General features: G+C 37.8%; 1 protein-coding gene and 1 non-coding gene across 2 annotated transcripts; both read left to right on the top strand.

Annotated features, from left to right (window-relative positions):
- Positions 1-168,581: 168,581 nt before the first annotated feature.
- Positions 168,582-168,688, top strand: LOC129552884 (U6 spliceosomal RNA). Its single transcript, XR_008685364.1, has one exon. It is a non-coding gene; the product is annotated as a U6 spliceosomal RNA (small nuclear RNA).
- A 44,883-nt stretch (positions 168,689-213,571) lies between these two features.
- On the top strand, positions 213,572-1,112,352 carry DGKB (diacylglycerol kinase beta). The gene is made up of 26 exons (XM_088833532.1): positions 213,572-213,704; positions 290,612-290,870; positions 402,729-402,805; positions 406,475-406,495; positions 424,689-424,842; positions 442,931-443,071; positions 468,391-468,440; positions 472,775-472,849; positions 477,685-477,804; positions 488,664-488,781; positions 491,505-491,593; positions 491,676-491,792; positions 504,056-504,154; positions 534,837-534,869; positions 543,646-543,762; positions 552,116-552,189; positions 556,420-556,494; positions 588,655-588,740; positions 590,344-590,433; positions 597,599-597,759; positions 722,877-722,941; positions 884,306-884,396; positions 894,328-894,523; positions 1,076,149-1,076,269; positions 1,080,138-1,080,198; positions 1,111,444-1,112,352. Exons 2-26 carry the CDS (start codon positions 290,801-290,803, stop codon positions 1,111,549-1,111,551), a joined length of 2,409 nt encoding a protein of 802 aa, XP_088689658.1. The 5' UTR covers positions 213,572-213,704; positions 290,612-290,800; the 3' UTR covers positions 1,111,552-1,112,352.
- Positions 1,112,353-1,153,433: the final 41,081 nt, after the last annotated feature.

Below are 1,153,433 nucleotides of genomic sequence, written 5' to 3'. Positions count from 1 at the left end.
AGTCCATGGTGTCACAACGAGTCAGTGTGAGCGACTGACACACACACTAGGGCACCACAGAGCACTGAGCAGAGTTCCCTGTGCTATACAATAGGTTCTCATTAGTTATCTATTTCGGTTTCACTCATTTCTGATTTGAACAATTGTATTAATATTTCGTTTTTCTCTTGTGATTTAGTTAAATTTTCCTTAACTCTTCTTACTGTTTATCTAAGACTTGTCAGTCTCCACCTCTAACATTTTATCTGAGAGGGATAAATTGTATGTTCTCTTTGGTCTTCCAGGAGCCTGAACATATGCCAGTATTTGTGTAGGGGAAGGTGGGAGTGGGTTAGGGTCAAAAGTGCTGAGTTAGAACTATATATTCAGTTTGGGAACTGGCAGTTAGTCAGGAGTTCTGTCACAGGGCTTACACCACCTGGTTGGAATATGTTCTATCCTTTTTAGAGATATTTTTGAGCTTTGAATTTTTCCCCAGTGCATTTGGATTCTTTTGCTTTTGGAAAACACACAACCCAGATATCCTCATCAATTACTTTTGTTAGTTTTTGAGTTAGGCAATTCCAGGATCAGCCAGTCTTTACTCTGCCACATTATTTAGGATGTTAAAAGCTATTACAAATGTTTCGTCAATTTTAGAAATGCCCCAGATCATTTTTGGAGGAAAGCAATGAATAAATAATAAATGATAGAAATGTTATCCCTACATAGCTGGTTCTCTGTACAAAAACCTTTTATCAACAGTTCGAGAGTATGGCTTCAGATTATGCCAACAAAATATTTTGAATGAAATTTAAACCAAGTCTCTTAAACAGGTTTCTAGCCTAATTATTTTCTTTATAATCCATTGCACTGCTTGATATGCAAGAGATAAGAATATTAGCTGTCAAGGTGACACATATTTGCTATTAAGAGTTCAAAATGGAATCAAATAGGCATAGGTTCAATCTTGGTTGTTTCTGACCAACTGAGTGACTTTGGGTGAACCACTTCACCTCTCTGAGCTCCAGTTTCCTCTTATATTATCCGTATCTTTGGTTTGTTGTGACTTCAACTGTGGGTGAAGTATCTGGTTTATTCTGTCATAGAATATGCTCAACGATTAATTGTTATTTATGTTAATTAATAATTGAGGGTTTTATTCAATTTAATTAAAGCATAAGGTGATAACTATCCTATGGTTTTGCCATAAATGTAAAAACACATAGATTGACATAAATGTTGTGGCTACGTATTGCCACAATATGAAAAATAATTGTTGAAAATTTTGAAGACCTGAAAACAAGTGTGTAAAAATTGTTCCACATACTGTCTTAGTATAATAGATCTGAAATTGTTCAAGTAAATCTCATTTACTCTAGGCAGTAAGCAATACTTTAATTCTTTAATTTTTAGTTATTTTTAAATAACTGTTGATTTTCATTTATTTTCTTTCCCATTTGGAATAGTAATTTCAGTTAAAATTTTGTAGCAAATTTATACCATCTAAATTATTTAGAAAACTGAAGATTTAACAATTGTCTTCATGAGTCACATACTTTCCAGCTTTTCTTCTTTGGTAATCAGTACTCTCGTATCTTATTAAATGAGATAGACTTCCAATTGCAACTTATTGATGCAGAACTGTAGTATATGAATTGATAAATGTAAATTAAATTAACTGAGTTTATTAACTGTTGAACTCTCCAAAACCCTCAATATCTACCAAATAAAATAATTTAAAAAAACCCCACATGTTTGGATAGAGCAGTCTTGTGCTAAAACAAAATGGTAATGAATAATGTTACATTAATGTTACAGTTTTCTGAGTGTATTTTTTTCAATTTCCTCCAAGATAATCAGAGTAAAGGCAGTTTTTTATACATTGGTTGTGGGTGGTTCATGTTTTCTTCCCTATATCTATTTATTATGTCTGCATTTTTTAAAAAATCAATAGAAAACAATAAAAAATCTAAAGCAAAATTAATTTAAAGCTTTCTATAGGAAAAGTACATGTAAAATCAGAAAATTTGATTTACAGGAACATTTGATTTGACAGAGAATAAGTGTTCAATAAAGCAAACTCCACCTAATTACATTATTTCAGTGTTTATAGAAATTATGTTTGTCCATTTATTCATTTGTTGCTTTATTTCAAAATAAAGGAACTTTTTTCTTTTTTAAAAGATCTTGACTTCATACTTATGTATATTAACAAATCCATTTGATTTTCTTACAGTATCTACCTAGTGACCTATTAAAGTCAGAAGAACAACCGCTATGAAATCTTTGTAGATTTTGTTGAACTTTAATTGCCTTTTAGTATGGCTGTGGACCTCTGAACCTGTGACCTTTAATCTCTTATGGAAAGTAGAAATATTATTTTACCTCCATGTTTACAATTTTCTACAAATATTTTTCCTGAAAATAATTTATTTCTGCCTAAGTATGCAATCATAAAGCTTTGTTCATTATAAAGTGTTATTCACCATTTTATTGAGGAATTTATTTTCAAGATTCTAATAAGTCCTTGTTTACATGCAGAAAAGTTTTACAGGCAGTTCTTCATCCATAAGTGCAGATTTTATAAGGTGCATAACTTAAATGCGTAAGCAGAGATTTCACAAAGCAAGACCACCTGACCTTAACATTCTGAGAAATGCTTCCAAGTGATCAGAGTCCACCCTTCAGGATTATTCCACCATTGTGGACCATTTGTCTTTAAGCGCTAGGTTCTCATTAGGATGCTGCTGTCTATGGCTAGTTGACCTTTCACAGGGCGGTTGAGCTACTCAAAAAGTGCGATCACCATATATTAAGCAGTATAAATAAAGAGATAGAGAATACCTTCTGACCTAGAGGGTCTTCAGACTTTTTCATTACCTCTGCCTTTGTCTTTTCCCTCATTTTCAGAAACGATGACATATTAAATGCATTCTGTGAAGGAGAGATTAGAAGCAGCATTCTCATGGCAATCACCCATTGACTTTAGACTTTGACACAAAGGATAGGGCTCAGCCCAGTGCTTTATGGGACTAAATACAACCTTTCATATTGCATATGTTCAACAAAAGAAGTCCAAAATACATCATCGAAGATTGATATATAATAATCTACTTTTTTAGATCCAAGAGTCATTGCTCTTTGAAGGATCAACTAATCACTATTTTCCCATTCTTTGTCTCCCTCGTAGGACAATTATGATGTCGTACTCGGGAAAACCAGAGCCCTGCTAAAATGGCATATGGCATTTAACAATATAAATCTCCATTTTCAGTGCTTGCATAAATCTAATGGTTTTTTTCTCTTGAGCAAAGTCTTTAATGCCTTCCTGGTGTGTTTTGCAGAGCACTGGATCAACATCACACATGGAATATATTTGTAAAGAGACAGGCAGGATTATGTCATACCCAGAAGGGATAATAATCAGGTAACAAGCCTACATTTGCTGAATTAATCATACTTTTGTGACTGAGAAAATTAAGAATCGAGTTTGTTAATATACTCAAGTTGACTTTGTTCTCAGTATCTAATTTTGGTGTTTGAAATTTGTTGACCTGTCTGTGCATTGTGTCATTGATAAAGTAAGGCTAATCATGCTTAATACCTCCTCATTGGCTTAGGGCTTTGGAAAGTAAAATTTCACATTTTGCATGTTAGCTTGAAAACCTTTATACTATTCAGGTGCTAATGGCTTTCTCTGGCAAAGAAAACTAAAGCATACCCTCTTATGATGATTTAAAGATTTCTTTTTTTTTCTTAAGATTTTGTTTTGATGTGTATACACTGCTTTATTTATTTGTTTTTATTTTTGGCTGCTCTGGGTCTTCATTGCTGTTTGTGGGCTTTCTCTAGTCATGGAGAGCAGGGGGTACTCTCTAGTTGCAATGCAGGGACTTGTCGTTTTGATGGCTTCTCTTGTGGTGGAGCACAGGTTCTAGGTGCACAAGCTTCCTTAGTTGCAGCACACAGCTTCAGTAGTTGTGGCTTGCCTGCTCTAGGACATGTAGGCTTCAGTAGTTGTGGCACTCGGGCTCATTTGTTGTGGCTGATGGGCCATAGAGCCTGGGCTCAATAGTTTTGGTAAACAAGCTCAGTTGCTCCGCGGCATGTGGAATCTTCCCAAACGAGAGATCGAACCTATGACCCCTGCATTGGCAGGCAGATTCTTATCCACTGTGCCACTAGGGAAGTCCTGATTTGAAGAAGATTTTAAGTGAATAATTACATTAATATTTTAAGTCAGTTGCACATCATATTTATATCATAATATTTAGGATTATTAACATTAAGTAAAATTTAAAATGTAGACATTAAGGGTGTTAAGATTGAGGGAAATGATAAAATGCAGTTTTAAGGAGATGATTTGGTTTTAGGTAAGATAATGTTACATTACACCTGGTAAAAGGTAATTTAGTAAAATTTTTTGGTACAGTTTAGCATCAAATTGGAAATAAGAATGACTAGAAATGGTCATGCTTTATTTGGGATAAATTTTATGGAATAATTGTATGAAACAAGGTAGTTGTAATACTCATCAAAAACCTATCAATTGAACTAGAGTTATAAGTGCTATACTAATAAGATATTACTATTTGTCAATCTAAAAATCATATAGTAGTGATGCTATAATTGAAAAAGTCAAGAGTTTGAAAAGTCATGGATGAAGAGTCTATTAAGAAATGGTCCATTTCCTAAATGATACCTCATTGCAGAGCAGTTGTACATGTCTGTCAATGTCAGTTTGCATAGAGAAGAATACAGGATAGGGTAGAATGTGTGTTTCTTTTTAAATTAAACAATGTAGACTTTATAGCCATTTCTCATTTTTTCTTTTTAACAGAATGCCACTTTTGTTCAGGCACTGGAGAGCCAAATACTAAAGGTCATATATTTCAGAGTGTATGTACCTGGGGCTAATTTTGTTCAACTAAGCCTATGATTATAATTCAGTTTTCATGCTGATGGCTGAAACATGTGGTTGACTTCTGGCTCAATAGAGATGAGGGAAAATCTGCAAGGAGGGTTCTGGAAAAGACTTATTCTCACCGATAGTAAGAAAAAGTAGAGGCAAAATAAGTTTTCTCTCTGATGGATTCTTTTGTGACACCTGAAACTTTGGCACTCATTTGAGAATATGACTTGAGCCAACATAAAAGACTTAGTCAACATAAATGTAGGCAGAGAAAAATCATAGAAAGAATGACTCATTATGATGTAATGTATCCACTAAATTAGCCAGTCATTCTGATCTTTTTAGCTGCAATGTGAAATTTCTATATTATAGAAATTTCTATATTATAACTGCCAAGTTAGCTTGTTTTGGTTCTTCTCTAACTTGCATATAGTTGATGCTTGAAGTGTTAGTCACTCAGTCATGTCTGACTCTTTGTGACCTCATGGACCTTAGCCCACCAGCTCCTCTGTCCATGGGATTTCCCAGGCAAGAATACTGGAGTGGGTTGCCATTCCCTTCTCCAGGGAATCTTCCTGACCCAGGGGTCGAACCCTGGTCTCTGCTTGGTATTCAATATATTGAAGCACTTATTTGTGATAGACATTCTTTCTGAGTGGATTTGAAAGCGTTGAAAGTTTATATCAATGGCATGGATATATCAATTAGGGTTGCATTCATCCAAATTTGTAGGACAACTTTCAGATAATATTGTTAAAATTTAGAACAGAGAGGACCTAAGATAACATTTTGTACATTTTCTTTCCACCTCACCATTTTATAACAAACACAGTGAACTCCTGAAACATTCATTGGCCTACCAAAGACAGTCTAGTTTTCTGTATTTAGAGCTATATTTAAATACTTGTCCTTACTCTTGATTCAGTTCTCTTTATGTTATGCTATGCTTTTTCATGAAGCTTAGGAACTAAATCATATATCTGATTTTATCTTTTACCTTAAAGCCTTGTTATGTAGTTAAATCTTCTTTAAAAAAATTTGGTGGTATTTATGAATTTTCAATATTAACCAACAGACTTGGTTTAACTCTTGGTATTGGCTAGTCACTGTCCATGGTGCTATCATAGTGGAAAGAGGAAAAAAGCTTTCTAATGTTGACTCAGTTCTTACTTTTTGATATTAGACAGTCATATACCTGTGATATCATTTAGATTTTATCTAAAATAGAAATTTATTTAAAAATAACTTTTAAAATTATTGCCCACTTAAAAAAAATAGCATATTCACTCTATTTGTCTTGAAATTAAGATTTTAAAATTGTCTTTATTTCTTTGGGACATCCTTGGTGGCTCAGATGATAAAGAATCTGTTCACAATGCTGGAGACCTGGGTTTGGTCCCTGGGTCAGGAAGATCCCCTGGAGGAGGGTAGCTCCAGTATTCTTGCCTGGAGAATCCCATGGACATAAGAGCCTTGCAGGCTATAGTCCAAGGGGTAGCAATGAGTCAGATAATGATTGAGCAATTAACACTTATTTGTTTATTATACTGGTAAGAGTTTAGATGAATATCTTCTTAGATTCTTTGTGGTCTATAATAGAACAGTTTAAAATTATAACAGAATAATAAAGTAATTGCATGATTTGAGTTTTAGAAGTTTTGAACACTGGTTTAGAAGTGGTAGTTTAATATGTTTAAAATTTTTTACATATATATCATCATCTCAGACTGCCATAAAGCAATTATTCATATTAAATATAAGGAAAGTTACATACTTTCCTCAAAGTACTATAATTTCCTTACCAAGGCCAATGAGACTATATATAATCTCGCCTCCCTAATCTCGTTCATGTCCTACCAAGCTCCTCCTCTTTTACTTGTGCAGCAACAATTGCCTTTGTGCTATTCCTGAAATATACCAGCATGCTCCAGTTTATAGTTTTAACTCTTTATTGTTCCCCCTTCTAGACTGCTATTTTTTTCAGGTTCATATGAACTCACTTATCTCCTTCCTTCTGGTGTTATTTAAAATGTCACTTTCTGTAAATAAATGACAAAAACAACATAAAATTGATATAAAATGTTGACAACATGGTAACAAGTCACATGATAAAAGGCCCAGTGAACCATTTTCATAAACCATCTAAATGGTTTTCGTGTCACTGATAATAGAGGTATCATCACGAGTGCTTCTTTGACCCTATTGGCACAGAACAGCTTTCTTTGTAGTATTTATTCAGCTCAACTATGAAGAATTTCACATTTAGCTTTATTTCAACTGATATAAGGACTTATCTTTTACACATTTAGAGATAAAGTCAGATAACTTTCCCAAGGCCATCTGACTTGTAAGTAATACAACTGGGAGGGTACATGTTTTTAAGTAGTAGAAGTTTTTTTGTTTGTTTTTTTTTAATAAGAGAGATCTTTAAATATTTAAAAAGCATAATATTTATTATAAACCTTATACAAGTGATAATTGAACTTCAGCAACTTTATGCTTTTTTGGAAAGAGCATTTTAGTGTTTTTCAAATACAGGTTATGTTATTTTGCTTTTAAATGTTTTTTGCTTTTTCTTAAACTATTTTCAGGATAGAAGAGTCTTTGTCCAGTCATATGCAAAATTCAATAAACTTAATTTTCCATAAAAATGTAGAATTGTATGTCATTCCAATCTATAAAACTCTGCAGAATTTAAGCCGGCATTATTAGGTTCCATAAACATTACAGTTCTCACCTTGACCCTAGACTCCAGCTCAGTTTCAGACTTGACTCTGTTTGTAAAGGATATGAGCAAGACAGTGACTAAAAAGAGAATAGGCTGCTAGCTCAGTTGGTAAAGAATCGGCCTGCAATGCAAAAGCCTTGGGTTTGATTCCTGGGTTGGGAAGATCCCATGGAGAAGGAAATGGCAACCCACTCCAGTAATCTTGCCTGGAGAATCCCATGGACAGCAAAGCCTGGGAGTCTACAGTCCCTGGGGTTGCAAGAATCAGACACAACTTAGCGACTAAACCACCACAGGCTGCTAGAATCTCTAATAATCTTGAAAGAAGCATGAAGTAAGCCATGAAGATCATACCTAAGTATGAACAATCTAAGTATGGAAAATCCAATGGATCCAAGAAAAGAGTCATGGTAACTTGGGAACTTTTGAGTATCACATGAAAAAAGTGATATTAGCCCAGATAATTTAGAAACAATGAATTGAATCATGGCAAGTTTATACTGTGATAATTCATCTTTTCCATTAAAAGGACTTATATCAGTCCATGACTGTGTATTCAGTACTTTGAAGCATTGTTATTTACTAATCCTAAAATAAACATTTTTAAAAATCAAAATTAAGGAGACAGCTTGAAAGGAAGTTTGAAACAAAAACTTGAGAATTTTCATACCGGGACAATCAGTGAAAAAAAAGTTCAGTTCAGTCGCTCAGTCATGTCCGACTCTTTGTGACCCCATGAACCGCAGCACACCAGGCCTCCCTGTCCATCACCAACTCCTGGAGTTTATTCAAACTCATGTCCATTGAGTTGGTGATGCCATCTAACCATCACCTCCTCTGTCGTCCATCCTCCTCCTGCCTTCAATCTTTCCCAACATCAGTGTCTTTTCAAATGAGTCAGCTCTTTGCATCAGGTGGCCAAAATATTGGAGTTTCAGCTTCAGCATCAGTCCTTCCAATGAACACCCAGGACTGATTTCCTTTAGGATTGACTGGTTGGATCTCCTTGCAGTTCAAGGGATTCTCAAGAGTCTTCTTCAACACCACAGTTCAAAATCATCAATTCTTCTGCACTCAGCTTTCTTTATAATCCAACTCTCACATCCACATGACTATTGGAAAAACCATAGCTGGGGATTTTATAGGAAAGAATTATTGACGAGCATATGCAGAGATGAAAACAAGTGTCATTTCCCTAAATTCCATCATTATTTGCTCTCAGACACATTTAACAGTAGTTCTTCCACAGATTTACCTGATTTGAAAAATTGCCTATTGAATAAGCAACTTTGTGCCAGATAAGTGGTTTTCTGACCCTGAATTTGTTGGCTTGGGTGTAATTGCACTTCTACCATTTGTTTATATATGTCATCCTACACTTTACTTTTCCTGCTGCCTCTTAACCTTTCTGCTTCAATTTGCAATAGTGGTTGATGTCTAAAATGTGTAGCCCTGAGGAGACAATCCCAAAATGATATTGGACAGTCAGAGCTTGATACCACTGGTAGATCAGACACATAATACTTTGGTTCAGTTCAGTTCAGTTCAGTAGCTTAGTCGTGACTGACTCTTTGCGACCCCATAAATCACAGTACTTCGGTTACGTCAGTCTAAATGTAATGGAGGCAGCAGTCTGTCCTAAAACAAAATTTTTATTTATTTATTTATTGAAGTAAAATTTAAAAAAACCCAAAAACCTGTTTTAAAATCTGCATTGAATTATATTAAGAAGGAAAATGGCTTGATTATTCTTTTATGGTACTGGACAGAAAATGTTGCCCAGGACATGGTCTCTCTGTCCCTTGTCACTGATGATGAAGTGACCTTCTCTTTGACTTAAAAGATTATGTATCTCAACTTGATGCTTCAATAATTTCTCATCTACCAGTACTTAATGGTGTTCCCAGAGTCTACCAATATTACTGCAGCAGTGCAGGTGAGCACTGTATATATGTAATAGGAACAGCCATTTAAGTAAAATCTTAAACATCACTCAGCCCTAGCTAGCTGTAAAAATACCTTTTGCTTACCCTTCATCTCTTTTCTTTCTCTTTTGCATTGTCATGAGAAAACCTGAGATCTCTAAATTCTATAATTTCAAATATCATTACTGAATTTTTTAAAAAGTTATAGAACTGAATGACAAGTTGGAATGATTTGAAACCCAAAATTCAGGAAACCAAGTTTGAGGCATGGGTTGATAATTCTTGTAGAAGGGTGCATTCTAAGTAGCTGTATTCAAATTCTCTTCTCTTTGTGATACAGGTTTTTATCACTTCCATCATCTTTTTTTCTGATGCCACATATAGTTTCCACAAAAATGCTGTGCATACTCTGGATTACTGGAATTAGAACTCTGCTTTTTGTAGGAACTATAAAGAAAAAAGAAAAATATGACTAGCTCACCAAATAAAGTTTTGTGTCAGCTTTTTCTGTGCAAGAAAGCTACAGAGGTAGTTTAAGTACCACTTCTAATTCAGGTCAAAAACCAAAGTTTCTAAGAAAATTTTTAAGATCACTTCCAAGATCACCCCTGCTTTCCATCACTATAACATGACTCATTATATAATGCACACTTTAAGTCTATAAACTGAAAGACACAATAACATTTTTGATATTTATATTTTAAATTCCCCCTTTCCTTCCTTCCTTCCTTCCTTTTTCTTCTTTTTCCCCTTTCTTCCTTTTTTTGTATTGTCTGCACCTTCTGCTGTCTCCATTTATCCCAGATTTCTGGATTCTAACATTTTAAATCCACATGTGACTGCTAACCATTTAGTACTACCATTCTTCACCATCCCCAGTTTACGTAGGCCAAGACGCTGGAGCTAATTGGATAATCTATTGGAGTCAGAGGAAGTTATCTTTGATAGATTTCTGTATGTTCCACTATATTTAGTGTTTCGGTCTCCTCCTCTCTTATGTCTTCTGCGTTATGTTTCCCAGAGTGGAGAAGTGAGTACCACCTCTTCCATGGTGGCTCCATGAAGGTTAATGACTTTTATTAATAGCAACAGACAATCCAGTTGACTGCACCCGATTGTTGGAATGCTGGCTTCTGCAATTTACAGGACATCACACTTTTCTGATTTTCTTTATACTCCTCTGACTTTCCCGTCTCAGATTTTTCCTGTTTTTTTGGCTGATTTCTGTTCCTCATTTTATTCTTGAACTGGAATATATTGGGCTACATTTGAATCTTTCTTTTTTCTGTGATATATATATATAATTATATGTACACGATAATATATTTTCTCCCCATATGCAATGTGTCATCTCTGTATAATGTATCTCTTAATACACAATATATCTTCTTACATACAGATGTATGAGTCATTAAAATGCTATTGAAAAAATGGAATATTAATAATTATAGCCAAACAGATTCATGACTTCTTAGTTTCTGAAAACTTGGAAAACAATTGTGATCACACAGCATGTTATATAATGGAGAATATGCTTTCTAATATTAAGATTGTTTATCTTTTGAGAGGTAAGTAATTTTCTTATCCTTATTGTTGTCTTATGCCATTTCTTTCATGTGCTTATATACTATATTTGCATGTATATAGTATATGTGTATCATAATTAACATATATTTGTAAATAGTAGAGTACCAAAAACATTATTTTTAAAAAGTAATAGATCAATGAATAAAATAATTCTTAAATTTTACATATTACTCCATTAATGTTTATTTAGCTTATTTTTAGATACAGATTTTATTAGGCTCAATGGATATTATGTGGCATTTATAATGGAATAATAAGGGATTAAAATATTTGCATATATCATGTGGTCATCATATTTGGTGGGTCATATGACCAAAATTACTAAGTTAAAATATTTCTCGTGAAATATGCTCATTATCTAATTCTGTTTTCCATAATTCTCCTGTTCTACCTTGGACTTTTCCAAATAATTGAAATTGGAAATATAAATTGGAATCTAGCTAAAATCATTTATTGCTTAAAATGGTATACTGACTTTGTTTGAGAGTCTAATACTGAATTATGGAATACATGAACACTCAATGGCTTAAAACAATAAGCATTTATTAGCCTGTGAACATGCAGTTCATTGACTTAACCTGTTCTTAGCTGGTCAGTTCTGTTCATTTTGGCTGGACTTATTCTCAGATCTAGTGATCAACCGGCTATAAACTGATGTAGGTTAGCTATGGGAAAACTGGTGCAACTGACTCTCGCCATTTGCCCTTAAATGTCTAGGTTGAGCACGTTTTCTCAGTGAGGACAGAGATGCAAGGGCACAATTGAAAGCTTCCAAGTACTTTTCAAGGCTCTGCTTTTAAAATACTTGCCAATATTCCATTGACCAAAGCAAGTCTTATGCCCAAATACATAGTAATAGTGGGAGAGTTCTGTTTGGTTTTAGGTCAAAAAACATAAACACTAGGTGGGGAGCAGAATAAGGTCAGTAATGGAAAGAGTCTACCACATGTGATATGAACAGATTGGAAACTACTGTAGGGGTTATAATCATCTGTGGAACATATTAACATAAATATACACCTCTCCATCAAAATTCTCACTCAAAGTGTTCAGTTCAGTTTAGTTCAGTCACTCAGTCGTGTCCGACTCTTTGCGACCCCATGAATCACAGCACGCCAGGCCTCCCTGTCCATCACCAACTCCCAGAGTTCACTCAAACTCATGTCTATCGAGTCAGTGATGCCATCCAGCCATCTCATTCTCTGTCGTCCCCATCTCCTCCCGCCCCAATCCCTCCCAGCATCAGAGTCTTTTCCAGTGAGTCAACTCGTCCCATGAGGTGGCCAAAGTATTGGAGTTTCAGCTTTAGCATCAGTCCTTCCAATGAACACCCAGGATTGATCTCCTTTAGAATGGACTGGTTGGATCTCCTTGCAGTCCAAGGGACTCTCAAGAGTCTTCTCCAGCACCACAGTTCAAAAGCATCAGTTCTTCAGTGATCAGCCTTCTTCACAGTCCAACTCTCACATCCATACATGACCACTGGAAAAACCATAACCTTGACTAGACGGACCTTGGATGGCAAAGTAATGTCTCTGCTTTTTAATATACTATCAAGGTTGGTCATAACTTTCCTTCCAAGGAGTAAGCGTCTTTTAATTTCATGGCTGCAATCAGCGTCTGCAGTGATTTTGGAGCCCCCAAAAATAAAGTCTGACACTGTTTGCACTATTTTTCCATCTATTTCCCATGAAGTGATGGGACCGGATGCCATGATCTTTGTTTTCTGAATGTTGAGGTTCAAGCCAACCTTTTCACTCTCCTCTTTCACTTTCATCAAGAAGCTTTTGAGTTCCTCTTCACTCTCTGCCATAAGGGTGGTGTCATCTGCATATCTGAGGTTATTGATATTTCTCCTGGCAATCTTGATTCCAGCTTGTGCTTCTTCCAGCCCAGCGTTCCTCATGATGTACTCTGCATATGTGTTCAAAAAGCCATACAGATGATTGGGAATATATACACCTGATTGAGAATCACTAGCTTAATAAAATTAATACCAAGAGATATGGTGTGGCAATTTGGTTTAAGAAGAATGTACTTATATTTTTGGAACAGTCAAGCAGTTTACCTGGTTCAGGGCATCCACAAAAACTTTAGAAGTAAGCCATTTATTCAAAGGAAAATTTCTTTCTAGGGCTTGTGATTTATCCCTTTTGCTTACTTTTTAAAATATAAAAATCAAGAATAATAAATATCTAACTTCAATAGAATGTTCCTCCTAGATTCCCTGTTTCATGTTTCCACTTGGTTTTTCTACTTACTTCATTTTATAATCCAATTTTTTCCTTTATCCAGACTTCCCAAAGGATCTGTCTTCATTCTCAGACTTGCTCTGATTCAGTGGACTTTTCTAATAATAGCTTAGTAGTAATCTCTGACTGAAGTCTATGCTACAAAATAACTCTGCCTTTAGTGCCATTTGAATTACTAATACAAGAATGTTATTTTCCAGTTCCATCATAAAATGTTATTTCAGTAAAAATATCAAAGGTCAGGTTAAAAATACTGAAATAAGAAAATACATATGAAAATTGACTCATGAATACACATAAATACATACAAGAACTCTACTAGATTTTAACATAGGAAAAAAACATAGACTATTTTCTCTTTTAATTTTTCCGTTTTTTAATCTGCTTCATTGACTGGCTTTAAAATGATCTCTCATCTAGAAACTTCAATTCTTATGAAAAAATAAGGTTATTTTTGATGTTCAGGAATTTTGTTGGTGTGCCCCTGTTTTTGTCTATTTTCATTTTGTTTCTCTTGCCTTGGTGTTTTATCTGTGAAATATTGCCAGACCAGTGTCATGAGCTTTTATGTCTGTGTACTCATCTAGAAGCTTTAGAGTCTGGGGAATTGTTTAAGTCTTTAATCAATTTTAATTTAATTTTTGTTTATGATGTAAGATTAAGGTGCAATTCCACTTTTAAGTATGTGGATATCCATTTTTCTAAATGCCATTTATTAAAGAGGCTCACCTTTCCTCATTGTGCGTTTTTAGTACCCTTGTCAAAGATCAATTGACCATATAATACATGGATTTATTTCTGGGTTTTCTATATGTTGTTCCATTGATATGAATGCCTTTCTTTATGTTAATACCATACTTCTTTAATTACTGTATCTTTGCAGTATATATTGTAATAAGTAAATGTGATGCCTTCACCTTTGTTCTTCCTTCTCCAATTTTTTTGGTTATTTGGATATTTAGTGTTTCCAAATGTAGTTTAGATTGTTTTTTCTACTATAAAAAATGCCATTGGGATTTTGATAGGGATTGCTTTGAATCTATAGATCACTTTGGATAGTATGGACATTTTAACAATATTATGTCTTTCAGTCAAACTAAAACTCTTCTCCAGAGAAAAAGAAACAATGAATAGATTGAAACAACTACCAATAGCATTAAAAATGAACTAAGGACATGCATAAACATTTCTCCAAAGAAGCCATACAGATGGTCAACAGGTTTTTGAAAAGATATTAAACATCATTAACCATTAGGGAAATACAAATTATAGCTACAATGAGGTATCACTTTATACCTGTTAGGATGGATATTAAAAGAAAAAGATGGGTATTGTCCAGGATCTGGACACATTGCAACCCTTGCAAACTGTTGGAAGAAATGCAAAAATGGTGATGCCACTATGGGAAATAGTATGGAGGATCCTCAATAGATGAAAAACAAAACTGCCTCATGATCCAGCAATCCCATTTCTGGGTCTTTATTTAAATAATTGAAATTAGGGCCTGGAAGAGATAGTAGCATTTCCATATTGCAATACTAGTCATAGTAGCCAGGTACGGAAACCAACCTGAATATCCCTCAGTGGATGTGTGGTATAAACATACAATGGACAATTACTTAGCCTTAAAAAAATAAGAAAGTTGTGCATTTTGTGAAAACATGGATGAATTGTAAAAACATTACACTAAGTGAAATAAGCCAGCCACAGGAGGATATATATGGCATGATTTCACTTATATGAGGTATCCAGAATAGTCAAAATAATACAAGTAGGGAGCAGAATAGTGGTTGCCAGGGATAGGAGAGAAGGGGAAATGGGGAGCTTCTAACCAATGGGTGTGAAGTTTCAGTAATGCACGCTGAATACATTCTAGAGATCTGCTGCATGTTATCATGCCTAGAATTAATAGTTCTGCATTATACACTTAAAGATCCATTAGGAGGGTAGAACTCTTAGTAATTTCTATAGTTACTACATGAGTAAAGGACTTCCCTGGTGGCTCAGATGGTAAAGAACCTGCCTGCAATGCAGAAGACCAGGTTCAATTCCTGAATGGGGAAGATCCCCTGGAGGAGGGTATGGCAACCCAGACCAATATTCTTGCCTGGAGAATCCCACGGACAGAGGAGCCTAGAGGGGTGCAGTCCATAGGGTTGCACAAAGTCAGACATGACAGAAGCAACTTAGCACTCCTGCCACAGTTCAGTTCAGTTCAGTTCAGTTGCTCAGTCGTGTCCGACTCTCTGCGACCCCATGAATCACAGCACGCCAGGCCTCCCTATCCATCACCAACTCCCAAAGTTCACTCAAACTCATGTCCACAGAGTCGGTGATGCCATCCAGCCATCTCATTCTCCGTCGTCCCCTTCTCCTCCTGCCCCCAACCTTTCCCAGCATCAGAGTCTTTTCCAGTGAGTCAACTCGTCGCATGAGGTGGCCAAAGTATTGCAGTTTCAGCTTTAGCATCAGTCCTTCCACTGAACACCCAGGATCGATCTCTCTTAGAATGGACTGGTTGGATCTCCTTGCAGTATAAGGGACTCTCAAGAGTCTTCTCCAACACCACAGTTCAAAAGCATCAATTCTTCAGCGATCAGCTTTCTTCACAGTCCAACTCTCACATCCATACATGACCACGGGAAAAACCATAGCCTTGACTAGACGGACCTTTTTTGGCAAAGTAATGTCTCTGCTTTTTAATATATTATCAAGGTTGGTCATAACTTTCCTTCCAAGGAGTAAGCGTCTTTTAATTTCCTGGCTGCAATCAGCATCTGCAGTGATTTTGGAGCCCCCAAAAATAAAGTCTGACACTGTTTCCACTGTTTCTCCATCTATTTCCCATGAAGTGATGGGACCAGATGCCATGATCTTTGTTTTCTGAATGTTGAGCTTCAAGCCAACCTTTTCACTCTCCTCTTTCACTTTCATCAAGAGGCTTTTTAATTCCTCTTCACTTTCTGCAGGGGAAAGGGTAGTGTCATCTGCAGTAAAACACAAATAAAAATAATATTATTGGATAAATTATAATTAAGTGTCATATTTGAAGAAGCTGCTTAAATGGATGATCTACCTATTGAAAAGCTGAGGCCTGGTTTCAGAAAACTGGACCAAAGAAAGTCTAAAGTGCTTGAGGCATGTGTCCTGGCACCATGTTGCATCACCTTTTCTGATTCTGAAGCCAAAACTCATAGCTTAAAGAGTAGGATGTTGATTGCCAATGTGTTACTAATCAAAAACTAAGCCCTAAGATTTCCAAACCAGACATATTTGCAAAACCATTGCAATTTCTTATTTTTTTCCAGTATCAGCTATTCATCTCACACTCCTGAAAAGCAATGCATGACTTCATTCATTATGATCTGTACTTTGGTTTGAACAATTCAGGAATATTCATCAAGATTTACCATTAATCAGTTAAAGATGTTCATAAACAATGCCAATGAATAATTCATATAAAATTGAGTACATGTGCTCTTATGATGAATAATCATGAACCGATCTGGAATTTGTTAATGACTTATGAATATTTATCTCTCGATGGTACTCCTGTGCAATTCACAATACCATGAAAATGGCTTGCTTTCATATTTCACTGTGTACTTCTGCTGAAGATACCATTGGGACCATTAAGTATCTTTCCTAAAGGATTATAAGACAATAAAAATTGTCAATGTGATGTCATCTGCAAGACTTACTAAACACAAAAAAAATACTAATTTTTTTCCATAGTCTCAATCCAGATTTTTCTCAGATAATATTGCCTTTCACCATATGATCTTCTTATATGACAAAAAGATTGCTATGTGAGGCTCCCTTAACTAGTCAGATGTGAAAAATGTGAAAAAACAAGTCAAATTGAAAACCAAATGCTGGAAATGACATTTCCCTGAAGCAGCCACTAATCTTAGGCCAGGTGCAGAATGCAGTGCTCTTCTGTGAATGTCTTCTTAGTGTGCCCTCTGGCCGCTTGCAAATTGGAAATTTCACAACAACTTTGGATTCAGTATTTATATGACATGAGATACTTCAGTCTAGGATTGTCATCAGCTGGCCCTTCTCAGAATGAGGAGAGTTAGCAAGCAACGTTTTTTTGAACACTTAAGGGGTTTCAAGTGCTTGGCAATCATTTACCAGTTAATCTATGTTTGAGGGAGGTCAATTTTCACATGAATATTCTGCCTTAATTTTCATATGAAGTGTTTCACACAGATGTGAAATAATCTCTAAAAAGGCCACAGGGCAGCAAATCTAGGGTAAAAGAAATAATCGTATACAGACCGGGAGCAAATTGAGGAACAAGAAAATTATACCTTTGGTTGACCATATGGATGTTCTTTCTACCAGCTACTCTTACTCTAAATACAGTCAGTGAGTCAGTTCAGTCGCTAGTTGTGTCCGACCCTTTGTGACCCCATGGACTGCAGCACGCCAGGCCTCCCTGTCCATCACCAACTCCCAGAGTTTACTCAAACTCATGTCCATTGAGTCGGTGAGGCCATCCAACCATCTCATCTTCTGCCATTCCCTTCTCCTCCCACCTTCAATCTTTCCCAGCATCAGTGTCTTTTCAAATGAGTCAGTTATTCACGTCAGGTTGCCAAAGTATGGAGTTTCAGCTTCAGCATCAGTCCTTCCAATGAATATTCAGGACTGATTTCCTTTAGGATGGGCTGGTTGGATCTCCTTGCAGTCCAAGGGGCTCTCAAGAGTCTTCTCCAACACCATAGTTCGAAAGCATCAATTCTTGGGCGCTCAGGGTTCTTCACAGTCCAGCTCTCACATCCACACATGACTACTGGAAAAACCATAGCCTTGACTAGACCAACCTTTGTTGGCATTACTTTAGAGTCTCTGCTTTTTAATATGCTGTTTAGGTTGGTCATAACTTTTCTTCCAAGGAATAAGCGTCTTCTAATTTTATGGCTGTAGTCACCATCTGCAGTGATTTTGGAGCCCCCCAAAATAAAGTCTGTCACTGTTTCCACTGTTTCCCCATCTATTTGCCATGAAGTGATGGTATCAGATACTAGGGTCTTAGTTTTCTGAATGTTGAGCTTTAAGTCAACTTTTTCACTCTCCTCTTTCACTTTCATCAAGAGGCTCTTTAGTTCTTCTTCACTTTCTGCCATAAGGGTGGTGTTGACTAAAAAAGATGTATAACTTTAGAGTTGTGAGTTAAGTTTTATTTGGGGCAAAATGAGGACTGTAGCCTGGGAGGCAGCATCTCAGATAGCTCTGAGAGACTGCTCCAAAGCGGCAGTGGAGGAAAGTCAATATATAAGGTTTTGGTGAAGGGGGAATTCAATACCATGAAGTACTCAATTTACAAAAGGTTTTTTGTTAGTCATGAGGGTCTGATGTCACCATGAAGGGATTTAGTGCTTCTCTAGATGTGAGGAGATGCAAGGATTGAGATCATAAAATCTGTTCCTAATAACACCCAACTATTTAAATCATGTCCCACCAGATTCCCTGGAGCACAGAGCACCTCACTCCACCTGAACTCCCTCAGGGATTGTTGAAGGTCAACAGCTACAGCAGCATGGGGTTCAGTCTCTGTGGGGGCAGATGGCAAATGTCTTTGTTGTTCAGGCATTGGCAGTGCTCTTGGTAAGTGCCAGTTGTAGTGGACATTGGTGTCATCTGCATATCTGAGGTGATTGATATTTCTCCCAGCAATCTTGATTCCAACTTGTGCTTCTTCCAGCCCAGCGTTCCTCATGATGTACTCTGCATATAAGTTAAATAAGCAGGGTGACAATATACAGCCTTGACGTACTCCTTTTCCTATTGGAACCAGTCTGTTGTTCCATGTCCAGTTCTAACTGTGGCTTCCTGACCTGCATACAAATTCCTCAAGAGGCAGGTCAGGTGGTCTGGTATTCCCATCTCTTTCAGAATTTTCCACAGTTTATTGTGATCCACACAGTCAAAGGCTTTGGCATAGTCAATAAAGCAGAAATAGATGTTTTTCTGGAACTCTCTTGTTTATGATGATCCAGCAGATGTTGGCAATTTGATCTCTGGTTCCTCTGCCTTTTCTAAAACCAGCTTGAACATCTGGAAGTTTACTGTTCACATATTGCTGAAGCCTGGCTTGGAGAATTTTGAGCATGACTTTGATGGCTGGATGGCATCACCGACTTTGTGGACATGAGTTTGAGTGTACTCCAGGAGTTTGTGATGGACAGGGAGGCCTGGCGTGCTGTGATTCATGGGGTCGCGGAGAGTCGGGCACGACTGAGTGACTGAACTGAACTGAACTGAACTGAGATGAGTGCAATTGTGCGGTAGTTGGAGCATTCTTTGGCATTGCATTTCTTTGGGATTGGAATGAAAACTGACCTTTTCCAGTCCTGTGGCCACTGCTGAGTTTTCCAAATTTGCTGGCATATTGAGTGCAGCACTTTCACAGCATCATCTTTCAAGATTTGAAATAGCTCCACTGGAATTCCATCACCTCCACTAGCTTTGTTCGTAGTCATGCTTCCTCAGGCCCACTCGACTTCACATTCCAGGATGTCTGGCTCTAGGTAAGTGATCACACCATTGTGATTATCTGGGTCATGAAGATCTTTTTTGTACAGTTCTTCTGTGTATTCTTGCCACCTCTTCTTAATATCTTCTGCTTCTGTTAGGTCCATACCATTTCTCTCCTGTATTGAACCCATCTTTGCATGAAATGTTTCCTTGGTATCTCTAATTTTCTTGAAGAGCTCTCTAGTCTTTCCCGTTATATTGTTTTCCTCTGTTTCTTTGAATTGATCACTGAGGAAGGCTTTCTTATCTCTCCTTGCTATTCTTGGGAACTGTGAATTCAAATGAGTATATCTTTCCTTTTCTCCTTTGCTTCTTGCTTCCCTTTGCCGGGAGCCAGCGAGGGAAATCCTACCCATGGCAAAGGTCAATTGGGGAAGAGGCCTGACGGGCAAAGGCTAATCAGGACTCGAGGGACCCCCTGGACTTACCTGAGCATCTACCCCAAAGAAAACTGGAGTCTGACTGCTTTACTATCTTACGCCTCTTACCAAGTCCTCTAATACTTACAGAGGCTTCCCCCCAACCACCTTTCTCTGAAAACATTAATTCAGAGCTGTAGTTTAAAAGTTCTCCTCGGCTTAATAGGAGTGTTCCAATCCAAGCCCCTCTGATAGCTTTCTAACTTGCATGACAAGTTTGTCCGGGCTCCTAAAATGCAGGAATCTGTTGAAGAAGTTAAAATCACTAGAATAGTACTAGAAAAGATTTCATTGTTGAATCAATGCTTGCTGCAGTTTCCTCTATTGTATCCTTGGAAATATATTAACCCTTTGATTTAACCACATCAGATCTTAAGTTAATAAATTCCTTTCTTGCAGCTCACTACACCGGTGCCTTATAGGAATGTAACTTTGTTATGTGTCTACCACCTAACTTTAGGAAAGTCACCTTAAAAGAAAAGTCTTTTACTTGCTAACTAACCTATTGTTAGGAGAGAGGGCCATAAACTGTTAGCAGGCCCCCTGGCCAGAAGATGATGTAAATCACCTAAAACTTTTATCACACAAAAATAAGCCCTGATCCTGATAAGGGTCAAGACTGCTGACCCCACGTGATTTTGGTGTGAATCTATACCTCCCTTTCTCTGTTTCTTATGCGCATAACTTAGGGTATAAAAGCAGCACTGGAAAATAAAGTTTTGGGCCTTGCTCACTGAAGCTTGGTCTCCCCGTGTCGTTCTTTCTCTTTTTCCGTCCTTTTCTCTATTCTCCTTTTTCTGGTTGAGATCCTTGGAGCGCTGGGCCCTCTGAGTTTACTTATCTGCCTGGGCTTCTAAGACCCACTCGAGGGGGTGCCCTGGTGGGGTGCCTCAAGTGATTCGAGAGGGCGCCTGCGGCCTACGTAAACAGAGCAAGCCCCGTGCTGGGGTTTTATTGGTTTCCAGCGTACACCAAGGAATCATCAGCCCCTGTCTCTCTCTCTCTCTCTCTCTCTAACGCCGACGCCGTTCATCCCGAGGATACCCTGGGTCATATCGGGGCTGGACCCCGATATCCCTTCTTTTCACAGCTGTTTGTAAGGCCTCCTCTTACAGCCGTTCTGCTTTTTTACATTTCTTTTTCTTGGGGATGGTCTTGTTCCCTGTCTCCTGTACAATGTCATGTACATCTGTCCATAGTTCCTCAGGCATTCTGTCTACCAGATCTAGTCCCTTAAATGTATTTCTCACTTCTACTGTATAATTGTAAGGGATTTGATTTAGGTCATATCTGAACGGTCTAGTGGTTTTCCCTACTTTCTTCAATTAAAGTCTGAATTTGGCAATAAGGAGTCATGATCTGAGCCACAGCCAGCTCCTGGTCTTGTTTTTGCTAACTGTATAGATCTTCTCCACCTTTGGCTGCAAAGAATCTGATTTCAGTGTTGACCTTCTGGTGATATCAATGTGTAGAGCCTTCTCTTGTGTTGTTGAAAGAGGATGTTTGCTATGATCTAAACATGAGCTCTACCTAGATAGTATGTTAAAAAGCAGAGACATTACTTTGCCAACAAAGGACCGTCTAGTCAAGGCTATGGTTTTTCCCGTGGTCATGTATGGATGTGAGAGTTGGACTGTGAAGAAAGCTGATCGCTGAAGAATTGATGCTTTTGAACTGTGGTGTTGGAGAAGACTCTTGAGAGTCCCTTGGACTGCAAGGAGATCCAACCAGTCCATTCTAAAGGAGATCAATCCTGGGTGTTCATTGGAAGGACTGATGCTAAAGCTGAAACTTTGGCCACCTCATGGGACGAGTTGACTCACTGGAAAAGACTCTGATGCTGGGAAGGCTTAGGGGCGGGAGGAAAATGGGACAACAGAGAATGAGATGGCTGGATGGCATCACCAACTCGATGGCCATGAGTTTGAGTGAACTCAGGGAGTTGGTGATGGACAGGGAGGCCTGGCGTGCTGTGTTTCATGGGGTCGCAAAGAGTTGGACACGATTGAGCGACTGAACTGAACTGAACTGCAAAGATTCAGACACGACTGAGTGACTGAACGGAACTGAACTGAACTGAAACACGAACAGGAGTCAATTTATTCTTTGCTGCAGTCCTAAGAAGTTGGTGTTAGTGTTGTGTCTATTATACAGATGATAAGGCACACAATGGGTAAATCAGTTGTTCAGTACATGGGTAATAAGTGGCAGAGCTGGAATTCAAGTCCATTTAGCGGGGCTCCAGGCTGGTCTGGCGTGTGCTTAATTTCTCAGTAATGTCTGACTCTTTGCGACCCTTTGGACTATAGCCTGGCTTCTCTGTCCATGGGATTCTCCAGGCAAGAACACTGGAATGAATTGCCATTTCCTTCCCCAGGGGATCTTCTGAACATAGGGATCAAACCCATGTCTCCTGTGTCTCTTACATTGCAGGCGAATATTTACCCACTGAGCCATCAGGGCTGGTAATCATTCTGATATGCTATCTCCACCACCTGTGAGATGTCTGCGGCCCCATTTTGTGCCTTGCCAGTCAAGATTGTCCCACCATATTTTGTCCACCCCAGCAATTAACTGTATATACATTTCTGCTAAGTTTTATCTAAGAAGCTTGTTTTATGTCCAGTTATTCTTTTGTCTCTGGTAGGGGGCTATTCAGTTATTCCTAGTATGCAACTCTTTTTGTTCTCTGAAAGTCTTTTGAGAGAAAAAGTTTTGGAAATGCTTTTAAAATGCCATATAATTGGGTCGATACTCTCCCTTTTAAAAGATTAGCTAGTCAGGAGAAAATGTGGTATTTTATATCATTTTCTCTAGAAAATCCTAAAATGTGTCTTGGAAAAAGGGGATGCTTTTGCAGTTAAGCCAGGGAGGGGATCATAATTAACTGGACGTACATATAATAGTAATGAGTGCAGCACTGACTGGCAGAGATCGCATGATCTTTGTCTTTTTTTCCATGATGCCAGGACATTTTCTTACGCGCAGGTGTGGTATTTCTGGGTATATTTAGGCAAACTACTTTGAGACTGGAAATCCTGTTGATGTCACACACTGGGTGGTTAAATTCTTCAGTTTTTCGTGAAAGTTGGGGTTGCAAAGAGTCGCACACAACTGAGCGACTGAACTGAAATGAACTGAATGGTTGCTAGGAGGTCAGTCTCTATTCAAAATAATTATTCTATTTGGAGAGAGGAAAAGTCATTGAACGATTTTACTGTCCTTTGAGTTCAGGATTATTTCACACAGTTTTAAGTGTTTATCTATGGACCAAGCTTTTAGATTATGTATATACATTTTTAAAACACTTCTCCCCATCTCATCAAAAGGGTAGTAATATTTGTTAATAACCAGGAGCTATAGTTATTGGTTAATTTACAAATATTATTGGTATAATGGGAATGATATCTGACAGCTTTAAAAGAGCTGTGAATATGCAATGGTAAATATAACAATATAATCAATTATGAAATCTATTTAAGAGACCAAATTGAAAAAAGCTAGTTTCTTAGAAACATTTCTAAAATTACCTAAATTGTTGATGTTCATAGAACCTCTTTCTTTTACATATAAGTTTAAGATTTTCTTCCTATTCCTAGGAAAAAATTTCTAAGGGCCAGTAGTCTTCTAAATGTCTATAAAATTTTATGAAAATAATTCTATTCACTTTTTACATAAATGTTGTATACAGTTGTCTTCAAATAAAATAGTCTGATTCAACAACAAGAAAATATAGCTTTATTATTAGAATTAACAGCTATAATAATATAGCTTTATTATTAGAATTAACAGGATTTTTCAAAATTTTTTTCTCAGTTTGCTAACACTTCGTATAGGTCTTAGATATTACTAATGCAGATTATTCTTTTTTGGATCTACTGTAAAGATACTGTTTTCTCATTTATACTTACTTTAAAATCATAATTGCTATTTTAGCAAAATAAAATCTGTTTTTAAAATAAAAGTCTTTCCTGTATTAGCTCATATACTGTCTATTATGTCTCTTGTGTAGTTACTTTTATTATACCTGTATTAAAAAGGAAAGAAATTGAGACAGATTTAGTCACTCAGAGTTGCAGTTAGTATTTGGCCAAGTTCAGTTTATACATAGGCCTTTTAAATATAGAACTTGCATTCTTAAGAAATAATTTGTTTGGGTTTTATTTATTTCATTTTATATTACTTTTCTCCAGCTTTGCTGCTGCTAAGTCACTTCAGTCGTGTCCGACTCTGTGCGACCCCGTAGACAGCAGCCCACCAGGCTCCTCTGTCCATGGGATTTTCCAGGCTAAAGTACTGGAGTGGGGTACCATTGCCTTCTCCAGTGCATGAAAGTGAAGCCACTCAGTCGTGTCTGACTCTGTGCGATCCCATGGACTGCAGCCCACCAGGCTCCTCCGTTTCTGGGCTTTTCCAGGCAAGAGTACTAGAGTGGTCTCCAGCTTTACTGAATCATAATTGACAAATTCTGCTCTGTTTCTAAGGAGAAGGCAATGGCAAGCCATTCCAGTACTCTTGCCTAGAAAATCCCATGGATGGAGCAGCCTGGTAGGCTGCAGTCCGTGGGGTGGCTAAGGGTGGGACACAACTGAGCTACTTCACTTTCACTTTCACACATTGGAGAAGGAACTGGCAACCCACTCCAGTGTCCTTGCCTGGAGAATCCCAGGGACGGGGGAGCCTGGTGGGCTTCCATCTATGGGGTCACACAGAGTCGGACACGACTGAAGTGACTTAGCAGTAGCAGCAGCTCTGTTTCTAAATCTCTAATAATAGTACCCAGCTAGTGATAACAACACCCCCTTTTTTTCCCATCACCCGTTATCACTTCCCTTATGCCCTTCATCTTCCTCTTTCAAAAATTGTCTCCACATTTCTAACTAATGTAGTTTACAGAACCATGTCTTTATTTTTCACTGTTAAACTTTACTTATGGACTTACATTATAGAAGAGGATTTACCTCGTAGAGTTCGTCCCTTTGGGACTCCACTTCTATAGCCATTCTCCTAAAATACTAATATCCAACTTCCTGGTTAAGTCAGATTTCAGTGTTTACGTTTTTATGGTTTTGCAAATACTGCTCTCAATTGAGTCATTGTCAGAACTTTCACACTTCATTTCTATACTAAAGACACTAACACTTCATTTCTTGTACGAGTTTTTCTTTATCTTGGAGTTACCTCATTCACTTCATTTGCTTTTTTCCATATACTTAACACTAACTAACTCAGTACCCAAATGCTTCAAAGAACTGTAAAATTATTTTCAATGTGGTCTAATACTTAATATACATCTTTAAGTTTTACTATTTTTCCCTTGCTATGTCCTTCCTGGATCTCTCTGTTTCCCTTGCTCCCATCTGACCTGTTTATTCACAAAACCCACTGCACATATGGCTTTGAATATTACCATTTTTTCATCATCCTGAGAATTTTCTTCCTCTGACTTCTTTATTGGATCTCATGTATTCCATTTTGGTATTTACTTCCTAATTTAGGTGGGGTATTTTCTAAGAGGTCAGGAGTAAAGCAGTTAAAGACCTCATATGTGTAATCATGACTTGACTTTAAATTGTAGGCTGGAATTATTTCATTGACTTTTAATTTTCTACATTGATCTTCTAGAAATACCTTGAATACCTGTAGGTTGAAATACCCTGCAAATTTTGTATGTAACCTTTTTCCTTCTCTGGAAAGAAGATCTGAATATAGGTCTGAAGTATCATTATGATCTTGCCTGGGTTACTGTGATGTTTTGTTTGGAGTAATCACACAGTCCTTATATATAATCTGAAAACCCATAGGATTCAGGTCCTAGAAATCTCCTTCCCTGTATCTTTCTTTGTTATCTCTTTCTGGAACTATTAATTGCTGGTTAAAATTTTTGATTATCAAATATTTATCTTCATCAGGGTTATCAAATGTTTCTATAATGGGCTAAATATTAATATCTTAGACTTTGGAAGGCCATAGAGTCTCTGGCACAAGTGCTCTAACTCTTCAGTCATAGATAACACCTAAAGGAATGGGTGTGGTTATGTTCTAAGAAAACTTCATTTACAAATACAGTCAGTAGGCTGATTTGGTCCTCAGAGAATTGTTTGCCAACCCTGATCTTGATCCACTTTACTGAAATCATCAATTTTAATTTTTATAATTTTCCAAACCATTGCTTTGGATTTTCTAGATGAAATCATTCAGATATAGATTTGCATAAACAAAACAGCACAAAAACATACATTCTTTCTTTTCATTGCTACAACATTCTTTGAAAAAAAATTTTTGACCAGATGTTTCAAATGAAGGACTTAATACTATTGACAGCAATATTATAATGTTAATGTGAAAGATTCTAGTATCATATTAGCTCTTAGTTTAAGAGGATTTCTTAATTTTCCAAAAAGTGATTTTTTTTTTAACTTTAAGTACAGTTTAATTGAATTCCATAGAAACAGACATCTATTAAGGTAGTCATGATTATTTTCCCCAAGCAACCTAGGATATAATGTAATGATAATATAATGGTATTATTTACTTGATAGGCTAAATCTCAGTTAATCATGGAGAAGGCAATGGCACCCCACTCCAGTACTCTTGCCTGGAAAATCCTATGGACAGAGGAGCCTAGTGGGCTGCAGTCCATGGGGTCGCTACGAGTTGGACACGACTGAGCAACTTCACTTTCACTTTTCACTTTCATGCATTGGAGAAGGAAATGGCAACCCACTCCAGTATTCTTGCCTGGAGAATCCCAGGGATGGGGGAGCCTGGTGGACTGCCATGTTTGGGGTTGCACAGAGTCGGACGCAACTGAAGCGACTTAGCAGCAGCAGCAGCAGCAGTTAATCATGGTGTTTGATTTCAGTTGCCAGGAATTTAAGTAGGATTTTAACATATATTTATTTTAATGTTCTTACATAATCTTTTTAAAACACATATGTAATTGATTCATTGAATCCACACTTCATGCATATGAAGCCTATATGAAAAAAAAAAAGCCCATATGAAAAAACTGTTATTCAACCTAGGCAAATTGATTGGGTAAAAGTGGAAATAGTGACAGATTTTATTTTCTTGAGCTTCAAAATCACTGTGGATGGGGACTGAAGCCCTGAAATTAAGATGCTTGCTCCCTGAAGGAAAAGCTATGACAAACCTAGACAGTATATTCAATAGCAAAGATATCACTTTGCTGAAAAAAGACTGTATAGTCAAAGCAATGGTTTTTCCAGTAGTCATGTACAGAGGTGAGAGTTGGACCAGAAATAGCTGAGCACTAAAGAATTGATGTCTTCAAACTGTGGTGCTGAAGACTGTTGAGAGTACCTTGGACAGCCAGGAGATCAAACCAGTCAATCTTGAAGGAAATCAACCCTGAGTTATTTGTTGGAAGGACTGATGCTGAAGCTCCAATACTTTAGCCATCTGATGCGAAGAGCGGACTCGTTGGAAAAGACCCTGATACTGGGAAAGATTGAGGACAGGAGAAGGGGCCAACAGAGGATGTGATGGTTGGATGGCATCTTTGACACAATGGACATGAGTCTGAGAAAATGTTGGGAGATAATGAAGGACAGGAAAGCCACAGTCCCTATCCTGAAGTGTGCTGCAGTCCATGGGGTCGCAAAGAGTCGGAAGTGACGCAGTGGCTGAACAAAACAAGGTGATCACTAATGGATGTTGACTTAACAAATAGCACAATTTTGTCCTCTCTATCCATGAGACATTTGAATTCAAAGCTTACAAAAAGAAAATAGGTCATTAAAACAAAAGTAGATTAAAAAAAGCAAAAGTGATTGGTGTAAATAAGAGATGCTAGATTGGGCTTCCCTGATGGCTCAGATGATAAGCTAAATTATATAGAAAAAATAAACATCTGCCAAGGATAGGATAAGATATACTTTTGAAGGTTACCTGCTCAGATTACCTCAAACTGGAAGTTGGTTTTTTAGTTGTTTCTTTGCAGATGTAAATATAGCACTTTTCAAACTCAGATAGATATCATTTAATTGGCATACGTACAAAAGGCAATTACAGCATAAATTTGCCTTGAAGAGTGTTAGAGAATTATGGTATTTCTTAGTTTAGGCCTATTTGGCAAAGAGAACCTTGATATTTTTTTCTTCCCACATATATTTATGAGTTTGAATTTTTAGCACATATGGCTATTAATAAAATAAGTAAAACTGGTTAAATAGAAACAATTACGTGTGCATTGTCATTTTTCAACCTCTTCTGTGTTTTCAAATATTTATTTAAACTTCATTTTAGCATATTAATTTTGAAAATCACTTTTGACTGTAATTAAATTTTGTATGTGTGTTAGTTGCTCAGTCATGTCTGACTCTTTGTGACCCCATGGACTGTAGCTCACCAGGCTCCTCTGTCCATAGAATTCTCCAGACAGAGTATTGACATTTTTCCCCAGGAAGGGAGACTGTTGCACAAAATTTTTAGAATCACTGACTTGCTTTGTGATACTTTAACAATTTCGCCATTGATTAAATATTTTAGCTTTTATTTTTCTCTAATCTATATTAGCTAAGGGCTTCCCTCATAGCTCAGTTGGTATAGATTCTGCCTGCAATTCGGGAGACCCCAGTTCGATTCCTGGGTCCGGAAGATCCACTGGAGAAGGGAAAGGCTATACACTCCAGTATTCTGGCCTGGAGAATTTCATGGACTATACAGCAAAGAGTCAGACATGACTGAATGACTTTCACTCACTTTTAATGAGTGAAATTAGGTAACATTTTCAGGTAAATAAAATCAGTCCTGAAAGCGAAAGTGTTAGTTGCTCAGTTGTGTCCACCTCTTTGCAATCCCATGGACTGTAGCCCACTAGGCTCCCATGTCCATGGGATTCTCCAGGCAAGAATAAGGAGTGGGTTGCCACTTCCTATTTCAGAGGATCTTCCCAACATGGGGAATGAACCTGCGTTTCCTGCATTGGCAGGCAGATTCTTTACCATCTGAGCCACCAGAATATTAGCTAACATTTTCAGGTAAGTAAAAAGTTATATTGCCTAACATTAGTTATTAATATTACAGTATTTTTCAGTTAATAGAAATATCTCTTCTATTGATATTTTACTAAGAATTTTATTTGTTTTATAATCACAAATGGATGGTGATTTATTCTATAAAATTTGAGATTTCTTTAATTCATTTTTTTTTCCTTCTTTGAACCATTAAGCAGTGAAGCATATTCATAGATTTCCTGATAGGTGTTCATGAATTTCTAGATTAAAGAAGCAAAAAATTATCATAAGGCAAATACAGTAAATTTTTCATTCATGATGAATATATGGTATTAAAACAAACCTACCATTAGCTGTTAAATTGATGAAGAAAAAGCAGAAGGCATAAATATTCAAAATAAATAATAAGGTGAGATGACCACTAAAACATAAGAAATTTAAATTTAAATAAATTTGTATATTTTCAATTCAAATAAATTTGAAGACCTCAATGAAATGGATAATTTCTTAGGGAAATACACATTAACAAAAGTGACCCCAGTCGAGTTAGACAGCTTCAACAGGGCAATTCCCTAATCAAGAAGATGATTAAGGAACTATCATGTACGTGCCAGGCTCAAATGGTTTCACAAAGAAATTCTACCAGTCCTTCAAACTAGATAATCTCATTGCTCTATGAATCATTTGAAAGCACTAGCAGTAAGGAAAAACTTTTAAACTATATTTTTTTATATAATTTTTTCTATAATTCCTTTTAGAAAGCAATTATAACACGCATAGCTTAGGCTCCTTCTTCTATCTTCGGTATGGCTTTTCATCATTTGCTTTCATTCCCATAAGCCTGTCCACGAGAAGGAAATTACATGATAGTGTGAAAGATCATATGGTGCTACGTGGTGAATTACTTTTCTTCTTCTGTATTAAAGCCTTAGCATTCTCTGTCATCAGACTATATGAGGGTGTAATTTGTATTGAATATAATTTTTCATTTTGATTTGTTGCTACTTGATTTTTATTGTTTAGACGTATATAGACTGAATTTAGGCTCATTTTCACTAGGTATATAATATTATTGCTCCATTGCTGGCATATGTTTTTAATCCTTATGCCTTTACAATATACATACTTGCTTATATTATAGTGTGACTTCTTTCCGCATTTATTGTTTTCTGCTGTGCATGCCTACTTTGCTTGAAAATTATAATTCACCTCTTTATTTTTCATGATTTTCTTATGTATGTTTTTTCTTTTAAGCTTCTGAGTCAATAGTGTCCATGACGTAAGGTTTGATGCAGAGTAAATTACTTAATATATGTAAATCACTTAGAAAAGTACTTAACGTAAGTATTTGACAGTAGTATTTTGTTTCAAGTAAGCAAAATTTAGCTATATATTTAAATTCTGTGTGAGACTATCTGTTCTGTTCTGTCGCTCAGTCGTGTCTGACTCTTTGCGACCCCGTGGACTATAGCCTACCAGGCTTCTCCATCCATGGGATTCTCCAGGCAAGAATACTGGAGTGGGTTACCATTTCCTTCTCCAGGGGATCTTCCCGACCCAGGGATCGAACCCGGGTCTCCCGCATTGGAGGCAGACGCATTAACCTCTGAGCCACCAGGGAAGCCCATCAGTTTTTGTAATGTATGTACACTGGGCATATCTCAGTCACGGTGGATGTCAGATTCCTTTATCCTTACCTGCCTCCTGGTCTGTTCCCTTGCTCCATCAGCTGCTACCATGACAACTAACCCATGTGCCCTTGGTCTTCCACCCATTTGAGACTGAAGCTCAAAGTCTCATTATCCTCCCACTACTTACAGATGTACTCCAAAATCAAACATTCCTGTTACTCCAGGTATCTCTTGACTTCCTACATTTGCATTCCAATCCCATATGATGAAATGATGGACATCTTTTTTGGTGTTAGTTCTAGAAGGTCTTGAAGGTCTTTGTAGAACAGGTCAGCTTCAGCTTCTTCAGCATCAGTGGTTGGGACATAGACTTGGATTACTGTGATGTTGAATGGTTTATCTTGGAAATGAACCAAGATCATTCTGTCATTTTTGAGATACTCAAGTACTGCATTTCAGACTCTTTTGTTCACTATGAGGGCTACTGCACTTCATCTAAGGGATTCTTGCCCACAGTAGTAGATATAATGGTCATCTGAATTAAATTCACCCATTTCCATTCATTTTAAATCACTGATTTTCTAAGATGTTGATGTTTAATCCTGCCATCTCCTGCTTGACCATGTCCAATTTACCTTGATTCAGGGACCTAACATTCCAAGTTTCTGTGTAATATTGTTGTTTACAGCATTGGACTTTAGTTTCACCACCAGACACATCCACAACAGGGCATTGTTTCCACGTTGGCTCAGCCAGCCTCTTCATTCTTTCTGAATCTATTTCTCCGCTCTTCCTCAGTAGTATATTGGACACCTTCTGACCTGGGAGACTCATCTTCCAATGTCATATCTTTTTGCCTTTCCATACTGTTCATGGGGTTCTCAAGGCAAGAATACTGGGGTGGTCTGCCATTCTCTCCTCCAGAAATTGACTTTTGCAATTGCTGGAGAACGACCAGGTAATACACCTGAAATCAGGGATATTAGCTCCTCTTGTGATGAAATTTGACTTTGACCAGCATTGGAGGTGGGGGCAGGTGTGGGGGAGTGATATGATAGATACAGTAATGTTAGTCTTTCAGTTGTATCTGATTCTTTGCGACCCCATGGACTGTAGCCCACCAAGCTCCTCTGTCCATGAGGATTCTCCAGGCAAGAATACTGGAGTGGGTTGCCATTCCCTTCTCCGGAATAATAGATATGCAAATAAGTTAAATCACCCTTTCCATACTTTCCATACTTTTCTGAAAGATAGTATTTGTATCCTGTTTGGCAGAATTAATGGACATGCCTGTTTGTGAAACTACCTGTTCATGTAGTTTTATTGTGTTTTTTAGAATGTCGTTAGTTCTGTCCTGTTTAGATGATCTCCAGCACATGATTTTCTGAAATAACCCATGTTTTCATGACTTAGTAACACAGTAACATGTAGATTATGGATGGCAGTTTTGAACTTGCTTCAGAACCCTTTAACACTGGGATCCACTCACAGCTACCAACTATTCACAACTTATAATAAATGAGTTGGGATATTATTCTCAAGTGTATTGTATGCTACTTCTGAAATCTCAGAAGACCTAAAGTTTTTGTCTTAGTTGTTAGTGTGAAGAAGTACAATACAATGTAAAAACTTTCTTTTTATCTTAAATATCCAAGAACATCACAGACAGTTGTCATCCAGACCCCTCAATATCTATAGAGTTTCTCCAATAGTGTGCTGGTAAATGTTTAACAGTTAGAACTGGACATGGGACAACAGACTAGTTCCAAATCAGGAAAGGAGTACGTCAAGGCTGTATATTGTCACCCTGCTTATTTAACTTGTAAGCAGAGTACATCATGAGAAATGCTGGGCTGGATAAAGCACAAACTTGAATCAAGATTGCCAGAAGAAATATCAATAACCTCAATGGCAAGCCACTCCAGTACTCTTGCCTAGAAAATCCCATGGATGGAGGAGCTTGGTAGGCTGCAGTCCATGGGGTCGCTAAGGGTCGGACACGACTGAGCTACTTTACTTTCACTTTTCACTTTCCACTTTCACACATTGGAGAAGGAAATGGCAACCCACTCCAGTGTTCTTGCCTGGAGAATCTCAGGGACAGGGGGGCCTGGTGGGCTTCTGTCTATGGGGTCACACAGAGTCGGACACGACTGAAGTGACTTAGCAGCTGCAGCAGCAGCAGATATGCAGATGACACCACCCTTATGGCAGAAAGCAAAGAAGAACTAAAGAGTCTCGTGATGAAAGTGAAAGAGGAGAGTGAAACAGTTGGCTTAAAACTTAACACTCAGAAAACTAAGATCATGGCATCTGGTCCCATCACTTCATGGCAAATAGATGGGGAAACAGTAGAAACAGTGACAGACTATTTTTTGGGCTCTAAAATCACTGCAGATGTTGACTTCAGCCATGAAATTAAAAGACACTTGCTTACTCCTTGGAAGAAAAGTTATGACCAACCTAGACAGCATATTAAAAAGCAGAGACATTACCTTTCCAACAAATGTCTGTCTAGTCAAAGCTATGGTTTTTCCAGTAGTCATTTATGGATGTGAGAGTTGGACTATAAAGAAAGCTGAGTGCCAAAGACTTGATGCTTTTGAACTGTGGTGTTGGAGAAGACTCTTGAGAGTCCCTTGGACTGCAAGGAGATCCAACCAGTCCATTCTAAAGGAAATCAATCCTGCATATTAATTGTAAGAACTGATAAGATGAATCTCCAATACTTTAGCCACCTGATGTGAAGAACTGACTCATTGGAAAAGACCCTAATGTTGGGAAAGATTGAGGGCAGGAGGAGAAGGGGACAATAGAGGATGAGGTGGTTGGATGACATCACCAACTCAACGAACATGAGTTTGAGTGAATTCAGGGAGTTGGTGATGGACAGGCAGTCCTTGGGGTCACAAAGAGTTGGACACAACTGAGTGATTGAACTGAACTGAAATGTTTAACAATCAGCTCTCTAGCAAAGAAATAAAAGTACTCTCTTTTAGATATGTAAATTCTTTCATAGAACTACTTCCACTATTGCCAAAATCTGGCTCTCTGTGTACCATTGCCAAACTGAAATACAGAAAGTTATGGAGGAGAAGGAAAGACTGGCTTCATTAATTTGCCAGGCAAAGGGTGCTAGCACCTCAAAAACTGTGCCCTCCTTCCTGGTGAATAGGGAGAGGATATATTGCAGCCATGAAATTAAAAGATGCTTGCTCCTTGGAAGGAAAGTTATGACCAACCTTGATAGTATATTAAAAAGCAGAGACATTACTTTGCCAACAAAGGTCCGTCTAGTCAAGGCAATGGTTTTTCCCGTGGTCATGTATGGATGTGAGAGTTGGACTGTGAAGAAAGCTGATTGCCAAAGAATAGATGCTTTTGAACTGTGGTGTTGGAGAAGACTCTTGAGAGTCCCTTATACTGCAAGGAGATCCAACCAGTCAATTCTAAAGGCGATCAATCCTGGATGTTCATTGGAGGGACTGATGCTAAAGCTGAAACTGCAATACTTTGGCCACCTCATGTGACGAGTTGACTCACTGGAAAAGACTCTGATGCTGGGAAAGTTTGGGGGCGGGAGGAGAAGGGGACGACAGAGAATGAGATGGCTGGATGGCATCACCGACTCTGTGGACATGAGTTTGAGTGTACTCTGGGAATTGGTGATGGACAGGGAGGCCTGGCGTGCTGTGATTCATGGGGTCGCGGAAAGTCGGACATGACTGAGCGACTGAACTGAACTGAACTGATATAGTCAGGCAGGAGTGTTGCAGGAAGAGGGACCCCTTAAGGGCCTGAGAATGGGCTCTTGTCTAACACTTGGAAATGAATTGTCTGAGGAGCCCTACATGTTGTCAAAGGAAGAGGTTTTATTGGAAAGGAGCACCCTGGAGCAGTAGCATAAGGGAACCTGGGAGAATTGCTCTGCCACTCGGACCTCCTGTCATAAAATAACTCATGCAAATGGTTACTATGGTGCCTGACCAGGGTGGGTGATTTTGGTCAGTGTGCTTCCCCTAACTGAGGTTTGTGATAAGGATCTAGGCAGTCATAATCTTGATTTCTTTTCTGCAAACTTTTGAAAGGGTGGGGTTGCTGACAAGATTATGGTGTGTGTAGGGTCTTAGGTTGTGTCCTAATCATGATGTGCTTCTCGGGTCACTTTACCTCCCTTAGATGGTTTTTTTGCTGCTTCTTCTTTGATTAGTGACTGCTCTGCCCTTTGGAACTCAGAGAAGGTCATGAAGGCTGGAGTGTTGCCTACAAGGATGGGGAACAAAAAGACCTCTATGCCTAGGAGTCCCACAGGGCCCTACTCAGCATCATCACCATGGCTTGTTTCAAATTATCAAAGTGGCATTTCAGAATCCATACTTGGGAAGAGATACACACATTTGGATCTCAAAAGCTGTTGCAGGTCAGCTGCATGAAATCTCTTTTATATTCTGATAATGAATTACTAGGTGATCTAGGATACATGTAGCATTCTGCTCATCAGGATCAATACGGTGTTACTTCTAGTAGTATTAAGCTATGTTTTTTTTCTAGTAGTCATGAAGAAGGCTGAGCGCCGAAGAAGTGATGCTTTCGAACTATGGTGTTGGAGAAAACTCTTGAGAGTCCCTTGGACTGCAAGAAGATCAAACCAGTCCATCCTAAAGGAAATCAACCCTGAATATTCATTAGAAAGACTGGTGCCAAAACTGAAGCTCCAGTACTTTGGCCACTTGATGTGAAGAGCTGACTCATTGGAAAAGACCCTGATGCTGGGAAAGATTGAAGGCAGGAGAAGAAGGGGACGACAGAGGATGAGATGGTTGGATGGCATCACTGATTCAATGGACATGAGTTTGAGCAAGTTCTGAGAGATGGTGATGAACAGGGAAGCCTGGCGTGCTGCAGTCCATAGCGTCACAAGGAGTCTGACAACAACAAAATGTTGAGCAGGGCTCAACTTTTGAAAGAATGGTATTGCCTGGTAACACAACATAAACTGATTAGAATCAAGTGAGTCCAAGTTGGAAGACAAGTCAACTTGTCTTGATCCTCAGTCAGCAAGGTATAGGACACACCCATAAGCACCATGACAGTTCCAGTGAGTGAAAGTCAGTCAGTCATGTCCGACTCTTTGTGATCTCATGGACTATACAATCCATGGAATTTTCCAGGCCAGAATACTGGAATGGGTAGCCTTTTCCTTCTCCAGAGGATCTTCCCAACCCAGGGATTGAACCCAGGACTCCTGCATTACAGGCAGATTCTTTACCAGCTGAGCCACAAGGGAAGCCCATGACAGTTCCAAGACACCATCAAAAGACCAAAAATTGGCTGTGGCCCAACTCCTGGAATTCTCCACCCCTTAGACAAAGTAATTGGAATAATCCTCCCACACATTAGCCCGAAATTACCCAGGCCATAAAAGCTAACCATGCTCTATTTCGAGATTGCTGAACTGGCCCTCTGTACGGTCCACACTCCATCTGTGGGGTGTGCTTCTCTTTGAGTAAATCCACTTTATCTCTCATTGAGTACCTTGATATCTTGATGAGATATCAAGAATCTGAGATCCATTAGGTCCTGAAACCAGGTACTGTGGGTCTTGGCTGGGTTCAAGTCCTGGTCACGTGGGTTTGAGTTCCAACCTGCGTATTGGCTGGGTTTGAGTCCCAGCACATGGGTTCAAGTCCCAGTCTGAGGTCAACGGTTTTGTTAACACAAGTCGTGTGCCCGACAACACAGTGAGGCCAACCAAACTGAAACATTGGAGTCTGGAGTGGAGAAAAGTTTATTGCAAGGCCATACAAGGAGCTGAGGTGTCTCCTGCACTAAAAGGCCTTGAATTCTCCCAAGGGTTTTGGTAAAGCATTTTTTAAAAGCCAGGTGAGGAGGTGCATGATCAGATTGTGCACACTTCTCTGGTTGACTGATGATGAGGGAACAGGGTGGTGTCACAGGGGTTAAGATTATCAGTCCTTAGGCTCTAGGAAGCCTGGGGCTATGTGCTCACCCATCAGGTAGTTAACTAGTCCTTTTGGTAGGGGATTTTCACATCTGCAAAACAGCTCAGGAAATTTGCATCAAATACTAAGTACTTCAGAGAGGAGCTAAAGCAGATTATGGGAGAAGGCCCATCCCAGAGGGTCCTGCTCCAATACAGTAGATTGTATATGATGTTCTGTAGACCACATATAAGAGCATCATGTGTAATTTGTATGGTGTATCAAAGAAAATCAAAGCCTATGTGTGTATATTATGATAGAAGAAAAGAGTTCATCTGAGTTCTACGTTGAAGTTGCACTGTTGGCTATAACATATAAAAGTAAGCTGCTTTTGGGCTCCCTATCATGGAACTCAAGAAGAAAGTTCAGTTCAGTCACTGAGTCATGTTTGACTCTTTGCGACCACATAGACTGCAGCATGTCAGGCTTCCCTGTCCATCACCAACTCCTGAAAATGGTTCAAATTCACACACATTGAGTCGGTGACACCATCCAACCGTCTCATCTCTGTCATCCCATTCTCCTCCTGCCTTCAGTCTTTCCCCAGCATCAGGGTCTTTTCCAGTGAGACAGTTCTTAGCATCAAGTAGCCAAAGTATTGGAGCTTCAGCTTCAGCATCAGTCCTTCCAATGAGTATTTAGGACTGGTTTCCTTTAGGATTGACTGGATCGATCTCCTTGCAATCCAATGGACTTTCAAGAGTCTCCTCCAACACCACAGTTTGAAAACATCAAGTCTTTGGTGCTCAGCTTTTTCTTTGGTGCAAGTCTGACACCCATACATGACTACTGGAAACAGTAGTGATCTACTGTAAATCACTGACTACTGGAAAAACCATAGCTTTGACTAGACAGAACTTTGTCGGCAAACTAATGTCTCTGCTTTTTAATATGCTGTCTAGATTTGTCACAGTTTTTCTTCCAAGGAGCAAACGTCTTTTAATTTCATGACTGTGGTTACCACCTGTAGTGATTTTGGAGCCCAAGAAAGTAAAGTCTGTCACTATTTCCATTGTTTCCCTGTCTATTTGCCATAAAGTGATGGGGACAGATGCCTGATCTTAGTTTTTTGAATGTTGAGTTTTAAGCCAAGTTTTTCATTCTCCTCTTTCACTTTCATCAAGAGGCTCTTTAGTTCCACTTCACTTTCTACCATAAGGGTGGTGTCATCTGTATATCAGAGGTTATTGATATTTCTCCTGGAAATCTTGATTCTGGCTTGTGCTTCATCCAGTTCAGGATTTTGCATGATATACTCTGCATATAAGTTAAATAAGCAAGGTGACAATATATAGCCTAGTATACGTTGGAGAAGACTCTTGAGAGTCCCTTATACTGCAAGGAGATCCAACCAGTCCATTCTAAAGGAGATCAATCCTGGATGTTCATTGGAGGGACTGATGCTAAAGCTGAAACTCCAATACTTTGGCCACCTCATGAGACGAGTTGACTCACTGGAAAAGACTCTGATGCTGGGAAAGGTTGGGGGCGGGAGGAGAAGGGGACGACGGAGAATGAGATGGCTGGATGGCATCACCGACTCTGTGGACATGAGTTTGAGTGTACTCCGGGAGTTGGTGATGGACAGGGAGGCCTGGCGTGCTGTGATTCATGGGGTCGCGGAGAGTCGGACACGACTGAGCGACTGAACTGAACTGAACTGATACTCTTCCCATTGTTCCATGTCCAGTTCTAACTGTTGCTTCTTGACCTGTGTACAGATTTCTCAGGAGGCAGGTAAGGTGGTCTGGTATTCCCATCTCTTGAAGAATTTTCCACAGTTTGTTGTGAACCACACAGTCAAAGGCTATACCATAGTCAATGAAGCAGAAGCAAATGTTTTTCTGGAGTTCTTTTACTTTTTATATGGTCCAATGGACCATGGGAATTTGATCTCGAGTTCCTCTGCATTTTCTAAATCCAGGTTGAACATCTGGAAGTTCTCTGTTCATGTACTGTTGAAGCCTAGTTTGGAGAATTTTGAATGTTACTTTGCTAGTGTGTGGGAAGAGTGCAATTGTGCTATAGTTTGAACATTCTTTGTCATTGCCTTTCTTTGGGATTAGACTGAAAACAGACCTTTTCCAGTTCTGTGTCCACTGCTGAATTTTCCAAATTTGCTGGCATATTGAGTACTGCACTTTCACAGCATCATTTAGGAAGAGAAATAGCTCACCTGGAATTCTATTACCTCCACTAACTTTGTTCATGGTGATGCTTCGTAAGGCCCACTTGACTTTGTACTCCATGATGTCTGGCTCTAGGTGAGTGATCACACCATTGTCGTTATCTGGGTCATTAAGATCTTTTTTGTATAGTTCTTCTGTGTATTTTTCCCACCTCTTCTTAATATCTTTTGCTTCTCTTAGGTCCATACCGTTTCTGTCCTTTGTTGTACCCATCTTTGCATGAAATGTTCCCTTGGTACCTCTAATTTTCTTGAAGAGCTCCCTAGTCTTTCCCATTGTATTGTTTTCCTCTATTTCTTTGCATTGATCACTGAGGAAGACTTTCTTATCTCTGCTTGCTATTCTTTAGAACTCTGCATTCAAATGGATATATCTTTTCTTTGCTCCTTTGCCTTTTGCTTGTCTTCTTTTTTCACCTGTTTGTAAGTCCTCCTCAGACAAACATTTTGCCTTTTTGCACTTCTTCTTGGCGATGGTTTTGATCATGGCCTCCTGTACAATGTTATGAAGTTCCGTCCATAGATCTTCAGGCACTCCATCTATCAGTTCTTATCCCTTGAATCTATTTGTCACTTCCACTGTATAATGTAAGGGATTTGATTTGGGTCATACCTGAAGGGCCTAGTGGTTTCCCTGCTGCTACTGCTGCTGCTAAGTCACTTCAGTCATGTCCGACTCTGTGTGACCCCATAGACGGAAGCCCACCAGGCTCCCCTGTCCCTGGGATTCTCCAGGCAAGAACACTGGAGTGGGTTGCCATTTCCTTCTCCAATGTGTGAAAGTGAAAAGTGAAGGTGAAGTCGTTTAGTCATGTCCAACCCTCAGCGACCCCACGGACTGCAGCCTACCAGGCTCCTCCATCCATGGGATTTTCTAGGCAATAGTACTGGAGTGGCCTTCTTCAATTTAAGTCTGAAGTTTGCAATGAGGAGTTCATGATCTGAACCACAGTCAGCTCCTGGTCTTTGTTTTTGTTGACTGTATAGAGCTTCTCCATCTTTGACTGCAATGAATATAGTCAATCTGCTTTTGTTATTGACCATCTGGTAATGTCCATCTCTTGTGTTGTTAGACAAGGCTGTTTGCTATGACCAAGGCTGTTTGTGTTCTCTTGGCAAAATTCTATTAACTTTTGCCCTGTTTCATTTTGTACTACAAGGTCAAACTTTCCTTTTACTTCAGGTTATCTCTTGACTTTCTACTTTTGCATTCCAGTCCCCTATGACAAAAAGGACATCTTTTAATGGTGTTAGGTCTAGAAGGTCTTGTAGGTCTTCATAGAACTGTTCAGCTTCACCTTTTTAGCATTAGTGGTTGGGTCATAGACTTGGATTACTATAATATTAAATGGTTTGCCTTGGAAATGAACAGAGATCATTCTGTCATTTTTGAGATTGCACCCATTGGAAGGACTGATGCTAAAGCTGAAACTGCAATACTTTGGCCACCTCATGTGATGAGTTGACTCACTGGAAAAGACTCTGATGCTGGGAAGGATTGGGGGCAGGAGGAGAAGGGGACGACAGAGAATGAGATGGCTGGATGGCATCACTGACTCAATGGACATGAGTTTGAGTGAACTCCGGGAGTTGGTGATGGACAGGGAGGCCTGGCATGCTGTGATTCATGGGGTCACAAAGAGTCGGACATGACTGAGTGACTGAACTGAACTGAACTGCATTTTGGACTCTTCTGTTGACTATGAGGGCTACTCCATTTCTTATAAGGGATTCTTGCCCATAATGATTATCTGAATTAAATTTGCCCATTCTGGTACACTTAAGTTCACTTATTCCTAAAATGCCACTGTTCACTCTTATCATCTCCTGTTTGACCACTTCCAACTTACCTTGATTCGTGGACCCAACATCCCAGGTTCCTATACAATATTGTTCTTTATGGCATTGGACTTTACTTCCATCACCAGTCACATGTACAACTGGGCTTCATTTTTGCTTTGGCTCAGCCTCTTCGTTCTTTCTGGAGCTATTTCTCCACTCTTCACCAGTAGCATATTGGGCACCTACTAACCTGGGTAGTTCATCTTTCAATGTCATGTCTTTTTAACTTTTCATACTGTTCATGGGGTTGTGAAAGCAAGAATACTGAAGTGGTTTGCCATTCCTTTCTCCAGTGGACCACATTTTGTCAGAACTCTCCACCATGTCTCATCTGTCTTGGATGGCCCTACACAGCATGGCTAATAGTTTCATTGAGTTAGACAAGGCTGTGATCCAAGTGATTCATTTGGTTAGTTTTCTGTAATTGTGGTTTTCATTCTGTCTGCCCTCTGATGGATAAGGCTAAGAGGCTTGTGGAAGCTTTGAAGAGGAAAATTTTTGTCAGATCAATTTCTACAGAATAAGTGCCAAAGAATGTGTGAAAATGAGTCATTCCATATGAGACATGGCAGTTTCAATTAAGATTACCAGATTGATAACACTATAGCCCTTTACATCATCATCTACTGTGATCTGTATGGTTCTAACCAGAGGCCATATAAGTGAACTGAAGGGATATGTCTGTGTCTCTCTGTGTTAGTTGCTCAGTCCTGTCCAACTCTTTGCAACCCCATGAGCTATAACCCACCAGGCTCCTCTGTTTATGGAATTTTCCAGGCAGGAATACTGGAGTGGGTTGCTATTTCCTCCTCCAGGGGATCTTCCTGACCCAGGGATTGGACACAGGTCTCCTGCATTGTAGGCAGATTCTTTAACATATAAGCCTCCAGGGAAACCCCGAAGGGGATATAATGGGGGCCAATCATAGTGAATCCTTCACTTTTTTTAATGTAGATACATTGCTATATTATATATTGATATATTTTTAAACTAAAATCAAATACAGGTATAATAAAACTTGGTTTTGTTTTAATTATGAATGGTAATTATTTGGAAAGAAATTTATGGTTCAGAGAAGCTTGTCATACATATATCTTTAAAACAGTAAGAGTTATAGATGAATAGTTTCATATATTATTATGTATATTGTTTTTCATAAATATAATTTCCTCCACAATATTATATCTTTCTTTCTTCTCATGGAAGTGTTCAGTAGATAAACTTTAATTTTTGAAATTTTGTCAAACAAAGACCATATCTCAAGGGTAAAACTCAATCAGTATTCACCAAGCTGAACACAGTAATGGAACTGCCCCCCGGATCGAGAGGTAGAGCATTATTAAGACACCAAAAATCTTTCTTGAGTACCCCATTTCATTTAATAACCCTAATGATAAAGGTAGCTGCTGTCCTGACTTCTAAGAGCTTAGATTAATTCTGCTTTTCTTGCTATTAATATAAATGGAATCATACATTATGTGCACTTCTGTTTCTGACTTCTTTGTCTCAACATTTTACTTGTGAAATTTATCTATGCTTTTGCCTTTAGTTGCAAATAATTCATTCCTGTTACTGTGTAGTATCTTTTTGTAAGGATATTCCATTTTTAGTCAACCTAAAAATTTATAGGTAACAGTAAGAAAAAGTGATAGTGAAAGTGAAGTCGCTCAGTCATATCTGACTCTTTGCGACCCCATGGACTGTAGCCAACCAGGCTCCGCCGTCCATGGGATATTTCAGGCAATAATACTGGAGTGGGCTGCCATTTCCTTCTCTGAGGAACAGTAAGGAATACCTTTTCAAATATTTATTGGCTTTTAAATATCTAGTATCTTTTGAAAATATCTGTTCAAGTCTTTTGTACATTCTTCTGTTAGGTTTTTGTCTTTCTCCTATAATAAATTTATTTTAAATATAATTTTTGTTAGATGTATATACTGCAAATGTTTTTTCCACTCTGTGTTTTGTGGTATCTTTGGCCAAATATTAAGATGGTAATAAAAGTTTAATTAAAAGAAGAGTTATAAGAAATTTATTTGAATGTATTCTATCCTTTGCTATTTACTTTCTTTAAAAAGCTGGTTTTATCTCTTGAAATATTTAAGAACAAACTTACTCTTTTTACCGATATCTGAATAAATAGCTTTTTCAACATTGACTCTCCATTATCTGAATGAATTATCAGACTCTTTGCCTAACGGGGGACCATTAGTATACTGAGTAGTTTTTTACCAAATAGTTTCAGGTTCAGATATATTCATTTTTAGTAAATCAGCATATTGTTGACAGTGGAATCAATAATGCTACCAACTAATGCCTAAGTGTCAACATTTCAAGCAAATCATTTCTTATGTAAAATTCAGTTTACTCAAGGAATAAGCAAATTATTATAGTTATCTCCTCTCACCTTATTTTTAGTAGATTAATTGACAATTTGTCTTTTTATGGATGAATGCATATATACATATGTGTGTGTGTGATGAAATGACACACACACATACATAGAGTTGAAAATAGTGACTTACAAGAGGATAAGATGCAAATAATAGTTCAGGCCTGAAGAACATTTAATTACAAGTTTGTAATAAATTACAGCATTTATTACTGTGATTTGCAACAAGTCTACAGGATTCAAATATAAAGATGTTAAATTTCTTCTAAGCAAAAGCATTGATCTGAAGACTTTTAACTTCTTCCCCTTGACAAAATATATCGGAAAATTAAGTTCAGTTCAGTTCAGTTCAGTCTCTCAGTTGTGTCCGACTCTCCACGACCCCATGAATCACAGCACACCAGGCCTCCCTGTCCATCACCAACTCCCGGAGTTCACTCAAACTCATGTCCACAGAGTCGGTGATGCCATCCAGCCATCTCATTCTCTGTCGTCCCCTTCTCCTCCCGCCCCCAACCTTTCCTAGCATCAGAGTCTTTTCCAGTGAGTCAACTCGTCGCATGAGGTGGCCAAAGTATTGCAGTTTCAGCTATACTTTCCCAATGATTGGGAAAGGCCAAATAGAGCTATTTGTTCTTAAATACTTTAAAGCACTGTATTTTTTTCAAAGTATGCCTTAAGATTTCCTAAAGGAAATCAGTCCTGAATATTCACTGGAAGTACTGATGCTGAAGCTGAAACTTCAATACTTTGGCCACCTGATGTGAAGAGCTGACTCATTTGAAAAGACCCTGATGCTCGAAAGATTGAGGGTGTGAGGAGAAGGGGATGACAGAGGATGAGATGGTTGGATGCCTCACTGACTCAATGGTCATGAGTTTGAGTAAACTCTGGGAGCTGGTGAGGAACAGGGAGGCCTGGCATGCTGCAATCCATGGAGTCACAAAAAGTCACACATGACTGAGCAACTGAACTGAACTGATGCCTTAATAATTATTAATAAAATAAATCATTAAATAGTATTGTTGTGGCCACACATTCTGGGAAACAAACTCACTCAGAAGGACAATGCAGATAGTGGAGAGCAATTTATTACACCGGTGGGCCCAAGGCAGAGTCTCCTCTTAGCCAAGGACCCTGACCAACTTTTGTGAAAACCTTGTATACCTTAAGTGTACTGCTCAAACCCACATCCCCAAATTCCTTAAACCTAGCCTGGAAAATGTCAAAGGGAGATACAATCATGTTACAGCCATGATTCATAATCAGAAGGGTCAGCTGGTTATACATTGTAGCCTATACCAATGGGTGCCATAAAGATTACAAAGGTGATTGACTACATAGGGGATTATTACATTCTTTTTGGCAACGTGAAATCTTGGTATGGAATCTGGTATTTATCAGTCTGGGAGGCCAGTTCGGCCATAGGTATGTTATCCCCATGGCTACCAGGCACATGGTCCAAAGCTCACTGAAAGTGCAAGATGGAGTTTCCTTCTTTTTCAAGATGGAGTTAGCTCGGCCTGTTCTCTTCCTCCCTCAATATAAGTAGGAGAAAGAAAAAAATAGAATAGGGAAGTAGTAATATCAGTATTATCTAGAGTTTGTAACTTTAACATTTCTAGTTTTTGGAAATAGCCTAATATTTCCTGCAGATTGCTTTAAAATAATTGTACAGCATTCTTTTCTTCTGCAGTGACTTCTTTTTTAGTGTAACTAAGTGATTTAAGAACAAAAACAAATGTTCCTTTGAATTATTTTTCATTTTCAATCCATTCCTTAGGGGCCATTGTTTTTTCTTTCTCTATTGAAATTTTAAAATCTAAACCCAAAATGTTCTCTGATGCATTAGAAACATATTTTCCCCCTATGCTCTTGACTTCGCCTAGATGGATAAGTCATAAAAGGATGGGGGCACAAGCTGTTTTTAGAATTGTCTAATGTACAACTACTTCTCTAAATTAAAGAAGTACTCCTTCCAAGTAAACTCCTCTTCATATACACACATATGCATATTCATGCATAAAAATAAGCTAAATAAGTCACAGGAGACATATTTTTCTTGGACTTTTATTTCAGGAAATGTAAAATCCAGCCGAAAGGAAATGGATTGAAGAGAATACACAGCTTATTTATTATCAAATTCATTCAAGTTAAATGACTCAGTGGAGCCAGCAGTCATCAAAAGGAAGGGGAAGTGGAGTAATAGAAATATCCACAGTGTATTATTTAACCAACAGAGAGCTGTAATGGAAGGAAAGTGAGAGTTTTGATTGGGGTGTGGGGCGCTCTCTGGAGTGGGTCAGGGCATTTGTTGTACCTCTGTTTCGTAGGCGAAAGCCACTGGACCTCCAGTCACTTCATTTGTGTTTGATCTTTTAGGGGGTGGAATGATTCCTGATCTCTGTGATGTAAAAATATCTGTGATGGTGTTCTGCTAAGAGCAAATATATAAAATATCCAAATGACTATAATAATCTTCATGTTTTCACATCTTACATATTTTTTGGACGTTTCATTCTGGTCATTTTTTGGGACTGAATATAGATTTTTTAAATTTATTTACTTAATGAATCAGCACATTGAAGTTAATATTATAGTTTAGTAGCATCCTTCACTAAAGTTCCAAACAAGAATTTCTTCATCTGAGAATTTATTTCAGAAACTTTTAGCCCTGTAGAAATAGCCCAAGCATCTAGATAACACCAATATTTTGAAACATCAGAATAAATTTACAATTCCAAAAACAGCATCAACATGTTACCATCTCACTATTCAATACAGCATGTTTTTCTTTTCTAGTCAAGCCTTTGAAGGTAGGGTAGATAATTCACCTTGAATTTTTCTTCAGACTTTTAAATGATCCATAAATATCCTTCCGTAAAAGACCTAAAACTACTTTTTTGGAAAGACTTTAAATTTTTCAAATGGTTGATACAATTTGTGCAAACTGAAAATGTCAGCAGGGAAAAATGGATCACTAGAAAGAATTACAGACTCTTCAAAAACAAGGAGCAACCTAAGATACAGTCTCTTCATCTAAAAATTGAACTCTAAGTGACAAATTTTGTTGCCACAGAGAATTCATTAAAATTTTTTTCTTCAGTCTTATACTCACAAACCCACTAGGAATGCAGCAAAAGATGAGGTTTCTTTTTCCATTTAGTGAAATTTTTACTTGAAATAAAATTCTGATAAATCTATTTTTATTCAGAGTTTTATTTTCTTTCCTGCTTCAACCAAAGTAACATAAAAATAAACTCCTAAAAATTTTTTTAGAAAAGTTTTTATTGCCTTTTTGCAACTGGGCTCCATTTGTAAGAGGATATTTTGTAGGACAATGGTATGTAGCCCTTTCCTTCAAGGGAGTATTTGTTCAGGGTGTGTGTAGGAAAAAGCAGAAAAGTGGTGCTGAGTTTCTATTTTCAGTGAGTTTGGGATATAACATTGACCTGTCTGTTCTTCTCCATCATTCACTTGCAGACTGCTACTCTCTGACAGACCCAGTACACATAACTAAGAAGGCATAACCAGTAGTGTCAGGGAAGGTAAGAATACTTCTAATCAATGCAGAACAGTAGTGCCCTTGAGCATATCTGAGAGATCACATACTGCCCCTGTATTTTGAATCTCTGTCTTATATATTTCAGATATATTGAAGGTGAAGTGGGTGCTCAACATCAAATAACTGTGGTAATTTTAGTTATGAAAGAACAAAAAGTTTGACTTTGCACGTATTAAAATATTACAAAAGATAATGTATCCCCCCTAGAATAGCTTTGCTATATAGGATACAAAATAACCTGTTTTATTTCTTTTTGACTTTTTTCTGATAACAAAGTAATATAAAATCAATGTAAGCATTAAAAAATACAGAAATTAGCATAGCAAATTTACCTTCTCAAAGCATATTTTTCATAACTTGACTCATAAATATATAGAATGAACATGTCAAAGAATTTTGAACTCATTAATGAAGGAACCAATGGGTGTTAAAATGTAGTTACCAGTGTTATAGATGCGAGATGCTGTAGGACTTGAGGGCTTGGGGGAAGGCTTGTGGAAGGGAAGGGGCTCGCTGGGCTTGAAGCCTGGGTTGGATTTGGGCAGAGGACAGGTAATTCAGAGTCACACCCTGGTGAAAAGGGAGAAGGAAGAAAGTGTTAGTCCCTCAGTTGTGTCCATGCTTTGTGATCTCATGGACTATAGTCCGCCAGGCTCCTCTGTCCATGGGATCTCCTAGGCCTGAATACTAGAGTGGGTTGCCATTTCCTTCTTCAGGGGAGTCTTCCTGACCCAGAGCACAAACCTAGGTCTCCTGCATTGCAGGCAGATTCTTTACTGTCTGAGCCACTAGGGAAGCATAGTTGTTACCAGTGCAACTGAGTATTTTTACACATTTTAAAAAAGGGACTGTTAGAAGATTTCTAGTTGATATAAAACTTGAGGCAATAAAATCCCGTTGAGCATGTCTTTTCTCCCAGGCAGAAATCTGCAAATAACCATGAATAGTTTTCCAACTCCAGATTTAAAAAACAACAACAAAAACCTCGATACCTGATTGAATTTCCTGGTACAGTCTGACCATTATGTAAATGATGATAGGTTTAAGCTCCAAAGCCTAACACTGTGAGTCTATTCCTATAGGTATCAGTAGTTTAAAAAAAACAAACAAAACAAAACCTTGTTTGTTGGTTTCCAGGAAAGTGAGCATACCTTTCTTTGTTGAAGATGAACATTTGCCTATATCCTATACAGAACCAAGCATGAGGTAAATGCAGAGAATATCTGTAGATGCTGGAGATTAATGCAGAGAATATATGTAGATGAGACTGAATAGCTGTGTTCAATTTATTACAGAACCAGTATCAGTGTGGAGAGGAGTAAAGTTCTTTATCAGGGTATCAGGAATAATTCTTTCATAAGAATTGTATCAGCGTTGCCTCTGAGGACATGTTAAGGACAGCGAGGGCATTGACAAATCTTTAGGGCTTTCAAATCCATTTTGAAAATTGTAGAATCTCTGAAATATTTATGTAATTCACAATTTACTTGCATAAAATCATCGTTTACTTTGAAATCTCTTTCCATGCATCTCTTATAATAGTGTTAAACTAGGCCAAGACATATGGAGCATTTCAAATAAATCTAATCTTTTCTATTTCCCTTTTGATTAAATGAGGAAAAACAAGCCTTTATTATTCTCTAAATGTTTCTAAGAACTCTAAACTTAGTTTTAGATAGAAAAGACATGCATTTTTTGGACTAAATTTAGGGTTTGATCTAAAGGAAAACAAAAAAGATTAGCACGGAAAATTTGGTCATCTGATTAAAATAGGCTCTTAGGTGCCTAAGAACAATTAATCAGTATGGCAATATAATACTTTAAGTAAATATGAGAGAAGAAATGTCAGCTCCTTCTGATATGAGCAATATATTTTTCATTGTTTAAATATCAAGGACATGATAAAGTCAAAACAAAATTATACATTTATTTGGATAATCTGATGAGGCATGAAAATGTAGCTGTTTGGGCATATCATTTCATACTCCATGCCTGCTGCAGTCCATGGGGTCGCAAAGAGTTAGACACAACTGAGCAACTGAACTGACTGATGTTAAGAAATGACAACATACTTCAATTATGATATTAATTGATACCTAAATTCAGTCTTGCACTAATATGTGGCAGTAAAAAATGCATCAGTTCATTTTTTTAAAACTTGCTTGAGGACAAGACTACGTTCTTTCTTTCTTTTAAAAACAAGAACTTATTACATACATACAGTCATTTTTCCATGCCATTATAATTCTTAGTCTAATCTCAAACATCAATATTGATTATAACTTTCAGTCAGGTAAGTTCTATTGCAACTGAAGGTAGTGATTGATAACTGTCAATGTCAACCATGTTGCTGGACAACAAAGGATCTGGAGCAAAATAATGGGCTACCTACTGATACCCACACTACTTTTACCCATTCTTAATTGACTAAATGCACGTGTTCATTAACTCGACCCCCAAGTATAGCCACTATGTAACATGCCAAGTAACAAAAGAGGTGTGCGGATGTATGTGTGTGCGTATGCTGCTGCTACTGCTAAGTCGCTTCAGTCGTGTGTGTGTGTGTAAGTATATCTTACTCCTTGGAAGGAAAGTTATGAGCAACCTAGATAGCACATTAAAAAGCAAAGACATCACTTTGTCAACAAAGGTCCATCTAGTCAAGGCTATGGTTTTTCCAGTAGTCATGCTTGGATGTGAGAGTTGGAATATAAAGAAAGCTGAGCGCCGAAGAATTGATACTTTTGAACTGTGGTGTTGGAGAAGACTCTTGAGAGTCCCTTGGACTTCAAGGAGATCCAACCAGTCTATTCTGAAGGAGATCAATCCTGGGTGTTCATTGGAAGGACTGATGTTGAAGCTAAAACTACAATACTTTGTGCACCTGATGCAAAGAGCTGACTCATTTGAAAAGACCCTGATGCTGGGAAAGATTGAGGGCAGGAGGAGAAGGGGATGACAGAGGATGAGATGGCTGGATGGCATCACCAACTCAATAGACATGGGTTTGGGTGGACTCCGGGAGTTAGTAATGGACAGGGAGGCCTGGTGTGCTGCAGTTCATGGGGTCGCAAATAGTCAGACACGACTGAGCGACTGAACTGATATATATATATAATTCAGACTTTGTAATATTTTACAAAGTATCTAAATACTATTTGGAGGCTTCCCTGCAGGCTCAGCAGTAAAGAATCTGCCTGCTAATGCAGGAGACACGGGTTCAATCTCTGGGTTGGGAAGATCTACTGAAGGAGGACAACCCACTCCAATATTCTTGTCTGGCGAATCCCATGGACAGAGGATCCTGGCAGACTGCAGTCCATGGGGTCTCAAAGAGTTGGACACAACTTAGTGACATCATGTCTGACTCTTTGACTCCATGGATTGTAGCCTTCCAGGCTCCTATGTCCATGGAATTCTCCAGGCAAGAATGCTGAAATGGGTAGCCGTTCCCTCCTCCAAAGGATCTTCCCAACCCAGGGATTGAACCCAGGTCTCCTGCATTGCAGGCAGATTCCATTTGAACCACCATGGCAAATAGAAGGGAAAAGGTGGAAGCAGTGACAGATTTCATCTTCCTGGGCTCTAAAATAACTGTGGATGGTGACTGCAGCCATGAAATTAGATGATTGCTTCTTGGCAGGAAAGCTATCACAAACTTACACAGTCTGTATCAGTTCAGTTCAGTTGCTCAGTCATGTCCAACTCTTTGCAACCCCATGGACTGCAGCACACCAAGTTTCCCTGTCTATCACCAACTCCTGCAGCTTGCTCAGGCTCATATCCACTGAGTCGGTGATGCCATCCAACCATCTCATCCTCTGTTGTCCCCTTCTCCTCCTGCCTTCAATCTTTTGCAGGATCAGGGTCTTTTGCAAGGATTCAGTTCTTCGCATCATTGGCCAAAATATTGGAGTTTGAGCTTTAGCATCAGTCCTTCCAGTGAATATTCAGTATGATCAATGCTATCGTCTTTCTAGTAGTTACATATGGTTGTGAGAGCTGGACCATTAGGAAGGCAGAGCACTGAATAATTGATGCCTTCAAACTGTGATGCTGGTGAAGACTCTTGAGAGTTCCATGGACAGCAGAGATCCAGCCAGTAAATCTTAAAGGAAATCAACCCTGAATAATCATTGGAAAGACTGATACAGTAGCTGAAGCTCCAATATTTTGGTCACCTGATGCAAACAGAAAACTCGTTGGAGAAGATCTTGATGCTGGGAAAGAGTAAAGGCAGAAGGAGAAGAGGTAATCAGAGGATGAGATAGTTGAATGGTGTCACCAATGCAGTGGACGTGAACTTCAGCAAACTCTGGGAGAAGGTGAGGGTCAAGGAAGCCTGGCGTGGTGAAGTCCATGGAGGTTGCAAAGAGTTGGACACTCTGGGCAACTGAACAACAACAATAATATTTGAAATAAATCCATACCTTTGGCTAGCCTTGTCCTTAAATAAGTAAGGATATTGAACATTTTGTTAAGCTTACAGATAAAAATGAAACAATATTTATTAATTCTTAACTAATACTTATATTAGTATAAAGTTTTAGAAGTTTTTTTTCCTCCCAGGTTTCCTGAAACTTCGTTTAGTTGCTCTTTCATGTCCAACTTGTAGTGACCCCCTGGACTGTAGCCCGCCAGGCTCCTCTATCCTGAGATTTCCCAGGCAAGAACACTGGAGTGGGTTACCATGGGTTCCCTAATATTTGGTTTATGTGACCTTTATTAGTCTCTATGAGATAATCGAACAGTGCCCCTTAAGAGATTTTATAGTTCAGTATATTGGTGTAACATGAAAGAAGGAACAATTTCAAAACTCACATCATGAGGTACCGGTGTTTCCTAATTATAAATACACAGATATGTAGAACTTACAGGTTTGTTTTTACAACATCAGTCACAAAAATAAGCACAAAACAATAACAACAAAAAATCAGTGCTGCAAGTCTCAAAGGGCTATTCTTTCTAGTGGGCAAGAAATATTTTCTTCATTAAGTTCACAAAGAATGCAAATGAACAAAATAAAAAACTAAATAGACAGATTTATATCATCTCTCACCTGACTGAAAAAGATCTCCATCACCTCAGAAAAGATTATCAAATGTTCAGATCATAGAACTAGAATCCTAATCATTGCTGCATCCCAGTAAGAAATAAGTTATTGGTCATACATAAAGTAGAATCAGAACCATAGTTGATCAATAGCCTGAAACAAAATGAGAACAAGGGGGTAGGGGGATAGATTAAAGCACCGTCAGCATATTGGCACTTGGAAATAACTCTAAAGATCCATTCTACACCTCAATAAAATGTCAAAGATTTAATACCCATTAATGAGGAAATCACTCAAATAGAAACCGTAAAGATTATTTTAAGAACATTCAGGAAGTTGAGAATTTATTGAAGTATACGAAGTTAGAGGAGGAGTAGGACGAAGAGAAGAAGAGTGCAGTAAGGATAAGATTGTTAATTACATGCAATCCTACTTATTGTCTTCAGTTCAGTTCAGTCGCTCAGTCCTGTCCGCCTCTCTGCGACCCCATGAATCACAGCATGCCAGGCCTCCCTGTCCATCACCAACTCCTGGAGTTCCCTCAAACTCATGTCCATAGAGTCGGTGATGCCATCCAGCCATCTCATTCTCTTTTGTCCCCTTCTCCTTCCGCCCCCAACCTTTCCCAGCATCAGAGTCTTTTCCAGTGAGTGAACTCGTTGCATGAGGTGGCCAAAGTATTGCAGTTTCAGCTTTAGCATCAGTCCTTCCAATGAACACACAGGATGGAACTCCTTTAGAATGGACTGGTTAGATCTCCTTGCAGTACAAGGGACTCTCAAGAGTCTTCTCCAACACCACAGTTCAAAAGCATCAATTCTTTGGCGATCAGCTTTCTTCACAGTCCAACTCTCACATTCATACATGACCACGGGAAAAACCATAGCCTTGACTAGACGGACCTTTGTTGGCAAAGTAATGTCTCTGCTTTTTAATATACTATCAATGTTGGTCATAACTTTCCTTCCAAAGAGTAAGCGTCTTTTAATTTCATGGCTGCAATCAGCATCTGCAGTGATTTTGGAGCCCAAAAAAATAAAATCTGACACTCTTCCCACTGTTTTTCCATCTATTTCCCATGAAGTGATGGGACCAGAAGCCATGATCTTTGTTTTCAGAATGTTGAGCTTCAAACCAACCTTTTCACTCTCCTCTTTCACTTTCATCAAGAGGCTTTTTAGTTCCATACCTTTGGGCTAGCTTTGTGCACCAAACAGAAAGTTACAAGTTAATAGCAACATCACATTTTGTGAACTACAATTAAATAATAAATCAGTTGAGTACAGTTCAGTTCAGTCACTCAGTCGTGTCCGACTCCTTGCGACCCCATGAATCACAGCACGCCAGGCTTCCCTGTCCATCACCAACCCCCGGAGTTCACTCGAACTCATGTCCATCGAGTCAGTGATGCCATCCAGCCATCTCATTCTCTGTCGTCCCCGTCTCCTCCCACCCCCAATCCCTCCCAGCATCAGACTCTTTTCCAGTGAGTCAACTCGTCGCATGAGGTGGCCAAAGTATTGGAGTTTCAGCTTTAGCATCAGTCCTTCCAATGAACACCCAGGACTGATCTCCTTTAGAATGGACTGGTTGGATCTCCTTGCAGTCCAAGGGACTCTCAAGAGTCTTCTCCAGCACCACAGTTCAAAAGCATCCATTCTTCAGCGATCAGCTTTCTTCACAGTCCAACTCTCACATCCATACATGACCACTGGAAAAATCATAGCCTTGACTAGACAGACCTTTGTTGGCAAAGTAATGTCTCTGCTTTTTAACATGCTATCTAGGTTGGTCATAACTTTCCTTCCAAGGAGTGAGCGTCTTATAATTTCCTGGCTGCAATCAGCATCTGCAGTGATTTTGGAACCCAAAAAAATAGTCTGACACTGTTTACACTGTTTCACCATCTATTTCCCATGAAGTGATGGGACCAGATGCCATGATCTCTGTTTTCTGAATGTTGAGCTTCAAGCCAAACTTTTCACTCTCCTCTTTCACTTTCATCAAGAGGCTTTTGAGTTCTTCTTCACTTTCTGCCATAAGGGTGATGTCATCTGCCTATCAGAGATTATTGATATTTCTCCCGGCCATCTTGATTCCAGCTTGTGCTTCTTCCAGCCCAGCGTTCCTCATGATGTACTCAGCATATAAGTTAAATAAACAGGGTGACAATATACAACCTTGACGTATTCTTTTTCCTATTTGGAACCAGTCTGTTGTTCCATGTCCAGTTCTAACTGTTGCTTCCTGACCTGCATACAGGTTTCTCAAGAGGTAGGTCAGGTGGTCTGGTATTCCCATCTCTTTCAGAATGTTCCACAGTTAATTGTGATCCACACAGTCAAAGGCTTTGGCATAGTCAATGAAGCAGAAATAGATGTTTTTCTGGAACTCTCTTGCTTTCTCCATGATCCAGCGGATGTTGGCAATTTGATCTCTGGTTCTTCTGCCTTTTCTAAAACCTGCTTGAACATCTGGAAGTTCACGGTTCACATATTGCTGAAGCCTGGCTTGGAGAATTGTGAGCATGACTTTACTAGCGTGTGAGATGAGTGCAATTGTGTGGTAGTTGGAGCATTCTTTGGCATTGCCTTTCTTTGGGATTGGAATGAAGACTGACCTTTTCCAGTCCTGTGGCCATTGCTGAGTTTTTCAAATTTGCTGGCATATTGAGTGCAGTACTTTCACAGCATCATCTTTCAGGATTTGAAATAGCTCAATTGGAATTCCATCACCTCCACTAGCTTTGTTCATCGTGATACTCTCTAAGGCCCACTTGACTTCACATTCCAAGATGTCTGGTTCCAGGTGAGTGATCCCGCCATCGTGATTATATTCGTCGTGAAGATCTTTTTTGTACAGTTCTTCTGTGTATTCTTGCCACCTCTTCTTAATATCTTTTGCTTCTGTTAGGTCCATACCATTTCTGTCCTTTATCAAGCCCATCTTTGCATGAAATGTTCCCTTGGTATCTCTGATTTTCTTGAAGAGATCTCTTGTCTTTCCTATTCTGTTGTTTTCCTCTATTTCTTTGCATTGATTGCTGAGGAAGGCTTTCTTATCTCTCCTAGCTATTCTTTGGAACTCTGCATTCAGATGCTTATATCTTTCCTTTTCTCCTTTGCTTTTCACTTCTCTTCTTTTCACAGCTATTTGTAAGGCCTCCTGAGACAGCCATTTTGCTTTTTTGCATTTCTTTTCCATGTGGATGGTCTTGATCCCTGTCTCCTGTACAATGTCATGAACCCATCCATAGTTCATCAGGCAATCTATCAGATCTAGTCCCTTAAATCTATTTCTTACTGCCACTGTATAATCATAAGGGATTTGATTTAGGTCATATCTGAAAGGTCTAGTGGCTTTCCCTACTTTCTTCAATTTAAGTCTGAATTTGGCAATAAGGAGTTCATGATCTGAGCCACAGTCAGCTCCTGGTCTTGTTTTTGCTGACTGTATAGAGCTTCTCCATCTTTGGCTGCAAAGAATATAATCAATCTGATTTCGGTGTTGACCATCTGGTGATGTCCATGTGTAGAGTCTTCTCTTGTGTTGTTGGAAGAAGGTGTTTGCTATGACCAGTGTGTTCTCTTTGCAAAACTCTATTAACCTTTGCCCTGCTTCATTCCGTGCTCCAAGGCCAAATTTGCCTGTTACTGCAGGTGTTTCTTGACTTCCTACTTTTGCATTCCAGTTCCCTATAATGGAAAGGACATCTTTTTTGGGTGTTAGTTCTAAAAGGTCTTGTACGTCTTCATAGAGCCGTTCAACTTTGGCTTCTTCAGCATTACTGGTTGGGCCATAGGTTTGGATTACTGTAGTACTGAATGGTTTGCCTTGGAAACGAACAGAAATCATCCTGTCATTTTTAAGATTGCATCCAAGTACTGCATTTCGGACTCTTTTGTTGACCATGATGGCTACTCCATTTCTTCTAAGGGATTCCTGCCCACAGTAGTAGATATAATGGTCATCTGATTTAAATTCACCCATTCCAGTCCATTTTAGTTCGCTGATTCATGGAATGTGGACGTTCACTCTTGCCATCTCCTGTTTGACCACTTCCAATTTGCCTTGATTCATGGACCTAACATTCCAGGTTCCTATGCAATATTGCTCTTTACAGCATCGGACCTTGCTTCTATCACCAGTCACATCCACAACTGTGTATTTGTTTCACTTTGGCTCCATCCCTTCATTCTTTCTGGAGTTTTTTCTCCACTGATCTCCAGTAGCATACTGGGCACCTACCGACCTGGGGAATTCCTCATTCAGTATCCTATCATTTTGCCTTTTCATACTGTTCATGGGGTTCTCAAGGCAAGTATACTGAAGTGGTTTGCCATTCCCTTCTCCAGTAAATAATAAATAGAAAAAAAAAAAAAAAACAGATACACTCTCTTGGGTCCAAAAAATGAAAATATTCTTTTTAGAAAAGGAACATGATGACATTAAAAGGGCATGCTATATTCCATTTTGTTGTGGTTTTGTTTTCCTGTTTGCAATTTTGTATATTATTTCTTGGTACTTTATAATTTCAAATGTCAGAGATTACTATTTGGTCAATAGATTTTTTTTTTCATATAACTGCCTATTTCATACTTAATTCATTAATATGGCCAACTGGGGACTTTTCTAGTGGTTCAGTTGCTAAGACTCTGCCCTCCTAGTGCAGGGAGGCTGGATTCAATCCGTGATTGGGGAACTAGATCTCACGTGCAGCAAGTGAAAGATCCTGCATGCTGCAAGGAAGATGGAAGAGCTTGTGTGATGCAGCTAAGACCAGGCACAGCCAAGCAAATTAACTAATTAAAAAAAATGGCCAAATGATTGTACATATTTCCCATTTTATCCTAATATGCCTCTCTTCATTATATTATTGCATCATATAAAGAGTAAAAATTTAGATCCTCAATACTTTTAATCTTAGATTAAAGAGAAATAATTTTAGACATGAGTATTTCTAAATTTTTATTTATTTATTTTTCTATTACATGATACGTATTTATTTTTATTTTTTTCCATAATCACAATGGGAAGCTTTATTTTTTTAACTTCCCTATATTTTATTTATTTATTTGTTAATATAAATTTATTTATTTTAAATGGAGGCTCATTACTTTACAATATTGTACTGGTTTTGCCATACATTGACATGAATCTGCCCCGGATGTACATGTGTTCCCCATCCTGAAACCCCTTCCCACCTCCCTCCCCATCCCATCCCTCTGGGTCATCCCAGTGCACCAGCCCCAAGCATCCTGTGTCATGCATCGAACCTGGACTGGCAATTAGTTTCACATATGATAATATACATGTTTCAATGCCATTCTCCCAAATCATCCCACCCTGTGTCTCTTTTGCTGTCTCGCATACAGGATTATCGTTACCATCTTTCAAAATTCTCTATATATGTGTTATTATACTGTATTGGTGTTTTCCTTTCTGGCTTTCTTTACTCTGTATAACAGGCTCCAGTTAATAGTATAGTGAGAGATATGTTTCTCCATTTTGTGTTATTTTTTAGTTGAGGTGTATGTCTCAGTGGTCAGTGAGTAAACGATTTGTGAATATGAGTCTTTGAACCATGTTCATTGTGTTTACCATTTTGTATGAAAATGACGAGTACTTTTGTTCAGCTGGTTTCTCAGTAATCATGTATATTCACTAGCTCTTTCTATAATTTGCTTTCTCAACAAAGAGAAGACCTGTCTAGAGAGACTGTGTTATTCTCTACAAAGGTTCTGTGCATTTTATTAGTTTTCCCCTTGGGGAAAGCCTGAAGGCTAGCAGTAATATTATGATTTAGCTAGAAATTCTTGAGATGAATAAGCAAGTTATGAGTGGCAGAAAAGGGTCTACAATAGAGGAGTAGGAAGAGGATAGAAAGGGAAAAGGAAAAAAAAAAATTACTTCATATTGTGAAACCTCAGCAGCAAGTAGAACTAAATATATATCATCATCTCTAAGAAATTCATTATAGGTTTATTGCAGTTTTCTTCTTTTGTAATCTGTAGAAATCATTTTACTCTGTAGAAAAACAATATATTGAAAATAATACATTTTTCTGCCCTTTTAATCTATAAAAGAAAAATATTTCTTAAATAGTTTTAAATTTCCACAATTACTTTATTTATATTTATAGAGTTTATCTCCTAATATTCTTAAAATTTGTAGGCTGCTAAGTGACTGAAATTTTGTAAACTCTCCTAAAATATGCACACATTTTTTCATGTTATAGAATTTATTAGGTTAATTCTTTCAATTCAAATGAATAATTTTTCTCAGACATCTTTATACTCACTAAATTGCTGAGTTAGTCTGATTCTGGTTCTTAGTACTGCCAATCCCAATCTAAAAGTTATATCCTGATGCTGAATTGTGTTTTCTAAACCTGACATTTTCCATTATGAGGAAATCTGTTATGCATCTCATTGGTTCCCTACAGTTTCATTTCTATTTGTTCTTCCAAATCTACCAAATATATCTGTATATATCCTAATGTCAGTCATGGACTTGATTAGAAGTCATTTCTCTCAAGGGGGTCTCCAAAGTTTTCCATATAAGCTAATATGGACTATTCAGTGTTTTTAAGTTTACCTGTTAGATGTATTCCTTCTCTGCTCTCACCCCAAATGGGTACATTGCTACATCTAACGGAGAAGGCAATGGCAAGCCACTCCAGTACTCTTGCCTATAAAATCCCATGGATGGAGGAGCCTGGTAGGCTACAGTCCATGGGGTCGCTATGAGTCAGACATGACCGAGTGACTTCACTTTCACTTTTCACTTTCACACATTGGAGAAGGAAATGGCAGCCCACTCCAGTGTTCTTGCCTGGAGAATCCCAGGGACGGGGGAGCCTGGTGGGCTGCTGTCTATGGGGTCACACAGAGTCGGACACGACTGAAGTGACTTAGCAGCAGCAGCAGCAGCTACATCTAAATATAATGCGTAACTCGAGCTTTTTTTATATTTAGTATTATTAACTTTACATGATATAGTTTAGGATATTATGGTTTAATATTTTATTAATAAAAATCAAACATGAAAGTTTCTATATTTTCCCTTGAAATTAAAAACCAACTGTCTCACAATGCATTGCATAGAGTAAAACAAATTTATAACTTGACACATTTCATAAAAAAGGACCCTAATCATTTGTATCTGGGAGCCTAGAACTTACTACTAAATATTTGATGGGTATCAGTATGCTCATTTACCCCTAAACAAATTAACTGAACAGTTTCTCACTGACAAATATGTCCAAATAAAATAAAATATTTTTTATTTGAGCAGTGTATTTTGTTGAACTGAAGCTTCATGTTTTCTTTCAATATTTTATTAATATTGTTTTCCATGTTGTCTGTTATGATCTAAATATATTTATTATTATTGTATTTTTATGTGTTTGAGGTTCACAAATACCTTATGTTTAAAAAACGAAGCACAACTCTTAAAGTATAGATATTTGGGGTTTTAGATGCTATTATGGTATGTACAGATGAATGTAAATATACTTTAACATCTTTATGGTGCCTATAGTTATTTCCTTTAGAAGTCTAAACTGTGCTCTGTATATTTTTATTTCCTTCTTCATGCATTATTTTTTCCATTTTTCTGTTCAAGAGTGGTTGTATAAAATAAAACTAAAAGAGTATTCAACTCTATTTGTGTATGAATATATAATTAATATTTTACATAATATAAACAAAATATTTTAGTGAGCCTGCTATGTGCAAGTCCCTGTAAGAGGCTTTAAGGAGAGAAAATAAAATCATCTTTAATATATATCATGTATGAATAAAATATCATTAATAAATTTTTAAATTTCTACATATTTTACATATTGGAAATTGAGATAAATTGCTAGGCCTGCTTCTTGGCTCCACACTTGCTAAATCAGCTACAACCAGCTTTAAGAATGCTTCATACAATTCTTTAATGCCTTTAATTTTTAGCACTCTACTGATTTCAAGGAGCTTTCAAATTCAATGACTCATTTAACTCATACACCGTTATGAAAGAAAGTAGGCGGAAACACAGATTCAGGGTTGTAAAGTGACTTGTTTGGGGCCAAAACAGTAACAAGTGTGTGTGAATTTCCTTTTGACTTTGACTCCAAGCTCAGATCTTTTTTCATGATAACTTAAATTCCTTTTTCAGAAATACATTGATTATACTGGAAATGAAACTGTTGGTGGTTGCCTGGGGCCACTTTTCTTCACTCTCTCTAGAATCTTTGTTCCCCAGTAGAGAGGACGTTGACATACTTGATGGGCTGTGTATAGACAGACAGGAGTTCAAATTTGAGATTTGATGTTTTCTCACACTGATATGGAGAATTTGGACAAGAATCTGTTTCTCTGATCCTGTTTCCCACACATTGAAATGAAGAATTGTGCCACTAAATGTTTGTTCAAATCCACTCCAGCCAGATTATTCTGTTCTAGGAACTGGTTGTTTCTATTCTCTATTACAGAGTTGAATTTAGCAACAAAATGATGGATCTTATTTGTCAGCAAAGAGCTTCCCAGTCATGGCTAACTCTTTATTTCTGTATGTTCCATTATGCAAATAAATATCTAGAGTGTACTTGATAAAGTGATAAACCTTCAGTTTAGAAAAGAGGCCTCAAAGGGAGAAAAACCATTTATATAATCACAGCACTTGTATATACTGGAGGACATCTTCATCTTAAAAATTATTATAAAAATCAATGCTGACCTCTACAAACACTACTTCCCAGCATTAAATAGGATAAATCATTTATTTAGGAAAAGCTAATATGGCAGTTACAGACTTTTGTAAATTTGAGATTAAAAATTCCATAGATCTTGCAAAGTATTTTCAGCATCTTGAATTGCTAGTGTTTTGAACAAAGATGTTTCTTTTCAAAATGTCCTCAGCCTGATATATTATTACTGTGACATGTCAAATTGAGTTATGTCATGTAATAAAACATACTGAGAAAGATACATTATTTTGAAGTACAGCAGACTCCCCTTATCTGAGGTTTCATCCATGATTTCAGTTAACCCACAGTCAGCTGAGTCCCAAAAATATGAAATGGAAAATTCCAGAAATAATAATTCATATATTTTAAATTGCACATCATTCTTAGTAGCATGGGGCTTCCCAGGTGGCACAAGTGGAAAAGAATCTGCCTGCCAATGCAGGCAGACTTGGGGAGATCCTCTGGGAGAGAAAATGGCACTTTACTCCAATGTTCTAGCCTGGAAAATTCAATGGGTAGGGGAACCTGGCAGGCTACAGTCCATGGGGCTGCAAAAAGTCAGCCATGACTGACAGACTGAGCAGTGAATATCATGATGAAATCTCATGCTGGCCCACCAGATGTGACTCATCCTTTTGTCTAACATATCCTCCTCACTAGTCACTTAGTAGTATCTTCATTATCAGATCTACTGCTTGGTGTCACAGTGCTTGTGTTCAAGTCACCCTTATTTTACTTAATGGCCACGGAGCACAAAAGTAGTGATGCTGGCAATTTATGCCAAAGAGAAGCCATCAAGTATTTCCTTTAAGTGAAAATTCTTGACTTACTGAGATTAAAAAAAAGTCACATGCTGAGATTGCTAATATGTTCAATAAGAATAGATCTTCCATCTGTGAAATTGTGATGAAGGAAAAAGAAATCCATGCACCTCAAACTGCAAAGTAATAGCCACAGTACATAAATGCTCAGTTAAGATGGAAAAGGCATTACACTTACGCAATAAGATATTTTGGGAGAGGGGGAGACCACGTTCACATAACTTTATTACAGTGTATTATTATAATTGTTCTATTTTATTGTTAATTTCTGTTGTCAACCTCTTACTGTGCCTAATTTATACACTAAACTTTACCATAGGTATGTACGTATAGGAGAAAACATAATATATATAGGATTTTGTGCTATTCTCAATTTCGGCATCCACTGTGGGTCCTGGAATGTATCTCTATCAGGTAGAGGGGATCTACTATAGTAGTCTTCCAAAACTTAGAAGAAAGCATGTCTTAAAAAAGATACAGATGTGCATATCTAAAATTTCCTCACTTGCATTTTTTTTTTTTTTGGTAGAAAATAATCACTGTGCCCTAAGTATATAAGTAAATCATATGTAAATTTAGGCATTATATTAGCATGACTTTATCAGGCTTTTAAAAACATTCCTTACTGAGAACTGCCTGCACAAAACAAGATTTTGGTAGGGAACATTTAGAAAACTGAGTGTTTAGAAGAAAGTGTCATCACTTCTTCACAACAGATATACCTTGTCAACAAGGATTAGTTTTCATTCCTTGCTTGACAGCAAGTTAATCCTGTCTGCCTTTTCATTGCAGAGCGGTTCCATCTGAAGCCAATGAGGAAATATATAAGCTTGCAATCAAAGGAGATTTAGACATGATGACAATTTATTTACCTTAATTTCTAATCTGTCTAACTAAGAAGCTTTGTCTCTGATTAGATTTTTGTTTTCAGTGAGGCCCGTATGTAGAAAAGATTATATTCCCCTTGTATCAGTTAAAAATTCCTATTGTTTGAACGTATATTTGCAGTGTACATTGCCAGCCTTTAGGTTTCTTAGAGACTGTTACCAACACTAACATTTAAGGACACAAACGTAGAAATTTTGAAAATTATTTCAAGAAATATAAAGAAATATTGAAATAGTTTTGAACTCTTGAGAATATGTTACAGAATAAAGCAAATATTTAAGTAGGGTTGTTATGTTGTTTAAAAATTCCAAAAATTATACCATCTGAGGGGAAAGTAGAAAGGTTCTTACCATTTAAATATTTCCTCAAGTCCTTACTAGTCTTGGTAACTCTCAGTTCAGTTCAGTTCAGTCACTCAGTTGTGTCCAACCATTTGCAACCCCGTGGGCTGCAGCACTCTAGGCTTCCCTGTCCATCACTAACTCCTGGAGCTTGCTGAAACTATATCCATTGAGTCTGTGATGCCATCCAACCATCTCATCCTCTTTCGTCCCCTTCTCCTCCAGCCTTCAATCTTTCCCAGCATCAGGGTCTTTTCAAATGAGTCAGCTCTTCACATCAGGTGGCCAAAGTATTGGAGTTTCAGCTTCAGCATCAGTCCTTCCAATGAATATTCAGGACTGACTTCCTTTAGGATGGACTGATTGGATTTTCTTGCAGTCCAAGGGACTCTCAAGAGTCTTCAACCCCATAGTTCAAAAGCATCAATTCTTCAGCACTCAACTTTCTTTATAGTCCAACTCTCACATCCATACCTGACTACTGGAAAAACCGTAGCTTTGACTAAACGGACCTTTGTTGGTAATGTCTCTGCTTTTTAATATGCTATCTAGGTTGTTCATAACTTTTCTTCCAAGACACAAGTGTCTTTTAATTTCATGGCTGCAGTCAACATCTGCGGTGATTTTGGAGCCCCCAAAAGTAAAGTCTGTCACTCTTTCCACTGTTTTCCCATCTATTTCCCATGAAGTGATGGGACTGGATGCGATGATAGTTTTCTGAATGTTGAGTTTTAAGCCAACTTTTTCACTCTCCTCTTTCACTTTCATCAAGAGGCTCTTTAGTTCTTCTTCACTTTCTGCCATAAGGGTGGTGTCAACTGCATATCTGAGGTGATTCATATTTCTTCCGGCAATCTTGATTCCAGCTTGTGCTTCTTCCAGCCCAGCGTTTCTCATGATGTACTCTGCATATAACTTAAATAAACAGGGTGACAATATACAGCCTTGACTTACTTCTTCTGATTTGAACCAATCTGTTGTTCCCTGTGAAGGAAAATTACATGGCAAAATAGCCTGGAGTTAAACTCCCCCCCGGGTCCTCCTCACCATTCTATGCAAAACAAAGAACTCTGTCACCCTAAGAAAAAAATGGACAAGAAGGTTGATTTGCCCAGCTCCCAGCCAGTCAAGCCTTTGGCTTATCTCCAGAATTCCTTGCCCTAGCCATTTAAGAGATAACTACTCTGAACAACCTTGGAGAAGAACAGGCCCCCTTAAGACAGTAGATTTCCACATATATGCCTATATATATTTACTCTTTTCTTGGGTTAGTTCAGCAGCTCACTAATCTGATAGCTGCCCTTTCTCGCCTCATTAAAGTTGATCTGTTCCTGTAAAGTGCCAGTCAGGTTCTTTTTCTGAACCTCACTTTCTCTAACTCCGTACCCTCAACATGACCAGTTCTAACTGTTGCTTCTTGACCTGCATACAGATTTCTCAAGAGGCAGGTCAGGTGGCCTGGTATTCCTATTTCCTTCAGAGTTTTCTGCAGTTTATTGTGATCCACACTGTCAAAGGTTTTGGCATAGTCAATAAAGCAGAAGTAGATATTTTTCTGGAACTCGCTTGCTTTTTTGATGATGCAGCGGATGTTGGCAATTTGATCTCTGGTGCCTCTGCCTTTTCTAAATCCAGCTTGAGCATCTGGAAGATCATGGTTCATGTACTGCTGAAGCCTGGCTTGGAGAATTTTGAGCATTACTTTGCTAGTGTGTGAGATGCGTGCAATTGTGAGGTACATTGAGCATTCTTTTGGAATTGCGTTTCTTTGGGATTGGAATGAAAACTGACCTTTTCCAGTCCTGTGGTCACTGCTGAGTTTTCCAAGTTTGCTGGCATTTTGAGTGCAGCACTTTCACAACATCATCATTTAGGATTTGAAATGGCTCAACCGGAATTCCATCACCTCCACTAGCTTTGTTCTTAGTGATGCTTCCTCAGGCCCACTTGACTTTGCATTCCAGGATGTCTGGCTCTAGCTGAGTGATCACACCATCGTGATCATCTGGGTCATGAAGATCTTTTTTGTATAGTTCGTCTGTGTATTTTTGCCACCTCTTCTTAATATCTTCTGCTTCTGTTAGGTCCATACCATTTCTGTCCTTTATTGTGCCCATCTTTGCATGGAAACATTTCCTTGGTATCTCTAATTTTCTTGAAGAGTTCTCTAGTCTTTCCCATTGTATTGTTTTCCTCTATTTCTTTGCATTGATCACTCAGAAATCTCTCCTTGCTATTCTTTGGAACTCTGCATTCAAATGGGTATATCTTTCCTTTTCTCCTTTGCCTTGCTCTTTTCTTCTTTTCATAGCTATTTGTAAGGCTTCCTCAGACATCCATTTTGCCTTTTTGCACTTCTTCTTGGCGATGGTTTTGATCACAGCCTCCTGTACAATGTTATGAAGTTCCGTCCATAGATCTTCAGCCACTCTATCTATCAGTTCTAATCCCTTGAATCTATTTGTCAGTTCCACTCTATAATGTAAAGGATTTGATTTAGGTCATACCTGAATGGCCTAGTGATTTCCCTACTTTCATCAGTTTAAGTCTGAATTTGGCAATAAGGAGTTCATGATCTGAGCCCCAGTCAGCTCCTGGTCTTATTTTGGCTGACCGTATAGAGCTTCTCCATCTTTGGCTGAAACAATATAATCAATATGATTTCGGTATTGACCATCTGGTGATGTCCATGTGTAGAGTCTTTTCTTGTGTTGTTGGTTGATGGTGTTTGCTATGACTGGTGCGTTCTCTTGGCAAAACTCTATTAGCCTTTGCCCTGCTTCATATTGTACTCCAAGGCCAAATTTTCCTGTTACTCCAGGTATCTCTTGACTTCCTACTTTTGCACTCCAGTCCCCTATAATGAAAAGGACATCTCTTTTGGGTATTAGTTCTAGAAGATCTTATAGGTCTTCATAGAACCATTCAACTTCAGCTTCTTCAGCATTACTGGTCGGGGCATAGACTTGGATTACTGTGATATTTAATGGTTTGCCTTGGAATCCTGGTAACTCTCTGATGCCTTTAAAAATTAGATTTTCTTTCTATTTTATCTGCTTTGTTAATTGTTTTTGACAAGAAAAGTGGTTTGATATTAGTAAACTCCCCCACTTAGAATGCACATTTGTCTTTTAAAATTGAAAGATAAACTGTTGGTGATGGACAGGGAGGCCTGGCATGCTGTGATTCATGGGGTCGCAAAGAGTCGGTCATTGAGTGACTAAACTGAACTGAACTGAAAATTTCAGCTATATCAATAAATATGCACAATCAAGACTTCTGGCATAATAACAGGCAAAAGTGAAGAATTCATTGCAGATGGCTTAACTGTATTTCAAGCTGCACATGTGGAAAAAAATTCTCCCTACTTAAAGCCACACCATATTTTCCACTCAAGCCATTTGTAGGTTGTAAGAGGAGCACTTTATAATGATAAAGTGAAATTCATGACAATTTTAGATGTGTATGCACATAGAAAAATAGCCTCAGAGTACATAAATATTTTCAAATGTTGAGTAAAACTTGAGTGCTTAGAATTAAATCCCTCTTGGTCATGCTGTATAATTCTTTGTTTATATTGTAGGTTTTGATTTGCTAATGTTTTGTGAAGAATTTTGGTATCTATAATTATAAGAAATATTGATTTGCAGTTTCCTTTCTTAAAATGTCTTTACCTGGCTTGGCTTCATAGAATGAATTAGGAAATATGTTCCTTTTGCTATTTTCTGAAACAGATGGTAGAAAAATGACATCATTTCTTCTTAAATGTTCTGTAGATTTACCAGTGAACCCATCTTTACATGGTACTTTATCTTTGTTGCTGCTGCTGCTGCTAAGTCACTTCATTCGTGTCCGACTCTGTGTGACCCTATAGATGGAAGCCCACCAGGCTCCCCCTTCCCTGCAATTCTCCAGGCAAGAACACTGGAGTGGGTTGCCATTTCCTTCTCCAATGTGTGAAAGTGAAAAGTGAAAGTGAAGTCACCCAGTCGTGTCCAACCCTTAGCGACCCCACGGACTGCAGCCTACCAGGCTCCTCCATCCATGGGATTATCTTTGGAGAGATTAATTCATCATTCAATTTCTCTAATGCATTTAGGCCTATTGAGATTATCTGTTTCTCCTTGTGTGACCTTTGGTGCATTGCATCTTTCAAGAAATAGGTCTGTTTTCTTCTAAGTTATCAAATTTGTGAACATAGTGTTTTTTAAATAATAATCCCTTATTGAAAATTCTGAAAGAGATGGTAATCCCAGACCACCTGACCTGACTCTTGAGAAACCTGTATGCAGTTCAGGAAGCAACAGCTAGAACTGGACATGGAACAACAGACTGGTTCCAAATAGGAAAAGGAGTACGTCAAGGCTGTATATTGTCACCCTGCTTATTTAATTTATATGCAGAGTACATCATGAGGAATGCTGGGCTGGAAGAAGCACAAGCTGGAATCAAGATTGCCAGGAGAAATATCAATAACCTCAGATATGCAGATGACACCACCCTTATGGCAGAAAGTGAAGAGGAACTCAAAAGCCTCTTGATAAAAGTGAAAGAAGAGAGTAAAAAGTTTGGCTTGAAGCTCAACATTTAGAAAACAGAGATCATGGCATCTGGTCCCATCACTTCATGGGAAATAGATGGGGAAACAGTGGACACAGTGTCAGATTTTATTTTTTTGGGCTCCAAAATCACTGCAGATGCTGATTGCAGCCAGGAAATTAAAAGACGCTTACTCCTTGGAAGGAAAGTTATGGCCAACCTAGATAGTATATTAAAAAGCAGAGACATTACTTTGCCAACAAAGGTCTGTCTAGTCAAGGCTATGGTTTTTCCCGTGGTCATGTATGGATGTGAGAGTTGGACTGTGAGAAAGCTGATCGCTGAAGAATTGATGCTTTTGAACTGTGGTGTTGGAGAAGACTCTTGAGAGTCCCTTGGACTGCAAGGAGATCCAACCAGTCCATTCTAAAGAAGATCAATCCTGGGTGTTCATTGGAAGGACTGATGCTAAAGCTGAAACTCCAATACTTTGGCCACCTCATGCGACGAGTTGACTCACTAGAAAAGACTCTGATGCTGGGAAGGATTGAGGGCGGGAGGAGAAGGGGACGACGAAGAATGAGATGGCTGGATGGCATCACCGACTCGATGGACATGAGTTTGAGTGAACTCCAGGAGTTGGTGATGGACAGGGAGGCCTGGTGTGCTGTGATTCATGGGATTGCAAAGAGTTGGACACGACTGAGCTACTGAACTGAACTGATTATCCACTTAAAGTACATGGTATTGGTAATGATGACTAATCTTTCATTTTTTATATGTGATTTGTATCTTCTTAACATTTGTTTTTAATTCTTAACATTTGAGATGCTTTTATTACGTATCTGGTCTTGCTTTTTGTCTACTTTTTAAATTATATCCCTTAGTATATTAGCCATAGGTGCTTTAAATTTCCAGTCTTACAGTTCCAACATCTCTGCCATAACTGAGTCTGGTTTTGATACCTGTTCTGTCTCTTTAGACTGTGTTTTTTGACCTTCAGCACATCTTGCTAATTTTTGTAAAAGTCAGACATACTGTATGAAGTTAAAGGAACTGGGGTAGATAGGCTGTTAGTATGTAGCTTTATGTTTAGCTAGCTAGGAGTCAGACTTCACTCCACAACTGTAGCTGTGCTATCAGAGGCTAAATTTTCTGAAATATTCTTGTTTTATCTCCAATGTTGTCTTTGGGTCTAGAGAGTCCTTCAATAGGATCTAAGCCTTGTATGTCTTTTAGTTGTAATCCCTTACTGTTATACAACAGCCTTAGTGGGGCGTGAAAAAAGAGAAGCATTCTATATGATTAGGTCTGTCTTCTAGTAAGCCTGAGTTGGGTATTTCTCTTTTCCCACATCAAAGACTGGAGAAGGCTATATTTTCATATTTCCCTTTCTCCTGGTGAGTTTGGGCTTTGGTAAAACCCCAGGCAGTTAGGCTCTGATGAAATAGATTCTCTTGAGGCAGTTGTCTTGTTAAATAGCACAGGGAGTGTTCAGTATATTTAAAATACACTTTTTCAGTTTTATCACCTTTTCTTTTGGTGTGTGGACTGGAGTGATGATTTACAAGCACCTTACGTACAGAATGGAAAATTTAATGTCCTCCCCAGAACTTTACGGTAACTTCCCTGAGATGGTGTGCTCAGATGATACCCTGTCACTACATGTCAGGTCTAGCCAGTGCTTCAACCATAAAGCCATCTGTGGTTTTGAAAATCACAGATTAATTTTATTTACTCTCTATTGTACTGTCCCCTTTACTTTGAAAATTCTATTCTCTGGTCTCAACACTAAAGTTAATTAATTTCCACTTTTCTTTCAAAATTCACTTTATTGTAATTCTTGTTGGTACTGAGCTTTCAGTGCGTCTCACTAGGCTTGTACTGCTGCTGCTGCCGCTAAGTTGCTTCAGTCGTGTCCGACTCTGTGCGACCCCATAGACGGCAGCCTACCAGGCTCCCCTGTCCCTGGGATTCTCCAGGCAAGAACACTGGAGTGGGTTGCCATTTCCTTCTCCAATGCATGAAAGTGAAAAGTGAAAGTGAAGTCATTCATTTGTGTCTGACTGTTAGTGACCCCATGGACCGCAGCCTACCAGGCTTTTCCATCCATGGGATTTTCCAGGCAAGAGTACTGGAGTGGGGTGCCGTTGCCTTCTCCTAGGCTTGCAATAGCTTCTCTAATTTTGCTTTGCATAGTATATTGCAGCCGTCTTTTAACTTGCTTGTCTCCTTGACCAGACTATTTTGTAACACTGGAACTTGCCACATAGGACTTGTTCCATTCGTAGTGGTAGTTTAGTCACTAAGTCTTGTCTAACTCTTGTGACCCCATGGACTGCAGCCTGCCAGGCTCCTTGTCCATGGGATTTCCCAGGCAAGAATACTGGAGTGGATTGCCATTTCCTTCTCTGGGATCTTCCTGACCCAGAGATCGAACCCAGGTTTCCTGCATCACAGGTGGATTTTTTTACCAACTGAGCCACCAGAGAGGGCCAATTGTTCCATTCAGTTCAGTTCAGTCGCTCAGTCATGTCCGACTCTTTGCGACCCCATGAATCACAGCACACCGGGACTCCCTGTCCATCACCAACTCCCGGAGTTCACTCAAACTCATGTCCACAGAGTTGGTGATGCCATCCAGCCATCTCATTCTCTGTCGTCCCCTTCTCCTCCCGCCCCCAACCTTTCCCAGCATCAGAGTCTTTTCCAGTAAGTCAACTCGTCACATGAGGTGGCCAAAGTATTGGAGTTTCAGCTTTAGCATCAGTCCTTCCAATGAACACCCAGGATTGATCTCCTTTAGAATGGACTGGTTGGATCTCCTTGCAGTCCAAGGGACTCTCAAGAGTCTTCTCTCCAGCACCACAGTTCAAAAGCATCAATTCTTCGGCGATCAGCTTTCTTCACAGTCCAACTCTCACATCCATACATGACCACGGGAAAAACCATAGCCTTGACTAGACAGACCTTTGTTGGCAAAGTAATGTCTCTTCGTTTTAATATGCTATCTAGGTTGGTCATAACTTTCCTTCCAAGGAGTGAGCGTCTTTTAATTTCCTGGCTGCAATCAGCATCTGCAGTGATTTTGGAGCCCAAAATCATGAAGTCTGACACTGTTTCCACTGTTTCCCCATCTATTTCCCATGAAGTGATGGGACCAGATGTCGTGATCTTCGTTTTCTAAATGTTGAGCTTCAAGCCAACATTTTCACTCTCCTCTTTCACTTTCATCTAGAGGCTTTTGAGTTCCTCTTCACTTTCTGCCATAAGGGTGGTGTCATCTGCCTATCTGAGGTTATTGATGTTTCTCCCGGCAATCTTGATTCCAGCTTGTGCTTCTTCCAGCCCAGTGTTCCTCATGATGTACTCTGCATATAAGTTAAATAAGCAGGGTGACAATATACAGCCTTGATGTACTCCTTTTCCTATTTGGAACCAGTCTGTTGTTCCATGTACAGTTCTGACTGTTGCTTCCTGACCTGCATACAGGTTTCTCAAGAGTCAGGTCAGGTGGTCTGGTATTCCCATGTCTTTCAGAATTTTCCACAGTTTATTGTGATGCACACAGTCAAAGGCTTTGGCATAGTCAATGAAGCAGAAATAGGTGGTTTTCTGGAACTCTCTTGCTTTCTCCATGATCCAGCGGATGTTGGCTATTTGATCTCTGGTTCTTGTGCCTTTTCTAAAACCTGCTTGAACATCTGGAAGTTCACGGTTCACATATTGCTGAAACCTGGCTTGGAGAATTTTGAGCATGACTTTACTAGCGTGTGAGATGAGTGCAATTGTACGGTAGTTTGAGCATTCTTTGGTATTGCCTTTCTTTGGGATTGGAATGAAGACTGACCTTTTCCAGTCCTGTGGCCACTGCTGAGTTTTCCAAATTTGTTGGCATATTGAGTGCAAAACTTTCAAATAAATGGGAGAATGGTACCTGTGATAGACACTACTGTTGAAAGATGAAAAGAGTGATGATGGGATTGGATAATTTTAGAGTTGCATGGCCTATCGACATTGTTTACCAATCTCTATAACAGTGTAATGAAATATTGACGCATGCTACAACATTTTTGCATAATGTTGAAAATATTATACTAAGTGTAAGACACGAGTCACAAAAGATCACATTTGTTATGATTTCATTTATATGAAAAGTCTATATTTGGCAAGTCTGTGTAGTTGGAAAGTAGCTTCGTGGTTGCTTAGGTTTGTAGGGGCTGAGAATAAATGGAAAGTGGCTGCTAAAGGATATAGGCTTTCTTTTTAGAATAAACTGTATGTTCCAAAATTGATTGTGGTGATTCTTGTACCATCCTTTGAATATAAGAAAACTGTTTAGAGATGCAGACATAGATAACAGACTTGTGGACAAAGCAAGGGATGTAAAATGTGGGACAAATTGAGAGAGTATCACTGAAACATAAGCACTACCATATGCAAAATAGATAGCTAATGGGAAGTTGCTGCATAGCTTCAACTTGGTGCTCTGTGACAACCTAGAGGGGTGGGATGGTTTGGGAATTGGGAAGGAGGTTCAAGCGTCAGGAGGACATGTATATACTTTGGCTGATTCACATGGTTGTATGGCAGAACAAACAATGTAAAGCAGTTAAAAATAAACAAAGAAAAATGTTGAGTTGTAAACTTTATATGGGTGAATAGTGGAATGAGTTATGCTTTGATGAAGCTACTTTATTTTTTTAAAGGCATGATACAAAGAAAACGGCAGACTAGAGAACTTCGTTGGTGACTTTAAGAACTAATTTCTACAAAATTTACACAAGGCAGAAAAGAAAGGAATACTTACCAGTTTATTTTATATGGCCAGCATAATTATATCAAAATCTGACAAAGACCTAAAGGAAATCTGCAGGCTAATCTTTCTAGTGAACATAGCTGTTAAAATATAAAAAAATCAACAGCAACAAACAAATATAAAATATAAAAGACGTGATCAAAACTGAGTTGATAGACGAGGCAGGTTTAAAGTAAAAAATTAATGTACTTTATATATTAGTAGGATAAAAAGAGATTTATAAAGGTTTATTAATTGATGCAGAACAAACAAACTCTTGATAAAAATTACTTATGGCAATAATATACTTCCTCAACCCCAGTGCTGCTTTTTAGAGTTTCCTACATCAAAACATCCACATTTCCAGTTGATAAACTTGACTCCAGTAGTGAAGCCATGTCTGATACCATAGGCAGCAGCATTTAGAGAAAGAAAATAATAGTTGTTTTGCCACCCTTTGGCAGACTACGTAAAGCAGTCCTCAGTCCCCTTCTCATGCTAATTCCAAGATTCTGTTATGAAAACTCACCTTTAAAGCTGGTTTCTGTCTTTGGTGGGAGCTTACCAACTCTTCAGTTATCCTGTTTCACAATCACAGTGACCCCTTTTAGATCTCAGGCAATTCTGTTAACCCTTCAGTTTTCTTTTTGCTAAGTCCTTGCAGTCTTTTGAGGTCACTGGCATAGGTATTATTTTATTAGTATTTATTTTTGGCACTTCAATATGTTTTCCAAAAGGAATAGAAAAATACCTGAGTATTCAGTCACCCATCTTGACCTAAATATATCATTATGCAGATATTTTCTTCCAGTCTTTAACTATGATTTAACTAGTTACTAAATTAGTTTTAAAATAATAAGCAAATTCCTGACTCCTAACTGTTGACTGAAAGTCAGTGGAAAAACAAAAGAAAGAACAAAGCAGCTTATATCCTTCAAAAACTTTACTGATGTTTTCTGATTATTGAGAATTTTTATAAGCTTCACTCTAATTTTTTTTTCTTTGTTTAATGAAATTAAGAATCTCATACTTTACCAGAAGACTATAAAGCAAAGTACTCAGTAAAATACCTCTAATTCATATACCTATTGATTTAAGCTCTGGAATTTATTATGAATACAGCTAAATATAAGTGAGCATACCCTGAACATTATGAAGTGCATTTATGCATTTTTATGAATTGGTTTCTTTCTTAGTTGGTTGCAGAGCCTCCATAAAATTGAATGCCTGAAGGATTTTAATAGCAGATCATTGACTTTCCATTCATTTATTACTGCTGCTCCTCATTTCTATTTTCTTGGCACTAAATAACCTTAGCCATAACAGCATATATTGAGTAGTCTTGACATAAGTGGAAAATTGACATATTATTTGCAAAGCGGAGAATTAGCCGGTTATAATGGAAGTATTGGACTGCTTTACCATAGGTCAAATACAGACTACTGTGTGTCCTCATTCAAGCACCTTTTAATATTCTTGGTTTCCTATCTCCATATCACCACCTCAGTTCAGTTTATCTCCTTTCTAGATTCTTCCCTCTGTTGACCTATATCCATCATGATTTTGTCCAATTATTTACCGCTTAGGAGTCAGAGAGACTCTAATAATGCGCAAAACAGAGCATGCCATTTGCTTGCTTAAAATTCTTCAATATTTGCTCATTTCTCTTAGGAAAAAAGACAAAATTCCCTCATGGGAAAAATGAGAACGTGCAGAATCATAGTCCTTCTAAGCTGTCTACCGCCTTCACCCTCTGTGCTTCACTCAATGTAGTTTTGTTTTTCATAGCTCCTTCACTGAGAGATAAGGGCTTCCATGGTGTCTCGGACGGTAAAGAATATGCCTGCAACGTGGGAGACCCCAGGTTTGATCCCTGAGTTGGAAAGATCCCCTGGAGAAGGGAATGGCAATCCACTCCAGTATTCTTGCCTGGAGAATTCCATTGACAGAGAAGCCTGGCAAGCTACAGTTCATGGGGTCACAAAGGGTCTAACATGATTGAATGACTAACACTTCCACTTTTCAATGAGAGATGATCCTAATTATTTCAGAGTCTTTGCATAAGCTGTTACCTCTGCTTGGAAAATACTTGGTCTTTTATTTTTTAACCAAATGACTCATATATTTATATTTTATCTTTTTGATCAAGAAACTGCTCTTATTAGTTACAACATACCAGGTGCTATGATAACATTGCAGATACACGGGTGAGCCCATAAGACACAGTCATTGGCCCCAAGGAAATAAAAGTCAAACTAGGAAAGCAGACCTAGAGCAAATTCTTGCACAAATAACCTGACAGTTATGAAAGTGCTGCAAAAGAAAAGCATGGAGCAGTATGAAAACATAAAATAAGAGTGTGATAAAGATATTTCACCTAATCATGGAGGTCAGAAAAAGTTCCCAAGAAGAAATGATGATTAGCTGAGCTGTGGATGAGTAACCATTAAAGGCCAAGTGGAGGAGACACAGCATAAATAGGCACTGCTATGGGAGAGATCAAGCAAAAGTGAAGAAATGGCTTCACTCCATGATTGCTATGGACTGACTTGTGTCCTTAGAGAATACAAATGTTGAAGCTGTACAGCCCAGTGCGATGATATTTGGAGATGGGTCTTTTAGGAGGTAATTATGGTTAAACGAGATCATAAGGGTGAGGTTCTAATCAGATCGACTGGGGTACTTAGAAGAAGAGAAAGAGAAAGGCCAGGAGAGGACATAGCAAGAAGGTGGCTGTCTACAAGCCAGGAAGAGAGTACTCACCAGAAACCGGATCTGCCAGCACTTGACCTTGGGCTTCCAAACTTCTGCAACTGTGATAAATAAATACCTATAAATATTACTAATGACATGTCATTATGATAGCCCAAGCAAACTAAGGACTGCCCTGGTGGATCAGATGGTGAAGAATCCGCCTGTGATCCAGGTGACCTGGGTTCAATCCCTGGGTTGGGAAGATCTCCTGGAAGAGGGCATGGCAGCCCATTCCAGTATTCTTGCCTGGAGGATCAATGGACAGAGGAGCCTGATGGGCTATAGTCTGTGGGGTCACAAAGAGTCAGACATGACTGAGCAACTAAACAACAACATCAAACCAGTTCCATTGCAACTGCCCTTCTCTTGATCTCAAATCAGCTTTCCTTGGTGTGTTTCTTCCTTCTGTTGACAAACTTTTGTTTCATGGTTTGGGAAAATGCTGCCCCAAATTCCAAGTTTATTTTATGTATATCAATTTCTACAGCAGGAATAACTCCCCACTGTTCCTATAGAAGAGGCTTCCCTATTGGCTCAGACGGTAAAGAATCTGCCTGCAATGTGAGAGACCCAGGTTCAGTCCCTGGGTAGGGAAAATCCTCTGGAGAAGGGAGTGGTTACCCACTCCAGTATTCTTGCCTGGAGAATTTCATGGACAGAAGAGGCCAGTGGGCTACAGTCCTTGGGACCACAAAAAATCAGACATGACTGAGCAACTGGCACACACACACATTCATATAAAATTCCAGAGAAGGGTACTGATTGGTCCTGCTGGGTCGTGTGCCTAGACATTACTGTGAAGTATGCCAGGCTCACCTGTCACCAAGGTCAGAGTCATGACTAGAAGAAAGATCAGGCGAGAACCATGCCAGGCAATCAAAAGCACCTACCGTGGCAGCCCAGCACTGTGCTCAGGTTTATGCCCTCCACCACTTTTTGACTCTGTACTTTAGTCATTCCTTTGAGAGTACCTCACTTTGAAAGATGATTCCATCATCTTTAAATATTTAGAAAAACAATATACTTAAAGAAACTCTAAGAATCCATTTACAATGTGGCGAATGTAAACATTCTTTTACTTGATTTCAAGTATATTACAGTGGAATACCTGAAATCATTAGAATTCAGAAGGACTTTGACACTACAAGAAAAACAGAAAATTGGAAGCCAACTTTTCCAGCTTTCATAAGCGCCAAACCCTTGTCTGCACTCACTCTTAGGATAAGAATTGGTTTGTACTAACTTTTCCATTTATATTGAAATTTACAATTTCACCCAGGAAGTCTCTCAATACCTGGTGAATTCCTCCTCTAGAGAAAGCAATCTATCAAATATGGAAATAATTCATCACCCTTAACAAATTCTAATATGGATAAAAATACAAATGAATAAAATAAATAGTTTAGAGTAAACTAGATAATTTTAGATAAGTTAATATGTTAACTGTTATTTTAAGAGCTGACAGTATATTGGGTTGGCCAAAAGGTTATAGAAAAACCTGAATGAATTTTTTGGCCAACCCAATATGTTGCTTATTGTAATAAATTCTAGAATAGGGAGTGGTGTTTTGCTCTATACTTCATGAAATATTAATAAATACATAATCCCAAATTACTTACAGAAATCTAAATCTATCTAAAACTTACACTAAATATACATAGAAACAATGTTACTTAACGAGAGTGAGTTGTTAACAACAGGTATTAATAGAGTGCTTACTCTATGCATGGCATTGTTCTAGGCACTTGGGATACATCAGTGAATAAAGCAAAGTTGCTTGCACTCATAGAGGTTAAGTTCTGAAAGATTCTAATAATTATTTATGCTCATAGTTAGTTGAAAACTTCAAAGTTGTCTCACAGTAAATGAGGGATCTGGGATCATGTGCCTATTGAAAAGTATTAGTCGCATGTCCGACTCTGTGACCCCATGGACTGTAGTCTGCCAGGCTCCTCTGTCCATGGGATTTCCCAGAGGAGAATACTGGAGTGGGTAGCCATTCCCTTATCCAGGGGATCTTCCTGACCCAGGGGTCGAACCTGGGTCTCTTGCACTGCAGGTGGACTCTTTACTGTCTAAGCTACCATGGAAACCTGTTAGACAGTTTCAGTAATTGTCTCTTACGTTAGTGAAATCAGTCCATTTCATAGGCCGGCCTCTAACCACATGGCTACAGAAACCCAATGTTCTGCATACAAAGTGGTGCTTCATAAATCTCTCACAGGTAGAATTCAGTTAAACTCACTGACACCAGTGTGTATGATAAAATCACTGCTTTACGTTAAAAATCGTAAAGGCTGCTATATAGGGACTAAGCTCCTCTATGTATTCTTTCTCTGTGGACAAAAGCTACAATCAGAAGATTGCTTGGAGTGCATAAAATTACAACATGGGAACTGAAGAGAGGTTTCAGATATTTGCAATATCAGATTTTTCAAAATCTGCTGATAGTAGCTTTCTGTGAAGTGTGTAGCTCCAAATTTTTGTGCAAATTATTTTGCCTTCCCTAAAGTATATGCGTAGATAAACATAAACTTGCTTACTTCTTGTGGCTGATTCTATAAAGAGCTTTCCATTTATCTAGTTAAGAACATGATTTCTCAGTCTTTCCATTGTCCTTCCCTCAGATCCATGCCCCTGGGAAAAGAAAGGAAAAAGGATTCAGAAAATGGGTTTGTCTCTCCTTTAAATAATTGCATGATCTTCATTACTTTGCAGTAGACCTGCCTTAGCAAACGCAATATAAGATTTCAGTCAGAAACTCCTTCTTGTTTCTCTAAATCTCCAATTAATACCTAATTAATATCCTCTAATTTATCCTAATATCCTAATTTATGTGTTTTTCTAAATTTTTTCCCCCAATCTGTGACACTCTCTTTCTGGATTCAGTATCTGAAAATGGATTTTGTACACTCTGAATGATAGCTATCACTTTTTCTCCACCAATCCCAGTTTTAATATCTTACCAAACTCTCACTAGTGTTCTCTGTCAGCTCTACTTTAAAACTGTTCTTCTTACATATTTCTGGTTCATCCTGTCTGGATGAATTTATTATGTTTATTTATATCCCCTGTTATGGTGTCCTATGATTTTGTGAAGAATTGAAGTGAATTTGGTTTATATACATATAACATAATAAATGCTCCCCACAGAAGACAACGGCATTTGTGCAAAGGCTGGTATTTTGAATAAAGTACAGCTGGAAAAAGCATTTGTGATATTGAATTACAAATGGGTTATTCATGTCCGACAAATTCAATGGTGTGTTTGTCCTTAATGGATCACTCTGAAACTGGTTTCTGATTCACAGTACAACCCATGTTCCACAAATTAACATTGGGAGATCTGCTACAGATCATTGTTCAAAGTCTTCATATCATGACCTGGAAGATAAACCTGAATTGACCTTTGATTATCATATGTCATGGACTTACCCAGGACATCCCGCTTTACTAGTGAAATCACTGCTGCGAGAATATTTATTTTATTTGTTCCTTCCTTCATTCAATTAGTTGGTTATTGAGCTACCTGGTGGCTCAGATGATAAAGAATCTGCCTGCAACGCAGGAGACCCAAGTTCAATCCCTGGGTTGGGATCCAGTATTCTTGCCTGGAGAATTCCATGGGCAGTTTGGTGGGCTATGTTCCATGGGGTAGCAAAGAGTTGGACACAATTTAGCAACTAACACCCTATGGTGGACATAGAAGTGCCTCAAGATCCCCCTTCAGGCAAGGACTGTGGAAAGCTTTACAGCTTAAACTCCATCAAGTCCACCCCAGCTTTGCATCTGAGGACATGCTTTGCACAGAAAGTCCCCAGCCAATGACTGAGCCAGGCTGTGGCATCAGGACATGGGCATCTCTGCTCAGAGTGGGACTTCTCAGATTCATTACAGCTTTTGCAGACTGACCTACACCGTGGTTTCCAATCCTGCTTTTTCCAATTTCCTTTCCCAGATATGTCTCCCAAATGTAACTTTTGTACTCCTAACTCCATATGGGTATCTGATTCTCAGAGGATTCAATGATGCCAGGACTGAAGTTTTAGAATGGGATCACTTCCTGCCTCGCTGCAAATGATAACCACATATCGAGAGGACTGTGGGGCCTGGACAGTGCCTAGCTCAAAATAGCAGTCCAGTTACTAAAATTTTACCTTGTCACTGATAGCAAATGCAGAGAAAACTATGCATACAAGGTCAATAGAATCTGATGACTGAAATTAAATTCCATTCATATCCTAACTGAAAGATGTTGAAAGCCTAAAAGCTTTTAATAATTGAAAACTAAGTGTGAAAGCCAGAGGGTTTTATCTCCTGCAAGGGGAGAGAAGAAAATAATAAACTAAAGGATTTAATAGAGTTTTAAAATTTCAATGACATTTTTAATATTCAGCTGAGCAGGTGGGAGAACCTGGGGCCATGATACATGGGATCTTGGTAAGCAAATCTGAACATTCCACTCCTCAGATTTCTCTGAAGCCTCAAAGTGCACATAGGTGGCCAATTCTCCTTGTTAAGAGCTTATGGTCTCCCTGCGATAGAAGACACTACAAAACCTCTCCCAACCAGGGGAACAGGGGGCCATCATAACGATCTACCCCTACTTTCTCTCCTGTCTTCAAGCCATTGGCGAGGGATAAGTAACAGCTTATCTTAGTTAGGTCACATATCTTAAGGGAGAAAGACTTTATGTCATAAGAGATATAGCAGTTATCTGCTGGACATTGGCAGGAATTGGGGTAGTACAGGTAGGACTCGATTTTAAGGGTGCTTGATCAAGAGGGTCATATAAGACTGAATTTGTTGTTGTTGTTTAGTCACTAAGTCGTGTTTGCCTCTGCGACCCCGTCGACTGTAGCCCACTAGGCTCCTCTGCCTGTGGGATTTCCCAGGCAAGAATACTGGAATGGGTTGATATTTCTGTCTCCAGGGGATCTTCCCAAGCCATAAGACTAGATAGAAAAGCCTTTATTGACTTGTAACTTCTTTTGATATACAGGATTTAATACCACACACTGGAAAAGACTCTGATGCTGGGAAGGATTGGGGGCGGGAGGAGAAGGGGACGACAGAGAATGAGATGGCTGGATGGCATTACCGACTCGATGGCCATGAGTTTGAGTGAACTCCGGGAGTTGGTGAGGCCTGGCGTGCTGTGATTCATGGGGTCGCAAATAGTTGGACATGACTGAGCGACTGAACTGAACTGAAAGAACCCTAAAATTTACTCTGAGGATGGTACTGGAAACCTGTAGAAAATGATAACTTTGCTGGACACAAATGTGAAATGCCAGAAATCCTTTGGCAGATAGTTGAGAAATAAATTAAAAGGCTCAGGGGAGTGGGCATGAAAGAGTGGATATTCTGGGTAAAGCCTGATGTTCTAGCAGAAGATTACATTTCTGGGAAGACCTGAGAGATACAGCTGTGGAAAGGACTATATTTTATCCACATTAACATCCTCCTTCTAAATGTCCCCTTGTTAAAGCAGGGGCACTCAAATTCTGAATGAGGGCTCCCTAAAGGTATATGAGTAAGTGAACTCATGTGACACGTAGGGAGGACGGTGGCAGATTTGAAGATATGCCAAGCAGATCTTCTTCAAGAAAGGAATCATTGACCAGTTGCAAAGACTGTGGTTAGTTGATAGTCTCATTGCTAAGTCTTTCAGGTCAGCCTTCACCTTTGAGCTGAGATCAAGCTGACAAATTTCTTTAAAATTTGTGATTATTTTCAGTAACTTAAAGGACTTCATACACAAACTCAAAAGTTCTTTTCACATATATAATTCATTTATATAGTCAAAAAATTGTGTTTTGAAGCCTGATGATTTATTCATACTGTTTTCTACTCTTGGAGAGATGTTAAAAAATCTCTAGAATATTATCCTGGAAAATAGGAATATCTAACATGTACAAATTTTTCAAGAGCATATATATTGGGAGTCATTTTCATGTTGTTAGATGACCTGCTTTACCATCCATTGGGTAGAAGGCACACACTTTTTCCTACTGGCTGACCCACCCTCTACTTGTCTCCTCACAATCCGATTACTTCGTGGTTTCCTCAACTACATGCTTTGTTGTCTGCTCCCTCTTGTGGACTGTTCTTTAGTTGGTTTGTTTTTGCAATCGATTTTAGACAGCACCTATTGCTGTACTTCTAAAACTGCTTGCAGTAACATGAGACTTATATTTTATCCTTTGAACAATGACTGGTTAGTACAAACTAATGTGTTTTACATTGAAAAAAACTTTTAAATTAATTTAAAAATAGTCAATGATTTTTTAAAAAGGCAGTCAGAATAATTTTATTGAGTTATTAACTATAGGTAGATTGTGAGTGAGTTTTTTAAATTTCCTCATTTCTCAAATATCCTGTAATGTTCTTGTTGTTTTGCACTTATCTTTTAACCAGTTTTTCTTAGGTAACTGAATTGTCTCTAATGTGCTAAGATTAGAATTTAATGCTTAAATTTAACATTCAATCAGACATAGAAAAATGAGCAATCTTTTATAGTATATCTCTATTTTTTATAAAATTTTGAAAGATTACTTTACATTTACAGTTATTAAAAAATATTGGCTATATTCCCCATGTTGCACAACCCACCCTTGACCCTATCTTACATCCAGTAGTTTGTGTTTTCCAGTCCCCAACTCCTATACTGCCCCCATACCACTGGTAACCACTAGTTTACTCTTTGTGTCTGTGACTCTGCTTCTTTTTTGTTACACTTGCTAGTTTGTTGTATCTTTTAGATTCCATATCAGTAATATTATAGAGTATCTTTCTATCCCTATCTGACTTATTTCACTTAGCATTAATGCCCTCCAAGTCTATCCATGTTGCTGCAGATAACGTTTCATCTCTTTAATGGCTGAGTAGTATTTCATTGTTTCTATGTTGTTGTTGAGTCATTAAGTCATGTCCAACTCTCTACAACCCCATGGACTGTAGTCTGCCAGGCTCCTCTGTGCATGGGATTTCCCAGACAAGAATACTGGAATGGGTTGTCATCTCCTCCTTCAGAGGAGCTTCCTGATCCAGGGATTGAACCCACCACTCCTGCTTGGCAGGTGGGTTCTTTACCACTGAGCCACCTTGGAAGCCCCTGTATATGTGTATGTGTATATATGTGTGTACACTTTCTTTATCTATTCAATTGTTGATGGGCACTTAGATGATTTTCATATCTTGATATCTTGGCAATTATAAATAATTCTACATACATTGTGGGATATGTATCTTTTTTAATTAGTAGCTTTTTTTTTTTCTGGAGACATACCCAGAAGTAGAATTGATGGATCATATGGTAGTTCTATTTTTAGACTTTTTTGTTTGTTTTTTAAGGAAACTCCATATTGTTTTCCACAGTGACTGTACCAATTTACATCCCCATCAACAGTGTACAAGGATTCCATTTTCTCTACAGCCTTGACAACTATTTTATATATATATATATATGTTAGCCAATTTCATAGGTATGAGGTGATATCTCGTTACTGTTTTGATTTGCATTCCCTTGATGATTAGCTATATTGAGCATCTTTTCACATGCTTCCATATGACAATTTCTCTTCGTAAAATGTCTGTTCATTTCTTGTGCCCATTTAAAAATTTTTTTTGGATGTTGAATTGTGCAAACTGTTTGTATACGTTAGATGTTAATCCCTTATGAGTCATATAATTTGCAAGTATTTTCTCCCCTCTGGTAAGTTATCTTTTCATTTTGTTAATGGTTTCCTTTGCAGTACAAAACTTTTTAAGGTAGCCTTTTAATTAAGTCACATTTGTTTATTTTTGCTTTATTTTCTTTACTTTAGAAGATGGATCCAAAAAATATTGCTGCAATTTATGTCAAAGAGTGTTTTGTTTATGTTTCCTTCAAGTGTTTTTACAGTATTTGGTCTTATATTTAAGACTTTAATCCATTTTGAGTTTATTTTTGTATATGGTATTAGAGACTGTTCTAATTTTATTGTTTTACACGTAGCTATCCAGTTTTCTCAGCACCATTAATTGAAGTGATTTTCTTTTCTCTATGATATATTCTTGCTTCTTTTGTCATGTATTAATTGATCATAGTGCATGGTTTTATTTCTGGGCTCTCTATTCTGTTCTGTTTATCTGTGTGTCTGTTTTTGTGCCAGCACCATGCTGTTTTAATTACTGTAGTTTTGTAGTAAAGTCTGAAGCCAGGAAGCATGATTCTACCAGTTCTGTTCTTCTTAAGATTATTTTGGCTATTTGGGGTCTTTTGTGTTTCCATAAAAATTTATAGATTTTTTGTACTAGTTCTGTGAAAAATGCCATTAATATTTGATAGGGATTGAATCCGTAGATTGCCATGGGTAGTGTGGTCATTCTAACAATATTGATTCTTCCGATCCAAGAGCAATGCTATATCCTTCCAAATGTTTGTGTCACCTTCAATTTCTTTCATCAATGTCTTACAGTTTTCAAAGTATGGGTCTTTTGCTTCCTTGGGTGTTTATTCCTAAGAATTTTATTCTTTTTGATATGATGGTAAATAGAATTGTTTCCTTTATTTATCTTTCTGATAGTTTGTTTTTAGTGTATCAGTTCAGTTCAGTTCAGTTCAGTCACTCAGTCGTGTCTGATTCATTGTGACCCCATGAATCACAGCACGCCAGGCCTCCCTGTCCATCACCAACTCCCGGAGTTCACTCAAACTCATGTCCATTGAGTCGGTGATGCCATCCAGCCATCTCATTCTCTGTCGTCCCCGTCTCCTCCCACCCCCAATCCCTCCCAGCATCAGAGTCTTTTCCAGTGAGTCAACTTGTCGCATGAAGTGGCCAGAGTATTGGAGTTTGAGCTTTAGCATCAGTTCTTAGTTTATAATTTAATACTTAAATTTTAACATTCAGTCATAAACAGAAAAAATGATCAAGCAGTCTTTTAAGTGCTAGCTGGGTAAATGGCAGTTTTCTCATTTGATGGTTACAACTACAGTGACTAAGTGGGGAGAATTTCAGAAAATGATGGTTAAATTCTGAACATATCATAAAACGTATGAGAAGATTGAAAAAGATGCTACAAAGGAAGGAAGGAAGGGATTAAAATATTATATTATTTGGTCTTGATTCTCTTAAAATAAAAATTGGGAAGAGAAAGGGAGGTCTATTATAATTTTCACATATATTTATCAGTTTTACCTGTCAGTTTTATTATAGAATATACCAATGTAAGCTCATTTTATGTCTCAAAACTGTTCCTGCATCCTTATATCAAACTCAATTCCTCTTTTAATTTCCTTTTGTTCTTCCTAATAATCCTTTAATGTTTTGTCTTTTGGCCACGAATTTTGCACCCTCATCTTCATTTATTCTAGTCACTGCGGATTTTCCTCCAAGATTTAATTTAGTTCCCTCATTAACACTTGCAAAGCAGTCTACTACATTACAAAGAATTACTGAAATACGTGGTTATGTAAATCTTTCTTAACTTTCAGCTGTGGATATCCTATATTTTCTTAGCTTGTATTGTTGAAATCATATAATACTCTGTAAGACCTAAATTCTTTTGTCATTATGCATTTGTTTATTTTTATGTATCCTTGGCTAAATCATTCATAAGTCAGAATAATCAGGGGATCAATTCTTTCCATGTTATATAGAAATAGCTCTCTAGTATTCACTAGGATTTTTAATTATGAGGATGGCACATACATATTCTAATTCAAGTCTGTTAGTGATACTTACATTCCAACATCATTTAGGACTGTATGATGACTGAAATATGAATGGACAGGACATTTCCAAACTCATCACTGAATAATTCATTTCAGAATTAATTGCTTTGGGAATATGCCGTTTATTAGAAAAACTTGTGATAGAAACAGAAAAAAAGAATACATTTTTAAAAACAGAGTTAAAGAGACCTTTGAAAGTATCTTGAAATTCCATCTCTGTTTTTCTTTATTTTCCTAGAACGGTCAGCAATGGGAGATTTAATATAGATTTCAAAACTTTTTATAAAACTTCTGAGGCCTACTCATGGGGAAAAAAAAAAAGAGAGTAATATTTATCTCCTAGTGAGCATTGAAAATGAAAGTGAGGAAATATTTTGTAATTTATCCATTGAATGTTAAGGAAATTGACATCATTTATATATAATTTATGAATAATTTCTTTTTTATAAATTTTTAGTTTTTAATTGGAGGATAATTGCTTTACAATATTGTGTTAGTTTCTGCCATACATCACCATGAATCAGCCATAGGTATACATTTGTCCCCTTCCTCTTCAACCTCCCCCCCACCTATTATTAATTTCTTATTTTAAGTAGATGGTTGTACAACGTACTTCACTAAGGTTTAAAGTACACCAAAAAAAATATTTGAGTTTAGTTGTCCCAAGAGACTTAATCAATTTCCTGAGCATATAGTTTTTAAAATTATTATAACACGGTTAATGCAAACATTTTTACAAACTTTTATGTATTTTAATGGACAATATGAACATTAGCCTACTTAGTGGTTATATCATGATTTGGTGCTTCCAGATATGTTGGTACTAAAAGCAAATTTAATAATAATATGATGAGTATATTTTCTCTCTTCTGTGCTTTTCTGTTTCATTTCACCCAGTCAGCCACCTTTGCTAATAATTACCAAGGCATTTGTCTCCTCCTTGATCTCCTCCTCTGTCCCTCTTTTCCCTCTCCCTTCTTTTTCACTATTTTTCCCAGCTTCTACTGATTCCCCACTCATTTAAAAATTATCCAGAATTTTTACATTGGCAATCACATTATGCTGGCTAATAATCCCAGTGGTTTTTGTCTGTTCATTTTTTACTTCAAATCTTCTATTATCCGTGAAAGGTAAAAGTTCTTCTGGAAGTTCAACTTTTGAACTCTTCAACATAGGACCTCAAGCACACTGAAAGTTTAGGAAGAAAAAAATAAAAAAACCCTCACAGTCCTAAGCATAAAAATACAGTAGCTCCACATCAGAAATGCCTACTACAACACTAGCTGTTCACATTTGCCATCCCAAAAGTGAGTGGGCTCACATTACCCTCCAGCTGTAGCTGTATCTCTTCCTATCATTGCCTCATATGTGCCTGCAATCCTTTGGTCCATCGTTGAGAACCTTGCTAAGTCTCTCATGAAGAAATAGTTCTATTAATTACAGGTCTCCCATCTTGCAGAAACAGAGTTTAAGAACATATACCATATCATCTCTGTTTGTCTACTCTCCTACCACACAAACAGTTCAAAACGGGACAGTAGTGGAAAAGGGACAACGAGGGTTTCTCCTTAATGTGGGCAGAAATTGAACTTCAATAAAACTAGATAAAGATTTTAGTTTAATCTGTTTCCCACTGGACTACAAACTCCTGTAACAAACCAAACTGGGAAACATGATATATCACAATGACCCGCAGAGCTGTGTGCCCCTTTTAGCCTTTCAAAATGGTTTTGGATATTGTTGAGACAAAAAATTAAATTGACAGGTACATATAAAGAAGTCATTTGAAAAGTAAATTCATGTTTTCCCTCTGGAGATTAAAGTTTTGTTATTATAAACACTTCCAAAGAATAATTCAGGAATATAGTTAATTTTTGGAAATGCTTTCACCTGTATATAAAGTATAACAATCAATAGATTGTTCTTATCCCTCAAAGGAGAAAGAGCAGAATGATTTATATCAAAGATGAGAGTGAGAAGAAAACAAATACAGATGATTTTGGTAAAAGTAATTTTTTCCTTTTAGATTGACCAGCAGCCAACAGAGAGGATGTTCAGAGTGTTCTGCCCTTGGGCAACTCAGTGGGTCATGAAAGAAAACAATTTTAATTGTTTACGGTTCTCTTGACAATCTTTGGGACACATCTAACACGCTGTTTCTATATAATATCTATCAGAGTGTCCTTTCTTAATACCTCCTTCTCAGAACTATATATGCTTCTCTTACCAGAATTTCACAAACTGGATCTGAGAATCACATGGCATAGCTATACTTGTTAATGAAAGCTGTACCATCTTTGAAGAAGGCAATGGCACCTCACTCCAGTACTCTTGCCTGAAAAATCCCATGGACGGAGGTGCCTGGTAGGCTGCAGTCCATGGGGTTGCTATGAGTTGGACTGAGCGACTTCACTTTCACTTTTCACTTTCATGTATTGGAGAAGGAAATGGCAACCCACTCCAGTGTTCTTGCCTGGAGAATCCCAGGGTCGGGGGAGCCTGGTGGGCTGCCGTCTATGGGGTTGCACAGAGTTGGACACAACTGAAACGACTTAGCAGCAGCAACAGCAGCAGCATGCCATCTTTAGAAATGACATAACTATAATTTACTTATTCTTGGAACCATATTTTATAAAATCAGGATGAAATTTCCACATCTATCATATACCAATATGGTGCTACTATGAATGAATAGGTATCCTAAACTTCTGATTGCAAAATCAGAGTTCTAAATGAAACCCCCATCACTAATGATAACGTTCTCCTCTCTCAGTCTTTTCCATGCTATTTATTTTTATTGTATTTTTCTAGTTGTCTGAGAAAAGAAACTTGAGAAGTGTTTAATTTCTGAGCCTAATGCGCATGTTTACTGCACAGCCAGAAGGTCAGCATGGCTGGGCCTAACCTTAGCAGAGAAGCAGCAGACATAGCAACAGAGGAAGGCCCATGGCCTTCAGAGGCCCTGCTCATGGAGGGGTTTTAGGGCATGATAAGAACTGTTGCTGTTACTTGAGTTGATTTTATGTGGTTTACATTTTAGCAGAATCCCTCTCGTGAGTGTTGAGAACAGAATGCAGATTTGAAAAGATGGAGTAGGTGGGATCTATTAATAGGATAATAATAACCCAGGGAAGAGTTGATTATGGGACTAAAGTTTAGCTTTGAAGGTGATGAGCAGGGTTCAGATGCTGGATTAAGGATCTATTGATGGAAAGAATTCAGGGTGTGAGAGAAAGAGGGAACTCAAGATTGACTTCATCTTGTCATTTTATGTGTCTTGAACACTCTGTTGAAGCAGCCTTAATAGGATTGTGTATCTGAACCTGTTGTGGAAATAGCCTAAATAATTAGATCAACTGCATTCATTAGGATTATTTCAGCCATCTAGATATGGGAAATCTAGCCATCTAGATAGTGTTCTGAACTATTGAAAAGATGCTCAATCCCAATCACAGTTAAATAAAGGCACTTACAACAATGACATATTTTTGTTCTATTACTTTGGCAAAATAACATTTTCTTTCCTTTTTTTATTTTTGCAAAATCACATTTTGATAGTAGACAGAGAGATAAGGGCTTGGGAAGGCAGAATTTTTCATACACTGTAGAAACGTTAGCTTGGTAGGACCACAAGAAAGGGGTAATATTTTCTATGCATAAAAATTTGAAATTCATATCTAACTTTTAACTAGAAATTTTACTGTTCAAAATTTAACCCAGAGATAGATTTTTCACGTATGTTTCATGCATATATATCGTTGCTTTTTTTTTTTTTTTTTAGCAATAACAAAACATTGAAACTGACAACTTCCTGTAGGTCACTGGTCAAATAAATCATTATTCTTTGTTATCCATTTAATACATTACTCTGCAATAGCTTTTAAAAAGTATACAATTTATCACTAAGATATATTCTTAAGTAACAAGTGAAAGGTGGAAACATTTTTATAATGTAGCCTTTTAGGATTAAAAAGGTTTATATATGTGTTGATATATAATATGTATGTATTTATATGCATAGAAAATTTCTTGAAGAGTGCACAGGTGGTTAATTGTGGGGAGAATTTATTACCTCAGAGAAGATCTTTATGATTGATCTCTTTTTCAGTGATGGATTTATTTTTTTCATGTTCATGTATTATACATTTATTTAGTCAAAAATACAAAGCAACTGTAATGTAGAGGTGGTAGGACCTTATATAGAATACAATAATATCTGTAAATATCCATCTGTTAACTTCTGAATTATTTTCATTTTAGTTTATTCTGAAATATCTGCAGTATCTAAGGTAGTGGTCAAAATTATCTGAGTTATTATTTTATTAAGTATCTCAAGTTCTATTTTGTGTTCAAAATAGGCACTGAGTTCTTCTTCAGTGTCAGCATAGCTAATAGAGGCTGGAACATTGGAATACCAATGACTTCTTATTTACTAATCTTGTTTGTTTTTCAGACTTGTTTTGATCTCCTTCAGGTATTATATTGCATTGACCACCACCTGTTGGTAGTTACTGTATTCTACCTTGACTTCAAGATGATCACTCTTGCTTGATTTTTTTCCCCTCTCTTAACTCCTTTTCCTTCTATTCTTTAGCTGGCAGTTGCTGCTCCTTTGTGTCCCCTTTAAGGACCAGTTCTCCCCAGGGTTCTGTCAGTGCAAGTCGGGTAGGTCTTCTTAACTTGAAGTTCACAGACCTCAAAGCTGCTGTTATAGTTCGCCGGGGTGGGGGGGGGGGATCTATGAACTTGGATAAGAAAAAGAATTACAATTATATTCATTAACCTTTAATTTAAAATTTGAATGTAGATGAAACCCACAGTAGTAGTAACAGTACCTGTATCTTTGTGACTTCAATAGACATTGAATCATTTCATATCACATGACAGTTATTATAGATACCCAATATATCACTTATACTCACCACTATTTTGAAACTGTAGTAGCTCTTAGTTTTCCACAGGATCTTGTTATTGATTTTTTAGTGAAGAGGTGGATGTATGATCACCCAGATGTGTTTTGTCAATATTTTAGGAGTTGTGGTTTAATAAATGGTTTTCTTTGTGACCCTGTGTATTTAATTCTACACACTTAAAAAGGTTGTTTAAGGCTTTCATAGATTTCGCAGTCTCTCAAAGAAGTGAATAACACAGAAAAGGTGAAGAAAGTTAAGTATTTCCATGGATGAGCACATCACTTCCAAGACTTCACTAGTCATCTAGAGTCTAGTAATCTTTGAATCTGTATCTGAAATAAAGACTTCTTTCATGAACTAGACCATCCAGAAGTCTCATGGACATGTTAAATTCAAGTCATCCCAGTCTGGACTCCCTATCTACCAATTCTCCCCCTCCCCACCTTCAAACCTGAATCCTCCTGTTTACTCTCGGTTTAGTTATATTGTCCACATTTATCTAGCTTTGCAAACCAGATCATTCAGCCAGTCATTCTTTGTTTCAATGGCTTAACAAAGAGAAAAAAAAAAATTATTCCATCTGGCAATTTTTGTGCCAAGAGCTATTTGGGATTTGCATCTCAATTTCATTTTATCTTCACACAATCCTACACAAAAAGAAGGTTACTGGCTGCTTGGTAGGCTGAGAAGCATGAGCTTAGAGAAACTCAGTAGTATTATTAAATGAGAAAATCAAGATTCAAGTCCAGATTTGTCTGATTCAGAAATCATGCTCTCTATCACACAGGAGGTCAGTGGAGTCCATTTTGCTGTTCTTATCCTAATAGAATGCAAGAAGGCAGGAGCCAGGCTTCTCCCATTCATTCTTCAGACATTCATTGATCTCCCCCCATGCTTTACAGGGTCTTAGCTGTCTGTTAGGAAAAAAGATAAAGTTGAATGAGACATGATACCCACTCGTAAGTACCTTGTAGTTTAATCTTTTTGCAACTTAAACCTCTTCACTTCAGTCGCTCAGTTGTGTCTGATTCTTAGCGACCCCATGGACTGCAACACGCCAGGCCTCCTGTCCATCAACAACTCCTGGAGCTTACTCAAACTCATGTCCATCGAGTTGGTGATGCCATCCAACCATCTCATCCTCTGCTGTCCCCTTCTCCTCCTGCCCTCAATCTTTCCCAACATCAGGGTCTTTTCAGATGAGTCAGTTCTTCACATCAGGTGGCCAAAGTATTGGAGTTTCAGCTTCAGCACCAGTCCTTCCAATGAATATTCAAGACTGATTTCCTTTAGGATGGACTGGTTGGATCTTCTTGCTGTTCAAGGACTCTCAAGTCTTTCTCCAACCTCTTTAGGCAGAGTGAATTGCAGAAATTGGAAAAAAACAAAACAAAACATTGTTTTAGAAATTGGATAGTGTGATAATGATAACAAAAATTTTTAAATACCAACTAAAGTAATGAAAAAATAGGTATAGCTTCAAAGCAGCAGTTACAGAATTTGTTCTACTATCTTGAATTTGTTACCCACTCATGTTCTTATTTGTGAGTATATTTCATTCAAAGTTTCCAGCACTGTCACAGATAATAAATTTGCATACAAATGTGGGGAGGATCATGACAGAGACCATGAATTATTGTCAGTGATAAAATCCGACTTTTTACATTTTTCTCACTGTGATTGAAACAAACAAAACTAACACACATTAGTAGATTCTTGAGAATTTCCCCTGTAACTGTTATGACTATATTTAAATATTTGAATAATGTTTTAAGAAATGAATTTCTTATTTTCTAAAAACAGTGCATGCTTGCTGTTTTTAAAAGTGTATTAAATCGAGAAGAAAAACGTAAAAGATCACCTGATATGTGCAAGCAAATATGTGCTATTAAAAGTTAGATTAACACAGTTCCACATAGCCCTCTCATATATTTTAAGAGAACACATGAATAGATAGAAATACATAGATGGAAAAATTTTAATAAATATTGGATTAAACATGCCACTTCATACAAAGTATAAATAGTTTTTAAGTAAACAATGTATTTTTCCTCTTAAAGAAGTTTAATTTCTTAGTTAAGAACCTAGTGCAGTCTAAAAATGTGGTTAGTTTCCCCACTGAGTGAGGACAATCTGTTACAATTGCTTATGTGACTGCATCAAATATTGTTTACAAGCCTTCCAGTAACACTAATTAAAGAAGAAAACATTAGCTCAATAACTGGGAGGAAGCAAAACCTTGTCCTTGGGGAAAACCCTAAGAGCTGACCCATTTCGATAGCTACCCTCCTGCTTTCTACAGAATCACTTCTGCAGTGAGCCTGACATTGTGGGTGGGTCTTTCTGATTCTGTCCACCTCCATGTTTACCCTTGGACAAAGGGGAGCTTCGTCATCATTCCTGCATCTGTTTTCTCTTTGTGAAACCAGACACTGCCACTTGACAAGCTTTTATATCCTCTCTGCCTCCCCCCTTCACAGCCATACATTTTGGTTAAGCATGTCTGTCTATTCAGAGGTGAATAATTCACATATGAAGGAATTAATACATCTTTGTACCCATATAAGTTGCTTTTACAAACTGTATATCTGCACTATACCAAAAGTTTGCTCAGCATAAGGTAATTTTACAAATATTTAAGATGCTTTGTGTTCTTTATCTTGTTCAAGTCTACTAGTCTCAGAGACAGTCTTCAGAAGAAATAAGGTATATTGCTCCCTTTTAAGAGATGGAGAAATTTAAAGAGCAGTTGTTTTGTAATTTACTGGAAGTCATAGGATATATTAGAGCACAAGCAGAACCAGGATCCAGATGTCCTGGTTTCTAAAGCAGGACATTCTCCAGTACATCAAGACACATCCTTGGCTCACTGTTCCAAGTGAGGATACAGTAGTAAGAAATTTGTAGCAAAGTACAGAGAGAAAACTGCTTATTGCATTTTAGTATGTGTGAACTATTCATGCCATCACAAATTTATTAAAACTCCAAAAGATTATGATTAATTTGATTAAAGAAAGACATTTTACTTGATTTCTTTTAATTCACTGCCATCATTTCCTTTGAGAAGGTTCATTTACTGAACCAAAAATAGAAGCATCAGTTGTTCCATGCCATTTAGAACATTTGTAACTATGGCAATTTTTTTTTCCACAGCTGATTCTTACTGGAACCAAATATTATTATGCCTGCTAGTAAAAGAATTTTGAAATAGACAAATTAATTGTTTTAAGTTTGATTGACAACATTTTTATATAAGGTTATATTTTTCTTTCTGAACTAAGACACTAATTTTAGACACATAGTCAGGTCAAAAGCTAAACATTTTAAGTATCCATAACCTGACAAATCAGAGATCCTTGGTCCTACTTCAGAATGATTAATGATTTTTCTTTCCAGAATATAAAAATAGACTTGGAAAAAACTGTTAATGTAGGGAAATCATTGTAATGGGATCCCAGTCTCTCTCTTCTGGGTTCCCTTGCCCAGCTCTTTACCTATTCCAGGACCTGTATATTTGCAGTCTGGCTGTCCTTCAAACTCCATTCAGGCCACATCATGATACTCAACTATGATGATGATTTATCTGAAAATACGATCTATTGATTGAGAGACTTCATTTTCCACTTGAGTTCTGTTCATTGGCCTTACTTTGTTGAACCTATATATGAGGTGAGAGCTGTTCCTCAGGGCTGCTTAACCTTTGACATCTTCATACCAGCTTGAAACAGACTGACAGCTGAAATCTAGACATGGGTTTCATTGCTTAAGAGTCTCAAAAGGATTATCTTTGCACCATGGTTTTGTTTCAAATTTATAATCCCTACCAGACTATAGAGCACTCACTATAGCAGCTGTGGGACAAATCACCAGGTTTTATATATTGAATCCAGAGGCCTAGAATGTCAAAGTGTGTGGCCTTGGCAATAATCATTTTTGCTTCCCCCCACCCCCTGCCACCCCCAACAATGGAATGAACATGCTACAGCAGATCTAGCCCTGGGAAGCTTTTTCACTATACTTAAGGTCAGATCTTGCCACCAGAGTTTCTGATTTAACTTATCTAGGGAGGGCTTCAGTCACCAGTAAATGTTAAAGGATCCTCAGGTGACTCATTTCCAGCCAAGGTTAAAGCCTTCTGCTACAGCCTCAGTGATCATAGGTCTTTATCAGCCGAGGAGGAGACAAGAGGCCAACTAATGGTCCAGGCTAGAACTCACTTGTTTTCTCTTTCAAACGAGATCCCAGAAAAGTACAAAAATGATAAAGTCAATCTCACAGCCATGCACATGTTAGAAAAACAACTGCCATTCATTATTTGACTTGAATTACTTCCTTTTTGTTATGTTTAACTTCAAAATACAATATACATTCACTTTATTTATATAACTGGGATTTGGCTTGCTCTTCTGTAGGTAAGTAGTAGGTTGGGTTTAATGGCTTTGGTCTCTAGTATTCCTTCCACTATGACAAAAACAGGAATAGGAATACAAAAATAATGATTTAAACTATCTTTGTCCTCTTTTGTTTTAAGGGTAGTATTGCTACCAGCTATTGTGAGCATGAGTACTTTGGGCATAAGAACCTTAGTGTGGGTCATATATATGTATAACCTACATATATATATATGTATATAGGATAAGAACCAAAAGGATGCCTTTTTTTCCCACAGAGGTTATTTTTTAAAGGGGCTACTAAAGAGCCTCTTGATTAAAGTGAAAGAGAAGAGTGAAAAAGTTGGCTTAAAACTCAACATTCAGAAAACTAAGATCATGGCACCTGGTCCCATCACTTCATGGCAAATAGATGGGGAAACAGTGGACACAGTGACAGACTTTATTTTGGGGGGCTCCAAAATCACTGCAGATGGTGGCTGCAGCCATGAAATTAAAAGATGCTTGCTCCTTGAAAGAAAAGTTATGACCAACCTAGACAGTATATTAAAAAGCAGATACATTACTTTTCCAACAAAGGTCCATCTAGTCAAGGCTATGGTTTTTCCAGTAGTCATGTATGGATGTGAGAGTTGGACTATAAAGAAAGCTGAGCACTGAAGAATTGATGCTTTTCAACTGTGGTGTTGGGGAAAAATCTCTTGAGAGTTCCTTGGACAGCAAGAAGATCCAACCAGTCCATCCTAAAGGAAATCATTCCTGAATATTCATTGGAAAGACTGATGCTGAAGCTGAAACTCCGATACTTTGGCCACCTGATGAGAAGAACTGATTCATTTGAAAAGACCCTGATGCTGGGAAAGATTGAAGGCAGGAGGAGAAGGGGAAGACAGAGGATGAGATGGTTGGATGGCCTTACCGACTCGATGGACATGAATTTGAGTGAACTCCGGGAGTTGGTGATGGACAGAGAGGCCTGGCATGCTGCAATCCATGGGGTCACAAAGAGCTGGACACGACTGAGCAACTGAACTGACCTGAGACCTGTGTAGGAATTATAGAGAATGAGCTCACAACTGAGCAAACAAATCTGAGGTTTTGAGATTTAAAGAATATTAGAAACTGGAAGAATGGGGAAAAAAACACCAAAGAAAGGATAGGGAAGCAATTGCAAAGGCAAGGGGTGGTAAAATATCTCAGTTCCCATTTGGGATATGCATGTGTGTGGGCTGGAAAGTAGGGAGGAGGGAGGTGGATTTAAAATAAAAAGCTCTCCCAGAAAAGGAAAATATTTTGTTAAAAAGGTAATATATTTTTTAAAAGTATTGGGTCAAATGTAATTATTAGAGGGTGGCATATGAGTTGTATTAGCCCTATTTAATACAGTTAGATTGTAAAATACATAATCTTGTTTGGTTAAATACAATTCAAATAACTATAACTCATGTTGCCTTAGAACAAAGTATTACAATCTTTCAAACTGAGATTATTTTTAGAGAGCTCACTAATGCTTAATCACTCCTTCCTCTGTCTCTTTTCCCTAATTGCACATACTTCATGCCAGGGAGATGTGAAGTTTCCTTTTGATACTTGAAAGGAGTAATACCTACTGCTTTAGTCACATAAAGATGCCTTTAAAAAAAACACTCATGATCATTTATAATACCTGTCCTATCTTGAAATATAATTCAGGGGGGAAAATTGGCTAGTAGGCATTCAGTTTCTGTGCATGAACTAGAAAGCTTCCTATATATCTCATAAAAGTATGTGTATATATATATGCTTCCCAGGTGGCTCAGTGGTGAGGAATCTGCCTGCCAATGCAGGAGACGTAAGAGAAGTGGGTTCGATCCCTGGGTCGGGAAGATCCCCTGGAGGAGGGCATGGCAACCCACTCCAGTATTCTTGCCTGGAGAATCCCTGTGGACAGAAGAACCTGCAGACTACAGTCAACAGGGTTGCAAAGACTTGAACACAACTGAAGCGACTTACTGCACACGCATGGTCTTTGAATCTCAAATGATGACTAAGCAAATTTTTCAAGAGGTTTTTGAATCAAGCTGAAATTAAATAAACACATAATGAGAAAAATCATAGTTTGTTCTTGAAAACTTTAAATGAATATAAATATGTATGTGAATATATATATTTATAAATCCATTTTATCTTACTATAATTTAGTCATGATTGGTCCTAATTAGAAACTTGACTTGGTTTAAATCATACCACAAAGTGCTTTACTGCACAGAAGAAATTGTCCTTGATTCACTTTCTATTTATTATGGAAATAAATGCTAGTTCAGGGCTTCATGGATTAATCATACAGCTGATTCTCAGAAATTCTTTCCCTACAGTGTAAAATCAGATACTGTGCAAAAGGGAAGAGAGATGATTAACTTCTTTCCTCCTAGTGTAGATGATCCCATAGTCTAAGCAATGCCTCAAAGAGAAAATATTTTTTTTTGTAGAAGACAGCTGTGGCTAGTTATCTGGCTTAGAATTAGATGACCAGGTGTTATTTCTGGCACAGTTCTGTGATATCTTGGGGCCATGATTTATTTCTCTGACTCTAAACTCTCATTGATAAAACCAAAGTGGCAGTTTTTCCTCAGAAATTTTAAGGATTAAATTTAAATCCTTTATAAACTGTAATGAACTATGCAAATAATTGTTTTCTTCTATGTTTATTACATTTATTAAGAGGATGCCTGCGTGCAGTCACTTCAATCATATCCAACTCTTTGCAACCCTATGGACTGTAGCCCCCTGGCTCCTCTGTCCTTGGAATTCTCCAGGCAGGAATACTGGAATAGGTTGACATTTCCTTCCCCAGGGAATCTTCCTGGCCCAGGGATCGAACCCCCATCTCTTGTATCTCCTGCACTGGCAGGTAAGATTGTTTATCACTAGTGCCACCTCTGGGCATGCTAAGTCGCTTCAGTCACGTCCACCTCTTTGTGACCCCATGGACTGTAGTCCTACAGGCTCCTCTGTCCATGGGATTTCCCAGGCTAGAATACTGGAGTGGGTTGCCATTTCATTCTCCAGGGGATCTTCCTGACCCAAGAATTTAACCTGGGTCTCCTGCATTGCAGGCAGATTCTTTACAATCTGAGCCACCAGGGAAGCCCTATTAAAGGCATATGAGGTATCATATTTATAGCACTTCACTTAATTGTGTGCATCAGGAATTTGGAAAGTCTCAGCTGAGAGGTGTGTCTCTGACCCTCTTGGTATCAGATGGAGCAGCTGGGACCAGAGGATCCACTTCCAGCATGACTTTTTCATTCACAGGTCTGCCCTCTGGGTGCCCTTTGGCTCCTGTCTCCATCTGGCATCACAGGGAGACTTTGACATCTTGCACCATGGTGATCTCAGGGTACTCACTTTTCTTATGTGGTGGCTGACTTCCATGAAAGAGGAGCTGTCAACCCCAGCTCAGGGTTGTGCCCAGATGGGACACAGAATCCTCCCCAGTGTGTGCTCCTGGTCAAAGCCATCTTAAGGACTACACAGGTGCAAGGGGGAGGAGAAGCAGATTCTATCTCTTCATAGGGTGGTGGCTAGGTCAGGTGGGCTTTGAATCGGATCTGACCCATTATCTTCTACTGCTTGAGTTTATTTTTTTCTGATAGGCATTTAATAAATGAACACTTCTAGCTTCTTACATAATACACAAAGCATGCATGCTCACAAAACAGTATATGCAAAGGCATCTATTGCCTGCTATCTTACCATCTGGAAATATCCAATCACTGAACATTTGCACATACTTTTGTTACTATGACAATTGATAGTTGTATTATATTGAAAGTGTGAAATGTCAGTGTAGAGTATTTACACTTTATTTTGGCTAGGCTACTTTAAGTCTAAGGAATAATAGACTTTTGATGCCTAAGACAGCCTGGTGATGAGAATATTTTAAGACATGGATACGATGGAGGCAGCCACCTCCTCTGCATAAGACTAGTCATCGTTTTCATAACTTTGCAGTGTGGAAATATATCTGTGGTATATACATGATGTATCAATGTGGGTGAAATGCCGTCTTTATTCCCTAGGATAAGTTGACTAACTAGAACACCATATTCCTTCATTATGTCAGAAAGGAGAAGACTTATTTTTCTAGAACTGTCATAAATTTTCTTATTAGTACTCTAAGCTATAATAGGAGCTCTACAATGATCTCAGTAACCATGACAAAATCGTATTGTGGCTCTCCTTCAGTAATCTCAAGTAGACACTGAAGAACCATTTACTGTGTGTAGGGTATGTGTGTGTGTGAGTGCGCGCGAGCGTGTGTGTGAGAAAGAGAGAGACCTCATCCTTTTTCATTCATTCTGGGGAAATTCCAATACTGCTCTTCCTCTGCTATTTTTTCCCCTTGCCTTCTTGATGTCTGCTTTCTCTGGCATTCTCTTCTCATCCTTCACTGGTTCCCTTCCTGATTGGATTGGAAGAAAGAGTCACATCGTTGGGAAGTGACAGGACCTTGAACTCTGTGATGGGGCCCTCCTCTTCCCTGTGTCTGCATTCCCATTCTCTTGCATGCCGTGGAATCTGATCTATGTGAGGCGATCACAGCCTTCAGTACTAGTAAGTGCCTCACAGGAAACGTAGATGAATAAAATGAATCATGCAGGCTGGGTACAAATAAAACAGGGTCTCCGGGATTATCTGTTTTCTCCCTGGTTGGTTCAGATATGAGTAAATGGAAATACTTTTGTATAATATAAATACTTTTCTACTATAAAATTTTATCGGTAAAAACTGACACTCAGACCCATTGTGTAAGAGACAATGGGGCGTGTTGGGGAGTATGGCAAATGGAAGGACAAAAGCCTTATAAGAGAGGCACAGGCATTACTTGGCTCCAGATTACTGGAGTCTTGTGAGAATGCAGAGCTGTTATCACCAGTTCCCATTTTATGTGACTTCCGTTGATTTTTAAATGTTGATGACCATTTTCAAACAAAATAATATATAGATCAATAAAACATATCTTGGACCAAATTTTTCCCATGGACCACTGGTCCATAAATTTATTGACTCTTGACTGTTATCTTCTTCCTGAGCTTTAGATTTATATCCAGCTACTCCTGAGACAGCTTCATCAAATTCACATGTCCATTCAGAGCTCTTTCTATGTCCTCCTAAATTTCCCTGTCTCTGGAAGTGGCATCATTTTCAGTTTAGCCATCTATCTTCATCATCTTCTTTCCATTCCTTCCTGTAACCCAATGCATAAATAAGTTATGCCATTTCGAATATCCAGAATTTAGCTAGGACACATGTGTTTCTCTCCATCTTCACCATCAGTCTTAATTTTTGCTTGATTTCCCTTTCCTAGACCAATCTGATAGCCTTTATGTTGTCTCTCTGCTTCTGTTCTTTTCCCTTTTCATCCTTATTCTATCAGCACTGGAGAAGTACTGGATGACCTCAACAAAAACAGCAGCACCATTATTCTTGCACTGGAACCTTTCAGTGACTACCCATTCCAATTGGAATAAAAGCCATAATCTTTTCCATGGCCTGCCTTTTTATAATCCCACTGCCTCACTCACTGTTTTTAAGCTACATTAATCTTCCCAGTGTCAACGAAGAGGACAAGCTCTTGTCCGTCTAAAGATTGTGGTGGTTGCTTTTCTCCTGGAGCTTTGAATAGTTGGCTTCTTCTCAGTTTCAGGTCTTAGCCCGGGTGTCTTCTCAGAGAGACATTTCAAGACCATCTTATCTAATGAAGCCCTTTCTACTCATTTTCTACCGCATCACCTGATTTATTGTCTCCATTATTAAACTATTAATTTGATTGCATATTTTTTTTACTAGTTATAACTTCCCTCCTCAAATGTAAACTCTGGTTAAAGGAGAAATCTCATCTTCTTGTTTGCTCGGAAAATTCCTGAAAATTCTCAAATCATAAATTATCCTATATTTGTCTTTTTTTTAATGAGATATAAATTGACATGTACCATTGTATGAGTTTTAATTATATTAGTTTATGTTATTTAGTTTTTAGAAGTTTTTTTTTAATTTTTAAAATTTTATTTTGAAGTATAATTAATTTACAGTGTGTCAGTTCATATATTTTTACAACACTTTATTCTAATATTTTAAAAATAATGTCACTGGTAAACAGTCATTTTTCCATGTAGGGTCTAGCCTGGATCTAGCCTGGCACATGGTATTTCCAAATAAATATTTGAGGGAATAAATGGTTTGAATACTTATACATATTTAGTATGAAGACATCACTATTTTACAAAAAGCCTCTAATTTTTAACATGCCTGATGTTCTCAGGACCTGCGTATGTTAATAACTGCAGTAGCACCAACTTTCCCATTCTCTGCTGCTGCTGCTGCTAAGTCACTTCAGTCGTGTCCGACTCTGTGCGACCCCATAGACGGCAGCCCACCAGGCTCCCCCGTCCCTGGGATTCTCCAGGCAAGAACACTGGAGTGGGTTGCCATTTCCTTCTCCAATGTGTGAATGAACTGCTTAATTACTTCCTGTGACATCATCACAGGTGTCATTTCTTCTGCCTGGAGTGATCCTTCAGCTCAGACTCCTTTCAGTTATCTGGACTTTTTTTCTGTTCCTTCAAATCACAACTGAATATTGTTTCCCAGTGAAGTTTCCCCTACCTACCTCACATCCCATCACCTGAGACCTGCGCTGTGTCAGTCTCTGTTTGACTCTTTGCGACCCCTTGAACTGTAGTCCGCCAGGCTTCTCCCTCCATGGAATTCTCCAGGCAAGAATACTGGAGTGGGTAGCCATTTCCTTCTCCAGGGGATCTTCCTGACTCAGGAACTGAGCCCAGGACTCCGGCATTGCAGGGAGATTCTTTACCATCTGAGACACGAGGGAGGCCCTTGAGACCTGCATTGTTTCCCCCCAAATATATTTTTTTATGTCCTATTTATTTATGTCCCTTATCCCAGTTATAATTAACCTATTTTCTGTTAAAATTGGTTTACCATCTGTAAGGACCAAGTCTGTCTTGTTTACTGCAACAACATTACAAGCTTTCTAGAACAGAGTTGAAACTAAATAAATGTTCATTAACAAACATTTGTTACTTTATATTTGAAAATAGGGAACTCACTTTTTTGCTATTCCAGTTCCCTGGGGAGTACAAATTAATTACCATTAATACAAATTAGTTAACATGTCATCCTAAATTACTAATATAGGACCTTCATTCCCTAAAACAGTCTTCCTCCATTATTTTTGGGAGATCTTAAGGGATTTGCACGTGTACTCATGAACCACTCCTGTCAGTTACCATAAGTCTGCTGTTCCCTCTCCTCGCCTCAGTGGATAATTTGCCACTAAAGGACCCACGTGAAGGGATTCTGCCACTGTGCTCCAAGCTCTCAGCAAGTCAAATTCCATTTTTTCCTTTCAGGGACCATTGCTTCCCAGGTGGTAAAATACCTGGGAAAGAATGTGCCTACCAGTGCAGGAGATGTAAGAGATACAGGTTCGATCCCTGCATCAGGAGGATCTCCTGGAGAAGGGACTGGACTCCAGTATTCGTGCCTAGGAAATCCCATGCACAGAGTAGCCTGGTGGGCTACAGTCCATGGGGTCACAAAGAGTCAAGACATGACTGAAGCAACTTACCAGGCAACATTGCTGGTCTCTGCCACCATATGTGCTGCTGCTGCTCTGAAAGTGCTGAGTGCCTTAAAACATTCTTTGTGGACTCACTCCACTGAATAATACACAGAGAAAGAGAAAAGACTCCTCACTCTTTCCTGAATTATACCTTGTAACAACAATAACGTCTTGTATTCCATTCCTCTGAAGATTGTTTTTAGAGAAGAAATTATTTATTTCCTGATACTTTTAAAATTTATACTCATCCCTCTTAGGAGTCAAGCACAAATTCATGACACCCTGAGTGAAATACAGATTTAGTGACTATTCCTCGCTTTTCTCAAAATCACGTTACTTTTCTTTTAACTGAGGCTTTGATGTGGTTGGGAGAACATGTCTCATCCATTTCCCAAGCTTGGAATACCACTGAGGTATTCCCCACCCACCAAATTTTGTGTCAGTAAGAAAACAAACATCACATCCAGGCAGATTCAGACTCTGTGTTAAAATCTAATGGAAAATGGCAATTGTAGGGTAGGAAGAATAATTTTCCATCTATGCTTCTAAGTTCATGGTTGGAACACCCCCTCCATAATAAAAGTTCAACAGGAGAAAAACAAAAATTTATAACATATATATCTCCTGTACACATGGGAAATAACTGGGAAAACTGAGTGTTCAGAATGGCCAAAATCAGCACATTAAATACTTTCTCCAGCTAAAGACAAAGGAAGGATACTGGGAGCAGGGAGGCCAGTTATGGGAGGTAACCGGGAAAAACACAGCAAACAAGGCTATGAAGGGAATGGTAGTTAAGTAGGTTAAGTCACTGCCTTCTTCATTAATAAGAATTGCTGCAGATTTAGAAATTTCCCTTATAAATATAAAGATCTCTTACGAAAGGGTGATTTTCACTCATTTTTCAGAGCTTTTCCTATGTCTGCTGTTTCTTAAAAATAATCCAGCTAGAATAACCTTTATTTCAAGAAGGCATAGTTTGGGGTGATAAATTCTGCTCCCCTTACCAATTTCAGCATGAGAAACCACCTGCCACTGTTATCTATTGTGACACTATACACAGCCTGCAGTGGGCCTAGGTTTCAGATATAGGCACCGCAAATCCATCAAAATGATCAGGGATCCCAGCCAAAGTCCCCTTCTTTCTCCTTTTCCCCATATCATTGCTGATGACTGCAAGAAATTTCATAGGCTTATAAAAGGGAAAAATGCTGATGTGAGACCAAGGACTCAGAATGGCACGGTGTCTGCTCTGTCTGCAGGCAGTGTTTTTTCATCGTGTACAGTGACTAAACTTTTCCATAAAAAAATTTTCCACTCAGATAAATCTGCCATACTTTATGACCAAATGCAAAACAGGATGATAGACACTGAACTGCCTAGAGAAGGTCTGACCTGCGTTTTACATCTTTGCAAAAGCCAATTGAGCTCTGAGCGGTGAAGAGCCTCAGTGCCCGAGAAATACAGAAATACCAGGTGAGAATTCAGAGGAGGTCTGCTGTTAAAATGCAGGAGTTGGAACAAAATAGCAAAATCGTACTCTTAGAAAATTAGTAGAGATGGAACGACCTGGAAGGGCAAATGTTTAAATCAAGGGAGATAATAATAATTAAGGGAAACAAAAATAGACTGAAGAGAGACCTTGCCAATTCTTAGGTTCTGCTTGTAAATAAAGATCAAAGGGAAAAGTGAATACATTTTGAAATGAAAAACAACTTACTTTAACCTAGATCTCATATGTGCGTGTGTGCTAAAATGCATAGGTCGTGTCCGACTCTGTGTAACCATGTCGACTGTAGCCCACCAGGTTCCTCTGTCCATGGGATCCTCCAGGCAAGAATACTGGAGTGGGTTGCCATGCCTTCCTCCAGGGGATCTTCCCAACCTAGGGAACTGAAACCGCATCTCATGTTTCTGCACTGGTAGGCGGTTGTTTATCACTAGCACAATGTGGGTAGCCCCGATCACATATGTATTACTTTTGAAATATTTAAATATATTGCATGACTTTGTGTTCACATACCCATTGAAACTTCATGCTTTGTCATGTCTTGGTGATTTTTACTACCTGCACGAAGTGATGGAAGCTGATACTTCCATTCAGTGATTAGGGGGCATAAGAAAGCATTATTCACAAATAAATAGCTACTGATGTATTCAGATGTGCTTAACTGCTCAGATTCTTGTTGTAATTAAATGGAACTCCCACAAGGGGGAGCAAGCGAACACGTCTCAAAGCCCTGTCCAGGCAACTTTCCAACTGAAGGTACACTCGATTCCAGAGGGAACTGCTCAGTATTCCCCGCAGCCCCCCACCCCGGAGAATCATTTGCAGCCTGCATTTTACTGTGGGAAGTTTCTTTCAGATTTGTTTTCTCTGTTTTTTTTTTTTTTTTCCCAGCTGCTTTTTTTAGTTGTAAATCCATGCTTCGGTTGAGCAGCAAAGCAACTGCTTTGCTGGAGTTCCCAGCACACTCCAGCAGGGAAGTATTTTACTGCAGGATTTCTAAAACCTTGCAGAGTCAACAGAACCTTCCCCAGCGCTTTGCCAAAGGTAGCACTCTGATTACCCAGCTTGGGGCCTTGGAAAGGGACGACATAGACGGGAAGGAGACACTTTGCTTAGGGAAGCACTGGGAAAGAGGCTTCATGACTCAGAAAGAAGCACTGGGGAAGCGGGCAGGTCAGCACAATAGATGCAATTAGCAAAAGCAATTAGCATCGGCAGATAAATTCCTCCCTCTTGACTTTCTTCTGTGTATTGCCAAGGCAACCCAGACAGCCGCCTCCTTTCCCACCCCCTCTCCATCCCAACAACCCCAGTTTCCACCCACTCCCTCTATCCCCCACTTCTCACTGCCTCTGCCCTTGGAATTGAGTTTAATCAGGTTGCACCTGGATTAGCACGTGTCTAGGGGTGCAGGAAGGGCAACATGGAGGCGGAGAGTGCGGGCCTAGGGTTTGCAGATGAGATTTTCAGTGGTGGGTTCCCAATCTGGGATTATTTTACCCATTTTTGTGATCCTTGGCTGGCATGAAAAACACCTTTCTTTCCATCGCGATATGGGAGTTTGCAGCTGCAGAGCAGTGCACTAGGCACTTCACTATCTGCTCCAAGTGCATCTTTACACATTTAAATCTGCCATTCGCTAGTTTGTGGTAAGAGGAGCAACGTTTGGAGCTAATTATCATGGCCACTGATAGCTGGAAATTGTGAAGAGCAAAGTCACAACTCAGAAAAAGAAATGGGAATGAAAGTGAAGTCGCTCAGTCGTGTCTGACTCTGCGACTGCGTGGACTGTAGCCTACCAGGCTTTTCCGTCCATGGGATTTTCCAGGTGAGAATACTGGAGTGGGATGCCATTTTCTTCTGCAGGGGATCTTCCCGACCCAGGGATCGAACCTGGGTCTCCCGCATTGCAGGCAGAGGCTTTCACCTCTGAGCCACCAGGGAAGCCATTATATATGCATATAAACAGTAATATCTGAGTGAGAAGCGGTATCGAGGAAGAACGTAGGCACTTTCATTTTCTGAGTTAAACAGTTTTGCCTTTTATTAAGCAAATATGTAATATTTTTAAAAATACAAAACGACTCCCAAACTCAAATCCTTTAAAACTAAAGACATTCTGATCAGTTGAAAAAAAAGTAACATGTAGATTCGAAATGAAGCCAATAACTCCAATAATAGCAAAACCTTCCCTGAATGTTTTCTGCGTGCCAGGCAGTATTCTAAGCCCTCATTTGATTCTCACAACCACGCTGGAATGTGAGTATTTTTATCTAATTTTTTGTCAGATGGGGGAACTGAGGAACAGAGAAAACTTGCCCGAGATTACTTAGAGCTGTAAGCTACCAGGCCATACTGCCTTTCACTTTCACAATTATCTGCTGTGATTTGTTTGTAACATTGTACTTGGACATTATTCCTATAGACGAGAAAGAGCAAAGGAAAGGTAGGCAGCTTGATAACATTAAACATAATTAACCCTCAGGTCAACTTTGGTCTAGCAAATCATCATGTAGTTCTGGAGTCAGGTGGCACAGTGATAAAGAATCTGCTTGCCAGTGCGGGAGACACGGGTTCTACCCCTGGGTCAGGAATTACCCTGGAGGGAGGGCATGGCAACCCACTCCAGTATTCTTGCCTGGGAAGACCCATGGACAGAGGAGCCTGGCAGATTACAGTCATGGGGTCACGACGTAGCAACTAAACAGCAACAAATAGATAAGTGCATGTCTAGACTTCACCACTTAGCCGACTGGCAGGATAGCTTATCAGCCTCAGTATACAGACGTGTACAGTAGGTCAAATAATAGCTACCTCTTTTCCAAATTACCCACTTTCCTTTCGGTTCTCATCCCACTCATCCAGTACCTCCCTATCCCTGTATTTTGGATACTTTCTTCTTTCTTGATGAAGAAGAAAGGTCTGGATAAAGATATTCATATAACATTTTAGTGTGCAGTGCCTTTCTGAGGGGGTATTGACACTAAAATAGAACTCAACTAGAAATAGAAACACTTAAACCGAAGATGCTCATAATTGTTAAATATTGTGGGAATGAGTTCCTCAGAGCAACTTTGCCCTGATTTGCCCCTCTATTTATCATTTGCGTTTCCTACTTTAAGACTTCACTATAGTTTTCTCCGTGTTAGTCACATATATAGCGCATACAGATATGTAGAAATGACAGGAAAGAAGTGAGAGACTTTATAGAATGCTTTGCATCCCTGCCCAGCCTCCCCATAAGTGTGCTAAGTCTTGGCTGACACGGGTGATATGACCCAAATCTGACCTTGCATTTTTCAACTGATTTTTCCCTCCAGAGGCTGTTTTATGGGAAAAAAAGAAAGACTGCCCATTTACCTTCTCCAGATTTATTGAGATATAAATAATACACTGATGTATTGCATAATGATCACCACCATCATGTTAGCTAATACCTGCATTATGTCATCTAATATTCTTGCCTGGAGAATCCTATGGACAGAGCCTGGAGGGCTACAGTCCATAGGGTCACAAAGAGTCTGACATGACTGAAGTGACTTAGCATGCACACATGCATGATGAAAATATTTAAGATCTACTCTCTTAGCAACTTTGAAGTACTTAATTCAGTATTATTAATCATAATCACCGTGTTGCACTTTAGATCCCTAGAGCCTCCTCATAACTGGATGTTTATACTCTTTGACCAACATCTCTTCTTTCCCATGCCCAGCCCCTGTGAGTTCAGCTGTTTCATATTTCATATATAAATGATATCATATAATATTTGTCTTTCTGTGTGACTTATTTCACTTAATGCCCTAAAGTTCTACCCATGTCATCACAAATGTAAGGATGTCCTTTTCATGGCTGAATAATATTCCATTGTGTGTGTGTGTGTGTGACATCATCTTAATTCATCCATTGACAGACACTTAGCACTTAGATTGTTCTCATATCTTGGCTATTGTAAATAATGCTGCAGTGAGCATAGGAATACAGGTAGCTCTTCAAGGTTCTGATTACATTGCCTTAGGCTATATACCCGGAAGTGGGATTGCTGGATCATATGATAATTTTATTTTTAATTTTTGAGATGCCTCCATAATGTTTCCCGTAGTGACTGCACTAACTTGCATTTGCACCTACAGTGCACAAGTGTTCTGTTTTTTCCACATCCTTACCAGCGCTCGTTGTTTCTTGTCTTTTAGATGACAGTTATCCTAACAGTTGTGAAGTGATATCTCACTGTAGTTTTAATTTGCATTTTCCTGATAATAAGTGATTTTGAATACCTTTTCATATACCTGTTGGCTATTTGTGTGTCTTCTTTAGAAAATGTCTATTCAGTTCCTCTGCCCAGTTTTGAATCATTTTTGTTTGTTTGCTATTTTTTTTTTTTTTGCTATTGAACTGTGTAAATTTTTATATATATTTTGGGTATTAACCCCTATCAGGTATTTGATTTGCAAATGTTTTCTACCATTTTGTAGGTTGCTTTCACCCTTAATTTTAGGTAACATTCTTGAATGGGATATTAAATGATTTAATCTCATGGAAAAACCTGCTGCCCTCGTTGGAGACATAGGATTGAGAGGTAAATAACAGTTAGTGCAGAACAGACCCGTATCAGTTCACTGGCTTGAATACCTATTCCTGGCCACTACGGATCTGAAACTTTCCTTGATTATATTCAGGCTGTGACTCTTAAACACCAGGAAAAAGTACTCCATTGTACTTCTTTCACAGGTAGTGATTTTGGTTATATGTCCCAGCTGATCTGTTGAGACTGTAGAGCTTGGCAACTCCCTGAGCATGTGGGTGTGCATTAAAGACACACACACACAAACACACACACACACACACACACGAGAAAGAGAGAGAGAAATGGATCTCTCTTTGACTTAAATTTTCAGGAAATATTAACATGGAGCCCCGAGGTTACAGTAGGGACTTCGGTTTAGATTCAGAGAAAGATGGAGAATCAGAGAGAGGTTTTCAGGCTTGTACAATGCTCCTGACTTCCCTTGTTTTAGATTCTAGACATAGGGAGGTAGGATTAGAAGTGGGGAGACTAGTGCAATAGACAGACTGGATGCCAACTGCTGTTTGGATCAAGGTGGGTGAATCTTGAAAGAAAATGAATTCAGGGTAGACAAAAAAAGTAGCCCCAAAGGAGGCGGTGACAAGATGAATGTGGTACTTGAAAGAAAGAGGAGCCAGAGAAAACTACAGAGTATACTTTGATTAGAGAAAATAGGGTGTCATGCTTTCTTGATTATGGTTAGATGACACTTAGTGGCACAGAGCTGCCTGTAAATTGTCAAAAATGGATTAAATCTAGAAAAAAAACATTCCTTGGTTTTTTAAGTACCATGTTTCTGTAGCAATGGAGTCCCCTGCGGCAAAATGGGCTGGGCTTCTGCCTGTCAATCGTGGAGGTGATAATATCTCACTTCCTTACCTCAGGCAGATCACATCATCTTTCTAGATCTTGGTCTGTTTCACTCGCAAAAGCAAAATGACTTTACCAGATTATCTGAGGTGCACCTCAGCTCAACATTCTGTAATTCGTGTCTATTACCTGATGAGGCACATAATTCACTCTTCAAATGTAATTGCAGCTAATGGTAAAAATGTCACACAGAAGATTATCAAATGGTTTTCAGTCAAAATGAGTTTGGGAAATATTTCAGAAAAAAAGTAAAATTATTTTAAAGCATTACTAGTCCATAAATTGTAGATATTTCTAAAGGTCAGAATTTTAAGCTTCAGAAATAACTATTTACAAATAAGGTAACATCAATAATTGTTTTTGTTTGAATAAATTGCAATGTTTGCTTCCCCCTCAGAAGGACTTTCCTGGTGGCCTCTTTAGCCTAATTATAAACCATACAGAAGAAATGTTAAGTTAAAATCAGAGGCATTAGTTTTGTACTGTTTCTGAGTAAGAGATGAAAAGAAATCATTCCATATTCATTGATAGATTCTCCAGTTTGCACAGTTTATTAACTTAGTTCTATAATATTTATTTATGAAAAAAATCAAAGAGTTAAACTTTCTGAACAAAAGAATGTATTTTATGATCAAATTCAGCCTTCAGTGAGTAATCTCAAAAGAGTAGAGTTGTTTTATCCTCCTGCTCAGGGATCTAGTCACATATTTGCTAAGGAACTGTTTTTTATAAATTATTCCATAGGCTGGCTGCTTATAAACTAATTCTTTCATTCATTCAGTATACTATGTGCAAGCACTATTTTATGTATGAGGAATAGATCCGCAAACAAAGTCCTTAGGCCTATGAAACATTGCAATAGTCTATTTCATGTTCACTTTCTCCGTGTCAAGTAAACTATCTTTGAAGAAACTAGAGTGTGAGATTGTGTGCGGGTGTTTAGAAATGTAATTCTTAAACAGATCTTGCTGCTTCATGTGTTTAGATCCAATTATTGACTACTACTTACCATTTTTCCTTCTTTAGCTCTCAGCATTGCTATGTAAGCTGAAATTTTTAATTAATTTTTCCTCAACAAGGGTCTTTCATGTAGGCCAATGGACTGTGTACATTTCAATAAATTGAGGTACTGTGGTTAAGAGTGAAGAAGCTGGATTGGGAATCAAAAGTTTAAGCCCTGGCCCTGTCATGTACTATGGACTCAAGCAGTTTACTCACCTTGTCTAAGCTGAGGCCTCCTAAGTAAATTGGATGCCTCCTGAGGCTCTCTTAAGATTCTAGTGAAATGATGTATCCTATTATTCTCACCTCTAAAAGAGCATGCTGAGATACTAACATTTAAAACACTAATTCTTAGTTTAATAATAGCAGCGAAATTTGTTGTACATTTGTATCATAGTACATACACATTATAGAGAGTGAGAAGATAAATAGCTTTTAATTAACGAAAATTTTAATCATCACATCTTTTCATTCATCAAACATATCGAATCAGAGAAGTTCCCAAGACATATCAATTTACTTCTATTTTACTTACTTTGACTTCTGACTGACAGATCCGAACAGCACACTCAAAACAGAGCGTGACAGAAAAGAAAATGTATTTACCTCTGTTTATGTGAAAGAGGATGAGCAAGGGTAATTCATTTTACGGTAAGAGTCTTATGTATTCCAAATAGTACAAACCATTTATGGGGACAGTCTCATTCTCATTTCTAGTGTGATTTTACCCTTCAGAGATTTATAAAAGGTAACAAAGGTGTTCCACAGGTACTACTGATTACTCACCAGGATGTATGAGGCTCAGTGAGATCATAAAATAAAGTGCTCATTGAGAGATTTTGAGAGTCTCAGTAGAGAACAGAAAATGAACAACACTATCCCTACCAATAAGTTAAAGTGGTCTTTGAAATTTCCACAGTAAATTTAAAGACTCTGAGGGACAGAATAAAATAATGGCAGCGCCCAGGGCAGAATGAAGCCTAGGTTACATACTAAGAGCATATCAGTCATCTCAAGCAGAACAAGCCATCATTCTTAGTTGAATGTTAGCCTCATATTTTATTCTCTCTGTCTTCAAGTATGTCCCTGTTCTACTGTCTTACTAGGAAAGTGTTTTATTTTAGAAAATCTACTTTAAATATGTGCAGGGAAGCATTTTATCTTTACCTGTTTAGCATTCCTCATAAATATTTGTTGTTGTTGTTCAGTCACCATGTCTAACTCTTTGTGATCTCATGAACTATAGCATACCAGGCTTCCCTGTCCTTCACTGTCTCCCAGAGTTTGCTCAAATTCATGTCCGATTGGAGTTGGTGATGCTATCTAATTATCTCATCCTCTGCTGTCCCTTTCTCCTTTTGCGCTCAATCTTTCCCAGCATCAGGGTCTTTTCCAGTGAGTCAACTCTTCTCATCAGGTCTTCAATATACAGACACTAGTGCCTGAAAGAAGGAAAAAAAAATGTAAACATGATGGACCACATTATTAACTTGTGTTTCTTATTTTAAAATAAATTGATTCTTGGTCATGTGATCCACACTTGAAAATAATGTATTAAATGTTCTTGTTTGCTCGATGAAGTACTAGACATATTATGGGTCTGGGAACTGCCATGGGAAATAGATTACATAGGTCAGCATTGAGTTGACATTCAGAGACTGAATGAAGGAAAAACAAAACCAGATACAAACATCACAAATGATTGTGTTACTTTACGTCACTGTGTAAATAAACGAACCAAATGGAAACAGTCTCATGTAGAAACTAAGTAAATGTGTTTGGGGAAAGTTTCAGCTCATTAATTGATATATGATGTATGTCTCACACCAACACTCTGAAGCCATTTCTTTCTCCCGTGCACTAATGATTAAATGCTCAGTGACCGCATTTGGCAAACCGTTTTGTCTCATGCAGTCCTCCATCAATTTTGTGTAAGAGAAAAAGCAAAATTAGAACTCAACTATTATGCCATTGACAAAATAATAAGTAGAGACCCATCAAAAATGTGATTAAAGAACAAAGGTGTGAGCAACCCAATTCTGAAGACAGTCATCTCCACCACACGTAAGCCTAGTTTAATATTTCAAAGAATAAATACAGACAAGAGAATGAAGTAGGGGGTTTCCCTGGTGGTCCAGTGGTTAAGATTTTCCCTTCCAATGTAGGGGATATGGGTTCAATCCCTTTTTGGGGAGTTAAGATTCCATATGCTTTGTGGCCAAAAAAGCAAAAAATAAAACAGAAGCAATATTGAAACTAATTCAATAAAGACTTTAAAAATGGTTTACATCAAAAAAATCTTAAAAAAAAGAGAATGAGGTGAAAATAATTGTCAAACAGCAGAACAACAGTTTATGTGATAAAAGGGTGAGGGGGTGGTTATTTTAAGAATGTCTCATTATTGGATTTGATAATATAGACTTAATCAAACTTGTTTCCTTAATGAATATTAAATCAATATTTATTTCTTCAAAGGACAAATAGAAGATAATCAGATAACATGTCCTAAAACACAAAAGTAAATAAATTTGCAGCTTCTTCCTGCCTCTAATGTAGTGGATGTTGAGGTATACCAGATAGACCACCCATGTAGAAGCAATGCACAAGTTTCTTCTGCAGTTGGGAGAGTTCCTGGCTCACAACCCTCCCCAAGAAATGTCTTCTGCCAAAAGGAACTTTCTCTCCAGAACAGGTGGAAGAGTAAAAGGGAACAAAACCTGAGCCCCTTTGCCTCAATTTGGGAAGTTTCTTAGGTAGAATGCCAACCCCAGAACTCCCCAGGGCATCAGATCAGTCCTCTGTGGTCACCCTTTCATAGTCTGACTTTTCCTTCTGCCCAATCCAGTCTCCTTACCTCTCTTTCTGGTGTTTTTCTGAAGCGTGCTATTCAATATGCCACATGCAAACAAATGTCAGTCTCAGAGTCTGCCCCCTAGGGCACTGACCTTGGCATTGGCTTCCTTTCTAATTAATTATAGTTTGAAAATGCATACACTCTAACAGGAAATTGGGAAATCTCTGCATTTTCTCATTACCTTACCATCATTTTATTAAATTACTTTGCTCATTGTCTCAAACAGTCTTATACCTCTTCCCTCTTTCTCCTCTTTAGCAATGTTGATCAAATTTTGATCACATCAAGAGTACAGGACACCAACTTTTTCTTTTCTAGATGCCTGATTTAATAAGGACAGAAAATTTTGAAAGGTCATTGAATCCAGTTGTAGTTCTAGTTTTCAAAAGCCAATAGACTGTGAACATTCTATTCAGTCTTCCAAATTAGCATTAGTCATCCCTGTTCAAAATGTCCCTGTCTGACAGTTCATGCAGATTTATATTCCCAGACATAGGCTACTATGAAAATTAAGTTTAAAAGAAATGAACCAGGAGTTCTATCAGAAGCACTGCCAATTCTATTACGTGCATTTTGTATTTTTAAAAACAACTTAAATATACCAATAATTACCCACTATCTACTAATGCTTGCTATCTAGTATATATAACACCAAATACTTTTCCCATATTGTCCCTAAACCTCACCATGTGTGCACATGGTCTAAGTAGCTTTAGTCATGTCCGACTCTTTTGAGACTCCATGGACTATAGCCCAGAGGCTCCTCTGTCCATGGGAATCTCCAGTGTGGAGACTCCATACTGAAGTGGGTTGACATGCCCTCCTCCCAGGGATCTTCCCAACCTAGGGATCAAACCCGTGTTTCTTACGTCTTCTGCATTGGCAGGTGAGTTCCTTACCACGAGCGCCACCTGGAAAGCCCAAACCTCACTGCAAACTACAAGTTAAGTATTATCAGTATTATACAAAGAAAAAGACGTGAGTTTCATGACTTTTATGTAACTAGGCCATAATTGCATGTTTTGTTAGTGGTAATTCTGAAGCCCATTGGCCAAAGGCTACCAAGGACACATCTATAGTCATACAATGTCAAGTTTATTTAGCTTGGTGTAGCAAGGGAAAACACTCCACAGGCCAGCCTTGGATTTTCTCAATCTGAGGAAATAGTGAGAAGCTTTTGCAGGGTACTGGAGATTGGTTTGAGTGGTTTTAAAATGAGTTATACAAAACAGATTATCAGTTAAGACTGGTAGAGTGAGAGAAGCAGGAGGTATTTACTGATTGGTTATGGGCTCTTAGTGTATGTGTTTAGTCGTGCAGTCATGTCCAACTCTTTTTGACCCCATGGACTGTAGCCTGCCAGGCTCCTCTGTCCATGGGGATACTCCAGGCAAGAATACTGGAGTGGGTTGCCATGCCCTCCTCCAGGAGATCTTCCCAACACAGAGATCAAACCAAGGTCTCCCACATTGCAGGCGGATTCCTTACCATTTGAGCCACCATTAACCACAGGGAAATGTTAACCTCTAGTTTTCTCTGATTTAAATCTATTATTGTGACATATGAGTTAATACGTTTTAAAGGGCCCATCAAGCAGTTTCTCAGTTGACCTAAACCCCATAGTCACCATCTGAAAGCTGCCAGTGTCCATGAGCCCATTTTATCTATTCAACTCCATCATGCTGCCTTCAATCTGGGCAAAAATTCTAGAACGTGGGTGAAGTAAAACATTTTCTTTAACATTTAAAACTGAATTTAAAATAATGCATGATGTCTATTAATGTGAGCTTCACCTCAGCTTTCTCTTTAGCGAGATAAGAGTGTAACTTTTTCCTTCTCAGAATTGGATATTATTTTCTACAGTTAGATATACTGGTCAACAGAGTTTTATTTTTTTAAGTAATTTTAGGATTAGACAGCAGAAAATACTCTAGAACTGTGGAAGGACAGGAAAACAAGAATTAGAAGTTGATTTTTAATATCACATATAGTTAGGAATTACTTTGCCAACAAAGGTCCATATAGTCAAAGCTATGGTTTTACCAGTACACATGTATGGATGTGAGAGTTGGACCATAAAGAATGGTGAGTGCTGAAAAATTGATGCTTTCAAACTCTAGTGTTGGAGAAGACTCTTGAGAGTCCCTTGAACTGCAAGGAGATCAAACCAGTCCACCCTAAAAGAAATAAATCCTGAATATTGCTTCCCTGATAGCTCAGTTGGTAAAGAATCTGCCTGCAGTGCAGAAGACTCTGGTTCGATTCCTGGGTTGGGAAGATCCCCTGGAGAAGGGAAAGGCTACCTACTCCAGTATTCTGGCCTAGAGAGTTCCATGGACTGTCTAGGCCATGGGGTCGCAAAGAGTCAGACATGACTGAGCGACTTTCACTTTCATTTCATCTTCATTCATTGGAAGGACTGATGCTGAAGCTGAAGCTCCAGTACTTTGGCCACCTGATGCCAAGAGCTGACTCATTAGAAAGAAACCCTGATGCTAGGAAAGACTGAAGACAGGAAGAGAAGGTGACGACAGAGGATGAGATGGTTGGATGTCATCACCGACTCAATGGACATGATTTTAAGCAAGCTACGGGAGGTGGTGAAGGATAGGGAAGCCTGGCATGCTGCAGTCTATAGGGTCGCAAAGAGTTGGACATGACTGAGCAACTGAAAAACAGCAAAATAGTTAGGAATTACTGACAGTTTTTAAGGTAGAAAATGAAATCATAAAAATACTAGTGGAATGAATTTGGGAAACTATGAAAAGAAGACCTCAAACCCATAAATGGGGCTAAAGCCTATATATTACAATACACTTTTTAAATGTTAGATGTTACAGAGTGCTGATATTAATTTTATTTGAGCAATACAGCAGTGGAAAATGGTTCTGATGTCTTGAATCTGACTGAACAATCAGTGTTTGCTCTTTTGCAAAGAGGAAAGATCTGCTTTAGAGCCACTGATCTTAAAGGATGACATTTCTGCCCTTCTCACTTTCTCCTAGACCTTGTCAAGCAGAACATGAGTGATTTTGCATGCTTGTTATAACATTGCCTAGTTTTGATTTACTGTGCAAGTAAGAGACAGTCCTCTCCTCTAGTCATCACTGTGGCCACTGCAGAAGGATAGCATGCTGATGTAAAGACAGTGTGTCCAGTTCTGGAGCTTAATCTGGTAACATAGCTTGACAAAGACTGTTTTCAGACCTATAAGTTAATTTTGCTAAAGTCAGGATGACTGACTTAGGAGCTGTTATGGTTACCTGTTGCCCTGATAAACTCCCCTACAGCTTAGTGAATTAAAATAGCAACCACTTTAATATATCTCCTGCTTTGGCGGTTAAAAATTCAGGTAGGGCTCATCTGGACAGTCCTGTTCCCCATGGAAGTGGTTTGGATCACTGGTAGGTATCCAGTAGGCTGAGCCCAACTGGAGGGTCTGAGACTGTTACACTTACATGCCTTATTTCTTGGTGGGGGTTGCTGGAGTGCTGGGTTTAGCTGGGTTTCTCTTCCTTTCTTTTGCTGTGTAGTTTTAGGGCCTCACCATACAATATCTCTGTATCTCTACCAGGTAGTTAATTACGTGGATATATGGGTCTCCCGGAGACCACAGTGGAAGCTGCCCACAGTCTTAAAAGCTGAGCCCAGAACCAGCATAGTTTCACTTGTGCCAAATTCTATTTGTCATTTGTCATCTGCCAGCCCAAATTAAGGGGCAGGGCCATGAGACCATGATTCTTAATAGGGAGGGTGCCAAAACATTTGTGGTCATATTTAATTTGTGGTGGGAGAGTGAGAAGTTGGGTGAAGCCTCCACTCACTGCTGTCTCAAACCTGGCAGGACCTCTTCCCGCATAAGTAGAATCTATTTGTTTACTACCTTCTGACACATCAACCCTGAGGGAACCAAGGATGCTGGAAAGACCATACACACTGAGTGGTACCCATCAAGAAGCTGCTAGTAATTTTTGCTGAAAATATGTTATTTGAGCTTATCAAGAAATGTAGTTTGTAAGCAATTTTAGAGTGCTCCTATTTGCCAACTCTCAAAACAACGAAACTGACTATAATGTAGATGGTTGAAACTAGTGGGAATGTCTAGGATAGCAGTATTTATTTAAATGGTATGTGAACTCTGCCTTTAATTTTGTAGATCAGATAACATATATATTTTAATTTTATGAAGATAAGCTTTACCAATTTCAATTCTGAAAAGAAATTGGATTCTCAAATGAGATTTTTTAGACAAGCAAATGTTTTCTTTTGAATATATATTTTTTTTACTTAAAGATGTGTCCAAACCTAGAGTCTTATTATTGACCAATGTACTTATTTACACAAAATTATATTTGTAATACGTATATAATGATTAGTTGAAATAAGCAGTAAATACCATGTGTTCTTATTTTAAATCAATAATTCATTAATGAGGACATCAGTGTAAATGATGAACATCTTTTTTCAAAACCTTTTTGATTGTGGAAAATTTCAGACATACGCAAAAGTGAAAGGAGTAGTGTAATAAATCCCCATGAATCCATTAATTAGCTCCAAGAATTATCAACATATGAACAATCTCATCTCATCTATGTGTCTCTTTTCCCTCTCCATTTTTTTTAATGCAGTAGGTTTTGTTGGTTATTTACTTTTAAATAAAGCAATATGTATATGTCCATCCCAGACCCTTAACTATCCCCTGCCTTGGGTGAGTTCTCTAAATCTATGAGTCTGTTTCTGTTTTGTAAATAAGTTCATTTGTATCAGTTTTTTTAGATTTCACATATAAGCAATATCATACTACATTTCTCTTTCTCTAACATTTCATTTAGTATGACAGTCTCTAGGTCCATCCATGTTAGTGTGAATGGCATTATTTTATTCTTTTTAATGACTGAATAACATTCCCTTGTGTATATGTACCACAATTTCTTTATCTATTCCTCTGTTGATAGACATTTAGGTTCCTTCCATGTCTTCGTTATTATAAACACTGTTGCAGTCATTTATCCTCTTGGACCATGTTTTTCTCCATATATATGCCTGAGTAAGATTGCATGATCATATAGTAACTCTATTTTTATTTTTATAAGGAACCTCCATACTGTTTTCCATAGTGGCTATACGAATTTGCATAACCAATAGTGTAGGAGAGTTCCCTTTCTCCAAATTCTCTCCAGCATTTATTGTTTGTGGATTTTTTGATGATGGCAATTCTTATTGGTATAAGGTGATATCTCATTGTAGTTTTACCTGCATTTTTTCTAATAATAATAGAGGAACAGAATGGGAAAGACTAGAGATCTCTTCAAGAAAATTAGAGATATCAAGGAAATATTTCATGCAAAGATAGGCACAATAAATGACAGAAATGATATGGACTTAACAAAAACATAAGATATAGAGAAGACGTGGCAAGAATAAGCAGAAGAAGTATACAAAAAAAGATCTTAATAACTTGGAAACAAATATGGTGTAATTACTCACTTGCAGTCAGACATCCTGGAGTGTGAAGTCAAATGGACCTTAGGAAGCATCACTGTGAACAATGATAGTGGAGGTGATGGAATTCCAGCTGAGCTATATCAAATCCTAAAAGATGATGCTATGAAAGTGCTGCACTCAATATGCGAGCAAACTTGGAAAACTCAGCAGTGGCCACAGGACTAGAAAAGGTCAGTTTCATTCCAATACAAAAGAAGGACAATGCCAAAGAATGATCAAACTGCCAGACAATTGCACTCATTTCAGATACTAACAAGGTCATGCTCAAAATCCTCCAAGCTAGGCTTCAACAGTACACGAAGCAAGAACTTCCAGATGTTCAAGCTAGATATAGAAAAGGCAGAGGAACAAGAAATCAAATTGCAACACCCGTTGGATCATAGAAGAAGCAAGAGAATTCCAGAAAAACATTTACTTCCGCTTCATTGACTATGTTAAAACCTTTGTGTGGAACACAACAAACTGTGGAAAATTTTTAAAGAGATGGAAATACGAGACCACCTTATTTGCCTCCTGAGAAACCTATGTGCAAGTCAAGAAGCAATAGTTAGAACCTAGAATGAAACAACAGACAGGTTCCAAATTGGGAAAGGAGTATATCAAGGCTGTATATTGTAACCCTGTTCATTTAACTTCTCTGCAGAGTACATCATATGAAATGCCGAGCTGGATGAATCACAAGCTGGAATCAAGATTGCTGGGAGAAATATCAATAACCTGAGATACACAGATGGCACCACCTTTTTGGCAGAAAGCAAAAAGGAACTAAAGATCCTTTTGATGAAGGTGAAAGAGGAGAGTGAAAAAGCTGGCTTAAAACTCAACATTCAAAAACCAATGATCATGGCATCCAGTCCCATCCCTTCATGGCAAATAGATGGGGAAACAGTGGAAACAGTGACAGACTTTATTTTCTTGGGCTCTAAAATCACTGAGGACAGTGACTACAAAAGCCATGAAATTAAAAGATGCTTGCTCCTTGAAAAAAAGCTATGAGAAACCTAGACAGCGTATTACAAAGCAGAGACATTACTTTGCCAACAAATGTCTGTATAGTCAAAGCTATCGTTTTTCCAGTAGTCTTGTATGGATGTGAGTGTTGGACCACAAAGAAGGTTGAGCACTGAAGAATTGATGCATTTGAATTGTGGTGCTGAAGAAGACTCTTGAGAGTTCCTTGGACAGGAAGGTCAAACTAGTCAATGTTAAAGGAAATCAAAGCTGAATATTCATTAGAAGGACTGATGCTGAAGCTGAAGCTCCAATACTTTGGCCACCTGATTAGAAAAGCAGACTCATTAGAAAAGTCCCTGATGATGGCAGGGGAGAAGCTGAATGACAGAGGATGAGATGGTTGGATGACATCACCGACTCAAGGGACAAGAGTTTGAGCAAACTCTGGGAGGTGGTGAAGTACAAGGAAGCCTGGCATGCTGCAGTTCATGGGGTCACAAAGAGTTGGACACGACTGAGCGACTGAACAACGGTAATTAGTGATGTTAAACACCTTTTCATGTGTTTCTTGACCACCTCTATGTCTTCTTTGGAGAAACGTCTGTTTAAATCTTCTGCCCATTTTTTGATTGGATTGTTTGTTTTGATGATATACAGCCACATGTGAATGTGTTAGTTGCTCAGTTGTGTCTGACTCTGCAACACCCTGGACTGTAGTATTTAATGAGATTTAAACAGCCTCTCAATTCACTTGACAAATATTAACTGAGTTCCTACTCTTGTCAGACTCTTCTATGAGTGTAGCAATGAACAAGATGAATGAATCCCCATTGTCCAGAAGCTCACATTGTACTAGAGGGAGAGACATTAAATTAGTAAATAAAATAAGAAGATATAATTTGGAATAGTAATTAGTGCCCTAAAATTTAATTCAAGGAAAAGAAGAAAGATAGGTAGAGGGGGCATGGGTACTCTTACAGATCACATGGTCAATCAGGTCCTTTCTAAGGAGGTGATGTTTAACTGGGCTAAATAAATACAGAGAGTAGACCCTGTGTGATCCTGCCCTTCCCCCATTATCTTTTCTCCCCTGACTAAAGTCTTGTATGGCACTAATTAATATCATATAACTATAGGTGGCAACCCACTCCAGTGTTCTTGCCTGGAGAATCCCAGGGACGGGGGAGCCTGGTGGGCTTCCGTCTATGGGGTCACACAGAGTCGGACACGACTGAAGTGACTTAGCAGCAGCAGCATATATGTTATAATATCATATATAAGATGATTTTACTGTCTGCTCCCTTGAATAGAATGTGAATCTCAAAACTTAAGGATAGCAGATGCTGTCATTCTTACCCATCATTACATTTCTAAAGGGAATATTATAAATATATCAATCTATAAGTATATCCATTTCTCCAGATGAGGTAGCAAGGGCTCTTAAGTTATCAGGTGTCTTAACCCAAATACTCGGAGAAGGCAATGGCAAGCCACTCCAGTACTCTTGCCTAGAGAGTCCCATGGATGAAGGAGCCTGGTAGGCTGCAGTCCGTGGGGTCGCTGAGGGTTGGACGTGACTGAGCGACTTCACTTTCACTTTTCGCTTTCACACATTGGAGAAGGAAATGGCAACCCACTCCAGTGTTCTTGCCTGGAGAATCCCAGGGACGGGGGAGCCTGGTGGGCTTCTGTCTATGGGGTCACACAGAGTCAGACACGACTGAAGTGACTTAGCAGCAGCAGCAGCAACCCAAATACTACAACCTAGTAAATAGAATGAGGAGGTAGAAGGAAGGAAATAAACACGTGCTGAGTGTTAATATGTGCCGGATATTACAATAGGTACTTATCTAAGTCTATGATCTAATATAATCTGTAAAGCAACTGTGATAGGCTGAATGTTAGCCTCCAAAGGATAGACATCCTAATCCGCAGGACTTGTAAAGGACGCCTGATAACAAAAAGAGACCCTATAGATGTGATTTAGCTAAGGACCTTGGGAAGAAGAGACCATGTTGGATCATCCAGATGGGCTGTAATCACAGGGGTCTGATAAGAAGAAGGCAGGAGATCTGAGAGAAAGCAGATGTTTAATTTGGAAACATCTGGAAGCAGATATTTAATTTGAGGTGATGTGAGGAAGAGCTCTGAGCCAATGAATTCAGGTAGTCTTTAGAAGCTAGAAAAGGTAAACAAATGGACAATTCCTTGGAGCCTCTAGAAAGAATAAACCATGTCAACACCAAGACTTTAGCCCAATAAAATTGATTGAAACTTCTAGTCTCCAAAACTTTTTAAGAGAATAAATTTGCATTGTTTTAAGCCATCAGGTTTGTGGTAGGTTGTTATAGCACTCATAGGACATTAATACAGCAGCCCAGCTGGGGAACTCAGGTAAAGGTTAGATACCTTGTTCAGTATTACAACACGTCGGTTAAAGATAGTTAAGGGTTCTGTGTCTGTGCTCTTAAACAGTGCTCCAAAGTTTATCATCATAGGCAGAAATCACTCCAATGTTTCAGACTGTCAAGAGTTACAAGTAATTCACAAAGCGCTTACAAAAATGGCATGGCAAGTGTCTGGATTTGTTTTGCTGGGTTTTTTTGATGGGAAAATATTTATTCATTTTAGGTTTTCACAAGCTCAGCATCAAATACAGGTCTTCCATATCAGAGGCCACCTGCTCCAACAGAACAGCAGCCCTTTATGAATTGGACATTCAGCCACATTCTTCAACGCTAAAGTGCTCTGCTTCCACCTCTGCAAAATGAACCTAGCGCTTTCAACAAGGTAATTCTACCATGATTGTGCAGCAGTAGCAATGTTTATTGGGGTGTAAGATCATTCCAAAGTCTAGTGCTTTCATCTTAGAATGATTATCAGTATCAGCAGGGTGAGATAGTTGAAAAGTCTGTGACAATAATTCTTAAGAAGAAGGCCATCAAACTGATGTACAGCAACTGCTCCTCTATTCTGCAGGTAAGTGAGGACCATGGTCCATGCGGCTTATATATGGTGTGTCATCCTCCAGTCAGATTCCTTGTCTTCGATGGACTCACCTTCTCTGAGCCATCCTTATTGCTTTGATAAAATATAACAGGAGAAGGTGTACCATCTGCTTCTTCCTATTCACTTAATGCGGTTCTCTTGACCCTCACACTCACACCTCGTTCAGTCTAAATAAGATCTAGAAACAAATAATTCATCTAGTTGTTGAGCCATGAGCTCAGAAGAGAATACTGGGTCATGTAGGCTCTTTCCCTCCAAGATAAGGGACCCATGCAAAGCATATAGAGACTGGCAGTGCCTTAAAGAAACGCAGACTGTGCTACACTGTGGCTGAATGCTTAGGAGTCACAGAACCTCATAGGCTTATCCTGTGGGCTTCCTTGGAGTAGAACACAAGACACTGCTTAGTTGAATCCCTGCAGGGTAGATGCATGAATATAATGAAAGCTTTGGGCTTCTCTGGTGGCTCAGTGTTAGAGAATCTGCCTGTGAAGCAGGAGACCCAGGTTTGATCCCTGGGTTGGAAAGATCTCCTGGAGAAGGAAATGGCAACCCACTCCAGTTTTCTTGCATGGAATAGCCTGTGGACAGAGGACCTGGTGGGCTGCAGTCCATGGGGTCGCAGAGTCGGACATGTCTGAGCGACTGAGCATAGCACAAGCAGATGAAAGAGGAAAGCTGCCAAGAAGAGATCCTCAGAGCCCAGCACCCACAATACAATCCTATGCATTGTGGAGATCCATACCCAGCTCCAAGCCCTCTGAAAAAATCCACACAATGTGCCTGAAGACAGCAAACGTGTAGGAATGCTGTCATGAAAGAAAACAAAGGCCAGAGTCCAGAAATAGGACAGAAAACTTTTGCCCTTCTTCATTCAATTCCTCTTTTCTCACCTCAGTCCAAGAGGAAGCAGGAAAGGAAGGAGGAAAAGGATGAGGCAAAGTGAAAGATAAGTAAAAAACGCCCTTTCTCATAGGAAGACTTTGAGCCGTGGGCCAGTCTTGAATTGTGGAGAAGAAAGAAGCTCTGAATGGAATTTGAGATTGGAACTGCGATTTAGACTAGATTGAACTTTTGAGGAGAGTTGACTGAGAGTGAGTCATAATAACTGAAGAGGAAATAGAAGTGACTTGGAAGTTATGAGATTTGCATAATGTGCTCTCAGGGAGCAGGGAAGGTTGATCAAAAAGGAATGATAAGTGGGAGAGCTGGTTAAAAATAGACTTCCAGAACACATTTCCATCAAATTTAGTTCACTCAATAAAGCAGTTAACCTCAGAGGATGTAGGGTGGGATAGTTAGGGCTTGAGAGCAGACCTCCCATCTTACTTCCAGGTTTTCTACGTCATAGCATACACAACCTGCTGGCTAGTATCCTTAGAAATCACCCTAATGTGAGAATTTAGTCTCTCATGTCTTTCCATTGAATGTGCCTCTCTAATATATTATCAAATGCAGTGATTTTGGGCTTCCCAGGTGGTATGTGTTAGTTGCTCAGTCATGTCAGACTCTTTCTGACCCCATGGACTGTAGCCTGCAAGGCTCCCCTGCCCATGGGGATTCTCCAGGCAAGAATACCGGAGTGGGTTACCATTCCCTTCTCCAGGGGATTTTCCCAACCCAGGGATGGAACCCAAATCTCCTGCATTGTAGGTGGATTCTTTACCAGATGAGCCACAGTTCAGTTCATGGACAGAGGGGCCAGGTGGACTACAGTCCCTAGGGCCACAGAGTCAGATATGACTGAAGAGGCTTAGCATACAGTGATATTGGTGATCATTGTTTAATTCTATTCCTGCCTTACAGAATCAAATTAACTTTAGATTTCCTTGGTAGGTGTTTTTTTCATCTTATTGTTTTAGTTTCTGGTTTGTGTAAGTTGCCACATTTTATTCTTGCTTGGAAACTTTTCCATTGTTTCATGTAATAGTAAAGTAGAAGAGAGACATGGGATGATGAGAAATTATAAAATGTATTTCCAGAAGCAAAATTTGGAGTATCTTTGAAAACACAAAGACAATATTTGTGTTTCTTTTGGGTTTATGCTTCTAATCAAAGGAGAGAAGGAGTAAAGGAAACATTATTTTCTAAATGGTTTCTTGAAAATTTAAGATGTCTTGAATGTCAACCAGTAGAGACTGTTAATTTAAATTAATCAGGTTTATATGAAATAGACAAAAAATTATATTGGGAAAGGTAAAGCCTATGTTTAGTAATTGAGTGGCCTAAGGACATTTAGAAGATAAATAAAAGCATCCTGTAAATCTGAGACAAATTTAAACACTAAATATTAGTAAAGCTATTATATAAACTGGCTTTTAAGAAGGAAAGCTGTCTTCCTTATGCTCTATTACTTGGAAAATTTAAGAGCCAGCATGTCTCAACTTTTCATTTCTTGCTTTAAATCTTATTCCCCCACCAAAATAGGAAAACAAACAAACAAACAAACAAAATCCAAGGCATTTAAATCAAAATATGTCAAGTTTAAGGATGGAATTCTCTCTCTATCCTCGTTAAATGTCGTGAAAAGCATATTTGTCCATCAAAATGTTTTGAGCCTACTATATATGTGTCATTACAGAATGATAAAGGTCTATTCTTTTCCCTGTTATAAAATAAGCTGTTCAGCAAGAGTCGAGTTGTCACATCTGGTTGGGATCTTAGGGCTCATCTAGATCATTCCTTTCATGGTCGAATTCTGTCATCCAAGATTTCTCATCTGATGAGTTAGAGAATTTGAATCAGTGACCATTTCTGCTGACTCTTATCCAGTACACCCATTCTTTCTGGAGAGCGTTTGTCCTTTTTAATTTCACTTCAAATAGCATACACATTTTTCTCCCTACTCCAGACCCTCACTCCAAAAATACAAAATATTTTGGTGTATGGTGTTAGGAAGTGTTCTAGTTTCATTCTTTTACAAGACCCACCTCCCAGAATATTGGAAATAAAAGCAAAAATAAACAAATGGGACCTAATTAAAATCAAAAGCTTCTGCACAGCAAAGGAAACCATAAGCAAGGTGAAAAGACAGCCTTCAGAATGGGAGAAAATAATAGCAAATGAAGCAACTGATAAAGGATTAATCTCCAAAATATACAAGCAGCTCCTGCAGCTCAATTTCAGAAAAATAAATGACCCAATCAAAAAATGGGCCAAAGAACTAAACAGACATTTCTCCAAAGAAGACATAAAGATGGCTAACAAACACATGAAAAAATGTTCAACATCCCTCATAATCAGAGAAATGCGAATCAAAACCACAATGAGATACCATTTCACACCAGTCAGAATGGCTGCTATCCAAGAGTCTACTTGCAATAAATGCTGGAGAGGCTGTGGAGAGAAGGGAACCCTCTTACACTGTTGGTGGGAATGCAAACTAGTACAGCCACTATGGAGAACAGTGTGGAGATTCCTCAAAAAACTGGAAATAGAACTGCCATATGATCCAGCAATCACACTCCTGGGCATACACACCTAAGAAACCAGAATTGAAAGAGATACATGTACTCCAATGTTCATTGCAGCACTGTTTATAATAGCCAGGACATGGAAGCAACCTAGATGTCCATCTGCAGACGAATGGATAAGAAAGCTTTGGTACATATACACAATGGAGTATTAGGTTCAGTTCAGTTCAGTTCAGTCGCTCAGTCGTGTCCGACTCTCCACGACCCCATGAATCACAAAACGCCAATCCTCCCTGTCCATCACCAACTCCTGGAGTTCACTCAAACTCATGTCCACAGAGTCGGTGATGCCATCCAGCCATCTCATTCTCTGTCGTCCCCTTCTCCTCCCGCCCCCAACCCTTCCCAGCATCAGAGTCTTTTCCAGTGAGTCAACTGGTCGCATGAGGTGGCCAAAGTATTGCAGTTTCAGCTTAGCATCTGTCCTTCCAATGACCACCCAGGATCGATCTCCCTTAGAATGGACTGGTTGGATCTCCTTGCGGTACAAGGGACTCTCAAGAGTCTTCTCCAACACCACAGTTCAAAAGCATCAATTCTTTGGCGATCAGTTTTCTTCACAGTCCAACTCTCACATCCATACATGACCACGGGAAAAACCATAGCCTTGACTAGACAGACTTTTGTTGGCAAAGAATGTCTGTGCTTTTTAATATATTATCAAGGTTGATCATAACTTTCCTTCCAAGGAGTAAGCGTCTTTTAATTTCATGGCTGCAATCAGCATCTGCAGTGATTTTGGAGCCCCCAAAAACAAAGTCTGATACTGTTTCCACTGTTTTTCCATCTATTTCCCATGAAGTGATGGGACCAGATGCCATGATCTTTGTTTTCTGAATGTTGAGCTTCAAGCCAACCTTTTCACTCTCCTCTTTTACTTTCATCAAGAGGCTTTTGAGTTCCTCTTCACTTTCTGCCATAAGGATAGTGTCATCTGCATATCTGAGATTATTGATATTTCTCCCAGCAATCTTGATTCCAGCTTGTGCTTCTTCCAGCCCAGTGTTCTTCATGATGTACTCTGCGTATAAGTTACTCAACCATTAAAAAGAATGCATTTGATCCAGTTCTAATGAGGTGGATGAAACTAGAGCCTATTATACAGAGTGAAGTAAGCCAGAAAGGAAAACACCAATATAATATACTAACGCATATATATGGAATTTAGAAAGATGCAAATGATAACCCTGTATACGAGACAGCAAAAGAGACACAGATGTATAGAACAGTCTTTGGGACTCTGTGGGAGAGGGTGAGGGTGGGATGGTTTGGGAGAATGGCATTGAAACATGTATATTATCATATGTGAAATGAATCGCCAGTTCAGGGTCGATGCATGTTACAGGATGCTCAGGGCTGGTATGCGGGGATGACCCAGAGGGAGGATAAGGGGAGGAGGGAGGTGGGGGGAGGGGTTCGGGAGGGGGAACTCATGTACACCCGGGACGGATTCATGTCAATGTATAGCAAAACCAACCAATATAATATTGTAAAATAATTAGCCTCCAATAAAAATAAATAAATAAATGTTTAAATGACAAAAAAATAAAACCCAAAAATACAAAATAAATTTTGGAATAAATTTATATTTCTATTTTTCAAAATCCACAGTTGTGTTGCTTTGTGAAGTACCTTTCCCGTTCCATTTTTTGTCTCTGCGTTTCTTCTAGTCTAAGCCTTACCTCCTCAATTATTCACACATTGAGCATCTATGGGGGATACTGTGGCCCAGAAGCTGGGGTCCGTTGTAGGAGAAATAGGATAATCTGTAGAAAGATGACAAACTAGAGAACTTAGACAGTTTGACCCATTTCCCAATCACACAGCATGCTTACAAGGTTGTATTGTAGTTTGTGTCAGATTAGCTATTTGTACCAGCATGAAAATAAGATGATTTTGACCGTGATACCATAATCACTTCTGAATTAGATAGGGGAGGCTACAGTGCTTTAACAATAGACCCTGAATGTAATGGCTGAAAAAAGAGAAAAGAATTGGTTTTTTTCTACACAATAGTATAGGACAGCATTTCTCAAAGTATGAGAACTGTAAGGGAAGTAGATTCTTGAGCCCCTCTCTGCATGCTGTTGCTTCAGTTGTGTCCGACTCTTTGGACCCCATGGACTATAGCCCGCCAGGCTTCTCATCCATGGAATTCTTCAGGCAAGAATACTGGAGTTGGGTTGCCATGTCCTCCTCCAGGGTATCTTCCCAATCCAGGGATCAAACCTGTGTCTCATGTATCCTGCAATAGCAGGTGGGTTCCTTACCACTGGGAAGCCCCACTCTAGATGTACTGAATCAGAAACTGTCGTCTAGAGGGCCAGCAATGTATATAAATTTTCCAGATATTTCTAATGTACATAAATCTGTGGACAATTTTCCAACCCAGGGAGATATATGTTTATGATCGTGAAAGGGGATATCTCTGCCTTATTAAGTCATTCAGAGACCCAAGTTCATCTTCAACTTGCCCTCATGAAACGGGTAAGAACGCAGAGCAGGGTATGAGGCAAGTTTCTTTATCTCTCTTTTTTTAGGTGTCATTTTTAAAAAATTTTTATTGGAGTATAGCTGTACATGGAACAACAGACTGGTTCCAAATAGGAAAAGGAGTACGTCAAGGCTGTATATTGTCACCCTGCTCATTTAACTTATATGCAGAGTACATCATGAGGAACGCTGGGCTGGAAGAAGCACAAGCTGGAATCAAGATTGCCGGGAGAAATATCAATAACCTCAGATATGCAGATGACACCACCCTTATGGCAGAAAGTGAAGAGGAACTAAAGAGCCTCTTGATGAAAGTGAAAGAGGAGAGTGAAAAGGTTGGCTTGAAGCTCAACATTCAGAAAACAAAGATCATGGCATCTGGTCGCATCACTTCATGGGAAATAGATGGGGAAACAGTGGAAACAGTGTCAGACTTTTTTTGGGCTCCAAAATCACTGCAGGTGCTGATTGCAGCCATGAAATTAAAAGACGCTTACTCCTTGGAAGGAAAGTTATGACCAACCTAGATATTATATTAAAAAACAGAGACATTACTTTGCCAACCAAGGTCTGTCTAGTCAAGGCTATGGTTTTTCCCGTGGTCATGTATGGATGTGAGAGTTGGACTGTAAGAAAACTGATCACCGAAGAATTGATGCTTTTGAACTGTGGTGCTGCAGAAGACTCTTGAGAGTCCCTTGGACAGCAAGGAGATCCAACCAATCCATTCTAAAGGAGATCAATCCTGGGTGTTCATTGGAAGGACTGATGCTAAAGCTGAAACTCCAATACTTTGGCCACCTCATGCAACGTTGACTCACTGGAAATGACTCTGATGCTGGGAAGGATTTGGGGTAGGAGAAGAAGGGGACAGCAGAGAATGAGATGGCTGGATGGCATCACCAACTCGATGGACATGAGTTTGAGTGTACTCCGGGAGTTGGTGATGGACAGGGAGGCCTGGCATGCTGTGATTCATGGGTTCGCAAAGAGTCGGTCACTACTGAGCGACTGAACTGAACTGATAGTTGCTTTGCCTTCCCAGGTGACTCAGTGGTAAATCTTCCTGCCAGTGCAGGAGACACAAGAGACGTGGGTGGAACCCTCTGATGGGTAGATCCCTTGGAGTAGGAAATGGCAACTTGCTCCTGTGTTCTTGCCTGGAAAATTCCATGGACAGAGGAGTCTGGCAGGCTGCAATCCATGGGGCTGCAAAAGAGCTGGACATGACTGAGCAGCTGCATGCACCCACACACATGGTTACTTTACAGTGTTATGCTAGTTTCTCCTGTAAAGAAAAGTGAATCAGCTACATGTATACCCGTATCCCCTCATTTTTCGGATTTCTTTCTCCTTTAGATCACCACAGAGCACTGAGTAGAGATTCCTGTGCTATGCAGTGTACTATTTTTAGTTATTTATTATATATATTGTATCAATAACATATATATGTCAATCCCAATCTCCCAGTTTATCCCACCTCCTCCTTCCCCACTTGGTATCCATATGCTTCTTCTCTACTTCTGCATCGTAAATAAGATAGTCTATACTAATTTTTTCAGATTCCTCATATATGTGCTGATATATGGTATTTGTTTCTGTCTTTCTGACTTTCTGCACTCTGTATGAGAGTCTCTAGATGCATCCACGTCTCTACAAATGACCCAGCTTCATCTCTTTTAGTGGCTGAGTAGCATTCCATTGTGTGTATGTGCCACGTCTTATTTATCCTCTCCTCTGCTGATGCACAATCAGGTTCTTTCCATATCCTGGCTATTGTAAACAGTGCTGAAATGACCACTGGAGCGCATGTGTCTTTTTGAATTATGGTTTTCTCTGGGTATATGCCCAGTAGTGAGATTGCTGGGTCTCATGGTAGTTCTATTTTTAGTTTTTTAAGGAACCTCTGCACTATTCTCTGGGCTTCCTTGGTGGCTCAGTGGAAAAGAATCTGCCTGCAATGCAGGAGATGCAGGAGACACAGGTTCGATCCCTGGGTCAGCAAGATCCCCAGGAGGAGGTCATGGAAACCCACTCTAGTATTCTTGCCTGGAGAATCCCATGGACAGAGGAGCCTGGCGGGCTACAGTCCATAGGGTCCCAAAGAGTTGGACACAACTGAAGCAACTTAGCACTCATGCATGCATGCTTCTCCATTGTGGCTTTATCAATTTACATTCCCACCATTGCTAGAGGGTTCCATTTTCTCCACACCCGCTCCAGCATTTATTGATTGTAAATTTTGTTATGATGCCCATTCTGACCAGAGTGAGGTGATGTGTCATTCATAGGACCATTTTAATGCTTCTAACTTACCTTTCGAGGAATTTTAGCAAGTGGTCACAGCCAATTTTAAGAGAGGCTGAAAAATGTAATGTCACTAGGCATCTTATATCCAGTTGCTATTAAAGAAAGGAGAGGAGATTTTGGTGGATGGTCTTGGCAACAATCACATAATTATTTTTGGACAATTGCGTTTACTGATGATATGTTTTATCTCTCTCTTTTTTTTAAATCTTACATTCCTATTGATGTTTCTTTCATTCAGGTACTTTAATTCTGGCATTGTACAGGATTATTGCATCATGGGAGCTAAAGTAAGAAGGTAATTAAAGAAAGACTAAGCAGTTAACAGTGCCAGATGCTGCTGAGAAATCAATGAAATGAGCACTAAAAATATCCCCTAGATTTGGCAAAATGGAAGTCCTTGATGACCTTAGGAAGGATTGTTCCATAAATAAATGGTACATAGCTATGTTGGCATAAAGTGTGCTAGAAGATGCATCAGTTCAATTCAGTTCAGTCTCTCAGTTGTGTCTGACTCTTTGCGACCCCATGAATAGGAGATGAGAAAATGAAGACAGCAAAACAAGTAATTTCTTTTATAGACCAACTGTGGAGAGGCAGAGAGATAGGAATGCAAGTAAGGATGATATACGATAGAAGCCTAGGATGACTCCATATTGATGGAAAAGGTCTAGTTGAGAAGATATGGTTAAATATTAGGGAAAGGGAAGTTAGATAATATTCCTGAGAAATTATAATGGGGTGAGAGTCCTTGGACTGCAAGGAGATCCAACCAGTCCATTCTAAAGGAGATCAATCCTGGGTGTTCATTGGAAGGACTGATGTTGAAGCTGAAACTCCAATACTTTGGCCACCTCATGCGATGAGTTGACTCACTGGAAAAGAGTCTGATGCTAGGAGGGATTGGGGGTGGGAGGAGACGGGTACGACAGAGAATGAGATGGCTGGATGGCATCACCGACTCAATGGACATGAGTTTGAGTGAACTCCAGGAGTTGGTGATGGACAGCGAGGCCTGGCGTGCTGTGATTCATGGGGTCGCAAAGAATCGGACACGACTGAGCAACTGAACTGAACTGAGACACACAGATGGGAGGAGTTGGCTTAGATAGGAAATTAAAAATTCCCTTTAATGTAATAGGAAAGATGGAGACATACTGGGAAAGAGAAGAAAATTTGAATCAGTCATTGGGGAAACTGAGAGAAAGTTTCTAGAGTAACGCAGATGGACTGCTGAGCCGTGTGAAAGACCTGATTGAAGCTACTTTGCACAAATCTACAAAAATCATTGAAATAGCCTGTTAATGTTATATTGCACTGCTATATTAATTTGGATGCTATCAGCCCTAAAACTTACATTTATTGGAGTGTCTGTTAATTTTTTAAAAACATTAAAAAACTGACCAAGAGTAGGAAAATTATGATTTTTTTTCTTTTTTGCCTAACGCTGCTTAATTAATCTTGGTAAGAATTCCTTAGTCAGCAGGTTTCTTACAAATATAGCATTTTGTGAAATTCAGTAACTCTCTCAAGACTTCAAAATGAGCACTCGGAATGTTTTTAAGAGCTGACATCATTTATCTGTATTTTATTGGAATTTTAGAAAATTCTGAAAAGAATCTCATCAAATGAACCAGTATTTCATATTTGTAAAAAAGTAACTAAGAAAATTGAGTGCCTCATTTAAACTTCCCATTTATGTGCCAAGAAGTGGGGAAAAAATAAAAGGCCTTTTTCAATCATTAGACATTTTTTTAAATGGAATCTGCCTATAAATTGTGAAGGGAGTTGGATATTTACCCAAGGTCAGGTTTTTTCAGCCTTGTAATCTGGCTGCTGTCAGTTTATGGGTGTAGCATTCATTTTGCTGGAGTCCACCATGTTGCCCTGGAAAGTTAACTTCCCTTTCCAGGCTCTCACAGTCTGGGCCACATTGCATCACCCTAATAATGGCAGGGACCAATTTGCTGCATGGAAGAATAGCTATGACAAACCTAAACAGTATATTAAAAAGCAGAGGCATTACTTTGCCAACAAAGGTCCATATAGTCAAAGCTATGGTTTTTCCATTAGTCATGTGTGGATGTGAGATTTGGACCATAAAGAAAGCTGAGTGCCAAAGAACTGATGCTTTTGAACTGTGGTGTTGGTGAAGACTCTTGAGAGTCCCTTGGACTGCAAGGAGATCCAACCAGTCCAACCTAAAGCACGTCAACCCTGAATATTCATTAGAAGAATTGATGTTAAAGCTGAAGCTCCAGTACTTTGGCCACCTGATGCAAAGAGCTGACTCATTTGAAAAGACCCTGATGCTGGGAAAGATTGAAGACAGGAGGAGAGGGTGATGACGGAGGATGAGATGGTTGGATGGCATCACCAACTCAATGGGCATGAGTTTGAGCAAGCTCTGGGAGAGGTGAAGGACAGGGAAGCCTGGTGTGCTTCAGTCCATGGGGTCACAAAGAGTTGGACGTTACTGAGTGACTGATCAGCAACAACAACCAGACATCTGGGCTTCCCTCATGGCTCAGGCGATAAAAAATCTGCCTGCCAATGCAGGAGATGTGAGTTCTATCCCTGGGTTGGGAAGATCCCCTGGAGAAGGAAATGGCAACCCACTCCAGTATTCTTGCCTGGGAAATCCCATGGACAGAGGAGCCTTGTTGGCTACAGTATATGGGGTTGCAAAAGAGTCAGGCACAATTTAGCAACTAAACAACAACAGCCAGACAACAAAGGATAACCCTCATGCTCATGATTCAAATCAGCCCATCCTCACGAGCCTTATAAACTTGACTCTACCTTGCCTGCCAAAGCTACCTGTACAGCTGCCACGCCCTCCCTGGTTGCAGCTCCCTGAGTGGTCCTGCCCAGCGGCCGTCTCTCCTCAGTTGCATTAAGTAGCAAAGTGTTCAGCCTTTCATCTGCATGAATCAGTGTGTTTTATGCCACCATCAAAAGAATTCTTCGTCTTATAAAACAATTGGCGTTGTGGTCAAAACCACTGACCTTTGGATAACTTCTTGGGAGACCACTCCTGGCCCACTAATTGGCTCCAGACCATGGAGAGAGCAGTTTGGGAATGGAATTTGAGCTTGAGCTGTAGTCTTGAAGCCTGAGGCCCCTTGAGCTATGCTTTCCAGGCCGGAAGATTCTGCAGGTCTGCTTTTAGTCACAGTCTGTGTTTGCCGGAGACCTGTTCCAGGGGATTTTTTGTGTCAGTGGTGGCAGTTTCTTTGTTATTGTTTGGGGCAGAATTCTGGTTGGTCTGTGTGTTTCATGGGGCCTCTGTGCAGGGAGATGTTGATTGGGCTCCCCCATAGGAGCGACCACCCCATAAGAGAGAAATGGCAGCTGGGTCTCATTTTGGTATTGCTCGAGTAGGGGTAGAAACTACTTGTCTTTGCTGCTGTGTGTCTCATTGAAACTTTATCCTCTGTAGATTCTCAGGAATATCATAGGCTGCACCTTCAGGGACCTGCTGTGTGTGTGTTAGTTGCTCAGTCGTGTCCGACTCTTTGCAACCTCATGGACAGTACCCTGCCAGGCTCCTCTGTTCATGGGATTCTCCAGGCAAGAATACTGGAGTGGTTTGCCATTTCCTTCTCCAGGAGATCTTCCTGACCCAGGAATCGAATCAGTGTCTCATGTCTCCTGCATTGCCGGGTGGGTTATTTACCACTGATGCCACCTGGGAAGCCCGTACATATATATGTATAATCTACTGTATATATTTTTAAACAAAGGTCCACAACTTAAAACAATTGAAAATCCAAAATTTACTGGAATAATTTCTTTAACAAAAGGATTCAAAGGCCGCTGATTGCCTTTTGTGCCTCTACAACATAGGTTCTAAATTTACTTTAACAAGTTCTAAAGTGCACCAATTGACAAAGCTTCGTGTACTTAATTGTACTGGATCTCATATTACAGTTCTGTCAGAAGATCCTACTGAATTTAAACATGGAACCCCCTCTAACCTTAGGAGAGTAACTAACTATAAAAGGGAAAAAATAGGTATTGTTCATTTTAAGTTATAGCCCTGCCTAGGTTTCCTATAGTCATAATATATGTTGCCCTAAAATATTCTATATTGGATATGGACACTCTGAAACAATGACTAATAAGTTGAAGTTAAGTAATGACTTGATATAAAAGGACTCTGTGTACCTCCCAGTGAAAATAGTTAAGATGGCCCGATGAGTTAAAACAGGGCCTTAAAAAAATTCAAGCTTTATATAAGAGCTAATTAATATAGGTGCTATATTAATTAGGTGATTATGTCCATCACCTCTCTGTTTAATAGTCAAATGTTACCTTTACTTAAACCTCTTATAATTGAAGGAAAAAAAGAACAATGCCTCACAGTGGATCACTACATTAAGGCTACTTATGCCAGAAGGGATGTCCACTGTGGCAAAAACATAGGAGAGAAACCACAAAAAATGAAACAACACGATGAAGTATGCCAGGAAACATTCAAACGCAGAGGTGACAGAAAGCAACATATGAAAACTCACATCCCAGTGTGTGACAGTGTCTGCGACAAAACTGTGGTAGAAGCCACACGACTGTGCTTGGTCTCGAGAGTCATGTTTTCTCCCTGCTTGAGGAAAATCACCCATTTATGTGCAAACATGCTAGCTGGTGCTAAAGGTTTGCAGTAAAACATAGTCTCACAGGGAACACCATTGTGCATGATACTGACAGATAGAAGATGAAATTTGAAGTAACAGCATCTCATGAAAAATTGAGTTTGGGCCTTTCATCTCAGCGGATATCCCTTCTAAAAGGAAGCACCAGTGAGGCTTATCTCTGCCTTGATACAGAGTCACTAAGTAGTATTGATCTCAACAGTTGTAGTAATTATTCTCAGCTAAATATCAGATTGTATTGTTGAAAGGACTGCAAACCAACAAGCTTAGTTATTTTCTCTCAGAAACATTATTGCTCTTTATTAAAAACACTGATTTAGGGAAAAAAAAAATTTGAAAGGCACTCCTGTTAGTGGCTCCTTCACTACAAAGGTTTTATCAACCTCTTCTCACATCTGCAGGAATTTCAGGATGCTTATGGGGCCCGTAGGTTGCCCTTGGGTTTTTGATGTGAGAAACTGAGCTTGGCTCAGTGCTGTACACCACTAGACCAAGAATCACTTTCCTACTGGCCTTTCCTGGAAATGATGGCTCTCACAGATCCCTAGGCATGTGACCTTCTATACCCAGTTGGCAATTATGCCCTGGTTTATAAATGCAGCACCCCTCAAACTTAGCACCTCTGCTTAGTCCTTCTTCTTAAGGGATGAAACCAAACCTGAGCCTTCTGGGGTATTCCATCTGAGGAGCTCTTGGTCTTTCCTATCCTCAGTCTCTTGCCAGATGACAGGCTGCTCAACAAGGCTGTCTTTCCCCCAGTTACCTTAGCTACCAACGGAGTCCCTTGGGATCAACTGATGGAATAGAAGTGCAATTTTGTAGACTATTGGGTGGTATTGCCACCATCATAAATGATGAAGCTCAGTGGTATAGCTATCAGGGAAGGTGCTCAGATGGTAAAGAATCTGCCTGCAGTGCATGAGACCCGGGTTCATTCCTCAGGTCAGGAAGATCCCCTGGAGAAGGGAATGGCTACCCACTCCAGTATTCTGGCCAAGAGAATTTCATGGACTGTATAGTCCATGGGGTCACAGAGTCAGACATGATTGAGTGACTTCCACTTCACTTCGCTTCTCTTCCGTGGTATAGCACTGCTTTCCATCTCCCAAGTGGTAAATCTGTTATAAAGGACAGGGCCCAAGGGTCAGAGAATTTGCCATACTTCAGACAAGCATTTTAGCACTGGACGCCCTCATCAGTGAATTACTCTGTATACATTTTTCTTTTCTTTTTACATATACATATTCTTGAGTCATTGCCTAAAGGTTGTTCCCTCTGTTCAGGATATAGAACTCTGTGAACGTTTTTGCTCACAGCCCAGAATAGAAATCAAGGTCACACATATCTCTGTATGTATTACGGTCACAATATAAGGCTCCAGCAGGTCACTCCTTATCCCTTTGGACATTCCAGACACTGCTGACAGTGATCAAGGCACATATTTCACTTCTCAGAATACACAGTGCTGGGCTGCTGGACTGGCAGCCAATAAAACTCAATTTTCCATAGGTCCCAGACAGCTGGTCTAATTGAGAGGCCTAATGGGCCCCTCAAAGAACTCTCTGTTCAGTCAAAAGATGACAAACCACTGGACAGTGTCTATCTTGCCCCTAGGCATTAATCCCTCTTAAGTCAAGGCTTCTTAGCTAACTCATCCCACACACCAGCCTTCAGAAAATCCTTCCTTTAGACATTTGCTTATTTAAAGGGAAAAAATGTCTGGCTACTTGTATATAAAGATGCGTTATATATGAGGCCTATATGAGGTCCTTTAATAATATCTTTTCCTGCTATTATAGACTTCAGTTCTGTTCCCCTCCCATAGACCCATTCACTATAGACTGTCTCATGGGCCGGGAACCTGTCCATCTGACATGGGACTCATTTGAGCCCAAACTTCCACCACTCTAAGAATCTTCATCAATATTCAGGATACTTAATCTTGGCTCTCCAGCTGATTTCTTCTAGAAAATTAAAATTACTTCCCTGGGAACATACCCTTAGACAGTGTGGGCTACCAAAAAGGAGAAAACTGGACTTGAAGACAACATGAGGAGATCATAATAAAACCAACATCATATCCCATAATGATGAGGTCAGACAACCCCTTGTTGGTAATTATATATGCCAGAGGAAAATCTACATCAAACAATAAGTCTTTCAAATGCAGTCACATACTATTCTGTTGACCTGGAACAGGGCATGGCAACCCAGTCCAGTATTCTCACCTGTAAAAAATTCCAAGGACAGAGAAGCCTGGCAAGCTACAGCCCAAGGGGTTGCAAAAGAGTTGGACATGACTGAAGAACTTGATCTTATTGCTATTGGTCTGGATGCTTTCATTGGTTTGCAATTCAGAGGCTCCAGTCCTCCAGCTAAGTTACTGTTTCAACCAAATTTGGCAGTTTCTGGAACCCACATCCCTACAATCTGATGTCTTCACTGGCTTGCCCATTATCCACCAAACCAACAACTAAGGTAAAGGGCCCATGGTAATTAGCTAAATTTGAGGGCTTGCCTATGGGGTAATGCTGGAGCGCCACACTCAGCCACAGATATTTTAATTTACAAACATGACATCCCATTAACAAGATGTACCCAAATAGGTCATGTGATTTAAAACCTGTCTGCAATAGAATCCCATTCATCATCCATCTAGACAATCTCTTGGACAGTGGGAACTTTTAGATTTGGCCACCTTCATTAGGAATTTAATTATGTCAGTTGGGTTCTGGTGCTTTGGTTCAATTATGGTAATTTCATTGAGGCAAACGTCAACTTTGTTAGCTGTGCATCCACAAAGCCTTGATTTAAAAAATGTTTTTAAGTCAAACTCCCAGGATCAAAATTGTCTTCATATTTCACAAGAGGCTCAATCTTGTTATAATACTATAGAGCTACAAAAACAAGACCCTTATTAACTTGAGTGGGTATCCATTTATAAAGATACTTCAGCCCCATATCTCAAATTGCTTTGCCCTGGACTAGGAATTTGTTCTTGGAAAAGATACCACGTTAGATAATACTACCTGGGCCTAAGACTTGGAAATGACTTTGCACCCTGTGACAGAGATGGCTACTCCTGAACACTGTACCAGTGAACAGTACCAGCAACACTCTCTGATTGACTCTCCTAAGATGCCAACCAATTTTACATGAACTCTTTATTTTATATTTATTTTTGAGATTTGGGATTCTTTGTGTTTCTAGACTTTGCTGTTTACTTAGCCTGTGGTATGCTCCTTGCTCTATATCTACACTTACAGACCTAAAGGGAAATCTTATAAAGGTTACTGCTGTCTGTGCCATTCTAAAAATTAATAGGAATTATTTCTTCCCCAAGTAGGTAACTGCCTCACATTGGTCCACCCTTTAGTTGGACCTCCCACTCTCCAGAGACTTCTCCCGCTTCCTCTCTCCCTTCAGCTTGCCACCACAACCACGCACCCTATAGGTGTGGCCACACAACCACCCCTTCCCCTTGGCTATGAACAAATACCACTAACCTTTACATATACCTTACTGAACTAGCAATATACGTGTGTGTGTATGTGTGTGCTCAGTCATATGTGGTTCTGTTGTGACCCCATGGACTGTAGCCCACCAGGTTCCACTGTCCATGGGATTTTTCAGGCAAGAATATTGGAGTGGGTTGCCATTTTTTTCATCGGGGGATCTTCCCAACCCAGGGATGGAGCCTGCATCTCTTGGGTCTCTTGCATTGGCACGTGATTCTTTCCCACTGCTCCACCTGGAAAGCCCTAAGCAGTTCATACTCTCCATCTACAAAACTGCTGCACCTACCACCCTGACTCAGGGAATACAACATAATATTATCCAAAATATATAATTTGGACTTTAACACACCTTACAAGTCAGCCATGATATTGTTCAGTTCAGTTCAGTCGCTCAGTCGTGTCCGACTCTCCACGACCCCATGAATCACAGCACGCCAGGCCTCCCTGTCCATCACCAACTCCCGGAGTTCACTCAAACTCATGTCCACAGAGTCGGTGATGCCATCCAGCCATCTCATTCTCTGCCGTCCCCTTCTCCTCCCACCCCCAACCTTTCCCAGCATGAGAGTCTTTTCCAGTGAGTCAACTCGTCGAATGAGGTGGCCAAAGTATTGCAGTTTCAGCTTTAGCATGATATTGTTAGAGACTCCCAAATTTCAGATCCGTTTTTGCCTTACGAATAGGAAACTTCGTTACAGGTTGACCTACTTGTACTCCTACTTGTTTTCCTCCTTCTGACTCTCATAATAAAATATTTTCCCAGGCAGTTTAGGGGAACATATATGCTACTCTCCAATATTTCCTCTACTACCTAGGCTACTAAAATTCTTTAGATAATTGAGCTGAGAACTGATGCCAAGGCAGCAAAAGGTCAACTATGATATAGTTTTGTTTTTGTGCTGTCTGGACTCAGTTTTGAGGACCTAATAGGTGGTCAGTCCCCTTCTTGAGCAACTGATTAAGTTCACACTCCAACCATGCCCCTTATCAGGCTCCCACCTTCAGAAATATTGTGCCTCCATGCTACCTGCCTCAAGGTCAGGAAGCAAGCAACTGAGAACTGCCCTTTTGACCTGAGCTGGAAAAATCATCCAAATTAGCCAGCCCACCGGAGAAGGCAATGGCAAACCACTCCAGTACTCTTGCCTAGAAAATCCCATGGATGGAGGAGCCTGGTAGGCTGCAGTCCGTGGGTCACTATGGGTCGGACACGACTGAGCGACTTCACTTTCCCTTTTCACTTTCACACATTGGAGAAGGAAATGGCAACCCACTCCAGTGTTCTTGCCTGGAGAATCCCAGGGACGGGGGAGCCTCGTGGGCTTTCGTCTATGGGGTCACACAGAGTCGGACACGACTGAAGTGACTTAGCAGCAGCAGCAGCAGCAGCCAGCCCACAGGGATCCCTCTGAACCTAGCTGATCCTCTCTCTTTTACCCTCTATAGCTATAGCTTGCTGGTACCTGATGGGGTGGTGGGGAGGGGAATTCTTACATGTCCCTGTCTGGTAGCCATCTCTTCTTTGGAGCTCTAAATGATAGGGAGTTCTCCTTTTCATCCATCTAAATGTCAGTGTGTTTTGTTCCTCTATCAAAAAATCTTTAAACCTCATGAAACATGTAGTTTATTTTCTTTGACTATAAAGCAATAACAAGAATGTTTCACCCAAGTCTGAAGTTTCTAAATTCTTAGAATTGCCCCAAAGCAAAAAGAAGTCACCTTTAGTTACCGAAAATTTAGATAATACATTTCCACCTCCAATAAAGCCTTGTGACCTAAATGTCAAAAGAACCTGAATGTCAGAAGAAGATCAAACTCTTACAGGCATTGATGCATCATAACCATTTTTGTTTTTGTCTTCGTATTTCTCCTGTCATTCTGATCAAATCAGTTTTATTTGTTTCCTCTGATCTCAGTTTTTTTGAGTCATTGGTATTCTAGAATGGCACTTTTTAGTACACTAGCTATTAGTCAAAGTTAAATAAAATAGTTTTTTTTTCCCCTAAGTTACACTAACCACATTTCCAGGTCTCATTAGGCACATGCTACTAGTTGCGACTATATTGGTGGGTGCAAAATATATGACTTTCTTGCTGTCATTCAACAGCTGTCTTCTGGAAAACCAGTGCTTATTAATTCCTTCAACTACTTCCAGTATTATTTGTAGACATAGCCTTACGGAATATATCAGGTATTTTAGGTGAATGCTTGCTAACTGAAGGATAAGATAAAACAACCTAGGAGAAAATGTGATGAAAAGTAAGAAAGAAAGCATGGACTTAGAGGAAAAAATCATTTTTAACCTAAAGAAGACAGATATACCAATTATGATAAAGATTCCGTGCAATCTTGGTATCTCTGATTCTTTCGGATTAGTCTTTTTTTTTTTTCTACCAGAGATAGTGTATTATCTTGGATTTGATCTCTACTCTTCTGAGTGGTAAATGTTTTCCTGGGCACACATGTAGTAATACAAAACCAAAACAGAGCAAGCATTTGCTCTTATGCAACGTCCAGAAGACTTTCCTGAGTGGATCTGAAAATATGCTCCTGATAATATGGTTAGCTATCCAGACAGAGTGTGGGCATGATGTGAACAGGTCATCATGAATCCTTTTGGGTTGTACTGTCTATTAAGTCTTGCTGAGTGGAAGCATGGTGACTTTCCCAATTAGATATGCATTGCAGCAACTTATATTCATCTCAGTTTAGCAAACCACGTGCTCACTTACAACATACACGAAACGTTGTCCAGCACTGCTACTGGTTTTGAAGTAGCCTGAGCGTGTGTCTGAAAACTGGGGTGGTTCCCCACATACCATGCTTAAGATTAAACCTTGATAAATTTACGTTTTATAGAATGCATATTATTTGATCTGCTTTTTTGAGCAGCAGTATGTGGCCATGATTATCAGCTCATTTTATATATCCGGTGTGTATGTGTGTGTGTGTGTGCATGGCAGTGTTTGTAAACCTTGGCACTGTTGACGTTTGAGTCATTTGCACTGTGTCAGTCTTTGCTGTGAAGGAGGGCCTGTTTTATGCATTGCAGAACGTTTAGCAGCATCCATGTCCTTGACCTAATAGATGCTGGTAGCGCCCCCTCATACCAAGTTGTAACAAACAAAAATGTTTCCAAATGTTGGCATATGTCTCCTGGGTGGCAAATAGCTTGTATTTGGGAAGCTCTGTTCTGTGATTATTTCTCAGAATTATGAATATGTTCTTATGTATGTTTCTATAAATGTAAATTTAACACATGAACGTGCTACTGACAGCAAATATTCAATATTGCTTTTAGCCTCCTATACCTCTGCACTGAACCAATCTGAGATGCTATGGTATAAAGTAAATACACAAATCTGCAAATATCAAATCTGTGACTTGTGCAAATTGTGTAAGTGGAAATAAAAGCCTTGATTGATAATACCAAATCAAAATCAGCTCTGTGTAATCTATCTTCATGAATAGAGCCCTGAGTAAACACATCGTTTTTTTTTTTACTCAACTAAAAGTCCTTTTAGTGCAGAGAAATTATTATTTGGGGTCATGTTTAAGTCACTGTTTTTGACGTGAAATTACAAGGCTGGTGAAGATGCAATGCTACTTTTCAGAGTCCAGCCAATGAGAATGATTATAGTTTATCCTCCACAAAATGATAGATCTTAACCTGGGGGCACAGTCAGTGCCAAGTCTGCCTACAGTACTCCTGGGCTCGATCCCTAGGTCAAGAAGATCCCCTGGAGAAGGGAGTGGGCAACCCACTCCAGCATTCTTGCCTGGAGAATTCTATGGACAAAGGTGCATTGCAAGAGTTGTACATGAGTTAGCGACTAAACCACCACACAAATCAGAAAATGTAACTTTAAAAAACAACAACAACAAAAGCCTTTGAGTTTGGAATCTGGGTATGGTGAGGTCTCCTTTGCCCTGAGAGCCTCTTATATCCCTTTATTTTAATTAGGATTGATTACTCATAGATAAGGAATTGTGACTGGCCATATTCACACATGCATGAAGGGCATTCAGATCTCAAAATGCGGCTGCACAGTCAGTCACAGATACATGTTGCCCGGATTGAAAAAGAAGGCAACATTCTTCCAAATTTCAGCCTGGGGTCCTTGAATGTTGCCTTCTTTTTCAATCCGGGCAACATGTATCTGTGACTGACTGTGCAGCTGCATTTTGATTTTGTGTGAAAAACTTAATTATTGTATCATAGTTTGATGTTAGTTTCTAAAAAGGCATTTTGAATATAGAGATTTTAATCCTTTTTGTGAGTATATATAAACAAATATATTTAAACATATGTGTATATTTAAATATATTTATATAAATGTATATGTATATGAAAACTATATATATATAGTTTTTATTTTTAATATATATGTGCTTTTTATTTTTAATATGCTGATGACCTAAAAATGGGATTTCTCTCCATCTCTGAGAGGTTCTCCCAGTGTTCTTCTCCTTGCTTATCGTGACATCCATCTGCAATGTGTTGGAGTAAGAGGTAATTAAACCACTAAGTGCAACATCTGAAGTTTCAATGACAACCCTTTGGCGTGAAAGGTGAGGACTGAAAGTGTTTTGCCAAGATTGTGAGGGACAGAATCCAGAATTCGGGACTATCATCACCATATCACTCTTGGAGTCCAAAAATATTAAAAAGGATTTAACAAAATAATTAAACCAGGCTCAGAACTAGAGGAGCTTTTGCATTTGGCAGAGGCACTTGAGAGCAGGCTCTTCCTTAGCAACCACTTAATCATGATCTCATGGCTTGTTCACCCATATCCCTATCATCCATTCAGATGCTTGTATTTTTTGTGTGTGTATATTTCATATATATATGGATATATTTATATATCCATCAGTTAGTCTAGAGTTTCCGTCTGCTTTGCTTAAGGAAAACACATTTACCTGTTAATATATTAGATAGCCTATTTTTCAACATTTTAAAATGTAAAATGCATCAGGAATCAGCACTGATATTTTCTCAGATAAATTGCTGCACTGATTACCATGAAGTACATTGATGTCACTATCACTATGACAACATTATGACAAGAACTAGTCACTCTCAGCTACCTAGTAAAAGAATTGTCATCTGTATTTGCGAATAAAATGTAACACACGTTGGAACCTCTATTTTCCTGCACAAATTAGTACCTTAATGGCTAGGGAATGCCGAATCACAATTGGATGAAGAACCCATTCACGTTTATGTTTCTCTAAAGGTAAGAGCTGACTATTTGAGGACTCTAACTCTTCAGAGGTTAGAAAGGAATCAGTTGTTTTACGGTTATAAGGAGCTACTGGAGGCAATAAGTACTCTTCTCTTTATCTGCTGTTTTGTTTGTTTTGCATTTAAGGAAGCACAGAGCTGTGATATCAACAAATGATCTGAATAAATAAGTGAGCTTTGGAATCTATTTGAAGTTTTCTATGTGAAGCAGGATTTGAATCGGTCTTTATGCTTTTAAGATTATGCATAATTTTTAACTTTCAGCTTCCTGTGATAGAAGTGAGTCATCCTCTTGTACTTTTCCATTTTTAATTAAGCAAGGATTCAAAACCATTCATTGTTGACTTTAAAAATAAGTTGACCCTCATGTGTTCTCTGTTCCCCTCCCAATAGGGATGTCCTATAGAAAATAAGCAAAGGTATGCTGTACCCTTAGGTGGAAACTATTAGTCCCCATAAACACCCTCTGCTGCCTATATTTTTAGATTATTCATGCTCAATTTTGTACTTGGTTTGTATGGAGTGTCAGCATTCTGACATTTGTTGCTTAGAGAACTTTATCACCACAAAACATGACATGAAACAGTTGACACATGTCAATCTTCCCAGGAATGTTTGCCTTTTTATTTGATCTGAGCCAAATAGAAACTCTTTAGAGGAATTCCTTCTTTATAAGACTTGGTTGACCTATAAAAAGGAAAGCAAAGGTGTAACCTATCTTGATTTAGAAATTTTATGTTTCATTTTGAGAGTTAAGATAATATGACAGATATCACATTGAAACAGGAGCTGCAGTCATAGAGACAGTCAATGTGTTCCCTTAATTACAAAATCCTTAATGAACATGATTGAAAGAATTTTCTTAATTGTAAATGTATGTTGCATCATTTGGTGCTAGACACACTGAAGGAAAAATAAACATTTTTGACAAAAGGCGTGCTTTTCCAAGTATATTATTTGATGCAAAAACTCAAGTATGTTTTTGTGTTACTCGAGTATCCATCTGAAACAGTTGGGGAAAATAATTGCAAAAAATTCAACATGGATAATATTTATCTGTAAACATCCTGAAGTTTCTCTGAGAAGTGATATGATTAACTCAACATTCAATATGTATATATCTTGGTATAAGTCTCTGTCTTAGAACACAAATGTACATATTCTGATTATACTATTTTTTTCCTCCCTCCCTGATTATGCTGTGTTTTAAACTAAACAACTTTTGTTTTCCAAATTCTAATTATGATAGCTGTATTAAACACCATCTAGTAGACAAAGAGGAAAATAAATATTTCAATAGAAGGTGTTTTGAAAATATTTCAATGGCATCTTAAACAAAAATTAAACACAGATAAGCATAGATATGAAGAGAAGAGAAATAATCAAAAGTCTGTTGGATATGCAGAAACAAGAGAAGAGAGAATTTCAAACTTGTATTTTTAGTGGGAAAAAAACAACAACTTCAAAGTGATTGCTTTAAGAAATTTGTTTCCATGAGGCATAATTCCCCTGCAAATTGTAGTTTCTATTTTAAAGTAAGCCTTTAGCAGAGCATATTGTATATAACTAAAAAAATCTGCTCAGTATCATTCATCTAACCTATTTTTATCATATAATAACACAAGCATTAGATTTCCTGTATCCTACATAAAGTTAACCTAATTTCTACAGCCTTTTCCCATACACACAGACACGAACATACACTTAACATGCTTCTATGTTTCTTATTCTCTGTAACCCATCTGATATGGTTTGCAATAATTTTATTTTTATGACTGTCCTTTAAAATTTTTACAAAAGTAAACAAACTTAAAACTCAGTTCCCGAAGAACAGTTTTTTCTTTGAAGATTTAAGCAGCCATAGATATTATGGTAATCTCTGAGAGAGCTAGGGCATCAGAATCATAAAGGAGTTCAAATCTTAAGGAATATAGTTTAGATCTACTAGGATATTGGTCCTACTAAATTAATCACTTTAACATGACTACTCCCTCACCTAGTGTTTTAAATTTAAGTTCTGTGATTTTTATAGCACGTCAGAAATAGAAGACAGTGAAGTATTCTTCTTTTTCTTTCTTTAGGATTTAAAAAGCAAGTGTTTTATTTAATTGCTCTGAAAATAAATAAAATTTACTCCTTATAAATTTAAAGTGAAAGGACAGCATAATCTCTGTGTTATACACAGACTGATTTATTGCAGATTGCCTATTTAAGTTACATCAAATAGCTTTTTTATAGCACACAGGGAATCCTAATGTTTAAAAAAGTATTCAATTTAAAAATGAAACTTTTTTATAGTGTGTATGTTAGAGTATATATCAAGCCTTAGTTTCTGTGCAATGTGTGGTAAAAATGACATTTGTGACTAGCACGACAAAGATCCCAGACACTGATTTTTACCTTATCCAATTCCTGAGGCAAAGTAGTCTGTCATTACTTTCCTAAAACAGTATTATCTTGATTTAGCTTAAAGTTACATTCAGTATTCTTTTATAAACCGGTTTAGGTATGATCAGATACTAAAAAAAATAAAAGGCTTTCATGAATCGAGGAATTTTTCCACATACAGTATTGTATTTCACAAGCTTAATGTTAATATACCTAATTATTTTTCCTTTCTTATTTTCTTGTATAAACCTAATTGGTTTCACAAAGTTTGTTTTAAATTCAGTTGATTTTGTCTTGTAGTTAGGAAATATAAAATTGGATAGATATTTTTACTCACCTACAAATTTTAAATCAAATAACTGTTTAAAAAATACTGTATTTAGTGTCCACAAATGAGATATCCTGGGACCAGACTTTTCTGCTATGAATATATTGTGAGTCTTTTGTAGTATTGGTCAAAAGAAGGTAGGAAGCTTTATTGCTTTATTTTCTGCAAAATAAATGAGATTTTTTTTTCCTCTACCAACTGAGAGCTCAGTGTGCATAGGGATACCATAGAATATATTTATTTATGATGTTTATTTTGTGAGCCCAGACATGTTTTTCAGGCTCTGAAATACATAGGCCCTATTTACTTGCTATATTACCATCTGTCAGAAAATATTTTGAGTTGAATAGAGGCAGCAAAAGAATGATCCGACGTGCAGATGTTCAACTGAGAAATTAGTTCCAACAATTGAAATTGTCATTTAGGGAGCAGAGGAATTTTTTTTCCCATTGTGATACAATAGTTTATTTGAACTGACTCCTTGGGATGGAAAGAAAATGCTAATTATTTTTCATTCAGATTTGCAATTGAAATTTCACTTTAGGACTTAGCACAAAAATGGTTCAAGAGCCCTGTGACACCTCCACCCTCTAGCCCTGTGTTCTGTGCCAGCCTAGTCTTTACAGCTGATCTGCACTCAACAGGGAGATCTATAAATGGTTTCCACAGCAGGAGTGCAGGGCCATCTTTTGGAAGAGAGTCTAAGGACTATTACACAGTATGTTCTTGTTAAGACTTGTTTCCCTGTTAAAACAAGGATAGCTTTCCCAGCAGAAAAATCACCAAAAGGCAATTTTGGGGAATGGGCAGGAAATTCTGAGGGGCAATATTATTTGCATTCTCCTTGAGATTGAGGAGGGAAGCATTTTGAGGTTGATTTCTATCCTCTTTATCTTTTTCTCCTCCAAGTCATTCATTCATTTCCTTTCTCCCTTGTCATTCACTTTTTAACTTATTCATTCAACTGGTATGTACTAAGCATTTTAGCACTGTAAGCTACTTTATTCAGCAATTTGTTCCTAATACGAGAGTTTGCATTTTCCTATTACCATATAGTATTTCTTCACTAGTTGATACCATCCAAACAAATGTTTGCTACACTGTCTGTTTCCCTCTCACAATTTGCACCTTGTGAGAAAAAGAGATTCTCCATGTTGTTCAAGGCTGACTCTCCCGGATCTAGTGGGTGGCCTGGCATCTAGTGAAAGTAGTATTGATACTAAATAACAATAATAATAATTAAGCAGCTACCTTTTGCTAAAATTTTTAAATGTTTGTTCAAAAATGAAAGCACGAATGAAGGAAATTGTACTAGAGGAGACACTGGCATTAATAAGGCCCAAATCATGTTAATGCACTTAATGACCAGTTGGTTCCTTACGTTTTCACTTTCAGATAACCCCAAGTTTCCTACAGAGTGTTTCTGCAGTCTCTCCTTTTCATCATCTTCCCAGCCCGTTGGTATTCGACAGGTATTAGAATTACTTTTCGTGTGTGAGAGATTAACAATGTATTAAAAGAACCATCACTTGAGGCCAAGCCCATAATTGTCTTTACATTGTTTATGATTCAAAAATCCTTAAAGGAGACCGATGGTAACAGCAGGAGTGTATCCTTGCTTTGATTCCAACATCCTCTGCCTCTGGCACAGTTGTCGTTATCAGAGTTTTTGTTAACTTTTATTATTATTTTAATATTTATTTATTTTGACTGTGCTATGTCTTCATTGCTGCATGCAGGCTTTCTCAGTTGCAGCAAGCAGGATCTACTTTGTTGAAGTGCGTGCGTTTCTCATTGCAGTGGCTTCTCTTGTGGAGCACAGACTCCAGAATGTGGTCTCAGAAGTTGCAGCACGTTGGCTCAGTAGGTGTGATGCTCAGGCTTAGTTGCTCCGAGGCATGTGGGAGCCTTCCAGACCAGGAATGGAATCTGCATCTTCTGCATTGGCAGACAGATTCTTAACCACTGGACCACAGGTCCCTTACAAATGGCATAATGCAGGACAGGACAATGAAAGTTTAGAGGTGCCGTGAACAATCAAAATAATTTTGACACATGGAAAACATGTCAAAATAAAGAGCTAGTGTTTTACAAAAATCAATGGAAATTCTTGTATTTAAGTTTAAAAAGATAGTCAACAACACATAATAAGAAAATGCCCAGAATATTAGTGTGAGAACAAAACATACCACATTCTTTGAATGATGCAAATGTATAGTGAATATGCTAAAAGCATGAAATTTCATGTTCTTTGATAAAAATATATGCTCAAATAAGGAATATCATGCATTGCATTTATTATATTTTTTAATTTTTAATTTATTTATTTTAATTGGAGGCTAATTACTTTACATTATTGTATTGACTTTCCCATACATTGACATGAATCTTCCCCGGGTGTACATGTGTTCCCCATCTTGAACCCCCTTCCCACTTCCCTCTCCATCCCATCCCTCTGGTTCATCCCAGTACACCGGCCCCGAGCATCCTGTATCATGCATCGAACCTGGACTGGCGATTCGTTTCACATAATAATATAAGGTGAATATTAAAATTTTACTCCTGTTTCAACAGGGATGATTTAATTTAGTCCATGCTCTTCTGGGGCAAGAAATCTGACCCTCATCCCAAGGAGATCTTTGGGGAAAGAATGACTAATTGTCTCTCAGTCAAGTTACAGGGAGAATTCAAGTAATGGATAGTAGAAAGGAGTGTATGATATTCAACCCTCTTACAAGACTGAAATTTAACTATTGGCTAAGTAATTCAAGACTAAAAAGCAAACAAACAAAAAACCCAAACAGTAACAACAACAAAACCCCCAGAAAGAAATGGGAAAAGACAGAATCTCTTGTTTCTAGTCATCAAAAGTAGTGGATATATTAATTTGTTTTTCACATGAGCTCTCTCTTGAGAATGTATGATTTTAGTTTACCTTCTGTATTAAAAAGAGCTACAATGGGTAGTTTATTATCACAAATATTTTAATTTTCACCATGAAAACAGCACTGTTGCATATATTTTGATTCAGTTAGCCATACATGCAGACACAACAAATCAAAGATCTTTTAAATAAAATTTTCTAAAGCCTCAAGTTAGGAGCTCATTTTTTTTTTTTTGCTTATTCATATTCTAGTTGTTTGTCAACTTAGTTGCTTATCAACTAGGAGCAGGCTTGTTCTGTTTAGCGTTTCTTGACTAATCTGAGAGAAAGTCAATGGAAGCTTTTTTTTGTTATTGTGATACGCATTTTAGTATTTGGACGGGGGGAGAAGGAAGCAAAAAGATCAAATTTGTCTGAGATTTAAAGGTATGAGGATAATAGAAATGTTCTTGAATTTTCTGCTACCATCACCATTAAGCAGAAGGTAGACACAGATATTTCTGTTCCTAATTTCTCTGATACGTAGAATATATCTTCATGGGCTACCGCATGTTTCTATTTCTTTGCCAGAAAGATCCCCAGAAACTATTAGAGTAGATTGTTTCTTTTAAACTTAAACCTGTCTGCCTGTCTATCTTTCTCCCTGTCTCTCAGTTTCTCAAACACTTTGAGCTCTAATTAGTTTTCTGGCTAACATTCTCCAGTAGAATTTATTAGTTTTACATACTTTGGTAATTTTTATATTTTAAACAATATTGTTCATCAGCAAAGATAATTCAAGTCTTTTCAACTCTATAATTACACGTTGCCCCAAAATCAAGTCTGAAAGTATGTCACATCAAAGTAGATTTTTATAGTTTTCTTTAATTATAAAAGCCATCACCTAAAGTGTCAATCACATTGTTTCAAGTTAGCAAGCTCTTCTTATTTAGGGTATGCTGTGTGTAAAATAGTTTGTTTCTATCTTTTGGGAGTTTAAAAATCTTCTTAAATTTTCCTTAGCACGTTTGGATTAAAGTTTTCATTTAAAATTGGTTTCATCTTTGATGTAAAAAACATTCTGTAGATAACCAGCGATGTTTCAGTCCGAAACTTAGTATTAATTCAGTAGTTTAACTGAACCAATAACTATTTTGAGGCATATCATTAAATTTGTTCATTTCAAATAACTGGCTCCTAGAGGACATCCTTGGTCAACCAAGACGCCAAGCTCCCATTGCAGGGTGTCCGTGTTTGATCCTTGGTCAGGTAACTAGATCCCAAATGCCACAAGTAAGGGTTCACATGCTTGAACTAAAGATCCTACATGTGCAATGAAGACCCAGTGAGGTCAAATAAATAAATAATAAATAAAATAAATATTAAAAAAGAGAAACGTCAAATAACTGGCTCTTGCAAAATCTCCATTACATGTAGAATGAATAAAACATGCCAGAATCTGTTGTAAAAATATACAGTTTATTCATATTATGTCCTTAAGATGGAATTTTTTTTTAAATTTTTATTTTTATTGGAGGCTAATTATTTTACAATATTATATTGGTTGGTTTTGCCATACATTGACATGAATCCGCCCCGGGTGTACATGAGTTCCCCCTCCCGAACCCCCCTCCCACCTCCCTCCTCTCCTTATCCTCCCTCTGGGTCATCCCCGCATACCAGCCCCGAGCATCCTATAACATGCATCAACCCTGAACTGGCGATTCATTTCACATATGATAATATACATGTTTCAATGCCATTCTCCCAAACCATCGCACCCTCACCCTCTCCCACAGAGTCCCAAAGACTATTCTATACATCTGTGTCTCTTTTGCTGTCTTGTATACAGGGTTATCATTTGCATCTTTCTAAATTCCATATATATGCATTAGTATACTGTACTGGTGTTTTTCTTTCTGGCTTACTTCACTCTGTATAATAGGCTCTAGTTTCATCCATCTCATTAGAACTGGATCAAATGCATTCTTTTTAATGGCTGAGTAATACTCCATTGTGTTTATGAACCAAAGCTTTCTTATCCATTCGTCTGCAGATGGACATCTAGGTTGCTTCCATGTCCTCGCTATTATAAACAGTGCTGCAATGAACATTGGAGTACATGTGTCTCTTTCAATTCTGGTTTCCTCGGTGTGTATGCCCAGGAGTGCGATCGCTGGATCATATGGCAGTTCTATTTCCAGTTTTTTGAGGAATCTCCACACTGTTCTCCATAGTGGCTGTACTAGTTTGCATTCCCACCAACAGTGTAAGAAGGTTCCCTTCTCTCCACACCCTCTCCAGCATTTATTGCATGTAGACTTTTGGATAGCAGCCATTCTGACTGGTGTGAAATGGTATCTCATTGTGGTTTTGATTTGCATCTCTCTGATTATGAGGGATGTTGAGCATTTTTTCATGTGTTTATTAGCCATAACTCCGGGAGTTGGTGATGGACAGGGAGGCCTGGCGTGCTGTGATTCATGGGGTCTCGGAGAGTCGGACACGACTGAGCGACTGAACTGAACTGAACTGAACTGAAGATGGAATTTTAAAGAGCTTTAGCTGTGAATAATTTTCCATCCTCTTATTTTTGTATAATGATCTATAATATAGATTTTATATGGTATATTTTAACAAAATTGTGTTAGTAATCCAATGGAAATATTTTCTTCTCAAATTCTCTGTTGTTTGTCTTTATAATATCCCTGTGCTTGAGTTAACCACAAAAGAAAATTAAAAATTAATTAGACCTCCTGAGGTTATCATGGACTGGGGCCAAGGGAAAAATCCAACTCGATCCCTCATCTGGCCAGTCGGTTTAATAGAGGCAGCACAGACTCTGGGAGTATGCAACACAGATTGAACATCCTTTTACAAACTTCTCCCATTGCTGTCTAATTAGGATTTTTTCCCTTGAACAAGGAAAATGGTGCCAATCCATTCTGATATCACCAGCATGATTCACTAAAAAGTTATTTAGCAAAATTTTACTACGCTTTTAATGCTGTACTATGTGAGATATAAAAAAGCCTTTTAAGCCTTAGTCCTTCCATCAGGACACTGTGTCTTAACTAGGGAGACACATTGAAAAGCTAACTTGTATCTTATTCCTTCACTCCTAGGAAATGAGAGAAGGAAATGATTAGCATGGGCCGTTATTATAAAATCACCACAGGAGAAAAAGACTTGAGTCAGGCCTTGACAATTTGGGAGGTTATAGTTTTGTTGACAGAAAGAATGAAAGATAGGTTATGATGGGAAAAAATATAATTAAATATCTAAGTCAGGAAGAAAATAGCGTATTTAAGAGGGAGAAGGGAGTGGCTGTGGCTGTTTTGGAGTGTGCTTGCCATGTATGAGTTGGGATTTTTTTTTATTGGTGTGTAATTGCTTTGCAACGTTGTGTTACTTTCTGCTGTACAACCAAGTGAATCAGCTATATGTATACATACATCCCCTCCCTCATGTACTTCCCCAACCCTGCCCCATTTCTGCCTCTCTAGATCATCACTGAGCTGGGCTGCCTGTATTATACAGCAGCTTCCCGCTAGCTGTCTATTTTAGTCAAAGTAATGTATATATGTCAATCTTACTCTCAAAATTCATCTCACCCTCCCCTTCCTGAAAATGATCTTAAATATGTGGGAGTGCTGCCAAATAATGGAGAGCATTGAAAAGTCAAATATATGATTGTAGAACTGATCAGAAATTGTTTTCATAATATTTTATGTTCTTTTGATGGTAGGCCTATCCAGATTTAATAGGGTATGGATGGTGGTGTTCATACGCTATTATTACTCTGTTCTGTTTTCTTTTTCTATGTTTTGAATTAAGTCTGTATTTCCTAATGATAACTAAGTGGTCTGTGTATGTAAAGAATACAAATCGTCACTAAACCACAGGTAAGAGACGAGTGTTTTTGCTCTGTTTTGTTTAATTTAATGTCTCTTCTAAAACTAGATTGAATTTTTTCCCCTACAAATCTTGCTATAAATGTGCTCCAGTTTCTATCATCGTTCTGCCATCTTGAGCGTCACTGATTTGGTTAAAGAAATTATACTTCTTGCCCCCTATCTCATTTAATGGCCAACAGTCAGTTATTCATCAGTCTTTTCTCCTCACTATTGTCAGATAGATCTTTTTAATATGAAAATTTAAAAATAATTTTTCACTGCCCCCAGATCCTCCAATTCCTGTTTAAATTTTTTAATTATGTTAGAATAAATTCCAGTGTTCTTTTGATAATCTATACGATCTTTTTTTTTTCTGGCTTTGACTATCCGTCTAATTCTTTGTCTACTAAACTGATTTACATTCTTTACTTGCCATTTATCTGAAATATTTACAATTCAGAGTACTGTGTTATTCTGTGACTCTAAGATGTAGCACTTTATATTCTTATTTATAAAATTCAACTATTAAACACATCAGTTCTTCCAAATTTTTATCAAGCATCACCTCCAATGTAAAGTCTTTCCTTACTCCTAAATTTCTACCCTTTTCCCTAAAGATAATCAAGTTTACTAATGTCAAGTTTTATATGTAAACTCCTTAGGGTAAATATCATATATTTATATTTTAAATTTTATTTATGCATTTTTCTTTTTATTGGATTGTATACTACCTCAGGGAAAGGTCTCTTCTATATTTATCTACATATTTCCATTGCTTAATGCAGTGTCTGCAGTATGGTAGATTGTTATTAATATTGGTTGAATTAGAATAAAGCTTCCACCTACTGAAAGGAAGAATAAAGAATTTTTGATACATGTTAGCTGTGGAGTGGGTATATAGCTCATGTTTAACACCAGGAGTTCTAGAACAAGCTTATTTTCCAATCAAACCTTGCTCCATCTCTCCCTAGCATATCAAACAATTGTCTTTGGATTTTAGTAAGGTAAATGATTCTCAAGGACAGATATCCCACCCACCCCTAATCCAATGTGAGTTTATTTAAAACAAACAAACAAGCAAACAAGTAGACCAAGAGAGACAAAGTTGAGCAGCGGAGAGAGACAGACAGACAGACAGAGGGGCAGAGAACACAAATGGTTTACAAGCTCTCACTTCTGGTGGCCTTCCTTAGGACCTGTGGTCCATACCTGGCCTAAGCTCATTTTACCTGCATTTCTGTCACTTGAAACCTATGGAATCCTAAATAATAAAATTGAGTATATATATATATATATACACACACACACATATATATATATGTGTATTTATATTAACAGCTGCAGGGTTTTGTATATTTGTTGAAAGTAAGATGGAAAATGAAAACTACCACTTGAATTAATCGTAGAAGCATTTATTAGCATTGCTACTAGTACTATCTTGTTTTGCATGTACACACACACACACACACACACACACACACACACTACACCTATATCTATTTACAAAGAATTCCATAAACATTAATGTGTACTAAAGAGGCAAAGGGAGACATTTCATTATACTTTGAATGAATTGCGTCAAAAATCTTGATTTGCCAGGATTGTGATGCAAAGCTCTTTTTTTCTAATGTGAACATGTACTTTCTACCCCAGAATAAATCATTTTATTCAAAACATAGAATGCTAAACTGATTCTGATCTTTGAAAAAGGCGATGCCATGCTTTTGCTATTGTTGCTGCTGCTGTTTTCAAGTAAAAATGTGATGTCCTCTATACTTCTGCAGCTGAAGTGAAGAATGTAATTTGAAACAACTCTTTTTAAATTGGAAGGTACCTTATTCATTTCTGAAATTGGAGAAATAGGGGAGCTTATAATATGGATATGTAATTTATTTCTCATGTTGGAGTGTCTGAAGTACTTCATAAAAAGACGTAAACCATTACATGATCAGTAATAAGTCAAACTGATGATTATTGATGATTATAAACTTTCTCATACAGTGTTCATACTGACAAGTATTTTTCCCACAATTCTAGACAAATGGTTGTGTGGTTGGTGAGACTGTGCTTATAAAGGTATCATCCCATGTGATATCAAGGCTAAGAGGAGAAGAGTGTCTACCCAGTGGATAGATATCATAACGAAGCAGCCTGCACTATGTATCTTCATGTTATTATATTTTTTTCTATTATATGCAATGTGGATCCTCTGAGAAGTAGTTGCTGAAGATCTATCTACTCAAAAGGGCTGTGAAGGTTTATTGTGAAGTAAAATAATAAATAAAAAAACTTGTTAAAAGAAAGAGAAAGAAAGAAAAGTAGGTGAGGAAGAATCAGCAGGATTCTGCAGGAGAAACTTTCAGTCCAAGGTTTGAACTTATTAAATTCTCTCAATCCAACAGAGAAGTCTGAAAGAAAGGTTACTTATTAGAAGAGTCCTTGTTAAGCAGAAATGACCCAACTTGTATACCACAGTTTACTCAACTATCTGCTGCATCCAAAGAGTGACCTTGTCTCTGAATTTGTGATGAATGAGAAAGACCTCATAAATGGAAGCCATCATCTGAACCACGCTCTACAGAGCTGGTCAAGGATGCTGTCCTTGCATCACCATGGCACATCCCTGTGATGTTCAGTCATGCCTGACTCTGAGCGACTCTACAAACTGTAGCCCATTAGGCTTCTCTGTCCATGGGGATTTTCCAGGCAAGAATACTGAAGGAAATGGAGTGCCATTTCCTTCTCCAGGGGATCTTCCCAACCCAGGGATCAAACCTGAGTCTCCTGTGTCTCGGGCATTGCAGGAGAATCCTTTACCATTGAGCCATCTAGGCACATTAAAGATACATAGACTAATAAGAAAGGTGTATGTTAATCAAGTTAGTAAGCACAGTTCTTTGAGAAAAAGGACCATTGACCAAAATTCTAAATAGTGTGTTTTTAAATTAGAAAGGTTTTGCTTACCGAAGTATCTAGTGGTTACCAGCAGAAAGTGCTCGAGTGGCAAATGGAAGGAGGGATATGGAAATAAAATCAATATTCTGTTCACTAAAACTTAAAAATAAGCAATTAACCTGCATGCACACAAATCTTTGAAACAAATGAAACACAAAACCATTTTCAAAATTGAATAAAAATTCAAGGATAGAAGGAAATAGACAACGAGCATAAGCAGAGTCATGCCAAAGAAAATGGAATAAAGGAAGGACCTAAAAAAGTCTGTTCTAAACTGGAACATATATTAAATAAACCATACAACCCCTAAAATAACTATCACCTCCAAGAATGAGTTTGCCAGATGTGCAAGTGAGTATGTGGAATTAAAACATGTAATAAATCTATAAGTTCACATGTCATCTTCTCTGGTGTCTGAGCCCTTCTGCCTGAGATCCTAAGTAATGAAAAATTTACCAATGGCTTTTATTTTATTTTATTTGACAGAAAAAGAAGTATTTGTTATTAAAACTTTCAAAATATGGATAGAGAAGATAAGTGGATTCTCAGTACTGAGCATGCAGTATTCACATCAACTTTAGAAGGAATAAAAAGAGGATCTGCTATGGGACATTGACAGCAGTATCACACTAGTCAGTATCAATATAGGTTTTGGAGGAAAATCACAATTGTCACTGTCATTTTCACTCCTTGGCTAGATTTGCTCTATTAAATAAAGTGATATTCATAAATTAAATTTTCTCAAATTGTAATATAAACAAGTTTGTATTTGCGTTTTTTCTTTTTTGCTTTCAGTAATAAAATCTAACGTTTAGAGCGTTTCATTTCTTGACAGCAAGGACTGGAAGAGTAGAACTAAAATGTTTAAATTACTGAGATTTCCAGTGACCTCTTTCCGGTTGGCACATTGGAGCAGTTACTTAGTGAGCTAGCACCATAATATGGAATTTAGTAACAAAAGTGGTTACTAGGTTACAAATGAGCTATGCCATCCGTAGTGGACTGTAGGACTGTGAATACCCGATTTAGTTTCCTCCCTCAAATTTAAAAGATTAAATTCAAGAAACTGGATCATGATGGCAGATTGAGTGAATAAAGGCATGTAACTCTTGTTTACCTGAGATAGCCTAAAAAGATGAAAAATACGTTTTTAAAAAAGATATCCCTCCTGTGCTGGCAAACAAAAGAGTCATGAGCCAGGTATAAAAATCAGTCTGTCAGAATCAGCAGTTCTCACATAACCTAACTGTAGGCAATTACACAGTATAACTGAAAAAACAATAAATACCTAGAAATAGACCTATCAATAAAGGTGCAGTTATTTTATCAAGAAATTTACAGCATTTTACTAAAAAAGTGTGAGAGATCTGAGCAAGTGGAAGCAAGTTCGCTATTCCAAAATGTGAATACATATTTGTGAAGATGTCAGGTTTCTTCTAACCTCCCTTCCTATTGATTTATAACTCAGTGCAATCCCAAACAAAATACCAAGTTAAATAATCAGCATCAGTGATTTCTCTACAAAAAGAAGTTAATTTCAAAAACAATGACCACCATGAAACTTTGGAATTACATAGCTAAGTTCTTTCTTGGCTTTTGATGTAGGAATAAAACTATTTATTTAGCTATGAACTGGGACGTTTCCTTATGCCTAGAATTTTAGAACACTTAAAAGTTCCTTCTCAAGATAAGTTCCCATGGACAACCACGAGACCATGGTGTGGTCTCTCATAGGAATCACTGTGAAAAGAGGAGATGTAAGGACATGAACTGTGGTGCTGGAGGAGACTCTTGAGAGTCCCTTGGACTGCAAGGAGATCCAACCAGTCCATTCTGAAGGAGATCAATCCTGGGTGTTCATTGGAAGGACTGATGCTAAAGCTGAAACTCCAATACTTTGGCCACCTCATGCGAAGAGTTGACTCACTGGAAAAGACTCTGATGTTGGGAAAGATTGCGGGCGGGAGGAGAAGGGGACGACAGAGAATGAGATGGCTGGATGGCATCACCGACTCTGTGGACATGAGTTTGGGTGAACTCCGGGAGTTGGTGATGGACAGGGAGGCCTGGCGTGCTGTGATTCATGGGGTCGCGGAGAGTCGGACACGACTGAGCGACTGAACTGAACTGAACTGACCTGAAGGACATGAAGAGAATGATTAAAAAATTGGCTAAGGATCTGCACAGTACCTGCGTGGAGATGATCAACAAAGAGGGTGGAGCTCAAAACCCTGAAGTAATGAAAACATCAGTTACTTTAAGAAAGAGAAATGGTATCTTTGGGAACTTTGGTCATAAAACCAATCTTTGAAGGGAGAAAATCAGGTAGTTTGGGCTTAAAAGTATTGAACACATTTCCTGAAACTTTGATTTTCTTGCTCCCTTCTCTCCTCCTCCTTCCTCTCTCTCTCTGCTATTTTAGTAATATCTTCTGGAAGGGGTGTGAATATGTAGAGGGGTTGGTGGAGAGTGGTGTTAATGTAATTAAACAAGAAGGCCACTAGACCGAGATGGCTCTCAGGCTTTGGTAGCCCATGGAAAGCAAACCAAAATCTAAGTCAGAGTCAATGCAGCCACTAAGTCTGAGGAGATAAAACCCAAGAACAACACATCGTATAGCCAACTAGGCTTTCCTGTTTAAGGCAATTATCTAAACTATAGCCAATCAGTGTCCTTGCTTTGCTCCTCATCTTCTCTATTAAAAGGTCTCCCCTAATTTCTGTCTGTACAGCCCTCCTCACTACATTGGGTTTCATGCTACCCAATTCAAACTGATGTATGCTCAAATCAACTCTTAAAAATTTAAATGTGCCTCAGCTTATCTTTTAACAGGGTTGCTTTACAAGTTAGGAAACTACCCAATTCCTTTTTGCATGTTTACCATCTGCCATTTACTAAAATATCTTGTCATGTAAGGGTTCCTCTGCTGAAGATCCCATCCTCACGAGGTCACCAGAACCGCCTGGAGGTCTTCTTAGCTACATCGCTGAAAACTTTGCAGATGGAAGGGAAACAAATGCCTATCACAGCAGTTGGGGATGCTGAAAGAGACAATGATATGGGTGTCAGGTTGACTGGATGTTGCTTTAATTCTTGTAAAAATTGCTTGAATAATATAATGATTTAGAAGTTGTACAAGGATTTCAAAACAGTGCATTTAAATTGTACATGTACAATATAATAGTCTGCAGTGTAACAGATTCTGTGCAACTATACAAGTGTGAACTTAATTTTGAAATTTCACTGTATGTTATATTCACTTATTCATGCAAAACTCTATAAATGAGTCTATTTGCCTTATTGGAGAAGGAAATGGCAACCCACTCCAGTGTTCTTGCCTGGAGAATCCCAGGGACGGGGAAGCCTTGTGAGTTGTCGTCTATGGGGTCACACAGAGTCGGACACGACTGAAGTGACTTAGCAGCAGCAACTTAGCAGTAGCAGCCTTATTGTCAAATTATATTATTTGGGGCTTTATGTACAATATTTTGGGACAGGTATAAAATCTGTAGTATATAGGAATAGGCATGGTAAAAATCATCACAGACTCATGTAAAAGAGAGGAGCTTACAAAACACATGTCAAGATGTAATGTGAGGAAAGGGTATCAGGGTTATTGTTAGGTGAATAATAGCTAGTAGCAGAAAATACATTCATAACCCTTCCCATCCTGGTAAACACATCTGTCATCTTTCTCAGTCTTCCTTGGTTGGAATTAATCTCTCTATTACCTTCTCATGTTCTTTTGCTTCCCAATCCCTACTTTTAACATATTCTATTTTATATTCCAGTTTGTGATATAGGAAAATATCTCCATTTCTAGGCAGTATTATTTATTTTATCCATCCCAAAGGTATGACAGGGTAAATAACTCTTTAAGTGGGTCAAAGCAGCTTTCACACAGTTCTTCTTGGAACATTTCCAGAAAGCTTCAGAAATAATATAGCAAGAAAAAAAAAAGAGGAGAATCAGCAATTTTCAAAGATTGTCTGAGAACTAATTTTTAGAGGCATTGAAACATGCTTACAGTTTTTTTTTAATGGTTTTTATGCCATCTTTGTTTTTTAAAATGAAGCAAAATGTTTAAGAAGATAATACATTTAAAAATATGAAATTTGAACCATGAAACGAGAAAACTAAGAGGCTCACAAATTCAGATTTGGTGTTAGCGTATGATTGCCCTGCTACAGGTTAGAGAGACCATTCCTTTTGCAATCGAATTGTGAAGGGTGATTTGGAGAAGCCATGGAGAGAGAAACAAGAAGGAAGGATCCATGAATATTTTAACATTGTTCTCTGTTCATTTGCCTTTTTTTTTTTAATGAAATGCCTTTTCTCTCTCTCTGTTTTTATTATTTTTAACAAAACAAAGTCTCGTGCTTCATATACAACCAAAACTTCATCTTAACATCTGCTGTGCTGCACACATGGGTATATCTATCTTTTTCTTCTCTAAGAGCCCATATTTTTTATGCAATTAAGTTGGTTGGTGATGTTATGGTAATATCTCTTGTACAGACACTGGAATGTTGTTAGAAGCCAAGAGGTTCTAATTAAAAGCTGAGAAGCTGTCATACTCATTCACGTAGCCTCTCTGGTACAGATAGAATGCATATTAATTTTTGGATAAATAGAATTAATTGGCAACACACTTTCACATCCCTTAAAAATGTGGGCTCCTGTAGTATGTTACTGGGTTTCCCTGATGGCTCAATGGTGAAGAATCTGCCTGCCAATGCAGGAGACCCGGGTTCAATCCATGGGTTGGGAAGATCCCCTGGAGAAGGAAATGGCTACCCATTCCAGTATTCTTGCCTGGGAAATACCTGGTGGGCTACAGTTCATGGGGTTGCAAAAGAGTCGGACATAACGGAGTGACTAACCAACAACAATGAATATGTTAATACTTGGCAACAGATTTTGAATTTCAAGAAAGGCTTCATAAAATCTTTACCAGATATTGAATGAAACTAATGAAATAACAGCACATATTTGATAATCAACTTTATAGTAACAGTACTCAGCCTTTTAAAAAACTTAGAGTCCTTTACCATGTGGGCATCAGAGTCATTGTGAGGAGGCAAAACTAGTTTTGATTTGGGGAAGATTTGTCTACATAAATCACTGTATTCAAAATTCTTTGAAAAGTGTCAAGTAGCCTCACTTGAGCTTTGCCAATGTTAGCTTTAATATCTCTCTTAAAGTGATCACTTTTCCATGTTACAGATATTACTGTCCCCCAGAAGATATATATCTCATACTGGCTTCATCAATGGAACTTCTGATCATTCTTTCTAAAGAATTACATTCTAAAGGCCTAAAGTCAAATGAAGAGATGCCCACCTTGAGATATGCCTTCTGCTTATAGTGCTTGTACAGCAAATACTTACATGGTTATTACCTGTATATTCATGATCCTGTATATCATCTGTGACTATCATCTTAGCACAGTTTCAGTCAGACATTTTATCCTGTTCTCTTTATCACTGCCTTCCCATTTTCACTGGGTGTTGAAGTTTTAAAGCATGTCTTTCTGTCCAAGCTCTTGAACTCTTTGTTTCCAGCTGGTGTCTTCTTGGACAAGCAGCTCTAGGTTTTCCTGAGGCTACGTGTTCACATGAATATCATTAAATGTCTCCCTCCTCCTTCTGATGCTTTACAGTCTTCGGAGATGACTTTCAGATGGTTTTTGAAGTCAGTCACTTTGAACTGGAGCAATTTTGCTGGTTCTTTGAGCAAACTTGACTGTCCTTCAAGATAAGTCATCGGTAGTCCATGAAGTAAAATTTTATAGGACTGGCTTTTTATAGGATTGGCTTCTGTTCTCAGCCAAGAACGTTGACTCTATCCCCCAGTGAAAAGTTGGACCTGTTCAATTTTAACATTAAGTTTTGCCAAATAGAGGGTTTGCGGCGTCAGAGGACTGGCCTCCACTGCAGATGGCTCAAGGGCATTGAAGGTGTATGTAATGAGTTTTTTCCTCCTATTGACTTTATTGCCCCTCAAAGTATGTCAGCTTTTTACTATGCAAGTAATCAAAGCAGCATAAAACAAAATTTTCAAGGGAAACTCAGAGATTTGACCCTTGTGTCTATAATTCAGACAGTATCATTGAATATCCATGCAGCTGATGCAGGAGTAGTTGGAAAGACATTTTCATAGCCAAAGGACATTGAACCTCTGCCTCTAGCCAGTAGAGTCAGGGTTACAGGTCCCTGTCCAAAATCCTGTTTGTGTTCTACTTTAAAACCGCTCAGAGCCTGACAACCAGGACAGACCATCAGAGGGTATGGGGAAGGTGGACTGGTTTTGTACCCTAGTGATAGCTAACTTTGATGCAGTCACTGCACAATTACAGAACACTACAATTTTTGTAGTACATTGGGGAAATGGAAAAGACCAGTTACAGTCAGAGGAGATGAATTGTGGCCACTCTAGGCCTACGTGGCCCCACTGGAAGGTTAGGAGATCCAAGCAGTGCTATGCTGAAACCAAACCTATTGAACTAAGAATAAACAAACCTAGATTTCTGGTCCTTGTTCTGCCTCTTCAACAGCTTCATGAACTGGGTCTTCAAAATTGTAGCCAACATTTGCTAAAAGCAACGCAGAACAGAAATCATTTTCTTATGCAGTATCTTATTTAAAACCTGGCTATCCTATGATGTTGGTCATTGTCTTAATTTATTCAGGCTTCTATATCAGAATCTCAGAACCTGGGTAGCTTAAACAATAAATATTTCTGACTATTCTAGAGGCTGAAATGTACATGATCTCAGTGCAAGCACCTAGGTTTCCTGGTGAGGACTCTCTTCCTGACTTGAAGTCAGCCACCTTCTTCTTATATCCTCTAATGGGGAGAGACAGACAGCAAGCTCTGGTCTCTTCCTCTTCTTATAAGTACACTGATCCCATCATGGGACAATACCCATATGACCTCTTCTTTGTCTAATTACCTCCCAAAGGTCCCACCTCCCAATATCACCACACTGGAGGTGGGGGCTTACAGCTTCATGATAGGAATTTGAGGAGGACACATTTAGTCTGTAACACCAGCCTATAGGGTCATTAAATCTCTTAAGTGACAAACTTAGGTTAAATGGTTCTCCTAGGACATTGACTATTACATTATATTTGGATTTTGAATCAAAACCATCTGTATTCAACTATCATTTTTTGTTTGAAACCATTGTATATGGCTTAATAATTTCACCCCACTTTGAAAATAAATAATTTTCCAACAACATTCTTGTTTACTTTTAATACAAGAGCAAAGCAACCATTTTTATCACACATAGTATTTACCCATTTCCTTTCCAAGCATTAACAGAATTATTCCTAAATGACAAGTACTCAGTTCAGTTCAGTTCAGTTCAGTCGTTCAGTCGTGTCCGACTCTCCGCGACCCCATGAACTACAGCACGCCAGGCCTCCCTGTCCATCACCAACTCCCGGAGTACACTCAAACTCATGTCCACAGAGTCGGTGATGCCATCCAGCCATCTCATTCTTCGTCGTCCCCTTCTCCTCCCGCCCCCAACCTTTCCCAGCATCAGAGTCTTTTCCAGTGAGTCAATTCGTCGCATGAGGTGGCCAAAGTATTGCAGTTTCAGCTTTAGCATCAGTCCCTCCAATGAACATCCAGGATTGATCTCCTTTAGAATGGACTGGTTGGATCTCCTTGCAGTATAAGGGACTCTCAAGAGTCTTCTCCAGCACCACAGTTCAAAAGCATCGATTCTTTGGCGATCAGCTTTCTTCACAGTCCAACTCTTACATCCATACATGACCACGGGAAAAACCATTGCCTTGTACTAGTACCACAGAAAAAAGGAGCTCACAGTCTGGTCAAGGGGACAAGTTAATACACAATTACAGTTTGCAAAAGGTGCTATAATAGAAACAATGCAAGCCTGGGAAAGAGACCCAACAACAGAGGTTGGGAAGGGGAATGGGCTAAAAACTCAGTTAATATGGGAAAATATACCTGCTTCCCTGGTGGCTCAGACCGTAAAGAATCTCCCTGCAATACAGGACACCCGGGTTCAATCACTTTGTCAGAAAGAGCCCCTGGAGAAGGAAATGGCAATCCACCCCAGGATTCTTGCCTGGAGAATTCCGAGGACATAGGAATATGGTGGACAACAAGCCATGGGGTTGCCAAGTGTCAGACATGACTGAGTGACAAAGAAGCAAGAGTCGGATATCTAAATTGAGTTTTGAAAGATGAGTAGGAAGTAATTTCTGATGGTGTGCCCAAAAGATAGAGTTTTAAAGATAAAAGAAAGGGTTCATGTGAGAGAAAACAGAAATAATACAGTGCTTTGGGAAACTAGATGCTTTAAGAATTGGGCATGACAGTGAAAGTGGTAGGATGTGATTTCACTAGATTGTCAAATAGTGATATTTTACAAATTGCACACTTTGCTAAGAAACTATAGACTTCTGGTTACAAGGAGGAACCCTAAAATATTTCAAGGAAGGGAAATAAGATAATCAAATTCGATTCATGGAATATAGTTAATTTGGAGAATAAATTGTGAGAGAAAGAGCACTGTAGATTGGAAAAACCAAATACAGGTAAGTTGAAAAAATATTTTTAAAAAGGATTGAAAAAAGGCTGACATATGAATAGAGTACTTGATAGAGTGGTAAGGGAGGCAGAAACCAACAGGATGTATGAATGACTGTACTTAGTCATGGTAAAGACTAGAAAGTCAAAGATAACTCCCAAGTTTCTGACTTGAGCAACTTTGTTGAAGTTCATGCCAATCACAGAAGAAATGAAAACAGGAGGATGATCAAGAATGCATGTGTTTATTTGGGGTGAAGAGTTGGGGTTGAAGCACCACTGAAAATTTCAAAATAGAAATCTATTTCTAGAAAGAACTTAGGCAAATATAAAGAAATAGCTCTGAGGTCAAATTTTGTTTAATGGAAAAAGCGTAGTTCTGATAACTTATGAAAAGTGTGTAGAATGAAAGTCAAAGAGTGGAATCCCAAGATTTAAGAAAGTAAAAGAGAATTGAGCTTGCAAAAGAGATTGTGAAGCACTATTTAAAATAATTTTTTTTTAATTTTGATCTAGGGTATAGCCAACTAGCAAACAGTATTGTGTGAAGCTCTAACTTTGACAAGAATTGTTCACAGGGATTCTCTCTACTTCTTATTCACTCTGCAGTTGAAAAATCTCTGGCTTCTGCCCTAAAGTTTCCCTTGGACTGACACCTGCAAATTATCTTCATTGTTGAATCAAATGTTTGCTTCCAAGTCCTAATTTTATTTGATGTCTCAACAGCTTATCACAGTTGATCTCACATTATTCCAGACACTTCATTTTCTTTATACCTGACAGTCTTCTGAGAAAGTGAAAGTTGCTCAGTCGTGTCCAGCTCTTTGCAACCCCATGGACTATACAGTCCATGGAATTCTCTAGGCCAGAATACTGGAGTGGGTAGCCTATCCCTTCTCCAGGGGATCTTCCTGACCCAGGTATCAAACCGGGGTCTCCTACATTACAGGCAGCTTCTTTACCAACTGAGCCATGTGGGAAGTCCTACTGAGAGTTCTTCCTAACTCTTTGGCTTAAGTGTCTTTTGTTGATCACTCTTTCTCTAGTGCGGAGAAGGCAATGGCAAACCACTCCAGTACTCTTGCCTAGAAAATCCCATGGATGGAGGAGCCTGGTAGGCTTCAGTCCGTGGGGTCGCTAAGGGTCATACACGACTGAGCGACTTCACTTTCACTTTTCACTTTTACACATTGGAGAAGGAAATGGCAACCCACTCCAGTGTTCTTGTCTGGAGAATCCCAGGGACGGGGGAGCCTGGTGGGCTTCCGTTTATGGGGTCACGGACACGAATGAAATGACTTAGCAGCAGCAGCTTTCTCTAGTGAATCTTTTAATTTTAAACTTTCAGGCTCAACTGTATACCAGCTCCTGTTTGTGTGTTCTCCCTGCAGCTTCTATGTATTTGGAAAAATATTTACATACCAGTGACATCTAAATTTGATCCTGAACCTAAACTTCTCTTCAGATCTCTGGACATATGTAGACAACAATTTGCTCATAATCCCCACTTAGATATCTAGTAGTCATCTCCTTTACATATTTTATATATCCTATATTTAATATATTTTATTATATATTCTTCTTATCTCCTTTGTCTTTACCTAATTGATGCTTTTGAACTGTGGTGTTGGAGAAGACTCTTGAGAGTCCCTTGGACTGCAAGGAGATCCATCCAGTCCCTCCTAAAGGAAATCAGTCCTGAATATTCATTGGAAGGACTCATGCTGAAGCTGAAACTCCAATACTTTGGCCACCTGATGCGAAGAACTGACTCATTTGAAAGACCCTGATGTTGGGAAAGATTGAAGGTGGGAAGAGAAGGGGACAACAGAAGATGAGATAGTTGGATGGCATCACCAAATTAATGGACATGAGTTTGAGTAAACTCCAGGAGTTAGTGATGGACAGGGAGGCCTGGCATGCTGCAGTCCCTGGGGTCGCAAAGAGTCGGACACAACTGAGTAAAATGAACTGAATATCTAATATATAAATAATTATTGATTTTGGTTCTTCCTCCAGAATGTCTCAACTAGGTCCACATTTACCTGACACCAGCTCTGTAATCCAAAAGAATCAGCACGCTTACCAGAGTGACTCCAAGAGCCTCCTGTTAACCTTCCAAGTTTCACTCTTCTCTGTTCTTGCAGTTTATTCTGAATTCTGTGGCTGGAGCGATTATTTTAAATGCAAATCTCATCTTTACACTGCTTAAATCAATTAGCGGCTTACTGTAATATGATAAAATTCAAAACCTTGGTGCTCCTTGCAAGGCTTTTTATTGATGCTAAAGCTGAAACTGCAATACTTTGGCCTCCTCATGCGACGAGTTGACTCACTGGAAAAGACTGATGCTGGGAAAGGTTGGGGGCGGGAGGAAAAGGGGACGATGGAGACTGAGATGGCTGGATGGCATCACCGACTCTGTGGACATGAGTTTGAGTGAATTCCGGGAATTGGTGATGGACAGGGAGGCCTGGCGAGCTGTGATTCATGGGGTCGCGGAGAGTCGGACACGACTGAGCGACTGAACTGAACTGAACTGAATATTTAATGTATTTCTCCAAACTCATTCTCAGTGCTCATCTCTCTAAAGTGCTCTCTACCCGTGACTAAACGACTGTTTGTCACGGCCATCACCATGGACGTCAGTTTGTCCCTTTATTAGAAGTGCAGCATCTTGGCACATAGAGAGCAATTTAATGTGGAGGTCGAAGAGTCAGAGGTGATGTCCAGGTTTTTGACTTTAACAAGCAGATCTACATCATTTTCTGTCTTCACGCATACTTAAACCTGAGATTCCCCGCATAGATGAAACTTCTTTAGAACAGCCTTCTTTGATCCCCTGGTAGAGTGCTTCTCACATTAGAGCAACATCAGAATCATCTGGAGGGCTTAGTAAATCACAAATGTCTGGGTCCCACCGCCGGAGTCTCTTACTCAGTAAGGCTGGTATGAAGGGCTGAATCCATGTTTCCAGCAAGTCCCCACGTGCTGCTGATGCTGCAGGTCCAGGGACCACACTTTAAGAAGCCTTGCAAGTCGGACACGACTGAAGTGACTTAGCAGCAGCAGCAGCAGCTCTGCTGAGAAGTTCACAGTCTTAGCTGCATCGTAGGAATATCTTGTGGAGTTTTTTTTAAAACACTGATTCCTGTACCGCATCCTAAGTCAGTTAGATAAACATTTCTGGGACCTTCCTATGGGTCCTGAACTTAAGGTGACAAGCGTTAGCGTCTTCAGATACTTGGGGGGCCCTATAATAACATCCTGATCTCTGATTACTAATATCTTAAGATAAAACACTTTAAGTTTTTCTTGTCTGTTATTTCTTATTTCTGCTGAAAGTTAAACTCCATGTTTGTTGTTGTAAATTTACAATTTGGAAATGTCCTCCACATTCCAATTAACTCAGTAAAGTGTTAAATTTTTGTATGTTGTAGTTAATACAGAGAGTTAGCATATTTCAGTGGGATGGAGGGTGGGTTTCTAGAGGATGGTCTGCCAAGTCACTGTTTTAAATGCCATGCTGAGAAGTTTGATTTAAAAGGTAAAATTTCAATAGAAACATAAGAGAGAAGAGTTGTTACGAATTTTCATAATGAGTCGATTTAAAATAAATAATCTTTTAGTCCAGATTAAGGAAAAAAACAGTGGAGATAGAAAAGGGTAACATTAGGATATTTGTAATCTCAGAATTTTTCTATATCGAATACTCTGATACAGTCTTCCACATTTTTCTAGACCTCAAGAATTATTTTTCTTCTGCTGACAAGTTTCTCTTCAGATAGGAAAATACAATTGTCAATACGTTATACTTAGATTTGTAAACTACCTGTTAATAGCATTGCTCCAGGGGTGTTGGTTGAACAAATGACTTTTTACCCTTTATTATTTTAACCTTGGGAGAAGTATATTTCGCTTTGGGTCTTCATAATATGCAGGTTTTATGTGGAAGCCAGTGATTGGGAAAGGTCAAGAATTAACGTGGAAGGTTGTGCAATGAAAGCAGTAGATGAATGTTAATGGACTGATTAGAGTTATTGAACCCACTAAAATAAAGAAAAAATGAGAGATGCATAGATAGTGCTTGCTTCAGCAGCACATATACTAAAATTGGAATGATGCGAAGAAGATCAGCATGGCCCCTGCTCAAGAATGACAAGTAAATTCGTGAAGTGTTCCATATTAAAAAAAAAAATGATTGGACAAAAATATTGGAACTGAGTACATTCAGCTATGTCTAATATATCTCTTTCAGCCTTTGCTTTTCATGAACTTCTGTTTGAAGATACATGATAAACTATTTGTGACACAAATTAAGATAATCACATATATTTTCAGATTTGTTTGATTTTAAAGTGCTTCATGTATATAAACCAAGAAGAGTGTTTTCTTATGTGGATATTATTCAGTACATACTATTATATGATCATATAATTGCATTAACCTGACTCCAGTGTGTTCAGAATAAATCTCATTAATACAAGAATAGCAGTTAAATATACATATACATATTTTCTGTGTTTCAAAAAGTTAAGGATGCAAAAATAAATTATTAGGTAGAAATTTACATTTGAACAGTAATTCACCTAGAAACAAGTGGAATGACAGAAACATAAATTAAAAGACTCATAAGAGAACAGTTTAGTTTTTGTAAAGGAATTTGTTTTACAAGCAAAGTGACAAATGGCTTAAAACAATATTCTCGTTGCTAGGCTCTTAGATCCCTAAACAGACCTTATACTTTTTAGGTTTAAGTATAACAAACTGAAACATTATAAAGAAGCCTAGTAAAAATAAGAAGATGACTCACCACAAAAATTAGAATTTTGCTTTTCTACTAGTCCTTAAAACTGTATACAACAGATAGTTCTTTCTTCATATTTTCTGCCTTTTTTGTTAATCACTTGTCTTAACAACAGCCTCACTATGTGAATTTTTTTATTTTTTTAAAAATACTATACTGTTTAAATATTCTCTTAGGTTGTAACTTATTATTTCTTGCATGTTAGAAACAAACTATTTTATTTGGAAACATTTTTCCACTATGTCTGATGAAAAATACAAAGTGGCTAGTTTTGATGAATCAATCAAGTATAACAACAATAGATTAAGAAATTTAAATGTTAGAAGAATCTTGCCAAGTGGTATAGGTACAGTATTGAGAAAGGAATTTCAAAAGACAGAGTAATTTTCTTTTTTTCTTTTTTTAATTACTCATTGGCTATGTGATTGTGGGCAGGTCATGTCTCCTTCTGAAATTTCTCAACTGCCCCACTTTCATGATGACATAGATTCCTTGGGTGTAAGACAGAAACTCTGAGGTCCTGATATTTGTGTTTATGTGTATGCATATAGTTTTGAAGTGGGAGTTGAGGATGCTGTCATTGAGCTTTATATCCCATTAAAAAGATACAGAATCGACTACAACATATGAAGTGCAGATTTAAATTTCTTTTAATTTATATATTTTTAAATTTTATTTATTTATTTTGGCTGTGCTGAGTATTTGCTGCTGCCAGGGCCTTTCTCTATTTGTGGTGAGCAAGGGGCTACTCTCTAGTTGCCATGCACAGGCTTCTCATTTCAGTGGCTTCTTTTGTACCAGAACATGGGGCGCTAGGGTGTGTGGGCTTCAGTAGTTGTGGTTTCTGGGCTCTAGAGCACAGGCTCAATAGTTGTGGCACACGGGGCTAGTTGTTTCATGGCATGTGGGATCTTCCTGGACCAGTGATGGAAGCATTGGCAGGTAGGTTCCTTACCACTAAGCCACCAGGGAAGCCCGAATTTTTATTTTTATGCAGCATGTGTGTGTGTTTTAAGGGGAGTGAAATCAGTTTAAACCAAAGATTAGCAGGATTAAAATAGAAATATATTAAGAAATGAGTGTAAAAGCAAGTAGAATCTGGCCTAAAGAAAAATGTGATAGTTAAGAAAACAGACGGTGTATTGATTTTTCTATGCAAGAATTGGTGTGTGATTTTTTTTTTTCTGAAAACTTTCTGTCAAAGGTCAAGCTTAAATTCTACTGGAGTTGATCAACAAATCATGAAAATCCAAAAGCACACACAAAAAGAACTTAATAAACAAATACTTTAAAAATATATATGTTTATTTTTTTGGCTGCATCAGGTCTAAGCTGTAGCGTGTGGGACCTTTTGTTGCAGCTCTCAAGCTCTTCCCTGTGTCTGTGTAGGCTTCTCTGGTTATGGTGTGCAGGCTCCAGAGCCCATGGTGTGCACCTCTCCAGAGCTAGAAAGCTGTACTCTCCAGCTATGGAGTGTGGGCTCAGTTGTTGCTGTTCAGTGGCTCAGTTCTGTCCTGCTCTTTGTGACCCCGTGAACTGCAACATGCCAGGCTTCCCTGTCCATCACCATCTCTTGGAGCTTGCTCAAACTCATGTCCTTTGAATCAGTGATACCATCCAATTATCTCATCCTCTGTCATCCCCTTTTCCTCCTGCCTTCAATCTTTCCCAGCATGGGGGTCTTTTCCAATGAGTCGGCTCTTCGCATCAGGTGGCCGAAGTATTGGAGCTTCAGCATCAGACCTTCCAGTGAATATTCAGGATTGATTTCCTTTAGGATTGACTGGTTTGATCTCCTTGCAGTCCAAGGGCCTCTCAAGAGCCTTCTCCAGAACCACAGTTCAAAAGTATCAATTCTTAGACACTCAGCCTTCTTTATGGTCCAACTCTTACATCTGTACATGACTACTGAAAAAACCACAACCTTGACTAAATGGACCTTTGTCGGCAATGTAATGTCTCTACTTTTTAATATGCTGTTTAGTTTTGTCATAGCTTTTCTTCCAAGCAGTGTCTTTTAATTTCATGGCTGAAGTCACCATCTGCAGTGATTTTGGAGCCCCCCAAAATAATGTCTGTCACTGTTTTCATTGTTTCCCCATCTATCTGTCATGGAGTGATGGGACCAGATGCCATGATCTTAGTTTTTTGAATGTTGAGTTTTAAGCCACCTTTTTCACTCTCCTCTTCCTCCTTCATCAAGAAGCTGTTTAGTTCCTCTTTGCTTTCTTCCATAAGGGTGATGTTATCTGCATATCTGAGATTATTGCTATTTCTCCCAGGAATCTTGATTCCAGCTTGTGCTTCATGCAGCCTGGCATTTCACATGATGTACTCTGCATATAAGTTAAATATGCAGTGTGACAGTATACAGCCTTGATTTACTCCTTTCCCAATTTGTAATTAGTCTGTTGCTCCATGTCTGGTTCTAACTGTTGCTTCCTGACCTGCATACAGATTTCTCAGGAGGCAGGTCAGGTGGTCTGGTATTCCCATTGCTTGAAGAATTTTCCAGTTTGTTGTGACCCACACAGCCAAAGGCCTTAGCATAGTCAATGAAGCAGAAGTAGTTTTCTTAGAATTCTCTTGTTTTTTATATGACCCAGTGGATATTGGCAATTTGACCTCTGATTCCTTTGCCTTTTCTAAGTCCAGCTTGAATATCTGGAAGTTCTGAGTTCATGTTCTGTTGAAGCCTTTGGAGAATTTTGAGCATTACTTTGCTAGCATGTGAAATGAGTATAGTTTTGCGGTAGTTTGAACATTCTTTGGCACTGGCTTTCTTTGAGATCGGAATGAAAACTGACGGTTTCCAGTCCTGTGGCCACTGCTGAATTTTCTAAATTTGCTGACATATTGAGTGCAGCACTTTAACAGCATCATCTTTTAGGATTTGAAATAGTTCAGCTGGAATTCCATCAACTCCACTAGCTCAGTAGTTGCCCCAAAGCATGTGGGATCCTAGTTCCCATACCAGGAATTAAACTGGTTTCCCCTGTATTAGAAGGCAGATTCTTAACCACTGGACCACCAGGGAAATCCCCCCATAACAAATAATTTTAAAATTTTATTCTACATCAAATTGTAGCATGAATATCCCATTTAAAACAAAATCTAGAAGAATAACTTTAAACTTCTTATTATAAATTCCCCCCAAATTTTATCATCAGAAGTTATTGCTTAGTGCAACTCTTCACAAATATCACAGATTTCTTCTTTAGTTAGCTAACTGCAGCATCCACAATGTTCTAATGCAAGCTGTTGTGGTTCAGTTCAGTTCAGTTGCTCAGTCGTGTCCCACTCTCCGTGACCCCATGAATCACAGCACTCTAGGCCTCCCTGTCCATCACCAACTCCCGGAGTTCACTCAAACTCATGTTCACAAAGTCGGTGATGCCATCCAGTCATCTCATTCTCTGTCGTCCCCTTCTCCTCCCGCCCCCAACCTTTCCCAGCATCAGAGTCTTTTCCAGTGAGTTAACTCGTCACATGAGGTGGCCAAAGTATTGCTGCTGCTGCTGCTAAGTCGCTTCAGTCGTGTCCGACTCTGTGCGACCCCATAGAGGGCAGCTGACCAGGTTCCGCCGTCCCTGGGATTCTCCAGGCAAGAACACTGGGGTGGGTTGCCATTTCCTTCTCCAATGTGTGAAAGAGAAAAGTGAAAGTGAAGTCGCTCAGTCATGTCTGACCCTTAGCGACCCCACAGACTGCAGCCTACCAGGCTCCTCCATCCATGGGATTTTCCAGGCAAGAGTAAAGTATTGCTAAGTGGGTCCAAATAATGCTGGGTTCCTGAATCTACCATTTATAAATCTTGTAATAGTAGATAAGCTAGTGAGTCTGTGTTTTTCCCAGTTCTCCCATGTATAGAATATTGGCGTTAGCATGTAGGGTTATTGTGAGGTTTGAATGCAATTCCCCATGTAAAGTATATGAAACATTGGGATAATAAAGCACAACACTAATGAATTTATTAGGTCATTCAATGAAATCTAATTGTCTAGATGCCATTGACAGTCAGCCTGAATTTATTTAACAATGGCCCCCAGAAAAACCCTGCTACAGTGATAAAGTGACCTTTGATGGGCACGTTTCTTGAGAGAAGGAGGGACAGTCTTTGTAGGGTAATAGCTTAAGAGTAATCCACAGCTAAGAGAAATCAAACAACACTGTGAGGGAAAGAATTGTGGGGACCAAGAAAGGAGTGAAATGCACTTGATAATAGTAAAATGTAGTAATTAGAAGACATTGATTTGCATATTTATTCACTTTATTTTAATGTACCTTGTTTAACTATAAGTTAATTTTAGCAATAACCATGTTTAACAATTAAATCAGCAGAGTTTTGAAAATTCAGTAGTACAGTTGACTCTCATGAGTTGGTACAGTTGCCTTTTGCAAACCACTGAGGGACACTGATTGTGAAAATGCATGGCTGATACTTGCACATGTGCTTTGTTATCTCAAAAAAGGCATTTCAATCAAAGTTCTATTCACCAAGTATCTGGCCAAAAATATCCGCATATTATCACACTATCTAGAAACCCGATTCTAAGACTCATCTTCATCATTCCCTAACAATAAAAATAATATGGATAATTTCTTCAGGATTATGCATTCACATATTCCCTGAACAGAAAACGTGGCTATAAAATAACCATCTAGTTGTAATCATTGTTACCTATTGTAGGCTAAACTTGATTTATTACGATAATCTGAATTTTTTGTGGGGTTTTATTTTCCTATGACATGTATAGCATTAGAATTCAGAAAAGAAATTCATTGATGTGTATAAACATGATTTTTTCCATTCTAAAACTAAGACTTCATTAACTTTAATAACATCTGTTTTCATCCTTCTAAAAGCAATGTTATAATACAACAGAAAATGAACTTTCATTATATCTCAAGTGAAGGAATCTGTACATTTTTTTAAAAAACTTCTCTATATTAAATACAAAAATAAAGAAAATAAACTTACACTATTTTCAATAAGTCAGTTGGTTATCCGGTAAGTATTTAATGAGCAATTACAGTGTGCTTGTTAAATTATTCCAGGTATGACTAAAATAGAGCACATCTTTGTACTCATTTCAGGGCTTGTCCTTCATTTCATGTTCATTTCATGTTGCTTCATTTACGTTTGTTCTTTGAAAATAAGAGGATTGCAAGTGAAATGGAGAAGGTATTTTAAAGTGATAAAGGAAGGCCCTTAGGAAAGATAACATTTGAGTTGATGCTGAAGTAAAATAAGAAACTGAGTCATGCACATATGTAGAGGCGAGACTATCTGGAAGAGAATTCCAGGTAGAGATAGTGGAAAGTGCCAAAACCCTGAGGCAGAAGCTTGTTTGGAGAATTCAGAGGACAGAGGGAAGTGAAGAAAGCTGCATGCGTGCCCATCGCTTCAGTCATGTCTGACTCTTTGCAACCCCATGGACTACAACTCAACAGCCTTCTCTGACCATGAGATTCTCTAGGCAAAAATACTGGATTGGGTTATCATGCCCTCCTCCAGGAGATCTTCATGATCCAGGGATTGAACCAGAGTCTCATGCTTCTCCTTCATTGGCAGGCAGGCTCTTTACCACTAGCACCACCTGGAAAGCAAGCTGGAGCAGAGTATATTGAGAGCAGTAAATGGAAGAGATAACAGAATCACAGTTCAGTTCAGTTCAGTTCAGTCGCTCAGTCGTGTCCGACTCTCCGCAACCCCATGAATCACAGCACGCCAGGCCTCCCTGTCCATCACCAACTCCCAGAGTTCACTCAAACTCATGTCCACGGAGTCAGTGATGCCATCCAGCCATCTCATTCTCTATCGTCCCCTTCTCCTCCCGCCCCCAACCTTTCCCAGCATCAGAGTCTTTTCCAGTGAGTCAACTCGTCGCATGAGGTGGCCAAAGTATTGGAGTTTCAGCTTTAGCATCAGTCCCTCCAATGAACACCCAGGATTGATCTCCTTTAGAATGGACTGGCTGGATCTCCTTACAGTCCAAGGGACTCTCAAGAGTCTTCACCAACACCACAGTTCAAAAACATCAATTCTTCGGCGATCAGCTTTCTTCACAGTCCAACTCTCACATACATACATGACCACGGGAAAAGCCATAGCCTTGACTAGATGGACCTTGGTTGGCAAAGTAATGTCTCTGCTTTTTAATATGCTATCTAGGTTGGTCATAACTTTCCTTCCTAGGAGTAAGCGTCTTTTAATTTCATGGCTGCAATCAGCATCCGCAGTGATTTTGGAGCCCAAAAAAACAAAGTCTGACACTGTTTCCACTGTTTTTCCATCTATTTCCCATGAAGTGATGGGACCAGATGCCATGATCTTTGTTTTCTGAATGTTGAGCTTCAAGCCAACCTTTTCACTCTCCTCTTTCACTTTCATCAAGAGGCTTTTGAGTTCGTCTTCACTTTCTGCCATAAGGGTAGTGTCATCTGCATATCTGAGGTTATTGATATTTCTCCCAGCAATCTTGGTTCCACAGACTAAATCAATAATTGCTAAGCCCTATTAGGATATCTCACAATATTGAAACAAAAACAGGGAAATTATGACCCCCAATTGTCCCTTTGTAAAAAATGTATATGAGAAAGAACTTTCAAATAAATGTTATTATTAATGATACAATAATACAAGTGAAGAGGAATAAACATAGTGTTATTCCTGTTAAGTTAACCTGCATTTCCATCTTCTGTGTACATATTTATTATAATAGCTTTTCTTTGGAGAAATTTGCTTTGTTAATTCGTTTATTTACTGAGTACTTATATGCATTATTTTAGTGTCAGGCTCTTTTTTAGGAGTAAGAAATAAGAAATATAATGAAAAATTTCCTTTTTTCAATGTTTTTTACACTCTATACTCAATTTTATACTTGAAAATATTATAAAGACATTTTTATATTCACGCACTATTCTAGCCCTCTAACACACTTTTGATTCATCATTTTATATGCAATTCTTTTAAAATACTATATCTAAAACTTTAGAACTTGCATGATTATAGTAGATGTTTCAACATATGTGGTTGAAATTATAATAGACTTATTTAAATATTGCTTATCTGTAGTTTAAAACATCATGAATAAAACTGGGAGTTCAGCTGTGGGAATATTTCCATGTAAAGCAACCTGAAGATGGTATGCCATGCACTCATTTGGGATGCTTTGAGCTGCAAGTAATAGAAACCTCTCCTCAAAGTGTCTTAAACAGTAAGAATATTCATTAATTTATTTTTATCCCGAACTAGAAGCTGCTGCTGCTAAGTCACTTCAGTCATGTCCGACTCTGTGTGACCCCATAGACGGCAGCCCACCAGGCTCCCCCATCCCTGGGATTCTCCAGGCAAGAACACTGGAGTGGGTTGCCATTTCCTTCTCCAATGTGTGAAAGTGAAAAGTGACAGTGAAGTCGCTCAGTCGTGTCTGACTAGTAGCGACCCCATGGACTGCAGCCTACCAGGCTCCTCCGTCCATGAGATTTTCTAGGCAAGAGTACTGGAGTGGCTTGCCATTGCCTTCTCCGGAACAAGAAGCTAGAGTTAGGCAATTCTAGACAATTCGAAGGCTCAACAGTCAGAATGCTACAGAATTTATATTATATAATTTTTTACTCTTTTTCTCTGATGGCCTAAGGATTGTTTTTGTTCCTCTATGTATCATGTCTTTGACCAGTCTAAGAGAGAAGCAATTCTCAACGCATGTTTCACTTCCTCATGCCTCTTTCTCTTTTGAATTGATATGAAAACCTCCATTAGGTCCCAGTAGAAATTAGTCACTGGAAAAGGAGGACAAAGTTCCTCATTTTGGACATCTTGATTCAGGATCTAATGTGGGGACAAAGACTCATTTTACCTAAACAAATTATTTGCCTAATGTAATTTTTTAAAAATGAATCTATGATTCTGTTAAGAAGGAAGGTAAAATTGGGGAAAATTGCTATTGAATAGGCAAATAATATCTGTCACTTTATATTCCTCAGTTTATTTGAACTGATAAATCTTTCATGCAATAGCAAAGATAAATCTGTGAACTAGATTAACATAAATGAGTACAGCTCCAATGAAACTATTGCTAATTGGATTCTAAAATTGACTATTACTTAAGTTGAGTTGGAAGTAATAATTTAGTAAATGGTGAAATTATATCTTGTTAAATCCATGCTGCTCCTAAACATCCACATTGTTAATTTTTATATAAATTGTTTAGTATAATTTTTGTATCTCTCCATTATAACCAATTTCTAAAATCTTATGTGATCATTATTTTAAGTGAATAGGAATTGACCTTTCTAGGTAGTTAGTCACTTCCAGAGGATTTTTCAGAATGAGTGACAAGAAACTTAAGTTAGTACTGGATATTAGTCACCAATATTTCAATCATTATTATTAATTACCTGAGAACCACCTCAAGAATTTTTGTAAACTATCAGCTAGATCTCCATGAACAACGTATATATGTATAAATTATGCACATGTTTTCTACAGTGAACACTCTATAAAATCCATTTAAGCAACCCTTAATTCTACAAGCCTCAAGGATTTCTCAGGTGGTGCAATGGTAAGGAATCTGCTTGCCAATGCAGGAGACGTGTGCTCGATCCCTGAGTCGAAAACATCCTCTGGAGGAAGAAATGGCAACCCACTCTAGTATTCTTACCTGGAAAATTGCACAGACAGAGGAGCCTGATGGTCTACAGCCCATGGGGTTGCAAAGAATTGGACGTGAGCGACTGAACACACACACACACACACAAGATAGGAATTCTGATTTAAATTACTATTTTAAAAACCATCTTTTATAAAAAACATCATCCATTAAAATCACACATTGAATTATTTTATGGATAAGACAGTCTCTTCATAAAACCTCCCCCATACAATCTCCAATTAAGATTCCTATTCATTATATAAGACACTACTGATTTAATAATTTTTTATATGTTCTTGAACAGATGCAGTTCTTATGATAATATCAGTTCTATTTGTAATCATTCCCACTGTCTATGCTCTATTGAAGTTAGTTGACCTTTGCTCTGAGCAAGAATAAGTAATTCATCTCATAAATTTACATGAAAAATTATAACTCTGCTTTCCTCACATCTAGTATTTAAATCATGATATCCTTATCATTACAAGAAGTATGATCTATAAATCAACTATACTTCAGTGGAAAAAATGCTGAAGATAAACGTATGATCTGTACACTTTGAGACTTCAAATAATAAATTTATATTCAATCAAAGTTTTATTTTGGACGTATGTTAAGTGAAAGGAACGGTCTAAGGAATTATTTAAAAACTTTTAAATTTTATGTTCCCGTGAAATAAAATACATAGAATCACATCTTACTATGATAAAATATATATATTTGAATTGAAATAGGATTTGTCAGTGTCCTTAGTTGTTAAAAAAAATGGTAACATAGGAAATGTTAAATTTTGAATAGTGATTTTTTTTATGCTTTTGGCAAAATATGGTCCCAGAAAAATGTGCCTTACAGAAAAATATTGTTGTAGTTCCAGAAGAAAATATTTAACTTTATACATTTTTTGATATGATCTGCTTTAGTGGACAAGAAAAGCAATGCAACTGAAAGGTTTATGTATTTCTTCTGAAAAGTGTGTTGCTCAGTTGTGTCCGACTCTTTGCGACCCCATGGACTGTAACCCATCAGGTACCTCTGTCCATGGAATACTGGAGTACTCCAGGCAAGAATACTGGAGTAGGTTGCCATTTCCTACCCTAGAGGATCTTTCCAACCCAGGGATCAAACCGGGGTCTCCTGCACTGCAGGCAGATTTTTAAAAAAAAATCATTTGAGCCACCAAGGAATCCCATCTATGAGGGAGACTCAAGCCTTACTATCTGCTCATCTATTTCAGTCAGCCCAACTCCAATGCCTAATAGTCTTTACTCTAGAGTTCTTCTTACTTGCTGTTTTCCTCTCTCGGATGTCATTTTTAAAACTGCGTTTAAAAATCCTTTCAGGGACTTTTGGAAATGGACAACATATTCATATTTTTAACCAATTTGAAATTGTGTGTGTGTTGAAGAGGTACAGATAACAATCAGAACTTCCATAGGTTTCTGTGTCGCTAATTGCATCTGTGAGCATAAATACATTTGCCTGCTCGGGTCCTTGTGTGTTGCGTGTAGGTTTACATACACTATAGCTGGGCACAGAGGCTGTAAAAACAGTAGAGGAAAGAAAAGACAAGGCACAGATGTTTCGTTCATGGCTTGTTTGTTTGGGTTCTGTCTAGGCGGGTCATATGTATTATTTCATTTAATTTTTGCAACAATGCTTTGAGTTCAGTTCAGTGGCTCAGTCGTGTCCGACTGTTTGCGACCCCATGAGTCACAGCATGCCAGGCCTCCCTATCCATCACCAACTCCCGGAGTTCACTCAGTCTGGTATTAATCATCATCCCAGTTGACAAATGAGATAACACATGTTACATGTATCAGATGTTTTATAGAACATACATGTTGTATTTTTTTTTAATGTCATGAAAGAAAGAACACTGCCACTCTTCCCAGTCTCTCTGCTCTGTTCAATTTTTCTCAGAATTTGAGTATTGCATAAAGATTTTAAGTGGAGAAAAACATTTTTACCACCAAGGTTAAGAATAAAACACTTAAGGGAGTTTTGGACATTTCACAAATCACTAACTTTATGTTTCCAAAACAAGTGCAAGTGATTATTTTTAACATTGCGGCTAACTCTTTGTAACATGCTGGAAAAAGATCTGATTTATTACTATTTCTTTCATACTGTGGAAAATATATATTCATCACCTACTTGATTGGCACAGATTAAAATGAATGGAATAGAAATATTAATGCAGAAGTAGTCTAGCTTTGAAGAGTTAAAATTTGATGAGTAAGATGACTTTATATCATTATGTATGACATAAAGTATGCACACAGAATGCTAGAAAAGCATGCAAGAAGAACATCTGAAGGTTTGAAGTCATCTGGGGCTTCCCTGGTGGCTCAGACGGTAAGGAATCTGCCTGCAGTGCAGGAGACCTGGGTTTGACCCATGGGTTAAAAAGATCCCCTGGAGCAGAGCATGACGACCCACTCTAGTATTCTTGCTTGAAGAATTCCATGGACAGTGGATCCTGGTGGGCTTCGGTCCATGGGGTCCCAAAGAGTTGGACCCAACTGAGCAACTGAGCATGCTTCTACAAAACCCACAAATAGAATGGTTTTACTTTATCATTCTCTATCCTGGTGTAATACTACTAGAATATTCCTGTAAAGGCAAGTTTTATTGGCATGGAAACTTGGACACCTGAGTAATGATTTGAACAGAATGATACAGAATGATAGAAGAAGAGTTTCCCAAAGGGAGGTCTCCATCCCCTCGCAAAAGAGGGTGGAAAGGATGCTGAGCAGGCAGATGAGCCTGCCCTTTGTTTACATGCAACCCTAAATTGTGATCTTTCCCTGCTCAGGTCCTCTTCTCCTTCCTTTCATGTTTTCTTTAGGGGGCAGAAGAATGTTCTATATAGACAAGTCAAAGTTAAGCAGGACATTCAAGGACTGAGAAAAGGAACAGAAAGTGCCCTCTGGAGATACTTGTCTGCCATTCCCACTGTCCCCACTGTTATGACACAGAGAAGCTTCCTAAGACTTTCTTTTTCTTCGTCCTCCTCTCCGTCCTGCTCCTAAAATATGTCCGTATTCATTCACGTGGAGTACTTTCACTTGTGATTTTGATCCAATTTAACCAATTTGTACAGGAACTGTTCTACATCGGTTTCCTTCATTCTCATTTGTACGGTTCCCAGCTGGTGTACTCAGGCTTGCCCTTTGCAGAGAAAGCAAAACAGATCTTTCCCTCAATCTTAATACCCTCTCAATCAGTCTCTCTTTATGTCCTCATTGCTTTCTCTCTCTCTTTCTTTACTCTATGCCTGCTAGGTTCATTTTCTTGTCCCTATTTTTCACCTACCCTTTGGTGTCTGATACTGAATACTCCACAGGTTCTTTTTGAACGATGACAAGCAAATAAAACCGTTTCGTGTATTTCCTTATTCTTTTTGCTCTCACCGTTCCATTCCGTTCAGTCGCTCAGTCGTGTCCGACTCTTTGCGACCCCGTGGACTGTAGCCTACCAGGCTTCTCCGTCCATGGGATTCTCCAGGCAGGAATACTGGAGTGGGTTACCGTTTCCTTCTCCAGGGGATCTTCCCGACCCAGGGATCGAACCTGGGTCTCCCGCATTGGAGGCAGACGCTTTAACCTCTGAGCCACCAGGGAAGCCCCCTGTATTTTCAGAAAGCTCCAGTTGAAACTTTCTTCCCTTTCGTTTTTCAGGCACTCCGTGTGTGGCTACCCTCCTACCTCTGATAGACTTCTCTGTCTCTTCTGTGATATTTCTTACCTTCCCCACCTCCAAAATATGTGTGTTTTCTAAGCTGGTTTTCAACCGTTTTTTTCTTTTTTTTCATTCCACTAAACATTTCATGGTTCAGTTCAGTTCAGTTCAGTTCAGTGGCTCAGTCGTGTCTGACTCTTTGCTACCCCATGAATCACAGCACGCCAGTCCTCCCTGTCCATCACCAACTCCCGGAGTTCATTCAAACTCATGTCCATCAAGTCGGTGATGCCATCCAGCCATCTCATTCTCTGTCATCCCCTTCTCCTCCTGCCCCCAATCCCTCCCAGCATCAGAGTCTTTTCCAGTGAGTCAACTCGTCGCATGAGGTGGCCAAAGTATTGGAGTTTCAGCTTCAGCATCAGTCCTTCCAATGAACACCCAGGACTGATCTCCTTTAGAATGGACTGGCTGGATCTCCTTGCAGTATAAGGGACTCTCAAGAGTCTTCTCCAACACCACAGTTCAAAAGCATCGATTCTTCAGCGATCAGCTTTCTTCACACATGTTTAGACCTCAGCTAAATTTATAGGTATAAGTGTGACTTCTCCACTAAAAACTGTATTTCTACCTTTTGGTTAGGTGTCTTCACCTACTATCCTGCTGTTGCCTCAACTACACCAAAATGGAACTTGCTTCCCAGCAAGTCAAATCCATGGAAAATAGTGACACCTCTATTCTTGCCAAGAATATCACCTTTCTTTTCTTATCAATACTCTTCTTAATAATTCATGGAGATACTCCTCATCACTCAACCTCTGGCTCTGAAAAATCCCTCTTCTCAGCTTTATAGTCAACAGTTGCTGACTGGCTGCCCATTTATCTTTTGCCTAGATTAGCATTTCTCAGGATGAATCCTATAGTCTTGCTACTCAAAGTATGGTTGAGAGACTAGCTATATAGGTCTCATTAGGTAATTGTTTGCTTGTTTGTTTTTTAAATTTATTTTTATTTGGAGGATAATTGCTTTACAGTGTTGGTTTCTGCCATACCGCAACGTGAATCAGCCATAAGTATACATGTGTCTCCTTCCTCTTTAGGATCCCTCTGCCCACCTCCATCCCACCCCTCTAGTTTGTCACTGAGCACCAGATAGAGTTCCCTGTCTTATGCAGTAACATCCCACAGCTATCTGCTTTACATATAAGAATGTATGTGTTCCAGTGCTACCCTAGAATTGAAGAATACTCAGACCCTACTGAATCAGAACCTACATTTTTAATAAGATCCTTTTTTGGTAGCTCAGATGGTAAAGAATCCTCCTGCAATGCAGGAGACCCAGGTTCAATCCCTGGCTCAGGAAGATAACCAGGAGAAAGGAATGGTAGCCCACTCCAATATTCTTACCTGGGAATCCCATGGAGAGAGAAACCTGGCAGACTACAATCCATGGGGTTGCAAAGAGTCAAACATGACTGAATGACTAACACTTCATTTTCTGTCAAATATGAGTTCCATGACATTTTTTGCGGACAGACAGGCAGTCAGGAATGGTGAAGGAGGGAGGGGAGGAGGAAAGTATAGAGGGAAGGAAGGAAGAGATGAGTAGGGAAGGGCAAGGGAAGGAAAGGAAGCAGAGGACAGGAGAGAGAGTACCGATTGTTTTTCCTCTTAAATATTCACAGTGTGATTAGCTGCTTAAAGCCTTACATAAAGAAAGAATATTTTGCATGTAATATACTTTAGAGGTCTTGTAAAGAACATATTGGACACTGGTCTAATTCACTGACTCCCTCATTTTCTGTTTCATATGGAATTATTGCTCTTATTCATGATTATCAATCTTAACTATAAACATTCATGTGACTGTTTTATGTGAACACTTCTAGTCAAAAATGCATGTAATAGCTTTACTATATTATTTTTACACAAATATTATTTTTGGTTTGGAATTATATGGTAGGATATTTTTAGAAAAAAATTTCTTGATAGACATTATCTTGTTTGAGATGTTACTGAGTCTTTGTGAGACTCTTTCATGGTTCATTGAAAACCTACAGAGTTCATCCTGCTGTTGATGTAAGAGAAATTTTATTTTTCTCCTTAGTTAAAAAAAAAAATACCCTCAGTGTGACACACTCACCTGTCTTACACATTTTCACAGTAAAAGCTGTCTTCCTTTCTGGAGATTTCCTATAAAAACATCATGAATTCACAGACAGATAAGGCCGCCAAAGCCACTTTAAATTGGTATCCTATTTGCAAGCTCATTAAAGCCCACAATGAGATAGGACCTAGTCACCACTGATCTGTCAGTTGATATGTCCAAAGTAAAGACGACATGTTAATGCTTTCTTGTCCAATAAGCTCAAAGCAGCTTAAGGCTTGTCTCAGCATTAGTAAAGTGCTTTTAGAACCACAAGACTCCAAATGTAACATTAGGCTGTAGAGAAAATGATGATGGAAAAGAAATACAGTTGTATGGGTTTTCTTTTGTTTGCTTTAGTCACTGATAAAAGTCATTGAATTAAAAAAATTGGGCAGATGTCTAGTACAGATCAATATACCACATGGCATTTTAAATCAAGTTAAGGGGGCTGATTGAAACAGACATTTCTTATTGTAATTGTTTGGCTTTATTTTTCATTTGCTTAAGCGAGAATTCATTCAGAAATATAGCCAATTCTGCATATTATTTTTACATGATAAAATTTATTATATTAGACAGATTACACTGTAGAGAAATAAATAGGAACAAATTGTGGTAGAATATATATAAAAGATTCATTCTTGACTATTCTTAAAATTAGCATTTAATGATTTCCTATTGTTTATAAATTCTCTACTTTGGGTCCTCTCAGCACATTCAAGAAGAAATAGCTTAATCTCTCAACAATGACTGAAAATAAATAAATGAAAATGAAATTTTAGTTCAGTGAGATCATATTGATAATTTATAGTATGCCAAGCACTCCTGCACTCAAGGAATTGCTAATTTTCAGATTATCAGATAATTGCATTTATAAATAGCATACTTTTTATTCTTATTACAAATGCTTACTTATCATATTAAAATATACGTGTAGTGTATTTGCATACAGATAAATAAGATTTGCCATTAAAACTTTTTGAAGTACTATTCCTCTCCTGTGAGTCATTTATTAAATTAGTAATTTTAAATGTTAGAGATCTCAAAAGGGAAAAATAATTGAAATTATTTTTCTGCTGATCAAATGGAAGTTGAAATTATTCATGAGGCTGAAACACTGAAAACATACTTATTGAATCTAGAGCTGACAGGTACTTTAAATGCTCACTTTTTCCTGAGGACATTGATCATCTGCAGAAACAGAACAGTTAAAGGGTAATCAGAAAGGATGTCGTTCTTTGTGATGCCACAAAGAAAAATTACTACTGACAGGGCATCTTTTTCTACAGAGTCGGGGGTAGATTCTGGAGAGAATATATTGAGATGTAATATTGTTAAGGAGACAGCCCTTCCCAGTTCTTCACTTCTGTGCCATAATTGATGAAAGAGAAAATAACAAAGCAGTGCCTTGTAATTTTCAAACATCAATTGAATAGAGAAGCTGCTGGAACCATTGAAAGTGAGGTATGTTTCTTCTTTTAAATATTAACTATAATTAATGAGCAGAAAAGCAGAAAGTAGAAAAACTGAAAAAAAAATTGAGTTCTGAAGCTAGTTGAAATTTTACCTTGCTAAAATTAATGTTTGTGTGTATGTGAACATTTTTCTTCTCTTTTTATGCATCACCTTTGGAAATTCCGTCAATTGATGGGCAGTTAACATATGGGGACTTCAGTTATGTGTAAGACATCATTTCTACCCTGAAGGAACTTGTGAAGTGATAAAATTAGCACAATAATTACTTAAATAAAAAGGCAGAATGTAGTAACCTTGAGAGAGGTACAAATATAGCTGGAACTGATTCATGCTGGACACAGTTCTCATAGATTATATGCCAACACTGTGCGAAGAATAAAAATTTAACTCTGGGGATAAGGAATATCTTTATAAACAAATCAATTTAAGATAGGAACTAAGGGATTGGTAGATACCATTTCCAGTGATAGAGAATAGGAAGACAACTCCAGGGATACAAAGTTGTCATGATGAAATGTGCATAATATCAAGTTTAAGTGTATTCAGGTGACAGAGAATAATCTATTAGAGAGTAAGTGGTGATGCTTTGTTGTTGTTGTTTAGTTGCTAAGTCAGACCCTTCACCAGGGGATCTGCCCAACCCAGGGATCTAGCCTGCATCTCCTGCATTGGCAGACAGATTATCACTGAGCCACCAGCAAAGCCTGGAGATGCATAAGTAGATGATTAATCTGGAAGTAAAAGGATATCCTAAGTAAAATATCCTGTGGAGCTTATTGTTTCTCAGTGCCAGTTTCACCCATTTTATAGTATTCTCCGTGATATTGGGAATGGGAGTCAACAAACTCCATTTCTGCAGTTTCTTTACTATCTGGGAAGCGATGGTGTGTTATTGGAAGGTTAGAGAAGAACAGGGATTGTCTTTCTCCCAACAGCTTCTGTCTGCATCTTTTAGCATCAGCAAACTGTAGCAGCTCCGTGCTATTTGATACTTGTAGAGTCAACCACTTAGCACTTTCCAAGGTGGCCAAAGAATTACCCATAAAGTTCACACCGTATTCCCTCACCTCTTCTTCTTACACTCTAGTCCCCAGCCAGGTTCCTACATGCCACCTGGAAGCCCTTCAGTCATCATTACAATTGTTGTTCAGTTATTCACCGCTGTACAGCTCTTTGAGACCCCATGAACTGCAGCACGCCAGGCTTCCCTGTCCTTCACCATCTCCTGGAGTTTGCTCAAACTCATGTCCATTGGGTCAGTGATGCCATCCAGCCCTCTCGTCTTCTGTCACTCCCTTCTCCTCCTGCCTTCAATCTTTCCCAGCATCAGGGTCTTTTTTTAATGAATCAGCTCTTCACATTAGGGGGCCAAAGTTTTGGAGCTTCAGCTGCAGCATCAGTCCTTCCAATGAATATTCAGAGTTTATTTATTTCCTTTTGGATTGACTGGTTTGATGTCCTTGCAGTCCAAGGGGCTCTCAAGAGTCTTCTCAGCACCACAGTTCAAAAGCATCAGTTCTTTCGTTCTCAGCCTTCTTTATGGCCCAACTCTCATACCTGTGCATGACTACTGGAAAACCCATAGATTTGACTATACTGACTTTTGTTGGCACAGTAATATCTCTGATTTTTAATATGCTGCCTATGTTTCTCATAGCTTTTCTTCCAAAGAGCAAGCACCTTTTAATTTCATGGCAGCAGTAACCATCTGCAGTGATTTTGGAGCCCAAGAAAATAAAGTCTATCACTGTTTCCATTATTTCCCCATCTATTTGCCATGAAGTGATGGGACCAGATGCCATGATCTTAGTTTTTTGAATGTTGAGTTTTAAGCCAACGTTTTCACTCTCCTCTTTCTCCTTCATCAAGAGGCTCTTTAGTTCCTCTTCACTTTCTGCCATAAGGGTGGTGTCATCTGCATATCTAAGGTTATTGCTATTTCTCCCAGGAATCTTGATTCCAGCTTGTGCTTCATGCAGCCTGGCATTTCACATGATGTACTCTGCATATAAGTTAAATACGCAGGGTGACAATAAACAACCATGGAGTACTCCTCTCCCATTTTGGAACCAGTCCATTGTTCGATGTCCTGTTCTAACCATTGATTCTTGACCTGCATACAGGCTTCCAGGAGCAGGTAAGGTGGTCTGGTATTCCCATCTCTTGAAAATTTTCCTCAGTTTGTAGTGATCCGTCAAAGGCTTTAGCAAAGTCAGTGAAGCAGAAATGGATGTTTTTTCCTGGAATTCTCTTGCTTGATCTCTGGCTCCTCTGCCTTTCCTAAATTTAGCTTGAACAACTGGAAGTTCTGGGTTCACATACTGTTGAAGCCTAGCTTGGAGAATTTTAAGCATTACTTTACTAGCTTGTGAAATGAGTCCAATTGTGTGGTTGTTTGAACATTCTTTGGCATTGCCTTTCTTTGAGATGGGAATGAAAAGTGACCTTTTTCAGTTCTGTGGCCACTGATGAGTTTTCGAAATTTGCTGACATATTGAGTGCAGCACAATAACAGCATACACCTTTTATGATTTGAAATAGCTCACCTGGAATTCCATCACCCCTACTAGCTTTGTTCGTAGTGATGCTTCCTAAGGCCCACTTGACTTCACATTCCAGGATCTGACTCTAGGTGAGTGATCACACCATCATGGTTATCTGGGTCATGAAGATCTTTTTTGTATAGTTCATCCATGTATTATTGCCACCACTTCTTAATATTTTCTGCTTCTGTTAGGTCCATACCTTTTCTGCCCTTTATTGTGCCTATCTTTGCATGAAATATTCCCTTGGTATCTCTAATTTTTGTGAAAATGTCTGCAGCCTTTCCCATTCCATTGTTTTCCTCTATTTCTTTGTATTGATCACTTAGGAAGATTTTCTTATCTCTCTTTGCTTTTCTTTGGAACTCTGCATGCAGATGGGTATATCTTTCCTTTTCTCCTTTGCCTTTGCTTCTCTTCTTTTCTCAGCTACTTGTAAGCCTCCTCAGACAACCATTTTGCATTTCTTTTTCTTGGGAATGGTTTTGACCACCACCACAATGTTATGAAACTCTGTCCATAGTTCTTCAGGCACCCTATCAGATCTAATCCCTTGACTCTATTTCTCATTTCCACTGTATAATAGTAAGGGATTTGATTTAAGTCATACCTGAATGGTCTAGTGCTTTTCCCTATTTTCATTAATTTAGGTTTGAATTTAGCAATAAGGAGTTCATGATCTGAGCCACAGTCAGCTCCCAGTCTTGTTTTTGCTGATTCTATAGAGCTTCTCCCCCTTTGGTTGCAAAGAATATAATCAATCTGATTTCAGTATTTCCCATCTGGTCGTGTCCATGTGTAGAGTTATCTCTTGTGTTGTTGGAAGAGGGTATTTGCTCTGACCAGTGTGTTCTCTTGGCAAAACTCTGTTAGCTTTTGCCTTACTTCGTTTTGTACTCCAAGGCCAAACTTGCCTGTTAGTCCAGGTGTTTCTTGACTTTCTACTTTTGCATTCCAGTCCCCTTTGATGAAAAGGATATCATTTTTTTGGTGTTAGTTCCAGAAGGTCTTGTAGGTTGTCATAGAACTGTTCAACTTCAGCTTTTTCAGCATTAGCGGTTGGGGCATAGACTTGGATTACTGTGATACTGAATGGTTTGTCTTGGAAACAAACAGAGATCATTCTGTTGTTTTTAAGATTGTACCCAAGTACTGCATTTTGGACTATTTCATTCGCTATGAGAGCTACTCCATTTCTTCTAAGGAATTCTTGTCCACAGTATAATGGTTACCTGAATTAAATTCGCCCATCATTAAGTAGTTTTGCTCAACTCCCAGTTCTGATGATACTTTTTAATCTTTTTATTTTTTTCTTGCCTTAGGGACTGCAACTACTTCTTTTATATCCCATTTTTTCTTTAGCCTTTTGATATCTGAGTAACCAATTATTTATAGTAAGCAATCATGTTTGAAAAGCCTAGCTTGTTTCCTAATTCTTGAATGTCCCTTAATGGATACGAACAGCATTTGTAAATTTGACAAATTAGTGAATGTAACAAAGAGAAACTGACTCAGAAATACAGAGAACAAGTCAGTTGTTGCCAGTGGGAAGAAGAAAGGTTAGGGGAAATATAGGGGTATGGGATTAAGAGGTACAATAAAATGTAAGGGTATGTTGTATAACACAGGGAAGATAGCCAATGTTTTATAATAACTGTAAATTGAGTAAAACCTTTAAAATTTGTTAATCACAATATTGTACACCTGTAATTTCCATTAGTATTGTGTAGCAACCATCAGTTCAATTCAGTCGTTCAGTCACGTCCAAATCTGCCACCCCATGGACTGCAGCACACCAGGCTTCCCTGTCCATCAGCAACTCCCGGAACCTGCTCAAACTCTTATCTATCACGTCGGTGATTCCAGGCAACTATACTTCAGTTAAGAAAGCATTGGGGGATTTTGCCATGGATGTGGTATAACAAGTCATGTGCATTACAAAATTTGTCTGTATGGTTAATAAAATGCATGATAACCTGGAAGTATGGTATGCATTTGGGAAACTGCTAGTAATTCAGATAAAGTAAAAAATGTGAGTTGGTTTTGATTAAAGAGAAGTCCTTGCTGACATCATTGTTGTTGAGTCACTAAGTTATGTCCTACTCTTTTGCAACCCCATGGACTATAGCCTGCCAGACTCTGCCTATGGGATTTCCCAGGTAAGAATTCTGGAGTAAGTTGTTATTTCCTTCTCCAGGGGATCTTCCCCACCCAGGGATAAAACCGACGTCTTCTACATTGGCAGGCAGATTCTTTACCAATCATGCACAGTCGGTGGAGCAGGGAGGCCCTGCTGACATTGTTAAGAGTAGTTTAAATGACATATAGAACACAGAATACAGAGAAGAGTGTGTTGAAACAATGAAGATATTAGTCCAGGCTGTGTATATTTCTACTAAAAAAAGGTTTGCTTTGAAAGAACAGATAAATTCAGTAACAGATAAAGAAATATGTGTGATCAAAGAGATTTTTATAATCTGGCAGAGAAAAGAACATATTATTTTGAGGTGCTAATGGTTTCAATAAAATTCTAAGGAAAGCTTGATTATAATTAGCATATTTCTAGGATAACTAGGTATTTATATAGTTAACATTTCTTATGTATATGATAAATCTTTATGTTGCCATAATTATGTTCATTTATGAATTACTTGTCCTTGACAAATAATATTTGCTCAGTGAGTATTTGAAAGACTTATTCTATATTTTCAGTTCAGTTCAGTTGCTCAGTCATGCCCGATTCTTTGAGACCCCATGAATCACAGCACGCCAGGCTTCCCTGTCCATCACCAACTCCCGGAGTTCATTCAAACTCATGTCCATCGAGCTGGTGATGCCATCCAGCCATCTCATTCTCTGTTTCCCCTTCTCCTCCCGCCCCCAGTGCCTCCCAGCATCAGAGTCTTTTCCAATGAGTCAACTCTTTGCATGAGGTGGCCAAAGTATTGGAGTTTCAGCTTTAGCATCAGTCCTTCCAATGAACGCCCAGGACTGATCTCCTTTAGAATGGACTGGATGGATCTCCTTGCAGTCCAAGGGACTATCAAAAGTCTTCTCCAACACCACAGTTCAAAAGCATCAATTCTTTGGTGATCAGCTTTCTTCACAGTCCAACTCTCACATCCATATATGACCACTGGAAAAACGATAGCCTTGACTAGAGGGACCTTGTTTGGCAAAGTAATGTCTCTGCTTTTTAATATGCTATCTAGGATGGTCATAACTTTCCTTCCAAGGAGCAAGCGTCTTTTAATTTCTTGACTGCAGTCACCATCTGCAGCAATTTTGGAGCCCAAAAAAATGAAGTCTGACACTGTTTCACTGTTTCCCCATCTATTTCCCATGAAGTGATGGGACTGGATGCCATGATCTTAGTTCTATATTTTAGCATATCTATTTTCATTAACTTTTATTTATAAATCTAATTTTAAATAGATTTGTGTTGCCAAGTTGAAAGGACTTCTGCAAAAATTTTTTATTTAATTAGATATCACAAAATTCCAAGCAACTCCGTTACTTGCTCTTGTCATCTCATCTAGATATAGTACTATGAGTGATGTGTTTGTAATAGCAATACAGAAGAGAGAAGAAAAGAGCCTAGATCCCATTCATTGTGGACAAGACCACCATCCTCCCCATCTGCATAAAATCAGGATGCACAAAATCTAAATCATCTTGCTACTGTTAAGTAGATATATCCATCTCCCAACAACTCCAACAATAGGAAGGAGTTGCCTGTATTGAAAACTTGATGCTTGATAAAGAGAAAAGAATCTCTCTCACACACACACACACTCTCACAAAAATTTAATGATATCATATTCACACATTCTAGAGAGACAGAGTCACCACATGCCACAGATGACCAGATGGGAAGAATCCTAAGAGAATGGGTTTAACCAAGCAGTGGCAAGCTGAGAAAGCAAGGACCCGTGGACAAATGCCTTTTGTGGGGTCAGGTGGAATACACAAATAGAAGCTGCAAGGGGATTACATTGGTTCCTTTGAATGTCACTAGGTCTCAGTCACAGAGAAGGCAATGGCACCCCACTCCAGTACTCTTGCCTGGAAAATCCCATGGACAGAGAAGCCTGGTGGGCTATAGTCCATGGGGTCACCAAGAGTTGGACAAGACTGAGCAACTTCACTTTCACTTTTCACTTTCATGCATTGGAGAAGGAAATGGCAATCCACTCCAGTGTTCTTATCTGGAGAATCCCAGAGACAGGGGAGCCTGGTGGATTTCTGTCTCTGAGGTCGCAGAGAGTCGGACACGACTGAAGTGACTTAGCAGCAACAGCAGCAGCAAGTCTCAGTCATAGGGAAGTGAACGGAGTAGTTTGTAGCAATATCACACTGGTTCTTATCACAGCCTCTTTGTGGGGATATTGAAGCAGCCAGAAAATAAAGTTTTAAAATTTGCAGTACAAGTTAACATTCCTCTCATCCAGTCTCAGAAACAGAGAAGGCAGAAGTGGGACTAGAAGAGTATTCAAAGAAATGATGGCAGAAAACTTCACAAATTTGGTTAAAGTCGGAGAAGGCAATGGCACCCCACTCCAGTACTCTTGCCTAGAAAATCCCATGGATGGAGGAGCCTGGTGGGCTGCAGTCCGTGGGGTCGCTAAGGGTTGGACATGACTGAACGACTTCACTTTCACTTTTCACTTTCGCACACTGCAGAAGGAAATGGCAACCCACTCCAGTGTTCTTGCCTGGAGAATCCCAGGGACAGGGGACCCTGGTGGGCTTCTGTCTATGGGGTCACACAGAGTTGGACACGACTGAAATGACGCAGCAGCAGCATAAACCCAAAAGGTAAAGCTGAATTAAGTTTTTTAAAGGATAAACTCAAAGGAATCCAAGACACATTATCACTAGACTTAAGAAAACTAAAAAACAAACAAAAAATTCTCAAAAGTGACCACAGAGAAGCAAGCCATTAATTGTAGAGGACCCACCAATTTGAATGATAGTAGATCTCTTATCTGAAATTTATGGAAGCCAGAAGGAAGGACATGAATGATCTTTTTCAAGTTTTGAAAGAAAAATGTCAACCGCAAATTCTTGATGAAAATAAACATCAAGAATGAGAAAAAATAAAGACATTCTCAGACAAAAGAATACTAAAAAAAGAATTGCTAGTGAACATTAACTTAAAATTCCGCTTTTAAAAGTAAGGTAAAGCATTCTGAAGGGAAGTGAGATTTTAAAGTTGCCTTGAAGCACTATATTGTAATACCTGGAACACCCACTAAAAAGCATACAATGCAACATATCAATATTCAAAAGCACTATGAATAAATCAAGATGAAGTCTTTAAAAAACAAACTTTTAAAGTCACCTAATAGGAATATTCGGAGAAGGCAATGGCACCCCACTCCAGTACTCTTGCCTGGAAAATCCCATAGATGGAGGAGCCTGGTGGGCTACAGTCCATGGGGTCGCTAAGAGTCAGACACGACTAAGCGGCTTCACTTTCACTTTTCACTTTCATGCATTGGAGAAGGAAATGGCAACCCACTCCTGTGTTCTTGCCTGAAGAATCCCAGGAACGGGGGAGCCTGGTGGGCTGCCGTCTATGGGGTCACACAGAGTCGGACATGACTGAAGCGGCTTAGCAGCAGCAGCAACAGCAATAGGAATGTTAGAAAAGATAAAAAAGAGGAAACCAACAAAATGCAAAACATAAATTATCATCACATACTTAAGATCTAAGATATGAATACTTCCTAAATATAAGTAGTCAAAATACAACAATTAAAAGACATTAAAATAAACCCAATCCAACTATAGCAATTTTATTTTAAACATAACATACACAGGTTGAAAGTAAACAAAAAAATGAAATAATATACTTTGTAGATATTAATAGACTATTACAGGAATACTTATATTAATATCAAACAAAGTAGACTTCAGAATATAATTACCAGATACTAAGAGAGCCATTACATAATGAGAAAAATTTCCATCTGCCAAGAATACACAGTGATCTTAACTATGCATGAATGTATACTCAACAAAGCCTCAGAATATATGGCTTCTGCCACTGCTAAGCTGGTTACCACTGTGATTCTCTATATTTGCTGGTCTCTCTAGTTTTGGACGATATTTTGTCTTATGACCTCAGATCTCTGATAGTTATAAGAAAAGTCATTGATTTCCATTTTTCAGATATGGCTTGATGTGAGGATGGGAATGACAAGTTCTAAGCTCTTTATATATCAAGGGTAACATTCTTAGTCCAGAGACTATCTTTTTTTCTTTCCATTTAGCACTTCATCCTTAAAAATTCTGCTCAAATATCAAGTATCTAATGAAAATTTTCATGTCACTTTCTTCCCATTTTTATTTGATTTGATTTGATCTGCCTCATACCCTTCTTTACTCTCCTTCTTCTACTTTTACTAATCCTATCACCTTCATCTGTAATCTTTGAATTGCTTGGTGGGTTCTCTATGTTAGGAAAGTGTTTATCATTCATCTCAGTGTTTATAATGCGTAACACCATATCTAGCATGTAGGGCTTAATTTTCATATGTGAAAATAATGAATATTATGATCAGTATGATGCCTAACCTTAAGTTATATGTTTTGGTTGCAGTAACAGGGAAACTAATAGGCATTCTATATACAGGGTAAAAATTGCAAAAATTGCTGAGGGCACAGGTGCTATGTATGACAGGATAAGTTTCATGTATTCTAGAGAAGTGGAAACCTGAACTCGGTATGATAGAGTTGCTTGAATCAAAGAAAACAAAAAAAGGGTCCCACGGACCAATCTTGAAAGAACAGAGATGACATCTTGAGTAAGACTGTGAATGTGACTGATCGAAAGGTGGGGTGAAGACTCACTGATCCGTATATTGGAACATTATGTGTAAGACTGGCTGAAGCTGAGCAGAATGCATGACAGCATCAACTTTCTTGGTGAAGTGGAAGACAAGCTCATTTGCTCTGAGTAAGAGGAGTGTGTCAGGTGGGAGTCTCAAGGAGAACCCTAATGTCTGAAATAGTGTATTATTAAGGAAATGAGAGTAGTGATCTTTGCAAGTGGTTCAAAACAAGAAGGGGCAACTTAAAGGGAACAGAGAAGAGATTCTGGAACAAGGCAACATGAGAGAGGGTTTGAAGGTAGGGAAGACATAGAAAAGTATGGGGCCATCATGTGTGCAGGACACTTAGCACTCTACAAAAGAAATAAGCCTGAAGCCATCGTTGGAATCATGAGAGTGATAATGGTGAGGAAGCGGACAAGGCAATGTTCACATTCAACTCTGTGCAACCCCATGAACTGTAACCCACCAGGCTTCTCCCTCCAGGGGATTCTCCAGGCAAGAATACTGGAGTGGGTTACCATTTCTTCTTCCAGAGGATCTTCTTGATCCAGGGATCGAACCCATGTCTCCTACTGTTCCTGGCGTTGTCAGGTGGATTCTTTACTGCCGAACCACTAGGGGAAGCCCCAGATAATAGGTTTCCACTGAAATTCTTAGCTTTGACATTGGCATCTATTTATTTCTACTTTTGTATCTAGGTAAAGCGTCTGCCTACAATGTGGGAGACCTGGGTTCGATCCCTGAATCAGGACGATCCTCTGGAGAAGGAAATGACAACCCACTCCAGTACTCTTGCCTGGAAAATCACATAGACGGAGGAGCGTGGTAGGCTACAGTCTACAGGGTCACAAAGAGTCAGACACGACTGAGCGACTTTACTTTCACTTTTGTATCTCGGGGGGAAAATGATGAATTTTATGGCTGAAACTTGTTGTTCAGTTGCTCAGTCATATCTGACTTTGCAACCCCGTGGACTGCAGCATACCAGGCTTCCCTGAATCTGTACAACACTAAATATTTTTCACTTTAGCTTCATTAAAACAGTTCTGGCTTCCCAAGTGACGTTTTCAACAGTTTTCTGCATTATTCTGGTGCTTGTCTCTTTTTATTCTGGTCCATTCTACTCATTATAACCGTTCTCCCAGTGAACTCATTCTTCTGAAGCACATTCTGAGTGTTTCAACATTGCTTGATCAACTGCTAATGTTCCTGTTGCAGACAATGATACAGATCCTGGCTACTTGACACAGGATAGTATCATTCCACCAATAGAAAATAGTTCATAAATTAAAAAACCACAATAGGACCAGGCTTAAGAAAGTTTAGAAAATAGGCTGACTTGATGATCTAGACAGAAACATGTGAGGATGTTTCTATGGAAGTTTATCAACTGCTGTATCTTCATATAGTTTGGGAAACTTAAATTTCTAGTGAGAGAGTCCTACTGGCTTAAGTTAGTTCCCTTGACGTTAGGAACAAGGTATCTTTATTTACCATCCAACAAAATTGTATCCAAAGGAAAATCAGAGTTTGTTACCAGAAAACAGGGAAGCAAAGCTAAGTAGGAGTAAACAGAAACTAAAAGAAGTCCAAAAATCAAAACTCAGATGTGTTTTGAATATAGTCCAAAGATCTTAGCCTGATAGCCAGCCTCTTCTTTTTTTGTGGCTTCCATATAATATTTTAGTGTTATACAACATTCCAACATATTGTTATATAAATAGCATCACCGACTCAATGGACATGAGTTTGAGCAAACTCTGGGTGATGGTGATGGACAGGGAAGCCTGGCGTGCTGCAGTCCATGGGGTCACAAAGAGTAGGACATGACTGAACAACTGAGCAACAAACATTCCAACATATTGTTATATAAACAAAGTCAGAAAATAAGTAATAGAAAAATGGTCCGCCTATTGAATCGCTTACTGAGTTGAACACGACTTAGCGATGAAACCACCACCACCACTCTCACTTTCACTTTGACACCCTTGGTCTCCCATCTTAGATTAAATGAAATACAATGTTGCTTCAGCTTACCTTTGCTGGCTTTTGGTGCACAGGTGCTTAGTAGTTTAAAGCACTCATGGAAGTCTCAGATAATCATACACATCTTTATCAGATGATTTAGACTTGGAAAAGTCAGTGTGGTTTTTGAAGGAAATCAAACAAAAAGACCACCTTTTCTTGAATTTATTAATTTTATTTAGTTGTGAGTAATTAATAAATCATTAAACTTTAGTGACTATCTGCCAGACATTGAGCTACATGCTGAAGTTATAAGAGTAAAAAAAGAAAAGAAAAATTAGAATCCTCCCTCTCATAGAGCTTACAAGTGACATTGGCAAATATTAAGCAAATAAACAACAAATGCACTATTTAATTAATAATTATCCTAAGCCTTCAAAAGGAACACATACTTATTTTTCAACACCTGGCTATAACATTTACATAGTGTAAAATCAACTGCTTAAAGTATTTTCAGCATTTGGACAGATCCTCACACAAACACATTTATTGATACTGTGATAATTTTGGCATGGAATGACATTGAAACATGTATGTTGTCATTTGTGAAACGAATCAGCAGTTCAGGGTTAATACATGTTACAGGATACTCGAGGCTGGTGTGCGGGGATGACCAAGAGGGAGGATAAAGGGAGGAGGGAGGTGAGAGGGGGGTTCAGGAGGGGGAACTCATGTACACCTGGGGTGAATTCATGTCAATGTATGGCAAAACCAGCCAATATAATATTGTAAAATAAAAAATAAATAAATAAAGATAAAAAAAAATAAAACTATAAAGGCAAATGAGCATCTTTTCCTCACTGAGTTTATTGTGTAATGAGGGTGAGCCCACAGAGTAACTGTACTATTGTAGCCTGTTCCACTGCATGCATGCATTCAAAGTTAACGAGATTATTAAAACACATAAATTAATGGTTCTGTTAATATTTAATTTGGTATGATGTATATCAGATACAGATTATCAGTTACAATAAATATGCATGTGCTTGAAATAAATTATAAGATGAGAAATGTAGCTTAATTAAGATTTTAAATTGTCAAGAAATCTACTTCCAAGTAATTTAAAGTTAATATAAATTATTAACGTTTCAAATATTAGTTGCATCCTGTACTGATTAAGCATAGATTAATCAGTTATCATCAAGATTGCTGGGAGAAATATCAATAACCTCAGATATGCAGATGACACCACCCTTATGGCAGAAAGTGAAGAGGAACTCAAAGGCCTCTTGATGAAAGTGAAAGAGGAGAGTGAAAAGGTTGGCTTGAAGCTCAACATTCAGAAAACAAAGATCATGGCATCTGGTCCCATCACTGGAAAATAGATGGGGAAACAGTGGAAACAGTGTCAGACTTTATTTTGGGGGCTCCAAAATCACTGCGGATGCTGATTGCAGCCATGAAATTAAAAGACGCTTACTCCTTGGAAGGAAAGTTATGACTAGCCTATATAGCATATTAAAAAGCAGAGACATTACTTTGCCAACCAAGGTCTGTCTAGTCAAGGCTATGGTTTTTCCCGTGGTCATGTATGTATGTGAGAGTTGGACTGTGAAGAAAGCTGATCGCCGAAGAATTGATGGTTTTGAACTGTGGTGCTGGAGAAGACTCTTGAGAGTCCCTTGGACTGCAAGGAGATCCAACCAGTCCATTCTAAAGGAGATCAACCCTGGGTGTTCATTGGAAGGACTGATGCTAAAGCTGAAACTCCAATACTTTGGCCACCTCATGCGACGAGCTGACTCACTGGAAAAGAGTCTGATGCTACGAGGGATTGAGGGTGGGAGGAGACGGGGACGACAGAGAATGAGATGGCTGGATGGCATTACCGACTCTGTGGACATGAGTTTGAGGAACTCAGGGAGTTGGTGATGGACAGGGAGGCCCTGTGTGCTGTGGTTCATGGGTCGCAAAGAGTCGGACACAACTGAGCGACTGAACTGAACTGAACTGAATCAGTTATCTGTTGTATTGCCTTAAGCATTCTAATTTCATATCTTAAATGATACTTCCCTGTTAGAAGCAGAGAAATGATAATGCAGAGCTGTGAAGAATATGACATCTGGAGCCACATTATAAAGTTCTAGGCCCTTCACCACTCATCACTGAATTTGGTCCTTGGATAAATTACTTAGATACTCAGTGCTTTGTTTCCTCATCTGAAAAATGGAAATCACAACAGTATCTGCCTTTTGAGATAGTTTTGATTGTTAAATGAGGTACCATTGTGTATTACATAACTTTTAGATTAGTGCCTAGAAGAAAATGATTTCTTATTGAACATGAATATATTTTGGTGGACGAAAAGGAAACAAAAAGTTAACATAAATAAAGCTTTTTTAAAAAGCTATCAAGCTTTTAAAAAATGTGTTTTTGAATAAATCTTTCCAATAAAAATTTTGCTTACTATAGGTGTTTGTTTCTGTACCTTTTAAAATAATGTCATTTTTTTTATAAAGTATCATGACATCACAGCTTCCCAGGATTATCATAATAGGTATAAACTTTCCCGTAAGGATTTGATGTCAATTTCTATTGATATAGAAGTGCTTATGAGCCAGTACTTCATGGAACTATTCAACCTCAGAAACCATTTTTAGATAAATCATTCAGGACAAATACAGTGCCTGGAATTCAGGTCATGCCAACTGAGGAAAAGTGACTGATTTTTAAAAATATATTTAGTCATTGTCTGTTTTAATTATGCAATTTATTTGTAGGCTGACATGTAGTGAAGCCCATTTGAAAATTTAATTTTTCATATTGGCCAAGAAATTTTAAACAGTGGATAGGGTATATTTATAACTATTTAGTAAATCTGCAATGAAAAATACTGTTGTGTTTCTCCTCATAATACTCTAAGAAGAACTACAAGGCTGAATCCCAATAATGCAGTGTATACCTGATATTGGCATACATAAGAAGAATGACAAGGTTATAAAAATTGTTAAGAATGATTAGAAAAAGATAACAGGACACCAAAACACCCCCTCTTTCAGGAGATCTTTCTATATGCTGAGTGTTTGAGAATCTGACATTTAAAAATAGTTACAATCTGAAGAGAAGAAATTACTCACTGTAGGTATAAATGAATTTGCCTTAATAGGCATAGCTGCTTGGGGGTACAGGTCACATATGTGATTTTTCCCTCCTTCAAACTGGATGCAAAAAAATCATAGAAAGCCATCACAAAGAAATGAGTTCAGTTTAAGAAAACAAAAACATTTACTTAAGGCTTAGAATGAGCTTCTCTATTTTGTGCATGTGCTTGATATTTTCATATTTATATTTATCTCTTGGTAAATATTTATCTCACCGAGACTGAGAAGTTTCATTGAAAAGATTCATCCTAAGTTTCTCAAACTAACTTCAAATATCACACAGATGGCTGATTTCATAGTAGTGAAGATAAAGATAATGAATTTTGTTAAAATTTTCATGGTTGTATAGCATTTGTCTTTTCAACAAAGTGTTTTGAAAATTTGTTAAATTCACCTGAAACAATCTGTATGTATACACATTGTCAATGCATAGTGCAGGTGGGCATAATTACTGTTACAGGTTTTAATACAGGCTCTTCCTTCCAGGTTACCTGCCACTCTAGAAGTTATAGAAATATAAGTTTCAGTTTAATAGAAGTTTAAGTTTAAATCACATAAAGGATAACAATAGAAAGCTTTTCAACCTCTACCCCTAGTCAGAAATCTCTGCATTTCATCTTAACAGCAGTCTTTCCTAAACTTAAGTAATGTAAACCATATTTAACCAGTTAAATAGCTTAAAGCTAAAGTATCTATAAATTATCAAGCTAATAAGCTTGAAATTATCCATGGGATTTCCCAGGCAAAAATACTGAAGTGGGTTGCTATTTTCTTCTCCAGGGGGGATCTTCCTGACCCAGGAATCAAAACTAGATCTCCTGCATTGCAGGCAGATTCTTTGCTAACAGAGCTATGAAAGAATCCCACATTTGCTTTTAAATATTCAGCTATTAAATGAAGACTTAGGTATTCTCTTTCAAAAATTGCATTTAAAATGATTATTTATTACAACTCCATATCAGTGCGATTGAAAAATCTTTGAGTGTTTTCTCTTTTTAAAAATTTTAACTGAAGGATAATTGCTTTACAGTATTGTGTTGTTTACTGCCATACATTAACATGAATCAGCCATAAGTATACATGAGTGTTTTATATTTATAAGCCATGTACAAATACAATGTACATACAATTTGACCTGTAAATCTAGGAAAAGACGAACAAATAGCTCTAGAGTGTTAGGGAGAATGACGAGGATGTTGTTCTAGGATTAGAGAATTGTTTCAATCCACCTATCTGGTTTCTTCGGAGAAGGCAATGGCGCCCCATTCCAGTATTCTTGCCTGGAAAATACCATGGACGGAGGAGCCTGGTGGGCTACATTCCACGGGGTCCCTAAGAGTCAGACAGGACTGAGCGACTTCACTTTCACTTTTCACTTTCATGCATTGGAGAAGGAAATGGCAACCCACTCCAGTGTTCTTGCCTGGAGAATCCCAGGGACAGGGGAGCTTGGTGGGCTGCCATCTATGGGGTCACACAGAGTCAGACACGACTGAAGTGACTTAGCAGCAGCAGCAGCAGCATCTGGTTTCTTAGTAACAAAAAACCAGTCATTGCAGAATAGGTATGCTTTGTCTTCTTTTAAGTCATTGGTTCAATTAATAAAGTGGGACCATACAATATAAAATATGACCATTTTCAGGAATTGTTTTGCAATTCACTCTGCGGATGACCACTGCTAAATCAATTACAGCGTAATCCACATCTATCACGGAGACAGTCAAATAAATGGCTAGACTGCTAATTTCCCATGTAAAACTTCAATTTCAAAACTCCAATTTCTCTGTCATAGGCTTTCTATTTTGTGCTTTAAATCATGTTTTGCTGCATTTTCTGTAATGCTTAACCATGTGTGTAGCTCAGGTCTTCACACAGTATGGATGCTTTAAAAAATTTCGTTAAGCTGTTTCTTCAGTAAATCATATTATCACTTGTTCTGTCAGACCTCTTTACAACACCATTTACCTTCCTTGAAGTAGAGGGGGAGTTTTGCGTGATTTTAAAAAGTGTCTTTTGTCAGACCAGTAGTGTGCTTGCTACCCATATGTGAATCATGCAGATTCTACATTGTTATTCATTTAAAATAAATTAAATAACAGGAAAGCCATTTACTTAAACCTTAACCTCCAGTGAGGAGAAGAGATAATAAGGCTGACAGTTCTTATGTGTGTGTGTGTGAATGTGTGTGCATGTGAGTGTGAGCATGTGTGTGTGTATGTGTGTGTGCACGTGTGTGTATATGTGTGTGAATGCATGTGTGGATGTGGGGGTATATACATACACAGGCATACATGTGTATAAGTGCATGTAGAACTCTACCAGGCAGTGAGCTGTGTGCTTTCCATGTACCGAATTCTTTGATTCTCTAAATCACTCTGTGGTGCTCTTATTATCCTCATTTTGAGAGAGACCAAGATGGCAACACAGGCCCCCGAACATCTTGCAGGAGCAGCTCATGGCGGCACCACTTGCACAGCTACATATACAGAGCTGAGAGAAACCCAGAAACTAGCTGAGAGACTCCTCCACCTCAGGTGAATGAAAAAATACCAACATCAAAGTGGATAGAAAAAGCTGAGACATCCTCTCCCCAGGAACCCCACTCCTGGCACAGAGCCAAATACTTAGGCGGGAACGCCTAACTCCTAGCTTCTCTCTGAGGAGTGAATGGTTTGAAGCACACCTCAATGGACCAACTTTTAAGGCTTGCATGTGAGGGATGGTTCTGAAAGTCAAAAGGGCTAATGTTCACAAGTCCATCTGGGCTATAGAAAACAAAGAAGCAGTTCTTAACAGGCACTCAAGAACTAACCAAACTATCACCCCAGGGCTCAACACAGGAGCAGGCAAAAATGCCTATGCTCTCAGTCTTTACTTGGAAGGGATTTTATTACATGTTTCACATGATGCTTCCTTTCTCAGGTCTAATTTACCTGTGTCTAGGAGCAAGCTGTGATTCTCCATGATGTCAGGAAGAGCCAGTGGGCACTTCCACTGATTCCTTCCTTCCTCCAGTTTACTCTAACAATAAAATCAGATCACCAACATCTTTCTCAGATAGCTCATTTAAAGACCCTGGGTCCCAGTTTTTATGACAACCACATGAGGGGTGTGACCATCAGATCGCCTGGCTCTGACAGCCAGTAGAGCTTGCATTCACAATTCCAATAGAACTACAGCAGAGTTGTTTTGTTTTGTTGTTTTTCTCTTTTTTTAAAGTTGAAGTATAGTTACAATATTGTGTCAGTTTCAGGTATCACAGCAAAGTGATTTGTGTGTGTGTGTATGTGTATTCTTTTTCAGATGCTTTTCCCTTTAAAGTTATTACAGAATTGAGTATACTTCTTTGTGTTACACATTAAGTCCTTGATTGTTTTTTTGTTTATATATCAGTTCAGTTCAGTCGCTCAGTCATGTCTGCCACTATTGTGGGCAGGAATTCCTTAGAAGAAATGGAGTAGCCATCATGGTCAACAAAAGAGTTTGAAATGTTTATATATGTAATTAGTGTGTATATGTTAATTTCAGACTCCTAACTTATCGCTCCTCCCTACTCTCCCCTTTGATAATCATAAGGTTGATTTTGTGTCTGGGAGTCTCTTTCTGTTTTGTATATAAGTCCATATTTTTTATTTAAATTTTTTAAAGTTTCAGCCTTATTGAGGTATAATCAACATGTAAAATTTTAAGATATTTAAGGTGTATATTGTGATGATTTGATGCATGTACACAAATGAAAGGATTTCTATGTTGTTGAACGTGGCAGTATTCTTTCTCATCACTGAATAAGATTCCTCTGTGTGTGTATGTATTATAGGTGCATACACATTTCACCTTTAGCCATGCATTCTTTAGTGGGCACTGAGGTTTCCATATTTTGCCTATTGTGAATAATGATACCATGAACATGGGGATGCAGATGTCTCTTTGAGATCCTCTTCTCAGTTTTTGGATATATATGAAGTAATGGAAGTTCTGGGTCACATGATAGTTCTATTTTTAATTTTTTAGAAACTTCCATACTGTTCTCTGCTCTGACTGCACCAATTGTATTCCTACCCACAATGCACAAGGGTACCCTTTTGTCTATATCCTCACCAATACTTGCACTCTCTTGTGTTTTTGATGAGAGACATCCTAACAGGTGAGAGACAGTACCTCATTGTAGTTTTAATTTGCATATTCTGCATGACTGGTGATGTGGAGCACTCTTTCACATATCTGTTACCATTTGTATGTCTTCCTTGGAAAAATATCCTTCACATCTTTGTCCCATTTTGTAATTGAGTTATTATCTTTTTGGTTAATGAGTAATGTAAATGTCATTTATATTTTGGATGTTAACCCTTTTGGATATGTGGTTTGCAAATGTACTCTCTCATTGCATAGGTTGCCTTTCTATTTTGTTGGTTTCCTTTGCTGTGCAGAAGCTTTTAGATTCTTGTAGTCCACTTTTTATTTTGGTTTCCTGTGTTTTGATATTATATCTAAAAAAATCTTTGCCAGAAACAAAGTCAAGGAACTTGGACTTCTCAGGTGACACAAGTAGTAAAGGACTAACAGGAGATATAAGAGACATAGTTTTGATCTCTGCATCGGAAAGGTCCCCTGAAAGAGGGCAGGGCAACCCACTCCAGTGTTCTTGCCGGGAGAATCCCATGGACAGACGAGCCTGGCGGGCTTCAGTCCATCGAGTTGCAAAGAGTTGGACACTACTGAAGCAACTTAGCACAGCATAGTATGAAATGAGGAAGTGTGTCACCAGCTTTGTTCTTTCTCAAGATTGCTTAGGCTGTTTGAAGTGTTTTGTTATTTTACACCAATTTTAGGACTTTTATATTACTGTAAAAAGTGTCAATGGATTTTTGATTGAGATTACATTTAATCAATAGATTGCTTTGGGTAGAATGGTCACTTTTAAACATTAATTCTTAGAATCCATGAGTACAGGATATGTTTTCATGTATCTGTGTCTTCTAAAGAACCAGTTGTTAGCATGTTGATGTTTGGCAGAAATGAACACAATACTGTAAAGCAATCATCCTTCAATTAAAAATAAATTTAATTTAAAAATAAGCAGTTTTTAAATGGGAGTAGGAGTACCTCACCCCCATACCATGATTATATACCCATACTCAACACAGAAGAAACAAGCAAAATTGCCCATCTTCCAGTTTTTCCCGGGTGAGGCTTAACTACATACTTTTCCAGCTGATACTTGAGGATCTGGGTTCTAATTACCCTGCTAGATACCCTGGTAGGTGCCGACTTCAAGCATTCCCTTTGGTGCACTGACAGGTCTTGGCACACCTTCAAATACTGGGAGCCACCGAGAACAAAGACTGCAGGTTGGAAAATCACAAAGGATTGAGAGAAAACCCAGAGCTTGAACTGGACTGACTGATAGACTTCATCTCCTACAAGAGAGCAGTCTCTCAAGATTAGGAGAGGTGGCTGTCTTACCTAATGTTCAGAAACCAACGTGGAAAGGCAAGGGAAAGGAAGAAATATGGGAATATGTTCCAAACAAAAGAACACAATAAATCTTTAGAAAATGATCTTAGTGAAAAGGGGATAGGTGATTTACTGAATAGAGGGTTCATGCAGACGAGCCAAAGAAAGAAGAGATAGCTATATTTATATCAAAGAAAATAGACTTTAAGCCAAGATGGCAACAAGAGACAAAGAAGGCCATTGTATAATAATAAAGAGTTCAATTCATCAAAATTATATAACAATTATAAATATTTCTACACCCAGTGTCAGAGTACATAATTGTATAAAGCAAATATTAACAGATCTGAAGAGAGATACAGACAGCAGTATAGTAATAGGGGACTTCAATACCCCACTGTCAATAATGGTTGGGTATTGATAATGGTTGATTATCCAGAGAGAAAATCAATAAGGAAAGAGTGGACTTAGGCTACATGATAGATATAACATGCACACACAGAGCGTTCATTCTAACAATAACAGAATACACATCTTTCACAATGCCTATGGAATATTTTCTGGGACAGATTAAATGTTAGGCCACAAAGCAAGTCTTAATAAATTTAAAAAGATTGAAATCACATCAGGCATCTTTTACAAGCCCAGCAGTATAAAACTGGAAGCCAATTGCAAGAGGAAAAAGTGAAAATTCACAAATAGTAGAGATTAAGTAGCATGTTCCTTAACAAATGGATAAAAAAAAAAAAATCTTGAGACAAATGAAGTTGGAGATACAACATACCAAACTTATGAGATGCAGCAGAATTAGTGGGAAGACAGAAGTTGGTAGTGATAAATGCCTACATTTAGAAAAAGGAAAGATCTCAAATAAATGACCTAGCTTTAGACCTCAAGGAACTAGAAAAAACAAAAACAAACTAAGCTCATTAGTAGAAGGAAGGAAATAACATAGATCAGAGCAGATCAAAACCACAGTGATATGTTACCTTATACCTGTCAGGATGTCTGTTATCAAAAAGACAAGAGATAAATGGTGGCAAGGATGTGAAAAATGGGGACTCGTGAATTGTAGGTGGGAAAATAAATCAGTGTGACTTCTATATGAAGCAGTATGCAGATTCCTCAGAAAATTAAGAATACTGTATGATCCAACATTCTCACTTCTGTGTGTGTATACATATATATCCAAAGGAAAGGAAATCATGATCCTGAGGAAGTATTTCTACTGCCATGTTCATGACAGCATGATTCACAATAGCCAAGGTATGGAAACAACCTAAGTGCCTGTGAACCAATAAATGAATAAATAAAATGCTTCTCCTCTGTCCTTGGACTTCTCCCAGGAAGAACACTGGAGTGGGTAGCCATTCCCTTCTCCAGGGGATCTTCCCAACCCAGGGATCAAACTTCGGGTCTCCTGAATTGTGGTTAGGTGCTCTACTGTCTGGGCCACCAGGGAAACCATTATACCCATACCCACACCCACACCCACATAACAGGATGCACCTCCACCTCAACATGTGAACATTTTCTGGCCACTGCAGAGCATCTGCTTCTCCTTGCCCTTCACCCTGAGTTGCATTTTTCATTCTAGACCTCCTATTCTGTGTCCTCTGGTGGGTACCCTCTGGGAACCAGGGAGTAGCTCTCACTCCAGGCAGCAGTATTAGCTGCAATAGTCAGCAGTAAGGTCACTGTGAGTCCCACCCATGACCTGCCAACAGTGTTGATCCAAAAGGAGCATTCTCCTTTTTGTGGCCTCCACCACTCTGCAATTACCTAGGACACACACATACATATATATATATATATATATATATATAAAACTCAGCCTTAAAAAGAAGGAAATTCTGTGGTTTTTAATAATATAGGTGATCCTGGAGGGCATTAAGCTACGTAAAATAAGTAACAGAAAAAAAATACTGCATGGTTTTATTTATATATGGAATTTAAAAAAATAGTTGAACTATCAACAATAGTGGGAGAATTAGGTAGAGGCTGGTAAAAGGATACACACTTTCAGTTTTAAGATGAGTATATTGTGAGGACCTAATACATAACATGGTGACACAGTCAGTAAAACTATATTTTATAATGGAAATTTGCTAAGAGAGTAGAAGCGTTAAGCGTTTTCACAAAAATAAGAAAAAAATCAAATACATGAAGTGATGGGTATGTTAATTAAGTTGGTAATGGGAATTCTTTCATAATGTATATGTACCTCAAATTATCACACTGTACACTTTAAATATATTCTAATTTTGTTGATTATACCTCAGTGAAGGGATATTTTCATGCATTATTGCATCAGTTGCATTTTCTGCCCATTTCTCTCTTCTCCTTCTGAGATCCTTATAATGTACATGTTGTTGTTGTTCAGTAGCTAAGTTGTTTCCGACTCTTTGTGACCCCATAAACTGCAGCATGTCAGGCCTCCCTGTGCTTCACTATCTCCCTGAGTTTACTTAAACTCATGTGCATTGAGACAGTGATGCCATACAACCATCTTATCCTCTATCGTCCCCTTCTCCTCTTGCCCTCAACCTTTCAGCACCTGGGTCTTTTCCAGTGAGTTGGCTCTTTGCATCAGGTGGCATAGTATTGGAGCTTCAGCTTCAGTATCAGCCTTTCTAATGAATATTCAGGACTTATTTCCTTTAGGATTGACAGGTTTCATCTCCTTGCCGTCCAAAGGACTCTCAAGAGTCTTCTCCAGCACCACAGTTCAAAAGCATCAGTTCTTCGGCACTCAGCCTTCTTTATGGTCCAAATCTCACATCTTTACATGACTACTGGAAAAACCATAGTTTTGACTATACGGACCTTTGTCAGCAAAGTGATGTCTCTGTTTTTTAATACGCTGCCTAGGTTTGTCATAGCTTTTCTTCCAAGGAGCAGGCTTCTTTTAATTTCATCATTGCAGTCACCATCCACAGTGATTTTGGTGCCCAAGCAAATAAAGTCTATCACTGTTTCCATTATTTCCCCATCTATTTGCTGTGAAGTGATGGGACCATATGCCATGATCTTCATTTCTTTAATGTTGTGTTTTAAGCCAGCTTTTGCACTCTCCTCTTTCACCTTCATCAAGAGGCTCTTTAGTTCCTCTTCACTTTCTTGCCATTAGGGTGGTGTCATCTGCATGTCTGTGGTTACTGATATTTCTCCCTGTAGTCTTGATTTCAGCTTGTGCTTCATCCAGCCTGGTACTTGGCATGATGCATTCTGCATAAAAGTTAAGTAAACAGGATGACAGTATACAGCCTTGATGTACTCCTTTCCCAATTTTGAACCAGTCTGTTGTTCCATATCCAGTTCTAACTACTGCTTCTTGTCCTGCATACAGGTTTCTCAGGAGGCAGGTTAGATGGTCTGGTACTCCAGTCTCTAACACTGTGCTGTTCCTTCACAGTGGAGAAACTGATAAATAACCTTCCCAGCAATAAACTATGATGAAATAAGATATTAGTTTCTAGCCTATAAAATATGAAAATTGAACTAGATGAGGTCAAAAGGCCTGTCCACAGCCAGCATATTGTGATTATTACTTTTTAAAGTCAGTTCCATGAGATCGTATCTTTTCTGGATCTTTCCCAACCTCCCAGCCTACATCTACTGATTCACAGATTGGAAACCAGTGGAATATTCCCCGTGTGACAGTCTGCTCAATTTAAGAGGTAGCTCCCCCTTTCATCATCTAAGTCAAATTTGGCTAGGTTTTAAATCATGTTTGATGTAAGTTTGAACTATTTTATTTTTATGAAACATAATATACTTACACCAAAAAATTTTAATTACAAAGTAGGACATCCTTTAAATGCAATTGGACTGTTTGTCTTTCCAATGCTTTGCAGTAAATGGATGTTCAGTAAATGTTTGTTGAATAAAATTAACATGACAAGGTGTTTTTAAATACCAGTTTACATAAAAGTCTGTGATTGAACATGGACTTATATTTACTGTAAGTAATCTATAGTATTACATTATTTTTTTTTTGACAGATTTAACAATGAATTTTTAAAAAAAGCATAGTATATACTTATCCCAGAAATGTAAGTTTGGCTCATCACAAATAAATAGAACCAAAAATAGCCAAGATAATTTACCACATAAATTATAGGAGAAACACCTATAGATTATAGGAGAAACATCTCAAAAGATACAGAGAAAGCATTTGATAAATTTCAATACTCATTTGTGGTAAAAAATCTCTAACAAACTAGGTATAGAAAATAAATTTAAGCTCTGCTTCTCATAATTTTTTTGTTTGTATAAGATTTACCTTATTTCTATTAGTAGAAGGTCAACAAAGGTCTTGCTTGTAATCACTGATTCAGGACTATTGTTTTAGAAACACAAAAGTGTGTAACATCCTATTTTCTTTAAGCATCGGGCCCAGTACTCACTAGACCGTTCCAGATTTAAGAGTCAAAAGTGGGAGAGAGCCATGTGTTTCTTAGGGATTATATGGGTCCTGTTCTTACTGGTTTGTACAGTGTTCAGGAAATGAGATTTTAGGGAATTTTATTGATTGAATTTGTATAGTAGAAAAACCATTTTGGAGAAGTACTGGGGACAGGCATTTATTACAGTTTTGTGGGGTCTGAGTGATACGCCTGAAAGGATGCTTGAAACCACAAGAAGTGAGTCACTTCCCTAAAGTGTCACAGTTATTTACCAGCAGAGTGAGGGCTGGGTGAATTTAAACATCTTTATTCCCTGTCCACTTATCTTTCCAATGCCCTGCATTCATAGCCTAGTTCATTGATTCATTTTCTCATTTATTAAAAAAAACAACTATTTACTATGCACACACATATTTTAAGCACTTTGATGGATTCCAGAGATACATGAGTGAACTAAACGAACAGGACTTCTGCCATTGTAGGTTTACTGACCTTTGGCTTTTCTTTGCAGTGAATGAGTATTATTAAATCACTGAATTTAGTTTGAGAACACATGTTTCTATGGTAAAAGAGATTTAGTTGAAAGTTAAGAAATTATTTCTTTCTCTATTCCCATAAATTGTAGATTTTTTTGACTAATGGGAATTTATAGGACAAGTTCATTTTTCTACCACTATCTTTTTAGATTAAGTAAGTATACAATGATCCTTATGAATTTTCTGAAAATTTAGAGCTGGGGGCCAAGAGGCATCTTAGAGAAATGGGCATGAGTTATAGAGCAGTTATTTTTAAGTTTTCCTCCAAAATGGAAAATACTGAGTTACAAGGGTCAGAGATAAGGATCAGCCATCAATCCCCAACCAAAACTTTTCTTCTTCCATTATCAAACCTTGGGGATTGTGTGGTAGTCTTGTTAAGAAAGTGGTCTCTTCTTTAAATCTCACTAGTGTTGTAAGCAATTTTTTAAAAAGCCAGCCAAACTAAGTGCTCATGATCAATTATTTCAATTCTTCCTGGTTCTTCCTTTTCTATCGAGGCTGAATCTTTAGTTTCCTGTTTGTCTGTAATAAAGATATCTAAGAAATTATCTCTCTCTCTCAAGAATGTTTACAATGTAACTACTCTTCCTAAATGTATTTGAATTTTAAAATGAGAGTAACAGTAAAGCTGAACCCCCACAGCCCCCCATATTGCTAAACTATGGGATTTGAAGGACAGGATAACTTTCACATCACATCACCTAGGTATAAAGTTAGCCTCTGTATCAAATGTGTCTTTAAGTGTTATACACTACTTTTGCCTAGTTCCTTAGGTTCCATTGTATATAAATATGAAATGTGGAGTTACTCTTCACATTTTTATTATGTTTTTAATTTGTTTATGTTTATTTTTTTCATTTTTTATGTTAGAATTTGTGTATTTATTAACACTTATTGAAGTATAATTTATTTACAATGTTGTATTAATTTCTGCTGTACAAAAAAGTGATTCAGTTATACATATAAATACATTCTTTTTTTTATATTCTTTTCCATTGTGGTTTATCATAGGATATTGACTAGTTCTCTGTGCTATAAGTAGGACTTTGTTGTTTACCCATTAATTTGTTTATTTTTAATTGAAGGATAATTGCTTTACAATATTGTGTTGGTTTCTGTCATTCATCAACATGAATCAGTCACGGCTATACATATGTCCCCTCCCTCTTGTACCTCCTCCCCACCTCTCACCCCATTGCACCCCTTAGGTTGTCACAGGGTCCTGATTTGAGTACCCTGCGTCATATAGCCAATTCCTATTGGCTGTCTATTTTACAAATGGAAGTGTATATGTTTTCATGATACTCTACTCTTCAGATTTTTAATATCAGTTGCATGTTGTATGATACTTATTTAATAGACAGAAATTGAGGCAAAATATGTGGCTGTTTGGTATCAGTTTTCATTAGAATTTAACATTTGAAAAGTTATAGATACTCTGACTTTACTGTATTGCATGACTTTTAAAAGAAAACTTTTTTTTTTTCTGTTACAATTGTAGTTGGGTTGGTTTAATAAAATTGATATTTATTGGAGAAATGCTTTGAACATTAACTGGCCTTTGTTTTGCTAAAGGCAGTGATTTTTCTAATGTAAACAGATCAGGAAAAGATGTACTATCTAATCCTTTTGGATTTCTTCCCTCCTTCTGGGTTCCCTGTTGTATTTCCAGGGGCTTTTTGGTTTTTTTTGCATTAACATCTGTTCAATTTAATCCTGACTCTACAATCCCTAACAACTGAGAAAATGTATGGCAAATATGAAAATTGCTCATAGCAAGGTAGAGATAATTAAAGGTGTTCATTACTAATAAAATAAAAAATAACTAAGTTCATTTTTAGTTCAGAAAATTGAATGCTGAAGGAGGATTAAAAGTAATATTCAGTTAAGGTGTGTGCGTGCATGCTTGTGCATGTGTGTGTTCATAGTCTCCCATCCTAGTACAGAACAAGAACATGAAGACAGACTATAGCAAATAAATTTAGTCATTAAGAAGTATTCTAGTCTTGGGGGGTTTGGAGACCCTCTTTAATTTATTAATTCTGCTGCATATCACCTTATGTGAGAATAATCTAGAGATATAACAGAGCAGGGAATGAGCAGCCAATAAGGAGAAAGGGAACATTCATAGACAGTGGTAACCAGTAGGTTTCATCAGAATTTGTAGCCGACAGCTATATTAACACATTGAAATCACAGTAGATGTATCACAGAGGAGCTGAGAGACATCCAGGGGCATGTATATCAACATTCTCTGCTTTTAAGCTGTTAAAGGCGCTCCTTAATAACTGTCTGACTTTGCACACATTTTGTAAAACAGGCATGTTTTTTTACTGACTTAAATTTTTATTACCCCCCATGCATTATTTTATACACATAGCTCAAAACTTTCATTTTTACCTGTGTCCTATTTGGTTAGACATATGTACCACTCTTTTAATATTTGCTTACTCTCCCCCATCCTTTCCTTCTTGATCCTCATCCATCCCCCAATCACCTGTTCCCAGGTTACCAAGTCCGAATATAGAAAGATTGTGCCACTGCTACAGTTTCTAAAAGTGGGTTAGGCAGGTCATTGATGAACAATGACCCATCAAGGACTTTAGTTGGCTGAAGGGAGAGACAGACAGGTATCAGGTTTCCTGTTGGAGGGGAATTGTGTTCTGAATGGTAGTAATTGCCGTGAATCAAGCTCAGTGCTTCAATGACAGCCACTCATACCTGTCCAGTCTCCTCCCTTGTGTTATAACTGGTCCAGCAGTTAAATAGCTGTAGAGCACTGTCTCCTGTCTCATTTTCCCTGAGTTCTAACAGCAGTAGTAGCAACGGCAGCTGTAGAAGCGGCAGCCAGAGATAGGCAAGGCTGTTGCTTGCAGCCGCTGCGTGGATCGCCTCCTCCTCGCTACACAACACACACACAGACACACACATACACACACACACACTTCAATATCAACGCATCTTGCTATAAATCAAGGACTCAAAGACAGAGAAGAGCATTAGTCATGGACAACAGGTATTTCATCTCTGACAAATTCCTTCTGATGCTTATTGGTATGGATAATAAAATAATCATTCGTGATCCCTAGTGGGAGCCTGGAGGCGGCCGCAGTAGGGGTGGGGGGGGGGAAGTGGGAGGAGTGAGGGGTGGGCAGGGGGGCTGCCAAAGATGACTTTGAGGCTCCGGAAACCTCCAGCTTGCAGCCTCCGCGGTTTTTGAGTTGCAAATTGTCAGGAACCGGGAGGCTGCCGGCAGCCCGTGCTGTTGACTGGAAGTGGATTTCCATCTCTCAGACACTAGTTGGACTGGGCTGGGTGTTCTGGAAGGGGGGTGGAGATGCTGTGAGCAGAGTTCTTGAAGCTCCACTCCTCTGGGGAAGCCGAGTGTGAGGGAGCCTTCTGACTGAGCGGAGCGTGTAAATTGGAAGGGGATCCTTTTAGCTGGCGAGTCCCGGTTCCTCTCCGGAAAAGCAGTCGCTCAGGCTTCAGAGCTGTGCCCAGCCTTCGCCTGCATCACACTGCAGTAAGTTCGGCTCGACACGGTTGGTAATTTGAGTGGCTTCTGGGTATGTGGTGCGGGGGGAAGGGAAGCTGACCAGAAATGGCGAGGAAAGTTAGACAAGCAGAGCTTTGGATTCTCCGCGAGATATTAAATCGGTTTGTCTCTTTGACTTCTGTCCCAGTTATGCTGTAATCGAGTTACTCTCAGTTAGGTACCTACGGACACTGCTTGTTGGGTAGGTCTGCAGGAAGCACCCTGTTTATGGTGATTTTCGGCAACAACACTGGTAAATGCGTTTTCTAGATTTACTTACAAGAGGGGGCTTCTGAAAGTTACTAATGGATAACAGCTTGCATTTTCAATAGAAAATTTGTGAGGAGGCTGCCTTAGATTTTCAAATGCCCAGTTAAGTTTCATTCCAGACTTATTCCTAACCTGTAAAGAAGCCATCAAACAAAACAAGAGTCTTTGATTTACTTTATTAAGACGTGAAGTAGGTCTTTAAATAATTGCTAGGCAACAACCTGAGGCGACACTGATGATATGAAAAACATTCAAGTACTCTTTAGTGGGTACAGGATTCCCCCACTTACTTACTACTGAAATAATTTCTTCCACTTGCTAACCAGTGCCTTCTTTAAAATTTCTAAGTGTTGGTTTATTACATACATGGATTTATACTTAGATCCAAGCAGCATTGTGTTCACTGGCAAAAAAAAAAAAAAAAGAGGCTTAAAAAACTTAAAAACAAAATGACTTATACTGGTTGCTCAAATTGCAGATAACCAACTTTTAAAAGGAGGTAGAAACAGGTCAGCCCATTGTAAAGCAAATGACCAAATGAATGTGAATACAGGCAGAACATGAAAGGTCTTTTTCAAAAAGGAAACCAGGAATAATCTAAGAACACTGGGGTATTTCTAAACAGGTCCTCTTTTACACTGACTAGATTTTTATAATGGAGAAAAAAAGGGGACTCTCTCAAGCAGAAAGAATATGTCACAAAAATACTAGATTTAGCTACAGGATCGTTGAAGACAATACTATGTTACTATAGTTTTCTCCAAGAAATATTAATGGAAAAGCAGAGTTTATCCAAGACAGAATCCAGAATTTTGAGCTGAACATTTTCATGTACCGCCGTAAATTCTATAGGTTTAAAGGAGTGTCAAAAACTTATGAAGCAACTATTGTGAAATGTAATCTGAATTCTCCATTATTAGAAAAGAAGAAACAAAAGATCAGTCTTTTCCAATTATTTTAGTTGAATAATCTCCAAATATTTTACTTTTCGGTTTTATCAATATTTCTCTAACCACCTAATTGTGTATTATTATAAACATATTCTGAATATAATTTAATTACTTTGCCTATGCATCTTACGGATCTCCAAGTATATTTGTGTTCTTATCGCAGTACCCAGCTTGTTGGAGGTAATCCATTCTATACATGCATAATTTCTCAGCGCAAAAAAACTTACATCACGAAGTCAAATATAATCCAGGGTATATTTGTTATGATAGTGCATGCATGATGGTGGCTAAAGTTTTTAGCAAAAAAGAAAAAAATGTCTATACAAAGACTAAAAGAATATGTTTGTGGTGAGTTTATAAGTAGTTCCCAGATAACTCTAGAATAAATCATTACCCGAACCTCAATAACTTAGCAAAAGAAGATAAAAATCAGCCTGAGAGCCTGGTTGAAATTGATAAGAATTTAGATTGAATAGGAGTCCTTCAGGATTTCTTTAAAGAAAAAACTTAAGCAGGTGGTATTGAGTTTGGAGAATGCCTTTGCTTGGTATTTTGGTTGTCCTAATGGTAAACAAACCTCGTGTTATATCTGAGGAGAAGATTTTCAAAGCCAGTTTTGGAATAAAATAATTATTTTAAAGTTTAAACCATTGGTAAGTTTTGCTGGAACAGAGTCTGAACTAGACTTGTATCCTGTGACTCATGCTTTTCCTTGCACACATGAAAGAAGGAAGAGTTGTGGCCAGACAAGCCAGAAGAAGATCATCTGGTCCCTCAATCTAATTCTGCCTACCGATCATGACTGTGATGTTGATATCTAGGCTTGAAATGATATTTTAAGAATATCCTTTCCTGGGTGCTTCTCTTCCTGACTGGCCTCAGGAATAGAACTGTACTTACGTATGCTTGGTCCTCTAGCATTATTCTCTTTATAAGAGTAACGCCTTTAGCTTAGAAGCACCTGCCTGGAGGAAGCTCTAGACAAGATATTGGAGAAGCTTCTTCCTATTGTTCCTCTTGCATCTATGGCATTTTTTCTTTCTCTTGCAAAACACCAACACAAATATGACCTCCAGTAAGAATCCCATGCACCTGTTCATCCTGAAGGTATTGACTGTGAAGTAGGTTCAACTCCTTGATAGCTCCTTAAGTTATTTGCATGTATAGTTTTCTCACTGTGTAACCCATAAGAATTTCCAGGTTATGGTGAGTGCAGTAATGGCAGGACTTAGGTTAAGCACTTTGTTTGCTTTATAGTTGTAGTCAATTTACAGTATGAGTTTCAAGTGTATAACATAGTGGTTCAGTATTGTTATGATTGCATTCCATTGAAACATTATAAAATGTTGGCTGTATAACCCGAGCTGTATATTACATCTTTGTATTTTATTTAATTTAAACCAAGAAGTTCGCACCTTCCCCTGTCTTGCCCTTCCCAAGGGCATTTTGAATATGTTTTCTCACTTATGGGATAAGAGCTACAGGAGAGAGATGGCATTCTCTCCCATTTATAAGAAATTCAGCCCCAGAGGGAATAAGCAAATTACCAAAGGAACATATTTAGTAAATGATGGGCTTAGATTAGCCCTCAAGTGTGACTAGCTCCAACTCTTCATCACTTTGTCACTTTGTTTTATTACAATGGTACTCTACCAGGGATCAGTGGAATGAGCTTATTGTTTTGCAGATGGTGTGGGCTCAGAGTGCTTGAAGAATTATATCAGTCAAGAGAGAACTCTCAGCTTTACTGATACCCAAGATTGAATCTGCTTAAATTGGAACCTAAATTGACCCCAAAACCAAATTTGGTGTACTTTACAATTCCAATTTCGGTTTTCTGCTCCGGCTTCATGAATCATGAAAATGAAACCGAGGACATCTTTGCTGGGAAGAAAGATGATGGAGTTAATGTGGGAGTAAAATAAGGAGATCGCATGGTTGGAGGCTGGACTGAGACCTTGTCTAGATTCTGTGCTCTGAGGAACTCTAAGAAACAACCTCTTTGGGCTGTGTGTGGGGTGGAGATGTTTAAAGACAGAGATAAAGCAGAGAATCAAAATATCTCCTTAAATAGGTCTGATTATAAAAATTAGATTAGCGTTGTGTTCAGATAATCTCCTTTGCGTGTGTGTGCGTGTATGTGTGTTTAAGAGTAAAAACGATGATTCAAAGAAAAGTAGGGAGAAAGACCAGATGATGACTGAAGAGGTAAAACAGTGCTTGGAAATATCACTGGCTGTTGCATAATCACCTTCTGAAAATTTGCCAGGAAATGAAAGGCCATCTTTAACTGGTGAGGATAAAAGCAAAATGGTTCATTTAGGTAAAATTTGAAATGTTAAGGAGAATAACATGATTACTGTCATTTGTCATCTCATCACAGAAGACAAATACTAACAAGGAATAAAATGAAAATGTTATGGGCATAATGCCAAACAATATTTTAAGATTGGTCTTTCTCAGCATGCTAAATTTAAACAGCTGAAATTCTTTTTTTTAAAGTATTATCTGAGTCAACAATTGGAAATGAAGAATTTGCCTTGTAACAGGGAGTCTGTATTGCATTTTAAGTTTGAAACACAATGTCCTTGACTCAGTTATTTCTTATTGGCAATATGCCAATCACTACAGATTAAGGAGCACAAAAGCTGTCATCTTCAAAATCAATGTATAAATGTACATGCTCCGTAAGGAAAGGTGATGCTACTGAGCTGTCGTCATAGATCTGTACGGTGATGGGGCTTTGCAAATACATTCATGATGTCAGCCCTGATTCTTTCTCTTCTTTGTCATTTGTGATACTGCAGGTGGAGGTTAGGAATAGAGTTAGTTTCAAGGGTTGATTTTTGAATGTGGTGCCTTGGCTTTCTTGCCCTCACGTTTTAAAAATAGTGACAATAACTTTTATTTTGTGCTTCCTACATGCTAGTTGCTTGTTTAAGTGTCTTGAGCATACAGTCTTGAAAACACTCATATGGGATAATCCTATTATCATCATCATTTCCATTTTATAAAGGAGACCACTGAGGCACAAGAGGGTTAAATGACTTACCACCCACAGTTAGAGATTAGGATCCAGCTGGGATGGGAACCCGACAGTCTGGCTCTGGAGCCCATGCTTTTAACCAAAAGCTCCAAGTCTACTCTTATCAATGGTTTGTTTTGACCCTGCATGTTACAAGCTATTTGTTCATCTCTTTTGTCTCTGCTTATGGCTATTTTTGGACTTCTCTGGTTGCTCAGATGGTAAGGAACCTGCGTGCAGTGTAGGAGACCCAGGTTTGATCCCTGGGTCGGAAAGATCCCTTGGAGAAGGCTATCTCTGTCTATAACTTCTTTCTGGATACAGTCAGTCTGTTAGGTTTTACCTGATGATGCATCTGTATCTCTTAAGCTTCTGCTCTAGTATCATGACCTTCTTGAATTCTGTTTGTATTCTACCACTGGCGCCGCTGTCCTCAATGGTTCCACTGAAATGTGTGCTTGACTTTAAAATTGAGTATGCCACAGAAGGTTGAAATAATCTTACCTACATTAAGGAAGGAAACCAAGCCTTTTTTATCTCTGGGCTTTCGTGCTGCAGATAGTGTCTAATACATTATTGGAGTTTAATAATAACTTCAATAATAAGTTACACTTTTGGTACACAGAATTCAAAGCTCTAATTCAATTCTATGAAAAAAAATAGATAGTCCCTTTCACAGGCTTTGTTGTTGTTGTTCAGTCGCCAAGTCATGTCTGCCTCTTTGCGACCCTCTGAACTATAATCTGCCAGGCTCCTCTGTATTCTCCAGGAATACTGGAGTGGGTTGCCATTTCCTTCTCTAGGGGATCTTATTGGCAGGCAGATTATCAGTGAGCCACAAGAGAGGCCCTTCACAGGCTTTACCCTCTGCAAAAATAGGCTAGAGAATAGTCTTCCAGTTGTAAGTTTCAAGGTCTGAGCCATATAGTATATCCTAATACATTGAACTCATAATTATTATAAAATTACTCACAAGATATTTCTCACCCTGTCTGGAATTGCATATCTAGAACATAGGAGATAATGTTTTACGATATGATAGATGTCATACTTTATTCCAAATCATAATATTGAAATTTTTAATGATATCTAGTTTATGGTACTAATGTATTTTTAAGGGGGAAAACAAATGTTAGAATAAATTATTCATTAAAAATGTTTTGCTCTGTGGGACAATAAAGTTGTGAAATGGTGCTTTTTATAAATTGTTTGTTGAATTTTTTTTTCTTTTGAGGGAAAGTCTTGAGGCTTTGATTCAGTCATTGCTCAAAAATATTGAGTCATATCTGTGACCAGATGATAGAAACTTGACTACCACTAGAGAAAAATGAAGAAATGGATGAAAGTGAAAGTGAAAGCTGCTCTGTCGTGTCTGACTCTTTGTGACCCCATGGACTATACAGCCAATGGAATTCTCCAGGCGAGAATACTGGAGTGGGTAGCCTTTCCCTTCTCCAGGGAATGTTCCCAACCCAGGGATAGAGCCCAGTTCTCCTGCATTGTGGGTGGATTCTTTACCAGCTGAGCCACAAGGGAAGCCTGGATAATGGTGGGGAAATCAATCCCCATTTCTCCTCCTCCAAAAGAAGCATTTTCTGTTTATGGGATAATTTGGGTTTTGCTTGTTAAATGATTTTTAAAATCTCTTTCAGTAAGTATGTAAATATTATAACAATGTGAACTAGATGGACATCACATAAGGCTTTCCAAAATACAATATTTTTATTAAAAATATCATCTTAGGTCAAATGATTCTATTTCAGTCTCTTTCTAATCCACATGAATTAGTTATGAAATATTAAATTATAACCAGGAAAAGGACAGACGGAATGAGAAGTGCGGTAGCTATTTTAAATCTCTTTGAAATTCTGTCAACAGACTTATCTCTGGATAAGCTTACCCCACTGAGGTGGCTAGGCCTTCTTTTGTAATATAATTACAATTAAGTTGAAAGAATCTCAGCTCATATCATAGTTTGATGATTCATCTTGAAGATGTGGAGAGGTGGACTCCATGTATAATTTCTGAACATGCAACAATGCTCATTTGAATTTCATTATCTCTCTTAGACACTATGATATAAGGGTTAAAACTTACATTTTATATTCCGATTGCCTAGCTGCAAATCTTTAGTACTTGGATGACCTTGAGCAAGTTACTTAAATTCTATGCCTTAGATTTCTCTTTGAAAAGCAGGGACAAATGAAAATGATACCTACTTCATAGAATTAAATGCTTTAATCATGTAAGGGTCCAAGAACAGAAGGCACATAATAAATATTAAAAGTATTAGTTATTTATTATTTCCTATTAATTTTGGGGATGTTGTCTCAGGTAAAGGATGAAGTATCAATAACAGAGAAAATATTTGAAATAAAATCCAAATCTAAAAGTAGTTTTTATCTTAGTTTTATATTATTAAAAATATGACTCATAAAATCTATTAAATGTTATAATCAACATTTTCTATAAAGAGTCTTATTATTTTTCCCAAAAGGGTTTCATTGAATTATAAAAAATGGTAACAGTTAAACCAGATCATTTAAATAACACATGTAAACACCACCCATAGAGTGGCTGGCAAAATTTTAATTCACCTCCTCTTTACAGCACGCCAGGCCTCCCTGTCCATCACCAACTCCCAGAGTTTACTCAAACTCATGTCCATCGAGTCAGTGATGCCATCCAGCCATCTCATTCTCTGTCGTCCCCTTCTCCTCCTGCCCCCAATCCCTCCTAGCATCAGACTCTTTTCCAGTGAGTCAACTCATCGCATGAGGTGGCCAAAGTATTGGAGTTTCAGCTTCAGCATCAGTCCTTCCAATGAACACCCAGGATTGAACTCCTTTAGAATGGACTGGTTGGACCTCCTTGGGCCTGGCATGCTGTGATTCATGGGGTCGCAAAGAGTCGGACATGACTGAGTGACTGAACTGAACTGAACTAACTAAAATCATAATAAGAGATCTTTCATTTTCATTATTCTTCTTAAAAATATAGTCACAGCTATCCCACTCCAGTATCATGTGTGGAGAATTCCATGGGCAGAGAGGCCTGACAGCCTATAGTCCATGGGGTTGCAAAGAGTTGGACACAACTGAGCGACTAACATGCATACATCATTCATTTAAGGTACAGAAAGATATTCTGTTTTCATTGATATTGACTACTCTGCTGTTTATACCTAAGCCTGCTAGGAAATGTGACCTCTTCTGTGAGGAGACTGATTACTGCCTCGATCAGCTCCTTTTGGATTAGATGAACTGGAAAGAGGAAGAAACAGAGGTGCTGTGCAGAAGCATTATAGGATCCTTGACCTGAAAACAGACTTCAGGCACAAAAGATGAGTTTGTAGTTTATTCAGCAAGTTGTTTTGCTGAGACAGAGAATGTATGGAAAAGTTCTTCCTGGGATTTTGACCAAGGAATCCCTTTGCTGCTTCCTTAATCAAAAGACATAAGAACTGGGGAATTCTCACTTGCCTGCCCTTATGTTGTAGAGATTGTCAGCAACACTCAGCTATTTCTGGGAAATTTAAGGTTCAGTAGACATAATTATTAAAACCATCTTCTTAAGAAACACAACTCCTAATACCATGACACTGGATTCTGTTTCATCTCTCAGTCATGGATGGGCTACTGTCCTTGTCAGGCACTGGGCCAGACTCAGGGAAGGCAGTGGAAAATAATAGACAAGTTCCTACAGTACTGAACTCATTTCACTGGGAGAGAAACAGGAAGCAGATACACTAAACAAAGACACCAGGGCATGATTTATTGTTGTGGTTTTTATTATTGTAATACATGCTATGAAAAAAACAAAAAGCTGAAATGGAGAACAAAGATCCCATTTACTGGAGGACAAACTGGTTTCAAGACCCATAAGAACTGCTCCCCCCCACACCCCTTGCTTTTATTTTTCTTTAGAACAAATTTCTGGTGTTCACAGTGAATAGAAGGGGATTATACACCTCAAATAATCCTTAAAACCAAGACAGATGAACTCATGGTGAATCAGAATTTCAGAATTATTGAGCAAAACATTTTCATTCAGGCAAAAACATGACTCCCACATTGCTTTTCCCTTTACCTTTATATTACAGGATTATTCAGCTCGTGGCAGCTTTTAAAGATGAGAAAAATACAAGTCCTTAATGTTGCTTAGTAACTTCTCTTGCCTGTCATTTTGGGCTGCACATAAACAACGCGTAACTTCCCCACACTTGTCCCAAATTACTAGAATCGGGAAAGAGCACACAGCTGATGAGTCACTTTGCGATCCTGTTGTTCCTAATAAGAGTTCTGATAACCAGGATCGCTGCTTTATTGTTATATAATGTTATTTGCCATGCCATATGTCAGAACTTTCTGTTTGGCAAGTAGAGGTTCCTTCCCTATAACACATGGAAGAAAGCAAAGCATAAAAGCCTTTCATGGAAGGGCTGTTGTTTTGTTTTGGGTCCTTGGTTTTAAATGTGCTCTATCCAAAGTGTACTAGACAGCATTTTGTGGGAGTACAGTGGTAAGGTTTTTGAGATTCAAATGGGGATTCTGTTTTGGAGCTACTAATGCTTCCATCGTTCAAACTACCTGCATAACTGCCTGGTGGCACAGCTGGTGTTGAGGTAACTATATTATCTTTGTGTGCTAAGTCACTTCAGTCGTGTCCTACTCGCTGCAACCCTATGGACTGTAGCCTGCCAGACTCTTCTGTCCATGGGATTCTCCAGGCAAGAATGAGTGGGTGTCCATGCCCTCCTCCAGGGGATTTTCCGACCCAGGAATTGAACCTGTATGTATCTCTTATGTCTCTTCCATTGGCAGCTGGGTTCCTTACCACTTAGCGCCACCTGGGAAGCCCATATTATCTTTATAAGCGCAATTTCAAAAAAACCCCAAAAGAATGGTTTCAATGTGGCTGTCATAATTTTCCTATTCTATTGGTTGAATTCTTTAATAACTTTGCAAAAAAGGAAACACTAACAATCTGTTAGACTTGATACATATGTCAGTGGAATGGTAGTACTTTTTGACCAAAAGAAGTGTCAGAGCTCTTTTGAAGGAGTTAGACGTTGATGAATATCGTGGATGAAGAGGATGTGCCATACCCTCTGGGTCTTCGACATCTGTTTTGCTGATCCTAATAAGTTAAAATCCTAACTATCTCAAGAAATAAGGAAAAATTGTTTGAGAAATACCAATGTGTTTTAAGAGAAGAAAAGGGAAAGGAAGCTTTCCTTATCTAAATGTTGTTTAGTTGCTCAGTTGTGCCTGACTCTTTGCAATCTCATGGACAGTAGCCCGCCAGGCTTCTCTGTCCATGGGATTTTCTAGGCAAAAGTACTGGAGTGTGTTGCCATTCCTTCTCCTGGGGATCCCTGGGGATGCAGGGATCGAACCTGCATCTCCTGCATTGGCAGGGAGATTCTTAACCACTTTGCCACCTGGGAAACCCATCTACACATTCAGTTCAGTTAAATAGTTTTCTATATTAAGGATGTCTTACAGTTCTTCAGATGCAAATGTGTGTTAGATTCTGAGTGAGATTTAGTACAAACTTCTCTGACCTTATTTAATCACAGAATCCCTCTTTATGGAAGTGTCTATTAATATATATATTTGAAAACCCAAGAACACAATGTGTTGTTCTAATTTTCAAACATCTACCATACATCAGATTAGTAAATTCTGGGAAGAAAATTATAAATAGAATCTGGCCCTAACATTAAGTGGCTTCTAAATTGGGTGTTTCAGGAAGACACATAGATGTTGGATTTATAATAAAATCATGGTCTATGTGCAGCAATAAAAGTCGATGCAGAGGATTACCTGATTGCTGTAGGAGATTAAGAAACAAGACACTAAGAAATTAATCCCAGATCATTTAGAGTTTGAGTTGGGTCTTGAGGGACATTTGGAATTTATAAAAAAAAAAAGGACAATAAAAGTATCCACAAGGATATATTCACAAGAGATCATTATTCTTTTACCCTCATGTGGAAACCAGTATTCCTTTCATTCATCCAGCACAACTCTTGAGTGAACAGTTGGCTGCATGAATACAGAGAAGAGAGTAGCAAACAGGGAAAGAGAAGTATAAATTTTGTGGTACAGATGGTAATTCATTCCTTTGGAATAGATAAAAATTCATGAGAAAATAATGTAGAATGAGCAAGAAGGTAATTTAGGGACCAAATCTTGATGAATTCTAATATTTGTGAGTGTATTGGAGTAGATGGGATTGTGAAGAGGAAAATGAATCGTCACGGAGGAGGAAAACAGTGAGAGATGTGTGGTATTCCAAAGACCAGGGAAAAACCTCCCACAAGAAAGATGAAGTATTCATAGCTGCCAGATGTTGCTGAGAGGTTAAGATGAGGAGTGAAAAAAAAAAAAAAATCCTTGGATTTGAACACAGGGGGCTCCTTGCTGATCTTCCTTAGCTAATGATGTGATTGGGATGAAGCCCACATGAAAAATGTGTTAAGGATTGAGTAGGAGCTCAGGAAATGGAGGTAGAGTGACTCATTCTACATGTCTGTCTACAAAGCTTTTGAGAAAAGGTAGGCTGGTTCTGAAGAATCATAGAAATTTGAGGAAGCTTTTTCTTTTCTAATGTGGGAGATTCTTGAGCATGTTTACATAACCATGAGATGTTGAAATAATTAAAATGTAGAAGCTAAAGGGATGTTTGATGGCTACCACAGAATGTGGAATTGGATTGGTGACTTGGACCATGAGTAACATTCTCTGTAAAGAAAGAGGAAAGGAAGGAGGAGAAGAGCAATCTGAGTAGGTGTGCATGTTTTGTGCTAAATTGAGGATATTTCTGGAATTTAAATTTATTTTGTAGAATTTGTACAAAGTGGAGAAAGTTTAAAGTTTTTTGACAGTGCTGGAGACTTTATGATAAGAGAAATCTAGAATCTGGATTATATTGGGGGGCATTTAAGTAATCAATTTACAATGATAGTAGTAAATTACTGTTTATCACGCAATGTGTGACTCCTTTCAGCAGTTCAGGGTAAGGCATAAAAAACAGTTCATCTGAGATACATTGTTTCATTTTGCTTTGCTTTTTATATTTTCATCCCCTACTGCCTTTGGTATCATCTGTCATCTTTATTACTCTTTCAAATTTAGAAATCTGGATGACAGTTTTTTATATCTCCTATTTCGATAATGATTAATGAAAGTATATAGGTAGATAAGTCAATCAATACCGTACAGAAATTCCTTAGCCAGCTTACCTTCATTAACATACCACTCTATTGCAGGTTAACCACTGGACAATGACTCCAGTCTGGATCTTGATATTACCTGAAATTTATCATGTTTGAGATAATGAATCATGAAACAGTCATCACCTAATTCTATCTACCTCCCACCAGTCTCTAGTACCTTGACATACCTTCTTTTCTTCCAATGATTTTTTTCTCATTCACCCTTTCTATACTGTTCAGGCAAGGCCTCGTATACAACTTAAATAAATAACTCTTTGCTCAACCAGATCTTTATTCCTTTGTGTTCTTTTCTTTCATTTTATATCTGACAAAATCTACCATTTCTCTATTGAGCACCCTGGCTTTGCTTTTTCACTTAGGGTACTGAATGCTAGTGAAAATTAAAAAAAAAAAACATGAAAACTAGTACCATAATAAATTTGTGATCTCCCATCTTAGTCTCATCTTGGTAATTCTTCAAGTGTCCATGTTTTATTTTCCGTACCATACTCCACAGCAGCCTTCTCATAAAACCCTGCCACACATGTACTGTATATTTCCTTAAGAAAAGAAACACTTGAGTATCTGTAACCTTTCCTCTGTGTCATTTACTTTTTTGTACTTGCATTTAAATATTTTAATTAACTTTGGTTTTAATTTTAAAAAATATGAATAGCCACAGTTACTTCAACCTTGTTCCCCATTGCCACCCACCTTCTCTGTACCCTTGCTCAGTGCAGAAGGGAATGGCAACCCACTCCAGTATTCTTGCCCGGAGAATCCCATGGACAGAGGAGCCTGGTGGGCTACGGTCCTAGGGGTCGCAGAGAGTCGGACACAACTGAGTGACTAAGCGTGCATGGAGATAAAACTCCATGACATTGCCCCTCTTTATCTCTTCAAGAATGTCTGTTGCCACTCTGTTCTCTTCCCACCCAGTATTCTTTTGACATGAAGCTTGAAGCTGCTTAAAATACGCTTTCTGTCAGTGTCCTTTCTCATCTTACTTGTTCTCCATTGTGTCTCCGGCTCTTTATTTCTCAGAGCTTAGAACAGTAGCTGGTATAAAACAGGTACCTAAAAAAATCACTGAATATGTAAGTGAACTTTGAAAATGTCTCTTTCTAGACTCGGGATGATGAGTTATCTTGTAGAGCATCTCCCTGGGTCAGCAATGGTAGTTTTATCCTCATTCTCTGAAATGCATTGTTTCTTACGTCCTCCCTGTGCATTTTTCAGTATGATTTTTTTTTTTACTGATTCTGAACAACTATCTATGTTTTAGCATATGTTTCCCCCTTGGAACATAATAGTAGTAATAAATAAATTTGCTCATTTTGGATATAAGTCATGTGATTCTGTTTTGAGAGAATGAGATTAATCTTTTTTTAATCTTTAAAAATTTGTAAATTTTTAATTGGAAGATAATTGCTTTACAATGTTGTGTTGGTTTCTGCCATACAAGAAGAGATTATTTTTTAATATGAGGGTAGGTATTAGAGCTTTATTTCTCCAAGATTGGCAGCTTACATTATATTTAGGCATTTGTTTTATTTGTGACATTTATCTGTGGATTGATGATTGGCATTCAGTTGTGAACCTGGATATAAGGAGGGAAAAGGATCAGGGTTGTTTTCAGTATTTGACAAGAACAAGGAGGGAGACTTTGAGGGCTTATAGGAAGTAAACAGAAAGCTAAGAGGTCACCCATGTGGAGAGAATAGAAAATAACCTAGTCTGTTTACCCCAGCACTAGGACACTTTCTCAGAGCCTCATTTAAATGATGATGTGCCAATGACAGAAAAAAAAATAGTTTTCTCAGACATATTAGAAAAAATGTGGAAAAATTCTTATAGAAAGCTTTCATGGTGATTTCCAGGCACAATTAGTGTGTGGGTGGTCACTTGTTCAGATTCTTGCTTTCCCATAACGCCATCCTCCCTCCAGTCTTCCCATAGAAGCAGATCTCAACTAAGGAGATAACTGAGGGCATTTTCTGGAGGAAATATTATTCCTGTCAACTTTGACTTCAAGTGAATTTATTCATAGCTGTACATTAGTCTGCTTTGCAATTTGGACTTTTCACTTACATGTAGTCTCAGAAATCATGGACTGAAGGTGTCCCTGAAAAAGCTTTTGAATTTCTAGTGTTTTTTTTTTTTTTCCCCTGTGTACTTTTACCTAAGCAATATAAATAAGTAAGGTTAACTGACACCTATAAAAAACTTGTTGTTTAGTTGCTAAGTCATGTCTGACTCTTGTGTGACCCCATGGACTGTAGCCCACCAGGCTCCACCGTCTATGGGATTCTCCAGGCAAGAATACCAGAGTGTCATTTTGCCTAGAACACAGTATAGTATGTGCCCTCATTAATTTTATTTCTGGGATTTGAAAAAAGTATAACTTCACAAGGAAATTAAAACTGTGGAAAAAGCAGCCTTTCTTTTTTCTTTTTTTTTGAGAAACCTTTCAAACTGGGAAGCTATTAGATTTTAGATTTGGTGAATTCTGGTAAGCTGATACATGTAACTGCATATGCTAGAATTTTTTCTTTTTATTGGTTTTCTACATCACTGAAAGAAGTTAATGTATTTTTGTATAATGTTTATTGTAGGCAAAACAGGAATAGCTCAGTTGGTAAAGAATCTTGCTGCAGTGCAGGAGTCCCTAGTTTGATTCCTGGGTTGGGAAGATCCCCTGGAGAAAGGAAAGGTTACCCTCTCAAGAGTCGGACACAACTGAGTGACTTTCACTTTTTTAAACAGGAAAAAAAGTGAAAAACTAGTGTTCGGTTTTGAAAAATGACTTCCTTGATTGGTCTGAATTGAAGGTGGTGGAAGTCAAGGTTCCCCCTGTCTTACTTGTCCAGAGTCTGCTTGTTTCACTTTTTTGTTTCTGTCAGTTAGGGGTGGCGTTTTATTTTCTTATTTGACATCTTTCCTTTTCACTTTATGTTGCCAAGGGATTAATTACAAACTACTCGTTGAGTCACCTGAAGACTTGTTCTTTCCTATACGATGAGCACCTGGGCTTCCCAGGTGGTTCTGTGGTAACGAATCTACCTACCAAGCAGGAAGTAAGGGTTCGATCCCTGGGTGGGGAAGATCCCCTGGAGAAGGATATGGCAACCCACTCTGGTATTCTTGCCTGAGAAATCCCATGGACAGAGGAGCCTGGCAGGCTACAGTCCATGGGGTGCAAGGAGAGGGACAAGACTTAGCCAGTAAACAGCAGCAATAGCATACAGTGAGCAACGTGTTGGTTCAACACGTGTTGGTTCATTCCCTGTTACAAACCAGGAAATGTTCATTGTCGTGTTAGGTAATATACAGTTCTGTTTCTTAAACTGAGCACTGATTTATGAGATGACCTTCCTCTCCCATCTGTTTTGGAGCAGGAGGAATTTCCAAGTGGGCTTTATGGTAGGCTAGAGCTAGTCCTCTGTAGTTTGTTTGGTTGGCCTGATAAAGGACAGGAAAGAGAAGAGAGAAGTAGCTCTTTGGTGCAGCAAGAATGCCAGTAACATGAAGAGGGCTGACCCTTTAGTACTGATATGGTCCTCCTACCCAGATGGTGATTAAAAGAACCAAATCCCAGGTCCTACACCATGTTGGCAGGGAGGAGTCAGCCCTCTGCATGGTATTCTGGTACTTTGAACTTTGACTCTGCCCTTGTGTGGAATAAAACAAAGCCTCAGGGAGCATCTACTCACTTACATTCTTAATCCTGTGTTTATTCTCTGCAAGGATTATTTGCTAGTGTAATTGTGAATCAAAGTGAAAGCCAAACAGAGCTGAGTCATGGTCCTAATTCTTGCCAATGCTAGAATCTGTACCAGATTTTTTTTCTTCTCACCATATTAGAGTCAGTGATAGAAAAGATCTTTACTGGGCTAGACATAGATTCCTTGCCACTTCCTCTATAACATCAACACTACCTGGTTCCATGGTGTTCTTTTTTAGCCATATCATACCCCCTGGAGTGCAAGATGTATAGTTTTAATAAATATTACAGAAATAATTAAGTTAAAAAAAATTCTGACAGGCCAGTAGATATTACGCTTACCAATGCTTGTTTACTTATACTTCCTAAATTCAGTATTTAAATAAGAGAGCTCAAACATTCCATACATGTTACCAACTTTGAAACTTCATAGCAATGCTCTACATTCTATGCTCTACAAACTCAGATCATGGCATTTGGTCCCATCACTTCATGGCAAATAGATGGGGAAACAATGGGAAGAGTGAGACTTTATTTTTTGGGGCTCCAAAATCGCTGCAGATGATAACTGCAGCCATGAAATTAAAAGACGCTTACTCCTTTGAAGAAAAGTTATGACCAACCTAGAGAGCATATTAAAAAGCAAAGACAGTACTTTGCCAACAAAGGTCCATTTAGTCAAAGCTATGGTTTTTCCAGTGGTCATGTATGGATGTGAGAGTTGGACTATAAAGAAAGCTGATCGCTGAAGAATTGATGCTTTTGAACTGTGGTGTTGGAGAAGACTCTTGAGAGTCCCTTGGACAGCAGGGAGATCCACCCAGTCCATCGTAAAGGAAATCAGTCCTGAATATGCTTTGGAAGGACTGATGTTGAAGCTGAAACTCCAATACTTTGCCCACCTGATGTGAAGAGCCGACTCATTTGAAAAGACCCTGATGCTGGGAAAGATTGAAGGCAGGAGGAGAAGGGGACGACAGAGGATGAGATGGTTGGATGGCCTCACTGACTCAATGGACATGAGTTTGAGTAAACTCCAGCAGTTGGTGATGGACAGGGAAGCCTGGCGTGCTGCAATCCGTGGGGTTTCAAAGAGTCAGACACGACTGAGCAACTGAACTGAACTGAACTGAACATTCTAAGCAATGACCTTGCCTTCTCACTTTCAGATGTATGGCTCTCTTTTCACACAGAATATGAAAATGAAGAGGGTCGGTCCTTTCAAGTTTAAGATAGCAGTTGGAAAGAGGACTCATTAAACACAGGGAAGAGAGACATTAGAGTCTTAGTTGATTAAATGATTCAAGAAACACCAACACTGGCATGTACAATGAAGGAGACCCAGGTGTTAAACATAATGTCTACTATAGAATTCTTACTCTGGTGGCCTCTATGTGTGTGTGTGTGTTCAGTCGCTCAGTTGTTATCTGCCACTTTGCGACTCCAGGGACTGTAGCCCACCAGCCTCCTCTGACCATGAAATTTTCCAAGCAAGAATACTGGAGTGGTTGCCATTTCCTATTCCAAAGGGATCTTCCCACCTCAGGGATTGAACTTGGCTCTCCCGCATTGGCTGGCAGATTCTCTACCATTTCTCCACCCTCTAATTCTTTAAACAATTACAGTTGCCATCAACATGCACCTAGATTATAATTGACCTTATAATTTATTAGCAATTTCTTTTTTTTTTTTTTTCTGAATTGTCAGGTGCATTTACCTTTTATCATTTCTTGTTATCTTCAACCTCTTCAGCATTAGCCGTTTTTGATAGCTTCACTCACTGTTATATCGCTATCCTCTGTCGTATGTTAAGAATGCACTACTATAGCATCATTCTATTTATTCAAGCAGTCAAAAGCATTTAATGACCATTATTTGCCAGGCACTCAGAAAACAATGGTATTCAAACACATAAATAGTTTCTGTCCCTACTGACCGTATAGTTTAGGGAGCCAGATTGATAGTAATCATTTATTATTTAATTTAATATACTTGGTCCCCATTGTGGGAGATGTGGGTTCGATCCCCGGGTTGGGAAGATCTCCTGGAGAAGGAAGTGGCAACCCACTCCAGAACTATTGACTGGAAAATTCCATGGACGGAGGAGGCTGGTAAGCTACAGTCCATGGGATCGCAGAGTCAGACATGACTGAGTAACTTCACTTCAGACCGCCTATGTGGTGCGAAGTTCTATTCTAGGCATCAAAAATGGAGTGTAACAAATAGGACACTGAAAAACTTAAATTTTCTTAGAGGAGTTGTCACTTAGTTATGTTGGACTCTTTGTGACCCCATGGGCTGTAGGCTGCCAGGCCCCTCTGTCCGTGGGATTTTCACTGTCTCACCGAGGAAGCTCTACAATTAAATATATAATTTTATATTTGAGTGTCATGAAGAAAACTAAGGACAAGAAGAAAGTGGTAGAAAACAGGTTTTAATTTAAATACTGTACTGTTTTATATTTATTTTAAAAACTTGCCTCATTCTCTGTATACATATTACATTTGAAATTTTTTATTGACGTATAGGTGATTTACAGTGCTGGGTGAGTTTTATGTGTATAGCAAAGTGATTCAGTTATACATATATATGTATATATAGGTCTGTGTATGTCTTTTTCATAGTCTTTTCCATTATGATGCATTACAGGATATTGAATAAAGTTCCCTGCACTCGACAGTAGAACCTTGTTGTTCATCTAATTTGTATATAATAGTTTAAAATGTTTTTAATGTAGTCAAGAGGTGGTATTAAGTAGGCAGTTGGATCAACAAAGTTGAAATTAAGGGAAGTTGTTGGAGACAAAAAATGTGAGCATCAACAAGTCAAATGAATAAACCAAGCCAAATGGAAACAGAGATACAGGGAATGGAGTAGTGGTTACCAGAGGAGGAGGGTTGGAAGGGAAGAAGTGGGTAAAGGGGATCATTTATGTGGTGGTGGGTGGAAACTACACTGTTGGTCATGGCCACTGTGCAGGGCATCCAGAAATAGAAATATAGTGTCGTATACATGAAGCTTATATAACGTTATAAATCAGTGTTACCTCAATTTAAAAAAGTGAACATTGTGTACAGACCTGGAACCAAAGGAGGTCACCTAGAGATTGAATGTAGGTACAGAAAGTCCAGTGCTGAGCCTTGGGGTCAACCAACATTTCATGGGATAGAGAAGAGGTGGAAGAATCTACCAAAACAAATGAGAAGGAGCAGCAGGAGCTAGCCAGGAGAATGTATCACTACTTCCTAGGATGCCAAATAAGAAAGTGTTTCAGTAAGGTCTGTTGAAATGTGCGATTGCCACTGAGAAGACCAGCAAGATAGCTGGAGGTCGGTCACAGGATTGGAAGAGAGAGATCTTGGTTGACCTTGCAAAGGGCAGTTTCAGGGGAGTGGTGGGGCAAAAGTCAGACTGAAGCAGACTGAAATGTGAGTGATTGGTATTAAAGTAGAAAGAAGACAAATTAAATACCAGTGCAAGTAAGTTGGGAAATCACACACAAAATGAATGGTCCAAATATAACAATATTACTTGATCTAGACAAGAGGGCTTGAAAGATTTTATGAAGTGATAATAAACTGAGGTCTGAAAGTATTAGCTAGATAATAAAGCAGAAATAGAAAATTATATAAGAAGACTTAATTGCATGGCATACTTGAGGGCTGAAAGAGAAGTCTTTTCAGTTTGGAGTGAGTATGTATGAGCTTAAAGAGGGGTCAGGTGGTATAAAGCTGCTTTAAGGTCTGAAGGTGGTATAAAGCTGCTTTAAGGGAGCTGCTATTTTGATTAGATTACTCTAGCCATAGTGTGTATAGAATGAATAGCAGGTTGATGGCAGTTGAGTAACCTATTAGCAAGGCATTGTGGTGATAAAGGTTAGTGATTATTTTAGTCTAGTTTATAGCAGTAATAGTGTAAGTTGTTGTTGTTCAGTTGCTAATTCGTGTCTGACTCTTTGCGACCCTGTGAACTGCAGCATGCCAGGCTTCCCTGTCCTTCACTCTGTCCCAGAGTTTGCTCATACTTATGTCCTTTGAGTCGGAGATACCATCCAACCATTGCATCTTCCATTACCCTCTTCTCCTCCCGCCCTCTGTATTTGCCCAGCATCAGGATCTTTCCCAATGAGTCAGTTCTTTGCATCAGGTGGCCAAAGGAGCTTCAGCGTCAGTCCTTCCAGTGCATATTCAGGGTTGATTTTCTTTAGGATTGACTGGATTGATCTCCTTTGCTGTCCAAGGGAGATAAAGATAAATCTGAGTGATATTTATGAACTGTGAATAGTGCTTATAGCCATCTGGTTATGAGATGATGAGGAAATGAAGCAGAGAAGCTGAAATGACCTCTAAACTTCTATCATTTGGTGTAGAGAAGCAGTACCTTGGTACCAAATGGAGAGAAAATTGGAGCAGGATTCTAGGGGTTCGCTGTCAATTTTGTGGGCCTTAATGAATTCAGTTGCATTTGAGGGGCTTTTGAGCCATCTTCATCTGCCTACTAGAATTTTCTATCATCCCATTGACTTCTCAAGAGTATTATTAAAACTGAGTTTATTTTTATCCTCCCAACTTTCTCCTTTCCATGGTCCCAGGCTCAGTGACCTGAAATGTCCCCTTTTCCTGGTACCCTCTCAGCTTCCATATTAGCTGATTCAAGATCAAGCCTCTTGATCTTTCCTGTCTGTTCTCTCTCACATTTTTTCCCTTCTTTTCCATTTTTCACCGAACGAGGCAATTTCAGACTCTTAAATTTTACTCATCTGTACTCTTAACCTGCTTTGTAGTGTCTTCATTTTCAATCCATTCCTTGCTTTGTACTCATTTTATAATCCTCTGTATCAAATTTTCAGTATAAGATTCTGATTTTCTCATGTTTGTGCTTAAAATAATTCAGTGTCTCCCCATTTCCTTTGAAATAAGCCATGAGTTCCCCTTGGGTTTGCATTCAGCTAAAATAAATAAATAAAACTGTTGATTTTGTTTAACTTGCTACACTCTCTAAGGCAATGCTGCTGCTGCTGCTAAGTCACTTCAGTCGTGTCCGACTCTGTGCAACCCCATAGATGGCAGCCCACCAGGCTCCCCCGTCCCTGGGATTCTCTAGGCAAGAACACTGGAGTGGGTTGCCATTTCCTTCTCCAATATCTAAGGCAATGCTTAGGTTTAAATCTTGACTTTAGCAATTACCAGTTGTGTGATTTGGGTTGCATTGGTTACTTACAATTTTCTGTTTTTCAAATGGGGTTAATAAAAGCAACTCATTTACATGGTTGTTTTAATGTCAAAATACATGAAATTCTCTTTGCATAGCCCGTGGCACAAAGCTGACACTCATTTAATACAAATTCTGGGATAATTCTGTGAGTCTTGCACCATGTGCCTGCTCTGTATGCAGACACAGATTTAACCACATCATGAGCACACCTTTCAGTTCTCTTTGGTGCCATATTAGACTCCTTCCCTAATGGCTCAGTGGGTAACAAATCCACCTGCTAATACAGGAGACAGAGGAGATGTAAATTGTAACTAAACAACGCAACCCAAATCACACAACTGGTAAGTGCTAAAGTCAAGATTTGAAACTAAGCATTGCCTTAGACAGGGTAGCAAGTTAAAGAAAATCAACAGTTTTGATCCCTGTATCAGGAAGATCCCCTGGAGGAGGAAATGGCAACCCACTCGCGTATTCTTGCCTGGAGAATCCCATGGACAGCCAAGCCTGGTGGACTACCATGGACTACCAAAGAGTCAGACGTGATTCAGCACATGGCATATCACACATACATACTTCTGCCTAGAATGCTTTCTCTTTCTCTTGGAAGATTCTCCCCCAACACAATTTCTTCCTGTTTGAATTATTTCACCTCTTGAAGGAACAGTTCCATCTCTCTCTCTCTCCTCTCCCTTCCCCTCCCTCCTTATTTCCGTCTCCCCCTTGTAAACGTTCCTTATTCAGTCCTTCCCCTCCCAGTCTCAGGTTCTGTTTCCCCACATTTTTACATACCTCATCTTACAGAAAAATGAGTGAACATTTTGCCCAACCCAGTATCTTATCAGCTCTTTGTCTGTAGCCTTATCTGTTGCTTTCTTACATTAACCACCCAGTGGTCCTTGAACATAGGAAATTTATTTGTGTAGCATCCTTAGTGTTTCCAGTATTTGTAAAGAAATGACTATGGTGTAAGTGGGCAATTCCTTCAATTACCTGTACATATTCTCTTTTCCTTCTCACACACTGATTTTGGCTCTACTCCACATCCAGAAATGTCAAATTACCTGTCCCAGATCTTTTTCCTTAAGGATAGGAGCTTTTAAGTCAGCAGGCTTCTAAACCAATCATTGCTAATGTGTTTTCCTGTGCTCGCAGGAACTCTGAGTACATTTAACTAAGCCCTCCTGGCAACAATGGGCCTGCTTTTGTGTTCCAAGTCATTAGTTGGGGGATTTTTTGGTGTCTTTTTCTCCCAGTTATACATAATTTGGAGGAAGCAGTCTTAGCAGAGGTAGCCAAATAGCCGGCTTAATGCTGTTCTACTCAGAGATCTCCAATAATTGGCTTTTTTTTTTTAAATGTGTCATAAAAGAAGAATATTTAATATTTTTCTGTTTCCTGCCTAATTTCCTGTGGTCGAAATTTTGCCGAGTCCTGGCCTTTGGAGCATGAGCAGCCGGTTTTTAGAATGTTACAAAGGCATGAATCAGGATTGATTCTTGTTTTATTCATGGCTATACTTGGTGGTAATTTACACAACCTGCAATGAGAGTTGATTTTTCCCCTCTGAAGGTTTCAGGGATGTTTTTGTCAGGTTTTGGAAAATGTGCTCCAGGAGCAGTGATAAATTGAGTGCTGCCTTAGAGAAAGTCAGGCTGTCAGGGAACATATTTATCTTCACGTTTGGGAGGCAGGGGCAGGATAAGTACAGACCTTTTTAAAACCTCTGTGAGAACTTTTTAAGGTAAGGGAGAAGGTCAGTCTGACATGGCTTTCCGTCCATTTTGTTTAGAATTTATGGGCTGCCCAGGCATAAAGAATAATCTGAAATCTATGACTATTCAAAGATGAGTATTTCTTTTTCTTGCAGTAATGCAGAACTGAGGAAGACTGGCTAGTTAAGTTCTGTTTCAGGAATAGATATCCTGATATGAGAAATTAATAACTATCTTAAAAAGTACTGTCCCAGGTTTGCTTGAAGCAGAGATTGGCCTGTTTTTGTAAACAGAAGATATGGGAACGTGGCTGAAGTCATTTGTTGATAGCTTGTGGCAGCTTTTGCACTACAACAGCAGAGTTGTGTGGTCACAACAGAGGCCTTTCGTCCTGCAAAGCCTAGAGTACTTGCTTGGTGATCCTTTAAGAAAAGATCGTTAACTTCTGGCCAAGAAGGACATTTTTTTCTGTTCTGTTTTCTAGAATGACATGAATGAGAAGCTTGCTCTAATTGTGATAAATGACAGAATTGTGATGGCAGCTCTGTTTATTGTGTGTGTGTGTCCAGTCACTCAGTTGCGTCTGACTCTTTTTTGACCCCATGAACTGTAGCTAGCCAAACTCCTCTGTCCATGGAATTTCCAAGGCAAGAATACTGGAGCGGATTGCCATTTCCTCCACCAGGGGATCTTCCTGACTCAGGATCGAACCCGCGTCTCTTGCGCCTCCTGCATTAGCAGGCAGATTCTTTACCCATTGGACCACCTGGGAAGCTCATCTATTAATTATTGGTATACTATTTTACTGATTGATTCATTTGTCAGATATAATTGGGTTTAAAATAGGGCTAACAGTGAAAAGACAATAAATTTATATCAGCCTCATCCAACTAAAACAGTGATGAGGGCTTAATTAGACATCACAGAGTTCGGTATTAGCTGTAGAGCTGGACAGTCTACTGGTGTGAGCAAATTGCCAATTAAACCTGTAGGTTCAAGAAGTTTCCAAAACGCGATTCTCCAGTTTGTTGAAAAGTACAGATGGTCACAGTGGTTAATGTAAAACCACAAAGCCTTAGGCATAGACCCCCAGCAAAAACGCTGTAGACTGTCTCACACTATGCCTCTGTCTCTGTCTCTTTCCATCTCTGGCATCTCCATCTGTGTGTGTGTATTCTTATTCTTCCACCTTACGTATTCACTCAAAGAAACTAGAAAATTTGGATGTATTAATACTTTATATATATATCTACGTATTTTGTCTTCTAGTTATGTATTAAATGTTTACAAGCACTCATTGATGATCATCTAATCAAATATTAGCTCTGTGATAGGTACTAAAAGGGAACAAAAAGGCACAATTCCCAAATCTGTCAAATCTTTGTAATTGGAGAGTATGAATATTTAATACATTGTTGGGGTCCTTTAATGGACCGGAACCTGGTGGTCCAGAGTCAATGATAAGAAAGTGAAGGAAAGAAAGAGGCTAACATTCCCTGGGTTATGCAGAAAACTAGTAAAGCCCTTGGATAGAGCTTGTACCACTCATGTAGGCACAGGGTGCCCTCTCAAGAAGTCTTGAGATGTCTTGAAAGCCCAGGCAGGAAAATGAGCTCGGCAGGCCTCCACTCGATGGAATCAGTCAAAAAGAGAGCTAGAGAGAAAGAGGAAGAAGGACACGGGGGCCCAAGTCTCTGGTGGACCAAGGGTGCTTTATTGAATTCTGTGTGCATGTATATACCATATTACAAGGTAGCTTCTTCAGATAAAGATCAAAAGACGAGACTTTACAAGTTACCAAGGAAACAAGGAGTAATAGAGGCCATAAAGCCAAAAGACAATCCATATCAAAAGAGGGTCATTGATAATCCCTTTCACCATAAGGAAAAGCTAATGAAAGAATCCCATCTCTTTGATCTCAGTCCTGGGAATGGCTTGCCACTCCATTGGCTCCTATCAGGAACTGATAAGGAACAGAGGGCTCAAGAGAGATAGGAAGCAGCACACAGGAATCCTACTGTTAAACATTCCCTGGCAATACATCACAAACAAATTCATACATTCACACGGATGTATATTTTTTTCTCCCATTTACCTTTTATCTGAGAGGAAAGGCACAAATCTTAAGTGTATGACTCCATGAAACAGAAGCTGCACACACCCATGTAGCCAAGTTAGATCAAAAAACAGAAAATTCCCAGTGTTCCCCCAGATGTCCCATCCTGGTCATCCCCATCCTTCAGGGAAAAGCACTGCCTGACTTCTAACCTCAGAGATTCAGACTTGGAATTCCTAAAACACGGAGTTTCTGATACACACAAATCAGGAAATGTGCATGTCTGCCATCCTTTGAGAAACAGATCTTGGCTGTCCTGGGTGCGTGTACTCCCTTTTCCAGGCAACAGGAGCAGATTGACTCACCTTGTTTGGCTACCTGCCTGGCCTGCTGATTGCAACTCTTGTCTTTTTTCATCTTTTGATGTCAGTTTCATAGTCTTGGTGCATTTGACCACCTTGAGCCTTTTGTCTTTTGTGTAACAAGATAGTGTTAGAGATAAATAAGTACATCAAAAAGGAAAAAAAAAAATTTATGTAAAATGACAGATTTATCATGTGCCATATACAGAAGGTAAAAACAGAGTTTGTTATAGGGCATCATCATTTGGACAGAGGAGTTACAGAACCTTTTTCTAATAAAGTAATTATTTAGCTAAGGCAAAAAGTGAGAAGTAAGGATAAAACAAGATGAGAGGAAAAAATATATCCCAGAGAAATCTCTTTGTACATTCATAATTATACTAAGTACTTCACTGTGGGACTTCCCTGACAGTGAAAAATCTGCCTCCATTGCAAGAGACCCTGGTTCAATCCCTGGGTTAGGAAGATCTCTTAGAGAAGGGAATGACAACCCACGCCAGTAGTCTTGCCTGGAGAATCCCATGGACAGAGGAGCCTGGTGGGCTACCGGCCATGGGGTCCCAAAGAGTCGGGCATGACTGAGCAACTAACACTTTTACTTCAATTTTTTTTTTTTTTCACTTCACTCTACTAATCCCATTAATTTTTTCTGTTCAACTCTTGGCGACCCCATGGACTGTACCTGCCAGGCTCCTCCATCTATGGGATTTTCCAGGCAAGATTACTGGAGTGGGTTGCCATTTCCTTCTCCAGGGGATAGTCCCAACCCAGGAATAGAACCTGGGTCTCCTGCATTACAGGCAGACTCTTTACCGTCTGAGCCACAAGGGGGCTTCTAAAAGCTTGTTTTTATATGCTTAAAATGACACTTAACTTTTCCATTCTCCTTAAATTTTCAGCCATTACTTTTCATGCAATTCTCAGATCACTGTGGCTCGTATTTCATGTAGAAACATGTAACAGAAATCAAACATTTGAAACAGGAAATACAGCACTACCTACCAAATTACAGAATGATTCCATCCCACCCCTCCTACTTTCTGCTAGTATGAGAGGAAGATTTGGTCCTCCCGTGGAGTCTAACGGTCTCAGTATTTGTGGTTGTTTGGTTCTGTCATGTCCAACTCTGGGACCCCACGGACTGTAGCATGCCAGGCTTCCCTGTCCTTCACTATCTCCCAGAGTTTGCTCAAACTCATGTCCATGGATTCAGTGATGGCATCCGACTGTCTCATCCTCTGTCACCCCCTTCTCCTCCTGCCGTCTGTCTTTCCCAGCATCAGCGTCTCAGTGTATACTCTGTCAGACTCTCTCCCCTTCTTGTGGACTGCCTTGTTTCCTTTAATGATTCTCTTTCTTTCTTTCTGTCTTCTCCTTTACTCCTCTTTCTTCCTCATTCTCTCAAATACATTTACAGTTTCTGTCTTACTTCCAAACTCCACTGCTCTTTAGTTTCATCATTCTGTTTGAGACCACCAGATTCTCTTTCATAGGAAACTTCTGTTAAAGCTGAAATATCCATTACTTCCGTATTCCCCAAAACTTCCTTGTGTTCTTTTGTGGTATGTGTGTGTATATGTATGGCTTCTTTGATTATATTTTTGGGAAGAACACTTGACATGAGATCTAACCTCTTAATATTTTAAAGTGCACAATAAAGTTTCTATCATTAAGATAAATAAGTTCTAGAGACCTACTGTACATTAGTACCTATAGTTAACTTCTTGAAATTTAAACCGTGTGTATGCACTAATTTAAATAATGTGTCTGTGTTTGTGTATATATCCATATGTGCCTATTAAATATATATAAACAAAGTGTGTATATGTGTATATAATAAATGCAGAATATTAATAGCAAAAAATATGACTTTCATAGAAGTGATTCAATATGAGCTCATTCCAAAGATTTTATTCACTTCATCAGTTATTGAAGGACCTAGTAAAATGCCCAGAATGATTCAAAAGAGAATTAGACAGTGTTGAGATTTACAGAACTGGTCACTTAGGAGGAATGAAAAATTAACTGAACGAAAGATATACACAAGTGGTTATTATAGTCATACAAGGCAATAAATAATAGCAGTTGAGTTTTGTTGTAGAAGTCATTAGTATTTCTCTTAGACAAAAATCATTTAAAATTTTCTCAAAGAAGGGTCATCAGCATTTCAATCAGTTCTACAAGTTAACCTTTACTTTTAGGTAGTTGCAGCATATCCTGATCAATAGTAAATAGGAAGTTGAACAAAAGTACCCAGCCCTGGAAAGTCAGAAAATCTCCCCTTTGGGTGTGTCTGGTATACAGCACCCAACCACTATACTGAAATAACACCAGGTAATCCTTTTGGCTGTTTCCAAATAGAGACTGAAGTGCATGAGTTGATTTTTCTATATATACTCTTAACTCCTGATATTTTCCCTAGGAAATTGTAAAATCTTATAAATATTTTGACAGTTTTATTATATAGAAATTTAAATCACCTTTATGAAAAAAGGCATCAATCAATATTTTTAAAATGATTTGTTGGGAGGAAATATATTTTATTCAAATAATAGTCAAAGTGCTAAATTCTCTCATGTTCAGTAATGTGTAAAAAAACAATTTTGGAAACGGTGATAGAGCTATAGAAAGAACAAATTATAAAAGTGATTCTGATAGCTAAGCCTATGAAATGATGCCGGTCTCAATTGTTGTCATAGAAACAAAATGATGACCATACCGCCAGCATCACCAACAGTAATATAACTCAGAATTCACCCATTAGATTGGAGAAATTTAAAAACATTTAAATGCATCCAGTATTGACAAGGATATAAAGAAATTGCTCTTAGGAACTGTCAGCAATTCTGTAAATGCTGTGGAAAATTTGAAAAGCATCTTGCCATAACTTATTAAAATTCAGATATCCCATCACTTTTTGGCCCAACAGCTCCACTAATTTTTATTCAGTAAAGATATCTGAACATAAAATATGGCAGTGATTTTTTTTATTGTGACATTATCTATTATAGCATAAAACTGGAAATAAGAGCAAATAAGCATCAATAGATATTATTGAGTAAATTATAATTCCATACATGTAATATTCTGTGGATATAGAGAATGTTAGAATCACCTGTATGTCTTTTCTGTTTTTAAAGTAATAATGGTAAACTATGGAATGTGTAGCTTATGATCAAATATTTTTTTCTTCCAGTTTTATTGAGATTATAACAGACATATGGCATTGTATAAGCTTGAGGTATACGGCATAGTGATTTGACTTACATGAAGATCGTATCTTTATAAAATAAACGCATCTAATAAAAAAGTGTTAAGTATTTCCTGGTTATGATGAGGTTGTATCAGCAGAGAAAAGTTACACACAAAGTTTTGCCTGTGGTCAGATTGCAGTTATGAGACTGATATGAGGCTCCTAAATACATTTTTAAATTTGATGATTTAGCATTTTGTTTAAAAGAACATTTTTTTGAGTTTACATGTAAGTTTATCTTTCGAGGAACTTCTTATGGCATTAAGAATGCAATCGAAACTTCTTTCCCCATCTGTAAGTCTTTTGTGATTCAGTTCTGCTCCAACTTGACCTCGAGCAACTCTAGTACTCTGTAAGAGCCTTGAGGAACAATACCTAATTTTTAATTTATTCTGAAAAAGAGTAATTCTTTCTTAGCTTAAACACTTTCTATTCACTGCCATACACTCTCTCTGGAACCATATTTCCTGAAATATTTTTGGCTGATTCACTTTGTCACTTGCCTGTAATTGTCACTTTGATCCTTTAGTAGAAATTAGGTCCCCCAGTCATGAACTCTCATAAGGATTCTGAAGAAAGTAGTTTTTTAATAGAAACCAAATCGACCTCATGTGAAGCTCAGAATTGCTAATATAAAGATTTTGAGCATGCTCTGCAAGATGAACTAGATAAATATTCATTAAATGTAATTTTAAAAAAGTAGAACCCTATTATGAGAGAAAACAAGGGTCAGGCGTACAATTCTGGATTGTTTCATTTAGAAAGAATTTCGACTTGTCATGCAAAAGTCTCGTGTGGCAAGGTTATTTCAACATAGTATTAATTTGCCTTGGATAAGAATGAATGTCCTTGCTTGATCTTTATTCCCAACTATAAGGTGGTTATTGGACACATTTTCATTGGATAAAAGAAGGGAGTTTTACAAGTTTGCTTACTAGCTTAAATATTTAAGATCATAGGCCTATTTTTTGGACTTTATAGACTTAGGTTGTTTCAGATTAAAAAAAAAGTTTTGACTATTTGGTTTAGAACCTACCTCATGCGACGAGTTGACTCACTGGAAAAGATTCTGATGCTGGGAAAGATTGGGGGCGGGAGGAGAAGGGGATGACAGAGAATGAGATGGCTGGATGGCATCACCGACTCGATGGACATGAGTTTGAGTGAACTCCGGGAGTTGGTGATGGACAGGGAGGCCTGGCGTGCTGTGATTCATGGGGTTGCAAAGAATCGGACACGACTGAGCGACTGAACTGAACTGAACTGAAAGACAAATATTTAGATAGAATGAAGCATTATTTTGGATGTTCTGACAAGATGAAGTATAAACTATCCGACTAACTTGGAAGAAGAGTTAAGTGTTTTATATTTAGGGGGCAAACTCCCACTGAAGTAATAGAAACAGTCTCTTTCAAATGATTTATCTGACCAGAGCCATGTACTGAATGCAAAGAGTGGAAGCTTATCATATTAAATTGTCTCACTAGATAGGCCCGGCTAGCTAACCATAGACAAATCATGTCTTCAGAGGATATTCTTTACCTCAGGTCATGAATATTTTTAAAATAAATTTATTTTTATTTACTTTTTGACTGTGTGGGGTCTCCGTTGCTGCACAGGGTTTTCTCTTATTTGTGGCAAGCAGGGGCTACCCCGTAGTAGTGGTGTGCAGGCTTCTCATTGTGGTGGCTTCTCTTGTTGCTGGCGCATGGCCTCTAGGGTGTGGGGCTTCAGTAGCTGCAGCACGCAGGCTCAGTAGTTCTGGCTCTCAGGCTCCAGAACACGGGCTCAGAAGCAGTTACTCTGCGACACGTGGGATCTTCCCGGATCAGGCATCAAACCCATGTTTCCTGCATTGGCAGGTGGGTTCCTCACCGCTGAGCCACCAGGGAAGCCCAGGTGATGAATATCTTGAAACATATCAGTATAGATCTTTTTATTTGTTTTGTTTGGAAAGAGTTACATTACCCTGAGCTGTGAGCCTTGATACACAATACATCCTTAATAAAACAGATGTATCAGAAATCTGTATGATAGATTATTCTGTCTGGTTACATGAGGCTGTGAGTATACAATTTATTACCAAAGAAAGGCATGAATTTTTGTGTCCTGAAATAGAATGATTTATAGAACTATAGGTTTTATTTTAGTGGTGGTGTTTAAATAGTTGTTGGGTTTTTGATACCAGTTGAATGGCCTGAGGAAATCATATGACCTATGCTCCTAAGCTAAAATATATGCAAGATATAAAATTAATTCAATAGTAGGGAAGCAAAATTAGTATGTAAGATATTTAAATAGATCACATAATATAAAAATATTTATGTCTGAATTTTTTATACCCAATAAAAATGTAGTTTATAAACTACAACTTTTCACCAGCTTACAAATTATGTAGTAAAATATGTAGTTGTATAACTACTGTAGTTGCTGTCATCGCTTAAAGCTTCAATGCAAGAACATTAGTCCAAGTTTTACTCTGCATTTTTTATTTATGGGTGCGGATGAAATAAAGGGAAAGGTGGAAGTGTTAAATTCTGGATTATTATTGGCATAAAGTTTTCTAGTTCACTTGATTTATAGATGCATATGTATAACAGTCAGACATAAAAAAATTGTTGACAGACTTTATCTGTATATGTACACAGTTCACTGATAAAATATTATCGGCTTCCCCACTAATTGGACCATTTCAAAGTCACTGTAAGTTAAAATGAGGAGTCTATTTCGGCCCTTCTGTAAAAGTTGGCACAAATATGAATTCTTTTTTTGAACACATATAAATTAGGCACTAGAGTTACAAAAAATCATAAATGACAATCAGTCCCTCAAAGCCAGAGGTTTGGTTTAATTCTCCTATATGTAGTTTTTCCTCATAACAAATCAGCATATTTTCAAACACTTCAAGGCACTATTATTTGGTAGAACTCTGCTCTGTGGAGAGTTACTTCATTATCCCCTAGGAAAAGTTTCTTTAGTAAATAAACAGTGACCATCAATCACAAGCTTGATATTCTGGAGAACATTCCAAAGCTAAAGAAGGTATTTACATAAATTATAAGCCACTGACACATGCAAACCAGCACCAGCTGTCCACAAGGGTGATGGAGTGCAGTGCCCAAGTGATTGCCCAAAACAGAGTTTTTCAGAAGAATATATAAGTAGGAATGAGACCAAAAAGGTTAGCTGAACTTCAGCAGTAATATTCAGTTCAGTTCAGTTCAGTTCAGTCGCTCAGTCGTGTCCGACTCTCCGCGACCCCATGAATCACAGCACGCCAGGCCTCCCTGTCCCATCACCAACTCCCGGAGTACACTCAAACTCATGTCCACAGAGTCGGTGATGTCATCCAGCCATCTCATTCTCCGTTGTCCCCTTCTCCTCCCGCCCCCAACCTTTCCCAGCATCAGAGTCTTTTCCAGTGAGTCAACTCGTCGCATGAGGTGGCCAAAGTATTGCAGTTTCAGCTTTAGCATCAGTCCCTCCAATGAACATCCAGGATTGATCTCCTTTAGAATGGACTGGTTGGATCTCCTTGCAGTATAAGGGACTCTCAAGAGTCTTCTCCAACACCACAGTTCAAAAGCATCGATTCTTCGGCGATCAGCCTTCTTCACAGTCCAACTCTCACATCCATACATGATCACGGGAAAAACCATTGCCTTGGGCTCCAAAATCACTGCAGATGCTGATTGCAGCTATGAAATTAAAAGACGCTTGCTCCTTGGAAGGAAAGTTATGACCAACCTTGATAGTATATTAAAAAAAAAAAGCAGTAATATTGTAGAGGTTACATTACATATGTGAATTCTCAGAGACAACAGTAATGGTATACAGTAGTTACAAACTTCCCTTAGCATCCCCAGCATTGTTTCACAAGGAGAAAACCTCTTTAACGAAAACAGTGGTCAAGACTTCACTGATGGTACAGTGGATAGGAATCCGCCTGCCAATGCAGGGGACATGGACTCAATTCCTGGTCCAGAAAGATTCCATGTGCTATGGAGCAGCTAACCCCGTGTGCCACAACTGCCGAGCCCATGTGCTGCAGCTACTAAAGCCTGTGTGTGCCTAGAGCCTGTGCCCTGCAATGAGAGAAGCCACCCCAATGAGAAGCCTTTGCGCCACAACAAAGAGTAGCCCCTGCTCGCCACAGCTAGAGAAAAGCCTGCACAGCACAAATACCAGAACAGACAAAAAGAAATGAGTGAATGAATTTAAAAAACTGTGGTCCTGTTAGTCCTCTTAATTTTTTCACATGCAAGTCTAAAACTATTAATGTCCTTTTATTATCTTCTCAGCACTAAGCACAGTTCTTAGCACTGAAAAAGCTTCGAGATCTTGAAACGGGCGAACATTGAGAAATTTTTATTTTCTAAGACAGAATTTGGTGGCTGTTACTAATCTTCATTAAAGGATGCACAGGATATGAGGAAAGAAGTTTGAAATAAAAGTTTAAAGTTTTTTATGATTTGATTCTATTGATTACAATTATTTACATTTAATACAGTATAGATAGTGCTAGGCACAGTGGATCTGAAGTACAGAACATGTATGTAGCCTGTTTGTTAAGGAGACATGCCCATGCCATCAAAGGACACTATAGAGCATCATGCAGTTCAATTTGAACACCAGCTGTACAGGAAAGACAAGTCCAGAAATGCAGGTGAGTTATGTTGAATGGAATTTGTTGCAACTTACAATTTTAAAAAGCAACAGTATAAAGCTGATACAGTAGCACTGATATAAATAAGCATGAAAACCTAACAAATGTAAGAAAAATAGCTGAGGAAAGTTATTTGGGTTCTAGCTTGACTCTTCTTAGTATTCAAGGCAAAAATGTGGCCATAGCAGTTACATTATTTACTTGAATGATGCTTAATAGTGTATTAGGAAAGATCACTTCTTTCTAAATATGAATGATTGTGAGTTAAGGATATAGTAAGTGTGTACTAAATCTAACATTTAGCATGTATGTACATATTAATTCACATTAATTTCTAAATGGTCTTCATAAGACATTATATCAGTAGTTACCGGAAGCATTTTTATTTTACAGAGGGGTGCAAATTGATATAGTTCAAATATAGAACGTTCACTTACCTCTGTGGCTTCATGAGAAAAAGCATGATGACTTCTAAAAAGTGACTGTTAAAGTATTCCTAGATTTTTAAGCTACAAGCAGATATAGGAAGCAAAATTTCCCTTCCAAAATAAAAGAAGTAGCTTTTGGCATTTAGTGAGGATGCCTGAAAAAGAATAGAAAGTCCTAGATGGCAAATAGCTTTAGAGGAACAGAACTTATTTTGTCTGTAGCTTGTAGAAACAGCTTCATTTCTTCATCGTCACTTCTGTTAATATGTTGTTGATTGAACAGTGGTTAAATTCTTATTCTTTGAATGCTGTCCTGGATTTCAGGGAAATTCATTTTAACTCAGGGAAATTCATCACACTGAAATTGTTAATGACACATCGAACTCCTCTGTAGATAATGAGCATTATTTTCTCACACAGAAGAAAAATCCCTTACCATGCAAAGATGCTTATGGAATTATGCAAAATATCTAGTCGTTTAATTTTCTTCCCATAAGCTAGCAAGATGAAAAAAGAGTTTGGAAAGGGAAGATATTGCAAAGCTATTTTTTCCTACTTCTTATTTTAGAGGAACAACTTGAAAATTTACATTCAGGGGACTGTGTGATCTAAGTTTTCTGTTGTATCTAATAATAAATCCATGTAGGGGGATTGATTTCAAATAATGCCTCAAAGCTCAGGATATGATGAATTTTGTTGAAATTGTTACTTTTTTCCAGTTGTTACTGAAAACAAGTCCTATTTCAGATGACTTAAATCTTTTGGAGTAATGCTCTCTTTTTTTATCATATATGTATATATAGTATTATAAATTGTATGTTAATGTTTAGTATTATCTGTTAGTAGTATCATATTGTTGACTATACTTTAAAGTAATATAATATTTTTCCTAATTATAATCTCATGGTGAGATTTTGTAGATAAGAAAATTGAAATTCTCATACATTAATCCATCTGATAGATTAGGACAAATGGATGTAAACAGTGTGTTTGTATTATTAACCTTAATGGATTGAATTTGAAATATGGAAAGTATATTCTATTTCCAGTGCTAAACCGTATCAACTAACTTTTCTCCACAAAAATTGCATTATAGTGAATGCATGTCTACAGAAATGATCCATGAGTTCAATTATGATCAAATAAATCCTGATTAAAGAGAAGTAAATGGGGCAACCAAAGAGAGAGAGCAGAGGAACTCAGGTCCTTATTTTATCATCATTTTCAAAACAGATTTCTTAAGGACAAGTGTGTATATGTGTGTGTATGTGTGTGTGTCTGTGGGCATGTGTGTATGTGAGTGAGTTTGCACGTGCACACATGCATGCACAGGCGCACTTACATAGGTAGTACTGCAGGATAACAGGAAACATCTCTTCAACTAGAGAAATTCATCCTCTGATACACTGACCAAACTAGTAGAATTTTATTCAGAGGACAGAAAACTATTACTAAAAATATTTTAAAATCACAACTGTATGTTTTTTATTCATTGTTAGTAACTCAGCATTCTAGTTTTTCACATTTTTACTAATTAATAAAAGTTATTTTTCCATATACGTGTATTCACCACCTATGTTATAATTAATTTACTAAAGGAATACATAAATACTGCCATTACTGAATCTGCCACTTTTATTTCTTTGAAGAAACTGAAACAATTTTTAATAATTTTCACTCAGTTCAGTGATCTTCAGTAACAATGAATTTGTAAGTTTGCACTTTGGTAACTTTGCCCAGGAATAGTGGAGCTCAAAAGTAACTACATCATTGTACACCTATGTGTCATAAAAAACCACGCACATGTGCAAATGTTTGTATATATAAATCTGTGTTTGCATGTATATATATAGAGGCATGTCCGTGTATATATATAAACATATAAAAAGTTAATTGACAGAAAACAACAGACTTCTGTAAAGCAATTATCCTTCAATTAAAAAGTAAATTAATTTTAAAAAGTTATTGGGATAGTTGATACTAGGTTGGTGATATTTTTATTTGTTTTGTTACATTTGGAATGCTTCACACCAAAATCATAGGTATAGTCTTCAAAAAAATGTAATGTGTTTGAACTTTTACTATTTGCTATTCTTGAGTAACTTTTACTTGTGTAACTTTCTAAATTTATATCAGTTTTATTATATTCTTTCCTTATGTTTTTATTTTGTCATTGTGATCAGAGTATAGGGTATTAATAAATGTTTTCAGATGTTAATCATGGTACTCCTAAGCAGGCTGTTGTTTAGTTGGTAAGTTGTGACCAGCTCTCTGCGACCCCATGTACTGTATCCCTCCAGGCGCCTTTGTCCATGGGATTTCCCAGGCGAGAATACTGGAGTGGGTTGCCATTTCCTTCTCTTTTGGGTCTTCGTGAACTCAGGGATCAAACCTGCATCTTTTGCTTTGACAGGAGGTTTTTCTACCACTGAACCACCTAGGAAACCCACTAAACAGGCTACTTTCATGATTAAGAACAAAATGTGAAAATGTTTATTTGTCCTTCATACCAACACAAGTAAAGATGAAATTGAGCAAGTTCATATCTGAATGGAAGACTGCAGAAGGGTAGTAGAAAGAAATGCTGGCTGTGTTGAACTTGTACTTTCTAAATAAGAAATTAACTGCAGCCATGAAATTAAAAGACGTTTGCTCCTTCGAAGAAAAGCTGTGACCAACCTAGACAGCATATTAAAAAGCAGAGACATTACTTTGCCAACCAAGGTCCGTCTAGTCAAGGCTATGGTTTTTCCAGTGGTCATGTATGGATGTGTGAGTTGGACTGTGAAGAAACCCGAGCACCGAAGAAGTGATGCTTTTGAACTGTGGTGCTGGAGAAGACTCTTGAGAGTCCCTTGGACTGCAAGGGGATCCAACCAGTCCATCGTAAAGAAATCAGTCCTGAATATTCATTGGAAGGACTGATGCTGAAGCTGAAACTTTGGCCACCTGATGTGAAAAACTGACTCATTTGAAAAGACCCTGATGCTGGGAAAGGTTGAAGGCAGGAGGAGAAGGGGACTATGGAGGATGAGATGGTTGGATAGCATCACTGACTCAATGGGCATGAGTTTGAGCAAGCTCCGGGAGTTGGTGATGGACAGGGAAGCCTGGTGTGCTGCAGTCCATGGGGTCACAAAGAGTTGGACACGACTGAGCGACTGAACTGAAAGATAATATATTATTCCTAAGAAGTTTAACAGAGCTTTTGGAAAGTTCTATTTTTGAACCGGGGTACTTTTCTTACTTTTGACAGTGATTAGAATTTTCCATTACTCTGGTCAATTCTTGTAGATGACGCCACTCTTTGATGGCTTTTTTGAAGTTACATTTTGGATTGCATTTAAGTATGTTTTCATCATCACTAATAATTGTATTCCTATTCTGTTGTTTATCAAATAAAATGTTAAATTCTTTATGCCTTTCACACTGGCTATTTCAGAGTTGAAGAAGCTTCTCAGAGAAATATGTATTATTTACAGCATGCAAATATTTTAATAAGCAAGTTTCTTTGCTGGGAGCTAAGCATGAGGCTGGAAGAGTGTCTTAAGAGAAAAGGCACTTATAAAGGGCACAATTCTGAAAATAACTAAAGGCAGCAAAACAAGCAGAGTTCATTTTCAGAAGTTTTGGAGCCACTTGGGTTCTTGAAACATTGCTGATGATGTCACTGCTATGGAAATATTCACTAATAATTATTCATTCAACAAGCGTTTATCTAGTACCTACCGTAAATCAGTAACCATGCTGGGCATTTGGAATATAATAAAATATATGACAGATACTTTGTCTAGATACTTCCTGTAAATTCTGTGATTTTAGAGCAGGCAAGAAATAGGTTTCATTACATATGCCAGCATTAATCAACTGGTAGTATTTGCCTCCAGTGTTTTGTACAGAGGAAATGTCTGAGCCTGCCTCTTGGCTCAGCAGTAAACTATTTAAATTGTTTATTTATTATCGTGGCTATTTGAGTGTCTAGTGGTAGCAGGTATGTGATGTATTTGCTATTCCTGTTCTACAGTTTTCTTTTTTGGAATTGGCATTTCTCTGAAAAAAAGTAGTTATGCTTTATAGGTAGCATATTTATATAAAGGATAATATGAGCAGATTAATAAATAATAGTTCTTATATTAAACTGCAGAAATGACTTATGATGCTCGAGTCTTCATTCTTTACAAACTCATTTATTTTTAGATCTAATGAATCACCATTTGCCCTTTGCTTCACAATGAACTTAGAGAGGTGAATGTTGTTGAGAATTTTAGTCTTGTCTCAATGATAGCTTGTTTTTGGCCAAGTGCCATAACCATGATAGAAGTTTTAGTAATAAACATTAGACAATGTTAACATTTCAAGCTTCTAAAGATCATTTAAGATGAAAGTTGGAAACTAAATGGGTAAACATTACAGTTCATCTTGATAATGATCGGCTATTGTCTGTACCGTGCCATCCATCTTTATATCTCCCCGTATGTAGCAATGAACAATAAACTTGTTTATGTTTTTACAAGACCTAAACAGTGCTGGGTACTTAGTAAAGGCTCACTGAATGCTTGTTATTTGATAGATGGCAGGTCTATGCGTCCTAAGACTTTTTTTCAGCTCTATACTATACATGTTTTATAAGAAATGAAAAGCCTAGTCTTTCTGAGTCTGAATTCTAGATAATATTAACATACCAAATGTTTAGGTTTATTAACATTATCAAAGGCAGAAAACAGTAAGCATGTTATAAATAAATAATAAACTGTATAGGACTGACCTTACGGATAGTAAATTAGGATAAAGTTAATCTTGGAACCCAGAGACAAATTTTCTCGAGAAGGTCAGGCTTAAGTTAGTCTTTGTCAGGATTTCCATAATTAGAGAAAATGAGAAAAGATTTTTTTCCAAGGCATTAGAGAAAATAACCTTAGTAGAAGGCCACAGTATTTTCTAAAGAATTAACTCATTATTTCATGTGTGTATTTATTTCATTTCACGCATTTATTCAGTGACCAAAAAATTATTTGTGTACCTATAGTGCAGATTATAGGAAGCTGCAAAATGGAATAAACAGGGGATTGAAGCAACCACTTAACTTAAGGTATTTGTGGAATACCTAGATGAAAAGCTTGATTTAATATATGACTCTGTGGGCTTGGATGTCACGTGAGAATTAGGGAGTCAAATAAGTTTAGAAGGCTTTTTATATAGGTGTCAGTGTATCCATAGATACAGTGAGGTCACTCAGGCAAAAAGTATGTAAAGTCAAGACCCACAAGATACAACTCTGGGCCAACGTGTTGCAGAAATTAAGAAAAATTGATAACAGAAAATAGAAAATAGAGAGGTAGAAGTATCGTCAAACCATAATATAAAAAGTAAGTGCCAGATTTTAAAACATAATTTAATATTGTCTCCCAGATTATAAACTAGATCTGACATAGCATGAACATTAATGAGTTATCTCTTATTTGTCTACTTGCTGTGTCATGATTCATTGATAGTGACTGCTGCTGCTGCTGCTAAGTCACTTCAGTCGTGTCTGACTCTGTGCGACCCCATAGATGGCAGCCCACGAGGCTTCTCCGTCCCTGGGATCCTCTAGGCAAGAATACTGGAGTGGGTTGCCATTTCCTTCTCCTTGATAGTGATTAGAGATCAGTAAATTATTATAAATGCACAGCATGATTAATTTAAAAATCTGAATATATTTTGTGTATATAACTGTTTCAAAGAAAAATTGGTATAGAACAGAGAAATGCCCATGTATAGTAAATGTATGTTTACTTTCCTATTAATGAACTACCTTTATAAAATTTAATGAGAATAAACTTTCAGTAACTTTTACTGAGATGATTAATTTTATATTTTTCAAAGTGAAGTACTTAACTGCTATGAATTGATTGATTTATTTAAGAATGGGTATTGATAACCATATGATACAACATAGCAGTGTAAACATTTTCCTACAAGGGGAATGAATATTTAATTTTTGGAGGAATGTATGCTCAATTACAATACTGTGATAAACCTCATTAGTAAAAAAGAAAATGTACAGGAAATTATGGACTGAGGTAAGCCCTACGTATTTAATTGTTAAAACATGATAAAGTCTCAAAGTCTCTAGAGTAGACCATGATGTAAAATAAAACCTAGACTGAATTCTTAATTGCATTTTCCAAGAATTATATAGGATATTTTTGGTTTTTTGTTACTCATTTTGATGAGCAACGTAATTCTTTTTCTTTGTATGTAATACTCCCTTTGGCAAGATGTCATTGCTCATCTCTGTAGGTTTAAATTTTAGTGATTGCCATCCCAAGGATTTATAATATTTAGTTATAAAGAATTCTTACAGTGTTTAGATTATAAAATCTAGAGGGCATGTCTTTGCAGTTTGATAAAAATGTTCTGTCTTGAAGATACGGTGGCAGGGATTTCTTTTTTCACTGTTTTCTTGGAACTACTTAATGTCTTTATCATCCTTTTGAGGTATCTGAAATTTGCCTTTGTGCCAGGAAGCAAGGAGTGCACAGCTTATTAACACTGACTGAGTGCTGAAGTATGCAGCAGAGATACGGTAGATTCTTAGGGTTACACTTTAATTCCATCAGAACCCCTTGAGGTAGGTACCGTCTTCTCACTTCATATATTAGGGAGGATTTACCCTCTTCTCCACTTCTAAAGAGGGAAACTGGAAAATGGAACATTAGAAAAGTTGAATGGAAGAGAAACTGTTCATGAAGCTAAGTGGAGAGTTAAAGCAAAGGTGGGAGGAAGGCATGAGATTGGGGGTAGAACCAGAGTCACTGTGCATAGAACGTCTGTAAGTGAGAAACCGCTGAAGAGGACGGGTGAGCCTGGAAGCTACAGAGAAGCAGTGACCAAGGGGAGGTTAAAGGAAAATGTGTGTAATTGCTCCTTCTTATGTATTGTTTTGTAAAACTTTCCATATAGTCAACATTGTTGTCAGTGAAAAACTGACCTCAGGAGAGTTCTTGGTCAGATTTGAGCCAGAACAAAGTTCACTTAGATGAAGATTACATGTTGATGATGAAATGGAGATGCAGAGATGTTAGACAAGGCAGTCCAGGTCTGTCTGATGCCAAATCTCATATGTTGCTACTCCATTAGCATGCCATTTGAGATCAGCTATAAATCCAAGAGGAAAGACCTCAGAAACACTGCTACATCCTTTGTTGATGGTGCCTTAGTTATTATTCTGTTAATGATGTCTGGATAGCTGGTTTGATTGTTTTGACAGATACTGAGATTAGACATCAGTCTGAGAATCAGTGGTAGTGGTTCTTGCATATAATAATATGTCCTAAGGAAGGGTACTTCTCAGCTCTGCTGGTATTATTAAGGATGATTCTCAAAGGAGTATATGGATGCCTAAGTTAGTTTCACATTCATTAAAAGTAGAGGAGAAAATATGATTCATATTAGATATTTATATAAGTTAGCTACATTTTCTTTTAATAATTTAAAAATATTCAGAGCTTTATCACCGTTTTTCATAAACACTGCTGAGCAAATGAATTTGAAAAGTTAGTGTTCCAGTTTCAAAAAACACAAAGTCAGGCTTTAAAGAGTATTTTAGCAGTACCATCTCATAAAATGAAACACAGTTCAAGAATGTATATATTTTTTTAATGTAAGCAGAAAAATATTGGCTTTAATATATTTTGCCTGCTGCTGGAAATTAGTTCTTGAAGTGCTTGAAACTCAAGAGAAATGACGTTTTAGAAGAACAGTGTAAGTAGAAAATGAATATTTTCTGAAAGTATTTCATAAATTTATGTGATTGGATTAGAATACAGTACCACTCTCTTCAAATAATTAAGTGGCCTCTAAACTAGTCACCAGCCTTATAAATATAGTAATTTACCTAAAACTATGCATATCAATATCTAAAAAATACCAGTTTACAGTGCAGTGCTTTATAAGAGAATTTCTTAACTTTGCCACTATTAACATTTGGGGCCAGAGAATTCTTTGGGGCTTGTCGTGGGCATCACTGGGTGTGTAGCCACATCCCTGACCTTTACCCTCTGGATACCGATAGTATCCTCAAACCCACCCCACAGTCCTAACAATCAAAAGTCTCTCCAGACATTGCCAACTGTCTTCTGGGGAAAAAGTGTTACAGCTTGAGAGCTTGTGCCCTATCAAAGTCATCTTTAACTCCATCTGAGCTACCTTCATAGATTATTCTAAGGCTTAATACTTGCTTATATTATTCTTGGTGGCTCAGGCGATTAAAAATCTGCCTGTAATACAGGAGATGTTGGTTCAATCCCTGGGTCAGGAAGGTCCCTTGGAGAAGGGAATGGCAGCTCACTCCCGTATTCTTGCCTGGAGAATCCTATGGACAGAGGAACTTGACGGGCTCCTCTGGGGTCACAAGAGTTGAACCTGACTTAGTGACTAAACACTTTCACACTTTCATATTATTCATAATTATTACAAAATAATTTAGATTTCCTATTTGTGCTGACTTTCACAAGCTTTGTAAAAAATTAGTATTATGACCCTTTCCATCTTGGCCAACCAAGATTATTTGTTACTAATGAATGAATTAATTAAAGTCATTTTATTTGAGGATGCTCTTCAGAAGAGTTAAAATGGTATTTGTGGAACATTCTGCCTGTGACTAGACTTACTTTGATGAATGTCGATTTCTTTGACAACTGCTCTCATTTTGCTTTTTAGAAATGGACTTCTTATACCTAAGGAAGAGCCCAATAAATTCAAATACAACTAAAAAAAATAGATGCCATCTGTAACTCTAAACTTAGCTGAAACTTTTAAAAACCAGATTAATTTTTCTGACTCTTCTGGTTTCTGTATGGGAGTTATATCACAGTTGGCTAACCTCAGATAGCAAAGAAGATGAGATTATAATAGGAATAACAGGACTGTAAATAAGCAGACTGGAACTCATATATCTCAAAATAAAAGATCATTTCATTAAAGTCCTTTTCCTTGATGAACAAATCCATTCCTCTTCTGAAAGTGAAAGTGAAGTTGCTCAGTCATGTCCAACTCTGTGCAACCCTATGGATTGTAACCCACCAGGCTCCTCCGTCCATGGGATTTCCCAAGCAACAGTACTGGAGTGGGTTGCCATTTCCTTCTCCAGGGGATCTTCTTGACCCAGGGATCGAAGCCGGGTTTCCTGCATTCCAGGCAGACTCTTTACCATCTGAGCCACCAGGGAATCCCATTCTAGAGTCCTATTAATGGAATTAATATTTACCTGGGTTGTTTGTGATCATCTTTTAGTTCATCAATAGGTCAGTTCTTTACAAAATTAGCTCTGGAATATCTCTAGAATTTGCCATTTCCTCTCCATCCCCACCCCTGTGACTTGTGTCTAACCGTGAAAGTGAAAGTGTTAGTCACTCAGTTATGTCTTACTCTTTGCAACCACATGGACTGTAGCCTGCCAGGCTCCTCTGTTCATTGGATTTCCTAGGCAAGAAGACTGGATTGGGTTGCCGTTTCCTTCTCCAGGGGATTTTCCTGACCTAGAGATCAAATGCAAGTCTCTTACATTTTGTGCGTTGCAGGCAGATTCTTTTACTGTCTGAGCCACCAGGGAAGCCGATTAGAGCTCTGTCTGCACCCTTACAGAGCTGCCTCCAAAATCACAGCAGACGGTGACTGCAGCCATGAAATTAAAAGACACTTGCTCCTTGGAAGAAAAGCTATGACAAACCTAGACAAACCTAAAAACATTACTTTGCCAATAAAGGTCCATCTAGTGAAAGCTACGGTTTTACCAGTGGTCATGTATGGATATGAGAGTTGGACCATAAAGAAGGCTGATCACTGAAGAATTGATGCTTTTGAACTGTGGTGCTGGAGAAGAATCTTGAGAGTCTCTTGGATAGCAAGGAGATCAAACCAGTCAATCCTAAAGGAAATCAACCCTGAATATTCACTGGAAGGACTGATGCTGAAGCTGAAGTTCCAATATTTTGGCCACCTGATGTGAAGAACTGACTCACTGAAAAGACCCTGATGCTGGGAAAGATTGAAGGCAGGAGAAGAAGGGGATGACAGAGGATGAGATGGTTGGGTGGCATCACTGATTCAATGGACATGAGTTTGAGCAGGCTCCAGGAGTTGTTGATGGACAGTTGGGAAGCCTGGTGTGGGGAGTCCCTAGGGTGGCAAAGAGTCAGACATGACTGAGTGGCCAAACTGAATTGAGAGCTACCTCAGAGGAGTCCTGCCTCTAGACTTCACTGCCAGCACAGTTCTTGCTGAAATACAATTACAACCATGAGGATTCTTCTGCTTATATTTTTGCCATAATTACCGATTGTCCAAGAATAGTCTGGAGGCCTCAGCCTGGTCTCCGATTCCATTTTTTTTCTCCAGTTTTCATCTATCATCCCTTTCTCCATAACCTCTCTTCAGTCCTTTTAAATGATTTATAATACACTTAGCTATTACCTGTTTATTTTTCTTTCTTTATATGTATTGTTCCTTCAGCCTAGCTAGTTCCTAGTGCTTCTATAGGATTCTTCTCAAATGCCTCATTTTTTGCAAAACCTTTTCTCTAATGCCCAGGCATACGTAAATCTATTTGTGTTTATCTCCTTCTCTCTTGCTGCACTATGCTCAGTTGTGTATGACTTTCTGCGGCCCCATGGACTGTAGCCCACCAGGCTCCTCTTTTCATTGGATTTCCCAAGCAAGAATACTGGAGTGGATTGCCATTTCCTCCTCCAGGGGATCTTCCTGACCCAGGGATCAAACCCACATCTCTTGCATCTCCTGCATTGGCAGGCAGATTCTTTACCACCGTGCAAGTCCATATTTATCTCCTTGTATTTAATAATTTAATACATACACTCTGTCATTTGACTTAAGAACAAGTAGGAATACCTACAGAAGCATATCTATTATGTAAAATAAAGATGATTATAAGGTAGCTTCTATAGGAAAATTGAATTAAGATGAAAGTTTATAATTTTAATTTTTCAAAGTCAGTATCCTACTTTTAATTTGGTATCTTTTAAATTTTAACACATGCTACCTAAAATTTTAAAATTATATTTTATCTTATGATATTCTTAAATCTTTACACAACTAGAGGTTGTAGTAAATAACCACTCCTTTTAGGTTTAAAGTGATTTTCCCATTTTTCTTATATTAAATGCTATATTGTGAAGTTTAGTTTTCTATTTCATTCTAAAATGTGTAACTTTAATCAAGATCTTTTTAGTTTTCATTTTGCCTTTTAGGTTTGGGCTCTGACTTTGAAGGGGTGGGTTTAGCAGATAACCTTAAAAATCTTCTCTGTGATTCATCTTTCACCTTGACTCCTTTAGCACCCCTTTTGGCCTGGAAGGTGGTCCACTCAGGGTGGGGGTTGGAAGGGAAGACTACACACAGAGGTGCTGTTCCAGTGCAGTGGGGCAGGTAGGAGCTGTCCTTTCAGTACCCATTGCTCAGCTATCTGCCCCCAAAACCAATAAAGCCCCCAAAAACCTGTCAGGTGTCTCCCTTAGGTCTTTATGTTCCCACACCTTGGAACCCTACCACAGAATGATCTGTTTTGCTTTGGTTTTTTTTTTTTTTCCTTTTGCTATAATTGCAAATTATATGCAATATTTTTTGAAATTTAAATGAGAGAAATATTAATGACATATGAGACCCAAATGATTAATACCTAATATAAAATATTAATTACATATACAAGAAAACAGAGTCCCAGTGGAAAATGGACAAAGTGAAAAAGAAGAGGCAATTCATATGCATACAGAAAATTACAAATGTCTAATAAATATCAAAAGTTGCTCGCAGCTTCACTACATCTTAAAGAAGTGCAATTTACAATGGTTTACGATTCCTGGAGCATCAAATAAAATAAATTAAGAACAATTCAAAAGCATTCAGCACGTCCTCAGTGCGATGGGCAAGTCTGCAATCCCTGACTCTGTACTAGTCCTCTTAGCATCACCTCTTGTCATGTCTAATAGAAAATGAGTTCTACTGAGAATTATTTTAAATAATAATTCCTGAGGGAAAGCACAGAAAACAAAGGAAATTTAAGGATTTTTGTGACCTTTATAATACATTTAATGCAATAGAAGTAGAGTGGTTGAAATAAAACAGAAATATACAAAATGTTTTGTAAATACACAAATTAAAAAATAAATTGTAAAGGTGAATAAGGAGAGCCATCCAAGCCACCTGGAAACCCAAGTTAATGATACAGCTACACTATATGTTAAAAAGAAAAAAGAAAAGAGAAGTAATGAGGGTCCTTTAAAATATTTAGTTTATAAATAAGGTAGCAGTAGAATTTAGTGGTTACAATCCACTGAGAGGAGGTTTCTCCACTAGATCCCACAAGTTTGAATTCTGACTCCATCATTTATTAACTGTGTAACTTGAGGCAAATAAATCTTCATCTCAGTTTTCTTATATGGAAATAATATTACCTCACTGGAAAGTTGTTATAACCATTAAAAATATAAAGGGTTAAACATGTATCTAGGTTATAGAGAACACTTAATAAATGTTACCTATTTTTAAATATTTTCTATTTATTGATCATTTACTATTTTCAACCATTTCACAGTTTACTTAGATTATGCTGAAAGTTAAACATTTAAACACATTTTCTTCTGTTGTAAAATCTATTTAATGTATTTATAACTGAGAAGAAATATTTTTGTATATTTTACTGGATGTTTTAGAGTCTGAGAAGAGGCTTCCCCAGTGGCTCAGCAGTAAAGAATCCATCTGTCATGCAGAGACGCAGAAGACTCAAGTTTGATCCCTGAGTTGGGAACATCCCCTCGAGGGGAAAATGGCAGCCTACTCCAGTATTCTTGCCTGGGAAATCTCACCAGAGGAGCCTGGTGGGCTACAGTCTATAGGATCACAAAAAGTCTGATGTGACTGAACCACTGAGCACACACTAGAATGAGAAAGATAACATATAAAAATACAAATGGTGAAAAAAAAATACGTTTATATGATTCATAAACTAAATATGCGGCCAAAGATTTTCAGGGGCCTAGTATTATATATATATATGCCAGCTATCTTGAAATAAAATGAGATTATGGGAAAATCATCCTGAGTTTGAATTCTGAGTTTGAATTTTTCCTACAGTGGTATCTTGTATCACTGATAAGAGTCATTTTCTTATGCCAATATAGTAATACAGGGATATAATGTATCATTCACTGTTTATGAAGGAAATATTTGGCATCATTCAGAATTCCCAGGGGAAGTAAATATTTAGGTTCTTAGAGCCTTTCTAGAATGTCACAAAATCTATGAATTTTCTTTCTTGTTTATACCCATAGTAACAATTTTGCACATATTAATAGGGTGTTCAAAGATTCCCTGACACTGTCCGTGAATGATTAAATATCCTGAGGGGAGAAACTCAAGGAAGAAGATTGTTATACATGATCCTCTAAATGTGAATATGTTCAACTATGCCATTTGAAACTATAAAATTAGTAAATAAATATAGATTGTTATTGCTGTTTAGTTGCTAAGTTGTGTCTGGCTCTTTTGCGACCCCATGGACTGCAGCCCATGAGGCTCATCTGTCCATGGGATTTTCTAAGCAAGAACAATGGAGTGGGTTACCATTTCTTTCTCCAGGGGATCTTCCCCACCTAGGAATCAAACCCATGTCTCTGGCGTTGCAGGTGAATTCTTTACCAATGAGCTACCGGGGAAACCCAGATTAACACTAGAGAAATGAAATACCTCTTAGTATTTACATATCATCCAATTTTACAGTGTAATAAAAAGAGAATAGAGAATCTGTCTTTAGAAAATGATGCCAAAATGCCATTTTAAAATCATTTTCTTTTGCTTCCTGTCTTATCTCAGTTTTTGTCTGCCCTTCACAAAATCATTTCCTGAGATCCAGTTTGTTAGGCATTATGTACACATATAAAAGAAATATAAAATGGGAGATAAATATAGATGTACATGATTGTTGTCAGAGCTCAAAGTTTGTTTAGGAAGCACTTATGTTATCAAAGAGGCCAAGAATTTTCAAGAGTGGATGACTTTTGTCATTCAAAAGTGAATTTGTGTTTTGTAAGAAAATACTTAGCCCCTTATAGATCTAAAATATAAAACATTTTAAAACAGGTGCCTGAAGTTATAAAGTTTTAGTTTCTAAAATGACAGAAATGATAGATTAAAGTATTTATTATGCTGTCTTTTATAGTCAAAGAAGTTATTTAACAAAGGAAATACCTGGCACATTGTTGTTAGATTGTATCATTGAAGTATGAAAATATAAAGCCACTTTTTTCCATATATGTATAGTTAATGAAATTTTTTCTTGTCATTTTGTTTGTTATAGTGAAAATAAGTAAATACATGTCATCAAATTGTTTCTTATTTCTTGCTACTATTTGCTGTTTATTGAAATCACCTTAATTTTTGCTACTAGGCCTTTTGTTACAAATTTGGCTATATGTTGCATCTCTTTGGGTGCCCTTAATGTGTACTCTTGCCTGGAAAATCCCATGGATGGAGGAGCCTGGAAGGCTGCAATCCATGCGGTTGCGAAGAGTTGGACACGACTGAGTGACTTCACTTTCACTTTTCACTTTCATGCATTGGAGAAGGAAATGGCAACCCACTCCAGTGTTCTTGCCTGGTGAATCCCAGGGACGGGGGAGCCTGGTGGGCTGCCATCTATGGGGTCACACAGAGTCAGACACGACTGAAGTGACTTAGCAGCAGCAGCAATGTGTATTAAGAGTGACATTATTACATAAAAGAATTCTTGGATCTAACATAACTATTGTGAGATATGCATTTAATCTGGTTTAGGTATTAATATTTGCATTTAGCCAAGAAAGGAGGTAAGAAAGGAAGGTATTTATTAAACAACATGGAGATTCCATAATTAAAGCAGCAGTAATCTTCAGTGGTTTGGTAAGAGGAGACTGGAGAAGGAAATATGTGATCTCTTGAAACAATAATGAGAAAAAAAAAGTTTTCAACTTTCCAACATCCTACACTACTAGTTACCTCCTTCTCTACTCTTGTTTGTCTGAAGATAAAACCCAGTGATCTTTGTACTTCAATTCTCTGGGTTCATCTTTTTGGCATTAAGCTTTCCTATCTTTTGTGGGGCTCACTTATATAGTCTGTTTCTGACTCTGAAAAAATACATATTTGATAATGACAATACACACTTGTCCCTGGGTATGCACTGGGGATTGGTTCCAGATTTATTTCCTCCTTACCCAGTATCGTCACATGTGACTGAAGAATCAAATGTCATTACCAAGACTAATAAGGAGACCCAACTCTGATACCACATCCCTTTACTACCTTCTTTTCTTGATACTCAGGCTTCCCTGGTGGCTCAGATGGTAAAGAATCTGCCAGCAATATAGGAGACGCAGGTTTGAATCCTGGGTTGGGAAGATCTCCTGGAGAAGGGAATGGCACCCCACTCCAGTACTCTTGCCTGGAGAATTCCATGGACAGGGGAGCCTGGCGGGCTACAGTCCTTGGGGTCACAAAGAGTCAGACACTACTGAGCGACTAACACTAACTTTTTGTTATATTCAGATCTCTTGTCCAGGGGCCTATCACCTTTTGCTCAGATTTTGGTTTTCATTCTTGACATACCCTACAATCCATACTCTCTGCCTGAGTTATCTCTTGATTGCGGACCACAATGTTTTTGCTGCCTGGAAAGCCCTCTGTCCTGTTTTCTGTCTCCTGGTGAACATGTTCTTCAAGGTCCGACCTGGATTGTACTTCCTCTTTGTAGCTCACCCTGATCTTTCCAGCCAGAATCACATTCTCACGTCCATGCTTCCAAAAGTGTGCTTGTTCATCAAGCTGCCTCATGTGAAGGTGAATGTGTTTATGTTTGTCTTTCCAGATAGACTATGAGTTCACTGAGATCCAAAAAGACTGCTTAATTATGTTTCTTTTCTCCAGAACCCATGACAGTGACATGCACTTGTCACTTGATGAGTGTGTGATTGGTGTATCAGTGCCTTATCTACCCTGGCTAGTTTTTATCAGCTCCCTTGATGATCTGTTTCTGGTGGCTTTGTTGGTTATTAATGCAGGCTCCTATTCATATCTTTTGGCTTCCTGCTATTCTAGTGGTTCTTTCTCTTTCCTTTCAATGTTTGATCTGTTGCCATGTGACACCGTGACAACTTAATATCCCTCATGTGCTCTGCCACCTAATTATAATATACATTTTGCAGACCAAGTAATTGTGCTCCCTTCAAAGAGAGTGCCACCTCACTAATCAAATTTTGTTTGTGCTCCATGGGGCAGGATCTTAATCTCATGTAGAGTTGATTGTGCCCTTTTACATATGCCTTCCATTGCTTTTGCATGCATTTCTATCTCTGCATACACATACTTTCTGTTTTTACTTTCCTCAGGATATATACATTCATACCCTACAAAAATATGAGAAGAATGTAATCATGCTAGTTCTTTGATGTGTATTACTGTCGGTCTTCAACATCCTTTTAATTGTTGTTATTTTTTAACCTAAAGATCGGCTGTGGACAATCTGTGAAGTATCATCTTATGGAGGCACTTGGAAATAAATAACCTAAAGTGTGGTTCTTGGGTTTTCTTCTTTTAATAGTGCTATAGGCCAGAATTGGCTCCCCAGATGGCTCAGTGTTAAAGAATCCACCTGCTAGTGTGGGAGACTCAGGTTCAGTCCTTGGGCTGGGAAGATCCCCTGGAAAAGGAAATGGCAACCCACTTCAGCATTCTTGCCTGGGGAATCCCATGGACAGAGTCTGATGGGCTGTAGTTCATGGGGTTGCAAAAGAGTCGGACAGAACTTAGTGTCTAAACAATAACAACAGGCCAATATTAGAAAACAGTTTCAACTCACATTCCAAATTCTTAACGCAATCTAGAACATTTATTTGGATTCTGTTGAAAGAATACTCTTAGAGGTCTTATAGGACTTTTACTATCTACAAACCCCTTGGCATATAATGAAACTTCATCAAAGGAGTGACCACTGCCATATTCTGTTGGTTAAAAGTAAATCACAGTTGTCATCCACAGTTAAGGGAAGGGATTGTTTAAGGGTTTAAGTCACTGGGATTCACCCTCAAATGTGTCTCTCACACTCATCTTATGGGCAAAAACTTAAGCTTGCTAAAATAAGGTCATTGTGAAGAGAACTTTGGCAGCATATTGTAAAGTGTGCTCTAAAAAGCCGGCAGTCTCATGTATACTTATGTGTCTGATAGATATATGAAGAATGTCCAATTGCATTATTGTTTTTAATAATGAAAAATAAGACATAAAATTTAAATTCTATAGAAAAGTAGATGGATAAATTTGACATATTCATAAAAGTTTTATTGAAATATAATTGATTTATGACGTGTTAGTTTCAGTGATTCACTGAACTACCACTGTACCACTGAACTACCACTGTACCACAGTGATTCAGTTATATGTAGAGAGATTGTTCTGCACATATATTCTTTTTTGGATTCTTTTCCACTTTTCCACTGTGCCATACAATGTGTCCTTGTTGGTTATCTATTGTATATGTTCAGTTCAGTTCAGTTCAGTTCAGTCGCTCAGTCGTGTCCGACTCTCCGCGACCCCATGAATCACAGCACGCCAGGCCTCCCTGTCCATCACCAACCCCCGGAGTACACTCAAACTCATGTCCACGGAGTCGGTGATGCCATCCAGCCATCTCATTCTCCGTCGTCCCCTTCTCCTCCCGCCCCCAACCTTTCCCAGCATCACAGTCTTTTCCAGTGAGTCAACTCGTCGCATGAGGTGGCCAAAGTATTGCAGTTTCAGCTTTAGCATCAGTCCCTCCAATGAACATCCAGGGTTGATCTCCTTTAGAATGGACTGGTTGGATCTCCTTGCAGTATAAGGGACTCTCAAGAGTCTTCTCCAACACCACAGTTCAAAAGCATCGATTCTTCGGCGATCAGCCTTCTTCACAGTCCAACTCTCACATCCATACATGACCACGGGAAAAACCTTTGCCTTGACTAGACGGACCTTGGTTGGCAAAGTAGTGTCTCTGCTTTTTAATATATTGTATATGTAGTCCTGGGTATATGCTCATCCCTCCGACTTTATCACCCCCTACCGCCCTTTCTCCTTTGGTAACCATACATTTGTTTTTTAATGTCTATGAGTCTATTTCTGGCTTGTAAATAAGTTCATTGTATCTTTTTTTTTTTTTAGATTCCACATAAAAGCAGTATTACATGGTATCTCTTTGTCTGATTTACTTCACTTAGTATCACAATCTGTAGGTTCATCCATGTAGGTGCAAATGGCATATTTCCTTCATTTTTATGCCAGAATAACATTCCATTGTATATATATACCACATCTTCTTTATCCTTTCATCTGTCATTGGACACTTAGGTTGCTTCCATGTCTTGGCTATTGTTAATATTGCTGTGGTGATGGACAGGGAGGCCTGGCGTGCTGTGATTCATGGGGTCGCGGAGAGTCGGACACGACTGAGTGACTGAACTGAACTGAACTGAACTGAACATTGGGGTACATATATGTTTTTGAATTATAATTTTCTCTGGATATATGCCCAGGAGTGGAATTGCAGATAACACTATTTTAGTTGTGCAAGGAACCTCCATACTGTTCTCCACAGTGACTGTACCAATTTATAGTCCCTCAACAGTAAAGGAGGGTTCCTTTTTCTGTACGCCCTGTCCAGCATTTATTATTTGTAGATTTTTTTGATGATTGGTACTGACCAGAGTGAGACAATACCTCATTGTAGTTTTGACTTATGTTTCTCTACTAATTAGAGATATTGAGCATCTTTTCATGTACCTGTTAGCCATCTGTATGTCTTCTTTGGAGAAAAGTCTTACTTAGATATTCTGCCTATTTTTTTTACTGGGTTGTTGTTTTGATATTGAGCTATGTGAGCTGTTTGTGTAATATATTTTGGAAATTAAACTCTTGTCAATTGCGCATTTTGCAATCTGTAGGTTGTCTTTTTATCATTTCCTTTGCTGTGCAAAAGTTTGTAAGTTTGATTAGGTCCCATTTGTTTGCTTTTGTTTTTATTTCCATTATTCTAAGATTCACATTCAAAAAGATATTGCTGCAATTTATGTCAAAGAGTGTTCTGCTATATTTTTCTCTGAGTACCCAGCCATATAGTTTGGTCTTTAATTTTGCCTTTATTTTTGTATATGGTATTAGAGAGTGTTCTCATTTCATTCTCTTGCATGTTGTGTTCAGTTCTTTTGTGACCCCATGGGCTGTAACCCATCAGGCTTCTCTGTACATGGGATTTCCCAGGCAAGAATACTGGAGGGGATGCCATTTTCTTCTCCAGGGGATCTTCTTGACCCAGGGGCTAAACTCACATCTCAGGCGTTGGCAATCAGATTCTTTACTGCTGAGCCACCAGTGAAGCCCTCTTTTTCGTGTAGCTGTCCAGTTTTCCCAGGACTGCTTGTTGAAGAAACTTTCTTTTCTCCCCTGTGTTTCCTTGCTTCCTTTGTCATAGGTTAATTTCCCATAAGTGCATGGGATTTTTTTCAGGGCTTTCTATCCGGTTATGTTGATCTGTGTGTCTGTTTATGTGCTGCTACCATACTGTTTTGGTGACTGTGGCTTTGTAGTATAGGCTGAAGTCAGAAACCCTAATACCTCTAGCTCTGTAATTCTTTCTCAAGAATGCTTTAGCCATTTAGTATCTTTTGTGTTTCCACATACATTTAAACATTGTTTTTCTAGTTCTATGAAAAATGCCATTGGTAATTTGGGATTGCATTGAATCCATAGAGTGTCTTGGGCAATACGGTCATTTTAAGTATTAATTCTTTAATCCAAGAACGTTGTATATCTTTCCATCTGTTTGAGTTTGCTTCAATTTCTTTCATAGTTTTCAGAGTACTGGTCTTTTCCCTCCTTCAGTTCAGTTCAGTTCAGTTCAGTTGCTCAGTCGTGTCCGACTCTTTGCGACCCCATGAATCACAGCACGCCAGGCCTCCTTGTCCATCACCAACTCCCAGAGTTCACTCAAACTCATGTCCACTGAGTCGGTGATGCCATCCAGCCATCTCATTCTCTGTCATCCCCGTCTCCTCCTGCCCCCAATCCCTCCCAGCATCAGAGTCTTTTCCAGTGAGTCAACTTGTCCCATGAGGTGGCCAAAGTATTGGAGTTTCAGTTTTAGCATCAGTCCTTCCAATGAAAACCCCAGACTGATCTCATCTAAAATGGACTGGTTGGATCTCCTTGCAGTCCAAGGGACTCTCAAGAGTCTTCTCCAGCACCACAGTTCAAAAGCATCAATTCTTCGGCAATCAGCTTTCTTCACAGTCCAACTCTCACATCCATACATGACCACGGGAAAAACCATAGCCTAGACTAGATGGACCTTGGTTTACAAAGTAATGTCTCTGCTTTTTAATATGCTATCTAGGTTGGTCATGACTTTCCTTCCAAGGAGTAAGCATCTTTTAATTTCCTGGCTGCAGTCACCATCTGCAGTGATTTTGGAGCCCAAAAAAATAAAGTCTGACACTGTTTGCACTGTTTCCCCATCTATTTCCCATGAAGTGATGGGACCAGATGCCATGATCTTCGTTTTCTGAATGTTGAGCTTCAAGCCAACCTTTTCACTCTCCTCTTTCACTTTCCTCAAGAGGCTTTTGAGTTCCTCTTCACTTTCTGCCATAAGGGTGGTGTCATCTGCATATCTGAGGTGATTGATATTTCTCCCGGCAGTCTTGATTCCAGCTTGTGCTTCTTCCAGACCAGCGTTCCTCATGATGTACTCTGCATATAAGTTGAATAAGCAGGGTGACAATATACAACCTTGACATACTCCTTTTCGTATTTGGAACCAATCTGTTGTTCCATGTCCAGTTCTAACTGTTGCTTCCTGACCTGCATACAGGTTTCTCAAGAGGCAGGTCAGGTGGTCTGGGATTCCCATCTCTTTCAGAATTTTCCACAGTTTATTGTGATCCACACAGTCAAAAGCTTTGGCATAGTCAATGAAGCAGAAATAGATGTTTTTCTGGAACTCTCTTGCTTTCTCCATGATCTGGCGGATGTTGGCAATTTGATCTCTGGTGCCTCTGCCTTTTCTAAAACCTGCTTGAACATCTGGAAGTTCACAGTTCACATATTGCTGAAGCCTGGCTTGGAGAATTTCCCTCCTTAGGTAGATTTATTCCAAGTTATTTTACTCTTTTTTGATACAATGTATTGATACAATGAATACTTTTGCTCCACAGAGCAGTAAAAATGAATGAATCAGAGCTATACATTCACATATATATATATATATATATATGTATGAATGTATATATGCAGATATTTGTTTATAGAAGAATTGAGTGAAAATTGCAAGTTATAGAAAGTGTTTTACAAAGTATATAAAGTGACAGAACATATAAAATGATACTATATAGTGTTTACTTTATACCTACACCCATATATATATATGTATATATATTTATATGTTACAGACACATTAAAAGAAAAAAAGAAGCTATAAATGATAAATACTGGTGTTAACATCTGAACTGTAGAAGATGTGAGTGAGTTTGTATGCATGAAAAAATGTATGCTTACCAGTTGGAAAAATATCAGTTGTAACTAAGAACTTTTATATTTGTATTTCAATGAGAAACTTTTTTCAAAGGACACCTGGGAATCTATGTGCTATATTCGAAGCAGACAATTTTTAAAATTTAATCTGGAATTTTTCTGTTCTTAGAAATAAGCCTCAGGAGGCTAATAAGACAAAGTTTATTTCTTGCAAGTTGTTCAGTCATGTTACCTTATAAAAAGTATCTTGAATATTATGAGATTTCATATTTGACTGTAGTATTATTTCTATCATTAAAATTGATGGAAATCTAGAAATTCAGTTGTACTATAGGTTTAGGAAAAATTTAGTTACTAGTATTTATTGCATCATCTAAATCGATACTAAATGCCATAATATAACTATAAAATGATATGCTTATATATTGTCTTCTGCGTGTTTTAAATTATATTTTCTGTTTTTATTACTTTTGCCCTATTCTCAGGGTAAACAAATATCTTTTAAAGTATACATGAGCTATTCTTCAAAAGAATAGAGTTTTATCAAAAGCCATTTGCAATCAAAATAGAATGTTAATATTTAGAAATTAAAATGAGAACAATGAATTGAGTATAGAAAGAATCTGGTCTTTCCAAAAACATGTATTCAAAAACGCTTTTGGTAACTATCTGAGACTAAAAGAGTTTAATCACTTATAACTCAGGAAAGCAACACTCAGTCTCTGACAAAACGGGTACATGTGTGTTGTGTGCGTGTGCTTCTGTGAGTGTATGAGAATCAGCTATGTCTGTTGGTTAATGGAAATACACATTTACAGAATCAAATGTTCAGTTCTTCATTCTTGTCCAGTATGTCATAGAAACAATTGTAAAAACATCTCAAGATTAAAACTATAGGCCTTAAGTGGAAGCGATATACATCTTGTCTCTGAAAGAACTTTGAAGATAGAATCTGTTAGTTGGAAAGAGTTCTCATGGGTGATTTAGGCTCTCCTTGAATTTACAAGTGCTGCTAAATTTAGGCCATTCTAACCAGGAGAGGCTGAGGTGTGCTATTTCTCTGCTGATCTCCAAACAGCTGCTGCTGTTCCTCAATCTTTTTTGAGATAGACCTGATTTAAAATATTACAACCTCGTTTCACACCTTGAATTCTTCTCAGAAAGAGTAATTTAATTTCAGTATCTTTTTAAGGAAACCTATTGTACATTACAACCTTTGTTATATGGTTCAGTTTGTCACTGTTTCTGGTTTCTGAAGGATGTTCTACAGGCTGTCTGGAATGCATTACCCTACAGCATGCTTCTCCTGAGGAATTACTCCAGAATTTTAGGATAATTCCAGAATTGGAACAATTTGTTTGTGTGTATTTCTTTGGTTATAGAAATGTTCACTTTCCCCCCCCCTTCAGGACAATTAACATATGCCTGATTTCATTAGTTGATTTGTTCTTTTGTAATTATGAGGGCAAACTTCTGCAGGCTAAGAGTAAAAAATTAACTTGTAAAAAAAAAGTCCTTCTTTCCATTCAGTTATTCAGTGTAGTAAATAAGGTGCCTTCCACAACAAATTTAATACCCCCTGAGATTAACTTTGGCCACCTCATGCGGCGAGTTGACTCACTGGAAAAGACTCTGATGCTGGGAAAGGTTGGGGGCGGGAGGAGAAGGGGACGACAGAGAATGAGATGGCTGGATGGCATCACCGACTCTGTGGACATGAGTTTGAGTGTACTCCGGGAGTTGGTGATAGACAGGGAGGTCTGGCGTGCTGTGATTCATGGGGTCGCGGAGAGTCGGACACGACTGAGCGACTGAACTGAACTGAGATTATTTATATTATCATTTTGCCCAAGATAGGATATAAAGAAGTTAAATATTGTTCCAAGTAACAGTTTTAGGTAATATATGGCTTTGAGGTATATGCTAAAATTGTGTTCTCTTAGTCAGTTTAGAATTTATGATTGACTTCTATATGCTTAATGATACAAATTGAACATTATTCTATAGGTAATAAAGAACCATTAAAGGATGTCAGAGGTCAGAGCCGCAAATGCTGATGGATTCTTAGAAAGGGTACCTTGATTTCAGTGCTGATAATGGAATAAAGAGAGCTGAGATCAAATGAATGAGGGAAGATGTCATATAGATATTTTGTAATGCAGTGACCTGAGGGATGGAGACAATGCATGTTTTGCTTATAGAATGTCATGTGAAATTTAAACTAACCACCATTTTTTTACATAAATTTTAGGAAAAATAGTTACATTCAAAAAAATGTCCAAGGTCACTTCTAAAAGTCTCTGTAGTTTATGGTTAAAAAAAAAAATCACTAATCTTGAACCCTTGGTAATTTTAAAAGATGTTTAATATTCTATTGCTGATATCTACCTGTGTGTCTGTAAATTGAATACAGCTCTGTGTGTTTATACTGCGGATTTACTGCAAGCATTACTTGTTCCTCAGAGCAAACATCAAATTTCATTTGCTAAAAAGGTCCCTGGTGTATTTCAATAATGATTTTCCTTAGGCAGTTGTGTACTGTAACTTGAAGTTGAATAACATCTTTAGAGTTGATTATTTTCAAGGGATTAAAGGTTTGAAAGATATTAGTTCTTCCAGCAATTATCAATTTACAGGAAGTCCCTGAGACTGAATTTATTATTTTTTTAATTAATAGATGAAGATTATAAGCACATGCATTCTTAATTCAATACAGAATCTGAATGTATTATATTGGAGGCTCTTCAGGAAAGGAGTTAATATTTGGAGAATTATTTTTAGTGAATTTCTGCTTTCTCAAGCTAGATGTGGAAAACAGTAAAGAAATGTTTATCAGTTTACCATAATCAGCATTCTAGGTATTGTTTCTGTTGAAGAAGTCCCAGGTCAAATAGATTGAAAAAGCCATTTAATGGCATTCTCCCTTAATTAGTGTTCCATCCTGGAGGTGGTCCATCCTGGAGGTGGAAGGAAAGGGTTATCCTTTTTCCTTTTCATTTTCTCCTCTTTATTTGGGATTAAATTTATAGTTGGAAAATCTTTATAGAAGACAAACAAACCTTGTTTCCTGTCAAAGTATAACACCAACAAAAAACTGGCATATGAAATGTATCTTTTTTTTTTTCTGGGTTCATGATCTTAGCCTTTGTGTAATATATCCTGCAAGGTTTTGATTTTTTATTCCAAGATTCTCAGTCTTTGAGCAATCCATCACTGTAAAGTCCAAAGTTAGAAGAAAACCCACATTAAATATTTATATTCCACTCGCAAAGGCTCTATTCCTCCCTTCAGAGGGAGATAGAAAATACTTCGCCATATGAACTTGACTGTATAATGTAAGAATAGTAAATTAACAGTTAAACACTTGTATGCTCACATACATTTTACATATTTGAATATCTATGAAAATTTTTCCACCATCACCATAGTATAATGATACTTTTTGTACTTTTTGTGTGTATCAAATATTGCTCCAAGTCACTTGTTCTTTTCACTGTCCCATAACAAACCACAAAATACTCTATGCTTTAAAACAACCATTTATTGCACTCATGGACTCAGTGGGTCAGGCTTTTAGAATGGGCTTAATGGGTTCACTTGTTGTTTTTTTTTCCACTCTCTTTGGTGCCTCTTCTGGGGAAACTGTCAGCTTGGAGAAGGGGACTGCTTGATAACCTGGGGTGGGATCATCCAAAGGCGTCTTCACTCACATACTTGAGAGTGATTCTGGATGTTGACCGAGACTTCCCTAGACTGTTGATTGGTACACCTACACATGGTATCTCCAAGTGGTCCCTTCACATGACTACTTCAGCTTTCTTCTAGAGCATCATAAAGCATCACTTCCACTGTAATCTACTGGCTAAAAAATAGTTGCAAATGTACTCACAATTACACAAGGAGGAAACAGTGCCTGTTGGAAAGGTACTATGTATACAGAGTTCAAGAAGGGCATTTATACTCAATATTTCACACTGAGAAAAGTTGTAGCCAGTGCATGATCATAATTTCCCCTTACCTTCTATTCTCTATCCTAAGAGGTATCCTCCTTGAAACTATGTGTGAAAAGAAAAAGAAAATTCACATAAAGTAATTTTCTTAAGAAGAATAAAATAGTCAGTTTAAAAACCAGGACTACAAATGCAGACTATTAATACAAAGCTTGATTTATTTCCCTGTTTTACATCATCAAAGATTTCCCTTGAAAGTGTTGGCAGAGTTCAAAAATAAAACAATTTTGAGTCTTATATTAAGCCACCCACACAATCTTCTAGAAAGTTTGTAGACTTCTAATCTGTTTCCCGCATATGCATACTGTATATATGTATAAATCAAATACTACAGATATATCTTAGATCCTTACTTACAAAAGCAAGGAAAAAGGAACCGCTATTGAGAATCTTTTATTTGTTATGCACCGAGCACATGTTATTCCATTAATAATACCTGTAGGATGTGCGTGGTATTATCTACTTTTCATGAAAAAGGAATTAAAGTTCAGATAGATTAATTGAATTGCTTTACCTCAGGAAGACAATTCCAAACTTGAATGAGGATACAGAGCTATCAGATTCAGAAGTGGTAGGTTAAGAATATATTAAGAATTAATCAATTGAAATCAGGCTGTTATAATTTTAAATTAATGAAAAGCAATATCGCATTAGCTTTTAACTCTGCCATGTTTATACTACATGCCTTTCATGACCTCAGTTTACCACATTGGTGTATAATTGTTTTCAATTATACACTGTTATTTTCCTCTTCCCTTATCATTGCCTAACTAATCTCTTAGCTAATAATAGATATATAGAGATATAAAAATTGAAAAAATCAAAATCATCAATCAGAAGTCTTCCATTTTATCAGCACTGAATCTATAAAACCACTTGTATCTATACACATTGGTAAGATTAATTTTGGTCCTCATGTAATGCATGGAACCTATCTTCTCCTGCTATTAAGGACTTTTAAGATCCTTTATAAAAGGACTTTGAAACCCCAGTCAGTTGCCCTCTTTCCTGAAGTTTGAACCACTCTTACTGTAAATTATTGTCTTCAATTTACAGGTTTTTTCCCAGGGAGTCCTACAAACAAATGAAATCCATTGACTGTACATTCTCCTCTCCATAGCTCCTTTTGGCTCTCCATTCACCCCCACAATCACACTTCTCAAGGAGTTGATGATATTCACAGTCTTCCCAAATTCAGTTCTACTATGCAACCCATTTCAGTTTGACATAGTCATCTTCAGAGAAATTGCTTTGTTTAAGTCACCAGGGACCAGCATATTGCCACTGGATATTTCAATTCTCTTCTTATTTAACTGCTTAGCAACTTTTGAAAAGTGCCTTTCTTCCTTGTCCTTAAAGATTCTTTTCTTTCCCTTCTGTAGTCGGTTTAACACCATAGTCTTTTTTCCCCCGCCATGTTTTTCTACTTGTAATCGCTAATTTGGAAATGCCCTAAAGCTTTGTCTGGGCCCACTTCCTCATACCACACACTTTGTGCTGATGTGCTTGATATTTCATATTTGTCTCTTCAGATTCCCTGCTTATCCTCCTCCCATTTGGGTTGGTGACTCATGGGGCAATTTCACATAGACTGCACCAATGGCTGTCTTCGCCCTGTGGCTTATGATTGGGTTTGGTCAATGTGAGGCAAGGAAGGATACTGGAGAGTTGGAAGATAACACGGTGCGGGAAGTTATTGCCCATCTCCTCCCCAGCTAAATCATTGAAAGGGAGTTATATTCTAGTATCCTACTATGCAAGTCTATGGCTCCTATCAGATGATCTTGTATACTCTGAGGTTTCTTAGCAGCAACATCTCTAGTCCCTTTGGGCTTAGGGTCAGTAAGTTCCCAGCTTTTGCTAGAGTAGTATACAGCACCAGCCTCTAATAGCTTTTCTAATCTCTGTCCACACTTCCTAAATAATCCTTTTATCAAACTCCTACTTATTCATTTTAATGGTATCTTCTGTTTCCTATTGGGATCCTGACACATGGGCTCCCTCACCAGGAAACAAAGACTGACATGGAGTTGCAGAAACAGAGGCTTATCAGGAAGTTATGCCTATGAAAGATAAAAAAGGAGAAAAGAAAGATAAGGCAGAAAGAGCCTTCAGACAACAATGCAGCTCAAATACCTGAGAAAAGAGGGAAGGTGGAAGATGCAGCATTGGTTATGAATAGCATCAGATTATAAGACAGGCCAGTCTCAGCCAGTCCACTGGGGAGTTTTGGAGCAAATATGGATCTTTAAAGGATTCCCCCATTGGACAAAAGTGGCATGACCTTCATACATCCATCATCTTTCACATCAACCTCTACCTCTGAAGAATGTGACCTTGCTTCAAAAGCTACATGTATTCGGAAGGAAAAAGAACTCAAAACTGTCAGCTAACTGAACCCTTTGCAGCTGAACGCAAGTTCTTTCTTGAAGGCAGAGCTTAGTAGCACAGCATTATGTTTGCCATATCAGGGGAACTGTATTTCTGTATCTTCACATATTGTCTGTATCAGACAATTCACAATATCATGCCTCTGTATTTCTTTTATTAGTTCTAGGCTTATCTCTAGAGAAGGAAATGGCAACCCACTCCACTGTTCTTGCCTGGAGAATCCCAGGGATGGCGGAGCCTGGTCGGCTGCCGTCTGTGGAGTCACACAGAGTTGGACACGACTGAAGTGACTTAGCAGCAGTAGCAGCAGCAGGCTTATCTCACTACCTACTAATCCTTTACATCTCGAGTTCTTTTCACAAATTTACCACGTCCCAAAGCATATATACTGATTTTTCTCTTCTGCTTACACTTGATACTGCTCTAGGATTTAGAAACTTTAAACTCCACCCTTATGTTGTTGTTATTTAGTTGCTAACTCATGTCTGACTCTTCGTGACCCCATGGACTGTAGCCTGCCAGGCTCCTCTGTCCAAGGGATTTCTCAGGAAGAATAGCTGGAATGGGTTCCTATTTCCTTCTCTGTGTCATCTTCCTGACCCAGGGGTTGAACCCTCGTCTCCTGCAGTGTTTGGTGGGTTCTTTACCACTGAGTCACCAGGGAAGTCATCTGTACGCTATGCTTAAGCCAAAACTATAGGAGTCATTCCTGACTCCCTCATCTTGCACACAGTGTATCCTATTCATTATCAGTTCTGACTCCAGAAATGTATCTTGAATTTGGCTTTTTTACTTTCATCTCTGCTGTGACTTTCCTACTTAAAGCCACGACCAGCTCTCATCCAGTTACAGGAATAGCCTTCTGTTTTGGCCTTCTCACTTCCATTTGTGTTATCTGCCAATCCATTGAAGGAAAAAAACCTTTGTAAGATATATGGGGAATATGTTTGTTTCCTTATCAAAAGATGTCAGTGGCTTCATAATTTACTTGAGGTAAATCTTCAACATGGCCTTTAAGAAAGTTCATTTTGTGGCTTTTACCTGTTTCTGTGGTCTAATCACGTGCCCCTTTCCCTCTTCCTCACCAGGCTCCAGTCACATTTGCCTTCTCTGGAGGTCTTCTAATATTTAAATTCTTTTTTTGTGTGTTTTTATTTCTTCACTTCCAGGTTCTGCTCAAAATGTTTTTCTTCTCACTCAAGTTTATAACTATCACTCAACTTTTATGATTTAAATAAAACTTCTCCATATATTCCACTTTGGAACTCTTAATCTAAATCAGGGCTCTTTCGTAGAGTTCCATTACCTGTATCTCATATAACTTACTCACAGTTTGGGGTAGTGGTAAAGAATTTTCCTGCCAGTGGAGGAGAAACAGGAGATGTGGGTTTGATCCCTGGGTTGGGAAGATCCACTAGAGGAGGAAATGGCAATCCACTCCAGTATTCTTGCCTGGGAAATCCCATGGACAGAGGAGCCTGGCAGACTACAGTCAATGGGGTGATGAAGTGTCAGGCATAACTGAGTGGCTGAGCACACACACTGCAGCTTATAATTATTTATTTGAGTAGTTGGTTTGTTGAATGTTGATCTTTCAACCAAACAAGATCCAGGAACTGCATCACCAGCTTTTGGCTCAGTGCCTATCATGTTACTGGGTCTCAATTTACACTTCTTTTCATAGATAAATGAACAAATAATTATAAACCAAGTGATAACTTTAGTGTTCCATTTAATTTAATCCTATTTTTATTTCAGAAATTCTATGGTATTTTGGCTCTCCTTTTTCACTCCTATGGTTTTTCCATGGGTTACCTTATTTTTGGGGATTTATGACCCTTGAATCCCAGTAAATATTTTCAGTCATCAGAATTCATGTACATGGAGTCTTCAGTGTGCCTTAGCATGTGTTAACATTATTCAGTGATTGGAGTCATTGTACACTGACTTTGAATTATTATTTAGAAATGTACATTTAATGTGAGTAACATACATCCAGCCAATCAGATCCATTTATCTAGACGTTGTTATTGTTGTTTAGTCACTAAGTTGTGTCTGATTCTATGTTCCAGCTATGTTCCTCTGTCCATAGGATTTTCCAGGCAAGAATACTGGGGTGGGTTGCCGTTTCCTTCTCCAGGGGATCTTCCTGACACAGGAATTGAATCCACATGGCTTAGTGGATTCTTTACCCCTGAGCCACCAGGGAAGCCCCTTATCTAGACATTGCTTGTACCTTATTTGTGAAGAGATTGATTTATTTTCGCAATTCTGGAGAAATGTTTTAATTCAGGTACAACAGGCCAAAGAGCCTTTTCCAGCTCCTCCACTATAAGTCTTTCCTACCACCAACTAAGCAAAGTGGCACATTCATTGACTAGTTAAGAATGCACTCCAATAGCCAGCAGAGTGGATTCTTCCTGACTTTCATTTTATGTGTCCAAAGAAAACCCCATGCAGGAAAACAGGAAGTCTGTTGAAAGCATCATAAGAAATCTCAGATGAATGCTGTTTTTCCTTTGTATACATTTATAAAGAGGCAGAGACTATAATGAAATGTTGCCATCACTCACATCTCCTTCTGAGGCATAGCTATGCCTCTTGATTTAATATTACACATGTAATATTTTTTTTACAGACTTATGATACATTATTTAAGCTGGTTTAAATGTTTGCTTAGGAAATATGATATGTTAGTTCATCTAGTTTAAAACATTTGATTAGGAAAACCGTCTTCATTTTTACCACCCTTACTTATTTTCTTATTTGGCTGCATGTCATATGGTGAGAGTTGGAAATAACCAGAATTGTGAAAATCAAAAGGCTTCCATTAGGAGAAGAATCAGAAGGAGAAATTCTATTCAGAGCATACTGGTGTTGGAATTAACCAGATTAAAGAACCAGAGAATTTACCTTGAGTCCTTCAGGGATGTCATTACCCTTTAAATACCTCTTGCTAAAATGCAAATGGATTAGATCAATTCAGAAATCCTGTCCTTGATACAAAAAGTGCAGACCTAAGGTGACAGTTCAGTTCAGTTCAGTTCAGTGGCTCAGTCGTGTCCGACTCTCCGCGACCCCATGAATCACAGCACGCCAGGCCTCCCTGTCCATCACCAACTCCCGAAGTTCACTCAAACTCATGTCCACAGAGTCGGTGATGCCATCCAGCCATCTCATTCTCCGTCGTCCCCTTCTCCTCCCGCCCCCAACCTTTCCCAGCATCAGAGTCTTTTCCAGTGAGTCAACTCGTCACATGAGGTGGCCAAAGTATTGCAGTTTCAGCTTTAGCATCAGTCCCTCCAATGAACATCCAGGATTGATCTCCTCTAGAATGGACTGGTTGGATCTCCTTGCAGTATAAGGGACTCTCAAGAGTCTTCTCCAACACCACAGTTCAAAAGCATCGATTCTTCGGCGGTCAGCCTTCTTCACAGTCCAACTCTCACATCCATACATGACCACGGGAAAAACCATTGCCTTGACTAGACGGACCTTGGTTGGCAAAGTAATGTCTCTGCTTTTTAATATACTATCAAGGTTGGTCATAACTTTCCTTCCAAGGAGCAAGCGTCTTTTAATTTCATGGCTGCAATCAGCATCTGCAGTGATTTTGGAGCCCAAAAAAACAAAGTCTGACACTGTTTCCACTGTTTTTCCATCTATTTCCCAGGAAGTGATGGGACCAGATGCCATGATCTTTGTTTTCTGAATGTTGAGCTTCAAGCCAACCTTTTCACTCTCCTCTTTCACTTTCATCAAGAGGCTTTTGAGTTCCTCTTCACTTTCTGCCATAAGGGTAGTGTCATCTGCATATCTGAGGTTATTGATATTTCTCCCAGCAATCTTGATTCCAGCTTGTGCTTCTTACAGCCCAGCGTTCCTCATGATGTACTCTGCATATAAGTTAAATAAGCAAGGTGACAATATACAACCTTGACGTACACCTTTTCCTATTTGGAACCAGTCTGTTGTTCCATGTCCAGTTCTAACTGTTGCTTCCTGACCTGCATACAGGTTTCTCAAGAGGCAGGTCAGGTGGTCTGGTATTCCCATCTCTTTCAGAATGTTCCACAGTTTATTGTGATCCACACAGTCAAAGGCTTTGGCATAGTCAATGAAGCAGAAATAGATGTTTTTCTGAAACTCTCTTGCTTTCTCCATGATCCAGCGGATGTTGGCAATTTGATCTCTGGTGCCTCTGCCTTTTCTAAAACCTGCTTGAACATCTGGGAGTTCACGGTTTACATACTGCTGAAGCCTGGCTTGGAGAATTTTGAGCATGACTTTATTAGCGTGTGAGATGAGTGCAATTGTGCAGTAGTTTGAGCATTCTTTGGCATTGCCTTTCTTTGGGATTGGAATGAAGACTGACCTCTTCCAGTCCTGTGGCCACTGCTGAGTTTTCCAAATCTGCTGGCATATAGAGTGCAGCACTTTCACAGCATCATCTTTCAAGACTTGAAATAGCTCAACTGGAATTCCATCACCTCCACTAGCTTTGTTCGTAGTGATGCTTTCTAAGGCCCACTTGACTTCACATTCCAAGATGTCTGGCTCTAGGTCAGTGATCACATTACTATCTTGTGACTATCTTGGTCGTGAAGATCTTTTTTGTACAGTTCTTCTGTGTATTCCTGCCACCTCTTCTTAATATCTTCTGCTTCTGTTAGGTCCATACCATTTCTGTCCTTTATCGAGCCCATCTTTGCATGAAATGTTCCCTTGGAATCTCTAATTTTCTTGAAGAGGTCTCTTGTTTTTCCTATTCTGTTGTTTTCCTCTATTTCTTTGCGTTGATCACGGAGGAAGTCTTTCTTATCTCTCCTAGCTATTCTTTGGAACTCTGCATTCAGATGCTTATATCTTTCCTTTTCTCCTTTGCTTTTCGCCTCTCTTCTTTTCACAGCTATTTGTAAGGCCTGCTCAGACAGCCATTTCGCTCTTTTGCATTTCTTTGCCATGGGGATGGTCTTGGTCCCTGTCTCCTGTACAATGTCACGAACCTCCGTCCAGAGTTCATCAGGCACTCTATCAATCAGATCTAGTCCCTTAAATCTATTTCTCACTTCCACTGTATAATCATAAGGGATTTGATTGAGGTCGTATCTGAATGGTCTAGTGGTTTTCCCTACTTTCTTCAATTTAAGTCTGAACTTCATAAGGAGTTCATGATCTGAGCCACAGTCAGCTCCTGGTCTTGTTTTCGCTAACTGTATACAGCTTCTCCATCTTTGGTTGCAAAGAATATAATCAATCTGATTTCGGTGTTGACCATCTGGTGATGTCCATGTGTAGAGTCTTCTCTTGTGCTGTTGGAAGAGGGTGTTTGCTATGACCAGTGCATTCTCTTGACAAAACTCTATTAGCCTTTGCCCTGCTTCATTCCGTGCTCCAAGGCCAAATTTGCCAGTTACTCCAGGTGTTTCTTGACTTCCTACTTTTGCATTCCAGTCCCCTATAATGAAAAGGACATCTTTTTTGGGTGTTAGTTCTAAAAGGTCTTGTAGGTCTTCATAGAACCGATTAACTTCGGCTTCTTCAGCATTACTCGTTGGGGCATAGGCCTGGATTACTGTAATATTGAATGGTTTTCCTTGGAAACGAACAGAAATCATCGTGTCATTTTTAAGATTGCATCCAAGTACTGCATTTCGGACTCTTTTGTTGACCATGATGGCTACTCCATTTCTTCTAAGGGATTCCTGCCCACAGTAGTAGATATAATGGTCATCTGAGTTAAATTCACCCATTCCAGTCCATTTTAATTCACTGATTCCTGGAATGTCTATGTTCACTCTTGCCATCTCCTGTTTGACCACTTCCAATTTGCCTTGATTCATGGACCTAACATTCCAGGTTCCTATGCAATACTGCTCTTTACAGCACCGGACCTTGCTTCTATCACTGGTCACATCCACAGCTGGGTATTGGTTTTGCTTTTGCTCCATCCCTTTATTCCTTCTAGAGTTATTTCTCCACTGAGCTCCAGTAGCATACTGGGCACCTACCGACCTGGGGAATTCCTCATTCAGTATCCTATCATTTTGCCCTTTGTTACTGCTCATGGGGTTCTCAAGGCAAGTATACTGAAGTGGTTTGCCATTCCCTTCTCCAGGGGACCACATTCGGCTGTGGTCCATGTGATCAGATCAGCTAGTTTCCTGTGATTATGATTTCAGTGTGTCTGCCCTCTGGTGCCCCCTAGCAATACCTACCGTCTTATTTGGGTTTCTCTTACCTTGGTCGTGGAAAATCTCTTCACAGCCGCTCCAGCAAAGTGCAGCCGCTGTACCTTACCTTGGGTGAGGAGTATCTCCTCGAGGCCGCCCCTCCTGACCTTGAACGCGGAGTAGCTCCTCTCGGCCCTCCTGCGCCCGCGCAGCCACCGCCTGTTGGACGTGGGATAGCTCCTCTCGGCCGCCGGCCCTGGCCTCAGGCGTAGGGTAGCTCCTCACGGCTGCACCTCTTTGCGTGGTTCGTTGTGCCGGGGCCGGCGTCTCTCGCGTAGCGTCTGCGCCGCCGGGGCCGGCGTCTCTCGCCCTAAGGTGACAAGATAATGCTAAATAAAGAGAAGCTATGTAGTGTTTTTGTTAAATATCTACATGTAATTTATATATTGTCCTGTTGCTCACGTGTAAGTGTTGTTATTATATATTGCTTAACTGACAGCTCAATTATGGCATCCCTTGGAAATGCTCATTTATACAAAGTCAGCTGTATTTAACAACCAAACATAGAAGCTATGTGAAGTAAATCTTTTTTTTTTTTAAACTGTAAAAGCTTTGTATATCTAAGCACAACTTATTTTATGTCCAGTCAGTTGAAGGAAGGGGAAGTGGTTTTAGGGAAAGCAAAACCTTTAGTGACTTCTGTTCCTGACTCCTTCTTTATGAGTCATTTTTTTTTTTATCAACTTCAGGGTCTCTTTTAACTGACCTATCATTGTTTTTCATTATGGAAAAAAAGCATTTAAGTGAATTCATTCTATAAATATTTACATATCCCAAACACGCTTCTAAGCCCTGTGAACCAGCAGTGAACAGATTAAAATCCATGCCTTCGTGGAACTTCTATCTTAGAGAGCATGAGAGGATGGTGACTCAGAATCTAATAAGTACGGTTCAGATGAGAGGCAAGTTCAGTAAGTATGTTTAGTTACTTTATTCATCACTCAGCTGGTAAAGAATCCACCTGCAATGCAGGAGACCCTGGTTTGATTCCTGGTTTGGGAAGATCCACTGGAGAAGGGATAGGCTACCCACTCAAGTATTCTTGGGCTTCCCTGCTGGCTCAGCTGGTAAAGAAAAACCTACAATGTGGGAGACCTGGGTTTGATCCCTGGGTTGGGAAGATCCCCCTCGAGAAGGGAACAGCTACCCACTCCAGTATTCTGGCCTGGAGAATTCCATGGACTGTGCAGTCCATGGGTTTTTCAAAGAGTTGGACATGTCTCTTTTTGATAATAAACAAATTTGATATGAACATTTGATAATAAGATGTTGTTTTCCAAACAAAAGTGTAATGGAGGGATGGTGTCTATGAATGTTCAAGTGTAAATTTAATGACCAGGTGAGACTTTACTGAGAAAACATAATTTGTGTAAAGATCTGAAGAATGTTAGTTAAACAGTCTTTTTTAAAAATAAATATTTATTGGAGTATAGTTACTCTACAATTTGTGTTAGTAGTTTCTGCTGTTATAGCAAAGTGAATCAGCTATGTGTATATATATATTCCCCATTTATGGAGTCTCTTCCTATTTAGGTCACCACAAGCATTAAATACAGTTCCCTGTGCTATAGAGTAGGTTCTCACTCAGTTAGGTTCAGTCGCTCAGTCGTGTCCGATTCTTTGCGACCCCATGAATCACAGCACGCCAGGCCTCCCTGTCCATCACCAACACCCAGAGTTCACTCAAACTCATGTCAATTGAGTCGGTGATGCCATCCAGCCATCTCATTCTCTGTCGTCCCCGTCTTCTCCCACCCCCAATCCCTCCCAGCATCAGAGTCTTTTCCAGTGAGTCAACACTTCGCATGAGGTGGCCAAAGTATTGGAGTTTCAGCTTTAGCATCAGTCCTTCCAATGAACACCCAGGACTGATCTCCTTTAGAATGGACTGGTTGGATCTCCTTGCTGTCCAAGGGACTCTCAAGAGTCTTCTCCAGCACCACAGTTCAAAAGCATCAATTCTTCGGCACTCAACTTTCTTCACAGTCCAACTCTCACATCCATACATGACCACGGGAAAAACCATAGCCTTGACTAGACGGACCTTGGTTGGCAAAGTAATGTCTCTGCTTTTTAATATGCTATCTAGGTTGGTCATAACTTTCCTTCCAAGGAGTAAGCATCTCTTAATTTCATGGCTGCAATCCCCATCTGCAATGATTTTGGAGCCCAAAAAATAAAGTCTGACACCGCTTCCACTGTTTCCTCATCTATTTCCCATGAAGTATGGGACCAGAGTCTTCTCTTGTGTTGTTGGAAGAGGGTGTTTGCTATGACCAGTGCATTCTCTTGACAAAACTCTATTAGCCTTTGCCCTGCTTCATTCCGTGCTCCAAGGCCAAATTTGCCAGTTACTCCAGGTGTTTCTTGACTTCCTACTTTTGCATTCCAGTCCCCTATAATGAAAAGGACATCTTTTTTGGGTGTTAGTTCTAAAAGGTCTTGTAGGTCTTCATAGAACCGATTAACTTCGGCTTCTTCAGCATTACTCGTTGGGGCATAGGCCTGGATTACTGTAATATTGAATGGTTTGCCTTGGAAACGAACAGAAATCATCCTGTCATTTTTAAGATTGCATCCAAGTACTGCATTTCGGACTCTTTTGTTGACCATGATGGCTACTCCATTTCTTCTAAGGGATTCCTGCCCACGGTAGTAGATATAATGGTCGTCTGAGTTAAATTCACCCATTCCAGTCCATTTTAATTCACTGATTCCTAGAATGTCAACGTTCACTCTTGCCATCTCCTGTTTGACCACTTCCAATTTGCCTTGATTCATGGACCTAACATTCCAGGTTCCTATGCAATACTGCTCTTTACAGCACCGGACCTTGCTTCTATCACTGGTCACATCCACAACTGGGTATTGGTTTTGCTTTTGCTCCATCCCTTTATTCCTTCTATAGTTATTTCTCCACTGAGCTCCAGTAGCATACTGGGCACCTACCGACCTGGGGAATTCCTCATTCAGTATCCTATCATTTTGCCCTTTGTTACTGTTCATGGGGTTCTCAAGGCAAGTATACTGAAGTGGTTTGCCATTCCCTTCTCCAGGGGACCACATTCGGCTGTGGTCCATGTGATCAGATCAGCTAGTTTCCTGTGATTATGATTTCAGTGTGTCTGCCCTCTGGTGCCCCCTAGCAATACCTACCATCTTATTTGCCAACCAAGGTCCGTCTAGTCAAGGCAATGGTTTTTCCCGTGGTCATGTATGGATGTGAGAGTTGGACTGTGAAGAAAGCTGATCGCCGAAGAATCGATGCTTTTGAACTGTGGTGTTGGAGAAGACTCTTGAGAGTCCCTTATACTGCAAGGAGATCCAACCAGTCCATTCTAAAGGAGATCAATCCTGGGTGTTCATTGGAGGGACTGATGCTAAAGCTGAAACTCCAATACTTTGGCCACCTCATGCGACGAGTTGACTCACTGGAAAAGACTCTGATGCTGGGAAAGGTTGGGGGCGGGAGGAGAAGGGGACGACGGAGAATGAGATGGCTGGATGGCATCACCGACTCTGTGGACATGAGTTTGAGTGTACTCCGGGAGTTGGTGATGGACAGGGAGGCCTGGCGTGCTGTGATTCATGGGGTCGCGGAGAGTCGGACACGACTGAGCCACTGAACTGAACTGAACTGATGGGACCAGATGCCATGATCTTAGTTTTCTGAATGTTGAGCTTCAAGCCAAATTTTTCACTCTCCTCTTTCACTTTCATCAAGAGGCTCTTTAGCTCCTCTTCACTTTCTGCCATAAGGGTGGTGTCATCTGCATATCTGAGGTTATTGATATTTCTCCTGGCAATCTTGATTCCAGCTTGTGCTTCCTCCAGCCCAGCGTTTCTCATGATGTTCCCATTAGTGATCTATTTTATATGTAGGTGATTTATTTTATACATAGTATCAATAGTGTGTATATATATGTGTCAATCCCAATCTCCCAATTTATCCCACTACCCCACTTTCCCCCTTGGTGTCCATACATTTATTTTCTACATCTGTGTCTCTATTTCTGCTTTGCACATAGATCATCTGTACGATTTTTCTAGATTCCACATGTATGTGTTAATATATGATATTTGTATTTCTCTTTCTGACTTATTTCACTCTTCATGACAGTTTTAACGAATCATTTTAAATTTGAGTTTCTTATACCAAAGTAACTGAGGAATTTTAGTAAATTTTACAGCAGGAATCCAGGTGGAAACTTGTAGTTAATTAATAAATTACTATTGTGATTTTAATTAGCTTGTTGGTAATTTATCAGACAGACTTCTGGAATCATTTAGTTCATGAATACACATGGACAGCCCATGTTAAGGAAAGTAGAGAGACCAGGGGAGCAGGTTAAGAAGCTGTAATAATCCTAGTGAATGAGAAGCTAAACGAAGACATTGACACTTTTCCAAAATGACATTTTCCCAATGTAATCAGGATTCTCGCCTTTCCTGTATTTCTTTTTGTTCCTGTTACCTTCAGAATAGTGCCCCAACCTCTCTATTTAGCACTGAAATTCTGTAAAAAAATTGGCCTCATATTGGTTTCTCTAATAGGTTTGTCTGCATTCCAGTAAAACTTTATTTACATAAATAGCTGGTGAGCCAATATTTTCTTTAATCAGTTGTTTGCCTAGCCTTGATCTACTTTATGAGACTTCCATTCTTAGCTTATGGCTTCCATTCTAAAAGTTATCTGACTAGTATAAGAAACTGCTGAATTTGTAGCCAGTGTGTCAACATTCCAGGAAGGAAGTTGGAGGCAGAGAGAAGAGATTAAAAGAGCACTTTCCAGCTCTTCCCTTAAAGAGAACCTTCCTATATATGTCACCCAATATCTGCCACATCTCACTGACCACTTCTTCATGCAAACAACCCAAGGAATCTGTTTAGGTGGATATATTTTCATTTAATAAAATTAGGTTTCTTGTTACGAACAAAGCAAGGAAGAATGGGTATTGTGTGGGTTTCTAGCAGTCTCTGTCCTGTCGTATTCCTAACAGGTGGGTCAGTTTCTTCATTTGTCAAAATGGGAGACTGTTAGTGCCTCACAGAGTTGTTTGGTAAAGATTGAATAATCCAACATTCTGCCATAAGGTTGGTGTCATCTGCATATCTGAGGTTATTGATATTTCTCCCGGCAATCTTGATTCCAACTTGTGCTTCTTCCAGTCCAGCGTTCCTCATGATGTAGTCTGCATATAAGTTAAATAAGCAGGGTGACAATATACAGCCTTGACGTACTCCTTTTCCTATTTGGAACCTGTCTGTTGTTCCATGTCCAGTTCTTTTTTTTTTTTTTTTAACCTTCAGTTCAGTTCAGTTCAGTCACTCAGTCGTGTCTGACTCTTTGCGACCCCATGAATCACAGCACGCCAGGTCTCCCTGTCCATCACCAACTCCCGGAGTTCACTCAAACTCATGTCCATCAAGTCGGTGATGCCATCCAGACATCTCATTCTCTGTTGTCCCTGTCTCCTCCCACCCCCAGTCCTTCCTAGCATCAGACTCTTTTCCAGTGAGTCAACTCTTTGCATGAGGTGGCCAAAGTATTGCAGTTTCAGCTTTAGCATCAGTCCTTCCAATGAACACCCAGGACTGATCTCCTTTAGAATGGACTGGTTGGAACTCCTTGCAGTCCAAGGGACTCTCAAAGTCTTCTCCAACACCACAGTTCAAAAGCATAGATTCTTCAGCAATCAGCTTTCTTCAGAGTCCAACTCTCGCATCCATACACGACCACTGGAAAAACCATAGCCTTGACTAGATGGACCTTTGTAGGCAAAGTAATGTCTCTGCTTTTTAATAAACTATCTAGGTTGGTCAGAACTTTCCTTCCAAGGAGTAAGCGTTTTTAATTTCATGACTGCAATCAGCATTCACAGTGATTTTGGAGCCCCCAAAAATAAACTCTGACACTGTTTCCACTGTTTCCCCATCTATTTCCCATGAAGTGATGGGACCAGATGCCATGATCTTCTTTTTCTGAATGTTGATCTTCAAGCCAAACTTTTCACTCTCCTCTTTCACTTTCATCAAGAGGCCCTTGAGTTCCTCTTCACTTTTTTAACCTTAGTCTTCTTTTTTTTATTTTTATTGATCTCTTTTAGTTATTGTTTTTTAACTTTACAATATTGTATTGGTTTTGCCATACATTGACATGAATCCACCCTGGGTGTACATGTGTTCCCCATCTTGAACCCCCCTTCCACCTCCCTCCCCATCCCATCTCTCTGGTTCATCCCAGTGCACCAGCCCCAAGCATCCTGTATCATGCGTTGAACCTGGACTGGTGATTCGTTTCACATATGATAATATACATGTTTCAATGCCATTCTCCCAAATCATCACACCCTTGCCCTCTACCACAGAGTCTAAAAGACTGTTCTATACATCTGTGTCTCTTTTGCTGTCTTGCATAAAGGGTTATCGTTACCATTATTCTAAATTCCATATATATGCGTTAGTATACTGTATTGGTATTTTTCTTTCTGGCTTGCTTCACTCTGTATAATAGGCTCCAGTTTCATCCACCCCATTAGAACTGATTCAAATGTATTCTCTATATACCACAGCTTTCTTATCCATTCGTCTGCAGATGGACATCTAGGTTGCTTCCATGTCCTGGCTATTATAAACAATGCTGCGATCCATGTGCAGTTCTAACTGTTGCTTCCTGACCTGCATACAGGTTTCTCAAGAGGCAGGTCAGGTGGTCTGGTATTCCCATCTCTTTCAGAATTTTCCACAGTTTATTTGATCCACACAATCAAAGGCTTTGGCATAGTCAATAAAACAGATATAGATGTTTTTCTGGAACTCTCGCATTTTCGAAGATCCAGTGGATGTTGGCATTTGATCTCTATTCCTCTGCCTTTTCTAAAACCTGCTTGAACATCTGGAAGTTCATGGTTCATATATTGTTGAAGCCTGGCTTGGAGAATTTTGAGCATTACTTTACCAGCGTATGAGATGAGTGCAATTATGCAGTAGTTTGAGCATGAAAGTGAAAGAGGAGAGTGAAAACGTTGGCTTAAAGATCAACATTCAGAAAACAAAGATCATAGCATCTGTTCCCATCACTTCATGGCAAATAGATGGGGAAACAGTGGAAACAGTGGTTGACTTTATTTTTCTGGGCTCCAAAATCACTGCAGATGGGGATTGCAGCCATGAAATTAAAAGACGCTTACTCCTTGGAAGGAAAGTTATGACCAACCTAGACAGCATATTAAAAAGCAGAGACATTACTTTGCCAACCAAGGTCTGTCTAGTCAAGGCTATGGTTTTTCCAATGGTCATGTATGGATGTGAGAGTTGGACTATAAAGAAAGCTGAGCACTCAAGAATTGATGCTTTTGAACTGTGGTGTTGGAGAAGACTCTTGAGAGTCCCTTGGACTTCAAGGAGATCCAACCAGTCCATCCTAAAGGGGATCAGTCCTGGGTGTTCATTGGTAGGACTGATTTTGAAGCTGAACCTCCAATTCTTTGGCCACCTGATGCGAAGAGCTGAGTCATTTGAAAAGACCCTGATGCTGAGAAAGATTGAGGGCAGGAGGAGAAGGGGATGACAGAGGATGAGATGGTTGGATGGCATCACCGTCTCAATGGACATGGGTTTGGGTGGACTCCAGGAGTTGGTGATGGACAGGGAGGACTGGCGTGCTGTGATTCATGGGGTTGCAATGAGTCGGACACAACTGAGCGACTGAACTGAAATAATCCAACACATTAATGCTGTCAGGAGAAGGTCCTACATACTGTAAGCTCTTAGTAAAACTGACACATTGCTGAAACTGCCTTATTGTAATCTTTTATTTGTTATATTTCTGGTGTCTGGAATGCTTCAAGCACACAAGAGATTGATAAACATTTTTTGAAATGAATTAATGAACTGCCATTATCATCAGTTTAGGTTTTTAAGTTGTAGGTAACAGAAGCTGATTCTGGCCTGCTTATTTTTTATTAAAATAATGATACCTTTAGATGTGACAGGATACCTAGAGTGTCAGCCTCAGAGACAGGTATCTCATTATTGCTCTAATCATTAAGACCAGAGCTATTTTCATGCTGTTCTTGCATAACTCCATTGAACAGTTAAAGCCCCATGAGATGGAGTCTGATGATCAAAATTGTTACTGAATCATCTGTCTCCCTCTGGATACAGCAGGGCACCTTGTTTTACAGTCCCACCAAAATGGCATTTAACTGGAGAGAAGCAAAGAGTCAGGATGAGATCAATGTGAAGGATGAAATCAGCAGAAAGAAACTGGGTGGAAAGCGCAAAATTATCCATCACATAGTCTCATTCCTTTAAGTTTGAGTTGTTTCCACAGTGTTATGGTTGTGATGGAAGAGTATACCCTGGAAGGAAAAAAAACGAAAAAAACGATCTAGCAATTTGGCCTCTGTTAATGCATTGGTACCTTCTCTTTTTTTCCCATTTAAAAGCAAACTATCACCTTGTAAAACTAATTGCCGGAACCCTAAATATTGAGACCAACACAAAGAGATTTTTTGTTGTTGTTTTTTCTTTAGGGTAAGATGACAGAATACGACAGTAAGGTTGTAGGGTTGATAGTGGAGAAGAGTAAAGAGATGTTGAAAAAGATTAGGCGCTAATGCCAAATACAGGTTCCGTGCCTTTAGGTAATGACATCTATGTACTTAAGCCTTCCAGCAATTTAATTGTATAAACTATCTAAGTAATTGTTTCTAAATATTTTAGTTTTAATAATGATTACAGTGCCAGTCTGGTGGGTCACTGAGCGATTGATTGCTGTCTCTGATAAAAAGTTAAAGCCAGATGGTTTTTCATTTTGTTTGCTTTTATAGATGTTGCCGTGAATGTAGGGCCATGACAACCTAGGGGTTTATTTTTAAGCATGATTCACAGTAGTTCTATCTACTATCATTATGAAAGTCTGTCAGACATTTGAAATTGCTTTAATTTGGTAAATTTTATTGGGAGTTTTACACATGGTAAAATTATTATTATTTTTTACTGTTAGGAAAACAGTCAGTTTTTATGACTCCCATACTGATAATGCATAATTGTAAATATATATGCTGTGGGCTTCCTCAGTGGCTCAGTGGTAAAGAATCTGCTTGTAGGGCAGGAGATGCAGGTTCTGTCCCTGAGTTGGGAAGATCCCCTGAAGAGGAAATGGCAACCCACCTTAGTACTCTTACCAGGAAAATCCCATTGACAGAGGAGCCTGGCAGGGTACAGTCTATGGGGTCACATATATCAGACATAATAGAGTGACTGAACACACACACACACACACACACACACAAGCACAAATATCTGTGCTACCACTGATGACCATTCCAAACCATTGTTAGAAAATTGACAGACCAGCAGATTGTTTGTTTAGGTAACTTAGATCTTACTTAGCTTCATTAAAAAATTTTGGTTTAAATGTAACATTCATTTAGATATTTTAAAAATTGATAAGTTCAGATTGATAAAAGTGGCACCTTTCTTTGCTCTTGGAATATGGCGTTTATAAAGCTGAACAACATAAAAAAACTACTTGTATGAAACTAGACCTTATAAAATTTTCTTCATACTTTGTATTTTTAATCATATTTCTTCTATGATTTGGCATTAGAAAATGTATATAAAATGACATTAAAGAGTGAGCAATGAAATGTTATTATGCAAAATAGAATAACTTTGAAATATATTATTTAGGAATTAAAAATTTTTAGCATTGTATAACTTGTCAGTTTTTTTCTTCATTTAATAATGCTAATCTTTCATTCTTTATGTTTTTCTTTCTACAGTGATTTAATACCTTATTGAAACTACAAACTCATATACACAGTGGTCTCATGTTGACAGATTGCATAGTTTGAAAGCATGACATATTTTATAATGAAACATGCCATGTGGAAACTTTGAAGCCTAAATTCTGCCAAAATCTGAATAAAGAATTCCTCTCCTGGTATGTAAGAGATCTCCTGACCACCACCATGACAAACCAGGAAAAGTGGGCCCATCTCAGCCCCTCAGAATTTTCCCAGCTTCAGAAATATGCTGAGTGTAAGTATTCATATTGATATGATTTTACTTGGTATTTATTTTAAATGACATATTATATACCTACAAAAACAGATTATAGGTCCTGTTCAGCATCGGAATGAATGTCTTTTGTGTTTGCAAGTAAGTAGACTTGAAGCTACTTGTTTGGTGTTAGGAAAAGGAAAATCACTAGATCTAGAAGGAAAAGAACTGGATGTTCGATGCAAAACTAAACTTGGAAACCCTCCAGCTGTAATAGGTATGACGCAAAGGATAAAGCAGTTTGGAAGAATAGAGATTGGTGAGTCTGTAACCAAGAAGAAAGATTAGCAGAAATAAGAGGAAAAGTGACATTTTTTTTGCCCTTGTTTGTAAGCATAACATTTCTATAAGACTGGGAATAGGGAGTCTTAGATACATTGTGGCCAATCCCACATGTATAATAAGAGGTTGTAAAATAAAAATAAAGAATAGAATAAGAGATTGTAAAAGAAAGAGATGGTATTAGGGTGTGTGTATTAATACAAAGATAAGCCATGGTGATTTGCTTTATAGTGTGCAGTTTTTAAATATGGTTATCTTTACACATAAACTGCAGGATTGTATTTATTGTTTCTTCCATGGATTTTCGAAAATATATATATTTCACAAATTGAGTTTCAACTGTAAATATGGGGGCAGCTGTGTCAAGGTATTAGAGAAAATGAAGCAACTGAGAAATAGAAAGCAGCAAAAGGTTGCTGGGAGCATGATGAGTGGAGAAAAAATAAGCAGAGAATGTCATAAGAATGGTGATTATGAGAGACTAAAATGCACGAAATGGACAGTGAGAAAGAACCAATAGCGCACAGCTGTGAAGGAGGCAGAAGGTGGAGCGGTTGGCTGGAGATGCTTATGCCAAGAGTTGGGGTGTGTAGGAGAGAAGTGACAAGAATGAACTGAATGATGTTTTGAAGGAGTGGTGAAAAGGATTAAACTCAAAGGAGGGATCTTGAATAAGTAGATAGGTGAGTGAATAATAACACTCGATTTATGGGGTACGTGTTATAAGACAGGAACTGTCTTAGAATGTCTGTTTATCTGAAAAGGCCAGTAAATAGGTATTCCAGTCTTTCTAACTGGAGGGCTGAAGTGCTCTGGGTAATGTTTTGAGAGTGCTGGTGGGTATTTTCAAGGAAGATGCAAATTCCTATAAGAACCTGTGAGTTTTCTCCATCAATAATGATTAAAAATAAAACAAAACAAACAGCAACTGCCAAACTGGGGGGAGGAGGGCAAATAATTGATATCAAAATGTGGTCCCAGCTTCAAAAATTGTTTGGAGCCCCTGAAAGCATGGTTCATCTACTTATCTCATGAGGACAGTTTAGTCCAGAATGGCTGAATTCTTGTCTGCATGTTTATACTCAGTAGTTTTGAAGTTGACTAAAAATTGATTTACCTATGTTTTCTAATTTTTATATGCTCTTTACTGTAAATATTTCTGAACATATTTACAGAGAGTATTCTGCTTGGCACAGTGGGAAATGCAGATATGCATTTTTGGAATTTACAGTTTAACGAAGGCTAGGAACTGATGGATAAATGACTCTAGATCTAGATAAAATATAATCTAAAGGCTACAAGCAAAGTTTAGGTATCTGTAGGGTTGCAGTGTGCCACTTGAGATAGGGAGAAAGTGAAATCATCATGAAAGAAGAATTTGAAATGAATTTTTAAAAACGACAAGGTACATGCAGAAAAATGATATAAATTAAAAGAAAAATTTAGCATATATTTGAGAAAGTGAGATGAGCCACTTTTAGCTACAACACAAATTATAGAAGTGAGTTAATTAGACTGTAAAAATTAGATGGAATTAAAATATACAATACCCAACTTGAATTAGACTGTGAAAAGTATTTGTAGGATGCTAAGGGTAGGTTCGGAGAAGGCGATGGCACCCCACTTCAGTACTCTTGCCTGGAAAATCACACGGATGGAGGAGCTTGATAGGCTGCAGTCCATGGGGTCGCTAAGAGTCAGACACGACTGAGCGACTTCACTTTCACTTTTCACTTTCCACTTTCACGCATTGGAGAAGGAAATGGCAACCCACTCCAGTGTTCTTGCCTGGAGAATCTCAGGGATGGCGGAGCCTGGTGGTCTGTCTTCTATGGGGTCACAGAGTCGGACATGACTGAAGCGACTTAGCAGCAGCAGCAGCAAGGGTAGGTTAATATAAACAGCACTAAAGCCCAAGAATCTGAATTTGCAAATATGAAACTAGTATTTGAAGCAGACTGAAATTATGGCAGTGAACTACTGCAATAAACTAAAACTTTGAATGGAGAAAGATGATAATAAAAACATAGATTTAATATTATATCATTAAAAGTAATAGAAGAGAATTTAGGCGATAATAAAATATGAGAATTGAGAGAGAGAGAAGCAGATTTCAGCTCTAAAAATTTGATTGGAAAGATAGGGGAGTTTGGTGACATAATTCCCCAGTAAAATAAACATAATGGTTTAGTTTAGGTTATGTTGAACTTAGCTGGACTTTTAAAATATATTTTCTAGTGCTCAGGTACCTACAGGAAACATACCTATGGAGGCACTAATATAAAATAGATAAATTATTGCCACAGCAGCTAAATTATTATTTAGAATAACTTTTGCTCAAATATTCAAATTGCATTTGAACTGATAAGTAGAATTTAATGCTAAAGTATTAAATATATTATTGACCACTACTTTTATTTTATTGGCTAAGGAATATGGGAGCACATTTAATTACATCATTCAAATACTTCATTTCATAATAAATTTGCAGAAATAACTATGACAGGTATAATAAAAATTGTCAAATGTAAAAGTTGTAACCTATTGAGACAAAGACTAATGGGCATTCAATAAAATAGTGAGCAGTGACACAGTGAGTATAAGAACATTATTAAAACGGATTTTTTAAGACAAGTTAACTGTAAAGGAAATAAATAGTGCTGATAACATGATCATTAAACTTCTACTTTTTTTTAAATAACCTCGACAGCAATGAAAAGTGGTAGATTTAATCCTTGAAGTTTCCTGTATAATTAAAAAGCAAAGACCATTGTAATTAGGATGTATCTTTGTGTAATAAATTGCCATTGTCAAAACATAACTGGAAACAAACTTATTAGCCTGGAGATTATAAAAGGGATATATTTTCCATGCTATTCAGTACATGTCATCAGTTTATTTGCAGCCTTTAAGGATCAGATTTTTCATGTTGCAATGCAGTGTTGGTAAAGTGACATTCTTCCATAGTCTATTAGAAAAATGCTATATTAGATTTTAATTGCTTTCTTGATTTTAATTGTTTTGTGACTTTCAATAAGAAATTGTTTATATATATTAAATGACTCAATTTTTAAAAGTTATTAACTTAAGTCTATATTTGTAACATGCCAAGGTTATATGTGATTTATTTCAAGTAAGTGTTTTATATGCTTTTGGGGAGTGAAGATGTGGTTGTCAATTTCTTGGTTGAGATGAATGAATTCATGGAACTCTTACCCCCACAAAACCAAATCACTCAGTGTGAGTCCTATAATACCATATAGATCTTTTCCTCAAGTTATTTGATCTTGAGTTCTCTCCACAACTGCCATAACATATCGTGTCTTACTTTGTTTAGGCTGCTAAAATGAAATATCACAGACTGGGTAACTTATAAAGAATAGAAATTTATTTCTCATAGTTCTGGAGGTTGGAAATCTGAGATCACGGTGCCTGCATGGATTATTATTTTTTTTTTTATCTTATAGTTCTTTTTTTTAAATTTACTTATTTTAATTGGAGGCTAATTACTTTACAATATTTTATTGGTTTTGCCATACATTGACATGAATCCTCCCTGGATGTACATGTGTTCCCTGCATTGATTCTGATAAAGGTCTTCTTATGAGCTGCAAACTGTCAGCTTCTTGTGTTCTCACATGGTCGAAAGAGCAAGAGGAGCAGCAAGTTCTCCTGGGATTCTTGTAAAGGCTGTAATCAGAGTTCTAGCTTCAGGACCTCAGGAGAAATTGTCATTTCCTCCTCCAGGGGAACTTCCTGACTAAGGGATTGAACCGGGGTTTCCTGCGTCTCCTGCAGAGCAGGCAGATTCTTTATGGCTAAGCCATCAGGGAAGCCCATTTACCTCCTAACCTGCTCCCCCCACCCATATTGCAGAATAGGATTCCAACATATGCATTCGGGGAGACACAAATTTTAGTCCATTATACCCTGCAACTATAATGTTGTTTCAACTTCTAGGCTTTCCTCATAATTAACTGGGGAAAAATTAAATGATATTATCATAGTATTCCTGGCTAGGCAGCTAGCACATCACACAGTTTGTGTTCAAGTCCTGGTCCCACCATAGTACAGCAAAGTACATAGTACTTTGTCTGACTTTCAAAAGTTATATAACATCTCTGTGTCCCAATTTTCGTACTTCTAAAATGGGAAAAATAATAAATATGTCAAATGTTGTATTAAATTGAATGAGTTAATATATGTCAAGTAATGAGAACAGTGCCTTGTGAGTTGCAAGTAATGTAGCTGTTTACAATCATTTTAATAGAGAAGTAGGGACTGTTTTGTTGGCTGTTTGAACATATTGATGAATGAGTTAAAAAGTGCCACATTTTGGAGCATGAAGAACTAATGTCTTTTTTTCTGCTACAGGACCAAATTTTTCCTACAAGGTAGAAGCTTCTGGTGCTGTTGGCAGCCTCAGATCTGTATTGTCCCCACAAATGCTCAAGGCAGCTAATGTGAAGCCTGCTGTGGCCGCCTACAGCATGCTGAGCGCATGCTCCTGTTTAGGTTTTCAGACTGAGTCACTCCATGGGAAGCATTTCCATTGATATGTGGGAGAGGAGTATAATTTTCTTTCCCACTCTTTATAAAAAGTCATCCAAACTGTTGTTGTAAGATGAAGAGCTCTCACTCCTGCCGTGTAGAGAATTGAGCTTATCAGATTATTAGTTTGTCAGTGCTTCCTGCTGTGGTTTCAAGACACAGCAAAGGGTTAAGAAATTCCAAATCTTTTCATGGATGAAAATATTTTCTATGTAAAATCTGCACAGTATTTCCAAGTGATTCATTATCTGCCCACATATTGTCACTTAGGTTTAACTTTTTATTTGCTATATATAAAGCATGTAAATTATTTTTGAGAAATACTGTGTTATTACAGTGGGAACACTTCCGAACTTTCATAAATTTCATACTGTTTATAGCAGCTGGCATTGAAGAGAGTTGCAAAATTACATGATGAACTTGTTCTTTTCAATAAGGACCAGTGTGCCTAATATTTGGAGCTAGTGTACAGTTTCTTCCATTGGAGAGAGGCATGCAGTATGACTTTGTGGAAAGAACACAGGCTTTGCAGGCAAACTAACATTTGGCTGTGTTGAACCCTTGCTCTATCTTTGACTTATTAGCCCTGGTGCCTTGAGGAGGTTATATATACTACCTGTGCCTCGACTTTCTCACCTGGAAAAGTGGAATTCCACCTCACAGTGTTGTAGGATTTAATGAGACAGTAGCCATCATCATCAGTAATAGATTTTTTATTACCCTGTTCTAAATGCAAGTATTGATTCATTTAATATAGTAAGCCTTAGAGGAGGCAGATGATCTCTTAGGAAGATTATTTGGCCATTGCTATGGCACAATAAGTGATGACAAAGATCAAAACAGTAATAATTCATTTAATATTTCTTACAAACATCACTTTGTTATTAAACAGGCTATTAATCAGGTTTCACAAGTAGGAGAAGGTGAAATCCAGGATTCATCAGTTCCTCTTATCTCCAACAGCCACAACCATCTCTCAAAGGTCTTTTATATACAGGACAGAGCTTCTAACTGTGGCTGGGACTTTTGCCCCCAAATATAACTTTCTGCTCTCTTATTCTGCTTCATTGCACTGGATCCTATGTGGACTTCCATGATATCCTATCTTAAGTGGAGTCATTTTTCATCACCCTGCCCACGCATCTTTCTCCTGTTTCTGGAACCTCCCTTACTCTTCCTTATGAAAAACATGGGAGGGAAAAGAGAGGAGAATAAAATCAGCACACAATTGTAGTAATAATAATACATAAAAAATTGGCGGAGTCCTTTTCCATCTTAAGTAGCTTTCCTCTCCCAAGAAACCCCACCCTCCAGCATGATGATCTGTATCTTTGAGATATCATTTGTGCTTGTTCCATACCTGATGGTTTAAGGAGGTGGAGGGAGAGACTAGACCTCCTCTGTGCATATTCAGCTTATTGGTAAACAAATTTAGATCACATATTAGCCCTCTAATTCATCTCAGTGGGATTAGCTCTCTTACTTTTGTCCTAGACTCTGTTACATTGGCTCTATTTTGGGAGGCCAAGCCACTTAATGTTAATTACTCTCTTTGCCCAGACGGAAGAATAAATGGCTCAGAGTCAATTAGCATAGTGGCTGAAAACACGTAACTCCTTGTTAGGTTAAACTGGGTTTGAGTTCAAGTGCTGTGATGCGCACCTTGTCTTCCTCACTATGCCCTCGGATTGCAATAATAATTCAGTGTGAAGAAGCCTGTAAAGTGCTCAGTACTCAAAATCTACTCTTTTGTTGAGAATCCTAATGGTGGTGATGGAAGTGATTTCCTGTGAAAATGAGGACTTTGTTCTTCGAATTATGCCTCCTCACTTCTACTACTCACGCTGACTGTCTTGATTTTGCCCTGACACTTGTCTGCAGTTGGAATCTGTGACTCTATTTTAGATAATCCATGTCTCTCATTTCTGACCCTGTTTCTTCTTACTCACATTGATTAACTCAGCAGTTCCTGGCTCTGACCCAGATTTTATTTCTGGAATGTATGTTGGCTGCATAATCTCTTTCGCCTCATCTCTGGCTTTGGTTCCTATTTGTTGTACTGCTTCAGGCTGAATTTCCTGTTGGTGGCTTCTCTGGGTCCATGTAGCTTACGTTTTCAATACCTATTCTTGTAGTAGTGAAAGAAAGTAATAACTATGAGTGTCTAAGTTTCCATTAGTTCAGTATACTGAAAAACCATCATTTTCAATGACTTTTAACATCTATTTTTTTTTAACTTTTCAAAATTGCCCCAAAGCCATAAATTAAGATTTATGGTCAAACAAACTTTAATATTGAAGTTAGGATTTCTGAGAAATATTTTCGTCAGAGTGGACCAAATTGGGCTATGATGGGAAAAATTAACAAAATCTCAGTGGTTTAACAAAACAGAAGCTTATTTCTTGCTCCTATTTACATTTCCAAATCTGAATCAGCAAATGGTTTAATTTCACATTGTCCTTAATCAAGTCCCAGTCAGATGGAGTAGTCATCAGCTTTAAAAATTGGCACATGCTGTGACAAAGAGAAATAGACTTTGTACACTGGAGCTGACTCCTAAGGCTTCTTCCTGATAATGTCATTGCTTACGTTTCTTTGGCCTAAGCAATCCACACGATCACATCTAACTTGAAGGGAGTACAGAAGTGCATTCCTTCTGTCTGTCTAGCATTGGGGAAGATAGAAATGTTTGGTGAAAACTACAAATGTGAACAGTAACTCACAAGTATTTACTGTGGGACATTAAGAAAGTCATGGCAATCTCTTTAAACTTCTGTTTCTTCACCTTATAAAACAAGACTAGTCCTCCCCACTTATAAATAGTCTTGTTGTTATTACTAATATTAGTATGATGAATTGTAACAAAAGTTATCACAAAAATTCATACAGGTTAAATTATGCACTTCATCCTTAATTGAGTTGTAAATTAAAGGTTGTTATTTTCTAGAAGTTTCCTTAGATGCTACCATCCACATTTTAGCAGGAAGTGCCCCCACACACACATATGCACACACACACACACACACACGCACTAATATGAGTATGTGTACTAGAGGAACTTAATTTTACTCACTGCTTATTATTTAGCCAGAAGCATTTAGTACCTTTTACTTTTAGCAGTATGCTTGGTTTCAGATAATACAGAAATGAATGTCATGGTTCTTTTAGTCAAAGAGCTTAGTCTATTTAGAGAGACCAAATACCATGGCAAATGATGATAAAGTAATAAAATACTTATTCCTGATATATATGCAAGGTTCTTTTTAAATGAGATACAGTTGACATATAACATTGTATTAAGTGTACAACACAATGATTTGATATGTTTTGCAAAATGATTGCCACAATAAATTTAGTTAACATCTATCACCACAATTACAATTTTTTCCTTATGATGAGAACTTTTAAGATGCACTCTCTTAGCAACTTACAAATGTATAATACAGCATTGTTAACTACTGTCACTATGCTGTTCTTAGAAGGGGAAGTTTGTACCTTTTAAACACACTTACCCGTTACACTCACCCCCTGCCCCTTGCCTTTGGAGAAGCACGATTTTGTTCCTGTAAGTTTCTGAGATTCCACGTGTAAGTGAGATTATACAATATTTGTCTTTCTCTCTTCTGACTTAATTCACTTAGTATAATGTCCTTAAGGACCACATATGTTGTTGTCACAAATGTCTTTCTTTCTAATGGATAGATAACATATGTATAACTGTACATATAAATTATATATATATATATATACACACATAATTTTATTTGCCATTTATTTGTCTATGGACAATTAGATTGTTTATATGTCTTGGCTATTGCAAATTATGCTGCGATGAAAATGAAGGTACAGAGATCTATTCAGATCTTCTTTCAGATAAATACTCAGATGTGGAATTGCTGGAAAATATGGTAGTTCTATTTTTAAATTTTGACGAATCTCCATACTGTTTTCCATAGTGGCTGCACCAATTTATATTTCCATCAGCAGTGTACAAGGCTCTTGCGCACATCCTTGCTGATACTTGTTACCTCTTTTTGATGATGGCCATTTTAAGAGGTGTGAAGTGTTATCTCATTGTGATTTCATTTGGCATTTTCCTAATGATAAGTGATGTAGAGCACCCCTGTTGGTACCTGAAATAAGCATCTTTCTCTGAGCAAATCGTTGTTTCAGTCCACAGCCTCTGCACTGTGCCTGTGGGTCAGACAGTTGAGAACTGATACTCTGTTATAGACTTGTGAGACTTTGGAACATAAACCCCACTGGCCAGGAGAGCCAGATAATCGGGGGGTACATCCTCTTGGCACAGCTGCAAAAACTGGGGTACCAAACCTGTGTGCAGACTCCTTTCTGGAATATCAGGCCACCTGGAGCAAGGCAGGTAGAGAGACAGAGAGCAAAGATGGTGCCTGCCAGCCTCCTGTCTGGAGAGTATTATAGTCAGCCCCTAGATGGGTTATTAAATTAGATGCTTGCTCCTCAGGCCACAGCTTTTAAGCTAAGAAAATAGTCCCTTTTAATGAAAAGACTGGACGTCTTTACTACACAAAACGTTGCATATTTTCTCCTGGAAAAATCATTTTACTCATTTTAAAATTCTGTACCACTCCATGATCTCCCTGTGGTATTGATTACATTAATATACCTTTATCTACATCTCTCTATGTACAGATATCTGATAAACAATTCATAATATAGTTTCATTTTGAAATCTGAACATTACAGATTTAATCTGCTGCCTCTGCACTGGACCTGGGGGCTTAGCCACAGTAAGTCTGCTTGGGCTGTTATGAACATTTTCTCAGTTCCCAAAAGCCTTGTGGGCCTCCTAGACACAAGCCCCATTGGCTTTCACAGATAGACGTTTTAGAGTCCCCTCTCTCAAGTGAAAGGATTCAAAGCTGGGGCACCGTATGTGGTGTTCAGACCCCTGGCTCATCAGGGAAAAGCTGGTAGTTACAAGTTACTTTCTGGTTGTGGATCCTGGTTGTGGGGCTCATGGCAGAATTGTGCCTCAGCCGTTACTACCTATTTTGATGTGGATTTTTTCTTGTTTGCCCTATATATAGGGGTCATTCACATCCTCCTCATTTGCGGAGTTCTTTCTTAGGGAATTATTCCACATAGCTGTAGAGGAAGTGAGTTCCAGAGCTTCCAGTGTCACCATCTTGAACCAAAATCTAGCAAGACTCTTTGAGAGCTTTTAACTCTTCTTCTCATGGATAGATGTTGAAAGGGGAGAGGAATTTTAATTGAAAGTATTGAATAGAGTTTTTAAAAAAGCAGAGAAACTCCAAATAGATATCAGATCATGTGTTGAGGCATGAAATAAAGTGACACATTAGGGAAGAGTTGGAAATGCGTGTTGGTGTATGTATATATTTGTGTCTCAGCAGGTATGCGTGTACACGGATGTGTAGGAAGACAATACTAAAGAATTCAGCACCAGTCATATAATACAAATCTGTAAGTGGCATTAATAAAACTTTGCCTATCAACATATAATCATTGGGAGAAATTAAAGATACTGAGTGGAAGAGAGGAAGAATATATACAAGCTTTTATAGAATCTTAGTCATAAGAAAAAAGAGGAAGGCTCAAAGTTAATTGAATAAAAAGAGGGATTTTGTTCTTTCACATAGGAAAGAAAGACTTGTTTCCTTTGTTATAGGAAACAAGTTGGGCAGCATATAAAAAGAAACACTTGGTGATGAAAGATTTTGAGCTTATGGCCAAATCTAGAATTATGTTTTGGTTTTATTCAGTTTTCTTAAGTCCTTCTCTACTGTTTATTTTCTTAATGTATAGGTTTTGGTCATTATCAAGTTACATAACCTTTCTAAAGTTTAATTTTCTCTGCTGTGTAATTAAGAAAATAAAAAGCCTACTCACAAGAATGTTGTAAGTCTCAAATAAAATAATATATGTGGAAATGCTTTGTAAATGGCAAACTACCATATGTAAGTTAATTATTATTTTTATTGTTACTATCATTAGAATGTTCTGAGTTATCGTTCTGCTGTTTCTTTTCTTTTTTGTAGTTCAGGATCTCTGTTTCTCCCAAATACATATTTATAATTTTATTATTTATTGAATTGTACAGTTTGTTTCTGTGAGATTATGTGAGAAATACCATTCTATATCTTGTGGCCTAATTTTCCACAATTTATTTTCAAATCCTGTTGCCTCTTTCAAAGCCTTGCCTAGGCAACATCAGGTACATGGATTATTTTTCATACTCCCAAAATGTATTTTATAAGGAAAAACATTGCCAAGACTATAGTGGGTCTGAGATCTTACCCTACTTATAGTCTTGGAAGTTAGCTTGCTGTGGCTTCGTGATGCTAGAAGAAGATGCAAGACTCCTGGGTCAGAGAAAGAGGGGTTTATTAATCGTGTCACAGAAAACATGATGTTTCTTGTGTTATTGTTGGCTCCCCTACTTTAGTTTTCACAGGGAAACAGGAAAAGGACCAGGTGACCTTTGCACAATCAGTGAGTTGAGTAAGGGGAACTCCCAAGTTTAGGGAACCTGAATTTTTTATAACAGATAGTAAACAAGTATGCCTTTTGCTCCAAATGGGGTCACAATCTGTGTCTCTCATGGATTTCCACTCCAAAAACATCCTTGAAATGATAGTTTGGGGGAAAAAGTACTCTGTGCCTATGCTTGCAAAAGTGGCAGCAACATGAAAGAAACATTGAAAATTGTTTCCCAATGAATATAAACTTATGATCGTCTTTACAACCATAATCAGTAGCCCACAAATTGTTGAAATCTTTCCCGTCAGATTGCCTTTCAGTTCATATAAAGACAACCTCAGATTTGTGCCCAGGTGTCTCCTTGTCTTGGTCTCTGATTCCTCTTCTTTCCCTGTGCCCTACCACTGGGTTTTCAGGTACATCCTATTTACACCCTACTTGTCAAGATAGGAGAGTAATCTACTTGTCTATATTCATCCAGAGAGCATGAAGGGAAGTGCAGTTAGTTAAAGCTATTTTACAGTCTACTGTGAAAAATAGGCATAATTCTTACATTTTATTTTGTAAAAAATCAGTCTTTTAAAATATAGTTACACACACAGACACACACACCTTTTTCTTGCAAGTAGCAATCATTAATTTATTTATCATTGCTTCATTATAGAATGAACACAGAAAGGCAGGATCTGGGAAAGGGAGACCAAAAGCTCCACTCCAGGGAAATTTTCCCCTTTTGTTGAGTACGTTGCCCCTTCCCTGGTGGCTCAGCTGGTAAAGAATCTGCCTGCAATGGGACAGACCTGGGTTCTATCCCTGGGCTGGGAAGATCCCCTGGAGAAGGCAACGGCTACCCACTCCAGTATTCTGGCCTTGAGTATTCCATGGACTGAATGGTCCATGGGGTCGCAAAGAGTCCGACTGAGCAACTTTCACTTTCAGAAGCTCAAATAGTAAAACATTCTGCTCCAAAGGTATTGATGACATGAGGCAGGACCCTCAACATTCATGCAATTGCAAGGAGTTCTCACAAGTGAAATTTGCTTAGTTATGTCCGATTCTTTGCAGCCCTATGGACTATACAGTCCACGGAATTCTCCAGGCCAGAATACTTCAGTGGGTACCCGTTCCTTTCTCCAGGGGATCTTCCCAACCCAGGGATAGAACCGAGGTCTCCCCCATTGCAGGCGGGTTCTTTACAAGCTAAGCCACCAAAGAATCTCATTTGAGCTTCTACAGCTGCCAAATGATAAATGACTTCTAGATCTTCTTAAGACTTAGGATAAATTAGGATATCCTAATTTACTGATAAATCTATCGATAAATTAGGATATCCTAATATCAATAACCACAGATATGCAGATGACACCACCCTATGGCAGAAAGTGGAGAGGAACTAAAAAGCCTCTTGATGAAAGTGAAAGAGGAGAGTGAAAAGCTGGCTTAAAGCTCAACATTCAGAAAACAAAGATCATGGCATCTGGTCCCATCACTTCATGGGAAATAGCTGGGGAAACAGTGTCGGACTTTATTTTTTTGGTGGGATTCCGTCTATGGGGTCACACAGAGTCGGACACGACTGAAGTGACTTAGCAGCAGCAGCAGCAGCAGCAGCAAAATCACTGCGGATGATGATTGCAGCCATGAAATTAAAAGACGCTTACTCCTTGGAAGGAAAGTTCTGACAAACCTAGATAGCATATTAAAAAGCAGAGACATTACTTTGCCAACCAAGGTCCGTCTAGTCAAGGCTATGGTTTTTCTCGTGGTCATGTATGGATGTGAGAGTTGGACTGTGAAGAAAGCTGATCGCCAATGAATTGATGCTTTTGAACTGTGGTGTTGGAGAAGACTCTTGGGAGTCCCTTGGACTGCAAGGAAATCCAACCAGTCCATTCTAGAGGAGATCAATCCTGGGTGTTCGTTGGAAGGACTGATGTTGAAGCTGAAACTCCAATACTTTGGCTACCTCATGTGAAGAGTTGACTCACTGGAAAAGACTCTGATGCTGGGAGGGATTGGGGGCAGGAGAAGGGGATGACAGAGAATGAGATGGCTGGATGGCATCACCGACTCTGTGGACATGAGTTTGAGTGAACTCCGAGAGTTGGTGATGGACAGGGAGGCCTGGCGTGCTGTGATTCATGGGGTCGCAAAGAGTCGGACATGACTGAATGACTGAACTGAACTGAATTTATTGATAAATTAGGATAATCCACTGTCCCTTGAAACATGCCCCCAAACTGAAAACAGTGGGAAATCAAAACTCTCACGTTTAAAAAAAAAACATCAGGAAAAGAGTAAAATGCTGGTAGCCATAACTTCGACTTGAACATGAGCATCCCCCAGATGTTTACAAAATTCTGCTAAATCTTTCTCATTTACAGTTTCCCTATGGATGTCAGAGGTTGGTAGTGGTAATTTTTTTAATTCTTTCAAATGAGGATCTTTATCTAGAAATTTACTCATAAAAGATATGCTTTAGTGAGGTATTCAAGGAGGTAGCCTGTAATGAAAGGAATCCCAAGGAAAGCATGGAACAGAGGTTATATTTTGATTATTGGTGGGATATAATTTGATGTGATTACATATATATCCTGTTACCAATATCAAATAAACTCTATGATGGGAAAATATTAAATACATTTTTAAGCTTATGAGCCAGAATTATTTTAGAAGAATAAGCCTTTCTGGGAGGGCATATTTTCCTTTCCACTCCCCTCATATATTCACTTCACGAATGGCAGAATTTTAAAGAAAATTAGACATCTTAAACATTTTAGAGTCTTTGGGACCAGGAAACTTGCACCCTCATGATATCCAGCCTCTTTTCTCTTCTTGGGGGTCAAAGACATCAGGCGTTGCTCTCAGTGTTTCTGGGACGTATTTCTGAAGCAGCAATAACTACTTTCATGGGCCTTTCATGATTCACTGTCATATGGTACACGTCCATTTAATGATGGTTTCTGCCATTTCCCAAGCTGCTTTCTGGCAAAGGAACCTTTCCGAACTCTTCCTCCTTCTTCCACTATTGGCTGCCATCAGCATTATATTGAATTCTCTGCTCATTTTCCTTATGTTACATTGTCTCCCAGTCTAATCTAAAAAGCATAGAGTTGAAAAGTGAAAAACAACACCGTTAACTTAAGAGTTCCTTCATGTAATCCTTCAAAGGCTCCATCTTGAAGAAACAGACATTTGTAAATGGATCACGGATAAAATTCCACATCTGCTATAATTATATGTTGCTTCAGTATTCCTGAGTCCATATTCCGTATAAAATGAAAGAACTCTTTCTCCTACTTTGTAGTTTCCCTTTCATCCACTTCTTGCAGGTCCTTGGGTATCTGAAAACTTTCGATATCAAAAAAGTCTCTACTTTCTTCGACTTCTTTCCTCTGCAGTCTATATAGGCTGAGACATTTGGATTTGTTCTGATTATATTTTGACCTCTAACTGACCATACAAGTTGGCACAAAGGCACATAAGGGAAGCATGTGAAGAGGCCACTCAGTCTTTTCTGTGAGAGGTAAAGAATAGGTCAGTCCCTGAAAGAAGTTGAAATTGACCTTAGGTAGCAGCATTAGTCTGCTTACAGGTGCTGGGTCCACATGTACCATTTTTCTGAAGCCCTTGCTCTCCTCTAGCAACTTCAGAGCCTTCTCAGTGTAGTCAACCCAGGTAAACAGATTTTTTAACATTTAGACTGGAGAGATATGCCCATATTCTTTCTAGGGAAATGTGAACAGTAATGCCCAGAGGTGATCTAGATAATATTAATCCCCTGAGACTTGTCCAGAATTCTTCCTCTGTTAGTGCAGACACCTTGGAATTGTTACACTTCTCTCAGGGTCTTGCAAGTTAGGAGCTCCAACTGGACACTATTACAGGAAGTGCAGTCAGATGCAATAGGATGGCATTTTTGTCCAGTTCTAGGAAATAATCCACTTGAAACATGGTTACCAGCCTGTACTATGCATTTCTCCAGAATGTCTTCCTCAGTATTAGGTGGGATGATTTCTTTGAAGTAAATCCTATAGCTTGCCCACTGTGTTACCTCACCTCATGAGGTGAAGATTGGAAGTTCTCATTTCAGCCACCTAAAGTGTCTACTAACATCTCAACTTTCAATTGTCTGTATCTTATAAGTTGATATGACCCTTGCTTCATCAACTATTTCTGTTTTTTTTTTCCTAGTTCTCCATAACTTCTGACTTTTCTTGATTCCTTTGAATTAATAACAACCACAGAGATATCCAGACATTTTTGAGAGATGGCTGGCTGGCAGAGCATGACCCTGGGCCATATAAATGCTCCTACCAGGTCTTGTTTGAATCGTAACTGGCTTTCTTTTTCTTAGCCCTCCTCTCCAGCATATTTTGTAAAAACTTTCTAGTGTATCACAGAATTGCGTTTATTTTATCTTCCATTGCCCAGGTGATTAAGAACTTAGTATAGGTATCTGGACATTTCCTTCTCTAATAAAAATTTGCTTTTGAAACCACTAATAGCATAGAACTCAGTATGCAGAGATACTGCCACTTTCTCCAATTTTTCCTCCACACATGCATGAGCGTGCGCGCGCGCGCACACACACACACACACAATATGGCTTGTTCCTAACTTTTGAGTGGATACATTATTCTCAAAGCTTATGTTTCTCCTTCAGGTTCACTTCAGAGCCCAAGATATCTCCATGTTACCAGTGCCTTTTCTCTTAAAATGCTCTATGACTCTCTACTGTCAAGTAAAATACCACAATGGAAGTTTCTGAAACTGTCTATTGTATGCTTGGATGTAAGTGTAACCATTCCGAAGGTCAAAAATCCTGGGCAATGCCTTCCTTCTCCAAATAGTCCCATGCTATTACTCCATATGAAGTTCAAAGGGTGTTCAGGAACTGTCCATGTTTCACAAAGAATGTAATACTATGAATATCTGATCAAAAACATAATCTAGAATACAAAAAATGAGATGAAACATTTGTTCATCTGTTCTGCCCTTTCTTCTCCTGTTTTCCTTTTTCTGTCTCTCTCTCTCTCTTTTTTTTTTTCCATAGCTCTTTGCAGTGTCTTGGCTCCCTCCTGCTTGAGTCCCACTGGATCAAAGCTGGCAAGACCACTCTTTTGGTGTCCTGGGTAGTTATGATCAGCTATTATTCATAGCTTCATCCCTTGAGGGCAAAAGATAGCTCACTGCAGACCTTGGGTCTATTTTAGAGTATTCTGAGTGGTGCGCTTTTAAAGCAAGCCAAATGTTTGCATGCTGATATTTATTATTACTCAGAACACATCTTGGATGGCAAATATAATATACTGTCTAATATTTACAAAGAGTTTATCATGAGTTCATTTTGGTCACATTCTTCTAAGTACCTGTGCTTTAACTATACTGACATATTTAATCACCATAGCAACTCTATGAGGCCAGCAATTATTGTGATTATCTCCATTTTACAGATGAGGAAATTAAAGTCTGGAGGAATTAAATAATTTGCCTATGGTCATAGAGGTATTAAAGTATAGAGACATGGTTCAAATCAGGTGGACTGTGTCTTGGATCCATGAATTTAATCACCATGCTCTACTATTATCCTTTGGTTGATCATTAGTTTAAAACACACTATAAACAAACAAGATTGCTCTCCAACAGAAATGAGAATAGGAAGAGGAAAAATGAATGAAGGTCCTAGGAAGTTCAAATTATTCATAAAGGACACGCATATTTGCTATGACCAAGAAGACAAAATATAAAGTATGGTATTTCTTGAAGGCTGCTGGGCTGTGAAATGAATCATTTTCCAAGTGTTGGAAAAGGTGTAAAAATACACCTTTTAAGGCAGCCTGGAGATAGTTCCAATGGGCAGGGAGTTGGAGTCACTTTGAAAACAGTAAGAGTCTCATGAAAAATATTAGAGATTATGGACAGAAGTTTCGATGAAGAAGCTGTATTTCCTCCAGGCAGAATCTATTTCCGGACTTTAGTAGGAAGAAGCATGATGGGGTCTGCCAAGTTATTTGAGGAGGCATTTAAAGGCTTGGCTCCTTTTTATTGCAAGTTGAACAGTACTGCTCTGTGCAAGCCCCTGAGCAGTGTGGGCAAAATCAAATAGGCTGCCTCAGGCAGCAGCAGTAACAAGAAATGCTGAAGGTATAATCTAGTAAGTGGGCAAAGGGAAGTTTGCAATTGGAGAGTTAATGTAATTGACAAATATGAAATGAATCGGCCAGGAAGCCCAAGATAGCTCTGTGTTTGTGTTCCTTCTGCACTCCTCCTCATAGCCTATCCTTTGCTGCTAGGATGTAGAGGTAAGAATTCAGTTATGTTTTTGTTTTAAATGGGTGGAAATTCATTTATCCTTTTCTTTTGAATAGAGAGTTGATTTTAGGGAAAGGAAAAATAGCCTGGATCACTTGTTTAAATTGTGAACGTTTTGAAAAGTATATTTGTAGAGTTGGGGCAGTGCCTTGTTAGGCGGTAGCCAGTGAACAGCCTAATACATCTAAAAGATATCTTGCTCTAGAAAGGAGATCTTCAGTTCAGGCCTATAGGGTGCCATGTATTTCCCACCACCTAGAAAACTTGCGAACAATAGCTGAATGCTCTGTAATAGTTCTGCTCACCTGGTACATAATTTTCTTGGTTTGGCTCCAATTTGTATGTCCATCAAGCAAGCTGTTTCTGTTGGGATTAATCCATATGAAATGGGTCCTTTATCATGAGAATTGGAATATCTAAATTTATTATTTTACAATCAATAAAAATAGACCCCTAAGAGTTGCATTCTATAACTTTGTAATGTGATCTCAAATAAAAAAGACTAATCAAACCATCAATTCAGTGATTTAAATAAATGGTAGGTGTAAATAAACTTAATGTGCCTCTGATCTCCGGAATAAGCCACCTTGGTTATGATACATCAAGCCATATACACAAACTTCTCCAAATCTAGGCTAATGAAGAAACTTTCAAGTATGTTAATTTATATTTTTTTAGCTATATAATGTACCATTCTGAATTCTAACCAGTAATGAAGATATTTTGCTACTAATTTTCCTCTCCTAAGTAATTGAATTTGATCCATCTCTCACCCTCTTTTCTTCTCAGGCTGTATTCTATCTTCATTCTATTTCATTCCTATTTTCTTCCCTCAAACACCATTTTTTAATCATAATTCTCAGAGAGAAAGTTATCATCCTAGGAAACATTTGTATCCTCATTGGAAAAAACAAAATTATTTTATTCTCTGACATGGAATTTTGCATTATTTATTACTTGCTGTATATTTAGGGAGAAAATAAATGAGGTGAAAAAGATAACACATCTAAAATAAAAGTTAATAGGGTTACAGGTTATGCTAATATAGACTGGGAAGTGAGAACAATGAAATGAAATGAAATTATTTTTAAAAGTCATGTATTTCTTTTCAGGTAATGTGTAAAATCTAGAGAAAGAGGGAAAAAATGTAATACCTTTAGTTTCACTTCTTTCTTGATTGTTAATATATTTTTCTAAGAGTTATTTGTTTGGAGGTAATTGATTTTAAACAGCTTATTTTTCTCTCAGTTAAGAAAATAATCATAAATTAAAAAATTTATCTCTGACATTGTAAAGACTATCAACTTTTTGCATTCTCTCAGTTGAAATTAACTAAACGATAAAGCTTTCTATGTCCTTGTGATATTTTTACCTTTAGTAAGATGCTATAATAGCTATGTATTTTCCTCTAAAGACTAATTTCTTTTTTAACGTAATTTCTATTGGAGTATCATTTGCATTACATCCAAAACTAATTCCTAATTTGACAAAAATATCCTATATTCAGTATATGCAGACATAATATTTTTAAGAAACCACTTTAAAAAGCTGCTGGTTTAGGAATCAAAAGGTGTTATTGAGGATATAAGAAATGATAATCAATTAAAAATTAAATGTTGCATCTTATCTACATATTTCAATATTCTATCTATTAATTTAGTCATTTCTTTGTCCTTCCTAATTTAACTTTAGTTTGCACTGAGATCACACTGCTTCCTCAATTATAGTTTTTGAAAAGTATTTTTCCTTCTTAGTTTTCTTTTAATGTACAAAGAAATTTTAGGCTCATAACTTGTCTAAAATGACATAAATAGCTATAAATTTAATTATCAAATGAATTGTTCACAATTGTCCATAAAAGAAAAAATCAGTTGATCTAAGAAAGAAATGGAAAATTTTGTCTGGGTTAAACTGAGGATACAACCTAGGAGCAGCATCTCAAAGCTCTGAGAACTGTTCTACCCTTGAGAAGTCAAAGCACAGTTATATCAGTTTCTAGAAATAGAGGGCTGTCCATTCAATGATGTATTATTGAGTTTATACAAGGTAGATATGCAAGTACAAAGTGTTGGGTCATCCTGACCCCTTATAAGATCAAGAAGGAATGTATCTTTTAAGGAGTTGTCTTGTTGATGTTAGGAGTACATTGTACTTTATGGTGGAGCAGGTATTTCTGCCAATGGGGAGGTTTGTTCAATGCATAATGTAGATATACAATGCACAATTGGAGGGAGAATGGAGGATAAAGGACAGAGAAAAGTTTTTTATGTTTAAAATTTTCATGTTTCACCATAAAATATGAATTTAATTTCACACAATAAAAATATATAAATTAGTTTAAATCTTCAGTGAATTTTGCTGAGAATAGATTTCATCATTCAAATATACTTAAAATATTGAGTTGAAAAATATTATAGTTTTAGATATACATGCTTTCTGAGATGAAAGAAAAATCTACAAATAAGTCATCATAATCAAAACTTCAAAGCCTTAAATTTGTTATTTTGTGCTTGCAAGAACAGTTGTAGAACGCTCTAGTAGTTCCATCTGTCATTTAGTAGTTTATGCTTATCCTTTCATAAGCTCCCTTGTCCCTTTATGTAGTCCCTCATTATCCTTTCACTATCAAGGGAAACAGAATTTGCCATCCCCCAATATGCTAAAGCTGAAACTGCAATACTTTGGCCACCTCATGCGATGAGTTGACTCACTGGAAAAGACTCTGATGCTGGGAAGGATTGGGGGCTGGAGGAGAAGGGGAATGAGAATGAGATGGCTGGATGGCATCACCGACTCTGTGGACATGAGTTTGAGTGAACTCCGGGAGTTGGTGATGGACAGGGAGGCCTGGCGTGCTGTGATTCATGGGGTCGCAGAGAGTCAGACACGACTGAGCGACTGAACTGAACTGAACTGAATGTAACTCTTTGGCATCAGTATTCCATGGACAGAGGAGCCTGATGGGCTGCAGTCCACGGGGTCACAAAGAGTTGGACATGACTAAGAGACTAACACTGTCACCCAGGTGGTGTGTACACCTGACAGGTGAGACTTCAAACTTGCAGTTTTGAGCGTGCCCACTCATAGTCCCAGACCAAAAACTGATATAGTCATCAGCTTGCGAGAAGACTGCATGTCTAATGTCACATTCATCTTTTTTATAATGTTTTTTGTTTTATCTTATGAGTTACAGGCTTTTGTTAAGCCCTACGCACGGCTGGCTAGACCTCCTCCAGGGGCTCAAGAATTCCAAGACTTGCTCCCTATTTTATCTATGTTGCTGCTCATCTTACTGGCAGATACCTAGTCAGCACAGTGTCCAGGAAGGTCAGAAGCAAGGTCAGAGGTCTGGTGTACTTTCTTGTCTCTAAAGCCTGAACAAGACTATTTCCACTTAATTTCCCTATCACCTCCCCTAAATGATCTTTCCTACGTCAACATCTTTCTTTTGTCTTTTGCTTGAAATGGTATTTAAGGTGTTGGCTATGGCCATTTTGGATGCTCAGAATGGGTATTTTGAGTTTTCCTGGGTGTCTCTCACATATACAGGATATATGCTGTGCTCAGTCACTAAGTTGTGTCCTACTCTTTGCAACACCATGGACTGTAACCCATCAGTCTCCTCTGTCCCTGGAATTTTCCAGGTAAGAATACTGAAGTGGGTTGCCATTTCCTCTTCCAGGAGATCTTCTGAACCCAGGTATCAAACCTGTGTCTCTTGCATCTTCTGAATTGGTGGGCAAATTTTTACATTTGTGCCACATGGGAAGCTTATATAGGATGTATAATATTATTAAAATTTTGATTTCTTTGTTGGGAATTCAGTAAATTCCCAACATTTAAGTTAGCAAGACTGAACTTTCAACTTATCAAAAAGATTATGAAGCTATTTTTAAGTGTATATACCTTAAAACATGGGGGCTTCCCTGGTGGCTTAGAAAAGAATCTGCCTACAATGCAAGAGACCTGGGTTCTGTCCCTCAGCTGAGAAGATTCCCTGGAGAAGGGAATGGCTACCCACTCCAGTATACTTGCCCAGAGAATTCCACGGACAGAGGGGCATTGCGGGCTACAGTCCAACAAAGAATTATACATGACTGAGAGACTAAAGCTTTCGCACCTTCATCCTAAAACATGGGGCTTCCCAGGTGGTTCAGTGATAAAAAAATATCTGCCTGCCAATGCAGGAGATGCAAGTGACATGGGTTTAGTTCCTGAGTCTGGAAGATCCACTGGAAGAGGAAATGGCAACCCATTCCAGTATTCTTGCCTGGAGTTTATGGAGAGAGGAGCCTGGCATGTTACAGTCCATGAGGTAGCAAAGAGTCAGTCATGATTGAGTGACTGAGCACATACACACAAACACACACACACACTAAAACATAATTATTGCAAAAGGTTTACCTAAAAACTCTACACTACTTATATCTATCTACAATAAGTCACTTGCTTCTAACAATTTTGTTTGGATTATTCATGAAAACCCATGAGACATTGGACGAACTTAGCCATTATCTCAAGCTAATTTTCTTTCTGACAAATTTTATAAAAGATGTAATATGAATTTATTCAACTAATAAACTCAGGCAGAATTAAAGTTGTATGTTTTCATTATATGAAATACTTTTAACTGAACTGTGCTGTGCTCAGTCATGTCTGACTCTTTGCAACCCTGTGGACTGTAGCCAACCAGGCTACTCTGTCTGTGGGATTATCCTGGCAAGAATACTGGAGTGGGTTGCCATTTCCTCCCCCAGGGGATCTTCTGAGTCAAGGATGGAACCCATGACTTCTGCACTGGCAGTCAGATTCGTTACCACTGAGCCACCTAGGAAGTCCTTGTAGCACTGAAGATATGCTATTTTAATTAAGCCAACAAACTTCAACTAGCTTTTATTTATGGAAGATTACCCCAGATCATATGAACTTGAAAAAAATTTGGGTTAGTTTCTATATTTCTAAGAATTTTAGAATACCCCAGCACCACCCTTATGGCATACAGTGAAGAAGAACTAAAGAGCCTCTTGATGAAAGTGAAAGAGGAGAGTGGAAAAGAAAACTAAGAGCAGGGCATCTGGTCCCACTACTTCATGCAAATAGATGGGGAAACAATGGAAACAGTAAGAGACTTTATTTTTTTGAGCTCCAGAATCACTGCAGATGGTGACTGTAGCCATGAAATTAAAAGACACTTGTTCCTTGGAAGGAAAGCTATGACCAACTTAGACAGCAGTAGAGACATTACTTTGCCAACAAAGGTCTGTCTAGTCAAAGCAATGGTTTTTCCAGTAGTCATGTATGGATGTGAGAGTTGGACTATAAAGAAAGTTGAGTACCGAAGAACTGATGCTTTTGAACTGTGGTGTTGGAGAAGACTCTTGAGAGTCCCTTGGACTGCAAGGAGATCCAACCAGTCCATACTAAATGAATCAGTCCTGAATATTCATTGGAAGGACTGATGCTGAAGCTGAAACTCCAGTACTTTGGCCACCTGATGCGAAGAGTTGACTCACTGGAAAAGACTCTGATGCTGGGAGGGATTGGGGGCAGGAGGAGAAGGGGACGACAGAGGATGAGATGGTTGGATGGCATCACTGACTCGAAGAACATGAATTTGAGCAATTCCAGGAGTTGGTGATGCACAGGGAAGCCTGGCGTGCTGCAGTCTATGGGGTTTCAAGGAGTTGGACATGACTGAGCGACTGAACTGAACTGAATTCTTATATGAGGATTGCTTGCCTTATATACTTGCAATTCTTATATGCTTGCCTTCCACCTGACTAATTAGCCCTTTTTTACTAATTAATGTTGGCCATATCATTCAGTGGTAGAAAAATATCATCTACAGTGTACGTGTTTAGACACAAATAAGCATAAAAACAGACACAGAGAATTTACATAGTTTTAATATTTGTGGAGAGGATTTTTCTCTTGCCCAGTTTCCAGATACCCTCCTTCTTCTTATTTTTTTCTCCTTGTTGATTAGAAACATCTCTCTAAAATTTTCATTTCAAAGAATGGCTCTTAGGTCCTAGAAAATAGGAGTGGTAGAGAATCCAAATCACAAAAGCACAGAGAAAGTATCCAAATTTTTGGTTTTTTGCTTTTGTTTTTTTCCATGATGGAGTTTCAGGGCACATTTGCTTATTATCACATGTCTAGAGTACTTAGTATTTAATGTTTTTCTCTTCTTAGGTGGAGAACAATTCTGTTTGTAATCTCCCAGTACCTACAGGCCTTTGGGGATGAATAGGGGTTTGGGTCTTGGTAGGGCTTAGACTTGGCTGTGGAACCACACCACTGGCCTTGTGGAGATTTTCTGATGGGATGTGGTTCAGTCACTAAATCATGTCCTACTCTTTGTGACCTCATGGACTGCAGCATGCCAGGCTTCCCTGACCTTCACTATCTCCTGAAGTTTATACAGGCTCATGTCCATTGAGTAGCTTATTCCATCCAACCATCTTATCTGCTGCCGCCCCCTTCTCCTCCTGCCTCTGTCTTTCCCAACATTAGGGTTTTTTCCAGTTTGTCAGGTCTTTTCATCAGGTGGCCAAAATATTGTAGCTTCTTCAGATTCAGCATCAGTCCTTCTAGTGAATATTCAGAGTTGATTTCCTTTAGTTTTGACTGTTTTGATCTCCTTGCTGTCCAAGTGACTCTTGAGAGTCTTCGAGGGAATGGTTACTTACAAATTCTCAAAGAATTTGATTGCATATTGAATATCAAGCACTGACTCACTCATCAACTAAATTATCTTCTATTTCCTTTATTATATCATGTAGAAGATTTTCAGTAAGATGGAAACCAAAAGATTTATACCTTTGTAAACTCTGGATAAAGCTTTCTAACAAAGGCATTTGGATATTCTTTTAGACCAATTCACTCTAAGGGGAAAAACCTCTAATGTGGCTTCTACAAGCCTTAAATATCAGTCTCTAGCTTCTGTGCCATATTGTGTGGTTTCTGGCAGTTTTGTTGGTCCCTTTAACATGTACAAATAATACTGCTTAGCCCTATATGCCTTCTATTTTTACAGTATTGGATAAAGTATACATTCACCATTGAGCTACAGTGTTCATCCTCAAATATAACTAGAAGAGACACAGTCACTCTACATAGAGCTTGTTAAAGTATACCATTTTTCCTACTGTCCATGAAGAATTAATCAGTTGGTATAAGAAAAAAGTGGGGAATTTTCTTAGAGCCAAATTGTGGATTATAACCCAGCATAGTTAGGAGTCAGCATAGTTAGAATCCACCAGTTAGAAGTCAAAGCATAGATGTTTTTGAAATAGAAAGGTCTGCATTAAATGATGTATAATGGACAGTTACCACAATGCAGATCTGCAGGTACAAAGTGGTAGGTCATCATAACCCCTTACAAGCTCAAGAGGAAATGTTATCTTTTAAGGAGTTCTCTGATTGGTGCTAGGAGAACATTGCTCTTCATGGTTGAGCCGGTTGTACACGGGAGGTTTGGTCCATATATAATGCAGTGATGGGGAGAGAGGAGGGGCAGAGAGCCTTTTTCTAAAGTTAAAATTTTTAATGTCTTGCCATAATACATGATTGTTACTTCACATTATAAACTTTGTACTTAATTCCATCAACTTTTACATCCTAGCTATAAGAATATAGTTAAAACTTTTGTTTTTACCTAGTGAATAGGAGAAGTGCTCCTGGCCAGACATAATATCTTTTCCCATAAAGTATTCAGGTAAAACTGTCACAAGGTCTTTACATAAAGCCTGTTTAAATGTTTTACTCTTTCAATTCAGTTCAGTCACTCAGTCGTGTCCGACTCTTTGCGACCCCATGAATCACAGCACGCCAGGCCTCCCTGTCCATCACCAACTCCCGGAGTTCACTCAAACTCACCTCCATCGAGTCGGTGATGCCATCCAGCCATCTCATTCTCTGTCATCCCTGTCTCCTCCCGCCCCCAATCCCTCCCAGCATCAGAGTCTTTTCCAGTGAGTCAACTCGTCGCATGAGGTGGCCAAAGTATTAGAGTTTCAGCTTCAGCATTAATCCCTCCAGTGAACACCCAGGATTGATCTCCTTTAGAATGGACTGGTTGGATCTCCTTGCAGTATAAGGGACTCTCAAGAGTCTTCTCCAGCACTATAGTTCAAAGCATCAATTCTTTGGCGATCAGCTTTCTTCACATTCCAACTCTCATATTCATACATGACCATGGGAAAAACCATAGCCTTGACTAGATGGACCTTGGTTGGCAAAGTAATGTCTCTGCTTTTTAATATGCTGTCTAGGTTTGTCATAACTTTCCTTCCAAGGAGTAAGTGTCTTTTAATTTCATGGCTGCAATCAGCATCCGCAGTGACTTTGGAGCCCAAAAAAATAAAGTCTGACACTGTTTCCATTGTTTCCCCATCTATTTCCCATGAAGTGATGGGACCAGATGCCATGATCTTCGTTTTTCTGAATGTTGAGCTTCAAGCCAACCTTTTCACTCTCCTCTTTCACTTTTATCAAGAGGCTTTTGAGTTCCTCTTCACTTTCTGCCATATGTCATCTGCATATCTGAGGTGATTGATATTTCTCCCGGCAATCTTGATTCCAGCTTGTGCTTCTTCCAGCCCAGCGTTCCTCATGATGTACTCTGCATATATGTTAAATAAGCAGGGTGACAATATACAGCCTTGACGTACTCCTTTTCCTTTTGGAACCAGTCTGTTGTTCCATGTCCAGTTCTGACTGTTGCTTCCTGACCTGCATACAGGTTTCTCAAGAGGCAGGTCAGGTGGTCTGGTATTCCCATGTCTTTCAGAATGTTCCACAGTTTATTGTGATCCACACAGTCAAAAGCTTTGGCATAGTCAATGAAGCAGAAATAGATGTTTTTCTGAAACTCTCTTGCTTTCTCCATGATCTGGCGGATGTTGGCAATTTGATCTCTGGTGCCTCTGCCTTTTCTAAAACCTGCTTGAACATCTGGGAGTTCACGGTTCACATATTGCTGAAGCCTCGCTTGGAGAATTTTGAGCGTGACTTTACTAGCGTGTGAGATGAGTGCAATTGTGCGGTAGTTTGAGCATTCTTTGGCATTGCCTTTCTTTGGGATTGGAATGAAGACTGACCTTTTCCATCTTTCAGTTCAGTTCAGTTCAGTCGCTCAGTCGTGTCCGACTCTCCGCGACCCCATGAATCACAGCACGCCAGGCCTCCCTGTCCATCACCAACTCCCGGAGTACACTCAAACTCATGTCCACAGAGTCGGTGATGCCATCCAGCCATCTCATTCTCCGTCGTCCCCTTCTCCTCCCGCCCCCAACCTTTCCCAGCATCAGAGTCTTTTCCAGTGAGTCAACTCGTCGCATGAGGTGGCCAAAGTATTGGAGTTTCAGCTTTAGCATCAGTCCCTCCAATGAACATCCAGGATTGATCTCCTTTAGAATGGACTGGTTGGATCTCCTTGCAGTATAAGGGACTCTCAAGAGTCTTCTCCAACACCACAGTTCAAAAGCATCGATTCTTTGGCGATCAGCTTTCTTCACAGTCCAACTCTCACATCCATACATGACCACGGGAAAAACCACTGCCTTGACTAGATGGACCTTGGTTGGCAAAGGAATGTCTCTGCTTTTTAATATACTATCAAGGTTGGTCATTACTTTCCTTCCAAGGAGCAAGCGTCCCTTACATTCCTGTAGTCTTTCAGACTAACCGTTGCCCACACCAGGGCTTCATCAGTGGCTTTTGGGCCACAGTGCATGAGTCTCCTGCATACTCCTGGAAACTTTCTTTCCTTTACCTCATGATGGTTTTGCTGACTCTTGTGTAAAACGCTGTGGGTACTCAGTGAGGAATTGAGCCAAGGGACATTGGCCGTTTTGTCAGTCTTTAACTTGACTAACCTGCCTAAGTACTAACCCAAATGGTTGCTGGTTAGATATTTCATTGTAATTTCTTCCTTCCAGTTTTTAAATTTCTTCAAGCTAGGGTAATTAGCGTGGACAAGTTTGGGACCTTTAATTTTGGGGGACCAACAGAAGGTTCCTTTTGTCACGTGAACCTTTGATTGTGTTGTATCAAAACCTTTGCTTTAACTCCATCTATTTTATTTTTGTTGTTGTTATTCAGTCACTAAGTCCTTTCCAGCTCTTTGCAACTCCATGAACTGCAGGACACCAGGCATCTCTGTCCTTCACTACCTCCCACAGTTTGCTCAAAGCCACATCCACTGAGTCAGTAATGCTATCTAACCATCTTATTCTTTGCTTCTCCCTCCTCTTTTTGCCTTCAGTCTTTCCCAGCATCAGGGTCTTTTCCAGTGAGTTGGCTCTTTGCCTCAGGTGACTCAAGTGTTGGAGCTTCAGCATCAGTCCTTCCACTGAATATTCAGGATTGATTTCCTTTAGGATTAACTGGTTTGATCTCCTTGTAGTCCAAAGGACTCTCAAGAGTCCTCTCCAACAGTTCAAAAGCATCAGTTCTTCAGCACTTAGCCTTCTTTATGGTCTAACTGTCATATCATTCATGACTACTAGAGTAACCATAACTTTGAACCTTTACTTTGACTCTATCAGTGGTTGATTTAACCAATTCTTAATAATCTAAAGATGTTTACAATGTTGGGATGAGTCCTCTTACTCTCCCCTTTCTGTTTCCTCTTTGTTTTGACCCAGTCAGTATTCAATTTATTCTTTAATTATCATTTTAAAATTTCTACCGTTTTAGGGAAGTTTCTCCTTACTGTCCCCTTGGGCTTGTCTCTTACTCTTATTAATTAACTTAATGTTTTTATTAGCATCTGTAAGACCCTTACAGGGAAGCTCAGACAGCAAATTTAATAAACTTTCCCAAACTGCTTTTAGGTTTTTCAACAATAAGATTATATGAGTTGCTCCTGTGCAAAGGACCCCATAGCATTTACCATGTGACCTGGGTAGTGAGCTCTTGGTTCTATATCAATTTAAACATGCTTTTCTACTCTGGGAGCCATGTCTTCAAAAGGGGTGAGGGTGGGATGATTTGGGAGGATGGCATTGAAACATGTATGTTGTCATATGTGAAACGAATCACCAGTTCAGGGTCGATGCCTGTTACAGGATGCTCGGGGCTGGTGTGCGGGGATGACCCAGAGGGAGGATAAAGGGAGGAGGGAGGTGGTAAGGAGGTTCAGGAGGGGGAACTCATGTACACCCAGGGCGGATTCATGTCAATGTATGGCAAAACCAACCAATATAATATTGTAAAATAATTAGCCTCCAATAAAAAATAAATTAAAAAAAGGAAAAAAAAATAATTATATCATGCCATTCCCTTCTGACCATTAAAAAAAAAAAAACCAAAAACCAAAGACATGACTTCCAAACTACTCACGCTTCTTCAGTAAGTTTGAACTTAATGGTTCCACTTACTGCAGGATTTTTTCAATAAATATATACTGTAGTACTACATGACTTGTAGTAGACTGAATCCATGTATGTGAAACGACAAATACTGAGGGATAACAGTAAAATTATACATGGATTTTCAACTGTGTGAGGGGTTGCTTCTGCTAGTAAGTCGCTTCAGTCTTGTTCGACTCTGTGTGACCCCATAGACAGCAGCCCACCAGGCTCCCCTGTCCCTGGGATTCTCCAGGCAACAACACTGGAGTGGGTTACCATTTCCTTCTCCAATGCATGAAAGTGAAGCCACTCAGTTGTGTCCTACTCTTAGCGACCCCATGGACTGCAGCCTACCAGGCTCCTCCGTCCATGGGATTTTCCAGGCAAGAGTACCGGAGTGGGGTGCCATTGCCTTCTCCATGTGAGGGATTGGCGTCTCTAAACCCTGCACTGTTCAAGGGTCAACAGTAATTCAGTAGTTTCCTTAGGAAGCTGATGACACTGATCTACAAAATGAAACAGCTCCTTATTCCCTCTGATTTCAGTAGTTTTTTGAAAATCTGCTGCTGTCCAGGGGAACTGAATTCTTTGCATTGGGGATCGAGGGTACATCTGCAGAGGACATTGTATATAAATGTCTAAATGTGGCAGCCTGATTACAGGGCCTGGAAAGTAGGAGTGTTACTGAACTCAGGTTTGGCTGCTTGTAGATTTTAAGCCAATACTTTAGAGGCAAGTGTTGGTTGAAAGGAAAGATGATTTTATTTAAGAGGTCAGCAGCCTGGAGAGAAGGCATCAGTTCAGTTCAGTCGCTCAGTCGTGTCTGACTCTCCGCAACCCCATGAATCACAGCACGCCAGGCCTCCCTGTCCATCACCAACTCCCAGAGTTCACTCAAACTCATGTCCACAGAGTCGGTGATGCCATCCAGCCATCTCATTCTCTGTCATCCCCTTCTCCTCCTGCCCCCAACCTTTCCCAGCATCAGAGTCTTTTCCAGTGAGTCAACTCGTTGCATGAGGTGGCCAAAGTATTGCAGTTTCAGCTTTAGCATCAGTCCTTCCAATGAACACCCAGGATTGATCTCCCTTAGAATCAACTGGTTGGATCTCCTTGCAGTCCAAGGGACTCTCAAGAGTCTTCTCCAACACCACAGTTCAAAAGCATTAATTCTTTGGCGATAGGCTTTCTTCACAGTCCAACTCTCACATCCATACATGACCACAGGAAAAACTATAGCCTTGACTATACGCACTTTTGTTGGCAAAGTAATGTCTCTGCTTTTTAATATACTATCAAGGTTGGTCATAACTTTCCTTCCAAGGAGTAAGGGAGAGAAGGCATATTCATGTCCAAAACCAATGAAAGCATTTAAAGGGAGAATCATTTGGGGAAGGGGTCAGAATGCATGTTATCTACCACTTTCATCAGAATGGTTGGTTTCGAGGTAACCGGGTGTTGCTTCAGGAATCTTGTGTTCAGCTTAAAGTTACCATCCTCCACCCGAATCAGGGCCTTAGTTCCTACTGAAGAAATCAAAGGTGTTGTTCTGTATATTATGTATATTCCTTGAGGAAGAACCAGGACCCTGCCCCAAGGCTGTACTGTTGTTTCCTGACTGATCCTCCTTTTCTCTCCATCCCCTTCCTTCCCTGATTCAGTCAGTTCACTCGCTAAGTTGTGTCCGACTCTTTGCGACCACATGGACTGCAGCACGCCAGGCCTCCCTGTCCATCACCAACTCCCGGAGCTTACTCAGACTCATGTCCATTGAGTCGGTGATGCCATCCAACCATCTCATCCGCTGTTGTCTGCTTCTCCTCCTGCCTTTGATCTTTCCCAGCATCAGGGTCTTTTCAAATGAGTGAGTTCTTCCCAGCAGGTGGCCAAAGTATTGGAGTTTCAGCGTCAGCATCAGTTCTTCCAATGAATATTCAGGACCGATTTCCTTTAGAATGGACTGGTTGGATCTCCTTGCAGTCCAAGGGACTCTCAAGAGTCTTCTCCAACACCACAGTTCAAAAGCATCAATTCTTTGGCTCTCAGCTTTCTTTATAGTCCAACTCTCACATCCATCCATGACTACTGGAAAAACCATAGCTTTGACTAGATGGACCTTTGTTGGTAAAGTAATGTCTTTGCTTTTTAATGTGCTGTCTAGGTTGGTCATAACTTTTCTTCAAAGGAGCAAGCATCTTTTAATTTCATGGCTGCAGTCACCATCTGCAGTGATTTTGGAGCCCCCAAAAATAAAGTTTGTCACTGTTTCCTCATCTATTTGTCATGAAGTGATGGGACCATATGCCATGATCTTAATTATCTGAATGTTGAGTTTTAAGCCAACTTTTTCCACTCTCCTCTTTCACTTTCATCAAGAGGCTTTTTAGTTTCTCTTCACTTTCTGCCATAAGGGTGGTGTCATCTGCATATCTGAGGTTATTGATATTTCTCCCGGCAATCTTGATTCAAGCCTGTGCTTTATCCAACCCAGCGTTCCTCATGATGTACTCTGCATATAAGTTAAATAATCAGGGTGACAATATACAGCCTTGACATACTCCTTTTCTTATTTGGAACCAGTCTGTTGTTCCATGTGCAGGAACTGTTGCTTCCTGACCTGCATATAGGTTTCTCACGAGGCAGGTCAGGTGGTCTGGTATTCCCAGCTCTTGAAGAATTTTCCACAGTTTGTTATGATCAATATAGTCAAAGGTTTGGCAGAGTCAATAAAGCAGAAGTAGATATTTTTCTGGAACTCTCTTGCTTTTTCAATGATCCAGTGAAAAGCCACTGGAGTGGTGGCTACGTGGTGTCGGAGCAGCTGTGGAAAGATACCACACTTTCAATGGCAGAGAAACCCCAGCAAGATGGTAGGCGCTGAAGCGGTGGCTGTGTGGCGCTGGAGCAACTTTAAGGAGATACCCAGTGTCCAAGGGCAAGATGGTAGGAGGGGCAAAATGGCATTTAAAATCAAACCCCCTACCCGCCAGAGACGCTCAGAGGCTCAAAAAAACCTTGTGCACCAGGACCCAGAGCCCCACAGAGACCGAGGCAGACTGTGTGTGAGCGTCTCCTGTGGAGGAGGGGCAGCGTGGACTGCCGCAGGGACAGGGGCTCTGCGGGCAGCAGACCTGGGTGTGGCAGAAGCCCTCTTGGAGGAGGTCACCATTAACCCCACCATAGAGACACCAGAACTTATACAGCACTGGGAATCAGACTCTTGGAGGGACAAACAGAACCTTGTGCACCAGGACACAGGAGAAAGGAGCAGTGACCCCACAAGAGAGTGACCCAGACTTGCCCGTGAATGTCCAGGAGTTTCCCACAGAGGTGTGGGTCAGCGGTGGCCTGCTGCAGGGTTGGGGGCACTGAGTGTAGCATTGTGGGCATGAGACCTTTTGAAGGAGGTCGCCATTATCTTCATTACCTCCCTCATGGCTCAGATGGTAAAAGCATCTGCCTACAATGTGGGAGACCTGGGTTCGATCCCTCTGTTGGGAAGATCTGCTGGAGAAGGAAATGGCAGCCCACTCCAGTATTCTTGCCTGGAAAATCCCATGGACGGAGAGCCTGGCAGGCTTACAGTCCATGGGGTTGCAAAGAGTTGGACACGACTGAGCGACTTCCCGTCACGTCACTTCACTTCACCTCCACTATAGTTTGGTCCCAGGTAAAAAAATTCTGAAAGAGATGGGAATACCAGACCACATGACCTGCCTCTTGAGAAACCTGTATGAAGGTTTCAGGAAGCAGCAGTTAGAACTGGACATAGAAAAACAGACTGGTTCCAAATAGGAAAAGGAGTACATCAAGGTTGTATATTGTCACCCTGCTTATTAAACTTAAATGCACAGTACATCATGAGGAACGCTGGGCTGGAAGAAGCACAAGCTGGAATCAAGATTGCCGGGAGAAATATCAATAACCTCAGATATGCAGATGACACCACCCTTATGGCAGAAAGTGAAGAGGAACTAAAAAACCTCTTGATGAAAGTGAAAGAGGAGAGTGAAAAAGTTGGCTTGAAGCTCAACATTCAGAAAACTAAGATCATGACATCTGGTCCCATCACTTCATGGGAAATAGAGGGGGAAACAGTGTCAGACTTTATTTTGGGGGGCTCCAAAATCACTGTGGATGCTGATTGCAGCCATGAAATTAAAAGACGCTTACTCCTTGGAAGGAAAGTTATGACCAACCTAGATAGCATATTAAAAAGCAGAGACATTACTTTGCCACCAAAGGTCCGTCTAGTCAAGGCTATGGTTTTTCCAGTAGTCATGTATGGATGTGAGAGTTGGACTGTGAAGAAAGCTGATCGGTGAAGAATTGATATTTTTGAACTGTGGTGTTGGAGAAGACTCTTGAGAGTCCCTTGGACTGCAAGGAGATCCAACCAGTCCATTCTAAAGGAGATCAGTCCTGGGTGTTCATTGGAAGGACTGATGCTGAAGCTGAAGCTCCAATACTTTGGCCACCTCATGCGACGAGTTGACTCACTGGAAAAGACTCTGATGCTGGGAGAGATTGGGGGCAGGAGTAGAAGGGGACAACAGAGAATGAGATGGCTGGATGGCAGCAACGACTTGATGGGTATGAGTTTGAGTGAACTCCGGGAGTTGGTGATAGACAGCGAGGCCTGATGTGCTGTGATTCATGAGGTCACAAAGAGTCGGACACGACTGAGCGACTGAACTGAACTGAACTGAACCTGTATACCAATGTCCTGGGAATCAGGCTATAGAGATCTTAAATCTTATAAATAAGGGAAGCTAAAACAGGCAGATGGGGAGAGATTTTGTGAGGAGAATTTACATTGGATGTGGACCTTAATTTTTATTCTAAGTCCAATTTCTTTTCTTTCTTTCTATTAAGGAACTCATACAGCCAGGTGGTATACTTCTTTGTGTCCTCTTCCCTTAGGTATCAACGATACAGTTGTTCAGGATGAGAGGAAAAGATCCATTATCTGTTTCTGTTGATGAGTAGGGTTTATTAATCTCAGTAGTAATTTAAACTAATATGCCATTTTGTGGTTTGACTAAGGTTGGAAGAGGCAAAACACAAGAAGATTCAGAAAGTTCACTCCCAAAGTTAGCTTAAGAAAGCAGGGACTTTCCTTGTCACAAAACTTTTCTGGTTCAAGGAATGTGAGATCTTTCCAGCAATAAACCCACTAATCTCTGACATTGTACAGGTACCTGAATGGGACTTTCCTAGATCTAACCAAACAATGAAGTTTGTGATGATAAAGACCCTGTATGAGTTGCAACCCATTTCGGACAAACTCCTCTGAGAGCTATCATGGTTGAACAAAGACAATGCTGCTTGTTGGATCAGTAGCCTGTTCTGCTGTCCACCAAATGCATCGCAGTACATACATCCTCTGATTAGTGGAGACCAGAGGGAATATTTTCCCTGGTAACAAAGTCAGTCTATCAGGACATAGAACAAGATGAAAGGAAAACCTCATCAGACTGTGATTTTCCTCCTTATACCAATGACACACAGAACAAAACAATAACTATCTCTGAATCATAAAACGAGAGTACTTACATTATTACCGAAGTCACTTTGAAACCCTTTACCTCGGATAAGGACTTGAATCCATGAGGGCAGAACTCAAACACAGCCAGAACCTAGTTTGGGACTTGAATCCACGTGGCCAAGACTCGAACCCAGTCAAAATCCACAGTCTTCCAACCAAGGTCATAGACCTGGTTTCAGGACCTAATGAAGCTCAGGTTCTTGATGTCTCATTGCAGAAAGAAATCAGTGAGGGACAAAGTGATACACAGAAGTAGATTTATTCAGAGGGAAACACAATCCATAGACAAGAGTGTGGGCCATTGCAGAGGGTGAGTGCGGTTGCTCCAAAATGTGGTGTCGTTGGTTTTTATGGGCTGGGTATTTCATAGGCTAATGAATGGGAGAATTATTCCAACTATTTTGGGGAAGGGTTGGAGGAATTGGGCCACTGCCTGCTTTTTGGTCAATTGACAGTGCTTTGGAACTGGAAAGGTGCCTCTGGGTGTGTCATTTGGCTTGCTGATTGAGGATCAAGGGCCAGTGGAAGTTGACTTGTCTGCCATCTTGGACCCATTTGATTCTAATCAGTTTATGCTGTGTTCTCTGTGTCATTCTTTCAAAAGTTGTGTCCTGCTGTTTTCCCTCTGGTTTTAGCTATACTCACATAATTAATTTCACAAGTATTTTCTCCTGATAAGCTAAATTTAGAGAAATGAAAGGATTCCCACTTCCTCAAACCCTATTGGCAGAGATTTGTGAAACTGACATCATAAGAATTCTTACCTTGGACTTCCCTTGTGGTTTGGTGGTTAAGAATCTGCCTGCCAGTCCAGGGGATATGGATTTGATTCCCTGTCTGGGAAGATCCCACTTGCCTTAGAGGTACTAAGCCCATGCAACTACTGAACCTGTGCTCTAGAATCTGGGACCCGCAATTACTGAATGTATTTTTGTTGTTGTTGTTACAAAAATGTACTTAGTTTTCAGAGGTTTACTTTGTGTTGACCGTTTCTTAAAAACAGCCAGCTTAAATAACCACTATGCTAAAGAAGTATGTATTTTATTCCTTTTCACTTAAACCTTCTAAAACTCAACTTTCATTTCCTTTAAATGAAGTGTATAGGACAATGACTTCCAGATGTATATTTCTAACCCAATCCTCTCCCTTCAACTTCAGCTCTAAGTATGTAGCTGTCTAGTTGACATCTTCAGTGGGATGTCTCCTTGACATTTCACATTTAACAGATCTAAAATTGAATTCTTAATTCCCTTCTGTTCCATCGAAATAAAACAAAAATTAAAATACAATTCTGTTACTCTATTAGGTTGCTGCATTTTGAATTTGTGCTATTATTATTCCATAACTTTGGAATTCACAAGTTTATATCCAACTTTAAACATAGCATTTAACACACAATGGGCATTGAATAAATATGAAACTACTCAATTAATGAAACTTAAGGTAGAGAAAATTGCTCTAGTCTGTATATATAGAACGGGATATGATAGGATACTCAAAAATAAACAAAAATAAACTTTTGATACAAAGATAAGCTTTTCAAATTTCAAGATTCCCCTTCTCCTAGTCATGGGTATGTTATTGACTTAGATGTGAAGAATATAAATTGACCTTTATTTTTCTTCTTCTTTTTTAATCACCAAGTAATAACATGTCTGTAGGACACCCCTTTGGAATCTGGTTGAAGATGTTCACAGAGCATACAGAGAACTTAGCGTATTTATTGCAGATATATGAAGTGTTTCTAAAAAGCTTAGTCTGAGATTATCACTGTGAAATTTGGGTCAAGAAGTATTCAGTGGACTCACTAAGGTTTTCTGGGTCTGATTTAATAATAAGAGCCACACTTTGTTCTATACTTTTCAGAGTTCTAGTTCTGAGATAAATCTCTTTGATAGTTTTAGATTAACTTTATTAGAGTTTCTGGGCTTAAACCCGATAAAAAAAAATACATATCAAGGTCTATCTCCCCCAAAGCATTTCATACACAGCCCACTCACCTTAAACATTTTCCAACTATCCACCCAATGATCAAGAAGGCAATGGCAACCCACTCCAGTACTCTTGCCTGGAAAATCCCATGGACGGAGGAGCCTGGTAGGCTGCAGTCCAGGGGGTCGCGAAGAGTCGGACATGAGTAAGCGACTTTACTTTCACTTTTCACTTTCATGCATTGGAGAAGGAAATGGCAACCCACTCCTGTGTTCTTGCCTGGAGAATCCCAGGGATAGAGGAGCCTGGTGGGCTGCCATCTATGGGGTCTCACAGAGTCAGACATGACTGAAGCGACTTAGCAGCCACAGCAGCAAGTTCATTGAGAGTATTTTGCTTCTTTTTTGGATTTATTTTTGAATTGAAATACTTTGAATTTTTCAACAAGATTTTTTTTTGAGCAAGATAATTTAATATATGACTTTAGCTAATGGGAAACCATAAATAATAAACACTATTTCCTGCTTATATGTGCAGTTAAAAATTTTAAAAACTGTTTTAAAATGCTCAACACAAGGGCATTTCTCCATGTGTTACATCATCAGGCACTGCAAAAGGCCAGTGTCAAGTTTTTTTGGTTTTGTTTGTTTTAATTTTAGCACTTAATGGAACTAGATTATAGAGATAGAGATAGTCAACTCGATCTGAAATAGAGTGTGGTCTAAGCAATTTGGAAAACAGTAAGACACTACTGTATACCAATGCTATATAATACAAGAGTGCCTGCATATTATTATACTAAAAGGGTAGGATTTTCTGGATGATGTTTTTAAAAAGAGGTTATTTAAACTGTTTAGAAGTTTTTTTTTTTTAATTGATCTAGAATCTCTGTTGTTTATACAGAAAGTGACCAATCATGGTTTAAGGCACCATTAGATGAATGATGATTGAAGGCTCCTAGGTCTTTGTTCAGTGAACTGGCATGAGGCAGTTGTTGAAAGGGTGAAAAAAATGGGTACCTTCTCCCTCTCTTCTTCTCACTTTCTCTTTCTTCTTTTTCTACCTTTTTCTCTTACCCACAGGATCCCCAAACTTATGGGGTGAGGGAGGAGGGTTTTCTTTCTGAATATTTCAACCTATCCTAATCTCTGTCTTTTCAGAAGTTATTACACTTATTGGATATACCATTCATTTAACTTTTCATTTAATGACTTAACCTAATGTTTATGTACTTTTCAAAAAAGTCTAAGTCATATGATATAGTGGTTAAGAATATAGTCTTAGAATTAGCTGCTTAGGTTTGAATTTTGCTTTACGAGCTAAGCAACTGTGGACAAATTGCTTCATTTCTGTTCTTCAGCTTCCTCATCTGTAAAATGTAGATGATTCCAGTATGTATGTCATGGGGACATACTACCAGTAAGTATAATTTTTACTTCTTATCATTTTTGGTCAATAAACCAATTAGTTTATCCAAATAAATAGAATACATATAACTGGACATCAATGTCTCCATGCCCATTTATTCCCCTTTTGTATCATATACACTCTGTATGTATTAGAAAAATGATAGATATTGGTCAAAAGAAAGCAAATTTGGAAAGTAAATGTGTCCTTTGCATCTGGAAATGATGGAGAATGGAATAATGGAAGCAAAAATGAAATGTGGGTAGCATAAAGGCAAGCGCAAATGCCCTAATGATAAGGGGCAGTCAGTTCTTTTAATGAATAATTAAGTATTTGCTGCTTTATATTTATTTTTAAACTGCATAAGAACGAAACCTGTTTTCGTAGCAGGCACTCACGCCTGACTTTGTTTCTCTGCACGTCCTTACAGTCCCATCATCTAGCTGTTCTTTCTGTCCCTCACTCAGGCAGTACCAACACTAATAGATGGAATCTGAGCATACAGTGATCCAAATATAGTTTCAACAACATAAACACACCATCGCCTTTATCGTTATTCCCTTCTTCTTGATTGCAAGGTGGAAACTTCGCTTAACAACTGGAAGTTGGATTTAGAATCCTGACTAATATAATAATTGAACTGGAGGCAATTGTGTTTTTTAGTTCTTTTTCTTTACAAAACAGCCATTGCCTCTGCTTCTGTTTCCCTTATGTTGCAGCTATTTTGTTGTTCCTTTGTTCAGATCCTCTGCTCACAGCCTTACCCAGTTTTCTGGTGCTGCGGCAGGAGGGAGAAGGGAAAGGGGCATCTGCAGGGGTTTAATGGACTGTTTCTCCTCACTGCTGGGGAGCAGAGGGGGCCACCCCACCTGGCTCTTTATTGCTCTCCTTTGATGTAGGCGGGTTGGCATTCTCATCTTAGCCTGCTGGTTCAAGATTCTAGAACTGCATGCGTTAGAGGGGGCAGAGTTAAATGACTGAATTAAGAAAGAATAGAATTTGGACCACCCCTGATTTCAGTCACTTTATTTTTATTTCTGCAAAGTACCTTTCAAGCACTTTCAATAGCCCCTTGTAGGAGGATTGTGACAATGTCTCAAATTCTCCTGATATTTTTGAAACAAATGTGCTTAGTTGTTCAGGGCTGCCCTTCAGTGAGCCTATAGCAGTTTCAGGCTCTTAAGAATTCATGTTCTAATCTTCTGGAACATTGATATTATCAAAGTTTCCTAGCAGAAGTCACGATTTGTATACCCAAGAGAAAACCTGGAGTTTTTCCCAGTTGGTATCTGGGTTGCTTTCTCTTATATTAGCACGTAGAAGGAAATGGCAACCCACTCCAGTGTTCTTGCCTGGAGAATCCCAGGGACGGGGGAGCCCGGTGGGCTGCCGTCTATGGGGTCGCACAGAGTCGGACACGACTGAAGTGACTTAGCAGCAGCAGCAGAGCAGCTCAGAATTGGGCTTGGCGGATACATGCGACGCCTACTGGTGCTTTATTGTTGTTGTTACAAGAATTGATTCTTGCCGTCAGCATCAGGCCATGATCTCTGTGCTTCTGCAGCACATGTATATGTATATTATTATATTTCACGGGTAAGTGATTAAAAATAGACTTTACTTTGTACTGTATCATTATTGTCAATATCTGTGACAGGGATATGGGAATAGACACTAAGTAGACAATTGGTTTTGACAATATATAATCTAGACATTCTGTCAGTTGTGCTTGTTTTAGATGAAAACGTGTATTTCCCTAGTAAGAAGCAAAAATATATGTTAATTTACATATCTGCTTCTGATTCAAATTCTAAAATCAGTATAGTACTAAAGAAGCATACGTATTAGACACCTTAAAAAAGAATATTTTTTAAAACTCTTCAAACTCTAATATTTACTCGGTTTTATTACTAATCTCTCCTTGATCATTTTTGTTGTAGTTAATCCCTAGAAGCTTTTATGTTTTTACATATATAGTTGGTTATTTGAGTTTTAAAAATTATAGTAATAATGTCTGACTACATTTCATCTTTTTTTCTTTAACTAAAGCTAAATATTATAGCTTTTTTTTCTTTTTTTAAAATTAAATTCTTATTCTAGTGTAACTAGACATTAATATTATGGTTAACAAATTAAAACTTGCAGCATTTACTAGACTGTGAGATGGATTCTTAGTGGGACAGATAACTTAAAGTATCTCAATCAGTTCAGTTCAGTTCAATTCAGTCGCTCAGTCGTGTCCGACTCTTTGCGACCCCATGAATCACAGAACTCCAGGCCTCCCTGTCAATCACCAACTCCCGGAGTTCACTCAAACTCACGTCCATTGAGTCGGTGATGCCATCCAGCCATCTCATTCTCTGTCGTCTCCGTCTCCTCCCGCCCCCAATCCTTCCTAGCGTCAGACTCTTGGAATTCCCTTTACTTTTCTTTTGAGTTTGTTTAACCACTTCATGGATTTTATGCCTTCTTCTTTCTTTGTTTTACTCTTGTTCAAAAGGCTGAATCATTCAGTAATTTAGTCAGGATGAAAATGACAAAAGACATGGTGACAACTGCCCCAGTCCTGTCTCCTGAATTTCTTTGCTTCAATCTGAATAAGTGCTTTGTGGGTCTTCTCTCTTTACTACACCTCCCTTTCCTTTTTGTCTAGTTTTGGATTTTTTCTCTCTCTGTTTTTTGATTTCTTGGTTTATTACCATATTTTGGTAACAGGCATTTTCCACTCTTATTAAGGTAGGCACACTGTTTTGTGTCCTGGTTTTGTTTTTTGTTTGTTTTTCATCTCGCATATCTAAAAATATCCTTGTTTTACCTTGGCAGTTGATGGAACACTTGGCTGAGTATAGAATTCTGTGTTAGAAATTATTCTATTCCAGACTTTTGAAGGCATTACTCCATTGCCTCCAATGTGTATTTAGATCACTGTTCCTTTTTATGTTCCCTGTATTTATATATATATATATAATCATCAAAGTATAGTTGACTTACATTGTTTCAGGTGCACAGCAAGGTGATTCAGTCATGCAGATACACATATTATTTTTGAAATTATTTTCCATCCTAAGTTATCACAAGATATTGACTCTAGTTCCCTATGCTATATAGTAAAGCTTTGTTGCTTGCTGCATATGTATTTTTTAATTAGAAATCTAGCATTCTATTCATACTAAGTCAAACAAATGGAATCAAAATGTCATACACTTTTTAGTAAAGCAAAAATTCATGTTTTCAAAAAAATATATATATACACAAAAGCCTTTCTACCACACTTGATAAAGACTTGAGAAAGTACATAAAAAGGGAGGTGGGAGGGGGGTTCAGGAGGGGGAACTTATGTAAACCCGGGGCAAATTCATATCAATGTATGGCAAAACCAACCAATATAATATTGTAAAATAAAAAAAATAAATAAAATCCAAAAAAAAAAAAAAAAACCCAACGAAGAGATGGAGAAATTGGAGAACATAAACTAAATGAAATGGGAGCACTGGATATGAGATATAAAAAGAAACAAATTTGATAAAAGTAAAGATCATCACATCTTCCATTTGTTTTTAAACATGACTGCTCATTAGACACATATCTGGAGCTCTGGAGAAAAAAAGGAATACCTGAGCATATATATTTTTAAAAAAATTTCAAGATAATTCTGATATGCGACTGGATTTTAAAAAGTGATTACAGGTTTTTCTATCAAATCTTAGTTTTGGTGATATAGAGTTCTATCATTTTTCTGTTGACCAATCATGATAACAATGGTATTAAATGAGTAATAGTTACATAATCACAATAGTAAAAAATTTTTTACCAGTTTTTACAATTAACAGTCAGACCAAAAAAATAAATAAATAAAGATAATTACAATTACAAGCCAAAATAATTGTATGCACTTTGGGTGGGGGTGATGTCATCAGGCAGAGTGATGTGCTAAATGGAAGCGCATACGTCCACCCAGTCAGTCTATGTCCTTTGGCTGGTGCATTTAGTCTATTTATATTTAAAGTCATTATTGATATGTATGATCCTATTTCCGTTTTCTTAATTCTTTGAATTATTTTCTGTAGGTCTTTTCTTTATCTTGTGTCTCATGTCTAGAGAATTCCCTAGGTCGTTTGGTGGTGCTTAATTCTCTTAACGTTTGCTTGTCTGGAAAGCTTTTGATTTCTCCATCAAATCTGAACGAGAGTTTTGCTAGGTAGAGTATTCTTAGTTGTAGGTTCTTCTCTTCTGGCTTATAGAGTTTCCGTTGCGAAATCAGCTGATAGCCTGATGGGATTCCCTTGTATGTTGTTTGTTGTTTATCCCTTGTTGCTTTTAATATTTTGTCTCTGTCTTTATTTTATGTCAGTTTGATTACTATGTGTCTCAGTGTATTCCTCCTTGGGTTTGTCCTGCCTGGGACTTCTGTGCTTCCTGTACTTGGTTGACTATTTCCTTTCCCATGTTAGGGAAGTTTTCAGCTATTATCTCTTCAAATATTTTCTCAGGTCCTTTCTCTCTCTCTTCTTCTGGGATCCCTATAATGCGAATGTTGGTGTGATTAATGTTGTCCCAGAGGTCTCTTAGACCGTCTTCATTTCTTTTCATTCTCTTCTTTTTCTATGTTCTGTTATATGGCAGTGATTTCCACCATTCTGTCTTCCAGGTCATTTATCCATTCTTCTACCTCTGTTTTTCTCCTTTGGATTCCTTCTAGTGTAGTATTCATCTCTGTTTGTTTGTTCTTTAGTTCTTCGGTAGGAAAAGGTGTACGTCAAGGTTGTATATTGTCACCTTGCTTATTTAACTTCTATGCAGAGTACATCATGAGGAACGCAGGGCTGGAAGAAGCACAAGCTGGAATCAAGATTGCTGGGAGAAATTTCAATAACCTCAGATATGCAGATGACACTACCCTTATGGCAGAAAGTGAAGAGGAACTCAAAAGCCTCTTGATGAAAGTGAAAGAGGAGAGTGAAAAGGTTGGCTTGAAGCTCAACATTCAGAAAACAAAGATCATGGCATCTGGTCCCATCACTTCATGGGAAATAGATGGAAAAACAGTGGAAACAGTGTCAGACTTTATTTTTTGGGGCTCCAAAATCACTGCAGATGCTGATTGCAGCCATGAAATTAAAAGACGCTTGCTCCTTGGAAGGAAAGTTATGACCAACCTTGATAGTATATTAAAAAGCAGAGACATTACTTTGCCAACCAAGGTCCGTCTAGTCAAGGCTATGGTTTTTCCCGTGGTCATGTATGGATGTGAGAGTTGGACTGTGAAGAAAGCTGATCGCCGAAGAATTGATGCTTTTGAACTGTGGTGTTGGAGAAGACTCTTGAGAGTCCCTTATACTGCAAGGAGATCCAACCAGTCCATTCTAAAGGAGATCAATCCTGGATGTTCATTGGAGGGACTGATGCTAAAGCTGAAACTGCAATACTTTGGCCACCTCATGTGGCGAGCTGACTCACTGGAAAAGACTCTGATGCTGGGAAAGGTTGGGGGCGGGAGGAGAAGGGGACGACGGAGAATGAGATGGCTGGATGGCATCACCGACTCTGTGGACATGAGTTTGAGTGTACTCCGGGAGTTGGTGATGGACAGGGAGGCCTGGCGTGCTGTGATTCATGGGGTCACGGAGAGTCGGACACGACTGAGCAACTGAACTGAACTGAACTGAACTGAAACATTTTTTGCATCTTCTCAAGCTTTGTCTTTGTTCTTTTTCCGAGATCCTGAATCATCTTCACTATCATTTTTCTGAATTCTTTTTCTGGAATGTTGCCTATCTCCACTTCATTTAGTGTCTTTCTGGGGTTTTATCTTGTCCTTTTATCTGGGACAAAACTTTCTGATTTTTCATTGTGATTAACTTTCTGTAATATGGTTTTTGTTTTAGCCACAAAACAAAATGTGAGATTTTGGTTCTTCTTGCATCTACTATCTGCCCTCTGATGAATGAGGCCAAGAGGCTTGTGTAAACTTCTTGATGGGAGGGACTGGCAATGGGATAAACTGGATCTTGCCTGGTGGGCAGTGCCTTGGTCAGTTCAGTTCAGTTCAGGCATTCAGTCATGTTCAACTTTTTGGGACACCATGGACTGCATCACACCAGGCTTCCCTGTCCACCACCAACTCCCAGAGCTCACTCAAACTCATGTCCATGGATTTGGAATGTCATCCAACCATCTCATCCTCTATTATACCTTTCTCCTCCTGCCTTCAGTGAGTTTTAAGCCAGCTTTTTCACTCTCCTCTTTCACTTTCATTATCAAGAGACACTTTAGTTCTTCACTTTCTGCCATAAGGGTTGGTGTCATCTGCATATCTGAGGTTATTGATATTTCTCCTGACAATATTGATTCTAGCCTATGCTGGCAGGTATGGGATATAATTTTATCATGATTGACCCCCTCCTGCCATCTTGCTGTGGCTTCTTTGTCTTTGGATGTGGGGTATCTTTTTTTGGTGGGTTCCAGCATCCTCCTTTTGATGGTTGTTCAACAACTAGTTGTAACTGTGGTGCTCTCACAGGAGGTGATGGGCGCATGTCCTTGTATTCAGTTCAGTTCAGTTCAGTTCAGTAGCTCAGTCGTGTCCGACTCTCCGCGACCCCATGAATCACAGCACGCCAGGCCTCCCTGTCCATCACCAACTCCCGGAGTACACTCAAACTCATGTCCACAGAGTCGGTGATGCCATCCAGCCATCTCATTCTCCGTCGTCCCCTTCTCCTCCCGCCCCCAACCTTTCCCAGCATCAGAGTCTTTTCCAGTGAGTCAACTCGTCGCATGAGGTGGCCAAAGTATTGCAGTTTCAGCTTTAGCATCAGTCCCTCCAATGAACATCCAGGATTGATCTCCTTTAGAATGGACTGGTTGGATCTCCTTGCAGTATAAGGGACTCTCAAGAGTCTTCTCTAACACCACAGTTCAAAAGCATCGATTCTTCGGCGATCAGCTTTCTTCACAGTCCAACTCTCACATCCATACATGACCACGGGAAAAACCATAGCCTTGACTAGACAGACCTTGGTTGGCAAAGTAATGTCTCTGCTTTTTAATATACTATCAAGGTTGGTCATAACTTTCCTTCCAAGGAGCAAGCGTCTTTTAATTTCATGGCTGCAATCAGCATCTGCAGTGATTTTGGAGCCCCAAAAAATAAAGTCTGACACTGTTTCCACTGTTTTTCCATCTATTTCCCATGAAGTGATGGGACCAGATGCCATGATCTTTGTTTTCTGAATGTTGAGCTTCAAGTCAACCTTTTCACTCTCCTCTTTCACTTTCATCAAGAGGCCTTTGAGTTCCTCTTCACTTTCTGCCATAAGGGTAGTATCATCTGCATATCTGAGGTTATTGAAATTTCTCCCAGCAATCTTGATTCCAGCTTGTGCTTCTTCCAGCCCTGCGTTCCTCATGATGTACTCTGCATAGAAGTTAAATAAGCAAGGTGACAATATACAACCTTGACGTACACCTTTTCCTATTTGGAACCAGTCTGTTGTTCCATGTCCAGTTCTAACTGTTGCTTCCTGACCTGAATACAGGTTTCTCAAGAGGCAGGTCAGGTGGTCTGGGATTCCCTTCCCTTTCAGAATGTTCCACAGTTTATTGTGATCGACACAGTCAAAGGCTTTGGCATAGTCAATGAAGCAGAAATAGATATTTTTCTGAAACTCTCTTGTTTTCTCCATGAGCCAGCGGTTGTTGGCAATTTGATCTCTGGTGCCTCTGCTTTTTCTAAAACCTGTTTGAACATCTGGGAGTTCACAGTTCACATATTGCTGAAGCCTGGCTTGGAGAATTTTGAGCATGACTTTACTAGCATGTGAGATGAGTGCAATTGTGCGGTAGTTTGAGCATTCTTTGGCATTGCCTTTCTTTGGGATTGGAATAAAGACTGACCTCTTCCAGTCCTGTGGCCACTGCTGAGTTTTCCAAATCTGCTGGCATATTGAGTGCAGCACTTTCACAGCATCATCTTTCAAGACTTGAAATAGCTCAACTGGAATTCCATCACCTCCACTAGCTTTGTTCGTAGTGATGCTTTCTAAGGCCCACTTGACTTCACATTCCAAGATGTCTGGCTCTAGGTCAGTGATCACGTTATCGTGACTATCTTGGTCGTGAAGATCTTTTTTGTACAGTTCTTCTGTGTATTTTTGCCACCTCTTCTTAATATCTTCTGCTTCTGTTAGGTCCATACCATTTCTGTCCTTTATCGAGCCCATCTTTGCATGAAATGTTCCCTTGGAATCTCTAATTTTCTTGAAGAGGTCTCTTGTCCTTCCCATTCTGTTGTTTTCCTCTATTTCTTTGCATTGATCGCTGAGGAAGGCTTTCTTATCTCTCCTTGCTATTCTTTGGAACTCTGCATTTAGATGCTTATATCTTTCCTTTTCTCCTTTGCTTTTCGCCTCTCTTCTTTTCTCAGCTATTTGTTAGGCCTCCTCAGACAGCCATTTCGCTCTTTTGCATTTCTTTGCCATGGGGATGGTCTTGGTCCCTGTCTCCTGTACAATGTCACGAACCTCCGTCCAGAGTTCATCAGGCACTCTATCAATCAGATCTAGTCCCTTAAATCTATTTCTCACTTCCACTGTATAATCATAAGGGATTTGATTGAGGTCATATCTGAATGGTCTAGAGGTTTTCCCTACTTTCTTCAATTTAAGTCTGAATTTCGCAATAAGGAGTTCATGATCCGAGCCACAGTCAGCTCCTGGTCTTGTTTTCGCTAACTGTATACAGCTTCTCCATCTTTGGTTGCAAAGAATATAATCAATCTGATTTTGGTGTTGACCATCTGGTGATGTCCATGTGTAGAGTCTTCTCTTGTGTTGTTGGAAGAGGGTGTTTGCTATGACCAGTGCATTCTCTTGACAAAACTCTGTTAGCCTTTGCCCTGCTTCATTCCGTGCTCCAAGGCCAAATTTGCCTGTTACTCCAGGTGTTTCTTGACTTCCTACTTTTGCATTCCAGTCCCCTATAATGAAAAGGACATCTTTTTTGGGTGTTAGTTCTAAAAGGTCTTGTAGGTCTTCATAGAACCGTTCACGTTCGGCTTCTTCTGCGTTATTGGTTGGGGCATAGGCGTGGATTACTGTAATATTGAATGGTTTGCCTTGGAAACGAACAGAAATCATCGTGTCATTTTTAAGATTGCATCCAAGTACTGCATTTCGGACTCTTTTGTTGACCATGATGGCTACTCCATTAAACCAGAAGCCTCAGGTTAAGGTTTTAAGAGGTGGCACAGCTTTACCATGTAGTCAGAAATGGAATATGTGTGTGTCTGATTACATAGTCTATGTTCTTTTTTTATTTGCTATTCTGTTGAGTGGTCACAATTCCTTCTGTCCTACAGCAAGTAGAGGCCAAAAACAATGATCAATGATAACTTCCAACCATCGACATGGATAAGAACTCAGAAAAACGGGATAAAATGGCAAGTTGGAAACAAGGGAGCACCAAAGAGACAAACAAACAAAACATAAAAGTAGCCCCTCCTTCCTAATCCCTTCATTTCCTGATTATAACCCTTTGTATTTATTCATAATTCATTGTATTTCATGTATAATTCATAATGTTTCTTTTAATATAATGTGGATCACTAGGAAAACAGAAAATATGAAGACTAGAGAAATTATAAAATACTGTAATTGAAATACCAGAACAAAAGAACAGAAAAAATTCATCATAAACAGTAGTTAATTATATATTAGAATTTGCATTTCTGAGCTGAAGGACACAAGTCTACTGACCAAAAGGGTGAACAGAGCTAATAAAAAGAAACACTTACCTAAAATACTCTCATAATACTTTAAAATTTGAAGGAAAAGGAAAACTTTTATATGTACTTAAGCAGGTGATTTCTAAATAAGAACATTTGATCAGATTTCATATTTCCCTAATCAGAGCCAGTTTGCAGAAGAAAATGAAGTCATTCTAGTTATAGTTGAGTCGAGAATAGGTTTAAAATTTGAAACCTAACCCATTCATAAATGAACACAATAGAGACGAATACCCAGATATTTATATGAGATTTTGTGATCTTGAAATCAGTTGGTTCTTTATTAATCAAAATAGTATTACTTGAGGAAATTCTTACTATCAACAGTATTTTGGGCCACAGTAGTAGAAATCCTGGCTCACAGTGGCTCCAACATTTTAATGTATACCTATATTTTTTCCATGTCATCTCTCTTTCTCTCTCACTGCTTTTCATTTCTGTAGTAGCTTGATGTTCCCAAGAGCAATGTTGGCTGGGAAGGCTGGGGAAATATGCCTGATAGGTATATACTAAATATGAGAGTAGTTTTTCTGTTGCAATTGAAGCAAAAATTGAATGCGTCATTATTTACATCTACTTATCTATATCTCTCTTTCTCTCCTACTAAGGCTTGCTAAAGGAAATAGCTGCAAGTTAGGAGCATTGAATGTGTTAGAAATTCAGACAGTCAAGGTCCTTGGAATAGTGCTGGCTGTTAATAAAATGATCTTATGCTTCTCACAAGTCTTTGAACACTTTAAATATGGCATTGCAAAAGTAAGAGAACAGGCCGCTTTTACTTTGTGCATCAGTTCTCAAGATTTCATGAGCTTTGTTTTCATATTTTTAGATCATACTTAGTACATCATTGTGTTTATTTTTCTCCTTGGTTTGGATCTTGCGCCCTCAAAGCCGTATTTACTAGAGGGGAAGAAATTACAATTGAATCCAAGTTGTGGATTGAGGATAAAAGGGAACTGGAGATAGGAGAAACACTTACTGATGCTGCAAAATTGCTAAGGTGCAGTTTCACAAGGCTAAATTTAACCTAACCAAGCACACATGGTATTTTAGTTGTTGAAATCGTATTGCTTTAAAATTGAGTTTTTAATACCAAGAATAGTTCACATGTGGGAGCTGAGAGAACTAATAGAGTGAAGAGGGTTGAAAGATTGAAGCCTGAAGTCTGTGACAAGATAATTCCAACCGAAATGTGAAACTGGGATAATTTATCTGGGACCCAGGGAGCTGTAGGTTAGAATATTCTACAGATATTTTTAATTTTCTGAATTCATTATGCAAATATTTATACATGGACAATGACAATATTAAAGAATGATAATCTTAGAAAAATATAGTGAAATAAGATCTAGGGAGCAAGGGGCAGAAAAAACTGAGAAGTTTCAAGAGAATAAATTTGTCTATTCTATTAGGAAAATATATTGTATTGCCAGCACTAAGAGGAAAGATTTTATTTTAGAGTGAAAGAAAAATCTGCCACCATTTTAATGAAAGAAAATTAGGAAAGATAAGTGCTCCACAAACTTGCTGCTGCTGCTGCTAAGTCACTTCAGTCATGTCCGACTCTGTGTGACCCCATAGACGGAAGCCTACCAGGCTCCCCCGTCCCTGAGATTCTCCAGGCAAGAACACTGGAGTGGGTTGCCATTTCCTTCTCCAATGTGTGAAAGTGAAAAGTGAAAGTGAAGTTGCTCAGTCGTGTCTGACCCATAGCGACCCCAGGGACTGCAGCCTACCAGGCTCCTCCATCCATGGGATTTTCTAGGCAAGAGTACTGGAGTGGCTTGCCATTGCCTTCTCCGGCTCCACAAACTTAGGTAGATAATAAAAGCAAAAGTCCAGAACTCAGTTATTTGTACGCTCCAAGTTCATAGTGGCATTTTTCACAAAGATAAAAGGTAGAAGCAACCCAAGTGTCCATCAAATGATGCATATTTGAGCAAAATGCAGTGGAAAGAAATATTACCCTTAAAAAGAAGGAAGTTCTGATATTCTGTTACTTAGATGACCTGGAGGACATTATGCTAAGTGAGATATTTCAGTCTCAAAAGAAATCTATTGTATGATTCCACTTGTATGAAGCACCTAGAGTAATCAAAGTCCTAGGAACAAAGAGCCTAATGTTGATTTCCAGGGACTAGGGGAAGAGGGAAAGGGAGAGTTAATGTTTGATATGGGTAGATCATGTCATGTCCTTAGGGGAGGAATAAAAAAGTTCTGGAAATGGTGCTGGTGATAGTTGTAGAACAACCTGAATGTACTTAATGCTACAGAACCATACACTTAAAAATGGTTACAACAGTAAATTTTATGTTATGTGTATTTTCAGTTCAGTTCAGTTCAGTTCAGTCGCTCAGTCGTGTCCGACTCTCCGCGACCCCATGAATCACAGCACGCAGGCCTCCCTGTCCATCACCAACTCCCGGAGTTCACTCAAACTCATGTCCACAGAATCGGTGACGCCATCCAGCCATCTCATTCTCTGTCGTCCCCTTACCACAGTAAAAAAAATAGTGAAACCTCCCCCTCCCCAATTTTAGAAACTTTAAGTGATGAGATGAAAATGATCAACTTAGGAAATTGTGATCTTAGACTGTTTTAACAAATTATGTACATAATTTGAATATTGTTTCATTCAAAGTAGATAATGTATTCATTTCCACTTTTATAAATATAGAATAAGAAAAAATATTGAAAGGACTTCATATCTGAATAATAAAAACTTAATGAAAACTATGAATTTTGTTTGAGAAGAGCCAATGTTTAAAAGTATGTACTCTTCTTATTGCATAACTCCTAGTTATAGTTTTTTTAATTTAATTTTTATCAGTACTGGGTTTTCATTGCTGTGCATGGGTTTTCACTAGTTGCAGCGAGCGGGGTGGTCTTCTCACTGCCGTGGCTTCCCTTGTTGTGGAGCACAGGCTCTAGGCATGTGGGCTTCAGTAGTTGTGGTACATGGGCAGCATGAGAAATATTCTCAGACTAGAGATTGAACCTGTGTCCCCTGCACTGACAAGTGAATTCTTACTTACTGCAGTACCCGTGGTGGTGGTTTAGTCGCTAAGTCGTTTCTGACTCTTGTGACCCTTTGGACTGTAGCCTGCCAGGCTCATCTGTCCATGGTATTCTCCAGGCAAGAATACTGCAGTGTGTTGCCATTTCCTTCTCCAATAATAATTGGAGACTGTTATTAATTTCCAATTAATTATTAATCTCCAGTTAATTATTAACACCAGGGAAGTCCATAATTCTTTATAAACACTGAGAACAATTTAACATTGCCCTTCCTATTTTTTTATTATTGAAGTATAGTTGATTTGCAATATTGTATTAGTTTCAGAAGTATAGCAAAGTGATTCAGTTATACATGCATATATATCTCTTTTTTTTTTCAGATTTTTTTCCCTTATAGGTTGAGACAAAATATTGAGTAGAGTTCTCTGTGCTATATAGTAGGTTCTTGTTGGTTATATATATATTTAGTAGTGTGTATATGTTATTCTCAAACACCCGATTTATCCCTTACTATTTAGTTTTAAAGCAGCACAACTTTATAAGTATTATATGAATAGAGATTGAGAAGTATGGGATTTTTCAAATAGGTCTCTTCCAGTCCTCTAAAGCCCCAGCTTTTAGTTATACCGTGATAATCAAAGAGCATTTTAATAATCTTCCAGCTCATGGGACTCTACTTGGCATTGTTTAAAGCTTTTGAAAACTGAACATTGCAGAACTGCATGGTCTAGTACGGTAGCTACTGCCATGAGTGGCTACTGAGTGTGTGACTTGGTATTACTCCAATTTTTGACAAACATGAAATGAACACTACATTTCAAAGACTTAGTAAGATAAAGGTATTAACTTGTAATTTAAAATATCAGTAATATATTCATTCATATTTTAAAATATCAATACATGTTGAAATGTTAATATTTTAGGTATTGTGAATTAAATTATTTAAATGAATTTTGCCTGTTTCTTTTTATCTTTGTTTAATGTGGCAACTACAAAATTTTAACCAACTTTTGTGGCACATCTACCTTTGTGGCTTGCATTCTATTTAAATGACAGCAAGTGCTGTCCTAGAATGTTATAACCTAAACATAGCTGAACCTCACAATGAGAAAACCACTTCAGGACTAGATACATTCACTTAGAATAGAGATTAATTGTCAGGAGTGACTAGGTTTCAGCTAGATTACCAGAAACAAGACGATAGCTTGAAAGTGAAAGTGTTAGTTGTTCAGTTGTGTCCAACTCTTTGTGACCCCATGGACTGAAGCCTGCCAGCCTCCTCTGTCCTTGAAATTCTCCAAGAATACTGGAGTGGGTTTCCATTCCCTTCTCCAGGGGATCTTCCCAACCCAGTCATCAAACCCTTGTCTCCTGCATTGCAGGAGTATTCTTTACCATCTGAGCCACGAAGGAAGCCCAAAACCATAGTTTCCTTGTTCCCAAATCTCTGTCATTTCTTGAGAGTTGCAACATGGATGCTTCTGCCACTGATCTCTAAGTAGAGCCTTTGAGAGTTGTTTTTCCTAGTTTCAGGACAATTTCTAAGTTAATAAGTCGTTCAAGTTTGCACTATGGTACATTCTTTCAAGTCTTTGGGAAAAACTTAATTAGGAGACTAAAAAATGTGGAATTCAGTGATCTGAAAGAGTGAACACAAGATCGTAACAGGCCTAACAGGAATTTGCTTGTGCACCAGAGTTAGTGGAAAGAGGCAGGTAAGCACAATCCTAGAAGTTTCATTTTGGAAATCTACATAGATGTATTTTTCCTGTTAATGCGGCACACTGATATCACTAAAATGTGCCTCCTGGGTAAAGGATCTGTTGTTCGCTTTCATATATGTAATCTAAAGCAACAAGGCTAATATTTTCTTGAGGAAAGAACTGCATTTACTGTTTTGAATGATGTTTTTTTCACTTTATATCTTTTTACTGCCTAAAACTCTACTGCATTGTTGGCTCTAAATTGTTATATGTTTTTATTTGATATCTGTTGATCAGACATGCATTCAAACTGATTTTATAAAACGTATTTCCTAAAATCTAAGAATCTTCATGGAAAAAAATTGCCCACTGTTACACATCGTTTACTAATGAAAATGAACATCTATTAGATAATACCAAACGTGTTAGAATATTTGTTGTTAAAAAAAAAATTCCTGCTTTACTTACTTGAGTGGAAGGTAAAATAAGACCTCCATGTTTCTGGGAATGATGGCACCTCTCATATAATTCACACACTCCTTGACCCTAGCTTCAGTTGAACTTCAAATCTTAAACTTCATGTTTCACTCACTCTTTTTGATATGACCTTGAAAATGTGACCTCTATTAGTAGGTAACCTGAAATATCAGATATTAATGCCTGGCCTACAGCAGGAAACCTGGTGCTTATGGGCGAATAATTAATACTGTTGTAAATTAAGTCACAAATTACACATACAAATAAATATTTAAATATAAACACTTATGTTACTTAGAAATAATTTAGTGAGAATCCTTAAATTTATAAATAGACTTCCTTATGAGATGAGCTTGACTTATGAGTTTGAGCAAACGCAGAGAAATAGTGAAAAACAGGGAAGCCTGGCATGCTGCAGTTCATGAGGTTGCAGACAGATATGACTGAGCGACTGAACACCAACAATGAGATACTCTGATTTATTTCTTCCTCTTAATTAGTTACACTTTCCCACAAGAGCTAGAAAGAGGATGCTAGGTGAAAACTTGGCCTACATTTAAGTTATCACTTTCTCAAGTTTTGTTTCTAGAGTTCTCCTGTTAAGAAATAAGAGCTTTTATATCCATATCATTTGAAAACTTTAAAGTTTAAGTGTGTATGAAGGGTGTCTGATATGGTCAAGCCACTCCACTCCTGAAGTAAGAGACGCTTGGAACTGTTACCTTAGTTGTCATCTGTTTTGCCCCTCAGATTTCAGGAGGACTAGGTATGTGAGTTACACAGGGTCACATAGCTGAGTAGTGACACATCTAGGGTAAAGACCTGGAATATCTGTATCTTGGTATGGTTGTTTCCACTATTTCTGAAGAAGCTCTTGGCCTTTCCTGGCAAAATGAATCCTGTGAATTAAAGACAACATTCTTTTCTTGTCTATTTTCACTTGGGTTGCCCAAGTCCATGCTTTATTTCCTTTTGTAATCTCTTGTGCTACATTCAGGCTGTGCTGTGCTTAGTTGCTCAGCCATGTCCGACTCTTTGTGACCCCATGGACTGTAGCCTGCCAGGCTTCTTTGTCTGTGGGGATTCTCTAGGCCAGAATACTGGAGAATTCTTCCCTACTGAGGGGTCGAACCCAGGTCTCCCACATTGCAGGCAGATTCTTTACTGTCTGAGCCACCAGAGAAGCGCAAGAATACTGGAGTGGGTAGCCTGTTCCTTCTCCATGGGATCTTGCAGACCCAGGAATCGAACCAGGGTCTCCTTCATTGCAGGTGGATTCTTTACCAGCTGAGCTACCAGGGAAGCCCATATATAAATATTTCCCCTCATTTTTAGATTTCCTTCCCAATTAGATCATCACAGAGCATTGAGCAGAAGCAACTCTAGGGTTGTATTTTTTATTACTGAATTGCTCTGGCTATCAAGAATTTCATTTTTGAAATTAAAAATGAAAAGTTTAAAGTTTTGCTACATTTATGTCTTCCCCAATTATTCTTCATCAAGTCTTTATGCTGCACAATACTCCTTCACTGACTACTGATTCCAGCTCAGTGTCCTTACACTGTCCTTGAAATCTTTTTGATTTGCAAAATCTCTCTCTCTCTCTTTTTTTTAATTCAGCCTTACTACATTTCCTTTGAACTCTTCAGAGTTTTAATGGAGGGTGATGAACTCTTAGTGTTCAAGCCTGACTTGAATAGTTCAAAATCTTTTGTACAGCTGCTCCACTTGTTAACAAATGTGTCCTCTTCATATTGCCAATTATTTATTACTTTTGTATAGGACTCTTGCTTCTGAAGAACTTATTTGCTTCATAATAATATTTTATGTATTATAAACATTAACATGTTTTGGCAGTAGTATTTTGGGGAATGTTCAGGTAAGAAAAATCTGATTTTATTTGTTCATAGAAACAGTACTCACAGAAATCCTGTTAGTTTAGAATAAAAAGACTGAATGACCACTTGCAATGCATAAATGTAATTTTAAAAAGGAGACTAATGTACTTTCTTGTGACCACTGGGGATATTTGAATATGGTTTAAAGACTAGATATGAATTTTTTTCAGTTATTATAGGTGTCATAATGGTGTTTTAACTTTGTCATGATCCTTATTCTTAGGAGTTACATGATGAAGAAAGTATATGTCTATAACTTATCATAAAGTAACACCAAAACATGTATTTATACAGATAAATGACAGATAAACAAATATGGCAAATACTACAATTACTGAAGCTGGTTTGAGGGCATGTTTTTCATACTGTGAAATTTTTTATAAACAAAACCAAAACCAAATAAAGGACTGTTATACTAAGAAGATGCTCTAAAGCAGTAATACCCAAATGTTTCTCTCCTATTTGTTGGATAATGTAATTTTGGAACATAGAAACTCTATGACAGAGATAAGAAGATGTGTGTTTGGAGGCATTTCTAGGACTTGCAACACTATCCCTTTCAATGCCACTTATATAATTTCTGATACACATCAATATTAATCTTACCTCATCAGTGTGATTTGATGCCGTGTTTTTCTAAACTAATGTTCCAGTTTTTCATAGTAATCCCCCATGGGGCAGTGTAGAAGGAAAATAATATTTATTTGGAGCCAGTTCAAAAGATTTAACTCAGACTTATAGACAAAAGTATCAATTATTTTAAATTATTAATATCTAGTCTTATAGCTATGAAAATTGATGCTTATTCATTTTTTTTATTAAGTATTTGAGTTGGATACTATGATAGAAACTTAACATAAAAGGATTAATAAGGCATCATCTCTGTTCTCAGGAGACATAATATAGTGGGTGATACAAGGGAGAGAATGGGAAATTGTATGATCTGGGAGGTAAAGCTCCTGCAATTACAGGGATGCTAAACCCTAATTGTCTGTGGAAAAATGAGAGAATGAGAGAGAGAGAGAATTTACCTAATTACCTGAAAAATCCCAGGACTGTTCTAGCGTTAGGCATAGCTTCCTGCTTTCAGGAGTTTGTCTCCATCTCTCAACTCTGATTTTTCTCTCCCCCAAGCTTCCTTGTCTTTCCTTCTGACAGCAGGGTGACTTGAGCAGTGATCCATGAATACCTTACTGGTATACAAACATGACAGAAAGAGCTGTCATTGTTTCTGGTTGTTCAGGGAATTCCTAGAGCTGATGATGCTAAATAGCGTCTCAACTCACTTGCTCATTGCCACAAGTACTGTGGCTTTGACTATCTGGGTCTCGATTATAGTGCCATCCAGGGAGGGCCTCTGGAATAACACTGAGTGTACGAGGGAAGTGGATTCTAAAGGAGATTGGTAAGTAGGCAAATATGACAGCTATTCATTACAGAATATGAGATGTGACAAATAAGATGTTACAAGGTACTTGGGGAAGCTTGGGAGGGATAATCAACCAAGGTGATTCCATGTGAATTAATGACAGGAGTATGATTTCATATTCAAAATTTTTCCTCATATTAGCTATACATGCATTCACATGGCTTTTATAAATCAGAGAATAAGTTGTCTATTTGTGTTTACTTTTTCCTTTATTTGGGATCATGTATTTACAGAGCTAGTTATGAAGAACTATATATTGTGTCATGATTTTCACTGTATTTTAATTTATACATGTGTAAGATCCAGATACTTTTTAGGAACTTTATATAAGATCTGTAAGACCTATAGCCATATGATCAGTAAATACAATGCTAGGCAGTAATCCCATATACATATGTGAAAGAATATTAGAATCATTCAAATATAAACTAGTTACAGAACATTTTTTTAATCTTTCTGAAATTCACCTTGAATTAAAGTTAGCTATTCAGGGAGTTTGTAAATTAAGATAGAGTTATAAGAAAAATGGAAGCTAAACACTATTGTGTAAAATTATGATGGAGAAATCAGAGAATAAGATGACATATACATTTGCACAAAATATTCAAATATTTTTGTAATAAAATATGAAAAACTATTAACATCTTAGTGTATATGTAAAATAATAGTGAAATTATTACCAGAAAATTTTAAAACTGCAAATTCAAGTAAGCAGAAATGATTGAATTGGTATAAAGATCTTTTTAAAACATGATTACAAATATAGGATATATTTTAATAAAAAATATACAAATACACTTGAGATTCAAATTCGATGACTTCTTAGTAAAATTACTTTGGAAGGAAAAGCTATAGGCTTAAAATTTTTGAGAACCAGAAAGAAGCATAGAGATCATTTCTGTGGAATACTTACAAGATGGAATTATAAGGTCACACCTTTTGTTTAAAAATCTTACTAGTGTTGATCAATTAGGTATTTCAGTAGTTGAAAACAAAATCATAGTTTATCTTTTAAAAAGCTGTATACTTCCATGGACTAGAAACTGGAGGGAAACGTGAAATAAGATGTATAACTAAATATATAGGCATGCTGGAATTTGCTTTTAGACTCATATATAAGAGGCTGAGATTTCAGTGCTTGTGTTTCATTGAGAGCTAAAAGAACCCCATGAAAGATGAGATGCCAGAAATATGGTCAAAGTTAGGAAACAGGTTCTTTGGTGAGTCTAATCAGTGAGAATAAGCTTGAAAATGATGTCCTTGTTGCTTAGAACATTATAAACAAGAAAGGGGAACAAAGCAGCTAGAATCTTAGAATGACTACCCACTGGCTTATAACTTATTTGAGCTAGTCCCATTTTCACTTGAGCAGTATTCCACAGGGCAGCAGCTTGCAGTGTTTAGATGATATACTGCACAATTCTCAGGGTTATGATTTGCATTGTAGCCCCAATAAATGGATCCACTAGAGTTCTGTGGGCTTAGGATAACAATTCACCAACCTAAATCTTAAGGTTAGGCAGTAGGCTTTAAACTGAATGAAGGCAACTATATAACTTCTATAAAGAAAGAGATAAGAATAAAACAAGGAATAAATCTACTCAAAATAGACCTAAAAAGGTAAATATGATAACCAATAAGGAAAAAGAAACAAGCAAACAAAACACCGCAAATAAAAATCAGTTCTAACAATTTTAATTATTTTATGATTGAAAATTTTCACAAACAACTAGAATTTATAAACAACTGCAGGTACAAGACATAATGAATTACAATAAATAGAAGTAAAATAATAATAGGTGAATCTGAAAAGAGGCGAAGAAATCTGAATAGGTAGAAAAATGCCTAAGTTGGAAACAAGTAGATGAGTAAATTGGAAGATCGTAAAGGATGATTCCCCAAATGTAGCACAGATGAAGTTAAAATAAGAAAGGAACATTACAGAGACACGAAAAATTAGATTGAGAATATGTGACATGTGACTGTTGGGAGTGCTAGAAAAAGAGAATGGAAGTTGTGAGTTGATGTTTGAAAAATGATTCCCATGAGTTATCCAGAATTGAAAGAAGACACAAATCTTCTATGTGAAAGTGAATGCCCAGTGCTGACCAGGAAAGACAGAAAGGTCGAGGGATGGATAGATGGATGGATGGTTGAGTAGCAATAAAGAGATACAGACATGCATATGTAGATAAGCACAGAAACACAAAAAGTGTATTGAGACTATAATGTTGAACCTGCAGAATATATAAGAAGTAAATATTAAAAGAAATTCGATACCTGACTTATTTTTAAAATGCTTAGGGGCTGATATGTTCTTCAATAAGTGAAATAACCACATAATGAAAAAATAATTCAAAATGCTCAAGGAAATTAACTGGAAAAAATATACTTTTTCAAATTGATGTCAACTGATTTAAGAGTTCAGTTCAGTTCAGTTGCTCAGTCATGTCCGACTCTCCGCGACCCCATGAATCACAGCTCGCCAGGCCTCCCTGTCCATCACCAACTCCCAGAGTTCACTCAAACTCATGTCCACAGAGTCGGTGATGCCATCCAGCCATCTCATTCTCTGTCGTCCCCTTCTCCTCCCGCCCCCAACCTTTCCCAGCATCAGAGTCTTTTCCAGTGAGTCAACTCGTTGCATGAGGTGGCCAAAGTATTGCAGTTTCAGCTTTAGCATCAGTCCTTCCAATGAACACCCAGGATTGATCTCCCTTAGAATGGACTGGTTGGATCTCCTTGTGGTACAAGGGACTCTCAAGAGTCTTCTCCAACACCACAGTTCAAAAGCATCAATTCTTCGGCGGTCAGCTTTCTTCACAGTCCAACTCTCATATCCATACATGACCACTGGAAAAACCATAGCCTTGACTAGACGGACCTTGGTTGGCAAAGTAATGTCTCTGCTTTTTAATATACTATCAAGCTTGGTCATAACTTTCCTTCCAAGGAGTAAGCCTCTTTTAATTTCAAGGCTGCAATCAGCATCTGCAGTGACTCACCCTCAAAGCTTAACCCCAAAAGTACCTGAATTAAAAAAGATTACTGACAAAAACACCAAAAACAGAAAGTGAACTCAGTGTAAAGAAACAATACAGGAACCAATGTGGTAAATGCAATGCACTGTTGAGTAGAATAATTAATAATAAGGAACTTTTTAAGTTTCACAAGAAAGTATTAAAATTCTAGACAGTAGTTACAAGGAAAATAAGGGCAGTGCTCACTTGTTATTGAAATATGCTAACACCCTTTGAAACAGTAATAGAGAAACTGAACTATTTTAGATATTAGAAATATCAGCTATTGGTGTAATACATATAAGCATAATCAACTTAAAACATTGTGTCTAGTTTTCTAAAGATAAAACAAAGAGAAAACGGTACAATAAGCACACCTACCCACCTACACAAACACATAGACACTCACATATACCATGTGATAGAAATAAATTAAAAAGCAATCATTATTAAGTCAAACACATTAACTCAGTCATGAAGGGATGGTGCCCAACAGATTTGAAGAAAAATAAAGCCATTTGATATTTTTAAATCAACCAAAAATGAAGAAATGAGAAACAAGACAGGGTGAAATTAAAATAACGGCAGGAGATATTTAGGTAAGTTTTAATCACCCCTTGCACACAAACACACTCAGACAATTAGCTGGTATAACAATACTAGATAAAAGAATTAAAAGCAAAAGCATTAATAAAAATAAGTAGGCTGTCTCCTGGTATTGAGAGATCCAAACCAATGTAATAATAGGGGAGGAAAATAAACCACTCTCTCTTAAAATGTTTGCTCAAATGACACCTTCTCCAAGAAACTTAAAATTCATTCCTCTATTTATATTGAAAACTACCCTCAGCTCAAACACTTCAAACCCTGCTTTCTTGCTTTATTTTTCAGCACTGTCATTTCTGAGATTTTTCATTATGTTTATAGTTTGTTTTTTAGTTTATGAATATGAATAAATATAAATTGCTAAAATTTTATGAAAACATTTTCTGTAAATATTAAATATATACACTCTCTCTGTTCATGAATTCATAAATATGCAGCAAATGTAAAAAGAAATCAGGATGGTGAAGATCCTCTTCAGTTTTCTGATGTGGTTATTTGCAGGTAGTATTGATAGGAATATGTATACAGGCTTAATGAATCTTTTTATTTTGAATGAATTTTATTTTGAATTGTTATAAGTGAATTGCAGAAAAATATAACACAGCATTTGTTAAATATGTGTGGTGGGTACACTGATGACTATAATTTTATTCTCTGAGCTTCTCTGCATTTTTGAAATATTACTAATAGAATAACAATTTCATCAATCAGAATTTGATAACACTTCAACCTTGTTTCATAAATTAGTTACATTAAAAACGTTAACAAATAAGGATTTTAAAAAATATTCAGAGACGATCATAGAAATTAAAAATACATTTTGTGTGATCTTCACAAAATAGCCTGAGAGAAGCCAAATACATACTACTGGCCTATATTAGACTGGCTAGATTTTAATGGATCTACCAACTTAGGTGCTATAACCCCCACATTCCTACTGCTTGTAATGAAAATTTGCAGAATAATAATTGCATTTGTAAAATTAATGACAGCAGAGCAATAAGAGAGGCAAAAAAGACTTGTATAAGGAGTACTGCTTTAAAATTAGATTGCAGTTACAGTAGTAGCAGTGATTTTGTAAACTGGAAATTAAATTTAGTACAAGAATGATTAAAAGCAATTTAGTAGACTTTAATCTGTAATATAATAGTGACTCTTGATTTAAAAGGACCGTAAATTAGGGACAAAATCTCTGACGTTGACAATAGTTGTAACTTTAGATATAAAAATTTCTCAGGGAGATTGCTAATCTTTTCAAAAATTTGAAAGTCAATTTGTACAAACATTTTTTTTGGTAAAACCTGAGATGTGTGTCCATCTCTGCTTCTGGAAAGCAATATTGTTGTTGTTCAGTCGTTCAGTCATGTCCAGTTCTTTGCAACCCATGGACTACAGCACACCAAGTTTCCCTGTCATTCAACATCTCCCAGAGGTTTCTCTAACTCATGTCCATTGAGTCAGTGATGCCATCTCATCCTCTGTCATCCCCTTCTCCCCCTGCCTTCGATCTTTCCCCGCATCAGGTTCTTTTCTAATGAATCAGCTCTTTGCATCAGGTGGCCAAAGTATAAAAGCATTATTAATCGTCTTCTTTAAAATTCTAAGTACAAACTATATAAAATATTTGAGTGATACTTTAAAATCATACAGTCTTCCCTGATTTCTAAAAACTGAGTATTGTGGTAAGATTCAGGTACCCAGACAGAGAAGGCAGATGCAGGCTCAATGCGTTCTGGAAGCGGCAAGAGGAAACACAGTATTTGAACATCACAAGTGAAGGATGGACGGAGAAGAGGCAGGAATGCTTTCTTGGGACATTAGTGGTGGACTGACACATCCTGATAAGTCAAGATGAATAGAGGAATCCCATTCAAATGGTTTTGTCTTTTCTGAATCTGAGAAGCTCCAGGGACTATTTCTTATAGTCCACGAGTCTTTTGCCAGAATGAATGCCATTATTTTTCTTAAAATTCACCCCAATATTAATGCAGAATAGCAAATGCATCTTTTTCCTTTAGGAGTTCTAAGAAGCTTCTCTAGCTGTTGTCTCTGATGTTTTCATTTCCTCTTCCTCTAAGATGTATATTGTAATGTATATTATACACAGGTATGGTTAATGCAGTGCAGTCCTTTTTAAGCATCTCAACTGGTAATTTTGCGTTATCCGATCTTTTTATATCGTGTGTATGTTTTCATAGACATGTGCTTTCCTTTTCTCCTTAATGAGGATGTTAGTGTTCTGCTGAAAGAACGTGTTTCTTTAAATTAAATTGTCAGATTCAAGAAATTTAGTTTAACATGGACATAATTTCCTATAGAATTTCTTTTTACTAAACTAATACTATGTTTCCATGTGGGGAAATTTTCTAGTGGATTGACTTAAAGGTATTTGAATGGAAAAAGTATGAAGGGCTTAATGATAATTCTGGAGATATGATGCATTTTCCTTAAAGACATTTTGCAAAAAGATGAGGTGTCATTATATTAAAGAAACCCAAAATGCTCTAATATTATATTTACAAAGTAAATTTCAAAGTAGACAGAACAATTTAGTTCTATCATTGCCCAGCTACTTGAGTTGAGACTGTCCTACTCCTTCTTTGAATGGCTTCTAAGAAGTATTGTCTATTTCCTTTCCACTTCTATGATGAGAATGATGATTATAATGATGGCAATTCTTTAAGGTGTGTAAGTACCTTGCAATCATTATTTCATTTAATTTTCATTACATCCTATTGATGTTGATACCATTATTACTATGAATACAGCTGAGACTCAGAGATATTAAGTAATCTGCAAGTATCACATAGCTAGGAAACAAGAAGGCTAGAATTTAAACTCGGGACTGTTCGACCCAATGTCCAATCTTGTCCCAACTGACATTACAACTAAACTTCTTGATCTTTTACTTGAATGGAACAGTAAATGATTGAGATCCTGTGCTAGACGTCCCTTAAGGTCGTCCTTGTCAACTAATGTCCTCACTCTTCTCGCTGTCTGAAATGGGTCCTTAGTTTTCTCCTTAAATTATTTTTGAATAGGTTGAATATGTATGTGGTTTAAAAGTTAGACAGTAAAAAATCGAATAATCTAAGAAGTCTCATTCCCATAACATTGAAGGGCTGTCCCTATTCATTCCTTTCCTCATCTCTGGTTTCCTGTTGGTAACTCATTTTATTGCTTCAAATTGGGATATCAGAGATGTGGTAGTATGAATAAAAGAGTGTAGTTATTGAGATGCCAGGAAGTTAATTGATAAATTAAAAAGTGGAATTATATAATGAGAGGTTTTGGAGATCAACCCCCCGCTAAAATATAGTCATTAGGATCAGAGAGACCTGGATTTGAAGTCTTCTGTGCTACTTACTGAATCCATGAACACAGATAAGTTGTTTAGCATCTCTGATCTTCATTTACCTCCTTTGTAAAATGAGAAAAATAATAGATACCTCAGAAGATCATGATGAGGATAAATGAGGTAATTAATATGAATATAGAGAGTATGCAGCATACAGTAGGCATATGGTAGGAAATTATATCTTCTTTTCTGTATATTATTGTTCAAGTTAATATTGTAAAAATTATGAGTCTGCTTTTCCATCTTCCTCATCTAATCTTGTCAATGAATGGTTTAAGATGAGAATGTCTTTCTTGGTGTACAGCAATGTGGTTTTCTTTTGAACTGTTATATAGTCTCCATCTTTCTATTTGGTCTCTTTCTGTGCTAGGATTCTGATGATTTTATAAGAAGCATCTTAAGTGATCAAGGCCACCCACTGTTTTTAATCAGAGCTGCAGACCTGCATGGAGCTAAAAAGGCATGAGAAGTGTAGCTACATGACAAGGTTGAATGCTAATTGGATTTGGGGATTAGAGTGGCATGAAGAAGCTCTGCACTTCTTCATTCTCATATTTGGTGATGTTAGAACATTTTGCTCTGGGAAGGCAAAGCAGATTATAGCTCTGAAACAAGGCGAATGACCGCACAACTCAGTCTGAATTCTGTCAAGGCTTCCTGCCACTTGTAAGCAAATCTATTCCTGGAACAGTAATAACCACCACACCCAGCTAGATGGCTATTTTAAGTAATACAGTACTGAAAATGTCAGAAAATTCTTCAGACAGTTTAAACTGGCAGGATGCCCTCTGATCTGTGATTCATCTCATTGTCCACATTTTATTGCTTTTGAACATTTGACAGAGGACTAGCCAATAAGAAGACACATGTGTTCATATTTAATTTCTGATGGGGATTGTAAGATGCTTTATGTTATAGCTGAAAATGACCTCTATGAACTCTTTCAGAAAAGCAGATTAAAGATAGTTTTTAAGATGCACCAAATAATTTTCCTTTTTATTTATAATATTTTTATGGATATTAGCAAAACAAAGCTGATTATTCCACCTTTCCTGTGCTTCTGTTAACTCTCTTCAAGGACTGGTTTGCATTTTCCTAGGTACTTCAGTGTTATTCTTTTACCTCTTGGTCTCATAACCATGAGAGGGATCATCACCTTACAAGACTGAACTTAATGAAAATGCAAATTTAACATATCAATATTTGTGGGACGAGGTTAATGAAGACTGAGAGGGAAATCGACAGCACTAAATGCATATATTAGAAAGAGGGACAATTCAAATCAATATTCTAATCTCTCACTTCAAGACCCTAGAAAATTAAGACCAAACTAAGTCTGACCAAGAATGGAGGATGAAAATTATAAAGACAGCAGAAGGCGGTAAAATTGAAAACAAACAACAACAAACCAACAGAGAAATTACATGAAACAAAGAGTTGGTTCTTTGAAAAAATCAATAAAACTTGACAAATCTCTGGAAACAATGATAGAGTAAGAGAGAGAAGATACAAATTGCCAATATCAGGAATGTAGCAGGGAACAGAGCCAATCTTAGCTCACATACTATGAAGTGGATAATCTGAATAGCCCTATAACTATCAAATAAATTGAATTTGTGGTTTAATGAAATTCCCTAAAAGAAATCTCAAGGCCTAGATGACTTCACTGAAGAATTCTACCAAGCATTTAAAGAAGGAACACCAGTTCTACACATACTGGTCTATTAAATAGAAAGGAAGGAAATACTGAGCAGTTCATTTATGAAGCTAGCATTACCCTGATACCACAACCAGATGAAGACAGGAGAATATCAAAAAATGATAGCCTGACATCCCTCATAAAAATGGCACAAAAATTCTTAACAAAATTTCAGCAAATACAATGTGTAAAGCAATGCAGTATAGTTAAGTATGATTATACTCCAGGGATATCAGAGTGATTCAATATTAGAAAATCAAACAATTCAATATACCTTGTTAAGAGGCCAAAGAATCAAAATCGCACAATTCTTTCAATCAATGAAGAAAAATCACTTGATAAAATTAAATATATGTCATAAAGAAAAACTGTCAAAAAAAGAGCATCTCAACTTGATAAAGAGCATCTATAAAAAAGACACAACCAACATTCTGCTTAATGGTGAAATACAAAATGTCTCTCCTGAAGACTGGAACAAGGGAAGGATGTTTATTTTCCCTTCTAATTCAAAGAGTGTTTGAATTTCTAGCCAACCCAATAAGGAAAGGACAGGAAATGTTGTTTAGTCAGTAAGTCATGTCTGACTCTTTGTGACATTGCAGCACACCAGGCTCCTCTGTCCTCTACTATCTCCTGGAGTTTGCTCAAGTTTATGTCCATTGAGTCAGAGATGCTAGTTAACCATCTCATTCTCTGCCACCCCCTTTCCCTTTAGCCTTCAATTTTTCCCAGCTTCAGGGTCTTTTCCATTGAGTGGGCTCTTTGCATCAGTTGGCCAAAGTATTGGAAAGGGAAATAAAAATTAAAAAAATAAGAAATAAATCTATCATTATCTGCCAATAAAATAGTTGTCTTTGTTGAAAATCCTCAGAAATCAATTTTTTAAAACTTAGAATTATTTAGAGAGTTTCTGTTTTCAAGATAAAAGATAAAGATTCCAGTATGTGTTGTTTTTCTGTGAATTAGAAAAGAACATATGGACACCGAAGTTCAAAACAATATTATTTATAATTAGTCAAAATATACTTAGATGTAATTCTAACAAAATATGCATAAGACTTGTGTGCTCAAAATTAAAAATTGAGATGAAGGAAATATAATAAAATTTTAGTAAATGGACAGATATGTTCATGGTTTGGAAACCTCAACATAGCAAAGATGGAAATTATCCCTAATATACAGGTTTAATGCAATTACTATCAAAACCTCAGCAAGATTTTTTTGGTAGATACAGACAGTATTTTTCTAAAATTTATATGAAAAAGCTGAAGGAACTAGAATAGCCAGAACAATTTAGAAAAAGAATAAAGTGAGAGGAATTAATTACTCACTTTCAAAATTTTATTGTATAACCATAGTCATCAAGACTGTGTGGTTTTTTTCAGGTTAGAGACATGATTAATGTAGACAGAGGACACTGAAATAAACCCACAAACAATATGCCTAGTTAATTTTTGACAAAAATGCAAAACTTAATGGAGAAAAGAACTTTTGAAACAAGAAGTGCTTAAGTGATTAGGCATGCTTTACCTAAGCAAAGCTACAAATAAATGAGCCTAAACCTTAAAATTTATTAAAAGATTAACTCAAAATGAATCACAGCCTTATTTTTAAAGCTATAATACCTTTAAGGAAAAACCAAATAGAAGAAAATCTTAAGGATTTAATGCTAGACTTGATACTATAAACACAATCCATAAAAGGAAAACTGATAAAATGGACCTCATCAAAATAAAACATTGTGCAGTTGACTCTGTTACGAGGAAAAAGAACAGGCTACTCATTGGGAGCAAGTATTTACAAAATGTGTGTGAAAAAGGACCACTATCTAAAATATTCCAAGAACTCTCAAAACTCAACAGAAAAAAATAGAACAAACATTCCGGTTAGAACATAGAAGACCTGAACAATTATATCCCTGAAAAGGATATGCAGATGGTAAATAAGCATGTGAAAAGCTGTCAATATCATGGATGAGACATCACTACTCACCTACCTATTAGAATAGCTAAATAAAGAAACAGTGGCAACACCACATGCTGCAGAGAATGTGGAGAAACTGCTCATTCTTTGCTGGCAGGAATTTAGACTGTTACAGCTACTCTAAAAAATAGTTTGGCAGTTTCTAAGTAAACTAAACATGCAACTACCATATAACCCAGCAATGCAACCTTGGGCATTTATCTGAAGGAATTGAAACTATGTTCACTTTAAAATGTGTATGTAAATCTTTTAAAAAGCATTATGATTACCAAAGACTAGAAACAACCTAGTTGCTCTTCACCTCGTGAATGGTCGGACAAACCTTGGGAGCTCCATACAGAAGGATGGTACCCAGAAATATAAATGAACTGACTATTGACACATGCAACAGCCTGGATAAATTAAGGGAGATTATGCTGATAGAAAGAAGTCATCCAAAAATATTATGTACTGTATGATTTCATATATATCATGGTTTCGAAATGCAAAGTTATAAAAACAAAGAATAGATGAGTGTTTGTCAGACTAAGAAGGAGGTGGCAGCTAGAGGAAACTGGGAAATGGCAAGATATTACTGTTGAGAAAAGCTAGGAAAAGAACACGTGAGATCTCTCTGTTTTACTTCTTAGAACTACTTATACATCTACAGTTATCTCAGATCTAAATGTTTGACTTACGCCCTGTGCCCACCCCCCAGTGGTAAACTGCAGCTGTATATGGCTGAAGTTCAGGGTGGGAGCACTGAGGGATTTTTCTCTGTGTCCTTGCTCCATCCATTGCCATCTTTCCGCAGACCCTCAGTGCGGATGGCACAGATGAAACGTTGTTGCTGCCTCCCACGCTACAGTAGTAGACTGCTGTCCCCTGTTGCTAGGTGTAGTGTGTCTTTAAAATACATTATATTAGAGAGTGTGGGATGGAAAGGTACACACTGCTATATTTAAAATGGATAACCAACAAGGACCTACTGTGTAGTATAGGTAACTCTGCTCAGTGTGATGTGGCAGCCTGGATGGGAGGGGAGTTTGGGGAAAATGGATACAGGTATACCTTTGGCAAGTCCCTTTGCTGTCTGCCTGAAACTATCACAACATGGTTAATCAGCTACACTCCAACAGAAAATAAGATTTAAAAAATAGATTGTATTTATCGGGGTCCAGCCCCGATATGACCCAGGGTATCCTCGGGATGAACGGCGTCGGCGTTAGAGAGATAGAGAGACAGGGGCTGATGATTCCTTGGTTTACGCTGGAAACCAATAAAACCCCAGCACGGGGCTTGCTCTGTTTACGTAGGCCGCAGGCGCCCTCTCGAATCACTTGAGGTACCCCACCAGGGCACCCCCTCGAGTGGGTCTTAGAAGCCCAGGCAGATAAGTAAACTCAGAGGGCCCAGCGCTCCAAGGATCTCAACCAGAAAAAGGAGAATAGAGAAAAGGACGGAAAAAGAGAAAGAACGACACGGGGAGACCAAGCTTCAGTGAGCAAGGCCCAAAACTTTATTTTCCAGTGCTGCTTTTATACCCTAAGTTATGAGCATAAGAAACAGAGAAAGGGAGGTAGAGTCATGCCAAAATCGCGTGGGGTCAGCAGTCTTGACCCTTATCAGGATCAGGGCTTATTTGTGTGTCTTGTGATAAAAGTTTTAGGTGGTTTACATCCTCTTCTGGCCAGGGGGCCTGCTAACAGTTTATGGCCCTCTCTCCTAACAATAGGTTAGCAAGTAAAAGACTTTTCTTTTAAGGTGACTTTCCTAAAGTTAGGTGGTAGACACATAACAAAGTTACATTCCTATAAGGCACCGGTGTAGTGAGCTGCAAGAAAGGAATTTATTAACTTAAGATCTGATGTGGTTAAATCAAAGGGTTAATATATTTCCAAGGATACAATAGAGGAAACTGCAGCAAGCATTGATTCAACAATGAAATCTTTTCTAGTACTATTCTAGTGATTTTAACTTCTTCAACAGATTCCTGCATTTTAGGAGCCCGGACAAACTTGTCATGCAAGTTAGAAAGCTATCAGAGGGGCTTGGATTGGAACACTCCTATTAAGCCGAGGAGAGCTTTTGAACTACAGCTCTGAATTAATGTTTTCAGAGAAAGGTGGTTGGGGGAAGCCCCTGTAAGTATTAGAGGACTTGGTAAGAGGCGTAAGATAGTAAAGCAGTCAGATTCCAGTTTTCTTTGGGGTAGATGCTCAGGTAAGTCCAGGGGGCTCCTCGAGCCCTGATTAGCCTTTGCCCGTCAGGCCTCTTCCCCAGTTGACCTTTGCCACGGGTAGGATTTCCCTTGCTGGCTCCCGGCAGTATTATCATTAGGTGTAGCAAGGCTAACAGATCAGGGAGTGCTTGCGATTGAGAAGGTAGCTTGTTGCATTCACAGATCTTAAGAGAAGGGGCACATCCTGTGATGAGGGGCTAAATGTGGAAGCACCAGGGTCAATCCGGAGGCAAAGGGAGCCAGGAGAAAACTTGAGTGAGAGCCTTTATTATGATTTCTATGAGAAAGAATAGTTGAGGCAGGGAAAGAATGAGTGAGGCAGGGTAACTCAGTTTAGGATTGGTTAATTTGAATAATTAATTTCAGCAGGCTGTGGGTTGTTGAACCTGGCTCTGGGTGTGTGGTGCTTGACGCTGGGGTAATCAGGGCAAGTAGATAGTGGTCGACAGTAAAAACCTGATAAAGGAGAGGTTGGACTGTAAGTTCTGGATTGAGATGAAAAGGTCTGCTCACAGGCAAGAAGTGAAAGTGTTAGTCCCTCGGTCATGTTTGACTCTGTGACTCCATGGACTATTGCCTGCTAGGCTCCTCTGTCCATGCAATTCTCCAGGCAAGAGTACTGGAGTGGGTTGCCATTCCCGTCTCCAAGGGGTTTTCCCAACCCAGGGATCAAACCTGGGTCTCCTGCATTGCAGGGAAATTCTTTACCACTGAGCCACCGGGGAAGCCCCACAGGCAAGATTGAAGTGAAAGTCACTCAGTCGTGTCCGACTCTTTGTGACCTCATGGACTACACAGTCCATGGAATTCTCCAGGCCAAAATACTGGAGTGGGTAACCATTCTCTTCTCCGGGGGATCTTCCTAACCTGGGGATCGAACCCAGGTCTCCTGCACTGCAGACAGATTCTTTTAACAGCTGAGCCACAAAGGAAGCCCGAGAATATTGGAGTGGGTAGCCTATCCCTTCTCCAGGGGGGGATCTTCCTGATCTAGGAATTGAACTGGGATCTCCTGCATTGCAGGTGGACTCTTTACCAACTGAGCTATCAGGGAAGCCCACAGGCAAGATTGAGAGTTAGCTCACCCTGCAAGGAACCATCCCTTCAGGTTCAGCAAGGTCCCAAGACATCAGAGCGTGATAGCACAAAAACCAAAAGGCGTGGTCAATATACATGCTTTTGGTGGAATAGGAATGACGGTGGAGAGTTTCATACCATCTGTTGTGTTCTCAGACTTGGAAAGATTCTGTAGACCCTCTCCTCAGGGCTCCTGAGTCTCCGCACTTTCCTGGCCTTCCCTCAGAGGCAGCATACCTCTGCTGTGTATCAGGGCCGTGTTCTAAAAGGCATTGGAGATTTTCTTGCTCCTCTCTCAGTAGCAGCAAGCTTTGCCTGGCATCAGTTCAGAGGGCTGGCTGTTCCTTCCCCAGCAGTGCCCGACAGTTGCTTGTTACTCAGTCCAGTCCCCTGGGGTCCTGTGGCATGTCTTTGTTCTCCTGCTCCAGCCTAGTCTTAGCCATGAATTTTTTCAGAATCTGTAACACTGTAAGTGTATGTGTATTCCTGAAAATTTTTTGGACCTTTGCTTCCTATGAAGTTTGTAACAGGACATATCTGTACTATTGCTTAGGAACATGAAAAACAAACAAACAGAAAAAAGAGATAGGTGATGCTTCCTAATGACTTTCTGCTAAAGAGTTAGAAAACTATTTGTAAATAATATTTGAACTTATGGGACGGAAAGTTATAATATAGCTTTCTTTTATCCACAGATCTTTCAGCTGTAGTGAAAAAAGAAAAATTCTCCCTTTCATATCTGAATATTGCACTTTTTAATACTATTGAGATAAATTTGAGTTACCCCAAATTTTGATATATGAAATAAATACTTATCTTAATCTGGTATTTCAGAGATGATCTTATTTATGATTGTTGTGAACATACAGTGTATGTACCATTTGCGATTATGATTCAATATTTGATTTTCTATTTTGGGTTTTCAGCTTGGAAAATCAGACTTACCTTCCTTTGTGTCACACTCATCCTGTTACATGCTCTTTCTCACAGGTTTTTTGATGCAGGAGGCCTTGGATTTCTAGTTCAGTTCTATTACATATATGTATGATTTTGTTCTCTATTACATATATGTATGGTGTATGATTGCTACTGCTGCTGCTAAGTCACTTCAGTCGTGTCCAACTCTGTGTGACCCCATAGACAGCAGCCCACAAGGCTCCCCTGTCCCTGGGATTCTCCAGGCAAGAACACTGGAGTGGGTTGCCATTTCCTTCTCCAATGCAGGAAAGTGAAAAGTGAAAGTGAAGTCACTGAGGCATGTCCGACTGTCAGCAACCCCATGGACTGCAGCCCACCAGGCTCCTCCATTAATGGGATTTTCCAGGCAAGAGTACTGGAGTGGGTTGCCATTGCCTTCTCCTATGGTGTATGATTACATATATGTATAATCATACATGCGTGTATGATTTTAATGACCTAACAATATTAGAGCCAAAATATTTTACTTAAAAATAAATGAAATGACAAGGCAAGGTTAGTAAAGCATGACCAAAGGCATTTCTTAGAGTTAGTAAATTTGCCAGTCATTTTCTATACTTTTCTTGAGATACTGAGAATAAGATACCTGAAAATGATTTTAAAAAGCTGATTCTAAATCTTTGAAGTATCATATTTTATAGCATATTGCTTTTTACCATGCGTTTTTCTGAGACTTTGATATGAGAAATAATCATATGAGAAAATAAATGTAAACTGTCAAGGGAAAATGGAAAATGGAGATGAAAGTCATTCAGAATATTTAGATGACTCTTATTTGCTCTTTCTCATAGAAAGCACATTGGTTCCTTCATCTCACGGTACATAGCGATGGAGGACATGTTACTGTGACAGAGCCAGCATCTTAGTTTATGACAGCTGTGCTCTGGTAAAGGAAGGAGAGAGTCTTTCAGCAGTGTGGCAGTCTAGCCATGTTGAGAAGTTTTGCAAAAGTAAGCATGCATTAAAATATATTGTTGAACTCACAAAAAAAACATGGAAAATTTCCAAAGGCAAAAACAAACAGACAGAATGGGTAAGAGAACAAAGAAACCTGGTTACCCTGGGGAAAAGAATACTACCAGATAATTCAACCACTCTTAAATATATAAATAATCATAATAATTTCTTATAAAGACTAAAAAATGCATAGTTAGAACTCTAATCAAATGTCATATAATTTGGAAGGGAGGTGAATATGTTTAAAGTGTTCAGTTCTTTTGTTCAGATTTTTATTAAAATTAGACTTTATTAATATCAGTATGTATAATCTTATCTCAAGTGTAACCATTCAAATAATATGTTACAGGATAGGACATATAAAGCTGAAGAGTACAAAAAAGAATATGGGCTGAGGGCAGAAGTCAGTAGATCGCGATAGTTGAAAAAATTATTAATACAGTATACCCTAATCTCACTATATTTACTCCAGGAATGAAAGAGTTTTTGACACTAAAAGTGCAATTAATTCAGTTTACAATATCACATTACTCTTGAAAAAGGAGCATTAAAAACATTTAATAAAAGTCAATAGATATTTTGGATGAAAAATTATTTATAAACTAGAAAAAAAAAAAAAGTCTTCAACTTGATTAAAAGTATTTAGCAGAAAATATGATAAGTATCATTTGTAATGGCAAGATAGTATAGGTGTTTCCTCTAAAATCTAGAACAAGGATGCCCATTGTCACTAATTCTGTTGAACGTTATAGTGGAGGTTCTGATCAGTAAAATAAGAAAAGAAACAAAAGATACAGGGTTGGAATAAGAGGAGCAAATTAATATAGTCTATGGGTAATGTCTCCTGTACAGTGTCACAAGCCTCCATCCATAGTTCTTCAGGCACTCTGTCTATTAGATCTGATCCCTTGAATCTGTTTGTCACTCTATGTATAATCATAAGGGATTTGATTTAGGTCATACCTGAATAGCCTAGTTGTTTTCCCTACTTTCTTCAATCTAAGTGAATTTGACAATAAGGAGTTCATGATCTGAACCATAGCCAGCTCCCGGTCTTGTTTTTGCTGACTGTATTGAGCTTCTCCGTCTTTGACTGCAAATAATATAATCAGTCTGATTTCAGTATTGACCATCTGGTGATGTCCATGTGTAGAGTCTTCTCTTGTGTTGTTGGAAAAGGGTGTTTGCTATGACTAGTGCGTTCTCTTGGCAAAATTCTATTACCCTTTGCCTTGCTTCATTCTGTACTCCAAGGCCAAATTTGCCTGTTACTCCAGGTGTTTCTTGACTTCCTCCTTTTGCATTCCAGTCCCCTATAATGAAAAGGACATCTTTTTTGGGTGTTCTAGAAGATATTGTAGGTCTTCATAGGACCGTTCAACTTCAGCTTCTTCAGCGTTATTGGTCGGGGCATAGAGTTGGATTACTGTGACATTAAATGGTTTGCTTTAGAAATGAACAGAGATCATTCTGTCGTTTTTGAGATTGCATCCAAGTACTGCATTTTGGACTCTTTTGTTGACCATGATGGCTACTCCATTTCTTCCAAGGGATTCCTGCCCACAGTCGTAGATATAATGGTCATCTGAATTAAACTCACCCATTCCAGTCCATTTTAGTTCACTGATTCCTACAATGTCAATGTTCACTCTTGTCATCTCCTGTTTGACCACTTCCAATTTGCCTTGATTCATGGACCTAAAATTCCAGGTTCCTATGCAATATTGCTCTTTACAGCATTGGATTTTACTTCCATCACCAGTCACATCCACAACTGGATGTTGTTTTTCCATCTCTTCATTCTATCCTGAGTTATTTCTCCACTGATCTCCTGGGGAGGACATCTTTCACTGTCCTTTTCATACTGTTCGTGGGATTCTCAAGGCAAGAATACTGAAGTAGTTTGCCATTCCCTTCTCCAGTGGACCATGTTTTGTCAGAACTCTCCACCATGACCCGTATGTTTTGGGTGGCCCTACAGGGCATGGCTCGTAGTTTCATTGAGTTAGACAAGGCTGTGGTCCGTGTGATCAGATTGGTTAGTTTTCTGTGATTGTGGTTTTCATTCTGTCTGCCCTCTGATGGAGAAGGATAAGAGATTTATGGACGCTTCCTGATGGGAGAGACTGACTGAAGGGGAAACTGTGTCTTGTTCTGATGGGTGGGGCCATGCTCAGTTCAGTTCAGTTCAGTTGCTCAGTCGTGTCCGACTTTGCGACCCCATGAATCACAGCATGCCAGGCGTCCCTGTCCATCACCAACTCCCGGAGTACACTCAAACTCATGTGCATCGAGTCGGTGATGCCATCCATCCATCTCATTCTCTGTCATCCCTGTCTCCTCACGGCCCCAATCCCTCCCAGCATCAGAGTCTTTTCCAGTGAGTCAACTCTTCACATGAGGTAGCCAAAGTATTGGAGTTTCAGCTTTAGCATCAGTCCTTCCACTGAATACCCAGGATTGATCTCCTCTAGAATGGACTGGTTGGATCTCCTTGCAGTCCAAGGGACTCTTAAGGGCCATGCTCAGTAAACCTTTAATCCAGTTTTCTGTTGATGGGTGGGGCTGTGTCCCCTCCCTGTTATTTGGCCTGAGGCCTAACTATGGTGGAGGTAATGAAGATAATGGAGACCTCCTTCAAAAGGTCCCATGCACTGCTGCACTCAGTGCCCCCAGCCCTGCAGTCGTCTACTGCTGCCCCGCACCTCCTCAAGAAACCCTCAGACACAGTTCTGGCTCAGTCTCTGTGGGGTCTCTGGGTCCTGGAGCACACAAGATATTTTTGAGCCCTCTGAGAGTCTCTGGTGGATATGGGGTTTGATTCTAAACACAATTTCGCCCCTCCTACCATCTTACTATGGCTTTTCCTTTGCCCTTGGACATGGGATATCTCCTTAAAGTTGGTCCAGCACCATGCAGCACTCAATATGCCAGCAAATTTGGAAAACTCAGCAGTGGCCTCAGGACTTAAAAAAGTCAGTTTTCATTCCAGTCCCAAAGAATAGCAATGCCAAAGAATGCTCAAACTACCATACAATTGCCCTCATCTCACATGCTAGCAAAGTAATGCTCAAAATTCTCCAAGCCAGGCTTCAACAGTACGTGAAGCATGAACTTCCAGATGTTCAAACTGGATTTAGAAAAGGCAGTGGAACCAGAGATCAAATTGCTAACATCCACTGGATCATAGAAAAAGCAACAGAGTTCTAGAAAAACATCTGCGTCTGCTTTATTGACGATGCCAAAGCCTTTGACTGTGTGGATCACAACAAACTGTGGAAAATTCCTAAAGAGATGGGAATACCAGACCACCTGACTTGCCTCCTGAGCAATCTGTATGCAGATCAAGAAGAAAGAGTTAGAACTGGACATGGAACAACAAACTGGTTCCACATCGGGAAAGGAATACGTCAAGGCTGTATATTGTCACCTTGCTTATTTAACTTATATGCAGAGTACATCATAAGAAATGCTGGGCTGGATGAAGCCTAAAGTGAAATCAAGATTGCTGGGAGAAATATCAATAGCCTCAGATACACAGATGACATCACCCTTACGGGACAAAGCAAAGAAAAACTAAAGAGCATCTTGATGAAAGTGAAAGAAGAGAGTGAAAATGTTGGTTTAAAACTCAACATCTAGAAAACTAACATCATGGTGTCCGATCCCATCACTTCATGCCAAATGGATGGGGAAATAATGGAAACAGTGGTTGACTTTTATTTTATTGGGCTCCATAATCAGTGCAGATTTTCACTGCAGACATGAAATTAAAAGATGTTTGCTCCTTGTAAGAAAAGCTGTGACAAACCTAGATGGCATATTAAAAAGCAGAGACATTACTTTGCCAACAAAGGTCCCTCCAGTCAAAGCTTTGGTTTTTCCAGTGCTCATGAATGGATGTGAGAGTTGGGCTATAAAGAAAGCTGAGCGCTGAAAAATTGATACTTTTAAACTGTGGTGTTGGAGAAGACTCTTGAGAGTCCCTTGGACTGCAAGGGGATCCAACCAGTCCATCCTAAAGGAAATCAATTCTGAATATTCATTGGAAGGACTGATGCTGAAGCTGAAACTCCAATACTTTGGCCACCTGATGCGAAGAACTGACTCATTTGTAAAGACCCTAATGCTAGGAACGATTGAAGGTGGGAGGAGAAGGGGATGACAGAGAATGAGATGGTTGGATGGCATCACTGATTCAATGGACATTAGTTTAAGTAAGCTCCGGGAGTTTGTGATGGAGATGGAAACATGGCGTTTTACAGTCCTTGGGGTAGCAAAGATTCAAAAACGTTGAGCGACTGAACTTAACTGAAAATTAGTGATTAAGCCAAAAAAAAATCACATGTTTTATAAACACATTTTCAGAATTAATAATGGAATAGGTGCAAGATGTAAAACAATTACAGAAAACATGTCTACATTCCAAAAACAACAGCAAGAAAATGTAATTAAATAGAAAAAAAAGATGTTATTCAAATAACAGTGAAAATATACTGTACTTAAAAATAATTCTGACAAAATATGTACAACAGCCTAATGAATAAAATTATAAAATTTTATGAAAATTTATTAAAGCTGATATAAGCATAAGGAGTAATATTTCATATTCATGGCTAGGAAGATGTAGAAATAATCACCTATTTTCCACTAATTAAGCCATAGATTTAATTAATATTTTAAAAAGACATTTGTAAATATTATTGTTACTGTTATTTAAGAAATTGTCACTAAATTGTTAGGGAGATTTAAGAAATTTTGCTATATAACAAAACAGAAATTTTATGATGAAGTAGGAACAAAGATTCGCAAGACATCTCCAATATTAAAATTATGATGCCAATATTTTAAAAATGTTGAGTCTACAATATAATATATAGGTGAAGAAGACCTTAATGCTGTGACTGTAAATAATGGATACATTTTGCACAAAGGACAAAATAACAGAGAGCTGTAAAGTCTAATATTCATTCAAACCTTAGAAATAATGAAGATGTTAGGGAATTTTGAAAAAAATCTGCATGAGAATATCATGTTCAAAATGTTATGCAGACTAAAATGTGTGGAATGGTTTAAGCTGGCATCTACTTGATGCATTTCTAATCATGTAAGATTAGCTTTACAACTCCTTTCCCAAGGGAGAAATCACACTATTTGATTAACAAGTAAATGTTACTATTAAGTGTTTATTTTTATAAATGCTAAGTGGTTTTTAAATTTTAGAATCAAAGAACTGGGAAAATATTGAAGTGTGTTTGTTACATTGGACTCAGAAGCTCAAACAGAGAGAATTAAAGTTTCTTCGATTTATAGAAGGAACAAATTTATACACTTCCTGCACAAAACGGTAGCGAATGTTCCAGATCTGTGGGTGGTTCTCCATCACAGTCATTTCCTTTTATCCTGTGGCCTTGCCAGAGCACTCTCTAGGTTGCGAGTAGGTCCTGTTCATTTTCCAGCTGGCAAAACCAGGAAAGGGAAAGCCTGAAGAAGGTGCATCAGTTTGTCAAAGTGCCCCAGTTTGGAATTAGCACGAATAACTTCCTGGTATTCCATCCCTGTTTTCACATCTAAGCTGGCCATATGCCCAGCTACAACATTAGACGAATCTCCATCACAGAATAAAAATGCAAACATAAAGACATGGTTAAGAAAAATTGGGAAAAGGAGTAGTGAAATAGTGTAGACCAAACAATTTCCCAGACTGCATAGAGAACAGAAAACAGATATTTTGAGATAGGAGGATCAAGAGATAGAGTTTTAGTGAATTGTTTGCAGTTATAAAGTGCCAAACAAGAGAACTAAAAGTAGTGATAGAACCAGTAAAATTTTGAATAGATCTGTGTGTTTTGGGAAAGGTTTATGTACACCATAGCTCTTTTCTTTTATAATAAAAGATATTGTGAAGAAACAGATTGCTGAGCAAAACAGCAGAACAGAGATAGCAAAAATGGTTAATTCTGGAGTTTGGGTGAACTTTTTACTTTTATACCCTTTGGTACTGGTTGAATATTTTAATCCAGCATAAAATAAATACTTTAACCATATTACTCTTAAATGATGGTAACAATAATAGTATTTCTGTAATTAAAAATAGAATAATGTTAAAACATGATAGCTATGTCTCTTAATTAAACCTTTCAAGTTCCCTTTGTTAATTCAGGCCATTGACATAAAGATAAGAACAGATGTTTTCTTCTTTCTACTAAGAAATTCATATTGTATTTCAAAGTTACAAAATTGAAGTAATACATATATTGAAACTGCAGAGCTATCTCTACAAGAATAAAAGGTAAAGGTCAATACCTTCAGTTCTTTTAGTTGAAGGCAAGAAATAAAAAAAAAATAACGCTTTCTTAGTTGACTGGATATTTTGTATCAGAAGTGTTACATGGGACCTCAACCTTTTTCTCTTTCAGTTCAGTTCAGTTCAGTCGCTCAGTCGTGTCCGACTCTCCGCGACCCCATGAATCACAGCACGCCAGGCCTCCCTGTCCATCACCAACTCCCGGAGTTCACTCAAACTCATGTCCACAGAGTCGGTGATGCCATCCAGCCATCTCATTCTCCGTCGTCCCCTTCTCCTCCCGCCCCCAACCTTTCCCAGCATCAGAGTCTTTTCCAGTGAGTCAACTCGTCTCATGAGGTGGCCAAAGTATTGCAGTTTCAGCTTTAGCATCAGTCCCTCCAATGAACATCCAGGATTGATCTCCTCCAGAATGGACTGGTTGGATCTCCTTGCAGTATAAGGGACTCTCAAGAGTCTTCTCCAACACCACAGTTCAAAAGCATCGATTCTTCGGCGGTCAGCCTTCTTCACAGTCCAACTCTCACATCCATACATGACCACGGGAAAAACCATTGCCTTGACTAGACGGACCTTGGTTGGCAAAGTAATGTCTCTGCTTTTTAATATACTATCAAGGTTGGTCATAACTTTCCTTCCAAGGAGCAAGCGTCTTTTAATTTCATGGCTGCAATCAGCATCTGCAGTGATTTTGGAGCCCAAAAAAATAAAGTCTGACACTGTTTCCACTGTTTTTCCATCTATTTCCCATGAAGTGATGGGACCAGATGCCATGATCTTTGTTTTCTGAATGTTGAGCTTCAAGCCAACCTTTTCACTCTCCTCTTTCACTTTCATCAAGAGGCTTTTGAGTTCCTCTTCACTTTCTGCCATAAGGGTAGTGTCATCTGCATATCTGAGGTTAGAAAAAATCAAACAATTAGAAAAAAATTGTTCCATCTCCACAGGGTTATAGAGTAACTAATACAAGAAAATCAACTCTTAGTTTATTTTGATAAAATCCTATGAAATGAGATTTGGTTAATAAGCAGCTAGTATACTCATTTACAAAGAGATTTTAACGTAATCTGTGTACTATAAAGAAAAGACTTTTATAGAAGAACTTTATATATCAGGTGCTGTGGAAAAAACTGGGAATAAATCATAGTCATTTACTTAATGGAGTTTGCAATATAGCATATCCAGAGTGTTTTACAACTAGAAAAGGCTTAGACATTGTTCAACCTATCATCTTTATATACAGATAACAAAAATTAAGTCCAAGGAGTATATTTGCCCTAGTGGTACTGCTCTCCTAACTGAATCCTGTGCTCAATCCATTTGAGAGCACTTTTATTCTTCAATCAGTGCATCTTGATATTCTTTAAGAGCATGATGTTCAGTAATCACATTGCTACAATGCAGGAAAAAATAATTTACTAGTAATACATATGTTTACTTAAGGCTTTCCAGGTGGTGCTAGTGGTAAAGAACCTGCCTGCCAATACAGGAGATGAAAGAGATGTGGGTTCCATTCCTGGGTTGGGAAGACCGCTTGGAGGAGAGCATGGCAACCCACTCCAATAATCTTGCCTGGGAAATCCCATGAATAGAGGAGTCTGGTGGACTACAGTCCATGGGGCTGTGAAGAGTCGAACATGACTAAAGCAACTTAATTATGAATATTTGTAGCAGTATAGAATCTGAAATTAATGTGGCATTTTTACTTGAGCATATGATCATTGCAGTTAGAGTGCAAGTAGATTTGTATCACATTTGAATCATGTCCAGACTCTATACACAGTACCACATATACACTGTGATGACAAATTAAATTGGTTCAAACTTGGTGGAGAACAAATCAACATGATGTAAAAAATAGTCTTAAAAATACGTTAAACCTTTGACCCGTCTGTGTTTCCTTCTGGAATTTATCCAAAGATAGAAGCAAATGCAGTGTAAAGATACGTGTATATATATGTCATGTTCATTATGGGCTTCCCAGGTGGAGTAGGGGTAAAGAAACTGCCTGCCAATGCAGGAGACACGAGAGACATGGGTTCAGTTCCTAGGTCAGAAATATCCCCTGGAGGAGAAAATAACAACCCATTCCAGTATTCTTGCCTGGAAAATCCCATGGACATAGGAGCCTGGTGGGCTACAGTCCATGGGGTTGCAAAAGAGTTGGCCATGACTGAATGACTGAGCATGCACACATGCATGTTTATGATGCTTTTAATATTAACATATTTTTAAAAAATAGTTCTTAAATATAAGAGATTCATAAATGAAACACAGCCACACAAGGACACAATTTTCAGCCAGTTCTAATGATACTAATGGCGTGGATATATGTCTATCAACTTAAAAAAAAGATTTACAATACATTAAATATAAAAGCAACTTGAAAATGCCATGTAATCTGTAATCACATTTTTCATAAGTTCTGATGACAGTTTTCTAAGTATATATTTATACATGCATATTGAAAGCATTCCAGAAGTGTATCACAATGATAATAGTAGTCTTTTGCAGGTAGAGAGATTATAAAAGGTTACATCTTTTTATATTTAAGTGCATGCTGTTTTTTTAATGAGCATTATTAGCTATATATTCATAAAAAATACAATGATCTTGCCTTTATATATGAAAATCTTAATGGCAAAGGAACACACACCACTTAACATGATGTCCTTCTGGGCATTGAGAGCTGAGACATGTAAAGTAATGTGTGACAGAAGGGAGGAAAGGAATTGGAGAATACTAAGACAATAACAAATTATTGTTTATAATGTCAGAAGTTTGGATAAATTGGCTGCCAGTTTCATGTAATTGGCCATCTGTCTTGGTTAATTCAGACTTTCTTAGAAAATCTAATAATTTGGAAAAGATTATGTTGCATATGATGTATAGTTTCTTAAACTTAAAAAAAGAATGATTGATATTCCACTGTCATCTGATTAAGCTTTAAATAACATTGGCAAAGGGACAGTTACTGATAACTTCCGAGCGACATTCATGCAAAACCAGTCAGTATGCCACAGCAAAATGACAATGATACTAACAAACGAAGAAGAGAAAACCTAAACCCTTCCACCCCCTCCCATTTCACGCTATTCTCAACTTTTCCATAATTTCAGATTTCAACTGAAACAACTTTCAAAACTATTTAGAATTTCTTTACAGTTGTGTATGTACTTGAATTATGTGCCTTAGTTACATAAAGCTCTTGCTAGATAATTAGAGTTTATTTTAATTTCTTGAAATTCTCTTAAACTTTGGAGGGGATACTTTCTCAGTTTTCTCAGATCTCTCCTATCACAAAAACAACATCAAGATGATTTCACCATAGCATGTAAATCTCTTATGCCCAATCATTCAGGCTTGTAACTTGTCTGTATGTGTGTATTTGTATTAGTCTCTCGGTCGAGTCTGATTCTGTGAGACCCCACGGACGGTAGCCCGCCAGGCTCCTCTATGTTATTCTCCAGGCGAGAATACTGGAGTGGGTTGCCATGCTCTCCTCCAGGGGATCTTCACAACTGAGGGATCAAACCCGGGTTTCCCACTTTGAGGACAGACTGTTTACAGTCTGATCCACCAGGGAAGCCCAACTTGTCCTTATACTCTTTCCAATTCTGTAAGTAAGAGCAAATGACTAATGCAAGTAAGGGCCAAAAATCCAACAAGGCAGCTGGCTATTACACATTCTAGTAACTCAAGCCAATTTGCAAAAGTCACACTATCGGGAAAATGAGCTTATTGTCAGTTTTTTCCCCTTTGCTGCAGACACTGAAAAAAATTTGTGAGGCGGTATGGGTTTAGCGAGGATCTTTGTGGTGTCTCAGTTGGTAAAGAATACGCTTGCAATGTGGGAAACCTGGGTTCAATCCCTTGGTTGGGAAGCTCCCCTGGAGAAGGGAACAGCTACCCACTCTAGTATTCTGGCCTGGAGAATTCCATGGACTATAGGTCCATGGGGTCACAAAGAGTCGGACATGACTGAGCGGCTTTCACTTTTCACGGGTTTATGAAGACATCACTGTCTGATACAAAGGTGGTTTTATCATGATGTTTGACAGGTTACAACACAAAAGAATTTCCCAAAGATATTGCCCAATATAGTCATTTTTACTTATGATTCATTTATGTCTCCTGATGATCTCGTATTTTGTCCTCTGATACTCATTTCCTGACATTTTCTACAATATAGATTAATTATGTATTCTCTGCTCCTTGCTATTGATGACTTCACGCTTTTTAAAAATATACCTGAGAATATTACTCCTTATTTAAAACAACTGATATTGGGGATCATACTATTCAGGTTTACCTGGGTCCTCTGATAGACCGCATTAAATTCCAGTGCCTTTCTTGGCTTTTCTCACTCTGGTAGTCACTTCCTTATTAGCTTGGTTATTCTTCAGTTCCTTTGAATTCACTGGGTGTATACATTCTGTTTCTATATAGTAATTGGAATGTATGCATGCACCCCTCATTATCTGTATCAAATCTATTATTGAAAATGTGTTGACTATTGATTTTTTAAATAGAAGTCTTATGCCATTATTTTTAATAGGAAAGTTAAAATGCATTCCCAGCCTATAAAAACACCCAAATTTTCCCAAGTTGTAATGAATACTGGAACACCTATATAATGATAAAATTCCACAGACTTTTGCATAATGTAAAGCACTAAAGCACCAGTTACTTAATCATTTGACACCTAATTATTTAGCACTTTTGAGTGTATTAGTGTATATGTGTGCAGTATATAATGACACTGACATGTAAAGTATTAGAAATACAAATTACCTTTCCTTCTAAGCACAAACTTGAAGAATGATTAATGTGTTAAAGATGCAGTAAATAAAAATAACCTTTAGAAAATAGAAACAATGAAGCGACAAGGTAGATTTTAAATTAAACTTGGACTTTTTTAGTGGTGAGGAAAGAGGTGGAAGATATAGTCAAAGCTGCTGCTGCTTGCTGAAGTGGAAAGAGGAGGAGGAGGGGGCTGGTGAAAGTGTGAGAGAGGCAGGAATAAATGCCTGAGGTTTGACCATGTCTCAATACAAGACCATTGGAGAAGGAAATGGCAACCCACTCCAGTGTTCTTGCCTGGAGAATCCCAGGGACGGGGGAGCCTAGTGGGCTGTCGTCTATGGGGTCGCACAGAGTCAGACACGGTTGAAGTGACTTAGCAGCAGCAGCAGCAGCAGTACAAGACCATGTCCAAGTACATGTAGCCACTAGACAGCTTTGTCCTTTTGGCTCTTTTGACTCTAGAAATGGATGATTGTAAAACTATCAACTGATGCTATATATAACAACAGGAGGCTAAAACTCTTAACTCCACATCCATTTCCATTCCCTTTGTTTGTGTCAATAAAACGTGATAATATGACAATCTGAGCTATTCCTATTCCTGTCATGATAACATGCATTTATTTTAAAATTTATTTAGTTAATTAAGAGTGTCTTTGAATAAGCATTACAAATAATCATTTTAATTCAATCTTTGCAGTTGAGTGTGTCTTTTCAATATTCTATGTAATAAAAGATTAATAAGAAATATGCATTAGTAAGGGGGTTCCCAGGGGGCTCAATGGCAAAGAATCTACCTGCCAACGCAAGAGAAGTAGGTTCAATCCCTGGGTGTGTCGGGAAGATCCCCTGGAGAAGGAAATGGCACCCAACTCCAATATTCTTGCCTGGAGAATTCCATGGATAGAGAAGCCTGGAGGGCAACAGTCCATGGAGTCTCAAGACTTAGCGCCCAAAACAACAATACCAACATGGCATTATTAATTCTGATGGACAGAGAAATATGTTTTCCCAAGGAAAAGCACTTGCATAATTATTGGAGGTGCTAGGGGAATTAATCTCTTTTCTCATAGGATACCAGTTTTAGTTGAAAGAATAATTGACAGACTATGTTTCATCACTGACTCAATGCACATGAGTTTGGGTGAACTCCGGGAGTTGTTGATGGACAGGGAGGCCTGGCGTGCTGCGATATATGGGGTTGCAAAGAGTCAGACACAACTGAGAGACTGAACTGAACTGAAGTTGTTATTGTGTGTACACTAAGTTGCTTCAGTCGTGTCCAACTCTGTGCAACCTAAGGACTTTAGTCTTCCAGCCTCCTCTGTCCATGGGATTCTCCAGGCAAGAATATGCAGTGGATTGCCATGCCCTTCTCCAGAGGAGGTTGTTTTTAGGTTTTTACTATTGTGAATAAAACTTCTATGAACATTTTCATACATGAGAGACAGATATTTTCATTTCTCTCAGGTAAATACCTGTGAGTAGGATTGCTGGATCATTTTTTAAGTGTTGTTAAACTTTATAAGAAACTGTCAAACTGTCTGCTAAAGTGGCTGTATCTTTTTGCAGACCACCAGCAAAGCAGGAGCATTCCAGTTGCTCCACATCCTCACTAACACTTGGTATTGTCGGTCTTTTTAACTTTAGGCATCCTAACCAGGCGGTGGGGAGGGGGTGCAGTGATATCTCACTGTGATTGAATTTGAATTTCTCTATGACTAATGATATACAGCATCTTTCCATGTGCCTGCTGGCTATTTAGATATCTTCTTTTGTGAGTTATCTATTCAAATCTCTTGCTCATTTCTTTTTTTGCATACTTATTAGTGAATTTGTTGCTCCCCATCTAGTTTGCTTTCTGGCCTCAAAAATCAGAAGTTTTTGATTTTTCATTGAGACCCTTCTTAAACATGACTTTGGCCTTGGTACGAAGGTGGGTTTCCCTCAGCCATGCTCTACTCCAAGGTGGAGAGACACACATGTCCAGGTCTTTCATTCCATCAGTTCTCATAGGACTGCCTGGCTGGAAAAACGGCTCCCTTTTCAGATGAGAGCAACCCAAGAGAGCACTCTGCTTCTTCCTTCAGCTTAAAACAGACCCAAAGGGCTACACTGGGGGCCCTCAGGTGCCGAGGCTGCAACACCCAGACCAAGTCCTCCTTGGGGACTAGGCTTTGGTCCACGACACCCTTCACAGGCATCTCCTTTCTAAACCCTCACGACCACCTGTGTGTGGAGTCATTGTCCCCAGTGGACAGGTGCAGACACTGAAGTATGAATGGGCATGTCCATCCAGCAATCCCACTACTAGGCACATACCCTAAGGAAACCAATATTGAAAAAGATACATGTATACCAGTGTTCATTGCAGCACTATTTACAACAGCTAGAAAATGGAAGCAACCTAGATGTCCATAGACAGATGAATGAATAAAGAAGCTGTGGTACATACATACAATGGGATACTACTCAGTCATAAAAAAGGAACACGTTTGAGTCAGTTCTAAGGAAGTGGATGAACCTAGAGCCGATTATACAGAGTGAAGTAAGTCAGAAAGAGAAAGATAAATATCGTGTACTGACTCATATTTATGGAACCTAGAAAGATGGTACTGATAAAGTAATTTTCAGGACAACAGTGGAGAAACAGACATAGAGAACAAACTTAAGGACACAGGGGAGGGGACGAGGGGGAGGGGGAGATGCATGGAGAGAGTAACATGGAAACTTACAGTACCATATGTAAAAGAGACAGCCAATGGGAATGTGCGTGTATGACTCAGGGAACTCAAACAGGGGCTCTGTGACAATCTAGAAGGGTGGGATGGGGAGGGAGATGGGAGGGAGGTTCGGGAGGGAGGGACATGACTCACTGGAAAAGACTCTAATGCTGGGAGGGAATGGGGGCGGGAGGAGACGGAGACAACAGAGAATGAGATGGCTGGATGGCATCACCGACTCGATGGACATGAGTTAGAGTGAATTCCGGGAGGTGGTGATGGACAGGGAGGCCTGGCGTGCTGTGATTCATGGGGTCGCAAAGAGTCAGACACGACTGAGCGACTAAACTGAACTGATGTTTCTTAAGACGTTTTGCCAATTTTTTTTTATCTGTATGGTCTAATATTTATTTAAAGATTTGCATCAAATATTTATATTTTCTCTCAATTTACAATGATACTTTATTTGAATGAATTTCTTGCTGCAATTCCTTGCTGTTGCATACAAACTTATTCTGCGATATTTTCACTATTCATAGCAGTAAATGTGACCTCTATACTAGACTCAAGGTGTGTGTTTGGTTATTTCTCATCATAAAAATTTTGAAAGTTTAGTGGCAAAGTATAGAACAAGGTCTTTTTTAATATTTTATTTATTGTTAGGCATGAGATCTGTTTTGTATCCCAGTTGATCGATTTGAGTATCTTTTTGATATCAGGACCTTTATAATTAATCTTCTGTCAGAGCAAAGCCATCTGCATCAGCACCCCACCACAGATCCTGCAACACACATCATATCATATGTCTCCAATATTGTCAGTACCCCTGGCTGTAATAATCACAGTGGTAATGGGAGATAGAAAGGTTGCTTGTATATTATCTCATAATCAACAATCCTAGAAGGATGTCCTTGAGCAGGACATGCCCTAGATATAGCAGAAGAGCTGTTTGCAGAGGTTTCTTTCCTCTTGAAACTTCTTTTAAATTAATTTTTATTGCAGCTTAGTTGCTTTGCAATGTTTTGTTAGTTTCTACTGTACAGCAAAGGGAATCAGCTCTATGTATACATACATCCCCTCTTTTTTGGGTTTCCTTTTCATTTAGGTCCCCACAGGGTAATGAGTAGAGTTACCTGAATTATACAGTAGGTTCTCATTAGTTATCTATTTTATGCATTGTATCAATAGTATATATGTATCAGTCCTAATCTCCCAATTCACCAAACTCCCCCCACCCCCATTTCCCCTTTGCTGTCCATATATTTGTCCTTTAAATCTTTGTCTCTATTTCTGTTGTACAAACAAGATCATCTGTACCATTTTTTTCTAGAGTCCACATATATGGGTTAATATACAATATTTGTTTTTCTGACTTACTTTCCCTATGTATGATGGTCTCTAGGCCCATCCTTGTCTCTACAAATGGTCCAACTTCATTCCTTTTTTATGACTGAGTAGTACCATGTTGGAGAAGGAAATGGCAACCCACTCCAGTGTTCTTGCCTGGAGAATCCCAGGGACGGGGGAGCCTGGTGGGCTTCCGTCTATGGGGTCACACAGAGTCGGACACGACTGAAGTGACTTAGCAGCAGCAGCAGAAGCAGTATTCCATGTGGGTCTTCCCAGGTGGCTCAATAGTAAAGAATCCACCTGCCAATGAAGGAGGTACAAGAGACGTGGATTCAATCCCTGTGTTGGGAAGATCCCCTGGAGGAGGGCATGGCAACCCACTCCAATATTCTTGCCTGGAGAATCTCATGGACAGAGGAACCTGGCAGGCTACAATCCATGGGGTCACAAACAGTCAGAGCTGAGCGCACACACACAGGATTCCATTGTATATATGTACCACATCTTCTTTATCTGCTGCTAAGTCACTTGAGTCATGTCCGACTCTGTGCGACCCCATAGCCGGTAGCCCACCAGGCTCCGCTGTCCCTGGGATTCTCAAGGCAAGAACAGTGGAGTGGGTCTTCTTTAGCGATTCCTTTGTTAATGACATCTAGGTTGCTTCCATGTCCTAACTATCGTAAATAGTGCTGCAGTGAACATTGAAACTTCTGGTGAATGGTGACAGAAAGCTTTTCACTGAGCTGTGACTGCCTCTTCATCATTTACATGTTACGCTTTGGACTCACCACAGTCTTCTTCCTGGATTGCTCCTAGGCAGTGACCAAGCATGATAATGTTGGCAATAGATACAGATTTCAACAGGACAGGCTTCCAGTGGGTGGTGTTTGCTCAGAAGCTGCCCGCTGCCCTGGTGGAGATTTTCTCAGAGCTGCAGCACTTCATAGGCCTGGCTTCTCTTTTCTCTTCTTTCTCATCTTCCCCAAGTGCTAGTTCAGCTTTAGAGTCTGAAGGGTCTCCCTGCCTGCTCCCTCTCCGTTTTATCTTTCGCACACATTCTCCATTTTTGTGTGTGAACGTCTCAGAGAAGCTGAGGTAACATACCGTTTAACGAAAAATTAACCTCACAAGATTCCATTAAGATCCCTGGGTTTTTCAAAGCAATGCTGCCATAAAAGTTTTGAACATTACCTTTAAAGTTTCTGCCTGAATCTAGTGTGCAGTACGTAGAATAGTGCCTCTCAAAAAGACACGGCCAAATTCTAACCCGGGGAAACTGTTTGAGGAAAATGGTCTTGGCCAGTGTCATTAAAAATCTCCGTATGATCTCATCCTGGATTTATAGAAAGCTCTAACTCTAGAGGCCAGTGTCCTTTATAAAAGGCAGGCGAGGAGAAGATCTGTGAAACAGAGAAGGCCGTGTTCCAATAAGCACAGAGATCATTGTGATGGGTCAACAAGGCCAGGATTGCCAAGATTTCTGGCACCAGAAGCTAAGGAGCAGGCATAAGACGGATTCTCCTTCAGAGTCTGCAGAAGGAACCATTCTTGATGATACCTTAATATCAAACTGCTGGCCTCCAGAACCATGAGAAAATAAATTTCTGTTGTTTTAAACCTCCTGGTCTGTGGTTGTTTTTTTTTTTTTTTACAGCAGCCTAAGAAACACCTAAACTGAGTTTGCTTACCTTTGGCAGCTTTTGTATTGGTGGCAGGTTTTTTTTTTTTTTCCTCCTCAGACATGACTGAGAATGTTCTCTGGAGTAGAACACGTTGATCAGTGGATTCCTGCAATTCACTGGGGAGGCTGCTACAGCCCCATTCATTCTCTCATTTCTGATTCTTAACTGGTGCAATGGTGCACAGTCCTTAAAGCATTTCTGGTTGCTTTGTAACTAAACTCCTTTACAAAATCATCACCCTTAATCATTCCCTTCTTTTCTATAGATCTTCAAAAATATTTAAATAGTGTGGGGCAAGCTTTTACCCTAATAGGTATATGACTGAAACACAGTTAAACTGCCTCAGAAATAAATCCTTTCACTCAGAAGAGCCACCACATTTATTAGCATTTTACCAGGATTTTTTTTTAAATTTGATTGCAGATTATGGTAAAGTCAGTTTTAAGTTGTTATAGCAAATATTCCAATGTAAGTTGTAGAATGTGAGAGAAACCATTAAAAAAAACACCACAAATTTCTCTTCTGAATACTGATAGTGATATTCAGAACACTAAGTGATGATATCCAAACCCAGTGTTTTATCTCCAGTCTATTTTCTGATCAATAACTTGTAAAAATATAAAGATTGATTTTCACGTGGTAGGTAAAATTTTCAGTTTAAAATTGTCAATTTAAGGGAATATAATCAAAGCCAATCACTTTTCAGAGTAGTCGGTATAATTCTAAATACATTTCTCAAATATTGATACCTGTGCTAATGTTGCTAGAGGATCTGATGTCCTGAGGAATTTGACATGCCAGAGAAACATATTCCTTTTTGAACTGGATTTCTTGCTCCTTTCTCCTTTCCCACTTTATCTGGTAGTGGGATCAGAAATCTCCAAGTGCCTCAATCTGAACTTTCTATTTAAAAGTTGGATAATATTTAAAAGAAGTTTGAGAAGTATTTAAGAGAGATGAGCGTATTAGGAAGGGAATGTTTATGGCATGTGGAGCTGAGTGTCCTTCTAGCATATCTGGTAATGTTTTCGATTATGAGTCATTGACTGTTGTGGCTGGAAGAGTCCTTAAATGTAGTTTCTTCTAATTTCCTCAGTGTTAGAGGGAGAAAATGAAGGTCTGTTTTATGAGAGGGCTATGCTATAGATCAGGGGTCCCCAGTCTCTGGGCTGCAGACCAGTCTCTGGGCTGTCAGATCAGCAGTATTAGATTAGAAATAAAATGCACAGTAATGCAATGCCCATGAATCATCCTGAAACCATCCCCTCCACCTCCACCCGTGGAAAAACTGTCTTCTATGAAATCAGTTCCTGGTGCCGAGAAGGTTGGGGACCACTGCTGTAGATCATCTGAGATCCGGGGTCAAGAATAATTCCATGTGTGCTGACAGCTCCCCTTTTCACATTAAAGCTTTCCCTTTCTCCAGAGGCATGGTAAGGGTGAGTGGGTGAGGAAAGCCGCAAGATAAATATGGCCCATTTCCCTGAGTTCTGTTTTGAATTTAAAACACGGGGACAGTATTTTAGAGTTTTATGTTCTTTAAAATATGTATGTGAGCAAATTATGTTCTTTGAAATCTGTATACCAGCAAAATAAATAAGTTTCCATTTTTCCAGATTGCATAATGCTGTGTTTGTTAGTAAATGTACAGAGTGCTGGAAATTTTTATGGTCAGAAACTATTTAGAAATTTTGGTGATTTTTGTATTGTCTTAAAACAGGGTATTGTTAGCCTTGCGACTACAAAATACAGTATTGTTTCCAGAATGTCTGGTTCCTCAGTACATTTTTGCGGCCCACAAAAGAACTGAAATAGAAAAATAAAGCTTACATATCTGAGCTAATATGGGTTTCAGAATTTTTAATAATGTACAGATTAAAAATTATAACTCATAGTTGCATTTCATTAAATATTTTGATTGAAGCACATATACATGGCCATTTAATTCTGTTGCCTATAAGAGTGAATTTCCCATAAGATTAAAATTAATAATTTAAATATAACTTTAAAACATTTTATATTATGTCCTGGTTATTGTTGTAAATAAGAAGTTTAAAATATCTAGTGAAAATGCAAAAGAGAATGAAAATTAATAATAATCTGAAATTAAGGTTATGACCAAAAATATAAATAACACTCCCAGAGCTCAGTGTAAATCTGACAGCACGGATGATGATAAGGGCTCACAGTTAATAATATAATAATAGTTAAAGTGCACCAGGTACTAATCTCAGCGGAAGCATAAGGAAGGTATTTTCATTATCCAATTTACAAATAGCAGTTTTGTCATCCCAAATAGTGAATGGTAGTTATTTAACACTGTGCTTAGTCGCTCAGCCATGTCCAACTCTTTGTGACCCCTTGGACTGTAGCCCGTCAGGCTCATCTGTCCATAGAGATTCTCGAGGGAAGAATACTGGAGTGGGTTGCCATATCCGCCTCCAGGGAATCTTCCCAACCCAGGGATCGAACCCAGGACTCCTGCCTTGCAGGTGAATTCTTTACTGTCTGAGTCACCAGGAAAGCCCAAGAATACTGGAGTAGGTGACCTGTCCCTTCTCCAGGGTTCTTCCCAACCCAGGAATTGAACTGGGGTCTCCCACATTGCAGACAGATTCTTTACCAGTTGAGCTACCAGGGAACCTCCTTAATTAGCACTGCTGCTAAGTCGCTTCAGTCATGTCCAACTCTGTGTGACCCCATAGAAGGCAGCCCACCAGGCTCCCCTCTCCAGGCAAGAACACTAATTAGCACTAGCCAATCTAAAAATCAATATATAGTTGAAAAGGAGCTCATTAATTTGAAGATGCCACATCATATGTGTGAAGGAGCTGCATGAACAATACTGCATGAAATGATTGTTTCTTACCACTATACATCTGTGTCTATCTACCTATCTATCTGTCTGTATAGTCTCTTTCTGGAAAAAAAAAATTAATGCAACGTATTCAGTATGTAAAACCTACCTTCACTGAAGCTGATAAAGTACTTAAGATGACTTTTCAAAGAAAGAAAAAATTATAGAGAATAAATGAGCTTGACTTTAAGTTCAAGGACTGGGGAAAGAATAAGTAACTTCAACCACACACAAGTTAGAAAGTGTCATCAAGGAATGGAGAGTACCAAGAATCATTTCACTGTTATTTTTCACCCTCTCCAAAGTGAATTGAGTGAGTCTGTACTGGCGTGGGTGGAGCATCATCCGACAGGCAGGGAAGAGCAAGAGTGTCTGTAGAAAAGCGGACAAGAGTCTTATCCTGCCTCTCTAGAGAAATAAACCTTTCATTATGAATAGCGATGACTCGACATAGAGCTGAACTGCATGGGCTTTCTATTCTGTCATCCTCTGGACAAGGAAGAAGGCTGAAAAGGACCCTTATTGAACAGAACATTATGTGTCTAAGTGTAATTGGATGCTTAACAGAATGGAGAGAAAATTGAAAGAATGGGAGCACAAAGAAAGTTGGGAACCACTGAGGTACTGTTGGCTCCGGGGAAGCACATCTAGAAAGCAACCCAAGATACCAATTTCTCTCTTCCACATCCCATTATAGCTGGTACAAAGGAGGTTGGTGTCTAAGTAGAGGGCATAAAGCTCTGAAAAGCATAGCAGGTGCTCAAAATTGTTCTTTCAAACTCAAGAGGATGCCCAGCAATATCACAGTGGAGTCTTCCCAAGTTGAAGTAATGATCTAAAACCCAAGAGCAGCCCCCATGAGAAGTCATTGAAATTGAACCCTTGTTTCCTCCTGCAGCTCTCTCGCCCTGTCTCACTCCATAGCACTTGGATGGACAAACCATAACCCTAGGTAACTTGAACTCTTCCCCTGAAAAATATCTCACTGGTCTAGCGAGATAGTCATGCCCATTTCTCTTTATCTGTTCACTTTTACTGTCTTCTGAATGACTTTTCAACACCCCAGCATGTGTGTGCTAAGTCTCTTCAGTCATGTCCAACTCTTTGCGACACTATGGACTGTAGCCTTCCAGGCTCCTCTGACCATGGGATTCTCCAACTAGAACACTGGAGTGGGTTGCCATGCCCTCCTCCAGGGGATCTTTACACCCAAGGATCAAACCCACATCTCTTACGTCTCCGGCATTGGTAGATGGGTTCTTTACCACTAGTGCCACCTGGGAAGCCCTCAAAACCCCAGACCTTTCTTCAAATCTCCCATCAATTCCTCTGTTCTCTTTTCTCAGCTGATGCCCTTTCTTTCTTCTTTATTGAGTAAAGTACAGTAAGTCATTTACATACAAACAAGTTCCATCCCAAGAGCTCATTTGTAAATCCAGTTTTTTCATAAGTCCAACAAAGTTCATGGGATTCTCAGGGCAAGAATGCTGAAGTGGTTTGCCATTCCCTTCTCCAGTGGACCACGTTTTGACAGACTTATTGGAAAAGACCCTGATGCTCTGAAAGATTGAAGGCAGGAGGAGAAGGGGCAACCGAGGATAAGATGGGTGGTTGGCATCAATGACTCATTGGACATGAATTTGAGCAAACCCCAAGGAGATAGTGAAGGACAGGGAAGCCTGGTTGCTGCAGTCCATGGAGTCACAAAGAGTTGGTCATGATTGAGCAAATGAACATCAACCAACAGAGTTAGCCTAGGTACCTAACTAACACAATTGGCTATATAGTACTGTACTGTAATAGGTTTATAATACCTTTCACACAAATGATATATAAAACACCAAAGAAAATATTTTTAATTTCACAGTTCAGTGGCTTGTACTGTACAGTGGTACAGTACAACAACTGGCATACAGGGGCACATTCACATTTTTGAAAGTTCACAAACTTGAAGGTTTGTATGTAGAGGACTTACTCTAATCGGAAGAGAGCTTTACATATACCCGCTGGACACCTATTTCCCCCAGCACGTGAACTCATATATTCTCCCATCTCCCTTAGGTAAACTGTCCAAACCCCTACCATAACCCAGGCCTTCTGACTTCCTGCTGTGAATGAGATTGAATCATTTCTTTTCCACTGTTTTAGTGATTTTTCTCTTTTTTTTTCCTCTTCATTTTCAACGATTCCCCAGCTACTGGATCTTATCTTTTAGCATGATGTTTTCTTTTTTCTCCTCTTAAAAAATCATCTTGAGTCCACTTCCTTCAGTCTAGCTCCTGCCCAAATTCTTTGCTTCCAGTTGGAGCAAACTTTTTTTTTTTAGTTTTTATTGGAGGCTAATTATTTTACAATATTATATTGGTTGGTTTTATTGACATGAATCTGCCCCGGGTGTACATGAGTTCCCCCTCCCGAACCTGCCTCCCACCTTCCTCCTCCCCTTATCCTCCCTCTGGGTCATCCCCACACAGCAGCCCCGAGCATCCTGTAATATGCATCGACCCTGAACTGGCGATTCGTTTCACATATGGTAATATACATGTTTCAATGCTATTCTCCCAAACCATCCCACCCTCACCCTCTCCCACAGAGAAACTTTTTGATGAGTTGCCTCTGTTTGCTGCACCCTTCCTCATCTTGCTTTCTCTTAATTCACTCTGATTGGGCTTTTTTCTCCACCTCTAAACTGAAACTGTTATTGACAAAACATGAACGACGTTCTTCTTGCTAAATCCAGTCTGCTCTTCATCTTACTTTACATTATGTAACACTTTGCTTCTCCTGGTGTTCTTGTTATTTCATTCAGTTCAGTTCAGTTCAGTTCAGTCCCTCAGTCGTGTCTGACTCTTTGCGACCCCATGAACCGCAGCACGCCAGGCTTCCCTGTCCATTACCAACTCCCGGAGCTTGCTCAAACTCAGAATCAGTGATGCCATCCAACCATCTCATCCTCTGCTGTCCCCTTCTCCTCCTGCCCTCAAACTTTCCCAGCATCAGGGTCTTTTCAAATAAGTCAGCTCTTTGCATCAGGTGGCCAAAGTATTGGAGTTTCAGCTTCAACATCAGTCCTTCCAAAGAATATTTAGGGCTGATTTCCTTTAGGATGGGCTGGCTGGATCTCCCTGCTGTCCAAGGGACTCTCAAGAGTCTTCTCCAACACCACAGTTCAAAAGCATCAATTCTTCAGTGCTCAGCTTTCTTTATAGTCCAACTCTCACATCCATACATGACTACTGGAAAAACCATTGCCTTGACTAGATGGATCTTTGTTGGCAAAGACACATCTCTGCTTTTCAATATGCTGTCTAGGTTGGTCAGAGCTTTTCTTCAAAGGAGCAAGCGTCTTTTAATTTCATGGCTGCAGTCACCATCTTCAGTGATTTTGGGGCCCCCCAAAATAAAGTCTGTCACTGTTTCCACTCTTTCTCCATCGATTTGCAATGAAGAGAGGGAACTGGATGCCATGATCTTAGTTTTTTGAATGCTGAGTTTAAGCAGCTTTTTCACTCTCCTCTTTCACTTTCATCAAGAGGCTCTTCAGTTCCTTCTCACTTTCTGTCATAAGGGTGGTGTCATCTGCGTATCTGAGGTATTTCACTCAGTACACTTTCTTAATCTCCTTGCATCTTCCCCCATTTTCCTGACATATGAACCTTGAACTGTTTCTGGTCTCAGTCCTTGGTATCTTTTCTTCATTCACTCTGCACGTGGCATCATCCAGGTCTGCATTCAAATATCATTTATACAAATCACACTCAAAGTTAGTTCTTCAGCTCAGACCTTCTGCTGAAGTCCACACTTCGCAGTGGTTGCTTCCATGATGGCTTCATTTGGTGTCTAGCAGATTGCTCAAATATGAACTGCCTTAAACTAAAGCTGAGGACTCTCCATGTCAACTGTGGTGTTCCCCATTCCCCTTTATGGCAACATCATCCTTCTAGTTCTTCAAACATATCAGCAAAATTTGGGAGTCCTTGTTGACTCTTCACTTTCACAGCCCCCATCAGAAAATCCTTTTGACTCTGCTTTCAAAATAACTACTCCAACACTAATACTTTCATGCTGTCATCATATCTCTTGACTGAATTGATACAATACTTCCATAATCATTTCCCTGCTTTTATCTTTCTTTTCTACAGTCTGTTTTTAATACAATATAGTGCTCTTTAAAAAATAGTTTGAAATAGTGATAGAGTCACAGAAACTTACCAAAATATATGTACAGGAGGCTCCATGTACCAGTTGCAGATGGTTACCTCTTATGTAACTACAGTTTATAAAATTCTCTCAAAACCAGAAAATAAATGTTGGTATTATCCACAAAACTTATTCATCAGTTTTACATGAACAGAGTGATTCTTTTAAAATATAAATTAGACAAGGTTTTGCCCAGATCTTGCTTTTTCACAATGGTCTGCTCTAATCTTGTTATTTTAAACCATAAATTTTCTGCAAGCTGATAATCCTTCTTACCTTATAATATTTCTCCATAGTAGTTGAAATCTTTTAACATACTGTTTGTGTATTATGTTTATCTTCTATCTGTTTGTACTGGACTGTAAACCCAATGATCTGGAATATTTTTGGTTTTGTGCAATGATATATTCCAGGGACTTAGAATAATACTTGTTCTAGACAAAAATATTTGGAGGAATAATTGCACACTTAAAACGTGGGCTTTTGTTTTTGTCTTTATCTCTGTTTGTTATGAAAGACTTGTTCTTTCTCCCTGAAGTATATTTTATATAAATATTTTGTGTTTATTAGTTCATTAAATACTGCTCACATGAGTCCAGTGTTATCATTTCTTCCCAACTCCACATTCATGATGTCTTGTCGAAGGGTTGAAGCGGCCATGATGGGAATATTTATAAGAGCTAAATCAGCAAACACATCGAGTCAGCACTCTGTATCCTCAGTAACTGTTAAACATTTGCAAGCACAACACTGAATCTGACCAGTCAATTCAGCCACCAATTAAAATTCTTAATTTAAATTATTTTCCTTATCAATTTTGTGATATTGTATAGATGAGTGGCTCAAATAAAAGTATATATTTTCCTAACGAATTTCCTATTCAATACAGTGTGTATACAATATACATTATTTCACAGGCTTTTAGGACAGTATCTAGATGCCTTCAGTTTGTCAACAATATTCTCAGATATTTTATTTATCCAAGATTCTCTCCTACGAATATCCTGTCCAAGACATTGCAGCAGAGGCACACAGCAAGAAGTTGAGTATACGTAGATGAAGAAGGGAAGAAATAAGAGCAAATGCATAAAAGTGTTTTCAGGATTAGTTGTTTAAGAGCATTATCAGCAAATAATGAATATTAAAAGGAGAAAGGAAATTTTCTTCATAGTCTCAAATAAACAGTTATTCTGGAATGAAATATTCGTCTTTCTGGGAAAATGGACATAGCTATTGCAGTGCCCATAGCCCTTTTCTCTATGATATTATGGCCATCACCTTATAAATTAATAGTAATCCCGAGAAATTTGCAAGAATATTTGGAGAGGAAACATACAGTGAGAACAGCTCAGGAGTTTCTTTTGTATCTCTTCTCTATGTAGTTGCATCATTAGAATATTCTTCTCAGGATGTTCTTTTCAAATACAAGTGTATAGGTTTCCGCTAGCGCTACACTGTGACTCTTTCCTTTTAACAAGTTACACTTTTTTTTTCAGTCTCTTGGTACTTTTACTGTAATTTTCATTCAAGGAGATGTGAACTTCTGTCTCCTGATGACTAGTTCTCCAAATATCTTATTTTATATTGCCGTAGGTGTTTCTTTTCTGCTACTGAATAGAGTGTAAGTAGAGCATCTTCTATATCACCTGAGGAATTGCTTTAAGAGCAGTATCAATTTCTGGATTTTCAAAATTCCATTTTTTGGCCATTGTAACTGGAGTGAGAGTTCATAAATTTTTAAATAAAATGTTCTAGCAGGGACTAGTTGCTGATTAACTCTCAATTTCTTTGTATATCTTTTAGAGAATCAGATCTATGGTTAATTCAACCTTACTTGAATATGAGAATCATGTGAGACTCTTTTTTAAAAATCCTGGTCTTTGAGATCCATCTCAGACCAACTGTTTGTACTATTTATCACAATGTTTTGGGCCCAGATATCAGTATATTTTAAAAGTTACACAGGTGATTATAAGATGGATCTGGGTTTGAGTACCACGGGTTTAGACACAATACTGTTTGGGTTGGACAAAGATAAAGCTTTTTGTTGGTGTTCAGTCGCTAAGTTGTGTCCTACTCTTTGAGACCCCATGGACTGCAGCACACCAGACTTCCTTGTCTTTCCCTGTCTCCTGAAGTTGGCTCAAACTCATATCCATTGAGTTGGTGGTGCCATCCAACCATCTCATCCTCTGTTGCCTCCTTTTCCTCCTGTCTTCAATCTTTCCCAGCATCAGAGTCTTTTCCAGTGATCTGGCTCTTTATATCGGGTGGCCAAAGGATTGGAGCTTCAACATCAGTCCTTTCAATGAATATTCAGGGTTGATTTCCTTCAGGATTGACTGGTTTCATCTTGCTTTTCCAGTACCACAGCTCAAGAGCATCAATTCTTCCTCACTGAACCTTCTTTATGGTCCAACTCTCAAATCTGTACATGAATACTGGAAAAACCATCGCTTTGACTATATGGACCTTTGTCAGCAAAGTGATGTCTCTGCTTTTTAATGATCTATCTAGGTTTGTCATAACTTTTCTTTCAAGGAGAAAGTGTCTTTTAATTTCATGGCTGTAGTCACTGTCTGCAGTGATTTCAGAGACCCCAAAAATAAAATCTGCCACTCTTCCCAATTTTTTCTCCATCTATTTGGCATGAAGTGATGGGACTGAATGCCATGATCTTAGTTTTTTGAATGTTGAATTTTAAGCCAGCTTTTTCACTCTCCTTTTTCACCTTCAACAAGAGGCTTTTTAGTTCCACTTCACTTTCTGCCATAAGAGTTGTATCATCTACATATCTGAGGTTATTGATATTTCTCCCGGCAATCTTGATTCCAGCTTGGGCTTCATCCAGCCTGGCATTTTGCATGATGTACTCTGCATATTAGTTAAATAAGCAGAGGGACAATATACAGCCTTGATGTACTCCTTTCCCAGTTTTGATCCAGCCTGTTGTTCTATGTTGGGTTGTAACTTTTACTTCTTGACCTGCATATATTTTTCTTAGGAGGCGGGTAAAGTAGTATGGTATTCTCATCTCTTTAAGAATTTTTCAGTTTGTTGTGATCCACACAATCAAAGCCTTAGCGTGGTTAATGAAGTTGAAGTAGATGTTTCTGAAATTTTTCTGCTTTTACTCTGATCCAACAGATATTGGCAATTTGATTTCTGGTTCCTCTGCCTTTTTTAAATCCAGCTTGTATATCTGGAAATTCTTGGTTCATGTACTGCTGAAGGCTAGTTTGAAGAATTTTGAGCATTACTTTGCTAGCATGTGAAAAGGGCACAATTGTATGGTAGTTTGAGCTTTCTTTGATATTGCATTTCTTTGTGGGTGGAATGAAAACTGACCTTTTCCAGTCCTGTGGCCATGGCTGAATTTTCTAAATTTGTTGGCATATTGAATGCAGCACTTTAGCAGCATCATCTTTGACAATTTGAAGTAGTTCAGCTGGAATTCCATCACCTCCACTAGGTTTGTTCGTAGTAATGCTTCATAAGGCCACTTGACTTCACACTCCAGGATGTCTGACTTTTTTGCTAACTTTAAATACCATATGTTGCTAAGGGAAATGTTAATTATCACATATAATTTTGTACCATTTACAGATAGTCCTCAATTTATGGTGGATTAACTTATTGCTTTTTTGATTTTTTGGTGGTTCAAAAGAAATATCTATTCAATAGAAATTCTACTTTGAATTTTGGATTATGATTTTTTCTCAGGCTGCTGCTGCTGCTAAGTCACTTCAGTCATGTCCAACTCTGTGCGACCCCATAGACGGCAGCCCACGACGCTCTGCTGTCCCTGGGATTCTCCAGGCAAGAACACTGGAGTGGGTTCCCAGGCTAGTCACATGCAATACATTACTCACTCATGATGCTGGGCAGTAATACTGAATTGCAACTCCCAGTCAATCGCAGGATTGCAAGGGTTAACAAACCACACACTTACCACTATTGTCAACCCATACAATTATTCGGTTTTTCACTTTCAGTACAGTATTCATTGGAAGGACTGATTTTGAAGGTAAAACTCCAATGCTTTGGCCACTTGATGTGAAGAGCCGATTCGTTGGAAAAGACCCTGTTATTGGGAAAGATGGAGGGCAGGAGGAGAAGGGGGCAACAGAGGATGAGATGGTTGGATGGCATCATTGACTCAATGTTTATGAGTTTGAGCAAACTCTGGGAGACAGTGAAGGACAGGGAAGCCTGGTGTGCTGTAGTCCATGGGGTTGCAGAGCCAGACACGACTGAGCAATTGAACCACAACAAAAGTATTCAAGAAATTGCTTAAGATATTCCACATGAGATCCACCTAGCTTCCCAGGTGGCACTCTTGGTATTGGTAAGGAATCCGCCTGCCAATGCAGGAGACACATGAGACGTGGGTTTCATCCTTGGGTCATGAAGATTCCCTGGAGAAGGAAATGGCAACCCACTCTAGTATTCTTGTCTGGGAAATCCTATGGACAGGAGCCTGGCGGGCTGCAGTTCTTGGGGCCTCAAAGAGTCAGACATGACTAGCATCTGAATGCACATTCCACACTTTATTGTAAAATTGGCTTTGTGTTGGATGATGTTGCTGAATCATAAAAACATTAATGTACATGTTCTGAGCACATTTCCACTAGGCTAGGCTATGCTGTGGTGTTTGCTGAGATATTCAGTTCAGTTCAGTTCAGTTCAGTCGCTCAGTCGTGTCCGACTCTCCGCGACCCCATGAATCACAGCACGCCAGGCCTCCCTGTCCAACACCAACCCCCGGAGTTCACTCAAACTCATGTCCACAGAGTCGGTGATGCCATCCAGCCATCTCATTCTCCGTCGTCCCCTTCTCCTCCCGCCCCCAACCTTTCCTAGCATCAGAGTCTTTTCCAGTGAGTCAACTCGTCGCATGAGGTGGCCAAAGTATTGCAGTTTCAGCTTTAGCATTAGTCCCTCCAATGAACATCCAGGATTGATCTCCTTTAGAATGGACTGGTTGGATCTCCTTGCAGTATAAGGGACTCTCAAGAGTCTTCTCCAACACCACAGTTCAAAAGCATCGATTCTTCGGCGATCAGCTTTCTTCACAGTCCAACTCTCACATCCATACATGACCACGGGAAAAACCATTGCCTTGACTAGACGGACCTTGGTTGGCAAAGTAATGTCTCTGCTTTTTAATATACTATCTAGGTTGGTCATAACTTTCCTTCCAAGGAGCAAGCGTCTTCTAATTTCCTGGCTGCAATCAGCATCGCAGTGATTTTGGAGCCCCCCAAAATAAAGTCTGACACTGTTTCCACTGTTTTTCCATCTATTTCCCATGAAGTGATGGGACCAGATGCCATGATCTTTGTTTTCTGAATGTTGAGCTTCAAACCAACCTTTTCACTCTCCTCTTTCACTTTCATCAAGAGGCTTTTGAGTTCCTCTTCACTTTCTGCCATAAGGGTAGTGTCATTTGCATATCTGAGATTATTGATATTTCTCCCAGCAATCTTGATTCCAGCTTGTGCTTCTTCCAGCCCAGCGTTCCTCATGATGTACTCTGCATATAAGTTAAATAAGCAAGGTGACAATATACAACCTTGACGTACACCTTTTCCTATTTGGAACCAGTCTGTTGTTCCATGTCCAGTTCTAACTGTTGCTTCCTGACCTGCATACAGGTTTCTCAAGAGGCAGGTCAGGTGGTCTGGGATTCCTATCTCTTTCAGAATGTTCCACAGTTTATTGTGATCGACACAGTCAAAAGCTTTGGCATAGTCAATGAAGCAGAAATAGATGTTTTTCTGAAACTCTCTTGCTTTCTCCATGATCCAGCGGATGTTGGCAATTTGATCTCTGGTGCCTCTGCCTTTTCTAAAACCTGCTCGAACATCTGGGAGTTCATGGTTTACATATTGCTGAAGCCTGGCTTGGAGAATTTTGAGCATGACTTTACTAGCGTGTGAGATGAGTGCAATTGTGCGGTAGTTTGAGCATTCTTTGGCATTGCCTTTCTTTGGGATTGGAATGAAGACTGACCTCTTCCAGTCCTGTGGCCACTGCTGAGTTTTCCAAATCTGCTGGCATATTGAGTGCAGCACTTTCACAGCATCATCTTTCAAGACTTGAAATAGCTCAACTGGAATTCCATCACCTCCAGTAGCTTTGTTCGTAGTGATGCTTTCTAAGGCCCACTTGACTTCATATTCCAAGATGTCTGGCTCTAGGTCAGTGATCACGTTATCGTGACTATCTTGGTCGTGAAGATCTTTTTTGTACAGTTCTTCTGTGTATTCCTGCCACCTCTTCTTAATATCTTCTGCTTCTGTTAGGTCCATACCATTTCTGTCCTTTATCGAGCCTATCTTTGCATGAAATGTTCCCTTGGAATCTCTAATTTTCTTGAAGAGGTCTCTTGTTTTTCCTATTCTGTTGTTTTCCTCTATTTCTTTGCATTGATCACTGAGGAAGTCTTTCTTATCTCTCCTTGCTATTCTTTGGAACTCTGCATTCAGATGCTTATATCTTGCCTTTTCTCCTTTGCTTTTCGCCTCTCTTCTTTTCACAGCTATTTGTAAGGCCTCCTCAGACAGCCATTTCGCTCTTTTGCATTTCTTTTCCATGGGGATGGTCTTGGTCCCTGTCTCCTGTACAATGTCATGAACCTCCGTCCAGAGTTCATCAGGCACTCTATCAATCAGATCTAGTCCCTTAAATCTATTTCTCACTTCCACTGTATAATCATAAGGGATTTGATTGAGGTCATATCTGAATGGTCTAGTGGTTTTCCCTACTTTCTTCAATTTAAGTCTGAATTTGGCAATAAGGAGTTCATGATCTGAGCCACAGTCAGGTGTTTTAAATGTGTTTTCAAGTTATGGTATTTGTAGCTTATGTTGGATTTATTAGAACATTACCCCATCAAAATTACGAATATCTGTGCTAGTATGTTATACACATGAAAGCTAACTCAGTGCCTATATTAGAAAAGTATGTCTAAAGTGTGTCTCTCTTTACACAGTTGCAGCTTTGCAAACCTATTACAGGTTAAAACAGCCATTGCAAAGATGCTTCTGACTGGGCACAGGGCAGATTTCTAAGCCACAAATCTTCTTTGTGATAAGGGGAAAAACCTCTGCTGATAAGTCTAGATTTTGAAGGAAACTTTTGAAAACACTGAATTGAGAGAACTAAAAGACGGTTTTTCTCTAGTCCCATGTAACGTGAAGATTAAAGGCATTGTAGCCTCTTTCAGGTTATCAAAGCTTTTATTTTTCCCTGAAGACCCCATGTCCTCACTGAAGTAGGGACCCACAACACTGTCTAGTTTGGCAAATAAAGGGCAAGATTATTAATTTATTATGAGTTTTTTAAAGCTTGTTATTTTTAAAAAATGGCAAATGAATTTGACAAGTTGAATAGTCACATTGTTAACACGTGGAATATGATTATCTTCTCTTATTATCTATGACTGTTATTTGGATGGTAAAACTATTGGCTGTCCTGTGTCCCCAGGTGAGACACTGGCGATTTGCCTTTCCAAAAGGCAAGTAGAGGTTGCCTTTGGGTCATAGATCCAAGATCTGTAGATGGGTCCAACCCAGGTTTCTTTCAAATTACTCCTTTGCTCTGGATCTCAGATCATGTGAAGACTGCATATACCCTTTAACGGGAGAGTTTCTGTTTTCCACTGTGCTTCCATTCTCTTGAATACCAGTCCCACTCTTCTTCAACACCAGATGTTCTGGGGACTTGTCTTTCTAGTGCAAGGCTTCCAGGTTGTGCCTTCCAGTTTGTGGGTCTTGACCATACCACATTTGCATTCCTTCTATAGTTTTGTGGCTTCTTTGTATCTATGGTTTTATAAGATCTTTTCTGCTAGTCTTTAGATTGTTCTCATTTCTATTTGCTCTATAAAGAGTTGTAATTTTGGAGTGCCATGGGAGGAGATAAACTGAAAATGTTTCTACTCCACTATCTTGGCCTCTCCTGTTATATTTGTTGTATACATAGATGATATATTCTTCATCTGTTAATTTAAGTCAGTAAAAAAGAAAATAGACTATATTCTTGTACTAGAAAGATAAGTAATATAATTTTCTGAACTAACAAAAGTCATGGACTCCAAAGGAGAAGATCTGGCTGTAATGGAAAATTCTATTACTTCTTTTTCTATCATAAAGAGACCAGATTTATGTTATATAAAAGAGTTTGTATCACTATGTTACTCTCTTTTATCTGTGAGACTTTGAATAATAATGGCTTCTTTAACCTTGATTTTGTATGTGTTAAGTGGGGAGAAAGTTTGATTAAGTAATAAGGTAATTTTTAGCTTTAAATAATTTAAGATAAAGCACTTTGCAATCTCCAAAACACTCTACACATATAAACTTTAATTCATAGTGTTCATAGTATTCAGAGCATAAAGCAGGTATAGATTTTAAGAGAGTTATGATGAGGAGCTCCACACAGGGCAAATTGTTGTCTGCTCTAGTTCAAGGTGACCCTGACAGTTCTGCAGACAAGGTGTCAGATAAATATGGGATGTACTATCCTTGAACTTCTTCTGATATTGAAGGGGATGCTGGGTAAAAAGAACATCATGAAGAAAGGATTGGCTCTGAAATCATGAGTTGCCTTGGTAATTAGGTGTCTGTATGTTGTTGACAGGGAAGGCACAGAAAATAATTATTTGTAGGCAGCTGTAGATCATCTTTTGACACATCTGTGATGCCAATAGGAGGAGTTTGTACTTCAGTTCAAAGGCAAAAGGAAGCATTGAAATATGGTGATATATTTGAAGCCTGTTTAGGATGGAACACGAAAGGAAGAAGAATTTATTGGATACTTGACACTTTGCTATACACAGCGTTTCCAGGTCTGTGTCATTATTACAATTTTAAGTATTAGAAAACTGAGCCACAGAGAGGTTAAATATATACCCAGGGACATTCAGACAAGAGTTCTGGAGCCAAGACTCAAATCCAAATTTATCTGCCTTTAAATCTTTCCAAGACTCCATGGGACCCTTGCAATTAATCTGACAAATGCACGTTGAGTTTTTTTGGAATAATAAAGCAAAGAGGCAGTGAAATCACAAAGGAAGCTCATTTGAGATGCAACAGACACCTAATGAGATATGAAATGTTCTGTTTTTCAGCTGTGTTTTATAGGACCTTTTAGTTTGATTCTTTTATTAACATTGCCAAATACACTGATCACTTTATTTTTATGTCAGAATTATGTAAAAGGATTTAAATTTTCCTTGAAAATCATGTACACATTCAGAATGTTATAAGCTGTACATTTTTAAAATGTAACTAGTTTAGCTCTCATAGCATTAGATATTCTGTGACTCAGCCAAACTTGAGAGGATTCAGAGACTGAGCCCTTTAAAAGGCTTCTGGAACAACTCATGCAGTAGAGCAGGTGCTAGAAAGACAAGCCAAAATCTCCTCTATCAATTCCCAGGTTGATTTCCTCCATTCAAGCATACATCAAAGGTATTTGCTGAACAAAATTACCCCTGCTTTTAGATTCGGTACCACCTTGCTTTTTAGATCATGAAAGTTATGACCAACCTAGATAGCATATTAAAAAGCAGAGACATTACTTTGCCAACAAAGGTGTGTCTAGTCAAGGCTATGTTTTATCCCGTGGTCGTGTATGGATGTGAGAGTTGGATTGTGAAGAAAGCTGATCGTTGAAGAATTGATGCTTTTGAACTGTGGTGCTGAAGAAGACTCCTGAGAGTCCCTTGGACTGCAAGGAGATCCAACCAGTCCATTCTAAAGGAGATCGATCCTGGGTGTTCATTGGAAGGATTGATGCTAAAGCTGAAACTGCAATACTTTGGCCACCTCCTGCGAAGTGTTGACTCACTGGAAAAGACTCTGATGCTGGGAAGGGTTGGGGGCGGGAGGAGAAGGGGATGACAGAGAATGAGATGGCTGGATGGCATCACCAGCTCGATGGACATGAGTTTGAGTGAACTCCGGGAGTTGGTGATGGACAGGGAGGCCTGGCGATGGGGTTGCAGAGAGTCGGACACGACTGAGCGACTGAACTGAACTGGAGAGTCATGGAAAAGACCACCTAAAATGAACCCATTCTCTTTGTTGTGGTTATTAACATTAAACTACTTCCTCGTAGGATGGATATGCTAGTCAAAAGGCAGCAATTGGTATCCAGGGTTCTTCTCCAAGTTTCCTTTCCTAGTAACCAGGGCAAGCTTTGATGACTCTGGAATTAGCCCTGTATTTCAGAATTGCCTCAAGTCATGATCCTCCTTGGCTTTGTGGGAGACTCAGTATTTTGTGCTGAGCATCTATGCTGATTCCTTATTCCAAGGGTTAAACCAGTTGTTTGAATCTGGCTGCCCAGTATTTCCGTTGTCAATCTTTTTGGAAGCTGGACCTTTGTCCTGTTACAAATACGTATTAACTGTGAATTGATCTCCCAGTTCACAGCTGCCTGCCTGTTTGGCTTCCTGCCTGGATTTCTCAGCCCAGAATCTGTCACTGTGCTCTCATACTTGAAGCTCTAATATTAGCTGAACTATGACTGAAATTATGTGTTTCACTCAGCCACTCTCTGTTCATCTAGGCGTCACTTCCTTGGTATGTCCTCTGCTAGAGGATAGGATGAATATGGTTATGCATCCTTTCTTCTCTTTGCTGCTCCATTCTTTTGTTTGTTTGTTTTCTGGAGGTGTCATGTGGTTTATGGGATCTTAGTTCCCTGGCCAGGTATGGAACTCATGCTTCCTGCAGTTTAAGCTAGTGTTCAAACCACTGGACCACCAGGGAATTCCTGCCCAGTATTGTTTTAGACAGACATGATGCAGAGTTGATATAAGCAAAAAGTTAGTAATGCTTATGATTATATGTAATAGGGTGAAATCTAGAAAAGCAACTGATATACAAAATAAGTTAGTATGTAATTCTTCTATAAAGGCACATAGCACACAGCAGTAGGTATTTCACAGTCTAGCACAATTTGGGAATCCAAGCAGATGTGTAGACAATTTGCATAAGGGGATTCTGTTTAAAAAACATGAGGCTAAGGTAAGACATCTGGAATGGTTTGATGTTCCATACCAAAATCTCCATCTATAGAAGTTTGGCTAGAAAAGTCAAGACCTCAGTCTTTGAAAGATTGGACCCAAGAGGAGTTCCTGGGACATAAATTGAAGAGTAAGTTAAGGCTTCCGTTATAAACTAGATTATGGAGTGGGTACTGGATTGTGGGTTAACTTCAGATGTCAAGACGTTAAAAATGGAACTTGAGAATTGGAAGAGGAGTACAAGTTGAGTTGATGGTGATTCATCTGAATATGAATCAGAGCTTCTTAAATTGTTTCAGACCCTGATCATCACTGAACCTCAGATCATGGAAAATGCAGTCATGGACATAGAGATTTTGGCTTTTAATTCATTAGTTTATTCTTAGTGGTCTCCCTCTAAAACTATTCCAAAGTGAACTATGACCAGAAAACTGTTAAAAAGTGACAGGAATAAATGTGAAGGCTGCTGTCTTCTTTTGGGGCATTTAAAAATGATTATTGAATGTGTTCCCATGCATGCTTAAAATGAAAAGCCCATCTTCACATGGTATCTCTAAACTTTTCTGTAAGGCCTGTGTATCAGAAACCAACTTTTTCTTTTTTCCCTTCAGTTTTATTATGGAGGCAAGCTGTGGTTAAAATAGTCCACTGGGATATACTCTATCAGGATTATTCTAGTTTTTACACATATGGATATGTGTATGTCTATATATGTGTGTCTCTGTAGGTACGTACAGAAGGTTATACACCTAAATCTACAAACAAGAGGAAGTAAAAGGTTTTGTCCTAACTTAGACTAGTGCCTGATTATCTACAGAGAAGGATTTGAGAATAAAGAATCAGTTTTTTATTCTCTTTAATATAGCACCTGGTCTTTGAAATAGTAGAAATTTCTGCCAAGGTGCATGTCAAAGCAATTACTGTAATTTGTTGTATTTTAGGAATAGCTCTGATCATTTCAATCCAAATATTTATTGCAATACTATTGTTCCAGCTTTGTAATAAATTGAATGTTGTGCAAAAATAAAAATGTTCATTTTCTTCTTTAGGGTCACCTACAATCTAGCAAGGGACACAATAAAGCAATTTAACCTGGAGCACAGTATGGAAATTGCTAGCAAAATATATAATGAAAAAATTATTTATAGAAACCTGTACAGGCTTTAAGCATATTATAGTGCACGCACACACAAACACTGAGACCAGAGAATCTCATCCAAAAGACAGAACAGTCGACTTAAAAATGGTCAAAAGTCTTGAAGAGACATTTAAGATGATATTCGGATGGCCAATAAGCACATGAAAAGATGTTGAAGATCATTAGTCTTTCAGTTCAGTTCAGTTCAGTTCAGTCGCTCAGTCGTGTCCAACTCTTTGAGACCCCATGAATCGCAGCACGCCAGGCCTCCCTGTCCATCACCAACTCCCGGAGTTAACTCAGACTCATGTCCATCGAGCTGGTGATGCCATCCAGCCATCTCATTCTCTGTCGTCCCCGTCTCCTCCCGCCCCCAATCCCTCTCAGCATCTGAGTCTTTTCCAGTGAGTCAACTCGTTGCATGAGGTGGCCAAAGTATTGCAGTTTCAGTTTTAGCATCAGTCCTTCAATGAACACCTAGGATTGATCTCCTCTAGAATGGACTGGTTGGATCTCCTTGCAGTCCATGGGACTCTCAAGAGTCTTCTCCAGCACCACAGTTCAAAAGCATCAATTCTTCGGCGATCAGCTTTCTTCACAGTCCAACTCTCACTTTAGTAGATGACTACTCCAGTAGAAATCGTAATCATTTTACCCATAGGATGACTATAATCAAAAAACTAAAAAATAACAAGTATTGACAAAGATACAGGAAAATTGGAACCCTCATACGTTGCTGGTAGGTGTGCAAAATAGTACAGCCCTGTGAAAATCTGTTTGGCAATTCCTCAACACGTTAAACATAGGATTACCATATGACCCAGCAATTCTTCTCTTAGGCATATACTGAAAGAACATAAGCATATATTTGAATAAAAACAGATATACGTGAATGTTTATAGCATTTTTATTCATGGAAAAAACTCAAACGTGTATGAGCTGATGAATAAAAAATAAAATGTGGTATTTTTATAAAATGTAATATTTTTAGCTGTAACGAGGAATGAAGTACTCTTGTGCTACAACATGCAATAACCTTGAAGACTTTATGCTAAATGGAAGAAGTCAAACACAAAGACAATGCCTTATATGATTGCTTTTGTATGAAATGTCTAGAATATGGGTTTCTTTATTGGGGTGAAGAAAATATTCTGGAAATAGTGGTGATGGCAGCACAATGTTGTGAATATACTAATAAACCAGTGACTTGTATACTTTAAAATGGTTAAAGTGGTAAGTTTATGTTCTGTGAATTTTATCACAGTAAAAAAGTGCCGTCACATACACTTAAAACTAAACACAATTTTCAATATAAAGAAAATTATAAGTTCCAAATAAAAGTATAATTTGTAAAATATAGGCATGATGCACGTCAGTTCAGTTCAGTTCAGTCTCTCAGTCGTGTCCGACTCTCCGCGACCCCATGAATCACAGCACGCCAGGCCTCCCTGTCCATCACCAACTCCCGGAGTTCACTCAAACTCATGTCCACAGAGTCGGTGATGCCATCCAACCATCTCATTCTCGGTCGTCCCCTTCTCCTCCCGCCCCCAACCTTTCCCAGCATCAGAGTCTTTTCCAGTGAGTCAACTCGTCGCATGAAGTGGCCAAAGTATTGCAGTTCCAGCTTTAGCATCAGTCCTTCCAGTGAACACCCAGGATCGATCTCACTTAGAATGGACTGGTTGGATCTCCTTGCGGTACAAGGGACTCTCAAGAGTCTTCTCCAACACCACAGTTCAAAAGCATCAATTCTTCGGCGATCAGCTTTCTTCACAGTCCAACTCTCACATCCATACATGACCATGGGAAAAACCATAGCCTTGACTAGATGGACCTTTGTTGGCACTTAATGGGCATCAAAGAATGAATTTTCTAAGAGTTTTTCAAAAGCTCATTTGTAAATTAGTTGTTTTGGGAACTGGACAATGTTTTATGGTGATTCAGATATAACTGAGTTTTGAGGGTAGGTAGGAAAGATTATATTTAAGTGCTGGGAAATGGTATCCACTCCCTATCCCCTAATAGGAAACTAAAAATCTGCTCATTTCCCACATTTTAGTTTCAAGCTCATTTTATCATTGTTATTTAAACTTGATTGAATATTTAAAAGACAATGATATTTGTTGTGTAAGTTTCTTCTTTAAATATATTGTAATTCTGAGATTTCTTGGACAAAATTGTATTTTGATATGATAACATTATGTTAGCAAATTGACGACATACATTTTTATTATATTTATATATAATTTTTAAGCTCATAATTGTGATCTTTCATGACATGATTTCCTGTGTTCTTTGTTTACCATCTTAATATGATGAAACTCCTGAAAAGTATAAAAAATTTGGAAAATCATAATTTAAAATAATTTTGGTAACATATCTAAACTTTTTTCTTAATTGACATAAAATAAATTGAGCCTTATGGATATTTAGAAAATTCTCTCCTGCAAAATACTAAGATGTATAGTTTGCCTCTGAATGGATCCTATTTTTCTTATTTATCCAGCAGGGCTATTTTTAGTTAATGGAGTGATATATGGAAAATGCACTGTGTATGCTAAAGTTCAACAAAGAATAGCTAGGTTTTCTCTTTTTTTAAAGCTAAGTTATTCACTTAAATGTTATAAATAAAAGAAAGGGGGGAAAACATGCTATTGATTCATTATTTGCATTCTAATTCATATAGTAACAGAGAGCCATGAAATTAAAAGAGGCTTACTCCTTGGAAGGAAAGTTATGACCAACCTTGATAGTATATTAAAAAGCAGAGACATTGCTTTGCCAACAAAGGTCCGTCTAGTCAGGGCTATGGTTTTTCCCGTGGTCATGTATGGATGTGAGAGTTGAACTGTGAAGAAAGCAGATGGCCGAAGAATTGATGCTTTTGAACTGTGGTGTTGGAGAAGACTCTTGAGAGTCCCTTGTACTGCAAGGAGATCCAACCAGTCCATTCTAAAGGAGATCAATCCTGGGTGTTCATTGGAAGGACTGATGCTAAAGCTGAAACTGCAATACTTTGGCCACCTCATGCGACGAGTTGACTCACTGGAAAAGACTCTGATGCTGGGAAAGGTTGGGGGCGGGAGGAGAAGGGGACGACCGAGAATGAGATGGCTGGATGGCATCACCGACTCTGTGGACATGAGTTTGAGTGAACTCCGGGAGTTGGTGATGGACAGGGAGGCCTGGCGTGCTGTGATTCATGGGGTCGTGGAGAGTCGGACACGACTGAGCAACTGAACTGAACTGAACTGAACAGACAGTGGCCCCATTCTTGGACAGAGCATGTTTTCTTCTGTTTCTTTTCTTTTTTCTTTCTTTCTTTTTTCTTTTTTTTGCCACACACACACAACTTACTGGATCTTAATTCCCTGACCGGGGATTGAACCTGGGTCCAACAGTGAAAGCACTGAGCCCAAACCCCTGGACCACCAGAAAATTTCCATTTCTTTCTTTTTGTTTGTGTGTGTGATTGTCTTTTCCAATTATATATCCCTTCAGAAATGATAAAGAATGTTTTGCATATTTATCTTAAAATTTAGTATCTGGTGCTATTTATTTATATTTTAAGAAGTCTTTGTTTCTGAACTGGGTCATGCAAGCGTACCAGCAGATATAAATAATGTGTTTTCTATTTCTTGTAGATTCTACGAAGAAATTAAAAGATGTTCTGGAAGAATTCCATGGTAATGGTGTGCTTGCAAAGTATAATCCTGAAGGGGTAAAGCCTTTTTTTTCTTTATTTAAGTTTCATATAGATGTTTGGAGGAGGGATTTCTTAATGAAGAATTCTTGGAAATATATATTCATATCCAAAATGAAATTCATAATGAGATGCTATTCTGGAAGATACATTAAATGGTATACTGCTTATTTTCATCCAAAAAAGTTTTGGTAAGGAAAATAACATTTCTGTATTGTATGCTTGGAAGTATATAGATTATCTATAATATAAGCTAGGTTCTTTTCCTAAAAGTCAGGAAACACTTTTAGATAGAAAAAGAGAGAAAGTGTGTCTGACTCTCTCTGCTGCTGCTGCTGCTGCTGCTAAATCGCTTCAGGCGTGTCCGACTCTGTGCGACCCCATAGATGGCAGCCCACCAGGCTCCCCCGTCCTTGGGATTCTCCAGGCAAGAACACTGGAGTGGGTTGCCATTTCCTTCTCCACTGACTCTTTCTAAGAACCACTTAATGTTAACTCAGCATTGGGGCAGAAAGTGGTACCTTGCCTGAAGAAAAATTCTGTGATGGATATAAGTGATCTATTACTTTAAAGAGCAAGCTTTGATACAAAGAGAGGAATTTATTCTTCTTATCTTGTTTTTGTCTGGTACCAGTAAGCTTTTGAGTCCCTGAAATTCTTTCCCTATAAAAACTTGATGTACTGTCCAATTGCTTTGAAACACCTTTCTTGAATGAATGCCTTTCCATTCCTAATTATTTGTTAATAACCTTGTCTTTTGTGTTAGCTGAGAAATGCTACATATTAAATGTTTGATCATCATTGCTGTAAGTGCTTTGGCAACTTTACCAAGTGATAGTTGGGTTTTATGGAATTTAAAAACTGCCCAGATAGTTGGGTTGTATGGGAGTTAAAACAAACTGGCCAGAACTCTATTTAGACAGATTTGTTTGCTGATTAAGATGTGATTTGGTTTTTGTTATCATTGTTATTGTGGTTTTGAATATTTATAAAATGACAGTTCTTGGCTATGCTTAATATTTTACTTCTCTGGGATTTATAGAACTAATGGTTTAGTCAAAACCCAGTCTTTAAATTCTGACCTCCTTTTACTATTTTCAATACTTACTATTTTTATTACAATAATTACTCTTTTTCTTTTTATACTTCTATTCTGTCTGCATTCCAATACATAACTATACCTTTTAAAACTTTTTAACCTGAGATTCATTAAAGTTAATGCTTAGTGCCTACAAATGATGCAGAAAATAGACAACTTAAAGCCACTTCCATTTGCCTATATCATGGGGGAAAAATCACATATTTGCCCTCATTCTGCTCAGATTTTATTTTCCTAGATTCTTTAGAGAGAGAAAATAAATGTTGGCAGATAAATTTGTGAACTGAAAATCTCACAGACCGAGAAAGTAGGGTTGAAAAGGTAAAAATTACAGCTGTACTGAATTGTTATAAGACCTTCAAAATTCAGTAATTATTTACATTCTCAAACATAGTTGAAAACCTGCATATACCTATTTATGTACAGAGATAAAAACCATTTTTTTCTCCCTAAAGATAGTTGTCATCTATAAATTCATTTGGAACGTGGTCTTTTTTGCAAATGGACTTTTTGCTTCAATTATTTCTTATTTAAGGGACTCTCAGGACTTAATCTGACTGATAACTGGATTTATTGAGGTAATTACTAGATTCGTTATTAGACGCATATGATGTCAGCCTTCTCAATAATGTAATACCTCTCCATAAAAGAACAGATTTGCTCTTGAAATGCATTATTAAAATAATGAACAATTGAATAACAAAAAGTTAGATTTTTTAAGACTCAAAATTATCTCTAATTTGAGTAAAATCTCTCTCAAATTTTAAAGTTGATGGGTATTTTCCCTTCAGGAGAAAACTTTAAAGTTTTTTTGAGTCTTTTAAACACTAGTACATATTTTATAAAAATCAATAGGTAATATCTAGAAATATTCAATGTTTAGAATTAAAACTTCAAGGTCTAAAGATTCTGTTTGGTGCATACCTTCATCAAATTTATAAAAGTTTACTCTAATAGTAGGAAATAATTCATACTGTCAACTCACATGTGTGAAAATATCACTCTCTATTGACTGGTCAAGTTGAGCTCAGAGTAGGCACAGTTGAGTACCTAATTAATGTTCTGCTATACAGGAAAAACTAGGAAAGTGATTAATCTAGTCATGCTTTATACAGTAAATGACTAATACTTTGTTTTCTAAAATAGACATAGTCTGTATCATCCATGGAAAATGTTTTTTCAAAGAGACTACAACCTACATATCTCTCAAATCATTTTCCCCTTTACATAGTAAAGCTCCTTAATGGGTAGATGCATTATTTTTGTTATCACTTACTTGGACTACTGAATTATGAAAGCTGTGTATACAAAATTAATCCAATGAAAATGTGACCTGTTTTAGTCTATGTGAATAGAGAATATTAAGTGTAATATATGGATGAATCATTTATTTTTAATTCCTGTGAGGAAATGACAGAATCATAAAATAAACATTTAAACAATGGCTTTCAAGATGTTTTAAGCATAAAAGCTTGAGGAAGATCTTGACATAACCAAATATGATTGTAAATAAAGAAACTCATTTTAAGAAAAGTAAAATGCCTTTCCCAAGATGTCCCATCTAGGTTTGAGACAATAACTATAATTAAAATCTAGATGTGTGTAATCCCAGTTTAAGATATTTCCTGTTTACTTAATTGATGAGGCCATTAGAATGAGAGGGAAACCAGACGATATGAGAAGGATGAGGGGAAGGAAAACGTATTTCATATGCATTGAACGGCATTATTTATGTATGAGCATGGCATGTCCATTGCACCCAATTATTACTGACTCATACCCAGCAAAGTAAGAGATGCCTATTAGTTTCACCTAATCTTATGTGAGCAATGTAAACCCTATCATTATAGGTAGATTGTAATGGCCATCCATTCTTAGTAAGAAGGTTCATAGTAAACCAGTCAGAACATCGCAGATATAATAGATTCATGAGAGTAGTAGAATTTGGTAATGTGAGCATCAGTTTGTCATTGAAAATATAAATATTTTCCCCTGGATTTCAAATTCCATATCAAACTGTTTTGTTGGCATCTAAAACAATGGGAAAAAATTAAGTAGTGGCATATATAGAGAGAAATCAAATATTTACCTTTAAAGAGATGGAGAGAAGCTAGGCATGTTATTCTAACAGGAGGAATCATTAGAAGTGGGGAATAAGAATAATCAAATATATCTTTATATATTCTATTATATTTTCATATTCTTTTCTGGAAGGTTTCCATTATACTGTATGTGTTATTCATTATATTTACCTATGTCAATTAGAACTGTTTGCTTATTACATTCTAAGATTGACCTATTCAATGAGTCTCAAGTTTTAGCTGGCATCAGAATCACCTGGGGTCTTAAAATAGTTTGCTGCCTCCCCACTTTAGTTTCTGGAATGGAGTTCAAAAATTTCTCTTTATCAGTTTCCCAGTTGATGCTGAAGCTATTTTGGAACCACATTTTGAGACCCATGCATCTAAAGTGTGTTTTCAAATCAATCTGTAAACTTGACTTTGTAGTTACATTATCAGCAATATGAGATGATGAGTATAAATTATCTTACATTAACACATGTATTCTTTCTTTCCTTTCATGCACAGAAACAAGACATTCTTAATCAAGTAAGACATTTTCTTTTCTATTAAAATCTGTTTTTTCTTTCTTTATTCTGATGTGAGCTATGAATTTCTCATCCATATCACTGAGCTATACTTCAGTACTAGTGAGATTCATATATAAGATTAACTGTAATACTTATAGATATAAAAGTGACTGATATTTGTTCAAGTTTCTCAGAGAAACTATACTTCAATAGAATCAAAAAGGGTCCAGAGTACAGGCTTCAGTTTTGTAGACTCTTGAGCTTAATTTTTCTGATTTCACCAGAATATCATCAGGCTTTGGTAAAAAGATTTATTTAATGAAAGTCTTAAATTATTAATTTATGATGAGAGATTTAACAATAGGATTTAAATGCAATTGATAAGAACTTTTGATTGTTCTACAGTGCTATTAGCCTATGTGAGGAAAATATGAGTGAAAAGCTCTTGATTTTCACCCTCCTGGGAAAAAGAGTAACCCCATCTGTGGTTTCAACCACTGTCTCCTAGTCATGTCCATTTCATAAAGGAGGTTTTAGGTCCATAGTTCAGTTGGATGCACAGAATTGCAATACATTGCTGAGTTCTCTGAATGGATGTTTATATCCCAGTAAGAATGTGTGCATGTGATCTTACTATTAATAAAATGCATGAGCTGTCTAAAACCATATTGTCTCCCTTGGACCATACTAGATATGTATTAGCTGCTTCTTTTTTTATTAATATATATATTTTATTGAAGTATAGTTGACTTATAATGTGTCAGGTACACAATTCAGTTATACATATGCACATATATTACATTTCAGATGATTTCCACTATAGGTGATTACAAGATATTGACTATAGTTCCCTGTGTTATACAGTAAACCTTTTTTGTTTGTTGTATTTCTATTGTTTTAAATTAGAAATCTAGCATTCTATTCATACCAAGTCAAACAAATGGAATCAAGATGTAATAAAAATTTTAGCTAGGAAAAAATTCATATTTTCTAAAATATATATATTATACATAATACACAAAAGCAAAGGCTTTTTTCTATGCTTGATAAAGGCTTAGAAAGAGCATCAAAAAAAGAAGAGATAGAGAAATTGGAAAACATAAACTAAATGAAATGGAAGCATTGAGTATGAAATAAAAAAAGTGAAACAAGCTAGATTAAAGGTCATCATGTAGTCCAGTTGCTTTTAAACATGGCTACTCATTAGAAACACTATCTGGAGTTTTGGAGAAAAATGTACTAGCTGCTTCTTATTCACTAGTTTCCATGTTGTTTCAGTGACAGCATGCACTGTAGTTTTTTCCCTGACATGTCCCAGTATGATTGATTACATCAGAATGAACTTGACTGACTTAGATGCTGATCCTGCGTATTACAATCTCCTAGGTTGCAACGCAGCTGAAATGGAAATTCATTGGTGGTGATAATTGTTACTAGTCCCTTTCAGACCTGACCTCTCAGGAAACCTACTAGCTCCCCCAAAGGCAGTTTCCATGAGGTTTGTGTCATTAGGCGGCAACTCCCATGGACAGAGGAGCCTGGCGGGCAACATTTCATGGGGTTGCAAAAGAGTCTGACATGATTTAGCGACTAACCAACAACAACCACTTCAGAATAAACAGTTGTTTTTATGAAGCAGGCTCTAGCTTCTGAAGGGCATTTGTTGTGTACTTTGGTTCACAAACACGCCATCCCATACAACCTGCCTTCCTGCCCCAGGCTGTCTGAAGACTGGTGGCAGGTGAGCCTGTCTCTGTATGGGGTCAGCCTAGTGAGCTGCCTCCTTCTATTCCTTGTTCAGTCTTTGTTCTGTATGCAGTTTAGCAGGGAAGCCATTTCAGTTGCAGAGTATAAACAACGTGGAAAGCTGAGGGTAGCCCAAGGGAAAAAGGAGTATGAGGCATGCATACTTATTGCTCTCCATGTGTTTTTTGTCTATCGTGTCCTGTGAGTGTAAGATTTTCTTTTTACATTTCCTGTCAGTAGATGATTCTTGGCCCAAGGCTGAGTTGACTTTTTATAGCTCCCTGGGTATACCTTATCTTTGTACTCAGTACTCTGTACTGGGTTTATGCTAATGTGCATACCCTTTATTTTCAGACAAGTGAGTTGCCTCAATCCCTTAATAAGAAACCTGGGAATTCAGAACCTACATTTTGTAGTGCTGCTGCCTAATGTATATTTTAAATGTCTTTAGAAAGGATATTGGTGCTATTATAATTAGTAGAAGAGATAAACACCCTTCTGTTTTAAGCTATAATTCTCCTTCCAGAATCAAATTCAATCTTTGCCATTAAAAAAAACCACCTTGAAAGTATAATAGAGAAAATACCATCTTAGAAATCCAACTGAACCGAGTTCAAATTCCACGTCTGCCACATACAGGAGGTCTTAGACTAGTTACTTCATCTCTGCTGGTCTCAGTTTGTTCACCTATTAAATGAAGAGAGTGTTGCCTCTGCTTAGTTGTTGAAAGGGTTAAATTCTAAAGTAGATGTAAAATACTTAGCCCTGTGTCTGACAGGTGTTCCACTGATGTTTTGAGGCAGTGGTTGTTGGTCACACTGTAGGGAGCAACAGTCTTTCAATGAAATTTCTGGAGAACATTTAAAAGATAAAACCAAGAATATCTGAGATATCCCAACCATTCCTAGAACCTCAGTTTTCCCAGAGCCTCAGTGTTTCTCATCCAAAAAGTTAGGAGGTATAACACGGGGACTCTAAAGTCTTTTTCCATTGCTCAATTGATTTCCTTCTAAGGTATGAGTGGAGGATAAGTCATGTGATTTGCTTCCCCCACCCCTTGTTGCGATCTAGAATGCTGTTCTGGTGGTAGAGTTAGGGTGTCTGTTGTCCCCCACCCCCCACAATTTCTTAAATGCCAGGACAGTTAGTAAGGAATGGATGTAACATGTTTACCAGTATTTCTGCTTCATTTCTACCCTATTGCTATCAAAACACTTTCAGTCATCTTCCTCCTCTTATCAAACTTGTAGCCAGAACATAGTTTTGAAAACATACCTTGAAATGGAAGAATAAAATGCCTACTATCATTCTGTCATTAACCTGATTTTGACTATGTATTACTTATTGTTGAAATACTTTGTAACTTTTATTTCAACACGTGGCCTCAGTTTTTATGCCCTTGATACTCCGAGAATTGTTCTCACATGGAATGGACCATGTCCAAAAATTTGAGAAAATATTTGCAGAGCTCCTTGTGAGATTAATTAGTTATGTCATAATTAAACAAATCAATTTGAATAACTCCTTGCAGGTTTCTAGTAATTGCACTGAGGAGCAAATCTCATTTCCAAAAAAACACACTGTTTTATATCTGTGAAAATATTTAGAATTTGAGAATGGACCATCTGCCACATCTTATCCTAAATTGCAAGCTTAATGATTTAACTGCTTAAAGTGACTAGGTGATATCTGTCACAGTCAACATGTCACAAATGATCCATTTCTCCCTTAATGTTCTGTAATAAATATACAGAAATTTGAAAATAGGTAAATATTTAGAATATATAAAATGTAATTATACTAATTGCTTCCAAGTGCTTTTTCTACAGATGAGCTGCTAAAACAAGCTTAAGTAATTTGAAAAATAGGCTGGTAACTCTCTTTAATTTGATGATAAGCGCTAACTTTGACATGTAGTAAACATTCTGTATAGGTTACTCTTTCATTTCTTTTTTTTTTTCTAACACCATACACAAAGATAAACTCAAAATGGATGAAAGACCTAAATGTAAGACCAGAAACTATAAAACTCGTAGAGGAAAATATAGGCAGAACCCTCTATGACATAAATCACAGTAAGATCCTCTATGACCCATCTCCTAAGGTAATAAAATAAGGGGAACCCAGGAACAGTGAGCCAGTGATTTCTAGTCCACCTTCACCACCTTCTTAGCCAACCATGTTATTGAAAATGGGCCATCAGTGATCTAGCCCTGCCTCAGGGAGTGGCAGACTGTGCCGGGCCATGCCCCCAATCTCAAATGAAAGAATTTGGGCTTAGTCTTGACTAATCAGGTCACTGTAACTTTTTCACAACTCTTACTCTGAGAAAAAAAACAGCAGTGTAGAGTTCGGAACCCTCCCTGCCACCAGTTCACCCCTCTGATCTGCTCCTTTCTTCAGCCTGTGTGAGACTAAGGGATGGAAGAAGAATTGACTTGGAGCTTGAAGAGGAAGACAGTTGTGGGAATCTTTTTGCTATGGGAGCCTCTTTGTTATACCCTCTCCGTACCAGAGCCTATTGATCTATGCCTTGCTCCTCACTACGTATTTATTTGCAATTTGTAGCACTTATGTGGTACAGTTTTTTTTAGTTTCTTAAACAGAAGTAGGCAAAGAAACTCCAGTGATACTGGCAATATGCCTTAGTCTCCTGTATGGAAATGGTGAGAGGTGAGATGAGTGGTGTTTATATACCTCTTCCCTCTGTGGTGATCATAAGATATAAGAAGCTGGAGAGATTAAACATTGAGCTCTGTGGGGGGGGGGAATAGACAAGTGAAACCTTATTAAACTGAAAAGCTTTTGCATAGCAAAGGAAACTACAAGCAGGTTGAAAAGAAAGAATGAGAGAAAATAATAGTAAATGGAACAACTGACAAAGGATTAATCTCCAAAATATATAAGCAGCTCCGTGTTCTTGCCTGGAGAATCCCAGGGACGGGGGAGCCTGGTGGGCTTCCGTCTATGGGGTCACACAGAGTCGGACACGACTGAAGTGACTTAGCAGCAGCAGCAGCATGCAATGCAATACCACAAAAACAGACAACCCAATCAAAACGCGAGCAGAAGGCCTAAACATCATTTCTCTAAAGAAGACATGCAGATGGTCTTTCATTTCTTTTATAACATTTATTAAATAATTCATGTAAGAGTTAAAAATCAGAGAAAAAGTGGTGTTGGGAACTTCAGGTGATCTTTTTTACTTGTTTAGGGAAAAATAGGGCTTCCCTGGTAGCTCAGCTGGTAAAGAATCCACCTGCAATGCAGGAGACCCCCGTTTGATTCCTGGGTTGGAAAGATCCACTGGAGAGGGATAGGCTACCCATTTCAGTATTCTTCAGCTTCCCTGGTGGCTCAGACAGTAAAGAATCTACCTGCAATGTGGGAGACCTGGGTTTGAACCTTGGGTTGGGAAGATCCCCTGGAGGAGGGCATGGTAACCCATTCCAGTATTCTTGCCTGGAGAATCCCTGTGGACAGAGGAGCCTGGTGGGCTACAGTCATGAGTTTGCAAAGAGTCAGTCATGACTGATGACAAAGCACAAAGACAAATAGAGAAAATTATTTAGGTGCTTGCTACACCTAAAACTTATCTGAAGGTTTGTCTGTTGTGTTTGTTTGTATGCTTGCATCAATGGGAATAGATTTTTTCAGCAGGAGTACATTTAAGGATATTAGTGGAAAATCTGGACATTTGTGTATAAGGACTTAAGAGTGTCTAAGGATTTTAAGTATTTTTTAAAAAAATAGCTAGAGGAAATGATAAATAATATTCTTAAGATCAATAACCAGTAATGCTGAAGAAGCTGACGTTGAACGGTTCTATGAAGACCTGCAAGACCTTCTAGAACTAACACCCAAAAAAGAAGCCCTTTTCATTATAGGGGACTGAAATACAAAAGCAGGAAGTCAGGAAACACCTGGAGCCACAGGCAAATTTGGCTTTGGAGTACAGAATGAAGCAGGGCACAGGCTAAAAGAGTTTTGCCAAGAGAATGCACTGGTCATAGCAAACACCCTCTTCCAACAACAGAAGAGAAGACTCTACACGTGGCCATCACTAGATGGTCAACACCAAAATCAGACTGATTATATTCTTTGCAGCCAAAGATGGAGAAGCTCTATACAGTCAGCAAAAACAAGACTGGGAGGTGGCAAGAATACACAAAAGAACTGTACAAAAAAGATCTTCTCAACACAGATATGATGGTGTGATCACTTACCTAGAGCCAGACATCCTGGAATGTGAAGTCCTGAGGGCCTTAGGAAGCATCACTATGAACAAAGCTAGTGGAGGTGATGGAATTCCAATTGAGCTATTTCAAATCCTAAAAGATGATGCTGTGAAAGTGCTACACTCAATATGCCAGCAAATTTGAAAAACTCAACAGTGGCCACAGGACTGGAAAAGGTCAGTTTTCATTCCAATCCCAAAGAAAGGCAATGCCAAAGAATGTTCAAAATACCTCACAATTGCACTCATCTTCAGTTCAGTCGCTCAGTTGTGTCCGACTCTTTGCGACCCCATGAATCACAGCACGCCAGGCCTCCCTGTCCATCACCAACTCCCGGAGTTCACACAAACTCATGTCCATCGAGTCGGTGATGCCATCCAGCCATCTCATTCTTTTTCATCCCTGTCTCCTCCCACGCCCAATCCCTCCCAGCTTCAGACTCTTTTCCATTGAGTCAACTCTTCTCATGAGGTGACCAAAGTATTGGAGTTTCAGCTTTAGCATGAGTCCTTCCAATGAACACCCAGGACTGATCTCCTTTAGAATGGACTGTTTGGATCTCCTTGCAGTCCAAGGGACTCTCAAGAGTCTTCTCCAACACCACAGTTCAAAAGCATCAATTCTTCGGCGATCTGCTTTCTTCACAGTCCAACTCTCACATCCATACGTGACCACTGGAAAAACTATAGCCTTGACTAGACGGACCTTTGTTGGCGAAGTAATGTCTCTGCTTTTTAATATGCTATCTAGGTTGGTCATAACTTTCCTTCCAAGGAGTAAGCGTCTTTTAATTTCCTGGCTGCAATCAGCATCTGCAGTGATTTTGGAGCCCAAAAAAATAAAGTCTGACACTGTTTCCACACTTTGCTGGAGCAGCTGTGAAGAGATATTCCACGACCAAGGTAAGAGAAACCCAAATAAGACGGTAGGTATTGGGAGGGGGCATTAGAGGGCAGACACACTGACATTATAATCACAAAAACCAGTTGATCTGATCATATGGACAACAACCCTGTCTAAATCAGTGAAACTAAACCATGCCATGTGGGGCCACCCAAGACAGACGGGTATGGTGGAGAGGTCTGACAGAATGTGGTCCACTGGAGAAGGGAATGGCAAACCACTTCAGTATACTTGCACTCATCTTACCCACTAGTAAAGTAATGCTCAAAATTCTCCAAGACAGGCTTCAGCAATATGTGAATTGTGAAATTCCAGATGTTCAAGCTGGTGTTAGAAAAGGCAGAGGCACCAGAGATCAAATTGCCAACATCTGCTGGATCATCAAAAAAGCAAGAGAGTTCCAGAAAAACATCTATTTCTGCTTTATTGATGATTCCAAAGCCTTTGACTGTGTGGATCACAATAAACTGTGGAAAATTCTGGAAAAGATGGGAATACCAGACCACCTGACCTGCCTCTTGAGAAACCTCTATGCAGGTCAAGAAGCAACAGTTAGAAGTGGACATGGAACAACAGATTGGTTTCAAATAGGAAAAGGAGTACGTCAAGGCTGTATATTGTCACCCTGCTTATTTAACTTATATGTAGAGTACATCATGAGAAACACTGGGCTGGAAGAAGCACAAGCTGGAATCAAGATTGCCAGGAGAAATATCAACAACCTCAAATTTGCAGATGACACCACTCTTATGGCAGAAAATGAAGAAGAACTAATGAGCCTCTTGATGAAAGTGAAATAGGAGAGTGAAAATGTTGGCTTGAAGCTCAACATTCAGAAAACTAAGATCATGGCATCTGGTCCCTTCACTTCATGGCAAATAGAGGAGGAAACAGTGGCTGACTTTATTTTTTTGGCTCCAAAATCACTGCAGATAGTGATTGCAGCTATGTAATTAAATTACATGAGCCATGTAATTTTCCTTGGAAGGAAAGTTATGACCAACCTAGACAGCATATTAAAAAGCAGAGACATTACTTTGTCAACAAAGGTCCATCTAGTCAAGGCTATCGTTTTTCCAGTAGTTATGTATGGATGTGAGAGTTGGACTATAAAGAAAGCTGAGTGCTGCACAATTGATGCTTTTGAACTGTGTGTTGGAGAAGATTCTTGAGAGTCCCTTGGACAGCAAGGAGATCCAACCAGTCCATCCTGAAGGAGATCAGTCCTGAGTGTTCATTGGAAGGACTGATGTTGAAGCTGAAACTCCAATACTTTGGCCACCTGATGCAAAGTGCTCGTTCATTTGAAAAGACGCTGATGCTGGGAAAGTTTGAGGGCAGGAGGAGAAGGGGACGACAGAGGATAAGATGGTTGGATGGAATCACTGACTCAATGGACATGAGTTTTAAGTAAACTCTGGGAATTGATGATATCCAGGGAAGCTGACCTGCTGCGGTTCATGGGGTCACAAAGAGTCGGACGCGACTGAGCGACTAAACTGAACTGAAGATCAGTAAGTTAAATTTTTTTTTAAGAAAAATATTTCTAAAGCTAATGGGCTCAATAGGCTTGATTTGAAGAGAAGACTAGGTGTAAATTATTGAAGTAGTCCAATCAAATGATGAAAACTGGGATGGCAAGTAGGATTATAATAGAGCCTGAAGGCAGATTTATAATACATTTCAGATATGTGGTCAAAAGTAATAGATTACATTTAGAATATCAAAAAGAATTATAGTCAACTCAAGCGTTTTCATGATTGTGGAACTGAGATAATTATACCATCACTGTTTATTTTTATACTTGTTTCCCTTTTTTGTCTAATGATTAGCTTATTGATAGACTAGTCAACGGAGCTGATGGTGACAAACTAGTTGTACTAGATATGGATATTGAAAATCAAAATCTGCCTATAATTATATATATATGTGTGTATATATATATATATATATATATGGAATATTTTGTATTTTGGCAATAAATAGGAACTTTTGGCTTTGGCAGTTTACTTGATTTTTCTGAGCCTCAGAAAAATCAGTTTACAGCCTTCCTGTCTATAAACTAGGAGTGATAGTGGCATTTGCTTATGGAGTTATTGTGATGATCGAAGTATAGCATACACATAACATAGTGCAGTTCCTAGAACACAATAACATTTAGATAGTTTCCATTATATACAACAAACACTTTAAGGAAATTCTAATTTTATTTTTCCATTTATGGATAATAGAGCATATTACTGACTATAAAGATTGAAAGGAGAGGTTGAAGGCTTTAAGAAGTAGTTTTGAAAAAAAACAAATACCAGTGAGGATAAACATATAGAAAATGAGAAAAGCACTTGGAACAAAAATTATTGGGTTACATGCCAAATCATGCATGTATATTATGTATCAGATATTGCTCCCTGGTGGCTCAGACAATAAAGAATTGGCCTGCAGTGCAGAAGACATGAGTTCAATCCCAGGGTTGGCAAAATCCCCTGGAGTAGGAAGTGGCAACGCTTTCCAGTATTCTTGCCTGGAGAATCCCATGGACAGAGGAGCTTGGTGGGCTGCAGTCTATAGGGCTGCACAGAACCGAATACTACTGAGCGACTAACACTTTCACTTTTACCTTCATTGTATCTGGACATGTGGAAGAAATAGAAATGGCCAAGATGATCTTTGCTACCAAGAAGTATCAAGCGATTAAATATATTTTACAAATTGCTGGCAAAATATACTTTAACTAGGGAATCTTCCCTGTAGCTCAGATGGTAAAGAATCTCCCTGCAATGCAGGAGACCTGGGTTCAGTCCCTGGATCAGGAAGATCCTCTGGAGAAGGGAACGACCATCTACTCCGGAAATCTCGCCTGGAGCATCCCATGAACAGAGGAGCTTGGCGGGTCACAGTCCATAGGGTTACAGAGTCGGACATGACTGAGAGACTAACACTAATCTACTAAGGAATTCTTAAGTCCTGAAAATAATCAGTGACTTCCCTGACCCCCTGTATACTCTCAATCCCTCACTCTCACATGCTAGCTGAGCGTTTCCTGATCTGTCTTCTTCACTTTCTCATCTTGATGTTTCTCCCTATAATAACCCCGACATATCTGGGCCTTGATGGATTAGAAAGAAGAGAATTTTTAGGATAATATGTATTTGAAATCATTCCAAATTTTTTGTTATATTGTTATCAATAGTCTTGTTGATTTTGTTTCATTTTAATTTGCTACAATATTACATATATATCCATATGCTATCATACCTAATCTAATTTGAGATTTATTAAGACAGTATATCCCTGGTCAAAAACTTTTTGCATTTGTTCTATTTCACAGATTCTTACCATCCTACCTGAATCAGTTTTCTTTCTTGCTAAATGTCATACAAAGAGGTATTGAGTGAAATTGTGCTTCTTTCTCTTTGTTTTTGCTATTCCAGCGTCCATACTTCACATACATCATGATAACCTGCAATGTAAAAGAATTATGTTAAGCACTATGTTGTGCAGAGTTGTGTTGGATCTTATAGTCTAGCAGGGAACAAGAGATACTTGTAATTCTGCCTGTACACATACCTGCATTAAGAGGCTCATTTGGGAATTTTTAAAAAATTAAGTAATTTTTTTCAATGAAGGATAATTGCTTTTCAGAATTTTGTTATTTTCTGTCAAACATCACCGTGAATCAGCTGTAGGTGCACATGTCTCTTCCCTTTTGACCCTCCTTCTCATCTCCCTCCATGAAGATGCAAGAATGCAATCCTTAAAAACTGACGTCATTAATGAAAATTGTAGATGCAAAGTCATTCACAAAGTCTTTATTCTGTTTTATTTTTCGAGGAGAAATGACTTTTAGAGCATTTGGTGTGTGGTTCAGTATGAACTCACACCAGTAGGCAAGACAGTGTCCTACGAGATGAAGGTGGAATCTGTTTTTAAAAAATGGTACAAATGAACTTGTCCACAGAACAGAAATCGAGTCACAGATGTAGAAAACAAATTCATGGTTAAGGGGGTTAGCAGAGGAGGGGTAAATTGGAAGGCTGGGGTTGACATGTGTTTTCATATATATATACTATGTATAAAAGAGATAACCAATGAGAACTGCTGTATAGCATAGAGAACTCTACTCAGTACTCTGCAATGGTCTATATGGGAAAAGAATCTACAAAGAGTGTTTATATGTATATGGATAACTGATTCACTTTGCTATACACCTGAAACTCACACAACTTTGTAAATCAGCTATACTCCAGTAAAAATTTTTAAAAGAGTAGATTTCAGCTGAAGTACAAAATTTAGTTGGATTCAGACTCTTGATCACAAGACATACTGAAAATCACAATAAAAGTAACCTGCTTAAAATTTTTCTAGTCTATTATGTGCATTTCATAATTACTAAAATAATTTGGAGTATCATTGTTTGTTATTCTTGACATTTGCCATCTCTTACTGAAAAACACATGTCTATTTTTCTCTGTGTGACTTAATAGATGTTAATTTCAGGTTAAGACTGGTACAATTAATAAATTATGCACTTCTGAGGTCGTGAAGATAATTCCATTTGCCAAAACTGAGTTTGAAATATCCAGTGTGAAATTCATACTTGCACTCTTTCTCTTTAGTGGAAGTTTCTCCATGGCGGTGTAGGAGACTATCAAGGAGTGCTCTGAAATCTGAAGTGATGTACAGTCTATTGCAGAATCAATTTCAGTACAAGATAAGCATAAGCAATGAGACATTTAAAACGTAGATTTTCTTTTCTGAAAATATTTTAATATCAAAATTATGTATTTGGAATCTCAGAAAGTTAGCCAAACTACATATTAATATATATGTTTTGGTTTAGTAACCTTTATATCAGTGTTTGATTTAACATAATTAGTTAATGATATGAATTAGTTATAAATTTACATATAATGATACAAACTAGGAAAATTGATATGGAAATGGTGAAAGAAAGCCTCTGACTAACTTAAATTACTGTCTACCTCATTTGAGTTCTTTTGCTCGGTAGCCAGCAGTATTGTACACATAGTAGGCACTCAGTCAACACTTATTGATAAATGAATTGAAGTCATTTCTTTCTTAAAGGTTTTAGCTACTTAATCTTTGATACTTCAGTGATTCATTTTTGTCTTTTAAAGATCACCTATTAATCATCTATGTATGCAAGCTCATTAGCAATTGTGAAAATTGGACTTTTTGTCTGATATAAATGTTATAAGATCCTGTTATATAAAATGATCCTATTATTATTATTCTTACTATCCTATTGTGATCATTAAAGTGTTAGTTGCTCAGTCATGTCCAACTCTTTGTGACCCCATGGAGTGTAACCCACCAAGCTCCTCTGTCCATGGAATTCTCCAGGCAAGAATACTGGAATGGGTAGCCATTACCTTCTCCAGAGGCTCTTCCAGACCCAGGGATGGAACCTGGATCTCCTGCATCGCAGGTGGATTCTTTACCATCTGAGCCACCAGGGAAGCCCTATTATGATGATATGATCCTGTTAAAATATGTTAGATCACATGATTTCCTGCTGCAACCCTCCAATAGCTGTTCCTCTCACTTGACTTTAAAGCCATAATGGTTTATTTTTAAAATTTATTTATTTTTATTTACTTATTTATTTGTCTATGCCAGGCTTAGTTGTGGCTTGTGTAATCTTAGTTCCGTGACCAGGGTTTGAACATGGGCCCTCTCATTGGGAATGTAGAGTCCTAACCACTGGACCACCAGGAAAGTCCCACCATAGCACTGTATTGATGGTCTAAAAGATTTTTTGCAGAGTCTGCCCCCATATATACACCACTAAAGATCCTGTCATTTACCTCCTCTCTATAATTCTAGTCCTTCCTCAATCCTGCTCTAGTCTCTTGCTTTTCTTCACTACCCCTTATAGAAAATCCTCTAAAACAAGAATATCTTAATGCCTCAGTACATTTGCACCACCTATTTTTATCTCTCTGGAATGTTTTTTCTCCAAATATGGGTGAAGCTTGCTCCCTCATTTCACTTCAGTCTTTATTCAAAGAACAGATTCTCATTTCCTAATCATCAGATTTAAAACTACAAGCACCACCCCCAACATACAAATATCTTCCTTCTTTATTTCTTATACAACATTTAATTGGGCTCCCTGTTGGTAGTGCTAGTGGTGAAGAATCCACCTGCAATGCAGGAAAAGCAGGAGACGTGGGTTTGATCCATGGATGGGGAAGATCCCCTGGAGAGCGGGCAGTGACAACTCCAATATTCTTACCTGGAGAATCCCACGGACAGAGAAGCACAGTGAGCTACAGTCCATAGGGTCACAAAGAGTTAGATATGACTTAGCACATATGTACACATGACTTAATACCTACAGACACTATCAGTTCAGTTGCTCAGTTGTGTCCGACTCTTTGCGACCCCATGAATCACAGCACGTCAGGCCTCCCTGTCCATCACCAACTCCCAGAGTTCACTCAAACTCATGTCCATCGAATCGGTGATGCCATCCAGCCATCTCATTCTCTGTCGTCCCCGTCTCCTCCCGCCCCCAATCCCTCCCAGCATCAGAGTATTTTCCAGTGAGTCAACTCTTTTCATGAGGTGGCCAAAGTATTGGAGTTTCAGCTTTAGCATGAGTCCTTCCAATGAACACCCAGGACTGATCTCCTTTAGGATGGACTGGTTGGATCTCCTTGCAGTCCAAGGGACTCTCAAGAATCTTCTCCAGCACCACAGTTCAAAAGCATCAATTCCTCGGCGATCAGCTTTCTTCACAGTCCAACTCTCACATCCATACATGACCACTGGAAAAACCATAGCCTTGACTAGATGGACCTATACATTTAAGCTATTTATTATTTTTTTTTTATTCCCTTTATTAGAAGATAAGCCCGCTGATGGAAGGATTTTGCGTGTATCAGTAACATCTTTATCCCATGACCTAGAACAGAGCCGAGTACAAAGTGGATATATGCATACTGTACATTTGCTGAATATGAGAAAATCTTTATCCTGAAACTGCCAAAATAAATTAATGATAGAGTGACGACATTTATTTTCATTCACTTTGAATCTACTTGGATGAATACTAGAGTTATTTCTTTAGTATTAGCAGGAATTTAAACATCAAGAATCCAGATGGTCAGATAGAATAATGAAAGGCACATAGAAATGTGTTTTGAATTTATGCCAACTTGGCAGCAAGCTCTGAGCAGCTTCCCGAGTTTGTATTCTTTAGAGATTCTATCTCCCTAAATAGTCTGTGGCCGCTCCTTCAAGTAAAAAAAAAAAAAAATGAAAAAAACAGTTTTCAAAATCTTAAATATAATTTGGATTGTGTGTCTCTGAGCTTCCAGCCAAAATGATTTTTGAGAACTCATTTAGTTGTTTGATCCTACTTTTTGCATTAGTGTTTCTATTGCTATGCATATAAATGATTTCATTCTATTTAAAGGTCACGATCTTCAGATCTTCAGAAACCAATACTAATGCTGCTACATGACAGCAGTAGAAAATAAGAGAAAAAATAAAAAAATAAGAAAAAATTTGGAAACATTCTGCTAAATCGTGAGCTAAGAAAAATGTACAGATTGAGGATAGTATCAATGTATGGAAGTGTTAATATTCTGGAAAACACAGAATTTTAGAGAAGATTGGAAAATCTTTTGCTAATGAGAAGTAAATGACTTAACCAGGAAAGGCATTGAAGATTAATTCCTCAATGAACATGAAACACTGAAGCAGCTGCCTTTTGGCTTTGAAGAAGATTGGGTTTTACCACACTGTAAGCTGTGTGTGAGAAAGGAAGTTGGCTCCTACCAACACTGTAAAGAAGCTAGAGGAAGAAGTTGACATCATCACTGAAACTTCAGTCATAAATAGGATGACATCATCTTGTGGAAATCATTTAAGAACTAAGGAAATTTTTATTCTATTCTTATGTCTATGAAAGGCTTTTAGTTATTTTAACGTAAGTTAATCTCTTTAAAGGCTTGCTTTCTGAAGGCAATCATTTGCCAATGTTGCCTGACCCAGAACAATTACAGCACAATATCTAAGACACAAAAACTCTGGGTTAAATTTGGAAAAATGCAATGAATTTTCTAATTTTCTGAATCAATAGACTAGGGCAAATTAAGGTTATAAAAGTCTAATTTCAAATCAGTACTTCTTTTTATTTATTCGCTTTCCTTTTTTAAACTATTTTATTTCTTTTACATCCTTTGTGCCCAAGGGTACATTAAGTGCTTTACATCAATTTATTATTATGTTTAGGCAGCACTGCTGAATGGGTCATCTTATATGGAGGAAATTAAGGTATTGAGGTGTCAGATAATAAAACTAAGCTATTTTTTTGCTTGCTGAGCAAGGGAGAGCTACAACACTGGAGCAAGTTCAAAAAGTTTTCCTGAGACCTGGAAAAAAAAAAAAGTATCAAGGAGAAATGTATTCCTTATTAAGAGGGATGTCATACATTAAGTTCATTTTTTTTTTTTTTTCCTTTGGACTGGCTATTTTCCTGGTTTTCATCATTAAATCACAGGCACCGATTTCAAGGATGTTCTATATGGGTGATGTAGGGCTCTATAAAGGGCATAAACACACTTGGGATGAGGCAGAGTTTTCCTTAAAAGAGGAAACTCTGGGGCACGCCTTGCCCCAGATCACTCAGGTGGTGAGTGGAGGTATTGGAATATGAAACAAAATTGTTTTATTCTGAAGTCCTGGTTGTTGTTTTTGTTGGTTGGCTGTTGTTTTCCTGTGTTAAACCCTTGACTTGAAAGACTTCTGTTTTAAAATATGATCTTACTGTAAAGGAAGACCCAGAGGAAAAAATTCAGTAATTATAGTCGTTTGTTCACATTTAATTATCAGATTTCTCAAAAGCAAAAACAAAGGAAAAGCAAATAAACAAACAAAAATGCCCAACAACAAAGAAAAGTGGACCATGTAATGATCTATTAAATGCAAATGGAAACATTTATGTTAATGTGGTTTAAGGTTGATTCTTCCAATATTGTTGGGAATTTTTCCTAACAAACTAAGAGATTGTTATTACAGATGAAGAACTTGAGTCACAGAGAGATTAATAAATTGCCCACTGTCACACAGCTGGATAGCGTTGGGCCAAGAGTTGATCCAAGGAGTCTGACTTTAAGACCATGCTTCTATCATCTGTTATGTTTCCAAACATAATGCTGACTACCAAAAGGTACAGAGAGAAGAGATACTATAAGTAACTTTGATTTTAATCATGATGCTTGTGAATGTTTATCACACAAATTTCCTATAACTTTTTGAGTTAACTCCTGATTCCCTTCTTCACTCATTGTAGCAAATGCTTTCTGAAAGTACCTCAGCTGATTGATGCTATTCTTTATATATTCATGTTATTCATAGGTTTAATTTTGTGGTTCAGTCTACTTGTCCATGAGTCACAAAGAGTCTGACACAACTGAGAGACTGAACTGAACTACTAGTAGAATTTGTAATATTCTGTGGTGGTGATGATTCATTGAACATGGAAAAAAATGAAGTCTTTTTACCACCACCAATATATAACCAACTATATATATATATATATATATATATATATATATATAGGAGAAGGAAATGGCAACCCACTCCAGTGTTGTTGCCTGGAGCATTGCATGAGCAGAGGAGGCTGGCAGGCTACAGTCCATGGGATTGCACAAGTCAGACATAACTTAGCAACTAAACCACCACCGCCACATATATATATATATATACACACACACATAGACACATATATATGTATAAATATTTGAAGTGCCCTACTGAGAATGAATAAGCAAAACAAGACTTAATTAAAAATGTCAGATTAGGTTGCTGACAGGATCTTAGAACCATTAATAAACAAAATAAGTTTTTTTATACTGGCTTTTACACTGGCTCAGTACAAAAGCATACATGGTATATATTGTTAAATGTTATGTGATCTAATCTGTAAAAATTTACTTTCTTATATTGATATGCTTATATGTCTTATTCCATTTTAGGTTTATTCAAAACAGTATAGTGATAAAATTGGTCATTCTCTACCACTGTATCCCAGTATTTTTACATAAGAAAAAATAAGCTTTTTGTATCCAAAATTTGGAGTTTATAGAATTAAGTTTATTCTCATCTGCCAGGAGTTTGAAAAAAATTGGGAGTATATTTTCTGCCAAGTTTTGTTTTTGCCTTATTTTTAGTTTCATCTCCATTATATTGACCTAATTGGTAAGGGAAAAAAAAAAAGTACCTTTCAAGGGCTTCCTGTGAGGCCTATAGCACTTGCAGTCCTTTGATCTGGACAGATGTGGCTTCATTTCAGTTTCTTCTCTGTAGGTCTCCTAGTCCCTTCAAATGGCCAACACAACTCCAGGGGTCTTCTCTTCCATGAATTCTACATCTATTTCCCAGGCAATGTTTATGCCCTAGTGTCCCTGCAGTTACAAGGAGAGTTGGCCAAGCCCAATGCAATACCATTGTCCTGTCTTGGCCCTAAAGTACCTGCACCCTTGTTCTCAGTTTCTCAGGCAGGAGTCAGACCTTGGGCCACTGTTCTCATCTGCTTGGAGAAAGCAAGCTGTCTCAGTAGGTCCTGTGAAATTCTCCCGTGAACTTGAGAATAGAAGGTAGCTCCCATCACCATTTCCCCAAGTGGACATGGAGATTCTCAGTGTAGCAATGGTTCTTTGCATGCAAATGTCAGCTCTTTTATAGCGCTGCACTGAGTAAGAGTGGGCAAAGATCTTGAAGTAGATTTCTTTGACAATTGCCTAGGAAGATTTAGAATTTCACTTTAGGATTTTATATCTATTGGTCTTGGTGTTACGGTAACACTTTCATGTTAACCACTTTCTCTAGTGGTTGAAAACAGTGTTTATTATTAGAGACAAAGAAAGGAGACAGGAGGGGTAACTTTCTGTATCATGCTGTGTTCTTGATTCTGCATCAGCACCTTCACATAGTTGTCTGACTTAAACATCATAACTCCATGGAATTGTGAATATTCTCCCCAATTTACAGAGGAGGAAATTAACTCTCAAAGAGTAAAGTTTTTAAGGCCACACAGACACTGTGGAAATAGGGATGCCTGGCTGGAAAGCTCCTGTCTTTCTTGCTCCATTGCTGCAGGTAAGACATCTAAATCTAATTACCAGTGTCAGTGTAGGACTGCCTGGTTTATTTCTCAAAGAGTTACCTTCCTTTTGTAGACTTGGATGTAAGAATGTCTGAGGTCGTTTCTCCTGCTAATGCTCTTGAACATTGCAAGCAATCTTAACATTGGCTGAGTCTTAAAATATATATTGAAATTTTTTTTTCCAGACAATAGACTTTGAAGGTTTCAAGCTATTTATGAAGACGTTCCTGGAAGCCGAGCTTCCTGATGATTTCACAACACACCTTTTCATGTCATTTAGCAACAAGTTTCCTCATTCTAGTCCAATGGTAAAAAGTAAGCCTGCTCTCCTCTCAAGTGGTAAGTCTAAGTATTTACTAAAAATGTATATATTGCAAAAACCTCAAAGGGAGATGTCAGTTTGAGTTCTCTGTAAGATGAGATGATTTGCTTAGAAATTACCTTTGTTGCAGGATTTATCTTTTCATACTAAGATTGTGCAACTAAACATTAGAGAAAATATACTTTATCATTATTCATCACTTGTCATTACAGTGTCTTAGAAGTCTATGTTTTAGGTAATAATTTTAAGAGATACTTCCATAAAATTTAAGAAAGTGCTCTTTTAAATGACTGGAATATATATAATATCATATATCATAATAGTCACAAGGCAGTTATGTCTAGAAAACATAGTATTTAACATCACTTGTTCAAATTACCAGTATTCTTTCACATTGTTAGATTTGTAACCTCAGAGCATTAATTTTTCCTCTTAGATACTTAATTCAATTTTGTCACCATAGAGACGGTTGGTTCTCTTATTAGGTGTAGGTTTTAATGCATTACTACCTGTCACTAAGTGTGTCAGTCTCCACAGTCAGGAAAACAGAAATCTCACTATGTTACTTTAGGGAATGTGAAATAGGAAATGGGTAAAACAGTGTTGGAGAGTTTGAAAAGCAACGATGAACACTGAGGCATGCGGACGTACAACCGCAGGAAGCACATGCCTCCCCCAGGTTGGAGTCATCAAAACCCAGAAGCTAGGAAGGAGGACCTGTTGGAGCCGGAAGGCAGAGTTTGAAGGTGGGGGATTTTGCCTGGCAGATGGTGACCATCAGACACCGGTGCAGAGGATCCTTCCCGACAGGCTCTGGTAGCTCAGGAACTCAGGGAGGAGCCCACAGCCCTGGAAGTCAGACCTCTTTCAAAATCACCATGGTCTCTGCAGGACTGAATGGCAGGCTGTAAGCTGGAGACTAGAGGCCAGTTGCTTTGGAAGCAGGTTCTGTGAGAGTGAGATGCTGGAGAGATCTAAGAGGAAGTGCGGGTAGAATGGCAGGAACCAAGCCCTTCTCTGTCCTCCCTTCTCAGGTCTCTCTAATGCCCTCTCTGAACCCAGCCAGTTTCCATCAGTCAATGGAGAAATGTAATCTTCAGCAATATGTCTCAAACTCTGATCTAGGACTCTTTAAGGCTCCTGAAAAATCCTTAAAGACCCCCAAATGATTTTGTTTGTATGTGTGATATTTATTTCTATTTATCATATTAAAGATGACACATTCTATAAATGATAATGATCAACCCCCTGTTGTTCAGTTACTGAGTCGTGTTTGACTCTTTGAGACCCCATGGATTGCAGCACGCCAGGCTTCCTTGACCTTCACCATCTTCTGGAGATTGCTCAAACTCATGTCCATTGCAATGGTGATGGGTCCATTGAAACCATTTCATTATCTATTGTACCCTTCTCTTCCTGCCTTCAATGTTTCCCAGCATCAGGGTTTTTTCCAGTGAGTCAGTTCCTCACATCAGGTGGCTAAAGTACTGGAGTTTCAGTTTCAGCATCAGTCCTTCCAATGAACACCCAGGACTGATCTCCTTAAGGATGGACTGGTTGGATCTCCTTGCAGTCCAAGGGACTCTCAAGAGTCTTCTCCAACACCACAGTTCAAAGGCATCAGTTCTTAGGTGCTCAGCTTTCTTTATAGTCCACCTCTCACATCCATACATGACTACTGGAAAAACTATAGCTTTGACTAGATGGACCTTTCTTGGCAAAGTAATGTCGCTGCTTTTAACATGCTGTCTAGTTTTGTCATAGCTTTTCTTCCAAGGAGCAAGCGTGTTTTAATTTCATGGCTACAGTCATATTCTAAGTGATTTTTTAGCCAAAAAATAGAGTCTTTCACTGTTTTCACTATTTCCCCATAGATTTGCCATGAAGGGACGGGACCAGATGCCATGATCTTAGTTTTTTGAATGTTGAGTTTTAAGCCAGCTTTTCCACTCTCCTCTTTGATCTTCATCAAGAGGCTCTTTATTCTTCTTTGCTTTCTGCCATAAGGGTGGTGTCATCTGCATATCTGAGGTTATTGCTATTTCTCTCGACATTCTTGATTCCAGCTTGTGCTTCATCCAACCAGGCATTTTTCATGATGTACTCTGCATATAAGTTAAATAAGCAGGGTGACAATATACAGCCTTGATGTCCCCAGTTTGGAACCTGTCTGTTGTTCCATGTTTGGTTCTAATTGTTGCTTCTTTACCTGCATACAGGTTTCTCAGAAGGCAGGTAAGATCATCTGGTATCTCCATCTTTTCAAGAATTTTCCACAGTTTGTTGTGATCCACATAGTCAAAGGCTTTAGCATAGTCAATGATGCAGAAGTAGATGTTTTTCTGGAATTCTCTTGCTTTTTCTATGGTCCAGTGGATGTTGGCAATTTGATCTCTGGATCTTCTGCCTTTTCTAAATCCAGCTTGAACATCTGAAAGTTCTCAGCTGATGTACTGTTGAAGCCTAGCTTGAAGAATTTTGAATACTCAAAATTCTTTGCTGACGCATGAGATGAGTGCAATTGTGTAGTAGTTTGACATTCTTTGGCATTGCCTTTCTTTGAAATTGGAATGAAAACCAACCTTTTCCAGTCCTGTGGTCACTGCTGAGTTTTCCAAATTGTTGGCATATTGAGTGCAGCACTTTCACAGCATCATCTTTTAGAATTTGAAATAGCTCAACTGGAATTCCATCACCTCTACTTGCTTTGTTTGTAGTGATGCTTCCTAAGGCATACTTCACTTTGCACCCCAGGATGTCTGGCTCTAGGTGAGTGATCACACCATCTTGGTTATCAGGATCATTAAGATCTCTTTTGTATAGCTTCTGCTTTTGTTAGGTCCATATTGTTTCTGTCCTTTATTGTGCCTGTTTTTGCATGAAATATTCCCTTGGATAAACTCCTTAGATGTTGACAAAAATATTATCTTTATGAAAAATGATTATTTTCAAACTAAATAATGAGAAGGTGTACATCATATTACTGTTACAAATGACTAATGTCCAGCTACACAGAAGAAAGCTGAGTAACTACATTTGCTTCTGTGTTGACATATATGTCATGTAACCCCTTGAAAACTCCACTATACCCTCATGAGAAAATGAGAGTGAAAAAAATAAATGATAGCTTATACCATTTTGACCTTACCAATCCCCTGAGAGAGACTCATCTATCCTTTGGGAGCCACAGTTCTAGAGACTTCCTGCCCTGGCATTACAATGTAGAATATCAAAGTGTGGGTTAAGGAGTGAGGGGAATTTTACTAGCTAGCACTCTAATAAGTAAAAAGTTTAAAACGTGTAATTAAGAAATAGGTGATTGAGTCATAAACCAAAATTGGGCAATGTGATGAAGAGTTCACACTGTTAAGTCTTATGCTGTACTCCTTCCCTTTCTGTTAAAGAAGTCGTATATTTTTCCTTGGGTAATTATGTTGTTCCCTGCTTTTTAAAACAGATATACACCTTTCATATGTGATATTTTGATCCCTTCAAATTATTAAACAATTAATATGCTTATGGCCTTTACCCATCGAATGTTTTAGTTCCTCAAATAATTCCCCATATCTCATGAATTGAGAGGACTCCCCACCCTTGCTGGCTGTCTGAGTGAAATTCATTTAGTTTAATCTGATGTATGGTTTCAGTTTACCAGTGTTCTGTGCTGAATATTTTTAAATGGTACAGATTCTTATTTGGATCTAGAGATGAAAAGTTCTGTATTCTCTGTTTCATTCTATAAATGGTTTGCACATTCAGACATAGCAAAGTTGTCCCTTATTTAAATTTACATGAGCAAGCAATACTGTCCTTGGGTTTTGAAAAAGAAGCGGGAACATTTTTTGATATGTTCTCTCTCTGAGTCAACAGATTCAGACTAATTGTGTCAGACTTGGAAGAAAGAGACAAGTTGAATTATTTTGGTCGTTTCATAAGACATTCAAGTCTGAAACCCTCTTTTCTTAAGATAGTATATAGTAAGTACTACATGTAAGATGCAAAATTTACAAGGAGTAGAGATCAAATGGGGTTTCAAAATGGGGAAAAAATAAGGACTAACAGCTTGTACTTCATTTGGGATAATCACACATTCTGCAAAGACCTACTTGAAAGGAATTATAAGGTAGGCTATGTAACTGTCATATCACAAGAATAAATTAAACCATGATGCCTTTTCAAAGCATGGCCTCCAATTTTAAAACTTAGGTGCATAATGGCCTTGGTAGCACTCTTTCTCATCCTATGTACTTTTCAGGATTACCTTCGATAGTCTTTTTTTTTGGGGGGGGTAAATAAAGAACACTGGATAATAAAATTTTCAAGATCTGTGGTAACCTTGACTCAGAAAACATATATGTATATATATATATATATATATATAAAATTCCTTGAGACTTACAATAATCTGTTATCTACATAAGATATATTTATGTTTGAAAAAAATCACAAATTATTATTGAATAATGAGGTGCTATAATCTGCTTTGTTGATCGCTCTGAGAGAGTTCATCTGTTTCATCACCACATTACCATCAGGAATATGATAGCTGTTCTTGATTATATATAGACTGGATAATAAGGGCTTTTTAATAAGAAGACATACATTTTAAAAGGAAAAACTATTATTCTTGTTAATGAACAATGATCATGTATTGGGTAAAAGTAAAATATTTAGTTTTTATAGAATAAAGTATTTTAAGACAAACATAAATAGGTAAAAATGTTGTGAGTGTGTAGGGAGTTGTGTTTGTTGAACTTGTAAAACCTAATGATCCACCTGGCATTTCATGTAGCAGATGATATATTATTTTGGAAAATTTTGTTACCGTTAAGTGCTTATCACCTATTTAAATATATGATGATTAATTCTATTGTTCCCATGTTGGACTCAGTTTTTGAATGTATCTCCTATGTACCATCTTTCAACCTTTCCCATAACCTCTTCTGTTTCATTGTAAATGCCAAATCCTTAATCCCAAATCTCTTTACTAGTCCAATGACCCATTTCTCATGTTACCCTCTCTAGAATGTATCACTTGAATTATTACCTTTACAAAATGGTTTTCTCATTTGGAATCCTTTTTTTTTTTTCCTTTCTAGAGGCTCACAAACCCTCAGTCATGGATCACTATTATGATCCCATATTTCAGTCCCTACGATTTGAACACAGCATAACCAGGGAGAAATCTCACAAATACACAGATTTTTGCCACTATAAATTCCTAACACCAGGTATCTTTTTTCTTTTGTTTTTTGATTGGCGTATTATTGCTTTATAAGGTTATGTTGATTTCTGCTATACAACATGAATCAGTCATTGATATACACGTGTCCCTTCTCTTCTGAGCCTCCCTCCCAGTCTCCATCCCTCCCTCCCTCCAGGTCATCACAGAGCACAAGGCTGAGCTCCCTGTGCTGTACCATAGCTTCCTGCTAGATATCTATTTTACTCATGGTGGCTGAACACCCGTGGGCTTCCCTGGTTGCTCAGTGGTAAAGAATCTGCCTGCCAGTGCAAGAGATGCTTGTTCTATCCCTGATTGGGGAAGATCCCTGGAGAAGGACATGGCAACTCACTCCAGTATTCTTTCCTGGGAAGTGCCGTGGACAGGGGCACCTGGTGGGCTGTAGTCCATTGGGTCTCAAAGACGACGGATACAGCTTAGCAACTAAAGAACAACAGGCTAACACCCGGTATTAACATGGTCTTAACACCTCTTCAGCTTTAAAAAAAAAATATTCTGAAAAGTATTTATTCTTGTTCCCATCTCCAAGATCAATTAGATTAAACTTTTGAAACCTCCTTTAGTTTATTCATATCTTTCCCCTCACTCTCAACAGATGACATTTTTTTTTCACATCTCACACATACACACACAGACACAAAAAGGCATTATCTAACATAAAATGCCTCAGTTATTTCTCACACAATCCAAAACTCTTTATTCCTTATCGGGGACCTGCCTTGATATGGACCTAGGGTATCCTCGGGATGAACGGCATCGGCGTCAGCAAGAGAGAGAGAGAGAAAGAGAGCCAGGAGCTGATGATTCCTTGGTTTACGCAGGAAACCCGTAAAACCCCAGCACGGGGTCTACTCTGTTTACATAGGCCGCAGGCGCCCTCTCGAATCTCTGGAGGCACCCCACCAGGGCACCCCCTCGAGTGGGTCTTAGAAGCCCAGGCAGATAAGTAAATGCGGAGGGCCCAGTGCTCCAAGGATCTCAACCAGAAAAAGGAGAATAGAGAAAAGGACGGAAAAAGAGAAAGAACGACACGGGGAGACCAAGCTTCCGTGAGCAAGGCCCAAAACTTTATTTTCCAGTGCTGCTTTTATACCCTAAGTTGTGCACATAAAAAATAGAGAAAGGGAGGTATAGAGTCACGCCAAAATCACGCGGGGTCAGCATTCTTGACCCTTATCAGGAGCAGGGCTTATTTTTGTATGTCTCGTGATATACAAAAGTTTTAGGTGTTTTACATCATCTTCTGGCCAGGAGGCCTGCTGACAGGTTATGGCCCTCTCTCCTAACAAAGGTTAGTTAGCTAGAAAAAGGCTTATATTCTTTTAAGGTGATTTTCCTAAAGTCAGGTGCTATTCTCCAAAGAGACATGACAAGGTTACATTCCTATAAGGCAAGGGTGTAGTGAGCTACAAGAAAAGAATTTATTTACTTAAGATCTGATGTGATTAAATCAAAGGATACTACTTATTTTCTCTATATGTGATTAATATATCTCCAAGGATACAATAGATAGAAAATATGGAAACTTTGCAGCAAGCATTGATTCAACAATGAAATCTTTTTTAGTACTATTCTAATGATTTTAACTTCTTCAACAAATTCCTGTGTTTTAGAATATTAGGCTTTCTGTCCTTGCATGGCTGGGAGGCTGTAAACAGTCACATTCGTAATTGTAAGAGCCCGGACAAACTTGTCAGGCAAGTTAGAAAGCTATCAGAGGGGCTTGGATTGGAACACTCCTATTAAGCCGAGGAGAACTTTTTAACTACAGCTCTGAATTAATGTTTTCAGAGAAAGGTGGTTGGGGGGAAGCCCCCGTAAGTATTAGAGGACTTGGTAAGAGACGTAAGATAGTAAGGCAGTCAGACTCCGGTTTTCTTTGGGGTAGATGCTCGGGTAAGTCCAGGGGGTTCCTCGAGTCCTGATTAGCCTTTGCCCATCAGGCCTCTTCCCCAATTGACCTTTGCCACGGGTAGGATTTCCCTTGCTGGCTCCCGGCAATTCCCCTTTCAGAGAATATATATTACTATATTCCAGATGGAGCCCTTCATCTGAGTGTTCCATAAGGAATCAAACTAATTGTATCTGAAAGTCAAATAATTATATTCTACCCAAATCTGCTTCTATGCCTATCTGCTTTCTTGGTGAATGGAACCTGAGTATTTATCAATTTCCCTACCTGAAAATCTTGGACACTCCCTACGCTTCACTGCTTTTCTCCTCACGTTTAATCGAACAGTGCTCTCTGTTACTCGTTGTAACTTCTCAAACATTCTGCCAGTGTCATTTGATTCATCATTGTGTCACAGACTTTAGGTTAGCATGACTCCCAGCCAGGCCCTACCGTTCTGTGTCCAAAATGGTTTTTCTAACATAGTACCATGATAATATTATGTTGGGGTTCTGGCTTTCACTGTCACCTGGTGGAATGTTTTTTAAACCTTTATTTTCCAATAAACGTAAATCCTAGTTATTTAAAGTCAATTAAAGCAGAGTTCCTTTGCTTTGGGGACAGTACAGGAGAGGTCTGAGTACAGGGAAGTCCTAATCTTTCTGCCTCCCTCCTACCCCCTCTTCCCCAGGCTGGATACACCGCCCCCCCGCCCCGAAGTGCCCTTGCTGAGCCTCCAGGGCCTGGGCAGGCCAGTTTAGAAGGTGACAGAGTCTGAGTTTCATAGCATTAAGCCCATGCCATGGGCTTCCCTTGTGGCTCAGCTGATAAAGAATCCGCCTGCAATGCAGGAGACCTGGGTTCAATCCCTGGGTTCGGAAGATCCCCTGGAGAAGGGAAAGGCTACCCACTCCAGTATTCTGGCCTAGAGAATTCCATGGATTGTATAGTCCATGAGGTCTCAAAGAGTCGGACACAACTGAGCGCTTTCACTTCACTTCATTTCAATCCCATGCCATGCAGCTTGCAGGAGGTTTCCCAGATGACATTAGTGGTAAAGAACCCATCTGCCAATGCAGGAGATCTAAGAGATACATGTTCTATCCCTGGGTTGGGGAAGATCCGCTGGAGGAGGGCATGGCAAGGCACTCTGGTATTCTTGCCTGGAGAATTGCATGGATAGAGGAGCCTGGTGGGCTGCAGTGCATGGAATCGCAAAGAGTTGGGCATGACTGAGCACACACGCATGCATGCACATGCAGCTTGCATAATCTGCCTCTAGCCCTCATTCTCTGTCTCCTTGCCCCACGCACCCAGGTCATTTTCATGTCCAACAGTTAGCTGTGACTTAACATGCACTTTGCTTACTCAGGACTCTGGCCTTTTCTGCATGATGTTTCCTCTGCCCTTATTTCACAGCAAACACAGTTCCATCATGTCTCAGAGAGTGCTTCATTCTAATTCAAGAGGGTATGCTGTGTTCCGTATTAGGGACGCAAGGATGGGAGAGCTGGGGTCCCTAGAGAATGCAGCTGGGAAGCACCCTGGGCACCCTTGTAAAAGTCCCACTGTCTGCCGCTCGCAGGATGGCTGCCACATCCCTGCTTATCTCCAGCTCCCACGTGCGACTGTTGTAGCACATGCATTCCTAGAAATAACCCACTTCAGCTAAATTTTATTTCTTTTTGTATAAGGTAGCAATTCACAGTAGATATTTGTGGCATTTGTAACGTTCCTTTCTATAAGAATAGGGCAATTAGAAGAGGAGGTAATATGGTTTATTAGATGCTTCAAACACTCATTCTGTATATTCCTGTTGGGCTCCCAGGGTCCAAAATATTAACTTTATAACAGTAAAGTGAAGTGAAGTGAAGTCGCTCAGTCGTATCTGACTCTTTGCAAACCCATGGACTGTAGCCCACCAGGCTTCTCCATCCATGGAATGTTCCTGGCATGAGTACTGGAGTGGGTTGCCATTCCCTTCTCCAGGGGATCTTCCTGACCCAGGGATTGAACCTGGGTCTCCCTCATTGCCGGCAGATGCTTTACCATCTGAGCCACCACGGAATCTCCCTTATAATAGTGAACGTTCTTTATTAGCCATCAGCTCAGTTCAGTCACTCAGTTGTGTCCGACTCTTTGTGACCCTATGGACTGCAGCACGCCAGACCTCCCTGTCCATCACCAATTCCTGGAGTTTACTCCAAGTCACGTCTATTAAGTCGGTGATACCATCCAACCATCTCATCTCTGTCATCCCCTTCTTCTCCTTCCTTCAATCTTTCCCAACATCAGGGTCTTTTCAAATGAGTCAGCTCTTCACATCAGGTGGCCAAAGTATTAGAGTTTCAGCTTCAGCATGAGTCCTTCCAATGAATATTCAGGACTGATTTCCCTTAGGATGGACTGGTTGGATCTCCTTGAAGTCCAAGGGACTCTCAAGAGTCTTCTCAAACACCACAGTTCAAAACCATCAGTTCTTCAGCATTCAGTTTTCTTTATAGTCCAACCCTCACATCCATACATGACTACTGGAAAAACCATAGCTTTGACTAGACGGACTTTTGTTGGCAAAGTAATGTCTCTGCTTTTTAATATGCTGTCTAGGTTGGTCATAACTTTTCTTCCAAGGAGTAAGTGTCTTTTAATTTCATGGCTGCAGTCACCATCTGCAGTGATTTTAGAGTCCCCCCCCAAAAAAAAATTCTGCCACTGTTTCCCCATCTATTTGCCATGATGTGATGGGACCTTCAGCTCAGTCAGTTCAGTTGCTCAGGTCAGTGTAAAATTTAGGTGGTTATTTTTTATTCGTTGTTTATAGGGTACAAAGAGACCATTTTCCTAGCATCCTTTAAATCAGATCATGTGGTGAATTGACCAGCTCTATTTAATTATTCATTTTACCATTCATTAATTTATGTATACGTTCATTTTCAAAAACATATTATGTGTTAGGAATTCCATAAGAAAACAGAGGATCCTTTAGAGTCAGGGAGAAAAACAGGCAGTTAGGTGATCAGTTATCTAACAGTAAAATAAATTAAAAATATCCAGGTTAGCTAGAGGTAGGGGTAAGTACGGGTGGGAGTGGATTGGGAGTTCCAGGAATAGAAAGCAACCTATACATTTCTCTTTAAATATTCAAATCATGTCCCATCACAAACTTTAAGATGGTCAATATTTATTTATTCAAAATATTTATTGATCATTTACAATGTGCCAGGTACTATTAAAAGCCCTGGGAGTACATCAGTGACCAAAATAGAACTAACCCTCCCATAGTCACTTACATTCTAGTGGGGAAAGAAAGACTAATAAAAAAGTTAAAAAAAATATACATATATGTATATATCAAGTTGGATGGTAATGAGTGCTTTTGGCAATAATGAATCAGAAACTGTGGGTAGAGGCTGAGGATGAATGAAAGTCCTATGTTTCTCATGGTTGATTGAAACTGGGATGAGGGTCAGAAGGAGGTAATTTTTGATGGTGCCAGAGTGGATAGTAGTCATGACTTTGGAAGTATTGGGCTCAGCCTGGAGATAGGGTTGGGGGAGGGGTTCCGGCAGGATGAGAGTCCTGATGGCCTTTGGAGTGGGCAGGAAGGCCCTGAGAGACCTAGGCTGGGCTTGACTCATTTAGAATAGGGCGTATGACATGACCAGAGCACAGATGAGTTGGGTAGCCAGGATCCCATGGTGGAGAGGGTTGTCCATCTGCTGTATTTTGAATTTTATCCAGAAGAAAGTGGAGAGCCATGCAAAGGATGTAAGGCAGAAAAGAACCACTGTCAGGTGTGTGGAAGCTATCGTGAAGGCAGATGAGGTTGATAGTATAAAAAAGATTGAGAATAATAAAAGCCATTTCTGACCAACGTTAAGGTCCTTTTAATCTTGGGTCTGCTCTCATTGCCCATTTGATGTGGCCACGGTTAGTGGATTTGTGCTGTGATGCTCCATTATCAATAATGGTATTTCGCTCTTTTTATATTGTCTGCAAAACCAAAGACTCATTCCACATGGACTTGTTTTAGACCGAAAAGGTGAAGCAAATCCTCTTTGTTCACAAGGAGGTTAATCAACTTAAGAACAGAAAATTGTATAGTTAATGAGGTACTTAAACTTTGGGAAAATGTTCCTTTGCCAAATGACCTTGCTGAATGTTCTTGCCAGAAGATGCACTTCATTAATTGTGCTGAGAAGAAAGTATTACTCTTATCAGGACTATCTTAAGGATATTCAGTGTATGTGTGTGTGTTTACTGTAAAGTAGTTTTATAGGTCTTTTGTGTCTAATAAGCTATTCAGTTTCCACCATGCAAACAGAGGCGGGGCAGTTGCCCCCAAACACAAACTGAACACAGTACACAACTGATGTAACGATGAGATGGGTAGATTCACGGCACACAGTGGCCATTTTAAATATATTTGTGCATTTATTAATGTAGATACACTTTATTGATGATAATGATTATAGTCTGTGCAGTTTATGTGCCTACATACAAATGCTTTAGAAATGAAGACAAAAGAATTTCTGTCCATTGGCCAACTTGCATTTATATATCAACCATTACATTTTTTATACCTCTATAGTACCAAATTCAGACTTCTAATTAGTTTTATTATTAGTAGTAATGCTTACGTTATTTTACTCCAATAAATCTTTTATCCTGAAACACTCTAAGGGCAATATAATATTTATTAGTTTACAGAGCTTCAAATCAATCATGGGTATTGTTTACTTTGTGATGTGTTCTAAAAATATTTAGTAGCAAGCTAGAAAATATGCCTTGATATTAGGTATTTGCTTTTATGCGCAGAAGCCCTATGAAAATGGGATTTTTATATGTTTTGTTCAATATTTGATCTCCAGTGCCTTGAACCTAGTTTTACATGAGTAACAGTAAAGGTCTTTAATATTTATTTAGGTTTGGGACTCCCTGGTGGCTCAGCAGTAAAGAATCCACCTACCCATGCAGGAGACGGTTTGTTTTTTTTTTTTGATCCCTGCATTGGGAAGATCCCCTGAAGAAGGAAATGGCAACCCACTCCAGTATTCTTGCCTGGGAAATCCAGAGAGCTTGCTGGGCTACAGTCCATGGGGTTGCAAAAGAGTCAAACATGACTTAGTGACTAGATAACAACAACATGCTTATAAAGGATATGCTAGTTGTATACCTATTAAAAAACACAGTTAAATGAAAAGAAAAATCATTCATAACCCATTTCCCTATAAGAAAATGCAGGTAAAGATTTGGTAAATTGTGTGCATGCTTCTGCATGCAAGCCAGTATATACACAGTCTTCTCACAAACATGTATTAAGTGGATGGCCAAGGACTGATCTGAATGGAAGGTGAACATTTAAGAGCTCTCAGCCATGGCTAGGATCTCTAATTTCCTTCCAGAAGTTTATGAGATAATCAATGTAGGTACTCTCGAGAGTCTTGAAAACCAGAGTCTTAACAGGTCATTTATTGAGAGGCAGGAGACAGATTTCACTGATTCGGTTTTTGCTCTCTAGCACCACAAAAGTATACTTAAACCTTGAAATAATCCTGCATCAGGTTGCCTTTTAAATTGTGGGTGCACAAGTGGTCTTTGTTTTCTTGAATACAAAATGGAAATAATGTCTGTCTTACTGGGTCATGTGAGACTCAAAAATATAATTTACATTAACAATGCCAGCTATTACTGTTATTCACAAACAGGTCATTTATCTGTGTTTCAGTTTGCAAATACAGAATAAAGATCAAATTCAGTGTAGTTTTTTCCCCCTTACAATATCATACATCCAGAAAGAGTATAGTAAAATTTAAAGAGTATTATTAGGGACTTACAGTACCCTTGCCTGGAAAATCCCATGGACAGGGGAGCCTGATAGGCTACAGTCCACGGGGTCGCAAAGAGTCAGACACGACTGAGTGACTTCACTTTCCCTTTCCCTGGTGGTACAGTGGATAAGAATCTGCCTGGCAATGCAGGGGACATGGGTTTCATTCCTGGTCCAGGAGGATCCCATATACCATGGAGTGACTAAACCCACGGGCCCCAAATACTGAGCCAGTGCTCTACAGCCCGAGAGCCACAACTGCTGAAGCCGTGTGGGCCCTAGAGCCCGTGCTTAGTCAAAAAAGAAGCTCCTCTTGAGAAGCCTGTACACTGCAACTAGAGAGTAGCCCCCACTCACCACAGCTAGAGAAAAGCCTTCAGGCAGCAATGAAGACCCAGCACAGCCAAATTAGTTAATTATTTAATTAAAAATAAAAATATTATGGAGATTTCATTTTAATGTGTCAAATATAGGAATTTGGGTAACGTGACTTTTCACATGTTGTGGTTTAATTCCCACACTTAGAGTATATTTAAGGAACTGAGATTAATTCAACCAACTCTCAATACGCTGCCCGTGGACAGACAGTGTGTCGCCTGCACTATGGTTGCCACTAGCTCAAGGTAGCATTGAAATCTAAATTTAACAATCAATTAAAACAGTTCAGTTCTTTATTCAAATACCAGCCACGTCTCATGCTCTAAACAACTGTGTGTGGTTAATAGCACTGTATTGAACAATGAAATATATAGAACATTTTTATCATTGCAGAATATTATACTGGTCAGGACTGATAGAAAAGTCTGGTTTTTACTGCTTTTTTGAAAAAAGCCCGAAGTTTGAAATATGTGCTTGTATGCTCAGTTTCTGAGTCGTGTCCAACTCTTTGTGACCCTTGGGATTGTAGCCCGCCAGGCTCCTCTGTCCATGGGATTTTGCAGGCAGAAATACTGGAGCGGATGGCCATTTCCTCCTCCAGGTGATCTTCCTGACTCAGGGACTGAACTCACATCTCCTGTGTCTTCTGCATTGGCAGGAAGATTCTTTACCACTGAGCCACCTGGGAAGCCTCGATATGTGATTATACTATGTGACATATTTCTTGAGAAGCCTGACAAATTTCTCCAATTGAACCAGTATAGAAACTGGAAAAACCAAATTGCCAGAGTGTTTCTTGCGTGATAACTTTAGAATTTTAATTTGTGTTATTAGTTTTGAATATTTCATTTTAATAGAGAAAGGGAAATAATGGAGATAACACTACCGTTTTCATTATCTGGAATGCTAGTGTTTGAAAATAAAATAAACTGGAGCAGAGATGATAATTGAACATGTACCAAAACAGATTTGCTAATAATTGAACCTTGAGACTGGAATTAAATGTATCTATTAGAACAGAACCTTTAAAGTTACTGTTTCAAGAAATGGAGTATCAGAATATAATGAAAATAAGGTGTTTAAAGAATTTGTTAGTTATAAACAATATTCAATTTGACTAATGTTAATTATTTTTGTACTTAAAATTTTGCAGAGAAGAATCTTTATATATATGTGTATATATACATATATATAAAATAATCATAAAAGCCAAAAAATGCCGTCAGAGTACAATTTAATTATTCCCAATAAAACTAATAGACTGTAATTACCATGCCTATTTTTCACTTTATTTTGTACTTTGTTGTACCTTATAATATATATTATATGTGTATAGCTATAAATGTGTCTGTGGACATAAATGGCATGTGTATAGGTGTATACACTTCACTTTTGTGGGGAAATATTTAAAGAAGCATAACCTTGGGCAAGTCAGAGAATGTGTGAATTTGGGTGTTGATCATGTGATCTTCAGAACTAAATATTGACCACTTGCTTTTATACCTAGCTTCACGTACAGTTCCAATTGTGAAGAGAGAGTTTCACCAGTGACTGGATGGGTTAAAATGGTCTTTGTTAAAGGGAAGTAGACTTTTGAGCCTCTTCTTCAGAGGCTATTACTGCTAAAGAGAAGAGTAGATTTCCATTTACCATCTCACTTCATTGAGATGCTGTAGGCAGGAAACCAGGCTTGCTATGTTCATTTGCCATTTGCATAGTCTCCTGTGTTTTCTGTATAACTCTTAGCACAAACTGCTTAAAAGGAAAAAGACTTTTCTTCATGGAAGTGAACTTTCTGAGAGATGAGTAAGTACTGGGTAAGACCTACAGCCAAATTTAGGGACAGGAAAAAATTTTTTACAGGGTAGAGTACAGATGTAAAAATAACCTCTGTGAAGACAAATTGAGGCCCTATGACCTGTTTTCAGAATATTAAATGAAAAAACAAACATTTTCATCACATAAGAAAAAGTGGGCTGATCTAAGGGAGAGGGTTGGGGCAGGAACCATCCCAAGCTTTTTTAATGAAATACCTCGAGATTTAGTAGTCTAGCTCTCTATATTTTTTGTTGTTGTTGTAAAGTAATTGTGAAAAAGGCCTTTGACATTTTATTTGTTTTCTCTGATGCACCCTATAAATCTTTGCAAAAATTTACATTTTACCTCTCAAATTTAGCTGAAATTGGGCTTAAGGAAAATTGGATTATTTCTTCATTGTGTGTTGTCATATATGCCCATAATTTCTTTTTAAATAACTTTTAAGTTCTTTTAAATGTGAAATTATGATGCAATTCAAGGCATCATAAAACTTTCAGTTTACAACATATCATGAATTGCAAATGGCAAATGGTCATTTTGTCAAGCAGAAACAATCTTAGTAGAGTAACATGTTTCTTGACCAAAAGTAGTATTAAATTTAAATTATACATTTATGTTCATGTTCAGTATGTACATGATATACAAGAAAGGCAAGCAGAAAACTGTGATACTCATGTTCTCCAAATTTTTGTGTTCAGTACTATGAAAACTGATATTGAGATACCATAACCTTCGTTTTATAAATACAGATGATCAAAAATGAAAATATGTAAGTGAAAATGGATACTTTTTGGCTTTCTTCCAGATGAATGTGACGACATGCTTTTTATTCTTTCTTGTTTTGTGCTGAGTTGTAGTGTAAAAGAGTTAAATGTAACTGATTAAAGCATTTCAGTGCCATCAAGGGGGAGCATGGAAGAGAGGATCAGCTCATCATGCAGGATGAGTTAGGTCATAGTTTATCCAACCATAATTCAAGTGCTGTGTTCTTCAAGTCTGGAAGTTATGGTCATGTGAAGGATCAGTGCCAAAATGTCTTTTATCATAGACTGAAACTGCTTATTCCTGCAGCTGGCGAGGCTTTAGATGGTTAGTTAGAAGTAGTCAGGTATTTTCTTTTTAAAGCTCAGACTGTCTTCTATTCTCTGCCCTTGGTTTATAAAAGTGACCATATTACTTTGTATTAGATATACAGTGACACTTTTGTCAAGGGGGGAAATCAATTTATAGTATATTTATTTGTGTATATGTGTGTGTCTTTTTCAATAATGGTAAACAGAAGTAGCATTAATGTGAAGCATAGAGGTATATTTGAAATAAGGCTTTGGTAAAAATGAAAGATGTAAACACTGTTTTTCAAACTGTGGGTTGTGGCCCATAATGAATTCAACTTAAGGGGTCTTTGACCAAAGAATTTTAAGAAAGAAATAGAAGAAAATAGGTTAACAGAGGAAAGAAAATATTGGCACATTTAGGAAACCTATTAGTGTGTGTGTGTATGTGTGTATTTGTGCTGGATTAAGATGTAAATTGTTTTTCTTACTTTTTCTTCCTATTGGCCTTGAACAAAAATAGTCTGTAAGCTATTAGTGTAGACTAAAGAGGACAAATTTGCTAGTTATGAAACTCTGGCAATTAATTTCACTAAGGTTGTTTCTCATCTGTAAAATGGTAATGATGCAGTCTCCTTCACAGGGTTAATGGGAGAGTTAAGTAAGATGATGTTTCATGTTCAAGTGCCCAGCATGGTTCCTGCCACATATTCTACACTCAGTAAATGACACATTTTCTTAGCAGTAATCTTGTGACTACTAAACTAACTTCTGACTTTTCATAATGCATGAAATTGTATTCCTGGATATCTTGAAATGGCTGAAGGAAATGACAGGTATTTTATCAAAGTTACACATGGAAGGAAATAAACTAGAGCAAGAGATGTCATTAGGTTGAGTTGTGCTGGTGAATGACAGATGAATGGCAGGCTTTTAGACTGTATTTGGTTAAGGTTATTCCTTCCATCCCAGTAACTCCTGGTTGATTAGGAACCATGTAGCCATTCACCCCATTAGCCATCTCACCCTCATACTTTTCATATGACCAAACAGACCTCAAAGGATAATCAAGGTTTACCTTATCAGACGCATATGGGCTTGTTTCAGAGGCTTCTCTCATAAGATGGAACTATTTATTGTGAAAAGGTTTCAGCTTAATTCTCATCATCGAGATAATCTGCAATCATCAGCTCTTATGAATAGGCACTCAAGTTCACTACCCTTGTCTTGGCCTAGGCACAATGAACAGGTGTCAGAAATAAAGTGTGGACTGTATTTAAGCTACAGTTGTGTAGTCCTACCTTGCTAATTAAATCTGTCATGTTTATCCGGGTTTTTTGTATGTTCTTTTTCTCTCTTACCCATGGGAAGTTTCCTTGATGGCAAAAAGGATGTCTTTTGCATGATTGGACATAAATACATGTTTTTATGTATGAATGATACCTGGTTGTCAGTATATAAATCATATTGTGACAGATTCACATTTCCTCAGCTTTTTTTTTTTTAATGAAAGACCATTTTTCAGTCTGCCCAAATGATTTACACCTGTCACTGCCTAAAGTGGAGAAAGGTGGAATAGGGAAATAGTTCTTCATGCTTTGGATTCTATCCACCAACCAACCCTGGGCAACAGAATTCTGACCCACATACCCTCCAGTGAGTCTGAAGAGCAGCCCCCATGTCCCTCAAAGCCAAAGAACCCTCCATTACTTAAAGGAGTCATGGAATGTCTGTCTCCGTTATACTAGTACCAGAGGTTTGGGTTATTTGATGCCTAAGAAATATAGTTCTTTATATGGTCTATGCCTTATCTCTCCATTTCCTTTGTTTTTTTGTTTCAGAGCACTGTGAATTTCTTTAAGTATGTAAAGACAAATATTTTTTTTTCCAGGTCTGAAAATGAATAAAGGTGCCATCACCCCTCCTCGTACTTCTCCAGCAAACACGTGTTCCCCAGAAGTAATCCATCTGAAGGATATAGTCTGTTACCTGTCTCTCCTTGAAAGAGGAAGACCTGAGGATAAACTGGAGTGTATGTGCTTCTTCATTTAATTTACTTACCGTGATTGGGGCGGGGGAAGGGGCTGGATATTGACAAACTTAAAATTGTTTCTATTATGGTTGCCTACATTCTTATTAAATGAAGTGACCTTGGTTATTAATAAAAAAAGTCCTCCAACTGAAAATCAAACAGATATTAAAGATATTAAGATATCTATCACTTTTAGGTTATTATTGATCAAAGTCCATTTATTACTGAGTATTTGAGTATGTTCATCAATTGACCTATTTTTTTAATTTGCTCAGTTTGTTAACCAGGTTATATTGAAAATTATCTTTTGTGTTCTTTTGAAAAAACGCATACTTCTAATATATAAAAGATCTTCTCATTAGTCAGAAAGAAGGTTCAGTTCATTGTACACAGTCAACCTGAAACTTTCTCATTGGAAATCTTCCTTGAAACCTTCTGCACTAAGTTTCTTTGCCAGGAACAAATAATTTCTTAAATGCCAAATATGAGAGTTTTATTTCTAGAAACTGACTCTGAATATTATAATTAAAGAATAGCTATTTTCCTTCTAGCATGTAGCAGGCATTTCTGATAATTTCAATCTAGTTGAAAGGAAATGTGATCTCTTTAATAAAATACAGTTATTGAGCTCTCTCTGGTGGTGGACTATACTCATTGCAAGGCAGGAAAATACTTTTTTTAAACCTTTACTGTAAGCCCAATCATTTAATAATTTATTGACTCTAAAGTCCTTGCTAAATAGAGAGCTGGTGGTTTGTTTGGTAATCTGATTAGCCTGGTTATATTAGATAGCATTAAAATAATTAAACATTCTTGCTACCGGGATGATAGTAAAGACAATGAATCCTAAATTTGATATTTCTAAATCAAATTTAGAATATTATGACAGCTCAGAATTATGGTTAGGTAGCATGCTTGGTTAAATTTAATGATAACTTTTTAAAATAATATTTATGTTACTAATAAAGAACTTAATATATGATTATTTAAGTCACACCTGCTTAGGTTATGAATAAACCATATTAATGTCATTCTTTAAATACATATTTATTAGTTCTAAATGTTGAATATTTGCATTTCAAGATTTATTTGTATTCCTAAGAACCTGTAGAAATCTCTCTCATTCCAAAATAAATATTAATGTTTAGTGAATTTCTATTGAAGTAAAGGCCAGCTAGAAAGTTTTCTCAGGTGTTATCAGGACCAGGTTTGGGATGATTTTAAAAATCCAAAGACAAATATTCTATCCCAGGTCTGAGAATGAATAAAGACAACATCACTTCTCCCAACAAGGTCTTTGTGTTCCAGTTTAATTATTTTTTGGTCAACTGGAAGTATTTTGTTTTTAAGGTAGAATTCCTAAGAGGTATGCTTTGGTATGTTTTAAGTTCTCTCTTTGAATCTTTGAATCCATAGTCTTTGTCCGCTATTGCAAGGCAGAATGTTAACCCAGGAGTGATTCAAAAACATTTGATGAATCAAGGCAAATCTGACCTGCCGCTTACCTTTCTTCAGTGTTATCAACCCCCTTCTCTCTGTTGAGTTTTCCAGCTCTTTTTTGACCTTATAACATTCAGTTGCATTTTCTTTTTGTCTTAACCATATCTTTAGATTTTCCTCATAGACAGACCTGTTAGCTCCTGACATCACTGCTGTGGTTTTCACCAGGTCTGCAAAGTAAATGCATTTCAATTTCAGAAGCACATGAAGGTACCAGCTATGTTGCGGTTTTCTTCTCTACTATCCTCAAGTTTGGAGGACCTTAACCTGGTTCTTCCTCGTCTGGAGCTTGTGTTTGTGTCTGTTCTTTAAATGCCAGTGCTTGGCTCCTTGCTCTACCAATTAAATCAGACATCATTTCTTTCATGTACTTCCCTAGCCATGTACTTATACATTTTCCCTTTTACAATTGCACATTTACAAATTCCTAACATTCATATGTTGTATTACAGATTCTGAAAAGGTTTTCAATAAGATTTTTTTAAAAATTTAATGGTTGTTAATTTGTGTGCCTGTGTACTTAGTCACTCAGTTGTGTCTGACTCTTTGCGACCCCACAGACTGTAGCCCCCTAGGCTCATCTGTCCATGGGGTTTCTCAGGAAATAACACTGCAGTGAATTGCCATTTCCTTCTCCAGGGAATCGTCACAACACAGGAATCGAAACATCTCCTGCAGCTCCTGCACTGCAGGTGGATTCTTTATCATTGAGCCATCAAGGAAACCCCTGGTGGTTAATTTAATACATACTTATTTCCAAAATGGTTATGACTTACTAAACACAATATATACTAGAGAGAAGAAACTAAGAAAATTAAAATTAGCACAAAAGTAATTATGATGAAATACCTGATATAATTAACTTTTGCAGCTGAGTGTTGTTTTGGAATCTCAGTTTTCAAGTACCTAAGTAATAAGGGATTAGAGACACATTGCCTTAGATCAGAGATTCTTGAACTTTATCACATGTAAGAATCACCTGCAGGACTTATGAACACACTTCAGTTCACTTCAGTCGCTCAGTCGTGTCCGACTCTTTACGACCCCATGAATCACAGCACGCCAGGCCTCCCTGTCCATCACCAACTCCTGGAGTTCACTCAAACTCATGTCCATCGAGTCGGTGATGCCATCCAACCATCTCATTCTCTGTCGTCCCCTTATCCTCTTGCCCCCAATGCCTCCCAGCATCAGAGTCTTTTCCAGTGAGTCAACTCTTCACATGAGGTGGCCAAAGTATTGTCGTTTCAGCTTCAACATCAGTCCTTCCAATGAACACCCAGTACTGATCTCCTTTGGAATGGACTGGTTGAATCTCCTTGTCAAGAGTCTTCTCCAGCACCACAGTTCAAAAGCATCAATTCTTTAGCACTCAGCTTTCTTTACCGTCCAACTCTCACATACATCCATACATGACCACGGGAAAAACCATGGCCTTGACTAGATGGACCTTGGTTGGCAAAGTAGTGTCTCTGCTTTTTAATATGCTGTCTAGGTTGGTCATAACTTTCCTTCCAAGGAGTAAGCGTCTTTTAATTTCATGGCTGCAATCAGGATCTGCAGTGATTTTGGAGCCCAAAAAAATAAAGTCTGACTCTGTTTCCCCAGCTATTTCCCATGAACTGATGGAACCAGATCCCATGATCTTAGTTTTCTGAATGTTGAGCTTCAAGCCAACCTTTTCACTCTCCTCTTTCACTTTTATCAAGAGGCTTTTTAGTTCCTTTTCACTTTCTGCTACAAGGGTGGTGTCATCTGCATATCTGATATTTCTCCCAGCAATCTTGATTCCAGCTTGTGCTTCATCCAACCCAGAGTTTCTCATTATGTACTCTGCATATAAGTTAAATAAGCAGGGTGACAATATACAGCCTTGACATATTCCTTTTCCTATTTGGAACCAGTCTGTTGTTCCATGTCCAGTTCTAACTGTTGCTTCCTGACCTGCATACAGGTTTCTCAAGAGGCAGGTCAGGTGGTCTAGTATGCCCATCTCTTTAAGAATTTTTCACAGCTTGTTGTGATCCACACAGTCAAAAGCTTTGGCATAGTCAATGAAGCAGAAATAGATATTTTTCTGGAACTCTCTTGCTTTTTCCATGATCCAGTGGATGTTGGCAATTTGATCTCTGGTGCCTCTGCCTTTTTATAAAACCAGCTTGAACATCTAGAAGTTTTTGGTTCACATATTACTGAAGCCTGGCTTGGAGAAGTTTGAGCATGACTTTACTAGCGTGTGAGATGAGTGCAAATGTGCGGTAGTTTGAGCATTCTTTGGCATTGCCTTTCTTTGGGATTGGAATGCAGACTGACCTCTTCCAGTCCTGTGGCCAGCGCTAAGTTTTCCAAATCTGCTGGCATATTGAGTGCAGCACTTTCACAGCATCATCTTTCAAGACTTGAAATAGCTCAACTGGAATTCCATCACCTCCACTAGCTTTGTTAGTAGTGATGCTTTCTAAGGCCCCCTTGACTTCAGTTTCCAAGATGTCTGGCTCTAGGTGAGTGATCACACTATCTTGGTCATCTGGGTCATGAAGATCTTTTTTGTACAGTTCTTCTGTGTATTCTTGCCACCTCTTCTTAATATCTTCTGCTTCTGTTAGGTCCACACCATTTCTGTCCTTTATCGAGCCCATCTTTGCATGAAAAGTTCCCTTGGTATCTCTAATTTTCTTGAAAAGATCTCTCGTCTTTCCTATTCTGTTGTTTTCCTCTATTTCTTGGCATTGATCGCTGAGAAAGGCTTTCTTATCTCTCCTTGCTATTCTTTGGAACTCTGCATTCAGATGCTTATATCTTTCCTTTTCTCCTTTGCTTTTCACAGCTATATGTAAGGCCTCCTCAGACAGCCATTTTGCTTTTTTGCATTTCTTTTCCATGGGGAAGGTCTTGATCCCTGTCTCCTGTACAATGTCACGAACCTATGTCCATTGTTCATCAGGCACTCTATCTATCAGATCTAGTCCCTTAAATCTATTTCTCACTTCCACAGTATAATCATAAGCGATTTGATTTAAGTCATATCTGAATGGTCTAGTGGTTTTCCCTACTTTCTTCAGTTTAAGTCTGAATTTTGCAATAAGGAGTTCATGATCTGAGCCAAAGTCAGCTCCTGGTCTTGTTTTTGCTGACTGTATACAGCTTCTCCATCTTTGGCTGCAAAGAATATAATCAATCTGATTTTGGTGTTGACTTTCTGGTGATGTCCATGTGTAGAGTCTTCTCTCGTGTTGTTGAAAGAGGGTATTTGCTATAACCAGTGTGTTCTCTTGGCAAAATTCTATTAGCCTTTGCCCTGCTTCATTCCGTGCTCCAAGGCCAAATTTGCCAGTTACTCCAGGTGTTTCTTGACTTCCTACTTTTGCATTCCAGTCTCCTATAATGAAAAGGACATCTTTTTTAAGTGCTAGTTCTAAAAGGTCTTGTAGGTCTTCATAGAACCGTTCAACTTTGGCTTCTTCAGCTTTACTCGTTGGAGCACAGGCTTGGCTTACTGTAATATTGAATGGTTTGCCTTGGAAACGAACAGAGATCATTCTGTTCTTTTTGAGATTGCATCCAAGTACTGCATTTCAGACTCTTTTGTTGACCATGATGGCTACTCCATTTCTTCTAAGGGATTCCTGCCCACAGTAGTAGATATAATGGTCATCTGAGTTAAATTCACCCATTCCAGTCCATTTTAGTTCACTGATTCCTAGAATGTCTATGTTCACTCTTGCCATCTCCTGTTTGACCACTTCCAATTTGCCTTGATTCATGGACCTAACATTCCAGGTTCCTGTGGAATAGGAAGCATTGGACCTTGCATCTATCACCAGTCACATCCACAACTGGGTATTATTTTTGCTTTGGCTCCATCCCTTCATTCTTTCTGGAGTTATTTCTCCAGTGATCTCCAGTAGCATACTGGGCATCTCCCGACCTGGGGAGTTCCTATTTCAGTATCCTATCATTTTGCCTTTTCATACTGTTCATGGGGTTCTTAAGGCAAGTATACTGAAGTGATTTGCCATTCCCTTCTCCAGTGGACCACATTCTGTCAGACCTCTCCACCATGACCCACCCATCTTGGGTGGCCCCACACGGCATGGCTTAGTTTCATTGAGTTAGACAAGGCTGTGGTCCGTGTGATCAGATAGACTAGTGTTCTGTGATTATGATTTCGTTGTGTTTGCCCTTTGATGCCCTCTCGCAATACCTACCATCTTATTTGGGTTTCTCTTACCTTGGCCGTGGGGTATCTCTTCATGGCTGCCCCAGCAAAGGGCAGCCGCTGCCCCTTACCTTCAACCAGTGGTATCTCCTCAGGCCGCCCCTCCTGATCTTGAAGGTGGAGCAGCTCCCCTCGGCCCTCCTGCGCCTGCGCAGCTGCCGCCACTTGGACGTGGGGTTGCTCCTCTCCGCTGCCGCCACTTACTGGGCCCCAACACCAGTATATGTAATTCAGCAGGCTTAGAATGGATTTTAGAATTTTCAGGTCATGCTTATGTGGCAGGGACCACATTTTGAGAAGCATTGGTTAATGCAATTCCCTTTGTCTAATGAAAATACATGACACACACACACATACACAGACACACAAGTCACCTGAAACTATAATTGTTCCTTGGAATTGTTGGTGACAGTATTTGATATACTTTTCCCTGGATTATTAGAGAAGGAAATGGCAACCCACTCTAGTATTCTTGCCTGGAGAATCCCATGGACAAAGGAGCTTGGCAAGCTACGGTCCATGGGGAGTCGGACACAACTAGGTGACTTTCACTTCACTTGCCTGGGTTCTTACGTAAATGAATGGCACTGTTTTAAATTTCTTCCCCCCAGAAAACAATGTTTTATAAATCTATTCAGTGATTGCTGCCACTTCTAATCTCGCCACCTCTCTTCTCTGCCAGGCATTTACAAAATGTTTAGAAGAAAGCTTTTATTTTTTTTTCCACTGAAAGGAAGCTAACAAACCAAAGCTCTTGAACGTTCCCCTGATTACATCATTTTCAACTTGCTTTCCATCACTGATCTTTAACTCAATCCTAATGCCCAAATGTGGGCTTTGCAGGCACTGAGATCCTCACCACCCCCACCACCCCCCGATCAGTACAAGGTATTTATTCACCTGCTCCCATGCACTCTAGGAAAGTATATGTGCAAGCATGTGTGCGCATGTCCTGAAGTTGAGGAGGAATTCTATTTTAATGTCTCCTCGTTGGCACAAGTTACCAACCGTCCACATAGATGAGAACATTGTACCAGGGCCAACTTGCCCTCTTCCGCTTAAGCCCACAACAGTGCTTTATGGAGAGTCATTCAGTACATCCCTCTTAGAGTCTCCTTCCGTTCCGTTCCGTTCCGTTCGGTCGCTCAGTCGTGTCCGACTCTTTGCGACCCCGTGGACTGTAGCCTACCAGGCTTGTCCGTCCATGGGATTCTCCAGGCAAGAATACTGGAGTGGGTTACCCTTTCCTTCTCCAGGGGATCTTCCCGACCCAGGGATCGAACCCGGGTCTCCCGCATTGGAGGCAGACGCTTTAACCTCTGAGCCACCAGGGAGCCCAGAGTCTCCTTACATTCCTCAAATTCTGTGACCTCACCGCCATTTTATTTCAGACACTCACTTTTGTTGCTATAGCCTAAAACCTGTAGGGCTTCCCAGGTGGTGCTACTGGTAAGGAACCCGCCTTCCAACACAGGAGGCAGAAAGACGCAGATTCGATCCTTGGGTCGGGAAGATTCCCCTGGAGGAGGGCATGGCAACCCATTCCAGTATTCTTGCCTGGAGAATCACATGGACAGAGGAAGCCCGGTGGTCTGCAGTTCATAGGGTCGAAAAGGGTCGGACACGACTGAGACAAATTAGCACACACGCGCAAGCCTTGTAATTTCCAAAGACTACTTTTATTCTAAAAATTTAAATTCTAGGATTTTACTGTACCACAGCCTGTGTCCACTTAACTTACTTTCCAACTTTTAGTTTAAATATTTATAGCACAGTTCTCGAGAACTTGGACCCTTCATTTTACTAATTGAATGAATCTTAGCTTTGACCCTTACTATCTAAGTGATCTGGGCACATGTGTAAAACCTCTCAGGCCTTAGTTTCCTCAGCTATAAAACTGATATAATAATAATGTCTATCTTGTATGTTTCCTACAAGAATTAAATGAACCATTATTTGCTTACATAAATTCCTTTACATTTATGTGAATGTTAAGTGAAATAAAAATTAGAATTCTCACCCCTTGACCACTTCCTCTTGAGCTTGCCTGCAGTTTTTTCATTTCCCACCCCATTGTGTAAAGACTGATTCATAAGTTGTGATGTCAACCATTCCTTCTCACTTAGGTTCAGACAATACAGTTTATTTGCTAATATACTAAGCTGCCAGAGATACTGTGAAATAAAAATACAATTCAGTGGATTATAATTCTACTCACAAACCTCAGCTGGCCTTCAGTGCCTTTATGCTTTTCTAATCATTGATTTTACTCTAGTTAGAAGTTCATTTAGGTATTTCGTTACTTCAAACACCTACTATGTAATCATCATTTCACTGAGCTGTGAATTCTGACAACTTCCTCTCATATTACCTAAAACTTGTCAGCCTCTATACCTGTACTTTCCTCTTCTCTTCTGACTCAGGATGAATGTGTGCCTTTGATCATTCCCTTCTGAGTAAAACACAAAAGCGAGCCCTTAACTTATCATCCATATACAAATCTAGCTCCACAATTTGACCCCAGCCTACTTAGCTGATCTTGCATTTGGCTTTGACTTGCATAAAAAGTCCCAGGCTCATCAATCTACTTTTTAACTACTGGACAAACCCGGAGCTTTTCCAGCATCATGGTTTTGATTAAATTGTGCCTTTGTTAGATGTGTATATGTTTCCCATGGTATACTAAATCCAGTCTGTACATACATTTTAAGTCGCTTCAGTTGTGTCTGACTCTTTGCAACTCAATGGACTGTAGCCCACCAGGCTCCTCTGTCCATGGGATTCTCTCACCAGGGAATCTTCCCAACCCAGGGATTGAACTTGTGTCTCTCATGTCGCCTGCATTGGCAGATGGGATCTTTACCACTATCGCCATCTGGCTGCACTTAAAGCCTTGCTCACATCATGAATCGTGTTGCCATCTCTAATTGAAGTATTTCCCTCTCCTTCCTTGTACACTTATGCTGGGTATAACTTCCCACTATAGTACCTACCACTTGTGTCTGTGTATTTTTCAAAAGACAGATGCTCGATTAAGGATAGTTATATGGAACTGTAGACTATGGGTGCTTGACAAAAGAAAATAATGGAAATTATTGAAGGTATCTTAGATAACCATTATATCTATTACTGTAGGCAAGAATCCCTTAGAAGAAATGGAGTAGCCATCATGGTCAACAAAAGAGTCCTAAATGTGGTACTTAGATGCAATCTCAAAAATGACAGAATGATCTCTGTTCGTTTCCAAAGCAAACCTTTCAATATCACAGTAATCCAAGTCTGTGCCCTGACTAGTAATGCTGAAGAAGTTGAAGTTGAATGGTTCTATGAAGAACTACCAGACCTTCTAGAACTAATATCCAAAAAAGATATCCTTTTCATTATAGGGAACAGGAATGCAAAAGTAGGAAATCAAGAAATACCTGGAGTAACAGGCAGATTTGGCCTTGGAGTACAAAACGAAGCAGGTCAAAGGCTAATAGTGTTTTGCCAAGAGAACCCACTGGTCATAGCAAACACCCTCTTCCAACAACACAAGAGAAGACTCTACACATGAATATCACCAGATGGTCAACACCGAAATCAGATTGATTATATTCTTTGCGGTCAAAGATGGAGAAGCACTATACAGTCAGCAAATTCAAGACCGGGATTTGGCTGTGGCTCAGATCATGAACTGCTTATTACAAATTTAGACTTAAATTGAAGAAAGTAGGGAAAATCACTAGACCTTTCAAGTATGACTAAATCAAATCCCTTACAATTATACAGTGGAAGTGACAGATAGATTCAATGGATTAGATCTGATTTAGTGCCTGAAGAACGATGGATGGAGGTTTGTGACGTTGTAGAAGAGGCAGTGATCAAGACCATCCCCAAGAAAAAGAAATGCAAAAAGGCAAAATGGTTGTCTGAAGAGGCCTTATAAATAGCTGAGAAAGGAAGAGAAGCTAAAGGCAAAAGAGAAAAGGAAAGATATACCCATTTGAATGCAGAGTTCCAAAGAATAGCAAGGAGAGATAAGAAAGCCTTCCTAAATGATCAAGGCAAAGAAATAGAGGAAAACAATAGAATGGGAAAGACTAGAGATCTCATCCGGAGCAGGCAATGGCAAGCCACTCCAGTACTCTTGCCTAGAAAATCTCATGGACAGAGGAGCCTGGTAGGCTGCAGTCCACGGGGTCACTACAAGTCAGACATGACTGAGGGACCTCATTTCCACTTTTCACTTTCACACATTGGAGAAGGAAATGGCAACCCACTCCAGTGTTCTTGCCTGGAGAACCCCAGGGATGGGGGAGCCTGGTGGGCTTCCGTCTGGGGTTGCAGAGTCGGACACGACTGAAGTGACTTAGCAGCAGCAGCAGAGATCTCGTCAAGAAAATTAGAGATACCAAGGGAACATTTCATGCAAAGATGGGCACAAGAAAGGACAGAAATGGTATGGACCTAACAGAAGCAGAAGATATTAAGAAGAAGTAGCAAGAATATACAGAAGAACTGTTCAAAAAAGATCTTCATGACCCAGATAACCAAGATGGTGTGATCACTCATCTTGAGCCAGACATCCTGGAGTCAGAAGTCTTGTGGGCCTTAGGAAGCATCACTATGAACAAAGCTAGTGGATGTGATGGAATTCCAGTTGAGCTATTTCAATTCCTAGAAGATGATGCTGTGAAAGTGCTGCACTCAATATGCCAGCCAATTTGGAAAACTCAGCAGTGGCCACAGCACTGGAAAAGGTGTTTTCATTGCAATCCCAAAGAAAGGCAATGCCAAAGAATGCTCAAACAACCACACAGTTGCACTCATCTCACACGCTAGTGAAGTAATGCTCAAAATTCTCAAAGCCAGGCTTCAACAGTATATGAACCATGAATTTCCAGATGTTCAAGCTGGGTTTAGAAATGGCAGAGGAACCAGAGATCAAATTGCCAACATCCGTTGGATCATTGAAAAAGCAAGAGAGTTCGAGGAAAACATCTGCTTCTGTTTTACTGACTACTCCAAAGCCTCTGACTTTGTGGATCACAACAAGCTGTGAAAAATTCTTAAAGAGATGGGAATACCAGACCACCTGATCTGCCTCCTGAGAAATCTGTATGCAGGTCAAGAAGAAATAGTTAGAACTGTACATGGAACAACAGCCTGGTTCCAAATCAGGAAAGGAGTATGTCAAGGCTGTAAATTGTCACCCTGCTTGTTTAACTTATATGCAAAGTACATCATGAGAAATGCCAGGCTGGAGGAAGCACAAGCTGGAATCAAGATTGCCGGGAGAAATATCAATAACCTAAGATATGCAGATGACACCACCCTTATGGCACAAAGTGAAGAAGAACTGAAAAGCCTCTTGAAGAAAGTGAAAGAGGAGAGTGGAAAAGTTGGCTTAAAGCTCAACATTCAGGAAACTAAGATCATGGCATCTGGTCCCATCACTTCATGTCAAATTAATGGGGAAGCAATGGAAACAGTGACACTTTATTTTTTTGGGCTCCAAAATCACTGTAGATGGTGACTGCAGCCATAAAATTAAAAGACACTTGCTTCTTCTCAGAAAAGCTATGACTGACCTAGACAGCATATTTAAAAGCAGACCTTGCTTTGCCAACAGAAGTCTGTCTAGTCAAAGCTATGGTTTTTCCAGTAGTCATGTATGGATGTGAGTGCTGGACCATAAAGAAAGCTGAGCACTGAAGAATTGATGCTTTTGAACTGTGGTGTTGGAGAAGACTGTTGAGAGTCCCTTCGACTACAAGGAGATCAAACCAGTCCATCCTAAAGTAAATCAGTCCTGGATATTCATTGGAAAGACTCATGCTGAAGTTGAAACCTCCATACTTTGACCACCTGATGCAAAGAACTGACTCATTGGAAAGACCCTGATGCTGGCAAAGATTGAAGGTGGGGAAAAAGGGGATGACAGAGGATGAGATGGTTGGATGGCATCACCAACTCAATGGACATGAGTTTTAGTAAGCTCTGGGGGTTGGTGATGGACAGGGAAGCCTTGTGTGCTGCAGTCCATGGGGTTGCAAAGAGTAGGACTTGACTGTGCAACTGAACTGAACTGTTTGAAGTTATCAAATAATATTAATTTTACTTTAAATTAAATAAATAAATTAATTTTAATATTAATTATTAAAAAACTTGACATTCACTTTTGAATTAGTTTTTTTCAAATTATTGATGACTTAGCTGGAATAAGTTCTAAGTGAGATTACTGTTTGTGAAAAAGAAACCAATATGAAAATATCCAGAAAATAGATAATTTACATACAGATAATGAGAACTACCCTGTACGTTAAAGTTACTGCTATGTCTAGTATCAATCTTAGAACTACTGAAAATTAACATTGAAAAGACCTTAGACATCATACCTGCTGTATGTCTGTTAGTCATTCAGTCATGTCCGACTATGAAACCCCATGGACTGTAGTCCATTAGCTCCTCAGTCCATGGGATTTCCCAGTCAAGAATACTGGATTTGGTTGCCATTTCCTTCTCCAGGGGTCCAACCCAAGTGTCCTGCCTTGCAGGAAATTTTTTTACTGTCTGAGCCATCAAGGAAGCCCCTCTGACTTAATACTCGTTTTATTTTGCAAAGCTGCCTTTCCTTTTTTAGATTATTGTTTCTGTTGTAGAAAATAGGAAAAAGTATGACACCATTACCTTAGATGCCAAAACTCAGTATTATTTTTGCCACTGCCCTTATGGTTTATTAAGTGGGTCTTGAAATACATAAAACAGTAAAAAATTATGAGTTAAAGAAATTCTGGCTTAAATGTCTTTTAAAATATAGACTGTAATCTTTAAAAACAATTTCCATAATAATATTTTCATATCAATAACATATTATGCAAAAAACAAAGACATATTCAATGCAAAGACAGATTAAAAACCTTCAAATCTTTTGGAAAACAAATTCTAGATAGAATTATCCTCATATTACATAATGTGCCTTTCCTTTGATCTTTTAACCAAATTCATGTGTGGGAACATAATTGTTTCTATATAAAGTGTAATTGCATGAGCATAAAAATAGAAAAATTGGTTTAAATGAGTTTGTGATTTCGTAACAGGTACCCATCTTTGGAAGCTATCTTGTTGACAGAATAATTTTAATATTGAGCTTAAATTATTTTTGCACCTGAATATCCATGTCCTTATATATTGGCTTTAAAAATAAAACCTATTGGTTCAATAATTCACTTGACCTTGCAGACTAATTGTATTTTTGAATTCTAACAAAAATAGGCTTATTATAATGTTTGAGGATAGGTATTAATTTTATCAATATTATTCAGACATGATTTTAGAACAGAAAGTATCTATAGGCTTACCAAGCTGAATAATTTTTATCTTCCATGATGTTAATTGCCTTATTTTCTTTACCTGGTTAGCTTCTCTATTCCTATATAACATTAATTTTCAAATCTTCCACCCTAAATTCTGGTTTAGAAACTTGTGCTCTTCATCCGTTCCCTCATCTTTTCATTGTTAGTTACCTTCCCCTTTATATTAATTGCTCAGTCTTTGAAATCACTATTTTTAGATGTTAGAGTTCCAAGACAGAACTTTGAATCATAATATTGTTAAATTTTTCAACTTGTTTTCTTTTGTCTTTTATTTGACATCTGAGACATCTGCCACAGGCTTCCAAGGTGGCACAGTGGTAAAGAATCAGCCTACCACAGCAGGAGATGACACAGGGGTTTGATCCCTGGGTTGGAAAGACCCCCTGAAGGAGGAAACAACAACCCACTCTATATTCTTACCTGGGAAATTCCATGAACAGAGGAGCCTGGCGATCTACAGTCCATTGGGTCCCAAAGAGTTGGACATGACTGAGCATCTATGATAAATTTTTTTTTTTTTACCCTTACTAGCCATAAGTTGGACTTCACAGAGAATCCATTTTGTTCTCAGCACCATCTTTATTTGCCTTTATTATTATTTCATAGCTTGAAACTTTCCTCTTAGTTATAAGATTCCCCTTCCTCCTTTTCTGCTTTCTGGTTTCTTCCAAAATACTTTGCTTTGATTTGAAACAACTGCTTGGTGCTTGTAGGTAGGTTGGTGGGTGGGTGAGGTTTAAGTCTGACTCATGAGGGGTGAGGAAGGGGGAGGTAACTTTTCTCAGTGTTCGGTATATTCACCTTCATGCGATTATAGTCTGTTTGGTATGATACACCTACCACCAGAATACCTGAATACCCTGAGCTCAAAGCCCCTGTGGTTTGACTGCTGTAAAGGTCAAAGATCCAGTATCCTGTAAGTTAGGGGGGTTGGCATACCCTCAGGTCCAAGGTGTGAGGGGTTGCACTTAAAGGACTCATTTCTCTTCATGAAAAATGTTAGTCAGTTTCCCTTTCTGTGTAAATCTGTGCCTCCTCTTCACCGCCAGCTTAAGTTTATATTCCTTAGGTTTCTCAGTCAGTCACCACGTGTTCTCCAGCTTCTGAAAATTTATGATTCTTATTTCCCATCACGTTTCCTTTGTACTTGTGGGTTTCATCCCTAATTGTTGCCAGTGGATTTTCAATAGAAAGATAACATAAATACACATGTTTAATATTTCATATTTTGCACAACCACACGACAATTTTTAAATTAGGAAAGTAGACTTTTGAAAATAGAAGTTTTAGAATTCCTCTCTCTCATCCAGGATCAAAGAAAATTTTTGTCTTTGATTTATACTTGATGAGATTTAGACTATTGGATATTTATTGCTCAATATATGTATATTTTTATTATTACTATAATAACTAAAACTTGAAGTTCTCCAGCTTTATTCCCTGATGAATTTGAATTTGTAGACAGCTGTTAACTCCTGTTAATGTGTTTAGAAATCAACCCTAAAAATATACTAGGGCTTCTATTTCATTCAGTAGTAAAATCACTTCTGAGTCCAAGCTTGCTCTGCTTGCCACATGACAGGCCAGTGGATCTGAGAGAGGAGGTGTAGGGGCAAGGAAAACAACTTTATTTGGAAAGTCAGGTGACTGAGAAGATGGCAGGCTACTGCCTCAAAATAACTATCTTATCAGGGTCTGGATGCCAGGTTCTTTTATAGATCAGAGATGGGGCGGAAGGTGAGGAAGCAATGTAAAATGGCTATTAATCTTGCAAGCATCTTCTAGAATAGCAAGCTTCTGGCAGGGGATGTGTAAATTTCTTCCTTCCTGGCAATTACAGGTGGACCTAGTTCTGAATAAAGGTGCTTTAACAGTCAGGTAGAGGGGCAGGATTCTCTGAGGCAGGCCATTCTGTATGATAATAATAATAAAAGCAACTAAAAGCAAGTCAAAGTAACAGTTCCAATGTGGAGTCAGAATTGGCTTCTTTTCTGCAGCAAAGTGTTTTCAGATCAACTTTCCTGCTCAAAACAACTAGAAATTTTAAACTCTATATCTTAAAAAATTGTGTGTAAATTTTACAAAACTTATCAAGACAACATTATCCAACTTGTGGGTCAATTTTGTGGCAGTGGGGAGCCAGGTTTTTGCCACTACTTTTAAACTGTAATTTCTTAGATGGCTGAGAGGTTGAAAAGGCTTTGCTGGACAGATCTTGGGGGAAAAACTTGAATTCTGGAGTCTTTCTAGCAAGTATATTATGCTTCTAAGTGTGGTTTAAATTTCCAGTTTCTTTATAATGGATAATTTTGAGTACTTTGTTATGATCATCTACTCATACATCTTCCTGTTTTGAAGCATCTGCTTGACTTTTTTGCCTCTTTCTTAAATGCATTGTTTTTTATTACTGAGCTATATGGTCTGTTCATAATATTCTAGAAACAAGTCCTTTGCTATATATATGTGTGTGTTCTGAAAATATTTTTTCAAATCTGTAGCTGACTTATTTTATTAATAGTCTTTTTTTTTGATGAATAGAAGTTCTAATTTTGATGAATTTTAATTTACCTACTTAAAAATATAATCTTTGATGGTTCATATTGACTTATGTTGATTTATGAGGATGTTGTCCTATATTTTCTTCTAGAATCTTTAAAGCTCTGCCTTAATGTAATTCAATTTGAGCTAATGTTCATACTTGGTGTGAAGTAAGGGTCATGGAAATTTTTTAGTATGAATATCCATCCAGCTGTTCCATCATCATTTTTTGCAAAGACTTTTCTTATCTCATTGAGTTGTTTTGACCCTTGTTGACCATACATGTATGGATCTCTTTCTGTCCTCTATAGCTCCCGTTTTATTTGCATAGTCAGTATGCCACTGTTCTGATTCCTTGGATTTTTATCAACTCTTGAAGTTAGGTCATGTAAATCCTTCAGATTTGTTTTTTTCTTTTCAAAGCTGTTTGGATATTCCAAGTTTCTTTTTATAATGTATGCATATGTATGCTTAGTCTCTCAGTCATGTCCAGCTTTTTGAAACCCTTTGGACTGTAGCTCACCAGGCTCCTCTGTCCATGGGCTTTTCGAGGCAAGAATACTTGAGTGTATTGCCCTTTCCTCCTTGATGGGATCTTCCAAACCCAGGGATTGAACCCGTCTCCTGTGTCTTCTGCATTGCCAGAAGATTCTTGCCTGCTGAGTCATCAGTCATGTGAATATTTAAAACAAAGCTGCTGTTATTTTTGTTGAGACTGTCTCCATTATATGGAACAATCTGTGAAGAATTTACACTTTAATGATATTAAATGTTTCAATTCATTAACATAATACATCTTTTCATTTATATAGGTTTTATGTAGTTTTTCTTGGTGAAGTTTTATACGTTTTGCACAAAGGTCTTGTCCAACTCGATAAATTTTTCTTATGTATTTAGGTTTTTGGATATTATTGTGAACGATATATTTTATGTTTCAATTTCTAATTGCTCTTCGCAAGTAATAAAACTGCAATTGCCTTTTTATCTTACCATGTCACTGAATATGTATACATATATATATTTATATGTAGATATATATTTATACATTATAATTTCTAATATAATATATGACATATGTTATAAAAGATGTACTACTTAACATAGTTATATAAGTTCTAATATATATATAATAAATATGATATATATGTTTTAATGTAAGACATATCTATCTATCTATCTCTCTATCTATATATATATGATGAGGCTTCCCTGGTAGCTCATATGGTAAGAACAGGAGACCCAGGTTAGATCCCTGGGAATATCTTCTGGAGAAGGGAATGGCAACCCAATCCAGTATTCTTGTGTGGAGAATTCCACGGGCAGAGGAGCCTGGTGGGCTACAGTCCATGGGTTTGCAAAGAGTCAGACATGACTGAGCAACTAACACTTTCACTTTCATATATATGTATATAACATATTTGTTATGTAAGTTCTAATACATATGTAAGTTCTTATATGTATGAAATATGTATTTTTATATATAGGTTCCAGTTCTTTTTGATGATTCAATAGAATTTTGTAAACATACAAATGCATCATTTGTAATTAACAGTAGGTTTAGTAATTGTTTTCTTATATGTGTGCCAGCTGCTCGCTGCTTCTCTGTGCACAGACAGCACCCTTCAGTGTTGGCACCCCTGTCACACACCCTTCTCTTCAGTTATTATTGCTGTTGCCTGTCATCACCATGGGTTATGTAAAGGTCCTTTTTTCTTGGGTCACTACCAGCTGATTAATCTTCTAGGCTTGTGCTTCTGATCAGTAGAGACTGTCTCTTGTGCAAACTCTATTTTCAAGTCAGACTAGTGAAGAAAAGATATCTGACTTTTCATCTGTTATGGTGCTTTATAAAGTCTGGCTGGATGGCATCACCGACTTGATGGACATGAGTTTGAGTGAACTCCGGGAGTTGGTGATGGACAGGGAGGCCTGGCGTGCTGTGATTCATGGGGTCGCAAAGAGTCGGACACGACTGAGCCACTGAACTGAACTGAACTGAACTGAAAGTCTGGCTTTTAGAATCTAGGAAGAAGTTTCAGATGCTGCCCAAAATGAATGCAGATACCCACACATTCACACCACTTGTGTGTGTGTCTTTGAGCTCATATTTCCACGAAAACTTGCCAGTAGACACAGGTTTTCCACCTAACTGAGCTGTATGAAATTGTTTGGCATTTGCTTAATCCTTATTCCAATAAGGATTAATAGAGTCACAACTGTTCCTCATTCTAAAATATACTTAGTAGAATTCAGCTGTGAAGCCATCTGGACCTGGGCTTTTGTTTGCTGGAAGATTTCTGATTACAGCCTCTAGTTCCATGCTTGTGATGGGTCTGTTCAGATTTTCTATTTCTTCCTGGTTCAGTTTTGGAAAGTTGCACTTCTCTAGGAATTTGTCCATTTCTTCCAGGTTATCCATTTTATTGCCATATAATTGCTGATAGTATTCTCTAATAATCCTTTGTATTTCTGTGTTGTCAATTGTGATCTCTCCATTTTCATTTATAATTTTATTGATTTGGTTTTTCTCCCTTTGTTTCCTGATGGGTCTGGCTAGTGGTTTGTCAATTTTATTTACCTTTTCAAAGAACCAGCTTTTGGCTTTGTTGATTTTTGCTATGGTCTCTTTTGTTTCTTTTGCATTTATCTCTGCCATAATTTTTATGATTTCTTTCCTTCTACTGACCCTGGGGTTCTTCATTTCTTCCTTTTCTAGTTGCTTTAGATGTAGAGTTAGGTTATTTAGTTGACTTTTTTCTTGTTTCTTGAGGTGTGCCTGTATTGCTATGAACTTCCCCCTTAGCACTGCTTTTACAGTGTCCCAGAGGTTTTGGGTTGCTGTGTTTTCATTTTCATTCATTTCTATGCATATTTTGATTTCTCTTTTGATTTCTTCTATGATTTGTTCATTATTCAGCAGGGTGTGTTCAGCCTCCATATGTTGGCATTTTTAATAGTTTTTCTCCCATAATTGAGATCTAATCTTACTGCATTGTGGTCAGAAAAGATGCTTGGAATGATTTCAGTTTTTTTGAATTTACCAAGGCTAGATTTATGGCCCAGGATATGATCTATCCTGGAAAAGTTTCCATGTGCGCTTGAGAAAAAGGTGAAATTCATTGTTTTGGGGTGAAATGTCCTATAGAGAGCTATTAGGTCTAACTGGTCTATTGTATCATTTAAAGTTTGTGTTTCCTTGTTAACTTTCTGTTTAGTTGATCTATCCGTAGATGTAAGTGGGGTATAAAATTTAGAGAAGAGCTAACACATATTCTACTCAAACTCTTCCAGAAAATTGCTGAGGAAGGGACACTTCCAAACTCATTCTATGAGGCCACCATCACCCTAATCCCAAAACCTGGTAAAGATCCCACAAAAAAAGAAAACTACAGGCCAATATCACTGATGAACATAGATGCAAAAATCCTTAACAAATTCTAGTAATCAGAATCCAACAACACATTAAGAAGATCATACATCATGACCAAGTGGGCTTTATCACAGGAATGCAAGGATTCTTCAATATCCGCAAATCAATCAACGTAATACACCACATTAACAAACTGAAAAATAAAAATCATATGATTATCTCAATAGATGCAGAGAAAGCCTTCGACAAAATTCAACATCCATTTATGATAAAAACCCTCCAGAAAGTGGGAATAGAAGGGATATACCTCAACATAATAAAAGCTATATATGACAAACCCACAGCAAACATTATCCTCAATGGTGAAAAACTGAAAGCATTTCCCCTAAAGTCAGGAATAAGACAAGGGTGCCCAGTCTCACCACTACTATTCAACGTAGTTCTGGAAGTTTTGGCTACAGCAATCAGAGCAGAAAAAGACATAAAGGGAATCCAAATTGGAAAAGAAGAAGTAAAACTTTCACTGTTCGCTGATGACATGATCCTCTACACAGAAAACCCGAAAGACTCTACCAGAAAACTACTAGAGTTAATCAACGAATACAGTAAAGTTGCAGGATATAAAATCAACACACAGAAATCCCTTGCATTCCTATACACTAACAATGAGAAAATAGAAAGAGAAATTAAGGAAACTATTCCATTCACTGTTGCAATGAAAACAATTAAATACTTAGGAATATATCTACCTAAGGAAACAAAAGACTTGTACATAGAAAACTATAAAACACTAGTGAAAGTAATCAAAGAGGACACTAATAGATGGAGAAATATACCGTGTTCGTGGATAGGAAGAATAAATATTGTAAAAATGAGTATACTACCCAAAGTAATTTATACATTCAATTCAATCCCTATCAAGCTACCAACGATATTTTTCACAGAACTAGAATATATAATCTCACAATTTGTATGGAAATACAAAAAACCTCGAATAGCCAAAGCAATCTTGAGGAAGAAGAATGGAACTGGGGGAATTAAGCTGCCGGACTTCAGGCTCTACTACAAAGCCACAGTCATCGAGACAGTATGGTATTGGCATAAAGACAGAAATATAGATCAATGGAACAAAATAGAAAGCCCAGAGATAAATCCATGCACCTATGGACACCTTATCTTTGACAAAGGAGGCAAGAATATAAAATGGAGAAAAGACAGTCTCTTTAACAAGTGGTGCTGGGAAAACTGGCCAGCCACTTGTAAAAGAATGAAACTAGAACACTTTCTAACACCATACACCAAAATAAACTCAAAATGGATTAGAGAGCTAAATGTAAGACCAGATTCTATAAAACTCCTAGAGGAGAACGAAGGCAAAACACTCTCCGACATAAATCACAGCAAGATCCTCCAAGACCTACCTCCCAGAGTAATGGAAATAAAAGCAAAAATAAACAAATGGGACCTAATTAAAATCAAAAGTTTCTGCACAGCAAAGGAAACTATAAGTAAGGTGAAAAGACAGCCTTCAGAATGGGAGAAAATAATAGCAAATGAAGCAACTGATAAAGGATTAATCTCCAAAATATACAAGCAGCTCCTGCAGCTCAATTCCAGAAAAACAAGCAACCCAATCAAAAAATGGGCCAAAGAACTTAACAGACATTTCTCCAAAGAAGACATACAGATGGCTAACAAAGACATGAAAAGATGCTCAACATCCCTCATAATCAGAGAAATGCAAATCAAAACCATAATGAGATACCATTTCACACCAGTCAGAATGGCTGCTATCCAAAAGTCTACATGCAATAAATGCTGGAGAGGGTGTGGAGAAAAGGGAACCCTGTTACACTGTTGATTGGAATGCAAACTAGTACAGCCACTATGGAGAACAGTGTGGAGATTCCTCAAAAAACTGGAAATAGAACTGCCATATGATCCAGCAATCGCACTCCTGGGCATACACACCGAGGAAACCAGAATTGAAAGAGACGCATGTACTCCAATGTTCATTGCAGCACTGTTTATAATAGCGAGGACATGGAAGCAACCTAGATGTCCATCTGCAGACAAATGGATAGGAAAGCTTTGGTACATATACACAATAGAGTATTACTCAGCCATTAAAAAGAATGCATTTGAACCAGTTCTAATGAGGTGGATGAAACTGGAGCCTATTATAGAGAGTGAAGTAAGCCAGAAAGAAAAACACCAGTACAGTATACTAACGCATATATATGGAATTTAGAAAGATGCAAATGATAACCCTGTATACGAGACAGCAAAAGAGACACAGATGTATAGAACAGTCTTTGGGACTCTGTGGGAGAGGGTGAGGGTGGAATGATTTGGGAGAATGTCAGTGAAACATGTATGTTGTCATATGTGAAACGAATCACCAGTTCAGGGTCGATGCATGTTATAGGATGCTTGGGGCTGGTGTGCGGGGATGACCCAGAGGGAGGATAAAGGGAGGAGGGAGGTGGGAGGGGGGTTCAGGAAGGGGAACTCCCGGGGCGGATTCATGTCAATGTATGGCAAAACCAACTAATATAATATTGTAAAATAATTAGCCTCCAATAAAAAATAATAAAATAAAATATAGTTAGGCTTCTGGAAGTCTTTGCCTTGTTCCTGGTATTTAACCGCTTCTTTGAGTGGTGCAAGAATTCTTGCCCCTTAAAAAGATAATTTTATCATTTTATGCTATACTCAGTTCAGTTCAGTCGCTCAGTCGTGTCCGACTCTTTGCGACCCCATGAATCACAGCACGCCAGGCCTCCCTGTCCATCACCAACTCCCGGAGTTCAATCAAACTCATGTCCATCGAGTCGGTGATGCCATCCAGCCATCTCATTCTCTGTCATCCCCTTCTCCTCCCGCCCCTAATCCTTCCCAGCATCAGACTCTTTTCCAGTGAGTCAACTCGTCGCATGAGGTGGCCAAAGTATTGGAGTTTCAGCTTTAGCATCAGTCCTTCCAGGACTGAACACCCAGGATTGATCTTCTTTACAATGGACTGGTTGGATATCCTTGCAGTCCACTAGAAAATCTTTTTTTTTGTTGTTTTTTAAAAATTTATTTTAATTGGAGGCTAATTACTTTACAATATTGTGGTGGTTTTTTCTATACATTCACATGAATCAGCCATGGGTGTATATGTGTTCCCCATCCTGATCCCCTCTCCCACCTGCCTCCCCATCCCATCCCTCAGGGTCATTCCAGTGCACCAGCCCCGAGCACCCTGTCTCATGCATCCAACCTGGACTGGTTCACATATAATATATATATTTCACATATAATATACATGTTTCAATGCTATTCTCTCAAATCATCGCTCACCTTCTCCCACAGAGTCTAAAAGTCTGTTCCTTACATCTGTGTCTCTGTTCCTTTCTTGCATATAGGGTCATTGTTACCATCTTTCTAGATTCCATATATATGCGTTAATATACTGTATTGGTGTTTTTCTTTCTGACTTACTTCGCTCTCTATAATAGGCTCCAGATTCAAATGCATTCTTTTTAATAGCTGAGTAATACTCCATTGTGTATATGTACCAAAGCTTTTTTATCCATTCATCTGCAGATGGACATCTAGGTCGCTTTCATGTCCTGGCTATTATAAACAGTGCTGCAATGAACATTGGGGTACACGTGTCTCTTTCATTTCTGGTTTCCTTGGTGTGTATGCCCAGCAGTGGGATTGCTGGGTCATGTGGCAGTTTTATTTCCAGTTTTTTAAGGACTCTCCACACCGTTCTCCATAGTGGCTGTACTAGTCTACATTGCCACCAACAGTGTAAGAGGGTTCTCTTTTCTCTACACCCTCTCCAGAATTTATTGTGTGTAGACTTTTTGATAGCAGCCATTCTGACCAGGGTGAGATGGTACCTGATTTTGGTTTTGATTTGCATTTCTCTGATTATGAGGGATGTTGAGCATCTTTTCATGTCTTTGTTAGCCATCTGTATGTCTTCTTTGGAGAAATGTCTGTTTAGTTCTTTGGCCCATTTTTTGATTAGGTTGCTTGTTTTTCTGGAATTGAGCTGCAGGAGCTGCTTGTATATTTTGGAGATTAATTCTTTGTGAGTTGCTTCATTTGTTATTATTTTCTCCCATTCTGAAGGCTGCCTTTTCACCTTGCTTATAGTTCCCTTCATTGTGTACAAGTTTTTAAGTTTAATTAGGTCCCATTTGTTTATTTTTGCTTTTATTTTCATTACTCTGGGAGGTGGGTCATAGAGGATCCTGCTGTGATTTACATCAGAGAGTGTTTTGCCTATGTTTTTCTCTAGGAGTTTTATAGTTTCTGGTCTTACATTTAGATCTTTAATCCATTTTGAGTTTATTTTTATGTATGGTGTTAGAAAGTGTTCTAGTTTCATTCTTTTACAAGTGATTGACCAGTTTTCCCAGTACCACTTGTTAAAGAGATTGTCTTTTCTCCATTGTATATTCTTGCCTCCTTTGTCAAAGATAAGATGTCCATAGGTGCATGGATTTATCTCTGGGTTTTCTATTTGTTCCATTGATCTATATTTCTGTCTTTGTGCCAGTAGCATACTGTCTTGACTACTGTAGCTTAGTAGTATACTAGAAAATCTTGAAATGCATAGTATCTATGTTGTGATAAGTTCTTTTTTTTTCTTCCTGAATTTTATTCTTATTTAATATATAATAACAATTATCATGGTTTGCAAGATATTTATGTCATTTAACAAGCCTAATTCAATAGGTATGCATTTTCCCCTTGCTTTTCAACAGCTTTAAAGTCTGTTTCCATTTTATAATAAATAGGACATCATAGCTGGGTTGGTAGCATTTTTTTTTTCCTTTTAGTGATATGCAGGCTAGTTTTCATCACTGACTTAATGGACATGAGTTTGAGTAAACTCCAGCAGATAGTGAAGGACAGGGAAGTCTGAAGTTCTGCAGTTCTTGGGGTCACAAAGAGTCAGACATGATTTAGCAACTGAACAACAGCAGGCTAGTTTTGCATCTTATAAATATCTTAGAATTTTTGAAATATAGTACTTATTTTTAGACATGAAAAATAATGAGTTACAGATTAAAGTCATTTCATAACTATGTCTCCTAGTTGTCGCTGTCTTTAGTTCATGTTATAAGCCTCAGACATCAAGCCTCTTCAGGAAATTTTACAAACCCAACACAAACCCTCATTTCCATTCCTCTGTTTTTACAGCTGTGGCATTCTCTGTTTGTCTCAGCCCAGCACCTGCAGCCTTTCCTGTAGTCTCCTGGTGCTCTGTGAGCTCTTCAAGGGGTCCTTAGGCCAGCCGTGGGCCTCTGCCGTCCTGCTTTCCTGAGCTTTCTGTGGTGGAGCCAACAGCATCTTTGTCATGTTTGATTAGTTCAAAAACTGGTTTCCTCATGAAACTACACCTCAGATTTAAACAATATATCATTATATCCATGACAATAACACAGTTTTGTTTCTGCATCTTCTATCAGAAAAATTCCCTTATTTTACACTAATTTTTCCTTTCACATACTGTCTAATGATCAGTCAGATCAACGGCTTATATGTTTATCATGACCTATAGCTTTTGATATATGTTTGGGTGTGTCACCTTGCTTAACTTTTACAACAAATATGTGTCTTAGGACTTGGTGAGGATTCTCATAGTATAGATAAGAAAGCAGTGTTTGACAAAGCTCACATAATGGTGGATGGCAGTTTTCAGATTATAATTGATCTCCAAACTTCTAAATCAGTTATTTCTTCTAATCCACACTGTTCTTTAATAACTCAGTCGTGTCCGACTCTCGGGACCCCAAGGACTGTAGCCCACCAGGCTCCTCTGTCCATGGAATTTTCCAGGCAAGAATACTGGAGTGGGTTGCCATTTCCTTCTCCAGGAGATCTTCCCAACACAGGGATTGAATCCGGGTCTCCTGCATTGCAGGCAGATGCTTTACCATCTGAGCCACCAGGGAAACTCAATATCCAGAGTCTAAAGTTCTTTAATATCCAGAGTCTGAATGTCTAAACTCCTTCTCTTCTGTTATTTTTGAATTTCCATTTAGTGATCTTGTAAAAAAAAATTTGAACAAACAATAGCAGTTTTTCATGATTTCTAGCTGAATAACAAAAATCAGTAGAACTTATATCTGATATCCAGTACTTTTATTAATGATTAATTCACCTTGAAAGCTTGAGAAATGATCCCATAAATCAACTACTTGAAGGGGGGAGGGATTTAGTAGTATTTATTTCTGACAGAAAATAAATTTTCAAGAGTATGCCTTATTCTAGCATTGATCTTACTCATCTCTAATCTTTTTTTCAACACCTCTTTTGTTTCTAGTTATGTTTCGCCTCTATGACACAGATGGAAATGGCTTCCTGGACAGCTCGGTAATATTTTTCTTCAAATTTTCTGTGAAAATTTCAGAGTAGTTTGTTCTGAAAAATGCAATGAATAAATTTATAGCTATTACCACAGAAGACACAACATAATTTCCATGTACTCATACAACATTTTTATCATCTGACTTTTTGAAAGCAAGTGATCTGTGGAAACTATTAGGATTATAGTTGTTCTATTAAATAAGTTTACTACAAAAAGGTGACTTTTTATACAAAGAACGATAAAAAAGACTCCAGCCCTGTCTGTATAAAGTATAAGGAAAAGATGAAGGCAATGCTCTAAAAAGACATCTATATCAATGAGATTTGACACTTAGGAAAATGCCAAGAATACAGGTAGAATTTAAAGGAATTATAAAGTCAATTCAGTCATTTTATTATTTTCCCACTTTTTAAAGAGGCTTCCCAGGTGGTGCAGTGGTAATGAATCCACCTGCCAGTGAAGGAGACACAGGTTTGATCCCTGGGTTGGGAAGATCCCCTGAGAAAAGCATGACAACCCACTCCAGTATTCTTGCCTGGAGAATGCCATGAACATAGGAGCCACAGTCCATGGGGTCGCAAAGAGTTAGACACAACAACAACAACACACAACAACACACAACACACAACAACACAGCACCCACACACGTTTTAAAAGTACTGTTAGTTTCATATGTTGATAAAATAGGCAGTTATCTTTAAAACTGCTTTGGTAAACTTCCCTTTGAAAAACACCTTATCCCATTTTGCACTCTATCTATAGTTTTAGTTATAAAAAGAAATTGAAGAAAATATAATCTCACAGAAAGCAATAAATAAATGTTTATTTTATTCCTAATATAGGTGTATCATTCACAGCTTTTAGAGGAGTAGTTAGTTCTTAGTTCTCAAATCAGAGCCTTATAAATATATCTGTTTAACAGATGAATGTATATATGTATTTCAGATATATTTTCTAACATTTTGCATATTGTATCATGTCCTATTGTATGAAGAAAATATAAGAATATTACTAAAAGAATAAGTGTCAAATTATGGAAATTTTGAAGAACATAGGTACCTATAAAAACAAATGTTTTGAATACTGATTAAAATAATCACTTCTGACAATGAGTTTTTCTCATCTTCTGATGTACTTCCCAATGGCAGAACTCAAACAGATTTTTACAAGCAGAGCAATGAAGTTGGACACACATTAGTGTAACACTGAATAGGATAATGGTACATTATTTTCTCCACAGAGAGATAAAAATATATAATTCCTCATTTAGAAAATGACCACTAATCTGAATTGATGCTGTGATTGTGGGATTTTTTATCTTAGGGTATTTCTAATTTTTCAAATGCTGTTATCTTTAGTGCTTAGTAATGTTCAGTTTTCCACTTAGGAATATTAAGCTGAATGATAAATTCGCTCATTTTCTGGTGGCATTTCACGGCTAGGCATTTAGATTTATTCTACATATGTCAATATGCTTATTGTAACACTTTTGACTATACTAATGTAAATTTACTTTCAAATCAGATTTTTTTTAATTTTTCTTTTTTTAATAGTTCTACTACTTTATTTGAAAAAAATTAATTTATTTAAATAATTTTCTTTTTAATTAAAGAATGTGTCTTTACTAAACTTTTAGCCATGGGCTGGCAACTGATTTGAAAATCCAGTCAAATGCTTCTTTTGGTCTCTGGACATTTTTTGGTTAACATATAGTAGATTATTAACAATATTTATAATTATATTCTTAATATTATACAATAAGCTGAGGATAAATGTTTGCTTATGATTGAACTAGTCTTTTTTGTAAATAAAGCTCTATGGTTTTTGGCTATATAATTTTCTGCCCCAGGAGATTTCCTTCACTACCAGGTTGGAGCTGCAATTCCAATGTCATTTTCTTAGAAATTTAAAGGCTTCAGTTCAGTTCAGTTCAGTCACTCAGTCGTGTCCGACTCTCCGCGACCCCATGAATCACACCACGCCAGGCCTCCAGCTGTTCATATATTGGAGATACAGTAGAAGAAAATGAATACTTTGAGAAATGACCAGTATGTCTAATAATACTAGTTAATGTTTATTGATTACTTGTGTCAGATAAGATCAATGTATTTTATATAATGTATTTAATCTCTGTAGCAACTCTGTGACCTAGGTACTATTAGTATATCCATTTTTACTGTTGAAGGAACTGAATCTTTGAGAGGTTAAATGACTTATCTGCTATCACATGCCCATACAATAGCACACCCAAAATAGTTTCAGTTTCTCAAAACATATCCAGAGATTTCAGTGGTCCCAAATCATTGTTGTTTAGTCACTAAATCATGTCCACTTTTTTTGCAACCTCAAGAACTGTAGCCCACCAGCCTCCTCTGAGCATGGGATTTCCCAGGCAAGAATACGGGAGTGGGTTGCCATTCCCTTTTCCAGGGGATCTTCCCGACCCAGGGATGGAACCTGCGTCTCCTGCATCTCTTTCATTGGCAGGCGGGTTCTTAAACACTGAGCCACCAGGGAAGCCCAATGAGGGTCTTGTCAGAAGTAGGAAGGTGTATATACGCAAAGATAAAGTACCTGGAAGATTAGTTACACACACACACACACACACACACACAAATTCTAGCCTCTGATTCCAAAGTAGTAGTGTGAATTGCTCAGTCGTGTCCGACTCTTTGCCACCCAATCGACTGTAGCCTGCCAGGTCCTCTGTCCATGGATTCTCCAGGCAAGAATACTGGAGTGGGTTGCCATTCCCTTCTCCAGAGGATCTTCCAAACCCAGAGATCAAACCTGGGTCTCCTGTGTTGCAGGCAGATTCTTTACCATCTGAGCTACAGAGAAGTCCTGATACTACAGTTGATCCTGGCCAAATGTGTTTAAAATTATTTCTTATCTGTAATAAATAAGTACATTTGTATTTGCATTGTTTCTGAGATAACCTATGTTATAAAAATAATACTTTTATGATTAGAGTTATATTTTTCAGTTTCTCAGAGGGATCCACAGATCCTTCTATGAAGAAAACCTCTTTAACCATATTTTCTTCTGCATTTTATATTAACCATATATATTAGATTAGAGATTTGAGTAGAATATATTTTATTAAGTATTCTTACCTGGAGAATCCCATGGACGGAGAAGCCTGATAGGCTACAGTCCACGGGGTCGCAAAGAGTCGGACACGACTGAGCGACGGAACGGAATATGCTTTCAAGCTTTCTTCTTTTATACTTCTTGTACTTTAAATTATCACACTATAAAACACTACTTCTAATTATATCATTTACTTACTATTAAAATTATTAACATTCAAAAAGTACATTTAATCTGTTCTAAAGATACAGAAGAATTAAAACATTAGATAAATTGTCATGAAAATATATTTTAAGTTATTTAGCCAAGACATCTATATTAACCAGCAGTTCTTCACAAGTTGACATTGAGCAGAAGAATGTGAAAATTCAAACTAAAATTCTGTCTCCTCATAAAATAAATTCTACATGCTTTCGTCTCCAAACCTTGACCTGAACACACCTCTAGCAGAGCAAATTATACCAATAAATGGCTAAAATAGTCAATATACATTCTCATTATATCAGAATAAAAATAAACCTCAGAGTTACCCTCAAACACTTCCTCCCACCCTTTCACATCTGTTTTCAAGCCATGGAGTAAGAGTACTTGGAGGGAAGTTTGGAATATAGGGAACAAGGGTGTACCTGTGGCTGATTCTTATTGAAGTTTGACAGAAAACAACAAAATTCTGTAAAGCAATTAACCTTCAATTAAAGAAGAACAACAAAAATAATGACAGCTTGTGAAATTATGCATGCTGCTACTTTCATCAGATACTGCTTTCCAAACAAAACTTTTCCTATAAATCTTCTGCTGGAAGGAAATCTTTCTTTGTATAATTGTGCCCTCTCCTGGTGAAGCTTTCTAGACAAAGTCCAGAAGGAGCAGATATTTAGTATAGTCGACTTCACAGTTGGCACAGTGGTGAAGAATCCTGCTGCCAACGCAGGAGACACAGGAGATGCTGGTTAGATTCCTGGGTCGGGAAGATACCCTTGAGGAGGAAATGGCAGCCCACTCTAGTATTCTTGCCTGGGAATCCCATGGACAGAGGAGCCTGGAGGACTGTAGTTCATGGGGTCTCAAAGAGTTGGACATGACTAAGCATGCAGACATATGTTTACTTTTTATACAAAATTAATCATTGCACTCTTTTAGTGTTTGAGCTACATGTTGAACAAATCAATTCCTGTAAGTCAAAGTTGAAGAACTTACTAAGACCTTGTATTCATTCTCTCTCTCTCCCTCCCCTCACCTCCTCCAGGAACTAGAAAATATCATCAGTCAGATGATGCACGTGGCCGAATACCTCGAATGGGATGTCACAGAACTGAATCCAGTAGGTATAGGGATGATTTCACTCTTGGCTACTTTCCAGAAGGCACTTGCCTCTTTCATCTTTTTTGCCGTCCTAGTATGTAACTGGCACTTGATTTTATCTTTTCATAACTCTTAAGTTACTATTTATAATCAGTAGTCAAAGTGGATTCTGAGTATAAAACGATGTATGTGGTTTTCTGAAGTTCTTAACAGTGATATCTTGCTTTTCTTTCTCATGGAAATTAATTCGAATGGTGGTCTTAAATAAGTGTAAGTAAACAAGCTGTTGATGACACTACCAAGGTCATACCATGCAATAAAAAAGTCAAAATAGATACGTATTTTATGATCTCCATGTTTTTCCTTATATGGAAATAACGAGTAGTCAGTCTGAAAGAGGATGAAGGTGATTATGAAGATGATAATGATGGTTGTCAGTGCAGTTCAGTTCAGTTCAGTCACTCAGTCGTGTCCGACTCTTTGTGACCCCATGAATCACAGCACGCCAGGCCTCCCTGTCCATCACCAACTCCCGGAGTTCACTCAAACTCATGTCCATCGAGTCGGTGATGCCATCGAGCCATCTCATTCTCTGACGTTCCCTTCTCCTCTTGCCCCCAATCCCTCCCAGCATCAGAGTCTTTTGAGCACTGTTATCTTTCCGTCTGTGTTATTTAAGGCTCACAGCCCTAAGAGGTAGATACTACTGTTTTACTCATTTTACACTTGAGGAAATCGCGACTCCAAAGGTTTTTGTTTTAATTTATTTTATTGAAGTATAGTTGATTTATTATGTTGTGTTATTTTCTACTATATGGCAAAATGATTCAGTTATACTTATATATACATTCTTTTCCATTATGGTTTATCACAGGATTGAGTACAGTTCCCTGTGCTATATAGTAAGACCTTGTAGTTTATCCATCTTATATATAATAGTTTGCATTTGGTAACCCCAAACTCACAATCTATCCTTCCCATCCATCTCCTTCTTGGCAACCACAAGTCTGTTCTCTATGGCTGTGAGTCTGTTTTTGTTTCATTGGTAAGTTCATTTGCATTATATTTTAGATGCCGCATAGAAGTAGCATCATATGGTATTTGTCTTTGTCTGGCTTACCTTGCTTTAAATTATAATATTTAGGTCCATCCTTGTTGTTGCAAATGGCATTATTCCATTATTTTTTTATGGCTGAGTAATAATGCATTGTGTCTATGTAACAGGTCTTATTTATCCACTTTTGCATCAACGGACATTTAGGTCGCTTCCATGTCTTGGCTGTTGTAAAAAGTGCTGCGATAAATATTGGGGTGTATGTATCTTTCTGAATCATAGTTTCCTCCAGATACATGCTCAGGATTGCAGGGAGACCCCAAAATGTTAGTGACTGGCCCCAAACTCTCTATCTAGTTAAAGATCAATCTAGGAAACATTAATCAAATTGTTTAAAGAAACAGTATCGAACAGTGCCTATAAGAGCATAAAAATCTCTTGTTTTCCATAGATTTATATCCAAGTTACCAATATTATTCAAATGTGTATTAAAACATACATGGTTTGAAATTTTTACTTCGGTCAAATATTTGGGGGAGAGTTAATGAATGTTATTGATTTTACTTTTTCTTTGAAAACAACTCAATTTAGCAAATTGTACATTAATTAAGTAAATACAAATCAATTTAATTTAAATGGTTTACATTTTATATGAATTCAAAGAGCCCGTTTAACTGCATAAATTCCCATTTATGCAGTCAGCACCATGGTAATGGCATGATACTGTGATAGGAGAGCTCAAATCACATTTTCCTTGCATTGCAAGCTAATGCAGTTAAAGTATGACCAGATCAGTGCAATGTTGTGTACGGGGCCAGCACCATTCTTACTGAGATTAGGGTTTTCCAAGTTTTAACTCAGCTGGTTTTTCTTTTTCCTTTTCTGTTCCATTTTGAATGTGGAAATGCATATGCTGGACACATAATGAGTGGCAGATATCATTAACAAAATTTCAGTTTGCATATGGAATAATAAAGTAGATGGTAACATGTATTTAATTCGAAGAATATCTCTTGATTCACTGTGATACTGTTTACACTGATATCAAAGGACTGCTTGTAAGTTCTGCTGCCTTTGTTGGTTGTGTTTATGTAAAACATCTTTCTCCATCGTACTTAATACCTGTGAATATAATTCTTTTATTAATCAGGCCTCTTGTGCTCATGGGAGTGATAAAGGGAAGAGGACCATTTTTTTAGTCAGCTTTCAAAGCAGACGGAAGCACCACTACATCACAACAAAAGTGTTTGGTGGCAGTGGGGTTTGAGAAAACGGGGATCTGGATGCTCTATGGAAGGGATAGTGGTGGCTGGGTGGTCTAATTAGAACAAATGCATACTGGAAAATGCGATTAATAAGCTAAATAGCAGTATCAGTCATTTGTGGCATATACTGATAAGTCTGTCCTTTCTGCGGGCAGTATAGAGTGTCAAGATAAAAGCTTTGCCTGTGTCTGTAGTTGCTGTCATAATAATGGCCTCATCCTGCCTGATGATTCATCAGCTCTTCCCACTTCAAGCGGGTGTGTACTTTTATACACATTGTTTAACTCTTAAGTTGACATGGTAGGTAAATAACAAGAAGGATACATTTGATGTTGATGGCAGTTAGTCTGGGAGATGAGATGTCCTTGAACAGAGTTCTTAAAAACTAACCCAGGCTCCCCCGTTAGATTTGCTAAGTACAAAATGAATGGATCAGTTCTCTGAAGCAAACGCTCTATGTTTTCATTCTCTTCCCATTTGTTCATTTCTGCTAGTTCCTGAGAGTGCCTTCAAGAGGTAAGGCCTTTTAATCAGACCTTATGTCCAATTTTAAATGAATTCCCTTGTCCTTCATTTTGAGAGTAATGAAGCTATTACAGCATCATTTTTTTCCCAATGAGACTGTCTCCAATACCTATAGATACATTTGTTTCTATGAAGGAAAATAATCTGATTTTAAAATACTTCTTGAGGAAAAAACACCAGTCAACCAAGTTCAGCGATGTTGAGGCAAATGATCCTTCTATCAACAAACATATCAGATATTCCATTTATTGCACCTTTTCAAATTTTTCTTCTAATGTGCTCTGTGTTTCTTTTTTTTTTTTGAATGGATTAAAACTTCCATGTTAGATAAAGGTGGTGAGTTACTTCCTTCACTGGATTCTTCCACATTTCCCTCTTTGGTGCTATTAGATAGGAGGTACTACACCTTTCCAGCAGCCGAGGGTAATATGTTTGGGACTCATATAATTTCTGCTAATGTAACATGGGGCTTCCCAGGTGGCACTAGGGTAAAGCATCTGCCTGCCAGTGCAGGAAGGAGATACAAGAGACGCAGGTTTGATCCCTGAGATGGGAAGATTCCCTGGAGAAAAACAGGGCAACCCACTCTAGTATTCTTACCTGGAGAATCCCGTGGGCAGAAGAGCCTGGCAGGCAACAGTCCATGGGGGCCACAAAGTCGGACATGACTGACCCACTGAACATACAATATAACACTAACAACACCTATATTAAACTTACTATGCATGCTCGATACTCTTCAAAGATACTTATACTGTATTAGCACATCTAACTCTCACACCAGCCCTTGGAGTTAACAACACATATTAGCACTATGCAGCTGAGCGACTTCACTTTCACCTTCACACATTGGAGAAGGAAATGGCAACCCACTCCAGTGTTCTTGCCTGGAGAATTCCAGGGACGGGGGAGCCTGGTGGGCTTCCGTCTATGGGGTCGTACAGAGTCGGACACGACTGAAGTGACTTAGCAGCAGCAGCAGCCACGAGGTAAATGTATTACACATACTGTGGAGAACACTTCGGGACACTGTATGCAAGTCATCTTTAGAAAAGAAATCTAATCCAAGTGGCCTGATTGTTTAACTTCTTGGCTCTATTAAGTTCTGATAGGCAATTAAAAGTGACTTAATTCCCCTGCCCCATACTACTTAGCAAAGAATTATTTCAGCTCTTTGCCATGAAGTTAATTTGTTCAGTCATTATCTGGCATATATTTGAGTTAAAAAAATAATCCAGAGACAGCAATTAAAGATCACTTTCATCCATAAATTAAAGACCTTTTTGTTTGAGCTCTGCCATTCAGTGACATAATATTAAAAAGTTAAGCAATTATGTCTAAAAGTTGATCAGTATAAGTAGTCATGTTCTAGAAATCATGGCAAAACTATTATTCTCAATGACAGGATTAACACTGTACCAAGTCATCTAGATATTTACCTCAGCTTTCCAGTTTGCTGCTGGTGTGTGTGTGCGTGTGCGTGTGCCCATGCAGGTGTGCATACTGAGTCACGTCTTACTCTTTGCAACCCCCTGGGCTTTTAACCTGCCAGGCTTCTCTGCATATGGAATTTTCCAGGCAGGAATACTGGAGTGGGTTGCCATTTCCTTCTTCAGGGGATCTTCCCAACCCAGGATTGAACCCATGTCTCCGGCATTGGCAGGTGGGTTCTTTACCACTAACACCACCTGGGAAGCAGTTCGCTGCCAGTCACAGTTCATTGGGCTTCCCTGGTGGCTCAGATGGTAAAGAATCTGCATGCAAGGCAGGAGACCCGGGTTTGACTGCTACCCACTCCACTATTGTTGCCTGGAGAATCCTGTGGACAGAGGAGCCTGGAAGGCTATATAGTCCATAGGGTCACAAAGGGTAGGACACTCCTGAAGCAACTTACACACGCACACACACACAGAGTTTATTATAATTAATTCATTGTAATACTTGGTTGTATCACATGAAACTTATTTTATTGATTCATTTTCAAAGTTTTCCTCATCTTCTCTATTCCAGATCCTCCATGAAATGATGGAAGAAATTGACTATGATCATGATGGAACAGTCTCTCTGGAGGAATGGATTCAAGGAGGCATGACAACAATTCCACTCCTTGTGCTCCTGGGCTTAGAAAATGTAAGTATTTACATAGATGGGGTAACCTGGTGATGTCAGGGGAGTTCTCTTTTATACATTTTGATTATAAATTCATCTATTTTCTACAATTAAGTATTTATTGAGTGCCTGATCCTTCTAATATGTATGACACTGTGCAATTTAACAGTAATTCCTTGTAAAGTAATACTTGCCATGAATATATTAGTTCATTTTAGGTATTACCTTATTATTTAATACATGGTTGCTCTCTTTTCCCCACTATTTAAAGTGCAATCTAGTTTAAAAATTATTGACCTCATTTTATCTAATGGAAGAAACACCCCAGTGTGATTGCATGCTGTGGTTCTTACCACACTCCATCCATTTCTATACTTCCTCTCCTCATGAAGATGATCTAGTTTGTTGATAAACAAATCCATAAGTGGAGGAGCCAATTATAATCGAGGTGGTTGATTATATATACACGTAAGTGTATGCATATTTTGGACTTGGGCTTCCCTGGTGGCTCAGACGTTAAAGAATCTGCCTGCAATTCAGTAGACCAGGGTTTGATCCCCAGATTGGGAAGATTCTCTGTTGAAGGAAATGGCAATCCACTCCATTATTCCTGTCTGTAGAATCCCATGGACAGAGGAGCCTGGTAGGCTACAGTCCATGGGGTCACAAAGAGTCGGACACGACTGAGTGACTAACACTCCATTATTCCTGTCTGGAGAATCCCATGGACAGAGGAGCCTGGTAGGCTACAGTCCATGGGGTCACAAAGAGTCGGACACCACTGAGTGACTAACGCTCCACAGCACTCCATATATATTGTTGTTCAGTCGCTCAGTGGTGTCCAACTCTTGGTGACTCCGTGGCCTGCAGCACACCAGGCTCACCTGTCCTTCACTATCTCCCAGAGTTTGCTCAAATTCAAGTGCATCGATGCAGTGATGCCATCTAGCTGTCTGATTCTCTGTCGCCTTCTTCTCCTCCTGCCCTCAATCTTTCCTAGCATCAGGGTGTTTTCCAATGAGGCTCTTTGCCTCAGGTGGCCAAAGTATTGGAGCTTCAACTTCAGCATCAGTCCTTCCAGTGAATATTCAGTGTTGGTTTCCTTTAGGATTGACTGGTTTGATCTCCTTGCTTTCCAAGGGACTCTTGGAGTCTTCTCCAGCACCACAATTGCTGCTGCTACTGCTGCTGCTGCTAAGTCACTTCAGTTGTGTCCGACTCTGTGCGACCCCATAGACGGAAGCCCACCAGGCTCCCCCGTCCCTGGGATTCTCCAGGCAAGAACACTGGAGTGGGTTGCCATTTCCTTCTCCAATGTGTGGAGGTAAAAAGTGAAAGTGAAGTCGCTCAGTCGTGTCCGACCCTTAGCGACCCCATGGACTACAGCCTACCAGGCTCCTCCATCCATGGGATTTTCTAGGCCATAGTACTGGAGTGGCTTTCCATTGCCTTCTCCGATTAGAAAGCATAAATTCTTTGATGCTCAGCCTTCTTTATGGTCCAATTCTCACATCTGTACATGACTACTGGAAACACTACAGCTTTAACTATACGGACCTTTGTTGGCAAAGTGATGTGTCTGCATTATAATATGCTGTCTAGGTTTGTCATAGCTTTTCTTCCAAGGAGCGAGCATCTTTATGTTTTCCTTACATAGTAGTAGTCTGTCAGAGTTTTTCCTTCTAATCCTGTCAATATTTTCTCATATCACTGCCTCCAGTGGTAATTAAAACTGGTGGTTTGGGAATAATATACCAACCTAAGATCAGAATGTGATATGATAGTGACTTTGAATCTACCCCAGTTTGGTTGAATTTCAGTAATAGTTAATTTAAAAATTCAATACTGGGTTTTTATACTTAGCTTTAATAAATAATAATTAACTGTCACATTCAGATAGTACAATGTATAATTAGATTCAAAGAGCATTACTTATAGAAAGCAACATGGCACATAGAATAGTTAGAGTTTTGAGATGCAGGAACATAGTGTTCATTGCTTCTCTGCTGACCCCCAATCTTTTCATGCTTTTTAAAATATTTATTCATTTGGCTGCCCTGAGTCCGTGTTGCTATGTGTGGAATTTCTCTAATTGCAGAGAGGGCTACTCTCTCGTTGTGGTGCGGGGGCTTCTCATGCAGTGGTTTCTCTTGTCGCAGCTTCCATGCTCTAGAGCACAGCTTCTGTAGTTGTGGCAGCTGAGCTTAGTTGCCCTGCAGCACTGGGGACTTACTGGACCAGGAATTGAACTGGTACCCCCTGCACTGCAAGACGGATTGTTATCCACTGAACCACCAGGGAAGCCCCTTTCATACTTCTTACCAGCAATAAGTTTTTCAAATATAAGACTATACTATAGTTAACTCAAGATACCCAATTTTTAAGTCAGTTCTCAAGAGCTCTTGCAGTCTGTGTAAAATATGTGATAGTGTGTAAAAATATGTTGTACATATTTACATATTATTTGGGGAATATGTAAATGGGCTTTGGGATGGTGGAATTTGTCTGTTTCATCTGGATCTTCAAATTATTTTACATTCAGGTTAATCTTATGGGGCCCATGGGATTTTAGAAATGGTTAGAGGAGGGAAAAGTAGAATTCCTAATAGATGATAAATAGGAAATTAATCTTAAGGTAAATAATTTATTAAAACAAGGATAATATAATCCTTATTAAGAGATACGTAGTTCCACGTTTTGAGAATTAATGAAGCAATACTTCTTCTGTCTCATGTTCTTATACTGTACATAACCTAGTATCTTCTTGTAATAACTTATTACGTATCTCTGCATCAAAAATATTTGTTTCATTGTTTAATATACCTTCTGACAAAGGCATATGTAAATCAGAATATTAGGTGACAGCAGACAATAAACTGACAAAATCGTAACTTTAGAAGGTGTTCCAATGATAGTGGTTCCCGAGAATGGAATTTTATATTTTTAAAACGAAAATGTTTTTATTTTAAACATTTATGGAAATTCTAGTATGAGAGAAGATTTAGGAATGAGCAAGTAAATTATTTGATAGTAGCAGGTTTTACAGGAAACTGGGGAATTGGAAACATCTATATTTCTAATATCCCAGAAAAATTTTGAAATAATATTTTCTTTGGAAGATAGTGCTTACAAATTTTTTACAGCTTTACTAATAAGTATAGATATTTGTGAAATTATAAACATTTCCTGGGTAAATATAGTCCACAAATCTGTATGAATGTTAACTAGAAATATTTTAAACAAATATGGTATACCACAGATTCTAGAGGGCTTCCCTGGTGGCTTAGAGGGTAAAGAGTCTGCCGCAATGCGTGAGACCCAGGTTCGATACCTGGGTCGGGAAGATTCCCCTGGAGCAGGAACTGGCACCCCACTCCAGTATGAAAATCCCATGGACGGAGGAGCCTGGTAGGCTACAGTCCACAGGGTGGCAAGGAGTTGGACATGACTGAGAGACTTCCCTTTCCTTTCCTTCCAGTTTCTGGCAGCAACTTCTTTAACTCAGCGGAATGAAAAGTCTTTGCCATCAATGTCCATCATGTTAATGTTACATAATTTACTTTATATTGATATTTTTAGATTTATAATGTATGTATTTCTTTAAAAGATTTTGGGGGGGGTGCTTAATGAGAGAAATTAATTCAGGTTTCAAAGAAACCTGAGCTGCGTTCCCAGTTATGGCCACTAGATGGCAGGGCTACATTGTTTAACATTTGTAGATGGCCTAAGTGGAGAAGGCAATGGCAACCCACTCCAGTGTTCTTGCCTGGAGAATCCCAGGGACGGGGGAGCCTGGTGGGCTTCCGTCTATGGGGTCACACGGAGTCGGACACGACTGAAGTGACTTAGCAGCAGCAGCAGCAGTAGCTTCAGATGGCCTAAGAGTAGATGTTTTCCCTGTGAAGAACAATTCTGAGAGTGTTTTCTTCACTTCTTAAAAAAAAAAAAAAGCTGATAATGTTTTTAATATTTTCTTTATGAAATAGATAAGCTATTAATTATATTCACAAATCAGGGCATCTATTTGTTAAAAAGAGCTTTTTAATTCCCAGACATGGTAAGTATTTTTACAAACCAGGAATCACACAATGACAACTGAGTGATGAGGGCCTTTTCTTTTTAGTAACTGAGATTTATTTCCTTTTCTGTGGGCAATTAATGTGCTATATTGTTACCTGTAGAGAATTTAATTCATGGAGCCATTTCCCCATACCCTACCCCGTACTTTTACTTATCAGATTAGAAATCTAGAAGTTTTAGGTTGAATTCAGCCACTTGATATGAGGCCTGTCTTATTATGTTGTCCTATATATTCTTGTCTATTGTCAATTATGAGCTCAGGGAGTAGATGCTAATTGATAGTGCATGCTAAACACCACAGCGTATTTGGAAATGACCGTGGTGTACTACCCCAATTACACAGATAGAATACTGTCCTGGGAGAGCAGTCCTCACTTGTAATGTTAGGCAGAGCAGTTGTGACTTTACTGTAGTTCAGTTTTCTCCACCAACAGGATCTTTAAAGCTATATTGTTTTACATTATATCTATTTTGGTGCCAAAATCAGAATCGTAGTTTATCAGAACCTTGTTCTTTATCAAATGTTAAAGGGTAAGAGTCATTTTCTTTCCCTTATAAGAAGTCCTTCAAACTTCATGAGACCTAGTATAAAATGGTCTCTCATTTTGGGGGGGGCATTTGATTACAATAAAAAATTTTTGTGTAAGATTGAGTCATTCTTTCTTCAGCATTCATCTCAATTAAGAATATTTTTTTTAAAAATTTTACTTTGAATGGATAAAATTTTTTAAATAACTGTGTCTAGCAATAAACTCTGAATGATGACAGACTTTGCCTGTTAAAGGACAGATAGCAAATAGTTTAAACTTTGTGGGTCATAAGGTCTCTGTTGCAACTGCCAGACTGTGCCACTGAAGTGCAAAAGCAACCACAGAAAGCACCTAATTGAGAGAGCAGGGCTGTGTTCTAATAAAACTTTATTTACATAAATATCTTGTTGGCTATGTTTGACTGAAGGACCATGGTTTGCTGACCCCTGATTTATTATATTGTTATTATGCCATATCACAAATTACATATTATATATTCTGTCATAAAATACAATTTTTAACTGGCTTTAAATCATTTAGGAAAGAAAATTCTGATTAAAAGAAAAAAAAGATCAATTAGATCATTCCAGTAAGGACCAATGAAGAGATGATAGAATGGCCGTTAACATTATCACATTGGCCTTCACTCTGACTTAGTTTGGAGAAGAAAATAGCAACCCACCTCCAGTATTCTTGCCTGGGAAATCCTGTGGACAGAGGAGCCTGCTGGGCTACAGTTCATGCGGTCACAAAGAGTTGGACATGACTTAGCGATTAAACAACAATAACTGGCTTGGTTATGAACTAACCAGGTGATTCTGTGCTAGACAGTCATCTTCTCTGGACATGTTAAAAGAAGTTAGGAAATCCCTTTCCTTTTCTAATATTCTTTCAGTTCAAACGTTTGTTGTACTAGATGAACAAGATAATTAATGACGCTGTGAGCGTGTCCCAAGTTGCTCAGTTGTGTCTGACTCTCTGCAAAACTTTGTACTGTAGCCTGCCAGGCTCCTCTATCCATGGGATTCTCCAGGCAAGAATACTGGAGTGGGTTGCCATTTCTTCCTCTACAGGATCTTCCCAACCCAGGGATTGAATCCACTTCTCTTATGTTTCCTGCATTGGCAGGCAGGTTTTTTACCACTCACGCCACCTGGGAAGCCTCGATTAATGATGCTCCAATTCCTGAAATTTTTAATCTGGGATCATTGTTAGATTTTTCAAAGAAAATATCTAAATTCACACTATCAGAAAAACTAGAATACAGATTAAAATAGAAGCCTGGCTTAAAATAAGGATACTTAAACTCTTAGTCTTGGATTGTTGGTGCCAAATCTGGCCTGTGTGATTTTTGAATGGTTATTTATTTTGACTTCTTTATTTTTGTTCAGAGTCCTGGTTTTTAAACTTCATAGGCAGTTTAAACTTTGCCATTGTTTGAAATGTTTTGGTATATATATTTTTGTGCCTGATTCAATAAAGTAAAAGTATTGTTTGGTTTGATTTCTGATGAAATTTGCCCCCTGCTGAATATGAATAGAGAGCAGAAGATGATGTATTCTTCTAAGCTGTATTTGGAAAAGTAATGTTTTACACTCTATTTTTTAAATTTGGTTGCAGTGTTGCTCTGCTGTTTATACATTGCTCAATCAGGAAAGGAGTTATGAAGCTGGATAAATGCAGCCATTCTTGAGATTCCACGTTGGGTCATTCAAGGAAAATAACCATGTGATGTTACAGTCTGTTGAATTGGCATTTAAACCATAAGATTATCAGGGTCTGAGCCTGACTTCAGAAAGTGCAATCTGGAGAAGGATAGTTGGTTGTAGCTCTGCTCAGAATTTTAAAACTTCTCTCTACATTTTCTTTTTGTCTTAAAGGGCAGTTTCTTTGGTATTTTATATTTTGTGGAGACCTTGGACAGAAAAGTAAGATAATTTAATGGTGCTTATTGTTGATTGAGCTGGAATCCTTTTGCAACCTTAGCTCTCTATGTGTTGTAATTGAAGGCAGTTGAAATGAGCCTGGCAGGGAAATGGGAGCATTCTGGCTTTGAAATCAGTGAAATTTCTCCCTGACATTTTTAGAAAATGTGTGTGTTAGTTGCTTAGTTGTGTCCGACTCTTTGCAACCCCATAGACTGTAGCCCACCAGGCCCTTCCGCCCATGGGATTCTCCAGGCAAGAACACTGGAGTGGGTTGCCACTTCCTTCTCCATCTTTAGAAAACAATGATATTTATAACGTCCTTAGTTCACTTGAGCACTGTGTGCAATCCTGGAGGTATTTAGGGGAAAAAGCTAACACTTTACAAATCACTAGATAAAGAAATAGTTTTCAATATTTTCCAAAGAGCATTCTTCTCTTTGAAACTTCCTTTTGACTTGAAAGGTCAAAAGGAATTAAAAGGTGAAGAAGACCCCGATGCTGCTCTGAATTTTCCTGGATTTCATTAAACATTTCTCTGATGTCAGCACAGAACTGAACTACTTCATTATAAAATACAGTGTTTGCTAAATATCAGGAATACATTTTTATTAAGAGTCATGTGGAAAAAAATAGGAGAACACAATTTTTATGAAATAAACCATTTTAAATCTGCAAACATCCTTCTCAAATCTTTTAGCGGAAATGCTGGGATGTTACACAACTCAACCCAATGATGGTAATAATATTTGCTGTTTATGTAACACCAATCTTCTGAGGAGCTAAATTGACTTCACAGGTATTGTATAATGAAACCTCATACCACGGTCTGGGCGAGGAAAGTGGTTACTGTCATTTTATTAGAGAGGAAAATAAAGGTGAAATGGCTTATCCACATTTTCATCAGAGGCCAGGAATCAAACCTTCCAGATTTGCTCTTCATTGCTTTTTTAGAAAAATGAATTCCTTTCTATGACAATAAATATTTATTTGCAGTAGAGGTACTAATAGGCATATGCTGGCCCCACTGATGGAATAAAGTAACGGACCCATCCTCCCCCACTCCCACCAAGTTTACCATCTAAATAAGACAAGACAAGACATGAAAATACAGAGCGTTGGAGTGTAATTTGCACTGCTGAGAAGTAGTTGGCTCCTGGTTTCAATCTCTTCTCTTGAAGTCACATACATATTTCATCCTTTGCATAGTTTGCCAATGTATCCGGCTAAGAGCTATAAAGCTATTTAATTTGTTTTTTGGTAAAGCGTTTTATGTCTGGATAATGGATTTGTACATCAGTGGCAGCCTGTAACATGGCTAAGTGTTCTGATTGACGGAACACCCACGTTCAGACTTGTTTATTTTTCGATAAGGAAAATGCCAGCTAACTTAGTCCATATGTGCTTGTCAACGGGAGGAGGCTCATTCACATGGAATGGACACTCATTTAAAAATAAAATGACAGGGATTATGAGAACAGTAATACATATGAGAATTAAATGTTCCTTTCTCTTTTTCACTTTAAAAATGTTTTTTAAGCATTGATCCTATTAAATAATGTATCAATATATTTTTTTAAAAATTAGCCTCTTAATCTTTTAGTATCAAGCACTCTTATTCTTATTTGAAGGAATAGAAAAATTTTAAATATAGACAGTTTATAAACTATAGCAGAATTAAGCAAATATATAAAGCTTTCCCACCTGGGCTTTCCAGGTAACTCGATAAAGAATCTGCCTGCCAATGCAGGAGATGCAAGAGTAACAGGTTTGATCCCTGGGTTGGGAAGATCCCCTGGAGAAGGAAATGGCAACCCACTGCAGTATTCTTGCCTGGGAAATGCCAAGGATAGAGGAACCTGGCAGGCTACATGGGGGTCACAAGGAATCAGACACAACTAAGCACACACTCGCGTGAAGCATTCCATTCATATAACGAAGATACTAGAAATCTTGACTCAAGCAAACCAGAATTGGATTCAGAAATTACTGTAAAATCTATTTCTTAAGTTTTTGGGAAAAAAATGAAACCCCATTGTCTTGAGATGCCCTCTCCATGACACCCTCTGCAGAAGTGCTTTTGTGGAGAGCTTGTGAGTCTTTTGTCAGGAAAACGAAGCCGAGTATTATCAAGAACTGTGAAGGTTCTGAGAGTTACCTACTTGTATGTGAACAAATGAACTTGCCACAGTTCTGTGGGTGCTGGCAGAGGACATGAGTGTCTGGGTCAGAAACCAAGATTGTTCTCTCACAGCAAAGAAGCATTAGGAGTCTCAGAGCTGATCTAGTTCTCCAGGCCTGTAAAGTCTCTTGGGTTGTTGCAGAGAGGCCAAGTAACAATATCAGAGCCGAGAACCCTCTGGCTTGGGGTAACTGAAATGAAAAGTGTTAGTCACTCAATCATGTTCGACTCTGCAACCCCATGGACTGTAACCCGCCAGATTCTTCTGACCGTGGAATTCTCCAGGCAAGAATACTGGAGTGAGTAGCCATTTCGTTCTCCAAGAGATCTTCCCCACCCAGGGATCAAACCCAGGTCTCCCGTGTTGCAGGCAGATCTTTACGGTCTGAGCCACGAGGGAAGCTATTATCATATGCAGTAAACAAGCTTGCTTAACCTTTGCCTATAAAAGAGAGATTATTTTCATTATATCGGACTGTAAGTAAACCTGCCCTCTGCTCTGGAGGGAGATAGGTCTCTACAATGCGAGGCTGTATGTTGTTAAAAGAGGGCAGTTCTTCTGCTTACAAAATGTGCAGATGATCAAGAGACCCATGGAGAACTATCTCCCAGGAAGCATTTTCATTAATGTTTCATATTATGATGCAAATTTGACATTTCTGGTTCTAATGTAAGAATTAGTTACTATGAATTTAATTGAGTGCTTAAAATCTGGTGGTTCATGTCTTGATTGGAATAGGAAAAAGTGGTTAGGAAGCATTACTTTTAATATTTTATTATTTAGAGAAACAAGATGATCGGAACATGTTTATATTATCTCACTCCCACAGAATTTGTATTAGTGACTCAGCACTTAATAGGTGCTCAAAAAATTATTAGGTCTGTGTGTTCTAAGAAGTATGGCAACTTGACTGACCTGAAGAACTGAGGCCTGCAATGGTTTCTATAGAATACCAATAAATGATGTCTAAAATTAATCCGAGTTGGATAAAATTTGGTGAATGATGTACAAGGAGTACATGTTAATACAGAAAATGATGGTGAAAGAAGTAATAAATATATAGTAACTTCATTTAATATCTTGACCTCCTTGTGAGGAATCCAAGAGATTTATAAGCATCCTATTATTTTGTTTTACTTCAGTGTTGGACAATGCAAATGTAATTAAGTATCTGATAGAGGATAGCTATTATGATATTATATAGAATTTTAGAAGAATAAATGATAATTACAGTTTTGCCAAGATTTTGGATTAATTAGACTCAAGATTTTACTGTGGCAAAGAATGATAGAGATTGTTACAAAGAGAATTACAGTGTTAATATTTTGCCATTTTTCCATGAAATTAAATTCATTCATTTTTTTCTTTTTTTATAATCATTCATGTTTTGCAAAAGAGAAGTAAATAAAAAAATTAATTAGAGCCTTACAAATACTTATTTTTTAAAATTTAACAATCGGAGACATACAAAAATATATGACTGTAAATTATAACATATAAAGAATCCCCCAACTGAAGCTTTAGAATACCATCATTAACTTATTTTAAGTATTATGTTTTCACCCAATGTTTTACCCCTCTGTTTCCTTATAAGAAAGACCTAATCACCATCCTGAAATTTGTATATTCCTACTATTAAGCAAGGGTTTGGAGCTACCCTGGTAGCTCAGTGAGTAAAAAATCTGCCTGCAGTGCAGGAGACCCATGTTTGATCTTTTGGTCTTTAAGATCAAGTGTTAATATATTCTGTCTAGGTTTTCACCTCTCAGAATCTTCCACTCAAGAATATTTTGTCTTTCTTTATTCATGTATTTGTTTATGGAAATGTCCTAAAAATAAAATATCCAGGTGAGGCAGACACGCCTCTGATCTCAGGAGTGCTCAGTTGGGCCGACCATGATGCTGGTTCGGGACCTCCTGTTGAACTGTGACATTAGAAGAGAATCTGTCGGTTGCTGTAGCATCTGAGATTTGTTAGCAGGATCTCATTCCGCTAGAGCACATGTGTTTTTCTAGACTTCTGTGGCGATCTTGGAGAAAGTCAGGGATGAAATAACAGATTGTCTTCAAACGCTGCCGTCCAGCTCTGAATTTTATTGGCATTTTCTTATTCCACTGTTTATTTCATTAAGTGAAATCTGTTTCTCTTACGTCCCGTGCAGAATGTGAAGGATGACGGACAGCATGTGTGGCGACTCAAACACTTTAACAAACCTGCCTACTGCAATCTTTGCCTGAACATGCTGATCGGCGTAGGGAAGCAGGGCCTCTGCTGCTCCTGTGAGTATGTTTCCTTTGCCTGGACATCATCACCTCCGGTGAGGAAAGGCTGATTTCATAGCACAGTTTTGTTTGTAGACAGGGTCAAGAAATTAACCTGACCCTTCCTGTATCTATGATTTATGTCTCCCTGTAGTATGTTTCTGAAGGCTTAGGTCATTCTAGTTTTGATTCCTTCAATTTTGGAAAACCCTCTTCTCGGGAAAGGAATAAGGACATTTTCCAACTCACAATCTATTTTCTTTCCCCTGTAATTTAGTTTATTCATGATTCTCATTGCTTCTGCAAGTATTAGGAAAATATCCACTGGCCTCTCATACTTATATCTTACATTTATGCATATTTATCCTTTTTTCCCCAAGTTAGTTGCTTTATTCACATTGTTTTCCTATAATGAGCTTATTCCTTTCAATCTTTTAAAAATAATTACTTGATCAGTTTGCACTCAGATTAAGAAATCACAAGGAATAAAAACTAATCTTGTACCTCAGACACATGAGTTTTAATTCTATCATGGAGAAGTTCTTCATATGTGGTTAATGGGTATTAGAATGCAAAGTTTTGCCCGTTCATGAATTCCAGCCATTATTTTTATTTCAGCACACTTATCTTTGTAATATTTGTTTTATTCTATGGGATACTGCCCACTAGAATTTTCAAATAATGCTTGCATCAACTTATAAAAGGCATTAAGAACTTTTAAACCAACAGCATGTGCTCCTGAGAAACGTTTTCATTCTGTGATACTTCTGCTAAAACAAGGGGAATACCGAGTCCACTCACTAAGGGTGACTTTTTCTGAGTCCAGCACGTTGTGAACCATACCCTTTTCTGCAGTGTATGTTTACTGAACCCGTCAGGTTTAGTGGATACATCCCATTTTTGTGCATTTATAATAAATCTAATTTCTTACCTGGCTTCCATATAATACATAATTTTCAGATATTAATTTTAGCTAATGGTTTCTTTGGTAGCATATTTGGAAGAAGACTTTCAGATGTTTTATTTGACATTAAAAACCATATTTTAGGACCACTTTTAAGTGTTTACGGATTTTAATAAAGTAACATAAAATTGCCTCATACCACTTCAGAGGGCTGTTTCTGGTGGCCACATTAGAGGCTGGTTACCCCAGAATATTCTCCATGTACAAAGGAAGTAATTTATTTTCAAGGATTTATTATTTTTAAGGAAAATAATTTTTCAGAGTATTTTCTATTATTGGGAGCTTATGAAACAAAATGGTAATTCTCAAATAATGTGGGCAGTGTCATGTAAAAGTGAGAATCTTACTCACAAGTTTTAACTGGTAAGTGTAGCAAACGTAATATACAGCATTACTGCCATTAGGGAAGAGAAGAGCGACTATGTTTCCTTCCTCATTGTTACCAAAGGAAGTCACAGATGTGGCTATTGGGGAAGACTTTTACTATACAAGTATTATGTGGACTTAGTATTTTTTTCATTCTAATTCCATGCAGTCGTTAATTTCTTTATGTTTTATTGAGAGAGCTACCTGGTTGCTTTTTTACTTAATTTTTATTCCCTATATTTATGCATTTGTTACTCTTAATTAGAAACCAGTATTTTATTAAAGAATATCTTTATAAGACCCTGAGTTATACTCAAAATCAAGCCATGTAGTGATTTACAGATGCCAATGAAGTGTATGTATTGACTTTATGTCACATTTTATACACACACACCCATATATATCTTTGTATTTGTGAATATATGCATATTTGTGCTTAGTTGCTCAGTTGTGTCTGATTCTTTGCAACTCCATGGACGATAGCCTGCCAGGCTCCTCTGTCTGTGGGGGTTCTTCAGTGAAGAATACTGGAGTGCGTTGCCATGCCCTCCTCCAGGGAATCTTCCCAACCCAGGGATTGAACCCAGGTCTCCCGCATTGCAGATGGATTCTTTATCATCTAAGCCACCAGGGAAACCCATACATATTTGCATATACATAGTAATTTTGTGTGTATATATATATATATATATACACCATAATATACATATATACATACACATGTATATCTTTGTATATGTGTGTATATACACATTTGTACATATATATTAATTTTTGCATCTATATATCATAAAATACATATACACACATGCACACACACACACACACACACACACACACACACACACCATATGCTGCCTATCTAAGGTTTTTCCTTTTGGAGACAGATTGCCATGATGGCTATGAAGGATGAAGTTTAAATCTATTCTCTGGAAATAGACTAACCAGCTATTTAAGATTTAGATAAATCAATAGACAAAACAGCATAAACTCATGGGCTTTTACTCCCATGCCTGCCAGCTGCTCTCATGCCTATACTCTGTAAAATATAGATCTTTTCCTTCTAACAAATGACACCAAGCCATTTGGCAGTCATCAATTTGTCTTTAATATTTTTGTCATCTGGGAATTATTGTGAAAAATTTGAGTGAGGCCTGATTTAATTAAGCATTTCCTGCTATGCCATGATAGAAGAGTCTTGGTTTTTCACATGCATAATATTTCCTGTACTAATTGGCCTTTTGTATTCCATGGTAAAAACAGTAGACTTGGACTTTTTCTTGATGTCGCTGATTGGATTGATTAGGGAGCAGTGGCTATGAAACAAGGTTCTGTTAATGTCATTCTTTCTCTGTAAAACTGCAATCTGGGCCAGGATGAGCTCTGAATTTGTGCACACGTTTTCTTTCAGTTTGCAAGTACACAGTCCACGAGCGCTGCGTGGCTAGAGCGCCTCCTTCATGTATCAAGACTTACGTGAAGTCCAAGAAGAACACTGATGTGAGTGCGTGGCCGTGCTGGCTTTTGGAGTGTGTTGTTTATGGATGCTTCTTCTCACTGCAGCGCTCTCGTTCTGTTCTAGGTGATGCATCATTACTGGGTTGAAGGCAACTGCCCAACCAAGTGTGATAAGTGCCACAAAACGGTCAAATGTTACCAGGGCCTGACGGGACTGCATTGTGTTTGGTGTCAGATCACAGTGAGTAACACTGGAGAATATATCTCTTCCATTCACTCTTGATGAACACGCTGTATCCCATGCTCTCTGATGAGTCTTAGAAGGCCATCTTGAATTTTAGACTAAGTCCAAGTTAGCATAGCATAATAGGAGCCTCTCATCTCATGTGTGGCTCCCAAAGGGATAAAGGTCAGAGTCAAATTTGACCTCAGAGGGTCCAGAATTTCAGAGCTAACCTTAGAGATAGTACTGTCATGAGGCTTTCAAACTGTGCTCTGTGGAGTTCTAGAAAGGTAACAAGGCACCGTGGCTGTGGGTGGGCAGTGAGCTTGGAATATTGATTGGGTAGAGCTCAGCTAGCTCTCTGCCCTGAAACTCTATTTTGGTAGAATTTTGTATTCTACATATTCTATATTTATTTTGAGTATAGGATATTAGGCTTGAAAAGGGTAGAACCATGAATAATGTGATCCAAAGACTTAATTTTATAGTGAAGATACTAAGACCAAGAAAATTTAAGCAAATCATTAATGACCACACCGCTAAGTAGAGATGCAAGCATGTCCATATTTTGCTTCTTGATGATTCTAAGCATTCACTCAACCCTTCTTTACAATGTGTTGTTGCCTTGCTCCTTTCGTTAAGTCATAAATTGAGGGATACAGGTATGGATGTAAATGTTAACCATTAATGGCATTGACAATGAAGAAGAGGTCACTTGGTCTTTCCTGGGAAATCTGCACTCTCCTTGGCTTGCATAATTGTAAAAGCTGCTTCAAATAACTTCTGGGATAAACACATTTGTTAGGTAGTACCTCTAGTATTTCATGTTGTATTTCTGGAAATTAATTAGAAGGCACATTTTTAAGAATAACCACTTTTTACCATTTAGTACAAAAACATTTATGGGGCTGAATTTCCCCCCCATTGACTTTGTTTTCTCTTTACACCTAGTGTGTGAGTCATCTTATTTATAAGACAAATTATTTTTGCATTGTGGGAATTAAACAGTAGGGAGCAGGGTAAAAGTTAAGCAAATAAGTTTCTGTGTAGTGGCCCTGAGCACTCCTCCCCAACACACACATTGTTTAAAAATTTTCTTAAGTACACACACACACATACACAGGATAATGAGAAAAACAAACTGTGTCTTGTATTTCGAACGTACAATTAAGTACATTTTTTAAAATGAACACATTTTCTTCAATCATTTTCAGCTATTACTCAGTTAAATTATATTTACATTTGAAATTTCCTCAACTATGACAGTTTTATTTTTTTGAAGTGATTGGGTATTATAATAAAATGTCTAACAATGATTTAAACTATACATGTGAATTACTTAAACATGTTGATTTCTCAGTTTTAAGAAGTCCATAACTGTTTTATTTCTTAAAAACCTTGTACTCATTAAAATATTAGTTTTCTTTTCTAAGCATCTATAAAAAATTTAGTTTTTGTTTCAGATCTTATATAACTCTATTCCTCTTATATTCCCCAGGGAGTACATCTTTTGTTAGTTATATCTTTATTTTGCCATAAACTGAAGTTGGAGAATCAGAATTTGTTTGTTCTTTTTATTTCAAGTTATTCCCCATCCTTCATACATTTCAAATGTGTTATTTTCTTTCCCATTTTTAATTTCTTTTTTTAATTGTAGTATAGTTGCTTTACAATGTTGTATTAGTAGTCTCTGCTGTACAGCGGAGTGAATCAGCTCTATGTATACATATGGTCCCTCTTTTTTGGATTTCTTTTTCACTTAGGTCACCACAGAGCACAGAGTGAGTTCCCTGTTCTGTACAGTTGGTTATCATTAGTTCTCTATTTTATACATAGTAGTGTATATATGTCAGTTCCTATCTCCCAATCCATTCCACCTACCCTTCCCTTCTTGGTATCCATACATTTGTTCTCTTTTCTATTTCTACTTTTCAGATACGTCCATTTATACTACTTTTCTAGATTCCATGTATTTGTGTTAATATACGACATTTGGTTTTCCCTTGCTGACTTATTTTAGTCTGTATGACAGTCTCTAGGTCCATCCACGTCTTGGCAAATGGCACAGTTTCATTGCTTTTTATGGCTGAGTTGTATCCCATTGTATTCATGGACCACATCTTTACACATTCCCCTGTTGATAGACATTTAGGTTGCTTCCATGTCCTGGCTATTGTAAACAGTGCTGCAGTGAACATGTCAGTATTATTTTTAAATATGTATTTAAAATTTAAATGCTATAAAATTACGCACTGCCTCCTCTCCTGACACAAAAGCCTTTAGAGATTTGAAGTTTCTTTGTTTGGCTCCTCTTCTCTTCCCCCTGCCTAGATTAAATAGAAGATATCTACCTCAGACCATTTCTATATTTAGTATGATCTATACTTTGTTCTTAAAATATTGTATGACGATTTCAGTCTAAAGTTGATCTGGTCTTGACTGACACACTCCTGATTGCCTTTATTTGTAAAAAACTATTTATGTATGTATTTGGCTGTGCTGGCTCTTAGTTGTGGCCCATGGGTTCTTTAGTTGCAGCACGTGTGATCTAGTTCTCTGACCAGGGGTTGAACCGGGGGCCTCCTCCCTTGAGAACATAGAGTCTTAGCCACTGGACCACCAGGGAAGTCCCCTGCTTGGCTTTAAACAAAGTGAATCTACTTTCTTAAGTCTTTATGCTTCCCAGAAAGTGCTATAAATATAGTAAAGAGCTAGCAGAAGCTGTGAAAGTGATGGGCTATGCACCATCAGAGCTGAGTGTTAGGAAGGCCTATCTGAATAGAGTCTGTATGGAATAGATTGTAGGGAGAAACAAAGAGAATGAAACCTGGTTTCATTTCAGCGATCTTACAAACGCTATCACTTCCTTTAAATATAGGACTTTTGGCAATTACTTGAGTCTTAATTTAGTCATAAGTTAGACTGACCATATTCCTATAAGTGTCTCTGCTCAACAACTAAGGCAATAGTTGTATAATCTTGGACAAAGTATATACAAGCTTTGGCCAGTTTCTTAATTGTCAAAATGGATATAGTGATACCTATCTTGTAAGATTTTTTTTTTATAAAAATTAAATGAATTAAGAAAAATCTGTATAAATATGTTTAGTGCAGAATCTCATACATAATAATGCTTGCATGTGTGCCAAGTTGATTCAGTTGTGTCTGACTCTTTGCGACCCCATGGATGGTAGCTCACAAGAATTCTATGCCCATGGGATTCTTCAGGCAACAATACCAGAGTGGGTTGCCATTTCCTTCCCCAGGGGATATTCCTGACCCAGGGATCAAACCCGAGTCTCTTAAGTCTCCTACACTGGCAGGCATGTTCTTTACTTCTAACTCCACCTGGGAGGCCCATAGTAGTGCTTAGTGATTGACAATTACTTTCACAGTGAAGGCTAGGTAAAATGTGTGTGCGTGTGTGTGCGCATGCGTGTGTGCGCATGTGCTCAGTTGTGTCTGACTCTTCGCGACCCCATGGACTGTAGCCCTCCACATTCCTCTGTCCATGGAATTCTTCAGGCAAGAATACTAGAGTGGGTTGCCATGACCTATTCCAGGGGAATCTTCTCAATCCAGGGATTGAACGCACATGCCTTGTGTCTCTTGCACTGGTAGGCAGATTATTTACCACTAGTACCACCTGGGATTTTCCACGACCAAGGTAAGAGAAACCCAAATAAGACGGTAGGTATTGCTAGGGGGCACCAGAGGGCAGACAAACTGAAATCATAATCACAGGAAACTAGCTGATCTAATCACATGGACCACAGCCGAATGTGGTCCCCTGGAGAAGGGAATGGCAAACCACTTCAGTATACTTGCCTTGAGAACCCCATGAACAGTAACAAAGGGCAAAATGATAGGATACTGAATGAGGAATTCCCCAGGTCGGTAGGTGCCCAGTATGCTACTGGAGCTCAGTGGAGAAATAACTCTAGAAGGAATAAAGGGATGGAGCAAAAGCAAAACCATTCTAAAGGAGATCAATCCTGGATGTTCATTGGAGGGACTGATGCTAAAGCTGAAACTCGAATACTTTGGCCACCTCATGCGACGAGTTGACTCACTGGAAAAGACTCTGATGCTGGGAAAGGTTGGGGGCGGGAGGAGAAGGGGACGACGGAGAATGAGATGGCTGGATGGCATCACCGACTCTGTGGACATGAGTTTGAGTGTACTCCGGGAGTTGGTGTTGGACAGGGAGGCCTGGCGTGCTGTGATTCATGGGGTCGCGGAGAGTCGGACACGACTGAGCGACTGAACTGAACTGAACTGAACTGAACCACCTGGGAAGCCCAGGTAAATTGTCATGTGGGGGCACAAAACCCAACCTCTGGCTCACAGAGGGTACCCCATGAATGTTACTCAAACCATCTCTCTCCCTTCTGGAAGGATCTCTAATTTCCCAGTCTAAGAATAACACCTGCATGTTCTAAAAGCATCCAGAAACATGTGATCTTGAATATCACTAAAGCCTAGACTAAGCTGATTTATTTATATTCACAAACTCTCTGCTACGAAACATAGTAACATCATGCTTGCAATGATTGGAAATAGAGCTGGAAGTCAATCTCTTTTCCTTGTCTTTCACCTCTGTCTCATATATTCAACCCATCACTGAGCCTCTAAGTTTCCTCCTTAAAATATCTCTCTCAGATTTGGTTTTTATCTTCACCATTCACAGCCCAAGTGCAAGCTCTTAGCACCTCTTAACTAGATTAGAGTCAGAAATCTTGGCTTACCTCCCTAACAGAAGGTACTTTTCCTATAACACAGGCTGCAAACCACCTCCAGAATCAACTTCTGAAAATACTGTTTTGTTATCATATGCCACCTTTGGCAACCCATAATAGTTCTGTGAAAATAAATGCAGCCCTCACCTCTTCCTACCTCAACCTGGTTTTCATTTCCCCAAGTATGAGGGCCAAGCCTAAACATATGATGTATGGAATATTCCCCTCCATGCCCAGGCCCTGTTATAAGTTGAGTATATCTGTGGACAGTTCCCAGGGAAAGCCAGGCTTCACCCATGTTATTTAGCTCGCTTTGCTTTATTTTTTAGTAGTATTAAAAATTGTATTTATTTTTCTTTGTTTTGGGTCTTGATTGCCACATGTGGGCTTTCTCTAGTTGCGGCAAGCGAAGGCTACTCTGTAGTTGCCATGTTCGAGCTTCTCACTGCTGTGGCTTTTCTTGTTGCAGAGCACAGGCTCTGGGATGAGTGGGCTTCAGTAGTTATGGCACATGGGCTTCATTGCCCCATGGCATGTGGGATCTTCCTGAACCAGGGATTGAACCCATGTCCCCGACATCGGTGTATTTTAACCCCTGGACCACCAGGGAAGTCCCTTGCTCACTCTGATTGTCCTGAATGCACCTTAAATTCTAACTACACTTCAAGAACCAAATTAAGTATTTCCCTTGAGATTTTCCTTGACACTTTATGTTTACTTTTTCTGAATACTTTCCAAACTTTTATTCCACACCAAAAGAAGACTGACATGATGTCTAGAACTGTCATGTCTGCATGCTAACATTGCACTGCTCTATCACTGTCTTATCCAGCTCCAGATCCAGTATACACCTTTGGATCACCCTAATCACCCTAAATCTTGATTCAGTGCTGAATATAGAGGATATCCTCAACAATTTCACTTTCATGACAGGTATCCTATTCTTACTGCTAAATAGTGAATTTTAAATGTATAACTTAAATTTGTTTTTTTAAACATCCTGTAATCCTCAAATATACATCATATATACAAGTATGTGTATACAAATACTTAAAAAAAGTGTTAGTCACTCAGTAGCATCTGACTCTTTGCAGCCCCAGGGACTGTAGACCGCAAGGCCCTTCTGTCCATGGAATTCTCCAGGGATGAATACTGGAGTAGGTAGCCATTTTCTTCTCCAGGGGATCTTCCCAACCCAAGGATCAAACCTGGGTCTTCCACACTGCAGCAGATTTTTACAGCCTGAACCAAAAGGGAAAACACCCCTTTTTATTCAGAACCTGTGTATTCTTGATGTTACAGAATTTTGCCATCATATAGATAAAAAGTTAGGCTCTTAGAACTGAGTTTTATCTCCTTTTGTAAGTCTCACCACTTAAAAATAAAAACAGGAAAATCCTAAGAAAGAACAATATAAACTGCCTTCTAACCTTTAAGCAGCCATTTCCCTGTGCTTTGTAATTCAATCAGCTGGGCTGAGTGTCCTCATTGCTTCTTTTTTCCTCCTCTTGCTGACATTCTCTGATTCTTAAGATATCACTGCTTAATCACTATTATTCAGTTCAGTTCAGTTCAGTTCAGTTGCTCAGTCATGTCCGACAGACTCTTTGCGACCCCATGAATCACAGCACACCAGGCCTCCCTGTCCATCACCAACTCCTGGAGTTCATTCAAACTCACCTCCATCAAGTTGGTGATGCCATCCAGCCATTTCATTCTCTGTCGTCCCCTTTTCCTCCCACCCCCAATCCCTCCCAGCATCAGAGTCTTTTCCAGTGAGTCAACTCGTCGCATGAGGTGGCCAAGGTATTGGAGTTTCAGCTTTAGCATCAGTCCTTCCAATGAACACCCAGGATTGATCTCCTTTAGAATGGACTTGTTGGATCTCCTTGCAGTCCAAGGGACTTTCAAGAGTCTTCTCCAGCACCACAGTTCAAAAGCATCAATTCTTCGGTGCTCAGCTTTCTTCACAGTCCAACTCTCACATCCATACATGACCACTGGAAAAACCATAGCCTTGACTAGACAGACCTTTGTAGGCAAAGTAATGTCTCTGCTTTTTAATGTGCTGTCTAGGTTGGTGATAACTTTCCTTCCAAGGAGTAAGCTATTATTAGAGAGATGCAAATCCAAACTACAGTGAGCTATCCCCTCACACAGGTCAGAATGGCCATCATCAAAAATCTACAAACAATAAATCCTGGAAAGGGTATGGAGGAAGGGGAGCCTTCTTGTACTGTTGATGGGTGTGCAAATTGATACAGCCACTATGGAGAACAGTATGGAAATTCCTTCAAAATCTATTAATAAAACTGCCATATGACTCAGCAATCCTACTACTAGGCATATACCCTTAGGAAACCAGAATAGCCAAGACATGAAAGCCATCTAGATGTGAATTGACAGATGAATGGATAAAGAAGTTATGGTACATATACACAATGGAATATTACTCAGCTATGAAAAGGAATGCATTTGAGTTGGTTGTAATGAGGTGGAAATACCTAGAGCTTATTAAACAGGGTGAAGTAAATCAGGAAGAAAAAGAGAAATATCATTTATTAATGCATATATATGGAATCTAGAAAGATGGTACTGATGAACCTATCTACAGGGCAACAGTGGAGAGGCAGACATAGAGAACAGACTTTTGGACACAGCAGGTGCGGGAGAAGGTGCGATGATTTGAGAGAGTAGCATTGAAATGTGTACATTACCGAATGTAAAATAGATAGCCAGTGGGAATTTTCTGTATGACACAGAGAGCCCAAAGCTGGTGCTCTGTGACAGCCTAGATGGGTGGGACGGGGAGGGAGACGGGGAGGTTCAGGGGGAGGGGGCGTGTGTATGACTATGACTGACTTATTGATACATGGCAGAAACCATCACAATGTTGTAATCATTCTTCAATTAAGAATGATTTTTTTTAAAGATCTCACTCTTTATACCTGTTGATTTCCACCGGAAAGCATTTTCTTGACATTCTATTAAAATAGGTGGTCCTTTGCTCCTGTCGTGGTAAAATGTCCATGGTCAGGCAACATTAATGGTATCTGTGGATGATGCTTTTCATTTGAGCTTGGCCAAAGCAAGCCTATGTTGCGGCTATAGATCATTGCCTTTTGGTATCATGTAGGACTACTACTTCTTTTGAAAGAGTCAACTCCTAACAATAATGTTTAAAGGTTTCCATTGACTTTACAATAGAGAGATTCATGCTTTAGCAAATGCCAGCGTTAACGCAGCACCTGAGATGGAAAAATGTTAGTGATAAAAATACACGTAAATCAACAAATTTTCCTCTAACCTGGTCACTTCATTTTTCTGCAGAAAAACTGTTTCTTTTTTCTTCCAAATTCTTAAATTTATTTTCTGTTTTTCTTCCGTTCAATTTTTTAGATTCTGCTTTCTGAACAACACCTTCACTCTTTTCTCAACTCCATCCCATAAACACATATACATATACACACATACACACAAACTTATTCACACATTTTATTTTTCTTCCTAAATTGAGACAGCTTTTTTCAATAAACATAGATCTGGCTCTAAATTAAGTGCTATTAGGAATGTGGTAAACTCTGAAATTATTTCCAAGTGTTTAATTCACTTCCAGAAATAGCTGGTTTATATTTTATGAATTTTCTAGCTATGATACTGATTCCCTTACACAGAAATGGAAGTTTCTGTACATAAAATATGACCTGATGATTTCCATTTCTTACTCTAAAAATGCAAAGATGACTGTGAACAAAAATAAAAACACTGTTTAAAAGGTAACAATTTCTTTACTCTGGGGCTCCATTGGCCATTGCATTGAAGAGGCAGCACTCATCAATGTTCCAGTTTATTGCTCTTCTTGATGAGGCTTTTTCTCTGTTTTGCTAGTGAAGTAAGCCAGAAGGACAATCTGGGTTATCTTTAAGATAATTTTCAGACTTCAGTATCTTACTGTCACTGAGGACTCAGCTTTGACTTTTTTTTTTTTCCTGTAAAATGGCATGGTGATGAGTTTAAGCAACTTGTTATTATTACTGATTATACTCACTTTATTCCTTTTTACATTTTTATTTAAAACTTATCATACACACAGAAAATTATACATTTCCCAGGGAGAGAGCTCAGTGAATTTTGCACAAATGAACACTATGTGTAGCTAACACCTGATTGAGAAACAAAACATTACCAGTAACCTAAGATACTTTTAGGGGCTAGTGGCTTTTAAATTCTATTATATGGTTTCTATTTTGTTGATATTTTCTATTTTTTTAATAGACTTCATTTTTTGCAAAGTTTTAATTTCACAGCATAAATGATATATACTTTTAATCTTAATAGTCTTGGGAACCATAAGCATTTTCTCATTGTTCTTCATATTTTATAGTTTGTTTTCAAGTGTGTTTATGAACAATATGGTCAGTGCAGTAGAACTGCTATACACATTGTGAAAAAATCAGTATTTTCCAATGTGGTGTCCTCAGCTTTGATACTTCCAGCTACAAATAATGTCATGATGCTGATGGACACCCACACATATTAGGCAGCTGCCAGATTCCAGTCTTAAGAGAAGTGTAAAGTACCTTACACATTATTAGTTAATAGAGACTTCTTGAGGAGGAGAATTTTCTTGCACTGTGTCTTCCTGTTTTACTGTTGGTGATATGGTTACTGACATCCTTGTAGATCCTGCTACATGCTTATGTTCCTGCAAGACTCTGTCTCATAGCCACCTGGACCACATGGGAATCAAACTTGACAGTGCCATGCTGATTTTATTTAGCTCTGCAGGGAAGCCAGGGCTTCCCAGGTGATGGTAGTGGTAAGAACCCACTTGCCAATGCAGGAGACATAACAGATGTGGGTTTGGGAAGATTCCATGGAGGAGAGTATGGCAACCCACTGCAGTATTCTTGCCTGGACAGAATCCCCATGGACAGAATAGCCTGGTGGCCTACAGTCCATGGGTTGCAAAGAGTCAGACATGACTGAAGTGACTTAGCATGCAGCACACATGCAGGGAGCAGTGTTTCATAGGACCCGTTCCAGTACCTATGCTCTGAAACCCTCAAACCTCAATATGAAGAGGTACTCCATATATTCTGTTTGGCTTATCAACTTTGTAATTCTTTCTGAGTGCTCAGTTCCTTTTTTGTTTTGCTGGAAAACTATCTTAAATACCAAAAAGCTGTCATTAAATTCATTTTAGTTTTGTTGTCTTTTATTACATCTGGTAACCCTCAAGTAACTATAGAGAGGTTAGTCGTCCCTTCCCATATCAGTTGCAGATTGTTAGAAATCCATGGGTTGGAGGCAGGGTGGAGGCTGAGCTGCTCAGCTTGTGTAGGTGGTCAGTGCTGGCAAGATCTCAGTATCCTGTCTCTCTGTCCTTCAGAGTTGCATGGAAAACTTAGTCACTGCAAGCAAGTGTGAAAATTCAGTTTTTCTCACTCTGTGCACATAGAACTTTTATCTTAGAGTCTTGCATTGTCAGTTTTAAAGAGGTAGTGCAGGATTGAAAAGCAGAAGCTTTTTCTCTGTGACACCACGGTACAAAAGCACCTTCAAGACCCACAGCCTGACTTTGATTTTTGGTTTAGTTTTTATAGCAGTTGGTACATTCCTTTCCAAGGGCTACCATAATGAAACACTACAAAATGAGAGCAGAAAGTTATCCTTTCATAGTTCTAGAGGTTAGAAACCCAAGATCAAGATGTTAACGGGCCATGCTCCCTCTGAAGGCTGTAGTGAAGAATCCACCCTCACCTTTTCCTGATTCTGAGAGTGGCCCCCAATCATTGGTGGTCGTTGGCCTTTGGCTCCATCACCAAACCCCTGCTTCTGTTGTCACATGATCTCTTCCCTCCATGTCTGTCTCTTTATATCCAGATGTCTCTCTTCTCATAAGAAAGCCAGTCATTGGATTAAACTCCAAGCTATTTCAGTATAATTCCAACTGAATTTGAATATGCCTATAAAGATTTTATTTCTCAATGTGTTCATATTGTACAGGTACTAGAATTCAGGAAATTAATTGGGGAAAGACCCAATTTAACCTGTAACCCTTGATAATCTGTTTGGTCTGAATCCCAAATTTCAGGGTCATGATTTATTCTGAGAAAATTGATGAACTCTAATATATTAATAATATATTTAAACCAGTCACTAATTTTATTTTGTGGAAACTATGCATTTCCATTTGCCAGATGATTGCCTGTTAATTTAGTTCTATTTTGCATATGACTTCAAGTGCTTCTTTATTGAATACCCCTTGCCTCTTGACAAAGCAATGCCTGGTAAGATGAAACCACTTTTTTAATAAGGAGTTTATGTGTCACTGAGAAGCAAAACTGCTAATTATTGATGAATGTGTAAAGGTATTTTTATTTCATGTAATGTGGCCTAGTGTGAGTTAATTACAGTACAACTAGCCTTAATTCCAAGGCAGGGCGTTACCATGATAGATGTTTTAGATCCAAGGACAACAGAAATACCCCTCAGTAGTGAACTACTCAGGTGAGCTATTATCGCCAGCGGCACATCTACTCTCATTAGACTCCTGTGCTTGGTTGTTAATGAACTGTTACAAAGGTAGGCTTGTGTTGGAAATTATAGCCAAGATTTAAACGGGGTGGCTTGGTTCAGAATTGAAAAATATGTCATCTCCTTTTTGGTTCTGAACAAAACATGTTATTTTATTAACATCTGTAATTTTTTTAAAAGCATGACTATTTCATATTACATTGATAGGGAGTAGGGGATAAAGGTGTCCATAGGTGCCTTTACACAACTATTATTTAACAATTGTATATGGCTCCAATAAGAATTATAACCTCAATTTTAAAAAATCACTTATTTAATATACCATATTATAATACCTTAATTTCAACTTGTGGCCAGGTTTGATAAAAATATCGGTTTAAATTCATACATGTTGATAAGTAAATTACACTTATGATTATATACTTAATGTAGAACTGATAAATACAATATAAAGATAAATTTTTATGATCGTAATCATCTTCTTATATTTATATCCTGCTCCTACTGAGATGAATCTCTGGTTACATTTACATATTGAATTAGAAAGTTAAAACTAATGATGGGATCAATTATGCCCCATACTGAGCTGTGCACTTTGGAATGACTTTGAGAAAACAGGAGGGTCAAAAAAAAAAAAAAAAGCAGCCACAGTGCACAGTGGTTTCAAGATTATGCTAACAGATAAGCATAGGAAGGATTGTAATGGATGATAATATGTGTTTGTCAAAGAAGTCAGGCTTTTCGGGGGAAAAAACTAAAGGGCATTTCTAATATAAACATTTCTGAGAATTAGAAAACATATAGGCTGGGTCGTGGAAGCTGCTGCACAGTTTATTTAAGGCAGACTGTATAAGAACAGATGTCATAGGAGCCCCTTTATGATCCTGTTTGTTTGTTCTTGTAATTCTTTAAATGTATTTGCTGCATCTCAGGTGAAGTAGAATCTGCTTCATGTTTGCTGTTGTTATGCAAAATGATAGTTTCCTCTTTCTCCTTCCATAGCTGCATAATAAATGTGCTTCTCATCTGAAACCTGAATGTGACTGTGGACCTTTGAAGGACCATATTTTACCACCCACCACAATCTGTCCAGTGGTACTGGTGAGTTTTTCCTTCTCATCATTCTGCTATAACTTGGGATTTCTATAACTAACTGGTGCACCCTACCACTTGATACTTTTGGAGGTCATTTCAAGGCAGAACTCAGTAGACCTAAAAAACCTCCTTACTTCAGAGAAGACCTCTTTGCCCACTATATTTCCTTTTGCCTTCATGGCACAATAAACTTATCAGTAAGGTATTCTCTAACTGAAGCTGACTCAGGTTTTATCACTCAGTCATGTTGTACTTACCAGAAATTGTATAGGCGGAACACTTCCACATTTTACATGTTTTATAGATCGAGCTTCCCAGAATAATGAAGTTATTCTTATGGGCAGTTTTGCTGGAGATGCACATTATGTATCTGCAATTGGGAAGTCTCTCACCTAAGTCAGAGGCTACTTAGAATGAGGACACACACCTGGAAGAGAGCTGTGCACTGCCACTAGGTGTATTTTATCTTTTATTAGTGAACAATAAATTTAACTACCTGCAAAACAGTTACTTGATTCAATAAATATACAAGCGAAAAAAATGCCTAAGCAAAGTAACCTTGATAAGAGCAAATCCTGATAGAAAGAAGCAGCTATTCAAAGATAATATTCACATTACCTTTCAAAATCCAAATTGTTTCTAAAGTGAAGTAGTTATTTTACAAAACAAACCATTTTATATACATAATGCAGTTCTTATTTTTTTTTAAACAACATGGAAATTAACTAGCTGGAACTTCAGTTTGATGTAAAAAAATACAGCAACTAAGAAATGTTAGACAAATACTTTTCTAAAGGTCAACTTAGAAATTAATCAAATTACTCAATTTGCACCCACTTATGATTCATTTTGTAATTATCTGCAAAATACTGGATGTATTTAAATGCCTTTATTTAAAAAAATTAAAAACTCTTTATTTTCTCAAACTGCAAAGAAAAAGCAGAAGAAAATACCTCCCTATTGCTGAGAATGGCAATAACCAATTCTAAATTTCCCTTTATCGTATAAGAATTATAAGACATCCTGTAGTAGATAAGATTAATTAAAATTAATGAGATCCATATTAAATATTTTTATTCTTTTGTAGTATTTTCTTAAAGAGAAAGAACTTGTAGAATTTTTATATATTTGCATTAAAAAATAGTAATTTGTACTGGTTTAGACGCATTCTTAATCTCAGATTTTAACTCTAAGAAAAAAAATCTAGTATGTCATTCTATTATCCAGCTATCTGTGTAAAACCCTACTAAATTCAGTGAGCCAGGGGACTATTTCTTTGACCTACTTATGTCAGCCTCTAGTTGTATAAGCTCAAAAATGAGATAGATTCTTTTATTATCCCATCCTTCATTTCTTTGAAAGAATCCAAGGTAAAGAACATGTGTTGAATAAATGGTTTTGTCTTGAACAATCTTGCAGACTCTTTCGTTGCTTTTGTAGACACTTTTGATTCTGAAGATTTATTTTCTCATTAAATCTTCCTAAGGTTTTTTTTATCATGATTGGTATTGCAGCATTTGCTGTATTATCATTTTCTTGGTACTAACTGAAGTATTAGGCACTGTTAACCACCTCATCCTTCATGAATGTCTACCTTCCTTGACTCCCATTATCCCACCCTCTCCTGATTCTTCTTGTGTTTCTCTGGATACTTGCTTTTTATATCTTTCCTGGTTTTCAAGAGTTCAGCCTGCCCCACGTTGGCTCCCATCCATATGCCCTACCCTCACTCGCATGCCATGGCTTTCTGCTCTTAACATTCTTCCCAGTGAGATCTTGCTTATTCATTTATTTCATTATTGTGTTAATTTATATTAAGTTCAACCTCCCCTTATGAGTCTCAGGTGCTTAACCTGGAGCTTCCATGTTGTTTACATGCATGATATATTATTATAAGTAATAACAGTAACTTCTACTTATTGAGCACATATATTATACCAGCTACTATGCTAAATATCTTAGTCCATTCAAAAAGTGTTTATTGTTTAGTATGTGCCCAATAGTATTAACAGTGGAAAGAAACCCAAATAAAATCTTTGCCTTCATAAAGTTTTCATTCCAATGGGGTGAAATAGGCAATAAGCAAAGCAAGAAGTAAGTTATTTAGTACCTGTTTGTACCTCAGACAGTAAAGAATCTACCTGCCATGTGGGAGACCCAAGTTCAATCCCTGGGTGGGAAAGATCCCCTGAAGAAGGGAATGGCAACCCACTCCAGTATTCTTGCCTGGAAAATTCCATGGACAGAGGAACCTGGAGAGCTACAATCCATAGGGTCACAAAGAGTTGTGCATGACTGAGCAACAAACACTTTCAATTTTATATTAACTTACTGGTGGTATTTAAAGTTTTAAGGACAAGATTAAATTGGGAAAAGAAAAGAAGGAATGTTGGAACTGCAATGATAAGAGAGCAAGTTAAGAGTTCCAGGAAAATAGTAGAGTTCTAGGAAACAGTAGAGCGAAGAGTTGAGGAATGTGAGAGAGTTGCTATTGTGGCTCTCTGGGGACAGAACTCTGTAGACAGAGGAGTCACCGAGGAGAAGCCCAGACTCAGGCAGGAGAAGCCTGACATATCTGAAGGGCATCAAAGACATTAGTGCCTGGGTCTGTTTTGCAGGGCAAATAATAGTAGAGAAGTTCAAATATGTCTTAAGATTTTCATATGCATAGGACAATTTAGGCTATTCTAAGGTCTTTAGCCTTTACTGTGAAAGAAATTGGAAGTCAGACCAGATGAGAGAATAATCTGATTTATACATTTAAAAGAACATCAGTCTAACTGGTGTGCTTAGGGGCTAACAATGGAAAAAGAAAATGACACTTAGGTTTTCTTTAGAAAAGTAGGAAACTGGCTCATTGCTGAGAGCAGGGGAGTTTGAGAGTTTTGTGGATCAGGAAGAAATTACACAACAGTCACTTGGAGAATGGGAGCTATGTGGAGGAAGGAAATACCAGATGATTGCCAGGGAATAAGGAACAGTCTCGGGTTAATACTAGTGAATTTAGAACAACATCAGTAAACTTGAATGGGTACATTTCTCTGGTGATATTCAGTCTTATTTCTCCAGTTATATTCTAACTCCAGGAGTAAAATAGCCATGGGTCAGCTTTAATGAGACTGTGTTTTACCTGATATGGTCAAAGGAGAGGGAAGCAAAGGAGATGAGAGTGTGTGCAAGGGAGTAATTGTAGGGATTGGCTATGGAATTTAAGCTGGGAAACAAGGGAAGTTAAGGACGTGGAGAGTAAAGTACAATAAGGGATGTTAGGAAAATACATTTGTGGATTACAGTGGGATCAAAGATAGTTGAAATCAACCTTATCAGTGTCAAGTTACAAGAATGAGTGAGATAACAATTGAGATTATGGTGGGGTTGCAGTTATTGATGATGATAGTTATGAATTAATTTAAATATCACAGTGATGCCAAAAAGTAAATATTGTAACGTTCTCGGTTTTACCTATGAGAAAAGTGAGAAACAGAGAGTTTAAGTAAATTTTCAGTGTCAGATGGGTATGAAGTAGCAATCCAAGATTGGAACCCAAGAACAGTCATTCCAGAGCTTGTACACTGAGCTCATCATTTCTAGCCTTTCTCCAAGTCCCAAGATAGATCTTCTCCTGTTGGCCTTTTCTAGAACCTTCATTCTCCAACCTTCCCAAGCCAGAAGCCTAAGAATTATCATTGGTGCTTCATCTTGAATATCAAATTTATCATTAGGCAGCCTATACTGATGTTCTTACTTCTCTCTCTTGCCTTCAACCCAACTGTAACTGTCTCGTATGTTACAAATTGTTTTCCAGAATTGTCCTAATATTAGTAGAATTATTACAGAATTGCCTCTTCTTTGCATTCTCCATTCTGCTTCCTGGATCCACTTTCAAAAGCACAATAAAATATGTTCCTACTCAAAAATATTTTTAATGATTCTTATTTGAATTACAAACTAGATAGCAAAGTAAACAAGGCTCTTTAATTGAATCACTCCACCTAATCCCTTACACACTATCTTACATGCTAGAAATCAAGGATTTGAACTACTTGAAATCCTGTAAGTATACCTGCTCTCCAAAGCCTTTGTGATTTTGTACAAGTCAATAAATTGGCCTGAATCACTTTGCCTTGCTGCCTTGCTAAGTAGAAATTAAAGTTTACTTTCTGATCATGGAATTAGTACTTGATTCTTAAACCCATTAGCTATTTAAATACTAAAACTTCAAACAAATTAATAAAGTTGTTCTGCACACAAAATTGCTTAATATGCTTCAACTGATAGACTCTGAGGCTTTTTAATTTGTGAACTTTCAATAACTTCCCAGGAATGATTTCACACTATATCTGCTACTGGAATTTTTAAACATTCATTGAAAGAAAATCCTTAGCCCTCACACATAATACAAGATTTTTTATTCTCTAATAACAACTTTCTTCTTAAAAAAATAATTTCTCAGTTTCTCATGATCATGTGAGTTTCAAACTCAGTAGCAATGTGGTCATTAACATTATTTATAGCTCATTCTAGAAAATATGGAATGAAGATAAAACCTAACATTTTATTGAAGTTTTTAATCCCTTGTCTTTGACTCTATTGTCAGGAATCAGTTATTGAATGAACAATGTAAACTTACTACAGATTAGACATCTTATCTCTGGTTGAAGCATTTTAATGGCATACTTCTAGGTCAAGGTCAGTAGCAACAGTCTTCTTATATTTTTGAGCATCCCTTCAGGTATTAATTTCATTTATTCTTTAAAATTTCTATACCTCTCTTCTCAGCCCCCAAACTCTCCCAGATACTTATTAGCTTTAATGATTCAGTAGATATGTGCTCACCTGTTATGAAGATTAGCCAAGTCAGCGTGTTCTTTGCACTGATGACATGCTTTTATAAGCATACACTAAAAATTACTTCCACAGTTAATTTGTCTTGGTAGTGTCTATTTCTATAAAATAAAGCCAACTATTCTGAAATTAAAATAGAAATGTAATCAATGATTCCATATATCAAATATAATCATGGATTTCTGGAATTGCAGTTGATTTCTAGCATATTTACTTAAAATATCAAAATACTAGCAAAAGAAGATTGATCGCGTAAAAGTTATCTAGGTTCTCTGTGACTGTGTTTATGTATCTATAATGCTTTCTCTGAGGATTTTCCAGCAAAAAAAATAAAAATGATTAGAACTGTAGTCTCTCTACTTCCATACTTAAGATAATTCAGAACTGTTTACAAAGGTAGATTTCTTGAAGGCCTCTCCTCATCTCACTTCCAAACAACTGGAATTTGAATCCAATCCAATCCGATTAGTCAGGACTCTTTATCAGCAGCTTAATTTCTAGAAAAAGCCATTAAGCCTTACCAGATGATAGTCAAAACAGATGTTCTTCCTTTAATGGACTCCATCAAAAATGCATTCCTGATTCTTGTTTTGGATCACACTCAGAAATCTCAGATTCCCAATCCCCATCAAATGTCAATGTAAAAATTGTAATAATTTCATATAAATCATGACCTGATGAGCATGAAAATTGCCCACTCTTTTATGAGTTTTACTCCTAGCCCAAGCAGATTTGGTCCATGTTGTTTTAGCCCCTCAGAGGTTTGCTTTAATTATTTTGGACCACTTGTGTCATCAACCTACACTGAAAGGCTTTAAAAAATTAATATGTAGTTGCCCCATTGTAAGGAAAAAGGTATGTTTTTAGAGATGCCTTCATTTCCTAACAGAAGTTCCTTTCTACTCTGTTTATCATCGTTTAAGAATCTCTGAATGTTATTATTATTATTATCAAGTTTCATCTTCTATCCATTAAGAAGAATAGAGTTAAATTTATACTGACGTTTGACTGTGATGCTCAGTTGTATGTTGTTTATTTCTGTGTGCTAATGTATAAGTCTATTGTTATCCATTTCATAAATTTTGTTCACTATAATGGTCTCATTCAGTACTTCTCAAATTATTTTTGATAGTACAAAATTTTTTTAGGTCCCAGAAATCAATGGAATAGGCTGGATAGAGTCCATCTGATTTTCAGAATAATTTTATAGTGGAAGCTTTAAATTTTATACTTCCCTAGAATTATGGTATAGTCTTACATTAATTATAAATTTTATGTATTTTGTTCTAATGATCAGGCTGAGTGTCTATGATTACATGTGTTTTTATAATAATTTTTCAGTTTGTGTTAGGGTTTTATTCAATTAATTCTGCTCCTGTCAATAAATGAATACTTGAGATGTCTCCTGAGGAAATAGCTTTTTAAACTTTATATTTGAACGGCAAAAGCAGATCATCATAAAAATCGTTTCTATTATATTTAGTTCTGTGATTTAATTTTCTCTTTATAAAATAATTACTTTACATTAGAATTTAAAAGCAAGCTTCTATTCTCTAACTAGCAAGGGGCTAATTATTTAGTAAGTTTCTATATCAACATATATTAGTAAAGTTGATAAAACGTGGGGACTATGTAATGTTGATTACTTTAAATCTGGATTTATATTACATATAAGTATCCATTCTTCATGTAACTGTTAAGACTATGCCTTTAAATTGTTTTTCAGATCATTGCTGATGAACAATGTATATTATTTTTATTTTAATAGCTGCAGTGCCTGATTCCTCCTGCTTTTCCTTCTCTTTTCTTCTTTCTTTCTTCCTTCCTTCCACTGACTTTTGTTGAAGTCACCAAAGCTAAAAATTCAGATAAGAACCGTTCTCTTACCTACTGTTATTTTGACTCTGTTGGGCAAGACAGGCAAGGAGATTACATATTCCAGTGTGGTAAATCTTGGCTTACTGGGGCTTTTCAGTGAAAAGAATCTTCATCTTTTCTGAGGGTAAATGAAAATTTATTCAAAGAGCAAATGAAAATTTTCTTGAAGGTAGGATGCTTGAGCTGAATCTTGAATAAAACAAGGATTTGGCCAGCAAATGCAAAATGAGCTTTATATGGATAGTCTCAGAAATAAGAGAGCACGGGTGAGATCTTGAAACAACAAAATGTTTATTAAGTTTTATGAATAAATGCGAGGTGTGGAGAGACAGACAAGACAAAATCTGAGATGCTGAAACGCCTGACCTTTCTTGTCAAGGAAGTGGGCTTTATCCAATATAAATAAGGCACTACATGATCAGATTTGTGTTTTAGAAAGATAATTCAATTACAGTAAATTTAAAGCAGACAGCAGAGGAGATACGAGAGTACAATTACTAGGTTTTGAGGGAAAAAAAAAATCACAAAACGCCAACAGAGGAAGAAAATGAGGGAAAGAGGATAGAAGATCATAGCAGGGAACAGAATATTAGGGCTTGATTTTATTTCAGGATAAATTAATTTCAGAAGATGGTAAAGTCCATTATATTGAACCAAAAAATGAGTGTTAACCCTTTATTATATGAGAACTATGTGTTTATTGTATATAACTTATTAAAAACAATATGAAATGACTAGAAAAACATTTAAAAGTCTCTAAAACAGTTATATAAGAACAATTATTAACGTATCAAGAGAACCACTACTTAAGTTTACCTGTTGATGTTTAAATATTTATTTTGGCGTTTTTGTAATTAGCCTTGACATATCATGTACCATCCTAACATATAAACTGACATCATTGTCTATATTTCTACATACTGTGTTACACCATTATTAATGGTTGTGTAATATCTCATTAATTGCAGATATAGTTCAGTTGAAACAGTGTTTATGTTTAGCATATTTGCAATTCTTACTTTGATCTTATAAATAACACTTTAGTGAACATCTTTATGAAGAGTGACTTCTCCAAGTTGCTCTCTAATCAGAACTACAAAGTGTTACTTTTCCCGCAAACATACTTATTTTCGTCTGCAAATGAATGAGATTTCACTGTTGTTTTGTTTTTTCTGTACTATGAACGCACCTTCAAATCAGGAATACAGAACAGAAATGCATCCTAAAGTCAAACACTAGTTTTACAGTCACAAAGAGTCGGACATGACTGAGTGACTGAACTGAACTGATTCCTTATTTAAACATTTAAAAGATTAATTTGGTGGGACTATTTTACTTACTTTTAAACAGATACAATATTATCAGAATATACTATAAAGACAGTATTCATTGACAGGAAGTGATATAAAACAAAGAATATTGTGGTGTGTTCTTCCTGGAACATTTTCTCTTATTGTAATGTCCTATATTACCTTAAGTTCACCTTTATGAATGGCAACAAAATAAATAATAAAACTTGTTAGCTCGGAGAAAGGAAAGCAAGACTACTGAGAGAATATAGGTTTTAAATATAGTCTTTAGATTTGATTCATATGATTCCAGTTCTACCTTTCTCTTCTTTATTGTGACTTTGCAATGTGGCCAACTCATGGTGTTGCTGAGGCGGCAATCTGTGTATCTCTAGGTATAACAGCCTCAGAGAACCATATGTCTCTATTAACTTTTCCCCTTATTCCGATCTTTCTTACTCTTCCACTATTATAAGAATTCTACTAAATTATGCATTGTAGATATGGTGAGTCTTAAATAGCAGAGAGTATGTTAAATCTTTCCTTCGAGCATGTGTTTACTCCTCAGTGATGTCAGAGGCCTGTTAGGGAGTGGAAGTATCACATACGCTTTCTTTGTCACAGTCCCAGGATTCTGAGTTCTTCCTGTCCCATCTTTCACTTAACCCTAACCAGTAACTGTTAATAGCAACAACCTCAACACCAAACATCAGCTCATTAAAAGAAGGAGGGAGATATTTGAATTCTCTGTGATTCTGAATGTTAGATATTGGATTCTCATTAACCTTATTTCCTGAACTAGTCAGAGAGTGCGCAGAAGTGTAGAGTCTGGGAGAGAGGTGTGAACAGTTGGCTAAGGATGTGACTTGCTGCACGTTTTATTTAACATCATTTCAGCTGCTTCATTTTCCATTTACCTCTTTAACCTTAACAGTTACTAAAGTCATCTATTTCCTTGAAAATTCTTTAGGTAAGGTACCATAGGTTTGTGCCTATGTAATTTTCATTTTTTGTCTAAAGAGTGGAACAAAGCACATTGTCAGTGCTCAATAAATGTTTCATCAATGTCATTACTTAATATTCATTTAATTAATATTCATTATAGATCAATTCATAATTGTCATCAGAGTAATGATAGGCAAGAAGGAATCTCATTTTTCCCCATATTTTGAAAATCTAACTCAGACCCAATTTCATGGTATTATTCATAAAGGAGAGCTGCTTTTTTAAATTTACTTTTTACATATATAAAATTAAATTCTGAATGTTCTTATATTTTTTGCCTGTGGTTTTTTGCTTCAAGATCCAATGAAGGATATATTTTTGGAGAGAGCTATAATGTTTATAAAATATCTGTAGATCCATTTTGTTTGGGCATAGTCTTCATGTACTTTAAAGGGCCATAGTACAAGAAGGCTGAAAAGGACCCAGCATCATTTAGTGATGAGTCCATTATCTGTACTTGTAAGGTTAACCATTTATATATTACTTTGTCTTAGTTAGTTTTATTGGTTTCTGAAGAACCCATCTTTATGCTAACCTAGGCTATATTATACAGAATATGTATACCCATAGGCAGGGTCTAATATAGAAGAAAAGTTAATATATTATAGTTAATTATATTCTTACCTAGTGATTATAGTAGATTTCTATTTCTGAGACTAAATTTTTTAGTTTATTTTTAATGGAACTACAGAAATATTCCTACAAGTTTCTATGATATTTTATGTCTAAAATATTGCTGTATCCAGAGCAAGTTATAACATTTTTTTAAAGAAACAAATATATACCTTCTTGGTTTTGTCAAAAGCAAAACACTGGTACTTCCCTGGTGGCACAGTGGATAAGACTCTGCCTGCCAGTTCAGGGGCCATGGATTCAATCCCTGCTCTGGGAAGATTGCACATGCCTCGGAGTGGCTAAGCTATGCATCACAGCCACTGAGCCCATGCCCTAGAGGTCACAAGCCACAACTACTGAGCCTACGTGCTGCAACTACTAAAACTCGTGCTCCTTAGAGCCCACATGCTGCAACTGCTGAGCCCATGTGCTGCAGCTACTGAGCCCATGTGCTGCAACTACTGAAGTTTGCATGCCTAGAGCCTATGCTCTGCAACGAGAAGCCACCACAATGAGAAACGCATGCACTGCAGCTAGAGAGTTGCCCCCACTTGCTGCAACTAGAGAAAGCTCAGGCAAAGCAACAAAAACCCAACACAGCCAAAATTAAAAACAAACAAGCAACCCCCCCCCCAAAAAAAATGACTAATATGGCATAATCTGGAAGTTCAGTTACTTGAAAATCTGATTGAAATCTAAAACATGTAGACAAAAATGAAGCATTAAAAATATTCAAAACCTAAAATATATGAAATAGACTCAAAATAACATCATGTGTATGCCTGACTCTAATGTGAGGATGTGAGATTATCTATTAGTGAATTGTTATTCTACAACTTATTACCAACAATATTCTAGGCAACTTATATGAATATACAGTGAGCAGTAATATAAAACATAATGTTTGTGCCAAATTGTTAGACTTAGAAATTTATGTCAAGGTATCCTAAAAAGTTGACAAAGATAATTCAAAAATTTGTACCTGAGTTACTTAGTAGCCTTCAGAAAAGGGGGAAAATATTGATTTGATAGCATTCACACCTTAAAAACAAATGATTCTCTTAGAGGAAAGTCTTCTTTTTATTAGTGTTATCACTACGACTCAAAATTAATTTCTTCCATGTGAGATCATATTGGTATGGGACTATACTTTAGTAATATTGCTGTAATTGGGCTGGTAGTGTTTGTTTCCTTTGGTTTCACTTTTTATAACAACTGTCAATGTAGACTGATGGCTTGTGGCCAAAGTGCATTTTAGTGTAAATGAGTCTACCTATTGCCAAAATAAAATAGTAATAATTCTACGATAAGTAAATAAACAAGCATAGCAGTTAAAAGTTAGATGAATGTAATAAAGATTGATTGGAGCAATCAGACAGATGAAAATGCTGATGAAGTTACATGACCAAGAATACTAAATAAAACATCTCTTTCACAACATACTGATTTAAAAGGGATATCTAGAAAGTCAAGAAAATAGTGGAGAAAAAAGTAATGCCTTAGCAGAAACTAAAATGTATCAGTATCTACATAGGGAAAATCAGCATTGAGAACAACTGAATCAGTAATTTGGAGGAAAAGGTTAAGAAACTCCTACAATGAAAAGGAGAATGAGAAGATAGAGAGAGACCTTACTGCCCACTAAACAAAAAATTAAATCTATTCTGTCTAAATATATTGAAGAAAATGAAGTTGAACTAAAAAGTGAGTGCTCAGTCTTGTCCAACTCTTTGAGAACCTATGTACTGTAGCCCACCAGGCTCTTCTGTCCATGGGATTTCCCAGGCAAGAATACTGGAGTGGATTGCCGTTTCTTTCTCCAGAGGATCTTCCCAACCCAAGGAATGAACCTGTGTTTCTTACATTTCCTGCATTGGCAGGTGGATTCTTTACCACTGTGCCATCTTGAAAAAGAACCTATATTTCTTCAAATTTACTCATCTACCTAATGCAATTTCCATGTAATAGTTTTTGCGTGACAAAATGATTCCAGAGTTTGCCTGAAAGAATAAATGTACACAAACATAAATTCTGAGGAAGGAAAGTAAGGAAAGACCTGTATTAACAAATCTTAAGAATACATTTACTAAAGCTACAGTGATCAAAATGATGGAATAGGAGCTCTGGGAGTTACAGAGAACTGGAAGAAGGTATAAAACATACTGAACTATATGTAATTGTGTGGTATATGATGAATGTTGCATATCCAGTCTGGTAGGGGTTAGTGGAATTTATGCATGTTGAGATTACTCTATAGCCATATAGTAAGCTAAATTAAGATAAATTCTACTTTCCACCTTTTCCAAAATCAAACGTGGGTTGAGGATTTAATTTTTGCCTTTTGAAAGCCTTTGTATTTTTTTTCCTAAGGAGAAAAATAAAAGTTGACAGCCTTGGCCAGTCAAAATTTTCTTTAGAAAATGGCAAAGGCTAAAACTTACAAATCAAGACAAACATAAGCATTGTAACAAAAAGCCCTGTTTTGTAAAAATAATGCAAATAACTAAAAAATAGTTTTAACACTTAAAGCTTATAAATAGTCAGGACTATCACACTGAAAAATGAAATAAACTTTTTTGAAATTATATTGCTCATTGTTGAAAAGGATTACAAAATTGGCTATTCTCTTTAAACATTGGTAAGATCAAATTGCCCCCAACTGTCCTAAAATCTCCCAAATACATCTTAGTGTTGATATTTCTGCTTGTTCCCCCAGTCCCAACCCCCCACCCCAAGAAAGACTGAGGTTCAGTTCAGTTCAGTTGCTCAGTCGTGTCCGACTCTTTGCGACCCCATGAATCACAGCACACCAGGCCTCCCTGTCCATCACCAACTCTTAGTACAGGACAAATATACAGATCTGATTTCATTACAGTCGAAATACATGCTTTGTATCATTCCTTTCTTCTACATTTTAAGTTTTGAGTTCAGTAAAAATGAGTCCCTTCACCACTAGACATTTAAGAATAAATCCACCTTGCAAAGGTAACCTTTGTTGGTTAAGTTTTTGTGGCCTTAATGATTCTAGGTGAAATGGTGGCACTCATGAAGTATTTATATACATGCTTTCTTCTGTTTTACTGTTAAGTATAACTTGCCTATTCTCAACTTTCACTTGAAACCTGAGCCAGAATTGATTTATGTATAACTTTTTATCCATACATCAAGTTAATGCATAGTGCAGTGATTTTTTTTTTAACTCAATCTTAGTTCAGCCTATGCTTTCTCTAAATATGTAAAAAGGATAGTTTAGTTCTGTGGGAAACATCCATGCCCACTCTTTGCTTTTCAGTCTAGATGATAAAATCTATCATTCTAAATTCTGTTCCTAACACTAATAGGAACTTTTACCAATTCCTTCTCATTTGCCCAAGGAAACCCAGGTTCTAGAGGAATACAGCTCATCACCTCTTGTTTTATTCCTATGACATTACTCTTATTTCATCCCCATCACTAATAGTCTCAAATTATGTCATGTGGTTATCAGTTCTCCAACATCCTTGAGTTATCCAAGGCCTGTATTCCTTCAATTTCTTTCATTCAAGCATTGTCTGCCCTCTCTTTCCTAGAATTCCCCAATTTTTTCCCTTTATGGTATTAGTCACAATCTAATAATATACTGATTTGCAAGCTTCCAATTGAAAGAATCTCAAACAAGGTATAGTTTAACATGCTTATGATAGGTAGCATTTGATAGCACTATAATTCGAGCCCAGCACTTGAACTTCTCTGTTTATACAGTTAGTTGTTTATTTGTCAAAGAGCCCATACCAGATGAAGGGGCTGTTTTTTCTCATGTGCAATGTGGTTTTCCATATTTATGTATGGATGTGGTCTTTTCCTGCCTCTTAATGTAGCCATAGGTATATGCAGATGTATATTCAGTGTATAGGTATCTGCAAGCATAAAGATATATTCAGTGTATCAAATTTCCTCCTTCCTCCTCAATACATTATTCTAATTTCTGACTGTAAAATGGGTCTAAAACTACTCTGGCCTTTCTAAATCCAATAGCACTCCTTTTAGTTGGATTCCCAGGGAGTAGAACATGAACTCGGTTTAGTTGTGTGTGATAGACATGAATATTTCTTTATTAAAAATAATATTTTGAAGAAGGAAATGGCAACCCACTCCAGTATCCTTGCCTGAAAAATCCTATGGACAGAGGAGCCAGGCAGGTGACAGTCCATGGGGTCGCAAAGAGTTGGACATGACTGAATGACTCAGCAAAATAATCTTTAAGGGAAGAGAAAACAGAAGAGGAAAGAGGCAGACTTTGAGCAAGGAAGTGGTCACAGAGAGAGTTTAAACCTTGGCCTAAATCTTGAAGGCTCTCGGACAAAATCTTATCATAGGATTTTTCTTAAAACAAGGGGGTGACATTCTATAACCCATGTGTGCATGCTAAGTCGCTTCAGTTGTGTCTGATTCTTCGCGAACCTATGGACTGTAGCCCACCAGGCTCCTCTGCCCATGGGATTTTCCAGGCAAGGATACTGGAGTGGATTGCCATTTCCTCCACTAGGGGATCTTCCCAACCCAGAAATTGTGTTCATATCTCTTATGTCTACCTTCATTGGCAGGCAGGTTCTTTACCACCAGTGCCACCTGAAAAGCCCCCTTGTAACCAGTATCAGTCATTTATTAGCTGTGGCCTCCTGCAGAATAGGAGAAGCTCCCTGGAGAGCCTGCTCCAATGAGCAAAGGATAATTCTGCAGCAAATGGGATAGCTCAGAGCGGTTGGGGATTGATGCCCTGTTCGGGTAACTGCGTATCTGCTTTGGACTGATGCAGCATCTACGGGACACCCTTTCCAAGGATGGTCTTTTTTGAATCTTCGACATTTGACAGTATTTGAAATGCTCTGTTGTCATATTCTGTCAAACTCAACTATGGCATTTCTACTAGCTTTTCTTCTGCTTCTCTAGCCACACATCCACATCGGTAAATTCCTAGTCCCCTTTCTATTCTTCAATATGTGTGAATGTCCATTTTAAGTTATATTCTTATGTCATTATGCTCTGTATAAATTACCTTATCCAATTTCATGAGCACAAATACCACATTTGAATATATCTATTCTCCCTTACACCCTTTAGATCTGAATACTCGATGTCACATTTTAAATTTCTTTTGAGAGGCCTCAAAGCCAATATACCAGGAATGGTGTATATGTCTAGCACCTAATTCAATTTGACATATAATAGGTGCTCAACAAATATTTACTGAGTTAATGAATAACAGTCAGCTCTTTTATTCCAGTCATCACTCTCTTTCCTGAGTCAGGAAGAAAATACATCACACAACAATAGAAACATTAAATACAAATCAAAGTGAATATTCAATAACGAAGCCTATATTCTTAAAAATCGTAGATAACCAATGATAATAGAATTTTATTGTTATAAGCTAATAAAATTGAGTTTGAAGTGTGTCTTAATAATATTAGTGAATGTCAAATTAGCATGGTATTTCTGGAGTGGCATTTGAAGTATTTTATAATTATTACTATACTTTGAAAAACTTTTGATTGTTATGTTGTTGTAGTTATATAAAGTATCCAATAGATGGTACTGTAAAATGCCTAATGTTTAAAGTGGTATTGCAGGTAGAGAGTTTAAGCAAACAGTTAAAAATTCTGGGAGAATTAAGATGTTTTCCCCTGGATATTAAATTATATTTAAAATTGGATTTTAAGAATATAGCTTAAGTAGCACAGTAGTTCATGTGAAATATTATAAATATTTTCTTAATTCTCACAAAATTCATGTATACTGCAAGATGCAATTTTTAAATTATTCATATTAGTTTTTTTTTGTTCTTTTTGTGGTGATTACTGTTGATACCTATGGTATTTTAGTTAATGCTACTACTCAAATCGCAGCATTTTCAGTAAGCAACCACAGTTGCATGTCTGTTAACTGAAGTTCAAAAAAACTTTTATGTTTAAAATAAAGCAAACAGGTATGTGATAATCTCCTTGCTTAGCAAGAATGAGTCCATTATTTCTTTCAGTTTTGGGTTTTCCTGAGACCGGTCTAATATCTGAATGAAGCATTATATCATTTTGTAAATATAACATGCATTCAGAACATTTACAAATATATAATTTATGAAGTTAAAATTTCTTATAAAAAGTAAACTATAATTATCAATATTGACAGATTGGTTGGAGTTTGCTTCTAAAGCATGTATGAAAAAGAGCAATTTGTTGATGGCTTAGTTTATCTTAGAGCTCTTTCAGAATTTCCATTACAAATTTCCTCTGTATATTTATTTGTAAGTATGAATACTGAATTTTGATTGCCAGAATAAAGGTTTTTTAAACCTACTTCTAAAGCTAAAAATGTCTCAGGAATTATGTAGTATAGAAGTTTTAAATTTTTCTGTTTATCTTAAATATACAGAGATGCTACATAGCTTTAAAAATTTTTGCTGTTTATGATATTGCTCTTGAATAATGCTGAGTATTCGTTTGTGTGATGGTTATTTATCTTTTAATTTATTCAGTAAAATTTTATTGTATATGACATTATGCCAGGTATTAAACTAAGATAAATAGCTTTTAAGAAGAATGACTATGTGAATCAGAAGCTTCTTATGGGATATGCATCTTCTATCCTGTGGCTTCTTTATGCATTTACTATTTTTCCATATTTTGTATAATCAGAATATGTGATGTGATATTATATGTACTCCTACAAGGAATATATCCTTAGGTACATAGAAATCTTCTGCTTAAAGGAAATATACAATTGAAGTAGCTTGATCTAGCATGAGTAATTGAGGATATCTTCTCTATTAAAAGAAAATAGTGCTTTTCCAACCATTATTTCCTAAGCCAGATTAGAATAAACAGATGAGACTTAAATAAAAAGGTATGAGATGAACACCTAATTGCCTGAATACTTCAAGTTAAAAATAACTTTTTCCGCCCAATATGTTCCATGTGATGATAACAAATTTATGGATTCACCAGGGAATAATGGGGCCTCTGGCATTTTATCCAGATTCTTTAAGATGTGTATATGCATTTTGTATTATGCTCTTTTCAGAAATAATGGTACACACTGACTCATTTACTCAGATTTCCTAACATGCTGGATGTATGTAACATCATGGCAAAGTTCCTACATGAACTAAATGGGATTAAATATAAACTGCGTGCAGAGCTCAAGTGATAGTCTCTTAATAGATATCAGATACTTTTTATCGCTGCCCTCTTTTATTTCAGTAACATTTTAATTAATTCACACTGATTGAATAAATGTACATTGAGACTTGTTTCCTAATGAGGGCGCATTTAGAGGAAAGGTTTTGCATCATTCTGATATCCTGTGGGTAATTATATTCTAATTATATGGTCGGGGGAAAGACTCTATAACTCAGTACTGATATTGTTCATTGGACCCAATTAATTACGTGCACATAATGAAAGTTCATGATAAGGTTGACTGGCAGTCAGTGTAAAATTCTAGCTCAACTGAATCTAAGCCAAATGTGAATACAGAATTGGACTTTAACCTGGTTAGAAAATGCTTTGGTGTGAGATCAGTGAATATTTAGAGGAGCAGAGGATGAAAGCAAATTTCATTATAACTTATTTGTTTCTTAATTCAAGGTCTTTTCCAAGATTGATGAAAAGGAAAACTTAGCAGCCTGATGCTTTAATTCTAAATATTATTATCAATATTATTTCATTACCTTGAGAGATTTTTTTGTATTTTAGAAAGTGAGTCACTAAAGATACAATGAATGGTACATTTCTAGAACAGGTTCATATATTTGTTGAGAGAAAAAAATAAGCAAAGCAGGAAGAATTACTCATTTTATGGATGTAAATTCAGTGGATATTAATCTACTGTGTTAGGGTGCTTTATTATTTCAAACCACCCATATTTCATTCAGACTCTGGCCCCCCATTTTCAAAGGAAAATTATATATACATGCCCATAAATAGGTAACTTTTAATTGTCTGTTTATAAAGTAAGAGTTGTGAAGAATAACCTGAAAAATAACCAATAAGTCATGTATGTTTCATTTTGGAATGCATTTCAGCGATGCTTAAATCTGATATTTAGAATTTTGTAATATTTCAAGCAGAAGTCTAAGGACATGGTCTAAATATTGGTTCTCATCCTTTCTTTACTCAATTTCATTGTTTCCTTTGCTCAGATTTTGGAAGAGTCAGTCTCCAAGATTGAGGAGGCTAGCTTCCAACCCTTTTGTCTGCTAAGACTCTTCGCTCACCCTCTCCTTGTTGTCCATTGCTTTCTGCTTTGATCACTTCTCCTCACCTGCACCCCCTTTTTTCTTTCTCTCTTCTAATAATCCTCACATAGATATTTTCATTAAAAGATAAATCTGCCCGGTCCCATCTCCTTATTTGCAACACAATTGTTTTCTGATGAGGAAAATACAGTCAGTCCTTTCTTGCTGAGCCCTGAGCAGGCAGTGGAAACATTTGGGTTCTACGGTTCATGAAACAGTTAACATTAATTGGGAACTTATTTGCTAGACATCCTTTTAATTCTGAAGGTGATATAATGATGATATTCCCTCTACATTTGAGAAAAGTGAAGCTTGGAGAGAAGAAGGAATATACTAAGTTCCCACAACATGCAAGTATTAGAAGCAATACCTGCCTTACCCTAATTCCCATGTTGTAAACTTATCTTTTATGTTTATGCTACCATCCTCCAAAATTGGTGAGGTATGAAATAAATTTGAGGCATCTAGACCTTCAAAAAAGGAATGAGAAGAAAAATGCTGAAGAAAAATACTGAAGTAAAGTAGAGGGGAATGGAAGTGAAAAGAGAATAATAGATCAGAGAGTAGGCAAGCAGTGTAAGTAGTCTTTGTGAAGTTGTATTTATTGTGAATCACAGCCAGAAAGAAACTGAAAAATACTCCCTCACTGTACTGGCTTCTGATAACTTTATGAGACCAAACCAAATAGGATAATATTTCTAGTGGCTTTATTTCATTAGGTAATCAGGGAGGCAAGGCGATAACATTATTCTTGTTGATTGTTTTTATATATAGATAGTGATGTTTGAAATGATTTTTATATCACCATTTTAACATATTTTTAACATTTATATTGAAAGCATTTGGCACCACGTTTGTTTCCAGTTGTCCATTTTACCGGTTGTATGTATTCCCAGATGGTTCAGTGTGCTTCCTTTCTGGACACAGACACGAATATTGAGTGAGCTGTTTAGGAGGGAGCCCTTATCTTCAGTATCTCCTGAACATACTCTGCAAATACACAGAAACAATCACATCAACAAAAGTAAGACTAGAACATCTTTGGGAGTGATTATAAGAGGAGTGAAATCATCTCAGTTAAAAATATGTTTATCTTTAAATTTATGTTGGTGCAAGCTTCTAAATTTTGCTCCAGTGAGAAGTGGTTAGGCTAAGAACTCTGGATAAGATTACAGTATGTCTATTTTCTAAAAAAAAAAATTTATTGAAGTACAGTCAATTTACAATCATATTTCAGTTTGTGGTATACAACAAGGTGATTCAGTTTTATACATATATATTCAATCATGTGTATACATATTCATTATTTGTAATGTATATATATATTCAGTAATATATATGTTCATTATATGTGATGAATATACATATTCTTTTTCATATACTTTTCCATTATCATTTATTATAGGATACAACAGGATCTTATTGTTTATCTGTTCTATATAAAATAGTTTGCACCTGCTAATCCCAAACTCTGAATCCATCCCTCCTTCTCACATATTAATCAGATATGTCAAGGGCCAGGGGAAAAGAGAAACAATTCATGTTTCTTCTAACTGATACACTTGCCATACATTGAAATAACCTTTGGTTAAAGATGTTAATAAACAACAGAAATATAAAAGTAATTTTTGATCCATTTCCTTTAAAAATTTGTATTGTGTTCAGATTTGTGAGTGTACATACTTAGTAATGTGCAAAATCATAAAAGGATAAATAAATTATGATACTTCAATGTAAAACATAAAATTCCTAGAAACATATTTGGTTTCTATACCTAGAGATGTCCTTGAGATATATGTATATATATTTTATCACGTGTGAGGAAGTAATAATTTACCCTCTTAGGGATAAGCAGTACATCATTTTACAAAGACCGTTTTTCTTTGCCCAAAACTGCTATCCTTTTTTAATGCCAGAAATATCCATTATATATAAGGGAAACGAGATTTTTAAATTAGTTTTATTTGGCCACTTTACGTTTATCATGGCACTGAAAGTTTTTGTATTAAACTAATCTATACTGATATCCAAGCCTGTTCTCTCAGTCAGAACAGGGAAACATTGTGGTTTCTAATTGTTTGGCTGTGTTTGTCAACATTTAAAATAATTTTGTTTCCAAATCACTTAAAAAATAGAGACGTGGCTATAAAACAGAGTTTTGAAAAAAAGTTCTTGTTAAGTCTGCTTTTGTTTTAATAAATGATGCCTGCGCAGGGAAGCAATAGGTTTGAATTATGTCACTAACTTTATTTCTTGGCCAGTCATCTAAACTTTTTGATTCTCTTTTCCAATCTGGAAAATGGGATATCTTGTTTTACTGGGAGTATTAAATGATACCATAAGCATTTTCAAAAATGTATGAATATTTTTATATTGGTATAAGGTGCTAATATAATTAATAATGATTTATAAATAATTAGGCATTTTTAATAAGTAAATACATTTAATGATATAATTCTGTTAATTTGGCATTCTCCTGAAATAACTATGACCCTTTTAATGTTAGTACTGTGCTATGATTATATTTTAAACATTGTCAAACTTCTAATCTCTCCACCAAAGATTTTTTTCTTTGTCTTATGACAATTTGAATTAAATTATCAATTTAAAATGATTACATGTTAGAAAATATGAAGACAAGAGATATCTCAATACTTAAGAATAATAGGATTTTTAAAAATTCTTAATATTAAGTTAAACTTAATAAGTGCCCTGAAGGCAAATGTATCTTTTAAACTAATTATCTGTTCTTTGTATTCTGTTTAATATTAAAATGGTACTGATTAAATAAAATCAATCACATTCCTCTGTAGTCACACCTCACATTTGCTTAAATAAAACAATACACAGCTCTTGTATTAATTCTGATTAAAAATACATTACATTTAGAGTTACACATTCATGATAATTTTTAAAAAACTGAAATATTTACTCTGCTCACCCTTGATATTTAAAAATTATATACAGAAATGAAAAAAAGAAGTATGCAATTTCTGAATTTGTTTTCTGTCAAGTTGCTTCTTTTTATTTTTCCCAGATGCCATGTTTCTTATTGTAACTCGGGCTTAGGCTACTGATAAGCAAGTTAATTTAATGTATACTCTTTGCCTACGTATCTTGATTGAAAATGAGCTCATGTATATGTTGTTTCCATCACTTTTATTCTTAGAGTGAATTTCTAGTGTTGCTGTCAGATGGCTGAGCATTGATGGTGAAATTCTCAGAGCTGGTTGCTTTCTCTCTTATTTATTTATTACTTCTAGTTCCCACTGAGCTCTTAATTTCTGTTGATCCTGTTATTCATCAGCCGCTTTCCCATTTTCTGGGAAATAGTGACTTCCTCTCTACTACCTCTCTTCCAACTTTACTCGCCCTCTGTAGATAACTCACATCTACGCTACTTTGAGAAAGATGAAGTTTACAAACATGAGTGTCTGTAAATAACAGATTCTCTATGAATGTGGTAGCAAAATGGCAGCTGGGCTTCAATTTCATCCCATAGTGTTTTCATGGGGGATACCTTAAAATGGGATTTTTATTATCCAGCTTGGCACAGTCTTTGCCTTTTGTGGCATTGGACCCATTTGTATTATCTTCTTGGTCCCTATAGACTTTTGCATTCCAAACCCTGTGAGTATAATCTCAGAGCTCTTTTTTTTCACCATTGACACTCCCTCAAAATGAATAGAGGCTTAGAGAATTCTCCAGGCCTGAATACTGCAGTGGGTAGCCGTTCCCTTCTCCAGGGGATTTCCCGAACCTAGGGATCCAACCCAGGTCTCTTGCGTGGCAGGCAGATTCTTTACCAGCTGAGCCACCAGTGAAGCCTGTGCCGTGCCCCCCTCCCCTTGCAACCCCCACCTCCAAAAGCAATCTGGTAAAGAATCTGCCTGCAATGCAGGAGACCCCAGGTAAGTTTCTGGGTCTAGAAGATCCTCTGGAGAAGGGATAGGGTACCCACTCCAGTATTCTTAGGCTTCCCTGGTAGCTCAGTTGGTAAAGAATCCACATGCAATGCGGGGGACCTGGGTTGGATCCATGGGTGGGGAAGATCCCCTGGAGAAGACAACAGCTACCCAATCCAGTATTCTGGCCTGGAGAATTCCATTGTCTGTATAGTCCTTGAGATCACAAAGAGTTGGACACAACTGAGAGACTTTCTCTTTCTTTCTTTTCACTTTCAAAATGAATAGATTTGGAAAATATTATTAGCTTTTATTGTTTTTGCTTTGTGTCCATCCCTTCATTCTTTCTGGAGTTATTTCTCCTCTGATCTCCAGTAGCATATTGGGCACCTACCGACCTGGGGAGTTCCTCTTTCAGTATCCTATCATTTTGCCTTTTCATACTATTCATGGGGTTCTCAAGGCAAGAATACTGAAGTGGTTTGCCATTCCCTTCTCCAGTGGACCACATTCTGTCAGACCTCTCCACCATGACCTGCCCGTCTTGGGTGGCCCCACACAGCATATCTTAGTTTCATTGAGTTAGACAAGGCTGTGGTCTGTGTAATCAGATTGGCTAGTTTTCTGTGATTATGGTTTCAGTGTGTCTGCCTCTGATGCCCTCTTGCAACACCCACCGTCTTACTTGGGTTTCTCTTGCATTGGATGTGGGGTATCTCTTCACGGCTGCTCCAGCAAAGCCCAGCCGCTGCTCCTTACCTTGGACGGGTTGCCCCTCCTGACCTTGAATGTGGAGTAGCTCCTCTTGGCACTCCTACGCCCCCTCAGGCGCCACTACTTGGACGTGGGGTAGCTCTTCTCGGGCGCGGCCCCTGACCTCAGCCAGGGGGTAGCTCTTCTCGGCTGCTCCTGTGCTGTCGCAACCTGGCACTCTTGGCCGCTGCATACCATTCAGGTATGACCTAAATCAAATCCCTTATGATTATACAGTGGAAATGAAAAATAGATTTAAGGGACTAGATCTGATAGACAGTGCCTGATGAACTATGGATGGAGGTTCATGACATTATGCAGGAGACAGGGATCAAGACCATCCCCATGGAAAAGAAATACAAAAAAGCAAAATGACTGTCTGAGGAGGCTGTCTTACTTGTCCAAGTTAAGGCCTCACAAAATAGCTGTAAAAAGAAGAGAAGCTAAAAGCAAAGGAGAAAAGGAAAGATATAAGCATCTGAATGCAGAGTTCCAAAGAATAGCAAGGAGAGATAAGAAAGCCTTCCTCAGCAATCAATGCAAAGAAATAGAGGAAAACAACAGAATGGGAAAGACTAGAGATCTCTTCAAGAAAATTAGAGATACCAAGGGAATATTTCCTGCAAAGATGGGCTCGATAAAGGACAGAAATGGTATGGACCTAACAGAAGCAGAAGATATTAAGAAGAGGTGGAAAGAACTGTACAAAAAAGAGCTTCACGACCCAGATAGTCATGATTGTGTGATCACTCACCTAGAGCCAGACATCCTGGAATGTAAAGTCAAGTGACTCTTAGAAAGCATCACTACAAAAAGAGTTAGTGGAGGTGATGGAATTCCAGTTGAGCTATTTCAAATCCTGAAAGATGATGCTGTGAAAGTGCTTCACTCAATATGCCAGCAAATTTGGCAAACTCAGCAGTGGCCACAGGGTTGGAAAAGGTCAGTTTTCATTCCAATCCCAAAGAAAGGCAATGCCAAAGAATGCTCAAACTACCACACAATTGCACTAATCTCACACGCTAGTAAACTCATGCTCAAAATTCTCCAAGTCAGGCTTTAGCAATATGTGAACCGTGAACTTCCAGATGTTCAAGCTGAGTTTAGAAAAGGCAGAGGAACTAGAGATCAAATTGCCAACATCCACTGGATCATGGAAAAGCAAGTGAGTTCCAGAAAAACATCTATTTCTGCTTCATTGACTATGCCAAAGCCTTTGACTGTGTGGATCACAATAAACTGTGGAACATTCTGAAAGATATGGGCATCCCAGACCACCTGATCTGCCTCCTGAAAAACCTATATGCAGGTCAGGAGGCAATTTAGAAGTGGACATGGAACAACATACTGGTTCCAAATGGGAAAAGGAGTATGTCAAGGCTGTATGTTGTCACCCTGCTTATTTAACTTCTATGCAGAGTACATCATGAGAAATGCTGGGCTGGAAGAAGCACAAGCTGGAATCAAGATTGCTGGGAGAAATATCAATAACCTCAGATATGCAAATGACTCCACCCTTTGGCAGAAAGTAAAGAGGAACTAAAAAGCCTCTTGATGAAAGTGAAAGAGGAGAGTGAAAAAGTTGGCTCTAAGTACAACATTCAGAAAACAAGGATCATGGCATCTGGTCCAATCACTTCATGGGAAATAGATGAGGAAACAGCAGAAACAGTGTCAGACTTTATTTTTGGGGGCTCCAAAATCACTGCTTATGGTGATTGCAGCCATGAAATTAAAACACGCTTACTCCTTGGAAGAAAAGTTATGAGCAAACTAGATAGCATATAAGAAGCAGAGACATTACTTTGCCATCCAAGGTCCATCTAGTCAAGGCTATGGTTTTTCCAGTGGTCCATGTATGGATGTGAGAGTTGGACTGTGAAGAAAGCTGATCACTGAAGAATTGATGCTTTTGAAATGTGGTGCTGGAGAAGACTCTTGAGAGTCGCTTGGATTGCAAGGAGATCCACCCAGTCCATTGTAAAGAAGATCAGTCCTGGGTGTTCATTGGAAGGACTAATGTTGAAGCTGAAACTCCAATACTTTGGCCACCTCATGTGAAGAGTTGACTCACTGGAAAAGACTCTGATGCTGGGAGGGATTGGGGGCGGGAGGAGAAGGGGACGACAGAGAATGAGGTGGCTGGATGGCATCACCGACTCAATGGACATGAGTTTGACTGAACTCCAGGAGCTGGTGATGGACAGGGAGGTCTGGCGTGCTGCGCTTTTGGGGTCGCAAAGAGTTGGACACGATTGAGCGATTTAACTAAACTGAATAGCTTTTATATAAGCTTCTGCCTCATCTGAAAAAGTTTTTGAAGTACCTCCTTTTACTTTTTATTCTCTGCTTCTTTCTCCCAGCAACCTGGATGCATACCTATGTTTTTTTAATTTTGAAACGTGAACTCTTGAGTCTCCATGAAAATAGTGCTCATTACTGACTCCCAGGCACATCATGCTGTCTTCACCCAAACTTTTAAAATTGCCATGTTTTTATTGAGAATGTATATATATATGTATGTATATGCATACACATCCATACATTTTATTTCACTATAGATTTTTGCACTCTTTAGGAATTAGAGGATGTGGTTAGAAGGTAAAAAGAGAGATCAATTTTCCACAAATTTCATTACAAGTATTCTCAAACACAATACATATGAATCCAGTATATCCCCAAACTTGTATGAATTATCAGTCCTTCTTAATGTATATATATATAATGATTGAATTTTAACCATTCTTATGGCTATATGTATGCATGTGTATATATTTTATAAAAATACACACACTAATATATAATTTATTAACTTGGACTTTTTTTGAAAGTAATTGCAACTTGTATGACACCATATTTCTAAATATTTCAGCAGGTAAGTTCTAAGATAAGAACAACATTTATAATATTATTATGAAAATATTAGCTATTCCATAAAATCAGTAATAATGCTTTGTATATTTCTATGCTGATAATTATCTAAAAATGAGTTTCATAGATTGTTTTATCTCTTTGTTGGTAGTGCTGGGGTGAAGTGAAGTCGCTCAGTCATGTCTGACTCTTTGCGATCCCATGGACTGTATTCTACCAGGCTCCTCCGTCCATGGGATTCCCCAGGCAAGAGTACTGGAGTGGGTTGCCATTTCCTTCTCCAGGGTATCTTCCTGATGCAGGGATCGAACCCAGGTCTCCTGCACTGCAGGCAGACACTTTCCTCTCTGAGCCACCAGGGTGGACGGGAGCTATTTCAAGTTCTTGTACTGCACTTGGCTATTATTCTGAACCATTTCACACTATAGTTTTTTCACTTGGCTCTCCATTGCACGTGCAGAGTGAGCAAAGATGCTTCACAAGATAGAAGGCATATGAGATTCATGCCCTTGTTGTTGTTCAGTTTCTCAGTCATGTCTGACTCTTTGTGACCGCATGGACTGCAGCATGCCAGGTTTACCTGTCCTTCACCATCTCCCAGAGTTTGCTCAAACTCATATCCTTTGAGTTGCTATCCAACCATCTCATCCTCTCTTGTCTCCTCCTCCTGTCTTCAGGCTTTTCTATCATCAGGGTCTTTTCCAGTGAGTCAGTTCTTCTCATCAGGTGGCCAAAGTATTGGAGCTTCAGCATCAGTCTTTCCAATGAATATTCTGGGTTGACTTCCATTGCGATTGATTGGTTTGATCTCCTTGCTTTGCAAGGGACTCTCAAGAGTCTTTTCCAGCACCACAGTTTGAAGGCATGGGTTCTTCGGTGCTCAGTTCTTTTTGCTGTCCAGCTCTCACATCAATAAATGATTACTGGAAAAACTGTAGCTTTGATTATATGGACCTTTGTAGGCAAAGTAATGTCTGAGCTTTTTAACACCCTGCCTAGATTGTCATTGCTTTTCTTCCAAGGAGCAAGAATTTTTTAATTTCATGGCTGCAGTCACCATCCACTGTGATTCTGGAACCCAAGAAGATAAAAGTCTGTTGCAGTTTCCATTGTCTCCCCATCTATTTGCCATGAAGTGATGGGACCAGATGCCATGATCTTTGTTTTTTGAATGTTGAATTTTAAGCAAGCTTTTTTCAGTCACTTATTTCACCTTCATTAAGAGACTCTTTAATTCTTCTTCGCTTTCTGCTATAAGAGTGGTATCGTGTGCATATCTGAATTTATTGATATTCTCCCTGCTCTTGTTTCCAGCTTGTGCTTCATCCTGCCCGGCATTTCACATGATGTATTCTGCATATACGTTAAATAAGCAGGATGACAATATACAGCATTGATGTACTCCTTTCCCAATTTGGAACCAGTCTGTTGTTCCATGTCTAGTTCTAACTCTTGATTTTGACCTGCATAGAGGTTTTTCAGGATGCAGGTATGATGGTCTGGTATTCCCATCTCTTGAAAAATTTTCCACAGTTTCTTGTAGTCTACGCAGTCAAATGCTTTAACATGGCCAATGAAGCAGAAGTAGGCATTTTTCTGGAGTTCTCTAGCCGTTTTTATGATCCAATGGATGTTGGCAATTTGATCTCTGGTTCCTCTGCCTTTTCTAAATCCACATTGTATATCTGGAAGTTCTCAGTTTACATACTGTTGAAGCCTAGCTTAAGGATTTTGAGCATTACTTTGCTAGCATGTGAAATGAGTGCAGTTGTGCAGTAGTTTGAATATTCTTTGGTATTGTCCTTCTTTTGGATTGGGAGGAAAACAACTTTTCTAATCCTGTGGCCACTGGTGAGTTTTCCATCAGTTCAGTTCATTTCAGTCTCTCAGTCGTGTCCGACTCATTGCGACCCCATGAATCGCAGCACGCCAGGCCTTCCTGTCTATCACCAACTCCCATATTTGCTGGCATATTGAGTGCTGCACTTTAACAGCATCATCTTTTAGGGTTTGAAATAGTTCAGCGGGAATTCCATCACCTCCACTAACTTTGTTCGTGTGATGCTTCCTAAGGCCCACTTGACTTCACACTGTAGGATTTCTGGCTGTAGGTGAGTGATCACACCATTGTTGTTATCTGGGTCATTAAGATCTTTTTTGTACAGTTCTTCTGTGTAACTTGCCACTCTTCTTAATCACTTCTATTAGGCCCATACTGTTTCTGTCCTTTATTGTCCCATCTTTGCATGAAATGTTCCCTTGGTAACTCTAATTTTCTTGAAGAGATCTCTAGTCTTTCCCATTCTATTGTTTTCCTCTATTTCTTTGCATTGTTTACTTGGGAACACTTTCTTACCTCTCCTTGCTATTCTTTTGAACTCTGCATTCAGATGGGTGTATCTTTCCTTTTCTCATTTTCCTTTCACTTCTCTTCTTTACTCAGCTATTTGCAAGTCCTCCTCAGATAACATTTTGCCATTTATATTTATTTTTCTTGGGGATAGTTTTGATTACTACCTCCTTTGCAGTGTTACAAACCTCCATCCATACTTCTTCAGGCACTCTGTCTATCACATATAATCCCTTGAATCTATTTGTCACTTCCACTGTTTAATAGTAAGGGATTTGATTTAAGTCATAACTGAATGGCCTAGTGGTTTTCCCTAACTTCTTCAATTTATGTCTGAATTTTGAAATAAGTTCATGACCTGAGCCACAGTCAGTTCCCAGTCTAGTTTTTGATGACTGTACAGAGCTTGTCCATCTTGGATGCAAAGAATATCATCAGTCTAATTTTGGTATTGACCATCTGATAATGTCCATGTGTAGTGACTGCTGGTTGAGCATCTTTATTTGATTTCTTTGAGAGTCCCTGGAGACTCTTTCAGGTCCATGCCATAAAATAGGATAACCCACTTAATCTGGATTTAAGGAGATCACACATTTGTATATTGTAATAAAAATAGAAGAGCTACATCTGTGTCTTTAAATGTTTATTTAGACCTAAACTTCAACCAAGAAATAAGAAAGGTAGAAGGCTGACAAAATGCTCTGAGCTGGCCTAAACAGAAGCTAACACACACAGATTCTCTACCTCCAGTTGCCCTTGGTGTTATATTGACTGACTTCGACTCAGAAGTCAAGCATATTACCAACGCCAGAAGCTTTCAATGAAAGTTCTATCAAACCTATTGTCAATCCATCTGAGAAACAGCATCAGTGGCAACCAGAGGCTTCTCCTGTTAATGGGATAGTTGTCCCAAGTTCATCTTCCCAAACTCCATAACTTGTTTTGATGAAAATCTATTGCTACAGTATTTTATACTAGTACTCTGGAAATACATTCTAGTGTTCTATTGTTGTTGTTATTGTTGTTCAGTCGCTAAGTCATGTCCAACTGTTTGCAACCCCATAGGCTGCAGCACACCAGGCCTCCCTGTCCCTCCTGGAATGTCCATTAAATTGATGATGCTATCCAAAAAAGCCTTCTTCTCCTTTTGCCTTCAATCTTTCTCAGAATCAGGGTCTTTTCCAGTGAGTCGGCTCGCCAGATCAGGTGGCCAAATTATTGGAGCTTCAGCTTCAGCATCAGTCTTTCCAATGAATATTCAGGGTTGATTTCCCTTAGGATTGACTGGTTTAATCCCCTTGTTGTCCACGGGACTCTTAAGGGTCTTCTCCAACACCACAGTTTGAAAGCATCCATTCTTCGGTGCTCAGCCTTCTTTATGGTCTGACTCTTACCTCCATACATGACTACTGGAAAGAACATAGCTTTGACTATATGGACATTTGTTGGCAAAGTGGTCTTTGCTTTTTAATACGCTGTGTAGGTTTGTCATAGCCTTCCTTCCAAAAAGCAAGCATCTTCTAATTTCATGGATGCAGTCAGTGTCCACAGTGATTTTGGACCCCAAGAAGAGAAAGTCCATCACTGCTTCTACCTTTTCCCCTTCTATTTGCCATGAAATGATGCCCCATGATCTTTTTTTTTTTTAATGTTGAATTTATGCTAGCTTTTTCACTCTCCTCCTTCACAGTATAAAAAGGCAAAAAGAGTTTCATTATTGAACACTAATTTCCTCTAGGGCTGTCCTACACTTGATTTGTTCTGCTCTTGGATGTATTGGATCCTTCTAGTCCATCTCTGTACAAGTAGCCACGAACCTCTCATGTAGGTATTTATTCTCCTGGGTTTTGCTTCCTTTCTGGTGTTCTACTGGGTAAGGGAGTAAAGTAGAACTCTCAGCTCTTTCATTCTCATTTTGGGAGTTCTCCTCACATGGCTTGGTACAGGAGAGGAAACTCAAATATTCTGAGTGTTCTCTTCTTTCTACAGACACACAGTGTCTAAGAACTAGTTTCCTATCAACCTTTCCTATTCCCGCCTGAACCAAAGGAAATATTTTTCTAGTATGATGAGTGTAATTTATCACCTGTTCATCCAGATTTATGTTTTATGGTATAAAGTCCCATAGGCCACAGCCTTTTGGAATTTGGTAAATGAATCTCTGTTTCTAGCCAGAAAAAAAAAAAAAAAAACAACCAACCAACCAAACAAACAAACAGGAAAACAACTTTCCCCATGTGACTCAGAAAAGGAAGGGTAGTGGGTAATTGGAGATATAATGTCACAAAGACTGGTTTCAGTATATTTAACTTAATCTTTTAATATTTATTCTCAAGTAAAAATTTTCTGCTTATTATATTTTGAATTCTTACTGTTGTTAATGGAATATATACTTTTTATTTCCAGAATATCACAAATTAATTCAACTCCATAAGCTATATCTACATCAAAAAGAATATGAGTGTTTTTGAGATAGGATTGAGAGTTGGACTGGAAAGTGAAATAGTGGGCTGGGTAAATGGGCAAGTTAAAAAGTTAGTAAGAATGGTTTATGAATGATAATGGGACTTGGAGATGAGGTCTCATCCCAAATATGAGTGTAATATATCACTGTTATTATAGAGAGGTCTGTGAAATTGACCAAATATTAGTCTACTTTAAGCATATGAAATTATATTTTAATAAGTAACTCTATATCATGAGCTCTTCTGCTTTAGAATGATCTTTATTTCATGAAGAGATCTTTGTTTATTAAAGAAAGTAAGAAGAAAAATTATGACAAAGAAATGCATTTGTAATGTACTCAATTATTTCACAGGTGTGTAGTGATATAATAATTTTCATTGGTATTTGCTTTCAGTATGACTTTTTTTCAGCTTTAATATGAACTTCTCTCTTTCAGCAGACTCTGCCCACTTCAGGAGTTTCAGTCCCTGAGGTGCGTAAGCAAAAAAGGTTTTCACACCTATAATTATAGGTCATTATCCATCCTGTATTGTTATAAAGACCATTTTGGGCTGTGAGAGTGACATACTAATGTTAATTTGTATGTTTTATTTTGTCTCATATTCTTATATTTGGAAATGGGATCTTTGCATTAATATTTTCATGTTGGGATAGACTTGAAGCCTGTACCATTGACCTTCGTGACAGGCATTAGGGAAACGAGAAGTTATGTGGCACAGAATAAGCAGGATAAAATCACAGTGATTTTGCAGAGTTTTGACTATTGTGTAAGAATAGCATTATTCCTATTTGTCACATTTTAACTTTTCAGAAAATCCAAACAGTTCACTAGTGTAAGCCCTTAAAGTGTAGCTTGCAGTGATAGTAAATCGAGAAACTCTTGTTCACATTGAAGTGCCTATTACTTTTAAAAGAGTAAAAGAGTACATCTACATTAATCACTTAGCATATAGCATTGCATAGGAAGTCATAGGAATACAATGTAGTCATTAAATAAATGACTTTGGTTTTGAAAATAAATGTAGACCTTGCCAAGCATTTATTTTCAGTAAAGTGTTAACTTTACCTTCAAATTATTGAAAAAGCTCCACATTTTTCTGTGACGTTACCCCATTCAGTTGCTATTATTTCTAAAGCGTATGCTCAGATGGTATTTTTTCACTTAAAATTAAAATTTGAATCTACTTGCTTAGAATATATTACTCATGATATCTAAATACTATATGATTTATTTTCAGTTCAGTTCAGTTCAGTCGCTTAGTCGTGTCTGACTCTTTGCCATCCCATGGACCGCAGCGCGCCAGGCCTCCCTGTCCATCACCAACTCCCAGAGTTTACCCAAGCTCATGTCCATTGTGTCGGTGATGCCATCCAACCATCTCATCCTCTGTCGTCCCCTTCTCCTCCTGCCCTCAGTCTTTCCCAGCATCAGGGTCTTTTCAAATGAGTCAGCTCTTTGCATGAGGTGGCCAAAGTATTGGAGTTTCAGCTTCAGCATCAGTCCTTCCAATGAACACTCAGGACTGATCTCCTTTAGGATGGACTGGTTGGATCTCCTTGCAGTCCAAAGGAGTCTCAATAGTCTTCTCCAAAACCACTTAGAAGATTACATAACTGCACAAAATGTAATAAACCTCTCTCTCTTCTCCTCTAAAATATTTTCTAATCAGTGTAGACTGCCTCATTGCATTTTCAAATTTCCTTTTATAACTACAGACATACTTAAAATATACTAGTAGCTATGATTGATATATAATGTTTCTACTCTGAGAGATATTAAACTATTTTGGTATTCTTTAAGTCATCTGATACCATTATTATTATAATTATTCTAAAGTAGACATGTTAAATTACACACTCAGGTAACATAGGTATTAGGAAAGTTTATTATTTAGGCTAACTTTTTTAGTGTCAGAGAATTAACTTTATGATTAAGATAATTGAGTTTATTTTTGCCCCATCATAGCTCATTAGATAATTAACTGAGAATTTTAAAGTTTTTTCTTTAGACTTGTTAATCTCAAAAGCTCTCCCATATTTAGTTATATAATTTGTACACTATAAATAAAATTAAAAGACCAAAATTGATGTTTTCAAAGCATGATTTTTTTTGTCACTGTTTTTTGCTATGAAGTTTTAAAAATTCTTCATATACTGGATATATATATATATAAAGCTATATTGGTTTTGTGCGTGCATATATGTAAATGTGTATTTATTGGCTAAACTTTCACATGGGAGCAAGAGCTTTTCTTTGCGGATACATCTATTATTTAGAAGTGGTATAGACCCTTTCTTGCTTACAACATAGCCTTATTGCCCACCATAAGTTTCAATTATCAATTGCTTCAAAGTATAACAAAAGCATACCTTATTTTGTGAAAAGATATTTTTTTATTAAGAAAGTACTTTCAGTTGTTTAAAAGTATAAGAAAAACTCACAGACATCTACAAATCAATTTCATTGTGAAAAACCTCTCACTTTTTATTACTAATTCTCAAATCTTTTATAAACATTGTATCCAGGCCAACTTGACTGTTCTTCCTATACACACACACACACACACACACATCTTGTTTTATGTGCCTTTCCAAAGGCACATGCAAGTAATTTTTCACAGTAACACCTTCTTTTATACTCAAAACTCATTGGTTTGAGTGATAATTAAATTACACAGTTCCAATTACAAGATAAATTCCACTTAGAACTTGCATAAACAGTTATGGGGGCTACATATAAATTACTAAGTTAAGCTTTTAACTCAGCTGATAGAGATAATGACTATGAAAATACAAGAGAGCTACTTACAGGTTTTTAATCTTCAGTTTCCCGTGGCCATCAATTATTATGGTTTATCAAGGGAATGGAGAGTGAGTGGTGTTGAGGTGCGTATATCCAGACCTAATTTTCTAGTGGCCCAGCCATAGCTAGTAAACAGCCCAAATGATTTTGGCCTGGGCTTTCCCATTCCTAAATTTCATTTCTTCGAATCAGAATTTCTTGAACAGAAATGTTCTAGTCTTTCATACTTAACATTCAGTATGAAATTCTGCTAGATGAGAATATGCATATCATGTGTGATATATGAAAACCAGGGCTGTGGATCAAGGTATAAATTTTACCTTCAGGCTGAGTTGGTGAGTAGCACCTGCAGGTATGTTAAGACTAGGATTGATTCTGTCTTGTTTGTTTTCCTCTGTCTTCCCACAAAAGACTCAGATTATCACACCGAGTTATGGTGACATCCTGGAAAAACAAATAAAATACTGTAAATTAAATAAAGTACTTCTTCACAATACCCATTTTTACTAAACAGCCTACATGAGTTAATGATAAAATGTAGCCTTTTTTTAAAAAACTATTTTTAAAATTACTGTCATTTACTGAGTGCCTAATTTATGCTAGTACTTTATCAGCTTTTTCTCAATTTATCATCACATGAAGCTTCCCATTTTTATAGATGAATTAAGGGATGGCTTAGAAAGGTAAACAACTTACTTGCCCAAGTCTTTACAGAGAAAAAGTTCGAATACAGCTGCCAAGCCCATATTTTTGCCTTTGTACAAAATATTTTTTGCTTTGGAATAAGTATTTGTTTAGCTAATTAAAAAGAAATGGAAATCTTTTTATCATTTGTCATAGCTATGCTTAAAACTATATAAAATATTTCTAAAAAATTAAAGACTACTTTGCTACTCAGCCATGTTTCACTGCAACTTCTAAGGATTTCTAGTAGATTTTGAGCCTTCACCATGATTGAAATGATATAATGTTTCTCAGCAGGAACATGTTTAAATCTTGTAATAAGGTTATGATAATTAAAGGTGCAGCTTTGCAACTGTCATTAAGTTGCTTTCTTGGAGTTACAACTTGTCTAAACCCTGATGAACATGGTAACACTCCTGCTTCAAGGAGATATTTTACATTGTGTTCCTCGGGTTAAAATCCTAGAGTTTCAGCAAAGTGCTTAGGAACTAGCTCCAGTGGCAGAATGGGGTAAGTCACCATTTGGGCAAGTGATGCACTAGCAGAGAAAGCAGGTTATGAGATTCCAGTAAAGGATACTGTGCAGGCAAGTTAAACTCACCCCCACCCTTTGTGGCTTTTGAACCAATCAAGGCGCTTTGCCACTGCCTGTCTCTCATGCTGAGATTGGACAAAGAGAAGAAAATCCTGTGCTTGAGGTAATCATCACTTGCTGCTTGTCGTTTGTGAGTGATCGATAATAGCAGGCTTAAGTATTGTGGTAAACATCTCTTTTGTGAAAGCACTTTTCAGCAACTTACAAATACTCTACTTCTGAGAACCAGCATGAGATAGAAAAAGACTTTTTTTAGAGCACATATTTAAAGTGACGTCTTATTGTTTCATTTATCGCATCTTTCTGTTTTCTGTGGATTGTCTTTTCTTCTCTGTTTATGATGATGGTGATTATTTTAGAATTCTAATAGAACATATTGCCCAGTTAAGATCTGTTGTACTACTAGTGGAGTCTAAGGATCACAAGACACTGAATTCTATGTTTTAAATGTCTGCATAGCAAACACAAATGGTTGATATTTGAAAATGCTGAAATATCAATAACTGTATTTTATATTTTGTAGTTATATGTTCTATGTTCTTTCATTTTTTGGGTTAAAGCAGTTCTTTTCAGTGTTTGAATAATTCCTATTGATTGAAGCAATAATTTTCCAACTCTTTATATCTAGGATAATTTATCTGGCAGATCAAAATTTACCTTAATTATAACAAAGTAATTTAGTTGGTGATTTAGAGCCCCAAAACTTAAAAAAAAGATCCGAAGGCGAAATAATAAGTACTGCCCTGTATTATCACAGAGCAATTTTATCCTGAATAAAGATGCAAAATAATGCTGGCGAGCTCTTCCTGAATTTTTTCTATAACTTCAGCATTGGAAGTAACATTCTTATATATCATAATAGAACTTAGCCAGTCAGGGAGAATCAAACCTGAATGTGGGCCAGTGACATTTTTGTGGACATCAGATTTTTCAAAGATGTAATTGCTTGACCCTTCCTGTGCCTCATATAGAATTGAAAAGAACTGAAGATTTTCTTAGTGGAAATAGGGAAAAGTATTCAACTACCCTCCTGTTATCCTATGCTGCTTAAGTAAAATATAGTGAATAGCTCAGAGAGACTCCATACAATTTGGAAATAAACATGAAACAAATGAGTATAATACAAAGAAAACCATGGAAAAATATTAAATGGTTTATGAGTCTTTCCTGTTTTTAAATTGTCAGTGTGATTAATTCTAGAAATTTCAACCACTAAGCATATTTCCATCAAACAAAGAAACCACTTTATTCTTGGTGGGGTGTGTGTGTGTGTATGTGTGTGTATTTGAATAAATATGTTTTATTATCTAGATCATATAGTAAAATTCACCTGCTGATGAGTCAACTGAAGCTTTTTCATTAATCTATGATATTCCTCTTATGATTCTAGTCTTTAAAAATAAAATTTTAACAATTGAAAAGTCAATTTAGGGTTTTAAAATTTGTTTTTTTATTTTACAATTGCTACTGGAATGCATTAGTTTTGTCTAGTCTGCAGTTTTCTCAGAGGGATGACCCTCCTAGAAAGACGTGAAATCACTTATACAAGTGCTTTCTGCCAGCTAGAGATTCTCAACCACACAGGATTTTCCCCAGCTATACACTTTATTGTTTTGTTGCTAAGTCATGCCCAACTCTTTTGGGACCCCATGGACTGTAGCCAACTAGGCTCCTCTCTCATGGAATTTCCCGGGCAAGAATACTGGAGTGAGTTGCTATTTCCTTTTCCAGGGGATCTTCCTAACCCATGGATCAAATGTGTCCAGCATTGCCAGGTTGATTCTTTACCGCTAAGCCACAAGGGAAGCCCAGCTCTATGGGCTAAGAATAAAATATTATTAATTGATAATTTGGTAATTCTTTACAGACACACACTCACATGTTTTAAATGCCCAGAATTACATTTATAAATAGTCTGGACACAAATACTGAGTTCCATTGTGACTAATCAACTTAAATTTTCTTTAGATCTTATAACTCAAGCATTTGGGAATTTAATGCTAAATAGCAATGTTGGATTACAAGGCAGAATATATGACGTATAAATGATAACTTTCACAATGTAGATTTTTATAAAACATTGGTACCACATTTTATTTACCTGAATGTTAGAACTCAGAAAAAAAAAAAAATCCCCACACCCACCAAGTATTACATGCTTGAACTTAGCGCAACACGCTATGGATTTTCAAATGTAGGTTGCTGAGCTTTACTCATTTAAAAATATGCCTATTATAATTAGTTAACTTTTTCATACTTATGTACTTGAAAATATAACAAACATTTTACATAATGGTGATATTAAAGAGCACCCTAATGGAAGAACCATACCTATTTTGCATCATTCACAATAACTTTCATTTATTTAGCACATGTACTAATATAGGCACAATATTAGAACTTTATATATTTTCTTTTAAGCCATATGCAACTTTGAGAAATAGGTATTGCTAACTACATTTTGAGTAAGAGTCAATTCTCTAAGGCTACGTAGTATTTAAGTAGCGGAGATGGATTCCACTTGGGATTTCTGGCTCCAAATCTCATCCTATAATTCACTCATTTATTCATTATATCCTTAACTATCTGTGGACAAAATGTAAGTTGCAAGCTTACAAAGAATGATCTGTTCCTTAAAATATCAATATCTTTGCCAGAAATTCTGCTTATATGAAAATATTTCAGTTTCCAAAGAATTTGAATTTCAGGAATCCTATTGCACAAGCCATTTTTATCTACACAAAAATATATTCAGTGCACCATGAAATTGCAAGGACTATAAAAGGGCTATGCTGATTAGCATTTATTTTGGTCCAAGAAGTTTTCTGTTCCATTTGGCCTTAATATATATAAAAAGAGCTTTACTTTTAATTCCACTTAAAATTATTTTCCTAAATGACAGTAATTGAGAAGTAATTGACAAAATACATGCAAATATAGAAACAGAAACATATATATGTATCTGAATATGTAATAGAGAATACATGGCACTCAGACCTTTAAGCACACATGGGAGACATCGCTAATTGATCAGGACAGTTTTTCACATCACGCTTAGATATGCGTTAGGAGTTCTTCTCAACACAGTATTTCAGGCACTGTAAATTGCTTGCTCTTTTGAATGTTAGCAGTGATTTATTTCTGCATTCATTTGTAGTGATTTTATCAGGCACTGATCTAGGATTTAATGTGAAACAGTTAAGCCAAGTCATTTCTCTATGGAGCTTTGATTAAAGTGTAGGAAGACCAGTATTAAATAGATAACATTTTAAATTATAAAAAAAAAATGCATACACACAAACATATAAAGGAACAGAGCCTAATGTTTGACCAGGAGCAAGAAGAGCTGTCCAGCAGAGTACAGAATGGATGTAAGAGCCCTGTATTAAAAGCACAATTATTGTGATCAAGAAACAAAGATGGGGTTGGTGTAGCTGGAGTGCAATAATAAGGGATGAACGTGGCTGTTACATAGAGAATCAACTGGAGGGAGACAAAATGGAAAGTGATTGACTCATTAAGGTGATGGCCACAATAATTAAGGCAGATAAGATAATGGGGGCTTAAAACATGTAATGATAGATGTGATGAATAATCATCCAGTTTGGGATTTATTTTTAAGGTGGGTAGGGAGAAACTTTTAATTAACTTTTATTGTTTCAGGATTCATATGCATTCTAGATACTTATGTGGACAGAGAGAAAGGGTATTTATTTATAGGAATTAAGCTCCTGGGGGAAATCTGAACAGTGTTGACTTAAAAAATAGTTACAACCTAAAAGCTCAGGGTTATATTTTATTTGGTGGGAATTTTTAGGACTTCAAGCCCGGGAGACACATTTCAAGTAACCCTGAGAGAACCGCTCTGAGGATGTGGGGGCAGGAGTCAGGATATATAGAAATTTGCAACAAAAGGCAGGTAGTATGAACAGCAGTATTTTTGTGAATTAAAACCAGATATCTTGGGTTAAGAAATTTGGAGCTTTTACTGTATGGGAAGATGTAAGAATGTGGACACTAAAACCATTCCTTTCATATGCATCTCAGCTATCTAGGACCAGTATCCTGCATTTTTTTCACACCCTGGGTTCCTCAGTACTCACCATAGGGAGTGGCTGCAGCACCGTGGTATTGTTCTCCCTGGTTGCCCTTAGGGGTCAGAAATCCGCATTTAGAGGGATGAAATTGCTGATCTCTGTGATATCCTTGTTTACTGATATGGCAAGAATATTCCTTTTCTCAACAGGGAATATAAATTTAGTCTTCATTATCAAATTGAAATCAAAAGCCTTGGGTATAAATGAAGTTACCTAGGGAGTGTGTTTAGACAGTGGAGATGAGAGGCCTAAGGGAAAGGTCAAGGGTTAAATGTTGAGATTATAAGGCTGGAGAAGGAATAACAGAAAAGACTTAGGGAGAAGTTAGTAAAGTAAGAGGAGAGCTAATAAAAGTATTCTGGAACCCAGTTGAAGCAAATTTTCTAGAGGGAAAAGGCCAATTCTGTTAAACGCTGCTTAAAAATTGAGAAGTTGAAGACTGATCCACAAGTGCAACAAATGAGCAGGTCATTGGTGATTTGAATAAAAGGTGATTTGGTGCATTAATGGTGATAAAAGTTTATTAGGTTGGGTTGGAAAGAGTGAGGGGGAAGAAATAGAAACAGGAAGAAGACAACTATGAAAATGTTTTCTGTTATGGTGAATGTAAGTGTTAGCTGGGAAGGAATGTGTGTTTTAAGTTTTATGCCACTCTTGATGATCAAGAGTAGTTTAAGGGTCTATCTTGTATTCATTTTCAATATTGCATTTATTTATAAGCATTAAATTCAGTGCTCAGTACAAATTTCTTTACAGTCCTGTAGTATTATCTGTACCATTGTTTATGAAAATGATTAGCTTTAGTAGTCCTTAAGAACTTTAACAGAGTCATAATTGGGCACCTATGATAATATGTTTTGGTTTTCTTTCGCAACCTTTCTTTAACTTATATTTTGGTCATGCATCTATCATATATTTTGAGCCAGTAGAAAGCATCTGATTTCATATTATTCACTAGAAACCCCAAATTAGGAAGCTGGGTACAAGTTAGTAGCCATGAAATTCTTCTCTATGTTGCCTTTGCTATTAAATATTTTCAATATTTTGATAAAAGATTTTTTCCTAACAGGAAAGACAAGCAACAGTGAAAAGGGAAAAGGGTGGTTCCCAGCAGTCAAACAAAGTGACCGACAAGAACAAAATGCAAAGAGCCAACTCTGTTACTGTGGATGGACAAGGCCTGCAGGTAGGATTATTTTAATCCAAATTTTAGTAGCTTCTATATTTGTTACTTTGGTACTCTTAGAAGGGCATGTGTCCAGCTATCAACACATTTATTTAATGTGCAAATTTGTAGATAATTTTAGAAACATTTTTATTAATTTATCAAGACGTCAGTTTTATAGTTGATTGACAGAGTGACATTCTGATTAGATTAATCATTTATGACGTCTTCATTTAAACTCAAATTGATAAGAAATCTTTTGTCAATCTGAAGCTTTTGCAAATTACTATTAAATATACACATTTGTTATATATATATGCATTATTTATTTCTGAGCATACTTTTTCCCTATATATATTATTGTATCTATTTGGAAGTCATTTTGACTGAAAAAGTGCTTTCAGAAAATAATAAAATGAACTCTTCTCTGTGGAATTTTTTTCAAATCAATAATAAAAATAAAGAATCCATTATAATTTATCCATATCTTCCAGTGTTTTTAAGTTGAACTTGAAACTGCATATATGTATCTAGTTTAACATAGGTAACTCAAAATCATGTTTTTAGTGCTTTAAAAACCTCTGAGTTACCCCTCGGGGGTCCCCGACATCAAGAGAAACATTTCTTCCCGTCTATATTTTAACTGTTTAATATTACTTACTTAATTAGTTAATTTTACCGGGCTGTGTCTTCGTGCACTAGCTTTCTCTGGTTATAGAGAGTAGGGGCCGCTCCTTCCTGTGGTGCTCAGGTTTCCCATTGTGTGGCTTCTCTTGTTGCAGAGCGCAGGCTCTAGGTACTCAGGCTTCAGTAGTTGTAGCATGCGGGCTCAGAAGTTGTGGACCCCTGAACTCAGTTGCTCCATGACACGTGGAATCTTCCTGGACCAGGAATTGAACCCGTGTCCCTTTCCAACATGAACACAATCAAAGAACTTGGCTTAATCTATGGATTAAGTTTTTGTTGTTTTGTTTTCTGAAGTCATTTTTGTTTTGTTTTCCTATCTGTGTGTTTCTCTCTTCCAATTTCTCATTCTTTTCCTGAAGAATATGCTGCAGTTTTCATATTCTCCAAGAAAATTCACCAATCTTTTACCACACAAAGATACAGTATGTTACATACTTCAATTCAATATATATTATTTTATATCTTTTTCACTTATTATTTTATCTGTGGTTCTATGGGTTATGTCTTTTATGTCCTTAGTTTCCAAGGACAGTTGAGATCACATGGTCGTTGCCTAAATGCTTGCTTCTTCATTGTTTTGAGTGTCTCACTGAAAACAATAATTATTGCTTTCATGTTGATAATCAGATTACTGATTTTTTGACATAATAAAACATATTGTAAATAGAAAATTGTTTACGAGTCATTAAATTCAAATGTAAAAAGAGGAAATTCTGAATTGTAAAATTATTTACATTGGTTGTAGAGTATAGAAGTTAATTATCAAAAGAGGAAATCAATGTCTACACATTTTGAAAGGCATACTTGTGTGTTAAGCAATCTCATTGAAAGTCCCAAATATAAAATTTATCCACAATTTTGATATCAAAAACTTTTAGTTTAGTGATCCTGTGAGATTTTTAGTGAAAAATAACATTTGTAGTTTTAATAGGTAAATTGATATTGGTTAGTTTAAATCTTTAGTTACTCTGGGTTCCTCCAATGAAAATAACAAAAGGAAACCTAATTTTGAAATTTAAATATTTTTCACACATTTTAAAATTCAAATATATTTCACAACATACTTCCTACATACCTGGATAGGAAACATGCATCATTTGTTAAACAGTATATGCTAGCCACTGTGATAATATTTTATGCATATTAAGTGATCCTTCTCAATGATGTCTCAGGTAATTATGAATTCTTAAGTCTCCAAAATATAATAAATATTATTATTACCACTTTAAATATGAATACATTGATGTTCTAAAGAAAAATTATTCCTGGGGCCTCTCAGTGAGGTGAGAATGAAGGCCATCAGACTGAGTTTGTGTTACACTCCTGAGATCCCTGTTCCCTTGATTAGAAAATTTTAACAGGTCTAGAAATGCTGAATTTCTGACCCCCTTGCTCTTCCATGTACTACTTTTGCAAATTTTGAAACACAAATTGGAAAGTGCTAGAATTATTACTGCTTTAGTCTCTTTCTTAATATTTCTATAGTTATACCTGTCTTTACTCAAACATCAAAACCAAAACTAAATGGTGCATGCAGAGTGTTCTAAAGACTTTAAACTGACATAGCAATATAAGATGTATTTTCTTTTTTATTCTAAAGGATGCAAAATTTTCAATCTTATTATAAATAAATCACATCATAAACAATAGATGATTAACTTTCTCTGTGTATGTGTTTCCTTTTTCTAACCAGATAATAACTTTTTATAGATTTCTTTGACATGTAAAATTGTCAGGTAAATTTGTTGGTTAGCAAAGGGAAGGCATCAGCCCTTATAACACATCACTTTAATTTTTATCTTAAAAATATTTGTACATAATCACTTCACTTTCACTTTCAGCAGAATAGACTAAAATATGATGCACATAAGTATTCACATAATTTGGGAAAAATATTTTAAAAGTAGGCAATAAATTATTGGATAGCTATTTCATACAAAATGGAAAAATAATTTTTGTTGTGGTAATCAATTTTAAAATAATAAAATGCTTATTCTTTGTCACAAAATTTAAAAATATCTTCCAGAAAATTAATTTTCTGCAAGTTAGAAAAATATACATCACCAAAAAGCATTGAGTTGCAGCCCAGTTTGCATATAACTCAGTGACAGAAGAGATCTACATGGCTTACAGACTATTAATCATAGTTAAGCACATTCATCTTACTTCTTTCCAGCTAACCAGCATAATGATCAGGATTATTATTTCTAATTAGAGGAAGTAATAGATCATGTGTAACCTTAGGATGAGTCTCATTAATTAACCCGAGTCCTAGGGGACTTCAGATAGAGGTGGTTAGGCACTCCGTCTTTGTCATGGCTCACACCATAGGTTTACACTTAATACATATGATCAAATGTAATTGAAACATGCAGGAGATGTGAAAATACAGATGATTAGCTACATGAGAGCAAACAATTAGAGAAACAGAACAGTTGTTTAAACTGTATTATGCCAATGTTACCTTGTCCCTAAATATTCTTTTGAGACAAATTTCTGAATGTGTCACTTGCAAACCAAAAAGTCTGTAGTGTGTAATACTCTTAGCAAAAAATAAAGTGGAACCTTTATAATGAAATATCTAAAACTGAACTACTGTCCCCACCACTGCTTTTCTCTTTCCGTACTGTTTTTATTATTTACAATTATCTCATTCTTATAATTCCAAAAACTGTAAACTACACATGCATATATGCACTATACAGAAATGTATAGCATGGGTATCAAATTTATTCTTTTTCTTTGATTATATGTATATGTATGTCCACTTTGGGATCCTCAGGCTTACTGATCCTTATAATCAGCTCTTCATTGTCATTTTAAGTCTCTTAAGTCCAGAATTACTATTCTATATTTTGGGTATTATCAGTTTAGTTCAGTTCAGTTCAGTTCAGTCGTTCAGTTGTGTCCGACTCTTTGCGACCCCATGAATCACAGCACGCCAGGCCTCCCTGTCCATCACCAACTCCCGGAGTTCACTCAAACTCATGTCCACAGAGTCGGTGATGCCATCCAGCCATCTCATTCTCTGTCGTCCCCCTTTCCTCCCACGCCCGATCCCTCCTAGCCTCAGAGTCTTTTCCAGTGAGTCAACTCGCCGCATGAGGTGGCCAAAATATTGGAGTTTCAGCTTTAGCATCAACCTCTAAAATGAGTTCTGGTCTCCATATATATATAATGTGTTAGGTTATAAATGAAAATATGGAACTGAATAAGATAAGATGTGTCAGGCTGAGAATCGGCATTGTCTATAATTTATGTAAGATTGGGAGATTAGATCTTACTAAGAAGTGAAGAGTAGGGGCATTGCCAAGAACTTTGGCTCATGGCACTGAAATGATGGAGTTGCCATTGACTGAGATGGAGAAGGTCTGGATAAATAAAATTTGGAGTAAAATGTCTGATGCTGTTCAATATCCAAATGGAAGTGTTGAGTGGGCAGACAGATATGTGAATCTAGAATTCAAGGGTGAGAGTAGATAGGAATTTGGGACAGAAAGGCATATTGATTGCACTTAATACCATCACATATGAATTCGCTAAGGAGAGAGAGTATATGTCAACAGAATGGTTGAACTGGGATCCCAAACCAGTCTGACCCTAAAGCCATATTCTAAAGTGTTTACAATGTATAAATGAAACTGCTCCTTTATATGAGTAAATGTGATCTTGCGTGATTTATTTTTAATAGAGGAGAATGAGTATGAACTGTTTCCTACTGCATGTAGTGCCTTCACACCTAATTTAGACCCATTCTGCAGGATTTCAAGTTTCACACATGCTATAAAATATTCCTGAACACTTTCCCCCACCTTCAGTGTTTTTTTTGCTATACTGTATTACCCATTCCCAGTGTTTTTGTTTTTTTAAAAGCTGCTTTGAGAAGGATTCCATAGACATACCTCAAGCACAAGAGTGGTGTGATGGGAAGCTGAGAACGGGTTCAGGGTTCTTTTACACATCAGACAGAGTAATTTGCTTTTCATCCGTTTTATATATCGTTCCACTTGAAATTACTTCAAATGCTGTATAAATATTTACTTCCAAGGTCAAAGAGTTGGGAAGATCCCCTGGAGTATGAAGTGGCTGACCACTCCAGTATTTTTTCCTGGAAAATTCCATGGACAGAGGAGCCTGGCAGGCTCCAGTCCATGGCATCGCAAAGAGTCAGACATGACTGAGCACACACACAGGCAGAATAGAATTTTAAAAATATTTGTATTTTTGTCTTACTCTTTCCCATCCCACTAAAATCTATAACAAAATGCATATGACATTTTAGGATGACAATCAATCAGTTTTCAAAGTAATTCTTTTATATTTTATTTCAGAGTTATTATATAAAAGTAAAAATCCAAAATTTTACCTGTTAAAGACTATATTAGGTACAATTCAAAAGAAAATTAGTGAACTTGAATGTAAAATTGATGCATTAGTGCTATCTAATCTTCAGATCTCATTCTAGTTTCATCAGTTGTCTCAATAATGCTTTTATAACAAATGAAACTAGTTCAGAATCATGCTAGCTTCTTGATTTTTATGGTTGTGTTTATATAAGAGAATGTTCTCATATGTAGGCAATCCTAAAAGCCCGGGGTTCCTGCACTAAGGATGAAGAGGAATATGAGAATTAATTTACGAATTACAGTCTCTCTCACTAAGATGCTGTTTCTTGTTGTTCAGTCGCTCAGTTATGTCTGACTGTTTACGACCCCACGGATTGCAGCACACCAGGCTTCCCTGTCCTTCACCGTCTTCCAGAGCTTGCTGCTTCTTACTTCAGGACAATAAGTGAACACCGTAGTTGTTTATTTTTAACCCATCAGCTTTGAAAAAAATAGTCTTTGGTCTCCTGGCACCCAAATTTAGTATGCTAGACTTTATAGTAACAAAGTTTAGCAGGATTCTGAAGCTTTTTGAATGAGCATTGAAAAAGATGCTGATTTGCCTGAAACCATCACATTTCTTTCATAAATACCACCATTGTTATATGATCCCATAATACCAGAATTTCTGTGGTTCTGATATGGAATCACATACTCCTTAAATGGAGGTTATGTTAGGTCAGGTGACTTATCTGTTAGAATAATTGTCAAATAGGCACTATTCTATAGTCTCTGATAACTTACAAATAAATATTGACGTTTTTAATGTTTTATTTTTATATAGTATTATTTTACAAGTCTAATTTATGGTAAGGGGATATGTGAGGAAAAGTTTGATGTCAAGCTTGGTTTTATTTCTGTTCTTCCATTTGTTGGGTACTTAAATTTTGTGACTTGTAGAGTATCATCGTTATCCTAAATTCTTTATTTAGATTCTCTCATATTTTTTAATCCATTTGACATAATTATGCATCTACTGACTCCTAAAAATGACATCCAGGTTTTTGTGTCTTGAGGTCCTCTGCAGAGTATACTGGGGCTTCCCTAGCGGCTCAGTAGTAAAGAACCCACCTGCCAGTGCGGGAGATGTTGCTTTGATTCCTGGGTTGGGAAGATGCCCTGGATAAGGAAATGACAACCCACTTACATGAGAAATCCCATAGACAGAAGAGCTGAGCAGGCTACAGTCCATGGGGTCCCAAAAGTGTTGGATACAACTTAGTGACTAAACAACAGACTATACTATATTCTGGTGGGATCTTCGTAATTATGTTTCCTCAGAACACAATTTTCTGTAGCATGATACTAACCTTTTTTGATAAATTGTAATTCTTTCAACATTTCAATTAATAAACCTTTCTGAAAGACATTCCAGGATATATTTCAAGTGAATTAGAAAATTTGCCCAAATAAATGTAATGTAATCTCATGTAATGGTAAGCTGAATGTTGAACTTTGGTATGATCACCCTAACTTAGTATTTTGGTTCAGATGCTATGTTTTCCTAAAAATTTGTGTTTACCTTGAGAATGCCACTTCCATTTAAAAATAAGGACTAGCAATTTATTTTTTTTACGTCTTATTTTTTAATTTTTTGGACTAGCAATTTAAATTAAGTTAAAAAAGCAACTAAGATCCACATCTGTTACTTTTTTGCATGTGAAAATGTTAGGAGTTCCATCTGATTTGTAATACAGTGAGAAGTCAAGGAGACTGAATATTAGTTGTCAGAGGTGTGTTTTGGTGTTCAGCTTTTAATGAGGGAGAGGGGAAGACACACTGCAAGTTTGTAACACAATGGCTTAATCTCCTAGGCACCTTCTGGACAGTAATAATTGAGCTCATGGAGTTCAGGGGAGAAGAGCTGGGAAGTTACTTCAGGTTCAGCTCATCCATCTCATCTCCCAACTGAATGAGAGACTAATCAGAAACAAAATCCATGTGCCCTCTTTACAAAGGGAAGAAAAACTGAGTCAGAAAAAAATAGCTTGTGAGGAGAACAAGTCAAATAATAGTAGAACTGCAAATGTTTTATTCAACCTCCTCATACAGTCAGAAGATATCACCAATTTCTTAGTGCCTATAATCATTAGAAAAATGGCATTTCACAAGAATTAGAAGAAAAGAGATTGATAGGATATTTTAACATATTGTTTAACAAGCAAAAGGAAAACACATGATATGGTGAAATGGTTGTTTTTAGTCTCCTCATTGAATATTTCAGGTACTTTCTAAGGGAAAAATACCAGAACTATAAAGGATATTTTGAATCTACTTTCAAAAAGTAGACTGATGTAAAACCTTTCAACTTAATATTTAGAGAATTACGTTAGTTGCATGTTTTATTATTAAAATATTGTTCTCATCAAACTATGTTTAAATGGGAGTTACATAGTCATACATTGAATAGAAATACTTTTATTTAAAAGAGCTTATCTCTTAACATTGAACTTGAGTAAAATACAAGTGTTCTTTGCCACTCTATCAAAAGATAATTTCTCCCCTCATCAATGAAATGCTATTACCCTACCTACTTTATTTCTGGTGATACTTTTCATTACTAAATATATATTTCTATGTTTGTTTCTCATGTTTCTCTACCAGATTATAAGCTCCACTAGGACAGGCACTTTTTTGGATTAAATCAAGTATATAATGATGAAAAGGGCATGACATATAGAGACTCAGTCAATTTAATGAATTCCTGTTTAGCAAGTAGCCTGGATTAACTGGCATTCTGCTTCTCAAGTAGGAAAAGAAGGCATTGAGGAAGTGTTGTGTAGATGGGGACTCAGGCTGAAAGTGGCCCCAAGTGATCTTATTTAGGGTCTCGTTCACAGGTCATTGGGAAGATGGATTCCAAATGTGCTACAAAGCTCTGGAGTAGGGATCATTTCTAAGATGGATCAATAATTTGAGCTCTTTCTTTCCTTTCTTCTCCACTATATTCTGCTTTATTCTGGGTGGTTTACTCAGTGTCCCACAATTGGACATATCGTTTTCATCTCATAGCTACTGAGAGGTTATTCTCTTTTCATATGATACCTGCCTTACCCTCTGCCCCTGTTCTTAGTGGAGTGGGTATTCCTGTTGATACATATGAAGACAAAGCACAGGATTTAACTATGCTATTAAGTAGATCTTATATCTATTATCTATCTGTTCTGTTTATCTCCTCATTACAGGACAAATGAACCATATTCTTGAATTTGCTAATTGGCATGTCATAAAGTAGAAATAACAAGGAGTTCTCTTTTTATCTAATGTAAATAACTTGTCCACATATTCAACTTTTCTTCTAGATCACTCCAGTTCCTGGTACTCATCCACTTTTAGTTTTTGTGAACCCCAAAAGTGGTGGGAAGCAAGGAGAACGGTATGTTTTTAAAAATCAACTTTATTTACTGATTTTTAAAAAAATCAGCTTTATTACTATGTCATATACATGTGAAAAGAGTAACTAAATTTATGGTATAAAAACATTTAAAACTATTATCCTTCATGGTTCAGTAATTTTAATGTGAAATAAGTGGTGCTGTCATCTCTGTGTAACGATGTATATTAGTATGATCTCTCCCTGTTTTACAGTGGAAATTTTAATATAGTAATGACATTTTGTAGAGATTTTATTATATCTCAGATATCTGAACTCTTTCCACCCTGCCTATTACCTCCCTAGCCATTAACAAAGAGCTTTGCATATAGCTGCTGCTGCTGCTGCCAAGTTGCTTCAGTCGTGTCCGACTCTGTGCGACCCCATAGACGGCAGCCCACCAGGCTCCGCCGTCCCTGGGATTCTCCAGGCAAGAACACGGGAGTGGGTTGTCATTTCCTTCTCCAATGTGTGAAAGTGAAAAGTGAAAGTGAAGTTGCTCAGTCGTGTCTGACTCTTCATGACCCCATGGACTACAGCCTACCAGGCTCCTCCATCCATGGGATTTTCCTTGCAAGAGTACTGGAGTGGGTTGCCATTGCCTTCTCCATATAGCACAGCTCCATAAATACTGTTGAATGAAAACTGGTTCTATAGATGGTCAACAGGTGACTTCAGGTAAATCATCACCCAGTAGTGAGGAATGGAATTCATCGCCGGCCCAGTAGTAAGAAACGGAATTTGCATTCAGCTTCTAGGCAAAATATGTTTTAATGATTATCTGCATGTGTGTTTGGAGAACATGATGTCATATACACTGGAGAAGAATAATATATTTATTCAGAATAATAATGAGCTGCATTACCTGGTGTCTCAGTATTCTTGTGGACACTATTTTTTTTCCTTTTTGTAAAATTAATGATTAAATTCTAATAATTACTAAAGATATGAAAGTTGCCCCACTGTAGAGTAAATCTTATGTCATCCTAAGGAGTGTCATAAACAGAAATTTAGTTGTTACCGGTTACCTTAATAATTTCTAGAAATTTTTACTAATCCCAGCCAAAAATTGAGCAATAAGATAAAAGCACTGCACAAACACTATGATAATAAAATAGAAATTTCTATTGTGGTTTTACCAAATACTGAAGTTGAAATGTTTCTATGAATAATGGAATTTTGAAAAGTAATTTCCTTTCCTATCATTTAACTTTCCAACTTTATTTCAGTTAAATGAAGAATGGTCATTTTCCATTCAATAAAATATTATTTCTGCTTAAAAAGTTTTCCCTTTTTATCACCATACGTATATATTTTAAACTCTGCTAAATATGATAGAAATTATTTTAAGTAACTAGTGGCTTAATGAGGAGAAGGAAATGGCAACCCATTCCAGTGTTCTTGCCTAGAGAATCCCAGGGAAGGGGGAGCCTGGTGGGCTTCTATGGGGTCACACAGAGTCGGACACGACTGAAGCGACTTAGCAGCAGCAGCAGCAGCAGCAGTGGCTTAATGATATAAAGTATTTATAATGCTTTACTAAAGAGATTAGTTGCCTTACTTTTAGACACATGAAATAGTAAATGATGATGATAAAATCATTTCCTCCTTCACTGCTCATAGCTTGTTTGATGTTTATGTTATAGATATCTTGAAAAGAAGCACACTCTTCACAAAGCAATAGATGAGACTAAAATTCATATTGGAAATTAGAAACAAATGGAGTAGAAAGTGAAAAAAACGTTCAAATGGAAAAATCCCCCTCAAATTAAGATAACATTAATCATGCCGAATGACCCTTAAATGAAATATCTGTCTCCCTCTTCTCCCAGTACATAAAAATAATTCTTTAAAACATATAGATGCTGCTGCTGCTGCTGCTAAGTCACTTCAGTCGTGTCTGACTCTGTGTGACCCCATAGACGGCAGCCCACCAGGCTCCCCCGTCCCTGGGATTCTCCAGGCAAGAACACTAGAGTGGGTTGCATTTCCTTCTCCAATCTGTGAAAGTGAAAAGTGAAAGTGAAGTCACTCCGTCTGTCTGACTCGTAGCGACCCCATGGACTGCAGCCTACCAGGCTCCTCCGTCCACGGGATTTTCTAGGCAAGAGTACCGGAGTGGCTTGCCATTGCCTTCTCCGATAGATACACTGAATTATCAATAAATTAAATGGGGCAAGGAGGATATTTGAGTGCTCTTGTATGCACACTCACGTTTTGTCCTTTATACACTAGCAAGGACCATTCAAAGTCAAAAGAACTGTAAATATGTTTAAAGGAGATCTATTATGTGTATGATCATAAATTGTCCTGAATGCATAGGAGCCATCTTTCACAAATAATGGGATTCTATTCAGGGTTTTCTTTTAAAAATATGTTTCTTCTCTGGTGGCTTAGATGGTAAAGAATCCATCTGCAATGCAGAAGACCTGGGTTCGATCTCTCGGTTTGAAAGATCTCTTGGAGAAGAGCATGGCAAGCCATTCCAGTATTCTTGCCTGGAGAATCCCCATGGACAGAGGAACCTGGGCAGGCTACAGTCCATGGGTTCACAAAGAGTCAGACATGACTGAGCGACTAAGCACACAGCGCAGCATTCAGGGTTCTCCTTCCAAAATATGTAGATTTTCTTCTTTGATGTATTAGGTAAGCAGAAAAAGTCACAGAAATAAATATTCACACATAGGTAGTTTCCCATACCCATCAACAGTTGTAGAAGTGCTTGCACATCATTTAGACATCTACGCTTGAGAGAATCTAGTCTCTGCTAGAAACTGGGGATGAGATAGAAGATACAGTCCTACAAGGAGGCAGACACATAAATAGATTTTCTACAGTAACCCCAAGGTAGGAGCTTAGTTAAGAGTGTTTAAAATAAAGGTGCCATAGAAGTTCAGAGGAAAACAGTGATTATCTCTGAAGACTCAGAAGTCTAGCTTTTGAGTTGATTCTAAGTATGTGTTAGACAGGTAAAGGAAGAAAAAAGACATAATTGTGGACAGGTGTGCTGTTTTGGTAGGGAGCCAGAAGATATTCATCGGGGTTGAAATTTAGGAGGAAGAAGGAGAAAGATGAGAAAATACAACAAAATATTGTGTAAGTTTCCTGACGCTGGCAGTGTTTTTTCTTCTTGGCAACAGCATGACCATACTTAAGTAGCAGTACAGAAGAAGGCTGGATAGGCAAGACTTTCACAGATCTTGTGAGAGAACTTGAAATCCTGAAGTAAGGCCTGAGATAGAATAACCAGGTATGGCAGACATTACTTAGAAGGTACAGAATTGTCCTCTGTTTCAGGTGCTGGGGAAAAAGAGGTCCTGAGAATGACTAAAATCATTCTTAAGACACTGGGTGGTATCATTATTCAAGAACTAGAATGCAAGGGTATTGCTCAAGGAAGTGGGAAGATATAAACAGATATTTGCAGATTTCTATCAGTAAATGTGTGTGTGTATGTGAAAGTCGTTCAGTCATGTCCAACTCTTTGTGACCCCATGGACTTATACAGATATATACAGTTCTTGGAATTCTCCAGGCCAGAATACTGAAGTGGGTAGCTTTTCCCTTCTACAGGGGATCTTCCCGACCCAGGAATCGAACTGGGGTCTTTTGCATTGCAGGTGGATTCTTTACCAACTGAGCTATCAAGGAAACCCTATCAGTAAACATGAGATGGATACATTAAGATATATAGTAATATTTCCACACATATGTAAAAACTAATTTTAAAAACTAAACATATTCCTTTACGTGTGATACTTTGTCAGAATTCTCATATGGGATGTATGTATACTTAGAAACATTTCTGTTGTATTGCTTACACAATGATTAATTTATTTCAGAAAAAAATGAATTGTTTGATATGTTCCTGGTGAAATAGTTTAGCAATTTTGTGAGCTAGCTCATCAAGCTGTTTATGTGAAGTAATTAACCAGATGGGATCACAGTCTTCACTAACATACGTACATACATACAAAGTGTCCAAAACCATTATATATACAGGATGAATAACTTTCCTCTCTGTTAGGATGGTCCAACTTGTAAATTACACAAGGATCTATTAAGAAAAGATATTTAAGTTTATCCTGGTATTTTAAAGTATTTATTTGAAATCTTATTAAATAATATGCAAAAGCAGGATAGAGAATGTTCCAAATCAATTTGCATTTTAGAATAAAAACTTGGAGGTACCACTAAATTTAATTTTTTTCTTCTATGTTTTCACCTTTATAGAATTTACAGAAAATTCCAGTACCTACTAAATCCTCGTCAGGTTTACAGTCTTGCTGGAAATGGACCAATGCCAGGGTAAGTCTAAATATATTGTTGCCATTAACTTATTTAATACTAATTAATTAAATAAGCAGCTTGACAAACCTAGAAATAATGTTATTCAAATACAGCAGCCAGATTAGTATAGATAACAACATTGAATATCAACTACATAAGAGTAACTAATGCAGATGCTGTTTTTCAAAATGACCTGTTTCAATCACATTTTCCTCCTTTTAAAAATATTGTGAAGTAATTCTCATACTATGCTGATGTTAATAATAATAATAATAATTGCACCACAAACATACATGTGTATTAGCTGGATGCTGAAATAACTAAACCATCTATTGGTTGGAAGTGCTACTCTCTTCCCTTACTTTATTAAATGTAAGATGTAGATCTACTACAGAAGAAAAAACGCTGGTAAACAAAGGCTGGAAATCATAATGTGATTTTTTCATTTACTACCTATAAAATCCAATAACTATCACTCTCTTATAACATACTTTGTAATAGGCAAGATGTAGTGAAATACAATTATTTTTCAGCAGATACCATATACTTTAGATGTCATCAGTATGCACTGAAATAAATCATTATTAGTTTGGCCTGTTTAACTAATTAATGTCATCTTTCACTGATCTGATTTCTGTCTATCAACATGATAGTAAACATTATACCAGATGAAGTAGAAGAAAGCTCTGTAAACAAAGTTCTTTTTGAAAAATATGTCAGTATGATCAAAGTAAGTCTAGGTTATTCTCAGAAATGAGAAAGCAAATGTTAAAGTTGTCTCTTAAATGCTCAGAATAAAATGTACGCCGTCGACTCTTCTGTCAGATAAATGAAACTATATGCAATTAATTAGCCCAGGCTCCCACACTTATACTCATCTTTTTCTTCACTCCCTGCTACCTGTTGTCCAGGGCCAGTTTCAAATGCTGAGCAGTGATGGGTGGAACCACCTTGCTATAGAATGCAGGCTCCCCATAGGAATTTAGTTCAGAACACTGCCTTTGTCAAACTCCAGTAGAGGATCATGATCAGATTATTGACTAACTCAGCCACATGCAGAAGTTCCAGCCTTATCAAAGACAAGCAAAAGTAAAGCCTTGATATTAACACAGATGCTCAACCAGGGTGCCTCTTTTTCTTGTTCTTTAATATTCTCTGCACTTCAAAAAAATAGCTCTTACTCTGCAGGGGCTTCCCAGGTGGCGCTAGAGGTAAAGAACCTGTATGCCAATGCAGGAGCCATAAGAGATGCGGGTTCCATCCCTGGGTTGGGAGGATACCCTGGAAGAGAGCATGGTAACCCACTCTAGTATTCTTACCTGGTGAATTTCACGAACAGAGAAGCCTGGCAGGCTCAGTCTGTAGGATCACAGAGACTTGGACATGACTGAAGCGACTTATTCAGCACTCACTGCAGGATTAAGGAACTGTGCTTTAAGAAGTTTAGCTACTCCAAGACCTCTGTAGATCCACTAGACCAAGTAAATCTAGGATTTGCTTGTATTTTATAGTTAAACTAAATGTCTGCTGACTCTGATAATTATAAACCTCATCATTTAACTGCCCTGTGTTGTCATCATCTTCTCCATGAAATGAAGAAATAGTACCAGCATCATAGGATAGCTATGAAGTAAATTTGGGATGATTCCCATGAAGCATATAAAAACGTACTTACTACATAATATGTCCCTGATGAATTTTATTTATCATCAGTATCATTTGTAGTAATGTTAATTAATAACATAATATCTGTGTAGCTCTATGTAAATATACTGTAATAACATTGATTTTAGCCTTATTTTCACATTTCATTTTTTTCCTACTGCACTTTAAATATATATTACATGATTCCTTTTACTCTTGAACTGTTAGGCATCCTATTACCTTATCTATTTTAATATTTTGAAAAATGAAAGTAAAATATGTACTTGTATAATTCCACACTACAATGAATATAATTTAAAAGATTAAGTTAAGGGCCCCATTTTAAGGTCTAGCACCTTTCAGGGTATTATTATTGTGAATTGTTTGTGTGTATCCTCTAAGACCTTCTATAAATATAGATATTAACATATGTATATTAGGGCTTCCCAGGTGGTGCAATGATAAAGAATCTACCTGCCCATGTAGGAGATGCAAGACACGTAGGTTTGATCCCTGGGTCAGGAAGATCCTCTGGAGTAGGAAATGGTACCACACTCCAGTATTCTTGCCTGGAAAATTCTATGGGCAGAGGAGCCTGGCAAGACTTCAGTCCGTGGAATCACAAAGAGTCAGACATGACTGAGTGAATGCATTCGTATACATACAATGTATTCATATATAGACCTACATGTATGTTTTGTATAGAGAAATAGATCTTTTGTATAATTTAGAGTATAGTTTTTTTGTTGCTCTGCAGCTTGCTTATTTTTGCTCAAAAGCATATGGTGAATATTGTTTGAATTCAGTAGATACTGATAAGTTTAAATGTTTTTAAGAGCTGTACAGTATTCCATAGGTTGTTTTTTTAGCTACTCTTCTGGGAAATATTTATATTGCTTGCACTTTAAAATTATTGAAATAATTTAACAATCAATCTGTTTTTAGAAGCATATTCAAATATCTTAAATTTTACTTGTCAGGTTCTGCTGAATTACTATACAGAACCTTTGTGTTGAATTATAATCCCAAAAGCAATATATAATGTTTTATTTCCTATAACATCTTTTAAATTGGCTATCTTCAGTAATTTTTATTTTAGTCAAAGGTAAAAATATATCCTTATTTTTATTTGCATGGCTAATCAGTTGTAAAGTTGGATATGGCATTGTTAGACTGACTTTTCTATAAACAACAGAAATAAAATCTAGTTTCTGATCCAAAATAGAGTTTACTGTAAAGTATGAAGTTGCTCATAGAATTAATGGGAAAATGAAGAAATATGTAGAAAAGATAGGAATCAGAGCAGTTTGAGGCAACTCCTCAAACTGGAATGGCTGATTCTTGTTAATGTATGACAGAAAACCACAAAATTCTGTAAAGCAATTATCCTTTAATTAAAGAAAAAAAAAAAAAGAAAGAAAGAAAAGAGCAGTTTGAGGAAACTCTGACTAAGAAGAGAGAGTCCATAGGTTACTGCTAAGAGAAGTTGATTACAAATGCTTCAGGTATCCTTATTCCTCTATTCAAGATTCAAACCCTCAGGAGAATCATATTTTTGGTTTCTCTTGTTTCCCATGTCACAGTCTTAGCACTTGGGAATAGGGCTTCTTGATTAACAAGATTACTATCAAATTATTTGTTTCCTCAAAGCCAAATGAGAATGCCATAACCTGAGGATTAAAGATAAATTCTTGGTGGGAGTAAACAGTATGTGTTCACCACCATCCAACCATTGAATTATCCAATATCTTTCTTTTCTGAAGATAAAAGTTAAAAAAAATACCAATCATTACTAATGCTACTAAATATGTCAGCAAAAATACACGTCTTTCTAAAATATAGATAACCCAGCATCTTCTATAGTTATTGTATCCAGCTTCAAGTCCTGGTTCTTGGAAACATTTCTGGGGATGACTATTTTCTCCTTTATCTTTATACATTTGATCTAAATGTACATGAATATAATGAGAAAAATGTATATTTAACTATAAGTGAATTTCATTAAATGACATTATTAATAATACAAAGAATGAAACATGTGTAAAGTCTACAGGCCTATAGTTCTAGTTTTACTACTGGTTGAAAGGTGTAGCTGAAACATAAAACATTTCTCAGCTTCTTGGAAATGTTTCCCCAGTGTAGGGACTCAAGTAGTTTTAGCTGATAGGTCTGAGATTTTGGTTGTACTGCTTGTGTAGAGCAGAATTCATTTTTTACTTACTTTGAGTGACAGGTGTGGTAGTACATGGCTCTATTAGTACTGTTTAGCAAATATTTCCAGATCTCCTTCCAGGCACTTGATTTTGATTTTACTCCTTTCACCTTGGTATTAAGAGTGGCCTCTGACTTTCTCTTATAATAAAGTGTGACCAGAAAATAGAGTTTCCACTTTTTCTCTTCTTTTACTACAGTTTACTACAGTGATCAGCAGTATTGGCCTGAAAATATGGAGAGAGAGGGCCCCGTCCTCAGCCTTACCCAACCAAGATCTCCATAGAATGAATGATAAATAAGCCTCTGTAAGATTATGCCACTATATTGGGGGTTGTTTGTTACTGTGTATAACCGTACCCTTACAACTAAACCAGTGATTGGAGCAGAAATCTTATTAGTACTCCCTACTTCCATTGTAGAGCAGCAAATCTTTTCTCCTTGGGAATTAGAGTCAGTTTTATACCAATCAACATCATATTTGTCACTTTTGCCTATTTGTCTAGTGGTATGACGAGTTGACTCACTGGAAAAGAGTCTGATGCTAGGAAGGATTGGGGGTGGGAGGAGACAGGGACGACAGAGAATGAGATAGCTGGATGGCATCACTGACTCGATGGACATGAGTTTGAGTGAACTCCGGGAGTTGGTGATGGACAGGGAGGCCTGGCGTGCTGTGATTCATGGGGTCGCAAAGAGTCAGACACGACTGACTGACTGAACTGAACTGAACTGATGAGGTACCTCAAAATGTCCAAGTGTCAGTTTTCAGCTTCAATTCAATGAAAATTTCATATCAAATGGTAGCATTCCTCTTTGGTGTTAAAATATTTAAAACATAAGAGTTAAACACCTAGAGAGTGTGAAGCAAAATGTTTGAAAGAGTGTATTAGCCAGTGTTCTTTACTGGAACAGAACCAATAGTATATATTATGAAGAAAGATTTATTATACAGAATTGGCTCACATGTTAATTGAGGCTGACAAATCCAAATCTATAGAGTGGATATTTATTTTTGCATTCACAGACTGGTAAACTGCTATGGAAGTAAGAAGTGTCAATATTCTAGTTCAAAGATGATCACACTGGAGAATTCTCTTTCCTGGGATAGGATCAGCGTTTTGTTCTTTCAGACCTTCAACTGATTGGAGGAGGCTCACCTATTTTAGAGAGGGCAGTTTGCTTTACACAGTCTACTGATTTAACTGTTAAATCTCATTGAAAAATGACCTCACAGAAACACCCAAAGTAATGTTTGATCAGCTCTCTGGACATCCAATGCCTAGCCAATTTGACACATAAAACTAAGATTCACAGTGAGTATTAACTATAGTAAGTTGTAAGTTTCAATCCCCAAACTCCAGAATCATTTTGGCTCTAGAACCATATTTTCTGAATTGGGTAAGACAGCATCATATAGTTCAGAACATATGACACAGCTGTTTGATAGTGTAAGTGCTCCTACCAATCCAGTGACTGAGTCTTTAGTAGGTTATCTCAATGTGCTATGGACAACTGTTTCTCCCTGATAAAACATATAAGATGACCTTTATGTCTCTAGGGCATCAACCCACTCTCTCTCTTCCTTCTCAGTGAAAGGCATTCCTTGAAAGGAGACAGCAGTATGTGAGACACTATGACAGTTTATTGGAGAAAGAAATGGCCACCCACTCCAGTATTCTTGCCTGAATAATCCCATGGACAGAGGAGCCTGGTGGGCTACAGTCCATAGTCTCTCAAAGAGTTGGACCTGACTGAGTGACTGAGCATATGATAAAGCATTCAGTAAGCCATTTGCTGTGACCATTGACAAAGGCATAATGGGAAGGAAAAGTTAGTACAGTTTCTAGAACAAATGTCTAATTAGTAAGGACAAATGACTGCAGTTGTATTATGGAAAGGGACCAGTGACTTTCGGTTACCCTTAAGTAAATGGGTTAAATTCCCTTGAGTTATAGTAACATATTGGAATTCACTAATTGGTTCATTCAATGACAACTGAGTACTCCAGAGTCAGTAACTATTCTTCTTGTTAAAGTTAAATTCATGTTGTTTATCCCTTTCAGAGCTTCTATCCCTACCAACACGAACATGAGTGCTTTGAACACTCAATGGAGTGACTATGAAAAATTGCTAACTGGCATTTCTTTGGAGTACTAATAGTCCCAATATTAGGTCCACTCTGAGAAATTCACTTTCATAAATTTTCCTCCCATCACTAATAGTCCATTCTTGTCTTTTCCAAGTCCTTAATAGTGTGACACATATTTGTTATTAGTCGGTTCTATTGAATTTGTTATGTTTCCTCAACTCTGAACATCTCTCTATCCAGAAGAGGTAAACAGGAAATTTTATTGTTTGAGATACTGCCCACTGGTCAAATGTCATTTTTTCCCTTATACTCAAATTATTCCTGGTTTAGTTGTACTGCCACTGGAGCCTGCTGCCGGCTACTTCTGATATATCATGGTGAGGCACTGGAAAATGAGTGCCTTTTATTTTATCCTTAAACAGTGAGAATGGAGAACTCCCTATGAGGGCATAGGTATGGGTTGGAAGAGGGTTTGGGAGTACAGCCTGATTTAGAATATCTGAGGTATGGGCCTAGACAAAGCTCACCAACTGGTCATATGGAGATGACATGGATAACCCCTGATTTAGGAGATTAGTTGCTATATAATAGGTATTACAGGCCATACTGATATGCTGAAATTAGAGTAGCTTCCCAATTAAATTAATAATAAATAATCACTTTAAATTATTAGACAACCATTAATCTTTTGTGTTACCATTTTTGCAGTTTGCCTCATGGCTGAATCATGAATCTATTTTGATCTTTATTCAAATTTAGAAAAACGATATCTCATAGACCTAGGTTTGGCTACATGCCTATCCCATTGTTTGGATCAATATAACTGGTTTCTTTGTTTGATAGATGTTCCAATATTGCATTCAGCAGTGTGTTTCCTCTATAATCAAATAAGGCCAAAACAACAGATGATCCAAACAAACACTGTTTCTTGCATATATTAACTTTTTGTTTCCTATGTAAAGCATATGCCCTTTTACTTGCCTATTTTCATTTTCATTTGTCTTTTCTCATGTTCATTTTGAAATCTTATGGCATAAGTATTTACATCATCATTTTATATATGTTGGAAGAGTCTTTGTTCTAGTTGCTTTCAGTTTATATAGTTTGTTCTTTTTTATCTATATAAATATATAAAAATTTCATCTGTTAACTCTATGCCAAATGCTTTCTCAATTTTGTGTTTTAGAAAACCTTTCCTCAAGCTAAAATTACTGAAATATTCTTTATATATTTTAGTTTTTATATTTTGTTTTAAATTCTAACCTTTAATGTTTGAAGAGTACAAGTTTCTTAGAGATACCTTGACAGAAAGGATGAGATCAGAATGTAATGCTTTTTTCCTTCAGATAAAAATCTAGCTGTCCCAACAAAAGTTGTTCATTAGTTCACCGTTTTACCACTGATTTGACATCCTTAATATAAGGTGAAAGCATATTTATGTTAGACTATCATTGCACTTTTCTTTGCTTCATTGACCTTTTTATTGATTCTCACTAGTGACTGTCTTTTTGTAAGTCCTTATTATGCCCTCAAAATTTAATGACATTTCCTCTCCTCAATGTGTTGTTATTGTCTTGAATCTTAAAATATGAGTTTGAATGGAATTGGATTGAATTTCTAGTTTCATCTTGATCATTTCTTTTTACATTGTTTAATTTGAAAGCTTTATTTCCCTGCATGATTAGCAAATGTGTTTCATATTAGTTCAACTGGAAATTTTCTTCCTATAGTTGCCTTTCTCATTGACCACACTCTTGGCAGGAAAATTACTTTCTCACTGGGGAAGGGTGTCCTGTTTTATCTCTGATGTCAGTGCCCAGGCTGCATGGCTAGTGGTAGACCAGCATTTCTAAGAGAGCTGATCCTCAGATGTATTACACGAGGCAAATGCCATAGGTAGCTGTTCAGAAACAGGATTCTGGTCAAGCAATGCTGTAAGCCTTCACTAATCCCATAGCTGACCTGCTCATTTATTATAACTCCTCCCATCCCTGCTTCTAGCTGTGCCATCCCTGATCCTGGGTCAGCTGCAGGAGGTGTCTTTACCGTGGTGCCCTTTCAATGTATTGCTTTTGAAACTGTTCTATTCTGTAAGGTTTCTTTACTAACCTAATAACCATTGTGATTTTATTTTTATTTTTGGTTTATTATTTTTCCAATGCTACTTTTAAAAAGCAGGTATACTTAAAAAAATAATAAATATGTTATCTGCCACCTTGAACCTGCAGAACCTTTATTCATTCTTTTAATTTCCTCTTTTTCCTCATTTTTACTGTTTCCCAGTTTTCAAAATCTTTTTGTATGCATCTCTTCTCTCATCTTTAGTTCTTTTCTCACATTTTGTTTAGAAGCTTATTTTTTAATTTTAAATGTATTGAAGCCTTGCTAATACCTGGTATGAATTAGCTAGAACTACCAAAACTCTCTGGTCACTTCCCTTTTTATCTTTGTTTTTAAGACATAAAACATAGGTGTTTGTTTGTTTTTATTATGTCTCTTTACATAAATTCTTTCACTCTGGTAATAACTATTTTAGTTAAAGATATCAGAAACTAGAATCTGTATCCTATAAGTTGTTTTATCCTAATGAATCATATTGTGATATAATTGAATAATCTGTTTGCTGCTACAGATTTGTTGCAAAAAAGAAATATATATCACTGGTCTTCATAGAATGAGTTTTCTTTCCCTCACAACATGATAATAAATATGCACATCTCTAGCTGTTATGCCAACTGCATATGCTAATGTGACTTATGAAAAGTTAATATCAAGTTTTCTGTATACATGTGATATTGGTTATTCCCTCTGACTTTAAGCTTCATGAAAGTACAGATGGCTTATTCTCATATCATCCCTAAAATATTTAAGTAAAAAATAACAAGTATTTATTGAATTGAAAAAAATATACAAGATCAATATTTTTAAATTATGTAAATTAATTTCCAGATCTTACAGCATAGTTAGGCATAAAGAATTGTTCTGGAATGAGTGCTTTATAAAAGTCTTTGGTTTCATCTACCTGAAATAAATGTAGAACATATATAATTTTTAAAAAATGATATGTAACAGTCAACATGCAGATTCGCATATTCCAAGTATTACACATATTTCCATATTAAAGCCTTGGAATATATTCTCCTGTTAAAATAAATTTGTAATTTAGAAAACACATAACACATTCCACAGATTTCATGAGTTTCTTAATTTAAAATGCTATTTTATGTAACAACATATTTTACTTAAATAAAAACCCTCTTGAATCAGAATTTATGACCTATTACTTATATCTCTTGTTATGAAATCTTGTTATGTCAGAGAGCTGAACAAATCCTTAATATACTAAGAAAATGTTAATCAAAAGAAGAAATGAAGAACCCCAGGGTTAGTAGAATGAAAGAAATCATAAAAAATAGAGCAGAAATTATTGAAAAAGAAACAAAGGAGACTGTAGCAAAAATCAGCAAAACTAAAAGCTGGTTCTTTGAGAAGATAAATAAAATAGACAAACCAGTAGGCAGACTCATCAAAAAAAAAAAAGGGGGGGGGAGAAGAATCAAATCAACAAAATTAGAAATGAAAATTCAGAAATCATAATAGACAACACAGAAATACAAAGGATCATAAGAGACTACTATCAGCAACTATATGCCCCAAACATGGATGACTTGGAAGATATGGACAAATTCTTAGAAAAGTATAACCTTTCAAAACTGAACCAGGAAAAATATATTAACAGACCCTCATAAGCACAGAAATATAAACTGTAATAAAAAATCTTCCAACAAACAAAAGCCTAGGACCAGATTGCTTCACAGGTGAATTCTACCAAAGAGCTAACACCTATCCTACTCAAACTCTTCCAGAAAACTGCAGAGGAAGGTAAACTCCCAAATTCATTCTCTGAAGCTGCTGCTGCTGCTGCTAAGTCACTTCAGTCATGTCCGACTCTGTGCAATCCCATAGACGGCAGCCCACCAGGCTCCCCCATCCCTGGGATTCTCTAGGCAAGAACACTGGAGTGGGTTGCCATTTCCTTCTGCAAAGCAGAAAAGTGAAAGTGAAGTTGCTCAGTCATGTCCGGCTCTTCATGACCCCATGGACTGCAGCCTACCAGGCTCCTCTGTCCATGGGATTTTCCAGGCAAGAGTACTGGAGTGGGTTGCCATTGCCTTCTCCATTCTTTGAAGCTACTGTCACCCTAATACAGACAAATATGCCACACAAAAAAGAAAACTATAGGCCATTATCACTCATGAACATATATACAAAAATCCTCAATAAAATTCTAGCAAACAGAATCCAACAACATATTAAAAAGATCATACATCATGACCAAGTGGGCTTTTCCAAGGTATGCAAGGATTCTTCAATATTCACAAATAAATCAGTGATACACAACATTAACAAATTGAAAGATAAAAACCATATGATTATCTCAATAAATGCAGGGAAACCCTCTGAAAAAATTAAACACCCATTTACGATAAAAACTCTCCAGAAAGCAAGCATAGAAGGAACATACCTCAACATAATAAAAGCCATATATGATAAACACAGAGCAGACATTATCCGCAATGGTGAAAAATTGAAAGTATTTCCCCTAAAGTCAGGAACAAGACAAAGGTGCCCACTCTCACCATTACTATTCAACATAGTTTTGGAAGTTTTAGCCACAGCAATCAGAGAAGAAAAAGGAATACAATGAATCCAGATAGGAAAAGAAGAAGAAAAGCTTTCACGCTTTGCAGATGACATGATTCTCTACATAGAAAACCCTAAAGACACCATCAGAAAATTACTAGAGCTACTAAAAGAATATAGTAAAGTTTCAGGATACAAAATTAATAAACCAAAATCCCTTGCATTTCTGTTCTCTAACAATGAAAAAATAGAAAGAGAAATTAAGGAAACAATCCCATTCACCACTGTGATGAAAAGAATAAAATACTTATAAATAAATCTACCTGAAGAAACAAAAGACCTGTATATAGAAAACTATAAAACACTGATGAAGGGAATCAAAGATGACACAAAATGATGGAGAAATACACCATGGATCAAAAGAATAAATATAGTGAAAATGAGTATACTACACAAAACAATCTATAGATTCAATGCAATCCCTATCAAGCTACCAATGGTATTTTTCACAGAAGTAGAACAAATAATTTCACAGTTTGTATGGAAATACAGAAACTTCGAATAGCCAAAGCAATCTTGAGAAAGAAGAATGGATCTGGAGAAATCAATCTGTCTGACTTCAGACTATACCACAAAGCTACAGTCATTAAGACAGTATGTTACGGGCAGAAAGACAATAATATAGATCAGTGGAACAAAATAGAAAGCCCAGAGATAAATCCACACACTGACCGACCGTGCGCAGAAGCGTGGCTGAGAAGAGCTACCCCATGTCTGAGGCCAGGAGTGGTGACCGAGAGGAGCTACCCCATCTCCGAGGCCAGGGACAGCAGCTGAGAGGAGCTACCGCACGACCAAGGTCAGGGGACGAGGCCAAGAGGAGTTACCCCTCGCCCGAGGTCTGGGCAGTGGTCGAAAGGAGCAACCCCACATCCAAGTGATGGCAGCTGTGCAGGTGCAGGAGGGCCCAGAGGAGCTACTCCACATTCAAGGTCAGGAGGGGCGGCCGTGAGGAGATACCCCTCGTCCAAGGTAAGGAGGAGTGGCTGCGCTTTGCTGGAGCAGCCGTGAAGAGATATCCCACGACCAAGGTAAGAGAAACCCAAATAAGATGGTAGGTATTGTGAGATGGCATCAGAGGGCAGACACAATGAAATCATAGTCACAGAAAACTAGTCGATCTGATCACATGGACCACAGCCTTGTCTAACTCATTGAAACTAAGTCATGCTGTGTGGGGCCACTAAAATGGGCGGGTCATGGTGGAGAGGTCTGACAGAATGTGGTTCACTGGAGAAGGGAATGGAAAACCACTTCAGTATTCCTGCCTTGAGAACCCCATGAACAGTATGAAAAGACAAAATGATAGGATACTGAAAGAGGAACTTCCCAGGTGGGGAGATGCCCAATATGCTACTGGAGATCACTGAAGAAATAACTCCAGAAAGAATGAAGGGATGGAGCCAAAGCAAAAACAATACCCATTTGTGGATGTGACTGGTGATAGAAGCAAGGTCTGATGCTGTAAAGAGCAATATTGCATAGGAACCTGGAATGTTAGGTCCATGAATCAAGGCAAATTGGAAGTGGTCAAACAGAACATGACAAGAGTGAACGTAGACATTCTAGGAATCAGTGAATTAAAATGGACTGAATGGGTGAATTTTAACTGAGATGACCATTATATCTACTACTGTGGGCAGGAATCCCTTAGAAGAAATGGAGTAGCCATCATGGTCAACAAAAGAGTCCGAAATGCAGTACTTGGATGCAATCTCAAAAACGACAGAATGATCTCTGTTCGTTTCCAAGCAAACCATTCAATATTACAGTAATCCAAGCCTATGCCCCAACCAGTAACACTGAAGAAGCTGAAGTTGAATGGTTCTATGAAGACCTACAAGACCTTTTAGAACTAACACCCATAAAAGATGTCCTTTTCATTATAGGGGACTGGAATGCAAAAGCAGGAAGTCAAGAAACACCTGGAGTAACAGGCAAATTTGGCCTTGGAGCACGGAATGAAGCAGGGCAAAGAGTTTTGTCAAGAGAACGCACTGGTCATAGCAAACACCCTCTTTCAACAACACAAGAGAAGACTCTACACATGGACATCACCATATGGTCAACACTGAAATCAGATTGATTATATTCTTTGCAACCAAAGATGGAGAAGCTCTATAGAGTTAGCAAAGACAAGACCGGGAGCTGACTGTGGCTCAGATCATGAACTCCTTATTGCCAAATTCAGACTAAATTGAAGAAAGTAGGGAAAACCACTAGACCACTCAGATATGACCTAACTCAAATCCCTTATGATTATACAGTGGAAGTAAGAAATAGATTTAAGAGACTAGATCTGATAGATAGAGTGCCTGATGAACTATGGACAGAGGTTCATGACAGTGTACAGGAGACAGTGACCAAGACCATCCCCATGGAAAAGAAATGCAAAAAAGCATTGTAATGCTCCTCCTCTCTGAGGAGGCCTTACAAATAGCTGTGAAAAGAAGAGAAGCGAAAAGCAAAGGAGAAAAGGAAAGATATAAGCATCTGAATGCAGAGTTCCAAAGAACAGCAAGGAGAGATAAGAAAGCCTTCCTCAGCGATCAGTGCAAAGAAAGAGGAAAAGAACAGAATAGGAAAGACAAGAGATCTCTTCAAGAAAATTAGAGATACCAAGGGAACATTTCATGCAAAGATGGGCTCGATAAAGGACAGAAATGGTATGGATCTAACAGAAGCAGAAGATATTAAGAAGAAGTGTCAAGAATACACAGAAGAACTGTACAAAAAAGATCTTTGCGACCCAGATAATCACGATGGTGTAATCACTCACCTAGAACCAGACATCTTGGAATGTGAAGTGGGCCTTAGAAAGCATCACTACGAACAAAGCTAGTGGAGGTGACGGAATTCCAGTTGAGCTATTTCAAATCCTGAAAGATGATGCTGTGAAAGTGCCTCACTCAATATGCCAGCAAATTTGAAAAACTCAGCAGTGGCCACAGGACTGGAAAAGGACAGTTTTCATTCCAGTCCCAAAGAAAGGCAATGCCAAACAATGCTCAAGCTACCACACAATTGCACTCATCTCACATGCTAGTAAAGTCATGCTCAAAATTCTCCAAGCCATGCTTCAGCAATATGTGAACTGTGAACTTCCAGATGTTCAAGCTGGTTTTAGAAAAGGCAGAGGAACCAGAGATCAAATTGCCAACATCCGCTGGATCATGTAAAAAGCAAGAGAGTTCCAGAAAAAACATCTATTTCTGCTTTGTTGACTATGGCAAAGCCTTTGACTGTGTGTATCAAAATAAGCTATGGAAAATTCTGAAAGAGATGGGCATACCAGACCACCTGACCTGCCTCTTGAGAAACCTGTATGCAGGTCAGGAAACAACAGTTAGAACTGGACATGGAACAACAGACTGGTTACAAATAGTAAAAGGAGTATGTCAAGGTTGTATATTGTTACCCTGCTTATTTAACTTATATGCAGAGTACATCATGAGGAACGCTGGGCTGGAAGAAGTACAAGCTGGAATCAAGATTGCCAGGAGAAATATCAATAACCTCAGATATGCAGATGACACCACCCTTATGGCAGAAAGTGAAGAGGAACTAAAAAGCCTCTTGATGAAAGTGAAAGAGGAGATTTAAAAAGTTGGCTTAAGGCACAACATTCAGAAAACTAAGATCATGGCATATGGTCCCATCACTTCATTGCAAATAGACAGGGAAACAGTGAAAACAGTGTCAGACTTTATTTTTGGGGGCTCCAAAATCACTGTGGATGCTGATCGCAGCCATGAAATTAAAAGACGCTTACTCCTTGGAAGGAAAGTTATGACCAACCTAGACAGCATATTAAAATGCAGACATTACTTTGCCAACAAATGTCCGTCTAGTCAAGGCTATGTTTTTTCCAGTGGTCATGTATGGATGTGAGAGTTGGACTGTGAAGAAAGCTGATCGCTGAAGAATTGATGCTTTTGAACTGTGGTGTTGGAGAAGACTCTTAAGAGTCCCTTGGACTTCAAGGAGATGCAACTAGTCCTTCCTAAGTGAGATCAGTCCTGGGTGTTCATTGGAAGGACTGATGCTAAAGCTGAAACACCAATACGTTGGCCACCTCATGCGACGAGTTGACTCACTGCAAAAGACTGTGATGCTGGGAGGGATTGGGGGCATGAGGACAAGGGGACGACAGAGAATGAAGATGACTGGATGGCATCACTGACCCGATGGACATGAGTGAACTCTGGGAGTTGGTGATGGAAATGGAGGACTGGCGTGCTGTGATTCATTGGGCTGCAAAGAGTCAGACAGAACTGAGTGACTGAACTGAACTGATGGATACCTTATCTTTGTTAAAGGAGGCAAGAATATACAATGGAGAAAAGACAATCTCTTTAACAAGTGGTTCTGGGAAAAGTGGTCAACCATGTGTAAAAGAGTGAAATGAGAACACTTTCTAACACCATACACAAAAATAAATTCAAAATGGATTAAAGATCTAAATGGAAGACCAGAATCTATAAAACTGCTGGAAGAAAACATAGACAAAACACCCTCTGACATAAATCACAGCAGGATCCTCTATGACGCACCTCACAGAATAATGGAAATAAAAGCAAAAATAAACAAATGAGACCTAATTAAACTTAAACACTTTGCACAACACGGGAACCTATAAGCAAGGTAAAAAGACATCCTTCAGAATAGGAGAAAAAAATAGGAAATGAAGCAACTGACAATGAATAAATATAAAAAATATGCAAGCAGTTCAGTACCAGAGAATTAAACAACCCAATTCAAAAAATGGGCCAAAGATTTAAACAGACATTTCTCCAAAGAAGTCATACAGATGGCTAACACACATGAAAAGATTGTCAACATATTCTTTATCAGAGAAATGCAAATCAAAACCACAATAAGGTACCATTTCTCTCTGGTCAGAATGGCTGCTATTAAACAGTCTATAAACAATAAATGCTGGAGAGGGTATGGAGAAAAGGGAACCCTGTTACATTGGTGGTGGGAATGCAAGCAAGTACTATGGAGAACAGGTTGGAGATTCCATAAAGAACTGCCATATGACCCAGCAATCCCACTGCTGGGCATACACACTGAGGAAACTGGAATTGAAAGAGACATGTTTTCCCCAATGTCATTGTAGCACTGTTTACAATAGCTTGGACATGGAAGCAACCTAAATGTCCATTGGCAGACAAATAGATAAGAAAGCTGTGGTACTTATACACAATGGAATATTACTCAGCTATTAAAAAGAACACATTTGAATCATTTCTAATGAGGTAGATTAAACTGGAGCCTATTATACAGTGTGAAGTAAGGCTCTACTGGAAATTTCCAGAAAAATAAGCATTGCTTTGCTAGAGTAAGAATAAAGTTCTCAACTTACCTTTTCAATCATAATTAATCATAAAATATGCTGTAGATGATTTTGCAACCCCTGAATTAAATGTGAGAGCATAATTCTGTCTCTGCCTTGATCATAATTCTGTTTTAGCAACTGAGTCTGAGAATCAATCTATGCGTCTGTACTAAAGATCTGCAGGTTAGACAAGTAACAAAAACACAACATGCTCCTAGAGTTAACAAAGTCATATAACTTCCAGTCTTGCAAAAGAATTTTGGGTATTACAGCTCTCTAGTCACTTTCCACAGACATCAACAAATTGATTATGACTTTAAGGATGTTGAAAATCTGAACTTTTATTATTCATTTCACAGAGAAAATAATAGCTGAACAACAGGTTATAGATCCTAAGCTATTGTTAGAAGTGATTACTTATCCAAATTTGTTGAACACTGTAAAAAAAATGACATTTTCTCCTAAATTGGCTGTTGGAAATGAATGATTCATTTGTCTATATCATTTTACCTGTTGCTTATTTTATTTTACAAAAGTCAACTTTCTAATAAGTATCATAAGCTATTTTAGTTGACTATCCTCAGTTTGCTGTTACTAAGTCTGTTAAGCAAGCTCGCTGGCACAACTTTATTGTCAGCCCCAGGGAGTCAAATAGCAATGTCTTACTAATGAGTGAAAATAAGAAAACTCATAGCAGATGATTATCTCAGAATCATTTATTAATGATAGTTCAGTAAACTACTCCTATAATTTAATTAGAAATAATTACTGAACTATTAACTGTAGTCCACTCTAAACAGAATAATGATGCAACAACTAAGTGTGAAATGGTAGTTTAATAATAACATGTATGTGTATATATATATATTTAATATTAGTAATGTAAATTGATTCAGCATATATTAATTCAGTGGCTACCAGTTGCCAGGAAAAAGTCTTAGCATTGCCAACCCACTATGAACAAAAGAGACAACACTTTCTGCTCTCATAGTCTTATATTTTAGTAGAAAAAGCACACATTAAAGTAATAAAATATATACATGTCAGCAGGGAAGGCAAAGAGTGTACATTGGTAGTCAGTGTTCTGTGATGGTTGTTTTAAATAGGCTGAGCAGGGAAGGACCCACTGAGTATAGACATGAAGGAGGTGAGCGAAGGAGGCACTAGTGGTAAAGAACCTGTCTGCCAGTACAGGAGATGTAATAACATTTAAAGCAGAGGAAAGAGCAAAAGCATCATGACTGGAGAATATTCGACATAATTGGGAAACATTAGCAGGGAGGTCAGGGTGGCTGGAGCAGAATGAATAGAGATATTAGGATAGTACTGATGGGTCAGATCACATAGGGTCTTACAGCTACTGTGACCATAATAATTCATTTTACCTGGGATTCTCCTGGTTTATTCCTGGTGTTCCAGCATCCAACCCAATTTAGTATTGACATAAGAATTTTGTATTTTTAATATAAGTATCATTATTAATGGGTACATTATAATAAACTTGAGGGGTTTGCAATTTGTCTAATTTGTTCATCATGCTTCTACTGTTATCCTCTAATAGGATGCAAGATGTCTAATGAACAGAGTTCATGAACACATCTAATGAACAGAGTTTTAACTTTGACTTATAATTATTTCATCTAAAAAAGCAGAAAAAAAACTTTTTTCCCAACTCTTCCCATGTAAAAGCAACAATTTCTTCTGAAATACAATATACATGGATTTCAAAGATAAAATTCAATGGTCACTGGAAAACGTTGTTGGCTGACTGGTATACTTATTATGCTAGTCCATTATGCTGTGGCCTGTGCCTCTCATCTCCTTGTAAGATGCAAAGGGGAACAGATATAATAATCAGCATTGTCAGTGTAGAATTGAGAAATCATAGAATAGATGGACATGAAATTTATGTGAGGAAGAGAAGTTGAACAGTCTGCTAAGTATGTTTAATGACGTTTGAATACTCTTCCTAGGTGTCTTATTAAACAAATATGTCATACATAAATATTGTGTTGAGCCTCTCCAATTAAAAAAATACTTTTATATAATCCATTTTTATTTTGCAATAAAACTTTTCAGCAAATATTTCTCAAAAAGGAAAATGCATATTAAATGAAAAATTAAGTTCTGAATTTGTGTTTTAAAAAGTATTGATGATGAATACATAATTTGTATGAAATATTTATCAATCTATTCCATTTGTGATGGGAACTCTAGTGATATCATGGACCACATGGAAATCATAAACACAAATATGCTAAAGAAGCATCAGTATCTGTTTCAAATTAATAGTGAGTTCTCTGCTTGAAGGCATCTTTTAAATTGTAGAAAATCTGTTTGCATGTCACTGTTTTAAATATGGGGCTTCCCACATGGTGCTCATGGTAAAGAACCCTCCTGCCAATTCAGGTAGACATAAGAGATGCAGGTTCGATCCCTGGGTAGGGAAGATGCTCGTGAAGAGGGCATGGCAACCCTCTCCAGTATTCATTCTTGCCTGGGAATCCCATGTACAGAGGAGCCTGGCAGGCTGTAGTCCATAGGATTGCACAGAATCAGACACAACTGAAGTGACTTAGCACGTGTGCACATTTTAAATATGATTTTTTCATTTAGATATAGTGTGACTTTTAAATTAATGTGTATTTTTTATTTCAAGCTTTCTTTATGTGTTATACATAAGAATGTTTATTAAAATTTTGGTTATATAAGTAAAAGAAAAACTTTTAAAACATAAAGTAACGCCATTTTTAAATCAGAGGGATCATAATGTTTTAAATAGAAAATTCATTTATTGCAATTATTATTTTAGTTTATTCAATTTGTGAACTCTCAATCAAGTTTTTGGAAGTTCGTTTCAATGATGGAAAACACTGGACATCATTGATAATGTTATCATAGACTCAGTTAAAATGTATAGCCCTGAAGATTAAATTATTTGCTTTTGTGGTGATAATTTAAATATACATCTTGGTAAACCACATCATTATGGCAAAAGTGTTTTTTACAAAAGTAAGAAACATAGATAAAAATATATGCTTTGAATTGGTTGTGGCATGCACAGAAATCATAATTGCTTTCACAGACACTTTAACCATCTTATGAATTACAATGAAAGCCTTAATTGTCAAGTTGTATGCATATGCACATGCTCACACACATTCACAAATTATTCAATCACTCTCTTACTGATTCTGCAGACACTAAGGGACCTTTGGGGGGAAAAAAGTAAGACTCAAATCTTAGGTCACTGAGGTAATGAAGTCTTTAAAATCTCTATGGATAACACTATACTGGCTCGACTTTTTCAGATTATGCCCTCCTTATCAATGTAAAACTGTAAAACTCAAGTTTAAGATAATCTGATATGGAGGCAATCAGCTTATAGAAATATACAATTTGATCTTTTCATTTTTTCGTAAAATTATTGTTCAAAATTGTTCATATGAAAAGCCAATCAAATGAAAAAATTTAAGTATATCAAGCTAATTAATATAATTAATTATATAAAATCTAGATTTTATAATATCTATGAGCTACCTTAAATTTTCAGTGTTGTGATTTATTTTAATAAATGTTATGTGTATATTATATATTGATTTATATATAATCTATATACACCTAAATTTGTATACATTTTTGCATACTTTTTTAAAGAGGATTTCCAAGTTTTCTAAACATCACATTCCAGAAAATCAGTATTCATCCTTAATCCTAATTTATCAATCAGAGGCCATGGGAAGTAAATTATCTCAATTTATTTTCATTACTCCTGCCCTGATGAACACGTTGATATTCATACCCATCCTGACTTCCTTCCCTGTTTTCTCACTGAAGAGGCATCTCTCCTCCTGCGTAAGGTATATTCAGCTTCAGTTCTGGGTGCCTGCTCCTCTTGCTTCTTTGTTACTCTATTTATATCCACCTCATCTCATTGCTACATATTGAGCTATTCCTATACTACTGGCTTTGTATCTCAAGTATGTAAGCTCTCTTAATATATGACTACTCTGCATAAAATAATATGGGTTAGTGTTTGGAAGCATGTGTGATGATTAAAGTGTTATAATCACAGATTAAACAGGAATGTTTAGAGGAGAGAGGTTCAAGACCAAAGGGGAAAACAGAATAACAATTCCTAGGTCATTGCAGAGTTGCAAAAATGTGAGCAACATGTAAACTTGAGGACACTCTGATTTTTCATTAGAAAATCTCTGTACAAATGTATAGCTACTTACCTTCCCAACTCTGTATACATATATATATAAATATATATATACACATGCATACATACATATGTATACACACACACACCTCTAACCCTAATAATAATCATATATATATAATATATTATATATAATATATATATATATATAAAACCACATCTTCTTTATCCATTCATCTGTCAATGGACATTTAGGTTGCTTCCATTTCTTGGCTATTGTAAACAGTGCTGCAATGAACATAAGGTTGCACGTATGTTTTCAAGTTATAGTTTTCTTTGTATATATGCCCCAAAGTGGGATTGCTGGATCATACAGTAGCTCTGGTTTTAGTTTTTAAGGGAACCTATTCTCATTTCATGATTTTGATCATCAAGTGTTCATGGATTCCTTATGAATATTTTCTTGCATCTCAGATTTATCTCCCTATGTAGACTTATTTTACTAATTAGTCTACAATTCCTAATGTCCCATTAGTTAAATTCAGTTCAGTTGCTCAGTCACGTCCGACTCTTTGCGACGCCATAGACTGCAGCATACCAGGCTTCCCTGTCTTTCACCAACTCCTGGAGCTTGCTTAAACTCATGTTCATCGGGTTGGTGATGTCATCGAATCATCTAATGCTCTGTCGTCCCCTTCTCCTCCTGACTTCATCTCAGATTTACATTTTATACATTTCATTCTCTCATTCTTTTCCAAACTTGCTCACTGACTATAACTGAATGGAAAAAAAATTCACTTTCCTATGCATGTATTCTCTTTTCGCTAATCTGCATTAAATGCATTAACTTTTTTTCAGAAAACATCCCATAGTGATGTGAACTGTATGTTTTCTTGTCTGCCTTCTCAATTAAGATACTTGATGGCAAGGACTCTACCTGCTTTTGAGTCTCTGGACTGTAACCCTTTTAGATATTGTTATCAGGCACAAATAAAAACTGTTTCTGGTAAACAGTTGTTGTTAATAAATGCATATTAAATAAGATAATTGATGCAGGTCCTATATCATTCATAAATTTTTTTTAGGTATATGGATTTTTGATTAAATGTATCCCTTTCTATAGATATAATTATCCTTTTGTATTTGATATTAGTCAAAGTAAAATTTTATCTTTATATATGTCTAGATTATTTCCTAATTTAGAATAACTTCTTACTTCACATTCTGAAGTTCACTTGGTAAAATGATCTGATGCATATGAAATAAAATTCATCCTAATTATTAAAAATTGGGATAACAGAATGGATTTGAGTGGCCTTGCCAAAAAGACCCAAACAAAGTAATCACTTTTACTGCTACATGTTAGGGGTTTAGACTGTTGTTTGTACCACAGATTATATCTCTGTGCTTTCCAATTGATAGTATTAAGAAGTAGCATGAGTTTTTCCAAGTTAACTTTGAAAGATCAGGAAATATGTGTAATTTCTGGCTAAATTAAACCCCTTATCATTCATTCTAAAATTGTTAGTTTTACCTGTGTTGTGTGTGACTTACAAACTGAAAAATATTTTAATTACATTTCATATATATATATGCCTTTCCAAATATATATTTTTAATATATAAAAATGCATAGGTTTTTTTCAAATTGGCTGCAACAACAGCAATAATATCAATGATATCAAAGTATGTATAGACATAGTGTGGGTATCCTAAATCAAGGTGGAAGGTATTAAGAATTGGTTTTTTTAGACCAAAAAGAAAATAGTTGCAAACCATAACATCACAGACCAAAAATTTTTGCCTGATTTTAGTGAGACAGTTGTGAAGTCATCTAATCTTATAAGTGTAAGAATAATATGAGCCACAAGAAAAATATGTATCTGTGTATATGAGGGCTTCCCTGATAGTTCAGTTGGAAAAGAATCTGCCTGCAATGCAGGAGACCCTGGTTCAATTCCTGGGTTGGGAAGATCTACTGGAGAAGAGACGTATGAATATGAATTGAGCTGAATAATAAGAGTTAAATATGCTTGTTTCTGGCTCAAAATGTTCAAATCAAAATGTTGAACTCCGGGGGTTGGTGAAGACAGGGAGGCCTGGCGTGCTGTGATTCATGGGGTCGCAAAGAGTCGGACACGACTGAGTGACTGAACTGAACTGAACTGAACTGAGACCTTTATAAAGGCAAATTCTTGAAGTAAACCATTTTAAACAAAGGGAAGGAAAAAATGAAATTCCAGTCCATGGAATTCTCCAGGCCAGAATACCGGAGTGGGTAGCATTTCCCTTCTCCAGGGGATCTTCCCAACCTAGGGATTGAACCAAGGACTCCCTCATTGCAGGTAGATTCTTTACCAGCTGAGCCACAAGGGAAGCCCAAGAATACTGGAGTGGCTGGCCTATCCCTTTTCCAGCAGATCTTCCCGACCCAGGAATCAAACCAGGGTATCCTGCATTGCAGGTGGATTCTTTACCAACTGAGCTATCAGGGAAGCCCTTATTTTGGATCCTTAATGCAAAGAAGTGAATATGTACAATGAAATAAGCATTCACCCTGGATCATTATGCTAACAATATTTATCAGTCTCACATTGATTTCCTACAAGTATCAAAGAATATAATTTAGCAATATATAATATACAATATGTACATTTTAATAATAATAAGTTTATATGCTCAATCTGATATATCAAAATTATATACAAATGGCAGTGTCACTTATTTTCTATGAATAATAAAATGTGAAACTGGAATTAAAAGAAATGCCTACATATTGTCCTTTAAAAAATCTAGTCATAAGACATTTTCCAAGATAATGGAATCAGTGCTGCAATTTTTCTTCTCTCTTAGCAAGTTTTTCTGGTGTACTTTTTTAGATATTGTTATCAGGCACAAATGAAAACTTCCTAATTTTTCTATACCTGTTTTATCCTAATACTTACTTAAAATGAAAAGTAGACTTCTGAACCTTAGATGAAATACTTTTACTTGCTTTTAGTGGCATTAACCATCTTGATCTTAATACTCACTTTTTTTTTAAGTGTGAAGGCATTCGACACAGAGTTACTTAACCGTAACATTACATAGGATCTTGCTCATAGGAGTTTAGCTATCAGGTATAAATAACAAATACTCTAAGAGAGTCAGTGCTATAATGATGAACACTGAAAACTCAAGAATCATTGATTTGCTTTAAAAAATGTTTGTCACACAAAGTCTTGCATTTTGACTCTGCCAAGTCTCTTGCCTTTGTTCTCAGGCAGAGCTGTTTTCCTATGCACTTTCTGTCCCCATTGCCATAAGTAGGTCTCCCAGTAGTTTCTGCTGGGAGATAGGACTTTCATCACTGTCCAGCTTTGCTCCTAGAAAAGGCTGTTTTGTCAGAACATGATGGGTGAAGAAGGTGGTAAAATAGAGGAGGGACAATTTGATTTATAAAATATATTTACTACTTTTCATAAAGAGAAAATTCTTAAATTAATAATATCTCTGGATTGTTGTCACTGTTCAGTGCTCAGTAGTGTCTGACTCTTCGCGACGTGATGGACTGCAGTGTACCAGGCTTCCTGGTCCTTCATGGTCTCCTGGAATTTGCTGAAACTTATGTCTATTGAATCGGTTATGCCATCCAACCATCTTATCCTCTATGTCCCCTGTTCCACCTGCCTTCTATATTTCCCATCATCAGGGTCTTTTCCAATGGGTTGGCTATTCGCATCAGATGACCAAAGTTTTGGAGTTGCATCTTTAGCATCAGTCCTACTAATGAATATTAAGGGTTGATTTCCTTTGGACTGATTGGTTTGATCTCATTACTGTGCAAGGGACTCTCAAGAGTCTTCTCCGATACCATAGTTTGAATGCATCAGTTCTCCAGTGCTCAGCCTTCTTTATGGTCCAACTCTCATATCCATACATGACTACTGGAAAAGCCAAATTTTGACTATATGGACCGTTGTTGCCAAAGTAACATATCTGCTTTTTAATATGCTATCTAGGTTTATCATAGTTCTTCCAAGGATCAAGTGTCTTTTAATTTTATGGCTGCAGTCACCATCTGCAGTGATTTGGGAGTCCAAGAAAATAAAGTCTGTTTTCACTGTATCCCCATCTATTTGCCATGAAGTGATGGGACCAGATGCCTTGATCTTAGTTTTTTGAATGTTGAGATTTAAGCCAGCTTTTTTACACTCCTCTTTTCCTTTCATCAGGGGCTCTTTAGTTCCTCTTTGTTTTCTGCCATTAAGAACGTGTCAGCTGCATATCTGAGGTTATTGATATTTCTCCCTGCAATCTTGATTCCACCTGGAGCTTCATCTAGCCTGGCATTTCACAAGATGCACTCTACATAGAAGTTAAATAAGCAGGTTGACAATATACAGCCTTGAGGTACTCCTTTCCCAATTTTGAACCAGTCCATTCTTCCATGTTCAGTTCTAACTGTTGCTTCTTGACCTGCGTATAGGTTTCTCTGGCGGTAGGTAAGGTGGTCTGGTATTCCCATCTCTTTAAGAATTTTCCACAGTTTGTTGTGATCTACGCAGTCAAAGGCTTTCGTGTAGTCCATGAAACAGAAATACATGTTTTTCGGGAATTCCTTTATGATCCAATAGATGTTGGCAATTTGATCTCTGTTTCCTCTGCCTATTCTAAATGCAGCTTGTACATTTGGAAGTTCTAGGTTCACATACTATTGAGGCCCAGATTGAAGGATTTTGAGCATTACCTTGTTAGAATGTGAAATAAGTGCACTTGTGCAGTAGTTTGATGTTCTTTGGTATTGACCTTTTTGGGAGTAGAATGAAAACTGACCTTTTCCAATTGCTACCACTGCTGAGTTTTCCAGAACTGCTGCATATTGAGTGAAGCAGCTTAACAGCATATTTTAGGATTTGAAATAGCTCAACTGGAATGGCACCTCCACTAGCTTTGCTCTTAGTAATACTTCCTCAGGATCACTTCACTTCACACTCTAGGATGTCTGATTCTACACCATCCTGGTTATCTGCATCATTAAGACCTTTTTTGTACAATTCTCCTGTATATCCTTGCCATCTCCTCTTAATCTCTTTTGCTTCTGTTAGTTCACACTCTTTTTATCCTTTATCATGCCCATCTTTGCATGAAATATTCTCTAGGTATCTGTAATTTTCTTGAAGAGATCTCTAGTCTTTCCCATTCTGTTGTTTTCCTCTATTTCTCCTCACTGTCCACTTGAGAAGGCTTTCTTATCTCTTCTTGCGATTCTTTGGAACTCTGCATTCAGATGGGCATATTGTTCCTTTTCTCCTTTGCCTTTCCCTTTTCTTTTCTCAGCAATTTGTAAGGTGTCAGACAACCATTTTGCCTTTTTGCATTTCTTTTTGGGGCATGATTTGATCACCACCACCTGTACCATGTTACAAACCTCCATCCATAGTTTTTCAGGCATACTTTAAGATCTCATCACTTGAATCTATTAGTCACTTCTACTGTATAATCATAAGGGATTTGATTTAGGTCATACCTGAATGGGCTAGTGGTTTTCCCTACTTTCTTCAAATTTATCTGAATTTTGAAATAAAGAGTTCATGATCTGAAACACAGTCAGCTCCCAGTCTTGTTTTTGCTGACTGTATAGAGCTTCTCCATCTTAGGCTGCAAAGAAGATAATCAATCTGATATTGGCATTGACCATCTGGTGATGTTCATGTGTAGAGTCGTACCTTGTGTTGGAAGAGAGTATTTGTTATGAGCAGTGCGTTCTCTTGGCAAAATTCTGTTATCCTTTGCCCTGTTTCATTTTGTACTCCAAGGCCAAATGGGCCTCTTACTCCAGGTATGTCTTGACATCCTACTTTGCATTCCAATCCCCTATGATGAAGGGACATCTTTTTGGGGTGTTAGTTCTAGAAGGTCTTGTAGGTCTTCATAGAACCATTCAACTTCAGCTTCTTCAGCATTAGTGTTTGGCACATAGACTTGAATTACTATGATATTGAATGGTTTGTCTTAGAAATGAACTGAGATCATTCTTTCATTTTTGAGATTGCACCCAGGTACTGCATTTTGTACTCTTTTGTTGACTATGAGGGCTACTTCATTTCTTCTATGGGATTCTTGTCCAAAGCAGTAGGTATAATGGTCATCTGAATTAAATTCACGCATTCCCGTCCATTTTAGTTCACTGATTTCTAAAATGCTGATGTTCACTCTTGCCATTTCCTGTCTGACCACTTTCAGTTTACCTTGATTCACGGACCTAACCTTCCAGGTTTCTATGCAATATTGTTCTTTACAGCATCAGACTTTACTTTCACCACCAGACGCATCCACAACTGGGTGTCATTTCCACTTTGGCTCAGCCTTTTCATTCCTTCTGGAATTATTTCTCTGCTCTTCTCCAGTAGCATATTGTACATCTGCCAAGCTGGAGGGTTCATCTTTCAGTGTCATATCTTTTTGCCTTTTCATCCTGTTCATGGGGTTCTCAAGGAAAAAATGCTAAGTGGTTTGCCACTCCATTCTCCAGGGCACCATGTTTTGTCAGAACTCTCCAACATGACCTGTCTGTCTTGGGTGTCTCTACAGAGCTTGGCTTATAATACAGTTAAATTTATAACATCCTTTGTTTATTCCACAAAACAGGCAAATAAAGCAGGGGGTATTAATTCCATTTTAAAGATACAAAACTGAAGCTCACCTAAGGCTACTATTTAAGGCCCTGGAGAAGGGAATTAAACCCATTCTAGTATTCTTTTCCTAAAGAATCCCATGGACAGAGGAGAGTGGCAGGCTACAGTCCTTGGGATCACAAAGAGTCAGATATGACTGAGAGACTAACACACACCTGGTGTTCAAGGAATGAATGAAGTAAGTAATGAATTCATCTCTAGGGAAAACTGCATGGATGGAGTAGAATAAGAAGTAAAGATAGAGAGGTCAGTTTTTCAGTCCATTTAGCAATCAATTTGCAGAGAGTAAGCGGATCTGACAGTCACACGCAGTTTATGTTTGGGGGTAGGATGTTGCAGAAGAACCAAAGATGACTATTTTAAAGGAAAACAAGAATGAATAACAGATGAAACATCATCATGGAATAGAAGAGCAATGGTGAGTCATATGGGTGATTAGGCTTTTACTTGAAACGGTTATGGTAAACATTTCAGATACTGGCATATTTGAAAAGCTTTTATAGACTTTAATGTGGTCTTTGAAAACACAGGAGACAGACAAATTAATACAGAAATATAGTTGGTATAAACTAATTTAGGAAGAATTAGAAAATATTATCTCTTTCAATAATTATTAAAGGAATTGTAATATTTAATACCTCTTAATTAAAAAATATCAAAGACTCACTAGAAATTGGATAGTTGATCTGCAAGTGCTGACAATTTTAATATACAGATACTCCAAAATAAGGGCATAGTCTGCAAGGGGTTTTATGAGGTGGAATAATTTGATAAAAATTAGAGGTGGTATGAAGAAAAATATATTAAATCTGTTGTGTCCATGAATATACATGAAAAGTTGTAAATAAAATGTTAGCAAACCAAACCCAATTCTCTATAAAAATGTTAATAAATAGTGTCAATTTGAGAACATGCAAGTATAGTAAGAATGGTTTCAGTTCAGTTCAGTTCAGTTGCTCAGTCGTGTCCGACTCTTTGCGACTCCATGAATCACAGCATGCCAGGCCTCCCTGTCCATCACCAACTCCCGGAGTTCACTCAAACTCATGTCCATAGAGTTGGTGATGCCATCCAGCCATCTCATTCTCTGTCGTCCCTGTCTCCTCCCACCCCCAATCCCTCCCAGCATCAGACTCTTTTCCAGAATGGTTTAGTGATGCATAAATATGTAAATTTATACTCCCACGTTACCAATTAATTGAATCATATCAGTATTTCACAAGGTACAGAGAATATTAACATTGAATTATAAGTTCCTTCTATATAAAAGAATTGAAGAAAATTTTATTAACCTTATCTAAGATGTCACTCAAAAAAGAAAAGAAGAAAATGCCTACAACAGACATCATCCTAAATGGGGAAATTCTGAAAGTATTCCATTTAATTTCAGGAAGAAGATATGTATGCTCTAATTCAGCAAATTTTTGAAGCCATCCATGGCCAGCACAACAAGACAGGGAGAGAAATAACAATTATAAGGATTGAAGATCAGTATCAGTACCATTGTCATTAGCACATGATACAGTTGTTTATACAGAAATCCAAATAAGTCTACAAATAAAATATAGGAAATAGAAAAATTGAAGAATAATGTGGCTGTTTATAAGATCAATAATGTCAAGTCAAATGTGTTTTACATGCCAGCAACAAAAACATTAATAAACAGTTTAAAAGTTTAAGATACTAACACAAACTACAAACCATCTAAGAATAAATGTAACAAAGACTTGCAAGCAAAAAATTTTAAAAATTTAAGGATTTTAAAGAGTAAACCAAAACATCCTATATCCATGGATGAGGAAATAAATAACATCATACATAGGCTTCATGTAACTCCAATTTTTAAAAATATAATGTTTTTTGTGTCTTTATTTTTACTTTTATGGAATATGAGAAATTAAATTCAGTATGTATATAGAAAAGCAAAAGAGAAATAATAGCTAAAATTTTTCATGCTCAATGGGATATAGACTAACTATAAAGCTGTACTATTATAATAGTGTGGTACTGTGCAGAGATGGACACAGTCATGAATAAAATAGAATAGAGTCTAAAAGAAAAATACCCACATACGGAAATTTGATTCATGATAGATCTGAGTGATATTGAGTTATCCAAAACATGGAGATGGATTTATGGATGGAAATTGTTGCACAATAGCTTAAAGGAAGGAAGAAATGAAGTGAGAAAGGGAGAAATGGAAAAAGAGAAAGAGGGAGGGTAGAAGAAGAAGAAAGGTAGTGAAGAAGGAAAAGCATGGGATCCGTTTCTGACACAACCAGTGTAGAATGCTGTGAATATTTCTTGTATAATATAAATTCTCTTCTATGTTAATACTTAATACCATCCTGTCTCACATCGCTACAGACAATTTCTTTGTCAAAAATAGAACTGAAATTTTAAGAGAGTAAATGTGTTCTCTTCTGACCACTGAGGAAACAACTATTTTGTTACACAAAACAAGCTAGAGTGCTAGCCACTTATCTTAAGATGGGTAAATTTCAGTACATTAAAATGAAAATCTTGTTTGTTAAAATACACATTTAAGAAAGTAAAAGAAGAAGCTTTCATCCTGTAGGAAGTATCTGCATAAAACCACAAGTTAAACAAATCCTCAAAAGGATTAAAATTAAGAAAAAGTAAAGAATTTTTGCAAATCAGCAAGAAATAAGGAGTAAAGATGGGGAAGACATTGCACATATGAGGAAACACATGAAATTTTTTAAAAAATGTGACATTACAAGTATTAGAGCAGATGGGCTCAGCACAATTTTTCTAATATTCCTGATAAGTACATAAATTGCTATAACTACTATAAGATGTCAATTGCTAATATCTTGTCAAACTGCAAGACTGATCACCGACCATGTGCATTAGAAAGTATTTCCAAAAATGGATTTTTATAAGAATATAAAATACTCCAAATATCCAATGCAGTAGATTTTAAAAAGCATAAGCACAGAAATGGTATTGAACACAGCAGTAGGTATAAAATAACTTCAACTACTCATGGATGGAAATTCAGCTACTACATGGAGGAATCTTAATAACAGTGCTGTGAATAAAAAGCAAAATACAAACAATGTGTTGTTTATGGCATGTACATGATAACCTGAAATTCAGAATAATGCCCACCTTTGTTAACAAGGGAGGAGGGTCCTATGGGGAAGGAACACAGAATGATATGTAAGTTATTAGAAATGTTCTAATCCCTGGGGTGGACAGCTGGTACATTGTATTGCATATATAATCTAAGCAAACTAACCCAGTGATAATTGGAAGAAAATTTTGGAACGTGTCTAACAAAAGGTAAATATCCACAATATAATACACAATGAAGTACAGGACAATTTTGTGTTCTAAATATCTGTGTTTCCTGTTACTAGGTGGTGATGGTTCAGTTGATTTGTTTACATTACTATTATATTTACACATTTTATATTACATTAACCAAAATTTTAATGATGCTAATTTGAATGAAAATATTACTAATTATTTCTAGTGTTTATAAGAATAAAATACAACTCAGGGGAAAGAGGTACAATGCTTTGATGATGCAATTCACAGAGAGGTCACAGGTCTGTGAGCCTACAAAAATATGTTCAATCAACTAGTAAACAGGTGAATGTGATTTTACAGTAATAGCACTGTGGTTTTTTTTTTTTTTTACTTATTGAAGAAATAGCATAAAGTTGTTTATAAGTAGTGTTTTGGAGTTTCAAGGAAATGGACACTTATATTTTCTATAGTGGGAACCATCCAGAGGGTAATGTGTTGTTGTAGTGGAATATTTCCCTTCTAGAAGGTTAGCTTTCAAAACTGATACACTTGTTCAAATAAATGTATTCAAACAATATTAACTACAATACCTGTTATTTTGTGGCAGTGAAACACTAAAAATACTTTAAATTACATGAAATGACAGTGTTTTTAATCATAGAATGTTATGTTGTGTTAGTTGCTCTGTCGTGTCCAACTCTTTGTGACCCCCATGGACTGTAACCCGCCAGGCTCCATGGAATTCTCTAGGCAAGAATACTGGAGTTGGGTACTTCTCCATGGGATCTTCCCTACACAGAGACTGAACCTGTGTCTCTTGCACTGCAGGCAGATTCTTTACTATCCAAGCCACCAAGGAAGCCCTAGTGTGATAAAATTGACGTATACATTTATATATGTAATCTTAAAGAAAATTTTCTTAGATGACTGCATACAGTCTTCCCTTGATATCCACAGGTGATTGGTTCCAGGACTCTCCAGATAGCAAAGTCCACAGGAGTCCCTTACATAAAGTGGCATTTGTTGACATATGCTTAAATGAACTTTAGGTTACTTATAATACCTAATAAAATGGGAATGCTATGTATATTGTTGTAAAATGCAATATACATGCTGTGTAATAAGTTGTGGTTACCAAATTCAAGTTTCACTTTTGGAAACTTTCTGGATTTTATTTTTAAAGATTTTCAATTCCTGGTTGGTTGAATCCACAGATGCAGAACCTGCAGATAGGAAGAGCCAGTTGTATTGTTACCACCAGGGCTAGAAAACTAAAGAGACACATTCCCAGATATTCTGTCCTGTTTCAAACTTGTTTTTTTTTTTTCAAGAAAATAGGCATGTTTGATTGTATGACTAGATGTATTATTTGTCTTTGTAGTTTTCCCCATGGTAGGTTGCATTAATAAGCATGCTGCATGCAGTAGCAGCAGAAGTGGTGAGCATTTATTGCAACCAACCCAGACATTTTTGTGTGTTCCTGGGTGGTAAAGACCGCCAAGGAGGTCAAAAGAGAGGAGGAAGCCTGGCTTCTATTCGCAGATTCAAAGTCAGAAGGAGACACTGAAAACAGTTGGCTGAAACCTCAGATAATACAGCCTGATCAATTTCTCCCAGTACGGGAGAAGGCAGAAAACTCTCAAAGACATTTTTTACTGAGCTATTAGTCACATTTATATAATTGTTCAAGAGAGAATTGTTGGTCAGTAAAAATTAGTAAATAAAACAAAGTTGTATACATATGTCTAGATAATCTGTATAGTCTAGGTAAACTGCATATCACATATGGGATTGTACCTTAATGAAAATTATTATAATTTGTTAATTTTGTTTTTTCACTTTAGAGTTGTTAAAAGAAAAATATATTATGGAGTATGGAATTTATAATGATAATATTTAAATTAGGACATGTTGATACTTCTATTTCAGAATTTCATTGTAGATAAGGGTTTACTGTTTTTCAACAAAACCTAAATCTTTCATTAGATGAAATGCTAAATATATAAAAATAAAAATGTCCTAATTTTTAAATATCAATCATGTGCTGTAACATGCTTATTTTTCAGGTTAAACTTTTTCCGTGATGTTCCTGATTTCAGAGTGTTAGCCTGCGGTGGAGATGGAACTGTAGGGTGGATTTTGGACTGCATAGGTAATGAAGACACATATTTAATGTGGCTTGGGTGAGAGTGGAAACCTTAAATTCTGCGTATTTCATTTGTTTATTTAACACATCCATGTCTTTGTTAAATAAAATACATAGTGATAACAATTAGACATCTTGAATGTTGCTGGCTTAATTTATTCTGTATTTCAGATTTTTAACAGTCAAAATAATTTACAAATAACTAGAAGTGCTTGTCTTCTCATTCATTTTTTTCATGGAATTTAATAAACCCGCTTCCTTGGTGGCTCAGCTGGTAAAGAATCCACTTGCAATGCAGGAGATCTGGGTTCGATCCCTGAGTTGGGAAGATCCCCTGGGGAAGGGAACAGCTACCCACTCCAGTATTCTGGCCTGGAGAATGCCATGGACTGTATAGTCCATGGGGTTGCAAAGAGTTGGAAACGACTGAGCGACTTTCACAGATACTTCCAGATATGTACTGACGAATTCTTTGTTAAAAATAGATCCTTTCATAAAAAGGAAAGACTTAATTCAAAAGAAGTTTTATTATCTATATGTGTAGAAGCAAAGTTTTATTCAGTCAATGCAGCTGAGAATATTCGACCTTTTCATACCCTCAAAAATATTCAGATTAAAAATGAATACATATTGTCAACACCCTTTTGGTAAGCACCTAACAATTTTAATCTACTAACCTTTTTTTTTAATTTTGAAAAGAAAAGGGAAAATTGTATTTTTTGGCCCTCCAATAAGTAATGTCAGTTATTTTAAGGACAAAACCAGAGTTCAAGAACTACCAAAATTAAGGAGTCCCTTAACAGTTTCTGAGGACTTGTAAGAACTTTAGTGAAAACAGTAGGAATTATTGGTTTTCATTAGCCCCTAAAATCTAAGCTTTCGGTAGTATTCTGTGGCACATCCCTACATAATCCATTCCTTACCCATATGTGGGTAACCACATATGCTTACTCTGAGGGGCTGAGAAGGGAGAAAAATAAAGTAATATATGTTTGCAAGATGTCTTCAGTGACTCAAACAAAAGCATGTGAAATTTCAGTGATATGATCTTTTCTGAACCCAAACACTATGTTATATAAACTTGAGTCTCAAACAAAACCTGGTAATGTCTTCTGTTGTTGACTCTGACACAGAGCAGCACGACCATTGTTAGCATTTCACTAACTTTTAGAATTCGACTCTTTTAAAAATATATTTTTCTTAAAGTATACCTAGACTTGATGTTGCCAAAGGACTTTTCTAAGGAACCTACTTTTCCACTTTAGTGATATCCTTGTGTTGCATATACCGGCACCCTTGAGAATTTCAACGGAGTTAAGTCAAACGTGCTACAATTTTTAACTAAATTAACATATTTAAAAGTCTTTCTTCACATACAAGTCTTAAAAATTCCTGTCACCCTATGAATTATGGTATTTACTTTTTTTATAAATTGCTACAAATGCATATAAGTTAATCAAAATTTATAATTGTATATATCTATAAAATGTGACTTTTTCTGAGTACCCTGTAGAATGCCTTCCATGCCAAGCTGTTTGTGTGTGTGTGTGTGTTTTTAATTGTTGTTCAGTCAGTGATCATTTTTTTTTTTAATTTTTCAATTAAACAGAAAAGGCTAATGTAGTCAAGCATCCTCCAGTGGCTATTCTGCCTCTCGGGACCGGCAATGATCTAGCAAGATGCCTGCGATGGGGAGGAGGTAAATAGATATGACAAACCAACAACAACAACAAAATCTTAAAAAACCGTAATATAGTGCAGGGCACCCTCTTTCAATAAACTAAATTTAGTGTTTCTTCACTGCATGACAGCTTTCATGTGCTTTTAGCAAATGTAATTGCTGTCAGATATGTAATATAATTTTGAGCAATAGTCTGGGGTAGGTAGAGAAACAAATGGTGGACCAAGGGTTAGACTGTGATTGCTAACTATACACTAGATGGCAGGGCAAGTGTCTAACTTTCTCTTTCTCTCGTTTTTGGGTTTCCAACTTAAGAAATGAGGTAAGCATGGGTTAAATTTAAAATAATGTTCGTATTTTTAAAACTCTGACTTGTGTGAATGAATCACAAAGGAAAAATGTTGAAAGGTGAAAGGACAACTTGTCCAGGAATGAGTACAAGATGTAACCAATTTTCTGAGACTCACTTTGCACTACGTGGTATGTTCTGCACTTGGGATAGACAGTTAAGAATAGAAAGAACACAAGATCTGCTTTATAAAGGGCCTTAAATTCTAGAGGAATATGAAGTCATATGTAAATTGTGAGACTTCTTACTGACAAGCAAGATAATAATCAGCATAAGGAATGACCTTACTTAGGAACTGACAAGGTAAAATAGGGAGAACTTGAGGGGTGGTGGTGGTTTAGTCACTAGTCGTGTCCCACTCTTGTGACCCTGTGGACTGTAGATCACCAGGTTTCCCTGTCCATGGGATTCCCAGGCAAGAATATTGGAGTGCCTTGCCATTTCTTTCTCCAGGGAATCTTCTCAACCCAGGAATCAAACCCAGGTCTCCTGCATTGCAGGCAGATTCTTTATGGTCTGAGCTAAGAGAGAAGCCCCAAATAAGTTCAGTTGCTCAGTTGTGACTGACTCTTTGCGACCTCGTGGACTGCAGCACAGCCAGGTTTCCCTGTCCATCACCAACTCCCAGTGCCTACTCAAACTCATGTCCATTGTGTCGGTGATGCCATCCAACCATCTCATCCTCTGCTGTCCCCTTCTCCTCCCACCTTCTTTCCCAGCATCAGGTTCTTTTCAAATGAGTCAGTTCTTAGCATCAGGTGGCCAAAGTATTGGAGCTTCAGCTTCAGCATCAGTCCTTCCAATGAATATTCAGGACTGATTTCCTTTAGGATGGGCTGGTTGGATCTCCTTGCAGTCCAAGGGACTCTCAAGAGTCTTCTCCAATACCACAGTTCAAAAGCACCAATTCTTCGGTACTCAGCTTTCTTTATAGTCCAACTCTCACATCCATACCTGACTAATGGAAAGACCGTAGCTTTGACTAGATGGACCTTTGCTGGCAAAGTAATGTCTCTGCTTTTTACTATGCTGTCGAGGTTGATCATGGCTTTTCTTCCAAGGAATAAGTGTCTTTTAATTTCATGACTGCTATAATCATCTGCAGTGATTTTGGAGCCCATAAAGCCAGTCACTGTTTCCATTGTTTCCCCATCTATTGCCATGAAGTGATGGGACTGGATGCCACGATCTTAGTTTTCTGAATGTTGAGTTTTAAGCCAACTTTTTCACTCTCATCTTTCACTTTCATCAAGAGACTGTTTAGTTCTTTGATTTCTGCCATAAGGATGGTGTCATCTGCATATGTGAAGTTATTGCTATTTCTCCCAGAAATCTTGATTCCAGTCTGTGCTTCATCCAGCCCTGCATTTTGCATGATTTACTCTGCATATAAGTTAAATAAGCAGGGTGACAATATACAGACTTGATGTACTCTTTTCCTGATTTGGAACCAGTCTGTTGTTCCAGGTCGAACCCATGTCTCCTGCATCCCAGGCAGATATTCTACTGTCTGAGCTAAGAGAAAAGCCCAAAATAGGGAGTACTCTAATAGGTGGATAATGACAGAGCCATATAGTATTGAAGGTGTACTTGACCGGCATAAGAAACATCAGGTTTAAAGCCCGAGAGATAGGAAGTCACTTGATAAGTACTGAAGGAACTAAAAAATGGAATACTGTAGATGGAACAGATGAGAAAATGGAGAATATTTCAAGATGAAATCTTAGAATAATTTGAAATGTCATTAATAGGCTAAACTTACCTGAAGATATTGAAGCAAAGAAAACCATATTTGCTAAGAAGCAAGAACTGAATCCTAAATATTTTTAGCATCTAAACCCAGTGAAGTTTGAAACGTGTCTACTAAGACAATGTGAATCAGAAACCCTTGGGGAGCTTGTTAAAGATACAGTGGACTGACCTCACCTCATATATGTTGAATTGGAATCTCTAGGGATGAAACTGCACAGGTGATTTCCTTTTTAAGCAAACTCCCTAAGTAACTTGATTCACAGAAAAATTTGAGAACAGTTGTTCCATTTGTACCTGGATAACATGGACTCTACAATGTGTATATGTATTTGTATATATGACAGAGTTTGAAACCAAGTTAAAAACATGGAATATATTTGTGATTTTCAATTAGGATATAACAATAAAAGAATATTCTAAAATGATGAGTTAAATTGTATAGAATCTAAAGATAGATAGATAGAATGAACCACTGCTTATGAGATGCTCATATATTCCAGTGTTACTATTTGTATATTGATTAAAAAGAAGAGACTTGTTCATGTGGCTTCTTATATATTCTCAAAAGTATTTTTGGTGTTTGAAAATTAATAACTTTATTTGGTTCCAAACTGGCAAATGACTTAAATCTCAAAATTGATTATAGAAGTTCCAGATTTTCCTCTAATTATTTCCTTATAAAACAGTTTTAAAGATATTATTATCAGTGGACAGAGACAGGTGGATTATAGTATTTGTTAGAGTGTATATTGATGATGAACTCTTTGTATCCAGTATATGTTGGTACTGTTCAGGTTGCTAAATAGTGAATGAGAAATAAAGGGCTTTTACTTTTTGAGAATTATATTTTTATTAAGTATCCAGGCAATAGATCAGTGAATAGTGAAATATATAATTACAAAATAAGGTCAAGATTATAAAAGAATCGGGATGTATTTTTAGAGAATAATAGAGGGAAACTCCCCTGGAGGAGGACATGGCAACTCACTTCAGTATTCTTGCTTGGAGAATCCCATGGACAGAAGAGCCTGTTGGGCTATCGTCCATAGGGTTGCAAAGAGTCGAACATGATTGAGGCAACTTAGCACAGCAAGGCACAGAGGGAAACTGTTCAGCTATACAGTCAAGAAGATGTCCTTTCAGAAGTAACCTTTAAGCTGGGTTTAAAATATGCAGAAAAAGAAAGAGCTCTCTGTATTGAAAGGAACAAAGGAAGAGTGATGATGTAACTCTAAGGGTTTGTTGGGTGATGGGTAGGTATGGCCTCAGGAGGGGGTTGGGAATAGTATGATGTTGGAGAGAGAAGTAGGAGCAGAGTATGTAGGTCTTAGTGGTCATGGTAAAAAATTTATGTTATTGAAGCACATAGCAAAACTTTGGAAGAGTTTCAAAAGCAGAGTGACACAATGACATTTACGTTTTCAAAATAACTTAATTTTGGGACATAAAAAATGCTAAAAAAAATGTGGAGCTGTGGGGAAGCATAGTTTTAGAGACCAGAACTTTTATTACCACTGAAATTAGAGGAAAACAGACCAGGCTAGGGCAGTGGTCATGCTAATGAAACAAGTGGGCACACTGACATTTTCAGGGATAGGCTGATACAGCTTGCCCATCGGCACTGCACAATGCTCAAGATGAGCTGTTAGGAAAATGAGGGTGCCATTTGATAGAGTTTACTAATAAAGACACACACTCTGAAGTGCTGTGAATTATTTCTTGTCAGGTGTTTAACTTTGAACAAGTTGCTTAAAAGTGTGCTTCAGATTCTTCATCAGAACTTCAGATTCTTCATCAGAACTTGAGGAAAATAGTTGGAGGTGGCACTAGTGGTAAAGAACCCGCTTACCAGTGCGGGAGACAGAAGAGACATGGGTTTGACCCCTGAATTTGGAAGATCTCCTGGAGAAGGGTATGACAACTCATTCCGTTATTCTTGCCTGGAGAATCCCATGGACAGAGGAGCCTGGCGGGCTATGGCCCATAGGATCTCAAAGAGTCAGACATAACTGAGCAACTAAGAACCCTACCTTGTGGGTTCTTACACCCCAGATATCAAGTTATTTGCCCAGTGTCTGAGCCCTTCTTATAATTATACTAATTATCATTATACTTAACATTTGGGAAAGAAATTACTTTATTCGACTAATAATCATTTGGTTCACTTAATGTCACTGGAATCTATTGAATGGAAGTTTAATTTTTATAAATGTATTGCAAATTTTGGAAAATATAACATGTACAAATGTAGGACTTCTTAGGGCATTTGAAAAAATACTTTATTTTCATTTCCTTTGCAGTTTTTTCTGGCAATAATTAATCCCTCAAACAAAATTCTGAAAATTATTGCAAAAAAAAAATACTGTGAAGAGTAAGGGAGTAAGAGGTTTAGATGGAACATACTTAATATTTTCTTCATGTGATCTTAAATTTGTAAAAATGACTTTTTAGATAGATTCAGTTATTATGATAACATCATATCATTAGGTGGAAGATAAATACTAATTATGTTTACATTTGATTTCTTAGCCTAGAGTGATTATAGGCTTTAAATCAAAATAATAGAAACAAAGTAGCATCATTCTCTTATAGAGCAAGCTTTTGTTTGCTTATTAGTAAGTTTATCTTTTTTAAAAAATATAATCTTACTGAGCTCAGCAATGCTATTTATAGTTATGAATCATTATTTAACACACAGATAAATACAAACATGTAGGGCATAGATACCTGTTAAGTGGAGAACAACAATTTGGAATTTTTCACCTTTGTGAATTAATACTGAACTTCACATATGATTCTCAAAATAGATTTATTGCCTCTCTCTTTCCATTTTAACTTGTCTAGAAGACTGATTGATACCAGCCTTTTTCACATGTATGTTAGTCGCTCGGTCATGTCCAACTCTTTGCAACCCAGTTTACTGTAGCCTTCCAGGCTTCTCTGTCCATGTAATTCTCCAGTCAGGAATACTAGAGTGTGTTGCTATTTCTTTATCCAGGGTATCTTCCAAACTCAGGGATCAAACCCAGGTCTCCTGCATTGCAGGCAGATTCTTTACCATCTGATCCACCAGGGAAGCCCAGCCTTTTTCATACTTACCCATAAAAACTGTGAGAACATGCCCAGTGCTAAAGAATTTAAGTTGATTGACCCTACTTAATCTCACTTTATTAATACTTTCATTAAATTAAATTCTGTTGTGTTCTTTTCTCATCAGTTCCATTCCTCCATTTTTCCAGTGTTATGTTGGACAATGCTTCTATTAACATAAACTGTAGCTGAAAAGAAACTCAATGTTTAAAGCATTATAATTTCTTATATTTCTGCTGAGTGTGTGTATATTTTCATACTATATTATACAATATTAGTTTAATATATGTATATTATTTATATCTAAAACCATCAAACTTATTTTCAAATAAGAGTAGAATTTGGAAAATATATGAATATAAACTCCTTTATTCCATTCAATGTGGGGTGTATATATATATATATAATTGGGAGTTTTAAAAGAAATTTAAAAAGGAAATAAATATTGAGAATGAGCATGGAACTATTAAGAAGATCTGAAAAAATAAATTCGCTTAATTTTTGTAGCCTTGCAGTTGAAACAATTCAGTATTTTATCACTGAGTACTATTCTATGCATTTTATATATGTTCATCAATTTTGAATTATGCTATAAATATGATACGGAATCTATTATTTCTTTTAATGTTTATGTCAGTGTAATCACTGTTCATTGTACTCTTTGCTGTGTATATTGAATAGTGCATAATTAGTTTTTTAGACCTGCATATGATAAGAGATGTAGGTTCCAGGATGAATATTCCTGATTTCAGGTTAATAGATAATCCTCTAATAGTTAATTCAACAAATATACCATAAATATAATTTATTGTCTTTAGAGAATGTTGGCATATTATGGTACCTATTCTTTTTTCTTTTAATCCAATTCAATTTTTTTTAAGTTTAAGTATATTAACACCTCTAATGAGGACTCATAGCCTCTGGCATATACTTATTCAACAGATAAATTATTAAAATATAAACCTGAGTTGGACACAGAAAAACACCTATGAAAATATAGTTCCAACTCAAAACATCATTTCAAGAATCTGTGTGTATAGAGTTAGAGAAAGATACATTATTTAATTTAGTATAACATTTCACATCCTAATGTCATCATCAGTACTGTTGTTGACAACTTTCTACTCTTTTGCCTCATAGACTAAGACCTTTTATACATTTTCTCTTTTTCCCTCACTTCATTCTCACACCAAAGCTAAGTTTTTATGGAGAAAGAAGCTATTTAGAATGTTAAAAGCTGCACTTCAGTAAATAACACATCCAGGAATAGGTCACAGCCCTAATTAACTATAATGTTAGATAACTAAAGGTACGTTTAAGAGAAAATATAATATTAAGCAATAACTTTCAGGCCATGGTTACTATCTATAGTAGATTTATTTAAAAATGGATTTGTTGAGCATTACTGGAGGGTACACCTGGGAAAAGGAACGTCTAAGGAGAAAGATGTAAATAATTATAGTGCAGTATACTAGTTCCATGGTATGGCTGGTTTTGAGAACTTAGTGCTATGGTCCTGTATAGAATCTATTTTTGGGAGGGTGGCGTCTGGGAAAAAGTATTATCAAATGTAAAGCCTGCAGAGAGAGTAGAAGCAAAGGACAAGTTCAACATGGCAGCAAGAAATTTATTTTAGCAAGTGGGTTGGAGGGTGTCATCTTTGGGAGGGAGAATTCACAGGAGGACGGTACCCAAACAGATCATCAATTCCATTTTGAATATATTGATAAAAAGTTTTGTGAGGGGTATGCAGTGGCTATACTGAGAATTTGTACCACAGGAGAGAAATATGAGTTGCAAATTAAAGCTACAGATAAAATATTGATATGAGTATAATAAGATTGGTCTTAACTCTTCAACTTGCATTAAATTTGCTTTGAAATGCATTATTTAGCTTTAGAATGATACAAACATTCACACACTTAAATACATATAAGTAATAGCTTTCATTGTTTCGTTATATTTTTCTCAAGATAATTTTTTTTTCATTAGGTTATGAAGGTGAGAATTTGATGAAAATATTAAAAGACATTGAAAACAGCACAGAAATCATGTTGGACAGGTGGAAGTTTGAAGTCATACCTAATGACAAAGATGAGAAGGGAGACCCAGTGCCTTACAGTATCATCAATAATTATTTTTCCATTGGCGTGGTAAGATTTTCCACTAAATGTTCTTTTTTTTTTTTAACCAGTTCTGCATAATCACTGACATAAACTCTTATTTATGAAGATTTACTTTTTATAAGTAATTTATTTTACCTTTGTGTCAGCAAAAACCTCTTCCAATGGGTAATCTGAATTTATTTAAAATAAGAGAATCAGTGATAGATTTTTCATGTGCTAAACAAAGGAAAGAAACTATATGTAATTGTTTGATCATTTTTTAGTAAAATTAAGCTTAGAATGGTTTATAAGGTTTATAAAATGGTTTATAAGTTTATAAGTTTCACATTACTAAAAGTGTGACAAGAATGCATCAAATGTTATCTTATTTTGAAATCTATATTACAATATCACAACATATTAGTTTTCTATTTACAGACATTATTTAAAAAATTATGATTTAAAGTCTAAGAAAAATGCTGTTAGTATTCTCAAGTGGTTAATTAGTCAAAAAACTAATTTTTATCTAATTTCTTGAAAAATTTGAGACTGAAAATATCATTTGGCAATTTAGAGTTATTGAAATTTCAATCCCTAAGGAATTAATAAATTTAACAGTGATTTTACATGTATTTATATAAATATATTACCCAGAATTATGAAGTCTTAAAATAAATGTCTACAGCATTACATTTTATTGAACATATTCACCCAATATTAATCTATGTCATGTCTCATTTCTCTCTTATGGATGTGCATGTACACACACACACTCACACACACACAAACACAAATAGCAAACTATAGAAAGTATTAGTTGAGTCCATGAACTTAGGAGTCAAGCTACCTTGGTAAGAATTCTTTAACAGTTTTTTTCTCAGTGTCCATCAATTTACCTGTGTCATGATGGTTATTATTTTCTCCCTCATAGTTTCAAATTATGCGATTATACATGTAAAGAGCCTCATATAATGACGCATAATGAAGGCTAAGTATACAATTGTTACTACAGTATGATGATAATTTATTTCAAGAAAAATGTAATGCATTTGATCTATAAAAATCTTGTTTATATTTGATATGAATGTGAATAGCAATATTTTAACAGCTTTAATGACCTAATTCACTCATTTTAAGTAAACCTTTAATGATTTTAATAAGTCTGTCTCATTTTAAAATGTTTTTATCACCATGGCAAGAATCGTCATGCCCACATGTAGTCAATTCTGATTCCTTACCCAAGCTCCAAAGAACAACTAATCTTTCTACCTGTAAGATTTGCCTTTTTTGGATAGTTCATATGAAAGAAATAATACAAAATATAGTCATTTGCATTTGGTTTATTTCACTTCACATAATGTTTTGAGGTTCACTTATATGAACTACATGATTGTTTGTCTCTTCACAAATTGATGTAGATTTAGATTGTTTCCAGTCTTTGGATATTATGAATAATGTTACTCTTTTAAGTCCCTGTAATTAATTTTTTTAAATTTTGGTTAGTATACTTTTTAACTCAAGGATTTCTATTTGGTTATTTTTTTTATTTCTAGGCATTTAATTGGCATTTTTATTATTTAAGCATAGTTTACATTAGTTCTTTGGTGTATTTATAATACATCATAATTTGATATAATACATCAAAATACATATAATACTGTTTTGAAGTCTGTCTGCTAAGTCCAACATCTAGAATCCGTCAGAGACATTGTTTGCTTTTTTCCAAAGTATGTGTTACACTTTCCCATTCCTCTGCGTTCTGTGAATATTTGGTTGGAAACTAGAGATTATAACATATTGTAGCAGCTGTGGATTTGTATTCTCCCACAGGGGTTTTGGTTGTTGCTGTGTTTGTTTAAGGAGTTCCCAGAACTAATTTTATGGAGCCGTTCTCCCTTCTAGTGTATGGCTGATGCCTCTGAACTTTTGTTTTTCCTTTTGCTTTTATATTAACACTGGCTTCTGGGCATTGTTCCTCTGTCAGTATGACTGACCAAAGTTTGTGTTTAAACCCCTTGAGACAGTGGGTTTTCATCCCTTTGCTGCTGTATCTATATGTTCATCGGGGAACACATACAAACTTAAGGCAGTTATTAATCGAATTCAGCTTTTAATATCTGTTGGCTCTTTTATGTCTTGTGCTCACATACAAGGCCTCTGACTTAGCCAAGGATGTGTACATGACTAGGGCCTGCGTTAGTCTGTCCTGCACATATATACAACCATGCATATAGTGTTTCAGACAGCAAGGAATATTTGGCAACTTATCGAGGCCCATGGGGCTTCCCTGGTGGCTTAGATGGTAAAGAATCCGCCTTCAATGCAGGAGACCTGGGTTCAATCCCTGGGTTGGGAAGATCCCCTGGAGAAGGGCATGGCAATCACTCCTGTGTTCTTGCCTGGAGAATTCCACAGACGGAGGAGCCTGGCAGGCTACAGTCATAGGTTCGCACAGAGTCGGACATGACTGAACCAACTAAGCAGCAGCAGCATTGAGGCCTGTTATGACTGTATCATTCCCAAAATCTCCTATTGAAAATATGGCTAGTTGCCTGGTTAGCTGCTTGCCTTTATCAGTTTTGCAAACTTAGGCAAGCGCTCGCTACATTTGCCACTGAAATGACTATTATTTTAGATAACTCTCTGGGTAATGGAATTCCTCTAGCTTCCACTCCATGCTAGCTCCCCCGACAGTAAAGTTGCTTGCTTTCTTAGTGTGCCCAACCCTGCTAGAACTATAGCACTGATGGAACTGAAGTGTGAGGTAGCAGCTCAAGATTGAAACATCACAGATTGCCAGCGTTCTTATCTTAGGTTCAGTAGTGGTTTTTTTTTTTTTTTGTAAACAGTTGTCAGTTTGTTATATGCCTCTGATGAGTTTTCAGTGGTCTTCAACAGAAATTATTTCTGTTCCATCACAGGAGACATTTGGCAATGTTTGGACATACATTTGCTTGTCATGGGTGAGAGAGTATTGCTCTTGCCAGCTAATGGGTAGAGGATAGGAATGCTGCTAAACATTATCATTTCATAGAATAGCCCCCCAAATGCACAAGAAAGAACCACATAGTTCAATATGCCAATGCAGCTGAGTCTGAGAAACTTTGATATTAAGAAACAAATATTAATTACAAAACTCAAGATGTTGGAAAACGGAAAATAGCTAAAACCTAAAGAAATGAGAAGGAAAAACTGTAATAGAAATCACAGGACATATAGCAAAGAATAACAAGAGAAAAAAAAGAGTATGTTAATGAAATAAAACTTGATTATTGGAAATAATCAAATCTACTGCAAAACTGATGTTTTAAAAATATTGTAAAGATGCAAATAATACAGAATGATAAAGACCAAAAATGCCTCTCCATAAAGACAAAAAGTAATATCCTAACTGAAAATATATTAGGACTAAATTAGGGAGTGTAGCAAAGTTACTAAATATAAAATAAATTTATTCAACAGTATTCCATTATATAAGCAATAACCAACACATGTACAAAAACAGCAAGCAAAAATGGGAAGTATCTAGAAATTTATAAAGAATATACAAAACCTACAAATAGAAATGTTAAAACTCTACAAGACATAAAAGTTGAGAATAGAGATAGTTTCTATTCTTAGATGAGATAGCTTAATATTGCACTTTAATGTATACCTTTAACCCTATAACTAATCAAAATTAAAGTTGGATTTATATGAAAAATTTTTTTCCAAAATATATGTAACAAAGTAGCTGATTACATCTTAATAAGAAGAAAGAACTATTTAACCAAATTAGACATGCTACAAATGAATTGGATAATTATAATAAAATAGTGTAATGAATGAGTAAATGAAGAGCTCAATGGAAAAGCAGAGAGACACATACAGAAACTTGACAGAATGCATGTAGCCTGAAATCTCATTGGAAAAATGGTGCTCAGTTGATATGTGTTCAAATACTAGCTTCCTAGGGAGAGGAAATTTTGCTAGAACTCTGTCTCACATTACATAGGCAATTGCTAGAAATCGTGAAGTACTAAAGTTGAAATGCAAGGTTTAGGGCCTAATAAAAGTATAAAATAATGTGCAATGGCACTCATTTATGATTTTAAGGTAGCACAGAACTAAGCAAGGCAGCTTTTGATTGTTTTCTTTCGAAGAGTGCTGTTCTATTTAACTTGCAGCCTCTTTCAGTGAGTATGGCATGGGAAAGAGAGGTGTGAAAAGAGGGAAAGCATTCTTGCCTGAAATACCTGCGTCTGTCCCAGCGAGACGGAGGATCAACACTCAGTGTCAAATCAGACCAGTAGATCTTATAGAGTTCAAGTTCTGGCTGTCACTCCGTGAGTTCTGTTTATCAGCTTATGATAACAGACAACCTCTGCCCCCGACAACAAAAAGAAATGAATCATGTACCTCAAGTTATCACTGAGTATGTAATAAACAGTTGAATTGGAACAGTGAAGGTATAAGGGAGACATTTCAATTTTTTTGCTATCACCAACACGAGAAAGCTTAAGATGGCACATAATTTGTACTTGAAATTATCTCTAGGAACCCTCCTACCTCCTAATTATAAGATATTCTCAAAACTTGACTGTCAATGTTGTTTTCTTTATTTTGATGGTTGCCTTTCATATGCTGACTGTAAGTACTTTACAGTTTACATAAAATTTTGCTTCATATTTTCAGAAAATCCGTGAGTTAGAAATATACAAATATAATCTTCATATACAGCATGATTTAACCTTTGTATTAGAGTGGGTTTTGGCACAACCTCAAAAATTAGTGGCCTGACGAGTGAAGATCAGTTCTTCCTCCACATGTAAGACAGAGGAGTTGGCTTTTTCGGAGAGGCTCTGTTCTAGTTGGTCATTGACCCAGGCTTTCTGTCTTATGGCTCTACCCTCCTCTAGATACGTAGAGTCCTCTCTATTCAACAATTGGGTGATAAAAGAGAGTGAAATATTGGCATTTGTGAATGTTTTTCTTTTTAAATGGACCAGGCCTGGAAGATGTTCAGCTTATAACCCATTGGCCATATCCTAATCAATTAGTTACACCTAATTTTAAGGACAGGCTTCCCAGGTGGCACTGCTGCTGCTAAGTTGCTTCAGTCGTGTCCAACTCTGTGCGACCCCATAGATGGCAGCCCACCAGGCTCCCCCGTCCCTGGGATTTTCCAGGCAAGAACACTGGAGTGGGTTTCCACTTCCTTCTCCAATGCATGAAAGTGAAACATGAAAGTGAAGTCACTCATTCGTGTCCGACTCTGTGACTCCATGGACTGCAGTCTATCAGGGTCCTCCGTCCAGGATTTTCCAGGCAAGACTACTGGAGTGGGGTGCCATTGCCTTCTCCGCCCAGGTGGCACTAGTGATAAAGAACTCACCTGCCTGTGCAGGTTAGATGTAAGAAACGCGTGTTCGATCCCTGGGTTGAAAAGATCCCCTGGAGGAGGGCACAGGAACCCACTCCAGAATTCTTGCCTGGAGAATCCCATGGAAAGAGGAGCCTGGTGGGTTATAGTCCATTGGTTTGCACAGAGTTGGACATAAGTGAAGCAACTTAGCATGCACACAATTGTTCGGAAAGGAATTCTGTATGCCCAAGACGCAAAGGGGAAATTGGTAAATAACTAGCCAGTTTCTAATTTTTTCTTTGTAATGCCTTTTACTTTTAGCCAGAAGAGTGGAAATAATTCTGAAATCACAGTTAACTCTAAAAATAGGTATTCATCTACAGTGGTGAGCCTTAAATAAAAGCTTATTTATTAATTATCTTCTTGTGCTAGATACAGTTTGACGATTGGCAGTGAACAGAATAGAAGTCTATGTAATCACTAAACTTACAATATTGTGAGTTGAGACAGAATTGTCATGAGAGACTTAGCATCTGGGTATCAGAAATATAGATGATGGAAATTAATAAGAAAAACTGATAGTTGCTACCTTTTAGTCTGACTTTGTACTTTAATGACTATAGATAATCTCAGAACTTACAATTAGAAAATTTTTCATCCACCGGATCAACATCAAATTCATATATGCCATTAGTTTCACCCTTTTTGATTCTTCATTTGCTTATAAACAAAAAAGTAATTTTTTTCTTTTTTTTTCAGTCAGACCCTGGAGTTGTAGAAATGAATAAAAGAGACAGATCAACTAATAATTAAAATCTGGAGCTTAATAGAATTATTAAAAAATGCACAAATATAACTTTTTGGGGAAAATTGTGATATATTCTGTGAAAGACAACAAAAGTTGCCGAGAGCTAGAATAAGGGACAAATTTAGTTCTCGTCGTCAAAGAAGGACAGTATAAACAAGATGCATTTAAGAGAGGATCTAAGGAATACATGTAAGTCAGGTGGACACCAAAGAGATGGAACGTGCATACCAAGCAGGTATAACTGTATGCGAAGAGCCCGAGGAGAGAAATGGCCTGGTGTGTTCTGAACTACAAGGTCAGTGTGCCTGGAACATAGAGAGAAGCTGGGAATGCATAACAAAAAAGAAAATAACAGAATTGGCTGCTCCTGTGTCTTAAAGATGCTTTGAAGCCAAGATGTGGTCATTGTTTTTTAAGACAGGCCATTGAATACAATCAGGAAATGAAGTAGTCCAATTTATGTATAGCAGAAGGTCTTCTACTAGATGTGAAGTTAGACGTTAATAGAAAGGTAAAACAAGTGTCATAAAAATGATCCATATAGCTTTGGATATTCTTTTTAACCTAAAATCTATAAATATAATTGAATTGACCAATTTTTTCTTAAAGGCCCAGCTACTGTCATTTCTTTGAATGTCAGTCATCAATGGGGGTTCTACAAAGTTTGCTTGTATAAATCACACTCCATATAAACCATCTGTTATTTCCATTTTTAGATTCTTTTAAGTGGAACAAAAACTCAAAAGATACTTGTGAAGCAATCTGAGTATAAAAACCTTCTAGATTTTTACAATAGTTTCAAAAATCTTTTATAATGCTCTCTCTTACATATAATTCTATGGCAAAGAACATATAATTCTATAGCAGTTTCACAACTGCATTTATATCCAATCTTCCCAAATCATCTTTGTTTTCATATATAAAGCAAAGACTCTTTTTGTAATCATATTTTCCATTGTTATAATAGGTAATTAAATTATATAATTATAATAAAGACTAAAATTCGCATAAACAGTGTTGGAAGCCACACAAATGACTCTTGGTAAGTATAAACCTCAGAATGTGGAAACACTGGCAGACAGAAATAGTTGAGAGGGACTGGAATTATACTGAGTTACAGGCAGCTTCAATAGGAAAGATGTAAGTGGGCCTTCTCTGGGGCAGGGATGAGCGTGTCTCCTTCTGGATCCCTGAACAAATAGGACCCTGGTACCATGGCTAAGAGGGACTGAAGCCAGGTTACAGGGCAGCCTCAAGAGCCATAGTCTTGGGACTTCCCCGGTGGTCCACTGACTAAAGACTCCAAGCTCCCAGTGCAGTTGTCATGGGTTCGATCCCTGATCAGGGAACTAGATCACACCTAATGCAGCTAAGAGTTCTCATGCCACAAGTTAAAGATTTCGCATGTCGCAACTAATACCCAGAAGAGCAAAATAAATAATAAATATATATATATATTTTAAATAGATCTGTAGTCTGCATTTTAAAAAGCAGTTTCTCCAGTCTCAATTAACCAGGCTGTAGAGAGAAACACCTTGTCAGCCCAACTAGGGATCCCGAGGCTCTCTAGGCCCTTTTCTATAAATGCATGAACTCTGCACCTCTCCTTCCCTCTTGGAGAAGGTGGGGGAGAGGCAGTTTTAGGATTGCTTTCTCTCCTTCCCCAAAGCCTGGCTGGGTGCTGAGTGCCACCTGTGTGTTTTCCTTAGGGCAGAGTCCCCAAATGTTCACATTTAGAACCTTCCTCCAGTTGCATGATGTTAGCCTGCCATCTGGAGGTGCTCACCTGCTCTCAGCTTGCTCTTCCACGTGGGACGCACGCACGCACGTGGCATGCACAGGGCAGGTGGATGGAGCGCCAGCCAGGAGGTGGGAAGGGAGGAGGCCCACAAACCTGTGCGGGCACCAGGGGGTTCAGTTGCCTACTGAAATCATCAGTGTAGGCTTCCAGAAGCAGCTCATGGGCCATGCTCCTGGAGGAATCTCTGCATTGATCTGTAGGCTCCATTGCTCCTCATTGAGGTCCAAATGCCCTAGTGACTGTGGGGCCATCTCTCTCCTACCTATTCCCAGCCTCCGCCACCCACTCCCTACCAAACTCGTGCTGAGACCCTCGGTGCTCTAAGTGAGCCGAGAAAGAAGTGGCCTCTGTGGCAGCATCCTGCGAGGCACAGGAAGCTGAACACTCCATCCCTATGCTGGGGGAAATCTGGGACTGAATGGAGCCTTTTTTGGCACTGAGCTGGGTCACGCTGGTGGAAGGGTCATGCCGGTAAAGGAAAGATGTTCTCACCTGCTTCAGTGGATCTGTTCATAGATGTTTTGCTGTGCTGGAACTTCTCGCCTGGACTCCCTGACTCAGCGAAGGTACTATCTATTCCTCAGTGATTGTCGAAAGCTGTATTCCTTGAGGAGGGGATAGGAGGAGGGTGACTGCTGAAAATGCCCCTTGCACTATCTTGCCCACTTCTTTCACCTATATATATGTATATGTATATATTTTAAAACAAAAGAAAATAAACAGAACATAATAAATCTGAAAATACAGCTACAGTTATGGAAAATATTGCAATGGTTATAAGAGTAAATCATGTGCATCTGTGCCAGTAAACTTTACAATGTGGAAGAAATTGAGTATTGCCCATCTAAATGGAAAAAGTAAAATATGCTGAATGGCAGCGGTGCCCAACAATTTTTTTGGCACCAGGGACTGGTTTTGTGGAAGACACTTTTTCGAGGGGTGGGTGGGGGTAGTAGTTTCAGAGTGAATGAAGCACATTACATTTATTGTGTACTTTATTTCTGTTATTATTATCTCAGCTCCACCTTAGATCCTTAGAGATTAGATTGAGGAAATTGGGAACCCCTGCAGAAGTGGTAGGAAATCTAAGGCAGTAGTTCTCAAACTTAAGTATGTATCAAAATCACCTCCTGGACTTTTTAAAATGCAGATTGTGACCCTCAAGCCCAGGCTTTCATTAAGTCTGAAATGGAGTCCAAGAATTGATGATTCTAACATCTCCCAGGTGATCCCAGTATCTCTTGTCCGTGGTCACACTTTGAGAACCATTTCTCTAAGTATACAACCAAAGAGGAAGAGGTAAAAACATAGTTCAGTTCAGTTCAGTCGCTCAGTCGTGTCCGACTCTTCGCGACCCCATGAATCACAGCACACCAGGCCTCCCTGTCCATCACCAACTCCCAGAGTTCACTCAGACTCATGTCCATCGAGTCGGTGATGCCATCCAGCCATCTCATTCTCTGTCTACCCCTTCTCCTCCTGCCCCCAATCCCTCCCAGTAATCAGTCTTTTCCAGTGAGTCAACTCGTTGCATGAGGTGGCCAAAGTATTGGAATTTCAGTTTTAGCATCAGTCCTTCCAATGAACATCCAGGATTGATCTCCTCTAGAATAGGAAAAGAGCTATTAAAACTGGTGTCATTTAAACAGTCTTTCATAGTACAGATAATTCTTTTCTTTTGAATTTTTTTATTGGAGGCTAATTTTACAATATTATATTGGTTGGTTTTGCCATGCATTGACATGAATCTGCCCTGGGTGTATATGAGTTCCCCTTTCTAAACCTTCCTCCCACCTCCCTCCTCTCCTTATCCTCCCTCTCGGTCATCCCCACACACCAGCACCGAGCATCCTGTATCATGCATTGACCCTGAACTGGCGATTCGTTTCACATATGATAATATACATGTTTCAATGCCATTCTCCCAAATCATCCCACCCTCACCCTCTCCCCCAGAGTCCCAAAGACTGTTCTATACATCTGTGTCTCTTTTGCTGTCTCATATACAGGGTTATAATCTTATGTTTTAAAAATTGTTCCAGAGTATATAGAATGTTTTCCCTTTCATTTTGTATAGCTGCTGCTGCTGCTGCTGCTAGGTCGCTTCAGTCGTGTCTGACTCTATGCGACCCCATAGACGGCAGCCTAGGAGTGTCTGCCATCCCTGGGATTCTCCAGGCAAGAACACTGGAGTGGGTTGCCATTTCCTTCTCCAATGGGTGAAAGCGAAAAGTGAAAGTGAAGTCGCTCAGTCGTGTCTGACTCTTCACGACCCCATGGACTGCAGCCCACCAGGCTCCTCCATCCATGGGATTTTCCAGGCAAGAGTACTGGAGTGGGGTGCCATTGCCTTCTCCCTTTGTATAGCTAGCAAACCTCAATATAAATACCTCAGTAACACAACCCCAAAAAAGAACATGTATATAAATACAACAGTTACAAACAACAAAATTAGCAAGTAAATTCAAATATTGAAATTAAGGACTACAACCAATGACAGAGTAGAGTTTATTTCAACAAAGGCAAATGTGTTATTAGGATAATTATTTAAATAAAAAGCAGTTTTGCAATTTCTATAATTGAAAACTACTGAAAATGTGTAGACCATTTTCTACAAATTAACATGTAATATCATATTAATAGTGGCATCCTAGAGGCATCTCAAATAAAATCAAAAAGAATGCAGGGATTATATTTATCACCACTGTAGTTAGCATTTTTAGAAAAATGAGCTAATTTAATAATAAAAATTTAAATGTGTAAACATTGACAAGAGACAAGCATAATGTTATTTGGAGATGATATGATGTCATATATAGTCAATATACATTAGCTAAAAATGAAACTAGTATATCAGCTTCAGTTGCCAAATACTGGTAAATATATAGGAAAATGGCACTAAATCCTCCCTTTATAAAATTACCTGTTAATATGAATATAAGTCTAGTTAATGTTATCAGAAGTCTATGATGTATCAAGGTTTATGGCAAAGAAGAAAGACATCAAACCTATTAGGGAAAAAACTAACAATGTATAATTATAAAGCCTGAATAAATCATCTTGTATTTCTCTATGTGAATATATATTAAGATGTAAAATCTCAATTTATAAATTTAGTCCAGTTACTGAGAATTCTAGTAGGATCATTGTACATGTTTTGATAAATGATACTTTACAATTACTCAAAAATGCCTTTATATTTTTTTGAGATGATTAATAGGTCAGTTTTCTTGCCATGTGCAGAATACTATCAAGTTAATGTAACTAAAATATGGTAGCACAAAAATAGATAAATAGAATGTAAGATTAGTCCAAAAATTATAAAGATATACAGAAAATTCAGTATTTGTAAAATTTTGTAATTTCAGATCATTGGGTAAGAATGAAGTGCATAAGTTAGTTGACAGAATTGGTTACTCTTTTGAATGAAAATAAACTTATATTTCTATTCATATCCATGTTAAATAGACATCCAGTAGATTAAAAATGCAAATTGTATCCTATATATTAATATATTGTATAGGATAATCTTAATATAATAATATCTTATAATTAATACTTATAGGATATTGGAAAAAAATATCAAAGTATGTTGCTTAGGGTAGGAGAAACATATGTGAGCAAACCAGAAACCTAGAACCCATAGAAGAAAAGGGAATCAAAATTATTCTCATAATCTTTCATTCAAAAAAATATGTTAAAACTCATTAACAATTCAAAGAAAATATTTCCAGCACAAGTAATAAGCATGGTGTTAATAAACTAAAATATGGAATTCTTAATAAAAAACATCTAATAGAAATACAGACTGACTGTGAAAATTAAAATGAACAGTCAGATAATAAGACTACTAATGTTGTAAATATATAAGGAAATGAAAATTATGCAGTAGGTTATCTTGTTTCAGATTATTGAAAATTATAGATATTGGTAGTATTTGCTTCTGTTAGGTCCCTACCATTTCTGCCCTTTATTGAGCCCATCTTTGCATGAAATATTCCCTTGATATCTCTAATTTTCTGGAAGAGCTCTCTAGTCTTTCCCATTCTATTGTTTCCCTCTATTTATTTGCATTGATTGCTGAGGAAGGCTTTCTTATCTCTCCTGACCTAAATCAAATCCCTTATGACTATATAGTGGAAGTGAGAAATAGATTTAAGGGACTAGATCTGATAGACAGAGTGCCTGAAGAACTATGGATGGAGGTTCGTGACATTGTACAGGAGACAGGGATCAAGACCATCCCCAAGAAAAAGAAATGCAAAAAGGCAAAATGGCTCTCTGAGGAGGCCTTACAAGTACCTGTGAAAAGAAGGGAAGTGAAAAGCAAAGGAGAAAAGGAAAGATATACCCATTTGAATTCACAGTTCCAAAGAATAGCAAGGAGAGATAAGAAAAGCCGACCTCAGCAATCAATGCAAAGAAATAGAGGAAAACAATACAATGGGAAAGATTAGAGATCTCTTCCAGAAAATTAGAGATACCAAGGGAACATTTCATGCAAAGATGGGCTCGATAAAGGACAGAAATGGTATGGACCTAACAGAAGCAGAAGATATTAAGAAGAGGTGGCAAGAATACACAGAAGAACTGTACAAAAAAGATCTTTGCGACCCAGATAATCACGATGGTGTAATCACTCACCTAGAGCCAGACATCCTGGAATGTGAAGTCAAGTGGGCCTTAGAAAGCATCACTACGAACAAAGCTAGTGGAAGTGATGGAATTCCAGTTGAGCTATTTCAAATCCTGAAAGATGATGTTGGGAAAGCGCTGTACTCATTATGTCAGCAAATTTGGAAAACTCAGCAGTGGCCACAGGACTGGAAAAGGTCAGTTTTCATTGCATTCCAAAGAAAGGCAATGCCAAAGAATGCTCAAACTACCGCACAATTGCACTCATCTCACACGCTAGTAAAGTCATACTCAAAATTCTCCAAGCCAGGCTTCAGCAATACGTGAACTGTGAACTTCCAGATGTTAAAACTGGGTTTAGAAAAGGCAGAGGCACCAGAGATCAAATTGCCAACATCCGCTGCATCATTAAAAAAGCAATAGAGTTCCAGAAAAAAACATATAATTCTGCTTTATTGACTATGCCAAAGCCTTTGACTGTGTGGATCACAATAAACTGTGGAAAATTCTGAAAGAGATGGGAATACCAGACCACCTGACCTGCCTCTTGAGAAACCTGTATGCAGGTCAGGAAGCAACAGTTAGAACTGGACATGGAACAACAGACTGGTTCCAAATAGGAAAAGGAGTACGTCAAGGCTGTATATTGTCACTCTGCTTATTTAACTTCTCTGCAGAGTACATCATGAGAAAGCACAAGATGGAATCAAGATTGCTGGGAGCAATTTCAATAACCTCAGATATGCAGATGACACCACCCTTATGGCAGAAAGTGAAGAAGAACTAAAGAGCCTCTTGATGAAAGTGAAAGACAGAGTGAAAAAGTTGGCTTAAAGCTCAACATTCAGAAAACTAAGATCGTGGTATCTGGTCCCATCACTTCATGGCAGATAGATGGAGAAACAGCGGAAATAGTGGCTGACTTTATTTTTCTGGGCTCCAAAATCACTGCAGATTGTGACTGCAGCCATGAAATTAAAAGACGCTTACTCCTTGGAAGGAAAGTTATGACCAACCTAGTCACAATATTAAAAAGCCGAGACATTACTTCGCCAACAAAGTTCCGTATAGTCAAAGCTGTGGTTTTCCAGTGGTCATGTATGGATGTGAGAGTTGAACTATAAAGAAAGCTGAGTGCTAAAAAATTGATGCTTTTGAACTGTGGTGTTGGAGAAGACTCTTGAGAGTTTCGTAGACTGCAAGGAGATCCAACCAGTCAAGCCTAAATGAAGTCAGTCCTGAATTGGAAGGACTGATGTTAAAGCTGAAACTCCAATACTCTGGCCACTTGATGCAAAGAACTGATTTATTTGAAAAGACCCTGATGCTGGGAGAGATTGAGGGCAGGAGAAGGGGACGACAGAGGATGAGATGGTTGGGTGGCATCTCCAACTCGATGGATGTGAGTTTGAGCAAGCTCTGTGAGTTGCTGATGGACAGGGAAGCCTGGCGTGGTGCAGTCCATGGTGTTGCAGAGTTAGACTTGACTGAGAAACTCAACTGAACAATGATATTAAGTATTAAAGAGAAAAATACATAATTATAAATAATACTTAGCCCTCCAATGTAGATAGAAAGGATTTTTAGGATGTATGTCAGCTATTACCTTACTGTTAATTGGAGCATCAGTGTATAATAAAACAGATACACAAACATCTGCATTAACTTTCAGTTTATTTTGCAGGAAAAAAAAAATTAAAACTCATTTTGAGGAGAACTTTGCAATGTGGGATACCTGGGTTCGATCCCTGGGTTGGGAAGATCCCCTGGAGAAGGGAAAGGCTACCCACTCCAGTATTCTGGCCTGGAGAATTCCATGGAGTGTATAGTCCATGGGGTCGCAGAGAGTTGAGCACTACTGAGCGACTTTCACTTTCACTGCGGTAGCAATAGTATGACTCAGTGCCTCAACCATAATAAATGTTAAAATAATGGAAGATTTAAGAAAACCCATTTCTCACTAAGTGTATCAGTGATAATCTTTGCAACTGAGAATATGCATAATTACGCATAATTAAAACCTATGAGTTATCTTCCACACCCTCTAGGTTTCTAAGGGCAATTCTGAAAAGACCATGGATTATATCCATGGAAACGTTTCCACTAACATAAATTGTATCTGGCTTGTTGACATTGGTAGATATTCAGTCACAGACTAGTGCTCATGTAAGATCATCTTAGTCCAATTCTGTTTTCCCTACATAGAGTATTGATTTTGTAGCAGCTGTTAATCATCCCAGTAAGTTCCAATTTGGACACTCTTCAACACAGAAGTCAGCACTGTGAGCAGAAACAAGCAAGGCAATAAGAATTTCAAAGCCTTCTGGAGAGGTCCTCCAGTTTTTGGAGAACATATCCAGAAACAAGTTAGTATCACACGCTGTGTAAAAAGTGAAAGCCAACATGAAATTTAAAACCTTATTCATATTTGTACTTCTGAAATTGGAAGTGGGTCTGTGATCCCTGTAGAATTACTCTCTGAGTCTGGAAGAAATCTGAGGAAAACTAGGAGACTTTTAGTGTATCATATATATTACCGCCCAGATGTCCTATCAAATAGATATTTACATGGCTATGATTTAATAGCCTTCAACCCTAGTCAGTCACTAAGAGCCTCTTACTTCTCCAGTATAGGAAAAATGTGACTACTTAATTCTCATAACCAGAAATGTCAAGTTAGTGGAATAGTTAGCAATCAGAATTCTTACAGTCATTAGCCTTGTCTTACATGTTTCCCTCTGCCTTTACTGCAAATACAAAGGAAATATCTTAACCTTATACATTAAGCTGGACTTCCGAGGTGGCAATAGTGGAAAAGAACCCACCTGCCAATGTAGGAGACCTAAGGGGCATGGGTTCAATCTCTGGGTCACCTGGAGGAAGGCATGGCAACCCTTGCTGGAGAATCCCATGGACAGAAGAGCCCGGCAGGCTACAGTTCATACAATGCAAAAAACATAACTGAAGCGAATTAGCACAGGTGCATACATTTAGTGATGATCACAGACTGGTTAACAACATAAAGTTTTTGGTCTGGTCCTGAAATCAGTTAAATTAGACTCAGCAGATTTGAGGCTATTTAAAACTGTTTTGTTTTAAAATCTCATTTCCTTGCTTTGTCCAGTTCATTTACCTTTTTATTATAAACATATAATTTTTAAGTTACAACCCATTTATTACTTAACTTTATATTTGTTTTGGCTGAATTCTGTTGGTCTAAAGATAATTCTGTTATTAAGAAATAATTTGTGTATTTTCTTAAATGAGGAATTTAGATTATACATTCTAGAAATTAGAAACATTAAGTAACGTCTACAATTCTCATTATAAAATGACATTGTTTTGAAATGTGTTTTTCCACATTTTATGACAAGAAGAAATTTATAATATTAGTGCTCTATTGAATAATATGTTTTTTTCTCATATTTTTATGGAATATTCCATTTCATTAGAAATTTGTTTCTGAAATAGGCTATTTAAAAAAGATTTATAGTATTTGAGTAAATTGTCAAGCAACAAAAATTAGTGATCTCAAATACTTGATAAATTTACCTCACAGCAGTTTAACTACAGAATTTCAGTGCAAATTCAGTTCTAACCATTTTCTTAAAAATGCATAGTGTTTCTCTTTTATTGGCTCAGTCACATTAAACTGTTTAGTAAATTGCAAAATAATCAACTTACTCTTTATTGAATGGTAAATAATTTATTCAGTAAGCATCATATAAAATATTGAAAATTTTTTTCAACAGTTCATTTCAATTGCTCGGTTGTGTCCAACTCTTTGTGACCCCATGGACTTCAATACACCAGGCTTATCTGTCCCTCACCAACTCCTGGAGCTTTCTCAAACTCATGTCCATTGAGTCAATGATGCCATCCAACCATCTCATCTTCTGTCGTCCCCTTCTCCTCTCGCCTTCAATCTTTCATAGCATCAGGGTCTTTTCCAGTGAGTCAGTTCTTCACATCAGGTGGCCAAAGTATTAGAGTTTCAGCTTCAGCATCAGTCCTTCCAAAAAATATTCAGGACTGATTTCATTTAGGATTGAATGATGGGATCTCCTTGCAGTCCAAGTAAGTCTCGAGAGTCTTCTGTAATACCACAGTTCAAAAGCATCAATTCTTCGGCGCTCAGCTTTCTTTATAGTCCAACTCTCGCATCCATACATGACTAATGGAAAAACCACAGCTTTGACTGTAGGGAACATTGTTGGCAGAGTTATGTCTCTGCTTTTTAATATGCTATGTTGCTCATAGCTTTTCTTCCAAGGAGCAAGCGTCTTTTAATTTCATGGCTGCAGTCACCATCTACAGTGATTTTGGAGCCCCAAAATATAAAAGTCTCTCACAGTTTCCATTGTTTCCCCATCTATTTGTCATGAAGTGATGGGACCAGATGCCATGATCTTAGTTTTCCGAATGTTGAGCTTCAAGCCTGCTTTTTCACTTTTCTCTTTCATTTTCATCAAGAAACTCTTTAGTTCTTTGCTTTCTGCCATGAGGGTGGTATTAGCTGCATATGTGAGGTTCTTGGAATTTCTCCCGGCAATCTGGGTTCCAGTTTGTACTTCATCCATCCTGACATTTTGCATGATGTACTCTGCATTTAAGTTAAATAAGCAGGGTGACAGTATACAGCCTTGTCGTACTCCTTTCCTGACTTGGAACCAGTCTGTTATTCCACATCCAGTTCTAACTGTAGCTTCTTGGCCTGCATACAGATTTCTCAGGAGGCAGGTCAACATGTCTGGTATTCCCATATTTTTAAGAATTTTTCACAGTCTGTTGTGATCCACACAATCAAAGATTTGGTATAATTAATAAAGCACGTGTAGATGTTTTCTGTAACTCTCTTGCTTTTTCAATGATCCAACGGATGTTGGCAATTTCATCTATAGTTCCTCTGCTTTTCCCTAATCCAGCCTGAACATATGGAATTTCATCGTTCACGTTCAGTTGAAGCCTGATTTGGATAATTTTGAGCATTACTTTGCTAGCATGTGAGATGAGTGCAATTGTGCAGTAGTTTGAACATTCTTTGGCATTGCCGTTCTTTGGGATGGAATGAAAACTGAACTTTTTCAGTCTTGTGGCCACTGTTGAGTTTTCCACATTTGCTGGCATATTGAGGGCAGCACTTTAACAACATCATATTTTAGGATTTTAAATAGCTCAACCAGAATTTCATCACCTCCACTAGCTTTGTTTGTAGTGTTGCTTCTTAAAGCCCAGTTGACTTTGCATTCCAGGATGTCTGGCTCTAGGTGAGTGATCACACCATCGTGGTTATCTGGGTCATGATTGCTTTTTTGTATAGTTCTGTGTATTCTTGCCACCTCTTAGTATCTTCTACTTCTGTTAGGTCCATACCATTTCTGCATGGAATGTTCCCTTGGTATCTCTAATTTTCTTGAAGAAATTTCTAGTCTTTCTTATTCTATTGATTTCCTCTATTTCTTTGCACTGATCATTGTGGAAGACTTTCTTATTTCTCCTTGCTATTCTTTGGAACTCTGCATTCAAATGGGTTTATCTTTTCTTTTCTTTGCCTTTGTGTCTCTTCTTTTCTCAGTTATTTATAAGGCCTCCTTAGGCAACCATTTTGCCTTTTTGCATTTCTTTTTCTTGGGGATAGTCTTGATCACGGCCTCCTGTACAATGTCACGAACCTCTATCCATAGTTCTTCAGGCACTCTGTCTGTCAGATGTAATATCTTGAATCTATTTGTCACTTCCACTGTAAACTCATAAGGGATTTGATTTAGGTCATACCTGAATGGTCTAGTGATTTTCCCTACTTCCCTCAATTTAAGTCTGAATTTTGCAAAAAGTATTTTATTTCATGATCCCAGCCACAGTCAACTCCCAGTCTTGTTTTTGCTGACTGTATTGAGCTTTTGAAAAACAGATCCATCAAATAAAAGCTGGTAATACTATAATTAGATTTTACCCCCCAAACCAAAAACTCCAAACTAAAGCATTGTATCTGAAGTTGGGACAAATTTGTTCATATATTAATAAATGTTCAGGTATTGCTTTCTCATTAAGCCTCTGATTGCTGTATTTTCTGATTGTCTTTTTTTTCTCTCCAGGTATTCAGTTTTTTTAATGTGCAGGTTTAAATACTTTGAGTTAGTTATCCTGCACTTCCTTTATCACTCAAGAACATTTATAGTGGTTTTGATTATTGATACAGATCTTTGATCTGTGAGGATGATACATGCAGTGTTTAAAATCCTTAATTAAAATATAAAATAATTAAATATTAAATAATTTCAAGTGAAATATAAAATTTTATTTTAAAATTTTAAATAAAATATAAAATTTGGGAAAAGAAGGAAAGTGTAAAACACACATTTAAAAAAAGAAATATTTATTCCTAGGTAATTTTCAGTCCAAAGAATTTTAGTCGCCCCCACTTCCTCTCACTTTTGCAGAATCAGTTCAAGATGGCTTTGTTACCTCTTCTTTCTCTCATGCCACTTTCCCAAAACTTCTTTCTTTTGTTATCCTTGACCTTCAGATTCACCAATCCAGTGACACTGGTTTCCCAGTATTTTGCTGCACTTAACTGTGAATCACTTTGTATTTCTTGGTGACTCACTGGTAAAGAATTCACCTGCTAATGCAGGAGGCATGTGTTTGATCCTTGGGTAGGAAGGAAATGGCAACTCACTCCAGTATCCTTTCCTGGGAAATCTCAAGGTCAGAGGAGGCTGGTGGGCTACAGTTCATGGGGCTGCAGAGTCGGATACAACTGAGCTGCTTAACAGCAACAAACTTTGAATCACTTTCTATTTATTGAATTTCTTTTCTCACTTCTTTGCGCTTCCTTGGCCCCATACCCTCTCAAACCTTAAAATTCTTTTCTGACCACCTTGCTGATTATGTGTCACCCTCATGTACTTTTCTAACTTCATCTCTCCTTTAATTGTAAATAATTACCAGCTCTGCTCTTTTTTCTCTGTATCTGGTAGGCTCTTTCACTCCTCCTTATGGTTTTAGTCATTATCTGAAAATAGGGTAGCAATCTCTGTATCACACATTTAGATGTCTTCTGGTGTTTCACAGATCTCCACACCTAATCAAGGAATTGTGATGGTTCTGTATGTGAATATTCTGTAAGTGTTTCCTTTTCAATTTTCTTTTATTCTGTTTTTATTTTTTTATTTTTTATTTTTTTATTTTTATTTATTTATTTTGCCTCTAAGGAGCTCAGACTCTTATCACCTGTAATTTTCACTGTTCCGGTTTCTCCATGTGGCTCTTCTCTGCCTCCATCTTAATTCTTCAAATCCAGGCTCTGCCTAAGCAGTGGCTCGATATGTCATACAGATGAACTCTAACCTCTTTATCATGTCTAGCCCTGACATATCTTCAGCTTTATCTCTATTTTGGAAACGACCTGTTCTTTCTGAAACGCTTTTCCCTTACCTATAGTTTTTCTCATGCCAGCAATTCTGTCAGGGTGAAACAGATCACCTTGATCAATCCCCCAGCCCCCATCACTAATTTTCCCCAGATATATCTTCCCTTTTCTTATTCGCAAATTATAAGGTTAGCAGCAGTACATTTGTGAATAATCAGCTCATGCTATTTTTCAGTTAAAAATTCTTTTCTGAGCTGTCAGACTAGGTTTGACATACTTTTTTTGTACCTTATGTTTCTCTTCACATACCTTTATTTAACATTAATCACATTTTATAGTCATCTATTTGTCTTTCCCTAGAATCTGAGCACTTTGAGATTGGCAATGGAAGTTATTCAAGTGTGCCTACTCTTTGCACACACATTAGCAAATAGCATTTGTTAATAGATATTAAATGCTCATTTACTGTGAATGAATAAATATTCCACTCTTTTCCAAGCTACAGTCAGATCTCTGTGGTTCTTTTTCTTGCTCACATTTAGTTAAGAACATTCTCATTTTTAGAGAAAAGCAAGCATTAAAAAATTTCCACCATAACTTAAATAAACTTTTCTATATATATATAAAGTTTAACATGGTATTCTTTTAACTATTTTTACTAATTTTGGAATATAGGAATATTGTAAATCTACTTAATGTGTATAAATGAATTCACAGTGTGCTGCATATTTTTCATAAATATATTTCAAAGCATGGGGTCTTCTCAAACAATCTGTAAATATAGGAGAGGTTTTCTAACTTGAACGGTTTAAACAGAATTTTATTTTCTTAAAGTCATTTAATTTCTTGGACATGGACTTTCCTAATGTTCCATAACTAATTTAATCTTACCTGGTTTTAGCTGTCATGTGCTTTTAATTACTAAACATGCAAAATGTATCACAGGCAAGGAATTTTTTTAATATTAAAAAAAGCCCTACACACTTGGTAAGAGCTATAATGCTGCAAGTGACATTGATAAATGAGACTGTATTCCTGAAGATGTAATTAATCTGCAACAGGGTGAGAACAGCTCCTTAGGTAAATGAAACTAAATCAGCTGTGTAGTCTATAATTAACTTACAGCCATATTAGTCCAAATGTAATGTTATTCATTATATATGTAAGGTATTATTTTCTCCATATGAAAGTTGTAATTTGCTAAGTAATGATTAACAGTTCATCTTAATACTTTAGTCATATTATCGTAATATAATTGTCATCCATTTTCATTTTATTCCATTTACCCCTCTGTTTGAAAGGCAGGATTAGATGTCAGTTCTTCACGTTGTATGTACAGAAATGAATAAATTGAAGATAAAGCCTGATTTATTGTGATTACCTCTCACTGGCACTTCATGCAGCAGGTCTATTTTGAATTATTTGAGAATGTGGAGATGTATACAATAAATATTAAAGCAGAGGTGTGGCATTCAGTCTGCATTGAGTACATGTGAAGGAGAAAAGATTCAAAGAAAGTAAGTAGATACTGACTTTTAAAACCAGGTTTTTATTCCATACACTCCGTACTGAATACTGAATCTTCACAAGTTCAGGCATCCCATGATTGTTATGGATATGAATTAGCCAGGAGAGAGCTTACTTTGTTCAAAGGATGGTGTGTTTCTGAACACATTCAAGAACACTTTAGTGAATTAGGAAAACAAATGAGACTCAGCGCAGATATGAAACATGATTTGGTTCTAAGAATTACTTGGGATTCACATGGTCAAAACCCAACTCATGGTAGTTTAAGCTAAAATGGGAATAATTTGACTCACATAACTGATCAAGTAGTGTTTCAGGCTTCAAGCTGTGTTTAGAGGCTCAACACAGTCTTCAGTACCATATTTCTTATTTTATCCCTCAATTCAGTTGATCTTTGATTTGTTTTCTAGCTTAGGTCCAGATAGCATTATCTGGATAATTCTGAAATTATCTCTGTTTTCGGGTCTACTTCAGACTCACCTCATCTAGAGGAAGAACTCATTTCCTGAAATTCTACATCCATAGTAGAAAGAGGCAGTTTTGCCCCGTAGTTGCATCTGCAAACCCTAGGGAAGCATCTGATTGAAAAACTTTTGGACCTACATTCAAGATGGGCTACATAATTTGTGAGGCCCACTGCAAAATGAGAAGGAAGAGCCTTCTGTTCAGCAGTTAAGAGTTTCAAGAATAAAACAGTAGAACCTACTGAAAGACCCTCTTGATGATGAGGCCCTTTTTGACTACACAATTCCTATGCCCCTGAAGCTCAGCTCAGCATGGACTCTTACCTGAAGCAATCCCCATGTCCTGAGGAACTGTTGCACCAAAGAAGGGTGGTGCTGATGGTGATGAGTTTTTTTCTTCTTGACTCACAAGGAATAAGTTGTCCTTTGTAAAGAGAGATTTTAATTATGAAAAAAAGAGGAAGGGATATTTAGTAGGCAAAGCCAAAACCGTACTTACCAAAAGTCATTAAAAACTTGGAAAGTTACTAAAGAAGGAAACTGAGAGATTCATTCCAGTAAAAATTTATTCAAATCCTTGGTTTCCACTTGTGTGTGTGCACTAAGATGCCTCAGTCGTGTCTGACTCTTTGCGACCCTTTGGACTGTAGCCCACCAGGCTCCTCTGTCCATGGGATTCTCCAGGGGAATTTATCTGACCTAGGGATTGAACCTGTGTCTCCTATGTCTCCTGCATTGCCAGATGGATTCTTTACCACTAGTGCCACCTGGGAAGCCCTGGTTTCCACATGCATGGACATAATTCCTTGTTGGTAAGAATATTACTTAAGTACCATAATAAGTGTTATTTCCTCTAAAAATGATTGCAAACTAGCTGAGAAGATTTGAAGAATCATGAAAAAATTGAGTTGTTATTTCTGACTTATTTTACAGATGCAATTACTAGATAAAAACAGAATAACAAGTTAAGTTAAAAAAAAGTGTATTTGCCAGAACAGACGAGGTTATGCTGAGGAAACAAATCCTCAAAATCTAGGAGCTTAAAAAAATCAGAGATTTATTTCTTGCTAATGTGTTACATATTCATCACAGTCCAGAAGGCACAGTGTTCTGGGTGTGCTAATTCAGGGGACTCAGGCTGATAGAGTCTTCCCCATCTGGAACATCTCCTTTCATTATGGCAGGGCAAAATGGTATTGGATTTGATGCTGGATTTAAACGCTTTTGCCCAAAGCTGACACAAAACAGTTTTACACTTTATTATCAAAAGAAATGTGCAGTCCCAGATAACTGCAAGGGGGCAGGGAAGTTTACTTTTGCCCCATGTACCCATTAGAAGAACAAGCTCAGTGGTAAAGAATCTGCCTGCCAGTGCAGGACACCTGGGTTTGATCTCTGGGTTGGGAAGATCCCTTGGAGAAAGAATTGACAAACCACTTCAGTATTCTTGCCTTGGAAATCTCATGGACAGAGGAGCCTGGCAGGCTACAGTCCATGATGTCACAAAAGTAGGCTGTGACTTAGCAACTAAAAAACAACTAAATAACACACAACTCATTAGAATAAGAGGAATATTGAGGAATATGTGCAGTGATTAGTAGAATTAGATCTTTTGGTTTGGAAATAGTGTAACCTGTACATTATACGCAGTACACTTGTGCTCTGATCAAGGTTGCCAACCCTACACGCCTAGCCAGTCACATTCAAAGTGGTCACAGTCCACAATCTCTGACCTAATCATACTTGTTTCTTCTTCGGAGCTGAGAAAGTAGTCTATCTCAGTTCTTTGTTTGACCTCCCTTGAATTAGAAACGTAGAATTAAGAATAGCAATTTCCTTCCCTCTTTCTCACGATATATATGATGATTCAGAACAAGATGACCCAAATACATGCTCCCACAAAGGGAAAGAATGGAAATCACCCAGCTGACCCTAATTTTTAGCATTTCTTAAAGGTTCTTGAGCTTATGTAACCGTGAGGGTTCCAACAGTGGGAAAGTGTTCAATTCAGTTCAGTTGTTCATTCGTGTCCTACACTTTGCGACTTCATGGACTGCAGCACTCCAAGCCTCCCTGTCCAGCCCCTGGAATTTACTCAAACTCAAGTCTGTCAAGTTGGTGATGCCATTCAATCATCTCATCCTCTGTATTCCCCTTCCCCTCTCACCTTCATCTTTCCCAGCATCAGGGTCTTTTCAAATGAGTCAGTTATTCACGTCAGGTGTTTCCACTTCAACATCAGTCCACCCAATGAATATTCAGGACTGATTTCCTTTAGGATGGACTGGTTGGAACTCCTTGCTGTCTAAGGGACTCTCAAGAGTCTTCTCCAATACCCAGTTCAAAAACATCAATTCTTCAGCACTCAGCTTTCTCTGTAGTCCAACTCTCACATCCATACATGACTACTAGAAAAACCATAGCTTTGACTAGACAGATGTGGTCCACTGGAGAAGGAAATTGCAAACCACTTCAGTATGCTAGCCTTCAGAACCCCATGAACAGTATGAAAAGACAGAAAGATAGGACATTGGAAGATGAATTCCCCAGTTTGTTAGGTGCCTAAGATGCTACTGGAGAAGAGTGGAGAAGTAACTCCAGAAAGAATAAAGAGATGAAGCCAAAGCAAAAACAACACCCAGTTGTGGATGAGACTGGTGATGGAAGTAAAGTCCAATGCTGTAAAGAGCAATATTGCATAGTAACCTGGAATGTTAGGTCCATGAATCAAGGCAAGTTGGAAGTGGTCAAACAGGAGATGGCAAGAGTGAACGTTGACATTTAGGAATCAGCAAACTAAAATGGACTAGAATGGGTGAATTTAACTCAGATGACCATTTTATCTACTACTATGGGCAAGAATACCTTAGAAGAAATGGAGTAGCCATCATAGTCAACAAAAGAGTCCAAAATGCAGTGCTTGGATGCAGTCTCAAAAATGACAGAATGATCTCTGTTCATTTCCAAGGCAAACCATTCAATATCACAGTAATCCAAGTCTATGCCTCGACCAGTAATGCTGAAGAAGCTGAAGTTGAATGGTTCTATGAAGACCTACAAGATCTTCTAGAACTAACACCCCAAAATGATGTCCTTTTCATTATAGGGGACTGGAATGCAAAAGTAGGAAGTCAAGAAATACCTGGAGTACCAGGCAAATTTGGCCTTGGAGTACAGAATGAAGCAGGGCAAAGGCTAATAGAGTTTTGCCAAGAGAACGCACTGCCAAAATCAGACTGATTATATTCTTTGAAGCCAAAGGTGGAGAAACTCTATATAGTCAGCATAAACAAGACCGGGAGCTGACTGTGGCTCAGATCATGAACTCCTTATTGCCAAATTCAGACCTAAATTGAAGTAAGGAAAACTGCTAGCCCATTCAGGTATGATCTAAATCAAATCCCTTACGATTATACAGTGGAAATGAGAAACAGAGTCAAGGGATCTGATCTGATAGGCAGAGTGCCTGAAGAACTATGGACAGAAGTTCACGACATTGTACAGGAGGCAGGAATCAAGACCATCTCCAAGAAAAAGAAATGCAAAAAGGTTAAATGGGAAAGTGTGATGGAACCTAATCAAACTTATTTTCTGCTTTCCAGAGACCCTGCTGTCCATTGTTCACAGTTCCTTTGCTTTTGTCTTTTTCATTGCCCTCTTTGGCTACATCTAGCGTAGGTGTTTGGAATTTAGTCTCTCTTAAGAAATGGTATGCGTTCTCAGCAAAGGTTCTACTCAAAGACTGTTAAGGCCTCATGGGTCATTACAATCTTGTAGATTTAGTCTCTCTTAGTTCTTGCTTTTTAAAATATTTTGACTACTGGAACTTCCCTGGTGTTCCAGTGGCTAAGGCTCCCAGCTGGCGATGCAGGGGCTCCAGGATCAATCCCTGGTCATGTAAGTAGATTCCATATACCACAACTAAGAGTTTGCATGCTGCAACTAAGGATCCCGCACATGACAACAAAGATCAAAGATCCAGTGTGCTGCCAGGAAGAGCCAGCACTGCCAAATACATAAATAAAAGTGTGTTAAGACCTATGGTGAGAATGATGTCATAAAAAGAGTAGGAAATAAATATACAGTATTTTGACACCTAAGTTGACTTGCTAACTGTTTGATTCCAATCAGCAACATGGTCCAACACATATACCCACAATCCCTTTTAACTGAGGATACTTAATTTATATAAACTTCAACTATAGATATTCAACCTTGTTTGATCTTGTTTTTTTCCTTGAGCCATCTTTTGCAACTATAAGAATTTACTGTGTGCCACACACATTAGCCTAGCTTTTTCTGTAGTGAATACTAATCTTTCAGAGGTTCTAACACTGTGGAAAGTGAAAGTGAATGCTCATTCATGTCTGACTGTTTGCAACCCTATGGACTTAGCCACCAGGCTCCTCTGTCCATGGAATTCTCCAGGCAAGAATACTAGAATGGGTTGCATTCCCTTCTCCAGGGGATCTTCTCAACCCAGGGAACAAACCCGTGTCTTCCACATTGCAGGCAGATTCTTTACCATCTGAGCCAGCAGGGAAGCCCATAACAATGGGAGAAAGACTGTAACTTGAATCACATCCTTATCTTGAGCCAGTTTAATAAATTGAAAATTTTTAATAATAGTTATAAACCTCGCACTTTTTCTTTATAAAAACAGAGTTTTAATCTGCTTTTTTGTTTCTCTAAAACTGTGTCAGTTTTATCTTGTACTGTATGAGATTGAGAAATTTCCTCTTCCAGCCCTAATGAATTATCTTTATCTTCTTTTTTCATTACAAATCTCCAATTCTTTCTTGTGCTCATTTCTTTCTTGAAATACCTTGCCAAATGCTAGCAGTGGCAACCAACACACAGTATTTACATTAAAAGTTTCTCCTGGAGCTCTAGATATTTAGTGTATGATCCCGTTCATTTTCACCAAGGTGTAATAACCTTCTTTCCTACTATCTTTGATAATAGTTTCCTTACTACACAGCATCCTAGGCCTAGCCTAACTGTTACGCCAGTGTCATAAGGGTTTCTTTTTTTTTCCCCTTTTTTCTTCAAATCATGATAACATCCTCTATAAGATAACAATTTCTGTTACAGTGTGGTAACAAAAATCACTCCAAGTCTCAGTGGATTAAAAACAGTTTATTTTTCATTCAAGCTCTGTGTCCAGCATATGTTGCCAGGATTCTCTGATCCATATCATCCTCATTCATGGACCATAATTGGATGTTGTCTCCACAACTTGGAAAGTTGATGGTTGTCTTGGCAGCAGAAAAGAGATACAGTGAATTACACACAGGCTCTTCAAAGCATCTGACTGACAGTGATATGTATCACTTTGGTTCACTTTTTTTTTTTCCTTTAACAAGTCACATGCCCACTTCCTAATTTCTGTCAGTGCCTGGGAAAAGGAAACTGAAATATGGATAAACAGCCCTAATGACTATCCTAGCTTGAATACATAAAGAGGAGTAGAAAAAGTAAATGCAATTTTAGGAAAACCTATAAAAGGGGGTAAAACATTTAGCAATAGAGGGAGGTTAGAGGGATGGTGATAGAATGGGTAGAATAGCAGGTATAAAGGAAATGGTAAACTTTCAAAACCTAAGTTTATTAAAAAAAAAAGCATATCTTGGCATCAACATGAAGAAGCATCTGACAGTAGGAATACAAGTGGGAGTGAATGAAAGAGAAAATTGACATTTGGGAGCAAGCCTAGAAAGCGAAGAAAGAACTGACTTACATAGAGAAAAAAAAAAGTGTGATAGGCCTGAAAAGCAAAAATGGATTTCTATAAAAAGAGAAAACAGCACTACTAAGAAATTTATTAACACTCTTGTCCTAGAAGAATTTTCCTGTCAAAAACGACATGTGAAATCTTATCATTACTATTATTCATACACCAACATATTTGACTACCCATGCAATCCTAATGATAAAGGTGCCAGATAATCTGAATATTCTTTGAAAAGCAACCCCGAATTGTTTTCCACTAAAAACAAAAATTTGACTTGTGTATCAGCAGTGTTAGGGATCCATGAGAATCAGATATAACTGGACATTTTTATACCAAAAAAGTGAGGGACTCTCCAAACATGTGTTAGTGAATTTTAAATTCCTTTAATGAAGATTTTCTATTTGAATGATTCTGTGTGTTAGGTGTATTTCCTTTGTTTTATAAGCCTATATTCCTTGACCAGTATCTTCAAAGCTCATGAAAGTCACTGCTCTTCTACTAAACATTTATAAATACAAAATTATGTAAGATTTTCTAACGTTATTGAGATGTAAATGACATATAACATTGTCAAAGGTCAAGATATATAGCATGTTGATTTGATACACTTATAAATTACAAAATGTTACCATTATTGTGTCAGCTAACACTTGCGGCATGTCACATAATTACTATTTCTTTTCAGTGGTGAGAACATTTGAGATCTATTCTCTTCAGTTCAGTTCAGTTCAGTCTCTCAGTCGTGTCTGACTCTTTGCGACCGCATGAATCACAGCACGCGAGGCCTCCCTGTCCATCACCAACTCCTGGAGTTCACTCAAACTCATGTCCTTCGAGTCGGTGATACCATCCAGCCATCTCACTCTCTGTCGTCCCCTTCTCCTCCCGCCCCCAATTCCTCCCAGCATCAGACTCTTTTCCAGTGAGTCAACTCGTCGCATGAGGTGGCCAAAGTGTTGGAGTTTCAGCTTTAGCATCAGTCCTTCCAATGAACACCCAGGATTGATCTCCTGTAGAATGGACTGGTTGGATCTCCTTGCAGTCCAAGGGACTCTATTCTCTTAGCAAGTTTCAAGTATATAAAAGTATTGACTATAATCACCATATTCTACTTTAGATCCCCAGGACTTAATTCATCTTATAGCTGGAAATTTGTACCCTTCGATAAGTGTCTTTCCACTCCTACTACCCCTCAGCCCCTGGTAACTACCCTTCTCATTTGTTTCTGAGTTCAGCTTTTTTAGATTCTACATCTAAGTGATATCATGCAGTATTTATCTTTCTCCAATTTATTTCACTTAGTTTAATGCTGTCCATGTCCAACCATGTTACAAGCAGCAGAATGCCTTTCTCATCGCTGAGTAATATTCCGTTATATTTATTTAGGTGTCCTTGGTGTCTCAGTCGGTAAAGAATATGCCTGCAATGCAGGAGACTGCCTGCAGGAGACCCAGGTTCTACCCCTGGGTCAGAAGATCCCCTGGAGAAGGAAATGGCAACCCACCCCAGAAATCTTGCTTGGGAAATTCCTTGGACAAAGGAACCTGGTGGGCTATAGTCTATGGGCTTGCAGGAGTCATACATAACTGTGTATATATATCATTTTTTCTTTAGGTAGATATTTTAATTGTTTCCATAACTTGACTATTGTGAATAATGCTGCAGTAAATATGGCAATGCAGATATCTCTCCGAGATCTTATTTTTATTTCCCTGGCATATATACTCAGAAATGGAATTTCTGGATCATATGATCAAGAATCTGTCTGCATTGCAGGAGACCCAGGTTCAATTTCTGGATTGGGACAGTCCCCTGGAGTAAGAAATGACTACCCACTCCAGTATTTTTCCCTGGAGAATCCCATGGACAGAGGAGCCTAGGAAGCTATAGTACATGGGGTTGCATGAGTCGGACATGACTTAGCGACTAAACCACTACCACCACTTTTAATTTTTTGAATAACCTCCATATTGTTTTCCATAATGACTGCACCAATTTATATTCCCACCAGCTAAATATTCATAAATACAAAATTATAAAAAATTATATTGTGTAATTTTTATTTGATGAATTGTCATTTAATATTCACAATGACTGCACCTAAAGAGTGGATTATTTTCTTTCATTATTATAACCTGAACCGACACAAAGACTGTCTTGTGATGTTCTGCTGAAATGTCCTAAATATATGTGATTTTTACATATTTGATGGTTATCTTGAAACTGTAACTTGAATATTTTTTAATTATCTCAAGGTGATTTGAAATTGCAGAATTAATGGCTAGATCATATAGAATTAAACTTTCTATCTTTAAAACAAAGTAATAGGTTTAATAATGTATTAAAAAGGAATTCTAGTTAATATTCTTTTTTATCAAAGTGAAATTTTTATAAGATGCATATGGTGTTCTACATATACAATGTTCTATCTTTTTTGAAATCCCTGAGGTATATGAAGATGTCCAGAAATAATTTGTGGAACTTTCTCCCTAGCATTTGTAACCAATCCGTAGCTTTTGAGGTAGCAGTGTCTTGATTTTAGATTTATTACCATAATAATGACGTATTGTTTATTGAGCTTCTTCTGTATGTGAAAGTTACTTGGTACTAGATGCTTTACAAATTTTAATTCATTTGATTTTCTTCACATCACTGTGAAGTAGTAACTACAACTCCTCTCTCATTCTTGCTGATGAGAAAGCTGAGATTCAGGGAGGTCATTTTTACCATATTGATGCAGCTGGTAAAGGAGAGGGTGTTATAAAAATTCTTACTTTCTTCCCCTTTTTTCAGGTAGGTTTTATAATTGTTATTTTTATCTCCTTCTTTATAAACATATCCTTTTAAAATACTGTAGCCTTGATAATATGGAAATTTGTTCATCACTTTATATATAGAAATTAATCTCTCACCTTTTTAAGAAAGAATAAAATATGATGTGGACCTGTAATATATTATGGTCCATAGGATAAAACTGTGCAAATAACTCTTTATTGCAGAATCCTTAAATGGTTCCAATGGAACCACTCTATTTTCAAAGCCATCACAGCAAAGTCAGATAATCCTTTATTTGGGAGTAGTTTAGTTGTAGAGATGGGACATTTTATTTGTGCATCAATATCTCCTGAAGTACTGTGGCCTCAATAGTAACCTGGCTGGCAACCTACTGGGAGAGAGGAGAGGAGGCACGACTGAAGTCTCAGGAAGGCATGCCCAAGAGGATCTTCCCCAACAGAACATCTGCAGATTATGTGCATGGGCCACTGACAGGCAGAAGTGTTATATTCTTATCTGAATGTCTGAATCTTTTGGCTCCACAACAGAGAGGCAGCTACAGGTTGGTTCAGGTGACCAAGCAAATTAATGAAATGCAAAATTGGTAAAACTATACAGAAAATCTTTTTCCAGGATTATTTAAGGAAGTGTAAGAGTTATCTAGGAAAATGAAGTAGGCACAAGTTTCCTGGACAAGAAGAATGATGTGAGCAGTTATGAAGTATGGAATTTACGTAGCACCAACCATGTTCAGGGCAGAGGGAGAGTAACCACTGTGACTTAACAGGTATTTGCTGGTAGCTGATCCTATGAGAGTTCAAAAACAGCAGTCTGGTTCACCATGAAAAAAATTGATAAGAAATTTGTAGGTTAAGATACAGTCTGTAAAGAACTATTGAAGATTTTTGGAAAAAGTTGATCATTTGAAAGGAATAATATTTTAGGAAGAATAATCTGACTGCAGCCAATAAATGTATTTAAAAGTGCTGGAAGTCAGACTAGTAATGAGCTCAGAGGCTAGCAGTTTCCATGGTATTAGATGATGATGTAATGAAACAGAATAGGATTATTAGAATGGCGATATCAGAAATCAAGCTGTGCTAAAGACCCGAGGAACAATTGAGAAATTTTGGTAATGGATTTGAATTGAGATCCACATGGCTATTAAAAATGTTATGACTTCAGAACCTTCTGATTGAGTTGAAAATTCAGGTCTGTAACACAAAAGAGGATGTGGTAGTAAATTTGAGAGTAGTTTAATATGGAATATCATTGAGAAAATCCTATAGAATGTAAAAAAAAGTGGTCTCTGAATGAGAGAATAAGTCATTTACATACCTTGGGGACTTTTAAAATCTTTAGTTTGCTTCTGTATAGTTCTCTAAGTAACCCACTCCAGTGTTCTTGCCTGGAGAATCCCGGGGACGGGGAAGTCTGGTGGGCTGCCGTCTCTGGAGTCGCACAGGGTCAGACACGACTGAAGTGACTTAGCAGCAGCAGCAGCAGCAACAGCCGTTCCCTAAGTATCAGAAACAAAATTGACTATTGTTTCTTAATATAGGAACTCTAAAGCACAAATAATTAGTTTAAAATATGTTATTCTATATGTGTATTTGTGAGGAAATCTCAATGATATTTTATCATTTATTATTTATACTTAGGCTCAGTTCATTCTTGCTTAATTTTTCATGTATAGCAAGTAACAAGATATATTTCCTACAGTCCCATTTGGGCTATCAAGCACTGCCGAATCTTTACTTCAGTTGGGAAGCACTTCACTATGCCTTGTAAGTGAAATGGTACTATAACTGACCCACATTTCTGAATGATTTTTATTTCAATGTTTATTAGCATAGAATCATTATTTTTGTAATGCTGCAGTTGTCATTTACTTTGAGTTATTCTTTGTTCCCATGAATGAAAGAATATCACAGATCTTTGAATAGGACATCACTTGTCATATGAATGTGTCTAGAAAAAACATTTTTAATGCAATATTTTTCCAAGGGTAAACCATGAACCATTAGTGAATATTGATAACCTATCAAATGTCAGCAAGATGTCTGGTGGCTTAGATGAAACCACAGTGAAGTTTTGTCCACATATATTTCACTAATTTGAAAATAAGGTTAATTACTATTTTCATAAATACCCTGTTATACTGTAATAATAGTTGCATTTGAAAGGGTATATCCATGATAAAAGGACAGTTGTCTTAGAACATGTTCAGATAACAGGGTGAATTTCCTTTCACCTGATATGTTCATATTACTTGCATTTATTGCTTGCATCTTATAAATATGCATTTGTCATTTTTACTGTTACATTGAGTTTTATCCACAATTCATTGAAAGTTAACTAGAGACTCAAAATGGGTCATTCAAATATAAATATAATGAAATCAGTCATGAAGTTGTATCTCAAACTGTGAACCAGACTGTATTGTAAGTGTAGAAGATAAAACTGAATATTCTCAGGGAAGCACATTAACAAGTGTAATGACTTTGCACAAGCAGCCAAAACAGAAAATGATATGATAGGAATTATGAAGATAAAAATCTTTTAAAATTAGATTTTATTGTATTAATGACTTTTTATACCTTACCCCAGAGCTTTTTAGGTTAGATATCTCTGACAATTGGGGGTATGAACTTATGCTTAATTTTCAAACAAAGCACAATAACGTCTGTGGCAAACCAATTGAGTTATTTCAGAACAGTCATAATACAGTGTTTACAAAATTGATTACTATTACTTTTGCCAAAGGCAAGGAGAAGAGCAGCATTTCAAAGGCATCATTAAAGTCACATTTTCATAGTAAATATGTCACGGTTTCTGAGAGTATTATAACAACACCTGCAAGGTTAATAAATCTCATACCCCCCAAAAAAAAATGATGTATGGGAAAATTCCTTTATCAAATGATACTATTGATTGTTATCATAACATTATTGACCTATACCTTAGAAGAACAAACAAAGGAGTTTAGCATTCTATCACATATTTTACTTAAGTGATAACAATGATGTGATGAGAGAAATGGGCGCAATGATGTTTTATCTACTTATCATGTGAAAATTTGTATTGTGGGAGATTAGTCAAAATTTTTCAAATCGCTACAGAGAATTAAAAGTATGTTGCAATCAGTAATTAAAAAGTCTAAGTATTACACTCTGAATGGGTTACTCCTGAAAGACAGTCCACATACTGTGACTATTTAATGGTCAATATCCACCTCTGGACCTTGGTTAAGTATAGACACAGATCAGTAGTGTGAAGGTGACCAAAAGGCATGTCCTAAATATAAACTATTTTAGTATGCTGCTTGAGTAATTGGATAGCAGCTGTAGGACTGTGCTATTTTCTGTATTGATTTTTTTATTGCAGTGTAGTTGCTTTTCAATGTTGTTAGTTTCTGCTGCACAGCAAAGTGAATCAGTTTTACATATACATATGTCCCCTCATTTTTAGTTTTCCTTCCCATTCAGATCATCACAGAACACTGAGCAGAAGCAACTCTAGGGTTATACTTTTTACTACAACCTGAATGCCTCTGGCTGTCAAGAAGAATTTTGCTTTTGAAATTTAAAATTTAAAAATTCTTGTGAAATGTAAATGTAAGTAATTTACTCAAGTTTCATATCTCAGCAGTATTTTAAAAACATTTAGGAAATAGAATTTACACACCATAGAATTAACTCATTTAAGAATAAAGTTCAATGATTTTGGGGGACTTCTCAGGTGGCTCAGTGGTAAAGAATCCAGTTGCCAATGCAGGAGACATGGGTTCTATCACTAGGTCGGGAAGATCCCCTGGAGAAAAGAAATGGTAACCCACTCCTGTGTTCTTGCCTGGAAAATCCCAGTCCATGCAGCTGCAAAAGAGTCAGACATGACAGGGTGACTGAAACAATAACAAATAACATCATAACATCTAGTTCAGTACCATGGGGCTGTTTCCTAGTTACCCACTATATAGCTGCAAATGTCACAAACTCTTATTTATATATAAATAAATCATATGTATGTGTGTATGTATGTATATATATGTGTATATATTTTTACATATATATATATAATGCTTTTCACAGTAAATAGGACTCAGATTGGTTTCCCAGGTGGTGCTAGTCATAAAGAATCCACCTGCCAATGCATGAGTTGTAGGAGATGCAGTTTGATCCCTGGGTGGGGAAGATGCCTTGGAGAGGAGTATATGGCAACCCACTCCAGTATTCTTGCCTGGAGAATCCCACGACAGAGGAGCCTGTTAGGCTACAGTCCACGGGGTCGCAAAGAGTTGGACACAACTGAGTGACTTCACTTCACTTCAATTGATCTGTAACACTATGGTAATTTCTGATAAACAGCATAATGATTGATATTTCTATACATTTCAAAATGATCACTATGATATGTCTATTTACTGTCACTGTACAGAAATATTTTTATTTATTTTAATTGGAGGCTAATTACTTTACAATACTGTAGTACTTTTTGCCATACATTCACATGAATCAGCCATGGTTGTACATGTGTCCCCCATCCTGAAGTCCCCTCCCACCTCCCTCCCCATCACATCCCTCAGGGTCATCCCAGTACACCAGCCCTGAGCGCCCTGTCTCATGCATCGAGCTTGGACTGGCAATCTGTTTCACATATAGTAATATACATGTTTCAATGCTATTCTCTCAAATCATCCCACCCTCGCCTTCTCCCACAGAGTCCAAAGTCTGTTCTTTACATCTGTGTCTCTTTTGCTGTCTCGCATATAGGGTCATCGTTACCATCTTTCTGGATTCCATATATATGCATTAATATACTGTATTGGTGTTTTTCTTTCTGACTTACTTCGCTCTGTATAATAGGCTCCAGTTTCATTCACCTCATTAGAACTGATTCAAATGCATTCTTGTTAATAGCTGAGTAATACTCCATTGTGCTGGGAAAGATTGGGGGCAGGAGGAGAAGGTGACGACAAAGGATGAGATGGTTGGATGGCATCACCGACTTGATGGACATGGGTTTGGGCGAACTCTGGGAGTTGGTGATGGACATGGAGGCCTGGTGTGCTGTGGTTCATGGGGTCACAAAGAGTTGGACACGACGAGCAACTGAACTGAACTGAATATTCCATTGTGTATATGGAATGAACAGCTTTCTTGTCCATTCATCTGCTGATGGACATCTTGGTTGCTTCCATGTCCTAGCTATTGTAGAGTGCTGCGATGAACATTGGGGTACAGGTGTCTCTTTCAATTCTGGTTTCCTCCGTGTGTATGCCCAACAGTGGGATTGCTGGGTCATATTGGAGTTCTATTTCCAGAAATATTATGTAATTGTTAACTATTTCCCCCCCTGTATATTTTATAGCATGACTCATTTATTTTCTTACTGGAAGTCTGTTTCTCTTAATCTCCATCACCCATTTTTCTCCTCTCCCTATCTCCTCCCCTCTGGTAACCACTTTCTTATTCTCTGTTTCTGACCCTGTTTCCATTTTGTTATATTTGGTCATTTGTTTTATTTTATAGTTCCATATATAAGTGAAATCCTACAGTATTTGTCTTTCTCTAACTTAGTTAGCATAATACCCTCTAGGTCCATTCTTGTTGTTGCAAAGGGCAAGATAGCATCCTTTATATGGCTGAGTAATATTCTATTCTATATATATATTCATATATTTCTGTGTATGTGTATATATATTAATATAAACATATATACACATATCACATCTTTTTGATCCATTTGTCTATGGATGGATACTTAGCTTGATTCTGTATCTTGGGCATTGTAAATAATGCTGCAGGGAATATAGGGCTGCACTTATCTTTTCTAATTAGTGTTTTCATTTTCTTTGGGTAAATACCCAGAAGTGGAAGTGCTAGATTAAATGGTGATTCTACATTTAATTTTTTGAGGAATCTCCGTACTGTTTCCATAGTGATTACACCAACTTACATTCCCATCAATAGAGGAAGAAGGCTCCCTTTTCTCCACATTCTTGCCAATACTTATTGTTTGTTATATTTCTGATAGTAGACGTTCTGACAGGTGTAAGATGGTATCTCATTGTGATTTTGATTTGCATTTCCTTGCTGATTAGTGAAGCTGAACATCTTTACATGTGCTTATTGGCCATGTATATGTCTACCTTTGAAAAATGTCTATAAATATTTATAAAACTAGAATTATAAATAGACTTTGGCATTTCTTTCACTTAGCAAAATGTTTTAAGTTTTGTAATATAGCATACATCAGTAGTCTATTTTTTTTAATTGAATGGTGTTCTGCTATATAGTTATATCAAGTAGTGTACATTCTTTCATTAATTATTATATATTTGGATTATTCCCAGTTTGAACTATTAGTAATATAAATAATGCTGCATTCATATGCATTTCTTCGTGTGGATACATGTGTTTATTTCTGTCAGATTTCTGCCTAGTTGTTTGGCAACTACCTGTTAAATATTTCAAGAAACTGTGAAACTGTTTTTCACAGGGGCTCTGTGTGCCATTTTATATTCCTACCTGCACTACATGAACAGTTCAGTTTCTCCACATCATCACTAACTCTTGATATGGTCATTTTTTGATTCATCAAGAAAGGGGTGTAGCGGTGTCTCATGATTTTAGTTTGCATCTGATGCTGGGAGGGATTGGGGCCAGGAGGAGAAGGGGTCGACAGAGAATGAGATGTCTGGATGGCATCACCAACTCGATGGACATGAGTTTGAGCAAACTCCGGGAGTTGGTGATGGACAGGGAGGCCTGGCGTGCTGTGATTCATGGGGTCGCAAAGAGTCAGACACGAATGAGAGACTGAACTGAACTGAACTGAACTGAATGACTAACTAATGAACTAATGACAATGATCATTTATTCATGTGTATATTAGCATATATAGGATTTATCTCTTTTTGGTTAAATATCTACTTAAAACTTAATCCCATAAAGAAAAAAAATGGTCTTTACTGTTGATTATAAGAGATGTTTGTGTATTCTGGGCATTGTCCCATTATCAAATATATATTTGAATGTTTTCTTCCAGTCTATGACTTGTCTTCCATTTCTGAATTGTGTCTTTTGATGCTTAACGTTTTTAATTTTAATAATGTCCAGTTTAAAAATTTTTATGGATCTTCGTATTTTGGTATCATGTCTACAAACTCTTTTGTCCAATCCAAAGACCATGAAGATTTTCTCCTATATTTTCTTCCAGAAGTTTGGTAGTTTTAACTCATCTATTCAGATGTAGGATCCATTTTTAGTTAATTTTTTGTATATAGTTTGAAGGAAAAGCCTAAGTTCTTTGTTTGTGTGTGTTTATTGATATCCAGTTATCCCACTGCCATTTGCAGATATTCTGTCCTCTTCATCATTAAATTAATTTGATATCCTTGTCAAAATTCAGTTGACTATAAATTTAAGTGTTTATTTTGGGACTCTTAACTATGTTCCATTAGTCTGCTGCTACTGCTAAGTCACTTCAGTCGTGTCCGACTCTGTGTGACCCCATAGACGGAAGCCCACCAGGCTCCCCCATCCCTGGGATTCTCCAGGCAAGAACACTGGAGTGGGTTGCCATTTCCTTCTCCAATGTGTGAAAGTGAAAAGTGAAAGTGAAGTCGCTCAGTTGTGTCCGACCCTTAGCTACCCCACGGACTGCAGCCTACCAGGCTGTTCCATCCATAGGATTTTCTAGGCAAGAGTACTGGAGTGGCTTGCCATTGCCTGTTCCATTAGTCTATATGAGTGTTATTATACCAATACCATACACCCCATTTCTACAGCTTTGTAGTAAGTTCTGAAATTGGATGTGTATGTCTTTCAATTTTGTTCCTTTTAAAAACTGTTCTTACTATTCTGGGTTCTGTTTATTTCCACATATGTCATATGATCATCTTCTCAGTATCTTCAAAATATCAAAATGGCATTTGATAAGTTAGTCAGTCCGTTCAGTCACTCAGTCATGTCCGACTCTTTGTGACACCATGGACTGCAACACACCAGGCTTCCGTGTCCATCACCAACTCCCGGAGCCTAGTCAAACTTATGTCCATTGAGTCGGTAATGCCATCCAACCATCTCATCCTCTGTCATCCCCTTCTCCTCTCACCCTCAATCTTTCCCAGCATCAGGGTCTTTTCAAATGAGTCGGTTCTTCGCATCCGCTGGCCAAAGTATTCGAGGTTCAGCTTCAGCATCAATCCTTCCAATGAATACTCAGGACTAATTTCCTTTAGGATGGATTGGTTGGATCTCCCCACCATAGAACCACCAGATGTTACATGGGACTGGGGAAACAGACGCTTGGAACACACAAACTCTTGGAGCACACAAAAAAAACCTTGTGTGCACCAGGACCCAGGAGAAAAGGGCAGTGACCCCACAAGAGACTGACCCAGACATGCCTGTGAGTGTCCAGGAGTCTCTGGTGGAGGCGTGGTCAGTGGTGGCCGGAATCAGGGTCAGAGGCACTGAGTACAGCAGTGGGGGCACAGGACCTTTTGAAGGAGGTCACCATTATCTTCATTGACTCCACCATAGTTTGACCTCAGGTCAAGCGACAGGGAGGGAACCCAGCCCTGCCCATCAACATAAAATTGGATTAAAGATTTACTAAGCATGGCCCCGCCCATCAGAACAAGACCCAGTTTCCCCCCTCAGTCAGTCTCTCCCATCAGGAAGCTTCCATAAACCTCTTATCCTTCTCCATCAGAGGGCAGACAGACTGAAAACCACAATCACAGAAAAATAACGAAACTGATCACATGGACAGCTCAATGAAACTACGAGCCATGCAGTGTAGGACCACCCAAGACAGATGGGTCATGGCAGAGAGTTCTGACAAAACGTGGCCCACTGGAGAAGGGAATGGTAAACCACTTCTGTATTCTTGTCTTGAGAACCACATGAACAGTAAGTATGAAAAGGCATTTGATAAGGATTTCATTAAATCTGTAGTGCATTTCTGTAAAGTTGTGATATTGACAACACTCAGTTTTCCAACCCATGAAAATAAAATGTCTTTCACTTATTTAGATTTCCTTCAGTTCTCTTAGTGATATGTTGTTCAGGTATTTTTTAAGACTTTTAGTCTTAGAAATTACTATAAATAGTATTTTCTCAGTTTGTTTTACAATTGTTCATTACTAGTATATAGAAATAGAATCAGTTTTCCTAGATTGACTTTTGTAACTTACTTGTTTTAGTAATTAAAAAAAAATTGTTTATTTTTGACTGTGCTGGGTATTCATTGCTGCTTGGGCTTTTCTCTAGTTGCAGTGAGTGGTGGCTAGTCTCTAGTGCAGGCATGTCATTGCAGTGGCTTCTCTTTTTGCAGAGCCCGGGCTATGGGATGTGGGAGCTTCAGTAGTTGTGACACATTGACTCCATAGTTGGTGCTGGGCTCTAGAGCACAGCCTCAGTAGTTTTGGTGCACAGGCTTGGTTGCTCCATGGCATGTGGTGTCCATCTGGATCAGGGATCAAACCCATGTCCCCCTGCATTGGCAGGTGAATCCTTTACTACTGAGCTACCAGCGAAGTCCTTGTTTTAGTAATTTTCTACTGGGCTTGTTCAGTTCAGTTCAGTTCAGTCGCTCAGTCGTGTCCGACTCTCCGTGACCCCATGAATCACAGCACGCCAGGCCTCCCTGTCCATCACCAACTCCCGGAGTTCACTCAAACTCATGTCCACAGAGTCGGTGATGCCATCCAGCCATCTCATTCTCCGTTGTCCCCTTCTCCTCCAACCCCCAACCTTTCCCAGCATCAGAGTCTTTTCCAGTGAGTCAACTCGTTGCATGAGGTGGCCAAAGTATTGCAGTTTCAGCTTTAGCATCAGTCCCTCCAATGAACATCCAGGATTGATCATCCTTAGAATGGACTGGTTGGATCTCCTTGCAGTATAAGGGACTCTCAAGAGTCTTCTCCAACACCACAGTTCAAAAGCATCCATTCTTCAGCGATCAGCCTTCTTCACAGTCCAACTCTCACATCCATACATGACCACGGGTAAAACCATTGCCTTGACTAGACGGACCTTGGTTGGCAAAGTAATGTCTCTGCTTTTTAATATACTATCAAGGTTGGTCATAACTTTCCTTCCAAGGAGCAAGCGTCTTTTAATTTCATGGCTGCAATCAGCATCTGCAGTGATTTTGGAGCCCCAAAAAATAAAGTCTGACACTGTTTCCACTGTTTCCCCATCTATTTCCCATGAAGTGATGGGACCAGATGCCATGATCTTTGTTTTCTGAATGTTGAGCTTCAAGCCAACCTTTTCACTCTCCTCTTTCACTTTCATCAAGAGGCTTTTGAGTTCCTCTTCACTTTCTGCCATAAGGGTAGTGTCATCTGCATATCTGAGGTTATTGATATTTCTCCCAGCAATCTTGATTCCAGCTTGTGCTTCTTCCAGCCCAGCGTTCCTCATGATGTACTCTGCATATAAGTTAAATAAGCAAGGTGACAATATACAACCTTGACGTACACCTTTTCCTATTTGGAACCAGTCTGTTGTTCCATGTCCAGTTCTAACTGTTGCTTCCTGACCTGCATACAGGTTTCTCAAGAGTCAGGTCAGGTGGTCTGGGATTCCCATCTCTTTCAGAATGTTCCACAGTTTATTGTGATCCACACAGTCAAAGGCTTTGGCATAGTCAATGAAGCAGAAATAGATGTTTTTCTGAAACTCTCTTGCTTTCTCCATGATCCAGTGGATGTTGGCAATTTGATCTCTGGTGCCTCTGCCTTTTCTAAAACCTGCTTGAACATCTGGGAGTTCACGGTTTACATACTGCTGAAGCCTGGCTTGGAGAATTTTGAGCATGACTTTACTAGCGTGTGAGATGAGTGCAATTGTGCGGTAGTTTGAGCATTCTTTGTCATTGCCTTTCTTTGGGATTGGAATGAAGACTGACCTCTTCCAGTCCTGTGGCCACTGCTGAGTTTTCCAAATCTGCTGGCATATTGAGTGCAGCACTTTCACAGCATCATCTTTCAAGACTTGAAATAGTCTTGAAAACTTGAAAATTGGGCTTGTAGGAGTGGAGGAATCCTTTTTTTTTGCACAAAGGATTATGTCATCTGCAAATAAAATGCAGTTTTCCTTTCTTTCTTTTTGGACATATGTAATTCCTTTTTTTCCCTTTGTTGCTCTAGCTGTAACCTTTAGTGGAAGCTTTGATTATAAGTGATGAAAGTAGATATTCCATTTAGTGTAGCAGTTTTTAAAGGCTATATTTGAGTGAACTTGAGGACACAAACTTTGCTTTTTATGTATTTGCCAATATAAAAATGTGACCTAATTGCAGAATATTTTTGAAAATATTAAACAGACTAAAATTACTTTTTATTCCATATTATATAGCAATTTTTACTGTTTTGTTTTAGATTTAGAGTCTTTAGCTCTACTAGATATTTTCTTTAATTATTTTATAGGGGGAAACAGCCTAGATAAAATGAACTGGGAAACTTGGTATCCATTCATGGCATTTTATTCTACCTTCTTTATTTTATGAGAAATGTTATCCTGTACTAGAGCAATTAATTAGTAAGGGAAAGGAAGACAAAGGAGATGTTTAGTATAATGGTAAATTACAGAAATGATTCATGGTGAAATTTTTAAGTTGGTTTGATCCACCTTTGTTGTCTTTTCTATGATGACATATTTCTTCTCAGGAACTTAAGTATGAGTAGCTTGATCTCATGGATGTGTTCATGAGATACCCAATATTTTATGGTAAATGCATTTAAAACATCTTTTCATATTTTATATATGCCATTCACATTTCAACTTTCCCTCTTTATAAAGGAGACAGGAATTTTAAATTGTAGGCTATTTCAGGGAGGAGGCAACTTGAGATGAGTTATTGTAGATACAGACTGGCTAACCATGTTAATTACTTACCAACTCCCTTCTTCAGGCTGACCAAAGGCATTACTCAATACATGATCTTTATTTATTACCTCCCAATTTTTTATGCTTCATGAAGCAGTGTATAGTAATTTATTTTAAAAATTAATAGTGTAACGATTCACTTTGGGAAAACATTTATAAATAATTTTTAGTTACAACATTAAAAAATATAGCCTCAGTAAAGTGGCATTCCTGTCTCTGAAGGATTATTGACATTTTTATGTAAGGCAGAAAACTTTAATGAGATCTCAATCAAAAAAATGCTTCATTAATGACATAAGAATTAACCGATGCTGATCAAATAAATCTACCATAGTCCATTCTGGATTTCACTTTATGAATAGCTGCTTAGGTCAAAAGACTAACAAATTCATAAGTGACTACTAATAGCATTTCACTTGACTATGCATTTGTATCTGGTTAATTGTACAAGACAATATTTGAAAGTACGTCAGATTACAATTTATTGTAGTATAGAATTCCTTGGAGAAGAAACATAGCAGGCAAAACAATATAAATTAAGGCTTAATCTAAAATAAACCATGCATAAATACTTGAAGGTTTATGTTGTATTTTATTGAACTGTGGGAAAAAAATAGACAATTACTAAAAAATAACAGCATTCGGATTATGTTGAAAAATTTTGCAAAGAATTTGAAAGTAAGCAAGCTCCAATATGATAGCATTATCATTTCTTTCTGTTCCGTTCTGTCGCTCAGTCGTGTCCAACTCTTTGCGACCCCGTGGACTGTAGCCTACCAGGCTCCTTCGTCCATGGGATTCTCCAGGCAAGAATACTGGAGTGGGTTACCGTTTCCTTCTCCAGGGGATCTTCCCGACCCAGGGATCGAACCCGGGTCTCCCACCTTGGAGGCAGACGCTTTAACCTCTGAGCCACCAGGGAAGCCCTGGATTCATCCATTCTTTGGATGCTGTCAAATCACCTTTATCCTTTAGGTAAGAAAATTTTATCTTTTGCTCAAAACGTTTTTACATGGACAGTGATGGTACTGACACATTCCAGAGCGCCATTCCAACATTACATACAAAATATCATCATAAATTCTTTGTAATGAAATTGACATTATCTCTATTTCAGGGCTCATGTCACTGATGTTTTTAATTATAATATTAAATAAGAAATAGTTGCTTAAGTTGATTTTACAGATTTTTAATTCCTTCTTGAGTTACAAGGAATAAGTTGTCCATTCTAAAGAGAGATTTTATTATGAAAAAGAGAAAAGGGTTATTTGATAGGCAAAGCCAAAAATATGCTCACCAAAAGTCATTAAAAAACTTGGGAAGTCACTGAAGAAGGAAACTGAAAGATTAATTCAAATCCTTGCTTTCCACCTACATGAATGTAATTGTCCTTGTTGGTAAGAATATTATTTAAGTACCATAATAAGCGGTATTTCCTCTAAAAATGATTGTAATCTAGCTGAGAAGATTGAAGAACTATGAAAAAATTGATTTGTTATTTTTGACTTAGTACTTTTACAGATACAATTACTTGATAAAAGAGTAACAAGTTAAATAAAAGTAATATGTGTATTTGCCAAGATAGATTTGTTTATGCTGAAGAAACAAATCCTCAAAATCTAGGAACTTAAGAAACATCGAAGGTTTATTTCTTGCTAATGTGTTATATATTTGTCACAGTCCAGAAGGCACAGTATTCTGGGTGTGCTAATTCAGGGGACTCAGGCTGACAGTCTTCCCCATCCAGAGCATCTTTCACTGTCACAGGGGGAAATGGTATTGGATTCAGTACTGGGTTTTAAAGACATTTACCCAGAGTTGACAGACAGTTTTACATTTTATTACCCAAGTAAGTATGCAACCCCAGATAAGTACAAGAGGGCAGGGGTATTCCTCAGCAAAATAGTTGATCTTCACCCTCAGTAAACACATAAATAACACGAAATCCTTCTCCTGGTATATATCCTTGCCACACTGCACTTTTAATACTTGTTTAGGTTTTTAAATTCAGACAATATCAGATAAAATTTTCGGAGAGACTCCATAATTATCCATTTCCAAACTTAAAGTCGAAGCTTTGAAAATAATTTAAGTAAATATCTGTTGTGCTTTGTTACTCAGTCATGTCTGACTCTTTGCGGCCCCATGGACTAGAGCCCACCAGGCTCCTCTGTCCATGGGACTCTCCAGGCAAGAATACTGGAGTGGGTTTCCATGCCTTCCTCCAGGGAATCTTCGAAACCCAGGGATCAAACCCAGGTCTCCTGTATTTCTGGTGGACTTTTTTTTTTTACTGTCTGAGCCTCCAGGGAAGCCCTGAGCCACCAGTGAAGATTCCAACTTGGGTCCTACCAATTAGTAATACATTTTAATAATGTATTAGTAAAATGGCTTGGATTTTGCCACTAAAAATCCTTGGTTTGGATTCTGCCACTAATCACCAGTGCAAATGATCAATCTCTGAACGTCTGCTTTGACCTTGTAATATCCATTCCACTTCTCTTTCCCTATCTTAGTTATTTGCCATTTGCCCTGTCATCTTTGTTGAAGCAGTGTGCAAAAATATTACACAACTGTTAAAAGATACAATCAGAGGTTTACTACCTATCTTGTAAAATGTATATCCCCATTCACATGTTTTTCTAATGAACTGTGTGATATGTTTGGTTACCCGTATGCATGCTCCATTAGTATAACATATTGATGAATTTTTCTGTTATTGCTTTAGAGAATGTATATTACAATATAGCTACTCTGCAATTACCTTTGAGGAGACCCACAATAAAAATACGATTTCTACAGATTACTTCATAATTATACTTCAAGTTAGCATGTAGTTCAATGACTAATCATCATGTTACTTGCAATTTTTATATCTTGTAAGCCTGCAGTTTAAAAGACAGAAATAATTAGATAATTAGTCTTTGATTACATAGTACTCACCCTGTTCTTAAATGTACTTAAATGGTCAATAATTACCATGTAATTACAGAGCAATCTTTGTAGTGCATTCACACCAGCATATGTAAGGCATGTCAGTGATTTCATCCCCTGTGTTTAGGTATTCATGACTCAGGCATGGAAAGGTCACTGCAGGCTGCATTGGGGAAGAACTGCCTGAGGGAGTGGGGCCATGTTGTAAAGGTGAGAGCAGTTGGCAGTAGAGTAGAAAGGCCTATTAAAGTGAAGTAGTGGTTTTTGAGATTTTTGACATTATTAAAAATAAATATAAAATATGTACAGAAAGAAAAAACCTAGAATTTATATTAACTGCTTAAAATTTGGTAGTCCATAACTTTGTTCTTTTCAGCCAGTCATTTTTGCTACAGTATCTCTTTTCACTTTATCCAAAGATGCTTTTTGGGGGGCTACTAATAGACCACTTTAAATTATACAGTACAAGGTTCACACACTAAAAATTCCCATCTCACTTTCTTATAGCTAGAAGTTTTAAGTGCCAGCACCTGGCACTCAGCAAAAGATCATAGTTAGCACATTTTCTTTTTATTGAGTTGCTGCATGGCAAGAACTGATAATTTTTCACTTTGAGAGTTAAATAAAAGTTGATGCTTTAAAAATAGCTTTACATGGCTGAATTTTATACTGAGCTATGTAATTCTTTTAATGCTTTATTTTCTACATGTTTATTTTAATTATAGTCAAGTTTCATTAAAATAAATTGGCATTATTGGTGTTAAGAAGAAAAAAGTAAATCTCAAACCCAACCAAATTTATAACATTTATGGTAATATTGTCCTACACTTTCTTTGAAACTCCCCAAAGTAGTTCAGACAGAAGCAGGCATGTCTAGAAATCCCAGGAAAACTTTGAGTTGAAATCCATCTAACCTTAATTCTCTTAGGTAATTTATCTATGCCAAAATTGGCGAAGTTGGTAGTTCACCAGTGGTTTGGTTATGTACTTTTATTATTTTTTAATTTTGACTTTTCTTTGATGGAGATGCTAAAAGTTAAGGTAACCACAAAACAGGGGAAAATGTTTCTCAATTTAAGTCTTAAATACTTACTCAGATTTTATTGTCGTCCTAATACTTTTCTCTGTGCAGTGGACAATGCTAACCAAATGAGCTTCCTGTTTAGTTGTAGATGTAAAATCAACCAGAGATCAATGCTAAGATATGCAAGCATATTCAAAGTAGTTCAAGGCTGTTTTTGAACTTAAGTGTTCATGCTATTTAGAATATATTTTCAAAAGCCAAATAAATGAATCACTTATACTTGCAGGCTTTGTAAATGTGTGTGCATGCTAAGTCACTTCATATGTGTCTGACCCTTTGTGAGAATATGGACTGTAGCCTGCCCAGCTCCTCTGTCTGGGGATTCTTCAGTCAAGAGTACTGGAGTGGTTGCCATGCCTTCCTCCAGGGGATCTTCCTGGTTGAATCCATGTCTCTTATGTCTCCTTTTTTGCAGACTGGGGTACTTTACCAATAATGCCACCTGGGAAGCCCAGGCTTTGTAAATTCGATCCTGGGTTTTCATTGGAAGGACTGATGCTAAAGCTGAAACTCCAATACTTTGGCCACCTCATGCAAAGAGTTGACTCATTGGAAAAGACTCTGATGCTGGGAAGGATTGGGGGCGGGAGGAGAAGGGGACGACAGAGAATGAGATGGCTGGATGGCATCACCGACTCGATGGGCATGAGTTTGAGTGAACTCCGGGAGTTGGTGATAAACAGGGAGGCCTGGTGTGCTGTGATTCATGGTGTCGCAAAGAGTCAGACACAACTGAGCGACTGAACTGAAGAGGAAATTCAGTCAGCTGTTCAACTATATTTAACATTATCACTTGATGTTTTAAAAAGGGAGGTGGGAGAATAGGTTAAATGTTAAGTAACTAAAAATTAAGTTTTCTCATATCAAAATGTGTGTGTGTGTATTTACCTTTGGCCAGTTTTGGTTTGGATGTGTTAAGGTTTAAAATTCATTCCTTTTCTATGATGAACTGTTCTAGATCAAAATGTATCAAAGCAAATTGGTGAAAAAATGCATTATTTGTCATCCTACTATTTCCTGGGCTTTATAAGCAACTTAGATTTTAAAGCAACAGCTCATTGTGGTACTCTCTTTTAGATCCTCACATTCAGTAAACATTACTTGAAATTATTTAGTTTAAAAATGTTTTTAATTGAAAACTTCTAATCACAATGCCTTTTTCAAAATTCTTCATGGCTTGTTCTTGTTTTACTCTTCCTGTTATTTGTCTTATAATCCTTTGGGAGTAATTAGAATTTAGGTAGATGCAAAGCAAAATATACCTTAAAGCACTGGTTCTCAACAGCAGGTAATTTGGTCTCCCTAGGCACATTTGACAATTTTTGGAGATGAGTTGGTTGTCACAACTTAGGAGGGATACTACTGACATCTATTAAATAGAAACCATGGATTTTCCTAAATAGTATATAGTACAGTCCTTGGTATAAATACTATACACAGCAGTATACAGTATAGCCCACCACAATGAAGAATTACTCAGTTCTAATTCTCTAGACCTGGGATTGGAAAACCCTGCTTTAAAGGAATGAGCGTACATTTGCCTTCAGTTCAGTTAAGTTCAGTCGCTCAGTCGTGTCCGACTCTTTGCGACCCCATGAATCACAGCACGCCAGGCCTCCCTGTCCATCACCAACTCCCGGAGTTCACTCAAACTCATGTCCATCGAGTCGGTGTAAGAGTCTATAATTAACCTTATAGAATTTTAGGAGAATGTTTTCTTTTTTGTTCAAAATCTTTTAAAACATACACAAATGAAGAAAAAAATTACATGAGATTGAGTTAGAAAAGTATTATATAAAGTGTAAAGTAAAAATTAGCCTGCCTAGATTTTTGGAGGCAGGCAGATAATTTTCAGCATATGTAAAAAGCTACACTAAATCATTATTCTTAATGACGTAAAAATCCTAAAATTTTCCCTTTTTAATGCTAATTTTCTTCAAATACTTTCTTTCACAACCAAACTGTGGACACAGTTATGATGCTATTAATAGAGATTAATAACTAATGGGGAATATGTTGAGATGGGTAGTTAGCTTAGTAAATAATAAAAAAGGCTAAAATATTTTTACTGTTGTGCATGTAAAACTGACTGTCTGCCTGTGATTATTTCTTTTGAATTACCGGTGTCTCTACATCCATTATAGCAATTGGATCATCAGGTCTTGTCTTTTATGAACAGTGTATGGCTCTAATTTAAAGGTCGTTAGACCAAGTCACTTAAGTGACCTGCCAAGGGCATGTACCCAATGATTAGCCAAATGAGAGAGAATTCCTTGTTGGGCAGAATGATTTTTCCTGTGCTGCTTCATGGAGACAACTTGATAACACTCTTTTCGAGACATTGTAGAAATGAAGCAAAAGAGTGTAATTTCCAGAAGTCATTCTTGTTTCCAGCAAAGTCTAACATTTAAACCTCTCAGAATGTCTCTCTCTCTTTTTTTTTTTTTCCTTCAATCTCGATCTAACATCAGAAATGAAACTTAGGGCTCCCCTGAAACAAATGAAGATGAAGTTTGGAATCATGCATAAAGAAAATTTTAGCTTAGGTTGGAGAAAGTTACCAAGATCAGAGTTACAGAGTGGATGAAGCAGAAAATACTAACCCACTTGTTTTAAAAATGGTTTTTCTATTTATATTCATGGCAGGGCCGCTAAATCAGAGCTAATGCTAACAATAACTTATCAAGGGGATTTAAAGTAGCGATAGTTTTCTAAAATAGGAAAAAAAAATAAGTAGGAATAGTAAAAAAAAACACATTAACTTTTTACCATGGAAATGTTTAAACCAGAAAATGTAGAGAATGGTTATATACTTTTAAAGCCACTTCAATAATAAATAAAATCTTGCCAATTTTTATTTCACCTGGGCTCCAAAATCACTGCGGATGCTGATTGCAGCCATGAAATTAAAAGACACTTACTCCTTGGAAGGAAAGTTATAACCAACCTAGATTGCATATTAAAAAGCAGAGACATTACTTTGCCAACAAAGGTCCATCTAGTCAAGGCTATGGTTTTTCCAGTGGTCATGTACGGATTGAGAGTTGGACTGTGAAGAAAGCTGAGTGCCGAAGAATTGATGCTTTTGAACTGTGGTGTTGGAGAAGACTCTTGAGTCCCTTGGACTGCAAGGAGATCCAACCAGTCCATTCTAAAGGAGATCAGTCCTGGATGTTCATTGGAAGGACTGATGTTGAAGCTGAAACTCCAATACTTTGGCCACCTCATGTGACGAGTTGACTCACTGGAAAAGACTCTGATGCTGGGAGGGATTGGGGGCAGGAGGAGAAGAGGATGACGGAGAATGAGATGGCTGGATGGCATCACCGACTCGGTGGACATGAGTTTGAGTGAACTCCGGGAGTTGGTGATGGACAGGGAGGCCTGGCGTGCTGTGATTCATGGGGTCACAAAGAGTCGGACACGACTGAGAGACTGAACTGAACTGAACTGACTGAAGGATTATAATATGAGTCTCTAACTGCTAAAGGCATTATTATACAGTTACTATTTATCACATTTAACAAAATTAGCAATAATTCCTTAATGTTTTCATAATCCTAATAGAAAAAAAGTGGCACATTCAAATTGGGCTAGTTGAATATAGTTTAATGGATGAACTATTTTGAAATATGTAGATAGGATCTGGGGATTTCGTGAGTAACAAGTGGCCTGGCTCCACTTTGGGAATAGAGTGTTGCTTTTACAATTCTCTTGTCTGGAATTCAGCAGGGAGTGAGAAAAGTTACCTACACTCAGAGAAAGGAACTATAACCAATTCACTGGGAATGCTGTTTTCCAAGACCATTGGATTTTGTTTTTTTTTCAAGTTTAAATTTAAACTACTGGTGCGTTTCCTAGGAAACTCTTTTGGAATATATCTTATAATATTTTGAATATAATACAATAAATATACAATACAAAGATTTAATAGACAGTCACTTTCAGGTCTTTGTAAATCAGTGTTAGACATTTCCAAAGTGACTCTTTGAGGAGATACAAAGCAATTAATTTATTCAGTATGCCTACACGCCTCCATTCAGAGCTGGGGGTGCAAAGGAAAGGACAGGTTTTACTTCTGGCATATATGTCAGATACTTTAATAATTGTCTTTATACAATACAGTGCATCATTTAGTTATTAGAGATATACAGTATAAATGCTATTGCAATCCTTGTTATAAAGATGAGGAATCTGAAGCAGAGAAAGATTTAATCACATTAATCACCCAGCTAATAGGTAGTAGAACTGGCATTCAAACATTGATGTGTCTTAATCTGAAACTCACGCTGTTTCTACTGCAGTATGCTGTGTTTCCTATGAAACATATTTAGCAGCAGTTTTATATCTTGTGACTCATAATTATTTGTAGAGAACATTTGTATGTAATAATTATATCCAGACAAGATGGCATATGACTGTTTTATTGACATCATCCATATTACACTGTGTTCTAATATATAAACATTTATATTTTGTATGTAGCCTTGATTTGGAGTATAGTTTTAACACAGATATTCTCAGGGATCTAGAGCTTACTGTAGGTGTGCGTGTCTTCTAGGTTGTTAAATGAACTGTGTGAGGGAAGCATTTCTTCGGTGTAGAAGAATAACCTATTTTTTGTTAATCAAAAAGGCTGTACCTGTGACAAACTTGCTTGGGGAATATCTTATACCAGTTGTTCAAAACACCATAATCTCTTTAGTTTAAACAACTTTCATGAACAAGAGAAATTGAAGTCTGTCTTCTCAGTTTCCATGATATCGTCTGTCAAAGAAAATGTTATCAAAATTAAATGACTTTTAGAGAACTTATGACTGATAATTCTTACCTTCAAATATGTTTTTAAAGAGAATTTTTTAAGAAACAGGAAAGGATATTATCCATTTGATCTGAATTTGCAGCTTCCTATTATTGACATTTATCTTTTAGCATCAACAAATTCTGCCCTTTTTGTCTCAGAAAGCACTAAATTATCGATAGTCTGTTCCTGTGTTTGCTCAGACACTAAGTTGTGTCTGACTCTTTTTGACCCCATGGACTGTAGTCCACCAGTCTTCTCTGTCCATGGGATTTTCCAGGAGTGAATACTGGGGTGGGTTGCCATTTCCTTTGTCAAGGGATCTTCCCGACCCAGGGATCGAACCCATGTCTCCTGTGTCTCCTGGTCAGGAAGCATAATGTGATAGATGATATGGGGCTGTTGATCAGAGCTGGGTATAGGTTCAACTTGGTCAAACACATTTAGTTCAGATCTGGTTAGTTTTATACTTTTTCTTGGCTCAATGTTTTCTTCACAAAAAGAGTTAGGTTTCTTGACCTCAATAGCTTGTTTTATTTTTTTTAGTAATCTTCTGTAAATCAAAAGTCAGTGGGTAGCATAACCAAGTGAAGAGTCAACAAATCCTTTCACCCCCTAAACAAGTCTAAAGCTGGACAGACATAAAGCAAACAGTTATTTGCTGTAGAATTAAAGCAAAAATATAAAGTGAAGGGTGTTGATTCATGAAAAATGTGAACTTCATGCGAGAACACTTCAAGTCTATATCATTCTGCCTGGGTATGCTCCTACACTCCCTTCCCCTGTGTCAGTATGGTAGTTAAATCAAGCGGGGGGGCTTTCTTGCTGCCCCTGCCAATTTTGGCTCAGTTAGTTTGGAGCATTGTCACTTAAAGTGGTCATCTCAGAAGCAAATTGACAAAGATGATGAATACTTTATTAAGACTTAGTGCACAGGCCCATATGGCATATGCAGGACCAGGAGACTGTCCACGAACTTAACAGAAGTTTGGCAGGTCAGGCAGACATAGAGGGTTTGGCAAACTTTCCATGTATCACAAGTTGACAAAAACTTAGATGCATTCTTTTTTATTTTGTTATTAATTTCTTTATTTTAATTAGTGGCTAATTATAATACTGTGGTGGTTTTTGCCATGCATCGTCATGAATCAGCCATGAGTGTACATGTGTCCCACCATCCTGAACCCCACTCCTACCTCCCTCCCTACCCCTCTGGGTTGTCCCAGAGCACCAGCTTTGGGTGCCCTGCTTCATGCATCAAATTTACACTGGTCATCTCTTTTACACATAGTAATATAAATTCAGTGCTATTCTCTCATTTCGTCCCACCCTCACCTTCTCCCACATTGTCCAAAAGTCTATTCTTTACATCTCTGTCTCTTTTGCTGTCTTGTTACAAAGTAGTCCTAAGAAGCCCACAGTCTTTGGCCTATAGAACCACTGGGTGGCACAGATGTCTGAGAGCCTTGTAAGAAGTAAAACCCAGGATGAACTTGAAAACACAGTCTAAAGTTTAAGAGTAATATATGGGTCACAAGTAGATCCATCAGAAAGTAAAAACCTTAATGGCTGAGGTGGGTGAACACAAACATTGACCAAATTTTTCTTTGGACAGTGTATCATAAAACAAATACAATAATGTAAAGTAATTAGCCTCCAATTAAAATTAAAAAAATATTAACACAAGCCGCTCTTACAATGCCAGGCTTAAAAAAACAAACTGAACATCGATATACATTGTAGATCATGCATTGGAAAAAGAGATTTCATAGATTTGGTCTAGGCAAACTAAACAAACAAACTAGCAGAACAATAGCAATAGCTTTAAGCAAAGAAAGCAATAATCTGATTGTTTTATTATCTGAAAAGCGCAATATTCAACAAAATTATGAGCTGTTCAAAGAAACAGTGTGACCCTACTTATGAAAATAAATTATAGAAATTTGTCTGAATTTTTCCAAATGTTGAAAATAGTAGGCCAAGTTTTTGGATTAGCTATTATAAATATGCTAAAAAATAAAATAAACTTTATTAAAAGAATTAAATTATATATGAAAATAATGACTCTGAATAGATTATATACGGGGACAAAAATACTTAAAAATCAGTGAGAATTGTGAAAGTGATAGTACAATGACTGAAAAATGAAAAATTCACTGGAAGGGCTCAATAGCAGATTGATGAAAAAAGAGAAGGAAAGGAGAACCAGTGGACATGAACACAGAGCAAAAAAAAATTTCTTATCTGAGCACACAAAAGTACTGAAGATAAATGAACAAAGTGTGGGGCTTTGGGGACAATATTACATATACCAAAATACAGATAATGAGAGTCCTAGAAGGAGAAAGGGTCTGAGATACAGTGGTTGAAACTCTCAAAACTTGGTGAAAAATACTAATCGAAACTCCTGGAAATCAAGAAGTAAGCAAATAAGATAAATATTAAGTGAATCACACTGAGACATGCCATATGTCACACTGTTCAAAGATGAAGTCACCATCTTGAAAGTAGCAAGAGAGAAACAACTCATACAGTGGAGTGACAGAACAGAAAATGGCCGACTTCTAGTCAGAAACAGTGATGGCAGTAAGAAAGTGGAGTAATTTATTCAAAGTACTGCGAGAAAAAAACCTGTCAACAAGAATAATTGGGCAATATTATCCTTAGTAATAAATATGTCAAGATCTTTTCAGATCTTGTATATGAAAGATTTCATATACAATTTCTTGCCATGCAAAAAGTACCATAAGAAGTCTTTCACGATAAGAAAAAGTGACACCAGTGAATAACTCGGCTTTACAAGAAGTAGTTAAGATTGACGGAAATGGTAAATATGTAAGGAAACATAAAAAGATTCTGGAGTCCCGCTTTCCTGTTTCATCTGTTATTTTAAAATACACAATATTGTGTGGACAGTAGTGGATATCTGACAAAGTATGTTTCAAAAGCGATGGACTTTTTCCCAACATTAATGAAATGCAACATAGTCACAGGGTCGGGGGTGTTACATTTTGGCCAATCAGGATTCTAGGTGATCAACACATGGACCACTCCTGAATGAGACTGGTTTTGTCTTTTGATTGTCTGAATCAGTGTATTAAATAATCTCTGAATTTTAAAGCTGCTGCTTATATGAGAATTAGGCCCTTGATGAACCATTGAGTGTTTAAAATATCTTTGCATCACAGTACAGAAATATATAAAAATATGTTGACTGCTAACAGGTATTTTCACAGGTTTGACTTATTCTTGATAAAGTTATTGAGACATTAAAGAAAGGTATACTTAATACAAATGAATGAAATAAACAACTAAATAAGACTTGAAAAAAAAAGCAATATGATATCAAATAGTCATTATAATACGGAAGTATAATATATAAATATTATATAATATATTGATTATAGCAAAAATGCAGCTATAATATAAAACGGAGAGAGTAAAAGGAGATATATTTATATATTTTAGCAGAAGTGAGTTAAATTAGATTTTGATAAATAAAGATATGTATTGATGTCACTAGCAAATCCACTAAGAAAATAACTGACATGTTTAAAATTAGAGAGAAATTAAATAGATACTCTGGAAACATTTATCACAAAATAAGGCAGTATATGAGAAACAAAAAAGTAAAATGCCATTAGACAATAGGAAACAATAACACAATAGCAAGCATAAATTCAGCCTTATTAATACTTACATTAAATGAGAATGGACTAAATACCCAAATCAAAAAATAGAGATTGTTAGACTGGATTTTAAAAATCCAGCTATATATATGTTATACATAAGAGAATAACATTAAATTCAAATGCAAACATAGGCTAAATGTAAAAGAATAGTAAAAGAAATACCATGCAAATAGCAACCATAAGAGAACTGGAGTGCTTAAAGATGACAAATGGCAGTACATCAGGATTATTTAAGACTTATAAATGTATATATACCCATGGAACACAGGATATCAATGTACGTAGACTTCTAAATGCATGAAGCCCCTAAATACGTAAGCAGGAGCTAAAAGATTAAAACAAAAATGAAAACTTCAACATTGCTTTGATTTTTTGATACTTCACTCTTTGTAATTTATAGGAAAACTGACAGAAAATAGCAATAATATAGGAGTTTTCAACAACACAGTCAACCAACTATATTAAATTGGCATATAGGGAACGCTCCACCAAATGACTGCAGAATACACATTCTGTTCACTCACTCAGACTCATGGCACATTTTACTGTAGAAATTATTTGCTTTTCCACAAAACAAGACTCAATGAATGTAAAAATGTTGACATACAATATATATTTATGTAGTATATAATTTGACCACAGCCTAATTACATGGAACAGCCACAAAAGAAAGAAACCTGGGAAAACCCCAAATAGTGGAAATTAAATAAGACACTTCTAATCATACATGAACATTGGAAAAATCACAAATAAAATTAAAAATATTTTAGCTAAATGAAACTAAAACCCCAGCATATTTACGAGATGTAGTTAAAGCAGTGTTTAGAGGGGAATTCGAAGATTAAAATGCCTATATCAGAGAAGAAGAAAGGTCTCATATCAGTTACCTAGTTTTCCATCGTAAGAAACCAAACTAAATCCAAAGCAAACAGAAGGGATGAAATAGTAAATATTAGAGCAGAAATCAGTGGAATAGAAAGTAGAAAGTAATAGAAAAAATCAGTGAAACAATTGAAGATTTAATTTTTGATAAAATGAACAAAATTGATGAAATATAGCTAACCAAGGAAATATGAGAAAAAATACAAGTTACCAAAATCCAGAATAATAACTAAAACTTATAGAGGAAAACTAGGCTTCCCTGGTGGCTCAGATGGCAAAGGATGTGCCTGCAATTCAGGAGACCTGTGTGCGATCCCTGGATTGGAAAGATGCCCTGGAAAAGGAAGTGGCAACCCACTCCAGTATTCTTGCCTGGAGAATCCCATGTACAGAGGAGCCTGGTGGGCTACAGTCCATGGGGTTACAAAGATTCAGACATGACTGAGTGACTAACAGTCTCATAGAGGAAAACTGGTGAACATCTTTGTGACTTTGGCTTCAGTTCAGTTCAGTCGCTCAGTCGTGTCCGACTCTGTACGACCCCAAGAATCACAGAACGCCAGGCCTTCATGTCCGTCACCAACTCCCGGAGTTCACTCAAACTCATGTCCACAGAGTCGGTGATGCCATCCAGCCATCTCATTCTCTGTCGTCCCCTTCTCTTCCCGCCCCCAACCTTTCCCAGCATCAGAGTCTTTTCCAGTGAGTCAACTCGTCGCATGAGGTGGCCAAAGTATTGCAGTTTCAGCTTTAGCATCAGTCCTTCCAATGAACACCCAGGATTGATCTCCTTTAGAATGGACTGGTTGGATCTCCTTGCAGTCCAAGGGACTCTCTAGAGTCTTCTCCAACACCACAGCTCAAAAGCATCAATTCTTTGGCAATCAGCTTTCTTCACAATCCAACTCTCACATCCATACATGACCACGGGAAAAACCATTGCCTTGACTAGACAGACCTTGGTTGGCAAAGTAATGTCTCTGCTTTTTAATATACTATAAAGGTTGATCATAACTTTCCTTCCAAGGAGCAAGCGTCTTTTAATTTCATGGCTGCAATCAGCATCTGCAGTGATTTTGGAGCCCAAAAAAATAAAGTCTGACACTGTTTCCACTGTTTCTCCATCTATTTCCCATGAAGTGATGGGACCAGATGCCATGATCTTTGTTTTCTGAATGTTGAGCTTCAAGCCAACCTTTTCACTCTCCTCTTTCATTTTCATCAAGAGGCTTTTGAGTTCCTCTTCACTTTCTGCCATAAGGGTGGTGTCATCTGCATATCTGAGGTTATTGATATTTCTCCCGGCAATCTTGATTCCAGCTTGTGCTTCCTCCAGCCCAGCGTTCCTCATGATGTACTCTGCATATAAGTTAAATAAGCAGGGTGACAATATACAACCTTGACGTACTCCTTTTCCTATTTGGAACCAGTCTGTTGTTCCATGTACAGTTCTGACTGTTGCTTCCTGACCTGCATACAAGTTTCTCAAGAGTCAGGTCAGGTGGTCTGGTATTCCCATCTCTTTCAGAATGTTCCACAGTTTACTGTGATCCACACAGTCAAAGGCTTTGGCATAGTCAATGAAGCAGAAATAGATGTTTTTCTGGAACTCTCTTGCTTTCTCCATGATCCAGCGGATGTTGGCAATTTGATCTCTGGTTCCTTTGCCTTTTCTAAAACCTGCTTGAACATCTGGGAGTTCACGGTTCACATATTGCTGAAGCCTGGCTTGGAGAATTTTGAGCATGACTTTACTAGTTTGTGAGATGAGTGCAATTATGCGGTACTTTGAGCATTCTTTGGCATTGCCTTTCTTTGGGATTGAAATGAAGGCTGACCTTTTCCAGTCCTGTGGCCACTGCTGAGTTTTCCAAATTTGCTGACACGTTGAGTGCAGCACTTTCACAGCATCATCTTTCAAGATTTGAAATAGCTCCACTGGAATTCCATCACCTCCACTAGCTTTGTTCGTAGTGATGCTTTCTAAGGCCCACTTGACTTCACATTCCAAGATGTCTGGCTCTAGGTCAGTGATCACGTTATCGTGACTATCTTGGTCGTGAAGATCTTTTTTGTACAGTTCTTCTGTGTATTCTTGCCACCTCTTAATATCTTCTGCTTCTATTAGGTCCATACCATTTCTGTCCTTTATCGAGCCCATCTTTGCATGAAATATTCCCTTGGAATCTCTAATTTTCTTGAGAGATCTCTTGTTTTTCTTATTCTGTTGTTTTCCTCTATTTCTTTGCATTGATCGCTGAGGAAGGCTTTCTTATCTCTCCTTGCTGTTCTTTGGAACTCTGCATTCAGATGCTTATATCTTTCCTTTTCTCCTTTGCTTTTTGCTTCTCTTCTTTTCACAGCTATTTGTAAGGCCTCTTCAGACAGCCATTTTGCTTTTTTGCATTTCTTTTCCATGGGGATGGTCTTGGTCCCTGTCTCCTGTACAATGTCACGAACCTCCATCCAGAGTTCATCAGGCACTCTAATTTAGGCATACCAGTGAAACCATGACCCACAAACTAAAAATGGAAAATTTGGACTCCAATAAAATTAAACATTCTTGCCCTTTAAAAGACAGAAGTAAGAAAATTTTCTAAAAGCTAAGGTGGGAAAAATATTTGCAAATTCTGTCTGATAAATGACTTGTATCCATATTATGTAATTAAGTATCATCCAAGAATAATAAAACAACTTGATTAATAAAATGGACAAGTGAATATACATTTCACCAACACTTTTATTTATTTTTTAAGGTGCAGAATAAATTATATTTGATTTACAGCTTTTAGTAAGAAACATTAATTTGTTCAAATGTATATGAGCCTATAAGTTGAAAAAACTCACTTTGATTCTCAACCTCCCCATTGTATGCTCTCAAATGACTGAGATGTCCAGGAAATTGTAAATTTGAGAAAATAATTCTGGGTTATTTCAGCATTACATATGATATTGACTTAAACATTTTTTCGGATACTTTTTAAAAAACAAGTAAATGAAGAGCATAGCATTCTTAATCAGTAAGAAAGTAAATTACAGTAATAAACTGGTACATCAGTTCAGTTCAGTTGCTTAGTCATGTCCGACTCTTTGCGACACCTTGTACTGCAGCAAACCAGGCCTCCCTGTCCATCACCATCTCCTGGAATTTACTCTAACTCATATACATTAAGTCGTTGATGCCACCCAATCATCTCATCCTCTGTCTTCCCCTTCTCCTCCTGCCTTCAATCTTTCCCAGCATCAGGGTATTTTCAAATGAGTCAGTTCTTCGCATCAGTGGCCAAAATACTGGAGTTTCAGCTTCAACATCAATCCTTCCAATGAAATTCAGGACTGATTTCCTTTAGGATGACTGGTTTGATCTCCTTGCCGTCCAAGGGACTCTCAACAGTCTTCTCCAACACCACAGTTGAAAAGCATCAATTCTTTGGTGCTCAGCTTATAGTCCAGCTCTCAGATCCATACATGACTACTGGAAAAACCGTAGATTTGACTAGATGGACCCTTGTTGGCAAAGTAATGTCTCTTATGCTATCTAGGTTAGTCATAACCTTCCTTCCAAGGAGTGTCTTTTAATTTCATGGCTGCAGTCACCATCTGCAGTGTTTTTGGAGCCCCCCAAAATTAAGTCTTCCACTGTTTCCAAAGTTTCTGCCATCTCTTTGCCATGAAGTGATGGGACCGGATGCCATGATCTTAGTTTTCTGAATGTTGAGCTTTAAGCCAATTTTTTCACTCTCCTCTTTCACTTTCATCAAGAGGCTCTTTAGTTCTTCTTGGCTTTCTGCCATAAGGGTGGTGTCATCTGCATATATGAGATTATTGATATTTCTCCTGGCAATCTTGATTCTAGTTTGTGCTTCATCCAGCCCAGCGTTTCTCATGATATACTCTGCATATAAGTTAAATAAGCAGGGTGACAATATACAGCCTTGATGTACTCCTTTTCCTATTTGGAACCAGTGTGATATTCCATGTCCAGTTCTAACTGTTGCTTCCTGACCTGCATACAGGTTTCTCAAGAGGCAGGTCAGGTGGTCTGGTATTCCCATCTCTTTCAGAATTTTCCACAATTTGATGTGATCCACACAGTCAAAGGCTTTGGCATCATCAATAAAGCAGAAATAGATGTTTTTCTGGAACTCTCTCGCTTTTTCCATGATCCAGCAGATGTTGACAATTTGATCTCTGGTTCCTCTGCCTTTTCTAAAAGCAACTTGAACATCTGGATGTTCACAGTTCACAAATTGTTGAAGCCTGGCTTGGAGAATTTTGAGCATTACTTTAGTAGCATGTGAGATGAGTGCAATTGTGCAGTAATTTGAACATTTTTTTGGCATTTTCTTTCTTAGGTATTGGAATGAAAACTGACCTTTTCCAATCCTGTGGCCACTGCTGAGTTTTCCAAATTTGCTGGCATATTGAGTGCAGCACTGTCTCAGAATCATCTTTTAGGAAATGAAATAGCTCAACTGGAATTCCATCACCTCCACTAGCTTTGTTTGTAGTGATGCTAACTGCTACATACGCAGTAGGAAATCCATGATCAAAAGCCAGATAATACTAAGTGATGTAGAAAATGTGCAAAACATGAAACCCTCATTAACTTCTGATGGGTTCTGATGGGTTATGAACCACTTTCAATAAGTTAGGCAGTTTCTTAAAAGTTTAATTCATTCAAGAGAAATGAATATTTATGTTGATGTAAATACATGTATCTCTATTCAGTAACATTTAAAAATTTCAATGGAGGCTTATGATTTGTTACTTCTTACTCTAAAGAGAATAATGTACATCAGTGTCCCAATGTAGCAGAAGTAGTATCACCTGGGAAATTGGAAATGCAAATTATCAAACATTACCCCAGACCTTCTGAATCAGAAATTTTGGCCAGGGGAGGCAGCAATCTGTTTTAATAAGCCTTCACCTTGATTCTGGTGTATGCTCAAATTTCGGAGCCATATACCTTCATATTCCTATAGTAAGTAGCATGGTTCTCTTTCTCTGATAAAAAATACATACCTCCTGAGTCTCCACAAACCAAATGCTGTTTTTATTTATTTTTTAAGGTTGAATAGGAAAATATTTTTTAAACATAAGTATTGCATACAAAAGCATAAATTCATCTTTCTCTTTAAAAAAACCAGAAGATGAGGCAATACTCCTCTGGTCTTCCCTCCATGGCAGTATTGAGCTGGAGCAGATCCTGTGTATCCCTTGAGACACAGAGGGCTCTCCCTGTGTCTTCATTCCATACAGCTTCCTTCACACATCTTCATTATCTGCATGACCCTTTTGGGTCTAATTTCCTTCCCTTTAATTTTCAATTAAATCCCAAACTACTTAAGTACAAATTACAGATTTTGGAAACTACATTGAATTACTCAAGTATGCAAGAAAATATTTTTAATATAGTATTGTAACAGTTCTGGGAGATAGTATGTAGAGTTTGATTTTGTAGCTATATTTTCAGTTAGTTCAATGACTTTGTTCACATTGTGTACTTACTTGGAGGGTTTACTTTTTTTTAAGTCCCAGGAATCTCAGTCACAGTTTATTTATTCCTAGAGTGGGTAGATTTGCTTGTGTTGTAAAACAGTTATTGTCTTTTAAAATAATGGAACTTCTGTGCTAGCAATTTTGAATGAGAAATCTTCTTACATTTCTGTAATAACCACACTATTATTTATAACCTACATAGGTTTAATAACAAAGATAAGGTGATTATTCAGATAATTTAATGATGAAGTTCTTATTTCTAGGTGAAAAGGTAGAAGGTTGAAGTGGTGGCCAGATTGTAGCAAGCTGTGTGAATATTTTGTTATTAAACCCTTGAAAAGTGAAATTTATTGATTTTTCCCTCTCCCTGATTCATACTTTTTTGACTAGATGCCTAAGTCTTTTTGAAAACAGTGATATTCAACTTAATAGATTAATGAAAAGATAGTTTAATAAATTTAAATTATTGAACATGTTAGGTTGTTTGAATCAGTTTCTGATTTATTCATAATAGTGGAAGGAGAAGTGTTTGATTTGCTTGTCAGGAACAACTATGAGATAATCCATCTCAGAGCAAACAACTCCTTTCCTTATTTTGAGACCTTGAATGCTGCCACTGCTGATTTCATTATTTTCCTGGAAAATAGTCACAGAATCTGCTATAATCAATTTTCTCAAAGATTTGGAATAATTTTCCTCAAATTAGTAATGAAATAAAAAATGAAACTATATTTATATCATAATGAGTGTTTCCATTTTTTATTTTTGCTGATTTTAATATTTATGAACTGACTTTCTGATTCTCTAAACATGAGAATTGTTAGTTAAAAATTTATATTGTTGAGGAATATCTCAGCTCTGAGTGGGGAATGTTGAAGTTGCTGACTCTTCGTCTACTAATATTTTAAATTGGGAATTTAATAGCACCTTTCTTGTAAAGTTGTAGTAAAAATTAATTCAGAATATTCATTTTATATATATATATATCATATATATTTGATACAGGGTAAAATTAAAAATAGATTAATTTGATAGAAAATAATAGTTCAATATCTGTTGATATCTGTGTGCTTCTGATTAGCATGTTTTGCTCATAAATATTTAATCACTTGCTTGCTTTATAATTAGATTACCAATCCATAGTATATTTCATATTCAGATATTTAAATAAAAGATTATTTGCAAGTATAAACAACTCTATGGAGTATAAGTAATAGTATTCAAGTAATAAATTGATACTTATACAGTTCTACTTGAGTATAACTTCTAAGAAAGTCAAGTTAATGTCCTATTTTTAAAGTTATTTTGAGGTAGGAATATGACCCTCATATATTTTCATTTGTCAGTTCTAAACTAAAATTTTTGAAAAAAACAACTTACTTTTATAGTGGGCGAGGTACCTGCATGGTTTAAAAAGAAGTTCAAAATTTGGTTTATTATTTACATCAAAATTTAGAAAGATGTTCCAAAAAGAGTTTCATTAGCTAGAACTATAAAAGCCTTGTGATTTAAATAGTATCCAAAATATAATCGGTTTTCAAGTTAATTAGTAGGGTTTTCATTGGTACTTTTATACATTTAACATTTATCATTTATCTCCTGGGTTTAAAGATTTTAATTTGCCTTGCAAAGAAATGGAGCTTTGAAATGAGAATCAGATTACTTTTTGGTAATTAACTGCCTAGAAATGTCCGTAACCCAAAAGCAGAACCAGCAAATTTAGGCACAAAATAGCAGGTAGAACATTTTAACCAGTAGTAATCAGTGGAACATAGTAACTGCATAGAGGATTTTTATATTTAGAAAATCATCCATATGTTCACAATTTTAATTTCATTCTAACACTCTTTCATTAAATGAAACATTATCCTAGGTCCTAGGGAACAAGCAAAGCTGAACAACATATAGTTCTACCCATAAGAACATTTATAGCCTAGTAAAAGAATGTATTTCACTATAAAATTTTGGCAACACTCATGATAAAAAATTCACCTTCAGCAATAGTGTTTAAAATCTAGTAGGTGTGTTGAAAAAATCTTGTTTTAGTAAAACCTTTTTGTTGGTATAATAGGAAAATGTAGGTAATAATAAGTCTTAATTGCTTGCAGAATTAGAGTGAGTCTGTCTCTTAAAATTTAAATGAATAAACTCTCAAAAAACTTCCTCTCATCATGGTCACAGAGCTAATTAATTTTATTTATTTTTTTAGTGAGAAAGTAAAAGTTACACAATTTTGCATGTAAGAAAAGCAGAATAAGCATTTGACATAGACACAATTGTTCTAAATGGACATAAGCATCTACTATGTTCCATAGACATTAATTTTCTTTTTTTACTTTTATTCTTAATTATATGTAATACCCCCAAATGTGGTCAAACCTGCTTAATACATAGAAGATAGAATAATAAAGTATGGATTCTGTCTTAATCACTCTGTTCTATTAAATATTAAAGGTCTGTTATTAATAGCGCTTTTATAATGGATGTCATTTTCTACCTTGGATGAAAATCTCATCTCCTTTCATGTATTCATTGCAGAAGTTATATAATCTTTTCAATTTGGAATCTTGTACCAGAGGAATTTTCTGTTGACCACATACCATATGTTCTTTGTAATTGCCTCAGTTCTTGACATGTAATAAATGCTCACCAGTTGTTTGGTAAATGCATAAATGACCTCATGATTAAGTGAAAGAAAGAATAAAAAAGAAAAGAAATGAATAGTCACAAAACAAAAATCTCTTTATTTAGTTCAGGTAAACTGTTTTCAGGTTTTGGTGTGTAAACTTCTACTGCCAGGTAGATTTTTTGATTTGTTATCTTTTGAAACCTCTGTAATCATGAACTGTTCAATAATTGAGTACTATGGTATATTAATGGACTGGGACTCTCAACTATATTTAGTAGGAAAAATAGATGTCACAGTAAGTTTTTACACATTGTATAACTTAATTATAATTTGAGAGATGTGTATGATACTCTTTGTTTTGGCAATGGCTATTAATCCATTTTCTAAAATCTGAGCTATCTATAGGAACGTTTTAAGACAGATTAAAGATACAGTTCTCTGGAAGACATTTTAGAAGATTCAAGCTATCTAAGGGCATAATACTATCACATATGCAAGAAAACTTCAAGATAAAATATATTTCTTAACATTTTACTATATTTCAAGAAAAACAAAGTTATGATTGAAAAAACTTTACTGTTTGGGTAGTCAGTAAATATATATCCCTTATATAGATCCTCTTTGGTAATCAAATGAAGCCAAATAATCCTGTGTTGTAGGAAAATAAGCAGTAGTAGACTTCTCATACACCAGTTTCTGTGACTGTATTTAATGTTGTACAAATGTGAATATGTTGTATTGGAAGTATGTATTCATCATTTGGTAAATAAGATACCTATAGACAATGGACGCAAATTGACTGGAATCAAGATTAAAATTTGATACCAGGTAAAAATCACTACCCTTATGGCAGAAAGTGAAGAACTAAAAAGCCCCTTGATGAAAGTGAAAGAGGAGAGTGAAAAAGTTGGCTTAAAGCTCAACATTCAGAAAACTAAGATCATGGCATCTGGTCCCATCACTTCATGGGAAATAGATGGGGAAACAGTGGAAACAGTGTCAGACTTTTTTGGGCTCCAAAATCACTGCAGATGCTGATTGCAGCCATGAAATTAAAAGACGCTTACTCCTTGGAAGGAAAGTTATGACCAACCTAAGTAGCATATTAAAAAGCGGAGACATTACTTTGCCAACCAAGGTCCATCTAGTCAAGGCTATGGTTTTTCCCGTGGTCATGTATGGATGTGAGAGTTGGACTGTGAAGAAGGCTGATCACCGAAGAATTGATGCTTTTGAACTGTAGTGCTGGAGAAGACTCTTGAGAGTCCCTTGGACTGCAAGGAAATCCACCCAGTCCATTCTAAAGGAGATCAATCCTGGGTGTTCATTGGAAGGACTGATGCTAAAGCAGAAACTGCAATACTTTTGCCACCTCATGCGGCGAGTTGACTCACTGGAAAAGAGTCTGATGCTAGGAGGGATTGGGGGTAGGAGGAGACGGGGATGACAGAGAATGAGATGGCTGGATGGCATCACCGACTCTGTGGACATGAGTTTGAGTGAACTCCGGGAATTGGTGATGGACAGGGAGGCCTGGCGTGCTGTGATTCATGGGGTCGCAAAGAGTCAGACTAAGTGACTGAACTGAACTGAACTGAACTGAATGCTTAGTATGGGTGTCCCTGGTAGCTCAGCTGGTTAAGAATCTGCATGAAATGCAGGAGATCTAGGTTCAATCCTTGGGTTGGGAATATTCCTATATAGATCATAAGTAAGGAGAAGGGGCTTCCCTTGTGGCTCAACTGGTAAAAAATCTGCCTGCAGTGCAGGAGACCTGGATTCAGTCCCTGGGTTGGGAAGATCCCCTGGAGAAGGGAAAGGCTACCCACTCCAGTTTCTGACCTGGAGAATTCCATGGACTGTATAGTCCATAGGGTCACAAAGAGTTGGACATGACTGAGCCACTTGTACTGTAGTTGTACTTAAGGAGAAGGGATTCTGGGAGTCTTTCCCAATAGGTCCATAGGGCCTTTGCTGCAATAATTGCACATTATCTGTCCCCTAAATTGAAATCTTCTGTTGTTTCTTCCCTAAGAAAATGTTTTCCTTCGAATAGGCATCTTCAGGAGGTAAAATAGGTTAACCTAAGTAGCCGTAATTTAAGAAATTTCAGGCAGCCTGTCAAGACAGTAGGGAAGGCATTCTTTAAGTTGATAATCTCTTTACAGATCCTCAAATCATGTACTGTCCATTTCATGTGCTCACAGATCCAATCCTGATAATATTTTACTAGTTTTTACAACAGTACATTTTTGAGCACTTCCCCAGTTGTCCAGTGGCTGAGACTCTGTGCTGTCAATGCAGGGGCCCCAGGATCCATACCTGATCAGGAATCTAAATCCCACATGCTGCAGCTTAGAATTCACATGCTGCAACGAGGCTGGGATATCCTGCATGCCACAACTAAGACCTGGCATAGACAAATGAATAAATAAATATTCTTTAAAAATAACAAAATGAAGCAATACATTTTTGATCACACAGATAGAAGGGTGAAAGATGAATATTAACAAAGCCACAGTTTGAAGCCTGCTGTGTAATCGTTGGTCCTAGCTTATAGTTTATTAACATTTGTCTCCTGATTTTATTGTACAGTATATATGAATAAAACCAAGATACAACTTTTCCATTGTTTATAACTAATTTAGTTAGAAACAGTTTTTTAGAGTCCTGCCCAGTTGTCTCTTGGAGAGTCACCTGGGTGATGGAAGACTGTCGTCAGCCTTTGTAGCAATGTTGCCTTGTAGCTATCATCCTCAGCAACCAAAGGTGGCTTTAAAAGTATTTTATAATGTGAATCCATCAGTGCTAGATTACTGTTGACAAATCTGTGTATCTGTGAGCATGCACTATAAGCTTAGGATGGACAAGTGTTTGGACTTTCATGTCTGGGAATTGTGCCATCAGTACACACAGTTAAGTCACATGTTTTGTGGTTTGTTTTTTTTTTGGCTTCCCCCCCATGCCATCTGTGTGTTTGGCATTATGCCCACTTGCAAGTTGGTCAGACCTGTGCCAACATAATGGAATGTAGATGGATGGTACATAGAATGCTGCAAAATGTAACATTTTAAAGGAGAAAACCTGCTTCAGGGGGCACCACATTGGTTCAACATATGGCCTTCCATGGATACCTGAGGAGAAAGGGTGAACAGAGACATGAAATCCACAGATACTCCCAAATGGCAACAAAAGTAAGAATGCTGTGAAGATGTCTATACAAGTACAAAATGAAAACGTTCTCATACACCTTATGGCTTGACATATTTTAAATTAAGTCATATGTGGATCCTCCATGAAAATGTTGATTAGTAATAGACCGTTAAGATTTTTATAGGCACATTTACTATTTCAGAACATATTTGATAATATGCTCAGAGAGTTAAGTATTTCGTTAAAATTGCAGTATTCCTTGGAGAAAATATCAGAGCTTAAATGATACTTTTGAGTTTTGCAGGTCAAAGAATAAGATGCTAGGTTTTAGAATTTTCATGAAAAGCACTGGTTGATCTTAATTTTTTATGTCAGTGAGTGAGACTTTTAATATTATATAGTTGTTTGAATTAAGCATATATGCTAGCTTATAGTTGGATGATCAGGTTAATGGATATGAGTTTGGGCAAACTCCAGGAGACAGTGAAGGACAGGGAAGCCTGATGTGCTTCAGTCCATGGAGTTGTAGAGTCGAACATGACTGAGAAACTGAGCAAGAACAAATGCTAGCTTATGCTGCAACAGCAAATAAGCCCTTAAATCTCTATGATTTAATCCAGTAGACATTATATCTTGTCCATGGGTTAAGCAGTCTTCTAAATACCCTAGGCTCTTGCAACTACTACCTCTGCCATGTTGTAAGTACATTGTCACCTTGGTATCATCCAGCCTACAGACAGAGTGGGGAATAGGGCAAAAAGAAGGAGCCCTGGACAGGTAACTACTCCTGGACACAAGTGTAGCTACTACTCCTACTTCCTCCACTTAAAATCTACTGGCCGGAACTAGTCAGTGGTTAACCTGCTAGGAAATACAGAGGAAAAGAGTATCAGGGAGTATCAGCAGCCACTGCTATTGCAGAAGATGTCAGCAGTAAATATTTTTTTGTGTGGAAGATCCAAGGGTGTCATGATGTTCCTACCCATTCACCTGCCAACAGAATCTTGAATTTTCATATACCCTGGGGATCCCAGGGGTCATCTCCTCACAGGTCTATTCATGGCTTTCTAATTCCGTGTTTCCAGTGCCTTGCTCAGTCTGTGGCATGTTTTTGTTTTATGAATGAATGAAAATGGAACTCCTATTGTACTACTCAGCTCAGAAGAGATTAAATGATTCTTATAAATTCCCAAAATAGCCAGATCTTCTGATTCCAGGTGAGGCTCTGTTCCAATTCAGAGACACTTTATTTGCAGATCTTCTACTTTCTTTTTTGCGTAAATATTTTGAAGCTGGACAACATCATTGTTCCATTTTAGAAGTTTAAAAAGTGATTAAAAAGTTGTTTTTGACTGTAGGAGTTTGCCATTTTGCCTTCCCATAAAGGTGCATTGTGTGACGGTCTGGACTTGCTGTAAGCATGCTCTGTGCAGTCAGGACAACATCCTTCCTATGGGTGCATTTACAGTTATTAGTTTGTGGGTCTTGGGACCTGGAATTTTGTTCTTCCCTATTAAGAGGATTCTGCCAAAATCTTTCTTCTGAGTTACCAGGAAGTGTGGTTAGTCATAGTGGTAATGAATTGTGAATTAGCGAATATATATTCCATAATGCCATAAGTTCTGCCTTGTGGTACTTACACTTGAAAATGCAATGCAGCCCTTACAGAAGAATCTGTGTGTAGCTAAAAGTGAAAGCATTTTAAGTCACGTTGCTGGCAGGGGAAGAAGGTTGCTCTGTCCTTAGAATCACCAGTGAAGAAACCTAGATAATAAACAAATGTGCTGCAGATCAGAGAGAGGATAGAGAATTTACATGTGGACTTTGTAAAGAAGCAAATAAAATAAACTGGGGTTTTAGATTCATTCACATGTGTACTGCCCCAGCACTTTGCTATCTCTATACTCTTTGTGACCGCATGGACTATGGCCCACCAGGCTCCTCTGTCCAAGGGCTTCTCCAGGCAAGAATACTGGAGTGGGTTGCCATTTTCTTCTCCAGAGGGTTATTCCAACCTGGGAATCTCTTTAAGTCTCCTTCATTGGCAGGCTGGTTCTTTACCACTAGTGCCACCTGGGAAACCCATCTTCTTGAGGAACGTCAGTTAAAGATTTGTTTTCTGTTTCAAAAAGAGGAAGGGTCTAAAGAATATTTAATCAAAGCCTAAGGAGAAGGCAATGGCAAGCCACTCCAGTACCATTGCCTAGAAAATCCCATGGATGGAGGAGCCTGGTAGGCTGCAGTCCATGGGGTCGCTAAGGGTCGGACACGACTGAGCAACTTCACTTTCACTTTTCACTTTCTACTTTGACACATTGGAGAAGGAAATGGCAACCCACTCCAGTGTTCTTGCCTGGAGAATCCCAGGGACGGGGGAGCCTGGTTGGGCTTCTGTCTATGGGGTCACACAGAGTCGGACACGACTGAAGTGACTTAGCAGCAGCAGCAAGGCAAATAATTATATACATATGTGTTCAGGAGGCAATTTTAAAGTGATTTTTGAAGGTATAATTTGAATAACATGGACCAAGCATTTTTAAAATCTTTGCAAAGGCAGTGAACTTGTGACAAGTAGAAGGTAGTCTACAAGATAATGGAGGATGCAGATGAGTGTGGGAAATAAGGTTAGGCAATCTTGAAGCAAGATGAAACAAAAATTAAGTACATGAAATAAATAGTTGACAAGTTCAGAAAAGGGGATATTTTTCTGAGCTCTATGCCTTGATTGCAGCAGGATCTAAAAGAACAACATTAGAGAGCTTTGTTGTAATGTAAAATCTTATTTTCTGCTTCTGATCTTTAGAGTGTAACAGGTATTGAATGCAAAGCCTTGTGAATTTGAAGATTTTAAAATGTTTTAACACATTCAAGGGATGATTACATATAGAAGTAGCTAAGTTACATGACATACTTTACCTGGTTTGTTAGATTGAAAGAAATTTCGTTTTCAGTGACACACAGACTAGTGCAGTTGGAGTCAAACTTTGGAGATTATCCACTAAAATGCCTGCAAAGAAGAGTCTCTAAATAAAAATCAATTTCAGTTCAACTATGAAGTTTTTCTGAGAATCATGTCTTTATCTGTTTGGTTTAAAGAAAAACAGTACTTATTGGTGATGATATTTTTTCATATATTGGCAACTTCTTAGTGATGCATGTGACTAGTCACTTTGGAGTATTCACTTTAAAAACAGTAATGGAAGAGTACTTAAAATTTTATAGTACATTAGTAATTACACATCTCAAATGGATGAATGGTACCCTGTGAATCACAAGGAGAAACCTATAGGGGAAAAAAGTCAACAAGTTCATTTCTAGATGCCTCTTAGCTACAACCTTCTAACCACTCTTCATTTGTCAATACTGAACTTTAATGATATCCATTTAGCTAGAGATAATCTGAACTCCAGCTGATTGTCCTAGCAGCTGTGTGACTTCATTACCATTAGAAAGGCATGCAGCCAAGCCAGCTGGTACCCAAACCAGCTACTCAGTACACAGAGCATATCTATTTGTTGGTTTACACATCAAAATTACACAGGCTCCATGAAAAGTTTGGAGTAGGAAATAGAATCTGCATAAAGCTTTAATTTAAAGGGTTTATCATTACTATGCCAAGTACAGCTAGTTTGTTTTGGTTTTGTTATAATATGGTATATTGTGGTGGTTTTCGGTTCTTCCATAAATGCAGCCTCCATGCAGAATTTGCATTGACATACCAAACATAACTGCACATCATAATTTCCCAGTTAAGAAAACATTTTTTGGTTGTGTTTGTTTTTGTACTTAACAACAGTACATTTTCATTTTTTGTTTCAAGGCAGCTTTTATAGAAAACAGTTGCACAAACTTAATAATAGCTAGTTTAGCTTCCATCTGTCCCCTCCTTTCTATCCATAATTCCACTGTTTAGGTCAGGCTTCCCGTGGCTCTTCATTACACTTTTACAAAGGGTTTCTAACTGAACCCGTTTGCTAGTCTGTCACTTCTTTATGTTGCTAGTAGACAATTGTCTTGACTTTTAACCTCATTGTATAGAGGACTGTTTACACTGTAGTCTCTGGACCAGAAACCTCTGGAATGCAGATTTTAAGCTCTTTTCCAGATCCTCTGTATAAGTCTAGGAATTGCTTTTATTTATACTAATCTTTGAAAAACGCTTCTGTAGTGAAAATTCTTTATTGCTTAGTTGCTAAGTCGTGTTCAACTCTTTTGCAACGCCATGGACAATGTAGTCCACCAGGTTCCTCTGTCCATGGGATTCTCCAGGCAAGAATACTGGAGTGGGTTGACATTTCCTTCTCCAGGGATTCTTCCCAACCCAGGGATCAAACCCACGTCTCCTTCATTGTCAGGCAGATTCTTTACCGCTGAGCCACCAGGGAGTCCCCATTTTGGGCAGAATACCAGTATGTAAAATATACTCCCAGTTTAATAAAATATTAAACTTTTACATAAATAAAAAGGAGTTGAATATAGATGATAAGTTCAAAGTATGTGAAAAATCAGTGTATGCAGGTAACCCTTGTAGTGTTATAGTGGAAAGAAAGAGGTTTGTCAGGCTCCTCCATAAGGATAACACTGTAGACGAGGGTTGGTCAGTTCCTGGAGAAGAGAGTCACAAGTGCAGAGTTTGTTCAAGAATGCAGACGTTTCTAAGGAAAGACTAGCAACAGCATATAGTCACTTACATTAAATCCTGGAGAAACACAAAATCACAAGGGGAAAAAGACAAAAACCTAATTGCTGGAGTGAAAGCAAATATTCAAAACAAGAACAAAGCAAGACCTTTGAAATCTTAAGCTCTCTAGTGATGCTTTCATTGATTCAAGTTTTTGTTGTTGTTTTTCTTTAATAACAAAAGTGATCCCTTGAATGGAAGATTAGAGGACAATGTAGCCCACCATTGGAGGCCAATGTAGCTGAGGGTAGTAGAAAGTTCTTAAGTGAAGGAGAAAGGAAGTCTGAGAGTCAGAACACTAGGTAAGGTTTTTGAAAGCTGGTAGGAAATGTAATGGGCTTTGGGTGATATGGACAAGCAGCAGGAGTAGTTTTGTAGTTGGGATGCACTGTGATGGGAGCAATGGTACAGATCTTATCATATTTTCAAGGACTATGTATTGACATTTTAACGGCAATTATAAAACTCAAGACAATCTAAATCCAATTTTGAATTAAATTGTCAATCTGCTGTCAAATTTTGTGATCTTTTTATTTCCATCAACTGCATTCAAGGCTCAACTTTTATAAATAACATTTTAGTACCAGAAAAAAACAATTTCCAAAGGATTTCCAAATTATAAATGAATAGTGAAATGACAGGATAGGTGTGTTTGGCATAGTTAAAAATTATTTTGTCATTGTTTAACTCACTAATTCAAACTGTGAGGACTTAAAACTACCATTTTATCTTTCTCACAGTTTTGAAGGACAAAGATTTGGAAAGTGATCAGTGGGTGATTTATCTCTAATTCATGGGCATTATCTTTGGCAGCTGGGGCTGTGGGATCTAAATCCAAAATAGGTTCTTCACCGACATATCTGGTCCAGTGGTTCTCTGCTTGACTTTCCTCTCTCCTTCGAGGATGGGAAGTCTCTTCTTTCTCTTACATCATGGAGGTCTCAGCTTATTTGAGCTTCTTACATGGTGTCCCAGTGGGTCCCCCACAAAGCAAATAGTTCAGAAACAGTTCTCCAAGAGACTAAAGAGGAAGCTGCAAGACCTGGAATGTCACTTCCACTCCGTTCTGTCAGTCAGGCCCAGGTACAAAAAGGGTAATACACTGCACATTTGACTGTACTACTTTTCACGTGGGTATGATACAGGAATAGAAAACAACTGCTATTGAGACAAGCTATAACATTCACCCCTCCTCAAATTTATGGCCATATTATGTGCAGAATATGCCATCGCCTTCAAAAGCCTCAGCCCAGTATGACATCAGCTCAAATTCCAGAAAGTCATTATTGAAATCAGGTGCAAGCATAGATGAGGTTCCTGAGTGCACTTCCTCTACTACAATTCCTTGAGTATGATTTATCCTGAAATAAAGATCTATTAAGAGCTCTCTACCCTCTATTCACACCCAACATACAATGACATGGGAAAAGAAGCCATAGACACTCCCATTCAAAAGTAAGGAAATGCAAAGTATCAAGACATCGTGGTGACTGGTTCATAACAGTTCTGAAATTCACCAGAGCACATATTGTCAGTTTTTTGTTTAGCGTCTAGTTCAGCTTCCTGGAGATGATTTTCTGAATGCCTAGTCCTGCTTACTGAAACACTGTTTCATTTCCAGAAAAATGTAGTCCATATTTTCTGTTAAACTTTTACTCAGCCTACTATCTTCCCATAGTACAATGGGGCTACAGCAACTTCTTTTCATTCTGTTCTGTCTCTGTCCCCATCGGCCCAACTGGAAGAGTTTCTTTAAAAAACTTTTCATGCTGCCTACATGTCAAATGATAAATCCACCCCACTAGACAACAGGCATACCCCTATGTATCTTCCTGATAGACTTTTCTCTAACTTGGGTTTCTTAAGAAATTCTCCTGTGGGAGAATTCTCTTAAGATTTTTAAAACCCGATTAACTGAAAGTCTATAAAGCATACTGGTGCAGGGATGACCCAGAGGGAGGATAAAGGGAGGAGGGAGGTGGGAGGGGGGTTCAGGAGGGGGAACTTATGTAAACCCGGGGTGAATTCATGTCAATATATGGCAAAACCAACCAATATAATATTGTAAAATAATTTTCCTCCAATAAAAAATAAATTAATTACTTAAAAAAAAAGAATAAAAAAAAAAAAGAGTCTTAGCAAGACCTTACAATTTTTTGAGATCTTAACGAAGAACCTTAGTAGCAACTTTGTGATCTTAAGCCTGATTCCATATGTTATTTGTAGTACCTGGGTTTTATCTTCCCTCTGAAGCCAGTTCTTGAGAATATTTGATGAGAGGGATTGAGAATGAGAAACAATTTTTTCAAACCCATCAAATCCTGGCTTATTAATTTTTTCCTTTACATTTTACTTTAAAACTTCTTTTGTTATTTGGTCCATCTTTCCCTCCCTCTCTGTCTTGCATTTTATTACAGGCAACTAGAAGATGTGAAAGGATTGTTTTTCACATTTTGCTTAGAAATTTTTACGACCATGTTCATGAATTTATTAGATACCTTTCCTTTCTTCCATGTAAGAAGGAGGAGAAATGTTACTCAGCATCTTACCACTATATAACAAAGGTCCTCTTTTCTTCAGTTCCCAGTACCATTTTTGCACTCTCTCAGTGGACATAAGTTTGAGCAAACTTTGGGAGATGGTGAAGGATAGAGAAGCCTGGCATGCTGCAGTCCATGGAGTCGCAAAGAGTTGGATACGACTGCAACTGAACAACGATTCAGATTTCACCAATAGACGCTCTGATACCCTTTGAGTTTCTGCACATCACACTCCCCAGACCAATACTTTCAGCAAAAATGCTTCCAGCACCAGTAGATTGCTTATGTTTAGGAGTAGTATATATCATTTACTTGTTATTTTTATTATTGTTAATAGTAATTGCAGAATCAGAAGGGTGGAGGTGAGATTTTACAGAGTACATGGGAATACTACTAGAGTTACTTATAGTACTTCTGATTATCCCACTTTAGGAGAGTTATGCTAGCAATAGAAAATCAAGGAACTTTTCAATCATGTCCTTTTGTTACTCCAATGCTAATTGTGGTACCAAACATATATTAAAATTCAAGTGAATAATAGTAAAAATATGAGCAGTTTTTAAAAATTGTATTTAGATTATTGGAATCTAACTGTATAAGGTTGTTTGGGTTCCTGTTTTACAACAATGTGAATCTGCTATAAGTATAAATAGCATCCCCTACTCCCTTAGGCTCCCTCACACCTTCTATCCCTCTCCTCTAGTTCATCACAGAGCACCAAGCTTAGCTCTCTGCCATATACAGCAGCTTCCCACAGCGATCTATTTTACACATAGTACTGTATGTATCGTAATGCTGCTTTCTCAGATGGTCCCACCCTCTAAGTCCTTTCTCTCCGTCTCATCTCTATTCCTGCCCTGCCATAAAATAGAGTACCGTTAAAGAGCATCATCAGTGCCATCAGTACCATCATCAGTATGAAAAAAAAAGAGCAATTTTTAAATGCAGAGAAAGGTAAGATAATTTTATTTGAAAGGTTGATCAATAAAACCATGAAACTCTTACCAAGTTTTTATCCAAAAAGATGAAGTTTTAGATGACTTAGAGTCTAGGTTGGTAAAGTTAAAAGGGCAAAGATGTTAATCAAATTAAAAATACAATAAAATTAGCCATTGTTTGATTCTTGAAAATTAACATTGATTTATACCAAAGAAAACTCAGTTAATATTATTTATAGGCCATATAAAATTTGGAAACAGAGAAATATATAAAATATTCAGAAAAGCTATAACAGATTCATGATAATAACATCACAGGATAATTGAGCTTCAGCTTAATGTATTTTCTAATTTGGGACTTGACCTGTGGGAGAAGAAATGTGTCCTCTTCTCATTGCCATGGCCAGAAAGAAAATACTAGAATAGCCGGGTGTCTGATCCATTGTGACAGTTCTTAGATTTTCTGCTTTCAGTATGTAGAAAAATATTAATTGTTCTATATTTTATATTATTTCACTCAGCCATACTTTGAGCAACCTCTACCACTCTTCAGAAAGTATTTGATTTATTTGCTACTTGGCATTAAAGTTAGATTATGTAGTATAAGGGCATATGCTAGAACTCAAGAGACAGATATTGCTGCCACAGCTCGTTAACTATTTGCAAATCATTCCATTCAGAGTGTTTCCCTCAGTTTTCTTGCTTGTACCAGAAATTTTCAAACAAGATGATCTGTAAGATTGCATATTTATGATTATGTTAATCTCTCCCTGATCTGAAATATCTTAATTTCATTTTCAGTATTTAAGAATTCTTGCACCAGAAGACAGAGGAGTCAAACCTGAAATGAATCTTTCGAAAGTGACATTGATAGCCCATAAACACCATGTCTTTGTAGATTGTTGTTGTTCAGTCACCAAGTTGTGTCCGTTTCTTTGCAATCTCATGGACTGCAGCACACCAGGCCTCCCTGTCCCTCACCATCTCTCAGAGGTTGTCAAGCTTTGTATGGTAACAAAAAACTCACTCATCGCTCTTGAACAGTTCCAGATAAACAAAACATGCTGAAAATGGAAGCATTTATTATTTTAATGAAACAAAACCTTGCTTCCCACTAGAGCTGGTAATGCTGTGCCTCAAATTACTTGCTTTCAGCTCAGAACAGAGTTATATTGCTGTGCAAAACCAGCGAAAGGGACAGAAAATAAGTTTGAGCATAAATATATTTGGGACATTATTTGCTTCATTTTACCACTTAAGAAACACATGTAAAAACCTTTTATTAATGTTGTAATGGCATCTGGTCCCATCACTTCATGGGAAATAGATGGGAAAACAGTGGAAACAGTGTCAGACTTTATTTTTGGGGGCTCCAAAATCACTTCGGATGCTAATTGCAGCCATGAAATTAAAAGACGCTTACTCCTTGGAAGGAAAGTTATGACCAGCCTAGATAGCATATTAAAAAGCAGAGACATTACTTTGCCAACAAAAGTCCATCTATCCAAGGCTATGGTTTTTCCAGTGGTCATGTATGGATGTGAGAGTTGAACTGTGAAGAAAGCTGAGCGCCGAAGAATTGATGCTTTTGAACTGTGGTGCTGGAGAAGACTCTTGAGAGTCCCTTGGACTGCAAGGAGATCCAACCAGTCCATTCTAAAGGAGATCAATCCTGGGTGTTCATTGGAAGGACTGATGCTAAAGCTGAAACTCCAATACTTTGGCCACCTCATGTGACGAGTTGACTCACTGGAAAAGACTCTGATGCTAGGAGGGATTGGGGGTAGGAGGGATTGGGGGTAGGAGGAGACGGGGATGGCAGAGAATGAGATGGCTGGATGGTATCACCGACTTGATGGACATGAGTTTGAGTGAACTCCAGGAGTTGGTGATGGACAGGGAGGCCTGGCGTGCTGTGGTTCATGGGGTTGCAAAGAGTCAGACACGACTAAGTGACTGAACTGAACTGAACTGAACTGAATGTTGTAATGAGGTAAGCCTTCCAAAACAGAATCATAGCTGTCTTTTTAGAGTGAGACTCTAAGATATACCCTTTATCCACTCTGTTCAAGAATATATGATGAGGACTCAATTGTCAATCAAATCAAATTAAAACTCTACCTTCACATTATCACAGCCCTTTCCTCTTCATACAAATGTCTTTTTTTTCTCTTAAAAAATCCAGTTTTCATCTAACTTCATCTCCATGTGATTCTTCTGCTTCCCTATCAATTATAATTTGTTCCCCATATGCGAGCAATTAATAAATGTAAGGCAAATAAATATATATCACTATTTAAAGTAATTAGTAGTTTTGACATTTTCAGTCTGTTGGGATGAATGTTTTCTCATTGTACAATCCAAATTAGTTTGGTCCTATATGCCCTTGCTAGCAAAAAGCTGACAAGTGCTTATAGGTAAATCCTGATACTCGTTGATAGAATTCTATACTTTTTGAAGGAAAAATATTGATAATTCCCTGAAATTACTTTGTGACCTTAATTAAAATAATTTAATGTACAATGGATTTTAATTTTGAAGAATTTGTTGTACAGATTATCCTCTCAATCTATGAGTTTGAATTTCAAACACCTCTTCAAGATTTTAGAATTCCATGGCTTATTACTTATGCTATTTTTCTTTTCAGTTTTTAGCTCTATAATTTTATAATACTGTGTGTTAATTAAGTTAGCTATATTAATGCATCCTTAGTAGAGCAATTTTTTTAATGTAACAGTTATGTTTGTGAATATATTTTAATGAGCTTAAAAGGCATTTAAGCAAAGTAAGCATGTTCAACAAATGCTATTAAGTAGAATGTATAAGGCAGCAAATTTGCTTTTTCAAGACAATTTTTGTTTGCTTCAAAAGGTACTTTTCACAAATTAAGGGATAGGTAAAAATTACATAACTTTTGAAATGGAAAATATTCCTGGACTGGGCTTAAACCCTTCAGATAGAGTAAAATATGATTATTTCCCCAAATATTTTAAAATTATAAGAATTTAATTCAATATAAGTGGGAAATAAAAGTCTAAAATCAAAGCACTTTTAAATATTTGTTTTTATTCCTAAAAGTTTGGTTGTACACTTAATTTTGTTAATAAAAACATATATTTAAAGTGCTTTGATAGTGGAAACAGTGTCAGACTTTATTTTTTTGGGCTCCAAAATCACTGCAGATGCTGATTGCAGCCATGAAATTAAAAGACGCTTACTCCTTGGAAGGAAAGTTATGACCAGCCTAGATAGCATATTAAAAAGCAGAGACATTACTTTGCCAACCAAGGTCCGTCTAGTCAAGGCTGTGGTTTTTCCCGTGGTCATGTATGGATGTGAGAGTTGGACTGTGAAGAAAGCTGATCACGGAAGAGTTGATGCTTTTGAACTGTGGTGCTGGAGAAGACTCTTGAGAGTCCCTTGGACTGCAAGGAGATCCAACCAGTTCATTCTAAAGGAGATCAATCCTGGGTGTTCATTGGAAGGACTGATGCTAAAGCTGAAACTGCAATACTTTGGCCACCTCATGCGACGAGTAGACTCACTGGAAAAGACTCTGATGCTGGGAAAGGTTGGGGGCGGGAGGAGAAGGGGACGACCGAGAATGAGATGGCTGGATGGCATCACCGACTCTGTGGACATCAGTTTGAGTGAACTCCGGGAGTTGGTGACGGACATGAAGGCCTGGCGTTCTGTGATTCTTGGGGTCGTGGAGAGTCGGACACGACTGAGCAACTGAACTGAACTGAACTGAACTGAATGCTAGGATGTCAAATGCTCTTCCTTGAGTAGCATTTGTTGATAGCAGTTTTATCAGCATCAGTGGCATGTAAATCAGATAACCGACTATCTCCTAGAAGAGAGCCAAGTTTGAATACCACTTGAAACCAGATACTGATTTTGAAACATTGCACGATTATTGAGCATTGTTGAACGTCAGTTTGTTCAACTCTGTGTACAGGAATATCCAACTCAGTGGGTTATTTTTATTTTCAATTATTTTTTTTGAGTGTAGCTGATTTACAATGTTGTATTCGTTTCAGGTATACAGCAAAGTGAATCAGTTATACATATACATATACCCACTATTTTTTAGGTGCAGGCTATTGAGTAGAGTTTACTGTGTTATACAGTAAACACTTATTAATGTATCTATTAAATATAGCAGGGTATATATGGTCAATCCTAATCTTCCAATTTATCTCTCCCTCCCTTACCCTGTTGGTAATCATAATTTTTTTTCCCTATGTCCATGACTCTATTTCAGTTTCATAAAACGTTCATCTGTAGCAGTTTTCAAGATTCTACTTATAAGTGATATCACATGGCATTTGTCTTTGTCTGACTCACTTCACTCTATATGACAGTTTCTGAATTCATCCATGTTATTTCAGATGGCATTGTTTCATTCTTCTTTATGGCTGAGTAATATTCATTATGCATATATGTATTTGTATACATACATACACCCCCGCCATGTCTTTATCCACTCCTCCGTCAGTGGGCATTTACGTTACTTCCATGTTCTAGCTGTTGGAAATAGTGCAACAATGAACATTGGGGTCCATATATCTTTGTGAATTATGGTTTTCTCTGGTTATTATTCTTGGTAATCCTGCCAAGTTTCAGTTCTTGCTTACTAACTCTGGGTCATTTGGTATTCTCTTAAGTTATGTAGTACAGGCTGTTTATGCTCACTTGTGTCTGTCTAGATGTGTGTTGGGAAACAGAGTGAACACACGTTCTATTAGATGCCTTGTTTGAAGAAGCTAGGAGCATGAAGTTAGCCACAGAAGACATTCTCTGTAACATGGGGGATGAAGTTCAGAGTTTGATGTACTTTTCCCAAATAAATAAAGTAATGTCAATGTGGAGGGCTAGTGTTTAAAGATTTTTCACTTTTTATACCACTCTCCTGCCTTGTACAACCTACATCTTGAAGCATTCTCACATATCTTTAGAAATACATTCCTATTAGATATGTTGACTTTTTTATACTCTACCTGAAATTGGAATTGCATAATAATCAGCATAATTATAGCAGTAATATAATTTCTGTAAATACCTGAAGCAACTCCACCTTCCTTTTTCAGTTTTATTGCAAAAAGCATTGCTTCTTCAGTTTATAAGAATGTCAGAGTATTGTTCCTGCCTTTTTGTCTTGTTGCATCAAGGAAAAGTAAGAGAAATAGAAATTTACAACTGTTGTGATTTTCCTAAGCACAGATCTAAATATGTTTAGTTTTGTCAGCTTGGAACCCAGCAAAATGTTTAGCCAATAGTAGGTTCTGAATACGGAGAAGGCAATGGCAAGCCACTCCAGTACTCTTGCCTAGAAAACCCCATGGATGGAGGAGCCTGGTGGGCTGCAGTCCGTGGGGTCGCTAAGGGTCGGACACGACTGAGTGACTTCACTTTCACTTTTCACTTTCACACATTGGAGAAGGAAATGGCAACCCACTCCAGTGTTCTTGCCTGGAGAATCCCAGGGAAGGGGGAGCCTGGTGGGCTTCCATCTATGGGGTCACACAGAGTCGGACACAACTGAAGTGACTTAGCAGCAGCAGGTTCTGAATAAATATTTATACAAGAAATGACTTTGAAAGTTAGTTTTATGAAAATGGTCGTTTTCAACAAAGTATAATTATTATATACCCCTGTACCATTCTTTTTTTTTTTTTTTTTCCGGAATTACTCTGATTTAAATAAAAGAACCTGAGGGTGCTCTGTTTGTTAAGAAATAACAGTCATTTGTAAATAAGAAAAAAAAATACTCATACATTGTACCATCTTATCACCTTTTATATTTTTAATATGTCACTAAAGGTTTATCTTTAAAAATCTAACAACAAAATTCTTCAGGCAGTTATTGTAAGTTTGACCATATGGGCATTACTTCTGCAATCTACATGTGAAATAGGAAAACAAATCTTACACACATGTTTGATAAAACATGGATTATCTATTTGTTAAAGGTAAAGCAAGAAATTGCTACTTCAATAAATTTTTAAAACTGCGTCAGTATGTTAAATATTAATTTCAATGTCTACAATAATGGGTACTTCTGCTATTTAAGGAAGTCATTTTTCTACTGTGTAGTCAACAAGCATATTGATTAGAATTAATTCACTGCAAAAAGTCTCCCATCATTTTTAACATAAGTTTTTCCTCTTTAACAGTAGCCTGAAGCCTATCTCTTTTTTTTGAGTGTGGTCAATTTAGCAACAAATTTACAATTAATCATTCTTTGATTGCAATGAATGATCTGTCAATAATATGCAACTCACATTGCTAAAAGGTTTATTCTGAGCTTTATTGTTTTCTTTTTGTCTCAGGAATGCTTTGACTAGCTATATTTCCTAGAATGGATTTGAATAGTTGTTTTGAGGTAATGCATGCCAGTTTTAAAGAGACACTTCAGACTGCTCTGAGGGTATTAATCAAGATATGCCCTAACTTTCTTTTGGCATTACAATATTTGGACATCTGTTCTGACTTCTTATATGTGAAACAAAACTCATACTAGATAGTAGAATAAATGAAGAGTTTCATTATCTTAAATGTCATAACATTTGTTTGAATTATCATGTGTAAATTTTAAATGCTGAAATTGTCATTTTGGTTTTGTTTCATCTATTTTGCTGTCCTTTCAAAAGACTATATGCCTGAAAAAAATTCTTTTTTCTATTGAATTAATAATTTAAAAGAAATAATTTACTATTTTATGCAATAACAATGAAATTGTTGTGGATGAGCTATATATTCTGGTAATTTATAAAGCATAAATATTTTACTGAGAGAAAGTTACCCTTTTAAAGCACAAAAGGCTTCTTGTTATAATGGGAGTGTGTTTAGTGACAAATAGTACATTTTTAAAAAGCCATTTGTTGACTATTATTATAGTTCTCTTTGTGTAATGGTATTATAGATTCTTAGGCATTCACTTATTAAAGTCTTTCCCATTGTGTGTATCAGAAAAGACTTGTTTCTAAATTCCATGGTGCCACTAATTAGTGGCAACTGCATCTTGATGTTCACAGGTCAACCTGAGATATAATAGGAAGGTATTTGGACTTTTCATTTAAACAATGAAAATAATTTGATTGTGATAGATATCAAGAATAATATTAAATTTGATTTTAACCACCTTAATACCTTTGCCTTTCTGAAGGATTGCTTTTAGTTTATTCGTTGAACCATTATTGTTAATCATGGAAAGATAACTGTTTATCCTGAAGCATATCACATATATTCACTAGGCTTACCAACAGTAGTCATACTAGATACTGGATTAGTGTATATATGTATTTTTTTTCATTTCACTTTAGGGTGAAAGATAGTATATAATTTAACTTATGTAAAATGATTTAACTAAATCATGGAAGCAAAGTAGTGTTTTATAGACATTTAATTTTGAATATCTTTAGAAAGCCATAGGTGCTTTCAACCTTCTATTTTCATATTTGATGTCAGAATCAGTGATGTTTTGCCTAGCAAACAATTTCTGTCCAAGGTGCCCCATAATATGTTGCTTGTGAGACTAATTTTAAGTGGTTATAATTCTTAATTGAAAGCTATTTTTATAAATGTTGGTAATTTGAAACAAGATAAAGTTTAAATTTATCTTTTTATAGTTGCAAAAACTGAGAGATTTTTTACTTCTTTTAAATAATGGGATCCTGAGTTAAGACCAGCACAAAACTGAAAAAAATATCCCATTGGAAACATTAAATATGTTTTGTCTTAAGCTGTGCATACATTTTGAGTTAGACATCTAAAATCTTGTCATTTTATGAAGCAGTAAATAAAATACCAGATTGCCATATAGGATAAAATTATAAATACTAAATGAGTTAAAATACTAAATGTACTAAAGATTTACTCGTTAAAGGACAATTTTTATAAGACAATACATTTTAGTCATACATCTTCTCTAAGCAGGGAGAATTTATAGTTTGAGTTGGAAAACATTTGTATTTGTTTAAACATTCAAAGCCCCTAAAAGATTGAAACTAATATGTAGGTACCAAAATATGGAACTTTTTGCCCATTCACATATTTATAGCATTTGATTAAGATCTCATTTCTGGCTTCCCTGGTGGCTCAGACGGTAAAGCATCTGCCTGCAATGTGGGAGACCTGGGTTCGATCCCTGGGTTGGGAATATCTTCCTGGAGAAGGAATGGCAACCCACTCCAGTACTCTTGCCTGGAAAATTCCATGGATGGAGGAGCCTTGTAGGCTACAGCCCATGGGGTCACAAAGAGTTGGACACACCTGAGCAACTTCACTGGTTCATTTCTGTTTAAGTGCTCTGATGAGTAAATAACTACAATATGTAATTTGGTGATGAATTTTTTGTGCTTAGAGTTAAAATGATAGTTTTATATGTGGAAGTTTTCATGGTGAATGAAAATTTTCAGAGTCTTAGAAATTTAATTTTCAAATAGCAGAATGTGGAATGTGAAACTCCATTTTTAATTTATTCAAATAAACAGAGTTGAACATCGTTGTCTTCCTAATCACAGAACCATTGTGCTAAACACATTGATATAAAATTATTTTATCAGAAAATAGTAACAGTAGGCAAACACGTCTCTAAAAGTGTTTGCACAGATTAAGCATTCAAAGTAGATATATTGAAAACGCTTATGTCTGAGTAAGTATATGTGATAGTTTGACTTATGCAAAGTTTGACTGTGGTTATTACTAGTCTTTAAACCTACAGACACTATAATTAACAGATTTTTCACCTTTTCAACTCCACTCAAGTTTAAATATTTTATTTGCATGTACTGTAAATAAATACTTTTATTGTTAGGATTTGTATTGCTATTGAATGTAGAATTTCAAAATGATTTAAATTTCTTGGCACCTGTTTCTTTTAGAGATGACCCATGTTTCTTCATTTTGAAGGTTCAGTAATTATATGAAGTACTCAAAGCAGTTTTGTGTTTGTGAAATTACTTTATAATGGCATAATAGATATAGGTAATAGTTAATTACAAAAAAGATCTTCACGACCAAGATAATCACGATAACGTGATCACTGACCTAGAGCCAGACATCTTGGAATGTGAAGTCAAGTGGGCCTTAGAAAGCATCACTACGAACAAAGCTAGTGGAGGTGATGGAATTCCAGTTGAGCTATTTCAAATCTTGAAAGATGATGCTGTGAAAGTGCTGCACTCAACATGCCAGCAAATTTGGAAAACTCAGCAGTGGCCACAGGACTGGAAAAGGTCAGTCTTCATTCCAATCCCAAAGAAAGGCAATACCAAAGAATGCTCAAACTACTGCACAATTGCACTCATCTCACATGCTAGTAAAGTCATGCTCAAAATTCTCCAAGCCAGGCTTCAGCAATATGTGAAATGTGAACTCCCAGATGTTCAAGCAGGTTTTAGAAAAGGCAGAGACACCAGAGATCAAATTGCCAACATGCGCTGGATCATGGAGAAAGCAAGAGAGTTCCAGAAAAACATCTATTTCTGCTTCATTGACTATGACAAACCTTTGACTGTGTGGCTCACAATAAACTGTGGAACATTCTGAAAGAGATGGGAATAACAGACCACCTGACCTGCCTCTTGAGAAACCTGTATGCAGGTCAGGAAGCAACAGTCAAAACTGTACATGGAACAACAGACTGGTTCCAAATAGGAAAAGGAGTGCGTCAAGGCTGTATATTGTCACCTTGCTTATTTAACTTCTATGCAGAGTACATCATGAGGAACGCTGGGCTGGAAGAAGCACAAGCTGGAATCAAGATTGCCAGGAGAAATATCAACAATCTCAGATATGCAGGTGACATTACCCTTATGGCAGAAAGTGAAGAGGAACTCAAAAGCCTCTTGATGAAAGTGAAAGAGGAGAGTGAAAAGGTTGGCTTGAAGCTCAACATTCAGAAAACAAAGATCGTGTCATCTGGTCCCATCACTTCATGGGAAATAGATGGAAAAAGTGTGGAAACAGTGTCCGACTTTGTTTTTTTGGGCTCTAAAATCACTGCAGATGCTGATTGCAGCCATGAAATTAAGGGACGCTTACTCCTTGGAAGGAAAGTTATGACCAACCTTGATAATATATTAAAAAGCAGAGACATTACTTTGCCAACCAAGGTCCGTCTAGTCCAGGCTATGGTTTTTCCCGTGGTCATGTATGGATGTGAGAGTTGGACTGTGAAGAAAGCTGATCGCCAAAGAATTGATGCTTTTGAACTGTGGTGCTGGAGAAGACTCTTGAGAGTCCCTTGTACCACAAGGAGATCAACCAGTCCATTCTAAAGGAGATCAATCCTGGGTGTTCATTGGAAGGACTGATGCTAAAGCTGAAACTGCAATACTTTGGCCACCTCATGCGACGAGTTGACTCACTGGAAAAGACTCTGATGCTGGGAAAGGTTGGGGGTGGGAGGAGAAGATGACGACCGAGAATGAGATGGCTGGATGGCATCACTGACTCTGTGGACATGAGTTTGAGTGAACTCCAGGAATTGGTGATGGACAGGGAGGCCTGGCGTGCTGTGATTCATGGGGTCGTGGAGAGTCGCACACTACTGAGCGACTGAACTGAACTGAACTGAATTGCAAACAGAGGAGTTGTGATAATAGAAGTATAAGGATTATATTTATTTATTTTAATATTTTATTGGAAGCTAATTATTTTACAATATTATGTTGGGTGGTTTTGCCATACATTGATATGAATCTGCCCCGGGGTGCACATGAGTTCCCCTTCCTGAACCCCTCTCCCACCTCCATCCTCTTCTTATCCTCCACCTGGGTCATCCCCGTGCACCAGCCCGGAGCATCCTGTACCATGTGTTGAACCTGGACTGGTGATTCGTTTCACATATGATAATATACATGTTTCAGTGCCATTCTCCTAGATCATCTCACCCTTGCCCTCTTCCACAGAGTCCCAAAGACTGAGGATTATATTTAAATATTTGTAAATATTGAATAGATTCCCAGAGGCTGCTGCTGCTAAGTCGCTTCAGTCATGTCCGACTCTGTGCGACCCTATAGACGGCAGCCCACCAGGCTCTGCCGTCCCTGGGATTCTCCAGGCAAGAACACGGGAGTGGGTTCCCATTTCCTTCTCCATCCCAGAGGCTGCTGCTGCTGCTGCTAAGTCACTTCAGTCGTGTCCGACTCTGTGTGACCCCATAGACGGAAGCCCACCAGGCTCCCCTGTCCCTGGGATTCTCCAGGCAAGAACACTGGAGTGGGTTGCCATTTCCTTCTCCAATGTGTGAAAGTGGAAAGTGAAAAGTGAAAGTGAAGTCGCTCAGTTGCGTCCGACCCCCAGCGACCCCACGGACTGCAGCGCACCAGGCCCCTCCATCCATGGGACTCTCCAGGCAAGAGTACTGGAGTGGCTTGCCATTGCCTTCTCCGATCCCAGAGGCTAGTAAGTTTTAAATGTTAGAGTGGCCAGGGAATAAAAGGGCTTGAAAGCTAAGCCTCAGATTTTGAACTTGCATAGCTTCAGTTGAACTTGAGAGCTTCAGTTAGATCTATAGCACTGATTATTGACTGGATGTGGAAGAAAAGGGAAAATAAGAAATAACTTTTACTCTGAATCCAAGTAGCTAGTATTTGGATGAAGGCATCAGTGATGGAAATAACTGTTTGAAGACTGCATTCATTTTAGGGGGAAAGATGATGTTGGATTTGAATTTTCAACATGAGACCTGAATGGCAGAATAAAGTGTGGATTTGGAAACCTGGGACTGGATAGCATGAGAGCAGCCAAGGCTGCAGATACTGAACTAGATTTTATCAAAATAGTTGAAAGCTGTAGATAAGAGTGTAAACAGAGATATGGAGATTTTAAGAGTGTTGGATTTTAAGACTTTCTTTTGGAAGAAATGGAGGGCAGTGTTGCAGGGAACAGGAGAACAATTCTGAAAAAGGTTTTGGAGTTCAGTGACTTGGGATTATTTTCTCACACTGTGGACTCTCTAATAATTTTGATTTCTCATCAGAACTGTCAGTGAAATATTTCTCAGTATCACTCAACAAAGATCTTGAAACAAATATATGGCACATTTTAAAATGTGACAAGTTTAAGAATAGCTGAAAAAATATGGAGAATCTAGTAATAAACCAATAATTATATCTATATTAATTGTATGTAGTTACTTTGCTGAAGGAAATGTTTTATTAAAAAAAGTAGACCCATATATTATATACAACGTGAAAGTGGGGAGTATTTTAATTGGTACCCTTAAAAGATAGTAATACATATAGTTATTTAAAAATCTTGTGGCATCATAAATGTTACACTTATAATTTTCCAGTAACAAGTTTTACTTTAATCATTGATCAGTGGTCAATGCAAAGAAATAGAGGAAAACAAAAAATGGGAAAGACTAGAGATCTCTTCAAGAAAATTAGAGATACCAAGGGAACATTTCATGCGAAGACAGAAACATTAAAAGACAGAAATGGTAGGGACCTAACAGAAGCAGAAAATATTAAGAAGAGGTGGCAGTAATACACAGAAGAACTGGACAAAAAAAGATCTTCATGACCCAGATAAGCACAATGGTGTGATCACTCACTTTGAGCCAGACATCCTGGAATGCAAAGTCAAGTGGGCCTTCAGAAGCATCACTACAAACAAAGCTAGCAGAGGCAATGGAATTCCAGTTGAGCTACTTCAAATCCTGAAAGATGATACTGTGAAAGTGCTGCACTCAATATGCCAGCAAATTTGGAAAACTCAGCAGTGGTCACAGACTGGAAAAGTTCAGTTTTCATTCCAATATCAAAGAAAGGCAATGCCAAGGAATGTTCAAACTACTGCACAACTGCATTCATCTCACATGCTAGCAAAGTAATGCTCAAAATTTACCAATTTAGGCTTCAACAGTACGTGAACCATGAACTTCCAGATGTTCAAGCTGGATTTAGGAAATACGGAGGAACCACAGATCAATTGCTAATATCTTTTGGATCATAGAAAAAGCGTGAGAGTTGAAGAAAAACATCTACTTCTGCTTTATTGACATGTCAAAGCCTTATGTGGATCACAACAAACTGTGGAAAATTCTTCAAGAGATGGGAATACCAGACCACCTGACCAGCCTCCTGAGAAATCTGTATGCAGTCAAGAAGCAACAGTTAGAACACGACATGGAAAACAGAGTGGTTCCAAATTGGGAAAGGAGTACATCAAGGCTGTATATTATCACCCTGCTTATTTAAATTCTGTGCAGAGTACATCATGCAAAATGCCAGGCTGGATGAAGCACAAGCTGGGATCAAGATTGACAGGAGTATATGGATGCAATCTTAAAAATGACAGAATGATTTCTGTTCGTTTCCAAGGCAAATCATTCAATATTACAGTAATCCAAGTTTATGCCCCAACAAGTAATGCTGAAGAAGCTGAAATTGAATGGTTCTATGAAGACCTACAAGACCTTTTAGAACTAACACCCAAAAAAGATGTCTTTTTCATTATAGGGGACTGGAATGCAAAAGTAGGAAGTCAAGAAACACCTGAAGTAACAGACAAATCTGGCCCTGGAGCACAAAATGAAGCAGGGCAAAGGCTAATAGAGTTTTCCCAAGAGAATGCACTGGTCATAGCAAACACTCTCTTCCAACAACACAAGAGAAGGCTCTACACATGGACATCACTAGATGGTCAACACCAAAATCAGATTGATTATATTCCTTGCAGCCAAAGATGGAGAAGCTGTATACAGTTAGTAAAAACAAGATGAGGAGCTGACTGTGGCTCAGATTGCTGCTGCTGCTGCTGCTAAGTCACTTCAGTCGTGTCCAACTCTGTGTGACCCCACAGACGGAAGCCCACCAGGCTCCCCCGTCCCTGGGATTCTCTAGGCAAGAACACTGGAGTGGGTTGCCATTTCCTTCTCCGTGGCTCAGATTATGAACTCCTTTTTGCCAAATTCAGACTTAAATAGAAGAAAGTAGGGAAAACCACTAGACCATTCAGATATGACCTAAATCAAATCCCTTATGATTATACAGTGGAAGTGAGAAATAGATTTAAGGGACAAGATCTGATAGATAGAGTGCCTGATGAACTATGGACGGAGGTTCATGACATTGTACAGGAGACAGGGACCAAGGGACCAAGACCATCCCCATGGAAAAGAAATGCAAAAAAGCAAAATGGCTGTGTGAGGAGGCCTTACAAATAGCTGTGAAAAGAAGAGAAGCGAAAAGCAAAGGATAAAAGGAAGGATATAAGCATCTGAATGCAGAGTTCCAAAGAATAGCAAGGAGAGATAAGAAAGACTTCCTCAGTGATCAATGCAAAGAAATAGAGGAAAACAACAGAATGGGAAAAACAAGAGATCTCTTCAAGAAAATTAGAGATATCAAGGGAACATTTCATGCAAAGATGGGCTTGATAAAGGACAGAAATGGTATGGACGTAACAGAAGCAGAAGATATTAAGAAGAGGTGGCAAGAATACACAGAAGAACTGTACAATAAACATCTTCACGACCAAGATAATCACGATGGCGTGATCACTCACCTGGAGCCAGACATCTTGGAATGTGAAGTCAAGTGGGCCTTAGAGAACATCACTATGAACAAAGCTAGTGGACGTGATGGAATTCCAATTGAGCTATTTCAAATCCTGAAAGATGATGCTGTGAGAGTGCTGCACTCAATATGCCAGCAAATTAGGAAAACTCAGCAGTGGCCACAGGACTGGAAAAGGTCAGTCTTCATTCCAATCCCAAAGAAAGGCAATGCCAAAGAATGCTCAAACTACCGCACAATTGCAATCATCTCACACGCTAGTAAAGTCATGCTCAAAATTCTCCAAGCCAGGCTTCAGCAATATGTGAACCGTGAACTCCCAGATGTTCAAGCAGGTTTTAGAAAAGGCAGAGGCACCAGAGATCAAATTGCCAACATCCGCTGGATCATGGAAAAAATGAGAGAGTTCCAGAAAAACATCTATTTCTGCTTTATTGACTATGCCAAAGCCTTTGACTGTGTGTATCACAACAAACTGGAAAATTCTGAAAGAGATGGGAATACCAGACCATGTGACCTGCCTCTTGAGAAACCTGTATGCAGGTCAAGAAGCAAGAGTTAGAACTGGACATGGAACAACAGACTGGTTCAAAATAGGAAAAGGAGTAAATCAAGGTTGTATATTGTCACCCTGCTTATTTAACATATATGCAGAGTACATCATGAGGAATGCTGGGCTGGAAGAAGCACAAGCTGGAATCAAGATTGCTGGGAGAAATATCAATCACCTCAGATATGCAGATGACACCACCCTTATGGCAGAAAGTGAAGAGGAACTCAAAAACCTCTTGATGGAAGTGAAAGAGGAGAGTGAAAAGGTTGGCTTGAAGCTCAACATTCAGTAAACAAAGATCATGGCATCTGGTCCCATCACTTCATGGCAAATAGATGGGGAAACAGTGTCAGACTTTATTTTTTTGGGCTCTAAAATCACTGCAGATGCTGATTGCAGCCATGAAATTAAAAGACGCTTATTCCTTGGAAGGAAAGTTATGACCAACCTAGATAGCATATTAAAAAGCAGAGACATTACTTTGCCAACAAAGGTCTGTCTAATCAAGGCTATGATTTTTTCCGTGGTCATGTTGGATGTGAGAGTTGGACTGTGAAGAAAGCAGGTCACCGAAGAATTGATGCTTTTGAATTGTGGTGCTGGAGAAGACTCTTGAGAGTCCCTTGGACTGCAAGGAGATCCAACCAGTGCATTCTAAAGGAGATCAATCCTGGGTGTTCATTGGAAGGACTGATGCTAAAGCTGAAACTCCAATACTTTGGCCACCTCATGCAACGAGTTGACTCACTGGAAAAGACTGTGATGCTGGGACTCGATGGACATGAGTTTGAGTGAACTCCGGGAGTTGGTGATGGACAGGGAGGCCTGGTGTGCTGTGATTCATGGCGTCGCAAAGATTCAGACACGACTGAGCGACTGAACTGAACTAAATTGAACGCAGATGACACCACATTTATGGTAGAAAGTGAAAAAGAACTAAAAGCCTCTTGATGAAAGTGAGAAAGGAGAGTGAAAAAGTTGGCTTAAAAACTTCAGCAAACTAAGATCACGGCATCCAGTCCCATCACTTCATGGAAAATAGATAAACAATGGAAATAGTGAGAAACTTTATTTTGGGGGACTCCAAAATCACTGAAGATGATGACCGCATTCATATAATTTAAACATGCTTGGTCCTTGAAAGAAATACTATGACCAACCTAGACAGCATATTAAAAAGCAGAGATATTACTTTGCCAACAAAGGTCCGTCTAGTGAAAGCTATGGTTTTTCCAGTAGTCACATATGGATATGAGAGTTGGACTATGGAAAATACTGAGCACCCAAGAATTGATGTTTTTGAACTGTGAAATTGGAGAAGACCCATTTGGAGAAGACCCTTGAGAGTCCCTTGGACTGCATGAAAACAAACCAGTCAAACCTAAAGGAAATCCGTCCTGAATATTCATTGGAAGGACTGAAGCTGAAGCTGAAGCTGAAACTCCAATACTTTGGCCACGTGATGTGAAGAACTGACTCATTGGAAAAGGCCCTGATGCTGGGAAAGATTGATGGCAGGAGGAAAAGGGGACAACAGAGGATGAGATGGTTGGATGGAATCACCTATTGATGGACATGAGTTTGAGCAAGCTGTGGGAGTTGGTGATGGACAGGGAAGCCTGGCATGCTGCAGTCCATGGGGTTGCAAAGAGTCAGACACGACTGAGTGACTGAACTGAACTGAACAATTTTACATTAGTAAATCCAGAAAAATGAAAACAGAAAATAATTATCATTTTCATTTTAAAGTATTTTCTGTATTGCTATTAGTTTGACTGCTTTACCACATTATTTTCTAACTTAAACCTTGCCATAACTTGAAAGAGTAGAAACAATTTCCACAGGATTCACTGCTAGTAAGTGATGAAGAATATATTTAAAATAAGAATTATTTAATAGTGAATCATGTTTGATTTTTTCCCAGTGAAAACTTGAATGGTTGTTCATTTAACGTATAACAAATAAGAATAGACATTACTGGAATAATGAAGTAGCAAAATCAGAATTATTCATATACATATAAGCATTCCATAAATTTATTCATATATATAATTTTAAGTTTTATCTAAGCATTGATGATTGCCAGTTTTCAATCAATTCAGTTGCTCAATCGTGTCTGACTCTTGGTGACCCCATGAACCGCAGAACACCAGGCCTCCCTGTCCATCACCAACTCCCAGAGTACACCTAAACCCATGTCCATTGAGTCGGTGATGCCATCCAACCATCTCATCCTCTGTCGTCCCCTTCACCTCCTGCCCTCAATCTTTCCCAGCGTCAGGGTCTTTTCAAATGAGTCAGCTCTTTGCATCGGGTGGCCAAAGTATTGGAGTTTCAGCTTCAGCATCAGTCCTTCCAATGCACACACAAGACCAATCTCCTTTAGGGTGGACTGGTTAGATCTTCTTGCAGTCCAAGGGACTCTCAAGAGTCTTCTCCAATACCACAGTTCAAAAGCATCAATTCTTCGGTGCTTAGCTTTCAATCCAACTCTAACATCCATATATGACCACTGGAAAAACCATAGCCTTGACTAGAGGGACCTTTGTTGACAAAGTAATGTCTCTGCTTTTTAATATGGTGTCTAGGTTGGTCATAACTTTCCTTCTAAGGAGTAAGGATCTTTTAATTTCATAGCTGCAGTCACCATCTGCAGTGTTTCTGGAGCCAAAAGATATAAAGTCAGCCACTGTTTCCAGTTTCCCCATCTATTTCCCATGAAGTGATGCGACTGGATTTCAATGATCTTAGTTTTTTGAATGTTGAGCTTTAAGCCAACTTTTTCACTCTGCTTTTTCACTTTCAGCAAGAGGCTCTTTAGTTTTCCTCACTTTCTGCCATAAGGGTGGTGTCATCTGCATATCTGAGGTTATTGTTATTTCTCCCGGCAGTCTTGATTCCAGCTTGTGCTTCCTCCAGCCCAGCGTTTCTTATGATGTACTCTGCATATAAGTTAAATAAGCAGAGTGACAATATACAGCCTTGATGAACTCCTTTTCCTATTTGGAACCAGTCTGTTGTTCCATGTCCAATTCTAATTGTTGCTTCCTGACTTGCATACAGGTTTCTCAAGAGGCAGGTCAGGTGGTCTGATATTCCCAACTCTTTCAGAATTTTCCACAGTTTATTGTGATCGACACAGTCAAAGGCTTTGGCATAGTCAATAAAGCAGAAATAGATGTTTTTGGAGATTTTTAAGCACTTTACTAGCATGTGAGATGAGTACAATTGTGCGCTAGTTTGAGCATTCTTTGGCATTGCTTTTCTTTGGGATTGGAATGAAAACTGACCTTTTCCAGTCCTGTGGCCACTGCTGAGTTTTCCAAATTTGCTGGCATATTGAGTGCAGCACTTTCACTGCATCATCTTTTAGGATTTGAAATAGCTCAACTGGAAGCCAGTTTTCAAAGAAAGCATAAATTCTAGAAAAAAATCCCTTTGTTAATACTATAGCAACATATCACGTAAGTTTAGATTTGATATTCCAATATTCTTAATATTTTCTAGTTAACACAGACTCTTATTATTAATAATCTCATTAGTCATCAGTCTACTCTACTGTTTTGTTATTTAAACATCATTCATGACACCATGACATAATTATAATTTCATATAACTTCATGAATTTCAGAAATAACTTTAAGTAGGCTTTTAGCCATTGAGCCTTTTAAAGACATAGGCAATGACTAGTCAGATTGCATAGTTTACTGTATTATTTAGGTGAAGCTTTGTGTGTGTAGGTATTTGTGTAATTTTTATATATGACCTACACTTGAGTCACGGAGAAGGCAATGGCAAGCCACTCCAGTACTATTGCCTAGAAAATCCCATGGACGGAGGAGCCTGGTAGGCTGCAGTCCATGAGGTCGCTAAGGGTCGGACACGACTGAGCGACTTCACTTTTACTTTTCACTTTCACACATTGGAGAAGGAAATGGCAACCCACTCCAGTGTTCTTGCCTGGAGAATCCCAGGGACAGGGTAGCCTGGTGGGCTTCCATCTATGGGGTCACACAGAGTCGGACACGACTGAAGTGACTTAGCAGCAGCAGCAGCAGCACACTTGAGTCAAGTCAGGAACTCACTAGAAAATGTTATAAGTCTAAAATTCTACTTTTCATGATGGGGCTGGACTTTTGGCGATCACACAAATGTTCAATTTTTGTTGTTGTTGTTCTGAATGTTGGTTATGCAGTTGTGTTTGTTTATTCATTGTATACACTTTTATAAACTAGATGTTAAATTTCAATGCAAAGTTTAGCAAAAAGTTTCAGTTTGATCAAAGAGGGTTTTGTTTTCTCTGATGAGCTTCCTAATCTTATTCTATCTCAGTTGGAGGGAGGTATCTTATCAATCTAACTACCCAAACCCAAAACCAATGAGTCATTTGTAATCCTTTGCTCCGGAAATGACAACCCACTCCAGTGTTCTTGCCTGGAGAATCCCAGGGACGGCGGAGCCTGGTGGGCTGCTGTCTATGGGGTCGCACAGAGTCGGACACGACTGAAGCGACTTAGCAGCAGCAACAGCAGCAGCACTCAGTCACTGCCTAATCAATCAATCAATCATCAGGTGTTGATTGAAGTATTGACCGTATCAGTATTTCATAAGCAGGTACCTTCCTTTCCACCCTTACTATTATACATATTGCAGTTCTAACTCAGCAGTTATTTTGTATCTCCCTAATTGACTCACTGGAAAAGACTCTGATGCTGGGAAAGGTTGGGGGCAGGAGGAGAAGGGGACGACAGAGAATGAGATGGCTGGATGGCATCACCGACTCTGTGGACATGGGTTTGAGTGTACTCCGGGAGTTGGTGATGGACAGGGAGGCCTGGCGTGTTGTGATTCATGGGTTCACGGAGAATCGGACACGACTGAGCGACTGAACTGAACTGAACTGAATATTGAGCCCACCAAATAAATCATTCATACAGTGTCCAAGTGATAGTTCTAAAATGCAAACAAGATGCCTGGTGTAAAACATTTCTGTAGTTTCACTGTTTTAGAATGAAGTCTCATCTTCCTGACATGAATAGTCTTTCCTTTTAAGACCCAGTTGCATAGAGTTAGTAAAAACGAGTATGAGGACTGAATTCCAAGAAAGGTCATTATTGGAGTGATATAGAAGAGTAAAAAGGAATCCAAGATGAAATGGCCTGGAAAACAGAAGGAAAACCAGGAGTTCAGTTGGTCTGATACAAATCAACGAAAGAGAGTATTAAAGGAATAAAACAAATTAGAATCCGATTTACCTTGAGATCACGGCTATCAGTGATAATGGACTGATTAATTACACTCTAGACGGCAATAATCAATCTGATTTCGGTGTTGACCATCTGGTGATGTCCATGTGTAGAGTCTTCTCTTGTATTGTTGGAAGAGGGTGTTTGCTATGACCAGTGTGTTCTCTTGACCAAACTCTATTAGCCTTTGCCCTGCTTCATTCCGTGCTCCAAGGCCAAATTTGCCTGTTACTCCAGGTGTTTCTTGACTTCCTACTTTTGCATTCCAGTCCCCTATAATGAAAAGGACATCTTTTTTGGGTGTTAGTTCTAAAAGGTCTTGTAGGTCTTCATAGAACTGTTCAACTTCGTCTTCTTCAGTGTTACTGGTTGGGGCATAGGCTTGGATTACTGTAATATTGAATGGTTTGCCTTGGAAATGAACAGAAATCATTCTGTCGTTTTTAAGATTGCATCCAAGTACTGCATTTCGGACTCTTGTTGACCATGATGACTACTCCATTTCTTCTAAGGGATTCCTGCCCACAGTAGTAGATATAATGGTCATCTGAGTTAAATTCACCCATTCCAGTCCATTTTAATTCACTGATTCCTAGAATGTCTATGTTCACTCTTGCCATCTCCTGTTTGACCACTTCCAATTTGCCTTGATTCATGGACCTAACATTCCAAGTTCCTATGCAATATTGCTCTTTACAGCACCGGACCTTGCTTCTATCATCGGTCACATCCACAACTGGGTATTGGTTTTGCTTTTGCTCCATCCCTTTATTCCTTCTAGAGTTACTTCTCCACTGATCTCCAGTAACATATTGGGCACCCACCGACTTGGGGAATTCCCCATTCAGTATCCTATCATTTTGTCCTTTGATTCTCTTCATGGGGTTCTCAAGGCAAGTATACTGAAGTGGTTTGCCATTCCCTTCTCCAGTGGACCACATTCGGCTGTGGTCCATGTGATCAGATCAACTAGTTTCCTGTGATTATGATTTCAGTATGTCTGCCCTCTGATGCCCCCTCCCAATACCTACCGTCTTATTTGGGTTTCTCTTACCTCGGTTGTGGAAAATCTCTTCACAGCCGCTCCAGCAAAGTGCAGCCGCTGATGGAGAAGCTGTATACAGTTAGCAAAAACAAGACCAGAAGCTGACTGTGGCTCAGATCATGAACTCATTATTGCCAAATTCAGACTTAAATTGAAGAAAGTAGGGAAAACCACTAGACCATTCAGGTATGACCTAAATCATATCCCTTATGATTATACAGTGGAAGTGAGGAATAGATTTAAGGGACTAGATCTGATAGATAGAATACCTGATGAACTCTGGACGGAGGTTCGTGACATTGTACAGGAGACAGGGACCAAGACCATCCCCATGGAAAAGAAATGCAAAAAAGCAAAATGGCTGTGTGAGGAGGCCTTACAAATAGCTGTGAAAAGAAGAGAAGCGAAAAGCAAAGGAGAAAAGGAAAGATATAAGCATCTGAATGCAGGGTTCCAAAGAATATCAAGGAGAGATAAGAAAGCCTTCCTCAGTGATCAGTGCAAAGAAATAGAGGAAAACAACGGAATAGGAAAAACAAGAGATCTCTTCAAGAAAATTAGAGATATCAAGGGAACATTTCATGCAAAGATGGGCTCAATAAAGGGCTCATAACAGAAATGTTATGGACCTAACAGAAGCAGAAGATATTAAGAAGAGGTGGCAAGAATACACAGAAGAACTGTACAAAAAAGATCTTCATGACCAAGATAGTCACGATAACGTGATCACTGACCTAGAGCCAGACATCTTGGAATGTGAAGTCAAGTGGGCCTTAGAGAGCATCACCACGAACAAAGCTAGTGGTGGTGATGGGATTCCAGTTGAGCTATTTCAAATCTTGAAAGATGATGCTGTGAAAGTGCTGCACTCAATATGCCAGCAAATTTGGAAAACTCAGCAGTGGCCACAGGACTGGAAAAGGTCAGTCTTCATTCCAGTCCCAAAGAAAGGGAATGCCAAAGAATGCTCAAACTACCGCACAATTGCACTCATCTCACATGCTAGTAAAGTCATGCTCAAAATTCTCCAAGCCAAGCTTCAGCAATATGTGAACCGTGAACTCCCAGATGTTCAAGCAGGTTTTAGAAAAGGCAGAGACACCAGAGATCAAATTGCCAACATGCACTGGATCATGGAGAAAGCAAGAGAGTTCCAGAAAAACATCCATTTCTGCTTCATTGACTACGCCAAATCCTTTGACTGTATGGATCACAATAAACTGTGGAACATTGTGAAAGAGATGGGAATACCAGACCATGTGACCTGCCTCTTGAGAAACCTGTATGCAGGTCAGGAAGCAACAGTCAGAACTGGACATGGAACAACAGACTGGTTCCAAATAGGAAAAGGAGTGCGTCAAGGCTGTATATTGTCACCTTGCTTATTTAACTTCTATGCAGAGTACATCATGAGGAACGCTGGGCTGGAAGAAGCACAAGCTGGAATCAAGATTGCTGGGAAAAATATCAATAATCTCAGATATGCAGATGACACTACCCTTATGGCAGAAAGTGAAGAGGAAGTCAAAAACCTCTTGATGAAAGAGAAAGAGGAGAGTGAAAAGGTTGGCTTGAAGCTCAACATTTAGAAAACAAAGATCATGGCATCCGGTCCCATCACTTCATGGGAAATAGATGGAAAAACAGTGGAAACAGTGTCAGACTTTGTTTTTTTGGGCTCTAAAATCACTGCAGATGCTGATTGCAGCCATGAAATTAAAAGACGCTTACTCCTTGGAAGGAAAGTTATGACCAACCTTGATAATATATTAAAAAGCAGAGACATTACTTTGCCAACCAAGGTCCGTCTAGTCAAGGCTATGGTTTTTCCCGTGGTCATGTATGGATGTGAGAGTTGGACTGTGAAGAAAGCTGATCGCCAAAGAATTGATGCTTTTGAACTGTGGTGCTGGAGAAGACTCTTGAGAGTCCCTTGTACCACAAGGAGATCCAACCAGTCCATTCTAAGGGAGATCGATCCTGGGTGTTCATTGGAAGGACTGATGCTAAAGCTGAAACTGCAATACTTTTGCCACCTCATGCGACGAGTTGACTCACTGGAAAAGACTCTGATGCTGAGAAGGGTTGGGGGCTGGAGGAGAAGGGGACGACGGAGAATGAGATGGCTGGATGGCATCACCGACTCTGTGGACATGAGTTTGAGTGAACTCCGGGAGTTGGTGATGGACAGGGAGGCCTGGCGTGCTGTGATTCATGGGGTCGCGGAGAGTCAGACACGACTGAGCGACTGAACTGAACTGAACTGAACTGAGACGGCAATAGGGTAGGGAGCAAAAGTAGAGAAAGCAAAGAGGAAAATCATAGTTTAAAATTTTAATTTGTGATATTGAAAGCCAGACTTCGGTATGGTCAGAGAGACTGAGGAAGTGAAGTCATAAAGTCTAGTCAGTAGTTTTAAGAAGTTTGAGTAAAAAGTGAGAAGGAAAGTGTCAATGTTTTGTAGTACAGGAGTTTAAGGTATTATTGTTTACATTATGGATACCTAAGCAATTTTGCTGTTATAGAAAAAGAGCCAATAAAGAGGAAGAGGATGAGATAGTGGAGAGAAAGAGTATAAACTCCTGAGGTATTGTGATTCTTAAGAGATCGATAAGAGATAGGATCTAAGCACGGGTTTGGGGGCTGATCTTGGCATGGATGAAGGGGACCTGTGTTAGAGGGGAAGAGAACTGGTACATTTGGAAAGTTCCTTTGGTAGCTCTGTGTGTGTGTGTGTGTTTCTGTGTGTGTATGTCTGTGTGAGTGTCTGTGTGCGTGTGTCTGTGTGTGTGTGTTTATAGGCAATAAGTCCACCTTCACAGGTATGAAAAGAATAAGAATGTCTAATATGTCCAAAGGTCAAAGTCAATCAGTGAAAAACTGTAGACCAACTAGCTTATTTTGGAGTAAAGTTCAGTTTAAAGGATGAGCCAAACAGAATCCTTTTCCTTGAACACAACACATGTGAACTTCCGATCCACTCTTTCTCTAGCACCTCTAAACTCCCCAATTCCAACAGCACTCAATGGTTTTGCTTGCATTATGTTGCCTTCTTCTTCCTTGTATTATTTTTGATGATACAGCCCCACAAGGTGTGCATCAGGTATATTATATTCCCATTCAGATATTGTATCCTCCCTCTGGATATTGTAATTATTTTTACATTGTTTTATTATGGTAAAAAAAAACATAAGAGATTCAGCCTCTTAACAAACATTTAAGTGTCCAATATATATTGACTCAGGTACAGTGTTGTTCAGTAAATCTCTAAAGTTTATTCATATTATTTGACTGACAGTTTATGCCCTTGAATTAGTAACTCTGTTTTTCCCTCTCTGCAGCCCCTGACAACCATCATTCCACGAGTTAATTCTATGAAGTTGACTCTTTTAGATATCTCTTAAGAAATGGAATTGTCTAATAGTGCTTTTCTCCAAAAATCAATTTAAGCGGTATCTGAACTTTCCATTTGCAATAGATAGAGATAGAGAAAAAGAAGTGGGCAAACATCAGAGGAGGAAGTTGTTAGTCCTTGGGTGTTAACAGTATGTCCTATCACAATTAGTGTTGTATGCATTATAACATGTAAGGGTTACCTGTCTTTATTTGCCACTATGATAAATCTTTTGTAGGATGAACAATTTTGTTTTGGAGTCGTGTGACAGATGGAAAGGACAACTTTCCCTTATAATTTTAACTTTTCCTAGATACTGAGTATACTTTTTTATTATTATTATGTTATAAGGAAAGTACTTTTATCTCTGAAATGTCTTGCAAATTTGCTTCCCAATATTACTAATTCATAAGGGTAATGTTATAGCCCTTTATCCTCATTAAAGTACTAGTTTACTTATGTGGGAGTTCTGCAGTCACTTTGTACAATGTTCTTTGTAGCACTAAGGCAAAAGGTATCTTGGGTGAGGGCTTTTGGAGTCAAGTTCTTCTACCTTAGATGAATCAGGAGTCTCTGATTATGGCCTCAAGCTACTGACTTACTGATTTTATACTCTTCAAGGAGAGAATATGATTACAGGAAAGGACAGCTCACATTACATTTCTTCTTGAGGACAAATAATAAGGGCAAATTTATTTATTTAATGATTACCAGTCAACTTCATTTTGTTTCCCAGCCTCACCTAGGAAATACATCATTAATTAAATGAAGCTTACTGTTACATTGAAAATAGAATTATGGATGCAAGCAGTGTCTCCTGATTCTCTAAATAATAATAGTTGTTTAGGAAATAAGCTGATAGCATTAAGAGCAGTTAATGGTGAAATACCTCTTGACAAGAATGTGATCAAGAGGAATATTAAATGACCTATCATATTGCTGGATTAAATAAGGGGGTCACATCCTGAACAATGGACTGGGGGATGAAAGACTGTAGTCATTTGTCCATCTGGTGAGGCGTGTCACCTCAGGAAGGGCCATTAAACCCAGACAGATCTTTGCATTCTGAAATAAAGATATTAATATCTGTCTTTTCTGTCAAATAAGGCAAATATCTAATTTTGTAAAATGGAGTCAAAATAGATAATTTTCCAGAATCCTTTGGAAATCACGTCTCTCTACAAATATAGCATTTTGAATTTTACACATAAGGAAAAATAGTTGAGGAAAATATTTCCTAGAAATCACCATGACAGAATTTGTAGACTCCCTGTCATTATGTTTTCAGAGGAACAAGTTGCTCCCTGATGGCTCAGACTGTGAAGAATCTGACTGCAGTGCAGGAGACTCAGGTTTGATCCTTGGGTTGGAAAGATCCCTTGGAGTAGGAAATGGCAACCCACTCCAGGATTCTTTCTGGAAAATTCCATGGACAAAGGAGCTTGGCGGGCTACAGTCCATGGAGTTTCAAAGAATTGGACACGACTGAATGGCTAACATTTTCACTTTCATTGTCATTATGTTTTAAGAGGAATGAATTGCTTGGGAAGTTATCACCTGGGTTTTCTTGTATTGTATTTGACTTCATGAAGCAATTCAGTTCAGTTCAGTTCAATTTAGTTCAGTCGCTCAGTCATGTCTGATTCTTTGCGACCCCATGAATCACAACATGCCAGCCCTCCCTGTCCATCACCAGCTCCTGGAGTTCACTCAAACTCATGTCCATCGAGTCAGTGATGCCATCCAGTCATCTCATCCTCTGTTGTCCCCTTCTCCTCCTGCCCCCAATCCCTCCCAGCATCAGAGTCTTTTCCAGTGAGTCAACTCTTCGCATGAGGTGGCCAAAGTATTGCAGTTTCAGCTTTAGCCTCAGTCCCTCCAATGAACACTCAGGACTGATCTCCTTTAGGATGGACTGGATGGACCTCCTTGCAGTCTAAGGGACTCAAGAGTCTTTTCCAACACCACAGTTCAAAAGCATCAATTCTTTGGCGCTCAGCTTTCTTCACAGTCCAACTCTCACATCAATTACAAAATGACAAATCAGGGAATCCTTTTTTTTTTGGCTGGACATCTGGTGTTCAGATGCTACTGCGGCCATCAAGATGTTTTTAATAGTCAGGCTTCTTATTTTTTTCCTTTGCAAATTTCAGCAGTGGCTTTTATCCTTATGTTTTCAAGTTATCTGCTTATACCTCTTAGGATCCACATTCCTGCGATTAAATTGGTGATGGTGGTGGTGGTGGTAAAGGGTGGAAAGGAACTATGTCTGGATCACAGTTCTTTGCTATAAAGAGGAACCTTGAGGATTTAGGGTTTGCTTGTTTCTTGCTTGATCATGTGTTTGTTAGCTGGGTGGGTACACAGCTGCCCAGATGAGATAAGAGTTCCACTGGTTACAAAAAGGAGGGAATTACATATTGGGAAGGCATCAGGCAGCATCTGTCCCAGACCAGTTTAACCCTGTTAGAACCAAAATGCCAGGGGTAGGTATACGATTCTAGGAAAGGGATATCTCGGAGAAAAAAGATGCAATCTACCTAAGGGGCTTTGCGTATGCATGTATTTAGAAAGACAGAGGATGATGACAGATAGATAGGAAAGAGAAGGTGGAGGAACGAGAATGGGAGAGAGGACAGGAAAATGAAATGCAGTGCAGTACTCCAGTGAGCTTGTCCTCTAAGATAGACTAAGTAAAAAGAACATACACTCACTTTCAGGTACCTTATTGAAATCAACCATTTCTTAATATCATTTTTCAGACATAAAGAATATAGTTATATTTGGAATTCATTTTCTAATAAGCTAGAATAATTTTGGAAACAATTGGCCTTTAGAGACAGTGGGTTACTATTTTCCTGTGTGTATCTGTCTCTGTGTGTGACTACTCCAACTTGATGACCTATGATAGATAATACAAACGGATGAACCTTCACTGTTTTCTTTACCATAGTATTTACCTTATAGATTTACTTGGCATTGTTGTTGTTTTTCAGTAACCAAATAACGTCTTACTCTCTGTGACACCATGAACTGCGGCATGCCATACTTCCCTGTCCTTCACTGTCTCTCTAAGTTTGCTCAACCTCATGTCCATTGAGTCAGTCATGCCATCTAGCCATCTTATCCTCTGTCACTCCCTTCTCCTCTTGCCCTCGGTCTTTCAAGCATCAGAGTCTTTTCCAGTGAATTGTCTCTTTGTATCAGGTGGTCAAAGTATTAGACTTTCAGCTTCAGCATCAGTCCTTCCAATGCATATTTAGGGTTCATATCCTTTAGGATTGACTGGTTTGAACTCCTTGCCATCCAAGGGACTCTCAAGTCTTCTGCAATGCCACAGCTCTAAAGCATCAATTCTTTGCTGCTCAGCCTTTTTTATGGTCCACCTCTCACATCCATACATGACTACTGGAAAAACCATAACTTTGACTATATGAACCTTTGTCGACAGAGTGATGTCTCTGCTTTTTAATACGCTGCCTAGGTTTGTCATAGCTTTCTTCCAAGGAGTAAATGTCTTTTAATTTCATGGCTGCAGTCACTGTCCACAATGATTTTGGAGCTCAAGAGAATAAAATCTGTCACTGTTTGCACTTTCCCCCCATTTGTTTGCCGAGAAGGGATGGGGGACCAGATGCCATGATCTTTGTTTTATGAATGTTGAATTTTCAGCCAGCTTTTCCACTCTCCTTTTCACCTTCATCAAGAGGCTCTTCAGTTCACTCTCTGCCATTAAAGTGGTATCATCTACTTATCTGAGGTTTCTGAGGTTGTTGATATTTCTCCCAGCCGTCTTGATTCCCACTTGTGATTCATCCAGCCTGGCATTTCACACGAAGTACTCTACATAAAAGTTAAATAAGCAGGGTGACAATATACAGCCTTGACCTACTCCTTTCATAATTTGGAACCAGTCCTTTGTTCCATGCCCAGGACTAACTGTTGCTTCTTGACCTGCATACAGGTTTCTCAGGAGGCAGATCAGGTGGTCTGGTATTCCCATCTCTTGAAGAATTTTCCACAGTTTGTTGTGATCCACACAGTCAAAGGCTTTATCTTAGTTAATAAAGCAGAAGTAGATGTTTTTTCTGAAACTTGATTTTTTGGTGATACAATGGATGTTGGCAATTTGATCTCTGTTTTGGCCTTTTCTAAATCCAGCTTGAACATCTGGAAGTTCTGGATTCATGTACTGTTGAAGCCTGACTTGGAGAATTTTGATCTTGGCTTGGAGAATCTTCAGACATACTTTATTATTTTATGACTGTTTTAATCACACCTCTAGTCAGAGTCTCATGTAAATGCCATCACCTCACAGTACCAAATGCCATCTTCTAAATCATCAGAATCAGTTATAGATGAGATTCAGAAAAAAATTATTTATTGTATAAAACTAGAAACCAAGTTAACTGCTTTCTATAGTGAGGAAACAAGCACAGTATAACAGTTAATCATTCCTCCTTGAAAGAAAGGGCAAGATGGCACAGGGTCAACGACCCCAAGCAATATCAGTACTTGAGTTGGAAACAGCTGCAAGAACTTTACAAGGTTCTAGGATTTAGGTGGCCACCTTTTAGCCTACTAGAGATGACGTCATGAAAAATATTGACTTACATGTAAAGAGAAAACCTGAGTAGATCACAGAAATTTAAAAAATTGTCATAATGTTGCTTTTTCCCAAAACTGCTTGGCCAGTAATTCAAACATAGTCCTTCAAAACCTTGAAAGAACAAATTCTTTGCTTTATTAACTATTGTGAACCATAGTTCACAATATTAGGTATTGTTATATAGTGATATAATATAGTTCACAGTATTAACTATTGTGAACCATTTCCATAAAATGGAAACCTTCTGACTCCCTTAATTAAGCCAACACAACGAATATCAATATCTGACAAAAACTGCCTGTGAAATAATCTTGTCTGTAGCTATTGATGTAATGTTCTCAAAATATTAACAGAAAATACATTGTGTATTTCTGATACTCAGTAAAAGAGTTTCAGGAGAACACAGATTGTTAACTGCAGATGGGAAATATATTATAGGACTGTAATCTCTTATTTAAAATTTCAAAATCGAACAAAACTCAGAAAACTAATATTTTCATTATTTACTTCGTGAGATGTATAATCTGAACTGGCATATTCTTTGCAGTGTTAATTTATCTTTCTTTAAGTCAATATCCATATGTCCTAGTACAGAAATATGTGAATTTTACAACATGTTGTTCCTGACCCTTTGGGTTTGTTATTTAACATATCTTTTATGCATAGTGTAACTTTTCTGAAATCCACAAAGTTTTAAATACCAAAGCCCAACTGTCTCTTGAGTACTTCATCTAATGCATATAGGAATTTATTTAATTTACTATACCAGTAAAACATAAGGGAAAATCATGTGACGCTCAAAGTGATAAATATATTTCTGTAATAATAAGAGCTAGCATTTATTTGCTTGCTTTATAATGCCAGGCACTATTTTATTATAACATCCACATCTTCATAGTAAAACAGATAGTACTAATATTATCCCTATTTTATTTTTTTTCTTTATCTTTTTGTAAATAATTTATTTTTTATTGGAGGCAAACTATTTTACAATATTATATTGGTTGGTTTTGCCATACATTGACATGAATTCGCCCCAAGTTTACATAAGTTCCCCCTCCTGAACCCCCCCCCACCTCCCTCCTCCCTTTATCCTCCCTCTGGGTCATCCCCGCATGCCAGCCCCGAGCATCCTATAACATGCATCGACCCTGAACTAGTGATTCGTTTAACATATGACAACATACGTGTTTCAATGCCATTCTCCCAAATCATCCCACCCTCACCCTCTCCCAGAGTCCCAAAGAGTGTTCTATACATCTGTGTCTCTTTTGCTGTCTCGTATACAGGGTTATCATTTGCATCTTTCTAAATTCCATATATATGTGTTAGTATACTGTACTGGTGTTTTTCTTTCTGGCTTACTTCACTCTGTATAATAGGCTCCAGTTTCATCCACCTCATTAGAACTGATTCAAATGTATTCTTTTTAATGGCTCCATTGTGTATATGTACCAAAGCTTTCTTATCCATTCGTCTGCAGATGTACATCGAGGTTGCTTCCATGTCCTGGCTATTATAAACAGTGCTGCAATGAACATTGGGGTACATGTGTCTCTTTCCATTCTGGTTTCCTCAGTGTGTATGCCCAGGAGTGCGATTACTGGATCATATGGCAGTTCTATTTCCAGTTTTTTGAGGAATCTCCACACTGTTCTCCATAGTGGCTGTACTAGTTTGCATTCCCACCAACAGTGTAAGAGGGTTCCTTTCTCTCCACATCCTCTCCAGCATTTATTGCATGTAGACTTTTGGATAGCAGCCATTCTGACTGGTGTGAAATGGTATCTCATTGTGGTTTTGATTTGCATCTCTCTGATTATGAGGGATGCTGAGCATTTTTTCATGTGTTTGTTAGCCATCTGTATGTCTTCTTTGGAGAAATGTCTGTTAAGTTCTTTGGCCCATTTTTTATTGGGTCATTTATTTTTCTGGAATTGAGCTGCAGGAGCTTCTTGTATATTTTGGAGATTAATCCTTTATCAGTTGCTTCATTTGCTATTATTTTCTCCCATTCTGAAGGCTGTCTTTTCACCTTACTTATAGTTTCCTTTGCTGTGCAGAAGCTTTTGATTTTAATTAGGTCCCATTTGTTTATTTTTGCTTTTATTTCCAATATTCTGGGAGGTGGGTCTTGGAGGATCCTGCTGTGATTTATGTCGGAGAGTGTTTTGCCTATGTTCTCCTCTAGGAGTTTTATAGTTTCTGGTCTTACATTTAGATCATTAATCCATTTTGAGTTTATTTTTGTGTATGGTGTTAGGAAGCAATCTAGTTTCATTCTTTTACAAGTGGCTGACCAGTTTTCCCAGCGCAACTTGTTAAAGAGACTGTCTTTTCTCCATTTTATATTCTTGCCTCTTTTGTCAAAGATAAGGTGTCCATAGGTGCGTGGATTTATCTCTGGGCTTTCTATTTTGTTCCATTGATCTATATTTCTGTCTTTATGCCAGGACCATACTGTCTTGATGACTGTGGCTTTGTAGTAGAGCCTGAAGTCTGGCAGGTTAATTCCCCCAGTTCCATTCTTCTTCCTCAAGATATCTTTGACTATTCGAGGTTTTTTGTATTTTCATACAAATTGTGAGATTATTTGTTCTAGTTCTGTGAAAAATATCGTTGGTAGCTTGATAGGGATTGCATTGAATGTATAAATTACTTTGGGTAGTATACTCATTTTTACAATATTTATTCTTCCAATCCATGAACATGGTATATTTCTCCATCTATTAGTGTCCTCTTTGATTACTTTCAGTAGTGTTTTATAGTTTTCTGGAGAAGACTCTTGAGAGTCCCTTATACTGCAAGGAGATCCAACCAGTCCATTCTAAAGGAGATCAATCCTGGATGTTCATTGGAAGGACTGATGCTAAAGCTGAAACTGCAATACTTTGGCCACCTCATGCAACGAGTTGACTCACTGGAAAAGACTCTGATGCTGGGAAAGGTTGAGGGCGGGAAGAGAAGGGGACGACGGAGAATGAGATGGCTGGATGGCATCACCGACTCTGTGGACATGAGTTTGAGTGAACTCCAGGAGTTGGTGATGGACAGGGAGGCCTGGCGTTCTGTGATTCATGGGGTCGCGGAGAGTCGGACACGACTGAGCGACTGAACTGACTGAACTGAACTGACGTACAAGTCTTTTGTTTCCTTAGGTAGATATATTCCTAAGTATTTAATTCTTTTCGTTGCAACAGTGAATGGAATAGTTTCCTTAATTTCTCTATTTTCTCATTATTAGTGTATAGGAATGCAAGGGATTTCTGTTTGTTGATTTTATATCCTGCAACGTTACTGTAATCATTGATTAGCTCTAGTAGTTTTCTGGTAGAGTCTCTAGGGTTTTCTGTGTAGAGGATCATGTCATCAGCGAACAGTGAAAGTTTTACTTCTTCTTTTCCAATTTGTATTCCTTTTATGTCTTTTTCTGCTCTGATTGCTGTGGCCAAAACTTCTAGAACTATGTTGAATAGTAGTGGTGAGAGTGGGCACCCTTGTTTTGTTCCTGACTTTAGGGGAAATGCTTTCAGTTTTTCACCATTGAGGATAATGTTTGCTGTGGGTTTGTCATATATAGCTTTTATTATGTTGAGGTATGTCCCTTCTATTCCCACTTTCTGGAGGGTTTTTATAATAAATGGATGTTGAATTTTGTCGAAGGCTTTCTCTGCATCTATTGAGATAATCTTATGATTTTTATTTTTCAGTTTGTTAATGTGGTGTATTACGTTGATTGATTTGCGGATATTGAAGAATCCTTGCATTCCTGGGATAAAGCCCACTTGGTCATGATGTATGATCTTTTTAATGTGTTGTTGGATTCTGATTGCTAGAATTTTGTTAAGGATTTTTGCATCTATGTTCATCAGTGATATTGGCCTGTAGTTTTCTTTTTTTGTGGGGTCTTTACCAGGTTTTGTGATTAGGGTGATGGTGGCCTCATAGAATGAGTTTAGAAGTTTCCCTTTCTCAGCAATTTTCTGGAAGAGTTTGAGTAGAATAGGTGTTAGCTCTTCTCTAAATTTTTGGTAGAATTCGGCTGTGAAGCCGTCTGGACCTGGGCTTTTGTTTGCTGGAAGATTCCTGATTACAACCTCTAGTTCCGTGCTTGTGAAGGGTCTGTTCAGATTTTCTATTTCTTCCTGGTTCAGTTTTGGAAAGTTGTACTTTTCTAGGAATTTGTCCATTTCTTCCAGGTTATTCATTTTATTGCCATATAATTGCTGATAGTATTCTCTAATAATCCTTTGTATTTCTGTGTTGTCAGTTGTGATCTCTCCATTTTCATATCTAATTTTATTGATTTGGTTCTTCTCCCTTTGTTTCTTGATAAGTCTGGCTAGTGGTTTGTCAATTTTATTTACCTTCTCAAAGAACCAGCTTTTGGCTTTGTTGATTTTTGCTATGGTCTCTTTTGTTTCTTTTGCATTTATCTCTGCCCTAATTTTTACAATTTCTTTCCTTCTACTGACCCTGGGGTTCTTCATTTCTTCCTTTTCTAGTTGCTTTGGATGTAGAATAAGGTTATTTAGTTGACTTTTTTCTTGTTTCTTGAGGTATGCCTGTATTGCTATGAACTTCCCCCTTAGCACTGCTTTTATAGTGTCCCAGAGGTTTTTGGGTTGTTGTGTTTTCATTTTCATTCATTTCTATGCATATTTTGATTTCTCTTTTGATTTCTTCTATGATTTATTCATTATTCAGCAGCATGTTGTTCAGCCTCCATATGTTGGCATTTTTAATAGTTTTTCCCCCGTAATTGAGGTCTAATCTTACTGCATTGTGGTCAGAAAAGATGCTTGGAATGATTTCAACTTTTTTGAATTTACCAAGGCTAGATTTATGGCCCGGGATGTGATCTATCCTGGAAAATGTTCTGTGTGCGCTTGAGAAAAAGGTGAAATTCATTGTTTTGGGGTGAAATGTCCTACAGAGATCTATTAGGTCTAACTGGTCTATTGTATCATTTAAAGTTTGTGTTTCCTTGTTAATTTTCTGTTTAGTTGATCTATCCATAGATGTAAGTGGGGTATTAAAATCTCCCACAATTATTGCATTATTGTTAATTTCCCCTTTCATACTTGTTAGTAATTGTCTTACATATTGCGGTGCTCCTAAGTTGGGTGCATAAATATTTATAATTGTTATATCTTCATCTTGGATTGATCCTTTGATCATTATGTAGTTTCCTTCTTTGTCTCTTTTCACAGCCTTTGTTTTAAAGTCTATTTTATCTGATATGAGTATTGTTACTCCTGCTTTCTTTTGGTCTCTATTTGCCTGGAATATCTTTTTCCAGCCCTTCACTTTCAGTCTGTATGTGTCCCTCGTTTTGAGGTGGGTCTCTTGCAGACAACATATATGGAGGTCTTGTTTTTGTATCCATTCAGCGAGCTTTTGTCTTTTGGTTGCGGCATTCGACCCATTTACGTTTAAGGTAATTATTGATAAGTATGATCCCGTAGCCATTTTCTTTATTGCTTTGGGTTTGAGTTTATACACCCTTTCTGTGTTTCCTGTCTAGAAAAGATCCTTTAGCATTTGTTGGAGAGCTGGTTTGGTAATGCTGAATTCTCTCAGCTTTCGCTTGTCTGTAAAGCTTTTGATTTCTCCTTCATATTTGAATGAGATCCTTGCTGGGTACAGTAATCTGGGCTGTAGGTTATTTTCTTTCATCACTTTAAGTATGTCTTGCCATTCCCTCCTGGCCTGAAGAGTTTCTGTTGAAAGATCGGCTGTTATCCTTATGGGAATCCCCTTGTGTATTATTTGCTGTTTTTCCCTTGCTGCTTTTAATATTTGTTCTTTGTGTTTGATCTTTGTTAATTTGATTAATATGTGTCTAGGAGTATTTCGCCTTGGGTTTATCCTGTTGGGGACTCTCTGGGTTTCTTGGACTTGGGTGATTATTTCTTTCCCTATTTTAGGGAAATTTTCAACTATTATCTCCTCAAGTATTTTTTCATGGTCTTTCTTTTTGTCTTCTTCTTCTGGGATTCCTATGATTCGAATGTTGGAGCGTTTAACATTGTCCCAGAGGTCTCTAATATTGTTCTCATTTCTTTTAATTTGTTTTTCTTTTTTCCTCTCTGTTTCATTTATTTCTACAATTCTATCTTCTAGCTCGCTTATCCTGTCTTCTGCCTCTGTTATTCTACTGTTTGTTCCCTCCAGAGTGTTTCTGATCTCATCTATTGCATTATTCATTGTATATTGACTCTTTTTTGTTTCCTCTAAGTCCTTATTAAACCTTTCTTCCATCTTCTTAATCCTTTTCTCCAGGTTATTTATCTGTATCTCCATTTTGCTTTCAAGATTTTGAATCATTTTCACCATCAAAATTCAAAATTCTTTATCAGGTAGATTCCCTCTATCTTCCTCTTTTGTTTGTGTTGGTGGGCATTTATCTTGTTCCTTTACTTGCCGGGTATTTCTCTGCCTCTTCATCTTGCTTATATTGCTTTGCTTGGGGTGGCCTTTCCCTCTTCTGGCCGTTTGTGGAGTTCTCTTTATTATGTAGTTTCCTCGCTGTGTGTGGGGTTGGACAGGTGACTTGTCAAGGTTCCCTGGTTATGGAAGCTTGTGTCGGTGTTCTGGTGGGTGGAGCTGGATTTGTTCTCTCTGGAGTGCAATGAAGTGTCCAGTAATGAGTTATGAGATGTCAGTGGGTTTGGAGTGACTTTGGGCAGCCTGTATATTGAAGCTCAGGGCTAGTTTCCTGTGTTACTGGAGAATTTGCGTGGTATGTCTTGCTCTGGAACTTGTTGACCGTTGGGTGGTGCTTGGTTTTAGTGTAGGTATGGAGACGTTTGATGAGCTCCTATCGATTAATGTTCCCTGGAGTCAGGAGTTCTCTGGTGTTCTCAGGATTTGGGCTTAAGCCTCTTGCCTCTGGTTTTTGGTCTTATTCTTGGAGTAGCCTCTAGAATACTCTATCTGTCATTTCCAAGGTGGTTCCCTCTGTTTTAGCTTCTGTTTGCTGGTCTCTTCAGTGTCTAATTTCCACCCTGATACTAGGGGGTGGGTGGACACTTTTTAAGGCTCAGTTGTTCAGTCCTGTTCTGGGAAGGGAGGAACGCTGCAAAAGAATATCTCTGGCGTCTGTGGGGAGTGCTCGCAGCGTCTCTGTCACACTGGGTTTGCCCCCACTCACAGCGCATGTGTTGTCCCAGTCTACACTGCACAGGCTCTAGGTTGCTCTGCCGGGAACTGTCTGAGGCCGGCGCCGGGTTGTATGCACTTCCCAGGTCTAAGCGGCTCAAGTTCAGGTTCTCAGGTACTCCACAAAGGCGCAGACTTGGTTGGGCTTGCGTTTTGTGCCTTCCCCGGTCTGAGCAGCTCAGGGGACCAGGTGTTTGGTGAGTGCAGTCTCTGTGACTTACTGCCTCCCTAGTCCCCACCACTCAGTTTTCTGGGTGTACAACCAGCGCACCTTCTCAGGGGGATATCAACCGGCCCAAGCCCAAGAAGTCCTGATTAGCAACAAGCCTGCCTGCAGTTTGTATCAGATGCCTTTCTGGGGCCGCGGTTGCCCCCTCTGGCTCTGGCTGCCCTCCCTGCCTGTCTCGGCGGGGGATGGGGGATGGGCCGACCGCAGCCGGCTCGCTCTGCTCAGTCCTTTATTCTGTGAGCAGGGCTGGCCGAGTCTTAGGTTAGAGCTTTCCGCCTTTACGTGGGGAAGCTATCCCACAGTCTGCTTTGCTCTCCCCAGTTCTCTCAAATTGTTCTTGCGGCATTCAAGCCCAGTCCTCTCTCTAAGCAGTTCAGCCGGCTCCTCCCTGCCCAGCCGTCACTTGCTAATGGCGAATGCAGGCGTCTGCGCTACTTCTCTGCTGGGAGTTACCGTTTGGCGGGTAATCTGTGGGTTTTAAAAAAATCTCCTTTCGAATACAATGGGCTGCTTTTCTGGGTGCCTGACGTCCTGTGCCAGCATTCAGAAGTTGTTTTGTGGACTTTACTCCATGTTCAAATGTTCTTTTGATGAATTTGTGGGGGAGAGAGTGGTCTCACCGTCCTATTCCTCCACCATCTTGTCCCTTCTCCCTATTCCTATTTTAGAAATAGGAAATTAGAAACACTGATAGCCTAAGCAAGTTTTTAAGGTCAAAGATCCAGTTAAATTTACAGCAGGTCTCAAACCCAGGCAGTTTAATTCCAGAGTCCAAGTTCTTAACCTCTCTGCTATCATCAGTTAGTGTCTGGTGATTATTTTAATAATCCGTTCATTCAGTTCAGTTCAGTCACTCAGTCATGTCTGACTCTTTGCGACCCCATGAATCACAGCACACCAGGCCTCCCTGTCCATCACCAATTCCCGGGGTTCACTCAAACTCATGTCCATCGAGTCTGTGATGCCATCCAGCCATCTCATTCTCTGTCGTTCCCTTCTCCTCTTGCCCCCAATCCTTCCCAGCATCAGAGTCTTTTCCAGTGAGTCAACTCTTCACATGAGGTGGCGAAAGTATTGGAATTTCAGATTTAGCATCAGTCCTTCCAATGAACACCCAGGACTGATCTCCTTTAGAATGGACTGGTTGGGTCTCCTTGCAGTCCAAGGGACTCTCAAGAGTTTTCTCCAACACCACAGTTCAAAAGCATCAATTCTTCAGCCCAACTCTCACATCCATACATGACCACTGGAAAAACCATAGCCTTGACTAGTCGGACCTTTGTTGGCAAAGTAATGTCTACTTTTTAATATGCTATCTAGGTTGGTCATAACTTTCCTTTCAAGGAGTAAGCATCTTTTAATTTCATGGCTGCAATCCGTCCATTCAGTCAATCACAATTTGAGTGCTTGGTCTTTTGTAGGCTAGTAAAATGATATGATATCCCATTCTGTGGTATGGAAGCAAATCAGACAGTTAGAAAATGTGTATACTCACTGAGCTTACATCACCTTGCACAGTGCTTAAGAGGAGAAGATGATAAAAAAAGTTTCCAAAGACAAATACATAGCCTGTCAGATTGTGTTAGCATGCTGTGTGTAAGATGATATTTGGTATTATAGAAAAATAAAGCAAGAAAGGGAGACAAACTCTTAATAAAATATAACTCAATAAAACATCTCTAAGTCTGATAAAAACATAATTTCTCAAAGGTGAAGCAAGCATTTTGAGTAATAACAACATATTACATATATTATTATTAAATTAAATATGTAAAATGTGTACCAGCATTTCCATTTGGTATTGTTCTGGGTGTATTATGTAAAGCAATTAGATAAGAAAAAAGACTTAGAGGTGGAAATGTCTGAAAGGAGCTGTAGCATGTTTATAGATGGTAGGACAGTGTTCCAAGAAATAATGAATCAATTTAAGGGAACCATATAAAGTAACAGAATTATAAGTTTTAAAAGATTAATAATAAATAATGAAAATGTTATCTATATAAAACATAGCCAGTTAAAAAGACAAAATAATGAAGAATCATATTATGGTAAATACAAAAGTAAGATAAGTATGTATGAAATTAATAAAAATAAATATATTGGACTTAATGTGAAGAAACTTTTGGACCCTACTAAAAATCATATGAGAAAATATAGTAAGCAGAGAGATATATCTTAACAAATAGAATGTAATATTATAAAACATTCTAGTTCTCCCAAAATTTATCTATCAAATCAGGTCTAATTGCAATACCTAAACATTTTAGCTGAATATTCATAGCAAGGTAATGTGAATAAAAATGATGTCAAATTTTATCAAATCTTCTAAATAATCATACATTTTTAAAAGAGTTAAATGAGGAATATGACCCTTGCCCAACAAATGTGAAAACTGATTACAGAATTGCAATAACTGAAATAATTTGGTATACTGGTTCAGAGTCACAGAGAAATGCAGAGATGAACATTTATTATACATAAGTTGTGTCTTTCAAACAAAGAGGGAAACATAAACTGTTGACAGACTTGTATTAACATAAATAATATGTGTTTTGGCAAGAATTCAGCAAGATTTCTACTTAACTCTTATGCCAAAATAATATGAAATGATTCAGATGTTACACTGTAAAATATGAAGTCATAATGGCCAAGACGTACAAAAAGTAGTATTATTCTTAAATTGGAGAAAAGAAAGAGATTTCTAAGCATGATTCAAAACTCAAAAAATTTTGATATAACTGAAATATAGTTTAAACTCTACAAGGTAAAAAAGTCAAAAAACAGACGTGAAATATTTACAATGCATGACTTTTTCTATACTAGAAAAAAAGTCATGAAATGCCTGCATTCTAAAGATGTTTCTTGTATTCAACTGTTAATTCCAGAGCCCTTTCTTATATGGTATGGGATGATTAAAAGTTCCGTAATCCTATTTCCTTATTTGTAATGCTAGATAACAATAGCTAGCTCATAAAATTTTTTATGGGGTTAAATGAAATACTACATATAAAGCTTTTAAAACAGTACTTCAGTAGTAGTAAATATTTAAGTACTATTTCCTCACTATGGTTATTAACATAAATAGTTTCTTAATGTACATAGACAAATGGATGATGTACTTAAGTAGGTAGTCCACAAACGAATAAATGTCAACAAAAGCATATGAAAAGGTCATCAACTTCAATCAACAATGACAGAACTTTATTTAAACAATTGTATCATACGTTTTAGCCTATCAAATTCAGAAGCTGATAAACTTAATGATGACTAGTCATGTTAGACACTGTTAGTGTGAATGTGTTAACATTTTGGAGAGTAATTTTTCACTACACAATAAAACATAAAACTTACCTACAGTTTCAGCCAGGAATTCTACTTCCGAGTATTTGTTACAAATATATATTCACAGAGATGCGTGAAGGTTGTATAGAATTTGGTAACAAAACATTAAATAATATTAATTTTGGTAGCAAAATAGTAAACCCAAACCACTACAAATAGGAGATAGCTGCGTAAATAATAGTACATATATTAAGGACAATAAGCTACTAACATTAAAAGCATTAGGAAAATTCCTGTTTCCTGGATATGTACATGCTTTATTGATAAGTGAAAAAAAAATCCCAGTTTTAGCACAGTTTGTATAAGTCTATTTTTGTAAATATACAGTTGTGTATATGTATTTTCATACATTTATGCTTTTTAGACAGGCTGTTTTCAAAATGATACATGAGAAAAGACCTTGGTTATTATCTCTCAGAATTAAAATTGGGGAAAGGTGGGTCTTTCAAGTATATGGGCTTCCCTGGTGGCTCAGAAAGTAAAGAATCTGCCTGCCATGCACGACCCAAGTTCAATGCCTGGGTTGGGAAGATCCCTTGGAGAAGAGAATGGCTACCCAGTCCAATATTCTTGCCTGGATAATTCCATGGACAGAAGAGTCTGGCAGGCTACAGTACATGGGATTGCAAAGAGTTGGACATGACTGAGCAACTAAATAACTAACTAATGCTACATATCAGTCCCTGGGTCTGAAAGATCCCCTAGAGGAGGGCTTGGCAACCCATTCCAGTATTCTTGCCTGGAGAATCCCGTGGACAGAGGAACCTCCAGGGCTACAGTCCATGGGGTCACAAAGAGTTGGACAGACTGAAGCAACTAACAATTTTACTTCACTTTAACCAAAGAAAAAGATCATAATCAATTTGAGAGCTCAAGTTCTTTAAAAAGAGATACCCTAAGATATTCTCTGAATTATCTTTTGAAAGAATTAAAACAAAAATCCTTTTGAAATCCTTGAGGCTGTGCATGGGATGAGTGTTGAGTAGAATGCACAAATGGAGTTTCAGAGTGCTCATTGCTATTTTGTAATTGCTGAATACAGCAAAGTTGAGAAATATCCTAAAAGCTGTGAGAATGAATGAATTGTGATAAAGCTGGAAGCATTTATTAAATCTGTACCAGAACTTTGAAACCCTATAATTTTGACAGAATTGACAGACCCTTGTACTGAAGCAGATAATGTGACTCAGTAAGGGTTAACACTCTAAGACAGAATACCATTTCATAGGAGGGTAAAATTTAAAAGGATTCTCAAGAGTGGCAGTATATGTGGAGTGTTGGTAAAGATGTGGAGTAACTGGAACTCACATACTTTACTAGTAGTAATGCAAAATGGTACAAGTACTTTGGAAAAATAAGTTTTTTTTTTTTTTAATATAAAGTACTCATACCATCTAACACAGCAGTCTCATTTCTAAGTTTTTACACAAAGGCATAATCACATAATCACACATGTCTACAAAAAGAATTGTGCTCCAAAGTTCATAGGAACTTTATGCATAAAAGGCAAATGTTAGCAATTAATGAATAAAGAACACATTGTGGTATACTTATTTAATAGAGTACTACTTATCAATTAAAAGGGACAAACCCCTGACACTGGAACAAATGAGTGAATCTTAAAGGCATTATAGCAAATGAAAGAAGCCAGGCATGAGAGTACTTTTAATTTCCATTTATAGGAAATATTATAAAAGACAAACTATAAAGACTGCAGATCAATGATTTGTTCTGTTTTTTTTACTTTACATTATTGTATTGGTTTTGCCATACATTGACATGAATCTGCCCCGGGGGTACATATGTTCCCCATCTTGAACCCCCCCTCACCTCCCTCCCCATCCTACCCCTCTGGTTAATCCCAGTACACCAGCCCCGACCATCATGTAGCATGCATCGAACTTGGACTGGCGATTTGTTTCACATATGATAATATACTTGTTTCAATGCCATTCTCTCAAATCATCCCACCCTCGTCCTCTCCCACAGAGTCCAAAAGACTGTTCTACACATCTGTGTCTCTTTTGCTGTCTCGTATACAGGGTTATCGTTATCATCTTTCTAAATTCCATATATATGCGTTAGTATACTGTATTGGTGTTTTTCTTTCTGGCTTACTTCACTTTGTATAATAGGCTCCAGTTTCATCCACCTCATTAGAACTGATTCAAATGTATTCTTTTTAATTGCTGAGTAGTACTCCATTGTGTAAATGTACCACAGCTTTCTTATCCATTCGTCTGCAGATGGACATCTAGGTTGCTTCCATGTCCTGGCTATAATAAACAGTGCTGCGATGAACATTGGAGTACATGTGTCTCTTTCAATTCTGGTTTCTTTGGTGTGTATGCCCAGGAGTGAGATTGCTGGGTCATATGGCAGTTCTATTTCCAGTTTTTTGAGGAATCTTCACACTGTTGTCCATAGTGCTTGTACTAGTTTGCATTCCCACCAACAGTATAAGAGGGTTCCCTTTTCTCCACACCCTTTCCAGCATTTATTACTTGTAGACGTTTGAATAGCAGCCATTCTGACTGGCGTGAAATGGTACCTCACTGTGGTTTTGATTTGCATTTCTCTGATTATGAGTGATGTTGAGCATATTTTCATGTGTTTGTTAGCCATCTGTATGTCTTTTTTGGAGATATGTCTGTTTAGTTCTTTGGCCCATTTTTTGATTGGGTTTATTTTTCTGGAATTGAGATGCAGGAGTTGCTTGCATATTTTTGAGATTAATCCTTTATCAGTTGCTTCATTTGCTATTATTTTCTCCCATTCTGAAGGCTGTCTTTTCACCTTGCTTATAGTTCCTTTGCTGTGCAGAAGCTTTTAATTTTAATTAGGTCCCATTTGTTTATTTTTGCTTTTATTTCCAATATTCTGGGAGGTGGTTCATGGAGGATCCTGCTGTGATTTATGTCAGAGAGTGTTTTGCCTACGTTCTCCTCTAGGAGTTTTATAGTTTCTGGTCTTACATTTAGATCATTAATCCATTTTGAGTTTATTTTTGTGTATGGTGTTAGAAAGCAATCTAGTTTCATTCTTTTACAAGTGGTTGACCAGTTTTCCCAGCACCACTTGTTAAAGAGATTGTCTTTTCTCCATTGAATATTCTTGCCTCCCTTGTCAAAGATAAGGTGTCCATAGGTGCATGGATTTATCTCTGGGCTTTCTATTTTGTTCCATTGATCTATATTTCTGTCTTTATGCCAGGACCATACTGTCTTGATGACTGTGGCTTTGTAGTAGAGCCTGAAGTCTGGCAGGTTGATTCCCCCAGTTCCATTCTTCTTTCTCAAGATTGCTTTGGCTATTCGAGGTTTTTTTGTATTTCCATACAAATTGTGAAATTATTTGTTCTAGCTCTGTGGAAAACACCATTGGTAGCTTGATAGAGGTTGCATTGAACTTATAAATTACTTTGGGTAATATATTCATTTTCACAATATTTATTCTTCCAATCCATGAACATGGTATATTTCTCCATCTATTAGTGTCCTCTCTGATTTTTTTCACCAGTGTTTTATAGTTTTCTATATATAGATCTTTTGTTTCTTTAGGTAGATGTATTCCTAAGTATTTTATTCTTTTTGTTGCAATGGTGAATGGAATTGTTTCCTTAATTTCTCTATTTTCTCATTATTAGTGTATAGGAATGCAAGGGATTTCTGTGTGTTGATTTTATATCCTGCAACTTTACTATATTCATTGATTAGCTCTAGTAGTTTTCTGGTAGAGTCTTTAGGGTTTTCTCTGTAGAGGATCATGTCATCTGCAAACAGTGAGAGTTTTACTTCTTCTTTTCCGATTTGGATTCCTTTTATGTCTTTTTCTGCTCTGATTGCTGTGGCCAAAACTTCCAAAACTATGTAGAATAGTAGTGATGAGAGTGGGCACCCTTGTCTTGTTCCTGACTTTAGGGGAAACGCTTTCAATTTTTCACCATTGAGGATAATGTTTGCTGTGTGTTTGTTATATATCACTTTTATTATGTTGAGGAATGTTCCTTCTATTCCCACCTTCTGAAGGGTTTTTATCATAAATGGATGTTGAATTTATGGATGTTTATGGAATAAATGGATGTTGAAAGGGTTTCTTGCATCTATTTAGATAATCATATAGTTTTTATTTTTCAATTTGCTAATGTGGTGTATTCATTGATTGATTTGCAGATATTAAAGAATCCTTGCATCCCTGGGATAAAGCCCACTTGGTCATGATGTATGATCTTTTTAATGTGTTGTTGGATTCTGATTGCTAGAATTTTGTTAAGGATTTTTGCATCTATGTTCTTCAGTGATATTGGCCTGTAGTTCTCTTTTTTTTGTGGCATCTTTGTCAGGTTTTGGTATTAGGGTGATGGTGGCCTCATAGAATGAGTTTGGATATGTTGGCTACAAGAGATCCGCCTCAAAACAAGGGACACATACAGACTGAAAGTGAAGGGCTCGAAAAAGATATTCTACACAAATAGAGACTAAAAGAAAGCAGAAGCAGCAATACTCATATCAGATAAAATAGACTTTAAGACAAAGGCTGTGAAAAGAGACAAAGAAGGACACTGCATAATGATCAAAGGATCAATCCAAGAAGAAGATATAACAATTATAAATATATATGCACCCAACATAGGAGCACCGCAATATGTAAGACAAATGCTAACAAGTATGAAAGGGGAAATTAACAATAACACAATAATAATGGGAGACTTTAATACCCCACTCACACCTATGGATAGATAACTAAACAGAAAATTAACAAGGAAACACAAACTTTAAATGATACAATAGACCAGTTAGACCTAATAGATATCTATAGGACATTTCACCCCAAAATAATGAATTTCACCTTCTTCTCTAGCTCACAGGGAACGTTCTCCAGGATAGATCACATCCTGGGCCATAAATCTAGCCTTGGTAAATTCAAAAAAATTGAAATCATTCCAAGCATCTTTTCTGACCACAATGCAGTAAGACTGGATCTCAATTACAGGAGAAAAACTATTAAAAATGCCAACATATGGAGGCTGAACAACACGCTGCTGAATAATGAACAAATCATAGAAGAAATCGAAATATGCATAGAAATGAATGAAAATGAAAACACAACAATCCAAAACCTGTGGGACACTGTAAAAGCAGTGCTAAGGGGAAGGTTCATAGCAATACAGGCATACCTCAAGAAACAAGAAAAAAGCCAACTAAATAACATAACTCTACACCTAAAGCAACTAGAAAAGGAAGAAATGAAGAACCCCAGCGTTAGTAGAAGGAAAGAAATCTTAAAAATTAGGGCAGAAATAAATGCGAAAGAAACAAAAGAGACCATAGTAAAAATCAACAAAGCCAAAAGCTGGTTCTTTGAGATGGTAAATAAAATTGACAAACCACTAGCCAGACTCATCAAGAAACAAAGGGAGAAAAACCAAATCAATAAAATTAGAAATGAAAAGGGAGAGATCACAACAGACAACACAGAAATACAAAGGATCATAAGAGACTACTATCAGCAATTATATGCCAATAAAATGGACGACTTGGAAGAAATGGACAAATTCTTAGAAAAGTACAACTTTCCAAAACTGAACCAGGAAGAAACAGAAAATCTTAACAGACCCATCACAAGCACAGAAATTGAAACTGTAATCAGAAATCTTCCAGCAAACAAACGCCCAGGTCCAGACGGCTTCACAGCTGAATTCTACCAAAAATTTAGAGAAGAGCTAACACCTATCCTACTCAAATGCTTCCAGAAAATTGATTTGTATATGTTTATATGTATGAAAGTACATAAATGCAAAGGGCTTTAGGGAACTTTTGGGGTGATGGAAATTTTGTGTATAATGTTTGTTGAAAGTAGTTTTTGAAACCTTCCTCAAGACATTTAATTGTACACTTAAAATTGGTAAACTTTATTATATGTAAATAATACATCAAAATTTCATTTGAAAATCTTTGAAAAATATTCAAAAATAACAAATGTTACAACACACATTTCAGTTTTTGAAGCTCTTGAAGAAATCACAGTTATTAAAGTAAAAAAAGCTCACACACAGGAAGTCATTTATTCATCCAAAACTAAGGAGGAACTGAACTATTTCAGGAAATAAATGAAAATTCATCTATTATACAAAGTTTAATTTTAAATTCTATGGTTGCATTTGGAATAACTCTTGATAACATCCATTTGTCATTGGTTAGATTTATATTCTATTCTAAAATGTAATGGAATTGAGAAAATGTTTAATTTGCTATAATATTCAGAAATAAATTGTCAAGTTTTGTAGAAATAATTGTCAGAGAAATATTCTTTAAATGGATTAAAAACATAGTACCTATGATAATATTTGGGTAAGTATATTTTACACCTTAAGTAAAAGATTAGTATTGATAATGTCCTCTTCTTAGTAGAGTTTGCTGTTTATAGATATCTCAGCAATTTTGTTTTCTCTATTTAAAATGTTATAACCTACAGAAAATAATCAAGTTTTTCATAACTTAAAATGCAACTTTGGAGATTTAGGGTAACTTTATTTTTTTATAAAATAATAAGCTCTCATAGGAAAAGAAAAAAATAAGTCTCTAGAAAAATACCAGTACAGAATATTAAAGGTAGATATGGCTAAGAAGCTAATTTGTTGATATATTTGTATGCATGTGTGTATATATATATATATATATACACACATATTTATCTATGTATGCATATATATGCACACACATATGTACATGTTTACATATATATAAATTATAAAGTGCTTCACAAAATACTCTGCTTTGAAAATCAACCTAATGAGATCTAATTTTTTTTTGCTTTAAAAAAGATGAATAAGCTTTATTTCCTCTGATTTTATTTTTTAAATTAAGATGAAATATTTTTAAATTAAGGAAATAATAAAACCAAATTGAGAGTCAGTAAATATAGCTTTCAAAATTATCCAATTCAACTATTTTTAGCATTCTCTTTAACTTTCAGTAACATTCTAATGAGGGTATAGAATATATGAATACCCCAGTTATATGGAAGACTATTGCAATTGCTATACAGAATAATCTAAAAATATCTTACCACAGTACTTTCATAAAGGGGTATTAATATCTTGTTTTAAAGATAAGAAAACTATGACTCATGGCAAATAAGTAATTTGCTCAAATCACAATTCTTGAAAATGAAAGTCTGTCTGAACTCAACATTTATCCATTCTAGGATATGAAAGTGATGTCAGTTTAAGTTTTGTTTCCTAAAAACTGCAAAATATAGAGACTGAAAGGGCAAAATTCATGTAAAATACCAACATTGTGTGTGTGTGTGCACGTTCAGTAGTGTTCAGCTTTTTGTGAACCCATGGACTATAGCCCATCTGGTTCTTCTGTCCATGGAATTTTCCAGACAAGAATACTAGAGTGAGTTGCTATTTCCTCCTCCAGGGAATCTTCCTGACCCAAGGATGAGACCCACATTTCTTACATCTCCTGCATTGGCAGGCAGGTTCTTTACCACTGTGCCACTTGGGAAGCCTGTGTTTTATTATTTGGTCTTCTTAGAGAACCTTTAGTGTTCCTGAAATATGGCTGCTGGTTAAGTTTGCAGGCTTTGGCAGTTCTCTTTCAAGCCTCTTGGGGTTATGCCAAAAGGAGAGGGTCCCATGGGTATTTAGTCTGAATTTTCATCCAAATGAACACCTGCTGTCATTGTTCCTTATCCATCCTTTAGTCAGCAATGCCAGCTCTCTCTTTGTGGTGGGAACCATTCAACACAAGTAAAAGGCATGCCAGTGTTCTTCACTAACTTTTATTTCCCCCCTCTCTTTCCTACATGATTCATTGCCTGAGTATCTTGGAAATAGAGGAGCTAAGGCTAAGTTTATCTTTGGCTATGTGTTGTTCTGTAGTTTTAGGAATTTAGTCAGTTATAGTCCAGTCTACATAAATGGTCTTTTGATCTGATCCTCTCCTTTCTCTTCTCTCCTCCTCCCCTCTCCCTCCATCTGTCCTATTTATGTTGTTTTGGAAAGGAGGAGATCTATTATTGCAAAAATATATGCTTATGAAGCAATCTACTTTTAAAAGTTTCACTTCTATAACTTAGAAACAAATAATTCAAGCAGAGGTAAATTCACTGATCCTCTCCCTGTGGATAACTAATATTGATCATTCATTCTTAGTACTTGATTCATGTTTCTTTACTTTTGTTTAAATAGTCTATTGGATGAAGGCATTTAACTACATAATAAGGTATTCCAAATTGATTTTGAACCAGATTAGGGATAAAATCAAAATAAATGATTTTTAAAAATTAATGATAATAATGTGTAATACACCATAAATAGCCCAACTCAGATTTTTCCTATAATTTCATACCATAGCAACAGAACTTTGCTTTATTTAAAATGTATTTTTATGAGTTATTAGTGAGATTTTTTTTTAAAGGAAGAAACTTTAAGTTTAGAGCTGCTGGACTAATAAGAGTGAACACCTTGATATTCATACTCAGTAAACCAGGAAATTGACCATGTATGTATAACCAAATTATATCAGAATATCAAACCATAGAATTTTTCAATAACTTTTATTTTACAAGTGTTGTTTCAGTACACATCTGTCTATACCTTTGTGTCCTTTACCCTTGTGGATTAATTCAATTACTCAATAATTTTTAGAGGGTAAAATGTACAAAAACATTTAGAGTTCTATTACAGCTCTATCTTAGGGGAAAACAGCGCTCTGTCTGCCATCTGCAGAGGGCAATGGTCCCTCTCTTGTGGCCAATGCTTTGTTATGCATGAGTAAGCACATTAGCCTTTTCATTTCATTCATTAGACTTTTAATCCTTGATTAGTGTTTTCAGGATTCTTTCAAATACACAGCTTCTTTATTTCCTTTGTGTTTGGTTTTTCTTTTTCTTTTATTCCTACTAGGAAACAAAATTAACAGTTATTCGCTAAAATTGCCCCATTTCTTCTGAGATGACTGGTAAATATATTAGTTTCTCATTGGAGTGATTAATCATGTGTCGATGAAAAATGGGAAAATATCTCCTTGCTTAGAATAACAGAGACAACTATTAAAAGTCAGAAAGAACAGCAAGTTGAGAAGCATGAATCACAGTATTCCACCAGTCTCACATATTGTGTGATTCCGTGTCATAGAAACTCTGAATGCATTTCCTAAATGGAAGAAACATCCATTAGGGTGTGAAACTGGTACATTTGGGATCTCAGAGTTTAGTTACACTTGTCACCAATTTTCCAAAAATAGATTTCCCCTTTGTTATTTTTCTCTGGTAAGCAAGATAAGTCAGAAAGTAGCTTGTGGAATGAACAGTTAATAACTACACATCCAATACACTCTTAGCAAACTTTGAAGTCGTGTGTTAAACTTACCTTTACTAGATAGAAACACTCACATTATATTTTTACCCATAATTAATCTCAAAAGATGAAGAGGCTAGGAGCTTCTCCACTCAATCATTTCTCCACTTACACCATCTTTCTAGCTTTTGTATAACAAGAATTTTAAATATTTTTTGGCATTTATGTCATATGAAATATTTTAAACATTCTTTAAGCATAGACCAAAGGCATGTAGAGGAGGTGTATACATTATATAGAAATTAATTCCTTGAAGTAAATATGGAAAGTAACCAACAGTGACTAATTCATACTTGTACAGAATTTATGTGTGTTACTCATTTCTGCCTAATTACACAATATCTTCTTGACAATGGTATTTTTAAGCAAAGATTAATTTAAAATATTATTCTTTAATTTTTTCTCTTTTACTTGTTTCCATAAGATATTAGGATCATAAACTGTCCTGTCTTTTGTTTCTCTTTCTCTCCTTAGGATGCTTCCATTGCACACAGATTCCATATCATGAGAGAGAAACACCCAGAAAAATTCAATAGTAGGTAAGATGACAAAATGATTCATTGTAATTATGGTTGCTGTTGATGGACTGTGTCATAAAAAGGGTCACTGTATGATATAAAGCATTTAATATATAAATGGCTGAATAGGGCTTGGCGTGTGTGTAAGTATTAAGACATAAATGTAAAAAAATTTAATTTTCCTTGCTAGATTTTAGGGAGGTTATAGTGGGGAGTACAGTGTGGTCATCTTTGGTCCATTTTCCTACTGAGAAGAAAGATAGCAAGTGTAAGGTGAAAGTAGTTATTAGGATACACTGGAAGTCTTTATGTGGCCCAGTATGTGAGAGGTGATCATCCTAAATCTAAAGGAGAAACATGAGGCTCTGATTTGGTCGTGCTGAGTAACTGTACATTCCATAGGTATCATATAAGACCTCTAATTTTTGAACTATCAGTCCTGTATTGGCTTCACCTAAATGGAAAATAAACCAGAGAAATATCAGTGCTGACAGAAACTACTGTTAAAGACTTTCCCTTCAGATCAAAAGCCCTTGAAAGCCAAAATTAGTTTTGCTGCTATACGCAGACATTATTTCCTCAGAAATGTAGGTACTGACTTCTGTTGATATTCAGGGAAATTGAGAAAGGTTGGCTTTGTTATCTTTCCCATTTCTAGAAGGAAATATGGCCATTTCCACCCCACCATCCAGGAAATTTTAGGCAGAAGGGTATTTTGTTTAATTATACCCATTTCTACTCTGTTCATTTCACAGTTACAAAATAATAGTGAACATTTATGTATACATATTTAAGTGATTTATATATTAATGTTCAAAGTCAAAGGCCCTGGGGTCTCTCTGTTTGGCTAGGTTGACATTATACCATGAGTGTTATAGAACACTTACAGCTACTGGAAATTCTTCTGTTTATTTCAGTTTTGTTATATACCAGGAGATTGACATAATTTTCTTCCATCTTATTCCATAATAAATGAATATATTTTAAATCTATTTTAGATGTTTTAACAATAGACCTTAGTGTACTGCTTTATATAAGAATTATCATATTAAATAATTTCATGCAAGATCCTAATTTTTCATTATATTGATCTATTTAAATGTTTTAGCAAGACATATGAAAATGTATTTCTAAAATGTACCCCAGGTATCACCTTGAGATCTTTCTGACCCTACAGATGATAAATCATGATGCTATGGTTTACTTTTCCTTTCATAGTTCAAGCATCTATGATTTTGTCTTAAGGAAAATGGAAAAAAGTTTGTAATAGATATGTACATGTGCATATAATATCTTTAGAAAGATTTGCAAAAATCTTTTAACTTTGGTGTCTTCTGAAAAAGGAAAAGAAGTGGATGGGATGGATACTGAATTTTTATTGAAGTATTTTAATTTTATGCCATGTATATTACAAAATTAAGTCAAAAGTAATTTCTTTAAAACTGTGCACCATTTTTCTTTATATCTAGAATATACATTTTCATTTTACAAGATTTAATTTTATTTCATGAAATTTATGTAAAAATGATGTAAGAATAAAATTATATTTACTTTATAAGTATTTTAGCACTTGATGATCCACCTTGAATGTACTGGAAATGAACATATTTATTAATGCACATAAAGTCATATTATAGAATCAACTACATGGGGTTGCGGAGAGTTGGACACGACTGAGCGACTGAACTGAACTGAACTGAATGCTTGCCCCAGTGCCATTCTATGAATCTTTCATGTGTTGATATTCATATATTAAAATAGGTTTCAAGCCAAAAAGATGCTATTTGAGAAATGCTGCATGCAGTGAGCCCCTTTAGGAGTTTTACAATTAAAACGGCATTAAAATATGCTTAGAGGGGGGAAATTTTGCTCCAGACTTATTCAACAGAGATAGGATGAGGGAGAGAGGGGAGAAAACCAGAGAAACAGAAAGCGAGACTTGTGCAACGGGGAGGGAGAAAGGAGACGAGTACAGAGCAGTGTATCGATATATTTATGAGATGCTCAAGTTTGATGGCCTTTATTAGAATGCCAGTATTTACAATGCTCCTTCGAAGCTAATCAATTCTGTTCTCCAGAATCAGTTCAGTTCAGTCGCTCAGTCGTGTGCGACTCTGTGACACCATGAATCACAGCACGCCAGGCCTCACTGTCCATCACCAACTCCCGGAGTTCACTCAAACTCATGTCCATCGAGTCGGTGATGCTATCCAGCCATCTCATTCTCTGTCGTCCCCTTCTCCTCCTGCCCGCAATCCCTCCCAGCATCAGAGTCTTTTCCAGTGAGTCAACTCGTCGCATGAGGTGGCCAAAGTTCTCCAGAATAATTTTAATTATTTTAATAATGAAGACTTCTATTATTCATATATGTCTATTTAAATTTTTTATTATTAACTGCAGTACTAATCTATGACATTGCTCACTGCCTAACATGTGGTTAGATGTCATTGTCTACAATGTGTTTATGTATCCCAAGTTTAGAAGATGTAAAATTGCATCTTACTGAAACAGAAGTGTAAATTTAAGTCAAAAGTGACTCTTGCTTATATAATTTAGACAGAGTATTTCATTTGGAACAGTAATAGCAAAATCGCTTCTATATTGAAACAGCTCACATGTTTCTAGTATGAGTTCAAAGAATGCCAGCTGTATCTGTAGTTGCTCGGTGAATGATCGGTATTTTTTTAAAGTAACAGTCAGCCCTAAAATTATATACATCACCAAGTTAACTATATTGAGTCTGTACTTTTGTGAATGTCTTCACGCAGTGTTATGAGCATTTAGGTCATTCCCTACACTACAATGCAGCATATTCAGAATATGAAAATTTTCTAATAAATTTATATGAGGAGGAATGCCAGATAGTGTGCACAAGCACTTTCATACTCACAAGGATGACTTTCTAGATTTCAACATTGATACAGGTTCAGCTATAGCACTTTCATATTTTCAGGAATTTGCAAATGGATTTTTTTAAGTACTTCTAATAATGGTGTTTCAGATCAGATTTCTTGTCACAATAAATCATACACCATTAATATTATCCTCTAGCATGCTCACCTTGAAATTCATTTATATTTTAAAGAACATGATGTTTCTAACATTATCTTAAGGAAATTAATTACCAAAATATATAGTTCTGTTCTCTATGCTTCTTATGACAGAAATTGAAAGAACTGGGAAAGATAATGATTTTTCTGGTGGTGCTTAAGCAAGTGCTAGTTGAGAGGTTTATATCATAGTTTTTTCCAAAATTTCTACATAAATCTATGTTAAATGTTAAAAGGAAATGTGCTTTTCAACTTTCTAAACTTTAAGATAGTCTTTAATCAAACTGAATTTAAATGAATATTTCTGTTCTTTTAGGCTGGAAAAAATAATTCTTGAAGTATCTGTGCTACTATGTCTTATGCTCATAATTCAAATTCATTATACCTTTTCCAATTTTATTTAGAAGAAGCATTTTAAGTTTTTGCTTTTCCTAAAAATATTAACTATACATAAACACAATAAAATATCTATTAACATAATTATGAAGGGTTATAATAATTTGGAGAAAATGGTTGAATTCTATGTGTAAATCTGTGTAACACTGACGATGACTTATAAGTAATATGCAAAATGCAGCTAACTATAGAAAAAGCCTTAGTGATTTACAGAAATTTCTTAATAATGTAGTCATAACCTGTTTTTAGAATACAAATTCCAATTCTTAACATACAACACTTCATGCACCTGCTATCAAACACCGAGGGCTAGCAGTACTCCACAAAGATGCTGTTGCATTATGTCACATTGATCACTTAAAAATATGTTGTCTCTAACTCCCTGAATGAAACAAAGATCATTTTCTTAGTCCCCTGTTCAAGAGGTATGTGCCTTATTTCTGTCCTACTTTCTGCTGTTCTATGAAGAAATCTGTAAGTAGAAAACTTAAATTGGTATGTAAATTTTAATAATGCAGTTTAACTAACAATCTAGGTAGTGATGTAAGATATGACAGAGAGCCTTGCCTTCTAAATGTGTGAGAAGAAACAAAGCTAAAAAATTAGTGTTCCAGGCTGATAATTTGATATTACCATATTAATAAGGGGCTTCCCTCACAGCTCAGTCGGTAAAGAATCTGCCTGCAATGCAGGAGACCCGGGTTTGATTTCTGGGTCAGGAAGATCCCCTGGAAAAGGAATTGGCAACCCACTCCAGTTTCTTTGCCCAGAGAATCCCTTGGACAGAAGAGCCTGGTGGGCTACAGTCCATGTGGTCGCAAGAGTCAGACACGACTTAGAGACTAAGCCACCACCACTATATTAATAAAACCTAATTTTGAAAAGAATGTGTGCTCTGCAGATTGCTCAAATTAATAGTCAACATGAATTTAGAAGATTTGCCTCTGCCTTTAAGCACACACTCACGCTGTGGATTCTTGACTTCTTTCCCTGACAATAGGCTTTGAGAGATCATGGAATGAGACTGTTTCTCTCTGGGACTTTAGTATCTATGTAGTGCACGGAATATAATGAGCACTCAATAGATATTTACTAAATTTATTCATTAAATTATACATTATTAAGTGGTATATTTGTTTTTGAAATATCTTAACTACTTATTGCTGAGAAAGATAATGGAAAGAGAGTTGAAATATGCCTACAATGAGTTCTTGATTCTAAATAACTATTCTTTTAGGTACTAAAAGATTTTTCTGTATTCGTGTATTTAATATCCCACAACCTCATCCAGCAGTGTTAACAAATTTTTACTATATAAATCCCTGAGCACTATGAATGCTTTGCTAATTAATAGCACATGCTTACTCATTGATTTAACACTTGTATTTTCAACTTTATAGGTTAACAATATGTAATTCTCAGTTATTAATATTACCTTGGGCTTCCAAGGTGGTGCTACTGGTAAAGAATCCTCCTGCCAGTGAAGGAGACATAAGAGACACGGGTTTGATCCCTGGGTGGGGAAGATCCCCTGGAGGAGGGCATGGCAACCCACTCCAATATTCTTGCCTGGAGAATCCCCATGGACAGAGGAGCCTGGTGAGCTGGAGTCCATAGTGTTGTAAAGAGTCAGATATGACTGAAGTGACTGAGCCAGCACGTACCCTGTGATGGTGTTTAACTAAAGAGTGAACAGAAAAGATGTCTCTGTCTTACCTTCTGTGTATACACATATATACAATAATTATTTTGCAGTTGTATATCATGTGATATTAAGTAAAAGACAATAAAATTAAATCTTGCCTACATTATAACAATCTGAAGAGATATTTTACTACAAAAATATTTTTATCAGTCAAAACCAGTCATAATATATTCTTGCGTGTGTGTGCTCAGTTGATTAGTCATGTCCAATTCTTTGCTACTTCATTGACTGTAACCCACTAGAGTCCACTGCCCATGGAATTTTCCAGGCAAGAATACTGGAATGGGTTGCTATTTCCTTCTCCAAGGGATCATCGTGACCCAGGGATTGAACCTATGTCTCTTTCATCTCCTGCATTGGCAGCTAGATTCATTAAACACTAGTGCCGCCTGGGAAGCCCGATATATTCTTAGAATTCAATGAAATAAATGTTCAAAGCTTCACAAGCAATGTTCAAATTCTACGTGGCATTTTATTTTAGGCCTTTGACCCCACTTTTGCATCCACCAGTCAAGACGACTTCATTATTATATAGTGAAACATTTTTGTTCTATTTAAAAATACAGATTATGTTTCATTGTAAACTTACACATTTGTAAATGATACCATATTTTAAAAACCAACTAGGGAAATGACACTATTGATATTAAAATTTTGAACATTTGTCATTTAATATTTTGAATAAAGCTGTATTCATTAGAATTTTTCGCACTGAACAGGGCCATTTTGGACAGAATTATATACTAATGAGATTCTCATGACCTAAAGCTTTTGTATGTCTTTATTTTCTGTGTACCTAGCCAACTTTGATCTATGTTTAAAAACAATACTTACTTATTTTTCATTGGCACTTAGAATGACTACTCAATTATATCATTTAAATAACATTTCTTTCATTTTTTGTATTAGTATTATTAGGTCAGCCTTTCCAGATGGCTAAATTATTATCCTCATATAAGACATATTGTATAGATAAATAGATGGGTATATAAACTAGATTTATACTTTTGTGTACATTATATACACACCTTCCCTGGTGGCTCAGTTGGTAAAGTATCTGCCTGCAATGTAGGAGACCCAGATTCTATCCCTGGGTCAGGAAGATTCCCTGGAAAAGGGAATGGCTACCCACTCTAATATTCTTGGACCCTGGCAGGCTATATAGTCCATGGGGATGCAAATGTACATTTGTGTTGCATAGATTTATTTATTTGTGTACACTTTGCTATACATATTTTCTGAGAGTTTCAGCTTTTCATATCATACTTATATTAAGTTGTTCATAATTATATGTCTATTGCTAATTTGTAATATAGAAGTTAAAATAATTTAGTTACTATGCTATCCTATTCATATAGTTTCATTTGTATGTTGAAACTCGTTAAATATGTGTCTGATCTGAGCAGATGGAAATATCAATGGTTAAGCGAGTTAAAGCCGTGTGCACACTGACACAAGAGATTTGATTCCCCTGAATCTTTGTGCATTATTTCCTGGTACCATTCAACTGAAATGCTAACTTTTTTTTTTTGTAATTAATTTATTTTTTATTGGAGGCAAATTATTTTACAATATTATATTGGTTGGTTTTGCCATACATTGACATGAATTCGCCCCGGGTTTACATAAGTTCCCCCTCCTGAACCCCCCTCCCACCTCCCTCCTCCCTTTATCCTCCCTCTGGGTCATCCCCACATGCCAGCCCCGACCATCCTATAACATGCATTGACCCTGAACTAGTGATTCATTTCACATATGACAACATACGTGTTTCAATGCCATTCTCCCAAATCATCCCACCCTCACCCTCTCCCACAGAGTCCCAAAGACTGATCTATACATCTGTGTCTCTTTTGCTGTCTCGTATACAGGGTTATCATTTGCATCTTTCTAAATTCCATATATATGCGTTAGTATGCTGTATTGGTATTTTTCTTTCTGGCTTACTTCACTCTGTATAATAGGCTCCAGTTTCATCCACCTCATTAGAACTGATTCAAATGTATTCTTTTTAATGGCTGAGTAATATTCCATTGTGTATATGTACCAAAGCTTTCTTATCCATTCGTCTGCAGATGGACATCTAGGTTGCTTCCATGTCCTGGCTATTATAAACAGTGCTGCAGTGAACATTGGAGTACATGTGTCTCTTTCAATTCTGGTTTCCTCGGTGTGTATGCCCAGGAGTGCGATTGCTGGATCATATGGCAGTTCTATTTCCAGTTTTTTGAGGAATCTCCACACTGTTCTCCATAGTGGCTGTACTAGTTTGCATTCCCACCAACAGTGTAAGAGGGTTCCTTTCTCTCCACATCCTCTCCAGCATTTATTGCATGTAGACTTTTGGATAGCAAACTTTTATATCAGAGTTGTTCAAAACCATGTTTGTAAGATGACTGTTTGGAATAGAGTGAGTGAGAACTGGAGCATAAATCAGGAAAAGATTCAGTAACTTTTCTTCCATCTTTGCCTCTCACTCTGCCTTCTCTTTGTTCTCTCCAGCTTTCTTATTCCAGCTCTCTTTTTTTTTTTCTTTTGTTTATTTTTGACACTGCAAGGGAGTAACAAAAGGAATAGTGGTGGTCTTGAAATTGGATAAAATATCGGTATCTGCTATTGATTTGGTTGACTGTTCTGTAGACATTTAATAAGTAGTTCTTTTCATGTGATGGGCAGCACAACGGATGTTGAATTTTTAAACTCTCTAAGGCAAATGAGGAAAATGAATTTGGGGTTATACAGAAGCCGTAAATGGTTCTAGGTCCTGCAGAAGAATGTAAACTGGGAGTAAAGTCTACATTGTAACAGTGCAGAGGGATATTTTATGGGGCTGCCAAGCTAAGGTGAACATTGAGCTCTAAAGAGTATTGTCAGTGTTGCTTATATATTATCTGATTCAGCTGAAGAAGAAACATTCCTAGTTTTTGTTTGCAGGATACTTTTAGATATTTTATTAGTATCAGTTCAGTTCAGTTCTGTTGCTCAGTTGTGTCCGACTCTTTGCTACCCCATGAATCACAGCACGCCAGGTCTCCCTGTCCATCACCAACTCCCGGAGTTCACTCAAACGCATGTCCACAGAGTCGGTGATGCCATCCAGCCATCTCATTCTCTGTCGTCCCCTTCTCCTACTGCCCCCAATCCCTCCCAGCATCAGAGTCTTTTCTAGTGAGTCAACTCGTTGCATGAGGTGGCCAAAGTATTGGAGTTTCAGCTTTAGCATCAGTCCTTCCAATGAACACCCAGGACTGATCTCCTTTAGAATGGACTGGTTGGATCTCCTTGCAGTCCAAGGGACTCTCAAGAGGCTTCTCCAACACTACAGTTCAAAAGCATCAATTCTTCGGCGCTCAGCTTTCTTCACAGTCCAACTCTCACATCCATACATCTCCATGCAAATATTCCAAATTTTTCCTCCTTGATTTTGCCTCTCTATTCTCAGGATTTGTATTTTTGCTTTACATGAATTTGCAAGTGTTTTATGTGAAACTTTTGACTCACACAGAAACACAATTCCTAGGATATCAAATTAAGAAACCAGATTTGTGAAGTAACAGTCGTTAATGCAGAGATGATGTCTGAAAAGTCACAACTGAATAATCCAAGACATAAATAATCAAAGATATAAAGTATTTTCTTACAGGGAAGAATTTAAACAGAAGGCAATTTAAAAAGAATTTCTGCTCATTATTATAGATTCTATGTGTACATGGAATCTTTCAGAAAATAATTATCACATTGAAACACTAAATTATTTCTTGTTTAAGCTGACAGCATATATATGTAATATATATTAATGTGTACATATATATATATAATTTCAAGAAATCCATGATAAATGATCAATGTTAAGAGAAAAACCAAAGATAAACCTAGCCATAATTTAAAGCTGCTGTTTTTCAGCTCTGAATTGAGGATAGTGCTCTAAGAACCCTATCCTCAATTTACCAAGTGTTTTAGTGTCGGAAACACTGAAGCTTCCGTTTCCTTTGTGTTCAGGCCTCTTCCCTGGTTTAGCATTAGTCTAACTGTAACAAGAACCAAGTGTGCTCTAGGGGCTGAGGGGATCCACTGCACTAATTAGACAGTGGACAAAAGGTTTTGGGGAAAGCGTTTGTAACACTGACCAGTGTGAAGGACAGAAATTTTTTTCCTTTGATGTTCATCGGTAATCTAGAGGCTAGCATTTGTAATTCGTTAAGAGTTCAATTCCTACATTCTTTAGTATAGATAAAGTTAGTCCCAGATAAGTTAGTTAATTTGATATGAAGTTTAAATGCCTCATTTATAGTATCCAGATACTTTAGGATTTATTCCATCAGTAGTAGAATAGAAATATTTGGGGGCCTTCCAAAATAAAATCTACTGATTCCTGTTAAAAATTATCCCTGGCGTGGATCCTTGAGGACCCTTGTTATACCAGTTCTTTATGGAACATATTAAGTATAAAGTAGGTCTATCTTGAACTCTTTCCAAAGAGGTTAATCGCCTCATTATAAGGTAATTTTACCTGGAGAGTAATCCTCCTGCATGGCTAATTGGAACTAATTAGATGCTCTCCATTGCTTCTTGCTCCACCTAAGCATTAGTTACTAATGCTTTTCCTTTTGGAATACATGTTCTTATATGGATATGTTCAGCATTATTTTCTGACTGAATATAATTAATTCTAAAAGATTAACCTTGAATGGCAGACTTACTTTTTTTTAAAGAAAGGTTTTCTCACGTAACATTTTTCTTTGGAGAGAAAGATGATATTCTCAAATATGCAGCATCTTGAAGTTTGTGTTTTCTGCTTTGTATTTCTGCATGACCAATATTTTCACAAAGTGGGGAATCTTATTTAAGTCACCCTCATTATTCTATGTACTAGCCCTAAAATATGAAGAACAATATTTCCTTAATGGATAAATTTCTGAGGAGACTTAGAAATTAGAAGTACAAAAAATCTTGATTTGTTATGAATTTTTAATTTTAACTTCTTAGAGGTTGTCTCCCTCTCTACCTCGGCTTCTATCAAGGAAAATAGCAAGCATGGTGTAACTTTATTGTATTTTTTAAGATTTTGTTTGGCAAACACTTACAAGGGGCCAAAATATGCTAAGAATTGCCAAGGTATTCTCTTTGCTATTGCTCCACAACAAGCTTTTTGCCACCATAAGAGTTCAGTTTCTTCCCTTTTCCAATAACATTGTTCCTGTGTTGTTGAAGCCCTCACTAGCAGGATCGTAAGGCTTGGCAGTGTCCTGTCTCTTCCAGGTTCTTTTCAACCTTCAGTTCCAAGGCAGTTGTCACATATTTTCTGTTTTGCTGCCTTTCACTTCCACATATCAAAATCTCTTTCCTTTACTATTGCTAAGCAATAAACTACTTGAAGGCTTGGCAATGTAAAACAACAGTTTTGTTATATGTGTAGCTTCCATGGGTCAGCAGTACAAGCGGGATGAAGCAAGGATGGCTTTTCTCTGCTTCACCATGTCTTGGTCTTCAGCTGGGAAGACTCGCCAGTTGGAAGTGATTTGATAGCTAGCAGATGGGATTGTGGCTTCCCTGGTGGCTCAGTGGTAAAGAATCCACCTGCCAGTGCAGGAAACACAGGTTTGGTCCCTCACTTGGAAAGATCTCCTGGCAGAAGAAATGGCATCCCACTCCAGTAGTCTTGCCTGGGAGATCCCATGGACAGAGGAGCCTGGTAGGCTGCAGTCCATGGGATCACAAAAAGTCAGACGCGACTTAGTGACTAAACAATGGAGCATGTCTGGTGGGTGATGGCAGGTGTTGGCTGAGACCTTATCTGAAGCATTTACTAGTCAGTGTTCTCCATAGAAACAGAACCAGTATATGGTATCAACCATATGACTATAGTGACCTGAAAAGTCCCAGAATTTACCTTCTGCAGTCTGGAGACCCAGGCAATCAGTGGTGTAATTCAGTCTGAGCCAAAGTCTCAGAGGAGCAGATGGTGACAATCTCAGTTTGAAGGCCAGAGAAGATGAGATAAGATGTCCTAGGTCAATCAGTGAGGCAGGGGAAAAAGGGCAAATTCCTCTTTCCTTTGCCTTTTATTCTATTCAGGTCCTTCACAGTATGGATAATGGCTACCCACGATGGGGAGAATACCTTACTTTACTGAGTCCACCCATTCAAATGCTAGTCTCATCCAGAAACACTATCACAAACACACCCAGACATGATGTTTAATTGGAGCACCCTGTGACCAAATTGTCACATGAAATTAACTATCACCAGTACCTACAAATGACTTCTCCCTGTGGCCTGGGCATTTTCAGAGTCTGGTGGTCTAGGACAACCTGCCATGGAGCTGCTACCATGGCAGCTCAGGCCTCCAAAAGTTAGTGTCCTGAGAAGACAGGGAAAAGCTGTATCACTTAATTTGGAAGTCACAGAGTTTCATGTTCACTGTACTTTTTATTGACTGAAGTAGTCAAAGGCTTAGTCAGATTCAAAGGGAGGGGACATTGATATCTTTCCAGAGGAATAATGAAATATGTTCTGTAACCTTCACAAAAGGGATTCAATGATGAAGAATACTAAGGTCTTGCTTCAAAGCGGCTTAGAGTTTAATGGGAAAAATATCACAACATACCATTTAATAAAAGCTACTATTTATTTAGGAATAACACTTTCACATTATTTCTTGTTGCTGTTGTTCGGTCTCTCAGTCATGTCTGACTCTGCAGCTCCATGGACCACACGCAGCCTGCTAGGTTTCCCTGTCCTTCACTATCTCCTGGAGTTTGCTCAAACTCCTGTCCATTGATTTGGTGATGCCATCCAACCACCTTGTTCTCTGTCACCCCTTTCTCCTCCTGCCCTCAATCTTTTCCAGAATCAGAGTCTTTTCCAGTGAGTCAGTTGGCTCTTCACATCAGGTGGCCAAAGTGTTGGAGCTTCAGTTTCACCATTAGTCCTTCCAATGAATATTTATGGTTGATTTCCTTTAAGATTCACATCATTAAATTGAGTTTAACATATGATATCTTCTTTAATCCTTAAAGAAAGGCTGCTGTGTAACTATTACTGTCTTTATTTTGTAGTAGTAGTGGACGTGTAGTAGACATGGTTACTGTCCATAAAACACTTCCTATTAGGAGAACCAAAGCTCATGCCCTTCAGACATAAGCATAGTCAGGAGTAAATGATGTCTCCACACTATCTTCATGCCCTGCCCTTGTTCCTATGGCACTTACTTTCTTTTGGTTCTTGGCTTAGATCTTCTGTTGGAATTCCCAATTGCCTTCTTCATTTTCTGGATCCCCTACATCTGGTAACATTTCAGTAGTCTTAATGCTGATTGTGTTTCACTAATACCAGTTACTGCTAACCATGGTTGCTGAGTTTGAAACCTGTCCCAGGTACTCAGATCTTCACTGTGCTTATTAGGTGCCTATAATTTGCTAAGGATTGGTGAGGGTGACAAAGGGAATGCTAGATTTTACATACAATCTTTTTTAGATAGGTTATATAAATAACATGGACACTGTTTCATGTCTATATACAGAACTGAGATGACCTGGTTTGGAAAACAGGCTATTGTAACTTAAAGGACAACTTAAATTTTAAGAGCAAATTGTTATTTTGGAGAAATTACTGGCACTTTATCCCAAACTCTATTGGGATAATGACTTGTATCTCAGAACTTCTGAAGAAGGAACAACTACTTTAATGATCCTCTTGTCATCATTAAATAATGAATAAATTCTGAGAGTCTTTCCAGAAACTTCTTTGAGAGTGATCTTTTTATTTTTTTCAGTTTTATTTATCTATTTATTTATTTGCTTTACAATATTGTATTGGTTTTGCCATACATTGACATGAATCTGCCCCGGGTGTACATGTGTTCCCCATTCTGAACCCCCCTCCCACCTCCCTCCCCATCCCATCCCTCTGGGTCATCCCAGTGCACCAATCCCCAGCACCCTCTATCATGCATAGAACCTGGATGATATGGGAGAATGGCATTGAGAGTGATCTTTTTAAAAAGTTAACCCACCTTCCTTTATCAAGCTCATTAATTTCTCAAATCCCGACTAGTTTATAAGGCCCTCCGAATTTGTTTCTTGGCCAGACTTTTGACATTTTCTCTGTCTTTTGCTGTTTTTGCATCTCTGTGCCTTTTAGATTGTCTGTTTCTCTTCATTAGAATGATACTGACTGAGTTACTGCTTCCTGTGGATGGTTCTCTCTTGTTTCACTTGACTGGGTTTTAGGCTCCTGAACTACCTTATACTTTCCTTTTTGTATATTTTTTAGAGGATGAATCTTTTGTGTGTTTTTTATTTCTTGAAGAATTTTGATTTAACTTCCAGGCCCTTCCTTTTTCCAAACTGTATTTTAGTGCATCTTCTACTTTGGGAGATAGTGAATGACAGGGTAGCCTGGCATGCTGCAGTCCATGGGGTCACAAAGAGTTAGACATGACTTAGCAACTGAACAACAGCAACTACTTCATGTTAAGATTAGGGAAGAAGGGGTCACAAATCTCAGTTATTAAATTTCAGAATACTTGAAGTTCATGTCAGAGATAAAAAAGTTTGACAATAGATTTTAAAATTTCATAATCCTGGCTTGTGAATATCAACAGTGGAAGCCTGAAGGACTCAGGGCATGATATTTATGTTGTAGTCATAATTCTGATATTGCAGAATCTCTGAAGTGATCTGAAACAACAGAAAAGCTTTATTTAAAAATATGTAGTTTTATGGCACTTCAAAGCAATTTAACAATAAAGAGCAATGTACTTAGGAAGCTAATGTTGGAGTTGGTTGTGCCTGGGAAAGAACGACAATTGCATTAAGCCATGAAAATATTAAGAAATAAAGGAAGCTCTTACTGATTGCTATTTCCAATGTGCTTTAGTTGTTAAAATTTTCTAGTTTTACTTCTTAAATATAGTTATGGTTGTTAAATAATTCCAAATTTTCAGTTTTCAGACTTCAGTTTTTTAATGTAAGCTTCATCATATACAACACCTAATAAATTTTTTATGCTGAATAAAGACTACTAATGTAGACACACGTGCATGACTTTTAACCAAGTCAGTCAGAGGTTTATTTTCTTTTGATGAATGTTTTTACAAAATTTGATTTGTATTTTGTGTTTCTAACTATTTTTTAAAGTTGTAAAATACATATAGCAAAATTATACTGCTTTAATCACTTTTATCTGTACAGTTTAGTGTCATTAGGTACAGTTACATTGCTGTGCAACCATTCCAATTACTTAGTCATGTCCAACTCTCTGCAACCCCATGGACTGTGACCCACCAGGCACCTCTGTCCGTGAACTCTCTAGGCAAGTACACTGCAGTAGGTAGCCATTCCCTTCTTAAGGGGAACTTCCTGACCCAGGGATTGAATCTGTGTCTCCCACATTGTAGGCAGATTCTTTACTCTCTGAGCCACCAGGGAAGCCCTTACCACCATCTATCTCCAGAACTTTCCTTCCTTCTCAAAGTAACGCTCTGTACCCATTGAAAAATAATCCCCTTTCTCCCCTTTCTCCAGTCCCTGGTAACCACCATTCTACTTTCTGTCTGTCTGATCTGACTATTGCATGTAAGGGGAACCATACAATATCTGTCCTTTTGTGACTGGTTTCTTTTGCTTAGCATAATATCTTCAAGGTTAATCCATATTTTTGGATTGTAGCATTTTTGTAGTGTATTGCAGTCAGAATTTCTTTCCTTTTTAAGGCTGAATAATCTTCCATTGTGTATATATACTACAGTTTGTTTATTCATTCCTTTGTTGATGGATATCTGGGTTCTTTTCACCTTTTAGCTATTGTGAATAGCGCTGCTCTGAATATTGGTATATGAATATCTGTGCAAAGCCTAAGCTCATTTATAAAATTACTTTTAAGCTGCCTGAAAACTTTAAAGGAGTTACAATCAGCATTAAAATAATTTTATTCTATAAAAGATGATAGGGCCTAGCATAGCTAGATCCTCAAATAATTAGGTAAATGTGGATCTTCAAATGATTAAGTAAATGTGAATTCTTTGGGTCTCATTTTTTCCAGCTCTCTCTCTGTCTCCTCTGTCTTTGGTGTGCAATGACTCATCTCTGAAAATTATTCTAAGTGCTGAGAGAAAACTTGAGTATAAGTTTCTAAGAAACTGCTGCTGCTGCTAAGTCACTTCAGTCGTGTCCGACTCTGTGTGACCCCATAGATGGAAGCCCACCAGGCTCCCCTGTCCCTGGGATTCTCCAGGCAAGAACACTGGAGTGGGTTGCCATTTCCTTCTCCAATGTGTGAAAGTGAATTTACCCTATAACTAAAATGTTAGAAGTGTTCCATGTGTATACATCAAATATATATAATTCTCTTAGGCAAATATTGACTCTCGAAAAATTAATCACTTCTTAGTTTATGGCTGAATGTTTTAATATTCCAAGAATCTTATATATCTTATTCAGTAGAGAATTAAAGATTTACACAGTTACAGTCTATTGATAAAAGCAAAACGATTACTACCAAATTTTAAAAAGTTCCACAATTTTAACACAAATGCCCTTAATACAGTTTCATATTTTTCCTTTTTTTTTAAATTTATCTTTAATTGAAGGATAATTGCTTTACGATATTGTATTGGTTTCTGCCACACATCAGCATGAATCAGTCATAAGTATGCATATGTCCCCTTCCTTTTTTACCTCCATCCGACTCCCACCACATTCTACCGCTCTCAGTTGTCACAGAGGGATTGAGTTCCCTGTGTCATACAGCAGATTCCCACTAGCCATCTATTTTGCATATGGTAATGTACCTGATTCCATGTTACCCTCTCCATTCAGTGTGTGTGTTAGTCACTTAGTCATGTAGCATGAGAGAAATGTTTATTCCAGGTCTGTAAAATAAAAGTGCTTGGAAAATAAATGAGGTTAATAATTAAATATCCTCCCTGCCCTTGAAAAGCCTCTAAGGCAGTGGGGAAGACAAACCAAACATGTAATCACAATAAAATGTGGTAAAAACTATCGCTAAAGTTAACTGCAAAATTGAGTGCAGTGTGCTACTAGGAGGAAGTGTCTGGTTCTGTCAGAGGTAAGAAGGAAAGAGGATATTACCCTTAAAACTTAGTCTTCTCCATAGCCGCGCCCACTGCTTACAGCATTGTCACTAAATTCCTTCTCTGAAAGTCACACATATCCCTTCTGCTCATGGTGTGATTCTGAAACCACCATCCTGAAAGGCAAGAGCTCAGGAAAATGTGGTCTCCCACTGTGGGGATAGGTGCCCACTTAAAGCCTGGGAAGCGCTACAGATAGAAAGAAAGGGAAATGGAAGTTGATCCCCAGACTCTGCCAAAATCTAAATGTATTGTAAAAGTGAGTTGGGCTGTTCATGGACTTTAGGATACTTAGTTCACTTTTTCAGGTTTCAGAAGTCAGATATGTCTAAATTTCTGTGATTCTCATCATCTTCTATTACATGTGCTTAATGATGTAACAAAATACTTAAAGATAGTGTGAAAAAACCTTACATAATAAAACCTGTTCATAATACAAGTGGTCAGTCCCACATTTATCAGCTTTGTAACTTTAAATTTTTACTTGTCCCTTTATCTCTAGGCAGGGCACATGCCACTTATGTCACCCTTCTACTTTGCTGAAAAGTTCGTTATTTACTGTGACAGCATAGTTTGTTTTGGATTATTTTTACACATAGACATATTCAGTTCTTTACATGTATTTTTTACATATTTTCATCTTGCTATTGTTACATTTTTCCCTTATCTAATTCATTTTGCTTTAGTTTTTAAGGCATATTCAAATTACAGAGGTCATTTGGAATTTTGATAATAACTTCTGAATGCAGAAACATTCATGTCCTTTAATTCATGTGTTCTGTGAATTTATGAATATAACTATAGTTATATTCATACTCAGTCACTTTACATTTATTGGCATTTTTACATTTCAAGCTAGATGTTTTAGCCAGTTTTGTATTATCAAAGCAGTATTCAGATTTATATAAACTAGCTGAAACAGTTACATGGCATGCATAAGAATACAAAGTCTAATAAATACTATATTGTTTCTCTTTATTATTTTTTCATTATTAATTAGAAAAATTATTTCATTAAGAAGAAATACCATGAATTGCTATGAACACAACATAATATCACATTTGTTAGTACCCATCTTATATTCTCATAGCCTCGTAGTTACAAACCTGATAAGTTATATTCTGTTCTAACCATGTACTATAATAAAACTAATCACAAATGGCTTAAAGGCTCCACTATGTTCTAGTTATGCTACCAAATGGTTTTTCTATATTATTTTATTTAATCTACACACAAACCTATGACATTGGGGCTATCATTATTCCCACCCTTTTTGGAAAATAGAGTTAGAATTATAAGGAACTTGCTTAATTTACATATTTAGCAAGTCACAAGCCTTCTGTTCTCATGAACAGTCATTTAATACATATCTACTAACCAGAAAATATTTTTATTGCTCAGGGTAAGAGATGAGTTTGATACCTTTCCAGCGACATGGAATCTATGGCTAAGTAGTGGCTTCCCAAGTGGCTCACTGGTAAAGAATCCCCCTGCCAATGCAGGAGATTGCAAATTTGATCCCTGAGTCAGGAAGATTCCCTGGAGGAGGACATGGCAACCCATTCTAGTGTTCTTGCCTAGAAAATCCCATGGACAGAGGAGCCTGGTGGTCTACAGTCCATGGGATCGCAAAGAGTCAGACATGGCTTAGCAACTATGTACACACATGGGGAAAATATTTACCATACTATGAAATGAATGCAGTAATCACATCATACCTAAGTATATGAAGGCGAAGATATTTTCATGTGGTAGCACAAGGGAAGGCTTTGTAGAAAATGTAATTCCTGAACATGGTTCTGAAAGATGATTCTGGAGTTAACAGAAAAAATATAATATGTTAAGGTAAAGAGGCATAAAATACACCCATATGTAGTGGGGCTTCCCTGGTGGCTCAGAGGATAAAGAGTCTGCCTGCAATGCAGGAGACCCGGGTTCGATCCCTCGGTTGGGAAGACCCCCTGGAGAAGGAAGTGGCAACCCACACCAATATTCTTGCCTGGAGAATCCCATGGACAGAGGAGCCTGGCGGGCTACAGTCCACGGGGTCACAAAGAGTCGGACATGACTGAGAGACTTCACTTTTACTTTATGTAGTGGGAACCATAAATAGTTTCAGATGGATGGATGGTTGGATGAATGGATGGATGGATGGATTGGTAGATAGATGAATTTGAAATATAAAAAATGGAAAATTGAAGGGTATTTGTTGATCATACTCTGATCACAAAGAACTTGGATAGTGCCACTGGAAACTGGGACTTTATACCCTTGAGGTAATATGAAACAATAATAGGGTTTACAACAAGGATATAGACTAAGGAAATGGATTTTTGAAAAAGGAGCTAATGTTATCAAACTTAGTAATTGATATGGCTGTGAATATGGACTTGAAGGAAATAGGGAATGAAAATATTTGAATATTTGAATGAAGGCAGAATGGTAGCAATACCAACCAAGAGGGAATATAGGAAGGAGAGGTGGCATGTGGGAGGAAGATTATGAATTTGATTCTATGCTTGCTGAATGTGAGATATCTGTCTATGAAAAAAACAGATCAGTTCCATAGACAGTAGATCATTTTACTGGCCTGGCATTATGTGGAGTGTCTGGGATTGAGATGAAGAGCTATTAAAAGAACCATTCTTGCTGCATCATCTATAAAGTGGAGCATTGGTGAAATCCAGATTAGTGATAACTCTGTCATTTGACTGGGTTTGAATACTTTGAACTATACTTGTTATAATAAGTGGCTTTTTGAAGGCACTGACTTAAAGTCATTAGTGAATTATTAATGTATTTTCACATATTATAAGATAAAATTATATTACATATAAGTCTAGTAATATATGTAATTATATACATTATTAATTATTAGTTTTAGAAGAGGCATTTATGTAGATTGTTTTATTTATTTGCTTATTTAGGCTATTTTTTCAGAAATATTATTTATTATTAGCTTATTAAAGTGTGTATTTAATTGATTTTGGATAAGAAATTTAAGAATCTATCTTTATTGTGACCCTCATAGAAAACTTCATTTTGTTAGAACTCCTGGAATTAAGTTTAAAGTTCACATTCTTACATAGTTTCCTTTCCATAGAGTCTTAATTCCAGAAAGGAAGATAGAACATCCTTATCATAACAAGTCTTGAACTGATTCTTTAAAGAAGTTGAAAAATCAAACCAGCAGAGGGCGGTGGCCCACACACGCTCAGCCATTGCAGCAATCCTTGTCATCGAGACAAGGCAGGGAGTCCTTTCTTAATAAGCTCACTGGCAAAGTAATTGTTTTGCAGAGAGTTTTGTTAGCACCAGAAGGTAGATATTTATACCAGTAGTCCTTCTCTTGTGTAAATATGCATCTTTTTTTAGCAAAGTTGTATTTGAACACTTGAGAGTTGGTTATAAAAAGTCAAAATCTGAGCAATCTGTGTTGAGAGGTCAAAGGACATTTGTGTACCCTAGTCCTGCTAACCAGCTAAGGAGGTTTTGATCACATTTGATAGACAGGACCAGATTTAATCTGATGTGGAAAGGATGTTACTTAAGGCAAACTGAATGTCAAAGTTTTGATACTTTCTTAATTGTAGCATTACAAATTTTAAAAAGTCCAAGTGTCTGTAGCAGTTGTCTAATTGAAACTGAGGGCATTCTAAGAAAAAATATTACTTAAAAAAATTCTTAGATAATTAAAGACAAATAGCATTACTATGCTATAATACATAAATTATTTCTAAGATTTTTTTCAACATCCCTCCCCTCCTGGGCTTAGGATATTTAATGATCTTGCAAAAATATTATCTTTTAAATATTAGAAAATGTAATATTATATTTCTTTAAAAAGCATTTTAGCTAATTTCATATTTTACATATATTTATTATTATTTTCTTAAATGTTCCATTTAGATAAGAAAATAAAGAAAACATTTTTTTTTTAAGCTCAAAGTAGCTTTTTAATGTGCATACTTTATTGGCAACTGTGTATTTTTGGTAATTGCTTAATAATATTAATTTGTTTTTAATGATGCTGGCCCTTTTAAGTCTCTTTACTAGCACACATTGATTTCTTGTTGTTGTTACATGCAGCATACTTTTAAACTGTGTACAATTAAATACATGCTCTATCTGTTGAGTTTCTGAAATCTGTTTACTTTTAAAAGCTGTTGTGAAATATGTTTGCTTCATATGTTATAAAGAAAGGTTAAAATTCTCTTTTCTACTTTATGATCCAACACAGTGAAAGTGTAGTAAACTGTTTAGAAACCTGCAGGAAGTTAATTTTAATGTTTAATAGTGTGAGGGGGTCCAGCCTCTTTTCTTCATTTGATGAAGCTTGTAACAATTTTGTTTGCCAAGATGATGATTATTTAATAAAGTGACAAACTGTCCCACTGATAGGATACATTAATTTGCCTCTAAAGCTGTTCCCTGTCCTTCATAAGAAGGTGATAATTAGGTTTTCAGATTAGAATAAAATAATCATGTCTGTTATATAGATGCATGTTAAAATATATTTAATCCTTTATACAATCTTGAAACAATTAGAAGCTGTAAAATATTTTTCTGTGTGAACTTTTAGGCGAATACAGCCAATATACCAAGTTAATTTTAAGCTAACATTACTCTTTGGAAGGTTAACAATTGGAAAAAAAATGTAAGAGGTGATTAACTTTTTAGGTAAAGCAATAGTATTAGGCTTTGCTGGAACATCACCTAATAAAACTACACTCATTCATATCCTGATTTAATTTCTTTCTCTGTCCACACAGATCTTGCAGTTTAATCTTTCAGAAGTCACACAGAATCAGTTTGTGCATACATATTAACATCCTCAATTTCTAATGTTGTTGAGGGCTTAAATTATTGTCAGATACTGTAAATGATTATATTTCATTTTTAACTTTATATTACACAAAATTAACTCAGTCCCACAGATATGCACCTGAAAAGTACTCTATGGTGTTTGAATTTCCAACAGTGAAAACAGAATTTATAAAAGCAAAACACTAAGTGATTCTTTTAAAAAGAAAAACTCTTTCATTGCCTTGCACTTCATGATAGCACATTGTCTTAAAGTTCTAAAGCCTCATTTTCTCTAGCTTTAAATAACCAAAGGTAATTTCCTCTTCTTAAAGTTTTCAGAGTATTAAAAACTTTCCTAAATCTATTTCCTGAACCAAGTTGGAGACTGTTCAGTGCACATTCATTTAAAATACCTTTAAATGTTCTGATTCGATTATTTTTAATTGAGTGAAGAATGTTTGGTGTAGCTTTGAGTGTACATCATGAAAGGTTGGGTTTTAGTTAGAAAACATACAGAATTAGCTCCTGTCCAAAGATAATTTGTAGAGAAATGTAAGTAACCAGAAAACCTTGTTACATGTGCTGCAAATGTCATGTACTTTCTTTACGCATGTTATATACAGAATTATGCCATAAATGACGTTATGGTGAGACACTGGCAAGATAAAAGGAGATTTTATTGATAATATGCAAAAATGCCACATCTGTTTTTATTCATTCCACAATTATTTCTTTGAGGGAGCTTTTATACAGCTGTGAAAACCTAGATAATTTTGTACAAAACAATTTGACAAATGTTCATGATTCCATACCAATGAAAGGCATTTTAATTTCATTCTGAATGTTTCAAGCTCTCTAGCACATAGCCAGTAATAAAACTCATATTGAAGTTATTTCTGTGATTTTTAACTTTATTGTTCAGATGATACAAGCAAGTTTTCCTGGTCCTCATTAAGAATTGTTGAGATTCAACAGGGCTTACATGAGAAAAAGTCACTGAGGGTGCAGAAATTTGAAACTGGCATGTGATGTTGTCATAGTGTGTGCACACTGTGTGTGAATTCTGTTTCTGCTTTCTACCAGCTCCGAAACTCTGGGCAAATTATGTAGAATCAGCACCATGTTATCACTTAAAACAACAGAAACAGTTACAGAATAATAATAGAATTCCTAGTTCTCAGGGTTGTTAAAAGATTAAATTGAATAATGCAGAGTATATAGCTAAAGTAATATCACTTTCTTTCCTTTTTATTCCCATCAGAATTTACTATCAATATTATCATTTGAAGTGCATAAGGAATACTGATGTCATAATACAGGGACCAGTAATTCTCTGGAATTTAGGAAGGCAGGTCAGAAATACTAAGTGATTTACAGAAAGTGGAAAATGAAGTAGGAGGTTTTTGAAAAATTTAGTATCTAACAGGTAAATAGCATGGGACTTCCCTGGTGGTCCAGGGGTTAAGACTGTGCTTCCAATGCAAGGAGCACAGGTTTGATTCCTAGTTGAGAAACTAAGGTTCCCACACGTTGCATGGCCAAACAAAAAAAAAGAAAAAGGTAGCATGTGTCTGATAATCACATATGATTTTTCTATGTAATGCAAAAATTACGTGATATAGTAAAAAGAGCCCAGAATTTAGATTACAAAGCTATGTTATTATTCCTGGTTGTGGAAGTTACCTCCTCTATAAACTGGAATGATTTTGATCAGACACGTCATCAGTTTATTGTACCTCTCTGGTGTGATAATGTTCATAAAAACACAGGTTAGCACAAGAATTGGCTCAAGATGATTTTCCAATAAAAATCACGGTCAAAAAGAGAAGATAAATTTGATAGATACATACAGGTGGCACTAGTGATAAATAACACACCTGCCAATGTGAGAGACATAAGGGATATGGTTCAATCCCTGGGTTGGGAAGAGTCCCTGGAGAAGGGCATGGCAACCCACTCCAATATTCTCCTATGGAGAATCCCAGGGACAGAGGAGCCTGGCGGGTTCTAGTCCACAGCGTCACAAAGAGTTGGACATAACTGAAGCAATTTAACCTGCATGTACATAGAGAATGCTGCAGAATTAAGTGGTATCTCTAGATGGAAGAGCATTTTCAGAATATCCTTCCCTCCTGAAAGGCAGCACAAGATATAATCACTTTCTAGTATAGCCAAACAAGATAGATCAAAGATTGGAAAACTATGGTGCCCATACAAATTCCATTTCTCAGCTTGCTTTGTGACAAAAAGTTTTTTTGGAACACAGCCAATTTTCTGGGTTTTCCTGCTGTCTATGCCTATGTTCAAACCACATGGGCAGAGTTGAATTGTGACAGAGACCATGTGATCCACATAGCCTAAAAAGTTACTATCAGGTCCTTTACAGAAGAATTTACCCCCTGGAATAGATAGAAAACTATAATTGTGGAGAAAATGTTTAGAAGAGTGAGGGTAGATATCAGAGGATATGAAAGGAGGGGAAAAAACTCCAGTTCTGTACCATAGGGACATAAACAATAGATACAATTGAGAAATACAGGTTTCCCTCACTACCTGAAAATGGGCCATTCTTATGATATCTTTTGTTAAGCCGAAATGGCGTAAAGCTAAGAAGCTTGCTTATGGATACACAAGATAATTCAAGATAAAGTAGAGATGCTCACACGTGCAGTTCAGAACTAAGTTGACTTGCTGCTGAAATTCTGGGTTTACTTCTCAGGGAAGGAGCTTGAATGTGTTACTCTGCTGTGGGGGTGCCTGCTGCTTACTACAAAATCATCCTGAACACTACTTTTGCTTTTCTCCTTTTTCCACGAAAGTGAGGACCCTGTCAGGATTTCTTTAAATTAGGGAAAATAAATAGTCTTTCACAAAAGTGAAACGACGTAAAGCAAACTTGCAAAAAGTGGGGGCTTACTTGTACTGTGGATGAAGAATTTAAGTAGGCTTCCAATCTTAAATTTTGTGGAGAAAGAAGTTCTCTGCAAAACGTAATACATTCTAGTTCTGATCCATATGTGTTACACAAAATTGTGAAATAGGACAAAATGTGAATAGATACTCTGTGTTTAGTCTGTGTGTGGCTCAGCTTTTGCTTCTTTGTTAGGAGAGACATTACTTTGCCAACAAAGGTCCGTCTAGTCAAGGCTATGGCTTTTCCAGTGGTCATGTATGGATGTGAGAGTTGGACTGTGAAGAAAGCTGATCGCCGAAAAATTGATGCTTTTGAACTGTGGTGCTGGAGAAGACTCTTGAGAGTCCCTTGGACTGCAAGGAGATCCAACCAGTCCATTATAAAGGAGATCAGTCCTGGGTGTTCTTTGGAAGGACTGATGCTAAATCAGAAACTGCAATACTTTGGCCACCTCATGCGATGAGTTGACTCACTGGAAAAGATTCTGATGCTGGGAGGGATTGGGGGCAGGAGGAGACGGGGACGACGGAGAATGAGATGGCTGGATGGCTTCACCTACTCGATGGAGGTGAGTTTGAGTGAACTTCGGGAGTTGGTGATGGACAGGGAGGCCTGGCATGCTGTGATTCATGGGATCGCAAAGAGTCCGACACGACTGAGCAACTGAACTGAACTGAACTAGGAAAGGCAGCGCATACCAGAAACGTTCAATTTGATCTTAGAAATGGCTGTAGTGATGATGATGGCTATAGTGTCCTCAATGACAAGGACGCACTCCGGAATCTGCCAGCCTAGATCTCAATCCAGGCTCCTTTGTTTACCAATTGGGTGAGCAAGCACCTTAGCCCTCTCTGTACCTTGGTTGCCTTCTCTGTAAAAAGGGATGACTGTAGTTCCTTCCTTGAGAGTAGGAAGCAGTGTATGAGTTAATGTAAAACTCAAAGAACTATGACTGGAATGTAGTAATCACAGTATGCATAAGCCATTGCTACTTGTGTTTACATGCACATGCATATATTAGTTTATATTAAATGGTACCATTTCTATTTACTATTTATGATTTACATTGTGCAGTGTGAACTCAGTCAGTCTCATAGGTCTCTGGTTTAATTCTACCTTCATATCGATATATCTGTTTGGACAAATGGAATCTTATCTGAAAATTTCAGTCAAGAAAGTGTATTACAAAGTGATTTGCAAGCAATAATTATGTAAATGTTCAGTTCAGTTCAGTTCAGTCGCTCAGTCGTGTCCGACTCTCCGCGACCACATGAATCACAGCACGCCAGGCCTCCCTGTCCATCACCAACTCCCGGAGTTCACTGAAACTCATGTCCACAGAGTCGGTGATGCCATCCAGCCATCTCATTCTCTGTCGCCCCCTTCTCCTTCCATCCCCAAACCTTCCCCGCATCAGAGTCTTTTCCAGTGAGTCAACTCATCGCATGAGGTGGCCAAAGTATTGCAGTTTCTGATTTAGCATCAGTCCTTCCAATGAACGCCCAGGATTGATCTCCTTTAGAATAGACTGGTTGGATCTCCTTGCAGTCCAAGGGACTCTCAAGAGTCTTCTCCAGCACCACAGTTCAAAAGCATCAATTTTTCGGCGATCAGCTTTCTTCACAGTCCAACTCTCACATCCATATATGACCATGGGAAAAACCATAGCCTTGACTAGACGGACCTTAGTTGGCAAAGTAATGTCTCTGCTTTTCAATATATTATCAAGGTTGGTCATAACTTCCCTTCCAAGGAGTAAGCGTCTTTTAATTTCATGGCTGCAATCAGCATCTGCAATGATTTTGGAGCCCAAAAAAATGAAGTCTGACACTGTTTCCACTGTTTTTCCATCTATTACCCATGAAGTGATGGGACCAGATGCCATGATCTTTGTTTTCTGAATGTTGAGCTTCAAGCCAACTTTTTAACTCTTCTCTTTCACTTTCATCAATAGGCTTTGGAGTTCCTCTTCACTTTCTGCCATAAGGGTGGTGTCATCTGCATATCTGAGGTTATTGATATTTCTCCCGGCAATCTTGATTCCAGCTTGTGCTTCTTCCCGCCCAGCGTTCCTCATGATGCACTCTGCATATAAGTTAAATAAGCAAGGTGACAATATACAGGCTTGATGTACTCCTTTTCCTATTTGGAACCAGTCTGTTGTTCCATGTCCAGTTCTAACTGTTGCTTCCTGACCTGTATACAGGTTTCTCCAGAGGCAGGTCAGGTGGTCTGGTATTCCCATCTCTTTCAGAATGTTCCACAGTTTATTGTGATCCACACAGTCAAAGGCCTTGGCATAGTCAATGAAGCAGAAATAGATGGTTTTCTGAAACTCTCTTGCTTTCTCCATGATCCAGCGGATGTTGGCAATTTGATCTCTGGTGCCTCTGCCTTTTCTAAAACCTGCTTGAACATCTGGGAGTTCACAGTTCACATATTGTTGAAGCTGGCTTGGAGAATTTTGAGCATATTTACTAGTGTGTGAGATGAGTGCAATTGTCTGATAGTTTGAGCATTCTTTGGCATTGCCTTTCTTTGAGTTTGGAATGAAGACTGAACTTTTCCAGTCCTGTGGCCACTGCTGAGTTTTCCAAATTTGCTGGCATATTGAGTGCAGCACTTTCACAACATCATCTTTCAAGATTTGAAATAGCTTAACTGGAATTTCATCACCTCCACTAGCTTTGTTTGTAGTGATGCTTTCTAAGGCCCACTTGACTTCACATTCCAAGATGTCTGGCTCTAGGTCAGTGATCATGTTATCGTGACTATCTTGGTCATGAAGATCTTTACTGTACAGTTCTTCTGTGTATTCTTGCCACCTCTTCTTAATATCTTCTGCTTCTGTTAGGTCCATACCATTTCTGTCCTTTATCGAGCCCATCTTTGCATGAAATGTTCCCTTGGAATTTCTAATTTTCTTGAAGAGATCTCTTGTCTTTCCCATTCTGTTTTTTTCCTCTATTTCTTTGCATTGATTGCTGAGGAAGGCTTTCTTATCTCTCTTTGCTATCTTTGGAACTCTGCATTCAGATGCTTATATCTTTCCTTTTCTCCTTTGCTTTTCGCTTCTCTTCTTTTCACAGCTATTTGTAAGGCCTTCTCAGACAGCCATTTTGCTTTTTTGCATTTCTTTTCCATGGGGATGGTCTTGGTCCCTGTCTACTGTACAATGTCATGAACCTCCGTCCAGAGTTCATCAGGCACTCTATCTATCAGATCTAGTCCCTTAAATCTATTTCTCACTTCCACTGTATAATCATAAGTGATTTGATTTAGGTCATATCTGAATGGCCTAGTGGTTTTCCCTACTTTCTTCAATTTAAGTCTGAATTTGGCAATAAGGAGTTCATGATCTGAGTCACAGTCAGCTCCTGCTCTTGTTTTTGCTAACTGTATAGAGCTTCTCCATCTTTGGCTGCAAAGAATATAATCAATCTAATTTCGGTGTTGACCATCTGGTGATGTCCATGTGTAGAGTCTTCTCTTGTGTTGTTGGAAGAGGGTGTTTACTATGACCAGTGCGTTCTGTTGACAAAACTCTATTAGCCTTTGCCCTGCTTCATTCCGTGCTCCTAGGCCAAATTTGCCTGTTATTGCAGGTGTTTCTTGACTTCCTACTTTTTCATTCCAGTCCCCTATAATGAAAAAGACATCTTTTTTGGGTGTTAGTTTAAAAGGTCTTGTAGGTCTTCATAGAACCGTTCAACTTCGGCTTTTTCAGTGTTACTGGTTGCAGCATAGGCCTGGATTACTGTAATATTGAATGGTTTGCCTTGGAAACGAATAGAAATCATTCTGTCGTTTCTAAGATTGCATCCAATGAACTCTTTTGTTGACCATGATGGCTACTCCATTTCTTTTAAAGGATTCCTGCCCACAGTAGTAGATATAATGGTCATCTGAGTTAAATTCACCCATTCCAGTCCATTTTAATTCACTGATTCCTAGAATGTCTATGTTCACTCTTGCCATCTCCTGTTTGACCACTTCCAATTTGCCTTGTTTCATGGACCTAACATTCCAGGTTCCTATGCAATATTGCTCTTTATAGCACCGGACCTTGCTTCTATCACCGGTCACATCCACAACTGGGTATTGGTTTTGCCTTTGCTCCATCCCTTCCTTCCTTCTAGAGTTATTTCTCCACTGATCTCCAGTAGCATACTGGGCACCTACCGACCTGGGGAATTCCTCATTCAGTATCCTATCATTTTGCCCTTTGATACTGTTCATGGGGTTCTCAAGGCAAGTATACTGGTTTGCCATTCCCTTCTCCAGTGGACTACTTTTGGCTGTGGTCCATGTGATCAGATCAACTAGTTTCCTGTGATTATGATTTTAGTGTGTCTGCCCTCTGATGAAATGTTAGTCGCTATATAAACATTTCTTTGGGGCCTCAATAGATGAAGTGAAGCATAAATACTTTTGTACCAAAGGACAAAATTTGCAATTCTAAGGTTCCGAGTTTATCCTTAATTTCAAAATAAGTATTATCTTAAAATCCATAGTTGAATAGTTTTAAATTCAAATGAGAGTAAAGGTGTTAACATATCCTAGGTAATTATCAGCTGTTTTTTTTTTTTTTTGTTCCAAAAAAATTTTTGACCCTTGTCATTACTGTTTAATAATAAAATACATGTACATACTGATTTACAGTTTTAAATTTCCTTTTTATGCATTATTTTATGTGATCTTGAGTTGTTAAAGCTCAGAGATGTATGTCACGTATGCTCTTTTCTATTTGGCAGGAAATATTGCAAGCATATTGATGGTGATAATTAATATTTTCTAAACAGTCAGAAAACAGGTGTACCTTTCCAAATAGATCTCAAAACAAACTTGTTGAATGACTTCAAAAAGAACTTTCAAAAAAAGTAGAAATAGTCTTGAAAGTCTTCAAATTTTGAATGTTGTTACAAATAATTATGTTAAATTTTTAAAGATAGAAATCATGCTTTATTCATCTTTGTATCTTCTTTATCAAGTGCCTAGTACACAGTAGATATTCAAAGTGTATTGAAGGGTATAAATTTTAAATGTCTCTTGTTACCTTTCAATGGAAGTTTTAATGATCTCTAAATATTTGTGGAATAGAGTTAATGGTAAGAGTAGCTAAGTTCATTTCATATTATTATATAAAAATTACTAGCCTTGGCAATAACCATATTAATACAAGCAGTAAAATATAAAGCAATCATAAATCTGTCCAAAAAGGGCTTTTCTTTAATTTCTTTAATTGGTTTCATCTTGTTTTTGAGTCCGTATTCTCACCGAAAGAGTAAACAATTGGTTTTGTCAATTAAAATGCTTGTCGTTTCTATTAAAAAATTTTTTCTCTTTATTGTATGACATCCCTTACACGCAAAACCTAAATAAAAGCAATACAAATGAGCTTATTTACAAAACAGAAACAGACTCACAGAGAAAGAATTTATGGTTATGGTTACCTGGGGGGAAGAACTGTTAGAAGAGAGAGGGAGTTTGGGATCGACATGTACACACTCCTCACTGCTGTATTTAAAATGGATAATCAACAAGATCCTACTGTATAGCACAGGGAACTCTGTTCAGTGTTACTTGGCAGCCTGGATATAAGAAGAGTTTGGGGGAGAATGGATACATGTATCTGTATGGCTGAGTCTCTTTTCTTTCCTTCTGAAACTATCACAACTTTGTTAATTGGCTATATGCCAATATAAAATAAAAAGTAAAAAAAAAAATTTTTTTTCTCTTTCATTTAGCGTCCCAATTTTTCTAGGTATCAGTCGCTACTCACTGCCTTTGTCCTGCCCATTATCCTTCCCAGAACAGTGTTTGGATACAAAAGGCATAAACCATTTCCTCTTAACACAGAAAAACTCTCTGGTCTCTATCAGGTGGCCTCTATCTCTAATGAAATGCAGCAGAAGTCACTAGGTATCCTAGTGTCTGGTATCCTGTCTGGTATTCTCTGTGGAGATGGCTGATACCTGCTCCTCAGGACCGTGGACTGTGGAATGGCTTTCTTTCTCAGGATTCTGCACTCACTACCAACTTGTCCTTAATCTATGCCTCCTCCTCTTTCATCCTCTTAACACTTTTGAGTCCATGCTTTGGAAGGGCCTTCGAATTCCAAGATGCTTTTTCTCTGCCGTAGTAAGGTCTCTGTCACCCTCGAGGTCTTTCTCCAGATGCATTTGACTGGACACCTCTTTCAGCATTACCGCTTCACTTAGCCTATGCCATGGAGGGCATAGAATTATACAGACATCGCTCCTTCCAGCCACAGATAGGATGTCCCTAGGTTACTCTTAGGTTCTTTGAGTGCCTCATCCTATGTAGGTATCCTCCTTTTCCAACCTGAGGGGTTGACCAGAAGAGTGAGGGAAGCAACGTGTAGACATAATAACTTGTCTTTCCATTGCCAGCATTTTGTCTCTCATCTTGTCACCCACCACTGCAACCCAGTAATAGGAGGGCTTTGCCCTTCTCGTTTAACAGAAATCCCTAATATGTCTCCTTATTCTGCAGTTTCTGCACATTAATTCATTTCAATCTCTGGTACCTATCTCTTGAACTGTAAATCTCTGCTCTGGAAGTACAAAGGCCCTTTGTCTTTCAAGTAGGCCTGGTTTTTTAAAAGGTCAGAAATATGTGTCTTTAGTTGATTACCTGGATAATGCCATCCCCACAATGATATGCATGTTTATGTAATTAGTAGGGGATTCATAGGCATTCATGATTTTGTTATTAACCAGCAAGACAAACATGAATGTAATATTTCAAAAATAAGAAAAACAACTTTGTTGTATCTATGTGGCATAATCATAAAATGTGTTCTTACGTTATTTTGTATTCTATGAAACAATTTATCAAAAATATCATAAAATTACAGTGAGTTATTTTTGCCTTAAAAGTAAACCATACTGAGCTTTGAAAATCAAAGTCCACTAATTTCATTACACAATTCACTCCTTTGTTTACTTTCTATGCTCTGTAGTATGTTTATAAAGTCTCCAATTAGATGGTTTCACTGAATGTTCTCCATGTGAGTCTGGCACAAAACTGGATCAGAATAACTAACTGGGTTGGTTAAACATTTTGATTCAAGAGCCACACACAAATTAAATGTGAATTCTCTTAATATTTTGAAGCTGATATTTCCTTAATTGGCCATGAAAGAAAAGGTTGCAAGAATATCTATTAAGGGAATGTAGATGTTTGAGGGGAGGTTAAATACCATGACAAGATATTTAAAAAATATCTTATGGAATTTGTAATGGTAAAATATGTCAGCTGTGCTCAAGAAAGTGGATGTGGATATTATTGGCAATTGAAAGTAGTAGGTGGTTATTTTAGCTGGAACGCCTCCCAGAGCAGATGGTTTTTTAGGAGTTTTTGAAGGAGAAGAGCAAGGTGGCCTGCCTGCCTGGCATATATTAATTGAGTGCCTGTTCCAAGTGTAGGGGGTGGTTGGAAGAATGTGTGATATCTTGAGTGGGCGAACGATACAAACAGGCATAACTTCAAAATAACCTGAAATTTACATCCCAGAAAGCTCACAGACAATTCACAAAGACAGAGTTACGGCTGTAAGGAATCAGAAAAATGCAAAGTTACACAAACAGAAAGTTAACACCACGTAAGATAGAACTTAGCAAACCATGGTCAATATTTTCACATTTAGCACTTGGCTATCGCTTATCAACAAAAAATAATTTCCCAATTAGGAAATCCTTACTAATATGCCTTCTGAGTTTGAGTTTTAAAAAATCAGATTTCATCAAGCATTTAAAAAATATGATTAACATCTATGATTTCTATTTATACACAGAGATTGTTTGAGAAATGACATGGATTGACTTGTGTAGTCATTATGTTCGTTTTGTGAGTTCACAATGATCCATGCCATCCAGCCATTACTTACAATCTCCATTCTGGTTTAAATAACATTACCCCATGCAAGTACCACTGAAAAATCTAATTCCGTTTCCAGCCTTTCCAGTTAAAGAAACCAATATGTTACATTCAGATTGATTTTCTTAAAAATTGGTTTTACTCATTCACTTGATAGATTCATGGATAAGAATATAGAACTTGGAAACAGACTACCCAGGCTTGAGTCCCAGTCCTGCTTCTTCCTAGTTATGATCTTGGGCAACTTACTTAACTTCTCAGTTTACTAGCTCTCAAAGTATGTATCAAATACATGGATGATAAAATTACTTAACCTTACAAAGTTGTTATGGATACTGAAAACTCAATCTCTGTGCACCAATGCCAAATCAAATATTGGAGACAGAGTTTTGGGTGAAGTCTAGCATTATTGCTTTGCCAGGCAAAGGGGGACAGAGGGACTTGTGCCCTTAAAAACTGTCCCAACCTGTGATGAGGTGGATTTGATGAGGAGTTTTATAGCAATGGTTGAAGGGCAGGGTTGCTGATAAGAATCAATGTGTCCTGGGCCTGCATCCCTTTAATCTGGCCTCTGGTGGTCTCCTGATGATCTGTTTTTTTCAATGTTATCACACTGTGACCTTCTCTATGGAGTGAAGAATGCTTCCACTGGATGGGGTGGTAATTCTATAGAAGAGCCCAAAGATACTGTTATGAGTATCCCCTGAGGTGGAACCAAGACCTTGCCCCAAGACTGCACTATTGTTTCCTGGCTGTTCCTCCCTTGTTTCTGCATCTCCTCCCTTTCCTGGTTAGCAACTGGTTGAACCTGCCCCTTGGAGCTCAGGGAAGGTTATGGAGGCTAAAACTTATTTCCTACAAACGAGAAACTGGGGACACAATAGAGAAAGGCTTTGGTATCCGGGAGTCCCACATGGTCCTGCGTGGCTTCATTAAGAATAAATGTGTAATTATTTGCAGAAGATTTAAAGTGATGTTGGACACCTCTCAAGTGCACTGTGTTTAGCTAAATAAAGGCCATGATCATGCTTAGAAAACTTTAGGACTCTCTGCTGCACAACAGAAAATTGAAAATTCTTAGGCATTCAAGGTCTTCTCAACCAGCCTTTGATTTTCCTGTCTTAACCAACCTTGTTTCCATAGGCAGGTATTCTACTGTCAGTATTCCATTCCTTTTGTATTTTCTTGCTTGCATCTTTTAACCTGTAACTTTACTCAAACTAGGATACTAATCAGCATTCCGATACCATACCCACTCCACTCACAAGCTATATATTAGATCAGGCACAACATTCAGATACCTCCTTTACCCTGTCTCCTGTATAATGGTTTTCTTTTTCACCCTCTCCTGATGTAATTTTCCCCTTCTCAATTCCTCAAACACACATATAACAATGTAGTGTTGGTAATAAATTGTTTTTGTAATTCGTAGTGTCTCTTTAGCTAAGTTGTTAAATTCTTAAAGAGTGTATGTAGCATCAGCACTTAGTGTGTATCCTGGCATGCAAAAGATGCTCCTAAGTATATGGTGAATGAGAAAATGAATATGAAGATAAGTAAATGCATGCATAAATTGGAGTATCCAACAAATGGATTTCTTGTGTTTTAAAGAGATTAGAAGGCCTGAGTTTCTCAGAATTTCAGTATCATTCTGTCAGGTTTAAGAAAATGTCTCTAGTCAAAGCCCACTAAAAATCATATACTTAGTTAAAATTTTCAATGAAAGCACAGAATTAGTGTTGCTTGAGATGACCAAAGTCAGAGAAATGTTCTGATACACACAGAGGCTTTGAAACAGCTAATCGGTTTTATCTTGGAATATGCCAGTGGTTGTGCTATGACATAAGCAACAGTTGCAGCTGTCAACTAAAAAAAGATGCACTTGAGAGTTGTAAGTTAAGTTTTATTTGGGGCAAAATGAGGACTGTAGCCTGGGAGATAGCATCTCAGATAGCTCTGAGAGACTGCTCCAAAGAGACACTGGGAGGAAGGTCAATATATAGATATGAGGAAATGCAAGAACTGAGAACATAAATCTGTTCCTAAAAATATCCACCTATCTAAAGACCTGTCCCACCAGATTCCCTGGAGCACAGAGTGCTTCACTCCACCCTGAACTCCCTCAGTGGGTTTTGAAGGTCAACAGCTGCAACAGCAGTGTTCAGTCTCTGCAGAGGCAGATAGCAAATGCCCTTGTTGTTCAGTCATTGGCAATGCACTTGGCAAGTGCCAATTTGTAGTTGATATGTAAACTACAAATTGGCACTTGATATGTCAACTTCGTCAAATTGACACTTGACCTCATGTCTGGAAAAGCACTAAATCCCTTCATGGTGACTTAAGATCCTCCTGCCTAGCAGAAAACCTCCTGTAAAGCACACACTTGATTACATTGAACTCCCCCTTCTCCAAAATCTTATATATTGAACTTCCTCCCAATGCCTGTTTGGAGCAGTCTTGCTGAGCTTTCTGAGATATTGCTCCCCAGGCTCAGTCCTCATTTTGCCCCAAATAAAATTTAACTCACAACCCTCAAGTTCTGTATCTTTTTTCAGTCAACATAGCCTCTGAATGATTATTAGCATAGGCCTGTTCATATTAAGAAGGGTTTTCATTATTTCAGGCCTGAGAACTGGATGTGTTGGTAGTTTTACTTTTAGTACCCAGTGACTGAGAAAATAATTATACAAAGTAGCATAAATATACCAATGCTTTAAAATGAGTGTATCTTATAATCTAATTAAGATAAGTATCTTTGATAATTATTTGTGTATATAGGTGCAAAATATTTCTAACTTGTTTTCTGGATATGTGAATTTTCAGACCCATTGTAATATACTGATGTATTCTACCCATGATCCATATTTTGAAAGCTACTAGGCTAGAACCTGGCATTAATGAGGTAAAAAAAACCCTGAACTCGCCTATCATTATGGGAGAGACGCTTTTAAAGGCAAAATTTGGTGTGATGCTTACAGGGTATGTGACTTTCTTCTTTGACTGGTGGTGAGGTAACAGGGCGGTATTCCAGGAATCTTTTGTTCATTGTGTTCAGCTTGAAGTTACTATCCTCCACCTGGGTGGGAGCCTTAGTTCCTACAGAAGAACTCAAAGATAATGTCATGTGTATATATATATATATATATATATATAGGTGTTTCTTCAAGAAGAACCAGGACCCTGCCCCAAGGCTATAATTGACCATTTCTCCTTTGTGTCTGTATTCCCTTGCCTTTCTGATCAGCAACTGTTTGAATCACCCCCTTTAGAATGCAGGGGAGGCCAAGGGGAATGGATGGAGCCTGTTTTCTGCAAACAATAAACAGGAGACATGGAAAGAATTTGTACCAGGGTGGGCCCTACAGACCTCTGCTCCATCACATTAGTTTCTGGTGTACAGCAAAGTGATTCAGTTTTATACACATAAATACACATATATTTCAGATTCTTTTCCATTATAGTTTATTAAAACATAGTGGATATAGTTCCTTATTCCATACAGGAGGTCCTTGTTGTTTATCTGTTTTATATATAGTAGTATGTATCTGCTAATTTAACACTTCTAATTTATCCCTCCCACCATTTATCCCCTTTAGTAATTGTTTTTTTGTGTCCATGAATCTGTTTGTCTTTTATAAATAAGTTCATTTGTATTTTATTTTTAGATTCCACATATAAGTGATATAATATCTTTGTCTGACTTCATTCAGTATGATAATCTCTAGGTCCATCCTTGTTGCTGCAAATAGCCTTATTTCATTCTTTTTATGACATTCTTATCTGTTGTATAAATATACCGTATCTTCTTTATCCATTTATCTGTCAATAAACACTTAGGTTGTATCCATGTCTTGGCTATTGTAATAGTGCTGTTGTTGGGGTGCATGTATCTTTTTTAATTAGAATTTTCTCCAAGTATTAGTGGAGGATTGGGATTGCTGGATCATATGTTAGCTCTATTTTTAGTTTTTTCAGGAAACTCTGTACTGTTTTCCATAGCGGCTATACCGATTTGCTTTTTCATCAGCAGTGTAAGAAGGGTTCCTTTATTCCATACCCTCTCCAGCATTTGTTGTTTATAAATGTTTGGTGATGACCATTCTAACCTGTATTAAATAATACCTATAAGCTTGTTTTTATTTGAGCCTCCATATGTCCCTGGACAAGTTCTTAGCCAGGACTCTGGAGGAGACACTTTAAATGTGTCCTTAGATACAAATTGAGCAAGTGGTAAGCTGAGTAAGAGAGAAATACAGAAAGCTCTTAAAATACATGGAGTACAAGTTGGTATTTTATCATAATTTTTTTTGAAATATTATTAATCAAAGATTTGATCATTGGTCAATGTTTAATTGAATTTTTAAATTGACATTCATGATAACATGCAGTTTCTGGCTGCATGTCATGTATTAAAGTCATACATGGAGTGTGAAAAAACTAACAAAGCAAGTTTCTATTAAAGAAAACTATACCTTTTTCCCCCCTTGTATCACTCTTAAGGAGTTAATAGAACAATTGATAAAAGAACTAAGTAAACCAATTTACATATGTTCTCTGAAAGGTTTGATGAGGATCTTAGAAGTGGTTCTAAGGATGTGCAGATAACTGTCCTAGAAAAGAACACATTTTGTTGGAGTGGAACATTATTTAAGCAGCTGCCTTTCAAAACACACAGAGTTTGTATGATTCTTGGGTCCACTGTTGACAGGGTTTTCTCCATTCCTTTTATTTATTTATTTATTTTTTAATTTTACAATATTATATTGGTTGGTTTTGCCATACATTGACATGAATTCGCCCCGGGTTTACATAAGTTCCCCCTCCTGAACCCCCCTCCCACCTCCCTCCTCCCTCCATCCTCCCTCTGGGTCATCCCCACATGCCAGCCCCGAGCATCCTATAACATGCATTGACCCTGACCTAGTGATTCGTTTCACATATGACAACATACATGTTTCAATGCCATTCTCCCAAATCATCCCACCCTCACCCTCTCCCATAGAGTCCCAAAGACTATACATCTGTGTCTCTTTTGCTGTCTCGTATACAGGGTTATCATTTGCATCTTTCTAAATTCCATATATATGTGTTAGTATACTGTATTGGTGTTTTTCTTTCTGGCTTACTTCACTCTGTATAATAGGCTCCAGTTTCATCCACCTCATTAGAACTGATTCAAATGTATTCTTTTTAATGGCTGAATAATACTCCATTGTGTATATGTACCAAAGCTTTCTTATCCATTCGTCTGCAGATGTACATCGAGGTTGCTTCCATGTCCTGGCTATTATAAACAGTGCTGCAATGAACATTGGAGTACATGTGTCTCTTTCAATTCTGGTTTCCTCAGTGTGTATGCCCAGGAGTGTGATTGCTGGATCATATGGCAGTTCTATTTCCAGTTTTTTGAGGAATCTCCACACTGTTCTCCATAGTGGCTGTACTAGTTTGCATTCCCACCAACAGTGTAAGAGGGTTCCTTTCTCTCCACATCCTCTCCAGCATTTATTGCATGTAGACTTTTGGATAGCAGCCATTCTGACAGGTGTGAAATGGTATCTCATTGTGGTTTTGATTTGCATCTCTCTGATTATGAGGGATGTTGAGCATTTTTTCATGTGTTTGTTAGCCATCTGTATGTCTTCTTTGGAGAAATGTCTGTTTAGTTCTTTGGCCCATTTTTTGATTGGGTCCTTTATTTTTCTTTTAGAACACAAGTTGACTTCAAAGGGAATTCATTTCATGATGTATGGGGAGGCCCTATACATTGACTGAGCAGGAGATTTCTAGAAGTGTTGGAGACAATTTTGATTGTGATGCATATAAAAGAGAGGATAAACAGCCAAAGAAGTCAATGAAAAATGGATTTTCCTCATGTTACAAATTATGCTGATTGAAACTTAACTTAAAATTTAAAAAAGAAAAAGCCTCTAAAAAATTCACTGTAGACTTCCTCTTCTGATAGAACTGTGAACTCAAGGGAATTTCTGGATCAAAAAGTAGTTGAGTTTCATAGAAGACATTATTTTAAGACTTGTATTTGTTTTGAAAATGATAATTCTAACAAAAAAATAGCATTTTTATAGATCTTGGTTTATAACAAACAAGAAACTTGTGACTGTGTTTAATGAATATATGGCATTATGGACACTTTATCTTTGAAGATGCAGGGTTTTCTTTATGATCCTTGAAAATAGTTTCCACCTTTTAAAATTAAAGAAAATGATTCATCTAGTCTTATTATCATGATTAATTAAAGCCAAAGTTCATACTTGGGGCTCCATTGTTTTTACTTTCTCTCCATTATTTCTTTTTGGCTGGTTCATCTTATTTAAATATATTTCTGAATTTTATGTATCCTCAGTTCAGTTCAGTTCAGTTCCATTCAGTTGCTCAGTCATGTCCACTCTTTGCGACCCTATGAATCACAGCACGCCAGGCCTCCCTGTCCATCACCAGCTCCCAGAGTTCACTCAAACTCATGTCCATCGAGTCAGTGATGCCATGGAGCCATCTCATTCTCTGTCATCCCCTTCTCCTTCTGCCCCCAATCCCTCCCAGCATCAGAGTCTTAACCAATGAGTCAACTCTTTGCATGAGGTGGCCAAAGTATTGGAGTTTCCCAAATCATTATTAAATAATTTGGGAAAATAAAAAGAAATATGATTAACAAATAAGAAAAAAGACAGTGCCAAATTAGGATATTTCTATTTGGATTTTTTCTTTTTATGTATAGATCAATTTTTGCTTTGATAATGAACACTAATTTCACCTTGCAGATAATAATGCAGTGGAATGTGGGCAGTCTTTGAGACAGTATATCCAAAATATATCACAAAAATACAGGAAACTAAGAGATAAGAGGCTTTACTTCTTCATTTTCTTCACAGTTTGTCATACTATAAGCCATGCACATTTTAAAATATACATCATGACAAGGTGCCACAAAGAAAAGAAACAGCAAGAATTAAGAAATAAGCTAGGGAAATGATTAGTTCAAATTTTTAAAACTATTTTTTTTCTGAAATGATTTTGCAGTATGTAATGAGTTGTTTTGATATTATACAGAGTTGTTTTTTTTTTTTTTTTTTTTTTTTACAACTGGAGCATTAAGACTTGGACATTTCCCCCCAATTTTCTTTCCTATTAAATGTCTCTACAGAATGGTCATCTGCTAAAAGATGTTGCTAAAATTTGCCTGCACAATTTTTTCCTGGGAATGTTTAATCATTTTTTTTCAAATTGTCCATAATAACCTTTAACTGCTCATTTATTTTTTAAACAATTCCTTGAAAATAGTCGTCTTGAAGAACCAGTGTAGTTTATATGGTTACATGAACTTATAAAAATCATTCAAGGATTAACATTAAGAGTGAGTGTTGATAGTTGGTTTGTTTTCTGTTTTAAGATTTATAATTATTTATATATGTGAGTCTATGTATTAGTAGGTCTTTCAAATTAAAATTGTATTTTCTTTTGTCTTCCATATTTTTTAAGTTAAATGCCTTCATTTTACAGCTAATACATGTGTATATTTTGATAGATTTTATAGTATTTGGAAAACTAAGATCATGGCATCTGGTCCCATCACTTCATGGGAAATAGATGGGACAGTGGAAAAAGTGGCTGACTATTTTTTGGGGGGCTCCAAAATCAATGCAGATAGTGATTGCAGCCATGAAATTAAAAGACGCTTACTCCTTGGAAGGAAAGTTATGAGCAACGTAGATAGCATATTAAAAAGCAGAGACATTACTTTGCCAACAAAGGTCCGTCTAGTCAAGGCTATGGTTTTTCCCGTGGTCATGTATGGATGTGAGAGTTGGACTGTGAAGAAAGCTGAGTGCCGTAGAATTGATGCTTTTGAACTATGGTGTTGGAGAAGACTCCTGAGAGTCCCTTGGACTGCAAGGAGATCCAACCAGTCCATCCTAAAGGAGATCAGTCCTGGGTGTTGATGGAAGGACTGATGCTGAAGCTGAAACTCCAATACTTTGGCCACCTCATGCGAATAGTTGACTCATTGGAAAAGACCCTGATGCTGAGAGGGATTGGGGGCAGGAGAAGAAGGGGACGACAGAGGATGAGATGTCTGGATGGCATCACCGACTCGATGGACATGAGTTTGGGTAAACCCGGGAGTTGGTGATAGACAGGGAGGTCTGGCGTGCTGCGATTCACTGAACTGAACTGTACTGATAGTATTTCTAAACTCATTCAGTGAAGGAAAAACAATAAGTGCAGTCTTTTTTTATTTGTAACATGGAAAATAAGAGACATAAAAATTTCGTAATTAATAGATTCTATGATTAAGATCACAGTAAACTGTGGAAAATTCTGAAAGAGATGGGAATACCAGGCCACCTGACCTGCCTATTGAGAAACCTGTATGAAGGTCAGGAAGCAACAGTTAGAACTGGACATGGAACAACAGACTGGTTCCAAATAGGAAAAGGAGTACGTCAAGGCAGTATATTGTCACCCTGCGTATTTAACTTATATGCAGAGTCCATCATGAGGAACGCTGGGCTGGAAGAAGCACAAGCTGGAATCAAGATTGCTGGGAGAAATATCAATAACCTCAGATATGCAGATGACACCACCCTTATGGCAGAAAGTGAAGAGGAACTCAAAAGCCTCTTGATGAAAGTGAAAGAGGAGAGTGAAAAGTTTGGCTTGAAGCTCAACATTCAGAAAACAAAGATCATGGCATCTGGTCCCATCACTTCATGGGAAATAGATGGAGAAACAGTGGAAACAGTGTCAGAATTTATTTTTTGGCCTCCAAAATCGCTGCAGATGCTGATTGCAGCCATGAAATTAAAAGATGCTTACTCCTTGGAAGAAAAGTTATGACCAACCTAGACAGTATATTAAAAACAGAGACATTACTTTGCCAACCAAGGTCCATCTAGTCAAGGCTATGGTTTTTCCCGTGGTCATATATGGATGTGAGAGTTGGACTGTGAAGAAAGCTCATCGCTGAAGAATTGATGCTTTTGAACTGTGGTGCTGGAGAAGACTCTTGAGAGTCCCTTGGACTGCAAGGAGATCCAACCAGTTCATTCTAAAGGAGATCAATCCTGGGTGTTCATTGGAGGGACTGATGCTAAAGCTGAAACTCCAATACTTTGGCCACCTCAAGCAAAGAGTTTACTTACTGGAAAAGACTGTGATGCTGGGAAAGATTGGGGGCGGGAGGAGAAGGGGACTACAGAGAGTGAGATGGCTGGATGGCATCACCGAAATCGATGAACATGAGTTTGAGTGAACTCCGGGAGTTGGTGATGGACAGGGAGGCCTGGCGTGCTGCGATTCATGGGGTCACAGAGTCGGACATGACTGAGTGACTGAACTCAACTGAACTGATGCTTAAGAAAAGATTAACATTTCTACTTGATTTTCTTTGTTTGACCTTCAAAATATACTCTGCTATTTGTTTTGTATTAGTGTAAGAAACCTGGGAATTGGTATCAGGTAACCATAATGATCTGGAGAAGGAAATGGCAACCCACTCCAGTGATCTTGCCTGGAGAATCCCAGGGACAGGGGAGCCTGGTGGGCTTCCGTCTATGGGGTCACACAGAGTCGGACACGACTGAAGTGACTTAGCAGCAGCAGCAACCATAATGATCAGAAAATAAATTAGTCCTGGATCTTATAGACAGATAAATGAACCATCAGGATGGCTATTAAAGGAAGATGTAAAAGTATACCAATGATAGAGATGTTGGGGACAATAGTAGACAATCTGAACTATATTAAAGGTTAATGCTATGTCTTTATTTCTCATTCCATTCAGTTCAGTTCAGTTGCTCAGTCGTGTCCGACTCTTTCATTGGAAACTTAATTTTTTTTAAAATTTAGCAAACAAATAGCTAATCATCGTATTTCTCAAGTGAATTTGCTGAAGGACATAAATATGTATATATTGTTTAAAGTATTTCAAATATATTATTTATTATTTTATGCAATTTTAAATAACATTCATAAGAACACAGAATTCATGAGTTTATCTTGAAATTGTAGGTTTTAAACTTAGTAATACTACCTAACAATACATAAGGATAACAAATATTAATTTAGGGGTATTTATAATTTAGTAGGTGTTAAGTTAAGGACTTTGTATACATCACATATATTTGTAAAGTGGGAATAAAAATAAGACCTCATTTATCATCTCCTGTGAAGATGAAAAGTCTGATTAATAACAAATGTTTAGTGCAAATTTCAGTAAATTTTCAGCATTATCTATTTTGTCATTGTGGTTATTTTTATTGTTACTTTAGCACTTAATGATACAGTATTCATTGTACAGTTTACCAGATTTGGAACTGAAGGTAAGTAAGAGAGGTCACATAAGTTGTAAAACTTGAAATTATTGGATATAATATTTGAATTCTTATCTATCCATCTTTCAAGTCTATCCATCCTTAAAATCTGTCCATCTTTGAAGTCTATGCATTTAGCAAACATGCTATGTTAATAAACAAGTACACTGTTGTCTTTTTTTCACACGCTATTGCTGTGATATTAAAGTTTTATAAAGAAAAATAGTATAAAATTATTAGTGAGAAAAACTGCTAATACATACCAACTGAATAATACTAAACATTATAACAACCATATATTAATACAATATCAAAATCTGACCCAGCAATTTAGAATTATTAGGGATGGATAATTTAAAATCCCCATGTGACTTTTACAGCTTACAGATATAATAAATCACTATGAATATTGTTGAGAATCATTATTATCAAATTACTACAGTTATAGATATAAAAAGGATTTATAAACTTTGACAGTATAATAGCCAAACCTTTTGACATTATTATCTAACATATATGTATAAGAAGAGTATTTGCAGTGAATATGATTTTTAATTATATTTATAGAGTATAATTATTTCCATGTAATAGCCAACATTTATGAATTTCTTTTCCAAAATAAAAAATGCAGGTAATTAAATACAGTCTTTTATTTCTTGGCATTATGGTGGCTCAATGGTAAAGAATCCACCTGCCAATGCAGAAGATGTGGGTTTGATCCCTAGTTCAGGAAGATCCCATTCAAATGGCAAATGGCAACCCTCTTCAGTTATTATTGACTGAAAAATCCTATGGACAGAGGAGCCTGGTGGGATATATTTCATGCAGTCACAAAGAGTCAAACACAACTTAGCTTTTAAACAACAATTATAGTGGATAGATATCATGACGACCCTCAAGCCAAACACTTACAATTGCTGAGTAAAATATAAATTCATGGCTGTGTTTCAATTTAGAGGGAGTTTCTCAGTGTTCAAAAACTGAGAGAGGAGCATTGATGATGTAAGTTTAACTGGAAGCAAAGCTGCTTTGGGCATGTCTACAGAATTTAGTATTTTCAAAAATTACATTTTACCTATTCCATTGGGGTCATTAACTAAAATGGTCAGTGTCTTTAATTTGGTATTAGAAGGTTACCTTCCCACAAAGCTAAACACTTTAAACTGAATGAAAAGAGAGTTGAAAGAAAAATCCATCCTCAGCCACGAAAACAATAAAACAAACCTGTTTCGGCGTAGACACAAAGTTGATATAGTAAAAATTTACTTAGAAATAAAAACCACAGACCAAACTTCAAAGTGCAGATTTTGAACTGACACTTCTACTATCTTGGAGTTAGCAAAAAATCCAGCGTGAAAATTTAAGGTAATTCTGGGTTGATATCACCACTGGCTACCTTGCTGAGCCAAAAGTAAATTCTTCCTAGAAATACTAACTCTCAACCTAGGACTTATACAGTTCCTACTCATAAAGCCAGAAAAAGCCTCAATAAATAAGTCTCAGTTTAAAATTTAAAGTGTTTGAGAATATAAATTGTCATGAAAAAAATTATCTGAAACAGAACAAAGCAGATTTACACCAAAACAGGAAAAAATAAATAACTCCCAGAACATATAATAAAATTAGCAGAAATTTAAAAGAAGTATTTAAAGAAATGAATATTTTTTCAGTTCAGTTCAGTCACTTAGTCGTTTCTGTCTCTTTGTGACCCCATGAACCGTAGCACGCCAGGCCTCCCTGTCCATCAAAAACTCTGGGAGTCCACCTAAACCCATGTTCATCGTGTCAATGATGTCATCCAACCATCTCATCCTCTGTCATCCCCTTCTCCTCCTGCCCTCAATCTTTCCCAGTATCAGGGTCTTTCCCAATGAGTCAACTCTTTGAATGAGGTGGCCAAAGTATTGGAGTTTCAGCTTCAACATTAGTCCTTCCAATGAACACCCAAGATTGATCTCCTTTAGGATGGACTGGTTGGATCTCCTTGCAGTCCAAGGGACTCTCAAGAGTCTTCTCCAACACCACAGTTCAAAAGTATCAATTCTTTGGAACTCAGCTTTCTTTATAGTCCAACTCTCATATCCATACATGAGCACGGGAAAAACCATAGCCTTGACAAGATGGACCTTTGTTGGCAAAGTAATGTCTCTGCTTTTAAATATGCTATCTAGGTTGGTCGTAACTTTCCTTCCAAGGAGTAAGTGTCTTTTAATTTCATGGCTGCAATCAGCATCTGCAATGATTTTGGAGCCCAAAAAAATAAAGTCAGCCACTGTTTCCCCATCTATTTCCCATAAAATGATGGGACCAGATGCCATGATCTTAGTTTTCTGAATGTTGAGCTTCAAGCCAACTTTTTCATTTTCCTCTTTCAATTTCATCAAGAGGCTTTTTAATTCCTCTTAACTCTCTGCCATAAGGGTGGTGTCATCTGCATTTCTGAGGTTATTGATATTTCTCCTGGCAATCTTGATTCCAGCTTGTGCTTCCTCCAGCCCAGCATTTCTCCTGATGTACTCTCCATATAAGTTAAATAAGCAGGGTGACAATACACAGTCTTGATGTACTCCTTTTCTTATTTGGAACCAGTCTGTTCCATGTCCAGTTCTAACTGTTGCTTCTTGACCTGCATATAGATTTCTCAAGAGGCAGGTCAGGTGGTCTGGGATGCCTATCTCTTTCAGAATTTTCCACAGTTTATTGTGATCCACACAGTCAAAGGCTTTGGCATAGTCAATAAAGTAGAAATAGATGTTTTTCTGGAACCCTCTTGCTTTTTCGATGATCCAGCAGATGTTGGCAATTTGATCTCTGGTTCCTCTGCCTTTTCTAGAACCAGCTTGAACATCTGGAAGTTCACGGTTCATGTATTGCTGAAGCCTGGCTTGGAGAATTTTAAGCATTACTTTACTAGGGTGTGAGATGATTTCAATTGTGCGGGAGTTTGAGCATTCTTTGGCATTGCCTTTAGTATTTTTTAAATGTTAATAATTTCAAAAATAAACATCTGAGAAAAGGACATGATTATTTTAAACAATATCAATTATTTTGGAAAACAAACTAAATGTAATTTCTATAAATGTAAAATATAATATTGAAATTTGAAAAAATCCTCAATGGAGGATTAATAAACACATTAGAACACAACTAACACAGCTGAAGATAGTATTAGAGAAACAGAAGATGTAGCAACACAGATATTGTTTTAAATAGAGAAGGATGTGACTGGACTCCAGAAGCATCTTATCAAGAGGTGAGGGAACTAATACTGGAAAGTGTTAGTCACTCAGTAGCCTCCAGCTCTTTGTAGCCCTGTGGTCTGTAGCCATCAAGGCTCCTCTGTCCATGGAATTCTCCAGGCAAAGATACTGAAATGGGTTGCCATTTCCTTCTCCACGGGTTTTTCCTGATCCAGGTATCAAACCCAAGTCTCCTGTATTGCAGCTTCTTTACTGTCTGAGTCACCAGTTCAGTTCAGTTCAGTTCAGTCGCTCAGTCGTGTCCGACTCTCCGCGACCCCATGAATCACAGCACGCCAGGCCTCCCTGTCCATCACCAACTCCCGGAGTACACTCAAACTCATGTCCACAGAGTCGGTGATGCCATCCAGCCATCTCATTCTCCGTCGTCCCCTTCTCCTCCCGCCCCCAACCTTTCCCAGCATCAGAGTCTTTTCCAGTGAGTCAACTCGTCTCATGAGGTGGCCAAAGTATTGGAGTTTCAGCTTTAGCATCAGTCCCTCCAATGAACATCCAGGATTGATCTCCTTTAGAATGGACTGGTTGGATCTCCTTGCAGTATAAGGGACTCTCAAGAGTCTTCTCCAACACCACAGTTCAAAAGCATCGATTCTTCGGCGATCAGCCTTCTTCACAGTCCAACTCTCACATCCATACATGACCACGGGAAAAACCATTGCCTTGACTAGACGGACCTTGGTCGGCAAAGTAATGTCTCTGCTTTTTAATATACTATCAAGGTTGGTCAAAACTTTCCTGCCAAGGAGCAAGCGTCTTTTAATTTCATGGCTGCAATCAGCATCTGCAGTGATTTTGGAGCCCAAAAAAACAAAGTCTGACACTGTTTCCATTGTTTTTCCATCTATTTCCCATGAAGTGATGGGACCAGATGCCATGATCTTTGTTTTCTGAATGTTGAGCTTCAAGCCAACCTTTTCACTCTCCTCTTTCACTGAGTCACCAGCGAAGCACAAATATTGGAAAAACTAGTGAAAAAAAAATTGTAGAATTATAAGAGCATAAATCCTGAATCTAAGAATCATAGTAAATTCTCTGCAGGATAATAATCCAAAAAGTAAGAAAAAAAAATAATACTTCCAGATTCATCTTAGTAAAATTATAGAGTACCAGAGAAGGAGAGAAACGGAATGAGAGAGGCTTAAAAAAGTGCCAGAGAGAAAGGACAGGTTCTTTTCAAAAGAACACAATACAAGGGACAATTAATTATTTAATGTTATCAATGAAAGTCAGAGTACTGCAGAGTATTTTCTCATTTCTGAGAAAGTAACCAATAGCCCATGATTTGAAAATCAGCTGCAAAACAATGAAACATGTTTCTACGAAAAATAAGAGGGTTTATCTCCAATAAACTTTTACTTCAGGAACTTCTCAATTTAACTTATGTTCAGAATAAAATTTAGCATGTGAGAAGCTATTTGTACAAACGAGGACAAGTCTAAGTATTAGCTGAATGAATCAATAACGTCTAACTGACAGGTAGATAACAGTATAATTCAAACACATAAGTTGAGAGAGAAATGAAGGAATATAAAGATTTTAGGTTGACTGTATGCTTCAGAAGTAGAACCCTACTTCCAAACCAGTAAAGAAAAAAATATGAAATAAAATGTCAATTAAAACAAAGAAAGATAAAAGAATTTGTAAAAGATCTACAAAAAATGGAATAAAATATTTTTTTTGTTTTTGTTTTTTTTATAGGTAATTAATTTATTTTTTATTGGAGGCAAATTATTTTACAATATTATATTGGTTGGTTTTGCCATACATTGATATGAATTTGCCCCGGGTTTACATAAGTTCCCCCTCCTGAACCACCCTCCCACCTCCCTCCTCCCTTTATCCTCCCTCTGGATCATCCCCGCATGCCAGCCCCAAGCATCCTATAACATGCATTGACCCTGAACTAGTGATTCGTTTCACATATGACAACATACGTGTTTCAATGCCATTCTTCCAAATCATCCCACCCTCACCCTCTCCCACAGAGTCCCAAAGAGTGTTCTATACATCTGTGTCTCTTTTGCTGTCTTGTATACAGGGTTATCATTTGCATCTTTCTAAATTCCATATATATGCGTTAGTGTACTGTATTGGTGTTTTTCTTAAAGGTATTTCCAACATATCATTTTGAATTAAACTTGACAGGTACAGAACAGTCATTGGCAATTTGTATTTATGAAATTGACTCATATGTAAGTGATATTATCTATGATTTCAAGAATCACGATAATGAAAATTATATTTTTATACAAGTTAATCAGCCATATCAATTATAATCTAGAACAGAAAGAAAATAAGTAAAACCCTTATTTAGAAATACCAAATTATAGGTCAAAGAAAATAGTCATATGGACAGCAGAAAATATTTAGAAATGAAGTATAGTGAAAATATATTAGAACTTTTATGATAGAGTTAATGAGCTTCCCTGGTGGCTCAGAGGTTAATACGTCTGCCTCCAATGCGGGAGACCCGGGTTCGATCCCTGGGTCGGGAAGCTCCCCTGGCGAAGGAAACGGTAACCCACTCCAGTATTCTTGCCTGGAGAATCCCATGGACAGAGAAGCCTGGTAGGCTACAGTCCACGGGGTCGCAAAGAGTCGGACACGACTGAGCGACGGAACGGAAAGGAAAGTTATAGCTGTAAACAGAGGAAAAAGGTAAATTAATGAGTCAATAATTTAACTTAAAAAGTTAGCATACTCGCAAATAATTTAAAGATACTCTAAACTATTTACTATCTTTAAAATATTTATAAGAGTGAAATGAAATGAAGTCGCTCAGTCGTGTCCGACTCTTTGAGACCCTCATGGACTGTAGCCTACCAGGCTCCACCGTCCATGGAATTTTCCAGGCAAGAGTACTGGAATGGGTTGCCATTTCCTTCTCCAAATATTTATAAGAGGTGATATTAAAGAAATATATATAGAACAAAAACCTACATTTGAAAAAAAGTTAAATATTTGCTTATGGAGAAGATAAAATTTTTTAGCAAGTTAGGTCACAACAAAAATAATAAAGAATTTCAGGAATTTTGTAAGAGAATTGAAATGCAGAAATCAAGATAATAAAACTAAATAGCTTGAATTCAGTGCATATGGAAAGAGGGCAATATGTAAGATTGATACAATTTATAAAACTTAACAAAAGTAAAACTTGTTAGGTATAAAACAAAAAAAATTAAATAGCAGTTAAAAATTAAACCATTCCTTCATTAACAAATGTTTTTTAAAACATGCTTGGACAAATACTCAAGGATGTGTGAATTTAAATAGTGTGCATACCAGCTAGAAAGTATAAAAGAGGATACTCTTAACCATTCATTTTATTTTTGAACATATTGATGAGCACAGTCCAAAACAGAATGATAAAGGAGAACTAAACCTGATTTCAAATATTAACATAGCTGCAAAATTCTAAGCAAATGCTTGGAAATAAAATCCTAAGCCAGATATTAAAATATTAACTACACTATATCAAGTTAGATTATCCCAAGATTACAAGAGTTATTCAAAATTGATATTTTTATAGTAGACATATATCAAAAGCAAACATTTTAAAATAACATTATATATTCATGGGTCGCAAAGAGTCGGACACGACTGAGCGACTGAACTGAACTGATTATATATTCCATTAAAATATTAAAAGAAAGACAGTAAATACAATTAAGAATCTGCTAATTAAAATCCTTAGCAACTGGGGATAAAAGCTGAAGAATATCTATTAGAAAATTTAACAAACGTGATCAGTTCAGTTCAGTCGCTCAGTCGTGTCCGACTCTCCGCGACCCCAAGAATCACAGCACGCCAGGCCTCCCTGTCCATCACCAACTCCCAGAACTCACTCAAACCCATGTCCACAGAGTCGGTGATGCCATCCAGCCATCTCATTCTCTGTCGTCCCCTTCTCCTCCTGCCCCCAACCTTTCCCAGCATCAGAGACTTTTCAAGTGAGTCAACTCGTCACATGAGGTGGCCAAAGTATTGCAGTTTCAGCTTTAGCATCAGTCCTAACAATGAACACCCAGGATCGATCTCCCTTAGAATGGACTGGTTGGATCTCCTTGCAGTCCAAGGGACTCTCAAGAGTCTACTCCAACACCACAGTTCAAAAGCATCAATTCTTCCGCGATGAGCTTTCTTCACAGTCCAACTCTCACATCCATACATGACCACGGGAAAAACCATAGCCTTGACTAGATGGACCTTTGTTGGCAAAGTAATGTCTCTGCTTTTTAATATGCTATCTAGGTTGGTCATAACCTTCCTTCCAAGGAGTAAGCGTCTTTTAATTTCATGGCTGCAACATCAGCTTATTTCAGGAATGAGTGTGATAAAGAGGAAGTTTAGATATAAGTACATGTAATAAAAACAAGCCTACCTTAGGAAAGCCACACCTCCTTTCATGTTTGTTTCCCTTAAACACACTTAAATTGCTGATGTCTCATCTGACTATGTTTTCAATTAAATATCAGGCACTCTTGACTTGGAGAAAGCCTGAATTAAAAAATAGTAAGGCTATCTCCCAGTAATATATAATTTTTTCATTATTAAAGGATTTGAAATGTTTAAAATGTTAGAAATTGTTAAAGGTTAGGGAATATATTCAGTTCACTATGTATTTTTTTTTTCTTATTACTTTGGTTTTAAGACATGGAAGTGTTAACCTTTCAAAAGGCATAGAGAAGATAATTAGGTGATACTTAATTGAATGTTTCTTGAAGGAATATGTTTCTAGATTGAAACCGATTCTTGCTGCCAACACTTACTTAGATTGCTAGAAGGACATCTTCCTTCACAATGTCAGGTCTAATTTGAGAAAAAATAATGCATCTAACAATGCTGTCATCTATAATTCATGGCCACTTCTAAGTGAAGTTCATTGAAATCTCATCCATGCTCCAACCTCTGTCACTCCGGGAAGCAAGATTCACTGCACTTTCTGTTTTTATCTAAATTACTATGTTGACTGTATAGTGGGTTTGGGTAGTAAATGGTTCTCAATAACACGTAAGTCTAGCTTGACAGTATTCCTTTAATAAGAGAGTCCATATTTACTTTTCTTTTTCCTTTTTAGAACATGAATACAAAAATAACACTGCTTTTGATGGTTTCTTTACTAAGTCCTCCTCCAAGATGTCACATGTTTCGTTAGATTGTAAAAAAAAAAGACTACCTTTGCTCTCTTGACCAACTAATGCAACTCCATCAGGCTCACTAAGCATCAGTGTCAGGGTAAACCCTGATAACACGGTGGAGAGATTGAGCCCCATTTTCTTAATCCTGGCTGTTCTAATGTTACACTGACAAGTTGGATCAGCAAACTCTCCAGTCTGAATTAATTTGTCCTAGTATCCTTGCATTTCTGTTTGATTTAGATAGATACACATAGAATACAATACTTAAAAACTTCAGAAACTGCAGACTTGATAAGGCTTTGCCATCTAGGTACTGTCACATATTAATGATTTTTGTTATTTGTTATCTATAATATTTAAATTTTGTAATTTCATCTTTCCTATGCTGAGCAGAAAATGTTAACCTGTAAGCTTCCTTTTCTTTGTCTTATTTTTCAGTTATTTAAAGGCTAATAAATTCTGCCTTGAAAATGCTTTCCCTAGAATTCTCTAAGGCACAATCTTAGTTATTTTCTAAGAAAGACTTAAAGGAGAATACTAGGGGAAATTTGAGGGTTATAGAGTGTAAGTGGGGAAATTGACTTTTGAAAATGTCATGATAAATTGTTGAAAATATTTTAAGTCCCCAGAGATTAAAGACAATTCTCTGTTTTGGAGATTGCCTTTAAAGATTCCAATTAACACAGTTATCTTAGTTTAAAATATATTTAGGAGATAATGCAATTAAAAATAATAAATCACTTAAAGAAAGCTGGCATGTACAGTCACATTTGGTAAGTTAAGTTCTAATGAAAATTTTAATGAATATGTTTAGCACACTTTAAAGAGTGGAACATACTTTCTGTATTGCTCCTCAGCTTAAATTAAATTTTACTCTTCTAAACCAGGAACCAATAAATGTGGAGGAAATTTGAAATCAGTATAAAAATATGAATAGTTTTAAAAGTATCAAAGTCATTTTATGTTAATTCTTCAGTACTAAGTAATGTAAAAATTGAAACTTTACTTTCGTGGACTTGGTTACTGAATCAATCAACTCTAGCTTAGTTTTTAGTTATTATCACTTTTTCTGAGCCTCAATATGAAGATTTTTTTCTGTTATTATCATTTCATCTCCTTCATATATTTAAAAATGAAATGCATCTCCATAAATCATAAAGTCTTGGTTCCCAGAAAAGTGTTTTGTGTATAAAAATGAAATTTATGGTTTGCTGACATTGCAGTTCTTTATTGCAGAAGCACACGAATAAGCAAAAAGAGAACAACAACAACAAAAAGGCTTTCATGCAAATTAAGTTCATTAAGCAACATGAAATTAGTTGTCTTAGTAAATTCTGTGAAAGCATTTTAACAATTATATAGCTTTTAATAGTTCACTTTTGTAATTTCAGTCTTGAGAGTCATTAAATATTTTGAAAGATTACGCTTGCTTTTTTGTGTTCTAGTACTTTTAATAATATTATACTGAAAATTCTAATTAAAATGAAGGTCAGCCTCCTAGAGTTTGAGCTAAGGCAAGACTATCTTGAATGAACTTTATGAGAGAAATAGATATACTACTTGCCGATGAATCACTAAGAAGTCACTAAGAGTGAAATGAAAAACTTAGTTAAAAAACAAACAGTGTTTTGTTTTGTTTTTAAGGGGAGTCTTCCCAAGTGGCGCAGTGGTAAAGAATCCCCCTGCCAATGCAAGGGATGCAGATGTGGCTTTGATTCCTGCTGCAGTTCGCAGGGTTGCAAAGAGTCAGACACAACTGAGCACACACAAACACTCTCTCTGAGCTAGAGAGTGGTCAGAGTTTTATAACACCCTTCCCCCAAGTGGACACCATCCCAATACAACTATCCAAGGAGGCAGAAATACCTGTGAAGACAGGGATCAAGAATTCTCAGTACTTAGCCAAACAAGAGGTGCGGTATGCATTCTGTTGTTAAATGAATCCAACTCTGGTAACAACTATTAGTTTGATGAATTTAATGTTTAACTTTTATTTATTTCATAATTCTCTTTGCTCAAAGTTAAACATTCAGTACTGTTGAAATTAAATAGGAATTAATATTGGTATTGGAAATTAGTTTTTAAAATTCTGCATTTTCTAAAGTGCTAATGCATGTAATGAGGATAGTTAGGTATTAAATTCCATTTAAAATACTCTTTGCCTGAAGAACACTGATGGAGAAGGCAATGGCACCCCACTCCAGTACTCTTGCCTAGAAAATCCCATGGATGGAGGAGCCAGGTAGGCTGCAGTCCATGGGGTCACTAAGAGTTAGACACGACTGAGCGACTTCACTTTCATTTTTCACTTTCATGCATTTGAGAAGGAACTGGCAACTCACTCCAGTTTTCTTGCCTGGAGAATCCCAGGGACAGTGGAGCCTGGTGGCTGCCGTCTATGGGGTCGCACAGAGTCGGACACGAATGAAGCGACTTAGCAGCATCAGCAGAAGAAGGACACTGATAATTTCTATTGATCTTTTCTTTGGTATTTTTCTAAATCATAATCAATTATAGTACCCATTTGCCCTGTATTTTCAGAAAAGAAATGTTGGTACAACATGTGTGACATTAACAACTATATTTTCTTGTTTGGAGCTTGGAACATATTTTTAGAGATTGCTTTCATAAATATATTCAGAAAACTTTCTTTCTGTCATGATTTACAGTAGAAAATTAAATAAATATTAATTTCAAGCAAACTTTCAAATTGATAAAAGCAATTAAGTTTGCTTTTTTCTTGCATAAGAGAAATAACAAAAATTAGAAAAGTATGTGAAATGAAGCAGATAAACCATTGAAGATAATATGACATTGATTATCATGTTGGGAGCATTGTCATGGCATTATTTATTACTTTTATTGATTCTTATAATAAAATAATAATAAATAATGTCTTTTGTTAATAAATTGTTTATTTTTTATTTAGTTGCCACAATACTTTAATTGTATTTACTGTATTCAAAATTACCCCATTGGGTCAGTACAGCCTGCTTTTCAGAAGACATAACTATGATTTAGACATTGAAATAAATTTCTCAACATCACATACTGACCCAATGAGGGAGCAAAAACTGAGTTTAAGTCTATCTGACCATTTAGTCCTATACTTGAGTCATGAAGATTATATTAGTTTTCTTTTGCTCCTGTGATATTACCTCAAACCTGGTGTGTTACAGCAACAGGGGGTGATGGGGCATAGATGTAGTTTGGGAAGGGATAATCAACATTGTCTTGGATTTGTTCAGTCAGTCAGTTCAGTTCAGTCGCTCAGTCGTGTCCGACTCTTTGCGACCCCATGAATCACAGCACACCAGGCCTCCCTATCCATCACCAACTCCCAGAGTTCACTCAAACTCATGTCCATCAAGTCGGTGATGCCATCCAGCCATCTTATTCTCTGTCTCTTCTCGCCCCCAATCCCTCCCAGCATCAGAGTCTTTTCCAGTGAGTCAACTTACTTAAGGTCTAAAAATTTCAAATAAGAAATGCTTAAGATTTTGGTTTATCAAAGACCATGTTACAAATATGTGATAAACACTGTACTGCAGACACATTTTCTCATCTTGTATCACTGGTTATCTCCTTTTGTGATTCTGACCAAAAATGAGTTCTCTTCAGACAAAAAATGAAATTCATGTCTATACATAAATAGTCGAAATGTATTCTACACTAAATATTGTCTCTAAGAAGTTGCAAACTACTTAGAAAGGAAATAAAGAACCCCCAGAACTTTATTATTTATTATTTTGCCATTCTCTAGGTCAGAAATTTTTGCCACACGTTTGTGTTAAGGATTAGGTATTGGCAGGGCTGCATTCCTCTAGAGGAGAATCCATTTTCATGACTTTTCCAGCACAATCACTGTTCTCTATCTTCAAATCCAGGTTGAGTTCTTTTCACATCATATCTTCTAATCTCTTTTGTACTATCACACATCCCTTTGATTTTCTTCTGCCTTCTACTTTTAAGAACATTTGTGATCATAGCTCAACTGCTGCTGCTGCTAAGTCACTTCAGTCGTGTCCGACTGTGTGTGACCCCATAGACGGAAGCCCACCAGGCTCCCCCGTCCCTGGGATTCTCCAGGCAAGAACACTGGAGTGGGTTGCCATTTCCTTCTCCAATGTGTCAAAGTGAAAAGTGAAAGTGAAGTCGCTCAGCCGTGTCCGACCCTTAGCGACCCCACGGACTGCAGCCTACCAGGCTCCTCTACCCATGGGATTTTCTAGGCAAGAGTACTGGAGTGGCTTGCCATTGCCTTCTCTAGTTATCAAGAATAATCTCCCCATGCAAAGTCCTAAATTTAATCCTATCTGCAAAGCTCTTTTGACTCTGTACTTTCATATTGTCTTTGCTTTGGGGGGTGAAACATAAAAGATTAGACAACTTTGAGGGAGGTGGGGATTATTCTGCCTAATACAAAGAGTAAACTTTCCTGGTCAAAAAACAACAACAACAACAAACAACAAACAGTAGTGTGAAACTGCTTGTCTAGCTTATATTTATTGGTACAATTAAAGTAGCTTAAAGTCTTTTTGATTCTGAGATGACTGTCTTATATTCCAAAAATGGAAATTATATATTTTTAATTAACTGTGCTTGATTGCCCTCTCATTTTCATCAATCTCCCTAAAGTTAGAAAAGAATATATATACACATATATAATTATTGAGTCTTTTCTACAAAATAATGTGTTTTAATTATACTATTTAATTTTTCACTTGTCATTTTTTCCAGATAATCAGGTTGCACGAATCCATGATATCATTCTCATAAAATACAATACTGTTGCCTTCATATTGTCATTTTGTGTTGACAGAAGCTGAGGATGCTGAAGAACCCAAGGTCACACAGCATGTTAAAGTGCTTGGTTTCAAACCCAGATTTCTCTGACCCCAGCGCCTATAGTTTCAGGTCAAGTTCCCTAGAAAATGATTCTGAAATGTAGATTTGTATACAGGAATTGCATTGGTATCAACAATGGTGAGGGAACAAAGAAATTATGATTATAAGTGTTGAATTTTAATTAAATCTAAAAAAAATTTCAGTTGATCCCATGGAGAGTTCTAGAGCTAGAATGGCCCTTGAGAATAAGTCTTAAAGCAAAAGGTGAAACCCCTCTGTCTTTGATTGACCTTCTTCCCTAGGAGAAGCTGTGATGTAAGGCTTGAGGTTCTTCCCTGCCCAGCTGTGATTAGCTGTCAGTATTTCCAGCAACTAGAAAAATGGTAACATTAGTCATCGAAGGGAGGAACTAGGAAGATAACTAGAATATCCACTATCCTCATGTGTTCTTTCCATCTATGCTTATTAGAGTTCCATCCATTTACTGCATTTGATTATCTTCCCTAGGACTGGTTTCTGGGTTTCATACTTCCTTATTCCTCCTAGGCACATCTGAAATGTGTCACTTGCGAAAGAAACATGGCTCTGGACCAGACTGAAGAAAAGAAAACAGGAGGAGAGACAGAAAGTGAAGCATGGAATGAGGGAAATGGAGGCAATAAAATTAGAACTGGGACAAGGCTAAAGAAGTCAGAATTTTGGCAGTGGGTAGACACATAAGGAAACCACTCCTCAAATATCCTTCTTTGGGGGATTATGGTGCCTAGAGCCATAGATTATGGTTCATAGATTATGTTTCATAGTATCTCCCTGAATTTGAGCAAACTCATTTCCATATGGATCTTACAGGTCAATTTCTGTGTATAACTTTAAAAAGTAGTAGCAAGCCATTAAACCCAAGGGATACAAATAAAGCCAAAGACCATGGAGGGGAATTGAAACTCTTTCTGAAAGATGAGGGCCACAGACCAAACCTAGGGAAGTAGAAGTAGAATCACAAATAAGAAACGGAGAAGAGGTAGAAAGACTTTGGGGTGGAATCAATTTAGAAATATATCCTGAAAGAGCGAAGAGATTTGGAAGAGACTGCAATACACATTGATAGTGTTTGCTGCCCAGTTTTCACTGAAAGAGGTGGTGAAGTTACCAAAAGTCTCTCAGTCGTGTCTGACTCTTTGCAAGCCCATGGACTGTAGCCTGCCAAGCTCCTCTCTCCATGGAATACTCCAGGCCAGAATACAGGAGTGGGTAGCCATTCCCTTCTTCAAAGCATCTTCCCAACCCAGGGATTGAACCAGGTCTCCCCCATTGCAGGGTCTCTGGCATTAGAGGCAGATTCTTTACCATTTGAGCCACCAGGGAAGTCCAAAAAGAGGCTGGTGGTGATATATGAATACATGATTCTTGTTGTTGCTGTTATTCAGTTGCTAAGTCATATCCAAAGAAAGGCAATGCCAAAGAATGTTCAAACTGCCACACAATTGTACTCATCTCACACGCTGCTAAAGTCATGCTAAAATTCTTCAAGCCAGGCTTCAGCAATACATGAACCGTGAACTTCCAGATGTTCAAGCTGGTTTTAGAAAAGGCAGAGGAACCTGAGATCAAATTGCCAACATCCGCTGGATCATGGAAAAAGCAAGAGGGTTCCAGAAATAACATCTATTTCTGCTTTCTTGACTATGCCAAAGCCTTTGACTGTGTGGACCACAATAAAGTGTGGAAAATTCTGAAAGAGATGGGAATACCAGACCATCTGACCTGCCTCTTGAGAAACCTGTATGCAGGTTTCAGGAAGCAGCAGTTAGAACTGGACATGGAACAACAGACTGGTTCCAAATAGGAAAAGGAGTATGTCAAGGCTGTATATTGTCACCCTGCTTATGTAACTTCTATGCAGAGTCCATCGTGAGAAACGCTGGGCTGGAAGAAGCACAAGCTGGAATCAAGATTGCCAGGAGAAATATCAATAACCTCAGATATGCAGATGACACCATCCATATGGCAGAAAGTGAAGAGGAACTAAAAAGCCTCTTGATGAAAGTGAAAAGGGAAGTGAAAAACTTGGCTTAAAGCTCAACATTCAGAAAACAAAGATCATGACATCTGGTCCCATCACTTCATGGGAAATAGATGGGGAAACAGTGGAAACAGTGTCAGACTTTATTTTTTGGGGTTCAAAATCACTGTGGATGCTGATTGCAGCCAGGAAATTAAAAGACTCCTTGGAAGGAAAGTTATGACCAACCTAGATAGCATATTAAAAAGCAGAGACATTACTTTGCCAACAAAGGTCCGCCTAGTCAAGGCTATGGTTTTTCCAGTGGTCATATATGGATGTGAGAGTTGGACTGTGAAGAAAGCTGATCACCAATAAATTGATGCTTTTGAACTGTGGTGTTGGAGAAGACTCTTGAGAGTCCCTTGGCCTGCAAGGAGATCCAACCAGTCCATTCTAAAGGAGATCAATCCTGGGTGTTCATTGGAAGGACTGATGCTAAAGCTGAAACTCCAATACTTTGGCCCCCTCATGAGAAGAGTTGACTCACTGGAAAAGAGTCTGATGCTGGGAGGGATTGAGGGAGGGAGGAGAAGGGGACGACAGAGAATGAGATGGCTGGATGGCATCACCAACTCTATGGACGAGAGTTTGAGTGACTCATCCAGCCAGGCATTTAGGATGATGTACTCTGCATGTAAGTAAAATAGCGTAATTCTTGGAAGGGTTATCATATGGACTTCTTACTATTTTCTCTTCTGAAAATTGCATCATTCATCGCCAAAGTGACAATGAGAACACTTTATAGATGTAACAATAAGGACAGAAAGTTAATAATGAAGCATTTCTGATTTGATGGTAGCAATTTCTTCACTAATCAGTGAGAAACCAATAATTGTAAGGGATTTTGTAAACTGGGGATTTTGCTTTTATATAACCTGCAGCAGCAGCAGCAAGAAAGCATATTGAAGTCTGTTTTAATCAACAGAAATAAAAACATGTAAATATTAGGAGACGAGTCATCATTGTTTTTACATTTCTGGGCAAGCACTTTCATTTTCCACTGAAGCATATCTGGCATACCCTTTCACAGCTAACAAATGTCAAGACATTGCAAAATGTACCTTATAAATAATCATGTTAATGTGCAAATGAAGATCATAATAAAAACATGATCTCTCTTACCATATATTCATGTGGCTTTTCTGTAATTCAGTTCAGTTCAGTTTAGTCGCTCAACTGTGTCCGACTCTTTGTGACCCCATGAACTACAGCATGCCAGGCATCCCTGTCCATCACCAGCTCCCGGAGTTCACCCAAACCCATGTCCATCGAGTCAGACCTCTCCAACATGACCCTTACATCTTGGGCGGCCCCACATGGCATGACTCATAGTTTCATTGAGTTAGACAAGGCTGTGGTCCATGTGATCAGATTGGCTAGTTGTCTGTGATTGTGGTTTCAGTCTGTCTGCCCTCTGATGCCCTCTCTTGGCATCTATTGTCTTACTTGGGTTCTCTTACCTTGGATGTGGGGTATCTCTTCACAGCTGCTCCAACAAAGCATAGCCGTCACTCTTGACCTTGGATGTGGGGTATCTCCTCTCAACCGCTCCTGCATTGTGCAGCTGCTGCTCCTGAGATTACATACATATAAATTGTTTTTGCTTTTGTATAATTTTTATGAGAAACCTCATATAAATCAATATATACCTCTTTCTCCTTAAAAATTTATCAATACTTTAGTAATATAAATAGAAGTTAATTATTGGATTAAGTATAAAACTATTGTCAGAAAATATTTGTTTAATACTTAATTACAGATGAAGCTTAAGGATGTCAGAGCATTGCCTTAAAGAAAGTAAGTACTTGAAGTTATTTGACGATAATTTAAAAATCTGCTATGTAAGAGCTGTCAGATTGTTCCTTTAGTTCATGAAATGATTTTAGAGTGTTGAAGTAGTTTTATTTTCCAAACATTTTCAGCAACACATTTGTGTCTACCCTTAAGATTCAGTTCAGTTGCTCAGTCATGTCCGACTCTTTGTGACCCCATGAACCACAGCACGCCAGGCCTCCCTGTCCATCACCAACTCCCGAAGTTCACTCAAACTCATATCCATCAAGTCGGTGATGCTATCCAGCCATCTCATTCTCTGTTGTCCCCTTCTCCTTCTGCCCCGAATCCCTCCCTAAGTTGATCCAATTAAATTCCTGTTATTCAACTAGTTTTTCAAGTAGAAAAGCAGAAGATTTGTGTTTCAAATAGGTACAGTTTAAAGTAGTATCTCACTGGAGCTAGATAAAAATATGAAGTTTAAGGAAATTCAACTGGTAGTAAAAATGAAGCTGTAGAACAGATAGTGGGTCAGATGCCAGGTAAGTGGCCAGGAAAGCAGACACCAAATCAGATGAGTCAGGGGAGCAATTCACCCAGTCAAGAAAGGAAAAGTCTAATAAGGATATGTAACAGTGAAGTAGAAAACTAGCAGTACAATAGAGAAGTAACTATTTACCCTGGGAGATGATCAGAGATTCAGAAAATCAGCCACAGCTAGGAAGGAAAGCCATGTCAACTGATAGAGCAGAACAAGGAAGGCAGGAGACTGACCGCAAGGAAACGATGCTTTAGAAGAAATCCCTCTCTGACATAGGCAATTTGAGGTACATACTTCTAGTTTAGATATTTCTATGTAGAATTGAAAACAAATCTAGAGCTAGTATTGTCTGGGATGAGGGGTGATGGTTAGAATTAGAAAATCAATGTGGTGTTGTATAAACATGCTGTACTTAGTTGCTCAGTCATATCCAACTCCTTGTGGGCCCATGGACTGTAGCCTGCCTGGCTCGTCTGTCCATAGGATTCTCCAGGCAAGAATATTGGAGTGGGTTGCCATTTCCTTCTCCAGGGGATCTTCCCAATGATCAAACCTGGGTCTCCTACATTGTAGACAGATTCTTTATTGGTTGAGCCACCAGGGAAATTAGATAAATGTTATTTTCATCTAAAATGTAGGCTTATTATGGAGAACAGTGTGGAGATTCCTTAAAAAACTGAAAATAGAACTGCCATATGGTCCAGCAATACCACTGCTGGGCATACATACTGAGGAAACCAGAATTGAAAGAGACATGTGTACCGCAATGTTCACTGCAGCACTGTTTACAACAGCCAGGACATGGAAGCAACCTAGATGTCCATCAGCAGACGAATGGATAAGAATGCCGTGGTACATATGCACAATGGAATATTACTCAGCCATTAAAAAAATACATTTGGAGAGAATGGAATTGTAGCATGTATATTATCATAAGTGACCAGTCCAGGTTCGACGCATAAATTTTCCTCTGTTCAAAAAAATTAAAAAATACATTTGAATCAGTTCTAATGAGGTGAATGAAACTGGAGCCTATTATACAGAGTGAAGTAAGCCAGAAAGAAAAATACCAATACAGTATACTAACACATATATATGGAATTTAGAAAGAAGGTAATGATAACCCTGTATGCGAGACAGCAAAAGAGACACAGATGTATAGAACAGTCTTTTGGGCTCTGTGGGAAAGGGTGAGGGTAGGATGATATGGGAGAATGGCATTGAAACATGTATATTATCATATGTGAAACGAATCTCCAGTCAAGGTTCGATGCATGATACAGGGTACTCAGGGCTGGTGCACTGGGATGACTCAGAGGGACGGGATGGGGAGGGAATTGGGAGGGGGGTTCAGGATGGGGAACACATGTATACCCATGGCAGATTCATATCAACGTATGGCAAAACCAGTACAATATTGTAAAGTAAAAAAATAAATAAAACTGAAAAAAATAAAATAAAATATAGGCTAATGATATCTAAGTGCTGGACATAACAAATATTTATTGACTCAGTGTATTAGAGAATTGGTTTGGAATGTTTTGTTGCTTATTAATCATAGAAATATGAGATTTTATATATTAAAACTATGGACATGGCTTCCAATTTATTTTGAATAAGACTAGTGGAACTATAGTACATGGTAAACCGTCATGGATTTTTGTTTCTGGATGTAATTTAAAATAATGATAAATTGACAGATTAAGATATCTTCCATGTCTAAATATGCAACCACTTATTTTACTCATTCAAAATTATAGATGAAAATCACATGAATCTCAAAAGATCAGCCAAAATGTAACCAATATTATTAGGCATTAAAGAAAAAACACCATAATTTGAAATATTTTATTTATTTATTCATTTTTATTGAAGTTTAGTTGATATGAAATATATTCACTTCAGATGTACACCATAATGATTCAGTACTTTTATAGATTATATTCCATTTAAAGTCATCATAAAATATTCTCTATATTCTCTCTAATGTACAGTGTATCATTGTATCTTATTTATACATGGTACTTTGTATATCTTAGTCTCCTATCTCCAGGTTACCCCTTCCCCTTCTCCTCTTACCACTGTTAACCACTAGTTCATTCTCTATTTCTGTGAGTCTGTTCCTGTTTTTCTATTTTCAGTTGTTTATTTTTTGTAATCCACATATACAAAATAATGTACAGCATTTGTCTTTCTCTGTGTGGCTTATTTCACTAAGCATAATGTCCCTAGGATCATCCATGTTACCAATGGCAAATTTTCATTCTTTTTTATGACCAAGTTGTAGTTCATTGTGTGTATTTACCACATTGTCATTACCAGTCATCTCCTAATGAACCCTTAGTTTGCATCCATATCTTAGCTATTGTAAATAATGCTTTATGAGCATTGAGGTACATACAGCTTTTAGAGTTAGTGTTTTCTTTTCTTTTGATGTATACCTAGGAGTAGAATTGCTGAATTATATGGTAGTTCTGTTTTTAATTTTTTGAAGAAGGACCATGCAGCTTTCCATTCTGCTTGCATCAGTTTACATCCTCATCAAAAGTGTAGTAAGGCTCCCCTTTTTCCGTGTCCTAACCAACACTTATTTGCATTTTGGTGATAGCCATTCTGACAGATGCCAAGTGATATCTCATTGTCATTTTGGCTTGCATTTCTCTGATGATTAAATGTATTTAGCGTCTTTCTGTTTGCTTGCTGGCCATCTTATATCTTCTTTGGAAAATTGTCTATTCAGATCCATTGCCCTTTTTTTTTCTTCAGGGAGTTAATTCTTATATTTTATTTTTATTGGAGGCTAATTATTTTACAATATTATATTGGTTGGTTTTGCCATACATTGACATGAATCCGCCTGGGTGTACATGAGTTTCCCCTGCAGAACCCCCCTCCCACATCCTTCCTCCCCTTATCCCCGCTCTGTGTCAACCCCGCATACCAGCCCCGAGCATCCTGTAACATGCATCGACGCTGAACTGGCAATTATTGAGTTGTATGATCCGTTTATGTATTTTGACATTGGTCCCTTATTGCATATTCTGTGCAAATATTTTCTTCCATTCATAGGTTGTCTTTTCATTTTGTCAGTGGTTTTGCTGTATAGAAAGCATTTTATATTTAATTAGGTCAGATTTATTTATTTTGCTTTTGTTTCCTTTGCCTTCAGTGAAAGAGACAAAAAAATATCATCGCAATTTATATCAGAGAGTGCTCTGCCTATGTTTTCTTCTGTAGTTTTATAGTTTCCAGTCTTAAATTTAGGTGTTTACCCATTTTGAGTTCATTTTTGTACATGGTATGAAAAAATGAACTAACTTCATTCTTTTACATACAGCTGTCCAGTTTTCCCACCACCACTTATTGAAGAGGCTGTCTTTTCCTCATTGCACATTTGTGCTTCCATTGTTATAGATTAATTGACAAGTCAGTGAGTAAGTTCAGTCGCTCAGTCGTGTCTGACTCTTTGCGACCCCATGAATCACGACACACCAGGCCTCCCTGTCCATCACCAAAACCCGGAGTTCACACAAAATCACGTCCATCGACTCAGTGATGCCATCCAGCCACCTCATCCTCTGTCGTCCCCTTCTCCTCCCGCCACCAATCGCTCCCAGCATCAGAGTCTTTTCCAGTGAGTCAACTCGTCACATGAGGTGGCCAAAGTATTGAAGTTTCAGTTTTAGCATCAATCCTTCCAATGAACACCCAGGATTGATCTCCTTTAGAATGGACTGGTTGGATCTCCTTGCAGTCCAAGGGACTCTCAAGAGTCTTCTCCAGCACCACCGTTCAAAAGCATCAGTTCTTCAGCGATCAGCTTTCTTCACAGTCCAACTCTCACATCCATTCGTGACCACAGGAAAAACCATAGCCTTGACTAGACGCACATTGATTGGCAAAGTAATGTCTCTGCTTTTTAATATGCTATCTAGGTTGGTCATAACTTTCCTTCCAAGGAATAAGCGTCTTTTAATTTCATGGCTGCAATCAGCATCCACAGTGATTTTGGAGCCCCAAAAAATAAATTCTGACACTGTTTCCACTGTTTCCCCATCTATTTCCCATGAAGTGATGGGATCAGATGTCATGATCTTTGTTTTCTGAATGTTGAGCTTCAAGCCAAACTTTTCACTCTCCTCTTTCACTTTCATCAAGAGGCTTTTGAGTTCCTCTTCACTTTCTGCCATAAGGGTGATGTCATCTGCCTATCTGAGGTTATTGATATTTCTCCCAGCAATCTTGATTCCAGCTTGTGCTTCTTCCGGCCCAGCGTTCCTCAGGATGTACTCTGCATAGAAGTTAAATAAGCAGGGTGACAATATACAACCTTGACGTACTCCTTTTCCTATTTGGAACCAGTCTGTTGTTCCATGTCCAGTTCTAACTGTTGCTTTCTGACCTGCATACAGGTTTCTCAAGAGGCAGGTCAGGTGGTCTGGTATTCCCATCTCTTTCAGAATTTTCCACAGTTTATTGTGATCCACACATTCAAAGGCTTTGGCATAGTCAATGAAGCAGAAATAGATGTTTTTCTGGAACTCTCTTGCTTTCTCCATGATCCAGTGGATGTTGGCAATTTGATCTCTGGTGCCTCTGCCTTTTCTAAAACCTGCTTGAACATCTGGATTTTCGCAGTTCATGTATTGCTGAAGCCTGGCTTGGAGAATTTTGAGCATGACTTTACGAGCGTGTGAGATGAGTGCAATTGTGCGGTAGTTTGAGCATTCTTTGGCCTTGCCTTTCTTTGGGATTGGAATGAAGCCTGACCTTTTCCAGTCCTGTGGCCACTGCTGAATTTTCCAAATTTGATGGCAGATTGAGTGCAGCACTTTCACAGCATCATCTTTCAAGATTTGAAATAGCTCAATTGTAATTCCATCACCTCCACTAGCTTTGTTCATAGTGATGTTTTCTAAGGTCCACTTGACTTCACATTTCAAGATGTCTGGCTCCAGGTTAGTGATCACGCCATCGTGATTTTCTTGGTCGTGAAGATCTTTTTTGTACAGTTCTTCGGTGTATTCTTGCCACCTCTTCTTAATATCTTCTGCTTCTGTTAGGTCCATACCATTTCTGTCCTTTATCGAGCCCATCTTTGCATGAAGTGTTCCCTTGATATCTCTAATTTTCTTGAAGAGATCTCCTGTCTTTCTTATTCTGTTGTTTTCCTCTATTTCTTTGCACTGATCGCTGAGGAAGTCTTTCTTATCTCTCCTAGCTATTCTTTGGAACTCTGCATTCAGATGTTTATACCTTTCCTTTTCTCCTTTTCTTTTCACCTCTCTTCTTTTCACAGCTATTTGTAAGGCCTCCTCAGACAGCCATTTTGCTTTTTTGCATTTCTTTTCCATGGGGATGGTCTTGGTCCCTTTCTCCTGTACAATGTCACGAACCTCCGTCCATAGTTCATCAGGCACTCTATCTATCAGATCTAGTGCCTTAAATCTATTTCTTACTTCCACTGTATAATCATAAGGGATTTGATTTAGGTCATATCTGAATGGTCTAGTGGTTTTACCCTGCTTTCTTCAATTTAAGTCTGAATTTGGCAAAAAGGTGTTCATGATTTGAGCCACGGTCAACTCCTGGTCTTGTTTTTGCTAACTGTATACAGCTTCTCCATCTTTGGCTGCAAGGAATATAATCAATCTGATTTTGGTGTTGACCGTCTGGTGATGTCCATGTGTAGAGTCTTCTTTTGTGTTGTTGGAAGGGGGTGTTTGCTATTACCAGTGCGTTCTCTTGGCAAAACTCTATTAGCCTTTGCCCTGCTTCATTTCGTGCTCCATGCCCAAATTTGCCTGTTACTCCAGGTGTTTCTTGACTTCCTACTTTTGCATTCCAGTCCCCTTAATGAAAGGGCATCTTTTTTGGGTGTTAGTTCTAAAAGGTCTTTTAGGTCTTCATAGAACCATTCAACTTCGGCTTCTTCAGCATTACTTGTTGAGGCATAGGCTTGGATTACTGTAATATTGAATGGTTTGCCTTGGAAACGAACAGAAATAAATTGACAAGTACATGTGTTTATTTCTGAGCTATCTGTTCTGTTCCACTGATTTATGTATCTGTTTTTGTTCTAGTACTATAGCTTTGTAGTATAGTCTGAAGCAAGGAAGTATGATATCTTCAGCTTTCTTTTTTCTCAAGATTGCTTTGGCTCTTCAGGGTCTTTTGTGGTTCCATATAAATATCAGGATTATTTGTTCTAGTTCTGTGGAAAATGTCATGGGCATTTTGTTAGGGATTGCATTAAATCTATATATTGCTTTGGTTAGTATGGACATTTAAAAAATACTAATTTTTCAGTTCTTAAAAATGGAGTCTCTTTTCATATCTTTATATCCTGAGTTTCTTTCATCAGTGTTTTGTAGTTTTTCATAGCATACCTTGGCTAAGTTATTCTTTATTGTTGTTGTTGTTTTCTGGTACAATTTTAAACCAGATTGTTTTTAGTTTTTTGCCTTTCTCTCTCTGGTAGCTCATTATTAGTAAATAGAAAAGCAACAGATTTCTGTATATTAATCCTATATCCTACAACTTTACTCAATTCATTTATCAGTTCTACTAGTTTTCTGGTGGAGACTTTAGGGTTTTCTACATATAGTATCATGTCAGTGGTAAATAGTGACAATTTACTTCTTCCCTTCTAATTTGAATTCCTTTTACATTTTTTGCCTGATCATCATCTAGGACTTTTGCTACTACATTAAATAGAAGTGGTGGGAATGTGAAATATTTTTAAAAGACAAATGTATGGTGGGGTATAAAAGCATAGATCTTATTCTGAGTCTTACTTCATTTGGCTCAGAAAGGTTCCATTGATATGTGGAAGTGTAAGCTAATCATTGCCCTGATGGGGGCCAAAATGGACCAAAGAGGACTTTGTATACCTTAACAACAAATACAGTCTAGTCCAACCCAACAGCATTTCTGTGAAAGAATGAAACTAAGAAGTCTAGAAAAAGGACAAAATCAGTAAAGCCAAAGATTTTACTAAGGGAAGCCAAAACAGTATGTGTTAAAACTAGTAGGCTTGCCATTATTTCCCCATAATAGGTTTTCTTATGTATTCTAGAACCCATCAGAACGTAGAAAAATACCAGGATGAAGTGTAGATTAGATTCTTTGAGATATACATTACATGTGACAAGGATTAAAGACATCCAAAGCATGGGACATGGCCGAGTGACTAATATTTTCATAGGCTTGCCTGATGGCTCATATGGTAAAGAATCTGCCTACAATGCAGGACAGCTGGGTTTAATCCTTGGGTGAGGAAGATCCTCTGGAGAAGGAAATGGCAACCCACTCCAGTATTCTTGCCTGGGAAATCCCATGGGCAGAGGAGCTTGGCAGGCTACAGTCCGTGGGGGCACAAGAGTTACACATGACTTAGTGACGAAACCACACAAAGCATTCATAAATTACTATCACGAATAACACAAAAATTCCTATTTTTCCTGAAAAAATAGAATTTTTCCTTCCTAAAACAAGTAGCCTGGTTATTAATTGCATGAAGGTTTCTAGCTACATATGATACAAAAGGCTCAATTTCCTTTGCTTTTAGGTTTTCCCTTAATCTGAATTAGTAACTATCAAGCTTAAAAGAGGAGAGAGTTTATAATGTAATACAGAAATGCATACATGCACCCATTTGCACAAATATGTTTTTCTCCTAACAAGCTTTCTCTAAATCAAAAATGTCTCTGCTATCCTGCCTTAGAGTTCCCAACTTATTCCCATGATCCAAATAAACTAAATACTTCATTTAAGAGCGGTAATCAAGAAAATATACCAGTGCAGACTCTATACAGTCATACAACAATAGAGAAATACAGGCTGAAAAAACACAACAGAAAAGTATTGCCATGAGCAGAAGGAAATCACATCCGTCTTATTATTGTGAAGTACACACTCCCTCAGTCCCATCAAAAGCCTCAGTGCAATAAGTCAAGAAGGCAAAACTTCAATACCTCAGGATTTACAAAGGTAAAACCTGAACTGGATGAGAGAGAATAAGGTGTAGAAGATACTTTGAAGAAAACAATTACAGAAAAGAAAATCCCAGGGAGAGTAACACAGAATGCCACTGATGGAAGGAGTCAGGGATGCAGAGAACAGAATTGATGAAGCAGAGCAAACGGAAAATAAATGAAAGTGGAAGTGACTGTAGAAAAAAAAATTTTTTCCTGACACACACATGCATATGTATATATCAGAAAAGATTATAAGACAGAGCCTAGAACAGTGTCTAGTGCATAACAAGCCTTATTATTGCCGATTGCCAGTTGAACAAATAATAAACCTATATAAAATAGGTGTTCTGAAAGAAAACTGCACACATAAAAAAGAATATAAATATATACTTAAATGAATATAGACTTGAATTTGCAGTTTTATAAGGCCAAATGTAAATAACCAACACTAAAACATATTATATTATTATACAGAAGAGCCAGTTCTGACTCTGTGATTATTCTGTTCTATTGATTTTTAACCTTTGTTTTTCATTGCTCTTGCTTTTATAATCATACATAATGCCCTGCCTCCAGGAACCCTGTCCCTCTGCTTGAAGCGATTACTTCCCTGCCCTGAGGTTGGCCATTCTGGAAGATATTTGCAAGATAACAGTCTATACTTCCTCAACCTCTCCCTTTCTCTGACCTATAAAAGAATCTGGCATCCAGACCCCCCATGATGGTTATTTTGAAACATTAGTATGCCATCTTCTTGGTCAGCTGGCTTTCTGAATAAAGTCCTACTCCTTGCCTCAGCACCTTGTCTCTCGATTAATTGGCTTGTCCTGTGGTTTGCAGACCAAACTTGGACTCAGCAACAATATTACATTAGGTTTGAAGTCTAGAAAAAGACTCTCTGGAGTATCTAGGCAAAAAATTTCCAGTTGGCCCTAAAGAAAAACATTTCTGGTTGGTCTGAGACTTATCACAAAAAAACATTCAGTGCTAGAAGATGGTTTTCACATAAATATTTTTAAACATGCAAAAAAATTCCTAAAGATACTTTAATGAAAGAACTACAAGTTGCATGTTGTATTTCAGTAGTTAAGTTGTATCCAAATCTTTGTGACCCCATGGACTGCAGCTAGCCAGTCTTCTCTTTCACCATTTATCAGTTTGCTCAGATTCATGTTCTTTGATTTGGTGATGTTTCGTAACCATCTCATCCTCTGCTGCCCTTTTCTCCTTTTGCCTCAGTCTTACAGGTTGTATATATGTGTAACTGAGAATGAGAATGCAATTCTGTAAATATTGTTAATAAAACAAATGAAAATATAAATAAAAATACATAGAAACTGAAAAGTTACATTTTAACTTTTTAAATTAAATAATTTTTAAAAATAATATTAAGTTATTTTTAAAAATTCAACTGAGTTTATTTGAAGATCTAGAAGGTTTATTCAACATTTCATGAATCAGGCAGCATCATATCTAGTAAGTTGAAAGACACTGGGATGTGCTGTACCAAATGGAAGGCTTTCATAGGCAGAAACACTGTGGGACAAAAAGTGTATTACTGAAATAAAAGAATACATTGTTTTTGGTAAGGTCACCTCCTCTTAGGGACCAGAAAGGAATAGGGTCTTATCAGGCAGATTATTTCACTAGCTTTGATCAGGAAATTCCAGACAGACTGGTTTATAATTCTACTGGGAGAGGCTAAAATTGCAATTAGGTTAGGTATTAAGTTTTGATAGGGCCTAAAAGTGACTCCATTTGGACCACTTATTTATTTTCAACAATTTTATTTAAATAATGAAGCAATACAGGCCTATATATTTAATAATACATGTAGTATATTTGTTATTATTTATTATAGTATATAAATTAATTTATTATAAGCTTAACTTTTAATTTATCTTAGGTAAAATGTTAGTTGAAGCCATCAGTTCAGTTCAGTTCAGTTGCTCAGTCATGTCTGACTCTTTGCCACCCCATGAATCACAACACGCCAGGCCTCCCTGTCCATCACCAACTCCTGAAGTTCACTCAAACTCACGTCCATCAAGTCGGTGATGCCATCCAGCCATCTCATTCTCTGTCGTCCCCGTCTCCTCCCACCCGCAATCCCTCCTAGCATCAGACTCTTTTCCATTGAGTCAACTTGTCGCATGAGGTGGCCAAAGTATTGGAGTTTCAGCTTTAGCATCAGTCCTTCCAATGAACACCCAGAATTGTTCTCCTTTAGAATGGACCGGTTGCATCTCCTAGCAGTCCAAGGGACTCTCAAGAGTCTTCTCCAGCAGCACGGTTCAAAAGCATCAAGTCTTCGGTGATCAGCTTTCTTCACAGTCCAACTCTTACATCCATACTTGACCATGGGAAAAACCATAGCCTTGACTAGACGGACATTGGTTGGCAAAGTAATGTCTCTGCTTTTTAATATGCTATCTAGGTTGGTCATAACTTTCCTTCCAAGGAATAAGCGTCTTTTAATTTCATGGCTGCAATCAGCATCCATAGTGATTTTGGAGCCCCCAAAAATAAAGTTTGACACTGTTTCCACTGTTTCTCCATCTATTTCCCATGAAGTGATGGGACCTGATGCCATGATCTTCGTTTTCTGAATGTTGAGCTTCAAGCCAACCTTTTCACTCTCCTCTTTCACTTTCATCAAGAGGCTTTTTAGTTCCTCTTCACTTTCTGCCATAAGGGTGGTGTCATCTGCCTATCTGAGGTTATTGATATTTCTCCTGGCAATCTTGATTCCAGGTTGTGCTTCTTCCAGCCCAGCGTTCCTCATGATGTACTCTGCATAGAAGTTACAAAAGCAGGGTGACAATATACAGCCTTGACGTACTCCTTTTCCTATTTGGAACCAGTCTGTTGTTCCATGTCCAGTTCTAACTGTTGCTTCCTGACCTGCATACAGGTTTCTCAAGAGGCAGGTCAGGTGGTCTGGTATTCCCATCTCTTTCAGAATTTTCCACAGTTTATTGTGATCCACACAGTCAAAGGCTTTGGCATAGTCAATGGAGCAGAAATAGATGTTTTTCTGGAACTCTCTTGCTTTTTCCATGATCCAGTGGATGTTGGCAATTTGATCTCTGGTGCCTCTACCTTTTCTAAAACCTGATTAAACATCTGGAAGTTCGCGGTTCACATATTGCTGAAGCCTGGCTTGGAGAATTTTGAGCATGACTTTACTATCGTGTGAGATGAGTGCAATTGTGTGGTAGTTTGAGCATTCTTTGGCCTTGCCTTTCTTTGGGATTGGAATGAAGACTGACCTTTTCCAGTCCTGTGGCCACTGCCATAAACAAAGTCAAAAATGTCTTCATGTAATGACGCCAAGAAAGTTGTTTAAATAAGTGCTTTTGATAGATGAAACTATTTACTTCCTTTGTCTTAGCTGCATTTAATCAATCCTGGTTTGAGATGAATTGGATCTAAGATGTCAAGTCATATAAATATGAATAATAAAATAATTCATGTACACAACTTTATCATTTGAAACAGTAAAGTGGTCAGCTATTTATATTAACCATTGTTTTAGCATTGTTATGAACATTATGGGGCTAATGTTGCACTCGTGGTTAAGAACTCACCTGCCAGTGCTGTGTTGTGCTTAGTCATTCAGTTGTGTCTGACTTGTTGCAACCCCATGGACCATAGCCCAGGAAACATAAAAGATTCTGTTTTAATCCCTGGGTTAGGAAGATCACCTGGAGGAGGGTATGGCAATCCACTCCAGTATTCTTGCCTGGATAATCCCATGGACATAGGAGCCATAGGGTCGCGAAGAGTCAGACATGACTAAAGTGACTTAGTACATTTACATGAACGTTATGGTCAGTTTAGTTTTCACGTTGGAGAAATGTGAGCTATTCATACTTAACAAATAGATATAAAATATTTTAAAACTGAATTAAAGAAGAAACAGATGCAAGTTAATGGAAACTTGAATAGATTGAATTGAAGTAAGGTAAACAAATAACAAGGAAATGGCTTAAGTACCTTAAGCTGGGAATACTCTGCTACCTTTCAGTGACATAAGAAATATTTAAATATTTTAGGTTTTGAATCATTTTTTCTGCAAACATTTATTTCAAATCAATTTTTTAATTAAAAAAGGTCATAATTTTCACTCATTAAACAATAAAACAGTGATATAATAAATAGAGTTAGAGGTATGACTGTCCTTAAGTAAAAATAAAGTTTCCATAGTAGTATTGTTTAATACAGATTTAGTAGAAGTAGTTGTATTGGATTCAACAAACTTTAAACACAAGGCTCAGTGATAGCTTTCATGACAATCGTAATCTTTTTAATAGTTTCTTTCTTCTACTTATAATTTGAGTAAGAAATGACTGGAATATTTCATTATCAAAAAATCGCTTAAATCTGAGGCCAGGCAGAGGGGTACAGTAAGGTTTAAAATCTTTTAGTCAAATTATTTTGTAAATGCCCTTTATTTCCCACTCTGCACTTTCTTACTGTGATGGATGGCTTTCTTATATAAGGAAGTTAGGCCATCTATCCATACTTCATTTAACAATCATTTATTGATCTCCTACTCTATTCAAGGGGTGGTTTATTTTTATAGTAAAGAATCAGGTTTAGATTTCATATATCTCACAAGCAGACTGCATACCTCAAATCACTTATCTTAGTGTACAGATTTCTAAGTCCAGCTTTACCCTTTAATGTACATGTAGCAGATCTCCATTGAAATAAGCTTTTTTTTGTTTTTAAACCAAAAGTAGACTGAACAGCTTCAATACCTGCAGGTATTTTGGGTTAGGTAATTCATGTAATGTGATTCATAAGGTGTGTGCTGTGCTAAATTGCTTCAGTTGCGTCTATCTTTTGTGACCTTAAGTCTGCAGCCCACCAGGCTTCTCTGTCCATCAGATTTCCCAGGCAAGAACACTGGAGTGGGTTGCCGTTTCCCACTCCAGAGGATCTTCTGGACCCAGAGACTGAACCCATGTCTCCTGCATTGCAGGTGGATTCTTTACCAGCAAACTATGAGGGAAGCCCCAAAGGCTGATTTATATATAAACAAGTGTATGGCACAATCGATCTTTTACTTAAATGAAAGTTGGATAAGTGAATGAGAAGCTGAGAAGACATGCAGGGTTAACACATATCTTAGACAGTGTGATGCAGGGGAGTAACCGCCAGGTTTGATCAACTTGGGTTTGAATCCCTTTTCTACCATCTACTTGCTGTGGGATCCTGAACAATTTTCTTAAACTCTTTGCTCTCATGTCCCTTTGTAAAAGTGGGAGAATTCTGAATATACAGGATTGGGTAGTTGACAAAGAGCAAGAACTAAAGAATCTGGAGACTCAGTTTGAATCTTAGTCATATGTCTAGAGAATTTGATAAATTTTAGTAAGTTACTTAAGTTCTCCAGCCTTCTGGATGAAAGAGAAAGAATAAAACCTACTTCTTAGAATTGTTTTGAAGATTGTGAGATAGTGTATCTAATACATTTAGCAGGGTGCCTGGAAGATTAATATAATGAAACTTCCAGAAAGAAAGTGATGGAGCTTAACTCTTGTATATAAGAGCGGTCAAAATAAGCTTTTGCTAAATGGCATTTGGGCAGAGACTTAGGTAAAGGAAGGGGATCTGGGGACTTCCCTGGTAGTCCAGTGGTTAAGACTGTGGGCTCCCAATGTAAGGGGCATTCCTGGTCAGGGAACTAAGATCCTGCTTGTGAATGTTACATATAGAAAATCTGGAATGAAGAGTATTTTGAGCAGCAAGAAGAACTGGTATGAAAAAACAGGAACAAATCCAGGCTTGGTATATTCAAGGCAATGGGGCAATGTCATAGGAAGAGAATGAACAAAAGGAAAAAGTTGGGGGACAGAATGAGGACAGAAGAGCAGAGGTCCAGGCCACATTGGGCCTCTTAGAGTGATAAGGACTAAGTTTTACTGATTGGTGGGGTTTGGCAAGTTGTATTGGGTCAACTCTGATTTCTGCCTGGAATAGTGACTGAATGGAAGTAAGGATTTAAGTGGCAAGACCAGTCTAGGCAGGGAGTGATACTAGTTGGAATGGGGTGAGATGAGGCTCAATTCTGGATATGCTTTGAAGGTGATTAATGGGATTCATTGGTTGATTATATGTAGGATGTGAAAGATAAATACACGGTAAATTTTAAAATTTATGCCTGAACAACTAGAAGAGTAGATGAACCATTTATTAAGGGGAGACAGTTGTAGGAGAGTCAGATTGATGAAGAATAGATCATGAATTTTATTTTCAGTTTATTTCCATATACCAAATTCAAAGATTGGAATAGTTATAAATGGTAAATGTATGTCAGTGGTTTAGATGTAATCACTGTGTGAAATGTCAATGATTTCAGTTAACTTTTTTCAGAAATTCTCCTTTCTGAATTTTATTTTAACTTTATATGAAATAACATTCTTGTGAGTTAAAAGATGCAAAGCTATTGCTAACTCTTTCAAAATATTTCCAAACCAGTTTAATGAACTGCTGAGGAGTAATGACAGTAAAATAAAAAATTTATGCATAACAAGATTCATTGGCTTTTATATACTAATTATGAACCAGATGATATTTGAGCACCTATTTGGTAAAGACTAAAAGTGTAAATTATGAAGCCATTTAAAACTTCTTAAATGTCAGATAATTTTATTAGTGTTCATGCAATTAATATTCCATTGCTGATTTCAAAAGACAAATAGCATTATTCTCTTTGACAGTTATTTTAGAGATAGGCAATTTTATTCATCTTACCTTTCAGACTGAAATACAAAGGTGTGTAATAAATTTAAAGAATAATTTCTAGGATGGCAAAAATACATTGTGCTATTGAGTCTCAATATCATATAGATACTGTATTATTTACTGTCTAGCCATCTGGCTATCTTGTCATATAGTTGTCCATCTATTAATTAGGTCAGCTGTAATGTTCCTATGGCTAGGACTTTTAATTTACCAAATCATAATGGTGTTCTCTAGAAGAGAGACAGAGCATGATCATGAAATACAGGCTATATTCTCAGAAAAAAAATTAAGTCCAAGCATTTCCAGTGTTTACCTATAAAATAGTACGTCAGTCACTTTTTACCTTAAAGCCTAGTTTTACCATCAAAATATGCATTGACTTCATAGAGGTAATTTAATGATGTAATGAATATGAAGAACTTAACACATTAGGAGAGATACAGATAGTACCAATAATTGCTTGCTGGTAATATTTCGTATATTGTTAACCTTTGTTATTATTTTTAGATTTTGATGATTCTGCTCTACTTATGGAATTTTTAATAACTCAGACTCGAGCATGAATAACGTAGCATTAAGCATTAAAAATATGTTAATGTGAAGAACTTGTTAGCAGTTAAGATTAAAAATATCCTGTGAGAGAAATAGAATCTTAAAACAATACTATCAAATAAAATACATCAAAGGCGTTTTCTTTTCAGGAGCATCCTTTGATATTTGAAATAAATAAAGCCTGGGAGTTCTTTTTGTTCCATGTTGCTATATGTGAATAACTGTGGAAAAATTGGATGGTGTTTTACCTGGATAAAATGTTCATGAATTTTAAGCTTTTCTGATTTTAAAGTGATCATTTAAAGCCAGTATTTGTTGTTGTTGTTCAGTTGCTAAGTCATGTCCTACTATTTGCGACCCCATGGACTGCAGCACATCAGGTTTTCCTGTCCTTCACCATCTCCCGGAGTTTTCTCAAACTAGTGTCCATTGAGTCAGTGATGCCATCCAACCATCTCCTCTTCTGTCATTCCCTTTTTCTCCTGACTTCAATCTTAAGCAGCATCAGGGTTTTCCAATGAGTTGGTTTTTCACATAAGGTGGCCAAAATATTGCAGTGTTAGCTTGAGCATCAGTCCTTCCAATGAATATTCAGGACTGATGTCCTTTAGGATTGATCTTCCTGCAGTCCAAGTGTCTCTCAAGAGTCTTCTCCAGCACTACAGTTCCTGAGCATCAGTTCTTCAGTGCTTTGCCTTCTTTATGGTCCAGCTCTCATATCTGTACATGACTACTGGGAAAACCATATGTCACATTGATCCTGTTTGTAAGCCAGTTGTCTTGTTCACCCTGTCCACACTGTTTGCTGAACCCACCTGGTCAAAGGCATTAACGTAATCATTGAAACAGAAGTAGATATTTTCTGGAATTTCTTGCTTTTTCTATGATCCAACAGATGTTGACAATTTCATCTCTGGCTTTGCTTCCTTTTATAAATCCAGTTTGTACATCTGGAAATTCTCAGTTCACATACTATTGAAGCCTTGCTTGAAGGATTTTGAAGGTAGTAATACCTTGCTGGCGTGCTACAGTCCATGGGGTCACAAAGAGTCGGATACAACTGAGCAAATGAAATAAACTTGCTAGCATGTGAAATTAGTACAATGTGCAGTAGTTTGAACATTGTTTGGCATTTCCTGTCTTTGTGATTGGGATGAAAACCGACCTTTTCCAGTCCTGTGGCTACTTCTGAGTTTTCCAAATTTGCTGGCATATTGGGTGCAGCACTTTCACAGCATCATCTTTTAGGATCTGAAATAGCTCAGCTGGAATTCCATCCCCCCACTAGGTTTGTTTGTAGTGATGCTTCCTAAGGCCCACTTGACTTCACACTCCAGGATGTCTACCTCTAGGTAAGTGATCACACCATCATGATTATCTGGGTCATGAAGATCTTTTTTGTACAGTTTTTCTGTGTGTTCTTGCCACCTCTTCTTAATATCTTCTGCTTCTGTTAGGTCCATACCATTTCTGTCCTTTATTGTGCCCATCTTTGCATGAAATTTTCCCTTGGTATCTCTGATTTTCTTGACGAGAGCTCTAGTCTTTCCCATTCTGTGGTTTTCCTCTGTTTCTTTGCATTGTTCATTTAAGAAGCCTTTCTTATCTCTCCTGTTATATTTCTTTCTTTATTTAATAGAACAACAGAGGTTTTGTTTGCATGCATTTATGCAATGGCAGTCATCAACAATAACAACACAAAAATAAACTTCAAAAAATAAATATGAATGTATTACCATTAAGGGAACTGATCCTTCTCTTGATTTTTCTAGAGGCCAGCAAGCAAATTCTGAAGTACAGTGATACCTGCTTGACACTAGATGAATCATATTTAGAAACAATTAAAGGGCAATAATTTAATTGTATTTTTCCATTTAGGTTACTGGAACTGAAGATGGTAACATGATTCAGCAATACGATAAAGGAGATTAGTTGTCACAAGTGCATTTTTAAAAATAGATAAACATAATATATCAATATTTATATATATACATTCTATAAATATTCTTATTATTTACCCAGGAGGCTGTAATAGCTTTTTTGGATGCTTAGTATTGTCTGAAGTGAATTTTTATTGCCTGTTATAAACTCCTAAAAGAAGGGTTTATAATGGGAACTTGGTGAGACATTTAATATCAGCACTGAAATAGGTTCTTTTGATTTCCATATTTGTTTGAGAACAGTAACAGCAGTCAGAGTTTCTCCCAGAGGTATAGTTTCTTTAGCTGTCTGTCTGAGTGTGTCTAATTATAGGAGTATGCTTTTTGTCTATTCAATGTTGATACTAAACATTGTTTTCCATTACAACAATATTCTTATTTTAGAGCTTTTAAAATATACTCTCAGTTCAGTTCAGTCACTCAGTCATGTCCAACTCTTTGTGACCCCATGAACCACAGCATGCCAGGCCTCCATGTCCATCACCAACTCCCGGAGTTCACCCAAACCCATATCCATCGAGTCGGTGATGCCATCCAACCATCTCATCCTCTGTTGTTCCCTTCTTCTCCTGCCCTCAATCTTTCCCAGCATCAGGGTCTTTTCAAATGAGTCAGATCTTCCCATCACGTGGCGAAAGTATTGGAGTTTCAGCTTTAGCATCAGTCCTTCCAATGAACACCCAGGACTGATCTCCTTTAGGATGGACTGGTTGGATCTCCTTGCAGTCCAAGGGAGTCTCAAGAATCTTCTCCAACACCACAGTTCAAAAGCATCAATTCTTCAGTGCTCAGCTTTCTTTATAGTCCAACTCTCACATCCATCCATGACCACTGGAAAAACCATAGCCTTGACTAGACAGACCTTTGTTGACAAAGTAATGTCTCTGCTTTTTAATATGCTGTCTAGGTTGTTCATAACTTTCCTTCCAAGGAGTATGCGTCTTTTAATTTCATGGCTGCAGTCACCATCTGCAGTGATTTTGGAGCCCAGAAAAATTAATTCAGTCACTGTTTCCACTGTTTCCCCATCTATTTCCCATGAAGTGATGGGACCGGAACCATGATCTTAGCTTTCTGAATATTGAGTTTTAAGCCAACTTTTTCACTCTCCTCTTTCACTTTTATCAAGAGGTTCTTTAGTTCTTCTTCACTTTCTGCCATAAGGGTGGTGTCATCTGCATATCTGAGGTTATTGATATTTCTCCTGGCAATCTTGATTCCAGCTTGTGCTTCTTTCAGCCCAGCTTTTCTTACGATGTACTCTGCATATAAGCTAAATAAGCAGAGTGACAATATACAGCCTTGATGTACTCCTTTTCCTATTTGGAACCAGTCTGTTGTTCCATGTCCAGTTCTAACTGTTGCTTCCTGACCTGCTTTTTGGAAAAAAATTTGATCTCAGTTTTCTCTGTCTTTTCTAAAACCTGCTTAAACATTTGTAAGTTCACAGTTCACGTATTGCTGAAGCCTGACTTGGAGAATTTTGAGCATGACTTTACTAGCATGTGAGATGAGTACAATTGCGCAGTATTTTGAACATTCTTTGGCCTTGCCTTTCTTTGGGGTTGGCATCTTTCTTTGGGATTGGAAAACTGACCTTTTCCAGTCCTGTGGCCACTTCTGAGTTTTCCAAATTTGCTGGCATATTGAGTGCAGCCCTTTCACAGCATCATCTTTCAGGATTTGAAATAGCTCAACTTGTGTTCCATCACCTGTACTAGCTTGTTCGTAGTGATACCCAATAAAATATCTATGGAAATTATATTTTAAGATTGAGTGAAATGTTTTCCATTGATAAAAATTGAAAGGCAAATTTCTTGTTTTTAAAATTTCTTCTTTTTTAACCAGTAATTCTAGATAATTTGAGCAACTTACTCTAGAACAAATATCCACTTTCTACTTTATTTGACTAGGGGGAGAAAACATGGGCAATAACTGATAAATTATGTAATAGTTTACAGTTTAAGAAGTACTTGAAAATAAATTATTTTATTAAGACTGAGCAAAACCCTATGAAATGTGTTATCTTTATCATTCTGTCTCTCTATCTATTTGCATGCATGTGTGTTAAGTTTCTTCAGTCACGTCCAACTCTCTGAGACCCTATGGACTGTAGCCTGCCAGGCTCCTCTGTCCATGGGGATTCTCCAGGTGAGAATACTGGAGTGGTTTGGAATGCCCTCTTCCTGGGGATGTTCCTGACCCAGGGATTTATCTGTCCATATAAGTCATTTGTTTATGGGCTAAAAGCAAGAAACTACCACATAAGGCTTTTCCAAAATACCATGAGCCTTTTCAATGAATGAATGAAATATATTCTGAGAAACAAATGAGCATATACATTTGTAATGTGTGAGTGACAGGTTCTTTCTTATCACTTAGGTAAGGATTTAATTAGCTCATATCTGAATTGAACTATCCATCAGAGGGCAAAAAGAATGAAAACCACAATCACAGAAAACTAACCAAACTGATCACATGGATCACAGCATTGTCTAGCTCAATGAAACTGAAGCATGTTGTGTAAGGGCCATGCAAGACAGACAGGTCATGGTGGAGAGTTATGATTAAATGTGGTCCACTGGAGAAGAGAATGGGAAACCACTTCAGTATTCCTGTCTTGAGAACTCCATGAACAGAATGAAAAGGCAAAAAGATATGACACTGAAAGATGAAATCTCCAGGTCGGTAGGTGCCCAATATGCTACTGGAGAAGAGTAGAGAAGTAACTCAAGAAAGAATGAAAAAATGGAGCCAAAGCAAAAACAATACCCAGTTGTGGATGTGACTGGTGATCAAAGTAAACTTCAGTACTATAAAGAACAGTATTGCACAGGAACCTGGAATGTTAGGTCCATGAATCAAGGTAAATTGGAGATGGCAAGAGTGAACAATGACATTTTAGGAATCAGTGAACTAAAATGGACTAGAATTGATGAATTTAATTCAGATGACCAGTATATCCGCTACTCTGGGCAAGAATCCCTTAGAAGAAATGGAGAGCCATCATAGTTAACAAAACAGTCCAAAATGCAGTACTTGGGTTTAATCTCAAAAATGACAGAATATTGTCTGTTCAACGCCAAGGCAAACCATTCAGTATGATAGTAATCCAAGTCTATGTCCCAACCACTAATGTGGAAAAAGCTGAAGCTGAACAGTTCTATGATGATGTACAAGACTTTTTAGAACTAACACCAAAAAAAAGATGTTCTTTTCATCATAGGGGACTAGAATGCAAAAGTAGGAAGTCAACAGATACCTGGGGTGATAGGCAAGTTTATCTTTGTAGTACAGAATGAAGCAGGGCAAAGGCTAACTGAGTTTTGCTAAGAGAACACACTGGTCATAGCAAGCATCCTCTTCCAAAACACAAGAGAAAACTCTACACATGGACCTCACCAGACGGTCAATATCAAAACCAGACTGATCATATTCTTTGCAGCTGAAGGTGGAGAAGCTCTATACAGTCAGCAAAACCAAGACCTGGAGCTGACTGTGGCTCAGATCATGAACTCCTTATTGCCAAATTCAGACTCAAATTGAAGACAGTAGGGAAAACCACTAGACCATTCAGGTATGACCTAAAGCAAACCTCTGATGATTATACGGTGGAAATGATAAACAGATTCAAGGTATTATATGTGATAGACAGAGTACCTGAAGAACTGTGGAAAGAGGTTTGTGACATTGTACAGGAGGCAGAGATCAAGACCATTCCCAAGAAAAGGAAATACAAAACATCAAAATGGTTGTTTGAGGTTGTTTGAGGAGGCCTTACAAATAGCTGAGAAAAAAAGAGGAGCTAAAGGCAAAAGAGAAAAAGAGAGATACACCGATCTGAATGCAGAGTTCCAAAGAATAGCAAGGAGAAATAAGAAAGTCTTTCTCCATAATCAATGCAAAGAAATAGAAGGAAACAATAGAATGGGAAAGACAGAGATTGCTTCAAGAGAGAATCTTCTCCAACACCACAGTTCAAAAGCATCAATTCTTTGGTGTTCAGCTTTCTTTATGGCCCAACTCTCACTGCCATACATGACTACTGGAAAAACCATAGCTTTGATTAGACGGACATTTGTTGGCAAAGTAATGTCTCTGCTTTTTAATACACTGTCTAGGTTGGTCATAACTTTTCTTCCAAGGAGCAAGCACCTTTTAGTTTCATGGCTGCAGTCACCATCTGCAGTGATTTTGGAGCCCAGAGGAATAGTCTCTCACTGTTTCCATTGTATCTCCATCTACTTGCCATGAAGTAATGGGACTGGATTCTGTGATCTTAGCTTTTTGAATGTTGAGTTTTAAGCCATCTTTTTCACTCTCCTCTTTCACTTTCATCAAGAGGCTCTTTAGTTCCTCTTCACTCTACCATAAGGGTGGTGTCACCTGAAATATCTCAACTGGAATTCCATTACATCTACTAACTTTGTTCACAGTCAAGTAAGGCCCCTTTGACTTCACACTCCAGGATGTCTGACTCTAGGTGAGTGATCACACTATCATGGTTACCTGGGTCATTAAGATCTTTTTGTATAATTCCTCTGTGTATTCTTGCCTCCTCTTATTATCTTCTGCAAGTTCTCATTAGTTATCTATTTTATATATAATAGTGTATATACTCTTTGGATGCATGCATGTTCAGTTGCCCAGTTGTGTCTGACTCTTTGTGACTCCATGGACTGTAGACTCCTGTGTCCATGGCAGACTCCTGTGTCCATGGCATATTCCAGGCAAGAATACTGAAGTGGGTTGCCATTTCCTTCTCCAGGAGATCTTGTTGACCAAAGGATTGAATCTGTATCTCCTGCATTGGCAGGCAAATTATTTACCACTGAGCCACCAGGGAAGCCTGTTAATGTTTGTATATGTCAACCCCAATCTCCCAATTTATCCCTTTCCTTTTTTCCCCTGGTAGCCATAAGTGTGCTTTCTATATCTGTGACTCTAGGTGTTTTGTAAATAAGTTAATTTGTATGGTGAATGATTTTTATTAATTTTAAATGTTAGTTATCAAATCTCTCTGTTGAAGTTCAAGAATAATTTTTTCTTGGGTGAAATAAACAGGAAAATATTCAGAAACTATATGAAAATTTTCATATCCTGAAATAATAGATGATTACTTATTCTAACAGCTTTTACCACTCAAAAAAGTTATAGCTTATCTCAGTGAACCATAGTAACTCTGTTTTGTTATGTTTCCTGAAGTGTTTTATGTGAACATTGAAGTTCCTAGTTATTTAACAGTTTTTGTTTTATTCTAGTGTAATGTCTACATATTACAGCAACAAAATAAGTGTAAACACTGAATTCTTTGATATTATGAAATTAATCATCATAAATATACTAAAAATGTAGAATCCTATAACTTAGAGGGAATGGAATTTCAGAAAACACTTTTGTTGTTGCTCTATTGCTGAACCATATCCAACTATTTGCTACCCTGTGAACAGCAGCATGCCAGGTTTTCCTGTCCCTCACTGTCTCCTGGAGTTTGCCAAAACGCATGTCCATTGATACGGTGATTCCAACCAACCATCTCATTCTCTATTGACCCCTTCTCCTCCTGCCTTCAATCTTTCCCAGCATTATGGTCTTTTCCAATGAGTCGGCCCTTTGCATCAGGTGGTCATAGTATTATAGCTTCAGCGTTAGTCCTTCCAATGAATATTCAGGATTGATTTCCTGCAGGATTGATTGGCTTGATCTCCTTGCTGTCCAAGGAGTTCTCAAGAGCCTTCTGTAGCACCAGAGCTCGACAGTATCAGTTCTTTGGCACTCAGCCTTCTTTATGGTACAACTCTCAAATCCATACATGAGTACTGGAAACACCATGCTGCTGCTGCTGCTGCCAAGTCACTTCAGTTGTGTCCGACTCTGTGTGACCCCATAGATGGAAGCCCACCAGGCTCCCCTGTCCCTGGGATTCTCCAGGCAAGAACACTGGAGTGGGTTGCCATTTCCTTCTCCAATGTGTGAAGCTGTGACTAAACAGACCTTTTTCAGCAAAGTGATGTCTCTACTTTTTAATATACTGTCTAGATTTATCATAGGTGTTCTTCCAAGGAACATGCATCTTTTAATTTCAGTCATCATCTGCAATGATTTTGGAGCCCAGGAAAATACTATTCTGTCAATGTTTCCATTGTTTCCCCATCTATTTGCCATGAAGTGATGGGACCGGATGCCATGATCTTAGCTTTTTGATTGTGAGTTTTAAGCCAGCTTTTTCACTCTCCTGTTTCACTTTCATCAAGAGGCTCTTTAGTTATTCTTCACTTTCTGCCATAGGGTGGTGTCATCTGCATTTCTGAGGTTATTGATATTTCTCCTGGCAATCTTGATTCCAGCTTACGCTTCATCCAGCCCAGCATTCTACCTAGAAGTTAAACAAGCAGGGTGACAGTATATAGCCTTGATATACTCTTTTTCCAATTTTGAACTAATCCATTGCTACATGATTGTTTCCATTACTTCTTGGCCTAAATACAGGTTTCTCAGGAGGCAGGCAAAGTGGTCTCATATTCCTGTCTCTTTAAGGATTTTTACAGTTTTTTGTGATCCACACAGTCAATGCTTTAGCATAGTGAATAAAGCAGAAGTACGTATTTTTCTGGAATTCCCTTGCCTTCTCTATGATCCAAACAGTGTTGGCAATTTGATCTCCTGTTCCTCTGCCTTTTCTAAATCCATCTTTAGTACTTCTGTAAGTTCTCAGTTCATGTCCTATTTAACCTGTTTAACTTGTACAAGTTAACTTTAACTTGAAGGATTTGGGGCATTACCTTTCTAGCATGTGAAATCAGCATAATTGTGCTATAGTTTGAACACCTAACAATCTTTACTGAAAATAGTAGAGAAGCAGAGAACTTAAATATCTTCCCCAATGTCATAGAGTGCTTTATTGGAAAAGCTAAAATATTATATCTGTTCCTATGATCCTTGCTCTTTCCGTTAGATATATATACCTTTAATAATATCAATGATATGCATAGTAAGTGTTAGAATGTGATTGTATCAGAAACTTAACACGAAGAAAAAAAAAGTCATCCGAGTGATGCCTGGTGAGCAGAGCACAGTCTTGACCATTGAAAGCATGAGCTGCAACTTAGAAAAGATTTCAGTAAGTTGCCCACCAAAGGAAATGTTGAGTAATTTTGATTGGCGTTTGATTGGCGTTATAGAAATGAACTTATTTAAATTATTTAAGAATAAATTTAAGGTTAAGTGCAAGATTTTGGTCATGATACATAATCTAAGAAAATTTTAAATTTTGGTTGTGATAATTTAAAAAATGAAAGTGAAATCTTCCAAAATATCAGAAGTTCTCCAGTTCCATAAGACAGCTGAGAAGAAGCACCACGGAATTTTATTCATTTAGATATAATGAAATCAAAGAAAAGCTGTATTTAAAAATATATGAATATAATGTGACTCAAAATTAATCATTGATTTTATGCATAAAGCCAAACCAATTTAAATACTTACTAAAAGCTAAAACTTCCAAAAAGAAATAGATGTATTTACTTGTAATTACTTTATATGTCATTCATTCACTATTTTGGCACACTTTTTTTTTTTAAATGTGTTTACTTTAGGAAATATGTGTTAACTTTTAAATCCATTCTTTATTAATGCTCTGTTGTAGTATTTTGTTGATTTAAACATAGATCACAATAAAAAGTCTTGAAATGATTTGCTGTCTTATTTGGAGCATTTAAATTATACATAGTTGTCAAATTATGTGCACAAGAAATAAGATTTTAATGGATAAGTTACTAAAGGGATAAAGTCAAATGACACAGCTTGTCCAAAATATGAAGTGCCCTTCACATATCCCTAAGGCTGGAGAATGTCATTTCACAACTCTGCCACCCTATTTAGTATTAAGCCAAGGAATGTGTGGAGCTTTTATTCCCAGTTACACAGGGATCTACAAATTTAAAAAAAGTTCTATCATGCTATTAAAAAAAAATTTCTGTATCATGCTATACCGATACTTATTATTTCAGGTTTTGTTTGTTTGATTTTTATTTTATTTTATTTTTCTTGCAGCATACCTATCCTCTTCTTTAGTTAGCAGAAGTAAAGAATTTTAGTGCTGTGAGGGACTGATACGGAGAAGGCAATGGCACCCCACTCTAGTACTCTTGCCTGGAAAATCCCATGGACAAACGAGCCTGGTGGGCTGCAGTCCATGGCGTCACTAAGAGTCGGATACAACTGAACAACTTCCCTTTCCCTTTTCACTTTCATGCATTGGAGAAGGAAATGGCAACCCACTCCAGTGTTCTTGCCTGGACAATCCCAGGGATAGGGAGCCTGGTGGGCTGCCGTCTCTCGGGTTGTACAGAGTCAGACACAACTGAAGCGACTTAGCAGCAGCAAGGGACAGATAACGTAGGCAAATTCTTGAATTACACTTGTAAAGAAACTAAAACTTGGATTAATTAAATGTCTTAAACAGATGCCCCTCTTTTTTATTGGCAGAGAGGAGAACAAGCCCTTGCACCTGACTTCTGGAAAGGGACTTTTCAGCTGTATCATACTGTTACCATCTCCAGAGCAATATGGAAATGGCCTTCTTGATATGTGATTCTTTTCATCTGTTCAGATATATTTAAAAGTCTTTCCAAAATTTGCTCTGTTCTACTCTCAGAGGGTAAACTTTGCTTAACCTCCTTCATATTCCTTATACACACTTATTCTCTGACCTGTCCAGTATCTTACAAACTTTCACTTTCCAAACTTTCTCACTGTGAAAAAGTTTGGAAAGTTTCGCTTTCTAAACTCTAGACATACGGAAGGGATATTCGTTAGTCCTTCATTTCATCTGCTTCATCTTTTTATCGTAATGTATTAAAACATCTTTTACCAGTATTCGTTCACTCTTTTTCTTGAACTGCCTGTGAAAGATTGTAAGCCTGTAAAGGTAAAATATGTACAATCTATTTAAAATAATGTAAATAATATGGACTCATTCTTCTGCTCATTTTTAATAGTTTTGTGTTTTTTGATGTTGAATTGTGTGAGCTGTTTATGTATGTTGACTATTAACCCCATATCAGTAATATCATTTGAAAATACCTTCTTTTAAGTAAATTGTCTTTTGGTTTTGTCATGATTTCCTATGCTGTGCAAAAACTTTTAAGCTTCATTAGGTCCCATTTGTTTATTTTTGCTTTTGTTTCCTTTGCTTTAAGAGGTGGTACAAAAATATATTGTGATTTATGTCAAAGATTGTTCTATCTACGTTTTCCTTTAGGAATTGTATAGGATCTGGTCTTACATTTAGGTCTTTAAGCCAATTTGAGTTTATTTTTATATATGATATTAGAGAATGCTCTGATTTCATTATTTTACAATTAGCTGCCCAATTTTCTCAGCACCACTTACGGTGGAGACTGTTTTCTACATCTTTTGTTCCTTTTTCGTAGATTAACTGTAAGGGAGAGGGTATATTTCTGGGCTGAATTATTGTAGATTTAGCCTCTAACTTCTAGGAGCAAACCTCTATTCTTAATATGCCCTAATCTCTCCCACCGGAAAACGGATTCTTTTACTTGCATAGTTTATGCCCTTCTCTGGTGGCTCAGATGGTAAAGAATCTGCCTACAATGGAGGAGACCTGAGTTCAATCCCTGGGTCAGGAAATCCCCTGTAGAAGGGGATGGCTACCCACTCCAGAATTCTTGCCTGGGAAATCCCATGGACAGAGGATGTCCATGGGATCACAAAGAATCGGACACACTGAGTGACTTACGCTTTCATGCCCTTCTAGCTAATATGCTTTATAGCCCCTTTTCTTTATAGCTAAAATGCTGAAGGAGTTTTCTGTATTTCCTGTTTCCACTACTCAAGTCTGATCCAATCTTACCTACGTGAATCACACATTTTTTTGTGGGTGCCAGTGACCTTCATGTCACTTTCTTCAGTGAGATTCCTTTTAACCAATTCTTACATGAGCTTTCTGCAGGGTTCATTACAGTTCAGTTCATTCATGTCTGACTCTTTGTGACCCCATGTACTGCAGCATGCCAGGCTTCCCTGTCCATCCCCAACTCCCTGATCTTGCTCAAACTCATGTCCATCAAGTTGGTGATGCCATCCAACCATGTCATTCTCTGTCCTCCCCTTCTGCTCCTGCCTTCAGTTTTTCCCAGCATCAGGGTCTTTTCCAGTGAGTCAGTTCTTTACATCAAGTGGCCAAAGTTCTAGAGCTTCATCTTCAGCCTCAGTCCTTCCAATGAATATTCAGGACTGATTGCCTTTATGATTGACATTACAATTGGATACTTCTAAAAGCATTTTTTTTTCACTTGAATACTATGATACCATATCTCTAGCAACTTCTGCTCTATCTCCCCTTCAGGATTATTCCCCTTTCATCTGGAATAGCTAAAGACTAATTATTAACATCTTTTGCCTTTACTTTGTTGACCCCATATGTAATTCTCAAATGTACATGCAATCCAGATATCTCCTCAGAACCAGGCTAATTTATCCGATTGCCTCATTGGCATCTGTTCTTGCATGTTTTGAAGGTAAATTCAAGGTAAGGATATATTAAATGGATTTAATAACTTTCCTCCTGAAATTTGATGCCATTCCAACATTGGCCGTCTCTTGCGGTGGCAACACTGTTCTCATTTTGCAAGTTAGAGTCCTATAAACCACCTTCATCAGCTCCTTCTCACTCAGTATTGGCCTTTCTGTTCCCTGTCCCTGTGCTGACTACTAAGTGACGTACTGTCTTTTGACTTTCATAACTCTAGAAGGAAGATACTATCATTTTCTTCACTCTGTACTCTCCATATCCTATCCACTGTTATATAATTTTAGTTTTGCCTTATAAGTAAATTTTAGATTTTTTACTTCATTTCATTTCTGTTGACACCTTCCTCATCCAAGGTCCTGTAATCTCTCACTTGCATTGCTCAGATAACTTTACAGTCCACTTCACTGACTTGCCAGCCTCCAAGCTGTATCCAGAGTGATGTTTTTCAAACAGATCTTTGATCATTTCCCTATATGAACACCTCCTTAAATCTTAATAACACCTATAACCCATGTTTAATCTGTTTTGCTTTGTCAAGAACCATCATATTTTTTCTTTACAACTTTATGTGTAAAATGTGTTCTACCTTCTTAGAGTATATATTATACAACCTTAGCTCCAAATGAATAACGGTTATCAATATGGACCCCCAAGAATTGAAAAGTGATGTCTTCCAGTGTTGTTGGATTTTGTATTTTGTACAAAACTGTTTTAGAGTTGACAATTCTCTCACCTCTAACATCTCCCTGTGTCAGTATGCATAGTTTCCAACAAGTGTATTTTACTGATCATATGCTGTTTATGTAGGAAAAAAATACAGAGAACATAGTTAACACAAAGTTACTCACACACCCCCTCCATGTGTTTCCCAGAGGGACATGGGAGCTTCTATTCTTAATGCTGCATTATTGTTCTATCCAAGCTGTTACTCTTTTGTTTTCTTTTAGAGGAGGGTGGCAGGGTTTAATCTTTGAAATTTAATTCCTAATTCTGTTTATTCTATCTGTCCTTATTGGTGGTGTCTGTTGACCTCCCATTCACTTGCCAGTAGTTTCAAGGGACCGTCAGGGTGCCTGATTTATAATATTTGTCTTCATTCTTACTGCATCATCATTTGAATTCTTCACTCTCTATCTTTAATCACAGATTTTGCCATAATACTTTGTAATACAACTCATTAGAAAAGGTGGATTATTTTTCCCAACCTCATTAATCTCAATTTGAGTCATGTAATTTATTTTAGGCAGTGCAATGTTAGCATATATTAATTGTGTTAAAGCTCTCATTTGTTTGTTGGTTAGACTTGCCTCTTGGCCTCTTGTCACCCAAAATGGGAAGGACATGCGAAGGCAGTTTCTTTCCCATCAGCTTGGCCACTCAAATGAGAACAAAATAGGGGAGATGTAAATACTGGAGCGAAGATCCCACACAAGACCTTAGCACAGAGTGGCCCGGGTGAGCCCAGCCTTGATCAACTAAACACAGTCAAACTGAACACTCATGGGCTTAAGACCATATGTTTGTTATTATATACTAGTGAGATTTTTGAATTGTTTATTAGTGACCAAAGCTAATTAGCAGGTATTATAATTACTTAATACATTTGATGAAGCCAAATCTATTTTAGCAACTTCTTAGCTTTTAAGATTATAGTTTCTGAAATTCATGAACTAAAAGAACTATCATTTCCATCATGTTCCTCTACTCCTTGTCGTATTCATACATAAAATATATCATTGCCCTCACTCTCTTTTTGCTCTGTCACGCCTGCACTCATTCTTAATTGCTTTTTGACCTCACAAAAACCTCATGTATTGATGCCCCCATGTTTTCCCATGACTGTAAGCATCTCCTTGAGTTAAACTTTCTATTCAATACAGAACCCATGGTCACTCACTTGAGTAAATCCTCACCCAGTCTTTCCCTTTCATTTGCTATATATCTTTCCTGCAAACCCCAAACATAGATCAAGCTACAATTTATATTCTTTCTTCAGTCAGACTAGTAGTTTAATCATGAGAAATTGTATAACTTGAATAACTCCACAAAATGAGATGCAAATATTGCCATAGCTCATGAACTATTCAAGATGCTACTTAGCTTAAGAGCAGAAAGTGTAAGATCTTCTAGAGGTTTCTCTCACTCTCTTTATTTCCCAGAGTGAAAAGGTTTAGACAGTCACAAAGTGGGCCAGTTCTCTGCACCCTTAAGCTTGTTTTCCTTCTAAAGAAATCAAGGTCACCATCAAAATTTATTTCTAGTTTTCCATACAGAGCCATCTTTCTGGGAGTCAGCCATATAGGGCCTGTAAGTGTGGTCTCAATCGGGAGTATATAACTTTTGTCTGTTTCCCATTTTCTTATATCAGGGATAGGCAGCATTTTTCTTTATATCCCTAAAAATATAGTATTTACAGATCATCATCTTTCACTTCACAGTAGGGTCCTTTCCCCCAAAGTATTGAATATGGTGAGCCTTAATAACCTGAAGAATCTTCTGCTACTTCTGGCCCACTGTGTTCTCAGATCAATTTCTTGTCCTTTGCTTTTTCTGCTAAGAAGGTTGAATTCTCAGGGTGGACTTGCCAGGTTACTGGGTCACCCAGCATTAGATTTGGCTTTCAGCCCCTGAAAGCAGTTGATAATGGAAACTTTGATTAATAATGGTACAATGGGGGAAAGGGAAAGAGCGGCAAAGAGCACTTTTGGTATATTAGAGAAGGCTGATGATTATCGTCCACTAACACATATACACGGAATCTAGAAAGATGGTACTGATGAACCTATTTGCAGAACAGAAATGGAGATACAAACATTGAGAACACACTTATGGACATGGTTGGTGGGGAGGAGGGAGAAGGTAAGATGTATGGAGAGAGTAACATGGAAACATACATTCCCATATGTAAAATAGATAGCAAATGAGAGTTTGCAGTATGACTCAGGAAATTGAAACTGGCTCTGTAACAACTTAGAGGAATGGGATGGGATGGGGAGGGAAGTGGGAGGGATGTTAGAGTAAGAGGGGACATGGGTTAAAAAAAGAAAAAAGAAAACAAGGACAACTGAAGGGTTGAAGTTGAGTGGAACATTTAGGATGAGGTAATCAAAAGTTACATACATATGTCTGTTCCCTATGTCTGTTTCTCCATTGTTGGCCTGTAAATAAATTCCTCAGTACCATTTTTCTAGGTTCTGTATATATGCATTAGAATATGGTTTTTATCTTTCTCTTTCTGACTCACTTCACTCTCTGTAATAGGTTCTGGGTTCATCCGCCTCATCAGAACTGATTCAAATGGTTCCTTTTTATGTTCCTTTGTATGGCTGAGTAATATTCCATTGTGTGTATGTACCGCAGCTTCTTTATCCATTCATCTGTCAGTGGACATCTAGATTGCTTCCATGTTCTAGCCATTGTAAATAGTGCTGCAGTGGGGAGGCGAGGGTGAGATGTATGGAAAGAGCAACAAGGAAACTTACATTACCATATATAAAGTAGATAGCCAATGGGAATTTACTGTATGACTCAGGAAACTCAAACAAGGGCTCTGTATCAACCTAGAGGGGTGGAATGGGGAGGGAGATGGGAGGAAGTTTCAAAAGGGAATGATTTATGTATACCTATGGCTGATTCATGTTGAGATTTGACAGAAAACAGCAAAATTCGGTAAAGCAATTATCCTTCAATAAAAAATAAATTAATTTTTAAAAAAAGTACATATAGACCACTGCATTGGGAAGTTCATTATGAAATGAGGTTGCATCTATCTTTTTATCACTGGGCTCAGTTTCTGGCATATAGTGACTACCCAGTAAACATTAATTTCATGCAACAGGATCACCTTGAATATTGAGTTATAATTTGATTTGAGGAATAATTTATAGCAGAGTAAATCAATTGAGTGTATATGCTAGTTTGCTCCTAGGGAGAATGAATAATGAAATAAAGTCCATTTGTAGATTTGCTCTTTTAAATGTTTAGTTCAGCAGCTTGGAAAGGTTTGGATGACATAGCATAGCATTCAATAAAGAGAAGCCAATGACAGCATTTTTTTTCTTTTATTATTTTTATTTTTTTTAATTTACTTATTTTAATTGGAGGCTAATTACTTTACATTATTGTATTGGTTTTGCCATACATTGACATGAATCTGCCCCTTGGTGTACATGTGTTCCCCATCTTGAACCCCCTCCCACCTCTCTCCCCATCCCATCCCTCTCATTCATCCAGTACACCAGCCCCGAGAATCCTGTATGAGGTGGAAAGCAGAGTGTGGCTTCTGAAGGAAACAGTAGGTTAAATGGAGAGATCTGAGAGTGTGTGTAGATGCATCTCACAATATCAGCATTCAACAGTTTCTAGCCTACTTTACTCTGACATTTTTCAGTTCAGTTCAGTTCAGTTCAGTCGCTCAGTCGTGTTCGACTCTTTGCAACCCCATGAATCACAGCACGCCAGGCCTCCCTGTTGATCACAAACTCCCGGAGTTCACTCAAACTCATGTCCATAGAGTTGGTGATGCCATCCAGCCACCTCACTCTCTGTCGTCCCCTTCTCCTCCTGCCCCCAGTGCTTCCCAGCATCAGAGTCTTTTCCAGTGAGTCAACTCGTCGCATGAGGTGGCCAAACTATTGCAGTTTCAGCTTTAGCATCAGTCCTTCCAATGAACACCCAGGATTGATCTCCTTTAGAATGGACTGGTTGGATCCCCTTGCAGTCCAAGGGACTCTCAAGAGTCTTCTCCAACAACACAGTTCAAAAGCATCAATTCTTCGGTGATCAGCTTTCTTCACAGTCCAACTCTCACATCCATACATGACCACTGGAAAAACCATAGCCTTGACTAGACAGACCTTGGTTGGCAAAGTAGTCTCTGCTTTATAATATGCAATCTAGGTTGGTCATAACTATCCTTCCAAGGAGTAAGTGACTTTTAATTTCATGGCTGCAATCAGCATCCGCAGTGATTTTGGAGCACCCCCCAAAAAATGTCTGACACTGTTTCCACAGTTTTTCCATCTATTTCCCATGAAATGATGGGACCAGATGCCATGATCTTTGAATGCTGAGCTTCAAGCCAACCTTTTCACTCTCCTCTTTCACTTTCATCAAGAGGCTTTTGAGTTCCTCTTCACTTTCTGCCATAAGGGTGGTGTCATCTGCATATCTGAGGTTATTGATATTTCTCCCAGCAATCTTGATTCCAGCTTGTGCTTCTTCCAGCCCAGTGTTCCTCATGATGCACTCTGCATATAAGTTAAATACGCAGGGTGACAATATACAACTTTGACGTACTCCTTTTCCTATTTGGAACCAGTCTGTTGTTCCATGTACAGTTCTGACTGTTGCTTCCTGACCTGCATACAGGTTTCTCAAGAGGCAGGTCAGGTGGTCTGGTATTCCTGTCTCTTTCAGAATTTTCCACAGTTTATTGTGATCCACACAGTCAAAGGCTTTGGCATAGTCAATGAAGCAGAAATAGATGTTTTTCTGGAACTCTCTTGCTTTCTCGATGATCCAGTGGATGTTGGCAATTTGATCTCTGGTGCCTCTGCCTTTTCTAAAATCTGCTTGAACATCTGGGAGTTCATGGTTCACATATTGCTGAAGCCTGGCTTGGAGAATTTTGAGCATGACTTTACGAGCGTGTGAGATGAGTGCAATTGTGTGGTAGTTTGAGCATTCTTTGGCATTGCCTTTCTTTGGGATTGGAATGCAGACTGACCTTTTCCAGTCCTGTGGCCACTGCTGAGTTTTGCAAATTTGATGGCAGATTGAGTGAAGCACTTTCACAGCGTCATCTTTCAAGGTTTGAAATAGCTCAACTGGAATTCCATCACCTCCACTAGCTTTGTTCATAGTGATGCTTTCTAAGTCCCACTTGACTTCACATTCCAAGATGTCTGGCTCTAGGTCAGTGATCACATTATCGTGATTATCTTGGTCGTGAAGATCTTTTTTGTACAGTTCTTCTGTGTATTCCTGCCACCTCTTCTTAATATGTTCTGCTTCTGTTAGGTCCATACCATTTCTTTCCTTTATCGAGCCCATCTTTGCATGAAATGTTCCATTGGTATCTCTAATTTTCTTGAAGAGATCTCTTGTCTTTCCCATTCTGTTGTTTTCCTCTATTTCTTTGCATTGATCACTGGGGAAGGCTTTCTTATCTCTCCTTGCTATTCTTTGGAACTCTGCATTCAGATGCTTATATCTTTCCTTTTCTCCTTTGCTTTTCGCTTCTCTTCTTTTCACAGCTATTTGTAAGGCCTCCTCAGACAGCCATTTTGCTTTTTTGCATTTCTTTTCCATGGGGATGTTCTTGGTCCCTGTCTCCTGTACAATGTCACGAACCTCCGTCCAGAGTTCATAGGCACTCTATCAGATTTAGTCCCTTAAATCTATTTCTCACTTCCACTGTATAATCATAAGGGATTTGATTTAGGTCATATCTGAATGGTCTAATGGTTTTCCCTACTTTCTTCAATTTCAGTCTGAATTTCTCAATAAGGAGTTCATGATCTCAGCCACAGTCAGCTCCTAGTCTTGTTTTTGCAAACTGTATAGAGCTTCTCCATCTTTGGCTGCAAAGAATATAATCAATCTGATTTCGGTGTTGACCATCTGGTGATGTCCATGTGTAGAGTCTTCTCTTGTGATGTTGGAAGAGGGTGTTTGCTATATGACCAGTGCATTCTCTTGGCAAAACTCTATTAGCTTTTGCGCTGCTTCTTTCCGTGCTCCAACGCCAAACTTGCCTGTTACTCCAGGTGTTTCTTAACTTCCTACTTTTGCATTACAGTCCTGTATAATGAAAAGGACATCTTTTTTGGGTGTTAGTTTAAAAGGTCTTGTATGTCTTCATAGAACCGTTCAACTTTGGCTTCTTCAGCATTACTGGTTGGGGCATAGACTTGGATTACTGTGATATTGAATGGTCTGCCTTGGAAACGAATGGAAATCATTCTGTTGTTTTTAAGATTGCATCCAAGTACTGCATTCCTGTCTCTTTTGTTGACTATGATGGCTACTCCATTTCCTCTAAGGGATTCCTGCCCACAGTAGTAAATATAATGGTGTTCTGAGTTAAATTCACCCATTCCAGTCCATTTTAGTTCATTTTTACCTAATACCTATGTTTGACTGTAGGAGGAAAGAGGATTTTCAACCTTTCTAAATTGACTTTGTATATTACAGTAAGCATGACTTTGGCCAGAAAGATATATGCTTCTTTCTGACATGATAAAATGGATGAACTCTCTGAAAACTATCTTCCTCAAAGGAATTCTTTTACTTCTTTCTTAAAGGAAGGTCTTGTTCTCATGGCTAAAGAATTATAACAAGTAGGTAATTGGGGGGTGTTGTTATAATGTAACCTTACTTTCACATTCAGTGAAGACGATAATCACTATGCAAATTAACAAAGTGCATGCACACACACACAGGTGAGTTTCATAGGTCTTGATTTTAGGTGTCTTTATCCTCCCAGTTTCCATGATTCATGCAGTTTACTGGTTTCAATAACAATCTTTGTCAAAGGCTGTTTGAAAAGAGCAAGTCACTCTGGTGGTTAGGTAGATGGCAAATTGGTCATATGTAAATAGTTTCTGAGGTCTTTATGTGAGAAGTTCACTTCCTTATTGAAAACTAATGGATACTTTGGGACACTAATTAGCGTTCCCTAAGAGTTCTCCAAGAGGAATTGCGCTGGAATTGATGTGAATTGGCAGAAAGCAGCATAAATTGATTTGATCACTAAAAGGCCTTGCATTTGAGGCTTTTTTTTAGAAGTGAAAAATGGTCCCCCATTGAAAACATATATCATAGAAGAATGAGGGAAGAGAAGATAAAGAAAATTGAATGTTTGTCGCTGATCAATTATTCAGAATCAATTATGGTTTGTGAAGGAAAGCATGCTGTGCCAAAGCCAAACCAAACTCAAGTAAGCATGAGAATTAATTACTTTCATGCTTGCATAGGCTAGAGGAAGGAGGATGCAGAATCTGTTGGCAGAAATGTAGTAGGAGCAGAAAATTATGATGACACAGTGAGATTCCTTACTCCAGAATGTCAGACATTTTGTTATCAAGGAGGAATTCTGAAGTCAGTTTAGAAGAGAAGTGTTGGAGTTCTCTAGAGAGATAGAACAATAGAATGGATATATACTGTAGTATATATATATAACATATGTAATAAAACATATAAAAGCTTATATGCACATGGTATATATGTGTGTATGTATATATATGTATATATGCACATATGTATATAAGAGAATGCATGCTAAGTCACTTCAGTCGTGTCTGACTCTGTGCAATCCGATGACAGCAGCCCCCCAGGCTCCTCTGTCCACGGAATTCTCCAGGCAAGAGTACTGGAGTGGGTTGCCATTTCCTTCTCCAGTATAAGAGAAAGAGACTTATTTTATGAAATTGACTCATGTGGTTGGATTGTGGGACTGACAAAATTTACAGGACAAGCTAACAGGCTGGAAATTTTGGCAAAAGCTAGTATTACAGTCATGAATCCAATGGCTGAAAACTCAGGCAGGTTTTCTGTGTTGCAATCTGGGGAGCAGAATCCTTTCTCCCAAAGGGACCATTGTCTTTTCTCTTAATGCATTCAACTGATTGGATAAGACCCACCCACATTTTGGAGGGTTACCTACTTTATTAAAAGTCAGCTAGTTTAAATGTAAATCTGAAAACTACCTTCACAACAGCACATAGACTGATGTTTAACCTAGTATCAGTGTTTGAGCATCATGAGCTGACTAAGTGGACGTCTAAAATTAACTAACACACTTAATTGTACCTACTTATAGCCAGGTCTGTGCTATGGATAATAAACTCTCACATTTTGATAACTAGTTTTACATACTATATGGTCATAAATTTCATATTCTCACATTATTGCAAGTTAAGCAGAGAAGCAAATTTGAGTCCATTGACACATAAATAAGGGAACAGACATTCAAAACATTAAAGTCTCAAGTTGTACATTGAAGTTCACATCCAGTGTCATAAAGAATATAATTAGCAGGCATAGAAAATTGTTAATAAGAAAATATATTCCTGGAATTCAAATTAGGTGTAATTTGGGTTATTTTGGTATGAACATCTTTATTATTAAAATTATTCTATGTATTTGAATTTATAAGCAGCTTCAATTTAGCTTGAAATATTTTTACTTAACAGAAATTGGTAAACTGTGATAAAATAATTTTGATGGTAAGAATGATTCTGTCTTCTTTTGAAAAACTTGAAAGTCATTCAAGAAATGAAATATACCTACTTCTCTCAGATAACCTATATCTATATCCAGAGAGAAGGAGAGAGAATTAAAGAGAAATCCTTCAGTCCCTGCAAAGGAATCTGAATTCCCACTGCCTCTGAAGGAGATTGAAAAGTCTTTTCACAGTTGAAAAGGGGCAGTGATTGGTATTTGTTGAACAGGATGTGTGTAAGCATGTGTGTGCATATATAAATGATAGGTGTTTTTCCCCCTTGAGATGGATTATCCCTCCTATGGAATTACTCTTATTCGCAGATGTCAAACATAAAGAGAGAATTTTTTCTACCAGTATTTAAAAAGTCTCCCCCAGTGAGGCAGTGTTTCCCTTTCACTGCCCTTGAGTTGGATTTCTTGAGCTGAGAAAGATTGAAGAGTCTCTCCAGTTTTAAAGAGTGAATTTGTTAACAATAAAGCTAGAAAGACACTATTATACTAATTATCTAAAACATTTTAAAACTAGCCTAATGCAAGCGATTATGTTTGGAATTAATGAAGCACCGATTCCCCTAATATAGTCGAGTAAAAGGAAGAAAGATCTTTTGCCAATAAAAATCTCATCAGGTGATGGCCTTGACAGAACATCCCACTATTCCTGTCAGCCAGAGCTGTCATAAACAAACCACTGATGAGACAATGACAATAATTAACACTGTGTTAATGGGATATGGAGCTTCACAGTTATTTTTTCAGCTACAGTGAACTGAATGAATGCCAAGCAGTGCACATGGCTTAACATCATAACATGTTTCTCCTTTATTTACTGGGGTTACGTTGGCTCTCTTGTGTTACTAACCAGAGATATGCTTCCTTAGGCTCATGGGATGGTAGATAAGGATACTAATATGCTGGAAATACAGCAGCTATGTTCACATCACCATTAAAGGTTAAGAGTAAAAAAATTGACTTCATCTGGACTTTGTTTTGATTATGGTTGGAGAAGGCAATGGCAAGCCATTCCAGTATTCTTGCCTAGAAAATCCCATGGATGGAGGAGCCTGGTAGGCTGCAGTCCATGGGGTCGCTAAGGGTCAGACACGACTTCACTTTCACTTTCACACATTGGAGAAGGAAATGGCAACCCACTCCAGTGTTCTTGCCTGGAGAATCCCAGGGACGGGGAAGCATGGTGGGCTTCCATCTATGGGGTCACACAGAGTCGGACACGACTGAAGTGACTTAGCAGCATGGCAGTTTGACCCTGCACAATGGAAGATACTTTGGATTATGATTGTAATTCTAAGGGAGGACATTAAAAAAAAAATCAGAAGTTTGAACCCACAATTAAAATAATAAGAGGCAATGGATTGTATGAGAGATATGGTCACTGACATAATTAGATTATTAAAGTCAGGAGAGGTGCTGGCTACTGCTGCTACAAGCAAGAAGTTTTGGTGGTATTTTTGTAGCAAGGTGTCACATTCTAATACAGGGTAGCAAATTAAGTTAAGAAGCAGTGACAGATAGCTTGGCCCATAGGTTCCATGGAACTTCCTTTACTGTGCATCTGTAGACCCATCACTTCAGTCTAACGTGTTTATACGCTACTGTAATTTTAAGTGTGTATCTAAAAGATCTCTCCCTCTTGGCATTGCTTCTTTTCAATAAGATATTTATGGAACACATGAATACTTCTTAAAGCCGCATTTTAGGCTTAATAAATTTCATCTTACATGAGGAACAAACATGGTAAGTCTAGACAGATTTTTTTTTCTTTCATTTTAGCTTCTCTGCTTGAACTCGAATCAAAGGAAGTAACTGTGTTACATAAAATGCATTCACTTGTAGAAATGGAACTGTTTTGATCTCTATTAAATACTGGAATTTTTTTTTTAAAGTTTGAATGTACTCTAAAAAGTGGGATTATTTTTACCCTCCTGAATGACAAATCTTTCTGAACAGGCTTTCCAGCAATTAGTCTTGCTCTAATGCTATTTCTACACTGGCAAGATGAAGCCTGTGACTTGCCAGATATCTGGAGAATATGGTGCTTTCTGTACAGGCACCAGCATTTGTCCAAAAGCCAGAGTATACGCTTGTACTTGGCCAGTGTAGAAACAGCAGAAGAGGCCTGAAGTACTCAGATTGTTATTGGATTAGTTGGGTGATTTCTCTCAGGAATCACTGCTTTACTTCTCTAAGAGTCACAAATTATTAAACATAATGCAAGGAAATCTGTGGGTCTGTTTACTGCATATGCATTACGTTTGGCATGACTGAGAATCGGAAGGAAGTAACATCATGATCCTTACTCTAAGGGAGACTGTAAAGGGTGTTTTCATCTTAGACTCACAACTTAATTGAAAACAATTATATTCGATCTCAAAATTAACTTTTAGAAAACTATTGTTACACACACTCTAGTGTACATAGTCTCGTAAAGACTATGTGTAAACCATTCCTTGAACTAATTTGAAATGAAATTCTATTCTTGTCAGAATTCATGGTCGTTTTCATAAATTTTTTGTTGTTGATATTGTCATCATGTATCTCTTCTATCAAAAGGGAAAAATCTTGGCAGTCTGAAGATTGTTAAATTTTGTTAGATTCAAAGATTTCAAAATAATCTGTTTCCTGTTCTGTTTCATTCTGAGAACTTCAGGAGAAATGGCTTTTTAAAATGACACCATGTTGAAGTAGATTTTCTTTGTCATTCTAAAACATACACTTTGAATTTCACTCCCCATTCTGTCTCAATTAAAGTGTGATCCCACCTAAGTTTTTTTTTTTTCTTAAGCCAAAGGCAAAGCTTACTTTTTCATAGGAGTAAATGTATAGAATAATCACTGTACATGGTAATCAACTTACTTGTCTCAAACCTTAGTGCTTGGCTATAGATTTAGTTAAAGGTTATAATGTGCGTCAATATAGAGTCTAAATGTTCATCTTTGTTGCTGTTAGAGAAATATCCTTGTTTTAGAATTGAGGTACTAAGTGATCTCAAGTATTAATGATTCATTATAATGATTCTTGATTTGACTAATATCAAATAAATTCTTCTGAATAATATTTCGGTTGATGGCATAAAATAGAGCTATAGATAATTACTGAAGAAGTGAACATTCAAGTGGTTAATTCCTTTTTTTCCCCACAATTATATCCATATTCAAAACATGGTTTTGTTGTTATTCAATTTCTCAGTCGTGTCCGACTCTTTGCGACCTAATGGACTAAAGCACACCAGGCTTCCCTGTCCTTCACCATCTCCCAGAGTTTACTCAAACTCATGTCCATTGACTCAGTGATGCCATCCAACCATCTCATCCTGTCATCCCCTTCTCTTCCTGCCTTCAATCTTTCCCAGCATCAGAGTCTTTTCTAATCTTTTCTAAGGCTCTTCACATCAGGTGGTCAAATTATGGGAGCTTCAGCATCAGTCCATCTAATGAATATTCAGGATTGACTTCCTTTAGGTTTGATCGGTTTGATCTCCTTACAGTCCAAGGGACTCTCAAGAGTCTTCTTCAACACCACAGTTCAAAAGCATCAATTCTTCCATATTCAGCCTTCTTTATGGTCCAACTATCACATCTATACATGACTAATGGAAAAACAACAATTTGACTAGACAGACCTTTGTCAGAAAAGTAATATCACTGCTTTTTAATATACTGTCTAGGTTGGTCATAGCTTTTCTTCCAAGGAACAAGCATCTTTTGATTTCATGGATGCAGTTACCATTTGCAGTGACTTTGGAGCCCAAGAAAATAAAATCTTCCACTGTTTCCCCAACCTTTTGCCATGAAGTGATGGAACCAGATGCCGTGATTTTAGTTTTTTGAATGTTGAGTTTTAAGCCAGCTTTTTCACTCTCTTCTTTTCACTTTCATCAAGAGACTCTTTAGTTCCTCTTCACTTTCTGCCATAAGGCTGGTGTCATCTTCATATCTGAGGTTATTGATATTTCTCCCGGCAATCTTGATTCCAGCTTGTGCTTCATCCAACCTGGCATTTCGGATGATGTACTCTGTATATAAGTTAAATAAGCAGGGTGACAGTATACAGCCTTGATATTTTCCTTTCCAGATTTGGAACCAGTCTGTTCTTCCATGTCTATTTCTAACTGTTGCTTCTTGACCTGCATACAGGTTTTGCAGGAAGCAGGTAAGGTAGTCTGGTATTCCCATCTTTTCAAGAATTTCCAACAGTTTGTTGTGATCTGCACAGTCAAAGACTTTAGCATAGTCAGTGAAGCAGATGTTTTTCTGGAATTCTCTTGCTTTTTCTATGATCCAACAGATGTTGGCAATTTGATCTCTGGTTCCTCTGCCTTTTCTAAATCTAGCTAGAACATCTGGAAGTTCTCAGTTCATGTACTTTTAAAACCTGACTTGGAGAATTTTGAGCATTACTTTGCTAGCATATGAAATTAATGCAATTGTGCAGTAGTTTGAACATTCTTTGACATTGCCCTTCTTTGGCATTGGAAGAAAACTGATCTTTTCCAGTCCTGTGGCTGCTACTGGGGTTTCCATATTTGCTGGCTCACTGAGTGTAGCACTTTAACAGCATCATCTTCTCACTGAGCATTGCCCTCCCAACCAGAGCAAGACCCAGTTTTACCCCCAGCCAATCCCACCCACCAGGAAGCTTCCACAAGCCTCTTATCCTCATCCATCAGACGACAGACAGAATGAAAACCACAGTCACAGAAAACTAACCAAACTAATCACGTGGATCAAAACCTTGTCTAACTCAATGAAACTACAAGTCATGCTGTGTAGGGCCACTCAAGATAGACAAGTCATGGTGCAGAGTTCTGACAGAATGTGGCCACTGGAGAAGGGAATGGCAAACTGCTTTAGTATTCTTACCTTGAGAACCTCATGAACAGTATGAAACGGCAAAAAGATAAGACACTGAAAGATGAACTTCCCAGGTCAGTAGGTTCCTAATATGCTACTGGAGAAGAGTGGAGAAATAACTCCAGAAAGAATGAAGAGGCTGAGCCAAAGCAGAAACAACACACAGTTGTGGATGTGTCTAGTGGTGGAAGTAAAGTGTGATGCTGTAAAGAACAATGTTGCATATTAACCTGGACTGTTAAGTCCATGAATCAAAGTAAATTGCAAGTGGTCAAACAGGAGATGGGAAAGAGTGGACATCGACATTTTAGGAATCAGTGAACTAAAATGGACATGAGTGGGTGAATTTAATTCAGATGACCATTAAATTTACTACTGTGGCAAGAATCCCTTAGAAGAAATGGAGTAGCCCTCATAGCCAACAAAAGAGTCTGAAAAGCAGTACTTGGATGCAATCTCAAAGACAACAGAATGATCTCGATTCATTTCCAAGGCAAGCCATTCAATATCACAGTAATCCAAGTCTGTGCCCCAACCACTAATGCCAATGAAGTTGAAGTCAAATGGTTCTATGAAGACCTACACGACCTTCTAGAACACCAAAAATTGATGTTCTTTTCATCATAGGGGACTGGAATGCAAAAGTAGGAAGTCAAGAGATACTTGGAGTAACAGGCAAGTTTGTCCTTGGAGTACAAAATGAGGTAGGGCAAAGCCTAACAGAATTTTGCCAAGAGAATGCTCTGGTCATAGCGAAAAACCTCTTCCAACAATACAAGAAATGACTCTACACATGTACGTCACCAGAGGGTCAATACCAAAGTCAGATTGATTATATTCTTTGCAGCCAAAGATGCTGTGGATGGTGACTGCAGCCATGAAATCAGAAGACGATTGCTTCTTGGCAGGAATGCCATGCCAACCCTAGACAGTGTATTGAAAGGCAGCAATATTCTTCTGCCAAAAAAAGGTCTGAATAGTCAAGCCTATGGTCACATGTGGTTGTGAGAGCTGGACCAAAAAGAAGGCAGATTGCCAAAGAATTGATGCCTTCAAACTGCGGTGCTGGAGAAGACTCTGAGAGTCCTTTGGACAGCAAGATCAAACCAGTCAATGTTAAGGGAAATCAAACCTGCATATTCATTGGAAGGACTGATGCTGAAGCTGAAGCTCCATTATTTTGGTCATCTGATGCAAACAGTCGACTCATTGGAAAAGTCCCTAATGCTGGGAAAGATTGAGGGCAGAAGGAGAAGAGGGCATCAGAGAATGAGATGCCTGGCTGGCATCACCAATGCAATGGACATGAACTTGGGCAAACTTGGGAGGTGGCGAGGGACAGGAAGTCCTGACATGCTTCAGTTCATCGTGTCGCAGAGTCAGACCCAACTGGGTGACTGAACAACAAAAAATATATTGTTTATGTACTAAAGTGCTTTCTTTAAGCATTTTTAATATATTTCTTTGAGAAATATATTCTCAAAAGCTAGAGACTGCTTTTGTTATAGGAGTAGTAATGGTGATGATGATAATAGTTATATTCCTGTTTTACCAGTAAGAAATTGAGGCTTACGGAATTTAAAACATTGGTTTATATTCATATGTTTTATAAATTACAGGGTTAATTCAGGAGATTCATTTTTTACTCAAAATTTCTTACTAATTTCATACATTTTTTTCCCACTTGCACCAGGTGTAAATGTGAGTAGGAATCCTTTATCTGCAGAGTTTGCAGATGTCAAGATTGCTTGCTAAAGTTGTATTTAAATAGTCCCTAATATTTGTAGCCTTAGACTGGTCCCGCCACTGATTTAGCCAGCTTAGAAACCCAAATGACTTTCAAAATAAGACCTCAGGCAGGCTGTTACCTTTTGTTTTTGCATCCTTTTAGTCATAGACTATGGGTTAGCATCTTTGCTCACATTACTTCACAGATGACTCCAGATAATAAATGCCAACCACTGTTCATTCTAATTCTATTTCCATGATGTGTTTGTAACCACTGTTCTGTCTGCACACTCATTCTAGCTCATCAGAGATAAATTACTACTGAGTCTTTTATTCCAGTAGATCATTTTCTCTTTTGAGAGGAAAAAATGATAGTAAAAACAGAGTTCAAGGTTTTGCCTTCACACATGACAGTTAGTTTTCCTCTTTATGGAAGTAGTTGTAGCTTTGCCTCACTGTTCATTTTTGAAGTGATAACATGAATTTGTCAGAATCATAAGTCAGAATTTGTGCTCAAAGCCCTAATTGTCAATTGTTGAAGCCTTTGAATGAATTATACCTTTAGAACAGTGTACCAACCACACTGATATCCATCGTAAGGTGTCTTTCTGTTTTTTTAAATACTTATTTTGTATTCACAAGAACGTTTTCAAAACCTCAGCTCATAGGAAACATAGGAGACTATTTATTGGTAAATGTGGTTTTGCATAATGTTTTACAATGGATACTATAAAACTTGGCATTTCTTGTTTTTTACCATCTTTAATCTTTCAGCTGGTCATTATCATTGATCAAAATCCTTCAAGAGGATGAGATCAAAGTAGATATTTAGATAGTTGCGTACAGTATGTGAGCATTTATGGTGCTTATGTCACATTTTCTGCAATGCATAAAGCATTCTTTGAAGTGAATCCAATTTTTCTATCAATGCTAAGTGTTCAGAGATTTCAGTAAAATTTGGGTTATCTGAAACCAGACTTCTTGTTCCCCCATTCATCTTGAAAGAACATGAGTAGAAGGAGGTTCCAATTCCTTGAAAACAGAGTCTAATTGTTAGGCAACCAGGAACAACTTAAGTTATCTAAAAGAAATAGAAGACTCAAAGATTATACTTTATATAATAAAGCAGCCAAATAGTACATACTTTCATCAGCTGATGAGAATCATCCACTTTTTTTTTTCACATGAAATCTAAGAAGAAAAGAGTAGCAATATTGAACAAACCCAAATGAAAGTGGAATTGTGTAGTGAAAAGGGAAGACACAGTAAAGAAGGGTTCATTGGACCATGGTAGTAATGATGCAGGTAATGGTAGTGATGCAAACGGTGAATGAGACTATAATGCTAAAGAAAATGAACCGAACCATGAAGAGGCATATTAGGAAAAGCCGCTTTGTTGGTAGAACCACAGTGGTTCTGGACTCCGGAACTCATGGAAAGTATAGACTAAAGGTTCAGTTCAGTTCAGTTCAGTTCAGTCGCTCAGTCGTGTCCAACTCTTTGTGACCCCATGAATCACAGCACGCCAGGCCTCCCTGTCCATCACCAACTTCCGGAGTTCACTCAAACTCATGTCCATAGAGTCGGTGATGCCATCCAGCCATCTCATTTTCTGTCGTCCCCTTCTCCTCCCGCCCCCAACCTTTCCCAGCATCAGAGTCTTTTCCAGTGAGTCAACTCATCGCATGAGGTGGCCAAAGTATTGGAGTTTTAGCTTTAGCATCAGTCCTTCCAATGAACACCCAGGATCGATCTCCTTTAGAATGGACTGGTTGGATCTCCTTGCAGTATAAGGGACTCTCAAGAGTCTTCTCCCAACACCACAGTTCAAAAGCATCGATTCTTCGGCACTCAGCTTTCTTCACAGTCCAACTCTCACATCCATACATGACCACGGGAAAAACCATTGCCTTGACTAGATGGACCTTTGTTGGCAAAGCAATGTCTCTGCTTTTTAATATACTACTAGGTTGGTCATATCTGAGGTTATTGATATTTCTCCCAGCAATCTTGATTCCAGCTTGTGCTTCTTCCAGCCCAGCGTTCCTCATGATGTACTCTGCATATAAGTTAAATATTGCCGACCAAGGTCCGTCTAGTCAAGGCAATGGTTTTTCCCGTGGTCATGTATGGATGTGAGAGTTGGACTGTGAAGAAAGCTGATCGCCGAAGAATCGATGCTTTTGAACTGTGGTGTTGGAGAAGACTCTTGAGAGTCCCTTATACTGCAAGGAGATCCAACCAGTCCATTCTAAAGGAGATCAATCCTGGATGTTCATTGGAGGGACTGATGCTGAAGCTGAAACTCCAATACTTTGGCCACCTCATGAGACGAATTGACTCACTGGAAAAGACTCTGATGCTGGGAAGGGTTGGGGGCGGGAGGAGAAGGGGACGACGGAGAATGAGATGGCTGGATGGCATCACCGACTCTGTGGACATGAGTTTGAGTGTACTCCGGGAGTTGGTGATGGACAGGGAGGCCTGGCGTGCTGTGATTCATGGGGTCGCGGAGAGTCGGACACGACTGAGCGACTGAACTGAACTGAACTGAACTGAGGTTGGTCATAACTTTCCTTCCAAGGAGTAAGCATCTTTTAATTTCATGGCTGCAGTCAGCATCTGCAGTGATATTGGAGCCCCAAAAAATAAAGTCTGACACTGTTTCCACTGTTTTTCCATCTATTTCCCATGAAGTGATGGGACCAGATGCCATGATCGTTGTTTTCTGAACGTTGAGCTTCAAGCCAACCTTTTCTAGAGGTGAGCTACCTTAAAAGGAGAAAAGAAGCTAAGATCTAACTCACCACATTAGAACCTGAAGATACGCCCATAGATTCTTTCTAGTGACTGGGTAATAATGGGAAGGGAGAAAGAGGCAAATGAGCAGAAACTTCTATAGTTCCCAAATAGTCTGCATGTTAAAAGTAGACCAGCCACTATGCTTAAATAGTCTGAGGATGGCAAATATCCACAGCTAATGCACTGACAAGTCTTATCCCCTCTTCAGTTCAGTTCTGTACTAGTAAAACTGACACCTCTAATTTCAGCCCTTCAGAGAGTATAACACAAGTCATTAATGTTAATAATCTCATCTACCATCATTAATAAAGCTTGTCATGCTCTGACTGCCTAAGCAATATTGAAAGAAAATAGTAATTCTTCTGGAGATTCCTGTGCCCCAGTTTATATAAATCAGTATAAAACTCTCTCAGAAAACTTGAAAACATCCTTGGACAGAATATTATATCCCTCCAATATCTTCATGTAGCATAATTTTTACAATAGAAAGCTTGGGAATTGATTAGTAGACAACTTCTCAACCCAATTCAGAGTTGGGAATTCTTCTTGCTCTGAATTAGTCAGATGTAGATAACAGGGCAGCATATTCTGCCTCTTTTATTCAGTAACACACCTGTTTGGTTTTATTCTTTATTTGGTCTTAGAGTTCTAGTACTTTATCAATTTAGTAGATATTTGCATAGCATGGCAGCTTCTGCTGTGGGAGAGCTGGGTGTGGATTGTAGCATATTATCACCCTGGTATGAAAGGCAGCAAGAAGTACTATAAAGCACAGTTCTTACAGCATTTTAAAAGTGAAATGTTGATTCTGTTTAAATGTGCAATCTGCTTTGTTCTTCTTGTTATTTCATCACTAAGTCATGTCCTACTCTTTTCAACCCTATGGACTGTAGCCCACCAGGCTCCTTTATCTGTGGTATCTCCCAGCAAGAATATTGGAATGGGTTGCCATTTCCCACTCCAGAGGATCTTCCTGACCCAGGGATCGAACCCACATCTCCAGCATTGGCAGAGTGATTCTTTTCCACTGAGCCACATGGGAAGCCAGTTTGACATACATATCATCAATGTTGTTAACTATGCTGTTTGAAAAATCCCAATCAACAAACTAAAGCTCCTAACAGCCTTTTGGCCCATAGCAACATAGATCTGGGCTTCTTCTTGCTTTGGGCTGAGCTTGATTATTCTCTTTGTGCTAGATCTTGGTTTGTAAGGTTTAATTAATAATGGCTCTGAGTTCATAATTATTGAGATTCCTAATGGTAAGCCAATATACTTTATTTAGAAAAGATAATCTTTTAGTAATTGAGACAAATGGCCTAAGATATTTGTTCCATATAAAGGTTTGATCACTTAATCACCATGCAGAGCTAAATTTCTCTGCTTCTTATTTTTATAAGATTGCTATTGGATGTTTACCTTGATACTATTTTTTTTTCAAATAAATAAATCCTCAGTAAAATTTAGAATAATATTTGGGATTTCTCTGATAACATTTTGCAATCAAACTAAACTCTGGGGATTTACATTTATTTACTTTCATTTAGTTATTATATTTAAAATATATTATTTCCTAACTTACTCCACATATAGAGAAGAAAATAGAAAGCATTTTTACAGAGGTGTAAGGTTGACCTGCTCTGTCATTCTTTGGTGATATAGTCATATAATTACAGTCTAGGAGAGCAAACTAATTCATATATTGATGACTCACAATGGGAAAACTTATATTGAAGGCAGTTCTTCAAATGCATATTTTATAACCAAGAAATTTTATGTTATGAAAGTGATATATGGAGTAGCTTGTACTGCTTCAGTGAAGTCATTTTTAGGGGGGAAATATTTACCATTTTCTTGGAGAAATTGAATAGGTAGGCCAAAATGTTCAAGGATTTTATTATCTTAAATGCACTGAGTTTATTATTTTATCAATTACATAATTTATACCTTGGGTTTTTTTTAATATAATGTGAATAATGCATTAATTAAACCTAAAATTGTTTGATAGATCCCAGTATCTAAGATATTGCATATTAAGAATTTGTACATATTTATATGTATGGTATGGTAATGCACAGATTTGTACATATGGTAAGATATCATTTAGACAAGATGGCTCTCTAAAATGTTTTTATATGAATTTCAGAGTGCGGGAATTCTCATTTATATCTTAAATGGTAAATTCAAACATCAACATTTTAGAATTAGCTTCTTTAAATTTTCTACCTAGATCTTTAACTAAAAATTTTTTTTCTTTTCTTACATTTATTCCAGAAATAGTATCAAACTGTTAACTAACAGATTTATCTATTATATATTTTAAAAGCATAGTAATAAAATTATGAAGAAATATTGTTAACCAAAATTTGCTTTGAATTACAAAGATTATTTTAAAGATTTTTCTAATGTATGAGCATGAAAAAGAGCAAATGGTGGGATGAAAGTAAGAGATAGTAGTGAAAATATTTTATCATTGTGTTCATTACCATAAATCAAAGGCACTGTAAGATTTGCCTTTATGTTTGGAAGAACAAGCTTTTTATTGACTGTCTTTCATAATTAATAGCGTTTAGTCTTTAAATCAAATTAGTCCACTTTTCCTGTTAAAGCCTCATTGTAGGATCATTTTTTAAAACACAAAATGACCTTGACAAAAATAAAGGATCAATAATATGTTGATTAGAAGTCTATTTGGTCTAATAGCAACTGTTTCCTTGTCATTAGTTCCTGCTTCAAAACTCTCAGAGGTCATAGTTCATTACTATCTCCTGGCAGTGTTATTTTCTCCACACAGAAAAAGTTGACCCTACTGAACAAAACACTGATGGATTGACTTAGTCATATATATGGATTTTCTTAATACTTCTTTAATCAGCTAATTTTGTGAGTCAAGGTTGTATTACAGGATATCCATCAACTGGGCAGGAAGAAGAGAACAATATGCCAGGGAACCGAGCATCCTCAGAATTTCTTGTTAGACATAATCAATGAAGGGTAGAGAGGCTGTACTTTATTGAAGAAAAAGAAATGCATAAAGTGATTGAGGTTTCAGAAAATCAAAATGCAAGCATTGATAGGGAAACACATAGCAGGAAGAAACTGCACATATAAGAGCAAGTTATATAGGTGTTCATGGTTTGACAGGTTGAAAAATAAAGCTAGAAAATGTTCCACATAAGCCCTTGGAATCCTTGCTGAATTTAAGAATTTCTCCTGTGAAATATGGTAAATTTTAATATAAACACCTCCCTTTCACAGTAATTTGAGCAGAGGAACACAGATATTTATGAAACAACACATCCAATAAACAGAAACCATTACTAATACATTCTTTATCCATAATATATGTGGACTTCACTGGTATAAAATATATGTAGTGAAAGAAAAAAACAGTTTGCTTTGGTTAGCCAAGGGCAATAAAGGACAAATGAGATGCAATTAAGCACAGAACAATTTAAGATAATTCTAATAGCAAAGTATTTAATGATGCTTTGATACAGATGAATTTGATTTAGAAATATCTCCTAAGTTAAGTTGTGGAAACCTATCTCTTCAGTCACTTAAATTTGGACAGGCAGAAGTTATTATGCTGAATGAGAAAATGGAAACCTTGGAAAGGAACTAAATGACCTAATTGATCTTCTTTTTCATCACTGATTTCTAGATACTACTGTAAATTAAATGGGAAAAGATTACCTTCTTACTATTTAAAATAAAAAGAAATGAACTGGACTTACAAGTGCTTATTATATATGTTTTTTAAAAGTTTAGCAAGGTGGCATTAGTGGTAAAGAACCCACCTGCCTATACAGGAGACATAATGAAATGCAGGCTTGATCCCTGGGTCAGGAAGATCCCCTGGAGGACTGCAGGGCAACCCATGCCAGTATTCATGCCTGGAGAATCCCACGGACAGAGGAGCCTGGTGGACTAGAGTCCATGGGGGTAGCGAAGAGTCAGATACAACTGAGCAGCTTAAACACACACACAACATAAAGACATGTCTCAGTTCAGTTCGGTTCAGTCACTCAGTCATGTCCCACTCTTTGCGACTCCATGAACTGCAGCACACCAGGCTTCCTTGTCCATTCCCAGAGCTTGCTCAAACTTATGTCCATCGACTTTGTGATGCCATCGAACCATCTCATCCTCTGTCATCCTCTTATCCAGCCTTCAGTCTTTCCCAGCATCAGGGTCTTTTCAAATGAGTCAGTTCTTTTCATCAGGTGGCCAAAATATTGGAGTTTCAGCTTCAGCATCAGTCCTTCCAATGAATATTCAGGACTGATCTCCTTTAGGATTGACTGGTTGGGTCTCCTTGCAGTCCAAGGGACTCTCAAGAGTCTTTTCCAACACCACAGTTCAAAATCATCAATTCTTCAGCGCTTAGCTTTCTTTATAGTCCAACTCTTACATCCATACATGACTACTGGAAAAACCATAGCTTTGACTAGACAGACTTTTGTTGGCAAAGTAATGTCTCTGCTTTTTAATGTGCTGTCTCGGTTGGTCATAACTTTTCTTCCAAGGAGCAAGTGTCTTTTAATTTCATGGCTGCAGTTACCATCTGCAGTGACTTTGGAGCTCCCCAAAATAAAGTCTCTCACTGTTTCCATTGTTTTCTGGTATATTTGCCATGACGTGATAGGACTTGGTGCCATTATCTTTGTTTTTTGAATGTTGAGTTTTAAGCCAGATTTTTCACTCTCCCCTTTCACGTTCATCAAAGACTCTTAGTTCTCTTGATGACTAAGACTAAGAACTAAGACTCTTAGTTCTTCTTTACTTTCTGCCATAAGGGTGATGTCATCTGCATATCTGAGGTTATTGATATTTTTCCCAGGAATCTTGATTCCAGCTTGTGTTTCATCATGCGGAATTCTGGGCTGGATGAAACACAAGCTGAAATCAAGCTGTGTCTATAGCCACCTTTTTGCCTGTGTCCTTGCCTGATATTGTTCTTAGTGGCTCTGAGATGATGTACGCAGTATTTGTGTTATATAAATCACTTCAGATAGCTGGATGATAGTTTTTCTAGAACAGAGTAGTAGTCACAGTTTCCTGTCCTGATTTAGAAACAAATAAATCCTTCAGTTCAATTCAGTTCAGTCGCTCAGTCCTGTCTGACTCTTCGCGACCCCATGAATCACAGCATGCCAGGCCTCCCTGTCCATCACCAACTCCCGGAGTTCACTCAAACTCATATCCATTGAGTTGGTGATGCCACCCAGCCATCTCATTCTCTGTCATCCCCTTCTCCTCCTGCCCCCAATCCCTCCCAGCATCAAAGTCTTCTCCAGTGAGTCAACTCTTCGCATGAGGTGGCCAAAATATTGGAGTTTCAGCTTTAGCATCAGTCCTCCCAATGAACACCCAGGACTGATCTCCTTTAGGATGGACTGGTTGGATCTCCTTGCAGTCCAATGGACTCTCAAGAGTCCGCCAACACCACAGTTCAAAAGCATCCCTTCTTCGGCGATAAATCATTAGAAACTATGAAACCGTATATCCTCCGATTGCTTCATCAGCAACTGGAAGACCAGTGAAAGTGAAGTCGCTCAGTCCTGTCTGACTCTTTGCGACCCCGTGGACTGTAGCCTACCAGGTTTCTCCGTCCATGGGATTCTCCAGGCAAGAGTACTGGAGTGGGTTGCCATTTCCTTCTCCAGTAAGACAGGTAAATAAATGGTAATGGAAACACAGAAAAGATGAAAGCCTAAAGATGTTGTATTAGGTAAATTAGCAGTGTAAACATTTTATGATCTTGAGGGAGTAGAGCAATAATACCCTATTCTTAAAGGGGTTTGCAAACTTTTTCTGTAAAAGCAAATAATAAATGCTTAGGACTTTCAGGGTAAGGTGCAAAATTAATGATATTGTATACCTCATTACATAACAAGAAATAAAATACATTTTCATACATTTGTATTGATAACATTAAAATATAATTTTTGTTGAGTGCTATATTGGTAATACATGTTTAGTAATGAGAATGGATTTTCTATTTTAAAGGAGTAATACTTTGCTTAATTGTTTCAAATTTTGTATTCCTTGTCATCAAATCAGTTGTAAACATACAAACTATATAGAAACAGATTTGTTTTGATCTTCAAGTCCTTGCCAGGTCCTTTCTTTACGTATTTTGGACCTATGGGTCCAAAAACTTTTCCTATGGGTGTTTTATCTCTTGTATGGTAAAATTAGGTGAAATCTTAGCCCAAAGTTACCCGAAATATCTGTATTTGGACCCCAAACTAGAGCTGTACCCAAAATGTAGAATAAAGGTTTTCTAGTCAATTAAATGTGATCAAATATCCTTGAATTCTTTTTCTTATTTATAAACTTTGTTTTATAATGAACATTGTGTGTCTTTTTAACTAAGATATAATCAACATAAAACATTATATCAGTTTTAGGTATACAAAGATGACAATTTGACCTGCATATATATTGCAAAATAATCACCACAATACAATTAACATGCATCATAACACACAGTTAACAATTTTTTTTTTTCTTGTAAGAAGAATTTTCAGGGGAAAATCTTCTCAAAAGATTTCAAATAGACAATAAAGTATCCTATTTTGTTAGTTGTAATTGTATATCAAAATTACTTTTTACCCATGGGTCTTGGAATTTCCAATAGATTTTGACCAAAATCATATATACTCAACCATTCTTTACTTCCTAAGTGTAGCCTGGAATACTAAATCTGCTTCACTTGCTGAATTCACTCTGACAGTGATTCTTGGTGCCCAGGTGATACCCAAAAGATCCATGGATAAATGGCCTAAGCTTCTATTACAGACACAAAAGAATTGTTTATTTTTATTCATATATGTAAATTTACTTATTAATTATGTATACTTTCTAAACAGTCCTATTGAAAACATAGACTATTCCACTCACTGATAATTATGAGACACAGAAATATTTTGTGATTATTTTAACGAATATGCTGTCCTAAATCGCTTCAGTCATATCCGAGTCTCTGCGACCCAATGGACTGTAGCCCGCCAGGCTCATCTGTCCATCGGATTCTCCAGGCAAGAATATTGGAGTAGGTTGCCATTCCCTTCTCCAGGGGAATCTTCCTAATCCAGGGATTGAACCCACATCTCCTGCAGCTCCTGCATTCCAGGTGGATTCTTTAACACTGAGCCACCAGGGAAGCCCCATTTTCATGATTACATCATGATATTAACTACATAAAGAAATAAGCTAGACCTTTGTTACCTATCTTCTTGTACTCAGAGTTCCCAGGAAAAGGTTACAGTCGTACAGTCTTAAAAAGTTTTGCCTGACAAATTCAACAGTGTATTTTCTATGTAAATTAGTGTTTTTCAGAGATCAGAAGAATGAAGAAAGTAAAAGTAGAAAATGCAATGCTTTAAAATTTCTAAAGCAGTTAACATCAAAAGAACATAAAACTTTCTTGACAAAATACAGTCAAGTACTTTTTGGTGTTATCATGCTATTCATATATTCTTTGAGGAAGCACATGAAGTTTATATAAAATATACCCTTGGAGGTATTGCTCTTATGTATATTTTCAAGCAATTTTAATATAGCTCTTTTAACAGGGATATTCAAGTAAGTGTGTGTGTGCATGCTAAGTTGCTTCAGTCGTGTCTGATTCTTTGTGACCCTATGAACCATAGCCCGCCAGGCCCCTCTGTCCGTGGGATGCTCCAGGCAAGAATACTGAAGTGGGTAGTGATTCCCTTCTCTAGACGATCTTCTCCACCCAGGGATCAAACTCTGGTCTCTTGTGTCTCCAGCACTGGAAGGCAGGTTCTTTACCACTAGAGCCACATGGAAAGTAAAATCAAAGATAAAAATCAACTCAATGTTCTAAATCAACTATTTGTCTAATTCTCATCTATAAGTTTAGTGTAGTCTCTCAGTATTATATCTTTCCAATACAGTGATACAAAGAAAACATATAATTTTTCATTTTATCTTTAGCATAATGTGTATTACCAAAGAATTAGAAGTATGAATTTTAAGTGTCCGTGTATCATGTCTGAAAAACACAAATGGCCGTTTCCCAATATCTTTCAAGTTATCTCCTTCCATTCTCCTCAGAATCGCATGGCTCAAATAGGATGATAGAATATGAAAGGTTGTGGGGAAAGAAAGTTGACTCAATTTGTAAGTGGCAAAATTTCAGTCAGACTTTTACCACAGACTTCAGTTCAGTTCAGTCGCTCAGACATGTCTGATTCTTTGCGACCCCATGAATCGCAGCATGCCAGGCCTCCCTGTCCATCACCAACTCCCAGAGTTCACTCAAACTCATGTCCATTGAGTCGGTGATGCCATCCAGCCACCTCATTCTCTGTCGTCCCCTTCTCCTCCCGCCCCCAATCCCTCCCAGCATCAGAGTCTTTTCCAGTGAGTCAACTCGTTGCATGAGGTGGCCAGAGTATTGGAGTTTCAGCTTTAGTATCAGTCCTTCCAATGAACACCCAGGATTGATCTCCTTTAGAATGGACTGGTTGGATCTCCTTGCAGTTCAAGGGACTCTCGAGAGTCTTCTCCAGCACCACAGTTCAAAAGCATCAATTCTTCCGCGATCAGCTTTCTTCACAGTCCAACTCTCACATCCATACATGACCACTGGAAAAACCATAGCCTTGACTACCACAGACCTAAAGACAGCAAAGAACAAAATAGATAAAATTATACATTTCCGTACACAGTTGGTTTTATGTGGATACTTATGAGTGAATTAATGTGATATTGTTATTAAATTTGTTCTCTAAATCACAAAAATACCTCTAACTAGCAAGTGGAGATAATAAATATGTCAAACTGAATACATACTGGTTTCATGTTGATTCTTCTTGAATTTTATTAATTTTTGCTAAAAACAAATTTCCAAAGAATTAAGTATTTTCTCTAATTTAAGTTATAACTTATTTGAAGCTAAAACAAACATTCCAGAAATTGAAGAGGTGAGTTCTTAAAGGATACAGCAAAAATGTCTCCTCAGAACAAGTCATTTTATCTCCTCTACATCAATACTGGTTAATTGTTACACCTTTCTCTCCTAAATGAGTATTTTATGCATACCTATTCCATCTTCTAAATTCTTTTGCAATATTTTATGTAAATAATTATATTTCCCCTTCTCAATTCTCTTGTGATAATTTAACTTAAGTAAAATTGTGGAAAAGATCTCTGAATGAAATATAAACCAAGATACAATGAAATACCTTTGACTCTTGGATATGTGAAAAATATATTTCTTCTGTTTTGTTGTTGCAGTTGTCTTTTTGTTGAAGAAATGTCTTATGCACTATAAATATCTACGTTCAAAATTTCAAATGATTATAATTCATCTTTTTCTTTGTGGTTCTTATCAAGAAATCGATGAAATAGCATAAGAATTAAGTGTATAAAATAGTTCAAAGATCAATTGTTCCTTCATTATAACTTTCTCATATTAAGCCATGGATGGCACTTAAAGGAGAATTTTAGTTTATCAAGCTGATAAGGGCAAGTAAAAATTTATTCCTTCAAGAAAATCTCTCTTCCATACCTTTATTATCAAGTTATTAAGACAAATAATTAAAGTGAAATTTTATGAGTATGAGAGATTTTCATTTGCTGACAGAAGACAAGGAAACATTTTGGCTTGCAGCATCAGAAGAGAAGTAAGTTCTGAATAGCTCTTACCACTTGTAATTACACTAGTATTCAAATAGAAATATTGAAGAGGAATTAGTAGGCATAATGAAAGATTCTGTTAGCAGATAGTTTTATGTGTGGCTCATAGTTTACTCAGAAAATGGGAAGTAGTATTTTCTCTCTGGAAACAGCTGTGATATACTTCTGTCTCCTTACATTCAAATGAGTGCCTGCACCCCCGCGTAGGGTTTGGAGGTCATTTGCCAACCAGTTATGATGCCCCCCACCCCATACATGTTGGGAGTGTTTCACTATTAAGGGACTTAAATGGCATGCCCTCGTCTTTTAACTTTAACAAGGGCCGTTGATGGATATGGTCCATTTAAATGTACAACAGAGAGCTGAACTAGATAACGAACTTATTATTCCTCTCGGAGGATTATAGGTTAGTCCCGACGGAGTGCAGTAAGCCAGAGCAAATCCATATCTACTGGCTAAACAATAGCCAGAAGGCTGACTAGAAATATTGATTTACTTTCTAGGCCATTTAGGCCTTAATGGCGGAGAAAAGCTGAAGTGCTGTTTACCTTTCTGCCAGAATCGACCGAACAACCAGTCCATTTTTTACAGGTTTTTGATTGATTTCGCTTAGAAGAATTAGAGGTGATTTATTTTTAAGCTGAAAGCAACTCGTAAATATCTTCAACTGCATGGGTTCCCTGAGAGGAAATGTTAAGTGGAAAGACTTATTGAGAAAGACTTTGTTGCAAATCAATGGGAACAAGGTATCATGCCTCACTATGAACCGTCAGATGTCATACACCTTTCCAGAGCCCTGTCAGGACTATAATCTCATCACTTCAGTGTCTGTCCTTTTGAAAGCTCTCAAGTTCACCAAGCTTGAATAAATTTAATCGCCTGACTGAATTTCAGCCAAATGCACCCCGCTGACTTTCAAAGGGTCCTGGATGGGACAACATAATGGTGTGCAAGGCTCGCATGGAGCATTTTCGATGTTTGATGGGTGAAAACAGTAATTTATCACACAAGTGGCAATTTTCCATGATTCCTCAATCCCACACACAGAAAATGTGTAACTCCAACAAAGGAATGAAGCCTACACACAAAGGAGGGCTCATCCCAGACGGTACCTTGTTAGTTCGACTTTTAAAAAAAGACGTCAACACTTAAATCAGTTATAATATTGAAAGATGTTTCAACAAGAACAGCGAAAAATTGTCTGTGACTTACCGTTCACTCGGGCAAGGGCATGACAAGACTGCAATGAAAGGGCAGTTAAGTGTTTTAAATGACCTTCCCAAGAGTGCCTGCCTCATGTTTAGAAGGAGTTAACAAAGGGGTAAAGGATGGCCCTTGAAATTCTATATGGAAGTTCTCTATTCTGCGTTGGCCGCAGAGGGAGAAAGGAGTACAACAAGCTTCACATTTCATCTCTGTGCTCTTCTTAGTTGTCATCACCATAACTCTCTTTTAAATTTTTGATATTTTGCTGTTTGGGAAAGTTATCAGGGATTCTTCTTTCTCACCTTACTGAAAGAATTTTAAACATTGTATTATCAGTAAAAATCAATTGAGAACTTTGCACTCATCAATCTATTATTATAATTTTTAATAATATACAATTATCTTTATAGTATTTTCTTTCTTGACAATAAAATCATATTTGTGTGTGGCATAAATTAGTTAATAAATAAAATATTAAGTATTAAAAAGATCACCCGTAAGTCCCGCAGTCTAAAATAAGCACTGTTATCTTTTAGGATTTTTCCTTTCGGTCTTCTTCTGGGGAGGGGGATTTAGGTTTGTATGTATATTTGCTTAATATTAAAACCAAAACTTTGGAAAAACTGCATATCATTTCATTTTAAATTATTTCAGGATCATTTTTACATAATCTGTAAAAGAGAATTTTCCTTCAAATCACAGCCCTACTATTTTCTAGCAGTGGGGTTTGAAAAGGACACTTCTCCATCTGACAGTAATAACCTGGGAAATGGGAATAATAATAGAGCACATAGCACAGGAGATATTTGAGAGGAGGAAAGTATTTTATAAAGTAATAGCAGTAGTGATCAATCATTTGAATTGATAGCTTAAAATTTGGTTTACCTGATTCTTTCATTTATTTTGCTTTCACAGTACAAAATTTAGCTACCTGAGTTTTCTGTTATATCCATTAATTGTCATTAAAATGGCAAGTGCCACTTAGTGAAACCATAACATGGAAGCCTCCTATTTGAAAGACCTTCTAAATAGACTAAATGCAAAAATCTAATTGATGTTAATAATCTTTTTGTTTCTCTCTCTTCCCCCTCCCTTTTGTCCTTCATTTCCCCTATCAAAATATTTGATCATTTAGAGGAGGCTAGACCTCCTGGGAGAGGAGCAGTACATGTCAAGCTGATAAGCTTGAAAAAACCATGTTTGCTGGAGTTCACCAGAGGGACAGTTAGCCACCGCTTTGCTGTAATTACTGTAGACCAGGGACAGCAGTAATTCATGGGCTGACAATCCACACTTTCTTTCTCACTTATCTCTTTCTTTTTACTAAAATCTGTGCCACTGTTTCAGCAACTGGCACATAGTTGTGTCATGATTCCTGTGGCATAAAAGTACCTTCTCATCACAGATCTTTCTTGATGAATGAGGTTGTTGAATTAGAAAAGAATCATCCTTGATACATAATCAAATGTTAGGGCAAAAGGTCACACTCAGCCCTGAATCCCTAAGTGCAGAGCAGTTTTATCCTTGGAATTTAAATGGAGATACTTGATAGGACCAAGTAGGAAGCTCAAAGAAAATTTTAAAAAATTTATTTCTGAAAGTGAAATGTATCATTAAAAAAAAACAACAGCTGTTATTAGGGAGCTGAACTGGATTTGAAAATGCTAGCTTAAAACAATGATTATAAATGCAATACTGCATTATGTCATTCCGAAAGCACTAATTCAGAGCAGAATTTCCCACATGCCATGTGGAACTGTAGTTTTGAAATAAATCAATAGTTCTCATATTTAAACAAGTTCAAATAAGTACTATAACCCTCACTCTTGGAAATTCACAATCCGCATAACATTTTAAAGGCTCTGTGATATTTTGTATTTTAGTTTTTTACTAGTTTCTCATTGAAATTCAGTATTTCCTTTGATTTGAATGAAGATATGAAGCTCTACTAGTACCTGAGACTTTGTTTCCAGTTACAAATTGCAGATGTTTTCATATCAAATTAAAGTTGTTGCAAATATTATGAAGAATTGTTTATACTCAACCCTATTTTAAAATTTTTCTAGTTATTTGACCTATTACTAGATCTTATTTAATATGTTAATAAATATTTGCATTGATACTTGCCACAAACTTATTTTTATCTTTTGATCATGGCACTTCAGTACAATTCATTTCCTTTGAAACTCTATAGATTTTGTTTTGTGTATTTAATAATATTATTCTGAAAAGGGATCGATGACTGTCAAAAGGATCTGTTACATGAAAAGTGGTTAAAAACCTTTGCTAGGAATAAACTTATTCAACTATGTCTAACCTAGTAATTTCAAAATTATTTATTTTGGAATCCTTATTTTTCCCACTGACAACCAAGTTGGAATGAGTCTTCCAGGAAAAACTTTTGAGAAAATTTTGGCATGACCTTTGCTCCATTGATCTACCACATTATTCTAGAGTTCTGTCTATACCTGGCTGCCTCATTGGGATCAACATGCCCAAGGTTCCTAGGTTTTTTTCACCACCAGCTTTCTCAGGGCCTATGTAAATATGAATCTCCAGGATGATGTTACTATGATATTCTAAGCATCCTTCCCCCAATTCTTTTTTGCCATGGAATCCTTTTCTCTTTCAGAACAGAACTTAAGAGCCAGCATTTAACATGATAACCTGTGTGGGAAACATTGTGTTAGTACATTTTAAGTGATGAATGGAAAACATTGAGTTGATAAGTGCAGGTAAAAATGGTGTTTTGGTTCAGAGAGAGAGGAAAAAAAAAATAGGTGAGGTAAGAATATAGCATAGTTACCACCACTGAGATAGAATACCACAAGACACTTTCTTTCAAGGGAAGTGATTGATTACTGGCAACCACTTGTTCACGTTCTCAGTTGCCACTGGGTTTCTCAAGACCCACACCATTGGCATGGGGGGCCAGATAGTTACAGTAGGCTGCTATGTCCTGAGCTTTGCAGGATGCTCATCATCACCCTTGGCCTCCACTTACTAGATGCCAGTGGCAGCTTCTTGCACCCTTCCCTGCCCCAGTTGTGACAACTAAAAATGTCTCCAGATACTGCCAGATGTCTCCTGATAGGCAAAATTGGCCCCACTTGAGAACCAGTGGAGTAAATATCTATAAGAGAAAAGAATTTGTCATTCTTTAGGAACAAGTCAGAGTCAAGGTAAAAACTGATTGATCTGTTATATAATTAATGATACAGTTACACGAGCAGTTTTTCAAGAGTGTTCTGTGGCCCTTACTTCTAAATGTGAGGAAAACTCAGTATGTCTGGCTATTTATTTTGTTAGGCCTTATATCAAGGATCAGCGTACTTTTTCTGTGTCATCAGAGAGTAAATATTTTAGGCTTTGTGGGTCAGACCGTCTGACACATCTGCTCAGTGCTGCCATCATACAGTGAAAGTAGACACCGACAATATGTAAATATTTGAGTCTCTGGGTTTCAATAAAACTTTATTTACACAAAAAGCATGGTAAGTTAAATTTGGCCAGCAGTCTAGGTTTCTCACCCTTGCTTTAAATGCTATTTATTAATTTTAGATCTAGAATAAGGAAAGATGATTTTTAAGAAACATATTTTACGTATTCAATATACATTCAGCTAATAATTTAATTATACTATTTTTCAAAATTGATGCTGTGTCATATCTAAAATTTTGTTTATATAAGTTAATGTATCAATTTGACATATTCCTCACAGATTTGTTACCATTTATGTATCTTGTGCCTGAAAGTAAGGTGGAAATGAGTAAGTGGATTGTTACAGAAATGTTAGACAAAACATACCTCATCTTTAAAAGCCTTTCAGTACATGATTGATTATAACCAAAGACAGCCACACAGTATAGTCAATCTTGGTTCCTATAAACAAACTACATACTTTATTAAAACCTCAGTATGAAAACCAATTAACATGTCCTCTATGAACAGGCTATGTTAAAAGATGCCACTGCGTAGCCATACTCCCCTTTCTCCTTAGAATTAGAACCCTGGGTTTACTGCAAGGTGATAATGCATTCAGCTAAAAGACTACATTTCTCAGGCTCTTCTCCAGTTCCATGTGACTGTATGACTCAAGCTGTGGCCTGAGAAATAGCTCATATATGTGTTATGCAGGTTATTCAGAAAGGATGATTTTAAATAGTTTACTAGCAAGGAGCCTCTTTTTGCTTGCCTTGGCCTCTTTTGTTTTCTTAGCCTGGCATGTTGATAACTTGATACAAGGGCTTTAGCAGTAGAGGTCATGTTGGACAATGGGCATAGAAACCACACACTGAGGATGGCTGAACAGAAAGATGGGAATTTGGGTCCCTTATGACACTGAGAAGACAACACAAAAGATTGTGTACCTACTGATGTCTGCTACATGAAAAATGAATACACTCCTAACTTTTTAAACTAATGTGGTTTTGGATTTTTATGTTATAGGCTATAAAATTTGATCACACTTGACTGAATTAGTCATAGGTTTGAAAATGGTTATTATGTTCATCGGGCAATCATATGAAACCCTGACCTCCTGAGTACTTAAGGAACTGGTATACTTCAGACCAACTACCTGGGTGTGCATGCTAAGTCGCTTCAGTCATGTCAGAATCTATGGACTATAGACTGCCAGTCTCCTCTGTCCATGAATTCTTCAGACAAGAATACTGAAGTGGGTTGCCATGCCCTCCTCCAAGAGCATTACCTAGACACCAGTCCCAAAAGAAAAGAGGTGAGGAGACCTGAAATGTTATCTGGAAACCCTGTGTTCTCCAGAGATGTTCTTCCCTGACAACCATTATATATAGGAATTATTTATTGCAAAAAAAAAAAAAACTCTGCTGTTGAACTTTATTTTTTATCATAAATCTTACTTTTCAGTCTACTCTAAAAGAAAAGGAGGAGAAAATTCTTCTTGTTCCAAACTATCAAAATGTTACCCCATGGGCAGTCAGAATCAGTTCAGTTCAGTTCAGTTCAGTGGCTCAGTCGTGTCCGACTCTCCGCGACCCCATGAATCACAGCACGCCAGGCCTCCCTGTCCATCACCAACTCCCGGAGTTCACTCAAACTCATGTCCACAGAGTCGGTGATGCCATCCAGCCATCTCATTCTCGGTCATCCCCTTCTCCTCCCACCCCCAACCTTTCCCATCATCAGAGTCTTCTCCAGTGAGTCAACTCGTCGCATGAGGTGGCCAAAGTATTGGAGTTTCAGCTTTAGAATCAGTCCTTCCAATGAACACCCAGGATCGATCTCCCTTAGAATGGACTGGTTGGCTCTCCTTGCGGTACAAGGGACTCTCAAGAGTCTTTCCAACACCACAGTTCAAAAGCATCAATTCTTCAGCGATCAGCTTTCTTCACAGTCCAACTCTCACATCCATAAATGACCACAGGAAAAACCATAGCATTGACTAGACAGACCTTTGTTGGCAAATTAATGTCTCTGCTTTTTAATATATTATCAAGGTTGGTCATAACCTTCCTTCCAAGGAGTAAGCGTCTTTTAATTTCATGGCTGCAGTCAGCATCTGCAGTGATTTTGGAGCCCAAAAAAATAAAGTCTGACACTGTTTCCACTGTTTTTCCATCTATTTCCCATGAAGTGATGGGACCAGATGCCATGATCTTTGTTTTCTGAATGTTGAGCTTCAAGCCAACCTTTTCACTCTCCTCTTTCACTTTCATCAAGAGGCTTTTGAGTTCCTCTTCACTTTGGTTTTAATACTACCTTCATAAGTGTTTGTAGGTAATTATACCTATCAGTAAGAAGTATAAAATTTCTTTTGTGAACAGAATCAAGGTCTTTTTCCTACATAATGTTTTACACATTTGGGGGCATGTGGATTTATGTGTGTGTCAATGCATGTGTGCATATGTATGCAAGTACTTAAAAAGGTCTTTGGGGATGGTTGATAAGAAAATAAAAGAAAAGGAATATGAATGAATACAAGGCATATTCTTCTCTATATGTTGTGTGCCTCTTTGAATAACACTTTCTGTTCAGTTCAGTTGCTCAGTTCTGTCAGACTCTTTGCGACCCCATGGAATGCAGCAGGCCAGGCCTGCCTGTCCATCACCAACTCCCAGAGTTAACCCAAACTCACGTCCGTTGAGTTGGTTATGCCATCCAACCATCTCATCCTCTGTCGTCCCCTTCTTCTACCACCTTCAATCTTTCCCAGCATCAGTGTCTTTCCAAACAAGTCATTTTTTCACAGAACGTGGCCAAAGTATTGGAGTTTCAGCTTCAACATCAGTCCTTCCAGTGAACACTTAGGACTGATCCCTTTAAGATGGACTGGTTGGATCTCCTTGCAGTCCAAGGGATTCTCAAGAATCTTCTTCAATACCATAGTTCAAAAGCATCAATTCTTTGGTGCTCAGCTTTCTTTACAGGTCAACTCTTACATCCATACATGAGTACTGGAAAAACCATAGCCTTGATTAGACGGATCTTTGTTGGCAAAGTAATGTCTCTGCTTTTCAAAATGCTATCTAGGTTGGTCATAACTGTCCTCCCAAGGAGTAAGCATCTTTTAATTTCATGGCTGCAGTCACCATCTTCAGTGATTTTGGAGTGCAAAAAAATAAAGTCTGCCACTGTTTCCCCATCTTGCCGTGCAGTGATGGGAAAGGATGCCATGATCTTAGTTTTCTGAATGTTGAGCTTTAAGCCAACTTTTTCACTCTCCTCCTTCACTTTCATCAAGAGGCTCTTTAGTTCTTCACTCTCTGCCATTAGGGTAGTGTCATCTGCATATCTGAGGTTATTGATATTTCTCCCAGCAATCTTGATTCCTGCTTGCGATTCATCCAGCCCAGCGTTTCTTATGATCAACTCTGCATAGAAGTTAAATAAGCAGGGTGATAATATACAGCCTTGACATACTCCTTTTCTTATTTGGAACCAGTCTGTTGTTCCATGTCCAGTTCTAACTGTTGCTTCCTGACCTGCATACAGGTTTCTCAAGAGGCAGGTCAGATGGTCTGGTATTCCCATCTCTTTCAGAATTTTCCATAGTTTGTTGTGATCTACATGGTCAAAGGCTTTGGCATAGTCAATAAGGCAAAAATAGATGTTATTTCTGGAACTCTCTTGCTTTTTTGATGATCCAGTGGATGTTGGCAATTTGATCTCTGGTGCCTCTTCCTTTTCTAAAACTTGCTTGAACATCTGGAAGTTCATGGTTCACATATTGCTGAAGCCTGGCTTGGAGAATTTTGAGCATGACTTTACTAGCGTGTGAGATGAGTGCAATTGTGCAGTAGTTTGAGCATTCTTTGGCATTGCCTTTCTTTGGGATTGGAATGCAGACTGACCTTTTCCAGTCCTGTGGCCACTGCTGAGTTTTCCTAATTTGCTGGCATATTGAGTGCAGCACTTTCACAGCATCATCTTTCAGGATTTGAAATAGCTCAACTGGAATTCCATCACCTCCACTAACTTTGTTCATAGTGATGCTTTCTAAGGCCCACTTGACTTCACATTCCAAGATATCTGGCTGTATCTAAATATTTATAAGTTTTAAGTCTATCTAACCAACTTATTTATTAATGCAGAATAAAATAAGTTGTATCTGATTAACTTGACACAACAACATAGAGCGCCATGTTCCAAGTTTGTGAAGTTTCTTACTTGGAGATGACAGCACAGAGAAAATGAGGCCCTGGTCACAGCCCTCAGCCAGGCCTTTCCTCTTCTTTTCCTTGCCCCAGCTCTATGGAGCTTAACTTTCATCTACAGGGCACCTCAGTCTGCACATACCTCCTGAACACAGCATCTCCTTGGACAACCCTTGAGCCTAAGAGTCCCCACCAGCATATTCTGTCATCAGGAGAGAGGACTGTCCAGTCTCTAGAGGTGGGCACAGGTCTATCTGGGAAGAGATTAAAGGAGAAATTATTTTATTAAAAGCAGTTGCTTAAAATCAACTGAAGTCATCAACTAGCCAAACACATGGCATCAGTCAGGATTCCCCCCACCCCACTCTATTCCTCTTTCCCTGAATCATCAAACTTCCACATATGGACTAGAAATGAAACTAGGGGAAAAATCAACTCCATAATTTCTTTGAGGCACCTAATGATGGATTTTATCTTAGAATTGGTGTGTGAAGTTGGTACAAGAAAAAATGATTTTGTACATGGAGTGTAAGGTATAGTTCAGACTGAGGCAGAAAAGAAGGTAGGTTACCTTTATTCAGGCAACGCGGAGGTAGGTTACCTTTATTCAGGCAACGCGGGGCGACAGCCAGCCTAAAGACCAGGCTGAGGGGAGAGGGAACAGGGAGCCTTCATATTTAAAGGGAGGTTTGTGGAAGTGATAAGGGAAACATTAGTCAGATGGGGCGATTTGGGTAATCTTTAGTTGAGATGGCATTTGTAGTTGAACAGGGGGTGGGAGGTTTCTGGGCAGGGGGTGATAAGTCCCAGGTAGATGCAACAGGCCCGGAGCATCAGGGAGGGACTTAAAATTTGGTTTTGTTTTCCCCGAAGTCAGATGATTCAGCAAGGGCCTTTGAGGCCGTTGTTTTCTTTTCTAGGCCCAAGGACTCCTTCATGGAGGACTTACAGATGAAAAACACAAATAACAAGTTTTATTTAAAGAGGGTTCGAAACACTCACTCACTGAATTTAGCTTAATAAGACAAATTGAAGTCAGTAAAATGAATTTGACTTAGAGATAACATTTTAGAAACTGAAGGTATCTATTGTACTGGGAAAAATTCTTAAAATGTGTGTGTGTAACGTAATTGTCTTCAGCACTCTCAAGAAATAATGTTGGCTAAAACTCAAAAATAAATTTAAAAATTCTTCCACAGATGACATTTTCCTCAATGTCATTATGCTTTCTTTTTAACCAACATTTCCTCCTGCTCTTTCAAGCCAACTTTTCAACAACTTCTTTTCTATTTCACCAAATTGTGTAAGTATAATAGACAAGAACAAAAACTTTAATTCTTAATGTTCTTAATCCCCTTCTTAATCCTTTGCATAAGCACCTAGTATAAAAGAGATCTGAAGAAGATAAGTAGGTAGATGCTTGCAGGTACACAGTTTAAAACAAGAGTTGGTTTTGGTCCTTTAGAGTTTTTCAGTGTTCAGTCTGTATGCCACTGCATGCATTCCCCTGAGTCTGTAAGTGTGTAATACAGAAATACTTCGTTGAAGCATTTGATGTTAGTCTGTAATAAAAAGACTTCCGTGTTGGCTCAGACAGTAAAGAATCTGCCTGCAATTCGGGAGACCTGGGTTCAATCCATGGGTTGGGAAGATGTGTTTCCCATCCTAACGCCCGCTCCCACCTCCCTCCCCATCCCTCTGGGTCATCCCAGTGCACCAGCCCTGAGTGCCCTGTCTTATGCATCGAACCTAGACTGGTGATCAATTTCACATATGATAATATACATGTTTCAGTGCTATTCTCTCAAATCATCCCACCCTCATCTTCTCCCACAGAGTCTAAAAGTCTGTTATTTACATCTGTGTCTCTTTTGCTGTCTTGCATATAGGGTCATCGTTGCCAAATTTCTAAATTCCATATATATGTGTTAATGTACTGTATTGGTGTTTTTCTTTCTGACTTATTTTGCTCTGTATAATAGACTCCAATTTCATCCACCTGATTAGAACTGCTTCATATGCATTCTTTTTAATAGCTGAGTAATAGCCATTCATCTGCCAATGGACATCTAGGTTGCTTCCATGTCCTGGCTATTGTAAACAGCACTGTGAAGAACATTGGGGTACATGTGTCTCTTTCAGTTCTGGTTTCCTCGGTGTGTATGCCCAAAGGTGGGATTGCTGGGTTGTATGGCAGTTCTATTTCCAGTTTTTTAAGGAATCTCCACATTGTTCTCCATAGTGGCTGTATTAGTTTGCATTCCCACCAATAGTGTAAGAGAGTTCCTTTTCCTCTGCACGCTCTCCAACATTTATGTTTGTAGATTTTTTGATAGCAGCCATTCTGACCAGGGTGAGATGGTACCTCATTGTGGTTTTGATTTGCATTTCTGATTATGAGTGATGTTGAGCATCTTTTCATGTGTTAGCCATCTGTATGTCTTCTTTGGAGAAATGTCAGTTTAGTTCTTTGGCCCATATTTTGAATGGGTCACTTATTCTTCTGGAACTGAGCTGCAGGAGTTGCTTGTAAATTTTTGAGATTAATTCTTTGTCAGTTGCTTCATTTGCTGTTATTTTCTCCCATTCCGAAGGCTGTTTTTTCACTTTGCTTATAGTTTCTTTCGTTGTGCAAAAGTTTTAAAGTTTAATTAGATCCCATTTGTTTATTTTTGCTTTTATTTCCATTACTCTGGGAGGTGGGTCATAGAAAATCCTGCTATGATTTATGTCAGAATGTTTTTCCTATGTTTTCCTCAAGGAGTTTTATATTTCTGGTCTTACTTTTAAATCTTTAATCCATTTTGAGTTTATTTTTGTGTATGGAGGTTAGAAAGTGTTCTAGTTTCATTTTTTTCAAGTGGTTGACCAGTTTTCCCAGCAGGACTTCTTAAAGAGATTGTCTTTTCTCCATTGTATATTCTTGCCTCGTTGGTCAAAGATAAGGATTCCAAAGGTGCATGGATTTATCTCTGGGCTTTCTATTTTGTTCCATTGATCTATATATCTGTCTTTGTGCCAGTACCATACTGTCTTGATGACTGTTGCTTTGTAGTATAGCCTGAAGTCAGGCAAGTTGATTCCTCCAGTTCCAAACTTCTTTCTCAAGATTGCTTTGGCTATTTAAGGCTTTTTGTATTTCCATACAAATTGTGAAATTATTTGTTCTACTTCTCTGAAAAATACTGTTGGTTGCTTGATAGGAATTGCATTGAATATATGGATTGCTTTGGGTAGTATACTCATTTTCATTATATTGATTCTTCCGATCCATGAACATGATATATTTCTCCATCTATTTGTGTCATCTTTGATTTCTTTCATCAGTGTTTTATAGTTTTCTGGATATAGGTCTTTTATTTCTTTAGGTAGATTTATTCCTAAGTATTTTATTCTTATTGTTGCAATGGTGAATAGAATTGTTTCCTTAATTTCTATTTCTGTTTTCTCATTGTTAGTGTATAGGAATGCAAGGGATTTCTGTGTCTAAATTTTATATCCTGCATCTTTACTATATTCATTGATTAGCTCTAGTAATTTTATGATGGAATCTTTAGGGTTTTCTATATAGAGGATCATTTCATCTGCAGAGTGAGAGTTTTACTTCTTTTCCAATCTGGGTTCCTTTTATTCCATTTTCTTCTCTGATTGCTGTGGCCAAAACTTCCAAAACTATGTTGAATAGTAGTGGTGAGAGTGGGCACCCTTGTCTTGTTGCTGACTTTAGGGGAAATGGTTTCAATTTTTCACCATTGAGGATAATGTTTGCTGTGGCTTTATCATATATGGCTTTTACTATGTCGAGGTATGTTCCTTCTATGCCAGCTTTCTGGAGGGTTTTTATCATAAATGGATGTTGAATTTTGTAAAAGGCTTTCTCTGTATCTATTGAGATAATCACCTTATTTTTATATTTCAGTTTTTTAATGTGTTGTATCACATTGATTGATTTGTGAATATTGAAGAAACCTTACATCTCTGGGATAAAGCCCACTTGGTCATGATGTATGATGTTTTTAATATGTTGTTGGATTCTGTTGCTAGAATTTTGTTAAGAATTTTTGAATCTATGTTCATCAGTGATATCGGCCTGTAGTTTTTTCTTTTTTGTGGCATCTTTGGTTTTGATATTAGGGTGGTGGTGGCCTCATAGAATGAGTTTGGCAGTTTACCTTCCTCTGCAATTTTCTGGAAAAGTTTGAGTAGGATAGGTGTTAGCTCTTCTCTAAATTTTTGGTAGAATTCACCTGTGAAGCCATCTGGCCCTGGGCTTTTGTTTTTTGGAAGATTTCTGATTACAGTTTCGATTTCTGTGCTTGTGATGGGTCTGTTAAAATTTTCTATTTCTTCCTGGTTCAGTTTTGAAATGTTATACTTTTCTAAGAATTCATTCATTTCTTCCATGTTGTCCATTTTATTGGCATATAATTGCTGATAGTAGTTTCTTATGATCCTTTGTATTTCTGTCTGCTGTGATTTCTCCATTTTCATTTTAAATTTTGTTGGTTTGATTCTTCTCTTCATTTTTTTTCTTGATAAGTCTGGCTAATGATTTGTCTATTTTATTTATCTTATCAAAGAACCAGCTTTTAGCATTGTTGATTTTGGCTCTGGTCTCCTTTGTTTCTTTCTCATTTATTTATGCCCTAATTTTTATGATTTCTTTCCTTCTACTATCCCTGGGGTCCTTCATTTCTTCTTTTTCTAGTTGCTTTATTTGTAGAGTTAGGTTATTTATTTGATTTCTCTTCTGTTTCATGAGGTAGGTTTGTACTGCTATGAACCTTCCCCTTAGCAGTATTTTTACTGAATCCCGTAGGTTTCAGGTTGTATGTTTTCATTTTTGTTCATTTCTATGCATATTTTGATTTCTTTTTTGCTTTCTTCTGTGATTTGTTGGTTATTCAAAAGTGTGTATTTTTAATAGTTTCTTCCCCTGTAGTTGACATCTAATCTTACTGCACTGTGATCAGAAAAGATGCTTGAGATGATTTCAATTTTTTTTTAATTTACCAAGGATAGATTTATGACCCAGGATGTGATCTATCCTGGAGAAGGTTCCATGTGCACTTGAGAAAAAGGTGAAATTCATTGTTTTGGGGTGAAATGTCCTATAGATATCAATTAGGTCTAACTGGTCCATTGTATCATTTAAAGTTTGTGTTTCCTTGTTAATTTTCTGTTTGGTTGATCTATCCATAGGTATGAGTGGGGTATTAAAGTCTCTCACTATTATTGTGTTACTGTTAATTTCGCCTTTCATATTTGTTAGCATTATTCACGGCCTTTATTTCAAAGTCTATTTTATCTGATATGAGTATTGCTACTCCTGCTTTCTTTTGGTCTCCATTTGCATGAAATATCTTTTTCCAACCCTTCACTTTCAGTCTGTATGTGTCTCTAGATTTGAGGTGGGTCTCTTGTAGAGAGCATATATAGGGGTCTTGATTTTTTATCCATTCAGCCAGTCTTTGTCTTTTGGTTGGGACATTCAACCCATTTACATTTAAGGTAATTATTGATAAGTATGATCCCATTGCCATTTACTTTGTTGTTTTGGCTTCAAGTTTATAAACCTTTTCTGTGTTTCCTGTCTAAAGAAGATCCTTTAGTATTTGTTGAAGAGCTGGTTTGGTGGTGCTGAATTCTCTGAGCTTTTGCTTATCTGTAAAGCTTTTGATTTCTCCTTCATATTTGAATGAGACCCTTGCTGGGTACAGTAATCTGGGTTGTAGGTTTTTCTCTTTCATCACCTTAAGTACGTCCTGCCTTTTCCTTCTGACTTAAAGAGTATCTCTTGAAAGATCAGCTGTTATCCTTAAGGGGATCCCCTCGTATGTTATTTGTTGTTTTTCCCTTGCTGCTTTTAATATTTGTTCTTTGTGTTTGATCTTTGTTAAGTTGATTAGTATGTGTCTTGGGATGTTTCGCCTTGGGTTTATCCTGTTTGTTAATCTCTGGGTTTCTTGGACTTGGGTGACTATTTCCTTGCCCATTTTAGGGAAGTTTTCGACTATTCCTCAAGTATTTTCTCATGACCTTTCTTTTTGTCTTCTTCTTCTGGGACTCCTATGATTCGAATGTTGGGGCATTTAACATTATCCCAGAGGTCTCTGAGGTTGTCCTCACTTTTTTTAATTCTTTTTTCCTCTCTGCTCTATTTATTTCCACCAATCTATCTTCTACCTCACTTATCCTATCTCTGTCTCAGTTGTTCTACTGTTGGTTCCCTCCAGAGTGATTTTTATTTCAGTTTTTTTTTTTTTTAATTATTCATTATTGATTGACTCACCTAAATCAGATTGATTATATTCTTTGCAATCAGAGATGGAGAAGCTGTATACAGTTAGCGAAAACAAGACCAGGAGCTGACTGTGGCTCAGATCATGAACTCCTTATTGCGAAATTCAGACTTAAATTGAAGAAAGTAGGGAAAACCACTAGACCATTCAGATATGACCTCAATCAAATCCCTTATGATTATACAGTGGAAGTGAGAAATAGATTTAAGGGACTAGATCTGATTGATAGAGTGCCTGATGAACTCTGGACGGAGGTTCATGACATTGTACAGGAGACAGGGACCAAGACCATCCCCATGGAAAAGAAATGCAGAAGAGCGAAATGGCTGTCTGAGGAGGCCTTACAAATAGCTGTGAAAAGAAGAGAGGCAAAAAGCAACGGAGAAAAGGAAAGATATAAGCATCTGAATGCAGAGTTCCAAAGAATAGCAAGGAGAGATAAGAAAGACTTCCTCAGTGATCAATGCAAAGAAATAGAGGAAAACAACAGAATAGGAAAAACAAGAGACCTCTTCAAGAAAATTAGAGATTCCAAGGGAACATTTCATGCAAAGATGGGCTCGATAAAGGACAGAAATGGTATGGACCTAACAGAAGCAGAAGATATTAAGAAGAGGTGGCAGAAATACACAGAAGAACTGTACAAAAAATATCTTCACGACCAGGATAGTCACGATAACGTGATCACTGACCTAGAGCCAGACATCTTGGAATGTGAAGTCAAGTGGGCCTTAGAAAGCATCACTACTAACAAAGCTAGTGGAGGTGATGGAACTCCAGTTGAGCTATTTCAAGTCTTGAAAGATGATGCTGTGAAAGTGCTGCACTCAATATGACAGCAGATTTGGAAAACTCAGCAGTGGCCACAGGACTGGAAGAGGTCAGTCTTCATTCCAATCCCAAAGAAAGGCAATGCCAAAGAATGCTCAAACTACCGCACAATTGCACTCATCTCACACGCTAGTAAAGTCATGCTCAAAATTCTCCAAGCCAGGCTTCAGCAGTATGTAAACCGTGAACTCCCAGATGTTCAAGCAGGTTTTAGAAAAGGCAGAGGCACCAGAGATCAAATTGCCAACATCCGCTGGATCATGGAGAAAGCAAGAGAGTTCCAGAAAAACATCTATTTCTGCTTCATTGACTATGCCAAAGCCTTTGACTGTGTGGATCACAATAAACTGTGGAACATTCTGAAAGAGATGGGAATCCCAGACCACCTGACCTGCCTCTTGAGAAACCTGTATGCAGGTCAGGAAGCAACAGTTAGAACTGGACATGGAACAACAGACTGGTTCCAAATAGGAAAAGGTGTACGTCAAGGTTGTATATTATCACCTTGCTTATTTAACTTATATGCAGAGTACATCATGAGGAACGCTGGGCTGGAAGAAGCACAAGCTGGAATCAAGATTGCTGGGAGAAATATCAATAACCTCAGATATGCAGATGACACTACCCTTATGGCAGAAACTGAAGAGGAACTCAAAAGCCTCTTGATGAAAGTGAAAGAGGAGAGTGAAAAGGTTGGCTTGAAGCTCAACATTCAGAAAACTAAGATCATGGCATCTGGTCCCATCACTTCATGGGAAATAGATGGAAAAACAGTGGAAACAGTGTCAGACTTTGTTTTTTTGGGCTCCAAAATCACTGCAGATGCTGATTGCAGCCATGAAATTAAAAGACGCTTGCTCCTTGGAAGGAAAGTTATGACCAACCTTGATAGTATATTAAAAAGCAGAGACATTACTTTGCCAACCAAGGTCCGTCTAGTCAAGGCTATGGTTTTTCCAGTGGTCATGTATGGATGTGAGAGTTGGACTGTGAAGAAAGCTGATCGCCGAAGAATCGATGCTTTTGAATCGTGGTGTTGGAGAAGACTCTTGAGAGTCCCTTATACTGCAAGGAGATCCAACCAGTCCATTCTAAAGGAGATCAATCCTGGATGTTCATTGGAGGGACTGATGCTAAAGCTGAAACTGCAATACTTTGGCCACCTCATGTGACGAGTTGACTCACTGGAAAAGACTCTGATGCTGGGAAAGGTTGGGGGCGGGAGGAGAAGGGGAAGACAGAGAATGAGATGGTTGGATGGCATCACCGACTCTGTGGACATGAGTTTGAGTGTACTCCGGGAGTTGGTGATGGACAGGAAGGCCTGGCGTGCTGTGATTCATGGGGTCACGGAGAGTCGGACAGAACTGAGCGACTGAACTGAACTGAACTGAACTGAGGTCCTTGTTAAACTTTTTTTGCATCTTCTCAATCCTTGCCTCCAGACTATTTATTTGTAACTCCATTTTGTTTCCAAAATTTTGGATCATTTTTACTATCATTATTCTGAATTCTTTTTCAGTTAGACTCTTCCCTATCTCCTCCTCTTTTGTTTGGTTTGGTGGGCTTTTTTCATGTTCCTTTATTGTTGAATATTTCTCTGCCCTTTCATCTTGTTTAGGTTACTGTGTTTGGGGTGGCCTTTCTGTATGCTGGAAGCTTGTAGTTCCTCTTTATTGTGGAGCTTGCTTTCTGTGGGTGCGGTTGGATGAGAGATTTGTCAAAGTTTCCTGTTTAGGGAAGCTTACATCATTGTTCTGGTGGGTGGAGCTGCATCTTTTCTTTCTGGAGTGCAATGAAGTGTCCAGTAGTGAGTTTTGAGGTGTCTGTGGGTTTGGTGTGACTTTTGGCCTCCTGTATTTTTGTGCTCATGGTTATGTTCCTGCGTTGTTGGAGAATTAGTTTGATATGTCTTGCTCTGAAACTTGTTGACTCTTGGGTGGAGCTTGGTTTCAGCGTAGGTATGGAGGCTTTGGGATGAGTTCTTGTCGAGTAATGTCCCTGGAGTCAGGAGTTTTCTGGTGTTCTCAAGTTTTGGATTTAGGCCTCCTGACTCTGGCTTTCAGTCTTATTCTTACAGTAGCCTCAAGACTTCTCCATCCATACAGCACAGATGATAAAACATCTCGGCTAATGGTGAAAGGATTCTCCACAGTGGGGGACACCCAGAGAGGTTCACAGAGTTACATGGAGAAGAGAAGAGGGAGATAGAGGTGACCAGGAGGAGAAGAGGGGGAATCAAAAGGGAAGAGAGCAGTCTAGTCAATTCCCTATTGATTAATCTAGTCAATTCCCTATTTGCTCTCCACAGTTTGGAACACTCAGAGAGTTTCATGGAGTTATATAGAGAAGAGAAGAGGGAGGAAGGACATAGAGATGACCAGGAGGAGAGGAGGGGGAGTCAAAAGGAGAGAGACAGATCTATACAGTGATCAGTTCCCTAAGTGTTCTCCACAGCCTGGAACACACAAAGAGATTCACAGAGTTAAGTAGAGAAGAGAAGGGGGAGGGAGGAGATAGAGGTGACCTGGGGGAGAAAAAGGAGAGTCAAAAGGGAGGAGAGCAATCGAGACAGTAATCACACTCCTGAGTAAAAATGGGTACTGAAGATTGGATTCTTAAAGGTACAGAAGTGATAACAAATACCAAAAAGCAAATATTAAAAATCTAGAGTAGAAGTTAGACTCTCAAAAATAAAATATTATAAAAAAAATTGCAAAAGTTATAAAAAAATATGAAATTTGCTTTAAAAATAGGATCTTTTTTTTCAAGGTAATAGTAGGTTTTAAAAATGAAAATTAAAGGAGTAATAAAGAACTTAAAAATTAAAAAAAAAAAACAATTAAAAAGTGATAGTAGTAAAATATATCTAGGAATTTCTCTGGAGCTATTGAGGGCCCTGTGGGGTCAGTTCAGTTTCAGATATTTCCTTGTTCCAGCTTATCTTCTTCTCAAGGTCTATAGATTCCTTCCAGTGTAGCCAGTGCTAACTACAGGGTTTTAATCTGTTGCCCCTGTCACTTCCAAAGCCGTTTCCTCTTCATTGTTTATTTTGGCTTCCTCTGTTTGCAAGTGTCTTCAGTATCTAACTTCTGCCCTGAGACAAGGGGGCGAAAGTGGTCATTTATTTAGGCTCACTTGTTCAACTGTGCTGTAGGGAGGGAGGAACACTGCAAACAAATATCACTGGTGTGTGTGAGGAGTGCTCACAGTGTCTGGGCCACACTGGGTTTGGCCCTGCTCACAGTATGTGTGCTTTCCCAGTCTACACTGCTCAGGCTCCAGGTTGCTCTACAGGGGAAATGTCTAAGGTGGGCCCTGGGTTGCATGCACTTCCCAAGTCTACACTTCTCAAGTTCAGGTTTTCGGGTGCTCCACAAAGGTGCAGACTCAGTTGAGCCTGTGTTTTGTGCCCTTTCCAGGTCCAAGCAGCTCAGGTGACCAGGTGCTTGGTGCGCGCACTCTCCCCAGCTGCAGTGAGTCTTATACCTACCCGGTCCCTGCCCAGTCCCGCTTTCCTGGGTTTGCAGCTGGAGCGCTGTCTCAGGTGTGCTCTGTGTCTCCTCTGTGCAGCTGATCTCCTGCTGTGACCCTCCCAGCAGATGTCAACCATCCAGGATCCCAGGAAGACTTGGTTAGCAATTGGGAGCGGGCTCGCAGTTTGGTAGGGGATGCCATCTCTGGGGCCGAGTTTGCCCCTTGCCTTCTGACTCTGGCTGTCGCCCGCCTGCCTCCCTGCCTCCAGCAGGGGATGGGTGGGTCTGAAGCCAGCTAACTCTATTCTGGTATTCCCTCAGTCCTTTGTTCTATGAATGGGCCTGGCAGTGACTTCAGTTCAGTTCAGTCGCTCAGTCGTGTCCGACTCTTTGCGACCCCATGAATCACAGCACGCCAGGCCACCCTGTCCATCACCAACTCCCGGAGTTCACTCAAACTCGTCCATCGAGCTGGTGATGCCATCCAGCCATCTCATTCACTGTCGTCCCCTTCTCCTCCTGCCCCCAATCCCCCCCAGCATCAGAGTCTTTTCCAGTGAGTCAACTTGTCCATGAGGTGGCCAAAGTATTGCAGTTTCAGTTTTAGCATCAGTCCTTCCAATGAACACCCAGGATTGATCTCCTCTAGAATGGACTGGTTGGATCTTCTTGCAGTCCAAGGGACTCTCAAGAGTTTTCTCCAGCACCACAGTTCAAAAGCATCAATTCTTCGGCGATCAGCTTTCTTCACAGTCCAACTCTCACATCCATACATGACCACTGGAAAAACCATAGCCTTGACTAGACGGACCTTGGTTGGCAAAGTAATGTCTCTGTTATAGCTTTTAGAGGGAAAGTTTTCTCTCTCTCTCTTTCCTCTTTTTTTCTCTCTGGTTATCCTATGGTTTGGGTTGCTATCTCACATTCGCTCCCTCAGAATGCCCTCAGGACATTCAGGCCTGGTCCTTACCCTAAGCAATGCTGCTGGTGCCTCCCTGTTCAGCCCTGGTTTTCTGGTGGTGGATACAAGCTCTGGGCTACTTCTCCACTGGGAGTTGCAGTTAGGCATGTAATCTCTGGGTTTTATTTATTTATTCCTTCCAGTTATGTTGCCCTCTGAGCTTCCAAAACTCCCAACAGACCTGCCAGTGAGAGGGTTTCCTGATGTTTGGAAACTTCTCCTCTTTCACGACTCCTTCCGCAGCATGGGTCTCCATCTCTAACTCTTTTGTCTCTCTTTTTATCTTTTATATTTTGTCCAACCTCCTTTCAAAGACAATGGGCTGCCTTTCTGGGTGCCTGGTGTCCTCTGCCAGCATTCAGAAGTTGTTTTGTGGTATTTACTCAGTGTTCAAATGATCTTTCAATGAATTTATGGGGGAGAAAGTGGTCTCCCTGTCCTATTCCTCTGTCATCTTAGGACTGCCCCCTGTACTTGACTTTTTTAATTCCTGGCGATGACTTTGATAGCTTATGGTGAAGGATGTAGGATTCATGTTCGATTCATGATATCTGAAGAAGATTTAGCTTCAGGATCAGGGACCAACCTTGATCAAGCAGAGCTTTTGTGTGGCAGAAGCTTTATTACAGTGAAGAAAGACAGAGAAAGCTTCTGACATAGACATCAGAAAAGGAAGGGAGAGGACCCTGTCACTTGTTTTAGCAAGGGAGCTATGTACTTTTTCAACTGGTTGCTGCTGCTAAGTCACTTCAGTCGTGTCCGACTCTGTGCAACCCCATATACGGAAGCCCACCAGGCTCCCCTATCCCTGGGATTCTCCAGGCAAGAACACTGGAGTGGGTTACCATTTCCTTCTCCAATGTGTGAAAGTGAAAAATGAAAGTGAAGTCGCTCAGTCGTGTCCGACCCTTAGCGACCCCACAGACTACAGCCAACCAGGCTCCTCCATCCATGGGATTTTCTAGGCAATAGTACTGGAGTGGCTTGCCATTGCCTTCTCCATATACTTTTTCAGCTGGTTATTAACAATAAATGAAAAGAATGTCTCAAGGTTGTAAAGATGTTATCAGACTCACTCCCATAATTTACATTTTAGGATAACAGGATTAAAACTGACAATAGAAAGATCTTCCCACTCCCAAAATATATGTTTTAGATAACAGGATTAGTCCGAAGGTTCTTAAGAAGGAGAAACATGTCCTCAAGCAGGATACATTGTTGTTATACAATATTTAGCATTTAAGGAAAAACATACCCTTGAGCAAGATGAGTTGTTTTGTTGTGTAATCATTAGATCTGAGCTTAAGGGAAAAAAAAAAGTGACTAAGAGGAAGGAATTCCATCACCTCCACTAGCTTTGTTCCTAGTGATGCTTTCTAAGGCCCACTTGACTTCACATTCCAAGATGTCTGGCTCTAGGTCAGTGATCACCTTATCGTGATTATCTTGGTCATGAATATCTTTTTTGTACAGTTCTTCTGTGTATTCTTGCCACCTCTTCTTAATATCTTCTGCTTCTGTTAGGTCCATACCATTTCTGTCCTTTATCGAGCCCATCATTGCATGAAATGTTCCCTTGGAATCTATAATTTATTGAAGAGTTCTCTTGTTTTTCCTATTCTATTGTTTTCCTCCATTTCTTTGCATTGATCCCTGAGGAAGGCTTTCTTATCTCTCCTTGCTATTCTTTGGAACTCTGCATTCAGATGCTTATATCTTTCCTTTTCTCCTTTGCTTTTCTCTTCTCTTCTTTTCACAGCTATTTGTAAGGCCTCCTCAGACAGCCATTTTGCTTTTTTGCATTTCTTTTCCATGGGGATGGTCTTGATCCCTGTCTCCTGTACAATGTCACGAACCTCCGTCAAGAGTTCATCAGGCACTCTATCAATCAGATCTAGTCCCTTAAATCTATTTCTCACTTCTACTGTATAATCATAAGGGATTTGATTTAGGTCATATCTGAATGGTCTAGTGGTTTTCCCTACTTTCTTCAATTTAAGTCTGAATTTCGCAATAAGGAGTTCATGATCTGAGCCACAGTCAGCTCCTGGTCTTGTTTTTGCTAACTGTATAGAGCTTCTCCATCTTTGGCTGCAAAGAATATAATCCATCTGATTTCGGTGTTGACCATCTGGTGATGTCCATGTGTAGAGTCTTCTCTTGTGTTGTTGGAAGAGGGTGTTTGCTATGACCAGTGCATTCTCTTGGCAAAACTCTATTATCCTTTGCCCTGCTTCATTCCATGCTCCAAGGCCAAATTTGCCTGTTACTCCAGGTGTTTCTTGACTTCCTACTTTTGCATTCCAGTCCCCTATAATGAAAAGGACATCTTTTTTGGATGTTAGTTCTAAAAGGTCTTGTAGGTCTTCATTGAACCGTTCAACTTCGGCTTCTTCAGCATTACTGGTTGGGGCATAGGCCTAGATTACTGTAATATTGAATGGTTTGCCTTGGAAATGAACAGAAATCATTCTGTCGTTTTTAAGATTGCATCCAAGTACTGCATTTCGGACTCTTTTGTTGACCATGTTGGCTACTCCATTTCTTCTAAGGGATTCCTGCCCACAGTAGTAGATATAATGGTCATCTGAGTTAAATTCACCCATTCCAGTCCATTTTAGTTCACTGATTCCTAGAATGTCGACGTTCACTCTTGCCATCTCCTGTTTGACCACTTCCAATTTGCCTTGATTCATGGACCTAACATTCCAAGTTCCTATGCAATATTGCTCTTTACAGCATCGGACCTTGCTTCCATCACCAGTCGCACCACATCTGGGTATTGGTTTTGCTTTGGCTCTATCCCTTCATTCCTTCTGGAGTTATTTCTCCACTGATCTCCGGTAGCATAAAGGGCACCTACCGACCTGGGGAATTCCTCATTCAGTATCCTATCATTCTGCCTTTTGATACTGTTCATGGGGTTCTCAAGGCAAGTATACTGAAGTGGTTTGCCATTCGCTTGTCCAGTAGACCACATTCGGCTGTAGTCCATGTGATCAGATCGACTAGTTTTCTGTGATTATGATTTCAGTGTGTCTGCCCTCTGATGCCCCCTCACAATACCTACCATCTTATTTGGGTATCTCTTAACTTGGTCATGGGTTATCTCTTCACAGCTGCTCCTGCAAAGCACAGCCGCTGCACCTTACCTTGGCCAAGAGGTATCTCCTCAAGGCCATCCCTCCAGACCTTGAATGTAGAGTAGCTCCTCTCGGGCCCTTGCACACGTGCAGCCACCGCCGCTTGGACGTGGGGTAGCTCCTTTCGGCCGCTGGCCCTGGCCTCGGGCGTGGGGTAGCTCCTCTCGGCCACACTTCTTTGTGTAGTTGGTTGTGCCGCCGGAGCCAGGGTCTCTTACGTCTGCACCGCCTGAGTCAGCGTCTTGGTCCCATCACTTCATGGGAAATAGATGGGGAAACAGTGTCAGACTTCATTTTTTGGGGCTCTAAAATCACTGCGGATGCTGATTGCAACAATGAAATTAAAAGACGCTTACTCCTTGGAAGGAAAGTTATGACCAACCTAGATAGTATATTAAAAAGCAGAGACATTACTTTGCCAACAAAGATCCGTCTAGTCAAGGATATGGTTTTTCCAGTGGTCATGAATGGATGTGAGAATTGGGCTGTGAAGAAAGCTGATCACTGGATAATTGATGCTTTTGAACTGTGGTGCTGGAGAAGACTCTTGAAAGTCCCTTGGACTGCAAGGAGATCCAACCAGTCCATTCTAGAGGATATCAGTCTGGGTGTTCATTGGAAGGACTGATGCTAAAGCTGAAACTCCAATACTTTGGCCACCTCATGTGACGAGTTGACTCACTAGAAAAGACTCTGATGCTGGGAGGGATTGGGGGCGGGAGGAGAAGGGGACCACAGAGAATGAGATGGCTGGATTGCATCACCGACTCAATGGACATGAGTTTGAGTGAACTCCGGGAGTTGGTGATGGACAGGGAGGCCTGGCGTGCTGTGGTTCATAGGGTTGCAAAGAATCGGACATGACTGAGCAACTGAACTGACTGACTGACTGACTGATGGCTCATAACCTCCTCCCTACACACACTTTAACCCCCGTACTACAGCATCATCACTGGAACCTCCAAAATGCAGCGACAGTCAGGCACTTATACTTCCTAAATACTGGCTTAAGTTACAGAAGCCTTGGGCTGCCTTGTGCCCTGACTCTCCTGGAAATTTTCCCCATGGTTTTGGGGTCAAGAAAGAGGTCCCAGAGTCTCACACCAACTGCAAACTTCTCTTCCAAGTTCTGTTATTTATAGAAAGACTACTGCTTTAAGAGATCAACTTCTCACCAGTCTGCCTGCATGGAAATATCTGGATGATCCTTTATCACCTGAGAAAATTATTTAGCACATAAGTCTTTATAAGTTGGCTTTATGTGAGTTTATATTTAAATCAGCAACAAACATGCTGCTTAAGGGGCAGAGGTGGGCAGTCATGGTTTTTCGGAGTCTTTTGTCATCGCTAGAATTTGGAGCACTGTAACAATGGTTTGTCTAATTTGTGAACGTTCAGTATTACCTCTGCTATAAAGTGCTGGACTTTTAATAGGTTTCTGGAGGCAGGAATTTAAAATGGAAAACTGCATAATTAGTAACTTTGTTTTGGAGAACACACTGGCAGAATCTTGAACTGATGTAAGGTTATTTTTATGATGATAATATACGTCTGTTTTCATTATCTTTGTGACAAGAATGATAGAAAATATATTTAAAATATTACTTGATGGATTAGGTAACTCATGAAGTTAAAGAGAGTGTTGAGAAATATAAACAGTTGCAGTCCTTTGGCCAGCAAGGAGCTCAAACCAGTCAATTCTAAAGGAAATCAACCCTGAATACTCATTGGAAGCACTGATACTGAAGCTAAAGCTCCAATACTTTGGCCACCTGATATGAAGAGCTGACTCATTTGGAAAGACCCTGATATTAGGAAAGATTGAAAGCATGAGGAGAAGAGGCTGATAGAGGATGAGATGGTTGGATGACATCATTCTTTCAATGGACATGAACTTGAGCAAACTCTGGGAGATAGTGAAGGACAGGGAAGCCAGGAATGCTTCAGTCCAAGGGGTTGCCCTATGGGATGCTTTCTGGTGAGAAGAGCGTATTTAATTTGGGTCAGCCAGGTCTAAGATAAGTAAGAATTTTCTAGGTGAAAAATGATAAAATGGAACTCCAGCAAAGGAAGTATCCTTGACGAAGTTTCCAAGACAGAAGGTAGACAGTTTATCCATTCCTCAAGGCTACATTTGGTAATGTCTTGGGACATTTTAGGTGGTCACAAGGCAGGAAATGCTATTGGCATAAGTAGAGGCCAGTGTCAGTCACTCAGTCGTGTCTGATTCTTTGCGACCCAATGGTCTGTCCATGGAATTCTCCAGGCAAGAATACTGGAGTGGGTTTCTATTCCCTTCTCCAGGGGATCTTCTCAGCGCAGGGATTGAGCTCAGGTCTCCTGCGCTGAGGGCATGGCAACCCACTCCAGTATTCTTGCCTGGAGAATCCCCTGGACAGAGAAGCCTGGTGGGCTACATTCCATGGGGTCACAGTCTGACATGACTGAGCAACTAAGTACATACACACTCTTACATTGCAGGCAGATTCTTTACCATCTGAGCTACAAGGGAGGCCCAGTAGAGGCCAGTGGTGCTGCTAAATATTCTACAACACACAGGATAATGCCTACAGCAAAGAATGATTTGGCCCTTATCCTGCTATAAAGCAGGAAAATGGTCTCATGTAAAGGAAAAGGAAGACCCCTATGACTAGATCTTATCATCGGAGGGTGATCAAGCAGTCACATAGGACTTTATAGTTTTAATTAAATTGTATCCTAAATCCAAATGAATTCACTGTAGGATTTTAATCAGAATGTCCGTGGGCGGGGGGGCAGTGGTGTGACGTTGTGGGGGGAAAATGGATTTGGCAAAACTTGACTTACATTTGGAGCAGATTATGATAATGTGAGTCTCCACTGAGGCACGTACATTCCAAAGAGGGGTGCTCATACAGAACCAACGTGTGAGTTGTTAAAATGTTCTACCACAGCAATCCTGGAGAAGGAGATGGCAACCCACTCCAGTATTCTTGCCTGGAAAATCCCATGGGCAAAGAAGCCTGACAGGCTACAGTCCATGGGGTCGCACGGAGTCGGACACGACTGAGTGACTGAGCACACACCATGCCGAAGTACCAAAGAGTCAATGGGTATAAACTGAAAGATTTTTGAAGTGGATTTCTCTGGAGGAAGATGTGCTGTCAGGTTCCCTTCACCCTCCTAGTGGAGTCAGTCCCTGCAAATTCCACCTCACCCGTGTTGGGAAAGGAGATTTAAGGAGTTGACTTGGAGCTCTTTCTCTGTCTGTGCCTCTTTGTGGAACATTGCGTGTGATTTGTTTCTGAGCGAGGTAAATGGTAGGTGGCTGACTGAGGCAGCTGTTGATCGCAGAGTGGAGGACTGCCGTTTGAGGAAGGATTGTGCTGTCTGGGTTTTCCAGGGCAAATCATTCAGCTTGAGGGCAAGATAATGTGCAGGGAGAGGAGGGGGGTAGGAGAGGGGAGAACATGAGCTGCTCTGGGATTGCTGTAGATCCTTCGAAAAGGACAAAGTGGCTGCAGCAGAAGGGGATGGAAGTTAGAATGACTGTCTTCCAGAGAATGTGGAGCAGGGCAGAATGAGCTGGAGTGACAACGATCTTGACTGTGTCGGAGGACTGTGGTTGAAATAGGCCAGTGTTGGGGGAAAGGGGTGGAGGACAGTGTTGGGAGAAATTTCTGAAAAATGAAAGCAAGGGCCCAAGGGAAAAGGGAATTTTTAAGATACTACAGAACTAAAAGTACAGAAGTTTACCCACTGTGATACAAAACAAATGAGAACTATCTTGCTCTCCTTGCCTCTTCTGCTCCGTGCTGTAAATCAAAAGGGCCAGAGAATATAGATAGTAAGATGCAGCAGGAAAAGAATACAGCCTAGGTGAGAAAGGAGTGAAGAATTTGACTCCCTTTTCCTTACCATAGGCATTCTTCTCACACCAACCATTAGCTATGGTGGGGAAGAAATTTCAACTTTAAATTAGATTAAGAGTTTTAATGAAACTAGCATTTTAATTAATGACGTAAAACTTTTATTTTGAGCAAAGAATTATGGAATAAATTTAAAGCAAATCTCAAAAGTTATTTTTTGTTATAACCTCACTTTAATCATTTTAATTCAATATAACTGTTACATAATTGAACAAATGAACAAAAAAAGGTCTAAATTTTGAGAATAGTTTGGGAGTGGAACAGCATATTTGGAAAGATATGTTAGAACAAGTTTTGAACATGTTAAGAAGTGTTACACTAAGATAATAAACAGTCCCAAACTAAAGGTGATCAAATTTGTCTCCATCATGCCCCTAATTTCTTTTCAGGGACAGAGGAGCTGGGTTTACTCTGCCCAATCGAGAATCCAAGTTGATAGCACAGCCATGTACTTGTACTTTGTCATTCAATGTTCAAGAAAAGAGAGAATTTCAGAGGAGCGCTCTTTGACAATTAAATATTCCAGTCCTGAAACGAACCACGTTGTGTTCATTAACATCCCATTAGTCAAAAGTAGCCACATGGCCCCATCCTACCACATAGGGACCAGGAAATATAATTCATCTTGTTCCCCAAAGGGAAAATATTTATCCAGTTGTGTGATTAAATGATCAAGGCAATTGATGATAATGACTGAGATTAAAGTAACAGAAATAAAACTTTAAATGGCTGGATTTGAAGGATATACTTGCATAAAGTCTTCTAGAGCTATCATTTTGAAAACATGATTTATATGAGTTCTAAGGAAGTGTATGAGTGAATAAAACAATGTGAGTATTTAAAGTAATAGATTAATAAATATAAATGTAACACCTTTTTTTACCATCTAATTGCTCTAGGAATTGCCTTAGGAAATCGTGACTATATTTAATTCTTTCTGTATGTACATTACTCTAATGGTAAAGATATCATGAAACAAAGAGAAGCTGAGTCACAAGGATGCAGATATTTCTATTGCAGTGCTTTGGCATATTTTTTAAAACTCTGCTACTTGTTGCCACAAGTTATGATGTATTCAGTACTTTCATTATAGGCTATATCACCAACTATATTTTCCTTCATATTGTGATTTGCAGAATTTCTAATATGTTTAATACAGTCATGGATATAATTATAAAAGTATATTCCTCCCTAGAGGAAATCCTTGCAGCAAACTTTAAGTTCAAAGCTAATATTTAGCTTTTAATATTCTCTGTCTTGAATACTAATGATTATTTCAAAAATATGCCTAAGTGCAATGTTAGATGACAAAATCACTGTGTACTTCATATTATTTGTGGAATTAAGAATATAGATTGGGATTTGGCTTCAGGAATACTAATTTGTAATATGAAGCAAAAATTAGTTCTTTGCTATGTGTTAAAATAAATGAGAGAAAAATACAAAGCAAAGTGAAAATACTATGATAATATAAAAATGCTTCTAACATGAAATTAAGGACTTTCCTGGTGGCTCAGATGGTATAGAATCTGCCTGCAATGCAGGAGACCTGGGTTTGATCCCTGGGTTGAGAAGATCCTCTAGAGAAGGGAACGGCAACCCACTCCAGTATTCCTGCCTGGAAAATCCCATGGACAGAGGAGCCTGGTAGGCTACAGTCCATGGGATTGCAAAGAGTTGGATACAACTGAGCAATTAACACAAGTCAAATGTCAATGTATTTAGGATACAGAAAGGTAAATTTCCAGGAGGTAGGATTATAGACTGAGGATTAAAACTCATGCATAAAATATAATCAACTAATTTTGTGAATTCTTGTTAGAGTATCAAAACAATAATATAACTGTATCTCCAATATCATATCCTTAAAATATCTACCAAATAGTAAAATATGGCCTCTCAGTTTAAAATGAGGTCCACGTGACTTCACATTCCAGGATCTCTGGTTCTAGGTGAGTGATCACACCATTGTGATTATCTGGGTGGTGAAGATCTTTTTTGTACAGTTCTTCTGTGTATTCTTCCCACCTCTTCTTAATATCTTCTGCCATACCATTTCTGTCCTCTATCGAGCCCATCTTTGCAGGAAATGTTCCCTTGGTATCTAGAATTTTCTTGAAGAGATCTCTAGGCTTTCCCATTGTATTGTTTTCCTCTATTTCTTTGCACTGATCTCTGAGGAAGTCTTTCTTATCTTTCCTTGCTATTCTTTGGAACTCTGAATTCAGATGGGTATATCTTTCCTTTTCTCCTTTGCTTTTCACTTCTCTTCTTTTCACAGCTATTTGTAAGGCCTCCTCAGACAACCATTTTACTGTTTGGCATTTATTTTTCTTGGGGATGGTCTTGATCCCTGTCTCCTATACAATGTCACAAACCTTCATCCATAGTTTATCAGGCACTCTGTCTATCAGAACTAATCCCTTAAATCTATTTTTCACTTCCACTGTGTAATTGTAAGGGATTTGAAATAGGTCATACCTGAGTGGTCTAGTGGTTTTCCCCACTTTCTTCAATTTAAGTCTGAATTTGGCAATAAGGAGTTCATGATCTGAGCCACAGTCAGCTCCCCGTCTTGTTTTTACTGACTGTATAGAGCTTCTCCATCTTTGGCTGCAAAGAATATAATCAATCTGATTTCGGTGTTGACCGTCTGTTGATGTCCATGTGTAGAGTCTTCTCTTGTGTTGTTGGAAGAGGCTATGACCAGTGTGTTCTCTTGGCAGAACTCTATTAGCCTTTGCCCTACTTCATTCTGTACTCCAAGGCCAAATTTGCCTGTTACTCCAGGTGTTTCTTGACGTCCTCCTTTTTCATTCCAGTCCCCTATCATGAAAAGTGAAGTGAAGTGAAGTCTCTCAGTCTTGTCCCACTCTGCGGCCCCATGGACTGTAGCCTACCAAGCTCCTCCATCCATGGGATTTTCCAGGCAAGAGTACTGGAGTGGGTTGCCATTTCCTTCTCCAGGGGATCTTCCCAAATCAGGGATCGAACCTGGGTTTCCCACATTGTAGGTAGATGCTTTACCATCTGAACCACCAGGGAAGTCCTATCATGAAAAGGACATCTTTTTTGGGTGTTAGTTCTAAAAGATCTTTTAGCTCTTCATAGAACCATTCAGAGCGACTGAACTGAACTGAATTGAATTTAAAATGAAATGTTATCTAATTACTTTATGTAGATAATGGGAAAATACAGTTTGAAAACTACATTTGTGCTCTAACATGATAAATGCTGTATCAAGTAACTTTGAGTAAGAAATTAAAGATACTTTATCTTTAAGATCTATCATTTACAACACATATGACCTAAGATTTTTGTTAATCCTCAAGGTTGCAAATATGACCATAGTCAGGAATTTGAGCTTGAATTTACGTAGTTCTGTACCGTATGAGTAGAATTCAGGAAGACTGTAAAACTCTAGAGGTTTTAGGCATAACCTTTACATATGTGTCCTGTGTATTTCAGCACAGAAGGCTCAAGACTCATTGAATTCTCAAGGTGTCCATGACCCATAGAAAACTAAGAACAATTACTCTTTATGTCTACTTCACATAATTCATAAAGCTAGTTACAGACTAATTGGCTGTTGTGTCTAGATTTCTTTTACGTGCTTTCTAATTTATTTTTACAAAAGTGAGAGAAAAGTCTTTTTAGCACTTCACTGGAATTCCTGCATACACGGTAACATGTGGAGAATGATGAAGCCACATTACACTAGGGATGGTAGGAAATTCAGGTTGACTCAAGTGTTAATATAAAACCCATGCCTCATCTTTACCTGTAATTCCAGGTCCTTGCTTTTGTAGTATTTGCAAAAGGTTAAGAATATAATCGTTAAAAATCATGGGGCTAGATAAAGTCCATATTGAAAAAGAGCAGTATTTTTTCAAGTGCTTAGTATTGAATCCTTTTTCTTGTGTGTGTGACAGAATTTGATTGATACTGTAGATCCTTGGCCGTTTGTTGCCCCTCTATTTTTGTGTTGATTCATATTGTGGATATTACTTCAGTGGTTGAATGAGGCAAAAAGTAGAGACTTATGATGATGGAGACAGAAAGTCTTTGAAGACATTATCATATTGATCGATTCTCAGAAGAATTGAGCCTAATCCCATGTCTGGCCCCAATTCTACCCACTTTAGATCCTCATTCACTGGGGGGGTTAAAAAAAAAAAGTTCTGCAGTACTTTTCTGCTCTAAAAGTGGGATTTCACAATTAATGTTTGTTTTCACCATTGATTTTCTAAGTATTGAGTTTTCCTAAGTCTGTGGCACTATGAAGAAGAAGATTAAAATGAAATTAGCATGGAGTATCAATCCTTAAAATGTTGACTCTCTAGGAGGAAACCATAAATGATCACAATACTTTAGAATGATGTTTCAGAAGAAAGGTATATATTTGACGTTCACAGCCAGTGTCATAAAGTGGAATTAGGACTACCAAATATATTCATTTATGTGACACATTTGCAGATGGTGACCTTCTATATGATAATCTTGGTGCATTTCCTTAGGAAATTCTGTTTTTCTGAAGTCTGTTGCTCCACGACTTTTGGTTCTTGAGATTTATGCTCCCGTGCAGTCTGGGCCTGAGCTTCATTAGCACCTGATTTACCATGAGTGCAGATGGTTATTGGAAATAAAAAGTCAGCCATTTCCTATGATTAAATCTCTCATGGGCTGCATCTCCCTCTTAGCTATTTCCTTACTATTGCATATGATTCATTCGCAAGCAGAACAGTGATTATTATATGATTGTTAAATCTAAAGTGGAAAGGAAAGTAGATTATTAGAAAAAGTCTAGTAGCTTATTAATATATATTATGTGCTACAATGAAATGATTTTACCGAAGTATTAGCAGGATGATAGATTTATGGATGATGAGAGAAAATTACTCTATTGTGACAATTGGGTGTAACAAAAAGAATTCAGATTTTTTTTTCCTTTCTTTCTTTTCTCCTTCTGCTTGCCTTGCTTTAAGGGGTTCTTGCTTAAACCAGTAATCTCCCCAAATGCCTCCTCATCCTTCTGAGCAATCATTTAACTGTGAGTCTAATACCAAAGGAAGGGAAATCCAGGAACATTAATTCGCTATGTCTATATTTTTTGAGCTGAGAGGAAAGCAAGATTTTGTTCCCAACAGAAGTATTTCAGTAGTTTTATCTGATTGGAAGTAATTGACTGTTACTTTTTCACTTGACACTTTCCTTTTATGCGAACAGTGAGAGTGTGAGAAATTGTATCTCCCTTTCAGAATGTTGCATCCTCTTTATGTGATGCTGAATTAATGAAATTGATGACCACATAATACAGAGCCAACTTGTACAACAGAGACTTGTTGATTTGCCTGGTTATTACTGTATTTAATTGCCCTATCATATTCCTCTTCATCTGTGTAAAAGTCTAAATCATTCAATTGAAAGACAAATACAACCACAGTTACCAGAGCTCTCTTCTCTCTAATTCATTTCCATTATTAAATTTATTCAGGTTACTTAGTTTCAGCTCTGAGGCTTTGGTTATGCACAGGGTTTTAACAATGAAATTCAAGCATTTATCTGCTGATCTTTTAGGAATGTATTTTGCTGCCACTTCCTGAATGCTCATGAAGCAAATAATTGTATCAAAAGAAATAATATACATAGACAAAGAAATAATATACATAGACAAAAAGAAATACAAATTCAGTATAAGTGCTGCCACTGACAGTATTCATCATAAGAAAAATATACTACACAGCATAGTATCTGGCCGCCTTTAACAGCACTTAGACACGCTGAGCTAACATTCTAGTCTGGGTTGTTTGGTCTCCTCCACTTGGCTTTGGGTATGTTTTCTGCCACGGGGCCTTTGTGCTGTCACCTGTGCTAGAAATGTGCTTCCCTCCTAGTAATTATAACCTCTCATGAAAGTATTCTCACTTTTCCTCCTTCCCATGGTACCATAGCAATTTCACATGTGTGTGCTTGAGGAATTACTATCTTTCCCACTATACTGTAGGGTAGAGTCTCTAAAAAAGAATTGATGGAAGCTTTTGCTGACTTCTTTATATGTTATGCTTAGCACATTATAAGGTATATAATAAGTCTCTGTCTGTTATCCATTTTTACACAGCTCACCACACCAAAACTTGGTGCCTGAAAATAACAGCAATTTATTATTTTTCATACTTTCAGGGTTAGGAAGGCAGATCTTCAGCTGCAATAGGCTGGTGGATTTGCTGGGCTTGGGCTCAACTAGGATATTAGATCTTTCTCATCACATCATTTTCCATTCTGGGCAAGAGGTTCTCAAGACAGTGCTCCATATGAGGGAGGGTGGCCTTTACAAAGCTGTTGAGGCCTAAGCTCTTGAACTTGCACAGCATCATTTCTGTTGTATTCTGTTGGTCAATCACTAAGGCTAGTCCAGATGCAAGGGAGTTGAAGAAAGATTTTCCTCTGGAAAGGAAATGTAGCATAGTCCTATTGCATAATGGCATTTATGCAGGATTGGGAAGAATTTGTGTCTGTTAAAAAACCTACTGTTGTATTCAGTAATATTTTAATTAATTATAAATGCACTATAATTTAATTTTGAAGCTAGTCCAGGAATTGGCTGATATATATGTTTTATCATTTGGTGTATTTGCTTTGGATTTTTATTTTATATACACTATGCTCTAACAATGAGAAGAGACAGAGAGAGTGGTTCATCAATTCTAAGAGATAATAGGTGATCTAATCTCACATTTAGATAAATAAAGGCTGTGTGCTGTATAAGAGCAGGGACTTCATCACTAATGAACTTCCAGCAATTAGAACAGTTTCTGGAGCATGAGAGGTATTTAATAAATATTTGTTGAATCAATGAATAAGAAAAATTAATAGACATCTCTTTCTTTGGTCTTCTTTCTTATGTTCTTAAGGAAGTCACTTTTTCTTTTCATCTGTCTCAAATGATTCAGTTCAGTTCAGTTTAGTTCAGTTCAGTCGCTCAGTCATGTCCGACTCTTTGCGACCCCATGAATCACAGCACGCCAGGCCTCCCTGTCCATCACCAACTCCTGGAGTTCACTCAAACTCATGTCCATTGAGTCGGTGATGCCATCCAGCCATCTCATTCTCTGTCGTCTCCGTCTCCTCCTGCCCCCAATCCCTCCCAGCATCAGAGTCTTTTCCAGTAAGTCAACTCGTCGCATGCTCAAATGATTAGGTTCTAAATTTTTAGGGAAAAGGCTGAGGGACAAGTAGTGTTTCTGCTCATCCATGTATTGAGTTGTCCAAAAAGTTTATTTGAGTTTTTATGTAAGATGTTATTTCCATGAATATATCCATGAATCCATAATAATGAATTCTGTCAAGATTTAGCAATAATAAAACATATTACATACATATGAATAATCATAATTATTTTACATTTGATGACTTACTAAAAAGAGCCTCCAATAGATTTTGTTTTCATATTGATTGATAAAAATAACAAGATAGCCTCTGCAATCTGTATAATCTCTTCATAATAGGAAACATCACTGAGTCACTAACCTAAATGAGTGACTATAAATATCCAATAATATTCAGTATGAAATGACTTCAGTACTGTATCTGGATTCAGCAAAATTTTTGTGAACAAAGGTATCATTTTGTTCTTCCTCAGCTGAAAAATACAGATGACTTTTTATTTAAATTCTGGGAAGTGATGCAACGTCTTGCTAAGTATATTACTATAGCAAAAAATGTTGCTTTATTGATTTGTTTATGGTAATGCAGATTGGAAAAAGTTTTATCTTATAAAATATCTTCAACTATAATTCATCTCCACTTATTATCTGCTTATTTGAGCATAATTTCAAGGAGTAGAACATAGAATATGGGCTTGGCATATTTTTTAAATTAAAAAAATAGATAATACTAGAGAGAAAAGACAAGGAAATCTTTCTTAGAATTATCTAACGTGTACTTGAATGTACCAGCACAATGATTAATCCCCAAATAATAATGCCTACATCTGTCAATTAGTTCATATACAAGTCAGCCTGAATATTTTATATAAATTTTAGTATCTTGACTGGAAACAAAAACAGATCGTGATATTTCAGGGAGTCATCTGGGTCCCTCAGGATATAAATCAGTGACAAAAAATGCAATCTAAATAGTAATAGATTTACTTATTCATGTGTTAGACTATATAATTCTTCAATTTGATTGAAATTATCAGTATTTTCAATATAACTCAAGTAGTCTGATTGCTATCCTTATCATTTTTATACAAATAATTAATGTGTTGGTAAAACCATCCCTCTCTAGCATTGGGAAAAGGAGGATTGCCTCATTTTTAATTCCAGTGTGAGAGAAGTTTTAAGGTGAATAGTGTTTTCAAAATGCACAGCTGTGGTTCTTGCTACAGAATTGGAAAAGGACTGCAGATGTGTGAGGAAAAACAAAAGTAAAACATTAACTAATTTTCAGAGAGTAGAAACAAGTTTTATTAGAAGTAATTTTTTCTTTTAAGTTATGAAGCTGTGTTAGTCCTCAACAGAATATAGGTAAAGGAAATAATGTGTGAAGGAGCTGCTGCTGCCAAGTCACTTCAGTCGTGTCGGACTTTGTGCAGCCCCATAGACGGCAGCCTACCAGGCTCCCCTGTCCCTGGGATTCTCCAAGCAAGAACACTGGAGTGGGTAGCCATTTCCTTCTCCAATGCATGAAAGTGAAAGTGAAGTCCTTCAGTTGTGTCCGACTCTTAGCGACCCCATGGACTGCAGCCTATCAGGATCCTCTGTCCATGGGATTTTCCAGGCAAGAGTACTGGAGTGGGTTGCTATTGCCTTTTCTGGTGAAGGAGCTAGAGAGGTGTAACTTTTTTTCTTTATTTTTTGTAAGTTTTACAAAATACAGCATCTAAAAATTCTTTAAGAGAAACAGATTAAAAATATAGCAAGGTGTAATATGTTCTAATGATTCACCATTATTGATTCCAAGCTATTCTATGACACTGAGGATGTGTGTGTGTTAGTCGCTCAGTCGTGTCCAACTCTTTGTGACCCCATGGACTGCAGCCCATCAGGCTCCTCTGTCCATGAGATTTTCCAGGCAAGGATACTGGAGTGGGTTGCCATTTCCTTCTCCAACACTGAGGATAGTAATAGAAAAGAATTAATTGGCCTTTCAATAATGAAAATTAGATGTATTTTGCAAAAATATTCATGTGATCTTTTTCACATGTTGAATTCCCTATGTTTTAAACCAGTTTAGTGATTTCAGATGTCATTAATATTTTAACATGAAAAACAGATGCCATTAAAGTTACTTAGTTTAATAATGTTGACTCCTTCTCATAATTGTCAAATGCACAAAGTTATAAATTAATTCATATTCTAGCTTTAAAGACTTGTCCGTGAGTCAGGTCAGAAAACTGGAGCTGTTTTTACTGTAAGTCTACTGAAACTATTACATTTAGTTAAATTCCCTGAAACTAGGTATGTATGTACCTATGTGCTCAGTTGCTGTTTTGTCTGACTCTTTGTGACCCCTTGGACTGCAGACTACCAGGATATTCTGTCCATGGGATTCTCCAGGAAGGAGTACTGGAGTGTGTTGCCATTTCCTTCTTCAGGGGATTTTCTATGACCCACGGTTTGGACCCGCATCTCTTGTGTCTCCTGTATTGGCAAGCAGGTTCTTTAACACTAGTGCCACCTTGGAAGGCCTTATATTCTTATATTTAGTGCTTAAATAATTGATTGGCTTAGTACATTCAGTAAAAGCAAATAAAACAGAGAAAAGAGACAGACAGAGACGGAGACAAATATAACCAAGAAAGTCAACTGGCAAATAGTAGAGAGAGGGGATATAGTGAGTAATTGTTTTACTATTTAGATCAACATACTTGATTTGTTATCCAGCTAGTTGTCTTCAGTCAGTCAGTCAGTCAGTTCAGTCAGTCAGTCATATCTGACTCTTTGCGATCCCATGAATCACAGCACACCAGGCCTCCCTGTCCATCATCACTCCTGGAGTTCACTCAAACTCATGTCCATCGAGTCGGCGATGCCATCCAGCCATCTCATTCTCTGTCGTCCCCTTCTCCTCCTGCCCCCTCCCTGCCAGCATCAGAGTCTTTTCCAGTGAGTCAACTCGTCGCATGAGGTGGCCCAAATATTGGAGTTTCAGCTTTAGCATCAGTCCTTCTAATGAACACCCAGGATTGATCTCCCTTAGAATGGACTGGTTGGATCTCCTTGCAGTCCAAGGGACTCTTAGCTGCCTTTAAAGCTGTCTTACAGACGTCTTCCCAGGGAGCAGTATGTTGATTGTGTAATCCTAGTCCATTCTCATCCTCATTTTTAGAAAATGGAAAAACATCATTGTATCATAGCACCCGGAAGTGATCAGGCTCGTAATCACTTGCTGAAGTTGCCATATAATAAAATGTATATAAACCACTTAAAATAGGGGGAAAATAGTGGTGATTCCTCTCCAGAGTAGAATGAACAGTTCTATAATTCAAGACATCATATTCATGATATCAAAATCCATGGAATTTCAGAATAGCTCCAGATTGCGTATTAACTATGGAATTAGAGCAAAGGAAAGGGATGGGTCTTAGACTCTGAAAAACCCGGCAAATTTCCTTCCTTAAAGAAATTTGCTATTCCCTTTTAATGTGTTCACTCATTGCATCCTATGAACCTCCTTTTTAGAACTTACCACATTTGATATTAAATCATTTCATATACTTTTTTCTCCTAACTATAAGTTAAGTGTAACGCGAGCAGAGTCTTCTGTCCTGTGTACAGATGCAATCCCATTGTCTCTCACAGTTCCATGTCTAGAGTAGGATATGGATAAATGAATTTTTCCCTATAAAGAGCAGACCAGTTTCTCTGCTTTCCTCTGATGTTCAGAGTTAGGCATGGAAAGTCTATAGGGTCACAAAGAGTTGGACATGACTGAAGAGCCTGACCACACACACACACCTTTTTGTTTTTGTACATACTGAAGGAAATTTTTGTATTAGGGACATTTTCTGTTTATGAATTCAACAATCCACTGGAAAGAAGTAGACCTTTACTTTATATTGAGGCATACAAACCTTCATTACAGTTTCACTGTCAACTTCAGCTAGGCTGTGTAAAGGTGTTCCTATTTATATTAGTGAGAGATACTCTACTTTAAATATTTTTGTACATAATCTCAGACACCATGGTCTATTTTATTAATTCAAATATCACTGACTCAGTTTCTAAGTTTTTGGATATGGAACAGAGGAAAGTGGAAAGTGTGAACTTACCAGACGGTTTCTAGTCTATAACTATGATAAAAGTATTAGTTGCAAATTAGGAACACTTCAAAAAGGGATGTCTTGTGACTTTTCCCCTGAGGTTATTTCAAATATATAAACATAGAAATCATTCTTTAAGGTGATAGCTTTTCAGTGATGTTTGCATATCTAGTCACAAGATAAGCACAGGGAATTATGCTAAACAGAAATTCACTACCTTAACTCCCTTAATTCAGTTAACACAAAATTTCACATCTAGAAAAATTATATTGCATAACAAATATATATCTCTTTTGGATTTTCCAAATATCTCGCTGGTAATAATACTCTTTTCAACTATAATGGACAGTGCTGTCAGTGTGCTTTTGGCTACAATTAACAGAATATATGAAGTAAATAATGAGTTTATTTACTAATCTCACATGAGTGGAGAACCAGTAATGAACTGCAACCCCATGGACTGTAGCCCACCAGGCTCCTGTCCATGGGATTCTCCAGGGAAGAATACTGGAGTGGGTTGCCGTGCCCTCCTCCAAGGGATCTTCCTGATTCAGGGATCAAACCCAGGTCTCGCATATTGCGGGCAGATTTTTCACCATTTGAGAAAGAATGAGCCTTGCTTTCACATTCTACATGTCTCTTTTTTAGAATGGAACATCTCTCAGGTCCCATTGGTCTGCTCTAGATTATACTGTCATCCTTAATTGACTTATTTCAAGAAAGGGGAGTTAAAAATACTTTTAAAATAGAAATATGAACAAAAGAGTCATTTAGTGATGATCACCCATCTGACCTCTAATATTCACTAACGGCTTGGAAAAAGGTTTCATGTGTTGCTGTATTCATTATTATATTTAATAAGAGGTAGTATGGGAAAAAGTAGAATTTCTGAGTTATTTTCCTGCTTCCCATCTTAGGTTGGGTGAGTGATTTTAAACCTCTTTAGGTTCACCTGTGACAGTGCCATGCTGAATGACAGTACAAATATTACTATCACAAATTTCATTTAATCTCCCTAACAATTTTCTTTAAGAATGTTTTATGATTATGAAATACTTATGTTAATAAAAGAGATCTAGTTGCTATTGAAAGATACTAAGTTCTAAACATCTGGAACACCCGTCTAAACATCTGGAACACCCGTTTAAGCACAATTTCATTTAATTATTCATTCATCCTTGTTCTTTGAGGTCTTACTATGTATATGTATAGATTTTAGATTTTTAGATTTTAGAATTTTAGATTTTAGAACTTTAGATTCTGTAATGTGACATTAGTACTGCTTTTATACTTTTCCATTCTAACACTCCTAATTCTTTCTAGTGCAGGTGGCTCAGTCATGCCTGACTCTTTGCGTCCCCATTGACTGTAGCCTGCCAGGCTCCTCTGTCCATGGAATTCTCCAGGCCAGAATACTGGAGTGGGTAGCTGTTCCTCACCCACAAATTGAACTGGGCTCTCTGGTGTTGCAGGTGGATTCTTTACCAACTGAGCTACCAGGGAATCAAAAAGCAGGAGAAAGAACATTTAGGAAAGAAATAATTGTTTTCTGTTAAGGAAGAAAGTCCTCTTACATAAAAATAGCCTTATATAACCACATATTCTTTTCCTTTCTTCAAGGGAATTAAAACATACTAAAATATTCAATCTTTGAGAGCAGCTTTCATCTTACTTATGAGCAACTTTAATCTTATGAAAGTAATTCAGGTTAAAAATTACAGTTTTAGACTACCCATCTTTTTTTTTTTTTTTTTACATACTAGGGTAGAATGTTTTATGATTCTGTCTGAAGTTTCTGTAGAATGTTTCATTGTCTCCTGAGGGCTTAACAAGTGTGCCTTAAGGATGCACATTAAATACAAGCATTTTTATATGTCCTTTAAAAAAATGTATCTTTACCTGTTGTTTGCAAATATGAGGAATGTTTGCTCTCTTCCATATCAATATAAAGTATCTCCACTGTAGTCATTACAGCTGTGTTTCTTCCTTACAAACTAGTATTATCATCATTATTCTTTTCCTATGAGAGAATAAAACTTCCTATTTTAAAAAAAGCATAGATTTGAGGGTTTCAATAAAATATAGTTCTTTTTATAAAATATAATCATATTAAGAGTAACACCTCACCTCGTTTAGGAGTAAACGAGTAACCCTGTAACTTGTGCTTGGTGTAACGTCTCTTGGCAATGAAAAACAAAACTGAACTGGGTTTTATTACATAAATGTACCACTTTTAACACAGCCTATTGCTATAAGTCAACAGTGCCACATCTCTCATCACCAATATTGTTAGCCAAATTCAAAATTACTATTTCTAGAGTATTCCATCAAATTGTGAGACTGAATTTTTATTAATAAAGTTATTGAAATGTTAGAAGCATTGTTCTCCATGGAAAATAATTTTAAAACCAGTTTTGAAATGACTTTGTAATGCTTTCATAACAGAATAACAGGGCAAAAATGAAAGCAAGCTAATATAAATGAGGTTTTTGAAACATGCTTAATGAGTAAGAAAATATTCTTTTAAAATGCATTTTGACTAAGCTACTGAGGGCTTCATGTTTTTGCTTTCATTTGAAAAGGAAAGTCAGAATTTTATTTTATCTGGTGAGCATGTTATTCAGATAGTATAGATATAATCCCTTAGGTAAGGATGTCTGAGAATGGATTCAGGTGTCTGTTAGAAGACTTCAGTTTTACACATATATAAATGGTCTTCCAGTATCTCCTACATCACCACTAAATACATGGAAAAAAAAAGATGCATACCTGTGAGAGAAAAAAATGATATTTAAGAGTAATTTGACTGAATTAAAACTTTTTGTGTGTTTATGACTTTGGAGTTTGCTACAGTAAGGTAAATGAGGCAATTTCACCCTTTTAATGTTGTATCTTTGTTAAAATGAACTTCATATCTAATTAGGTTCTTTGGTATTCTTTTTTGGAAATTGCACTGGCAGTTCATGTTTTGCTTGTTTTGTTTTATGTTTGCTACATTATCATTACTTAGCAGACAAAAGTTTTAAAAAAAAATTGTAAACCAGGAAGACAAGTTCTAAGGTTAAATATATTGCTAGAAATTAAAATGCCTATTTGAGGAAAACTTGTAGAACTAAATATTACCTAAATTCCACTGTGACAAAAAGAATTGTTTTTCTGAGCAATATCTCTGATAGTTCACATTTTCGTGAGAATGTGTAAAAGAAACAAAAGTACTGGTAGTAAGGAAAAAAATGCCTGGCAAATGAATGCTAATTTCATTTTTACCTGGACATCTGGTAACCAAGCACTTTAAATATTAAACTGAAGGCTGTAGACTTACAATTAAATTCATTGAAATAGGATTTAATATATTAACAGCTTAAAATTATAATAATATGAATAACTCTTTTTTTTTTTTTGGAGGACTTAGGTCATCATACCTGTAATCACGAAACTTGTATAAGGATACAATAAATTTGACTGTGGTGTGAACATTTCACAGTGGGTTAAATGTCCTGTTACCTTGTTCTTCAAATCCAAAGCTATATGTTTCCTCTGACAAATTTGAGTTTGAATTATTTGGATCATTTTCTAATGGGAACCATAAAAATAAATAGCATACATGCTTAAATGTGCTTTTTGCATTTCTACAACCTAAAAACCAGTTTGGTTGAAAAAAATAAAATTTAACAGCTTTTAATTTGTCATGTGGAATCTGATCCTATGTGCTTTTTATTGCCTCCATATATTTATCTAAGTGAAACATAAAATGGTTGTAATAATGGAGAATTTAAAGCAGCTTTTGCACATGAGCAGTAATGCTAACTAATATGGTGAATAAAGACTGAATGTAAATTCTCAGAATTTCTGTTTCTTGTGTAAGTCTATCTTGGTTAGCTTATACAATCTCCTCATCATCCTGGTTAAGCTATGAAGAACTTTGGGGAAAAAATTGGGAGTAATCATTTACATGCAATTGGAAGTCATATATGTAATTTTCAAACATTCAATACACTGAAGTTTGAAAATATCACCAAACCTGTCAAAATGTAAACTCGTAAACTCATAGCCCCCCCCTTTTTTTCCTGGAGTAATATTTTGATATCCCCACATATACCTCCAGAGATAACCCAGGTAGGGCAGAAATCAGTGTTCTCTAATACTGCCAATTCGTATTGATGCACCCTAATTTGTATCTCTTAAATTGAGCCTCTTCTTCCATTTTCCTTGCCCCTTGGTTTAGGCCTTCAATTATTTTTCACTTGTGCTATTCCAGTTACCACATTTCTGTCCATAGTACCAACAGTTCGACATTGGCACACACTTATTCATTTCTGTGAGTTTTATTTTATCCATATAACAAGACTGGCCACATCCCTCCAGTGCTACCAGACTTCTATAGCATCCTATAAATCTGTAATATCAAGTCTAAATCCCTTAAATTGGCATACCCCTAGTTAGCCCACGCTTAGCAATCTCTTTACGTCATTCTGCACGCTTTTTTTTTTTAATTTGGAGGGTAATGCTTTACAATGTTGTGTTGGGTTTCTGCCATACACCACTGGACATCAGTCACAAGTGTATATATATCCCCTTCTTCTTGAGCCTCCCTTCCTCCTCCCATCCCTACCGCAGGTCACACTGAGCTCTTAAAAACCTGCCCCAGAACTTGTCTCACTTTCATCCTGTTTGTCTTCTGCTTATCCATTATGATGTCACCTTATCTTCTAAAGCTTTCTGGACCCTTGAGGTAAAAGCGAGAGATTCACCAAAGTGTTTTTTCACAATATTTCAGTCACATTTAATTTAGAGAATTAGCTTTTTAATTATTTTATATGCCCATAACCTTTAACATTCTGAGCTCCTTAGAGACAAAGATAATCATGTTCATAATTGTATCTTTAGGATAAGCACAGAATATGGAAGTGAATGTTCTCACTGAAAGTTGTTGATTATATGAGTGATGAATAAATGAATCCAGGAAGGTCTGGATAAAAGGTCAACAGAAAAGTATTATTAGAAAACTTGTTGAATGTAGAAAGACAATTCCAAACAGCAGCAGCATAAAACATATACTAAATATTATTCAAAGATTTTCTAGAGACTATTTGATACTGAGCAATGTCTTCCTATCAATTTATTGAATGATATCTTTTTATGATAATGATGCATTAATAGGAAAATATTTTTAATTTTCCTAAACGTCAGCCAATGTGTAAAATTGTAAAACTACTTTTATTCTATCAAGTAGACTGTTTTCATTAATTTAACATAAACGTACATGTAGGCCTAGACCCGCAGGTCTTAATGTTAAATGTTTGTCATTGTTTTTTCTAAGTAGTTATCACCTATTTCTATCTACTCAGACATATTAAATCAGGCCCTATCCAAGGAAGACAGTCTTGAGAAAAAGAATGATAATTCATAGTGCTAGAATCCTCTGAAACTTACCTTGTTTTTCAGATTATCGGCCTTAATATGGTGATTAATGCAAGAAGGTCAAGTGAAAGTTTTTAAGCAAATAAACCTTGTATGGAACTAAATATTATTGGATATGTCTAGATAGATAAGATTATTTTTATAATTCATAATTTCATATCAGAGAACTCTATACTACACAGCATAACAATAAGCACTCCATGTCATTTTTTATAACAACTAATAGTATTTGCATTAAATAGTAAGGTCTTTGCCAAGTGTCTTTTTTAATTGTCAAAATGTTTTACATTCTAATGTGAAAAGCACATGTCAGTGTTTATAAAGAAAAGAATAACTTGCTGTTGTAGAGACATTTGAATATCATTATAAAAATTTTCTTTTGTTTTGCCTTCATGTGTGAAAACATATATCTCATTTTACCTGTATTTTCTTATAATTGAGGGCATGTTAGACTACATATAATTTAAAACTGCAGCTTCTTGTGAAAATTAACTTTTAGATTCAGTACTAGGTAATATAAAAATCTAGTCATCCTTTGTACAATTACTTTAAATGATCATTAATTTAATTACCTGTACAAAGAAACAAAGATATGGTCACTGATTTCTGGAAGAAAATAAATTTTGAATATCTTAATTTCAGATTAAATGCTGTAATAATCTAAAATTGTATTTTCTTTGAAACTTTTTTATGCTGATAAAATATTATTATTACTTCTTTAGTTCTTTCAGGCTGTATCATAATTTCCCAATGTCTTTATGTAACAGAGGACAGTATCTTTAAATGATAATTGATAGTTATCTAAAAAATGCTAAATTTTATCCTGTGGATAACTATGTTTTTCTTTTTAATATGCTTTCCAATCATGATAATTTCTAGTCAACGCATAGCCATCTAGAAAAATTGAGCATATTTAAGTTCAGTTTCCTGAAAAAGGATAAAAAAGATCTCATGAAACGTCTAGACTTTTTTTTTCTCTCTCTCTTTATGATTACAGAGTGGCTGGTCTCAAGTCAAGTTGTCTAAGAACTAGCTACAAATCATAAGTACTAAAACCATATTTTAAAATCTGAGCAACCACTATTATAGAAAAGGCAAAGATATACTTGAATCTGTCAGATCAACACATGCCTGTAATCCCCTCCAGGACAATCACATAATTTGACAATAGCACTTAAACTTTGAAAATTATGTGAGCATTTTTTACATAACAGATGGTACATGTCCTCACACCTTTTCTATCACTCATAATACAAGACAGGTCTACCCCATTTTTAAAAATCCCTTCTGTTATTAATAATTGCCTAAGCTGCTTCTTCCTTTCCTTTTTCAGAATGAAGAACAAATTTTGGTATTTTGAGTTTGGCACATCTGAAACTTTCTCAGCCACCTGCAAGAAGCTACATGAATCTGTAGAAATAGAAGTAAGAAAATGAATTCTCTTTATAATTCTATGAAATGGCTTGAGTTTATTAATTTCTTGTGATAGTCCATGGAAGAAGTTAGAATTTTAGCAATCCACATAGCTTTACCCAGTATTCTAAAATGTCATTTCTGTCACTCATTGAAAATCTAGCACTATCTGAAATACTAATGAAAAGTTGAGTGTGAGTGTGCATTGTTTAATACAGCATAAAAGAACTGAGAGGTGGAAACAACTGTAGATATCACTGGATATAGTATGGACAGAAAACTGTAAGATAAAAGAAAGTACTTGAAGGGAAAGAAAAAAGTTGCAGAATACATGAAAAAAACATATTATTTTTAGGTCTCAATATCATATAACCTTTAAAAATACAGTTCACTAAAATTGTACTTACTTTCATGAATAAAGGTAAAAAATATACTTTCCATTTCCCATGCCCATTCATTAGCTAGGTTTTCTCGGTTCCTGAGGTTGCCATTTCCCCATTACATTTGTAGAAAGTGAAAAAGTCAAGAAAGAGAGCGAAGATAGCAAGAAAAGATAGACTTTAAAAAGGTTTGGCACAAATATGTCTATCAAAACTAGATACATTGTAGGACTAAAAATTTTGGAGACAAGTTATAATAGAAAATGACAGTTTTTTTTAGAGACTTTCAGGGGTTAAAGAAAAAGGAAAAGTTAAATTTTGATAAGTAGTAAAGACAAATGAAATGAACAGAATCATGAAACAAGGATGCCTAATGACTAGCTTATGTGAACTGAGAAATATTGGCTTTAACACTTTTCATTTTAAAAAGAAACAACTTGTCAGCTGAGACCTAAATTTTTAATGGCAACTTTTCAAGTAATAAGTTTGATGAACAAAAGTAGTTAGGGACCACAGAGAAATATGATCATCTGACTAGGTTCTTCATTATCCCAGCTTTCTAATTTACTGTTAATAATAATAACAGCAATAGTGGTACTAATTCAGACTATATCTCTTTGGACTTTTTCCTCATCATGACTGATAAATAAATCAAAATATTACAGGTAGAATTGATTGTCATGGTATAGGAAAAGCCCTTCCTGACTGAATCAGCTCATAATCCTGAAATTATTTTCATAAAAGATGAAGGATTTGGACTCAACATGGACTTTCTGTGATTGCTGTTTGTGATGATAAATGTGTGTATATATTATATATATACTTCTATAGCTATATGTGCATATATATTTATAAAAATCTCATTATTTAAAACTCATTATTTTAAAACATTATATAGTAGATTTTAAGCATTTCTGCCCTCAAAAATTGTTGCTTAAAGAAAATCTGTAGCAAAAGGCTAAAATGAAAAAGAAAAAATTGAAATGTGGCTTTTGGTTGAATATAGGGTAAATACTGTGAAACCTCTTACACTTCTCTTTACCTTCACCTACCACTGAACATAGATTGAACATAGACTGAACATTAGATTGAAAAAAAATTATCTGAGAGAGATACATCATGCTCATGTTTAGGTAAACTCACCGAGGTAGTGATGTCAGTTCTTCTCAACTTGAGCTAAAGATTTAATGCAATCCCCAAATTCCAGCAAATTATTCTATGAATATCAGCAAACTGATTCTAAAATGTATCTGGAGAGTCAAAAGACCCAGAGAGCCAAAACAATATTGAAGGAGAACAAAGTTGGAGCACTGATACTATCTGTCTTTAAGGCTTACTATAAAGTAATCAAAACAGGGTAATGTTGGTGAAAGAACAGACAAAACAAGGAAACAGATAGTAGAACCCGGAAATATATTCCCATAGATTTAATCACCTGTTCTTTGACAAATGAGGAAAGCCAGTACAGTGGAGAAGAGAAAGTTTTTAAACAAATAGTGCTGAGATGATTGGAAATCACAGGCAAAAAAAAAAAAAAAAAAAACCTCTTCATAGGCCTTCACCTTTAATAAAAATCACTGAAAATGGATCACAGAGCTAAATGTAAAATGCAAAACTCTAAAGTTTCTAGAAGATAACATAGGAGGAAATCTAAATGGCCTTGGATGTAATGATGTCTTTTAGATACAACACCAAAGGCACAAAACAAGAAAGAAAGAATTGATAAGCCAAACTTCAATGAAATTAAAAACTTCTGGTTTTTGAAGGACAGTGTCAGGAGAATGAGAAAACAAGTCACAGACTAAGAAATAACATTTTCAAAAGACATATTTGATAAAGAACTTTATAGATTCAAAACATACAGAGAACCCCTACAATTCAACAATAAGAAAATAAACAGCCCTATTGAAAACTGGGCCAAAGACTTTAACAGATACCTCACCCAAGGAAATACACAGATGACAAATGAGCAGGTGAAATGACACTCCACATCATATTTCATAAGGAAAATGCAAATTAAAACAACAGTGAAATACTGCTACACACCTATTAGGATATTGCTAAAACCCAAAGCTGGTGAGGATATGGAGCAATAGGGGTCCTAAATCATTTCTAGAGGGAATACAAAGTGGTACAGCCACTTTGGAAGAGAGTTTGGAAGTTTCTTGCAAAGCTAAACATACTCTTACCACCTGATCCAGCAATCATATTCTTTAGTACTTACCCAGAGGAGTTGAAAACATATGTACACACAAAAACATGCCCATGGATATTAATCGCAACTTATTTAATAATTGTGAGAACTTGGAGGCAAACAAGAGGTCCTTTAGCAGATGAACTGAAAAGTAAGTTGTGGTATATCCAGACAATAGAATATTATTCAGTGCTGAAAAGCTACCAAACTGAAAAGACATGAAGGAAACTTAAATGCATCTTCCTAAGTGAAAGAAGTCATGGTGAAAAAGCTATATGCTTTTCATGCATATAGTATAATGCATATGATATTCTGGAAAAGATAAAACTATGAAGACAGTAAAAGATCAGTAATTGCCAGTTAAGGAGGAGGGAGGGAGGAACAGGCAAAGCACAGGAGATTTTTAGGGCAATAAAAATGCTCTATGTGATATAATGATGGTGACTGCATGTCATTATACATTTTTTCAAAGTCATAGAATGTATACCAAGAGTGAACCCAAATGGAAACTGTACACTTTGGGTGATTATGAAGTGTTGAGGTAGGTTCATCGGTTGTAACAAAAGTACCACTCCCATAGGGGATGATGATAGTGGGAGAGGCTATGCACTTGTGGGAACAGGAAGTATACAGGAAATATCTGTACCTTCCCCTCAATTTTGCCATGAGCCTCAAACTGCTCTGAAAAGTAAACTCTTAACTTCCAAAAAGAAAACACATCAATCTATCATACAGTATTATGTTTGTCACAAAGCAAAAAATGTTCAAGGAAAAGTTTGTATCATATAGCAAAAGATGTGATGAAAATAAGTATGGAAAACATTGATTTTAACATTACAAGTGATAAGATTCAGTGATTTTGTTCCACCAAGCTTTACATCTTGAGAAGAACTCTTTAGGGTCGTGTTTTTACATGTCCTCCAAGTCTGGCTTCCCAGCTCTACATTTACTGCCTTATTCTAGCCACCACTGCTGCTGCTGCTGCTGCTGCTAAGTCACTTCAGTCGTGTCCGATTCTGTGTGACCCCATGGACGGAACCCCACCAGGCTCCCCCATCCCTGGGATTCTCCAGGCAAGAACACTGGAGTGGGTTGCCATTTCCTTCTCCAATGTGTGAAAGTGAAAGTGAAGTCGCTCAGTCGTGTCCGACCCTTAGCGACCCCACGGACTGCAGCCTAGCAGGCTCCTCCATCCATGGGATTTTCTAGGCAAGAGTACTGGAGTGGCTTGCCATTGCCTTCTCCACTAGGGTAGCATTTATTAAGTCAGCCAGCACTGTGCACTCCTCATTCTATTGTTGTATATCTTGAAATACTGTTATAATTTGTATGCATTTATCTTACTTCTAAAACTTGGTTTGTGTGTGTGTTTGTGTGTATGGATGATGATGTAAAATCTGCTTCTCTACTCACTTTTTAATGAATCCAGTCTATCATATTAGCAGAATATACGCTTTTGTACCCTCAAGGTTACTTCCTAATTAAATATAATAAAAACAGCAATTTGGAAATTTGATTCTGCTTGCTCTTGCTTCCTGTTTGGCCTAAAATTATACCAACTATGGTTTGAAAATATATAACAGAATAAAAGCACTTCAGTACAAGAGTACCTCAAATAATAGATATATATTTTAATGACAGCTTCTTCAAAACAAACCATTTGCTGTGTGACCTTTTATTTCACATCTCTCTTTTATTTAGGAAGCTCTTTTTTTCCCAAAAAGGTGAATATTTGTAATAATATTAATATCAAGGGGTAATAGGGTGTGCTGCAGTCCATGGGGTTGCAGAGCCGGACACGACTAGCTGAACAATAATAGTTGATAATAATAATAGTTAAGATTTATCAATTATTAAGTATACCTCATGCTTGGTGCTAAGCAATGTGCATCTGTTACCTGATTTAGTCTTCCCCCAAATCCTTTCATTTAAAGAGATTCTATTGTTTCTCTACTGCGGAAATACATAAGAGCATTTTATTTCATAATTTAAAAAAACAACAAGAATTGTATTGCTTGCTGTCAAAATATTTAAATCTAAGGAAACAAATCAATTGGAGAATGAATACACACATACACACACACACACACACATTTTTGTTGTTCAGTCACTAAGTCGTGTCCGACTCTGCAACCCAATAGACTACAGCATGCCAGGCTTCCCTATCCTTCCTTCACTGTCTCTTGGAGTTTGCTCAAATACAGTGAAAGAGATATAACAAAGGTGAAAATTTTAACTTGAAGAGTTTCTTATCTTCTAACGTCATAACAAAATATAAAGAAATTTTAAAAATTAAATTAATTGTTTAAATTTACAAGGCAATATATTAAAAGCAACATTTATATTAAACTATCTGGAGCATGGATATGTACCTAACACTCTCATGTCATCAACTGGGATTGAAGCTTATGAAGCTCATGAATTTTTAATTTATTCTTTGTCCCGGCAATGTTCATGAGGGACTAAAATGCCCCATTCTCCAAAGTATTTCAGTCTTTTGGTATTTGGTGAGACTTGGGAGGATAGTATTTTAAGGCCAAAACTTCCATCCTCCAATCCTGAGCTTTGTCTTAATGATTAAGACATAAAACTTAGACATTTCCATAAAACCTAAATGACTTCATGAATTAGCAAATTGCAAGTGTGTCAGGGACACAAAGTTAATTAGCAGAATTAGAAAGACAAGATTCTGATTAACCAGTAACCCGGAAAGCACAATTATTAAAGGCAATAAGGCAGATTTTCACAGCTTTGTCTATGCCCCATATATCAAAATCATCCTGGATGATATCTCAGCATGTACTTAGAGAACCTGAGCCCAGCCTTCCCCATCCAAAAGAGTATCTTGGAGTGGGAGAAATAAAACTTATGGATGAACATTCTTTCTTAAACCCTTTATGAGGCATAGTTGATGTACATAAAGCTATACACATTTAATGCAGACAACTTGGAGAAAATAAATTCCATGGAATTATCATAATCAAAGCCATTAACATCTCATCACCTCCAAAAGTATCTCCTTGCCCTCTTTATATGTGTGCACGTGTGTGTGTATGTGTGTGCGTACACATATGTGATAAGAACAGTCAAAAGATCTTCCCTCGCTTCTAAAGTTACGCAGGTGTTCTGTTTTTTGATTTTTTTTTTTTGGCAATGCAGTTCCAGAAGCAAAAATGAAGGGAAATAGTAAGATGTGAACCTTAACCAAGATGATCATAGGAAACAAAAATTGAATTCATTAAGTCCAAAACAAACAAACAAAAAAATACCTCCTTATTCCAGGAAAGAATAAGAAATGCAGTGGGGGGTCAGACAGTGTTACCATTTCATTAAAATAAATATATTTTATATTTTGTTACTGAGGAGGGTGGGGAAGAAATGAGACAGGTAAAAGGTAAGCAACAGGTGAAATTTCTATATTTACCAGAAGTTATTTTTAATAGCTTTTAGTGAGAAATTTAATATCCCAGCTATAATTTCTTACTTCACAGAATCGCCTAAAAAGAGAAACATTTAAAATTAAAGTGGTTTTCTGCTGATACGTATGGCTAGTGCTTGATATCTTGAACCCAACGTACAATTGTTATTATCAACATGTTCAGCAGCTGTGTATGTGCATACATGGTACCAGTTTCAAATACTCCAGTTTTCCAGGTATATAGGAGTTCTTCCATCTTCCTCTCCTTTGCCTGCTGTCTCCCATCCCACTGTAAAACAAAACTATGCGATTATCTGTAATCAGAACTTTTATAACCATCACCAGAATACCGGCTAATACTAAAATTACCTAAAAGGCATTCTGAGTCCCTATATTACAGTGTGTTTTGTGGATAATACTTTTAAAATGCATTTCAAAAAAAAAACGGAGCTTAATCACTGGTGAAATACAGAGTACACAGCCTTCAAATATCAGAAGTCCCGTTGAGCCACTTATGTGTACATGTCTGTGTTAACTTATAGGTTTGCTGCTATAGTCTTCTGTAAAACGTAATTCTGTCCTATGAATTACCTACAACTTTGCAGAAACTCTTTTAAAAACCAGATTTATTTAAGTCATTTTATACCATGCCATTTTAAATAATAAATAAAGCAATACTTTATGTTTTATTAAGTAAAATTATGAATAATTTTATCTCACCTGGGCATAGAATTAAACTCACTGTGAAAAAATATTTACAGTTTATCATTAATCGTTCTCATCAGATTTATTTTGCACACTTATTGCTCTTCAAAGTTCTTCACATGTTTTGAATGCTTGTTAACTGAAGCTCAAACACTAAAATCACATATAAAAATTTGTCTTTAACCCTTCTATGTAATATGGTGCATGGTATATTTAAAATCTAGGATTAAAATATATTTGAAGAAAAATGTAAACAATTTTCTTTTCTTTTTGGTAAATTTGTCCCTAGAATACGATCTTCCGTTTCAAAACTGAAATGAGTGGACAGTGGCCTGACAACCTTGCACTCTGCAAATGGCTCCCAGAGCACTATATGTTAATGACCTTTCTTCAACATAATAAAAATATTCAGGATTTATTGACTCACTGAAGCTGTTACGTTTTAAATTCTTTTCCTCTGTAGCTACCTTGTTAAAAATCGTAAATCTTCCAAGTGGATGAAAATATTATCTGACACAGTATTATAACTTGTTTATGTTTCATAACCTTCGCCTCAGCTTTTATTTCCATGCACTCAACTGGTATGCTACAACTCCTGGTCTCCATCAGAACCAGCTCTGGAAATTTCCAGACTAATCAACACAGTGTAAAAGCCAACAGAGGAAGGTAGCCTGGGGTCAAGAACCAGTGGAAACAAATGATTAATAAATAGGCATTTATGTAAGAACATTGTCCGGCTCTCATAGGAGCCTCAGTGTTCATCGGTCCTTCTTCGGGATTTCTTAAGGATTTTTTTCGACTTTTCAGAGAGCTGCTCACTATTTCCTTAAGCCTACACATGACAAGACTATGGAGAGTGAAAACAGGAATAATAGTATACACTGATGTTTTTCAGTTGTCACATGTGATTCCTTGAGTTCAATTAAAAGCAAACAAAAAAACAAAAAACCTATTTGCAACATGCTCTCCTTTGCTGCAGATGAACAAAGGAATACTACTCCACTAATTCTGAAAGTAACTTGTCACAGTGGGGTTCAGAGGCCTCGTCAAATAATTGTCTTAGTGTACAACCTGCTGTGTTCAATATTGAGTGAAAATGGAAGCCAGGCCCCAACTCCAGCTTATTTCACAATTCTTCTGTTATTTAAATGATTTTAGTCAGTTTGGGGGAAGCCAGACCTTTATAAATTAACAGCAGGGAAATACCAAAGGTGTCAGATTGCATATTTATCATCTTTTTCGTGTAATACTTAAATATGTATTAAGAAGTGACTGACATAAATTAGGCAGATTTCAGAAGCCACAGGCCGTGGCTTGTAGAGGACCCCCTTCTGCTTGACATTTCATCCTTGTCAAAGATCAAATTATTTTAATTTAGGCTGCAAATTATAAGGAATGAAGACTTCTTTGTGGGAATTCCCTGTGGTAATCTGACTTTTGTTGTTACTGCTGCTTGTCAGTGTGCAAAAGATATAATATGCATGCAAATAAGGTTAAAAAATATGTACTATCTAATTATCCAGCCAGTACATTCCACTTGAAGACAGTGGGAGGCCTGACACACAGTATGTGTTTGATTCATTGAGGCCTGCAGGGTATTTACACAAGATTACTTTTAATTATGAAATTAATATCTGTTTATCTAGAATATACAGCAGTAAGTGAGTATACACATGAGCAGAATTCTTTAGTAAAAAGAAATCGTCTTAATTTAATATATGAAAAGAAGGGGGAAAAAATCAGTTGTTTCTAAGGCAGAAAAAAAAGGCATCACCCAGATCTTGGTTTCACCCTCATTGAAACAAATTGAATGAAAACTTGGCACCTTCTCTAGAATTTGTTTCTAGCTCCTCCAAGTAGGCGCAAGATGTGTTGCTTTATTTCACAGTTTTTATATCTTAGTGAACAAGATACAGTGTTAGATTCAGTATGATTAGGAAAATGTGGGAGAAGAGAGGGTTTGTGGTCTTATTTTTTTTTTGTTTTTATATTTATGGTGGCAGATTATCTCTTGAGTTCAAAAATCAATGATTACTCTTTGAAAGAAAATGATGAAATTATTTCCACATTTTTTTCTGTAATAAAAACACAGCAAATAAACAATCCCACTGAAGCTATACTTTAATATATGAAGTTCATATTCCTAACAATATTTACTTGTAAAGCATAGGATTACTTACTGGTAAAGCAAGTTAATCTACTCATATTAACTTCTAATGAAAAATGGCAGAGGAATATCTGGGATGTATTTATAAACTAACGATCGTTTTAGAAAACCCAAAGCAAATGAATAAATAATAATACTTTAAAAATACAGTATGGTCTTGTCACTTTCCACCCACATCCATTGGTGGAAATGCATAGAAAATTTGTAAAAGTAAACAGTGACCATTCTGAATAAGCATTGTCTGGTAGACTGTTTCCTATTTTGCACAGTCAGAAGAGTGAAGGATGTCTTATCACCCGGCAAACAAAAAATCTGGCTGGACTAACTGATTTCATTTTTCAGTCTTTTGTTACAGCAGTTCCTAGTAATGACAGGTTGGGAATTCCTTTTACTGCTGCTGATCTTGGCATTTCCTTTGCTCAGCCTCTCTGCTCCTCGATTCTCATCTAAATAGCTGTTCATCTCTCTGCATCTCTCTTTGAATAGCTCTCTAAATAACTGTGCATCTCTCTTTGACACTGTGCTTGGAACTTAATCTAGTCCAGGAAAATATCCTTGGCCACTTGAGTGTAATTCATATCTCTTTGAATTACCTTCTCTTTTCGAAAGTCTTTAAGCCACTTCTTTCTCTGCTCCCCAAAAATGAGACCCTGAATTATGAATTCTGTTTCTTAATTTTCCCCCAATAATACCTTGCAGTGTGTTCTAAATAAGAAGCAGTCATTAAAATTTCAGTCTGAAATGTGACCAAACTTAACAGAGTCAACCTCTTTGTAACACATTGGAAATCTGCAGCTCATTATATATGCAGACACTAAAACGTGCCTTCCAAAGGTGTTCTGTAAACAAAGATATATCAGTGACTTAATTTGGTAATTTTTAAAGACTATTCATGATACCTGGTAAATGTTATTGACGGCTTTGTCTTTTATATTGACCTTTAGGGTAACCATTTAAGTGTTCTTAAAAGGTTAATTTAGAAAGGATAAGATTATAGATTAAAAAATTCTTACCAAAAGATGAGAATATGCAAAAGATGAAATCATATTGTTTCTGTTCTTTTCATCTTTCTGATCAGTGTGATGGAGTACAGATTGATTTAATAAACATCTCTCTGGAGGGAATTGCTATTTTGAATATACCAAGCATGCATGGAGGGTCCAATCTTTGGGGAGAGTCTAAGAAAAGACGAAGCCATCGCCGAATAGAGAAAAAGGGGTCTGACAAAAGGACCACGCTCATAGATGCCAAAGAGTTGAAGTTTGCAAGTCAAGGTAAGTTTTCTAACATTTAATTGTTAAGTGACTTAATAATCAGCTCTTGAAGGCTACTCTAGAATGAAAGAGTTTTCCATTTCCCTATAGTCTGTATATTTATATGGTTATATTTTTAAATGATATTAGATATACAAGTGAGATTATTATATCATAATAGATTCTAAAAGTCATGTATAAATGGGCTATATTTTCATGAACATTTTCTCCTTTCTTCTCCTTTTCTGGATATAGTTCTTTACATGGGAAGTAAAATGTTTGTGAGTTTTTAGAAGATTATATTATAGGACGTATTATACATTAAAATCTAGAATGTGATCATCTTGGTTAAGATGTTTGAGTTGCTCTAACCAGGGCCTAGATTAACACTTTTCCTGAGGTGTGTTGCAAGTTTTATTTTTGGCTTTCTTACATGAAGCTGTTGTCATAAACACCATATATAATAGCATGTTTAAATATCCCATGGTCAGTTTTGATTATCTGCTTCTATTTTTCCAGAAATTTAGTAAAACTTGGAATGCCTGGAAAACAAAAGGTAAAGGGCTAACAAAATAGGGTGCAATAGTGATGGATTAATTTTCAGTTCCACTGAAATATAGTTCACATTGGGACATGACAACTAATTCTTGTTGATAGATTTTACAAAGACACCAGATTGGTGGTATTCTAATAATTGATCATGACGCAGTTTATGTCTAGTATCCATTCTATATTTTTAGCCTTCTAGAATCTACCTAAAACCACTGATGATATTCAGATGACCACGAAAACATATTGACCCAGCCGTGTGTAACAAAGACAAAATGGGAAGTGGTTAAAGACATACGGGATAAACAAATAAAAATTTGTTTTTTAAATAAAGAAATAAAATGTGAGCATGGTTGATCAGCTTGATGCTGGAGGGAAATAGCTTCATGTTTTGATGTCTTCAGGTATCTGATTCAAGTTTCAGTAGAGACTTCTGTAATGTGGATTTGGTGACCATGAAGGTGGAAGAAAATTGACAGAGGAAGCAATTAATTATTCTCTTGAAAGTGTTACAACCTGCCAATAACACAAAGTTTTTATGCCCATTAAATTTATTGGTGATCCTAAAAAGACAAATCTTGTAGAGTTGTGGCATTTAATGCAAGAAAGTTGGTAACAAATTAATGAAAAAGCTTTATATTCAGAATGAATATAACTGTATGAAAACATGGAGAAAAATTGTTTTTGGAGAGATACATAGAAAAAATGAATCAATTTGTGCTATATGAATTTTAAAATGAGGGGAATTGGGTATAACTATTTATTTCTAGAAGTTGTTGACACTAATATTGTAGATTTCTAAAAAGATTCCTTAAAATTTTCTAAGTTTAAAAATTAGTTCAAGAACCATGCTAAGACCAAACCTAAAAATCTCTGCTTCTATCCCCAGGGAAGCAATGAGTACATATAATAATATAGTCCACAGAGTTAAAAAAGAAGTTTTATATATATATATGTGTGTGTGTGTGTGTGTGTGTGTGTGTATACATATATAATATGTATGTAATAATTTCTACATTTATTTTTTTCTGTTTTATCACTATATGTTAATACTTGGCATGTCCTTTGCATGTAGACATTTCAGGTGTGTATCTGAATTGATTCTCAATGCTCAACTGCCAACTATGTTTACCCAATGAGATGTTAAAGTTTGTAAAAGTCATGGCGTGCTTCACCAGGATAAGTGTCTGTAGACTCACTATGGATATAGCATCCCAGGCCAAGAACCTGCCTGCCAGTGCAGGGGACATAAGAGTCATGGATTGAGCCCTGGGTCAGGAAGACCTTCTGGAGTAGGAATGGCAACCAACGCCAGTATTCTTTCCTGGAAAATCCATGGGTAGGGGAACCTGGCGGGCTACAGTCCATGGGGTTGCAAAGAGTCAGGCACAACTAAAGTGACTTAGCACACACTCACAAACTCATGTGTCCCCCTTGGTATGCTGAGAAATACACATCTGAAGTGAAAAACAGACAGGTCAGCGAGACGTATAGACTGTCAGTGCCTATAACTCTAGAAAAAGTTCTCTCTTCCATCCTGTCATCTTGTTTGTACTATAAACTATTCGTTTCAAGTTTCCATAATCTTGGGAAAGAAAGAAGTGAGAACCTACTGTGACTTAAGGATACATTTTTCTCAGTACAAGTGAGTGAAGTCGCTCAGTCCTGTCAGACTCTTTGTGACCCCATGGACTGTAGCCCACCAGGCTCCTCCATCGATGGGATTTTCCAGGCAAGAATACTGGAGTAGGTTGCCATTTCCTTCTCCAGGAGATCTTCCTGACCCAGGGATTGAATCCAGGTCTCCCACATTGTAGGCAGACACTTTACCGTATGAGCCACCAGAGATTACAAAGTGGGGTAAAACATCAGAAATCAGAGTTTTCAAAAGTTGTTGTATTAGTACAAAAGCACGCTTTATAATGGATTTGGCTAAACTGTTTTCTCCTCTCTGTACCAACTGTGCTTGTAAGTTTGGGTTTAGTTTTACTTCAAGATCAGTATGCTTGCTCAGTCACTCAGTCGTGTCCAACTCTTCATGACTCCATGGACTGTAGCCCACCAGGCTCCTCTGTCTGTGGAATTTTCAATGCAAGAATACTGGAGTAGGTTAATGCTTAAAATTACCTTATCAGCTGAATATTTTTAAAAATATTTCTGTATTAACCAGTCTTTTATTAATTTTATCAAGATTTTTTCATTTTGATATGTTTCACAACACAATAGTTAAGAATATCACAAAATGTTTCTAAGTTTTGATTTCACATTTATTCTATTAGTTCTTATATGTTATATTTAATAATCAGAAATGAAAGAAACTTAGTACTTAAAATATCTGCATGTATCCCTCTTTGAAATGGTAATTGTTTCTATCATTTGATCTTTTTTTTCAAATTCTTGATGCCAAAATAATTGTATTAAAGGTCAATCAGTATTTTAAATCTAAGTGTATTTTCAAATTTACATAAAAGGATAGCTATTGTCTGTAGAATGAAATACTGAGAATATAATTCTAGTCCAACAAGTTTTCTTATTTAACCTAGGTTCAAATTAAATAATTAAATAGGTTAATAATTTAAATTTCTTCTTTTTAAGATGCACTTCTTTAAATATTAACTAGCAACTTTCTGATATGGCTCTGTAAAAAATTTGAAGTTGAAACTAAATTTTTGCTGTATTAAAATGTATGCTTGTTGCCATAAACTTTAGGAAGTTTTGGTGGTCGGGAGAGGGGGGAAGCATATCTAACTTGATTCTTGAAATAAAGAATTTTTATTCTTTAGTGGAAAGATTTAAATTAAGAAAAGTTTGAAAGTTTAATTTTTTTTTAATGCCATAGATATAAGGTACACGGTCAGGTTTGGAGCATAACATACTCATTTATACTTTGCCCTACATCATCTGCACAATTTATTTGCTTGCAATCTTTGAAGACACTCAGAGTATCAGATCAGAGTATCTTCACTTAATAAATTCACTTGTTGAAAACTTTACGGTTGATTTAATTCAAGTTGATCAAAATTATAAGTAATTAATTTAATTACATTATTGTTCTAGCAAAATATTCTAGAACAGTTGGATGCAATTCTGAAACATTTTTATACATTTATCTAATTCAGACATTTTCTTTGTGCATTGTCTGTTTTATTTTCGTTGTTTGCTTTCTTTTACTTCTTTAGGAAATACAAATGAGTGTATCATATATTGACAGCATGGTCTTTAAGCAAAATTGTGAAATCATCAAAATTGATGTTCAGTGCCTTAGTCTTTCCCATTTCTTTCAGTTGCTAAGTAAATATTTTTCTTCACTTCTTCTGCATTAAACCCAAGCATCAGAAAGATATCTAATAAATTCCTTCATATTAATATATAAATGACTGATTGCCCATGAATGTAGAGTTATTTGCATTTTAAGAGAAGCAAAGGCCTTCAGCTAAACCATTATTTTTCACACTGTGTTCCATTGAGCTATAATTGCAGTTCTTGTTTATAATTCATTTCTGTCATATTTTGAAACATCAACAGAAAACCTATAACAAAACCCTGTATAGTGCATTCTATAGAAACATTTTGTCATATTGATGATTCTTAAATCATCAAATTGTGTTACTAGACAAAACAGCTTCCTTTACTCCTCCTGGTCCACCTCCTACTTTTCCCAGTGGCTGGATTGATCCGTAGATAGATGAAGAACATGATCGTTATTTCTTTCCACACACGTTTGTAGACATACACATGTCTAAATGAGTAAACAGATAAATGTGACATTAATTGGAAATTCTAGGTGTGCAACGGTCATTTTAATATATATCATTGTATATTTAATGAGGAAAATTGTACAAATGGGTACATTACCACCACAATATATGTGAATCACAATTAAAAGGCCAGCAAGCTCAGGTACTTTTGCTTGGCACAAGCAATAAACAGAGCTTAACAATCAAAGGAAATGAAAACAAGGTGGTGATACTAATGCTAATTAATACTTTTAATGAAAATGGAAGTCACTTCTTGGAAAAGATTTTGCTTATAAGAAATTGCATTAGTTAATTGTCTCCCCCAAATAATAAGTTTGTACTGTTTTGTATATCAAATGGAGTTTTAACAGAGATTTATGATACAAACATGCTCACAACTTCTGCTCAAGAGACAGCGATGAAACTGAAACAATTTCAGATAATATGCAGAAATAAGACAAATTTGACTAGTTGAAACTTTGAGTTAACATCTGAAGCATGCAGCAAGTAAATTTTATTGACAAAGTTGAAAAACTATACTAAAAGGATACCTGTAAAAAGTATTTTTTAACAGCAAGGACCTCTCAAGTAATGTAAGCAGTTTCTACTTGTTTTTACTTTTACTTAATGGTTTTAAGCTTTTAAGATACAAGTCTAACTATACCATTTTCCAGTAAGGAATGCAGAATTGTGCAAGACTGTCAAGTGAGAGGTACAAAGTTCATGTCATTTACAATTACATGTCTGTCTTGATCGGGATAGTCCCAATATCATACAACAACAACAAAAGAACTCCAGAAATCAATGAAAAATAGGCTGCCTATGACACTGCAGCTACCCTCCTCATAATAACTCCATTATTCCTATAGAGTGACTATATCACAGGTGTTAGCAATTTAAACCTCTAAAATATATTTGCAGAAATAAAATTCTAATTTTCTCTTTAATTTACTGGTCTCAAAAATATTGCTTCGTTTAAAGCAGAAAAAGGTTGACTGCTTTAAAAAGTTTGAAAACCAGTGAGCAAAAGTAATTACATTCAAGCCGTAGAATTTCAGACATTTGCCAAAAGCTAAAGGAGGTACTGTCAGGAGCAGCTGGACTTCCTGCTTAAAACCTCATTAACTAGGTGACTGTCTACCCCACATATGGATACAGATAGAAAAGTTTATTTTAAAAGCTAATTAACGTATGATGTTGTCGATAAAATCTTGTGTTTTCATTTCCATTTACCAATGCTCATTTTTCTTTGGGCCAAATTTCTCAGGGTAGCATATACTCCACTGAAGGAAAACTGAGCTGTACCCAGATGAATATTTTAAGGTGTGATAGCTTCTATATGTACAGTGGCTGCTGTTTTCTTTTTGGTAAGGGATACTTTTTCCTTAATTTGTAATTTTAAATAATTTCATTTTTGAAATAAGTTCATTTAATTAAAATAGTGCTGTGCTAAGTTGCTTCAGTCACATCCAACTCTTTGCTACCCTCTGGACTGTAACTTGCCAGGCTCCTCTGTCCATGGGATTCTCCAGGCAAGAATACTGGAGTGGGTTGCCATGACTCCCTACAGGGCATCTTCCTGGCCCAGGGATTGAACCCAAGTCTTCTGGGGCTCCTGTATTAGAGGCAGGTTATTTACCACTGAGCCAAAACTAAAAAATAATAGAGGAAGTATGTGGATATGGAAAAAACGGATGGTGGGACCAGAAAGACTAAAGTGTGGAAAACTCCATGAAGGCTATTATTACAGATTCCAGCACTTTGTTTTATTTGCATAGTCCCAATTTTGTATACTTAGTGTAAACATTTTTTTTTATTCTTCATTATCTTGTATGAAATTTACTATGTATAGTTCAGTTCAGTTCAGTTCAGTCGCTCAGTCGTGTCCGACTCTTTGCGACCCCCTGAATCACAGCATGCCAGGCCTCCCTGTTCATCACCAACTCCCGGAGTTCACTCAAACTCATGTCCATCAAGTCGGAGATGCCATCCAGCCATCTCATTCTCCTTCATCCCCTTCTCCTGCCCCCAATCCCTCCCGCATTAGAGTCTTTTCCAGTGAGTCAACTCGTCCATGAGGTGGCCAAAGTATTAGAGTTTCAGCTTTAGCATCAGTCCTTCCAATGAATACCCAGGATTGATCTCCTTTAGAATGGACTGGTTGGACCTCCTTGCAGTCCAAGGGACTCTCAAGAGTCTTCTCCAACACCACAGTTCAAAAGCATCAATTCTTCGGCAATCAGCTTTCTTCACAGTCCAACTCTCACATCCATTCATGACCACGGGAAAAACCATAGCCTTGACTAGATGGACCTTTGTTAGCAAAGTAATGTCTCTGCTTTTTAATATGCTATCTAGGTTGGTCATAACTTTCCTTCCAAGGAGTAAGCATCTCTTAATTTCATGGCTGCAAACAGCATTCGCAGTGATTTTGGAGCCCAAAAAAATAAAGTCTGACACTGTTTCCCCATCTATTTCCCATGAAGTGATGGGACCAAATGCCATGATCTTTGTTTTCTGAATGTTGAGCTTCAAGCCAACCTTATCACTCTTCTCTTTCACTTTCATCAAGAGGCTTTTGAGTTCCTCTTCACTTTCTGCCATAAGGGTGGTGTCATTTGCATATCTGAGGTTATTGATATTTCTCCTGGCAATCTTGATTCCAGCTTGTGCTTCTTCCAGCCCAGCATTCCTCATGATATACTCTGCATATAAGTTAAATAAGCAGGATGACAATATACAACCTTGACATACTCCTTTTCCTATTTGGAACCAGTCTGTTATTCCATGTCCAGTTCTAACTGTTGCTTCCTGACCTGCATATAGGTTTCTCAAGAGGCAGGTCAGGTGGTCTGGTATTCCCATCTCTTTCAGAATGTTCCACAGTTTATTGTGAGCCACACAGTCAAAGGCTTTGGCATAGTCAATGAAGCAGAAATAGATGCTTTTCTGGAACTCTCTTGCTTTCTCCATGATCCAGTGGATGTTGGCAATTTGATCTCTGGTGCCTCTGCCTTTTCTAAAACCTGCTTGAATATCTGGAAGTTCATGGTTCACGTATTGCTGAATCCTGGCTTGGAGAATTTTGAGCATGACTTTACTTGTGTGTGAGTTCCCCTGAAATAGGCTTACACTGCACATACCCCTACCCCACCTTATTTGATGTCTGTTCTCTGTACTGGGGAGACTAAAACCCTCATTCTTTTTAGGAGCTAGAGGATAGATCTGTGTATCTGATTAACTGTCATGGACTCTCTATATCAAATGACTTTATTTATTTTTTTGAATATTCTGAAGAAGTTAAAAGGAAAAAAAGGTCAATCCAAGCCAAACTGATCAAAGAAAACAAATGAGTTGATATCTGTGATAGCTTGGCTAAAGTTGAATTTCATTTCTTAAAATAAGGTTATTGGCTTCAAGGTCTTTATCGTTAAAATGGGGATTGTGAGTTCTTGAAGAGTTGGGATTAACCTATGTCTGCTGTTATTGCCTAGAAAATTGCACAAGGGATATTTAAATAAGAAGAATCGAACACTTCCTACTCCTTCTAAAAGTTCCAATTACCTGAAAGTTTGGAGAAGGGAATGGCAATTCACTCCAGTATTCTTGCCTGCAGAATCCCTTGGATAGAAGAGCCTGGCGGGCTACAGTCCATAGGGTTGCAAAGAGTTGGACACGACTGAGCAACTAAACCACACCTGAAAGTTGATAAAAGTGGACATTTGTCATGCACTGTCAATTTTTCTAGACATTTCTATGGGTTATGTAGGGTAATTTAGAAGGCAGGTTTTTTTTTAAGTTGTCTAAATATAACTGCAACATTCATTTTAGAACTGTAGATGATGAATTTGGCATTCAAACACCAGCAAGCAGAACAATTTCCAAGCATTTAAATTCAGTGATTAAATCAATTACATTTAGAAGCAAAAAAAGGATCTCATGTTGCATTATTATACCTCGATGTTAAAATTGCTGAAAAAAGACCATGGCATTTGAGATGTTGCATTTTACAGAGATAGATGCATATACCAATACCATGACAATTTCATTAGTTTAAAATAGATAAATCCACACATTTGTTGTCTAGTAACCTTTAAGGAGATGTCTCAAGTTGAGTTTCTAATTGTATGTTTTTAAACTACCTCCTTTGAAAATTTCTAGCAATGGATAATGCAAGTAATAGCACGTACTTAATAAAGCCACCTAAATTTCAAAATTTCTGTTTGCCGTTTGAAAATTACATCATATACCTGGATATCTTAATGTGATAGGTCTCTTTCCTTTTTTATTTTTTACAAAAGCCATGAATTTAAACTTTATAAATAACTATAAAAAGAAACTATAAAATATAAAACATTTATGTATAAAAATATATTTTCAAAATATAAGATCATGTGCTCTTATATTTGGCCTTTCACTTCAGTTCAGTTTCTCAGTCATGTCCTACTCTTTGTGACCCCATGGACTGCAATACGCCAGGCCTCCCTGTCCATCACAAACTCCTGGAGTTTACTCAAACTGATGACCATTGTGTCAGTGATGCCATCCAACCATCTCGTCCTCTGCCATATTCTACTGTCCCCTTCGCCTCCCCCCTTCAATCTTTCCCAGCATCAGGGTCTTTTCAAATGAATCAGTTCTCCACATCAGGTGGCCAAAATATTGGAGTTTCAGCTTCAACATCAGTCCTTCCAATGAATATTCAGGATTGATCTCCTCTAGAATGGACTGGTTGGATCTCCTTGCAGTCCAAGGGACTCTCAAGAGTCTTATCCAACACCACAGTTCAAAAGCATCAATTCTTCAGTGCTCAGCTTTCTTTATAGTCCAACTCTCACATTCATGCATGACTTCTGGAAAAACCATAGCTTTGACTCAATGGACCTTTGTTGGCAAAGTAACATCTCTGCTTTTTAATATGCTGTCTAGGTTGGTCATAACTTTCCTAGCTGTCCTATAAAATCATGCATATATTGAAGAAGTATTTATGAAATTCCTGCTTGTCATGACACTATAGAAACTTAAAACATCAATTTTAAAAAATTATTTTATTCATTATGGAGCTATATGAAATACCATTTCATGACTGGGATTATTGCCCTATACCCCATGTTCAACAGTCAAAGTTTCAAAATCTGACAGACTGTATAATTATAGAAATAAAATCTGACATGGAGTACAACTCTTGAATTTCTTATAGTGAAATCGGTAAGGCTACAAAATTATTTTGGACATAATACGGTATAAGTTATCATTTAAACAGAAATGTGGTGTTTTCTTATACATATTAATGATATCATTTAAATTAAAGGTTTATTCTTGGAAACAAATTGAAATTAGGAAAATGAAGAAAATCCAAAGAACAGGTAGATAAGAATTGTAGAACATTTGCTTTCACCTACTGCAGCCAGGAAATTAAAAGACGCTTACTCCTTGGAAGGAAAGTTATGACCAACCTAGATAGCATATTAAAAAGCAGAGACATTACTTTGCCAACCAAGGTCCATCTAGTCAAGGCTATGGTTTTTCCAGTGGTCATGTATGGATGTGAGAGTTGGACTGTGAAGAAAGCTGAGCGCCGAAGAATTGATGCTTTTGAACTGTGGTGCTGGAGAAGACTCTTGAGAGTCCCTTGGACTGCAAGGAGATCCAACCAGTCCATTCTAAAGGAGATCAATCCTGGGTGTTCATTGGAAGGACTGATGCTAAAGCTGAAACTCCAATACTTTGGCCACCTCATGCGACGAGTTGACTCACTGGAAAAGACTCTGATGCTAGGAAGGATTGGGGGCAGGAGGAGACAGGGACGACAGAGAATGAGATGGCTGGATGGCATCACCGACTCGATGGACATGAGTTTGAGTGAACTCCGGGAGTTTGTGATGGACAGGGAGGCCTGGTGTGCTGTGATTCATGGGGTTGCAAAGAGTCGGACACGACTGAGCGACTGAACTGACTGAATGAATCTGGGAAATTTGAAAAATAATGAGGCTTTAGTAATGGTTTCATTTTGAAAAATATGTGATTTGGCAATTGATTTAATAGATGCAAGGGAAAAATGAAAGGAATTTGTTTACTTGAGGTTTTAAATGAAGGTTCAGCTGTTACCTTCTCTGTCTTCTGAGGCAAAGTATCTTCATTTCAAATTGCTAATGCTATTCCCAGACTCTTCTGTGTTTCTATTATTTCCGTATTTCTAACTATTTTCTATCTAAAATTAAACTTCTGAGTTTAATTTTAAATTCAGAGAAAGATGGAAAATATAAATGCTTTAACAGGTAATTTACTCCACGATGCTGATGTCTAATATTAGGGATAAGACAACCATCTTACTTGTTTCTGTGACATAACTTACAGTCGAGTCTTTTTAAAATAATGGAAGGTATTTACCCAGGCTAAAACTGCAGTATAAATTTTAATCCATTTAACATGTGCATGGTAGAAATACAAAGCATATTTCCAAGTTAAATAAATTTTGGCTGATTATGTAAGTCTCAACTCCTTAATACTTGTAGAGCATGCTTTCAAATAGTAGTCACATAAAGTTTCCCAATATGAGGCCGTTCTTAGAAGTGTCCTAAATATAAAGCAAATATATTCAAATAACTTTGTCATTTGAGGGTGATGGTTTGACACTCAGCTGATAGGGGAGTTAAAATAGCTTTCCTATAATCAGTACATGTAAAAATGATTTCATATGTCCTGATTATAGGAGAATCTTTTTTAAACAGTAAACACGAAAGAACTATCAACAAGACATGAAATCAGCTACATGAATTGTTAAATTGTTAAATATAAGTCATGGTTCTATTTTTTTTCTATTTGTATTAAACACCATATTTTCTTTTCCATCGAGAGAAAATAACCAAGAAAACATATAATTTTTTTGAGAATGAAGCTTTAATTGTACCATCTTTTGGAGTGATATTATGTCTAGTGATTCCATGTCATGATAGAGACACTGAAATTTTATTTTACCCCTCTTTATTTATAAGTGTTTTATTTCTGATTACCTTAATGGATATAATGAAAATGCCACAGTCTGGCTCCTGGTATTCCTTGCACACAGTTGTCTTAACTACTAAAGTGTTCCAGGGTCAGGGTAGGGTCTAGCAGAGAGCAAAGAGACTTGTTCCTTGAAAGAATCAAATCTCAACATAGGTAATTGTCTTTGACCTGTATGTACCTTTGACCAAAACAACTAACCACTAGATTTCCACTGCCATGAATTTTAGTTTTTACAAATAAGGTATAGACCTAGTTAACATAGAAATAGTAACTTCTTGGACAATATCCAGCCAGTTCTGTTTTTGTGGTAATTGATAGAGATTCATACAGATCACATTCCTTCCATACTGAATAATTTTTCTCCTGGTTAAATAAAAACAGTTATATTGTTCTTCCTTGCATAAATTATAGATTTATAACTTGGGTGCAAGTGGTGTCTCTTTGAGGCATTGTCTATTGGCTGGTGTACAGTACAGATAATAATCAGAGAAAATTAAAAATTGAGGCCTGAATGTTGTGAAGTGACAGTCATTTGAAAAAAGACTAAAAACCTCTATGGATAAACATAACTAATTTAAATGAGCCCCCAAGCAGCTTTTTAGAGAAAGTTCAAATGCTGCACTGTTATTCTAATTATCCCATAATATGGTATAAAATAACAACCTCACTTTATCCTTATATTTATAAAGCTGTTCCCATTATCATTATATTTTACCTGTTCAGGTTCTGAAAGATTGCCACTCATTGAGAGGTTCATTAAGAGAATAATTATATCTCACAGATTGGCAGAAAGAAAATGTATCTTTGAACAATTCCATTTCCCTGAACAGTACGTTTCAAGGTGGAAGACAAGTCAGTTAAGTATCTTCTACCCTTTTTAAACATGTCAAAGCTAACCATTAATACTGAAATTAGTAATTTGGTTCTGATTTAATGAAGAATCAGCTGCTATTTGAAATGAACTCAATTTCTATGAATGAAACAAACATTTTTAATATTGAATAGCAAAAAGTATTTAAGAATCTTTTCATGTACAGTGATTTAACCTGTATCTCTTCTGATAGGTGAAGCCCTTAGCACATAGTCTTCTTCACTACTGATGCTTGAGGATATTTACTTCATCCAAATATTATATCATACTATTTTCTTACTAAATAAATGTCATTCACATTTTAAGAGTATCTTTTTAGAAAAATAGTAAGCAGAAAGTCAACCAATATCAAAGAACTTTCTATTTTTAAACTGACTTCTAGAAAGTTGCCTAGGATTTGTGACTAAATGCATTTTCAAAATTAAAAGGAAATTCATGTGCACAAAATGTGACTTCAATAGAAAATAGGTCTGAGACATAGCACCTCATATTTCATCATAAATCTGTATGGTAAGTAACTGGACAGTAATATATCAATCACTGATGATTTTTCCAAGCCTTCTATACTTGATGATAAGCACTTTCTTCCTGGAGTTCTTATATTGTAGTCTTTTCTTAGCATCATCCAGCCCAGATTGCTAAAACTGAAGTACAGTATATCATATTCAGTGAGCTTAGTGGGAAATAGAGAGTCAGTGCATCTTTTATTCAGTATAAAAATATAAAAGATGCTATTTGATTTTTTAAAGACAGTAATTGTATCAAATATAAACAGCAATTTTAAACATGTGTAGGATCTGAAGAACTCTCAGAGCTGTGAAATGAAATAATCTGTGTGTCTCATTTTGTATGTATGCAACTAAAACATGCTGATATATTAACAATGCTATTTGGAGTCAAAGGTTGAATATGAGGTATTGTACATTTTTGTAGTTAAGTGTTATTTTTATAATTCTTCATTATTATTTTCTGTCCTTTTTTATGAATGAAACCTGTTTCTTCTGAAGGGATTATATAGGTTTTCATCTCTTTTTATTAAGATAGACTATTTTAGATTTCTTTTTTTTATTTGTGCTATTTAGCTTCTGAATATTTTATATATGCTACATTTGTAAACATTTCATCCAATATTCATACAAAAGTTAGGAATTAACAAGGGATTATGATAGGTATTTTGATTCTTGAGGAAGGGAATGAATATCCTGCTTATGGTAGATATCGAAATTTAACTTCCATTGCAAACCAAGAAATTGTCAAGCTATTCAAAATAGCAAACAAAAAAATGAAGTAAATGTGTTAATTCAGGCCTAAAAATTGAATTAAAATTTTTATAAATCTGACACTTTAAATACCTTTGGTAGACTTTATAGAAGTGTGTATTAAGTGAGTACTCAAATAAAATGCCTTAATCATGTATATGCTGTGACAGAGTTTGTATGCATGTGTGTCTTTGTAGGTAGACATATATACTGGCAGTTTATGGACATTCTGATATCCCAATGATGCATAGAAGTGAATCATTGAACACAGTTTATCTTGGAAGTTACAGTTAGAAAGAAAAGCAGGGGAAGCAAAGCATTGCTTTAAGAAAGGAAGGGAAATTTTATTTTTGTTTTGATAGCAATAGAAGAGAGCGTGATAGAACAAAACATTCTCTAAAATACAAATCATGATCCCATTATTCCAAGGGAAAAAGAGATGAAAATAGGTAGAAGGGAATTCTTTATTCTGCCTTCCTTTCTTTTTTTCCCCACTGTATGTTGTCCTTTGGGAATAATGCTGTCTTCAGATTCCCTTACTCTTCCATCTTCAGACGAGCAAGCCCATCCCAGAGTGACCCTGTCACAGTAGCCAAACACTCTTGATCTGAACCCTCTTGATCAATCCTTGCAGTACGTTGCACCTACTTATGAATCAGAAGGCAGTAGTTTCTAAAGGTCTGTAGGAAAATTGTGTCGACTTAAAAAAAACGCACAACATGAAAGTTGCAAGTTAAGTTTTATGGAGGGCAAAATGAAGATTATAGCTGAGGAGACAACACTTAGATAGCGCTAAGATAGCTGCTCTGAAGAGGCGGGGGAAAGACAGTATTTATGTGATTTTGGTGAAGAGAGAGTACATGCAATCAAGCCCAGGTTTTTCCAGAAGGTTTCTACTGTCTCCTGAAGTTTTCTGCTAGTCACGAGAAACAATCGTTACTGTGAAGGATTTTAGTGCTTTTCTAGATGTGAGGAGATACAAAAATTGGGCTCATAAAATTGGCTCCCCCAAATACCTAACTATCTGAAAACCTGTTGTGCCAGTTTTTCCAGAGCACAGAGTGCCTTATTGGTGCTCTCCACCCTGAACTCTCTTCAGGGAGTGTTAGAAATCAGCAGCTGCAGGAACACATGATTTAATCCTTGTAGAGGTAGATGGCAAGTGCCAATTTATAGCTGACATTGTTGACCAATACAGCATTGACATTTCTTTCTTTCATTTTTAAAGTTGAACTATAATTGAACGTATAACGTTGTATAAGTTTAAGTTGTACAACTTTGTTGATCTGATGCATTTATATTTTACAATGTAATCACCGCCATAGTGTTAGCTAAACCTCTATCATGTCACGTAATTATTATTTCTGTTTGTGTTGAGAATAACTAAGATCTAGTTTCTTAGCAACTCTGAAGTTTATAGTACAGTGTTGTTGACTATACTGTATTCACTTTTTATTTTTTGATTATATGTCTTCTTATGATGTATGTGATAAAAAGAAGTTATATTCCATGGCACGAAGAAAAAATTGAGCAAAATAATATCACACAAATTGTTCGTCTTAAACAAAATTATCATGCCAATCCAGGCTGTCTTCTTCCTACTATCTTTTCAAATCAACAGCCCCTGAGGGGAAAGACTTTTGACATGGACATTGTAGGTCAGTGAATTTCTTAGAGATAGACTTTAGTTTTTTATTTTCTGGACTATAAGAATATGGCAATAATAAGTTATTTATGGAAAAGAGAAAGAAATCTGTGACCTCAGACCGCTTGTTAACTTCGCAAGTCTGTTTTCTAACCTGTATATAAATGAAAATAATCCTTTCTGATGTTTTCACCTTAGAGAGTGATTTGTACATATTCAGTTCAGTTCAGTCGCTCAGTCGTGTCCAACTCTTTGCGACCCCATGAATCACAGCACATCAGGCCTCCCTGTCCATCACCAACTCCTGGAGTTCACTCAAACTCATGTCCATCGAGTCGGTGATGCCATCGAGCCATCTCATTCTCTGTCATCCCCGTCTCCTCCTGCCCCCAATCCTTCTCCTGCCCCCAATCCCTCCCGCATCAGAGTCTTTTCCAGTGATTCAACTTGTCGCATGAGGTGGCCCAAGTATTGGAGTTTCAGCTTTAGCATCAGTCCTTCCAGTGAACACCCAGGATTGATCTCCTCTAGAATGGACTGGTTGGATCTCCTTGCAGTCCAAGGGACTCTCAAGAGTCTTCTCCAACACCACAGTTCAAAAGCATCAATTCTTCAGCGCTCAGCTTTCTTCACAGTCCAACTCTCACATCCATACATGACCACGGGAAAAACCATAGCCTTGACTAGACAGACCTTTGTTGGCAATGTAATGTCTCTGCTGTTTAATATACTATCTAGGTTGGTCATAACTTTCCTTCCAAGGAGTAAGCGTCTTTTAATTTCCTGGCTGCAGTCAGCATCTGCAGTGATTTTGGAGCCCAAAAAAATAAAGTCTGACACTGCTTCCACTGTTTCCCCATCTATTTCCCATGAAGTAATGGGACCAGATGCCATGATCTTTGTTTTCTGAATGTTGAGCTTCAAGCCAACCTTTTCACTCTCCTCTTTCACTTTCATCAACGTATTAACACATTTCAAATAATTTACTATAGAAATGTAAGGTATATTTGATCAATTTAAGGATATGCACAAATCTTTCACCCTAGAGTGTAGGAAGCACTTGCATTTGTGAGAGAGGAGGCAAAGATTAAGCGGTAATTCTCTATCCATGGAAAATTTAGCCCTCCTAAGAATTAATCCTCACTCTTCAGAATTATAAAAATAAACAGGATTCTTACTTCACATTATGAAAAAATATTTCTTTTCCTGAGAAACTGTTTTATGGTTAAATAGTAGAATTCTCAATACTTGAAATCTTTAAATGAGATCTGACAGGGAAATAAGTACTGATCTACCATTGAATTAAAACAATTATTAATCATCCTTTCCCAAGAAAGTGGAAATTCCTCTTAAAATATTTGTGCCAACCAAAGTTGATTAAAATTCAGTTCACTCTTTTCAGGTGTTGGGATGATTGAAATATTTTGTTTATGCTGATTAGTTTCTTGGAGTCTCTTCTGCGCTTTCATTCCTCTCTTCTTCATGGTGAATTGTGGAAAATGTTTCCTTTCTGCACTCCCTTTGATTGCACACCTTCCATCTTTCTTTCTCACAAAGATCTGAAGATTGTGGTGGCCGTAGTTTGATTCTTTAGGAGCCAGATAAGCAAATTGCCCACCAAGTCACTTTGCCCATCAGTTCAGATTGTACCTGCTGCTCTTAAATTTTGGTTTCCCCTCCTGGCAGCATTACTGATGATTCATAGAGATGTTTGTTTATAAGTGAAAGTGAAAATCACTCAGCCGTGTCCAAATATTTGTGACCCCATGAACTGTACAGACTGTGGAATTCTCGAGGCCAGAATAGTGGAGTGGGTAGCCTTTCCCTTCTTCAGAGGATCCTCCCAACCCAGGAATCAAACCCAGGTCTCCAGCATTGCAAGCAGATTCTTTACCAGCTGAGCCACAAGGGAAGCCCAAGAATACTGGAGTGGGTAGCCTATCCCTTCTCCAGCAGATCTTCCTGACCCAGGAATTGAACCAGGGTCTCCTGCATTGCAGGCGGATTTTTTACCAACTGAGCTACCAGGGAATCCCTCTCTTAAGTAAGCTATACTGGAGAGTACAAGCTGCGTTAACAAATTAATGACTTTGTGAGGTGCTGCCTGCTGGAGTGAAAATAAATTTTAGGAGAGGGCAAGCGGCAGGTAATGGGACCTAGCTAAGCTGCAAAAATCTTTTCAAACTGGTACTGACTGTGTGCCAGTTGATGTGGCAATAATGGTCAACAAGATTTATGGCCCTTTAACCTAGACTTAGTAAGAAAAGGGAAGTCGGAGTTTTCTAATTTTGTTTAAAGCCTCCTGCTTTAGAACAGCTCCTTCTAGGCAGCTGGCTTGCAGTGTCTACAGGTCATTCACAGTTTTCAGGGAGCACTTTGTATTGTCTCAAGACTTTGAATTTTTATTTTGTTGTTATTGCGTGTGTTGTTTTACTTTGTTGGTGATGCCGACACTAGTATTTTTAAACTGATATGGAAAAAGTTTCACAGAGTTAGACTTTAGTGTAGTCAGTCAGTAAGTTCAGTTGCTCAGTCATATCCAACTCTTTGTGACCCCATGGACTGCAGCATACCAAGCTTCCCTGTCCATCACCGACACCCGGAGCATGCTCAAACTCTTGTCCTTTGAGTTGGTGATGCCATCCAACCATCTCATCCTTTGTGGTCCCTTTCTGCTCCTCCCTTCAATGTTTCCCGGTATCACAGGGTCTTTTCCAATGAGTCACTTCTTCCCATCAGGTGGACAAAGTATTGGAGCTTCAGCATCAGCCCTTCCAATGAATATTCAGAACTAATTTCCTTTAGGATTGACGGTGGAATGTCCTTGCAGTCCAAGGGACGCGCAGGAGTCTTCTCCAACAGACAGTTCAAAAGCACCAATTCTTTGGCACTCAGCTTTCTTTATGGTCCAACTCTCACGTCCGCACATGACTACTGGAAAAACCATAGCTTTTACTAGATGGACATTTGTCAGCATAGAAATGTCTATGCTTTTTAATATGCTGTCTAGGTTGGTCATAGCTTTTCTTCCAAGGAGCAACCATCTTTTACTTTCATGGCTGTAATCACCATCTGCAGTGATTTTGGAGCCCACGAAAATAAAGTCTGTCACTGTTTCCATGGTTTTCCCATCTATTTGCCATGAAGTGATGGGACCAGATGCCATGATCTTCTTTTTTGAATGTTGATGTTTAAGTCAGATTTTTCAGTCTCCTCTTTCACTTTCATCAAGAGGTTCTTCAGTTCCTCTTCACTTTCTGCCATAAGGGTGGTGTCATCTGCATATATGAGTTTTTGATATTTCCTGGACAACCCTAATAGAGATTGACTTTTAAGTGTGATATGTCCCTTTAAATTATGATGTTCTGTTTTTCTGTTTCCATTGATATTTCTCCCGGCAGTCTTGATTCCAGCTAGTGCTAAATCTAGCCCGGAATTTTGTATGATGTACTCTGCATATAAGTTAAATAAGTAAGGTGAAAATATACAGCCTTGATGTATTCCTTTCCCAATTTGGAACCAGTCCATTGTTTACATTATTGCTGGATTGCTGGTGCCAAGTCTTATACCTAGCATTATCTCTGTGTAAACCTTCATATAAAGAGAGAGAGTACATGTAACCCATTTTTTCATAAATGACCAGTGAATGAACAGATTATGCTTTTATTAACAATTTTTTTTCTCAACCTGTTTTCTTGATTAACTAATGGTTTTTATTTTCATTAGAAATTGTGTAGGATGGACAGAACTTTAAAGATTGAGTGAAACAGGAATAAGCTTTTTAATTGAGCAAATTTATTTCCCTCATTTTATATCTCTTTTTCTGAGATTAGAAGATAGTATTTTAAAAATCATTTTACAGTGTGCTATGAATACTTAGGGCTTCTCAAGTCATTCAGTGGTAAAGAATCTCCCTGCTAGTGCAGGAAACACGTGTTTGATCCCTGCATCAAGAAGATCCCCTGGAGTAGGAAATGGCAACCCACTCCAGTATTCTTGCCTGGAAAAATTCCATGGACAGAGGAGCCTGGCAGACTATAGTCCATGGAGTCACAAAGAATTGGGACATGATTAAGTGGCTGAACATACATGTATGCTTAATGGATAGGTAACAAAGAGCAATGATATTAAGACCAGAAGCAACAACATAGACACAAGATATTCATTCAGTTGTTTCATATGTGCCCAGCCAATTGGACTTGTGATCATCTCCTTCGCACTTACTCCACTCAAGCCAAATTGACCTTTTTGATGCTCATCAGAAACACCAAGCATGGCATCATACCAGAGCCTTTGCACTGATATTCCCTCTGCCTGCAATATTCACACCTTAGCTCTTCACATGGTTTCACTTCTTTCAGATTGCTGATAAAATATGCTCCCTTCGGAAAGAGCTTCCCTGATCACATACCTAAAATATCATGCCATTCCTTCCCACTCCCTACTCCCTGTCTTACTATGTGTTATCCTTTTTAAAAAGTTGAACATGTTAATAAATTGAAACACTTGTACAGAAAATTGTACATATCATAGTTGTACCACTGGTGAGTTTTGGCAAGTGAACACATCTATATAGCAACTCTTCCAGATCAATAAACAGAATATCACCAACCTCACAGAACAGAGCCCAAAACCATTTCCTCCTCAGTATCCTGGCTTCTATTACTATGTATAAGTTTTGTCAGTTTTTAAACTTTACATAAGTACAGTCATGTAGCATATATTCATTTATGTCAAGCTTCTTTAATTTCATAATTTCATTCTTCAGTTTTATTCATTGCATTAGTATGCTATTTTTTTCATCATGGAGCTATTATAAATTCTAATGCTATGAACATTCTTGTACAGGTCTTTTGATGTGTATATGCATTTATTCTGGATATAGACCAAGAAATGAAAATTACTGGATCATAAGTTATGTGTATATTCAGCTTTAGTAGATACTGCCAGAAGTGGTTTTACCAGTTTACACTCCATTCAGCAGATAAGGCTTCCAGTTGATTCCATATCCTCACCAACACTTTGTATGATGAGTCTTTTAAATTTAGTCATTCTAATTTGTTGTGTTTTAAATACACATGTTACTGATTGACTGATGATGTGGAGCACCATTTTATGTGGCCAGGTTATTTGGATATCCTCTAGTTTCTTGCCTATTTTTTATTGGGTCAATCTAGCTAGCTCACTGTGTATTTATATTTCAAAGAACTAGAGTCTTGTTGGTTCTGTGGATTGATAATTTATTCTCCCACTATGTGGCTTGCCTTTTCATTATTGATGTCTTTTGAAAATCAGAACCTCTTGATATAAGTTTTAGCATATTTATTCCTTTTTGATTATTTCTTTTTAATCAGTGGTTAGGTTTTTTTTTATTATTTTTCTAAATCTTTTAACATCTCCTGTGTTATTTTGAAGAAGCTTTATTTGTTTGACTTTTAAATGATATTGATTTTTGTGCATGGTTTAATATTGAGGTCAGGAATAATAGCTTTTGCATATAATTATTCGATTTACAAAGCACACTTTGTTGAAAAGCCTCCTTAACTCCATTGTTTAGTGGTAACATAATGTTGATTCAGGTATCTGTTTATGTATTGATTTATTTCTGAACTCTATATTCTATACTAAAAACAGGCAAACTTCTCTACTGTCAGAGAATAAATTTTTAAAATTTGGGGGTTATGTGCTCTCTTTTTTTTTTCCTAAAATTTTTATTTAATAAATAGTGCAAAGCACAATGCCAAAAACAATAACAGTTAAAATTTCACCTAAGGAAAAAATACTATAGAATACACAGTTGTAAAAAGCTACATTATTTTACAACTGCCTCAGGCTGCAAAAAGAAAAAAAACCCAGTGCTATACCTAAGTTATCCCTCTCTCAAAATAATGCCATTTATGTTATAAACCATGAGCACCCCATCAAAAGACGGGAACTGCTTTTGGTAATTCATATATATATATATATATATATATATGATATATATATATAACTATCACTTTCATATATATATATGATATATATATATATAACTATCACTTTGCTATACATCTGAAAGAAACACAACACTGTAAATGAAATATAGTACAATATAAAATAAAAATAAGTAACAGACCTTTGGGGCTTTACACAGAGTTAGAGTTCCTATCAGAGGGACAACAGCACCACAGCCATACTGAATCCTCATGAAGGAGGCACACGAATGACTGAATTACAAGAGTTAAGGAATGAGAGCTTCTCACTTCCCAGAAAATGCAGCTCACAGAAAGCCAACAAAGGCACGAGACACAGACCATTTACTTATGAATGTGTAAAACTCAAGAAAGTCCACATTATTCCTACAACATGTTGAAAATGCTTCAGAATTCACACAGTACTAATTTTCTTTTGGTTCTGTTTAAATTATATATACCAGTTTATAACAAATAGTAAAATCTGTAACTCTGTTCAAAGTTTTAAAATATTACTTAAGAATGTTTTTTTGTATTTCTATGCCACCTTTATAGTTCTGGTTTCTCATTTCTTAATTAGTAAATTCAGCATGCAGGTTCTATCTCAGGCTAATTTATACACTTCCAGAAGGAACGGCCTCTTAAATCCACAGAGTGTTAAGGTGTAGAGCCCCCAACCACATCAGATTCATTTCACATATGATAATATACACGTTTCAATGCCATTCTCCCAATCATCCCACCCTCGCCCTCTCCCCCAGAGTCCAAAAGACTGTTCTATACATCTGTGTCTCTTTTGCTGTCTCGTATACAGGGTTATTGTTATCCTCTTGCTATATTCCATATATATGTGTTAATATACTGTATTGGTGTTTTTCTCTCTGGCTTACTTCACTTTGTATAATAGGCTCCAGTTTCATCCACCTCATTAGAACTGATTCAAATGTATTCTTTTTAATTGCTGAGTAGTACTCCATTGTGTAAATGTACCACAGCTTTCTTATCCATTCATCTGCAGATGGACATCTAAGTTGCTTCCATGTCCTGGCTATAATAAACAGTGCTGCGATGAACATTGGTGTACATGTGTCTCTTTCAATTCTGGTTTCCTCGGTGTGTGTGCCCAGGAGTGGGATTGCTGGGTCGTATGGCAGTTCTATTTCCAGTTTTTTAAGGAATCTCCACACTGTTCTCCATAGTGGTTGTACCAGTTTGCATTCCCACCAACAGTGTAAGAGGGTTCCCTTTTCTCCACACCCTCTCCAGCATTTATTACTTGTAGACTTTTGAATAGCAGCCATTCTGACTGGAGTGAAATGGTACCTCACTGTGGTTTCGATTTACATTTCTCTGATTATGAGTGATGTTGAGCATCTTTTCATGTGTTTGTTAACCATCTGTATGTCTTTTTTGGAGAAATGTCTGTTTAGTTCTTTGGCCCATTTTTTGATTGGGTCGTTTATTTTTCTGGAATTGTGCTGCAGGAGTTGCTTGTATATTTTTGAGATTAATCCTTTATCAATTGCTTCATTTGCTATTATTTTCTCCCATTCTGAAGGCTGTATTTTCACCTTGCTTATAGTTTCCTTTGCTGTGCAGAAGCTTTTAATTTTAATTAGGTCCCATTTGTTTATTTTTACTTTTATTTCCAATATTCTGGGAGTGAGTCATGGAGGATCCTGCTGTGATTTATGTCGGAGAGTGTTTTGCCTATGTTCTCCTCTAGGAGTTTTATAGTTTCTGGTCTTACATTTAGATCATTAATCCATTTTGAGTTTATTTTTGTGTATGGTGTTAGAAAGTGTTCTAGTTTCATTCTTTTACAAGTGGTTGACCAGTTTTCCCAGCACCACTTGTTAAAGAGATTGTCTTTTCTCCATTGAATATTCTTGCCTCCCTTGTCAAAGATAAGGTGTCCATAGGTGCATGGATTTATCTCTGGGCTTTCTATTTTGTTCCATTGATCTATATTTCTGTCTTTATGCCAGGACCATACTGTCTTGATGACTGTGGCTTTGTAGTAGAGCCTGAAGTCCGGCAGGTTAATTCCCCCAGTTCCATTCTTCTTTCTCAAGATTGCTTTGGCTATTCGAGGTTTTTTGTATTTCCATACAAATTGTGAAATTAGTTGTTCTAGCTCTGTGAAAAACACCATTGGTAGCTTGATAAGGATTGCATTGAAGTTACAAATTACTTTGGGTAATATATTCATTTTCACAATATTTATACTTCCAATCCATGAACATGGTATATTTCTCCATCTATTAGTGTCCTCTCTGATTTCTTTCACCAATGTTTTATTATAGGTCTTTTGTTTCTTTAGGTAGATATATTCCTAAGTATTTTATTCTTTTTGTTGCAACAGTGAATGGAATTGTTTCCTTAATTTCTCTATTTTCTCATTATTAGTGTATAGGAATGCAAGGGATTTCTGTCTATTGATTTTATATCCTGCAACTTTACTATATTCATTGATTAGCTCTAGTAATATTCTGGTAGAGTCTTTAGGGTTTTCTGTGTAGAGGATCATGTCATCTGCAAACAGTGAGAGTTTTACTTCTTTTCCAATTTGGATTCCTTTTATGTCTTTTTCTGCTCTGATTGCTGTGGCCAAAACTTCCCAAACTATGTTGAATAGTAGTGATGAGAGTGGGCACCCTTGTCTTGTTCCTGACTTTAGAGGAAATGGTTTCAATTTTTCACCATTGAGGATAATGTTTGCTGGCTTTGTCTTATATAGCTTTTATTATGTTGAGGAATGTTCCTTCTATTCCCACCTTCTGGAGGGTTTTGATCATAAATGGATGTTGAATTTTGTTGAAGGCTTTCTCTGCATCTATTGAGATAATCATATGATTTTTATTTTTCAATTTGTTAATGTGGTGTATGATATTGATTGATTTGTGTATATTGAAGAATCCTTGCATCCCTGGAATAAAAGTATATCTTTTTCATGTGTTGTTGGATTCTGATTGCTAGAATTTTGTTAAGGATTTTTGCATCTATGTTCATCAGTGATATTGGCCTGAAGTTCTCTTTTTTGTGGCATCTTTGTCAGGTTTTGGTATTAGGGTGATGGTGGGCTCATAGAATGAGTTAGGAAGTTTACCTTCCTCTGCAATTTTCTGGAAAAGTTTGAGTAGGATAGGTGTTAGCTCTTCTCTAAATTTTTGGTAGAATTCAGCTGTGAAGCCATCTGGACCAGGGCTTTTGTTTGCTGGAAGATTTCTAATTACAGTTTCCATTTCCATGCTTGTGATGGGTCTATTAAGATTTTCTATTTCTTCCTGGTTCAGTTTTGGAAAGTTGTACTTGTCTAAGAATTTGTCCATTTCTTCCAAGTTGTCTATTTTATTGCCATATAATTGCTGATAGTAGTCTCTTATGATCCTTCATATTTCTGTGTTGTCTATTGTGATCTCTCCCTTTTCATTTCTAATTTTATTGATTTGATTTTTCTCCCTTTGTTTCTTGATGAGTCTGACTAGTGGTTTATCAATTTTATTTACCCTCTCAAAGAACCAGCTTTTGGCTTTGTTGATTTTTGCTATGGTCTCTTTTATTTCTTTGTATTTATTTCTGCCCTCATTTTTAACATTTCTTTCCTTCTACTAACCCTAGGGTTCTTCATTTATTCCTTTTCTAGTTGCTTTAGGTGTAGAGTTAGATTATTTAGTTGGCTTTTTTCTTGTTTCTTGAGGTGTGCCTGTATTGCTATGAACCTTCCCCTTAGCACTGCTTATAGTGTCCCACAGGTTTTGGGTTGTTGTGTTTTCATTTTCATTCTCATTCATTTCTGTGCATATTTTGATTTCTTTTTTGATTTCCTCAATGATTTGTTCGTTATTCATCAGCGTGTTGTTCAGCCTCCATATGTTGGCATTTTTAATAGTTTTTCTCCTGTAATTGAGATCCAGTCTTACTGCATTGTGGTCAGAAAAGATGCTTGGAATGATTTCAATTTTTTTGAATTTACCAAGTCTAGATTTATGGCCCAGGATGTGATCTATCCTGGAGAAGGTTCCATGTGCGCTTGAGAAGGTGAAATTCATTGTTTTGGGGTGAAATGTCCTATAGATATCTATTAGGTCTAACTGGTCTATTGTATCATTTAACGTTTGTGTTTCCTTGTTAATTTTCTGTTTAGTTGATCTATCCATAGGTGTGAGTGGAGTATTAAAGTCTCCCACTATTATTGTGTTATTGTTGATTTCCCCTTTCATACTTGTTAGCATTAGTCTCACATATTGTGGTGCTCCTATCTTGGGTGCATATATATTTATAATTGTTATATATTCTTCTTGAATTGAGCCTTTGATCATTATGTAGTGTCCTTCTTTGTCTCTTTTCACAGCCTTTTTCTTAAAGTCTGTTTTATCTGATATGAGCATTGCTACTCCTGCTTTCTTTTGGTCTCTATTTGCGTGGAATGTCTTTTTCCAGCCCCTCACTTTCAGCCTGTGTGTGTCCCTTGTTTTGAGGTGGGTCTCTTGTAGACAACATACATGGGGTCTTGCTTTTGTATCCATTCAGCCAGTCTTTGTCTTTTGGTTGGGGCGTTCAACCCATTTACATCTAAGGTGATTATTGATAAGTATGAGCCTGTTGCCATTTACTTTATTGTTTTGGGTTCAAATTTATACCCTCATTCTGTGTTTCCTGTCTAGAGGAGGTCCTTTAGCATTTGTTGGAGAGCTGGTTTGGTGATGCTGAATTCTCTCAGATTTTGCCTGTCTGTAAAGCTTTTGATTTCACTTTCATATGTGAATGAGATCCTTGCTGGGTACAGTAATCTGGGCTGTAGGTTATTTTTTTTTCATCATTTTAAGTATGTCTTGCCATTCCCTCCTGGCCTGAAGAGTTTCTGTTGAAAGATCAGCTGTTTTCCTTATGGGAATCCCCTTGTGTGTTATTTGCTGCTTTTCCCTTGCTGCTTTTAATATTTGTTCTTTGTGTTTGATCTTTGTTAATTTGATTAATATGTGTCTTGGAGTATTTCGCCTTGGGTTTATCCTGTTGGGGACTCTCTGGGTTTCTTGTACTTGGGTGATTATTTCTTTCCCCATTTTAGGAAAGTTTTCAACTATTATCTCCTCAAGTATTCTCTCATGGTCTTTCTTTTTGTCTTCTTCTTCTGGGACTCCTATGATTCGAATGTTGGAGCGTTTAACATTGTCCCAGAGGTCTCTAATATTGTCCTCATTTCTTTTAATTCGTTTTTCTTTTTTCCTCTCTGTTTCATTTATTTCTACAATTCTATCTTCTAGTTCGCTTATCCTGTCTTCTGCCTCTGTTATTCTACTCTTTGTTCCCTCCAGAGTGTTTCTGATCTCATCTATTGCATTATTCATTGTATATTGACTCTTTTTTATTTCTTCCGATCCTTGTTAAACCTTTCTTGCATCTTCTCAATCCTCATCTCCAGGTATTTTATCTGTAACTCCAATTTGCTTTCAAGATTTTGGATCAATTTCACTATCATTATTTGGAATTCTTTATCAGGTAGGTTCCCTATCTCTTCCTCTTTTGTTCGGGTTGGTGGGCATTTATCCTGTTCCTTTATTTGCTGGGTATTTCTCTGCCTCTTCATCTTACTTATATTGCTGTGTTTGGGGTGGCCTTTCTGTCTTCTGGCAGTTTGTGGAGTTCTCTTTATTCTGGAATTTCCTCACTATGGGTGAGGTTGGACAGGTGGCTTGTCAAGGTTCCTTGGTTAGGGAAGCTTGTGTCAGTGTTCTGGTGAATGGAACTGGATTTCTTCTCTCTGGAGTGCAATGAAGTGACCAGTAATGAGTTATGAGATGTCAGTGGGTTTGGAGTGACTTTGGACAACCTGTATATTGAAGCTCAGGGCTATGTTCCCGTGTTGCTGGAGAATTTGCCTGGTATGTCTTGCTCTGGAACTTGTTGACCCTTGGGTGGTGCTTGGTTTCAGTGTGGGTATGGAGGCATTTGATGAGCTCCTATCGATTAATGTTCCCTATAGTCAGGAGTTCTCTGGTGTTCTCACGATTTAAACTTAATTCTCCTGCCTCTGGTTTTCAGTCTTATTCTTGCAGTAGCCTCTAGACTTCTCTATCTGTCACTTCCAAGGCGGTTCCCTCTGTTTTCGCTTCTGTTTGCTCGTCTCTACAGTGTCTAATTTCCGCCCTGACACTAGGTGGGGCGTTGGTGGACACTTTTTAAGGCTCACTTGTTCAGTCCTGTTCTGGGATGGGAGGAACGCTGCAGACAAATATCTCTTGTGTCTGTGGGGAGTGCTCGCAGTGTCCCGGCCACACTGGGTTTGCCTCCGTTCACGGCATGTGTGCTGTCCCAGTCTACACTGCACAGTCTCTAGGTTTGCTCTGCCGATAACTGTCTGAGGCTGGCACTGGGTTTCATGCACATCCCAGGTCTAAGCCGCTCAGGTTCAGGTACTCGGGTACTCCACAGAGGCACAGACTTGGTTGGGCCTGCGTTTTGTGCCTTCCCTGGACTGAGCAGCTCAAGTGACCACGTGTTTGGCGAGTGCAGTCGCTGTGACTAATCGCCTTCCCGGTCCCTCCCACTCAGTTTCCTGTGTGTACAACCAGCGCACCTTCTCAGGCGAATGTTAACTAGCCAGAAACCCCAAAAGTCTTGGTTAACAATGAAGCCTGCCTGCAGCTTGGTATGGGAAGCCTCTCTGGGGCCGCGATTGCCCCCTTCCGGCTCTGGCTGCCCTCCCCTGCCTGTCTCGGTGGGGGATGGGCACCTGCAGCCAGCTAGCTCTGCTCAGTCCTTTGTTCTATGAGCGGGGCTGGCAGAGTCTTAGGTTAGGGCTTTTCGCCTTTTTGTGGGGTAGCTACCCCACAGTCTGCTCTGCTGTCTCCAGTCAGCTCCCCCAGATTGCTCTCGTGGCATTCAGGCCCTGTCCTCTCTCTAAGCAGTTCAGCCAGCTCCTCCCTGCCCAGCTCCCGCTTGTTAATGGCGGTTGCGGGCATCTGCTCTGCTTCTACCCTGGGAGTTACCGTTGGGCTCGTAAGCTGTGAGTTTTAATTATTCATTTCTTTTTCTCCTGGTTATGTTGCCTTCTGAGGTTCCAAGGCTCGCCACAGACTTGCCTGTGAGAGTGTTTCCTGGTGTTCAGCAACTTCTCTCTTTTTTATGCCTCCCTTCGCAGGATGGAGCTCTGTCCCTACCTCTTTTGTCTCTCTTTTTATCTTCTGTGTTTTTCCCTACCTCCTTTTGAAGACAATGGGCTACTTTTCTGGGTGCCTGATGTCCTCTGCCGGCATTCAGAAGTTGTTTTGTGGACTTTACTCAGTGTTCAAATGTTCTTTTGATGAATTTGTGGGGGAGAAAGTGGTCTCGCCATCCTATTCCTCCGCCATCTTGTTTCAAGAAAAACGGTTATGTGCTCTCTGTCACACCTAGTCAAATCTGTCACAGTAGCACAAAAGCAGTCAAAAACCCTACATAGATGAATGAACATGGCTCTGTTCCAGTAAAAGTACTTCCAAAAACAGGTGGCAGGCCAGATTTGACTCATAGCTACAGTTTACTGACACCTGTTCTCCACCATCAGCCTATTTGTCAATGTTTATGTCAATACTGCACTGTCCTCATTAATGTCTTGTTTTTCAAGAAGAATATTCCCTTTAAGTTTTTCTTACACATCTTAGGATCTGCATGTTATTTCCTCCAATCAAGAAATAAGTAAATAAATAACTGAGGGGATTTTAATTGGAATTACATTGATGAATTTAGGCAAAATTAATGTTTACAATCTATGTCTTCCAATTCATGAGCATACTATATCTTTCCTTGATTTAGCTTTTTAAAAACATTTCTCAAAATAATGATTCACAATTTTTGATGTGTAGTAGTCTTATGCCTAGATATTTGATGTTTGGTTATGCTATTCTAAATAGTATATTTTCTGATATTTACTTCCTAATTGTTGCTGTTATACAGATATAAAACTTTCTGAAGCTACTTATCAGTTCTGACAGTGTATGCATCAATTCTGTTGGGGTTTAAATATCTATTTTCATATCAGATACAAGTGATGGCAGCTGTATTTTTTTTTTCTTTTTCTACTCTTAGACCTTTCCATTTACTCTTCTTAGTTCCCTTCTTAAAGTTTGCAGTAGAGTGCTAAATGCAGGTGATGATAATGACTTTGATTTTGGAGAGTGAAGAGGTGAATTTCAGTATTTCTCTGTTTATCTGATGTTTGCTACATGCTTTTATAGGTACATCTTAGACTAAAGATTTAGCCTTCAAATTTATAAGTTTATGCAATAAATGAGTGTTTAATTTTATCAAATTTTGGTTCCATATGTATTGAGAAATGCATACAAATTAATTTTTCTTTACTTGAATTACTTTAATTTTAAAGCAACAATGCATTCCATTGCAAAATCTAATTTGACATGATGTTTTGTCATCTCTGTGCAGCACTGAGTTGAATTTACTGCTAATAGATTTAGCATTCATGAGAATCATCACTACTTACTTTCTTATAATGTTATTATTAGGTTGAATTAACAAGGTAAACCAGGTTAAGCTTATTAGTTAAGCTCATTAGCTAGTTTAAAGTTATTATGCTAGCCTTGAAATACAAGTTAAGGAGTTTATATCTTACTGTATTCTCTGAAGCCATCTGCACCCAAAATTTTTCTTATGTTTAAAAATGTAATTATCTTAAAAATATAAACTATGACTCAGCTAGTATTTATGCTGAACTGGGCAGCTTATCTGATGGATTTGCCCAGATCCTGGTCTTTCCTAAACTATGGGTCCTTGCTGCTGCTGCTGCTAAGTCACTTTAGGCCTGTCTGACTCTGTGTGACCCCACAGATGGCAAGCCCACCAGGCTACCCTGTCCCTGGGATTCTCCAGGCAAGAACACTGGAGTGGGTTGCCATTTCCGTCTCCAACACATGAAAGTGAAAAGTGAAAGTGAAATCACTCAGTCGTGTCTGACTCCTAAACCCCATGGACTGCAGCCTACCAGGCTCCTCAGCCCATGGGATTTTCCAGGCAAGAGTACTGGAATGGGGTGCCATCGCCTTCTCCGATGGGTCCTTAGTTAGCCCCTTTTCATTAAGTCAGATCACAGAAGCATCAGAATACTTTCCTATAGTAACCTAAACATCAGACCTACTGTTCCCTGTTCCCTCTCTGTAGCAGCATCCATTTTCCTTTGGCTACCAGGATCTGTGGCTCCACAGAGCCTAAAGGTGCAGAAATCGGAGGCACAGATTCTCAAGATATTATTTTAAGAGTGATCATAAATAAGACCACTTGTGCTTTCTTTCTTTGTTCTCAGATGCATGCATTCCACTTACTGGGAACAAAGCATCAAACAACCATTATTAATTTAAAAAGTAGACTGTGTCTAGAAAGTGACAGTCCACCATTGCAATACTTCTCCTGGTTGGTACTTCAGTTGAGTCTTTAAATAGCATTCCACTTTGCTATCAATTCAGCATTTTTCTTGGTAGCTGAGGTAAATGAATCACTGTATTCAATAATAATATGCCCTCTGCTCTACTTCTTTGCTGAAAGAGGGGTCCCTTGATGATATGATCCCCTGGAGAAGGGAATGGCAATCTGCTCCAGTGTTCTTGACTGGGAAATTCCATGGACAGAAGAGCCTGATGGGCTATAGTCCATGGGATGCCAAAGAGTTGGACACGACTGAGCAACTAACACTTTCAATGGCAACATGATCAGTTTCCCCTATTACTGAGGCGAGTCATTCTAACTGGATGTATTGTGGAGGAAATGCTATGTCTATTCATCTATGAATAGTATGTTCATCAGGTGTTCATCTATGATACAGAGATCTTCAAACTTTGTTCCCATTCCTCTAAATTCATGCACATGCATCTTTGAAACTCTTTATCAAGATATACATGAGCCCATGTAAATTCTTACCTTACATGACTTCTCTTTCTTCACAAAGGATGACTTCCCAGAATTCTGTTCATTGGGAGAACTTCCCTTTACCTTGATCCTTAAGAAGCATTTTAGAAGAACAGCAGTCTGTTTTTGATGTGCTCCAACATAACAAGGGGCTTCCCTGGTGGCTCAGATGGTAAAGAATCTGCCTGCAATGTAAGAGACCAGGGTTTGACTCCTGGGTCAGGAAGATACCCTACAGAAGGAAATGACAACCCAAACAAATATTCTTGCCTTAAGAATTCCATGGATAGAGGAGCCTGGCAAGCTACAATCCATAACAGAAGACAAACCATCTATTAAACTTGTGTAAACTTTTTCTTTCTCTGACATCTGGTCCTAAGAGATATAGGAGGGAGCTGAAGGAGAGGTACTCGTCCAGCAGTGGTGAAGACCAGAGCCACCTTTTCCTGCAACTTTTCATACTTCCTGGCCCTACTCATGTCTGATCCATGTTCCCCACTTCCATCTTATGACGTAGTGCATCCTTCTGTGCACATTATGACAGGTCAAGAGAGTTAACAGGACCCCAAACTAAGACTCTAGTTTACTGTTGTCTACTTCACATGTAAACTTATTTTGATTCTTCTTTTTGAAAGAGCTAGAAATACATTCTCCATACCTCACACTGAAGGCTGTGTTACTCTGCTCCAGAAAAATACCATATCTTGCAGAGCAAATGCAATTGATGTTGCTATTTTGTAAAGTTTAGTTTTATACTGTTCTAGGCAATTATCCATCCTTTATTTTTAACAGATGTTAGGCTGGTGTCATAAATGGGAATAAGCCAGAGACTACTACCTCTGCCTTCTTTAAATCTTTGTAAATGACATTAATTATACACAGAACAAGAAACCAATGGGAAGGATCTGCCAATTAGCAAAGATGTGCAGTCCAATAATATATTTAGAGGTCTCAGAAAAGACCACCTGTTGGGTCTGTGGACTACCATGTGCCAGATGAAGGCCGGAACTCCGTTTATTATCTGGCTCCTTCCCATGTATTTTCTATTAGGAAGACTGTTGAATCAATTTGGGCCTCAGGATACCAGTTTTAGTTTTGACTCTGAGTGAACAATCCATGCAAGTTCTGGATATTTCTCTTTATCTAATGCATAGTCCTTTGAATAAATGGCCTTAAGAATCTTTGGAAAAGGAGTACGGGAATTACAACTTCATGCTATTGTGATACGTCGGTGCCACCTCTTAGAGATCTTTCCTGTCCTTCAGCAGATAGTCTTCAAACAAAAGTCTGAGATTCAACCCAGGTCTCCAAACTGTGCAAGAGATGGTGAGTGGGAAGCGGGAGTGATATAGAGGGAGGGACAAATCAAGGAGGGAAACCTGTTCTAGTCTGCTATTCATCAGTTCTTGATTTATTCTCATTGTGTAAATTGAGCAACACCCTGCCCGTCTATCTTGATGCGGAAACTCCTTATTCTATTTATTTACTCTATCTTCTTTTTTTAAGGTTATATCCAGTTTTGCCACGCCTGTGTTCCTGCTCATTGCAATCATTACACCTGCCTTTCTTCTGGTCATTAAATACCACTTCTTGGTATTTATTATTTAGAGATTCTGTCATTCCCATTTTTATCAAGAATCGCAGTTCTGTAATGTCATTTCCTACCTTGCCTACAGAAGACAGCTACCCCTGAGCTTCTCAGTGATACTTACGTACCTCTCCATAGCACATTCTTTATTATTTGGTAAATGGAGCATCTGATGGGCTCTCCCCTAGATTAGAGTTAGTTGGTGGGGTTTCTGACCTTACATATTTGTTTTTTCTCAGGCATGCCCAATTCACTGAGTCTTTGATCTCTTCCTCCTTCATCTCCCATGGCAGTTCTGGAATTTTTACCCACTTAGGATAGGTCATAACTTTTCTCAAATTTCTAAGAACCATCCTGGCAGCTGCTAATACCATCTCCTAGGATATGTTCCAGGGTTTTAAAATTGTATCAATTAACTACTGTATCTCAATTGTATTCTGTCACCTGTTGACAAGGACCCTCAGGACCCATGCTGAGCATACTCTCCCAACTCCTGCAGATCCTTCACCAACTCCACTGATAGCCCCTCCATCTCTTAGCACCCCATTAGCATCCCTGGTCAGGTGGTGCTGATATGTGACCATTAACATTTGTCTGGTTGTCAGGGGAACTGATGTCAGCAAATTCGCAGGGAAGGCAGGATTATTTATCAGAAGCCTGCCTCTTGTCAGGTCTCTACCTGGTCTACAAGTTGGGCTGTGGAGAGTAGATCTTATACAAAGAGAGATAGAGCCACTTTTTACAAGCCCAGGGAGAATCTAGGAAATCTGATTTCTAAATTGCATCTATCCAGGTATAACAGTTGCAGCTCTCAGGATTCTTCTCTCTGTCTTTTTTTCCTTTTTAAATGTGGGCCGTTTTTAAAATCTTTGTTGAATTTACTACAATACTGCTTCTGTCTTACACTTTGGTTTTTTGGCCCTGAGGCATGTGGGATCTTAGCTCTTCTACCAGGAATCAAACTCACATCCCCTGTATTGGAAGGCAAAGTGTCAACCACTGAACCACCAAGGAAATCCCACAATTCTGAAGGTTCTTCTGATCATGGATTAGGAGATCAAACTTCTCTGAAGTCTGGTGCTTTCATGACTAAGTGCCAGGCCTGCTGCTTTGCTGTTCTTGCTCTCTGGCTATAGAAGGTTCAGTTCAGTTCAGTCGCTCAGTTGTGTCCGACTCTTTGAAACCCCATGAATAACAGCATGCCAGGCTTCCCTGTCCATCACCAACTCCTGGAGTTCACTCAAACTCATGTCCATCGAGTCGGTGACGCCATCCAGCCATCTCATTCTCTGTCATCCCCGTCTCCTCCCACCCCCAATCCCTCCCAGCATCAGAGTCTTTTCCAGTGAGTGAACTCGTCGCATGAAGTGGCCAAAGTATTGGAGTTTCAGCTTTAGCATCAGTCTTTCCAATGAACACCCAGGATCGACCTCCTTTAGAATGGACTGGTTGGATCTCCTTGCAGTCCAAGGGACTCTCAAGAGTCTTCCCCAGCACCACAGTTCAAAAGCATCAATTCTTCGGCGCTCAGCTTTCTTCACAGTCCAACTCTCACATCCATACATGACCACGGGAAAAACCATAGCCTTGACTAGATGGACCTTGGTTGGCAAAGTAATATCTCTGCTTTTTAATATGCTATCTAGGTTGGTCATAACTTTCCTTCCAAGGAGTAAGCATCTTTTAATTTCAATGCTACAATCAGGATCTGCAGTGATTTTGGAGCCCAAAAAATAAAGTCTGACACTGTTTCCACTGTTTTTCCATCTATTTCCATGAAGTGATGGGACCAGATGTCATGATCTTCGTTTTCTGAATGTTGAGCTTCAAGCCAAACTTTTCACTCTCCTCTTTCACTTTCATCAAGAGGCCTTTGAGTTCCTCTTCACTTTCTGCCATAAGGGTGGTGTCATCTGCATATCTGAGGTTATTGATATTTCTCCCAGCAATCTTGATTCCAGCTTATGCTTCTTCCAGCCCAGCCTTCCTCATGATGTACTCTGCATATAAGTTAAATAAGCAAGGTGACAATATACTACCTTGATGTACTCCTTTTCCTATTTGGAACCAGTCTGTTGTTACATGACCAGTGGATGTGACTGGTGATAGAAGCAAGGTCCGATGCTGTAAAGAGCAATATTGCGTAGGAACCTGGAATGTTAGGTCCATGAATCAAGGCAAATTGGAAGTGGTCAAACAGGAGATGACAAGAGTGAACATCGACATTCTAGGAATCAGTGAACTAAAATGGACTGGAACGGGTGAATTTAACTCAGATGACCATTATATCTACTACTGTGGGCAAGAATCCCTTAGAAGAAATGGAGTAGCCATCATGGTCAACAAAAGAGTCCGAAATGCAGAACTTGGATGCAATCTCAAAAACGACAGAATGATCTCTGTTCGTTTCCAAGGCAAACCATTCAATATTACAGTAATCCAAGTCTATGCCCCAATCAGTAACGCTGAAGAAGCCGAAGTTGAACGGTTCTATGAAGACCTACAAGACCTTTTAGAACTAACACCCAAAATGGACGTCCTTTTCATTATAGGGGACTGGAATGCAAAAGTAGGAAGTCAAGAAACACCTGGAGTAACAGGCAAATTTGGCCTTGGAGCACGGAATGAAGCAGGGCAAAGGCTAACAGAGTTTTGTCAAGAGAATGCACTGGTCATAGCAAACACCCTCTTCCAACAACACAAGAGAAGACTCTACACATGGACATCACCAGATGGTCAACACCGAAATCAGATTGATTATATTCTTTGCAGCCAAAGATGGAGAAGCTCTATACAGTTAGCAAAAACAAGACCAGGAGCTGACTGTGGCTCAGATCATGAACTCCTGATTGCGAAATTCAGACTTAAATTGAAGAAAGTAGGGAAAACCTCTAGACTATTCAGATATGACCTAAATCAAATCCCTTATGATTATACAGTGGAAGTGAGAAATAGATTTAAGGGACTAGATCTGATAGATAAGAGTGCCTGATGAACTCTGGATGGAGGTTCATGACATTGTACAGGAGACAGGGACCAAGACCATCTCCAATAGAAGGTTAGATATCCTTAAATTTTGCATAAGAAGCACTCTGGCTTTCCCTTTTTGCCTGGAATTAGTGATTAATCAAGTATACTATTTGCTTTCACTTGAGCAATTAAAAAAAATTATATGGAAGATCTGTATCGTGCTAGGCCCTGAGTATACACAATGAACAAGAGAGAGTGCTCTACCTCTAGATCCTTTCATTTAATCTTAGCAACAGCCTGCAAAGAAAGCAGAGCTTTGCCAATTTTTAAAGGTGAAGAAACTCAGATCATTTATCAGTAGTAGAACAGAGAGCATAGACACCGTTGGAGACCTACTTATAGAAGTGAGTAAAGTGTGTCCCCTATTTCTAGCTTATTTTAGAAACAAGACCTCATTCCACCCTGGCACAGCCTCTAAGGGGCTTTGTCCCCTTAAGTTTCCCATCAGGTTTAATATTCCCTGGTTCCTCCCTCGTGTAGCCCATACATTTCCCCTCTGTCTATATTAATACTTATAGTTCTACACATTTCTAGATTTACCTAATAGTTCTAAACCATTGTTTAAGGTTTGTCATTTTGTAACTAATTCAATAACCCTACCTTATTTGTGTTAAAAGAAAAAAAAGATGCTTATGCCTCCATATTATTTTCTTTTGTTATAAGATTTGACGGAGATGTTTGTAATTAAAAGAAAAAACATGTTTTTATTTTGTCTATTCTCTGAACAGGTATTTTTATACCATTTAAATAGCATGTTAATATTAGCAGTATAGTATAAAAATTTAGGTCCTTTAATAAGCATTATTAAGGAAATCTATTAGAAGTTAATAAGTAGAGAAGCAACTTAATCTATATATATTCATTTCATAAAGAGAAACGTAAGTGTCCAAATTTAGGGAAAATGTTATACTAGTTATGGCATAGCCATCAAAAATCATATGTTGAAGTATTGTTCTGTTTTACATTTATGTTTTCACTTGGTCTTTTATTGACATATAATATTGTATAGATTTAAGGTATACATGTGTTGATTTGATGCATTTATATATTGCAATATGGCTTCCCTGGTGGCTCAGAGGTTAAAGCGTCTGCCTCCAATGTGGGAGACTTGGGTTCGATCCCTGGGTTGGGAAGATCCCTGGAGAAGGAAATGGCAACCCACTCTGGTACTCTTGCCTGGAGAATCCCATGGATTTAGGAGCCTGGTAGGCAACAGTCCATGGGGTTGCAAAAAGTTGGACACGACTGAGCGACTTCACTTTCATTTTACTTTAATATGCTCTCAAAATTTTAATAATATTTAAGGATATTTATGATGTTGAATTACACAAAAAATCTGATATAAAACTATACAAAAAGCATTATTATTATTTTATTTTTAGTATATACATATGCATGAAGTACATAAAGAATTACCTCCAAAATGAGATAATAGATTATTTTTTACTTTATTTTTATTTTTTCAAATTTTCTATAATTAGTTTATGTTTGTCTGTGAGTCTCTCAGTTGTGCCCAACTGTTTGTGACCCCCTGAACTGTATAGCCTTCCAGGCTCATCTGTCCATGGAATTCCCCAGGCAAGAAAACGAGAGTGGGTACTTTCAAAACAGGAAAATATATTATTTCAGAATATTTTGTTTTTAAAAAATCTTATTGATATTTACCCTAAATCCCTAAACCAGTGGGATTATTAGTTAATTGATACATCTGAGCTAAATTGAAGGATGTTGTTTTTGTTCAGTTACTAAGTAGTGTTCAACTCTTTGTGACCCCATGAACCACACCACTCCAGGCTCCTCTGTCCATGTGATTTCCCAGGCAAGAATACTGGACAGGGTTGCCATTTCCTTCTCCAAAAGTGAAGGATACTTACACATAATTTTAGGATGTCAATATGGGAATATATCAGTGGTTTTGAACAAATCTAAAGAGCTTATATAAAATTTTGACTAAGATACTATGATTTTAGAAGAAAAATTAAGTCAATGATGCATTACTATATTTAGGGAAAAGCACAATGTACATATAAGTGAAACAAATTACTTGCTTTAAGTCTGCTAGCATTAGTTATTCATATTAACTACTGATACTGAGTTTACCATCACAAAGCTGTTTATTTATGAGTTGACATTCAGTACTGTACATGGTAAAATTTGTATTTTATTTGTACACATATGGCCACATTTCTCTAATCCTAAGAAAGTTCCAGCTGTTCTTTTCCTATATGCATATATAGCAGCCAGCAGCTCATCTTTCATTTAGAAAATTCTCTAGTCTTTAACCTTTACTGTTATTCGACTATCTAATTAATATGCCCAGTCATACATTAGAAATATGTTAAAACTAGAATTAAATGTCTTAGATGAAAGCTTATAATACCACATCATTTTCTATGAAAGACTTTAATTAATTGAAGTCTAGAAATATTAAATGACTCTAAGCATTTTTTTATACCGTTAAATTTTTTCCTGTTTTAGAAATTAGAGACAAGTACAGTTTGAGATCATGATAATGGTTGTTAGGTATTTGATCTCTTCTATGCTCCAAACATAGAATTAAGCATATTACTCAATTATTTAGCCATTTTTCTACTAGTATTATTGTGCTAGAATTTATATGTTAAGCAATGTGATAGACTTAAATAGAAGGTAGAAAATAAAATTAAACCAGAAATTATAATAAAGTATGTGCTCAGTCATATCTGACTCTTTGCAACCCGATGAGCTGTATGTAGCCCACCAGGCTCCTCCCTCCATGGGATTCTCCAGGCAAGAATGCTGGAGTGGGTAACCATTCCCTTTTCCAGGGAATCTTCCTGATCTAGGGATCAAATCCAGGTCTCCTTTACTGCAGATAAATTATTTACAGTCTGAGCCACCAGGGAAGTCCCCTAATAAAGTATATGATCAACTATAGGGGGAAGTGCTAGTGACAAATATATACTAGGAGCGCCACAGCTTGTGGAACAGATTAGGGAAGTTAGAAAACAGATGACATTGATTGAAGACTTGAAGAATGAGAATGAATTAAGTATCTAGAGATGGAGATAAATGTTTTTGTTATTCTAGGTTTCTGATGGGGTTTCATTGGTGGCTCTGTGGTAAAGAACTCGGATTCAATACCTGGGTCAGGAAGATTCCCTGGAGAAGGAACTGGCAACCCACTCCAATATCCTTGCCTGGAAAATTCCACCGAAAGAGAAGCCCAGAGAACTACAGTCCATGGGATTGCAAAAGAGTCAGATATAACTTAATGACTAAATAATAACAACAGATTTCTGGTGGGACAGGAGGACATATTTGAAGAGCTGAAGACATTCAGCAAGAAGTCCCAGTAGAATTGGCTAATGATTGACCTGATTACTTGGATTGTGTCCCCTGCTCTCCTGCTAAACTGTGAGAATCATGAGGGCAAGGAGCATTCTCTTCTGTTTCCTTTTATATTCCCCTGGACTGAACTTGGTTCCTGGTACTTAGTAGTAACCCAAGGATTATTTGTGAAAACAAAACAAAACTAGAGGAGAACTGGAAACCCTGAGGCTGAGGACAAACTTCATACACATCACGTAGATAATCTAATATTAACCCTACAAGTGACATGGCTGACCCAGCTTTTAAAATAGCGCTTACATTCATAAGTGGGTATACAGTGAAGTGAAGAACTCAGTTCTACCCACAGCCAGAAAGATTTCCAATATGCATCATAACTCTTAGATAAAACAAAACCACAGGCCTAATTCCGAAGTATGGAGTCATAAGAGCCAGGGAACATTCCGTATTAGTTCTCTATCAGCCTTGCTAGCCAAAAATTCTGAGAAAAAAATCATTTCACTTGATAAAAGCCACAATATAAACACATAATAACCACTATCAGTACCTATTTCATTGTTATTAATATTGGCCAAGTAAAAGCACTTTCCGGTCCCAGCCGTATTCTTGCTATATTAATTAACAGCCCCTTCTTAGAAACCAGCTGCTGCTGCTGCTGCTAAGTCTCTTCAGTCGTGTCCGACTCTGTGCGACCCCATAGACGGAAGCCCACCAGGCTCCTCTGTCCCTGGGATTCTCCAGGCAAGAATACTGGAGTGGGTTGCTATTTCCTTCTCCAATGCATGAAAGTGAAAAGTGAGATCATTAATCCCTCTACTAATTATTTTGCTTTTCAACTAATATCTTTTATTTTATTCCCTTCTTGCTCACTTTATTTTATACACTATTAAGCTTTTAAAAAACTTTTTATTGGCGTATAGTTGATTTACAATGTTGTGTCAATTTCATGTATATGGCAAATAAATCAGTTATACATATATGTATATCCAATCTTTTTTAGATTCTTTTCCAATACAGGCCATTACAGAGTATGGAGTAACAGTCCCTGTGCTTATGCTGCTTTATTAGTTATCTATTTTATATATGTGCTATGTGGTTAGTCGCTCAGTTGTGTCTGACTCTTTGCAACCCTGTTGACCATAGCTAGCCAGGCTCCTCTGTTCATGGGATTCTCCAGGCAACAATACTGGAGTGGGTGGCCATGCCCTTCTCCACGGAATCTTCCCAACCCAGGGATAGAACCCAACCCACGTCTCCTTTACCGTCTGAGCCACCAGGGAAGACCCTTCTTGTATATAGTAATGTGTATATATGTCAATCCCAATCTTCCATTTTATCCCTTCCCATCCCCTTACCCTCTGGTAAACCATCATCAGACTTTATTTTTTGGGGCTCCAAAATCACTGCGGATGCTGACTGCAGCCGTGAAATTAAAAGACGCTTACTCCTTGGAAGGAAAGTTATGACCAACCTAGACAGCATATTAAAAAGCAGAGACATTGCTTTGCCAACCAAGGTCCGTCTAGTCAAGGCTATGGTTTTTCCCGTGGTCATGTATGGATGTGAGAGTTGGACTGTGAAGAAAGCTGAGCGCCGAAGAATTGATGCTTTTGAACTGTGGTGTTGGAGAAGACTCTTGAGAGTCCCTTGGACTGCAAGGAGATCCAACCAGTCCATTGTAAAGGAGATCAATCCTGGGTGTTCATTGGAAGGACTGATGCTAAAGCTGAAACTCCAATACTTTGGCCACCTCATGGACGAGTTGACTCACTGGAAAAGAGTCTGATGTTGAGAGGGATTGGGGGCAGGAGGAGACAGGGACGACAGAGAATGAGATGGCTGGATGGCATCACCGACTCTGTGGACATGAGTTTGAGTGAACTCCGGGAGTTGGTGATGGACAGGGAAGCCTGGCGTGCTGTGATTCATGGGGTCGCAAAGAGTCGGACACGACTGAGCAACTGAACTGAACTGAACTGAGTCTAACTTCTTTATCTTGTTTTACTGTGATTTATCACAGAGTGGTCACCTGTAAACATCACCAAAATATAGATGTGCGTGTGTGTGTGGAGAGAGAGAGAGACAGAGTCAGAGGGACAGAGACAGAGACAGACAGAGAGACTCTGACTGACTCAGTGCCATTGGATAAAACCAAATGATTCCAGATAAGTAGTTTCTCAAACATTTCAACTGCTTTGGAATGAATTTAAAAATCTTATTTGGGACTATTAGCTCTAAGGGTAAAAGAAAGAAAAAATATCACTTAGATTTTAGGCCAACTAGATGAATAAATCTAATCCTCAAATTTAAGTCCTAGAATTAAACTTGGTTTCATCCATTCTTTTTAACCCTTGAAAATTCATCTGCTTTTGCACTCTGCTCTTATGCTAAGTGACATTATCATTTAGATGACTGTTTAAATACAAACCTGAAAAAAATACTCAAGCTGGCAATCTAGTCATCTTGTCAAGCTCTGGCAATTACTACAGAACCTTCTGCTTTCTAATATTTGTCTTTTAAAATAAGAAACCTGCTGCTCTATAACACAGGTAGCCCAGCCTGGTACTATATGATGACCTAGAGAGGTAGAATATGGGGAAGGGATGCTCAAGAGGAATAGAGATAAATAGTTATCACTGATTTGCATTGATTAGACCATCACAACATTGTAAAGCAATTATCCTCAAAAAAAATTTTTTTTTTTTAAGTAAGAAACCTAAAAAGACTTTAGGGATCACTGCTATGATAAGTTCATTACCAAATCACAGTCTTAAAATTACACTGATGCAATGTATTGGAACAGTGCCAAGAAGACTTTCTTGTCTCTGAAGTTAATGACAAGGTGGCCATCTGATGGATCACAAACCATTAAATGAAAACTGCCATTAAACATGTTCAGAAAGCTTTGAATTTCAGCATTTGAACAGTGATTGTGAACATACATCCACATGTATGAGAAAAGTCATTGTCTTTAAAATTGGTTCTTCCTAATCATGACTGCCTATTGTCCCGCATGTCAACCTCACACCTCACTACAAGAGATTAGATCCCTGCTTGATATTATTAGAAATGAGGCAAGAAAAAAACAAGCAAACAAAACAAAACATATTGTGCACATGGATTGAATTAACTAAATAATAATTGTTGGTAACAACAAAAAAAGAAATGAGGTACAAACCTCAAATAGTATTTTTGAGATATGTGTGTACTTTGAGTAAAAAGTCACAGATAATACAGTAATAAACTATGTAAACTTTACAACTGGGAGTTGCTTTCTGTCATTGAAATATTTCTATAATATTGCCAGATGTAGTCAGTATCAATAATCTAAACTCATAATGGTTTTCACTAGGCTTAAAATAGGCCTACTGTGTCATAAATGGACAATTTTTTACTTTATTGAGAAGTTGAAAAATTCCACAAAATTTCTATTAAAATTCACAGCATATTAAAATAGACATTTTATTTCTCAGTTTAAAAATTGAAAGTCAAATGACATTTATGAACTCACTACTGGACACTAAACTGGCAATGATTGCTTACCAGGGGAAATGTCTGTGAATTGAGCTTTGGCTAATGTTTGAAGAGAAAACAATCTGCTTGAACTCTAATGTGAAAAACTAAACCTGCAATTTCTTTTCTTGAAGCTCATCTCATTACCTGGCCTTCTGAGGTAGAAAACTGGATATAAGTGAATGCTATGAGGCATAGCACAAAGTGATACTGTAGAATGTTATGACAAGAAAATCTGGAAATATTGCAGAAATCAAAATGCTCTTAATGGTGCAATAAAAAAAAAATCTATAAAACACCACACTGCAAAAATAAGCTGTCTTACATTAACTGGGTGTAATGATGCCAAATGTAGAACCCTGACAGCCTAGGCAGATCTCAAAAAAATAAATAAAAACTAAAAATAAAAAGATAATTCATCTTCAGGTTAGTCATTTTAACCTGAAGCAAATAAACTTGAACATGAAGAATTACAGGTTGATTTGTTATTTTTGAAATAAATCTATTTGCAGCCTCCTCCTTTGCTTAAGGTTTGTGTATATATGAGGGTGTGTGTGTGTGTGTGTGTGTGATGCTAGTTCTACAAGAAGAAGCTATGTAGACTAACTGACAATATAACATAAAAAATAAAACAAAAATGAAGAATCAAACCCATCTTCCAATTTAGGATTTCACTAAAACTTTGAATTGTTTGTGTGTATAATAGCATTTATCCTCTAATACATGATAGATTTTTAAGTCCTCACGTGATTTTCATGATTGCAAAAAAAGACTGAAAACAAACTGCATAAAAACTCTGTAGTCTGCATTCAGAGGGCTGCTGACCACTCATTCTTCATAACAAAAGAAACAACTTCAGTGTTTACCTGGAGCTATTGTTTCAGTATAAGTGGCAGTTGACCTTTGGGATTTCTATCCCTGTTTAAACTGACTTTCTCTAATGCTTATAAGTTAGCAGAGAGTACCATCATGATTCAGTGAATGTATTTGAACTTGAACACAAGCACAGTGCACCTTGATCAAGACCAGGTCTGGTCTGAACAATGAAACATCAAACAGCAAAGGAAAAAAAAGTTGGGGGTGAGTAAACCAGGGTTCAAAGGGTATTTATAACAGGTAAGTATTTAATGAAGTAGAAAGAAGCACAGTATCAAAAGGATCAATAATCAGTAAGACACACATAGTTTCTGAATTCAGGCTAAATATCCATTTATTATTGTGGAGGGGCGAATGTAGTTTTATGTGAAACATCCTTCCTAAAATGAAAGAAAGAAAAATAAGTTCATCTCACTTTTCCATGAGATGAAGGGAAAAATAGTCATATACACCAAGACAAATTTTCTTGAAGAACTTATACAATTCCTTAAATAAAAATGAAATACAGTTATGTTTGTCATTATGTTGGACTTCCCTGGTGCTCAAACAGTAAGGAATCTGCCTGCAATGCAGAAGACTCAAGTTCAATCCCTGGGTCGGGAAGATCCCATGGAGAAAGGAATGGCAACCCACTCCAGTATTCTTGCCTGGAGAATTCCATGGACAGAGGAGTCTGACAAGCTACAGTTCATGGGGTTGCAATGAGTTGGACATGATTGAGAGACTAACACTTTCACGTTCACTACCCTTTGTTATATTACAATTAAATTCTGTCATTACCACCTATTCCTTTTCCATGTTTCATAATGTCCCTGAGAGAAATACTTCACTTAGGTATGCCAGAAAGTCATTTTGAATACATGTGAAAATTTGTCTAATATAATTCTAGTTAGCTGGGATAAATAAATATTTTTTTTTGCCTTGCTACATATCTATGATAACCAAATTATACAATGAGATCTTGGGCTTCTCCTAACTTCCACAGTATAATAGACTATTCTTGAGACTCTTTAAGATATATATATATATAGCCAAAGATTTATTCTGTGTTGAGAATAAAGACTAAAAGAATACCTGCTATCACAGATCTTACATTATAGCAAAGATTTTACATTAAGTAAATGTATACAAAAATTTATAAATTCAGTTTCATCATGTGGAGCTTTCTAATATGAGAGAAATAAACAAGATAGTATAGAGTAATTGATGGATGCCTTTCTGTTTAGAATAAGTGGTGAAGGGATGCTTCTCTAAGAAAGCTTCAGTTACTTTGAAGCAGAAAAACGAGGAAACAGTTACGTGATGAGCCAGTGAAAGTATATAGCTGGTAAAGAAGGAAGCTGAATTGCAGAGATCCTGATGTGGGCAAAATATTTTTGTCTTTTTGAGCAAGAGCAAGGAACTCTGTGTGCCTAGAGTGAAATGAGCAGAGGGAAGGCAGGCTATTTACAGATGAAAAAAGGAGAAAATAATGGCAGATTATTGGAAGGTTTTCAGTAGGGACCATGATCTAATAAACACTTCATTAATCTTAGGACAAAATAAAGCACCTGTGTACACAAGTGTCAAAACAAAAAATACCCTTCAGTGACTTATCATGGAGTGAGTACCTGTGTAACATCACCAAAAATATAGAACATTGGCAGCACCTCAGAAAATTTCCTTATGTTTTCTCTTCATTTGCAAGCCTTGAACCACCGCATTAGAGACCCTTATCCTGACCTTGATGATAAGTGCTTTCATGATTTTCCATCTAATTTTAACACCTAAGAATATATCCCTATACATTATAGTTTAACTTGTGTGTTGAAATAAATTCAATCATTTATTCTTCTGTATATGCATTTATTTATTCAGTATTATATTTGTGAAATCTGTTCATTTTGTTGTCTTTGACTTTGGTTTGTTCATATTTGCTGCTATGCAGTATTGCAGAGACTGAGAAAATCAAAGTAGAATGCAGTCCCTGTGAGAGTCGCATGATTTCAATTGGCTCTTTTTGCTAGAGTTCTGCCACTGGGGTCCCAAACCAAGACAAACAGTATTTTGCAAGCCACCTACTTTGGTGGCCTGGAACTCAGCCCCATGACTGTGACAGAAACACTCTTCACTCTCCTGGAATTCCTCCTGAAGTGAAGGAAAGCCCACAGTGTAAAAATAGTCCACTATGAAAATGTTGGCTTGAAGCTCAACATTCAGAAAACTAAGATCATTGCGTCTGGTCCCATCACTTCATGGGAAATAGATGGGGAAACAGTGGAAACAGTGTCAGATCATTTTTGGGGGGGCTCCAAAGTCACTGCAGATGCTGATTGCAGCCATGAAATTAAAAGACACTCCTTGGAAGGAAAGTTATGACCAACCTAGATAGCATATTAAAAAGCAGAGACATTACTTTGCCAACAAAGGTCCGTCTAGTCAAGGCTATGGTTTTTCCAGTGGTCATGTATGAATGTGAGAGTTGGACTGTGAAGAAAGCTGAGCACCGAAGAATTGATGCTTTTGAACTGTGGTGCTGGAGAAGACTCTTGAGAGTCCCTTGGACTGCAAGGAGATCCAACCAGTCCATTGTAAAGGAGATCAATCCTAGGTGTTCATTGGAGGGACTGATGTTGAAGCTGAAACTCCAATACTTTGGCCACCTCATGGACGAGTTGACTCACTGGAAAAGACTCTGATGCTGGGAGGGATTGGGGGCAGGAGGAGAAGGGGACGACAGAGAATGAGATGGCTGGATGGCATCACCGACTTGATGGACATGAGTTTGAGTGAACTCTGGGAGTTGGTAATGGACAGGGAGGCCTGGCGTGCTGTGATTCATGGGGTCGCAAAGAGTCGGACACAACTGAGTGACTGAACTGAACTGAACTGATCCTGGGTATCTCCATCCTTAGTAAGAGGGTGACCCAGTTTCTTTACTTCCTTATTAGCTTTCTAAGCCTTCGAGTAGATGGACATATACATATACACACACATGCATGTATATACACATTTGTTGTCTAGTTGCTGAGTCACGTCCTACTCTTTGCGCCCCATGACTGCAGCACACCAGATTTCCCCGTCCTTCACTGTCTCCAGAAGTTAGCTCAAACTCACATCCACTGAGTCAATGATACCATTCAACTATCTCAGCCTCTGTCACTCCCTTCTCCTCATGCCCTCAATCTTTCTCAGCATCAGAATCTTTTTCAGTGAGTTAGCTCTTGGCATCTGGTGGCCAGAGTATTGGAGCTTCATCTTCAGCATCAGTCCTTCCAATGAATATTCCGGTTTACTCATCTTTAGGATTGACTAGTTTGATCTTGATGTCCAAGAGACTGTCAAGAGTATTCTTCTGCATCACAGTTCTAAAGCATCAGTTCTTCAGCACTCAGCCTTTTTTGTGGTTCAACTCTCACATCCGTACATGACTACTAGAAAAAAATATACCTTGACTATACGGACCTTTGTTGGCATATACACACATAGCTGGGCATGTCCATGTATATGGAGCTTATGCATATGCACATGTATACAACAACACTACTTATGTTCTTTGTAGAACTGGCCCAAATTACCTAGTTCTTATCACAGTAGGTAAAGCCTCCCTAATTTATATTTTAAAAATACTGATTACCTTAAGAAGAATGGAGTTTACTTAAGTGGTAAGAATTAAAGACAGAATATAAGCTAGATCAATAATTCTGTTGCCTGCACAATAGCTGAAGATATCTTTGGCCGGATGTGATATCTGTGGAGAGAGCTTATTTTTCTTTAGGTAGGAATCTCAGGACTTGCCAGCTGTCAGGTTATGTAGGACATGGGAAATATAGGTGATAAATAACTTGACTTCCAAGGGAAAATTCTGTATAAAATAAGCTATTCCTATTTCATTGCAACTTGATATGTTAATCAAATGACACTGTTTTCTCTGGTGTTATTTTTCCATTTTTTAAGTATGTTCTCAGATTTTGCATTTTGGAAATATAATTATAAGATGATGCATGTATTAAATAAAATTTCAAATGCCACAGATAAACTAAAGGTAAAGTACAATAATTTATTTTTAAAACCTTGACTATTAAAATCATGTCAAGTGTATTGTAGGTAATGTGTGCTATATGAAACTCGAATGCCTAATAGTGTAGGAAAGTTCAATCAAAGCTGCATCCAGTTGAAGGATTTCCTTAAGAAAACCCATCTGGTTCAAAACAAGTCATCTTTGACTGATAAACCAATGTCTAACAACTTTCTCTGGTGAGTAAATCAGTGAATTCAGCAACCATTTGCCTTAGTTGAAAGAAAGTCCCTTAAAGTTCCTTGTTGAAGCTAAAAGTAAAACTATTCAAAGCCAGGAAACAAACAAACAAAAAGAGTAGAGCTTCATAGGAGACATTTCTATGAATGATGTATTTGCTAAAACTGGATTCTGAATGCCTAAGAAAGTTAGGATTAAAGGACAAGTATTAAAAAAAAACAACAACGAAAGAAACATGTAATGTAGGAGTGAAATATAAAGTGAAATATAAATATGAAATGTTAAAATTGATTGAAAGTACCTAGATAGCATATTAAAAAACAGAGACATCACTTTGTTGACAAAGGTCCGCATAGTCAAAGCCACAGTTTTTCCACTAGTCATGTACGGATATGAGAAAAGTGAAAGTGAAGTAAAAGTCGCTCAGTCGTGTCCGACTCTTTGCGATCCCTTGGACTATACAGTCCATGGAATTCTCTAGGTCAGAACACTGGAGCGGGTAGCATTTCCCTTCTCCAGGGATCTTCTCAACCCAGGGATTGAACCCAGGTCTCCTACACTGCAGGGGGATTCTTTACCAGCTGAGCCACCACGGATATGAGAGTTGGACCATAAAGAAGGCTGCGCGCCAAAGAATTGATGCCTTCGAACTGTGGTGTTGGAGAAGACTCTTGAGAGTCCCTTGGACTGCAAGGATATCAAGCCAGAATCAACCCTGAATATTCATTGGAAGGAGTGATGCTGAAGCTGAAGCTGCAATACTTCGGCCACCGATGCAAAGAGCCGACTCACTGGAGAAGATTGAAGGCAGAAGGAGAGGAGAGTGGCAGAGGACAAGATGGTTAGATGGCATCACTGACTCAATGGACATGAATTTCGGCAAACTCCAGGAGACAGTGAAGGACAGGGAAGCCTGGTATGCTTCAGTCCATGGGGTTGCAAAGAGTCAGACATGACTTAGCAACTGAACAACGAATGGTTGTAAATACAGGGATTTTTGTGGGTGTGTTGTTTCTGTTTGGGCTCAGTTCAGTTCAGTCACTCAGTCGTGTCTGACTCTTTGCAACCCCATGAATCACATGGACAGGCCTCCCTGTCCATCACCAACTCCCGGATTTCACTCAAACTCATGTCCATCAAGTCAGTGATGCCATCCAGCCATCTCATTCTCTGTCGTCCCCTTCTTCTCCTGCCCCCAATCCTTCCCAGCATCAGAGACTTTTCCAGTGAGTCAACTCGTCTCATGAGGTGGCCAAAGTATTGGAGTTTCAGCTTCAGCATCAGTCCTTCCAATGAACACCTAGGATTGATCTCCTTTAGAATGGACTGGTTGGATCTCTTAGCAGTACAGGGACTCTCAAGAGTCTTCTCCAGCACCACAGTTCAAAAGCATCAATTCTTCGGCAATCAGCTTTCCTCACAGTCCAACCTTCACATCCATACATGACCACTGGAAAAACCATAGCCTTGACTAGACGGACCTTGGATGGCAAAGTAATGTCTCTGCTTTTTAATATGCTATCTAGGTTGGTCATAACTTTCCTTCCAAGGAGTAAGTGTCTTTTAATTTCATGGCTGCAATCAGCATCCGCAGTGATTTTGGAGCCCCAAAAAATAAAGTCTGCCACTGTTTCCACTGTTTCCCCATCTATTTCCCATGAAGTGATGGGACCAGATGCCATGATTTGGGCTCAGTAATATCAACAAGTATAACACAAACTATTGAAAATAGCCTGATAGACAATATGTCTCAGGCATGAGGAATATAGGTTATGCCCCTTGGGGACCTGTAACACAATATAAAGGAGGTACCAAGTGTAAAATCACCCCCAAGTGAGTTTATAACTGTTGCCCCTTTTCTGCCTTTCCAGAAACTTTTCATATATTCTCCTGTCCATGTAGTCTAAACCATGTGACTCAGTGTTTGATTCATAAATTTTTATCACAGTGGATATACATTGTGTGTGTGTGTGTCTGTGTGTGAGAAAAAGAGTAGGAGGGAGGGAGGGAGAAAGATAAAGAAGGATGAGCTGAAATGGGGATAATACTTTGTAGTAGTTGTTGGTCTAAATGAAGTACATTAGTCTTAATATCAATAGTTTTTTAAATTTAGCTTTCTGGACTGAAGCAAATCTTTTTCCCCAAGAACTTTTTTTTAATATACTCTGTTATTTATTCATTCACCCATTTAATGTTGAGTCCTTAAAATGTATCAAAAACTATTCTAGAAGATTATGATACATTGATCAAATGATTCTTGTTATAGAAATATAAATTACATTTATTTAGGCTTTTCCACATAGCCATTTTTTCATTTACTTTTTTCCTTGGAAACTCTACATTGTAGCTTGCTTGAAACTTTTATAAAATGTCCCTTCACTTTTTCTGCCTACTACTACCTACCAATTATAGAAGGTCATGAAACAAGGTAGAGGGAGGGTTGAAGATTCAGATACTTATTTACTGGGAAACAAGAGTATGTTCTATGTTTTTGAAAGAGTATGTAAAAAAGAAATTATCCAGAAAACCATGTCCAAGAAAAAGATAAGTGAAGTTGCAGGCCCTGTAACCCTGAGCTCAGATAGAAAATGGAGAGAAGTAAAGATCTAAAGCACAAATGCCTTTTAACAGATTTATGTTAGATACATGCAGGTTTGGAGCTTTAAACAATTATAATTCAAACACATTTTTGGTCCCTGAAGCTCATTTAAGAAATAAAAGGAAATAATATGTTTTATTCTGTAATTCTAAATAAATAAATCTAATATAAAGTGACCTATGAAACATTTATTTGAGGTTAAATTTTACCAAAATGAGATCAGGCAATGATGGTGACATATTTGCTAACTGAAAGTAAAATAAGTTACCAAATAATTCATCCAGTACAATGCCCTTTTCATAAAGAAAAAGTGTATATTTTCTATACATGCAATCATACTGGCTTTCATTAAATGTTTATACAAAACTTACTGTGTGCCAAGAACTGGAATACTGCTGAGGAAACAGTAATGATCAAGAGAAAGATCTTTTTCTCTCATGAGGCTTTTGAGAGGAAAAAGGTAACAAAGAAAGAAATGTAGTACCCAATGACACATCCCATCCCTCAATAGCTGGTCTGCTCCATTTGGAAAAATTTCTGGAACTTCCCTAGTCTAGAGGTCAGGTAACTCTGGTTAGTCTCTTTTTAGCCCCTATAAAGATCCTGTGAAACCTAAACTAATTGTTCTTATTACCCATCTGATTCTCTCATTGAACTGGTGAGTCACTTAAAAGCCCAGTCCTAGGTCCTATTCACAACTATCTCCCCAAAGCCATCCCATAATAGATTTTCAGATGATCTTTTGAATGACCGAATAACAGATAGCCACCAAAAGGGAAGTTCCAATAAAACACATGCCGCATTTCCAAAGAAATTATATAAAAAGAAAAATAAACAGTCTCTATTTGGTAAATCACAATGAACAGATATCAGTAGAACAAAACAAGTATTTTTATTATCCTTCATAAACTTTGAATAACTTTACCCTCATCCTCATGTCGTCCTCATCTTTTATACTTTCCATTGGCAATATTCCAACATTTTCAACTTTCCAAATGATTCATTAGGCACAGTATGACACTCTTCACATCAGAGTGGCTGTCAAGGGGCAGCCACAGGCTCTGTGTGCTTGATGCTCTTGAGGGTAGTGGATAGCTAGCTTTGACTTTCCAGAGAATGCTTGAGAGTGTAGTCAACAGAATGATGCTCCCCACTCTGCAAGAGGACCGCATCCTCATTTTTGGCATCTGTGAATTATGTTGTTATGTAGCAAAAGAGAAGAGTGTTACAGAGGAATTAAGGCTGTTCATCCACTGACTTTAAAATAAAGAGATTATATTGGGTTAACTGGTTAGGTCCAATGTAATCTCAAGATTCCTTATAATTGGAAGAGGGAATTAGAAGAGAGAAAACCAGAGAGAAGGCGGCATGAGAAAGACCCATGCAAAAGTTGCTGGCTTTGAAAGGGGCCAAGGAGCCAAGCAATGCAAATGGTGTCTGGAAGCTGCAAAAGACAAGGGAATGGGTTCCCCTTCATAACCCCCAGAAAGGAGCATATCCACCAACATTTTGATGTTAGCTTATTCAGACCCACTTTATACTTTTTCCCTCCAGAACTGAAAGATTAACTATTTGTCTTTCCTGCTGATTTTGTGCTAATTTGTTTCAACAATGGAAAACTAATAAAGGGGAGGAGAGTAATAAACCCAGACTATACACGGCAAGCCACTCCAGTACTCTTGCCTAGAAAATCCCATGGATGGAGGAGCCTGGTAGGCTGCAGTCCGTGGGGTCGCTAAGGGTCGGACACGACTGAGCGACTTCACTTTCACTTTTCACTTTCACACATTGGAGAAGGAAATGGCAACCCACTCCAGTGTTCTTGCCTGGAGAATCCCAGGGACGGGGGAGCCTGGTGGGCTTCCGTCTATGGGGTCACACAGAGTCGGACACGACTGAAGTGACTTAGCAGCAGCAGCAGCAGCATACACAATCAGAGAGGAAAGTTGTGAAAGATTCAGCCAGAACAGCATATAAGGACTTTGAAATTTATTCAGAGCGAAGTAGGAAGCCATGGAGGGGTTTTAAACCATAGAATTTTAGAAATTAAACTCAGTCCACTCTGTGGAAGATGGATTATAGGCAAGCTGGGGAATAACACCTATAAAAAGGATGCAGGTAGAAAAAAGAAGGAAACCCAGGAAGAGATGAGGAGAAGAAAAAGAAAAAAGTACCAGAAAGCCAAACCATGTTACCATTAGCTATTTTGAATTTTGGCAGGTCAGGTGATTCATGTGTTTTCTTTTTTCTTTCTTCTGTTTTACAAATTTCTTTGTTGAGCACATTTTATATGGTATGCTAAAAAAAATCAATAAATTGCAAAAAGCATAGAGAATAAATCAGCCACAGATATGAGATAATGAGTGCTATCCTGTGAAGAGAAGAGAAAATGACATTGGGTATCCCATGATGGAATGAAATACAGAAACCGTGGGGGCGATTTCATGGTTGCCTCTGTTCACCTTCATCGTGGCGGGTAAATAGAAGCTGGGCTCTGAGATATTTTTATCATACTGCTGCAAATTCAGGTAAACTGTCTTTTTTGACATGATATCTGAGGTTTTCTATTTTTAAGTGAGCAAATTTATAAGAGTCTTTGTTTCCAAACTGTTCAGTGATTGGTGTTTCTAAGTATAATGTATGCACAAGTTCAACAAATAGCAGTATCTCTAATTTAAATATAAATAAAATTATTTTTCAACAAAGAAGTTCAAAGGACATGTCAGTAGGTGTCTACTGAACTTTTTTCCCTTCTATTTTCTCATCCTAAGAATGATTTAGACACAATCATTCTAGCTTTCTCAATCTGTGGTTTGACCATCCAGAAGGCCCAGTACACTAGATGATTAATTTTTGACCTGGTATTTTGCATCATGTAAAGATGGTCTCAGATGAAACCAGTAGTGGCCAAAGCTCTGCATACTTATTCTGTTTTTAATGAGGGTTTCCCTGGTGGTTCAGACTGTGAAGAATCTGTCTGCAATATAGGAGACCTGGGTTCAATCCCTGCATGAGGAAGATCTTCTGGAGAAGGGAATGACTGAAGTAGGAGCTATTGTCAAGATCAGCACCTCTGAGAAATCTGATTTCAAAACCAGAAACTGCTCATCTCATGGTTTGAAATCAGATAGCAGGTATGCAGAGGCTCTCTCCAAGTGCAGATACGTTAAATAGTTTTCTTAGGATGGTAGTATAATTCATCCAATAAGTAAGACCACCCAGGATCTGAATTAGAATGAGCCATTTAATAACATGTACTTTCACCTGCTGGTTTAAGGATTGATACTCCCCCAGAAAGAATGGTAATAGATATGTTCAAAGATTGGTTCCCTATTTAAAAGTTCCAAAACACTGCTGAAATATACCTTTTACTTTGTACCAGTTTATTTTAAAAAGAACCAGGTTTGAATTGTAGTCAAGCCAAGATATGAGTATGAACAAACAGAGTTCAGCTGACAGAGAATAGGAGTATTGCTGCAACACTTTTCACAGCTTGAATGCACTTAAAATACTGTGAGAGAGACAACCTTACCCTATTCTGCATTCTGAGTCACTGCCGATGGTGCCGCTCCACTTTGCAGGGGAAGACCCAGCAGGAGAAAGAGAAGACAACATAAGTGAGTCGTGTCGTAGCCACCATAGACAAAAGTGCAGTCAAAGAAGAAACTTCTCACAGGGAAGGACTTTTGTACTTCAACATTATAGTTAATATGTTCCCAAAGACATTAACAATTACTTTATAAAACCAAAAATATATTAAACCAAAGTGACATTTCACAAATAAAATGAGTAAGTTGTCATAATTTTCTACTGCTTTTCACAGCATGTTATAGTACATAACATTCAGACTTCAAAAGCAAGCATTTGTACCTCAGAGACTGTGCCTCTTTTGTGAAGAAATTGAATAGGAGGTAAATAGTAGATTTTACTAACAATTTCCAGAAGTTACTCTGTCTGAAATTTCTGAGATTAGCTCTTCACTCTCTGGCCAGTGTTTGCTTTGTTGTCTAAAATAACCTTATAATCTGTTGCTTAGAGAAGCAAAATGTTTAGGGCAACAAGATCTTTGTGCCTACTTATAGAGTTTATGATTTTACTAGTAATGGCAGAATTTTCTGCTTACATTGAATAAATTACCTCGATGTGTTCCTGCTCTTTACTATTAGAAATCTATAAAAATGTCTGAAAATAAAATTTTAAAACAGGAACTTTTGTCTGGGTCATGTAAAAGGGATTATACTGAAAAATTTTCTCATCAAAACAAAAATGGTAGACAGAATTTCAAACTTCTATTAGGCCAAAACTATAGATAACTGTAAGACTGACTGGAGAATTTCCTCTAAGAAGGATTTTTTAAATGATATTTTCAGTTTATTATCTATTTTTGGCTGTGCTGGGTCTTTGCTGCTGCATCGACTTTTCTCTATTTGTGGGAAGTGGGGGCTACTCTCTAGTTGTGATGTGCAGGCTTGTCATTGCAATGGCTTCTCTTGCTGCAGAACATGAGCTCTAGGGCACTTTAGTTGCAGCACATGGGCTCAGCTGCTCTGCAGCATGTGGGATCTTCCTGGACCAAGGATCAAACCCATGCCCTCTTTATTGGAAGGAGGATTCATCACTGAGCCATGAGGGAACCCCCGGAGAAAGATTTAAAATTCCTGAATCAAAACAGTTGGGATTACCAAGGAAAGAGCCAAAATCTGAGAAGACATTTTAGGACCCATTTCACTTCAAACTCATGTCTCCTTGAGATATAAATGAAATTCTTTCTTGTACCTAGGTCAATAATAAAGAAATTCCTTAAATTTACAAGTTAGGAAATGATTTAATGTTTCATCTCTTTGTATTTAACGATGAACAGCATTTGTCTACTTTTCAGATAGTGTGGTATTTTGGCACTTCCTTGCTAATACCCTGTGGGGGTAGGGGGCACAATGGGTCTCTTATTTGTGATCATTTTCCTTGACTATGCAATCCCAGTTCATCCAAGAGTCTGACATTCCCTGATTTAGCTCTACTTAACTCCTGGAAATTAGGTTGCCTTATTATACTATCTGTGGTAAACTGTATTTTTGTTCACAGACGTTCCCCTGATAGAAGAAAAGGATACATTTGCTCCTATGACCTCTTGACCACCTGTGTGACATGAGACCCTTATTGCTGAATAGCATATGAGCAGAAGTAGTTGGTGTCTCCTCTGGGCAGAACCTTCAAAAAGCAATGTATGGTTAGCATGTCTCCCTCCACCCCCATCACAACAGACAGCAGTGTCCCAGATAGTTTGAAGGAAATATGCAGCCAACTTAGAGTTCATCTTGAATGTGCAGCACAGACAAAAATAAGGCTTTTTGGTTGTAAGTCACCAAGAACTTAGGTTCTTTGTGCAACAAGATAAACTAGCCTTTCTTGACAGATTGGTCTCTCATCATTGATCTCTCAGAACCTATGTTTTCCAATGCCAATAGTTAAATCTAAAAAGTCATTCTTTTCAAGATGTTCAGATTGTAGAAGATGAAATAATTAAATTTCAATCAGTCTCTGGAATTCAATTTACTGTCTTTCCCAAAGAAGAATAAGAGATCTAATGCTCACTCCTCTGTTTTCCAAATATCTTGCTTGGAATGCAGTGCCTTGAAAACCCGAGGTTGCTTAGAATAAGGAATACAGCTTTTCACCCTGTACCTGTGTTGGGCTTTGGGGTCAAGCCAGAGCCTCTCTTTCCCTTACTGTGTCTATCCGCATCTTTCCATACATGTGGTTCCATGCTGATGTAATGTATGCCAGATTTATAACAGTGTTACATGCACTTTGGGCTGGGTTATAGCATTTAATATTGTACATTTCCTGATTGTTAGTTAATGAGTTTGTAGTTCAGATTGACCACCCCAGAATAGCAAACATAAAAGACAGAAAAATACGGCTGTTTTTCTTGATACTAATCATACAGATTTGCAAATTCAGTTCAGTTGCTCAGTCGTGTCCGACTTTGTGACCCCATGGACTGCAGCATGCCAGCCTCCCTGTCCATCACCAACTCCTGGAGCTTACTCAAACTCATGGCCATTGAGTCGGTGATGCAATCCAAGCATCTCATCCTCTGTCATCCCCTTCTCCTCTGGCCTTTAATCTTTCCCAGCATAAGGGTCTTTCCAATGAGTTAGTTCTTCTCATCAGGTGGCCAAAGTATTGGAGTTTCAGTCAGCATCAGTCCTTCCAATGAATGTTCAGGACACATTTCCTTTAGGATGGACTGGTTGGATCTCCTTGCGGTACAAGGGACTCTCAAGAGTCTTCTCCAACACCACAGTTCAAAAGCATCAATTCTTCGGCACTCAGCTTTCTTTATAGTCCAACTCTCACATCCATATTGTCTATTAGAAAAACCATAGCTTTGACTAGATGGACCTTTGTTAGCAAAGTAATTTCTCTGCTTTTTAATATGCTATCTAGGTTGGTCATAACTTTTCTTCCAAGGAGCAAGCGTCTTTTCATTTCATGGCTGCAATCACCATCTGCAGTGATTTTGAAGCCCCGACTACCAAAAAGTCTCTCACTGTTTCCATTGTTTCCCCATCTATTTCCCATGAAGTGATGGGACCAGATGCCATGATCTTAGTTTTCTGAATGTTGAGTTTTAAGCCAACTTTTTCACTCTCCTCTTTCGCATTCATCAAGAGGCTCTTTAGTACTTCTCTGCTTTCCGGGTGGTGTCATCTGCATATCTGAGGTTATTGATATTTCTCCCAGCAATCTTGATTCCAGCTTGTGCTTCATCCAGCCCAGCATTTCTCATGATGTACTCTGCATATAAGTTAAATAAGCAGAGTGGCTGATTTGGAACCATGTCTGTTGTTCCATGTCCAGTTCTAACTATTGCTTCTTGACCTGCATACAGATTTACAAAGCCACATTCATATTTTATCAAGGCATTTGCTTAGAAGAGACTAACAATATGTCTCTCTAACCCACTACTCTTATAGAATTTCTTTTGTTACAATTTTGTGGAATTTTTCTTTTTATTTTTAAAGTATAGTGATAAAGAAAGGAATTTAAAAAAGCAAAACTAAAATTCAGACAGTATTTAATGGTATTATCCTTTTTTGTTATGGCATATTACCATGACTTAGAAATTTATAAGTGATTACTCTTCCAAATCACTTATAACATAATATTTTCTGGTTAAATTTGTGTGATTAGTCCATATCTATTATATTCAAAATAGAGCATATAAATTACCTGAAGCATTTATTTTTAATAAAATTTTAGTATGGTGTCTAATATAAATGCATACTTTTTCAAATATATTTTTTGTGTTCAGAAATTGCCTGTGTTCTAGAATGCCTTCAAATACATTTGCTTCAGTTTTGAATATTTTACATTTATTCAGAAATCTTCACTGCATTTTTCCAATTAAAAAATTATCAGTGCGTTTGTCTCATTATTAATATTCTTCTTCCCCTACTCTGAAAAAACACTAAAAACTAGGTGGTTTTTTCAAGCATGAGTCTCTGTTGCAACATTTAAAAACAATTTCTAAAACATCTACAGTAAATGTTGACTTTAATATTAAATCTATCAATTGCTTCCAGATCTATAGGCATTTTCAAAGACTGTTTCTATAATAAACCATGTGTCTTGGGAAATTAGGAGAAATCTGTTCTTAGATCCTGAAGAGCTATGCCAAAGAACAGCATGCTACAAACAGTACTCCAAAACTCTGTTGTCGTCACATCTTTCTGTATCACTGTATGTGCTAGGGGCTGAGTGTTGGCTGAGACCCAGCCTGCGTGGATGCTATCGCAAGCCTTGCATTCAGGAGCAACAGTGCATATGGGTGTGGGCTGTGCTTTCTGGTAGCAGAACCAAACTGACCCACCACAACACATCAAGGAACCTCCTGTTTGGTTACGTCTGTCTGTGGGGAGGTTTCCAGCTGGTCTATTTGCTATACATTTGGATGCTTTTATGTAAACAACGAAAACATTGAGGGAATTGCCCGTGGAGTCTGACTAACAAGCACAGGCTGACTTTGGCTACTCTACAAGGATAAAATGATGAAGGTAAAGAGAGTAGAAAGAGGGTGTCAATTAAATGGAGGGTTAAAAGGGAAACAGAAAAACATGGAAAATGTGGCAAGGAAGAACATAGGAGAAGGTAATCATTAAAAGTGCAAGGGGCACTTTACTCCTGGTAGTATATAATTGGTCAGAAGTAAATCACAGCAACTATAAGTGAGTCCTAACTACTAAAATATGTTCTTACAGTCAGTTCCTGAGTGAGTTCTTTTCATATTATGAATGTGCAAGTGAAAGTGTTAGTCACTCAATCGTGCCTGATTCCTTGTGACTCCATGAACTTAGTATATTAATTCAGTTTATGAAATATACCATAGACGTGGTGGTGCTAGAGAAAAGTCTTGAGAGTCCCTTAGACTGCAAGGAGATCAAACCAGTCAATCCTAAAGGAAATCAACCCAGAATATTCATTATAAGGACTAATGCTGAAGCTCCAGTTCTTTGGTCACCTGATATGAAGATCCAACTTATTGATAAAGACTCTGATGTTGGGAAACATTGAAGGCAGGAGGAGAAGAGGGCTACAGAGGATAAGATGGTTGGATAGCATCACTAATTCAATGGACATGAGTTAAACTCAGGGAGTTAGTGAAGGACAGGGAAGCCTGGCATGCTACAGTCCATGTGGTCACAAAGAGTGGACATGACTTAGCAACTAAACAACAACAACAATGACACTAAAAATTATTGAAAAATAATAAATATAATCTCTCCCAGGCCAAAGTCATCCAGGATTATTAATAGTAAAAACTCAGATAGATGCCTCATTTCCAGAATGTCAGGAGTTCTAACACCTTCAAATTCTTCCCAACCAGTTCAGAAAGTTCAAGATACTTTTTCTTATATACCCACAAACATGATCTTCTTGGCTTAGACATGGTATTTGTCATTCTCTCAACTTCTGATCCTGATAACATTAGGATCATCAGAATCTTAAGAAAGCTAGCAAAGAAAGCTTCTATTATTCATGAAGTGTTATAGTCTCAGTTGCCTGTGCCATTTCCATTCCATTACACATTCCAGTGTACCCCAAAAGAACCAAGGTGAAAATGAGACAGTGCCATGGGATTAAGTTGTGATTAAAATTCTGACCTTTCAGATATATTTCACAGTAGGTTCTGTGAGGCTCAACCCATTGGAAGTGGCCCTTCTATTAAACTAAAATTATTAAAATGCCTTAGATCTAAGCATATTAATGAAATCTCTTATTATTTCATGTTGTATAATAACACAACAATTTGGCACCAAGTTCTAGGTCCCATGTACTGAAAAATCTCTGCACTCACTTTCTCTGCTGTTCTCTCATTACTCCACCATCTAGTTTAAAAGAGTGCTTCACTTAAATGTTTTGTTTGAAGCCTACGGTTGTCAGTTATTCCTAGTGAAGATCTGGTATCACGTGAACCATGGACTCTAATCCTGTGTTTACAGTGGCATGGCTTCCATATCAGTCATGTCGTCCATGCAATAGATGTAGGTGAAAACCAACAATCAACAAATGAATATTAGTTAAACACATGTTTGTTGTGCATCTACCAATTGTTAATTATGGTTACACATTTAGAACAACTTAGAACTTCCTAGAAAATTTCCATTAAAAATTCTGGAAATAAGAAAAAAATGACATCACAAACCCTACTTGATTGAATTAACCCTAACCTAGTTAGAAAAGAAATACTGAAATGTAGAACTCAGGAACTCATTGTTGCTGTTGTTTAGTCATTAAATCATGTCCAGCTCTTTTATGACCCTATGAACTATAGCCCACCAGGCTCCTCTGTCCGTGGGATTTCACAGGCAAGAATACTGGAGTGGGTTGACATTCCCAATTTTGTGTTTTTGGTGCCTTCTCAATGGAAACATTTTTCTAACATTGTCTTAGATTTCGGAATGTATTTTATAATTCTAATAATAACTAAAATATGTTAAGTTGTAATATGCTTGTGTATTTATAACTGCAGTTATTGAAAAACAGTCTGGAATCTCAGAATTTATCCAGACATTTAATGATCAATGAACTTACGAGAAAGTTCTTATGAACTTACAAAAGTTTCCCATCCAAAAAGATCTGAAAAATGTTATGCAACACATTTGTTTTTCAGTCTCTCAGTCATGTCCAACTCTTTGTTACCCCATGGACTGCAGTACATTAGACTTCCCTGTCTTTCACTGTTTCCTAGAGTTTACTCAAACTCATGTCCATTGAGTCAGTGATGCCATTCAACCATCTCATCCTCTGTTGCCCCCTTCTCCTCCTGCCCTGAAACTTTCCCAAGGGACTGCAAAAATGAGAGTTTAGGACAGTGAACATTATACATGAATGTCATTTTAAAGTAAACTTTTCCATGCATGAATGCTTACCCAATTCTCAGTTCAGACTCCTTCTCCTCTTTTGAACATCATTAGTTACCGTAAGAAATTCTGAAATCCAAATCCAAATTTTATTTCCTCTCATATTCTTTAATACAAGATATTAGTGCTCAAGCAGTGAATAATAATTCATTTCACTTTTAAGAGTCTAGATACCATAAAGCCCATATTGTTGGCATGCTAATGTATGAAGTTGTATTATTCCTTAAGTTTGTCCAGTTATATGTACTCTGCCCTTCCAAAGTATTATGCTCCAATGCTCAGTGAAGTACACACTTTGGATAGATAAGAAGTGATCCCACACAGACCTGGGCAAAGCTGGCTCACAGGTGTTGTCTGTTACATAAGATAGATTTCATGAAGGGCTTCCCACAGTGGTTGAAGAGAATGCTCAGCTGTATGCTTACACTAATTATAAATAATGATTTCTGTCTGACTTTGAAAATTTTTTGGGTCAGTAGGCAAAGAGGTCTCTAACATCTAATTGCTGTCACTTTCTAAAGGGAATTTTTTAAAAAAGAAAAACCTATACCAGTCCATTGATGTATACAGGATAATTTCTAGTAATACAGAAAAGGCAGTTCCAAGAATAGGTCTTTCTAAAAATGTTTAAACAAAATACGATGTGATATTTAACTATTTAAAGTTAATCCAGAAATGCTGACTGTTATCAGGGTTATTAAGGTCAAGGATTTCTCAAACGTGCTATATTTGTGTTTCTCTAAATTACTTATGTAACATCTTCCCACATACATAAATGCACCTTCCCAAAGTATGTATCATAATTGATTTCAAAAGTAAAAAGCATTTAATGTCCATCTTTGGCAAATATTTAATTGGAGTCCAATTAATGTATATTGTGAGTCATCAGATGCAGCTTGGTATGTATAAGCATCAGTGAGCCCAACCCAGCTGACTTGTCCTCCACAGAGTGGTCTATGAGACTTTTGTCTCAAATAACATTTCCTTTCCTCTGCTAAACTATTGTATACCTAATTTTAGTTCTTTGTCAGTTCTCAATCTGCTGCATTTGGAGTGTCATTGAGAAAGATTAATAGGATGAGCAGCTTAAACCCCTAGATTAGGGTATCTTAATCACCTATGAGGGCATCTTCTCTGAGACATTTACTTACTGCATCCCTTCCACCACTTAGGTCCATTACCACTTTGTAGCCTCTCTATTATAGCAGTAACTGTGATGTGATCCATAACTTTCTGGACACAATAGTAAGTTTCATGTCTTGTTCAACTCTGTAGCACCCATGCAATGGCAGTACATTTTATGAGTGTACTTAGGACTCGGTGTACATAAATGGTCAAATCAATAAAATATACATATTAGGAATGAGTTATTTCTAATAAGTTATTTTAAATTTAACATTAAGCAATAATTCTGGGTGGTCCTAAGATGGCAGAGGAATAGGACAGGGAGACCACTTTTTCTACTACAAATTCATCAAAAGATTGTTTGAATGTAGAGCAACTTCCTCAAAACAATTTCTGAACGCTGGCAGAGGACACCAGGCACCCAGAAAGGCACCCCATTCTCTTCGAAAGGAGGTAGGACAAAATATAAAAGACAAAAAGAGAGACAAAAGAGTTAGGGATGAGACCTATCCCGGGGGAGGGAGTCGTCAAGGAGGAGAAGTTTCCAAATACCAAGACACCTTCTCATCAGTGGGTCTGTGGGGAGTTTTGGAATCTCAGAGGGCAACATAACCGGGAGGAAAAAAAAAAAAAAACCAACACAGAATATGCACCTAACCACAACTCTCAGTGGAGAAGTAGCCCAGACCCTCACGTCAGCCACCAGTGAGCAGGGGCTGAACACGGAGGTGCAGGTTGCATGCTTAGGATAAGGACCCGGTCAGAATGCCCTGAGGACAATCTGAGGGACCTAATGTGAGATAGCAACCCAAACTGTGGGATAGCCAGAGAGAGAGAGAAAAAGAGAGAACTTTCCCATGACAAACTCGAACCTAAGGTGCAGCCTGACCCCCTCACAGAAAAAAAGGATTGAGCAAATACCAAAGGAGAGCTAGCCTGCTGCGGATTGGCCCATCCCCTCGCTGGAGGCAAAGAAGAAGGCAGGCGACATCCAGAGCCAAAAGGCTAGGGTCAATCTTGGCCCCAGAGAAAGCATCCTCCACCAAACTGTGAGCAGTATCCCAGTTGCTAACCAAGTATTCCTGGGTAGAAATCTTCCAGGAGGGTCACAGCCAGAGATCAGCTCCCCAGAGGAGACACACAGCATACCTGAAATGGCACTCCTGTGGCGCACCAGGAAACTGAGTGGCCAGACCAGGGAGGTGATTAACACTCACAACCCACCTGGGACAGTGGCTCTCCAAGCACCTGGTTGGGAAAGCACACAAACCGTGAGCTGGGGCAAACCCAGTGTTGTCCATACTCTGCGAGCACTCCCCGTACACACCAGTGATATTTATTTGCAGTGTTCCTCCCTCCCCACAGCACAACTGAATAAGTGAGCCTAAACAAGTGACCACCTTCACCCCCTTGTGTCAGGGAAGAAATTAGACACTGAAAGACAAAATAAACCAAGAAAAGGGAACTGCTCTGGAAGTGACAGGTGCAACAGATTAAAACCCTGTAGTTAACATTGGCTAACCATTGGAAGGGGACTATAGACCTTGAGAAGAAGTATAAGCTGGAACAAGGAACTATCTGAAACTTCACCGACCCCACACAGTCCTCAACATCTCCAGAGAAATTCCTAGGTATATTTTTACTGTTATCTTTTTTATTTATTTTTAAGTTCTTTATTACTCCTTTAATTTTCATTTTTATAAGCTACTATTTCCTTGCAAAAAAAGACCCTATTTTAAAGCAAATTTTATATATATATATTTTATAATTTTTGTGATTGATTTTGTTTTGTATTTTTAATATTGTATTTTTCAGAGTCTAACCTCTACTCTAGATTTTTAATCTTTGCTTTTTGGTATTTGTTATCAGTTTTGCACTTTTAGGAATCTAATCTTCAGTACCCATTTTTGCTTAGGGTTGTGATTACTAGCTTGATAGCTCTCTCCCATTTTGACTCTCCCTTTTCTCCCTCAGGTCACCTCTAGCTCTTCCCTTGCCCTGCTCCTCTCTAAAAGTCTGTGAACCTCTCTGGGTGTTCCAGACTGTGGAGAGCACATAGGGGATTGGTTACTGGCTAGATTGCTCTCTCCCCTTTTGATTCCACCACTTCTCCTCCTGGTCACTTCTATTTCCCTCCTCCCTCTTCTCTTCTCCATGTAACTCTGTGAACCTCTGTAGATGTCCCTCACTGTGGAAAATCCTTTCACCATTAACCTAGGTGTTTTATCATCTGTGCTGTATGGATGGAGAAATTTTGAGGCTATTGTAAGAATAAGATTAAAAGCCAAAACTTGAGAACAGCAGAAAACTCCTGACTCCAGGGAACATTAATCAACAAGTCCGTCCGTCCGTTCCGTCGCTCAGTCGTGTCCGACTCTATGCGACCCCGTGGACTGTAGCCTCCCAGGCTTCTCTGTCCATGGGATTCTCCAGGTAAGAATACTGGAGTGGGTTACCGTTTCCTTCTCCAGGGGATCTTCCCGACCCAGGGATCGAACCTGGGTCATCCCGCATTGGAGGCAGATGCTTTAACCTTTGAGCCACCAGGGAAGCCCAACAAGAGCTAATCCAAAAGCCTCCATACCTACACTGAAACCAAGCTCCACCCAAGAGCCAACAAGTTTCAGAGCAAGACATACCACGCTAATTCTCCGGCAACACAGGAACATAGCCCTGAGCATTAAATACAGGCTTCCCAAAGTCACACCAAACCCATAGATACCTCAAAACTCACTACTGGACACTTCATTGCAATCAAGAGAGAAGAGATCCACCTGACCCACCAGAACACCAGTGCAAGCTTCCCTAACCAGGAAACCTTGACAAGCCACTAGTCCAACCCCACCCACAGGAAGCAAGCTCCACAATAAAGAGAAACCACAGACTTCCAGCATACAGAAAAGCCACCACAAACACAGCAATCTAAACAAAATGAAAAGGCAGAGAAATATTCAGCAGGTAAAGGAACATGATAAATGCCCACCAAACCAAACAAAAGAGGAGGAGATAGGGAATCTACCTGAAAAAGAATTCAGAATAATGATAGTAAAGAAAATCCAAAATCTGGAAAACAAAATGGAGTTACAGATAAATAGACTAGAGATAATGATTGAGAAGATGCAAGAAATGTTTAACAAGGACCTAGAAGAAATAAAAAAGAATCAATAATGAATAATGCAATAACTGAGATCAAAGGCACTCAGGAGGGAACCAACAGTAGAATAACTGAGGCAGAAGATAGGATAAGTTAGGTGGAAGATAGAATGGTGGAAATAAATGAAGCAGAGAGGAAAAAAGAAAAAAAAAAAAAAGAAATGAGGAAAACCTCAGAGACCTCTGGGACAATGTTAAACACCCCAGCATTTGAACCATAGGAGTCCCAGAAGAAGAGGGCCAAAAGAAAGGCCATGAGAAAATACTTGAGGAGATAATAATTGAAAACTTCCCTAAAATTGGGAAGGAAATAGCCACCCAATTCCAAGAAACATAAAGAGTCCCGAACAGGATAAACCCAACCCTAAACACCCCAAAAAACATATTAATTAAATTAACAAAGATCAAACACAAAGAGCAAATATTAAAAGCAGCAAGGAAAAAGCAACAAATAACACACAAGGGGATCCCCATAAGGATGACAGCTGATCTTTCAATAGAAATTCTTCAAGCCAGAAGGGAATGGCAGGACATACTTAAAGTGATGAAAGAGAAAAACCTAAAACCCAGGTTACTATATCCAGCAAGGATCTCATTCAAATATGAAGGAGAAATCAAAAGCAAATTCAGCACCACCAAACCAGCCCTTCAACAAATGTTAAAGGATCTTCTCTAGAAAGGAAACACAGAAAAGGTTTATAAACTCAAACCCAAAACAACAAAGTAAATAGCAATGGGATCATACTTATCAATAATTACTTTAAATGTAAATGGGTTGAATGCCCTAACCAAAAGACAAAGACTGGCTGAATGGACACAAAAACAAGACCCCATATATGTTGTCTACAAGAGACACACCTCAAAACAAGGGGCACACACAGACTGAATGTGAAGGGTTGGAAAAAGATATTCCACGCAAATGGAGACCAAAAGAAAGCAGGAGTGGCAATACTCATATCAGATAACATAGACTTTGAAATAAAGGCCATGAAAAGAGACAAAGAAGGACACTACGTAATGATCAAATGATCAAGCCAAAAAGAAGATATAATTATAAATATATATGCACCCAACAAAGGAGCACCACAATATGTAAGGACCAATGCTAACAAGTATGAAAAGGGAAATTAACAGTAACACAATAAGAGTGGGAGATTTTAATATCCCACTCACACTTATGGATAGATCAACTAAAAATAAAATTAGCAAGGAAACACAAATTATAAATGATAGAAAGAAAAGTTAGACCTAATTAATTTCTATAGGACATTTCACCCCCAAAGAATGAATTTCACCTTCTTCTCAAGTGCACACGGAACATACTCCAGGATAGATCACATCCTGGGCCATAAATCCAGCCTTGAAAAATTCGGGAAAATTGAAATCATCTCAAGCATCTTTTCTGATCACAATGAGGTAGGATTAGATGTCAACTATAGGGGAAAAAAATTAAAAATACAAACAAATGGAGTTTAAGCAACATGCTTCTGAATAACCAACAAATCGTAGAGGAAGTCAAAAAAATCAAAATATGCATAGAAACGAATGAAACTGTGGGATTCAGTAAAAGCAGTGATAAGGAGAAAGTTCATAGCAATACAAGTTTACCTCAGTAAGCAAGAGAAAAATCAAATAAATTGTACACCTAAAGCAACTAGAAACAGAAGAAATGAAGAACCCCAGGGTTAGTAGAAGGAAAGAAATCACAAAAATTAGGTTAGAAATAAATGAAAAAGAAATAATGGAGACTATAGCAAAAATCAACAAACCTAAACGCTGGTTCTTTGAGAAGATAAATAAAATAGACAAACCATTAGCCAGACTCATCAAGAAAAAAAGGGAGAAGAATCAAATCAACAAAATTAGAAATGAAAATGGAGAAATCACAATAGACAACACAGAAATACAAAGGATCAGAAGAGAGTACTATGAGCAACTATATGGCAACAAAATGGATAACTTGGAAGAAATGGACAAATTCTTAGAAAAGTATAACGTCCCAAAACTGAACCAGGAAGAAACAGAAAATCTTAAGAGACCCATCACAAGCATGGACATTGAAACTGTAATAAAAAATCTTTCAATGAACAAAAGCCCAGGACCAGATGGCTTCACAGGTGAATTCTGCCAAAAATTTAGAGAAAGCTAAGTTATGACCAACCTTGATAGTATATTAAAAAGCAGAGACATTACTTTGCCAACCAAGGTCCGTCTAGTCAAGGCAATGGTTTTTCCCGTGGTCATGTATGGATGTGAGAGTTGGACTGTGAAGAAGGCTGATCGCCGAAGAATCAATGCTTTTGAATTGTGGTGCTGGAGAAGACTCTTGAGAGTCCCTTATACTGCAAGGAGATCCAACCAGTCCATTCTAGAGGAGATCAATCCTGGATGTTCATTGGAGGGACTGATGCTAAAGCTGAAACTGCAATACTTTGGCCACCTCATGGACGAGTTGACTCACTGGAAAAGACTCTGATGCTGGGAAAGGTTGGGGGCGGGAGGAGAAGGGGACGACAGAGAATGAGATGGCTGGACGGCATCACCGACTCTGTGGACATGAGTTTGAGTGTACTCCGGGAGTTGGTGATGGATAGGGAGGCCTGGCGTGCTGTGATTCATGGGGCCGCGGAGAGTCGGACACGACTGAGCGACTGAAATGAACTGAACTGAACTGAACTGAACACCTATTGGAGAAGACTCTTGAGAGTCCCTTGTACTGCAAGGAGATCCAACCAGTTCATTCTAGAGGAGATCAATCCTGGGTGTTCATTGGAAGGATGGATGCTAAAGCTGAAACTCCAATACTTTGGCCACCTCATGCGACGAGTTGACTCACTGGAAAAGACTCTGATGCTGGGAAATGTTGGGGGTGGGAGGAGAAGGGGACGACAGAGAATGGGATGGCTGGATGGCCTCACCGACTCTGTGGACATGAGTTTGGGTGGACTCCGGGAGTTGGTGATAGACAGGGAGGCCTGGCGTGCTGTGATTCATGGGGTCGCAGAAAGTTGGACACGACTGAGCGACTGAAATGAACTGAACTGAACTGAACTGAACACCTATCCTACTCAAACTCTTCCAGAAAATTTCCAAGGAAGGTAAACTGCCAAACTCATTCTATGAGGCCACCATCACCCTAATACCAAAACCTGACAATGATGCCACAGAAAAAGAGAACTACAGGCCAGTATCACTGATGAACATTGATGCAAATATCCTTAACAAAATTCTAGCAAACAGAATCCAACAACATATTAAATAGATCATACATCATTACCAACTGGGCTTTATCCCAGGGATGAAAGCTTTCTTCAATATTCACAACTCAATCAATGTTATACACCACATTAACATATTGAAAGATAAAAACCATATGATTATCTCAATAAAGGCAGAGAAAGCCTTTGACAAAATTCAACATCCATTTATGATAAAAACCCTCCAGAAATCAGGCATAGAAGGAATATATTTCAACATATATCTCAAAAGCCATATCTGATAAACCCATAGCAAACATTATCTTCAATGATGAAAAATTGAAACCATTTCCCCTAAAGTCAGGAACAAGATAAGGGTGCCCACTCTCACCTCTACTTTCAACATAGTTTGGGAAGTTTCTTCTCAATCAGAGAAGAAAAAGGAATAAAAGGAATCCAGATTGGAAAAGAAGAAGTAAAACTCACTGTTTTCTGATGACATGATCTTCTACATATATGGAAAACCCTAAAAACACCACCAGAAAATTGCTAGAGCTAATCAATGAATATAGTAAAGTTGCAGGATATAAAATCAACACACAGAAATTCCTTGCATTCCTATACACTAACAATGAGAAAACAGAAAGAGAAATTAAGGAAATAATTCTATTCACCATTACAATGAAAAGAATAAAATACTTGGGAATAAATCTACCTAGAGAAACAAAAGACCTATATATAGAAAACTATAAAACACTGATGAAAGAAATCAAAGATGACACAAATAGATGGAGAAATATACCATGTTCATGGATCGAAAGAATCAATATAGTGAAAATGACTATACTACCAAAAACAATCTATAGATTCAATGCAATCCCTCTCAAGCTACCAACGGTATTTTTCTGAGAACTGGAACAAATAATTTCACAATTTGTATGGAAATATAAAAAGCCTCAAATAGCCAAAGCAATTCTGAGAAAGAAGAATGGACCTGGAGTAATCAACCTGCCTGACCTCAGACTATACTACAAAGCTACAGTCATCAAGACAGTATGGTACTGGCAGAAAGACAGAAATATAGATCAATGGAACAAAATAGAAAACCCAGAGATAAATCCACACATCTATGGACACCTTATCTTTGACCAAGGAGGCAAGAATATACAATGGAGAAAAGACAATCTCTTTAACAAGTAGTCCTGGGAAAACTGGTCAACCACTTGTAAAAGAATGAAACTAGAACACTTTCTAACACCATACACAAAAGTAAACTCAAAATGGATTAATGATCTAAATGTAAGACCGGAAACTATAAAACTCCTAGAAGGAAAACAGGCCAAACATTCTCTGACATAAATCACAGCAGGATCCACTATGACCCACCTTCCAAAGTAATGGAAACAAAAGCAAAAATAGACAAATGGGACCTAATTAAACTTTAAAGTTTTTGCAAAATGAAGGAAACTATAAGCAAAGTGAAAAGACAGCCTTCAGAATGAGAGAAAATGGAGAAACTGACAAAGAATTAATCTCAAAAATACACAAGCAGCTCACGCAGCTCAATTCCAAAAAAATAAACGACCCAATAAAAAATGGGCCAAAAAAATCCAAAGAAGATATACAGATGGCTAACAAACACATGAAAAGATGCTCAACATCACTCATTATTAGAGAAATGCAAATCAAAACCACTATATGGTACCGACTTATCCCAGTCAGAATGGCTGCTATCCAAAAGTCTACAAACAATAAATGCTGGAGAGGGTGTGGAGAAGAACCCTCTTACCATATGACCTAGCAATCCCACCGCTGGGCATACACACCAAGGAAACCAGAATTGAAAGAATCACTTGTACCCCAATGTTCATCACAGCACTGTTTATAATAGCCTGGCAGATATGGAAGTAACCTAGATGTCCATCAGCAGACGAATGGATAAGAAAGTTGTGGTACATATACACAGTGGAGTATTACTCAGCTATTAAAAAGAATGCATTTGAATCAATTCTAATGAGGTGGGTGAAACTGGAGCCTATTATACAGAGCGAAGTAAGTCACAGAGATAAACACGAATACAGCACATCAACACATATATATGGAATTTAGACAGATGGTAACAATGACCCTATATGCAAAACAGCAAAAGAGACACAGATGTATAGAACAGATTTTGGATTCTATGGGAGAAGGCGAGGGTGGGATGATTTGAGAGAATAGCATTGAAACATGTATGTTATCATATGTGAAATAGATCGCCAGTCCAGGTTTGATGCATGAGACAGGGCACCCAGGGCTGGTCCACTGGGATGACCCTGAGGGATGGGATAGGGAGGGATGTGGGTGGGGGGGTTCAGGATGGGGCACACATGTATTCCCATGGCTGATTCATGTCAATGTATGGCAAAAACCACTACAATATTTTAAAGTAATTAGCCTCCAATTTAAATAAATTAATTTACAAAAAAAAGCAATAATTCTCTCCACAGATGCAGACTGAGAAAGTCTGGTTAAGTAATATAGAAATAGAATTTTCCAGTTTATTTTTTTCAAAATAAACTTAAAAAAATTTTTGAATATTATCTTTCTTCATCTTTAAAATGGAAGTTATAATAGTACCTACACCATTTGGTTGTTGTGTTAACTAACATAATCCACAGGAAAGATCCCAACAAAGTGGTCAACATACAATATTTTCTAAATGCTAATATTATTTTTGTAATACTGAAATGCACCTTAGGAAAAATAGATATAATGTATAGTAGTATGATGTAGTAATAAGTATATTCCCTCTAATAATTTAGTGTATACTTCTAATTACTATTATATGTATATTGCATACATACAATAGATTTTGATATAGTACTGGGTGTGTAATATTGCAAAACAAATTTTCAGTTAAAATGTACCCTGGGCATCTACTTTATACTGCTGCTGCTGCTAAGTCACTTCAGTCGTGTCCGACTCTGTGTGACCCCATAGACGGCAGCCCACCAGGCTCCCCCGTCCCTGGGATTCTCCAGGCAAGAACACTGGAGTGGGTTGCCATTTCCTTCTCCAACTTTATACTGTAAATATATTTTAATGCAATTTCAGAAGTGTTTAATATTCTATCTTTTAAATCTACTGTAATTTAACTCGTTTTATGTCTTTATTAACTAAAAAATTGATTTTTTGTAAAAAGTAGATTTTCAAGAAATGTTTACCTAATAAAAGAAGTTTGTTTGAGAAGAGGAGATAGGATATAAGAATATATGTAGTTCTACAAATCAACAATACTGATAAGCAAGTTTACTTGACTTTATTACAGGGACTAGGGAGCTGCGTGATAGCACTGATCAAAAACATTTCTATCCCTAAATAGTGAGGTTATAGTTTTTAGCAGGGCTGATGTAACTGTGCTAATGTGTTAAGAAACAGTTAAGCTTCAACCACTGCATCACAGCAACATGAATTTAATACCTTCTGATTTTTGAGTGTTCAAAAGAACAAAATATTTTCTGTATACTAATAGATATTAGGCTGGAAATTAAAATTATGAATGAGATTTCAGAACTTCTTGCATTTATATTCCTAAGGAATAAAGAACTATCTCTTTATGAATGAACAATTAGAAAAGCACTCACTTTAAAATATGTGATTAAATGACAGTTTAGTTTGTTACTTAGAATTTGCATTGTCTTAAAATTTGATTAGCTTCATCATCACTATGAACTAGCTTTGGAGATGTGTTTCCAAACTTTTGGAATTCTAATCTTAACTGGGAGAACATCACTGATATTTTGGGTTTGTTAAGGGCTATTAAGAATTGCTAGTTGATTTTCTCAAGAAATTTTGTATTTTCTTAGCTGTTTCTTATCTTCTGTCAGATGTCTGAGGCAAAGAAACTATGGCTGTTCTAATAAGCAGAGACCCTACTTGAATTGAAAGTATTAAATTTCCACACGTGGACTTCATTTGACTCCTTCTAGGCCTGCTGCAATTAAGTGCTTAATAAATGTTGCTTTCCTCTTTCTGAATAAAAAACAATTAGAGGGAAAAAGTGTGGAAAGATTTTAGTGTAAGCCTAGCTCAGCTGAAGAAATGGCTTATCTCGAATTATGACCCAGTACCCTGTGTTGCGACGAGTTGACTCACTGGAAAAGACTCTGATGCTGGGAAAGGTTGGGGGCGGGAGGAGAAGGGGACGACAGAGAATGAGATGGCTGGATGGCATCACCGACTCTGTGGACATGAGTTTGAGTGAACTCCGGGAGTTGGTGATGGACAGGGAGGCCTGGTGTGCTGTGATTCATGGGGTTGCGGAGAGTCGGACATGATTGAGTAACTGAACTGAACTGAACTGAACTGAATCAATCCCAAATCCAGCCCTCCAGCCTTGCCGTCATTACTAGCACAATGTGATAAACCAGAGAGCTCACAGTGCTTTGTAGAAACATACTGGCTATGAGTATTAAGTAGTCAACCTGAATCTATAAACTACACATGCACATCAGTTTCATGTTCTTATTCTGTTATAGAATCTCATCTGAAATGAGACTGCCAAACACATTATCACATCTCCTGTTGAGGAAAGTTGTGATCCTTGTTATGAATTTAGACTTGATGATGGGACACACATTGGGTTGCATTATCTTCACCTCTTGGTTCTGCTATACTAAATATCCTATTATCAGAAACATCCCTTCATCCAACTATTCTATCAACCACCAAATATAGGCTCCCTAGTCTCAGTACTACCATCTATATAAGCTGCATTTTTATTTCCTGCTTAAATCTTTTATTATTCAGAATGGATTTGCAATTGGAATCTTTCATTTAAGAATGCTGGGGCAACAGCTATTTCTAAAGATAAAAATTCTTATGAACTATGAACATCTCTCGGTTCTTATGTGATTTATTTTGTTGTGTAGACAGTAATGGGTCAGAGAAAAAAATGTTTTCTGTTGTGGATGTTTAAACATTAAAGGTAGAGTGAAAATAAACATAGTGAAGAAGATTCTAACAATATGCCAAAAAAAGAAACTACTGTACAGTGTAATCTTCAGCTCACTGCATAGCTTCTTCAAAGACATAAATCTCAACCAAAAAAAAAAAAACGATTGGAAGATATGTTTTTCTTATTTAAAATTTTAAATGTTCTTCCGTAGTTCATGGTCCTCTACATAGATTTAAAAAACACATTCCTTTTTTATCACATGAGATTTTTCTTCCAACCAATAATCTTACACATTTGTATATGGTAGTAACGTTGTTGTTCAGTCGCCCAGTTGTGTCTGACTTTTTACAACCCCAGAACTCCAGGCCTCCCTGTCCCTCACCATCTCCCTGAATTTGCCCAAGTTCATGTTCATTGCATCCATGATGCTGATCAGCCATCTCATCCTCTGATGCCCTCTTCTGCCCTGAACCTTTCCCAGCATCAGGGACTTTTTCAATGAGTCATCTGTTCTCATCAGATGACCAAAATACTGAAGCTTCAGCTTCAACATCAGTCCTTCCACTGAATATTCAGGGATGATTTTCCTTCCCTTAAGATTGACTAGTTTGATCTCCTTGCTATTGAAGGGACTTTCAGGAGTCTTCTCCAGCATCACAGTTCAAAGACGTCAATTCTTTGCTATCTGCCTTCTTTATGGAATAATAATGTCTACCATTTGTATAGAATTTTTTACAATTAAAGAACTTTAGTATTGAGAGTCTATGACCAAGTGCCTTGCCAACCTGATAGGGATATTAAAAGGTTACTTTCACATATATCTTTTACATTTCTTTAAATTGAAAGACCATTAATTCATCTAATTTTCCAAATAAATATATCATCCTGTGGTGTTGGTGAAGGATAATATATAAATGGTATAATTAGCAAGAGTCGTTTGCATTTTAGTCTAACTGCTGCCCTTCAAATCAAATTAAATTGTCACATCCGCACATATAGTATTGTATGCTTGTTTACTTGTTTTAAATCACAGTGTCAAGGAAAAAAGAAGGCTAGAGACATGGAACTGTATCTTGAACATACTGAAGGGATATGGCCGTACGCATGATCTTTCCATAACCAAACCAGGGAAGAACACAGAAATCTCTCTTCTGCTCTCTTTATCCTCATTAGCAAAACGTTAGGGTTTTGTTCTAAATAAGAAACATAGTATTGTTAGATTTTTGGCAAATCAGAGTTTGCCCTTACCCCCACCCCCTCCTCAACAGCACACATACAAAAGGATACTGGTGAAATCAAGTTCTTGAGAGCTATTTTCTTTTTTTTTCTCCTTATAAATCCCAACTAGAAGCTTTTGTGTAAAGGGCATTTAAGCTGAGAATACCTTTTTTGTAGTGCTTTCTTTCAGAGCACTCAGGCCATGTGCTCTGCCACTATTTTAGGATGGTGATGCTTTCCCTTTAAAGATGCTTATCCTGCCCCTCAAAGGCACCATTGTCTGCCTGGGATTCTCAGTTTGGTTGCTTTTAACCCCTGATAAATTAGTAATGGAACAGAATAGGAGGTATTGTGGCTCCTGTGCCCTGTTATTAAATTGTGGTTTGGTGCTAAAATGTATACACCACAGCCTCTGTAATGATAGGTAACTCTCTGACTAATGGGACCAGACTCAATAGAATCACAGAGCTACACAGATGTTCAAATTCTTCTGTCTACGTCATTTCATGTTTTCAAGGAAGACTGAGGCCTTGGGAATGAAGACTTGTACAACAACATAAAACAGCAAGCAGCATATCTTGGTCCATGACATTTTCTGTTTTTCATACTATTTCGCTTTGAATGGAAGTTCTGGTATCTATTAAAGTATTGAGAAAATTATTTAAGTTTAGCTACAGACTTCTTCTGGAAAAGGTCTGAGAGTCTTATAAACCATTTTTAAAAGTTCAAGGCAGCTCTAAATTTTTTCAGTCAGTCATCAATTCTTAAATCATTGTTTACTCATAAGAGAACCTGTATTCCCATAGGACTCTATTCTTTTCAAAATGTGTTCCTACAGTCTTCTCCCTTCAAGCATGACCCATATTATATCAGGTGAAATACTGTATTTTCTATAAAGTTTTTAAGGAAGATACTATTTTCTGTGATTTGTGGTGGCTTGAATGGTAACGAATCTGCCTGCAATGCTGGGGGCCCAGGTTCTATCCCTGGGTCAGGAAGATCCTCTGGAGTAGGAAATGGCAACCCACTTCAGTATTCTTGCCTGGAGAATTCCATGGACAGAGGAGCCTTGTGAGCTACAGTCCATGGGGTCACAAAGAGTCATACATGGCTGAGCAGTATCTGAATAAAATAATAATGGTTTATCCAATAATAATCTAAATCCTAACAGTTATATATTTAAATTTTCTCTTTTAAAAAGTCATTTTGCCTTATTTGTTTTTACACTTTAAATATTTTAAGGTACAGAAACCTTAAATATTTTACCCATTTGTTTACATGCTTCATCCGTCCTGTTAATCACTAGAAGCTTTTGAAGGTAAACGTCTTAAGCATCTTTCAGAACTCCACAAGGGTTAGCTATGGCTTCACAGAAAGAAGCCTTCAAGATGTCTATTTAGCTTCCAAAATGAATTTATCTTTGACAGATAAAACATATGTATAAAATTATTTTCTTGAGGTCACATAGGAAATTAGTAGAAAGACAGGACTAAAATAGTGTATCCATAAACTCTCCTATTTTCTTAAACATGGTACTGCTTGAACAAGGACTCACAATGGCTGTTCCACCAGAAACCTTTTTCGGAGAGGAGCCAGTTTCCCAGGTCTCTTCCTGAAGAGGCAGTGTTTTGCAACCCCCTATGCCCACTTCTCTTGTGTTGTTGGAAGAGGGTGTTTGCTATGACCAGTGCGTTCTCTTGGCAAAACTCTATAGCCTTTGCCCTGCTTTATTTCGTGCTCCAAGGCCAAATTTGCCTGTTACTCCAAGTGTTTCTTGACTTCCTACTTTTGCATTCCAGTCCCCTATAATGAAAAGGACATCTTTTTTGGGTGTTAGTTCTAAAAGGTCTTTTAAGTCTTCATAGAACCGTTCAACTTCAGCTTCTTCAGCATTACTGGTTGGGGCATAGACTTGGATTACTGTAATATTGAATGGTTTGCCTTGGAAATGAACAGAAATCATTCTGTCGTTTTTAAGATTGCATCCAAGTACTGCATTTTGGACTCTTTTGTTGACCATGATGGCTACTTCATTTCTTCTAAGGGATTCCTGCCCACAGTAGTAGATATAATGGTCATCTGAGTTAAATTCACCCATTCCAGTCCATTTTAGTTCACTGATTCCTAGAATGTCGAAGTTCACTCTGCCATCTCCTGTTTGACCACGTCCAATTTGCCTTGATTCATGGACCTAACATTCCAGGTTCCTATGCAATATTGCTCTTTACAGCATCGGACCTTGCTTCTATCATCAGTCACATCCACAACTGGGTATTTGTTTCACTTTGGCTCCATCCCTTCATTCTTTCTGGAGTTATTTCTCCACTGATCTCCAGTAGCATACTGGGCACCTACTGACGTAGGGAATTCCTCATTCACTATCCTATCATTTTGCCTTTTGTTACATGGACATCACCAGATGGTCAACACCGAAATCAGATTGATTATATTGTTTGCAGCCAAAGATGGAGAAACTCTATACAGTTAGCAAAAACAAGATGGGGAGCTGACTGTGGCTCAGATCATGAACTCCGTATTGCCAAATTCAGACTGAAATTGAAAAAAGTAGGGAAAACCATTAGACCATTCAGATATGATCTAAATCAAATCCCTTATGATTATACAGTGGAAGTAAGAAATAGATTTAAGGGTCTAGATATGATAGATAGAGTGCCTGATGAACTCTGGACGGAGGTTCATGACATTGTACAAGAGACAGGGACCAAGACCATCCCCATGGAAAAGAAATGCAAAAAAGCAAAATGGCTGTCTGAGGAGGCCTTACAAATAGCTGTGAAAAGAAGAGAAGTGAAAAGCAAAGGAGGAAAGGAAAGATATAAGCATCTGAATGCAGAGTTCCAAAGAATAGCAAGGAGAGATAAGAAAGCCTTCCCCAGTGATCAATGCAAAGAAATAGAGGAAAACAATAGAATGGGAAAGACAAGAGATCTCTTCAAGAAAATTAGAGATACCAAGGGAACATTTCATGCAAAGATGGGCTCGATAAAGGACAGAAATGGTATGGACCTAACAGAAGCAGAAGATATTAAGAAGAGGTGGCAAGAATACACAGAAGAACTGTACAAAAAAGATCTTCACGATGAAGATAATCACCTTGGCGTGATCACTCACCTGGAACCAGACATCTTGGAATGTGAAGTCAAGTGGGCCTTAGAGAGCATCACTACGAACAAAGCTAGTGGAGGTGATGGAATTCCAATTGAGCTATTTCAAATCCTGAAAGATGATGCTATGAAAGTGCTGCATTCAATATGCCAGCAAATTTGGAAAACTCAGCAGTGGCCACAGGACTGGAAAAGGTCAGTCTTCTTTCCAATCGCAAAGAAAGGCAATGCCAAAGAATGCTCCAACTACCGCACAATTGCACTCATCTCACACGCTAGTAAAGCCATGCTCAAAATTCTCCAAGCTAGGCTTCAGCAATTTGTGAATCGTGAACTTCCAGATGTTCAAGCAGGTTTTAGAAAAGGCAGAGGCACCAGAGATAAAATTGCCAACATCGGCTGGATCATGGAGAAAGCAAGAGAGTTCCAGAAAAACATCTATTTGTGCTTCATTGACTATGCCAAAGCCTTTGACTGTGTGGATCACAATAAACTGTGTGGAACATTCTGAAAGAGATGGGAATCCCAGACCACCTGACCTGCCTCTTGAGAAACCTGTATGCAGGTCAGGAAGCAACAGTTAGAACTGGACATGGAACAACAGACTGGTTCCAAATAGGAAAAAGAGTACATCAAGGTTGTATATTGTCACCCTGCTTATTTAACTTATATGCAGAGTCCATCATGAGGAACGCTGGGCTGGAAGAAGCACAAGCTGGAATCAAGATTGCTGGGAGAAATATCAATAACCTCAGATATGCAGATGACACCACCCTTATGGCAGAAAGTGAAGCGGAACTCAAAGGCCTCTTGATGAAAGTGAAAGAGGAGAGTGAAAAGTTTGGCTTGAAGCTCAACATTCAGAAAACAAAGATCATGGCATCTGGTCCCATCTTTTCATGGGAAATAGATGGGGAAACAGTGGAAATAGTGTCAGATTTTATTTTTTGGGGCTCCAAAATCACTGCGAATGCTGTTTGCAGCCATGAAATTAAAAAAACGCTTACTCCTTGGTAGGAAAGTTATGACCAGCCTAGATAGCATATTAAAAAGCAGAGACATTACTTTGCCAACCAAGGTCCATCTAGTCAAGGCTATGGTTTTTCCCATGGTCATGTATGGATGTGAGAGTTGGACTGTGAAGAAAGCTGAGTGCCGAAGTATTGATGCTTTTGAACTGTGGTGCTGGAGAAGACTCTTGAGAGTCCCTTGGACTGCAAGGAAATCCAACCAGTCCATTCTAAAGGAGATCAATCCAGGGTGTTCATTGGAAGGACTTATGCTAAAGCTGAAACTCCATTACTTTGGCCACCTCATGCGACGAGTTGACTCACTGGAAAAGAGTCTGATGCTGGGAGTGATTGGAGGTAGGAGGAGACGGGGACGACAGAGAATGAGATGGCTGGATGGCATCACCGACTCTGTGGACATGAGTTTGAGTGAACTCCGGGAGTTTGTGATGGACAGGGAGGCCTGGCATGCTGTGGTTCATGTGTCGTAAAGAGTCGGACACGACTAAGCGACTGAACTGAACTGATGCCCACTTCTACCCCAGTAAGAGCTGATGGGAAGGATGGGTGAGGTCCTGACCCAATTTACACAACAAAGAACCTGGGCTGAGGAGTGACTTTGCAGCTGAGATGCATGGTTTACAGAGGGGTGAGAACAGCTAGGATACCAAAGGCCAGCACACGTTGGGAGGGAATAGAAACTGTGAGTAAGCATAAGAGCCTGGTTAGGAGAGAGGAAGAGAGGAAAATGTAGCATACGTGCAGTAAAAAGTGAAAGTGCCATGAGAGACAGAGTGTGCAGCCTGTGAGATGGACGGTGAGAGTGGCCCAGCACTGGAATTGCATCACCTTTGATAGCTGTTCTTTTCTGTTTTCGCTTTATCCACATACGTCTTACAAATTAAACCCCTTTCCAGTCCTTCTCTTGAAATAGCAACAGTAAAAAGCCTTATTCCCTGGTGGCTTGGATGGTAAAGAATCTGCCTGTAGTGCAGGAGACCAGGGTTTGATCCCTGGGTTGGGAAGATCCCCTGGAGAAGTGAATGGCAACCCACTCCAGTATTCTTGGAGAATTCCACGGACAGAGGAGGCTGGCAGACTACAGTCCATGGGATTGCAAAAAGTCTGACCTGACATGACTGAGCAAGTAATACACACACACACACACAAACACAAAATAAACAATGCACTTAATTAAAGGCATAGAATTCCTTGACCTCTGATTTAGAAAAATCAGTTTATTTCCATCTTTTCACAATGTCTACCCATTAATTCTCTGTCTTTTGAAATGTTGCAGGATTTCAAACACAGATAATTAAATATTTGTGACCTGTCTTAAGAAGTATCATAAAACTTTCTCTGTGTAGTTCATTCTAAGATGTATTTTAGATTCAAATCAGATCCGGATATTTCTCAGGAGTAAAACCAAATTTCCTTAACAATAAAACAAAGAAGAAGAATGGATTGCATCTAAACAAAAAGTTTCTAAATCTATGAATGGCAATTCAGTGCTAGTTATTTTCCTCTGGTCTAGCTAGTAACTTGACCTGAATTCCTCCCACACTGCCAGAATATGAAGTTACATTTTGACAGAATATATTTGATTTTTGTGAGACTGAGTGGTGGAACTGGAGAAATGTGAATTCAGAAACAGTCCTTGAAAGAATATAGTCTTCAGAACGATATGCTACCTATGACTCAAAGCCATGCAGTGTGCAGTGATGCAGTGTGCAGTGCGCACTAGACATTCACCAAACAAACCTATGGAGTTGATTCTTGGTGAGTCTTTGAGCCTGGCAGTCAGTTCAGTCATGTCCAACTCTTTGCAACCCCATGGACTGCAGCACGCCAGGCCTCCCTGTCCATCACCAACTCCTGGAGTTTACTCAAACTCATGTCCATTGAGTCAGTGATGCCATCCAACCATCTCATCCTCTGTCATTCCCTTCTCTTCCCACCTTCAACCTTTCCCAGCTCAGGGTCTTTTCAAATGAGTCAGTTCTTCCCATCAGGTGGCCAAAGTATTGGAGTTTCAGCTTCAGCATCAGTCCTTCCAATGAACACCAGGACTGATTTCCTTTAGGATTGACTGGTTGGATCTCCTTTCAGTCCAAGGGACTCTCAAGAGTCTTATCCAACACCACAGTTCAAAAGCATCGATTCTTCAGCACTCAGCTTTCTTTATAGTCCAACTCTCACATCCATTCATGACTAGTGGAAAAACCATAGCTTTGAGTAGACAAAACTTTGTTTGCAAAGTAATTTCTCTGCTTTTTAATATGCTGTCTAGGTTGGTCATAACTTTTCTTCCAAGGAGCAAACATCTTTTAATTTCATGACTGCAGTCACTATCTGCAGTGATTTTGGAGCCCAAATGATAAAGTCTGTCATTATTTCCGTTGTTTCCCCGTCTATTTGCCATGAACTGATGGGACCAGGTGACATGATCTTAGTTTTCTGAATGTTGAGTTTTTAGCCAACTTTTTCACTCTCCTTTTTTACTTTCATCAAGAGGCTCCTGAGTTCTTCTTCACTTTTTGCCATAAGGGTGGTGTCATCTGCATATCTGAGGTTATTGATATTTCTCCCAGAAATCTTGATTCCAGCTTCTGCTTCATCCAGTCCAGCAGTAGTGGTTTTAAAATACATTTAGAAATTCTTTGATATTGCTCGCAGGTGGGGCCTAATTCTCCTCCTCTTTTGTCCAGGGTAGACTGGGTGGCTCAATGCTAAAGACTAGAATAATTGCACATTGTGGTATGTGATTGCAGAGACTAGGTCATAAGAGGCATTGCACCTCCCTCCTTTCTCTCTGATCCCTCCCTCTGCTGTGTCAAGAGAGATCCACAGGCAAGGAACTAAGGCCTTTGCCAACAGCCAGTGAGGGACTGAGGCATACAGCCAGTAGCCATGTGAGTGAGCCGTTACCAGAAGCAGATCAGCCCTGGTAAATCTTCAGATGCTTGGTGACTACTTGGCTGCAACCTCATGAGAAACTAAGTTATAATCAGCCTGTTTGATTCCTGATCAACAGAAACATGCATTTATACATGCTTGAATTTTAAGCTGCTAAACCTGAAGTTAGTGTGTCAGCTAGAACAGATAACTAGTACACTACCCTTGGGTCTTCCCTGGTGGCTCAGATGGTAAATAATCAGTCTGCAACACAGGAAACCTGGGTTCGATCCCTAGGTTGGAAAGATCCTCTGGAAAAGGGCATGGCAACCCACTCCAGTATTCTTACATGGGAATCCTATGGACAGAGGAGCATGATGGACTACTGTCCATGGGGTCACAAAGAGTCAGACATGAGTGAGCAACTCACACACACACACACACACACACACAGAGGTACACATATACACCCTATTCTTACATCCTATAGAGAGACCATCAAACTCAAAGATACTTAATGTGATATTCAAATTATTTGTCAATAACCGCTTCTCTATCAGAAATGATACATAATGTACCCTATTTTCAAAATGTTTAGTGTGTGTTCTAAATATGTTATACTTTGTATACTTTGTAAATATGTTATGCTTTTAATTAAATTGTTCAACCAACAGAAGATTTCATGCTTTTCTTAAAGGAAAACAAGATTAACTTTCTCCAAAACTGATTAGTAATGCTAGGAATTTCCAAAGATTCTATATCCTCTAACATGTTTATTTCTTAAATCATGCTAGCTTCAGTTTTAAATTTTAAAAGAAACCAAGAAGAAGAAGAATTTCTTATATGTTTTCACATTGTTATTCTGAGAATTTTTTTAGCACTTCTTCATTTTGAATTCTAAATCAATAATCTTGCATATGCTTGAAGAATCTTGTATTAATACACATATATACACAATATATGAATACTAAAATGCATATGTTCTTTTCATTCCATTTTTGCTTTATTTATTTATTGCCATTGAAGATTAATTCCTCCTAAGAAGCAGCTGCCTGTGGGTGGTAGGTGAATTCACTGCTTAGCTCATGGAATCTTTATAAGATGACTTATAAAACTGGTGATGAAAAGTACTTGGAGTATGTTTGTTTGTTTTGATATTTAAAATCTACAAGTCAGATTGTTCTATTCAGTGATTAGATCAGTGGGCTAGAAACTAACAGACCTGACATCTCTAAAACAAACATAAACGTAGGGTAATACTTGGTTGGCAACACTGAGAATTTTCTTTAGCCCTGGGTTTGAGGACTTATTTCATTATTTCTTTATATTTTTTAATGAATTAGTTTCTGATATTTAATGTCTAACCTATTGTAGCCTAGTTTTTGAATGGTTCTGAAATAGTTTCATGAAAGAGAGTCACAAAATGGAGTGTCAAGCCAGAGATTCGCACCATTGACCCTTGTAATTTAATCACTAAGTTGTTTTTTACTCTTCCACAACCCCTTGTACTATAGCCCATCAGGCCCCTGTGTCCCTGGAATTCTCCAGGCAAGAATACTGGAGTGGGTAGCCATTCCCTTCTCTAGGGGATCTTTCCAACTTAGGGATCAAACCTGGGTCTCTTGCATCTCTTGCATTGGCAAGTGGATTCTTTACCACTAAGCCACATGAGAAGCCCTAGTTCTGATTATTTCTTGTTCTGTAACAAAACGCGCAAAGCTTAGTGGCTTAAAACAACAACAGTTTAGTAAAATTCAAGGTTCTTTGGGTCAGTAATTTGTTGAGTACTTCTTCTGTTTCCTGTGGTTTGACTGGGATCACATCACTTCCTGGACGCCAGCTCGGCCCTAGTGTAGAGCTGAAAGGCCAAGTCCATGTGGGTTCATCTAATGGTCCAGGTAGTTCAAACAGATAGGAGGTGGAGGCTGCCAGTTTTCCTAAGGGCTTCCCCAGAAATTGGCACAGTATCACCTCTGCTGTTGTCTTTTGGTTTAAACAATCCAGAGCTTTCTAAGACATGATAGGAAAAACATCAAACAATTATGGCAGCTTTAATCTGCCACATCCTGGAAGACTTGCAAAGATATGCTCTTATGCACCAGTATGTCTCATACACAACAGATAACTCTAGAGGGATCCAACTTGCTCATAATCTATATTTGAAGTGAAATTGGTTTTAAAATATAAGGAAATGTTATTGTTCAGTCGCTAAGTCGTGTCCATCTCTTTGTGACCCCATGGACTGCAACATGCCAGGCTTCCCTGTCCTTTATCAGCTTTCAGAGTTTGCTCAAACTCATGTCCATTGAGTCAGTGATGCTATCCAACCATCTCATCCTCTGACCTCCCCTTCTCCTCTTGCCCTCAATCTTTCTCAGCTTCAGAGTCTTTTCTAATGAGTCAGCTCTTCCATCAGGTAGCCAAAGTATTAGAGCTTCAGCTTCAGCATCAGTCCTTCCAATGACTAATGACAGAGAAATTAAAACACAAAAGCTTGCTACACCGAAACACATTTGCTTGCTTAAGTATTACTGCATTGTAATGCTGTTGGTGATCTCATATTAGTATCAAGGAAATGGATTAGATGATCATTTTAAGTTATGAGACTGTATTAAAATGAACAATATTGTCCATTGAGTTAAAACAATATATATTTCTTTGTGTATTAAAAGGCAACTGAGCCATTAAAATAACCAGAGAGTAAAATTGTATAAAAATATAAAATGATACAGTGGAATATTGTTTAATTTTGGACATGTTGGATAAATAATGGTGAATGTATTTTGGTACATTGGTATTTAGAATCTCAATAGAAATACTTAAAAGGTCAAACACACAGAAGCTTCTACCTGTAGCAGCAAAATGACATCATCTCTAGCCTTTATAGCTGCAAACATTTTTCAAAGACAGCAATTATGAATGCTCTTCTAAGAACCAGTCGATATATTAGCTTTCTTTAAAATATACAGCTGCAGCTGTAATCCACATATATTTTATTTGGCCTTGCTAATTTTCTCTGAGTTCTAGGAGCTATGGATTTTTGAGATATTTGGCTGAAACTCAAAATGAAAAATCATTTAAAAAAATAGAAAAGCGTTTCATTCTTTAAAAATGCTAAAAATATATGATGCAAAATGTCATAGTTTGGCTGTAATAGCAAAATTCTTAGAATCAATCAGTCAAAAATAACTGTGTTATTTAAGTGCAATTTGAAGACATACAAACTAAAAACAGTATTTTAAAACCATCTATAAGAGCTTGATAGCTTCTCTACACACTGATAGCTATTTGCTTTGTAAAATAGCAATTGAATGAGCACAGAGAATAGACCACCATAGAAAAGGTTGCCTTTTATGTAGCACTAACATACACTCAGTAGCATTTACCTACTTAGTCTAGGCCAAGGGCAAGAGGATATTTCAACAACAACCCAAACTACCCTGTTTTAACCACCATTTTCACTATATAATCCCCTTGCAATAAAAGCAAGTAGCACACTAAAACTCACATAAACACCCCAAATGGGAAGACATTTAATGTATGTTTACTTTGCCAGAAAGAATATTATATTATGAAAAAATGAACAACTGCTTGGCTCAATCATTTTTTCATTTTCTAACTTGTTCATTTATTCAGAATAAATTTAAAGAACCTACTATGTGCCAGATACTATTATCAATGCTTAGGCTAGAGAGAAACAGACATAGTTCTTGCCTTCAATAGAGTGAGAACCTAAAGGGAAAATACACATAAACAGATCGTTGGAAAATGCAGTTACTGGGACAAGGATGGGATAAGGTAGCATCCTAACTCGGTTTTGGAAAACTGGGGAGAGATTTCCCAAAAGAAAGACCAAAAGGGAATTTTGAGAATTAGCTCAGTCAAGGAAAAGATTTGGAATATGAAAGGCATATGACAATTAGGAGATAAGAAAAGATGTGCTAGCTGGAGCAACTAACAATATGGGTGGGTGGGTAATAGAGAAGTGTGGAAGTTTAAGTAATAAGATGAATCACATGTGAACTAAAACTTCTAAGGAAAAGAAAAAAAAAAAATGGAGAATGCAAGAGAAAGGAAGGCATTCCAAATATAGTAAAAAGTTCCTGAAGCCAAAAAGTTATGTGCTGATGGTTGGGGCCAGAGGAAAAAAAAAGCATGATCATGAAGTACCAAGTACAAAAGTGAAATTTTTTATTCAATTTCTAAAGAAGTTACTTTGAAAGTTTTAAAAATCTGACATGACATATTTGTTTTTAGAATGAGCTTTGGCTGGGTGAAAAAAAAAAAAAAGACCAGAGACAGGAAGGTGAAGTTGCTGTTACATAACTGTGAGTCAAGGATGGAAAGCTGAAGGAAGAAGCCTTCCAGCCCTCATGACCATCTTCTCAAAGTCCTTCCAGATTCTGCCCGATCCCTGTCACAAAGACTGCTACATTTTTTGGTTTGTTGTTCCGTCGCTAAGTCATGTCTTGACTCTTCGGTGACTCCATGTGCTGCACCACGCCAGACTTCCCTGTCCTTCACCATCTCCCAAAGTTTGCTCAAACTCATGTCCTTTGAGTCGGTGATGCCTTCCAACCATCTTATCCTGTGTCGCCCCCTTCTCCTGCCCTCAATCTTTCCCAGCATCAGTCTTTTCCAATGAGTTGGCTCTTTGCATCAGGTGGCCAAAGTATTGGAGCTTCAGCTTCAGCATCAGTCCTTCCAATGAATATTCAGGGTTGATTTCCTTTAGGATTGACTGGTTTATGTTTTAGCAAAACCATACTTCTGGTAATGTTTCAGCTTTATTACTTATTGCCATGTGACATGTGTGTATGTGTGTTTTGTCACTAAACCAGCCCAGATTTGAGTGACTTAAAACAACCATTTTCTTTTCCCATGATTATATACATTTACTGTACTCAGCCTGGCAGGTTTTCTGGTCCTGGTGATGTTGGCTGAGGCTGTGGCTCATCCAGGTGCACAAATGGGAGGAAACATCCAAGACATCTCACTCATACACTGCACGCTCCCTGGGACACTTAGACAGTTTGGCCTCTTTCTTTCCCTGTAGTCTTGAGACTCATTCTCCACGTGACCTCTCTAACATTCACTCCATGAGAGTAGCCAAATTTCTTATATGATGAGTTGGAGTTCCCAAAAGTGCAAACACAGTAACTCCTTAGCCTTTTTAAGGGGTAGGCCCTGTTCACTGATGATCTCTGCCACTCACAAGAGTTGAGCCTACACCCTAACAGCATACTCAGCTGCTAAGTCAGGTCCAACCTTTTGCGACCCCAGGGACGGTAGCCTACAAAGCTCTTCTGTCCATGGATTTCTCCAGGCAAGAATACTGGAATGGGTTGCCATGCCCTCCTCCAGGGGATCTTCCCAGCCCAGGGGTCGAACCCATGTCTCCTGAGTTTCTGGCATTGGCAGATGGATTCTTTACCATTGTACCCACCTAGGGAGCCATACTATTAAGTAAGAACCTTAATTATGATCAGGACTTACGATTGTTTTAGGATTCCTACCAGGAAAACGAAACAACAAGAGCATTCCTAGATGTCCTACTCATGTATCGCTGGAAACAATGTTTTCATTTATCTTTGGGTTTATTTAATGTAGAAAAGCTAAACTCAGAATATTTGGTATGGCTTTTTCAGAGAGATTTCAATAAAACTATATGAATACTAAAAGGTTGATCTTTTCATGGTTTCCTCCTTCATCAATTTGTAGGGTATGTCATCACAAAGTAAAGACATATTAATACTGCTTGCTTTTAAAAGGTTGCATACTTACAGTTTGCTCAGGTATGTGGACGACATTTAGTTTATTTTACCAATAATTAATCAGGTCTGATTTACTACCATCTGCTGAGTAGCAGGAAAGAAAAAAATATAGTCCTGTCTGTTTTAAAATGCACTCAAGACACCTAATGAATCTCTTTACATAATGTTTAGTGATTCTAAGATAAAGTGTACAACCCCTTCTCAGATTTTCAGGATCTCATCTGGATGTGTGATGAGAGGGGTGTGGCCTAACTCACCTCATGATGGGAAGGGAAAGTTGGACTTGTTGGATAAAGTGTCTTCTATCTCCCTTGAGTATGAGAGTGATAAACCTTATCTTGCTCATTGCTGCTTGTCCAGTGGGTGTTCTGAGCTGCAGTTCGATTCAGTTTCATGTGGTCTGACTAGTGGGAGCTGGTTTGGCCAGAACCGTGTGTGTGGCATCTCATATCCTCTTTCTGTCTGGATGTTTCACAACTCCATCTGCTTGAACTATGGTTTGCAGTGCCCTGTGGCAGGTCCCTGGCCCTGAGCCCAGGAGGCACCCCAGCCATTCCTCCAGGTACAGTGTATCCATCTGAGTTTCACCCTTGCTACAAGGTAAAAGAGATGGCTCTTTCCACTCAACACCATTAGATATTGAGTTTATTTTGAGAAACTGAAAATTCAAATTCTGTGTTACCATCTGGGGAGCTCTGACTCTCTAGAAAACTCCCTCTGCCCTCACTATACCTCTTTTAACTCAAGGCCAGAAAAGATAGATCCCCATTCTTAATTATTCACCACAAAACCCCAGAATTTATTCGAAGTGTCTGTAACATATAAAGCACATTTTACTAAGCAGTCTTATTCTCACAATTTGTTCTCAAGTTATTTCATTAGGAAGCTTTACAGGGAAGAATTTGTTTTTCTTTTGTGCTCATAAGGATATCTTTTGGAATACTGCATGTCAAGTTGAAAAAGAATCAGATGGTAGGAATATCAAATCCTGGATATCAAATATAAAATATCTTTTAAACATTTAAAATATACCACTAATGTACCTTTTTTTAAATAGCAAAAATTATTTTCTTTGTTAGAATAAGATATAGCCATATAGACCATGTTTTGGTTTCTTCCTACATCCATTTTAAGGAAGAGGACCTTGCTCAATCTTGTTTTATATTTGATCATGTATATGTGCTGTGCTGTGCTTAGTCACTCAGTCGTGCCTGACTTTTTGTGACCCCATGGACTGTAGCCCACGAGGCTCCTCTGTCCATGGGATTCTCCAGGCAAGAATCCTGGAGTGGGTTGCCCTTCTCCAGGGGATCTTCCCAACCCAGGAATAGAACCCAGGTCTCCTGCATTGCAGGCAGATTCTTTATCAGCTGAACTACCAGGGAAGCCTGATCATGTGTATACTATATATTAAATTTATTATGGATAGTTGAATCTAAATATAATGTCTATTTTAATTTCTAAAAAGCATACCAAGTCAGCCACTAAAAACCAAAAATATCAACCTAATTCAAGGTGGTTTTGTCCAAACTGTGTCCAAAACTTCTATCTCTCATCCTTCACCATCTGCAGTTTACAAAGGGAAACAATTTCATTTCTTCAAATAATTCATACCAGCACTTATTTCTGCATAAAAATATGAAGGAGCTAGCTATACATATTGAAAATATTGCTTGAAAAATAGCAAATCCAGTCTATGCATTAGTTGCTTTATTTCTGTGATACCCAAACATATATATTTGACTGAAATGACAGCTTTTTGCCACTATAATATTTGTCTGAATTATTTTGAAATCAAGCAACCCAATATGTTGAAGAAGGGAATGAAAAAGCATACCTTGCATAATTTAAAGCAGTTAAAACACAGTTAAAATCATCAAGCAATTGCCCAGTTCATTTATTTAATCTTCTTACAGTCTGCAAGTGTAAATGAAGTCATTCTAAAGAAGCTTTGATATTTATTTAGCCAACTGCACTTAGTGAATAAATTCCCAGAATTATTTTTTATAATAGTTTTCTTGACTTTTAATTGCATTCAATGTATAGTTGACAATATTCCCTTTCTATTGGGTAGACAAAATCTTAATGAGCAATAAAGCATATCTTTCTGTGGGCTTAAAGCAAGTTTTACCTTACCTGAGTTAAATGTTAACATTTTGGTTAGTAGTAAGGTTCACAGAAATGAAATGTTACTGTAATTCCATGGTATTAAGTGGTCACACATAGACCCCAAGAGTGGCTAAAATTAACTAAAAATGCCTAGTTGGCTGACCTTTAATAAGCTGAAGTCTCACTCTTAATTATATTGGTTGAAAGTTCCTAACCTAACTGATGTAATAAGAATTGAAAGCTAGAGATGCTGCCTTATTTTATTATTTGTAATAATCCCTTTTATTTGAATGATGGATAATGTCCAGGAGTTCTTATGATATCTTGGATGTCATGAAAACAACAGTCTCATTTAGCTCTGAGCCCACTCGCTTATGTTGCTGGATGATCACCAGCAAGGTTTAATTTTAAACTTGCTAACACAAAATAGTAACTGGAAAGCAGTTTGTTTCACTTTCTTCTTAGTAAAATTATGATGGAAAACTGTTCACCTGGGAAAATCCAAATTCATATCATAAACATAATCCTGCTTATAAGGAGTACTAATGACATACTTTATGAATTTTAATTTCTGTTTGGAAGTCAGCAAATGTGCATTCTATAAATGTAAACCATCTGTTGGCACCTCCTAAAAGACTAGATTTCAGTCCATCCCAACATGAATTATTTATTTTGATGGATTTCTTTCCTAAGCAAATTCAAGGTTGTGTGTGTACATGTGTGTGTGTTTTAATCTGTTTTTAATCGGCAATAAAGTTTCAAAGTCAGGACATGCATAATTGCCAACCAACAAGATAAAGTGCTCAACAAATTGTATTTATTTTATACAATACAATTCTTATGAAATTAAGACACACCATTTAACATTAGATCAAAGGTGAAAAGAGGAATAGAAGGAAATGCAATTAAAAATTTATTTCTTTTTGTTTTTAGAACTTTTTTTTTATTGGAGGCTAATTATTTTACAATATTATATTGGTTGGTTTTGCCATACATTGACATGAATCCGCCCCGGGTGTACATGAGTTCCCCCTCCCAAACCCTCCTCCCACCTCTCTCCTCCCCTTATCCTCCCTCTGGGTCATCCCCGCATACCAGCCCCGAGCATCCTCTAACATGCATCGACCCTGAACTGGCGATTCATTTCACATATGATAATATACATGTTTCAATGCCATTCTCCCAAACCATCCCACCCTCACCCTCTCCCACAGAGTCCCAAAGACTGTTCTATACATCTGTGTCTCTTTTCCTGTCTCGTATACAGGGTTATCATTTGCATCTTTCTAAATTCCATATATATGCGTTAGTATATTGTATTGGTGTTTTTCTTTCTGGCTTACTTCACTCTGTATAATAGGTTCTAGTTTCATCCACCTCATTAGAAATGGTTCAAATGCATTCTTTTTAATGGCTGAGTAATGAAATTAAAAGACGCTTACTCCTTGGAAGGACAGTTATGACCAACCTTGATAATATATTAAAAAACAGAGACATTACTTTGCCAACCAAGGTCCGTCTAGTCAAGACTATGGTTTTTCCCGTGGTCATGTATGGATGTGAGAGTTGGACTGTGAAGAAAGCTTATCGCCGAAGAATTGATGCTTTTGAACTGTGGTGTTGGAGAGGACTCTTGAGAGTCCCTTGTACCGCAAGGAGATCCAACCAGTCCATTCTAAGGGAGATCGATCACGGGTGTTCATTGGAAGGACTGATGCTAAAGCTGAAAATGCAGTACTTTGGCCAACTGATGCGACGAGTTGACTCAATGGAAAAGACTCTGATGCTGGGAAAGGTTGGGGGCAGGAGGAGAAGGGGACGACGGAGAATGAGATGGCTGGATGGCATCACCGACTCTGTGGACATGAGTTTGAGTGAACTCCAGGAGTTGGTGATGGACAGGGAGGCCTGGCGTGCTGTGATTCATGGGGTTGCGGAGAGTCGGACACGACTGAGCGACTGAACTGAACTGAATACTCCATTGTGTATATGTACCAAAGCTTTCTTATCCATTCGTCTGCAGATGGACATCTAGGTTGCTTCCATGTCCTGGCTATTATAAACACTGCTGCAATGAACATTGGAGTAAATGTGTCTCTTTCAATTCTGGTTTCCTCGGTGTGTATGCCCAGGAGTGCGATCGCTGGAACATATGGCAGTTCTATTTCCAGTTTTTTGAGGAATCTCCACACTGTTCTCCATAGTGGCTGTACTAGTTTGCATTCCCACCAACAGTATAAGAAGGTTCCCTTCTCTCCACACCCTCTCCAGCATTTATTGCATGTAGACTTTTGGATAGCAGCCATTCTGACTGGTGTGAAATGGTATCTCGTGGTTTTGATTTGCATTTCTCTGATTATAAGGGATGTTGAGCATTTTTTCATGTGTTTGTTAGCCATGTTTATGTCCTCTTTGGAGAAATGTCTGTTTAGTTATTTGGCCCATTTTTTGATTGGGTCATTTATTTTTCTGGAATTGAGCTGCAGGAGCTGCTTGTATGTTTTGGAGATTAATCCTTTATCAGTTGCTTCATTTGCTATTATTTTCTCCCATTCTGAAGGCTGTCTTTTCACTTTGCTTAGAGTTTCCTTTGCTGTGCAGAAGCTTTTGATTTTAATTAGGTCCCATTTGTTTATTTTTACTTTTATTTCCAATATTCTGGGATGTGGGTCATGGAGGATCCTGCTGTGATTTATGTCAGAGAGTGTTTTGCCTACGTTCTCCTCTAGAAGTTTTATAGAATCTGGTCTTACATTTAGCTCTCTAATCCATTTTGAGTTTATTTTGGTGTATGGTGTTAGGAAGTGTTATAATTTCATTCTTTTACAAGTGGCTGGCCAGTTTTCCCAGCACCACTTGTTAAAGAGACTGTCTTTTCTCCATTTTATATTCTTTCTTCCTTTGTCAAAGATAAGGTGTCCATAGGTGCGTGGATTTATCTCTGGGCTTTTTATTTTGTTCCATTGATCTATATTTCTGTCTTTATGCCAGTACCATACTGTTTTGATGATTGTGGCTTTGTAGTAGAGCCTGAAGTCCGGCAGGTTAATTCCCCAGTTCCATTCTTCTTCCTCAAGATTGCTTTGGCTATTCGAGGTTTTTTGTATTTCCATACAAATTGTGAGATTATTTGTTTTAGTTCTGTGAAAAATATCGTTGGTACCTTGATAGGGATTGCATTGAATGTATAAATTACTTTGGATAGTATACTCATTTTCACAATATTTATTCTTCCAATCCACGAACATGGTATATTTCTCCATCTATTAGTGTCCTTTTTGATTACTTTCACTAGTGTTTCATAGTTTTCTGTGTACAAGTCTTTTGTTTCCTTAGGTAGATATATTCCTAAGTATTTAATTCTTTTCTTTGCAACAGTGAATGAAATATTACTTTCTCATTATTAGTGTATAAAAATGCAATTGATTTCTGTGTGTTGATTTTATATCCTTCAACTTTACTGTATTCATTGATTAGCTCTAGTAGTTTTCTGGTAGAGTCTTTAGGGTTTTCTGTGTAGAGGATCATGTCATCAGCGAACAGTGAAAGTTTTATTTCTTCTTTTCCAATTTGGATTCCTTTTATGTCTTTTTCTGCTCTGATTGCTGTAGTCAAAACTTCCAGAACTATGTTGAATAGTAGTGGTGAGAATGGGCACCCTTGTCTTATTCCTGACTTTAGGGGAAATGCTTTCAGTTTTTCACCATTGAGGATAATGTTTGCTGTGGGTTTGTCATATGTAGCTTTTATTATGTTGAGATATGTCCCTTCTATTCCCACTTTCTGGAGAGTTTTTATCATAAATGGATGTTGATTTTTGTCAAAGGCTTTCTCTGCATCTATTGAGATAATCATATGATTTTTATTTTTCAGTTTGTTAATGTGGTGTATTACGTTGATTGATTTGCGGATATTGAAGAATCCTTGCATTCCTGAGATAAAGCCCACTTGGTCATGATGTATGATCTTCTTAATGTATTGTTGGATTCTGATTGCTAGAATTTTGTTCAGGATTTTTGCATCTATGTTCATCAGTGATATTGGCCTGTAGTTTTCTTTTTTTTGGGGGGATCTTTACCAGGTTTGGGGATTAGTGTGATGGTGGCCTCATAGAATGAGTTTGGAAGTTTCCCTTCCTCAGCAATTTTCTGGAAGAGTTTGAGTAGAATAGGTGTTAGCTCTTCTCTAAATTTTTGGTAGAATTCAGCTGTGAAGCCGTCTGGACCTGGGCTTTTGTTTGCTGGAAGATTTCTGATTACATCCTCTAGTTCCGTGCTTGTGATGGGTCTGTTCAGATTTTCTATTTCTTCCTGGTTCAGTTTTGGAAAGTTGTACTTTTCTAGGAATTTGTCCATTTCTTCCAGGTTATTAATTTTATTGCAATATAATTGCTGATAGTATTCTCTAATAATCCTTTGTATTTCTGTGTTGTCGGTTGTGATCTCTCCATTTTCCGCCAGACTCATCAAGAAACAAAGCAATTAAAAATTTCTATGATATTAATGTTTCAGTGACAATATCAGAAGTACCTATTGCTTGTTTAAAAAGAGAAACCCATAGCTTTCCATTGACAGTATCATATACTGCATAGTTGTAAGGCAAATGTGATAAAAATCAACATTTTAAATATGTTCACTTAACTGGATAAATATTTAGTTATTTTGAACAAATACAGAAAATCTCATTGAAGTTAACAAACCTTGTTATGTTGCCAGTGTTGGATTTTTTAAAAAAATAATTCTTGTTGATAAATATTTGAAATAGCCCTTTTATGTCAAAATTTATTGAGCATAGTTGTACACTTCTGAGTTTGCATTTAACTTTTTTCTTTCAATGCAAATTTTCATTATGTAGGACAGAGACCATCAGTGCACATTAGTGAATCTGTAATCTAGGTAGGAAAGAGATGGGTGTCCAAGGAATTTCTTAAATCATGTTAACAGGAAATGGTATAGAGTTCAAGGGGGAAAAAAGCTGTGGTATTGAATAGTTGTTTCAAACCTGTTGAACAAATTTCGTAGACAAATACATAAGACATCTGCATTGCAAATTAGAGCAGTATTTGATTCATGCTTTAAGAATCAGAATTTTCTTGGTTTAAAATAAATGTCTTCCAATAATAATTTAAAAACTACAGATTTTCCTAGGGCTAATCACTATTTTTTTTTTTAGAGAGGTGGACCCTAGTTGAAGCAACACACCCTAGAGCTCCAGATCCCCTATTCATTCCTTATTGAGTCATTATTCCATCTTGTGACATGGGCAAATTAAATCAACTGTGAAAAGTCTGTTCCTCTTTGTACCAAAGACCAAGTTTCTGCTGTACATAGACTTGATTGTGCTTATGTGTATTTCCATAACACTTGTTGCCATTGGAGAGCTGCAGCTGCAGTTGCCATCTCTGGGTTGTTCCCTCCCATCTCTTTCACCCTCCAGCAATTTTTGTTCTCTTCCATTCAGGCACATTTGAACTGACTAAATGTTCCTGGATTATGCAAGGAAGCTATAAGACAAAGTGTCCTGTTGCATTTCACTCTAAATTCAGCAGTTTGTAAATTGCATCTTTTGGTCTTGAAAATGTATCTTTAGTTATTCCTCTGGGCTACAAGTCTAAAATGCATTTAATTCAGACAATCTATTGATTCTTGACTATGAAAAAAGTCTTAAGACACCAACAGAAAAGAATCTGTATTCCTCCTCTTATCCAAAGTTCCTTCCCCAAGCTCAAGTCTTCCTATCTCTAACACAAACACAACATTTTATTCTGGGTGCCCATTAAAAATTAAGGATATCAGGGAAGTGATATCTAACACAAAACCTTATTGGTTTTAAAAAAAAGTGTATGTTAAGCACGATTTATTAATATAAAGACTTTTCACAGTTACTAGGAAGTCCTTATACTGCTATGCACATCAATTTATACTCATCATTGTCCTTTGATTTATTTTATTTTTCCTAGTCAGGACACTTCCAAATAAAGAATACCATTGTTTTACATTGACATCTGTTTACTAAGATGATAAATATGTATCATATCTGTGTTTTTATTAAAGGTGCAATTCATTAGTGCAGGCTCAAATAACTTAAAGCTTAGACCCAATATGAGTTACACTTATTATTTAATTAGAAAAGATTCATAGAAAAAGTACTTACTCCTGGCCCTTGCTCACTCTTTACTCACATTTTTCCTATGTTTCTCATGATGCTGCTATTTACTTTTTCTGTTGTAACTCAACAGTTAGAGGGAAAAATATCTAGCTATAATGTAAGTACTAGGAATGAAGAAAGATTGCAAATTAACGAGTTAATAAATTAACTTAGAATGTTAGGAAAATAGCATAAATGCAAAAATCATGTAAGGGGAAAATCATATAAAAAGTAATAGTAGAAATTGATTTACTAGAAAACAAAAACTCCATAGATAAGCAAATAAAAGGACTGGTTCTTCAAAAGTCTAGTTAGTGTTAGTTGCTCAGTTGTATCTGATTCTTTGGGACCCCATGGACTGTAGCCCGCCAGGCTCCTCTGTCCATGGAATTCTGCAGGCAACAATACTGGACTCAATTGCCATTTCCTTCTCCAGAGGATCTTCCTCAACCCAGGGATTGAAACAACCCAGGGATTGAACCCAGGTGTCCCACACTACAGGCAGATTCTTTGTGTCTGAACCACCATGAAAGAGTTAATATAATGGGAAAAAAGTACTGAGCTTTTTTAAAAGGAATGGTAAATAAACAATGAGGAGAATTGTAAGAGGACATTAGAATGAAGAGATTGAAATAAGAGAATTTCTGGAAAGAGCTGTTCATAAGCCCCCTAAAGTTTAAGAGAAAAGGAATGAAATATCTGTGCGTTATGTCTAATACTTAGTAGGACCTCAGTGATCTTTTCTGGTACAGGTTCAGTGGGGTCAGAGCACACGATCAAAGCTTGAATGCAGTTACAGAAGAGTGAATGCCAGGTGAGGAAGTGTAGAAAATAAAGCTCAATAATTGTGTGAAAACCTGTGAAGGGAAGATGGGGAGAAAAAGCTGGGAGGATAATCCAATAAAGTGGAGCTTTTTCCACAAACAATAGTGAGAGAATTAGGGGAGGGAGGTGAGTTTGGGAGCTGGAAGCTGGTATTCATAGTATTGTTCTCTGTGTGCAAGTCTTTGGAAAAGACATCATTTTAGCTTTTTTCTTCACTCTTACCTTTGAAACAGCAGAGAGGTCTCCAAGTAACCTCTGGCTATGGTTCCTATTTACAGGTCTCTGAAAATATTCAAGATACTTTTTGTAGTTTTTTTTTTTTTTCCTTCCCACTTAATTAGGGGCCAAGGGAGATGCTTCGAGTAGAGTGAAATGTCTTTAATTGAATTCTGTGTCTTGTATTTTGTCTTTATAAGAGTATACCCATATTGACTCTGCTGATTGCATTATGTGTAGTAGCAATAGGAGGGTGATTAATATTAAAATATTTTAATCATTAAAACACCTCTAATTAAATTATTTTTTCCAAGGCTTAATATGGGACTGTTTTCATCTTTGTTGCAACATTTATATCTGTCTTTCAACAAGACTTTTCAAGTTCGTTTTGATTTCCAATAATTCTTACTCCAACAATGGGGACAACTTTAAGAGAAGGCAAATTTAATTGGTTTGACACCCCACTTATACTTCATCCCATTGTCCTCCACATCTGTATTTTATTTTATAACCCTTTTTCTTGCTGTAATCATTTTTACTTGAAAGAAACTTGTGAATTTTTCTTTTGAAGTTAATATAATGGATCAGATGTGGGACTTCCTTCAGTTTCCATTGACTGCTCTTCCAAGAAGAAAAAAAATCCCATTGTTTACACTTCTCAGTGCTAAGGAGCATTGTTCATTCTTGGGAAATCATCAGTATTTCTGAATATGTACAGAATGAAGAATTCTATGTGAAGTATTAAGGAAAGGTTTGAGGTGGGATTTTTAAAAGTGGGGAAACTCAGTTTGGTTGCAGTTTTTATTTCTTATCTTTTAGGATAAACTTGATAACACACTACTGTGTTTGCCCTTGAGGAAAAGCAGGGAAACAAACACAATTTTGGACATTTAGAAAAGATTTTTAAGTATCTAGAAGTAGCTTAAAATAATTGAAATATATGAAGTACTGTGTGTGTGTGTCTGTGTGTCTGTGTGTGTGTGAGAGAGAGAAAGCAAGAGAAAGATTAATAAAACATATGGTAAGCACAAGAGTGTAGAGAAACCTCTTCCAAAGAACATGGAGTCCATTCTGGGATTCAGGTGATAGTAGAAGACAAGCATCTTGTATTCAATTCAAATTTTGATACTTGTCATATCCTCCCAAAAGTGTTTCATTCCCTCTGTGTTTCAGATTTGGCTTATATGAAATGTAGCTATTTTTGTTATTTTTCTCCTCATTCTTCCTCTTCTATTCCTTCATCTCTTTCTTCTTCCTCTTCTTCATAAATGAAAGGAAAACCAAATGTTATTGAGTTTAAATGCCTTGTTACTAGGAAAATGTTTCATAGTTACAATGGAGAGCCAAAAATAACTAAAAAAAAAAAATTTCCCCATAACCCTCACGAATTTAGCAACCATGTTTTGGCATCTAAGCATGAAATCATTTTTTCAGATCCTATTAAATTGGTCATAACTGGTACTAGATAACCATTAGTACTTAAACCAAAGTCACGTCTCTGCAGTGTATTCTGTAGAACAGTGGACCATTCTCCACACAAGGATGTGCCAAACAGACGTGTTCATGTCAGAAGATGACTGATGGAGTCAAGCAGATCTGTCCTCTTGTGGAGTATGAAAGGGTGAAGGGGAAGAGGCCAACAAGGAAGAGTGAGAGACGTGGAGTGGTGAGAGTGGTGGAGTCACTCACCATCGTGGAGCAGACACGTGCTTCTGAGAGGAGGACCAAGGAAGGGGAGAGGCCTTTTAATTTTCAACTCCAAGCAGAAAAATATTTTATTGAAGGTGTTTTAAAAAATTGTCCTCATTACTGTATTCAAAACTGTAATCTGGCAGATGGGGAAAAAAAAAATTGGTTGCCAGAGAGATTTCAGACATAAGAGCATTAAGGGCAGAGAAATAGGAAGCAGTAGTTATTTCAGTGGTTAATAATCAGTTATTAAGACCAGGTAATACAGGCCTTTAAGGAGCCGTTAGGTAATCCGGTGCTGATAGCCAGGCCAGACAGCCAGGACCCAGGAAAGGGAGCAGACCCACTCACAGGCCTTATCGCTGTGCCTGACTTCTTAGTTACCCCTAGTTCCTTAGCGCCCTCTCCCCAAAAAAACCAAAGCAAAAGCATAAAATGTTATTTCAAAAGCTACTGAGTGCATTCTTTAGAATTATGACTTGTTACATAGTTGTACAATGAGTTATACGCCATTCTTAGCACAGAAGATTTTCATTGCTGTGGGTTAGTTGCTCAGTCCTGTCTGACTCTTTGCAACCCTAGGGACTGTAACCCACTAGGCTCTTCTGTCCATGGGATTCTCCAGGTAAGAATACTGGAGTGGGGTGCCATTTCCTTCTCCAGGGGAATCTTCCCAACCCAGGGATCCAACCCACGTCTCCTGTGTTGGCAGGCAATTACTTTACCACAGAGACACCTGGGAAGCCCACCAACTTCTCGAATACCCCTTTTCGTATGCTTACCTGGATCATTCACCTTCCTTCTTTTGTTTTATGAGATATTTTTCCCCAAAGGGATTGATATCATTAAACATGTCATATTGTTGTTGTTTTTACTTAAATGCAGTCAAATTTCAATCTTCTTTACCTGACCACATCCCTAAATAATAGTAGAGTTTGAGGTTTCATCAAAGTTTTCAGGAGGATATTTATTTTACCAGATAGCCTTTTCTTTTGTTATTACCAAAGTTTATCATAGTGTGTGTGACTGTGTGTGCATATTTCCCTCATATAAATGAATCTGATAGATGAGTTTCAAATTTTGGGAAGACTCCTCTATGACATTTCCGTGATTATCATGCCTCTCTCCACTCGAAAAGTGTTTCCTATACCTCTCTTTCTACAGATGAAATATAAAGAGTAAAGATAATGAAAATCGTGGGGAAAAGAGTTGTTGGCATTTAATGACACTGCTCAAAGATTTTATGATAACATGAATTTTGAGAAAATTGTTAAAAAGAACAGTGGTGGGTAAATTCATTCTGACTTCCTTCTCTAGCTTTTTAACATCATTCTCAGTATTCAAGGCCTGGATCGTGTTCTATTTCCTCTTTATGTCTTCTCCAGTCTTTCTCATTTTGCTAGAAGTCTCCTTATTCTCTTTATGTAGTAATAAGCACCTGTAAAGTGGATCTCTGCCCCCCCCATGCTCCCACAAAATCCCTCATAATATCTCGTATAGAAGGAAACTATCAATAATAGGAATTTGCATTTAGCAATCTTTGCCTCCTCCACAGAGTGGTTGGCATTTAGTGATACTGCTCAAAGATTTTATGAAAAAATAAATTGTGAGAAAATTATTAAAAAGAATGATGGTGGACAAATTCTTTCTTACTTCCTTCTCTAGCTTTTTAACATTATTCTTATTATCTTTGCGACCCCATGGACTGTAGCCTACCAGGCTTCTCAGTCCATGGGATTTTCCAGGCAAGAGTACTAGAGTGGGTTGCCATTTCCCCCTCCAGGGGATCTTCCCGACCCAGGGATCGAACCTGGGTCTCCCGCATTGTAGGCAGACACTTTACCCTCTGAGCCACCAGGGAAGCCCATTCAAGCCTTGGATCATGTTTATTATTAAAATGAGAAGTAAAGTTAGAAGATGTGACCAGTATCAAATACCAAAGATGGGACTAGAAAACAGGTATTGTGACTCTCAGTTTAGGTTCAGATTATGGCATGGCTGTAGAAATAAAAGGATAAAGTGAAGTGAAAGTCGTTCAGTAGTTGTGTCCAGCTCTTAAAGTAAGCGTTATTTCGAAGGAATCATTGACAATATTATAAGCTAATTTCAGAAAGAGGCTACAGTCAAAGGTAATTGTCATCTCAGTTTTACTGGGAGGACAGCAATACTATTAAGAGGGGAGATTTTATGTATCAGATGTAGTATGCCAAAGAAATAATCCAACTTGAATATTTTTTGGTTGCATGAAGCATTTGAATAGCAGTGTGCTTTGGTGTACTAATGCTTCAAAAGACATTCCTGAATCTATTTGTTTTGGAAACTGAAATGCCCTATCAGGAGCTAAAATTGTGCTTTCCCTATGTTGAGTATGTCTTAGGTGGATGAGGTGTTGGTAATTTCAGCATATGACCTTGACTTTTAAAGATAAAAAATCAGGATATCTGAGTTAGTTATTTGATGTTAAGACCAAATAAAAAGCATCCATCTAGTTCTAGGAATTTTTAAATGTACTGCTTGTGTTTCAGCACCAGTCCATCACTTACTCACTTCCTTTGACTTGTCTGCCCCTTGATAGAACTAAAAGTTCATTTCTGTCCATAGGAGCGATAGGTTTCCAAACGTTGCAGTCACAGCACACAACACTTTCTTCAGTGCAAATTCTGTCTCCCACGCATTGTAATTCACTGGGTGCAGCTTTGGCAACCTTTGTACAGCCTCGGACCAACATGCAAGTTTCCCTGCAAGTCTCCCCTTTTCCATTTTAGCTTTTTCTTATCCATCTCTTTTTTCCTTAGTCTAGGAAAAGCTAAACTGCCCACAAATAGATTTAATGCATTTGCTTATGGATTTTTTCATTTATTTGCATTTAACATCAAACTACATTTTCAAAGAAAGATTATTCTATTACTGTAATTCTTTTTCCATCAGATCATCTTCAAATTACCGATTTTCATGTTGTCACCTTTATTAAGAAATATGTGTTTGCTTCCTATTTTCATGAAGTCCAAATTCTGAACACTTGCAGTGTCTCAGGAACACGCGGAAAGCTTCACACACACACACACACACACACACACAAAGCCTTCATATATTTGGATGTGGTTCTTCTATATTTATTGCTGCTGAGACTTCTATAGAATTTAGAGGCACTAACATCATCTTCAGTTATTATTATTGACTTGGAAGTTATGAAGGGTATAGTTGAATTTAAGAATTATGACCTTTCTCCGAGGTCACCAATTAAATTTTATAACTTACCTTATGAAATGCCGGAGTCAAAAGAGCAGAATAACTTTTTCTTCCTTCAGGTTGTAATATAATTTATGAACAACCATCAGGATACACTCAAAGTAGTTCCACAATGTAAGATATTGCTTTGAAGGGCCTGGGTGGTGTTACTGGATGAATTCTGACCTAGATTCCTAAGAGAAGCAGGCCTCAAGGCTCTGCGCGCCTTCTCAGACAAATAGTAATCTGATTCTCAAGCACAGAAGGCTGTCAGATTTGTGACCTTTACTGTGAGTGATATAAGCCACACCAAAGTAGAGACAGAATTACCTCTTACCTTGCAGAAAGTCACTCTCAAGGTCATTTTCAGGACAATGCAAGGAGAGGTGCCCTACTGCTTCTTTGCCCTGTGAGGCCTTTCTCTTTGGCTGATTTATCCATCCTGGGTACACCCCGTTCCAGTAATTCAAAGAGAACTCATTCTCCACTAGATGAGATCAAGTCTGGTAACCACCAGAACCTGGTTTCTATGAAGGAAAATGATGTCAGCCTGCAGGCAGGTCAGGGACTGGTGGAATCAAATGAAATCAGTGTAGGTTTTCTTGTCTGCCGGGCATCATATGCCTAATAAATATGGACCAGAGAATGTTCATTTGTTTCACGTTGGCCTTTTTGTATTGATGTGCTGAAATATATAAATCACTGCAGGTCAGTAACATAATACAATTTGTTCTATTACCCCAGCTAGCTTGTTGATACCTGTTACTTCTAAAACTAAGGTATTGCAAGGGAGTTTCTTTATACCTTATTTTAATCACTAATTTGCAATCATTCTATAATATTTGTAAAATTGCTTCTTTCTTAATATTTTCTCCAGGACTTCACATGCTATATCTCTCACACGTGCCTTCTTTCTGTTCTTATATCTGCATAAATTTTCTCATGATATATATATAAGTTCCCTGGAGTTCAGGCATATCAATATTATTCATTCATTTTACTTTACTTTCCTACTTTCAGGTAAAAGCCAACCAGCTAAAACAGAACATTTTTAATTCAATTAAAATTTTAAGAGCCTGTTAATTTGTACTGTTTCATGTTAAGTGCATATAAGCTGCTTAAAAGTCATTTTAGGACATGCATAATAAGTGTTGTAGAATATTATATGTCATTTTTCATAAGTTGTATGAGTTGGGTTTAGGAATATAACACTCACATATGTAATTTTAATATATTAGGATTTATGTGGGACTCCTCTTCACATGATCAAAGTTATTCAGGATTTTGATAGCGTTTATAGAGTTATGAATCACCATGGAAGAAAATGCTAAGATACAGATCTTAGCTAGGAGAAATTGTATGTTTGAACTACTAAGAGAAAATCAGGTTTTTGTTGTTGTTCAATTGCTAGGTCATGTCCAACCCTTTGCAACCCATGGACTGCAGCATGCCAGGCTTCCCTGTCCTTCACTATCTCCCAGAGTTTGCTCAGACTCATGTCAATTGAGTCAGTGATGCTATCTAACCATCTCATCCTCTGATGCCCTCTTCTTCTTTTGCCCTCAGTCTTTCCTAGCATCAGGGCCTTTTCCAATGAGTCCGTGCTTTGCATCTGGTGGCCGGAGTATTGGAGCTTCAGCATCGGTCCTTCCAATGAATATTCAAGATTACTAATTGTTTTATATTTTGAGTTTTTATCTGATATACAGTATGCATAGGAGTCATTAATGTTATAGTTTATAGCAATAATAATAATGATCATTTAATTATATGCCTGTGGAATGAGCTTAGAAGAAAGTTCCATACATTTAGTTAATAATCTGACTAAATCTAAGTCAGTTAGCAGTTAAGTCACTTCTGGACCATTTCTTGATGGTGCTTGAGTTTCTAACCACTGGTAGGCATTTATTTATCAAGAGTCAAAAAGGAGGATAAAGGTCACATAGACTTTAAGGACATATCTGTGGCATAGTTACTTGAAAGAGACTTGAAGAGGACTTCCCCAAATGGTTTGTGAAATGATTAACCCACAGATTCTACAAATTCAATAAAAGAAAGAAAGTGAAAGTGAAGGTCACTCAGTCATGTCTGACTCTTTGTGACCCCATGAACTATACAACCCATGGAATTCTCCAGGCCAGAATACTGGAGTGGGTAGCCTATCCCTTCTCCAGTGGATCTTCCTGACCCAGGAATCGAACCGGGGTCTCCTGCATTGCAGGCGGATTCTTTACCAACTGAGCTATGAGGGAAGCCCCACAAATTCAGTAAGAGGTACTTTAAAAATTTCTGGGGACTCCTTTGGCTTACTAAGTTGTTTTTTTTTTTTTTTAATAGCATGGTACCTCTATTCATCTTTATAAATAGTAACCATTTACTGAAGATGTCTTAGCTTATCAAGAGTTAATTACTGAGCAACTGGAAAACAACAAGGAAGAGCAAGATGTCAGAGCAAATGCAGCCTCTCGCCACTTGCTTTCTCTTTATTTTTTGATAAAAGTAAATAGGAGTCCCAAATGGCAGAAGCTAAGCCCTTTCTCCAAGGATCTTTCTTTTGGGGAGGGAACAAAAGGTAAGGGGCACTTTCTGACATTTCTGGTTGAGGGGATTGAAAGAGGGAAGTGGTTTATTTTTTCTTATAAGGCATCTTGTGCTACAGTGACCGTGCTGATAATAATAAGGAAGCACAGACATAGGTTTCTGAGGAGAATCCTGGATGTCACAGGCCAAAATAAAATCATTTTGCCACTTATCACTTAATGATAGCTTAACGGCTCCAAAGATAAGAACTTTTTAAATAATTACACGGCTATTTAAACGTTGACACTTCTTGGTTATTTTGGATGCAGTACAAATGGCTTGTTAAAATGCTATGATTTTTCACAAGTACTGCTAGTCACCAAAGAAAAATTCTTTTAAGCAGAACCTTGGCTTTGGAGGATCACCTTATTATTCTATTGCTGCCCTGGGATGTAGAAGGTTGAAATCATTTAACAGAGAGTTAATAATGAAATCTCTTAAGGATAAAAGTGTTTTCTGGATAATGGCAACATATTAGCAATGCATAATTGGTAAGGGGGATACAGAATATTGTGTACCTCTACTGTGCTGTCTTCTCTTCCTCACCATTTCCTTTCCATTAATGTTTTAAAAACAATTTGTGTATCATGACCAGTAAGGCAATTACATTATTAATATATTTCTCATCAACATTAAATGTGTTCCTATAGGGTCTATAAATTGTAATAAGGTTAAATACATATATCTCTGTAGATTTATCTTTAAGCTCTCATCTCATATTAATCCCTTGTACCAACTAAATGTCAGTCTCATAACAATCAGGACAGCTAGAGGCATGCTCTCATCACCAATGACCCCACTCAGCATTGTTCTGGAAATCCTAGCCTATCTTAAAAGGCTCCAGTAGAAGTCTTTAGCTTTTAGTGAAAGAATCTCTGGTGGCTCAAAGGGTAAAGAATCCACCTGCCATGCAGGAGACTGGAGTTTGATCCCTTATTATGGAAGATCCCCAGAGAAAATGGCAACCCACTCCAGTACCCTTGCCTGGAAAATTCCATTGACAAAGGAGCCTGGCGGGCTGCAGTCCAAGGGGTCACAAAGAGTTGGACAGGACTGAATGACTTTCACTTTCACAGTACTGTTGTAAATCTGAGAAAACCTTTAGGCATCCCAAACCATAGAGTATTTTGCATCATTCAGATAAAATTCCCACCCTAGTCAGAACCAATTCTGTGTGACATTTGCAACATTTTTAACTCAACCAAACCTAAGTATTGATAGTATTGTACACAAGGACTTTATCGTGATTTTCATTGTTTCTTTTATTGTGCATATCAAGATTTAAGGAATGTAATGTTGTCATGGTTAATGGGCTTTATATATGAAGGAATAACACTGCAGTTGCCTTTTATAGTTATTTATGTTCTTCATAGCTGTGAAGGCTTATTGGACAGATTAATATGTATCTGAATAAGGAAAATAGCAATTAGTTCTAATAATCTACAGATCATCTCATATAAACGTATACAGTTTTCACAAAGAAAGAAGTATAAGCATATTCTGAATTCATGAGTTTATACAAATGTCTTGCTTTTGATTATCTGAATTGGCTTTGTGGACCTTCAATTTTATTTTATTTTTTTCTGAAAATAACGTAGCATTATGTTTGGGCCCAATTTAGCATGTTAAATCAGACTCATCAGATTCTTAAGAAACAGTGTAGCTTAAGGAGACCAAATTAATCATACAGAGTTGAAGTTTTTATTCTGGGGTGAATAAAAAGGCTTCAGAGAATGCATAATCATCCCTCAGAAATAAAACATAAAAATTTTGTGTTCAGGGGTGCCTGTGCTTATTTGCTCAGTCATGTCCCACTCTTTGCGACCCCGTGGACTGTAACCCACAAGGCTCCTCTGTCCATGGGGATTCTCCAGGCAAGAATACTGGAGTGGGTTGCCATGCCCTCCTCCAGGGGGTCTTCCCAGGGATCAAACCCAGGTCTTTCCCTTTGCAGGCAGATTCTTTACTCTCTGAGTCACCAGGGAAGCCCATGTTTAGGGATAATGGTCTTTAATTACCAGTAGAGTCTTATGGAGAAGGAAATGGCAACCCACTTCAGTGTTCCTGCCTGGAGAATGCCAGGGACAGGGGAGCCTGGTGGACTGCCGTCTATGGGGTCGCACAGAGTCGGACACGACTGAAGTGACTTAGCAGCTTAGCAGCAGAGTCTTATTGAATTTGAGAATACAATACTAATTTAAAATCACACGTAGAACTATGCTTATATAAACTGAGTTCCAAATTACGTTTTACTCTCATTGGTCCACAAGAAGCCTAGGGCAACTATACTCTGGAGTTTTTCCTGGTTTACACGAGGCTGGATGAGATGTCAGGTAAATGTAGATTCTGGTCTAGGCTCAGAGATTCATTGACCTTTTGACCTAGCTGATAATTTAACAAATTCTTCTTTTTTTTTTTTTTTTTGGAGTTACTATGAAGATACTAATCATCTACCTAGAAAGTTTAGAGTACGTAATGGATGAGCAAACACATGATGAAGTGATGAAGTGCTATACAAATGTAAGGAATTACTGTGACTGCATTGCTTGAGACTTTGCTATGAAAACGTACAGTCTACAGAAAATTGCACAAAGCAGTCTGCCATGTAAAGATCAAAGTGAACTCTTTTAGAAAGCACTTTTTAAATTCCATGCTCTCTGATTTTCAAATTTATCATACCTATGAGTTTTAAACTTTGCTGAATGCATTTTAACATTTTTTTTAAACTTTTTGAAATCAGCAATAACTTTCCTAGAGCTGTAAAAACATGATGTTCCAACTGCACTTTTTTTACAAGCTTTGTACCCTTTTCTTGGTTTTATTGCCAAAACAACCCATGGAAACAAAAGATGCAGAAAAGATATGAAAGGAAGTAACGACTGCTGAGCAGTTATCCTGTAGATGAATAATAGACAAGTACATAAACAGATGCAAGCCTAACACGGATGCAAAATGAATGAGAGGAAACTAACAGAACAAGCAGTTACAAAGTTAGGCTTTGGGAGTGGGCATTCATCTATCTCCCTTGGAAGATGTTCTATTGCTGACAGAACAAAATCTCTCTTCACTGTAATATAATCATTGCTTTATATGCCTCTATCTCCTTTTGACAAGTTAAAAGGAAAAAAAAAATCCATTAAGACATAAGACAAAGCATGCTAACTTTTTTAGGCAATATTCCTATGATACTTCAACAAACATCTGAAAGTTAATCATCATTTATACACAGATATAGTATGTAGTTAATCAACTACTACTTTCCTCAAATATTAGTTTGAAGAACTATATATCAAATCAGAGACAGCTTCGACTTAAGTTTTTTACTGGGAATTGTTGCTGTTTAGTCACTAAGTCGTGTCTTAACTCTTCTGCAACCCCATGGACTGTAGCCCGCCAGACTCCTGTGTCCATGGGGTTTCCCAGGCTAGAATACTGGAATGGGTTGTCATTCCCTGGATCTTCTGAACCCAGGGACTGAGCCCACATCTCCTGCATTGCAGACAATTCTTTACTGCTGATTTACTAGGAAATACCTGTTTGATTAACTGAATTCACCATTTCTATGGTTGTTGGTGTTCTTCAGTTGCTCAGTTGTCTCCAACTCTTTGTGACCCCGTGGACTGCAGCACACCAGGCTTCCCTGTCCTTCACCATCTTCCTGAGCTTGCTCAAACTCACGTCCATTGAGTTAGTGATGCCATCCAACCATCTCATCCTCTGTCGTCCCCTGCTCCTCCTGCCTTCAGTCATTCCCATCATCAGGGTCTTTTCTAATGAGTCGGCTCTGGCCCAAGTATTGAAGCTTCAGCTTTGGCATCAGTTCTTCCAATGAATATTCAGGGTTGATTTACTTTAGGATTGACTTGTTTGATCTGCTTGCAGTCCAGGGGACTCTCAAGAGTCTTCTCTCTTCTCCAACACCACAGTTCAGAAGTGTCAGTTCTTCAGTGATTAGCCTTCTTTATGGTCCAACTCTCACATCCATACAAGGCTACTGGAAAAACCATAGCTTTGACTAGATGGACCTTTGTAGGCATAGCAATGTCTCTGCTTTTTAATATGCTGTCTATGTTTGTCAAAGCTTTTCTTCCAAGGAACAAGTGTCTTTTAATTTCATGGCCGCAGTCACCATCTGCAGTGATTTTTGGAGCCCAAGAAAATAAAGTCTGTCACTGTTTCCATGGTTTTCCCACCTATTTGCCATGAAGTAATGGGACTGGGTGCCATGATCTTAGTTTTTTGAATGTTGAGTTTTAAGCCAGCTCTTTCATTCTCCTCTTTCACTGTTATCAAGAGGAGCTTTAGTTCCTCTTCACTTTCTGACATAAGTGTGGTGTCATCAGCATATCTGAGGTTATTGATATTTCTTCCAGAAATGTTGATTCCAGCTTGTGCTTCATCCAGCCCTGCATTTAGGATGATGTACTCTCCGTATAGGTTAAATAATCAGGGTGACAAAATACAGCCTTGACGGACTCCTTTCCCAATTGAAACCAGTCCTTTGTTCCATGTCTGGTTCTAACTGTTGCTTCTTGACCTGCATACAGGTTTTTCAGAAGGCAGGTAAAGTGGTCTGGTATTCCCATCTCTTGAAGAATTTTCCACAGTTTGTTGTGATCTACAGAGTCAAAGGCTTTGGCGTAGTCAATAAAGCAGAAGTAGATTTTTTTTTCCTCTGGAATTCTCCTTCTTTTTTGATGATCCAACGGATGTTGGCAATTTGATCTCTGGCTGCTCTGCCTTTTCTAAATACAGCTTGAACATCTGGAAGTTCTCAGTTCACGTACTGTTGAAGCCTAGTTTGGAGAATTTTGAGCATTGCTTTGCTATTCTGTGTGAAAGGAGTGCAATTGTGTGGTAGTTTGAACATTCTTTAGCATTGCCTTTCTTTGGGACTGGAATGAAACTGACCTTTTCTAGTCCTGTGGCCACTGCTGAGCTTTCCAAATTTGCTGGCATATTGAGTGCAACACTTTCACAGCATCATCTTTTAGGATTTGAAATAGTTCAACTGTAATTCCAACACCTCTACTAGCTTTGTTCATAGTGGTGCTTCCTAAGGCCCACTTAACTTCAGACCCAGGATGTCTGTCTCTAGGTGATTGTTTGTTTACCAGATTGATTTACTGATCTTCTATGATGTTATGAAACAATTAGAAAATGGAGGGTAAGTATTACATTAAGACTTAAAGGAAAAGAAAAGTGTCCAGGAAAAAAAAATAGACCTAATATTCTGAAAAATTTTAGTTGCCCACATGCTTATTTTCATTAAAACTTTTTTCCAGATAGTTTTAATTTTTGAAATATAGTCACCCTATTAGTATTTCTGGTGGAAGAACTGAATTGGTTTAAGTCTGTTGACTTGATAAGTTAAGGTTGATAAATGTTTTGCGAGCAACTATGTCAGAAAAAAGAAATCTGGGATTAAATTACTTCTCATAAATAATTCAGAGTTGGGAAAAGTTTAAATTGCTTTGATTTTTAGAAAATTTTATGAGCGTTGTTTTTTTCAGATAAAGATTTCCCACTATTTCTAAAATTACTTAAATCAGAGGACTGTGTTACATTCATCAGCTGTGTGAAATTTGATTCTTAATTTGATTTTCATTGAAAACTCAAAATTGTCCTTTTATCAAATATATATTTTTTACTTTTTACCTTTTTTCTTCTTCAGTGACATTATGATAAATTATATATTCTGGAACAATAGTGATTTGTTCAAAGTGTCTCTGGTTCCTTAGCTTTGCTAATATTGGCCCAATTTTTTGTCAGAAATAATAATTTATCATTACTTTTCTTCCTTAATTGTACTGAATACACTCTTCACTTTTCTAGGAAAATTGCTGTGCCATCCCCACTTATTTGGGAAATGATAAGCTTCCTTTTTTGTTGATAGTTACTTGTTCTGATGCTTGGTTAAATTGTAACAATTATAATTCATTTTAAATGATGATTATGAAGTATTATTGGTTCTTCAAATGGTATCTGTAATTTGAAATGTCCATAACTGCAAAACAGTTACATCACTCTTTGAATTCTATTTTAAAATCGGGATTAAAATGCATATTTTGCAGTAACTTTTGACAAAAATTGTCAAATAAGTACATGAGCTCATTTTTATTTATTTTATTTCAAAAGTCAGCCTGACTGAGTAGTATCATAAATGAGCTGCACATGTGTGCTGTGTGGCTGCACGTGTTCATACGTGTGTGCACGTGCGTGGGGCGGAAGCACTGGAAAGTTATGGCTTGCTCTATATGCCCATTATTGCCGTGAAATTTTATAGATTTACATAGCATCCAAATTAGCTTCAGGAAGCTAAACATTAATACATTGTTTTTCAATGTGTAAGGATAGATTAGCTTTTCAGAGGAGAGGGAGAAGCAGAGAATTAGTTGGCATTTTGAAATACATTTAACTATCTATTGGTACCTTACTTCACATGTTGCCTGATTACACTTTTAGCAACTACTATATACAATATGCTTCAATGATGTTTAATTATAAAATTTTATTTATGAAATTACAAACCACTAATTTTCCGGGGAGTAGGGATCAAATATTGGCATTGTGCTTCACTGATGCTGATAAAACCCCTGATAAAATTGATATTCACTCCCGCATCCTGAAATAGGGTCCCATTTCTGAAGCCCTTCTCTGCTCTACAGAATGACAGTTTAGTTTCTTAATATCAAATTCCTTTGCCTGTTCCAAGCAAAACAGATGGTTAAGATAATTATAATGGAAATGGCATGCTGAGAAAACTGTGGAGAAACCATTCCCTTCTTTTATCCTTCCTTTTTCCTCTTTCTGAATGCAGTGGATAAAGGTATGGAGCAGTAAACAGAATATGCAAATAAAAAAAAAAAGTGAGTTCTAACTTTAACCCATGGAGGTGACCTGGGAGACTCAGATGGAATCAGTCAACCTCTGCAGGTCTCAGTTTCCTTGTCTGTAAAATCCAGATGAGGGACTTATTGACCTCGGTGGAACCTCAGTATCCACCTGGCAAAGGCTCCCTGGAGGAAGAGGAGGAGGAACCAGCTTGAGCAGAAGAGATGGTTCCTTAAAAATCAAACCCGAGTTACTTTTTTGTTGACCAAAAGAATTTTTATGCAAAAGGCATTTCAAATGCATTTAAAACAGAGAGCAGAAATGAATCCAAAATGCCTAACGTATGCTTTTTCAGCACTTTCTAGCAATTATGACAATTTAGGTGGTTATGTAAATTACACAATTCTTGTAAAATGACATAATTATGAAATGTTGGGGCAGAAACAGAAAAGGATTACATTGCTTTAAAGTGAATACTTCTATGATCTAAATCCATCTAGATCCATCTAGATCCATCACCTTTTCTAATTCCCTTGGATTTTACTGTTGCCAGTGGAAAAATATCAATAAGGAAGTAATGTTCCAAGAGTGTAAGTATTGACAAAATCTGGATAGGGTGGTATACTATAATGAGGCTATTTTAAACTGAATTTTATTGTTTTGATTCAGATTTTTAAATCTGTGTCTGCATAAACAATCCATACACATGAAACTGTTTTCAAAAATATTATCTTTATTTCTAGTAATTAATTTGGCATTTAGAGCATTTGTAAATATTTGTAAAAATATTTATAGCAAGTATTTCTCTTAGCATTGTGTTATTCACATTTTCAAGAAGAAGAATATTTTGTTGGGGAGATATTGCTAAGATAGTTCCAAATAGTCTAAGAACCATAAAAATACATATGTGTGTATTTGCATATTTGCAGAAACCACATTTACTTTTGGAGAGTAGTATATGAAATGTATTTTCTTTTTAAGTCTGTGGTTAATACGTTAATTCCCCAGTTACTTAGCAATGACAAATATATATGTAACTGTGTTTGTGAGAAGGAATAGAAGACTTTTTTTCCCTTCACGGTTTTGTAGTGTGTTGAATTTCAAAGTCCATCACGAAGTTCCTTACTTTTCCTCCAGGCTGGAAAGTCACCCCAAAGAAAGGTAGAAGAATGAGTATGCAGGCAGAGGTTTATAGCTCTCAAGAGCTGTTACTTGCCTGGCAAGGAGTACTTTGAAGATACCATGCCTTCTAGGCAACTTGGTTTCCCTTTTTTGAACCGAGACCAGGTGTACTTCCTCCTCCGAGCATCACAGTTAAAATCTCCCTTGCCCAGCCTTTCTTCTGGCTGAGCAGTTGTGACATTGTTTAGTCGCTCAGTCGTGTTTGACTCTATGTGACGCCATGGACTGTAGTCTGACAGACTCCTCTGTCTATTGGATTTCCCAGGCAAGAATACTGGAGTGGGGTGCCATTTCTTTCCCCAGGGGATCTTCCTGACCCAGGGATCGAACCCACATCTCCTGCACTGCAGGCAGATTCTTTACCATCTGAGCCACCAGGAAAGTCCCTTGTTATCTAAGATCATTGTTATCTAAGATTATTAAGAATATTCATTATCTAAGAATATTAAGTTATATGGAGCTGGGAGGGGGGCAGATAGTCCCAGAAGAACATTATCTATATTAAGAACGTTAAGAAACAGGAGGTAGAGTAGAGGGAGTGGATGAGGTGCATGTCTCCGTGGATGGAGAGAGCCTCCTACCTCTGCCCCTGTGATCTCTACTCCTACCCCCCAAAAGGGAAAGAAGCAGGAAGTAAAGCTTCCATGTGTCACTCCCCAAGTCACCGCTGAGCTTCCCCAGTGGCTCAGTAGTAAAGAATCTGCCTGCCGGTGCAGGAGACGCAAGAGATGCAGGTTTGACCCCTGGGTCTGGAAGGTCCCTGGAGAAGGATATAGCGTCCCACTCCAGAGTTCTTGTCTGCAGAAGCCGATGGACAGGAGCCTGGCAGACTGTAGACTCTGGGGTCATCAAGTGTCGGACACGACTGAGCAAGCACACACTACATTATTTCCTTTACCTCAGGGAGTTATTTTCAATCCCTCTGACTAAGAATGGTTATTACTGAGCAGCATAGACCTCTGATGAAGAAAGACTTTTTTTCCCAATCACCCTCTCTCACACTTGCTAAAAAGACAAAAGAACAAAAGGAAAAAATGAGAATATTTACGTTGCTAAGTTTGCAACTCACAGTGGTAAAAAAAAAAAAAAAAAAAAGAGTCCTGGGACTCAACAGGACATCAAAACGGAAATTCTGGGACTCAATTTATGGGACAGAAGAAAGACGTTGGCATGAATTCTTTACAAAATAGCAAATACAAGTATCCTCCCTTGGCTAAGAGATAAAGTACAAGGAGAAGACAGAGATACTCATACACTGCTCTTCACTCAGTCTCTCCGTATAGTCCAGTTTGTTGTTGGCTCACCAGACTAGGGTGGTGTGTTGTCTGGAAAAATCATTTCCTACTACTTCCTGTCTGTGTTTCCTTTCGTCTTTCTTTGCCTGCTCATAGCTTAAGGCAAGCCTTTTAAATACATAGACTTGTGTTGTCTTGAGTTCTCTTCATGTATGCCCCTCTGTCTTCCAACTCTAGCCAAGACACCTCAAGAAATCATTCTTCCTTTTTGAAACCATTAAAGCAAAATATCAAGCATGGATAATAAGCTTGAGTTGTCTCTGTGTGTCAAAGACAAAATACTGTTTTTAAATGGCCAGCGGATTCTTCCTGTTGGTCTGGATGTAGTCTGTATCTCACAATTGTTGGAGTTTAGAAGCAGATATATTAGGGCTTGTGACAAATTTTTGCTTCACACGGAGCCTGAAATTTGTCCTTTAAGCAGCTCATCATTCTGGGAGCTGCACTTTGCAGAGCATGTTTTAGTCATATAGATATCTCTTCATGGCTCTGAGAGACACCTTGAACTAGTAACTAGACAATTCACAGTAAATATTAGCTTAACGTTTCTTGTGTGCTTCCTAAGAGGTGCTTCTTTCCTATTTTGTATGCCCTTAAAAGGTTAGTTAATTCCAGATTAGGAATCTGAGCTCACCCTTTGCTTTGTGCATGCATATGCCGGGTAGAGACTGAATCACATAGATTTTGAGAACCAGTCGTTCTACTTTAAAGATTCGCTTGCCTTTGTCTCCATGGTCTGGATCACCCTGTATGGTAGGTTGTAAATATTCTACTATAGCAGATACATGGTCACACTTTTAATCATACAAACACGAAGGCAACTTTGGGGTCCTGAGGGAAAGAGCTCTTTTTTTTTTTTCCTCCTAAATTTCCCTTAACTTTGAATGGAAGAGATTTTGAGCAGCCATTTTTCTACTGAAGACACATGGCTTCTGAATCTTCCAAGTACTGAAGGACTAAGGATAAAGAGGGCCCATAGGCAGGACTTCTGGGGAGGTGAAACTTACAGATTCTAGAAGCATGAGTGCTCAGTTGTGTCCGACTCTTTGCAACCCCATAAACTGTAGCCCACCGGGTTGCTCTGACCATTGGATTCTCCAGGCAAGAATACTCGAATGGGTAGCCATTCCCTCCTCCAGGGGATCTTCCTGACTGAGGAATCAAACCTGTGTCTCTTGCATTGGCAGATGGCTTCTTTACCACTGAGTCATTTTAGAAGCCTACATTCTAGAAGAGGGGATATTTAATACTCACTATAATCTGTTACTTTCCTTCATTTAATTCCCTCCTGTTAAATCTTTATTTAGTTGTATCATAGATGGGAGGGGAATTAAAGGAGAGGCAAAAGGATTCAGAAGGACTACAACAATCTGAACCAGTAGTTCATAGCTCACTGGAGTGGACCAGCAGAAGAATCTGGGCAGTGGTCACCAGGAGATAAGTCCTTGGAAGGTTTGTGTGGCATGAAAGCATGCCCGAGAACTCTTAAAAATATTAATAGGAAAATCAGTACAACCTAATCAACTTCTCCCCAACTCAGAGGAAGGGGCTTCCACTGAATTGAACATTGTAAGACAGACTTCATAAATTTGGGATATTTGAATAATATTGTTGATAGTATGTACTTTTTTTCCCTTATAAATGCATATCAACTAAATTTTTCTTTTTCCTTTGGAAACTCAGTAAACATGATTTTCTTTCATCAGAATTAGAATACAGTAAAACCTCAGGCATTGTCAAAGACATAACATAGTAGCTAGTTTTAGGCAATATTTTTCCTGAATAACAGAAAATTATCTTTCATTCCATACCAAGAGGCAATATATACAAGTACACAACATTTACATATATGTATAAATCCACCCATATGTGTATATGCTTCTCTGGTGGCTCAGATGGTAAAGAATCTGCCTGCAGTGTAGGAGACCCAGGTTTGATCCCTGGGTCGGGAAGATCCCCTGGAAAATGTAAATGGCAACCCACTCCAGTATTCTTGCCTGGAGAACTCTGTGGACAGAGGAGCCTGGCAGGCTATAGTCCATGAAGTTGTAAAGAATCGGACACAACTAAGTAAATAAAACTTTATAATATATGTATATACTACAGATACAACATATGTGCATTTGCACATATGTATATTCACATAAATTTTAATTTGACCATATGCCAAGATATTCTTTTGTAGAAGTTATGTCATTAATTTCTGATATAATCAGTTCTTCAAAATGCTAATGAATTACTTTTTTACAGAATAGTTTTCTTTTGTAGAATAATATTAGTAAATATGGCATCACCTGAGTAGTCCTTAAAAGGTACACTCTTGCTTAATCCAATTTGTCAATCAAAAATGAGCAACAGAGACTTGATACATGTGTTCCAGGAGGACTACAGCATAATAATGAAGATACAAATATTTACATAGTAATTATTTAATTGTTGTAAAGATATTTACAATAGATCTACACCTGCCAGACTTGTTTCACCTGGTAGGAGAGAAAGGATGACTGCCCTGAAGTATTTAGACTTAGGAGGACACAGGGAGAAGGTCATTTTCCAGACAGATATATTAGCATGTGTGAGAGATACACTGAGTAGAGAAGGCTGGGTCTTGATTGTTTTTATTGCTGTTCAGTAGTTAAGTCATGTCTGACTCTTTCCAACCCCATGGACCGCAGCACGCCAGGCTTCCCTATCCTTCACTATCTCCTGGAGTTTGCTCAAACTCATGTCCATTGAGCCGGTGATGCCATCCCCAACCATTTCATCCTCCATAGATGCCTTCTCCTCCTGCCTTCAATCTTTCCCAGCGTCAGGGTATTTTAAAGTGAGTTTCTTTTCGTTATTTCAGCTAAGGAAAGTAAACATCAAAGAGAATGTAAAGGGACAAGACTAGTGAGAATGGTCTGCTGATCTAGCAAGTTTATTCTGAAGTTTAACATTTTAAAATACTTGGGAATCTATGTTGCTATATGAAATGTAGCAAAGTTGTTAATGCTACAATAATCTTCTGGTTATACCAGTTTTTCAGTCGAATATCTTAGTTATTGCTTTGTCTTATCTTGATGTCATTAATTTCTCCTTTTCCTTGATTTGTGGAGGATATTTAATGTTACAGTTTACCTCACAAAGATATATGTATACCTATGGCTGATTCCTGTGGAGGTTTGACAGAAGACAAAATTCTGTAAAGCAATTATCCTTCAATAAAAAATAAATTAATTAAAAAATAACTCTTCAGTTAATGACTTTTCAATACAACAGTTTTTGAAAATATATAGACTATATTTCATATTTTTCACAGTGAAATGACATTTTTTCCCCAAGAAGTAACTTGACCGTAAGAGGTTTTGTGTTGACATTAGAGTTTTAGGCAAAAACTCACTGACCCATTTGTGGTAAGTCAGATTTTCTAATAAAATAATTCACACAAAATAAATTTGAATTGCGTGGATTTGCCAAGTGAGGGACTGAAGAGAAAGCATCTTTTACCATATGTTAAGTTAACCTCTTCTTTTGAGGCAAATTGTGTTGAGCATTTTTGTCCTAATAATGTTTTCTTGGTTCTGGTCTATGATTTTTTAAAAAAAAAAATTATTTTAGTGCTATTTTAGATTTACAACAAAATTGAGAAAAAATACAGAGATTTCCCATATCACCGCTGCTTCCCACACATGCAAAGGATGTCTAATTATCAGTATCCCACACCAATGTGGTACACTTGTTGTTTGTGTTGTTCAATTGTTAGTCTTATCTGACTCGTTGCAACCCCATGGACTGCAGCACATAGGGCATCCCTGTCTTCACCATTTCCCAGAGCTTGCGCAAACTCATGTCCACTGAGTCGGTGATGCCATCCAACCATCTCATCCTCTGCCATCGCCTACTGTCCTGGTCTCCTCATGCCTTCAGTCTTTCCCAGCATCAGGGTCTTTTCTAATCAGTCGGTTCTTCGAATCAGGTGGCCAAAGTATTGGAACTTCAGCTTCAGCATCAGTCCCTCCAATGAATATTCAGGATTGATTTCCTTTAGGATTGACTAGTTTGATCTCCTTGCAGTTCAAGGGACTGTCAAGAATCTTCTCCAACACCACAGTTCAAAAGCATCAATTCTTCAGTGCTCAGCCTTCTTTACGGTCCATATATATATGACCACTGGACAAACCATAGCCTTGACTATATGGACCTTGTTACACTTGTTGCAATCAGTGAATCTCCATTGAGACATAATAATTATCCAAAGTTCATAATTTGCACTAAGGTTCAACTTGATATTGTACATTCTGTGCATTTAAACAAACATGTAATAACATGAAGCCAACATTATAGTCTTATGCAGAGTATTTTCATGGCCCTAAAAAAAGAGTCAGACACAACTGACTGACTGAAAAATCCTCTGTACTCTGCCTGTTCATTTGTCCCTCCCCACTAATATATGGCAACCACTGATATTTTTTCCGTTGACTCTTTTCATTTGTGTGTAAGTTGTTCAGTCATGTCTGACTCTTTGCAGTCCCATGGACTATAGCCACCCAGCTCTTCTGTCCATGGAATTCTCCAGGCAAGAATACTGGAGTGGGTTGCCATTCCCTTTCCCACGGGATCTTCCGAACCCAGGGATTGAATCTGGTTCTCCTGCATTGCAGGCAGAAATTGAATCTGGTTCTCCTGCATTGCAGGCAGATTCTTTACCATCTGAGCCACCAAATTTCCTCCATGTCTTTTCATGGCTAGATAGCTCACTTCTTTTAATGTTGAATGTTGTTGTTGTTCAACCACTCAATCACTTTGCAACCCCATGGACTGCAACACACCAGGTTTCCCTTTCCTTCACTATCTCCTGGAGTTTGCTCAAACTCATGTCTATAAACAAACTCATGTCAATTGATACCATCCAGCCATCTCATCCTCTATTGCCCCCTTCTCTTCCTGCTCTTAATTTTTCCCAGCATCAGGGTCTTTTCCAATAAATTCGCTCTTTGCATCAGGTGGCCAAAGTATTGGAGCTTTAGCTTCAACAACAGTCCTTCCAGTAAGTATTCAGATTTGATTTCCTTTAGGATTGACTGGTTTGATTTCCTTGCTGTCCAAGGGACTCTCAAGTGTCTTCTCTAGCACCACACTTCAGAAGCATCAATTCTTCAGCACTCAGCCTTCTTTATGGTCCAACTCTCATATCGGTACATGACTACTAGGAAAAACAGCTTTGATTAGAAGGACCTCTGTCAGCAAAATGATGTCTCTGCTTTTTAATATGCTGTTTAGGTTTGTCAAAACTTTTCTCCCAAGGAGCAGATGTCTTTTAATTTCTTGGCTGCAGTCATTATCTGCGATGATTTTGGAGCCTAAGAAAATAAAGTCTTTCATTGTTTCCTTTTCTTCCCCCATTCTGTTTATCATGAATTGATGGGACCTGATGCCATGATCTTTGTTTTTTGAATGCTGAGTGTTAAGCCAACTTTTTCACTCTCTTCTTTCACTTTCATCAGGAGGCTCTTTAATATTACCCTCTTCCAAATTACTACAGTTAATATATCCATTTACCTACCTAAGGATATCTTGGTTGCTTCCAAATTTTAGCAGTTGTGAATAAAGCTGCTATAAACATCCGTGTTCACATTTTTGTGAAGACCTAGTTTTAAACTCCTTTGGATCAATACCAAAGAGTATGATTGCTGGATTGTTTGGTAAGAATATGTTTAGTTTTACAGAAACCTCCAAACAGTCTTTCAAAGTAGCTGTACCATTTTGTATTCCCAGTAGCAATGTGTAGAGTTCTCATTGCTCCACATACTTGTCAACATTTGGTATTGTCAGTGTTCTGGATTTGGCCATTCTGATAGCTATGCAGTGGTACCTCATTTAATTTGCATTTGCCTGATGATATATAATGTGAAGCATCTTTTCATATGCATATTTTCATTCATATATGATTTTGATGAGGTGTCTGCTAAGATCTTTGGCCTAATTTTTAATTGTGTTGTTTGGTTTTTACTTGATTTTTAAGAGTTCTTTGTTTATTTTCAATAAGTCTAAACAGATGTGTCTTTTGCAAATATTTTCCCCTTTTGCCAGTATTTTCCTCTAATTCTCTTTATATGGTCTTTTTCAGAGGAAAAGCTTTTAATTTTAATGGAATACAGCTTATCAATTATTTCTTTCATGGGTCAGTATTATGTCTGAAAAGGCATCACCATTCTCAAAGTCATCTTGGTCCTCTCATCTTCTAGGAGTTTTATATATATATATATATTTTACATTTAGGCCTGTTATCCATTTTTAGTTAATTTTTGTGAAGAATATGAGGTCTCTGTCTGGATTCTTTCCTTTTTCCTTCTGAATATCCAGGTTTTCCAGTACCATTTGTTTAAAAACCACCTTTGCCTCACTGTATTGCCTATGCTCTTTTGTCAAAGATCAATTGATTATTTTTACGAGAGTCAGTTTGTAGGCTCTCTGTTCTGTTCCACTGATTTATTTTTCTATTCTTTCACTATTATCACATTGTCTTGATTACTATAAATTTATAGCAAGTCCTGAACCCAGGTGACATCAGTCTTCTAACTTCAGTCGTTCTCCTCCAATATTGTGTTGACTATTCTGAGTCTTTTACTTCTCCACATAAACTTTGGAATCAATTAGTGCACATCCATAAAACAGCTCACTAGGGTCTGATTGCAGCTGTATTGAATATACAGATCAATTTGGGAAGAATTGACACTTTGACAATGTTGAGTTTTCCTATCCATGAACATGGAATCTCTCTCCATTTACTTGTTTGATTTTATTTATTAGAACTTTGTAGTTTTCCTCTTATAGATCATGTATATATTAAATTTAGGAGGGTGACAGTGTAAATGGTATTTTGTTTTTAGTTTCAAATTTCACTTGTTCATTATGGGTATATAGAAAGCACCATTCCTTCTCTTTTACATGTTTTATTGCATTAGTAAAACTACCAGTCTGATGTTGACCAATGGTAATGAGAGAGGACAACTTTATACCTGGAAGGAAAGTTGTGAATTTCTCACTGTTAAGTATGATAGCTGCAGGTTTCCTGTAGATAGTCTTTATCAACTTGAGAAAGTTCTCCTCTCTTCCTGGTTTAATGAGAGCTTTTATCAAGAATGGGCATTGGATTTTGTCAAATGTTTTTTCTGCACCTATCGAAAGAATCATGTGATTTTGCTTTTTTATCTATTGATGTGTTGAAAAAAGATGTAATTCTTTCTCCCATTTTAAGCCAATCTTGCATAACTGAGATAAATCCTACCTGGTCATGGTGTGTAACACTTTTTATACCATTTTGAACTCTGTTTGCTAATATCTTGCTGAGGATTTTTTTCACGTAAGTTTCTGAGAGATACTGGTCTGTAGTTTTCTTATAATGTTACTGTTCAGTTTTGGTGTTACAGTAACACTGGCCTCATAGAATGAGTTAGGAAGTATCCCTTCTGCCTCAAAGGAATAATATAGAATTTGTACAGTTTCCTTAAAAAAAAAAGTTTGATAAAACTCATTGTTGAACCCATTTGGGCCTGGTGCTTTTTGTTTTGGAAGATTGTTAATTGTTGACTCAATATCTTTAATAGATATAGTCCTCTTCAGATCATCTGCTTCTTGTGTGAGTTTTGGCAAATTGTGTCTTTTGAGGAATTGGTCCATTTCATCTGTATTTTCAGATTTGTGAGTATAGAGGTGTTCATAGTAGTCCTCTATTTTTCTTTACATTTCTATGGCATAGTAGTGATATCTGCTCTTTCATTGTCTGATATTAGTAATTCGTACCCTGTCTCTTTTTTCCTAGTTAGCCTGGGTAGAGGCTTATCAACTTTATTGATCTTTTCAAAAAGCTAGCTTTTGGTTTCATTGATTTTTCTCTATTGGGTCCCTGTTTTCAATTTCATTGATTTCTGCTCTAGTTCTTTTTATTTTCTTCTGCTTGCCTTGAATTTAATTTGCTCTTCTTTTTCTAGTTTCTTAAGATGAAAAGTTACATTATTGATTTTAGATCTTTCTTCTGTAGTAATGTATGCATTCAGTGCTATAAATTTCCTTCTAAGCATAGCTTTTGCTGAATCCCACAAATAAGTTTTGTTTTCATTTTCATTCAGTTCTTTGATCCATGTGTTATTTATAAATGTACTGTTCAATCTCCATGTACTTTGTTTGGCATTTTCCAGTTATCTTTCTGTTACTAATTTTTTATTTAATTACATTGTGATCTGAAAGTAGACATTATTTGAGTAAGATTTTTTTTAATAAAAGTGTGTTTTCCTGTACAGAATGTGGTCTGTTTTGGTGATGTGTCCTATGAACTTGGGGAAAATGCATATTCTTCTATTGTTCAATGATATATAGATATCAATTATATTCAGTTGATTGATGGTATTGTTGAGTTCAGCTATGTCCTTACTGATTTTCTTCCTCCAAGATCTGTCTGCTGCTGAGAAGATGTTGAAGTTTCCAACTATGACAGTAGGTTTGTCTATTCTTTCTTGCAGTTCTGTCAGTTTTTGCCTCATTTCATTTGATATTCTGTTATTAGGAACACACACATTGAGAATTGTTATGTCTTCTTGGAGAATTTGTGCCTTTGTGATTATATAATACGCTTCTTTATTTCTGAAAATTTTCCATGCTTTAAGGTCTGCTCTGTCAGATATTTAATATGGCTACTTCTGCTTTCTTTTGATTAGTGTTAGCGTGATATATTTTCTTCATCTATTTACTTTTACTCTATTAATACGTTCCCTTATATAAGTGGTTTTCTCATAGACAACATATAGTTGGGCTGTAGTTTTTGATCCTCTCTGGCAAGCTCTGTCTTTTAACTAGGGCATTTAGACCCTTGACACTCCAAGTGATTATTGGGGACTTTCCTGGTGGCTCAATGGTAAAGAATCTGCCTGCCAATGCAGGAGACATGGGTTCGAGCCCTGATCCTGGAAGATTACACATGCTGTGGAACAGCTAAGCCCGGGCACCACAACTATTGAGCCTGTGCTCTAGAGCCTGAAGCTGCAACTGCTGAGCCCATGTGCCACAGCTATTGAAGCCCACGTGCCCTAAAGCTGTGCTCTGCCACAAGAGAAGCCACCACAATGAGAAGCCTGTTCACCACAACTAGAAAGTACCCCCTACTTGTCTCAATTAGACAAAACCTGGGTGCAGAAATGAAGACCCATCACAGCCAAAAAATAAAATAAGTAAATCTTTGAAAAGTGATTATTAATATAGTTGGATTAACAGCTACAATATTAATTACTGTTTTCTATTTATTGCCCTTGTTCTTTGTTCTTTTCTTGTCTTCCACTCTTTTTCTGCTTTTTGTGATTTTAATTGAGCAATTCATATGGTTCTGTTTCTGTCCTTAGGCTATCACTCATAGGTGTGATATTTTTAACTTTCTATAGTGGAGAAGGCAATGGCAACCCACTCCAATGTTCTTGCCTGGAGAATCCCAGGGATGGGGAAGCCTGGTAGGCTGCCGTCTATGGGGTCGCAGAGTCAGACACGACTGAAGCAACTTAGCAGCAGCAGCAGTGGTTATTAAAAATTCACCTTCAAATGAAGCTGTACCACTTCATGAGTACTGTAGGTACCTTATAATAGCAAAATAATTTTAATTCCTCCCCTTCATCCCTTTTTTCCTTGCTGTCATTTATTTCACATACATAAGCACACATAAGCGTATATGTGAATACATTGTTGTTATTATTCTTTTGAATAAACTGTTACCTGTTAGATTGATTAAGGATTAGAAAAATAACATTTTTTCTTTTATCTTCACTTATTTCTTCTTTTTGGTCATCCTTTCTCCATGTACATCTGAGTTTCTGACTTGTATTGTTATCCTCCTCACTAAAGAACTCCTTTTAAAATTTCTTACAAGGCAAGTGTGCAGGCAACTTGTGTCTTCTATTTATGCTTGTCTAAGGATCTATTTCTGCTTCATTGACTATGCCAAAGCCTTTGACTGTGTGGATCACAATAAACTGTGGAACATTCTGAAAGAGATGGGAATCCCAGACCACCTGACCTGCCTCTTGAGAAACCTGTATGCAGGTCAGGAAGCAACAGTTAGAACTGGACATGGAACAACAGACTGGTTCCAAATAGGAAAAGGTGTATGTCAAGGTTGTATATTGTCACCTTGCTTATTTAACTTATATGCAGAGTACATCATGAGGAGCGCTGGGCTGGAAGAAGCACAAGCTGGAATCAAGATTGCTGGGAGAAATATCAATAACCTCAGATATGCAGATGACACTACCCTTATGGCAGAAAGTGAAGAGGAACTCAAAAGCCTCTTGATGAAAGTGAAAGAGGAGAGTGAAAAGGTTGGTTTGAAGCTCAACATTCAGAAAACAAAGATCATGGCATCTGGTCCCATCACTTCATGGGAAATAGATGGAAAAACAGTGGAAACAGTGTCAGACTTTGTTTTTTTGGGCTCCAAAATCACTGCAGATGCTGATTGCAGCCATGAAATTAAAAGATGCTTGCTCCTTGGAAGGAAAGTTATGAACAACCTTGATAGTATATTAAAAAGCAGAGACATTACTTTGCCAACCAAGGTCCATCTAGTCAAGGCAATGGTTTTTCCCGTGGTCATGTATGGATGTGAGAGTTGGACTGTGAAGAAGGCTGATCGCCGAAGAATCGATGCTTTTGAACTGTGGTGTTGGAGAAGACTCTTGAGAGTCCCTTATACTGCAAGGAGATCCAACCAGTCCATTCTAAAGGAGATCAATCCTGGATGTTCATTGGAGGGACTGATGCTAAAGCTGAAACTGCAATACTTTGGCCACCTCATGCGACGAGTTGACTCACTGGAAAAGACTCTGATGCTGGGAAAGGTTGGGGGCGGGAGGAGAAGGGGACGACGGAGAATGAGATGGCTGGATGGCATCACCGACTCTGTGGACATGAGTTTGAGTGTACTCCGGGAGTTGGTGATGGACAGGGAGGCCTGGCGTGCTGTGATTCATGGGGTCGCGGAGAGTCGGACACGACTGAGAGACTGAACTGAACTGAACTGAAGGAAGTCTTTATTTCCTTCTCATATTTGAAGAATAATTTTACAGAGTAAAGAATTCTAGGTTGGTGATGGTTTGGTGTTTTTTTTTTTTTTTTTTGGTAACACTTTAAATATTTTATCTTCTCTCTCCTTACTCATATGACTTTTCAAGAAAAGTTGGGTGTAATTTTTATTTTTGTTCCTCTCTAGGTGAAATGTTTATTCCCTTGCCTCTTTAAAAAATTTTTTTCTTTGCCTTTGATTTTCTCTAATTTGAAAATTATATGCCTAAATAGAGTGTTTTGGGCATTTAGCTTGCTTGGTATTCTCTAAAATTCTTTTATCTGTGATTTGTTATCTAACATTAATTTGAGAAAATTCTCAGTCATTTTTGTTTCAAATATTTCTCCTCTTCCTTTTCTCTTTCTTCTTCTAATACTCCCGTTACACTTATGTTACACCTTTTGTAGTTGTCCTACAGTCCTTAGATATTATATTCTGTATTTTTCAGTCTTCTTTCAGATTCTTTCCTCAGTCATCTTCAGTTAAACCCATAAAGTGAAGGTGTTAGTCACTCAGTCATGTCTTACTCTTTGCGACCCCATGGATTGTAACCCCATAGGCTCCTCTGTCCATGGAATTCACTAGACAAGAATACTGGAGTGGGTTGCCATTCCCTTCTCCATTTAAAAAATTTCTATTAAAGTGATTTTTAATTTTTATTCTCTAGAATTTTCTTGGAATTCTTTATTAGGATCCCCGTCTCTCTGCTTATATTCTCTATTCTTGCATTCTGTCCTCATTAGAGTACTAGCATATTAATCATGCTGCTGCTGCTAACTTGTTTTAAATTTCTGATCTGAAAATTCCAACATCCCTGATGTATCTGGTCCTAATGCTTGCTCTTTCTTTTTAAATCTTCCTTTTTGCCTTATTCTATGAAGCAACAGTTAGAACTGGACATGGAAAACAGACTGGTTCCAAATAGAAAAAGGAGTACGTCAAGGTTGTATATTGTCACCCTGCTTATTTAACTTATATGCAGAGTACATCATGAGGAATGCTGGGCTGGAAGAAGCACGAGCTGGAATCAAGATTGCTGGGAGAAATATCAATAACCTCAGATATGCAGATAACACCACCCTTATGGCAGAAAGTGAAGAGGAACTAAAGAGCCTCTTGATGAAAGTGAAAGAGGAGAGTGAAAAGGTTGGCTTGAAGCTCAACATTCAGAAAACAACAATCATGGCATCTGGTCCCATCACTTCATGGGAAATAGATGGGGAAACAGTGGAAACAGTGTCAGACTTTATTTTTTGGGGCTCCAAAATCACTGCGGATGCTGATTGCAGCCATGAAATTAAAAGACGCTTGCTCCTTGGAAGGAAAGTTATGACTAACCTAGATAGCATATTAAAAAGCAGAGACATTACTTTGCCAACCAAGGTCTATCTAGTCAAGGCTATGGTTTTTCCCGTGGTCATGTATGGATGTGAGAGTTGGACTGTGAAGAAGGCTGATCACCGAAGAATTGATGCTTTTGAACTGTGGTGCTGGAGAAGACTCTTGAGAGTCCCTTATACTGCAAGGAGATCCAACCAGTCCATTCTAAAGGAGATCAATCCTGGGTGTTCATTGGAAGGACTGATGCTAAGCTGAAACTCCAATACTTCGGCCACCTCATGCGATGAGTTGACTCACTGGAAAAGACTCTGATGCTGGGAAGGATTGGGGGTGGGAGGAGACGGGGACGACAAAGAATGAAATGGCTGGATGGCATCACTTACTCGATGGACATGAGTTTGAGCGAACTCCGGCAGTTGGTGATGGACAGGGAGGTCTGGCGTGGTATGGTTCATGGGGTCGCAAAGAGTCGGACACAACTGAGCGACTGAACTGAACTGAACAGATGCCTTGTAAAATTTTCTTGATAGTGGAATATGATGTATCAAGTGAAAGGAACTACTATAAATTGACTTTTAGTAATGTGGTACTGCGGGTAGTGAGTTGTCAGAGAAAGGGAGCATTTTGTACACTTAGGTCTCAGTCTTTTAGTTCTCTTGACTGTAAACTTCAGAAGTATTTTTGCTTTTTCCTCCCTCTTTGTGTGGTTCCTTCCCTGAAAGGCTTGAATGGACTGGAGTTGGTTATTTCCTTTACACTACTCTGTTAAACTCTGCTAATACTACAGCAGGTTAAGCTATGATTAATTAGTCCTTCCCCGCTTCCCAAGAAAAGCTTTGTCAAAAAGAAAAAAATATTCTGGTGTATATTTAATGGTTCCTCTTACTGTCCCCATGCACAAAGCCTGAGGTGATTTTTCTCTGATATTTAATGTGGGAATCTGGTTAAGATCTTGGAGGTAAATCTTACAGTATTTTGAGGGTTCCCTATGACTGAAGCCCCCTGGAGTTTTTAACTCTGAATTGTTCCTACTGAGCCTCCAGCAATTTATCATTTACCATTTAGCTTTTCCTACCTCAGCAGTGATCCTCATAGCACTTTTTGCTTGTGAGTTGAGGTCTGTTGCAGTAAGCCTAGATTCCCTACGTTTGCCTGTCAGTTGGAGACCAATTTGATCTGTGTTCTCCTCTCACATAAGGATCCAAGAAGAGTTAATTGGTTCAGTCTGTTTGGCTTTTTATTTGTTTTGACATTTAGGCTCCTAATATATAGAACCAAAAATCCCCAACTTCAGTAGCTGTTTCTATCTCTTGTGGTCACTAGGCAAATAGCATCAGTTATAAAATAAAATTAAAATAAATTACAAAGAACCCTGTTTTCAGAGGGATTAGTGAGCCACAGAAGCTCATGACATAACAACCTTAGTTTTCAAAGCTAGAAATTCTTTATGATACTGATATTGAGTTATCTGAGCCCAAAGAACATGAGTAATTAAACCACTCTGTACAGTAGCTGGTCAGCATAGACAGTGGCTTGAAAAATGCTGTCTTAATTAATGATGCGCTTGACAGACACAACAAACAACACTAATGAGCTTCACTAAACTATTTTATTTAATATTTTTCAGTAGCACATATAGTTGTCCAGAATTCTGAAGACAGATATGATCTTCTGTGCAAGAGATGAAAGAGAGTAGATCAAACTTTAACAGAACCTCAGGTTTGAAAATGAAAGTTGATCAGTTGTATCTGACTCTTTGCAACCCCATGGACTGTAGTCCATGGAATTCTCCAGGCCAGAATACTGGAGTGGGTAGCCTTTCCCTTCTCCAGAGGATCTTCCCAACTTAGGGATTGAACCCAAATCTCCTGCATTGCAGGCAAATTCTTTACCAGCTGAGCCACAAAAGAAGCCCAAGAATACTGGAGTGGTAGCCTATCCCTTCTCCAGCAGATCTTCCTGACCCAGGAATCCAATCGGGGTCTCCTGCATTCCAAGCTGATTCTTTACCAGCTTAGCTATCAGGGAAGCAGTTTTACCTTCAGTTTTCCGTTTTAATGAAATCATAGATAAATATTACACATGTATATATGAAATGTGTATGAATTATATCCTTTGTTCCATGTTTTTGGTATTTGCGTATTTTTTTTCATTGAGTCCAACATGAAGGACTGAAACAATAAACAAGGTTGCTGACTCTCTTTTTCCCTTCTTCCTCCTTCCTTTTCTCTTCTTCTTGTGTAATTTTATCAAAGTAGAACCCAGTGAAATTCCATACTTGAAACAGAAATTCAGTTGACAATTCCTGGCGAATAATTTTTGTTTATTTTTATTATGTACTCTATTTTTAAAATTTACACTGGCTATTTTTGTTTGGCTATTTACTCATAGATTTCTCTAGTAACTTGCACATTTGGGAAAAATGTTTTGAAACACAAACAGTTAATTATTACGTTTAAGTAAAAAATTAAGAAAAGGGAACTTTTCAAAGTGTAAATCTAGTTTTAATTTTCAGTATGTTGTAAGTGAGGATGAGGTAACCATATCTCTCAAACTCTCCAGAGTGAGATTTTCTGGACAGGAGTTCATCAAGGTTATGGAAAAGGTAGAGTTCAAAGTAGAGTGAACCAGGACTTTGATAACCTGTAGTATAACCCTGGCTCTCTCAGTCATTAGATAAATTGTGTAAACTTTGTAGACCTCAGGTTTCTTATCGTTAAAATTAAATATTTTAACCTTATGACCTGTTAACTGCTAGCTTTAAAAGTTAATGATTCCAAGTGAATGTTAAAGACAGCGTAAGTGTCTCATCTAAAAAAGTAATTATAGAAATTAATTCTAATGCCATAATTATTTTTACATGTGATTCATTTCGTGTATTATAAGTAAGATCACTGGATATTGATAACTATTTGCTAATTATCTGAAAAAAATTGCCAAAATATATTTGGTGAGCTATATGATTCAGTTTGATATGTGTTCAGTTCAGTTCAGTTCAGTCGCTCAGTCGTGTCCAACTCTCCGCGACCCCATGAATCACAGCACACCAGGCCTCCCTGTCTATCACCAAGTCCCGGAGTACACTCAAACTCATGTCCACAGAGTCGGTGATGCCATCCAGCCATCTCATTCTCCGTCGTACCCTTCTCCTCCCGCCCCAAACCTTTGCTAGCATTAGAGTTTTTTCCAGTGAGTCAACTCGTCGCATGAGGTGGCCAAAGTATTGCAGTTTCAGCTTTAGCATCAGTCCCTCCAATGAACATCCAGGATTGATCTCCTTTAGAATGGACTGGTTGGATCTCCTTGCAGTATAAGGGACTCTCAAGAGTCTTCTCCAACACCACAGTTCAAAAGCATCGATTCTTCGGCAATCAGCTTTCTTCACAGTCCAACTCTCACATCCATACATGACCACGGGAAAAACCATTGCCTTGACTAGACGGACCTTTTTTGGCAAAGTAATGTCTCTGCTTTTTAATATGCTATCTAGGCTGGTCATAACTTTCCTACCAAGGAGTAAGCGTTTTTTAATTTCATGGCTGCAATCAGCATCCGCAGTGATTTTGGAGCCCAAAAAAATAGTCTGACACTGTTTCCACTGTTTTTCCATCTATTTCCGATGAAATGATGGGACCAGATGCCATGATCTTTGTCTTCTGAATGTTGAGCTTCAAGCCAACCTTTTCACTCTCCTCTTTCACTTTCATCAAGAGGCTTTTGAGTTCCTCTTCACTTTCTGCCATAAGGGTAGTGTCATCTGCATATCTGAGGTTATTGATATTTCTCCCAGCAATCTTGATTCCAGCTTGTGCTTCTTCCAGCCCAGCGTTCCTCATGATGTACTCTGCATATAAGTTAAATAAGCAAGGTGACAATATACAACCTTGACGTACACCTTTTCCTATTTGGAACCAGTCTGTTGTTCCATGTCCTGTTCTAACTGTTGCTTCCTGACCTGCATACAGGTTTCTCAAGAGGCAGGTCAGGTGGTCTGGGATTCCCATCTCTTTCAGAATGTTCCACAGTTTATTGTGATCGACACAGTCAAAGGCTTTGGCATAGTCAATGAAGCAGAAATAGATGTTTTTCTGAAACTCTCTTGCTTTCTCCATGATCCAGCGGATGTTGGCAATTTGATCTCTGGTGCCTCTGCCTTTTCTAAAACCTGCTTGAACATCTGGGGGTTCACGGTTTACATACTGCTGAAGCCTGGCTTGGAGAATTTTGAGCATGACTTTACTAGCGTGTGAGATGAATGCAGTTGTGCGGTAGTTTGAGCATTCTTTGGCATTGCCTTTCTTTGGGATTGGAATGAAGACTGACCTCTTCCAGTCCTGTGGCCACTGCTGAGTTTTCCAAATCTGCTGGCATATTGAGTGCAGCACTTTCACAGCATCATCTTTCAAGACTTGAAATAGCTCAACTGGAATTCCATCACCTCCACTAGCTTTGTTAGTAGTGATGCTTTCTAAGGCCCACTTGACTTCACATTCCAAGATGTCTGGCTCTAGGTCAGTGATCACGTTATTGTGACTATCTTGGTCGTGAAGATCTTTTTTGTACAGTTCTTCTGTGTATTCCTGCCACCTCTTCTTAATATCTTCTGCTTCTGTTAGGTCCATACCATTTCTGTCCTTTATCGAGTCCATCTTTGCATGAAATGTTCCCTTGGAATCTCTAATTTTCTTGAAGAGATCTCTTGTTTTTCCTATTCTGTTGTTTTCCTCTATTTCTTTGCATTGATCACTGAGGAAGTCTTTCTTATCTCTCCTTGCTATTCTTTGGAACTCTGCATTCAGATGCTTATATCTTTCCTTTTCTCCTTTGCTTTTTGCCTCTCTTCTTTTCATAGCTATTTGTAAGGCCTCCTCAGACAGCCATTTCGCTCTTCTGCATTTCTTTTCCATGGGGATGGTCTTGGTCCCTGTCTCCTGTACAATGTCACGAACCTCCGTCCAGAGTTCATCAGGCACTCTATCAATCAGATCTAGTCCCTTAAATCTATTTCTCACTTCTACTGTATAATCATAAGGGATTTGATTGAGGTCATATCTGAATGGTCTAGTGGTTTTCCCTGCTGCTGATGCTGCTGCTAAGTCACTTCAGTCGTGTCCGACTCTGTGTGACCCCATGGATGGAAGCCCACCAGGCTCCCCCATCCCTGGGATTCTCCAGGCAAGAACACTGGAGTGGGTTGCCATTTCCTTCTCCAATGTGTGAAAGTGAAAAGTGAAAGTGAAGTTGCTCAGTGTGTCTGACCCTTAGCGACCCCACGGACTGCAGCCTACCAGGCTCCTCCATCCGTGGGATTTTCCGGGCAAGAATACTGGAGTGGCTTGCCATTGCCTTCTCCGGTGGTTTTCCCTACTTTCTTCAATTTAAGTCTGAATTTCACAATAAGGAGTTCATGATCTGAGCCACAGTCAGCTCCTGGTCTTGTTTTCGCTAACTGTATACAGCTTCGCCATCTTTGGTTGCAAAGAATATAATCAATCTGATTTCGGTGTTGACCATCTATGTGTATATATCATAAAATAATTATAAAAATATTTGTTATCATTTGCTTTATGATGTTTTGATTTAAAATCTTTCTTCAAGAAAAATAGTCATGAGGCTGAAATTTATAATTACAAAAAAAGAGAATTACAGAATATCAGTTAAAATAGTTAAATGTGTAATTCCTTTAAAAACTTAATACTGAAAACCATCTTCTCTCTTTTATCAGTTTGGTTGTAATTCACATTTCAAACTTAAAAATAATCTAATTTAAAAAGTCTTAGAATCAGAAAGAGAAAAAATATCTATTTTGCTTACTTATAATCCTCTTAACATTCACATGCCAGATGGTGTTTCGTATCAGGTCAGAAATAATGAAGGAATCTGACTTTAAGAATCTGGGGGAAAATGAGTATCTAGGGATTACATATTTCTATTAACATTTTCCTTGAAATTCAACCTTTTGTAATAATTTTTGATATGCTTCTGTCTCTGTGTGTGGACTTATTTTTACTTTAGACATTTTTTTAATTCTTGGATCTCTATAGCCAAGTAATAATTTGACCTTCAGATATTTCAAACTGAAAGTCAGTGACTAGTGTAGAAACTAGAAAATCAATGCCTAATGGGGAATGAAAAGTAAATAGAAATTCTACTAAGTATGGAGGAGAATAATATTTTTCCAATTCATTTTAGAGAAACTAATTATAAAATTAAATGTTCAGAATTGTTATGACAAACTAATAAATTCCATTCATACAGAAATAGCACATTTCATAGGCATAAACCTGGCTGACTTTACAGAGTAAATTAGGCATTTTTTATTGCACAGAAATCAAAAAGTTGTATTCTTAGTTAATAAACTCATTTTTATTATTATCTTAATTTGTCAATTCACCTTAATAGATCACATGATTGTCTTTTTCTTTAGCTAACCTGATCAAAACTAATTCATCACAATATTCTACCAGTCACTGACTTTTTAATGTCTGTATATAATAATTATCTGGTTCCGTGGCTTGACTGCACCAAGCTATTAAAAAAAAAGGACAAACATTTCAAGTAAAAATGTGTCTGATTTATGTAATTATGTAAACCCAGTCCCAAATCTCAGCCAAAAAAACACCTCCAAAGTTTCACTTTTGACTTGGTAGTCCTTTTGAATTTTTTAGTCCTGTGGATTCACTCTATAGTGAAATTGGTAAAAATTGTTTTAAAATATTGCCTCCAGAAATGGTCCTAGGGGAACATTCAAAGTCTCTTAGTGGTTCTAAGCAAGGCAAACATAGATCATATAATGAACAAATAAGAAACACTCAAAATCTGCTAGAATTATTGTACCCAGCCCCATCAGTTGAATATTAATCTCATAAAGTAAAGGTGTTATAAATTCAGAGAAGTAGCCTATCATCCCCACTTCTGCTTCAGAGCTTGAGCTCGGAGCTCCACATCTTTCCACAAGAACTGACAAAATCTGCAATAAAATGTAGAGAAGTTCAAAGTGAAGAATACTCATAGATATAGTTGTGGTTATGAAAAAAAGACAGCTGGGAGGAGACTGACAGTTTCAATGGAAATATAAGCTGAACCTTAAGTTGTCTACTTCAAGGGGAAGAATCAGTGACAGATCTATCTGGGAAGTGGCTTCCTTGGATTAGAACAAATTTCAAACAACTGTTCTTTATATGATCCCAAGTTCGATTGGATCACTCTGTCAAGCAATTTATGCCTCAAGGCATTGTTGAAAATAAGAGCATAGATAATTACTAAGTATTAGGCCTGGGTGTGGTTAGGGAAGGAGACAAAGAGAGCCCCACAAAAATTCTTGTTTGTCCCAGAGTGACTGTAGCAATATCCAAGATTGTGTTCCCTGAGAAGCAACATCAGAGGCTTCATGCTAAGGGGTGTGAGTGGAGAGTTGGTAGTAGTGGGAAAATTGACTGAAATAATCACTAAACAAATAAGTAAAATATGCAGAGTACATCATGAGGAACTCTGGGCTGGAAGAAGCACAAGCTGGAATCAAGATTGCTGGGAGAAATATCAATAACCTCAGATATGCAGATGACACCACCGTTATGGCAGAAAGTGAAGAGGAACTAAAAAGCCTCTTGATGAAAGTGAAAGAGGAGAGTGAAAAAGTTGGCTTGAAGTTCAACATTCAGAAAACTAAGATCATGGCATATGGTCCCATTACTTCATGGGAAATGGAGAAACAGTGAAAACAGTGTCAGACTTTATTTTGGGGGACTCCAAAATCACTGCGGATGCTGATTGCAGCCATGAAATTAAAAGACGCTTGCTCCTTGGAAGGAAAGTTATGACCAACCTAGATAGCATATTAAAAAACAGACACATTACTTTGCCAACCAAGGTCCGTCTAGTCAAGGCTATGGTTTTTCCCGTGGTCATGTATGGATGTGAGAGTTGGACTGTGAAGAAAGCTGATCGCCGAAGAATTGATGGTTTTGAACTGTGGTGCTGGAGAAGACTCTTGAGAGTCCCTTGGACTGCAAGGAGATCCAACCAGTCCATTCTAAAGGAGATCAGCCCTGGGTGTTCATTGGAAGGACTGATGCTAAAGCTGAAACTCCAATACTTTGGCCACCTCATGCGAAGAGTTGACTCACTGGAGAAGACTCTGATGCTGGAAGGGATTGGGGGCAGGAGGAGAAGGGGACGACAGAGAATGAGGTGGCTGGATGGCATCGCCAACTCTGTGGACATGAGTTTGAGTGAACTCCAGGAGTTGGTGATAGACAGGGAGGCCTGGCGTGCTGTGATTCATGGGGTTGCAAAGAGTCAGACATGACTGAGCGACTAAACTGACTAACTGACTAGGGTAAGAGGGAAGTACCCTGAGTTGCCATAGCACTTTATCTAAAGTGTCAAGTTAACAAATAAAATAAAAAAGAGAGAGACAACTACAGAGAAACACAAAAGTATGATCCATATACAAGAGGAGTGGGAGCAGGGGAGGAAGACATTAGAAACTTCCTATGATTAAACCAAATGTTAGATTCAACAGACAAAATCTTCAAAGTATATTCAAAGAAATAAAAAAAAAATAATGAAGTAAAAGTATGATGTCAGTGTTACATCATAAAAATGTATATTAAAAAAGTAAGCACAAGCAGAAAATTGAATATTACATTTTATTCAGCTGACTTACTGAGTACGTCAGTAAATCCTGAAAGTGAAAAATTCAGTAGATTTGAACTGAATTAGTGACTTGAAAATTGCTTGATAAAGATTATACAGTTTGAAGGGTAAAAAAGAGTTAATAAAAATGCAGTGCAGAGAAATATGAGACACTATCTAGTGTACCAAAATACGTATAATAGGAGTACCAGAAGGAAAGGAGAAAGAAGCATAAATATCATTTAAAAATAATAGCTAAAAAACTTGCCAAATTTATTGAAAACATTGTACATCCATGAAGCTCAACAAATTTCAAGTCATATAAACACAAAGCCTCTTGATGAAAGTGAAAGAGGAGAGTGAAAAGGTTGGCTTGAAGCTCAACATTCAGGAAACAAAGATCATGGCATCTGGTCCCATCACTTCATGGGAAATAGATGGAAAAACAGTGGAAACAGTGTCAGACTTTATATTTTTGGGCTCCAAAATCACTGCCGACGCTGATTGCAGCCATGAAATTAAAAGACGCTTGCTCCTTGGAAGGAAAGTTATGACCAACCTTGATAGTATATTAAAAAGCAGAGACATTACTTTGCCAAGCAAGGTCCGTCTAGTCAAGGCAATGGTTTTTCCCGTGGTCATGTATGGATGCGAGAGTTGGACTGTGAAGAAAGCTGATCGCCGAAGAATTGATGCTTTTGAACTGTGGTGTTGGAGAAGACTCTTGAGAGTCCCTTATACTGCAAGGAGATCCAACCAGTCCATTCTAAAGGAGATCAATCCTGGATGTTCATTGGAGGGACTCATGCTAAAGCTGAAACTGCAATACTTTGGCCACCTCCTGCGACGAGTTGACTCACTGGAAAAGACTCTGATGCTGGGAAAGGTTGGGGGCGGGAGGAGAAGGGGACAACGGAGAATAAGATGGCTGGATGGCATCACCGACTCTGTGGACATGAGTTTGAGTGAACTCCGGGAGTTGGTGATGGACAGGGAGGCCTGGCGTGCTGTGATTCATGGGGTCGCAGAGAGTCGGACACGACTGAGCGACTGAACTGAACTGAACTGAAACACAAAGAAGTTCATAGTCAGAGATATCACAGTATAAATATTGAATCCAAAGATAAGGAGAAAGTCTTCAAATCAACAAGAAGAAAAAACACTCCAAAAGAAAGTTCCAATGAGATTAATAGAACAGTGGAAGCCAAACCAAAAATGTGGGGGATGTATAACATTCTAAAAGTGCTCAAAGAAAAAAATGTCACCAAAAATTCTATTTTGAGCAAAACTGCTTTATAACTGAAGGCAAAATAAACATATTCCCAAATAAAAGCATGAGAATTTGTTTCTAAGAAACCCACATGGTTTGAAATACTAAAAGAAAATCTTTAGGCTGAAAGCAGTTGACTCCACACAATAACTGGAATTTACCAGATCATATGAAAACAATAATAAAGCTAATAATGTAACTATAAAATATAGCATGTTTATATATTTTTTCTCCTTTCTTAACTGATTTTCAAGGCTTAAAACTTTATGTATTATTTGGCCTGTAATATATACATGTGTAATACTTTAGGCAAAATAACATAATGGAAGTGAGTAATCTAAGCTGTTTTGGCTAGGAAATTAATTCCAAATAGTAACTTGATTCCCAGGAACAAATGAAGAGATCAGAAATGATAAGGTTAATTAAGAAAAGCTATGCTTATTTCTCTCATTTCTTCTCTCAACTTCTTTAAAAGACAGAAAATTATATAATGTGACAATTATAAATATAATATTAAAATATTAGCATTTATAGATATAATTATACAAATAATATCGCAAAATGGTAGAAAAAGGAGTAGAGTTATAGGAGTAACACTTTTATATGTAACTCCAGTGTTCTTGCCTGGAGAGTCCCAGGGACGGCGGAGCCTGGTAGGCTGCCGTCTATGGGGTCGCACAGAGTCGGACACGACTGGTGTGACTTAGCAGCAGCAGCAGCAGCAGCAGTTGAGCTAGTATTAATTTGAAGCTAATTTTTATAAATAAAATCGTATTTGGTAGGCCTCAGGGCAAATGCTGACATGGCTCAAGAAAATAATAAGTCTTTAAAGTAAAAAGTCTTTAAAGTAATTAAATCATTAAATTAATTGAAATACTACATTAGGAAATATTTACTTGCAAAAAAATCAGTAAAAAGATACAAAACGATATTATCCATACCAAAATAAAAACATAGAAGTAAAATGACAGACATAAATCCAGCTATATTAAAAAAGACATTAAATGTGACTAGTTTAAAAACCTGAAGCAGAAGTTGTCAGAGGGGAAAAACAAACAAAAAACCATAATCCTACTCTATTCTGTTTATATTCAAAGATAAGAATAGGAGGTAGTAAAACGATCTCTATTCTTATAAAACAGGATCTTGTATTTAGGAATTTTAAAAAATCTACTAAAATACTATTAGAACTGAAATTGAACATACATGTCAGTTACTAGATCATTATACGAAAATCAGTTGTATTTCTAACATTTGCAATTAAGCAAAAAATGAAATTTAAAAATTTCATTTATAATAGCATCATAAAATAATAAAATACTAGGAATTAAACAAAATTCAAAACTCAACTAATCCTGCAAACTAAAAAAATTGTTGAAAGAAATTAAAGAAACTCTAAACATTTCCTATTCATGAATGGAAAATCTTAAATTGTTAAGATGTTCAGTTCAGTTCCGTTGCTCAGTCATGTCCGACTCTTTGAAATCCCATGGACTGCAGCACGCCAGGCTTCTCTGTCCATCAGCAGCTCCCAGAGCTTGCTCAAACTCATGTCCATTGAGTTGGTGATGCCATCCAACTATCTCATCCTCTGTCATCCCCTTCTCCTCCTGGCTTCAATCTTTCCCAGCATCAGGGTCTTTTCAAATGAGTCAGTTCTTCGCATCAGGTGGCCAAAATATAGGAGCTTCAGCATCAGTCCTTCCAATGAATATTCAGGACTGATTTCCTTTAGGATGAACTGGTTTGATCTCCTTGCCACCCAAGGGACCCTCAAGAGTCTTGTCCAGCACCACAGGAGAAAATCATCAATTCTTCAGCGCTCAGTTTTTTTTATGGTCTAACTCTCACATCCGTGCATGACTACTGGAAAAACCATAACTTTGACTAGAAAACAGACCTTTGTCAGCAAAGTAATGTCTCTGCTTTTTAACATGCTGTCTGGGTTGGTTAAGATGGTAATACTCCCCAAATTGATCTACAGACTCTGTGTGATCACTATCAGAATCACAGCAGACTTTTTGTAGAAACTGACCAGTTGATTCTAAAACTCACATGGAATTGCACAGGATCCAGGATGGCCAAAATAATCAGGAAAATGAACAAATTTGAAATATTTACACTTCCCAATTTTAGAAAGTAGTATAAAGCACTAAATAATCAAAACAGTGCTGCACTTGGATAAGGATAGACATATAGGACAATGGAATAGAAATGAGAAAGTCATGTGTCTATGGTCAGCTGATTTTGACACAGGCACACAGACCATTAACTGGGGAAATAAGAGTCTTTTCCACAAACAGAACTGAAACACCTGGACAAACCAGCCACATGTAAAGAATGAAATTGGCCTCTAACCTTATAACATTTACCAAAATGAATTTGACTCGAAGACCTGAATTGAGGATCTAGAACTACAAATTTTTTAGAGGAAAATGTAGGGGTATATCATGATTCCTAAATTTGATAATGGATTCTTATGTAAGACACAAGTAGCATGAGCAACAAAAGAAAAAAATATATATAAATTGAACTTCATAAAAATTAGAAGTATGTGCTTCAAGGACACTATCCAGAAAGTGAAATGACAGCACACATATAAGAGTAAGTGTGAATCATGTATCTGACAAGAGACTTGTATCTGCGGTATATAAAGAGCTCTTACATCTCAATAGCAAAAAGATGAATAATCCAATTTAAAAATGGGGAACTGAAGAAAATATACAAATGCTCAATAAGCACATGCAAAAGTACTTGACATCATTACTGATCAGAAAAATGGAAATCAAAACCACAATGAACTACCACTCCATATCCATTAGGATAGCTAGAGTTAAAAAGTCAGATTAATAGTATGTCTTGAAGAAGAAGTAAAGAAATCACAGCCCTTCCACCTTGCTGTTTGGATTGTAAATGATTGCTACCACTCTGGAAAGCAGTCTGGCACTTCCTCAAATTGTTAAACACAGAGTTAGCATGAAAGTGAAAGTTGCACAGTTGTGTCCAACTCTTTGTTACTCCATGGACTATACAGTCCAAGGAATTCTCTGGGCCAGAATACTAGAGTGGGTAGCCTTTCCCTTCTCCAGGGGATCTTCCCAACCCAGGATTCAAACCCAGGTCTCCCACATTGTAGGCAGATTTTTTACCAGCTGAGCCATAGGGAAGCCCAAGAATCCTGGAGTGGGTAGCCTATCCCTTCTCCAGCAGATCTTCCCAACCCAGGAATCAAAATGGGGTCTCCTGCATTGCAGGCGGATTCTTTACCAGCTGAGAGTTAGCATATGAGCTAACAATTACACTCCTAGGTAAATTTCCAAGAGAAATGAAAGCACGTGGTCACACAGAGTTTTATATTAATTATTTATAGAAGTCAAAAGTTGGAAACAACCAAAATGTCCACCAATGGATAAATAAAATATATTCATACAATGAATTATTATTCAGCCATGAAATAGAATAAAGTATTGATATATGTTACAACATAGATGAACCATAAAAGCATTATACCAAGTGAAAGAAGCAAGTCATAAAAGGCAACATATCATATGATTGCATTTATATGCAATATCCAGAATAGGCAAATTTATAGGAATTGAAAGTAGATTAGTAATTGCTGGGGAGAGAATGGGACTGAGAGATTTGGGAATTAGGGACTAAGGAGACAATATTAAAGGATACAGGGTGTCTTTTAAAGGGTATGAAAATGTTTTAAAGTTTACTTTGAGTATACTGAAAAACATTGGATTGTATACTTTAAATGATTGAATTCTATAGAATGTGAATTCTGTTTCAATAAAGCTGTAAAAAACAAAACAAAATAAAAACAAATAAAACAGTCTCTGCCCCAGGTGGTTTAGCTACTTCCCCAAAGTATGTAGTGTGAAAAGACCATAAATGCACAAAGATATGATCAGCTTCCCCTTATCTTCCTTTAGGCCATCTCTTATTCATTATGGGCAAGAGCCACTTCCAAAGTAGATCAAGTCTTTATTCCTATTAGCATTTGGCCTTTGGTCAATTCACAGCACAGAAAGAGCTTTCTCTGGCAGACAGTTTTAGACCACCAACAAATTCACCTATGAGGTCGAGCAAGTATCATTGTGGTTTTTACAAATTTTTTATTAGAGAGATATTTTTATTTAACTATTGAGTGCTTTTGCAAAATGATTTCAATGTTGAGACATATAATCTTGATCAAGATTTATAACTCTTTTTAAAACTACCTTTTAAATGTGATTTCAAGTGTCATAACTAAGTTAGGTTAGAGCTCAAATTTATTATCTATTTGAAAAAGATTTCAAATTCTTTCTCCATTTTCTCTGAATAAACCAGTACATTCCTTTTTCTGTTCTCTATTTTGAACACATTAATATTAAATATCTCATATTGAAAATGATTATTCTTTTTGCTCAAATTCTTTTTAAAGATTGCAGTCATAGGAACATAAAGCCACGTCTGATAGGTATATCTATGTTTATATGAATCTACCCTACCAAATAAAACTTTTCTTATTTCAAAGTCAAATGAAATTTAACATTTGCCCATTAGTAAGGACCCTAACAGGAAACTGATTAAACACTCAAGTAAGGCTAATTTGAGGAGGGTTTATTTACAAAGGACTTACTACAAAAGCGTGGGTAAGACCAGGGTATCAGATGCAGTGAAGTTGTTACAACCTAGACCTCAACGAATGAAGGGAGGAAGAGGGAAAAGAGAATGAGCTGCCTTGAGAGGAGCATGCCTTTTTCTCAAGGCTCAGTTCACCTGGCAAACTTGTGGTGACTTCAAAGGGAGGGAAGGAAATTCAATAGCTTCAAGTCTGAATGGAAATTTTCATTCATCTATATGTGAAGGAGTGATGCTGTTTATTCAGATTTGTGTATGACCTTCCTTTAGCTTATTTGAGGTCTGTTTTGCTGTTTTCCGTTTATGTTCTAGCCAGATCTATTGTAATTACCACTATGACCTCATCACAGACATTTTTCTTTCGGTTTTATTGAGATGTAATCGACATAGAGTACTGCACAGGTTCATGGTATACATCATAATGATGTGACATAGATCATGAAACGATTATCCTCATATGTTTAGTGAATGTATCTCATAAAGTTACAATATTAAATAGGAAAAAAATTTCCCCTGTGTTGAAAACTCTTAGGATTCACTGTCTTAATAGCTTTTATATATATCATGCAGCAGTGTTGATTAGCTATATCATATTATATATTACATTCCTAGTATTTATCTTATAACTGGATTACTTCCCCCTCCCCTGACCCGCTACCTGTGGTAGCAGTGAATCTGATCTCTTTGAATTGTTTTTGAAGTATAATTTTCCACAACTTTTTGTTAGTTCCTGTAACTAAACAGTGATTTGTTATTTCTTATGTTTCAAGAAGACCACCAAGATAAGTCTAGTTACCATTTGTCAACCTACAGAGATCTTGCCTAGGTATATATTACCTATATTGCCCACATTGGGCATTGCATCCTCATGAGATCTATGTTGCAACTAGAAATCTGTACCTGTTTATCTTGCTCCCCTATTTCTCTTCCCCCCTCATGCCTGGCCCCTCTGGCAGCCACCTCTTTGATTATTGTATCTGAGAGTCTGTTTCTGTTTTGTCACATTTGTTCATTTGTTTTGTTTCTTACATTCCATATGTAAGTGAAGTCATACAGTATTTGTCTGACTTATTTCACTTGGCACAATTCTCTGTAGGTCTATCCATGTTGTTGCAAATGGCAAGATTTCATTCTTTTTTATGGCTGAGCAATAGTCTGCTGTGTGTATGTGTACATACATATGTATGTATGTTTGTATGTATGTATATATATATTTGTATATCACCTCTTCTTTATCCATTATTGGGCATTTTGATTTCTTCCATATCTTTTGGCTATTATAAATAATGCTACAGTGAACATAAGAGTGTACATATCTTTTCTAATCTGTGTTCTCAATTTCTTTGAATAAATACCTGGGAATGGAAATGCTGGAGCATATATTAGTTCTATTCTTAATTTTTTGAAGAAACTCAGTACTATTTTTCTTCATGGCTGTACAATTTACATTCCCACCAAGAGTGCATGTAGGTTCCCTTCTCTCCACATCCTGACCAACACTTGTTTGTTTTTTTTTTTTTTTATAGTAGCAAGTCTGACAGGTGTTGGGTGATACCACTTTCTGATTCTGATTTTCATTTACCTGGTAACTAGTGATGTTAAGCCTTTTCATATGTCTATAGATCATCTGTATATCTTCATTGGGAAAACATCTGTTCAGCTCCTCTACCCTTTTTTAATCAGGTTGGATTTTTCAACAATGAGTTGTGAGAGTTCTTTGTATATTTTGGGTATTAACCCCTTATCTGATATATTGTTAGCAAATGTCTTCTCTCAGTCAGTAGGCAGCTTTTTCATTTTGTTGAAAATGTGCTTCATTGTGCAAAAGCTTTTTAGTTTGATGTGGCCCCACTTGTTTATGTTTGCTTTTGTTTCTCTTGCTGGAGGAGACATATCCAAGAAAAGTATTTCTGAGTTGAATGTCAAAGAGCAAACTGTCTATGTTTTCTTCTAGAAGTTTTATTATGTCAGGCCTTATATATATATATCTTTAATCTATTTTGAACATATTTTTATGCATGGTGTGCAAAAGTCCAGTTTGATTCTTTTGCACAGAGCTGTCAAGTTTTTCCAACACCATTTATTGAACGGAGTATCATTTTCCTATTGTATACTCTTGGCTCCTCCTCATAGATTAATGGCTCATGTAAGTGTGGATTCATTTACGGGCTTTTTATTCCATATATCTATGTGTCTATTTTTGTGCCAGTGCCATAGTATTTTGCAAACTGTAACTTTGTAGTATATAGTCTAAAATCAAGGAGGTGATAGCTCCACCTTTGTTCTTTATCAAAGATTGTTTTGGATATATTCAGGTTCTTTCGTGTTTCTGTACACATTTTAGAATTATTTGTTCTAGTTCTGTGGGAAAATGCCATTGGTGCTTTGATAGGAATTGCATTGAATCTGTTGGTTGCCTTGGGTAATGTGATTATTTTAGCAACATTAATTCTTCTGGCTCATGAGCACAGTATATCTTTCCATCTGTTTATGTTCCCTTTAATATCTTTCATCAGTGTCTTCTAGTTTTCCAAGTATAGTTGTTTTGCCTCCTTAGATTTATTTCTAGGTATTTTATCCTTTTTGATGAGATTATAAGTGGAATTGTTTCTGTTAAATTTTCTCTAAAGTTTTTCTCACATTTTCTGAAATGATCACATAATTTTTATTCTTCAATTTGTTAATATTCTCTATCACATTGATTGATTTGCAGATTGAACCATCTCTTCAACTTTAGTGATTTCCAGTATTCTGCTTCCAGTTTGCTGATCCATTCCTCCATATCATCTAATCTATTCTTGGTTCCTTCTGGTGTGTTTAGTATTTCATTTATTGTCTTCTTCAGCTCTGTCAGGTCCTTTATATTTCCTAACACTTTGTTAAAAACTTCTAACTTCTTAACTGTGTTCAAACATTCTTCTCTCAAGCTCTTTGAATGTCTTTATGATCTTTACCTTGACCTATTTATCTCCACTTCACTTAGTTACTCTGTAGTTTTGTCCTGCTCCTTAATTTGGAGTATAGTCCCTTATAACCTGGTTTTGCTTGATACTGTTTTTATTTCTATACACTTGGAAATTTGGTTATGTTTCCTGATCTTGGAGAAGTAGAAGATATTCTTTGCATCCCAGCAGTGCATTCTGCTCATATCACCAAAGCTGTATGCTCTAGGGATGTCTCTATATGGGCTGCATAGGCTCTTCTGTTAGAGCAGGCTGATTACTGTGGTCAGTCAGATAGGTTTGGCTGGCCCCTGGTCTGGGTGGTTGCCATTCCCTATCTTGTATGGAGGCTGTGTGGCTTCTGGTTGGTGAGGCAGAGCCATAAGACTGATGTCTGTGGAACCCTATGGGTTCCTGCGGCTAGTCCTGTGCACAAGTGAATGCAACTGGGTCCTGAGGGCATGGTGGCAGAACTGGAGGTCCCAATCTAGTGTTGACCTTCTGTTTAGCCGGCCAGTTCCTGACATGGCTGGTTGAGAGACCAGGGTGTCCCAAAGCTGGTATTGGCCTTTGGTGAGTGGGGTAAGATCCCGGAGGAAGGTCCAGGGTGTCTCAGAGCTGCGGTTGACCTGCTGGTGGGTTGGCTTGTGCTCTCATCCAGCTAGCTGCTTGACCTGAATTGTCCCAATACCAGTGTAGAAAAGCTGGGGTTTGGGGCTCAGGCCTAGTGTTAACAAGCTAGAATAAGATTTAAAATTGTCATTTGCTAGCTCCAGTGTCCAGGTGGTAAAACACGCTCCCCAAGATGAGCTTCACTTGCCTCCAGCCTTTCTGAAAGGCTCTCCAGGATCTGTAGGTAGATTTGACCCAGGCTCCTTTCCAATTATTGCCTTTGCCCTTGGTCTTGGAGAATGTAACGTTTTGTATGCATCCTTTAAAAAAGGAGTCTCTACTTCCTACAGACCTCTGCCTCTCCCCAAAAGTAAACCCCACTATCCTTCAAAGGCAAACATTCTGGGGCTTTGTCTTCCTGGTCCAAAACCTGGGCTAGGGAGGTCAGTGTGGGGCTCAGACTCCTTGCTGCTTGGGAAGAACCTGTGCAGTTGCAATTATCCTTCCGTTTGTGGGTTGCCCACCCTGGGTTTAGGACTTGACTTTACCACATATCTTCCCCCCTACTCATCTCACTGGGGCTCGTCCTGCATAGATCTTTTCTGCTTTTCAGGTCTTTCTCCTCAGTAGTTACTCTGCTAACAGTTGTAATGTTGGTGTTGCCATGGGATGAGATGAGATCATGATATTCCCCTACTCCACCATCTTCACCACTCCTCTCCATCTCAGCAGAGTCCTTGTGATGATAAATTTTTCAGTGCTGTGTGTAAAAATAGATCTTTCCTAGCTTCTCGAGGCACCTGAATTTCTTATAGAGAAAACAAGCTTAGCATTCTATAAACAAATATGTTTCAAAATGTTTGACTTTTGTGAATGAAACACATGCCTTCTGAGTCTTTTTTCTCTCTCTGTATGTATATGATTTTAGTACACAAGAGATATAGCATCAGTATTAATTGTATTAGATAAGACCTCACATCCAAAATCAGATTGCATGCTTGCGAATCCCATCTCCAGCATTAATTAATTCAGTTCAGTTCAATTCAGTTCAGTCGCTCAGTCGTGTCCGACTCTCCGCGACCCCATGAATCACAGCACGCCAGGCCTCCCTGTCCATCACCAACTCCCGGAGTTCACTCAAACTCATGTCCACAGAGTCGGTGATGCCATCCAGCCATCTCATTCTCCATCGTCCCCTTCTCGTCCCGCCCCCAACCTTTCCCAGCATCAGAGTCTTTTCCAGTGAGTCAACTCGTCGCATGAGGTGGCCAAAGTATTGCAGTTTCAGCTTTAGCATCAGTCCCTCCAATGAACATCCAGGATTGATCTCCTTTAGAATGGACTGGTTGGATCTCCTTGCAGTATAAGGGACTCTCAAGAGTCTTCTCCAACACCACAGTTCAAAAGCATCGATTCTTCGGCGATCAGCCTTCTTCACAGTCCAACTCTCACATCCATACATGACCACGGGAAAAACCATTGCCTTGACTAGACGGACCTTGCTTGGCAAAGTAATGTCTCTGCTTTTTAATATACTATCAAGTTGGTCATAACTTTCCTTCCAAGGAGCAAGCGTCTTTTAATTTCCTGGCTGCAATCAGCATCTGCAGTGATTTTGGAGCCCAAAAAAACAAAGTCTGACTCAAACTACCGCACAACTGCACTCATCTCACACGCTAGTAAAGTCATGCTCAAAACTCTCCAAGCCAGGCTTCAGCAGTATGTAAACCGTGAACTCCCAGATGTTCAAGCAGGTTTTAGAAAAGGCAGAGGCACCAGAGATCAAATTGCCAACATCCGCTGGATCATGGAGAAAGCAAGAGAGTTTCAGAAAAACATCTATTTCTGCTTCATTGACTATGCCAAAGCCTTTGACTGTGTCGATCACAATAAACTGTGGAACATTCTGAAAGAGATGGGAATCCCAGACCACCTGACCTGCCTCTTGAGAAACCTGTATGCAGGTCAGGAAGCAACAGTTAGAACAGGACATGGAACAACAGACTGGTTCCAAATAGGAAAAAGTGTACGTCAAGGTTGTATATTGTCACCTTGCTTATTTAACTTATATGCAGAGTACATCATGAGGAACGCTGGGCTGGAAGAAGCACAAGCTGGAATCAAGATTGCTGGGAGAAATATCAATAACCTCAGATATGCAGATGACACTACCCTTATGGCAGAAAGTGAAGAGGAACTCAAAAGCCTCTTGATGAAAGTGAAAGAGGAGAGTGAAAAGGTTGGTTTGAAGCTTAACATTCAGAAAACAAAGATCATGGCATCTGGTCCCATCACTTCATGGGAAATAGATTAATTAATTAGGCCAGTTAATTAACTCCACTTCAGTTTTCTCATCTGTAAAATAGAGATACTAGTAACTTCTTTTGGGGATAATTTGAGGATTAAATTAAAACATATAAAACAGTTGTATACTACTTCTTCTCTTGGGCTTCCCTGTTGGCTCAGATGGTAAAGAATCTGCCTCCAATGCAGGAGACCAGGTTTGACCCCTGGGTTGGGAAGATCCCCTGGAAAAGGGAAGGGCCACCCACTCCAGTGTTCTGGTCTGGAGAATTCCGTGGACTATAATATAGTCCCATGGGGTTACAAAGAGTGTGACAACTGAGTGACTTTCACTTCACTTCACACTTTGTTAAGTGCTTTTACTATATTATCCATATTTTACTCTTACAAAAAATTTGTCTTAAAACTTTCATTTTCTCTCAGGATTGTCATTAACAAACTTGTCACACATGCATGCTGACAGGTTCCTCTCTTATGAAATTGTTTTTATTTGCCTAACCTGAAACATACTTGTTTCCCTCATATGAAAAATCTCGCTGCATACCTCAGCCACCAAACACGTGTCCACGTTGTCCTTGAGGCTCCACTCAGATGGCACCTCTCATCGTAACCATTGTCTTCATGCTTCTGTCTTATCATTTGCCACCATGATGAGGGTAGATGTTCCTAGATCAGCTCCTCCATTTCACCATGAGCTCCTCGACTTGTTTAGCAGCCATCCTTGCACTTAGATAGTGCTTACTGAGTGTTGAGCAGGAGGAGGAACAGAAGAGTGTGAACAAGAGGGTAGCAAAAGCCAAGACAGCACTGTGTGACTCTAAAACCTCTGAAACAGTCGGTGGAATTTTCCCTCAACTTAATGCTGTTTTTCCTTCAGTTCAGTTCAGTTCAGTCGCTCAGTCGTGTCCGACTCTTTGCGACCCCATGAATCACAGCACTCCAGGCCTCCCTGTCCATCACCAACTCCTGGAGTTCACTCAAACTCATGTCCACAGAGTTGGTGATGCCATCCAGCCATCTCATTCTCTGTCGTCCCCTTCTCCTCCTGCCCCCAATCCTTCCCAGGATCAGTCATTTCCAGTGAGCCAACTCTTCACATGAGGTGGCCAAAGTATTGGAGTTTCAGCTTTAGCATCAGTCCTTCCAATGAACACCCAGGATTGATGTCCTTTAGAATGGACTGGTTGGATCTCCTTTCAGTCCAAGGGACTCTTAAGAGTCTTCTCCTTAGTTCTTATTAATCTGAAGTTAGTTTAGGTGAGGATAAAGAAGTATTTCACACACTTAAACTTCTCTTGCTATTTTCAAATTCATTCTGCCTTCTTGCATGTAGAACCATGCACCACATTTGAAATTTCATTGTTTTGTTGTAATAATGTGATGGAAGAGCACAAAATAATGGCAAAAATAAAGACAGATTTTTGAGAAAATATATTCTAATTAAAAGAGATGGAGAAGGCAATGGCAACCCACTCCAGTACTCTTGCCTGGTAAAGTATAAAATATATTTGTTGCAGAAAAGGGAAGAATATGGAATTAAAATAACTAAAATAAGAAATAGGTATTGATCCTACAACCCAGAAATAACTGCCATGTAAAATGTCTGTATGTTTTCTTCCTATACTTTTATTTATATTGCAATGTACAACCAGAACACATTTTTTTAAATTTCTTATTTCCAAAATGTGAAATCATAATAAATTTCTTTGGAAATATAAATTTGAAATAGCATATTGAATTTGATTTTATAAACGAACATCCCCTAAACAAGTCTATGGCATATTCAAGAAAGGGAAAAGCTATGTTTGCTGTAGAAAACGATGACAAAAGGTGATGTTATCTGGCCTTCTCTAAGTCGTTCTGTGGGGAATAGGGCTTGCGGATATCAGTGCAAAACTACTGATATTATGGCTACTACTGTTGCTAAGAGTATAAAACTAAACTTCATCTGTAATCCAGGAGTCGTGTGTCTTCCACCAACATTTATAAAACTGTGGTGATTACCGTATAATCTATATTCTCACCATAGGAGTATAGAAAGTACCATCTTCACCTTATTATAGCTGCTGATGTATAGTTTATAGTTTATTTCAAAAAAGAAGCAAAGAGGTGAGCAGGGAGAAGAAAATATGAGGCCATGTTGGCTCTGTCAAGGGTTTGGAGTTTTGTCTTGAGGATAATCAGAAAGACTAAGTGTGTTTAAGACCATAACAAGAGCTAAATGGGGAGGAATTGATGCTTTAGTACTGTGGTGCTGGAGAAGACTCTTGAGGGTCCCTTGGGTGACAAGGAGATCCAACCAGTCCATCCTAAAGGAGATCAGTCCTGTGTGTTTATTGGAAGGACTGATGCTAAAGCTGAAACTCCAATACTTTGGCCACCTCATGCAAAGAGCTGACTCATTGGAAAAGACCCTGATGCTGGGAGGGATTGGGGGCAGGAGGAGAAGGGGATGACAGAGAATGAGATGGCTCGATGGCATCACTGACTCAATGGGCATGAGTTTGAGTGAACTCCGGGAGTTGGTGATGGACAGGGAGGCCTGCCTTGCTGCAGTCCATAGGGTCACAAAGAGTCAGACACAACTGAGGGACTGAACTGAACTGACCTGAAGTGTGTTTAACCAAGAAAGTGATGTGATCATATCTGCATTTGAGGGAGACTGATCCCCTGGAGGAGGGCATGAAAGACCCCTCCAATATTCTTGCCTGGAGAATCCCCAGGGACAGAGGAGCCTGACAGGCTACAGTCCACAGGGTCGCACAGAGTTGGAGTGACTTAGCATTCATGCACACAGAGTGATGCAAGGCTTTCAGTTCAGAAGCTGCTACAGTTACTTTGGGCTAGGATGGTGGCATCAGAGAACAAAAGTGAGAAAGTGTGAGGAGTAATTGGGAAGGAGCAAATGGAAAGAGGGAGAGCCATAAGGGAAGCCCGAGTTTTAGAAAAGTGGTGATTAAAATGTGTAAGTCAGCTACAAAACTGAACTGAAATCGTGTTGGTGAATGAGAATTTCTAAAGAAAGAGTATTAACAGGACTCAAGAAAAAGAACCTTGCAGAATTCCATCTTTTAATTGTTAGAGAAAATGGGGAATGAATACATAACTAGGAATATGTAGCCAGAAATGCAGGAAACAAAACGTGAAGGCGTGTTACAAAGCAAAGGTTAAGAGACTGCCTGAGAAAGAGCAGTCACATATATCATATGCCACAGGCATCTCTAATAGCATGATGAAACCCTTTGATTTTAGCATCACAAAGGGGATGACTTATGACATCAACATGATGAATTTTAATAAAATGTTAAGGAAAGCAGCCAGAGTTGAATGGTTTGAGAGGTAAGTGGGAGAGGAACAACATAAAGAAACTTGTAAAAATGTTTAGTTGTTGAAGAGGTGAGCAATGGCGAAAGGTGACCATTGCAGGGAAGCAAGCATCGGTGGGGGTTTCTTTTAAGGAGGGAATCCTGAGTGGGTTTAATTCAGAGGGCAAAAATCCAGCGGAAAAAGAGAGAGTATGAAAATTCAGGTAAAGGTGAGGATATAATGTAGATGGAAATGGGTTTGCCCACAAATCCACTGTAGCGGGAAACAAAGGGGACCAGGTGGGTGATGGGTTGTGTGGGCTCTAAAACAGTAAACTATTGAAGCAGTGCCCTTCTAGCGATTTCTAGTTTCTCAGCAGCAGGTGCCATGGTCATTTCTTGAGGGTAAGGGAGATTTGAAGAGTGGGACATAATCTGTGTGAGGCTCTGTGCTACAGAGACCGCTAGATGGATGATCTCTACCATCTTCATCCTACCGTGCTGATTGATTCTGAAGATGAGTTGTATGCAGAGACTGTGTAACGAGCCGAGTCACATTAAAACTCTGTTTCAGTTCTCATATTAAAATTCTGTCCTTTTCCTGGCAATAATATTTAAGAGACAGAATTGTAAACTGAAGAATTAACCTCCTCCAGATTACGCTCATGGATACATATCTAACTGAATGGAAAAGATGAAAGCTGCCATCTTTCTGGAGTGCTGTCTGCTAACCAGTCTCCGAGAATTGGCTGGCTGCCCTTGATCCTGAAAAGAATTCCTCTTTGCCTTTGTGTTGAGTTAAAGAGTCAGGCATTCACCGCCCCCCGCCCCCCCCCCCCCCAGTAATGGAGGCATCGCTCCTTCGTGCTTAGCCATGGCACCACCAGATGTATCACATAAATGCTCTAATGGAGAATGGTGGACTAGGAACACAGGAGATAATCTCATGCAGGCAGATGCTAGCAGTCAAGATTACTCAAGCTGTATTGAAATTTCCTTTGCACCTGGCACTGGAGGTGTTAGCCATGCCAGTTCAATCCTTGCAACACAGATGTTCTTGTTGTACCACTTTGTCTGTATAACATTTAGGTTTCTGTTCAGCTTTGCCACAGCACACATAAATACTGTAATCCAAAGACCGCCCATTTGTTAGTGCACCTGCGTCTTCAACCAGATTTCTTTCATCCTTTTCAATGACTGCTCAACATTTTTTTAATGAGAGAGCTATAGGGTGAATAACCTTCTGTATCGCCAGATAACTTGACAAAAATGATGATGATAAAAATAACAATACCAGATCTCCCCTCTAAGACAAAGAAATAAAATAAAAACAATGTTATTAAGACATTGAAGTAAACTGAGTTATGCTTAAGCAAAGATAATTTTTGGATCTCCAGTTTAAGCTTTTATTTCTGATTCTTGAAGATAGGTTATATAAATGGATTATTTTGTTCAAAGCTAAATTCTCCTGTTCTCTTCAAATAGATTGGTAGAGCTTACCTCTTAAGGAGCAGATTTTCCTGTATGTGAACCTCTGAAGGCCCCATTTTAAATTAATAGCAGAGAGCTCTGTGCAGCTGGAGACTGGATGTGACCTCCTGAATATGGGATAAAAAAACCTTTGGAGGGAGGCAAGATCATTACTCAAGAGAATAGCCTTGTGTAGCTGGGGTCCTACTGAAGTAGGGAAAGGGCATCAAAATGTTTTGATCTTGTTTTCATAGTTGCAAGCAGTGTCTGTAGCCTTCCAAATAGCTAATTTTGAAAGATCTCTATGAAAAGGAATTTCAGTGCTACTTAATTTTGGTCTGGGGGGGAAATGGAACTGCCTTTCATTATTCATTTGAAACAAATAAATGTTTAAACATGAGCTACATTTTAAAAATAGATAAGTGATGATGGTTTTCAAAGTTTTTTCATCAGTAGTAATAGTTTTCCGGGTTTATATTCATGTCCTGCTTACTTCCCATTCTGCACATGGCCACAATTATATTCTGCCTGAGACTTAAACATGTGCCCACAGAGAAAAGGGAAACAACACATGCCTTTATATCAATATTGCTGTAGTAATTTAGTAATTTGTTGTGCAGAATTTTGAGGCAATCAAGAAGCCAGCTAATTAAGGAATGGAATAGAAAGAAGAGGAGAACCCAAGAGGAAGAATGAAGAAACGAAAGAAGTAAATGAAAAAAATTAAAACTAGTTATACCCAAAGCCCAGAAGTCTCTGAATGTCCTTTTATTTATTTCTGACAACTCTTGGAGGACAGGACTGAACAAACACTGGCAGGGTATTCAGTGAATAGTTATGGAATTGGGCTAGCTGTGGAGGTTACTTCGTAGTGCTGTATTCCAAAGTTAAAGACATAAAGCTGGAATGCAGAAAAATCAAGAAGAAAGCAGTAAAAGTAGTTTCTTAAATATTCTAAAGTTAACACAACTATTTCTGTTTAGAACTCTTTGATTCTGTGCAAAAAAAGCCGGCATATGTGTACACATAGGCACAAAGAATCATCGATCCATAACTTAGAAGAAAGAAAGGAGAAGAAGACATATAAAGAGGAAGAAATCAGGGCTGTCTGGCAATCCCTAGCATCCAGTATAAACAGGAAATGTTTGAAATAGACTTGAGCCCCCATTAATCCTCCCTGCCGCCTACTTCAAAAATGAGGATAAAATAGAATATACTTCTTTATTCTGGACTAATCTTTGTGCTTTTTTCATTTTCTAAGGCCTTCTAATACTACACTGCCACTCCAGTTCAAGAATCTGGAGCACTGGGACTTCCCTGGTGGTCCAACTATAAAGAATCCACCTGCCATTGCAGGGGGACACAAGTTTGATCCCTGGTCCAGGAAGATTCCACATGCCTCGAGGCAACTGAGTCTGTGCACCACAGCTGCTGGAGTCTCTGTGCTCTGGAGCTTGTGCTCCACAAGAGAAGTTACCACAGTAATAAGCCCATGTACCATAACTAGACAGTATCCCCCTCTCGCAGCAATTGAAGTCTGAGCACAGCAATGAAAACCCAGTACAGCCAAAAATAAATAAATGCATAAGTAAATAAATTCACAGACACAAAAATTAATAATAATTTATTAAAAACGAATCTGGAGTACTAGTGCTCACTATTGCTATTCAACCCTTAGTATGCTTTCCTAGTTAAATGAAATGCTTTTATTGTTAACAATATTGGCAACAGCTATTGAGGACCTGTCCTGTACCAAGTATGGCGCTTTTTTTTAAAAACATATTCTCTTATAGATATTTTACTTTGCAATCAAAGAGACAGGTACTTGCAAAGTTTAAATATTTTGCAGGGTCACGTGATTAGTAACTGAAGTCACATAAATGTGGCTTCAGATCTCATAAAGTTTGCATGTTTAATCACTGGCAAACTTTACTGAGAAGATCATAGAGCAGTTTTACAAATAAAATTCTGTAGACATGGTCAAGGATCACATGAGAAATGGTGTCAAGTCATATTTAAATTTTGAGATTGCTGATTTTTAAGAATATATTTTACTTTACTAAGAGGATATAGGATTGGGTTGCATGTTTTTCTCCTATTTTTTTTCCACATTTACACTCTCACCCTCACTGTTTTCATGCCCTAGTTCCCAAGTAGAATAAGGCATAATCTTCAGGATAAAAATAACAACTTTCCTTTGTATGTATGTATATATACATATGTAAGTTGAGCTTTCCAAGTGGCACTAGTGGTAAAGAACCCAGCTGCCAACGCAGGAGACATATGAGATGCAGGTTTGATCCCTGGGTCAAGAAGATCCCCTGGAGGAGGGCATGGCAACCCACTCTAGTATTCTTGCCTGGAGAATCCCATGGACAGGGGAGCCTGGCAGGCTATAGTACATAGGGTCACAAAAAGTCGGACTTGACTGAAGTGACTTCACACACACACACACGCATATCAGACTTTTCAGTTGGAAACAACAGGATTCAGTCTTGTGCAAGAAAGAAGGACTTTATTTATCAGTATTAGTAGCCCCAGAGTCTCTCCAAAGGACAGAATCAGGCTTAAAAGCTGCACTGCCAGGAACCACAGACAAAGTCCGTCGCCTCACTTTTCCACAGGGAACTCTACTCTCACGGCTTCTGAGTAGGAGCACGGTACCTTACAATAGAGGTGCAGGATGCTACCTTCTGACATTCTTCCCTCAGAAAACTTTCTCCATGCCATCCTGGCCAGAGTCCTTTCTGCCTGGCACCTCTTTCAAGGCACCACATTCCAAATGAAAGTCTCACATGATGTGTCTGATTGGCAATGCCCATGTCACATGCTGGTGTATCCCATGTGATGGGTCATCATGTGCTGGTGGGTCACAAGCTGATGGATCATATGCTGACTCCAAAGGAGGCAGAGCCAGTGAGCTGCTGCTCTCTGCTGAAGGCAGAATTTATATTCGTAAAACACAGGGAGATGACTTTAAAAGTGCTGAGCAGCAAGGGGGAGAAAAAAGCAAATGTCTTCACCACTGAATAAGAGAAAAGATGAAAAGTTTTTTTCAACATCTTTATTCTCCATCTCATACTTTCTTCTACCTTAATACTTAACATTTTCTCTATCACATGTCTTTTAGTTGAATATTTTCTTAGCAACTGCTGTAAGTTGTCCTTTACCACTGCAGTCCAGTAATAAAATTTACTTCCCTATCAGAGTTCTCGCTACAAAATAGTCAAAAGAAATTACTTTTATTCAGTGTGATGTTTACTTGTATCTTAGAGTTGGCTGCACTTTAGCAGTTATTATTTGACCACTGCAATAGTCCAATAAGACAAGTTTGTTATATGACATTATTTTCACTTTACAAATTGAAGAAACTAGATTTCAGAGGGGTCTCAGTGCCTCAAACCTGATTTTGTTATCTGTCATATAAAGTGTTTCAGTGGAAGACCAGCAGCCCTTCAACATAAATTCAAACTCTTTAAGGTAGTTTATAAAATCATGCGCCCAGCACTTGCTTATTTTCTGAATCTAATTTGCCTCTTCCTTCATAATCCCTGAACTTCAATGCTACAGATATTGAACAATTTCTGAGTCATTTTAAAGATCAGGATTTTTCTCACTTTTCATTGTACCTTTACACATGCTATTGCTCTGCCTAAAACCACTGTTGCCTACATGTTCACCTAGTTGAGTCTCATATTCTCAAGTCGTTGCTGCTCCAGCTTCCTCTGAGAAATCTTCCTTAAGGATTTTTCCTTCTTCCATGCTACCCAGCATCTTGAACTTAGCCCCATCTTAATCCCTATCACATTTTTTCAGTTAGTGTGTTAGTGAACTGTTTGCCTATGTGAATTCCCCACACCACCTCCTCTCTTTATTAGGCTGGAATCTCTGTGAGGACACATACCATGTCTTCCTAATTCTTCTCAGAAATGCTAGCTCTGTAAGGAAATTGACAGCTCTCAGAAGAAATGTGCATTAATAAATGATCTCCTGTTTAGTATAAAATAGCAGAGAGTGTCTTATTCAAAGTCTAATTTTTCTTGTTTATGTCTGCTTATTCATCTTTCTGGCTGCATCTCTATTTTATTTATACACAATATATTATTATTTGACTTGTCTGCCTGTATTTTGCCATTCCCAGTTTTACAGATACAGTAAGACCCTTCCATGTTCCAGCATGGGATTTTTTGCAGTTAATATCATCAGCTCAGAAGACAAAGTCACAACTGCCAAGTGGAACCAAAAGTGAAATGCTCTGGGAGCGAATGTGGTTGAGTGAGACAAGGAGATCTGCAAGGAGGGCAGGTTGGCCCAGTGTTGCCAGATCTTCCCGCCTTTCAAAAATCTCAGAATTATATATTTATGCGGAATCTACTTTTTTAAAATGTTAACCAAATGGGAAGGAAGTATTTGCAAACTGTGTATCTGATAATCAGTAAATATCCAAAATATATAAGGAACTTCCCTCCAACTGATTAACAAAAACAAGATAGGCGTTTCTCAAAAGAAGACATATAAATTAAAAATAGGCGTATAAAAGGTACTCAGCAACAATAATCATCAGGGAAATACAAATCAAAACCACAATGAGTTCTCACCTCAGACCTCTTAGGATAGCTCTCCCCTATGAAAAGAAAAAAAAAAAATTGTTGGTGAAGATGTGGAGAAAAGGCAACTTTGTACACTGTTGCTGGGAATGTAAAAATTGGTAGAGTCCCTATGGAAAACAGTATGGAATTTCCTCTGAAATTTAGTAGAATTACCATGTTATCGAATAGTTCCACTTTGGGGTATATTTCCACAGGAACGAAAATCAGAATATTTAAGCAGTGTCTGCTTTCTCATGTACTGCTGCTGCTGCTGCTGCTAAGTCGCTTCAATCGTGTCTGACTCTGTGCGACCCCATAGACAGCAGCCCACCAGGCTCCCCCGTCCCTGGGACTCTCCCGGCAAGAACACTGGAGTGGGTTGCCATTTCCTTCTCCAATATTCTCATGTACACTGCAGCATTATTCACAATAGGAAAGACGTGAAGGCAACCTAAATAAATGTTCATGAATAGAGAATGGGTGAATGAATTAAGAAAATGTGGTATATACATGCAATGGAATACTGTTTGACCTTAAAGAAAAGAAGGAAATCCTGCCATTTGTGACAGTATGGATATATTGGAAGACATAATGCTAATGGAAATAAGCCAGACGAAGAACAAATACTACATGATCCCGTTTATGTGAGGAATCTAAGAGTCAAATTCACAGAAGGAGAGAATCTCCTGGAGTAGGAAATGTCAACCTACTCCAGTGTTCTTGCCTGGGAAATCCCATGCACAGAGGAGCCTGGTGGGCTGCAGTCTATGGTTGCAGCCTTGGACACAACTGAGCAAGCAAGCAGCAAAGAATAAAAAGCAGGGGTACCAGGGATTGCAGGGACAGAAAAACAGGGTTCTTCAAAGGATACACAACTTCAGTTGTACAAGAAGAAAACTCCTAGAGGTCTATTGTAGAGCATAGAGCCTATAGTTAACTACACTGTATTATATACTTTCAAAGTTTGTTAAGAGGATAGATCTTATGTTGTGGTGTTATCTCAGAAAAAGAGGGAAGGAAACTTTTGGAACTGAGATGTTTATGGCATAGATTATGATGATGATTCCATGGGTGTATTCTTATTTCCAAACTCATCAAATTGTATACATTAAATATATTCAGCTTCTATATGTCAATCATTACTTAATAATGTAGTTTTGTTTTAAAAAATTGAGAGATTAATAAAAGGTTTGACATTCATGTTTGTTGTTTAGTTGCTAAATTGTGTCCAGCTCTTTTGCAACCCTATGGATTATAGCCCGCCAGGCTCCTCTGTCCTTGGAATTCTCCAGGCAAGAATGCTGGAGTAGGTTGCCTTTCCCTTCTCTAGGGGAATCTTCCTGACCCAGGAATCAAACCCACATCTCCTGCATTGGCAGGTGGATTATTTACCACTGAGCCACCAGGAAAGCCTAATAAAATGTTAGTAACAATTTAAAAGAGAACATTTGATAGTATGAGTCAAACAAGTGTGTGAAGCAGATTCATCCCTCTGGCCAACAATTTGTGACTTTTGCTCTCTGAAGAGATGATATGAGATGTTCCAAAGAAAGAGGAACTTTAAGGGGAAAGGAACGATAATGCTAGACCAGCCAGGGAAAGGGTTGCTGTGGATGGGTCCCGAGAACAATGTAATACCACAGGCAGAGCCCTGGAAGAATCCTCAGAAGGTGATAAGATGTCCTCAGATGGAAGGGCTGAGAAAAAGCCCAAGACAAGTCTCAGGAAACTTCCTCAGTTCCACATGTTCATGGCATCAAAATGCAAGCCTGTGCCCCTTGAATAATCATGGTAATATGACACCAAAAATGAGAGCCTATTTTCAAATTGTCCTGGCTATTATACAACCTTCAGAGAGGAAAGTTTCTCTAAAATATCTGAGATGGAGTATACTGAGAAGATGAATAATGGGAAAATGTTAAGGACAATTAAGTTGATTAACCGGAAGTAAAGGCTATAATATTTTTGTTGAACACCAAAGTGGGCTGGTTGTGACACATACACACACACACACACACACACAATGCTTTATTCAAATGGTTATTTTTTTTCCAAATAAAAGCATATCCCCTGATTTCAAAGAGTTGCATGAAAATAACTACCAGAGATAAAGAACAGAAACAATTAATTTATTTCTTTTCTCCTTGAATTGATCCACTTGAGTGTGTATTCCTTTCCCATACCCATGACCCTTCTTTCAGTATTCTTTCTAAGTGTGGAAAATAATTGCTTCCCTTTTGTTATGACAGGGGTCTAGACTATTATTTCATAGTATTTCAAAGACACTGTCTTTTTTCATCCAGTTCACAAAGAACTGAAACCTTTTCGTTCTCATGAGTAAAAAGCTAGTGAGGATTTTTATGGTATAATTTAGATCATATTAACTCTAAAGCCAATCATAAACCCTATATTTTCTCAGCAGTTTTATATTTCCCATTTTAAAATATGTGTGGTGAGTTGGTCTCATGTAATGGATTGAACTGATGCTAAAGCTGAAACTGCAATACTTTGGCCACCTCATGCGACGAGTTGACTCACTGGAAAAGACTCTGATGCTGGGAAAGGTTGGGGGCGGGACGAGAAGGGGACGACAGAGAATAAGATGGCTGGATGGCATCACCGACTCTGTGGACATGAGTTTGAGTGAACTCCGGGAGTTGGTGATGGACAAGGAGGCCTGGCGTGCTGTGATTCATGGGGTCGTGGAGAGTTGGACACGACTGAGCAACTGAACTGAACTGAACTGAATGGATTGAAGTACGGTCAGTGACTTAACCAGAGACTTCAGGCTAATCGTTTCCTTGCTCATATTTATCTGGATAGACAAACACACCTAGACACATTTAGAAGATTCAATTTACCTACCGAGGCTACTTGTAGATCTTTATAGAAGAGCTGAACATTTAGGTCATGTCAGAACTGAATATGAATACATATATTAAGCCTCAGTATACAAGTTCCCAGGGTTTCCCAGGTGGCACAATGGTAAAGAATCCTCCTGCCAGGGAGGTGGGAGGGGGGTTCAGGAGGGGGAATTCATGTACACCCAGGGTGGATTCATGTCAATGTATGACAAAACCAACCAATAGAATATTGTAAAATAATTAGCCTCCAATAAAAAATAAATAAATAGAAAAAAAAAAAAAGAAAATAAATAAATAAATAAAACCTGCTTGAATATCAAAAAAAAAAAAGAATCCTCCTGCTAATGCAGGAGATGAAAGAGACTCAGGTTTGATCCCTGGGTCAGGGAGATTCCTTGGAGTAGGAAAGGGCAACCCGTGTCAGTATTCTGACCTGGAAAATCCCATAGACCGAGGAACCTGTCAGGCTACAGTCCATGGGGTCGCAAAAGAGTGCAGGACTGAGCACACACAAAACAAGTTTCCGTGTGTCCAAATGTCATCTTCTGTAGCACAGAATGTTGAAATTCGTGAACAGAAGAACTGTCCTGTCCTCATTTTTCAGTATGTTGTTTAATATAATGTATATCAGTGATTTACATAAAGTTAATTAGCTGAAAAAACATTACTGAACAATATTTTTAAGTACAGTTGCACCAACTCATTTTCCTCCTAGGAATATGCTCGTCTGTGAGTATCATCTCCAATTTTATATTTTCTCAAGTAGATGGCTCTGGGAAGCTCGGTTAACATGACAAAAGGATAGCTATCTTGAAATTCCTTGGGAAAGGAGAGGATAGGAATGATGCTGAAGTACCTTTTATGGGTGCCGTTCAACTAGCAGCTCCAGCTTATCTGAATATTACAAGTTGTTAGTTGGCATCAAGCTTTTCTTTGCCCCACACCTACTGACATAGATAGGTGAAGACTGGACATCCTTCCGGAGTTCACCACAATATGTCTCATGGAGACAGAAATGAAGCTTGTGAAGAACTTGCATCTCATTTATCACATCTAAATAAAGCTATTTACATTTTCTACAGCTTCATGACATTTTCCAGGTTCCAGTGGTCTGTGATTATATATGATGTGCCCTGTAAAATCTGAGGAAAGGCCATTCACTTGACAAGGAGGTGAATGGTGACTCAAAAGTGATGTGGTATGCAACCTGGACAGCTGCAAGTGCTGACCTGCAGCTTTAGCGACCTCTAGGATCTGAAGCTTTTCTTTTCGTTACTGTATCCTGGCTGACTCACTCCAGCTTAAATGCTTTAATGCTGAATATTCTGGTTTATACATATGACATTTCTCCAAACGTGGATGAATCATTGCTGCCCTTGGAGTTTATTCATTATCAGAATAGAAATGAGAATGAGATTAAATCAAAATATATATCCATTTCTGAGTGCTATTATAGATTTTGTAGTTTATTATTTGCTCCTCATTCCAAATTATTACTGGTTAATCCAGGGAGGCCTGGCGTGCTGTGATTCATGGGGTTGCAAAGAGTCGGACACGACTGAGTGACTGAACTGAACTGAACTGAACCCAGTTATGAGTATGAGGGAAAATCCTGAGAATGTTTGTGTGTATGTCCTTTCATGTAGTGCAGAAAAACTTTAGAGTATAGAAAGAATAAAGCTTGAATCTTATTTTTTGGGGCTACTGTTCTTTTTGATACCCCAAGCAGAGATTATTCGCACATCTGTTGATTTTTTTTCACGTTGCACACATTTGCACCTTTTTTTTTCATGTTGACTGAATCACTTAATTGTAGAGGAGCATTCATTTTAATGTAAATCTTACAGTATTACATGAGTGAATGTATGAAAATAGCTTGGAATAGTTTAAATTGGGCAGAATTCAGCTTTGATCATAATGTGCCTCTTCAGCATTAAAATAAACTTGCAACATATGCTGAAAAACATGTGTAATAAGTAAGTGACTCTCGCATGGTGACTTCTTTGGAAAAAATAAATCATCATTTAATAGAATTCAAAATTCATAAAATACTTCTAACACTTAACCACGTGAAGATATGATTAGCATCTTATACTGACAAATAAGTATCTATTTCTAATTTAAAGAAAGGATTTTTAAATTTTAAAAATGTTATCAAATTGTAATCAGATTTGGAAACATTTGAAAGCAAAACATTTAGTTGGCAGTTATATAACACTTTATTGTATTGTTATAGATGTAATCCTAATTTATTTTTGTGGTTTAAAATATATCAAAGAATGTGGTAATCAATTTCAGTTTTTAAAAGTAAAAACAGTGAAGTGGTCAGTAAAAATAATGAAGTTATCAATATTTTTTAGTCATGATAAAGGTTAAGAAGAATTAGTAGTGACAAACTAGTTTCCAAAAACAAAATGGCTAGATAACAACTAACTGTTTTTGCCTTTGAAAATGACCTTGACATTATTAATTAATGACAGTTTTCCAAAGAGTCCAAAGAATCATTCCATCAGCATCCTTGGGATGCAAGGAGGAATTTTGATATCCTGAGAAGAACCCTAGACACCCTAATTTGTCTTCTGTAACTTCTCCATCTGTAAAATTGTATCAGTAAGAAGTCTTCCATTGCAAGTTAAAAAATTCCATCTAACCATGGCTTAAGGCTAGTCCTTAAGTACTATGAGTGTATTAAATCATGAAAAATGCGGGAAAATAAACGGAGTCAGATGAATGTAAGAAATAACTACTACATAAAAGATAATCTTGTAAAGGACAGGGAAGCCTGGTGTGCTGCATTTCATGGGATCACAGAGAGTCGGACACAACTTAGCTACTAAACAACAACAAAAGCTAACCTATCAGCATTTATCTGTAATCAGAAAGAATACGCTGTTTGTCCCTTCAAGAGACACAGATGTATAGAACAGTCTTTGGGACTCTATGGGAGAGGGTGAGGGTGGGATGATTTGGGAGAATGGCATTGAAACACGTATGTTGTCATATGTGAAAAGAATCACTAGTTCAGGGTCAATGCATGTTATAGGATGCTCGGGGCTGGCATGCGGGGATGACCCAGAGGGAGGATAAAGGGAGGAGGGAGGTGGGAGGGGGGTTCAGGAGGGAGAACTTATGTAAACCCGGGGCGAATTCATGTCAATGTATGGCAAAACCCACCAATATAATATTGTAAAATAAAAAAAAAAAAAAAGAATAAATAGTAGGACAAAGAGGGCAAAAAAAAAAAAAGAATGTTTCTCTAAAATCAGGAACCTCTTTGTTCCCCAGCTAGCGCTTGTTGTAAAAAGGATTCAAAAGCGAGCCTGTCTTTCTTTTGGAGACTCTTACAGAGAAGTTTTGGAAAGCTTGAAGTGTACTTAATACAATGCATTATTACTAATTCAGCATAAGCCTATTGATTGCCTGCTCTGTGCCAGGTTGTGCATTTGAGGATCTAAAAACAAAACAACAAACTCCAAAGCAACACAGTGTATGATTCTCAGTCTTAAAGATTTTAAGTTAATTTGGCAATAGTGTTCATATCTACAGATTCATTTTCTCCAGGCAGTCCTCTCTGGAGTTTTAGAGTGCTCTGCGTGAATGCCTTCACAGAGACTGGTGATATCAGCTTGAGTGGATGCTATGTCACCTTAGTTATGTCCGAGTCTTTGTGACCCTATGAATTGTAGCCTGCCAGGCTCCTCTGTCCATGGGATTCTCCAGGCAAGAATACTAGAGGGGGTTACCATGCCCTCCTCCAGGGATCTTCCCCACCCAAAGATTGAACCCTCATCTCTTATGTCTCCTGTATAGCCAGGCAGGTTCTTTACCACCAGTGCCACCTGGGAAGCCCATGATATCATCATATCCAAATTCACCATGTTTTCTGTTTTTCTGTTGACTTTCCCCATCTTGGTTGTTGGCATTGCCATTGGCTGGCCTCACAAGCATGAACCTGGGCATCCTTGTGCCTTCCAACACCCCATCTCCCAGTTCATGGTATGTCAGTTCTACTTCTTGTGCAATTTCCCTTCCATGCTCATGGTCATGGCTTACTATAATTCCTTGTCATCCTTAACCAGGATTCTTCAGCAGTGTTCCAGTTGCCCACTCTGCTTCTTACCTCGTTTATTTACAATATATCTTCCACATCACTCCCTAACTGTTACTTTTAAATTTAAATGTATTCACTTCTCTACTTAGCTTAGAAATCTTAACTGGCCTCCAGTCAAACTCAGGGAAAACCCAAGCTTCCAATCAAGCTTTATAAGGCCCTCCATGAGTGAGGTCTCATTACCTCACTTCTCACAACTTTTCTCTGTGCTTCTTATAACCCAGGAAAAATGGAGACTTTTATAATTCACTGAACATACCATGTCGTTTTAAATGTCCTTTTGTTTCTATACATTTTTCTTACCCTGGAAGAGCTTCACTTAACCCAACATCAGAAAACTAAAATTTATCATCATCATCAGTCCAGCAAGACTTTCCCTAACCTTCTCCTGTCCGACTCTCCCCACCCCCAAGTACCATCAATGGAGTTAAACACTCAACATTGTTTTCAATGTATTCTTAGAATATGTGTCTGTGTGTGTGCTAAGTCACTTCTGTTGTGTCTGATTCTTTGCAACACCGTGGACTATAGCCCTCCAGGCTCCTCTGCCCATGGGATTTTCCAGGCAAGCATACTGGAGTGGGTTGCCATGCCCTCCTCCAGGGAATCTTCCCAACCCAGGGATCAAATCCACATCTCTTAAATCTCCTGCATTGGCAGGTGGGATTTTTACCACTAGTGCTTCCTGGGAATCCTGAATATGTGTCTACTGTAGCATTATTTAGGCTACATTACAATTTTTCTTTACTCTTTTTATCCTTTCTCATAAGAATACTGACCTCTTTGAAGGAACTGTAACATCTTTCACATCAGTTTGAGTCACTTTCCACAGCACCTGGCATACATTGACCTACTGAGCATCTATTCGGTGCTCATTGTCTCTTTTTTATACGAAAAGAATGGATAAATGAACACAAGAATGTTAATTATTCTGAAACAATATATATGATTTAACAAAATAGAGATGACATTTAAATCAGGGAAATAAAAATTCTTGCCAAAATTCCTAACCAAGATGGAATAAAATTCGATCATCAGAAATTCATATTAGCTATGTAAAAGTTGGGATTACTTTTATGAGTAGTGTGTGGGGGGATCAGAATTGGACTAAAATATCAATAACAATTACACACAACATTTAGAGTTTTCATGTAGTCCGTTAGGCAATGAGATGACCAAAGTGAAAAGTGATTTGTGTCATTTTTTAATTGCTAGGTCTGGCACTCCATGGTCCACACTATGTGAATCTTTGGTACTCTGTTTGCAGCCTCACAGTGTGGGCTGAGTGTCAAAAGGATCATAAAGACAGAGTGTTTTTATAACATTTAGCAGTGGGTTGGTGGCATAAAAGAAAGCATTACAGAAAGAGGTGTTATTAAACTGAGCCTTAAAGGATTAACAGAGTCTAAGTAAGTGAGGAAAAAGCTTTGCTTAATAGTGAGGAGCAGAGTAGAAGCAATGGGACAGATCTTAGGGAACAGAAAAATACTAGTTTGAACAAGGTGTGAAACTTTGCATAGAGGAATACTGGAAATAAAATTACGGACAGCTGAATCCAAGGTTGTTGCACTTTAAGGAACACTAAATGCAAAGAAATAGAGGAAAACATTAAAATGGGAAAGATGAGAGGTCTCTTCAAGAAAATTAGAGATACGAAGGGAACATTTCATGCAAAGATGGGCTCAATAAAGGATAGAAATGGTATTGACCTAAGAGAAGCAGAAGATATTAAGAAGTGGCAAGAATACACAGAAGAACTATACAAAAAAGAGCTTCACAATCTAGATAATCACACTGGTATGATCACTCACCTAGAGCAGACATCCTGGAATGCAAAGTCAAGTGGGCCATAGGAAGCATCACTACAAACAAAGCTAGTGAAGGTGATGGAATTACAGTTGAACTATTTCAGATCCTAAAAGATGATGCTGTGAAAGTGCTGCACTCAATATGCCAACAAATTTGGAAAACTCAGCAGCGGCTACAGGACTGGAAAAGATCAGTTTTCATTTCAATCCCAAAGAAAGGCAAGGCCAAAGAATGTTCAAAGTACTGCACAATTGCACTCACCTCACACGCTAGCAAAGGAATCCTCAAAATTCTCCAAACCAGGCTTCAATAGTCATGAACTGAGAACTTCCAGATGTTCAAGCTGGATTTAGAAAAGGTAGAGGAACGAGATATCAATTTGCCAACATCCATTGGATCATCAAAAAAGGAAGAGAGTTCCAGAAAAATATCTATTTCTGTTTTATTGACTATGCCAAAGCCTTTGACTGTGTGGATCACAACAAACTGTGGAAAATTCTGAAAGAAATGGGAATTCTAGACCACCTGACCTGCCTCTTGAGAAATTTGTATGCAGGTCGGGAAGCAACAGTTAGAACTGGACATGGAACAACAAACTGGTTCCAAATAGGGAAAGGAGTACATGAAGGCTGTGTATAGTCACCCTGCTTATTTAACTTATATGCAGAGTACATCATGAGGAACGCTGGGCTGGAATAAGCACAAGCTGGAATCAAGATTGCCAGGAGAAATTTCAATAACCTCAGATATGCAGATGACACCACCCTTATGGCAGAAAGTGAAAAAGAACTGAAGGGCCTCTTGATGAAAGTGAAAGAGGAGAATGAAAAAGTTGGCTTAAAATTAAAAAAAAAAAAAGGAAACTAAGATCATGGCACCTGGTCCCATCACTTCATGGCAAATAGATGGGAACAGTGAAGCAGTGACAAACTTTATTTTTTGGAGGGGCTCCAAAATCACTCAGATGATGACTGCAGCCATGAAATTAAATGATGCTTACTCCTTGGAAGAAAAGTTATGACCAACCTAGACAGTGTATTAAAAAGCAGAGACATTACTTTGCCAACAGTGGTCCGTCTTGTCAAAGCTATGGTTTTTCCAGTAGTCATGTATGGATGTGAATGTTGAACTACAAAGAAAGCTGAGCATGGAAGAATTGATGCTTTTGAATTGTGGTGTTGGAAAAGACTCTTGAGAGTCCCTTGGACTGCAAGGAGATCCAACCAGTCCATACTAAAGGAAATCAGTCCTGAATATTCATTGAAAGGACTAAAGCTGAAACTCCAATACTTTGGCCACCTGAGGTGAAGAACTGACTCATTGAAAAAGACCGTGATGCTGGGAAAGATTGAAGGCAGGAGGAGGAGACAACAGAGTATGAGTTGGTTGGATGGCGTCATGGACTCAATGGACATGAATTTGAGTAAACTCTGGGAGTTGGTGATTGACAGGAAAGCCTGGCGTGCTTCAGTCCATGGGGTTGCAGAGTTGGACATGACTGAGCAACTGAATTGAACTGAATCATTAAACGTGTCAGAGAAAGAGAATGATACGCCCCAAGTACACTGAGGAGATTGAATTTGACAATGGTAAGAACTGTAAGTCATGACACTCAGGTGCCCTTCAGTTTGCAAGTTAGAGAAACCCAATTCAACTGACTAGATAAAACTAGGCCACTTTTATTATAAATATCTAAAATTATTTTGAAAGATAGAAAATGTATACGTTTGCTCATGTATCTAAAAAAAGAAGTCAATGACAAATTTCAGGAATAGCTGAGTCTAAGTGCACAAACAATTTATTAACAAGAATGGCTCCTCCCATGCAGTGGCAAGTTGCCCTGTAGAAACTTCAGACATGTTCATTTTGGGGCTTATATTACAACGTGAAATTCCACTTTCCAAAGATTGTATTCTGTCTTTGTTTATGTCTTGCTCACCACTGTACCTTTAGCACCTAGCTTAGCAACTGATACATATAATTTTTATCTTTCTTTGATTTTGTTCTGTTTTAACATTTTTGTTTCTGTTATTCATGATATTATAATAAGCATGTGGTTAATAAGAAATGTCCTATTTTCCAGTAGTCTTCCCAGAGATCTAAGACACTGTATACTTGCATCACTAATATTTTTATTTCAAAAATCATACAGATAGCAATACAATTATTGTATTAATTTAATAATCTAAGAAAGATCTTCATTACAGTGGGCTACCTATAGCCTACTTATGGTTCAGCTTTGTTCTACCTACCGGTTCAATCCCACTGAACGTTTGGTTCTGCTATCTTGCACCAAGAACTCCTGGGCATCATCTTTTCATCCCCATTCTTCATGGAAATAACGTGAAAACTGGGCTTTATTTCTGCTCCTGGGTTTACAGTGAGCCCACTCCTATGCCAAGAAGCCTGCAAACTGCTGAGTTTCTTTCCTGCCTTTGACTCTAAGGTGGAAACACTCTTTGCTTCACCTTGCAGAAACTGGAGTTCAGGACATTGGCATTAGTGTTGTGGGTAATGTAGTCTTGGATCTCGGACTCCAGAAGTTCATGTCTTCTGCCAGACTCCCTCAGATCATGCCTCTCACCTAGGTTCTTTCTAGACATCTGCTCTTTAATTCTTTCTTATTATTCTCATTCCTGGGCTTCAAAAATTTCTTTTTATTGATGATACTTGCAGAACAGTCTCTTTTACTTACAATTTATAGTAACTTTCCATTCTGAATATGCTAGTTTTATTGAATCCTTTACTAAGATAAAAAAAGGAAAGTACTGAATATCTGAGTACAGTTTTAAGATGCTACCAAATAATTCAATTCTTTGACCTCACACTTCCAGCCCAAAGGTATGGATTTATCAGTCCAAAATTAGTCCCTCGGCTCATTTCGCCTGCATGCACTATTTTATTTCATGCCTGATGACCTTAGATTGGTGGCCTACATCAGAGAAAATTTGCAGTTCCTTCCATAGCATTTGTTTGGTAATATGCACCTTTGCCCTGGGTAGATGTATACCAGCCATACTTTCCAACAGAAACCACTAGTAGGTATCCTTTGAAATGCGCATCTCAGCTATACAAATACTATTTGAGGAGTAGACATTTCTAATAATATTTTCTCAGTGAAATTGATACTCATTCGGCATTTTTACCCAAATAAGAGAAAAAAAAGAATAGGATCTTTCTGCACAGGAGCTTTAACCTTTCTGGTAGAAGTGGCGATCGGTCCAAACACATTAAAATTCTATTTTCCCTTCCAAGTGTTTGCTGCAGATGACCCCACTGATCTTAAATATATTTCTGTATCTGTAACTGAATAGAGGTTTTCCGTACAGCATGTTCTAATGGCACTCTGGCCTTTAGCCAACAAGGCACTGAATAAGGCTATTTTTAAAATACAGAAACTGGGAACAGCTGCAGCAATCAAATTTGATAAAAACAGAGAGGAACTTTGCTATTTTTTTTTTTTTACGGTTTGTCCAAGTTTAGACTTCTTTCATAGAACTGCTTTTGTTCAGCTGTATGAAGGGCTACAAGACCGATACAGTAAAGCCTTTTTAAGTAAATCACTTTTCAAAGAATGCTACTAAATGGAATAAATTTTCTCTGTATGGAGGGTATCAGTGTGGTAGATAAACTAATTTTTAAACTAATTTTTGAAAAGGGGTATATGAGGGGGTAAGAGAAGAATGAGTTATGTTAGTAAAGTTTGAGCTACCAAAGAGGTTTTGGTTTCCCCGACACCCAAAGGCAGTCCTTGAAAGGGGAGATAAAGTCCTGAGTTTCTTAGCATTGGCGATCCTAAAGTTTGCATTTGAACTCTCTTGTGTTCTCAAGTGTTTTTAAGGGTGAACATACTTTGAATGTTCCATTTCTATTTTTCCCATTACTATTAGTCATGAATGTTGCTGTATTTCCTAAAAGATGAATTAATATCAGTGCGGTTCTTTTCTAAAGTTAAAATTACATGCTTTTTAAAATGTAAAGAAAAACTTTTTCACAGAGACCTTTTGTACTTTTTTGAGTCCCTCAACATGTCTACATACAAGGGCTTATTCTTTACTTTTTTAAAAAATTCAAGCTCTTTGGAAGCTTGTCAGTACATGATTAATAAGTGTCATGAGTTGAATAGACACTGCAAAGCTCGTACACAGTAGTAGGTTACAGGTTCTCGCTTCTAAGTGATCACATGTGTGTAATGGATTTCTCTGCTAACTTCCTAATTGACATGACAAAGGATATTGTATTTCTTATAAGTATTTACAAATGGGATTAATTTAAAAATATCATCCAAATAAAACTACTTATGTCAACATTAATTCAATTTAGTAATCCAGAATGTAATTTAATTCTTCTTCTGTGGCCATAAAGCCATGAAACAAAATTATCTCACTGCATAAGGAAAAAAACAAGGAGAATAGATAGAAAACAGAAGAATTCAGGTGTATTTTAATCTATACTAACTTGTTAACAGGTAGCATGTTAGATATATTACCCCATTGTCTGTAATTTATCATAAGTCAAATGAAACAGTGTCTTCTCTGACTTGAATGAATCAAGAAGTGTTCCTCTTTAACTGGTGAGGCAATGGTGATTTAAGTGTGTTGTTTGTCGGTGCTTGAGACTGTCACAGTTCTTGTCTCAGTCCTGTTCCTGTTTCCTGTCCTCGGTTGTTTGGGGTGGGTGGTGGTCCTCACCTCTGCATAACAGTAAAACTCCTTACAAACACACTCTATGTGACCCCATGGACTGAAGCACATCAGGCTTCCCTGTCTTTTACTATCTCCCTGAGGTTGCTCAAACTCATGTCCATTGAGTTGGTGATGCCATCCAACTATCTCGTCCTCTGTCACCCCCTTCTCCTCCTGCCCTCAATCTTTCCCAGCATCAGGATCTTTTCCAATCAGTAAGTTCTTCACATCAGGTGACCAAATTATTAGAGCTTCAGCTTCAGCAACAGTCCTTCCAATGAATATTTAGGGTTGATTTCCTTTAGGATTGACTGGTTTGATCTTCTTTCAGTCCAAGGGATGCTCAAGAGTATTCTCCAGCACCATAGTTCAGTTCATTTCAGTTCAGTCTCTCAGTCGTGTCCGACTCTCCGCGATCCCATGAATCACAGCACGCCAGGCCTCCCTGTCCATCACCAACTCCCGGAGATCACTCAAACTCATGTCCACAGAGTCGGTGATGCCATCCAGCCATCTCATTCTCCGTCGCCCCTTCTCCTCCCGCCCCCAACCTTTCCCAGCATCAGAGTCTTTTCCAGTGAGTCAACTCATCACATGAGGTGGCAAAAGTATTGCAGTTTCAGCTTTAGCATCAGTCCTTCCAATGAACACCCAGGATTGATCTCCTTTAGAATGGACTGGTTGGATCTTCTTGCAGTACAAGGGACTCTCAAGAGTCTTCTCCAACACCACAGTTCAAAAGCATCAATTCCTCAGCAATCAGCTTTCTTCACAGTCCAACTCTCACATCCATACATGACCACTGGAAAAACAATAGCCTTGACTAGACAAACCTTTTTTGGCAAAGTAATGTCTCTGCTTTTTAATATACTATCAAGGTTGGTCATAACTTTCCTTCCAAGGAGTAAGTGTCTTTTAATTTCATGGCTGCAATCAGCATCCGCAGTGATTTTGGAGCCCCCCAAAATAAAGTCTGACACTGTTTCCACTGTTTCCCCATCTATTTCCCATGAAAAGATGGGACCAGATGCCATGATCTTTGTTTTCTGAATGCTGAGCTTCAAGCCAACCTTTTCACTCTCCTCTTTCACTTTCATCAAGAGGCTTTTGAGTTCCTCTTCACTTTCTGCCATAAGGGTAGTGTCATCTGCATATCTGAGATTATTGATATTTCTCCTAGCAATCTTGATTCCAGCTTGTGCTTCTTCCAGCCCAGCGTTCCTCATGATGTACTCTGCATATAAGTTAAATAAGCAAGGTGACAATATACAGCCTTGACACACTCCTTTTCCTATTTGGAACCAGTCTGTTGTTCCATGTCCAGTTCTGACTGTTGCTTCCTGATCTGCATACAGGTTTCTCAAGAGGCAGGTCAGGTGGTCTGGGATTCCCATCTCTTTCAGAATGTTCCACAGTTTATTGTGATCCACACAGTCAAAGGCTTTGGCATAGTCAATAAAGCACAAATAGATGTTTTTCTGGAACTCTCTTGCTTTCTCCATGATCCAGCGGATGTTGGCAATTTGATCTCTGGTGCCTCTGCCTTTTCTAAAACCTGCTTGAACATCTGGGAGTTCACGGTTCACATATTGCTGAAGCCTGGCTTGGAGAATTTTGAGCATGACTTTACTAGCGTGTGAGATGAGTGTAACTGTGCGGTAGTTTGAATCTTTGTCATTGCCTTTCTTTGGGATTGGAATGAAGACTGACCTCTTCCAGTCCTGTGGCCACTGCTGAGTTTTCCAAATTTGCTGGCATATTGAGTGCAGCACTTTCACAGCATCATCTTTCAAGATTTGAAATAGCTCAACTAGAATTCCAGCACCTCCACTAGCTTTGTTCGTAGTGATGCTTTCTGAGGCCCACTTGACTTCACATTCCAAGATGTCTGGCTCTAGGTCAGTGATCACATTATCTTGACTATCCTGGTCGTGAAGATCTTTTTTGTACAGTTCTTCTGTGTATTCTTGCCACCTCTTCTTAATATCTTCTGCTTCTGTTAGATCCATACCATTTCTGTCCTTTATCGAGCCCATCTTTGCATGAAATGTTCCCTTGTTAAAAAGCATCATTTCTTCAATGCTCTGGGCTTTATGGTCCAGCTCTCACATCTCTGCATGTCTACTGAAAAAACCATTACTTTGACTATACAGACCTTTTCTGGCAAAGTGATTTCAGGATATAATCCTATATTTTAACCACAACCAGAAAATTCCAAAGAAGATTACTTGGATTTAATTCTGTTTAGCCATGTAGCCTCTTTTCAGAAACAAACTGCCAGGAGAGTAAGATTTACTTCTGACCAGCAGTACTTTTATGCAAATGGCCTGAGAAAGCACAGTAACCCTAATGTACGACTCTTGCTAGGAGTATAGTATTTATATGTAACCAGGAATAATTGGATATCAAAGCCAGCTCTGTTCTGCAGGACAATTTTTAGTGTAAATCACTATTCCTCACAATTATATTTGGTCTGTATTTTAATTTACAGCCTTAATTTTATAAGTGAGTTCCAATGTATTACCATGTTTTAAAAATTTTATTAGTTCACAAGTGTGTTTTACATTTCATTAAAACTAAAATAAGGAGACTGTTGGACTATACTATTATATTCTATATTTCAGGAAAATAGCTGGTTTTCCTAGTGCTTCTGGAAATTGAATATTAAGATCACATCATGCTCATGCTCAGTTGCTTCAGCTTGTCTGACTCTTTGCAACCCCATGGCCTGTAGACCACCAGGCTCTTCTGTCCATGGGATTTCCCGGAAAAGCATACTGGAGTGGGCTGCCATTTCCTTCTCCAGGGCATCTTCCCGACCCAGGGATCAAACCAGCATCTCCTGCATTGCAGGCAGAGTCTTTACCTCTGAGCCACCAGGGAAGGCCAAATATCACATGGTCATATGTAAAATAAGATCACCACTGCCCTCTATTAAGCTGTATTTTACATTGTTTTTTAGTTATTGGAACGACTTATTTCTTAGAAGGTAAGGGTTGGTGATCTTCCTGGTGACTTTAGTGTCTTAGATACAGTTGCTCAGTTGCTCACTCTTTGCGACTGCGTGGACTGTAGCCTGCAGGTCTCCTCTGTCCATGGAATTCTCCAGGCAAGAATACTGGAGTGGGTTTCCATTCCCTTCTTCAGGGGATCTTCCTGACCCAGGGATTGAACCTGGGTCTCCTGCACTGCAGGCAGATTCTTTACCATCTTGAGCCACTAGGGAAGCCTTTAGCCCCTTAGCAGGCCTCAGTGTTGGAATTCAGGATGCCCCTCCAGAAGTTATTCAGAATTTGCTGGCATCAGCCCTCATTCATGTGCACTCGCTTCGTTTAACGATGGCACTAACGCAAGGCAACACGTAGAGTAGTTTGGTTTATGAAAGAGGGCACGGGGAGCATGATGTGAAAACAGTCCCTCACACCCTAATGGCTCATTCACACAGAAAATAAGCATCACCCTTCAGTCCCTCCTCAGAGCTTAACAAGAACAAACTGACTCAAGACCCCAGAAGCAGCAGTGTTCAGAATCAGTGCTAGCTTGTACCCCTAAACTCTATGCCTACATTTACTGATAATACTCGTTACCAGTTGTACCAGTAGCTTTCTGTGGGGAGTCTTTAAGCTGGCTCTCTATGGTCTTGTGTATGAAATGTCCATAATTTCTGGGGTTGTGTATCCTCCGGTGAAAGTCCTCTTTCAAGTCCGCCATAATGAAGTGATTGCCAGCCCTGGACCACTTTGATCACAGTAGGGCAATTGTTGACAGTATGCCAGACTACTATGATTCTTTCTTTTTTTTTTTGATCCATTTAGGGAAGTTCAGAATTTGAGAATGAAAATACATGAAGTTACAGTCAGCTCTAGCTGGTTGTTTTTTTTAAAAAGCAGATGGCTTTAAAAGAGATGATCAAATCTATTCTTTAAAAGTCATTTTTAAAGTCAGGCATGTGATTCTGCTGTGTGTGTGTGTGTTTCTGTATATACCTTAACTCCTTATTTTTCAGATTTAATCAGAGAATAGGATGCTTCACACTGCTAGATTTTCCAAGTAACTCCTTAATCCTTTATGCACTACACTTTAACCTTTTTCATTTTTATTTTCTAACCACATTGGAGAGAAATCCTTTCAAAAAGTGTTCTGAATGTCTTAGCCTTCTCATCAAGATTTTTCTAAGTATAATTCATTTACTTGACCTATAGTAGTCATAATGAATGAGAGTATTGTACTATATTATAATTTGGTGACAGCATCTGACCTGATTCAGTGATATGATTATTAATGACACCGTTTTAGGGTATCATATATTTCTTTGTTGTATTTTTGTCTTTCAGTCACTGATAACATTTAATTGGTTAGTTCTTAACTGTTGTCAATATATCCAATTACATGGATTTTGGAGTGAAGCAACCTAGTTGGAAAACCATATTTTCAACTGTATGTGAAGACTTGAATAAATCACATAGTTTCCTCCTCAAAACAAAAGAAAAAGAATAATACTGGCCTCAAGGCATTGTTGGAAGTCTTAAATGGAAAAATGCCTATAAATCCCTTATCAGAAAATCTGCTCATAGTAGGCGTGCCATATATATATTATATATATATATATAAAATCTCTGTTTCCTTGATAGACTTATAATTGTATAGTATGTCCCATGAGATGCTAGAAGTTTGCTTTAAAGATATTTTGAAAAGGTCAGTTTTCACTCCAATCCCAAAGAAAGGCAGTGCCAAAGATTGTTCAAATTACTACACAGTTGCACTTATCTCTCATGCCATCAAAGTAATCTCCAAAGTTCTCCAAGCTAGGCTTCAACAGTATGTGAACTGAGAGCTTTCATATGTTCAATCTGGATTTAGAAAAGGCAGAGGAACCAGAGATCAAATTGCCAACATCTGTTGGATCATAGAAAAAAGCAAGAGTTTCAGAAAAATGTCTACTTCTGCTTTATTGACTATGCCAAAGCCTTTGACTGTGTGGATCACAAAAAAACTGTGGAAAATTCTTGAAGAGATGGGAATACCAGACCACTTTACCTGCCTCCTGAGAAATCTGTATGCAGGTCAAGAAGCAACAGTTAGTAGTGAACAACAGTTAGAACATGGAAAAAAGACTGGTTCCAAATAGGAAAAGGAGTACGTCAAGGCTATGTATCATTACCCTGCTTATTTAACTTATATGCAGAATGCATCATGTGAAATGCTAGGCTGGATGAAGCACAAGCTGGAATCAAAATTGCCAAGAGAAATATCAATAACCTCAAATACGCAGATGACACCACCCTTATGGCAGAAAGTAAAGAGGAACTAAAGAGTCTCTTGATGAAAGTTAAAGAGGACAGTGAGAAAGCTGGTTTAAAACCCAACATTCAAAAAATGAAGATCATGGCTTCCAGTCTCATCACTTAATAGCAAATAGATGTAGAAACAGTGGAAACAGTGACAGACTTTATTTTCTTGGGCTCCAGAATCACTGCAGATGGTGAGTGCAGCCATGAAATTAAAAGACACTTGCTCCTTAGAAGAAAAGCTATGCCTAGACAACATATTAAAAAGTAGAGAAATTACTTTGCCAACAAAGGTCTGTTAGTCAAACCTATGGTTTTTCTAGTAGTCATGTATGGATGTGATATCTGAACTATAAAGAAAGCTGAGTACCAAAGAATTGATGCTTTTGAACTGTGGTGTTGGAGAAGACTCTTGAGATTCCCTTGGACTGCAAAGAGATCAAAAGCAGTCAATTGTAAAGGAAATCAGTCCTAAATATTCATTGGAAGGACTGATGCTGAAGCTGAAGCTCCAATACTTTGGCTACCTGATGCGAAGAATTGACTCATTGGAAAAGACCCTGATGCTGAGAAAGATTGAAGGCAAGAGAGAAGGGGATGACAAAAGATGATGGTTGGATGGCATCACCAACTCAATGCACGTGAATTTGACCAAGTTCTGAGAGTTGGTAATGGACAGGGAAGTGCTGCAGTCCATGGGGTCTCAAAGAGTCGGACATGATTGAGTGACTGAACTGAATTGAACTGAACTTGAAACAGAGTTCATTTGAATACATTTTTGCTTCAGCTCTCTCCACTCAGCTGCTTTTCTAATTGCATTTTCTAGTTTATGGAGGTTGGAGATAGCAGCTTTATGTTCATGAGGAGTACATCTTAATTAAGAAATAGAGCTACCATGTGACCCTGCAATCACACTCCTGGTTATATATCCAGAGAAAAACATCGTTGAAAGGATACATGCACCCATGTTCATTGCAGCACTGTTTAAAATAGCCGTCACATGGAAGCAACCTAAATGTCCACTGGTGGAGGAATGGATTAAGAAGATGTAGTGTGTGTGTATATATACAATGAAATAATGACATTTGCACCAACATGGATGGACCTGGAGATTCTCATACTAGTGAAATAAGTCAGAGACAGAAAGACAAATATCATATGATACCACTTTTGTGTGTAATCTAAAAAAGTGATATGAATGAACTTACTAAATAGAAAGAGACTCACAGAGAATAAACTTACACTTGCTGGAAGGAAGAATAGGGAGAAGGGATAAATAGGGAATTTTGGGATGGCCATGTATATACTGCTGTGTTTAAAATGGATAACCAACAAAAAGAATGAATGTACAGTTGCTGGAGGGAAGAATGGGGAGAAGGAATAGATAGGGAGTTTGGGATGGAGATGCAATTACTGCTGTGTTTAAAATGGATAACCAACAAGGACATACTTTACAGCACATGGAACTTTGCTCAGTGTTATGTGGCAGCCTGGAGGGAGGAGTTTGGGGGAGAATGGATACATGTATGTGTGTGTGTGTATATATATATATATATATTTATGGCTGAGTCCCTTTGCTGTTCACTTGAAGCTGTCACAACATTGTTTGTTAATCAGCTGTATCCCAGAACAAAAATACACTGTTTAAAAATAAACAAATATTTAAAAATAAATAAGAGTCAATTGGCAGGGACTTCCCTGGTGGACCAGTGGTTAAGAATCTGCCTTACCATACAGGGAACAAGGGTTAAATCCCTGGTGGGGGAACTGAGATCCCACATGCCACATTCCATGGAGCAACTGAGCCTGCTCACCACAAGTGAAGATCCCACGTGCCACAACTAAGGCCCAAATACAGCCAAATAAAATAAAAATAAAGAATCAATGGGTAATAGATGGACATGCTACAAAATCGTCCTTGAAGCTTTCACTTTAGTGGAGTAATTTCATATACCCCTAGGGGTTTCAAAGTTTATTCTGGATCCTCAGGCATGTTTCAGATGTTTGCTAGCTAAAACAAGCATTGCTGGAAGGCATACAGTCTTAGCACTTAGAAGGTACAACTCCATAGCTAGCCTGGTATCACCTTGGCCAATAAGCCCTTAAGAGTTGTGATATAATTAGCAATTTAGGTGATGACAGAATGTCCTTTCTGAGTCACTGAGTGTGCCCCCAGGACATAGCTGCCCCCTGTGCTAAGCATGTTGCTGGATACCGTGCACAAAGGAGAGTGCCCTGCCCTGTCCCCACCCCATCCCTCTCCCTTCAGTACACACGCTATTCAACGAAATGCCGAAATGCTACAGCCCACATTCAGTCTGCGTTTGTCATTCATCCTCTTCTGTTCCTGCATATGGCAGTCTGAAACAATTACATAATGAGATGTATTATCAGGGTGTAACTGTCAAAAATGAAGAGACTAAGCTATGAATGCGTATTATCCATTTATTAACTGTGCTGCTCCTGTGTTCTCAAATCTATACTGCACTCCTGACCTTCAGATCTTATGTTCATATCCCCCGATTACCTGTATTGCAATAAGGCAATACTAGCAATGTTCAGGAAAAGGTATACAAAGTCAGAGGCAAGTTAAAGTTGGGTTTCTTACCATTTTTGTGCTATAGTCCTCATTGCCATTCTAGTAAAATCTACTGATTCTTCCTTGGAGTAATGTTTTAAAATTCATAAAAAATTATGTAGGCTTACAAAGGAAATCCATGCTATTGAAATGTTAAGATTTCAATTCAGTAATATATGTGCTTCTTTTCTAAATTTTTATTTGAGTATAGTTGGTAAACATGGGGTGTGGCTCAGACAGTAAAGAATCTGCCTGCAATGCAGGAGACCTGGATTTGATCCCTGGGTGGGGAAGATCCCCTGGAGAAAGTGAAATTGTTAGTCAATCAGTTACATCCGACTCTACGACACTGTGGACCATAGCCTGCCAGGCTCCTCTGTCCATGGGATTCTCCAGGCAAGAATACTGGAGTGGGTTACCATGCCCTCCTCCAGGGGATCTTCATGACTCAGAGACAGAGAAGCCTGGCAGGCTACAGCCCATGGGGTCGCAAAGAGTCTGACACAATCAGTTATACGTATGTATATGTGTGTATGTGTGTGTGTGTGTGTGTGTGTATGCATGTATATCCACTCTTTTTAAAATTCTTTTCCTATATTAATAAATTACTTTTAGAAATCTAGCAGAGGCGTAGTAATTATTAAGATGTCAAAGATTATAAAAATAGATTTTTTAAATATAAATAGAATTCTTAAATATAAAGTATAAATAGAATTTTTAAATATTGCAACAATTATAATGTGATATGGAAATATGTATGATATCTACCACTGACAAAATCAGAGATATTTCTACTACAGCTGTGGCTTCTTGCCTAAATTATAATTGAAAGAAGTTCTTAATTTTAATTAATGTTGGTGAAAAAGTCATATTTTTCTGCATTCAGAATCACTGCCCCTGTGTTAAGAATCTTGTTCTACTATACCCAGGTTTTGTTTTTCATGACATCTGTTCCTTCTGAACACCTTTTCTAGACTTTCTATTTTAAAAATGGAAATACTAAATTTGGCAGATTTCCTTGCCTCTCTTATACCCATGGAGGCATTTGGAAAGATATGTTAACTCTTTCAGAAATTTAATGTTTTTCCTCTTCAAAAGTAACATTAAATTGATCAAAAGCACCATCTTCCTTGGAATAGACACACTTCCTAGTATCAGGAGGTCAGGATTTCTCAGTACTCAGCTGGAGACTCCCACAGGTAGACCACTCACGTGCGTCTTCAGGCCTGGGTGCAACTTTCGCCTTCCTACCTATGACTGTACTTTCACACACAAGAAGGCTAACCAGATGCAATGACTGAGCATAATGTTGAACGTTAAGCTGCTCTACTTTCTTTTGTAACAGGGTTATTTAGAAACTCTGGTATTTCACGATCAACAACAAACTGATTATAGGAAACCTCAGTATATGAGTATGGTGAGATTCCATGGTTGAAGCTCTTTTACAAACCAGCACACACACTAAGGAATGAGTGCTCAGACATTATGTCTTTCAGGCAACTGTGATGCCATTAGGATTTATAGAGGCAATACTAAAGTGAAACCTAGGCTTCCTAGTTGGCTCAGTGGGTAAGGAACCTGCCTGCAGAGCAGGAGATGAAGGAGACACGGGTTCGATCCCTGGGTCAGGAAGATTCCCTGGAGGAGGGCATGGCAACCCACTCCATATTCTTGCCTGGAGAATCATTCCCATGGACAGAGGAGCCTGCTGGGCTACAGTTCAGGGGGTCACAAAGAGTCTGACATGACTGAAGAGACTTAGCTCGCAGCATGCACTAAAGTTGAAAACCTCAGTGGCCAGAAATAGTTAATATTTCACTCAAGCAGTTGGGCAGAGCTCTGCACTTTCTTTCTAAAGGTCTGAATAAAAAACATTGTAGGCTTTCTGGGCCACATGGTTTCTGCTGCAGCCACTCTCTTCTGCCATTATAGTGTGAAAGCAGACATAGGCAAAACCTAAGCTAACGAGCCTCTGCTTCCATAAAAACTAATTAATGAATGCTGAAGTTTGAATTTAATGTATTTTCAGGTGCCACAATGTATCAATTTTTTCCCATTTGTAAACATGTAAAAACCACTCTTGTAAGTCATACATAAACAGACAATGGGCTTGATTCAGTTCGTGAGCTCAAAGCAGACCAATTAAGGAGGTGAATTTGGTTGGTTATGCCATCTCAAGGGGACCTGTGCTTAAAATAAATTTTAGCTAGAATGTGAAGTGAGGAAGTTTTTGATGTTTCTAGATGATACCATGGGTAGAAACAGAATTCAAAATTATGTGGAAATTATCTTTGTCTGAAATCAGACAAAGACAGCATGCAAGAGGCAGCAGTTGTACACAGACCTTACAGGCTTTTGTATATAAAATTGTTGAAGTGTTATGGAAGAAAATTTGTGCAGCACAAATTAGAATTTCTTTTTTTTCCTGAATGCTTAATTAGAAGGAATATGTTGTTTATTTTGCACTAGTAAATATACCACTATTTCTATACAGTTCTTTGTGTTAGTAAGAATATGAAAGGTTGAATGCCTGCATCTTCTAAATCTATAAGCAGTCTTCGTTACCAGTGATTAATGGTAGAATTGATTTTTGGAGCATTTTTGCAGGGAGAAAAACAAAGACAAATTAAAAGAAAGAAAAAAATCAGAAAGAGGGTGGTAGACAGTAGCAATATGGTGTAGATGTAGACAGTCCCTGTGATTCATGGAAAAGTTAGGGCTCACAGATTAACTCTGTCGTGAGAAAGTATTTCATTCCTTGTAGAACAGTTTCCATCAACCAGATCATTACAGAAATCAGTGCAAAATTTCACCTATTTAAGAACCAAGCAGTGGAAATACAGAACACTGAACACGAACTTAGTTTCTGTGTTAGTTGTTGTTGTTGTTTTGTAAATATCACCAGACTCACATCTGGGGTTTTAGTGCTTGCCACAGTGCAGTTTTCTGGTTGACATGTATCTAAGAAACGCGTACATTAACACCCAGGCTATAGAGCCAAGCACATTTTAGTGCCGGCTACAGCTGAAAGAATATGTTTCCATTCCTTGTCCATCTGTTCTTGGCAACATAAATTTAAACTAGAAACACAGAATAAGTTTGATGAGAAATCAGTCTAAATGTGGTTTAGAACAGCAAGGTGAATGCTCTAAGATACGATGACTTGTTAGCATTTGAATCAGGAGCTAGATAGTTGTGTCCACGTGTGAAGAAATCTCCTGCTCCAGCTAGAGCTTAAAGTTTAAAAAACAATCATTTTTAAAAGTCAGTTCAATTCAAAAAACATACAGTGGATTGGTCACACTTTGTGTTTTCAGAGCTTAGATACAATGTGCCAAAGATCAGGGGCCTAACAAATTTTGAGGTTTCAAAGTGCTATTTACCACACACATGAACAACACTGAAAATAATTCATCTCTCTGAACTTTGTGCTAAAATGGATTCACTAGTGGGAAATGAGGACTTTCTGTACAAAATGGAGTACATACACCACACATATGCTGGTTTTGCTTCAAGTCCATGCTCAGCTATGACTAGTTATTGCACGGTTAACTTGGATAATCATATCTTACCTTATACCACTCCATGCCAACCCTCCAGCTCTTTTGCTACTGAAAACAATATTAAACAACTTATTTGCACTTGAAAACACATGGGATTACATGAAAATATCAGATAGAAAAGGACCAGATATGTGCACCTAAAATTTTGCCTTCAAATCAAGGTTTCAGTCATTCTGAGCCAGGTGAGTGAGTGGAGGGGCTGTATGCCAAAGTTATGCTCTGCAGGGTTTTGCTGATGCAACTACACCCTCTGCTACCCTGAAAACCTTCAGGTTGGAAAGGGACCTTGTGGCTCACACAGACACCACTGTCACTCCCTCAATAAGTAATACTTCTATAAATTTTAAAAGTATCTCTCTTTGGTATGGCTGATTTACCAAATATAACACTGTGATTACAACTCAGATTTTGGCTCTGTCACTTCCTCTTTATGTTACTATAAATAGAGTTAACTTCTCTGATTTTCAGGTTCTCTGTAAATTCTAATAATCATATTTGTCTTAAATTGGTTTTGCCAGGGGAGCAAGTGAGGTGATGTGGAGCGACTGATTAGTCAGTGACAGGCACTTTGGAAACACTCGACAAGCAATACCTAATAACCATTAGCCTTTGTTTTTACTGCCCTCTGGTTAAAAAAAAAAAAAAAGCAAAAACACTGTATTAATACGGTGATAATTATCGCACCTACTCTAGAATTTGGTAGCATATTCTTTATCATCAGGAAAACATTTCTTTTTTCAAGTTCAAGAAAAGCTCTGCACAAGTTTACCTATGACTGTGGCGTAAAGAACCTGCCTGCCAATCCAGGAGACATATAAGAGATGTGAGTTCAATCCCTAAGTTGGAACTATCCCTTGAAGGAGGGAATGGCAACTCACTCCAATATTCTTGCCTGGAAAGTCCCATGGACAGAGGAGCTTGGCAGGCTATATAGTCCATAGGACTGCAAAGAGTTGGACACAACTGAAGCAACTTAGCCCTCATGTGGACAAGTCACTCAGTGATTTAACACCTCAAGTCTTATCTTTAAAATAAGAAACTTTAATTCCATGATCTCTAAGATCTTTTGTTTGAGTAATTCAACAAAATCATGTTTGACAGCATGTCCTCATGCTTTATTTATAGTACTGAAATGTGTATTTGCTGCCAAATGTCTGATGTGGGGGGTATAAATGTTCCATATATACATGTGGAATAACGTTAAGTTTGTTGATGTTAAAGCTACTGGTATATTTTTTGGCATTATTTGGCTCAGAATCCTTCCTTCCCATTTTGTTTTAGAATAAGCTGACAGCACATCTTTCCCCACAGCACCTCAGGGTTTACTTAAACTGAGAGTTTCAGAAGTAAGACAGACCATCGTTTTGTTACTTTTAGTATAATATCTGAGACAGAGAAGCTTTCTTTCTCAAGAAGCTTTTATTTTTCATTTCCATAATGTCTAATGGCACGGCATTGTACACATATGCATATGCACTGTAATTTACAAGGCTTCTGTTTCCTTTCAGATCTGAGCGATCAGCTGCTGGAGGTGGTTGGCTTGGAAGGAGCCATGGAGATGGGGCAGATATACACAGGACTGAAAAGTGCTGGGCGGCGGCTGGCTCAGTGCTCCTCTGTTGTCATCAGGTAGCCCTCTCTCTGTAATTCAGAAAGGAGGTTGACATGTGAAAAGGGAAGTGAAAGTATCAGTCACTCAGTCATGTCTCACTCTTTGTGACCCCGTGGTCTGTAGCCTGCCAGGCTTTTCTGTGCATGGGATTCTCCAGGCAAGAATATATAGTGGGTGGCCATTCCCTTCTCCAGGGGATCTTCCTAACCCAGGGATTCGATCCCCTGTCTCTGCATTGCAGACAGATTCTTTACTGTCAAGCCACCAGAGATGGCATAACTACAAATTATTTAGATTAATGTTATACAAGATGTTGATAATGATTTTGTTTCATCTATACATTGTTAATAATGATTAATACTGATACATTTCAAAATAATGGAAATTGACAGAATTTATAAAGATTTGATTCACTGTTACTTACCATTTTCACTGGAATTTGATAATCTTTTGTTGAGACCATGGATACAATTCTAACATACAAATTCTACCTCCTTTAGTCTGGTATGCACACGGTTGAATTTACAGAAGCACTGAAGTATCTACTAGGCAAACTACCCAATGAAAATGCTGTTAAGGCATCATTAACATACATTCTTTCATGAAGTCCACCATTGCTTCTATAAATTAAATAATGAATTATTATGAAGTAAAATTTTATATGTACATTGCATTTAAATCTTTTGAAAACCCTTTTTCAAAATTATGCCTGTAGAACAAAAGTCTAATATTACCCTGACATGAAACTACAGATTATAGCACAGATATAACTGATGTTATACAAGCATATCTGAAAGAGTTAATACTGGAAAATGTGAGATGTCAAACACTTTTCCTCCATGTTTACAACGTGGGATTGCATGAAAACAGGGAGGCTCGTTTTGCTGTTGTTCTTGTTTAGTCACACAGTCGTGTCTGACTCTTTGCCACCCCATGGACTACAGCACACCAGGCTTCCCAGTCCTTCACTATGGGTTTGCTCAAACCCTTATCCATGGAGTCGATGATGCCATTCAACCATCTCATCCTGAGGCCTCTCCTTTTGCCTTCTATCCTTCCCAGAATTAGGGTCTTTTCCAGTGAGTGGCTCTTCACATCTGGTGGCCAAAGTATTGGAGCTTCTTCACCTTTTACATCAGTCCTTCCAGTGAATATTCAGGGCTGATTTCATTTTGAATTGACTGGTTTGATCACCTTGCAGTCCTTGGGACTCTCAAAAGTCTTCTCCAATACCATATTTCAAAAGCATCAATTCTTCAGTGCTCAACAACCTTCTTTATTGTCCAATTCTCATCCATGCATGACAAGTGGAAAAAGCAAACCTTTGACCATACAGACCTTTGCTGGCAGAGTGATATCTCTGCTTTTCAATATGCTGTTTAGGTTTGTTATAGCTTTTCTTCCAAGGAGCCAGCATCTTAATTTCATGGCTGCAGTCATTATCTGCAGTGATGTTGGAGCCCGAGAAAATAAAGTTTGCCATGAAATAATGGGATTGGATGCCATGAACTTCGTTATTTGAATGTTGGGTTTTAAGTCAGCTTTTTCACCATGCTCTTTAGTCTTCATCAAGGAGAAGTTCCTCTTTGTTCCTTCATCAAGAAGTTCCTTTAGTTCCTCTTTGCTTTCTGCCATTAGGGTGGTGTCATCTACCTATTTGAGATTATTGATATTTCTTCTGGCAATCTTGATTCCAGCTTGTGCTTCATCCAGCCCAGCATTTCACATGATATACTCTGTATAGAAGTTGAATAAGCAGGGTGACAATATAGAACCTTGACATACTCCTTTCCCAGTTTAGAACCAGTCTATTGTTCCATGTCCAAGTCTAACTGTTGCTTCTTAACCTGCATATAGGTTTCTTGGGAGGCAGGTCAGGTGGTCTGGTATTCCCATCTCTTTAAGAATTTTCCACAGTTTCTTGTGATCCACACAGTTAAAGACTTTAGTGTAGTCAATGAAGCAGATGTTTTTCTGGAATTCTGTTGCTTTTTCTATGATCACCAGATGTTGACAATTTGATCTCTGGTTCCTCTGCTTTTCTAAGTGCAGCTTGTATATCTGTAAGTTCTCGGTTCATATACTGCTGAAGCCTAGCTTGAAGGATTTTGAGCATTACCTTGCTAACATGAAATGAGTGAAATTGTGCTGTAGTTTGAACATTCTTTAGCATCGCCCTTCTTTGAGATTTAAATGAAAATTGAACTTTTCCAGTCCTGTGGTCACTACTGAGTTTTTCAAATTTGCTGACATATTGAGTGAAGCACTTTCACAACATTATCTTTTAGGATTTGAAATAGCTCAACTGGAATTCCATCACCTCCATTAGCTTTGTTCATAGTGCTTCCTAAGGCCCACTTGACGTTACACTCTAGGATATCAGGCTCTAGGTGAGTGACTACATCATTGTGATTATCCGAGTCATTAAGACCTTTCCTATATAGTTTTGTGTATTCGTACCACCTCTTCTTAATGTCTTCTGATTCTATTAAGACCATACTGTTTCTGTCCTTTATTACACCCATCTTTGCATGAAATGTTCCCTTGGTATCTCTAATTTTCTTGAAAAGATCTCTAGTCTTCTATTGTTTTCCTCTATTTATTTTCATTGTTCATTTAAGAAAGCTTTTTCACCTCTCCTTGCTATTCTTTGGAACTCTGCATTCAGAGGGGTATATCTCTCCCTTTCTCCTTTGCCTTTCACTTCTCTTCTTTTCTAAGCTATTGGTAAAACCTTCTCAGACAACTGCTTTGCTTTCTTGCTTTTCTTTTTCCCCTCTGTGGTGATTTTGGTTACCGACTCCTATACAGTAATACAAACTTTCAACCATAGTTCTTCAGGCACTCAATCAGATCTAATCCCTTGAATATATTTGTTAATTCCACTATATAATCATAAAGGATTTTCTTTAGGTCATACCTGAAGGGCCTAGTGGTTTTCCCTAAACCTTGAATTTTGCAATGAGGAGTTCATGATCTGAGCCACAGTCAGTGCCCAGTCTTGTTTTTGCTGACTGTAGAGAGCTTCTCCATCTTTAACTGGAAAGAATATAATCAGTCTGATTTCGGTATTGACCATATGGTGATATATATGTGTAGAGTCATCTCTTGTGTTGTTGAAAGGGTTAGCTTTCGAAAAAACTCTGTTAGGCCTTGCCCTACTTCATTTTGTACTCCAAGGACAAACTTGCTTTTTACTCTAGGTATCTCTTGACTTCCTACTTTTGCATTCCAGTCACCTATGATGAAAAAGACATCTTTTTTTGGTGTTAGTTCTAGAACATCTTATAGGTCTTCTTAGAACCACTCAACTTCAACTTCTTCAGCATTAGTGTTTGGGGCATAGACTTGGATTAGTGTAATGTTGAATGGTTTGCCTTGGAAACAAACCAAATAATTTGGATTGTGTCATTAACTATACACCCTACATTTGTCTTTTGTTATCCAGAATTTTTTGTTTATATCATCATATTTACGAGGAAGCACTTAACATTCCTGTAACTAAGATACAGGGTATTCATTGATAGTCAAGGTTTGTGCTCAGTCATATCCAGCTCTTTGTGATCCCATGGATTGTAGCCCACCAGGCTCCTCTGTCCATGTGATTCTCCATGCAAGAATACTGGAGTGGGCCACCACCTTCTCCTCCAGAAAAATCTTCCAGGGATTGAACCTGCATCTCCTAAACTGGCAGGCAGATTCTACACCATTGATCCTCCTGGGGAGCCCAAGTCAAGAGCTGAAGTTCCTTTTATAAAAGATAACTTGAGAACAGAGCCCAACTTTTACCATATTTGCATTCCCTGGTCTCATCATTTTATATGGGACATATAGTCTTCTGTATAAAGTATTTCTGTGATAGACTTGGATTTTTTTTTTCTCCAGGACTAGCAAGTCTCTACCAATGCAGATTGATGGGGAACCATGGATGCAGACCCCATGCACTGTGAGTACAGAGTAATTAAAATGTTATGTCACTTTCCTGTTTGCTTCCCAGATATTATATCCTGTCATAGTTAACTAATCATATACTCCTATAAGTAAATTATCACACTACCTAAGCTTTGGACCTATATATATATATATATATATATAACAGAGCCATTGAATTCAGGTTTTAGGCAATATATGCCTTTGGCAATGATTCAAGAGTTGAGTGCTTATGTTAGCCAAAGTGTAATCTTTAGATACCATAGTTATCTATATATAACCATATATAACCACAGTTATAAACTGTGGAACTAAACAAATTTGTTAAGGTTTCTCTTAACCTTTCTTGTAATTATTTCTGAACACCTTATAAGAAAAATATGGGAACTTCAGACATGATTCTTCCTAAATGTATTACTCACCTCTTCTTTGCCTCCAATTGGAATTTGAGGGCTTCCTTATCTATAGAAAAACTCTATTATAGTTGTTCTCTCCATATAAGATATTATTTATTTCAGACATTTAGACCTCACTAAATTTCATTTTTATAGTGAATATTTTATTACATTTCAATAATATGGTAGGCACTAATCTTGGCACTAAAAATAGAAACCTGATCACATAATAAAACATTGGAGTAATAAGAATATGAAATAGAATGTATTCAATAATATAATTGTCCTCAAGGAACTTACATTCTGATAATAGGAGGTTAAGTAAATTAATAAATCAATAAATGTAGACAAACATGCATAATATAACTTTTGATTACAAGAGTTATGAAATATGATGAAGAGGAACTAAAGATGGAGTATGAAGAAGACTACTTTAGGTAAGTGTGTCTGGGAGGCCTTTTTCAAAGAAGGATCCAAAAGCTCAGTGTGTTAAACAGTAAGAGGGATGGTGTGACCAAAGTTTGAGATGTAGTATGCTAAAGCTGAAACTCCAATACTCTGGCCACATCATGCGAAGAGCTGACTCACTGGAAAAGATTCTGATGCTGGGAGGGATTGGGGGCGGGAGGAGAAGGGGACGACAGAGAATGAGATGGCTGGATGGCATCACCGACTTGACGGATATGAGTTTGAGTGAACTCCAGGAGTTGGTGATGGACAGGGAGGCCTGGTGTGCTGTGATTCATGGGGTCGCGGAGAGTCGGACATGACTGAGCGACTGAACTGAACTGATGAGCGTGTGAGAAGCAAAGTAGAAAAGATGGACAGGAGACAGAGTAGAAAAAAATGATGGTGAACAATAACATCTGATTCAGAGTACAATAGGAAGCTGTTGAAGACTTTAAGCATCATCTGATTTACATTTTTAAAGTTCACCTTAACTGCTATGTGGAGAATGGATTGTATTGAATAGCAACTGGGATATAGGGTTCAACAAAACACTCTGCGCTTGGACAGCAATAGTGGCTAGGAAGTGGGTGGATTTGAGGTACAGTCTGGGGGTGAGAGAGGGAGAATTTGTTAATAAGTTCCCTTGGGATGAGGGATAGGAATGAGGGAAGGAGATGAATCATGGAGGTAGCTGCCATTTACTCTGCAGTTAAGATTGGCAGGGAAAGAGTGTAAGGAGTGACAAGGTAGGTCTTATTGTTTAGTTGCCCAGCCTGTCGGAATCTTGAGGACTCCATGGACTGTGGCCTGCCAGGCTCCTCTGTCCATGGGATTTCCCAGGCAAGAATACTGGAGTGAGTTTCCATTCCCTTCTCCAGGGGATCTTTTTGACCCAGCAATCAAAGCTACATCTCCTGCATGGGCAGGCGATTCTCTACCTCTGAGCCACCAAGGAAGCCCCAAGTTAGGTCTTAGATTAATATAAGCATTGTGCTAATGTGCTGGTATTTCATGGTTATAGGTGAGTGTTGTATTGGGTGTTTTTTAAGAGAAATAATTGACATACAACATTACTTATTAAATATTCACACAAACTCTAAATAATGGATATCACCATTTTTCAGAGGAAGAAAATTGTCATTAGAATGTCACATAACTTACTCAAGGTCCAATATGTAGCACATATGGAACTCTAATCCAGGACTCTTTGATCATTCTTTAATCACTAGGTTTTGGCTACCAATTCCAGAAGCACAGCTTAGCATATAATATGGGATTTGGGGTTTTACCATCCATTGGTTTTGATTCTAAAGCATTTGGCTCATCAATCTTTGGTATAACACATAAATATGTTTTTTTGTTTCAGTTCAGTTCAGTGGCTCAGTTGTGTCCGACTCTTTGTGACCCCATGAATCACAGCACGCCAGGCCTCCCTGTCCATCACCAACTCCTGGAGTTCACTCAAACTCATGTCCACAGAGTCGGTGATGCCATCCAGTCATCTCATTTTCTGTCGTCCCCTTCTCTTCTCGCCCCCAACCCCTCCCAGCATCAGGGTCTTTTCTAGTGAATCAACTTGTTGCATGATGTGGCCAAAGTATTGGAGTTTCAGCTTTAACATCAGTCCTCCCAATGAATACCCAGGATTGATCTCCTTTAGAATGGACTGGTTGGATCTCCTTGCAGTACAAGGGACTCTCAAGAGTCTTCTCCATCACCACAGTTCAAAACCATCAATTCTTCGGCGATCAGCTTTCTTCACAGTCCAACTCTCACATCCATACATGACCACGGGAAAAACCATAGCCTTGACTAGACGGACCTTTGTTGGCAAAGTAATGTTTCTGCTTTTTAATATACTATCTAGGTTGGTCATGACTTTCCTTCCAAGGAATAAGCGCCTTTTAATTTCATGGCTGCAATCAGCATCTGCAATGATTTTGGAGCCCCAAAAAATAAAGTCTGACACTGTTTCCACTGTTTCCCCATCTATTTCCCATGAAGTGATGGGACCAGATACCATGATCTTAGTTTTCTGAATGTTGAGCTTTAAGCCAACATTTTCACTCTCCTCTTTCACTTTCATCAAGAGGCTTTTGAGTTCTTCTTCACTTTCTGCCATAAGGGTGGTGTCATCAGCATATCTGAGGTTATTGATATTTCTCCCGGCAATCTTGATTCCAACTTGTGCTTCTTCCAGCCCCGTGTTCCTCATGATGTACTCTGCATATAAGTTAAATAAGCAGGGTGAAAATATACAACCTTGACATACTCCTTTTCCTATTTGGAACCAGTCTGTTGTTCCATGTCCAGTTCTAACTGTTGCTTCCTGACCTGCATACAGGTTTCTCAAGAAGCAGGTCAGGTGGTCTGGTATTCCCATCTCTTTCAGAATTTTCCACAGTTTATTGTGATCCACACATTCAAAGGCTTTGGCATAATCAATGAAGCAGAAATAGATGTTTTTCTGGAACTCTCCTGGCATATTTCTTTTAGGTAATTGGCCCTGAGTGTATGAAATCTACTAATTCTATAATAATAATGTAAAACAAACTTGTCACAAAGTCTTTCGAGGATGGCAATTTCTTATGCCTTCTTGTATCTCTGTACTTGATTCCAAGTATCTTCTAAAAAAATCTCCTGTTCCTCCTTTTACCAGCATGTGTATATTTCCATCTTGTTTCTTGCTCTTCACGCTCCCCGTGACACTTCTGAGTTCACCTTTGCACTCACATGTATGTTAAAGGTCTTGTTACTATTGTTGCCAGTCGAGGTAGTGATGTACTGACCGTAGAGATCAGGATGATGGCGGTCATGGTGGTGGTGATGGTGAAGCTTGTGGTGGTGGTAGTTTTGATGATGCTGGTGCGAGTCGTGATGGCAGCCAGTGGTGGTCAAGATGAACTGGCAGAGGTATCAGTGCTGGTGTGCTGTAGTCACAGCGGTGGTGGTGACTGTGGTCAGGATGCAGTGGCAGTGGTAGTGGCAGTATTCTTGTTTTAATGAAAGGGCACTGTTCTTCAGTCTGGGTTACAAAAGAATAAATGGAAGACAGCGAAGCCAAACAGCGTCCATGAGTACCCTGCATTGTTTTGGACTCTTCTAGGAGAGAAGCGAGGTTTGGTCCCTGTGCCATGTTTTAAATCAAGATTAATGGCAACAATGATATCTAACATTTATTAAGCTTGTAGTTTGTGCCACTTGACCTGTATTGACACATTGAATTTTCACAGAAAGCATATAATAAGCTTCATTTTATGAGTAAAACAGCTGAGGCAGACAAAGGTTAGTTTGCCTGATTCCACACAACGTAAGTGGCAGAGTAGAAGCTAAAATGCAGTTAGCCTGGCTCTACTGTCCGTCCCCTTCATGGCGGCTCCCCACCCTGGCTTTCCACCTAAGGAGGCCCCAGGCCATCCCTGTGGCCTGCCACGCTACAGCATGACCTTTGCTATTAATAAATCACCTTCTGCCTCTCCCCAGCCAACAGATGAAGTCTGTTATCTATTAAAATCTAATTAATATTTTATAATACTTGTAGCATATTTCACACAAGCTTTACTAATGACTCTTTTGTTAACTTTTCTCTCAAAGAATAACAAGATATTCATTTCAGCTATTAATTATCATGATCTAAACAATGGTTAAATTAGTAATAGGTTTTATATAATGTCTTTAGTTTTCTCTCTGTGTAATCTCTCTTATTCATTTAAGACATTTATTGCAGTCTACACAGTGGGCCAAGAACTGTACTAGACTATGGCTCATTATTGTTATTTCACATTCTGGCATACCCTCTTTTTCCTAGAACCACATGGAAATCTGAACTTTAAATTTCATTTTAACTATAGAGAACATTTAGCATTCATAGCATTGGTATGGTTGAACTAAAGAGTGTTCTTTGCTTCACTTGAATAACACGTTGTTCCTCTTACAGAACATAAAAATGATAGAATGTTCAAATTCTTTGCTGAATTTAAATATCCATAAGCTGATACTCAATTTATGAAGGGATTGCTCTAGATATAATTTTAGAGCATAGCAGAAGTTCTGCTTTTCTGTAAGTGAAATATTTAAAATAGAAAAGCAAGTGACAAATAGGTCTTGATTCTTAAATCAATGAATACTTTTTAAAAACCAGAGTAATACAAATTCTGGAGATGGATGTGGTGATGGTTGCCCAATAGCATGAATGTACTTAGTGCAATTGAACTATATATTTTAAAATGATTACAGTGGTGAACTCTACATTACATATGTTGTACCACAATAAAAAAAAAAGCAATCGAAAAAAATTAAGGTGATATTCACTTACAGATTTTACCAATTCTAAGTTCAACTATCAGGTCAGGGGGGCAAAAAGCAAGAGTTTAAAGCTACCTCTTCAAGTGTATGCTTTGCAATTATTTTCATGATAATCAGTTTACTATAAAGTAGTCAACAGAAACTTGTTAGTTATGCCTGTGTTCACAGTTTTGTAAGAGTCACTGAGTTGACGGAGAATAGATTTTAACGATTTAACAATTGTTGTTGTTCAGTCCCCAGATCGTGTCAGACTCCTTGCAACCCCATGGGCTGCAGCATGCCAGGCTTCCCTGTCCCTTACCATTCCCGGAGTTTGCCCAGGTTCATGTCTGTTGAATCAGTGATGCCATCCAACCATCTCATCTTCTGTTGCGTAAGCATAACAAATTAAAGACACAGTTGATTCTAGAAGACATTATGTTGAAGCAGTTCATGAAGAGCCTTTCTTCAGGGTGGAGTCTAGAACTTAGCTATGCTCCCCTTCCTATCTTCTTCCTCCCCAGTCCTTCCCCCTGAGGACTTGGAATATACTGACTTTGTTGTCAATATATTCTCATTGTGGGAAGGAAAAAAAGAACAGTTTCAATAGGAGAGAAGGGAGAGTAGTAATGTATGAGAGGTCATGCACTAGGTCAGATTTCCTACTGGATCTGCACACCCAGCCCTCCCACCCCAATTTATTACAAGTGATGGGTGCCTGATTTAAGTTTCATTAAGTGAGGAGCAACCAAACTAAGCCTTAAATTCAATGGAACCAAAATGCACCTTCTTCCATCTCCTCCCCATCCACTAATAATGACTTCTTAAGTTCCTGAATTCCTATCCTTCCTTTTACCATATTGAGCTGGTGGAGCTCAGCGTTTGTTTCCTCAGCTAGAAATGTGAGAGTCATCTTATACTTCTCTTCACACCCTAAAATTCAATATCTGTGTACACTTGATCAAGTGTCATATTTCTGGGTCTTTTCTTTTAATCCCTACCCGCATTGTCCTAGACTTGGCCCATTTCTCTCTTTCTCTCATCAGGTACCTCATCAGTCTTTCCCCCTCTCCATTTTTCTATTTAAATCCATCCTTAACTTTTCTACCAAAATGATCACTATATTAATCTCACCCTGGCACTCTTCTAATTAAAACATTTAATTGCTTTCTATCTGATAAAGTATAATTTGAATCAAGCTTCCTGTTTCATTGCAATCATCAATTACTTTTTGATATTTTCATATACTTTGCTTTTGCCCAAATAAACTTTTCTTCATCTTCAGTTGAATTGCACAACTTGTCATTTGAGACTCGTTTCATGTTTCCACTCTTCCTTTTTTGAATATCACCCCTCCCTTCACTCCATCTCCTCTCTGATACCTACTAGTCTAAAAACTCAGCCCCAGTGCTTTATGGCTTTATCAAAGAACTACCTATGTTAAATTGAAATCATCAGGTTTTTGACTAGCTTCTTGGTAGACATAGCTTACTGAGGTCAGGCACTATGATTTTGGTGTCCTCTGTACCTCCAGAGAATAACATTGTGCCTCACACATCATTAGCTGCCAACACCACATGTATTTTGAATTTGTGTTTCTTAACTAATTCGTGGAGAAGTATAACGATTTTAAAAAATGCTTTCTACTAAATCTTTCACTGAACATAATATAGGTTGGCTAGCAATTCATTCTCATATTTTTCATATATACATACATGTAAAAGTTATTTTCCGTTCCGTTCCGTTCCGTCGCTCAGTCGTGTCCGACTCTTTGCGACCCCGTGGACTGTAGCCCAACAGGCTTCTCCGTCCATGGGATTCTCCAGGCAAGAATACTGGAGTGGGTTACCGTTTCCTTCTCCAAAAAGTTATTTTAAGTTATCTTTATTCATTACATTCTCAAAGCAAAGAATTTTGAATGTACCAGGAAGAAATACTTTCTTAACCTTAAAAGATTTAATCTCTCTGTTTCCTGATATAGGACAATTAAATTTCTTGGGCCACTTCCTTCTGTATTATCAATTATGTATTCATTTTACACATTGTATAGGCTGCATTCTGTTAATATGTTGAAATATTAATAGTCATATGTGAATTATTACTTGTGTTACTTTTATGAAAAGTAATGCCAAAGAGGTTGTAATGCAATATCACTCTGGGTGCTTTATGTATGATTAATTCAGAAAGGATGCCTGAAACTTTCTTCTATGTGGTACAGGATGGTAAGGAAGTCAAGAACACATCATAAACTAGATGGTGAGATGACCACAGGTGAAATATGAAGGTGATAGCTGAAGTCAAAGCAACTTCTAGTGAAGGCGTTTACAAGTGTTTTGGTCCTGCTTTGCTTATTTTAAATACCCTCCTTTGTATGATAATTCTCAGGACTCTGACCCACTTGCCCAGTCTCAGCCTCTAATATTAAATACCTTCAACACTCAACTCAGCCCTGACTCAATAGTCAGCCAATCCCTGCCAAGTCTTGCTGCGTGACCCCTAGTATTTGTGGGACACATGCTTGCTCACTGAGTGCCTATGGACCAACTCCCTCCTTCAGTTCCTATTTCCACTGCATGGGCCATTCTGTAAGATGCTGTTTTCTGACTTGCATGCCACTTTCCTTCTCTGGCTCTAGCATCTAGTTGATTCAGACATTGGCTAGTTGCCTAGCCTTTACCTGGCCCCTCTCTTAGGAAGGCTGGATCTTCTTCCTACAGCCCTAAACACTGAAGTTACTTGGAGTTTGTCTTCATTTTGTCACTTGTTTTTATAAAGAGAAAATATTCAGAACAGTTTTAAAATGCAAACTCTTTAAAAGAGAAACAGAGTTTGGGGGCCTATTAAATTTTATTTATGTGCTTGTTGTAATTATTTAAAATAATCATAATTTTAAAGTTTTTTATCTGAAACCACTTGCTGAAATACAAATTAATCTCAGGACATTAAGACAGAAAGCACAAATTTTATAAATGTAAGATTTTCCAGTTCCAGGAATTTAGTGATATGTAGATGAAGGCTAATTGAATTTCAAAATATTTAGATGTTTGGAAGAAATCATAGTGATAATGTTTAACATTATCTAGCATCATTTACCAGTTTCTGTTCTGTATATTCATATTTTTATTTGATCCTCAAAACAACCCTAAGAAGTCAATGAAGTTATTGTAACTCCTATGTGTGTGCTCAGCTGCTTGGTCATGTCCAACTCTTTGCAGCCCCATGGACTGTAGCTCACCAGGCTTCTCTGCCCATGGAATTTTCCAGGCAAGAATACTGAAATAGGTTGCCATTTCCTACTCCAGGGGATCTTCTTGACCCAGGGATCAAACCCATGTCTCCTGCACCGCTTGTATTGGCAGGAGGATTCTTTACCACTACACCACCTGGGAAACCATACCATATCATAAATTAAAAAATTAAAACCCTGAAACAGGTGAGCCAGCCACTCCGTTCAAGGCCACACAATCAGCGGTCGTCAGCGGGCTCGAAAGCCTTTTCCCTTAATTATGAGGTTTGGCTGCCTCACTTAGTTGCTTGTATTAGCAGTCAATTACAACCTATCGTTTATAACAGAATTCAGTTCTTTTTCACCTTGTTTACATTTTCCTCTTTATTTAATACATTATTTTTTGCTTCCCAGTATAGCCAAAGCCATGCATCTGATTGCCAGAATTACTACTGAGCAACATAATTATGATCATCCAACTTCCTGATCTCAAAGTTCATTGCCTCTTCATTTCTTCCAGCATAGAGTTCAGTGTCCTTGTCAGGTCATTAAATCCTTCTCCCAAGGCTTCCATCTGCCAACCGTACTTCGTCGGGACCACTCTCCAAAGGCATTCTACTCATACTGCTTGATTATGTACCTAAAATCTCCATCCCTTATTTTGTGGTTTAGAAATAGACACTTTCTTCTCACCTTCAAGCATGCTCACAGGGAATCTGTAGTTTCTTCTAGCAGTTCTCTGGGACTCATTTAATCTTTTCTATGGTTTATTATTTTGCCTGAATTAATTATCCTGTGCTGTTGGGATATGTGTATTTTTATATGTTACTTTAAAATCTTTCTGGAAGGCAATAGAATATAAATGCACATATACCAAAAATAAAATAAGATCTCTTCCTTCAACGGCAAGCTTAGCATCAATTTCCTCACAAAACCTTTTAAACTCCCTATCTATCTGAAGTAAACTGTCTGATTCTTTGCACTCCTGTGACTCTCTATTGATATTTTCTTAATACCATCTCAACCACAGCTTTGTATTTCAGCAGTGCATGTATTTGTCCAGCTCTTCTGACTTAATTGTAAGCATTTTATGATTTCACCTTAACTTCCTCCTCATACCTCATGTACATAATATGGTTTCTGATGCAAAGTCCATATTTGAATTATTGCTCTGCAATAGGCATCATTTTTCCAAGGCTGCTTTCAATATTTTTTTTTTCTTTGTCTTGACTCTTCAGTGTTTTTATTTTGATGAGTCTGGTCATGGATTTCTTTGAACTTATTCTTGTTTTGGTTTCTCTGAACTTCATGAATCTGTAGGTTTATGTCTTTGGCCACATTGGGAGGTTTTCAATCATTATTTGTTCAAATATTGATTTAAGCCCACTGTCTTTCTCCTTTCCTTCTAAACCCTGATGACATATTTTAGATATTTATATAGTATCTCAATATCTGAGTCTTAATTTGTTCCTTCCTCTTTGTTCTTTCTGTTCTTCATACTAGATAATATCTATCCACCTATATTCAAGCTCACTGACTTTTTCCTCTCTTATCTCCATGCTGTTCTTGAGCCCATGCAGTTAACTTTTATTTTGGTCATTGGTTTGGTTTTTGTTTTTTTTTTTTCTGTTGTAAAATTCAGTTCTCTATGTTAGGCTTCATGAAGTCAGACCTATGCATATATTGCTCAGGGAAAAACTCAGGGGATCATATACAACTTTAAGAGATAGTCTTTTTGAGGCCCTCTCCACTCTAGGATCTCCCTCATGGTTTTGACTCCCAGGGATCCTCTGATTATAAGTACAAGGCTTTTGTTTTTCTGCATTGCTGTGTACTTCTTCATATAGCTTCTAAAGGGATAAAGAGAGAAAAGATCAGTAGGTATTTGCCCCTGATTTGGGGACCATAGTTTCATGGACCAGAGAGAGCTTCACTGGAGCTGTAGGCACCTGCCACTGCTATGGAATTCCCAGGAGACTGGGGTAGGAGTGATTGGGGTGGTGAGGGGAGGAGTGAAATGAAGAAAGATACCTCTCTCACCATCTCTGACCTCTCCCTACAGGTCGTTCATTTCCTGCCCCTTGAACCAGAAACACAGAGCTTTTCGATGGAGCTCCCCATCCGTACTTGTTGTACAGTTCCAGGTGTTAAGCCACCTGTAACTCCAGACTGGGAAATATGAGAGGGGAGAAAAAAAAACCGGGAAGATATCACTGGTTCAGGGACACCCCCTGCTCGGGTTTCCTTCCCCAGTCTACCTACTGTCACTTGCTTCTCAGCAGTCCACACTTAGCTGTGCCATGCGTTCTGTGCAGGGTTTGTAGTTGCCTGCGGTGGGAGAGTCACAGAATGTGCTTACTTCTTTTTCACTAGAACGGAAAACACTACCACTATCCCTAGATTTTGTTTATGGCTGTATTGAGCTCTGTATGAATAGTCCCCATAAGACTGGGATATTATTAGCCAGAAGTACCTATCTGCCAACTTCAGATTTCACAGTATAGTCCCCACTTCCACGTATTTTATAAAAATTCTAAATAAATCTCAGACGTTCTCTAAACCTTGAATCATAAATCTTATTCTTTTTGAGAAAACTTCAATTTTCTTCCATTCCTGTGTCCTGCATTTAAGCAGGGACCACATTTACCTTGTCACTTGAGTAAAAGTAATCGACTAAAAAAACATAGATTTTCTACCCGCCTATACAAATAAAGGTAAGTTTTAGGTATTTGTCTAGACAGTAATTATGTGGAAGACCATATGAGGGTTTTTTTTTTTTTAGATTACTTCGTGTGTAGGTAAACATGTTTTAAGACTTTTACAAGTAAGTTATGTGATTTTATGGGAGAGTTTTAGACTGTGGCAGTGAGGTCAGGTGAATGTTCGGGTCATGAAGTAAAGAGTTATAAAACTGGGACTATTTCTAACTTATTTTTTCTAGTCTCATCATCAGTTCATTGGGCTTATTTGCCTAAGGATAAAAAGTTCAAAGAGGAGAAAATACAAGGTCTGTGAAATTTTTGTAATGCACAGTATTGGGAGAAGAGCGCAGGTGTAAAACAAACAGCCAGGCAGTGAGATTTTCTCCGGCACCTACATAGAGAGCTTCTGACCGGCACCTACATAGAGAAGCAAATTGAGTAGTTTTAAAGGAAGAGATTGTTTTAATGGCCCTTTCAGTCCACTTGTAAAGTTGAATATCATGAAAATCCTTTCTGCTTGGGAATACCATTTAAATGAGAATTTCATGTGATATTATATTAGAAAATACAATACTATCAGATGGATTGTTTTTGTTCAGTTGCTAAGTCATGTCTGACTCTTTGTGACCCCATGGACTGCGCCAGGCTCCTCTGTCCTCTGCTGTCTCCCAGAGTTTACTCAAACTCATGTTCTTTGAGTGCGTGATGCTATACATCCATCTCTTCTTTGCCACCTCCTTCTCCCTTTGCCTTCAGTTTTTTCCAGCATCAGGGTCTTTTCCAGTAAGCTGGCTCTTCTCATCAACTGGCCAAAGTATTGGAGCTTCAGTATCAGTCCTTCCAATGAATATCCAGGGTTGATCTCCTTTAGAAGTGTCTGGTTTGATATCCTTACTGTCCAAGGGGTTCTCAAGAGTCTTCTGCAACACCACAGTTCAAAAGTATAGATTCTTCAGCACTTAGCCTTCTTTATAGTCCAACTCTCACATCCATATAATGACTACTGGAAAAACCATAGCTTTGACTAGACGAACCTTTATTGGCAAAGTGATGTCTCTACTTTTTAATATGCTGTCTAGGTTTGTAATAGCTTTCCTTCCAAGGAGCAAGCGTCTTTTAATTTCATGGCTCTGGTCACCATCTGCAGTGATGTTGGAGCCAAAAAAAAAAATCAAATCTGTCACTGTTTCCCCATCTATTTGCCATGAAGTGATGAGACTGGATACCATGATCTGCATTTTTTGAATGTTGAGTTTTAAGTCAGCTTTTTCACTCTCCTTTCACCTTCATCAAGAGGCTGTTTAGTTCCTCTTCGCTCTCTGCCATTAGAGTGGTGTCATCTGCATATCTGCAGTTGTTGATATTTCTCCTGGCAATCTTGACTCCAGCTTGTAAGTTGTGTAGCCCAACATTTCACACGATATACTATGCATAGAAGTTGAATAAGCAGAGTGACAATATACAGCTTTGACATACTCCTTTCCCAGTTTGGAACCACTTCCATGTTGGATGCTATCTGTTGCTTTTTGACCTGCATACAGGTTTCTCAGGAGGCAGGTAAGATGGTCTGTTACTCCCATCTTTTAAAGAATTTTCCACAGTTTGTTGTGGTCCACACAGTCAAAGGCTTTAGTGTAGATGTCTTTCTGGAATTCTCTTGCTTTCTCCAAGATTCAGTGGATGTTGGCAATTTGATCTCTAATTCCTCTGCCTTTCCTAAACCCAACTTGTACATCTGGAAGTTCTTGGTTCATGTATTACTAAGGCCTAGCTTGAAGGATTTTGAGCATAACCTCTCTAGCATGTGCAATGAGTGCAATTGTATGGTAGTTTGAACATTCTTTGGCATTGCCTTTCTTTGATATTGGATCACTTGTTTCCATTGTTAATGTGTTTGTATCTCTCTCTTGATTACCAAAGATACAATAAATATTTTTAAAGGCAAATCATGGCCAGAACAGTGTTTCCTGACAAGAAGCTACTAATGTCTAAATATAAACAGTCCATGAAAAGATTTATGGGGAGAATGGGGCAAATTTGAGAAACTGGCATCCTAAGTCCACTTCTCTAGCCCATTAGCAGAAATTCAAAGTAGTCTGAGGTTAAAAATATTTTTCACTTCTTGAAAATAGTGTTTTATGGTATTTTCATAAGGAGGGGAGGAAAAAGCTGCTTAGAAATAGAATAGCAAAATACCTATATCCCAATGGGTAGAAAACAGAAATAAAAGCCAGAATCCAGGGTCTCATATTTGTTGTATTGGTGACCTCTGGACTTCAGAGAATTACTTACTGTTTTTAATTAATTACTTACTTACTGGAACTGTTTCTTTATTACTAAAACCAGCTACCTACAAATTATGACAGTACTGGAGGGTTGTTGAAAATTAGTTTGTATGTCATTTGTCAACACTAAAAAAAGTATTAATTTCTAGTGTTTATTAGTTTTGTTATAACCAATAATACACGTGAATTTTCTTCTTTTTCAGTGTTTAGACTAACTTCCTTGCTGTTCTGAATCATACAGGGAGAGGAAATAGTTAAACTCATGGTATTTTGTGTTAGGATAGTATTTGACATCTTTTTGAGATTTAACCAAGGTGTTAATAGAAAATATAGCAGTGATTTTTTACTGTTTTCCTGTAATCATTTACAGATAAATTCATATTGGAAAGGATATCACTTCACCATAATATTTAGCATCTTCAGTAATTATATAAAAGGAAAATTATATTAAAACTCATGCAGAATAGAGTAGTGCGTGAAAACACAGATTGCCTAACTCTTGAATCTCCCAAGACCCTTGCATTGTCTATTAAATTGAAATAATATTAAATAATAGTTAATGCATCAGGTTGACTTCCTGGGAAGTCTTATTTTGAAAATTTTATAAGAAAATTACTTTCTCATTAAAAGTTACACAGCTATTGTAACGTGATACTTGCTGCCTTAGCAGATAAACCATTTTTAAGGAATCTTAAGTGGTTCTAATGGCTTACTTTAGAAAAGGGAAAAAGTAGACAAGGTAACGTGTATTTTTGGTGCTAAAAGGAAAGAGGTAACCCATAAATTATCAGTAGGAAAATTGTTAATGGATGAATGTACACCTGAAAATTACTATTTAATTAATATTTAAACATAAAATAAGGATGAATCTTGATTCTTCATTTGTTATGGGTCTAAATCTTGGTATTTTGAGGAAAAGAAAATTAGCTATTAATAACAGTCTTATGTCATCTTGAGACATAGTTGGATAATCAGATGGCTGTTCTTGTGGGTATACTTTTTAAGGTATGAGTGGTAGTGAGACTCCAAAAGCAGTTAAACAAAACATAAACTAAAAGCATCCTTTTACCTAAGACTTCATTGGTAAAAGTTCTTGCATAGGTTTACATTTCTAAGCCTCTTTTCCCCCTCAAAGACTGGCATGTTAGTGTTTAGTAGCATTATTTTGTGTGTTCCCCTCTTACTTATGCATTAATTAGTTTTGTTTACCTGTGCATAATTTTTTCCTAATTTCGCAACAGTTGTTGTTTTGTAATTGACAATGCAATTTACTGCATGTATGCTTTCTGGCCTGCAAACAAAGATGTTAAGGTGTAGAGCACCAACCTCTTCATCTTAGATTGTTTAAAGAAAAAAAAAGATTGGTCGTGACTAATTTCCAATTAATTTGAGGTAGTTACAGGGAACAAAACAATTGCACCTACTAATTAAAATTTAAAATATTCCAAAGTGTCATCTTTAGGTGTCTGTGGAATATATAATTTCCATTTTGTTCATTGCTGGATCTGTAACATCCGTGAGCCTGACAGCTCTATTAATTTAAAGTCTCAGTAATACCTATTAGTACAAAACATGAAAAAACTACCATTAATCATTTATTTTAATTTTGCAGCTCTGTCATTTTCTCAGTATGTTTTAAAATTATGATGACACCATAATGTGCACAAATCGACCTGGGTGAAGGGAAAACAGATCGCTCTACTTAGGAGAGATACTGAAGTACATTGTTAGAGCTTAATTGATGCCAAACTGATTAGATTTGCTTGCATTTTTCACAAAAATATTTTAAACATATTTAAACATGTTTAAATATTTTAAACATTACAAATATTTTAAACATTTTCTTACTTCATTGTATTTTAAAAATTATCCCAAATGTTTACAGTTAAACTTGCACATTTTTATAGTTATTTTTTAAATTTTTTTTTATTTTTATTGGAGGCTAATTATTTTACAATATTATATTGGTTGGTTTTGCCAGACATTGACATGAATCCGCCCTGGGTGTACATGAGTTCCCCCTCCCGAACCCCCCTCCCACCTCCCTCCTCCCCTTATCCTCCCTCTGGGTCATCCCCGCATACCAGCCCCGAGCATCCTGATACATTCTATTTAAATATTGTGAAATAAACCTACATTGTTCTTTTATTTTTCATTTTGAAGCCTGAATTAATCTACACCGTTTCAATTTAGAAAAGTTCATTTCTGCTTAGCTCGAAGATAATAGTGTCTTTCATAGATATGTTCTTGGATAGGAACTCCAAACCCAAAGTGGACACAATGTCCAAAGACATGAAAGGGCAGAAATTGAGATAAGAAATATATATGTATATAATACGTTATGCATTTTTATTGATGTGATCTGGGACTGTTGAACATGCTAAAAGTGATGAAATTATATGCACTCAACAGAATTTTGTCACTAGTTTTCTAAAGGACCAGTAGATATTTATATTTAAATCTGGTTCAAAATTAAATATATTTCTATAGAATGGGTCAAGTTACTAAGTCTTTCAATTGATGGGCATTGTTATACCAATAGATAAGTTTGATATTTTTCTTTCCAGAGTAGTCAGAGGTCTCTTTTTTGGATACAAACTATGGATTCATTAGGCCTGAACCTGATCTTTCTCCCTTGTGAAAGACTTTATCTAGTTCTTCATTTCTTCTGATTTCATGCATTAAAAATTAGAAAATACAGCTAACATATTCTAAACTTTTCCTCAAAATTTAACATACAGTATTGCTAAAAGTTTTCAAGAGTAGACCTTATCCATGAACAGAGCACAGTATTTCATAGAAATAGTCCCAAGATGGGTTACTAATTTCAAATAAAATTTTTAATTAAAAACAATAAAATACACTGAATAAAATTTAATCATTTATTGTTTTTATTTCCTTGAATAGTCAGAACACAGTTGCACATATCTTATTTGAGGAGATTTGTTAAAAAGAGAGGATTTTAACATATTACAGACATACCTAGGAGATACTGCAGGTTTAGTTCCATACTACTACAATAAAGCAAATAATACAGGAAGTCACATGAAGTTTTTTTTTTTGGTTTCCTAGTGCTTGTATGTTATGTTCACTGTGTACTGTGGTATATTAAGTATATGATAACACTTTTCTAAACTAGAAAGTGTAAACCTAAATTAAATAAAAAGAACACAACTTACATTTGATCCTTCAGTGAGTCATAATCTTTTTGCTAGAGGAGGGTCTTACCTGGGTGTTGACATCTGCTAACTGATAAGGGTGGTGATTGCTGAAGATTGGGTGGTTGCAGCAGTTTCTTAAAATAAGACAACAATGAAGTTTGCTGCATCGAGTCTGCCTTTCCCCAGTCAGTTCCTCTGTAGCATCAGTGCTGTTTGACAGCATTTTAAATAAAAGAGAACTTGTTTCAAAACCGGGGTCAGTCCTCTCAAACCCTGCCACTGCTTTATCAACTAAATTTATGTCATCTTCTGTGCTCTTTGTTGTCATTTCAACACTCTTTACACAGTATCCACCAGGAGTAGATTCCATCTCAAGAAACTACTTTTTTTGCCCATCCACAAGAAGCACCTCCTCATGTGTGGAATTTTTATCATGAGATTACAGCAATTCAGTCATATCTTCAGGTTCCACTTCTAATTCTTGTTCTTTTGTTATTTTCACCACATCTATAGTTACTTCCTCCACTGATGTCTTGAACGCCTTAAAGTCATATATGAGGGTTGGACCAACTTCTTTCAGACTCCTGCAGTGTTGATATTTTGACCTCTTCCCATGAATCAAGAATGTTCTTAATGATGTCTAGAATGGTAAATCCTTCCCAGAAGGTTTTCTGTTTAGTTCACCTAGATCCATCAGAGGAATCACTATGTGTGACAGCTATAACCTAACAAAAAATGTGTTTCTTAATTAATAAGACTTGAAAGTCAAAATTAATTCTTGATCCATGGACTGTAGAGTGGATATTGTGTTAGCAGGCATGAAAACAACATCAATCTCATTGTATATCTCCATCAGAGCTCTTCAATGACCAGGTGCATTGGCAATGATATTTTGAAAGGAATCTTTTTTTCTGAGCAGTCCATCTCAACATTAGGCTTAAAATATTCATAAACCATCTTATCAGATATGCTGTCATTTAGGCTTTGTTCTCTCATTTATAGAGCACAGGCAGAGTAGATTCAGCATAATTCTTAAGCATCCTAGGATTTTCAGAATGGTAAATGAACACTGGCTTCAACTTAAAATATCACCACCTGAGTTAGTCCCTAACAAGAGAGTCAGCCTGTCCCTTTAAAGTTTTGAAGCCGAGCATTGACTTCTCTCTAGCTATGAGTACTGACCCCTGGTGGCTCAGTGCTAATCTGCTTGTAATTCAGGAGACCTGGATTCAATCCCTGGGTTGGGAAGATCCCCTGGAGAAGGGAATGGCAACCCACTCCAGTATTCTTGCCTGGGAAATCCCATGGGTCTTGGTGGACTACAGTCCATGGGGTTGCAAAGAGTTGGAGACAACTGAGCTACTAACATTTTCACTTCTCTAGCTGACATCTTCGGAGAAGGCAATGGCAAGCCACTCCAGTACTCTTGCATAGAAAATCCCATGGATGGAGCAGCCTGGTAGGCTGCAGTCCCTGGGATCGCTAAGGGTCGGACACGACTGAGCGACTTCACTTTCACTTTTCACTTTCACGCATTGGAGAAGGAAATGGCAACCCACTCCAGTGTTCTTGCCTGGAGAATCCCAGGGACGGGGGAGCCTGGTGGGCTTCCGTCTATGGTGTCACACAGGGTCAGACACGACTGAAGTGACTTTGCAGCAGCAGCAGCTGACATCTTCTTCCCATATAAGGGTGTTTTATCTGCATTGAAAATCTATTGTTTAATGTTGCCGCCTTAATTAATTCTTAGCTAGATCTTCTGGATAGTTTGCTGTAGCTTCTACATCAGCACTTGCTGCTTTACCTCGTACTGTTTTGTAATGGAAATGACTTCTTTCATTAAGCCTCCTGAACTAAGCTCCATTAGCTTCAAACTTTTCTCCTAAAGCTTCCTCATCTGCCTCAGCCTCCATAAAGTTAGGGCCTTGCTCTTTATCAGACTTTGGCCTAAAGGGAATGTTATGGCTGGTTCAGCCTTCTATCAAACCACTGAAACTTTCTCCATCTCAACAATAAGGCTGTTTTGCATTCTTATCATTCTTGTGTTGACGGGAGTAGCACTTTTGGTTTCCTTCAAGAACTTTTGCTTTGCAATCACAACTTAGCTGTTTGACACAAGAGGCCTAGCTTTGGGCTTGACTCAGCTTTTGACATGCCTTCCTCACTCATCTTAATCATTTCTAGAATTTGATTTAAAGTGAGAGATGTATGACTCTCCCTTTCATTTGAACATTTTGAGGCCATTGTAGGGTTATTATTTGGCCAAATTTCAATATTTTAATGCTCAGGGAATAGAGAGGCCTGAAAAGTGGGAGAGAGACGGGGGAATGTCCAGTCACTGGAGCTTTTAAAACACACAAAATTTATCTATTAAGTTTGCCATCTTATATGGGTATAGTTCATGATGCCCTACAACAATTACAATAATAACATCAAAGATTACCAAGCACAGATCATCACAACAAATAGAATAATAATGAGAAAGTTAGAAACAGTATGATAGTTGCCAAAATGTGACACAGATACATGAAATGAATGAAGACTATTGGGAAAATTGTGTGAATTGTGTGCACAGACTTGCTTGATGTAGGGCTGTCACAAGTTTTCAGTTTGTATAAAAAAATGCCTAATATTTGCAAAGCACATAAAAATGAAGTACAGTGAAAGGAGGTATGCCTGTACATTGCTTTATCCATGTGACAATTTGCTATGTGAAAAGACCACATAAAAGAGGATATATAAAATATTATTCATGAAAAGTAGAATCACAAATTGTGAATATTGTTAATATTCTCCAGTTGCAGTCAAGGAGAAATTTTTTATTGTTTTGTTCTTTTTAAAAATTTTTGCTTTTTTCCCATATGATCAAATATTTGGAGAGACCCTTGAAAAAGAAAAATAGTTTCTAGGTTAAGTTGTGATATCATTTTTCTGCAAAGACATGAAAATTATAAAAACATTTTTTTAAATGTCATTGACCTTCCTGGCTACCAGCTTATAATGATGAAATAAAATGAAAACCAAATTTATACCTTAAAAGAGATTTCAAACCCAGGTATGAATATTTCCTCTGCTGTGTGGACAAATAGCCCATCACTTTCAGGAGAAAGTTTCTCTTTTCTTATTGCCATACCTATTTAAAATTCCTGTGAATTTAATCAGCAAGTAAACCTCTCAAGCCCATTCTTTTAGAGATTTTATTGTAAATCTCCACAGTGATTTTTTTGAGTTTGATGTTAGATCAAAGACTTTGACATTAAACTTGGAAATTACTATCATTCCAGAAAATAATGGCTGGAATCATAAAGAAGCTGGCACAGGGATTTTAGAAAATTGTTATGTTTCATTGCTTTGCTTTTTGGCAGTTATGGACCTGAAAAATTTAGCATGCTCTTTATTCCCACTGTCATATGGCTCAGCTACACGCATGAATTCAAAATGGTTTCCATTATTGGAAAGAGACACTCTTATTCCAGAATCAAGCTAGGTAACTTTTAATGTTCCAGATAATTGCTAAATTAAGCTCTCTCTGCAGATATTTTATGGCATTTATTTTGCTCTGAAAACCCCATTCATTTTTAAGGTAGCTGAATAAATCCAGTGATAATAAATTCTTAAAGAGATGAATCAGGAAAAGAAAATTTTGGCTAAATGCAGGGGGAATATTTAAAAAGGAAAATCCTACCTTCTGAGATACTTTCTAAGAAGCACAATATTATTAAGCCCACCCTGGTGCAAAGCAATAAAGAGATTAAACATTGAAGCCAAATTTGATCAGTTGATCTGTTACTAAAATTGGGAAAGCTAGTATATATTCTAATTCAGAATTTTCACAGAATAAATTCTGAATGGTGGCACTCAGTATAGCAAAGAGATGCCATATGAGACTATTTCCACTTTTATTCATCTTTTAGCTTGTTGTTATTTAGTCTCTAAGTCCTGTCTGACTGTGACCCTGTGGACTGTAGCCCACCAGGTTTCTATGTCCATAGAATTTCCCAGGTAAGAATACTGGAGTGGGTTACGATTTCTTTCTCCAGGGGATCTTCCTGACCCAGGGATTGAACCCATGTCTCTTGCATTGGCAACTGGATTCTTTGAGTCACCTGTCAAGCAGCCTTTTAGATATTGACCCATTAAGTCATAATTTTAAATTAATGTTCATTATTTGACTGTAATTGCATCAAGGGTCAGCAAGTTTAATCTTTGGGCCAGATCTGCACAGTCACCTGTTTTTGCATAGTCAAAGAGTTAAGAATATTTTTTTATATTTTTAAATGGTTGAAAAATTCAAAAGAATAGTAATAGTTCATAATGTTAAAAGTATATGAAATGCAGATTTTAGTTTTCGTACATAAAGTTTGACTAGAATATAGTCACATCCATTTGTTTACATTTAATCTGTGGCTATTTTGTGCACAACAGCGGAGTTGAGTTGTTATAGAAACTTCATAGACCACAGAGCCTAAGGTGTTTACCATCTAGCCCTTTACGGACATTATTTTGTGCTCCCATTGCACTCTGAGAACATCCCCATAGCAGTGTGTATCACATCCTACTGCTACATATGTTTCCATTGGCTTTCAGCAACATGTTTGGGGGATGAGTGTAAGAAGGTGCTGGTCATTCATTTATTGTCAGTCAACAGATTCCTACTGGTTTTACCCCCTTAGAAAGAGAAGCAAGTGACAAATAGACCAAGGCTTCTCAAAGGTGAATGCGTGTGTGAATTACATGGGAATCTTATTATAAAGTGAATATGATTCAGGGTTGGGGTGGGGCTAGGAGACTGCATTTCTCACAACGCTGTCAGTGTTCCTGGTTTGTGGACCACATTTGGAGAACCAAAACACTAGAGAAAAATAGTTTTTTTTTTAATTGTTAAACACACGTACCAAAATTATATGTACGCATTAAAAAGAACAGAATGTATGGACTTTCAAGAAAAATGACTAGCTTCTGTCCCATCATTTGGGTCACCAGATCCATTCTTTGATTCTTTGGCTGTCTCTTCTGATTTTTATTGCATGTCTGTAAACAATCTGAGGCTTCCCCAGTGGCTCAGACAGTAAATCTGCCTACAGTGCAGGAGATCAGTGTTCGATCCCTGTGTCGGGAAGGTGCCCTAGAGAAGGGCATGGCAACCCACTCCAGTATTCTTGCCTGGAGAATCAAATGGACAGAGGAGCCTGGCAGGCTGCAATTCATGGGGTGACAATGAGACACGACTGAGTGATTAACACTTTTTTCACTTGAACAACCTGCTTTGCCATAGTTTTGGGGTTTTTTGTTTCTTTGTTTATTTAATAGTTTTATGTATATTCTGCTTAGTTTATGCTTTACAGAAGTGGTTTGTAACATTACTCCATTTAAATCTTACTAATAGTTAATATCTGCTGGGTGGTTTTTATGTGCCAGGTAATGTTCTAAGCATTTTGTGTGCATTGATTCATTTAGTCCTTATACGCAACCAATGAAATAGGCACTATCTTGAAGTCTCTATGGTACAGATAAGGAAAATGAATTAGTCATTTGCCAAAGTCTTCATATAGGAAGTGGGGATCCTGTCAGTCTAATTTTTTAACCAGTATTCTATTCTGCTTCTGAAAAAAGAATATTTAAATCATATAAAACATTGAATGAGATTATGAAAATGTCATCAACTATTATTAGGTGTCTTTTCTTTATGATTATTCTGTTTATCTTACTCACTTCTTAAACTGGCTGTATACTTGTAGACTCATTGCTTTTCCTTTATATGTAAAGTCTGCTACTTTTAAGGCCTCAGTGGATGTTTTCCATATCCCGTAGGTTTTAAGACTTTGTATTTTTGTTATCTTTCTGTATTGATGTTGTTTTTAAATGCCATGTACTCAGTGAGTGATATAAACACATTGTAATTTTCAGTTTTCTAATAAAAAATTAAGAAAAAACATAATATGAAATACAATGTCTGCTGCTGCTGCTGCTGCTGCGTCACTTCAGTCGTGTCCGACTCTGTGTGACCCCATAGACAGAAGCCCACCAGGGTCCCCCGTCCCCGGGATTCTCCAGGCAAGAACACTGGAGTGGGCTGCCATTTCCCTCTCCAATGTGTGAAAGTGAAAAGAGAAAGTGAAGTCGCTCAGTCGTGTCCGACCCCTAGCGACCCCACGGACTGCAGCCTACCAGGCTCCTCCATCCATGGGATTTTCTAGGCAAGAGTACTGGAGTGGCTCGCCATTGCCTTCTCCGAATACAATGTCTACAAAGCATAAAAAATATTCTCAAAAGCTAGGGCCAATCTTGCATCAAAAATGACTAATTGAAACAACTGAAAACATAGTCTGCAAATATCAAAACCAGAAGAGAGCCCAGTGATCAGCTAGTCTAGGAAGTGGCAGACCTATTCTGGATATTCTAGGTTTTGTGAGCCATGCAGTTTCTGTTGAAACTACACAAACTATATTGTGACTCAAAGGTAGCCACAGAGAGCATATATGTGGATGGGTGTGGCTGTGCTCCAATAAAACCAATTACAAAATAATTTAAATAAATGTCAAAATATTGACCTATTTAAAAAAAAAGCTGTAGAACCAAGTACTGACACACAATTACATTTTCTTTTCTACAGAGCTTTTAACATCTCTTTTCCTTTCTTTGTTTTTTTTTTTTTGACCATGCTGTATGGCACACAGGGTCTTAGTTCCCCTACCAGGGATCAAACCTGTGCCTTCTGCAGTGGAAGGGCAGTGTCCTAACCACTGGACCACCAGGGATGTCCTTTTCCTTTCTTTGTAAAGCCATCATTATAATGCTTCTCATTTCTTAAACACTGCACCATATCAATTAATCTATTATCCCCACTCCCTTCTTTATATAGCAGAAGTCCTTCCCTGCAGGTTTCTTCCTGAGTTTCTTGCAGATCAGGGTCTCAGTTGGATCCTCTGTTTGTTGCCATTGTTGTTTTAATAAGCTTATATTTTAGAGCACTTTGAGGTTCACAGTAAAACTAAGGGTAAAGTATAGAGATTTCCCACATAGCTCTCACCCCACACACATGCATGGCCTCCCCACTGACAGAATTACCCCCACAAACGGTACTTTTGTTAGAATCGGTAAACTTCCATAGACACATTGTGTTCACTCAAAGTCCATAATTTGCACTGGGTCCACTCGATGTTGATCATTACATGGGCTTGGACAAGTGTATAAGGTCTTTATAATAATAATATGCCTAACATCATAAGGAATGTCACTGTCATGAAAATTCTCTGTGCTTCGTTTATTCATCCCTCTCTCCCATAACCCCTGGCCCACTGACCTTTTCACTGTCCCCATAGTTTTGCCTTCTCCAGAGTGTCATATAATTGGAATCTTACTGGATATAGCGTTCTCAGATTGATTTCATTCACTTAATAATGTGCATTTAAGTTTGCCTCCATATGCATTCATGGCTAGATAGCTCATTTCTTTTTAGCACTGAATAATATTCCTTTGGGCTTCCCAGGTGGTGCTAGTGATAAAGAACCTGCCTGCCAATGCAGGAGTCATAAGAGACATGGATTTGATCCCTGGGTCATGAAAATCTGCTGGAGGATGGCACAGCAACCCACTCCAGTATTCTTTCCTGGAGAATCCCAGGGACAGAGGACCCCGGTGGGCTACAGTTAATAGGGTCGCACAAAGTCGAACACAACTGAAGCAGCTTAGCATGCACACACACAGTATTCCTTTGTCTTGATTGATGTACCACAATTTATTTATCCATTCACCTACTGAAGGGCCTCTTGGTTGTTTCCAAGTTTTGGCAATTATAAAAAAAGCTGCTGTAAACATTTGTGTACAGGTTTTTCTGTAGACGTAAGTTTCCAACTTTTTTGTATAAATTCCATGAGTGCAAACACTAAATCATATGGAGGAAACCTCCAAACTGTCTTCCAAAGTACCATTTTGCCCTCCCAGTACCTATATATGGGAGTTCTAGTTGCTCCACGCCCTCACCAGTGCTTGGTGTTGTCCATTTGATCCTCTGTTTTTTGAATCTCTGTCTTAGCTCATACATCAGTTTCGCTGGAGAACACCCTCAAATATGTTTTAAAGGGCATATAAAGGGCAAGCTCTCTAGATCTTTCTATGACTGAAAATATATTCATTGTACCCTTGCATTTAATCAATACATCAACCACATAGAAAAATCTAAGATAGAATTAACTTTTCCTCTGAGGTTTAAAGGCATTTCTCTGTTTTATTCTACCATTAATGTTTTTGAGAAACCTGATGCCATGCTTCTTTTCATGCTGATTTTCATGTTTCTGTAAGTGACCCGTTTTTCCTCTCAAAGGGCATTTGTTTGTTGTTGATTGTTGCTGTTTGGTCTCTAACTCATGTCTGACTCTTTGTGATCCCATGGACTGTAGCATGCCAGGCTTCCCTGTCCTTCACTATCTCCCAGAGTTTGCTCAAACTCATGTCCATTGATTTGGTGATGCCATCCAACTGTCTCATCCTCTGTCACCCTCTTCTCCTTCTGCCTTCAATCATTCCTAGAATCAGAGTCTTTTCCAGTGAATCAGCCCTTCACATCAAGTGGCCAAAGTATTGGAGCTTCAGCTTCAGAGGGCATTTAGAATCTTCTTAATGTCATTGTGCTTTGAAATTTCAAAATAAAGTGTGATTTGATCTGGGCAGGACAGGGATCAAAGTTTGCTGGAAGGTTCTCGAGAGCACTACTTGGCACAAAGATACAGAAGTGGGAATCAACAAGGAGTGCTTGGAGGATTTGAGAATCAGCTTTCAAGCCCAGCCCTTGCATTAACCAGCTTGAGTGGGGCATTTCAGGTTACAGAACCTAAGTGTTTGTCCTGTACTATAAAATAAGGGTGTAGACACCTTCCTCCTTCGGGCTGTTGGGAGGGTACATTTAGATATTATATAAGAAAAGTTATTAAAAAATATTCTTTTGGTATTAGGTATGAGAATTCCTTGAAGATAGAATAGATCCGTATTCATTCTAATCTTATTAGGATGCTCTGATAAGTACTTGGTTTGGTGGATGTGGCATACAGAGACTGTGTGTTAAGCATGGTGTTCCTATAACATGAGGAAGAAAAATAATACTCTTCACCACAAAGACTAAGTTGGAATACTCAAAACTGAAAAACAAGGAGCTGGGAAAGAAAATATCAATGAGCTGGGCCAAATAATGCCTGGAGGATGAATCCAGGAAGACCTTTCTCTCTTCCTCAGTTTTAGCTGAACTAAAGTACTCTTGCCTAGAAGATCCCATGGATGGAGGAGCCTGGTAGGCTGCAGTCCATGGGGTCGCTAAGGGTCGGACATGACTGAGCGACTTCACTTTCACTTTTCGCTTTCACACATTGGAGAAGGAAATGGCAACCCACTCCAGTGTTCTTGCCTGGAGAATCCCAGGGATGGGGCAGCCTGGTAGGCTGCCGTCTGTGGGGTCACACAGAGTCGGACACAACTGAAGTGACTTAGCAGCAGCAGCAGCAGCAGCAAAGTCAGCTAAATTTGAAAAACTCAGCAGTGGCCACAGAACTGGAAGAGGTCGGTTTTCATTCCAACCCCAAAGAAGGGAAATGCCCATGAATGTTCAAACTGCCACACAATGGCACTCATTTCACATGCTTAATTTCACATGATAATGCTCAAAATCCGTCAAGCTAGACTTCAGCAGTATGTGAACTGAGAAATTCCAGATACACAAGCTGGATTTAGAAAAGGCAAAGGAACCAGAGATCAAATTGCCAACATCTGTTGAATCATAGAAAAAGCAAGGGAATTCCAGAAAAACATCTACTTCTGCTTCATTGAATACACTAAAGCCTTTGAATGTGTGGACCACAACATACTGTTGTAAATTCTTAAAGAGAAGGGAATACCAGACTATCTTACCTGCCTCCTGAGAAATCTGTATGCAGGTCAAGAAGCAACCATTAAAAGGAGACATGGAACAATGCACTGGTTCCAAATGGGGAAAGGAGTATGTCAAAACTGTACATTGTCACCCTGCTTATTTAAATTCCATGCAGAGTACATCATGTGAACTGCTGGGCTGTATGAAGCATAAGCTAGTATCAAGATGACCAGGAGAAATATCAATAACCTCAGATATGCAGATAACACTACCCTAATGGCATAAAGAGGAACTAAAGAGTCTCTTGATGAAGATGAAAGAGAAAAGTGAAAATGATGGCTTAAAACTGAGCAATCAAAAAACGAAGATCATGTCATCCGGTCCCATCATATCATGGCAAATAGATGGGGAAACAATGAAAATAGTGACAGACTTTATTTTCTTGGTCTCCAACATCACTGCAGATGGTGACTGCAACCATGAAATTAAAAGACACTAGCTCCTTGGAAGAAAAGCTATGACTATCCTAGACAGGGTATTAAAAAGTAGAGACCTCACATTGCTGACAAAGGTCTGTATAGTCAAAACTATGGTTTTCCCAGTAGTCATGTATGAATGTGAGAGTTGAACCAAAAAGAAGGCCGAGCACTGAAAAATTGATGCTTTTGAACTGTGGTGCTGGAGAACACTCTTGAGAATCCATTGAACAGCAAAAAGATCAAACCAGTCAATCCTAAAGGAACTCAATCCTGAATATTCATTGCAAAGAGAGATGCGAAAGCTGAAGCTCCAGTATTTTGGTCACCTGATGGGAAGTATCGATTCGTTGGAAAAGACCCTGATGCTGGGAAAGATTGAGGGCAAAAGGAGAAGGGGGCAACAGAGGATGAGATGGTTGGATGGCATCACTGACTCAATGGACATGAATTTTAGCAAACTCTGGGAGACAGTGAAGTATAGGGAAGCCTGGTGTGCTACAATCCACGTAGCAGAGTCAGACACGACTAAGCAACTGAACAACCACAAAACAAAGTCTTTGGAGAGAACACAAATAGCTAGTGAACTAGACACTGTTCACCATGTACTGTAAGGTATAAACCTCTCCTCTATCCCTTTAAGGACATAGGTTTTCAATTTTATGTACTTTGATAATAATACTTTTATGAGAGTAGACTTTTGTCAAGAGCAACTCAAAGAGAAGGATAAGACAGGTAGCATCTGAATATCATGTGTAAAGCACTTAGCGTAAGAGTCTGCACATGCTGAGTCAAATCTTGTCATTATTATTGTGAATATTACAATTATAAGATGGGGCCACCTATCATACTATATAACCCTGACAGTTCTATACAGACAAGAAAACTGTGCCTTGTAATCCTTCATCTGGTTTCTATATGTGCATTTTTGTTTCATATTGAATACTTAGAAAACTGAAACCAACTATTTTCATGTTTCTAGTTTTAGAGGTGCTCAATCTTAATTTGACATAGGAAGGTGGAAGTAGAAAGAGTCATGAGATTTTCATGCTTGTTGCTTTCTAAAGGAATAGCTAAGTAGAAATGAAGAAATTATACGAAACCATTCTAATTCTGACAATACTTATCTTAGCAATGCTCTTCTACCTTCATCTAGAGAAGGGAATGGGTACCCACTCTAGTATTCTTGCCTAGAGAACTCCATGGACAGAAACACCTGAGGGGATACAGTCCATGGGGTCACAAATAGTCAGACATGACAGAGAGACTAACATTTCACACTTTCCCTTTATACGGCCATTCCAGGTCCGAGGAGCCCCGTCACCATTGCTTAGGATTGCCTACAGTCCTCTCTCAGTTATAAGCTCAGATTCCCTCCAAACAAAACAGTCAAGTTGCAAACTTCCCTTGCTCATAGTTGGGGCTCAATAAATATTAATGTATTCAGAAACAACTAAGAAGTAACTACCCAACTCTTAAAAAAACAGAAGCACTCAAAGAGATCCTAATGTTTGGTGTATGTTTTCAGACAGCAGAGATTTAATCTATTCTAATGTTTTAATCTATTCTAATGTGTTACTCCTTTCTCAGTATTGTTTTCCTCATGGATAACAGGTTCTAAAAAATAGTAATAAAAATATAAGGGCATGGAGTTGGAACAGGCATCTGAGTCATTATTGCATGCCTATTGAGACACCCTTAGCCAGGGTCCCCCAACACGAACCGTCTGAACATAAGTAACACTTTAGTCCCTACAGCTTTCTGAAGCCTACACCTGGACTTTCTGTGATTATAAAACCGGCAGCTCACCTGGTACTGGACTGGTATTATTCTCATCCTCAATGGAGTAGAGTTTGCTTCTGCTCAAATATTCAAAAATATTCGATGAGGCAATGTATGCAAAGGGCCTGAATACATAATTGACATCTCATGAGTGCAACTTTCTTCCATGGTATCTCCCTGAGAGGAAAACAGCCAGTTGTTCCTCATTTTTATAAAGAATGGACAAAAAGACATAGATTTCAGTTTTTACAGAAATAATGTGAAAGAGTTGTGTGTGACCATACAAGGGCTTAAACAACTAAGAGGACAGAGGATAGATAATTTTAAAAATAAGACTGGCTATTATCCAGCTTAGAAACTAGAACTAGAACTTCAAAGTAGTCAGTAGCATGGATTAAGGGTCCTACTGTGTTAAGAGCACTTAGTGAGATATTGTGCTCTTTTTCAAAGGAATAGTAACATGTGATTTCTTTTAAAAGAGATTGTTAATAAAAAGATAGCCATGATGAAATAAAATCTAAATAACCTAAAAATATTAATACAGAAGGCAAACAAAATCTCATACACAATAAGTTGTGGTATTTTGATTCTACTTTGTCATAAATTGATATAATCTTTTGTAAGTGACTAGCATGATATACTTCTTTTCCTACAACAATAATAGTTTGGCAATAATGATATTCTTTTCCAAAAGACCCTAATAGTAACATACCTTCTAAAGGATTTAGTCCAATAACGTGAATCAGAAATCTTTACTTTCTTACCATGGCTTCTTATATTCTGTTTGAAACTAAGATTACTGTATAAGTAGCATGTGTTAAGTGCATCCTCACATATTCATTTTTAAAGGACATTTTGTATGAAAAGATTCATTTTTATATTCAGCATTAAAAAATAGTACCTTTCTGATTAGCCTCATACTTCAGCATCTATAACACTATTGAACATACTTGTTAAATTTCTGTTTCTTACTTGACTAGAATTTATTGGGAGTAGAGATTGTGCTTTGTCTATTTGTTAAAGGATCCTGGTACAGTGTCTGAAACATAGTAGGGGCTCAATACATTTTATGAAATGAATGAATGATGATATTTTAGATACTCTAGAGGAGTATAAAAATCTGTGAATTATTAGGAGAGAAAATCTGGCTGAGATCTTTTTTCAATCTACATAGATAGGTGCATTCTGACATCTTAAGTATCTGGCTATTGATTTCTCAATTAATAAGATAACAAAAGTAAAATCAAATGAAATCAGATATCCAGAGAGTTTGAGGCTGGTTTAGCCTGGTGGCCTTTTACAGGTGCAATTTATTTTTATAGTACAAAGAACACTGAATCTTCCCAGAATAACCTGATTCCAACGGAGTTAAATAAAGTTGCTCATTTATCCTGATTTTTGACATACTTCTGTCTTTCTAGACTGTCTAGAAAGAGCTCTATTTCCCAACAGCCTCAGTGTCAATTTTAATGATCCAGTCCACGTGACATCCTTTTTTTTTTCATTGCTATTAGTGAATGACAAGTGAAGGATATTCATTTTAACTTGAAAATGTCAGCTATGCACTTTAAGAGATATATTTTTGCAGCTTGTAATGAGGTGGTGTTTCTTTTTGAAAGAAATACTCATCTCTGATGCGAGTGCTGTGCAGGTGACAACTGATATTTAATAAGCGATGGTTCTTATATTAGTCGCAGTTCTCTAAAGAAAATGTCTCAGATTGCTTTTGAAAAACTCTTAGCGTCACTAGCCCAAAGGCATGATGTGACCTTTTTATTACATAATGAGAATCATTTATTATCTTACAATGTATCTTAAAGTCACGGACAAAATGCCACTTTGATAATTGCTTTCAATTAGCTTTGAGCATAGCATATATTCATAAAATGTCTTCTCTAATTTAGACTTGAATTAGAGAAAATTACAGACATAATCTACTTTAAGGTTGTCTCATTTAAGGTGATTCGTAGTTTTATTTCAAAGAAATCAAAAAGAAGAGCTTTAGAACAGTCTCTCAGAATGTTTTAAGCAGGCTTTTCAATATTTGATTCTATTCTATTACCAATTAATTAACAAATTAGAAAGCTAGTTCATCATTTCTGACCTTTTATGCACGTTAGCTTTTGACTTTCATTCTTAATGATTGTTTTGAAATTAAGGCTTGCAGTTCGTGTTGAAAGAGAGAAACAATCTGATTAACAGGGTAAATAAGGCTTGCTTTGGTACCAAGTACATCTTGATGTGGGGCTATAATTGAGATTCTAAGTACTATAATGGTGCATCCTTTCCTGTCTTAAATAAATAATACCTAACTAATGGTCAATAAATTATACTGGATAATCATGTGGCATGAATGAGGAATTTGGGGGTTTAATACAAGTGAGGTTAGACGTAGTATGATACTTAAATGTAATTTCAGTTAAGTTTGGTTTCTTGTTAGCACCCTGAGCATTGGTATACAGTTTAAATGCATACCTTATCTTCCTTAAAAATATTTTTGCAATAATAAACTCTGAAACTACATTTTACGCTTGTGCTGTTTCAGTAACACAGGCAATGTGATTAACCTTAACAGAGATTCTCAGAAATTCTTATTGTACCCAGGGATCACTCCCTCCTCTTTCTCTCTTTTTTTCCCTAGATAAAAATTATACACAAGAACCAAGCCCCAATGCTGATGGGCCCTCCTCCCAAAACTGGGTTGTTCTGCTCCCTCGTCAAAAGAACCAGAAACCGAAGCAAGGAATAAACCTGTATCATTCCATTGTTGGCACTGTAATTAGCATAATTGGGCCATGGAACACTTATGCTGGAAATCTTTGAACAACTTCAAGTCTCCTGCTCATGTAAAATCATGGAATTGGTTTGACAGTTTTTGTGACTGAGTTAATGTAAAATTCAGCTAATAGGAAATTTATTGTTTCAGTTTTTATAGGCATCTTTGCATGAAGAAAGTGGAAGTTTACATGAAGTGATACTGCATATTTTTGTTGCATGCATTCCCATAGATTTTTGTGTCTCCCATCCATTCCTTCGCAAATTTCCATGTACTAACCTGTAAGAAAATCTGTACAATAACAACAAAAAGAGGAAATATCACAGAAAATGTGATTCCAGTTATTAATAAGCACTACTTAATAATGCTTCAGTGATCATAATTGCAGATTGCTATACTTTTCCCTTTTAGAATCAAACAGCATATCAATGATCTTTGACCTATGACTTGAGGAGCAACTTTTAATTGAAAGATTTTATTAAATAGTTGTCTATTTGCTGTATCTAAATAGTTTTTCTTTGACTTCTTGATGCTTCTGAGTGGAATTTATTAATAAAATATCAGGTGTAAAGTTTTCTTGTGCTGAGAAGTAGGAAGTGGTTTTATTCTGTTTAGTTTTGTTTTTAATTCTACACATAAGTGAAATCATGTTACTTGGCAGTAAAGTGTGTTAATATGGCAAGCCTTATTCCCTTCTGCATGTGAATCTAGAAGAAAATTCTTAATCACAACAGTAACCAAATAGATGTTTGAAGCTATGTGCCTAACTGTATTTCCCACCAAAGATTCAGAAAAAGATGCTTGAGAGAAATGGGTTATGCATAATTAATTAAGCATCATGAAGAAAATTTATGGTTCTAATGATTAATTTTGTGATGGCTAAAACTCTGGAAGAGAGGGAATTACCCATTAATTATAATTAAAAATTTCCTTTCACAGACAGTAAGCCATGCAACACAATCAAAGCTCAATAGCTAATTTCTTGTTTTATTGGTCATTTGTGAGTATAGGTGTCTATAATTTTGAATGGGTCAGCTAAGTACACTTGAGAAAGTAAATGATTGTATCATTTCCTTTTGAGTATAAATTGATCCTTGTAATAATATTGAGCTTTTTGAAGTCAATCATGCATGCAGTTAGCACCCTCCCATTCAACTACTGCACTCCCATCTCCATGACTTTTCAAATATTTATTTGGAAATAATGCCCTAGATTGTTATTAAAGTTTTTCATGGCATGGCTGAATTCTCTGATTGTTTGAAGAAATTATGGAATAGTATTTTTAAGTGTTTCATTTAAACCTATGATATAAAATTAAATGCTTATTCTGAGAAGTTTTGGTATTGTTCATTCATATTGAGCTGCATCTCCTCATCGCATGTTTTGTTTTTAAACATGCCATAAGGAAAACAAGTGCTTGAAATGCATGATTTATTAGTTTGTCTCTCCATTCTGCATTAAAGTACTAATGATTTTCAGTTCTGTTTTTCTATTGATTCATTCATCTTTGAATTACAGATAGCATTTAGTGATTCTGTTGAACATAATCCTGTACATGGACTTGTGGATTTCAAGTGAAATTGCTATGATTTTTGTAATTTGATTGGAAGACTCAACTGAATGTTGTTATATCAAATAACTACTCTCAAGCTATGTGCTATCCTGGAAGATTATGTCTAAAGTGTTTTCTTTTAGTGTTTCAGGAACATTGGATGGTAAATATAAATCAACAAAAGTTTAATTGCTTTAAAAATAAAAGCTTTGAATAAATTAAGACATTATTTAGCATTCTCAGGAAAATTACCATTATAGTTGCAAATGTGGCACAGCAACCACTTGCCCTAGTATAATAAAAGTTATTTGGCAGAGCAGTCATCTAGACCAAAAGAAATCTCAAAGCAGTAACAAATGCATTACTGACATAATGTTACATAACACACACATTGATTTTTGTGTATCTATGGTTACAGGTAATAAATATTTTCACAAAGACTGACAAAATTTTCTGTAATGGGCCGGCAGGCTTTGTGTCAGAAACATACTCTGAAGGCACAAATTATTTTGTGTTCAGGACAGCATACAATTATTTCCTGGCTACCTTTCATAGTTTGAAGGCAACACCAGTTTGTGAATCAGTTTTAACAATCTGTGCAATGAAGAGCTGTTGAATAGACAGTGAGATGAGAGAAATCAAGCAACCTGCTTAAGACCTCAATAGTTGAAATAATGGGATGTAGCTTTCCTTCAATGTAGCTATGTAATTATAATTAGTAATAATTGTAGTTACATCTTCAGTCAATGGGATTCCAATAATAAATGTTCAAATGGGAATCAAACTTTCCTCTCCCCAACTCACTTTCTAAAGACACTGATGAGCTTGCTCTTCAAGAACACTACTCACAGGGTTTGGAAAGTGATTTATAAAAACTAGTTTGATAGTTTTGAAATCAGAGAAGATATTCTCACCATTTTTTGACAGCGTCAATTGAAGAATATATATTTTAAGAAACATTCCAAACTGAAAGCTCTATGGTATATAGAAATATTAAATACAGTTAGCTTTGTAAGGTGGAAACTTTTCTTATATGTGTGTGGGTGAACGTTCGCGTTGTTAAGTCAACCTCTTCTAAATACAGTAGATATAGTTGTGTAAAGTTTTAAATGGATGAAACTCTTGAGTAAATATTATACTGGGATTTCCGGGTTCAGAGGAAAATGGGAAAACAAATATGTACTTTGCTGAGTATTGCCATACACTGAGTAGATAAATAGAAATTCCAGAATAAAGCTGGATATCTATGCTGCTAACAGGAAAGGAGGTGTCTACGTAGAATGGAGCATTTTAAAGGACATAAGTGTATTCCTCCACTTACATCTGTATACCATGTATATCTGATGCTGTTAAATTTATTGTGGAAAGAAAATATATCTTGTAGGAAGTAAAGAAAATAGAATTTATAAAGAGTTTTTATTTTTAAACAGGTTGTGTGATTATAAACAGAAAAAGCTAAAGACTCAGATATTTAGTGTATTCTACTGCAGGGGGAAATTTAACTCCAGTGAGAATTATTGAATGACATATTTTTTTTTTTTCACATTTTGTTCTTTTTTCCTTATTTAGGAGGACGGGAAACAGTTGTGCTTTTCAAGGAAGAATCTGTTTTGAATCTCAGACTGTATTCGACTTGAATAAGACAAAACTTTCAAACAGCCCCATTCTTTTTTGTGTCAGAAGTTTGTTTCTCATTGGTTATAAAAAGGAAAATGTTCCTTTCTTGGCACATATTAGCCCAAAGAGCTATTCAAATACAGTACATATATTCTAAATGAAAATATTAAGCCCTTGTAGTATATGTTGAGGATGTAAAATTTGAATAAATAAATAAACAAGCAAAAATTTGCAAAGGAGCTTTTATTTGGGGAAATGCAGAAATTACCTTTAAAATCTCTCAATGAAAGTACATTCTGTTTAAATAAAGTTTGAATAAACTCACATTTAAAGGATTCTCTATATCCTTATTGTGTTTAAAAACATGGAATTCGTGTCATAATACTATCTTATTTTCTCAGAAAGTGTTATTATATATAGTATCTTGCTTTTTGAAATAAAAATGTTAACAGTTGTTTCATTCCTTGCCACCATTTTGCCCAACTTTTGTCGAAAAATTAGTTCTTCAAGCAGCTGACAATCTACCCCGGTGGATATCCACTGGGGGTACCAGGCAGGCCACCTGTCTTTTGTCAGAGATAAAGAGTCTGAGTATTGGGGGACTGAATTTGTTATCATTAAGAATTGAACCATTTCTGCTTTGCTTGGCCCCAGGATTCTGCTAAAAACAATGTTCCACCAATTTTATAAATTCCGGGAAGGCCAGCAAACCCACTGATAGAATCAAGGGAATTGAAAGACTAGACCGGGGGTTCTGTGAGGGCTTACATTGAATTTTCTGGATGAAACTGATTTCTGATTTTATTTTGGGTAACAGGCTTCACCAGATATCTCATGGGTATTGAGTAGGTACACAATATTTTACAAAGGAGCAGCAGAAATTAAAGAATTTTTTAATGATGTAGTGCCTTTCCATCTATTGGAAGAGTTAACTAAATTGTTGACTAAGGTAAAGACCAAGTTGGGCTTCCCTGGTGGCTCAGTGGTAAAGAATCCACCTGCATTGCAGGAGACACAGGCTCAGTCCCTGGGTCAGGAAAATCCCCTGGAGGAGGGCATGGCAACCCGTTCTAGTATTCTTTCCTGGAGAATCCCATGGACAGAGGAGCTTGGCAGGCCATGGTTCATGGGGTCACAAAGGGTTGGACACAACTGAAGCAACCGAGCACACATACATGAAAGGATCTAGTTAAGCAAAATGTGATGTGTATTCAAATGAGAAAAGATTACTTGGTTGAAGGAATTCAAAGAGTTCTCTGGAGAAGATAAATCTGCAAATGGCTTTTCAGGCTAACTTGTCTTTTACATAAAGAGACAAAGAGAAAGAAGGAACTCTTGAATCAGAGAAGATGAGTGAGGGCATGGGGTTAGAAACAAGGTCCTGGGGTTTCATTGCCTCAATTCATCAAAAGCTTAGGGAATTAATAAATTAAACATTTGAATAGTGGGTCTTTAAAAAAAATTATTAGAAACAAGAGAAGGGAAAAAAGGAGCATGGAAAAAATAAAGAAGGGAAGTAATTCGGGAGGGAGAGAGAATAAAGGCAAAACCCCAAACTAGGATTAAGTGACTATCAATTAATTTTTCATCCTGGAATCAAGGAAAATCAAGGAAAAATAAAAATACAACTACCAAGTCTGACTTGGAAAGCCTCCAAGCAATATCTGGTCAGCCTACCTTTTCAGAGAGTTTTAACTAAAAGTATCTTAATAATATAATTTTATAAACTCTAAAATGCACAGAAAGCTAAAGTAATAGAGAATACTAATTGTAGAATGCGTTAATGATAACAGTTTTGTAATATTTTTCTACAGAGCAAATAGAAAGATAACTTGGTCTTTTCTCTAGAATGGTTGAATAAGTTTTTTAATTGATAATTTCAAATTTCATTTTGCCCTTCTAATTCTTGTTGGTAATATTCCATGGTCATTCCACCAAAATAACATTTTTGTGGTTAAATATTTTTGAATTTTTATTTTATATTGCGTATGGTCGACTAACACTGTTGGGTTAATTTCAGGTGTAAAGTGATTCAGTTCTTTTTCAGATTCCTTTCCCATTAGTTTCGTGAAGAATGCTGAGCAGAGTTCCCTGTGCTATACAGTAGGTCCTTATTTTTTATTCGTTTTTCAATACAGTAGTGGGCACGTGTCAATCCCAAACGCCCAGTCCATGCCTTCCCCTGACCCTCCCAGGAAACCATGTTTGTTCTCTAAGGCAGTGACTCTGTTTCTGTTTTGTAAATAAGTTCATTTGTATCATTTTTGTCTTGTTTTTACGTTCCTCATATGCCTGATACCAGCTGGTATTGCAGAGAATTCAGACCCTTTAACCCCACTAGTAATGGTCTAGTTCATTCACATTTTCACAGGACCCAGAGGCCAGTATGCCAGGATGAAAATGGCCACTGAACTCAGAGTAGAGCTGCATTTGCTGGGGTCCTTTTCACTTGAGGTCAAGATTAGTTATGGATGCTTACCTAGCCTGGGCTTCCCCAGTGGCTCAGTGATTAAGAATCTACCTGCCAACACAGGAACCGCTGGAGACTTGGGTTCAATCCCTGGGCTGGGACGATACCCTGGAAGAGATTGAAATGGAAACCCACTCCAGTATTCTTGCCTGGAAAATCCCATGGATAGAGGAGGCTTGCAGGCTATAGTCCATATGGTCGCAAAGAGTCAGACACGACTGAGCGACTGAGCTATGCGGGGTGTAGCCTGATGTCCTGGTGGATGAGTTGGTCCCCAGAGTGAAACAGTGCTCTATGACTCAACCATATGACTGAGCAGACTGCTGCTCCCTCCCTGTATTCATCAAGCTTTGGAATGGGCCCATGCCAGTGAGATAAATGGAAGATCCGGCGTGGGAACTTCAAGATAACTCTGCCTTTGGGAGCCATAAGAAGGTTCTTGACACAGAGGTGTAAACTTTAATCCCAGCTGCTTTTTTCACAGAATATGTTTCAGGAGAAGATTAATCTCTCTAAGCCTCAGTTTTCTCACCTGTAAAATACAGATAAACACAACACCCGTTTCAGGGTTATTGTGAGATTAAGTCGAGGTAACTTTCAAAATTACTTTCTATTGGCAAGCATTCAGATGACTTTTTTCAGCTTTAATGGAAATGTAATAGTAGTAATTTTGGCAGTAGCAGCAGCAGGAAAATCCTCTTTGTCCCTACTTCAGTCCTTCCTCTTCAGTGCCAACTGTATTTTTCTGGAAATAGATGATTTTCCTTATTGGATCACTGTTTTTTACATGATAAAAGTTCAAAGTCCTCAGGCATAGAGGGCTTTCATAAGCTGGGCCTTGTCAACCTTTCCTGTATCCTCTACCCTCTTATCCCCATGTGCAAACTTCCGTCCGTTCCGTCCGTTCAGTCGCTCAGTCGTGACCGACTCTTTGCGACCCCGTGGACTGTAGCCTACCAGGCTTCTCCGTCCATGGGATTCTCCAGGCAAGAAAACTGGAGTGGGTTACCATTTCCTTCTCCAGGGGATCTTCCCGACCCAGGGATCGAACCCGGGTCTCCCGCATTGGAGGCAGACGCTTTAACCTCTGAGCCACCAGGGAAGCTATTTGCATTCACCAAATATACCATGTTCTTTCAGGGCCATGTAGTTTGTTTTTATATAAGATTGTTTTTATATAAGATTTTATAATCACAGCCACATTCCCTTCCTCAAGGGTTTGTTTACTTCCATTCAGAAGGGTTTCTGGAGCCACCCTGGTCTTGAATACATTAGAGTGAGTTACTCTGGTGAGTTTTTTTGTGCTCCTTTAAACTCTGACATTTATTCTAAAGTTCTCTCACTCTGTATTTTAAATAGTTACATACCTGATTTTCTCATTAAACTTGTGAGTCATTTGAAAGCTAGCCTTCAGTTCAGTTCAGTCGCTCAGTCCTGTCTGGCTCTTTGCGACCCCATGAATCACAGCACGCCAGGCCTCCCTGTCCATCACTAGCTCCCGGAGTTCACTCAAACTCATGTTCATCGAGTCAGTGATGCTATCCAGCCATCTCATTCTCTGTCGTCCCCTTCTCCTCCTGCCCCCAATCCTCCCAGCATGAGTCTTTTCCAGTGAGTCAACTCATCGCATGAGATGGCCAAAGTATTGGAGTTTCAGCTAAAGCATCAGTCCTTCCAATGAACATCCAGGATCGATCTCCCTTAGAATGGACTGGTTGGATCTCCTTGCAGTCCAAGGGACTCTCAAGAGTCTTCTCCAACACCACAGTTCAAAAGCATCAATTCTTTGGCAATCAGCTTTCTTCACAGTCCAACTCTCACATCCATACATGACCACGGGAAAAACCATAGCCTTGACTAGACGGACCTTTGTTGGCAAAGTAATGTCTCTGCTTTTTAATATATTATCAAGGTTGGTCATAACTTTCCTTCCAAGGAGTAATAGAGATCCAATAATTTTTGAATGAATAAATAACAATCACTAAAATAAGTCCCAGTCACTGTAAAATGTATTCCTTGTTTCAGAAGAAAATATTAAAAAGGAAGGAAAAAGTCTATAATAAGTCATAAAATTGATATTAATACCACAGAAGAAGTACTTTATTATGCCTCATAAACATTGGGTGAGTAAACTTTTACTTCATCCTAATGTCCTTTTCATCCCGTCACTTTCCCATATGGAATAGTACCGTATTTCCAACTTAGTGAATTTAGTGACCAATAGTGGTAAAGAAGCTGGCTGTGATGCAGGAGACACAGGGGAATCAGGTTCAGTTCCTGGGTTGGGAAGATCCCCTGGAGGAGGAAATGGCAACACGCGCCAGTATTCTTGCGTGGGAAATCCCAGGACAGAGGAGCCTCGAGGGCTTCAGTCCATGGAGTTGCTAAGAGTCTGACAGGACTGAGCACACACATGGCACATGTCAACCCACAAATCGATGTTAGTCAGTCTGCACGGGATCTGCATGTAGTGGAGCAGTGGATAGCTGGCTTCTCCAAAGAAAGTTGGGGAGATGATAAGCAGACTAACGGCCCCCTCATCTGTGGAGCCTGTGAATACGCTACAAGACAACGAGGAATTAAGGTCTCAGGAAGAATCAAGTCAACACTGTTCTGAATTATCCAGATAAGCCCAGTGTAATCTCAAGGGCCCTTTAAAGTAGAAGCAGTCAGAGGTCAGAAGAGGAGATCAGAGTCGGAGAGGCTTTAAGGGTGCGGTGATACACTTTATCCTGCTTTTAGTTATTTGGAAGTTTGCAGTATGACTTTTCCCCTTCTTGGGACACCAACGACACTTGCTACTTTTGCCTGTAAGAGGAAGGAATGATAAACGATAACTTTAAAGGGGAGATTTAGAGTTACCTTCTCAAATTAAATTATTATGTCAGTCCCACAATTTCCTGCACGTTCCCTGGCAAGTTCAGCTTCAGCGGGAGCAATAGCTGAACAGAGCCAACTAATGAAGCCACTCATTCTTCCAGGTCACAGCCCTACTTTCGCTTTTGGATTGCTATCCTGGTTTGAAGCCTTGAAAGATTGTGCTTGGTAAATGCTAATTAATTTAAACTGGTTTATGTGAAAGTATCAGTTTGAGAGGGAAATTAAGATACCTTGCCAATATTTTACAATGTAAAAGACATACTGGATTCTTATTCTAAAACAAGAATTTCCCAAGTCAAAGGAAGAGTGCAGCCAGATGAAAACTTAAACTTAGCATATATTTAACCTGACTCCTTTTCCTATTGCAGAACCTTCACTATGGTGAGTTGCACACATTGAAATTGCCACCCACCCACCTGGGGGAAATTAATCAATTCGGTGGTCTTGGTACAGTTTAGTGACAAAAATTCCCTCCTTGAACTTCAGGCTCCCCTGACCTTTTCTGCAACTAAGCCTCAACTTTTGGATTTCTTTGTCTCTGCACTGTCCAGCTCCAGCAAGAATCCTGTTAAGGCAATTTAGCCAGATCCCCCAACCTTCACATCTGATCATTAGATAGCTAATCAGGCTTCTCATCCCCACCACTACCCATCAAGTGACATTTGATTACTGTGCCTGCCTTCGGAGAGAATGCCCTCTTGCCCGGATGGTGCTTCTGAGTAATTTTCCATCCAATTTACCCCTTAGCTGTAAATCCCCACTTGCCCATGTTGTATTTTTTTTTTTTTTCAAAAGCAAGAATGGGGTTTATTTCTAGCTCAAGCTAGGGCTCATGCCTCCTCCAGCGCAGTGGAGTGTGGACAAGAGCCCTGAGCCCAGGTCACAGCGGTTTTTATAGTCTCAGATTACATAAGCACCTATTTTTGTTCAAACGATCAAGCTGGCAGAAGCTCATTGGCCAGTTCATGTGCACGCAGAAGCTCATTGGCCAGTTCATGTGGGGTTTTTCTGGGGGATTTCCCGTTTTCCTCTGATTGGCCTGATTTTTGGCGCAGGACTTTTCTAGGGAGTAGTTTCTTAGTTTTGGCACTGGCGGGATTTTCTTAGGGAGGAGTTTCTGTGAACTTAGCCTCCACCCTGTCCCCAGGAAATCAAAACTTAGGCCTAAGCAAGGTCTCAGGCCTATCCCGGCTACTCAAATGTTAGGGCTCCTAACATCTCCCCCCTTTTCTGTTGTTCAAACAGAGGACTCTTCCTCCGTGGGTAGAGTTTGATCCAGGGATCTTTATACAGCCTTACTCAAAAGCAATTTTAGGAATCTTTACTTAAAAACAACCTTATCTAAAATGGAGTAACTTTGGTTTTACGAGCAGCAAGCAAAGTACAGAAGCAAAAATGCATTACAGGAGCATTAAGTTCTACATTAGGTTACAGTGTCTAATCTGAAATCACACCCATAATATCATTTTTCAGGATATCTGGGAAATAGTTATTTCCCAGGATGTCTGAACCATAGCTACTCTATTTTGACTTTTAATTGTAAAAAAAAAATTTTTAATAGCCAAAGCAGATGTCACCATTAATGACGTCAGTGTTTTTCTAGGTATGAGAAGATGCAAGATTTGGAACTCATAAAACCTTTTTCTGAAAAGATCTAACTATCTGAAGGCCTGTTCTGCCAGGTTTTTATTCAGAGCACAGAGTGCCTCATTCCTGATTTCACCCTGAACTTCTTTCAGGGGGTGTTAAAGGTCAGCAGCTTGCAATGGTCATGATGTAATCTTTGTAGAGGCAGCTGGCAAGTACCAACTTCCAGTCAGCAGGGTCCCTTCATAGCCACATATCCGATCATGTGACACCATTTCATGGCCATTGTGTCCCGCAGTGCTGGGAAGGCTCATTCCCAGGTCTAGGGAAGCGATGGGCCACCCAGTGTGCTAAAATTGGACCAGGCCTTGCAAGTAGCAAAAGTCTCTGGACCACTGTCTTACTAGCCTCCTGGTCCAGGAAAATATTCCCTCTTGTTGCTTTTTCTCATACTCAGAGTCACATTATTACAATTATTGATCTCATATGGAACTGCATGTCAGCATTATATCACAGGCTCAGTGAAACAAGTGACATATTTACAGTTGAGTCTAGCCTCTCTCCTCTATCATAAAGTTCCATTGCAGTGGTTCTATTACTGAACTAAACTTGGTTCTGCACAGTAAAGCCAATATTCTAACACTGGTTTGTGGTGAAGGAACGTACAGTTTTTACTGCAGGGCATCATACACTGAGTCAAGGCAACTAGTGTGCAAAAGGGGGGAACTCCATGACGGCTTTCAGGGAGAGGTTTTTAATGACAGGGTGAGGGAGAGTTGCCAGGTATGTCATCAGCTTGTGGACAAAGTTCTGATTGGTTGCTAATGAGATAACTGGGAGACATCATCATCAACCTTCAGATTCCAAGGGGTCTGGGGTCTATGCACTTTGGGGCAGCATTCAGTTAACTTCTTCCACCTGGTGGGGGTTTCAGCATCTGCAAAGCAGCTCAAAGGATATGCCTTAGAATATTATTTAGTTCCCTTGAGGAAGAACTAAAGGTCCTTGGCTTTGTTTAATGGCTAAATTATTATTTTGTCTTGCTTGACTGTTTTCCTTCATTTCTGCATTTTCTCACTTCTCTGATTAAATTTATTCTTTGCACCCTGTGTAACCCTAGGAGGCTAAGATTTTTCTACAAAGAGGCAGTTCGAAGACATGGGGCTCGGGGGTGGAGAGTCACGGTGGGGAGCCCCCTGGAGTCAGAAAGGTTCCATGGGGTCCTACTAGGTTACAATTCCTGTACCTCTCTCCATAGCCCCTGCCCCAATAATGATGTTCTTACTCTGCTTTAACAAGTGTCAGGGAACAAGTGTCAATGTTTTCATTACCATTTATCTCTAGTATAATGAAAAATTCATATAATGATGGCATATAACCAGAGTCTAAGGACTGTCTCAAAGTTCCAGTCCTATAAAATAATATTCCCTTTCAGAAATTTATCTTCCAAATAATTTGATTAAATGCAATCAAATAATTTGAAAAAATCAGAATGTAGGAATAACTGCTATTGCCCTTGGAAAGATTTAAGAAATTGATGGCTTGCAATTTTGTAATATAGGCACTTGTCAAAGGGCCGTACACCCCAGATCCTGAGTTCACCTGCAGCTCTGGAAAGGTCCCTACACTGACTCTTCTCTGCCGGGAACACTCACCTGCAAGGAATTAAACCTGTTGGGGCATGCCCCACTCTAGTACTCGCCTGGAAAATCCCATGGACGGAGGAGCCTGGTGGGCTGCAGTCCATGGGGTCGCTAGGAGTCGGACATGACTGAGCGACTTCACTTTCACTTTTCACTTTCATACATTGGAGAATGAAATGGCAACCCACTCCAGTATTCTTGCCTGGAGAATCCCAGGGATGGGGGAGCCTGGTGGGCTGCCATCTATGGGGTCGCACAGAGTCGGACACGGCTGAAGTGACTTAGTAGCAGCAGCAGGGCATGCCTAGGCTCCACTCAGAAGTGAAGCCTAGTGTTAGCCCCCAGCTCAATTTTCAACCAGTTGGAGTGGAAGTCCACTGACAAATGTCCCAGCTTCTCTTGTCCTTTTAGTCCTGACAAGTCAGAGGTGCAGTTTCTCAGAGGGTTCCCAGTGAGACTGAGTCCCAGTTGCCTACAGCAGTAGCCCCCTCACTGACACACACTTTTTTTTTACCTTGTCTTGGGTCTCTTGCCTTCCTCTGTTTCTCACTGTTGCTTCCTGGTTTTACCTTCGACATGAACTACCAACACCCAATCTCCCTCTTCTTTGAAGAGAGCCTTGTCTTTTTTTTTTTTTTTTTCCATTTTATGTTTAGATTTTTTTTCTTTTTCTATTTTTTATTATTTTTATTGGAGGCTAATTATTTTACAATATTATATTGATTGGTTTTGCCATACATTGACATGAATCCGCCCCGGGTATACATGAGTTCCCCTTCCTGAACCCCCCTCCCACCTCTCCCCTCCCCTTACCTCCCTCTGGGTCATCCCCGCACACCAGCCCCGAGCTTCCTGTAACATGCATCAACCCTGAACTGGTGAGCTTTTCTGAGCACAAAGCAGCACTAACATCCTATCTAAGCCTGCTGCTTTTGTAAAGGGAACTAGTTATCAAAGCTTAAGGGAAAGGTGACAAATCAAATACCTAAAGAGGCCAAGAGGGTGTGAAAAGGTAGACTGAGTCATATTAAAAATGTTCAGTTAATTTGAGTGGTACATATACACAATAGAATATTACTCAGCTATAAAAAGGAACACATTTGAGTCAGTTTTAATGAGGTGGATGAAACTGGAGCCTGTTGTACAGAGTGAAGTAAGTCAGAAATAGAAAGACACACTGGACATTAACGCATACATCTGGAATTTTAGAAAGACAGTACCAACGATCATACATGCAGGGCAGCAAAGGAGACACAGATGTAAAGAACAGACTTTTGGACTCTACGGGAGAAGGTGAAGGTGCAATGATTTGAGAGAATAGCATTGAAACATGTATATTATCATTTGTAAAAGAGATAGACCATCATGGCTATGCATGAAGCAGGGCACCCGAAGTCAGGGCTCTGGCATCCCAGAGGGATGGGGTGGGGATGGAGGTGGGAGGGGGAGTTCATGATGGTGGGGACACATGTATTCCTGTGGATGATTCATGTGGTTGTGTGACAAAATCCATCATAATGCTGTACAGTAATTATCCTCCAATTAAAATAATTAATTTTTTAAAACAAAAATCAATTAGAATCAGTCAGCATCTAATTTAGCAAAAGGAAAGGAGCCCCAAGGACCTGTCCAAAATGAAAGCCTTTCATACGCAGAAGGGAGCAGGAACAGAGAAGTAATATGAGGCAAAAAGCTGAGTGGTTATTGCAAGGTTACTTTGCTTGAGTGAGAGACCGGAATCTTATCAGGCAGATACCTAACTACTGATCAGGAGATTCTGGACTGACTGGTTTAAGATTCCATTTCTCAAAGCTGAAACTATTTAAGTCTGTTTCGTGTGAAGCTTAACATAAGCAACTCTATTTTGAACATGTTTGTTTGTTGGTTTTTTTTTTTTTCCATAAAAGGGGGTAACATAAGGACCATAGCCCTTTGGTTAAATCATGTAAGTGGGCATTGGATAAAGGTGAGAACTGAGTCGGAACTGACACACTAAAACTTGGTTTATAGGTGATTGGAGCCACACTGGGGCAAGCAGATTGCTAGCAAATGAGAAAGGTATGCTGACATCACCATTTCTTCCACTTTCCAAGAGGAATGGCAAATTAAGATTTTTTTAATGAAGTCTTTTAATTTTAACATGCTGTGTGGCTAACAAACAAGCAAAAACACTTGTATAAGTGTTGTTCAGCCCCAAATTTTTAAGTACTAAGAATTTTTTTCTTCTGTAAATTGCCACTTCTGTAGTTAGGAAAAATATTGATATTTGTCTACCTGGTACTGGTGAGACTCACTACTATCTTACCACATTCTCTCTCTCTGCTGAGAAGTATGGATCATTGTTGATGTCAGTTGTTTCAACTGAGGTTAAATATGCTGAAACACTGAGATGAAAATGATGTGTATCTCTTGATTCCTTTAACAGATTTAGTGTGTGTTTACTAAATGCCCGTAAATGTTTATTAAATGCCTGTAAATGTTTGCCAGATACCTCTAGAAGCGTGTGACTAAGCAAAGGTCATTGTCCTCATGTGGATTATTAATATATTCTAACTGATGGGAACATGAACCCATTTAAAATGCCAGTACCTAAAAGTTTTAATTAAAAACTTTCATGAGGCCATACTAAGGAAGTTTATAAACAAGTAGTTTATAGCAGAAGTAATAACTTTCATATTATTACTAAGTTTAGGACATTTTTCATTCTTTATTCAGTTTCCCTAATCAAATTTTATTAACTCTTAGTTTCATGCAGAACTTTTCCTGAAACGACTTTATGTAATAAAACAAAAGGGACAAACAAATAAATATGGTAGATGTTTTATTTATATTACATGATGTTGCTGTTTTAATTACTGGAGTTGAAGATAATTCAGAATTTTTAGCTATAAGGAGATTGAATAGGGGCTTAAATCCTACAAAGTACTTCTCATTATTCAACATATACATGCCTTTTAAGGTAGGGTGTCAAAGAGCTAGTATCTTTGGGATTCCCATATGTACCTAAGATGTGGAAAAATATTTTGCGTAAAAACCAACACAAATCCATATACATGTTTAAAATGGAACAAATATTAAAGTGAAACTTCAGGTTTGCAACAGGTCATTGAAAATAGTCCCTCGAGTTCTCTGGCTTATTATGTCAGAACTTTGGACAATGGTTTGGGTAAAACCCTGTTCCATACTCAAATCTTCGCCAAGAGCCCAATCTCATTTCCAAGCCACAGACCTATATCCAGCTGCCTCCTGGTAACTCTACTTGGATATTCCACAGGTATCATGGACTCACTGTGCTGGAAATTTGACTCTTCTACATTCTCACCTGACAAACTTCCCCCGGGTCTGTAGCTGCCTTTTCAATTTAATGGAAATGGTATGACCCACTATTTCATTGGAGTAGGAAATGGCAACCCACTCCAGTATTCTTGCCTGGGAAATTCCATGGACAGAGGAGCCTGGTGGGCTAAAGTCCATGAAGTTGCAAAGACTCAGACACAACTAAGAACACAAGCATAGCACTGTTCAATATCTAATCAGTTACCCAAGGTTTTCTATTCAGTGTATTTCACATCTTTTAATTTATCTTCTACTTCTATTCCCCCTGCTGTTGGCTAGCTTTTGTTGTTAATCTCTCATTTGAACTCTTCTCAGTAGTTCTGTAACTTATCTACCTGCTTTCACTTTGCTCTGCTTTCAGTGATCCTACCGCATGATGCATGTATTTTTTTAACACTGATATATTCAGTTCAGTTCAGTTCAGTTGCTCAGTCATGTCTGACTCTTTGCAAACCCATGGTTTGCACCATGCCATGCTTCCCTGTCCTTCACCAGCTCCCTAAGCTTGCTCAAACTCATGTCCATTGAGTCCGTGAGTCTGTGATGGACATCTCCAACAGCGGGTTCTTTTCCAATGAGTCAGTTCTTCACATCAGATGGCCAAAGTACTGGAGCTTCAGCATAAATCCTTCCAATGAATATTCAGTACTGATTTCCTTTCAGTTCAGTTCAGTTCAACAACCCAGTCGTGTCCGACTCTTTGTGACTCCATGAATCACAGCACACCAGGCCTCCCTGTCCATCACCAACTCCCGGAGTCCACCCAAACCCATGTCCATGGAGTCGGTGATGCCATCTAACTATCTCATCCTCTATCGTCCCCTTCTCCTCGTGCCTTCAATTTTTCCCAGCATCAAGATCTTTTCTAATGAGTCAGCTCTTCGCATCAGGTGACCAAAGTATTGGAGTTTCAGCTTCAACATCAGTTCTTCCAATGAACACCCAGGACTGATCTCCTTTAGGATGGACTTGTTGGATCTCCTTGCAGTCCAAGGGACTCTCAAGGGTCTTCTCCAACACCACAGTTCAAAAGCAACAATTCTTCAGCGCTCGGCTTTCTTTATAGTCCAACTCTCACATCCATACATGACTACTGGAAAAACCATAGCTTTGACTAGACAGATCTTTGTTGGCAAAGTAATGACCCTGCTTTTTAGTATGCTGTCTATGTTGGTCATAGTTTTTCTTCCAAGAAACAAACGTCTTTTAATTCCATGGCTGTAGTCACCATCTGCAGTGATTTTGGATCCCCCAAAATAGTCTCTCACTGTTTCCATGGTTTCCCCATCCATTTGCCATGAAGTGATGGGACTGGATACCATGATCTTCATTTTCTGAATGTTGAGTTTTAAGCCAACTGTTTCACTATCCTCTTTCACTTTCATCAAGAGAATCTTTAGTTCTTCTTCACTTTCTGCAAGAAAGGTGGTGTCATCTGTGTATCTGAGGTTGTTGATATTTCTCCCAGCAACCTTGATTCCAGCTTATGCTTCATCCAGACCAGCATTTCACATGATAAACTCTGCATATGAGTTAAATAAGCAGGGTGACAATATACAGCCTTGACATACTCCTTTCCCAATTTGGAACCACTCTGTTGTTCCCAGTCCGGTTCTAATTTTTGCTTCTTGACCTGCATACAGATGTCTCAGGAGGAAACTAAGGTGGTCTGGTATTCCCATCTGTTGAAGAATTTTCCACAGTTTGTTGTGATCCACACAAAGGCTTTGTTGTATTCAATAAAACAGAAGTAGATGGTTTTCTGGAACTTTCTTCTTGGCTATGCTCCAGTGGATGTTAGCAATTTGATTTCTGGTTCCTCTGCCTTTTCTAAATCCAGTTTGAACAATTCATGTAGTGTTGAAGCCTGGCTTGGAGAATTTTTAGTACTATTTGGCTAGCGTGTGAGATGAGTGCATATGTGTGGTAGTTTGACCATTCCTTAGCATTGTCTTTCTTTGGGACTGGAATGAAGACTGACCTTTACCAAGTCCCATGGCCACTGGTGAGTTTTCCACAGTTGCTAGCATATTGAGTGCAGCACTTTAGCAGCAGCATCATTTAGGATTTGAAATAGCTCAATTGGAATTCCATCACCTCCACTAGCTTTGTTTGTTGTGATGCTTCCTAAGGCCTACTTGACTTAATATTCTAGGATGTCTGGCTCTAGGTGAGTGATCATACCATCATGGTTATCAGTGTCATGAAAATCTTTTTTATATAGTTCTTCTGTGTATGCTTGCCACCTCTTCTTAATATCTTCTGCTTCTGTTAGGTCCATACTGTTTCTCTCCTTTATTGTGCCCATCTTTGCATGAAACATTCCCTTGGTATCGCTAATTTTCTTGAAGAGATCTCTAATCTTTCCCATTCGATTGTTTTCCTCTATTTCTTTGGACTGATTACTGAGGAAGTCTTTCTTGTCTCTCCTTGCTATTCATTGTAACTCTGCATTCAGATGGGTATCTTTCCTTTTTTCCTTTGCTTTAGCCTCTCTTCTTTTCTTAGCTATTTGTAAGGCCTCCTGAGACAACCATTTTGCCTTTTTGCATTTCTTTTTCTTAGGGATGGTCTTGATCGCTGCCTCCTGTACAATGTCATGAACTTCCATCCATAGTTCTTCAGGCACTCTGTTTATCAGATCTAATCTCTTGAATCTATCTGTCACTTCCACTGTATAATTGTAAGGGATTTGATTTAGGTCATACCTGAATGGTCTAGTGGTTTTCCCTACTTTCTTCAATTAAAGTCTGAATTTTGCCATTAGGAGTTCATGATCTGAGCCACAGTCAGCTCCTGGTCTTGTTATTGCTGACTGTATAGAGCTTCACCATCTTTAGCTGCAAAAGAATATAATCAATCTGATTTCGGTATTCACAATCTGGTGGTGTTCATGTGTAGAACTTTCTCTTGTGTTGTTGGAAGATGACTTTTGCTATGACCAGTGCATTCTCTTGGCAAAATTCTGTTAGCCTTTGCACTGCTTCATGTTGTACTCCAAGGCCAAAATTGCCTGTTACTCCAGGTATCACTAGACTTCCTACTTTTGCATTGCAGTCCCCTATGATGAAAAGGACATCATTTTTGGGTGTTAGTTCTAGAAGTTCTCGTAGGTCTTCACAGAACTGTTCAACTTCAGCTTCTTCAGTATTAGTGGTTGGGGCATAGACTTGAACTACTGTGATATTGAATGGTTTGCCTTGGAAATGAAGAGAGATCATTCTGTCATTTTTAAGGTTGTACCAAGTCCTGCATTTCGGACGACTATGAGGGCTACTCTATTTCTTCTAAGTGATTCTTGCCCACTGTAGTAGATATGATGGTCATCTGAGTTAAATTTGCCATTCTAGTCCATTTAGTTCACTGATTTCTAAAATGTTGATGTTCACTCTTGCCATCTCCTTTTTGATCACTTCCAGTTTGCCTTGATTCATGTTTCTAACATTCCATGTTCTTATGCAATATTGCTCTTTACAGCATTGGACTTTCCTTCCATCACCAGTCACATTCACAACTGGGAGCTGTTTTCACTTTGACTCCATCTCTTCATCCTTTCTGGAGTTATTTCTCCACTCTTTTCCAGTAGCATATTGGGCAACTATCAACCTGGAGAGTTCATCTTTCAGTGTCCTATCTTTTTGCCTTTTCATACTGTTCATGGGGTTCTCAAGGCAAGGATACTGAAGTGGTTTACCATACCCTTTTCCAGTGGTATATTACTCATACAGTACTAATAACATATGAAAACATGCTGAATAAAATGAATTCTTTTTCATGTTCATGCAAATAGCTTTAAAAATCTTATAATGTCTTTACTCTGTTGCATATAGAATAAGCTATTTTGACTGGAGGAGGAAAGAACAAGAGTAATAAAAATACATCTCATCAAAATCACAGTCCAGAACCAAGTTAGGTATGTTACAGTGAAGAAGGGACCTTAGCCACCACATATATAGGAAAGCATTGAGTAATAGCTGACCTAGACTTTGAGCAGAACTCAGAGCTCTTCCTGGAATTCCAGGACCTCTACACTTATATTTTTTTACCCTCTAACATCTTTGCAATCTTAGAAAATGCAGGGCTTTTAATATCTTACTATTTATTAGAGAATTCATTAATGTATTCCAAGCTTGTTTCACTGCCTCCAGTCATTACACTGTGACTTACAATGTAATTGTGCAAGAAATAATGGATAAAATAGGAGTTTAAAACACTTAGCATCTATAAAGAGCTGCAGATGGGCTAATAAATATTTTCAAAATATTTGCACGTAATTGTAACTTTTTCTGTACTCTCTAGTAACTGCATGCTGGGAGCTCTATTTTTCACATCCATGAAGAATTACTTGGGTTTTGGCTTGTAATATTTTAGATTACCTTAACATATGCAACTCTAAATATCTGGCATGTCTTTTAAAGATTTTATATCATAGATTTTTTTTCTTGTTCTCAGTGTGTGTTTTCTACCTTTTGGAGAGGGTCTTCGAGAAAGACACAAGTGTTGTCTACCACTTATTTATTCACACACACACGTAACACATGCTACCTCACACACAATTTGGCAAAGGAAATCTAACTGAAGAATGGGGGAGTCAGTTATAACCTGTATCCATTTCAAGGCATGAAACTTTATAGTGTGAAAGGAATTTTGAATGTTATTAGAAAATGCTTATTCAGTTGTTTATTATTTTTATTTTTATGAAAGAAAACAAATAGGCCAAATAGAGATTCCCTTTGGTCTATACAGCTGGAAGATCAGTGGTGATTCTTTGGTTAGAAAAGTTATACTCTATTCCTTAATGAATGCATAAATTAAGGTTTCTAAATGATCTTTTGGTTTCAAATAACTTTGCTGTTAAACACATAGTTTCGGCATTTAAGAACAATATTTAGAAGTTCAAGAATAAATTCTTAACTCCTTTGCTCTTATAGTGATTTTATTCTCCTAATTTATAAATTTGGAGAAGGAAATGGCAACCCACTCCAGTGTTCTTGCCTGGAGAATCCCAGGGACGGGGGAGCCTGGTGGGCTTCCGTCTATGGGGTCACACAGAGTTGGACACGACTGAAGTGACTTAGCAATTTATAAATGCTCCTACACTAGAAATGTCTATTGATTTGAGAGAAGGGGTAATGGGCATTTGAAAATAGAAAACAATAGCATCAAATCAATATTCCATCCTAGAACTCAATTTTCCATTGGTTTCTAGTCCATATATTTTTTTGACAAGCATAATAGCATCTAATTTTGTAACTATTAAATTACTGAAAATATCCATTTCATTTTTGAGCTATTTTGGAATTTGACTTTTATAAATTTAAAAGCAATTTGTTATAGCTCATTTTAGTTTTTAAATTGTTTTTTAAGTCTTGGGATTTGTACTTCAGGTATGTGAACAGAATTCTCATTCTCTGGTGTCTTTGTCTTATCAAAACTATCATGGTACTTTCTACCATATTTTTAATTGATCTAAATCAGCCCCAGTAACACTTTGCACTTTTAGAATCAAATATTTAGGGCTGTAAGAACCCCTCATTAAACATACTTTGAAAAATTATGCTTCTGTTGGTTAAGTTCTTTGTCTACAATCTCACAGTTAACTAGGAATAAAGCACCCACCTATTCCAAGACTACTTCTTTCTCCATAAATAGTTCAAATTGTTAAAAAAAATACAAAATTCTAAGAGACTTTTCAAATGGAATTCTAGTCAAGTCTGAATTCTCCAATAAAAGTTGATAGTAGTATAGTTATTTTCAAAACACTTGGTTTCAGAGAATAATTAATTGTAGAGGCAATTTGCATAATTATATTTTATTAGGCAAATATTAAAATTTGTTTCTTCTGAAAGAATGATACCTGATAATGGGGATAATTGAGGAGTGGGGGGACATGAGTTGGCAAAGTTATTCAGAGTTTGGGTAAAATGCAAAACCCCAAATAAGCTAGGTAATTGAAGGTTATAATTGAAATAACTAAGGATAATAACAACAATATGGGAACTTAATCATGAATATGCTTAAATTAACTATTGATTATCTGTTATTTTAAAAGTTGAGGCTTCCAGATTCTTTCAAGTTTTTATTTCTGTTTTGTTTAGAAAACTTGATTCAGAAACACTACAGAGAAGTACAAGATGGCAGAGGAGTAGCTGGGTAGAGTACATCTCTCTCCTTGGATACATCAGGAATACACCTTCAGACACAGAAGTGCATGCAAAACACCCGCTGAGAGCAGACAGCAGTACCTGACCTGCCCTTAGAGAAGGGCAGAACCACACAAAACTCAGTAGGAGGAAGGAACTAGGGGGAAAACAGGAGAGTTAGTAGGACTGGACCTGCCCTTGGCAGGTGGGGGAACTGAAGCAGGGGTCCGATTCCCCACATTGGGGCAATTATCTAAGTCAGAGGAGAAATACTTAAGGCTGAGAGTGAAACAGCTGATCTGTAACAGCCTAAATGGAATGAGAATCAGACAGTCCTTGTCACAGCCATACATACCCTGGACAGGGACTCAGGTCCCCTGGAAGGCACAGAGGTTGGGAGCTGGAATATAGGGATTGTGGAGCAGTCCCAGGGAGAGGGCTTCTGTTGACTGCAGAGAGACAGATTGAGGGGATGTGAGGGAGGAGACTGTGGTGGGAAATGCCTGTGGAGGAAAGCCAGGCATCCATGGAAGCATACTGCTGAGTCACACATAGGGGATTGAGCCATTATCTTAGCCTCTCTCTCCCCACATGCCAGCATCGGCAGCTGAACAATGGAAAGGCTGACCCATCAAATTCCTGACACACTGAACTGCAGAGTAGGACCCCACCCAGGGTGCCCTTTTAAGTGCCTGATGCACCGATCTACAGAGTAGGACCCCAGCCAGGGGGGCCTCTCTATGTGCCTGATGTGCTGAACAACAGAGAAAGACCCCAGGCAAGGGAGCCCTCTAAGTCCTGAAAGGGCAGAACTATGGAGAAAGACTGGTCAAAGAGGCCTTTTTGATCACCAGCTACAAGAGGCCCCAAAAAAGACGCTGACAGGGCCATAACTCCTGCAGGAGAGGAGGTCAGCGTCCTGCACACTTGGTGCCACCAGGGACCCTAAAAGCTAAGCAGCTGTGCCACCTTCACGTTCAACTCGTACTGGGACAGAGATGGCACAGACAAAAAATTTCTTGTGCCTATGCATGCAGGGTCGCATTGGTCATGTCCAACTCTTTGCAACTCTGTAGACTGTCACCTTCCAGGCTTCTCTGTCAGGGGAGTTCTCCAGGCAAGAATACTGGAGTGTGTTGGCCAATACTGTTTGCCATATGTTTCTAGAACACTATATTTCCTGCTGCCCTGGCAGCCATCTCCTCTGAGTACCTGGTGCTGCCAGAAACCCTGCAACCCAAGCAGCTGCACCACCTCCACACCTGGCCCTCACAGGGGCAAACCCAAGTCCTCCAGGGCAGCCTCAGGAGCAAACCCCAGTGGACAACCCACATGAAGAAGTGGAAATAAAACCACAATAGAAACCCAGGTGCAGTGTGGCTAATGAAGAAGACCTAAACCTTCCCACCAGCTCTACAAGCTGCATATTAAATCCACACAATCAACTAGGCAAAGTCTGTCTATGGAATTTATAAAAGGACACCGAGAACTCCACGAAAGAAAATGTACTAGCTCTGATAGCTGTGGACATTGGAGGCAAGAACACACAGGAGCCAGATTAGTATCTGAGCTTCCCCCACTGTAGGTCCAGAGACCAGCAGTGTTGGAGGGCATCCTAGGGAGGTAAGGTGGACTGACTCCCAGCGAGGGAAAGGACTCTGACAGCAGTGACTAAAGAAAAACATTTATTAATTTTATGTTTTGACTTTTTCAGTAGATTCTTCTGGATTTGTCTTATTTTTTCCTTTTATCCCCCCACCTTTTTTAGTTGTCAATTTTATTGGTACTATGAAATCTAATTAAACTTTTGAGCTTTTTTTTTTTTTTCAGTCACTTTTTTTATTGTTGTAAACCTCTGACTCTATGTTTAGCTTTTGCAGTTCTGTGGATTTTCTTTCTCTTTTTTTTTACTTTCTTTAACTTTAATTTTTAACCTTTTAAACCTATTATTGTTTTTGCTACATTTATTGCTTGGTTTTCTTATCCTACTGTTCTTTTCCCCTTGTAGTTAATCTTTAATGTATATAAATCTTCTTTTTCTATCTCTATTTAACTTTGCACGCCTATTCTTCCTTTCATTTCTTTCTTTTCTTCCCTCTCAACATATTTGTTAGTTTTATTTTCATTGCTTTATTCCCCAATTGACACCTTGCTTTAGTTTTGTTTTCCAGGCTGTGCTTTAGTTACTTTTGTTCTTAACTGGTAGATAGAATTTTTGGTTTCCTTAGTTCTCCAGGTCAGTCTACTGTACTTTATTTTCATTGAACTGGTTTGACTTTGCTTATGTCTGTGTATGTATATGTGTATATTCCATTATTTTAACTATTATTTGACTGATTCTGTAACTGTCATTTGTCTAGGATTCCTCTTTGGTTTATTGGTTTAGGGTATTTGTTTTAATCTTATTTAATGCCATAACAAATCGCTTCTGGAATCTTCGTTCCTGACCAGAGATAAAGCCCTCAGACTTTGGAGTGGGAGCACTGACTTCAAGACCCTAGACTACCACAGAACTAACCCTCAGTTCAGTTCAGGTCAGTTCAGTGACTCAGTACTGTCCGACTCCTTGCGACCCCATGAATCACAGCACACCAGGCCTCCCTGTCCATCACCAGCTCCCGAAGTTCACTCAAACTCATGTCCATCAAGTCGGTGATGCCATCCAGCCACCTCATTCTCTGTCGTCCCTTTCTCCTCCTGCTCCCAATCCCTCCCATCATCAGAGTCTTTTCTAGTGAGTCAACTCGTCGCATGAGGTGGCCAAAATATTGGAGTTTCAGCTTTAGCATCAGTCCTTCCAATGAACACTCAGGACTGATCTCCTTTAGAATGGACTGGTTGGATCTCCTTGCAGTCCAAGGGACTCTCAAGAGTCTTCTCCAGCACCACAGTTCAAAAGCATCAATTCTTCGGCGGTCAGCTTTCTTCACAGTCCAACTATCACATCAATACATGACCACTGGAAAAAACAAAGCATTGACTAGACGGACCTTTGTTGGCAAAGTAATGTCTCTGCTTTTTAATGTGCTGTCTAGGTTGGTCATAACTTTCCTTCCAAGGAGTAAGCGTCTTTTAATTTCATGGCTGCAATCAGCATCCGCAGTGATTTTGGAGCCCAAAAAAATAAAGTCTGACAGTGTTTCCACTGTTTCTCCATCTATTTCCCATGAAGTGATGGGACCAGATGCCATGATCTTTGTTTTCTGAATGTTGAGCTTTAAGCCAACATTTTCACTCTCTTCTTTCACTTTCATCAAGAGGCTTTTGAGTTCCTCTTCATTTTCTGCCATAAGGGTGGTGTCATCTGCATATCTGAGTTTATTGATATTTCTCCCAGCAATCTTGATTCCAGCTCGTGCATCTTCCAGCCCAGTGTTCCTCATGATGTACTCTGCATATAAGTTGAATAAGCAGGGTGACAATATACAAACCTTGACGTACTCCTTTTCCTATTTGGAACCAGTCTGTTGTTCCATGACCAGTTCTAACTGTTGCTTCCTGACCTGCACACAGGTTTCTCAAGAGGCAGGTCAGGTGGTCTGGGATTCCCATCTCTTTCAGAATGTTCCACAGTTTATTGTGATCCACACAGTCAAAGGCTTTGGCATAGTCAATGAAGCAGAAATAGATGTTTTTCTGGAGTTCTCTTGCTTTCTCCATGATCCAGCAGATGTTGGCAATTTGATCTCTGGTGCCTCTGCCTTTTCTAAAACCTGCTTGAACATCTGGAAGTTCATGGTTCACATATTGCTGAAGCCTGGCTTGGAGAATTTTGAGCATGACTTTACTAGCGTGTGAGATGAGTGCAAGTGTCTGGTATTTTGAGCATTCTTTGGCATTGCCTTTCTTTGGGATTGGAATGAAGACTGACCTTTTCCAGTCCTGTGGCCACTGCTGAGTTTTCCAAATTTGGTGGCATATTGAGTGCAGCATTTTCACAGCATCATCTTTCAGGATTTGAAATAGCTCAACTGGAATTCCATCCCCTCCACTAGCTTTGTTTGTAGTGATGCTCTCTAAGGCCCACTTGACTTCACATTCCAAGATGTCTGGCTCTAGGTGAGTGATCACACCATCGTGATTATCTTGGCCCCTAGGAGAATCAAATTGTGAGAACTCACACAGGAAACTTCTCGAATATAAGGTCCACCATCACCTAACCACCAGTAGGACCCTGTGCAGGATGCCTCATCTAAACAACAAAAAACAAAAATACAAACCCAAACATCAGAAGACAGGATTACCACCTCACTCAACCTTGCCCATCAGACGAAAAACAAACAAAAAAACAAAAACAAAACCTCAGCACAAATCTCACCCTATATGAAGCTTACACAAACCACTGGACCATACACAGGAGGGGAGAGACCAAAAGAAAGAATCCAACCTTGAAGCCTTGGAAAAGAAGACCTCAAACACAATAAGTTAAAGAAAATAATGAAAAGGCAGAGAAATACTACTAAAATGAAGAAACAAACTAGAAACACAGAAGTCCAAATAAATGAAGAGGAAATAGGCAAATTACCTGAAAAGGAATTCAGAATAATGATAGTATAGGTGATCAAAAACCTTGAAAACAACAAGAAGAACATGCAAGAATCAATTAACAAAGACCTACAAGAATTAAAGAATAAAGATACAGGGACAAGCAACAAAATTACTGAAATTAAAAATACTCTAGAAGGAATAAGTAGCAGAATATCTGAAGCAGAAGAATGAATCAGTGAGCTGGAATATAAAATGGTGAAAATAACTTCTGAAGAGCAGAATAAAGTAAAAAAAATGAAAAAAAACTGAGGATAGTCTCAGAGACTTCTGGGACAATATCAAATGCACCGACATTCGAATTACAGGGGTCCTAGAGAAGATGAGATAAAGTGTATGAGAACATTTTTGAAGAGATTATAGTTGAACATTTCCCCAACATGGAAAAAGAAATAGTCAATCAATTACAAGAGGCACAAAGAGTCCCATACTGGATAAACCCAAGGAGAAACACATCAAGACACATACTAACCAAACTAACAAAGACTGAACACAAAGAAAGAACATTAAAAGCAGCAAGGGAAAAGCAACAAGTAACATACAAAGGAAACCTCACATGCTTAAGAGCTGATCTTTCAGTAGAAACTCTGTAGGGAAGAAGGGAAAGGCAGAATATATTTAAAATACTGAAAGGGAAAAATCTACAACCAAGATTACTGTACCCAGAAAGGATCTCATTCAAAATTGATGGAGAAATAAAAAGCTTTTCAGACAAGCAAAAGTTAAGAGAATTCAGTACCACAAAACCAGCTTTACAACAAATGTTAAAAGGACTTATATAGTGAAGAAATACAAGAGAAGAAAAAAGATCTACAAAATCAACCCCCCAAAATTGAGAAAATGGCAATAGGATCATATATATCAATATTTACTTTAAATGTAAATGGATTAAATGCTCCAACCAAAAGATAGACTGGCTGAATGGATACAAAACAAGACCCATATATATGCTGTCTACAAGAAACCCACTTCAGATCTAAAGACACATATAGACTAAAAGTGAGAGGATGGAAAAATATATTTCATTCAGATGGAAAGCAAAAGAAAGCTGGAGTAGCAACCCTCATATCAGATAAAACAGACCTTAAAATAAAGACGATTACAAGAGATAAGGAAGGACACTACATAATGATCAAGGGATCAATCCAAGAGGAAGACAAAACAATTGTAAATATCTATGCACCCAATGTAGGAGCACCTCAATACATAAGACAAACAATAACAGACATAAAAGGAGAAATTGACAGTACCAAAATAATAGTAGGAGGCTTTAACACCCCACTCACAACAATGGACAGATGATCAAAAGAGAAAATTAATAAGGAAACACAAGTCTTAAGTGATATATTGAATGAGATGGATCTCATTGATATCTCCAGGACATTCCATCCAAAGGCAGAAGAATACACCTTCTTCCCAAGTGCACATGGAACATTCTCCAGGATAGACCACATCTTGGGTCACAAATCAAACCTCAGTAATTTTAAGAAAGTTGAAATTGTATCAGGCATCTTCTCTGACCACAGCGTTGTAAGACTAGATATCAATTACAAGAAAAAACAACCAAAACAACTGTAAGAAACACAAACACATGGAGATTAAACAACACGTTTCTAAATAACCAACAGGTTACTGAAGAAATCAAAAGGGAAATAAAAAATTTCTAGAAACAAATGACAATGAAAACATGACAACTCAAAACCTATGGGATACAGCAAAAGCATTTCTAAGAGGGAAGTTTATAGTAATACAATCCTACCTCAAGAAACAAGAAAAACATCAAATAGACAACCTACCTTTACACCTAAAACAACTGGATAAAGAACAACAGCAAAAAAAAAATAGTAGAAGGAAAGAAATCATTAAGATCAGAGCAGAAATAAATGAAAAAGAAATGAAAGAAACAATAGTGAACATAAATAAAATTTTAATAAATTAATTTTTAAAAGCTGGTTCTTTGAGAATATAAACAAAATTGACAAACTTTTAGCCAGACTCATCAAGAAAAGGAGCGAGAAGTATCAAATCAACAAAATTAGAAAAATGAGAGGTTAAAACAGTTAATGCAGAAATACAAAGAATTATAAGAGACTATTATGAACAACTATATGGCAATAAAATGGATAACCTGGAAGAAATGACTGATTCTTAGAAAAGTTCAATCTTCCAAGACTGAACCAAAAAGATATAGAAATTATGGACAACCCAATTACAAGCACTGAAACTGAAGTTATGATCAAAAATCTTCCAAAAAACAAAAGCCCAGGACCAGATGGCTTCACAGGAGAATTCTATCAAACATTTAGAGAAGAGCTAATGCCTATCATTCTAAAACTCTTTCAACAAATTGCACTGGAAGGAACATCTCCAGGCTCATTCTACAAGGCCACCATGACCCTGATACCAAAACCAGACAAAGACAACACAAAAAAAAAACTACAGACCAATATCACTGACGAACACAGATGCAAAATTCCTCAACAAAATTTTAGCAAACAGAATTCAGCAACACATCAAAAAGCTCATACACCATGATCAAGTTGGGTTTATTCCAGGGATGCAAGGATTCTTCAATATATGGAAATCAATCAATGTGATACACCATATTAACAAATTGAAAGATAAAAACCATATGATAATCTCAATGGATGCAGAAAAAGCATTTGACAAAATTCAGCACCCATTTATGATTAAACTCCTAAAAAAATGGGCATAGAAGGAATCTACCTCAACAAAGTAAAGTCCATATATGATAAGCCTACAGCAAACATTATTCTCAGTGGTGAAAAACTGAAAGCATTTCCCCTAAAATCAGGAACAAGACAAGTGTGTCCACTTTTACCACCATTATTCAACATAGTTCTGGAAGTTCTAGCTACAGAAATAAGAGAAGAAAAAGAAAGAAAAGGAATCCAGAGCAGAAAAGAAGTAAATTCTCACTGTTTGCAGATTACATGATACTGAACATAGAAAACCATAAGATAGTATCAGAAAATTACTAGAGCTAATCAGTGAATTTAGCAAAGTTGCAGGATACAAAATCAATACACAGAATCACTTGCACTTCTGTATAATAACAATGAAAACTCAGAAAGAGAAATTAAGGAAACAATCATATTTACCATTGCAACAAAATGAATTGAGCCAGTTCAGTACAGTAGCTCAGTCGTGTCTGACTCTTTGCAGCCCCATGAACCACTGTATGCCAGGCCTCCCTGTCCATCAGCAACTCCCAGAGTTTACACAAACTCACGTCCATTGAGTCAGTGATGCCATCCAACCATCTCATCCTCCGTCGTACTCTTCTTCTCCTGCCCCCAATACATCCCAGCATCAGGGTCTTTTCCAATAAGTCAACTCTTCACACGAGGTGGCCAAAGTATTGGAGTTTCAGCTTTATAATCAGTCCTTCCAATGAACACCAAGGACTGGTCTCCTTTAGGATGGACTGGTTGGATCTCCTTGCAGTCCAAGGGACTAGCAAGAGTCTTCTCAAGCACCACAGTTCAAAAGCATCAATTCTTCTGCATTCAGCTTTCTTCACAGTCCAACTCTCACATCCATACATGACCACTGGATAAACCAAAGCATTGACTTGACGAAACTTTGTTGGCAAAATAATATATCTGCTTTTTAGTATGCTATCTAAGTTGGTCATAACTTTCCTTTCAAGGAGTAAGCGTCTTTTAATTTCATGGCTGCAATCAGCATCCACAATGATTTTGGAGCCCAAAAAAACAAACTCTGACTCTATTTCCACTGTTTCCCCATCTATTTCCCATGAAGTGATGGGACCAGATGCCATGATCTTAGTTTTCTGAATGTTGAGCTTTAAGCCAACTTTTTCACTCTCCTCTTTCACTTTCAAGAGGCTTTTTAGTTCCTCTTTTTTTCTGCTATAAGGGTGGTGTCATCTGCATATCTGAGGTTATTGATATTTCTCCCAGCAATCTTGATTCCAGCTTGTGCTTCTTCCAGCCCAGCGTTCCTCATGATGTACTCTGCATATAAGTTAAATAAGCAGGGTGACAATATACAGCCTTGACGTACTCCTTTTCCTATTTGGAACCAGTCTGTTGTTCCATGTCCAGTTCTAACTGTTGCTTCCTGACCTGCATACAGGTTTCTCAAGAGGCAGGTCAGGTGGTCTGGGATTCCCATCTCTTTCAGAATGTTCCACAGTTTATTGTGATCCACACAGTCAAAGGCTTTGGCACAGTCAATAAAGCACAAATAGATGTTTTTCTGGAACTCTTGCTTTTCCGATGATCAGGCAGATGTTGGCAATTTGATCTCTGGTGCCTCTGCCTTTTCTAAAACCAGCTTGAACACCTGGAAGTTCACGGTTCACATATTGCTGAAGCCTGGCTTGGAGAATTTTGAGCATGACTTTACTAGCGTGTGAGATGAGTGCAATTGTGCAGTAGTTGGAGCTTTCTTTGGCATTGCCTTTCTTTGGGATTGGGATGAAGACTGACCTTTTCCAGTCCTGTGGCCACTGCTGAGTTTTCCAAATTTGCTGGCATATTGAGTGCAGCACTTTCACATCATCATCTTTCAGGATTTGAAATAGCTCAATCGGAATTCCATCATCTCTACTATCTTTGTTCGTAGTGATGCTTCCAAAGCCCACTTGACTTCACATTCTAGGATGTGTGACTCTAGGTGAGTGATCATACCATCGTGATTATCTGGGTCGTGAAGATCTTTTTTGTACAGTTCTTCTGTATATTCTTGCCACCTCTTCTTAATATTTTCTGCTTCTGTTAGGTCCATACAATTTCTGTCCTTTATCGAGCCCATCTTTGCATGAACTGTTCCCTTGGTATCTCTAATTTTCTTGAAGAGATCTCTAGTCTTTCCCATTCTGTTGTTTTCCTCTATTTCTTTGCATTGATCACTGAGGAAGGCTTTCTTATCTCTCCTTGCTATTCTTTGGAACTCTGCATTCAGATGCTTATATCTTTCCTTTTCTCCTTTGCTTTTCACTTCTCTTCTTTTCACAGTTATTTTTAAGACCTCTTCAGACAGCCATTTTGCTTTTTTGCATTTCTTTTCCATGGGGATGGTCTTGATCCCTGTCTCCTATACAATGTCAAGAACCTCTGTCCATAGTTCTTCAGGTAATCTGTCTATCAGATCTAGTCCCTTAAATCTATTTCTCACTTCCATCGTATAATCATAAGGGATTTGATTTAGGTCATACCCAATGGTCTCGTGGTTTTACCCTACTTTCTTCAATTTAAGTCTGAATTTGGCAATAAGGAGTTCATGATCTGAGCCACAGTCAGCTCCTGGTCTTGTTTTTGCTAGCTGTATAGACCTTTCCATCTTTGGCTGCAAAGAATATAATCAATCTTATTTCGGCATTGACCATCTGGTGATGTCCATGTGTAGAGTCTTCTCTTATGTTGTTGGAAGAGGGTGTTTGCTATGACCAGTGCGTTCTCTTGACAAAACTCTATTAGCACTTGTCCTGCTTCATTCTATATTCCAAGGCCAAATTTGCCTGTTATTCCAGGTGTTTTTTGACTTCCTACTTTTGCATTCCAGTCCCCTATAATGAGAAGGACATATTTTTGGGATGTTAGTTCTAAAAGGTCTTGTAGGTCTTCACAGAACCGTTCAACTTCAGCTTCTTCAGTGTTACTGGTTGGGGCATAGACTTGGATTACCGTAATATTGAATGATTTGCCTTGGAAATGAACAGGGATCATTCTGTCGTTTTTGAGATTGCATCCAAGTACTGCATTTCGGACTCTTTTGTTGACCATGATGGCTACTCCATTTCTTCTAAGGGATTCCTGCCCACAGTAGTAGATATAATGGTCATCTGAGTTAAATTCACCCATTCCAGTCCATTTTAGTTCACTGATTCCTGGAATGTCTATGTTCACTCTTGCCATCTCCTGTTTGACCACTTCCAATTTGCCTTGATTCATGGACCTAACATTCCAGGTTCCTATGCAATATGCTCTTTACAGCATCGGACCTTGCTTCTATCACCAGTCACATCCACAACTGGGTTATTATTTTTGCTTTGGTTCCATCTCTTCATTCTTTCTGGAGTTATTTCTGCACTCATATCCAGTAACATATTGGGCACCTACTGACCTGGGGAGTTCATCTTTCAGTGTCCTATCTTTTTCCCATTTCAATCTGTTCATGGGGTTCTCAAGGCAAGCATACTGAAGTGGTTTGTCATTGCCTTCTCCAGTGGACCACATTCTGTCATACCTCTCCACCATGACCCTCCATCTTGGGTGGCCCCACATGTTATGGCTTAGTTTCATTGAGTTAGACAAGGCTGTGGTCCATGTCATCAGATTGTGATTGTGGTTTCAGTCTGTCTACCCTCTGATGTCCTCTTTCAGTGCCTACTGTCTTAACTGGGTTTCTCTTACCTTGGACGTGAGGTATCTTTTCACAGCTGCTCCAACAAATCACAGCCACTGCTCTTTACCTTAGACGTGTGGTAGCTCCTCTCGGATGCTTCTGCACTGTGCAGCTGATGCCCCTGCGCCATGCAGCTCCCATCCTATCTAGGAATAAACTTACCTAAGGAGAAAAAAGAACTGTACACAGAAAATTATAAGACACTAATGAAAGAAATCAAAGACCACATAAACAGATGGAGAGATATTCCATATTCCTAGATAGGAAGAATCAATATTGTGAAAATGACTATACTACCAAGTGCAATCTAGATTCAGTGTGATCCCTATCAAATGACCAACGACATTTTTCACAGAACCAGAACAAAAAATTTCACGATTCATATGGAAACGCAAAAGACCCCAAATAGCCAAAGCAGTCTTGAGAAAGAAGAATGTAGCTGGAGGAATCAACCTTCCTGACTTCAGATTATACTACAAAGCTACAGTCATCAAGACAGTATGGTACCTGCAGAAAAACAAAATATAGACCAATGGAACAAGATAGAAAGCCCAGAAATAAACCCGTGAACCTATGGGTATCTTATTTTTGACAAAGGAGGCAAGAAAATACAATGGGGCAAAGATGCAGCCTCTTAAATAAATGGTGCTGGGAAAACTGGACAGCTACATGTAAAAGAATGAAATTAGAACACTTCCTAACACCACACACAAAGATAAATTCAGAATGGATTTAAGACCTAAATGTAAGACCAAAAACTATAAAACTCTTAGAGGAAAACATAGGCAGAACACTCAGTGACATAAGTCAAAGCAAGATCCTGTAAGACCCATGATTCACCTCCTAGGGTAACAGAAATAAAAACAAAAGTAAGCAAGTGGGACCTGATTAATCTTAAAAGTTTTTGCAGAGCAAACGACAACTCTCAGAATGGGAGAAAATAATAGCAAATGAAACAACTGACAAAGGATTAATTTCCAAAATATACAAGCAGCTCATACAACTCAATACCAGAAAAACAAACAACCCAATCAAAAAGTGGGAAAAAGACCTAAACAAGAATTTCTCCAAAGAAGACATACAGATGACTAACAAACGTGAACAGATGCTCAACATCACTCATTATTAAAGAAATGCAAATCCAAACTACAATGAGATAATCACCTCACACAATGGCCTTCATCAAACTGTCTACAAACAATAAATGATGGAGAGGGTGTGGAGTTGGTGGGAATGTAAATTGATAGAGCCACTATGGAAGATGGTATGGAGATTCCTTTAAAACTAGGAATAAAGCCACCATATGACCTAGCAATCCCACTCCTAGGCATATACCCAAAGGAAACCAAAATTGAAGAAGACACATGTATCCCATTGTTCATTTAAGCACTATTTACAATAGCTAGAACATGGAACCAACCTAAATGTCCATCGATAAATGAATGGATAAAGAAGTTGTGGTACATATACATGATGGAATATTACTCAGCCATAAAAAGGAATGCATTTGAGTCAGTTCTAATGACATGGATGAACCTAGAATCTATTTTACATAGTGAAGTCTAAGTCAGAAAGAGAACCATAAGTATCATATTCTAATGCATATATACAGAATCTAGAAAAATAAAAAAAGAATTTATTTACAGGGCACCAGTGAAAAACAGACATAGAGAATTGACTTATGGACATGGGAGAGGGGAGGAGAGGGTGAGATGTGTGGAAAGAGTAACATGAAAACTTATATTACCATATGTGAAATAGATAGCCAACAGGAATTTGCAATATGGCTCAGGAAACTCAAACAGGGGCTCTGTATAAACCTAAAAGGGTGGAATGGGGAGGGAGATAGGAGGGAGGCTCAAAAGGGAGGGGATATATGCATGGGGGATATTTATATGCAGGAAAGTGGGTTTGATCCCTGGATGGAGAAGATCCCTGGATGGAGAAGATACCCCTGAGGATAGTATGCCTATTCACTTTTGTTTTCTTGCTGGGAAACCCCATGAACAAAAGGATCTGGTGGGCTACAGTCCACATGTTGAGGTTTGACAGAAAACAACAAAATTCTGTAAGGCAGTTTTCCTTCAATAAAAAATTAGTTAATCAAACAAACAATCATAAAAATAAATATAGAAACACTATAGCCAGGTATGTTTTCTAGTCATAACATTAAGTGTAAAGTTATAACAATATTTGATGCTTCTATTAAAGAAGAGTAAACTATTCTTCCTTTAGGTTCAAAAACATATTTCTTTAAAACCTGATTTGTAGGAATTTTGCCAATAAAATAAAGTCCTTAGTTTAACGCTTTGAAGAGTAAATACCTCATACATATTTTGTACTCTGTGTACTCAGTCGCTTCAGTCATGTCTGACTCTTTGCCACCACATGGACTGTAGCCCACCAGGTCCTCTGTTCATGGGATTTCCAAGCAAGAAAACAGAAGTGAATTGACATACCCTCCTTAGGGGCGTCTTCTCAACCCAGGAATCAAACCCGCATCTGCTGGACTGCAGGTGGATTCTTTATAGCTGAACCACTGGAGAAGCCACATTTTGTAGTATAGACACTCATTTTTAACTTACCTCTCCCAGCTTGACATGGACTTTAAGTTACGGTCAAAGTCACTCCCAAGGCTTGTTTTCAACCTTCGGTTTGCATGGAAGTGACAGAAGTGTCTCTTCTTTTCCACCATTGCTCATGCTTACATGGACACACGTTCCTTCTTCTACTCTCTTCTGGTGATGATGTCTGAATCACTTTCTTGTACCCTTTCAGTGGATTAATGGACTTTCTAGGTGGCTCAGTGGTAAGGAATTCACCTGCAAGACAGGAGATGGAGTTTCAGTTCCTGGGTTGGGAAGATCCCCTGGAAAAGGAAATGGCAACCCACTCCAGTATTCTTGCCTGGAAAATCCCAAGAACAGAGAAACCTGGTGGGCTACAGTCCACAGGGTCACAAAGAGTCATACACGACTTAGTGACTAAGAACAGAAACAAGCAGATTAACAGAGTTTGCTTCTGGCAGATAGAGAAGAAAAGGTATATGTGTTCAATCTTTGACCTTCTACACCAACTAAGGATTCTAAAATAGTCACATTGCATTTATTTTTACAATTGATTGCTCATGTTTTCACCTATCCTATTCTCATGAAACCCAAGTCATACCTCTTTCTGGTGCAGGAATCACCAGGGCCCGTAGTGTGAGCAGAGGGAAGGATGGGGGGATGGTACAGAGAGAAGCCAAGAGGAGTCTTGACCCCTGCAATTGTGCCATTGCTTGTTTCAGCCGCTAGGTGACACCACTAAAGTTTATCAACACACTTCCTGTTGGTGATGCTTCTGCTGGTGCAGATTCCTGTGTTCCATAGGAGTGACTGCACCCCAAGCATAAGTTCTAAAGATGGCTTTCCTTTCCTTTATTCACAATGTTTGGCCATTTCCTCCCAATATAAAATATAACACCATGCAGTGGTTGCTCTATTAGGATGGGCTTCCTCCTCCAAGGGAAAGCTTTATTCACACCAACTCTTCTTCAAAAGCATTTAGACCTTTGTCTTATTGTAAACACTACCTTAGACTTTACCTTTCCTCACAGCTATTTTCTTTTAGGAATGATGTTTACTTTCCCTGCCAGTAGCTCTTTTTGAAAACATCCTGTTCTACTTTGGTCTCTTTCCCTTTCCATTTCAGGGGCCAAAGGTCAAGATTTCTAATCTCCCACCAGTATGCCTGTTGCTTGCTTTTTTCCCATCAGCGAAGAACCTCAGGAAATCAGTCATGATGAAGTCACAGGGTTCTAGCCTACCATTCTGCAGGTTTCCTGCTCTCCTAGCTCCTCCCTTTCACAATTCCATAAAACCTATCTACTTACCTGCAGCTCTTCTTGGAGAAGACACATACATGCATACACATATATAGATACAATCATAAACATTGCCTGATCAAGTACCTTCTACTCCAGCATGTGTATCTTGATCTGGCCTTGGTCAAATTCACAAATTCAGCAAACTCACCTTCTTTCAGTGTTTCTGTTTTCTTTTTTCCTTCCATGTTTCTCATCTTCTTTAAGGGTCCCCTTGTGAATCTCAACTATAAATTGTTGCATTCTAACAAGAATGCATAATGTTTGTCACTGAAACAGATCTCACTTGCCTCTTGGATCAAGAAATTGATAACATTATCCATGTCTGTAAGGAATGCTTTTAACCCGATCTAATATATTCAGGGATTTTTAGTTTTTACAAAGTCCTTCCTTTAAGAAGCAGCCTTGGGTAGCAGAAAGTACACTGGCTTTGCAGTCAGCTTGACTCGACTCCAAAGTCCTAAGAAAAAAATGAGAGAAGGAAAAGGAGGAACCGAATAAGAGCCCAAAGATGAGTGAAAAAAGGAAAAGCTCCGCTCATGCTCTAGTTATTACTGTATTTGGGCTCTGCCACTTGGAAACTAAAATGGATGATGTGATATTTATATTTAAAGGGAGTTTGCCATGAACTTGAGTAATATAAATAATGAATACTGAATTTTTAAGAAGGTAGGCCTAGTGAAACTTTAAGGGAAATTCCAAGAAAAAAAGTATTGTGACTTCAGCTTAAAAAATAACAACAAAAAGCTTTGCTATGTAACAAATAAACCAGATGTCATCAGGAGCAGATGCCAATGAAAGTTTTCTCTACTGAATTTAATAGAAGGAAACATCATCTGTGACCATTTCCTTCCATGAAAAAGGAGGCTGACCAAATCCTTAGTATTCAAGTTCACGGTGTCATAAATGAAATCCACAAGTAGAAGCCAGTTTAAATAAAAAAGTGTTCAAGTATTAAAAGAAAATGCTTTAAAAGTAAGGATAATTACTTGCATACCATAGAGGAGATTGAAATGCATTGAATGAAAGAAGAGATCAAGTTTTCTATAATTCTAACTTGGTTTGGAGTTGACACAAAGTATTTGGTTTTTTTTTTTTCATTTAGTTAGTAGCTCTCTCAAGATACATATATACATATATATATATATATATATATATATATAATTTTCTAACGTCTATGTAACAATTTATGAATGGAAGTGAAAGTGTTAGTCCCTTAGTCATGTCTGACTCTTTGTGACCCCATGGAATTCTCCAGGCAGGAATACTGGGGTGGGTAGCCATTCCCTTCTCCAGGGTTCCCTGACCCAGGGATTGAACCAGGGTTTCCTGCATGCAGACAGATTCTTTATCATCTGAGCAATCAGGGAAGCCCCTAACCATATCTATGTTTCTAACTTTCCTGTGAGGGTTTGTTTACTGTCCTAGAGGTGGTGTATTGCATTTCATGGAAACATGCCATGTTAATTTATACTGAAATAGGATTGGCTGTTTTCAACCATTTGTAAGTTTTAAGAAAAAATATTTTCAGATTCCTAGAAGTTTTGTACAATTTGCTTTAACATAAAATCAGAAGAATGATTTTTCTTTTTCCCTGTGAAGTTTTTCTAGTCATTTGCTAATGGCGTACTTTTTTTCCACCAGAAATGTAACTGTTTGGGGGAAGTAATTCAGAGTAAATAAATTATCACTAGGCTTGGGTTTTGGTAACCCAAGTGTTAATGTTAGCAAATACCACAATCTGCATTTGATTTCTAAGCTTTTCCTGTTATTTACCAAGTGTCTCCTTCTGTGCTATAAATAATTTAGAGTTAAAGTGAACTTTGCCACTAAGTCCTAGAAAGCTCCAAATCACGTTGATTTTGTTTGTTAATGTTTCCCTCATATAACCAAGCTCTGAAACCTTTATACTCGCTCTCTAATCTTAAACAAAAGTCTTCTTATAATGACAGCTGTAAGCTTCTGGCAAGGGGTAGAATAAATCTAGTATCCAATGTGAACTGATACAGAACAGTTCTTATATGTATTAGTAATGACAATATAATGTTCTTATGATGTCCATCTCATATAGGAAAATCTACATTTAATACGACCAAAACAAAGAAGGATTTGAAAACTCAATATGGATTGATTTGTAAAGGGTTTTATTGATAAGTTATTCAACAGTGGCATCTAAAATAAGGGAAAATTAAATTTACATGTGTTTTGAGTGAATATGTACATAACCAGCCTGCAGCCCTTGAAAGAATAACAATTTTAATTGAATATTTCTTGCAGCAATGTCTCATGAATAATTTTAAATATTCACTTCAGCGTGTTGTGAAAAATGACACAGCAGATTCTTCACAGTCGTGGAAAAATTTTGCTGCTTCCCTGTTGTGGTTTCCTTATGCCAAAAAGCAGTCATTTCAAATGATTCAAATGATTTGTATTTGTTTTATTTATATGACCTTGGAACACTTTTTGAAGGAGACGAGATCTAACAAAATCAAGATTATACTTTCATTGCAATGATTATGTAAAGAGAGGTTCAGAAAGTTTTCACTTTGCCAAATTTATAAATTGTGGCAGGTTTGAAATGAAAGCCCCAAGATTATGATGGCCTGCTGCTGCTGCTGCTGCTAAGTCACTTCAGTTGTGTCCGACTCTGTGTGACCCCATAGACGGAAGCCCACCAGGCTCCCCCGTCCCTGGGATTCTCCAGGCAAGAACACTGGAGTGGGTTGCCATTTCCTTCTCCAACGTGTGAAAGTGAAAGTGAAGTCGCTCAGTCGTGTCCGACCTTTAGCGACCCCACGGACTGCAGCCTACCAGGCTCCTCCATCCATGGGATTTTCTAGGCAAGAGTACTGGAGTGGCTTGCCATTGCCTTCTCCGACTCTGGCCATTTTCTTGCCTTTAAGAAAGTTTGTGACACTCTAAAACTCTTTTACAAATACGTCCCACAGACAAGTTTAAGACACTAATAATAAAGTGTCATTGCTGCTGCTGCTAAGTCACTTCAGTCGTGTCCGACTCTGTGTGACCCCAGAGACGGCAGCCCACCAGGCTCCCCCCTCCCTGAGATTCTCCAAGCAAGAACACTGGAGTGGGTTGCCATTTCCTTCTCCAAAAGTGTCATTACAAAAAAAAAAAATAGTACTTCAAAAGAATATCTTTGGCAGTAATTTTAATGTCTTACTTGAAACCAAACTACAGAAAATTCTTTTTAATCTTCCATTTTAAGTCAGATTAGAAAATAATAGCTTTTTAAAAAGGACTAGAGCTTACTTGCTAATTTGTATACATGGGGTTGTATCTGCATCTTCCTCTCCTACATGTAACAAGAAAAATATTTAGCACCACTGAAGACTCTCTCTAAGCTTATATGCTTGTTTATGTTTCCTGATATCTGAGGGCTTTTGTGTGGACTGGCCTTAGGGATACATGTAAGAAATTAACCTATTACCTGTTTTGGTTTCAGTTAGAAGAAGGAAATGGCAACCCACTCCAGTACTCATGCCTGGAAAATCCCATGGATGGAGGAGCCTGGTAAACTGCTGTCTATGGGGTCTCACAGAGTCAGACACAACTGAAACGACTTAGCAGCAGCAGCAGTGTTACTAAGTGAATAGCTTTACCGAATCATCATCTCCTGAGATTATCTGGTTCAGTTACTCTTTTACAAGAAACATCTTTTGTGGTTTATGTCCATAAATTCTTTAGCCACTACAACTGCTAGTTAACATCGAGAAATCCATTATGAAATGTAAAGAGACTAATATAATCTCTCAGACACATGCAATGAGGCAAGCCCTGTCCTAGGTGTTTCATAGATTATTCTCTTTGATTCTCTCAGAATCAAATCAATTCTCTCCTATCTGGCAGATATTAAAACCTTTATTGTCTTATGAACACTCAGTTCAAAGCAACTGACTTGGCTAAGACTCCATAGCAATATAAGAGAAGCTGAATTCAAATTTAGCTTTGCCTGCTTTGAAAGCCATCAATTTTCTAGTCTATCAGGTGACTATAAAACCTGAAAGATCATGTAACTTTGAAGCTAGAAAAGAATTATTTACTTCTCTAATAGAAAAACAAAGGTTTATAAGCATGTAAAATCCCATCCCAATGTGTTGCCCAATATCACTGAACAACAGGCTGAAAATCAGTTTCTAAATGTTGTTCCAGTGCTGCTGGTTTTAAATGTTGAGGTCGAACTTAGATTTTTGGAATTTCTGTCTTCTATAACTTCAACATGCTTTTGAATTCCCTTTCTCCCAATCAAATGCCAAAAGCAAACACTACACAGACACACACACCCATGGAGTCATCTGCCTCATTTCCTTCATGAGAGACTAAGCTTGCTTTCTCTCGTGTGTATCTTGCCTCACTATGCAACATAGCCTGACCTCCTACCAGCTCCCTTCTCATGGTGCCAAAGCAGAGCCTTCAGGACACTTTCTCAGGTCCTTCCTAAACCCTTTACAAATAAGTCCTGGTTTGTAAACACTGAAAACCAATTCCCAAATAAATTTTTCCAGCTTTCACATGAGTAAGATCAATTGCCTTTCTTTAGCAATATGTTCCAGGTAATATGCTAAGCGTTTGGCACATGTGATCTTATCTAGCAGTATAATAATTGAACACAGTTGACACTGGTCCTCACCCTTATTTTTCAAGTGGGTACACTCAGAAAGACAAAACAAATTATACAAAACAACAGAATAAGTAAGAGAAGATTCAGGAATGCAAGCCAAAACTAGCAAGGCTTCCATAGTCTAACTTTTCAGGCTTCCATCGGGTAAGCAAACTTCTGAGCTGCTTACATGTTCGGTTCAGTTCAGTTGCTCAGTCGTGTCCGACTCTTTGCAACCCCATGGACTGCACCATGCCAGGCCTCCCTGTCCATCACTAACTCCCGGAGCTTGCTCAAATTCATGTCCATTGAATCAGAGATGCCATCCAACCATTTCATCCTCTGTCATCCCCTTCTCCTTGTGCCTTCAATCTTTCCCAGCATCAGGGTCTTTTCCAGTGAGTCAGTTCTTCACATCAGGTAGCCAAAGTATTGGAGCTTCAGCTTCAGCATCAGTCCTTCCAATGAATATTTAGGATTGATTTCCTTTAGGATTGACTGGTTTGATCTCTTTGCAGTCCAAGGGACTCTCAAGAGTCTTCTCTAACGCCACAGTTCAAAAGCATCAATTCTTCGGTGCTCAGCTCTTTATAGTCAACTGTCACATCCATACATGACTACTGGAAAAACCATAGCCTTGACTAGGCAGGTTTTGTCAGCAAAGTAACGTCTCTGCTTTTTAATATGCTGTCTGGGTTGGTCTTTTTTTTTTTTCTAAGGAGCAAGCATCTTTTAATTTCATAGCTTACATGTAGTACCTTGGAGAATCTCCACGAGCAGCAAGAAGTGTTTGTTCCTTTCCATGTTCTCAAATTTTCCCAACCAGAAAAACAAAAACAAACAATCAAAATCCAGGTATTCAAAACTGTGTTCATGGAGAATAGGAACCTGTTATATACAACCATTTCCTTGACATTTTTGGATCAAATAGGGCTGCCCTGGTAGCTCAGACAATAAAGAATCTTCCTGCAGTGCAAGAGATCTGCGTTCAATCCCTGCATTGGGAAGATCCCCTGGAGAAGGAAATAGCAACCTACTCCACTATTCTTGCCTGGGAAATCCCATGGACGGAGGAGCCTAGCAGGGCTATAATCCATGGGGTTGCAAAGAGTCAGATATGACTGAGCAACTGACACTTTCAATGGTAATACCCATATCTCTGTAACAATATCAGGTACTTTGCTTCCTGAAAGAGACTCTGTT

This window comes from Moschus berezovskii, chromosome 3, assembly GCF_049115385.1.
Source record: "Moschus berezovskii isolate FMDL1 chromosome 3, NW_MosBer_1.0, whole genome shotgun sequence".
NCBI lineage: Eukaryota > Metazoa > Chordata > Mammalia > Artiodactyla > Moschidae > Moschus > Moschus berezovskii.
The sequence above is the reverse complement of the archived record's forward strand: the minus strand, read 5'-3'. Positions and strand labels throughout refer to the sequence as shown.

What these genes read in the sequence shown, in the direction of transcription:
- DGKB (XM_088833532.1), top strand. Translation starts at nt 290,801, where the DNA reads ATGACAAACCAGGAAAAGTGGGCCCATCTCAGCCCCTCAGAATTTTCC. An exon ending in CAAAGTATAATCCTGAAGGG is followed by an intron (nt 402,806 to 406,474) that starts GTAAAGCCTTTT and finishes TTTCATGCACAG; the next exon opens with AAACAAGACATTCTTAATCA. An exon ending in GTTGAAGTTTGCAAGTCAAG is followed by an intron (nt 894,524 to 1,076,148) that starts GTAAGTTTTCTA and finishes GTTTCCTTTCAG; the next exon opens with ATCTGAGCGATCAGCTGCTG.